Raw genomic sequence first — 1,153,433 nt, 5'->3', positions numbered from 1 at the left:
AATTTGTTGATGTGCTATCATTTAAACTTTCATTGACTCTGAGTTCACATCCATAGGAATTGGACCTAACACTAATCTGAATGTAGAAAAAAGTAATAAATGGCAAATAAATGGCAAATAAATGGCAAAAAAAAAAGCATCATTTCGGTTTTCTCCATCGCATAACTGGAGTTTTACTGCTAAATACAAATATGTATTCGTTTGTGTAAAAACAGTAGTAGTAGTATTTTATTCAATAAGAGAATAGCACTGTCAGCTGCTGAGAAAGGTTATCTTTGAACTCTGTGACCTAATGTGCTGTGGTCCAGAGGGTAGAGCCATCAGTGACATTTCGTTCCGTCTTAATGTCATCAGAGCCAATGTTTTGGGGACACGAGTTTATTTCAAAATGACAGGTGAGCCTTGTAGCAATTTTTCCTTTTCTGTTTCTTAGAAAAGATGATTTTTCACTATACTTAACACTTTTTTGGTCTTTTCTAGATAGTAAGTAGTCTACAATAATGACATTTATGCTTGTTTTTACTTAACCTATGAACTACCTGTGTCATTAGGTGATTGAACCCATCTTCCAAAAAATGCAATTTTACCTTTACGACAAAGAAGTTTAACATGAGCAGATAAAGTATTAGACAGTATGACTTACTTAATTCAGTAATCCAGTGATTCATGGATTCAATTTAGTTATTTTATTTTTTAATTCCAACTCAGTGGCGTCAGTTCCTTTGATTAAGATGTTATCTTATAGAAAAATGAGCCATTCATATTTTCTGTCTCTGTACAGTATAATTTTGAGATTGACTTAGCAACCATATAGATCTAATTAAAGGTTAGCTTTTTGAGGTGCCTGCACATCCTTTGATCTCACTACAGTGCCCTTCTTCACATGCCCTCATTCTATAAAATTTGTGGACTAAAATTCGTGGATTTTGCAGAGAATTGCTGTGCAGCTACCTGAATCGTCACCTGTCCTATCCCCCCCATCAGTAAGTTACCCTAAATAAAACTCTGTGTAACTTGATGGAGTTATCTGCTTTGTTTTCTGGTCTCAAAGTGTCTTCCTTCTCAGTTTCAAGGATACCTTTACTGTCCCTCCCTTACCTTCTCACAATAGCACAACAGGCAAAGTGGCCTTACAGTTTTCAAGAGACTTTCTGCAAATGCCTGCTGCTGACTCAAAACACATGTTTCCAGATACCTGCTCACTCTTTTTCCCCTTACCCTATTTTTCTTTTCTGGGAGGAAGTATATGGAACTCTAAGTATTATTATTTCTATTTAGAGTCTGGATGCTTGGGAATTTAAAAATTATAGTCTCATCAAAGCATTTCTCAGATACTTTAGTACTTCTCAGGTGCTATTTAGACCCTTTAAAGTTTTAGGATGTATTATAACCTCCATATAATCTCACCTCAATCTTCATTTCTCAAGACTTTTGCTCTATGAAAAGTCATTTTCTCTATGAAAATTTTTCTGAAGTTCTAGACTACATTAGATGCTCCTGTTATTGCTCTCTGAAAAAGAGTATATCTTTCCAGTATTTATCTTCTAATCTTAGGTTGTGTAAATTTATCCTTAAAACTATAGTTGGGATAACACGTTATGTTTGCCAATTCCTTCCTATTTATTTAAATTTGGGAAGAATAGTGTTTCTAATTAATTCATCTGATATAAGTTACCTAAGTTGGAGGAAAAGTATCTATGGCTGAAATGAAAACTTTGCTGAATTCTAGAATTACAAAACCAAACATGACTCAGGAGAAGGTCTAGCACATAGAAAAGAAACATGTGATTAACTCTCCTAAGTATTTTTAGAATGTCTTACTCCATTTTAGAACGATATTTGCAGTTTGTGCAAGCTTTTCACTAGCCCACTTTAATTGCCTGCCTTGGCAGATATTTATTTGGTAATTGCAATGTGTAGGTCAAATAAACTCCCTAGTATGTTTTTCAGCACTTTTCACAGGCTTCCTGCAAGTTAAATACAAGTATCAAATAAGAAATTGCAATATCAGGCTTCTTTTTCCCCTAATTAGAGAAGAACTTTTTATTATCATTTTACGTATTGCTATTTTATCTGGGATCTTGAAGTAGCTCTGTCTGATGACTCTGGTGGAGGAAAAAGGTCATGGCTAACTTCGTACTGGCATCTTGCCTTTGTCTAGTCACAGCAGGAGCCATTGCTCTCTGCAATGCTTAAAGAAAAGAAATCTGAGGCTTTTATGATGATTGAGAAACTGTATTATGCCTGGGTAGGGGGTTAATTGGGAATGAAAGGGCTTAAAATCTCTCTCAAAGCAGATATCTTTGGGGAGGTCATTTTCAGAGGGATGCAGATTTATGTATCTCTGAAGTGTTTTTTAAGAAGCATATTCTTTTAGAAAATGGAGAACCAGCCAAAAATCCTAAGGATCAGGATTACAAGGGATTCATTAATGAGTAAGAGGTAATTTCAAAAGTCCATTAGGAAATCCAATAATTTCTGTTATAATAGTACTCTTTGTATGTATATCACTGAAGATACGATGAAATGATACTAATTTATGGCAGGTATTTTGTAACTGGTGGTTTCAATCATTTTTCTCAGTTTACCTTAAATAGAGTGTTATTATGTTTGTATTTATGTCTAAATTGTATTCAGAGTAGTTATATACATTATCTTCCAGGGAGAGTCAGTTAATTTTGTCATTTTTCCGATTCACAACTCAAATTATGGACAAGATATTGTTGAAACTATAAAAGGAAGTTTGATTCATTGAATATTCAAATGTCTAAGGTATTATGCTAATCACAGAGAACAAAAAAAGAAAAAAAAGAAACTTACATAAGCATTTTCTATATTCTAGTAGCTTATAATCTAGTAGAGTATATTTGGTAGTTTCAAAATTATTATGAGACATTGGGTGTCTACTGCCAGGTGCTGGAAAATGCCCCCACAATAACCCGTAGGTAAAGCAAAGCCTAAGTTTCTCACTACTGCAGTAGGAGGGGCCACTGACTTCCAAGGTTCTAGTAGAATCTCAGAAGGAGACATTAATGGTAGTATATTCAAAACGTTTTGGAGATCTCGTTTAGGACAGGCCTTCTGTAAGGACAAATGTAAATTTAAAATAAGAGGCTTAATTTACCCTGTTGAAAATAAGGGAAGAGATCTCACTTCCCTTTTTTTTCTTTGAGCATTTACTTTAGAAACTTGTAAGTACTTTCTCCTCTCTTTGAAAAGTATATAAATCCCTTTGAAGACTAGATGGGCATTTTGCTAGTGAATGACCTAGACATGTCTTTCTCAAGGACCTGGGAACCATCTCTTTACAACGTGCTGACCAAGGGAGATAGCACCCCTGTCTCCCAGTCTCTGTGGGAGGGTAGAGGCCTAACTTCTGTGGCACCTTGCTCCAAGTTGCAAAACTACCTCCTGTCATAAAGATACGAGAAGTTTGTTTTTCCTCTAGATGAGGCAAATTAACTCACACAGATGGTCACCCCAATAAGAAGGTAAACTTAAGATGAACTATGTGTGACAAATAATGCTATTAAGTCACCTGACTTGAGGGCTAGTCATTGCTTATCTTGAAAACATGTAAGTAATGGCTTGTATTTGGATGCATATATAAAAAAGAGTGAGATTTATTCTTGTCTTCACTGCCTCTTAGCCGATTGCTTGTGATCCATATCACGTTCTGGTTTAATTAATGCTTATTCAATAAGCTTTATAAATAAAAATTCTCTTTATTACCTTTGTGGAAAGCATTTCTGACTTGGGCATTTTGTTTGGATTATATTTGCCCAACATTCCCAGTGCAGGGGTTGTGTTTGGGACTAGGCAAAGATTGTGATACAATGGTTTAGGATTAGTGGACACAGTGAGAAAATGGTTTTAAGTGAGTCTTGATGAGTAAAGATTTGTTTGTTCTGCGAACTGAGCATTATTATTCTGACAAGGAGCTATTTACTCTCATAGGGGCAAGTAGCCTAGCTTGTTGTTCAGATAAATGGATATCCAATAAGTTTCCAAAACAATTAATAAAGTTGTTACAACTTCATCTCTCTGGGTAAAACATTTCTGAAGTATTAGATTCATGTTAATTGCAAGCAGTAGAATATTAAATTCATGTTAGTGTAGACAACAAGCTGTGTGGCTGTAAATGGTTCGATTGTCATGTGGAAAAGTGCCATTTAAATGATATAAGCCAAATGTTGTTAGTGCTCAGAGTAAAGAGCCATCATATTTCAGTTATGGTGAGAGAAAACATGTTCATGATTCTGTTGGAAATTATGTCTATTCTTGAAGACAAGAAAAAATTTCAATAGGAAGGCACGGTAGAAAAGATGTTCTAACTAGAATTAACTGCAAGCATGTGAAGCTATAATCTGGGGAGATGAAATGAATATTTAGTTCCATGAATAAGCAGCCAGAGATGAGGCTGGAAAAAAGATAGGGGAGAGATTCTGAAGAATTCTGAGTATTGACCTTAGGACTTTGGTTTTTACTTGGTAGGAATTAGGGGTGGGGGTGGGGGATCAATCACCAGTTAATTTAATGAAAACATTTCAATTCAGCAATATCACTAGAGACATCATACCAGTTAGAATGTTTTAGGAGCAGGATGTATTATTATTGACTTTAATTATTCAATATTAAAAGAAACCTGAAGCAGGTAGTTCAAGGGTTATATAATTCAGCTGCTTAACAGTATCAGGATTCTAGGTCACCTTCATATTATTCTATTGTTTACACAATGACTTTCCTGTCGATGAAACCCAACATATTCATAATACCAGGTCCAATCTGGAATTTAAGAAGGTGGCTTTCTGTTTGTTCACTTTTCTCTTTCTGTCTGTCTCTCCCTCTTTTCTTAATAAGAAAGGTACATCTTTCCAGAAATCCCCCTTCCCTGAAGACTCCACTTCAGATGAAGGATTGGGACGCATGCTCACACTCTTGGAATATGAAATTAAGTGGAAAGAAAAAAAAAAAAAAGAGCGAGGACAGGAACCTTCCCCTACAAATATCAAATACATTATACAAAGCCACAAAAGCATTTAAAAAACATCATTTTGCCTGAAGAACTAACTGACAGATGGAAATGACAGACAACTTAATGAGACAGTCAAGATAAGATAGAACAAATGGTAATGATTATATAAAATGTCAGAGGAGTTGTGATGATAGGCTAACTAATTAGAAAACAATCAAGGTATACCCTAGCCTCATGTCATATTACAGCATAAATTCCAGAATGATTAACATAATTAATTGTAAAAAATGAAGCTGTAAACTGGAGATGAGAATATATTTTCAATTTTGAGAACAGATTATACCACAACATAAAAGTGATATCATAAAGGAAAAGAGAAATCACAAAGAAAAATATATATAATATAAACTACATGCACAAAATAAAGCACCAGAAAAAAAAATATAGATGAAAATGCTCTTGAAATACTTGCCATTTATTCTATGAATACTTATAATATCATTGTTAATTTAAAAAGCATTTTCAGGATGATTTTTAAAAACACACATAGATGCCCCCTAAATGGGTAAAAAGAAGAAAGAGAAAACATATAAAGAAAAAAAAAGTGAAAAGGAGGCTACTAATAATTGCAAATTTGAGCACAATGATACTTTATACCCTATTATCAAAGAAGAAAAACAATGAATAAGCAAGAAATGTTAAAAATGTTGGAAAAGTGATCTCTCATATCTCATTTGTTGACGCAAAAAATGAAAACACACCTCATTTCTAGATGATTTGGTAATATGTATCAAATTATTAAAATGTGCCTTGACTTACTATGATGCCCCATGGATACTGAGTAATACTATGGAGAAAGTACTATCCTATGTACTTTCTATGTAGTAACCTGTACCATCCTTAGAAGTCTATGAAGTCGGAATCATTATTATTCACTTTTACAGCTGAGGAAACTGTAGCACTGAGTGATAGAGCAAACTCAGGGGGCACAACTGGTAAGTGTTGGAGCCAGAGTTCAAAACCATGGTGTCTGTCTCAAGAGCTCATATACATAAATGTCATATTACTTTGCTTCTCTAATTTTAATAACCTTAAAGAAATAAGGAATTGTAAATATGTCTGTAGAATACATTTACATAAGCAACTTTTAAGTATTTAAAACTTTGATATGAAGAAATTTTCCAAACAAAATTTGGCTTAAAATGTTTACATTTCTCAGGGCGCCTGGCTGGCTCTGTCAGTAGAGCATGCGACTCTTGATCTTGGGATCATGAGTTTGAACCTCACATTGGGTACAGAGATTACTTTTAAAAATATTCACATTTCTTGAAATTATCAGCAATAATCCTTTTCTTCTGGCTGATGATTAAACCCAGTCATATCCTTCACTTTACAGATCTTAAGTAAATGACAAAATTCAAGTTCTGAAAATGTCTGATCTATAGCCTGTTTTTCTTCCTTTCTTTCTCCTTTCTTCTTTCTTTCTTTCTTTCTTTCTCTCTTCCTTTCTTCTTTCTTTCTTTCTTTCTTTCTCTCTTTCTTTCTTTCTTTCTTTCTTTCTTTCTTTCTTTCTTTCTTTCTACAACAGTTTGGCAAATTCTTGGCAATATGTGGAGAAGCATGGATCTCTGAGACAGAGGAAGTGGGCTATAGGAAGGAAAGAGTGTTCATATTGTACAGTTGAATGCTCTACTTTTTTTTTTCAACGTTTATTTATTTATTTTTGGGACAGAGAGAGACAGAGCATGAACGGGGGAGGGGCAGAGAGAGAGAGGGAGACACAGAATCGGAAACAGGCTCCAGGCTCTGAGCCATCAGCCCAGAGCCTGACGCGGGGCTCGAACTCACGGACCGCGAGATCGTGACCTGGCTGAAGTCGGACGCTTAACCGACTGCCGCACCCAGGAGCCCCTGAATGCTCTACTTTCAATCTTCCTCCTTATCTCTTCTCACCAGCCAAAACATTGCAAGTTCTGTTTCTGTGTTTTCTATTCAGCAAGTATGTTGTCATTTTGTCATTTCAGGTAGAGATCATAGATTTAGTCTAATAGGTTTGTCTGCCTATTCTGGGTAACCCTAACTTCCTCTTAGGAGATGATTAGATAGATGAGAGAAGATTATAGCTAGCTAGCTAGCTAGATATGAAGGTGATAGAGACAAAGGGAGAGAGTCCTTGTGTCTCTATCCTAACTCAATTTATCTAACACCAAACCAAGAAATGAGAGAACAGAACTAATAAGTTTGGTCACTTACCTTCACTCTTTTTTCTTCTGTTTTCTCTTAGTCCACACGAGAAGGGGAAGGCATTATATTTCTGCCATGTCATATTGTCCTTTATTCAAGAATAAACATTACATAGCCTGACTGACATAGGCTTCATTCTGTGTTGGAATTCTCTGCTCTAAATCTTTCCGACTGGCTCTTCAGGAATTTGAAATATCTTTTTCTTCCTCTGAACCCTGGATTTCAAACTACTACCGTACTAAAGGGATCAAGTGCCCCACATGCTTTGGAATGTTGTCCTCATGATTCAGCTGTCAATGGGATATAATTTAAAAGGAAAATTAAAGTGCATTTTAATTATTTCCATTATACAGATATATTAATATTAGACAAGCATCAAGGTAGCAACATTTTTTTTTTCTCTTGGGTTAAGTCATTTTTCTAAAATGCATGCAAAATATTTTAAAGCAGAATAATTAAAATCTTAAAATATTTGAAACTGAGAAGTGGGGAGCCTATAAAAGACTGTACAAGTTTTCGTAATATATTCTCATAAGGATTAAGTAGAAATTTAGATAATAGACTAATTAGCACATGAAGAAAGGAAGATGTGGTTACAGCAAAATAAAATGGACTCACACACCAAAATTGGCCTATGAGTTTTAGCTGCAGACAAGGGGGAATAGCTGTGTAATAGAAGTGTTGTGCCAGATGTCCACTTTCCCTAAACCTGAACTAATCACTGATTCTGCTTTGGTCTAGGAGGAAAAAAAAATCATTCAAAAGCATTAGGATTCATGTTACATAAAATACCCATTCTTTGTAATTCTTATTAGTCATATCACTAAAAACGTCTGATGAAATTAGAAGTATGCTATTTGATTTTTTTTTACATTTAAATGGTATGTGATACAGTTCAACTAATATATTTCTCTCTTAGGTGGAACTTGATACCCACATTTGAAATGGACTCTGTGGGATGTCGAAGAAGATTGAAGATTTGGAAGATAATCTGACAAATAGAATTCTGCAGTTTAATTTTCTATTGAAGCATTTCCTGAGTCTAGTTTTATTTGTTTATGTTTCAGTTGAGAAGTGGCATTATATTTTATCCACGTGGAACACATTTTGGAGAAATATTCTCCTTTAAAACTGTGAGATACATAGCAATGCATGCATCACTGATATATGAACATGATTAAGGAAATTAAATTGCCCATGCCTAAATAATTCTTTAAAAGTGTGTCATTAGAAAAAATCAGGACATGACAAGTTGTAATTATTACCTTTTAAAAATATTGCTACATTTAGAAAAATAAATATACTATGGTAAAATAACCATTAGTTTTACAGACAAGGAAGAAAAACTAAAGCTAATAAAATATATGCATATACATGTGTTTTCTAACTAGGTATTTTCTTAATTACCTTTAGTAATGACAAGTTTGGATTAGTACAACTAATCTTTTTATTTCAAATGATGTTCTTTGATTTTTTTTAAGTCTGGAGATGAAGTGGCTTCCTTTGAAATATCAATATCAATAAATATATAATCACAACTTTTTAGCATCTAATTAAATGAAAGCCGAAACAGACAAATGGAATTTTAAAAATTCAAAGATGTCACCCAGTTTATGCATATTTTATTGATTTATATTGAGGAGACTCAGGCATCTATCTGCTCTCAATCCACAAATACTAGCAAGAGTAGATATAGGACATACATTTAAATTATACAGATGAGGAAACTGAAGTGTACTGGAAAGAAGAAAGTGAATATTGGATCAAATCAAAGTCAGGAGTACTTCTCTACTGTCATTGCTCAAAAGAGTAGAATGGTGGTTGGCAGGCAGGAAGGGGTGGGAGATATGGGAGATGATTGTCAGAGTGCTAAATTTCAGTTACAAGGTGAGTAATTTCCAAGAATCTACAGTACAGCATGAGACCATAGTTAACAATATTGTATAATTGAAAGTTGCTATGAGAATAGAGCTCCAATGGACTCACCACCAACAAAATGGTAGTGTTGTGAAGTGGTAAATCTGTTAACTAACGTTATAGAGGTAACCATTTCCCAATATATATGTGTATCAATTCATCACACTCTACAACTTAAGCTTACTCGCCTAACATTATATGTCAATTACATCTCAATAACACTTTGGGGGGGGGGTGGGATGGGGGCGGAAGCTAAGGAGATAGCACTTTCAAATTTATCTCTTTAGGTTCTTTTCGGGCAAATCAAAAGAGTAAACATGCTTGATTCTGAGATTCCTAATTCATTTAAGCTAAAAAGAAATCACTTGTATAAAGGGAGCAAAATTTGTTTGCTTGCTTGCTTGTTTTCTGGATACTAATTCCTGAATGAAATGTCTGTAGGGAGGCCCTTAGGATGTAGAGACATATGTCTTGAAAATACTGTAGTGAGTTCTAATTATCTTTTTTTTATACCTTTCCTCAATTAAAGGCAGTTTTCCAAGGGACCAAATCACGTATCAACATTCCAACTGTCTGATTTAAGAGTAAAATTAAGACTACCTGGACAAGTGATTATTTGGTCAAGACCACACAGCTGTTTAATGACTAACACTAATGTCATTAGTCATAGGTAAGGATATGTCCAGAATTAAATTTTATATGTCATTGGTAATTACCTGGTCAGCTGCTTGGATTCAATCTGATTTCTCCTCCATTTTTCTTTATATATTTATTTTTCAGCACAGTCTCTGGTAGATTTTTTACTTTGGAATGTTCATTCTTTGTTATTCTTCAAAAACTGCTTGTAGATTTCCCAAGTTACAGGTGAGGAAATAGATGCCGTCTGAAAAATAAATTGACTGAATATTCAATTTAGTCAAACAACTGCATGTAGACAAAGCTTGAAAAGAATCCATTTGCTGAGAATAAATGTGCAAATTCTTTGCATTACCGATCTTGAGGCCAAGTTTACCCATGGCTCGGATACTTCTTGGTTGTCATTTTACAACAGCATTTGTTCATGCTTCTAGGTAGAAAAAAATTCTTTTTTTAATATTTTTTGATTTATGGTACTTCACATGTGTAACACACAATATATGTTTAATGAATCTTATATGAATATATAAATGTAAGTCTTAAATCACTCTGTTTTACTGTCTATAATTTTATTTATCCATTAATTAGTTAATTATTAATAAGCCATTTATGTAAGATTTTAGCAATGGGAATAAGTCTTCCTAATAGGTATGTTTTATCAATGAGGATAATTTCTGGTATAAGTTACAGGAAAAAAAAAATTGGATGGAACAGTAAGGAGATTTATTACCTTAAGTAACAAGAATGATCCAGGGAAGGATGGCTCTTTTACTGTTAATTTACTGGTTCAATGATGTTATTAAAGACTTGAGTCCATTTTATCTTTCTGTTCTGTCATTCCTAGTGTATTTCTGGAAAACTTCATGGGTATGAAAGGACTGAAGCACCTCCGGGTAATGCATACCAACATTCTAATATGTAGAATGCCATGACATGTTCAATCACTGGCAAAGGGAATGGGATCACCAATCATAGTTCACTCTGGGCTTGGGGTTTGATATTGGCTAAAATAAAGAATAGTAAGATGGAAAATTTTTGCTGAGAACATAACTAAGAGAGTCTGCTGCATCTCTATATTGTATTGATTAGGAAATTATTTTAATTTTCATAGTCTAGTAGAGGTCAGAACCATTGATTACATTTATTGTAAATGGAACAGCCTGCCTTTACCCCCCACCCTTGGAATTTATTTCTTATTTTTATTGAGGTATACTTAACATACAGCATTATGTTCACTTCAGAAGTCCAACATAATGATTTGATATTTGTAAACATTGTAAAATCATCACAATAAGTCCAGTTAACATCCGTCATCAGACATACTAACATAACTTTTTTGTAATGAGAACTTTTAACATCTATTCTCTTAGCAACTTTAAAAGATGCAATAGAGAAGTAATAACTACAGTTGCCATACTGTACTTTATATCCCCATGAATTAGTTAGCATGTAGTGCAACAATGATTTCAGGGGTAGATTCCTTCATGCCCCTTACCCATTTAGCTCATCGCCCTGGAACAGCCTGCCTTTTGAAAATGTACCCATAGTTCTAGTGTTAGTCCTCCATGTCCACTTGGTTTGGGTTATCTAAAATTCATGTTTGAGTGTTTCCAAAAAGTTAGAAAAAATGTTCAATTTTTAACCTAGGTCCAGGTTTTCAGATTATGGAAACCAATTCCAAGCTTTCCTGAGTTAAGTCCATTAAGGTTATTTTCCAGTCAGCTTTTCCTATATGAGCTAAAAGTAAACCATCACAAATGCTTTTATAAAATACAGAGAAAGGGAGTGATGAGTGTCTCAGTTGGTTAAGTGTCAAACTCTTGATTTTGGCCTACATCATGCTCTCACACTTCCTGAGTTCGAGCCTTATGTTGGGCTCCGAGAGCCTGCCTGAGATTCTGTCTTTCCCTCTCTCTGCTCCTATCCTGCTCCCTCACTCACTCTCTCTCAAAATAAATAAATAAATATTTTTGAAAAAGAAATAAAATACAAAGAAAGAGAGAGAGGAAGGGAGGGAAATATCTAAATTATAGGAAATTTTGTCTTTTTCATTTTTTGCTAAGAAAATGATATTTAAGACAGAAAGTTAAATTCATTACAGAAATCATATGAACAGTCTGTTTACCTATTTAGTCATTCTGCAGCCATAACTGAGTGCACATTATATGCTTACCGTGTGCCAAGCTAGTGTATTGGCTAGAAGATGGTTAAGATATACTTGTTTCTCAAATCCCTCAGGTATTTTAATATTTATTTCAGTAGAAGATAGGAGGTTGATGATTATTTAATGAGGCCGTCTTCTTCAAGAATTTTTTTTTTGACCAGTGCTCTCAACATGTAGGGAAAAAATGTCTATGAATAAGAGAACATACAAATTTTGTTTTGGGCAGTATTGACCAGCTACCTGTATATTATTTTAAAATAAAATGAGAAGTGAATTTAGAAGACCTATGTTCTATCTAAATAGAAAGCAAGGATGTTGTCTCATTGCCAGCAGGAGTAATTTATAAATGAAAATTAAAAAAAAATAGAAATAAAAATAAAAATAAAAACACAGATGACATATATATTAGCCAAATCTATGTCTTTGCTTTCAAAAAGTTCTCAAGGATCTTAATTACTTTGCCTCCTCCATTTATACCCCCCTCCCCAATGAAGTATAATGATGGTTAGTATAAGGACAAGAGCATTCATTGATGCAAATCTAAGCTTACATGAAGAAGTGACATTTTATTATGCTAAAAATAAAAAAAAAAGGTATTGTTATATCACAGAATAACTGGTTGTGGTATGACTGAAATATGAGTAACATGGTGGAGAGCTGAGGCTAGATGGGATTCATTCGAGTTGGTGGACAGTTTAAATTAAATTATGCATTGCCTTTTGTCATGAGCATTAGAAGAATCAATAATATGTGCAGTGTGGATTACTTCCAAGAGATTTGGAGTAGGAATTGGAAAACTGTTTTGAATCCTGGTGCATCCATTCATTCATTTATTTTGTACTCATTTTTTATCAATTTATCTATTTATTTATTATAATGAGGTGATCATTTTAACAAATTTTTACAATGAAATATGTTTAATCTAATTTTGAGTTTTTATTTTTTGCAGGTCAGATTTTCTTTATTGAATTAGTTATTTTATCATTAGCAATAGCATATTCACATGATAGCAAAACTCTCATACTACTAAAGAATAATGGTTAAGCCTCCTTTGGGAATCTTGTTGGGAATTTTGTTTCCTACCTGCAGCATTCTTCCCTGAGATGCAGGATGTTGATGATATGTGAATTTTGAGTCATTGTCACTCACAGAAAGAATGCAAGTCTCTGGATTACTGATTGCCCACACTAACCCCGGGGCTTGAGTTGCATATGTAGGTTTATGCCATAGTTCTTGCCCCACCATGTTCCACCTAAAGAGCTGCCTCTGACTACACCATCCAAGGGTATCTGGGTAGGTAACAGACACCCTTTACCTTGTGTGTTTCCCAGCCTTGTCACTCAGGGTAATCCACTCACTCCCATGTCAGGCTCCTTGACCCCTCTCAGGCTGTCTCTCGGGATGGCCACACCCATATTCTCTGAAGGCTTTTCAGGCCTTGTTGCTTCATAACACCAATAGGCTCTTCTAGACAATGTCATGTGCTTGCCTCTGATCAATGTGATTTCATGTTTTCCCAGGTAGTTCATAAGCTGAGCTAGAGACATTACTTGGGTGACTGGGGACATTCTTCTAGCTTCATTCTGGCCCCTCACCTGGTCTCCATTCCCCCTTCTACGTGATGAGTTGTACAAAAGTAGTGTGGAATGTCAGCATTGAAAGAGATTACAGTTTAAAAATGCAATGACTGGGCGCCTGGGTGGCTAAGCTGGTCAAGTGCCAGACTCTTGATTTCAGTGCAGGCCCTGATCTCACAATTTGTGAGATCAAGCCCCACACTGGGCTCTGCACTGACCACATGGAGCCTGGTTGGGATTCTCTCTCTCCCTCTCTCTCTGTCCCTCTCCTGCTTGTGCACGTGCATGCCCTCTCTCTCAAGATAAATAAATAAACATTGAAAGCAAATAAAAATGCAGTGATTATTGCCTAAAATATCTAAAAGAATATGTGGTGGAAGATGTTTTCTTCTACATGTCCTTTATAAACCACCAGTAGTAAATATAACATGACAAAAAATCTGGTTTTCATTCAAATTTTTGTCATACCCTGAATAAGATTGTATGTGTGGTCATTATCAATAAAACAAAGTAACAATCTTTAAGGAAGTCCTTTGAAGTTAGTATTCATGCCTGGCACAATGAATGATACAGTATCATGAGTAATGGTGTAGACAGCATTAAAAAAATGGCATTTGAGTACTTTAGAGACAAAAAGGTCCTTACAGTTTCAATTCAAACAGGCTGAGAAGAGCCATTCCATTATGTGTGATAATATTGCTAGCTTTTTTCTTATGGTAGAAGTTATGAAATTAGTGAGAAATAGCACACTTGACAGTAAAGAACAAGAGTAGATGGTCCACAGGCCTGAAAAAATGATTTAATACACTACAAAGAATCTTCCTATGCACTTATGGGACAATAAATACATACATACGTAAAAACCTCACTCCTATTCATTATTTTAAATTTTCATTAATAAATTACTCTATCTCACATGGGTCTGTGCATTTTTGATACAGTAAAAAACTAAGCAAAACAAAAACAAAAACAAAAACAAAAAAACTCCTGTAGATATATATGGTCCCTGCAAAAATTATTTACTTATAGCTACACATACCATGGGGCCAAGCCAGAAATATGGTATTATTGGTAGAGTATGTCAGTGCAATCACATGCTCTGTAATCTACTTTCTAATTTCCAGTCCATGCTTCACTGCTATGAGATTTAAGGAAAATTAATCTGTTTGCATTTCTTTTTACCTGTCTTCAGAATGTATTTGTTTTTACTTCTCTTACATCGTTAGTATGGTATGAACACTAATTATCCATATAAAGTGTTTAGTAATTGTTGGCTATCATTATTACTACTGGTCTAGTGCTCCATGAATATACTACTAGTTGTGTATGACCACTACTACATCAGTAGATGGTTGGTCCTTGAATTAAAGAGACGATAAGGAAAAAAAATAAAAAAATAAAGAATAAATAATTAAAGGGACCATAAGGGAAGATTTCCTAGAGGCAGAAATGTGTGACAAAACTTTAAGAATACATTCTTAAATATTTGTTATAACGTTGTTTTGCCAAACTCTGTTCTGAATCTCCTCTATTGCCCCTCATGTTCAGTAAAGTCTGGTATACATACAACCTTGAGTTCATGGTCCCTGAGAAGAGGTGGCTTGTCAGAAGTAACAAGAAAGCAGTGACTTCTGGGGAGTGGCATCATGTAGGAAGTGGACTGAAGAAGAAGAAAAACAAATCCAGAAGAGAGAAATAGAACCTGAAGTAGGAATTTAGAGCTTGAGACCCTTAGGAGAAATATATAGGCAACCTTTCTTCCAAATCCCCAGTAATCTCTGAGGACATTGGAAACAAAGTATCTTCCCCTAATCCCACCATAGAGAGTTGATTTAGGACAATTTTACCTAAATAATAAAAGAAAAGGTGAAGAACTTGGGAATGTATAGCAAGTTAGTGTCTGGTTATATAGAAAGTTATTTCCTATATTTTAAGAGTGAACAAGCCTGCTTAACTCAAGTCTCCACTTTCAAAGAAAGGAAGCACCTATGTGCTACTCAATGCAAAAAACCGTTTGGTAATGTTGAAGTTTGAGTCATGAGTTCCCTTGAGCTTTTTAAAATAATTAAATGTGATGTTTACCCCCAGTTTTTGTTGATTACTATTAATTTGTTCCTCCAACAAAATCTCTCTGAACATTATTTTGTTGCTACCATCTCCTATGAGGCACCTCTGTGGCAAGAAAACTTGAGGATTCCAAGGTTTTAAGAGTTCATCTCTAACCAAGACTTTCATTATAGAACGTACAAGTTAACACTTTTGACCTAGCTTCAACCTGTCTTCTGACTGCCAGCATTTTACACAACTTTCAGTGGTCGGTTCAGTGTCCCCACAATCTATGGTTGGCATTTCTGTGTATGGTCCCTCACCTTGACATCCTGTCCCTGAGGAATCTCTCCTCTGCACTTCTCCATACTACTACCTTTTTAAAGGGCATTTCCAGTCTTTCTTCATCAGAGAAGATTTTTTGATCATTTCAGTGTACTCATTTATTATAAATGCACAGTACTTATTTTCTAAAATGCTACTGGAACTCATATTCAAATATTTCCTAAAGAGAGCCTATAGTGCTGATTTGTATCTGTGCCTAACGGTATTGTGTTCTATACCAGATTCTGAATTCAGGAGGATTAGGTCCTTGTAACATACTCCTTTGATTTGCACCATGCTCAGCACATAATAGCAATAATGAAGGCCTGATTTGATATTTTCCAAAAAAAAATTAGAAATATCATCTACTTTTAAGATAGAGATAAGCAATAGGATCACGGAACAAATTTTAGTGATACATAATTCATATCTAATTTTCAGAAAATGAAATATAAACTGGAAGTTATGACACGCAAGTATATTTTAGATTAGCTATAAGTTTTTTAATAATTAAACTGTATAAACACTCTCTAGACATTTCACAGTTGAGATGATAAATGCCTGGCTAAATCAATTAATAAATAAACAAGCTAATAAAATGCTGATGAACAAATATTAATCAACTGAAATATAGACTAGAAAAAATACTTGTAGTCGCCTAACTGTGAAAGAGTGAAATTTTGAGCCTGGAATCTGAGCTATTGGCTATGAAGCATTTATAAAATGTGCCAAATGTAAATATAAGTAACAATTTTTTTGGAAAAAAGTTTTTTCTGTATTTGCTGAATTTTCCTATGATGATAAAGGGCTGGTAAGTAGCAATGTAATTTTAAAATGTTTCTTTAATATAAGTAATAATATATTTAACATATAACATATTTACCATACATGAAGAAAAATATCTCTGAAAGAGACTTATGTTCTCTTTCATGAGAGATCATTTTGATAACAGAATTTGGAAACTTTTCATTCTATGTGTTTTGTTACTGAAACTGATGTTTGTGGTAAAGGTATCACTTACTAAAATTCTCATTTGAGGGCACCTGGGTGGCTCAGTCAGTTAAGCATCTGACTCTTGATTTTGGCTCAGGTCATGATCTCACAGTGGTGAGATTGAGCGTGCTCATGTTCAGGGCCCTGCTTTCGGTGTGGAGCCTGCTTGAGATTCCTTCTCTCTCCTTCTCCCTCTGCCCCTCCCCTGCTTGCATGTGCATGCATACTCTTGCTCTCTCTCTCAAAAAAAAAATCTCATTTGTGTTAAGTAAACACTTTACAGCCATATTATATAGCCTAGTGAAATTCTAGTGCCTTCAGAGTTTCAGTGTGTTTTGCATGTATTTATAAAATGCAATATAATATAAATATAAAATGTAATATAAATGTGTAATAGTAAAATAACTCACACCATTAGCTGTTAAAAATATATGATAGACATTAGGAAAGATGAAAATTTCATAGTTAAATTAAAACTACAAATGTGTTAGATTTTTTGTGGCTTAAGATAAATGTCTTGCTTTACCATGGGCAGCCGGCAGTAAATTGTTTATTAACCTTTCTATGTAATTCCAACATCTATTTCTAAACTATCACAACCATTAGGACAAAATAACCAAACAATCTGAATTTAGAACCTGAGTTTTTACTCTCTGCATCACAAATTATTAAACCAACTTTAAATTCTGGTAGTAACAAAACATGCGTGTTCTTGCAAAATAGATTATCAGCCATTCATTAATTAGCCAATTAATTATTAATATATAACTTAGCGATACATTTAGAACAAGCTGTTTAAGTGCTTTAATAAAGATAAAAATTTGAAGCAAGTATATTTCATCTTGACTTGACACTTTTTATTTTATTGACACATACTTATTTTATGTTTATTTTATTCCTTTTCACATATTTATTTTATTTTATTCCTTTTCTATTTATGAGAATAGTAGTTCCCCTTTTTCCATGGGGGGATACATTCCAAGACCCCATGGATGCCTGAAACTGTGGATAGTACAGAGCCATATGTATATTATACTTTTTCCTACACATACATGTCTATGATAAAGTTTAATTTATATATTAAGCAAAGTAAGAGATTAACAACAATACCTTAATAATAAAATAGAACAGTTATGTGTAATAGGTTATGCGAATGTGGTCTCTCTCTTTCTCTGTGTCTCAAAATATCTTCTTGTATTGTACTCACCTTTTTTCTTGTGATAATGCAAGATAATAAAATGCCTACATAATGAGATGAAGTGAGGTGAATGACACAGGCATTGTGACAGCATTAGGCTGCCAATGAACTTCTGAGAATACACCAGAAGCTGGATCATCTGCTTCTGGCCCACAGTTGACCTTAGGTAACTGAAACCACAGAAAGCAAAACCATGGGGGGAAGGGGGACAGGGGACCATATATAATAGTACTTTATGTTACATATGTATACAAATACTCAGTGACCTGCAAAGTTTTTCCATCAATCATCTACAATCTGAAAATTTTAGCATCCCCTGTGTATAATAAAAGATAATTTAATATTTATAGAGTGTATTGTTTTATACAACTAGGTAAACAAATCTGAAGAAATTTCCTTGCAGATAATTTTAAATTATTGTTTAAAATAATTGCTCATTGTAAAGCTCTTGCTATCCCAGAATCTTCAGGATTTCCAAACAAAGTTTAGGTACTCCATTAACACTTTTTTCTATTCTCTTTTCTTAAAAGCCTACTTGTATTATTACTGGCAACAATAAAAGGAGCTAAACCATGATAAGTGTGATCTTGAAAGAAATAATTTGCGCTATTTGTAACCTACATGTCTTCAAGAAATATCTAGTATTTAGAGATACAACTGAAAGAAAATTTTTAAGAATTTAACATTTTCTGTCACTCTCTTTGATAATGATGGCCTAACTCTATTGGGCCCCATTGTTCCTAGGATTTGACAGAAATATATTGTCAGAATTATATGGCATTGATTCTAAAATACCAGTAGGTGATTTTAAGAAATAGAGATGCAGGGCGCCTGGGTGGCTCAATCGGTTAAGTGTCCGACTTCAGCTCAGGTCATGATTTCACAGTTCGTGAGTTCAAGCCCCGCGTCAGGCTCTGTGCTGACAGCTCAGAGCCTGGAGCCTGCTTCCAATTCTGTGTCTTCCTCTCTCTCTGCCCTCTGCCCTGCTCACACTCTATCTCTGTCTCTCAAAAAGTGAATAAACATAAAAAAAAAAAAAAAAAAGAAATAGAGATGCAATGCCTTGGCTAAATAAGAGGATATTTCCCCAAAATGTCTCAGATGATATATGAATAGAACCACAGTCCCTGCAAATGCATACTTGCCATCACAAATACTTTTGTCATCATATTTGTCCACAATTCCATAGGTTTTGACGCTGTGTCAACACCATAAATCCATCCAGGGTAAAATCATTAGATAGCCTGCTACAGAGATAAAAAAATCAGAAAAAAATATAGTTGGTCATTGAATATTCATATTGGCAAAATATCATTTAATGTACTTTTGACTGCAAGTAACAAAAACTTCAACTTAAATTATGTCTTAATGAGAAGATTTACCATCAGAACAGAAAAGGCATGGTCAGGATGTAGTGATACCCATAGGGTATGCATGGTCCTGGGAAAATATTTTTAGCACAGAACCTGCCAGTATGAACAATTTGATTATTTACAAATGCTTTAAACCGTCGTGGTGTATGTGAGGTACAGTGATTTACTGATGACTGTTTACCCTGATGGTAGAGAAGAGGGCCATAAATATTTGTTCATTGTCCAAGAGTGTACTTGGAGATTTTTTTGTGTGTGTCCAGGCACTGTCATTTCCTGTGTAAGGCTATCAACCATCTCTTTATGTACTTTATTGTCATTTGTGCCCTTCCTGGGTGTATTAGTTTTCTACTACTGCAAAACTGCACAAACTTAGCAGCTTAAAAAACTCAAATTTATTATCTCTCAGTTTCCAAAAGTCAGAAGTCAAGACACAATATGATTGGATTCTCTGCTGAAGGCCTGAAGAGACTGAAATGAAGCTGTGGGCAGGAACTGTGGTTCTCATCTGGGCTCTAGGCTCCATTTCAAGCTCATTAAATAATGATGGCAGAATCATTTCTTTGTGGTTGTAGGACTGAGATCCTTGTGGTCCTGCCAACTGTTGGCTATAGATGGCTCTTAACTCTTGGAGAACACCTGGATGGAATTCATTACCATATTGCTCCCACAGACAGTGCACAGAATGGATGTTTGCTTTCTTCCAGGGAAGCCAAAGCCCTTTTGTCTGATGTTCTTCATCCAGCCACATAAAACATTCAGCTTTTACAAGGCTCGCCGGATTATGCCAGGCTCACCATGAATATTTCCCTTTTGCTTTAAATGTAGCATCCACACAGGAGTGAAATTTCCTTATTTTTATAAGTCCCATCCATAGTAAAAAGGGAGGGGATGATACAAGGGCAGGAGTCATTGGGGTCGATCATAGAATTCTGCCTACCTCATTGCTTGACTTTACACCCACCACAATGAGAAAAAAGTTCTGAAAAAATATGACTGCACTACTACTGCTCACATTCCAGTGACTCTTTAGGAGTGATTTGTATTAAAACAAAATATACTTTTTTTGCCCCTGTAGTTCCCGAAAACCATTTACTTAATGTTGGCTTCATCAGTATGCCTGATGCTGGATCATCTGTTGTGCCGTCCATGAATCCTGGTCTGAATGATTCCTTCAAAGGTTGCTACTGGGCTTTGTTGATAATGACCACAAATAGAAGTCTCACCAAGATTATGCAGAAAAATGTATGATGGTTCATTTATTTGGTCATGTTAAATATATATTGTATTGAATTCTCTAACAATCAATCTAAAATAGCACATTTTTTATCTATATCAACTCTTGAATTCTTTAAGCCATAATCTATGCAGTTTTAGAATTTTCTCTCTTTCAATGTTGACCATATATCTGCCTTCCACATACTACCACCAGTGAGGAGGATTAGATAAGAGAGGATTGTCTGACCCTTATCCACATCTTTCCCATGTTATGCCCCCTTTGCATTGGAGCAATGGCCTCAAAAACTTAGAGGATCTAGATACAGCCACCCCTGGAAGACTGGTGGATATGTGCCAGGGGTCGCACCTATGGTAAGGCAATTGATTGCCTGGGAACCTGTGCAAGGTGGCACAGACAGTAAGTGATTCCTACCACCACCCTCTTGCCCACCACTGCTGTAGATCAGAGGCAGTGCCTTGTTGAACTCCTGTTCCCACTCTCTCACTCATAGCTCAAGCCAAACCTCAAAAGCTGAAAGTCAGTAATTCAGAGCCCTGCATTTGGACAGTCACCTACATGACCAGAGTCATCCATTCTGGATGGATAAGGGATCCATCCATCCCCTATCTACAGTGATCCTATAGAAAAATATAGCTCTGACTAGTGGGAGTGACTGGTTCCCATGTTCTCCTGGACCCTAGCCATCCACAGGGCTCCACATGACCCCATAGGGGTGAGCCCTGGACGTACTCCAGGCATCGAGTTGACCTCACAAAGAGGGTTATAAAAATGTCAGAGAGGCCTTTAAAGGGAGAAAAGGACCCTGAATCCATGAAAATCTTTCTCCGAGTTCATGATGTTGCAGTGAGACTACTGAAGATCTTGGTACACCTAGGCCCTGGAGCGGGCTTTACAGCATTTCAATGAAGAGGAAAGAGGCTGAGGCCATGGCTGGGGCAGAGCACCCACGTGCCCTGGCCCTGGGACTAAAAATGGTTCTGGGGTGACTTTTCTCCTTTACACCCCCATTTTCATGCTCAGTTTCAGTTCATCCCACGAATATCTTCCTAATAGTCTACATACGTACCTCATTCCTGACCTCAGGAAAAATTCCATGTATCATTTTCTATAACCAAATGGACCATCAAAATATTTTGCTAAACAAAGACCACCTTTCTCCATTTCTCCAATTCTGTTGTCACTTTTTTTATTATTTTTTAAAAATATTTATTTATTTTTGGGAGACAGAGAGACAGAGTGCAAGCAGGGGAGGGGCAGAGAGAGAGGGAGACACAGAATCTGAAGCAGACTCCAGGCTCCAAGCTGCCAGCACAGAGCCCGATATGGGGCTCGAACCCACAAACCATGAGGTCATGACCTGAGCCAAAGTCGGACGTTTAACCAACTGAGCCACCCAGGCACCCCCGTTGTCACTTTTTATCTCCCAGCTCCATACATTTGAATGTTTCCCACAATATTTCATGAGTGTCATGGGAATATAAAACTTTTGTATGTAGCAGAGACTGAATGCATAACGTGAGGTAGACAATTTCCTGTCATCTTCCTTGTTCAGAAATATCTCAAAATCAAATTTCTTCTCTGGATTTTGTAATGACATACGACTTTTAAGTCTGATTTTATCATAGCCTCCAAAATAAATCTAAAACCCACAGAGCTAGCAAATTCCATTTGTATTCATTAGATCTATTATTTTACCTTTAGTCATAATCCCACCCAAATCATCATCCATAGTATAGACAGGAAGATATTTCATGTTCTAAAGTCCTCCAGTTCGACAAAAATCCTTTAGGAGTCTGTTCACGTATTTAACAGCCTCTCTTGTCAAGAAATGCATTTTTCCATCTCACACTTTGTCAAACTTGTTATTTTCCCCTTTAAAAATCTCCATAAGCCTTTGCATTAGTCATTTCTGTTTTTTACCCTTTAGTTGAGCTACACGGGTATTGAGCATAGTTAGATGGAAGAAGGAATTATCAATTTTGAATTTCTTGAGATTTGATTTAATGATACTTAAGTGAGTAAAAATGAAGAATGAAGTTCAGAATATATGACAGGATGTTAGGAGAGGTTCTGCCCTCCATTAATTATCCTTCCCCTTGAAAACCAACATCATATTAAATAGCCACAGTAATGTATAAATTGAGTTTGTGTTGCATTTAGATCAGAAAATGATGAAGCTATAACAAATTGCAATACTTGTAAAAATTTAAGGTAAGCTAAAATATGTGATCATTTAACTCACTATACAGGCAAAAACTTTATTTCCAACTTTATGTCTAAGTTCTAAAATAATATTTCCTAGTTCTTTTCTTAATTAAAATGGAAACAATACATTACATATAAATAAATAAAATGATTGAGTGAATATGTTTTAGGTTTGCCTCCTAGTAAAGCTAAATGAGAAGGAGGTTTCCAAGTCCAATAATCTTATTTTACACAGAAACAAAGTAAACTCCTGAGATGTTGTGTGATCTGCACATTTAATTTTAGGTGCAGTTCAAATCAGGCAAAAAACTAAATGTCTAACACTTCTTCCCTGACCCAATAAATCCAATTATCTAAATAAATATGCGCATAGATGGTGACTAAATATATATGGAATAAAATATGAATTAATTTATCATTTTCTGATATATCGATATAAATAATATTCCTAGAGTTAATGGAAAGAGCATGACACTCCTAGTCCTCTTTATTCCCCAAGATTATTTACCTGTATAACTATATGACCATGTATGTAATTATCATCTCATTTCTAAAAGAACAAGTAAAAGATCAGTGTATTTGAGAAAGAAATAAGAAATTGAAGGTCTATAGGACCAGAATCAGAGCTACAATATAGCAAGGGATATGAGTGTGGTAAAGAGTCATGAATGAGAGAGATGCTACTGTCCAACTGGGTCTACTCCCCACAGTGTTGCTACACCAAGGAAGATTGGAAGTAAATTCAACTTCTGTAAACTTGTACTTGTCAATTACCAAATTGCTAAGGATAATTATTAGGAATACCACATATTGATTATAACTTCTACTGACATGAAGAAAAAATTTCTTTCATTATAATGACTGAGATAAGAATAAACATTTGTTACTATTGTGACTTCTCATTCTGCCTGAGTCCCTACTCCTAAATTTATCATCACCGTCTATACACATAAGGAAAAGAAAAAGAGGAATAAGAGCAAAACAACAAATATTTTTCAATATTTATTTATTTATTTATTTTCAGAAAGAGTGAGAGAGACACAGTGCAAGCAGGGGAGGGGTAGAGGGAGAGAGAGACAGAGAATCCCAAGCAGGCTTCATACTGTCACTACAGAGCCCAATGTGGGGCTCGATCTCATGAACTGTGAGATCATGACCTGAGCTGAAGTCAAGAGTTGGATGCTCAACCCACTGAGCTACCCAGACACCCCAAAATAACAAATATCCTTTTTTAAAAAAAAGTTTATTTATTTTGAGAGAGACAGAGACAGTGAGAGTGGGAGAGGGGTAGAGAGAGAGGGAGACAGAGAATCCAAAGCGGGCTCTGCACCATCAGCACAGAGGCTGATGTGGGGCTCAAACTCACAAAACTGAGATCATGACCTGAGCCAAAATCAGAGTTGGACACTTAACCTACTGAGCTACCCAGGTGCTCCAAAACAAATAATCTTAAAACTTGGATAAGCTGGAACATCATATGGATAACCCTTAATTTCCTGGAACAAAATATTTACACAAACAGAAATTGCTATATTTGCTATAGAGAGTATTTGAGAGTTAACTATGAGAGGTGAGATATGTAGCTTTAAACAAGATTTAATTGGAAAGTTCTGAGTCAAGTTGCCAGGGGTTGTGCATAGTTACACAAAGTCGGTGCCTTGTTAAGACTGTGCTGGACCAAGTTCCAAGTGCTTCTTCTGTCATTGTACTGGTGGATGAGTCTGTCTTTTATTATTGCTATTGTTGGTTTAGGAGTTTGAAGGGGTTGGGCTTTGTTTTGTGGGTTTGTGTTTTTTTTTTTTTTGTCTATATAATGTTTTTCTCTCTTCATTTGACTATTGACAGTGTGGAAGTGGAGGGAGAGAGAATGTAACTAGAGAGCAGAGTGTTTGGGAGGGAGAGGGGATATAATTATCTAGAGAGGTAGTTAGGAACACATCTACGAGAGCTTTTAAGGACCCTTATTAAATTAACAAATGAAATTATTGTGCTAAGTGTTCTGTGATACCAAAACTACAACAGTAACAAATAATAATAAAATAAGTAAATAAATGAGGCAGTAAAGAAAACAAGGGAAGATGAAACCTGGACTCAGTCTCCAAAGAACTCTCTTGACTGCTGAGGAAGAAAAAAAGCCATGTGGGTGGAGAAGTGCAGGGATATTGTAAAATTTGATACACTGCTGATATGAAATGTTGAGATTCTGAGCAAGGAGAAGCAAGGCATTGGGCAAATCAAACAGGAAATTTTTTTAGCAGGGAAAATTAGGCAGTTATTGAAAGAATCATTATATGTTGGAAAAAGAAGAATAAACCAGAACTGTGTGTGTAAACTGGAATTTTATCACAGGTCAAAGCACCAGGACCTCAGCAGTAGTGTTAATAATGGTAATTATAATATTGTTGTGTCATCATCTCCATCATCTCCTTTTCCTTTTCTTCTTCTTCTTCTTCTTCTTCTTCTTCTTCTTCTTCTTCTTCTTCTTTTTCTTCTCCTTCTTCTTCCTTATCATTATCATCATTGTATTTTATATTGTCTTAATTCAAATGTTGCGATAATCTATTTTTTATATAGTTAAACCTTCACACTACCTTATGGTAGGCATTATTGTTATTACACTCTTTTTCTTTTCCAGGGAAGAAAATAGTGACTTAGGGAGATTAAATAAATTTGACAAATGTTATATAGCTAGGAAGTGGCATAGTCAGAATCTAGGTCTCTATTACCCTTCAAAGTCTAATGAACACTGTATCATATAACCCAACTCTAGCAAGGGAGTGAGCTGAAAGTTATTTACAAATACCATGCCATAATGAATAGATACAGATGGAAAAACTTCCCTGGAGTTGGGGGAACATTCAAAAATTAAGAACTGTAGATGCATGAATAGAAATATAGTTTTTAGTTCATCAGAAGTAATAATTTCATTGAACTCTGCAATGGAATTTTTGTGAATATAAAGATGATTCGTGAAAAGTTTTCTTTGAAAAAGAGATAGTCCAAGTAATCATAGGACATTATTTGGGCAAAGGCCCAGCACAGCTGCAAAAAATGTTGCCTTGTAACTGTATCTTCTCTCTCAAAGAGATCTCAGATGTGAGTAATATTACTACCCAACTACCAATTTTCCCAAATGCTTCTTTTTTTCTCTTTCAATTTTTTTATTTAAATTCTAGTTAGTTTACATAGTGTAATATTGATTTCAGAAGTAGAACTTAGTGGTTCATAACTTACATACGACACCCAGTGCTCATGATAAAAAGTGCCCTTAATACTCATCACCCATTTAGCCCATCCCCCACCCACCTCTCTCCATCAACTCTCAGTTTGTTCTCTATCTTTAAGTGTCTCATAATTTGTTTCCCTCTCCCTCTTTTTTCCCTTTCCATAGTTCATCTGTTTTGTTTCTTAAATTCCACATATGAGGGAACTCATGTGATATTTGTCTTTCTTTGACTGATTTATTTTGCTTAGCATAATACACTCTAGCTCCATCCACATTGTGGCTATTGGCAAGATTTCGTTATTTTTGATGACTAAGATTTAATTTTGTGTGTGTGTGTGCATGCACATACCACATCTTCCTTATCCATTCATCAGTCAATGGACATTTGAGATCTCTCCATAGTTTGGCTGTTGTTAACAATGCTGCTATAAACATTGGGGTGCATGTGCCTCTTCGAATCTGTGTTTGTATCATTTGGGTAAATACCTAGTAGTGCAGTTGCTGGATCATAGGGTGGTTCTGTTTGTAGTTTCTTGAGGAGCCTCCATATGGTTCTCCAGAGTGGCTGGACTAGTTTACATTCCCACCAACAGTGCAAGAGGTCTCCCCATTCTCTTCATCCATACCAACACCTATTGTTTCTTGCATTGTCAATTTTAGTCATTCTGACAGGTGTGAAGTGGTATCTCAAAGGAGTTCCAATTTGTATTTCCCTGAGATTTAGTGATGTTCAACATCCTTTCGTGTGTCTATTAGCCACCTGGATGTCTTCTTTGGAAAAGTGTCTATTCATGTCTGCTGCCCATTTCTTAACTAGGTTGTTTTTGGGTTTTGAGTTTGATAAGTTCTTTACAGATTTTGGATACTAATCCTTTATTAGATATGTTGTTTGCAAATATCTTCTCATTCCGTAGGCTATCTTTTAGGGTTTTTGACTGTTTCCTTTGCTGTGCAGAAGCTTTTTATCTTGATGAAGTCCTAATCGTTCATGTCTACTTTTGTTTCCCTTGCCTCCAGAGACCTGTCTAGTAAGAAGTTGCTCCAGTCAAGGTCAAAGACATTGCTGCCTGTGTTCTCCTCTACGATTTTGATGGTTTCCTGTCTCACATTTAGGTCTGTTATCCATTTTGAATTAATTTTTTAAATATTTTTTTAGGTTTATTTATTTATTTTGAGAGATAGACAGGGGAGGGGAAGGGCAGGGAGAGAAGAGAGGGGGAGAATCCCAAGCAGGCTCAGCACTGTTAGTGCAGAGCCTGACACAGGTCTCAAATTCATGAACCATAACATCATGACATAAGCCAAAATCAAGAGTCAGACACTTAACCAGCCTAGCCACCCAGACATCCCAATTTTGAATTTATTTTTGTGTATTGTATAAGAAAGTGGTCAGTTTCATTCTTCTGCATGTTGCTTTCCAGTTTTCCCAACACCATTTGTTGAAGAGACTACCTTTTTCCATTGGATATTCTTTTCTACCTCGTTAAAGGTTAGTTCACCATATAGTTGTGAGTCCATTTCTGGGTTTTCTGTTCTGTTCCATTGATCTATGTGTCTGTTTTTGTACCAGTACCATACTGTCTTGATGACTGCAGCTTTGTAACATAGCTTGAAGTCCGGAATTGTGATGCCTCCAGCTTTGCTTTGCTTTTTCAGGACTGTTTTGCCTATTCAGGGTTATTTGTGGTTCCATACAAATTTTAGGATTGTTTATTCTAGCTCTGTGAAAAATGCTGGTGGTATTTTTATGGGGATTGCATTAAATGTGTTTATTGCTTGGGTAGTATAGACATTTTAACAATATGTGTTCTTTCAATCCATGAGCATGAGATTTTTTTTTTTTTTTATTTTTTGCATTTCTTTGTGTCCTCTTGAATTTCTTTCATAGGTGTTCTATAGTTTTTGGAGTAGAGATATTTTACTTCTTTGGTTAGGTTTATTCCTAGGTATCTTATGAGGTTTTGGGTAATTGTAGATGGGATCAATTCCTTGATTTCATTTTCTGCTGCTTTATTATTGGTGTATAGAAACCCAGCATATTTCTGTGTGTTGATTATATATCCTGTGATTCTGCTCTATTTATGTATTAGTTCTTACAATTTTTTGGTGGAGACTTTCAGGTTTTCTACATTGAGTATCATGTAGTCTGCAAATGACAAAACCTTGACTTCTTCTTTGCCGATTTAGATGCCTTTTGTTTCTTTTTTGTTGTCTGATTGCTGAGGGCAAGACTTCCAGTACTATGTTAAATAGTAATGGTGAGAATGGACATCCCTTTCTTGTTGCTGACCTTAGAAGAAAAGCTCTCAGTTTTTCCCCATTGAGAATGATAGTAGCTGTGAGTCTTTCATACATGGCCTTTATGATGTTGAGGTATGTTCTGTCTATACGTATTTTGTTGAGGATTTTTATCAAGAATGGATGATGTATTTTGTCAAGTGCTTTTTCTGCCTCTACTGACAGGATCATATGGTTCTTATCCTTTCTTATCTTAATGTGGTGTGTCATGCTGATTGATTAGCAAATATTGAACCACCCCTTCAACCCAGCAATAAATCTCACTTGATCATGGTGAATAGTCCTTTTAATGTGCTGTTGGATTCAATTTGCTAGTATGTTGAGAATTTTTACATCCATGTTCATCAAGAATATTGGTCTGTAATTCTCCTTTCTAGTGGGGTCTTTTGTTTGATTTTGGAATCAAGATAATGCTGGCCTCATAGAATGAGTTTGGAAGTTTTCTTTCCATTTCCATTTTTTGGAATAGTTTCAGAATAATAGCTCTAAACTCTTCTTTAAGTGTTTGGTAGAATTCCTCTAGAGAGACACCTGGCCCTGAATTTTTGTTTGGAGATTTTTTGATTACTGACTCAATTTTTTGCTGGTTATGGGTCTGTTCAAATTTCTATTTCTTCCTGTTTCTGTTTTGGTAGTTTGTATGTTTCTAGAAATTTTTCCATTTCTTCCAGATTGCCCAACTTGTTGGCATATAATTTTCATAATATTCTTTTATAATTGTTTGTATTTTTGTGGTGTTGATTTTTATCTCTCATCTTTCATTCAAGATTTTATTTATTTGGTCCTTTCTCTTTTCTTTTTATAAGTCTGGCTAGGGGGTTATCATTTTTATGAATTATTTCAAAGAACCAGCACTTAGTTTCATTTATCTGTTCTATTTTTTGTTTCTATATCATTTCTTTCTGCTTTTATCTTCATTATTTCCCATCTTCTGCTGACTTTAAGCTTTATTTGCTGTTCCTTCTCTAGCTCTTTTAAGTGTAAGGTTAGGTGGTGTATTTGAGACCTTTCTTGTTTCTTGAGGTGGCCTATATTGCAATACACTTCCCTCTTACAACTGCCTTTGCTCTATCCCAAATGTTTTGGACTGTCATGTTTTAATTTTCATTTGCTTCCATGTACTTTTTATTTCTTCTTTAATTTCCTGTTAAACTATTCATTCTTTAGTAGGATGTCTCTTAATGTCCATGCATTGTGATCCTTCCAAATTTTTTCTTGTGGTTGACTTCTAGTTTCATAGAGTTGTGATCTGAAAATATGCATAGTATGATCTCAATCTTTTTGTTCTTTTGAGGGCTGGTTTGTGACTCAGTATGTGATCTACTCTGAAGAATATTCCATGTGCACTCAAAGAGAATGTGTTTTCTGCTGCTTTAGGATGTAATATACTGAATACGTCTGTTCAATTCATCCAATCCAGCGTGCCATTCACAGCCATTGTTTCCTTGTTGATATTCTGCTTAGATAATCTGTCTATTGCTGTAAGTGGGGTGTGAAAGTCCACTACTATTATGATATTATTATCAAGGAGTTTTTTATGTTTGTGATTAATTGGATTATATATTTGGGTTCCTCAAAGTTTGGGGCATAAATATTTAAAATTGTTAGATCTTCTTGGGGCACCTGGGTGGCTGTCGGTTAAGCATCCAACTTTGGCTCAGTTCATGAGCTTATGGTTCGTGAGTTCAAGCCCCATGTCAGGCTCTGTGCTGACAACTCAGAGCCTGGAGCTTGCTCTGGATTCTGTGTCTCCCTCTCTCTCTGCCCCTCCCCTGCTCACACTCTCTCTCTCTAAAATAAATAAACATTAAGAAAGAATAAAATAAAATAAAATAAAATAAAATAAAAATAAAATAAAATAAAATTGTTAGATCTTCTTGATATATAGACTCCTTAATTATTATATTATACCCTTCATCTCTTGTTACAGTCTTTGGTTTAAAATCTAGTTTGTCTGATATAAGTATGGCTAATCCAGCTTTCTTTTGATGTCCATTAACATGAAATATGGTTCTTTATCCCCTCACTTTTAGTCTTCAGGTATCTTTAGGTCTAAAATGTCTTATAGACAGTATATAGATAGATCTTGCTTTTTTTGTTTTAATCCATTCTGATACCCTATGTCTTTTGATGGGAGCATTTAGGCCATTTACAATTGAGGTTAATTATTGATAGGTATGAGATCAGAATTTAGTGCCATTGTGTTACCTGTAAAGTTGGTGTTACTGGTAATGTTCTCTGTTCCTTTCTAGTCTTTGTTCCTTTTGGTCTCCCCCCCTGCCCCCACTCAAAGAGTCTCCTTCAATATTTCTTTCAGGTTTCCTTTAGTGCTCACAAACTCCTTTTGTTTCTATTTGTCTGGGAAACTCTTTATCTCTTTTTTTATTCTAAATAACAGCCTTGCTGCATAAAGTATTCTTGGATGTATATTTCCCCCCTTCAGTGTGTTCTGCAAGCCTGATCTGTCTTTCCTTGTAGGTTAAGGGCTTTTTTTTTCCCTTGATGCTTTCAGGATTCTTTTCTTGTCTATGTATTTTGTAATTTGACTATGATATGTCCTTGTGATGGCTGGCTTTTGCTGAATTTAATGGGAGTTCTCCATGCTTCTTGGATTTTGATGTTTGTCTCCTTCCCTAGATTAAGGAAGTTTTCAGCTATAATTTTCTCAAATAAACCTTCTGCCTCTTTTTTCTCTCCACCTTTTGGGACTCCTATGATATGAATGTTATTACACTTTAAGGATTTGCTGAGTTCCCTAAGTCTACCTTCATGATCCAATATTTTTCTTTCCCTCTTCTTTTCAGCTTCATTATTTTCCATAACTTTATCTTCTATATCACTGATTCTTTCCTCTGCTTTGTCTATCCTTTCTGTCATGGCAAACAGTTGGGTTTGCATCTTAGTTATAGCACTTTCAATTTTGGCCTGAGTAGTTTTTGACCCTTTTGTCTCTGCAGTAGGGATTCTCTAATGTCTTCTATGCTTTTCTCAAGTCCAGTCAGTTTCCTTAAAATTGTTTTAAATTCTGATTCAGACATCTTAGTTATATCTGTATTGATTAAATCCCTGGCCATTACCTCCTCCTGTCTCTCTTTTGGAGAGAATTCCTCCATCTTGTCATTTTTTTTCTAGGTCACTGTTTATTTGTATGATTGTTAGGAAAGCTTGTTATATTCCTGCTCCTGAGAGTAATGGCTATAACAAGCAGAGATTAAAAAAAAAGAAAGAAAGAAAGAAAAAGAAAGAAAAAGAAAAAAAAGGCAGGGGTCCTATATGCACTCTGCTGTTGTGTTTTGGCTGTTCCGACTCTCAGGTCAGTTCTTGGCAGTCTCCTCTTGCCTGCAGTTGGGGGGCCTTTTTATACCTTGACCACTATTTGGCAAGTTTTTTTATTAAAAGAAGCTAGATTGAAGAAGAAGAAGAAGAAGAAGAAGAAGAAGAAGAGGAGAAGGAGAAGGGGGAAGAGAAGGAGGAGGGGGAGGAGGAGGGGAATGAGGAGGAAAGGGGAACAGGAAGGGTGGGAGGGAGAGGGAGAGAGATGGGGAGGATGGAGGTGGGGAGGAGGGGGAGGAGGAGGAGGAGGAGGAGGAGGAGGAGGAGGAGGACGAGCTTGATCCTATTTCCACTAAAGAGCTGAAGCTTTATAGCACTCTACAATCAGTAGACTTGGTGTGTGGAGGAGTTTGTGCTGGTCTTTTGAGGGAGGGACTGGCTGCACTGATTCTCAGGTGGACTTGCCTTAGTGGAGATGCACCTCCAGGCTGCAGGGGGTTGGGGCTTGTTGTAAGCAGCTCCAGTCTCCACTGGGCTGTGCTGTGTTACTCACTGAAGTCAGTCAGTGCTGATGGGGTGGGGGGAATGGCATCCCCCCACTCTCTCCTTCCTGGAGCAGGGAGTTTGTACCTGCCACTCTTCAGGAAGACCTCACAGAAGAGCAATCACCCCTCTTGTGTACCCAGCTTCCATAAGATCCCTCACTTTACCTTGTCTGTGTCTAAGCTGTCTGCCTGCCAGGCAACATAGTACTCCTGTGTTTTATCTCAGGATAAACCGGCCACTTGTGGCTGGGTTTCAAAACTCCAAATTTTAGGGACCCACCCAGTGTGACCCACACTGATCTTCTGGGGGGGGGGGGGGTCTCACTGTGCTTTTGTCATTTGCAGTTTGTCTCAGAAAAGCAGCCTCAGGTACACCTAGGGGTTCAGAGTTTATGGTAAACTGCAGCTAAGAGCCAGCACCAAGTTTTGTTGCCTTCAGCCAGAGTCTTTGTTCCCATGCTAGGGAACAGTGTAGCATGCTAGCACCATAGTTCTTTTGCCTCTGGAGAGGCTGTGCTGCCACGCCCAAATGAACTCCAAGCAGGGGAACTGTTTCTCCCTGTGTGACCCAGGGGGCCCTCAGATGACACTGCCTGCTCCCAGGTTTCCAGCCATTTCCACACCAGAGCACTGCCAAGCCCACCAGGCATAACCCGAGAAATGGCACGGACTTCCAAAACTTCAGACTTCGTGCTCAGCTGCTTATAATAACTTGTAATAGCTGCTCTCTTTTTCCCATTGTTTTGGGGGAAGAGTTTTTCTTGTGCAATCCCCTGCCTGCTGTTTCTCTATCTCTCTTTCTATCCATAATCAGGGCTCCTTCCCTCTGCACGCCTGCAGTTTTTTTCTCCTCCAAATCATCTCTCCACAGCTTCTACCTTCTACAAAGTGGTAGTTTTTTTTACCTGTAGATGTGCAGCTTTATTCTCTCAGTCCTCAGATTGATTTCTTAGGTGTTCAGAATGATTTGATATTTATCTAACCGTGTCCGAAGAATGAAGCAAGCTTAGGGTCCCCCCACTCTTCTCCTTAACTCCTTCCCACAAATGCTTCTTGAATGCTTCTTTCTAGCCAAGGTAGTGTATTTAAAGTTTCCCAACAAATAAATAAATAAATAATAAAGTTTCCCAAACATTTATGCTCATTCATTTATGCTCATTCATTTCTTTATTTTCTTGTGTACAATGTTTCATCAATGTTTCTTCTTTTATACAATGTTCCATCAGACAGTGTCTCCCAAAGCCCCCCCCCCCACCTCCCATCCCTGTCATTTTCTATTTAGTGTTGGTGTTCTCCCTTGTTGGCCTTTCCTAACCACCTTATGCTTTTATGTCCTAACAACTGTCTTAACTTTGACTATAATTATAATCATATAGCCTTATTGCATTTCCTATATTTTTTTCTAATTTATGTCTTCAATTTGAATTTTTAATATCTATTTAAATATGTTAAATTATTGTAGGGCTGGAAATACTTTATACACCTTTGTACTTCCACCCTTTAACATCCCCACCAAACCCAAACATTAAAGCATATACAGTAAATCACGTGGTAAATATTTGTTGCTTTCATTCAGGGATGTTCCTTCAGGTTATTTTCTGCACTGCTTTCTTTGGTTCCTCTTGATCCATCACCTTACAGATAGATAGATGGATAGCTAGCTAGCTAGCTGATAGATAGATAGATAGATAGATAGATTTATATAGAGAATTAGATTTGTATATATTACATCTATATCTATATCTATATCTATCTATATAGATAGATAGATAAATAGATAGATTTATATAGAGAATTAGATTTGTATATATTACACCTATATCTATATCTATATCTGTCTATCTATCATACTTATGCAACACAAACAAATTAGGGAGTCTTTATAACAGGAATATTAACCATTAATGTGAAAGTTTCAGAAGCAATGAAGTGAAAGGAGTTCATTATCCTCATTGAACAGGGTTGGATTTACAAGTAGCATTTTCCAACTCATCTCTGTAAGATTTGCATTTGCATTACATGACCCTGAAAATATGGTAGGAATAATTTCCTATTCATTGCTTTATCTTCATTCATGTGCCCATTCAACGAAACTATGCATACATCTCAATTAAGTTTTGCTTTTGGAACCAACAATACCCATGTAAAATCTCAAGTGGACAGACATTCCCCACCCAACATATTTTTAATGAAAAGATCAATGATATATTACACTGTACAGAGACAAAGGTTCTAAGTACATTCTGTTTTTTATCAAGCAACAGGGAAATTACAAACTAAATCAATATATCCAACAGAATGCCTGTTCATTTGCTACTGACTCAGGCTATTCTTGGAGATTCGTGTACAGCTCTTTTTTTCTACATTTTGTTTTCAGAACTGACACATGGAAACTTAAGGACTGAAATACTAAGACTTCAAAGCTCCCACTCTGTGTGGGAAGCATCTTTCACTGGCATCAAGAATGACACAATCACTTTCATCATTGGGCTGAATAATATGCCTTCCTCCAGGGGGCAACTCCTTGGAGAAAGCTCCCTGCACCCATTATGTCAGACTACAATTTAACAACTTGAGGGATTGTGGTCCACTTGCACATAAGGCATTTGTATTTTTCTCAAGCTTTTGTCCAAGTGATAATTTTTAGGCTGTATTTTGAGATTAAAAAAGAAATGGTCACTGAAATTTCTATTCTGAATATTTGAAAAACACTGGGTCCTATAAAATAACATTGTTTTAGTGCTATAATATTACTTTTAATACAGATTTTCCTATAGAGAATATAATAGCAGCCATAGAAAAATGAAAACTGTGTCCCAAGCATTTAAAATTGAAAGAAACGTTTAGAATTTTGTTTTTAGCAGAATACAATAAGAACAATGATACAATATTGCTCTTAAACACTTAAATTTACCTCACAAACAGCAATCAGGGAAATTAAGAGAATTTTCTAAATGTTGTATTATGTCCACATTTTTGAATTATGCAAACATAGCTACTGCTTTTAAACAGCTACTTTCAAAGACATTATTAGCCAAAGTTCTCAATAGTGTAGACTTTTATGGACATTATGATACATGCTTTCAATTAAACCTTTTTCAGTCTATCTATATAGCATTGCAATCTTTAGTATAAACCTGCATCAGTAAGAAAATGGTTTCCTTTTCTTTCTTGCACCATAAGCCTACTGCCTGCAAACTCATCAAATCTTTGATACAGAACTGGAGTCAGATATATAACCTTAAATTACTAGACATAGTCAATCTCCTCATTTTGGCAGAGTAGAGGCTTAACCTTCTTCACTCAAGGCTACTTAATAGACTTCATTATGCATTCATTTGGTTGGGGTTTTCCAGCAGGGTAGGAAACCCCCCCCCCCCCCCCCCCCCCGCCAGCTGCCACCTCCCCATGGCTATGCAAGTCTGAGCTTCTCCCTTACAACAAATGCAAGAGTTTTCTAAAACTATCGAGAGATAAGGCAACTGGCTATAGGCCTAATGATATGAAAACAGTTGCTATATTTAGAAATGCCCATTTATTCTTTTAGACCAGAGAACCATTTCACCACCCTGTCAAATTGCAGAACCTTACAGTAATGATAAGTATAGTACAAGCATACCTGAGAGTGAAAAGTTAATATATAGTATGAATGAATGGATATTTTGATGGTGATACAAAGTATGGAAAGGACGAAAAATAATAATTCATATACTATGGGGTATTGGGCGGATTTAAATATGACATAATTGGGATTAGGTTGATGCAAGATTTTATGGCTGGCGTATGTAGTAGTCGTCGTAAAAATATAGTAATAACAACAATAAAAATTACTTCATCTTCCATCAGTGTTACCATTACCAAAATCATCATCATCACCGTAACCAAACTGAAGACATTTTCCTCAAGGAAATGAAGCCACTTATTCAATAAATTGAAGAAAGTTTTAATATTCAGATATTCTTAATATCTTATATATTAAGTTCATTCACAGTGAACATCACATTCTAAATTGTTAATACTTGGTGGCTGCCTGTGATTGGAGTGAGTTAGCTAAGAGCACGAGATGACAATAAGGGAAGGAGCGATGAAGACTTTCAAGTGTTGCCTAGAATTTTAGATCAAAATTTAGATCTGACAACTAAAATATGCATATTTCTTATTACAATCATTTTAATTTATCAGCTAAATAAAGTGAAATTCAGCATAGCTTCTACAAAGATTTTATATTAAAAATAGAGTCAAAGTTAGCAAAATCATTTACTTTAAGATTTTCTAGTCACCATATTTGTGGATATTTTTCTGACTTTGTTTCAGTCTAAAATTATAGCTTTTTGATTCATCATATTGTGCAAAAATTGCATTGACTGCTGTTTTGAATCAATCACTGCCATTTCTGGTAACAGATTGAAAACAGATTGTTGTGTACGAACAATATTCAAATTTAATATTTTAGATAAGCCTCATTTTGTCTAAAAGCTGATAACTAGGAAAGTTATAATTTAGAGTATTAGAAAAAATCTTATAATTAAGGTTAGGCTGTCCTTTAAATTTATATCTATAATGTTCACATACATTCATTAACTTCAGATGTAATTGGAAGACACATAATTAATGCAATGGCTCTGAATATTTATCAAATTACCACCAATCATCATAGTTTCTTGATGATGCTTGGCAACAGTGCATGGACATCAATAAAATACTAATTATGAATTACTAATTGTAATGACTCCACGAGACCTAAAAAACAGCATTACTGTTAAATTAAATTAAGTTAGTTTTATTGACTTAATTATTAAAGGATGAGCTGTTTCAAGCAATAAAATTTTGAACTGATATTTTAAATTACTTATGTTATAATTAATGCCATTTCTTCTGAAAATCGGACCCACAAACAATAAGATGCTAAGGATAAAAGGTCACATAAATTAACACATACTTGCTTACTAGATGCCATGAAGTGAGATAACTGTGAAAATATATTCATACGTTTTTATTTCAGCTGTTAATTAAAGCACACACAAAGAAATGCAGAAGTAATGACCTTTCAAGAAAACCTTTTTTACATTCCAAAAAAGTAAATGTACCTAACATGTATTAAAACATCAATAAAGACCACCACTGATTTTCTACTGGTGTTATGTAAAACGCTGTTATAATTATCTGCTTCTCTCCAAGCTTGAAGTCCCCTGCTATGCATCAGCAAGGTGATCATTCTCTAATAAGTCTTTTCATATTATAAACTCTAGAAGAGTAATCTTTTAATCAATTAAATTATGTATTTAAGGAACAATTCAAACTTAATTAATTTCAGAACTCATCAGATTGAAACTTGGTTCAGAAACACAGGCGAATCCAAATTGTTTCCAACTTCAAAACATTACTTTTAGTTGGAAACACATGTTAATTTCTTAGGCATACTAAAATTAATGTCTTCATTAATTATTTTTACAGTCACACTGACAAGTGGAATACATTTGTAAATGTAGACTTTGTGTTAAAGGATGCTTATGTCAATTCACACTCCCTTTGGGGTGATTAACTCAGGGGATCTCCAGCTATGAGACTCTGTAATGCCATGGGAGGGAAGCAAAAACAACAAAACAAACAAAAAACAAAATAACCTCAGTACTGATCTCCTTTCCTGATTTTATTGCTGGTGGTTTTACCACTATCAAATTTAAGTAAATACTTTCTAGAACTTGTGAATCCACAAGAAGCCTTCCTTCCAGTTTATTTGAAAGGTGTCAATGCCCTTCTTTTTCATCTACATAGTTTTGACATTGCAACAAAAGCTACATTTTTTTATTGCCTGTTTGTGTTCTTAGTGATGAAATCAGTATAAGAATTGACGACATCTTATATTTTGGATTGAAGTAAACAAGTCTAGTTAAAGTCGAACCCATTAAATTCTAGATCATAATATTGGTGATTTTTTAAATCTTCCTTGAAAAATTTTCCAAGGACCCTAGTTTGTCCACAAAAAGTGTCAGGTTGTATTGCCTTTCAAAGCATAAAAAGCTCTCCTACTTCATACACCCTCTGAAATTTATATTGTCCTATTTTCTTTTTTTTTTAAAGTTTATTTAGTTTTGAGGGGGAGAGAAAGAGAGAGCACAAGCAGGGGAGGGGCACACAGAGAAGGGAACAGAGGATCCAAAGCGGGCTCTGCACTGACAGCAGAGAGCCCAATGCGGGACTCAAAATCATGAACCATGAGATCATGACCTGAGCTAAAGTCAGATGCTTAACCAACTGAGCAAATAGGTGCCCCTATATTGCCCTTTTTTTAAATTTGTTACCTTTCTTCCATATGGAAAATTTTGGTTTATTTGAGGTCAGTGATGAAGAGCTTCTAGAACACTACTTTCTCAGGAGTCCTGGATATACCTTTCTTTATTTTAGAAAAGCTTTATTTTATTTATTTTTTTTTTAATTTTTTTTTTCAACATTTGTTTATTTTTGGGACAGAGAGAGACAGAGCATGAACGGGGGAGGGGCAGAGAGAGAGGGAGACACAGAATCGGAAACAGGCTCCAGGCTCTGAGCCATCAGCCCAGAGCCCGACGCGGCTCTCGAACTCACCGACGGCGAGATCGTGACCTGGCTGAAGTCGGACGCTTAACCGACTGCGCCACCCAGGCGCCCCTAGAAAAGCTTTATTTTAGAAAAGCTTTTCTGTTGTCTCTGAGGACATTTTAGGATGAATGGTGTTGGCCAAGATGTCGTTAATATTCTCCATAGCTTGGGGCATCAGGGTGGCTCAGTGGGTTAAGCATCTGATGCTTGATTTTGGCTCAGGTCATGACCTCATGATTTGTGAGTTCAAGCCCTGCATTGGGCTATGCACTGACATTGCAAAGCCTGCTTAGTATTCTCTCTCTCCCTCTCTCTGCCCACCCCCCCTACTCCTGCACTCTCTGTCTTGAAACAAATAAATAAATAAATACATAAAACTTAAAAAAAAGTGTATTCTCCATAGCTTAACTAAAATTTAGACAGGCTTCTTCCTGCCTTCAGATTCCTGATCTCCTGTTCATGCTGGGCCTTAGAGAACAGAGGTGGCCTAATCACAGAGAAAAACATTCCATGCCCATTGGCCCTAATCACAAACTCAATAAACAACCCAATGGACTCAATAGGACCCATTGATCAACATTCCTAACACACTCTGAAACCATGCCTTATAATGCTAATGAGGTTGAAACTAGCAGAAAATTTAAAGCTTGTTTTACAGAGAACTGTTTCTCCTAATCAGCTATTATGTCTTTTCAGACCCCACTAACAAATCCACCAGCTGTCTTGGCAGAAGCTAAAACTCAGAGTCAACTGATATAATTCCAGCCTATGAACAAGCAGGGCCCTGCATTCCTCACCTGAAATGAGCCCAAGACCTGTTCTGGGAACAGGCCTCAGCTCCTTCTCCTTCTTCTAAGATAACCTCCTGACATCAGAGGCTGGACTTTGCCTTGTTCTAATGTTAAGTCTCCAGCCTAAAGTAAACATGGGATGCATGTTACATATATGTTTGCTTGATGCGCATGCTCCATCTTTCCTCATGAATAGTCATAAATTTCCCTGCTCTTTTCTTCAATATGCAGTATAACTGTGGTTTGAAAGCATCATTCATTCCTGAAACATGATTATAATCTAAAGCACTTGTATATCAGAGTGAATTTCCCCATAAGAAATAATGAAAACTCAGATGATTTGTTCCACAACCCAAAAATATTCATAAAAAATGATTACAATACTGTAATATAATACAAAATAATAAAGAAAATACAAAATATAAGGAAAAACAAATTAACCTGCGCTTACCTTTGAAAATCTTCATGGCTGGTTTGAGGGAGACAAGAGGAGGGTTATGGTGTAGGACGACTTTTCCCCATCACTAACGGAATCACTGCTAAAGTTTGGCTCAATGGAATCTTTTTCTGCATGTGTGCCATTGTATACACTCGCACAGATGTTGAATATGGTACAGTATTAATAAATTCTTGTCATATACTATATTTAAGGTAACTGGCAATAAGGCAGCAGAAGAAAGGGTCTATATCTGCAGGCAGCCTGACCTAGAATCAAACAAAGCATTCCTAAGCTTACTCTTATATGGAAAAGCAAAAGTGTCCATAGGTGCTTTGAAGTGGCACAAAAATACACTAGTGCCAGTTGTGGGCACCTTCCAGTGTTCTGAAAAATCACTACAGCCTGAGACCAAGCATCTGAGGATGGGAAAGGATCACACACAATTCCACAGAGAGAGAGACAGAAAGAGAAGAACCATTGGCTCAGTTGTGATCAAGTGACATTGAGCATCATATACTACTCGTATTGCAAGACGTCACTCGTTTTATCAAGTTAAAATGTATTAGAAATGTCCGCTTGTCTTGCGGAACACTCACAGAACAAGTTACTCACAATCCAAGGTTTTCCTGTATATGTAATCTCAACCCCTTATAAAAAATTTGTTCTCTCCCACTTTGGGAAGGCAGATTTGAGACTTACCCTCCTGTCTTCTCCTTTATCTACTTCTCTAATAAAGCTTTTCCTTGCTGTGTACTTGCTGTCTCAGTGACTGACTTTGCTGCATGTCAGGCAAATGGAATTGAGTTTAGGTACTCTAGCACTTTTCCACTAGCTCATCCCGGCCCTTAAAAATGTTACCATTTTTGGGGCGCCTGGGTGGCTCAGTCAGTTAAGCGTCTGACTTCGAATCGGATCATGATCTCACTGTTTATGGGTTCAAGCCCAATGTCTGGCTCTGTGCTGACAGTTCAGAGCCTGGAGCCTGCTAAGGATTCTATGTCTCCCTCTCTCTCCCTGCCCCTCCCCCACTCATGCTCTGTCTCTACCTGTCTCAAAAATAAACAAACATTAAAAAAAAATAGTTGCCTTTTTTGTTCCAGCAGAATTGAGCTTGGACTTAATTATGGCCTCTCTTCTCTATTACAATGGTTTCTAATAAACTCATTCTTGCCTGGTTAACATTGGTGTAATTTTCTTTGACAACCTTGAATAAAAGACAGTGATGTTACTGTACGTGTTGTATACAATGTTTGAACTAGGATGTACAATATGAGAATTTGAGTGACTTCTTGTTTATGGTCACTTCAGTAGTTATGAACAATGATGGCTTCTTTGGGAGAATGCTAATTCATTTTAATAGTCTGAAGTTGTATTTGTTGTTGGTATTGAAAGACTGAGGCTGAGAAGTACAGTGAAAGATGTCAGAAATGGTCACCAAGTAATAAATATATCAATAGAAATTATCTGCATTAAATTTTTGTAGGACAGTTGGAAACTGATAAAATGTGAGCTGTAACAGGGATATGTATATCAGATAAAATGGCCTGGTTATTAACTAATTAATGGATCTCTTCAGTTAATGTAAATTATTACACAATAACAACCCTTTCTTGCACTATATTGTTGATAAATGGGCATTTATATCTAATTGCTTTGGAAGTAGACATTTGTCCAGTGTTTCTTTTCAACAATCTAGCCTATCCTATGTGGACCTGCTCCCTGTGCCCTAACCTGTGTTTATAAATGCAATTACATATAAGATTTTATTTTTTCTTTCTCTCTGTTCTTTTTTCTTAAACTTCATTTATTTATTTACAAAATTTGAATTCTAATATAGTTAACATACAGTGTGATATTAGTTTCAGGAGTACAGTATGGTGATTCAACAATTCTATACATTACTCAGTGCTCATCATCATGAGCGTGCTTTGCTTTTTTCTTTTACATTGCAAGACATGTTGTATTCTGATGTTAATACTTGTAAAGAATCTGGCTCCTTCACTCTGCAAATGTCATAGAGATACCCATGGGTATCAGAAGAAGAATCTTCAATGCATAGATGTATCATTTTGAGGGTATTTGTTTGTTTGTTTTACTTTCAGTAGCATCCATATCACCTAGAATAATTAGAACATTAAATGATAATTTACTGCAACGTGCTATAGGAATATTTTTTCTTTACTACATTATGTCCTTGTATCTATACATTTATTTTTCCAGAGTGAGTCAATTTATTCCTTCTACTATTATATAGAAGAACAACATGTTTTTTGAGCCTATAGCAAGTCAAGGTATATTTCCTAAAGAAATCCTCATGTGATTATTTTTTTTCTAACCTAAGTATAAAATATTTCCCATGGAAACTCAGCAAAGAATTGGCATAAAATATTGATGGGAAAACTCAAGGAAAATACACACTAAAATATTCCAATAAATAAAATATTATAATCAAAATATCAAACTGGACTGACTCCAGATCTCTTGTTCTTAACCATTTTGTTCAGGAAAGATGAGTAAGAAAATGGACTTTCCTTCAAAAAGCTTACAGATCAGTAAGAGATGAAGAGAATGTATGGAAGTAAGTGATAAGAGCTATTTACATTTTAGTATATATAGTAATAACAAACTAACAACAATGGCAACATCAAGACTAATAATATTTGTGAGACCAGCAATAGCTAATATTTGCTGTGCACTGATTGTGTGCAGAGCTTTTTTCTAAAATCCAAAAATATTTAACTTAATTTTTATTTAATCTTTAGAAAAGTCATATGATACTTAAAGTTGATAAAATGGAGACAAGATATGTAGTTCGCCCAAAGTCATAATTGTGGTAAGTGACAAAGGCATCTAATAATTTTTTTTGACAGAATATTGATCTCTAGCTAGGAGAAATTTCTATGTTTGAAAAAAAAAATTTTTAATGTTTATTTATTTTTGAGAAAGAGAGCAGAGCATGAGCAAGGGAGGAGCAGAAAGGGAGGGAGACACAGAATCCTTAGCAGGCTCCAGGCTCTGAGCTGTCAGCACAGAGTCCAACACGGGGCTCAAACCCATGAACCAAGAGATGATGACCTGAGCCGAAGTCAGATGCTCAAGCAACTGAGCCTCCCAGATGCCCCAGGAAATTGCTATCTTTATCACTTTTTTTCCCTTAAAAGTTCATATTTTGATGGACAATAATCCTTCCGTGTGCATCTGAAATAATATAAAAAGTAATATTTTTCAAGTAGGGAAAAACAAGAATTTGTGGACTAATAGAATTCTATAGACACAAGCTATTGCCAAAGGGTGAGGAAATTCTTCCAATCTTGCCACTGAAACACACACACACACACACACACACACACACACTTACTGAGAGGTTTAATTTTATGTGTTAACTTGACTGTCCACAAATTGACTAGATTAATCAATTTCTGGGTTTGAGGGCCTTTCAGAATGAGATTTACATTGGAATCAGTGAACTCAACTCAGTAAAGTGGACTGCCCTCCTCCTTGTGGGTGGTCATCATGGAATCCAATGAGAACCTGAACAAAACCAAAGGCCGAGGAAGAAGGGATTTGTTTCCTGCCTCACTGTTGAAGTGGAACACCCCATTGCATCTTCTCCAGCCTGGCCCTGAGACTAGGATTTACACCATTATCTCGCCCCTGGTTCTCAGGCCTTCAGACTCAGACTGAATGATATCACTGGCTTTCCTGGGTCTCCACCTATAGCAGCACATAGAGATCATGGGACTTTTCAACTTCCATAATCCTATGAGTCAATTTCTCAGGTCAAATCTCTATCTATCATCTATCTGTCTACTCTCCTATCACCTATTGGTTCTATTTCTTTTCAGAATCTTGACTAATGCTCTCACTCAGACACACACACAGCACGGGAACACACACATACACACATTTGGGATTCTTATATCTTCACACTTGAAGAATGATCTATTATTTTTAAAAACCTCTCAGTAATTTTTTAATGTGTAGCACCTAATGAAGTGGCACTCAATGGTTGTTAAGTGCAGATTGAAAAATGCAGCTGAAGCCCAAACATAATTCAGTCAGGACTAAGGTATCCTCAGTGACTTATGGATTGCGTGTTTGTGACACACAATGACACACTTGTGTCACTCTTGTCACATACTATTTTCCCTTAAATGTTTTGGGACTGACTCTGAAATTATACAGATATTATATGTTATGAAAATTTCTTCAACAGACAAATATTGACCTGGATCCAACACATTTTATTTCCTGGGTCAGTTTTAGTTGCTGTTGCCTTGTGTAATTTTGACAGAGGGGGCACTATGAGAATTTGTTTCAAATTATTATTTTTTCTTTCTTATAAGAGATCCATCACTGTGTATTGGGAACCGTGTCTCTCTTGCCAGTTAGAAATATTTTCTTGTCTTAAAGAGAGTTAATAACTTCCCCTTCTATATTCTAAAAGTACAGACCTTGATGCGCTAACTTAGGGCAGACCCTTCAAAACTGGAGCCCTCTTTTGAAAAAGCACAGGCTGAAGGGCACAACAATGTGTCATGTCAACACATGCGTATGTCATGTGTCCTATGTCCAGATATGGAGCTGATGGCTTTCATTGTAGTGGTCTAGCTCTGTGACTCATTCTTAGAAAATTATTCTCTGAATGCTTCTCTGATTGTTACCTTGTATTTATCTCACTCAATTCAACAGAATTAAAAGAGTATTTACTCTCTTCTCCATCAGGTTAAATAAAACAGACCTTATAGTAACTGCACAAATCTAGGAAACTGTCAAAGAAGCATATTCCACAAAAATGAAGACTAAATATCTAGCTTTAAAGTGTATGCATGTAGTTATTGGCATCACTATATACTTAGAGCAAAAAAGAATCTTCAAATAATTTTGTCTCCAGTTTAATTTGTAATTGTCACTTTACAAATACTGGTTGTTGTCTGTAGCCTCCCATTTAATAGTATCACTTTTTCTTTTATACAGAAGTAGAGCATATAGAGAAATCTTGTATCATAAAATGTGTCACAACATGCCAGGTTCTCCACATCATTTACTCTTGTCACCTTTGTATGCTGAGAATGATAGTAACAGCAAGGGTCTAAAAAATGTTAACTCCAATTACACTTCATTTTCAAATACATTTTGCAGCTCTTTGTGGACACAAGTTTTTATTTGATAATGCCTGAAGATTGCCAAACTGGCCAAAACAGTAAAGGTTCATTTGTCTTTGAGAAAAATCCTTAATTATTGAACAGCGTGAACAACACCCAGAAATCTATGGCAAAAAGGGGAAGGGGAGGAAGCAGAGCAAATTAAGAACTTTACAGAGAGTGATCTAATGTGGAGTTTTAATTTGGAAGCAATAAATGACGTACCTGCTTTTTTCAAGCAAGGAATAATTTTATTACAGTGGGTCTTTACTTATAATATTTTTTTCCTGACTGGAAAACATGAATGTAATAATTATATAAAAAATAAAAACATGAAAATAAAGCTCCCACTACACAAGCAGATTTCAGAATCCTTTAACATACAGGACTTTTCTTTACTTATTACATGTAAACTAATCTGACTTAGACTTTCAATGAATGTTCTTCATATTCTTGTCCAATTCAGGCCCTGTTCTTGGAAAACATATCTCAAAATACGTGAAAGTTTTCATATATATAGTCATAATATGAGTTTACCATGTTAGAAAGTCAGTTGTTTTGTTACTGATGTTGTTTTATTTATTTTTGTTGTTGTTTTGTTTTCATGGCCAGCCATGCAGAGCAAATGGTCTGTGAAATATCTTTTATATTTAAAACTTGAGATTAAAATTTACTAAGGAATAATAGAATCTTAGCATGACAGCCTTGGAATATATATTTATTCTTCTTATCAAGGTCATTTTCTCAAGGCCTTATGAACAGGTAAAATTCAACCTGCAATAGCATAGACAGAAAATTTTCCTATTTTTTGAAATACTGTTATTCAATTATTGAGTAGGTACAAAAAATGGAATAATCAAAAGGCACAAAAAAGTCTGTAGCAAAATATTGAATTCCCCTTATTTATGCCCTATAGCCTCCAGGTTCTAATACCAGACATAACTATTATTATCAATTCTTTTTCATTTTACTTGAGATATGATGTGATTATATAAACTCATACCTAAGTACTTCCTTATTTTACATGCTTTTTCAAACCTGGAATCATAGCTTAGCTATCATTTGGTATCAGCACATGGAGAGCTATTTCATTTGTTTGAAAGGAAACATCCTACTGTGTTGAAGGTTGCACTTTAATGTATTCAGCCAGTCTTATCAGAGAAGCATTTAAATATATTTTCCAAATTATTTCCTTTTACAGACAAAGTTGCAATGAATATCTTTCTCACTTGAGGTTCTACTAGAAACAGAACCTGATAAAAATCTGGGGTACAAATAGTTTATTTGATAGGATTTCCATAAATTCAAGGACAGGAAGTGACAAAAGAGACACAGGGAAAGGAGAGAATCCAAGATAGAGAATCCAGGTTTTAAGAAACTTGCCATTGTGGGCCACTGGAACTCTGTTGAACTCTTAGTGCTGGGAAGCTGTTGCCTTTATCCACAGTTTTTCATGCACTCCATCACAGACTGCAAGCTGCTTACAGGGACCTTATCTTTCTAGCACTTTTGGATTTCCCTGTGCAGGGTCTGAGCATACTCTTATAGCGGGGGAGAAAAACCCTCAGACTAAAATGTAGCCATTCACATGAAGTAGCTTTCTCTTTGTAAAGATGCAGAGAGGATATAAAGAGGGAACTGAAATTATCTTCAACAATATCCTTATTGATGTCTTTTTGTACAAGGGCTGGGGGCATGTCCACTTTTAGTTTTGCAAATCACCTCACACACTCATACCAGCAATGTGGACTTCTTTTACTCATGTTTTTCCACCTACAGAATTTTATGATATTTGACATCATATCCGCTTTGCTAATCTAAAAACCAAAAAAAAAAAAAAAAAGTATTTTACTTCTATTTTGGTGTTCAGTAGTTTTATTAAGGTTAGGATTAAATAAAAAGAAAAAAAAAAATCCTGAACCATTTTGTTTGACTTTCTATGAACTATCTGTTCAAATACTTACCAATTTTAAAACTCACATTGTTGGTCTGTTTTTTATTGCTTATGACAAGCTAATCACATATTGAAGAAATCAACTATTTTTTACATAAGAATTATATTTAACAAGATTCACTTAAATATTTTGAGTTTCACATATTTAATACTGTGCAGAATAACAGGATGGATTTTCAGAAATTGATTGGTTCATGGATGTTATTCAGCTCAGGATAGAAATGATCAAATCTGCCCTGTAGAAAGTCTTATCAATTTAAATTATCTCTAACAACTTCCATGAATTTTTTAATACACCATATGATTTTCCATGGTATAATTTTTAATATTAAAAATATTTGGCAATTTTACAGTATGCTATTATAATAAAGAGCTAAGAGCAGGACTAAAGCATAAATATCACTGGAGAAAAACTCAATACAACAGAAAAAAAGGGAATAAATGGAGGGTTTTTGTCCTTCAGAACCCTTAGATATCCCTCTGAAACTTGTAAGAATTCAATCATGACTTGAGTGGAATCACATATAATGATCGGGAAAAATTAACTAGTAACTAGGAATTACATAAGCAAAACCATGGCTACAGGGATAATTATTTTGTGCTTGTGGATCAATGAGGAGACTAGTCTGACATCTATTAAATATGTTGAGGAATGACATTGAATTATGAAGACCTTGACTATATTGATATTTTGGGTAAGAAAAGGTCATTGGATATTCTCGGATCAGTGAAGAGAAAGGTGACTAAAGAGATGTTTCCAAAAACTAGCCTGGAATATGTATTTAGTTTGCATTCAAAGGGAATGAAATAGGAAACAGAGACACCAGATAATGATGAGTAAATTGTGGCGAATAATCTACTTAAAAGAATCACTGAAGGTCAAGTGACCCCATAATACACATACAAAACAATAAAATGGATTCCTTCTGGGAACCAAGTCCTAGAACCATTGGAAAGGGACCACATGTGGAAATGATCACTGTATACCTATGTTTATATTTTCCAACAAAGCATGCGAGGAGTACTCTAAGAGAATACTCATAGAAGAGAAAAATATTAAAAATCAATTTTTCAGCCTTTAATTATTTCAGTATCTCCCTGCAAACAGAAGAAACTGGTTAAAACTGTGGTACCCACACTTAGATTTAGTACCTGAACACTGGCGTGTTCCCGCAGATAAAGAACTGCAAAACTTTATCACGCAGATTTTGAGAAGTATGGTTTCCTAATCTAATGTTGCCTGTATGACATCCAGTCTGCAATGAGATTTTAGGGCAATTTTAGTGACCTCTTCTTCATTACATGATGAAATATTAACTAGAACATTAAGGGAAACCACAGTGCTCTTCCCCTGACAGGAGGCAGAAGTCAACAACATTGGTGCTAAACAGCTAAATGAACACATTCCCTTTTCTTTCCTGAAGTATCTATGGCTGATACTAACTCCTCTTGCCTTCAAACAAAATCATGGAGATGTGATTTCCAGGGAATCTCAATTTGCTGTCTCATTAATTCTCATTTTTATTTGATGAGTTCCTAGGCACCAGTGCCTCGGCTCCTTTCAACAACACTGTTCTTTCTTTTGCCACTGATGTTGGCATTTAAAACTTTCTACCACATGAGCACTGATGAATGCTCATGTAAATAAATCAATTAATCAGACCTGTAGCAATTGGATACTCAGCATCAATTTTCTCTTTGTGGAAAAACTAATGGGATTGGTAACAAAGTGGCTACAAGAGGCAATGTAAGATTTACAGTTTATTTTTCTCTTTCAACTCAATGAATTCTCTTAAAGTGGGAGTCACAATACTGAGAGACAGTGTTTAATACAAAAGTGACTTTATCATCACATTGTATGTATACTCAGGGTCAAAGTCCTATTGACAATGCAATAATTTGAGAGAAACAGTGATAAGATTTCTTTATTTTCATATAATGACAGTTCATAAACTCGAATCAAGAAATGTGACAGAGCTCCCCTACCTCATTTAAAATTGATTCGTTGTAGGCAATTAGTTTGATATCCAGGAAGACCTACGAGCTTTCATATAACCTTGGTGTGGCACATATTGCTAGGTAACCATCAAACTCATTTTTCTCTTCATTCTGGGCAGATTATTTTCCAGCTTTGCCTACAGTTAAGAGGGATAATACGATTAAGTTCTAGCCAATGGAATGAAATCTTATGTGACACAACGACAAACTTCCCACAAAATATCATCGACACACACACTCCCACCCCTTCCATCACGACCTTTGTCCTGGTACACTTTTATTTGCTCCTTTTTTTCTCTTAGGGCACAGCTGTCAGCAGCTGATGAGGCAGATGCCCAGTGATGCTCACCCCCAACAGAGTTTCAGCAACACCCCTTGGATGAATTTCTAATGAGTCCACCCTAGAGGTCCTCAGAGGTCATTTTCGATGCTTCACTCATCTGTACCTTAGAAGCATGTTTGCTGCTTGCCTATTCAGGTCTTAGTTTCCTAACCATCTGTACCAAGAAGGGATGTTACTTGCTTGCCAGTCCTGGCTGTGGTTCCCTGCCCTCAGACTCTGCCACCTACATCCCAGAAGTATTTTCTCTGTTTGCCCAGCGAGTGTGCACTAGCGCTGGCCTGGAGCAACCCAACTTCTCCATTATCTGGTAGGGCTGCAACCATACCTTCTCCAGTGAGATCTGAACTCCAGACCTGAAAAGGGGCCCAGCTTCCAAGTTTGTTCCCTTCTTTGGAACTCTGCCTCTGCCAAAGGATATTCTTAGAATTTTCCTTACCCTTCATAGTTAATAATTCTTTATATATTACATACCCTGTTCAAATTACTATGTGGTTTCTATCTCCTAATTAGACTTTATTGATACAGTAGGATTAAGTATCTAATTAAGTATTCCATTTTCTGAGATATCCAGACACAATTCTACACAATCCCCCAACTGCCAGCAAACATATCGTTTCTCTACAGATAGAAAATTGGCAAATTCTCCACTGGGATGTCTAATGAACCCCAAAGACACAAAGACCCTGATAGCTAAGTTTCCCCAACTAAATAGGCCAATCACATTACCCTAGAGTGAGGATCTCAGAAGACAATTTACATCCACAAGCCCAGAGTTTAAAGTAAGCTATTCATTTCCCACTTTAAATGCAAGCAAACAAAGAAGGATTACCAGACATCTGAGGGAAACCTTTAAAGGAAAGAGAATAAAACAAAGTGAAAACAATTTGGATGAAGTAGATATTATGCAAAGAGTAGAAAAGCTTTAAAAAAAAAAAACAAGCATTAATAACAGAGTCAAAAGCTATTACATTGCAACTATGCAAAAAAGTTACTATTTAAAAGATAAAAGGACACCCTGGTAATTGAACCAACCATAGGAAATTCAAGTAAGGATGGCAGAATTAATAAACTTAACAGATATATTGAAATATAAAGTTGGAGAAATCTCCTTGAAGAGAGCAAAATGACAAAAATAAGGAAAATAAGGAAAATAAGGAGATGGTATGATAATCAGAGGTCTGCTCCAGGAAACCTAATATCTGAATATATGCTAACTCTGAAAAAACAAAACAAACAAATGAAAAAGAATAGAACAGGAGAGAATATCATACATAAAATAATTAAAATAAGATGTTCCCCAAAACAGGTATATAGTTTGACATGCCCAGCACATGTTTGAAAGTAGAACCACATCAAGCACATGAAATTTTATAACACTGTAGACAAGAAGAAAATTCTATAAGATTTGAGGGAAAAAAAAGTCACATACAAATGATAAGGAAACACAATGGCTTCAGATTCCTCAATGGTGACACCAAAAGCCAAAAGCAATGGGACAATGTCTTTAAAATATTGAATCAAAATTATTTTCAACTGTGAATATTTTTTAAAACTTCAACACTCTAGCATGTGTCAGGAAGGAATTAATATGTTTTTACTTAACATCCATGGGGCACCTGGGTGGCTCAGTTGGTTGAGCATTCGACTTCGGCTCAAGTCATGATCTCATGGTTCATGAGTTCCAGCCCCTCGTTGGGGTTCCTGCTGTCAGCACAGAGTCTGCTTCGGATCTTCTGTCCTCTCTCTCTGTCCCTCCCTGCTCACTCTCTTTCTCTCTCTCTCAAAATAAATAAAACAAAAACAAAAATTTAACATCCTCAAACATTTTTTTTACCATTTTCTCTTTTTTAGATGGTTTTGGCAAATGTACTCCACTAAAACGAAGGTGTGGGGCATAAACTTAGGAATTCCCTGAGCTTGTACCCATGGGTTAACAAGGTATATAGGAATAGAAAGCCTCAGGATATAAGCATCCAAGATTAGGTAATCAAGATTAGGTATTAAGGGAAGAAGTGCCCCCCCCACCCCACCCCAGTTTAGTACAATAGCAGAAAGCTGCTTTTGCAGGAAGGAAAGACCATTATAGGTAAACTGGTAAACAAGGTAGACCTCAGCAGGGTGAAGTTGCCCAGAGTGGAACTAATTAGCCAAAGAAAGATGCCTTGTTGACCCTGAAGTAACATGCTCTGTCTTATCCCTTTAGCTAAGATAAGCAGACTTGGTGCCTCATGCCTGCCATAAACAACCATCTGCCTGATGCCAGGACTTTGTTTTGTATTGACCCGAACTCCTAACACCACATATCTTCGAAACTCCCTTTCCCTCACACACAAGTTAATGATCATGATTTCATTGTCTCTTTGTGCACGTCCATCATGCTTGTAAGCCTTCTGATCCTAATAAAAACATAGCAAGGACACTTACTTGGGGCTCTCGTCTCCTCCTGGACATTAGCCTCTCTCGCATCTTAATACTGTGTCCATTTTCTTTCTGGACAAGACAGAACTCCAGACTCAGAGTCTACAACACAAAGGAACAAACTGCCTTGGGATATATAAACTAGAGATCTAATAGGATCTCCAGGAAATGGTTAATAGAAATCTCAAGATGGCATCTGTGCAACTGGTATAGAGAGCAACTAGTCCAGGACAGATCAACCCAAGTGTTCCAAGAGACATGGAGAAAAATGAAACCAATGGAATACCTGATGGTCTCAATGTTTTAAGAAAGATTTAGATATGAATGAGTGTAGTGGAAAGTGTACGTTGAAAACTAAGCAGGGGTGCCTGAGTGGCTCAGTCAACTGAGCATCCAGCTCTTGATTTTGACTCAGGTCATGATCCCACAGTCGTGGGGTTAAGCCCAGTGTCGAACTCTGCATTGAGCATGGAGGCTGCTTAAGATTCTCTCTCTCTCTCTCTCTCTCTCTCTCTCTCTCTCTCTCTGTCTGCCTCACTCATGCTCTCTCTCTCTCAATAAAATAAAATAAAATAGGCAAAAACCCAACACCAACACTAAAGAAGGCAACTTTAAAAAATTATAGAAATCATAGGTACATTTTTAGTAAAAGTTTAAAGTAATCATACTTTACTGAATAATTATGAGTAGCATTTGCATTTTTTCCATAAAGTAAACATTGGTCTAACCATAATTATCATGTAGCTGAATTGGGAGGATGATAGCATATAAGTAGGCTATGGGGATGAAAGCATAGAGTTAATTCTTCATCTTCTGTGTTGGGAAATCTGTAATATTTAAACCTAAAAAATCAAAATACAAACATAACATTTGCCTGTAATGGGATAAGTCAAAAGTAGTGAGCTAACTGAAATGAAACCTTAGAAGAGTGGGACAAAGGAAACAATGGCAGAGACTACTCTTTTTCATAAGAAACTTTGTAGAATTATTTTACTCTTCAAACTATATGTATACATAACTGCCATACAAGTCAGTTTAAAACATTAGTATCACTTTTAATGGATTAAATTTAAAGAGTATTTTTTGAGCCTTTTAGTTTATTTCACTTTTCTCTTTTCATAAATTATGTAGCAGTTGTTTGGAGAAATGAAGCCTTGATTATGTTGATAAACCAACTTGGAATACCATATAATATGAATTATTAAAAAATATATATAATATGTGGTATAGGGACATTTTTGCTATTTACTGTGAACATTATCTCTACAATTGAAATAAAACTTGGCCATCATTTGGTCAGAACATTAGGTTTCTCAAATATTGTCCACATGATAGAAAAATACCTTTTTACTTAGTTTACCCTAGAACATATTCATCTTTACTAGAGTTTTATTTTTTGTAACAAACATCTCCTTCATTTATTATTAGTGAAATCTAATTTCTCAATGAGCCACATGTTGTCTTTAAGGGATATTCTTTCCAATAAAGATTTCATGTCTTTGCTTAAGTGCTCTTCTTTGAATCAAACGTTGATGGTATTTCATAATTTGGAACCATAAAGATTCCTTAGGAGTTCAGCTTAATGTGTTTTCATGTCCATTACATAAGTCAGTAAATAATAATTCTGTAAGGAATTAATGGGCATAGCGAGTAAACCAGCACACCATTTGTGAATCTCCTGAAATTGCTGATCTAGAATTCCATTTATATATTGTCTCTAAAATTATTCATGTCTTAGAGTTTTTATGTTGTCTGGCCTATGAATTAGTAGAGTCCAGGTGAAAGTGTGTAAGTGTGTATTTTTTTGAGATGGGGGAGACAATGACAAGAAGTGATCATTTAAATGTTATGTACATAAATGCTCAAGTTGGCAAGATACTATTTGATACTGAATTCCACTTATTTTACTTTTAAAAACAATGAAAGGGTTTTCAATGTGTTACCCCAAATTTAAATTGACTATAGACAAAAGAAAAAAAAAGTAGTTTTACTGCATTCATTTTAACATGTTACAGTTCACTTATGAAACGGACCTAATTAAAGATGCCTATAAGATAACAAGATGAGTGGCTGTTGCCAGTTTTTGTTTTATAGCTTCCTAAAGGCAAACTTCTTTTTGTCTCCTCCTTAGCTATTAATTTTCTATCCCATTGCTGGCTCCAGTGCCTACTATCAAAGTCAAGTGGGTGTGCAATTATAGCCCTAATCTTGTTCTGTATTTTGGTCCCTTCCCTAAATTCCGGAAATGTCTATCTTATGTAAGTCTAACAAGAATAGCTTTTTATATTCTCATTTTAATTTTTTTCTGTCAATCTATGCATTTATAGCACCAAGATATAGAACCAAGGCATGAGCTTACTCACCTATCTACACACGTTTGGAATGTAAACATTTCAATAAAATGAACATGTAATATACAACAAATATTTTTCAGGAAAGCATACAAATTTGTCCATTAATAGTTTATGATGCTCATTTCCTACAGTCACAAGATACTGACAGTTATTATATTTGAAAATATTTCCAACATGACAGAACAGACCATGGAACCCAAACATTGTTTTCAGTTGTAAAATTATACATTTAACCATTATATTCTTAGCTTTGATTCAAATGAAGTTTAATAAAATGTAAAGTAGAGGTAGGGAAACTAAACCTTAGAAGCAAAAAATCAAGTTTGAGAATAGGTAAAAGTCCTTCTATACTTGAATTGTCTGTTTACCATGTCCTAAGATATTATTTGGCATATAAAAATTTTATTTGATTCCTATCTTCACAATGTTCAGTCCATTTCTAAAGATAATGATGTGACACAGAGTTTAATACCATTGAGTCAGAAGTCAGACAAATATGGAGTCTTAAACCAACTTTTTTAAAGGTTTCTTGGTTTCTCTAACACTCAGCTTCATCTATAAAATGTTCTCTATAAGTATTATAATATATGTTATAAAATGCTATGCCCTAAATTTATTGAGAAGAAGGAAAGTGCTCTAATCAAAAGTTCTGGGCATGATGCCTCATCTAATGTTAATTAAGTCTCAAAATCATGATATATAAAGAGTGAGTACATGACACTTGAAGCGGGGTAGATAGTACTATTCCAAACACTGGAATGATGAGAAGATCAAAAGGAAGCAGAACTCCTTCAAGGGAGAAATTAAGACCAATGGTCATAAATTTCAAAGAAGATTTTAGATTAATAAAATAAAAATGATTCTAGATATATAAATTTTTGAACAATTTAAGCTACCTAAAATATTTCTGTCTTCCTTCTCATTTGCTTTATTTAAGAGGTAGTATAAATTTTTGTCAGGAATCTTCAGTGGGGATTTCCTGTATTTAAATTAAAAAAAATTTTTTTTAATGTTTATTTATTTTGAGAGCAAGAGACAGAGACAGAGCACAGGAGGGGAAGGGCAGAGAGAGAGAAGGAGACACAGAATCCAAAGCAGGATCCAGACTCCGAGCTGTCAGCACAGAGCCCGATGCGGGGCTAGAACTGATGAGCCGTGAGATCATGACCTGAGCTGAAGTCAAGCGCTCAGCTGCTCAACCGACTGAGCCTCCACCCAGGTGCCTCTGGATTTCCCATATTTAAAATTTTTTTTTTCAACATTTATTTATTTTTGGGACAGAGAGAGACAGAGCATGAACGGGGGAGGGGCAGAGAGAGAGGGAGACACAGAATCGGAAACAGGCTCCAGGCTCCGAGCCATCAGCCCAGAGCCCGACGCGGGGCTCGAACTCACGGACCGAGAGATCGTGACCTGGCTGAAGTCGGACGCTTAACCAACTGCGCCACCCAGGCGCCCCTGGATTTCCCATATTTTAAAAGAGACTGCATCACGGTCACTCTAAGAAGTTTCAAGTTTATTATGGTTTTGAAGCCTACAAAATTCTTTGAAATATTTCTGTGTATCAGACGTACCCAATATACGAGTTCAGGGTGGAGATAAAGTCTGGAATAAATAACTATGCATAATAAATGGTTCCATTACAAAATGGCTTTATAAGATAAAATTATATGTTCTATGTTTCCAGGTTTTTAAATCTATACTGTAAAAATAAAAATGAACGTTAAATTTTATCTAAATACTGTGTAGAGTATAGAATTCAAATTTCTCAGTCATTATACTTGGGTTCATCCTACATGAAATTTAGATAATTACAATTTTTGGTTAATGGTAACTATGGCAATTCAATTTTGAACATAACTGTCTATGTAAGGCATTTTAGAAGGAGATGATGGATCTTGAGAATTCAGGTCAAAAGTAATGTTGAAAATTCAGATCTAATAGAAGTAATCACTATAAGCAAAAGTTGGAGATGAGGAGTTCTATTGAATGAGCTATAGTGTCTCAAAGGTTTATCTGAATAGAGAATCAAATATGATCTTGATCCAAATTGTATAGACCTAAATTTAAAAAGGTCTGGCTGTTCGCTAGAGGATGGGCAAAATAAATATACCTGCTAGCTGAGAGTAAAGGTTATGTTCATATTGAGAAATGAGTATTAAGGATCTGGAAAGGTTTCTGAAGGTGTTAGAATGTAAACATTTTGAAAGAAGGAGATGAGCCTATCTTTTGGGTTTTCTTTAATGTTCATTTATTTTTGAGAGAGAGAGACAGAGACAGAGACAGAGAGCAGGGAAGGGGCAGAGAGAGAGGGAGACACAGAATCTGAAGCAGGTTCAAGGCTCTGAGCTGTCCCGCTCTGAGCCCAAGGCGGGGCTCAAACTCATGAACTGTGAGATCATGACCTGAGTCGAAGTCAGATGCTTAACCAACTGAGCCACCCAGGTGCCCCTTTTGGGTTTTCTTTTAACGTATAGCTAATTTTACAATGTTCCTTCTAAGAAATTTGTTGCGAGTATGGCCAGCAAAGATGCAGAGGTTGAGTACAGGGAGCTGCCTACTGTTCACTGGGTACAACTCTTTCTTTATTAACTCCACTCTCAGGACAGTGACTACGCTTATAGTATCATTTGGGAGACATGTTCACTTCATAACCTGCCTGAAAATGTCATGACTTGTTTTATTCTGGTGAAGAAAATATGTGAATTGTTCCCTTAATTTGTACTTTTCTTCCTTTCTTTCATTCTTTCTTTCTTCCAAAAGAACAGGTCTCTCAGTTTGGTACTTACAATCTCTCTCTTTTATCGGCCCATGATTTATGTTTTTCCCATACTACAGATCTATTTGTTTTTCTGTAATGTTTCTTTCAGGTTTTTTTTCCCCCTATTTCACTCATTCTATACTCCTTCAGCCCTCTTATTGATCCTTGGTTGTTCTCAAAGGTAAATCATCTGAAATCTAAAACTTCTTGGCAGCAGAGACAGCATTTTTTAAATCTGCAAGAGCAGCACTTTAAATTTTAGAGGCTTCCTCCCCCCCTTTCTGAGTAACAGTAAATCTGGTTGATGTCAGTTTTAGACTGTTCGTGTTAAAGTGACTTGGAAGACTGTATTCATTAAGTACTTTTGATGAGAACAGAGTTTTTTTTTAATCCATTTTCACAATGGGTAACTTGCAATGTATTCAAACAGCAGAAACTAAGTGTTATTCTCTAGAGGAAATTAATTATTTAGGTTGGAAGAACATGTAAAAATATTGGAGGAAAAGTGGTTTAAAAAAAAGAGAAAGAGAGAGAGAAAAAAAAATGATGATGTATTCAGATCCCAGATTGAGTCTAGAAAAGAGCTTGACTCCGGGTCGTTTTCTCTAATTCTCCAATTTTAGTATTTACATCTTTAGAGGTAAGGAGTAAGATTGTTATGACCAGAATTTGTGATTCCCAAAGACCACCAGGGAGCTAAGTCTGATGCAAAAGTAAAGAGCCTTTATTCGAGCTAGCTCGAGCTCAATCCCCTACAAGATGCCAGAGAGAGAGAGAGCCAGTTTCAAAAGCACAAAGGTTTTATAGGGGTCTAGGGGCAGTTGGTGAGGTAATGGTCATGGCCTTAGCCGATTGGCTGGGGAAGGGTCGTGGCCTCAGCCGATTGGCTGGGGAAGGGTCAGAGTCCTGTTACGCAGGTTGCTGGGCGTAGTTTGATCGGGAAGTTACTCAAGGAGAGGAGACATGGTCTGAGGTTTTTTCCCTGGAAAGGGGGCCATGTCGGGGACATAGTCACTCAAGATGGAGGACACAGAACAAGATGGAATCGGCCAGCCTAGGCCCGCTCTTTCAAGATCTGCTAATTAGCAAAATTTCTTCCAATTCAAAACAATCTATAATTTCAAGGAATACTCACAAAACTTGTGTTGATACTGATTCATCATTGGGAATGGTGAAAATTGTTAACTCTCTTTACTTACAGAAATGTGTTGTTATGTTAAAAAATAAAACAAAAAGTATCATTTAAATTTATCTTTAATATATCAGATTTTCAGAGTTAGCTGAATGTACACATATATATACTTATATGTATATTGAGACATCCATGGGAAAATTGCCCCCAAAGAATTCATTAAATTAGTTAAATTAAATTATAATTAAATTATATTATAGTTAAATTATAGTTAAAAGAATAGACAAAACATACCCTAAGACATATTTTTTACAGTAATACTGAGCACCATAGAGTCTAAAGGATGTTTGTTTGATTCATGTTTTACACATCTAGTGTCAAAAAATCATTAAATGTTTTGGAAAACTTTTTAGTTGAAAAAATGATAGTGGGATAATTAGAGCAAATAAGTACTTCTAGTTTCTTGCAAAATGTCTAAATGTAAAGATACATCTAGTATAAAATAGAGTGCCAAATGGTAATTTTATAGACTTGTATTGCAATGAGGATCAACCATTTATTTCTCTGTAATATCATTTATGACACATATAATTTAAAAAATTCCATGTGAATTTTGATTCTAAAGCACTTAATAAACCTCACAGGAAATTTAAACTTGTTATTTTACACCCAAACTTCATAGATCTACAGTTCTCACTCAAAGCCTCCTTAGGCCAATCTAACTGAAACAAATATTCAATTAGTTAGGATTATATTTGTGCTTCTGTTTTGGAGTGTAGTATTTACTCAGTTAAACCATAGACATTATCTCTAAGATACAAATATAACCTCTAAAATCTTAAGCAACTTGCTCAGTCGTGCAGCTAATACACCATCTAAAGAAATATATGAACATAAAGCATCTTACATCAGCATCCATGATCTTTATCACTATGCCACTGCCTCTAATGTGCATATGTTAAGAAAGGGTATAGGGCCCCTGAGTGGCTCAGGTGGTTAAGCATCTGACATCTGACTTCGGCTCAGGTCATGATCTCACAGTTCGTGGGTTTGAGCCCCGTGTCGGGTTCTGTACTGACCGCTCAGAGCCTGAAGCCTGCTTCAGATTATGTGTCTCCCTCTCTCTCTGCCCCTCCCCTGCTTGCACTCTGTCTCTCTCTCTCAAAAATAAACATTAAAAAATTAAAAAAAAGAAAAGGTGCAAAATTTTCGGCATACATAACTAACTCAGTATCTAAGTGTAGTTTGGTCACAGATGAGTTTATAAAGTGTAAATATGCATCAAGTGAAAGATACTTCATTTTATGTTGGTTTTTTGGGGGGTTCCCAGACACATTTCCAATGTAAGGAGGGTGGGGGAAGTTTCCCCACACGTAATGCCAAGCAATTCTCAGAAAGCAGCCAGTGTGCAAAACTTCGGCTCAATTCTGACACCATTTACTCATGATATGCCCCGATTCGAGAGACCCCCCCGAAAACAAACCACCAGAGTCCAGAGTCAAAGCCAAGCGGAAAGGGTCGTTTATTGCAGGTTCGAACCCGGTCCTCCACGCACTCGTTGCCAGTGACGCTAAGAGGCCCCGAGCAAGAATCTTACAGCTTCTTTTATAGACAGGCACAAACAAGTTAGGGATTTTTTTTTGAGGTTACAGAGCTGTTATTGGTTGACATTTAAATTTGAACGCTCAGCCGAACTTGTTGGTTCCCGCCTTTATTTCAAACCACTCAGCAGAACTTGATTGGTTCCCACCTTTAGGTCAGACTACAACCAGGCACGCCCTGGCTGGTTTCGGGACGGCAGGGGGGAGGGGAAAGATCTTTTCTTTGCAGTTGTGAGCACACCTGGTAATTTTTCTCTTAGCCTCTCACTCACAGATATTATCAGATTCCACAGGTTAGGGGTTCAGCCTTACAGGACTGTTCCCCACCCCTACTTCAGATGCCAGTTGCAATCCCCAGGCCATGACCTGTGCTTGTGATGGACTGGAGGTTTTAATGACCTTCGCCTTAGGTTCTTTTAATTTGCTAGAGAGACTCACAGAACTCAGGGAAACGCTTACTTACATACACCAGCTAATTAAGAATATGACAGAAAACACAAATCAACAGCCAGGAGAAGAGATGGACAGCACAGGCAGGGTATGGGGAAATGGCACAGAGATTCCACGCCCTCTCCAGGCATGACACTCTCCCTGAACCTCCACATGTTTACTAACCTGGAAGCTCTCAGAACCCAGTTCTCTTTGGTTTTTTATGGAGTTTCACTGCATATTCACGATTGATCACATCATTGGCCATTGGTGATTGATTCCTCGGTGCTCAGGGAGGTGGGACTTAAGGTTCCAACCCTGTAATCACTTGGTTAGCTCTCCTGGTAATCAGCCTCCATTCTTAGGTTACCTAGGGGCTTTCCAGAGGTCATCATTAAAATAACAAAAGACAACTTTATGGTCCACATCACAGGAAATTCCAAGGGTTTTAGGAGCTGCGAACCTAAACCTGGAGCTCTGGACCAAGACCAGATACATAGGAGAAATATATTTTGATTATCTGAATGACCAAATATACATTTCTTATAAATCATAAAATCACAGATGGGAACCTCAGAAACTCAGAAAATATGGGAGGCATGCTAAGGATCATATGAAACAGAAGAAAAAAAATCGAGTATATATTTTTTTCTCTTTCAGGTAAAGTTTAAAATGAACCAAATAGTAAATGAAATGTAAGAATGTGGGAAAGATCAATGATATTCATATGGTCTAGTCAGTGGTTATCCCCATAGTTGAAAGCTTTACTCTGAATTCTACAAATGATGTTGGAAGTGGGTCCCTTGAGAAACAGATAAAGCCAAAGGGTGACTTTTTCTTCAATTTAGAATAGGAAAGCAATGGATAAAGGATTAAAAATATAAGAGAGGGGGGAAAAATTGACTGCAGAATTTCCCAGAGCAGGCATTAACACCAAGGACCTAGGCTTCTAGATTCTATTTTTAAAGGAGTAACAAGGAAGGAGAAAAGAATAAGTGAGAATTGATGAGATGGAGAGGAGCAAATTCCAAATTGTTCGCACTTGATGTGAGGGACAACATTCGATGACTCAAAGCAATGTCTTTCATTGTGTGAAATTGTCATGACCGTGTATTGAGTAATCCTTCACAAATGAAGAAAACTCTCTCAATGAATATTTAATATTTCCCTTTAAAAATGCAAAATCCTTCTGATGTACATTGTTACGATTAAATCGATAAGTAACAACCAAAAAAAAATATATAGGAACATCAATTTCCACTTGATGTTTGCTTTAAAAAAAGGTGAGGGTATGAACTACCGAATAATAGATCTGCTAATATCAAGTGTCACTTTGTTGCCCTGATGGTTAAATAAGGTTTTCACTTTATTTGGTAATTACCAGCAGTCGACATGACATAGTTATTAAAAAGTCAGGAAGGTTATGCATTAAATCTGACATCCTCATAGAATACTACTAACAGTATTTTCACCCTATTTCTAAAGTTTGTTTATCTGGTTTAAAAAGTTTTAAAAATACACTGCCTAATCATGTTTCAAATGACAGCATGTGTTCTATAACAGGATAAAATCTTTCTCATTTTTCCTCGATCTAAGAATGAAAGTATTTATGTACATAAATCAATGGCACAGTGTCATGCAGTAAAGTTCTGAACACAGTAAAGGAAAATGTGCTTTTATCCTTAGCAACTGCTCTACACAGGCACTCTGGACCCATACGGGCTCACCCTTGGATAGTGACCCTCTTTAGAGTTCTATCAGAACTACAGCCCTGGTAAGAGACCATGTGTTACCAGAGCCACAGTGGCTTGACCTGGCGACTTGGAACAAGCCAGAGGTGAGCAGCTATGGGCTGAGCATCATCATATCAGTACTCAGGTTATCGTGAAAATATGGAGCTCATGATAAACAGCACCAGAAAGAGTCCTTGAAATTCTCCATGTAAAGAACATGGGTAAGGCAAGATGGTGTGGTCAGTCAGACAGGCTTTCATCACACACAGTGCTGAAGAACTTCCCTGCTTCTCTGTGAAGTCTCTTCTTGTTCTACAGTTTGAGGCTAGGAATTGTGTAGATTTTGCTGCTAAAAATATACATGCTTTTCTATGTACATCTCCATTTCTTTGCACTAAATTCATATAGGAAATGCTAATGTGTCTCTTCCTCTTGGCCTGAAAAATCTAACCAATTATACCAAAAATATTGAACAGGCTGAATTAGGAATCAGAAGATCTAATGTATAACCTTTTCTCTACTATTGAGTAAGGAGGTAGCATGAAGTAAATCATTAAAATCCTTTTCCCTCAATTTTCTTACTCATAAAATAGGACTAATATTAAATACATTCCTTACTTACCTCTTAGATATGATGCAAATAAAACACCATATGCAAAAGTGTTTTATAAATTGAACATATTGTAAGGATATTAATTGAACTATTTTATGGAACTAGAAAAGATTATCTGGTCACCATCAGATCAAGAGGCCACCTTTGTATAAAGACAGGAGAGTAAGAAGTTATTTATCTTGTTTTCTATTTTAATGCATATGATTTGTGTACATGACAAATTTTTGAAAGACAAAACATAACATAAATTTTAAGAAAGAAAAGTTTCTCAAGCATAACTTCCGACCACATATATTTTTAAGAAAAAATAAAAAAGAATCTACATATAGACCTTAATTTCACAGTTTGGAACACATTAGGAACACATTATAAACCATAGGTTTCATCAATAAATGTGGACTTTTAATCCTCTGGTTTCTCTTCAGATCGCATAAATCTTTCGCCTTAATAAATGTAGACTTTTGGTCTTGGGTGACCCTATAACTCTGATGTATACAATGGCAGCCTACTTCCTCACAGGGAAATTTTATCACCATTCAGATGAAAATGGGATTAATAGAATTTGCTTCAAAGTTTTCTCAGTCTTAGAAGCTCTAGGGCTATTGGAACATGTAGGACAATGTCATGTAGGCTTTACTTGTTCCATCATGCAAACCAGTGATATGTTTACTGAGAAAACATTATAGAATAAGTTAGTAATGGTAGATTATTTAGAACAAAATTATGATTTAGAGACATACAATGCAGTATGGACAATAAAATCAAACACATTGAAGAGTACCTGCATGGCTCAGTTGGTTAAGTCTGACTCTTGCTTTTGGCTCAGGTCATAGTCCCAGGGTCATGGGATTGAGCCTGGTGTTGGGCTCCACACTGAGCATGGAGCCTGCTTAAGATTCTCTCTCTCTCTCTCTCTCTCTCTCTCTCTAAAATAAAATAAAATAAAATAAAATAAAATAAATAGAACCACATTGATACTTCCTATGGGACAGGCATACTTCTAATTGCTTGACATGTATTAACTCAATCCTCATAGCAACCCTGTGAGAGAGATAATGCATTAGTTCCCTGTTGCTACTGTAATAAATTACCATAATCTTAATGGCCTAAAATAACACAGATTTGTCCTCTTACAGTTTTGGAGATCAAACACCTGAAGTGAGTCTCATGAGGTTACATTCAAGGTGTCAGCAAGGCCTACACCTTCAGGAGGCTCCAGGAAAGAATCCCTTCCTTGCCTCTTCCAAATTCTAGAGGGCACTGGCATTCCTTAGCTTCTGGTCACATCACCTTAATATCTGCTTCCCTTTTCATATCGCCTTCTCCTCTTCTATAGTCAAATCTCCCTCTTATTAAAATGCTTGCGATTGCATTGGTCCTACCCAAATAAAACAGTATAATCTCCCCATCTCAAGATCCTTAATCACATTTGCAAAGTTCTTCTTTAACAGGTAAGGTGACATATTCATGAATTCTGAAGATTCAGACTTCAATATATGTGTGTGGGGAGGGGGGCATTATTCTGTCTATCACAGATAACTATAATTATCCTCATTTTGTAAATAAATGAGAAAACTGAGGTTTAGAAAGAGATCAAATAACTTGTGTATGGTCATTTAGCTTGTGAAATGGTAGAGGCTGGAATCCAATACAGTAAATTTCAATACTGACCACTATGTCATTTGGACTTTATGCAAACTGGAGGAGAATCAAGCCCAATGTGAAACCTTGGCTAATCCATTGTAATCATCACTTCTAGACAAAGGTTCTATGTCCAATCCTGGGTCCAGCCTGAAATGGATGGATGAGGTAGCTGCTTTTTCTGTTTGCCCTCATTAGTGCGTGTCAGTAGTCCCTAGACTCCTTTGGTGACACAAATATCTTCTGGCTCAGGTGTCCTTGATTATGTGGAGCAACCAAGCCAGATTTCCTGTGATGGCTTTGCCACTGAGAGTCTATTTTTGTGTTCCTCTAATACCAGAGCTCATGTTCCCTATTCTCTATGATGATGTTTCTCTGTCTTTTGTATGTGCTCAAATCACCTGGGGATTTAGTATAAAAGTGACTGTGTGGACCCACAGCAGTCCTACTCAATCAGAATCTCTCAATGTGGGGGTCCAGCTAGAGGTGTTTGAACAAATTTTTCTGATTATTGTGATACACACCAAATTTTGAAAGTCACTCTAGATTATGTCTTGATTCATAATCTAAAGTATTTGTTCACCATTTTGTATCTAAGGGAACATTTGCCAACATTTTAGGAGACATTGTTGTCACAAATGAAGAGATGCTACTGTCATTTGTATGTGGATGTCAGGGTTATTACTAAATATCCCAAAATGCACTGAACAGCAGCCACACAACAAATAATTATCCAGCCCAAAAGAAGTCTGTTTTAAAAGAATGTGAGGAGATGATGAGATATCTATTATTTAACCTAGATCCAGTCTTCTCTGTGCAAATGTGTTTCTTCACATCAATAATTCCATTTAGCTTTGACTTTGAAGTAAAAAATAAATAAATAAGGAGAAAACAGGCTGGTGAAAAAGTTGAAAAACTTTCTACATGTGTAGGGTAAGAAATAAGCCTTCCATGTTAATATTTTAAACATATTTTATAAAGAGTAATACTATATTAGACTATCCCCCAAGAGCAAAAGATACTCTAGGAAATAGATGAGCAATCCTTGCTTCTCTTGGTCATGGTTCACTGCCATTCTCTGAGTGGTTTCCAGTCTCAGGTATGATAAACCACAGATTGAGAGTGAACATTACTAACTTTGATAGCCATTAGTCATTGCCAGAATAATGAAGCTTGGTTTTCAGTCTTGGCTCTACCTACACCTTATAAGCTGTGTCCATGAGAAAGTTAATCAACCTCTCCAATCCTCAATTCCCTCATCTTTAAATGGTTGTTGATTATGAACTCCAGTATCACATAGATTCTTTTATCTCTGAATGACAACAGACTGATGTCTGCATGGGACTCCATCTGTTTTATGGGAACTCTTTTTATTGAGAACTTATTATGTATATGGACACTGTGTTGAGGATTTTATAAAGACTCTTCTACATACATCCCCTTTTAAAATAACACATCTAGGAGCGCCTGGGTGGTTTAGTTGGTTAAGTGTCTGACTTTGGCTCAGGTCATGATCTCACGGTTTGTGGGTTTGAGCCCCGCATTGGGCTCTGTGCTGACAGCTCGGGGTTTGGAACCTGCTTTGGATTCTGTGTGTGTCTCTCTCTCTTCCCCTACCCTGTTCATGCTCTGTCTCTCTCTGTCTCAAAAATAAATAAAAATTAAAAATAAAATAAAATAAAATAAAATAAAATAAATAAAATAACAAATCTAAGAGGCAAACAATATTGTTACAGCAAATACTTGGTGCCCAGGAAGAGACAAGTGACATGCACTCGGGGAATCAGTAAAGACTGTTTATTTTGCACTGGTGCTGCCCCAGTAGAGTCATTTCCAAAGGCTGAGCACCTGGCTTGGGTTTTACTGATCCTCTATAATACATGTGCTTCCGGGTTGGGCCAGACTAGTATAGTCAGGCTTCTGGTTCCTGGCTGCTGGTGATGTAAGGGGCAAGCAAGATTACTGAAGCCTAAAGCAGACAAGGAGAGTATCTGGCCTTGGACATCTGGCTGGCCCTTTTTTTATCTGCTCTCACTGGCTTTCCTTCCCAATATGTTTTCTATTTTTAAAAGGTCTATACATGTTCTTGCCTTAGAAGATGTGGAGGAACAAACTGTAACAGTAAGGAAATAAGTCTCTGTGATTCTGACATTCTGGTGGTATGAGAGAAGACAATGTAATTTTATATCTTTTGCCACTCATAGTGTTAAATCGTTGAGAACCTCAGTAATGATTATTTTTATTTTGAACAGCAGAGAATTTAAAGAACCTAGACATATAAGGAGAGTAAGTCTATTAACTGAATCATTCGATAAAAATTCTATTATTGATTTGCAGTGTTGGGACACTGGAAATAAACAGCCAATACAGCAAAAAGTGTCCATGCTTTCTGAGTGCCAATGTTCTAGTTGCAAGAAACACTCATTTTCCTGGAACAGAAGGCAAGAGTCACCTCATCTCCTAGGTATGTGTGGAAAACCTGGGAAGGGACTTGGGCAGAATGAGGATTAGGCTGACTGAGTCAGTTTATTCTAAATCACAAGGTCTGGATTACATAAATGGGTTTGGGTTGGATTGATTGCCCATATATTATAGCTGAGGAAATTGAGATTTGGTGATTGTGGATTAAGAAATTTGCTCATGAACATATAGTTATTAAGTGTTACATCAAAGAATGCAAATCAATTTTGCCTGATCCCCAAACCAGTATCCTCAAGACGTTGCTGCACTATATTGAGTTGTGATGAGGAATACAGTGGAAATTAAAATGATTGCCTCAGTATTATTTTGCATATCAAAAGATGGTCTGTGATGAAATTTAGGGTGATAGTGGTTTTTGTGGGGTCTGGAGCAGATGGGCAAGAAAAACTTCTTGAAGATATCTTTGGTGCAAGAAGGTGAAAACATGGGGACAGGACCTGTGGGCAGGAAGAGCTGCACTGTAAGTGTGGGAGTGACCATTTTATGGAGTGGGGAGGGGAGAGGGAGTTCCTAAAGGGATTTTCATATGCTAAAGACACAGATTACTGGAGGCCTAGCAATTGTCAAGATAAGGTTGTTTTTCCCTCTAGCAAGCATTAAGACAATAGGGAGTTCCTGGGTTTTAGGCTATTGATGGGATTGCCTTTTTCTGATAAACTGGTGGAGACTCTTATTGGTGTAACCATTTGTTTATTTGTCCTTTCCTGTTTTGGTGTAGCTGGGAGTGTCTAATGAATATCACACATATCCCACCTGGGTTGGGGGGGCGGGGTGGCATGCTAGCCTAGCTTGTGCTTTCCCCCTCAGCCTGCCTCATAACTCCCTCATCAGTCTGTGGTTAAAAAAAAAAAAAAATGTGGTTTATAATTAGAAAGGTCATATTAATTGAATAATACGTTTTGTTGTGGGTTCCACTTACATGTTACTGTTTTTTCCTTAGTTGGTCTTCATCATCTAGTATGTTTTACATGAAGTTAAAAACCAAATGAAGAATCCACAAAATTAATTATAATGCCTAAAGTTAAGTAGTATCTACCAAATTTCAGGTCCCATTGTAGAAATTGCATATATATTTTTATTAATTTTTACAGGAACCTGTAAAGTCAGTTTTGTTGGTTCAAATTATTTCATTGGAGATAACTGATATTTTCTCCAAATTCCCACAAATAGTATCAGAATTAAGATCCAAACTTAGATCTGTAGGTTGCAAAAGTTAAGAACAGACAATTCTAGACTTTGAAATTTGTGTTTTTTTAAATGCATAGTTTTTAGACAATACCACCACCTTCAATCTGAGGGACCAAAATGGAAAGTAAAAATAATTAGAATTTGATTAAAAATTTACAAAAATAAACGAATGTTCAAGAAAATTAAATATAAACTTTCAATTTTAAGGTTATACTGATTATTCATTTGAAGTTACCAATGTTTAAACCTGCACTCAGACTTTTGGGACAAATGTGTCACTGCCTATCTTTACCGGCCAGAGTAATCAACTGATAATCAAGCATTGTTCTTGACAGAAGTAGAATTCAGAAAGAATTAAAAAAAAAAGCAACAACAACAACAACACTGGTAGAATGTGTCTAGGGGTAGCCAAATAATCTGGGCACTGAACTTCCCCAAGAATTACTCCCTGTGTATGACATGATTTTGACATTTGACTCAAAGTCATCTTATTTTTAGCCATAGCGTTGGTTGTTGCTTCAATGGAAGTAATGATAAATTATTATTGTTGCGGCACCAGGCTGGAACGCTGGCGGAAAAACCAAGCGGCACTCGGAGATCTTGGAAGGCAGGAGGTTTATTTTACACCTGTGGGATCAGAGGAGATCATTCTCCAGAGGTCTGAGCCCAGAGCATCAACAGAGGGGACAATTTATAGTCTGTTATTTCTGCATTCCTCATTAGTAGTAATTTGGTGCCTGAGGCAAGCGGGGCAGGAAGAGGAACCTGAAAGAGGAGTCTCTAAACTAGAAACTAGAGCTTATGTTAACCTCCCCCCCCCAGTACGCCATCTTATGGTGCATAACTTTACTTATTTTTCCCAACATTATTACTCATATTTTTCATTCCTCTGGCTGGTAGAAAATCTGGGTACCTGCAATACTTTATATGTTACACTATCTTTTTGTTTTTGTTTTTTTTAAATTAGGCAGTAGCTGCAATTCATCCTTTGCAAAAAGATGCCACAGGCAAAGCTATTAAAACTCTCTGTAACTTTGCATACTACACCTGTTTGCAGGGTAGACCATTAAAAAGCAATTTGCTACATGTGGGTTGAATTTCAAAACAAATAGTATTTACACATATGAGCAATTAAATTGAAAACTTCTCATTTTAATTATAGTATTCTGCCATATGACATTGAATCTATAAATATAAGACTTAAATTGTATTTAAAGTGTTGCATCCACACGACTCCTGAAACAGAATGCTACGGGCACCAGTGACAGTCACAACAAAGTTTATTGCAATGAGAGGCAAGGCCGACCAATTGGGACCAACACTCTTGACCAGAGTGCGGCCTGGAACAGCTGGGGTACAGAGTTTTTATAGTCAACCACATCGTCTTATCACCTGGGAACAGAGCAAAGGAATAGTTCCCAGATGGGGGTGTAAACAGTTCAGACATGCCCTTGCCCCAATCCAAACACTAATCCAGTTGATTTTCCTTGAACTTTTGTTCCCTTGATTGATAGGACAAGGCTGTTATCTCTTAACCTACAGTATCAAAACAAATCTGTTATTTCCCAAGGCTACAGGTTAGCCCTACACTACAATTTAACCCTTACAAAAATATAACCAAATTTTGGGGGTGAAGGGGCAGTTCCCTGGAATGTCATTGAAAGCAAAAATTTAGAAGAGTGAATAGGAAAATAGACTTGGGGAAAACCATTACTTAAGAAAAATACTCTAAAGAGGAAATTGTACTTATGGTTTGCAGTATGGACTTTAGTGAATTTCAAGTACTCTCAGAAGAAACATTTACAGAAGTCATGTCTCTGTTTTAAACACTAAAATGGGAAAAAGAAGCTGAAATAAAAATCACAGGAACATTTATGTATGTATGTATTATTGTTATTATTTTTAATTACAGGGAAATGTTAAATGCACAATTTTACTAACAATCTTTCTTTGAGTCGAGCGTATTCTTTTCAAGGTAAAAGACATATTTATCTCTATATACTGACACTATCATTTAATAATTATGACACATTGAATAAGGAAAGAAGTATCGAAGAGAAAAAATATTGTTATGAAAAATTTTATCCCATTTACCCCTGTCTCTCATCAAATTAGTTACCAATTTAAAACGATTTTTTTCCATGGTTTTAAATACAAAATTATCCTCTTCATTCTGATGGCTGTATGATCAAAACTGTTGGTGGGACAATGGAAAAAAGAGGTGCTGAGGGATGGAGTAGGAGCATCTGGTTCCAACAAGGACCATGACCTCATTTGCACAGTGTTCTCCACAAAGAACAATGTACATGCGATCCACTGCTTGCTTTGGAAAAAAAAAATTTTTTTTTCCTCTACTGTTTATGATTCTTCTGGCCATTTTAAGAATTAAATTGACATGGGGCAGGTCAAAAGGAGAAAAATCACATTTAATCGAATATGGATAGGGCTCCATGAGAATATGAAGCCCACAGGCAGTCAGGCAGTAGAGGGTTTCTAGGTCATTTTGAGCTAAGGGGAAGGGGGGGGGGGGTGGATCTGGGACTTCAAAGAGATGTAGGACAATTCACAGGAAGATGAAAAGACTACATGTTTGGTAAACAAGTTTTGCTGGACTGTACAGAAACAATAGGACATGGAGAGATATTTTAACAAATTTGCCAAGTTTCTTGCTATCTACCACACCTAGTTAATATTATACTGTAGTTACCTGTAGTGATCACTCTCTTCCTGGAACAGATCCTTTAAATTCTTTTAGGCCTTTAGTGGAGAAAGCAAAATGAAAAGCTCTTTTAGTCTTCTGTTTCTTAAAAACAATCAGCCCCAAATAGTCCACATGCCAAGAGACAGACCGTAGGGCAGCAAATTCCATTCACCTATACTCTGTCTTTGCACAGATGTTTCTTTTATACATTGAAATAGCAGGGGTGTGCATTTCTCTATCTCTTGTTTGCAATTCAAGATAATCTCAAAATTATCTACTTTAAAAATCTTACCTCTTCCAGTCTCTCCCACATCAGACCTGGTTAAATGCCTCTTACCAGAAATTTCATAATACCTAGTATTTATAGGCATGATAGCAGTTATCACACTGAGCTATAAACAGGTTTTTTTTCTGAATGAAAATTAAAAGCCCTTTAAAGTGGAAAATTTCTTGAAGATAAAGACTATTTTATATCAGAATCCCTACCACCCTGTCATAGTAATTGACATTTTGAAGATGCTTAGAATTTTAGGATTAATGATGACAGTTTTTTCTTCCATGAATGTTGCACATGCATTTAATAATATACAAACAGCTGTATATATAGATAGACACCTATTTGTATATTATCAATTGCTGACGCAATACATATTTACCATATATATATACCCACATACACATACCTACATATACAGTTACATATCTATATATATATATATATATTTTTTTGGATACATATATGTTTGTGTTTGTATAAAATCATATGTGACTATATTCCTCCCAAACTGGATATTTATTATTTGTTCATCTAAATCAAAATACCTAGCATATTCCTGATCTTTGAAAGAACTCCACGTGACAGAAGAAGTCAAAAGTATGGTTAAAATTCATTTCTAAAAAGTGAAATAAATTTTTTAAATGCACCATGGCTGCACATAAAAATTGAGTACTCACCTAGATGAGCATTTTATGAATTATTGTTTTTATGCTAATGAACAAATTTATTCAGTAGGATGAGATGTGTGGGAAATTGCCATTCACTATAAAATTAATGAAACAGAAAAAATTTCCCTTTGCAATCTAATGCTTTTTAAAACTCAACATAGATATTGAGATTCAAGTTCTTATTAAGTGCAGGTTGATCAAGTTTCAGCATGCACACATCACTGTTGTCCAGCAGTAATTGGAGATTTTGTTGCCAACCCTATTATCAGGAACTTCATGTGAATATGAAAATGAAGAGAGTGAGTGTGAGGATTGATGTAGGGCCTCTGGAGGGTGCCAAGCTTTTCATTTTCATAAGCACTTATTTTCAGATGCCTCATGAAGGTTAAATGCTTTTCAAAGTTTCATTACAATTTGGAATTTGGAAAGCTAATCCTGGAAATAAATGTACAAATGAGATCTTAAACCCCGTGGTAAAGGAGATCTCTTGGTACCCTGTGCCTCATGATTATGGAACCTAACGCTGACTTACAGGTGGGCTCTGAGGAGGAAATGATCATTAAACATAGTCAATGAAGTAAGATTTGCTTCTGTGAATGAAAATGTTTGAGGCTTATGTGTTGTATTTGAAAAGGCGGGCCTACGCCAGCTGACTCCATCTTGTTCTGTGTCCTTCACCTTGACCACACTTCCTCCCCTTGAGTAACCCCCCCCCTCACCTGCCTAACAGGACTCGGACCCTTCCCCAGCCAATCGGCTGAGGCCATAGCCATTACCTCATCAACTGCCCCTAGGCCCCAATAAAACCTTTGTCCTTTTGAAACTCGCTCTCTCTCCCTGGTATCTCACCACTGCGTCGGTGCAGGTAGGGGATTGAGCTCGAGCTAGCTGGAATAAAGGCTCTTTTGTTTTTACATCGGACTTGGCTCCCTGGTGGTCTTTGGGGATCACGAATTCTGGGCATAACAGTATTCTTTCTTTGTGTGTGTATGTGTGTGTCTCCTTAGTCTGATTGTTTGGATTAGTAATTTTAGAAAAGACTGCATTTCATCTTATATTGGACACACAAAATTAAAGCATAGGGATAAAGGCATGAGTTGTTTACCATACACAAATATTTGGATATTTGCACTAAAGTGGCAGGGAATTTTCCTGAGTATATAAGGAAGACTGAAGGCTGAAGCGGTGTCAGAACAATATCTAATTACTAATAAAAAATGGTTGGTATTTCAACACTGCTCCACAAAGTTAAGCAAGAGGTCAGCTTGTTGTTCCCCATCATGTAGGCCATGATCCTCTTTGGCATCAGTAAGAATGAGTTTATTCATCTTCTAATGCCAACCCACAGTAAGGAAAGAAAAGAGAGAATGGGTTACTTCCTTAATATTCTGTGCCCATTTCCAATATGTGGGTTTTTTCTTCCCACACCTTCAAGCAATTCTCAGACACAGAGTGGGTGTCCTACAATTCAACTCAATTCTGACACTATCTACTTGGAGATAGCATCAGATTCTGCAGCAAGGGCTCAGTCCCACAAGATGGGTCCCCACTGTCAGCCCCCAACACTTTCAGACAATAATCACAAGTCCAGGTTGCCACCTGTGTTTCTGACCAGCTGGCTATAGATTTCAGTTTTCCATGAACCCCTCCTCAGGTTCAGTTAATTCGCTAGAGCAACTCACAAAACTCAGGGAAACATTTCCCTTACTAGATTATCAGAGTATTATAAAAGGATATAACTCAGGAACAGGCAGGTAGAAGAGATGCATAGAACAAGGTCTGGGGAAAGGGTGCAGAGCTTTGATGTCCCCTCAAAGTGTTCCACTTCCCCAGCACGTGTTCCCCAGCCTGGAAGCTCTCCAAATATCACTTTTGGGGTTTTATATATGCTTCATTACAATAGCACAATTATTAAATTATTGCCCATTGGCCACTGATTCAACTTCCAGCTCCTTCCCTGGAGGTCTGGGGTGGGACTGAAAGTCTAACCCTCCAATCACATGGTTGAGATCCTGTCAACCAGGCCACAAACTTAGGTGGGGTCCAAAAGTCACTTCATTAACACAACAGAAGATACCTTTTCCCCTCTCTACCCTTAGAAAATTCCAAGAGTGTTAGGAGCTCTGTGCCAGGAATGGGGACAAAGACCGAATATATTTTTCTCATTATAAGTCACAATACCACACTCATACAAAACATTTCAACGCAAAGGCCTGGAAGTAAAACATGTCATTTCTGTCCTTCCCCAATTGTCCTGAACTCATTTATGTGATGGTTCATAACTGTGAGGAAAGTTGTGAAATGCAATCTCTGACTATGTGCTCAGTTTAAACTCTGGGTAGAAAGTTCACTGATTAAAAGGAGGAAATAGATAATGCATCCTTGGAGATGTGTAGCTGTATCTGTCACTCTGATGTCTGACAAAAGTTTTAAAATTCTCTGATTTTGTGTGCGTGTCGTTTGTTTGTTTGTTTGTTTGTTTGTTTTTTGCACTGTTTTAACTTGTAGTCTGTTCCCACTCAGAATTACCTGGAAGAGATTAAAGAATATGACTCCAAATTGAATTCAGAATGATATTATTTGATGTGCTACAGTCAGTATTCTAAAACACTATGTTTCTAACTATGTTTATGTTGTCTTTGTGTGACTTAAGTCTTACAGACTGGCCACATTTAACTGTCTTTTTAGAGCTATCAGTTAAAATATTAAGCATATTGTCTAGAATGATCTTGTTATACTTCCCATTATGTTTGGACAGTTAGTATTATACTCAGGATTTACAGAAGAGATAAACTGTTGTAGAGGATACACTATTTCTAATATATAATTATAGTATATCATAATTTTATTAACTTACAATTAATACACTATTTCTAATATATTGTAAAATTACACATAATATATTATATAACTATATTGTTATTATTAATATAATATATAATAGGATATTATATATTATATTATAATTTATTATTATATGCTATACACAATAATATGCTATATGATATAATTATATAATATAGTATAACATAATATAATAATGTATAAAAACAGAAGTACATAATATATTAGAAATAGTGTATCCTCTACATCATTTTATCTCTTCTGCAAATCCTCAATATAATACTATTATGTATAATTAATGTTTCTAATATTAATATTATTTAATAATTTTGAAGTATTAATCAGTATAACTATTACAATACATAATAAGTATAAACATAATGTGATTATATTAGGGAGTAGGAGAGAGACAGATTCTTGAAGATTGAGATAAAGAGACCATTATAGATGCAGACACAGAAGTAGACATATCAGTGAAATTGGAGTCGGGTTAAAAATATCTCAGCTCTAAATAACTTAAAAACACCCTTTTGCAAATATTCTGATAAAAGCTACATGTTTACTCAAATGCAGCCTCCAATTAGGGTTACTCTGTGTTACTCTTTTAGTGATTTATTTTTCTACATCCCCAATTTCCCAAGTGTTTGTGTTTTGTGTTCAAACATTTTAATTCGTTTTAGCTAAAAGCATCCAGTGTCTTAGAAAGCTGATGTTTGAAGACAGGTTTATGAATGTGATTGGCAGAACAAGATTTAAGGCCGAAGAAAGCTGGAGGAGACTGGAACCATAATGGAATCACCCAAACCAAGACATAAAGAATGATAATCGTAGCAAGAAAAGAAGAAAAAAAAAAAAAGGAAGATAGAAATGGAGACAGTGAGGTTCAGAGAAATCAGGTTTTGCAATTAACCATGAAAAATAATAGATAAATTGTTTTCACAACTTGGCCAAAACAAATCGAAACCATGTACAATGCTTCTTGCTATGACAGAGAATTCTTCTCAAACTAACTTAAACTATAAGAAAAATTTCCTATTCTTAGAAGTGCATCTATATGTGCTGGGATAATTTGGGGGTTGAAGATTGACTTATTCAATCCTGTAGCACCTCCAACTCTCCTCTGCTAAGATTCTCTCCATGTGGCTACTTTATTTTTTAAAATTTTTAAAGTTTATTTATGTATTTTGAGAGACAGTGTGAATAGGGCAGAGAGGGAGAGGAAGAGAGAGAATCTCAAGCAGGGTCTACACTGTCAGCATGGATTTTGATGTAGGGCTCAAACCCACAAACCGTGAGATCACGACCTGAGTTGAAATCAAGTCAGTCAGCTGCTTAACCAACTGAGCCACCCAGGCACCCCAGTGGCTACTTTATTTTTAGATGGTAACAAAAAATAAAATAAAATAAATAAAATAAAATAAAATAAAATAAAATAAAATAAAATAAAATAACAGCTTTTAAAAGTGTTACATGGGGAGGGGGGAAGACCCTGTACAAAGGAGAATAACAAGGAAGGACTTCCTTAAAGCCCCCAACAAATACCTTCAAATGCACTTAAAATTTTTTTTTTATGTTTATTTATTTTTGAGACAGAGAGACAGAGTGCAAGCAGGGGAGGGGCAGAGAGAGAGGGAGACACAGAATCTGAAGCAGGCTCCAGGCTCTGAGCTGTCAGCATAGAGCCCAACACGGGGCTCGAACACACATGAACTGTGAGATCATGACCTGAGCCGAAGTCGGATGCTTAACCGACTGAGCCACCCAGGCACCCACTTTTAAATGCACTTTAGATCCACAACCTGGATCATGATCTCATTCTTGAACCAAACATGTCCAACAGGGACCTGACATCCCAGTTTTCCCCAAATATGTTTTCTGTCATAATTAAATGGTGTCCCTTTCACTTTTGAAATTGTCCCAGTTTAGATAATAAATTATATTGCTATTCTACCTAAAGTCATACTGGCCAAACACTAAAACTTGAGTTATGGTCAGGTTTCATTGGGGCATATGTGCAAGACAAAGAAGGGATGATCCCTGAATGAAATCAAGGTTCCTTATGAAAGGGTAAGATATCTGCAAGAAATCCACAATGTCCTGTGAGATACCTTTTTTTGGGTTCCGGGCCGAATTGTGTCCTTCCCACCCCCCGCATTGATATGTGGAAGCCCTAACTCCCAATGTGACCTGTATTTGGAAATAGGGACACTAATGAGGTAGTAAAAGTTCAATGAGGTCTTCAGAATGGGACCTTAATGCAGTAAGACTGATGTTCTAATAAGGAGAGTAAAAGACACCAGAAATCCCTCTCTCTCTGCACGCACAGACTAGAAGTTATGAGGATACAATGAGAAATAGGCTGTCTGCAAGCATCCCTGATGACAACTTGATCTCGGATTCCAGAATTATGGGAAAATAAATTGTTGTTGTTTAGGCTGCTCAGTCTATAGTATTTTGTTATGGCAGTCCAAGCAGATTAATATACCTGCCAAACATATTTTTTCTCTGATAAGTATGTGGAAATTTACCTATGGTGCTGGGCACTTTCAACTGTGAATGCTTAGAGGGAATGTGGGCTTCTCTTTTCTACTTTTTCCACTCCATTTACCTCTGCATTTAAGATTCTCCGGTTCTCTAATTATGGAGCTAAATCCTTAACTCTAGATGAAGAGGCTGAATGTACAATTGACCCATAGTCCCCAAGCTTTTAAAATGCCTTATGTTATGTATATATTCTTAGATAATTGTGACCCATTTTAGACTTCCGCTATGCTTCACTGATGGGTTGACTGGCATGTGGTAACTTGGATGGATTCAGGATAAATTCTGTCTGGCTTAGAGAAACTAAAACAAACAAACGAACAAACAAACAAAAACCCCAAAAACAGGAAAGCATTTTTTAAAGTTTATTTATTTATTTTGAGAGAGAAAGAGCATGACTGGGGGAGGGACAAAGAGAGAGAGAGAGGGAGAAAGAATCCCAAGCAGATCCTGTGCTGCCAGCACAGAGCCTGATGTGGGGCTTGAACTTGCAAAACCTCAAGATCACGACCTGAGCTGAAACCAAGAGTCAGACGCTTAACCCACTGAGCCACCAGGTGTGCCTGGAAAGCTTTTAATGTGATATGAAACAACATGAAGGAGAGGTTAAAAGAGAAATGTTTAATCATTCGAGTTAAGTGAAGTCTTGGTGCACATTAGAGAGAGAGATGCTTATTTAACCTAACCTCAACTTGGATCTTCCTCATGTTTATTCAAATGTACCTAATTGTACTCACTTTTTTTCCCTCCTGGTTGAAAAGCCTTTTTGATGAAGAACATCACTTCTCATATGCTGTGTTTGTCCTTAAATAAATAGAACCTCAGGTTAAATTCCTTTAAGGCTAAATTAGATTTGCTCCCCATCAAGTTTGTTATTAAGGCATATTTACCAAGATAGTGACTATCTAATCTAGGCATTCATTCTGAATTTAATGTAAAAATTCTGGAAAATACAGGGTGTGAGGGGATGGAAGGTTTATTGCTGGGTACACACAATCAGGCCAGACTTGCACCATCACCATCTAATTGTTGGGACTGCAGTTCATTGGTTTCTAAACATTTTGTTTACACACCACTATTGAGGATACACAAAAGTATTTTAACGTGCCCAGGAGGATCTGAGAGAACAACCTGTAATAAAATACACTAGTACTTCTGGAGTAAAATGTGAATATTCATACTAAGTATGATGAAGATTACAAGATTAATTCAAGTCAGCTTTTGCTTCTGGAAGAACTTAGGTCATGTTGAATTTGTAGCCATCTGAATTAACAAAAGAAAGGCTTCTTTACTTTTTGGCGAGTTTTGGATTCAGAACTGGATAAGGGGTTATAGACCTATAATATCTTCACAACCCAGATTTATGAGGAAGAAGCTGAGACATGGAGGGTAAAAATAAAACATATTCAGGGTTCCACAGCTGGTCCCTGAAGGAGGCATGATTCAAATCCCTACAGTGCAGATTCATTAAGTCATGTCTGTGAGAGAAGCAACAAACCAGAAGAAATTCTCTCTCATGGGGTGAGGAAAGTATCTTAAAGGAAGTGGCATTTGAGCTTTACTCGTTGGATTTTTATAAGCGTGTTACTGATTCAAAGCTTTTCCTCACCAAGTAAATAAGACACAATCAGCATGAGAAAGAAATCCAAATGTGACCTTGACTTTTGGAGGCATTTGGAGGGGACAGGCTGTTGGAAAAAGATGAGAAAAGGAGAAGGGGCCAAGTTGCAGACTCTAAGCATTCACTTCATGCTTGGAAATCCAGACATGATTCTGGATCCTGGAAGTAACAGGAATATGACTGAATGATGAAATGGTATGGTTGGAGTTGTAGGAGATTAATGAATTAACAAAACATGGATAGAGAGAAAGGTAGGAATTCACTGAACATCTTCATATATGTAACTTCCAAAAACAAAGCAAATGACTTGTCCCCATCAAGCCCTGCCCCCTAAACCAGTGCATAAATTCACATGAATTCTTACTACTAGCTTTAACAAATCACATTTACACTGGGTCTATGAATATTAAATTATGACATGACCCTGTCTTCATCAAGCTAGGGTATAGTCTGTAGTAGATTGTGGTAAGACATGTCATGTACTCCTTGTAATTTGTAAGTTTGGAGCTAATTTGAGAGAAATTTTCAGACAATTCTACTCAATGTTTGATATTTAGTTAACACTCTGATTAGTTTAAGAATTCACTATTAAATATGTTAGAAATGGTATTACGGGGAAATGTCTTGAGATAGCTAATTATCTCATAAGCCTCCAACTTGAAATCATGTGACGTAAACACATCTGGGTTGATTGGAGGGTCCTATCTAAAGACATCACTCACTGAGTAAAAAACCCAATATACTGAGTTAACTAAAAATGTAACGGCCCTATGGGGGAAGAAGGGACAAGGAAGTAATATGAAATAAATAGAAAATATCTTTTCTCAATGTATCGAAGTAAATCAAGTTTGAGTATAGAAAGGGAGTCGGGCAAAATAAGGTGCCAAAATCTATAATGAAATATCAAAATTGTGGAAGGAGTTAATAAAAATGTGTTAGCTGCAGGTTACAAGTCACTGTTGCTTTTGCTATCAGTATATAAGAGAATTAACTACAGTAGTACTCAAATAACACCAGGATAATTAAAGTTCTGTCAGGATCCCTATTATAAAGCCCAGTCTTTCATGCTCAGCCATATAACTTGGCCCAAAGATGAAATTTAGGGCACAGCTGAAAACCAAGAAATTTTAGTCTCTAAATGGATACCTTGGATAAAAATGCACATGCTACACATGTTGTGTGTGTGTTTATCTATATATGTGAATTTCTCTCTCTATGTGCATGTGTGTGTATATGTGTGTGTGTATATATATATATTCTAAAAAAGAACAATAATTTATTAATATAATGTTTTTGAAAGTTAATTTAATGTGAATACTTCAGGAAGTTTAATCAGTTAATCAGTAGTACCCATCTGCCTATGAGCTATTAATTCTAATTTTTGTTTTTTACCAGAAGCCTTTCTGTGTGTTAAATATCACTTCCCTTAAACATTAAGTGCATTTAGAGAAATTCATCTTACAAAGTTTATGATCATGTTTTATCCAGTTTTCCATTTATCTTTTACTTGTCTCTTACTTTCCCCACCAACCCTGAACAGCATTTTTTTTAGTTTAAGCATAAAATATTTGAAAGGTGCAGACGGGGGCGCCTGGGTGGCACAGTCGGTTAAGCGTCCGACTTCAGCCAGGTCACGATCTCGCGGTCCGTGAGTTCGAGCCCCGCGTCAGGCTCTGGGCTGATGGCTCGGAGCCTGGAGCCTGTTTCCGATTCTGTGTCTCCCTCTTTCTCTGCCCCTCGCCCGTTCATGCTCTGTCTCTCTCTGTCCCAAAAATAAATAAACGTTGAAAAAAAAATTTTTTTTTTAAAAAAAGAAAGGTGCAGACAACCTGCTAATCATCTACAAAGGCTGACAGACCTTTGATAGAACTTGAACTGACCCATGGCATGAGTCATGCTTATGTTTAATTCATTAAAGGATTTTTTTCTTAATCCCACATTTATTTTTGTGTTGATACTTTTCATTATTGTTCTTTATTTTACTGATAAAAAAAATGCCTGGGCATAAAAAATATCTATCTTGTGATAAAAAATTGGTATGGATAAACAAGGAAAAAGATGAGCAACATGCCGACTATGTTTCAAAATATTTTTTTGTTTACGTTATGCCCCAACCCTTATAGGACAGAGGTTGAGAAGAGTGGGAGATTTTTCTATGCAACATTCTTAGAGCAATCATGTGTTTTTGCAAAATTAAGCTGCTTGGTTATGTTGAAATTCAAGCACTAGCTAAATATAATTCCTAGACAAGCACATTTATGTATATTATCCATTATTAACTTCTGTACAATATTAAAAAAAAACCTTTCCAGGCATCCTGGTATGAATTTAAAAATATGAATGTCATCACACTATTGATTACTATTCTACACGGTAACATAAATATGCTAAGAATCTTTCAATGATACACACCATTCTTGTGAAAATGTTTATGCCTATTTTGTACAAAATTCATAAATTACATCCACTGTTAGAGGAAGAAGAGTTTGTAAAATGGCCTATTTCAAAGATAGTTGTCTATCACACGATATGTTTGGAATTTCTCTGTGGAGTATCCTCAGCCGTTTTATGTATGCTCAAAGAGTAACAAGATTTCTGTTATATAGAACGTATCCCATTGGTATTAGTAGTAATAGTCTCTAGTGTAAAACACATTATTGTGTGAGAATTCAGCATGTGCCATCTCTAATTTTTACGGAAGAGTCCTGTTTGTTAAACAATCTCAATAATTTCATTCACGATGCTGTTGTTGAAAATTCGTTCATATGTAAGCCATTGTGCCAAGTTTGGGAGAAACTAAGTGATAATAAAATCATTTCAGAGCTCTCTGACCTCAAAGAGCCTATCATGTAACTAATGGAGACAGATTACAAGCTAAAAGGATACCTACCAATTCAAAGCCTGTGTCCTTATGATGCTTTAAATATTTTAGTATCCTCCAAGCTAATTATTTCACCTTTATTAAAAAAAAAGCAGTTTACAGATGCACAGGTGTACAAATATATACACAAATTAAAATTACTTTAATTACTTTTATTTTTTTAATGTTTACTTATTTATTTTGAGAGAGAGAGAACAGGGGAGGGTCAGAGAGAAAGAGAGAGAGAGAGAGAAGCAGGGCTTGATCTCACAATTCTGGGATCATGACCTGAGCAGAAATCCAGAGTCAAGAGTCAGACATTTAATCAACTGAGCCACTCAGGCACCCCTACTTTAACTACTTTTAATATAGTTAATAGATGGAACTATATTACCATAAAAGAAAAATGAGAATTTAGTCAAAGTTAATATCAAAGTTAAAAATTTGCATATAACTTTCTCAGAGAAAACAAGGTACTGATGTTCATGGTCTACACTTGGGCTAGCTGAGATAAAAAATAACTTTTGAAAAGGAATTATTTCAAAATACAACCACCCTTATTTCCACTCGGAAAGTAATCATTATTTCCAAGCTACATTGGGCTGAATTTCCTGCTAACAAATGTGATAATATAGCACTCTATGAAAATTAATGTTCCAGGGAGAGCTCCAAAAATGATCTCTTCAAAAAATAATATTAGTGCATTAAAATAAAGAATTACACATTAAGTTCCAAGTCAAGCCCTCATAGCATTAATGCGAAAATAGGCTGTGATATACTTACCTTACTTTTTTCCCTTTTAAATATTTTTTGAAGTGTTGGAAGATGTTTAGAGAAATTAATCTACACCAAGATTAAGATCACAGTTATACTTATTCCTCAGGAATGTTCAGAGATTTTTCAAACAAATAAAGAATTTCAGAAATAGTGTTTAATTTCCATTATTGATTACAAGATAACCCTCTTCACTGCTATTGATTATTTCATAAATTTTTGATTGGGGCTTTCAGACCATTATGGTAATTCATTTGATTATACCTGAGCCATCATGTGTTGGTAATTTACTTTTCTTTGTCTTAGAACCACTGTTCTCTCTTTCTCCCTTTCTTTCTTTCTTTCTTTCTTTCTTTCTTTCTTTCTTTCTTTCTTTCTTTCTTTCTTCCCTTCCTCCCTCCTTTCTTCTTTCTTTCTTTCTTTCTTTCTTTCTTTCTTTCTTTCTTTCTTTCTTTCTTTCTTTCTTTCTTTTTCTTTTTTTCTCTTTCTTCCCTTCCTCCCTCCTTTCTTCTTTCTTTCTTTCTTTCTTTTTTAATTTTTGCTTTAAAGACTTGTTAGATTTGGTTTGGAATGTTCTGTATGATCTGGAAGTGAGGCAGAAAGATACCAACTCTGGAAAACCAATATTTTTCCATATTCCTTACTATATTACTTCCAACCTGTATACATAAACTTCTGTACACATGCTTCCTGCTCTTAAATTATTATCCAGGAAAAAAAAGTATAAAATAGTGAAGGTTTCATATTACAAACACCAGTTGTATTTATTTTACAAGTATGCAGCAGAGAGTTAGGCAGAGAAGAGGCTGTGCTGGTGCATAATCAGCAGCATCATGTGCTGCCTGGATACGATACTGTCTCTGCTGAAGGATCTATGCTTCCTCTCCTTGCACTAGCGTGGCTGTGCTCAGTGACCCGTGCCCATTCTGACGGATTGATGCCCTGTTTTGACTGGTTGATACCCAGCTGTACAAGTTGTTCAATATTTTAAATATCACCCCTCCTCTGTTGGTGAACTTGAACAAAATAATCCTTTCTCAGCTTCAGCTATGAAACAAGATATTTGAACTGAAATGTCTTCCAAATCCCCTTCCAGTCATTACAGCCTATCACTTGGGATTTAACTCTACACAATGAGGAGGAGTCAAGGTGCACAGCGAGAATGCCATAGAGCAAATTTTTGAGAACATCGCAACTCAACCACTGAGTTAGAAGATACAATATCAACTGTTAAAATAGAAATTGAGAGCAGCACTGCAGGGTCTTATGGAGATGATTTTCTCAATTAGACAACATGGGCCTATGTGGAGATGGAAGCCAGCTGGTTTTGTAAAACCAAGCCTCGAGAGTAAAGAGACTAATGTTAAATATGTTCTCCTTCTACAAGCTTGCTGAGCAACTCCAGCTTTTTTTTAACAGAACTACAGAGCCAGAAATTTCCAAAATGTTAAGTCTACATTTTTGTTTGTCATTTATTAGTTTTGTTTTAGTAAAAAGGTGGAAAATGACTCTAATTGTCTTAATTAATATGGTGGATATAAAAACACTTTAGTGTTGTAAGCATACGAAGCAAATATTAGTAAGTTATTTATCATCATAAACTATCATTCTTTGGTTGCTAAATACATGAGATATAGCATCTACTATATTACAGGCGTTTTGCTACTTCCTAGAGACACAAATAAACTACTTGTACTCAAATCTTTTTTTTCAGAGTCTGTCTCTGGGAAAATGTAGCCTAAGCCAGGTCAGTGTGTGTGTGTGTGTGTGTGTGTGTGTGTGTGTGTGTCTGCGTGCACATGTGTACACACTAATATGTTGAAGCAGGGTGGGAGGTGAGATGTAGGGCATTCCAGACAGCGGGAATACCGTATACAAAAACAAGGAGGTGTAAAACAAAGAGAAGTCTAACAAAACCTAATAATTTACAGAATGAGGAAAGGGCATAACATACAGAATGGTAAGAGAACATGCTGTATTGGATGTCAGAAGCAAGAATATAAATAACTTTCTATGGCACATTAAAAAGAATTTGTACTAGCTCATGAAGACCATTGGGAACGAAGCGAGTTGGGTACAGAGGAATTTGTTGGGTACAAATTCTATAAAGAAAAAAGATATGGATACATTAGTTATTAGAGTTGTTTAATGTCCATTTATTTTATGTTGATGAACATATATTGGTTACCAACAAGAAAAAAACAAAACTGAACTGCTTTTTTTTTTAAGTTTATTTATTTTGAGAGAGAGAGAGAGAGAGAGAGAGAGAGAGAGAGAGAGAGAGAAGAGGAGGGTGGAGACAGAGGGAGAGAGACTATCTCACACAGGTTGTGGGATGTCAGGGCAGAGCCTGACTCAGCACTTGATCCCAGAACAGTGAGATCATGACCTGGGTCGTTGGACGCTCAATCAACTGAGTCACCCAGGAGCCCCAAAACAAAATAGAATTTCTGCTTTCCCATCATGTTAACAATAGGGTAACATGATTTCCACTGCCCTGTGTTCCAGTTAATTAATCCTTTCTTCTGCTTGGTCTAGTATGCTGTTAAAATCCTCTACTGAGTTTTCTAGTTTAGTTCTTGTATTTTACATGTGTATGATTTCTGCTTGATACTTTATTATATTTTTACGTCTTTGTTGAAATTATCACTTTGTTCATGCACTGCTCTCCTGACCTCACTGACCATATTTGTGGCCATTATTTTGAACTCTCTGTTGGGTAAATCGCTTATCTCTGTTTTATTAAGGTTGGTTTCAGGATATTGATCTTGTTCTTTTGTTTGGAATATAGTTCCCTGTTTATTCTCTTTGACTCTCTGTGTTGGTTTCTGTGCATTAGGTAAAACAGCCACCTCTCCTAGTCCTTACAGAGTAGTCCTGTGTAGGAATTGAATCGTTGTCAGCCTTGTCTGAGATCCCAATTGCCTCTAAAACCTTGGTGATTTGTCCAAGCCATTTTTTTTTGTTCTTAATAGCTTCCTGTAGTTGATGGTGTGCCAAAAGTGTCCCAAAAGCAGTGTCCCAAAAGCAGGGGAAATGCCCATATGACTACTCCAGATCCCTGGCATAAATGCTTGGTCCTTCAGCTCTCCAATGCAGGCTAATTGGAAGCCTGACTTTCAGCAGTGGAACATGAAACAATGCAGTCTAGCTCCTTATCAGAGAGAAACCGGGACTGGGTGTTTGTTCACTCATACTTGCTAAGCCAGAGGGAATAGTTTCTGGAAATGTTCATGCTCTATAATAGAACCACCTTTTTGTTTTGTGTGACCCTGGGAGACTGTGGTTGCTGAGCCCCACTAGCTTCCAGGGCTAGGTGATTTGGGATCCAATTTCTCTGATAGAAGATATAAAATTTGGGGTGCCATATATGTGAACAAGCTCCTCGGGAGAAACTGGAGACTTGGTTTTACTGTTGGAGAAATGTGTGTGTGAGGGGTGGCAGGGGAGACAGTGGAACATGCCCAAGCTCCTTCAGGCTTCTGGGAGAATCCCAGTCAGGTCCTATGTGCAAGATGCTTAGAAACTGGAACCTCTGCTAGCAGCCTGACAAGTATTTAGTCAACTCGTTTCCAGAGAAAAACAGGGAGATGGGTGCTTTTGCCTGTGCCCTCTGCATTGAGCCCAGGTGTGTAGCTGCAGGGAGTGTTTGTGCACTCATTTAAAAACTGCTCTGTTTGTTAGGGCTCTGTGTGACAGTCCTAAATATAGGGTGATTAAATGCATGAATAAGATCCTTCTAGGGTGAAGTTGGAGGTTTGGTTTTATTGTTGGAGCGAGCCAAGTGAAGGATGTGAGCAAGCGCCGACTGGCTCTTTAGGTTCCTGGGAGGATGTCAGTCAGCACTAGATGCAGGCTAATTAGAAGCTGGACCCTCAAGCAGTGGATACATTAGTAATGTATGCACTCAAACTTCCAGGAAAAACTGAAAGATGGCCATTTTTGTCTGCTTCCTTTGCACTGAATCTGGGGACAATAGTCAGAGGTAGTGTTTGTATATCCCTTTAACAACCACTAATGTGTTTGCTATAGTCCTCTGGAACTCATGAATACAAGCCTCAGGGGCTATCAAAGCTGGGTGATTTGGGGACCCGTCCCTTGGATGACAGCGTTAGAAGTTGGTAGCTGTGGTCTAAACCCTTTGCTCCTCAGGGAAAAGCTGGGAGTTGGGAGTGCCCAGGTGTAAGGCACTGTGTCTGGGGTGGGTATCTTGCTTGTTTCTGCTTGTTTCAATGTGGGCAGTTTCCTAGTCTCAGTGTGCAGGAGCCATTCAAACCTGGTTTCCAGATTTCTCACAAAGGGAATTGCACCACATGTAGCTATGTATTCTGTGTGTCCATAGGAGGAGGGAAATTCTGGAGTCGTCTATGTCACCATCTTGGGATCACTCTCCTTTCCCCTTGTTTTTGAATACAATGGAGAAATTGTAGAACATAATTTCATTACTTAAGTAGATTTTCCAGGGAAATATGGAAGAAAAACAATGTCTAATGTTATTACCAGTCTCCCTAATTGCAGCCTTGTAGTCTGTACTGTAATTATTGTTCATAACTCCCCATTGCATCATTGAGATAGGTCCATGACAATTCTATGTCCACCTAGTTTGCCATGGCCATGGAACAGCCACCATTCTGCATGTTTTATTGCTTTCCCACCAAATTATAAACTAAAATGTAGTAAATTTTTGCTTTGTCTTTTTTTAATTAACTGTTGTGCACATTCTGTTAGTGTAAACCTATACATGAGCATGGCTTTCCTCCAGAAACCAAGAAAGAACACCTTTCAGCTCAAGTCGGCTACACTACACCATTTGTAAACAACTGCTCATCTCTTTCGAATTAGAACTCATCAAAGAATATTGGAGATCCTTGGTTTAAAATGTCTGGCTGAAATTCAGATATCTACTTAGTTCTGAAAAATTACTGGGGCAGAGCTGACACTTAAATTTTCTTGAACAATTCCATTATATCATTAAGATATTTTTAGGCTGAGATTATTTTTTCCTTAAATGAGGCAGTAAGCAAAAATCCTAGTGTGCCGTGTAAAAATGTATTAATTTTAACATAACCCTTTGTCTCTATTTAAATATTATATCCATTTATAAATGGGTTATTGAACTGATGAGAGAATAAGAAATGGCCTCCCAGGCATTCAGACACAGAACCAAGAATGAAAATCATCAGTCTTGGCTTAAAAAAATAAGATATTGTGAAATCAAAATAATTTCAAAATGTAGTGTGAAAAACAATCATTTTAAAGATTTTGAATAAAATATTTCAAAGTTGGTCTTTGGAGTCGTGTTGAACCCATATTTTGGGTAAGCTTAAAATTATGATGTAGCAGATATACTATTACTGGATTTTCTTTTCTTCACAGTCTATCACACCCTTAAATCTACAAGTCTGACATTTCTGGAAGGAGAATACATTAAAGTCCCAGAGCAGCAGGGATACAGAAGAAAGGGAGCCTACTTCCAACAAAATGATAGTACTCTGTTGGCCCATCTTTCAGGCACACTCCATTCGCAAATCTCTTGTTCATAATGTCTTCATTCTAAAATAGTTGATAGTCTACTTTCCAGATTCACTTCCCACTCTTTTCTTAATTATCTACTCACAAAAATTTGATTAAACAACTATGTATAGCTTCAAGGGAAGCACACACACACACACACACACACACACACCTTTAGATAAAACAAACAACACTTGGAGTAATTACGTTACTCTCTCAAGTTGTAAAACTGAAATGAAAATCTCTATTGGTTTGTTATTCTTTCTCAGATTTTTTTTTCCAGGGTGATTAGCAAATTGTTCAAATTTATGAACCTAATATTGTTTATGTTATAAAAATTATGCTAAATGTTAGTGATGGAAGGTACAATGCTCAATGTTGGAATTCTGATATAATGTCCTATCAAATTATCATCACGGAACTCAGGACATTAAAATAATCCATCCAGTTTTTATTTTTTACTTTCAGTAATATCTTATATTGAATCCAAAACTATGACCATTATCTTCCCCTTACTATTTGTACCTATGGGACACACAAAACAAGTCTCCTTCTGAAAAATCGTACCTGTTCAATTTTCAATGTACTATGATTTTAACATTTTCTTTTCAAGATGATATCCACAATGCAATGAACTACTCTCATGAAATGCTTTTAATACAGGTCAACAACTCTGGGATCCCTTACACCATGTTCATTCTTTATGACCTCATATTTTCCCCCTAACTTTATAGTACTTACTCCTAATTCATTGTCTCCTTTTGCACATTGAAGTAAGTTCCCTGCAAAATGAAACTTATCTGTCCTCTTCATTATTAAAGGCTTAAAATATATTACAATTCTTAGCACATCATATATTCAATAAATTGCTATTATACAAATGAATAGACGTATGAATCTTGTAGCTTCAAATGATCCTAGGGAATAAGCACTGAATATAAGCCCCTTCTTTGATAATCTATGATTATGAGCTACAAAAAGACAAGTGAATTGCTTTATTTTTTTGTTTAACAAAACTTTTTTTATGTTTACTTATTTCTTTAGAGAGAGTGTGTGTGTACAGGTGGGGAAGGAGTAGAGAGAAGGAGAGACAGAATCCTAAGAAGGTTCTGTGCCATCAGGTCAGACCCCGATGTGGGGCTCAAACTCATGAACTAGGAGATTATGACATGAGCTGAAATCAAGAGCCAGAAGCTTAACTGACTGCACCACCCAGGTGCGCCTCTTCAAATCATATAGTTTGCAGCCAGGTTTGTACTAAAATGCAAGTCAGTTAATTCATTACATTTGCTTTTATATCACACAGCCTTTACCCTGGAGTCTGCATAATCTCAGTTATATGGTGACATTTCTAAATAGATATGATTTTTATGTATTATTCCATTCAGCCTGGAATAATAATAGTTCCTATGATTGAAATATTTTTAATGTAGTCTTCTAAAATTGTGTCAATTTTGTAAGCAATTTATGTCCTTGTTGCCTCATACTTGTGAGTAGCAAATACTCCACAATTTTAACATCAACTGGAGTTTGTGCATTTTCACACTTCATTTGTTCCCATTAAGATGATAGCTGTTGTTTCCGTCCCAGGTTTCCAGGGTATTGAGATAATTCTAAATCTTACTGCTGACATCTATGATATTAAGTAGCAATTTCACATTTGTGTTTACGACAAATTTGATTAAAATGCATCTATGCTTGAGGATGCAAAACAAAATCTCCAGGGCTAAATATGATTCATGTAAGTATTTTCATTAGTCAGTCAGTTATTTTTGTAAATGCCCAGGAAGGTCTATTGGTTTTTTAGAGCTGTTGTACCAAAACACCAAAAACTGGGATGCTTAAAACAACAAAAATTTCATCTCTGCTAGATCTGGAGGAATGCTTGCTGGTAGAACCATGCTCTCTCTGATGACTCTGGGGGAGAATCCGTACTCATCTCCTCTAACTTCTGGTGTTTGTCTGTGTAGGGTCTGAGGACAGGTTGCCCAAGGTGTGCCACGTTGGCATATTATTTTAAATAAAAACTACTTATGAGACAGTCTGTGCAGAAGGGACACTCAGACCCTCTTCTATTCCCCTAAAAGCAGGAAATAAATATCCCATGTGAAGGTAAGCTCCCTGACCAAGGGGTAAAGAGGACACCCTTACCACTAGCGATAGAGAATTTAAAGCAGAGAAGGCTATATACACACTTGTTAGTTTTACCAATTTACTATTACAGCCCAAATTATGGTTAGAATTGCTTGCTAACTGAAGTCCAAAGTTAAGTTTTCATCATCCTAGTCCTCACAGATTTATTGTCTTTGTCTAAAAATCACAAAAACTGTCTGCCTTGGTTATTTCTTTAGGTCCGGATTTCATTGTTGGGCCTCTGTGGACCCATAAAAAAAAAATTTGAATTTTTTTCTCCTGTTAATCTCCTGTTAAACTTCCCATGAAAGTTTAATTCTTAATGCAGCCAGAGGGACCCTGGACAGTGAAAAACTTCTCCCTCCCTGACATCTGCAATCCTTGTCATATTTTGACTTGTAGATACATAGCTTTAGTCACATGTCATCTTTTCCCTGTGTGGCCTTACTTTGTCTTTCCTCATTGTGTGTCTGTCCCCATGTTCAGATTTCTCCTTTTTATGTATTATTTAAAAAAAATTTTTTTAATGTTTAGGGGCACCTGGGTGGCTCAGTCAGTTGGGGGGCTGACTTTCACTCAGGTCGTGATCTCACGGTTCATGAGTTCGAGCCAAAAATCAGGCTCTGTGCTGACAGCTTGGAGCTTGGAGCCTGCTTCAGAGTCTGTGTCTCACTCTCTCTCTGCCCCTCCCCTGCTCATACTCTGTCTCTCTCCCTCTCAAAAATAAATAAACATTAAAATTTAAAAATAAAACGTTTTTAAATAATATTTACTTATTTTTGAGAGGGAGAGAGAGAGAGAGAGAGAGAGAGGATTGTAAGCAGGCTCCGCACTGTGAGCACTGAGTCCAACAGTGTAGGTGAGTCTCACTAAAGGTGAGATTATGACCTGAGCTGAAATCAAGAGTCAGATGCTTAACTGACTAAGCTGCCCAGGCACCCCAAATTTCTCCTTTTTATAAGTATGCATGGCATATTGGATTATGGTCAACATTAATGACCTCATTTTAACATAATTACCTTAGTAAAAACCCTATCTCCAAATAAAGTCACATTCTGAGGTGCTAGAGATGAGGACTTTAACATATTTTTGGGAGGGGGACACAATCCAACTCATAACAGAAAGCATTTAGATTTGTGGTCCCTAATCATAGATATATGTGGATGTGTATTATGCTATTCATCATATTATACAGGATTTGTCATGTAAATCATACATGTCCTACATATAAGTCTTAAATACATATATGTACAAATATATAACATATATGCACATGTATGCATGTATATGTACAATATATAACACATATGTACAAAAATATAACATATATAACTATATATAATATATATAACTATATATATAACTATATATATATAGTACAAATTTACAAACTTTCTAGCCTGAATAAAAAAATCTCTGACAAAAACTAGTGGTTAGGAATTTAAGGTAGTTTTCAGCACATAGTATTTTACCTAATGGACTTAATTGTGAAGTTAGTTTACATGACTTAAGTTTATACACAATGATATCACAAATCCTCATTCTTTTTAATATTGTAGCAGATTTTAAAATGGAGCAAAGAGAGGAATCCATTATCATCACACTGCTGAAGTGCTGAGATGGCATAATGCCTAGTAACATTTTTATAGATCTAACAATGTCCAAGAGAAAACACAAATTCCCTTTAAATGACTCTGAGGTTGAAGCAAAATAATTCATACACGAATGTGACTGAATTCAGATATTTTCCAGCTAATGGAAGTCATTTTCTTATTTTCCTTATTTATAGCTTAATATTAGAAATAGCAGAGGTCATCAAGTTGTGTATTTATCTCAGTTAAAAATATAGAACAACAGTGTATTTGATTAAGAGCTTTCTATTCATATCAATGATACACTGGGAAAAGGGAGCAAAATGGAGCATCAAGTCTTAATTTTTGTAAAGAGAATAATACATTTGTCTAATAAATCTGTGCACAGTATTTTAAATAACATATGGGTTACCATGGGATTTGTTATGATGGGATAAAATACATAGTGGAAATCTTACCTGTTAAAATCTCAGTTTAAATTCCAGACATATTTTCTTACCTTATGATCCATTAAGATCAAAGTGTCAATCTGATTTTCCTCCTGGAAAATAGTTCCCATTCACATTGTTCAGCAACAGCAACTGCTGGCTACAAAACTCACCACTAACTTCATGCTGGTTGGACTTCTGCTGTCTTGTATGATCTAAATATCATTTCAGAGTGTGGCTTTCACTTGAAGGGTTGGATAATGTGGGGTGAAATAATAGATAGACAAATCTTGGGTGCAGATTTCTTTAATAGTTGTAGTTTTATCTCACACCTAGAGAAAAATGAGATCTTTCCCTTGAGGGTTTCTACAGTCTTATGGCTTATGTCACACACAGCTATCAGCTTGTGGATGGTTATACATTAGAAAGCCACTTATGGCTGTTGTCTCAGAACAGCTACTTTATTTATAGAAATGAAGCATAGTTGTGTATGGATGGAATAACAGGCTCTATAAAAATGATTAAAAGAAAGAAAAACACTATCATATACATCAGTATTTAAAGGATACACTTTATAACATAAAGGTGGTTGTCATAGGAAGAGTGCAAGATTTGGAAAGATAACTTGATTCTCTTTCTTATTATTTCAACATACTAACTTTGAGTTCCAAATACAAACTCTAAATATCATCTCAAAGCATAAATTATGGTTTTGATGTATCACTGTAAGCAATTGCTGTACAGCCCACTGATGTGGATTCCTGGCCAACATTCTCTCACATAGACAATTGGTTTTATAATTGGGATGTTCAGCTTGCTGTACTTGAAATTTTGCCTCAGTAACATTTTTCTGTAATGAATTTACATTTCTTTTAAGGAAGCCGAACTGAACTTGAAGATTTACTTTAGTCTTAAGAGTTTTTATTTAATAAACATAAATGTAAGCAGTATAGTATTCTGGAAAAGAGTTTCTTCTCTATATTATATGGTATAATCTTCATAGTGCAGAGGTAAGAGATTTTCCTTTTCTAGTTCTATCACGTTATCATTGGTAGTTATTTCTGATAGTTTGAAGAGTTATAGCAGTAGAATCACTATTTCTTTTAATACTAGGGATATATACTACTGGGAAAATTATTTGGTTTTGCAAGTGATCACTGGTTTGTTTATTTATTTATTTTTATTTAGCATTTTCTTACATAGCATGTGTTTGGGGCCAGGAGATGCCCTAAGAAATTAAAACATTAATTAATTTAATCATTTAACAATGTCAGAAAGCTGTAGGAAAATAATTTTCCCAGGCAATTATTCTTTCCCTCTTCCACCTACTGTGGGTGAGTTGATTATCCTGCCCGAAGAAGCTGGGCTTGGACTTCAGACTTACTTTTGCCAATGGATGGCTTTATTTGCTTACAGAAATGTAAGCAATTTGATGGGAGCAGAGGTCTTCAGTGTAATTGCATGTTTTGGTTTCTTATGCTATGATAATATATTAGGCACTGTTCCTTTAGCCAAAATGAACATATTAGCAGAGGACCTGAACTCAACCTCCAACTTCAGAACCTAGCTAAGCAAAACCTCCCAGACAAACCCATTCTAGGTCAACTGAACCTTTCTTAGCATTTCACTTAATCTATCGTTATTGGTGCTGTTTGGTCATTTGGTGTCCACCTGACAGCAAACCAGTAAGCACAATACAGAGTTAATATCCTTATAGGAGAAATTGACTCTGGTTTTCATGGAAATGTGGATAGTTGCAACACAGTAGGAATAGGAAGGTATTACGGGACCTGAGTTGATTCTTTGGGTCTCTTGTTGGCATACTTACATACTTACATATTGAGTAACCATAGTTTGACAATGGTATGGAAACCAGGGTCTCAGTATTGATTATCCCACAAGGTGAGCAACCTAGACCCAACCAAAAGGCAGAAGAGGATGAGTATTAATTTTAGCCTCAGTGCCAATTGTATCAGTGGCTAGTATAGATTGTTCTATTACTTTTCCTCTTGTAAGTTTTTTTTTTCTAAAGAAATTATGCTTTGTTGCCATCATGAAGGAAGAAACATTATCAGTACAGAGAGGATTTATTGTGAGGAACAAGTGGATCTGAGTAGTACAGAGATGAACTTGAAAGGACACTGTCAGCACCATTCCATTAGTGTGGCACATTTATTGTAATTGATGAACCAATATTGATGTATTTTTCAGTAAAGTCCATAGTTCACATTGTGTGTTGTATTGTACATTCAAATGTGTAATGACATGTACCCATCATTATGGTATCATACACAATAGTTTAGCTGCCCTAAAAAGCCCCTCTGTTTCATCTATTCATCCCTCCCCCTTAACCACTGACAACCACTGATCTTCTTACTGTCTCTATAGTTTTGCTTTTTCCAGATTGTCATGAAGTTGGGTCCGCATTCTCCTTTGTTTAACTGTTAAGGCCACTATCACAATGAGCTTAGAGATGTGAGGAGTGCTGAAATTTATCTTGGGCTGTGGAGGTAGCCCCTCAGGCTGAGTCTTTGGATTCTTGGTATGAGCCTTTGTAGAAAACTACAAGTAGTAGGAGAATCTTTCTCTTACTTCCAGCAAACAAGTTATTCACAGCTTTTCAACTGTTCTATTTACCTTCAAGAGATACTTCAGTGGCAGTTGAAAACATGAACAGCTTGCCTTGAGGAGAACAAAAATTGAAAAAAATATATATATACAACCATAAATCTACCAAAAATTATAGGTGGAAAGTCACAATTGAGAGTCAGAGTCATGGAGTAGGCATAGGAGCCATAAGTAAATAGGTCTATGGTTTGCTTTCAAATTCATCCTTTTCATAAGTATGTAAGTTAAGTTTTATGATCACGCATATTGTTTTTCCTAACAGGTGTGTTCCATCAATCTTTTCTGGAGTAGTTCTCCCATATACCCTGTAGCCACCAGTTGGAATTGGCCACAGTTGTTCTGCTACATGTGAGATACTTCAATTTTTTAAGGGATTACATGTTGTGCTGCTTGAAAACATGATTACCGTTCTTATTATTACTTATCTTTGCACTTGGAAAAGTATAACAATCAAATTGCTACTCTGTCTAGCTTCTTTCTGTTGGCATTATAATCACAAGCAAAGAAAACAGATATTTATGTCACAAAAACATGCAGAAAATACGGTAGGCCAAGAAAACACAATAAGGACAATGTACAGTTAGCATTATTTTCTCTAATCCATTAAAGGAGTCTACCCCAAAAGGGACCTGTTTGTGCTACTCTTATATTTTTAGGAAGTTGCTGATTGACTACTTATTATATAAAAAAATTGCTTTTCTTTGGCCATATTGAATCTAGCAAAGTACCAATTATATATCAATGACCAACCTTCTCTGATACTTCAGCTAATTGGAATAGTGTGTAATTTAAAATTCAATTACTTATAACCTTATTATCAGTGTTATCAGTTATTCTTTCAAGAAAAAATACATAGTACATTTGATATTACCTAATTTGTGAAATTAGTTGAGTTTGAAATAATCCTGAACACAGTTTTTTTTAAAAAAAAGTAGAAGTAGTCACAAACATGAACAATTTTATACACTCTAATCTTTTAGATTTAGATTGCTTTTGGACAATTACTGTATGTTAGCATGCAGGATCTAAGGTCTAAGTCTTGTGAAGTCATTATGTGACTAAAAATTTAAAGTATGAAAATCAGCTATTTGTGATAGAATTATATTTCATTTTTTAAACGAAATCCAAATCCATCATATGCAATATGTTTACACAATGTGCCAACCAGCAATCTGTAGACAAATATTCAATCTTTTTATGTTTACCACTAATTTTCTGGTAACGATACCCTTTTCAGACAATACATTTAGTTGTCTACAAAGTGTATGTTATTGAATACACTCATTATTTTTTTTATATAATAAATTCACAGAGGTAGAATTGTGGGCCAAGATTTGAATATGTATTTAAATATATGATTCACATGGTAAAAACTTCCTCCATAAAGTGTATACCATGTGGCACTCCTCCCACAGGTCTAAAAAAGTTCCTGATTCCTCCACAACTATACTGATATTTAACTTTATTATTCCTAGAGTCTATGCCAATTTAAGAGATAAACACAAGTTTTGAATTAGTTTAAATCTTATTTTCTTCCATTAGTATTGGTGTCAGTATATTTTTCATATGATTATATCTAAGTATATATGTATCCATGTATATATGTATGTATCATCTTCATTGCAAATTGTATGATCGTAACCCCTTCTTATATCTCGAAGTATTCATTTTTTACTACTGATTTAAATTAACTCCTTGAGTAATGATTAAAAAGCTTTGTATATCGTAAATGCTGTCTATGTTTTCTCAATTTTTATTTACTTTTCAATTTTGCTCATTCATCCATATTTAAAGCACAGAAGTTAAAATGTTTGTATGGGCCAGTCAATCTTTTCCTTTATGATTTCTGTGTTTGGTGGTGAAGAGTGATTTTGAGGCAAGAGTTTTCATTTTCAATAAACTTTTATTGAGCACTCATCCTAGCTTAGAGGCAGAGAGAGTCAATTAAGTGCTTGTCCTACATGAAATTTCAATCCAGTTGTGGAGATAAAAAAATAAATGTACATTCACATAACATTAAGAAATGTTTTACCAACAGGGATCTACAAATAAATGCAAATTGATACAGTGCAAATTGAGAACATATGTGCTAAGAATAAAGGAATGGGTAATTGAATAGAATTTTACAAGAGAGGGAAATTGGAGATAATAAAATGCACAGGGCTTTCAAAATGTTCATGACATCTTCTTCAGTGGTCTTTCTATGCATGTATGAATTATTCCACTTTGTATGTATTGAAACAAGCTGGACATCGCAGAACAAATTTTATATATTTTCTGCTTGGACACAAGGAGTTGACATGCTATAAATACTTAAGCAGAATTGCTATTTTCAGCATCTTTCCATGAGAAATTGAGAAAGTTGAATGTGGACAAGAAAGAAAAATTCATTATTTCTTTTACCAACCATGAGCACGCTCCACACTACCTAATCCAATTATGCCTTCCTACCCATCTGCCAGACATTACAGTAGAAGCTTATTTTCAAAGGAAAATGTAGAATAAGAGAGAAAATTGTGGAAGTGGTGATAGTATTATGAAGTCATCAAAAGAATAAAAGCCACAAAATAGGAAAACACAACTGCTTACTTTTACTTCCAAAAATAGACATTGTAATCTAGCTGTGGTTGTTGGTGTCTGATGCTCATTGTGAGTGGGGGGAAAGAAATGCAACTTTGTGAAATATGTTAGTGAAATGTTCTCAGTACTTTCTAGTTATCACTTGATTTTATTTTAATGTCTCCCGATGATTTCTTGGGAATTGTCCCTGCTCGCTCTCCTTCCAGTAGTCCCCAACACTCATTGCTGATGCCAAATAAACCAGGAAAAGGTGATAACATCTTGACAGTGGCTTATTTTCAGTTCCTGTGTCCGCAGTATATTTTACTTTTTAATTTTTTCTACACTTGAGTTCTGAATGATTCTGTTCAGAGCCATAATTTTTGTTCTTACTTGGAGTATTTGTCAAGAAAACTTAACTTCCATCATATTAAGGTGAGTGGGACAGGCCAGCCTAGAATAAAAACTCTTGATACTGATAGTACACTTATGTTACTTCCTTAAACCAAAGAAATCAAAATTTCTTCTTCTCTGGAGCTAATTGAATCATTCGATACTAAAGTAACCTACCGATCATAGTCTTCTCAAGATAAAAATTCTCCTAAACATCAATATACAGTTTTGGGGTATTCCCAACCAAGGGCAGGTTGGAAAACAAAGTGTGAAAGGGCATTTGCATTCTTTCTAACCTATGGTGACATGTTTTGGTTCCATTAATTGCCTATTTTTAAGACGCGTACCTATTATATAAAAGTTTAGGCTTTTTGACAATTCTATGAAAGCTGCTTATTTCTTTCTATATAATCCTCCTTCATAGGATATTTATGTTTTTATAATCCATCCTCCCCCACCCCCCGCCGACAGAACTGCATTAAAGGGGAAATATGGAACAGCCAAAATCTCTTTCAATCAGGTTAGGTAATAACTTACTTTCAAGAAGTAACATACCATAAAAGATGTCTCATTGTCTAGTGTGTTCAATTATGAATGTGTCTTATTTTAGAATAAAAAAAAAGTGTGTATTGTATTTTTACAAAATTATTTTTTTATTTCCTCTTGTGTATCAAATTCTAATGAAAACAAATTTTAATTTAACTGTGTGGGTGTTAAGATGTTCTCTTATTCATCGTGATTCAGGGGGTTTCTTCCAAAAAATGTTTCCCATTTTGATATTGTCAATGAAAACATAATATCTTACTGCATTGTGATGAGATAAAAACGAAGGAAGAAGGAAAATTCTTTAATCTAGACTGAATATTTCATGTAGTTACTACTCATGAGAATACATCTCAGAGGACCTTAATGTCAGAGTAGTCCACTAAAGTCATCTTGAAAGTGTAATAGGTTACAACTCTTTATCCTTAAAATTCTCCATGCTGCCTTGTTCATTGTAACTGTGCAATATGATTTCAAGTAGGGTAAAGAGGATCAGAAACTCAAAATAAATTCTTGCTAAATTAAACAAAAAGTTCTCCTTAAAAGCCTTGGAAATATTTGGAAGAGGAAAAGACATGAAATGTTCTATATAGGTAATAAAACCATTATGTTACACATTTATTAAAAAAACTACTAAGTTATTATCCTTTCCAACATTTCTATTGTGTCATGATTAACATATGCCATTCTTTGTTTACCTATAAGCATTGGTCTCATCTTGAATTCTAGTCTCATGGAAGATAGTACCAAATAATAAAAACTTACTCTCGGGGAAGGAGATAGAAGACTGAATGAATATGTATAAATTTATAAAAGTAGTTCCAAATTTTGAAATTAATGTTAGCGTAGGATATGTGTTGTATGGAGTTAAAGAATCACTTGTGCTGGAATTGTTATATAGTATTGTACACAAACATAGCCTTTGGGAAAATTTAAACATTCTTATACTTGATTCTTTGTGATTAAATTCAATCTGCCTTTTTGGCCTTCTTTCCAGTAACTACACACTTGAAATCAAAGTTCCATTTAAATTAAACTCCTTTCTATTCCTGGAAAAACTGTATCTGCCCCACCCTGTTCCTATGCTGTATTTTCTACAGGGAACATTTTCACTCCCTTCAACTATTTTGCTCAGACTTAACCTACCTGGTCTGGTACTTCAGAATGTTTCTTGATCCTCCAAAGCCAGGGCCGTTGACATTCCCAGTGCACCCTCTGGTGGTCATTTCCATATCCACCTAAATTGATTAATTTAAACCGATTCTGGTAATTCCATACTCTATACTACTTGCAGTTTCAGAAACAGACATATGATCCAATTCTAGGCAGTAGAACCAGAAGCAAACTCTGTTGGCAGGCTTTGAAAGTTTTTTCGTGCACAAAATAGAGCCACAGGAAAATACAGTATCTCTTCTGTTTTTAAAACTTTTTGTTGCTTCTGTCATTGTTGCTGTTGATATTATTTTTACATGATTCCTGAGACTGCTGTTACTATATTTTTAACAGCTTGAGGTTGAAATTAACCAAAATGGTGGATTCATGAAGACATGAGAAGAAATTAGGTTTCTGTCCACATTGCGGTGCCAATGAATCAGCCACTTTTGAGGTCAATTTTAGCAGCTATTAGCAATTCTCTTGTTTACCCAGCATCTGACTTCTTTTATATATTTTCAGAATCTTCTACCTTTTGAAGAAGAGCCTGAAACTCACTACCATTCTGAAAATGCCACATATTCTTTTTCTTAGCCTCCTTTGTGTTCGAAGACATTTTCTCATGGATTCCATTCCTATACAGCTGGGGTCCCTTGAGCAAAAGCATGTACAGTCAATTTTTGTGTATGGAGACAGACCAGGAGATTTAAGGCTTTTTTCCCTTTTTGGGAGGAGATTTGTTCATATTCCAAGGTTATATACAGAGAGATGGCTTCTCCCTCACCATCATATTCTCTTACATTCCATAATAAAGATAATATTCTTGTTGCTCTTTCTTGCTCTGGAGGTGAGGATACACAGGTCATGAACAGTGCTACATAAGACCAAGTTTTCTAATTTTGACCTTTCTTTCTTGTGATGCACCCTACAGCATATGCAGATAACTTCTGGGTCTCATTATATTTCCCTGTGGGAATTGATGTATAGGGAACAAATGTAAGTGATAAATGATGTTGGTCTCTGACCAAGGAGTCATATGTATTTTATTAGCCTGCCACAGGTATGTGTTCAACATTCTGTCTATACACGGAACAGAATGACAGAATGGACTCAGCATGGCAGCATGGTCCTTGACTTTCTTTCCTTTCCTTTCCTTTCCTTTCCTTTCCTTTCCTTTCCTTTCCTTTCTTCTTTCTTTCTTTTCTTCTTTTTTTAATGTTTATTTATTTTTGAAAGAGACAGAGTGTGAGTGGGGGAAGGGCAGAAAGAGAGAGGGAGACACAGAATCCAAAGCAGGCTCCAGGCTCCGAGCTGTCCACACAGAGACCAATGCAGGGCTCAAACTCATGAACCATGAGATTATGACCTGAGCCTGAGTCAGATTCTTAACCAACTAAGCCACCCAGGTGCCCCTGGTCCTTGATTTTCTATGGCAGGCTAATTTGTTAGTTGGCAAGTAGGGTAAAATTACAGACCCTTCTTCATTTTACTTGACATCTTATGGCTAGAATGTAGTTACATGACTGAATTCAACAATTGGCTACATTGCCCATTTTCAACTGAAAGTGTTCATATGAAAAATCAGGCGCTATATTGAATTTCTAAACCCAGCAGCTGCATTTTCCAGTATCCATTGGTAGTTGTGTCAACAATGTGAGCTGCATAAACGCTGCCTATTGGCGTTGGCAGCCCTGGGATTCTACTGAAACATGAGTCAGTTCATGTGTAACAAAAGCTTTCTCCTCCTGGCAGAAGATTTATTATTCTCCATAATATTCAGCACAGTCTGATTTACTTCATTGTTTATTTTCTGTGTCCCCACTCTGGAATGCAATCTACATGAGGGAAGGGATTTTATGTGTTATTACCTCCATCTGCACATGATAGGCTCTCAAAAATATTTCTGAGGGAATGAATATCAGGATTTGGGAAGAAATCATTGTTAACTCACTACTTTTCTCTTAAGGAAATCATCCATTGTGCGGAGTGAGTAGGTTTTTTCTAACATCTATTCATTAAAAATAAATAAATGAATATCTGGAAAACAAGTGGAAATGTGACCATAAAGAATAAAATATACCAATGTACACAGTTTGTGAAAAAAAATTAGTATGTAGTATGCAAATTGCCAATACAATTAGCAGTTGTGCTAGCCATCTAGCTGCACAATGAATTATCCAAACACTTAATGGTTTAAAACAATATACATCATCTCACACAGTGTCTGTGGGTGGGGAAATCCTGGAATACTTTAGTTGAATGACTCTGGCTCTGAATCTCTCATAAAGTTCCTGTTAAGATTACGGCTCTGGCTGCAGATATCTGAAGGCTTGTCTAAGGCTGGAGGATCTGTTTTTATGATGGGCTCGTTTCCAGAACCGGCAAACTTATCTGGCTGTTGGCAGGAGTTCTCAGTTTTTCACCACATAGCCCTATCCTTAGGGGTGTTAGAGATGACTTACAACATAGCAACTGAATTCTCCCAAAGGGAGTGATGCAATAAAGACAGACATCAATATATCTTTCATGATCTAGCCTTGAAGTCATATTCTGTAATTTCCACAGTGTCCTACTGGTTACACCAGTCAACTTGATGCCATGTTGGAAGGGACCTGACAAAGGCGTGAACACAACAAGGTGAGCGTTACTGGAATAATACTGGAGGCTGGCTTGCATAACAGTAATGAAGTCCTGCAAGTCTTCTTGTAGGAAATGTATAGATATTTAAAACATTTTTAAGACTGTAAAACATTTTTATTAATGGACAAAGGAGATGACTGGACAGGCCAAATAAAATACAGTGTATAGTTTTGTGATATTATATGAGATTCTGAATTTCTTTAGGCACCATTTTTCTTTAGGCACAAATTAACCAATGTAGAGATTAAATTATTGACATATTCCTGCTGCAATTTATGGATGTTGGTAGGTTATATAACAAACTAACAGTAACCCAACCCAAGACTTCCTCACAGACAGTGGGTGCTCATGTTATTATTTACTAATTTCAATCCTTGGCAGATGTTTTCTTTAAAGGAATTGTGAACTCTAGTGGAGCCTAAATGTATGACCATTTATTATATGGTGTCCATGTTGTATTTACACTTGGATATGTCCTAAGAATTATGTAGAATCTTACAGAATGTGTTGAAGAGACCTGAAAGTGCATTATGTAATGTATTATATACTATGAAATTAAAAATTTTACTAAATTGTATATGGTAAATTATGAAAATATGTTTCTTCTCAATATATAGAAGGACTTCAAAGAAAGAATAAATTGGGTAGAGCAACATTAGTTTTGGCCAACCCTCTATCTCACCAATATTCACCTACCATTTTGATCTCTTATATAATGTGTTACTTACCATCTGTTACCTTGAAAATAAAGACCAATAAATAAAGAAAATAAAGAGTAATGAGAAGTGAATGAGGGTTTTTATGAGATCAAAGAACTGCATTTCAGGCAGCACAGATTCAGGTAGAAACCCAAATAATGTCCTGCCAATAGGGTGAAAATAAGGGGTTTTTATTAGGAAAAGGAAGGAAGGAAATTCTATAAGTTGGAGAAATGGAAAAAGTTTTCTATGGGTATTAAGCAAGCCAAGATCCTCTGGATTATACATTGACTACTGATTCTACCTTTAGAAAGTCCACAACCATCAACCTTGTGATCAGGATATCCCTTTTGCCTCCGACTTCTCAATCAATTGCTTAAGACAATTGCCCTTTCACCCAATCCAAAGGTTTTGGCCCAGTTCAAACAAAGATGGCTACAGTAGTTCTTCTGTAGTCACCACTTTTGCTCTGTTTTAAAATGGCTCCAGTCATGTCAATTTTTCACAGCTCTATTTTTCCTACTGGATTATATAGAATCAATTTTTCCTATTCATGCCAACTGAGACTATTATAAAACCTTTTATGCATTTCCTTTTAATTCTCTGTTGTCAAACTTCTTAAAACTTGGATTTGTTAATATCATTATGAATTTTTACTCAGAGTATTGCTCTACATAGTTAACCAAAATTTAAACTTGTATTCAAACATATGCCTAATATGATATATATATTCTCACAGCTATTCTCACTTGTGTCCCAAAGTGCTTAAATGTTCCCAAATATTGTAAATATTTTAAAAACTAATTGAATGTCTTTAATTTTACTACTGTTAAAAAATGCAGTTTTTGTGTTTTTAATACTAAGAAAACTTGCTAAGCTGTTGTGATATTGTGATTTATGATCAGAAATATATATTAGGTCTTTATCCCTTCTGGCACAGACCTCCTAACACCCTTGGAATTTCTTAAGTGGTGAGACAGATTTAAAAAAAAATGTCTTTTTTTTATGTTAATGAGGTGACTTTTAGATCACCCAAGGATGAGGGCTGGATTTGAGGAAGCAAACAAGTGACTGAAGGGTTGAAACTTTTGGTCCCATCCCCCTGACCTCTAGGGAGGGGAGTGGGACTGAAGACAAGTCAGTAGCCAATGGTCAATGATGTAATCAACCATGCCAAAGTAATGAAACCTTCATAAAAAGCCAAAAGCATGGAATTTGGAGGGCTTCCGGGATGATGAAAATGTGAAGATTTGAGGACAGTGGGGCTCCCAGAGAGCATAGAAGCTCTGTGCCCTTTCCACATACCTTGCCCTATGCATCTCTTCCATCTGGCTATTCCCAAGACATACCTTTTTATAATAAATCAGTAATCTAGTAATAAAATGTTGAAGTTCTGTGAGCCACTCTAGCAAATTAATAGAACCCAAGGAGGGGGTTCATGATGAAATATGTAGTCTATAATCAGTTGGTCAGAAACACAATCAACAATCTGGACTTGTTATTGGTGTTTGAAGTTGGGGAGGGGGAGTTTTGTGGAGCTCCGCCCTCTGTGAGATCTGATGCTATCTCTGGGTAGATAGTGTCAGAATTGAGTTGGATTGAAGGATATCTAACTGATACCTTGAGCATTGTTTATTGGTAGGGGGGAATCCTGCCCCTCTCACTCACACACACACACACACACACACACGCACACACACACTAAAATTGGTGACCAAAACCCAAGATAGCTGTCTTAAAATAAAACATATAATCTGGACTTTCTGTGTCATTTTCCTCCCTTAATTTTAATGGGTAACTTCATTTGGGTCAATGGCCTGTATGAATTGCCAGTGTTTTATAGACTTACGAGTTTTGTCTGTTAGCTTTACGCAAGTTCATGTAGTTGGACTTAAAATTTTATATGCATCAAGGTAAAGTGAATAGAAAATTCAAAACATGAAGTTAAGGCTTTAAAAAAAAGCTTTACATTATGTCTGATGTCTAATCCACTATCTACGACTATTAGGTATCTTTTGGCAGTATAATATCCCAGGTTGTTCCTTCCCACTGGAAAGCTATTCTTTTAAAATTTTTTTTAATGTTTATTTATTTTTGAGACAGAGAGACACAGAGCATGAACGGGGGAGGGTCAGAGAGAGAGGGAGACACAGAATCTGAAGCAGGCTCCAGGCTCCGAGCTGTCAGCACAAAGCCCAACGCGGGGCTCGAACTCACGGACAGTGAGATCATGACCTGAGCTGAAGTCGGACGTTTAACCGACTGAGCCACCCAGGCACCCCATGGAAAGCTATCCTTATATGATTTTCCTAAGATAGTTACTGTATTGCATTTTTCAAAGTTTAATCTTGATGAATTGTTTCTCAAATATTTTTAAATAAAATTTACTGATGGTATAAAATTACTTACTGTTTTATGATGTTTATCTTACCACCTATAATAGTAATCAAAATAAAACTATTTAAATTATTTGACTAGAATTAACAAGAAAGGAGAAAATTGTTTTCCTTTTCTCAGAAGCTAACACAAGGTATGAAGTTGATATTATTCCTCACATATTCATGAAATGCTGCCCTACACAACTAATTAAGCATTTCACACCATGCCCTTTCTTTGCAGGTTGAATCGCTATACCTGGAGTTTCAAATTGGTCAAGCATTCAAAGATGCTTGGAAAAAACATGTTATTAAGTTGTAATTGCCCACACAAATAAGTGATTCATGAAACCAAACAAAGAAGTAATTCTATTATAGAGGCACCTGGGTGGCTCAGTCTGTTAAATGTGCAACTCTTGATTTTGGCTCAGGTCATGATCTCATGGTTTTGTGAGTTCAAGCCCCACATCAGGCCCTGTGGTGATAGCACAGAGCCTGCTTGGGGTTCTCTCTCCCTCTCCCTCTGCCCCTCCCCTGCTCACACTGTCTCTGTGATCCTCAAAATACATAAATAAACTTAAAAAAAAAAAAGAAGGAAATCTATTATATTAAACACTATCATAGACTCTGGGTCTGGAGTTTTTTTCTTGTCCAGCAAGAAAGTGGGACACAGGATTAAAAATGTGAGAGATGGCTAATGTCCAGGAGAAGACAAGATCCCTGATTAAGGGTCCTTGCTCCATTTTTTATTAGGGTCAGAAGGCTTACAAACGTGGTGATTGACGTGCACAAAGAGACAATGAAACTGTGAACATTAACTCATGGGTGTGAGGGGAAGGGGGTTTTGAAGATATGTAGGGTTAGGGGTTTGGGTTAATACAAAACAAAATCCTGGCGCAGGGAGGGGGGGAATTGGGGGAGTGGAGGAGGAAAGGTTGTTTACAACAGACATGAGGCATCACTTCTGTTTACCTAAACTGGTCTAGGGGACAAGAAAGACAGAGCATGCTACCTCAAGGTCAACAAAGCACCTTTCTTTTGCTAATTAGCTTTGCTCTGGGCACCTTTGCCCTGCAGAGGTCTATAGTCCTATTTACCTGTTTACCTAATTTGGTCTTTCCTTCTTGTGAGACAGCTTTCTGCTACTGTACTGAGTTGGGGGCATTTCTGCCCTGAATACCTAATCTTATTTACCTCATACAACTTTGTCCTATACTGGGGCTTTTGCCCCGCCCTATATTTACTGGGGCCTTTGCCCTGCCTTATGTTGGGGTCTTTGCCCCACCTTACCTATTCTTATTTACCTAATCTTGTTTACCCAAACTTGAGTGTGTATATCCTATGGCTTTCTAATTCTTTATGCCTTGTTAACCCATTAGTGCAGGCTCAGGGAATTCCTAAGCTTATTCCCCAGAAAACACATTGGTTAAAAAAAAATCTTCTTAGTTTTAAATAATAGGTATTTATTTTGTTTTCAAATTTAAGCTGACTTTGAAGCTTTGATATCCTGAGTATAATTCTGGTTTTAAGGTTTTGCATACAAAGAACCAACATCTATTTTATTTTTTATTTTATTTTATGTATTTATTTAAAAAATTTTAATGTTTATTTATTATTGAGAGACAGAGAGAGACAGAGCATGAGCATGGGAGGGACAGAGACGAGGGAGACACAGAATCTGAAACAGGTTCCAGGCTCTGAGCTGTCAGCACAGCGCCTGAAGCAGGGCTCAAACTCACAAACCATGAGATCATGACCTCAGCCAAAGTTGGATGCTCAACAAACAGAGCTACCCAGGTGCCCCAAACATCTATTTTTTAAAGGTGTTAAATATGTTTTATATTATATCCTTAGATTCTGTGCTCTTTCATTTCATTTATAAAATATATCGCGATTATCTATTTTCTTTTTCTTCGGCTAAATGTTCAGCTCCATGATATCAGCTATATATCTATTCATTTGGTGTCTCTATATTAAAAATGCAAAGTAGTTATTAGTTGGGGGCATTATAGTATTCTAAACTTTCTACAAAGGGATTTCCAAGCAATTAAGGTTACTAAAGAATAGTAGACATTTGAGACTGGAAATGGACTCTGAGATCCAGAAGACTTTCTTACTTTTACACATGAGGCCAATTTTATCAGATATTTTCCGAGGTCATACAGCTTATTAGTAAAAGGCAAGATGAAATGCAGCTTACTCATTCAACAAATGTGCATAAAGTACTATGCAACAGACACACTGAATTGGTGGTACTCATGGGGTATAATTATAAATTAACTTTACTTTTTCGTCTATTTTTTTAAACCTTCCCCAAACGAACAGTCCTTCCCTTAATCTTGATTGAAAAGCTAGAATGACTCCATGACCTGTTTTTTGTCACTATTAAATGGCAGAAAGTCAAATAGTTACATTGTAATGAAAATACATCTTCAATTCACTAATTAAAACCATCCAACATACTGATCAATCAGTAAGTATCGTTCATTGATGAGGTTTTGTTTTGTTTTTTGGTTTTTTGGCCAGCTAAACCCAGCTATAGTGGCTGCCTTGAGGTAGAGCTATGGTTCTTCGACTTTCAGTTATCACTCATCAGTTTCCCTTTATTTTCTGCTATTTTAACTCCATTGGGAACAAAGAGGTTGGACAGAGAAGAGGTTAGGAAATCAGAAAGGGTTAATTCATTGGTACTATGCAAGATGGCTTTGTGCTGTCTTGAGTAGTAAATATTTTTTCCTTTTCCTTCACAGATATTTTCTGAATTCCCTGCTGTTTCCCTCAATTGTCATGACATGAACTTTGTTTTTCTTTTAACCAGCAGCCCAGATTTACACACTTGAGCATCTTCTCCCTGTGGAGCAGGCTACAACCTCGTACTGTCGGTGTCTTATCACCCTGTAGACTGTCTCTCGTGCTGACTTCCTTATGCTGGTTGCCTCAGCTGGCCCCAGGAATCACACATCTTTGTTTCCCACCTAGTGAGTAGTTACTTCCAAGTTTTAGATTTCTTCCTATTGCCATTGGTCACTACTCTTGTTTCTTTTTTTTTTTTTTCTTCAATGTGTATTTATTTTTGAGAGAGACAGAGACACAGAGCACTAGTGGGGGAGAGGCAGAGAGAGAGGGAAACATGGAATCTGAAGCATGCTCCAGGCTTTGAGCTGTCAGCACAGAGCCCGACGCGGGGCTCGAACTCACAAGCTGTGAGATCATGACCTGAGCCAAAGTTGAATGCTTAACTGACTGAGCCACTCAGGTGCCCCTGGTCACCACTCTACTTAAGTATGAGTCAGAATCTCATTCTCTGTGCCTTTCAACTACATAAAGGACATAATAAGCTCCAGGAATGACCAAGTTGAAACCTCTTCTGACTAAGCTTGACATTAGAGAAAGAACCCCATCCTTGCATCACTACTTTGGTGGAGAATGGATTAAGACTCAAAACAGGTCCTATCAATCTGGCTCAAAATTATTCCTTCAATGTTCACTCCCTCAAAACACTTTACATCAGAGATATGAATAAGGGAACCACTTAACAGTCACCAACTTTAAAGATTGTATGCACCATCCAATCTTTCAAAATACAGAAGAAAAAATTGTACTTGCTGAAAGTTGGAGTTTAACATTTATTTTTTAATAGCTGTAGTAACATTAGGCATTGCCATAGGGATGCAATGGTAACTGAAAGAATTCTGGTCCCTGTCCCCATGTGGTCCCTGTCCCTATGGAGCTTACTTTATAAGAAAGAGTTCCCATTATTCAAATGATAATAACAGCAACAGTGATAACAACTGAGCAAGTGCTTAGAAGGAAAGGTAAATGCTGCTGTGAATCACATCTTAAGGATGGTTTGGACCAATAAAGAGGTTGGTTGAGGTTTTTGTAAGTGAGAGGCCATTTAGATGAGATCTGAAAGTTGAGCACCAATAAACTTGATTAAAGAGAGTGGAGCGTGGGGAGAACTAGGGAAAACATCCTAGGCAGAGAGAATTCTGCATACAGTGGCTTAGTGCTGGTACAAAAACAGGCTAGTGGGGCTCATTTTGAGTGAGGATTCTTAGAAGCAAAATGTGAGGCTAGAGATTCTTACAGAGAACCAAATATGCAAGGCCTGACAGGCTGTGTTAAATATGAATTTTTAATCATAAAGGCAGTGCTAATCCATTATAGGGTTGTTAACTAAGAGTGGAAGTGGAGAACGCAACTACTGTTTTAAAAAGAGTATATTAGGCTGCAGTTTGGATAAATATCTTGTGGAGAGAAGCATATAGACCTGGATGACAGATTAAGGAAGCAATTGCAATACTCCTTAAGGAAGCAATCGCAATACCCCGTGTGAGATTTGTTTCAACTAGAGTGAGTTAGAAAAATCTTCCAACTTTACTATGTAGCTTGTAACCTCACTTTTCCATCTGTAGTTTTCAGACTGCCTCTTAGCCTGGATGCTATTCCAGTTATAGTTCTGGCCAGGTTCAGAAAGACACATTTTATAAAATAATAAGGTACAAATGTAACCCACCACTGCAAGCTTGCTTAATGGGGAGGCAGCAACTTCCCCTGATTCTACAGTTTTCAGGTTCAAGTATTGTCTGTAATAGTTTACTAAGTTCAGTGTTATTTAAATATTGAAGTGGGTTCACATTAGATAACTTTTTAAAAGCAAATTAAATGGGTTCTAACTTTATGTCTCTGTTACTAAATGTTTGCACAGCATATGATGAGGCAATAGCATGCATAGAACATCTTTGTGCAAAACACTGTATGTGCACAGATATTTTGGGCAGTCTCCACCACCCACTCTTAATCCTTGCAGACAAAGACTTCCATGACATGGATGTTTTCCGTCACTGAAAAAAGATGTAATCTTCCACTAAGTTTCCATCTCGCAATTTATATTCCAACTTTGATGATCTATTTTTGGTTCCCAGACCTACCAATTAATTTCATGTTTCTGCAACTTCACAAGTCCCTTGCTTTGAAAAAAGATTGTTCCCTTCCCATTCTCTTGGATTCAGACTTCTCATTGTTTAGCACATAGCTTAGATCTTACCCTAACCAGAAAACCTCCATATTTCTTATCACTATCCCAACTCTAATCCTTACGGCAGGGTTATATATCCTCCTCTTTTCTTCTCTAGAGCATTTTGAAACTTTTATCACTGCGTTTGTCACATGTAATTGGAATTTTCTTTTTGAATATCTAATTTTCCAACTATAAACTCTTTGATGAGATTGCTTTTAATTCACTTGTGCCTGCCTTGAGCTTAGTACATTGTGTACATGATAAATTCTCAGGAAATATTTGTTGGAGTAAACTAAACTGACATCCCATAACATCTCTCCAGAAATCCTCACAATGAAAACACTTCTTTGAAAAATGTGTCTCATTACGTGTATTTTGGCCCCAATGGCTATTGTTGAATGCAATCTTACATTCAAGACATGCACCTTGCCTTTGACACTAATTAGATTGAATCAGTTAATAAGGCTGCAGTGGCATATTTATGGTACAATACTGGGAATAAGTTATCACCCCAGTAGAGATATTTTGAATTAATCTTATATTTTCTTTAGCTCCTTCATCTTTAGAAATGCCAAATAAGGCGATTGAGTATTCACATTTTTCAGAAGGCATTTTTGGAGCAATTCTGAAGTGTGAAGTGCTGAAATAATATACATTTATCTTTTTTCTCTTATCTCAGAGCTCAAAATGATAATTTACCATATTGAGTTCTTGAGAGCTAGCACTATGGAAATGAATAAAAAATAAAGAACATAAAACCTTTTCTAATAATTTGCTCTTTGGCAAACACAATAGACGTTATCTTTAAATCCTGATAGTATATTTTGAACAACAAACCTCATAATATCAATATCTTACATTAGTGTGCATTTTACAACTGGCAAAATCCCTTCAAGTGTATTGTTATTTCGTTCCTAATATTATTTGGGGTACTTTTGGATCTTGCCCTGTGCTATGCTAAGAACTGAGGCTACAAAAAAAATGTGACAGTCTACTTTTCTGGAGCTTTCGTTCTAATTGGAGAAATAGATAATGGGTGATTAGAATTAAGGATAGTAAGTGTATTTGGGTAAAGAGAGGTGATATTGAGTTTTCTGTAAGAAATTCAAGGTAAGGTAAACAACATTATCTTTTGAGTGATAAATGAATTCATGAAAAAACAATGGTCCAAAAGCATGAAGATATAAGCAATAATTAATGAATGTAAGTATCAGATCTAAAGAAAGAAAGCGTTACTCAGAAGAGAGGTCAGCCAATGGAAATAATTAAGATACAAGGAGACCATGGAAGCAAAGGTAGATAGCTTTTATTAAAGAGCTATTCATGGGAGTGGGCTTAGCCAAATTAAAAAAAAATTCTACATTTATTGCTAAGGTTGATTATATCTTAAAGGTTGTATAAGAAGTTAAAGCCAAATAATTTTGAAGAATCCACTCCTATATTTAAGACCATACCTTTCATGGATACGAAAGCCATTAAATATTTTATTCCTTAATTTTTTCATTATTAATGAATGATAATCAAGAACATTTTAATTATGATGTGGCTTCCCTCACAAATCTCCTGCAGGACAGAAAAACAATGCTAGTTAGGCTGAGATAAACATTTCCATCTCTGTGGGAATTACATTTCTTGTTGTGTTAACAGATGGCATTCTGATATGAATTCTTTTAATGTGCATACACCATTAGGAATAGAGTTCCAAAATGCTCTAAATAAATCAAGTTCTAGGGGCATCTGGGTAGCTCAGTCAGTTAAGAGTTCGCCTCTTGGTTTTGGCTCAGGTCATGATCTCGTGGTTGGTGGGTTCAAGCCCACGTTGAGCTTCACACTGACAATGTGGAGCCTGCTTGGGATTTTCTTTCTCGGCCCCTCCCCTGCTCGTGGGTGTGCTCTCTCTCTCTCTCCTTCTCAAAATAAATAAACTTTAAAAAATGCTTAAGAAAAAAAAGAAATCAAGTTCCACTGCCTGCAAGACTGAAAGACTGAAAATTCTTCAACAATCAAGAGATAATAGATATAGAGGTTTGGGCAGAATTTGGAAGAGAATGCATGAGTTCATTTTCTGGATCCACTGCCTGCTGTCCGTGTAACCTTGGAAAACTTACTTTCTGTACCCCTGCTTCTTTATCTATGAAATGAAAACAATTATGTTACTCACCTAATAGAATTATTATGAAGATATCCAGCTACATTAAACAGAATGGGGCTTAAGATAGGGCACAGTGTGTTCCACAATCACTGGTAAACTCAAAGCAGTATGTTCTAAGATCTAGTTAAGACTTGCAGAAAACTTTTGAGAATAGGTCCCTCTATGCCACAATCAGGAAGTTGGAGAATCAATAAACCACTGATGGAGCTGATGTCTCCAGAAATGCATCACTGCTACTTCTGTCCATGGATCAGGGACCCACTGTTTCCATATTTTATTCTAGAACCAAACTATCTCTGTTAGATCATTACTTGCAAATGCATGGCTCATGTAGTCCAAAGTGGTGGCATTCTTTCTTTTCATAAATAGACTGTAAATTCATATTTTGTGAGATTGCATCTGATAGAACCTCAGTATATCCATCACCCCAGTCACAAGGTGGTCTGGGGAAGGAAATTAGCTTTCCAGATACCATTATACAGGAAGCAAAACATAATTATTGCTATAGGGGATGCCAATACACTGTAGTAGATGACATCTTTCCATCTTCTTTTAATTTAAAAAATTTTTGCAGATTGGGTAATCAAAAGATACCTTCTAACAGTAGATGCACACAAACTGATTTTTTAAAAACACACGAACAGACAAATAAAACTACTGACTGGAGTTACTAGCAAAGAAAAAGTATTAGCAGATCCCAAAGAGGAAAACAGTAGTTAAATTGCTTAATGGAGATCTTATGGCATATTTTTTATTTCCAAGCTATTTGTTTTCTAGAAGCTACTTCTGTTTGCTACTTGTTTGTTAGCTAGAGAGAAGAACTTGAAACATGAAATGATGAACTAAACTTGAAAATCTGTGAAGACAGTAAGGTATGGTGACTCTTCATTTTTTTAAATTTTAATGTTTATTTACTTTTGAGAGAGACAGAGACAGAATGCGAGTGGGTTAGAGGCAGACAGAGAGGGAGACACAGATCTGAAGCAAGATCCAGGATCCGAGCTGTCAGCACAGAGCCCGATGAGGGGCTAGAACTCATGAGCTGTGAGATTATGACCTGAGCTAAAGTCAGACACTCAAGCGACAACCACCCAGGCACCGCACGGTGACTCTCAAAGCCCCAGTAAGAGCATGAATTTCATCCCGTGTTGTTAGGGAGTTATTGGAATTATTTTAAGTACAGAGAAACTAATAATATTTGCATTTATGGATGGAGAGTCCAGAGCAATATGAAACCTGGTTTGGGTGGGAATGGGTGCTCCAGGCATACGGCAGGCAAGACAAGAAGCAAGGAGATGAGGTGGGTATTTGCAAATCACTAAATAAAAATGATAAGAATATGAGGGAATTTTATAGCAATGTTAATGGAGAGAGGGCAGTTTATGTATTAGGGGCTATAATTATGTATCTATAAATACTTAGAGTATTAGCAGTAGATAATTATAGATTTAGAAAAAAAATAAAAAAAAATTAATGTTTATTTATTTTTGAGGTAGAGAGAGAGGCAGAGCACAAGCAGGGGAAGGGCAGAGAGAAAGGGAGACACAGAATCTGAAGCAGGCTCCAGGCTCTGAGCTGTCAGCACAGAGCCTGACCCGGGGCTTGAACTCATGAACTGCGAGATCATGACCTGAGCTAAAGTCCGAGGCTTAACTGACTAAGCCACCCAGGCACCCCAGATTTAGAAAAAAATTTAGATTGTAGAACTATTCTTAGTTGTAGAGACAGGTTTGGGGAGAACATGATGAGTTCAACTTCACATATTTAGTATATTTACCTGCTGAAGATCTTCCACTAGGAGATATTTTACATATAGTTAATTACATGGACAACAAGTGTTACATGAGGGAAAGATCTGCTGCAAGAATAAGTATTTTATGAACATTTATACATAGGTAATAAATAATGCCATGGTTGTAGCTATTATTTAGATAAGGTAAGTAAGGTCTTAGATATCAAACTGTGCAGAGGCAGCAAAATATGGAATAAAAACTTCCAGAAAACAAACTTTCCAGTAAAAAGAAGCCCTGAAAAAGAAGACATGAGCAAAGCTTTGGCAGACAATATAAGAAAGCCCAGTTCAATGGCTGAGAATGCTAAAGGTTATAGAGAGGTCAAAGAAGAGCATATTGATAGAATATTTATGGGGATAATCCCTAAGTTATTGGAAACATTGGTAAGAGTATTTACAATGAAATGACAAGGGAAGAAACTGGAATTCATGGAGTTGAGGATGGAAAAATTGATAAGGGAAAAAGGAATAGTGAAAATGAATCACTTTCCCCAAACGTTTGGCCATAAAGCAAAAGAGGTATTTGGTGATGTCAGGTTAAAGTCCAGGATCATAGAAGCAAAAGTATAAGGGATGCCAAGTGTGTGTGTGTGTGTGTGTGTGTGTGTGTGTGTGTGTGTGTGTGTGTTTTCTTTGCTTGTTTGTTGATTTGCTTATCTGTTATACTGGAAGATAATGAGAATACTTGCACAATTACCCAATAGGGACAAAAATGGCAAAGTATATTTGTCATAGTGTGTTTCTGGGTTGATGGTGCTTTGTTTCTGGATGCATACTTGAGATGATCACGGGTTGAAGAAAAATAGCTTGGAAGGAGGAGAAGACTCTAAGCAGTTGGTTTTCATTAGGGAATGGATTGATCAAGACAGTGAAATCGCTGGAAGGATCAAGGGAAAGGGAAGAAAGAATGAGAAGTGGCTTCAGTTTTGAGAATTTTTTTTGTGGGGAGAAGCCAGCAGCTGTGTTACAAAGTAGAAATTATTAAGTGAAAGATCAAAAGGATGTATTAATAAAATGCCTCTTTGTGGTATAATCCTGTTTTTGCAAATTTTAAGTCTCTTGGGGTAAAGTTTTATTTACATCTTAAAAGCAGGTATAATGATATTTCTCCAAGGGAGGGCAAAATTTAGTCAAGTTATATAATAATATGATGTGGAAAAGATGAGAAAGTAGTGAGATTGAAAGAACAATTCACATTAATTCACATTAACAATTAACAATTCACATTAATTTTTATATTAAATTTCAGGTGGGTGTGGCTCTCTCTGAACTACAGATGAGAAAGTGGTAACTAGCACCCTTGTAAAAGAGTACAACTGGATGGAAACACAGATTTTACAAATCTGTGAAAACTCCCACCTATTAACTCCATCACTGTAGAAGAATGGGAACACTTAGAAATAATAGAACTAAGACTATAACTGAGCCCAGAAAACCCATTCTTTCTTTTTCTCATTTTTTTTAAAGTTTATTTATTTTGAGAGAGAACGACAGCACAGATAGGGTAGGGGTCGAGAGACAGGGAGAGAGAATGCCAAGCAGGCTCTGTGCCGTTACCATATAGCCCCATGAGGGGCTCAATTCCATGAACCATGAGATCATGACCTGAGCCGAGATCCAGAGTCTGACCCTTAACTGACTGAGCCCCTCAGGCACTCCACAGAAAACCTGTCCTATTCTTTTTTTTTCAATTTGAAAAACAGAACAAAATTTTCCACGTTTTACTACAAATCTTTGGTTTTTAGGAACAACAATTTATGAAAGAGAAGTAATAACAAATAACAAAGAGCTTGAGTAGAGCAGATTTGAAGCTGTTTATAAAGTAAATTTCCTGTGAGGTACAGAAGATCTTCAGAAGCCGTTCACAGAATAAGGAAATATTGTTCATTTATTTTAACACATGCAGGGTGCTTATCACACTGCTTCCTGCTGACTTTGCAAACATTGATTCATTTGCTCCTTATCTGTATCTATTTACTTTTTCTTTTATAGGAAAGGGGACACAATTGTATTTAAAACAAAGAAAATTTAACTCAGGGAACTGGTCGTGGATGAAAGAGCTGAGCACCTAAACAAGGGAAGGTAGGATATCCCAATTAACAACGGCAGAAACCTATACCAGTTTTCAACTGGAAGGACAAACGAGGGGAGGGATTGCCAGAGCCCTGGACCTAAGTAACTAGTAGAAGCTGGAATGACAGAGGACCTCTCTGGTGGCAGCTAGACCCACTGTCCCTGGAGAGCTGCAGACATGACAAGGGGGAGATGAACTTACAGAGGATATACAGTGGTTCTTAGGGAGGCCACAGAAGCAGAGAAAGTGTTGTGGACTAAACACTTGTGGGGGTGTCCCCAACCCCACGCAAAATTGAAGTCCTGGCCCACAGTACCTCAGAATGTGATTGTATTTGGAGATAAGGCCTTTAAAGTAGTAATTAGGTAAATGGCATCATGCAGGTAAACCGCCATCCATCTGCCTGGTGTCCTTACAAGAAGAGGAGATTTGGACACATAAAAGAGACATGAGAGGCGGGGGGTGGGGTCTGGTGGCTCGGTTGGTTGAGCATGTGACTCTTGCTTTCGGCTCAAGTCATGATCTCCTGGTTCGTGGGTCCAAGCCCCGAGTCTGGCTCTGTGCTGGTGGTGTGGGCTGTGGTTGAGATCCTCTCTCTCTCTCTCTCTCTCTCTCTGTCTCTCCTGTCTCTCTCCTCATTCTGCCCTGCCCCTCTCATTCTCTCTGTCTCTCTCAAAATAAATAAATATTAAAAAATGTTATATCACAAGGGGCTCTACTCCTGCAGGATGCACATTCATTCTCTAGCAATATTTGCCCATGGGAGGCAGAGACCAAGGACATTCTGGTTAGAGGAAAGAAGCCAGAGTATATCCCTAGCCTCTCTATACCAGTTTGTAGGGCCACCATAACAAAATGCCACAGCTTAAACAACTGAAGCTTTTTTTCCTCACAGTTCTGGACATTAGAAGTCTAAGATCAAGGTGCCAGCAGGTTTGTTTTCTCTGAGGCCTTTCTCCTGGCTTGTACATGGCAGCCTTGTCACTGTGTCTCTTATGAGTCAAAATCAGGAGTAGGGTATTTCTCCAACTGAGCCACCCAGCTGCCCACCCTGCCCCCCTCACCCCCCGCTGGTGATATAAAGAAGAGCAACTGAAAGTGCCAGGACAGCATGCACTGTAGCAACCTTAAGTATTATGCTACCTTCTTACCCTATTTTAAAGAGAAGGCAGCTCTCAAGAGGATCAGATACATCAAGCTACTCACCTGAAGTCACACAGCTAGTTATGCTTCCAAAACCCTGCTTTTAACCAGTAGCTATGCTGATTCTTGGTTAAGAAGCTCTAAGGTTTCTGAAGATTTATGGGGTAACAACCTTCCTTTGCTACTCCTTTCACCATTTTCAGTGAAAACTTGGACTATGACAAGGAATATGGTAATTGCACAACACTAATGGTAACACAGAGCATCAAGGATCTGCGTGTGTGTGTGTGTGTGTGTGTGTGTGTGTGTGTTATATAAACCCTCCAGAATGTATTCTCAAAGTGATTTAGTTCAATTGAGTGTTTCCAGGTGTTTGAAGTAGTAATATCACATTTAATGTTATGCTTTGTTTCCTTCTAATCCTTTTTTGTAAATGTTATGGCAGTGTGCATTTATTTAAATTGAAACTGTGTGTGTTGTGGGGGGAGAACTGAAAAACAGCACACAAGATTATTGAAATTAGACATCCTGTGGGGTAAAAATTGTACTGTTTAAATTGTGCTGAAAGGCATTTTGTCATTCCTTTCATTGACTAACCAGATATCTACTCTTTTGCTTCTGTAGACACATCTGACTGAAATTCGTCAGCCTTAGTTTTGCCAAAATAATTTGCTAAGGGAAAAGCTAATAAATATATATATATATATAATTATACATACGTATTATATAAATATATAAGATATAATATATAAATTATAATTATAATATATGTGTAAATATGTAATATATTTAATATATAGGGTGGCTTACAAACAGGGCACCAGATCTAAATCCATAATCTTGCTCACAACAGACCATCTGAACCCACTATTCTGTGATTTCTCATAATTAATCAGAGTCTCCTAAGTCATGGTTGAGTGACAGTGTTATTACTAATAATTCTAATAATTTGGCAATCATAATTTAAAGCGTTAAAAGAGACATCTAAAATATACTGAACTCTGCCAGATAAGTAAATATAAATTCTCATTGGGCGGTATGTTTTGCATGTTAATGGAAACGTCTTCAAAGAACATGCTCTAACCAATGACATCACTGTTGACATCAAGCTATTGCTTTATAAATTGTGCTCTTGAGCAAATCAGTGGCCTACTAAATAAATGATTTTTATTACTTCATCAAAAATAATTTTTTTTCTGAAGTGTTTCTCTTCCACCACCATATAATTTGCAATATATCCTTACTTCCATTTAAAACTTTCAGACTCTGAGGACTTCTGATAACTCTGTAATAACCTTGAGAGGAAAGCTCAAATGGTCTTTCATGTCTTAGGATCCTGAAGATGTATCGCCTTTTTAATAGGATCTCTTGGTTGTTTTGCATAATTCATGGCTCACATAAGACTTTAACAAGGAAAAATGCATAGTTTATATGATGTTTTGCTGGCATCCTGCATATTGATTGTCTATTATATTTTATGTCTTGATTGCAATATTTTTCCAAAATAACTCACTTTTAAGTGGTAGGACTATAATACCAAGAGTGATTCAGAAATCTCTATGCTAGAGGTTTTCATATTTGCATACTCTAATCCTTTTTCATTTCGGATTACAAAGTAGAGGCATTTCTAGATGCTATATGATTATAAGACATTATGGGAGTCCCCTTTCAACAGAGCTTCATGACCTTCTGGCACTAATACTAGGGAACCAATGCTTTTACTAAATCTTGCTCAAGACCCTCCCTGGAATATAAACATCATTGAAAGCAAAGCTCAGACTTTGTAAATTATTAATCACGCTTGGTAAACCATTGTTACCTCCCCTCAAATTTTAATCACAGTGTGATGCAGATAAAGAATCATGCAATAAAGGCCAAGATAGAGAAATAATTTTTCGATAGTTTAAGTGTGTATCAGTTATCATTTGTAATCTAAAGGAAAAAAAAAACAACAAAGCAATCAACTTGTAAAAATACAAGTAAAACAGTTTTAAAAATAAACATTAATTTTTTTATAATCTAATTTAATAGTTCAGTCACTTAAGCTTACTAGTTTGTGGTCAAAGTAACTATTCTTTCTTAATCGTTTTCTTAATTTCCATTAATGGAGACTATGTAGAAATAGTGTTAAATCCATAGTTGTCTGTCCTGTTCTAGCTCTCATTTTCCAGGGTGAATATATTTGCTTTTGAGTTTTATGGAATTCTGTGTTCAGATGAATTTATCTTGAATGGCAGAAAATAGGGAGATGTTAAATAAAGGCTAATTATAAGGAGATTTTTTAAGATGGGGAACATAACTGTGTAGATGTAGGCAATTCAACCCTCACTGAAATACATCTAAGCACATTTTCTAGGTCAGCCAATTGAATTGAACCCATCCAAACGACCAGTTAATTCATCCTTTATCTTTTCTTCAAGTACAATAGTGTGATTGCTTCACCCTTTGAAGGTAAAGACAATCATAAACATAAGAGATCCAGGGAATCTGTGCAAGGAGACAGTAAAAAACAATCAGTGAAAACAGTTATGGGTTCATCTTTTATGGAGCTGTTTGATTTTCTTCTTCGTTCAAATGGTTATATTGTTAAGTGGAGACAGTCTGAGATGACATGATTATATGAATATGTGTGATAAGTGAACAAACGTTCAGCCCCAAAGACAATGGTGCCTTTCTTCTCCTACTTTGGCATATAAGCAGAGCACATTGTGACCTAAGTACAATTTGTGAAACCAGTACAATGACGGCAGAAGTAATATGCAAGCTTAACAGGCCAAGGCACAACTCCAGGCCACATCACTTTAAACGTAACTCTTTTTAAATTTAATATAAAAACATAAACACATTCATAGTACTGGGAAGATTTGCTATTATATCAATAAAATGGAATCTGTATTTCATTTGTCTTGTACGCTTTCTTAGAGTAGCTTTATGGATTATTGCATGAAAATTCACTGAGCTCCTTTGGAAATGCAGCCTGAAAATCTAATATATTTGTTTTAGATTTGTTTTAAAGCTGTGGTTCTCCACCAGGGGGTGATTTTTCCCTCCGGGGGACATTTTGCCATGTCTACAAATATTTTTGGTTTTCACGACTGGAGAGGTGTTACTGTCATTTAGTAGGAAACAGTCAGAGATGCTGATCAACATCCCACAGTGCACAGAAGAGCCTTGCCATGATTATTCAGCACAAGAGGGTGAGAAACCCTGTTTACATGAGTCAAAAATGGAGATGCTGCCTACCTGTTCAGGAAGAAAAGTTGCTGTGTGGAATGTGAAAGCCTGTCTTCCCTCAAAAACCTTGTTGTTGGATGTGCTCGGATGTCTATAAAATTTTCAGATCAAAACTGTGTCTCTGAAAAATCTCTATGGACCTGGGCTGAGAAAAAAATATGATTATATCACTTTTTTCTCTGTGACCAAATTGTGATTTAGTGGTAAGGTTGAAAAATTCTGAAATATTACTGCCAACCAAATATAAAAAAAAGTTTAGTTGTAAAAAGGTCACTGCTTATGATTAGATAAGGAAGGGTGGGTATAATGTAAGTGGGAGAAGAAAAAAAAGTAGATAAGACAATACATTTGAGAAGTATATCTTGAGTATTTTGAACTAAACGACAATGAGGGCAAGCATGCCTATTAACCATGCTCTTTCTAGAAATACTGTGAAGATTTTTGCTTTTTAAAGCTGATGGTACCTCAATCCAACATGTTAAGACTTAATGTTTGAAGTAGTAAAAGGAATGAATCTACTAGCTAATAAACACAAGCTTTGGCATGTGAAGGGGAAAAACTATATCAATTATTTCTAACTGTCAGTATACTCCACCTTTGAGAGATGGAGCCCCACATTGGGCTCTGGGCTGACAGCATGGAGCCTGCCTGGGATTCTCTCTCTCCCTCTGCCCCTCCCTCCCTCATGCTCACACATACTTTCTCTCTCTCTCTCTCTCAAAATAAATAAATAAAAGCTTAAGACAATAATTACACTGGGAGGGGCGCCTGGGTGGCGCAGTCGGTTAAGCGTCCGACTTCAGCCAGGTCACGATCTCGTGGTCCGTGAGTTCGAGCCCCGCATCGGGCTCTGGGCTGATGGCTCAGAGCCTGAAGCCTGTTTCCGATTCTGCGTCTCCCTCTCTCTCTGCCCCTCCCCCATTCATGCTCTGTCTCTCTCTGTCCCAAAAATAAATAAAATGTTAAAAAAAATAATAATTACACTGGGAAAACATATTTAAGCCAATACTGCGCTGGCCAATGGGGAAAATTGGTCACATGACTTATAAGCCACATACAACCAAAGATGACTCAAGAAAGCCTTTTTACTTGGAACAAAGTGTGGAAGGGTGTGGACTGAGTGAAGGGGGCAATTTACAACTAGAGTTTTATGTCCATACACTCAGCAACTTGGTCTGGTTTCAATTTCAAAGTGTTGGAGTACTTACCTTAATTGTGGTGCGTTGGAGACAATAACAGGAAGTAATCTTCAAATTCTTGGCATCAGCTTGTAGAAGTCATTCTACCACAATGGGATCTGAAGTTTTCACAAGACATACCTGAGGTTACAGGAAGTAATGTGCAATAGTTTGAATCAATCACTAGACTTGAAAAAAAATGTATTTTTAGCACAAACCAAGATCATTGATCTCATTTCCAGTTATAGGTATCCCCTGCTTTCTGAAATTTTGCTTTATGCCACTTGCCTTTTATGAAGTACCTATATTAGAATAGTAATGGCTTTTTTTTTTTGTAAAAACAGAAATCCTCTTTGGATTTCTATTGGTTAACACACAAAAAAAACCAAACAAGTACAAGCAAAACCTTCATTTGAGAGCACTGTTCGTTCCAGAAACATGTTTTGTAATCCAAATCACTTGTATATCAAAGCAAATTTGAAGAACCATTGGCTCAGTTGTGATCATGTGACATTTAGCATCACATACTACTCACACTGCAAGACATCCCTCATTTATCAAGTTAAAATTTATTAGAAGTGTTTGCTTTTCTTGTGGAACACTTGCAGAACATGTCACTCACAATCCAAATTTCCACTGTGTTCATAACAATGAAGTGATATAACGTGAACTTCGGAAAGTGGGGGCTACCTTTCCCTTATGTCGTTTCAGCTTGGAAAAGGTCTCATAGGAACATTCTCCTTTGCTCTAGTTTTGGATAGCAGAGGAAACCTGTTATAGCCATAAAGCTCAAGTGGGCTTTTCCTATTGCTCTAGTCCATTCATATTCTTACTCAAGTGACAATTTCGTAACTTGCAATATGCTCAACCTCTACCTATACCCAAGTCTTCTACCTTCCTTTTTTCCTTCCTCCCTTTCTTTCTTTCTTCTTTCTTTCTTTCTTTCTTTCTTTCTTTCTTTCTTTCTTTCTTTCTTTTGTTTTTGTTTTGTTATTGTTGTTGTTTCTCTTGTGGAGAAATTTCCCCACACTCAAACTTTTTATAGTACTCTTTCATGGTTGATGTGATCTTTCCTTTTCAAAAATTCATGCTTAGTTGGATTTTACGTGTCCTGCTATTTTCAGATATTTGGAGAAGGGGAAATTGGAAAGGGTCAGGTAGACCTCAGAATTTTCAAATTAATGCTTCCCTTTCAGTTGTTTCATTGATAGACTGTTTCAATAAATTATGGTGACTCTTCTCCTTACACCTCCCTTGGTTAAGGACAGCTTCTTGCCCAGCCCTGAGTTACCCATGATCCCACTGCTACCAACTCCAAGGCACAGGACATGCCTATCTTTTAGGATGAATAGATTTGTTACTATATTCTGGGATTTCCCACCTCCAGGCTGTATGTGTGCTTTATGAGCATTCTCACTCTTCCTTGTCTGATGTTCCTACTCTGGTTGACGTCGGCCCTGTTCACAATGATTCCTATTTTGGGTGACGTACTTTCCTTCTGGAAATAAGTTTTTACTGACTTTTGCCGAGATCTGACACTGCTAAGGCTTCCTGGTGGTTTTTATTCCTCCTGGCTGCTTTGGTTTTACTTCTGAGTGTCTTCTTACGGGGCTGTACTACTCTGAGTGAATGTGTGATGACTTAAAAGTAATGTGAATTATGAGGATGTTCTCTGCCTTCTAGTTTTGCTGAAAATGCAACCCAGCTTATAAAGTTTTGGTTTTCTGGTTGTTTTTTTTTTTTGTTTTTTGTTTTTTGGTTTTTTTTTTAATTCTGTGTGGTTTAAAGGAGGAAAACAGGAAACATCAGAAACAAATTGCAACATGTTCTGTATCCATGCCTTTAATGACTTTTTGAAGTAGTTCATATAATAATTCAATTTTTATATCAATAAATGTGAAGATCATATTCATTATAGGAATGACTGTAATTTCTCTCTCTTTCTTTCTTTCCCTCTGTCTCTCTCTCTCGCCATCTCCCTATCTTTCTCAAAGACAGCATGTACATTGCAAAGGATAATTGAGAGTATGAATGATGAGATGATAAATATTAAAGACTTTAATATACCAACAAAAATCTAGTAAGCTAAAAATGCAATAGATTTAAATGTCATTGAGGGAGTTATTAAACCAGAAGAATCTAAACATTTATATTTTAGCTATGGAAAAATATTTTTTCAATATTCTGTTTAATAGGTATTATAAAATTATTTTTTATTATGTTTACCTTTTAAAATGTTTTCTAATTGGTTTTAATTTAAAATGTCATTTAAATTTACATCTCCAGCATATTTTCAAGTCAATGTGCAAAGCACTGAGTTAGATGCACTAAATATTAATAAACTGTGCCAAACTTCAAAATGAATTACTAATATAAGAACATATACATGATGTAGGAAATAGTATATGGATTATTTTCTCACCGTGTATTTTCTCTGCTCTACAGAAACAGACTCTACATAATCTGAATTATTTAGAAGAACATTTTTATTGTTAAAATTATTATTAAAAACTGAATATGAAAAAATTATTTTCTGTTTTCCATAAAGGAGGTTAAAATTCACCATGCTAGGAATTATTTTGGTTCAATTCACTGCAGAGTTTATTTGCTTTATTTTTTTTAAATTAACTCCTTGCATATGTACACATTTGAGAAAGCATGGCCTAAAGTATGTGGTCAATAAATAGTACAGATTCTCAAACCCTTACTCAAAATCTTTGGGGTCAAATGTGTTTCAGGATTCGGGTGTTCCATAATTTAGCAAGATAAATTGACACAGATACGATGCGTATCACTCCATAGGTCAGTAGGGTCTTGGCAGTGCACAAGTATTTCTGAAGGACAGTGGATGAAACATACACATGTTAATTGGAATTAAAAACAGCAACACAATACAAAGGGAATCTTCTAAATAGCTTCATTATCATTCTGACCATACTTTGTCATTCAAAACGAGTTATAGGAAAATTCTGAATTCAAAGATTTTGGATTTCGGGGTGGCATGATAAAAGTTAAGACCTGAGGTGGGACACCATCTCTGCAGTTCAAAATACTTTTCAACACAAGACTAAAGAGCTCTGGGAGAATTTTAAGTGCTACCCACATGTCTGGAGAGAGTACATAGCTATAGAAGTGATAAGAAACTTGTAATTCTATATACGAGATGTGGGCTGTTTAGGTCCTGCCTTTGACTTAGGAATTTGCTTTTATTGCCTCCGCAAGTCTTCTAAGCAATCAGAACTGTGTACCCACTAACTATAAGAGGGTGTTTCTTCCCTTGCTATTAGGTTTATTTTTCCTTTTAGTGGGGAAGTCTAGCTAATAGAAATAAAATAGTTTATACCAGATGAAGCTATATATATTTGAAGTGTCAAATGAGTGGTAAGGGTGATGAATTCTAGAAGAGTTTAGAGATTTAGACATGAGTGACACCAGTTCTTGCAGGACCCCTAGTCTGCTCCCCCATTGCCCCCAGGAAATGTTTGCGTATGACGGAGGGAAGCATTTGGATGTGATAATAGTTCTCAAAGTTCTGAAGTCAAAGCAATATTTGTCTTCATTGAAAATTGCGCAAGGGTTTTGTATGGGAGGAGTGGGTTTTCACACAAATGTCTGTGAGGGAGAGAGACAGAGATAGAGACAGAAGATAGTGAGTCTTTTGAACACACCCTAGGAGATTGAAGAAATAATGCTATGTCAAATAATTATGATATACATTGTGGACATATTGAACATTTTTCTTTCATCCATTCATTAATTCACCAATGCAATTACTCATCTATCATTTAATTGCTTTTCCTGTGTTAGATATGGTGCTAGGCAGACAATAAATGCTGAAAAAATGTGCTGACACTTTTTGGAATATCCCACAGGCCTTTTAGATCAAATTGCTGTGTAGCAGCAAATAGCATTTGAGTAGTATGTCCAGAAAGAGTCAAATTAAGTTCAATTTATGGCAGAAGGAATATTCAATACAAGACAGTTATTTGTCATTTTTATGCTTTCCAATTTTCTCATAAGACATAAGTTCAAGAAGTCTATGTCCATTAATATTGCAATTCCTAATTATCTCTCTCTCTCTCTCTTTCTTTTTTTTTTTTTTTTTTTTTTTTTTTTTTTTTTTTTTTTTGCCAGAAAAGGAACTAACTTTTCCTTATAGAATCTACTTGACAGCAAGTTAGGTGTTTACACTGAAAAACAGCATCTGTTCATTTTTCCAAAAGAAAGCTATAGATAAATTTCCTTTAGTTACAGACCTCCATGTTGATTTCTCTTACACACGATTTCCTTTGTGGTATCTTATACATTGTGATTATATGTTACATGTTTTCTTTATTATATACATTCTGATTCAAACCATAAAGTTAGTTTAAAGAGCTCTTCTGAAAATTACAATACTTCCCACACAATATTTGTTTCAAAAATATCTGTATCTCATACTTTGGGATTTTCTATGTTTTGAGGCCCAAATTAGCAACGTACTTAAGAGTGTATAATGATGGCGGATGCTAGCATTATATTACTCACATGCCTATGTTTTAAAAAAATTTTTTAAACATTTATTTATTTTTGAGAGACAGCGAGACAGAGCTCGAGTGGGGGAGGGACGAGAGGGGCGGACACAGAATCCGAAGCAGGCTCCAGGCTTTTAGCTGTCAGCACAGAGCCTGACGTGGGGCTCCAACTCCCAGACCGCGAAATCATGAGGGACTGGGAGATCATGATCTGAGCTGAAGTTGGATGCTTAACCCGCTGAGCCAGCCAGGCTCCCCGCCTATGTTTTTTTCATCAAATGATCTGCAGAATCCAGATATTCCTCCAGGGCTTGAGTTGAATAGAGGGCTCTATTAGCTGTGTTTACTTAACAAAAGTTTCTAAAAATTGTTACTATCATAATACATAATCCTCTAGTAAAAACAACTATATCTGCATATTTTTTTTTAAATTTTTTTTTTCAACGTTTTTTTATTTATTTTGGGACAGAGAGAGACAGAGCATGAACGGGGGAGGGGCAGAGAGAGAGGGAGACACAGAATCGGAAACAGGCTCCAGGCTCCGAGCCATCAGCCCAGAGCCCAACGCGGGGCTCAAACTCACCGACTGCGAGATCCTGACCTTGCTGAAGTCGGACGCTTAACCGACTGCGCCACCCAGGCGCCCCTCTGCATATTTTTTTAAAATATATTCTACTTTTTCTACTTACCGTTTTAAATGGGGACAGTATGCCATGGATATTTATCCTTTTTCCGAAGATATGGATATCTGGTACAATTGTGATTTGCCTCTTCCACTGGCCCAGTAATCCTTCAGAGGCACCATTGGAGCCGAATTAGGGTTCCTGTGGAAAACTGAATGCCTAGCCTCCATGAGGAGCTTTCAAGCTGCCTCATTGCAAAATTATAAGCAGGCACACATGCCCACATATGCATACAGGTACACAGACATACAAATAGTTTACGTTTTCCATAAAAATACATATGAAAAGTTTGCAATACTAATAAAGTTTGGGTATATATTACAATTTAATTTCAAATTGAGTCATTATATGAATATTTAAAACTATTTTTTCAAATCAATCCAGAATCACAGAGATTTAGTTGGTTTTCCAGCCTATGCTATAATAAATAAAGCTGCTATGAATCTAAGAGCTGAGTTCTTGATTATATACATGATAACTTTGAGGTAGAATTGGTCAACATTAAGTATGTATACATAATGCTAAATAATCTTCCTGTAACATTTTGCAAAAATCACAATAATGGATAATTTAAAAAAATAGAATGTACAACACTGAGTAAACTCTAATTCTAAGCTATGGCCTTTGGGTGATAATTATGTGTCAATGGAAATTCATCAACAGTCACAAAATACCAGTCTAGTGGGTAATGTTGGTAATAGGGGACACTATATGCATGTGGGGGCAGGAAGTAAAGGAAAACCACTGTCCCTTTTGTTCAATTTTGTTGTGAACCTAAAACTTTTCTAAAAATAAAATCTGTTGGAAAAAATAAGAAAAGTAAAAGTATTACCAATAAAAAAATTAGGAGTGTGACCAAAGCTATGTCAAAATAAGAACAATTATCTTTCAAATACCTTGTTGTTTTTTATAAAAAAAAAAGGAATACTGAAAGTATCTCAAGAAAGTAAAAAAAACAAACAAACAATAAAATCAATAGTAGAGAAGCAGTAGTTAGGATGCAAATTTAGAAATGTATATTTAATGAAGTTGCAAACTGAAAAACTGAGGAGTGACAGTATCCTTAAGTTCTTGAACTCATTCTCAGTGTCAGACCATGTTTAGTGTTCTGAATACCTTATTGCATTGAATCCTTATAACAGCTCTTTGAGGCTGACATTTATCTCCATTTTACATAAAGAACTAAGACCTAGAAATAGGCAGGAAGTGCCAAGGTCAAATAGAAAGTAAATAGTGGATATGGAATTAAAACCAGTTCTACTTGAGCACGTACGCTTAATAACTAAATCACAATGTCTATAACATACAAATTTAATCCCTATTCTTTAAAGAGATCATTGAAACATAATAGTTTCTGGATAGATAAATGGATAGATAGATAAGGATACAAAATTTTTCTGTAAAGGATCACATAACTTCAACATATAGACAAGAAAATTTGACATAATATGAAAGGGAAAATAGATAAACTTCACTATTTTTAGAATATATTTCTGTCAGACAAAGCAGATAAAAAATCTAATAAAAGCATGTGGAATAAAATCAGCACAATTAGAAACAGTTTGAAGTCATCTAATGAATAGAAGTAGACTATTGCTCCCAATAATTTGAGATTACATATTATTCTCAAGTCAAATTAGAACAACTATTTTTGCAAAAGGCCGTGCCCCTGGTCCTATTTTAATAGTTAAAAAAAAGACAATTTAGAGCAGAAACAAAAATATATGAAGCACATACACATTAAAAGAGAATTTATGTCAATGGTGAGATATAACACATTCTTAAATAAGAACTATAAAAATGAAATTAAAAGTCACACAGTTCACCATAGTACTGGACAGTGATCACAATAGCTAAAGGCCATGAATAGACTGACTGTTCCTGAAGGGGCAGAAATCATATGGCTGGTTTACTTGAAAATTTTGTGTTTATGGTGGAAATAAAGGTCCAACTTATTAGAGACACATTAGGAAGTCAAAAAGGTAATCTCAAGCTTGACTTTCCTATCAACACAAGAAACCTAGAAGCTGTACATGAGAAAGAAGACATATTTAGCTCTATAAAATTTAAAACTTTGGTAAGACAAACTATACGGCACACCCAGGGTATATAAATAAACAGGAGGAATGTTTGAAATTCAGATAGCAAATAAAGGGTTAATAACTCTATTATACAAATCATGTATATATATTGATAACAAAATTAAATCCATTACAACACAGAAACAGAAAAATTATACAAAAAAAATCACTAATAGGAAAACCAAATGACCAATTAACATGTGATGGAAAATGGTGCCTTATCTTCTTAATGGTCAAGGAAAAGAAAATTAAATTCACAATGAACTACAACTGTTCATCTAGCTGATTGCCAAAAAATAAAAGTACAATAACTTCCAGATTTGGAAGAGATGGGGGTGGAACTGGAAAATATTCTAAATAACTGAAAAACAACCAAGTTTATACCCAAACACTTAAAGTTTATATCAAAGTACTATACAAATGTCTATGCAACACATAACACAGCATCTGCATTCATACAACAACCACAGGGGACAAAATAGAAAAAACAGATGGAGACAGAGTGTAGGAAGAAAACATTTTACTATACCCCCATAATCCCATGGCAAACCAAGTGAGATAATTATATAAAGACTTAATAGCAAGTCAGGTCTAATTCCAATATATCGCACTATACCTCTGGAAAACAGAAATTAGACATTCTTTTTCACTCATACAGGGAACATTTAAACAATCTTATCTATCTCTCTACAAAGAAATTTTCAATGAATTCTGTCAATAAAAAAAATAGTACAGAGAACATTCTTTGATCTCAATGAAATAAAACTAGTTACGGATAACAAATCAGAATTTAAAAAGCCCACCACGCATAAAAATTAAAAAGCATGGGCCCCTGGGTGGTTCAATCGGTTGAGTGTCCAAATCTTGATTTCAGTTCAGGTGATGATCTCACGGTTCATGGGATTGAGCCCCCTGTCAGGCTCTGGACTGACAGTGCCTGGGAGTCTCTTTCCCTTTCTCTCTGCCCCTCACCCTCTTGTGCTTTTTTTCTCAAAATAAATAAACAAACATTAAAAAGGAATAAAAAACAAATCAACAAGAAAACTTTCTTCAAACAACTCTTAGGTCAAAAGGAAATCAAAACTGCATCTTTACCTGGGATACAACTAAAATACTTACTATGAGAATAATGGATAATTCTAAATTTTTGTATTCAATTAAAAATAAAATTTAACATTTTTAGCATATAACTCAAAAGCTTAAGGAAAAACCACAAAATAAAGAAGATGGAAGAAAATATTAAATAGCTAAAAGTAATAGGTCAGTGGCAAAATAGTATTATATTTGGTAATTAAATATTTAATCCAATTCTCTGAATAAAATATGAACATACATAAGAAGCAGTAATAATCAGAAATAAGGAGGAACACGTACAACACACATATACAACTATAATGGGAAAATAACCATTGATACATTGAAGCTTTAAAGAAACAGGAACAGTTTTGCTCAAAACTATGAAAATAAGTGAAATCCTGAATGAAAAGGACAATTTAGTATGAACACATGTTACTATAAATAATACTAGTGCAGACAAAACACCAAATACACAAATAGTTCATTGAAAAAAGCAGATAAATTTGATCCTAAATCCTCAAAAACCCAAAGGGCCAGAGCATACTAATGGAGATTTCAATTTTAGAGAACAGAAATTTCCACAGTTTTTAAACTTGTTTCTGAAAAGAAAAAGATTTTTTTTATATTTATTTATTTATTATTTTCTTAATATGAAATTTATTGTCAAATTGGTTTCCAAACAACACCCAGTGCTCATCCCAACAGGTGCCCTCCTCAATGCCCATCACCCACTTTCCCCTCCCTCAAACCCTCCATCAACCCTCAGTTTATTCTCAGTTTTTAAGAGTCTCTTATGGTTTGGCTCCCTCCCTCTCTTTTTTTTTTTGTTTTTTGAAAGACAGAGTAAGACAGAGCACAAGCAGGGGAGGGGCAGTAAGAGGAGATACAGAATCTGAAGCAGGCTCCAGGCTCTGAGCAAGTGTTCAGCACAGAGCCGATGTGGGGCTTGAACCCACGAACTGTGAGGTCATGACTTGAGCTGAAGTCGGTCACTTAACCAACTGAGCCACCCAGGTGTCACAAGAAAAAGATTTTTTCACTGTTTCTGAAATTTGCCTGCCATGATGTCCCAACTCTTCAAAGATGTTGCAAAAAAGGAAAAAAAAGAAAAATAAAACAATCTGATTTATTAATACACAAGCAAAAATACCATGTATTAGCAAACATGAGCCAGAAACATATTAAAATAACAATGAAACATAACAGGAAACATTTTTTCCATCCTCAGGAAGGCAAAAATCATCTATTTAGTGAGAAGTATATATGTCACACTATATGTATTATGCATACATCTATATGATATATACATATATACATGTATACACAATGATATATATAATTTAACAATTATATTATGAACACATGTTATATTTTTAAGATGATAAATAAGTAAATAAATTTTTAATAGGAAATCAGGAAATAAAATTATTAACAAAATATGGATAAATACTTATGTAATAAGATAAAATTATTAGGAAACTATGATAGTAGTGTATGAGCAGACAGGTAAATGTAAAACAATGGAATGTCCAGAAAGGTACCTAAATGCCTATAAAAATTTAATATATAGCAAAGGCCAGGAAGAAGATCTTTGATAAATTAATGACAGTTGTCTGGGGGAAAATGCTTGAATCCATATCCAAATGGAAAACAAATTTATTTATTTATTTATTTATTTATTTATTTATTTATTTATTTAAAATGTTTATTTATTTTTGAGAAAGAGAGAGACAGACAGAGCGCAAGCAGGGGAAGGGCAGAGAGAGATGGAGACGCAGAATGAGAAACAGGGTCCAGGCTCCCAGCTGTCAGCACAGAGCCTGACATGGGACGGACTCAAACCCACGAACCGTGAGATCATGACCTGAGCCAAAGTCAGATGCTCAACTGATTGAGCTTCCCAGGCACCCCAGAAAACAAATTTAAAGATAGAAAGTAGAATCATAAAAGTAGAGAAGAAACCACATGATGACAGTTTTACTTTTTTTTTTTTTATGTTTATTTTTGAAAAAGAGAGAGTGAGACAGAGCTTGAACAAGGGAGGGGCAGAGAGAGAGGGAGACACAGAATCTGAAACAAGCTCCAGGCTCTGGGCTGTCAGCACAGAGCCTGACACGGGGCCTGAGCCCACAAACCCTGACATCGTGACCTGAATCAAACTCAAGAGTTGGACACTGACTGAGCCACTCAGGCGCCCGGCAATGAAAATTTATCTGACCTAACAGAAATAAAAATCTTCTAGATAAGAAAACAAATCACCTTAAGAAAGAATTTGCTAAATGTGGAAAAACATTTACAACACCTAACTGAAACAATATATAGTTATAAAAATACATAGTCATAAAAAATTCTTAAATTCTTAAGAAAACAAACTTTATAGAAAAAATAGGCAATATGGTAAAGAGTTCTGAAAAAAAGCAGATACAAGTAGCTTTTAAACATGACAAACAGTCTTCAACCTTCCTTCTGATAACAAATAAATGAATGAAACACAAATCACTGTGGTATGGTTTTCTACTGTCAGATGGGCAAAGATGCTAATGTTGGATTCTATTTATACATTAGTAAGATGGGCAATAAGAGACCCTCCCATATATTGCTGGTGGGTTTGCAAAGCACTAAAAATGCATGTGGGCAAGTTATCTTTCAAACTAACAAATATACCCTTTAAATCAATAAGACCCCATCCTGGAGTGTTTCGTTACAATATATTTACAAATTTGAAACGGCAAATAAACACATAAGCAAAAGTCAAGCAAAGTAGTGAGGATTTAGGGATGTGCTGCACATAGTCCTATGAAAGATAGAGGGACATGAGTGAAAATTGGAAGAAAGGAGTTCTAAAAATATTGCTAAAGCAAATAGTAAGGTGAAAACTACTCTATGTTATGCATCTTTTTGTATAAAAAATACAAACGTCCAGCTAGGTAGTTAGTCCTTCATGCATGCACGTAAGTTATCTCTGAAAAAAATGTGCAAGTTTAATAAGACGGGTTTTGTAGTTAGTGTGGGAAAACCGAGTGGCGAGGGTACAAGGTGGGAGGAAGAGTTGTCATGATAGATCTTTTTTTAACCTTTGAATTTTAATGTTTTACCTCATCATTATCAGGAGGAAAAAAAAAAACCCAAGAAGTTGTCCAAAGATTTGGTCTATCATTACTTCTTTATTTTTCTAGACTGATTGCTAATGAAATGTCATACAGATGATTCCCATTTCAATGACATTAAAGATGATCATTTGATATGTAATGCATTCCATTTTGATAAGAATATGTTCCTAGTATTTCACTTGCTTTATCTTGAAAAATTAACATGCAGATCAGAGAACAGGGGAAAACAACAACTGCAGATGTTAGATCCGATTAAGAAGATCCAGAATAACTTTGAGACACTTGAGCCCAAGGGCAGGCATGCTGACCTTCAGGTCCACTTGGAGGATGAACCGAAGCTCCCTGAGCTGTACCTCGGTGAATTGCAGCAGTCAGAGGCCCTGAGACAGGAGGCACAGAGTAGAGCTGGAAGCTGAAGAATCTGTTAGGCAGTAGAAGCTTAAGAAATAGAGAGACGGAGCTGGGAAAACAATATGAAATCTTGATCAACTGACAGACATAATAATCCGGTCTAAAAGCTGTATTCCTAAGGAATATTTCTAGTGACCAACCAACCATTCATTCATTCATTCATTCATCCTTTTAAGCAAACAAATGAGTGCCAAGAAGATTTTACATCCTGGCTAATTCAAGGTAAAAAATGACTTTTAAAAATGTTTTCAAAGCCTTTTTTTGATACCTTAACATTTCATTGCTTTTCAGAGTTGGCCCTTAATATAGATACTCACTGCAATTTTAGCTATAAGTTCCCTGAAGTGATATTATTCTTTAATGCTCGAATGGAAGGAAAATCACAAAATCTTTCTTATAGTACATCACTTTTTTTCCCAATGCATGTAATTTTTTTCACCTTTTATTTTTCATTCTTGATAAAAATAAACTGTTCTATTGTAAGCTATTAGTGTTTTGGGGAATGCTTAAAGTCTGTGTTCTTTGTTTTCTATACCAAATGAATTAGCATAAAATATACCAATCTGGGGTGTAATATGTTAGAAGACTTATATTTATTACTCACCTAAGAAATATTTCATAAACATGTGCATGTGTGAGCCCAGTGTTTTGTGTATTGAGAAGTGAGTGTTAATTACTGAAAGGCAGACAACTGTGAAAATATTTTCTTCCTATGATGGGGTTCTCCTCGCATTACTGATTTATTTTGTAGAGTGAAGATAGAAAGGAATTCCAAATCTGGATCAGATGGGAATCAAATGGCTATAGTTGGAGCTAAAAACAATAAATGCTTCATAAATACATTGCTTCAAGAGTACACTGGAAAGAAACAGAGGTAACTTCCCTAAGATTTACTCCTCTGATTCATTTTATACATTGAGTTCTAAGCTTCTTAGCATATCCTTTTCTCAGAAAATAGTAGTTTGGTTTTTAACATAGTGACTTCTTTTGTATTTAAATTTAAATGTATAAAATCCTTTCCCAGGGCCTTATTTTCATGAGGATGCCCCAGCAAATTTAAAGATCCGAGGACTATGCAATGGATTCCTCTTTTACTGGGATAAGCACTGGGTGTTAAATGTAAATGATGAATCACTAGTTTCTACTCCTGAAAGCTATACTGTATGTTAATTAACTTGAATTTAAATAAATAAATTAAAAATAAAATTAAAAGGCATATGGATGCATAAAAAATTAATTCCTTGTTTAGTCAGAATTTTTTTCTTCTAAATATGGAACTTTTGCATAAGAAGATAAATATTATCAGAGGAAGGGATGTAATGGAAAGTCCAGAGGTTTTGAGTCCTGCCAATGTTGCCAACTGTAAGACTTAGTCCACGACCAGTTCTTCAACTTCACTCTCACCTTCTAGGAGTAGGGATAATTCAATGTATCTGTCTGCCCATCCATCTGACTGTCCCTCCATTCTTCTCTCCTTCTCTCTCTATTTATACATCCATCTATAGACACACATATGTATGTCTACATACGTATATATGTATCAATATATATGTATAACAGTATATATCAATGTCAAGTATCTAGTATATAAGCAACTAAAAATGAAAGTTATAAAAAAATGGAAGCTAATTCATATTTATCTAATTGACAAATATTTGCTGGATGCCAATTATGTGTCAGACATACTATTATAGTCACTATTATTTTTGTGTAAATGAATACACAAAATAGACAAGTCATTTTTGAAAAGTAATATTGCTGAGAATTTCCCTTTGGACAAGCAGGAGAATTTATCGTGTTGAAGATTCTTACAAACAGCAATTATTTTTAAGCAAATAAAACTATCCCAAGACATAAAAATTCAACGGAAAGTACTAGAGGTTTAAGGATTACTTGAATTGCAATTGCTCCAGAAAAAAATATAATGGCAGGAAAGAGAAAATTGGAAGCAGTAAGTATGGTAGTTGTTGAAGAAATGGGCAGCAAATGCAGGTTGGATGGAAGTGTTTATTTTTTTTTAATTTATTTATTTATTTTTAACATTTATTCATTTTTGAGAAACAGAGAAACAGAGTGTGAGCAAGGGAGGGGCAGAGTGAGAGGGAGACACAGAATCCGAAGTAGGCTCCAGGTTCCAAGCTGTCAGCACAGAGCCTGATGGGGGTGGGGGGTGCTGGAACTCATGAACTGTGAGATCATGATCTCAGTTGAAGTCAGACTTAACCAACTGAGCCACCCAGGTGCCCCTATGGATGGAAATGTTAAGCACAGATTATGGGGACCAATGTAGGGAGTAATGCATCACTTTTAAATATTGTTAAAACAGTTTAGATTACAGAGGAACAGCAGGTAAATTTCACAGTTCCTGAAGGACAATGGTAGCTTTAATATATGTACAGATTTAGCAATATAAGTTTAGTAAGCTATTAACCACATACACAGATTTTTGGCATGGAATGATGGGATTTCCCATTGACTAATGAATTATGCCTAAAAGAAGATCATGAAGTAAAATACGGTTTTTGTCACCACAATATAACTTGAACTTAATGAAATAAATTTTAAGTAATTTAAAGATTATCTTGTATTATAAAATAAAAGTAAATAATACATAAAAATACATAAAAATTTACATGTTGAATATTTAAAAACTATTTTATATATTGAAAATATATAGAAAATGAAAACACTGGTATACTGCAAATATATGTATGGTGTGTGTGTATGTATTTGTGTAAACCTTCCTCTGTATTCATCATCAATTTTTGTGAACAAGTATTTTGTCTAATTCACATATTGTAACACAATAACACTCTATATTAAAATATATTATTTAATATTATATTAAAATATCTAAAAATACAGGTAGTAAATTATCTTGATGTAATTTTGAGTGAAAATATTCTTTCAGATTAAGCTCTCGGAAGCTTCTTTTTATGTTTATAATCAATGAAGAATATTTTCCAACTGAGGAGTATATTACTGTTACCTTTACATGTGGAATGCAATAGCAACCCAATTTATATTTCTGAACCTTTACCTAAGTGTATATCCCTAAATATACAGTTATGCAAAAGTTTCACCCTTTAACATCCATTGAGTTATTTTCAAAACTAATTTGGAGAATGGAGAGAAAGATGAAATTGTTCTAATGTTAAACTTATTCTGGAAAAAACTCAGGGTTATAACTGTTGGCTTATTTCTCACTTGAATTCAACAGTCTTTTCCAAGTTGTCTTTAATTCTCCCAAGCTGCTTGTTGCTTTTTTTCGGAGCTGCTCTTTATTATAAGCAGTTGATAGAATGTCCATGGCCATATTTGCAATGTCACAAGGATTCCTTTCTCTTCTGAAGAACATGACCAAAAAGGCAGAGAGTTGTTTTTTGTTTTTGTTTGTTTGTTTGTTTTCATACAACATTTCTAACTGGGTTAATTATAATAATAAAATAAGCCATGGTGAAATAAACATTTCTTACTCACCCATTGTTTTGATTATAAAAATTATAACATTATAATAACTTAACGTCCATTTGAATTGCTATATAATTTAGAAATAAATTACTTTCCCAGACTTGAGTTCTTTTTTTCCCTAAAATATCCTCTAAAATCTGTGATTCAAAAATGCTGAGCACTAAATTTTGGTTGAAAGTATTTAAGAGTATTTATGAAAATCTCCTTAAAGAGATTTAAAAAATTCAATAGTCAAAATAAATAAGGCTGCAAAATAAACAATTTAAATGTTTATTTAATGGTTAATTTTAGCTACTTCTGCTTAGTTATATTTTAAGCATCATTTTGTGATATTCAGGAATTCATTTTAATGTAGTTTTTATTGGTAGCTACTTATTGATTTAGCAAAGTGGAAATACAGGTTTGTTCTTCATTTAGAATTTGGCAAAGTCACAAAATAGTATTCTATAGTATAATGATTATCAACCATATTAGCCTGATATATTTATGGAAAACTCTGTTTCATGGCTAAAATCTTATAAATGATCATACTCACATATGAAATTCTATGCAATATGCAGTCGTATGAGCAGAATATAAAGGCAATTATTTGGTTATGGAGACAGGTATACGGATATTAGCTATTTTAATGAGTCTCTGCACATGGAATCTTTTTCTATTTTTTTTTTGTGTCTTCTTAAATTTCTTTCATAAGCTTTTTATAGTTTTCAGTGTATAGATTTTTCACCTCTTTGGTTAGATTTATTCCTAGGTATTTTATGGTTTTTGGTGCAATTGTAAATGGGATAGATTCCTTGATTTCTCTTTCTGTCGCTTCATTGTTTGTGTATAGGAATTCAACCTATTTCTGTGCATTGACTTTATATCCTGCAACTTTGCTGAATTCATGGATCAGTTTTAGCAGTTTTTTGATGGAATATTTTGGATTCTCCATATAGAATATCATGTTATCTGCCAAGAGTGAAAGTTTGACCTCCTTCTGGACAATTTGGATGCCTTTTATCTCTTTGTATTTTCTGATTGCAGAGGCTAAGACTTCTGGTACTATGTTGAATAACAGTGATGAGAGTGGACATTCCTGTCTTCTTCCTGACCTTAGGGGGAAAGCTCTCAGTTTTTCCCCATTGAGGATGATATTAGCGTTGAGTCATTCATATATGGCTTTTATGATCATCGAGGTATGATCCTTCTATCCCTACTTTCTTGAGGGTTTTTATCAAGAAAGGATGCTGTATTTTGTCAAATGCTTTCTCTGCATCTATTGAGAGGATCATATGGTTCCTGTCCTTTCTTTTATTGATGTGACGATTCACATTGATTGTTTTGTGGATATTGAGCCAGCCCTGCATTCCAGGTATAAATCCCACTTGGTCATGGTGAATAATTTTTTTTAATGTATTGTTGGATCTGGTTGTCTAATATCTTGTTGAGGATTTTTGCAACCATGTTCATCAGGGAAATTGGTCTGTAGTTCTCCTTTTTAGTGGGGTCTTTTCTGGTTTTGGAATGAAGGTAATGCTGGCTTCATAGAAAGAGTTTGGAAGTTTTCCTTCCATTTCTATTTTTTGGAACAGCTTCAAGAGAATAGGTGTAAACTCTTCCTTAAATGTTTGGTAGAAGTCCCCTGGAAAGCCATCTGGTCCTGGACTCTAGTTTTTTGGGAGATTTTTGATATCTAATTCAATTTCTTTACTGGTTATGGGTTTGTTCAAATTTTCTATTTTTTCCTGTTTCAGTTTTGGTAGTGTATATGTTTCTAGGAATTTGTCCATTTCTTCCAGATTACCCATTTTATTGGCATATAATTTCTCATAATATTCTCTTATTATTGTTTTTATTTCCACTTGTTGGTTGTGATCTCTCTTCTTTCATTCTTGATTTTATTTATTTGGGTCCTTTCCTTTTACTTTTTGATCAAACTGGCTAGGGGTTTATTAATTTTGTTAATTCTTTCAAAGAACCAGCTTCTGGTTTCACTGATCTGTTCTACTGTTTTTTTCGTTTTGATAGCATTAATTTCTGCTCTAATCTTCATTATTTCCTGTCTTATGCTGTTTTGGGTTTTATTTGCTGTTCTTTTTCCAGCTCTTTAAGGTATAAGTTTAGGTTGTGTATCTGGGACCTTTCTTCCTTCTTTAGGAAGGCCTGGTTTGCTATATACTTTCCTCTTTTGACTGCCTTTGCTGAGTCCCAGAGGTTTTGGGTTGTGGTGTTATCATTTTCATTGGCTTCCATGTACTTTTTAATTTCCTCTTTAACTTCTTGGTTAGGCCATTCATTCTTTAGTAGGATGGTCTTTAGACTCTAAGTATTTTGTTACCTTTCCAAATTTTTTCTTGTGACTGATTTCTAGTTTCACAGTGTTGTGGTCTGAAAATATGCACAGTATGATACCGATCTTTTTGTACTTGTAGAGGGCTGATTTGTGTCCCAGCATGTGGTCTATTCTGGAGAATGTTCCATGTGCACTGGAGAAGAATGTATATTTTGCTGCTTTAGGATGCAATGTTCTGAATATATCTGTTAATTCCATCTGTTCCAGTGTGTCATTCTAAGTCATTGTTTCCTTGTTGATTTTCTGATTTGATGATCTCTCCATTGTTGTAAGTGGGGAGTTGAAATCCCCTACTATCATGTTATTATTATCAATGAGTTTCTATATGTTTGTGCTTAATTGATTTATATATTTTGGTGCTTTCACATTGGGAGCATAAATGTTTACAATTATTAGGTCTTCTTGGTGGATAGACCCCTTAATTATGATATAATGCCCTTCTTTGTCTCTTGATACAGTCTTTATTAAAAATTCTAGATTGTTTGATATAAGTGTGGCTACTTCAGCTTTCTTTTGTTGGCCATTAGCATGATAGATGGTTCTCATCTCCTTACTTTCAATCTGAAGGTGTCTTTAGGTCTAAAACAGGTCTCTTGTAAACAGCATATAGATGGATGTTGTTTTCTTAACAATTCTATTACCCTATGTCTTTTGATTTGAACATTTAGTGCATTGACATTTAGAGTGAGTACTGAAAGGTATGAATTTATTGCCATTATGTTGCTTGTAGAATTGGAATGTCTGGTGGTGTTCTCTGGTCCTTTCTAGTCTTTGTTGTTTTTGGTATTTATTTATTTATTTATTTATTTATTTATTTTCTGTCTTTTCTTCCCTCAGAGAGTCCCCCTTAAAATTTCTTGCAGGGTTAGTTTAGTGGCTACTAACTCCTTTAATTTTTGTTTGGGAAACTTTTAATCTCTCCTTCTATTTTGAATGACAGACTTGTTGGATAAAGAGTTCTTGGCTGCATATTTTTCTGATTCATCACATTGAATATATCCTGCCACTCCTTTCTGGTCTGCCTAGTTTCTGTGGATAGGTCTGCTGCAAACCTGATCTGTCTTCCCTTGTAGGTTAAGAACTTTTTTTTTCCCTGCTGCTTTCATCATTCGCTCCTTGCCTGAGTATTTTGTGAATATGACTATGATATGCCTTGTTGATGGTCAGTTTCTGTTGAATCTAATGGGAGTCCTCTGTGCTTCCTCGATTTTGATGTCTAACCCTTCTACCCTTTTTTCTTTCTCTTCATCTTCTGGAACCTCTATAATTCTGATGTTGTTCCTTTTTAATGAGTCACTGATTTCTCTAATTCTTAAATCTGCTCTTTTGCCTTAATCTCCTTTTTTTCTGCTTCATTATTCTCCATAAATTTATCCTCTGTATCGCTGATTCTCTGCTCTGCCTCATCCATCTTTGCCTCTGTGGCATCCATTCGAGATTGCAGCTCAGTTATAGCTTTTTTAAATTTCATCCTGACTAACTTTTACTTCATTTATCTCCACAGAAAGGGATGTTAATCTATTTTTGACTCAAGCTAGTATACTTATTATCATGATTCTAAATTCTGGTTCAGACATCTTTCTTGTATCTGTGTTGGTTAAGTCCCTGGCTGTCATTTCTTCCTGCTCTTTCTTATAGGATGAATTCCTTCATTTTGTCATTTTGAAGGGAGAAAAGGAATTAATGAAGTAAAAAAAATAAAATTAAAAAAATTAAAATTAAAAAATTAAAGACAACACACACACACACACACAAATCAAATAAATGATGCTAGATCCTAGGTGTGTTTTGGTCTGGGTGTTGAAAAGGGCTTGATAGAGTGGAGAAAAAAGGGGACAAAAAAATAAAGGAAATCGTTTGGAAATTTGAAAAAACGAATACACTGAAATAGAATAAAATGAAATGACAGAAGTAAAAGAGAATTTGAAAAAAAAATACACAAAAGTAAAAAATATAGTAGAAAAAATGAAAGAAAAATATTTTTAATAAAAATTGGAAATAAAAATATTTTTTTCTCTTTCAGTATTTAAGAAAAAGAAAAGAAATAAAAAAGAAAAAAAGAAAAGAAAACTGAATAGATGGACGAGCAAACAGAATAAAATAAGATTGAAATTACTTTGTTTTCCCCTGGAAGTCAAACTATGAAGCACTTGATAGTCTGTAAAGTAAGCAGGCAGAGAGATCTTTGTTCCTGAATAGTGAGGTTGGCCCAATTGGGCAGGGCTTAGTGTAACATCTCCTTTCTCTACTAGATGGCACTGCTTAGCTTACTGGGGTGGGTTGTTGTGGCGTACATGCATGTGCAGGAGCGGTGAAAATGGCATCACCCAGCTACCCAGTCTCTAGTATCGGAACTCTGTTCTCCCCAAGAACAATCGCGCACCGACCTTTGTCTTCAGGTTCTGCCCACTCACCGCCGCTACATTGTCCATGACTGCACCCCAGGAAGCACCTCCCTCCCAAGTTTTATCTCAGATGTGGCTGTTTTTCCTGATCCCTTATTTCTGAGGGACTGCGGCTTTGACCCATATTGCCCCTCTGTGGGAGGGACTCACCAAGCAATGGCCTGGTGCTGGCTGCACCCAAGAACATTCCTGGGACTGCGCTGCTGCAGATGCCGAGACTGTGGCTGTGTGCCAGCCCACCCCAGAAAAAGTTCATGCAATCGTGTAGCAGCAGCATTTCAAGGATTATGGAAAATCACAACACACATCTGGCCCCAGGCTTCACCCCCAACGACCTTTTTCCACCACCTGTGAATGTAGTTGTTCTCCCAGGTCTACTGGGGCCTTTGACTGTGGGGGAGCCACACAACCTCTACCAGATGTCCTCCCAGTAGGGGAACCACCTCTGCCCATGTGGCCCGGAGACCGCCTGGACTTCACTCTGCTCCTGGAGGTTTGCCCTTCCCACCAGAGCACCACCATGTGTCAGGCTGTGGAGTTTCAGACTCTGCACTCCCCCTGTTTATAGAGTCTTAATGGAATTTAAAACCTCCTTTCTCTTTTCTCCCTTTTCAGTTCAGTCCCTGTGGCTGTTTCCACTTTTCCACTTTCTCTCTAGCTGCTTTTGGGGGAGGGGTTCTTTTCCCATATTCTCTCCCCTGCCATCTCTGTCCTCTCTCCACACGCAAAAATGGCTCCCTGCCCTCCGTGACTTCTCTCTACTACAGTTCACCTCTCTGCACCACGTACCTGCTGAGTTCTGTGGTTTGGGTTGTGCAGATTGTTGTGTTAATCCTCAAATCAGTTTTCTAGGTGTGCAGGATGGTTTAGTGTTGATCAGCCAGACACAAAAAAACTTCCATGCTGTTCTACCAACTTGGTTCTTCTCCCTTTGAAGTCTCATTCTTGAGTCTCCTTGAATGGTTAGAATAAGACAATTCTGGAATTATTAAAATACAATATTTAATAATATAAAATAAGAAGTACAATACTGTCAAAGGCTTTCCAAAAGGGTTTTTTTTTCAGATATTATATATCCAGGAAGATATTGTATTCATAATCCTAAATCCAGCATAAACTATATTGAACTGCACCATAAATTCAGCATTTGTGAACATCTCCTCCTCCTACTCCTCATCCTACTCATCCAAAGATCATGTTTTTGAAGATAACTTGAACATCAATATACTCATACTAACAAAACACATCCCTTTGAACAAAATAGGAATCTATGAGTCTATACTGATGTAAATATACAAGTTGATTATAAATGGAGAGAGAGGAAAGTTCTTTCTCAAAATAAAAAAGTAATAAATGTAGAAGGAATGATTGAAATAGTAAATCTCCATTTGGTAATCATCATAGTAATAATTAACCCAAACATCAATGGATGAAAGAGATACTATATAAAAGTTAGATGAACATTGGGATATTTGCATAGTCTCAAAGTACTTCCCTGTAGAATTCTTGTTGACTATAAGCGGGAAAGAGTAGTTAAAGCTAGTACACAACTTTAGCATAGTGATCAAAGTTAATATTCCCAGAAATGTGATAGATTGACATGCAATGAGAAGCACACAGAATGGATTCTGATATTCTTGTCAAAAATGCATAACCTGAATCTAATCATGAGGAAACATGACAACCTCAAATTGAAGAACATTTTACAAAATGAATGGCCTATAGTCTACAAAATTGAAGGCCATGAAGATCAAAGAAGCCCTGAGGAAGTACTTTAGGATGAGGAAACCTAAAGAAACTTGGTGATCAATGCAAGAAATGACCAATGATTAGATTTCCCCCCAGCGGCATAGTTGAGACAGTTGGCAAGTTTAAATGGGATGTCTTGGTGAAGGGATCATGGTACAATTTCATACTATACTTGCAATGCTTTATTATGTTTGAAATGTCACCATGACAAAATGGAAAACACTGTACGGATACTGCTGCCAACATCTAAAGTTACTCATAGCCTCTTGGGGAATATATTATTAAAATAAAATTAGAAGATTAGGGACTGACTGTTATTTATCTGTCAATCCTTTGTCATGCATCCTTCTGTTCTAACAGGAAGTATGTTTTCTAATTTCTTGACTAGATTAACAGACACACTAATTGGGGATAATTAGGATTTTTCTGTGATTAACCACAGAGCCAACAATCCAGAGGAAAATGTATTAAATTCATTTCTGCCAAGTACTTTTTAATGAACTAGTCATCTGCATCACAATGCTATCACACTGTATGTCTATTATACATGAAGCATGCTTAATTATTTTTTTACTTAAAATGATGAAAAAGTCAAGTACCATTGGCCAAATAATTATCTATCATGACACCATTAGTTTAAAAAGCATGGAGTAGATTTCATTGTATCACACGTGCAATAGAGTTTGAGACAGATGACATGATACATAGTTTCATCACTCTAAATCTGATGAGGTGATAAGAGAGGTTATCAAGCACACACTTAAAATCATCTCTTATAACAAATATATATAACCCTTACTCACATTTCCAACAGTTCGTCGTTATTAACTTTAAGATAAATATGAAATTATAAGAGATTTGCCATATTACTTTTTTATGGATGATCTCGCGTGTAGACCTATGACAACTTACAAAGGGCTCAACAACATTTACGTGGGTGTGTTTCTTGTATAATAGGCTTCACCCCATGAAATTTTACTCACATCACAATGAAATGTATTTTATTCACCATGTCAGGAAAAGAAATCACCACTAAACAGCTTGAATGTTATGTTCATTCAAATTTGTTATGGCTGAAAAGAAAAGGAAAGAGGTTTTCTATGCAGTTGTATTTTTCAATTTCAGTAAGACAAAATGAGATTATGTTCGTTATATGAAAACACCTGAGTTCTGGTATATAGGTCTTGTTTTCAAGCTTAAGTATAGGTGGAAAGTTGTTTAGAGAATATCATTATCTTACACATGATACCAAAAATTGTGAATAAAAAGTTATGTAGCAATTTGGCTTTAGTAATCTGAACTGTCCACTTCTTGTTAAAACCTAAGATTAATATCTGGCAAAGGAACTGCATGATCACAAATTCTAGTGATTTCTTCCATTCGTTCTGTAAATATATAGTAAGCAAATGTAAGGTATTTATTTAGAGAATATCTCAGTTATTGATAATGACAAATAGTATGTACTTTTCTAAAAAATCCATATATAGTCATAGTAATGAGCTTCCATGATAAAAGCAATGCTATAATTTGTTTGGACTATTTCAATTTTCTGCTGTGCACATACTAAGGGTCCCTTTCATCACTCCCCTATCAAGTAGATGGGGGCAAGTAGCATGCTCCTGGGCAATGGGATATGGGTAGAAGTACTGTAGGTCTACTCCTGAACCTAAAATATCACACATTCTTAACACTTTACCTCCTTGTTTTCAGTGGCAAAATGGCAAGAGCCAAAGTTCCATAGACCCAGTAAGAGAAGAAATTTCCTTCCTTAAATTACTCCTTGAAGAAGAGTGGCCCAGGAGAGTTGTCTGACCAAGAACACCCATATTGGACTAAACTATAAATTTAAATGATGTTCATCCATTGATATTTGGGGTTATTTGTTATAGCAGCTGTCTGACTAAAACAACTATTTGAATCATAAGGTAATCTTGAAACAAATGACATGTAAGTATGTGTGTGTGTCTGCGTGTGTGTGTGTAAAAATGAGTCAACTTGTATGAATTTCCCGTTGTTAAACAGAGTAAATGGGTTTTCCCTCCCATTTTCTCAGTTAATTTTATAAGAAAGATGCGTATTGTATGCAAAATATCCTGATTCTGATTTGTTTTTAAAAGAAACCTGAATTCAACACAGATTTGGCTCAGCTTTCTCACCATGCATATCTAGACTACCGTGTAATCTGTGCTTACTGATGTTCATAACAATGGCTCTGAGAAGGTACAAGATGCTTAACCCTTGAACAAGATTTTATCTTAGTGCCAAATTATGAAAATTTTAACTCTAATGGGCCAAATATTATTTTTAGAAATCAATGCCCACATAAAGTATATAGAGCTTAATTAATATGTAATGGGTCAAAGTTGGTGGGTCCCTCACACACTGCTCATTCAGAAGACAACCTAAGGTCTGTTACTCCACACTAACAGAAGAGACACCTAATATTTAGAGAGGTTGGCAATATAGAGAATACTTTAAATGAATCATCTGATTCAATGCTCATAACTAATCTAGCGCTGAGAATTCTGATGAGTATCCCTGGTTTAAACGTTAGAAAACAAACCAGAAGGCCGCAATTCTGAGACTGCTCTAGAGAGAGCAGTTCTATTCGAGGTAGCCTCCATACTTCATTCCAGTGCCTGTTAAACAATAAACACATGGACTGTATTGTTTGAAGAGCTAAGTAAGCAAGGATTTCTCCCTTGTCCTCTGATTCCAAAAACTTGTCCTGTTTGCCAATAGCACTGATGTCTCCAACTGGGGAACTCATGTGATCTTTTAGTAGTATACCTCTCCTGGCACTCTTCCTGTGCTTCTTCCTTGCACCTCTAATAAATGATAACCAAATATATGCCTATCATGAATGAGCATCCTACTTCTGAACTGAGCAAACTGGAGCCTAAATGCATTCTTACAGACTTGTGGTGGGGAACCCCAAGCTCACAGATGAAGTAAGCCAGTGCTTTGCATTTTAGAAGCTGTATCTTGGCTTTCAAACCTTCCTACTCAATCCTAACCCCACAGGACTATGGATTATATTCTAATAGTAAAAGATAAAAGCAAGAAAAATTAAGAGCTGACCTCAGCTGCCAGTTCCAAAAATCAATGTTCACACCCACCCAATCTCAAAATGCTGCTTCAGCCTGGTTGAGGAGAAATGGTGATCTCAGTGGAATCTTCAAGATAAAAAGAACACCAAGTTGTGGGAGTTAATCAATAGCTTTCTGAGGAGGAGTAAGTCATTCAGCTGAGCTGTGAGCAGTATTCTTCTTCTTGTCAAAGTTTTAGGAAAGGAGTTTGAGGTTTATAAGTAGAAGTTACATTTTAAATGCATTTTAAAGTTTTTCGCATTTGGTAGCTTCCTTTGCTGATAGTTAAGAAAAACTGGTAGGATGAATTTCTTTTTCAGCTCTATTTGTTTAGGGAAATAAGGAAAAAAGGGATGTATCATCAGTAACTAGAGGACACCAAAAAATAATTGATATTGATATAAATCTAGTAACTATATTAATATGACTTACATATGGGGGTTTTGACTTGCAGATCAATTTTAAGATAAATTTTAAGAATAACTTTATTTTTATATTGCTATCTTTTTTATAATATAGAAAAGGGTCTGCAGCCCAATTCTCATCCAGAAAATTCAACATCCAGTTGTGGTCAGCATGTTATTTTCCTTGCATTAGGGATGGACAGGGATCTATTTCCATTATCAGAAGGTGATGTGTTCAGTTCAAATTGCAAGAAGGTCCATTATCAGTTTATTTCTATGTGAAGAGTGGATAAAAAAGAAAGAACTTAAAATTTATTTTGATTTTTAGGATTTTACAAATATTCTTTAATTTCATTCCTGTGATCATACCATATGAGACAGATACTGGTGTACTGTCTCTTCTTCTGCCCCATCCCCAATTTTTAGTGTAAGTTTAGAAAAGTAAAACTCTAAGAATTTAATTATTGTGTCGATCCTGACTCAGAATTCCATCTGTCTGATTCCAAAGCAACTGCTTTTTTTTTCTTCACTTAAAAAAAAATAAGAGGTTTCATCTGGGAGCTATTCCTTATAGGATAACATTGAGAGAAATTGTCCAATCTGCTTGAAGGGGGTATTTTCTTTTCTTTTTCTTTTTCTTTTTTAATGTTTATTTTTGAGAGAAAGTGGGAGAGAGAGAGAGAGAGGGGGGAGAGAGACTGAGCACGAGCAAGGGAAGGGCAGAGAGAGAGAGAGAGAGAGACGCAGAATGCGAAGCAGGCTCCAGGCTCTGAGCTGTCAGCACAGAACCTGATGTGAGGCTTGAACTCACAGACCTTGAGATGAAGTCAGTTGAGTTGAAGTCAGACTCTTAACTGACTGAGCCACCCAGGCACGCTGAAGGGGTATTTTCTTAAGTATAACTAATTAAATGCTCCTCTTATGAGTACAAAGAAAATACCTTAAATCAAGATGCAACGTGGAATTCTGATAGATTTTTTTTACTTGTCCAATTTTTGTCAATATGCTCCTGTTTGTCATTATGGATATATAATATGTAATTAAGCTGTACCTGCATAACATGGGTGACCTAAAATCTGACCACAAGTCTATGAATTATGACCCAAATTCTAACTCAAACTTTTCTCCCATTATCCCTTTAAGCAGTATTCTGGGGTGCAGTCTGACTTGCCCCTCCAAGAAAACTTATAGATTCTACGGCTTTCCTGCTCTCTCATAGGAAATAGATACATATACGGTCTCATTGTCTTAACACATCTTAACTCAGGAAATGGAATGTCCAGTCCAAGATGTTAACCAATACTATGAACCTGATTTTGTTTCAAATCTTCCTCCCTTTCTGATTAGGGCCTGGTTAGAGTGAGAGACTGCTGAATGACATAGGCAGACTTGACAGCTTTTGTATTTCATCTTCCAGGCACTGATCTTCCTCTTGGCTCTTTCCTCCACAAAAGCTATCTAGTTTATCTGTTCATCAGCCTTGGGTGACTGGGAAGAGGATCGGAAAGATCTTATTTGAATAGATACTGTTATGAGTCTATTTCACCTTCTCTGGATCTGGCAAAGGTTTCTTTGGATATTTCTTGCTCTTGCTCCCTTCTGCAATTATCTCGCTTTGGATGGAGGTATCTCGACACTTTAGTAAGGGTGGTCACTTGCGACGGTTTCCTTAGATTTAGGTATCTTGTAGTTAACCTGCAGTTTCTTTTAGCTGAGATTTCTCCATCCTTCTAGACAGCCATCTTGGACAGGATACAAAGCTACTGCTCACCAGGTTGTTTTCACAATGCATGATGCATGCAAATCGTAGGATTTACCTTTTATACTTTGCCTCAGTACTCTGGAGTATTAGACCAGTCTTGGGTACTAGCACTTTCTTGGCTCTGCCTTACAGAAGGCCATGCGCCTGAGTGGTCCCAATGTAGGAAAACGACTGGAGCTTTGGTGAAGCTCCTCCCCTTTTGACTTTGAGCTGAAAGAAGGACCAACAATCAATTCAGTTTCGTGGGCGACTGAAATGGAATTAACAGCGTATCTTTCTGCAAATCTTCCTTAAAACATTCAACCTTCTGAGTTTTAAAATGTGATTTGAATAAAAGAAGGATATTCAAGAAACAAGAAATAAGTTCTTAGACACTTCCTTTAAAACTCTGTGCATGTTGACTTACTAATTTTGGAATCTTATAATGGATATTCTTCAGTTAAAGTCAGACTGGGAGGATTGAATTTAAGCATTGTATTATAAGCAATTGAAGATTTTTCTCATTTGTCAAGATACCACAGCTAGCCATAAAAATTGGGTCATAAATAGGAAAAACTGATAGTAAACACATCTGATGCCTGCTTTACATTAATGTGAAGGGTAATTAGGTATTAGATCTCAATATCACACATAAATATTAAAACAGTGTGCAGGTCAGGAAAACAACACTCTGGACATATTTAACAGAAGGGAGTATAATATAGGGAATTTTAAACTTACACAGTATTTTGGAAGAGCTTGGGGTTTCAAGATCTAAAAAGCACTCTAGCATATTCTCTCAACTTCCTATAGAGTTAAAACGAACACTTTGCTTATCTGGAAACAAGTAGCAAAATCTCAGCTTTCCATGTGCCTACCTGCAGAACCCACTGAAGAACAACGGCTTCTCAACGTGATTCCAGTTGCTAGAACATAGCAAGGATAAAGTAGAAAATATTCCTAAATGTAAGATGACAGTAGTTGTGAAAAATTATAAACCATCTTAGAAATATATGTGACCTCAAACAAATGTACTACAATGCCTTGTAAAAATAATGCCATGTATTATAAAAGAATATAAAATTGAGTTCACAGAAACTATGTACGTATGGCTTTTCCGCAGGATAATTGATGATGATGTGAAGTAGTTCTTTCCAGAAACATGTACGCTGATTAACCTGCCATAAAAGCATTTATTTATTTTCTAGTAAAAGTGACCTTCACTGAACACACATTTTCAAACTGAAGTTTTACACATCTGAGATATGGTAAAGATGGAGCCATTGTAACAGACTTATACTCATGCTCTTTCGACATTTTTTATACTCACCAAAGATGCGTAGGGAAGGCTCTCAAGAGATAATAAAAGTTCTTAGCAGAAAATGACATGAAAACTTGCCCCCTGGTTCCCTGTGTTTGGAGCTGGGTGATTCTGTGGACTAGGGACGCACAGTAGATATTCTTCAAGGAGCTCCAAAGTAACAATGCAGGAAAGGGAGGTCTTACAAGTTAGCACTGTGCGCTCGACATTAACTGGGTCACTAGGGCTGTGCTAAGGAGCTACTGACATTCATCAGAGTATAATTCCAAAGTGTTTATTTTACACATTCACACAACTCACACACACACACACACACACACACACACACACACACCGTATGGCATTTTAGAATTGAGTCATCCAGATTTTTAAAAGTTATTGCCCCCAAAGCTAGAACATTTTGTACTCTGTTATTCAAAATATTAAACTGAGAAACTTGAATTGGCAACTATAAAGTCTAGTGTAGCATATTATTTATTGGTCTCTTTTTATGGTGTAAGGACTTAGATTTCACCCAAGATTCTAATAGTACCACTTCTTCAAAGAATGTGAAATGAGCTTTCAAATAAAAAATGTGTTTTTACTTGGGCTATCTTTTTTTTTTTTTCACCATGGAAATTTAATTGAGATTGGGGGAAAAAAAGCATTGATTCTGACAGATTTTAAACATTTTTGCCAAGAGCTATATTTTCTAACACCGTGTATGCAGAATAACAAATATTATAAGAGTTAAAACAATAAGTGTTCTTTGCAGCTGTGCTTTTAACCGATTTTAGCTTCAAAGTAGAGTAAATGGCCGAAAGACAAAAAGTTTTCAAGTACAGTGTGCACTCTTGTCCTGTCCTCTTGTCTTACCACTTTCTTTTTGTTTGTTACTAGTTTCCATAATTACTTTTAGTTTGTCATTTCTTTTTTCTTTTTTTCTTTTCTTTCTTTCTTTTCTGTTTCGTTTTGTTTTGCTGTTGTTGTTGTTGTGAGATAGACCTTTGTGAAAGTGTTGGGATTTATCTATGGTTGCCCGTAGAAAGAGGCTTGCATTTGCCTGAGAGAACACTGAATATTAAAATTCTAGTTGTCGAGAAAAGCCTGCCAGTCTGGCAGCTGGTTAAATGTTATTTGTGAACTCAGGCACCTTGTTCTCCTTTTGGTGGGTAAATTGAGAGCCAGCATCATTTCTGATGAGATCAAGTGTGATATTGCCACTCTGTGTGCAACAGAGCACTGAGGCTCTTCCAGAATTCTGCAGATTTAAATTCCCTATGTTCTCTGAAAGTCCAGGAGATAATAAACTTAATACTTTTATTCAAAGGACCTGTCTGAAACTGATATACAATCCACAATAATACCACATAAGGGCACACTATTCAATAAATAGTCAGTGAGGACCTATTCTGCTTCAGACACAATACTACGATCTAGACATAGTGTGGCCTAGACTAGGAGATGGTTTTGAAGAGATTAGGATCTTGACACAAATTTTCTCTAATGAAACGAATTGAATTGACAGAGCCCACAACCATCATATATTCTCCTGAGCTGGCAATTCTGCATTAGGCACTCATTTATTCATTGTTTTGACCAATACTATTTTATCAGTGTCAAGTTTTGGAATAATCCTAATTCAAATAGTCTTCTCTTTTATATCGTGGGAGAGGCAGTAAATCACATGTTCTTTCTAAGCCTTTGAACTTGATCACCATACTGCTGTCTACTACTTAAGGGTTACTTAATTTTAAACACCAAGGGCCTTTTCTGTCACAAATACATCACCTGGACCCTGGCGTTGGGAGTTCAGTATCCATCATCTTTCCATCTTGTGACTCAGACCTATTTAACGATACATGAGAAAGTTTGGCCCTGTGCTAAATCAACACTTCCTGACAAGGGAATAAATAAATTCTGGGGTTGGAAAGCTTTGTCAGCTCCCACACAACTCGTATTGCAGCAGGGACTAGGAGAGCCCTGTCAGCAATTTGTCTGACCTAGCCCATTCCGATGTGACTACACTTCCTCAGCTTATCTACAAGAAGGAACATTCGCACCAGGTACGGTTATATTTACAACCAGAAATTAAGTCACCAGAAGTTGCCTAGGACCCAGGCAGACAGAAATGGCACTAGTAAAAGGGTGTGTTGGTATGAAATGAAAAGTGGGTCAGTGAAGGCTCCAGGTGACAAGGCCCTCTCTCATGACACTGAAGAGGTGACGGCAGAGCACTTGAACTTGTCTGGACTAAGAATAAGCTCTGTTCTGGAATATGGCAGCTGCATGGAGATGCTTAACACCCGTTTCCTCTACTCATAGGAAGAGGTCCAACTAGCATATATATCTACTTAAAATGATTTTATGTTATATATGCCAGTGATTGAAGTGAGAAAAGAATAAACTGTATGTAGTTCTGTACTCAAACCTTAAGGCTAATGTGTGGCCAATCACTTCCATGATATCAATTATGTTCCAAATCACAGAGAAGATGTTGCATCTGTTTTTTGTTTTAATACAAATAAACACACACACACACACACACACAGGTATATATTGGCTCATACATATGTACATTCATCAGCAGAAATTCACATATTCAAAATACAATTCTACATGAATAATTATGGATGGATTTCAAATATTATGGCATTGTTTTCATAGCAGATGGCATTTTCCTTGTATTAGTACCCCACTTCAGACTGTTAGGGAGCTGTACCATGTATCTGCAGTTAAAAATCAAGTTATTTCTGATTCTTTTCAAATATATTTTAGGAATGCTCTCTGGTTCCCTTGCTGCCTCTGAGGTTTTTGCCTTGTTTTGTTCTGTTTTGTCTTTGTGGCTGGCCTACTTATCTAGTCATAGAGGAGGCTTCCATGTGTTTACTCTATATTGACCTACAGCTGAGCAATGGCAAGGAGGGAAAGAGAATAAACCGTGTTTTCATATATTGATGAAGATATGTACTAGAGAAACAATGGCATACAGATCAATTTGTGGCTCAGAGATCTGAAATTGTGTTTCTTTCTATTGTTAAGCAGGCAGAGAGTAGAGAGCTTTTCAGAATGCTTTGTCAATAAAAAGGGATCATGACCCAAATCAAACAATGCCTCATATTTTCAACAGAGCTGTTTGGCTTTTGAAATATTAGCATTAACTACATTTATTGGAATTGTCCAGTGATCACCAATTTTGTCCATGCCCTGCATATGGACTTATGTGTTCTTAGGGATAAAAAGACTAGAATGAAAGCCTTCTCAAAAGGAATAGGGGCCTTGACTGTACTGTTCACACTTATTTCACTGATGTAATTGGCCTGGGCATGCTTCCCAGGCATGGCTAATTTTTCAAAGCTCCTCAGATTCTTCCAATGTGGAGTCAAGGTTGAGAAGCATTAGAGTAGTGCTTCCAAAATTTGTGCATAGAAACCCCAGTTATCTTGCCAAAATGCGGATTCTGATTTAGTAGGTACCAAGTCCTGAAAGTATGTATTTCCACAAACTCCCTATAGGATGTGGATGCCAATGTTGGATGTTTGGATGTACTATTGTGTAGCCAGGGCTGAGAAGATATGGCAGTTATGATGGCAAACTCACCAAAATGCCAGTTTTAACAATGGCTGTAATGCCAAATCTCTTTTTTAACAATGTTGAACAGGAACCTCAAAATTTCCACTTACAACTTTTCGTTTGTTTTCCCGATGGACATGTATATTGTTTTGCCACGTTGGTCCACAATTGGTTATGCTATCTACACCCATGTTCCTAGGGTCCAATTGTGAATAAATATGCTTTCTGAATAAAGTCACATGTCTCCTATAAGTTTTAGGATATATTATAAGGACTAATGAACTGAATATGCTGTAAGGTAATAATAGGATGAAAATTGGTGCATCATATAACTTGGATGTAAATTGAAAAAATAAATTAAATAAAATGTTGCACTATGTGCTAACTAACTTGGACGTAAATAACAAAATAAATTAAATTAAAAAAAAGAAAATTGGTGCATCAAAAAGGAAGTAGTCTATTGGGGCATTGTTGGGGAGCACACTATCATTACACAGAATATCAAAAAATACTACAAATCCAGATGTCGTCTATTGTTTTCTCTTTTAAAAATATTAAAAAAATATATAAAACCAGGTTACATTTCTAATTAAATACTGAAGCATTTCAAACACTTTATGAATAGTGGTCATCATATTATTGAATTCAGACTTTTTCTGATAGCTTCACAGGTATAACCTTTCAATACATCAAAGAATTTGCTTTGGATTCATGTTGTAAGACTATTTGGTTTAATATAGGAAATAACAAATATGGTAGTTCACCTTCATCCACCTCTTAAAGTATTTTTTAATGTATGTTATGTTTTTCTAGGAGCAAGACCAAGGTCCATACTTGTTGTACTTTGGCAAGTTGTATTTTGGCAAGTTCTTTTTATTACTTGGTTCAAACAAGATGTGTTCAGAAAAGTAGCAAAGTTTCATGCTATCTGTGCAGAATTCCTTCTGTTTCCTTGGAGCGGCAGTGATGACTTCTATGGGACAGTGAGTGCCTGTCAGCGCCTGGAAGATGGTCCTCTGCATAAATCATTATCTTGTCTTTATGTCTCACAAGCAGTGAACCCTTTTTAGGCTGTATTTCTGGCTGAGGTTGGCATACACTTGGGGGAAGAGTATCAGAGTCAAGGAGAGTTGCTTATTAAATTACTCATCTCACTTTTACAGAACAGCTGCTACGCCAAACTGGCTAAAATATCTCAGTAGTTATCCACAGCATATGTTTGAATACAGATGCTTACTCTAAGCAATTCAAAGAGCCAAGGCTGTGGAGGTTGATAAATGTTCAGCTTTTAGACACAAAGCAGAGGTTAAATGGATATGTCAAGATGCTTAGCGTGTCCTGTTACTTTTAGCTGAAGAATAAATGGTGGCGAACTTACCACTGAGCTAGCTTCCAATCCTAGCAAGTGAAAAAAAAATAATGAACACATTCATATAGTGCTTTTAATAATGCATTGGGCCCATTTTATTTGATTCGTTTTTTTAAAAAATAAAAAAAAAATCCTTTAAATTCTATTCAAATCAAGGCAAATCATAGAATGGTATGTTTATTCATGCAATAAGACGTGCAAATGCATAAATCCCTAATATTTCTTGTGGGATTTACCTTTTGAGGGGCAGACAATTCACTCCAAAGGACTATTTATGAAAGGCTGATGCATTAAATTATAACCCCTTATAAATTATAAGCCCATGTGCATGGGCTTGAGATATGACAGTTTGCCCTCCAGGACTCACATCAGACTACTAGCCAATTCGCATGGGTCACTTAATATCCATTAAATTATAGCAACTTTTATCCACAACTAATCCTGATGGTGTTTGGACTAGAGATGAAATGCTTTGTAACTCATCACAAGTCTCTCAACAATCAAGTGATTCTTATCTGAGGAAGGAAACATTGTTTCTTGGTCAATTCTTATTTAATTCCTAAGTTGATTTTAGCTGTAAAATGAAGGGTAAAGAAAATCTAGTTTTCTCTTTGAACCGTTTCTTCCTGCATGAACAATCGGCTCAATTAAAGTCATTATTTTTAGTAAATTAAGAAAATATTGATGGTGATGCTGGCATAGGTTGCCTCAGTTTGAGTTTGAATTCTATTTCCTGATGGGTCTTTATTAGGATTTCTATTTCTTAATGACTATTAAATGATAGGCATTTGATGGAAGTTCCTTATTTTTAATACTTATGCATGCAAAAGTGTTCAAAGCTACAGCAATTCCCTAGGCAGGTATAAGCTCATGCAGTCTTTAATATATTCTTTGATTAGCTAGATAATTAATCACTTTTATTCATATACTCAGTACCACATTCACCACTCAATCCACAATACCACTACTAATTTAAACAAAATTCTGCATCTGACGTCTTTTTCATATGCAGATTCAGTTCATCCTCAATACTTTCTATCAAGAAGAAGGAGAATGAAATAAAGCTCAGGAAAAGTTAAAATAATCCATGAGTGCATTATTCTTCAAAGGAATTCTTAAGCCATCCTTTGAAACATTATGAGAAATCCCTTTGTGGAGAGTGGATTCATCATATCTGCAGGTTACTGAGATAACAGAATGTGTGGAAATGTGACCCTAATATTAGCAAGAAAGATCAAAGTAGAAAATTAGAGTGACAATGGTCCACTCTTCTGTTAAAATATTAAAAACAAGATCACTTTCAAGCAATAGCATTATGATCCAGATTGTTACAAAGCAGGCAACATGGAAGGCAGAAAAAGGCATGAAGCCTTGTTGAAAAATTTTTTAATTAATCTCTGCAATTTTGAAAATGTCACCTAAAACATAAGTTATCCGAAAGACTGCCTCACCTTTCCCATTTGTTAGGGCTGTTGAGTGAAGGAGACCAGATATTTGTGAGAGAAGTACGTTCCAGTTTAAAAATATCTACATATTAGAAGAATATTCCCTACTTCACACCTAACTTTAACTCTTTTTTTTTTAATATTTACTGATTTTTGAGAAAAAGAGAGAGAGCACAAGTGGAGGAGAGGCAGAAAGAGAGGGAGACACAGAATCCAAAGCAGGCTTCAAGCTCTGAGCTGTCAGCACAGAGCCTGAGGCGGGGCTTGAATCCATGAATCGCAAGATCCTGGCCTGAGCCAAAGTCAGATACTCAACCAACTGAGCCGTCCAGGCTCCCCCACCTAACTCTAATTCTTAATGTTCTACAGACTTAGGCTCAATGGCTAAATGATGGATTTGGCTGCCCCTTCCTCTACTGTTTTCTGAAGACAAGAGAAATGTCCTAGCCAGCTATTAGCAATATCTGTTTACCCTACTCTCTGAATATCTTTCTGTTCGAATTCTTCTCTTACTTCCTAAGAAATCTACAATCCATCCTCTGACGTCTGCAGTTTTATATTTTATAGAGAGCTATTTATTTCTTCCTTAATGTACATGCACTTATTATTTTAAAACAATTAAAAAAATAAAAATATTTCCTTTACATTCTGTGAAACTTCTTATCATTTTTATTATTAAAATTCTTAAGTCTATGAACTGTCTCTATTCTGTTTCCATGAAAAATATCATAGGATTGCAAAAATAAGTTTTCTAAAATTTACTGTATAATACATCCTATAGGTGTATCATAGTTTAAAATATCGCTTGTCTGTTGTTGAAGAGGTTTTTTTAAAATTTTCTTTCAACTTTTCCACTTTGAAAGTTTGTTTACAAATTTTTGAGAGAGAGACAGAGAGAGAGAGCATCAGTGGTGGAGGGGCAGAGAGCGAGCGAGAAAGAGAATCCCAAGCAGACTCTACACTGTCAGCACAGAGCCGCACATGGGACTTGATCCCCCAAACTGTGAGATCGTGACCTGAGCCAAAATCAAGAGTAGGACACATAACCGACTGAGTCATGCAGGAGCCCCTAACTTTTGCACTTTTAAAATCAGAGAATTACGAAGTACTAAGTATCTCAATTTACATCTACCTCTCCAAACATTATCTATAGAATTTCTTTTTTTTAATGGTTTTATTTATTTATTTATTTGTTTGTTTATTTTTTAATTTTTTTTAATGTTTATGTATTATTTTGAGAGACAGAGACAGAGTTTGAGCAGGGGACGGACAGAGAGAGAGGGAGACACAGAATCCAAAGCAGGCTCCAGGCTCTGAGCTGTTAACACAGAGCCCGACGTGGGCCTCGAACTCACGGACCACGAAAATCAGGACCTGAGCTGAAGTCGAAGTCGGACACTTAACCAACCGACTGAGCCACCCAGGTGCCCCTAATGTTTTATTTATTTTTTGAGAGAGAGAAACAGAGCGTGAGTCGGGTAGAGACAGAGGGAGACACAGAATCTGAAGGAGACACCAAGCTCTAAGCTATTGGCACAGAGCCCCATGTGGAACTCAAACTCACAAACTGTGAGATCATGACCTGAGTTGAAGTCGGATGCTTAACTGACCGAGCCACCCAGGCACTGCTATATAGAGTTTCTTTTAAATAATTTTTTCTTTCACTATTTCACTGAATCTGCCATGGCAAAGTTTCTGGTTTCTCTTAGAATATTCAGTGGTTGGTATTTGTTCTAAGCGTGCATAGTTCTTTTAAGCATATGTACATGCAACCACGGACTTCTTTTCACTTCTTAAACTCTTGAGGTTGCTTTTCATTTAGAAGAAAGCAAATGATATGATTCTGACATTTAATAAAAGATTGCCTCAAGATGTTGTCACCCTAGAACTGGTTCTTTCATACTAATTCCCTTCCTCTGGTTCTCCACATTCTAGTGTCTGGAGTTATCAAGTATCTCTCATTGACTCGTATGAGGATCTCCCCACAGTTATCCTGTGGCATCTGCTTTAGTCTTTAACTTCTGCCTTGCTTTACCTGTTTCTTTTTAAGGTATAACATATAGAACATATAGAAACGTGTCTATGCATGTCATAAATATACAGCTTGATGAATTTTCACAGTGAACACACCTGTGGCAGGCAGAATGTAAATTGGCCCCCAAGATTCCCACCTCTGGTGAACATGCCTATATATTTCCCTGATCTCGAGTGTGAGCAAGTGACTTAAGCGAATGAATTTGATGGGATTCACACCTATGATTAGGTTGAGTTAATCCAAAAGAAGATTCTCTGGGTAAAATAACTTATTTAGGTGAGCATCTGAAGAGGGTCTCAGCCTTCTCTGAAGGAAGAGATTTAAAGTCAGAGAGACTTCTACCGTCTTAAATAACCAAATAGCCATGTTGTGACGGGGCTTGGGGGGCAGCCTCTAGGAGGCGCTAGCTGACAGCTGAGAAAGTAGAGACTCTGTGCTGCTTGTTCAAGGAATTGAATGCTACCAACCTCCGGAGTTAACTGAGAAGAGGACCTCCAGCTTCAGAAAGGAACACAGTTTTTGAGTTTTACAATTTTTTTCTTTTTTTTTTTTTAATTTAAAGACTCTCTTAAAGCGGTTTTAGGGTCACAGCACAATTGAGTATTCACTCTTGATGTTGTATATCCTATAGGTTTGGATAAATGTAAAATGACATGTACTTATTGTTGTATCATAGAGTAGTTTCGTTGCCATAAAAATTCTAAGTGCTCCTTCTTTTCATCTCTCTACACACCTCCATTTTCTCTACTCTAACTTGATTTTACTTAATGGTCTTCTGAAATTTTTAATGTGTATGTCCTACACATCTTTCATTGTTCTTGGACATTTGATGTCTTGGGATAGCCTAAGTGGAAATCATTTTTTTTTTTAAACTATATAGTGTGTTTGTTGCTAGCAGATAGAAATACAAGTAATTTTCAAATTTGTGTAAATTTGCTAGTGTCTGTTAACCTTGGTAAACTCTTGTTAATTCTAAATGTAAAATTCTAGACTTTCCGTGACCAAAATTGTATGATCTGCAAATAATCGCTATGTTCATCTTTCCTGTCAAATTATTTGCTTTTTATTTATTTTCATGTTTTATAGTGTGAAGATATTACTTGAACAGAAGTGGTGATAGCAGATGTTTTTGTTTCATTCCGAATTTCCAAGGAATTATTGGAATCATTGTCATCAAGGAGGTTGTACCATGAATGTGTGTTGAGTTTTGTCATCAGTTTTTCTGTATCTATTGATACATTTTTTTCCATAATTTTTTTCTATCACACTGTTAGTGAAAAGGGCTTTATCTTTAAATGTTAAACCATTTTTTTGTAACTGAAATAAGACTCACTTGCCTTTATCCTGTTTACATGCATATACAAGAATTTTATTTTATTAGAATATAATATATCTTTTCTAGCCTTTTACTTAAATCTTTCTGTGTTCACTTGATTTACAGCTCTTGTAAGTTGTCTGTGGCTGTATTTATTTTTAGTCAAAGAAGACAATCTTGAACCTTTATTCTGAGTATTTAGTTTATAATTAAATGATTACTTAATGATACACTTGGCTTTTATGTCTTCCTTTCTAATATATTTTTTCTATTTTACTCACTTCTTTTGTATGCTTCTTACTTTCCTTCCTTCATTTTTAAATTTTTTCTTTACAAGCTATTAATTACAGAGACATTTAAAAATGTTTCATGGTGAAACTAGAAATTACGACATGCATTCTTGAGTTATTATTGCTTCTGCAAGATAATTTACTTCTGAAAATTAAGCAATCGCTGAATTATAATTCTCGTTTCCTTTTAACGATTGTTTCTAGAATTTTTTTCACTTCACAAGTGCTTTAATTTAAGATTTAATTCTCATTGTCCAAAATCAATGATCATCAGGGACCAGAGATCAAAGTTCCCTCTGAAACTTCTTCTGAAAGCATGGAAGACAAGTAATTGTTTTACTGGAAACTGTTGTCAGACAAAAAAGTAGGGAAAGAAGGGCTAAGTGTGACAAAGAATAAGGCCCAAGATATGCATTTATTTTGAAATTCAGGTACGGCTAACACTCGCTCAGTTTCCAGAAGTTTAAAGTCATCTCAACAAAGGAGGTGCAGCAAAATAAATAAAAAATATTTAAAAATTCTTATCTTAATTCTTCTTATTTTTGATAAATTCAGAGCTCCACAAGACAGTTTCTTGCTTTTCCTTATTCAAGTTGTCCCTCTCAGCACCAGTCAAAAATTGAATACTGCTTGTTCAATGATATATTTGACATTTCTACTGATTTAGCGTTTTCAATGGTAACTATTTTCCTATTCCTCTAAAAATAATATGCAGTATCGTCTTCAACCAAATATTGTAAATTTCTAAATGCATGCATCCTACTGATCAGCAATTTTAGTTATTGTATTTAAATTACTTGAGTGATCATCCTGAACTTATTTATAATGGAAATTCCAATATTTTGCAATACAGAATAGTAGATAAAGGGATACACTCTTTAAAAGTTGTGGTGGTCGATGTTTGCTTTCCATAATTTAATATAAAAGAACTGACTCCTTATATTTTGAAGTTTTACTTTTATTTTAAAAAAATTCCTTTCAAAATAAAAATGTAGTTGGAGACCAACAACTGATTACTAGTATTTCCTGAATCTCATGAAATATCCACCACACTAAGATCTCAAGCTTACTTTTCTAACAGGTTGAGGAAAAATAGATTCCATATTTTAAATACTATCTTAGTTTAAAGTAAAAACAGATTCAATATTCTAAATACTATCTTAATTTAAAACTTGAATTTGTGTCAGGTATTAATTTTAACTCTCAACTCTGGTCCCTAACTATGCCAATTATCTTTTTTGTTCTTATTATGAATGTATAGAAAAATGTCCCCAAACATTCAGATATAATATAATATAATATAATATAATATAATATAATATAATATGTATTATATATATAATATAATAATATATATTATATATAATATAATACAATAATATATATTATATATAATATAATACAATAATATATATATTATATATATAATATAATACAGGAATTATAATATAATATTCCTGTAAAACTTTTCTTTTTAAATAAAATATGCCTGTACTTTGAATCTTTAGTAAGTTATGATAAAAATATAATAAAATATCTGTAATTGGCATTAAAAGCAAGTTAATTAAAGCCATTTTTCTTATCATATTACAAACTAAAAATGGCTTCCCCTGGCAAAGTAAAAAACAATACCTTATAGTGAAAGAATTGAGGATTGCATTGACTATGAAAAAGAACTCAGTATGCTTTTACGTGACATTTATGCATTTATTATATTAAAATTGAAAAGACCACAAAGATTATAAAGATAATGAAAAATCAGCCAACATATTTATATGTAAAGCCTCAGTTTCTCTCAGTTTTAATGTTATCATGCATGCTTTGAAAATTCAAATTATTTCCTCTGTTCAGGAATTCCTTCAAATTTTCCATACCCCTCTAAGATAAAATCACTAGTCATTAGTCAAAATGGCAATTAAAATACATAGCACATCATTGACATGACCAAATATGCATTGTGAGATCAAACGTTACCCTAATTTTTACAATAAAAGTAATGAGGATAATATCCTGCTAAAGATTTATTTTCACCTTCCCTCCACCCTCCCCCCCTTTTTTCTTTTTTGCATTGTTTTCTACTACTACTTCCCTGTATGTGCACAATATAAAGAATGGGAGGTGAGTACTAACAGAGATCATAAAAGGCAAAAAAAAAGAAAAGAAAAGAAAAGAAAAGTTTATGCCTTAATGTTTTCAATAAATCTAAAAAAAACAGAATTCGATCTTTATTCTCATGAGAAAAAAATTGGTCAGCCTGTATAGTAGCAAGCGAAATCATTCCCATCACATGCATCAGTGACATAAGCACTGTTAATAAATATTAGACAATTCTGTAGATGTACGCTAACTTTGACCTGTAGGTCCCAGTTCACTAACTTTCGTATTTTGACCTAGGTCAATTTTCCTTATTTGCTCTACATTTCATTTGTTTTGGGCAGGAAATCTTGATCTTCTCTAGAAAAATGAAAACACTGAAAAATAACTGAAGTGTCTCTCATAGGACAGGCTTAATTTCCTCAGTTTCATTGAATCTCTGATTGGATCTCAAGATAGGGTTTGCATCCAATTCTGCATAAGTTTGTCCTTTTCATAATCTATGATATTATTTATTTTATACTATGTATTTTGGAGAAAAAAACAAAAAGTCCTAATTGCCTAACCTTTAACAAACAATAAAAAATGTGAGTTAGCATCTTTGGCACAAAGGGTCTCCCTCTACTTAGGCCTTTAGAGACATTGGAATTTGTTACAAAGGAATGGTTTCATAATAGGAAAAGGGGTAGGATGTTCTCTTGTAAATTTGTAAATGTTCACAACAAAGTTGGATGTTTTAGAATGCAAAGCAGTCTAAGGAAACATGCAATTTCCGTACTCCTACCTCTATCTTAATAAGATAGAAGAAAGGTGTAATGTGTTATTATTGAGGATATTACTGATTATTTTTTTAAAAACCCTTAAGGGTACAGAATTGTAGCATTTACCTAATATAATGCCCTTATTTGTTTTGTTTTGTTTTTGTTTGTTACCTTGCTTGTTTGTTTTGGAATAGTCAAGGAAAGATGGGTAGTAGGGTATGGCCTGTTTATGGCATAATGTATTTTATAATTCAGGACTTTTTATAATACCAACTTAGAAAAATACAATATATGTAACCATGACTGGAGAACCACTAATTAAGATGCTACTTTTATTTTGAAGCGATGCAGAAGTTCAAGATCTAATCTGGGCACTGGGCCTTCATCTTTCTAGCCTGAGGTTATCATTTACATCCCTTCTGGGATGTCCTATTCCAAAAGAAATTAATTAAAAATTTTTTTGTTTATTTACTTTGAGAGAGAGAGAGAGAGAGCACGCACAAGCAGGGGAGGGGCAGAGAGAGAGGGAGAGAGAGAGAACCCCAAGAAGGCTCAACACTGTCAGTATAGAGCCTGATGGGGGGCTCAAAACCAGGAACCACAAGACCATGACCTAAGCTGAAATCAAGTGTTGGACACTTAACTGAATGAGCCACCCAGGTGCCCCTCCAAAAAAAAATAGTTTTAATAGGAATGTCCTTCTGATGTCTCTCCGGGATGAACCCACCTACGTTACATGTGCACAAATCTTTCTCTCTCTGTCTCTTATAAAAAAGCCCCAGCCCTGCTTTGTATTTATCTCTGTTTGCTCTTGTTTTCCGACGTGTTTACAAATTCTGCTTTTTAGCGTACGTTGACTCTGGAAGACATTGTTTACATCCTGGTTCTCCAAGTTGGTAGACAAGTGCTCTTTAACAACATCTGGACCTTGTTTTCTTATACGTAAGAGCATGGCATAAAATATGACCTATAAGATGGCTTTGAGGGAGAGATGCAGGGTGTTCAGTGTATTGTCCCTAGCATTTGCCTAAAATCAAGGAATGCTTAACAAATAATACATTCATCCCTTACTTCCCTGTCTTGTATTTCAGTTAGCTAAACTTTTGTTATATTTCCTTTATCTCGTATATGTTATATGGTGTAAAAATTGTGATGAAATGGCATAAAATATGGTAGGAGGATATTTAAAACTTTGGAAAATTGTTTTGTTTTTACATTCAGAGACTTAGCCCCTAGGACTGGTGGAGAATGACTGACAGAGTTTTCAGTTAATTTCCAGAGACCGCAATTTAAGTCTTTTAGCTGCAAGATATTCCTTAACCCTTTGGAACAGCGGTTCAAAATTAAAGATCAGATTGTTGCTAGAAAGTGATTTTCTCAATTTTGAAAAAGATGGAAACAGTGATATAAGAAGAATTTAAAGGATTCAGTTACCTTTATTCTACCCTGGTAGAGTGTAGAGAGTTGTATGAAAAACTGGACAGGTAAGGAAGAAGTAAGGGAAGTTAATATAAACAGTTTTCAAAGTAATATCAGGGAAGTGCCTCAGCCAAATAAAAAATATAAAAGCGAGCAAAAGAAAGTCAGATAGTAGCCCCTGGAGGAAATAAATTTACTATCAACAAATTCCACATCTGTATTTTACAGATGATCTAACTGAAGATTAGAGAGTTTAAATTGTTTGCACAGCGTAATTACAGTAGATAATATCAGAGCCAGATCTGCAACTCAAGTCTCTTATTAAATTATCCTTTTTCTTTCCTATCCCATCATGACAGGAACAGCAAAAGTCATTAAGCCATTCGATTATTGTCCTTAGTGCTAAAACTGGAGAACCCTAGAGTATGAACTAAATACAGACTGAAATGATGCTGCACCTATAATTTTTCAAAGTATGTTTCAAGTGACAGCAGGTCCTATGAGAGGTTTAATGGGAAACAACAATATCTTTGACATTTAGAATACAAGTGCTTGGCAAGATTCTCTCCTTGACCAAATTTTGGAGAGGCTCTTCTGAGCTCTCTTTTTGACTTGGTCCCACGTTGGGCTTCAGTGTCCTTCTTTGTAGAGTCCAGTTCTAGCAAGAATCCTGCAAAGTCAATTCTGTAAGAATATCAAGCCTTGATATCTAATCAAATTCCTCATTCCCCATCTTTGGTATTTGATGGCACTGCCTTGAGCAAGATCCTTTTAGGTTACTATTGCCATAATGCCTCCATATCTCTGGTGTTTCCTCTCAGTAATTTTCCATCCAATACCCCCACCCTGCTCCTTGGCTATACATTTCCACTTGTTCATGCTGCATTCAGAATGGAGCCCAGTTCAATGCCAAAGTCTCTTTTTCCCTATTGCAATAGTTTTTATAAATAATATCTGTTTTCACAACTTTACCATCTACCCTCCTCTGGTTTTGTTTGATATCCCTCTCCACATTTGTGTTAGTATATTAAGGGATCAGAAATACTCTGACATAAATAAACCATTCAAATTGGTACAACCCCTTGACCACTATAGTTTACATATTTTTTGATTGTTTTTTGCAAATACTTAATTATGTTATTACAGAACATGTTTTGAGAAATGTAGTTCTGTATCCATTCCCCGTGATTTGTGAGAGTCAAACCAGAGCTCAGATTCAGAGAAACTTACCATTTGTCTGACTTTGGGTCCTGGTAATGCTTTCCTTAACACATTTGGAGTTTTCCTTGAACCCATAAACTAGAGGATTAGGGCCCTAGATTTTAAATTTTATTTGCTGAAATACTTTTATTGCAAGTATTCATGTAATTTATTATGAATAAAATACACCCTCTTGAAATCATTTAACAAATCAACCCTAAAGCACATGTATAGTGATTTGTACATTATATTTAGAGGCAACATTTTAAAGCAAGTCTATGGGGACTTATAAATGTGCAGAATCTACAGGCCAACCCATAAAGCTAATCTTCACTGATTTTAAAAATGTATTTTCCATTTGAACCATTAATATTCAGAGTTTACTTTTCAAATGGCACTGTTTATCTGAGTATTTTCCAGTGTCTCTGAGATCACCCTGTAATAATTCAACATCATTCATATACAGGTCCTCTGGTGGAGTGATAGTGATATCACTTCTGGCTTAACCATATATTGGTTCAGTGGAAGGAATCCTAGATTCAAAATCAGGACATGGTTCAAGTTCTTGCTTCCTCAATCGTCAATTAATGACTTGGGGTCTCAGTTTTCTCACTGGTTAATGCTTTACCTGACTCACTAGGTGATGGATTTCAAAACCAGCCAAATAAGAAAAGTTCTTTTTAAATCCCACAATATTCTACAAACTTAGTTTGGCATTTTCATTACACTGTTATGTGGCCATGATCCTTCCATACTCTGAATACCTTGAGAGAAGTTCTGTTTTGATCAACACATATCCCACATTTTATCCCCAGAATCTGAAGGGATATTAAACATACCAACAAAAAATGAGTTAGAAATAAAACAAAAGTGATTAAAGTACATTTCCCAGGACATACACACTAGAAAAGAAGTATCTCCCATTAATATTTGAATCTCCACTGAGATTCAAACAAAATGACATCCATTGGAAAATATTCAACGAATTCAGGCTGAACTGAGCTCAGAAAGGAACATGGACAACAAGCTTTGAAAATGGTGTGGTATTAGCAATTTTAGTGACTTTTTAATATTTCCTACATTCTTTAAAGCTCAGATCATCCTTTTTTTCCCCATTTGTACAGGTCTTATCAAAGGAATGCTCATAGATGCTTTGTTATTTTAAAGTTACTAAAATGCATACAAGCGTCAGAATTTATATATAGGGAGTGAGAATGAGAACATAGATATTAAGGATCTGATAACTCCCGGATGTCATAAAAGCACCCACGGGGTTGTTATCTTATCTCCATGTGGATAGCTTTATGAAAACACAAATAATATACAGACGTAACCAGAGGAAAAATACAATTGCCTAGATATGCATTGTCCAATATGAGAGCCAATAGTTACATGTGACAATTTAAATTTAAAGAATTGGAAATTAAATAAAATGTAAAAATATGTTCCTTATTTCACTTACTGAATAGAGACGTGTGGCTAGTGGCTTCTGTATCAGACGGCACAAATTCTAGAATATTTCTATGCTTGCAGAAAATTCTGGGAGGCAATGCTGGTCTAATTTTTTTTAAAAGAAGTAAACAAAAATACTGTACATCATTTCTATTCAGTAATCAGGTTATAAAAATTTAATACTGTCACCCAAGTTTTAGTTTTTTAAAAAAACTTAATCATTGAGAAACCAATAATGCACTTTATATTAACTAACTAAAATTTAAATTAAAAAACTTAATCATTTGAATTTCTACTCATTTAGTGATCCTATACATCGTACATTGCACTGAAAAAAAAAAGGAAAGGACATATTCAAATTATGTGAATATACATATTCACAATATATAGGACATATTCACATTATTACATACAAAAATCATAGGCTCCATTCTTCTTTATGTGGATGAAATAAACTATATGTTTTATATCTGGGTATTCAAATTTTTTTTCTAAAAACTGAGGCCATTTATGTTAAAAAATGCCTAGAGAAGTCATTAGTACCATGTTATAACTCAATAAACATTTTCTTCTCTAATTTTAGAGGGAACCAACACCAAGAACAACTAATGAAACTACCATTACACACATGCAGGTTAAGTATTAAATATCCATTCTTTAAAAGTCTTTTATTCTATAAGCTTTGCTATATTTTCATAATTTTCATGTCTTTAATGTATACTTAGGAAACAAAACAATTTAAATTGATCTGAAAGGATTGTGTAATATCCTCGATATAATTCATTTCCTGTCCTAGCACCTGCCCTTACAGAATACAGCTTTTTCACTATTAGCTTTAGTATTTGTGTACAACTAGTATCTTTTCAATTATCAAATTGTTCGAAGTAGCGTGATAATCAGCTAACTAAAGACACTTTCCAACTCAGAAATTCTCTCTTAAAAACCCAAGACACCAAGGTTGCACAGCAATTTCAATTTGGTTGCTCATTGCCACATTCATGATTTCAGCACTATTTTTACTAATATGTCCTGCTCTGCTAAAATAAATAGGCAACTTTCTCTTGAGATTTGAAATGATGACATCAGCTCTTCTGGTTTAGGTAAAAAAGTAAAGGACGGGAGCTCCTGGGTGGCTCAGTCTGACTTCGGCTCAGGTCATGATCTCGTGGTTTGTGAGTTCCAGCCCCACATCAGGCTCGCTGCTTTCAGTGTGGAGCCACTTTGGATCCTCTGTCTCCCTCTCTATCTCTGCCCCTCCTCCATTCCCCCCTTTCAAAAATAAATTAAAAACATTAAAAAAGAAAGGTGAAGGACACTATAAAACAAAAGATTATTCCGTTGCATGCCTGCACAAGCATGTGCACACATATGCCCATATACAGATACACACACACTATATACCCAAGACATTTTCTCTTTTTTTAATATATTGTAACCTTGAAGAACTTGACATGCTCTTTTCTTCCCTTGTCAGTGGCTTAATTTTCTTAGTTTCACTACAATGACTGACATTCAAACCATTGGTCTATGGAAACCATTGTTCAACACAGTCTTGGCAAATCTTTGAGAAGTTAGTGACCTTGATCCTTGAACGAATTGCGGACTTTAGACTCAAAGTTTTTTTTCAGGTGAACACTTGTTTATCTTGTTGAGTATTCCGCCTTTCACATCACTGGTATCTAACTTTCTACAATTGGAACTAATGTGGATCTTTGACACATCACACTTGTCACTCCCATCCATGTGGAGGTTTTCTTCTTGTGTTATCATTTGTCTTCATTCTTCAAGACAGTTCTTTATCCAAGTAGCCGTCTTCCACATCCCTCCATAATGGTTGACCTTGTAGATTGAGTTTTCTATCTGGTCATATAGGGAACGATTTGTACCGTAGGAAAATTATGTCCCCAATTTTCTCTGACAACTGTATTATTTTATCAAGCAAAATACTATCAGTTTTGTCAGGTGTGGCTGTCTCCCTGTGATCCAGGCTGATTTTCTTTAAACAATTCATCACTCTCTGAATGCTCTGTTTTCTCAACTCTGATCAGCATTTCCTGTTATTTTCAGTGTACTTGAATTTATTCTGACAGAAAAATAAGACTTGCAGTTCTCTTTCTACTGAAAGTACTAGATTTTTTTCTCCAATAAGATATTTCTTATATCTCTTTAATGTGTTATTGTAATAACTCTATGTTTTGTCTGTAAAGGGCTTTTAGAAGTTCACATACATCATCTCATTTAAATTTACCTTTTTATATGGGTAATAAGATAGTAGTACCTGAATCGATTTTGTTAAACAATCATTTTCAGAAAAAAAATAAACAATGGTTAACATTTTATTTAATTTATTTAATGAAGGCTCCAGGCAGATGTTACAGTTGTTCAAAAGAGAATACAAAAAGTAGACAAATGTATGGATCAGGAATATTCAAATTCATGTATACTTGGGGGCAAAGTTGGGTTTTCCATAGGGTGAGAGAGAAAAGTCAATTGAATCTCTACTAGCTACGGTGGAATTTGCATGTTAATCAGTGATCTACAAATTATGATTGTGAAATAGCTCAAAGATAATAAAAGACTAAAATCAAATAACTCAGAAGCGTATGCTGTAGACAGTGCGTAGTTTTCCACTGGAGTACAAAATTTTTTCTATAGTTTTCATAAATTAAACAGCAATGTCTGATAATAATAGCAACTTCCAACTGAACATGCATAGGTGTTAATCAAAACATTTGCTCATATAGCATAAACTAAATTTTACCTTAAGTTTTAGGCCCAAGGCAGATATGTTAGCCTGTATTTTTGATTTAATTTATTTTTTTTCGTGAACAGAAATCAGAATAACAATGGGATTCTAGATAATGTTCAATGGGAGAGCTTTCTAAATCATATGCCATGGCATCCTTATGTGTCCCAAATGAGTAACAGGAGAACATGAGGAAAATGATAACACTGGCTTATAGGGCATCCTGGTGGAGACTGGACAGCCAGGGATCATGGGCTAGTCACTGCTACTCACAAGCAGTCTTATTTGTATCTCAAAGAGTGACCCCAAAGGAGCAGCATCTGAGGTGGCACTCCCCCCAGAGGTGCTGTGCACCTGTGACTAAAACCATGTTCACTCTTGGCATCCTTTTCGGCAACTAGTTGCAACAGTTGGCTCGATCATTTCTAAACAAGGGAGAGTCTGGGGTCCAGGTAACCAAGTAGCACAGTGTGCAACCGAAGGGGCAGAGAATGCATAGAGGAGGGAGCTGGGAAGACAGCAGGGGTAAAGCCAATGGTGACCTCAACTCTGTGCCTTCGTGTATGTACTACTTATCTTCACTTGCAGCTATTCTATTTTTTTTTAATTTTTTTTTCAACGTTTTTATTTATTTTTGGGACAGAGAGAGACAGAGCATGAACGGGGGAGGGGCAGAGAGAGAGGGAGACACAGAATCGGAAACAGGCTCCAGGCTCCGAGCCATCAGCCCAGAGCCTGACGCCGGGCTCGAACTCACGGGCCCCGAGATCGTGACCTGGCTGAAGTCGGACGCTTAACCTGCTGCGCCACCCAGGCGCCCCACAGCTATTCTATTTTTAATTGGTACACAATTCAAACTCGTGGTGACTTCCTTAATAAAATTTGCATATTCCTTATTAATTTTAAATTCTTGACTTGTAAAAGTTTAATTTGATTTGAAAATAATTCACATTATCATGAACAATGCCCTTGGTGTGTAAGAGAAAAGCAAAAGCTAGAGATCGTGTAAATATATAATGTCTACTTTTTTACATTGTTTGAGTGAAGTTTCTTATCAGTGGGTATTACTAGTCACCTCACTAATTGGTGTCCACCTGGCATGAAGCTGATAAGGTCATTCACCTATCATGAAAGCCATCTATTAATTTCACTATTATATACTGTGGAATTGTAGTGAAGAATATACTTCATAGAGTCTTGCTACTACATTTTAATATCTATGTGACTCTGGGCAAGGCATTTAATGTTTACAAGACATTGATTCTTCATATGTAAAATGGGAATAAAAAATAGTATCTGCTTTTGGGGCGCCTGGGTGGCGCAGTCGGTTAAGCCTCCGACTTTAGCCAGGTCACTATCTCGCGGTCCGTGAGTTCGAGCCCCGCGTCAGGCTCTGGGCTGATGGCTCGGAGCCTGGAGCCTGTTTCTGATTCTGTGTCTCCCTCTCTCTCTGCCCCTCCCCCGTTCATGCTCTGTCTCTCTCTGTCCCAAAAATAAATAAACATTGAAAAAAAAATTAAAAAAAATAGTATCTGCTTTAAAGATTTGTTATGAAAATTGAATGAATAACCTATTCAAAGCACAATAACTGTCACGAAGTTTAATTAAAAAAAGTCTTGTCCTGTAAATTAAGTATAATTTCATGTACTTGTTTCTTAAAATCTAGTCAGCTCCAGGCACTTAAAGAAGTTGGCATTTAAAGACTTATGAAAGGGCACTGTGTTTAATCTCTCTCTTAACACGCACCCTATTACACTTAGATGAATAGTTAATATGAAGTTTGACAAAATTAAGATTCAAAAATCTCTAGGCAGTTATTTGATGATCATAGATATGCAGTACACTCACCGTGAGTTAAAAAAAAAAAAAGACACTCCGGAACAAAGAGCCAAATATTTCTTACAAATAAAAAAAGAATGGCAGAGGGGGTAATCAATTCCAATTGCTACCAAGCCTTTATGAACAGGGAATTGACAAATTTCTAAAATCCCTTCACTTCTAGTCTTTTAAAACTGGGCTTTGAAAGCATAAATTCCTCATGCCAAAACAATGATGGAATGGTGAAACTTCTAAATCACCTAAGAGGAGTTCAGGTCAGTCCACATCCTCCATTCTTTTTACAAGGTGGTGAATAGGGACTTGCTTGACTGTCAGGTACAGAGCATTTGCAGAAGCCTTTGATATGCTGAAAGATCCCCAAGGTCTTGGCTAAAGGATACAATAGAAAGAGAGGTTACACTGTATTACTTGGTGTGAAATCATTTCCCAAATAAACAATTAAGTGCTTCAGTGTCACCATTGATTAATTTTTAATGGAATTTCTGAGCTCTGTGATGACCTGAATGAAAGTGTAGTAACATGTCTTAGAAATCCCACAGACATAGGACTCTGAGATCTACACAAAGTTAATGACCGGAGGACAACTCTAGGGTCTACAGAGACATCATTACACTGAATAAGATTTGGTACCCAGTGTAACACTGCATCTTTGACAAATATAATTCAGTACATGTCATGTTTCTCATAAGATCTGGGTACACATTTTTAGAAACTAGACTTTAATATCACAGAACCTAAGAGTCTTTAAGTTTGCAATCCTGTTTTCCATTTGAAACTCACACAGGTTTTCTAACAAAAAGGAGAAATATACTTTGCATCATCTTTTAATCTTGGTTGACTTTTATTGTAAATGTTTTCATTTCTGCCATTATTTGTTTCATTGTTCTATGCACTTTCTTTTGTGTTTTCAAATTTTATATTTTAACAAATGTTAGATGTTCTTAAAATAGTCTGAGTCATCATTTAAAAATTTGGTCCTTGTCTTTATTTATATGATGCTTCTCTTCAAATTTAGTCTGTTTTCTAAATGGTAGTCATAACTCATGACCACATACTTATTTCTTAATAAAATGTTTTTATTTTTGCATTATTCCTTGCAACACACATGTTCTTTTTTCTTTCCAGCTAATTCTTTTCATTTTTGTCCTATGATTTGCCATGTGTTTTTGATAAACTTCAATTTCTTTATTTTCTTAGTTTTGCTATTAATTTAATCCCTTAATCCAAACACATAATAAAAGATTATGGTCTCATATATTTAAATCTGTTCTGCAATTTTTTTTCTTTTGGAGTCTGTGCAACTTAAAAAGCTAAGAATTCCTCATTTCCATGAGAAGCAAGCATTAAAGAAACATATATAATTATCTCCATGTTTGATCGTAAACCAAAGAAGCTGGAGCTCTTGGTATGCTAGATGTAATCATGAAAAGAGAAAAATTATATTAAGAAATATATAAACTCGATTTTTCAGACTTAAAGTCTAAAATGTTCCCTTTGTATGGAATTTAATACATAAAGAATAACTCTGGTAAAGTCAATTTTGTTATTTAAACTCTTTCATTCTTTATACATTTTATCACCCTTGACGATGCTCTTTAAACTAGTGACATAAATATACACATATGTATGTATGTTACCCTTAATTTATCAGTTATGCTGCTTCTATCCTGTTTCACTATCCTACAAAAATGTGTATCTTATTTACATAATTCTGCATTTTTTCAGAAATGTCAGATGCTCATTCATAGTCAGCTTCAATCACTGGATTTTAGGATGAAACATTTCAAAGGAAACCCCCTGTTTATGTTTGAACTCATCATTTCAAGGTGGGAAAACACTTCAATGGAAAGCATATCAGAGCCCATAACTGGTATTATAAGATTTTAGACTTATCTTCAATGTAATGTAACAATTATCAACATGTCTATAACTAAGAGCACCTGGATACAAATATTCACTGTGGTCGCATTCACATCAAAGCCACTAAACAAACAACTCTATAAACAAAGCACTGACATTGTCTGATAATTTTTCCAGATTGTATTTGGCATAACTTCATTATTGTTTTTTAGTTTTGTTTCCATATCTATGTTTTTTTTTCTGAATACGAGTTGTTACAAAATAGGGCATAAAAAGTATTTTTTTTTCAAAATGTCACTGCGTGAAACTTTCTGGTTGGAGTAGGTGGGACCAAAAAATGATTGAAGAAGGTTCTAATGTTGTTGGACATTATTTTGGGAAGATGCAACTACATGTGTAAGTGTGCATTTGTATGTATCTAAAATATAAAATGTATAACAGTTCATAATATTTAGAACATTAAAATCAGTTCTTGTAAATGGGTTTATTTTGTAAAGTATAAAGAAATAAAAGGAAAAAATGATACCAGCTTAATTTTTCTAATTGTAATGCAAAGCTAAATTTAATTTAAGATTAACTGCTTTTATATTTTTCATCACTTTGGATTACCTATGTTCTGGTTACACTCCATTCCTTCTGATAAACAAAATTTTACTGAACACTGAATTTTGGAGTAATTGCTTATCAGTCAAAACAATTGAAAAGGAATGTAATCTATTACATGGAGAGATGAATTATCTATTCTTCCACAAACCATTTCATGCAGGTATACTGAAAGCATACTAAAACCCACAAAAGAAATTAAAAAGAGAGGAAAAAACTCTATTTAGTTTCTACGTGATGACTTCACAACGTCACTGATAGTTTTCAGATGAGGCTTTTTTTGGTACCCCACCTCCCATCTCCGAAGAAAAGCTGTCTAAACTTTTCCAGGGTGAAAAACAAAGTCTCTTTCTGAAGCAGGCTTTTCCTTGTCTAGGCTTACATCATTCTAGGATATTCATTCTGAAAGTAAACACAGAAACTCAAGTCCTCATGGACTGCAGTGGCTCATATGATCAGCAGTCACTAAACGATCATGGCTGCTCTACTGTTTTGCTGCCCATGGCAACCACCTGTTCTGTCTGAATGATGGAAAGTAGAGGAGCATGAAGGGGCAGTTCCCCAGCACAACCTGTGCGGAGGGAATTGGATATACAGCTCCCTTCACTGTAATTGAACGGCCTGTCTCTGAATCAGTATGGAGCAAATGAACAACCCGAATGTCACGGAGACAGAGAAACGCCTTTTCACTAGGGGCTTGCTATACATGTTGTAAAGTGGCTAAGAATACACCAGTATAATTTTTCAACAGGATTTCAAAAATAAGAGTATCAGCAAATTAATGTTCAAATTTTGGGGACACTTCCTTACTGCTTGATATATGTAGCTCATAGTATTTTGAAACTTTTTCTTTTTAAATATGTACAATGGCTAATGTAAGAGGAAGCTACTATATTTTAAAAATTAAGGATATACTTTTTATTCCTGCTTTCTTGTATCTGAGTTATAGTGAATAAATATGATTTTTTTTCAGTAAATTGCACTCACCATCCATGATTTTCTGTATTTATTGTATACCCACTATGTGCCCAGGATTTTTTCCTAACTACTATCTATTTAAGAAGATGACAATTTTTTCATTTCGACTATATTTTCAATATGCGTGGTGCTGGGTACATATTTATTCATCAATTATTTAAATTACATTAAGACATATGCTGCCAACAGAAACTAATAATCCTCTTTATCACTTCTGTGACATGTTTTTGAATATTCACTTAATATTTTTCTGGATGCGGTTTTAAATCCTAAACAAGTAATCAGAGAATGGTTATACACTCAGACCAGATATCCTGGGAAAGGTGCTTTGAGCTATGAAGGGAAATGCTCAGATACCAAACTGGCTGTGTAGTACCTGGAGCTGAAGTGAGAACAGGGCTAAGACCAAATATGTCATGGCAGCTTCCTAAGCCGCAAATCCTCAGTTACAGCTTTTCTCTCCTATTCAAGAGGGCTAGAGCACAAAATATACAGTACAACTGGAAACACTTTTGATGAACTTCTGGTTTTGTTTGTTTGTTATTTCTTCAATAAAAAGCTCACTTTGGGGTGCCTGGGTGACTCGGTGGGTTAAGTGTCCGATTTCAGCTCGGGTCATGATCTCACAGTTCGTTGGTTCGAGGCCCGCATCAGGCTCTGTGCTGACAGCTTGGAGCCTGGAGCCTGCTTCAGATTCTGTCTCTGTCTCTGTCTCTCTCTCTCTCTCTCTCTCTCTCTGCCCCTCCCTGCTTGAGCTGTCTTTCTCTCTCAAAAATAAATAAAGATTAAAAAAATCCAAAAAAAAAGCTCAGTTTAATGAGACAAACTCCTAGAATTCAGGCAAGAATGCTGCCCATGACTCACAGAGGGACGTGAGGGGCCAGGACAGGTGAGGGCAGAGCAGGATTTAAGTTCACACAGAATGTATGTTGCAAACTATAAGTGGATTTACTATCCCTAATAACTTACAAAGGTGTCTGCTTCCTATTGAGTAACTATTGAGGAAAAATATAAATACATGAGAGATTTTGGGGGGAGAGGGACATGAAATACACACTCTGACTGATTTGTAATATTATCTTTGCCAACATCTATCTATCTATCATCTATCTATCTATCTATCTATTTTGGCAAAAATTCAATCAGTATGTTAGAGGAAAACTTATGAAGGTGAAAATTTGCTTCCAACATAATTAGAGAATTCCTTTGGAGAATAGTGTAAAGTTATCTCATACAGAAATATGGTATACTAAGTATATCATATAAATTATCCATTACATTCTTCTTTTTTAAAATTTTTTAGATGTTTATTTATTTCTGAGACAGAGCATGAGTGGGGGAGGGGCAGAGAGAGAGGGAGACACAGAATCCGAAGCAGGCTTCAGGCTCCAAACTGTCAGCACAGAGTCCAACGTGGGTCTGGAACTCACAAACCGTGAGATCACGACCGGAGCTGAAGTTGGTTGCTCAACTGACTGAGCCACCAAGGTGCCCCGATTATCCATTACATTCTGACAGCATTTTAATGAGATACATTTTTAGAATTTTACAAACATGGAAACTGAGAATAAGAAGATCTAAGAAATGGGATCAAGATCACATGGTTAATAGTGAGTAGTGTATAAGATGCTTTCATTTTGTTGACAAATACCGTCCCACCTACCATCGACCTAATAAAACTTCAAAACACAGCATATCGTCAAATCTTATTAGCAGAAAACGGCTAATTTCTTGAAAATATACATGTAAATATTTCCCAAATGAATGATTCTTAGAAGAACATACACATTTTTAAATACACTGGCCATATTGATAGTGGGTGCACACATTAAAAAAATTTTTTTTTAAATATTTATTTATTTTTGAAATTGAGAGAGTGAGAGAGACAGAGTGCGAGTGGAGAAGGGGCAGAGAGAGGGAGGGAGACACAGAATCCAAAACAGGCTCCGGGCTCTGAGCTGTCAGCACAGAGCCCAATGCAGGGATCGAACTCACCAACTATGAGATCATGACCTGAGCTGAAGCTGGATGCTTAAGCTACTGAGCCACCCAGGTGCCCAGAGTGTACACATTTAAAAAAATAAAGCATTGTTCCTTCCAGATGCACAAATATTTGCCCACAATAAAATATCACATGCAGTCAAGAAGTAACATCGTCACCCCTAAAAATCTCCTCTTCCTGCCGATAATACCCTAGTCAGTTTTAAAATGTCTGAGAAATGAAAATATTCCCTACGTTGTAAATGTACAGGTTTAATTTACTATTCAGTGCAATAGCTGATATCTATCACTTTTCTTTCTTTCTTTTTTTAAAAAAAATATTTATTTTGAGAGAGAGAGTATTTGAATGTGAGTGGGGGAGGGTCAGAGAGAGAGGGAGAGAGAGAATCCCAAGTTGGCTCCACAATATCATCACAGAGCCTGATTGTGGACTTGAATTCAGGGCCCTGAGATCATGACTTGAGCCAAAATCAAGAGTCAGCTGCATAACCGACTGAGCCACCAGGTGCCCCTAGTCCTTTTCTCACAGAAGATTATTTTAGGAGCAGGGACATAGGACTGGTGATGGTGAGGGAAGGGAGGGTGGCAGGAACTGGCCGCATAATGGAGGTGAATGGTGGCAGTAAAAGAAGCTCTTAGTAATTAAGATAAATATTATCAACGGATGACAGAAAGCCCAGAAGGAAAAACGGATTAATGAAAAAAATCAGAGATATGCATCATAGCTATTACAAAAAAATATATGCATTAAAATTGATTTTTGAAAGGTATATTCAAATAATTTGCTTTTATTTATTTATTTATTTATTTATTTATTCATTTATTCATTTAATGTTTATTTTTGAGGGTGGGGGGCAAAGAGAGAAGGAGACACAGAATCCGAAGCAGGCTCCCAGCTGTCAGCACAGAGCCTGATGTGGGGCTCTAACTCATGAACCAAGAGGTCATGATCTGAGCCAAAGTTGGACGCTTAACCGACTGAGCCACCCAGGCCCCCCTAAGTTTTTAAATCGCTCACAGAATTACTTTTACATAAGAACTTTGCATGAATGTAAACTTACTTAGGAATTTGGAAGAATGATTTCCAAAAGGGGTCCCGAGGGTCTCATATCTGGATTAATTCTAAATATGCCAGAGTTTGTTTGTTTGTTTTTTTGTTTTTACCTCTGCTGCTATGAAACACACTATCTGTTCTGACAGAACATGCCCAAATAAAACAACAATAAAACCGAAGCGCATTAAACATTCATGGCAAATAGAATATTATCTTCATATGGTGTGGCATTAGAATTATTTTAAAAACATGAAATCAATATGCATTTTTGAGAAGGTATAAAAGGCAATTTAGAAATTCTTTTTGTTGTTATCTGGCTGAAACTCGGATAGCTGTACTGAAGCGGGAAGGATCAACCCCAACACAGGTCCTCCCTGTCTTTTGCCTGGTGTGCTTGTTTCAAAGAGACCTTGTATCACTGAATTATGAGTATGGTAAAATGTTGCAATTTCTATTTTGTTATTGCCCAAGGCCGGAATACAAAGTGAATCGCCTTTGTGCTCGGTATTGTTTTTTACATACATTCGATTTAGGGAAAAAATAAAGTCTGGGTGGTGAGGAGGCAGAAATGGAAAAGGGGCTTAGAGAAGGGTTTTATCACCTCTAACACAATAAAGCAAAAATGTAGGCTGTGAATACTGCGAACCAACAGGTTCTTACAACAGGGTGGGGAGATAGACCCTATGTATGTCTCAACCTTACTGAAATTCAAAGCCTAAAGGGGCTACATCACCCTCATATCTCCACGTCTCACCCTAGATTCGAAGTGGTTTAGAAATTATTCACGCCTTTGCATTTTATTGGAAACATTCCAAGTAATTGTATTCAAAGTAATTTTTTAAATGACAGTGTTAAAGAATGAAAATCTATGGTGCAGCTTATTTTTTTTTATAAACTTAATAAATTAAGCTATTTGTTGCTTTTTTCCATTCTTAGATGTGTTGGGCTGAGTCTGAATATTAAATCTACTGCTTGTAAACAGGGTAACAGATGATGTCACTTTAGCTCCTGAGATAGGTAGGTAATGTGGGCTCCCTCTCGTGTCTGCCTAGTCCCTTTTGCAGTAGCTAAACGGGACAGAAGAAAGGATCAAAGTTTTAAACTATCAACTTCTGTAATAAAAACTATGATAAAAATAGCAAGAATAAGGTACATTTTTATAAAGCCTTCCATAATAAGTGAGTATGACTTTTAAGTTAATTTGAAACAAGGAAATAGGCATTCTTATGATAGACATTTATTATCCACAGACTGTTGTTTACCGAAAATGAAAACATGAGACAAATGTAATTTAGGAATGTCTAGAAATTTTGCCATTTAAGTCTCTAAACTGTACAAGTTGTTCACTGTTAAAAGAGTCAGTGTTTAAATTTGGATTTAATAAGTGAGCTCATTAGCATCACCAATATTAAATCAAAACTATTTGTACAAAGAAACATCAGTATTTGTGTCCAAAAAAAGCCTTTATTTAAGAATGGAGATAATTTCAGGAAATGTCAGAAAAAAATCACAAGTTTTACAAACTTTATAAAAGGCTGTCATGTAATTTAAGAGAGGTAACAAAGAGAAGAGGTGACAGGTTATACTTATATGGAAGACACTCCTTGTCCTTATATTTTACCTTGTGTATTTCATTAAATTCTGGTATGAATGAATACATTTAAATCTCCTTGAATGATTTATCTGTTACACATGCTAGGTCTGTCTGTGCTCCATATGTATGTATATAATTACAAATATACAGAATATAAATTATATATATTTATGTGATAATATATATTAATATAAATCATGCAGCTTCATATAGATTACCAATGTCAGTATTTGTATAATTATAACTTTAAAATTTATACATGTATGCATATATATATATATATATATATATTTATGTATATATAGCCATTGATATTTTCTCATACGTGATCATAAATTAGGTTCCTGGATCCAATTTCAACATTTTGTGTGGGGTGGGGGGGCTTGCCACACAACACAAAGCAATTCTCACAAGTCAGCAGGGTGTCCAAGAATTCAAGTCCATTCTGAGACTATCTACAGAAGGGAATGTCATATTCCACAGGCTGAGGGTTCACTCCTATGAGACTGCCCCTTCCTCCACAACTTCAGATGCCAGGTGCAAGCCCAGGTTGTCACCTGTGCTTCTGACTGAGCAGCTATAGTTTGGAGGTTCCCACAACCCCCTCCTTGGGTTCCATTATTTTGCTCACAGAACTCAGAGAAACATTACTTACTAGATTACTAGTTCATTGAAACATATATGATTCAGGAACAGTCAGATGAGAGATGCATAGGGCAAGGTATCGGGAAAGGCCATGGAATTTCCATGTCCTCTGCAGGGCACCACTCTCTGGAAAGTTCCATATGTTCATCATCCTGGAACCTCTCTGAACCTTGTCCTCTTGGGTTTTTATGGCAGCTTCATTTCACTGGCACAGTTGATGAAATCATTACCCACTGGTTATTGATTCAAATTCCAAGTCTTCTCTCCTCCCAAGATTTGGGGATTGGGGTTGGAACTAAAAGTTCCAGCCCTCCCTTCTGGCAACCAGCCTCCATTTTAGGCAGATTCTAAAAGCCCCTCATTAACATAACCAGAGACACCTTGGTCAGTCTCAACACTTAGGAAAGCCCAAGGGTTTGGGGAACTCTGTGCCACAAACATAACAAGGCCAAAGACCAAATATGTATTTCTTTTTAAAACATTTTAAAATTTATTTGTTTGAGAGGGAGAGTACAATTGTACACACACACACACACACACACACACACACACATGCAAGTGGGGGAAGGGCAGAGGGAGGGAGAGTGAGAATCTCAAGCAGGTTCCACACTGTCAGCTCTGATGTGGGGCTCCAACTCACGAACCCTGAGATCATGACCTGAGCCAAAATCAAGAATCTTCTGGAAGCTTACCTGGCTGAGCCACCCAGGCACCCCTATATATTTCTTATTACCTATAATAATATCACTGATAATCATGCATGTAATGCTATTTTAAAAGTAAATAATTACAATTGGGTAAAATATGCAGGAAACAAAATATAATTTTCCAAATGTAAATATAGTTCTAGAATTAAATATAGGAATCAGGCCATCATTAGCTTACAAAATAATTCAGATCCAAAGTAGAAAGTTAATGGAAGATAAAAATTAAAAGACACACACACACACACACACACACACACACACACACATACAGGAAAATAATGATTGAATAATGACTGTCAAGAATTTAGGTAAGCTGTGCCTTCTTATTGCTCCCTTGTCTTCCATTTTATGTGACCAAGAAGCTTCCCGGGGCCCTAAACTGGGTTAGTCCCCTCAGACAGCATGTGCTCTAGATAGCAGCCTGCAGTCACAAGGAAATGTAATTTCCTAATGTGACTCCCCAGAAGCCCTTTGATCAACAGTCTCCCTTCCCCTGCCTCCCAGTGACTTCCCCTTAGGTGGCCCCTAGACAAGCCTTCTGTGTAACTTACCAACACTCTGATCTTGTGGTTTGAATTGACCAATCTGGCTTTAGCCTGAGAACTCCAGAGCACTCCATCCAGGGACCTTAATGAGGGCATGTGCTCCATATATATTTGTAAGTACATGCCTTCTATTAATATTTCATACTTACATCTCAGATTGCTGGACAACTTAACTTGATTGCCATGTTAAATATGTAGAAAGTTTTCCCCAAGGAAGGGTGAAACATGCAAAAATTGTTTGATATAACAGAAATAATCCACAAGTCCTCCAACCAAGCTTAGGAAAAGTTCAAAATTAAAAAACAAACAAGCAAACAAAAAACAACAACAGAAAAGCCCGGGATCTGTGCTTCTATCAATCTTTGTCAAATACGTCTGGCCAGGTCAGAAATCTAAAGCTCCTTTATAAAAAAAAATGACATTTTTATAGTTTATTGCTGCCTTTAAGAAACCCTGAGGGGGGAAGGGGACAAGAGAAATGTCCTTTCTTTCTTTGAGAATCTAGTGTATTATCTATGAAAAAAATGTAGGTTTTCCTCCATAAGATGTGTTTGCTTCTTAGGGCAACTAGTGAGAAAATCATCTCCAGCTCTCTCCGGTGGGAAGAATGGAGTTGAGTGTCTGCTTTAGTCCTGCCTTTTCCCATGGCCCCAGTCATCACCTCTCAGGGACAGCAGCATGTATGAACCAAGAGGAACTCTTTTTAGCATCATGTGGAAATTTGAGGTGCTCCCATTGACAGATCGTGGTGAGAGATGGAAAAGAAGAGCTTTGGAAAGAGGGAGAGTCTAGCTGATGATGAATCTGTTTAAAGGCCTGGCTCTAAAAGCTTTATCCTTTTATGGTAAAAGGAACTACTCTGTTAGAAGGAGCTGCAGACTCTAGTCTCTAATTTCCACACTTTCTTTTGCTCATTTGTAACCCACCTGGCACACAGTAAATAACTTTGTGTACCTGGACTCACTTTTTGCATGTTTTTAAACTGGAGAATTTGTATAGGGCATTAGGTTCTCAGGGAAGGAAAGGAGAAGAAAGGTAACTTATTCACCTTTCATGGACCACAGAGAAGATAAAATCTGCTTTCACCCTAGGTTACCATGCAGAATCACCAGAGGCCATAACAGAAAAGGAAGGACAAAAGGAGAGGATATCACCCTAATAAACACAGGCATGCAAATGCAGAAATAGGCTTCCCTGACAATTAGCAAGAAACCACCATTTGGGCAGAAAGCTAAGAGCCAGATCATGCTCCATCTAGATGTTGAAATAAATTGGCAGTTACTTTTCACTTCTCTGAAAAAAAAAACATAAATTATGAATTTAAAATTCACCGTATTTAGTTGTATTATTTTTGGTAGTTTTGTCATTATAATATTGCCTTGAATTTCTAATTTAAAATTTTGCATTTTGTAATTCTGTGTAGCCAAAGCACTGCTTTTTATCAGACATAAACACATTTCAAGGTAGAAGTAAGAATTTTCATATAAACTCTGTCATGGTGTTTTCTGTAAGTTCAAGAAAAGAAAAAGTGAAAAAGAAAGTAAAATAATGTGCGTTAAAGTTCAACAAATCTTCAGGTATTGATCAAGTCCGTTTAAAGGAGGATATGTATAACTTTCACATGTGGATTTAGGAGGAGCAAAAATACTACCATCATTATTCTAATTATTTTTATTTCAAAAGGGCATGAGAAAAGGGGCAGCAAGTTGTATAAGGCAAATGAATGATGAACCAGAATATATTTGTATTTCTTTTTTTTTTATTTTTTTAATGTTTATTTATTTTTGAGAGAGAGAGAGAGAGAGAGAGAGAGAGAGAGAGAGAGAGGCAGAGCATGAGCGGGGGAGGGGCAGAGAGAGAGACACAGAATCCGAGGTCGGCTCCAGGCTCTGAGCTGTCAGCACAGAGCCTGATGCAGGGCTCGAACCCACGAACCGTGAGATCATGACCTGAGCTGAAGTCGGACGCTTAACCGACTGAGCCACCCAGGCGCCCCTACATTTATATTTCTAAGTAGATAACCCATATTCTCGAAGCAATTCCAAAAAGTCGTAGTTATGAATGATCGCAAACTATAAAATCACATTCAATTGTTTGTTCCAAAGTGTTACCTATAATTCAGCAATCAGCCAGGTTGTAGAGGACTTTTATCACACATAGCAAACAACACACAGCGAATAGCTTCCAGTGTGTACGATTACCAAGATTTTTAAACAATATTACTTCATTTGTATCGTAGTTTTGTTGAAAGAAAAAAGGACCCAGTGGCTATGGCAATACTGGATAGATCAAAGTACTCTGCCCTGAATCCATTACCCAAAGATAGAAGTGTTGAAATGTGATTGTTAATGTACCCACTGCTACTATCATTGTGATATTTCATATATCAGAGTAGTGGGTCTGGACAACCAAACCAATTATGAGCCTTGGATGGGCAATCAAAACCCAATAGGGAATAATGCAGGATGGAAATCGCTTCAAATAAGTGTTCAAAATAGCAGAGGAGAAAAGACAGATACATGGAAGTCACAACAAAATACCAGATTTTCTGACAAATACTTGAATGGTATCTACTGATCAATAATACCATTACATTACTTTGCACACTTAACAGTGCTGTAGCAATATTTGTTTGACTTACTTTTCCAACTAAATATAAATATGGACAGAGATAAAGTTTATTTTCATTTTTTAAATGTTAACTTATTTTTTTAGAGAGAGCGACACACACAAGAGTGAGAGTGGGGGAGGGTCAGAGAGAGAGGGAGACACAGAATCTAAAGCAGGCTCCAGGCTCCGAGATGTCAGCACAGAGCCCCATGCAGGACTCGAACCCACCAACTGTGAGATCAGACTTGAGCCAAAGTTGGACGCTTCACTGACTGAGCCACCCAGACGCCCCGATAAAGTGTGTTTTTAAGAGAAATATATAAAATATCATTTTAGGCACAGAGTTTTCTGTTTACGCCTGTGATGGGGCTATATGTTTATTTTTGGTTTAGGAGAGAGGGTAGCATTGTGAAAAAGTTACCACCGAATGTATGCACGACTCTGACCATATGACGTCTCAGCTCTAGTCTTCAGTTTCAAGCTTAAGGGCTTGGATGAGTTCTGCTGAAAGGTAGTGGCTATGCAATCCTATAATCCTAGGGCATGCTCTTTAGGAACTCTCAGTGGCCACATGGTTTAAGAGGAGAGCACAGGGCATATGAATTGCCTAGAGCTGCATCTGCTTTGCGAGTACCCATGCCAGCCTTTTTGGAGAACATACCAGAAGAATATGGCATGTCGAGCGTGCTCTTTCCCTCCTCCATTCGCATTTCATTCATTTTAGAGTTCACTGCTTTGTTCTTGTCTGTTACAGACAGAAAGTACACTCAGGAGACACATGGCATTTTCCGGTAGGACAGAATGACCCCAAGTCTAGCACATTCTTTGCTATGCCTGAATTTTTCCCAATGATTCTTAGAGACAAAAAAAGAATTTCCCTGCATAAAGGCCTATTTTGCTACTAGTAAACTGATTTCTGTAGATTATTATTCAACACTTCGTGGAGATCCAACTGTGTGCCAGGTGGTGTCGGAACACAAAGTTAGTCACATTCCCCACCCAGTGGGCATAATTACAGTCCAAATTAGACAGGTAAATCAAACCAACCCAAACAGTGACAGCTGCCCCCAACACACTGGTCATTTCTTGAGAGTGAAGGAAGCCTTCAGGTGAAGGTCCGAAGGACCACAGCTTCTGACACTTTATCAGGCCAAATTTATGTTGAACGCCACTGCTTTTTTAAAGCTGTTAGAACTAAAACAGAACCAATAACAGATCTGCGGCCAGTCTTCATGATATTTTTACCAAGTGAAAAAAAGAGAGTGATATAGTTAGTGGTACACTATAGCATAATTTATGTTAGTGCCTCTTTAATTGTGTTTGCAGTATTCATAAGGAAGCATTCTGTTTGGATAATTACTCCTCTTCACGAACATGGGTAATTTGGTTCATGAACACTTCAGAAAATTACTCAAAATGTTGCGAGGAGAGAATTTCCTACAAACACTCAGACCTACAAAGTATAAATAAGTGCCCCTTTCATCCTCTCTCCACCAGAATATTTTAAGAAATTTCTTCTAAGTGTTTTTGTACTTTTAAGTTGTTCATGAGACTGTCTTATTTGGCAAAGAGAGAGCAGGCTTATTTTCCTTTTTTTATGTGTACAATTTATTATGCCAAAAAATGATATGTTAAATGTATTGATGATTTTTATGCTAAAAATTATAAATGTTATGACTTAGGGGAAATTAAATATATGCTAAAGACACTTATAGGTGATAAATATATTTGAAATGCAAAATAAATAAATTACTAAATGTCATATCTCTACATATAAAATGATGGGTAGTCATTAATACTTATTTAACAGAACATTGGGTATTATTTATTTGTAAGTGGTTTCATTCTTTCTAATTGTTGACAACCAATAAAAATAGTTTTTAAAATTGTGAATTTTACATAATTTTGTGTAAATATATGTATAAATCTCTTTGTATACGCCATGTTTCAAGATTTGTTCATTGCTATTAGAAATCAACAGGCTAATATTGTCAACCTTTTCAATGTTAACTTATCCATCTAGAATTTATGTTAATTTAATTAGATCATTTCCTCACTGACTTAGGTCATCCAAGTAATCAAAATTGTACTGTGAGTGAAGAATTTTGAAAGTTTTCCACTTTTCCCTTTTAAAACATCTATGCTTTTCTAAGAGCCTTTAGTAAATGGCTATGAGTGCATTATATTTAAAAGAGAGGTGTTTTTTTTAATGTTTATTTATTTATTTTGAGAGAGAGAGAGAGAGAGAGAGAGAGAGAGCAAGCAGGGAAGGGGCAGAGGGAGAAGGAGAGAGAAAGAATCCCAAGCAGACTCCACTCTGCCAGTACGCAGCCCGACGCAGGGCTCAAAGCACGAATCATGAGATCATGACCTGAATCCTGAGACCATGACCTGAGCTGAAAACAAGAGTCTGATGCTTAACTGAGCCACCCAGGCACCCCTAAAGGAGAGGTTTTGACTGACAGAAACACAGACCTTTGCAGATAGGTATGGCTGCGTCCAAACCATAGCTCTGATACTTCATAACTCTGATCTTATCCAGATGCTAGAGCTTTCTGTCCTCCAGTCTCTCTCATATATAAAATGGGAATAATAATGCGTCATAAAGTTTCTGTGAGAAATAAATTGTATGGTTTTTACAAAGGACTTAACAAATACATAGCACGTACTAGCTATTCGAAGTTTACCAAATTGCTAATGGATGCTGTTGGAGGAGTTCACGGGGAGGACATGACCTCTGGTTGACACTCGAGCTGGACTGGGCAGTCTGAGGCTCCTCGCCCCTTCCCCTGTCCCTAGAATGTATATTCTACGCCTCATTACTACAGTGGGAGCCACTTTCAAGGATGCAGCCTTGAGAGAGCAATGTGTTGTGGCTATCTGGACGATATACATGATGGAACTATGTTAAAGCCACTATCTAAACTTTTAAGATTCTGGTGGTGTGGGTGCAGAGATCTGCTCATCTTGTAATCACCCAAGACAAGCCTCATATGTAAATTCCCTTGTTCATTAAACCTTCCCCTTACGAATCTGGAGCGGCCTCCCTCTTTCTTTGGTTTCTACATGCATGTGGGGTGCTGGCTTCAGACTTCACTTGGGAAGCTTCCAAGGTCACAAACCAAAACATGTAAATATCAGCATCTACTCTAGCTGTAGATAAAACATATACTTTATATTAAAAACATATTTAATAGACATTTCCTTCTATAATTACCTCTACCCTATGCCATTTTTTCTCATTATATTATAGCCATCATGCTAAGAGTTTAGTCATTTAAATTATATGCAAATTAAATTTAAATTTTCTTTTCCATAGACATCTAGTAAGCACCTACAGTCAAAAAAGCAATTCTGTATGCTACAAAGGGCATAGAAAAAGGGATCTACTATTGAGAACTGATAGTACGATGCTTTCTGAACTACCTAAGTGCCTTAAATAAACCCTATTCTAACTTGTGTTTTCTCTCTTTGCATTATGCTTAAAGAGTTGATCACAGCCAATTACCTATTATTTATTGAGCATCGATTTTGTTGATCAAACACATTTAGGAAAAAAAATATATAAACTAGTTATTTGGGAATTTTAGCCAATAAATTGTCAGCCTGTGATAATTTGGCTCAGTTTTGCACTTTTAAATCAGTTTTTGGCATTGGTAGCTATAGTCACTTTGGTAATTAGAGATGAAAGCCAAATTAAGAAGAAGGAATCTATTAATATATAATAATGGCATCAGAGTCACCAATAAATAAAACTGCTCCTCTGAAATCATTAGAGTAGAATATAACTTTTAAAAAATATCTTAACAGGCAATACTCTCACATTTCATTTAGGAAATAAATTATAGAATTATATTATGTAGTGATTAGGAAATTGATCTTGCATTTTTCCATTTTTAAGCATTCTGTAGCAGAAAAATTATTACTCTGGATTCAAGTTATAGTTTTGCTCTAGAAGCTCAATGAAATTGGGCAGGTCATTTAATCTTTCTTAGTGTCATTTTTTTTCGTTTGTAAATTTAGAGAGCCAGACTCATATGTTATATATAAGCTTTCTCCTTTCTTTGACTGACTATGGAATACAAATGATGATGGTATATAGAATAAGATTTTTAGTTTATGACTATATATTTGTTTGTAGGTAAAAGGAAATCCAAGCATAATAGAGGCACATGGGTGACTCAGTTGGTTAAGCGTCTGACCCTTGATTTCTGCTCAGGTCATGATCTCACAGTTGTGAGATCCAGCTTTGAATCGGGTTCTGTGCTAGGCATGGAGCCTGATCGGGAGTCTCTCTCTACCTCTCTCTCTGACCTTCCCCCACTCATGTATGCGCGCTCTCTCTCTCTTAAAAAAAATTAAAAAAAGAGGCTTAGAAACAATTACTATTATGACTTCTGATTTCAAAGAAGAAATATGTCTTGTAAATCTACCAAATAATATATTCAAGTAAATGGAGTTAAGACAGAAACATTGAATTAAAGAACACTTTGGCCTTTCTAATATTGAATGAACCTGAAATTACTATACTATACTTAGGTGTTACTGTGATACTTTCTTGAGACACCACCTGTAATTTGAAGAAGATCTACTTAAAGGTCAGATTTTCTGAACATTGATTTTCTTTCTTGTATGAACAATGAATTTTGAAGTTACATTTTATGACCACTCTTTAATATTGCCATTTGCTAATTTCAAGGTGCATTAGGTATAATTATTTTTTTAATAAGGGCAGCAGTAAAAAGTGTATTCAAGTATCAGGCTTCATGGAAGTTACCATATTCCTGCTTCCTCCCTACAGCATTTTCTGTCTCCACTCTGCAACCCTTATTAGCACCAGTTTCTCAATATCACAAGATTCTTAAATCCTACTGCTCTATTTCAGGGGTGAGTTAAAGAACAGATTCTTAAGTGTTCTAAGACACTGTTGCTTTAACTCTGATGAATTTAATAACTCCACCATTTATTTTAGAATGACCCCGGATCTTCAGTACAAGTGCTGTAGTTTAAGTGGGAACACTGATATATTCACCTTTCTGGGAGGTGGTCTTGACAGCTATTTATTACCGTTATTACGGAAACAGTTATGAGAGCAGAGAGGTACTATATCCTAAATTGGTGGGTGAATCCAGGCAAGAAAAGTTTCCATGGTAGGATGTATGAGATCATTGTGAAACATCAGAAGACCTGATCTGAAGTGGTAAGGAAGGGATAGAGTCAATATCAAACCCGAGAAAGGCAGTATAAAACTGGCCTGCAAAGCTGACATGCTCAAAGGATATGGGTAACCACACGCCAGAGCAGAGAAACTAAGAAAGACACCGAGGTTTTATGTGAGTCTGTAGCAAGTCTGTAGATACATTGGAAGCCTATGGGCACACCCCCATTCTGGTTTACTTGGGCGCATTTTTAATAACGAAAAAGCACCTACGTCACTGATGTCACTTGAGTGGCTGCAAGCCAGTATGAATGACTCAGTTTCATTTAGTATACGGCAGAGTATTAGGTATGTTTAAACAGGGCTCATGTCATTTAATGGTAAAATACTATTTACATAACAACTGTTTGGGGTGCCTGGATGGCTAAGTGAGTTAAGCCTTCGACTTTTGATCTCGGCTCTGGTTATGATCTCCCAGTTCATGATTTCAAACCCCACATTGGACTCTGCACTGACAGTGAGGAGTCTACTTGGGTGTCTCTATCTCCCTCTCTCTCTGTCCCTGTCCCACTCTCTTCTCTCTCTCACTCTCTCAAAAAAATAAAAATATAAATAAACTTTAAAAAAACTTAAAAAAATAACAACTCTTTGTACAAAAATAAAGTTTCTCCAAAAGTTGATTAAAGAACTTTTAATTCTGCTTTGATCTTGAATGGGGGTTTTAGTCAAAAGGCAATTAATATATAAGCCATACTTTTCTTCACTATGCTTCTTTTAGTTATCAGCCCTCCTCCATTGTTTTTACTTGCGCACATTCATTCAACATACACATTGAATCCTTGTCATTCTTCAGATTCGAAACACTGGAAATATAACAATGAACAAAATAAACAATTTCTTTGAGCTTTTTATCTACAGAAATGGTTCTGATGGGCTCTTCTGGAAACCAAACCAAGTTTTTACTTTTTCCTGATGCATTTTCTTATCTATGAAGCATTTCCTTAACAGCCTAGTATTCATGGTAAAATAAACTGATACAATTATTTTAGGACTCTGGACACATAACAGTTTGTTAAATGGGGTCCAGATCATAATGTTTTGTAAATAGCCATGTCAGCTGTTAGCAATTTCTGCATTTTCGAGCATGGGTCAGACATGTATTCATTCTTGGAGGGATTCTATTGATGAGTTCATTTCAATACAGATATAGAAGGTATATATACATCTGTTTTTCTGGGATAGCTCTGACTTAATGAAGTCATCTAAGTGTGGCTGTTTCCACCTTAAATGTTGAAGATATTTTAAAACACATATTGAGTGAATGAGTTGGACACTAGATGTTTCCAGAAATATAATGTTTGTCTTTTTGCTTTAATAAATATGGACTGTGATGGATTTAAAGCAATAGTTGGCCTTTAAGATTTGCTTTTCCTATCTCTGTCCCTAAATCATGTCATTATCAAACATTAGTTTATAAGGACATTGAGAGACAATGTGTCAAGTCAGTGGCACTGGTCAGACTGGGCTTCTTATAGGCTGTTCTGCTCATAGATTTATACTTGAATAAAGGCATTTCATGTAAAGAATATGGAGCCCCCTTGGCATTGCCCTATTGCATTAATTTTTCCCTTTGGGGTCCAGCTCATGGTATCATTTAAATTGAGGGAAAAAACTTTTGGAAATTAATTTTTCATTATAATTATTGCTTTCTTTGGACCACAAAAGGTCACACTATATCTAGGGTCAAATTTTGTTCTGGAAGATGAGAAGTGCACCATTAAAAATACTTCTGAGAAGAGAATGGGACAGGCACTGACTATAAAGAAGCAGACAAACTGCTCTTTTTTCTGGGGACCTGGGGCAGTTGTTCCTAAACTCAACTTGAGCAAGACAGTTTAGAACAGGGTTTTTACCCTGGCATTGGATAATTATTCATTGTGGAAGGCAGTTCCGTGCATTGTAAGATGTTACTAAGGATGCTGCTGGGTACCAGTATTACCACATCCTCCCAGTCATGATAATCAAAAGGGCTCCAGACATTGTCAAATGTTTCCTGGAGAACTAAATAGTCCTCAGCTGTGAAGGACTGGATTGGAGAAATTCTTGGGGAGCTAACTGGTGCCTAAAAAATTCACGGCATTAAGAAAGAGAATTCATTAAGGAGACTCTATGTGGATAGATGGAGAAGTGGCCGATAGTCTCTACAATGGGTATTTATTTTTTTAAGACTTAATATATATTTTTTTTAATTTATTTTTGGGACAGAGAGAGACAGAGCATGAACGGGGGAGGGGCAGAGAGAGAGGGAGACACAGAATCGGAAACAGGCTCCAGGCTCCGAGCCATCAGCCCAGAGCCTGACGCGGGGCTCGAACTCACGGACGGCGAGATCGTGACCTGGCTGAAGTCGGACGCTTAACCGACTGCGCCACCCAGGCGCCCCAAGACTTAATATTTTTTAGAACGGTTTTAAGTTGACAACAAAATTGAGAGGGAGATAAAGTGATTTCCCGTTTACTCCCTGTCCCCACATGTGCATAGCCTCCCCTGTTATAAACATCACTCATGAGAATGGTGCATATTTTTTTTTTTTTTTTTTTTACCAAGGATGAACCTACATTGACACATCATATCACCCAAAGTCCGTAGTTTACCTGAGGGTTCCCTCTTGGTGTTGCACACTCTATGTCTTCAGATGAGTGTATAATACCATATATTCATCGTTATACTATCATACAGAGTATTTTCATTGCCTTAAGAGTCCTTTGTGCTCTACCTTTCATCTCTCCCTTAACCCCTGATCTTTTTTATCATCTCCCTAATTTTTCCTTTTCTCGAATGGCATATTATTGAAATCATACAGTCGTAGCCTTCTTAGATTGGCTTCTTTCACTTAATACTATGCATTGAAAGCTCCTCCATGAGGTTTCGTGGCTTGTTAGCTCATTTCTCTTCAGTGCTGAATGATATTCCACTGTCTGGATGTACTATAATTTATTTATCCATTCACCTACTGAAGGACATCCTGGTTGCTTCTAATTTTGGCAATTATGAATAAAGCTGCTACAAACATGTGTACAGGTTTTTGTCTGAACATAAATTTTCACCTATTTTGGATAAATACCAAGGGACACAATTGCTGGATCATATGGTAAGACTATGTTTAGCAAACTGTCTTCCAAAGTGGCTGTTATGGTGCTATGTATCATTCAAGGTTGGGTTTTCTTTTATGTTTTATTGTGTCTCTATTATTCTCAATTTTTCAGTATGCTTTATGCTTTATTGAACACCTCTGCTTGAGCTCTGAGCAATTAAGGTGGGTGGCTGTGTTTTAGGCTTCAGGTGAAGTGATACAGAAAGAGGGTACAGCCTTGAGTAGGCATTTATAAGATGGCAAAAGTAACTGCCAGGAGAGAGTAGTACAAGGTGGTGTTGGGATTACAAACAATCAACAGGTCTTACATGTGAAACATGCCTGCATTTCTCAGGCATCCTGTTATCCCTAGTAGCAAATGCATTGGGATATTAGACTATGGTTTATTGTGTGGATGTAGGTGGAAATAGAAGGGAAAACTTACTGCTGGTGAACTAGAGAAATTAAAACTATTTGGTTACTAACGATTACAGAGTTTCTCAACATCTTTTTCTTTTTTTTCCTTTCCTTTCCTTTCCTTTCCTTTCCTTTCCTTTCCTTTCCTTTCCTTTCCTTTCCTTTCCTTTCCTTTCCTTTCCTTTCCTTTTCTTTTTTTAAGTAGGTTTTTGCCCAGCATGGAGCCCAACACTAGGATTGAACTCATTACCCTGAGATCAAGACCTGAGCTGAGATCAAGAATCAGATGCTTAACCTACTGAGCTACCCAGGTGCCCCTCAACATCTTATTCTAATGAAGAAAATGAGAATCCGCGGATCCTGGAGAAGAAAAGTGGCATTGAAAGGACATAGGATATTAAGGAGAAGTCCTTCAGTTCACCTTAAATTTGACAATTTTTCTAGAGTCTGATGTTTCAGTTGAAGATAATTAAAAGAAGAAACCACAGAATAGAAATTCTCAGGAAATTCACACAAAAATATAAAATATAAATAAAATAAACAGTTATGATAATGTGAGTAAAGTGATTTTAGGTTTTCTTGATCAGAGGATGAATTATACATTTAGGAAAACAATTTAGGCAACCTGAATCCAGTACCTACAAGTGGTCATATTTTTAAACTAAGTTATTCAACCTCTAATAGCCTAAGGATAAAATCTCTACCATGTCCAAAGCACTTTGGAAAAAGATTTTCACATTGAAGCGTTTTTAATAAGAATAAAAATTACAGAAAAACAGCTAATGTCTAAGTGTAAGAAAATTGTTAAATGTATTAGAGTGCATTCCATGTAATCAATGAAATTATGAAATTTATATTTGTAAAATTAGTGACAATGTAAAATACTACTTTCCAATATAAGACAAGTTGAAATATGCCAAATAGTATTATGTCAAGCCATGTTAGGAAAAAAAGAGATGCATGAAAGATTGAAGAAAATGTGCCAAAGTATTCAAAAGTAGTGTCTGTCTGACTGATAGGGTATGGATATTTCTAATTTTTAGAATTCAGGAATTTGGGAATAGTAAGTATTAATATACCATAAAACATGTGCAGAAATGTTATTTCATTTTTCTATCTCATTTATATATTATCAGGTCAAGTTCATCCGTTGACTTCCTCAGTTTTAGGGAGGTTATCAAAGCAAGCAACAGGTATTAAGTACATATTTATTTAAATATGAGGACTAATGATTAAAAATGGTTGTGGGGAAAATGTATTATTACTCTTTAATGAGTGAGGATCATCTCATGTAAATGTAAAATGCAAGTGTTTTTAACCTAAATAATGCACATTAAAAGAACGTGTGTATTCAAATAATGTGCACTGGTTAATTATTAGGTAGATTATTAAAGGCTTGTAGATATATAAGAGGGAATCTCATTGATACCAGTGATTGCCTATTATTAGCAGGATTGCTTATCAAACTTGAAAATTAACAGAAACATAATTCCATTAAGGCAAGAACCAAATAATCTTATGCAATAAGAGATTTTCCAATTTCAAATTTTCAAATTCAACCTACTGCATTGTCCTGCCCAAATGCATTAGGTCAATGTTGTATCCCCTCAGACCTATACCTATATAGGATCACTTGGCAGAAATGAAGGATTTGCTGTTATCTAGGATGTAATAACTGCCCTTCACATGATGGGATTTGTGCAGACATCACCTTGGTCAATACTCCTTATGGACAAAAATATGATTTCTGAGTGCTGTGATCAATATTTGGGCAACCAGCACTTCCCATTATGCTCCTTGTCATATGAAAGAGGTTCATTGCTAGCCACTGCTTGATCCCTTTTTCCTATCTCACTTTGCCCGAATGTATTCTTGAAATTGTGTCACTCACTGTTTTGTCAATGTGTTTTAGGTTCAATACATTATCTGCTCTGTCCATCATTATATTTGCCAGCGATGTCTCGGTGAAGAAAAATATAATACCCCTTAGAGTTAAGAAAATATTATTCTGGCAAGTGGCAAATTATAGGCAGTTATTGCATAATTTCAGAGCGAAGTGAGCAGTTATTTGCCCAGAGGGAACATGAAGTAGCCATGAAGGAAAATGACCCCATGTATCTTGAAAGAAATTAAAAAGTAAGAATATGTGACAATTAGGGTGCCTCAAGTATCATAAATCTCTCTCTTCTGTTTCTTAATTTCAAGTAGAACGGCTAAGAAAGTAAAGCATTTACAAAGGAAGGTGTTAAAATCTAAATTCTACTGCTAAAGTAGCTACTGTCAGCTGCTCACAAATAGCCTGGTAAAACATCTAAAGTGCTGTTGTATCCAGAATGTTGAAATTATTTTCAAAGGCATGACCGTTAGAAAAAATGGCATTAACGGAGAAGGAAAAGCAAGAGCAAGATAATCTATTTATAGAGGTTTCAGGCTATTTGCCTATATACACAGTGAATTTTTTTTCCTTTGTGGTAATAAAAAAAAAGTCAAAACAGGCAATTTTCTAGACAAGTAAATGAATAGGCATAATGGTTTATGACATTTCAAAAGTATACATGAACGCCCAGAATGTCCCATTTCCTAATAGTATGATCTTAACACACATGAATTCTGTTAACAGAGACTAAACAAAAATAACATCAGAAATACACAAACAGAACCAATGTTTAAATCCTGCCCACAACTCACCATTCATGCCCAGGGTCTATGTGTGGATTGCATACCTGCATGCGTTTTGCAAGAACAGATTGCAGATGAAAGAAGTAGACTCTCTCTGAGAAGATAATTTCCACATATAATGCACCTTATCGTTTTCTATCTCTCTGCTACTCCTTCATGTTCACTTTATTGATTCTTTTAAAACAAATTTATCTGCTTTCATTTAACCATGCATCCAGTCCTGTTGATATTTCCTGCCACTCAGCTCTTCATAGCTTCCTGAGTTCTGTTCAACTTTCTCTATTTTTATAAATGAAATAACCAAAGCCCCAACTAAGCCTCTGAACTAAGCCAACTAAACTTCCCCAGGTAGATGGAGATTATGATAATTAGTCTTATATGTAATTATGAGTCACATAAAGGAGGGAGGATGCATTTCTATACCTTTTTATCCTACCTAGTGCTCATGGCTTAGTCATGTTCAGAGATTTGGTACATTTGATAACAGTATTCAGAGTCTGCACGTTGGAAGCGTACCCTTGGAGTGGGGAGGAGGTCAGTGGGCGAAGGTGATTTTTCTACATGTTGTCTTCACTGGCAATCTGTTGCGAAGCAGAACTGACCAAGGCAAATGTCAGGCTTTATGTCATTTCATCACTGCAATGGCGAATGAATGTGTTTCTGAAGGAGCCTTGGAGAGGCACTTTAACCTCTGGGTAAGAAGCAGCTTGAGCGAGTGTGGGGAGGCCTTCTTGGACTATGTGTCACCCAGCTATCGAGACCTCACAGCAACATTAATTCAGGCTAACTATGAATAAAACCCCATAGAAGAGCCTGGGTTGATACTCTTCCCATGGGCTCACGACTCACAACTTAAGCCCCAGGGAAGGAGAGATAGCCATTCTGGCTCTTCTTCACCATGCATGTCTGGACTTACATTCTGAGAGGTTGCAAATACTACTGAGATTTTTTATTTTTTTTAGCACAACATGGTCCTAGACCCCTTTTTCAACTCCATCCAATCCTTATACTTTACACTCTGCACTTTTTTCAAATTAGACTTCTGTTCTCCACACAAGCTGTGTGTTTTCACATCCCCAGGCTTTGCTTAAGCTCCTCTCTGTCCTGCCCATGTCGCTCCCTATCTAATTTCTACTCTTTCTTCAAAGCTTCCCGAAGCCTTTCTCAATCCTCCATTCAGAAATGATCCCCTCCTTTTATGTCACAATAGCAGTTTGTTTTCTCTTATGACATTTTTACAACTTGATTTATATGATCACAACTTATGTTTATTCTTGATCTATTCAATAACACTATTAGCAAATTGAGGGTAGGATCGATATTTACATCACCTTTGTATATTCCTGAGTACCAATGCTTTATTTGTTCATTGTTTCCACACACACACACAGGTAGGTACACACACACACACACACACGCACACACACACACTTCCTTCCCCCCACCCTTCACAGATAGTTTGTACATGGTCTTGTGATATAAACCTCTACTCAGAAATTTCATTAATGTCTGATGGATCACTTCTACCCTCTCTCCTCCCTCCGCCATATTCTAAGAAGATTTAATAGCTAAATAACCTCAAAGGACACCAGTCAAATTCTCCTCTGGCATAGTTCAACACTATGAGATAAAAGTAATCTGACTTCCAACAATAAAGTGGGGAATCTAGGGGCACTCGGGTGGCTGTCAGGTGAGCATCCACTTCAGCCCAGGTCATGATCTCACTGCTTGTGAGTTTGGGCCCCACGTCCGGCTCTGTGCTGACAGCTCAGAGTCTGGAGCCTGCTTCAGATTCTGTGTCTCCCTCTTTCTTTTCCCCTCCCCCACTCACGCTCTGTCTCTCAAAATTGAATAAACATTTAAAAAAATTAAAAAAAATAAGGGAATCTAATTGTCAAGACTACCAGGAGTGAGTGTGTGTGTGTGTGTGTGTGTGTGTGTGTGTGTATGTTTATGTCACTGCGCACTTGACTGTCCTGATGTCACATTTAACAGTTCAGGTTTTTTGGTGAAGAGGCTATTTGACAGGGGTAGTATCCTTTCAAATTTCTTCTGTGACTCTGTGTGTGTGTGTGTGTGGGGGGGGGGCGGTATTTCTTGATTCCCTGGAGAAATCCAGAACTGGTGAAATTAAAGGAGGCATTTGCCATTCACGCCTATGAATGTGCTGTTTCCACCCTTTCCTGCAAGGAGCTGACTGTGACCTTCCTCGCTTAAGCACAGTTGGTGCCTCCCAGAATGAGGAAAGGGTGTGAAGCGGGAGCTCTGACAAAAGAACTTCCTAAATATATTGTCCTAAATGTACTCCTGTAAAATCAAATAGAAGGAAGAGGTTCGCAAACTGCGAGGTGCTGAGAGCCCATTGGTTACAGCCCAGCCATGGTGTCTGTTGACAGCTGCCTTTGCCTCCACTAATCTCAAAAACCCATCCCACATGCCAAGTACGTGAATCTTCCGTGTAAGAAGATTGTGCTCTGCCCGGGGGGGGGGTGGGGGGTGGGAGGTGGGGGGGTGGGGGGGCGGGGAGGGGACACAAATCGCAGACAATATCTCCCCTACCCATGTTAGCTTGTTTCTATGTCTACCCCCTCGGCCCTCCTGAAGCAAGGAAACCACCAAATCAGCACCAAATCCGGTTGGGTGTGTTTCGGGGGAAGGGGAGGGGGCTGGATTCTGAGCTCTGAAATTATTTCTATCCCCTCCGACTTGCTACTTCTGTGTCCTCACTGATAAGGAAATGACCAGTGGTCTCACTGGCTATGAGGTGAGGCCTTGAAGTACCCTAAGGAACCAGAAGGAACGTGCACATGAAAGGATCCATGGTCAATTCCAGCGGGCACTGTGACCTAGGCTGACCAACGAGGGCCCTGGGGCCAGAGAGTCTGACTCTGGCTCGCTCTTGCCGCAGGCTTGACATCACACTGACAAATCTTTCTTACCCTTCCAGGAGAGTAATGATATGCCCCAACCTTCAGCGGAGGAGAGTTAGTTCTGGGCGCCTGCCACGGCCCCATCATTCCAAATTACAGGCGCGCACACGCAGGTGTGTGTATGCGTGGTGGGAGGGCTGGGGACGGATCCCCGCGCAACTCATCTTTGTACATTTCCAGGACCTCCCTCGTCGCACACCTCGCGGGGACCTGGCCGGTGCTGTGCGTTGGGGACCGAGGGCAGAGCCCGCTGAGAGTGGCTAGGGGAGACTTCGGACTTGTCCAAGGACGCGGCAGACGCTGACAGCCGAGTTTAACGCAGCCCCTCCAACATCTCAGCTCCCCACCCCGCTAAATCTCTCTCCCTTAAGTACCTGCTCTTAACGGCAGTGGGTCGACGTGGATGAGAAACACCGTTCACATCTTTCCGCCTACCCTCTAGAGCCGGAGGAGACAAGCAGTGTAGGCACTTAGAGGACACCGCTCCCCTTGTGCCGCGGCAGAGTGGAAAGCGTGGGAAGGGGGCAGCCTGCTGAAGGGTTGAGCGAGAGGGAAGGCCTGGGAGAGACAGAATCTTCCCCCTCCCACGCCCTTGGAGGAATGAGAGCAGCAGAAAATACCACCCGCCCCCAGGTCCCCCGCTCCCGCTAAGTCCGGGCGCGCTTAGAGCGCGGGGCCGGGTGGCCGCCTGCAGCCTCAGCCTCAGCTCAAGCTGCCCACTTCCGCGAACCGGCCGGCGGCGGTGCAGGAACTCGAGACTGCCCTCCCTCCTCGGCCCGGGGGCGTCCGTCAACGTGCGGATCACCGCGAGGCTGAGCGTGCGGCCGCCACTCGCAGACGTGCTCGTGCCAGCCTGACCGCGGCGGCCACTCTAGCTGGAGGCACCGGGAACCGAACCCACGCCTCCGAGCTCGACTGCGGACGAATCCTGGGGCCGCGCGTCTCGGAAGAAGCGGCCGCCGTGCGACGCGGAGGGATACACCTCGGCCGCGCCTCCCCTCCCCGCGCCCCCGCCCCCGCCTCCCTCCCCGCCCGGCTCTGCTGCCGCCGCGGCGGCCGCTGCTGCTGCTGCTACTGCTGCTGCCGCCGCTGCTGCCGCCGCCGCCGCCGCCGCCGCCGCCGCTGCCTGGATATAGTGCGGCAAGGAGCGGAGCTTGCAGTCACTTTGCGAGGAGGAGCGCGCGGGCTGCGGGCGGCTGGGGCACCCCGGGAGCGGCGGCGGCTCTAGCTGAGGCGGCCGTGGCAGCGGAAGGTTCTCTCTCCAGGGCTGGACTTAATAACTTTGGAACTGTCCTCCAGTGTCACGTCCTGAACATGAGCCTCCTCCTCTCCTTCTACCTGCTCGGGTTGCTTGTCAGTAGCGGGCAAGGTAGGAGTGTGGTGCTTTATTGCATTTACTTTCCCTCCCCCTTCCGCCCAACCAAGAGAGGCAGAGGGAGGCACAAGAAGAATTAAATGAAAGAACTAAAGTTACAGTTATTGTTGTTGTTGTTATTGTTTTCACTGCTTATTTTAGCTGCCGGTGAAAATTAGGTCTGTTCTGTGGAGACCCTTAAATAAGAGAAAATACAGAATTGGAGATTGGCATCGGTGAGCAGGAGAGCGAGGCAAACTGCTTCTTTTTCCGGGTTCTTGGCTTTCTCCGATTTTCATTATCAAAAATTGGATGAGTATGTTGGTGTGTATTAACAGTTAAATATCTGTGGTTGCGGAAGGAAAGGGAACGATGATGTTTTACAGAAGCAGCAGAAACTATCAGCATTAAACTCGTTTTTGAATTATCTCTCGTGTGCAAGAAATTCAATTCTTAGACACTCTTTCTCCCCCCCCGCCTTTCCCAAGACCCCAATTCCTGACTATGAAGTGAACGGTGATGGTTTATTTCTATTGAAACTAAGAGAGGGGCCATGGATGTTGTGTGTAAGAAGGCAAATGGATAAAACTAGGCATGTGTTGCAGTCATTCATTCTCAGCTCCCCCCACCCTTGTTAATACATCAAGGTTGAAAATTTTTATAGCGTCAGATTGTAATTACACCTGTAAGGGATGTTTTAGCTTGTGGAGAACTGGTGAGATTTTTATCTCTTGAGGAAAAAAAAAAAAAAAGAATAGCTTACTAGAATAACCTGGGAGAATTTGTGGAAGCTGTCTCTGTTTATCTGTAGAGAGCTAGATCTGAATTTATCTTGCTTCGTTTGAATAGTTCACTTTCACATAAAATATATTTATAATAAATGGAAGCATTTTCAACTGTCCAGACAAGTTTGGACATTTAATTGAGAACACAAAATGCTAAAACATGCATTGGTGGAAATCTTTAAAGAAAAAGAAAATAGATGTAATTTTGTGATGTGTAATATTTGCATAGAATGTTATGTCATTAGTGTGGCATGAAAATTGTTTTTTGAGAAAACATAAATTACAAGACAAGTTAAAATATCTCCACTGTATTCAATTCTAAGCATTTTTGTAGCCTCCTCTGTGTTGCTCATTTGGTCCAGCAGGGGGTGGTAGAACTCCATTTTAAACCCAGAAATGGTTGTTTTCTGTTCTTCCACACTCCCTGGGTCTTTCTATCATTCTTCAGCAGGGCTTGACATTTTGGATATGAAGCCCTCCTTTCTCTGCCCTCACCTCCCTAAAGCTATAGAGTGTTAGTGGCTGATGAAACTGGACTGGATGCAGATTTTAGGTTCAGAAATCAGAATTCAAACACTGAATATTGCTATAGTTTATTATAGAGTGTCTTGGTAAGATGCAGCTCATTTTCCCTTAATAACAGAGAGTATGCAAAATTTCAGTCATAGCAAAATTGCAGATATGTCCATCTGAAGCTAACACCAGGCCAGTCAGTTAATTTAATCACTATGGTAACAAAGATCAACATATACTTTATGCCCTGCAGATAATGCTGCTTAAATTTTTGTAGAGCTGCTGGTTATGTTTAACTGTTCATTTATAATACAAACAGGTATTAGTGAATCCTCAGAAGCTGTCCCTGAAAATTGCAGTTAAAATACCCCTGCAATTAACCGAGTGTAGCTAGTGTGGAGTAAGATGGGGGCATAATAGAAAGCAAGTTTATGCAGACTTATGATTACGTTGTGACTGGTTTGGAGAAGAAATATGTCTCAGTTGTGGAGTCTGAATTTACATTTATAGACACTAAGTGTGTTGGAATTTGGGGGACAGAAAGGAAATCTAGGAATGTTTAAGTATTACACACAGACACATTTAATTTGGGTCTAGGTTGCACCCTCTGAAATTGTGATTCTCCTAGCTTATAATTCCGAATGCAGGGTGATTGTGAAGAGGGACTCTAAGACTGAAGCATGCCTGAAAGGGAGCCTATATTCACTGTAATGAAACAGGGAAGGAGGAGAGAGCATCGTTCTAAAGATCTCTGTATCTAGAGCAATTTAAAAATGCATGGCACTCATAGAGGAATAGATGCTTATCAGAGAGACCTAGCTTTTGTGAAACCGAGCATGTAGTACTTCTGTGCCATGTGTCCTAATGAAGTCAGAGATGCTTGGAAACAGCAGTCCTGAGCCCAGAGTCCAGTTTTCTATGCTAGTGTTTTGTTCTCCAATTAAGGATGCAGAAGCAAGTATCAGCCACACCACTGGAGCAATCTTTGAAGAAGAAATGGATCCAGTGTAACTCATAATTTTGTTTATTCTATTATAAATGGGGCCATGGCACAGCCTCCTGTTAGTGATCCCTGGGCTTGCCTTAGAAATACTAAAACCCCAGCTTGCTGATTTATGTTTCCAACAATATACTTGCAGGGGATTTTATGAAGCATGATTGAAGCTATTGCTTTGGAAAGTGGTGTGCAGTTAGACTGGGGAAAGGCAACGATGATGTATTCCCTTTTAAGTAGTCAAAACGTTTTGAACTGCAGCAGTTGAATAGGAGAAAATGACAGAAGTGAAAAACTGAGCAACTTAAGTGGATGCCAATACCATAATTAGCTAACAAGGTCTAATAGTTCTAACTTTAAACACAACATTATTGTTCTACTGTAGTGAAAGCCTTTTTTATTATAGCAGAAATGCTCCTTTAAAAGCCTCTCATTTCCACTGCAAGATTAATATCTAATGAAGTAAGGTTGGGATTTAATTGTCAAGTCTGAATTTAATTGTCAACAGAGAGGAGATTCTATAACTCTTCACTTCTGCAATTATTTTTTCTTTGTATTCAAAACTTGGTCACTGTCTCTGTCCTCATAAATCTCAAGTGATAACTTGAGTCTGTGATTCATGGTGCATTTGCTGTTTGGATCTATGTATATTCAGATTCCCAAATGGTAATATGTATGGGCTGCTTTCCTGAAGCTTTTTTTTACTTTCTAAAATCGTTGTCTTCTCCTTAAAAATTACTCAAGTATGATTAATAAGCATCTATTACTGGACGTTCATATTTATGAAATAGAAGCATTTTTGTATGAAAATGTAAGGTGAGAACAGAGCTATTCATCTCTTTTGCAACCCAGTTCAGCCCTACGCAGAACCCTTACCTAAGCCAAAATCATGTGGCGATGGAAGTGAATTGCCTAGTTAATGAGTTGAACTTACAGGCATCTGCTTACATTTTCTCTTTCTGGTGACGTGCTGGTAGGTCATCGTTGGCTAGGGAAGTGTACCTTCTAAAAATAAAGCGCAGCTGTGTGGGTCACTACTGGTTTCAGGTCTACAGGAAGGTCCCCTCCACACACCTGTCTTCTCTGTAGGCTGTGACAGACAGCCTCTCTCCCGTCCTTTTGAATCCACCCCCCTCTAACTCTTTGATGGCAGCCTCTCTTGCAACGTTGTTGTTGAATCAACTCCGTATTCATTTGCACTTAGAGAAGGTAGGCTGTGTAAACTAGTATCGTTATTTGTCAATGAACAACCCGGAAGGTTTCCTTTCCTGCTTTATGCCAAAGAAGTTAAGCACAGCATCTGGTCACTTTAGTTTCTAATGCTGAATTGGAGCCCGAAGAGCAAGAAGGGAAGGTGGTGGGTCCTGGGTGTCTAGTGAGTCTTGTCATTGACACGAGGGGCTAATGTTCCCCAGGAGGTGATATCCGACTAGAGAAGCGATTAATGGAAGAAAACAACCTCATTCAGTACAAGAAGAAAGTCAAACCTCATATAATTTAGTAAGTAAAATGGCTTTCTTTCAAACCCAGAACTAGTTTGTAATGGGACTGAGAAATGAGCTATAGAGATGGAGTCTGGTAACCGAGCCGAACAGTGTAATTTGTTTGTGTCTATTTCCTTGTGAGGGAACAATGTGAATGGAAATCAGGGTGTCAATCAGAAGACCCTGGAACTAGTCCTCTGCTCTCTCTGGCTTTTGACATTTGGAAAATTATTTTAATTTATCTGTTTTCAGGGTCACCTCTCATAGCAGTGAACTTTTGAAAGCATGAAGAAAGTGCTTGATAAGTAGTAGAGCAACTTTGAATTGCTTTTGTTTTTTCTGTGGGTTTTTTTTTTTTTTTGGTCTAAATAAAATTATTCCCCTGGGTGTTGGTTTATGCAAAATTAGTTTAATAATTTTAATATTCTTGTAAAGGGGGGTATCATTGTTTTTCAAGGTTTACTGACCTAGATTCAGAATTTCTTGTGTCCTTTACACTATCCCAATTATATTGAAGGCCTATTTAAAAGATTACAAATTCGTTTTAATTTTCCAAATTATGTGATACAAGAACACTTTTGAGATGCACCCGGTTTTATGCTTTTATTAAATGTAATATTCCTGAACTTCATAGAGCCAAGGTATCTTTAATTGTTCAGCAAATGTAAGTGCTTCTATATGGCACTATTTAAAATATTTTAATAACTTTTAACTATTTACAGTTTTTATAGTTATAATAGTGCTGATTCCACATGGCTATTGACATACTTCCTGGTGTCACATACTCACTTATTCCACTCATAATTCATCAAACATTCATTATAAGACGTTTTAGAAAGTTATGATGTCATGAAACAGACTTGTCTGAATTTAAATAGCATGGAGGTATGATACGGAATTTTGAGAGTATTTATAAGCATAGCAATCAACAGATGACAGTTTTAAGAATTCCAGGTCAGTGGTCCAAATTTTTTTGGCTCTATTTTGTTATTAAAACTAGCAGAGAAGGGGAAAAAACATTGGATTTGAAATCAGGAGACTTAGATCACTAAGTCTCTTGACTTTGAAGAAGCAACTTAAACTCTCAGACTCATCATTTGTTTATTTGAAAATCTGACATAAATATATCTGATAGTTGCTGTACTGCCACAATTGTACTGAACAATTGTGATAATAGATACATAGTAGGCCTCCTATAAAATGTCAACCCTACTATGTCAATGTGTATTATGAATTCAGATAAATCAGCCTGTGGTTTAAAAACATTCCACTTCATTTTTTTTTAAGTCATCAAAAACTGCTCTGTGATTAGAAAGAGTATTGGGGCAGAGATAATCGGATTTATTGATGAAGATGGCTCATTAATTTACTCATTCATCAAACACCTGTGATGCCTCAGACACCTTATTCAGCAGCATTCCTAGGAATGGTTGTATAGGTTGTGTGATGAACAACTCCAGGGGGCGCCACTCGTAGCTGTGGTGATAGAATACATATTTATTTCCACAGTTTTCCAGCAGATGGCAGTAAAGGGTCTTGAGGAATGGGTTTCTTATTGTATCATGAATCCTTTTTATGGACCAACACCAGGTTGACACTAGTCTCATAGAGGCTTAGGATGGGGACACAATTTGGATAAGTAATTTACCAAAGGTCAAACAGAAAAATACAAAGGGTTACTAACTAGAACTCTGGTTTCTAAACTCTTAATTCAGTTTTCTGAACACCAAAGTTTTGCATCAGTTTAAAAAAATTAATCCAACATGTCTTCAGCTCAAAGTGATGATAATATTTGAATTTTGTGGCATTTTGTTGATTAATCAAGGAACAAATACTTGTGCAGGGCTTACAATGAATATAATGCCAGCATCTCCTAATAGCATAGTCCACTAGTTCAAAGTACATTCAACCTTCTTATAACAAATGATCATCAGGAATCCAAGGGACTATTAACTTTATTTTATGGATGAAGAAATTGAGGTACAGAGGAATTACCTGATTTGCCTATTATCAATTATAGTTAGTAGTTATCTGGAATTAGGAATTTCTAGTTGAATTCCTATTTTTAATGTATTTATCGTATTTGTTTGATAATTTGCATGTGTGTGGAAGGGGTAGTGCATAGAATTCAACTTTGATAGTTGACAGGACAAAAAATATAAAACCAAATGAGCATACAAGAGGTCAATAAACTTCAACAAAATGTTGCAAAATGACAAAGGATATATAATTAATTAAGAATCAAATGGTCTAAATAAGCTGCTAGGAGTTCAGCCCCTGTAAAGAGCTAAAATTTTTTGAGTGTTTGCTAACTGCCAGTCTCTATTGTAAGCACTTTACGCGTACTAAGTAGCTTAATATGTAGAACAGCCCTCTAATTTTTATCATATTAATATTCCCCTTTTACACTTGAGGGCTGTGAGGCATAGAAAATTTAAATAACTGTCTAAGGCTGCCCAGCCAGGAAACAAAGATGTGAACCTAGGACATGTGCAAAGACTTGCCTTTTAACCAGGATACCACCTTGCCATTCACTAACGCAGAAAGAGATTCAACATGGTAGATGGAGAAGATAATACAAGGTGTTAAAACAGGTGAACAAGTTGTAAGTAAGTATGCCCTAAGTGTTCAGAGGAGAGAAGTAATCCAATTTAATTAACTTAAGGGTTTGGAAAGGTGAGTTGTTGGACTCAGTTGTGGGAATATTGGTGGGACTATGAGGCAGGAAGGCCTGGAGACCAAGCTGAGCTTGACTCTTTGGTGTAGATCTTTAGGAGCCATTGTTTGGGCAGAAAAAGAACATGATTGGGGCGCCTTGGGTGGCTTAGTCAGTTAAGCATCCAACTTTTGCTCAGGTCATGATCTCATGGTTCGTGGGTTCGAGCCCCGCGTCGGGCTCTGTGCGAACAGCTCAGCTTCGGATTCTGCTTCGGATTCTGTGTCTCCCTCTGTCTCTGCCCCTCCTTTGCTCTCTCTTTCTCTCTCAAAAATAAATAAACGTTAATAAAAATTAAGAACATGATTAAAGTTTTAAGTCTCCTGGCTGTGTATGGGGTAAAACAGAGGGAAATGAAAAAGGAGTGAGGGGGCATGTCACATATTTCTCTGGAAGAATTAATGGATCTTAATAAGGCATTTGATTTGGCAAATTGGGAGGAAGATGGTGCCTGATGTTTTAAGCCTATCTTAGTAGAAATAGGGAAATAAATAAAACCACTTATCTTAGGCAAGAGGCGTTTTTGTTTTTACTTTTGTTTTTGTTTTGCTTGTTTGTAATTTTCTACATTGATATATATGAGTCTGAGGTGTCCATGGGACATCTAGATAGAAATGTCATCAGTAACTTTGGAAAGGCCGACTGTTGATCTTTGTCGATTTCAGAATTTTTCTCCGCTTTTATTTAACTTGGTTCCCTCTTTCTTCCATCACTGTTTGCACTCCAATATTATTTGTTTTGTGTGTGTGTGGAATTTTGGGTAAAATCTCGGAAGCATGTAGGTCAAATTTGCTTTCATTGTATATTCTTCAGTTATTTTCTCTGCTTATCCAGAGCTTTTTTTCCCCTTTTTCTTTTTATTCTGGGGAAGCAGAACAAAACAAAACGTGAAGACATAAGAAAATAAAAAAGAACCAAAAATAACTAAACTAAAACAAAAATTAAAAAAAAGTTTGATATTACATATATGGAATTGAACGTTTTTCTGTTAGTGTCCAAGGGAATTGATATTTTTGAGTGTCTTTTGCCTGCCAGGGAGCTGTGCTGGGTGTTTTCACCCGTTGTCTCATTTAATTCTGGTAACATTACCCTTGATAGATGATGTTTTGAGATTGAGAGTGCCGGATTTGCCTTGAGCTATGAAGTATGTTCTGTTGCTGACATCCAAAGTTGTAGCCAAAGAGCATCATATGCATTCAAGGAGTAATTCAGTTTGTTTCTTTGTGTGTTTCTTTGATACACGATTGTTTAATAGGGAAATGATGCAGAAATTGTGTTGGTCCACATCTGACTTCTTCAGCTCATTAACTTCTTAAGTGATCAAGAGCAAGCTTTCTCATTACTAAAGAGAAAGCCTTAACAATTTGCGAGCAAGGTGTTTGTAAAAAATATGAAAAATCAACTCACATGCTTTCCTTTACTGCAAGTATTTGTTCATTTAGCAGTTTAAGAGCCATCTTGATTTTCAATATACTATGTATCTGGAAATGTTGAGAGTGTAGATAAAAAAACTGGAAAGTCATTTTCTCCTGTGTTAAAATGATGTATTTGTTTTTATATTTTTTTTAAAAGGCTGCACCCTGGATCACAGTTTTCGTTTTAAAGTGAAAGCCCTTCAGGCTTTGCATCTTGAAAGAAGATGCAAATGCGAGGTACAAACATCAGGAGAGATTTAACTGCCCTAGTATTTTAATTAAGATTGTTATGGTTGTCGTTAGTGCTTGGTTATACATTTCTGTAGGTTTGGAATGTTCTGACCTCTCATCCTGTCTTTTCCCATATGCCATGATATTTTTTACTGTATAACTTTGCAGTCACCAGCGTTTTTCAGGGATGCAAATATGATGCTAGCATAGAAATGCATGCCAGTACTTGTAAAATAAACCAATGTCATAAAGCTAAAACTTACAGTAGAGCACATCCTAATTTAAGAAAATAAGCACACTTATACTTTGTTCTAAGTATTAATGAGGATTTGTAGACAGTTTTTCTAATACTGTAACTTGTACATTCCCAACCAGCTTTCTAGTAACTACAGTACTTATGCTCTTTCTGATTATTTTTAAATTGACTTCCCTACTTAATTTCTCCCTGGTTATTATCTACTCGTGACAAATATTGAATATAGTGCCTGAGCAGAGCGTTGCATCTATATATTATAGCGATAGCTTTGTGTCATTGACACAAGAAATGTTAAACAGAGATTATGTGAACATTAAAATATAACATGAAGTCGAGGCGCCTGGGTGGCTCAGTCGGTTGAGCATACGACTTTGGCTCAGGTCATGATCTCACAGTTTGTGGGTTAGAGCCCTGCATCAGGCTCTGTGCTGACAGCTTGCTCAGAGCCTGCAGCCTGCTTCAGATTCTGTGTCTTTCTCTCTCTCTACCCCTCCCCCGCTCATGCTGTCTCTCTCTGTTTCTCAAAAATAAATAAATGTTAAAAAAAAATAACATGATGTGTATACCATAATCTTTGTCAAAGTACTGACCAATGATATTTACCTGTATTTTTAAAAATTTTCTTTTTTTATTTACTTAGGTGAATCGCTTACAGTTTTCTAATGCCAACTGAAATTAAGTACATTTTCAATCTTACTCCTTTTTCATACCCTTTGTCATAAAATCACTGGCTTCACCCTACCTACTGTGCAGATTTTATGCTAATACTTTAAACTAGGTTAAACTTTTGAATTATCGAAGAGTTGTTAACATTGTTTAGCATGTATATATTATATACTGAGACAAAAACTTTGATGGTCAGCTTAAAATTTACCTGCTTGAAGTCCCATAATTACCCCGAAAGGTAGATTTAGAAAAGAGGAAAATGAACCTTTAAGAGGTGAAATTACTTGTCCAAGAAGAAAGACTTAAAAAATGGTCGGCCCAGGACTTGATAGAAATATTTTATTCCACATGTAGCATTTTTCCTGTTGTAATGTCTCTGCTTTCACCGAAATATATTTTTCTCCTATTTATGGAGTAATTCTCAAAACGAACTTTGTGGTACAGTACGTACTTTATGTGTGTGTGCTCTTCTTCAAAGTTACTTTGGACTGTGTTCACAGGACACATGCTGTTCATTTTGGAGGATTCCCTTCCTGCTTGTATTGTTTGAGAGTTCCTGACTTAGCACTGTTGAGACTTTTACCTTTTATTCATTTTCAGGATCCTGTTTTCTTAGCTTCATGATTGTTACTATGTGCACCAAATGCTTTTGCACCACTCCTGGAATTCCCAGACTTGGGCCCTGTGTCTACACAGCCCATATATTTTACACTTTTCTTAACCTTGCCTAGACTATTCCTTTTTTTTTTTTCTCAAGACTCAGCTCAGCCATTTCATCACTGAAAACATTTTTCTTTCTCTCAACAAATACACACGAATCACCAGTCAATGTGCAAGACACGGATGTTCCAATCATACTTGTTGGTAATATACCAGAATTGTGCCTGTCAGACTTCACTGCGACTCTTGCGACTTTCTGTGTGAACTCCCCGAGAGCAAGAATGCATTTCCATGCTTCCTTCCATACAATGTACTTGGTTAGAGAGTTCACTGTAAATTCATACATTTATTCCTGGAACATAGTAGATGTTTAGTAAATATGTGCTAAATGAATATTTAAATATTCCCCAGCAGGAGGAAAACAAACTACCTGTTTAAAAATACATTTAGTTTTGACTGTTAGAAATGTGTTAGTTGCTGGTCTGGGTATTTGTTTTAAAAATTTTGTTTACATCACCACTGCATGTGGTAGGCCTTCAATAAATATATGAGTAGGTATAAAGTAATCAAGTCACAGTGATTATTTAATTCAGAAGAAAGGAAAGATGATCTGCCTTTATCTCCTACATTGGAAATAAATCAGTCTGGGACTAAAGCAAACTTTTAAATCTTGCTATAAGATTTGTTCTTTTGAAGCCTTATCTGAGGCTTAGGAGACCATTCTGTGGTTAAGGTTTCAAGTTTTCCATGCATAGAAATAAATGAGGGAGATATAATATGTTGATAATGGTATAATTAAACAGATTAGATACTGTCAATAGTAAATGTCTGATTTGTCGATAAAGCAAGTATTTAAAGTCCTCAAAAATCAAAGATAATCTGCGGGGGTTAATTAAAAGTTGATTATTCAATCAATGATTATTGGAAACCGATCCTAAACTGTATGTACAGGAAGACAAGCAAGATAAGAGTATTTTATCTTATATTTTTCATAGGCACTTGGGTTTTGTTTTCTTTTTTAAAAAATGAAATTCAGTTTAACCTAAACAAATTCTCTCTTGTCTGGTAGCCATGTTTTGTAATGAGTTTATGATGTTTTTTTTCTGTCTGACTTCAGTGGTAAGACAGTTAATTGGACAGAATATATTTTCAGACACTCCAGAATGTCTTTATCACCTATTTATTTTTTCTGCCTTCCATTTATCCACTAATGTTACCAGTATTGTATATGCCACTTTTAACTTGAAACACGGCTTGCAGTTAGAGAGATTACTACTGCTTCTGATTCACCCATTTTTACTTTCATTTCTCCCCTCAAATTTGACATAATTTATAATCACTTTAATTGGTTATCTCTGTAAGTCATTTTAGTTCAGAGGCCTCTCATAAACCCTATGCTAATGCATTTTACCTCTGTGGGGATTATGTGTGGTCTGCAATTTAGGAACAAAACTCAGCACAGATTATTAAATGATAGATATTATGTCGTTCTCTGTGCTTTACTGAAGACTTTCACCGTTATATCCAAAGTGGCTATGAAGTATTCAACTTTACTATTCTCATGATATTTAAATAACACTTAGTACAGAGTTGTGAGCGATTATGAAGTACCCTAAGTTGCTAATGTATTTTCTTTTTCAGGGTCCTGTTTAATTTCTATTGTATGAAACATTTTATTAGAAATACCTTTCATCCTACACCGTGCATGAATACAGATTATTTGGTGAACGATGACTTCTGTAAGCAGAATGTATCTCCTTCCTGCTAGAAAATCAAGGATTGGGGCGCCTGGATGGCGCAGTCGGTTAAGCGTCCGACTTCAGCCAGGTCACGATCTCGTGGTCCGTGAGTTCGAGCCCCGCGTCAGGCTCTGGGCTGATGGCTCGGAGCCTGGAGCCTGTTTCCGATTCTGTGTCTCCCTCTCTCTCTGCCCCTCCCCCGTTCATGCTCTGTCTCTCTCTGTCCCCAAAATAAATAAACGTTGAAAAAAAAAATTTAAAAAAAGAAAATCAAGAATTAAACCTACTGACTCTGGGGGGGGCGGAGGAAGGGGACTTATCTGTTAGTGAACTTTCGCCGTCTCTTCCTGTGTGGCTGCTTCTCAGAAGGCACGTGATTTTAAAGTCTCCATATCTCAGGTGATGTACCTGCACATGGATGTGTGATGGGCAGAGGGAGATTGTCATAAGAAGCGTAAATTGTCTTTTACTATTTGTGACTCCAGAACACATTCTGACTACTTGAGCAGAAAAGCACGCAGGGAACTGAGAATGAGAAGTGAAAGTAAATGCTATTAGTAAAGATCAATTGCTGCTTTGTTTCAAGGATAATTCATCAGCTAAAAGGTAATGAGGAAGTGGGTGGTAGGGTCATACTTTGAAGATCTGGGATAAAGTCTGACAGTTACATGCATACAAGGAGAGAAGGAGATGCCCGACAAAACAGAGAGTGGTTACAGACAACCTTGTGTCCCCAGTGAACAGTGTCTGTTTTTAAATATTTAATGAGTTAATTGGATGAAGGAAGTGTCAGAGATAAACAAAGCCAGACACTAGTGGTTAAGGGCAGATTTTAATCAGAATGAAGTATATGACTATATTCAGTAGGGTAAGGGGCCCAAGTGGGAACTGAACTCATCTTTGATTTGTGTAGTGGTGACCGGGTGTTTTAAAGGGAGAATAGAGAATAGGGAGGGAGGTGCTTGGGGTTCAGTAGAGTAGGAGAAGTGAAAAATTACAAAAAGCAGGAAGGAGTGATTTGGTGTATTTGAAACCCACCTGGGTTTGTTAACTGATGGTTATCAAAGTTACGCTCCCAGCATCCCACAGAGGCTGGGAGACAGGGTCCTATCTTGAGGTTTAGGCTGGAACTAACAGTAGACTCTTTTGGTAGGCTTGAGTTTTCTCAGGCAGGTACTTTAAGGGGTTTAGAGTCATTCCAGGGATGCAGCCTTGAGCTGTTAAAAAGAATGTTAGTGTTTCCTTCAAATCTTTAAAGGTCAGGATTGAGGCCTTGTTGAGAAAAGGGCTCAGTGGAGCCTGGTTAGAGTTTGGTAAAGGGGACAATATTTGTCAGAAAAAAAAATCTGTCAGTCACCCTGCAGAGTACTTTCATAAGGGTTACCTCATTTTAATATTCACAACAGATATAGGAATTCTGAAGTTACTATTTTACAGATGAGGGAATTGCATTTCATAAAGTTACGTGGCATCTAATAAGTGAAGGACTTGAAATTCAAATTTAGTTAATATTTGGTTTTAAAGATTTACTCATTTCTCTGACTGAAACATGGTACCTATGCAATAGCAAGACATGTCTGAAGGGAGAAAGGAGTTATTGGGAGTGGCTCTGGTTTCAGGTTTTCACCGTTCTTCGCAGCCATTTCTTTTGAATGGCCAAATTCTACGTGAGCAAGGACCGATTGGCAAAGGAGTAAATCTTTCAGAGACCTAAAAGATTAATGAGCACGGAGAACCAACAAGATTTGGAAACATTGGGTTCATGGTGGTTGCAAAGTGGGGCAATTTGATTGTCCAGGTTAGTATAATTCATTAAAGACTATATAACATTAATATTTAAATATAAGCTATATTTTAAATGGCTTCTCTTACAGTGAGACACTATAATTATTAATAATTCATGAAGTCATCAGTTTGTGGTTGACTTACTGCATACTTCCATAAGGAAACTACATCAGTTTAGGATGCTTTTAGGGGCAAAGAAGAGTAGGACAAATTTAAAATGGCTTAAAAATAATAATCTATTGTAGCATTTAAGAAACCATCCGGAGTCAGGTTTGGACTTCACATTTCTCTTTGTCTTTTGCTAGTTTTCCGTGACCTCCTGGAGGAAAGGTGGCTGCAACAGTTTCATGTATCACGTTTTTTGGCAATAAAATCTGAAGTTAGGAAAGATAAATATTTCACTGGCCTCTTACTAAAAAAAAAAAAAATTCTCAAATGTCATCCAGCAGCCTTCCCTCAGTTCTCATTGGCTAAAATTGTATCGTATGAACTCCCCTTAACTAATGGCTGGTGAGGAGAATGACACCACCGTGATTTCCCCTGACTAATCAACTCCTTTCTGTTGCTGAGGGCAAGGTCAGTCTCCCTGGACACATATGATCGTTCAGTCAAATTCAGTGTTCGTTTAGTAAGAAGAATGAGGGAGAGGACATAGTGTGCAGTGGTCACCTGTGTCTGCCACAGGGATGTGCAAAGGGCCCTTTTTGACAAAGAACATAAGCTACGTCAAGAGTCACTATGTGCCATTTTCATGTACTTTGTATGTGTGATCTAATTTAATTCTTCACCCTGACTTGTGAGGATGATTCTGTTTTAGAGAAGGAGATATGAACAGATTTTGAAGAGTTTAAATGACTTGTCAAACTCACAAAGCTGCTCAGTGGCAAAGTTGGGTTGGACCCTTGGCTGGCCGGTAACAGTGTCATCTTTTTCTGCCAGGCCGCTATAAAAGGAAGCTGTTAACACTGTGCATGGTTTTACCATTGTTACGTTTCAGAACGGTAGGTAAGGATACTAACTCCTTTGTGCGTAGGCTCTATCCTGGAAAATCTCCTAAGAAAGCTCTTGTGCTTGATCTTATTTAATATCTGTGTATACCCATCTGTTAGTATCTTTTCTTAAAAATTGTACAGATAAGTTAAATTAAGAGATAGTGTGATAAAGCTGTTTCCCTGAGGTCACATAGCTGTGACGTGGCTACAGTGGGATTTGAATAAAGGCTAACTTTGAATTTGAGGGCCTGAGTGCTTCCCACCATACAATGCTTGAGGACTGTGGTCAAAGTATGGCAGGGGTAGGGTAATAGATTTGGGATAAAACAAATTACGTAAGCCTGACTAGTCCTCCATAAGCTTATGATATATAAGAAGCTAATTTTTTAAAGGGAATATATTTCATTGCTGTTATTTATTTATTGTTTTCAAACTAGACAGGAGAATAATGTTCTCAAATTTAAGGAGGTCAAGAAAAAATGTTCATTTGATTTCTGGAAAAGTAGGATGAAAAATAGGAATGGGGGTCAGGGTCTCCTTTAGAGGGAAAAGTGGAAACTGAAAACAAAGAATATTGATTTGATATTGACTGATGAGACAGGCCATGTATTGAAATGAGTAGACTCATTGATCAGGGTACTAACCTACTACATGGCTAGACCAAGTTGTGAACCACACCAGTTCCTGGCCTCTAGATGGTTTTTTCCCGAGACTATGTAGGATAGAGATTGAGATGCTTAAGGTATAAAACCGTGTCCCTGATCTGTAATTACTTTTTCTTGGATAGCTTTTTTTTTGCTTTTTTTCTTCCCTATGCCAGGTACTCTCACCAACACTGCTTTTTTTTTTCCTGAATGGCCAAATGTAAAATTATATATATATATATATATATATATAAATTTTTGTGTGGAGGAATATGTATGTGTGTGTGCATATATATAGGTATATATATAATATAGGTCACACACACTTTGGAAAATCATTCCATCACTCTATGCTGTGTCAAAATGCTTGCTCTATCTGTCTCATTGTTTTCATTAGGGCTGAAATTCATGAATATTTTAATGATTTGTTCTTTGCTGTTTTTTGCCTCTAAGAAGAAAATGTACTCCATGATAAAACATTGGACTTATTATTCACACTTTGTATAACTCAAGACTAATTAGCTAGTGTTTAATTTCTCAAGACTACAAAACAATATCTGTTGTCTCTCTGTTACACAAAATGAACAGCTAAACAGTTCTCCCACCTTATTTTTTTAAAACAAACTCCCAGCACACAAACATTCATAATTTATGATGTTTTCCATCAAAACACATTCCATGAATATAGATAAAATCAGCATTTGGAGCATGGGTGCTTTGGTTCCAGCTCAGGGACTGTGATTGAAATGCATGCACATGCTTGAATTCTTCATTTTCATTTTCCCCAATTTGTAACTGAAGACATGAAGGCTGCTGAGTTTCTAGCAGTGTTATGCTCTCTTTTACATCGTGCTGTACAACTGAGTTATAACATTTGTTTCAAAGCCGCTGAACAAATTGTTCAACATATTTGTATCATCACAATAAGGATTGGATCATAAAATTGTAGATACAAATTCTTTTGTATATGTGTTTGATTACCATGTCCCTTTTGAGGATTACTAAGTAGATAATCTCCTATTTCTGATGACAGAGAACAAATTCATTTATGTAAAGAGCTTTTGTGAGATATGTTGCTAATGTTTTTCATATAAAGCATTTCTGTATTTGCAGGTATTCAGTACAACTGAATTTACTTATTTGCAGCCAGGTAATAGTGTTCAAATTAAATAGTTTCTATTAACTTTATCATAGACTGGTTTATGGTTTTATGGAGCTAAAAAGTATTTTGAGAGCGGCTTTCCTTTTCCTATAAATGACGTTGAATGGTCCCATTTTAAAAGATTTCTTTGATACTGTTTTAGTTCGTACGGTTTGGTGACACCAGTCAAAATTGTTTCTGAAGTGTTCAGAATTCACATCGCGTGGCTGTTTGTTGAAGCGTTCTGCCTGAGTGGTTGGGTACTAAATGAATTTGTGCCAGCACATGGCAGTTCCAGGCACTGAGGCCAATGCCTGCTTAGTGCTGGGGCAAAACCCTTTCCCAAGCACAAGCTGGTAGTGGTTTCCTGCGAATAAATTTGGATCCTGTGGCCCAAATGATGTCTTCAAGAAATAACTCAACATCTGTGTTTTATTTCCAGCTCTGTTCCATACCCCGTGAAGACCAGATCTCTACTTAGAGCTGACTATCTAAATATCTTTACGTTCCCTCTAGCGTCAAAGCAAAATTTTTGTTAATGTTACTTGCAAAAATTTTTGTTTTGATTTGTGGCTATGCAAATGCTTTGAGCCTCATATATATATATATATATATATATATATATATATATATATACACACACATATATATATACATATATATGTGTATATATATATTTTTTTTTCATGTCAGAGGCTGTATGATAGTGAAGAGCACAAAGCCTGAACTCTGACAGATTTGAATTCACATCCTGCTCACTCACTTGCTTAATGAGAGATCGCAAACAAGTGATTCACTTCTTTATTCTATAATATTCTCAGCTGTACAATGGGGATAGTAATAGCACTGCTTACATAGTAAGTGTTCAATTAATATTAGCTATATCATCATTAATATTATTATGAAGTCAAGGTATAATTGCATGTTTTTGGGGTTTTTTTTTTTTTGATAATTTATTAACCCACCTTCCTTGGAAGGTTTCTGAAGAGAGTTTGACTCTATGGCAAACAGTGTTCTGGTAAGATGTCAGAATATTTTTTGAGGTAATTATTAGTTTTGGAAAGCTGTGTTGTCACTGCCCCATTGATTACATTCTGTTTAGTTTTCCCATACATTGCTGAGGGTACATGGCGGCTGGTAAGTTTGGCATTTGGGATCTTTATGATATCTGGGGTCTCTGCTTCTCTTTGTTAGCTGTTGCTGTCATGGTGCAGGGCTTCAAAAATGAGGCAGAATGAGGATTTAAGGATAATAACACTATTTATTATGTGAGCAACTCAGAACTGTCTAAGTCTACTGCCAAGTTCTGTTTCCCTCTCAAGGGCTTCCTCTTCTTCCCATAGCCCTACTCAGACTTGTGTCTGGGTTTAGGTGGAAGCTTATTGTCCTTGTTTGTTTCTCTCCTCTTATCCATCCCTAACTCAAGTGTGGCTCTTGGTTCTGCCTGGAAGGTAGGCAGTATCTGTACTACTGGCTGTTGGTTTGCAATCTGGCCCACATAACATGGGGGGCAAGAAGAGACTGAAGAAAGAGGTAGATTGGTATGCGTTGGGTTTACTAAATTTCCAGACGAGGATTGTCTTGAGTGGCCATAGACAGTAGATCTCTGCACCCACCTGCCACAATCTTAAAAGTTTATATAAAGGCCTTAACTGGGTGCAATCACTTCTACTATCCATATGGTCTCACCAACACATTGTTCTCAAGGCTATATATTAGACAGTGGCTCCCATTGTGGGAACAGTGAGCAGAGTGTATATTCCAAGGACTGGGGAGGGAGTGAGGAGCCTCCAGTTGCCCGGGTCCAGTTTGTGGTTTAGCTAGCTGGCAGTCATGTCCTCTCGATGGCCTCCCCCAACACTGACACTTCATATAGTCTGTTTTTACAGCATGATCAGTGGTTCCCACACTATTGAATAAAGCTCCACCTCAGCTCCCACTGACTCTGATTATGCTCAGAGACTTAGCAGTTCCTCTCTCATGACCTACCTGGTGGTGTTTTCCTAGGCTATTGGGTTTTCTGGTTTAAGTGTTAGTGATCTTCCACACCCCACACCCCCTGCACATCACAGTAGAGTCAGTGAAGGCTTGGAGGGAGGAGCACAATTTGGACCCTCTGGGGCCAACTGATCTTCCCAATCTTTGTTCCCTGTTGTAGCTAGTCTTGCTGGTGATCTTTGCATGCTCGCAGATGGAGAACAAAGAAAAAAACCCATTCAGCTCTCAAATCGCTGAGTGGTGATGGTAGTAGATATTATGGTGGTGGTGATGACAGGGCAAACTAGCCAGTTGCCTCCTGGGTCCCATCGAGAAGTACAACACTAGGAAGGAAAAGGTAACTGTCTCAGAGACACTTGACAGTCACCTGTTTTCATCTTTCCCAACAACTACTTGTAGTTCTTCTCTTTTTTTAGGGAATGGCAAACTGTCCTTACAGCAGGTCCGCTCTTCCTTTTCAGGGCATCATTTTTTTATAACCTCTTTGCTCTGAGTCATTAGTTATTGATATTTAAAGGGGCACTTGTTATGAAAATACTCTTTTCTTTCAAGTACCTGGATTTTGACTCTAAAATCCTAGCATTCAAAGCTATCCATTGTGCCATGGTCTACTTAAAAGTGCTATTTGAGAATCAAAGCTGATAGTGACATCTTGGTTCTCCACTCTTCACTCCCTGTCAAGGGATGGATGGCTCTGCACACTGAGTGGGAAGTCACAGGCAGCAGGTTCAGATAGTGGCAAGATGATAAAGACCCAGTGTGTAGACATATAAGAAAGAAATGGAAATACAGAAGAGGGGACAGTGAGTGTATTGTGATTATTATGTTTACAAAAAGTAGAATTGATTTGATCCCCCACTAGAAATTCCAGAATAATTTTCTAGAGGTAGCTTTTTAGACCCTTCATGAGACAGCAGTTTTGAATTCTCTCTGTTTACCTCAATTTATCATATAAAATGAATCTCAAACCCTGATTCGTTTTTGAAACCTTTCTTAGTCATTCCAAACTACGTTTCTCTCTTATAAACCAGTAGAATACAGATTAATACTGTTCATTTATAGTCTTATCCTGGGTTATAGGTGTTTCAATTTCATTAATCTTGTCTTCTAAATCAGATTCTAAGCTTACAGACAAAAGTTTATGTTACTGTGATGCACATAGTGGATGCTTATAGTAAATGCTGTTGAAAAAATAAATGAGTGATGCCCTTATGCTGTTGTTTATATTTACAATAAAAGTAGAATTTAAAACTGTGACAAAAGGAATTTGTGTTAAACAAAATACATAAGTATCTGGCTGTGAGGGCTGTTACAAGTTAGCGTATTTTACTGATTAATGTTCAGAATACTTATTCTTTCAAAAGAATATTTTTTTTAAAAAAGGTAAACACAAGGGCACCTGGGTGGCTCAGTTAGTTAAGCATCCAGACTCTTGAGCTCAGCTCAGGTCATGATCTCACGGTTTCGTGAGTTTGAACCCCATATTGGGCTCTGTGCTGACAGTGAGGAGCCTGCCTGGGATTTCTCTCTCTCTCCTCTCTCTCTGCCCCTTCCCCACTCACGCTCTCTCAAAATAAATAACTAAGCATTAAAAAAAGGTAAACACATACTTTGATTAAAACAGTTTTGGTGGAAATATAAATTAAATAAAGTTGCCTCGAAGTTCTCTAAAAATAGGGGCACTTGGGTGGCGCAGTTGGTTAAGTGTCTGATTCTTAAGCTCTGCTCAGGTTGTGATCTCACAGTTCATGAGTTCAAACTCCACGTCGGGCTCTGTGCCGAAGGCATGGAACCTGCTTGAGATTCTGTCTCTCCCTCTCTCTGCCCCTCCTCAGCTTGTGGTCTCTCTCTCTCTCTCTCAAAATAAATAAATTAATTAAAAAAAAGTTATCTGAAAATATATGCTTAACTATTAAACTCCTATGTTTTGCCTCTTTTATTTGTATTAATTCAGTAGCTTGGGTTAGCAACTTAATAAGAAATATTTACACTTTTCCTTCTCAGTGATCTATCTTATAAATTTTTAGAGAAGATAGCAAGTATAATAGTCAGAAACCTAGAAGTTTATCTTCCTGTATATGCTTTAGTTACTTATGTGCATTCCCTACCTACCTAAATTTATTCAATGTTTTTCTGACTCATCTTCTATAGCAAAAATTTATTTCAGCTATAAAAAATATGGAATGACTTTCCAAATGGCACCATCCAAATAAATATTTGAATTATTTTATTACTGTAACTACTATATTAGTTAATAGTTACACCAAAGTTAATTCATTCTGAGAACTAAATGTGTCCAAGGAGTACTCTATAACATATATATTTTGAAATTATTACAAAATATTTTAAGCATCATCATCTTCTAAATAGTCCATTTGTGTCCATGTAATATTATAGAGTATTGCTAATTTCTGAGTAATCTTTTGCTGATTATTTTTAATGTTTCACTGTGATGAAACAAATGTTAAAATTCTTATAATCTTTTTTCAGTTTAATTTTAATGGGAAAAAGGTCAGAAAGTCAGACTTGATTTGTATATGAATATATATCTTACAGTAATTAAATAAGCGAAACAGCAATAGCAGAAACACACTGAAAGTTAAACTAGGAGAAATTAGCCATCCTAAAAATGTTTATGGTTTAAAATAAAATATTACTGAATACTTAATTTACTTTAAAATGTGTTCAGATTTATAGCCTGCATATGTGAAAATTTATCTATGGTCACACTGTGAAAGATATATACACACAGTACTCCTAAAACCTAAACAAAACATGAGGGACAAGAAAGGTAATAGCATAAATAGCTATGTTAAAAAAATTAGACTAGCTATGTTAGTGCATTTAAAGTTACATTTAATTCAGAGTTTTCTGGGTAAAGGTGAAAAAGGGAAAATAGGATATATAATTTTTATTATTAAATGATCAAAATGTACTATTCTGTTATCCAGACGGAAGATAAAAATTGATTTAATGTGTGACTTCTGAGGTCAGATAATTTTAAACAGTTTAATAGATGATGACTTCCATACTAGTTTTAAGAAAGATCCAGATATTCTTTTAATGGTACCATTTCATATAGCCGTCCTTGGAAAGAGGCTTGGTTGGAGCAGGTTGTATTAATCTATATCATTTCCATATACGATGTAAATCAAAGAGATAAACATTGTTTAGTGTTTATTACTTAGTTTATATTTTTAGATAGTCCAGTGATACTAGACTTTTTACATTAAAGCAAGGTGTTAGAACACAATTTAGAGTGATGAATAATGAAAAGAAAAATTCACAAATGCATTTTTTAGATTGGCTTGTATATCGCTTTCTCATTCCTATTTGTCAAATCTTTGCAGCCATTGAAGCCTGTGGGTAATAAAAAGATATACAAACCCTGGATCACTTTCTCAAGGGATTTGACATCTAGCATCAGTAATAATACACTTATCCCCAAAGCAATAATACAAAGAATATGTGATATTTCTGTGTAAGTGACAAAATGTGATATCAACCTGTGCATGCATTTTGATTATATGGGTGTCCACCAAGTGCTGAGAATTTGATTAAAACAACACAGGGAAAGGAAGCTCTGACTCAGAAAGAACTGTCACATCAACCAGTTTTATCCTGCCACCCATAAGATAGCACCAGTTCTGTATGGTACCATTATTGCTGGGGTCAGTCACCTTGCTTTTGCTTGTGCACTTCTCCCTGGAGCAAAGAAGATGATGGTTAGGTTTTGTGTTTTCTAAGAATTCCTAGAAAAAACTGAGAAATGTGAAATATTCATTTATATGTGAAGGGGTTACAAATTATTTCTGTCAAAAATCTGATTTTACAGATGAAAAGAAAAAAAATCTCTTAAAGGGACAAGTGACTTGTTCAATTATTGACAGCTAGCAAGTAGCACGGCTTAATCTAAATTGGCTTAATCTAAATTTAGGTAGAAAATTTTTAAATGGTTCGTATTAGGGGAAAAATCGTGTTTGGCCAAAATTCCATGTGCTTTAAAAATTATTTTAAATGTACTAGATTGTTTCCAATATTTTATCCAAATATCCATTATAGTGCTTTATTCCAAAGGGAAAGGATTTACAAATTAAAGAGTAGAAGTGTTGTAATATGTTCCCTTTCTCCAGGAGTGGCAATACCTTTATATCAGAGAAGACATTTCCAGGATACTGAGTATTCCATTGTTTCTTTAATGTTTTGTGATTATTTGGAGGAGTTAAATTCCTAGCTTTTTAAATACTGAAATCACTCTTATTAAAATAAGAGCCTTTGTTGCATCTGAAGTAAACATGTTTATTTTACTTGGAATCAACTAGTATATTTTATTTTCCAGGAGTTTATTCTGTGATATAAATGTTTATTTTCCCCAAAGAGGGGATATTAAAAAATTTTTTTTAATGTTTATTTTTGAGGGAGACAGAGACAGAATATGAGTGGGTTGGGGCAGAGAGAGAGGGAGGCACAGAATCTGAAGCAGGCTCCAGGCTCCGAGCTGTCAGCACAGAGCCTGACGTGGGGCTCGAACTCATGAGCTGTGAGATGCTGACCTGAGCCAAAGTCGGATGCTCAACCGACTGAGCCACCCAGGTGCCCCAAAGAGGGGATATTTAAAAGAAAAATAATAGAGGGGTGCCTGGGTGGCTCTGTGGATTAAATATCTGACTCTTGGTTTTAGCTCAGGTCATGATCTCATGGTTCCTGTGTTCAAGCCCCTGCATTGTGCTCTGTGCTGCCAGTGTGGAGCCTGCTTGTGATTCTCCCTCTCTCTCTCTCTCTCTCTCTCTCTCTCCCCTCCCTCCCCCAATAAATAAATATACTTAAAAAAAAAGAAAAAAAGAATAGAAGTACTGCCATACTTCCAGGGCAGAGAATGCCATGTTGGTAGGGTGGAGTCAGTGAACTGGGTATACTGGAGGTCTGAGCTGCTGTGAATCAGAGTGAGAGAGTAGGTCCAGAGGGAGTGGGTTTGTGAAGTATACCCACAAGTATATGTGAAGTCTTGGCCAAAGAGTATTGAACAAATTGAAAATGCCTTTGGGCAAATTACATGAAGATAGAGTTAAGTAAGTTCAAGGACAGTCACTATTTTTTATTGAATTGTGAATGATAACAGGAGACCGAGCATAACCTAAGCCATTTTTCTTATATAGAGTCTTTTAAAAGGTTGAAGTCCAGAAATAAGTTTAATGAGAACACTGAGAACTTTGAAAGTGTTGGTGTAACATGGACTCTTCCTGAAAACTCATCCTGGTGATGGTGGTTAAGGGAGGGATGAAGGTGATGCTTGAAGGTAGAGCAAGTTCAGGCTGACTGGCCACTTTCTAACATTGTGTTAAAGGCAAATAGAAGAATAGTTACCTGGAGATAACTAGGTGGTTCTGAGAAAAGGAGGAGGTTGGAGAAGGTGTAAACACATTTTGACTTTTGAGATTAAATGCTCAGAATGGAAAGTTCTCTTGAAATCTTGGGAAATCCAAGATCAGGGCAGCAGCAGATTGAGTGTCTGGTGAGAGCCTGCTTCCTAGTTCAGGAAGCTATCTTCCTGCTGTGTCCTCATTGCTAGAATGGGTTAGGAAGCTCACTTCAGCCTCTTTGCTTAGGGCACTAATCCCCTTAATGAGGGCTCCACCCTCAGGATCTAATCACATCCCAAAGGTCTCACCTTCGAATATCATCACATTGGGGGTTAGGATTTCAACATTTAAATTTGAGGCAGATAGGGCGGTGGGGGTGGGGAGAGGAGGGACGCAAACATTCATTCTTTCTTATTTTTTTAAGTTTCGATTTTTTTTTAATTGACCATTGGCAGTCTGGGGTATTACCATATATTTTCCATTCCTTTTCCTGATTTGCTAGATAGTCTGAGTTCCTTAAGGATTTACTTATTTTAAGGTATTTTTGGAGAATCAGCTGTTTGATTTTTTCTGTTATTTTGATAAGCCCTATGATATAAATTAGGTTTGTAGAGATGAATAAAACTTTTGTCTTTTCCCTCAGGGAGCTTTAAGTTTTCAATAGAGAAAACAATTAGGCAGGCTGTTCCAATAAATTATTCTAATTATAACCAAACTCTCAAATATGGGGAATGATTTTTGAACATGGAAATAATATTGAAACATAATTTCATCATATTATTTGACTAGTCTGCTTTCAGTTTTAGAATTATTTCTTCAATTGTGGAAATGAGAATATACTTTTATTTCAAACTTGCGTTATATCAAGGGAAGAACTGTGAATAAAAATACTTTTCCTAGTTTAACACATATGGTGAGTTCACGTTACAGATGTGTCACATTACAAATATGTCGAAAAACAGACACATTATTTGAACCCTCCACACTTCCTTTTAATTACTCAGGAGCATATCCCATAGTATGTACGTTACTTCCCTTGTTATTTTAATGATTTTAATAGACCAAAGTGGTTTCTGAATATAAATACACAATTCTTTACAGTGCCCTTTTCACTGAACTGTATTTATTTCTTAAGTTTCTAGAGTGACCAAGGTTCTTGCTAAGATGTCTCTTATGCTCATTGGCTCATTGATTGCTTTATAATTTTGACATTTTTCATAGGTACCAAATTTGTTGTTTTGATTCTTTGGAAGTGATGTGAGTCTCCCAATTCCAGTCATCTTGTTATTGAACAAATAATGTTAAACTCATAATCCAATTCAAAAATTTATGTTGTGTGAAACTATTTACTTATTAGGTTCTTTAATGAGGCCTGGCCGGCTCTTTTGAGTGAAAACCAAGTAGAGTGATTCACATTTCCCAAACAGACCTTCAGTGTAAATGATTTCGAGTCATATTTGAGGTCACTTTGTTGTTGTCACTGTACTTAATCTTCCCAGCATCTCATCGTTATTGCCAGAAAACTTTGGTGTGCAGCCTGCATGTAATCAGGGACAGAAAACTGCAGCATAGACTACTTTAACTGAATTAAAATGAGACAGTGCCATACAACATGCAGACTTATACAAGACAGACATACTAAATGTGTACATGAAATGCCCAAATAATCTGTCTTTGGCAATACATATATAGGTAGGACATATCTGTAGTATACTAATACTGTTAAATAAAAATCAGTGACTTATATGAATGTACCTGATTGTACTTAATATTCTCCTGCAGCATAGGGAAACAAAACATGCTCCTGCAGCGTGTGTGTGTGTGTGTGTGTGTGTGTGTGTGTGTGTGTGTGTGTATGCACACACATGTGGAAGATATTTAATGTTAGAGCAAAATTTTTAAAACTAATCTACCATCGGAGATATGTAATCCACGTTTTTTTGTAAGTAAGAATGTTTAAAATTACTTTTAGTGTTCAAATTCAGTATAGGAGAAAAAAAGTGTTCATTTGAATGAAAAGATAGCGCTTCTTTGGCTGTCTTGCTTTAAGTGTGGACTTAGAAGTACAGGAGGGCGCCTGAGTGGTTCAGTCAGTTGAGCTCCCGCTCAGGTCATGATCTCGCGGTTCATGGGTTCGAGCCCCACATTGGGCTCTGTGCTGACCGCTTGGAGCCTGCTTCAGATTTTCTGTCCCCGCCCCCCCCCCCCCCCCCCCGCCTCTCCCCTGCTTGCACTCTGTGTCTTTCTCTCTCTCAAAAATAAATAAACATTAAAAAAAATTAAAAAAAAGAAAGAAGTACAGGGAGATGAGCGAACTGTGGCTCCTGTAGAAAGGTTGTGGTCCTAACCCATGAATACAAAAAAATCAATGTGCTTTGATATTAAAAACTCAATAATGAAGGTATGCTTTTATACAAACATTTGCAATTTTCTTTTCCCTTCTATTTTGACTTCCTACATTGTTTCAAACTTTAATTGTTATATTCCCAGAGGAAATCTGTGATGGTGGTCAAGGTATATTTTGACTTAATCACAAGCAATCAGAGAACAATAGATTCTTTCTGATGTAAAATTCTTAGTTGTCATGTTGCTAGTGTACTCTTTGTGACTAGAATGCAAAGTAGTTTTAATCCATACATCCTTTTTTCTGTGCTGGGATGCCTGCCAAGTCTATGTCTGCGATTAACTTTTGAGGTTGTCAGCTTGAAACAAATGTAGGGGCAGGAGAACTCAGGACAGTGGATTTGTGCTTAATGTATATTTAACAAGAGTGTTAGCTTTCAGAATTAGAAAACAAATAATTTTCTTCATAGACCAAAAGTTTCCTCGGCATCACGTTTGCTTTTTAAATTTTCCTATGCTTTTAATCTAAATGTTCAACAGATTTCATATAAAACTGAAGGAATTTAATAAAGATTATCTGTTAAAAGTTGGATTACATATTCATGGTATTTTAGTCTCTAGAACTCCCTGCTTTTTAGCTGGAGGTGAAAGTCAGCAACATTCAAGGACAGTGTTACCTGATTTGCTTTAATTCTGTGGATGATTGGTTACTATTCTAGCCAAATGTGATTTAATGAAAAGACAATGCTTGGGTTGAAAACAAAATTCCTGAGTTCATATCCATCATTGACTTAATTTCTCTGGGCTTCCATATCTTCATCTATATGAATCTGTTTTACTTTTGTCACATCATTCGTGCTAGGTAGGAATGGAAGGAAGGTAAGAAAATTCACATTAAGTGAATACAATACTATATCCTAGGTTCTGTAAGATACTTTGAATGAATCCTAGTAACAAATCTATGAGGAATGTTCATTTTATATAAATTCCCAATTTAGAAACTAAGTCTCAGAAAAGGCAAATCACATGTCCAAGATTGTCCAATTGATAAGGAAGAATCTGGAATTCAAAAACTGTGATTGTCTGCTTTCAAAGTTCTTGTTCACCTGATTGTACACAGCCTTGGCTCTAGGTACCTTTGGCTACAACTTCGACGGTCATTGCTTACTACCTTCATGATGATGGAGGGAAGGGAATGATACTGAATATTTGAGAAAAGGTCTGTGAAAATATGATTATGTTTTTTGAGCATTAACTATCCCAGACGCTGTGCTAAACAGTAGACATATATTCTCTCACTTGAGCCTAAACTTAACCTTACATGGTAAATACTATTACTGAACCATTTTCAGAAGATGAAAACAGTACTCAGAAACTCTAAGTGACTTTTCTAAATGTCCAGAAAAGGTAACTTACTTCAAAGAGCATGCCTTTGACTTTAAGAGGTTAGTTTCCTATTGCTGCTATAACAGATTACCACAGAGTTAGTGGCTTAAGCAATACAGACTTATTCTATTACTATTATTTTAGTTTTCAGAGAGAGAGAGAGAGAATGTATGTGAGTGGGAGAGAGGGAGAGGGAGAGGGAGAGAGAGAGAGAGAGAGAGAGAGAGAGAGAGAGAGAGAGACTCTTAAGCAGCCTCCACAGCTAGCATGGAGCCCAACATGGGGCTCAATTCCACAACCTTGGATCATGACCTGAGCCAAAATCAAGAGTTGGATGCTCAACCAAATGAGCCACCCAAGTGCCCTGCAATACAGATTTTTTGTCTTACTGTTTTGGAGGTCAGAAGTCTCACTGCGCTAAAATCAAGATGTCAGCAGGACTGTGTTCTTTCTTGAAGCTCTGAGAATCTGTGTCCTTTCTTTTCCTAGATCCTAAAGGGCATCTGCAGTTCCTTCGTTTATGGCCCCCTCCACCATCTTCAAAGCCAGCAGTGTAGAATGTTCCCTTTCTTCCTCCCTGTCCTTCCCTCTCTGTTTCCTCTTCTTCTATTACATCTTCATCTGAATCACCCACCTCCCTTTTTCTTTATAAGGGCCCTTGCCATGATAATGAATCTATATAGATAAATCAGGATAATCTCCCATCTCAAGATTTTTAATCATTTCTGCAAATTCTCTTTTGCCGTGTAAGGCATCATTCACAGGTTCTGGGGATTAGGATGAGGACATTTTCGAGGGTTATTTTTTTTCTGACCACAAGTATACTTTACAATGCGTGATGTTAAAGGAGATAAATTGAAGAACATATTAGTTCTCTCTGTGAAGAACTCAGAAGAGATGATTCAGTATTAATTGATTAGTCAGAGAGATGTTAACACATTTAAACTCAGCAGCTAATGTTTGAAAGTTACATAATGCAAAAATATAAAGGTACAGTGGACTTCAAAAGTTGTACAAATTGTATGACAAGAAACTCATCACAGTAATTTTAATTGATAAATATTAATATTAATACATTTACCTAAATGTATTAATATTTAATCTACAAAGATAATGGCAAGGACTAAGGTGAATAGAGAGTGTTTCATTTTCGATGTTTCATTTTCTGTGGAATTAAAAAACACCTACGTTAAGAAATATGTTAACTGCATAGCACTTGATTCTTTACAAAAAAATTTCCAGGCTGTCTTTTCATTTGATTAAACATTAATCTTAGAGGTATTAGAACTGGTGCTTTTAAAACCACTTTACAAATACATTACCTCTCTTGAGGCATGACAACTAGCATGTACCATTAGTTTTACTGTTTATTTTTTATGCTATTTTTAATTTTGTTGTTGCCATTTTATATTGAGTTGTTTTTTAACTTGCTGTAATGATTTTTAAAGACTAGACAGGGTATTAATCCTAATAAACAAAATGCCATCCTGAGACATGGTGAAGTTTTAGTAAATTCCCCAGACTCACACGAGCTTATTGGTAATAGAGCCTTACCTGCTACTTTATTCACTGGACATCCACTCCAACCACTTCCCAAATTCTAAGACAGAACTTAGTGAGTGCTTGGCCTTCTGGTTTTACTACACTTTTTTCTGATTTTACATACTATGTTATACAAATGAGCCTGAATAGGTTAACTATATATAATATAATATTATATATATATGTATATTGCATATGTATAATTACAGTGCATTATGAAACTATAACAGAGTAGGTTCATTTGTGTAATATAGTAATTGGCAAGAATTAGTCTTCTGTTGTGATCTAGATCGTCTTGATCTTGGTAGACAAAATCTCTGCATCTTATGAAACTCTTGAAGTAGGCCTTTACTATGCAAGCAGGAAGTGATGGTCAATGGAGTTAGCAAGTAAACCTGAACCATATTTAATGTTCTGAAATAAGCCTTTGCCAAGTTAACTGATCACCTTTGCCTCAATATGTATTAACATTTATTAAATATATTCGCCCCTCTCCCTCCATCTCTCTCTCTCTCTCTTCCTCTCTCTTCCTCTCTCTTCCTCTCTCTCTCTCTCTCTCTCTCTCTCTCTCACCTCTCTCTCACACACACACGTACACAATTTTGTTATCTTTATTTGTAAATGTACATGTTGAATGTTGTCATATAGTCTTTGTATGGTCTTAGGAGATTTTTAATTTTTGTAATCTTCAGAGATCTTAATACAGAGCTTGCTTTATAGTGGAACCACATTAAGGTAAATGTGGTTTGCTAAATTTCAATATTGATTAGATATTTTTAAACTTAGCAAAGATTGTTATTCTCTTTGATGTGATATCAGTGTAATAGTGAACAGTCTAATTTAGGAAAATATCTAGCTGTTTTTCATCTAACTGTTTTTCAGTTTATTTATTTATTTTTAGAGACAGAGAGAGAGAGGAAGAGAGAGAGCATGAACAGGAGAGGGGCAGAGGGAGAGAGAGAGAATCCCAAGCAGGATCCGTGCTGTCCGTACAGAGCCTGATGCGGGGCTTAATCTCATGAACCCGTGAGATCATGACCTGAGCTGAAATCAAGAGTCAGATACTTAACTGACCGAGCTACCCAGACGCTCCTATTTTTGATCCTTTTAAACTAATTTATTTAAAAAATTTGTTTCATTCCAAATTAGTCCATAGATAATTTTCTTTAGGAAGTGATTTCCACCCAGTGGCAACATATTATAGCCACCAGTGATTATGGAAATAGAAATTAAACTATAGAAGTTAAAATATTTTCATTTATTGTTTAGTAAGGAAAATAAATTATAATTTGTTTACTTAAGCATAATATGTAAAATGGCTGTTTTAAAGTTAAAGTTTTCTGTTATCTGCTTGTCACGCAAGCTAATAAGTCTCTATGATTCCTTCTTCCAGAAAACCACTGGTGTTAGTCTGTGAATTCTAGGGTCGCTACCTGTTAACACCGGAAAATGTTATTGTAATTGCCAGAAACACCATCAGCAAATAATTCTAATGTCTATATTACCTCAATTTGACAATAAAAATATGTGTTGACTATAGCAAATCAGAATAATCTAAATACTCAGTATTTCACATCAATATTCTGCATTTTGCCTTAGTTCTAAAATATGGCTTATCTCTTACTGTTTTTTTGAAGGAATATAATTACAGTGTATTATGAAACTATAACAGAATGTTATTTCACTGAAGTAGTCAAGTACTAATTTACTCAAACAATAGAATAGTCAAAGACACAATTATTAACTTATTTGAGTTAAATTAATGGTTATTGGTAGCTAGGAACAAACTCATCAGTACTGTTTTGTGACCTGAATCTCATTTTCATAAAATACATTTAGAAATTTATCCACACACCTTGGTAAAATTCTGTTCTGTTTTGTCTCTGGTAGTAACTTTAATTCCTAACAGTACATTTTTCTTTTTTTTTTTTTTTTACAAGGGATGATAAAGTGTTAAGTGACCATAGCTTAGACCATGGTGTCGGAAGAAAATGTTTGTCTTTCTTAAATATGGAGTGATGTTGATTATAGAATATAATTTTCAGTGGTAGTTCATGCTTTCCTGTTACTTTGTGTATTCATATTTTCTTAAAAGCTACTGAGCCATTTAAGGGTTTCCAAGAAGACAAATGATTTTATGGATGATGTTGAAACTCTTCAAAATGAGATAGTGAAATTGAATGACTTATAACTGATTATTCACTTCAAGTTGCTTATGCTCCATATGTTTTTTTTATTATTTTTTATTTTTTTATTTTAAGTAGGCTCCATTCCCAGTGTAGGGCTCAAACTCACAACCCTGAGATCAAGAGTCACACTTTCTGGGGTGCTTGGGTGGCTTAGTTGGTTAAGCATCCAACTTCAGCTTAGGTCCTGATCTCTTAGTCTGTGAGTTCGAGCCCCGCATCGGGCTCTGTGCTGACAGCTCAGAGTCTGGAGCCACTTCAGATTCTGTGTCTCCCTCTCTCTCTGACCCTCCTCCGTTCATGCTCTATCTCTCTGTCTTTCAAAATTGAATAGATGTTTTAAAAAAAAGTCATACTTTCCACCAACTGAGCAACCAGGAACCCCTGTTCCATGTATTTCTTAAATAGTAAGAAATTCAAGGCATTTGTTGTATTTACAGGCTGTATTTTAGTCTACATGTCCAATGAGATACTACAGATAAGCACTAATTGGCTAATTTGCAGCCTAAAGTTAATTGCTAAGTCTTCATGACTACCATAAATGAAAGTGTAAAACAACATTATGGAGATCAGATTTTGTCAATTAGAAATTGTAACCTAAAAGTGGGGTAGGTGGAGAAGAATACTTTGGTTTGAATGGACTGATTCATTTTGACATACAGTTACTTTATATACCACATACTTTAAGTTGTTGTGTTTACTTGATTAAAATTGGAAACTATAGAGTAGAATGATTCAATTTTCTGATAATTTTGATCTTATCATAGCAGAACTTCTCTACTTGAAAAGCGAAATGCCCATTTTAATGACATATTAATACAGATAGTGTCTTTTGTCTTGGGATATCTTATTAATTAGTCTACTTAATCTGCTCATGAGATTATGAAAAATGGGAGGAAAACATACTGAAGATGGTCTCTCTTGTTTTTTAGCCTTAATTTGTAATTTACTTTGAGTTGTTTCTCTTCACAATTGCCTTAAGATTTTTCCTGTTGCTACTGTTAAATTACCAATCGGCATGATCCAAATCTAAATTTGGCTCACAAGATTGATTTTTATTGCGAATACAGAGATTAAGAAGCAGATCAATAGGCATGCTAAGGATCGTTGAGTCACTTCCCCCCAAAAAGAATGCATACAAATCTACAGAAATTGTTGGAGCTAAATTTTTTGTATGTAAAAGGAATTCCATATATTAATTTGCTGTTTTAAATGCTCTTAGTCTCTGAAAGAAATACACATTATAAATTGCTCTTTGCCAAGGGAACCCAAATCCTGATCTTCTGTCACCTCTGAAATTTACTGATTTATTTAATCTCGTTTTGACTGTGGACTGAATGTGTAAGCAGTCTTCATGCTCAGTAGGTTTCGATTAGGATGGCTCCGCACAGGCAACACTCTGACAAGGCAGAACCTCTTTCTTCTTTTGGAAGACATTCTTTCAGTATTTATCATCTTAGAATGTTAACCACACCACTCACCTTTCCAACCACACTACCAACAGATATATTTCTTGGTCAGAGAAAGTAAGACCTATAACTATGAAGTTTGTTTATTCCATTAATCTCCATAAAGAAATGTTTCCCACACTTGTTCTTTTACAGTTTCTGATGTTTCCTTTATTTAAAAAAGTAGATGTAATGGGCACATTAATATAAATTTGTTCTTTGACAGTAGTGGATTAGTGAGGGATATCTTTTTCAGAGGGAACAGCAAATCGTGTAGAAAAATAATGTAACTTCAGGAAAAAATCAGGCCTATAGTGAAATTTATGCATATGTTAAATTAATATTTTAATAATCATTTCGGTTTTTGATGTGTGAAACATTAAAAATTAAAATGAGAATATTTTCCCAGCAACCCCATAACTTTCTGCCTTGGACGTATGCAAATCACGGAAGTTGCCAGAGGGTCACTCGCGGTATTCTCTCTCAAGTGCAGCACTAAATGTTAGGATTGCTTGTTGATATCTAATCCTCAGTTAACATCATAAATCAGCACTTGTCAGATCAGGGAAGCATATTAACTAGAGTTATTATATTTCAAAACAGTTAGGAGTGTTTTTTATTCTGACAGCTTCCCAGAGAGGGGAGTCTGTGATGAGAGGCTACAGATATTTCACACCGGTAAGGAGGCTACACATTGCCAGTTATTACTGTTAAGGGCAACCTCAGCAAGCACATCGTAATTCTCTCCAGAGTCCTCCATTTTAATTCTTGTCATGCCACAACGTTATTTACTCCCTTTACCAAGCTAACAGCTGCCAGCCAAGTGCGGTTTTATGGAGTTATAGAATCTTAGAAAGGGTTGAAGGAGAACTATACAGGATATCTTATGAGTCTTCATTTTCCTGTAGAAGATACTGATGCATTTTCATTATTGGGGACTTACTACGTTCTGGCCTATAGAAAGTATTTAATTTGCTTACTTCAAATTATACAACCGACTTGTCCTGTTCTAGCATCCAATTCATTCATTTTCTGTCTCTGTGTCTCTCAATGCATTGTTACCTACAAAAAAATTGCTTTGTTTTGCAATAAGTCAGTGGAAACCTCTATATAGAAATAATGCAATATTCTATAATAAGTATGTCACAAAAATAAATATAATTTATCGAGATTAAAAAAGAAAGCAAAGTATCAATTGAGAAAGGGTTTTCTGATAGTCTCATATTTACAAAGGGCCATAATAGTAGCATAGAACCAATGAATACAAAGCAACATTCCTTCTGTATGAGAATATTACAAAATTATCATAGCCAAGAATAAAGTGAGGCTTTTGGAAAATTTGATAACAATAAAAAGTCACTTGGTGAAGCTGTGGTGTGATGTAAAAAGATGCTGTCACTCACCAATTATGTAAATAGATGGGCTTTCTTTAAATGCTTATTTATGTTAGAGAGAGAGAGGGAGAGAGAGAGAGAGACAGAGAAAGCAACAGAGAGGGGCAGAGAGAGGAGTAGAGAGGGAATCCCAAGTGGTCTCCTCATTGTCAGCACAGAGCCTGATGCAGGGCTTGATCTCATGAACTGTTGAAATGACTTGAGGCAAAATCAATCATTGGATGTTTAACTGACTGAGCCACCTGGCGCCCCAATTTCAGACAAATGATTAATGCACCACTCAATTTTAATTCCTTGAGAGTGTTTTTCAGAAGAGATATTTCAGGAGTACTGACAGTAGAGTTAGGTGAGTGGTCTTTAGGAAAACAATTATCCTAAATGTTTTTCATCTTCCTTATTCCAATAGATTATATTACAAAATAGTACCTGAACCTAGATGAGAACATTTTACTGTGTAGTCTTTGAAGTAGGGAAAGTTGATCTGAAGATGTGAACTTTTTAAGTTTTTCACAAAGTAGATACCACAAACTATGCATATGCAAATTTGACTTGGATTCTGGGAAAGACTTCAAAGTACAATAAATAGCTTTGTGTGTGTGTTTGTGTGTGTGTGTGTATGTGTACATTTGTGTGTGTCTTTGTACCTTCAAATAGTTGAGCAGGAACTCAACTAGTAGTGATTGTTTGGATGTTGTTGACTTTGTGGTTAGTCATTAGACTGATTAGTAGGCAAAGTTTTTAAACGTGAATATGAGCTCAGCATTTAATAGAAGCCTATCTGGTGGTTAATATGGAGAAATATGGACAGAAGAATTTATTTGTAATAGGTTAAATGTGTCAACCTTCATTAATTTTAAGCACAGTAGAACACTTTTTAAGATGGTTACATTTTATTTCATAAACAGTAACATGTATACAAAGACGAGGATTATGCTGTTTAAACAGATTAAGAATCTAAAACTTGGAAAGTGTCTGGATATTGTTCAATCTGATTACTCTGTGAAGTAAATAGGCATAAATCTCTACTTGCTTTGTGGGGTGAGCATTTTATATTTCTAGGAATTAACACACGGAGGTAAGATTTATCTTTCTAAATTGAGAAGTAAGTGTTAATGTGCAAAAATATCAGGAATTTGTTTTTTCATGTATCTTAAATTCTTTGAGTTTGAATTTTTTATCTGTAAATGAGGAATGTGGCCAACTAAAAATGAATTGTGAATTATTCCCTTCAGACCCTTCATTTCCCGTAGCAGCTGTTACACAGGTTGATGTGAGGCACCTGAAATGAACTAGGTTCTAAATAATGAGGAATTGAGTTGGCTCGGTAAATGGAATGCAAGCTTTATATAGATCTTATTTTCTGCAAGAGCTGTGCTTGATCAATAGGTTTAAATAACAACAAACTTAATTTTCTTAGAGAACACATTACTACATTTTCTGTCTTTGAAAGCTTTGTAAAAAGGCAAGAGAAACAAAATAAAATGCCTGAAATCCAAATATCAATAACGGTATTCAATTTTATTTTAACATGTACTATCACCATAATGTATCTACCATTTATGTTTCTTAATCGTTATACCAGGAAATGGCAGACATTCTTTTTATTTTTGAGAAGTTTATTTACTTACTTTGAGGGAGAGAGAGTGAGCGAGAGAGCGAGTGAGCATGTACACGGCTGTGCTGTCCGTGCAGAACTCAACACAGGGCTCACTCCCATGAACCGTGAGATCATGAACTGAGCTGAAATCACGAGGTGGATGCTTAACGGACTGAGCCACCCAGGTGCCCTGGCATTCCTTTTGTTAAAAGATAAATTGAAGCACACTGATACTTTTAAAAGTCAGAGCATACGTTGATTCAAATGGGGCAGCACCAAACTCAAAGTGGTTTAGGAGGATTTGGCTCACTGGAGCTAAGGGAGAGGTTTTTGTAGAGAAGATGTGGAAACAAATCAAGGACATTGTTTGCCTGGCTACAGTTTTGAGCAGTTCCCTTATTTGGGAAAGCCTAGTTGGCTGTTTGTGACTGGGTGTTCTCATGTTTAAATTTTTCTGGGATTTAAGATCATTGACTCTGGCTTTGGTTTTGGTTTCTTTAGGAGGCTACCAAAGACTTTAGAACGACCCCAGTCTACTTGCTTCCTTGTTTAACTACTTCAACATTTTAAAACATGTGAAGTGGTAACTAATTTACAAATATGAATTATATCCAGGGGAACATTTGTATGTGAAGCCACAGTCCAATTTAAAGGAACTGATTATTCCTCTATAAATGGCTATATTAAAGTCCATGACAATATTGCAAACACAGTAATTGGATTTATGTAGGAAATATAGTTCCTAGGTTAAAAACTAGGGCTCTGAACTCAGTATAACTAATACAGAATTCTAGTGACACAGGGTGGAATCTAGGATGAGTAATTCAATATTCTGTAAAATAAGAATGATTATAATATTTATCCCGTGGTGTTATTCTGAGAATTAAATGAGATATATAGATAAATTGGATGGTACATTTCTGGCACCTAGTAAGTAGCTTTTGTTTTAAAGGAAAAAAGTATTTATGAAGAAACCTGTTATATACAGTTAATAATTTGTCTTTTTAGGAGATGCTGTCATTGTTTTAATTTAAAGGTAAAATATGCATGTCAGTCTTTGAAAAGATAAAAACTGTACAGAAACATAAGTCATGGAACTTACAACATGCTTTGCTGAAATTTGCTAATCAAATATTTTGGAGAATTGATAATTTTGACTATTTTCACCCTAGAAAGAGTATTTTTTTCTAAATATTCTATTTAAAGACTGTGTGTGTGTGTGTGTGTGTGTGTGTGAGAGAGAGAGAGAGAGAGAGAGAGAGAGAGAGAGAGAACAGAGAAACAGAGAATGTGCTTATTAATGTGAAATTTTACTGCAAAACAAATCAGTACATTTAACATACCAAAATACGAGTCTCAGTCAATATGTCCTAAGGATCTATTTTATAGCTATTACAATCTTAAAAAATATAATCTTGTTGCAGATTTATGCTAGAAGGAGTTGATCTTCCTTTTCAAGACTGTGGATAGCTTGAATAGCAACAGAAGAGAAGGTTTTGTAATCTGTGGTCCCTATTGCTCTGCTGGTGTATCTGAGATTTCAGTATTACATTTGGTCTGAAATCCAAACACAATCCAAACATTTAAATCTTTTCACAAATCCAAACATTTAAATCTCAAATCTTGCCCCATAAAATCATATATATTTTTCTCTTAAAACAACTTTTCAAATAAATCCTTTCATTCTCCTTCCCACTTACCATTATCATCATAGTCCAGTCTTATACAGATTGTCCTCTCTAACCATTTCTGCTTCATCTCGTGGTTTAGATTTTTTTGCCAGCACCAAAGAGTACTTCTAGCTCACTTCTTAGTTACGTGTCTGCATTGATACTCCAGTTCAGGGACACTTTATTCTTATTGATTTTTTTTCAGTTTAACTAAAGACAATTTAAAAAAAAATAATGTTTAGTTATTTTTGACAGAGAGAGAGAGACAGAGCATGAGCCGGGGAGGGGCAGAGAGAGAGGGAGACACAGAATCCGAAGCAGGCTCCAGGTTCTGAGCGGTCAGCATGGAGCCCAAGCGGGGCTCGAACTGACAGACTGTGAGATCACGACCTGAGCTGAAGTCGGATGCTCAACTGACTGAGCCACCCAGGTGCCCCTAATTAAAGATTTTTACAATGGCATAAGCTAAGTAAAGAAACAAAGCTCTAGTTTCTGTTACTTGACAAAGAAGAAAGTGCAAGGGAAGACAAGCAAAAACCAACCAATAATAGCAAAAAATCTGAGAAAATTTAATAATTATTTTATCAGAATTAAAATTTTTCTCTAAATGGTATTTATTTAATGATTTTCTTCTGAATGTATGCATATGATTTATTTTATTAAACTAGCCTCTAAAGGAATTAAGGTACTACTTGCCACTAGAACATACTACAGCTTTCTAAACACCATGTGAAATAATCCATCTAAAGTCTGTATCTGAAACAGTCTATGTCCTTTTTCGGAAAGGCTTTATGTTATTACCAGTTGTACAGGTGAGAGAAGGTATAACTAAATAGTGTTGTTAGATTTGTTTTAAATGATATTGATTATATACTTAAAAATGCACGGAGGAAATTTCTATTTTTACTGGGGTACTTAAGACAAAGCTTGTAATTCTCCAGTGATTTCTTTGATACGATTATATGAATTTTTGCCAAATAAATATTTTTTGTAAATAACAACTATTTGAAAAATAGAAAAATATGCTTGAAACAAAAACTAGTTTTGCTAATAGGTTGTCATTTAGATTCTAAGTATTTATTAGGAGGTGGCTAAGTATTATCAGGAGGTGGCTAATGAGCAGATGTTTAATGAGCAACAAAAATGAATAGAAAGGTTTTTTTTTTTTTTATTTTGCTTGTTTATTTCACACTGAAGATACGGATGTGGTTGATGAAATGAAAAAATCTAAATAATATCCAATTGGATATGACTAAATGGAGAGATATTCTATTAATAGAATTTAATATGGTGTGGAAACTTGCATTAGAATTTCAGAAAATTATTGATATAATTTTAGAGATAAATGAAAGTAGTATACAAATAGCATCAATAAAAATTATTGAAACAAATGTAATCAACTCATTCAGTATATTATGCAATGTTTTCTTACTCTCTTTTGTATCTCATTACCTTGGTAATCCTGGGGTATGAAGTTATGTGGCTTTTTGTTTTTCAAATTCTGTATATACATGGATTCCTCCATGTTGGGCTCAAGATTACTTACCTGAGATTTTTTTATACACTATGCATCTCTCGTAAGATAATCACAAAGCTACTAAAAAAGCATTAGAACATTTTATGCACATCTTTAATAGTAGAACATTTGGAAGATATATTAAATGAGTTTGCATTTTATAAAAAGGAAAATCCCAATTTTCAGAAGACTTTTCCATTTTGAAACAGCTGTTTTTTACGTTATTCTATTGGCCTAACATTTAAAACTAATTTTCAGATACAAAACTCTTAAATTTTGGTCTTCTAAGTGAAATTTTTCAAAGAAGCAAGTTGTGCTTCTACCTTAATAAAAATCCTTTGCTGGTCCATCTGTGCAAATGGTTTCCTTTTATGGGCTCTTAAGCACTGCATTTTATTATCGATCAATTGTAATTTTACATTACTTCCCTACGGAAATCACCAAAGCAAAAATTACAGCTTTTCTCTGAATTTTACTTTATCCCTACTGATGAAATAAAATTGTTTTATTTGGCCCACCCTCCTCAGTCTAAATATGGAACACATTTTGAGGGATAACACAGTTGAATTAATTATAATTTATTCCAGAATTTATCTCTGTAGTCATTAAGGAAATCTTACAATACTAGGTTTATATGTTATTTCCTTTATTTTTATATTTAATTTATATGCAACTAAACCATACAGATTAAATAGCCTATAATGATCAAATCCAAATGTAATTTTGTATGTCCATAAAATACCACAACATTAGGCTTCTAATTACATGTTTGATTCTTTTTAATGGATTTATAATTGATGGCAAAGACCTTTCTGAATTGCCTAATAAAAAGAGCATGAGAATTGGAATCAGCCACTGAGTATCACAGCCACTTCTTCCTCTGTTACTATAGTTTATCTGTGTGTAAGTATAAGGAATTTATACCCTGAAGTTTCCATTTAATGTTGTAGTTAATATTACATAAGATTATGTGTATAAATGGGCTTTTGAAAATGTAAATGGTGTGCAAGTGGAGGTATTGATATCAGGGTGGAACCATCTGAGGACAACCTGATTGATTATCCTGGCTTATTAGATGCACAGTAATCTTACAGGTCTGTTTCAGGTCAAGTGACTGATTGAATGACTACTTGCATTGATTAACTGAATTTGCAAAATTTGGATGTTTATCCAATTGATACTGAGTATTGTATGTAAAATGCAAAACTGGGTTTATTCCTCATGAATCCACTTTAATATGATCACTCCTTAGTTTGTATTTCACAGACCCTCCCACTTTATAACAGAGATAGAAAAGGGAAAGTTACAAATTTGTTTAAGGGTGACCTGGAAAAAAATCATTTTAGAATCCATTGATATAATTATACCAAACTCTGCTTTTAGCAGGATTTAAGTCAGAGATAAAGTCAGGGATTTAAGTCAGAGATTTTGTTTGTTTTGTTTGTTTGTTTTTGGTGGTGGTGAGGATTATGAATGTCAACAGAAACCTAGAGTCTCAAATACCAACAATTTGGCCAAAATAAAGAATATACATTGATTCATATTGCTTTCTGTGTTCCTCATTGCCCCGTTTTGGTTTCTTCTTTTTTATTCCAGCTCTGTGTTTTGCCAACCCCACTTAGTCTAGTATTTCAGTTTTAGATTTGTAACATTTTTTTTTTGTTCTACTAGAATGCAAGATCAAATGTAAATATCAAAGTCAGAGACTGTGTCTTATTGATCTTTGGATTCCCCATCGGGTTCATCACTGGTATAGCAAGAGGCTGAGAGCTGTTTTAGCATTGGGTGTATTACCTTTTTGGTGCCTTACTCTCTTATCAGGGAAACAGAAATGAACACACCATGCAAATCCCTGTGTGATCGTTAAGAGTTAAATGGGTTAATGCCTGAAGTCAGTGCTTGGCATACACAGGCATTAAAAATGTTATCTATTGTTGGTTATCATTAATGTTCTTTTCTTGAGGGCTGTAGGAACTCTGCTAGCACTATCCAAAATGAATTTGGCTGTGGAAATTATTAAATATTTGTTTGGTAACAGTATAAGAACCTCGATTTCCTTTTATCAATGACTTTATATTTTCTACTCTTTAGACCAAGTAATCTGGGCCCAACATCACTTGGTTTTCACTGTGATGTGTGGTGCAGATGGAACGGGAGTTTGTATGGCTGCAGGGAGGCTGGCAACAGCAGATTTTAAAGAAGTTTTTATTTAAATTCCAGTTAGTTAACATACAGCATGATATTAGTTTCATGGATACAATTTAGGGATTCAACACTTTACATACAATACCTGGTGCTCATCACGACACGTGCCCTCGGTAATCGCTAGCACCTGTTTCACCCATCCCTCATCCACCTCCCCTTGGGTAACCATCAGTTTGTTCTCTAATTTTGTGCCTCTTTGGGAACTGTTTCGGTTGTAGATGGTCCCATGCCTAAGGTCACTCCCTTTTTCCTGGGTTTGTCTATTAGCCAGTGACCAGTAGAGGTGGGATATTAAAGTCTGGGCCTCACTGCCCATCTCAGAAAACTTTTAAAGCAGTCCCAACTCCAGAGATTCCCATGGGGTTAGCTGAAGCTGCCATTGGGTCTAAATTGCAATTTGACATCTCCCTTTTCTTAATCCTGTATGTCCCCCTCCATTTGCACAGGTGTTAACCCCAAGAGCACTCCTTAATAAACATCCTAAATGCTAAAGCACCTCAGAAGCTGTTTCCAGGAAACTCAGCCTGAGATATGTAGTACTATAACTTTTCACATAGTGGATGTTTAATAAATAGATATAAAATTGAGCTGAAAACAAAATACAAAGAATTCTATCTTCAACATCCAAGGTTTTGACAACTCAGATTTCCTCGGCTACATTTGGCTGGAGATAAGACTAGTCGTAATAGGTGTTTTGGCTCAGTATTGTGGCTTAGATACCTAGTACAGTGTCTGAAGCTGTAATGGGCTCAAGGCAAATACTGTTGTGTGAAAGAGCAGACAGAATGTTTCTGTAACTGTGTAACATTTGCTATTAAACAACTTCGGTTGTCCACTCCTTTTCCAAGTCAGTCCTTTGGAGTCTCACAAAAGTGTAGGAATACCTTTATCTCTGTTACTGCAGGACAGTTACTAATTTACTGTTTTGCTGCTCTCCATAGCTAGGATTTAACAGAAACAGTGGCTCAGGTAATCAACCTCAAAGACATTTCTCCATTATTGTTGTTGCTATCAGGCTAGCTTCTCCAATGAAGGGAGAGAATCTTTTAACCATCATCTTAGTGAGCTCTATAACTGGGGACTCTAACTGATGATACCTTTTTCTTCAGTGCATTCCAGAGAGTTTCGTCCAAGTTTACTACAGAATATCTTTGTAGAATCTTTCTTTCTAGCACTTAGTAAAGATTCTGTGGGGCCTATGCTGGATAGAATTTAAGGAATTGTCATCTACACTGGGCATTGAAAATCTTCCCTTTCCTCAAGCCCATAAACTCCATTTTCCTTAGAATGAATTTCTTTCCCAGAAGGCTTTTGGTCCCTTAGGCAATAGACCTCTGGTGGCCGACACAATATTCTTGTCAACCAGACAAGCTCAGACAGGTTAGAAACCCTGTAATGAACCCAATTTAGGTTCCAGCTGGAGTTTCCACTGTTAATTAGAAAGTACACTATTGCATAGTATCTTGCTTATTCTTTTCCTCTGAAGCAAAAATAAAAATAGACAATATTAGACTATTTAGCACAGAACTCTCAGAAAATAAAGGGTTCATAAGCCCCAGATGGTAAATTCTGATTTTTTTTATTTTTGTATTTTGCCATGTTTCACTATTCTCATTACCATTTTCCACCATGTACTCACCCTTCAAAGGTGTGCATATAATTTCTTTTACTTAGAGAAGATGTGTTATTGAGTAGCAGAAAAAAAAAGCCAAAAGCCAGAAAAAGAAATTGTGTGTGTGTGTGTGTGTGTGTGTGTGTGTGTGTTGTGAAGATGTTGAGGAAGTGTTATTGTAATTTTATAGAAATAACAAATCATACTGACAGGGCTATTTAGAATTTTAAAATTACTTCTGAGTATTTATATGGTGGTTATACATTTAAATGTTGAAAGCTAAAATGTCTTTGTAATATAAAAATTGGGGATGGACATCAGGGTATAGTTGATAACTTTTCTCATTCTTTCATGTTGTCTGTATTTCCAATAATTTTTTATTACAGATTTTGATGAAACTCATCTGTGAAGAATATAAACCATATACCATTTAAAATAGCTAACTTTCATTAATTTCCAGTTATTTTTGTGTGTTTTGATTAGGTTTTCTGAATTCTAGAGGTCAACTTTGTAGACTAAATTTTATAAATAATCTATTGTTATCTATAAATTTAATTTTTTTGCCATTTATTTGTATGTGACATGTTTAAAAATTATTAATTTCCATACACATGTTTATGCCCCCTTATAATATTCCTAATGCTGTATATTTTTCCTCTATTTTTTGGTCACAAGTATATCCTTTTTAAGAAATTAGCTTTTATTTTTATTTACTTCTTTTTATCTTTTTGTGTTTTATTTTCTGTTACATTAAATTAAGTTTTATCCATACATCTTCTAATTTTTTCTTTGTATTTTACTGCTCATTTTCTTCTCCATATATAGTACATGCTATTATTTGGTTATATATAGTATAATGATGTGTGTTATATATGTACACACATACTATTCTCATAGGTTTAGATTTAAACTATTTTTTTAAACTCTGTATCTTTATGTAATTGGGAATCTCAGAATTTATTTCTATATAGGTTTAGGAAATGATCCTTAGAAATACTAATTACTCAGCCCAACCCAGATCTAGAATGAAATTTCAAATTTTCACTGGTTTGACTTTAGAATTAGAAACTCTGATTTCGATAAAATAAGCATTGTTTACTACAGTATACTACAGGTCACTCTTCCCCAGTCAACTGCCATTGCCAAATATTTTTGTCATTTTGTGCTATTGCATAATCTAAATTACAAATATTTTCAATAATATTACATATTAGGAGTCTAGGCATAAATATAAATTCATTGTTGAATATAGTTTGGACATGTTGCCATAGTGTAGAAGATATAAGGTATTCAGATTATCTGCTTTTAAAAATTCATTTTAACTCTTTGACTTCAATTTTTAAATCTTACTACTTAATATATTCCTGTGGCTTAACTTCATAGATTAATGTAAAATGTTAGGATTATAATTTTGATTAAGGACATTAAGATATACTATTCATGATAGCTCATGATGATTATAACAAAATATATAGAGGCATGGTTTGTAACCACAGACTTAATAAAATCTATTAAGATGTACTGCTAAAGAATAATTACTTAAATATTAATATTAACACACATACATATAGAATAAGTATATATTAATACCTCAATGTTCATGATTTATGATCTTTAGACACTCAATTAGTAGACGTATTTGACAGTTCCATCTACAAGTCTGTGCATAAGTAGAAATAAAATACCAATGCCAAGTTTCAAAATATGAAAGAAAATACTGTCTCCAGGTTAGTTGATAGTTGGCCACTCTATAGTAGTAATTCAAAAAGTAAATAAATTGGTTCTTAAAGAAGTTATATCAAGCTCTACTTTAAATTGTTAGAAGGGAAATGAATTGAAAATTTGACTAAGCACAATATATTTTTGTAAAAGTTAATTCAAGTTTGCCCATTAAATTTAGAGTCTGAATGTTTGTCTTGAAGAGAAATACAGATGTGGGCCAAGCATGACAAAACCTGAATGTGGACTACTTACTTGAAGCTAACCTTTAACTTTTTACACTCTTCTCTCCTGGTCCTGAGAGAAGAATCAATGAGAGTGTTTATGTCTCACAAATCTTTACAGGTTAAATAAAACCTTCTTAGAATGAATTTTTTTCAATGCAGAAATAAAGAAGCTATCACTTAAAGCCCTAAGTTGGGATAATTTTATTTTGAGATTAACGGGAGAGTATATCACAAGCACTTTAATGGATAATGAAACAAGATTTCAGCCACAGGAAAGGAATGCATGTATGTTATTTCTTTTTCTAACATTTCTTAATTTTTGGACAAACCAGCTTTGTTACACGTTAGTTTGGTATATATTTGATATTTCTGGATAAACAGAGAAAAGAGGTTAAAAACAGAGTTGTCACTAAAGTAAGCTAAATTTAACTCCCAAACACTTAGACATCAACTACATCATCATCCTGTGAAGCCATCCATATGATTTATGCATGCGTATGTGATTATGTCCATTGGACACCTTAGTAGGATAGTTTAAAAGTAATTTTATCGTTTCTCTTGATCTAGCAACATATTATCTAATAGATCATGATCAGGAAACTACAGTGATGATTCCTTTTAAAATAATGATAGTTTTAATGTATTAATAGGATACTTTTTAGGTAGAGGATAATGATGGGGGACCTGAGATACTTTTGAGAGCAGTCCTGCTCCACCAGTGTTGTATTAGTCTGTGCTCATTAATTTGAAGTGGGATGAACTCTCACAGGGACATACAGTTCCTCTGTTGTATGTTAAGCGCAAAAGCATATCACATCTCAAAACAAATGGGAAGCACTGGGGGAAGTGCTTATAGAGGTTAGTGGTGAGGAGAAAGCTCAAGAGCCCCACATGAGGGATTAGGCTAATAACCTCCTCACGATGTACCTGTTATTTATACTTCCTAAGCCTTCATTTCCTCATTTGTAAAATTATAATAAGGAGCCTAACTCACACACTTGATAGAAGAACTGACAGAGAAAATCCACATTAATACAGTGTCTGGATCATCCCATTCTCAGTAATTATTAGCTCTTATCACCATTATTATTACATTTACACATCCCTAAATGTATATTACACATTTCTTTGGGACTAGAAATCCATTAGGATGAATAAAAGATAAAATGGTACACCTGTTCTTAAAATACCTCATTTTAGGACTAGCTTTATATTCAATAAACTATTTCCTCTCTCGGGATAGAAACTCTGGCTTGGGCATTTTTATTTACACTGAATCAACTACTGTCTGTACCCATAGTAAAAAAAAATCAAGAACAAAAGCCAGTGTATATATATATATGTTAGAAACCTTACAAATGCTGACAGGATTCATTTTAAGATCTAAACCTAGAGTCAGGTTGTGATATTTATTAATGAAACTTTCCAATAGTATATACCTTGATCAACAATGTGTATTGAATATATTTGTGAGGAAAAGTGGCAGAAACACTGTGGAATATCCAATAGAAATTAATGAGGAAATAGATTATGTTTGACTTTTTCTTGCTTTATCCTGTGGTGTAATTTTATTTTACATTTGTTTGCCCACTCTTCTAACTCATTTATCAAGTTGCAAAAATTCCTCAAGATACACATTAAAATAAATAGATAATTGTCAGTGGAGAGCAAGTGACAGAGATATGTGTTTTTATCACAAAGACTTCTTGTTACTTCTAAAGAAAAAACTGATCTGAAAGGCAAGGAGGAGTCAGTCCTGTTCAAGGTTGCTGAACTCATCCAATTGCTGGTAGTGTAGAAAGTTGCAGTGTAGCTTTGATTTAAACATTTAAAAATTGAGAATACACAGATAGAAAAGGATATCAAGATGAAAAGGCAAAGGGAAACTTGCCGATTTGAGAAAGATACACTTCAGTAATTGGAGCTGGAATCATGTAACACCAAAGAAACTAAACAGTGGACTCTTTGTATTTTTCTTCCCATATGTTTCTTGGGCACTATATCACCTCTTTAATAATATGTTGTAAGGAAAACTTTTTATTATCCATAATCTGACTCCTTTGTGAAATACCTTTTAAGGAGTGTTTCTTTGCCCGAAAAAGGCCTTAGATACAATTGTTGATCACTGTGTTGTACACCTGAAACTAATATAACATGTATGTTAAATATACTGGAAAAGCAACCTGTAAAATATTAAACTTATAATAAATTTATATAGTAAACTTATAAACTTAGAATATATAAATAGATAAACATATATGAAAATATAGAATATATAACTATATAATATATAAACTTAAAATATTCTTGGGAATGTCTCCAGCCACTTGATGCCCTTACATTTAACCAAAGCATTTTTAAAGTTGTCATCTAGAAATTTTTGTTTTTAATAATGTTTATTTATTTTTGAGAGAGAGAGAGAGAACAGGGGAGGGGCAGAGAAAATGGGAGACATGTTCAGTCATTTAAATTTCAGAGATACTGGGATCTAGTTGCTAAGTGTGTATGTGTGTGTGTGTTTTGTGATGTTATTTCATTGTACTCATGGATACCTAAGAGCAGTTTTCACATTATTATGCTGAGAACACTTTTTTTTATTAATTATTTTTTATTTTTTAAAATTTACATCCAAATTAGTTAGCATATAGTGGAACAATGATTTCAGGAGTAGATTCCTTAATGCCTCTTACCCGTTTAGCCCATCCCCCATCCCACAACCCCTCCAGCAACCCTCAGTTTGTTCTCCATATTTATGAGTCTCTTCTGTTTGGTCCCCCTCCCTGTTTTTCTATTATTTGTGTTTCCCTTCCCTTATGTTCATCTGTTTTGTCTCTTAAAGTCCTCATATGAGTGAAGTTATGATTTTTGTCTTTCTCTGACTAATTTCACTTAGCATAATACCCTCCAGTTCCATCCATGTAGTTGCAAATGGCAAGATTTCATTCTTTTTGATTGCCGAGTAATACTCCAATGTATATATATACCACATCTTCTTTATCCATTCACCCATCAATGGACATTTGGGGTCTTTCCATACTTTGGCTATTGTTGATAGTGCTGCTATAAACATGGGGGTGCATGTGTCCTTTCGAAACAGCACACCTGTATCCCTTGGATAAATGCCTAGTAGTGCAATTGCTGGGTCGTAAGGTAGTTCTATTTTTAGTTTTTTGAGGAACCTCCATACTGTTTTCCAGAGTGGCTACACCAGCTTGCATTCCCACCAACAATGCAAAAGAGATCCTCTTTCTCTGCATCCTCGCCAACATCTGTTGTTGCCTGAGTTGTTAATGTTAGCCATTCTGACAGGTGTAAGGTGGTATCTGATTGTGGTTTTTATTTGTATTTCCTTGATGATGAGTGATGTTGAGCATTTTTTCATGTGTCGGTTGGCCATCTGGATGTCCTTCTTGGAGAGAACACTTTAAGTACATGTCTACTCTGTAATAAAGCAAACTATATTTTATTGTTGATTTATATTAACAGCATCATCAAACATTTGTTGATATAGTCAAAGGAAAAGAGAAACATATAGCAATTGTCTACAGAGTTAGAAGTATATAATGTCAAGGGTATGATTTACATAGATATTGAAACACTTTTGTCAGCCATACATTCAGGTATTTGTGGAAGCAGTCTTACATTGAAATTCACAAGACTATTTTTTTCTTTTTTTAAGTTTCACTTGTATATTGAATCATTGGGTCACATTTTTCCATGTAGTCTAAACAAGAAAAATTGTGGTTTTTTTTGTTATAGTCCATTTTTATTTTTTGATATTTGAGAATAGCTTTTCCATTCTTTACTGCATTTTTTACTGCAGCCAGCCAAATAGAGCTGTCTTTATATGATTTACATTACACTGTTTTCAGACTTTCTAGCCTGAAGCCTTGTTCAACTAGAACCTTATTCATCTAGAAACCTCTTCAAACCTTGTTTGAAGGACCATTCATGATCATTGGCTTCCAATAGTTGCTTAAAATATGGCACTCAAACTTGACTTTAATGACCCAAATATTCTTTGACCATGGGTGAGTGTATTTCTCCCTCTCTTCCTCTCCTTCTCCTCCTCCTCCTTCACTGTCTTCTTTTTCCCCATTCTCCCTCTTCCTTTTCCAACTGATTCACTCACTCTCACTGTCTTCCTGTGGCATGGACATTGTTTCTTTCAAAGCACTTCAGTTTTCTTTAGCTATTTCATCTACATGTCACACGTTTGACTCTTTTTATGCTTGAAATGAAGAACTTCCTTTTATTTTATGTATGTCAACTTCTTTGCATTTTTGTGTTTTTTGATCTAGTGCATAGCATTTGAAACATAAGAGAAACATAGATTAAGGAGGGCAAAAAACATTATACTATATCAGTTGATTCCGAAGAGAATATTTGAAGCTAAGGATTGAAGCTAAATAAGTCAGAGATTTGGGGACATTAATAAGATATGGTATTTGAAGAAAATGTTTCAGAATTTCAGATCTGACTTTGGTTAGCTTAATTTAAAACTCCAATGAGATATCACCTCATACCTGTCAGGATGGCTATAATTTAAAAAGAAAGATAGTTGTCCAGGATGTGGTGAACTTGGAACCCTTGTACACTATTGGTAGGAATGTAAAATGGTGCAGCTGCTATGGAAAAACAGTATGGAGGTCGCTCAAAAATTAAGAATAGAACCATGTGATGTAGCAGTCTCACTTCTGGGTATTTATACAAAAGACTTGCAATTGGGATCTCAAAGAGCTATTAGCATGCATGTGTTTACGAGAGTGCTGTTCCCAATATGTAGAAATGACCTATATGTCCATCAGCAGATGAATGGATAAAAAAAATATAATGGAATACTATGCTGTTTTAATGAAGCAGCAAATTCTGCAATATGCCACAACATGGATGATGAACCTTGAGGACATTGTGCTAAGTGAAATAAGCCAATCATAGAAAGACAAATACTGCATGGTTCCATTTACATGAGGTATCTAAAGTTGTCAAACTCATAGAATTAAAAAAAAAAAAAAAGGAATGGTGGTTGCCAGGAGATGGGAACAGGGGGAAATGGAGCGTTACTAATCAATGAGCACAAATTTCAGGTAAATAAGATGAGTAAGTTCCAGAAATCTGCTGTACAACATTGCACCTATAGTCAACAGTACTCTACTGTAGATTTAAACATTGTTGGGAGGGTAGATCTCATGTTAAGCGTTCTTAAAAAAATCAAGCATTTAAAAAAAGTTTAAATGAAATCAATATTTCATTCTAGACTTTGTGACTGATGGAATGTATATGGAGGAGTGTTTTGTAAATAGGAACAGTGGATTCAATGATCATAGTATTAGGGACCATTTTAACCTAAGAACCTTTTTATATTTAGAATACAATAGCCTGTTGTGTATATTAATGTAGTCTTTATCTTTCACATAGCATTTATGTTACAAGTCATATTTTATTGAGAAGTTAAAAATGGCTTTGCACAGTATCCTCTTTGATTTTAAGTTAACTTATTCTCAGTCTCTAAAACAGTGGTTCTCAGAGAGGATGTTTTGTCCCCCAGAAGATGTTAGGCAATGTCTAGAGATATTTTTGGTCATCTCAGTTGTGCGTGAGTGTGGGGGTGCTGTCAGTATTAGTGGATAGAGACCAACAATGCTGATAATCTTCTGCCTTGTGCAACACCACTGCCATCAACCAAGAATTATCCAGTGTGAATTGTCAATAAAATGGAGGTTGAGACATTCTGCTCTAGAGATTAAAAAGGTTGTAATGTCTGAATGATTTTTTTTTTTGGAAATGTGCTTGTTCAGATGGGGAAATGCCCACCTTTATGGATTTTGTATGATTATAATTATGTGAAATATACCATACACATGTCTGAACTAATCCGATTATAAAGTTAGGGTTATGTTTGCACATGCTTGACATATATTTGTAAAGAGTGGTTATTATAGATACACTAATAATAGATGTATACTTATTCCATTGCTACTAAATATAATAGAATTTCTTATGTATAATACCCAGGTTAAAGTAGTGATATTTTGATACATTTCAACTTACCACATTACTGAAAAACAGTAAAAGGGTCATATAATTGGTGAAAATAATCACCAATTGTAAAACCATTTTAATGCCTATTCTTGCATTCAATGACATGTAAATGTATTATCAGATAATTTCAGGCATCAAAAGACCAGAAACACAAGTTTCAAGACATATAGGAACACTAATAATATTAAATGCCAAGTAAAACAGTCTATGATGACAGAGTGTAATCGATCACACCGTATTAAGCAGAGGTAGAAAGTGACAAAATTGGAATACTGAGATATGTCTGTTTTTTCAATAACCACAGCTTAATGGGGGGAGTGAGTAGTGTATATATATGTATATACGTGTATACAGGTATCCCCCACTTTTGGGAAGTTCATGTTAGGCCACTTCACTTTTACCAAAGACCCACATTAATACCTGTTTCCGCTAACCAAAATAAATCCAAAGAGGATTTTCACTGTTAAAAAAAAAGTTGAAAAATGAAAAATATCGTTCAGTGTTTGTTTTGTAGCGAGCCATTATCGGAGGCAGCACGCACCCCAGGTAACAGGAGTGGCCCGCCATCCTCCTTCCCTGGAAACTGCACTCAACATCTCAGCGTTGAGCGGCCATAGCTTGACCTGTGTGTTCAATCTTGATTTATTTTGTGTATCTGTTAGCAAGATCCATCCTAAGGCATTGATAAGCCTAAGGGAGGTTATTTTTGGGGTCTGGGAAAGCTCAAAAATATTTTCCATCTAAATTAATGGTAATCACTTCTTCGCTTTTCACTATTTTGGCTTATGGGACGTTTCATAGAAATTACTTTCAGATAGCAGGAGAGATAAAGATACAGGTATAGATGTATGTATGTGTTTTTATTGGGAAAAGGAAGAAGGTTTTTTGCTTGTTCACTGGCATGTTTTAATGTGACAAGCTTGAGCACTGGGACAAACAGAGGAGAAGTGTAAGCTATAAAATGATGAGGGGCTGCTTGATGGACCCAAATAGAGACTTTTGTGGGCAGTAGGCATGCAGCTAGAAATGCTGAGGGAAGGGAACAATCCAAATGAAGATGGGCCTAAAGTTAAATTTGTTTTCTTTTTTCAAGTTTTTATTTAAATTCCAGTTAGCATACAGTATAATATATGTTGCAGGTGTAGAATTTAGTGATTCATCACTTGCATATAACACCCAGTGTTCATCACGACAGGTGCCCTTAATGCCCACCACCCATTTAGCCCATCCCCCTGCCCACCTCCCCTCGAGCAACCCTCAGTTTGTTCTCTATTGTCAAGCGTATGTTTTCTGGTTTGCCTCTTTTTTTTCATCCCCTGTGTTCATAAGGGATGTTCTCAGCTGACTTCTTTCCTTTCTCTCCAAGGTATGTAAGTGCTTAGTGGAGAGAGAGGAAGGACAGTATAAGGTTTGAAAAGATGTGCAGGTTCAGAATAGCTATTCATAGCAAAGAAGCCCAGCTATGGACATAAGCTGGGAGTCTGAAGAGTTCAGCTGAATGGTACCAATCTACATAATATGCAGCTACTTTGATATTTCTATTCTAAAAGAGAGTTAAAGGCCATGTTAAATATTAAACAGTCTCTTTCAAAGTGTTCTTGAAAATATAGTCTTAGTGTCATTTCAAGTTATTGCTGAGGCTTGGCTTGATTATTAGTTGGCTGCTGTTAACAACCACAGTTATAGATACTGAACACATCATTTTTTTCTGTTGTAAGGTGTACTGCTGTTTTTTCCAGTTTTAAAGATAAAGAACAAGACCATTTAGATTTAGATGCATTTTATACTACTAGACTTGATAAATGTTAATGATCCCTTTCTTATCTGAGTTGAAGGAGAGGGAGCTTTCTTATAATAAAAAGATGAAACTTTCAATAAATAATCTGAACGGAAACATTTAATTCATTCATCCAGTGGTGAGTTAGAATTTACACAGATAATTTTGCTGATGCTTGAAAAACAAAAATTAACCTTTTATTTTTTTGAAGTATATACTTCAGCAAATTAATAGAAATTAAATAGTTATTAGGATTGATTGGATGTTTAAAATATAAATTTGGTTTGACATGTGGTTATGACTTAAAGGTCTGACTATTTATAATCCTCTCTTTGGTCTTTGGGTCTGGACTGCTGTTATTTAATTCTATTAATCTATTAAATATTCATGGGGCATTTAAAAAATAATCTTTATTTACAGTGTTCTGATAGTCAATTACAATAATATCACAGAAACAGTACTAGTACTTTATTGTAATAGCAATTATCATCACATTGTATATTCTATGTTGGAGAGCAGATGTAATACAGAGTAGAGGATGGAGGGGAACCAGCTTTACAAAGTAAGGATTGTCTAGGTACCTTTAATCTAGATATTCTCTCTCCTCACGTAAATGATAAAGCAAAATATCACTCATATGTTTACTTGGTTATTGGAAATGATCAAATGTAAAGTTAAAACATTAATGGGGATGCTGTTTTTTTAAGGGAGGAAAGTGTCTTGAAGGAAAGAGAGGGTTTTTTAATTTTTAATTTTTAACTGTCAGTGTATAGATAAATGTAAACAAAGCTAAAGGATAGTAGTTGGATATACATAAAATTATCACCATCTACAAAACACTACTGGCAACATCTCAAGATATTTGTTTTGGTTACTTTTTTCTTAAATATACAAAAATCATCATCCCCATATAGAATGTTGTAGTTATAGGACATCTATTTTAATCGCATCAATAAATCACAAAAAATAACATTTAGTGGTAAATCCCAACTTACACACAGTTTCATTATCCCCCTGTGATATATACCCAGCAAACAGTTGGCATCTACTTAGTGCCATGCTTTAGGCAGTCAGGGGAAGATCATGCCTGCCCTTTTAGGACTTGGTAACTAGAGAGGTAGCTGGAGGGAGAATACATAAATAATTAGATACATAAATACATAAATAAATACATAATTAGAGCGTTGTGATAAGTAGGAGTAGAGGTGATATTATTTTATTTACAAGAATGCTGAGACTTAGAGAAAATATTTGGCTCCAACTAGGTTCTTAGGCTAGTAAAAAGTAGAATTTGGATTCAAGCCTATTTTATTTCTGGTTTTACAGCCAGTACTCTTTTGGAGCTTTCATAGTATTTACATTTATTTAACTATGTTTTACTGTATTTTACCCAATATAGTGACTTTTTTTTTTAACAAGTGTGATGTAGGTCCATCAATTGACAATTTTTTTCCAAAATTATTTTACAATGATCTGGTTTACTTTGTATAGTTTTAACTTGAAATATCTTTTAAATTCATTGTAAATTAATTTACTTGTTAATTTCATTTTTCTTTAATTATTTGTTCTGTATGTTCTGATTGATGGCCTGTGAAGCTATGTGATGTCTTAAAACTAATCAACCAACAGTGAGAGACTGATTTGTATCTCCCCCAAATTCCTATGTTGAAATGCTATACACCGGGACCTCAGAATGTGACCTGAGGTGGAGATGGGGTCTTTACAGATCTATTTGGGTAATTAGGGTGGGCCCTAATCCAATGTGACTGATGTCTTTATAAAAAGGGGCAATTTGGGGATAGACACCCAAGGAGAATGCCTTATGGAGATGAAGGCAGAAATAGGGATTCAGCAAAAGCGAAGGGCTACCAAAGATTGCTAGAAAATCACCAGAAGCTAGGAAAAAGGCATGATTTTCCCTCTGAAAATTTTCCCTCAGAGACTTCGGAAGGAACCAACCCTGTGGACATCTTGATGTCAGACTTCTAGCCTCCAGACTGTGAGACAAGTTTCTGTTGTTTAAACCACGAAGTTTGTGGTATTCTGTAATAGTAACCCTATCAAACTAATATATCAACTAATAAACACATATTTTGGAGGAGAAAAATGTATTGTGTGTTTTAAATTTTACACTAATAAAAAAGTCAATTCTAGCTTGCCTAGAAAAGAAAGCCCTCAAAAATAAGAAAGGAAAGAAAGAGAGAGAGAAAGCTCTCATATCTATGATTGAAAATAATCATACAATCATTTCCAGAAAGCAAAATTATAATGCTTTTCTGGATTTGAAAAGTTTATTCTATGTCAGAAAGCAAAAGAGATGATTATATATAAAATACATATGAAGAAATATGCATGAATAAAACAAAATACTGTTTTGAGTTCTCAAAAGGGAACCATTTGCCCTTTCTTGATCTTTGCGCTGTTAATCTTACACTATAGTTTATCATAATGAAATCTAACCTGAGAAAAGAGAGCATGAAAATTAACATAAAAATAAAATAAAAACTCTTTAGTCATCTTTTTCTAGTCCAAAATGATCCTGACTCCTTTCTTTTTTTTTTTTTTTAAGTTTATTTATTTTTGACAGAGACAGGATGTGAGCATGAGCTGGGGAGGGGCAGAGAGAGAGACACACACAGAATCTGAAGGAGGTTTCAGGCTCCAAACTGTCAGCACAGAGCCCGACGCGGGGCTCGAACTCATGAACCACAAGATCATGACCTGGGCCGTAGTCGGACACTTAACTGACTGAGCCACCCAGGCGCCCCTAACTCTTTTCTTTTACCCACTGTTGGCAAAACTAGCTCTATAGTACATACAAGTGAATAGATTTACATCTCTGTGGATCAGTGCTAATCTTGAACTTGTCCCTCAAGTCAGAAAACTACTTACCTTCATCTTAGCACCATGGAAATGATGAAATACATAATTGTGAAGTTTAAAAATCACATAAGGGGCGCCTGGGTGGCGTAGTCGGTTAAGCGTCCGACTTCAGCCAGGTCACAATCTCGCGGTCCATGAGTTCGAGCCCCGCGTCGGGCTCTGGGCTGATGGCTCAGAGCCTGGAGCCTGTTTCCGATTCTGTGTCTCCCTCTCTCTCTGCCCCTACCCTGTTCATGCTCTGTCTCTCTCTGTCCCAAAAATAAATAAACGTTGAAAAAAAAATAAAAATAAAAATCACATAATAATTTACATGCCAGAGGAAAGAATACAATTCTCACCTTAATATATGTGAGAAACTTTAAAAGAAAAAAAGAAACAGCGTAACAAAAACTAACCAAACAAAAATCAAATCACATGCTCCTTATAGTACTTATTAGTGGTATTGTTTATTCTAATTAATATTTACTTGCATTTTTCAATACCTTTAAGAGCTTATTCATTATGAGGCACATTGTTAAGTTTTGGAATAAAATAATAAAAGAAAGTCTTTTAAATTTTCTTTCCCAAGTTTGTTTATTTGAGAGAGAGAGTGCTAGCAGGGGAGGGGCAGAGACAGAGAGAAGCCCAGGCAAGGCTCTGCACGGGCAGCACAGAGCCTGACACAGGGTTCAAACTCACAACCTGTGAGATGATGACCAGAGCCAGAACCAAGAGTTGGATGCTCAACTGGCTGAGACACCGAGGCACCCCCACAAAAGCCTTTTTTTTTTAATCAGTGGAGTTTTTGCGTACATAATTATATTTTGATGACATCTGGGAAGAAAACAAAACTGAAGGACATAATGAGAAATAATAATGGGTCAGTTTTTTTGGTTTAGACATGTAGGAAGTGGTGTGTTATCTGATCTGAGATGTGAGTGATGCTGGAGATTCTTGGCTGGCAAGACTTGGGGAAGACAAATGTCAGTAGAAGGAACAGGACCTATGTGAAATTTTAGTACATACTGGAGATAAAATAAGGTCAGCATGGTGACAGCACAGTGAATGTGGATGTTCTGGAACTGGAGGTATAGACAAGGGTAAGACTACTACCAGTCCCTGAAGAACATGTTAAGGATTTTGATATTAATCCAAATACATAACCTTAATCATCCTTGGGGTCTCAGTTGATGCTTTGAGTGCAATAAAAGGAGTCCCAGTGCAGCTGTCCTGAAGAACAGTGTTAATCTTTATTCTGCTTCTTAAAAAGTCTGATCTAGCACTTTTATGGAATGTGCTGTGCAAAAAAACTTCTTGGATATCTTCTCTCCAGAGTTCCTCAATCACAGCACTCATTAAAAATTGCACTCCTGCTTTGTCATTGATGTATTGATGCATCAGTGGTTGTGGTTTCTTGTCATTTATTTCTTTTTTCTCCCCTCAAAGCCTCCCAGCTTCTACCTGCAAGTGGTGACCAACCACACTAGTCGTTGTAGGAATTGCTGTAGGTTCAGACCCCTCTGAGAAGTGTGGTTTCTCTGTCACTTTCATCGCTTGTTTATTAGAAACTCACATGGACAGTACTAAAAAAAATTCTCCACTGTGTCCCATGAAGGTGAGAAATGTTAACCTCAGGTCTCCAGACACAGTTTTTAGCTTATTGTAATTTTGTATAGTTGTGGGACTCTTAGTAGATTTTTCCCATATGTTAACCTAGACGTCAAATCTGCAAGATCTTGGTCAGTGGACTGATTGATTACCCACCGTCACCTCTTTTTCAGAGTCAGGAGTCTCACTTAAACATAATATAATATTTTAGAAATTAAGGCCCAACAGTACTTCTGTTCCTTGAATTCCATTTAATACAGATACTAACTTGAAAATTCCAAGTCTTTATGTGCGCTGGTTTCTCAATTTGATCATATGAACACCTTCAAGAATCAAGCTTTACTGCTTCTGTTTATATCTGTGAATCACAAAATCCCCCTAAAATAACAACAAAAACAAATACTTAAATCCACAGCTCAAGCATCATAAACTTGTAGGCATACTGGCACTGCATGAATATTTTTATTTATTTTTAAATAGCTAAATCTTCTTTAGAGAGTGTTTCTACTCATGTAAATATTCCTTGTTATTAAAAATAGTGGCTTAAAAGGTTATTCCTGTATTCCTGTATGGCAGGGTGTCCAGAGTCCCAAATCGTCAAAGATGGCTATTGCTAGTTAATTCAGTATTCATAGTTCAAAATTGGTGAGTACTAATTATTATTCAAGGTCGTGGAAGTGTTTGATTATTTTGATGGAAATATGTGCTATGACTAATATATTTATCCTTAGCCATTTGCAAAATGGTTTATATGTAAGAGTTGTATGTCAATAAATTTGAGCAAATTAGACAAAGGAGTGTTCTATTTCATTTCAAAGATAATTTTAATTCACTAACTCTTAGCTAGATTAATGCTTCAAATAAAAATTAAGCACTCCCCAATGCATGGCATGTGTACCAAATGACCTCATTAAATAGGTATATGGAGAACAGATGCCTCTATGACCTGTCTCCAGATTTACTGAGGAGGGAGTGTCCTTGTTTTAGTGTCCCATGATCAGTGAATGAATCTCCAGTTAAAGACACAAGGACAATATTTCCTCATGGGATGTTCTGTATGCAGTTTGGCAAAATTTGAAATGTTAAAAAAGATTCATCTTTTGCTGATGAATTTATCATCTTCTTTATAAGTCAATAAATGCTTGATTTTATAATCAGATTTTAGTCTTTGAATATGTATTTTTTTCATTAGTATACCCTTTTCGGGAGATGGGGATCAGTCTTTAGGTTAATTTTTGTAAATATTAGCACATTTTATTTTTTTTTTTTTTTTTTTTTTTTTTTTTAAATTTTTTCAACGTTTATTTATTTTGGGGACAGAGAGAGACAGAGCATGAATGGGGGAGGGGCAGAGAGAGAGGGAGACACAGAATCGGAAACAGGCTCCAGGCTCTGAGCCATCAGCCCAGAGCCTGACGCGGGGCTCGAACTCACGGACCGCGAGATCGTGACCTGGCTGAAGTCGGACGCTTAACCGACTGCGCCACCCAGGCGCCCCAATATTAGCACATTTTAAAAAGATACTTGATTTGAGATTATTCCATATATAGTATTACTTACTATGAATGCATCGTTTTCTGTAACATACGTAAACCCTTAAGGTGTCTACTCAAATCATTATTTGTTTGCTGTTACCATTGTTGTTGCTTCTGCTATTGTTATTGGTTGTATAGGTTTCTGTCAGCTACAAAATAATATAGCTGTTAAGGCCAATACTTGACCTTGTGTCAAATTATCAATGGTAACTCTGTGGACAGGAAAATTCAATGTAAACATAAAAATTATAACATTGTAAAATGAATTTTTGAGATGTTGTATTTTAGGTTGTTGGATTTTCTATTCTGCCTTTTACTTAAAAATCAAAAGGAAATTTAGCATGACTTTAAAATCAGTTATGTTTTTAAAGCATTATGCATATATTCCTATTGAAATCCTTCACAAATATATGAAATGGGAGCTAAAATTTGATGATGAGTATTTAATGTGCCCACAGCATTGTTAGGTAGTCCTATAGAAATCCCCAATTATTCTGTACATTGAAAGTGCTCATTTGATTTTAGCACTTTGAGAGAACCACAACCTAAGTTACCCATCTACTGAGCATGTTACTAATGTTATCTAAGTGTCACCTTGCTATAGGAAATCTTTAAAAATTGATGCATCCAGCTAAGTGGTTTTATATACATCTGGAGTATAAATTATTAAGAGAGGAGCTGTCTGCATAAACAACTACTCAGTAAAATTATTTGATAATATGCTTATCAGCTCAAAAATTATTTAAATATGAAAATTTACTAGGTGGTACATAAAATGTGAGACTTAATTGTCAAATGTAATTAACTACTTCTAAAGCTGGCATGTGAGAGAGAATAATGCATCAATTAAAAATGCATTACTGAAAAATACTTTTGTAAGAAAAGATAAACTATAAATGTATGTCAGAAAGGAAACTGTCCTATATTTGCATGTAAAATATGAGAATTAATAAATGAATATTATGAATATAAATTTTAGTTTTTTGTGACATAGAGAATAGAGAATAGAATATTGATCTTAAAATATGGGTATTTGTTTAACATGGGCATAATGGGCATTATCTTAAGAATGATAATTCTCCAATAATACATCACTCAATTCTTAATATGTATGGAAATCTTTTGGAATATCTAAACCTTGATATTATTCATAAGTTAAAATACAAAACATTCTGTGTACTTCTTTGTATCATAATACTTTTCTACAGGCCTTTCTTCAAACACTGGCAAACATTTGTATACATTTGTATAAATGTAACATAATTTTATTATTTACATTAATTATATAAAGTTATCTTAAATTCCTTTGAAGAAGGAAAAAAGTAGACTTCCATAAGTTACTTGAGAAGATTCTCATGATATATAACAAATAATTAAAGGAAAGGAATATACTATAGAATAATTCTATTTTGATAAACACAAAATTAGTGTATGTATTTGTATATATGTTTGTCTAATCATGGGAATTATGGAATTGAGCACATTGACTGGTTAATATGGGCTGTAATAGGGAGCTAAGATTATGTATATTGGGATACACTGTGAGGAGTTATTTTAGGAATACATAAGGGACAACTGATTTCTTAAAAAATGTGATGTATTCGTCAAGCTTGCTTTCTTTTTAAAAAAATTTTTTTAAAGTTTATTTATTTTGAGAGAGAGACAGAGAGAATGAGAGGGGGAAGGGCAGAGAGAGAGAGGGAGAGAGAGAATCCCAAGCAGGCTCCACACTGTTAGCGCAGAGCTTAATGTGGAGCTCCGACCCATAGACCACAAGGTCATGACCTGAGGCGAAACCAAGAGTCAGATGCTTAACTGACTGAGCCACCCAGGTGCCCCGAGCTTGCTTTCTTGATGAAAGAAATCACCGAGGAACTTGGTTTTCATGTATCTAATATATTCCTTTAACTTTTCAGGTCAGAATAAGTTTCTATACAAACAATGTCTGCACATATTTAGACACCATTTCCTTCATGGTCATGGTAAAAAAGGATTCCAGTATAAGTATCTTGACTAAACTCTAGCAAGATAAAAATGTATATTTCTATCATCCACTTACTGGGGCTTCATTTTGAAGAAGATTAAGATGGAGTGAGTGTTCGTCATGAGGAGTTTGCACAGTATCAGAATGTGAAGACGTCCACCAAAGTTATTGTTTTATTTCCTTTCCTTCAAGTTTATCTATAGTAGCCTTCCTTAGAGGTCATCAACGATCTGATTTTTAAGGTCAATATGAATGAAATTCTACAACTTCTCTTGGTAACCTGTTGTATTTGCAAAATTAACTTTGATTTCCATAATATGGATTACTAACTGAAGAGTGAGCTATTTGCCCATTAATTATAATGGTAGCTATATAAACACTTAGACAAGTAGCGATTTACTTTAAGTCATTATCGTGTTGAAGATAATGTGTAACAAACTGTAGACATATTTCAGAAACTATAGAAATACCTTTTGCCATTTGGCTTTTAGTTTAAATCATGTTTTTAGTTTTAGAGAATTTGATTTTATTGGCACCCCTTGGAAGTATTTTATTAGAAAGATACTAAATATTATAAATCATTACAGATTTGGTTTCAGCCAAGAACCTCTAATATTTTGGAGAAAGGTTAGATGGGGAGACTTGTAAGGAGGGGTTTAAAATTTATTAAATTTTATTAAATTTATTAAAATTTTCCCTCCTGCAAGGTAAGAATTGATTTCTCACTCATTGTTCCTTCATAAAAGATAAGGAAAAATCATTGGTTATAACAAATGTGATTTATTTTTATTTCAATTTTTAAAAGTAAGTTTGAATTTGACTGTTTATGAAGGTGATCAGAATGACTGCTATCATTCAGTGAAAGGAATTGATCAAAACAGAGTGTTTCCCAAAAGCACATACAAACATTCCACTATACACTCTTGATTTATTGTATAACATAATATATGCCGAAGAATAAGCACTTGGTTATAAGTTGAGTGAAGGATGAGTGGTACTGAACTAGAGTGGGTGTTAAGAAACACCCAATGAGATGGATATATGAGGCATCTATCTATCTATCTATCTATCTATCATCAATCATTTTCACTGTATCACTTTAAATGACTTAATCTATAAGTTCTAATTTTATTTCAGCCATTTCAACAAGAAATAGAATATATCCTATAAAATTATACATTTATACATTTTTGTTTTCTGTAATGGCTTATTTCACTTAGCTTAATGGCCACAAGGTCCATCTATATTGTAGCATGTGTCAGAATTCCCTTCATTTTTTGACTGAATACATTTCATTGTATATAGATCTATCTATCTATCTATCTATCTATCTATCTTTTGCTTATCCTTTCAAATTTTATTCATAAAATTTTAAAGTTTATTGACATTGCATTAAAACATGTCATATCCGGTGTGTTGTTCCTCAATCATAATGCATAATTCAGTGTATAATGCAGAATCGCAGTGAACGTGGTACCATAACTCAGCATTTCCATTAGATCCTGCACATGCTTACTTATGCACCATAGAAGAGTTGTGCCTCTGATTTCACTGCATCTTTAATATACCCAAGATGAAGTATTTAAGAGGTTCATATTTAGGACCTTCAAGCCCACTGTATATAACTACATTGTCTCATCTAGTTTTGGAAATTATAAGTCCACAATGTTTCCCCCACTCTGGCATAATGGAATGGTGTGCCATTTTGTTGGACCCACCCCAGGTGATCTTCCCCTACCCTCTCAAGTGCAGGCATTTATAGTTTACTTAACATAATAAGTCAAATATATGCTTATATTTCTAGTCTTTGTGACCACAGTGGGTGTTAGGCAGGTTGGTCTTCCTTATTTTATATAAAAGGGATCTGAAACTCTGATTGAAGATTTAAGTCACTTGCTGAGGGTCAAGTACTTTTGTTAGAGTGAGGAATAGAAGTAAAATGTCTTTATTCTCCAGCCATAGCCCTTTCTAAATACAGTGTTCTTTGTGGTTTCTAATGTATTATTTTTATTACAAGTCTGTTTGTTTAGCCTTGGTTTGATACAAGTATACTTCCATAATTGTGTCTAGAAATTGTCACGTAAAGCTGTGTTTAATGCCTTGTCTCCCTAGAAGATATCCGAGTGTGCCATATTCCTGTCCAAGATATGATGTATAAAGAAATATAATTATTGTCATCAATTTGCTGGTATTACAATAAAGGTAATATATGATTTAAAGTATTTTAATGATTTTAAAATAAATTAAGTGAATTTATGTGATAAATGATTAATACAGAGATATCTTGAAGATATACTTTAATATTCATTATCAGGTAGAATACTTATTTAATCTTAGAATCCAGGTCAGTTGACTGAATTCTTCCATTGAGTCAGGATCTGGAATTCATCAGTGGGTCAGGGTGTGATAGATGGAGAAGGTGAAAAGCATGAGTCACTGTTTGCTTCTGAAAAACCATCGCTAAGACTAGGTGGGGTTCAGCTAACACTTGTTTTTGTTACTAAAGAATCATGATACTAAATTTTGATACTAAAGAATCATGTCATATCTTTATAGATGGTGGTGATTGTTTTATGTGTGAATATTACATGTATAAGACTCAGCTCTCATTTTAACAATTGCTATTAGAGCCACGTTCTCTTACCTGAGTCATGCCTTGGTGACAGTATGGGGACAAATTCATCATATACTTAGGCAGACTGTGATAGATAACCAAGAGCACAATCCCACAAATAGTGTTGAGATGGATGAATCAATATATATTGTTGGATGCAGTAGCTGATAGGTAATAGCCAGTGAACACAAGCAGGTACCATACAGGATTACGTGGATGGGTTTAAAGTGTAGGAGACACAATAATTCTGTATCAGCCATGAGGGCAAGAAGGTGATAAAAGCAAGAGCTTATTCCAGGACAGCTTCTGTTAATTCGGAATCAGTTCTGACTGTGGTACCTTTGGATCTACCTGGGTTTGCTAGTGCCTAAATGAAATCATAGGCTAACAGATAACGCCTGCCCCTGTTGCAGTGTAGAGGGGTTTTGATAGCTATAAATGGCAGTTCCAGGAGTCTTCAGCATGTTCTTCATGTGGAACCTCTACCTTGTCCCAAAGTCACAATAACCTGGTATAATTGGTCATGTTTTAAATGTGTTTAGATTTCCCTTTTTTGGAGTATTCGGTCTTTAAATCCCATACGAACACGATTCAGTACAGAAGTATAAAATGAGAGAAACTTAACTAAAACAGTGAAAACCTTCTATAAAGATAAACTGAGAAACATGTTTAAAAATGAAAAACTGTATTGTTTATGATGATGTAGCCTAAGCATATGATCATGAAGATCAGCATTTTCAAAAGAAGTTCGATAAAAGTATAATTTGTATTACAAGGGAAATGAACTGAAAACTTTTTTATATAGTGCTTTTATGGGATATTTAAAAGCTGACTGTGCATTTAATGCTGCACATAATGAAACTTGAGCCCTTATAATTTACTAAAAATAAAAAAAACAAAAAAAAAACTTAAACAAAAAGATGTCTTTAGTTTCTGTTCTGATCTCTTTTGAGTGCTATGCTAAGTAATTATTTCAGGCTTATACTTGCAAAAATTTGTCAGGAAATTAGAGCCATTTAGTTGTTGTTGTTGTTGTTGTTTTTTTACTGTTTTCTTTTATGCACATTTCGCTTTGTCTAGTTTTCTCTTTTAAAGATCTTTATAGCTCTGTCAGTTAAGTTTGAGACACGTCATTCCCCCTTCCTTCTTTTGTTCCTTTCCTATCATTTGTTTTAAAACTGGGTCAGTCTACTTTGATTTCATTTCCTTGCTTTCTGAAGATCATTGATTCCAAAATAAAGAAGCTCCCTGACATTTGATATTATATATGATTCATAAAATAGTTTTTAGAGTTCCACGACCGGCTATGTGTATGTGTAATACTTTCCATGTTCCTAATTGGCTGCTTTTTTTTCATGTCCCTTGAAGAAACAACATAATTCTGCTCAAATTGGCCCTCTTTCCTGGAGCAAAATGGCCAGAATATCACAAGGCACAAATCCCTTCTCTTGGCCTTCTTCTTCCATCTGGCCAGGGAGGCTCAGAGAATTGGAAAAGGACTGAGTACATTGATGGATAGTGTGACGTGACTATAACCTTGGACAAATTGTTGAGGCTGATTTCTTCCCATGATCACATTGTTTGTCAGGGAAAATGAGGCAGTGTGTTGAATAGAGAGTTCAGAAAAAGATCTTGAATCATTTTCACCCTATGTAAGATCCACGATCTGATGCAAGTTACTCAACTTCTCTTAGTTTCAGATTCTTATTTAGAATAAAGGGGCACAATCCTGACCTTTTACGAAAACTTTATGACAAAACATTTTAGATGAAGTGCATGTCATAGTTCAGATTTTTTTCATAATTTGCAACTCAGGTGATGCTCATTACATGGTAAGTTACATGTAGCACTGGAATTGACTTAGTGTTTTACTTCATCCCAGTATCACCACGTTAGATGATTTAAACTTAAGCAAAGAAAACATTCTGACTTGTGTTGTAGATTTTAGTTTTGGATTTTTTTTTTTTTTTTTTTTTTTTTTTTTGCTTAATAAGATAGACCCTCAGTTGCCTTTCAAAGATAATTGAAGGATTATTAAAAAGGAATCATCTGCTGGTCCTTGTACAAAATAAAAACAGCAAACCCCTGTTTTTCCATCTTGTTTCTCAATTTCAGATTAATTGGACTCATTACATTATGAGACTATAACATTTTTTAAATGATAATGCCCATATGTCATCAATATTATATGACCTAAAAAATAATTCAGAACCTTTGCTTTCATACTTACAATGCAAATTTTATAAGTAAAAACTAAAGAGAAGTACACGATGAAAATTCTTGTTCTCCTGTAGAAAGCGATAAAATAGTTCAAACACATAGAAGAAACAGGAACTCAAAATGTTAAGATACATTTGAGATGAACTTTCGCAGACTCTATTGCAAAAGTGCTATATGTGTGCATTTTTTATTGTTTGTTTTTAAGAGCTACAGGTATATCTTAACTGACTTTTAAATATTTTTGTTTTTTCAACGTTTATTTATTTTTGGGACAGAGAGAGACAGAGCATGAACAGGGGAGGGGCAGAGAGAGAGGGAGACACAGAATCCGAAACAGGCTCCAGGCTCTGAGCCATCAGCCCAGAGCCTGACGCGGGGCTCGAACTCACGGACCGCGAGATCGTGACCTGGCTGAAGTCGGACGCTTAACCGACTGCGCCACCCAGGTGCCCCTTTAACTGACTTTTAATAATAGACTTTTAATAATAGACCATGAGTCAATATTTTATAGCATACAATTTTATTCATTTACTGGAACACCATTTTACTCATTTACTTGATTTAGAGAGAGGAAATTTTCATATGACTGTCATAGGCCAAATTTCACCTAACTCTTTAAGGTTTTGGCGAGGTCCAACAGTGAATTTTGAAGGTTATCATTTAGAGAATAATCAAATTTTGGTTTTAACTGAACAAGAATAGTGGCAGAATTATCTTTTAGTAAGATGTTATCTCATATGTAAGGCGTGTGTATTTGATTTTGTTCCATTTGACATATAATCAGATAGAAGCATTTAGTGTTAATACCTCTTGTTTAGGCTCAGTTGGTTAAGCGTCTGGCTTTGGCTCAGGTCATGATCTCACGGTTTGTGAGTTTGAGCCCCACGTCAGGCTCTGTGCTGACAACTCAGAGTCTGGGGCCAGCTTTGGATTCTGTGTCTCCCTCTCTCTGCTCTCCCTGGCTTGTGCTCTGTCTGTCTCTCTCAAAAATGAATAAACATTAAAAAAAATTGTGGATCATCATCTGACCAGCGACATAGGTCACACTTATCTTAAGTGTCCTGTTTCACAGAATACTTAATCTCCCTACCACAATGGCAGTTTAATTTAGTTTGAAAAGTAGCTAGCTTGGGGCGCCTGGGTGGCGCAGTCGGTTAAGCGTCCGACTTCAGCCGGGTCACGATCTCGCGGTCCGTGAGTTCGAGCCCCGCGTCAGGCTCTGTGCTGACAGCTCAGAGCCTGGAGCCTGTTTCGGATTCTGTGTCTCCCTCTCTCTCTGCCCCTCCCCTTTCATGCTCTGTCTCTCTCTGTCTCAAAAATAAATAAAAGCGTTAAAAAAAAAAAAGAGAAAAGTAGCTAGCTCAGTAAAAGTCAGTTTTTATTAAAGACTTTATTAAAAGTAACATTAAATGTTACTACTTTTGCTATTACTATTACTGCGATTATACCTAATGATACTACAGCTAACAATAGCTAAAGTGCTGTGTGATTGCCATGCACTGTCAGTAGTATTTCTGGATCTTATCCGAGTCTGGTGTCACTGGAAGGAGTTACTGGACTGATTTTTTATGGTCATCTTTATATTACATGTTCTATTGTAGTAAAACTGCAGATTATCTGTCTCCTCTATATTTCAGATGTACTGGATGCCTTAGATTTTCACAAATTCACCAAATCTGTTAGGTCTTTGAGCTTTTGCACTCTGCTTCCAATGCGTGTAAAGCCCTTACACTTTTCCTGGATGTCTACCTCAGGACGAATATCCAAGCATCACATAGTCTAGAAATCTCCCTAGCTTCTTTTTTTTTTTAATTTTTTTTTTAATATTTATTTATTTCTGAGACAGAGACAGAGCATGAGCAGGGGAGGGACAGAGAGAGAGGGAGACACAGATCTGAATCAGGCTCCAGGCTCTGAGCCGTCAGCACAGAGCCCGACATGGGGCCCGAACTCACAAACCGTGAGATCATGAACCGAGCCAAAGTCGGTCGCTCAACCGACTGAGCCACCCAGGCACCCCTCTCCCTAGCTTCTAAAAATCTCGGTGGGAGGCCTGCTGTTTGCTACTTCTGCAGTCTTTTCTTTCTACAGTGGTATTCGTCAAAACAGAGCATCTATTAATTTGGCTCTCTTACTGGCTCCTCTATTCTCTGAGGTCAGGAATCTCCATTATAATCAGTAACAGTGATAGTAGCAGTGGCCACAGTCGGGGTAATATTTGGTGGTAGTAGAAGTTTTAATAGTAGTAGCATGTGTATTTCCAGCTTGTTAGTACAGCACCTGGAACTCAGTGCAGACCTGATGTTTGAATGGATAAATGAATGAATGAAAGAATGGATCACATGATATCTTTATGGTAATTATCATCTCCATTTTATAGGGGAGAAAACTGAGAGTTAGATAGGTAAAACTATTTCTGTGCAGACATATCATCTGAGCTTAGAATCTAGCTTCCAGTGAACTTTAAAATCCATCTTTCTTTTTATTTTGTTGAGACTTTTACTGAGATAATTGTAGATTCAGTGTTATATTAGGGTTTTCCAGAGAAACAGAACCAGTAAGAGATAGATAGATGGATGGATGAATGGATGGATAGATAGAAACATAGAAAGATAGGAAAGATGTATTACAAGATACTGGCTCACATGGTAATAAGAAGTGTCATGACCTGTGTACTGAAAGCTGGAGACCCAGGAGACCTGGTGGTGGTGGTGTTTGAAGGCCTGAGGGCTAGAAAGCCAATGGTGTAGATGCTATCCAAGTTGAAAGCCTAAGAGATAAGAATACTCAGGATGGGAGAAGATCAACGTCCCAGCTCAACCAGCAGAGAGTGAATTCAACTTTCTTTGCCTTTTTGTTCTGTTCAGGACCTCCAAGGATTGGATGGTGCCCACAACCTTCGAGGAGGGCCATCTGCATTATTGCGTCCACCAAATCATTTTGTTTTTTTAACGTTTATTTATTTTTGAGACAGAGAGAGACAGAGCATGAACAGGGGAGGGTCAGAGAGAGGGAGACCCAGATTCTGAAGCAGGCTCCAGGCTCTGAGCTGTCAGCACAGAGCCTGACACGGGGCTCGAACTCACGGACCGCGAGATCATGACCTGAGCCGAAGTTGGCCGCTTAACCAACTGAGCCACCCAGGCGCCCCTGCGTCCACCAATTCAAATGCTAGTCTCTTCTAGAATTACTCTCAAGATACACCAAGATATAATGTTTAACTATTTATCTGAGTATTCTTTTTGATCCAGTCAAGTTGACACATAAAATTAACTATTACACATGTAGTTGTAAGAAATTATACAGAGAAATTCCTTGTAAACTTTGTCCAGTTTTCCTCAATGGTAAGATTTCGCAAATCTAATTATAATATTATGACTAGAATATTGATATTGATGTGCCTAGCTGATTCAAATTTCTCTCAGTTTTACTTTTACTCTTTTGTGTGTGTGTTGGGTGTGTTTGTGTGTGTGTTGGGTGTTTCAGTCTTATCACTGAATTGGGTTCCTGTATCAGTCAGCATAGTGGAGATACTAAACAGTTTCAGTAGCACAAGGATTTTCATATTGTTTATTCATAAACCACACCTACCTCCCTTCCACCTCCTTCCTGTTTCCTAACTCCTGGCAATCACTAATCTGCCCTCTGTTTCTAAAATTCTGTTATTTCAAGGGCACCTGGGTGGCTCAGTCAGTTAAATGTCCGACTTTGGCTTAGATAATGATCTTGTGGTTTGTGAGTTTGATCCCCACATCTGGCTCTGTGCTGACAGCTCAGAGCCTGGAGCCTGCTTTGATTTCTGTCTGTCTGTCTCTCTCTCTCTCTTTCTCTCCCCTCCCCCACTCGCACTCTCTCGGTCTCTCTCTTTCAAAAATAAACATTACAAAACTTAAAAAAATAAAAAATAAAATAGGTATTTCAACAATGCTGTTTAAATGGAATTATGTAGCATGTAATCTTTAAATTTCTTCAATTTAAAATATTGTGATCAATAAAGTAGTAATAATAATATTAATAATAATTTACTTTCATCTGTGCCTGTTATATATCATTGATTAAGAGACTATCATCTTTGGATACTTCCTCTCCGTTCCACGAAGATAGGGACTATGTCATTCTCCCCCAGTTTTCTACTTCCCAACGTTGTGCAGCACACGTCATAGAGTTGATACTCAATAAATATTTGTATAAAGAATACATAAATTTGTAGTTAAAATTGTAGAGCTTTATTCTTTCAGCTTTTAGTAAAAATAGGACCTTCTCTTGTTGGATAATCATCGCTTCTGTAAATAAAATATTTTTATATTGAGTTATAATACTTGGTTACTGTGCTGATGTGATTTTACAGGTACTAGAGAAACCCATGCATTCTTCCTCCTGTCGTCACTTCTACTTCAACAAGTAGTTAAATTTCTTCCATTATCACATTATCATAGGATTTGGAGGGCTAAAATTTAATCTTTTTTACAAATTGAGTTATAATTGACACACAATATTATATTAGTTTTAGGTGTACAACATAGTGATTCCACATTGGTATGCATTGCAAAATGATCACCATGAAAAAAGTCTAGTTACCATTCATCACCATGCAGTGTTAATACTGTATTATTGACTATATTCTCCATGCTTCACATTGTATCCCCATGACTTATTTCTTTTATAACTGGAAGTTTGTACTTCTTGATATGCTGCATGCATTTTTCTCCTCCTCAACCTCCTTTACCTCTGGCAATCACTAATCTGTTCTCTGTGTGTAGAAGTCTGAGTTTTGTCTTGTTTTTGTGTATTTGTTTTGACTTTAGATTCCATATATAACTGTGCAGAATTTGTCTTTCTCTGTTTGACTTATTTCACTTAGCATGATACTCTCAAAGCCTATCCATGTTGTTGCAAATGGCGAGATTTCATTCCTTCTGACTGAATTAGTAGTCCATTGTGTGTGTATGTGTATATAAAAACCCCATGTCTTCTTATTGAATGCATAATTTTCAAATATCTTCTTCCATTCAGTAGCTTGCTTTTTGATTTTGTTGTGGTTTTCCTTGCTGTATAGAAGCTTTTTAGTTTGGAGTAGTCCCATTTGTTTACTTTTGCTTTTGTTTTCCTTATCTTTGGAGTCAGATTAAAAAAAAAAATCATTAAGTCCAAGCTTATAGCTTATATTTTCTTTTATAAGTTTTATGGCTTAAGGTCTTACATTTAAGTCTTTAATCCATTTTGAATTAATTTTTGCATTAGTATAAGATAATGGTCTAATTTCATTCTTTTACATGAAGCTGTCCAGTTTTCTCAGCCTTATTTATTGAAGGGACTGTCCTTTCCCTGTTGTATATAGTTACCTCCTTTGTCAGATATTAATTGATGTTATGTACATGAGTTTATTCCTGGGCCCTCTGTTCTGTTCCTTTGATCTAGGTGCCTGTTTCTGTGACAGTATCATACTGTTTTCATTGCTGTAGCTTTGTACTATAGTCTGAAATCAGGGGGCATGATACCTCCAACTTTGTTCTTCTTTAAGATTGTTTTGGCCTTCTGGAGTCTTTTGTGATTCCATGTAAATTTTAGAATTATTTGTTCTAGTCCTGTGAAAAATAATGTTGGAATTTTGACAGTGGTTGCATTGAATCTGTAGATTGCTTTGGGTAGTATGGGCATTTTAACAATACAAATTATTCTGAGCCATGAGCACAGAATATCTTTCCATTTATTTATGTCTTTTTTAGTTTCTTCCATCAGTGTCATCAGTGTCTTCTTTTTAAAAAAAATTAACATTTATTTATTATTGAGAGACAGAGAGACACAGAGTGTGAGCAGGGGAGGGGCAGAGAGAGGGGGAGACACAGAATCCGAAGCAGGCTCCAGGCTCTGAGCTGTCAGCACAGAGCCAGACGCAGGGCTCGAACTCAAACTGCGAGATCGTGACCTGAGCCAAAGTAGGTCGCCTAACCAACTGAGCCACCCAGGCGCCCTTTCCATCAGTGTTTTCTAATGTTCAGTGTACATATTTTCACTTCCTTGGTTAAATTCAATCCTAGGTGTTTTATTCTTTTTGATGCAATGGTAAATGGGATTGTTTTCTTGACTTTTCTTTCTGATAGTTTGTTAATAGCATATAGAAATGCAACATATTTCTGTATATTAATTTTGTGTCTTACAGCTTTACTAAATTTATTTATTAGTCCTGAAGCTTTTTTTGGTGGAGTCTTTAGGGTTTTCTATATGTAGTATCATGTCATCTACAAATAGCAACAGTTTTACTTCTTTCTTTCCAATTTGCATGTTTTTATTTCTTTTTCTTGCCTCATTGCTGTGCCTAGAACTTCTAATACTGTGTTGAATAAAAGTGGGGAGAATGGGAATCCTGGTCTTTTTCCTGATCTTAGAAGAAAAGCTTTTAGCTTTTCATTATTGAGTATGATATTAGCTGTAAGTTTGTCATATATGGCCTTAATTTTGTTGATGTATGTTCCCGTCTCTTCCCAATTTGTTGACATTAGGTAAATGGAAGTTGAATTTTGTCAGATGATTTTTCTGTGTCTATTAAACCATATGATTTTAAACTTTTTTTTGTCATTGTGGTATATCACATTGATTTTCTAGGATGTTGAACCATTCTTGTGCCCTGGAATAAATTCCACTTGATCATGGTGTGTGATTCTTTGTATTTTTGAATTCAGTTTAATAGTGTCTTATTGAGTTTTTCTGCATCTGTGTTCCTCAGGGATATTGGCCTGTAATTTTCTTTTCTTTTCTTTTTTTTTTGGGGGGGGGGTATCCTTGTTTCATCTTAATATCAGAGTAATGCTAACTATCTAAAATGAAGTTGGAAGCATTCCTTCGTCTTCAATTTTGGAAGACTTTGAGAAGGATAGGCATTAAATCTTTGCATGTTTGGTAGACTTACCAGTGAAGCTGTCTGGTCCTGGCTTTTGTTTGTTGGGAGGTTTTTGATTACTGATTTAGTCATCTTACAAGGAATTGGTCTATTCAGATTTTCTATTTCTTCTTGATTTAATCTTGGAATGTTGTGAATTTCTAGGAATCTATTCATTTTTTTCAGGTTGTCCAATTTATTGGTATATAATTGTTCATAGTAGTCTCTTATGTTCCTTTGTATTTCTGTGATATAATTTGTAGCTTCTCTTTCATTTTGGATTTTATTTGTTTGATCCTTCTTTTTTTCTTGGGGAGTCTAGATACAGGTTTGTCTATTTTGTTTATCTCTTCAGAGAATCTGCTCTTAGTTTTATTGATCTTTTCTGTTGCCTTTTTCATCTATATTTTCTCTATTTTCACTCTGATCTTCATTATTTCCTTCCTTTTACTGTATTTGAGCTTGACTTGTTCTTCTTTTTTCTAATTCCTTTAGATATAATGTTAAATTATTTGAGATTTCTCTTATTTCCTGAGAGAGACTGGATTGCTATGAATCCCTTTTTAGGATACTTTTTGCTGCATCCCATAGACTTTGTTGTATTTGTCTTGGGTTTGTATTTTTGTTGTATTTTTGTTGTGATTCTATTTTCATTTGTCTTTAGTATTTTTAAATTTTTTCTTTGATTTCTTCTCTGACCTAGTAGTTGTTCAATAACATGTTTAATCTCCATTTGTTTGTAATTTTTTTCAGTTTTCTTCTTGTAATTGGTTTCTAGTTTCATACCATCATGGTTGGAAAAGAATGATGCTTAATATGTTTTCCATCTCAAATTTATTGATAGTTGTTTTGTGGTCTAACATGTGATCTATCCTGGAGAATGTTCCATGTGCTCTTGAGAAGAATGTGTATTTTGCTTTTGGATCAAATGTTCTTTATGTATCTATGAAGTCCATCTGATCTAATGTGTAATTTAAGGTTAATGTTTATATTTTCTATCTGGGTGATCTATCCATTGATGTAAGTAGCGTCTTAAAGTCCCTTATTATTGTATTGCTGTTAATTTCTTCCTTTAGGTCTATTAATATTTGCTTTATATATTTTGTGCTTCTGTGTTGGATATATCCATATCTATCAATCAATCTATCTATACACACATGTGTGTATATATATGTTATATACATATGTTATATGTTATACGTCCTTGTTGAATTGAACCCTTTATCATTATCTTTGTCTTGCCCCCTCTACAGTCTTTCTTTAAAGATTTTATTTTTAAGTAATATCTGCACTTAATGTGGGGCTCAAACTCACAACCCTGAAATCAAGAGACACATGCTCCTCAAACTGAGCCAGCTAGGTGCCCCTCTACACCCTTTGTTTGTTTGTTTGTTTGTTTATTTATTTATTTATTTTGAAAGAGAAAGAAAGCATGTGCAAGCAGGGGAGGGGCAGAGAGAAGGAGAGAGAGAATCCCAAGCAGGCTCTGATGCAGTGAGTGCAGAGCCTGATACAGGGCTGAATCTCAGGAACCGTGAGATCATGACCTGGGCTGAAATCCAGTCAGATGCTTAACCAACTGAGCACCCCAGACCCACCCCCCACCTCCCTGTTTACAGTCTTTATTAAAGTGTACTTTGTCTAATACATTATAGGTATACTAGCTTTCTTTTTGCTTCCATTTGCATGTAATATCTTTTCCCATCCCCTCACTTTCAGTCTGTGTGACCTTACTTCTGAAGTGAGTACTCAATATATAGATGTGTCTTTCTTTTTTTTTATTTCCTCCATTTAGCCATTCTGTCTTTTGATAGGATATTTTTAGTCCATACATTTAAAGTAATTATCAGTTGGTAGATATGTACTTACTGTCATTTGTTTTCTGGCTGTTTTTATAGTTCCTCTCTGCTCCTCTCTTCTCTTTGTGTCATACCTTGTGGTTTGATAATTTCCTATATTGTTATATTTAGAGTCTTATTTTCATTTTCTTTTGTGTATTTACTATAAGTTTTTGGCTTTGTGATTACTGTGAGGTTGACATATATCATCCTATTCTTAGAACAGTTTTCTTTTAAATGATAGTAACTTAAATTTGAACATATTCCAAAACTCTACCTTTTTATTCCCCTTCCACATTTTATGTTTTGATATATTTCACATTTTTTTATTTTATGTATTTCTTAACTAATTATTGTATTAATTTTACTATCATTGTGTTTTAACCTTCATAGTAGCTTTATAAGTGATTAATGCACTACGTTTACTATATATTAGCCCTTTCCATTTTTACTTTCACATGTTTTCTTATTATGAGTTAGTGTAATTCCTTTTCAGTTTATTTTTATTTATTTATTTTTTTTAACGTTTATTTATTTTTGAGACAGAGAGAGACAGAGCATGAATGGGGAAGGGGCAGAGAGAGAAGGAGACACAGAATCGGAAGCAGGCTCCAGGCTCCGAGCCATCAGCCCAGAGCCCGACGCGGGGCTCAAACTCACAGACTGCGAGATTGTGACCTGAGCCGAAGTCGGATGCTCAACCGACTGAGCCACCCAGGCACCCCTCCTTTTCAGTTTAAAGAAGTTCCTTTAATATTTCTTGTAAGATTGATTGACTAGTGATGAACTCCTTTAGCTGTTGCTTATCTAAAAATCCCTTTACCTTTCCTTTAACTCTGAATAATAACTTTGCCAGGTAGAGTATTCTTGGTTCAAATTTTTTCCTTTCAGTACTTGGAATATGTCATCCCATTCCCTTCTGGCCTGCAAAATTTATGCTGAGAAATCTGCTGATAACCTTATGGGGTTCCTCTTGTATATACCAATTCATTTTTCTACTTGATGCTTTTAAGTTCTCTCTTTACCTTTAACTTTTGACATTTTAACTATAATGTGTTGTTGTAGATCTCTTTGGGTTGATATTATTTGGAACTCTGGAATTCTTGGATGTAGATGTCTGTTTTCTCTTTTTTTCCCCCTTAGTTTAGGGAAGTTTTCAACCATTATTTCTTCAAAAAAATGTTCTGCCCCTTTCTCTCTCTTCTCCTTCTGGGACCCACATAGTGTGAATGCTATTTCACTTGATGTTTTCCTATAAGTCCCTTAAGATATCTTCATTAAATTTTTTTTTCCTACTCTCTCTGGTGACTTCCATTGCTTTGTCTTATAGGTCATTGATTTTTACTTCTTTGTCATCTAGTCCACTGTTGAACTGCTCTAGTGTATTTATTTTAGTTCATTTATTATATTCTTCAGCTCTATTACTTCTGTTTGGTACTTTCTTATATTTTCTATGTCTTTGTTGAAGTTCTCACTGTGTTCATTCATTGTTCTCCTGAGTTTGGTGAGCATCTTTGACCATTACTTGGAATTCTTTATCAAGTAAAATACTGATATCTGCATCATTAAGATATTTTTGTTGAGGTTTTGTCTTGCCTTTTCATTTGGAACATATTCCTTTGTAACCTTATTTTGCTTGACTCTCTGTATTTGTTTCTACATATTAGAGAAAATACCTACCTCTCTTGGTTTTAAAGGGGTGGCCTGTGTAGGTGATGAAACTTTCTGTTCAACCCTGCCCTACTTGTTAGTTGACCCTTGAAGCTTTGTGATTGTCTAAACCACCTGATTTATTCTTGATATGTCCCCATTGTTGAGGGTCTGCCGAGACCGGTCAGTGTTCCAAGGGCAGGAATCTCTTTTATCACATATTTGATGATTATAAGGAAATATGTAGTGGTAGAATTGTATGTACACAGAAGACCACTGCTCAAAATGCATACTATGTCTTACATGGTCAGGAAAATTTTATGTCATATTTCCACACCACTTCATTCGTCTGTCATATAAGGCTTAGAATGCATAAGGTTGATTTTGCCGTGCAACAAGGATCAGGGCCATCAAAGAGTAATGCAAGTTGCTTTAGTGTAGCAAAATTCCACCACCTCAGAAACTGTAATTAGACATTTTGAGCAAGATTTTCATAGCAAGATGTGTAATAGTGGTTGTGGTGGTGCTTAAATGGGAGTCCTAAATAAAAGGACCGTTCGTTACTTTAACTAGAATAGTGAATAGAATAGTTCTGTGTTAAAACATCACAGTTTATGCTTCAAGAAGTTCCCAGTTCATGGGGGTTCCTTGGTGTCTCAGTTAGTTAAGCATCTGACTCTTGATTTTGGCCCAGAGAATGATCTCATGGTTTTGTGAGATTGAGCCCCACGTTGGGCTCTCCAGTGAGAGCATGGGGACTGATTGGGATTCTCTCTCTCCCTCTCTCTCTGCCCCTCCCCTGCTCTCTCTCTCAAAATAAATAAACTTAGAAAAATAAGTTCCCAGGTCAAATGTGTGTGTACGTTTGTAATTTTCCTCCTATTCATAGTCTTTACAATTTTATTCAGTGTACTTATGTTGTACTGATTTTTTTTGAATTTAAAAGATTTTTCTTAATCTTTTTCGAATATAAAAATAAGTTTATTCTTTTAATAATGATAATTACCCTTTTTTGGACATATCTAACATTGTAGCATGTCTTCCTGGGAAGACAAGAATTGTGTGGGAATGGGTGTTGCCCCTAACATTGGGATTATGCATTGTTGTTTTCCTCCTAAATTCTTTCCTGATTAATTGCTAAGATTAGAAAGGAAATTCCAGGTTTAAAAAGAATCAAAGCATACTTTTCATAGTCTGCTGAGGATTTATGTTGGCTTTCTTTCATTTGCTTCTTCATATCCCCTCTACACTTCTGCACACTTGTCCCCAAAATGGACTTCTATTTTAGTCAGTTGGGATTGTCCACTGAGTAGTTCTTTCAAGAGACACTGGGTATTTACTCCGTGACCTACTCTTTGAGACTTTTCCTGCCCTAATGCCAGTGTTTCCCTGCAGGTGACTCATCCCCACAACTATCTTCTTGATAGCCTCTTCTCCCACTGAGGAGACAACTAGTAGCAATAGCACTTCTGCTCTTAGCCCTGGTCCCTGAACTCTCCTTTAGAGTTCTCCTATTCCTTGCCCACAGCTTTGTGATTAGTCCCTTTGTATGTAAGGTGTTATCTTAATTTGAAAGTACCATCCAAATCTTGTTGCACCATCAGGAGATACAGCATTCTGGGTAGCAGAGACAGAATGTGGAATGCAGTGAGACAGGAGAATGTGAGATAATTGCATAAGGTACTGAGAATGCATCCCATTCGGACTCTGGACTAAGAAATCGAATGAGAGTCTTCTGTTTTTCCTTTGGTCTTTGTGAGGCTGAAATGATGGTCTGCTTTGCCTCATCACTGGCAAACCTGATTTTGTGTGTGATCAATAATTGTGTGATCACATGAAGACTCAGTATAATTAAGACTAATATGTCAGAAATTAGCCATGTCATGAATTTATCCTTACTTTCTGAATATCATTTTTCAAACACATATAAACGATCCAAATTTATCTTGAGATAAATATCTCATTTGTTTTATCTGTTGAAGTTCTTCAAAGTGATGTGGAACTGTAACTATTACAGTAAGAATATGACACTATATTAAATAATAAGTGCTTTTAATTTGTATATGAAGTTAATAGCTTTCAAATAGTTAAATACGATCCATATTAGCAATCAATACAAATATTAAGTGCACTGCCTCTATCACTTTAGAAGAAGCATTACCTCCTTTTCAAGTGGAGCAGATATCAATAAAAATTTAAATAATGCAAAGCTAAAATAATAGATATTGGGTCATGTCAAATTATAATTCATGTTACATTGTTTGATGTACTAATATCCATGATATCAAATAAAATAATCTTCAAGAACTGTATTTCAATTATATAAAATTGCATTTATTGGCTGTGAATTTTCAAGAAAAAGTTGTGTTGGAATTCTTCACATTTTGAGACTGAATTAAAAACAGAATGTCCATGTTGTTACCTCATATTTTCATACTAGAGGAAAACTCCAAATCATATTGAACAATCCTTGTGATCAATCATGTCGCACTGGGACAAATACTGAATAGTCTTCTATTCCAGAGGTTCATTTTGGGATTAATTTTTTCTTCAGGATCAGCTTTTGAGTGTTTTCTTTTTTTTTTAATTGTGATATAATTGGCATGTAACCTTATGGAAGTTTCAGGCATACATGTATTGATTTGATACATTTATATATTGCAATATGATTAATACCATAACATTTGTTAACACTTGTACCGTGTCTCGGGGCGCCTGGGTGGCTCAGTCGGTTAAGCGTCTGACTTCAGCTCAGGTCATGATCTCATGGTCCGTGAATTTGAGCTCCGCGTCGGGCTCTGGGCTGATGGCTCGGGGCCTGGAGCCTGCTTCCGATTCTGTGTCTCCCTCTCTCTCTGACCCTCCCCTGTTCATGCTATGTCTCTCTCTGTCTCAAAAATAAATAAGCTTAAGAAAAAAATTAAAACAAACAAACAAAAAAACCCACTTGTACCGTGTCCCATAATTATCATTTTTTTGTGGTGAGAATAATTTGGATCTAGTCTCTTAGCAGTCTTGAATTTTATAATACAGTATTGTTAACTGTAATTGCTGTGCTGCACATGAGATCTGTAGAGATTTATTTATGATTTTAACAATCAGTGTTCAGTGAAACTGTTTACCGAGCACGTCCATTCATAGCCAGAGACCTTCATAGGTAGTGGTTTTTAGGCATTAGGGATCATAGATACACAATTTGGGTAGCTAGCTATATGATCATAATCTTTTGTGAGTTTTTTGTTTGTTTTGTTTTGCTTTTTCGCAAAAGCTGGCTGTTCCAAGGCTTCCACTCAATGCAAGGAATTTAGAACTGAGAAATTATGCTTTGGAAGAAAAGGGAATCTTTATTTGAAAATACAATAAAAAATTACCCTAATAGAGAAGCATTTGGAACAATTACTGTTAATAAAGAAACCTACCTTTTAAAATAATTTTGTTTTCTGAAAAACTTTCCCCAATAGCATTCTGCTGTTCTCAAAGTTATGGTGCAATTTAGAATATAACTGCTTATTTTGGCCAGAAAACTTCTTTGAGCTTTTTTTCTCCCTAATGTATCTATCCCATCTGCTGGCTATTAGTGGCAATCAAACCCACAATAAAGAATCACATTAAAAACCACTACTCTTTTTTTTTTCTGTTAGTTTTCTGAGATTCTTGCACTGTTGATAGTGATGCGGGCTGAATATTTCTCTGTACATCTATTTCTAATTGAAACTGGATACCTATGCCTGAATGAATTTGTCTGAAACTGAGATTTGAGCATGGATGCCACTGACATCTAAAACATTTCTTCTTTCTTTCTTTTTTTTTTTTTCTTTCCTATGTTTACTTTGTTCAGTTATTGTGCCCCCCGCCCTCCCCTGGCATCCTCCACTGAGATCTATCACTGCTCTTTACGTAGCATATTTAAGCTCTCTGCTCATGTGTTTCTGAAAGTAAACTGACTATATGGAACATGCTAATAATTTTTTTCTTTTGAGTTTATAAGTATATCCCCTGTGTGCATTAAATTGCAACTCCTAGTTTAAAAATTGCCATCCCGTTTATTTATTTTATCCAAGAGACCATATTCTGAAACAGAAGAATAAACATTCAAAAGCCAACAGACATCAACTCTTAACACTAACAATAGTAGCAACAACAGTGAATGGGTAGGAATGTGGGGGTTGGGGGAGGGGGTGTGAATGGCTGCTACTGCCCTTCAACACCTTTCTGCTCAAGATCTGGTCTGAGGACCACCAGCAGCAGCAGCAGCCCCTGAAAGGTTGTTGGAAATGCAAACTCTCATGTCTGACTCCAGACATAATCAGAATCTGCCATTCACAGTTTCCCAAGTGATGTGCCTACACATGAAAGGTTGAGAGGCACTGTTTTTCTCTCCCTGTTTTTACTTCCTTGTGTCTTTCTATCTACTATTGTCAGATCTGCTGGTTTTTCAAAGTATGTGGATTTTTAATGTGAAAGTTCTTAATTATCAAAAGTTACCTAGTTCAATTTTTGTTGTTGTTACCACTTTTTTCCTATACTTTCTGGGACCAATAAAACAAACTCAAAGTGTCATTAGGTCAGAGAGGCCCCCAGTTTGCAAACTTTTCTAAAACATGTAATGCCAAAAGTGAATGTGAGCAGCCTTATTCTTGTATTTTCAGGAAACAGACATACCTAAATAAGCAAAACCATTACAGTAAAAAATCAAGTATTGCCATCAGTAGATATGCCAAGTTTTATTTAGTTGATAATAAATGCCCCAAGTTTATTTTACCTAGAATGCTGTCTGCTTTCCCTATTCCACCCTGTGTGTTGTTTTCATACAGCAGCTGCTGTGACCCTTTAGAAACAAATTCTAAACTATCAGTTCCTCCAGTGGCCTCTATGTTACTCAGGAATAAAAGTCAGCACCTTGCAAGCTTTTTGAGACTCTCACTCAGGTTTCTCCTGGCGAGCAAGCTTACTATTCCTTCTACCACCTAGAAAAACTCTTGTCTCAGTGTTCTCTACCCAGGTATGTGCAAGACTTGCCCTGCACCTGCTTCGGTGCTGTCTCCAATGCAGTTTCTACAATGAGGCCTTCTCTGATGAAAACTGGAAGTTGCTAGCCCTCCATTCTAACTTCAGCCCCCCTCTCTTTTATGTTTTCCCTCCAGAGCATTCAGCACCATCAGACTTCTGTAAATTGGTTTATTTATTTGTTTATTGCCTGTCTGTCACCACTCGAATGTTTATTCTGTGAAAGAGGGGACTTCTGGTCTTTGTTCATGCTGTATCCCTGATCTGAGTACAAGATTTGGCACATGCATTCTTACTAATAGGTGTGGCATGAATGGCTTACATCCTCACTTAAAAATCATGTGACACTACTCACTTATCCATATAGGTTTTAGTTTGTTTGGTAATAGTCACAGTTGAAGGAGATTTTATCATATAAATATATGGGGCAGGTGTAACATGATTAGAATCTTTTTTATTCTGTAGGTTACATGTATCTGAGGATTATTTACTCTTCTGCTATCCTGAAAGTTTTACAACTGCATTACTTTACTTATTATTATTAATTTTTTTATTAATTTTTAAATTTACATCCAAGTTAGTTAGCATATAGTGCTGTCAGGATTTCAGGAGTAGATTCCAGTAACTCATCCCCTATGTACAACACCCAGTATTCATCCCAACTAGTGTCCTCCCCAATGCCCCTTGCCTGTTTAGCCCATTCCCTCCAACCGCAGCCCCTCCAGCAACCCTCAATTTGTTCTCTGCATTTAAGAGTCTCTTATGTTTTGTCCCCCTCCCTGTTTTTAATATTATTTTTGTTACCCTTCCCTTATGTTCATCTGTTTTGTATCTTAAATTCCTCATATGAGTGATGTCATATGATATTTGTCTTTCTGTGATTGGCTAACTTTGCTTAGCATAATACCATCTAGTTCGATCCATGTAGTTGCAAAAGGCAAGATTTCATTCTTTTTGACTGCTGAGTAATAGTCCATTGTATATAGATGTGTGTGTGTGTGTGTGTGTGTGTGTGTGTGTGTAAAGTACACACACACACACACACACACACACACATCCCATCTTCTTTATCCATTCATCTGTTGATGGACTTTTGGGCTCTTTCCATACATTGGCTATTGTCAACAGCACCGCTATAAACATTGGGGTGCATGTGCCCCTTCGAAACAGCACACCGGTATCCCTTGGGTAAATACCTAGTAGTGCAATTGCTGGCTTGTAAGGTAGCTCTATTTTTAATTTTTGAGGAATCTCCATACTCTTTCTCAGAGTGGCCGCACCAGTTTGCATTCCCACCAGCAATGCAAAAGAGATCTCCTTTCTCCACATCCTCGACAACATCTGTTGTTGCCTGAGTTGTTAATTTAAGCCATTCTGACAGGTGTGAGGTGGTATCTCATTGTGGTTTTGATTTGTATTTCCCTGATGATGAGTGATGTTGAGCATTTTTTCATGTGTCAGTTGGCAATCTGGATGTCTTCTTTGGAGAAGTGTCTATTCATGTGTTTTGCCCATTTCTTCATGAATTTTTTTTTGGGGGGGGGTACTGAGTTTGATAAGTTCTTGGTAGATTTTGGATACTAACCCTTTATCTTATATGTCATTTACAAATATCTTCTCCCATTCCGTTGGTTGCCTTTTAGTTTTGCTGATGGTTTCCTTTACTGTGCAGAAGCTTTTTATCTTGATGAGGTCCCAACTGTTCATTTTTGTTTTTGTTTCCCTTGCCTCCAGAAATGTGTTGAGTAAGAAGTTGCTGTGGCCAAGGTCAAAGAGGTTTTGCCTGCTTTCTGCTCAAGGACTTTGATGGCTTTTTGTCTTACGTTTAGGTCTTTCTCCCATTTAGAGTTTATTTTTGTGTATGGTGTAAGAAGTGGTCCAGATTCATTTTTCTGCATGTCACTGTCCAGGTTTCCCAGCACCATTTGCTGAAGAGACTGTCTTTACTCAATTGGATATTCTTTCCTGATTTGTCAAAGATTAGTTGGCCATACGTTTGTGGGTCCAACTCTGGGTTCTCTATTAATACTGTTCCATTGATCTGAGTGTCTGTTTTTGTGCCAGTACCATACTGTCTTGATGATTACAGCTTTGTAATACATCTTGAAGTCTGGGGTTGGGATGCCTTCAGCTTTGGTTTTCTTTTCCAGGATTGCTTTGGCTATTTGGAGTCTTTTCTGGCTCCATACAAATTTTAGGATTGTTTGTTTTAGCTCTGTGAAGAATGTTGGTGTTATTTTGATAGCAATTGCATTGAATATGTAGATTGCTTTGGGTGGTATTGACATTTTAACCATATTTGTTCTTCCAATCCATGAGCATGGAATATTTTTCCATTTTTAAATGTGCCTGTAACATAGTATCTTTAATCAGGGGCACACATAACATCTTCTTTAATAAAATTCTTTTAAATTGTGAATGCTAAATTGTGATTATCGACTCAATTCTAAATTGAATATTTGAGCTCTACTTTATTATTTGTTTTGAAAAAAATACAACTTAAAATAAAATAGAGTCTCACAAAGTATAATAAAAAAGTCCAGTTATCATGAGAAAAGGTTTTTTCCCTGCTAAATCAAAATGACAGTGAAATGATCTTATATAACTCTTTCTTGAAATATTTTACATTTTACTGAGAATAATAAGTATGATTATAAGAACTATTCAGTTCTCATTCTAAGAAAGTGATTTGAAACTTTATGTTACTTTCCTCAGGTGCACTAGCTAGCCTCATAATTATCTGACACTGAATAGGTTGCTCTAGATAGAATATCTTAAATGCAGAAGGTCATTTATTACTATAAGAAGTCTCAGTGTCCAAGAAATAATGCTTTTTAAAAAATATTTTTCATTTTTTCCCCATTTTTTAAATTTTTTATAAAATATTGCAAAGATGTGCACAGGAACATCTTGGGGGCTAACGTTTTATATCTTCCCTATCAATTAGGGAATGGGTTTTATTTTATTTTATTATATTTTCAATATTTATTTTTTTATTTTGAGAGAGAGAGTGAGAGGTAGAGGTCCAGGAGGGGAAGCAGAGAGAGAATCCCAAGCAAGCTCCCCATTCAGCATGGAACCTGACACAGGGCTCGATCCCATGACTGTTAGATCATGACTTGAGCTGAAGTCAAGAGTCAGATGCTTACCTGACTGTGCCACCAAGTTTCCCAGGAATTGGTTTTGGATACCTTTGTTTTTAATACATGAAAGAAGCTTTAACAAACTAGGTGCTCAATAAATATTTAATGAGTAACAAATGAATTCATTAAAAATGAGTTTGTGGTCGACATATGCATTTTCTATACAATAGGTAAGTTCTTGCACTGAGTTCTCAGTTATAGGTGGAGAGCTTGCCTGTCATGAGAACGGTTGTTGATGTTCTTTATATAAAATGGAATATGTAGTTGATATGGGGTCTCATGACTAAAGAGTTTAAATGTACTCTCTGGAGCATTGTCAAATGTTCCCACTGTGATAGATAATAACTGTAAAGGGAGGAAATTTTGAATTCTCTTTTTTTTTTAATTAAAAAAATTTTTTTTAACGTTTATTTATTTTTGAGACAGAGAGACAGAGCATGAACGGGGGAGGGTCAGAGAGAGGGAGACACAGAATCTGAAACAGGCTCCAGGCTCTGAGCTGTCAGCACAGAGCCCGACGTGGGGCTCGAACTCACGGACCACGAGATCATGACCTGAGCCAAAGTCGGACACTTAACCGACTGAGCCACGCAGGCGCCCCTTGAATTCTCTTTTAATTTACTTTAGTGACATAGAAGATTTAGTAGATTTCTTATGATAACGTCTTTGATTAAATTTCAATTTAAGTATTAAAAATAATTTTAAATATTTATTTTACCCTTCTATGCTGCAAAATATATTGTTAGGCAAGAAGCATTTACTGAACTAATAATTTAATTAATTTTACCTTTCAGTTTTAGTGAAAATATCCATTAGTACGTATAGTTATTATTATTTTATAAATAGCAACTCATAGTAGCTACCTGCTTTGATGCTAGTAGAAGACACATAAATGAGTAGCATTTTTCAGAATGCTTAGAGAAATATTAGTTTAAATAAATATCAAGTTAGTTGGCTTAATATTTCTATTTTAATGTGGAAAACAAAATATGAGTCAAAAGAGTGATACAGATTGGGAAATCTGGGTAAGAGCTTGTATCCCTTGATTCTCAACTAAGCCACATATATACATGTAATATATAATTATATATTGTAGACTTTCTCCAGAGATACTAAACTGATACATAATTCAATTAGTATATAATGGAAAATACTCTATTTATATGTCTTTATAAATAAAGTTTATTATTTTCATTTATACAGTAAAGTTTTATTTAATGTTATATAACATATTAAAAGAAAATAATGTCAATTATAAATAGTCAATAGAATTTTTGTAGCAGAGTGGAATATCAGTTACTTGACATTACCTGTTCCTGTAGTTTTTAAAGCTTTTTTTTATGTTTATTTATTTTGAGAGAGACAAGAGAGAGCATGAGCAGAGGTGGGGCAGAGAAAGAAGGAGAGAGGGAGAATCCCAAGCAGGCTAAGCGTGGTCAGTGCACAGAGCCTAAGGCGGGACTTGAACTCACAAAACCCTGAGATCACGACCTGAACCTGAACTAAGAACCGGCTGCTTAACTGACTGAGCCACCCAGGTACCCCATAATAACTCATCATAACTTGTCAAGTCCAAAGATACCAGAAATTACAGGGTGAGAGGAAGATCAGGAAGGTAATTGGTCACATTCAGGAAAATTAATCAATAGGAATAATAAATCGGGTCAAGGTTTAAATGATGGGGTGCTTAAGAGCAGGCATAGTGTATGAACAACAGGGAAGCTGAGATTCTGTTATCTGCCTCCTGTCTTATTAATTTGTCTCTTCATTCTCTTCTCCCCTAGAATAGCACAGTGTTTTAGGAACCGCCTCTCTACCTTCTCTAGTTAGGGATCCAACTGATAGATGCTATTGGACACTTCCACCAACCCAGAGATGTGTATGTGGTATAAACTCATCCAGTCATTCACTGTTAAGGGTATTTCCAAGTGGAGATGTCAGGGAAGAGCCTGTTCCTCTTTGGATCATGGCTAATAGGATGTGTACATGAAAGGCTCTGTAGATGATCCTTCAAGGGAAACCAAGAAAAAACGATAATGAAGTTCCCAATAGCCTGCAAGTCCTTGCCCCACTCATCCTCAGCTTCACTTTGCCTTCCCCACGATGTGGTTACATGAGCCAATAAGTCTTGCTTAGACTGAAACTAGGTTCATTCTTTAATTCTCAGCTGAAGTTCTGATTAATGTATCTTCTTTGACAAGAACAGCTCTTAATAGTGATGTTTGAGGTTAGATTATATATCAGGATGGGCTGTAATGAACCCATAGTTTAAAGAACTGAAGAAATAGGAAACAAACATAATATAGGAAAGTAGAAGATAAAGATGAAAGGATGCTAAAGGCATCAGTATCCATTATTATGGATAATGAAGCAAAAAATTCCCACAGTATTTTATTTCAGTGAGATGTCCCAGTTCATTTAATTAATGAATCATCATGTTGAGTCTCAGATGTGTAATCCCACAACTTTTCATAGAAAGCTATTCCTTTCAGAACTCTCACATCATCAAGCAACAGCCTAAAAACCAAGTAAAAAGAAGACAATCTAGATCAAGATTTGTCTGTTACCTAGGTCTCAATCCATCAAAGTTTGTGATACTTATTTCTTGAACAGGTCTTGCTTAACTTCTAACCTTGATCCAGATAGGGATTGTTTACTATTTTGGTTCAATGTGTGTCTTTTTCCTTCCAGCCTAGCATTCAAATTTTCTTCTTTGTATTCCTTCTCCTTTGGCTTTGGTTTGGGAAGCATTTATGGGTCTTTCTTTGAATCACAGATTTTCCCAAAGGTTTTGGCCATGGGACCAAGACTGTGTGGGTGTGGAGGGGAAAGGGGGACCCAAATGTTTTGCAGCATCCTTGCCTGGTATGAATAATGTGAGTCCCCAAATCAGCATATCAGGAAAATTCTGGTGAGCCAGTTTTATAATTTTACTTTTTTTAATTAATTTTTTTAATGTTTATTTGTGATAGAGAGAGAGAGAGAGAGAGAAAGAGAGAGAGAGAGAGACAGACAGAGTGTGAGTGAGGAAGGGGCAGAGAGAGAGAGAAGAAGACACAGAATCCAAAGCAGCTCTGAGCTGTCAGCACAGACCCTGATGTGGGGCTCAAATTCATGGACCATGAGATCATGACCTGAGCTGAAGTCGGACGCCTAACTGACTGAGCCACCCAGGCGCCCCAGTTTCATCATCTTAGAAAAAATACCCCATGCTGGCCTGTGAGAGTGATGTTTTCATCAGGCTACTCTCCTAAAACCTGCCCTACCACTGGGTCCCTAGAAGATCACATAGACATAAGTCTCAGAGATCTTAATGGCAGAAGATTGACCTCTTGAACAGGTTGGAAAATATCATGAAACATAGAAATATGAGAAAGGGATTCATGTTGGTCCTGCTCCAGAGGACCCCATCCAAAGACCAGTTCCAGCCCTGATCAAGCTTAAACAAATTTTTTTTAATGTTTATTTATTTTTGAGATAGAGAGAGTGCGAGCAGGGAAGGGTCAGAGAGAAAGGGAGACACAGAATCTGAAGCAGGCACCAGGCTCTGAGCTGTCAGCGCAGAGCCTGATGCGGGGCTCAAACTCATGAACCGTAAGATCATGACCTGAGCCGCAGTTGGCCACTTGACCTATGAGCCACAGAGGTGCCCCTAGCCCTGATCAATCTTAAGCACCAAAGAGGAACTGAGATAATTTCTTAAAAGGCATTAGGAAGCCTGGGGTCTATGGGATTTAGACCTCATCATGGGCCCTGCTTTTTCTAGTCTAAAGGGTTAGTTAAACTTAGCTTACTTGTCTCTCTTTTTGGCTCTAGTTGTGACTGTTACTCACATGGCTTTTGCTGAGTCCAGAATTCATTATACTCCCATCTCCAAACTTCTAACCTTCTAATATTTTATGACTGTGGATAGCATTGCCAGTCATTCCATTGACCAAAAAAGATGCCTTGGGATCATTTCCTATTCATTCACCCTCCCATACACAATCCATCACAAATCATGAAGGTTCAACCTCTTAAATACAATTATCTTGGATCTCATCCACCAGTTTCCATCTTCACAGCCTCCTTCATGGACCAGGACATCAGTGCTGTATTCACTTCCTAATTGTTCACATCCATTCTAGTCCCTCTTCTAAAGAGAGCATCCTTTTTAAATTGGAGGTATGATTATACCACACTTTTGCTGCCAAAAAATTTAATTTAGTCACCTCTCAGTCTGAGAGTGAAGTAGAAACACTGTGGTAGGAACAGTTCCCTTACTGTGGCCTGCTTTTGCATTGCCTCATTTCTCCCAACTCTCTCCCTAGCAGCATCTTTCTCTGTGACTCATGTTGGTCTCCAGGCTCCAAATTGCTGTCCGTATTTCAGTCCTTTGTACTTCCATCATTTGCACTTCCTTTGCCTAGAGTGATTTTACCTTTCTTCTTTGCTTTTTATATTTCATCTATAGTATAATTTCCTCAAGGAGACCTTATTCTCAAGGAAATGTCTCTGAGTGGGTCAGAGTCCTCTTCTCTAAGCTCTCATTGAGTCTTGTACTTTTCCTTTATATCACTCATCAAATTTGCAAATATATATTAATCTTGTTTCCAGAGATATGTTTATGTTCCCCAACAAGTCAACTCCATGAGAAGAGATCCAGTGCCTCATTTTACCACAGATTATATATTTGATCTCTTAGCATTATGACCAGCTGTATAGGTTGAAAATTGAAAAAAAAAATCACAACTTGGAAACTGAAATTTATTGAAAGATAATGAAATTAAAGTGTCCATTGTCAAATTTATATGCACAAATACACATTTGATGTTAACTTATAAATTGAGTTGTTTTAAGAGTACGCAAACAACAGAGAAAATAAATAATTAGCCAGATAGTTCAAAAAGCAAATGTACTTAGGAAGAAAAGGGAAATAGTATGCCCTAAAAAAGCCTACAGGAATGGTAACATAAAGACAATTCCTTGGACATTTTTTTCTTACTGGTAAGGTAAGGAATTTGCTTGGTCATTAAGTATGATCCTTTAAGATAAACTATTACTTAGAATATCAAATGTATTTCAAGAAATTGAGATTTGCTTAGATGAAAAAAAGCTAATGTGTTTTTATAAATGTAACTTATTTCAGGGTTTTAAAATATGTTTTCCGAATGAGTGAATATAAGCTTTGTTTTAAACTTAAAAACCTTGTATATTATAAGGTAGCTTTGTGCAGGGATATGAGATATGGCATAATTTGAAGGCTTATGTGTAGATGTAAGTGAACATGTTTAAAGACAATTCTCAAAGGATGGATTAGCTAAAAGATTTTAAGAAAATTCAAATTAAACACTTCTAATTGGTAAGATTTCCATAGGGATATTAATCATAATCAGTGAATAATAAAGAATATTGGTGCATATTAGAGACATAATTGTTGACTTTTAGAAGAGTTTTAAGTTTCTCTGAGCATTGATATTCACCATTAAAAAGAAATTAGTTCATTAGATTTCACTAGATAGATTTATTAATTAACAGTTAATTAGTTAAATATGATCACTTTCATGAAGTAGAACTGTTGTCTTGAATGTCTTGAGAAATATCAAGTCAATTCAGGTTATGTCTGTGTTTTAAAAAGTGAAATGTATAGCAGTTCTAAAATGAAAGTATGACTTAATTGTCAAAAAATATAAGGCAACAAATGGATTCCTTCAAAGCATGCATTAGAGGATTCATATTTGTACAAATCATATGAGTAACTTATTAGTTACAGGAGAAAAATGAAGGCACATGTATATACATAAGACTGTTGATACAGTTAAATACTAGTGTGACTAATTATTATGTTAAGCATATAAATATTTCACAAGTTTTTCCAAGTCATCTGTCTATCAAAAGACACCTGGGTGGCTCAGCCAGTTGAACATCCAACTGTCCAACTGAAGCTCAGGTCATGATCATGCAGTTCCTGATTTCAAGCCCTACACTGGGCTCCCTGCTGTCAGTGCAGAGCCTACTTTGGGTCCTCTGTCCCTTTCTGTCTGCCCCTCCTCTGCTTGAGTTCTATCAAAAATTAAAATCATTAAAAAAAAAAGACACAGCTAACTTTGCTATTAAAAAAGTAAAAGGGAAAAAAACATGAAATATATAGACAAGAAGTCCATGTCCAAAAACTAAACATGGAAGCAAAAATAAAAGGAAGCTAAATAAGTAAGATCTTTAAGGGAGAAAGACTTGATAAAATACTTCTCGTATACACCTGTTTCTAGAATGAAGGTATTGTGTACCTGTGAAAATATAAATAAAATCAATGGAACATGAGTATTATAGAGAAAAACATCAGGGATACCTGGGTGGCTTAGTTGGTTGAGTGTAAATCTCTTGATTTTGACTCAGGTCATGATCTCACGGTCATGAGATTGAGCCCTGTGTTGGGCTCAATGCTGGGCGTGAGCCTTTTTAAGATTCTTTCTCTCCTTCTCCATCTGCCTCTCCTCCCACTCATGCTTTTGCTCTCTTTCTCAAAAAATAAATAAATAAATAAAAGAATTAAATAAATAAATAAATGCAAAAAGCTAAGTATCAGTAAATAAGGAAACATTAAATACTTGTGTATCATTTATTAAAGGAAGTCATATTAATTTTTATTCTTTGTTTCACATTTCAAAGTATCAGCTTTCCCATATTTTCTTTCAGAGAGCTATGATTTATCGTCTCTTTATATTGCTAATCTAGCACAGTATCTGACATAGAGTAGAACTCATTATGGGTTGGCTGTTTCCATTACCCTTTTCCATCAGAAATTCACAGATGTACTTTTTAAAATAAATGGGAAGTGAGAGACAAGAGAAAAGAAACTAATGAGGCAGATATGTATCAAAGGCAATATGAGCAGAACATCTGTTTATGGGAAGCTAAAAAGTCCTTAATTATCTGAAGGGAAGATTCATGAAGATTCTTCATTTCCTCTTGCATGTTGTTTTTTTCTTACCTAAAACCCCTTACCTATTGCTGTTAATTTTATTTAATGCATTAGATAATGGTGTCACAAATTCTTATCAACAAGGGTGTTTGTCAAGTTGTTTCAAAGTTCATTATCTCAGAGTAGATAAGATGTTGACTTTATGTATTTTAATCCACTTCATCTTAAATTCCCAATTGGTTAGATGAATTTCTTTATACATTTTCACTGTAATGATCTCTCAAAGTACATTTACATGGTAGTGCAGGACCATAAAATGACAGTGCAAGAAGTCAATGGAAAGGTTATGATTGTCTGTCACATTTAACATTTTTTTGTTCAAAACATTAAAATATCTCTCACTCTGGTCATAAATGCATAGAGACATGACAAAATATTAAAACTAATATTTAGTGCACTGTACTTTAAAGTATTAGGCACACTAAGAAAGTGATTTCTTTCTTTTTAAAATACTCCTCTAGGGTTGTATGAACAGTGCTTGCCTTCTCGATTTATAATTCATGGTTAGTATCATCTTTCTGATGCTTTGATAGGTTGTCATATTTCTTTCTAAGTTTGGAGCAGCTTTCCAATACTTTATTCTTTGCTCTTTCAGTATCATGAAATATTTCTGTGAGTTCCTTTAATATCATGTTTTTGTTGGCCTTGCTTTCTTTGGAATATCTTCCTCCTTTTTGTCATAGTTTTTTCATCTCTGCCAATTTTTGTCTTAACCAAGTTCCTCTGGCTTCATATCTAGCACCTTTTCAAAGGCAGCAGTATCTACATTCCCAAGTAAGTTATTTCTTCTATGACTCCCATTTGCCTTTGACTTAAATTTCACTTCACTTCAGCATTATCACCTTTCGTTTCTTCCTTACTTTTCATTGGCCAGGTCCCTCATTCATGATCCATTTTTATTAAATGTCACATGAGTTTATCACTGGGAAACAAAGAGGCGATAGAACCATCAGTTTTGCTTTTGATGCATGAAGTGAATAGATTGATAGTGATCAATCACCAAAAAACTATGAAAAAAGTGACATTATTGGTCATTGGTCATGATAAGCATCTGTCACTTACTTAGGGGCTGTATATTATTTAATTGAACTGTGGTAACCAAAATCCAAACACCTAGGAACTGTGCAGAACAAGGACTACTTGCATTTTATTACTTGGCGTAAATATTGAATATTTCATTATTTGTGTGGGCATATATGTAAAATTATCTACTTTTTTCCCAGTTTACTTATTTATTTTCTCTAAAATAAAATTATGGGAGTTTATGGAAATGAAAATAGAACCTAATAAGACTAAAGCACAGGCCCTGCCTCTTCTTTTGGCCTGGAGGTTTAAGGTCTGTTTCTTCTACTTCTTGGAATTCTTTTTTTAATTTATTTAATTATTTAAGTTTTTATTTAAATTGCAGTTAGTTGACATATAGTGTAATATTAGTTTCAGGTGTACAATATTAGTGATTTGGCACTTCTATATAATAGCTGGTGCTCTTCATAACAAGTGTTCTCCTGGGGCGCCTGGGTGGCGCAGTCGGTTAAGCGTCCGACTTCAGCCAGGTCACGATCTCGCGGTCCGGGAGTTCGAGCCCCGCGTCGGGCTCTGGGCTGATGGCTCAGAGCCTGGAGCCTGTTTCCGATTCTGTGTCTCCCTCTCTCTCTGCCCCTCCCCCGTTCATGCTCTGTCTCTCTCTGTCCCAAAAATAAAATTAAAAAAAAAAAAATAAGCACTAAAAACAAGTGTTCTCCTTGATCCCCATCACCTATTTTACCCATCCCCCTCTTACCTCCCCTCTGGTAACCATCATTTTGTTCTCTATAGTATGGAGGTTCCTCAGATAGTTAAAAATATGACTATCCTACGATCTAGGGATTGCATTACTAGGTATTTACCCAAAGAAAACAAAAATACTGAGTCAAAGGAATACATGTACCCCAGTGTTTGTAGCAGGATTATCTACAATAGCCAAATTATGGAAACAGCACAGGTGGCCATTGACTGATGAATGGATAAAGAAGATATGTGTATATGCGTGTGTGTCTGTGTGTGTGTGTGTGTGTGTGTGTGTGTGTGCGTGTGTACATACACATTTGAATATTACTCAGCCACAAAAAGAATGAAATCTTGCAATTGGCAAGGACATCAATGGAGCTAGAGAGTATTCTGCTAAGTGAAATGAGTCAGTCAGAGAAAGACAAATACCATATGATTTCACTCATGTGGAGTTTAAGAAATAAATGAGAAAAGGGAAAAAGAGAAGTAAAAAAGAAACAGATTGAAAATTATCCAGTTTTAATAGAGATGTCCCTTCAAAACTTGTCATATACTTACTATTTCAAATATAGACTTTTCTGTACTTTAAATTGAACGTAATTTCCTATTTACATTGCATTAACTTGGCCACATAATAGATATCTGTTGAGTGAACAGTAAAAACCTATCTGGCTGTTTCAAGCATGCCAAGTCTAGTGTCTGTAAGAAAGAGTCTGGAGAAATTGTTACACCAGCACACCCATTGTTTACCAGACCTCTGGGATTAGTTCATTCTAATCAAAAACACAAAAAAAGCAATTGATTACTCAAATAAAATGTTTGAATTGATAATCAAAAGATGCAACCGTGAATTGGATGAGTATTATCACACTGGGGTGTGGAATACATTCTTTCACAGATAGGAATCTCAACACAGCTTTGAGTTGATCATGTGAGGGCTTGGAGAAAGAATTAGAATAAGAGGGCTCTACCTTCAAATAGAAAGTGAATCCATGTTCCCATTGACAGGCCCCTTGATAGGCAGGATGGCCATCACCTGAGAGGACAGCATCCCCTTATGGTAGCCGTTAACCGCCATGGCCTTTGAGCCCTTGAAATGTGACTAGTCCACATCAAAATATGTCTTCAGTATAAAACGCATGCTGAATATCAAGGACTGCTCTGAAAAAATAACGCAAAAATCTCAATAAATTTGGTATCAGTTATATGTTGAAATGATATTACTGGGATAGGTTGGTTTAAATAAAATATGTTATTTATTTTAATTTCACCCATTTCTTTTTACCTTTTTCAGTATGGCTACAGAAAATTTTAAAATCGCTCTGTGTGACTCACATTGTGTTTGTGGGCTGTGCCCTGCTGCAGAGCCACAGTGCCTCAGTTCAAACCCCGGCTTCACAGTTGCCTTGTTGTGTGACAGTGGGCCTGGCACTTTACCTGTCAAATGGAGAAAGTAACGATTACTAGAATAAAACACAAAAGCTTTACGGAAATAAATTAACAAGTCTTAAGCACTTGGATATTTGCCTGATGTTTAGTTAAGCGCTATGTTAATTATTATTGTCAAGTGTTGACCAATGCAGGAAATGCAGTGACCATATTCTTTCTTTTAAACTTTTTTTTGTATTTTTGTGTTCTTACAATCAGCATCATTTACTCTTCCTGGACATGTTGCTGTATAATTGGACCAGATTATGCTTTCTTTACATCAGCCATATCCAGGTATCTTTTCCTAAGAATACACATAGGACTAGTGACAGAGAGTTGAAACACAGCCCAATTTCATCACCATTGCGTTTATATTTCCTCATGAGCATATTCACACATTATAGTACTTTTTGGTTTACTTCTATGTATCATAATTGTATGCATTGTGTGTGTGTATGTCTGTTTTAATTATTATTACTTTCTTTGCCAAAGGTTGTCTTTTTTTCTCACATTGTGGCAAAATAATGGGAGCTCTTTTCCTTTCTTTTATATGGGCCTCTTTTCTTAGTTAAGAAGTGATTATGCCATTTAGTTTTGAGGGTAACTTTTTTTCCAATATGTATCTACATGCATGTTTATTTTTTTTAATTTTTAATTTTTAAAGTTTTTATTTAAATTCCAGTTAACATACCATGTAATATTTGTTTCAGGTGTACTAATGATTCAACACATGGTGCTCATCACAAGTTCAAAAGTAACTCTTAATTTACATTTGATATAAAATTAAATTATAATATGTAAATATTAAGTGGAATTTTGAATATAAGAAGGTTTACTACTAGTATGTGGTTCTGTGATTCCTATTATAGTGCCAAATAACTATACATGTTATATAAACCATATATGTTTTTAGGTTACAGGTTATAGGTTCATTGAGTGATGAATGTAAATTTTAGATATATTTTTGTAAAATATTTTTAGTGTGGAGGCAGCTGGATGGCTCCGTTGGTTAAACCTCTGCCTCTTGGTTTCAGTTCAGGTCATGATCTCACATTTTGGGGAATTGATCCCCCATCAGCCTGTGCTCTGACAGCAGGGAGCCTGCTTGGCATTCTCTCTCTCTCTCTCTCTCTCTCTCTCTCTCTCTCTCTCTCTCTGTCCCTCCTCCACTGTGCTCTTTCTCTTTCTCTCTCTCTCAAAATAAACTTAAAAATATTTTTAGTATGGAAATTATTTCTAAATGTAGTTGGCTTAACTAGATTTCTGTGGTAAATCAAGGATGAATTACTTTCATATCTGTTTTATGTTAGAAATTCTCTGTTTAGATATTTTGAGAAAACAATTCTTTTAGATATCTGTAATGTAATTTTGCATTTCTTCAGCATAAGTGATGATGGGCTGTATATCAATTTCCTTCTCTGTGTTTTATTTAATGAGCGGTATTTCTACAACTGGAATAATCATGATGCAAAATAGCTGTTCCTCAAAACACAGGCTTTCAATCACATTAGTCTAGTGTTTCTGTATCCTTTTATTTTTCTCAATGTCTAGGCTTACAATATGGTCATAACAGATATTCATAGGTGACCACGCCCATCATTCCTATGGTCAATGGGAACACAAGGTTTTAACATAGTTTTTATCTCAGTCATGAATTTTTTCAGTTTGAAATATTTCTATTCTGATGTTATTGTTTTCTCTTAAAAAGATACCCTCTTTTCCTCATTTTACTCCCCATCCTATGGTTAGTTAACTTATCTATTAATATCAGATGATCAACTTCATCTAGAGCATTCCTAAAATCTTAACTGTACTTTATGAATTGAATTTGAATGTGTTGAGGCAGTAATAACTTCAAAGTATTGTAATGGGTTTGTTGAGCATGAATTCTCCTGCCTGAATTCATGTTGGCTGTAATTAATCAAATCATGTTTTACCAGGTGTGCATTTGCCTTGCTCCCTAAATACATTTCCATGAGTATAATTCTACAGCAGATGTTAACCTTTGTCCCTCTTAATTCAACTTCTATTGTTCATTTTATATTACATTCTGTGATTTAAGTATGCATTTAATGAACTAATAATAATCATTAAATAATAGAATAGATTATTTTTCCAGTTGAACTTACTAGTTATTTTAACTGGAATTTCCCAAGGATATAATCTTAACTATGTCTTTAAACTCTAAATTCTCATGGTCAACAAATTTGTCAGAAATAATTATTATAAAATACAATATAGTTCAAGTTTTAAAAGATATCGTTTCACAATTTTTTCAACTTTATTTTTCACTTTTAATCATGGGGACAAAGGAAATGAGAATCTCTGTAGTAACATTTATTTAGATGGAGAAATATCATAATCAGTCTCAGGAAGAAGATACTTCCACTGATTCTGCTATGAAGTCTGTAAATATTTAGAAAATAGTACAATTACAGCTAGTCTGAAAATCTGCCCAATTCAAAAAGTAAAGAAAATAAGATATTTATCATCTGCTAGACAGATAGCACTATGACATATGCCATCAATCTTTAATATTGTTATAGAGTATTATTCTTTAGCTTTGTAGTATGAAAACAGTTAAAAGCGCAAAACAAGATTCTCTTTTATTGGTAATTTTAAATAGAACACAAAATATTTTGTTTAAAACTGTTATCTTTATGCAGGTGCAAGTGATCAGTAAAAAGAAGGTGCGACCTTAATAAAGAAAAAATAGGGGCACCTGGATGGTGCAGTTGGTTGTGTCTGACTCTTGATCTCAGCTCAGGTTATTATCTCACAGTTTGTGAGTTCAAGCCCCAACTCTGCGCTGATAGCATGGAGCCTGCTTGGGATTCTGTCTCTCCTTCTCTCTACTCCTCCCCTGCTTGTGCTCTTTCTCTCTCCCTCTCAAAATATATAAATAAACTTAAAAAAAGTAACAAGTACCATGACTGGGTGGCTTAAACAACAAAAATGGTCTTTTTTACAGGTGTAGAGGCTAGAGTCTGGGCTAAGGTGTTGGCCCAGTTGGGACTTTTTGAGATTTTTCTTTTTGTCTTGTAGCCGGCCGCCTTTTACCTGTGTCCTCACATCCTCTTCCTTCCTTACGTGTCTGTGCCCAAATTTCCTATTCTTATTAGGACACCAGTTATAGTGGATTAGGACCCACTCTAGTAACCCCTCTGTAACTTAATTATCCTTGCAAAGACCCTATTTCCAAATATGGTCACATTTTGAGGTATGGGGGGTTAAGACTTCAACATACATTTTTTTAAGGAGATGTATTTTATCCCATAACACCCTGAAAATAATTTAAATAATTTAAATTTAAATTAAAAAAAACGCATAAAACATTTATGACACTAAATTTATTAACATAGAACTTGTATTATTTTTATTTCATTTGCAAAAAGATTTAATTAACAAGCTGTATAATGCTATACTTCAAATATAAACAAACTAAAGAGAAATTTTTGATGAAAAATGATATCTACAATGTCAAAATATTCCTTTGTTTCTGACAGTTCTGAAATCTGCAGTTTTTCTTGATTTTCATATATTTGCAGGGGTGATAAGTACTTTAGCCATTGAATGCACAATATTAGGTATTAATAGATACTTTCAATGGATAAAAGTAGAATACATTTCTCTAGATTGGAATTATAACTGTGCTAATTTTTCTTAAGCCCAACATTGGTCTTTTTGTCTGTTATATTTGCCTCACAAAAATATACACCATACAGATATTTAGATAGTAATAGTTATAATTTATATACATTTATACTATTTTTACATTTTTACATTTTTGTATTTACATTTATTTTTACATTTATTGGAACTATAATGTTTTTAAGTATAATTTGTTTAAATGACAAAGAACAAGTAAATATATATGAACTACTTTTTAAATTCTTACTCTGATATATACCTTTAGAGTTTAATTTTATAAAAATGAAAGTATACATTATATCATATAATTCTAAACTATTTTTAAATTTTTAGTACTATATAAATAAAATTTTAGTGAATATTTTCATTTCAATATTTTGGTTTTTGTAGTTTTTTGGCTTCTGTAGCATTGAAGTCTATTGACAAATCTAATATTTATAAAAATGTGCATTGATATTGTTATAAAAATACAAGCTTAAAGATCTATAATACTATAATTTCAGTGCTATCACTGTATTTTCCAACTGTTAGACGTATTAGCTTTTTTCTCTCTATATCTTCATAATAGATTTATTTTGTAATGTGATGAATTTCTTTGTGTATCTTCATAGAACTAGCCTTACAGTTATAACTCACATCTGATGTTATATTAAAAATATTCAAATGGATTTCAGAACAAAATGGGGATGATCCATTTTTAGTGTGTTACCATAGATTAGATATGAAGCCTATTATCAGATGTATTGCTAACACTAGCTCTGTTAGGGAGGTATTATTATCTCCCTTTTACAGACAGTAAGTTGAGGCTCAATGGATTGAGCTGAGGAATTAGTTCTATTTAATGCCCAAACCGAAGTATTTTCTGTGACATGCACTAAGAAGTGAGGGAATGTGCTTCATAACTTTTTCTGAGTGTCCATTAGCTTACTTGACTGGGATGTAAAGATTGACAAAAAAGAAGTGTCTTTGAAGTTTACATCAATATGGAAACCATTTTTGTTTTTTAAATCCAGTATTGCTCAGAGACCTAAAATGGATTCAACCAGGGCACTAATTTTAAGATATTGCCAGAGGCAGATGGTTGGGGTTATTACTGAGGATGAGGAGATTATACACAATGCTGGTGGGCTGCAGTTAAGCTTGGGCGGGGCCTGGGTCCTTAGGAAAAAGGAGGCCTGAGTAACTGCCCTGACTGCGGAATGCTGCGAGGGGTGGGGGAGGGGCCGAGGGGCCACCCTCCCAGGTGTTTCTGCAGGCCTTGGGGAACTCTGTTATCTATACATTGTATTCTAAGTTTAGGAGAACAGTGGACACAGAGCCCCTTGCTGCACACCTCTAATTTCATTAGTCTCTTGTGATTGTTCATCTTTAAGTTGCGCACCCTTTGTTCTTGTACGCCTTCTGTGCACGACAAGCCAATTAAGTTTTGTGATTTTCCTGATACTGCAATATATGTGAATACAAGTGAGGCGAATGGGGTCTTCCTCTGTGAACGCTGACCCCCGTGTCTTCTCTCTTTCCTAGCAAAGTGTGGAGTAATCTTTCTTCCTTAGGCGCAGGGTTTGCTGGCCATTCCTGGCAGCCAATGAAGGGAAAGTTTCCTGCCTGAAAGGTCGAAGTGTAGGAAAAGATAAGGGAGGAGGTTTGGTGATAGGATTAGAGGATGATAGGTATCCAGTGGGAACCCATGCCCAGGTGGGGTGGCCATCTGTGAATTCATTTGTTCACCGGTGTGTCAATAGGTATGTATTGATGAGTTTTCAGACAGTGTGTTAGACATTATTCCAAGGGCCATGGAAGTGGGGGCAGTGAAACAAAGTGAGTGAGAAAGAAAGTCAAACCTGAGGATCAGTAACCAGACAGAATTCTACACTGTAGAAAGGTGGATCCTGAATGCTGCTTTGAATGCTAGTGAAGTATATATGTTTTGCCTTTATTTATCATCAGTTTTGGGGTAACGTGGCTCAGCCAAGCTGCATTACATGTATAAAGTAAGAGTAAGGAAATGGACTCTAAGAAAAGGGACGGTTGCTAGCGTAAATCTTTTTTAAATGTCAGAAAGAGTATTAGCAGTATTCCTCTATTTCTTTCCTTGAACCTCAAGTTTTTGGTAGACATCCCAATGCACCTGACCCACCTGCCATACCGTCTTCACTTCTGTACTACCGGCTACAACTTCGTCATGACACATCTTATCTTGCCATTTTTTTTCACTTTCTTTTTGGAAAAAAAAAAATGCATCTAGCCTCTGGCTACCTGTCTTCCAACTTGATTCCTTTCCCTGGCTGTAACTTGCCATGTTTTTTAATATCGTGTGTCTTCTGCTGGCCAGCACAGACTAAGGAATTAAGCAATGTTTTTGTTTATTATTTTACTTTTATTTATTTATTTAAAAAAATTTTTTTTTCAACGTTTATTTATTTTTGGGACAGAGAGACAAAGCATGAACGGGGGAGGGGCAGAGAGAGAGAGGGAGACACAGAATCTGAAACAGGCTCCAGGCTCTGAGCTGTCATTACAGAGCCTGATGCGGGGCTCGAACTCACGGACCGCGAGATCTTGACCTGGCTGAAGTTGGACGCTTAACTGACTGCGCCACCCAGGCGCCCCTATTTTACTTTTAAATTATAGCTTTTCTCCCTCTCTCCTCTCTTTCCTTCATATTTTTCCATTTCTCAAACTTGAGGCTAGTTTTTCCAAATATAGACTTTTGACATACTTGGCCTTGATTCTGCTTAGATTGCCTTCTTTCCTCCTTTCTTGTTTCTCTGGCCTATGACTTCTAGTCAGTCTGCCCTTGTCCTCCTTTCTGACTCGTGCAAGGCCTAGACACATACAGATACGTGTCCATTTTCTTGGGAGCACACTTCTTCTCAGGGGTACCTTTGCCTCATTTATCCTAATGTGGTATATGTACTTCCCTAGGATTCAGTTTGCTAGTCCTAATAAATTTGATCTGTGATGTTGACTTGCTAAGCCCCAAATGTCTCCAGCAGTATCCCCCAAGGAAATCTACATAACATGGCCTATAAGGACATACTATGTATGTAAGGTGGGATCCTACCTATTTTCTGAGGAAGTAGTTAGCTAATGGTCTAATGTGAGTTTATAATATTTACTCTTTAAAAAATACTTTCACAGACATCTCAATTTAACTTTAAAATTATGTGAATAAATAATAAATAGCACATGTCAGTTTTTCTTAAAAAATAATGTGCAGAAACATGCATACCCCTCAGCTGTACAGATAATAGACAATAAATATATGTTTATTGACATAGGAAAATATGCATGAGAAATATAACAAACAATCATAGTTAACTATGAAATAGAAGCTAATGTTTCATTTCTCTTGTGTTTTTCATTCTGTGATTATGATTACTAGTACTTCGAAAACTAGCTACCAGTTTTTGTTTTTGGAACCATAAGCAGTGCCCAGTAACTTTATAACTTACTGAAACATGCGTATTCTGGAAGAATCAAGACAGACTTCGTATAATCAACTGGTTTTCTGAGTGCCCATGTCTGAGTGCCATTTTCAGGGTTTACTGGCTGTTTGACTCTGTGCAAGTCATTGGAGCTCTCCATGCCTCAGTTTCCTAGGCTGAAAAGTGATGATATCATATATAATTTATAGTGTTGAGGATTAAGCAGGATAATGTAAACCACCTAGTAAGCACAAAATGATTTATTTATGATTAATCTTTTTATAGATACTCATAACTTTAAAGCTTTCTTTTATTTCAAATCTATAATCCTGACGCAGTAGGGTAAAACATGGTGCCATTGTTGGGCAAGTAAAAGAATAGCTAATCCTGATATGTAATATATTTACATATAATCATTTTTCAAAAAAATCAGAATAATATTATCTGGCTTTTGAGATAACCAAAAGAACAAAAGCAGCAGAAATGAAGAATGAATTTAGGTTGTTGCACAAGTAACTGAGTCATTCAAAGAAAGAAAATTAATTTAAAATCATTAGTTTTGTGAACCCACTTTTTATTTTTCACTTTTACTTTCTGAGTTTACACAAAGCTGCTACCTGAAGCCACAGCATTGACAATTATTAGTGGTGTTTACCAGACATCTCCAGCTTCCACTCCAGCTGTGGAGTGTGTTCTAGGATTGTATTTTCCTGCCTCTGAAGTTAGGCCTCACATGTAACAGGTTTTGGCCAGTGACGTTCAAGGAGTGGTAGTTATCACTTTGCTCTGCTCTGATGGCTTGTGGAAGCTCCAGTGGAGGGGAAGATTCCATCTTCGGAGACTGTGGCCATGATGAGAGAGCCCTCTGCTGACCTTCACTGGAGATGAAGCAGAAGCAGCATAAACCCTTGTGTTCAAATGTGACAGTTCGGGGTTGTAGGTAAACTACAACATAGCTAGCCTAAGCTGTCCTGATTGTCGCAACACTTATTTAGATTCGAATCATAATTTATATTTATCTTTACTTTTAAAAGTACAAAAACGTGTGGTATAGTACGATATAGGATATAATATGGCATGATAGAAAACTTTTTATTAGCGACGCTATTTACCTATAATCCTCATTTTGAAAAGGGTGTAAAAACTTGACAATTTAATTTAATTTTTTAATTCCTCAAAATACAGTACTTCTTGGATAGTAGTTTGTGTATGGTGTGGTTCTGGTGTATTACAGAAAGCTTTAAAGCAGAGCAGAGCTTTTGAGCAGAGCAGCTCAAGGGAAGTGAATTGGACATTTAATAAGATTCTTTGGCACTTTAATAACTCATGGATATGCATCAAAGCAATTATAACAAAATTGATTTCAAGTGCAAAATATGTGTAAAGCACTGTGATAAATTTCTGAAGGAAGAAATAAATGAAAATATTTGAAATGAGATATCCACGTTTGATGGTTTTCTTAATGATGCTACGTTATAAAAATTCCAGTAGAAACTATCATTAATATATTGTGAAACAGTTTGAAAAGGTCTTCCAGTGAATTGACCTGTCTTTAGTTTTCAGATTTATTCAAAATGAGAGAAAGAACAAAAGAAGGAAAGAAGGAAAGACAGAAAGAAAGAAAGAAAGGGAGAGAAAGACACCATTCTCTGGGTGTTGCTGTTTTCCTGAAAGGTGTTAAGCCAAAATAATAATAAAAAAAAAATCCTCACATGTAATTACATAATATTTCCCAGTGTCTTTATCATACTTTTGTGATTTTACCATTCTTTCTAAAATCTGTCATAGTTTTAAGTCTCATCATCTAATGCATGCATTCTTGTCTTGTCTTTTTATCAAAGGATTCATTCTTGTGAATCAACAAGGCATAGACCCAGACTAAAGAGAGCTTTCATCGTTTTTAAGAAAGTGACGCTAGCTTACAGTCTCCTAGGAAACTCAAAAATTCAGCAGCTGTAGAAAGTCCAAGTTTTACAAAACAGCTATTATTGAGGATAAAATCTTCCAAAGAAGCATTCCCTGCAATCTCACCTTATTTTTAAATTTGGTCGAAGAAATACTTATACAGTGTTTTTGGTTAGCCATTTGTTACAAGAAGAAAAAAATGAACAAAACCCGGATTTGGACAGTTTCCATATTCCTTGATCTGTGTGGAACTGCAATTAAACTCAGGAAACTTAACAAAAGGCTGATTATTTGAAGGAATGGTCGTCAAACAAACACAGAAAAAAATACCAATCCAGTAAGCACAAACAGAATAATTAATGAGGCAGTAGAAGGCAATTAATTAGGAGAAATGTATATCCATCCCAGAGAAATATGTATTTCAAAATATAAAATATAAAAATTAACAATACATGAAATAGCCAGTTTCTCTCCATGAAATTAAGAGCTTGAGGTAAATGAGCTTCAAAATTGCTATCAAGAGAAAAAAAATTCTATGATACTTTCTTCCTTTTTAAGTAGCATGCTGTTTGTTGCTTATTTTCACTTTTGGATGCTAAGAGAGCGGTGCAGTGGAATATTGCTTTTAGAAATATGTACCTCTGTTTTACATTTCCGTGCTCCTATGGAAGATGGTTATGCATTTTGCTTTCATGGGAAAATTAAGTTTTTGTAATTAGGTGAACACTGACTAATGTTAGTCATTTCATTTGTGTGTGTTAATGGCTCCTTTATTATCAATGGATCTTGATGAGAAACTAGCTAGTTTTAAGAATGAAAAATTAAATTCTAGAACCATTTCCTTGATAACAAAAAATAACAGCTGAGAAAATAAACATGCTTGTGGAATTTTCAGCATGTTGACTCATGCTTGCCAGAATGGAGTACAACAGAGGAGTGTCTGACATCCGGCAGTTCTAAATTTAAAAAAAAAATTGTTTTCTTCAATATTATTTCTAGGACTTTGGGAAAGTTAAGTAACTTCTCTGAAACTCAAATTATTTATGTGAAAATTACAGACATTATAATTACCTTAGACGGGTTTAGGAAATTTTTTAAAATTGAGATACTATCTTAAGTTTTTAGTAAATGTTATCATTCTTTCTACTCTCCCTTCCCATAGAGATGTAAGTACTTTTTAAGCAGTTAATATATTCTGATATACTGATATATTCTGATATATATATATAGACATATATATATATATACTAGTGTGTTTTGTGTATTTGCATGTCAAATGCAAAATAAATAAGATGGAAAAATTTAAAAAATGGAAAATATTTGCCATACATGTTATGTTACATCTATGTATTTGATCTCATAGTTAGTTGCTTATATATATGCCTTTATAGAGATATTTACTACTTGCCATGCATTTACTTTAGGCATGGCATTTAACAGGGCAGATATTTTTTGCCCTCATGGACCATGTATTCCAGTGAACAAGAGAAAATGAGACAATTAATAAGCAATTGCACTACTAGGTATTTATCCAAAGGATAAAAAAAATACTGATTCAAAGGGACACATGCACCCTGATGTTTATAGCAGTATTATCAACAATAGCCAAATTATGGAAAGAGCCCAAATGTACATCAACTGAATGATGGATAAAAAAGTACACACACACACACACACACACACACACACACACACACACACACACAGGAATATTACTCACCCATCAAAAAGAATGAAATCTTGCCACTTGCAATGACATGGATGGAGAGAGTATTATGCTAAGTGAAATAAGTCAGTCAGAGAAAGACCAATACCATATGATTTCACTCATATGTGAAATTTAAGAAAAAAAAAACAGATGAACATAAGGGGAAAAAAGAGAGTCAAACCAGAAAACAGACTCTTAACTGTAGAGAACAAACTGTGAGGGTTACTGGAGAGGAGATGAGCGGAGGATGGGTTAAATGGGTGATGTGGATTAAGGAGAGGACCTGTGATGAGCACCAGGTGTTGTATGTAAGTGATGCATCACTCTTCTCCACGCTTGAAACTAATAATGTTACACTGTATGTTAACTAACTAGAATTTAAATAAAAACTTGAAAGACTCAAAACAAAAACAAGAAAATAAAACAAACAAGATAAAAAAAACAAGATTAGAGTATTTAAAAATTTTTTCAAGGCAGTTGCATTTGAACTGAAAACTGAATGGTAGTTTAAAATCAACCATGCTGTAATCTGGAGAAGATTGTTTCAGGGCAAAAGAATAGCTAATGCAGAATTCTTAAGGAGAGAATGATCTTGGAATGGCACAGAATAGAAAGAAGGTTCTGTGACTGGAGTATGCTTCTCAAGATATGGTAACAAGCCATCAGCAGGCTCTTAGTGATCCCTGCTTGTGATATCTGTTGCTACGTTGTGCTGGGATTGGTTTATATGCACAACAGAATATGGCCCAATTGATGGTGTATTCCTTCTGAGATTAAGTTATAAGAACCACTGTGGCTCTTTTTCTTGGATATTATTTTTTCTTTCTCTTGGATTTCTTGTTCTGGGAGAAAGCATGTTGTGAACAGTCTTGTGGGGACACTTATGTGGAGAGGAATTAAGATTTCTGCCACTTCTGCCACTCACTTCTGCGAGTGAGTTTAGAGTGGATCTGCCAGCCCCAAACAAGTCTTCCAAAATTGCACCATTAGCCAACAGGTTGGCTGCAATTTTGTTAGAGCCAGAACTGTTTAGTTATACCCCTTCCAGATTCTTGGACTTCAGAAATAGTATGGAAAAGTAACTGCTTATCACCTCTAGTGTCATATTTGGGGATTCTTTTTATGCAGGAATAAATAATGAACACACACAAAAAGAGTGGTTAGAAATGACGTGATGCAATGTAGGACTTCATAGACCTTGGTAGAGTTTGAATTTTGAGTCGTTAAAAAACCTAAGCTATTAAGTCATTTGAAATTATGAAATATATGTGTAAATGGATTTGAATTTGTTATAAATAAAAATATATTGATTCTTGAAGATACAGTAATTTGGAGGACTATAAGAATTAATCAGGATGTCAAGTTAATAGGAGTAATCCAGATATGCGTGAAATAATGATTAGATTCTAATAGAACAAACACAAGTGGAGCTATTTGGGATACAAAGGAGATAGAACTGGCAAGAAATACTACCGATGGGGATATCCTTAATATACATGATTACTTAAGATCGATGAGAAAAATAAAAGGCAAGTAACCAATGAATTTATAAATGACAAAAATGCATTGTAAAAGATGCTCAATCTCATTATTATGGGCAAAAAATCAATAATAATGACATTTTTCTTCCTGCGGATTTAAAAAGACTGATAACATTCTTCATTGGCAAGATTGGAAAACTATTCAGTCTCATTTATTGTAAATATAAATCTAAATTGATATAAACTCTCTGATGCTAGTCTGCAAAGTGCATACAATTTGTTCCAGGGATTCTACTTCTAGGAATTTATTCTAATGAAATGTTTGCAGTATTAATGAGTACTTATTGTTAATTGCAAGATTATATTGGTGGAAATATGGAAGTAATCTATAGGCTCATCCTGGTATATGTGGTGAATCATGCTTATGGCATAATGTTAAGTAAAATAAAGGTTTTTGACATAGTGTGTTTATCACCAATCCATGTATGTAAAACATCCATGCCATTTTCCCATGGGAGTTGTGTGTGTATGTGTTAAAAGGTAATATTTAGGGACTCCTGGGTGGCTTCGTCAGTTAAGTGCCAACTTCAGCTCAGGTCATGATCTCGTGGTTGGGTTCCTGAGTTTGAGCTCCGCGTCGGGTTCTGTGCTGACAGCCCAGAGCCAGGAGTCTGCTTCAGATTCTATGTCTCCCACTCTCTCTGCTTCCCCACTCATGCTCTGTCTCTCTCTGTCTCTCAAAAATAAATAAACATTAAAAAACATTTAAAAAAGGTAATATTTAGAAGAATGTGCAGCAATTGCCAATATTTCTAAATAGTTGATTTGGACATGATTTTTATTTTCTTTAGATTTTTCTCTTTTAAGAGATTCTTGTTTGCTGACATGTTTTTTTCAATTTTTTATATAGACTTTAGTTTCTAAAGAAGTTTTAGGTTCACAGAAGTATTAAGAAAAAAAGAGAGATGTCCCATATACCCCCTGCAAGTTATGCCTAGCTGCTTCTCCCATTATTAACATTCCCCCACGAGAGTGGTCCATTTGTTATAATTAATGAACCTACATAGACCCACCATTATAACCCAAAGTCCATAGTTCTCCTTGGTGTGGTACATTCTGTGGGTTTGGACAAATGTATAATGGCATATATCCATCTTTACACTATCATAGAGAATATTTTCACTAAAACTCTTCTGTGTTCTGCCTACTCATACTCATCCCTCCCTTCTGCCTAACAACCACTGATTTTCTTATTGTCCCCATAGTTTTGTTTTTCCAGAACATTATATAGTTGGAATAATATAATGTGTACCTTTTTTCACTTCTTGCACTTAGTAATATGCGTTTAAGGCTCCTCTCTATGACTTTTCAATGCTTTGTAGCTTATTGGTTTTCTGCACTGAATAATATTCCATTGTCTGGATGTGCTATAGTTTATTCATCCATTCACCAAAGGACATCTTGGTTGCTTCCAAATTTTGGCAGTTACGAATAAACCTGCCATAGACATCTGTGTACAGGTTTTTGTGTAGGCATATGTGTTCAACTCTTTTGGAAAAATAAATACCAAGGAATTTAATTCCTATATTGCTGTTTCACATAGTAAGGGTGTGTTTTGTTCTTTGAAATACTGCCAAAATGGACGCCTGGGTAGCTCAGTTGGTAAAGCATCTGACTCTTGGGGAAAAAACAAAAACAAAAAACAAAACAAAAAACCCTGCCAAAATGTCTTACAAAGTGGCTGCATTGTCACCAGTAATGAATGAAAGTTCCTGTTACTCCGCATCCTCACCAGCATTTGGTATTATCAGTAGTCTGGATTTTTACTTTTCTAATAGCTGTGTGGTGATATTTCATTGTTGTTTTAATTTGCATTTCTCTGATGAGATATGATCTTGAGCCTCTTTTCATATGCTTAGTTGCCATCTGTATATCTTTTAAGGTGAAGTATGTGTTAAAGTGTTTGGCCATTTTTTTTTTTTACTGGGTTATTTATTTTCTTATTGCTGAGTTTTGAGAATTCTTTGTATAGTTTGGGTAATGTTTCTTTATCAAATGTGTCATTCACAAATGTTTTCTCCCAGTCTGTGGCTTTTATTCTCATTCTGTTGACACTTAAGCAGAACAGAGGTTTTGATTTCAGTGAAGTCTGGCTTATCATTTCTTTCTTTCATGAGCTGTGCCTTTGGTTTGACAGGTTATTTTTACAAAGACAAAATTTTCAAAACGGTGTAAAAACTTGAAAAAAAAAACCAAAGAAAAATACTTACAAATCTTAATCTATATCATGATTTTCTATTATAACAAATAACAGTAGAAACAGTTCTATTGCAGTAGTCATTTTGTCCATTCAAGCATTTTCTTTGTAGTGATAATTTTGAATTCTTAGTAGTCTGTTTTATTTACTATTGAAGTTTTTATTTTGTTACATTATGCATCAAAAATGGCCTTATGTCTGAAAAACTAAATTGTTTGACACAATTATAATCAAATATGTTAAAAAAGCTATTTGGCTTATAAGTGCTTGATTTTTTTTTTTTTTTTCATTAAAGACATTAAAATGTGCCTGGCCTTAAGTCTCACGCAGGAAGTCTACCTAGTGAGGTCATATTTTCAGACAACTGAATTTCTTTCACACCGTTTAATTTCTGTTGTAAAAGTTGAAAAACAGCAATGTAGAACACATTTGTCCATCAATGGCACTTTTAATTTTGAAGCTATACTGAGGCGGTCACACTGCTGTCCAAGTGATTGTCAAAGAGGAGTATGCTAATTGAAAAGATGTGGCTATGAAAGGAAGTGTTCTAGTTTTCCCAAGCAGAGATAAGAACTCTATATAATGCGTGGGTTTTAAGGCGAATTGATTATCAAATTGTAAGAGTAGGCCACAATTAGAAAATCCTATAGTAGATGAAATTTTCAATTTCTGATTTGTTGTAAAGACTGTCTAGAAATTGGAATAAGGATATTTCTACCTGGATCTATAATTCCTTACCGGCATAGCTCTTGAATCTTCTCAATTTCTGTTGGATTTGGAGGACTGTCTGGTACACAAAATACTGAATTTCAGGAATTGGCAGTCAAACTTCAAAATTATTTGCTTTTATTCTTTATTTCAGATTATATATCCAAAAATGCAGGATAAACCAACCTTACTACTTACTAATTCTCAGATATCACCAAAGGTTGCGTTTAGGGTGAGAGTCAGTTGATTCTGATTGTAGTTATGGTAATGGTCTCTAGCTTTTTTTTCCCCCCTGATATACGTTTCTGATGTCTAAATTATTGTAAAAATAACATAGCATATATGCAAGGGTTTTTTAGTTGCTGAGGTCAACTGCTACTAGAAAAAGATAATGCTTTTGGCAGTGGCTGGAATATATATTTAGATCTAATTGGAAAGAAAACATCTTGTCTTTAAAGCGTCTTTATAAGGAAATGCGTGGGTGGCTCAGTTGGTTAAGCATCCAACTCCTGATTTTGGCTCAGGACATAATTTCATGAACTGTGAGATCAACCCCAGAGTCGGGTTCTGTGCTGACAGAGAACCTGCTTGGGATTCTCTTTCCCTCTCTCTCTGCCCCTCCCCGCTGGCACAGGCCTGTGCGCTCTCTCTCTCTCTCTCTCTCATTTTCTTTCTGCCTCTCAAACTAAATAAATAAACTTAAAAAAAATGTCATTCCAAGGATAAGCCTGGTATAAGTGAGATACGACTATTGTTTAAGATTAATGATGTGAATGGCAGTTAAATATGAATCTGCATTTATTGGAAACTCTCAAATAAAGTAATGCAAATATTTGAGTTGCATTGTTTTATATATACACATACACATACATCATTGATTTTTTTTTAATTTAAAAGTTTGCTAAATGCATGAAATAACTTTCACAGTATAAAAGTGAACTTTTTTTCCTTCATAGAGGAATGTAACAGCAACTCTATTTTCTATCATTGCTCCTAATGTTATATTCCTTGTTTTATTTTCATTCTATTTTAGTGTTAATGAAACTAACATTTCATTTTAGTGAAATAAAATTGGTTGTTAAATTTAATCTCAGTTTTTAATGTAGTTGTATGACTGACTTGTTGAACTTCTAAAAGCTTATTTGTTAAGCTTGAACTTTCTTATAAATATATAGTCAACCTGTTAATTCAATTATAGTATTATTTTATTTTTCATATCTATTAGCTTTTTGAGGATGATTAGTGTCTAATTCATCTCTTTATTCCCCAGCTATTAACGCAATATTTGGAATGTAGTAGCATCTCACTTAATATTCAAAGAGAAGAACCTTAAACATGGAATGCCAGTCCAGTTAGGTAAAAGAGAAACAGGGTAAGTATTTCCTGTCCAAACTGAAAATTAAGTGTAAAATATCACACACAATAATTCTTTAAATTCAGATATGTAATGTAAGAGCAATTTCCTCTGTTTTATAAACTGTGGTTTATCACATTAACACACCAGATTAATCTGTGCTTTTCAGGAAGGTAATACAGAATGCTTTTATCTGTGACTTAGTTTTTGAAAACATCCTATTCTAATATTTTACTAAAACATTTACTTGGAGACTACACGTTTTTCTACTACAAAACTATCAGTGAACATTGAACAAGAGCAAGGAAAATAATTTGTGACTGAACACTGGCTCTACGACTTACAGATGGAGCAAACTTAGTACCTTAAACTAGAAGCTTCAGTTCTTTTTCCAGTAAATACAGATAATAATTACAGACTTGGTGATATCGTCAAAAAAGTTGGGGGGTAAAAAGTGTCCAGATATTGTGAATGTTTAATAATGATAGCTGATAATGAACATATCAAAATAGTAAACACAAGAATTCATTACATAAATATTGTTTTAGGAAGCATATTCTTTGTGTACTATCTTTAGTGGGTTTTTTTGAAGTTTTTATTCAAATTCCACTTAGTTAACATACAGTGTAATATTAGTTTCATGTGTACAATATAGTGATTCAAAAATTCTATACAACACCTAGTGCTCATCACAACAAGTGCACTCCTTAATCCCCATCACCTATTTAACCCATTCCCCCACCCACCTCCCTTCTGGTAACCATCAGTACTATCCTTTCTTTAAAAGGCAACAGCATTGGGGTGCCTGAGTAGCTCAGTTGATTGGGCGTCCGACTTTTGATTTCTCTTGGGTCATGATCCCAGGGTTGTGGGATCAAGCCCCATGTGGGGCTCCATGCTGAGTGTGGAGTCTGCTTGAGATTCTCTCTCTCTGTCTCTTTCTCTCTCTTAATTCCTCTCCCCTCCTCCTCCTCCTCTGCCTCTCTCCCCTGCTCTGGTTGCTTTCTCTCTCTCTAAAAAAAAAAAAAAAGTTAAAAGGATTAAAAGGGAGCAAAATTAATTCTTCACAGAATATAGTTTTAGGCAAAGGATAATTCTCCAAACAAAAGAGTATGCTTACTTTCATCTGAAATAGCATAATATCCATCAGGTTTTCCTTTGTAGTCAATCTTTATACATTTTCAATAAACTCAAACCTAAATAATAAATTGCAATGACTATGTTTTTCCAATTGCTAACTATTTTATTTTACTTTATTCATACAATACTTCTCTTTTTTAGAAAATATAATTTATTGTGAAGTAAGCTAACATACAGTGTATACAGTGTGCTCTTGGTTTTGGGAGTAGATTCCCATGATTAACACCCAGTACTCATCCCAACAAGTTGTCTCCTCAATGCCCATCACCCATTTCCTCTCTCCCCCACTCCCACCATCAACCCTCAGTTTGTTGTCTGTATGTAAGAGTCTCTTGTGGTTTGCCTCTCTCTCTGTATGAAACAATTTTTTCCCCATCCATTGCCCCATGCTCTTCTGTTAAGTTTCTCAAGTTCCACATATGAGTGAAAACATATCTTTCTCTGATTGACTTATTTCACTTAGCATAATACCCTCCAGTTCTTTTAAAATACATCTGTATTTCAGTAGAACTCAGGACTAGAATTGTACATTGGAAACTGAAAGCACAGAGATATTATTTCAAGACATGGGATTGGATATGATCCATTACAGAGGGAAAATGAATGGCAGAAGAGATTCGAGGCTGAGCTCTGGGACATTACAGCATTTGGAGGTCTGCCAGATGAGGTTAGTCTCACAAGAAGACTTAAGACTGACATGGAAGAGAAGCAAGAGGGAATTGCTCCAAAAGCCAAGTGGAGAAAGTGATTCGAGGAGGATAGATTGACTGAATCCTGTTATAGATCAGGGCAGAGTAGATACAGAGCAGGGATAGTCCACTCACTGGAACAAGAAGAAAGACAAAGTAGGTGTTTACAGAAACCAGATTCTTGGTAAAACTAGTGAGTAGATGGGGAAAGTGAAAGTTCTCCTCTGATTCTGCTATTTCATTTTGCAACATTAAAGTCCCATTCATCTGATAGATGTGAAGAGGTGGGAGGGAATGTTTGAGGTGAGAAAAGTGGAGAAGATGTGGAGCACTCCACCAGAAGACTCGAAGCTCATGGACTAAGGAGGTTCTCTGTCCTCTCACTGGCTTGTGCATTTTCCAAAGCAAAAACTGAGTCTCAGGACCACTAGATATAAATGCAATAGGTGAATTATGGCACAGTAGATTAATGTTTATTGTGTGAATTACCGAACCGTTATTTTAATGAATCACATTATCCAGACATACCTCCTTTTATTACATGTCACTTTATTGCACTGCACAGACACTGAGTTTTTTATAAATTGAAGGTTTGTGGCAACTCTGCCTCAAGGCAAGTCTGTTGGTGCCATTTTGCAACAGCATTTGCTCACTTTTTGTCTCTGTGTCACATTGTTTTTTTCTCACAGTATTTCAAACTTTATTATTATTATTATATTTGTTCTGTTGATCTGCGACCATAATTCACTGCAAGCTCAGGTGATGGTTTGCATTTTTTAGCAATAAAGTATTTTTTTATTTTATTATTTTTTAAATGTTTTTATTTATTTTTGAGACACAGAGAGACAGAGCATGAACAGGGGAGGGGCAGAGAGAGAGAGAGGGAGACACAGAATCCGAAACAGGCTCCAGGCTCCGAGCTGTCAGCACAGAGCCCGACGTGGGGCTCGAACTCACGGAATGTGAGATCATGACCTGAGCCGAAGTCAGACGCCTAACCGACTGAGCCACCCAGGTGCCCCAGTAATAAAGTATTTTTTAATTAAGTTATATATTAATTTTTCAGACATAATGTGATTTATTTTTTATTTATTTAATTTTATTAAATAAATTATTTATTTTATTTTATTTTTGCCTTCTCTGTTAACACTAAATACTGCATTCTTAATATTCAAAGTTTCTTTTGTCTTTTTAAAGACATAATATTATATGATAATTCATTGCGTTTGAAATCTACTTTGCACTGTTTTCTTCCTCACCGTCTCTCTATATATACATTTTCCTTTTTTTCCCTTAAAGCATATTTTGTTTTTTTCCCTTAAATTCTGTTCTGAATTCTGAATTTTGTGTTTAAATATATATATATATATATATTATATATATATATATATATACACACATATATATAAATATATATATAAATAAAAAATATATATATATATTTTTTGCCTGTAGAGAATAGAGAGGTGGCTTGAAAAAAGTACCTATTTTTCTAGAAGCACGACCCCTCCTTCTCATTCTTTTCTTACTTGTTTCTATTATAACTTCTATCAACAGTGTTGCTTTCCTATTTGAAATAAAGTTGAACCATAACAGGCAACCTGAATGTACTTTAAATATACCTCAAAAGGAATTGAAATGTCTCAGTTCCTTCTCATACTTCAAGGGCTGCAGTCACTGCTCTCTGGCAGTTACTTTGTGACACACTGATTGCCAGATGGTATCAGTCCTGATAACTCCATTTCAGAAATGTAGGAAGAGAAAACTTTATCAGTCTGTCACCATCAGGCCTTATCACCCACAGGCAAGTGGTCAAGCCAGAAGAATAGTGCAGATCATAAAGAATGCCCCAAAGCAGATTATTATAGGAGATTGGCCAGTAAGATTGAGCAAGTTGCAAAGGACTCATCTTTTCACTCTTGAATCAATAACAGGTATTAGTAAAAGCATATCTTGAGGCCCCCCTTAAACTACTTAGGTTTAGAATTGGCTTCCTAGGATTAGAAAGAATGCACTGTGTTCTGTGACTTTCTTACACATGATCCTGAAATGCTCTGCCTATGTTGCTGTCCTGCACATGGTCATTTTTCCATAAAACTTCCTTGCTAAGAGTTAGCATTAAACTATTGGGTCTTTTAGAATTTTAGACCTGCACTAGTGGTTCTCAAAGTAAGAATATCCTCAGATCCCTGGACTAAAACTTTCAGAGGCTTGTGAATTAAAGAGGCCATTTTCATAATAATGCTAAGACAATTAGTTGGACTTCTTCATTGTATTGACTTTTGCACTAGTGGTATAAAAGCCGTGATGGGCATATCTGCTGCCCCTTAGCAAAAATTAGACAGTGGCATGAAATTATTCTAATAGTGGCCGTTTTCTTCACTACCATATAATCACAGGGAGAAGAAAGCCAATTTCATTTAAGAGTGTTCTTCAATGAGCATTAAATGTAGTAGTGTTTTACATCCCAACACTTGACTACACATCTTTTCAATATTCAGTATGACAAAATTGCAGCTACGTATAGAGCATTTTTGCTGCAAACAAAGATAGAACTATCTTGAGGAAGAAGCAAATGTGGGTTATTTGAGTGTGAACTGAACTCGCTGTGTGTGTGTGTGTGTGTGTGTGTGTGTGTGTGTGTGTGTGTTTTGACATGGGACACTATTTTTACTTGAAAAAATTGACTGACACAATATGGTTATTCAGATTTGGGTTAGCAGACATTTTTTTCCCCTGAAATATCCAAAGTAAGCCTGTCTCTTTGAGGAAAGTACTAACAGTATTTGTTGTCATTCATATAATTTATGCATTTAATCAACTAATCCTAAATAGTGAGAAATCTCTTACACTATGAATATTTGATGTGGATTTTTTAAAATATTTTTTTAATGTTTATTTGTTTTTGAGCGAGAGAGAGAGAGAGAGAGAGAGAGAGAGAGAGACACAGAGTATGAGCAGGGGAGGGGCGGAGAGAGGGAAACACAGAATCTGAAGCAGGCTCTAGGCTCTGAGCTGTGGGCACAGAGACTCACATGGGGCCCGAACTCTGGAACCATGAGATCGTGACCTGAACCACCCAGGCGCCCCTGATGTGGATTTTTTCTCCAGTTATTTATCTAAGTTTTAGGACTTAAATTAATGCCTCTTTCATCTTTGATTGACCTTCTGGTAATCCAGTATTAATGCTGAGTTTCACTAGGTTTAGTAATACTGGTAGGCAGTTGATTTAAAATTTGTATATTTGTACGACCTCAACTTCATACTAATTGCTGTATTTTAGAGGTAAGACAGTCTAAAAGTACCACATCGTTCTCTGAGTTATAATCACTCATATGAATCAGCTAATTTGCTATGTCTTTTTTAGCTCCTATTTCTATCCCTCTTTTAATCTGGGTTTCTAGAATATATTCTTACTGTTTAGTCTGTGAATACTCATGAACCAAAGAAAGAAACAAACCATGGCCTTTATTAGAAAAATGATAAACTTTTTGAGTACACCTTTCAGATTATACATGACTGCCCATGATCCTGAATCTCTACCCAGGTTTTGGGAGAAGAGTATGGCAGGCTTCCCTGAGAATATCCAGGCATATGCACCTTGAAAGTAATATAAAACACCTGATATCTTACTCGTCTTTTGATATTCATTTTTAAGCCTGTCTGTGTTTTGTACAATACCTTATTTTTAAAACAGAATGTTGGCTATCATAACCAGTGTGTCATTTATCCTGTATGGTACATTTAAAATTAACATTTGTAAATTGCAAGTGGATTTGCATGAATGTGTTTCTAAAATTGTTTGGGAATACAAGTGTGATCACGGACTAATGGATCTCCTGGGATATAACCCTTAGTTTACAAGGGTTAGTGTTAATGCAGTGCCATAGGAACAGGTTAGTAATAAGGGTGGAGGTGTCATCTGTGCCAAAAGCTGTTTTTTACATCTAAAGAGCATGGTAAACAATGTGGCTTAGGCTATTTTAATGATGCCAAGAGTACTGAGAGAGTGGTTTATGAAAAACTGTCACAGGGAGCCAGTGAGCAGACTTCCTAGGGCAAGGGTGGGAGACTGAATGACAGACCGAACAGAGCTCAGAGCTTTCCAGGGCTTCCTCACCTTTAACTAGAGCACCTCTGCCTTTTTTGTTTTTTATTTTAATAACCTGGTTTACTCATTTTGTCTGTTGCTTTCATTTGAAGACACAGTTTTCCTGCATGAAATGGTGTGAAAAAGATTCAAGGAAGCCGTAATTAATGACTGCTCCTGAGAGTCATTGTTACGTTGGCTTGAGAATATGTCCACCAGTATTGACTAGCATGAAAAAAGAAATTTTATTAGAGCTTCTTCTGGTCCGTGCTCTTAGCATTCGTCTTCACTGTCTGCCTCAGCCCGGAATGCTCAGTCACCATTTAGCAGCCTTGTTTAATTACCATACAGTACAGACTCAAAGTACAAATTCTATGGGAGTTAGTTAAGTTAAATAAAATCATTAAAAATGTCAAGTTTATTTTCAGTTCCTTATTGCATTTAATTTTTCACTGCATCTCTTCTCAACAGTTAAAATATTAGGTTCATTCTGGTTCTAATAGCCAGATAAGTTGTTAGAACTGCTTTTCTCACAGGCAATTAACTGCTCTCACCAGCTCTTCTGTGTAGGTTCATGTAATGTCTCTGTATTCAATGTTTCTTTTCCTGGTTATGGAGTCTTTTAAGAAAATCTTCCCTAACATGACTTTTCCCAGATTGCTATCATACACCTCTACATTCTGCATTAAGCACCTTCATATTTTGGGTACTCATGATTCTAAAAACTGCTCACCAATCGTAGGTTATTTTCCTGGATAAAGTTTAATTATGAGTTCAGAACCATGGAAATTCTGTGTGTGTATGTGTGTGTGTGAGTGTAAATGAATGTGTGTGTGTGTAATTTGCAGTGTCTTCTATGGACATTTATGGCGTAAAAATTAAAATTGGCTCAGAGATATTGAAATGTCATCTCGTGAGATAACAAGAAGTCCACAAGTAGGACTGGAGTTCAGCGTTCCAGTCCACTTCTCTGAGGTTCCCTTTTTCCATTTTCATAGGTTGGGTTTTTCCTCAGACTGATTCCAGTTTGGATACAGCAGTTCCAGGCATCATATCCAGATATAGTAATGTCCAAAGGAAGAGACTATATCTTCTTCCATTTCTCACCGGATGATCAATTAATTAATTTTCAGATGCTCCCAGCAGATGTCTCATTGGCCAGAAGTAAATCATGTGGCCTATATGAACAGAGTGTCATAATTCCTTGGATGAAGAATCTGGGGACATCACCACTCTGACTAGGGTAGTACTCAGTGGGGAAATAGTTGTTTTCTAGAACATTGTTAGATTGTGTGGGAGATGACATAAAATAAAGAAAATGTACCCTTAAGTACTTTGTAAGTTTATTGATATATATAATACATGATGCCTAGAGGGATTTGGTAAAGTGGTTTGGGCATACTGGCCTTCGTTGAATTTCTTTCAGTCTTAGGTCCTTTCCTAATGTTGAGCCTACTAATCTTGGACACTCCTTTTATTTGTCTCTTTAATTCTCTTCACTAGCTTCCTCAGATCACTCCTTTGAGGAATTTTGAAGAATCTTCCTAGATCTTTCAAATGACTTCAAATCCCTTTGTATTTTTTTTTCTATTACTTAAATACCAGTTGGGTAATCATTGATCTGGTGGCTTTTGCGTTATGGAACTATACACTGAGTTTAATGCCCTGTCTTCAGCACCTGTTTGGCCCATATAACATAGTGAGAAATAGTTGTTCACTGACTGATTCAACCAATATGTGAATAAATGAATGAATCGCAGAAACAAAGTTGCAAGGCAGTGGTCTTTGAAGAAAAACAGAAAACCACCACTAATAATCTTTGTACAGACTGATCTTCTGTCATTTGATTCAGCTTATGAAGGTTTATTGATAACTAATGGAGTTCGTCCTTATTCTTCAAAGGATGAATCATAGTTTATGATTCACACTTATATGTGTGTTTCTTTGAGTAATGATGGTTTTCCTCACTTGATTTCAAGTTCTATGAAAACAGAACTTGTGTCTCATTTGATTGACAGTTTAACCAAGAAACTGGCTCAATATTAGGCACACATACTGAAAACTGAATCCAATTCGGTGTAATGATTGGAATAATGAAAGAGATGAATGAGATTAAGTTATATGATATTCATGATATTTAATTATACTGATAGAACTAGAAATGACTGTGAATTTATTTTGGAATAACTTTTCAAATCTTCATGGAATAATCAGTGACTACTAAATTGGAGGAAAATTCTCAATTTCCCCTTGTCAAAGTGCCCACCTGTTAGAGTGCCTACTGAGACTCAACAAAAAATAAACAGTAAGTTCTTGTGATGACACTATTTGGTACCTTTGGATGTTCTTCAAAATGAGACTTCACCGTCTTTTTTTCATGCTCAATACCCCTGATTGGTTAAATGGATCACTTTATCAGCAGGAAAGGAGTTCAAGTTATCATTGCACATGCCTAACCATCTGTTCTAAAGAATTATTTATTACAAGTAACCACCATGACATAGAGGGGAAAGATATGATTCAATCTGAAAATGAATGGAAGAGAAGTCGCCTTGGTGTAGTATAGGAATGGGAGAGGTCATTCTGTCTTCTGCAAGATGGGTGATCTGAACTGGACCCTGTAGGCTCACTCTATTCGAACAAGCTAACAGAAAAGAACGTTGTAGGTGGAGAGAAATTAATAAGGAAGAATGCTGCATATTAAGTTACAGTATGCAATCTGAACTGATCAGCAGCCACACTAAATTCGAGTAACACTGAAAGAAAGGCTTTTGCCTTAATTTTCTTTATTCTCTTTCTTTTTCCTTGTTTCTTTTGCTCATCCCCTCCTTCACTCCTCTTTCATTTTTCTTCTTCCATCTCATTCTTATCTTTCCCTTTCCACCAGTTAATATTCCCTTCTCTGTCTCTGTCCCAAAATATACACTCTTGTGCCTGTAATTTAGGATGTTTGAGATTGTTCGCTTGTACTCTCCCACACTCGCTAATTTCTGATACAAAGAGCTCAGCACCTCATTCCCAGGATTTCTGTATGATTGTTTTTAGGAACACAATTATGTTTAATTATGTTTGTGTTATGCTGGTTCTTAATTTTATGCTCACTCCGAGGTTTTTGGATTAGTGAGCACTATCGTAAGGGTACCTATAATCATTCTCATCTCCCGTTTTTGTTTTTGTTTTATTTACTGGTTCCTGTTTTTGTTTTCATTGTATTTTGTTTTGAGCATATTGTAGATTATTTTTTCAAAAGTTCAACTGTAATTTTTCATTTGGAAGATTATGATACTACATTTAAACCTCATTCAGAGCAAGGTAATTGGGCATTTTCCTTCAGTTCTAATTCTCTTTTTATATGTTCCTTTTAGCATAATGATTACTTCACAGTAATATTATAGTCTTTTTCTTACTTTAATTAATGTCACATCTCAATTCGAAGTGCTTGTTTTCAGCCCCGGGGTACTAATTTCATATCTTGTTTCTTAAATTAGCTGACTGTAAGCTCAGATTTCTGGTGGTTATGATAGTCATATAGCTATTCCGTGTTCCCATCAATAACAAGAAATTAGTGTTTTAATGAAGGATTTTCTGCTATCCTGTTAGGTATTTGATTTTAAAAGAACTGTAGTATTGTTTCTTGGCCCTCAGTTGCATATTAAGCGATAATTGCTCTTCAGCTAATATATTTTGTTATTGCTGGAATCATTCATACTTTATAAAGTGGCAGAAAATGCACAAATTCTAATCAGGTGTATCTTAGAATAACTTTTATTTTATTATTATCCTATTTAATAAACCAATATAGAAAATAATGCAAGTTTTTTAGAAGCATTAAGATTTGTTCACGGACTCCATTTTTTCTTTGATGATAATGTCTAGGAACAAAAGAAGAAGAAATTCTCTAGAGACATCTTATTAATATTTCATCTAAACTGTTAGAAAAAAAATAATCCCAAATGCAGCTTAAAAATTTTGAAATTTATATTTTTATATTACTCCACTGAAAATTTTGAATCTCAGAACATAAATAGCTTCATATTAAAGTAAACTCTATTGTTTGTGTTCAAGTATAATCTTTCTACTTTGATTTTCTACATTGATTTTTTGCAAAGTCCCATTGTGACCTTAACCTGCCTTGATCCCTAAGCACTGATTTTTCTCCATTACCTCAGTGTTTGACTTGTTGCCCAGTTAGTAGGGATGATTACATTGAAACGCATCATTGTTATATTTGCTTTAATATACTGCCTTTAGTTAGAAAGTTGTCCTGTTTGTTCCTTACATGCTATAGAGAATTAAAGCTATTTTCTTAGGCTTCGTTATTTTATTAGGGGACATAGCACATTTTGTGAATATAGGGATTTTGTTTATATTAATAGCTTTATTAATGATTTCTGAGGATAATGAAATATAAATTTAGGTTTTCCAGAACTTTGTTTTAAAGTGAAAAGTTGGAAAAGAAAATGGTATCACTTGACTGTTGGCAGTCATATCATGTTAAAAATTCGAGGGGTTATGGGGCGCCTGGGTGGCTCAGTCGGTTAAGTGTCCGACTTCGCTCAGGTCAGGATCTCATGGTCTGTGGGTTCGAGCCCCACGTCGGGCTCTGTGCTGACAGCTCAGAGCCTGGATCCCATTTCAGATTCTGTGTCTCCCTCTCTCTGCCCCTCCCCTGTTCATGCTCTGTCTCTCTCTGTCTCAAAAATAAACATTAAAAAAAATTTAAAAAAAAATTCGAGGGGTTTGCTGAAGAAGAAATTAACATTACTATGGGGATATAAAATGAATTTCTGTGTTGTGATTGTATTTTTGTCTCTGTATGTGTATATGCGTGCATGTGTCTCCCTAGGACATGGTTTAAAGATGATATTGGAAGTATGAGGTGAGAGCAGGAAATACGTATTTACAGGCAGTGGAAGCTCTTTATGCAGAGTCCCTACAATAAAAGGGAGCTTGGGTTCGGCAGGAAGGGGAAAAGACCAGCTTGGTCCAACATGGAAAGGAATGTAATTACCTTTTTAAAGGAAATGAAAAATTTAAAAGCAATTGATGTTAAAAAAAAAAGAAATTGGTATCTATTTGTATATTGTGAAGGACTTTACTTAAAGTATCTTTTTTCTTTCTATGCCTATTGGATTTCTCTGCTTTTCATTGATATTTCATATAATTACTATTTATAATATTGTTTTCTAATATTTCAGAAGTTTCCTTCAAATATCATAGAAGTTTCTGTGTGTAAAAGTATGAACGATTACACTCTGGCAATGTTGATTTCAGCAGCTCTGATTTTTTACAATGAACATCATAGATTCTTACTCCTATTTTCTGACCTTCCCCCGCCCCACCTTTTTTGTCTTTAAGCTATTTAATAAAAACTATTCTTTCAATTTTATTTAAGATAAAATGATTTAGATAAAATAATTTAAGATAGTTATAATCTTCCAAGTTCATTAATCAATGTCAAAGAGAGAGTGGATGAAATTGGTAGTCTTATTTGATATTTGCTGTTTGATATAAACTTCAAATGATGAGAGAAATTCTTTTGTGTCATAGTTTCGTATTTAGTTGCGTATCACAGCTAAAAATAGGAATAACTTTGATGAGTCTCTAATTATGATTGGTAAAGTTATGAGAGTTTTTTATTCTGCTGTGTTTATTAAGCAATTAAGATGTGTCCAAGTATGATTAAGGATACAAGAGTATCATAATCCTTCTTTTAAGTCCAGAACTCTTAAAGATAAGAGAATCCATTCTAGCCAGTTTAAACAGAAAAGGACTTATCAGGATTATAGCTTGCTCACTGAAGTGTTTTGAGACCTGCTGGAAAAGGCTATATATAGGCTGAGGCTTCAGGAATGCCTGTCAGAATCCTGCTGTTCAAGTGGTCCCACCGATGAATCTAACCTCCATCATGATGGGGTATAAGATAAATCAGGAAGCTAATACCTACAGGCTGTAGATCGACATTGCTTTCAGAAGAGGTGGTGAGACAGGTTGAAGGACAATTCATTGAGCTGAATCCAAATGGATTATTACACCTGTTTCCAAAAACAACTGTGAATATAGGAGTATGAGCTTTAAAGACCGTGCCTTTGGATGAGAATTTGGTCCACTTGGGTTTTACAAGAAACTAAAATCAATTACCACTATTAGTTGAAGTCTGGTAATGCTTAGAAGTTATAAAGTAAGGTATCAGAAGCAGCAAACACTGATAGGAAAAGAAACTAGAGTCAACCAACCTTTTAGTTAGAGGAATTCTGTCCTGTGATTGTCCATGCATAATTTAATAATAATTCAGTAGTTTAATAGTAATGACACATTTTATTAAACTTCTTAATATAATCTGGTAAGGTGATTATGTGAGATGACATATGGTTCAATATTTTAAAAGATCCTATTTTCTGTATATGTCAGAGGTACTCCATACAGTATATAAAGCCTGAGTGTCATAAGACGTACAATCTACAGTCCTAATTTTAGTAACAGACAGAAGAAAAATAGTTTTGAGTACTTTGTCCCACAGTGCATCATTTCTTTTAATATTAGTTGTGAATTTCCATAAGGATGCTATCCCAATAATTATTGATATAAAACATCAACTATTTCGTATTTCTCATAATTCTCTGGGTTAGCTGAGTGGTATTTCTGACCTGAGCCTACATTGGCTAATTTGGGCTGAGCTCGTTCAGGTATCTGCAGTCAGCTGGTATGTTGACAGGAAAATTGGCTGGGTCTTAGCTGGGCTATTCAGTTCTCCTTCACATGGTCTCCCAGCTTTTAGCAACATAGCCCTGTATTCTTAAATTAGAGGCAGGAGTCCAAAAGATTTAAGCCCTGCAAAATTATCCTTCAAAAGTGAAGGAGAGGGACACCTGGGTGGCTCAGTAGGTTAAACGTCTGACTGCAGCTCAGGTCATGATCTCAAGGTCTGTGAGTTCGAGCCCTACATTAGACCTCTGTGCTGACAGCTCAGAGCCTGGAACCTGCTTCAGATTCTTTGTCTCCCTCTCTGCCCCTCCCCTGCGCGCACTCTCTCTCTCTCTCAAAAATAAATAAACATTTATTTTTTTTAAGAAGTGAAGGAGAAATACTTTCCGATATGAACAAAAATTTAGGGAATCTGTTCCAGTAAACCTGCCTTGCAATAAATGTTAAAAGAGGTTCATTAGAGAAAAGGAAAATGGTGTAGGTGAGAAACTCAGATCAAAAAGGAAGGAAGAGAATGGAACAAGAAATAAATGAAGTTAAGAACATTTATTTTCACTTATTCTTAATTGACCTAACAGGTAACAATTTGTCCAAAATAATAACAACAATGTATTTGAATATGTATGACCATATTGAAGCATGTGAAGAGATGTTCGACATCATGTCACTAGGGACTTGCAAATTAAAACAATCAGAAACACAACTACACACCTATGTGAAGGGCCAGAATCCAGAACACTGACACCACCAAATTCTGGTAAGGATATGGAGCACCATAGACTCTCCTTCATTGTTGGTGGGAGTACAGCCACTTTGGAAGATCGTTTGCTAGTCTCTTAGAAAACTAAACATACTCTTACCAAATGATCTGGAAGTTGTGCCCCTTAGTATTTCCACAAAAGAGTTGAAAATCTATGTCCACACAAAAACTACATTAAGATGTTTATGGTAGCTTTATTCATAATTGCCATTACTTCATAGCAACCAAAATGCCCTTCAGTGGGTAAATGGATAAAATGTAGTACATCCAGAAGCCAATTGTAAAAGTTTACATAATGTATGATTTTCAAGTATATGACATTCAGGAAAAGGCAAACTTTTGGAAACAATAAAAAAAAAATTCAGTGGTTTCCAAGGGTTAGGACGGAGCGGTGGATGAATAGGTGGGACTGAGAGGATTTTTAGGGCAGCATTCTGTATGATACTATGATGGTGAATACATATCGTTATACATTTCTACAAATCCATAGAATGTACAACACCAAGAGTGAACCCTGAAGTAACTGTGGACTTGGATGGTAATGATGTTTGGGCTCATCAAAATTCATCAGTTATAACAATTGTATCACTCTGGTGGTGGATGTCCATAATGGGGGAGGTTAGGCATGTGTGGGAGTGGGTATTTGGGAAATCTCTGTACCTTTTGCTCAATACTGCTATGAACTTAAAACTACTTCAAAACATGTTTATTTTAAAAATAAACAATGAGTGGTGTCTACCTCCTTTTAACACCAGTTGGATTTTATCTTCTACCTTTCTTCATTGTATATCCTATACTCCATGACCTAGGATTATAACACACTGGTTACTAAATTTAACCTGCAGTGCTATTGCCTGATGTGATGCATGTCTTGGGATATTTTCATCTGGTTGCTTTATTTCTTTAGCAAATATATATGATGGTGTTGCAGAGAACAGCTTTTGCTGCATATGATGAAATAGGTAAATTAGAAGAGTTAAAATATATTGGGTTTGGTATCAATCACCTTATTCTTTACAACTTCATGATTTAGATGTTATTGTTATCCTATTTTACAGATGATGAATCAGAGGCACAGAAAAGAGATAACATTTAAATTCATTCCTGATTTTCAAATTGAGTTGATCGTCTTTTGCAAATGTAGGGGCCATGTCAAAGATTACCTAAAATGTGGCCCACCAGGTTACGTTGTCCAAACTTGCGCGGTTTAACACAATACCTTTAATTCATTTACCGTGAAATTATAGTGAATAATTATATAGTATTTATAAGTTAACACAATCTACACACATTATTAGACAACTTGGACTTTGTCTGGCTTACACAAAGAAAGCGATATCAAATAGCATCTGTTACTCACCTGAGACACTTTGGCCTTTCAATAGTTAGTGTAGATTTCTAAAACAGTAAGTAACCATCAGTTTTTGAAAGCTATGTTTGCTAATTTAACTAGAATATTAGAAAGAGCAAAATATCACAGAGACATAGAATCAGGGAGAAACCTTATGCTTACAAAACCTTTGAAACTTAAATAAACCCATTGAGTTGAATTTATGAACCATGAACCAAACCTAACAAATAGTTTCCAACTGGAGCCATATTGTAATTATTTTAAGTACATTTTTCTTCCTCTTCTAGGCTTTGTTTCATAGGTTGTGACATAGCTTCTTAAGTTACCTGAGTTCCCATCCTAGTTCTACAGCCCTCCTATTAGAATTAATAATAAAGCTGGATCCTGCTTCTCTTAGGAATGGTCTCATTGAGTCATTAGCATCACTGCTTTTACCTTGGGAAAAATAATGGAATATGTAACACTCGAGGATGAGGTCTTGCAGGCACCTGTCCCAGTTCCCTCCATCAGTCAAGGTTGCTATGCAGAGCTCATAAATAGTAATCCAGGGCACACAGCTTTATAACTAGAAAGTCTTTGATACTGAAAGCAAGATGAAAAGAGACAACATGAGGACACTTTGGTCATTCTCTCCATGAGAGAAACTATAGAGTCTACATTTGGGCATGTGCCCCCTGGAAGTATAAAAACACCAAATTGCTCGGTGCCTGGGTAGCTCAGTCAGTTAAACTTGTGACTCTTGATTTTAGCTCAGGTTATGATCTCATAGTCATGGGATCAACCCCCATGGAGTCTGCTTGGGATTCTCTCTCTGCCCCTCCCTGCACTCGTTTATGCACACATTCACACACACACACACACACACACACTCTCTCTCTCTCTCTCTCTCTCTCTCTCTCTCTCTCTCTCTCTCAAAATAAATAAGTAAACATTTACAAAAAACACACTAAGTTGTGTCAGTGCCAGCTAACTAAGACTTGGCTACTCCTCTCTCCCTGCCCATCTTCCAGCCTGTCTTTGCTGGTGAAATATACTGGTGAGCTGGTTGTTAAGCACAGACATGAAGAATTAAATTACATAAACTACAAATATAAGTTTCATTAAAAACAAAGATAATAAATACTGAAACTCCTCCCTTTGTAATTATTTCATTGCATATCACTATTATCTGTGTTCTTTAGTTTACTTACATCTGTTGTGTATGCATGGTAGAAATACTATATAATTTAGTATTCCTCTACCTCTTCTTTAAATACCACATTCAGTAATGTCACCTTTATGGCTGTTTAACCACGTTTGTGTGGGACCTCCTATGCCGTTATTCCCCAATGAGGTTTTACTGTTTCTCTACACAGGATCTGCCTTCAACTATATCATACCCTGGTGTAGGATTTACTTAACCTAACTGCTTCTTGGAAACCTGATTTGAAATTTCTGCATGGAGATAATCATATACTTTTTAAATCAAGCTATTTCAGCCAGAGTAGAGAGCACATATTCTTTTCTTTGTGAACCCCTTAAACTCCAAACAAATCTAGTTTTCCAAAATTGTTGAACTGGCATGAAATCAGCACGGCACAATAGTCTCTAAATTGAACTTGAATGAACTTCATGTGTCATTCATTTTCAGATTTGATGGAAAGAAATGATGGAAAAGAAGCCAAGAAAGTACCTCATTTTTTTCTTCTCCCCTGTATCAAGTTTACCCAACAAAATACTGTCTGCAAAGCTTTCCCTTTACATTTACATTCTGTGTGTGCCAGAGCATCCGTAAACCTCTACTAATATTGTAACATGCTTTCAAAATATGACCACGTTTAATTATGTTTCCTAATGAGAGTGTTCTATTAGTATCATTTATAAAGAGTATTTTTCTTAGCAAAACATAATGAAATAATTGCTTTTGACAGTGTTTAGTGAGGGAACTTTGATGAGGTAAGTGCTATGAAAAGATGAGGTCAGATTTGAGTTTCATTTCTGATGTTGTGGAGCATTAAAAAATTTATAGAGAAAACATTTATTTGAGTTAATGTGTCCTAGTGAAAATATTTTTTATTATTTTTTTATTTTTTAAATTATTGTACCCTTCTCAGATTGTATAAAATGGTAAGATACATCCACATAGATTTGCTTATTCATTAGGGCTAAACATGCATATACATATGTATACATGTACTTTAAATACAAGAGATTATTTTTGTCCTTTGATCTATATGTTTCTATCACAGTTACACAATAACCAAAATATGAGCATATTATTAAGTATATTTAATATAGCCCCATATGCATGCTTTATTGAGGGTATATGTGCATATATGTGTGTTGTGGCTATATGCGCATATAATTTGTGGAAAATCATATATTTGATATATATTTTGAAGCCCACTTCATCTTATAATGAAAGCGAAATTTCGGGGCAATTAGGTGGCTCAGTTGGTTAAGCGTCCCAACTTCGGCTCAGTTCACGTACTCATGGTTCATGGGTTCAAGCTCCATGTCAGGCTCTGTGCTAATAGCTCAGAGCCTGGAGCCTACTTCAGATTCTGTGTCTTCTTCTCTCTCTGCCCCTCCCCTGCTTGTCCCTCTCAAAAATAGAAAAAAAACACTAAAATATTTTTTTTTAAAAGAAAGTGAAATTTCAATGGCACTTCAATGGAAAGAGAAGCTCATCTTATCATTAAAAATCTTATTACATATATAAACTTTATAAAAATTTATGACCTCATAATAGAAATATTACAAATTAAATACCAATTTATTTGCTTTGCAGTAATACTGAAAAAAACCCAAATGTATTTTTATATATCCAATTTTATTTTTCTCAATGGCATATGTGTGCATTTCAAAAGTCATTGTCATATTTCATAAGTTCAAAGAAACATCTTAAAGCTCAGCATAATGGTACTTTTGCTTACCAGAAATAAAACAGATAGATATCAAAAAAATTGCAACTAAATTTTACTCTTCCAAATGTTCTTATCATAAGAACTTTGAAAAAATGAGTACTACATATACATCTTTACTCATATATTTTCCCATTATTAAAAAAGAATAAGGATCAGTCACTGTTATATACATATACCAACCTTATAATTTTTATATGATTTTGTTTTGTTTATAAATAGTTTTCACCTAACCCTTAAGGAAATTATTACATAAATAATAAGTTTAGCACAGGTGTAAAATGAATACTTGAATATAGATTTAGAGATAAATATCAGGAAACAGATATGCTTAGAAGAAAAGGGTTGAAGTGAAACATTTGCAAGTATGGCCAAGTAACTGATTACATTTCTATATAAACATATTTAAGTAGAAACATATCTGTATGTCTATGTAAACATATAATTTATATGCTAAACTGTCCAGATTTGGCTGACATTCAGCTCATAGATGGGATTGGTATTTTGTGATGGCAAATGTGGTATATTTACCACCGTTTGTCACTACTTACCATTTCTCTTCAGTCAAAAACAAGAACTGTATGCCAGGAGTGAAATAGTGTGACCATACTACTACATTCTACATCTGGGATGTGTTTTAAAAATGAAATAAGAGAAAATATACTGTGAATGGTAGACGATATAGTTAACACTGGCTTTGCTTATTTGTGTTGGTCAAAGAAGTAATACAGAGTGAATCAGATCTGTGCAGGAATAATTATTTATTTTTTTATATATCAAAGACAAGGCCATAAGATTAAAGTCAAGTCTTTAGTTCAGATTTAAAATTGATGCATGCCTGGTACTCACAGGAGATTTATCTAAGTATTGTACATATCACCAAGACTTCCAACTTAACATCTGATGGGAGAACTTCATCAGTATGCAAATGGAGAGACAGGGTGACTGATGTAGTAAACTCTTCATATAACATGTGCTGAAAAGATCAAGATCTCTTTTTAATTAACAGTTAGTTGAGACAAATAAAAGAGGATGAAGGAAAATAAAAATTGAGAATTCTATGTTACTACATACAAAAGTTGAAATTTATAAGATCCTGTAGAAACAGAGCAAAGGTAGTATATGATCATTTATAGATGCTTTTTAAACATTTGATCTGATTCTGAATGAAATGTAAGATAAAAATGAAATATAAAATATTTAGACTTTGTATGGCAAGAAATAAAAATGAGTTGAAAGCATATCTCAAGATAAAAAGTGGTTTGACATAATAAGATGGTAATGACACAAAGAATCAATAGCTAAATTAATCTACCTTTGAGATGGTGAAGATCATAATTATTTCTGTACAAAATGTAATCAGAATTATATGATAAACAACACAGGAAATAAGAAAGAAATGTTAAAGGGACTAGAGACACCTTAATATATGATACATGTTCATGGAAAAAATAACCAAAAAACAAAAAGGAATAATGGATAGAAATGATTTAAAGTAAATGTGGCAAATACTACAAATCTGTGTAATAAAGATTAAATTGTAAGATGTGCTTAGATTGTTTATTGAATAGCAATCATCAATTTTGCAGGTAAACAAATTTTAAAACATGAATTTACATGTACTATTTATTACAAATCTATTGATCACATGAATCTTTCTAATATCATAATTTTAGCAGTCTTTTAAAAGTGGTAGATTGAAAACAATTTAGATTAGTTACTATATAGTTTTCTTTACCAAGCCCCTCATTAATTTAATTAGAGAAAATGAGAAGATTTAAATAATAATTTAACTAGTTCCTCTAACTATTAATTCTGCAGGCACTAGAAAGTTTAACATAAGAAACGATGATACGTATGGTAAATTCATTGTATGATTAAAATGCATTTTTACAAAAATCCACTATGCAGCTTTTAGTGGTATTGGTATTGGGAAATGCAGGGTGGATTTTGGATTTAGAAAATGCAATCATTGTACAAGAGTAAATGAGTGTTTGCTGAGAAATTACTTGAATGAGTATCATTTCATTAAAATAGAAACATGAAATCAGTGTCTTCAGAAGAATGAATATGTTTTGTTAGATATGGACCTCTCCATCCTTTCTAAATTATATTGTGAGATATGCACAGTTACAAAAATGTTAAATAAGGAAGAATCAGAAAATAAACATGTAAAATAAAAAGTAATCAAGGTGGTTAATATGGTCTAAATATATTTTAAACAAGAAAATTAGGCATGAAATGTCTTTCAGGTTATTTCTTACAATTTTGTGCTCAATGGCATAATGCTAACATCATAATTTGCCAGGATTGAGCACTAATAAACTTAGACAGTTTATTATTTAGTTAGTTATTTTTAGAGTATGTGCCCACTTGCATGCGAGTGGGGGGGGGGCAGATGGAGAGAATGTTAAGCAGGCTCCACACCAAGCATAGAGCCCAAAGGTGGACTCTGTCATGACCTGAGCCAAAATCAAAAGTTCCACACTTAACTAAGTCACCCGGGTAACTCCTCGACATTTTATACAACTGGAAATTATGCAAAAGTTATCTTGTTTATCAAGGGAAATAAATATTTTCAAGAGGATTTTATTAAAGACAGTTAATAAAATATTTAGTGGAATCCCTCTTATATTAAAGTATTTTTAGTCAATATTGGCCAGCCCTCTAGTTGTGGAATAAAGTATAAGTTTATGTGGATTCAGTGTCCCAAACAGGTGGCTGTGTAATTTCAACATAATGTATAAAAAAGAAACATATATACTCGTAACTAATCCCAAATGCTAATTGATAACCTATAGGGGATAATCAGTAGAAATGAGTTCATATGATTTAATATTAATTTGATGTGGTAAAACATTACTGCCATTGAATACTATTTGTAGCTGAGGATATACTTTCATTTTACTTGCTTATTCTGGACTATAACTTTGATTTTATGTGAATTACTACCTGTTATATTTTTTAAAGATATTAATTAAATCAATATAAGTTAAAAACATGTTCTTTTAAAGGCAGATTTTTCCTCAGAGCCATTTTAAATTCACAGCAAAATTGAGAGGAAAATACAGAGAGTTCCCATATGCTCCCTGTCTACACATATGCATAGGCAAACCCATTATCAACATCACTTACCAGAGTGGTACATTTGTTACAGCACATGAACCTACACTCATACATGACTATCACCCAAACCTATAATATATCTTAGGGTTCACTCTTGGTGCTGTACATTCTGTGGATTTGGACAAATGTATAATGATGTATTCATCATTATAATATCATGCTGAGGAGCTACACTGCCCTCTGTCCTATCTATTTATTCTTCCTCTTACCCTGACCCCCTGGCAAATACTGAGCTCTTTGCTGTGTCCATAGTTTTGCCTTTTCCAAAATTTCGTATAGTTGGAATCATACAATATGATTCTTTCTTTTTTTTAATGTGTACTTAATTTTGAGAGAGGGAGGCAGAGAGAGGGACACGCACACACACACACACACACACACACACACACACACACACACACACACACAGAATCTGAAGCAGGCTTCAGGCTCTGACCTCTCAACACAGAGCCCTATGTGGGGCTTGAACCCATGAACCATGATATCATTACCTGAGCACAAGTCCACACAAAACCAACTGAACCACCCAGGCACTCCTATGTAGTCTTTTCAAACTGTTCTCTTTCAATTAGTAATACGCATTTAATGTTCCTTTGTGACTTTTCATGTCTTGATAGCTCATTTCTTTTTAATGCTGAATAATATTCCATTTTCTGAATGTACCATTTTTCCATCTATTTATTTAATGAAGGGCATCTTCGTTGCTTCCATGTTTTTGCAATTATAAATAAAGCTGGTATAAACATCAGTGTGAGGATTTTTTTGAGGACATAAGCATCAGTTTTGGGGGATAAATATCAAGGAACACAATTGCTAGATTGTTTAGTAATAGTATATATTTGGCTTTACAGGAAACCACCAAACTCTCTTGGTGACTGGCTGTACCATTTTTCATTCCCACCAGCAATGTATGACAGTTCCTATGGGTTCATATCCTTGCTAGTATTTGTTGTCAATGTCCTAAATTTTTGCTGTTGCAATCAATATGAGTGGTATCTTATTATATCTTCAATTTGCATTTCCCTTATGACATATGATGAAGAGCATCTTTTCATATGCTTATTTTTCATTTGTATATCTTCTTTGATGAGGTGCCAGTTAAGGTCTTTGACCTATTTTTTAGTCCGGTTGTTTGTTTTCTTAATTTTGAGTTTTAAGAGTTCTTCTTATGTTTTGGATCACAGTTCTTTGTTAATTGTGTCTTTTGCAAATATTTTCTCCCTGTCTGTGGTTTGTTTTCTCATTTTTCTCTAACAGTTTGGGTGATAGAACAATAGTTTTAAATTTAAATGAAACCCAGCCTGTAGGTTCTTCTTTTCATGGATCGTAACTTTGATGTTGTATCCACAAAAGCATCACTATACTCAAGATCATCTAGATTTTCTCCTATGTTATCTTTTAGGAATTTTGTACTTTTGCATTTTACATCTAAGTCTGTGATCCATTTTGAATTTGTTTTTGTACAGGATTTGAAGTCTATATCTAGGGTGTGTGTGTGTGTGTGTGTGTGTGTGTGCGCACGCACACATGTGCGCCTAATTCTCCCAGCACTGTTCGTTCCTTTGTTGAAAAGACAATCCTTTGCTTCATGGTATTGTATTTGCTTCTGTGTCAAAGAACAGTTGGCTCTGCTTATGTTGATCTACTTCTAGGCTCTCTGTTCTGTTTCACTGATTTATTTGTCTCTCTCTTTTTTTTTTGCCAATGCTAACACTGTGTTTATTACTGTAGTTTTATAGTAAGTCTTTTTAAAATTTTTTTAAATGTTTATGTATTTTTGAGAGAGAGAGAGAGAGAGAGAGATAGAAAGACAGAGCACAAGTTGGGAAGGGGCGCAGAGAGAGGGGTACACAGAATCCGAAGCAGGCTCCAGGCTCTGAGCTGTCAGCACAGAGCCCAATGTGGGGCTCGAACCTACAAACCATGAGATTATGACCTGAGCCAAAGTCGGTTGCTTAACCACCCAGGTCGCTGAGCCACCCAGGCTCCTGTATAGTAAGTCTTTTTTTTTTTTTCATGTTTTTTCCACATTTTTATTTTCTTGGTTATCTGACATTTGAATTCCTTTTACTGAAATGACTACTTTTTTGATTCGAGTTTTTATTTAATTTATAGTTAGTTAACTTAAAGGGTAACATTGGTTTCAGTAGTATAATTTAGTAAGCCTTGAAGAGGGTAGTGTCAGTACTCCAACTTTGTTCTTTTTCTCCAAAATTATGTTGGCTATTCTGGGTCTTTTAACCTTCCATATAAACTTCAGAATCAGTTTGTCAATATCCACAGAAAAACTTGGTGGGGGTTTGACTGGGATTGCACTGAATCTGTAGATCAAATTGGAAACAACTGACACCTTAACAATATACAGGCTTCCTACCCGTGAACATGGAATATTTCTCCAATAATTGAGTTCTTTCTTGATTTAAGTCATCAGGGTTTCATAGTTTTCTTCATATAGATTTTACACATACTTATTCAGATTTATACCTAAGTATTTCATTTGTGGGCATGCTAATGAAAATGGTATTGTACTTTTATTGCAAATTCCACTTGTTCACTGCTGTTGTATAGGAAAGCAACTGGCTTCTGCATATTAACCTTGTGTCCTGCAACCTTGATAAATTGCTTGTTAGTCTGGTAGGCTTTTTTTTTTTTTCAGTTATTTTGGGATTTTTTGCATTGACAGTGTTGTCCTCTGTGGAAAAAAAAAACAGGTTTTTGTTTTGTTTTCCTTTAGTTTTAGTTTCAGAACACCCTTATTAAGCTATAATTCACATATATAATTCAACAATTTAAAATTATTGATTCTTAGTATATTTACAGAGTTGTGCAACCATTACCAAAATAAATTTTGGAACATTTTCATTACCTCTCAAAAAACACACAGTTGTTGAGCATTTTCTTCTCCCCATACCAGTTTATCCCTGAGCAGTCCCTCCCCCTTTCCCTCTGATACTTCCCTTATACTAAGAAACTACTAACCTACTTTCTGTCTATATGGCTTTGCTTACTATGGATATTTCATATAAATGGAATCAAACAATCCATTTGAACTTTTGTTTCTGATTTCCTTCATGTAGCATGATGTATTCAAGGTTCATTCATGTTATAGCATCTACCAGAACTTTATTCCTCTTTGTTGCATTATTCCCCATAGCCAAAAGGCATAAGCAACTCGAACATGCATTGACGGATGAATGAATAAATAAAATGTGGTAGATCCATGCCATGGAATATTATTTGACAAAAACCGTGTTCTCTAACTTTTGCTTCTTTATAAATTACCAAATTATTGTAGTATTTAAAAAATGGCTTATTAATTGAAAACCAGTTGAAAATGTGACTTGGTTAAGTATTAAAAAGGATAAGACATATATCCAAAAATGTAAGCCATAGATTTATTAGTATTTTAGTTCATAGGCATATGAATTAGCCATGCAGGAACACTGATGTTCAGTTACACTGGGTGTTTTAAGTATAAAGTGATTACTCTTGATTTTACATAAAACATAAGAGAATATATTTAAGTTTTTATTGTAAAGTTCCGTAGATGTTTTGCTTGTCTCTGTGAGCCAAATATGTACATGCAAAAATGTAATTATATCAGAAAAAAATAATAGTTAATTTTAGTATGGTTGAAATTGTCATCTAGAAAAGTCAAGTTACGCTACTACCTATGAAAATAGTACCTAACACAGACGTTCCTGATTGAAGCTTGGGGAAAATGTTAGGGGTAGTGATAGAGCCTGAAGCAAGGATCACAATTGAGTGACACTGTCTAGAATGAATGTCAGATTTGTAACGTTATTTCTAGAGCCTAATTTATATATCCAAATTAGTCTTTATGCTCTACTGTATTAAAAATTATGTATTGATTTATATTCTGTGTAGAATTATACCATATTGTTTTGTAATTAGAGATGTTAATTACTGCAGTTCTATATATAGCTGACACCGCCTACAGAATAGGGCTGTAGGAAAAATGAACACCAATTTATCATATTCATATATTCAGTTTCTATTTCATTCAAAAGATTTTCACTCAAGAATAAGTGTAATAAAGCTTATCACATAAAATATTCTTGTAGGATTAATTAAAATGTTACCTCCTTCAGTAACTTTACTTACTTCTTTCTCTTTTTCTTGATTCGATACTTATTTTGTGACTTATCCTTCATTCTTTTGTTTCAGTATATATAGGACTTCTACTAGGTGCAAGATCATGGGTAAGATTCTGTATACATAGAAGTAAAAAATATAAAATACCTGTTTCTTTAAATAGCTAAGTAGATATCTTAGTTTTCTATTGCTACTGTAGCAACTGGCTGTGAAGTCAGTAGTTGAAAACAATACCAATGTATCATTCTAGAGTGCTGGAAGTTACAATTTTGAAATGAATCATAAAGAGCTAACATCTTGGTGTTGGTATATTTTCCTTCTCCAGGCTGCCTCCATGCATTTGCTGCAGCCACTTCTGTCTTTAGAGCCACCTGTGTGGCATCTTCAATTCTGTCTCTTTGTTCTCCCTTGTTCTCAGTCCTGCCCTCCTCTTTTCCTTTGACCTGCTATTAGTCACGTGTTGTTCTCTGACACCCTGCCATCTTCTTGCCCTTACAAAGACACTTGTGGTCACATTGGGGCACACAGATAATCCACAGTAATCTTCCCATCTCATCTCAAAACCTTAATCGCATCAGCAAAGTCTTTCCTCCCCATATAAATAAACAATTTCATGGGTTCTAGGGATTATAAATGGACATCTTCAGTGGGGGGAGCATTTTTCTGTCACCTGCAGGAGGTATATCTGTATTTCTGCTACAGTTTGCATTTATAATATATGTGTGTATTTTGAATGGGAGAAAAAATGTTCGGTGTTCTAATTTCAGATTTAACAGAATCTTTGTACATATTAAAATAAGTTACTACTAAATTTCATAAACCTTGCTAAAGATTTTAATGTAAGGTTCTTTAGAAATAAACACAGATTTTGGTTTTGTATTATCAGTATAGACAAAAATCTATTTTTATGAAAACATTTTATTATGAGATATAAAATAGAGACAAGTATGTAAAGCAGAAATTTACACCATAATTAATACTTGTAAAAAAGTATCACCCTCATAACCACCGCACACTAGAGAACCCTGTAAGAAGAGAAGCCTGCCACCACTATACAAACATTGCATGTTGCTTCCAGGATGTAATCTTTAGAGATAACCACACCCCTAACTTCCAGTGATCTCTTCCTTGATCTTTTTAATCCTTAGAAATATGTCCTTAAACAATATATTCATGCCTGCTTTTATCAAGTTACATTCTACATTTTATGATTTGTCTTTATTTCTTTGCTCAGATTATATTTGTAAAAATCCATCCATCATTTTGTATATAAATCTGGATTATTTATATGATTTCTGTACAGCATTCCACCGATTTCATTTATAATGCAAGAGTCTTAGAATGGAGCATATTGAAAAGCACAAACTGAAAAAAGAAGATACAGTAATAGTGATGATAATAATAAAGAAATATGTTGGCTTTCCTATCTCATTACACTACTATCACTAGTCTCTATAACACGTTCTTTACTCTAGGACTTAGTTTGAGGCAGCAGCCGTATCTGAGATAGTTACAATTTCTGTGGCAAAGGGAACAAGTAAATGGGTTGAATTGGGTTTTATCCTTTAAAGTTTCTTCCCAGAAATGACGTGGAACTTCCACTCGTGACCATAACCCAAGTAGGTCACATCACATGTCCATACCTGATTTCTAGAAGGCAGGGCAGTGCAATTACTTCGTGTACCTGGAGGGGAAAGACCTTGCTGTATCTCATGAACTGCCCTGATCAGTTCACTACTGCAGTGTCAATTAACCATCAGATACTCAATTTATTATCACTTCTGCTCACAAAATAATCCTCAAGTACATGGTCGTAGTATAAAAAGTACTTTATTAACTGGTAACAATATTGGGGAAATGGAATTAGCAAGTTAAAATTTTGTGAACCTATTTTAAAATGTGGGTAAAACATGCTACTTGTATAGTAAAATTTAAAAGAACATTGCACTACCAGTATTGTGCTAAAAATATGACTGCGTATGCCAGAATATGTAAAAATGATCTTACCTAAAAAAAGTCACTTACAGAATTAGAACTTTGGGAAGAAGCATGCTTTCTTATATTGTGACATTTCATAGCATACTTTTAAAAATGTTAGTACTTAAAAGTGCCTGGAAAATATTTTCAATCAGATGAGACTTGTGAGGCATTCAGTATGATTTAGGACAATGCTGACAGCGTAAGGAATAGCTCATTTTAGTTGCTTCCCAGATTTAGAGAATATCCTTTGAAGACAGTTGTTCGTTTTTTGGGGGGATTTTTTTTGTTGTTGTTTGTGTGCTGAGATTCTTTTCAGTGCTCCTTGTTATGGCTTCTTTTCTTTCCTTTTCCTTCTTTTCTTTCCTTGGTATTGGTATACTTGGTAAAAACATTTATAACAGTGTTTCCTTAGCTCACTTCAGACATTAACTTATTGCCATCTCCTCTAGAGTCTACATTCCTAGAACGGAGAAACACATCTTAAGTCCCCCTTCCGAACTCTGATCAAGGCATTTCAAAAAGCCAGTCCTGCCACATGCTAATGCTTTATTTTGGGAACAGCCGCATTTCACATTCCCTAAGTGTGTGCAAGCATAGACTTCACTACTTTGTTGGGCTAAAATGTCAAAGCGAAATTTCCCCCAATGGTACGCCATGAGCTGACCCAGATATTACAGTCCTATCCAATCCACTCTGCAAAGCACCTTTACAGCACTTTTCAACCTTGGTGTGATAGTGAAGATTAAACAAACACACACACACAGACACACACACACACACACACACACACACACACACACACACCAAAACCAAACCAAACGAAATAAAACAAAACAGGGGCTTTGGAGCCAGACAGATGCATTTGAGTTGGTTTTTCTATACCTCATCTTCACTATCTATAAATTTGAGATGGTAATGGCAATCATAGTTCCCAAATCTTTTTAAAAAATAGTTTTTATTTTTGAGAGAGAGACAGAGAGAGAACATGAGCAGGAGAGGGGTAGACAGAGAGGGAGACACAGAATCCGAAGCAGGCTCCAGGATCTAAGCTGTCAGCACAGAGCTGGATGCGGGGCTTGAACCCATGAACCATGAGATCATGACTTGAGTCCAAGTCAGAAGCTTAACTGACTGAGCCACCCAGGCGCCCCCATAGTTCCCAAATCTTAAGCTATATCTTCTGTTCAGTGTCTTTATTTGCCTACTACATCATAGGAATCAATTAAAAGTAGTTATTTGTATCAGTTGACAGGCTCTCTTTCACACCATTTTGTGAACTACATGAGCATAAAGGTTGCATTTTTTTCATATTATCACCTCCCAAATCAGCAATATTGTGAACAGAATGCAATCAGTATATACTATCATTAGACTCTTGATAGATAACTGCTTTTAAATGTGGCATATTCTTAGTAAAAAAAACTGGTATGTGTTGGTTTTGGTAATGTTGAAAAATAGACCTAATAATTAAAACACAATTTTTTAGCCAAGCATTTTCATGCCAAAAATATGTTTCATGTTTCAGTACTTGATTGGCTATTTGTTTGACATTGTGATCATTGACTTTAGGTGATTTTAAGTTCCTCTGCATTTACAATGCAGTCTTTGTTTAGTAATGTTTTACATAGTTATTCATCACTTTTTCATGCTAGGATATTTTCACAGTAAAGAATAGTTATATAAGGTAGTGAGATGGATGGTGGCCTTCCCCAGAACCTGTAAAAACTTACCTTCTTTGGAAGCAAGGTCTTTGCAGATTAATTAGTTTGCTAGGTCCACAGATTGAGGACTTCAGCTACATAAATTCATCTTCTTACAGCTTTGGAGGCTAGGAGTCCAGACTGAGGGATCAGCAGATGTGGCCATCCTCCTTGGCTTGCAGATGGTCTTTCCTCTGTGTGTGCCCCTCCCTGGTGCCTTTCTGTGTACAAATTTCCTCTTCTGATAAGGACACCAGTCAGATTGTATTAGGACCCAAACATGTGGCCTCATTTTACCCTGATTCCAAATACAGCTACATCCCGTGGTGGTGGGGGGTAGGCCTTTAACAGATGAACATTGTGAGGACACAGTTCAGCCCATAGCAGCAGATGTAATTGAATGAAGGATTTTGATATGAGGATTATCTGGGTGGGCCCTAAATTCAAGGAGAAGTGTCCTTCTAAGGAAAAGGTAGAGGGGGATTTGAGGCTGACACAAAAGAAGGGGGTAATATGACCAAAGAGGCAGAGATTGGAGTAATATGCCCACAAATCAAGGACTGCAAACATACACTAGAGGCTGGAAGAGGAGAGGAACTGATTATCCCCTAGAGCTCAGAGGGAGTGTGGCCCCACCAGATTTCAGAATTCTAGCCTCTAGAACTGTGAGACAATACATTTCTGTTGTTTTAAGCCACCAAGTTTGTGGTAATTTATTATGAAAGCTTCAGAAAACTAACACAGATTTGTCAATGTCTCTAGTTCTTGGCACCTGTGCCTGAAGATTTAGAATGATTTTTCATAAACACCCTTAATCTATTTAATTGTTTCTGTGGAATACAAGAAGAAAATTAATACACAAGATACACAGTAAAATATGTACATATATATAATTGCAATTGCCTATAGATGTCTTTATTTCACTTTCCATCTTTTTGATGTGGGATAAATATACAAGTAATTTTTGAATTCTGATTTTTAAGATTTCGAGATGCTGGAGAAAAGTAAGGTTGGTTGAAAATATGTGTACAGAAAAGAAGTCTACAATATAAACTTAGAAGGATTTGCCAGTAACATATATATGCATATATCTATATATGAAAATATTTAAAATGCCAACGCATAATGAGTATTTAGTTCTATGTGTGAAAAAGACTACTATCCCTGTTTGTTAAACTCAATTTGCTAAGACTTAATTGTAAACTTTAGGTATCTAGTATAAATAAATCTAAAATTATTTGCAGTTTATTGTTATAATAAAGATCTGCTCTGTTGGAAATATACTGGTAACTTCTATTTGAAGAATGTATTCACCATGAGCAGTTCACTCACTGAAGAAGATGGTGTTTCAAAGAATTTAGGACATAGTAATGACGGATTTTGAGATTTATGCAGTTTCTTTTTAAAGAAAACTTCTCTGTGGCAAGAATAAGTTGTTATTTAGAAAGTAAGAAAAATATTAAAATCCACTGCTAAATCAGTAGAATTGATACAATGTTGTTGCTTTGTATCAATGTCAGAAGTCAGAGAAAAATAAACATAAAGAAAAATAAGTCTTAAAAACAAATCGTACTGAAAATTTAAACACAGTTTTGTGAGATACAAGGATAAATTATATTGCAGTACCTGGATATCAAAGATAAAGTTTTCTATTTTAGTAATGTTGGCTAGAGCACCTGGAAATTCTATATGGGGCCTTTGGGCACAGCAAGTATGTTCAGGAAGCCAGACCTTCAGTAAATGATTCTTAGTGAAATAAAACTGTTAATAGAAACATGATAATTTGTATCCTACCATTAGTGCCATTTTCCTTTTGAGCTCCAATAAATGATTATCATGATGTAAACAAGCAAGATGTACACTAATTTTGAAAATACAGAATAAAAACACATGAGATCAACAGATTTTTCCTCAGTACGAGTCTCATCAACTGCCTTCTCTTAGTGGGATTACCAGGGTCCAGAATCTTGTACTCTTGATTACAGCTGTTACTTTACTCAGAGGTGCTCAGCAAGAGCTTACATTATTCTTTAGTGTTTTTTTTTCTTGCTTTTGTTCAAACTGCCTCCTAGAAAATCTTAAAAAATCGTTTTACTTTTTCAGTGTTTTAACAGGTTGCGATTTTTTAATCCACAGATTTTTTCAGGAATGCTCCCTAATTCAATTTAAGGACTCTAATTAAGTAGTTAATAAAAATCTCTGCATATTTCTGGTGGCCAGGGTGCAGAGGCTTCTCTGGGACAGTTTATAGCGAACAGCAAGAACGGAGAGAAACTATTTTCTTAATTTAACCCTGACTTGAGATGCACCCTGCCCCGAAGGCCTTTTGTAACCTTCAAAATGGACTGTTTCTCCACCGTCCTGGAGGCAGTAAATTCTCTCCATCGAGGGAGACATCGTGTCTTAAACAATGAACACCTTCCCATCTTTGCACATTTCTTGTAAATTTGACTTTTTGATCTTGATAAGATTGGAGAACACAGCATTTCATCATTTCAAATTTTATACTTACATAAAATATTTTTCAGGTTTTGTTGCTAGAAATACTGTAGAGGGGCTGCAAGTATGTGTACGTGAATACGACATGATGTAGCTTGACACATTTTCTGTTTCCTGGAAATTGTTCTTCTATCAAGAGGTACAGCTTGTCTGGTGTCTCCTTTCATGGTGTTAACAGCCGCTGATGATCTTTGCTTCCATCCATAAATTCACCAGCAGTTAAAAATGATGCTCTTTTAATTCCATCATTCTTTCCTCACTTATTAGCAGATATTTTTATAAAGAAAAACATCCCTTCAGGGATCCAGTGATTAACTGAACATCATAAAGGAGATAAGAACCATTTGTGCCCTGAGAGTACAAAAACGACCTCATCAGTTGTACACACACATTTGTTTGCTGTGGACAGTTCACTGCTCCAGCATACCACCTGCCCGCTTTCTCTCCCCCACCCTGCTCCCAGTACACTTAGGATGTACTCATATCCCCAAATTACAGCAAGCTTTGCTATGTTACAGTTCTGCTCTCATGACAATGATAAACATCAGTTTTAAGTATTTACTGAATGCCTTCTAGAACTTTTGTGCAGTTAACGAGGGGAGGTTTCAAAATTACGCACCGTGAGACACCCATGATTATAATCCCACGATTATGTTGAAATCATTTGAATCTAAGAAGAGCATTGTAGTGTAGGTGAGACTGGTAGCATCATCTGTTTTATAGACGAGGACACTGAGGCTTAGAGGTTGGCTTGCAAATGGACAAGAGAGCTGGAGAGCAATAGGGCTAGGATTGAAATCCATGTGTTCTCACTCCAATGCCGGTCTTCCACATGCTCTGCCAGTCCTTTCTTTCTCCTGATTATATTTTCCCCTTCACCCTGAAGATCATCTCTATTCATGTAAATAGAAAAAAATAACAAAAGGAAAACATCACTTCATCAACTACATGGTCACCAGTCACATCAGAAAGGTAGGATAAATGCTTCATTCTTTCCTATCAGTGACTGGCTTTCAAAATAAAGATTTCCTTATTTAGAACCTTCATTAATGAGCAATTAGTATTTTTTATAAACATCATTACAAACTCTTGGGTATAAATGAATTTGATGGATTCCAACCCACTTAGGTTATTCTCCTTACTGATACTCAAAATTTTGCAACTTTTACTTGATAGGAGCCTCTTTAGTTTAACTAAGTTCTTCTGACACAGCCCTAGTAAGTCATTGGTAGCTTCTAAGCTATCCAGAATAACTGTATTCCAGGTTTAAGTTATACGTCTCCTTCCACAGACCAGGAATCAGACATATCTCCAAAATGAACTGGCTACTTTCATTGGGCAATTGTATCTGGACATTGTAATCTGGGTGCTAAGTAAGTATGCTTATTCCTACTGCATTATACCTGGTTTCTATACACGTTAGAGAACAGAGCTATGAAAACAGAAACATAGATGATAGATCTCTGATCTATGTGACATAGATACATAGATGAAATAAGTCAAGCATTCATAGCAGTTTTCCAACTCAAATTCGGCTGTTCGGCATTTTTGCATAATCAATACATTTTCCATCTTTACCTTTCTTCTGCTTTTCAGCAACATTAGAAATAAATGAGTTAGATTAACATTTGCTTTACTGCACAAAGTACCTAAAAGATTCTCAGCAATATAAAAGAACAACCAATAACGAATACTGTAAATAGTTTAAGATTATGTTTTGATAGTTCTTTCTGTCCTTAGGTTATATCTCGCTATAAACATATAGTCAAATTGCGATGGTTAAAGTCACTTGGAGTCATTCATCTGTGTGTGTGTTTGTGTGTGTGTGTTCAATAACTAGGCACGTATTTAAGTTCACTTTTTCATTTTTTTGTTTCTTTTTCATTGCATTTGTGTAAAATATTTTGCATGGGTTTCCAGTCAAAAAGCAAAATAGAGAAAAGTGTATATTATATGGATGCATTACTTTTCTCCATTTTTTTCACTTATGACACATGGGGATCAAATGATAGTTATATACAAGAGCATTCATTCCTTTGTAGAGCTGTGATTTCAGAGATACAGCACACTTTATTCACCTGAATCTCCTCTGGCAGAAATTTGGATTATTGCTAGTTTCATTGCGTTCTACTCCCTTGCATCAAGTGCTGCAATTATTTGCTTTGTTTTCAAAAAATACTCTTTTCAAAAATATTTTTATTAGTGTGTATTTTAGATATATTCCTAGAAGTTGTATTGTTGGGGCAAAGGGTAAATAATTTAAAAATTTGTCACATTGTTGGTTTGCAAGCTCCTGGGGTGCTTCCCAGGTCTACTCTGAAACTGGTCCCTGTACTCAGAGGACACAGAGAGAAACTGAAGAAAGACACAGGCCACTCCAGATTGGTAGGTGTCAGGTTTAATAAGCAGGAGAAGGCACATGCGAGACTTGTCTTAGGTGGCTGCAAGGTGAGTAGATGTCCACACCTGCTGCCAGATCTTAAAACTTTACATAGACGCCTTAACTGGGTCCAGTCAAGTATACCTTCCAGATGGTCTTAATGCCACGCCACATCACCATCTCAAGGCCGTGTCCTTGAAGCAACCTCTGGGAGCAGGGAAGGCAAACAGAACTCACATTACAGAGACAGAAGACAGGATGGATGTGAAGCCTCTGATCACCCCGTGGAGTTCATGAGTCAACTGGTGGTCACAACTTGATGACCTCCTTCAGCACACACACATGCCAAATTACTCTTCACAGTGATTTTATCATTTTGTCATCTCACCAGCAATGCATGAAGGTTAATATTTAGCTGCCCCCTATTAGCTGAATATGTTGTTACATTTTTGACTTTTTGCCAATGGAAGAGGTAGGTATGAAAACAGCATTTCAGTTTCTGGATTATTTCCATTTCTTTATCTATGAAGTGTGTGTTCCTTTCTCTAGTTTTTAATGTTGTTGAAGATTTTCTCTAACTTTAGAGCTCTTTATTAAGCATATTAGCCCTTTGATATTATAAGGTGCAAATGTTTTTCACAGTTTGACATCAGTCTGTTTACTTATGGTGTCTTTTGCTATGCAAATTTTTAAATGTAATCAAGTGTTTCTCATTTTTCCTTGTTGCTTCTGGATTTTGAATTATAGCTTAAAATATTTTTTCCTCCCCCATTTATAGAAAAGGCAAACAAGTTTTCTTCTGTTATGTGCATAGTTTTATCCTTTTATATTTAAATCTGTAGCCATTTTGGAATTTATCCTCATGTATATGATGCATAGATACCATTTTATCTCTTCTCCTTAAAGTCTCCAGTTATCCAAGCAGCACTTATTCTTATTAAGAATACATTTTTTTGTCTTTTTTCTAATATGCCATTTTCTCTTTTGATCCCTTTTTTGTGTTTTGTTTTTGTTTTTGTTTTTATCTATTCTTGCACCCAAACACAGTTTAGAATGTTTAAAATGTTTGGTATCTTGTAGCACTTTTCCCCTTTGTGCTTATTTTGTTTTTCCTCCGGATGTTTTGGCTAATAATTAATTCTACTTGTTTGTTTTTTCAGATAAACTTTTAAATCATATTCTTATGCATCCAACAATTAAATGCTTGAGGTCGCTTATAGATAAGTCACATCTTTATGATGTGGGGGTCTTCCCACCGCAGGATAGGGTATTTGTTTTTCAGTTCTGTGGGTCTGCTTTTATGCCTATGATTGTATTTTTTTCAATATTTCAAAGTATAGTTATTTTATTATTATATGCCAGCATTATACAATTGAAAGGCAAGTAAAAAATCAAAATTAAAAGGGCGTTTAAAATGATCTTAAACAATGACGCATTAAAAAATGAGTTCAAGATTTGTACATTGCCAACCAAAGAACATTTCTGACAGAAATTAAGACCCAAACACATGCAGACACGCACCATGACCCATTTTTTGGAAGACTCAACAGTATCAAGGTGGTGCTTCTTCCCAAATTGATCCGTGCATTACACTTAATTCCAATCTTTTTATTTATACTATACATAATTTTATATTATACATTTTAAATACATACATATTTTTTGACTTTAGGATTTCAATTCATGACACATCTTTGAATTTCTTTTGTCCTATCGCCATACAACACAGGAGAAGTCCTCCCCAGCTTAGATCCAACATACCTGCTCCCAAATGCCCAACACAATGCCTCCATCATTCCTTTTTCCATTCATAGATTTACTGATAGGAAAAAGAAGCCAGAATAGGAAATCTAAGACCTCTTGATTAATGATCTGCTTAATCAGTAAATGGCATATAGGGAAATACAGAGAAACAGGCAGAAAGCATGCCAACATTAGTGGAACTTTTCTTTGAAAAGTCAGTGATTGGCATGCATAGGAAAAGCATACCAATGTATGATAAGTTGAAAGACAGAATGATCACTAAGGACTGAAAAATGTTATTGCCACTGATAGGAATATTAAGCAATCTTACTCTGCAAGAATGAATTCCTAGTAGAAAATTCCAAAGTATTTTGATACATCAAAGTTATTTTATGATTACTCCACTAAACTTTTTCAAAGATTCTTATCATTGAAAAACAAGAAAACCTTTGGTAATGATGAAGCAAAAGCCAAATGGAAGGTTTTGAATGCTAATGTGAATTGCAAATCATTTTTTACAATAGCTTCACTCAATATGACAAGAAAAACAACAAAAATTTTAAACTGTGTTGTTTTAATTGGCAATATTTTTCACCATCTTGATTATTACTTAGATGTTTTTAAGTTGAATAGTTATGAAATGGAGTATAAATTATTAACAACTTACTGAAATTTATATGGGTAATCACAATGAGGAAAACAATCTTTACGAGTTTTTTTCCCCCATGTAACCATGCACTGTCTCCTACAGAATTAAATATTGATGGAAACTATTTTGATTTTGGTTTTGTTATGTAATATAATTTTAGTCTTTTGTATTCTCCAGTGGTTTAGGGTAGTTTATAAATCCATATGCTACAAACAACAAGATGAAGCCTAAAGAGAAGAGGGTAAGAGGATTATTGCAAAAGGAAACTATGAATAGTAAACTATGATCAACACAAGAGAATTTATAAATTAAAGCTTTATCTGTAAGAGGTTTATGATCTCCAGTATGCAGGGAACCAGGGAACAATTCAAGACACTAAGGATAAAAGAGATGAATAAATAAGATTTTTTTAACCTAAGGATTTTACAGTCTAGTAGGAAAGATAGGCAATGACTTAGGTGGAGTGTGATACATTTAACAATAGCAGTGTACTTAAAGGAGCTTGGTAAAGTAGTGAAGGCTCTGATTACATTTGCCTGAGGGAAGCAAGAGAAGTAAGGTTTCAGAGGAGCAGGCTTACAGACAGTAAAGATGGCAATATCTTTAAATAGCAGCTGTGCCTGGAAACTTTTGCAGTGGAGAGGCACATTTTTCTACAGTCTTCAAAAATAAAAATAATAATGGATAAAGTGGGGATAATGAATAAATTCTATCACTGTGTGCTGTTATAAAAGTATTTAAAATGTAAGAATAAGAATTTGTAATTATCTAAAATATTTGTCATATTTTTACTGAACAAAGTGTTCCTAAATACTATACTTCACATAACTTTATTTTAAGAAGAGAAGCTATTTCTGTAAGTAAAATCACAGCCTTACTTTACCTTTAGCTTATATTCGGTTATTATTTTTTTTTTTGCATTGACTATTACTTGTTATTTTTATTACTCTATTTTTTAAGTTTACTTATTTATTTTGAGAAAGAGAGAGCGCACAAGTGGGGAAGGGGCAGAGAAAGGAGAGAGAGAATCCCAAGAGAGAGAATCTTACTTTCATTTTACTGCACTGGTGGTGCTGAGCCCGATGCGGGGCTCGAACTCACAAACTGCGAGATCATGACTTGAACAGAAACCGAGAATGGGACGCTTAACTGACTGAGCCACCCAGGTGCCCCCCACCCCCCCACCCCCGATTACACATTATGAAAAGCCAACTGTCTTTCTGACATGAATGTGATCATGAATGTGATCTGATTCTTTCGAGCAGATGTTTAAGCCTTCTGTGGTGATCTTAAATACCTAATATGGACTGAAATTACCTGAAGGGTTTGTGCTTAAATATGAGGATCACAAGAAAGGAAGGCTTTCTTTCTCTCTTTTAAATTTTGTTGAACAAGAAGGAGGTTTGGCAAGAGAGCCGATTACTGTTGCTTCATAGTGAGTGTCACCTTTCCTTCACTGCTTTCTATTCAGGTATACTCTCAGGGAAAATCTATTTCTCCTGTAAAGAGAAGATACTGTTAAAATGGAGATTTTTCAAACAAACCTAAAAGAAGGCAGATATGTAACATTTCATTCCAGAAGCCTTTATTTATTTATTGGAAACTTTAAAAGTAGAGAATAATGCTGGGCTGCAGTTTTCTTTGTGGAAAGCTTTTTTAGCAAGTGCCGTGAGAAGTATTCACATGTGCTTAAGTTGTCATAGTTATTAATAGTTCTGAGAACTTCCCTGAGACTTCCCAGTATATTCAGTGAAGGCTCACATTTCTGCATACGCACTGAATTGAATTTATTTACTAATCTGCAAATAATTATTAGAGCAGAAGTTTAAAAAAAATGTGATCCGAAGTTATAAATACCATATAATGTTTACCGTATTTATTGATTGTGCTAGTAATGCACGCATAGCTACCTTTGTTTTTTGTTTTATTTTGTTTTGTTTTCAAATGGGAATCCGCTTCATTTAGCAAAACTTCTTGAAGGTCTGTTTTTCCAGTTTTAATATCATACGGCCTTTGCAAAACCAACCGACCACATACATATGGATCTATTTCTGGACTGTATTATGTCCCATTAATCTATATTTCTATTATTATTCCAACACCAAACTATCTTGATTTCTATAGGTTTATGTAAATTATTGAAATTAGGTAGTAGGCATTGTCTTACTTTCATTTTTCAAAATCATTTTAGGTATTTTCTTTCTTTTTCTTATGAATTTAGAAGCTTCTTGAAAATGTCCTTAAAAAGTTGTCTACAGAGAATTTGGGGGAGATTGAATTGAATGTATAGATCAATTTTCTCAATTTATTCAGATCTTTAATTTCTTTCAGGATGTTTTGCTACTTCTAAGTGTTCCAGTGTCACATATATTTTGTTAATCTTCTCTCTAATTATCTTATGTTTTCATATTACTTTAAAAGGTATTGTTTTTACGGCAAAGATATATTTATTTGCCGATATAGAGAAATACAATTAATTTTTGTATATTGCCTTGTGCTCCGCAAATATATTTACTTATTGATTCTTACAGTTTTTTATGTAGTTTCTAGAAGTTTGTTACAAATCACTTGTGAATTAGATAGTTTTACTTCTTTCAATGTTTATAGTTTCTTTTTGTATATTTGTCTCCTTGCCCACTTTACTGCTTGGGAACTCCAGCACAATGTTGAATAGAAGTGGTGAGAACAGACATCCTTGTCTTACTCCTAATTTTATGGAGAACAGATTCAGGTTTTCACCATTAAGGATAATTTTAAATGTAGGTATTTTACAGGTGTTCTTTATTAGACTGGGAAAATGTTCTGTTTCTGGTTTGGTGAGATATTTTATTATTAATGAATGTTGAATTTGGTGAGATATATTTATGACATCTATACAGATGATCATACAATTTTTCTCGTTTATTTTATAAATGTGGCAATTTATATCTTTTGATTTCCATTCTTTGTATAAATATAACTTGGTCTGTTTCATATATTGTTGGTTTTGACTTGCTAATGTTTCCTTTTGATTGTCAAGTCTGTGTTTGTGACTGTACTGTTGTTTTTTAGTGATATCTTTCTGCATTTGGTATAAATTAGTTGAGAAATGTTCTGTTTGTTTTCTGAAAGAGTTTATATAAGTTTGATGTTCTTTCTTTCTTAAATTAGTTGATAAATTTCACCAGCAAAGTCATCTTGATCTAGACTGTTCTTTATGGGAATATTTTTAAAATGTCATTTCTATTTCTTTAATATTTGCATGTTTATTTAACTGATATTCTTATGCCAGTTTCGGTAGGTTTTATCTTTTGTCTTTTAAGGATAATTAAATTTGCATCTTCATTTTCTAATATTATCATTTAAACCAAAACATTAAAAAAATACTTCTGCATCTGATAAATTTTGATGTATTTCATTAACACACAATATTTTCTTTTTTAATTAATTGTCTGTGTTTATTTATTTTTGAGAGAGAGAGAGAGGGAGAGAGAGAGAGAGAGAGAGAGAGAGAGAGCCAGCAGGGGAGGGGCAGAGAGAGAGGGAGACACAGAATCCAAAGTAGGCTCCAGTCTCTGAGCTGTCAGCCCAGAGCCTGTTGTGGGACTCGAACTCACAAACCATGAGATCATGACCTGAGCCAAAGTCAAATGCTTACAACTGAGCTTCCGAGGTGCCCCAACATGCAATATTTTCTTATTCCCTTTTTTGATCTGTGGGTTATTTAGAAGTGTGTATTAAATTTAAATATGTGTAATATGCCTAATGTCTTCCTATTTATTTTGAATTTACTTATCTTTTGCTCAGAGAATATACTTTGGATGATTTAGTTATATAAAACTTGCAAGATTTTTTTATGGCATAGAATATCATCTATCGTGGAGAATATTCAGTGCATACTAGAAAAGAGGTTTATTCAACAATGATTGGTTATAGAGTACTATTAATGTTTATTATGTGATGTTTGTTAATAGGATCATTCACATCTTCCAATTTTTTTCCTATTTTGGTCTACTTGTTTAAATTACTCAAAGAATAGTATTAAAATCTCTAACAAAATTGTTCATTTGTTTCTTTCAGAAAGTTCTGTCAGGTAATTCCTTTCAGTTCTTCATTTATGTTGAAGCTTTGTTATTGGTGACATACACATAAAAGATTTTTATGTCTTATGAAATTACTCTCTTATTAGATGAAACACCTCTCTTTATATCTGGTAATATTATAATGAACTTGGTTTTGCCCAACAGTAATATAGCCTTCCCTGCTGTCTTATTATTAATATTTGCATAGCATGTTTTTCCCATGCTTACATTTTTAAATATGTGTTTTCATGTTTTCTGATTTGCATTTTTTTCTGATGCAATATTTGTTCCTGTATGCATAAAGGACTTTTTTTTTCTCCAGTTGTTTGTAAGGTCTTATATTTATCAGTGATTTTTAGCAATATTGTTATGATGTACCTCAGTGTGATTTTTAAATTTTTAAATAAATCTAATTAGCGCCTTATCATTTTATGTGGGTTTTTAAAAATACCACTGATTTTTTTTTTTTTTCTGAGAGAGAGTACATGCATGTGTGAACAGAGGAAGGGCAGAGGGAGAGAGAGAGAGAGAGAGAGAGAGAGAGAGAGAGAGAGAGAGAGAAAGAGAGAGAGAGAGAGAGAGAGAGAGAGAGAATCTTAAGCAAGCTCCACATCCAGCATGGAGCCCAATGTGGGCTTGATTTCAGGACTGTGAGATCATGACCTGAGCTGAAATCAGCAGGTGGATGCTTAACCTACTGAGCCACTGAGGCACTCCCCCCCCCCCCAAATATCACTGGTTGGTATATTCATTGTAGTTAGAATTGATTGAACTTTTTGAATTCATAGGTTTGTATTTTTTCCTAAAATTTGGAAATTTTATGTTATTTTTTCAAACATGCTTTACCCCACTTTTCTGGGACTTGTAATTCATGTATATTTGATTTCTTGATGTTAATTCAGGCCACTGATACTTTACTCATTTATTTAATATTTATTTATTTATTTATTTATTTATTTTTATTAGATAATATTTCTGATATGTCTTCAAGTTCATTAATACTTTTTCCTGCAGTTTCTAATCTGCTATTAAACTCACATAGTGAATATTTAATTTTAGATATTGTACTGAGATCTCTAAGGTTTCATTTGATTTCTTGATTTCTTTTTTTTCTATAATTCCATTTCTCTATTATAACTCATATTTCCCTTTAAATCCTTGAACATGTCACCTAATTGCATTGTTTTTGTCATTTCAATTTCTTTTCATATATTTTTCTCTTGGTCTGTGATTCTTCATTAGTCTACTATTTTTTGTTGTATACTGGTCATTGTGAATATAACATTGTTGCGGTTCTGGATCTTGATGTTTTCTTCTAAAGAGGATTGGGTTTTGCTGGGATAACAATGTTTTTAGTTGAGGATTAAGTTGATCCACTTGAGCACCTCTTTAAAGAATTTTATGGGAGACTTTGAAGTGGCAGTACTTTAAAACTAGCATAGCTCAGCTTCAAAGTCTTGGCCTTTTTGAAGTCCATACTGAATGTTCAATTTACTCAACAAATTACTCTGCCTTATTCAAGCTTGTAAATCCTCAGCCTTCTAAGTTGTAGTGGTTTTAAGCTAATCATTCCTCAGTAGTTGTTCTTTTTCTCTGAAAGTTTAGTTAGTATTCAGCAAAAGACTCAAAGAGACATATGTAGATACTGGAGCTCCTTATCTGTGTAGACTTCTCTTTCTAATACCCTGACACAAATTTTATCCACCTTAACTCCTCTGAGCTTAACTTTCTGTCTTCATAAATTAATAGAAATTATTGTTCTCTGTCCTCACCCTGTACTGGTATGTAGTATATGCCTCCAGGCAGAAAGTTAGGGTGATTTTAAATCTCATCTAATTATTTTTCATTTCTCATGGATCAGTGTGCTATAGAGCCTGTTGGCCAATTATGGAAATATGTTTTAAATGTTTTGTTTTTAAGTTGTTTAGATGATAGGGCTTGTCTGGAACCAATTCTATCATTATGGCCAGCAATGGGAGGACTACTGTCTTCTTTTTAATAATATATTCTTTATTTGAAGCCTTTCTAAAACCTCATTCTTTTTTTTTATTTAATTTTTTTTAAATGTTTATTTTTATTTTTTTGGGGGGAGCATGAGCAGGGGAGGGGCAGAGAGAGAGGGAGACACAGAATCTGAAGCAGGCTCCAGGCTCTGAGCTGTTAGCACAGAGCCCGACGTGGGACTTGAACTCATGAATCGCGAGTTCATGACCTGAGCCAAAGTCGTTTGCTTAACTGACTGAGCCTCCCAGGAGCCCATAAAACCTCATTCTTTTATCCAGAACATAATTTCCTTATCCTTTTTTACGAATCCTTCTGATCTCAGTTAAATGTCATCTATCCCACCTCCCACCATCTCCCCCCCCACCCCAACCACCACTGGAAGCTCTTTGAGATCTGTGAATCCTTATATCCTCTTTATTTGCTGCCATGGTATTCTGTGCTTCCTCCATCAGTCCATTCACTATACTACACCATATTTATTTGACATTGACTTGTTTATGTGCATAACTATGCTCAAAATATTGTAATAGAAAATAATGAAATATTTAGTCCCATAAATGTGAATAATTAAATTCAAATTTAGGGGAGAAAGAAATTAATTTTAAGTTGGGAAAGAAAATGTTATGACCTTTATAGGGCATGACTGAATGTGAGCAATAGGAAATAGGAGGTAGCCACACATAGGGGACCATGTGAACAAAGGCACAGAAATTTGAAAAATTGAAAACATAAAAGTGAAGATAAATATAACTTGGAGGAAATCTGAAGGATGTTGAATAATACAGTGATGATTGAAAAATTACATTCAACTCATCAAAGTTTTTCACCAAGAGACCAATGATAATGTAAAGATAAAGGAAGCAGACTTAATGGGAAGCTGTTAGAGTAGCAAAGTCAAGATATAAAGCTCAAATAGACGTATGGGAATGAGGGACGTGGAATGTTCAAAGTGTATGTCTGGTTTTTATTTTTTCTGCCTGATATCTGCTTATGTTTCTATAACTGAGCTGGAGAATACATGATACATAAAAAGTTGAGGGGATGAGATCACATGACTTTTCAGCATGTAAGGTTGAAGAGGCCTGCTTCAACTTTGGGTGATATATTTATCTGAAAATTGGATTTGGATTTTCCAGATAACAAAAAAATATAGGGCATAGAATAAGAAGGTAGATAACATAAAAGAGGCAAGTAATCAATTTCATGTGGGAAATTATATAGATAAAACAACCCATTTTACCTAGCTTACCAATTATATGTACAAAAAGGAGAATTGTTATTGAATAAAAATTTTATGCACTTTGACAACAATGCTATATGTGAATATTATTTGATGATTTGCACAAACCAATTCTAAAAAAAAATATTTATCAGGGAAATTGAATGTGGATTGCATACTATTTGATATTGCAGAAGTTTTTTTTTTAAATTTAATTCAGTATAAGGATAAAATAGTGGTTCCATTAAAAAAGAAGTCTAGAGGTGTCTGGGTGGCTTAGTTGGTTAGGATTCTATTTGTTTTGACTCAGGTCATGATCTCATGGCTCGTGGGTTTGAACCCCACATTGGGCTGACAGTACGGAACCTGCTTGGGATTCTCTCTCTTCTTCTTTCTCTGCCCCTCTCCCACATGTTGTCTCTGCCTCTCTCTCAAAATAAATTAAAATTTAAAAACTTAAAAAAAAGAAGTCTAAAAAGATAGGTTTGTATTAGTAAGAGATGCATGATGACTTTATAGATCAAATAGTATTTTATCTGAGATTTACTTTAAAATACTGTAATCAAAAGCCAATAAAGGAAGGACATACAACACAAGTGGAAACATTTTGTTCATTCTGGAAGCAATGTTTTCTGTGTTACCTATGTTTGAAAATTTCTGTGATACTGAAAATTGAAGTGTGGAATTTAAAAGAAAGTTTTATCTACAGAGTTTAGAGAAATATACATATATGCTAATATATACACAAATACATGTGTATGTGTGTGTATGATTCTTACAGCTATGAAATGCATAAAATTGCTATAGAATGAAATATAGATAATATAGAAATATGCTATAGATAATATAGAAATATGCTAATATATACACAAATACGTGTGTGTGTGTGTGTGTGTGATTCTTACAGCTATGAAATGTATAAAATTGCTATAGAATGAAATATAGAATTAGCAGAGAAGTAGCAGATATTTCAAAACTAACAGTCATTGAGGTAGTTGGAAAATGATTAGGTATAGAAGCCACACACACATCTGCAAAAATGGTAATGGTGGTGGGGCTTTCACTATGATAATGAAAATTAAAATTATGAGGAAAGGAGAAATGCAAGATGTACCATTGTTTTGGTAAAATCCAAGGAATTGGCAACTGCTTCACGTTTGGGGTAAAAGAGGGAAGCAAATTCAACATTCAAACCAAGGTTTTTGGACTTGATTGTAGTGATGCCATTAACCAAAATAGCAAACGGAGAAAGGATTGTAGCCTTAGGAGGAAATATGATGGGTGTGATCTAATTGTAAGATAGTACATTAAAGAAAAGACACTTCAGAAATTGTTTGCCATATGAGTTCTCATACTGGTGAGTGACAACCCACTATCCCTTCCCACACACTCTGATTTTTGAGTCTCCCTTAATACCACTATTGAAATGTATTTATTTGAATATATTTAAAAATTGGATTCATTCAAATTTTGACATTTTATAGCAACTCACTAACATGTTGGAATTAGTTGTATCTATGTCTGTATCTTGTGGATCTTCTATACTTCATTTTTATTTTTAAAATTTAGTAGAGGGCGCTGTAGTCTTGTGTTAATCATGGTTATTCATAACATCACTATGACTATCATAGTTTACTCTTCTTTTTTTGTCAGCTTCTGGCTAAATAAATGATTTATTTGTGGCATGATGAAATTGGGGCATTTACTGTGACTTTAGTATATGGTATGGGCTCCTTTTTTGAAATAAGACCTTTAAATCAGTAAAATTTTAATAGAAATTGTTGTAATATGCAAAATATGCAGAGCAATTATAGATCATTAAACATGAATTTTGTAATTGCAATGCAATTTAATTTGGTTGTATTCTTCCCAAATAAAACCAGGTATGGGTTCTATCCTTTAAAATCTTGGGGACCTTTTTTTTTAATAAGAAGATTTTTTAAAAAATATTTTAATCCTGAGTGAAGATGCATGAAATACAAAAAAATCTCGGAAAACACCGTTTAAAATAGCTTAAAAATATTAAATAATTAGTTTAATTTGGTATGTAAAATGACCATCTTAAACCTCTATTTCCATCTATAAAGAAAGTCTTTCTGTCTTTAGTTAAATTATCATTGATAAACATAGTAATCTGTACACTCTGCTTCCTATCCTTGGACTCAATATGGACTCAATATCTGGAAAATGTTCAGAGACCACTCCAACTCATTTTGAATCCCCATCAATATTTTCAGACACCTCTATACAATGATGTCAAACTAAAAATGGTCTTGCTACTGTAGCATTGTGTTTCTATAATATTTGTCTCTTAATATAAAGGATGAAATATGTTTCTTCTGTTTAACAGAAAGAAACCAAAAACAAGGTAAATTCCAAATTAGTAGTGTTTGAATTGCTAAGGAATAAAGTGATTCTGGGCACACCTAAACATCTTTTTTTTTTTTAATTTTGTTTTAATGTTTATTTATATTAGAGAGAGAGAAAGAAAGACATAGATAGACAAAGCATGAGCTGGGGAGGGGCAGAGAGGGAGACACAGAATCTGAAGCAGGCTCCAGGGTCTGAGCTGTCAGCACAAAGCCCAACAGGAGGCTCGAACTCACAAACTGCAAGATCATGACCTGAGCTGAAGTCAGATGCTTAACCAACTGAGCCACCCAGGAGCCCCATAAACATCTTTGATTAGATGGTAATAGAGGCAGCAAGAACAACGCTATTTTGACATTAGGTCATTTCATAACAAATGTTTGCCCTTCATATTTGGTGTGGTTATGTGAATCATATATGACATACAAGTGTGGTATAGCTTGTCAGGAACTTCTTGATAATCCTCTTGATAATCCTACAAAAGTGATACTAATTGGTTGCTTGTTCTTTTGCCTATAATTACCAGTAAGTAATAACTATGGAATCAAGTGTAGATAGATAGGTAGATAGACATAAATAAATGCATAGATACATAGATACATAGATTAAGGTATAAATGTAGATATGGCTGTAATCATAGATATGTGTCATACTATCTAGATGGTATTATTTTATGGACATTTCCTAGAAGTAACAAAATGAGTTGAGAACAACTGAGCATATGAAAAAGAATGAAAAATTTCTTCCAGAAATCACAATCATAACTGTATACACAACTGTGCATGTGTTTCAGTTGTAATTGATCTTCTAACAAAGACACTGGAGAAAATCTTATCCAGGGTTGGCCAGGAAGATTGCATCTGTTCTAAAAAGGACTCAGTGTCTCCTCATTCATTGTCTAAGTGCCACCCTCTTCTCTCTCAATTGCTTAATACCTCTTCTTTTTATCAGAATCCAAATTATTACTGGTAGAAATTTCCAAGTTTCTGTACCCACAGGTTTTTCATTTCACCACAGAGGAGCAGCTGTATTTCTACAGATACATTTTTTTTCTCCTTTTCTCTGATAGGCTCTGTAACATGCTTACTACATGTTCCTTATTCCCATAGAATGGCTTCTCTGTTCATCTGTGGACTCATGGCTGTATCTTTCACTCAACTGGTGTGTTACTCACTGCTGCATTAATAGAAAGGAGTTACATTCTCCCAAGAATTTTGGGAGGAAGAATAATTCACTGCTTGAATCCGAGCAGAAATTAGCCTCCACATTGGTTAGAAATATGAACAACTTGTTATGTCCTATGCAATACCATTGAACATTTTTCCCTGGCTGCCGCACTACAAATTTGTATTAACTATATTTTGCACACAAGGTTATGGATTGCAGTAGCTCTAAGAATCGGCAAAAATTCTGCCTTTGTACCATCACAAATTATTTTGAACACAGGATAGTTGGAAGTCTTTAGGATGCTATGTAGGCTTATGATCAGAAAACAATAATATATTTAAATTTTAGAGAGTAATCATGTATCACCATATTTGTACATTGTCAAGCAAATGAAGGCAGAGAATTAACTGCATTACATTTTATAATGTGTGCCCTGTTATAAAATCTTCAGAATGAGAACTTCCTTTATATGGAATCATCTGCATTTTTAAAAAAGATCTTCATAAAACATGCAAAGAACAGCTGTCTGTACATGCAGCTGCAAGACAGAAATACATCAGTACACAGTTTCTATTTGTACCAAGACAGGTGAAGGTTAGAAGGATCCACTCTAGGCAAAACGGTGGTCTTTGAAGTTTGGTCATTGTTCTTGTTGTTTAATTTCCAGCTAAATTGAATATCCTTTACCATAACTTCTTCCTCGAACTGCAGAAATGTAAAACTTGGATGCACTCATCAGGCTCACAGATACAGATATTTGTACTTAATAGAAAGGAGGCATTTAGGTTAAAGTTCTGGATTCTGAACTCATCTTGACCTGGGTTTAAATTTCACCTCTGAAACTTTTACTAGCCATGTGATCTTTAAAAATTTAACCTCAGTGTTTTCTGATATATTTGTTTACTCAAAAAGTTATTGAACTATGATAGGCATAAATATAAAATACTGGCAAGCCTACCTTCTTGGCTTATAAGAATTAAATATAATAATTGATTTAGATTAATGAATTAAATATATGGAACACAATGTATGCAGAATAGAATTTAGATTTTCTCCTCTTCTAAAGTCTAAAATTAACTATAATTTAAAACTCATTCACATAATTTTACATGCACACATGTAGGTGTATATATGTATGCATATTGTGTGTGTATATATTGTATATGTGTGTTATAGTCTCCTTAATTTTTACAATGTGAATATTTTATCCAGTAAAGTAATATGTATGTGTTTACATAAAATATTTGAACTCTAGCATTGGAATTGGACGGGATGATTGATTTACATAGGGGAAAAAGAGGCTCCAATAGGCAGGTATTTATTGCTATTGAAGTAAAGAACAACTGAGAGAAGTCAGTTTATGCTTATCATGTTCCCAAATATGCTGTGTCTTTGTGGACCCTGGTTAGACTACTGAGTCATCATTGCTCATTATCAAGTCTTCTAACTATATTCCTTATGTAATTTTTTCTACCAGATTAAGTTATTTTTATTTAATCTTCACAATATGAATATTTAGGATCATCATGTGAAAAAAGGAAAAAAAAGATAGTTTATGAAAGTTTAAAATAAGCATAGAGAAACAATAGCTTTTATAGTAATATCATTGATCCATCTATTCCCATGATATAATATTCAATTTAAATATCATTTCCTTGTAGAGAAAATGTTTTAAATCTACAGTTATCACAGTCAAGAGGTTTACAAAACTTAGTTTCTAATGAATATTTGTGCTATATAACAGATGAAACTAAAGTTAATGAGGACTGTTTTATTAAAGATAAATATTTTAGGGGTGCCTGGGTGGCTCAGTCTGTTAAGCATCTGATACTTGATTTCAGCTCAAGTCATGATCTTGCGGTTTGTGACTTTGAGCCCCACATTGGGCTGTGTGCCGATGGGCCAGAGCCTACTTGTGATTCTTTCTCTCTACTTCCCTCTCTCTCTGCCCTTTTAATTGCACTGTCTCTCTCTCTCTCTCTCAAAATAAATAAACATTAAATTTTTTTTAAGGATTAGTATTTTATTTCCCACCAAGATTCTAAAATCTTACATTTTCTGAAATATTTATATGAAGTTTAAAAGAGTGTTAAAATTATTTGAACAATTTTAAAGTTGAAAAAGAAATCTAAAGGTGAAAAGATTTAGGAACTATACTGTGCCCTCATTATCAGTAAAATTGAATAAGTCTTATCTGTGCAATTATTTATTAATTTCTTACTAATTCATTTTTAAAAGTTTAATTCCAGGGGCTCCTGGGTTGCTCAGTCGGTTGTGCCTGACTTTGCCTCAGGTCACGATCTCAAGGTTCCTGGGTTCCAGCCCCACGTCAGGTTCTGTGCTGACAGCTCAGAGCCTGGAGCCTGCTTAGGATTCTGTGTCTCCCTCTCTCTCTGCCCCTCCCCCACGCATGCTCTGTCTCTGTAAAATAAATAAATGTTAAAAAATTAAAAAAAAATTAACTCCATAACAGAGTGTGTGTGTACAAGAGGATATTGGGTAAGGTTAATTTTCTAGGACATCAGTGAAGTGTGAAAACAAGTCTCCAACACTGTTACTTTTTAGTCCTGATTTGCAATGACATTTTGCTTCAGTTATTCACGTAATTGTTTAGTCTTGATCATATATTGTACTGAATGAGCACTGAAGCACTGAAAAATGTTGGATAGGTTTTTTTATTCAGTTTAGGTTATTGATTAAAAGGATTTTGACTACAAATGCACAGGATCACTTCATACTGTAACAAAGAAGTCCCTGAAATAACTGAGAACTTTGGACTATCAACCTACATATGGGTTTTCTCTTGCTTTCTAGCACACGTCCATTACAAAACATAGAAAGAAATATGTTATGAATCAATTTAGACAAAAAAACTAGATCATTGAAAAAAATTATAATACATGAATATACAACAACAACAAAAAAAGATCAGTAATCTTAACACAGAAAAAAGGACTAAGTTAGGGATTAAAATGCCTGTAAAGCATTTGATGCATTTTTTCACTTATATATTTTCTATTTATTTGTTCAACAAATACGAGTTAAGCCCTTATGATGTCCAAATTTTAGAGTAACTTATTGGGGGTTAGAGTTATTTTTAGTATATTCACAACCAGATGATCACTAAAAGTTTATTTCAAATGACAGTCCACTATACTAGATTTATGATAATCTCATAATTGGGCACTTTGGGTGACCTGGGTGAATGTTATCATATTAATATTACTGTGAGGGCCAAACATAAACATGAAGGCCATAAGCTAAAAAGAAGAGCTAGAAGTGTACCCTTGAATAATTGATAATTGATGCTTTCAGACCAAGGAGAGGCCAACTGAATAGACATTTGCAGTTGTGCAAATCAGTTGTGCAAATTATTATTCCAGGTCTACATGACAGTAGCGAAAGCATTTGTCCCAATACTGTGTTTAGTTATATTAGTTGTATTATTATTAATTTTTTTAGTCTTTATTTATTTTTGAGAGAGTGTGTGAGTGGGAGGGGCAGAGAGGGGGAGACACAGAATCTGAAGCAGGCTTTGGGCTCTGAGCTGGCAGCAAAAAACCTGATGTGGGGCTCAAACTCACGAACTGGTGAAATCATGGACCTGAGGCTGAAGTCAGTCACTTAACCGACTGAACCACCCAGGTGCCCCTGTACTTTAATATTTTTAAATTAGTTTGGATTTTGTAGTCGGTTGATATTTGTTTCAGGAGTCTCTATTAAGCTAGTCAACTTTGGGTGCACATGAAAATCTTTTTTCCTATAGGATTTTTATATATATTTGTAAGTTTGGAAAAACTTTACATTTACTATATGGAATATATATTTAGGATATATGGCTTTAAAAATGTTGTCCATGGGTGCCTGGGTGGCTCAGTCAGTTGATTGTCTAATTCTTGATTTAGGCTCAGGTAATGATCCCAGGGTCATGGGATCCAGCCCCACATTGGGCTCTGTGCTGAGTTTGCTTAAGATTCTCTCTCTCTTTCTCTCTCTTACTGTTTCTCTCACTCTCCCTCTGCCCAGTCCCCTCACTTGCACTCTCTATCAAATTAAGAAAAAAATAAATTAAAATAAGATAAAATAAAATAAATCAGTAAAATAAAATAAAGTAAAATGTCCACTATTTTGTTTCAAATGCACTTGGTGTACTGTGATTTAATTCTAACAGGGATCACCATCTGGAGGTAGTGCAGACCCCATGAATTAAGGCCTCAGTGCTCCACAAGACTGCCCTCATTTGAGACAAGCTGCAAGGGGGGTCACCAGTCCACCCATACTCCTGAGTGCCTGAACTCAAATACAAAGGTTTGCATGACTCCCCTAGGTTTGTTAATTTGTCAGGACAACTCATAGAAGTCAGAAAAGCACTCAACATTTATAATTACATTATAAAGGAATTATTATCAATTTACCACTCAGGAAGAGCTTAATAAAGAGACACAGAGAGTAAGGTCAGGAAGAGTCCCAAATAGTGTTTGGTGCCCTCTTTTAGTGCAATGAGGGCAAGTTGCACATTAATTTGTGCATTAACCAGGAAGCTCCATTCTATGACGTCCCATTTTTATTAAGGTTGCATCACCCAGACCATGATTGATTAAATCAGTGACCATGTGACTGAAATCATTGGCCATGTGACTGAAATTATGAAATTCCAAGGAGTTAGAATCTTCCCAGGAACCAGGGATGAAGCTATGCAAATTCTTTATTATATAAGAGCCATCATTTTATGTCATCTTTGAATTCAAAGCCATATCCATGAGGACGGAAGAATGTAGTACTTGGGTACAGTTTAGACAGTTTTGGGATAATTTGGTTCATGAGAGACTTGATAGAATGTAAAGAGTAAAAGTATTTCATTTCTCATTTGTTTCTCATTTAGTCTTTGCATCATATCTCTGAAAAATAATTGGGATTTTGGCAGGAGGGATTCTGTAACTAGAATCTCCTTGAGATATTTATTACAATACTCATATTTGCATATTCAGTCATTTCTTATACTGCTTTAAAAACCATTACCCCACATCCATTTGAGAAGCAAATTCAGAGAATGATTTATTTCACACAGATATTCATCTGCAACACATTTGAAATGTAGTCATATTTTCACAAAATAAAATTCTAGGACGTGATTTCAGAACTATTTCATATAATGAAGGACAACTCTTTATAGAAGTTTAAAAAACATTCTTCCTATGGAATAGGAAAATAAAATGGGTCATGTGTCTGAAAAATATACATAAAACTAGAGACAAATGTTTGCTGATTCACCAGATTGTACATTTTCATGAGCAGTTGTACTTAAAACTTTGTTTAAATACCAGTTTAGCAAATTACTAGCATAAAATATCATAATTTACATATGACTGTAGGCTGTTAAGGGGATTGGAGTATATTTAGATCATCAGAAACTTGACGTGAAAAACAAAGGTCCTCTCAAGTTCATATACCTTCTCTCTTCACATTTAGTTTAAAAGCCCACATTTTGCATTACTCTTTCCCAGTCTTACATTTGACATATGTACGTTAAATGATTACAGGCATGGAAAAGAAGAGAAAAATTCTTGGTAATGATTGGTGTGTACCAAGAAACAGACAAAAGCTTGAAAAACCTGTTGGATTACCCAAACCCTAGGAAGCAAGTAATTGTTTTTTCTGAATGTTACCATCATCAACACTGATCTGAAATACATCCTTTAATGGTGGAAAAAAAGAAGTTGACATTTCATCTGTCAAAAAGTATCACAAATAAGTAGTTTAAGTTTGTTACTTGGAAGAAATTTGGCAGTTCCTGTGAGGAGATTAAACTGCTTTTATGAATAGATAAAAAAGGGAAGTCCCAATTGCTTACTCAGTCCTTGTGCTTAAAATAATGAAGTGGCCAATTAGCATATTCTTTCATCCCCTTTCCTAAATAGTAATGTTGAAGCAAAAAGAGACATTTATATAATCATATATTTCTGTCCTTGATGTATGGCATTAAATTAATGATGTCAGGGATGCAGACTAAAAAATAAACTCAGCAAGTCCCCTGAAGAAGCTTATACTCCAGTAAAAATAAAGATAAATGCATTATTTTTGTGGTGACCGCCAAAATCAAGGTCAGCGATTACCTGTAGGAGAGAGCATGACTGAAGTACTTCAAAGACAGTTCACTAAAAAGGAAGGATGTAGGAAGATAGAAAGGAGAATAAAACTCCTTTATTGTTGACAATACAGCCTGTTTGTCTGGTTCCCTTTACTATGCTAAATGATTTGTAATAATCCGCATTCTTTCTTACTGAAGATACTTTATTTTGAAAAGTGATATTTTATGGTTCTAATTCCTCTCTCTGTCTCTGTCTCTGTCTCTGTCTCTGTCTCTCTCTCTCTCACACACACACACACACACGCACACACAGTCCACAAACTCAACACTCTTACATATTCAGTAATAAATGTATAGTTATATCTATTATTATTGAACACAATTTATTTTAAAGTCATGAAAAGCCAGCAACAGTCAGGCTGGACAAATATTTGGTTGTGCCCATGTTTTCATGGGATGTGAGCAGCAGCACTGAGTTATACAGCGAGATCAATGTTTACTTCCTTTCCACGTCCCAGGCAACATTTGTTAGACAAGACAAAGGATGGGCAATTACTGAGCCACCAGTGGTTTGAAGTATGCAAAAACAACAACAAATCATAGTGTAATAGGTGTGCAATAAGTACCTGATTGCTGAATCTTGGGGTCAAAAAAGCAGGAAGAAAAATAAGATAATGCTTGAAGGGCATTTCATCTCATAATTAAAAAAAATTCAGGAAATAAGCTTTTTAAAACTGTCTTCCTGCCACCTTTATACAAGGCAGCACATTCTACAGGCATTTCTCTCGGTAATTTTTTTAGGTTGATACGCAGAGTGGTCTGCTTCCATCCTATTCTGTTCCACAAGAAGGGAAACACAGAAAACCACCAAAAGAACTTTTGTTGTTGTTTTCTGAGTTCCAAGAGCACTTGTAGGAACTTACATGGATTATCTATTTAATCATTACAAAAACTCTATGGAGAAATTACTGTTATTATTCCTCATTACACATAAATAAATTAAAGCCAGACAAATTCAGGTAAATGAAAAGTTTTACATTTAGCAAGTGGTGGGACTAAGATACAAGCCTGCTGTTTGCTCCCAGAGTCTTGTGTTCGAGCCCTTAATTATTACAGTGGGACCAGATAGGGACTTGATAACTCTAGTTTACTCCTGGCCCAGTATCCCTGGGTTGGACTATTGCAGTGAAGTGAAAACTAAAAATGATACCTGGAATCACTGCAGGTGTACTGGGAGTCTCAGCTAACACTCCAGTACCCAGAACTCTAATTAGATTAAACTAGAGTGGACATTTGCCACCAGGTGGCACCAAATGCAACCAGAAATAGATGTATAAGCTAGCGTCCCAGATATCAAGTACTCTTGATAAGTTCAGCCTTATAATTTTTGCAATTCTGTAGTTTACAGTAGTGAGAATTTTTGGACTTCACATATTCTTGTTATGGTGGGGATTTCTATATTTTGATTTTGAAATTGGAAAAAAAATCTGGAAAGAACAATATTAAAATTTTATGCATGATTGCAAATACTTTTAGAGAAAACTATATTTGGTCATCTGAATAAGAATCTGATACTTGCAAGGAAATTTAAAACCTATTAATCTAAACAGATGGAATGATTCAATTCCCTTTATAATAGCTCTGTTAAAAAAAAAAAAAAGTAGAGCTATTGCCTGAACCTCTCTAATGAGAAACACAGTCCCAAGAATACCTGTGCCACCTTTGGTCAAATCACAGTTAGAAAGTGCTCTTTTAAAATTCAGCCAAAATCTACATTTAAATAACTTTTACTTTTTACTGTTCTTAGTTCTAATTTGGTGGCGGGGGTGGGGGGGCGCATTACAAAACCAAATGAGTCCTTTCCAGTCTAACTTTTCTTCTGATATTTGGATAAAAACGTGATACTCTTTAGAGCTATTTCCGAAGCCAATTTATCACAATTATTTTGCTTCTTACTCATGTTTATATTTATTAATTCACTTATTCAAGAAATATTAATTGAGTGATTAACTCTATGCTTGACCCTTTGTGAGATGTCAAATGGTCAGGGGTCAAATGGTGGGTCAAACAGACAGAACCCTGACCGTCGTGGGCTTTATATTCTAATGGGAAGGACAGACAATTCTCAGACAAACATTGTGATTATAGATTGTGTTAAGTTCTCTGAATGCAAAAGAGAAAGATTTGAGGTAGTAATAATGAAAATAAAACAATCCAGTTTTTGTTATGTGCCAGATACTGTTGTAAGTACTCTTCATGCACTGTTATATTTCATTCTTAAAACAACCTTGTTAGTGTTTGTATGTCCCCTAAACCATCCTCGATTATTCACTAGGTAGAACTCAGAGGCTCCGAAAAGCTCTTGTATTTGTGTTACTGTCCATTACAGTGAACTGGTAATGATTGAAATGGGAAAAAGGAAATGATGCATAAGACAAAGTCTAGGAGAAGCCAGGTGCAGGCTTCAAAATGTCTCTTCTCAGTGAAGTCACACTGGGATACACAATTCTCCCAGCAATGATGTGCGACAGTATATGTGAGACAGTGTCAACAAGGGGGGGGTCAACCAAGCTTTGGTATCTAGATATTTTATTGAGGTCAGTCACATAGGCATGCAGTACCCTCATGGCTGACCTTAGCTACTCGGAATCCAGCCCCCTCCCAGAGCAAAAACAAACATTCACCATAAATCACACAGTTTATCCAAACTGGTTCCACATGGCCAAAGGCCTCAGACATACAAAAACACTCTTTCAGGCAGATCATTTCAAGAGTTAGAAAATTATTCTCCAAGAACCAGCCAAGCCTTCTTTGGAATGTGAAGGGTTAGAGCAACCTGAGTCTGCTGAATTAAATTTGACTTCTTAGTCCACTTACCTGGTTCTGTCCTAGGCTCTCTTATTTTAAAACAATTATATATTTCTGAACATCCACTTTTAGTATAGCATTTATATATCCATCACACGATAAACCAAGGAGAATTACAAAAGTATTTGCTATGCCTTCCCAACAGAATCAGCCTTTTCATATATAACATATTATGAACACACATCATTAAAATTGGCCATGATTCAGTTACTTCTGGGTTCTAAGTCAGTCGGAGACAAGCCAGTCACTCTGTCTCAGTCTCAGGTTTGAATTGAGACAGGGTGGGGGTAATAATTTAGTTTAAGCATTCCTTGTCGTTTTAAGATAGGGTCATCCTCTGTGGCATTTCAGATCCATTCTGTGTTGCCTACTGATTTGTTCTCACTAGAAAACCATTGTCTTTGACAATTCTGTTCAATAGCGTAACAAAAGCACAGGTCATAAGTATTTGTGCACAGCACACTGTGACCTATTGGGTATGCAGTCACCTATTTTGTCCATGTAATCAGGGACCTCTCTAAGCATTTAGTCATCAGTGTTCAGAGTTACAGAGTGATTAGTATGCTAAGAATTGTACATCACCTCATATTCTGGCCTAGTGGGGAATAGTTTCTAGAAATTTCTTTCCAAATGGTATCTTTTGTAGTAGCAGTAACCAGAAAAAGAGGATCCAAAAGCTACTGGTACATTACTAGGATTCTACTCAGTCATCAATGATTGGCACCATCATATTGTATGACAAAAATGTTTCTCAGAACAACGCCACTCATATTTTTAGGTTTTCATTCGAACTTGTTTCTTTCCAAAAGTATAGATTGTCTTGGAAAATGAATCGCTTCACACTTTTGCACATCTAGTGTAATAACTGTGCTAAGAGATCTTTCTTTGGAATATGCACAGTTTGAACAACCCAAGACTGTAGAGATCACCCTTTACTGCCAGGTAACTACTATATGTATCCCCAGTTGACAGTTAAACTTGGACATGAGGTTAATAACCTTCTCAAGGTCCAATGATGCTCCTTTAGAAAGGATGATAAAAGAAGGAGAGAGTGACATTTAAATAAAGCTGACAGAATGAAAAGGAGCTATTCATAGAGTAGAATGGAAGGTGCTCCAAATGAGGGAGTAACTAGTGTAAAGTCTGCAGAGAAAACCCTGGATGTTCAGGGGATTGCAGAAAGTTAAATGAGGATATAAATAGTCAAGAGTGAACAAGGGAGAACATGACGGGAGATAAAATTCAAGAGATAGGCTGTGCCAGATTATACAGGGCTTTTAAAGCTTTTACAAGAATAGGGAATTGGAGAGTGACATGATGATGTTTACTTTTCAAAAAGAATCATTCTTTATGGTAGATGAAGAGATGACGGATAGAGGTACATTGTAGTTCTAGGTAGGATAATGGTGAGCAATGCAACAAGAGATGGATTTGAGTTAAATTTTGGAGATAAAATCAAGAGTACATGGAGGTGATTAGGATACATCAGTGAAAAATCAGGCATATAATTTTGTTGTTACTGAGCTTACATTCTGTTTGAGAGAGACACAATAAATACAAAAGGTAAGGAAATTATATATTAAAGATCTAAGTAATATGGAAAAGTAGAACAAGGCAAGGGAGATTAAGAGTAGAGGAAAAGAAAGAAGCACTACCTTGACTTGAGTGGTCAGTATGGTTTTGTAAACTGGCATTGGAGCCAATACTTCCAGTATTTCTCCAGATATCTTGATCCTCTTAATCTAATTTGCTTCTTTTTTTGTGATGTGTTTCAGGAAAAACATCAATATTCTTCACCTGGTTGGGTTTCTAGTTGTCATAGTCCATACAATAAAAATCTATTTGTTGCATTTCCTTAATGGTTTATGGGTTTCTAAGCAGTGGTTTATCCTTCACCATACTGTGTCCCTTCCTGAAAGATACTTTGGTGGAATAGGATCATTCTCATTACTTATAATATTCCATTCCATCAAATTTTATCAATACCAGTGTAAGAAATATTCACATTCTTTGCCATTACCTGTTTAGTACCCTGCTCTAATTGTTGCCTTCCCTCCCACTGATGTTCTTAGTTTCATTTTTTTTTTCTTTTTCTATTTTTCTTATCGAGCTAAACTCCATAGAAGTGGTTTCCAATTTTGGCCGGGAATAAAGTATGGAAAGGAGGCTTGCCAGTGAGTGGGTGGGAATTAAAGTGAATATTGTCCAATTTCCAGAGAGGCCTGCCAATATTACCTAAGACAGAATGACATCCTCTCTCTCACTCTCTTCTTGAAATTTATTATGTTTTATAATCAGATTATCAAAAAGATTTAATCATGATTAGATCCAGATTTTGAAATGGATAAAAGACATATCCCAAGGAGATAGAATTTACTTTCACATGGCAAATAAGTATTTGTTTTTAGTTTGAATAATTTAGAAGAAATATACCACATTACAACATATTGTCCTTAAAAATCTTACAAGCTTAACTTTTGAAAACTAGAAAAAGAAGAATACATTAATTCAAAGGAAGCAGCAGAAGAAAATCAATAATAAAATTTAGAGCAGAAATCAATGAAATTGAAAACAGGAAATCAATAGCAATTATCAACAAAACCAAATTTTTTTTTTAAAGATCAAAAAAAATTTGATAAGTATCTAGCCAGGCTAAGAAAGAAACAAAGAGAGAAAACACAAATTACTAATACCAGAAGAAATGAAAGAGGGATTGTCACTACAGATTCAATACACACTAAAAGGATACTAAAAGAATACTATAAACAATTCTATAATTACAAATCTGAGAATCTAGATGAATGGACAAATTCCTTGGAAGTCATAATCTGCCAAAACTCACAAAATAACTCACAAAATAAGAAATAGACAATCCAAATAGGCCTATATCTATTAAAGACATTGAAACAACAACTAGTAATCTTCCAGAACAGAAAGAAGCAGATCTAGATGGATTCACTGGTGAATTCTATCAAACATTGAAAGAAGAAATTATAGGAGCACCTGGGTGGCTTAGTTGGTTGAATGTGCGACTCTTGATTTCAGCTCAGGTTATGATCTCACTATTCCTGAGATTGAGCCCCACATTAGGCTCCACTCTGACAGCACGGAGTCTGCTTAGGATTCTCTCTCTCTCTCTCTCTCTCTCTCTCTCTCTCTCTCTCTCCCTCTCCACTAGTGCATGCACTCTCTCAAACAAATAAACTTTAAAAAGGAATTATAATAATTTTCAACAATCTCTTTCAGAAAATAGAAACAGAGGTAATTCCTCCTATTTTGTTAGGCTTGAATTACAAAAACCAGGCAGTGCCATTACAAAAATAAACATATAAATAAAAAGAAGATACACCACCAGCCAATAGCTTCCATTAATATGGTTGTAAATATTTTCAATAAAATGTTAGAAAATTGAATCCAACAATGTGTAAACAAAACTATACACCATGGTCAAGTGAGGTATATTATAGATATGCAAGGTTGGTTCAACATTTAAAAATCAACTGATGTGGGGTGCCTGGGTGGCTCAGTAAGTTAAGTGTCTGACTCTTGATTTCAGCTCAGGTCATAATCTCACAGTTCGTGAGTTTGAGCACCTCATTGGGCTCCATACTGACAGTGCTGACAGTGTGGAGCCTGCTTAGGATTGTCTCTCTCTCCCTTTCTCTCTGCCCCTCCCCTGCTCATGCTTTCTCTTTCTGTCTCTCAAAATAAATAAATAAAACCAAAAAAATAAAATATAATCAAAATCAACTGATACATTTCATCACATCACAGGCTAATGAAGAAAATCACATGGTCATGTCAACAGATACAGAAAAGATTTTGAAAAATTTCAACTACCTTTCATGACTAAAATCTCTCAGGAAACTAATCGAGGGGAACTTCTTTAACTTGATAAAGGACATGTACAAAAAACCTATAGCTAACACCATAATAAAGAATGAGAAACTTGAAGCTTTCTCACCAAGATCAGGAACAAGGTAAGGATACCCCTTCTCATCACTGCTTTTTGAAACTGTAGTGGAAGTCCTGTTTCAGGCAATAAGACAAGAAAAAAGATGTAAAAAGCATACAGTTTGGGAAGGAAGAAACAAAACTTTTTCTCAGATTATCTATATAAAAAATCTGAAAGAACTTATGAAAAAAACCTCCTAGAACTAAGTACTAATAAGCAAAATGTCAATTGTTTTCCTATGTACAGAAATGTACAAGTGGAATTTGAAATTAAAAACACATTACCATTTACCATAGTACCAAAAAGACAAAGAAATACTTAGCTATAAATATAAGGAAATATGTACAAAAAGTCTATATGGGGAAAACAAGAAAACTCTGATGAAAGATATCAAAGAACATTTAAATAAATGGAAGATATATTCTGTTTTCATGGATGGTAAGACTCAATATTGCCAAGATGTCAGTTCTTCTCAACTTGCTCTATAGATTCAGTGCAATCCCAGTCAAAACCCTAGCAAGTTATTTTGTGAATATCAATAGACTGATTCTAAATCTTATGTGGTGAAGCAAAAAACCTGGAATAGCCAACTCAATATTGAAGAAAAACAAAGTTGGAGGACTAACACAACTCAGCTTCTGAGACTTACCAAAGAGCTTCTGTAATCAAGACACTGTAGTATTGATGAAATAATAGACAAATAGATCAGTGGAACAGAATAGAGAGGCAGCAGTAGGTCCATATAAATAGTCAACTGCTCTTTGACACAGGAACAAAGGCAATACAATGGAACAAATACTGCTTTTTTTTTTCCACACATGCTGGAACAACCTGGTTTCTACATGCCAAACAAACAAGCGAAAACAAAAACAAAAAAAGTGTCTAGACACAGACATTATACCCTTCAAAAAATTAACTCAAAATGATCATAGACTTAAGTGTCAAATTTAAATTGCAAAACTATAAAAGTCCTAGAAGATAAAATAGAGGAAAACCTACATTACTTTGGGTATGGCAATAACTTTTTATACACAACACTAAAAGCATTATCCATGAAAGAAAGAATTAAGCTAGACTTCAATAAAACTAAAACTAAAACAACAAACAAAGAAACCAAATCACAAAAGATACTGTCACGAAATGAGAAGACAGGCCACACATTGGGAGAAAATATTTGCAGAAGACACAATTGACAAAAGATTGTTACCCAGAATATACAAAGAACTCTTAAAACTGAACGGTAAGAAAATGGACAATGCAATTAATAGATGGGCAAAAGACATGAATAGAAACCTCACCAAAGATGATATACAATGGCAAGTAAGGTGGGAAGATGTTCAACCTCATATGTCACTAGAGGATTGCAAATTAAAACAGCGAGATACCCCTACAAACCTGGTAGAGTGACCAATATCTAAAATACTGAAAACATGAAATGCTGATGAGGATGTGGAGAAATTGCTAGTGGGAATGCAAAATGGTACAGGCACTTTGGAAGACAGTTTGGCAACTTCTTTCAAAACTGAACAGTCTTACCATACACAGCAATCACACTCCTTGATACTTACCCCCATGATTTGAAAACTTAAGTTTACCACAGAAACTTGCACATGGATCTTTGTAGCACCTTTATTCTTAATTATCAAAACTTGGAAGTAAGTAAATGTCCTTCAGTAATGAATGAGTGAATATTACTCAATGGAATATTATTCAGTTCTAATAAGAGGTTAGATATCAAGCTATGAAAACGCATGGAGAGAACTTAAATGCATATTATTAAGTGAAAGAAGCCTATCTGAAAAGGCTACGTACCACATTATTGCAACCACATATATTCTGGAAAAAAGCAAAACTGGAGACAGTAAAAAATCAGTGTTTGTCAGGTGGCGGGGCAGAGAGAGGGATGAATAGGCAGAACACAGAGGATTTTTAGTGCAGTAAAACTATTTGTATTTTATTACAACAATGGATACATATCATTACACATTTCTCAAATACCAGAGCGAACTATAATGTAAACTGTAGACTTTGGGTGATGATATATCAACATAGATTGATTGGTAGCAATATACCGCAGTGGTGGGGCATGTTGGCATTGGGGGAAGTTGTGTGCATGTGAGAACAGGGGGCATATGGGAACTCTCCATACTTTCCAGCCAACTTTGTTGTGAACCTCAACTGTTCTAAAATAAAGATTATTTATTAAAAAAATGTCTTTGGTGATCTTCCTTTCTTTTTTTTAGAGATACTTGGACACATATTCAGCTTTAAATTTTGATATTGTAATAGATTACATGGTCAATTAGACAAGGGTGTGGTAATACATTTATAATGTGACACTTTCAGCTTCCATGTGATTAATTGCTATGCATTAAACATTGGCTGAGAACCCACACTTAGTAATGATCATGGGATTATTGCTATTTGAACAGGATTCCAAACTGAGAAGACAAAGACTTGTAGGATATTCTCTTAAGACATGATTTCAAATTACAAAGGTTTGTACTCAATGCCTTGTAAATGGTGAGCCATTAGTAATATTAATATCGTAATAAAAACTCAACTGTGTTGAGCGTTCCATGTGTTCCAGACACTGGTAGTGAGAAACATCGCACAAATAATATTATTTTATCTTGCGATTATACCTGTTTTGTAGGATATATTTTGCCCTGTTTTGGCATCAAGAAACTTGTGGTGCACCCAGACATACAGTAAATTACTCAAAGCCACACAGATAGAGAATGTTGGGGTCAGATGACAAAGGTCTTGCCACTATAGTGTGCCTTATAGTTACTTTACTATCTTGTCTCCCACCTTTCTCTTTTGCTTCCCATGGTCACTCTTGAATGTCACTGACTGGAAATGCAGGAGCAGTGAGTTTAAAAGAAAATATTTAATTCTACCATTTTCTAGGTCAGTAGTCACCTGAGAAGATTGATGAGTAAAGAAATAAAACAAAACAAAATATCTCAGGAATATTATCTGTAACTTAAAGATGGTGAAGTGTGGTTGATTGCACAAACTATTTTAATTGAGAATGCTAATGTGGGTGGACAGTGAAGTCAATATTATATCATCAGAATAGTGTTTTGGTAGCTAGATAACTGGAATTGTACTAATTAGTGTAGTAGGACGTTTATATACCATTTGTATTTTTATATTTCAACAACTTCTCCTTATATTTTTAAAAAGCCTAATCATTGTAAGCAAATGAATCACTTTTTATGCCTTTTTTCCCCAGTAGCCTTAATAAAACAGCATAGCCCTGACAGAATGTGATTTTTCCACATATTTATTTGCCTTACCAAATATAGATGATCTTTCTTTTTTCCTCGTCTAGTGTCCTATTTAAACTTTTTTAGCAAGCTTGCATTTGTTTCCAATTGTTTTCTGACAGAATAGTGACAAAGTCATCAGTCTGGTAAATTGGGAGGAAAAGATAACAGATTTTCATATCCTGGAACCTCAGGCTAAATTAAAAAAAAAAAAGGTTCTTTAGACACTAATAATTCCTTTATTTAATAATATCATAATAGTTTGTGATGTCTTACAAATAACCCAATAATGAAATCATTTTCTTCCTTGATACATTTATGTCATTTTGATCTAACTTAATTTTAACCTTTAGGAGAAATTTTTAAAGAAATACATGTGTATAGGCATGTATATAAATATATATATATATATATATATATACACACATATATATACACACACACACACACATATATATATATATATATAGAGAGAGAGAGAGAGAGAGAGAGGCATATATATATATCATATATATACATATATATATATGATATATATATATGTATATATATGATATATATATATTATTAGAGAGAGAGAGAGATAAAGATATATCTCTATATATAGACTTCTTATTCCTACTACATTCTATCTGTAAGCATGGAAGATTGTCCTGTAGAAAGACATATTGGAATAATTGCTTCCTAATATATATTTTACATACACATTGCATATTGCACAGTTGAGGTCATATATAAATATATAATCAGTTGGTTGCCATTTATAAGGTTTGGCATAATTATATGGGAGAAGCAAGGGCATTGGTTTAAAAGTACTTCGATGCTTAAGTTGGTATAGTGTTTCCTCTCACTAAATAACACCATCAATTTCATCTAGAGCTTCAGGCAATTCATTAATACTTTAGCACATGAATATATGACATTTAAAATATTTATCTAACTGAAAACTGAACACATAAAGTGCAACAATCATGCTATTGGCTGAGATTCTTTGTAAAATTTACAGACATATGAAATAATTTTTCATATATAGCTCATAATATTATATTCCAAATGTATATTTTATAAAGAAGAAAAAGAACAGTAAAAATAAAATATATTTGTTTAATTCACTTCTCCTACTTGATCTTCCACTGCTTTTAGTTTTTACCCTGTAATATTATTTATGAAACTCAGTGGACTTGACTAATAATTACAGGGTAGAATGTATCTTCACTTTGCTTTCTTGTGTGGGGATTTGAGAGTGCAGAGTTTTGTAAATAATTAATAGAACACAATGCCTGGAGCAGAGAGGGTATTCAAGAGTTATACAAGTGACTTATAAAATTATGGCATTTTATATTTTTATTTATTAACATACAAGAACATTTCTCTATTGATATAGAAGTGTATTTCAGAAAGGAACTATTTGTACTTAGGTGTTTATGTTTTGTTCTTCATTGTAAAGAATGTGAATAAAGTTCAGTGGTATTAAATATGACAGCATGATGAAGATATATATATATATATATATACTATATATATATACACTATATACATATATACAGTATATATGTATATAGTATATATATAGTGTATATATGTATATAGTGTATATATATATGCTATATATATATACTGTGTGTATATATATATGTATATATAGTATATATAGTACTATATTTTACAGTCGCTGTATATCAGAGTAACACAAACTTGCTTAAAGACATATTAATAGATTTTTCAAGGTTGTCAGTGACAGTGAGCCTGGTATCCAGTTAGATGTGCACCATGGCAGTGAAGTATAAAAAAATAATGCATTATTCAGACTTTCATTTAGTGACTGTTAAGAAATGTAGCAGAGAATGACCTGAAGAATATCACTATGAAACATGCTAAGTTGGCTTTATTTAGTTATTTCTTTAGGTTTCCTTAGAGTAAGTCCAGAGCACAACTCCAAGGGCAATGCCATGAAACTTCTTTTGTAAGAGGCCTAAGACAGTGTCACACAAAGACACTAATATTCTTGGGTATTAAATCCTACATTTTACTACATCCTTGGAATAATAAGTAGTAGGCTTAGGTAAATAAATATCCTTAACACTTTCAAAGTGTCTGCTATAATTGTCACTTTTTATCAGATTTCTGATAAAAATTAAGCAGGGATCTTTCACAGTCATACCCCCAGCAAGCCTAGATCATAAGGATCCATGTGGCTAATAAGCAGCATATCTATAAGTTTTAATAGTCACAAGAGCTAGAGTTGATATAATTTTGAAGCTTAGAGGGTTAAACAAAGCTTTTCTTTAAAGAGTGGGCCATTCACCCCCTATATACAATATATACAATACGTTTAGTGATAGAATTGCCTGATTAGGCAAATGCAAATACAGAATTCCTACTTACATTTGAATTTCAGATAAACAGTGAGTAATTTCTCAGTGTAAGTATCTCCCATCCAATATTTGGGATATATTTATACTTTAAAAAAAATCAATTTTTATTGAAAAGTTTTATGGGTGTCCAGTATTTCATCTGGCAGCGCAGTATTAAGTGAGTCATCTAGGAGCAGGTGGGAGTGGACATCATTTGTGCCACATGACCAAAACTGTCTGAGGGATAATGAACTTCCCACAAAACTGTATTTCTGGAAGGCAATAAGCATGAATTGAATTTTAAAATTCAATTCATTCAACAAATATTTATTGAGTGTCTACTGAGATGTAAGAAATTCTGCAAGGTACCTGGCAGTGAAAACATACAATCACTGACTTTCTTAGCAAGAGAACAGTTTAGCTAGGAGACAGACAATAAACAAAATGAATCAGTACTTATAAATGGAGAAAGATGTTATGAAATAAATAAAACAATAATGTGAGAGAGGAGGGCCATCTTTAAACGGGGGGGGGGGCAGGGAAAAGCTAGCTGAAGCCTAAAAAATAAGAGTGATCTGAACTAGTCATACCAAAATCTGAGTTAAGAGCATGCTAGGGGAGTGGGAATCCATATATAACAGTGCCCTAAATCAAGAAAGGACCTAATATGGAATGTAAAGGAATTTTTTTTATGGAGCATAGTGAAACGTTTTCTTTGCTTTTTGTTTTGTTTTGCTTTTTAATTAACTAATCTATTTATTTTGAGAGACATATATACACACAGCGTGAGTGGGGAGGGTCAGAGAGAGGAGGGAGATAACCCCAAGCAGACTCTGCACTGTCAATGCAGAGGTCAGCTCATGAACCGTGAGATCATGACCTGAACTGAAATCAAGAGTCCGGCACTTAACCGAGTGATCCACCCAGGCGCCCTAATAGTGAAATGTTTTATAGAAAAATTAAATAGGTCCTTGCACATCATAGTAAGAATTTAGGTTCCTTTTCTTTTGATTTCTTTTTCCATTTTTCAAAGTGGAAAGCCATTGGATTCCGTAACGCAGAAGAATAACAAACTTTGGTTTATATTTTCAGAAGATGAGTAATAAATAAATAACAGAAGGAGAATATATGGGAGAAGAGCAAAAATACAAACTGGAAGGCAGGTTAAGATGCAAATGCAGTAGTCTGGGGGGGCAGGTGGAAAGATGGCAGTCTTGAAAAGCCAGAGAGGTGGCGGTAAAAATGACAAGAAGTGGAGAAATGTAAGATTTGCTTTTGGAAGTAGTGAGAAGAACATGTGAGACCTGCTAAAGGCTTAGTTGTTTGGACTAAGAGAAAAATAATAATAATGGATGAGTGAGCATTTTAGCTAAGAGTAATAACAGGGCACTTACTCAGAGAAGGAAGGTCATAGAAAGAAGGGGATCGTGAAATAAAATTGAATGTCAGTGTTTATTAGTGACATGTGGACATATGCTTTGGTAGGTATCCTAATTATTTTTTGTTTGATTCCTAGAATGAAAGAGCCCAACATTACCACCTAACAGTCAAAACAACTAACTTTAACTTTTTTCCCTTATCTTTTAGAAGACTAATTCTCTGTAGAAACTTTGGTTAAAAACAGAAATATCTAAAAATTAACTTTCCCTTAAATTCCAGAAACGTGAAGTATGTTTAGGCAATACATGGTATTCAAAAAAAAAAAAAAGAGCATGGAGGTCGCTATGAAATCCTGAAAAACCCAGTTTTCTCAGTCAAGAGATAACACTTGTGAATTATTTGATTTTGACGAAATGAATGAACTATTTGTATTACTCTGTTACCCTTTCTGAGTCATTTGACTTGAGACCTTAGATTAAATAAATCATACTTCATAAGTATATTGATGACTTCAGTGCCATTTCCAGTTTATTTGACTAAAAGTTATCATCAGAATAATTCACAGAAAGTTCTATCACCATAAATATTGAGAAATGGGAGTGTCATTTCAAAAATCTCTATATAATTGAGATATCCTTCTAATGGTGATAGATAATCATAATTGAATTTCATTATTAACCATCTGTCCTTCTCATCCATTTGCTGATTTGGTTTTCTAATAATATCATGGCTAATATCAATCTGGTTTTTAGAAACATATTGAATTTAGAATTTTTTATGAAAATGTAAAGGGGCATGATACATTTTGAGAATGTAACATAGTATTAAAAGATAAACCGAAGCACACTGAAATTTTTAAGAGTGTTTTCGAAGAAAAATCAATTTGATTTGGCAGCATCCAATCTAGCAGATAAAAGGAGCTCCTAAGAGCTGTACAAAATGAGAGACTTTCATAGGCAAAAAAACAGGTTCCTTATCTTTGGGGGAACTAAAGATAAGTCCTGACTGACTGGTTTAAGATTCTACTTCTGGGAGAGCTGAAACTACAATAAACTGTAATTAAGTCTTAGTTTGGTGACATGGGGCTTTGCCAAAAAGTGACTCCTGTTGGGTTTGTTGCCTTAATTTTGACAGTTCTCCTTTTTGATCAGCCTCTCAGCCTACACTGGGAGATGTGACAAGAAAAAAAAAAAAGTAAGGTAGTAGTGCTACTCCCATGTAATGCTTCAGAGTTCTCACAGTTTTTGCTGGATCTCTGTGTGGGTTTCTTAGGTCATGATGTTGGGTTCACAGTCTTGACCTGCCCTTTCGTTCTCTTAGTTTCTTTCCCTGAATTCTAGTCATAGGGACGTCATTTGCTTCGTGGTGAGGGGGCTGTGACAGTCAAAACAACTGTATTTAAAAGTTTTTTTTTTAATTTTTTTTTCAATGTTTATTTATTTTTGGGACAGAGAGAGACAGAGCATGAACGGGGGAGGGGCAGAGAGAGAGGGAGACACAGAATCGGAAGCAGGCTCCAAGCTCTGAGCCATCAGCCCAGAGCCCAACATGGGGCTCGAACTCACGGACTGCAAGACCGTGACCTGAGCTGAAGTCGGAGGCTCAACCGACTGAGCCACCCAGGCGCCCCTGTATTTAAAAGTTTTGAGAGAATACAGAATACCATGGAAACTACTATGGTTCTTATAAGCAGGATAATCCCAATGTCTGGGGTGCACTTTGGAGCCATGATTCTCAAAACCCAAACCAATCACAAACAAATAAGTCAAACGAAGAACCTCCCCCTCCATTGAAAGGAGTCAGTTGTTTTTTTTTTTTTTTTTTTTTTTTTAAGTTTATTTATTTATTTGGAGAGAGAGAGTGCATGCGGACAGGGGAGGAGCAGAGAGAGGAAGAGAGAGAGAATCCCCAGCAGGCTTTACACTGTCAGCACATAGCCCGACGTGGATCATGAACTCACAAACTGTGAGATCATGACCTGAAACCAAGAGTCCAAAGCTTAAACAACTGAACAACCCTGGCACCCCAGAAGGAGTCAGATTTTTCAGCCAAACTGTTGCCTGCCAGTCTGAATTTGGGAAGAAAAGGACAATATGAAATGTTACCTTCCTCTCTTGAGCAGGAACTACAGATAGAGATCTGGGAAAACTGGCTTTGGCAACAATTCTCACCCTTTGCCAGCTTCTGCTAGTTTTTCCAGAATCCAAGCTATAGGCTGTGGAATGAATGGGGTGTCCCAGTGGATCTCATCCTGGTCACCAGAAATTGTAGAGGAGGAAGAATAATTTTTATTCTACCCTTTATGGTGAGTATGTGGCTGAGACCCCTTTTTCTCTCGGCATCTCATAAATGAACAAGGTTTTCTGGGTTAAAAGTTCTCCACTGCGGCCACTATAATTCGAGATTATCTTTGGTGAGGTTAACCTGCTTGTTCAGCCTTAAAACAAAATTTTATTCCCCAGTGTCCTCATATTGAACCCAGTCCAGTTTCTAAGTCAGACCCAGTGTGATGCCAATTGATTTCTGGACCCAGTCTGGAAAAACAAATTCTCTCAAATAAAGTCTGAGAGCACATAATGCGAAAACTGAGAACCAGATGTGAGAGGGCCTTACCCACAGCCTGAAGAGGCAACGAGAAAGCAGTGAGCTTGTGGGATTCACAGTCACCTATGTCTTGTCACTCATTGATCCTAGGTGCCTTCAGTTCCCCCTTCTGACACCAGGATTATAAAAAGATAAACTGAGGTATATTAAAAATTTTAAGAGTTTATCTGAGCAAAAACTTATTTGAATTGGGCAGTGTCCAGTCTAGCAGATAGAAAGTGCTGGGGAACAGGAAAGACTTTTATAGGCAAAAGGAAGTGGGAACAAGGAAGGTCTACAAGGGAGAAAAGCAGGTTGGTTTTTCAAGGATGATTTCCTTTAGGGGATGGAGGTGTCTATCAGGCAGATTACCTAACTAGCTCTGATCAGGCAATTCCTGATAGACTGACTGGTTTAAGAATCTGTTTCTGGGAGAGCTAAATCTGGAATTCAGTCTTGATTTGGTCATGTGGGGCTTAGCATAAATGACTCCCTTTTGGCCTGTTGTCTTGTTTTTAACAAGAGGAAACTAAAACATAATCAAAATAGAAGTAAACTTATTTAGAGGAAGAAAACATAACATAGCTTTAACGGGAGCACCTGGGTGGCTCAGTCGGCTAAGCATCTGACTCTTGATTTCAGCTCAGGTCATGATTTCAGGGTTGCTGGGATTGAGTCCAGCCTTCGATTCTGTGCTGACAGCAGGGAGCCTGCTTGGGATTTTCCATCTCTCTGCCCCTTGCCCACTCACGCACCTGTGCCTTCATGCTTTCTGTGTGTCAAAAATAAGTAAACATTAAAAAAACAGCTTTTATGTAAAATATATTAAAAATTGGAAAAATATTTTAAAATGTATTTTTCAGAATTTCACTATGAAGGATGTTTGAAATTTTATTAAATAAATTTTATTAAATGAATTTATTTATATATTTACAGCTTTGGTGATAAATTTTTTCCAAATGAAAATATATACTTTTTTCCAGCTCTTATACATTCATGAAATTGTACTAAACCATGGTTTTGTTAAAGCAGGTATATTATGTGGCATATTTTTCTTTATAGAATCAACATTTAACTGTACAAGATGGTTGTTGTACTCGTTATTTATTGTTCAGGATTATAGAGCTGTTTGTTGATGTAATGATAAGAAAGAAAACCAAACAAGGAAACCATAACAAGCCTTATAAATTAAAATCTTCTCAACATCATTCTCTATTACAACCAAAAATTGTATCTAAATAGAAATGCCTAAGCCATATTGTCAATGCCTGCTTACTTAGAATATTTCTAGTTATTTTATTGGCATAACTTTAATGTGTTTTCATAAGACAGTGCCAACCACATTGACAGAAAGGGACAGAGAGAGGGAGAGGGAGAAAAGGAGGGAGACAGAGAGAGGGAGAAGAGGAAGTGACAGAATAGGTATTTGATAGGAGCTGTATATGACAGTTACCTCCCAAACAACTTTTTTTTTTGTTTTTGTTTTTATTTTTTTAGAAATCATCTTTAACTTTATTAGAAACTTAGAGGGGCGCCTGGATGGCTCAGTCGGTTGAGCCTCCGACTTCAGCTCAGGTCACGATCTTGCAGTCCGTGAGTTCGAGCCCCATGTTGAGCTCTGGGCTGATGGCTCAGAGCTTGGAGCCTGCTTCCGATTTTGTGTCTCCCTCTCTCTCTGCCCCTCCCCCGTTCATACTCTGTCTCTCTCTGTCTCAAAAATAAATAAACGTTAAAAAAAGTAAAAAAAAAAAAAGAAACTTAGAGGAAGACCATGTTGTGCATAGCCTATGTTTACTAGTTTGGTGTTAGTGATTTATTTCCTACAAATAAGTTAATGTTAAACTTCATATGTTTTTCCTTTGTATTCCTGTAACTACTTTCTAAATATCAGTTATATATTTTTTAAGGTTTAACCTAACATATGTCTCTGATTCAAAATTTGTATTTATTGATAATGTTTCTGAATGACTTTGTAGCATATCTGGAAACTTACTATTCTTTTATTCATAGAGCTATAATGGGCAGTTGTAGAAACATTTATTAATTAGGATTATTAAATACCTTTGAAATGGTTATCATTTCACATGAGCAACAAATAATAATAATAATAATAGTGATTTGTGAAGGTGTTTTATATTTCATATTCTTCTATCAAAATTATTTATCATATCTCATATATATATTAAAAGCCAATAAAATGAAAGGGAATTATAGATTACTTTTTGTAAAAAACTTATTATGTATAATATATATTAATATAATAGTGTATTAACATATATTCCTCTCTCTCTCTCCTCTCCCTCTCTCTCTCACCTTCTGTCTCTTTTCTGTCTTTCTTACTGGCCCTTTCTTCCTCCCTCTTTCCCTCCTTCCCTTTCTCCTTTCCTTCCTTCCAACACTGAATGGCACATTTTCCCCTCAATGAAATGAACTGTACTTCATCTTCCTTGTCATACTGACCATCACTGCTTTTGCCCTGGGATAATATTACTGATAGGTAAGTTTATAATATAAAAAGAGGAGTATTTTGCTTTATAATTCCTGACATATATTTTGTGAAAACATTTTACACATTTATAATTTTATTTTGAGTAGGATTGGATAATAATTAAGTACTAAAAATTTTACTGTCAGTTTTTGAAGTTAACTTAAGTTGAAAATGAGTCTTTTGTATCTAATTGAAGGATAGTAATGATGATGATGATAGTAATAAGGATATTGGCAAATGAATTACTATTAAGGCATATTATTGCTATTTTCTTCTTATGATAATTCACATGGATTTTTTCTTGCCAAGGCAACCAGTCTGGATGCATTATTCTATTTTCATTATTTCTGATAGAACAGTTATAATCCTGAATTTGGCTAGTACCCTTGATTTACCTTTTCTGAAAGACAGACCCAGACAGTGAGGAGGTGGGGGGAGAAAAAGGGGAGGGATGAAGAGAGGGAGGCTGCATGCCATAGTTCAGTTTATAGCAAACATTAATGTACCAAGAACTGCTTGGTTTGCATTTTAATTTAAAGATTTAGATATATTAAGTTAATTTATAATTATTTTATTTTATTTTTTTATGTTTATTTTTGAGAGAGAGAGAGAGAGCATGAGCAGGGGAGGGGCTGAGAGAGAGGAAGACACAGAATCCAAAGCAGGCTCAAGGCTTGGAGCTGTCAAGACAGGGCCAGACTCAGGGCTCGAACTCACAAATGGTGAGATCATGACCGGAGCTGAAGTCGGATGCTTAACCAACTGAGTCACCCAGGCGTACCATAGATTGATTAAGTTAATTTCTGGTTGCTTCACTATTCCCTCTAAAATTGCCAAATCTTATATAAACTGTTCATTCAGTTTAGGAAAACTTTAATTTTCTAATTTTTTTCAGTAAACAGACATTTTCTAAAAAATAACTTTATGCAAAATAATAATATATGTTGAGTCCACATTATGACTGGGACTTAAGGATGAGTAGACAGGCTTGCTGATCATATACTCTAGGATTTCCGAATGTATGTTTTTAAAGTGTGTTATGATTTATCATCTGCCTTCACCTGCATTCTCTTATGTAATCATTTGGTTTAAACTCTTAATCTGGTCTTATATTAAGTCCTTAACAGTGGTGGAGATTATTTAAAGGAATATTATAATTACGTTGTTTCAAATAATATATTTTTAACATTTAAAAATATTTAAGGATTACCTATTGTCACTATGAAATGGCCTTCTTATACTTAGGGCTCATGCATGGAAAGCATACATTTTGGCTGCAGATCAGTGTCAGATATTTCCATAGAGAAGGGCAAAAAATTGTCACAAGGTCATGTCCACCTTACCTATATTTTTTAGTTGTCCGAACATAATATCTGAACATTGCTCTGTCTTGAGCAAAAGAGTCCTCATAAGTACTTTTCAGGGCTGCCTCTCAGTTCTTATAATGTTTTCATGAAATTAAGTTTTAAAATGTTTTTTCCCTTCTGAAGAACTTAAGAGCTTTTGTGTCTTAAAACCTACTTAGAGAATGTACTAAATATAGTTGCTGATTGCATTATTAATGTTTTCAGATAGTTTATTTGATGTATTTCTCAAATTGTATATTTGAAAGCAGAGCAAAATCATGTGTACCTGAAAAGGACTGAATTTATCATGTAGATTCGTCTTTTTCTCCCTTCACGAACTACTTGGCCTTAAGACATTATTTTTAAGTGTAAAAATACTAATGAGAAAATTCCAGTCAATTCTAAAATGACATTCTCCCAAAATGCTATGAACATTAACGATAATAAATCCCAATAGCTGTTGTCTTCTTTTATGTGTGACATTTGCCAAAAAGCTGTCCTCATAATATCAGCTTTTTGTGTATCTGGGAAGTTTTATTCAAATTAGAAAGTATGTTTACTTCATGATTGAAATAAATATCTCTGATTATTACATGTGTCATTTTCATGAGGAAGATGTAATTGTTCGACAGTCAGCTTTGCTTGTGCAGATGTAGGACATTATGGACTAAATCTCCTGGAAACTTCATTTGGGGCACCTGGGTGGCTCAGTCAGTTAAGTGTCCGACTTCGGCTCAGGTCATGATCTCACGGTTTGTGGGTTTGAGCCCCGCATCGGGCTCTGTGCTGACAGCTTGGAGCCTGGAGCCAGCTTCAAATTCTGTGTCTCTCTGTCCCTCTCTCTGCCTCTCCCCCACTCATGCTCTGTCTGCCCTTTCTCTCAAAAATAAATAAACATTAAAAAAATTTTTTTAAGTAAAAAATAAAAATAAATCTCCTGGAAACTTCAGTGTCAGGACTATTCCGGAAAACAGCAGGGTATCCACTGCAGAGGGACCACCCATGTGTTGTTTCAGTTATCTATTGGTGTGAAACAAAAACAGACACAAACTCCATAGTTAGTAAAAGAACCAATGTATTATTCCTCATAATGTTGTTGGTTCATTGGGAATTCTCTTTCATTGTTAGATGGGGCACCTACAAGGTTCAAAATGACCTCCCTTAAATGCCTGACTGTGGTGTCACCGAATTAGGAGACATCAACTGGAGTTTTGGGGCCAGGACTTCGTTTGTCCTCCATATTGGCTTCCTCTCAACCCTCCTTGGGGTTCCTTGGAGAATAATGGCTAGATCCCAAGGAGGAACCTTCCACTAGGTGTTGAGAAAAACCATGCAACTCTTAAGATCCAGACCTTAAAGTTACACAGTATCACTCTTGCCATACACACAATTTTTCAAAGGAGTTTGTGAATTGAGACACAGAAGAAGTAAAATAGGTTTTCCTCCCCTTGCCCGTGAGTATGCACAATTCACTTATCCAACAAATGTTAATGGATTGCTTGCTGTGCTGAGAATCTTGTAGATTTTGAGTGGAGAAGGATAAATTTTTCTCATTCATTTACTTATTAATTCTTTGCCTTGTTTCACAAAGGTTAATGTATTAGTTGTAGCTTGTGGTAAAACACTATAAAACAATATCACAAACAGAGCAATACAAAATAGAAAGCCATCATCCTAGGAAGTAGGAAGAAGGTCTTATAGAGAAATATATATATTGTATTGATGTCTTAGCCCTCATACTGTAGCAAAGCTGTGGACAATTCAGGAACATTCTCTTATTATAAAGCTATCAATATGATCTTTCTTAGAAGCATGTGGTATGTATATGTACATGTATATTTTAAAAGATATACATGGTGGGGTGCCTGGGTGGCTTGATCGGTTAAGCATCTGACTCTTGATCTCAGCTCAGGTCATGATCTTAGGGTTTGTGAGATAGAGCCTCGCATTGGGCTCTGTGCTGACAGCACAGAGCCTACCTGGGATTCTCTCTCTCCTTCTCTGTCTGTCCCTCTCCTGCTCGTACTCTGTTTCTCTCAAAATAAATAAATAAATAAGTAAATAAACAAACAAACAAACAAACATTAATAATGTTGTGGTATTGTGCAGTCATGTCAACTGCCTGAAAGTGACATTTTTCTTTTTTATGTCTTCCTCTGTTCATGGATACTTCAGCCTCAGTTTTGTTGAAAACAAGCCATTATCTCAAACCTAGCTCACTGATACAAGTATGCATTTTCACATTGGGGAAAAAAAAAGATTGATTTACATTATATAAAGATGCAAACTCAGTTTTATATGCCTTTCCCACATGTTATTCCCTAGTGTTGAATTTCAGTGCAATAAGGGAATGTGCTGATAGAACGAAATTTACTTTTGATTTAAGTTCTAAAATCATATTGTCTTTTACGGGGCACAACTCTATGGTTTCTTCTGTAAATAGGTAGTAGTTGAATGTGTCTCTTTACAAAATTACCATTTTGCGGCACATAATCTCAGCATTTTATGCAAGTAAAATCCTATTCTAGTCTTATCTTACATGTTTTATTTAATGGAAGTGGGATAGGCAATATTGGTATAGAAATATATAATTTGCAACAACTAATGTTTTCATACTTACCTAAGCCTTTTTTGGTGGGTGCATTGCAAAAAAATAATTGTTCTACAGTATGCATTTTATGATTATGCTGATGACTGTGATGGTCATGCACCCTTTGTAGGACAACTGCTCACCAGTTAAACCCATCCTTGTATTAGGGCCTCAGCGCTTTTGAAACTTCTGCTAGAATGCATTTCCCCAGATACTTTCATAACTTGGCTTTTTCATACTTTCCTCAGATCTTTACTGAAATGTTACATTCTCTGTGACAACCCCTTAGTCTTCCAGTATTTCTTATCCCCTTTTCTGTTGTTTTTTGCACAGTATTTGTCATCGTTAGGCAGATAATATATTGTATTAATTTATCAATCTGCTCTATCCCTACCCCATTAGGTGTAATCTTTGTGACTACCAGGAATATTTTTGATTTTAGTATTATTCATAACTGTATCCCTAGCACCTACAATAGCTGCTGATACATAGTAGACACTTAGTAATCTTTTTGAATGAATGAATGGGTCATGATTGAAGCAGTGATAACTCAGCACTGATGCTAAGGAAATATTTAATATATCTATTTAACTGGTGTTCACATATACCTTCTTATGTTGATTCTTTTAGAGAATTACTTAGTAACTTTATGACAAGGTGAAATTCCCAACAGTAATAGGAAATACATATTAGTTTGCACTTTGACACATCTCACTAAATGTAAGAAACAAATACATATAACATGAAGTCTCTGGACAGTATAAAAGTGTTTTAACAGTTGGTTGAGATTTGGTGTGATAGCTACTTTCATAGTAATTTCAGAATACATATTTTTTTTTTTTACCCAGTCACCCTATGTCTTTTGATCAGAGCATTTAGCCCATTTACATTTAAAGTAATAACTGATAGGTATGTACTTATTACCATTTTGTTACTTGTTTTACCATTGTTTTTGTAGTTCTTCTCTGTTCCTTTCTTCTTCTCGTGCTCTTTTCCCTTGCGATTTGATGGCTTTCTTTAATGTTATTCCGGGCTCCTTTCTCTTTCTTTTTTCTGCATTTGTTACAGGGTTTTTGGTTTATGGTTACCATTAGGTTCCTATATAACATCCTGTGCATATAACAGTCTATATTAAGTTGATGGTCACTTAAGTTTGAATCCATATTTTCCAAATACATATTTTCAAATGGCATATCCCTACAGTTTTACTCTGGTCTCGGATTGTAGAGACAACTTTGGTATTCATCTCCATTATACCAGCTATTAATGTATTTCATGATCCCAAATAACATCTATAAATTTTGTCATGTGTCTGTTTTAAAAATGTTCATTAGTGTTTTGCTCTAGTTGAATTGGCTTTGACTAAGTTATATTAGCGATCTTCACCAACCCAATTTTATTTTAGCTCTTCAATTTAGAATATTACTTCACACACAATTGCTGTCATAGCCCTAATGCACTAGAGAGCCAATATGTTTGTAAAAATATACTTTAGTTACGATGATTAAGATTGGCATATGACAGCTTGACAGGCTGGGCAGTATTCTTCTTACAAGATGCACGTTATGCCTTATTCAAATCATTTTAGTCATTTGCTCAAAGTGTTCTATGGAACATTGGAAATAACCCAATAATAATGATTTCTCTAATGTGAAATAAAATCGTCTAGGAAGAGCAAGATAATTTTTATAAAATTATCCTTAAAATTAAAATTTGAAAATGTATTTATGGTATTTATATTAAATAGGACAATACAAATGATAATTCATGCAACCAGCAACAGTTGTGCATATATTCCCTGACACACTTAGTGCTAAAAATAGGAAGACAATAACGGGTAACAGTTCTTGAGAAGTTAGTGTATCTTAGGCACTGTGCTATTACCTTATATAAATTACTTTATGCATCCTGTGCTCCAACTTTATGAGACAGGCATTAATTGATCATTTCCATTTTACAGAAGAGGAAATGCAGGGACACCAAGGTTAAATAATTTGGCTGGGTCATACAACTGATACATTATGAAGCCGGGATTCAAATGCTTGTGGTTTGACTGTAGAAGCCAGTTTCTTCACCCAATGCTGTGCTGCCTCCCACATAACTGTGAATAATTGAGCTACCACAGTTATTGTCAATGAGAGAGAGAAACAAACAGATCTGTCTTTACTGTGCAGTGGATTTTATGAGACGGGTAAGTGAGGGATGCCATGAGACCATGATTCAGCACCCAGCTAAAGGAGCGTTAGGTGGCTAGGAAATAAGTTGAGGGAACTTGGGAATACAGACCGACTTTGTCTTTTCATTGCTAGATTCCCCAGCCTGCTTATGGCAGTACTTTGTGAGAGAATGCACTAAACAGATGTGCCATCTAAACAAAATCCTAAAAACCGCAACTATGAAATACGGAGGATTCTCTTTTGAAAATTTCATATGGATCTGAGCTGATATGAGCGGAAAGTACTTTTTATAGCCCTTGTTGTATTCTTAGTCTGTTGTACTAAAAGAATACCATAATCTTTACTGACCAGGAAGACTTAGGTGTCAAAGTCCAGTTTATTGTTCTGAGACTAAACTGAAAAAGCAACAAAAAAGTAAATAAAAACCAAAACAAATCCTACCAACTCCATAATCTCACATTTTCATTTAATGATATAGCAACTTAATAGAGGTTTATATTTGAATGTTGATCACCACATTTTAAAGTTTCTGACCAAAATATGCATTTACCAGAATTAAAATATGAGAATGGAGAAAAATATTCACTGACTAGAGAGAGAGAGAGAGCGTATATATATATATATATATATATATATATATATATATATATATGGCAATGTATATATGTGTGTGTGTGTGTGTGTGTGTGTGTATATATATATATATATATATATATATATATATATAATCTCCATAAAATATAACAGGAAGGTGCACCTGGTGGCTCAGTCAGTTGAGCATCTGACTCAATCTTGGCTCAGGTCATGGTCCCAGGGTCGTGTGATTGAGTCCCACATAGGGCTCCGCACTCAGTGTGGAGCCTGCTTAAGATTCATATTCTCTCTCTCTCTCCCTCTCTCTCTCTCTCTCTCTCACTCACCACCTCTGCCTCTCTCCCCTGCTGGTGCACCCACAGTCTCTCTCTCTCAAAATAAAATTAATCTTTAAAAAATTATAGGAAGAATGTGCGTCAGCATTTTTTTTCCAGTGCTCTGGAGAGGTTTTACTATTATTGTATAGTTTTTGCCTGTTATGTTTAAAATGCTTTTAAGAGAGGGATAATTTAGTTTATTGAGGTCAACAACATACTGTATGTTGACAGAAACATGCAGTTAAGATTAGGAATCTGTGGAGAAAAGAATAAAATTAGAGAGTCAATTTCTGTGAGATATGGGAAATGCTAATGACTTCATATGCCAAGGGAATGCTTTAAAGTTGGAATTTGTAAAAAAAAAAAAGAAATAAAAAAAAAGAAAAAGAAGAAGAAACACAAGAAAGTATATCTTAACTTGAAAGAGTACTTGAACATTCCCTGCTTTAACTGTAGAGTATGTTTTGGCACTTTTAAAAGGCAGATGGCATCATGCCCTTGTTCTTAAAACAGGCTGCTTCTTAGAATCACCAAGGGAATGCTTAAAAATACTGATGCCTGGGTTCCCCCTATATATTAAGATTTAATTGGGCCTTGATGAAGACCTGGGTCTGAATATATTTTTTTTTTCTTCAATGTTTTTATTTTATTTATTTTTGGGACAGAGAGAGACAGAGCATGAACGGGGGAGGGGCAGAGAGAGAGGGAGACACAGAATCGGAAACAGGCTCCAGGCTCTGAGCCATCAGCCCAGAGCCCGACGCGGGGCTCGAACTCCTGGACCGCGAGATCGTGACCTGGCTGAAGTCGGACGCCCAACCGACTGCGCCACCCAGGCGCCCCTGAATATATTTTTTAAAGTTCCCAGGTGATTCCAAGGCACAGACATTGTTAAAAACAAATAATTCAAGGCTCTATAGCAAATTAAAGTTGGCAAGATGAGTTAATATTCAGATAACAGTGTTTGTATGTGGATTCTCTATTTCTTACCAATGTTTCAATCTAGTGAATACCCAGAGTGTTATTAAAGAAATTCTCTCATTCCCAAGGAACTTCTATTGAAATGAATCAGTATTGAAAAGTTTAGCCTCTTTCTAGGAAGAGCAAATGAAATGTATTCTTTGGGAAACTGTTCAGCAAACACTGTCATTTTAGCACTTCTGTAGCCTATTTTTACAAAAGGAGCTTATGATTTCAAGCGGAGGGGAAACGGTACATAGGATACACTTACGTTTGTCAGAGATGAGGGAGGAGTCAGCTTTAATTTGGTCGATTTGGACAAATTACACCATATTCTCAGTACAAGGAGAGTAATATGCCAAATATCATGCAAAATATATAGGCAAAATAATGATGCATTTTTCAGAAATTGGATAGTACCACAAAGCAAGTTACAATGGTGGCTTAATCGTCTGCAGTTGTGAAGTCTAACACTTAACACACTTTTATGCATACAGATATTTATTGGTAGTGTTTGGGTTTTCAGATGTATGCATATAAATTTATAAGAATGCCTGCCAAAAAATCACATTTGTCCAATGTGCCCTAGATGTAATTTTTTTCTGTGCTTCTTACTTTTGACATTAGATGGGGGTTAGCTAACTCGTGCTAGAGGGTAAACTCATATGCTGTGTGGTAATGGGTCATTTTGTATTCAACCCTTTATTCAGCAAATTTATGTTTGACTAAGTTGCTCATCACATTTAATTTCAAGCATACCCTTTTTGACTCTTAAAATTGCTATTTTTCTTCTAGAATTTTTTTCACTTACAGAAACATACCTTTTCCATTATTTTCACCAACCTCTATGGGAATATAATTAGTAAAGTTAATTATTTGCTTTTATCTTTAGAAGTTTGCCTTATAGCCACTTTGGAAAATTGTTTGGCCATATCTTCCAAAACTTAACTTGTATTTTTCTCTCACTCAGCTTGCCTGGTCATATGTAATTGGCAGCAGAAATTAAAAAGTTATGTTCATAGTAGCACTATTTCAAGTAACCCCAAATTAGAAATTATATCATTGGCCATCAATAATAAAAAGGAAAAAAATATGTTGCAGTATGTTCACACAATAATTATTATACAGCAATAACAAAAGAAGATCTATGCATAATATGGGTGGGTTTTCCATATATCATGTTGAGGAAGAGGAATGAGAAAAATAAAAGCAAATAATATGCACTTACGTTAACATACAGTAAAGATACAACCAAAACTAAGGTATTATTTTAGAAGACAGGATAAATGGTCCGGGGCAAGTTTATGACTAGAAGACAACACAGGAGGTGCTTCTAGGACAAAGATACTGTCATCTTCCTTGATGCAGACTCTAGTTATTCTCAGTTGTGAAGATTCATAAAGATGTACTTTACAACGTGTGTGTTTTTCACTATGTCTGTCCTTCTTTAAGAAAATGTTAAAAGAAACATTCAAAATTTTTCCAGAACCTGAGCTGCAACCTTAAAAATACCAAAATATAAGGATAGCTGTTTCCCTTTTTATTTTTCTTTTTTCAGCATTTTCTTAAAAATAACTTAGAGTAGGGGCAGCTGGGTGGCTCAGTTGGTTAAGCGTCCGACTTCGGCTCAGGTCATGATCTCGTGGTCCGTGAGTTTGAGCCCCGCGTCGGGCTCTGGGCTGACAGCTCAGAGCCTGGAGCCTGCTTCAGATTCTGTGTCTCCCTCTCTCTCTGCCCCTCCCCTGCTCATGCTCTGTCTCTCTCCGTCTCAAAAATAAATAAAAACATTAAAAAATAATTTAGAGTACAACATACGGAATTTGAAGTTATTGTAAGAGCAAAATGTGTTTGTAGGTGTTCTAAACCATCAGTAGTTCACAGGTCAAAAATCAACTACTCCCATACTTTTATATTTGTGATATTTGAGGTAATACTATCATAGTCAACAAGAGGTTTAGTCCTTTGTATAACCCAGCAAGAGACCTGGTGGGATTTATTCTAGGTATACCATTATCCTACTTTTTCTAAAAGGCTTTTTAAACTTTTCAACTTACATGTCATATGTACATGCTAAATGAGGTTTAAACTAATCTGTAGGAAAAAAACCTACGTGTGTGTGTGTGTGTGTGTGTGTGTGTGTGTGTGTGTGTATTTAAAAGGTTCAAAAGTGAGAATTCAGGTGGTTGGCAAGTGAGAAAAATATTGTCTTGGAATTCATTGTGAATTATAAAAAACAAAGAAAATAAGTTTCATTGGGGAAATTCTAGTGCTTTTATTTCAATTTTATTGTCTACTTAGTAACTAATTTAGATAGTTTTAAGATAGCTTTTATATTACATAATCATGATATTAAAAAGTAGTACATGGAAATTAAGATTACTAAAATTTAGAAATTATAAGAAAATAGATGTATTCCTGATTTTTAAATGTGGTCTTATTATCACTATTCTTTAAAAGGATAAATCATGCTAATTAATTCAAGTTGCAGAGTATTACTTGCTTTTTATGTATGACAGAATTACCTATTTCTTATTTATATATCTTGTCTGCAGAATTGTCCCAGGAATGAACCAATCTTAGCAAAACATACTGTCTTTTTTAAAGAGACACGTGACAGCCTTATAAAGACATAGTATCATTTAAAAGTAATTTTTAAAGAATAAATGACAATTTTTAAGAGATTCTTAAGTGCAATAATTATGCACATAAATAATATTATGATTAGAAACTTCTTGTTTCAAAGCCTTTCTGGAAATTCAACTATTTTTATTGTCTCAAATTTACAATAGTTCTTGCATTGTAATATATTTCAATGTATTTTTAGGATTTGGAAGCATAACATTCTTAGAAGAAAAAAGGGAAATGGAAGAGAGAGTGGGGAGGAAAAGAGGGAGGGAGGGAGAGAGAGAGACAGAGAGAGACAGAGAGAATGTATGTGTGTGCATGTGTGTGTGCGTGAATTACTCACTTAAATGACATTCTAAAAATAAAATTTTAATACCATTAAGAAGAATTCACTATATCTTTAAGAAAAGTTTGCAGACAGGGGCACCTGGGTGGCTCAGTCGGTTAAGCTTCTGACTTAGACTCAGGTCATGGTCTCGCGGTCTGTGAGTTCCAGCCCTGTGTCGGGCTCTGTGCTGACAGCTTGGAGCCTGGAGCCTGCTTCAGATTCTGTGTCTCCCTCTCTCTGCCCCTCCCCTGCTCACGTTCTGCCTCTCTCTCTCTCTCTCTCTCTCTCAAAAAAGATAAATAAACATTAAAAAAATTAAAAAAAAAGAAAAGTTTGCAGACATTTACTACTTTTAAAGTACTGGCAACATTTTTTTATTAGCAAAGCTATATGGACACTATTTGGAAGGGAGTTGTGCTCACCATGATACCACCAATGCTGCACATATGGACAACATTTGTAAATGATTTTCCTAATATTAATCCCTGTCAGTCTGGAAAAGACCAGATTGAGTAACTCTGCATGATGGGGTGGGAGGGGTATAATTTATTATTAATTGCCCTGAAAATGAAGAAGCATTTCTATTAGTCATGGTTAAACATCAGTGATCATATAGATTATGTTTTTGTGAGTTTGCATCTATTAAAACTGATTACATTTTTATACAGGTCTGCGAATGCTGTACTCTAAGGACTCCTACACAAAACAGTAAATACTGTACTCCACAAGTTTAATAATTTACAGTTTTCCATGTGTTTACTATTTTTTTTATCTTATTATCCTCAAATGTATTGTTTTTAGGGAAACTTTAAAGAGTAGGAAAAATAAGTTATTATAATCCCATTATAAAGAGAAGTGAATTAGGACCCAGATGGGTTAAATGACTTTCCAGAGGTCACAAGGGTAATAGTTGTTTGCGTAAGGACCAGAATCTGTATCTTCTAATTTTTTTGTCTCTTTCTCTAATTAACTTGATATGTGTGCCCAGATTGGCCAGGAGTTTATAGAACATGATCACTGTTAAAAAAACATTTCAAGATTATATTTGAAATTGGTCCAATTCAGCAAAATAAAAGAAAAAAAAAACAAGAGTTTTTTTTTTGAGTTGTATGACATCCATTAAATTCACAATTTTAGAAATAATTTCAACTTCACAAATTAAAACAAATACATAAGACCATGGTATCTCATACCACTAATATATAAGAAATTATTTACCTTAGTGGCAATAATTCATTTTATCCTGTTTTCCAGCTATACAAAAAATACAATAAAAGTGAACTTTAAGAAATTATATTGTAAGAATTTTGAATATACTTTGAAAATAAATATAAGATTATTATGTGAAAAGTATTAGTTGAACATAAATCTTGATTATACCCAAACATTCATCCTTAGTAATAAGTACGCTTTGGATCATGAAGGGCTTTGAAAGGAGAACTTGTTTTTTTCGTTCTTGTTTCTTTAGTTTTTAATGATGTCATTATAGAGTGAAGGACTAAATCAATTTTTTGATCGAAATATAGCTATTATATGACATAAACCAGGCAAATAGAAGGTAATGACACAAGTGGTTCTAGTTATTAAAACTTCATCCCTTCCTTGGGATTACGCCATATGACTTTGTATAATTGTTGTGTCTTGGGTGTTCATTAAACTTGTCTCCCTGGTGACTGAGCACATTAGTGAGATAACACATCAAATTGTCATGAGAGTTGAAATCAAAAGGGTAGATTATGTCACCATGGCCAGATAGATAATATCTGTGAAATTCTATACTTCAAACTTTGTAAAAATGTATTTCTAGACAGTATTACAACTAAAATAAATGCATGTGCTACACATAATATTGACTGGGTTAGTAAGAATAAATACTTTGACAAATATGGAGTATATTCATTTACTGTCCAACATCTGTGTACTTTACAGAATTCAAAAGAAGCACAAAAAGGATTGGAAATTGAGTACTAAAGTTATAATGAACAAAAGTAAAATATGAAGGGAATAACTCCTCAAATATTGGTCAGTATAGCTGTTAATAGAAAATAAATACTTGTGGTTTTAGCAAATATTCAGTGGTGCAGGGAAATCAGAACAGAGTTTGGAGATAATCGTTCTTCATGTTCACTGGTGGTATAAAGATATAATTACTAACCACTAGAGTTCTTTAACAAATGCACTTTAAAATAAAAATGAGTTGTTTCATATGGAAGATTGAAATATTTCTAAAATTGGCTGTGCTTTTGAAAAAAAAACCCGAGAAATCTCATTTCATGGTGTTTATCTCTAAAGGAAGCTCTTATTAAAATAAAGCTGGATATAATTCTGACTAGAGATGCTCCATTAACAATCAGCAAAATGCTGGATTAAAATAAGTGTTTGATAAATAACTTCATAAGGGCTCTTGGATTTTCTAGCCAGGAAGCAGTACCCACATTCATGCTCTTTGCCAATGGCGAAAGTAAACAAAGCCAGTGGATTGCAGGAAAGGGCAGGGCTGATTGCCTGCGTGGGTGCCATGGATCACAAAGAGACACGTCAAAAGAGATGAAACGTTGTGTCCAATGGTGAATAGTTTAGTCCATATAAAAAACAACAGCATATGAAAACTAGATGCATTCACTGTGCCTTGAGCAGTAGTCAAAAACAAAAGAAATGTAAACCTTCAAACTACAGAACCTTCTTATCAAGTGCAATTTTATTTAGAGTCCCCTGGCACACAAAGTATAAAAAGGAGGACTGATTAAAATGGGGCAGGTGTCTTGGAAACCAGCCCAGAAACTTATAAGAAACCTCCAGAGATCCCAAGCCTTCAGTAGAACACATGTGCATTTTAGGTTATACAACATTAGCCCCGATAAAACTTCAGTGTTTATCTAATCCCACTCCTTTATTGTACAAATGAGATATTAAAGTTCTTTGGGTTTGGGGGTTGTCTTTTAATCCCAAAGGAAACAGTCAGAAACTTGCTGTCTTCTGAAACCAAATTGGGGGTTTTAAAACCACTTGGTTCTTAAAAGTTGGCTCAGTTGGTCCCTATTTGAGTAGCAAATAATTTTTTAAAGGTGAGTTTCAATATATAATGAAAAATAAAAAGAATAAAAATGGATCATCTCTTACAGAGTGGCTTTGCAGTTAATGATGAAAATTTAAGAAAAGCTACTTCTAGATAAGATTTAAATATTAAGGATGTCAAGGATTAGTAATTGAATGTTAAGTTTTCAGACTTGACTGCAGTCCCAAGATTTAAATGGTATCATAAACCAAAGTTGAACAGGATTCACATTTTCAAAAACAGTTATTTTAAACCTGGTTACTTTCGAATTACTATTGAATCCTCACTCACGAAAGGGTATAAAATTGATGAATTCTTTGATGTTGCAGTGGAAAAGGTATTTTTGAAGTACATTTCTTTACAGAAAACTGGTAGGGATTTACTCCTTTCTGTGCCAAAGGCCAAAATGCAAGTTGGAGCTCCTGTCTTCTCTGATTAGCCTTTATGGGACCACTCAGAGATGTGTCCCTGGCAGTCAGAGGAACACTGAAAAATGGTGTCTACCTAGTCTCTGAATATTCTGTAGGAGAGAGATGGGCAAGAGGGTTATATTGGTGATGGAGTAAAGGAAGTAGTTGCTAAATTGCAGTCATTCTTGATTTCTAGAGTTATCCAGTAGAAGAATACATATGTGTTAACAATGACAAGATTTGGGCCATACAGAAGAGATGCACTGGGGAGGAGAGGGCCTATTTAGGCTCTATCCAACTGAGCAATGAAAACTGACAAAACAGAAGCTGGAGAGAGACCATTGGATTCCTAGGTGTTAAGAAGTGAACAAAGGACAGCTGGAAAGTTACCTCAAGTGAGGACAGGTCTCCAAATACCATCACAACTGTGTGTGAACAAATACATTAGTTTCAAATATTTCCTAACTCTAGAAAGCTCAGGACCATCTCCAAACATTGTCATATCAGATAAGAGGGTTTGCCTATCTTATCTACCCACCCATCTACCCACCCATCCACACTCCACTCCCACTACCTGCTCCAACCTACAAGGTTTCATCTAGGGCCAAGAGAAGAAATTTTTCCATGAAACAAATTTGAAATGAGACAATGGGAGAAAAATGAATTTGCTTTATGCTAAGAACCTGAACCTTGTTTTTTCAGTATTGTAGTTATTGATGTAAGAATGTACCATTTATAGTAATAATACATTTGGGAGCAGGATTAATTCCACACTCCTAGTTAAGATTACAAAGCTCCCTGATTCTCTTCCACTGACTGAATTCAGTGTGTGTGTGTGTGTGTGTGTGTGTGTGTGTGTGTTTTGTGCATTAGGAACCTAGTGCAGGAAGTTAAGAAAACAGACTCTAGATCAAGACTTGCTGAGATTATATTCCAAGTCTACTCCTTACCAACAGTGTGACCTCCATTCATTTACTTATTTCTTGGTTCCTTAGTTTGCTTATCCGTAAAATGTGTGTAAGAATTGTACCTACCTAATAGGGCTGTTTCAAGGAATGAATAAGTTGAACAGGTCTCAGCATATGTAAAGTTCCATAAAATTATTTATTATTGCTACCTTGTTATAATATAAATGAGTGCTGGTAATCTGGGTGTCGTGTTACTGACAATGTTAGATCAAAGGTTAGACATACTTACATATTTATTAAAAACTGTCAAACTATGCTCTGAAAAGCCATTTACAGATAATCTCCCTTTAGATTTAAAAGCAAAAGCTATATATAAATGGAGGCCATGTGAGAGAAAACATCAGGAAGATCCTTTAGCAATGAATGACAATGTATAGAGAGCCAACCGCTTTGAAAGTTTTTTGGGAGAAATACACAGACCAGGTGGACTGTATGACCCGTTTGCCCTGTGAAAATTGGTATTTGAAATGACCTGATTCTCAACTTGAGAATTTTCAAAGTGACAAATTATGCTCATTTGGCTTGTAATGATGTCCTGATTATAGGCTATAAGACCAATGATGGATTTCCTTGACTTCTTTTCTTAATGTTCTCAAATCCTGTTGTGACCTTTTCATATTCAAGCTTGTGGCAGTGTTTTCAGAAACAGCTAAAAGTTTCATAATTATATATTTAAATATATATTTCGTGTCATAGGATAACCTTACGTGTTTTATTTTAAGTCAGTCTTTCTGTATGTGCCTCAATCCTTTTTGTTGTTGTTGTTGTTGTTGTTGTTGTTGTTGTTGTTATTTAAACAAATGTGTGTTTAAAGCAGTTTTAAGAATCATGTAATTTCCTTTGCCTTTGGAAAGATTTATGAAACTCTGAGGCATAGATACTTTAGACACACTTGTGTAAAAGTGTGTTTTAAGGTGGTTTAAAGATTATTTTTATTAGTGCATTCTTGTATTTATTGAGTTTCTGTTGTGCAGTAAGAACAAAGCTAGGCACTGGAGATAGAAACATGAACAAAAAGCAGGCCAGGTCAGTGTCCTCATGACTCGTACAACCTGGGGATGGGATGGATTGTCAACAACATTACATTTTCGACTTGTTGTCATTTTGAGGGCGTGGATTAGATCACCTGGGGAAACTTGAGTAGGGGGTTGATTTTAAAAGCTGAGTAGAGAAGTCAGTGAGTGAGAAAGAGAACAAGTGAGGCAGGATGAAAATTATGAGTGCTCTAAACCGAGGCAGAAGAGATTGTTACCAAAGGGAGAAGGTGGTAAATTCCACAACTATCACTGATACTTCATGTATGATGTAGAAACATGTAGTTTATTGGAAATCTTGACACACCCTGTTCATGGTAAGGGTTGCAGTTGAAAACAAACTGAAAGGGACTTAGGAATCAATCAGAAAAGAGAAGTGGAGGCTGTACAGCAAACGTTCCTTCCACAAAGTTTAGCCAAACAGAGAATTGGGATGTTTGCTGGGGGGAAATGTGGGCTCAGGATGAGTTTTAAAGGCAGTGGATATTCGAGCATGACAGAATGAGCCCTGCACAGCTGAAATGACGGCGTAGGTGAAAAACCTAAGAGTGAATGAGTGATGGTTCTAGCATGACAGGAGGGCATAGCGAAACTGCAGGTTGGAGTCAGCAATACCGATCTATTGCTGATGGGAAGAGACTTGAAAGGAAGAAATTTCTTGGGCCTGAGCACTAGCCTCAAGGTTTTATGTGTATCTCTTAGTGTGGTGGGGCTAGTAGGCCGGAGTGATTGACCAAGGTACATAGCTTTAAGGAGGATAAAAGAATTATTTAATATACTTAAAAATAATGGGGTATTTCTGTTTCTTCTTCAGGGTACTTTGTTTATTTGAAATACTTAGGTTTGGGGGCGCCTGGGTGGCGCAGTCGGTTGAGCGTCCGACTTCAGCCAGGTCACGATCTCGTGGTCTGTGAGTTCGAGCCCCGCGTGAGGCTCTGGGCTGATGGCTCAGAGCCTGGAGCCTGTTTCCGATTCTGGGTCTCCCTCTCTCTCTGCCCCTCCCCCGTTCATGCTGTGTCTCTCTCTGTCCCAAAAATAAATAAATGTTGAAAAAAAAAAAAGAAATACTTAGGTTTGAATTCAACAGATTTAGCCTTAAGTTTAAGCTCTTTTTCTTGATTATGCAAGTTACCTAGAAAGTTAATTCTGTGCCCATCTCTCTCTTTCATCCCAGTCCATCCTAACAGGTACATCCGTATCACTCGTGTCCAGGCCAGCCTGTGTATATAGTGAACATTCAAATTTTAATTGGATGAATGAATGGATTTTAGGTGTATAATATTTATATTTTATTTGGTTATTTCCTTCCTTATTATTTAATAAAATATCCTGTAAAATCTGACCTGTTTGAACTGTGCTAAGGGGAAGAAAAGATAAGGCATTTTTACCTATCAATGGCAGAAAGTTTAAGTTAAAACAGCCTGTCCTGGGAATAATTGTAGCCATGTTAGTAAAAACAACATGAGAAACTTCAAAGAACAGCTAAAAATAACTTTATTTTATTAGTTAATATCACAGTTCTGTTTAGAAGTTCTCAATGAGTTATTATTTCAAATTTAGAGGTAAATATAGTTGTTACCTTTAAATACTTGTATTGAACTTAAAACATCATTATTTATCCTAGTGATCATTTTGTAGTAAATTGCACTACATGTGATACATGTTTCTCTTTCATATGAGAAGACTACAACTTTTTAAAAATAGGTTAAAAAGAGAATAAAATATGATAATTGAACAATCCACATTTAATCATTTGAAATAGGTGCCCAGTGCCCAGTGTGAAATTTTTGCCTTTTATAGGATAAATTCTGACCTTAGTGAATGGTTCTAATTTCTCTTTTATTAAAACCATAATTGCAGTTAGTATATAGTTTTTCTTTACTTTATCATATGCTTTTAATTTATCAGCAAAGCATTCCAAGTTAGAATGAATTTGAAGTATGGCTACACACACACACACACACACACACACACACACACACACGATACATGCACATATAATTCCGTTTATAATCATAATTATTGAGTTCTTATAATATGCTAGGACTTCACATCTATTAATTCATTAATTTTCATAATGGGTAGGTATAGTTCTCATTTTAAAGACAAGAAAACCGAGACAGACACAGGGTTTAGCTAACTTGTCCAAAGCAGTTTAGCCAGAAAGGGGCAAACCTAGTGTCATTCTAACAACTCAATTATGCACTGAAGTGTTTCTGGAGACCCTAATAGAAGTAGTAAATCTTAGTAGTAATTATGATATTAAGAATTTACAAAATTAGGGGTACCTGGGTGGCTCAGTTGGTTAAGCATCCGACTTCAGCTCAGGTCAGAATCTTGCGGTTCGTGGGTTTGAGCCCTGTGTCGGGCTCTGTGCTCAAAGGCTGGAGCCTGCTTTGGATTCTGTCTGTGTCTCCCTCTCTCTCTGCCCTTTCCCCACTCATTGTCTCTCTCTTTCTCTCTCACACATATAAAAAATAAACATTAAAAATAATTTACAATTTGTAAAAAATATTTACAAAATAAAAGTAAATATTTAAATATTAAAATTTAAATAGTAAATATTTAAATATTAAAAATAAAAAACAAATTAAAATAAGAAGTACAAGCTTATATACAATTGATTTTATATTTTGGAAAATAAATAATTAACTGGACCTGACCCCCATTTTGAAAGTGAGAAGGTGGAGATGCCAGGAATACTTGATGATAATTAAAGAGTAGAAGTGATATTGCAAGTTGAGAGCGAGGGAATAAATTTTATAGCAACCACTGAGGCAATAAAGGAAGGGAGAACATAAACAAACATCATTCATTTTTATTGCTGTATTTCAGTAGAAAAACAAATACAAACAGAAGGAAATAAATATGAATGGAACGTATAAAACTGTTAAGATATAAGAACTATAACATTCAACTTAGTGTCCAAAAGTTAAGAATAAAAGAAAAAGAATGAATCTGAATTAAAAGTATTCCATGTTTATGCCTTTAAGGACAATTTTGTTCTACAGAAAAAGCTTCGGGTATTTACCTTATTCTTAAAGATCTATATAGAAATACATATTTAAGAACCTAAAATAATCAGTTTAAAAAAACAGACTCAAAAGAGAAAGTAAAATAAGTAGGTGACTGTGCATATTTTCTTTTCAGAATCACTATATTTTTTGTTTCTGTTATGACATGAGATTCTGTCTATAGTAGATCATCACAAAGGCAGGGGATTCCAAAAATTAATATTAATACAGCATCATTAGCAAGAAGTAGTTTTTTGTTGTTGTTTTTTTGTTTTGTTTTTTAAATTTTTTTAATGTTTATTTTTGAGACAGAGAGAGACAGAGCATGAATGGGGGAGGGTCAGAGAGAGAGGGAGACACAGGCTCCAGGCTCTGAGCCATCAGCCCAGAGCCTGACATGGGGCTCGAACTCACGGACCGTGAGATCGTGACCTGAGCTGAAGTCGGACGCTCAACCGACTGCGCCACCCAGGCGCCCCTTGTTGTTGTTTTTTAACGTGTTACTTATTTTCGAGAGACAGAGACAGAGTACGAGCAAAGGAGGAGCAGAGAGAGAGGGAGACACAGAATCCGAAGCAGGATCCAGGCTCTGAGCTGCCAGCACAGAGCCCAACATGGGGCTTGAACTCACGGACCGCAAGATCATGACCTGAGCTGAAGTTAGCCGCTTAACGGACTGAGCCACTTAGGTGCCTCGGCAAGAAGTAGTTTTTTATCGAAGAAGTAAAGAACAAGATATGGAATGTGGACCACATATTGTGTTTTATATAAAGTGATAAAAAAAAGACGGAATAAAAATTACTCTGATGTGTTTGATCAACTAACTCTTCAGCATGTATTTTGACAGTTTGTGCAGTGTTGCAGATATTGTTGTAGCTGTCATGAAGGGTTCAACGTGTGCATAGGAAATGTTAGACTCCAGTAAGAGTTCCTTAATTTTAGATTTTCAGATATGCCAAACCTAGTAAGGAAGTGACTGGATGTGAAGTAAACCTGTGAGCTAAACTGACCTTAGGAACTTGGAGTGGGGAGGGAAAGATGTTAAAATTCGGTAAGATTGGTGAATATCTCAGTTTAGTCTGAGTTTGGATTGTGAAAATAATCTGCCTTCCAAAAATACATTTCACATTCTCGGTCATCTTAAGCTCGTCAGAGTGTGAAGGTTTTGTGAAGGTAGTTGATCTAAATCTAACCAATCACATTTGGGCTTGAGGAAGGTCATATGCTGTGATAAACACGGATAGGCACCGCTCAGATACCGAAGAAAGGACTTGTTCCTTCTTTTGGGAGATTTATTAAGAGGCTTCAGCTGTCAGGCCACTTTGGGATTGCACAACTGCACTCATTTCACACAACGTCATGTGATTGCTGGAACAGCGTGGTCTGACAGACTAAGGTGGGAATAAAAAGACTTGAGTATTCCAGGCAGGTACAAGGTAGCTCTGAGGGACCGTTTATATTCCACGACTCCCTGTGAGGATTGCTGACCCTATGGGGCCTTCACCTGCCTCTCAGTTGAATTTTCTTCCCCACCTAATCCTGCACTCCTCACTTCTTTTCCAAAGGGGTTGGCTTCTGAATGCTATTTTTTGGAGTCTGCTGCACAGAGGATCCAAGTTATGACATAAGAATATGAAGCTCCTACCAGAGTTTCCATCTAGGACCTAGGGTCACAAGATCAAATTCTATAGGAGTTGTCTCAGTTTGTTTGGACTGCTATAATAAAATGCCAGAGACTGAGTAGCTTATGTACAGCAGAAATTTATTGTTCGCAGTTCTGGGGACTGGAAATCCAAGATCAGGGAGCCAGCATGGTTTGGTGAGGGCCGGCTTTCAGTCAGGGGACTTCTCAAGTCCTCACGTGGCTGCAGGGCAGGTACCTCTGTGGGATCTTTTTTTCTGGGCTATAATCCATTCACGAGAGCTCTTTCAAATCACCACCCAAAGGCCTCATCATCTAATACCATCACACTGGGCACTACAATTCCAATATGTGCATTTTACATTTTACTGGATGCAAACATTTAGACCACAGTGGAAGCCAAGGGGATGACTTACTGAGTGAATCAGTCTAAGCTTCAAATAATAGTAAATATGGCAGTGGGACCATGGGGACCAGAAACTGGAGAGCACGAGCCTCCTCTAAAAAACAAAACAAAACAAACAAATTTAAAATAAATGTGAGGCAAACAACATATATTTGCACCAAAAGGGAAGAAGGCTCACAGTTGCTAAATCTTCAAAGCATAAAGTCATGTGTGGCAAGGGAGGGAGAATAGAAATAAAAGCAATGCTCAGCAATTTCAGATATTAAACTCTGAACAACATGTTACATTTTCTTTTTTTAAAAATTTTTTTTAACGTTTATTTATTTTTGAGACAGAGAGAGACAGAGCATGAACGGGGAAGGGTCAGAGAGAGAGGGAGACACAGAATCTGAAACAGGCTCCAGGGTCTGAGCGGTCAGCACAGAGCCCGACGCGGGGCTAGAACTCACGGACCGCGAGATCATGACCCGAGCCAAAGTCAGACACTTCACTGACTGAGCCACCCAGGCGCCCCACATGTTACATTTTCTAACTAAAATATGATGGGGCAAAATCCAATGCAAATTATTTCTGCACGTTTTTGTGTAAGGAATATACTTTGCCAAGTTCCTTCCCACTCCATGATTAAACTGTTGTCAGTATAGAAATGAGGAAGGTCAGTAAGAAACTTACAGGAGACTCAGCTGAGGAATTTGCCAGGAAAATGCTGAAAGAAAAATCAAAAGCTCTCTTGAACACAGTTAACGTGCAACTGAAATATCAGTTGGGCTTTGTGAAATGGAAGCACTGAACATTTGGTGACAAAAGATTCGGTCTGAAGGTTGTCTCCATAGTTACTACAGCTAGGGATATAAATGATACTTTCCATGCCTTGGTCTTTTTCTCTGTTAAGTTATGCTAATATTAATACTTACCAGTTGACCTGGTTCATCACACTCTTGTGCGGATCATGGGAGTTAATGTATATGAAAATACTTTATCAGTGTTTATTGCTTCATCATACACATGCGCACACACACACACACACACACAGACGTATGTATTCTTTAGAGTGTTTTTAGCCACTTCCCGTCTACCCAAAGAGAATCACTTATTTTTTAAATGTATATATCCCTTTGGGGATCTTTTTTTCAATTTTTAATATCATTATCTCTATTCTATTTGCATTTTAATACAATTAAAGTTATTATGTTTCTTTTTTGCATTTACTTTGATTTAGCACAACCAGGCAGAATACAAAAAAATAATATGTTCTTTCCATTTGGCTAGAATGTATTATTACAGGGAAGAAAACTATATAAAAAATGAGTTGAATTAGCACCTTCATACCGTAAATAGAGAAAGATGAATTAAAATGCTTTGAAAGTTGTAAGGAAACCTGGTGGTTCACTTCATAAAATCAAACATTGGCCGTTCAAGGCTGCAATGGAGGAGAAAGAATTTTTACCATTCTGACTCTTGTCGTCAAGATTAACTTTCTTCTCAAGGTCTGTTAATAATAAAAAGTGATCTAAGAATATGGAACAGAAAAAGGCATTGTGTTCTTTAAGTCTCCTGCCTGTGGCTATAAACTTGCCTGTGCCTCTCTGTATATTATATACAGTAGAACTTCAGTCAACAGCACAGAGCTTTGCATATAACAGATACATAATTCCTTAATAAACATAAGTGTCAGAGACCAAAATGGAACATTAAAAAGTGTTTTTACTATCAGGTCAGGAAGAAAACAAAAAGAATGCAAACATAGAAAATTAACATTCCACGTTTAACCTTGAATTTAGTGACCTTATTCAGAAGATGTACCTAACCAACAATAGATGACCTTACTTCATGACCTCAATAGAGAACAAGAACAAAATAAACTTAACATATATATGAGAAATGCACATATACACTGCATAGTATATATGACTATGTATAATAGTCTGTAGTATATAGACTGTAGTAATAGACTGTAGTATAATAGGATAAAGCATATGTCAGATAGTTTGTAAATGCTTTATTATACAAGTTTTTTTGTTATATAACTGTCTAAAATTCCTGTAAAATGCCTAAGTAGTGTGTTATTTATGTCATATCTTGTGTCTTCTGTTTTATAATTGTCTAAAATTCCTGTAAAATACTTAAGTAGTGTGTTATTTATGTCATATCTTGTGTCTCCTGTTAGACAAAACACTTCAAGGTTAGAGCCTGGCCCTTTGAATATCCCACAGCATTTATACAGTGACTTATGCAGTCTAATAAATGGCCATTGAACAAGAAAATCAAACTGTAGGATAATTCAGTTGTTCATAATTTCATTGATGTGTGTATTAACTGAATATATTTCTTAGCCATTACATCAAGACTGGCTCCTGAATTTCATGGATTTCTAATAAGAAAATGTTTCAGTTTCTTTTTTCTTTTTTCTTTTTTCCTTTTTCTTTTTTAATCCTTAAGGAGGCAGACCTAAAGGTAGAGCAAAGAGAATAACAAATTAAGGCAACACCGTCTGGACTAACTTAGCTGATAGATCCAATACCTATGCCATGAAATCCTGGTTTGACCCCGAACAGTGCCATGAAAGGATAAATAGAAAACGTACTTTGAAAAAGGGGTTCTTCACTTTGGATAACGATGAAATGAACTTACACTGAGGTCAACATTTAGTTCATACCAGGAAACACTTCATGGTGGTTCTCAGAAGTCGAATGACTCATGTAGCTGATCAACCCTCAGGATTCTAAGAATTCCAAATGAGACAACGCCATACCAGTAAAAAAACTGAGATCTTCATTGTCTTTCATTAGTATTTTTTCCAGGTATTAGTTTTTCAAGTTCTAAAAGATAAAAAGGATAGGAAACAGTAAGTGGCCAGAGAAAACTGTCCGGTACAAATTTGGAAAGCCTTAGAACTTTCTGGTCACTATGGAACAGGGAATCAGATACACAGAAAATGAAGGTTACATCTTTAAATAATGTATTTGCTATTTAATTTATAATGCTATCTTGCAGTTATCAGGTTATGATTTGGCTAAATTCCTGACAAGGCTCAAAATGTGATTGTGCTAAAAATAATCTTCTAATTAATGCGGTCCTTTGCTTCTTTGAATCTCAAACCTCTCAACAGCATTTTGATTCTTTGAAAAATCAAATTAGTCTTTTAAAATGTGGTGTGTGTATGTGTGTGTGTGTGCACATGCCCGTGTGCATGCACATTAATGCATATGCTTATGTTACACTCTAACTTTAGAGTATAAATTTTTAGTTATAATAGGAGAATATATGTGTATATCTTTTTTTTATAGCTGTAGTAATGAGTGAATGAAGAATACATCTATTTTATTTTTTATTTTATTTATTTATTTATTTATTTATTTATTTATTTATTTATTAACTTTTTATTTTATGTGTATTTCCACTTCCTAAGCAGCTTGCTGGAATAATGTAATGGAAGTGGAATATGAGACTTTACTTTTGCTTGCTGACACTATAGGTGCAGATAATTAAGCCCACCTCCATAGTAAAACAATATTCCTATTTTCATCCCATTACTTTACAGTACATGTTCATAGTTTATTTTATGAGTTGATAGTAGAAAACGTGAGAGCTAAGGCTACAAATATAATTATAGCCTCCAGTTTCAAGGATCTTGTTTTTGGGCTGATTGAAATAGTTGATCAGGACCCAAAGACGAGACACCTTGCCAAGTTCATGATCTTGAGGTCTACTGCTCCCATTCTCTTTTAACAAGGAATGCCTCTTTTAATGAGACAGATGTCACCTCCTGTGATTAGTAGGTGAAGACCAGAGTTCTAGAAGAGCAATTTTACCACCTAAGAATCCAGCTCATGTAACCTGAATATGGCTCAGTGACAACAAATGACGACGGGCCCTTTTGGGCAAACTAATACGGGGTCCAAGAACACCAATGATTTCATGGAGAAGTTTATTTAAAAGTAATGAGTATTTAGGGGCGGCTGGGTGGCTCAGTGGGTTAAGCGGTTAAGCATCTGTCTGGCTTAGATCATAATCTCGTGGTTTGTGTATTCGAGCCCACCAACCAGCTCTGTGCTGACAGCTCGGAGTCTGGAGCTTGCTTCAGATTCTGTGTCCCCCTTTCTCTCAGCCCCTCCCCCGCTCACGTTATGTCTTTGTCTCTCTCTCAAAAATAAACATTAAAAATTTTTAAAAATGTAATAAGTATTTGGGAACTCTATTTTATTTTATATTTATTATTGCATTTATTTATTTATATTTAGTTATATGTAATCTATAAATATAGATTATATATAATATGCATAATACAACATAATATCATTATTGTATCATATATATATTATATGTATGTGTATATATTTAAAGTTTATTTTTTCTTTTGAGAGACCACCTTTGTGAGCAGGGGAGGGGGCAGAGAGAGAGAGGGGGAGAGAGATAATCCCAATCAGACAATGCCCTGTTAGTGCAGAGCCCAACGTGGGGCCTGATCCCATGAACTGAAAGATCATGACCTGAGCTGAAATCAAGAGTCAGATGTTTAACCGGCTGAGCCACCCAGGAGACCCTGTATTTAATATTTATATTTTATTTAAATTACAGTTCTGAGACAGAGTTGTCAGACTGTCGAATGAGTCATTGACACAAAAATTTCCAAAAGGTCAAAAAAGGTTAAGGACTCCTGTGTAAGAATAATTGACTTTTAAAATAATTGGATCGTCACAACTATGGTCTTTATTTCTTTTGCTGTTGTTTTCTTGTGTCTCTCTTGTTAATAACTAGCTCTAGATCTGCTTATGTGTTTACTCGTTATTATGTATTTCACGTAGGAAATCTGAAAAACTAGCCTTTATACTCTAGAATAATTTTCTGCAAGCTCTTAAGATTCAGCTGTACAAACTTTTCACACATGGATTTAATGACATTTATTTTGCCAGTCTCAAGTTCTTTGGGGGGCATCATTTCATATATATAGTAATGACTTCAGAGTAAGATTGAAATTGCTCATATCATCTTCCAGCAGTATGATTTTCTATAGGTTAAAATTTTTATATTATTCATTCCTAAGTTCCCGGAGTCCAGACCATTTCCTAGCATATAGTAAATGCTCAAGCAATATTTTGTGAATAAAGGAGTAAAAAGCATGAATTGAGGCTGTTCTGCTGTAGAAAAGCCTGTGCTATGCAGAAGTGTGCGTGTGTCACAGGTGACTTTCTTGGGATAATCCTCAGTATTTGAAACAAATAGAATTTAATGTCTCTCCTAATTCCTTTAGAAAATATTGATATTGAGAAATTGATTTTTGTTCTGTCACTGGGATTCTGAATTGATTGATTTATAAGTGCAGAGAATTATTTATAAGTTATGTTTACTAAGCATCTATTTTATGAATTCTTCCTTTGGACCATGCCAATTTAAAATCAATCACTTTTGTTTGTGTTTCTTCTTACTAATCAGTAAAAGACTTTGACATTGTTACAGAATATTTGCTATGTGTTTTTTTAACATGGAGAAAGTCATTCATTTTTTCATTCAATAAGTATGTATTGAGTATTAGCAAATGTTTCCTAATGTACATGGTTACTTTGACCTCTGGTTACATACAATATACATCCAATACATACAATATCCATCTTCAATTTTGAAGTGTGTTTACTTTCTGAGCCAGAACTCTCATCTAAAAGTGATTTCACTATTGTCTTTCTTGATTCTTAGAATTTTAGCTTTAGGCTTTGACTTTGACATCTATTACTTATAACATCTAAGCATGACAATTATTCACAGAAAGCCATGCCAGCATAATAAAAATATAAAATGAATATTTATGGTGCTCAAGATAGTTACTGCTGAAATTATTTTTATGGGCTTGTTTTATCTTTGAGATCTCCAAAAGCTTTACTGTATTTGATAATAAACCCATACTCTATAACCTTGCGGTGCATAATATATATAAATCAATGAGGACAGAGAGATTTCTTTGGAAGCCTTTTTTGTTCATTTCTTTTTGCTTAAGATTTTCAAACCTAGGATAATTTTTAAACTGGAAAAAAGGCCACACTGGAAATCAGATCTGGATCCCAGCCAATATTTTGATAAAGAGCCATCTAACCTTGGCACTAGGGTTACAACGGACTCCTCAGATTGTATCATAAATATGTGCATAGACTGAAATGGAATTGTCTACTTGATTTGAAATAACCTTTTTTCAGATTGGTGATACTTCTGCTCTCTAACATATAGTAAAAGATTTTAGAAAAACTGGCTTGTTGCCAATTTATTCATATCATTGCATACAGCCATCTTGCAAGTATTTTTCCTCATTACTTTTTGGGGTGTTATGCACAGCAAAGAACTGTTGTAGCTCTCCTGACTATGGTTTCTACGTTAATATGGACCTTGATCCTTTGATAATGGTTACTTCCACTTTCCATTTTTCTTTTAACACACTTTGTTTAATTTTTCAATTTCCTTTTTATAGGCACATGCATCATTCTTTGTAATGACAGACATGTGAGATATTTAGTGGATGTTTCTATAAAAATTATATACTTACATGGATGTATATATAAGCATGTATATTTATGTGGACCTAACTATAGTGTATGCACACTTATGTGCTAAAAATTCTGATGGGAAAACATTAATTTCTTGTTCACATAATCTTAAATTAATGATGTGGATTTTGTAATACTTTACCTGCTGATGAAATTTAAATATATTTTAATATCAAAACTGAACATTAGTTTCTTTTCTATATATACCTACAGATGTTTTCATCATAAGTTTCTCATAAAACTGTTCAGTAGTTTAGAACTGAGTGTTGTAAATACTCAGTATGTCAGAACCATGAACCTTTTAATTGTGGATATTTAAAATTATATTTTAATTTAGGGTCACTTAGGTGGCTCAGTTGGTTAAGTATTTGACCCTTGATTTCAGATGAGGTCATGATCTCACGGTGGTGAGATTGAGCCCCATGTTGAGCTCCATGCTGGTCATGGAACCTGCTCAAGATTCTCTCTCTCTCTCTCTCTCTCTCTCTCTCTCTCTCCCCCTCTCTCCCTCCCCCACTTATGCTCTCTCTCAAAAAAGTCAAAAAACTGTATTTTAATTTATATTAGTGCCTGAACACTACAGCAGATTGATTAAATCAGATCTGCTAGAATATGGTCCAGACATGTAATTCATTTTAACTTTCTTATGCTATCCTTGAAAACTATTGCTTTCTATATAGATCATATCTTGTTTAAATCTGGTTTCCAGTTTTGAGAATTATTTTATAAATCCTACAGTTTTTTTCCATTTAAAATAGAATAACTGTGAAATGCTACCAGCACAATAAATAACCTGTATTTATACATTTGGCTACTCAAAAGTGATTTCCAAAATCCTTAATATTTAAAGAAACTTTAAAGTTAAAACTCTAAAAGAGTACTCTTAGCAACTTATCCAATTTCATGTCACCTAAAATACTTTGTGTTTTCTTGGGAATAGATGATTAGCAACTATAGCTTAAATGAATGAAGAGTGTTTAGAAGAATATATGGATGATAGAAGGATGGTTATCTTGTGTTTTATAATGTTTTAACTTGCAATGAATTAAATTCCACAACATGGTTGTAAATTCATATTTATATGTATCAACAAGCTCAACTTTATCTTGATAGGATAGATTTTCACAGTATAAAGTTGAATATAGGTCTTGGAAATGCTTATTATTACAAAGTCTTCAAACTACATTCAACAACTATTTAAATTATAGTTATATATGAACATATAACAGTTAGCCCACTTTATCATTGAGTCACCTAAATATTTTTAGCTAATTATGTTCCACAGTGCTGCTGTGACCTTAACAGACAGATCCCTGAAGCATTGTATAAAATGTCACATAGCCCTACTAAGTTTGAGCATTTACTGGCATCAGAAATACTATCTCCAGTAAATCATATGATGTAAAATTTTTTAAGGAATCCATTTTTTAAAATACTGTTTTTTATGACTTCATGTTATAAAGGTTATATGCTTCTGCAACATAAAACGTCATGCTGAATAACTTTTTCAATTTTGTCAAAATTCGGAATCTAGGTTATTTTAAATTCATACTTTAGTTTCTCAGCATGTGGTTTGGAGATAATGTAACTATTTTCGTAATGATTCTTAAATAAAAGGATAAAAGCACTGATTCATTCAGTAAGAACACAATGGAATAATATAGAGTACTGTTTGGTTTGGTATCTATAATATTTACAGCTAACTCAGATTATTATAGATACTAAATAACATCTTATTAAATTTATGAGTGGATAATTTGCATATGGATGAAGGATAGCCATGTCTCTTTAGAATATACAGGGTATTGGGCACCTGGGTGGCTCAATTGGTTAAGCATCCGACTTCAAATCAGGTCATGATCTCACGGTCCATGCGTTCGAGCCCCACATTGGGCTCTGTACTGACAGCTCAGAGCCTGGAGCCTGCTTCGGGTTCTGTGTCTCCCTCTCTCTCTGCCCCTCCCTTGCTCGTGCTCTATCTCTCTGTCTCAAAAATAAATAAACATTAAAAAAAAAGAATATACAAGGTATTTATCAATGTCCAAATAAGCCAAAATCATATTAATGGGCATCTCTCAGAAATTTAAAATTGTCTTTAGAAATTTTTTTAAAAAGACACTGTGATAATTATTGAATATCAAAATAAAATAGGGTGCTTTTGTATGAAGCAGAGCTCAAATAATCTTTGATGCACTTAATGAAGCAAAGTTGGCTTTAGCTTTGACAAATAAAAGTTCAGGGACAATTGGCTCTTCTAAAGAGTCAAAGGAACTAGGACCATAGTAATAAGTACCATGTGAACAGTGATTTAATGCGTGTTAAATTACTACTGTTGTTTGAATTCATCATGCTTTAGTTTGCCTTGTGTTTAATTTTTAAATTCTAGGTTTAATAGTTTTATGTTTTTAAATATTATAATTTGCAGACAGGAGATATAGAAAATATTTTCCTTTACAATCATACTATACTATATACTATATTATAATCCAAATACAGACCCTGCAGTCATAAGGATGAAACAAATGGCATTGCCAACATCTTGCCATTTTGAGAATTCTTATTTTGGAGAATGACTACACATATGATAGGCCAAGACAGGGGAAGTGAAAGGAGAAGGACAATAAGACATGTAAAAAGGCAAAAAAAAAAAAAAACCCAAAAAACAAAACAACTTACTATATGAGGAAGTGATAGAAATAGAGATCATTGTTTAGGATCTTTTGTGCTAAATAAGAGAATTTGGATTTTAATATATTGTCACTGAATCCGACAAAAGCAAAAAGCATCAAGTAGACATTCATAAGTCAATTGTGTGCCTATTGACTTTTTATAAATTAAACCACGTTTGCATAACATCGGAGCCCTATTGGTTTAACATCCCCTGGGAAGTAGAACGTAAATGGTTTGGTAATGAAAATAAATTTCACTCACAACTGTGTTGAGCATAGCATAACCTATAGAATTGTTTAATCACTTTTTTTGTACACCTGAAACTAATGTAACACTGTGTGTCAACTCTACTACAAAAAAAAAAAAGTATATTGCTAAAAGAAGTTGAAAACAAGTAGTGATCCTCATTTAAGAAACAGAAAACACAAGAAACATTTATCTGTTTATCTGTCATATTATCTGCCTTCTTTGCTGAGTAATTAGATACAGAACTTGTAGGTATCAGAGAACCATATCATTCAAATGGACCTTTGTGCCCCAAGAAAAATACTACCCAGTCAGAAAGCAACAAATTCAGCGTGCCTTGGCTACTTCATCAAGATTAAGTCCTTCTTTGAGAATTTATCATAATAATGCACCATTTGCTCACTTAACTCCCGTACTACCTCATTTTGTTTTTGTTTTTGTTTTTATTTTCTTAGTTTTACTACATCAGGGACTATACAGTCATTTTCCATGGAATTTAGAACCTGCTAAATCAGACAATGGCATGATAGAATGTATATTTAATCTAGATTGTTTTTTAAAATAACTTTGGCATGTAATATTGTACAAAAAAACCTCCCTAAAATTATTTTAAAAATAAAATAAAGGAAACAGAAACAAGATCCTATTACAGATTATATAGTCATATTTGTTTGCTTGCATATAACACATAGCACAGGTGAATCAAAATATTGTTATATTACAACACAAATTGTCTCATTAATTGGGGGAAAACTTCAGCAAAAGTGAGCTTTAATTTAAAGGGTAGGAAGGAATGTGTGCAAGGGTGAGTTTTGGCAGTCAAGAAAAAGTGGAGTGTTATCTGTACTGGATGTTTGTCTACGTCTTTGCAGTTTTCCTGTGACCAGGATCCAGAACAAAGGTTGAGGCATGGAACTTCAGTGCTTGATGGGAATTAAAGCCATTCTGTTGAAATCTGTCGCATGAAGCCAGGGGATCAGGTCTGGGACTCTAGCACAAGGGAGCAAACCCTGTCATTTGAACTAGACTTTTAGGCGGGGTTTGCCCACAGAGTGCTGCATAAGAACCTGATTATTAGGAGCAGCCTACAAAATTATTACGCATTTGTAAATAACTAACCTCTAGTGTCCACTACAGCTATGAATTATGTTGGTTTTTTCAGGTACCCATCCCAAGTCAAGGATAGCATAAGAACTTGTCAGTTAGTGGAAGAATGAGTATATATGATGACAGAAAGCTAAGCCTATCACTATAAGAAGACCCTACCCAAATGATAAAATATTAAATATTTCATGTGTTTAAAAATTGATTGATTGCAGAATTATCACAGTTAAACTGCAAATCATAATGGTATACATGTTTTAGTTTCTTCTATTCATGTAACCTTGTCAAGAGGAATTCAACAGGAATTCAAGCTATATCAGGTGGTATTAATTTAATGTTCCTTTTTTTTTTAATTTAATGTATCTTAAGAAAGGTATGACCGTTATTTTTCCAAGTTAAATAAGTAAAACTGTGGCTCTGAATTATGAAACAACTGTTTATTACATTATTAATTTTTGTGACTATGCACTTAAGTTACCAAATTAATGGAAATGCTGTTAGATCACAAGCCCCTTTGAAGTTGATTACAATTAGTTGCTAGAAAGAATTTTCCAAGGTATACTAAAAGTATAACAAGCTATAATATTCCCAGTAGAAAAATGTTTAAAGTGTGGAATATAGCACTGGACAATGGTATGTGACCTTGAATCAAATGACAATGAATAAAATAGGACATATTAAAGAAACATTTTAATTATCACTTCAAACCATTTAAATGTCTTCAGACTAATAAAATGCAATCTGTACTAGGCAGCAGGGGAGGATGGAATTGTCGTCTCTGTTGTAATATTAATACCAATTAAAAGATTTTGTAATATTAAGAGCCTGGGCAGGCAGACATCTATTAAATATCATGATTTTATTCTTGGTCCATTTTTAAATCAGGATGACCTTGGGTAAAATACTTAGAATCTTTTTTTATTTTAGCTCCTTTGTGGCAAAATATATGTAAGTTTCAGCTCTTATTTAATGGATGTATTTGATGATATATCATATTTTGATTATAAGATGAATGCTTAGAAAGTGGTACTACCTATATGGAGGTTATTATAGAAGAGATCTTAAGGAAAAAAAAAAATGGACATTCTCACCCTGAACCTATTTAGCTTATAGGCAAAGATAACCATAGAAAATAAGTAGCTATTCAGTTCTTAAAATTCTCAGCAAAAGTGTTCTCATTGCATCATTTCATCTTATGCATGGTAGGTTTCTATTTCAACTAAAATTATCTACTTAAATTTATACATGTTTTCTTTTTATCTGGTTTATGTTTAGTGAGGTAAATATTGTTGAGAGTGGACTATAAGAGTTTCACCGTTAATAAGCAGGGATTGAACAGGATTAAAAAATCTGGATTGATACCTCAATACCTTGTTTATGTTTTGGTTTAATATTAAAATAATCCCGAGTCAATGATATACTCATGCTTTATTTCCAGGTCATTGCTTTATTTACACCCTGAAATTTCTACTCTCAGAATCCTATTAAGAACTAAATTTGAGAGCATGAAATGGTAATGGGCAAGAATTCAGAATTAATTCCCCTTTCTGGTGTTAATTATGGGTTTAGCTTACCTTTTAAAGCAAAGTGGTACATCTGGTGATGGGAGGAGCAGGTCTTGGTCACATGAGGTAGGAAGATTAGAAAGACTTTCAGTGAGTCATGAGACTGGATCCATCTACAGATATATGGAGTAATTGCAGAGCGTATCTGTCTTTTAATTCCATTTTTTGTATAGCCTGCTCTGTCTCTCTGCTCTCTGTTGAGAAAGTAAGACAAAGTGTGTGTTCCAACACATGAGAGAAAATAGTGAGGGCTAGGGCTGGTGGTGTCCCTTCACTTGGAGGACCAATGAGAAGAAGCGGTAGACACTAGAAGCCCACCATTATTAAAAAATGGTGCTTGCCACACTTTTGCTGCCCACCCACCTCCAATCCTCCCAAATCAGGATGGTGTTATGGCACAGTGTTGAGAGTAGAAGATGCTGAGAAACTTGTCCAGAGCACAGCCCTGAGGAGTAGGCTGGGACTGATAGGGCTGGCTAATTTTTTATTATAAACTCAAGAGCTTATGTCACTGTAATGGGTTTGGATGAGGACACGGAAACTAAACAGTTGCTCCCTCTACCACAAAATAGTTGAAATACTATGATGGGTCAGACTTGGCCATGTAATTCATCATTTCCTCTATCTCCAATCAAGTTCATTTTACCTTGTGACATTTTATTAGTTGGCTGAACATTGTCATTTTTGTGTTTACTGCACTTACATTTGGTAATAGATTAGAGCACCTGGGTGGCCCAGTTGGTTAAGTGTCTGACTCTTGATTTCAGCCCAGGTCATGATCTCACAGTTCATGAGATAAACCCCTGCATCATGCTCTGTGCTGACAGTGCGGAGCCCGCTTGGGATTCTTTCTCTCCCTCTCTCTCTGCCCCTCCCCTGTGCGTGTGCTCTCTCTCTCTCTCTCTTAAAATAAATTAATGAACTTTAAAAAGAATATATATATATGTATATATATATATATATGTATATGTATATATACAAGCACAGTGTTTATTTACCAGTTGAGATAATCCTAAACTCTTGTACCATTTAATGGTCATAACTTAAAGTTTTAATCAACTAAGTTCTACAGGCTGAAGGAGTTACAGTTGGTCCTTGAACATGGGTTTGAACTGCATGAGTCCACTTATTCATAGATTTTTTACAGTGCAAGACTATAAATGTATTTTCTCTTTATGATTTTCTTAATAACATTTTCTTTTCTCTTGCTTACTTTGTTGCAAGAATACAGTATTAATATATATAACATACAAAATATGTATTAATTGACAATTCATGTTATTCATAAGGCTTTTGGTCAATAGTACACTATTAGCAGCAGGTAAATTTTGGGGCAGTCAGAAGTTATACATGAATTTTCCACTGCATAGGGGGTCAGCACACTAACTCCCATATTGTTTAAGGCTTAAGTGTAATTTCTTTAATACTTCTTCAAATAGTGAGATATTTAAGAGCGCCAGGCCACTCCAAGACTGATTTACTGTAAGAATCCTTTATGAAATATAAATTCTTAAAAATTCCAGAGAATAGGAGACCAAAACAAGACTTTCTTCTCTTTCCAGAGTTATTTCAAGAGTACCATAAATGGTGAGCGTGGGTTTGTGAGGGCACATTTACCTGTAATAATCAACAAGCAAGTTTTCTTTGTTGACTGGAAACAGATGAGGCAAGCAGATGAGGCAAGCATTCTCTTGAAAAAGGGCAACCAGAGACAGATTATAGGACAGGCCAGCTGGACAGTTGCCCAGGGGTGTAATCTATAAGGTGTGTTAGAATGTCATTGAAAGGCAATAAGATGGAGAACATCTTATTTACCAGAATTCTCCTGGAGGCAGAATATGTTTTGTAGTTGAAAGAGATCCTCTGATAAGTCACTAGTAGTGTCGGCATAAGGGGGAAGAGAGAGAGAGTGAGGGGATGGGAAGTGGGGAGAAACCACGAAACTGGACACTAAGGGGCCTTCTATATAGGACAGGGTACAGGGCTTTTTAGTATTCTATCCAAACATAGACACACACACACGCACACACACACACACACACACACACACACACACACGCAATGAGTTAGTAATATTGGGAATTGCTACCAGCAGTTCTTTCCCATCCTTCTTTCATAAATCACTAAATAAATTTTAATAATCTTAAACTCTACACTAAATAAATCTAAATATTAAATATTATTTAAAATATTATGCCTTTGTGAGGGAGGGGTTTAGTTTCAAAATCAACACCACCCTTTCCCCAAATACAGACTTAACAACTGATGGGCAGTTTCATCCAAAATGCATGAAAGCTTCTTGATTAACAGTAGTACACCTGATTTTTTCGTAAAGAATTTTTATTATTAGGAACAATATGCTGTCATATTCACCAGGCATTGTGATAAATCAAGGATTAAATAAAACGTTACAAGAATCATAGGTACCATATGTTACGAGCCAGGATTCAAGTCCAATTCAAATCTGCCTGACCCTAGAGTCCTTGGCTCCTTGGTATTTTCAGCGTGTTTCGGGAAATAGCTTTAATGTAGGTACCATAACCCATCGTTATACTCTTTAGCACCTAGTGTGTTAGAAGGGATTATTTGTTTGTTTTGTGCTGAGCTATAGAAGTTAACTAAATAAAGAGAGGAAAATACACTGAAATGCCTTATAATATCCATGTTACAGAAAAGGCATCTTTCATTTTCTAAAAAACAATAGCTGGGTCCAAGATGGAGATGCTATTAATTTCATCTCTGCTGCAGTCACTCCTTCTCTCCCCATCCCATGTCCCTTTCGTTGTCTTCTCCCTCTCTGAAAATGAATTTCCTTTCCTCCATAGTCCTATAGCAGAAATATACTGGAAGTTTTCCTTCCCTTTCTATTTTTTGGAACAGCTTGAGAAGGATAGGTATTATCTCTGCTTTAAATGTCTGGTAGGATTCCCCAGGGAAGCCATCTGGTCCTGGACTCTTATTTGTTTGGGAGATTTTTAATAACTGATTCAATTTCTTCTCTGGTTATGGGTCTGTTCAAATTTTCTAATTCTTCCTGTCTGAGTTTTGGAAGTATGCGGGTCCTTAGGAATTTGTCCATTTCTTCCAGGTTGTCCAGTTTGTTGGCATATAATTTTTCACAGTATTCCCTGATAATTGCTTATATTTTTGAGGGATTGGTTTTAATAATTCCATTTTTATTCATGATTTTATCTATTTGGGTCCTCTCCCTTTTCTTTTTGAGAAGCCTGGCTAGAGGTTTATCAATTTTGTTTATTTTTTCAAAAAAAAAAAAAAAAACAACTCTTGGTTTCATTGATCTGCTCTACTGTTTTTTTAGATTCTATGTTGTTTATTTCTGCTCTGATCTTTATTATTTCTCTTCTTCTGCTGAGTTTGGGATGTCTTTGCTGTTCAGCTTCTATTTCCTTCTGGTGTGCCGTTAGATTTTGTATTTGGGATTTTTCTTGTTTCTTGAGATAGGCCTGGGTTGCAATGTATTTTCTTTTCAGGACTGCCTTTGCTGCATCCCAAAGCATTTGGATTGTTGTATTTTCATTTTCACTTGTTTCCATATATTTTTAAATTTCTTCTCTAATTGCCTGGTTGACCCATTCATTCTTTAGTAGGGTGTTCTTTAACCTCCATGCTTTTGGAGGTTTTCCAGACTTTTTCCTGTGGTTGATTTCAAGTTTCATAGCATTATGGTCTGAAAGTGTGCATGGTATGATCTCAATTCTTTTATACTTATTAAGATATTTGCAAATGATACATAGGACACAGGGCTAGTATCCAAAATTTGTAAACAACTCACCAAACTCCAAACCCAAAAAACAAATAATCCAGTGAAGAAATAGGCAGAAGACATGAATAGACACTTCTCTAAAGAAGACATCCAGATGGCCAACAGGCACATGAAAAGATGCTCAACATCACTCCTCATCAGGGAAATACAAATCAAAACCACACTGAGATACCACCTCATGCCAGTCAGAGTGGCTAAAATGAACAAATCAGGAGACTATAGATGCTGGAGAGGATGTGGAGAAACGGGAACCCTCTTGCACTGTCAGTGGGAATGCAAATTGGTACAGCCACTCTGGAAAACAGTGTGGAGGTTCCTCAAAAAATTAAAAATAGATCTGCCCTATTACCCAGCAATAGCACTGCTAGGAATTTACCCAAGGGATACAGGAGTGCTGATGCATAGGGGCACTTGTACCCCAATGTTTATAGCAGCACTTTCAACAATAGCCAAATGATGGAAAGAGCCTAAATGTCCATCAACTGATGAATGGATAAAGAAGTTGTGGTTTTATATACAATGGAATACTACTTGGCAAGGTGAAAGAATGAAATATGGCCTTTTGTATCAATGTGGATGGAACTGGAGAGTGTTATGCCTAGTGAAATACATCATACAGAGAAAGACAGACACCATATGTTGTCACTCTCATGTGGATCCTGAGAAACTTAACAGAAGACCATGGGGGAGGAGAAGGGGAAGAAAAAAGTTACAGAGAGGGAAGGAGCCAAACCGTAAGACACTCTTAAAAACTGAGAATAAACTGAGGGTTGATGAGGGGTGGGATGGAGGGGAAAGTGGGTAATGGGCATTGAGAAGGGCACCTGTTGGGATGAGCACTGGGTGTTGTACGGACCGATTTGACAATAAATTTCATGTTTAAAAAACAAAGAAATATACTGTCAACTGCAGCCTGTGAGATGCTGATCTGGCCTGATTATAAACCCCTGTGGATAGAGCTTTGTTAGTGCTCTTTACCCTGAGTCCCAAGTCTTATACCTTTATACTGGTGAAGATTCAGAGAAAATGGATTAACTGGACATTGTTGGTGGGGATTTAAAATGATACAGCCACTCTAGGAATTAGTTTGGTAGTTTCTTATACAACTGTATATGCAGTTAACCATAGGACCCAACAATTACATTCTTCAGTATGTATTCCAGGGAAATGAAAAAACTTATACTTGCATGAAACCTGCATACAAATGTCCATTGTAGCCTTATTTTCCCAAACTGGAATTAGTTCAGCGGTATTTCAACAGGTGAATGGTTAAGTACACTGTAGAACATACATGCCAAGGAATACTATTCTGTTTATTTTTTTAATTTCTTAATGTTTTAATTAATTAATTTATTTATTTATTTATTTTTTGAGACAGAGAGAGCATGAGTGAAGGATGGGCAGAGAGAGTTAGAGACACAGAATCTGAAGCAGGCTTCAGGCTCTGAGCTTTCAGCACAGAGCCAGACACAGGGCTCAAACTCACGAGCTGTGAGATCATGACCTGAGCTGAAGTTGGATGCTTAACTGACTGAGCCACCCAGGTGCCCCATGAATACTCTTCTGTTTAAATAAGAGCAGTTGAATTTGCAACAGGTTACGTGAATATCAGGTTTGTTGTGCTGAATGAAAAAAAAAAAAAGCCAGTCCAAAAAAGTTGTATCCTGTATTATTTTATTATCTAAAGTTTTTGAAGTAGCAAAATTTAGAAATAGAGAACACATTATTGATTCTCAGGGTTAAGGATGTTGGTGGGGTACCTGAAAGAAGAGTATATGTGAGAATAAAAAGCAAGAGAACAGATCCGTGTGGTGTTGGAGGCATTTGGTATTGTTATGACTATGGTGGTAGATTTATAAAATTATACAGATAATAAAGTTGTAGAGAGCTTAATACACATACATAACACACACATCCAAATGACGATAAACTAAAATGATTAAATCTGAATAAAATAGGTGGATTGTACCAATGACAGTATCCTATTTGTAGTATTATACTATAGTTTTGCAAAATGCTATCATCAGAGAAAATTGGGCATTATGTATATGGGGTATCGTTGTATTACTTCTTATATCTTCATGGAAATCTTCAATTATCTCTGTTAAAATCTCAAGGTAAAAATGTTGATAACTTGGGGCTTCTCAGTGGTTCAGTCAGTAAAGTGTCTGACTCTTGATTTTGGTTCAGGTGGTCCCAGTATTCTGGGATCAAGCCCCATGTCAGGCTTTGTGCTGACCGTGGAGCCTGCTTAAGATTCTGCCTCTCTCTCTCTCTCTTTCTCTCTCTCTCTCCCTCTCCCCCTCTGTCTCTCTTCCCCACTCATCCTCTCTCTCTTTTTCTCCCTCTAAAATAAAAAGAAAATGTAGATAACTCAGTAAATACTTGTTCCATGAATGAATAATGAGTAAACAATTTCTAGCTGTATGTGAATCTATAATGACTTAGTGGCTTACAGTCTTTTTAACTTGTTTATTAATGACCTAAAATCACTTTTAGACTTCCTAGATACATTCATGATGGCAATAGCACATATAAAGGCAGGCATTCTTCTCATGTGAATAGTATGGATTTAGTCTATTAACTTGTAACTTTAGTACTAAATTCAAAGTTGCCTAATACTGACAAAGGCTAAGCTACAGTTTTAAATATTTTAAAGTCATAATTTTTGGTAAATGCTTCCCACTCTTCAACTGATTGATAAATAACATTTTATACTATTACCTCATTTAAAATATTACATGTAGTTCGTGACCTCCTAAAATATGCTAAGAAATCCTATTGCTCAAACTCTGAGTGTTGCATGCTATATCAAGAACTTTCAAGATAAAAGCATTGGGGTGATGCTATTAGGAACAGCACTTCTGAGATGGGTTCACATTACGGCCTTTTTACACCTTTTACAGAAGAAGAATCTTATTCTTCTCCCCAGGGTACTCCATGAGCTCATTTCCATTTGAAATACATCTGTAAATCCTCAGGTTTCATATGAACATGGCTACCCATGATGTTAAAATGTCACCGCAATGTACAAATATTACATCAACTGACAATGTAACTAGGTGCACAGTAAGTGTAAACAAGGATTACATATCCTGTTCTTTGATAGCTTTTATTTTAAAAAACTGTCTAGGGGAGCCTGGGGGGCTCGATCGTTTAAGCGTCAACTTCGATTCAGCTCATGATCTCGCTGTTTGTGGGTTCAAGCCCTGAGTCGTCAGCTGACCTGTCAGCACAGAGCCCACTTTGGATTCTGTGTCTCCCTCTTTCTCTGCCCCTATCCCGTTCTTGCTCTGCCTCTCTCACTCAAAAGTAAATAAACATTAAAATACTTTTTAATTTATAAAAAATAAATTTAAAATATGCCTAATGTAAATAGACACACAATATTAGGGATGAGTGAAGGACGTTTCACATATTCTACATACAGACCTTTTGCTCAACTCAGATCAACAAAACTGAATAATTGACAACCACGTGTGGGTAGCTGCCACTAAATAGACATGTGCACCTGAAATCTTGATTTATTTGAGAGGACAATATCTGAAAATCGATTTCTACTTTGAGCTCAATATACTAAGATATACGAAAATGAAACTCTAAGTGTTTGTTCTATTTTCCTTCCTTCTGTGAATGAATTTTACTTACACCAAAGATGTGTAGGAAGTGAAGCTCATGGTACTGTGTGGGTGCTTTTGTGCTTTCCACTTATTTTTGTGTAACTTTTCATTTTTTGAGAATTACAGTCTTTCCAAGTAAAGCATTTTATGAAATGGGCTTGTGGGGTCCAGATTATTGAAATAAGTATGGTAATTACCCATACTTTGCATTCTTTAGTAATGTCAGTATTTCTAAATATTCAGCTCCAATTTTCTTTCCATGATATTTCATTTCTGTGAAGTACTTATTAAATTATACAACACTTAGTGAAAAGTTAATTTGAGTAAAGTCACATATTTAATATGGATGCCAAGACGATTGGCTATGTAAGTACAAAGTCTTACGATGTGAGTTTTTTTTTTCTCTGTAGTCCAAGTAATTATTTTTAATTCCTGAGAAATTCCTAGAGAGTTTTATTTTTTTGATACAAGATAATTTCTTGATATGATACAGGCTGTGCTCTCAGCACAAGACATTACGAGGAAAGGGAAATATTTACAATCGAGTTTTAGATCTTGAAGTATACTTGGGTATTTGCATTAAAGAATATCAACAGAATTATGACTGCCTCAAGTAAAGCAAATAAGTTTGTAAAAAAAAAAAGAATAATGAAAATAGGATTGGCTTCTTAGCGGGACTGAAGCTCTAATATAATTAATTTTAGTTTGAAGTATCACTAAAACAAACTCGTGACAAGAGGAATGTTGTAACTGGAAGTATGCTGGTTTCAGAAATCTTGAATACATTTAACAATATGGAACATTGAAGGTGAGAAGTTGGCACCAAAGTTTTACTGACCATTATAGTTGTGAAGATCAAAACCTACAAAATAAAAAGCTGTAATGATGGACAGATTGTAGAGTATAAAGAACTTCTGTGGAACCAACTCCAGATGTTAACGGTATTCTAAAAGAAGCTCCATGAATCTAGTGAATGTATGTGCTTAAGATTTTCTCTATGTGTATGTGTCCATTTTTCTACCAAGAGTAATACAGGCTGTATCAAAAGCTTTCAGGATAAAACAGTTTGGGCAATGCTGGATGGAACAGAGCCATAGAGATGTACTCACATTAAAGCAGCAACACTGTTAAGAGTGTTTGAAGAACAGACTTAAGGATTATTTTTAATTCAGTCAGTTCATTAAACAAAATTAGTATCTGCTAAATATTGCTCTAATAAATAAAATGGAGCTTATACTTTTGTTCAGCTTTTCAAAAGGACACGGAGACAGACACAGATAGATATAGATGTATAGATGGGTAGATATTCTGGGTTATCAGATATTTGATAAGGATTCTTTCCATGGAGGAAAAAAGAAAATCACTCTGATATCAAAATCTTTGATGTCTTTTTCCTATCTCTTTCCGTTTGCATGGGAAGGAATAGAACTAGTTTGGCAAGGAGATTCTCACTGAACCTGGAGTGAAAATTCAAGCTAAGCTGAGGTAGAAGGCTGATAAAGTAAGTCTTTTGATAACCGAAACAGGTATTTTCCATTTCCTGGGCCTCTGGGCCTCAGACCTGCTATATCCAATTTTAGAGATAGTCAAGAAATATTTAGTGGGTTTGGCTGTATGTCTGCCTCTGTGCTAACGCATCAGGAAGATATCAGGTAGTCAAGAGCTAATTATCAGTCACTAGGATTTTATAACACCTGGGAAAGACAAAAGTAACAAAGACCAGATATATGAAAGGCACAGATTGAATAAATGGTGTATGTGGGGGTAGAGATGAATAAAAATAAGAGCATATGCCAGAAATGGCTGGGATTGAGGGGTCATAATTTAAATTTTTTTTTAATGTTTATTTATTTTTGAGGCAGGGAGAGACAGAGCATGAACGGGGGAGGGTCAGAGAGAGAGGGAGACACAGAATCTGAAGCAGGCTCCAGGCTCTGAGCTGTCAGCACAGAGCCCGACGCGGGACTCGAACTCACGGACCGCGAGATCATGACCTGAGCCAAAGTCCGACGCTTAACCGACTGAGCCACCCAGGTGCCCCTGAGGGGTCACAATTTAAGACCTTTTACTTCCTCTGTGAATTACAAACGAACCGAAAATAAACATGGAGTTGGACACTGGAGAACAAAACTTTAGCTTCATCACTGCTAAAATTGGTTTGCAGGGCATGACCTAGATACATGGTCACAGTCTGGCTTCCTAATACTTGTTATCTGAGATGAACTTATTCATCCAAAACTATAGGACTGTTCCAGTGGGATTATTGTAGGATTGGAGGACACAGAAGAATGCACTATCCTACCCAGTGCGAGGCTGGACCACATATGCCCAGTTCCTTCTCACTAGCTTATTAATTCCGTCACGTCACTCTTTACTTGCTTATAATGAGAAAGGGAGCGGATTGGAAAGGTAAACTTGTCCTGGAATGGGAATTCCTTTCCTCTAGAGATGTGAAGAGGAATTGCTTTAGGCTCTCCTCTATTAGGCATATACAGGCAAAAGCTGGATAGCATAGACCAGAGGGACATCAGCCAAATCAGAGGAGAAAGAAGTCCAAATGTGTTCAGCAGGGTTCTACTGGTGGGAGCAGGTAATTCGGAAAACATGGCTGAAATTTACTTTATGATCACCGGGCAAGTGATAATCTTTGGCAGGCAGAAATACCCCCCAAAATAAAGCCGTTATTTTAAACTTGGAAAGACTACTGATGGGCAGATTGAAGGTGTAGGGGGTGTTCATAGCACAAGGGAAATCCCGAGGGTGTCCAGCAGTTTTCCTCTGGGTAGAAAATACAGTTTCTGCTGTGATGGGGTGTGAATACAGACAGGCGAGAATTAAAAGAGTAGAGAAGAATATATATGACACCCAGTGACAATAATAATAATTTAACATACTACCAGGACGTTGATAGCTCAGTATGAGTGACATCTGGGGAGAATCAGTGCTGAGGTAAATGATGTACGGTGGTCTACCTTTGTGTACAAAACTCTAGAGTACAGTCTGAACACAAATGTGGAAGGCAACCATCTGGCCTTGGAGCACAGAAATACTAAATACCAGCTGGTATATGTTGCTGATACTGAAGTCGTATTTAGATATACATTTTCTTTCTCTGATTTACTTAATCTTACCACTGTTGCAAAAATGGAGGTTTGTAAGGCACTGTAAAAATGAAAAGAAAATCTTAAACGTAGTTCCTAAGAGTGACAGGAAGAATTCTAAAAATAATCCCCCAAGATTCTCATCCTGTGGCTCTTCAGTCAAGCATGAATCAAAGTATTGCTGGGAAGGGACTTTGCAGATGAAATAAGAGTACTCATCAACTGACCTTAAATAGGAAGATTATCCTGGTTCCAGTGTAATCACATAAGCTTTTAAATCAGCAGAGGAAGACAGAAGTGTCAGGTGGATGCAGGAGAAAAGAGAGGCAGAGAAGAGATACAGCAAAAGGAGGGGTCAGAGATTCTAAGCAGAGAAGGACTCAAGCACATTTGCTGGCATAGAAGATGAAGGAAGGGAACTACATCCAAGGAATGCAGGTGGCCTCCAGAAGATGACAATAATCCCAGGCTGAAAGCCAGGAAAAAAAATGGAAAACTCAGTTCTACAACCACATGGAACTGAATTCTGTAAACAACCTTAAAACCTTCCCTAGGAGCCCAACCCTACAAGCACCTTCACTTTGGCCTTGTGCAGAGGACAAGTTCTATGTGTTGCCAATACTTCTGAACCACAAAAGCTGAGAGGCAATAAACGGGTTGCTTCAAGCCACTAAGTTTGTGGCCATCTGGTATAGCAGCAATAGGAACCAGATACGTTGCACAAATGTATTTAGTATAGGCTCTTAGGTGGGGCCTTCTTGTGCTTTCAAGCATGGCCAGTATGCTGAACCAAGAGCAATCCAGGGCACAGAAAACTTAGTCACCAGATTCCAGCTAGCACGTATTGAACTAGAAGTAATAGAATTGTTTCGTACTGAAAGATTTGCAATGCGGTACACTTTCAGAAAGTCCTCTCGGAGTTCCAGTTCATTGCTATTCAGACTTTCATATAGTGGATTTGCAGTTTGGAAGGATATTCAGGGGCTAGAAGTTGTATGGAAATATACCAAAATATGTGGCCTAATCATAGCCTGCAGGGCAGACCAGCCCAGCTGTGCTGCCTCACTCACTGCATTGCTTAATTTGCTTTTAAAAGAAGAGCAGGAAGCTATCCTAATACTATCTAAATATCTAATATGGTTTTGGAAGTAAATTTGCTTCCAGAAGTTTAACAAAGGAAAATTTTAAAAACAAAAACCAAAAAGCAGTGGATGATTGTGAGAATCATGTTGTGAGTTATTTCTGTGAACCAAAACACCATTTGCTAGCCTTTTCCAGATATACACCAGTATATCAGTAGCCCAGATTATGGATAAAATTTAGAAGAATTAGATCTGTTGATATGCAGAGAAAATGAGATGAGATCTTACAGAGACATTGTTTTTGATATCACATGCTATAAGCTTTTAGAGCATAAAGTGGATTCAAACCTTTGAAGATCCTGTTATAAATAGCAGTTATCACTGAGCTCCTGAGGTCCAAAGATTATAAGTGGTTTGCCCAAAATCAGCATCCTGAAGGTTTCCTTTTTGTTTTTAAATTTTTTTAATGTTTATTTATTTTTGAGAGAGAGAGAGACAGAGACAGAGACAGAGAGAGGATGTGAGCAGGGGAGGGGCAGAGAGAGAGGAGACACAGAATCTGAAGCAGGCTCCAGGCTCTGAGCTTTTAGCACAGAGCCTGACTTAGGGCTCGAACTCATGAACTGTGAGATCATGACCTGAGCTGAAGTCAGTCACTTAACCTGGCACCCCTGAAGGTTTCCTTTTTGATATTTTTGCCCCTATAATGCTCGTTAAAATGGTCTGCACATTATCTTAAAAAGAGGGAGTAGCAACTTTTATATGGATAGCTCATAAGCAAAAATATGCCCATTTGCAAATAGCAGCTGTAATAAAATGAGACTGTTTACATTGTAGTTTCTAAATGGAAGCCTCATTAGCTAATACCTATGTATTTTAATTCTGTGACTTTCTCCTAGTAGAAAACAAGAGAAACCATTTCTTTAAAGGACACACAGCCTTCTACGTTTTCTTCTCCCCTAAGAAACTGCAGATGTCAGCTGTTTTATTAGGCGATACCACTTGCCAACCAGATAGTGAATAGTTACATTGAAGGTTGCGTTAGAGAGAAAAATGCCCCCTTCCCTCACCAAAGATGTCTCTGTCCCAGGAACCTGTGAATATGTTGTGTTACATGGCAAAGGGGAAATAAAGTTACAGGTGGAATTAAGGTTGCTAATCAGCTGACCTTAAAATAGAAATATTCTCCTTAGAGCCTTCAGAAAGAAACACAGCCCTGCTGACACCCTAAATTTAGCCCTGTAAGACCTGTGTCAGACTTCTGACTATTCTGTTCCATCTGCCAGATCTATTTCCACTTAGTGATCTCTCGAAATAATTCCTCTGTACATCTCAAAATGTAATGTGTATAGGAATCCCATCTTATCATGTTAAAATGCAAGTTCTTTTTTAGTCTGGGGTGGAGCCTTGGGTTCCTCATTTGTAACAAGACGCTGGTCCACAGATCATACTTGCTACCTTGAGTCAATGAGTTTACCACAGGTGGGACTACCCTCAAACTTCCAGCTGAATCTTACATAATCATTTCTCTGTATTTTAAAAAAAAAACGTGTTTTTTAATGTTTATTTTGAGAGAGAGAGAGAGAGAGAGAGAGAGAGAGAGAGAGAGCAAGCAGAGGAGGGGCAGAGAGAGAGGGAGACACAGAATCCGAAGCAGGCTCCAGGCTCTGAGCTGTCAGCACAGAGCTGGACGCGGGGCACATTTTTGGAAAATTCTTATATATGCTAGAAATTATAAGAGTCTAACTTACATATTGATAAAATAAATGGGTTTGAGAGGTTAGGTAACACCATGAGGATTAGAGTTGCTGGAGAAAATCTCCCAAAATATTGTGTTACAAAGTACTCAGAGTGCTAGTTAAACAAAACAGTTTGGCTACCTTTCTGAATTTTTTATACATAAAGCCTTTTGATAATTAGTGATTAGTGTTTAGAGATACGTACTAGAATATGAAATTTCTCTTGCGTTGGAGCTTTTTAATCAATGTGCTCTCCATAATTCAGTACAAATTACAAAATCAAGTGAATGCCTCTGCTATTATGACTAAGTGCAAAGATAACCACTTCCCTTTGAAAGTCTGCATTTGTCTTCACACATAGTCATTATCTCCAAGAAGAGCTATAGTTAGATGGTGGTAAAAGAAATAATAACCTTCTAGTAATTCCAGGAGATGATCTAAATAAATAGACCCGTATACATCACATCATGGTTTCCAATCATCCAGGGGCCTTTTCAAAACCAGTGTGAGAACAAACTGAGCATTGATAGAGGCAGGTGGGTGGGGAGGATGGGCTAAATGAGTGATGAGCATTAAGGAGGGCATTTGATGTGATGAGCACTTGGTGTTATATGTAATTGATGAATCAGGAAATTCTACTCCTAAAATCAATTGGACACTATATGTCAACTAACTTGAATCTAAAACAAAATAAAATAAGCAAACAAACAAACAAACAAACAAAAACAAAAAACACAAAAAACCTCACTAAAACGAAAAAGTACACATGTATTGTGATGAACACTGTGTAATGGACAGGATTGTTCAATCACTGTACTGTACACCTGAAGCTAATATAAAACCATGTCTTAATTATACTTGAATTAAAGAAATAATTAAAATTTTTTTTAAATTTTTTTTTAACATTTACTTATTTTTGAGACAGAGAGAGACAGAGTATGAACAGGGGAGGGGCAGAGAGAGAGGGAGACATAGAATCCGAAGGCTCCAGGCTCTGAGCCATCAGCCCAGAGCCTGATGCGGGGCTTGAACTTATGGACTGCGAGATTGTGACCTGAGCTGAAGTCGTATGCTCAACCGACTGAGCCACCCAGGCGCCCCTAAAAAAATTTTTTAATGTTTATTTATTTTGAAAGAGAGAGAGAGAGAGCAGGGGAGGGGCAGAGAGAAAGGGAGACACAGAATCTAAGGCAGGCTCCAAGCTCTGAGCTGTCAACACAGAGCCCGATGGGCTCAAACTCATGAACAGTGAGATCATGACCTCAGCCGAAGTTGGATGCTTAACCAACTGAGCCATCCAAGGCGCCTCTAAAAAAATAAATTTAAATTAAAAAACATAAACAAACAAAAAACCAGTATTTAAGACTTGTTCCAAACCAGCTAAAACAGAATTTCTGGAGGTAGACAGAAAGCATTAGTAGTTTTTCAAAGCTAGAAGATTTTTCAAAGTAGATTTTTCAAATCCAGATGATTCCATCAGTCTGTCAGGTCAGGGCTGAGGTTCATTGGTCTGGAACTGCACTGCCTAATACAGTAACCGCCAGCCACATGTAAATATTGAGCACTTGACATATGTGTAGTTCAAATTGAGAAATGCTGAAAATATAAAAACACAACAAATGTCGAGGGCTTAATGTGAAAAATGAACATAAAATATCTCATTTGTAATTTTTACATTGATTACATGTTGAAATGATAATCATTTGGATATATTGGGTCAAATTCTATGTTGTGAAAATGAACAGTTCCTGTTTCTTTTTACTTTTATTAATGTACCTGCTGAAAAATTTTAAATGATTTATGTGGCTTGCCCTTGTAACTTTTTTAATACTTCTATTCAGTCATCATCTAGAAAGTCATATGTGCTTCTCATCTGTTAGTCACAGAGCACTTCTCTTTTCTGCTGTTACTTCACTCTTTCTTTGAATGTAGTTCAAATGCTAGTGCTCAAACTATCCTAGTACTACTTTAGTAGACATTGAGTGAAGCAAGTCAGCTATCGTGGACATCTCTAAGCTTTTCCCTATGGATCTTTTCTTCTTTCTATTCCTCAATGAATATGTGAACCCCACAGATGATGAGGTCATTATTTTATTGTTTACGGTCAATAAAGTTTCACTGCATATCTCAGTATGATATATAGCAAAATCCTACAAAAATGTTTTTTCAGGAGACATTTTTCTTTAAATATAATAAGTGAAGAAACACTGATTATTATGTACTGGTGAAATAAAATGGGAAAAAAATGTAACCTCCTTTATTTTGGAAAATGATCATGCCTTCACATATGCAAGAGGAATGTGGTGATCTGGGATCATTTGTACAATAACTACATTGTTTTTTTTCCACTCTCCTTTTTATCTGCCTTTTGATTTCTTCTCTGTTCTTAACTCCTTTCATATTTGTAGAGTAGTCAGAGAATATAAACCTTTTAAGACTGTATGTCATCAGGTGAGCTAGACAAATTAGTTATTCTTTTTCTTCTGTTGGAAGAGATCACTCCCTCAATCAGTTCCCTGTCACTTTCTGAGAAAATTTAAGGAAAATATTATATGCTCTTTCATTCTGGTTTTCACTCTTTTCTCTACTTTTTCTTTTGGGACATGAAGCTTTATTGATTCATGTGAAGCCTACCTCTCATTCTACATACTCTTCATTACTTACACTCTTTTAGAAAAGTAATTATTTTCCAAAAATACATGAAATATGGAAGTTTAAAAAGTATTTCTAAGAATTAAAATTATACACATTTGGGAGTATGTATGTATGACATACACACACATGTTTATTGTATTAGTAATGGTTCTCCACAGAAACAGTATAAGTATGATATAGGTGGGGGTCAGTTCAAAATGGTGTCATAGAAAGACCCTGAACTTACCCCCTCCCACAGGCACACCAAATCTACAGTTGCATATAGAATGGTTCTTTCCGAAAAAGACCCGAAACCTTGCTGAATAGCCCCTCCACGATGAAGCCTGAAAAAGCCAGATCAAGATGGGTAGGTAGTGCAAGATGAGATCTCACCAGAAACTCCACCCCTGGTGTAGTGACTCACAAGCAGGAGGGATCTCACAAATATGGAACATATCCTTGAGGAGCAAAGGGCATGAGACCCATTTCAGGTAACCCAACCTTGGGACCTTCCCCAAAGAGATGAGCCCCTAAAACACCTGGCTTTGCAAACCAATAGGGAGACCTAAAAGCCCGTAGGAAAATGACACTCCTCTCTTAAAGGGCTTGTGCGCTTTAAGACTCACGTGCCTCAGAACCTAACACAAAGGCAGCAGGTTGAAAAGTGCCTAGAGTATATATGAAGGAGATGCATGGGCTCACCTTACAGCATTTGTTGGGCAGGCAGTGGTCTGTTAGAACTCACTCTGGGGACAGAAGTTTTGGCAGAAGTGATTTTTGCACTCTCCACCTTGCTAGTGCCTCTTGTCCTGCCCCTGTGCTTTTCTGTGGCCCTCCCTGCTAGACCCAGCAGGCAGTCTTGCCCCACCAGTGTGCTCTTGCACAACCCTGCCCCAATAACCCAGCAGGGGGGTAGGCCTGCCCCAGCCTGGTACTTCCTCATGGCTCATCTCTGCTAAACTTGGTGGGCAGACTTGCCCCAGATCATGGAGGAACCCCTCCCCCCCCGCCAAGTCCACCAAAGCCAGTGAGTGAGCACAATTTATACAGGGGACCCCCCTCTTGAATGCCTAGCCCTTGTGGCCAAAGAAGCTTGTGTTTCTGGGCCCCAGGGGACTGAAACAATTAGAGAGACTGTTCTTTGTAGATTACTATCCTCAGGGACCTGCATAGACAGCAGACTGAAACATACCTATTTTCCTGTGGTCACTTCTTCAAGACTGGGAAGGATAGGTTTTTTGTCTAATACATAGAAACAAATTCAGAGTTCAAACAAAATAAGGAAACAGAGGGATATGTTACACACAAAAGAATGAGATAAAACCCCAGAATAAACCTTAATGAAACAAAGATAACTATTACCTGGTAAAGGTTTCAAAGTAATGATCATAAAGATGCTTACTGATTTCAAAAGAAGAATGGATGAACACAGAGAACTTCAACTAAGATATAGAAAATATAAGAAAGTGCCAGACAAGGGCACCTGGGTGGCTCAGTCTGTTAAGCCTTCCAGCAGATTTTTCAGCATAAGCTTTGCAAGCTAGAAGACAGTGCTGAAAGGAAAAAACTTCCAGCCGTGGAATACTCTGCCTGACAAGGTTATCAGGAATTGAAGGAGAGATAAAGAATTTTTTAGACAAGTAAAAACGGAAAGAGTTCACCACTGTTAAACTGGCATTAGAGAAACATAAAAGGAACTTCTATAAACTGAAAAGGAAAGGTACTAAATAGTAATAAGAAATTATATGAAAGTAAAAATATCACTGATAAAGGTAAATATATAATACGGGTAGTGGATTAATCACTTTAAGGCTAACTTAAAGGCTGAAAGACAAAAGAAGCAAAAATAACCATAACTGCAACAATCAGTTAAGAGATACACAAATTTTAAGAAAAAAGAGACACACAAAGTAAAAAAATAAAAATATGTAAAATGTGACATCAGAACCATAAAACATGGGTAGTGGGGGGGGCATGCAGTAAAAATGTAGTTTAGAATGCATTCAAACTGAACTTACTATCAACTTAAAATAGACTGATAAATATATTAGCTGATATATGTAAGCCTCATGGTAACCACAAAGCAAAATCTTATAGGAGATTCACAAAAGATAATGAGAATTATCTAAATACCATAATTAGTTATTTAGAGAAAACACTAAAGAAAACATCAAACCACAAAAGAAGAGAGCAAGGGAAGAAGAAAGAAAATTAAAAATGGTCATAAGGTAATTAACAAAATAGCATTAAGTGCATACCTATCTATAATTTAAGTGTAAATGGACTAAAATCTCCAAAGGACATATAGTTCCTGAATGGACTAAAAAAAATAATAAAATAAAGCAAAATCCACTTATATCCTGGTGCCTACTAGAGACTCAGATATAAGGACACAATCAGACTGAAAGTCAAATGGATGGAAAATTGGACAACCTAAAAGAAATGATTAAATTTCTAGAAATACACAATCTTTCAACCCTACATCATGAAAGAAATAGAAAATCTGAATAGACTGATTACAGAAAAGAAAATGAATCAGTATTTGAAAACCTCCCCCTATAAACACATGTCCAGGACCAGACATCTTCACTGATGAATTCTATAAAACATTCAAAGAAGATTTAATACTTACCCTTCTCACACTCTTCCAAAAAAATTGAATAGGTGAAATTCTTCTAAACTTCTTTTATGAGGCCATCCCAGCATTACCCTGATACTAAAATCTGACCACAAGGAAACTACAGGAAAAAGAAAATTACAAGCCAATATCCCCATGCACATGGATGCAAAATTCTCAACAAAATATTAGTGAACCTAATTCAATAATATATTAAATATATTTAGAAAGATCATACACCATGATCAACTGGGATTTATTCCAGGGATGCAAGTATAGTTTAACATTCATAAATCAGTAACAGAATGAATGATAAAAGTATAACTATCTCAATAGGTACAGAAAAAGGATTTGGTAAAATTAATTATCCATTTATGACAAAAATTCTGAAAAAAGTGGGTATAGAGGAATTTACCTTAACATTAAATCAATTTATGACAAGCCCACAGTTAACATACTCAGTGGTGAAAAGTTGAAAGGTTTTTCTTTAAGATTAGGAAGAAGAAGACAAGGATTCCTATGCTCTCCCCTTTTATTCAACATGGTGTTTGTTGGAAGTCCTAGCAAAACAATTGGGCAAGAAAAATAAATTAAAAAACGTTATATATTTTATTTTATTTTTTATTTTTTGGGATATGTAATTTAAAGGAATAAGTAAAACCTTGACTATTTGCAAGCAACATAATTTTATGTACAGAAAATATTAAAGACACCACCAAGAAAACCTATTACAAATAATAAATTCAATAAAGTTGCAGGATACAAAATCAGTATACAAAAACCTTTTGCATTTTTATACCACTAAAAATGGACTATAAGAAATAGAAATTAAGAAAACCATCCCATATACAATTGTATTAAAAACAATAAAATATCTAAGAATAAATCTAACCAGGAGGTGACTGAAAACTATAAGACATTTCAGGTGCTCACTGAAAACTATAAGACATTAATGAAGGAAATTATAGAAAGAAATAAATGGCAATATATTCCATACTTATGAATTGGAGGAATGTGTATTGTTAAAATGTCCATATTACCCAATCTATAGATTCAGTCTATCAAAATTCCAGTCAGTGGCATTTTTTTTCACAAAAATTAGAGAACCAATTCTAAAATTTGTATGAAAGAACAACAGATACCAAATAGTCAAAGCAATCTTAAGAAATAACAAAGGCAGAGGCATCACACTCCATGATTTCAAACCATATTACTAAGCTGTAGTAATCAAAATGTTATTTGTCGTAAAAACAGACACAAAAATAAATGGAACTGAATAGAGCTCAGAAATAAGACCATGCATGCGTGGTCAGTTAATTTATGACAAAAGAGGCAAGAATATACAATGAGAAAAGGACAATCTTGTCACAATTGGTCTTGAGAAAAGTGGACAGCCATATGCAAAAGAATGAAATTGGACCACTATCATGCACTGTACATAAATATTAACTCAGGATGGAGTAAAGCCTTCAGTTTCAGACCAAAAACCATCATGCTCATAGAAGAAAACATAAGCAGTAAGCTCTATGACATTGCTTTTGGTGATTTTTTTTTTCCTGGACGTGATTTCAAAGGCAATGGCAGCAAGAGCTAAAATAAACAAATGTGACTACATCACACTAAAAAGCATCGGCATCGCAAAGGAAACTCTCAAAAAATAAAAATAAAAAGTCAACTTAATGAATAGAAGATGTTTACAAAGTATATGTCCAGTGAGTGATTAAGATCCAAAATATATAAAGAACTCATACAAGTAAACAACAGCAACAACAACAAATTATACAATCCAATTAAAAAAAAAACAGAGGATCTGAGTACACATTTTTCAAAAAAGAATGCCAATAGGCACACGAAAAGATGCTCAACATCACAATCACTAGGAAAATGCAAATCAAAACCACAATGAGGTATCATTTCACAACTGTCAGAATGGCTATTATCAAAAAAAAGAAGTGTTGGTGAAGATGTGGAGGAAAGGGAAGCCTTGAGCACTGTTGGTAAGAATGTGAACTCGTGAAGATACTATGGAAAACAGTATGGAGATTCCTCAAAAAAAAATATAACTACTGTATCATCCAGCAATTCCACTTTTGGATATTTATCTGATGAAAATGAAAACACTAACTTGAAAAGTTATATGCAGTCCTGTGTTCATTGAGGAATTATTCATTATAGCCAAAATTTGGAAACAGCCTAAGTGTCTATTGATGGATAAATGGATAAAGAAGATGTAATATATATTTAAATATATATATATATTATTTATATATATTTATACTTATTTATATTTACTGTAATACATATTCATGTTATTTATATTTATTTTGAATACTTGATGTATATTTATTTACATATCTAAAACTAAATAAAAAAAGGAATATACTTGCTCATAAAAACGAATGAAAATTTGTCATATTTTAACATTGATGGGCTTTGAGGATATTATGCTAAGTGAAATAAGTCAGACAGAGAAAGACAAATACCAAATGATTTAACTTCGGTATGGGATCTAGAAAGTAAAACAAACAAAACAAAAAGACACGTACAGAGAACAGATTGGTGGTTGCTAGTGGGGAGAGTGGTTGAAGGATGAAGGATGGGTGAAATGCAGAAGGAGTTCAAGAGGTACAAACTTTCAGTCATTAAATATATAAATCATGGGGATGTAATGTACAGCATGGTGACTACAGTCAATAATATTGTATCGTATATAATACAATTTTATATGGTGACAGGGAAAGAAGACTTATTATAGTGATCACTTCACATTGTTTATGAATATCATATCATTATGTTGTACTCCTGACACTAATATAATGTTATATGTCAGTAATATCTCAAAAAATAGGATATATGTGTGCATATTAATGAAAGGGATTTATTTTAAGGATTTAGCACATGTGGTCATGAGACTGGCAAGTCTGAAATTTGTAGGAAAGCTTGTTAGGTTGGAAAAAGAAGATTTCTGTGTTATAGTCTTGAGGTGGAATTATTTTGTTTATTGAGAATGTGTTTTTGCTGTTAGATCTTCTGCTGATTAGATGAGGCCCACCCACATTATTGAGGACAGTCTTCTTTATTTATATCACCTAATTGTGAATGCTAATCACATTTATAAAATACCCTCACTGGACTAGTGTTTGGTCAACCAACTGGCACCATAGGCACCTAGCCAAGTGGACACATAATATAAAGTGTATATATATGCATAAACACACACAAATTTACATTTTATTTATGTCAATATCTCTATATATTATCTATCTATCTATCTATCTATCTATCTACCTACCTACCTACCTAAAAGTTTATAGTGGAGTAGCTATATTCTGAAGTGATTGAAAGCCTCACATTATGAAGATATCTAGGGGTGGCTGGCTGGCTCAGTTGGAAGACCATGCAATTCTTGATCTTGGGGTCATAAGTTCAATCCCAATATTGGGTATATAGATTACTAAAAATAAGTAAACTTAAAAAATACCTAAATGATTAGCTATCTTAAATTACACAAAAGTCTATACAGACACACACACACACACACACACACACACACACACACACACACACACACAAGCATATATAGAGTGGCTCCTCCTTTACTTAGAGGAGCCAGTAAAGTTCAGAATCACAGAAATACCAACTCTACATGGAAAATACATAACTCTATGTTCCCATTCTCTAAATAGATGGAGTCTGCATGAGAATACAATTAAACCAATCATGACTGATATATATTTTATTAAGTTAATATATACTGTTGGAAGTGAGTCCATTAGATAGAATTCAAAAATATGGGTCATTTAGAGAAATTTTTAGTAAAATAAATGAAATTTAAAATTTCAGTTTACAAATTTAAAAGAACTGTAGAATTGTTGGTAAAAATCACATTTTTGGGGTAATTTATCAGTTATGAAGTACAGAATTAAGAAAAGTACTAAAGAAGTTATTACTTGTGAGTATTTCATAGATACATAGGTCCTAAGTATAGAAAGTAAGGGCAACACAGGTGAAGGATGCTGTATCCACTTGGAAGAAACCACACAGTAGTAATGATTTCAGCTCACTAAGCAAGTCTAAAAGTTCTAGCTTCTAATCACTTCTCTCATTTAAATATCATGATTACATTAAGTAGTGTTCATTGGACTGTGAAGTAGCTATAATGCATTTTTGATACAGTCTTGCTATAATGTCCACTGGCTTTTTATATGTTTAGTCTTCTATCAATATATTTAGTGTATTTATTTTTTAACTTTGTATTGTTCCCTTGCCACATAAGGATGTTTCTTTTCATTCTGGCTTATTTCTTCAGTATCATTCATATTTTTAACACTTTGGCTTTACAGAAGTTAGAAGCAGTGAATAAGTTAATAGATAGATCTGAACAGTTATATAATTTTATCCACTAAAACATTTAATTTTTTTATATCCTGCTAATGCCTATTAGAGCACATCATAAAATTCTTTTCATTAATGCCAATTGCACAAAAACTAATTGAGTGAATACAGTGGAAGGAAAATATAATGAACTAATTGATATGCAAATCATTAGCAAAGTGAAGCTAAAATATTTAAAAATGGAATAGCTTCATGATTCTTTTAAAGCAGAAGTTCATATTATACATACTCAACCAGAATCCCATGTATTTTCAACATCATCATGAAGAACAGAGAAACAGTGTTATGTTTTTAAAATGATGGCCACTCTATCTCTTTGATTCCCTGCCTCTTTGGCTGAAATCTTGACCTAAGCAGTAAGCTCCTGTTCACTGATTAAGTTGTGATGTCATTGTTGCAATCCTGGTTAAGTAAGAAAAAAGAAAAGGGCCTGGCAAATGTGAATTCAAGTCCTTCTTTTGATAGTCAATGACTGTGACTTAATCTCTCTCAAACTTTAAAAAGCCTAACCTGTAAAATAGGGAAAAGAGCATTTTCTACATGGTTGTGATAAAAGACAGTGCTGTATATAGTTGACCCTTGAACAACAACATGGGTTTGAACTTCACAGGTTCAGTTACATTTTTTTCGGTATCCATATAAGGTTATAGTATTGATAAATACAGTACTGTTAGTGTATTTTCTTTTTCTCATGACTTTCTTAATAACATTTTTCTCTCTCTAGCTTAACTTATTGTAAGAAAAAAATATATATATGTGTGTGTGTGTGTGGGGGGGTGTGTGTGTGTGGGTGTAGTACATATGGCATACAAGTTATGTGTTGATTATTTATGTTTATTGCTAAGGTTTCTAGTCAACTCTAGGGTATGAGGACTTAAGTTTTTCAGGAGTCTAAAGTTATGCGTAGATTTCAACTGTGTGGGGTGGAGTCAGCACCCTAATTCCTGCATTGTTTAAGGGGCAACTGCAATTATTTTCTATAATAAATAATCTGTAGTGCTTATACTGATCTACATAGAAATGCCACATCTGTGTTATATTGTTGATGTAGCCATTTTTTACAAACCATATGCATATGTACAGACATGTCCTCTCAGATTATTATTTTAAAGAATATTCCTTGTATCTGGTATATAAACTTATCTATCATATAACTGTGATATGTGTTTAGTGGTTTATATGTTACCTCAATATCCGTAACAACCTCAATGAGGTAGGCACTCCACTCCCTATTAGTGATAAAGTAACTGATGTTCAAAGATGGTTAACATCTCTAATCCCTTCAGAACGTAATCACAATTCACATGTGAGGCTGAATAGAGAGCCTGCATGGGAGCACAGTACTTTATTTTTCATATGCTGCTTGTCTGTTCCTCTTCAGCATGACATCTGCTTCTACTAAACCATTGACATTCTTCATTCAAATATTGCCAATATCTGAAACATCAAAAATCCAAGTTTTCTTAATCTTATTTTTTGTCACAAAGCCATCGTCACTCTGGAAGTCCTTCTCCTTTTTTTAACATTCTGCTATCCTACACACCCTTGGCCCTCCTCTTCTCTCACTGGTAGTCTGATCCACTTGTCTCATATTGTGGTAGAAGAGGAATGGACTGTGGATATGGACCTGGGTTAGAATCCTATAGTCTCAGTTAAATCTCTATTTCTCAGCTATGTTTGCTCATCAGTGGATAATAATAGTACTTATCTTGCTGGATAATAATAGTACTCATCTTGCAGGGATGTTATGAAGACTGGATAACATTCATAAGACACCTAACATGGTTCATATGACACTTCAAAATTTGGTTGTATTGCCTTACTAATTTAGTTTTGAGAATGAGGCCATGAGATGTATGGGTTTTCTAAAGTTCAGTTCTGTCATGGAACCCTCCTCTCCCACACATTTTATTTGTATCTCTCTATTGTATAATTAATTGTAAAATAACTCATGTTTCTGTATATTATTATATTTTTGACTACCTCTAATTATTCTGTTCTTATGTTCTAGATTCGGCTCTCACTTTCTCACTACTTTTTTGACTGTTGCACTAATCTCTGCTCAGTTTCCTTCATTTTGTGTCATTCTGTACTTCATTCTCAAAGTATTCCTTTTAATGCCTACATTTTATTTTAATGTACAAGTTACAAAGTGGCCAGTGATTATCGATAGCTATTCGAAAAACTAAAAAATGTCTATCAAGATGTTAAATTTATTTGAAAATCCCTCTTAAATCTATCTTCCTGGTAAACATTGTCTATTTAGTCTATTCTTGAAATCAAACCCATTTTTCAAGACTACATCAAATGCTTCTTGTAACTAAAATTATTGGAAATCCTTCTAAAGAGATGATGTTTTCATTACACATTATTATTCATTACATACTTTGTTAACAACTTTCCTGGAAGACTTACTCTAATTCTTTTTTGTTTCATTTTATACAACACACATATGTACATAGCTGTGTGAACACTTAGCTTCAGTTCTATTCACTAAATTGTCTCGATTAAATGTCACATTGTGTTCAGTCACCTTTACATAACTTCATACATGGTTCCTGATTCTATAAATGATATTGAAAGTTAGGAAATTTCTAAAGTAATAAAAATATGCAAGCAGTAAAGCCATATTCAGCAACATTTAGTAGTCTTTAAAAATTGTGCCTTACGTTTCTGATTTTTTCCCTCTCATATCCGTGAGAACCATTTAGACACATCAGTATCAGGCTTTTAAAATCTTGACCCTCCTGTTATATTCTCCAAAAGGACATACTTACTTTCTCATTTCTCAACAAAACTCAGAATTTTGTGGTATATAAAGGAAATGGTGAAGTAGGAGAAAAGAAAACATTGCCCTTTTTTCAAGCCAAATATACATGTCTTCAGATAAGTAATAGCCACCTTAGAGAGTACTAGTATTTGGTTTTTGTGAGCCATGCAGTGCCTCTAAAGAATATCTAAACAGGAGAACATAAAGCTTGAATTAATGCACCATGCAATGTTATATGATATATAGAAAATTTTGTCAGTAGCATTGAAACAGCTTTGCTTTGCAAGTTCTTTTCAGAATAGAGCTTGAGTGAGGCATACAATTGAAAGAGATAATAGTTATATTAATGAGATTCAGAAGCTATGCTTTATCTCAAAACACTGCCAAACTAAATACAATGTAAACAGAGATAAAGTGACATGCTTAAAAAGAATAAAGCATAATCTAGAAGCAGAAAATAAAGCAGAAAAAAGCATTTGCAGTCATCACATTTCAAACACAATTGGAGAGATCTGAAATATAGCCCATCGGAAGGAGAAAGCAATCACTGAACACAGTGCATGGCAGGGTGGGGGAGTGGGAGATTCAGAGGTCTGTAGAACGTTTGTTATCACACTGGAGCTCCACAAGTACTTTTCTTGCAAAACCACTGACACCCAGTTTTCAATCCAGCCACACAAATGTGCAGCCATTTGAATGTTAGCACAGAAGGTCAAAGACAAAATTTCTCCCCATGGGTGTTATCAAATACTGCAAAGGCTTTATGACTTAAAGGTTTTTCACATCTGTTCTCACCTGTGAATAGGAAATGAATTTCTCCAAGAGAAAAACAATCTTATTTACTGTAACTGGCATAAAGTGGCTCTTTCCATTCTGCTTCGGATGCTACTGAATTTCCACTGTGCTTAAGATGTCGTAGTTGTGCCGGGAATATATAGGATGGTTAAAGATAATCTAGGTAGAATATAAACAAATGGCTCGATATTGTTATCTCGTATTTTCAAGCAGATATCCTTCACTTAGGAATTATTTTAATTTCTTGTACAAATACTTGTTATCGTTATAGAAACACAAAGATAGATGTTAAATATGTTTTAGAGGTAACATATAACTTTATAAAATTCCCTTAACCATCTTCATTTTATATTTTGAATTTTCATTAAATCCAAAGAAAATTAAAATGAGATTAGCATTTACATAAAGACAGCATTTGGAAAAAATCCTATTTTTAATGCATGATTGGCAGGCAAAGACTGAACCTGGACAGATATCCTTGGGGAGTGTTTTGGAAAATTAATGGATTTTAAATATTTTATATGGAAACATTGTCAGTAATATCATCTATCTTAAATATTTTTAAAGTGATTAAAGCTGATGATGAAATAGAAAAGTTCCTTGCACATTGTCTTTAAGTTAAGATAATTAAACAATTATCAATTGCAATAGAAATATACTAAGAACTCTGCTTCATTATATATTCATTATATATTAGAATGGCATCCACGAAAAGCTTGCTCCTTTGCACAGGAGAGTAAATCAATTTTGAAATTCTAGAAAATACTTACAGTCATCTGGAATGCATTATTTATTTTGAAGGTGATAAAATTCACATATAAAAAGTTTACAGACTCACTTAAGCTCACATTGTTAAAGTTATAGTTGGACCTTTCTACCTTAGTGTAGTAATTAAAATAATACTGAATAATTTATTACAGGTGTCAAAATATGTATGCATATTATAACACTGATACTAGATATGAATCCATTAATTTCCTTTTGATTTTCTTTTTACCTCATATTCTCTTTAATGACTTAATCTTTACTCTTAAACTTTACCTAAAGTTAAAATGATAAAATATACAGAAAATCAGAATGGAATTGAATTTGCAATATTGTTATTTTCCAGTAACAATATTCCAACATTGATTTTGAATGAGGTCAACACACTAAAGAATTTATGGATGTACTTATCTACTATCATCCATGGTAGCATTTAAATTAACTTTATTCAAGGACTTTAGAATAAGCCACACAAAGAGATAATGTTCATAGGATGTGTATATACATTGCTTCAGACTTAATTTTGAATAAATAAAATTCAGAATAACACTCAGAAATTCCTGATAGAATTCCAAGTGCAAAGAATGAAAAATAGAAGCATGAGAATTTTAGGAAAGGCAGTTTTTGTGGACTAAATGCTATAAGGTCTACTGTTAATATTCCAGGACTAAAGATGTATAAAGTACCACCTAACGTAGAGAGTAGCAGGAAGACAAATGCTCTGATAAGGTCACTTTGGATTTGCTTAAGATCATCTGGAGATGTATGTGTGTATATATACATATACATGTGCATGTACCTACACATAGATCCACAGCGATTATTATTCAGAGAGAACAACTTTCTGAAAAAGAAAATACATGTGTATTCATATCTGAAAATAATTAAGAGTAGAACATTTGGATCTCTGCAAAATGTAGTTGAATGACTTTAGGAAGGGCACTCATATAATTCAGTAACTGAATGATACATTTTGTTCTATCAATCTGGGTATTTTCACATTAATTCACAGATTGCAGAATATCCTTCATTCATCTCAGTGATGCTTTAAAAAAATATGTACACTTTTCATCCAGGAAAAAACGATTCCATGATATCTATATCTTCTATACCTAAAACTTGATAACACTTCCAAATAATATCATCTCCATACTTGCTAGTGTCTGAAAGAGGTCTCTGCTTAGCCACCAGTTGTACAAGTTTTGTCCTTCCCAAGTTACCTGACCAGGGGAGGCCAGTGAGAGATTTTGTTCTGATCCCCAAACTTAGGATCTTGGTTCAGGGTCACTTCAGCTGGAAGGACAGAGCAACTCTTTGTAATTTCTTTTCCCAGGAGTTGCATCTTTTTTTAAAATTTGTAAACCTTGAGTAATAGCGGCTGTCTTTGGATACTGTCCACTCAGGAATATTTGTAAGTGCTCCAGGAGCTATACACACTGTACTATGGCATTCCCTGGTTACAGAAATATGATTCAGTTAGGAGATGCTCTTTGGTTATCCTCTCATCATATACATTGTCCTGTCAAAAAATTAGAAGACTACTATTTAAAATCATTTATGATTCTTCATTCATTCAACAGATACTCATTGAGAGCATATTATTCTGGGTATTCTTGGTGAATAAATAGATAAAATACTTGTACTCATGGGCCATCTACTCCACTAACTCTAAAGAGATAGTAAAGGTAAACAAGTAAGGTGTACAATGTGTTAAAGATGGTAAGGATTATTAAATATGGGGTGCCTGGGTGGCTCAGTCAGTTAAGCATTCAACTTTGGCTCGGGTCATGATCTCACAGTTCATGAGTTTGAGCCCCAAATTGGGGCTCAGCTCAGAGCCCATTTCAAGTCCTCTATCTCCCCTCTCTCTATCCTTCCCCTGCTCTCTCTCTCTCTCTCTCTCTCTCTCTCTCTCTCTCTTTCAAAAGTAAATATACATTAAAAATAGCAAATTAGGCAAGCGAGAGTATGTCATGGAGGGGGTCAGGATAGACATGTGAGCAAATACTGAAGAAGTAAGGGAGTGATCAGTCATATGGCTGGATTGATAAAAGTTTTTTGATTTTGCTCTGAGTGAAAAGTGGAGCTGCTGATAAATTTTGATTAGATATATGACAATATCTAACTTGTGTTTTTAAGTAATTACTTTTTAAATAATCTTGCTGCTGTGTTGATCTAATTTCAGTTTTTAAATGACTGAACTTACTGCACTATTTATAATCGAATAAAATATTGAAAGAGGAAAACCAATTAGGATGTTATGGCACGTATGCAAGATGGGAGAGAATTGATTTATGTGAGAATTGTAACAGTAGAAATGGCAGGGAATGATCAGATCTAAATATTATTTCAAAGTAAACCCGTAAGGATTTTCTGATTTATCACATGTCAGTTATGAAGGAAAGAGAGGATAAAGATAATGAAAATTATCAAATCATAGTATTTCTCCACCAGTTTCTATGCTTCTTAAGGAAGCAGTATGTTCCACAATTCCATATACACCACACCACACCACAACTCCTATTACACCAAATTTTTACTGTTTATCGGTCCAGCTCTACTAGTGTTTATAAAGAGGACCTGAAACTCATGATGAAAGAAGTACTAAATACTTGCCATGACCAAATCATGACCATCAGTCAATAAATATATGAAAAGATAAACATCCTCATCATGATCATGGAAATGTAGATTAAAACAGCAGTGAGACACCGCTCGAAACATGTCAGTTAGGTGAGAAAGTTAAAATATGTTAATGGAAAATGTTGGTAAGTACATGAAGAAGGAATCACTCTCATATGTTTTTGATGGGAGTGCAAAACAGCAAAAACAATTTAATAAAAAATTTCTTTATTTTAACCCAGCACGTCTTCCCCTAGGTATACATACTATAGATTCTATTACACATCTTCTCAAGGAGGCATTTGAATATGCACCACATAATACTTTGTAATAGCCAAAAAAATTAATAGTAATAATCTTGATGCTTATCAACATGTGAACGCATATATTTTATTATTTATACAATGGAGTTCATTATTTACCCATTGTTATGTAACAAATACCTGCAAAATATAACTGCTTAAGACAACATGCATTTTATTATCTTACAGTTGCTGTGGGTCAGGAGGCTGGCATGAGTTAGCTGAGTTCTCTGGCTCAGGATATCTCATAAGACTGTAGTCAAGATGTTAGCCAGAGTTGTCTTATTTCAAGACTAAAATTTGGAGAAATTCTATTTCTAAGCTCATTCAAGTATTTGTTGGCAGGATTCAGTTCCTTGTGAGCTGTTAGGCCTAAAGCCTCAGATCCTCACTGGCTATTAGAGGCATCCCTTACTTTCTTGTTATATGGGTTTCTCCATACTGCAGCTCACAACATGGTAGCCGACTTTCAAACAAGTGAAAGGGTAAGAGAAGGTGAGCAAGAGAGAAGCCAGAAGCTTTGTAATCTAATTTTAGAAGTGGCATCTTGTTGCTTTTGATTTTCATTTAGAACAAGTCAGTAGGAAGCAGGGATCATTGGCATACATCTTAGAAACTGTCAACCTCAGCTTCTAAGAGCAATTAAAATATAGAACAATTAAAACATCTGATCTAATGCTGCAAGTGCCAGTCTCTATGCTTAAAAGCCAAACACATAATGTTATATGTTGGGTGAAAAGGACAAGGTACATAAAGTTATATACAGTACAGTACTTCTGTAAAGCATAAATATATCTGAAACAATATGATAGATGATAGATGATAGATAGATAGATAGATAGATTATAGATTTAAAACATGTGGAAATATAAACACTATTCGGGGAAGTGATTTATTGTTTGTGGGATGGGAGGAGAATAATATCAAGCCGTGTAAGAAGGGCTTAATTGTTTTTGTAAGAATTTATTTCCTACTCTGAATGTTAAGTATTATGTAATATCTATACACGTTTTATAGTACGTCACAAAAAAATTGAGAACCTGCATTCTACTTCAAGAGGGATTCAAACATGTCACAGAATTTTATTTATAGAGTGAATGGAAAAATCCTGCTCCCTACTGTAGGAATAGAATACAGCAAAATGTACGTATGTCTCATTCTTAGCTCCCTAAATGCATGGTATGTGCAAATTCATCACATCTTTACTGATTCTCAAAAGCCAGCCTTCGACTCTATTTGAGTCTCGTCGTATTCCACTTACTCCAGTTTGTTGGAACCAACTTGTTTTCTTGATCTGTTTTAACATTTTGACATGGCCACCTTATGCCAAAATATGAATACTGTCATCAGACTTTTTTTTTTTTGGTCCCAATACTTACTTCTAGACTGACTTTCAACATGGAGTCCATGGGAATGCCCTACAGTCTTTACTATATTATGTTTCTCTACCTACAAATGTATTTGTGGAAGTTTAGTTTGGAGAGATAAATACCTAAAGATATTTTCTTAAATTTGAATTGAATTCAACCAAAATTTCATATTTTTCTCCTATTTTAAAGGGGCCACAGAACTTGTCTTGGGGTAAATCACTGTCATTCTGTCTGCAAAATGTCTTTTTAATTTTTTTTAGTTTTCAGGGCACAGATTACGGTTCTTTTTTGGGGGGAGGGCAGATAACTTTCAAAGAACAGACAGAACAATGAGAATGACATGTAACTTTGTATTTATATAGAGGGAAGTTTCGTCTTTCTCAAAGAGAATTTTGTATTTTTTTTTAAAGTTTTTACTTATTTACTTTGAGAGAGAGAGAGAGGGCACAAATGTGGGAGGGACAGAGAGATGAGAGAGAGAGAATCCCAAGCAGGCTCTGCACTGTCAACACGGAGCCCCATGCAGGGCTGGAACTCATGAACTGTGACATCATGACTTGAGCTGAAGAGTCAGATGCTTATCAGAGTGAGCCACCCAGGCACCCCAGGGAATGTTGCATTTTTTAAAGAAAGCTTAGTTTATTGACTGATATCTTAACCATTATAGTACTAATAACTACATTTCTATTGACTTCTCTATTCTATGAACATTTCTAAGGACTTTGCAAATATAAATTTATCTAATCCTCATAAAATCCTATGCCATGATTCCGACAGATGAGAAAATGAATGTCAAGTTACTGTCCCAAGATCATATAGCTGGGAAGTGGTGCACTTGGCATTTGCATTCTGATCGTCCGTCTTTAGTGATAAGCTCTTATTTCATGATCTCATTCATTCTGTATATCAATCCCTTCTCTTCACACTATATCTGTATCTGTTCCATAACTAGTCCAACAAATATTTAGTCTTGTATTAGTCATTGTTCCTAAATTGGGAATATGGAAGCAATACAAGTTTTTAATCCTGTAAACAGTAAATTTACCTCAGAGGTGTTTACAAGCTAAGGGATTGAAATGTATCTGAATAATCACCTAGTTGAGTTTTTGGAGATCATATGAAATTAAATCTGGAATAAAGACGACAAAAATAATACATCTAACATTTTTGAGTATGTTATTATATACCAGGGAACCTTTCTGAGAGTTCAGTTTAGGTATACTGATTTATTTGAAACACACACACACACGCACACACGCACACATACATGACATAATTGTGATGATCGCCATTTAACAACGAACACTCTGAAACACAGATATATTAACTAATTTGTCTAATTTGGGCTCTATTAGTAGTCATCAAATGCCATTCTTTTGCCAAATAAATAAATATAAAAATAAAAATATCATAGTGAAGAAAATACTGTTTTATTTTAACAAAGCTAGAATCCATTAATAAATTAAAAGGATATTCTATGTTTATTTAGTCTGTATACTTTTAAAACTATTATTACTTTTAAAAGTTCTCATGAAACATTCTTTGATTTTGTTTCTTTCTTGGCCTCCAAGCAACACTTTGCCGTTGCAGACTGTGTCCGGCTCTCGCTTGCTATTGATACCACCACCATCTTGGTCTCCTATCTTGTCTCTCTTTCCCCTCCTTCCATTATGCTTAACATTTTTTTTTAAACAACTGTCCCACTCTTTTAATTTTTTTTATGTTTTGAAATTGTGAATGGTAAAAGGCAGTTTCATATTTGCTTTATTTTAATGTCCTTGCTTCAAAACATAAAAATCGGAAACCCTATGTGTCCCCAAGTTATTGCTTTGTTTTTATTATGTAAATTCTGCCGACCATGAAATCTAAGCCTGCAGCCTAAAGATATCAAAGCACCAGCTTCCAGTCGTCGTGTGCTTTGATACTGAAAGTACAAATATTACTCTGCGATATTTTTTTCTTTCCCTCTACCCCTTTTTTCCCCACTCTCACTTGCTTATGATGAAAATTAGTAAGTCCACCTTATTCATCTTTGTAAGATTTTTGTTGCTATTTAAGGTTCTTATCCATAATCTTTTAAAATTTTTTGTTAAAATTGAATTGTGTTGTTCTCCAAAATGTTTCCAGGTGATGTTACGATCAGAAAATTGGAAAATTACAGATTTAATGAAAGCTTGTTTTGGGAGTTTGTAATTTAAGAACATAAATATTGCATACAATATACTTAGTGGATGGTTCAGTAATATTCCTGAGAATACTTACGAAGTGGAGAACCATAGTGTATTTTTTTCCACTTTATGCACACAGTTGTAGGTGAGTAGGATATTTCAGTATAGCAAGAGAGATGAGAGAGGTGTGTAGTAATAATTTGTGCAATCATAAAATAGTTTTGAAGATATTACTCCAATGTGTTCTGAGTGCTAAAATTTTGACATCCCTACAAAATTGTCAAGCAATTAAGAATGATGGCAAGACTAGCAATTGGAAATTAATCATTGCTAAAAATGTAGAAGTGGTATATTGATTTGCACTAAGAAAAAATTAAAAGGACAATGCCAAAAGGACCTGGTTGTCTAACTATTGCAGCTATCGAGCTGATTTAGTAGGTGAGGGGGCAATAAATTTAACCGAACTTTTCATAAAACAGAGATGTGCGTGGAACATCCAAAATCTTGCCTAATAAATTGAACTGCTGTAGAATTTATATGACAGTTCTCCCTTTTATAATTTAATGGGAAAAGTTCTGACAAAAAACTTACAGGAATATATGTATCATTATCATATACTTCCTGGGAAAACAGTATGAGACATGCAGTTTTGAAGAAAGTAACACACTATAAAATTAAATATAAGTGCCAAAAGACTTGGCTGATTTTAACTGTAACTTTATACTATAGCATGAGTGCATATTATTGTACACCATTGCAATTTAAGAACTTTACTATATATTCATGGCTTAATTATTGCTAGAAATTATTAAAAGGGCAAAATTTATGGGGCACCTGGGTGGCTCAGTCGGTTGAGCGTCTGACTCTTGGTTTCAGCTCAGGTCATGATCTCATGGTTCATGGGTTTGAGCCCCACATTGGGCTCTGAGCTGACAGTGCAGAGCCTGCTTGTGATTCTTTCTCTTTCCCTCTTTCTGCTCCTCCCCTGCTCATGCTCTCTCTCTTTCTGAAAATAAATACACTTAAAAAAAAAACAGGCAAAATGTAGGAGTAAGTTAACAAATCTTGCTTGTTTCTAAAAACTTGAAAACATGAACCAATTGATGTAAATCTTAGAATCATTTTGTGCGATTTGAGGAACAATCACAAGAAGATACTATTTATAGATATTATGTAGTTCATGCTGTTTCCAACCAAAATGATCTTACATTAGTACATCACTTGAACAACTGTTGGGAGGCTATGAGTTACAAAAACTGATTTCTATTTCTTTAAGGGTTATATATAATTACCATTTTTCATAAACATTTCAAACGCATTTGTATGTTTTATGCCTACTTAAACAGCTTACACAGAACACAGTGATGAGTATTCTCGCATCATTATAAAAGCCAACTTTGTTTATTGTAATGAAATTACGTTCTCTTGAAATTGACCAGTGTTCTCAGGTTGTTTTTAGCTTCTAACTTAGGAACGCTCTTCTGCATATCCACCTCATTCTTTTTATATGTGTAGTTTCACAGATAATTTTCAGCCTTTTCTTCCCACTCACACCTTGCTCTAGATTGTAAATCTGTAATGATACCTAATCCTTACAGAGGTTCACCAGGGGCTTTGGGATGGTCGAGGGCACTAGATTCCTGTCTTACACATAATCCTAGCATTACTTAAATATAGACCAGTCATGCACATCTGAAGTTATTATTAAACTCAAATTATATGACATAAATGTAAGAAAATAATTTCTGAAAAGAAAATATATACAAATACATGTTTATATTTAGTTCCCACTGGAAAATAAATTCAGATTGATAACTTAAGAGCAAGAATTATATTAACTGACAAGATCAATGTTACTATAATTATAAAGTCTCAGAACTAAATACTTTTGTATCTCTTATTAGAAGAATCAGTCAGTGATTATTGTAAGTTGTACAGCTATGTTGGAATATAGCTTGAATTACCACCTGATGTGACTCATGTGTTTGGTATCAGAGGGCAGTCAGCTTCTCTCCTGGTAAATGGGGTTTAGATGATTTAGAAACATAGTCAATGATCTTAGGAAAATTAAACTCGTTATGTGGAGAATTATTTCAATTAACAAGACTAATTTTTGCTCTATGTGTTAAGTATATAATGCATACATGTTTTTTTTTCCAGCTTTATTGAGGTAGCATTTGACAAATAAAATTGTAATATATTTAAAATGTACAGCATGACAATTTGATGTATGTATACATTGTAAAAGGATTCTACCAATCAAGTTAATTAACTTATCCATCACCTCACATACTTACCTTTTTTGTGTGTGTGACAACATTTACATCCTACTTCTTTGACAAATTTCAATTATGGTGATATGGTGTTATCAACTATAGTCACCATGTTTTACATTAGATATTCAGACCTTATTTATCCTATAATTAAAAGTTTTTACCCTTTCACCAACCTCTTCCTATTCCCCTCTCCTCCAGCCCTTGACAACCACTTTTTTCCTCCCTACTTCTGTGAGTTCAACTTTTCCTTTCTTATCCCACATATGACACCATGCTTCTATTCTCTGTCTGGCTTATTGCACTTAGCATAAGTCTTTCCAGGTTCATCCATGTAGTTGCAATGACAAGTTCCTTCCTTTTAAAGACTGACTAATAGTGTAGTGTGTGTGTGTGTGTGTGTGTGTGTGTGTGTGTGTGTGTGTGTTTGTACACCACATTTTTAATATCCATTCATCAGTCCATGGGCATTTAGATTGTTTCCATATCTTGGTTATTGTGAATAATGCTACCAAGAGCATGAAAGTGCAGAAATCTCTTAGATATAATGCTTTTATTTCTTTTGTATATATACTTAGAAGTATATATCCAGCAATTGCTGGATCATATGGTAGTTCTATTTTTAATTTCTTGAAGACCTCTATAATGCTTTACATTTACTCCATAGTACTTTACATTCCTATCACCAGTGTACAAGGGTTTCCTTTTCTCCACATCCTCTCTAGTATTTGTTATTATCTTTTTGATAATGCACGTTATTACAGGTTTCAGATATTATTTCATTGTAGTTCAAATTGCATTTCTCTGATATTAGTGATGTGCAGCACCTTTTCATGCACTTGTTGGCCATTTGTATGTTTTCTTTGGAAAAATGTATATTCAGGTCCTTTGTCCATTTTTTTAATTGGGTTATTTGATTTTTTGCTATTGAGTTGTATGTGTTTCTTATACATTCTTATAAGTGTGTTGTATACATCTTCTATATCAGATATGTGGTTTACAGTTATTTTCTCCCATTCCATAGGTAGGGTGTTTTTTTAATGAAGAGTAATATTATTTTAAAAATATTTTAAGAGGGATTTTGTCTTTTAAAATCATTCCCTGGTGTAATACCAAGATTGTTTTAATTTGGCATAAGATCCTTTTCATCATTAGCCCTCTAGTCAAGTATTTCTTATTGTCAAGACACTGATATTAAGTATACTTAAATTTAAATTGGAATTGTTTTAATGTACTTTGTATGGCAAATTAATTTCTGGTACCACCAACTATGGATAAAAATAAAATGTAAAACCACAAGAAGTTATATATGCTATATATGAAATTATTAATTTTGGTTATAATAAATATCTTTCTTGCTATATAGAGAGAACAACCAAAAAAGATAAATTGTGAGTTTTGTATTTGGTAATGGAAGTTAAGTCTGGTAATTATGTCAAAAAACTATCATCAATATACATACCTGACCTGAAATAAAACATAATTTCTATATAGTGTAATGGAAAGTATATACTATATTTAATAGCATACATAAGGTTTATAATTTTTACACACAATGAAAAAAACTTAGGAATTATGATTAAATTGATGTGTAGGTCTAATATTTTAAAGTATTATGTATTCACTATTTCACATTGTCATAATTTATTTGATGTTAATTGTGAATGTCTTATTAACATACACTTCTAGTAAAGAAAAGGAGGTACTGAGGGGTAGTTTTTAAAATACTTGTGGAGGTTTTACTAATGGCCTAAAGTAAACTTACTAATATTGGAAAAATTAACAATCACCCCTTGAATAAAATGTATATTGTAAATTGCTAAGTAATTTATCTGTCCATTTATTAACAATATACTATGTACCAGAAAATCAGCTTGCTCAGGAGGTGCCCTGATTGGTGCAGGAATAAGGTCGGACATCTGGCCTCATGAACTTTACACTCTACGAGCAATAAGAAAATGAGCAAATATGTGCAATGATGGGAAAACTACAAGACAGTGTGTGAACATGCAGTAGAAGTATCTTAGTTTGGAGGCACGATCAGGAAAGATTTCCTGTAGGAAAAGATAGCAATGGGCATGTGCATATGAAAGAAATTTAAATCAGAATTTGAATGAACTCTTCTTAAGAGTGTTTGAAGTGTTGGTTTATTCCCAAGGAAACTTTTTCTGTTAAAATACTCTGTGAAAATAAGATGCTGATTTTCAATTCTATAATAACTTTTTTAGTGATGACATTTCTCATTTGCACATTATCCATGGTATGAACCATATGTGCACTTTTTTCCACCAGCATTAATGACCTCTTAGCCCAAGCTTTCCCTAAGAGTTAATGAGTATCTGGAGTAGTAGGAGCTTTTTAAAAGGAGTTGAGGACCTTTGATCTATATGGTCATTACCTTACAGGAAATGCCTGACCAACAGGTCATTATTGCTGTTATTGTGCTGAAAATTTAAATAAATGATGAATAAATTGCTCAGTAGATTCTTTTCCAATTCACATAGATATTTAGTAAAAAGTACATTGTAGCTAATGGTATTTTAGTTCCATATTTTACTTTTATAGTGTCTACATTTATAATGACATAACATCCTCTATAATATTTTCCAATTTTAAAAGTGCAACATTGCAGCAAAAGAGTTTTTAAGTAATTTCCACATATCCATCTGGCAAGTCAAAATAGGACATCAAATTCAATTATTCAAACACCTTTAGTGTTAGATCATTTTATGGCAGGGGTATAGGAAAAAAAAAGGATAGTTAACATGAAATATTGACATGCTTTGATAACAAAGATAAAAATAGCTTTACTGTTTTTATTTTTACCAATTTAAACTTTTATTAGAACTTAATGAAATATAAATGTTCACATATTTTATATTTTATGTTTTGGCAAGTTGGAAGTACTTGGGATTGAAACATTTCCAGAGGTTTGCAAGGAAATTCAATACATAGTTTATTTATACTCTGATTGAATAATATCAAAATTATTTATTATTTCATATGTAAATTAAATTGACCAGCATCAAAAAAATACATTAGTGTATGGACTTAGTCCACTTCATTACTTCTAGAAATTCTATTAAATTAAATTCATTAATCATGAAACTCTCTAGAGATATCTAAAATTATAAACTGAAAATGGTTTGCGTGCAAGTGGTCAATACACTTCCAAATCAATTAGGACCCTTTGTATTGAAGGTAACAGAAAATTAAAATAAAGCTGGTGTCTATAATGAATGGAATTAATTGACTCACCTAATTAAAAGTGTAGCAGTATGACTGACTGTAGATGCACCTTTATCCAGCTGCTCAAACTCAGCAGAATATTCACTTCTCTATCTGCCTGCTACTGTTTGCTTAGTTCCTACTCTACATTCAGATGTTAGCTCAAAGGTCAGTACCACTTAGGACCACCTGTTATCAATCTCTATCTTTACTGGACTAAATCAAGTGCCCTTGTTATATGTTCTCATAGCAGCCTCTATTGTTTTTCATTGTACTTATTAGTAGTAGTAAGTGTAATGTCAGTAGTAATTTACTTATTATTAAAGTTTGTACATAATTATTTCCTTGCCTGGCATATCTTAGGCTGTAGTCTGCACTTACTGAGTTTAATGAATGCTTCAATGAAGTCGAGCACCTATCACCATTCTTAACACGTAACATTGACCATAAACATAAATACTGTCAGAGTTACTTTGATCAGTATTTGTCATTGCATTCCTCTCTGCTGAAATTCTGCCTTCCATGAAACTTCCCTTATTCTCAAAACAAAACAAACACAAACCTCTGTCTTTGAAACCCCAGGAGTTACTATCTGTCTTTTAGCATTGGACATGGTCAAATATCCTTTAGTTATTTGTTATGTGTTATTTACTCTCCTAAATCATGAAATTTAAATAGCATGAGTTGTCTCATGTTTCAGCTTTACATGGTGGAGAATTCACAGCTATAAATAAATATTTTGAGTTAATAAATAAATTAAAGATGTATTCCACTTATTTGACAGTTTGATGTTGTTTACAGCTGCCAGTGTTTCCTTGTATATGTGAAAGGGATCTGTATCTTGATTTGGGCACAAATCAGATTTAATCAAATTTGTGCAAATTACACCACACAGGACTGCCTGCTTTTAAAAGAATTATCCTCGGGGGCGCCTGGGTGGCGCAGTCGGTTAAGCGTCCGACTATAGCCAGGTCACGATCTCGCGGTCCGTGAGTTCGAGCCCAGCATCAGGCTCTGGGCTGATGGCTCGGAGCCTGGAGCCTGTTTCCGATTCTGTGTCTCCCTCTCTCTCTGCCCCTCCCCCGTTCATGCTCTGTCTCTCTCTGTCCCAAAAATAAATAAAAAACGTTGATATATATACTAAACGTTGATATAGTAAACTATACTATATATATATATATATATATATATATATATATATATATATATAAAGCATTATATATATATAAAGTAGTAGTTTTACCTTTATATATAAAACTTGTTTATTTCTGTATAACTGTTAAATCATGAATATTGTGCTCAGTTAAAATAATTATTGATATGAACTATTGAAATACTATTGTTTCCTATGTTTCTAGTCATTTTCAAAATAAAATCTTTAAATTTGGGAGCATTGGATTTAAGTTTATGACACTGTAGAATGTATAAAACTCTTTATTTAGGATTATTTGGGGCCAGAGCATATCAGATGACCTAATAAACACACATAATAATAGCAAACTCTCAGGTTCCAGCAATAATCACAGAAATCACTGTGTGTGTGTGCGTGTGTGTGTGTGTGTGTGTGTGCATTTTACAATTAAAATTTGGAGTCTTCATGTTTTCCCTGTTACCTAAAATATAATTTAGAATAATAGAATCTGTAATGTAGACACTGTGGCAGTTTTGAGATGTAGGACAGATAACTCGTGTTAAATACCTAATTCTGCTTTAATACAGTTTCTCTGTCTTATATGTCCACTTTCAAAGTTTCAAAGTTTGTTAAGGCCAAAACTGTTAACCTTAGAATTCCATCCCTTATTTATGTTTCTATCCCTGGTTTCTCTGCTTTCCAAGCTATTAATTACTGATTGATATTTAATCCTATTTCTGGAGGCACATGGTTGGTATTTTCAGGAGAATGAACAGAAATAATACCTCTGTAATGGACATGACTGCCTAATTCCATAATCCCTTCATTAGTCAGGCATCCCATTTAGGAGAGTATTTAATCCTGCAGAGAGAGCCCTGAGGGATCAGCTCATAGTGTCACTGTGGTTTCTAATTTTTTAAGATTTCCTATCATTACATCTTCTGAAGAGAAGTTCTATCTAACTACTTTCTATAATAAGCTATGACAATAGGTAGGTGGAACATAAAACTCTTGGCATATTTAAATATTTCATAGCAAATGATGGTACATTATGGATACTGTGACCACTGTTTTCTCTTTGTAATATTTGAACTCTGAATTCTCAATTCCTGTATGAATCAGAACCCCAGTTTCCTAACTTCTGGCAAACTCTCCATTTAAATGCTCTTTAGCTTGCCTTATAGCCTGAAGTTTGTGTCTCTAAATAAAGGATTTCTCTCACAGCTTAAGAATATCTATTTTATATACTATTTCCCACTTCAACAAAGCACATGTTCTACCAAGTAGTAATCAGTTCAAGGTTTACTGTTCTCCAGATTAATTCGAGACTTACCTTTCCAAAAATTGTAATAAAAGGTAAATTCTATTTGCTTTTATCCTAGTGAAGAGCACTACTGCAAAAAATAGGTAACTTCATTCATCAACTCATGCAATATAGTTATGGTTTCAGTGGAGTTTTTAAAACAATATTCATATTTAGTATTGCTTGAAAGTTTTAAACATGATTAAGCAGCCTCAGGGTGGTTCAGTTGGTTAAGTGTCCAACTCTTGGTTTCAGGTCAGGTTTATGATCTCGAGGTTTTGTGGGTTTGAGCCTCGTGTCAGACACTGCGCTGGCAGTGTGGAGCCTGCTTGGGATTCTCTCTCCCTCTCGCTCTGTCCCTCCCTCTGTCACTCTCTGTCTCTCTCTCAAAGTAAATCAATTAAACTTAAAAAAATAAACATTATTAAATACTGAAATGCAGATACTAAAAGAAAAAAAGGATAGGATTTTTGGAGGATCTTCCGTTCCTTTGAAATATTTTATTCAAGGTATTTTAACGCTTAAAACATGATAAATTTGCAAAATGAATTACCTTCATGTGCTATGAAAGTTTGCCATAAGAATTGATCATTAGGACAAAACAAAAGAAAACTAGATGTGCATCTTTTTGTTTCCATTAAAATGATACTTAAATTCATTTTTTCTTAGTCGAACAGTATTCTTCTGACACTGTGCATTGAAAGTTTTACAAATAACTTTTTATTTTTTAAACATTTATTTATTTTTGAGAGAGAGAGTACGCAGGTGCACACAACAGCAAAAGAGGGGCAGGGAGGATCTGAATCAGGCTCTACACTGACAGCAGGGAGCCCAATGTGGGCTCCACTTAAACCAAAGTCGACTGCACAACTGACTGAGCCACCCAGGTACCCTGACAAATAGCCTTTTAATTATGCAGTAGAGTTTATTTTTTAATATAGAGATTGTAAGAGAAGACCAAATACATTATCATATGTGAAAATACAAAAGCGGATCAAAATGAAATCATAGAAACATTTAAAATCATGAACATTTTAGTTTTGAGTTTACATTTAATTTTAAAAGCAAGTTTTTGTTTCTAATTGAATGAAATCAGGGTGTGTCAGTATTTTTCCTTCTTAACATTAGCATTTGTTAACTCAGTCCTACCTCAAATCACCTTTGAAGAAGGTAAAACATGTAAAAATTGGAATCTTTAGTCGTTAGCCACAAACATTAAGGCAATGGTCTTTCTTGTAAAGAGTTGTAATAAGGTGGCCATTTTCCCCTGACATAATCAACGGGAAGTTCAGAGAGTTGTGTACCTCAATTTCCTAGGGTTGCAAAGTGGCAGCTCCTCAAATATGTATTATAATACTGATAAAGACTTCAATCGCGTGGCCTAATCTTCTCAGAGCAATTCCCCTTGGAGGGTCATTACAGCAAATAATGGAAGCATTTGTAATCTCTAGATAGAATTGGACTAAATGAAATTAGATTCCCAATTTTCTTCATAGGAGAATATTTCCTAATGTTGTCAGCATTTATTGAGCAATAAACTGGGGAGTTGACATTGTACAAAAGAGAGAGAGACATAGAGCTCCCACATCTCCTTTAGCTTCTTCTCTAGAATGTTTGTTCTTTAAATTAAACATTTATGCGAAGTGTAAATTCAGATGCTATGCAAGCCCAATGCTAAAAGGGCTGGTGAGGGCTTTTTCCCTGAGGCATTTGCAACCCATGTTAAAAAAAATGTTTCTGTATGAAAAGGGAGAGTGTTCATGCCATTGCAGTCATCTTCAGGCAAAGCTCATCCAAGGAGACATCTGGAGCAGAAAATTTTAAGAGAGAAAAAATGTGGTTGATGGCATGAACAGTAGGCAAGCAGTCTGTTACCCATAATCTATATATAGGGTATTATGCTTTGCAACCAGCAAGTGTTCATAAAAATTAATGATCTACCTTTAAAGAACTTATTGGACATTCTTGATAATGGTTCAGTGTTGTGATTGTTCAGTGTTAGGGTGGTGTTAGTAAAATGTAAAGCTTTCTATGATTAAGCATTGAATTTGCAGGTATCACATGGGAATCTATCTAATTATTAATGATGGTTTTCAAATCTGTATGTGATGTGTTCACGACCACAAATTAGGGACCATGAAGGAATAACATTTAGACACTGGTTCCCAAAATGATGGGAATTTTTTTCTGCTCTTACAGCACATTGTTTCATTAACCAGCCTATACCTATGGAACAGAGCAGACTTGAAATGAAAACATTCTAATGTATAAAGTATATATGATTTAATTTAAAAACATTTTATAGAAATGGGACGCCTCGTTGGCTCAGTCAGTTAAGCGTCCGACTTCGGCTCAGGTCATGATCTGTGGTTCCTGAGTTGGAGCCCCGAGTTGGGCTCTGTGCTGACAGCTCAGAGCCTAGAGCCCACTTCAGAATCTGTGTCTCCCTCTCTCTCTGCCCCTCCGCAGCTTGTGCTCTCTCTCTCTCTCTCTCTCTCTTAAAAATAAATAAACATCAAAAAATATTAAAAACATTTTATGGAATAGAATTTTAAAGATTAAGTCAGAGATACTTTAAAATTATATATATACATAAAATTAAATATAAATTATATAACTATATATATAAATTAAATATAAACTATATATATAATTATTTATATATATAAATTAAATATAAAATTATATACATATATAAAATAAATATAAAAATTATCATATGAATTATGTATATAAAATTTATATGATAATTTTTAAATATATATTAATATTACATGTAATACAAATATAAGCATAAATAAATATAAATTATTTATGTGATTTCACATTTTTTTCCTTCCAGACAGCAATTGCCTTAGGAAAATCTGTGGCTGATTCTCTCTCTCTCTCTCTCTCTCTCTCTCTCTCTCTCTGTCTCTCATGCACACACACGCACACACACACACACAAAATGACACTCTCACCCAGCTTCCATTTCTTCTAGAAGAAGTTTTGTGTTTTAGCTAATACATATTTTTAATATTGCAAAGTGCCTCTACTGAAGAAGTATTAAAAGTAGAGATAAAATAAAACTGTTTCAAATGGTACTGTGTCAAGTGCCCAACAAACTTCTAGCCATTTGTGAATTGTAAACTATTCCCGTTAATGGTTGCACACATACCTAAAAGTAATGTGCAAAAGCATAAATGTTATCTCCCAGAAGTTTAGAAAGTTTTAATGATTAAAATAATGTTAGCATGCAAAAGTATTTTAGGTGAAGTCGCTAAAATTAAAATATTTTGAAAAAGCAAAATTCTACAATTCTGCATAAACTGCTTCCAAAAAGAGAATTGACTTTTGTACACTGTTGCATATCCAGCCTATGGAAAGACTATTTTATTTTTCTCCTTCTTTATCTGAGAGTTGGTGTGGTCGAAAAGTGTACGTAACCTAATTCTTGTTCGTATTCTGTCATTAATTATCTAAATTGTCTCTGGAGAAATTTCCTCTTATTTGAGTGACAATTTATCCTTCTGGAAAATTGTGCTCTTTATAATAGTTTATAAATTTATATTTTTATATCTACCATCTTCTATTTTTCCTACATCAATCCTATGACATTAGGGAATTATCATATCACCTAGGCTAAATCTGTGACCCATTAGGATGCCATGACCTGGTAAAAGTTTAAAATGAATGTGAGCAAGTTATTTATCTTGTATATATCAACTCTCATCTGAAGAAATGGGAATAATTATATCTATTTCATGGAGTTGTGAGGATTAATTGAGTTAATATTTATGAAACTTTTTGAACAGTCCTTGGCACAAATAAATACCAAATAAATACCAAATAAATATCATAATTATTATTGTTGTTATTATAAACAACAGCATCATTAGCATTACCACATTGCAGTTACAATTATAAGGACCAGATGTCTTATAGGACTGTATCATAGTGATTACATTAAAAGCCCATATAAAGGATCTGGAAGTTTTTTAAGAACTGTGACATCCTTTTTTTGTGCAGTATTATTAATAAATTCAGAACACACTTGGGACCAATGTGTGTCCCAAACACTTTCGGTTAAAAACAAACAAACAAAAAAATCACCTGACTTTGATAATGTCCATACAACAATAGCAATAACAAAAAATGGTTTAAAAATATATATATTGTGCTTTTGGAAATTATTTTTACTGACCTTAAAACAATCGTAGTTTGGATGATTTGTCTATGAGAAAAGCATTTTAGGGCACCATTCTAAATAATAACAAAAGTATCATTTCACGATTTATATAGGCTGGCCCTATTTAAAATTTGAAGTTCTGTGATGTGTTTCTCATATACCTGTTACTTTCCATATTTTATAAATTATGGAATTAAAACACATATATGCAAATTAACTTGGCTGAGCTCACTGAGGATGGGTGATGGAGTTTACGCTGTAACCCAAATTTATTCAGCCCAAGTCGTGCGTGTTTTATCCCTCTGCAGTAAGGCAGATGCTGGAGAGGGCTCTAATGACAAGCTGTCTGGGAAGTCTTGCCAACACCATTCATGTGAAGCACTTGCCAGGTTGTGAAGGGTTTATTTCAGGTAATTAAAGGGACTGAAATAGAGACTGGTTTAATTTTTAAAAATGTAACCCATGATTTGGTACAAAAACATGTAAACTTCTGAGTACCGCTGTTGACCAGAGTGCATTGTGCTTGTGGTCAATAAAGTTTGGTCCTGTGAGTTCAAAAACTGTCTTCACTACTTGGTTAGCTTCCCCCCTAAATGATGGTACAAGGAAAAAGAAAAAAAAAAAACCACACCACTGCTAATTGTAAATAAGCTCTAGCTAGAAATCTAGGTTGAGAGCTTGACGGATAATGTCATTAAATAAAGATTTGGAAATTATTAAAATAATGGATCTCAGAAAAAGACTGTCGAAATTAACTTATTCATTCAGTGAGCCATTATACAACATTTGTTGAGCACCAGTAAAGTCCTGGAACTATTCTGGGTGGTAGGAATACAAAAACAACATAGGAAGTATATTGACAAATATTTACTAGTTATTTGTTCTTAATATTTTTTTTAATTTTTTTTTTCAACGTTTATTTATTTTTGGGACAGAGAGAGACAGAGCATGAACAGGGGAGGGGCAGAGAGAGAGGGAGACACAGAATCGGAAACAGACTCCAGGCTCTGAGCCATCAGCCCAGAGCCTGATGCGGGGCTTGAACTCCCGGACCGCGAGATCCTGACCTGGCTGAAGTCGGACGTTTAACCGACTGCGCCACCCAGGCGCCCCTGTTCTTAATATTTAAGTAGGAGATGAGGCTTTTGGAACCACCACCAAGGGAAAGAAGTGTGTAAGACGTGAGTGAAGCTTTGCCAATCATAGAAGAAATGAGAATAGCAGGAGAAATGGTTGAAGAAAAGATATAGAGGAAGATAATTGTTCCCTGTATAGTTTAGAGACTCTTATTTCAAGTGAAAACAGATGAACTATCAGCTAAGGTGTCATAAATACCTAAATTAATACTTCATACAAAGAGATAATTGAGAGATAAAGCAAGAAATCTTAAAAGAGATCCAGAAAACCCACAGGGCAGATGCTTCCAAGGTTTTAAAAACCAAAGAAACAATTTAATGTCAGTGCAGGCAATGTTTGCATGAAACTCAGTGTCCCAGAGGTTCAATATTTCTATTAATAAAGAGCAAAAGTTTTAAATCTATAGGAAAGAATCATTTAGAATGCATAGATATGTTCCAGACCATTTGAGAAAGAGAGTTACACCTTGAAAAAAATCATAAAATACTATTAATTCTTTGTAGGAGAAATATTATAGCTCATAAAGTTTAGCAGAAGTTCTATTATTACTGATTGAAACGTGTTTGGGGCTGAATTACCTTTTTGGGGTTTTAAGAAGTACAGACATGCTTGGGCTTACAGTTGATAAGAATTTATTTTACTGTTAAATTATGTCGAAAAGTAAGTCTTCAAAGCTGTTTTCTCTATTGTAGTTGGCTACCTTTGACTTTGGCCTTGCCACTTTGTCCTGATATGGGTGATCATAGTAGTATAGTCATATGGTCATGTAACTTAGCACATAACTGAGACCACTTGCCAGCACTCAGATGCTGATTAGAAGATGGGTTTCCATATAAATTGCTTATAAATGCCATAACTTGTCCTCTAGAATTGTCACAAAGCACATGTGTTTGGGAACAAATAGGGAAGAAGGGATAGGTCCTATTCAAGGAAAAGTAAAGTAGAGCCTGTTTTACACATAAAAAAAAAAAAAAAAAAGGTATGGGGAAAGATAGACAACAGCAAGGGTTCTAATTCCAAGATGCACATCTGAACCACCTAAGGAATGCTTTTTCTATCCTCTCCCCAAATTCTGTTTTAATTGATCTAGGATGGTTCCCAAGCATTGGAATATTTTTAAAGCTTCCTAGGTAATCTTATGTACAAACAGATTTGATAACCATTCGTGAAGATTAGAAAGAATACTTTTCTGACTACCTATATACTAATGTGAGACCACATCAAAGGTGGTGGAAAGTCCTAGAAGGACATAGGATATCCTATCTTCTGCATTAGAAGTTTCAGCTAGCCAGTGAAAAGAGTAAATTCCCTTCAATATGAAAGGAAATGTTTCCTTCCTAGATGGAAAAAATAAAACTTAATGAAAGGAATAGCAACACTAAAAATGATAGTTATTGGAAATGTGTAGTTAATCTAGTTTTGACATCAAGTACACAATCTGTTCAGATTCTAATACCTATTGTAACCCCATTATTAACTCAATTTTTAAAATATGATTTATTGTCAAATTGGTTTCCATACAATTTAAGCACATTGCTGCTTTTCTTCTTAGAAGATGAAATTTTGTTATGACCTCTAGGAAGTTTCCAGGGGGAGGAAAACACCTTTAAAAATTTTTGTTTTGAATTGAATTTACATATCCCCTCCACATTAAATGCCAAAATTATATATAAACAATAACAACAAGATAAGGACATGCTCTATCATGGTACTTCATTGAGTTATCTTTTAACTTGGATTAACTATTTTCCCAACTTCCCCCTTAAATTGAATCTGTGACAAATGATGTGCCTCTTCAGTGACAAGCAGAGCCATAAAAAGTCAAAATTCTTCAAATCACCATTTGAAATAAGTTGAGAGTACCCTGGATCCAAGGAGAATATAGCCTGTAAGATTGATGATTGAAATAAGGTTGAGAAACATCTTGAACCGCTCCTTATGTGTTTCTCCATGTTTCCATGGGCCAACCATATCATCCATCACAGCCATATTTCATGCACATGCATTCCTTCAAGCTTTAAGCTGTTTTGTCTGCCTAGAATACCCTTTCTCCCCTGTACCACTAATTCTTAATTCAGAGAACAAATATCATAAATCTGTGAACCCTTTGTTATATACCACTGGTCCTTTGTGTTTCCATCAACTTTTGCGATTTTATCACATTGTGTGTTTATATTGGAATGATTGCATCTATGTTTTATATATATATATATGATATATATGATATATATATATGATATATATGATATATGATATATATATGATATATATGATATATATTATATATATGATATATATGATATATATATGATATATATGATATATATTATATATATATGATATATATATATGATATATATTATATATATATATATATATATAACACCCATATTTTGGGGAGGAAGTTATTTGAGAACATGAACGTGGCTTTTTCCTTTGGTATAAACACAAGTTTTGTCCCTGTTGTTGGGTGTACATGAAAAGTTGCTTTATCATCCGGACAGACTTGTAAATGGCAGAGAGCTTCAATGGCCAGATAAGCCATGTCTTCAGTAAGATTGCTAGGAGGAGACATGAAAATAATATGGGTCAGGGTATCTCTTTCCTTGGATCCAAATTACCAGAAATTGCCTCTTTAAACATGTGCCATAGTGTTGCATTGAGCCACTGCCCTAAAATGTTGCAAATACCAGAGCTCATGTTTATTGCTTTATTTTATACCATTATTTTTCTAGCATTTTTCTTATGAAAACCCTATTTAGATTCTTCCTTTCTCTTTTTCTCCCTCTCTTCCTTCTGAGAGAGAGGGAGGGAGGGAAGGAGAGAGTGAGAAGGAACAAAGGAAGGATAAAAGGAAATAGGTAGATAGGTAGATGGTAGGAGGTGAGATTGACTTGATAGATGGCAGATTTGGTGGTTTTAAAATAAGCCCATAAATTCTTTCATAGTTCTCCTTTCAAATGATGGAGCCTAATTTTCTCCCTTTTAGAATGGATTGTAGTTAATGGCTCACTTCTGGCAAATAGAATAGAGCTGAAATGACAATGTGCTATTTTTGAGACTAGATGATAAAAGGCACTGAGACTTCTTCCTCACTCTCTCTTTACTGGATCCCTCACTGTGGGGAAAGTTAGCTGCCATGCCCTCAGGGGGCACACAAGCAGTTTTGGGGGTGCTGATATAGCCAGGAACCAGGAAAGAGGTTTCCGGTCACCAGGGGTGTGTGTAAGTCATCTTGGAAGTGAATCATCCAGGTGACATCATGACTAAACCACATAAAACCTAGCCCAATAGACCACCCGACTTAGCCATTTCTGATTTCTTGATTCCAGAACCTGTTAGATAAATATTTGTTGTTTTAAGTTATTATGTTTGGGATAATGTGATTTGCATCAGTAGATACTACAGTAAATTAGAGACAAGTAGATGGATGATACATCAGAGAGAAATAGAAATATAGAAGATAGGTTATTACAGATGTATACAAGTTCACAAATACATGTAATGACAGAGCAATAGCTACCATTTTTTTATAAATTCTTTTTGCCCATGAGGGTTTTTTTTTTTGTAATAGCCAATTTCACAAGTTCCAGCACTTCATTAACTTATTCTTTTAGTGACACCGTCATTATCTTCACTGATTTGAGCCACTTTAGCTTATCTGTCTAATGTTAGCATGTCTGTGATTGAATTGTCTAATCCCTCTATTTTATTTTCCCCAGTACATTCAAACTCGCTCCAGTATTTAACATCACCACTGATTTAGACATCAAACACGTGCATTCAAAACTTACAGCATACAAAGCTATAAGTCATGACCTCTATCTACTTTTTGGAGAATAATGGATGTAAACTTTACTTGTAGATGGGGAGACTTAGAATTCTAAGGCCACATAACTAGTATGTGACTAGTATGTGAATTATGGGCCCTGTTTTCATTGTACTGTCTCTATAGCAGAGTTTAATATGCTAAAGAACATTAATTAAACAGAGAAATATATTAAAGACAAGAAGAATTCAGAATGGATCTCTGAATTTTATTTAAAAGTTAAAATCCACTTTATTTTGGAATATTTGCTTTTCACTAACTGTGCTTTTGATGAATGAAAATCTATCTAGGTATTCCTAAAATAATTATGGTGAAAGTGAAATATAACTACCCTGTAATTTATGATGAATTATTTTTTATTTCCTGAAGAACTCTGTGTTGAATGAAATGAGTCACCATATAATCATATTGTTTATCGTAACCAGTGCTTGTAGATTCATATTGCCATGTAATTACAGTATTAAAATGTAAAGTAGGACAAATGCACATTCATTCTTATTCACACCTGCTTTTCTTCGATCATCTTAATCGATGTGATTAACTCAGAGGAGAATTTTTTTTTTTTTTTTACCACTGCTCATTACTGTGCAGAGACTTTCTTTCTTTCTTTTATTATAAAAAAAAAACACATAAGTGTAAACTGACTTTAAAGTCCTAAGGTTGGAGGAAAGAATAGACAGAGGGGTGACAGAATGGGAAGGGAAAATTACACATGTGTGTGTGTGTGTGTATGTGTGTGTGTGTGTGTGTGTGTGAGAGAGAGAGAGAGAGAGAGAGAGAGAGAGAGAGAAATCCCTGAAGTAAAGAAAGACTACAGACCATATTATCTCCATGTAAAGTATCAATCCTCCAGAAGTGAGAATCTAACTAATTTGCTGATCCATATGTTTAGTTCTTGCCTGATCCTTGACCCCTACCTCTCATAAAACAGCAATTTTTTAAACAGTGCGGTTGTGTAATGAGACCCCAAATTATGATCTCTAAGTCCCATTGCTTTCTGCCCGTTTGCCAATTTTCATCCTTTCACGATATAAAGAATATAATTTTGCTTCTCATTAAACACTTGAGCAACTTTCCTTTTTTCCCTTTATAATATTTTAGTGCTTTTCTTCTAAATGTTCTTTGATTCACAAGACAAGCCATCACACTTATGAGTTCTTGTTTTCTTATGAAAGTATAGAGTCCACTAAGATTCACAGCTTTCCTCATGTACAAAAAGGCTTTGTTCTCTAATTAGTAACAAGACTTTGATTAAACTTTCAGGTACTAAAACAAACAAAATCCAAGTATCCATTGGGTTGATTGACTATGTGAGTTAGAAAAATATCTTAGATAATGCTAATTTTCAAGAAAACCTTTACCTTTATTTCTCCTGATCTTCTAGCTCCTTTTGTCTTTTCCAATAATATGGTAAAGAAGAGAGATAATAATAATGTCAATAGTAGTAATAATAACAATAAGTCAAGGTGACAAGGTAATGTTACCTCAGCGGTAAATCAAAAAGAATGTAGATTTTTTTCTGACTGAACCAATTATTCAATAACACCATACTCCAACATTTTCACATGGGATTCCACAAGAGAATTAAGTTTTATAGAAAATGATTTGACTCATTCTTTCTTTTCTTTAAAGCTTATTTATTTTGAAAGAAAGAGGTGGGAAGCAGAGGCAGAGAGAGAGAATTCCACACTGGCAGTGCAGAGCCAGATCCAGGGCTGGAACTCACAAACTGTGAGATCATGAACTGAGTCGAAATCAAGAGTCAGATGCCTGACCTACTGGATCACCCAGGCCCCCCTGACTCATTCTTTCAAGCAAAGTATATAGCTAATGTCATTATTGATGCATGTGAGAAGAGTTCTTAGCTTGCATACAATACCTTACGGCACTGGAGCTTAATTCTCCTATAGAACTGTGGTTCAAAAGAGTTGTTCTACCTCCACAGTACCAAAAATTATCTGTTCACCCAACCTTCCTCCTTATTTGGCCAACCAGGGAAAGCAGTTGAAGTCCTCATTAGGGCCTCCGTCTTCAGTTACATTATGTTCTCACATTTCTGAAATTTAGATGTGTTGTGTGGCCAATGTGTATAGTCAGTAGAGTAATATTTTGTTTCCTGATATATTTTTGCTAAGATGATGACCTACCTTACAATAGGGTCAAGAAAATTGAATACCTTCTTTTAGCATCCCATCAGTACCCCCTTAAAGATTTACTTTTCTCCCTCTGTCCTTTGGGACTAAAATATAATGTCCCTGAAGCAAACACGACTTTTTTTTCCTCCAAATAGAATGTTATAACAATTGTTAAAATTTAAATTGGATGGAATATTTATAATTGATTTTTTCTTCTGTTAAATTCTTTAAATCTGTGATTTTTTTCCCTACTGCATGGATTATAGAATGAAATGACATCAGATTTAACACAACCAAATATATTTAATGGTTATAAGAGTAATGGATTAATATTGCATGGTTTTTCACCAAGTGTACCATGCCTCTCTGTGGTCTAGTGTGTGAATGATTTCAAGAACTAGTGCCCTAAGGCCTTTTTTTGTGTGTGTGTGCTGGTTGATAATGTGCAGTAATAGGTTCAGATAGACTAATTTGTGCCTAAGTGATAGCTAATATATCTTCCTCCCAGATAGTATTTAACTTGATTAAAATGGACAGGTCAACATAAGGCATTTCAAGTGGGAATTTCAAGCACCATTGAAAGCTAATTGGGCAAGGCAAAGCTTATAAGGAAGAAAGTATACTTGGAGTTGCCGAAATTCTAAATGGATGCTAGGAAAAATTATATTTGCATCACACTTGATACAAGCACTTTGGTCCTGCTCAGGGCATGCTGCCGAGGGAGCTGCTTCCTTTCCCTAGAAATTTTGCTTTCATTGTTCATTAGCAAATTGGAAAAACTTCCAATTGACTTACAGAATGTGACCATGTGTGCCGCGTGTTCAAAACTTGCATTTGATGGAGAGTGACTTCAGAAAATATAAGAATCATGATCAGTTTTTTCTCAATATTTTCCTAAAAGGAAAAAAAAGATATAAGCAAACATATCAAGATAAGCAGCACATGGGTCAACAAGTCTGACGTTTATACAGACCCTGGCAGCTAACTGCATTAATGAAGAGAGGAAATGCAGAGACCCTTGCAAACCTGAGCGTGAGTGATTCCCCAGAAGATGTTCACATTCACTTTTTAAAACAACACCATGGGCCAAATAAGACATTCCTACTGGCCATCTTTTATGGCCAGTCTGTAACCCGGGAGAGAAAATTTGACCTCCAAACCTTCTCTTAATTTGTGAATATGTTATTAAGTATATTAAATTTCATCCAGTGGAATTGTAAGGTTTATTTTATGAGATGTATAAGTAACTATTAAATAAATTCCCCTTCTAGTATGGCTATATTTTATTCACAAAAACCAATTTTGATCATAGATTTTTCTCTACCGCTAATCAAATATTACATGATTATACCTGCTTATTGTTTATTACATAGTATGTCCTCCACTAGTGCAGAACTAGATTAAATTAAGTGTATGAATCTTTTTAATACCTGACTTGTCTATTCTCTCTAATGGGGAGAAAATTAAATGCAGTTTTTTGTTTTGTTTTGTTTTTCTTTTTGATTATATGTCATTAAAAAAAGCTAGGTGATCTTTCTCTTTCTCTAACATGCATTAAGTAGAATTACTCTTAACATATAAATTTATCAAACACTGGATCTAACTCTTTGTTTATAACCTATACAAATACAATTTTTAAAGAAAAAAGTTAGATTATGGAAGATACCAAAATATGAGATGCACAGGAAAATCTTTTTTTTAATATTTATTTATTTATTTTTGAGAGAGAGAGAGAGAGAGAGAGAGAGAGAGAGAGAGAGAGAGAGAGCATACCCATGCAGGGGAGCGACAGAGATGAAGAGTTGGGTGCTTAACCAACTGAGCCACCCACACGCCCTCAGGAAAATCTTCCAAAAATGAAATAAAAATAAAACAAGAGTGACATAAATAGAACAGTTACATGGATTAAGTAATCATACTACTTTATATCAAGCAATTAAACAAATAAAAATATTCCCATACCCAGGACACCTGGGTGGCTCAGTAGGTTAAGCATCCAGTTCTTGGTTTGGGCTCAAGTCATGATCTCACGGTTTGTGGGATCGGGCCCCTGTTGGGCTCCATGGAGACAGCACAGAGCCTGTTTGGGATTTGCTGTTTCCCTCTCTCTCTCTGCCCCTCCCCAGCTCACACACACTCTCTCAAAATAAATAAATAAACTTAAAAAAATCTCATATCCGTGTCCTCTTATTGTGTTCTTAAACATGTGAGAAATTACACTGGATAAAGTAGTAGCCAGAATCGATTATAAATTGAAAATGAAATCATCTTCTGTCAGACTTCCAAAACTTTTCTTTTTCTTTCTTCTCTCATTCCCACTCCCCCTCTCCTCACTTCCTTCCTTCTCTGCCCCTGCAGAGACATCATATTCCTACCCCTCAGCCAGGTCCAAGACTTCCATTTAAGTTCTAGCATATACTAATGTTCAGCCTATTTCTATGGCTTTAGAAGCATCCCAACAATTTAGATCTAAATTGTCAAATCTACTAAAACTACTGGAAAATGTCTTTTTGTTTTCCTTCCTTGTGTTCTTGATTTTGTTCTTTCCACATTCTCAGGGTATTTTTCTTTCTCTCTGATTCCATTTGCTGAATAAGTAGCTTTTGTACTGCTTCTTCTAAAGTCCATCCACAACACTGTCAGTATTAACGTTGCCTTCTTTTTACTACTATCACACTTTGCTTATGCACGTTCCCACATTCTTTTTTTCTTTATTTTTTTAACATTTATTTATTTATAACTGACAGAGAGCACGAGCGGGGTAGGGGAAGAGAAAGAGGGAAACAGAATTGAAGCAGGCTCCAGTCTCTGAGCTGTCAGCAGTGCTTGGTACAGAGCTCACAAGCTGTGAGATCATGACCTGAGCAGAAATCTGATGCTTAACTGACTGAGCCACCCAGGCGCCCCCATTCCTGCATTCTTTCTTGAATATTAATACGGTTGGGTATGGTTCATGTTTCCCACTAAATTAATCATCATCTCTTCCTTTTTTCTTCTCTTTAAATGTTAGTTTTTGTTATCAAAAAATATGTCCAGAAACATTGAATACTAAAGAATCTGTTCGTGGCATTTTTTTTTTTGCAAAAATTCCTAACAGAGTATGAAGACTTCATTTTTTGATGTATTAATTAACTTAATGTATTAATGATGAAGTTAATGAACTGATGCAATTTCTTAATTTGAGCTTCAGCTGATTTATTCTTGTAATCCTAAAAGTACCTAGAACAATTCCTCCTTAGTAAATACTATTTAACTGAATTTTCCCCAAATCAGCCAATCTTTAGAAAATTGTTGTGTTGTTATATTAAGACACTGTTAAAAATAAATTGCCTATACTTTCAAACTTATAGATATCAGGAAACCAGCTTAGACACTGGGGTTCTAGAGCTCAGTAGTCAGCTGGCCAAGATTTCTGAAGCAGGGTTGCTCATGATTATGAGCTCAGGTTATGGCATCAGAACTCAGTGAGATATGTTAACTCTCATATGAGGGAGGATACTAGAAAGTTTGAAACACAGAGGAATTATAAAACCCGAAACCTTTTCTGAATGCCAAATCCAAGAATCAAAAGGGAGAATTTTAAGAATAGTCAAACCAAAAGCATTGATCAGAAGCAAATACCAAAACAAGGATTGAACTACAGGAGTTTAAAAACCAAGATAGTCCAAATTTATTTTTTGTTTTTTTATCTTATTTATTTTCTTTAACTATGGGTCAAACCCTTCATTAAGCTTGTTCTATTATTATTCATTTTAATTCTTAGAAAGACTCTATGAATTCAGTGGTGTTCATCTGCCACTTTGCAGATGAAGAATTTGAAACTAGGAGACATCAAGAAAGCCAATGGACACTTCGTAGCTACTGAGTGGAAAGGCCTGGTTCTCTTGATCAAGTGTTGCCAAAACCTGAGCTCCTAATAATTCATGACCCTTCCTCAGAAATATTGGCCAATTGCTTATAATCAAAACTGTTATTTGTGACTTAAATTTTATTTGCTAGATGGGCCATGTTTGTGAATGATGAGTAAATGTGATGTTGATCAGTTGGCATACCCTTTGGCTCATGTGTCCACCTCTGGAAGATCTTTTGAAAAGAGGTTGGGTTTGAAGACTTCACAATAACCAGTCATCTGGCCCATCATCTTCTTATCGTGCAAATTACTGAAATTGACCCTATTCTACTATGCAATATTCTTCAGTTGCCCAGTCTAGGTTTGGGGTAAAGAGCAGGAATGTTGGTATTCTGAAGTCTTTTGAAGTTTGGGGTCATAATGTCTCTCCGTGCTTTTTGGGACTGGTCATGGCACTTGGCACTAGAATCAGGCTTTCCAGTGCTATAGCTTATCAGTAGCTTCCAGACTTCCCTGGGAGGTATGCCCTATATATTGAAGAGACTGGTGTGCTTTTTGTGTCTCACTTTGTTAAAGAATTTCCCTTCCAGGATCTAAGGCTGGCCATTTTAATCAAGCAGGGCTTCACTATGCTATGAACCCTGTATGCTATCTCTGCTTACTTCTGCATCCCTGGCATTGTGGCCGGGAGGGAGTAATTTGCTGCTAGCATTATATAGTCTGTCCTTCATCTGATGGTGTTTTAGCTTATGTGATACAGTGCCTTTCAAAGTATTTGACTAAAACACTTTTATCAAAGTATTCTGAAGAATGGTCCATGTTTTTGTTTTCTCCCCATGGCACAGATTATTTCCATAAGTAGTGTTTTTCCATAACACTACTTATTTCTCATATTAGTCTGTCTCCCACCTGCTGGAATGGAAGCTTCACAAGGGTAGGGATGTCTGTCTTCTTCACAAATGTAACCTGACTGCCTAGAATAGTACTTGGCATGTAGTAAGTTCCCTGTTAACAGTTGCAAGGTTTTTGGCATAGGCTGAGCTATGCCCAACCTACACTAGACTGTGGTGATTAGGCCTAAGAGTTTCAGGGTGTCAGACTCTTTCAGTAATTGCTATTTTCCCCGGAATATAGTTTCATTGAGAATTTAGCCCTCAAATATGGTTCCTGGTTATGACTGACACCAGATGAGTAAGCACTGAGGTAACTGCCTTTTTAATATACATACATAGCCCCACCTAAGTCAATGTTTGAAGATGAATTTTCAGTAAGATAGGATAGAACAGGTTCAGATATGTCTTAATTCAGGCTACTATAACAAATTACCATAGACTGGGTGGCTTAAGCAACAAATATTTATTCCTTACAATTGTGGAGGCTGAAAGTCTAAGAACAGGGGTGCCAGCACGGTCAAGTCTGGTGAGGGCCCTCTCCAAGGCTACAGACTGCCTACTTCTTATTGAATCTTCACATGGTAGAAATAGAATGAAAGGGCTCTGTAGAGTCCCTTTTACAAGGCCACTGATCCCATCATGAGGCCTCTACTCACATGATCTGATTACCTCCCAGAGGCCTCACTTCATACTTCCATCACATTGGGGTCAACATATGAATTTTAGGGGAACACATATCTTCAATCCATTGCAGAGCAGACCAGGATGAGAGCAGAAATAATAGTATTTTCAATTATTAGATTACTATAGATGTTACTGGAGACCAGACTGGTCCCTTTCCCTGCATATAGAGGTCGATTATTTCACCCGGGTTGTGTAAAGTTGAGTGATGACTGCTTAGATCATCCTACATACACAAGAACTGTTGGATACCCTTGATTGTTGGAGTGTGTCCCACGTTCAGAGACTAAAATAGAGTCTTTCCTCCACTTGTTGATGACCTGAAATTCAGTCCCTATACAATCACATACATTAAAAAAATTGTTATTTATTTTGAGAGAGAGTGTATGTGCATGCAAGTGGGGTGGGGGGACAGAGAGAGAGAGAGAGAGAAGAGAAAAGAGAGAGAGAGGGGAGAGAGAGAATCCCAAGCAGGCTCTTCACTGTCAGTTCAGAGCCCGATGCAGGGCTCAAATTCATGAACTGTGAGAATATGACCTGAGCTGAAATCAAGAGTCGGATACCTAACCGACTGAGCCACCTGGGTGCCCCAATCATGTACATTTCTAAAGAAAGTTCCTATTTGCAACTGCAGAAAACAGAGCTTCACACAAGTCCAATCTAAAGAACAAGTAACAATATGTTTCAATTATATTATGGCTTCTTAGCCTAGAAATTCAAGTACTAACCTGTTAATGAAGAAGTCACTTCTAGAAGAGACTAGAAGAAGTCACTTCTGTGCATTGGAAACACCTGTGATCCCCATGCAGAAGAGACCCTATATATCTTGGAAGTCAGCTTCATGTAATATTACAGAGAGTGTCCTGACTTTGAATGGTGCGTACTCAGTAATGCTAGAAAAGCAGTAGTCCTTTGTTCTTTACCAGAAGCATCTTTGAAGATGTCTGTGTTTGTGTCCTCGTTTGGCTTTTCTGCATTGGACCTGCAACCATTCATCTTTTTAATCAAGCTGCTAATATAGAGCAGGACTCTGCATGGATTTAGAATATCCAGTTCTATGAGTCATTATTATAGGCTTTCTGTGTGTAGGAGGTGAACTTCATACTCTTCCAGTCTTTCAGATAAACAAGACAAAAAAGAAACGACTTGCCTAGGATTGCCATTAAACTGTAAACACTTTGCCTTGTAAAATTAAATGATGGATTGAGTTAGAATACAACCAATTTCTCTGCAAGTTAGAAACAAAGACTGGTTACCAGAGTAATCACAGACTTGACAGCCAAGCACATCCTTTTGTCAATTAAGTGCAAAGTGAGGTAAACTGTACATAATTTTATCCCTCATTCTGTATGAGAGACAAAATCTTCAGGAACTTTAGAAGCCAGAGAAAGTGTCCTATGGAATCCTTGTGGCTGTGATTAGAGCAGGTTACTTGTCATCTGAGACTGTAAGAGCTCAAGAAATCTAACAGTGTCTTCTAAATTTTTACCAGAGCAAATGGTACAACAAATAAAATCAAGAATCTGGGAGCCAGAGATGTAAGAGAAAGAACAGGTAACTTGATTTTTCTGAGCCAGCTACACTAATACATACATAGTGGGGAGGGGCAGCCCACTTATATAAATTTTCGGTGATTGAGGGGATCTGTAGATATATGCATCATTCTGTTATTCGTAGGTCCAGCTGTACGTTTTGAGCTCTGACCAGTTTCCTGACCACTTGGACTTGTGTCTAAAGGGAGTAACTGAAGAAGTTTTTTTAAAAGCACAACTATAACGCAGTCACATAAATTTAATTAATATAGAACAAGTAGACAAAGTTGAGCGTTATTTGAGTTATAGGATATATTTTTACTATTAATATTCTATTTTAAAATATTTGTGTTCAAAATGTACTAGTAAGTATATGTATTCTATATATACTCTTTCTTTACTTCTGTTAAGGTTCTTGGGGCAACTGGATGGCTTGGTTGGTTAAGCATCTGATTCTTGATTTCAGCTCAGGTCATGATCTTGTAGTTCATGAGTTCGAGCCCTGCATCAGGCTCTGTACTGACAGTGGGGAGCTTGTTTAGGATTCTCTCTCTCTCTCTCTCTCTTTATTTCTCTGCCCCTCCCTTGCTTGCTCTCTTTCTCTCTCAAAATGAATAAATTAACTGTAGGAGGAAAAAAGTTCTAAGCTAAGTCACAAAATATTAAAGTATAAAATATCTTTGTCATCCCCAGTACTAACACAATTGCATGAGATATGGTTGGTTTGAATGAAAAAGATTAATGACTAGGTGGGGGTGTTATTTTGGTTTTGAAACCTATCATAGAACTCACTGATACAGTAATAATTCAGTTTCTTTGCAATCAACAAATCAATCAATCAATCAAATAGTATATATTCAGATTTGTTTGTTTCATTCCCTGATGATAAAATAAAATGGTCTGATTCTAGAATATCTTTTAAAAATACAAGTTAAATAAGTACCCTCTCTTGGGGATGGGAATGAGTAATCAATTTTCATCTTTTTATTGGGTAAATTAAGATTTTTTTTCACCTACTGATTTTTAAACAAATATCCAACTCATGTATACATTTATTATTTAGGAAAGGAAATGGATGCCTGTGATGTTCCAGGGCATTTAATAAATTGAGTAAGGCATTGTCTTTTCTCAGCAAATTTGAATTAGAGATATGGCCATATAAACCAAAAATTATCTCTCGAATACGGTAAGTTAGCAAGAGTGGAATGATGAAGGAGCTATAGACACAAAGAGACATAGAGAGAGAGAGAGAGAGAAAGACAACCTAATTCTGTAAGGTGAAAGAGAACGGAAGAAATAGGAGGCCTGACATGTTGAAGAGGGGCTCCATGGGACAAGGTCTGAGGAGATTTCTTATGTATCAAGCAACTTTCAAAGGGTCTAGTTGGAGAAGGAGTCATACTTACATGTGACAGAACTTGAAATATATGACACACTTAAGTATTTACATTTATTCCTATACTAGTTTTGCAGAAATTAATCACTTCGATGCTATTCTAATTTTTCTTAGCTTTGATTTAGAAATTTGGTTACTGCGAGTGTGTTTATCACATTAAAATAAGATTTATCATAACTATCCAGTCCATAATTTTCTGTAAATGGTGACTGAGTCATGACCTTTTTGTTGTTGTTGTTGTTGTTGTTGTTGTTGTTGTTGTTCCAAAGGATAAAACTTCAAATTTTGCATTGCTTTTCCTACCCGTCACCAGGGTAGTGGGTATCATGGAAATGAGCCCCGGAAATTTTTATATTATTTGTGCATATGTCAACAAGTTCCACAGACTGTTGAAGAAAATCCTTCCTGGGGGAAGAAATCTTTAGTACTTCAGTCAGCATTGTTGAATGGAGGCCTCTCTGATCTGAATGTTTGTGCCCTTCCAGAACTAACATGGTAGCATCCTAATGCCCAGTATATTGATGTTAGAAAGTGGGACCTCTGGAGGTGATAAGGTTTTGGAGGGTGGAGCCCTCTTGATGAGATTAGCATCCTTATAAAAGAGACCCCAAAGAGCTCTCCTTCTCTTTTCACACTCCTTTTTGTGTCTTCCCATGGTCTGAGGTCTGGGAAAGGGCCTTTTGCAGAAGTATCATGATCTTGGACTCCCAACCTTCAGAGTTGAGAAATGCATGTTTGTTGTTTATAAGCCACCCAGCTTAGGGTATTTTGTTATAGCAGCCTGAATGCACTAAGACAGAAGTGAACGAATGTTGCTCAAATACATACTGATTAAATTTGGATTGAATAAATAATTTCTCAGTTTATTTGGAAGGAAAACTATAAATACAATTTTGAATGGCAGTCTTAACTTAGTGTTGTGTATGCATGAAGCAGTTCTCTTACGTAAAACAAACAAAGGTATTAAATTTATCTTTGTGAGCACCTCTAGAGCTAATTAAGAGGAGGGATTACAGTGAGAGCAGTTAACACTTATTTAGTATTTACCTTGTATCCGACGCTTTACATCAGACCAAAGACAGAATCTTGGTTTATTCCCATTTATACAGTTGATTCAGTATCTTTCAGTTAAACTCTCAATCTCTTTTTAATTTTTTTCTTTTTTTAAATTTAATAAACATTAATAATGTTTATTTTTGAGAGAGAGAGAGGCAGAGAGAGAGAGGGAGGCACAGAATCCAAAGTAGGCTCCAGGCTCTGAGCTGTCTGCCTAGCACTGATGAGCAGTGAGATCATGACCTGAGCCAAAGTCGGACGCTTGACCGGCTGAGCCACCCAGGCGCCCCAAACTCTGTCTTTCCTATCACCTTCCCCAGATAGCATCTGTGTGTCTGATGTGGAGGGGAAACTTTCTTAGGAAAACTTGTAGCTCTTGGGGGGAGTGGCTCTTAGGGACATACTCCCACTCTGGTCCTTGCTTCCGCTACAGTTTTTATTTTTTGTTTTGTTTTATGTTGGTTTTTGTTTTGTTTCCAGCTCTGCTAGGGTTTCTGACCCTTGAACTGGTGTCTTAGATAAATTGCTGCTGAATATGTGGTTTGTACTTAGAGGTAGGTCAGGGACAAGGGATTCCCTCATGCTGCCTCAGCTCCGTTTCAGTTACCATTGGAGAGGAGGACTGCTCAGAGTTCACCCACAGTTTCTGTCCTATTCCTGGCAGGTATGGGCCTCAAAGCCAGTTACTTACCTCTCACCAGGGGACCCCCACAGCAAGCCTAATGACTGATGCCACTTTCTGCTATATGAGACTCCTGTGGGTTTGGGGACATCGTCCCACACCACACAGGAGTCAAGAACAACATAACAATACTAACTCTTATTCTCTTTACTGATTGTGTCACACTGAGTTTTTCTTGGTTGCCTCAGGCTGTTAGACAGTCACCATTTATGGACTTGCTGTTCACACCTAGAGCCTGTTCACACATAGAGCCACACAGAATTGCGAGCTCCATTTTTTCTGATTTCGGCCTTCCTCTCAACCAGTGGAAAACCTCTCATTCTGTTATGTTAGCCCAAACTAGGAAGCCACGCCATGGAAGAATGAGTCCTGGCAACTCCAAGTTTTACGTCTCTTTTCTGATTCACTCAGCTCCCTGGGAGAGGGGGTAGGCTATCTGTTCTCTTCCATCTGGAAAGGATTGCCCCCAAGTCAGTTTTTCCTCCCTTCTGAGGAGGGAAGCAGACTGCTCTTTCACTAAGTTTCCAACGAAATAGCACCAAGTATTTTGGAGATCTAACGTTAGTTCAGGCCAGGGATAAGTAGTTAAGCACAGACCCACTTCTGCTTTATCCTGGGGACTTCCTAAACAGATAAACCTTCTGGACCCCTTTCCTCATCTGTAAACTGCAGTCACTAGATTAGGGATCCTGTAGGTACCTTCAGGCTATAATAATCTAAGACTGAGATGCTTAAAATACTTTCAGAAAAAACAAAAAACAAAAAACATGTTTCTTGGGACATCTGGGTGGCTCAGTCAGTTAAGTATCTGACTCTTGATTATGGCTCAGGTCATGATCTAATGGCTCTTGAATTCGAGCCCTGCATCAAGCTCTGTGTTGACACTGCAGAGCCTGCTTGGGATTCTCTCCCTCTCTCTCTGCCTCTTTCTCGCTCTCTTTCTCTCTCAAAATAAATAAGTATATGTTAAAAAGGGTTTAAAAAAGAACACAAAGTTTTCTCTGTATTTAACCATCCAAACTAATTTGCTGTTTTTTAAATTTCTCTGGCTTTCCTTCCATGTCTCTATGAACACATTTAAATAAATGATTTGCAAAATATGCTTGCCTTTTGTAATACTTAATCTTAGTATTAAATATACACATCCCTTGTCAAAATTAAAGTTATTGTTGATTTGGGGGCCTAAAAAACAGAACTGCTGTTGATATCTTTAACATTTAAATTCTTGATTTCATGAAAGTATAAACTTTCATCTTAGTGAAATATTTTTCTTGTGGTTATATGAACTTTAATTATGTGCTCAGTTGAATCTACTCAGTGATTCCATACATGGTTGTTGAGTGAGCCACTCAATTAATGAGTAAATAATTCCATATATCTTTGAATTGTAAATGTCATTTTTATTCTAGTAGCCATTGTTACGCCATGCTATTGAAAACCTTGATTTTTTTTAAATTTTTTTTAATGCTTATTTATTTCTGAGACAGAGAGAAACAGAGCATGAGTGGGGGAGGGGCAGAGAGAGAGGGAGACACAGAATCCGAAGCAGGCAGCACAGAGCCCAACACGGGGTTCGAACTCACAATCATGAGGCCATAACCTGAGCTGAAGTCGGACGCTCAACCGACTGTGCCACCCAGGCGCCCTGGAAAACCTTTAAAAATATTATGATTCATGACTTATAATGTTCTTTCAAAGTTGTTTATCTTAAAAGAGTATATTCCTATAGAAATATTGTGGACCCTATGACATACTGTACTCATGTTATAGTAATTTTATGATTTGTACCAACCAAAAGAAATTAGGATACTCTTACATTAAGGACATCTTTCATTGGTCCCTTATTGTAGTACTTCTAATTGAAAATATTTTTGTCCCTAAAGCTATGAAGGACGTGTTCTTGCTTTTTTTTCTGCACTGTTTCATAGTAGAATTTGCAACATCCTAACAGGTTTCACATTTTCTGACAATGTATATCAAGATATGCTGATAAGCACTGAAGTGTTGAATGGCCAGTCCTGAAAAACGACTCAGGAAAAGAAGGAAGGTCAAACATTCTGGCGTAGCTGTGTTGTGACACATGTGTGATGTCTGATTTGTCAAGCTTCTAAATAAGGTTTAGGCTAACCTTAATCTGGAGAGAAAGTCCACACACTTGGAGTAGACAAAGCACTTACACAGGCATCCAGACACTTAAGAATTAGGCCCAGTGCAAACACTCTTCCTTAATTTAATTTATTACTGCGTGGTATTAGCAGTGATTCAAAATTTCACACAATGTTCTATGCTGGTTTCATCAAGGAAGCTAATAAGTTACATGTCTAAGTGGTGTCTGTTGAAATAAACTTGGATTAGATGTAGAACTTGGACTTAGCAGCCACTTCACGATATTTTAGTTTTAATTAAATGTCACACTCAAAATAAGTGATGAGTGAGCTGTGCTTGGTCTGGTAATGGACTCCAGGACTACCTATTACGTAAGCACAGATTTTTTCATTCATCACTCAAATGACATTTTCCAGACTAATTGGCATGAAAGGGTATTTTTTACTTTTATTTACATTAAGTGATTTAAGAAAAAGGGTTTATCTTAAAATATGGGACAGATGGTCTCATTGCTTCCTGTTTTATAAGTATTAAAGTAACAATTATTTTACTTTTGTTTATAAACTATTTTGCTGAGTATGCTATGTGATGAAGTTTATTTAAATTTGGAGTTTCAACTTCTACATCTCCTTCTAACCTTGTTGCATGTTATTTCATTTCAAACAATGTATTTTAGGAAAAAAATAATTTTGTTTTCAAAACAAAAAAAATATATTTGAATCAGCATGAACTTCATTTCACAAACATTTCCTCTTTGGTATGATTTGTTCAGTTTAATTTCTTGGTAAGCCCAGGTTTTTAAATGCTTGACATGTGGGAGCATCTCAAAACATAAGTGATTGATTTTTGCTCAGTGTTGTGGTTCAGTGACATATGAGAGTGTAATGATCATCAAATACATTGCCTCACCACTGTGGTCTGCCCAAGTTCATCATTTCGTGACATTTCCTTACAAACGTTTTCCCTTTCACTTGTAGTTCTTTCTTTTTATCCTTATTTGCCCTTTCTTTTTCTTCTTATTTGCCCTTCTTTTTCTTTTCTTTCTTCTTATTGCTCTTTTTGAGTACTTTTTGAGTACCAGTTACTTTTTGAGTACCAGTCACTGGAATGACATTTTTGTACATTTATATTCACATGTAAAATTCATGTGTAGAATTAAACACACACACACACACACCCCACAAACATAATCACTGAATAATCCATGGTATCAATACCTTTTACTCAAAAGCCACTTAATATGTCATTAATTTAATTTATGCAAATTTTCATAAATTTAGCAAGATATTGATTCTCAAAAATAGAATAATCTATAGAGAATAAAAGTGAACTTAAAATTGCTTTTTATTCAGTGCAACCAGGAGAAACATTCCTGGATACATATTAATAAGAAATTTTCATTTGTTTTTGTCTCATTTCCCATCATATCATTTTGTTTATGCACACATTTTTTAAAGTTTTTATTTAGATTCTGGTTAGTTAACACACGACATAATATTAGTTTCAGGTGTACAATATAGTGATTCAACAGTTACATACAGCACTTGGTGCTCATCACAAGTGATATCCTTCATCCCCATCACCTATTTTACCCATCATGCTACCCACTTCCCCTCTGGTAACCATCAGTTTCTTCTCTGTAGTTAAAAGCCTATTTCTTGGTTTGACTTTCTCTTTTTTTTTCCCCTTTTCTAATTTGCTTTGTTTCTTAAGTTCCACATATGAGTGAAATAATATGGTATTTATCTTTCTCTGACTGATTTATTTTGCTCAGCATAATACTCTCTAGCTCCATCCATAACATTGCAGTTAGCAAGATTTCATTCTTATTTTTATTGTTTATTTATTTTGAGGGAGGAATAGGGGCAGAGAGAGAGGATCCCAAGTGGGCTCCATGCTGTCATGGAGTGCTGCCAGTGCAGAGCCCCATGGGGAACTCGATCTCAGGAACCATGAGATCATGACCTGAGCTGAAATCAAGAGTTGGAAGCTTAACCGACTGAGCCACCCAGGCACCCCAAGATTTCACTCTACACCACATCTTCTTTGTCCATCCATGAGTCAGTGGACACGTGGGCTTTTTCCATAATTTGGCTGTTGGAGATAATGCTGCTGTAGACACTGGAGTGCATGTATCCCTTTGAATTAGTAGTTTTGTATTTTTTGAGTAAATACCTAGTAGTGTGCACATATATTTATTATGGACTTTCTTCTGGACCAAACTAAGTCAGTGAGGATGCGAAATGGAAGCATATTTGAGAGACATCCAAATGAAGAGTGAGTTGCATTTTATGAGTTTTATATTTATGAGAGAAGAGAGTGAAATAATCTTTGATATATTTATAGTTTATTTGGCAAACTAGATTTAATAGATAATGATAGCATAACTTCAGATAAAGAATAATGAATGGGTTATGACACGAAGAGAATGATCTTGAGTTTTGTGATGATTTTGGAAAATATAAAAGTTTTTTAAGTAAATAAGTGTAGTAGGTATTAGCAAATATATTTCTGGGTCTCAAAAATGATGATAGGGGGATACACACGAATTCTGTGTATAATTAACATATAGAAGAGGGGATGGTGTGCAAATGGAAGCTGAGTTTTGAGTGTTTACAATGGAGCCAGATTATAGTGGACATTTTCAGAATATGTGTGAAGGACATAGTGAAGTACTTAAGATCAAAAAGACCAAGCACGAATTGCTGATTGAAATCTGGCTTCACTATGTATTGCATGAGTGACCTTTAGCAACTCATGAAACCATCCTTTGCCTCAACTTTCTCACCACTGAAATAGGAATGAAAATAGTTCCTGCTTAATAGGACTGTTTAAGAATTAAGTAAGTTATTTTAGATACACTGATTAAAACACTGCCTAGCACATAATAAACATCATCTATGTATTTGGAGTAGAAGAAAGTATATAAAACTCCAAGAGAAGAAAACAAAGAAGAGATTGCTAAGAAATATAAAGATTTAGGCTATAAGAAGAATCGATGTATTCAAAAAGACTAAAATAGGAGGAAACAGAAAAGTGAGCAGAGAATAAATATGTACGAATCAAGGAATTGGACAGTTAAATTAAACAGCAGTGTCTCATCCTTCATTAAGTCAAAACTTTTAAAAGCTGAAAATTGTTATTGGATTTGAAAATTAGATGGTGTGATTAACCTTAGGAATGGAAAACTTATTAAGTGAAGAGGACAGAAGTAAATAGGCATAGAATAAAGAATGATTGGAGACATCAAGAGTTTCTTTCTGTCTTTCTTTCTTTCTTTCTTTCTTTCTTTCTTTCTTTCTTTCTTTCTTTCTTTCTCCTTTCTTTTTTTTTTCTTTTCTTTTCTTTTCTTTCTTTCTTTCTTTCTTTCTTTCTTTCTTTCTTTCTTTCTTTCTTTCTTTCTTCAATAATGTGATAAGACAAGTAGGATATACCATAGTAATTTGAGAAAAAGGCAAGGAAAGGGTGATTTCCCGTTTTATCTTATTTGCTTATTTTGTTTTGTTTTCTTTTTTTTGTTTGTTTCATTTATTATTATTATTATTAGTAGTAGTAGTAGTAGTATGTAAGTGATTAAACAGTGTCTATAGCTTGGCAGGAAGGGGCCAATTGAAACAGAAGCATTAAGGAGGTAGACCAGTTGCTTTTAAAAGGGCCCAGGTGATCTAGCAACTGCAAAGTTTATTTTCCTAACTTAGGATAGGAAAATTAAATTAAAATATATCACAGAGTTGGAGAGGAATTATGCTAAAAAGCTTAACTTCATCTTGGTCAACTTAGATGAAAAAAATTATTTAAAAATAGTTTTTATAGGGGAGCCTAGGTGGTTCAGTCTGTTGAGCATCCAACTCTTGATTTCAGCTCAGGTCATGATCCCTGGATTGTGGAATCGAGCCCTGTGTCGACACCCAGCCTGCTTGAGATTCTCTCTCTCTCTTTCTCACTTTCTTCCCTCTCTGCCCCTCTTCCCTGCTAGCGCTCTCTCTCCCTTTAAAATAAATAAATATGTAAACAAATAAATACATAAATAAATACATAGAAATAAAGTAAATAAAAGTAGTTTTCATAAAACCTTCATAGCCATCAAATTTCCTAAAGTGATGACAGAGTATTTCTTTCTTAAATGCTTCAAAGGTTCTGAATTTTCTTGAACATTTTAAAAATCTAATAAACCACTTAGACTGTTGTCATGTAGTGATACGGATATTCAATACTAAAAAAGTGAATTCGTAAACTATATACATAATTCTCTCAAAGCAGATATAGTTTTAAAATGTTTTCATTGAAAAATTGAAAAGAATCATACTCATTTGGTGTAATTAACAGTTTGTAAGAACTTTCAATAAGTAAGACTCCTTGAGAGTTTCTATGATTATTTGGTAAGTGCCTTAATTCTCCCAAGTTCCTTGATGTGGAGGCCAAGGTATAAAAGTGCTTGCTTGAAAAATGTTACAAGTCATTGTACCAAGATAAATCAGTGCCTTAAGTTCTCTCTGCATGTCTGTTGAATTTTAAGTGGATCCAGCTTTGCTTTGTGTCAGGCATGTAGTAGACTGATTAAGTTGTCAGTTTTTACTCCTCTGCAGGGGATAAACTGGCCATTTTAAATGCCGTTGTTAAATGTTGTATTAAATTGCAACAGGCTCTGGGGCCCCTCATGGAACTTAGAAATGCCAATGACTTCATTATATTTATATTCCTATAAATTAAGAAAAGCTCTTTTGAATATCTGCTATTTGATGTGCGTGCTTAAATTATAAATATTAATTTAAGCTTTGCTATGATAGCAGTTACCTTCGTTAAAATGTTGCCTATGTTCTATTTTGAGAAATAATTGTCATTTAGGAAATAAATTCTAGCTCCATATATTCCCTCCGTTAGCTTCTCCTGATAATTCTTTTTCACATTGGTGACCCTTGCTTCATTGAAGTAGAAAGGTCTTAACACCTTTGACTTTTTCCCTTTTTTGCCAATGTTCTAATTGATTAGAGATAACTTCTATTTTGATCTTTGTTGTAACCTCCACTCCTATATTTCCATATTCTTTGTCACCAGCAAACCCAGATACTCAACGTAACATGCCCCAAGGTGTTGGTCCCCTTAATTCAATTTGTCAGTTATCTTGTCTTCTTCCTAACCTTTACTAAATGCCAATTTTGTCATGTCAGTATCTATTTATAAATAATTAATGGAGAAAAATTTGAGGCTTGACATTTATCATGGCTTTTGAGATCCTCCAATGTCTTTTCAAAACTGTTTCTCCAATGATAATATATTACCCATTTTATACACGAAGACAACTTACTTTACATTGATTTACTAGCTATTCTCTGAATGTTCCTTGAACACTTTGCCTAACCTACAATATCCACCATCATTATATATTCCTTATATGGAATGTCTATCTTCTTTCTGTTTATTATAATATTTATCACATCTCTTTTTTTTTTAAGTTTTATTGCCCTCTCTGCAGCCTTCTTGGTTATGAATCTCACTATGGCCATAATTGATGCAGGTCATCCTGTTTTATCATTTATCATTTTATGTAGTGGTAGTTTTTCAAAATAAATTGTAATTCCCTTGATGTTTGGAACTATGGTTTATTATTTTTGTATACCATTGTATTTAAAAGAGTGATTTGCAAAATGTGTGTAGTTAATAAATACGGATTTTTGTAGACAGTTTTTAATGTACCTAACTCTACTTTTAAGGTTGATATTACATGCATTTCTTTGAGAATGGTTCGCAGAAGACATAGATTTACCATGGCTCCACTCTTTCATCCGTGGGTTAAAGCTTTTCCTTACTTTGAGGATCTATTGTGAAGATACTGGCATTTTGTTTTTTTTACTATTCAACCCCAATTTTAATAAAAAAGATGATTTGTTGATTAATTTATAGGGAATGCCAATATTTAATCAGTAATGGTCCTTACATGAATTTAATCTATGAGATATTATATACCCTTTACGGTTTTATTTAACATTACTATGTCTATTCAAAATACATAAAAAAAGTAAAACATAAAAATCAGATTTTTCAGCATCGGTGAATGCCATTTTATTTTCAAATTCCATTCCTAAATAGAAATTTTAATTAAAAATCTTAATATTTTTTTCTAAATGAACTAAAAGTCTCATGTTACGATGCACATTAATTTTTTGGTGTGTACCTTGAGACAACAAAAATGAAGGAGAGATTAACTAGGTAGGTATTAAATATGTCAGCCCTGTCCAGTTTTCTCTGAACACAACTTTTGACACTACAAAACTTTAATTTTCTTCTGACATTTGGCTCCAAAATGAAACCATTGTAGGTGGCTATGGGTCAAGAATGATTACAAGAAACTCTGGATGTTAAATCACGAGAGCCACGAATAAGAGATGACCTTAAATTTTAGTTCTCCAGGTTTTTCCTAATATGCACGTGTTTTAATGTATCTGTAGAGGTCAATTAGAGCAAATCCAGCCTTTGGGAAATGTTTTAAACTAGAGAATTATGTATTTTCTTCATATACGTTAATACCTGAAATATAACGATTTGTCTAGTCACCAAAATGTCCATGAAAAATATGGTCTTGATTAATGGGCGAATTGATAGTTTTTACTGAATGAAAAATTAACCACGTATTTTAATATAAATTAACTAATTAATTTCAGGCTCAATTTCATTTTATTACAATGAATAGGTTATTATTTATCATACCCATTAGCAAATCAGTGTAAAATTATCCAGAACTGTATTTGACATTTAAAGTGCTTACATCCTTCAAGTTTTGTCTTTTCTATAAACTTTTCCTCTGAAAAGCAAATTTACTATGAAGACAAGTGAGGGGAATTATTTAAATAATAATTGGCAGACATTTCTCAAACTGTCTGATATCTTTAAATTCAATTTAAGGCAATGAAGTCATTCTAAAATTTTATATTGTCAATATTGTCAGTGTTCTGTACCTACTGTACAAGAAGCCCTTGGTTTTTATCCATTATTCTGCCGTGTATTCATATTTTATCAGTTTAAGAGAAACAGAAGTGAGGTTGATAAGCCTCTGCCTTTAGAAATTTACATTTAAATAAGGTAGAGAATTTAATTAGCAATCATGTAGGTTTCATTTGTTTAGTGAAAATGCCTACTGACCAAAGGTATTTATTTGGTGATACCATAGAGAAGGCTATCAAAGAAGATGTGTAAAGTTATTGATATATTAGTTTTGCTTTGAAGATAGAATGTAGCCAGCTATGCGGACATGTGAGAAAGGGAGAGAAAGGCAGAGGAAATAGTTTGAGCAAATACACAGTTGCAGGAAAGTGAGTCCGTGGAGAGAGGGCAGGGAGAACTAATAATGATTGTCTCTAGCTGCAGAACATTAGGAAAGAGTAATTGGAAATAAACTTGGAAAGGTAGGTTTTCCTTCAATTAAAATTTGTATAATAATTAACTAATTGGATTAAGCAAATCCACTCTGAGGACTTTTGAAACAAGCAGGTGAAATTAAACAGTTTTAGAAACTTATGCATGCAGCACCCTGAGAAATACTTCATGGAAAGAAAGCTTGAAGAGGTACAAGTCAGAAAAAGAAATGTAGAATCTGATATATCACTCTCTTGGATTAAAATAAACATCTCACATTAAAATTAATGAGTCCATGTATTAGGGGAAAAGTGTTGGAAATAAATAAGAATGCATACAAATGATATTTCAGAGGCTATATCTCTAAGACTTGAAAATTCATTGATGATGACCAAAAATGGAATATGAACAGCAGGCATTTTTGGTGGAAGGGGAATGGGTTCAGTTTGCACATAGAAAATTTGAAATTAAAATACGCTATCCAACTGGATTCTAGCTGAATTTTGGAAATCATAGGACTAAATTTTAGAACAGCGCACACTAAAGATCCAAAGAGAAAAGGAAATAGGATACATATCTTAAAGGACAAAGAAGAGGGAGAAAAAAAAAAAAAAGAAAGTGGAACAGAATGGCAATTCCCTTTTTATTTTCAGCCATGCGTCTTTTCTGCCTCCTTCTTTTCTATCTGTACGTATGCTCAGATCTTCCCCAATTTATAAAACCCCTGACCACATGCCCAGAATTGTGGATCCCCAAAGCCCCAGCCATCTCTTCAGATTCAAGTTTACTTACTATATGGGCAATCTCAATGTACTTAACTTTTGCAATTTGCCTCTGAGCCCATTACACTTAAACTAAATGCACCAAGAGGATTAGTTATTCTTCAGAAGGAAAAGTCCCCCCTCTGTGAATTCTCATTGGAATTGGCCTTGTTTATATTTTTAGATATTCTCTTGTCCCTTGGTTCTACTAGTTTTCTTCCTATTCTTTCTAACTTCTGTGCTTTTCTTAATCTATTCTCCCTGAAATGTTAGAATTACTTGAACACTCATTGAGCCCTTATATGTATCAAGCACTCTTTGAGAATAAGGAATTATAAAAAGAAACTGGACCCAAGACCGAGAGGAGAGAAGAAAGCCATGTAAGCCAGCCTGGTTCCCAGAAAGGTGTCCTGAAAAAAAGGGAGTTTATCCCTCAATGATGAAGAGTACAAGGAAACATATTTTAAAGAGCTTAAACATGTACCACAAGTCTTTCGTGATAAATACTTTCTTCTTTTCTTATGTTTTTGATTCTACATTTCATTTCTCTAGTTGTTTTCAACATAGTTAAGTTACACTTTTAGCCTAATTCCATTTTTTGAAATTTCGAGGGTCTGTCTCTCCTTTTGGATGTTTTAATTGGCTCTTGCTCATAGTGCCTTATTTGACCCTGGTTTTTATAATGTTAGAATATGAGTTTAGGTTAAGAAGAACTTCATTTACAAAAATCTTAGGCCATGTGGAAGCACCTGTGTGGCTCAGTCTAAGCATCGGACTCTTGATCTCAGCTCAGGTCTTGATCTCTAGGTTGAGTTCAAGCTCCACATGCTAGGCCTGGAGCCTATTTAAAACAACCAACCAACCAACCAAACAAACAAACAAACAAAAAAACAACTTAACTCTCTTTATCACTGCCTTTCTGCTAGTGGGCTGATTTATTGTATCCCCTTCTCGTTCCTAAGGGTGAATTTTATTCTGGTCCAGTGTTATCTGGTGTTCTATAGCATCCCCTCTTATAGACAAGTTTTGATCCTATGTTGGTACTATCTGTGCACCTTTTGATTACTACCATCCACAGATTGTCAGTAGCACTTTATACTCTGGCTTTTAGATTTTTTTTTTCTTCATTTTTTTTCCCCCTTGAGACTCCATTACTTTACTGAAAGCTCAGATAATGCGTGTCTGGAAGTAAGAGATGGTGGAATGGGTTTGGGATGTAGTTACATTATCTTGTCTACCATATTATTAGAAACATGTCTTTCAATTTGTATTAAACTATAATTCTAATTATCTTCTAACATGTTAGACTATTCAGCTATTTTATTTTCAAATTTGACAATAAACTTATTAAACAGCTCCTCTATTTTATTGCCATTGTCCTGGTTCCTTCACTTAATTTATTTATCTTGTGAAAATAGTGTTTATTCATGTTTCTTATGCAATATTTTTCCTTCTTTCATGGAAATAATTTAGTAGGTAGCCAAAATGTAGTTAATTTATATTTCTATTGTTACAATGACAGTATAGGATTTCAAATAAGATTCCAAATATTGGGCAAAAATTTTCTGTAGTTTTTGCCCAATGTGGTAGCACGTATATGGCCAAGAATGTAAATATGGAAGTGAGTATGAATTTATTCATTTACTTGGGAAATAAATTTCAACATGTTAGGTTAATTAAGTCCTGTATTTGGTCTAGTTGTAAATTGTATACTAATGTAACAGACATAATGTTGTTTGATTTTTATAATTAGATTGTATTTTATAAAAGTTCCATTTCTTTTTACAGGTAATAAAAATTTACAGGAAAATAGTTTCTGTTTGGATCATGTAGTTTATAGATCATGTGATAAAATCTTAGAATTTATGTTTAAAACCATACTTAATTATTATTTAAATTTTTTTTTCAGCTCTTCTTCAAGTGACAATTTCACTTAGCAAAGTAGAGCTTAGCGTGGGTGAATCTAAATTCTTCACATGTACAGGTATGTATGTGTACAAATATTTCAAGATGATTACTTGTTTTGGCTTTAATTAATATTATACATTGGCAAAATTTAAATAGTGAAAAATAATTCTCTAAAAATAAAATCTTATAATACCACTGGGCTTCTGATGATGGAAGGTGTTAGCTAATAGTTAATATTTTACATATTAAAAACTATGGAGTTTATTTCTGTTAATTTCAAATTATTAATTTTGACCATCAAACTAGCTCACTTATTTTGAAAATAACTTATCAAATAAAATGTATCCACAATAACTTAAATAAATTCAAATGCTATTCCTGTATAAATAATAATATTAGGATGAATATAAATATTATAACTGAATTACCTTTATAAATATGCAATGAATAAATTAGATATGGCACACTGCATTATAGCTATACCTGAATGAAAACTTTCAGACAAAGCAAATCAAATCTGTCCTTATGAAAAGTGAATTAAAGAAAAAGATATTTAATCAGCAAAACTTTGGCAAGAATTTTATGACTATTAATCAAAAGTATCATATATTATAATACCTGTGGGAAATTATATGGACCTCATTTAGTTTAATCATGCACATGCAGAATTTTTTCAGAAGACATTTAAATACTTAAGCGACAAATTCTAATTTAGCGTACTGTAGAAGTCACAAATGCACACATTGTACTTCTATTTATATTCATCAAATTCATTTTTATGCATGCAAGCCTTCATATGTAAAGTTATGAAAAATATTCACATACGGTGGCCGGGGTGGCTCAGTTGGTTAAGCGGCTGACTCTTGATTTCAGCTCAGGTCATGATCTCACAGTTCACAGGACAGAGCCCAGTGTTGGGCTCTGTGCTGAGCATGAAGCCTGTTTAAAATTCTCTCTCTCTCCCCCACTCCCTCTGCTCCTACCCCATTTGTGCTCTTGTCTCTCCTCTCTCTCTCAAAAAAGATAGAAAGTTATAACATATTTATAAATCATATATAATACATTATAATATATATTACATTATAGTATGTATATATAATATCACATCTTATGAAAAACTAGGAGGGCATGATTTTTCATATTTTGCCTTCCTAAAGGTCTAACTAAATTGATAGGTCTGTTGATACATATTTTTGCATATTGACAAGTAGAAAGGAAGACAGCAAGTGAGATATTGGTTCAATATCACTTATTATGTCAGCAGAGCTTTGGAATAAGAATGAAGATCATTGTTTTTAAATCTTATCCGTATTTTATATACACAAATGCACAGATGCACATACATAGCTCGATTGTGTAACATATTCACAGAATAATTAAATAGTCTAAAAATTAAGTTTGAAAATGACATTGTATTATTTTCTTAGATTCATTATATATAACATATATATAATATATATGTTATTTATGTTATATATATATGTTATGCACTACATAATGTTATTACATCTGTAGGTATTACTTAAGGTCAAAGTAAGGAATAATTTAAAAGAATGAATTAACATCATTCAGTGGTACTACGTTTTGCTCTTAAAATAAGGCAAAATAATTAAACATCTTTTTTCCTTTTATACAAAGATGTATAACCAAGCGATATTGTTATTGTGGAAGCAGTCTTATATATGTTAAATACACAATAGTGAAACAAGAATCTAAAAATAAAGATGCTAGAAACACTTGCAACCCTTCCATATGTGTGTATATATATATATATATATATATATATATATATATATATATATATATATCTGGAAGCATTCCGGTTTGCAAATATATATATATAATATTTACAAAATATATAACGTATATAATATATATATATATTTACAAAATATATATATAATATATTTTATTACAAGGTTGACTAAGTTGATATGACTCTAAATTCCTGACACTAGAACATAGACATCTAAATTCAGTAAAACAAATGTCTTAAATTTACACTAAAAGGGAGTCAGACCTTCAGAGAGCTAAATAAGATTATGTCATAAATAGAAAATGAATTTGTACTCCACATTTTTAAGAAAATAAAAACTGTAATGTTATTTATTAGTATATCCAGTAGTCCAGGCTTAATAAAAAATATGAAAAATTTTAATGGAAATTATTTATTAGAGATGTCATGAAAAGAGAATCATGATAGGGTGCCTGGGTGGTTCAGTCAGTTAAGCGTCTGACTTCGGCTCAGGTCATGATCTCATGGCCTGTGAGTTCGAGCCCCTTGTCAGGCTCTGTGCTGACAGCTCAGAGCCTGGAGCTGCTTCAGATTCTGTGTCTCCTTCTCTTTCTGTCCCTCCCCTGCTTGTGCTCTGTCTCTCAAAAATTAATAAACATTAAAAAGAATTAAAAAAAAAGAGAATCATGACTGCTCTATGAAAATCCAAAATAAACTCTCCATGAGAATGAAATTTTATACCATATTATCAAGAATGAAAATATCCAAAATATTTCACAGAATGTCCTATATAATTTACTGTATAAAATGAAAGTTCATATTGTTCAGATTTGAAATGATGTTCATTTAAATTACTCATTTGTAGTTCTTTATGGAGATGGGAATTAAAACAAATACTTCCCCTAAATGAGTTATCCCGTAACCACTGTGGTTTTATACTTCTGTCCAGAAAGATCTGAAGATAACATAATTAAGATCCATTTAATATTTAACTAAATGTTCTTTCATACTTTTTGCTCAAGCATGTCTAATTTGATATGGAAAACACAATAATTTGTTCCTAAAGCCATTTCTTGGGAAAAGTATAAGAAGGGACAATGTTCTTCAAAGTGGTCCTGCACATGTTAGCATTTCCCCTTTATGCATTTCCCCTGATACTTTTGAGTTAATAGCACATACCGCTTCCACAAATTATCCTTCAAGTAATTAGGTGAAATACATCCTTTTTGTCAGTAAAAGCAAACTTTGGAAGTTTCAGGATAATAACCTGGATTCTGAATTGGAAAACTTAAATAAATGTTTACCTTGTAATGATTTGGTTGTAATTGCCTAGCAGTATAAGTATCATTTCAATGCATTCTAATTATCATGTGATTAAATAGTTAACAGTTTTAGATTAAAATGATGAAACTATTCATTTTAGTTAAGAAAAGAGATTAGGGTTCCATTTTAAAAATAGTCACTGGCCTTATCTGTACAAGTTTAACAACTTGGGGAATTAATTCCAAATTCAGTATTATCAAAAGCCAAAGTTGATTTTGCGTAAGATTTACATTTTTATGAGCTGTGCTTTATCGGGGAAAAAAGTACTGTCTCCTGACCCTAGCAAAGAGACTTGGGAACAGGTGAAATCATGTTAGTAATTGTGTTTCTGGTCAGATACATCTATCACATATAATTTATGTCTGACACAGTGGCCAAGGCAGTTTCATAACTTAACTGTAGTAATAGTTCATAGATTGCTATGGTAAAGTTTCAACTATCAGGGCTGAAATTCCATACTGGAAGTTTCCTATAGAACTTTTGGGTTTTGCTTACGCAAACAGGGCTGAATTCTCAACATTGGATAAATAAGGATGAACATGTGTGCTAACATTTGTGTTTACTTTCAATTTTGTAAGATTTTGAGACTTCCAGCCTTCTCTTATTTACATTTTTTTCTAAATTGTTAAAAGTTGTTACATAATAGTAAATGTCAATGCCAAAACAAACACTTGAGACATATTTTCAAACATTTCTTTTCCATGGCTCTCTGCAGCAATTGGTGAACCTGAGAGTATAGATTGGTATAATCCTCAAGGGGAGAAGATAATTTCAACACAGAGGGTAGCAGTGCAAAAGGAAGGTGTTAGATCACGATTAACCATCTACAACGCAAATATAGAGGATGCAGGGATATATCGTTGTCAAGCAACAGATGCCAAAGGACAGACACAAGAAGCTACAGTTGTATTGGAAATTTACCGTAAGTTATGCATTTATTAGTTAATTGAATTTGTGGTTGTATAAAAACTTGAACATAATGCATTTAGTAAAAATTAACACCCATTAATAACTATGTGCTAGATAATGTTGTAAGACCATTGCAAGTATCAGTTTATTTATATTTTGCCATGGTGCATCACTAAAATGGAATCGATAATAGGAAATAGTTTATTATAAATATAGATGGAGCCAATTCTCTTGGTAAAATAATAGAGATGAAAATGTTTTCATGTTCTCCAGCCATTAAAAATCTATTGGGTAAATAGAAAACAGTAGATTATTTAGTGTTAGGAAATTTATCAGAAGTAGTTTTTCACTCTAAAATAAAAGGTCAGGATTAGAACAAATGACATTATGTATATGATAGCAGTGACCAGTCTAGAATGAGAATTGAGGGTCAGTGAACAGGAGTAGACACAGAAAAGCTGGAAATTCATCTAGTGGAGAATAATATCTAGCTGGATTCTTCACCAACAGAATTTTCTTTAAGATGATTTTCCATATTTACACTTGATTTTAGGAATTAAGATTGACAGTTTTCTATATTCCTTCCCCTTTCTTACATATAGGAATCATGTTTTTTTTAATATGAAATTTATTGTCAAATTGGTTTCCATACAACACCCAGTGCTCATCCCAACAGGTGCTCTCCTCAATACCCATCACCCACCCTCTCCTCCCTCCCACCTCCCCATCAACCCTCAGTTTGTTCTCAGTTTTTAAGAGTCTCTTATGTTTTGGCTCCCTCCTTCTCTAACCTTTTTTTTTCCTTTCCCTTCCTCATGGTTTTCTGTTAAGTTTCTCAGGATCCACATAAGAGTGAAAACATATGGTATCTGTCTTTCTCTGTATGACTTATTTCACTTAGCATAACACTCTCCAGTTCCATCCACATTGCTACAAAAGGCCATATTTCATTCTTTCTCATTACCACGTAGTATTCCATTGTGTATATAAACCACAATTTCTTTATCCATTCATCAGTTGGTGGACATTTAGGAATCATGTTTAAGAATACTATGAATGAAGCCTGTTGACTCCTTAGGGGTGATGCCAGGCTGTATCACTTAATTTTGTGGCCTTGAGCAATTGCCTAACCTCTCTGTCTTCAGTTTCATCATCTATAAAATGGAATAATAGGGGCGCCTGGGTGGCTTGGTCAGTTAGTTAAGCGTCCGACTTCAGCTCAGGTCATGATCTCACGGTCCGTGAGTTCGAGCCCCGCATCGGGCTCTGTGCTGACAGCTCAGAGCCTGGAGCCTGTTTCAGATTCTGTGTCTCCCTCTCTCTGTGCCCCTCCCCTGTTCATGCTCTGTCTCTCTCTGTCTCGAAAATGAATAAATGTTAAAAAAAAATAAAAAAAAATAAAATGGAATAATAGTAGTATCTACCTCTTACATAGAATTGTTTTGAGCACTACATTAATTAATATTGTATAAAGTCCTTAGAAAAATGCCTCACAATTCATATGTGATAGTATTTTTACCACATATTAATGAAAAATATGTGAAAAATTACAAATTTTTGAAATAATAACTCATAAGGCACCCCCTTCCTACAGCTTTATTGTTATTATTATTTGGGAGATATGACATGAGAAAAAAAGGCAAAGTCTTCCCATGCCATGACTTCCTTTTTGATGTGCAGGGCAATTTGGGGGGATAGTATTGTCCTCATTTTTCCTGATTTAGACTCCCCCCACTCCTTTTAGTTTCTAAGCTCCTTAAGAAAAGGTAATATATTTGTTTATGTGATTCCTACTGCACCTATTTGATAAGTAGAAAAAATTAAATTGAAGCTATCATTTCATGGACATAATATTTTGAAAGATTTTTCATTACTTTGAATGATGCAAAGGAAGGTGGCTGGTGTTTTGTTTGTATACTAAAGAAATGACTTTTTTTTCCCGGCAAGAACAATGAATAACTTTTGTGAAAATTTCTCAACAGGCATAAATATCCATGTTCCTTCATTCATTCAACACACTTACTGGGTATCTACTACATAACAGACAATACTCTAAGTCCTAAGGAGTAGTAACTAAAACAGAAAATGTCACTGGCTACTTGGTACTTATATTTTAGTGAGCGGAGAAACACAACCAATGAATGAGCTTAGAAAAATACGTGAATGCTAGATATCCATGCTGTAGAATTCTATAGTGAAGGAAATAAGGGGTAAAGAGAGGAGTTGAATGGGGAAGGGAGATGGTTATTTTACTTGTGAAGGTGCAGCAGAAATCTGAAGGGATTCAAAGGAGCACAGATGGCCAAGGATGAGAACAAACCTGGAGTGTTCAAGGAATTGCAAGGAAGACAGTTAGTCTGGATCACAGGGACTTGGAAAAGAGAGAAGATACTGGGATTGGAGTTGGGGAGCTGACTCCAGTTCACATAGGACCTAGTCTGGCATCGCGAGGACTTTGACCTTTCTTCTCGGTGAGATGGGCAGTTCTCGAGTAGAGGAATCAAATTATCTGGAATCAGGTTTTAAAAGATCTAGCGTTAACTAATGATTTTATTGCAGCATCAATCCACACACAGATTTTGGAATATTTTGTTGGGAGAAGTGAGCAATAATACTTTTACGGTTTGTTTTACTTTCTTGATGCAGAAAAACTCACTTTCAGAGAAGTGGTATCTCCTCAAGAATTCAAACAAGGGGAGGATGCAGAAGTGGTTTGCCGAGTTAGCAGCTCACCTGCCCCTGCTGTCAGCTGGTTGTATCATAATGAGGAAGTCACCGCTATTTCCGACAGTTAGTATTTTGGTAACTCCCTAAATTATATGTTCTAATAATATTGCAATTTTTAAAGAGACTGAATCTACCTGACTGAATAGAGAAATTTTATTTTTTTTTGATCTCAAGTATCAAACGGTTTTGAGAACCTTCCAGCTCTAAAGTAGGTGTTGGCAAACCATGGGTCTTGGGCCACAGTCAGCCTCTCTGCTGTTTTTGTATGGTGTCATGGGATTACAGCCAATCCTGACCATTACACAGTTTGCATGGCTGCTGTGGGGACAGGGTTGAACAGCTGTGATACAGATGATGTGGCCTACAAAGTCTACGATACTTATCACTTGCAGATTTACAGAAAAAGTTTGCTTACCCCTATCCTATTCAAGAAAAGCTTAGTAAAAACTGTAGAAGGGTAAGAAGTAAATGGAAGAATTAATCCTGATGCATTCAAATTCTATATATTACAGTTTATACATGATCCCATGGGCTACTCTGTAATCTTAAAATAATAACCATATGAATCCTATTTATTATTCTGGCACTGTTCTCTCAAAGACACCTACATGTTCTAAATATTATGGTATGATGCATATGGATAATAGACAGAAAAGTACATTCATTCAAATTGTCTTCATAATTTTGATTCAGACTGAGCTAAAATTCCAGAATAATATGACATCTGAAATTGAAAGCATAATTTGCTTACATTATGCTATTTTACCATTGTGCATTGGGAGCATTTTCAATTTAGAATATTTTTCAATGCACCTGCATTGCAGAGAGATACGAAATAATTGAATCTTTTTAAATACTTTCCATCTTGGATGATTCCGTTGTGTGTTTCTAAGAGATAAAACTTTTATAGCATAAAGGAGAGAAAGCAGATAGTATCTATTTTTGAGTATGTACAGAGAATGTATCATAATCATGTTTAATAGTCTTTTTTTAATTTTGAGATAATTTTTCTGGTCTTGGCATTTTCAGTGCTTGTCAGTTATCGACTAACTCTCTTTTTCTGTATTATAATAGGTGAGAAATGGTACTTTATTTCCTCTTATTTTATTTTAGGACGACTGCTTTATATTTTATTAACATATCACATGAGTACATTGTATAATGTATTTTCAGCTATTTTACCCTCAATAATAAAGAAAAGGCAGTTCTTGTATAGAAGTTAAATGACAATGTCTAAACATTTTCACATTGCCTCATCTTAGGCTTCAAGTGTACATCTGGTTTGTTGTAAACTTTAATTACAAGAAGGTTTTGAAATGAATTAAAGTTTTTATTTTTTTATTTTTATTTTTTTAACGTTTATTTATTTTTGAGACAGAGAGAGACAGAGCATGAACGGGGGAGGGTCAGAGAGAGGGAGACACAGAATCTGAAACAGGCTCCAGGCTCTGAGCTGTCAGCACAGAGCCCGACGCGGGGCTGGAACTCACGGACCGCGAGATCATGACCTGAGCCGAAGTTGGCCGCTTAACCGACTGAGCCACCCAGGCGCCCCTGAATTATAGTTTTTAAAAGACACATGGAACAAAATCCTCAAAGCCAGGACTTATAGTCCAGTGTGATGGTGTTGGAGGAGCACTGCTTCTCTGCCACAACTCACACACTTTTCTCCAGTATGCAGGGATGGACGTATTTGAAGGTAGAATTCAATTATGGCTCTACTCCTTGGCCGTGATGCTTTGAATAACTTTTCTAACTGTTCTCTAATTCAGATTCTGTATGTGTAAACAGTGGGTTATTATCTCTATTTTAAACAATGCTTGTGAGTTTGAAATAAGACTTTAGGCATATAATAAATATTTGTTAAATGAATGAATAAAATTTTTGTGTGTATATCAGGTTCTCAGCAAAATGACATTGATCTTTCTCCTTCCTTCTCATTGAGTTTTTAAATGTTGAGAAGAAGTTTTACCAAAATTATAGACACTCAGGTTTTATCTAGAATAAAAAAAATCCCATGTAAGTGAAGGGACTAGTCTAGAGTAAGCATGAAACCTAGTTCTGAATTGCATGGCAAGCAAAGAAAAGAAATGACATCTTTTTTTTTTCTTTTTAATTCTAGGACATAAAGGAATTAGGTGAATTGTGAGGAAGGGCAAGCTTTTCTAACCTTTTAATATCAGAGGAACCTGCCACGTAGTTTATTGTTGGACAGCTTGTACGTTCATAATGAATTTACAAGAAGTAATATTCTACCTTGCATGATCCTTTTATTAAAGCTGATGGGGGGCGCCTGGGTGGCGCAGTCGGTTAAGCGTCCGACTTCAGCCAGGTCATGATCTCGCGGTCTGGGAGTTCGAGCCCCGCGTCAGGCTCTGGGCTGATGGCTCAGAGCCTGGAGCCTGTTTCCGATTCTGTGTCTCCCTCTCTCTCTCTGCCCCTCCCCCGTTCATGCTCTGTCTCTCTCTATCCCAAAAAAAAAAATAAAAAATAAAACGTTAAAAAAAAAATTAAAAAAAAAAGCTGATGGAATAAGATTAGGTTTATAGGGGCACCTGGGTGGCTCAGTCGGTTGAGCGTCTGACTTAGGCTCAGGTCATGATCTTATGGCTCATGAGTTCGTGCCCTGTGTTGGGCTCTGTGCTGACAGCTCAGAGCCTGGAGCCCATTCCCGATTCTGTGTCTCCCTCTCTCTCTGCACCTAACCCACTCGCATTCTGTCTCTGTCTCTCTCAAAAATAAAGAAACGTTAAAAAAATTTTTTTAAAAGATTAGGTTTATAACCTTGAAAGGAACATATAAGGAGATTTAGAAGAATATGGTGTATCCAGGTAACTTTCTGAAGCCTTAATGTGGTACGTGAGTAAAGTTTGCAGGCTCTAGATGAAATAATGAAGGCTTGGAAATGTCCATCTTATTAGCCATGCTTTTGGTAGCAGCTGTATGGCAGGTATTCTTAATTAAAATTCCAACAAAATATTCTGAGTGGAGGTCCTTTCCATGCTACTTGCTGAAAATAACCCATCTGCTAAATAACCTAAGCATTTAGGAAGTAAAGGTGGCATTTTGTTACAAAAGTTGAAAATCCTGACTTTTAGGATCCCTCAATGGAGGGATATGATATCGCAGATGCCTGTTTCAACCTCAGCCAGTTTGAAAGTTATTTCTAAAATATTCTAAGTGCTTTGATCATTGCCAAAGGATTGCATCAAAAACTGTGGATAAAATCATCTTGTTCAATATTTTTTATGTAATCTTCCTCCAGTATAGAAATTCATTCAATTTTGAACTAGTTGTTGAAAACCTACTATGTGCCATCTAGCATGCTAGATGGTTGTTATTCATAGTTAACTAGATAAACAAGTTCACTGCCTTCAAATGCTAATAATCTAGTAGAAAAGATTAATAGAGAAATCAGCGAAAACAAAGTATGTTGAAGTCTATGAGAAGGAAAGTGTAATGATAGAAGATAATAAAGAAAGAATACCTCAACTAGTTAGGGCAGAGGTGGAGTCCAAGATGCCTGCTGAATAGAGAAGTAACACTTAAGTGGTGGGGACTTGTCAGGAGGGAGATCATCTGCAGTGGCCTGGAGGTGAAAAATACCATGAATGGTGCTCTAGAACCTGGAATAAGTTTATTATAATGAAAATTTATGAATAAGTGCAACTGGAATACTTATACTAATAGATAAATATAAACTAGGGTTGGTCATAAAGAACTAATAAGATAGGAGACTGAAAAGGAAGGTTGAGCTGAGTCATAATGACCCTGACATCTCTGCTAAGGAATTTATCCAAAAGCAACATCACTAAAGCATTTTAATCAGAGCAGTAACATGACCTGATACGAATTTGGGAAGGATATTAGTGCTTCAGTGAGAAGAATAAGTTGGATGGTAGTCAAAGCAAAACTCCAGGCATTGATAACAGTTCAAACCCTAATGAAATAATTGCTGAAGGAGAAGGAGATTTAGACTAAGTAATGATAAAGGGGGAAGTGACAGGACATGGGATTTAATTGGATATGTAGATGGAGGGAGATGGAGAAGTCAAGGATGATTCAAGGAATTGGACTCGGGCAAATAGTTCAATGTACAGACATGCTAAGACAGAACTGGAGAGACCATATGAGAAATTTCAGGTGGAGATAGTACAGTAGATTAAAGTATTTCCAACCCTTTTCAGTAGGTACATCTGCTATACTGTTACAGACTTTTCTAATTCAGGTAATGGTCTTGTCTGAAGAAAAATTGTGAGACTCAAAATATAGATGGTAATTGAAGCCATAAGAGTAGATGAGACATATCATCAGTGGCTGGGGAATGAGAACAAAAGAGGGCTAGAAAATAATCTGCCTAAAGAAGCATAAAGCAGATCACTTACTGAGTATTACATTTTTTCATTTATTTTTTAATGCAATAATGAAATTTAAAAAAACACGAAAGTTCTGTATAATTGAGAGAAGCTAATAACCTCTAATAGTCAAATAGTCCTGATATCCATAGTTATGTGTAATTGATTGAAGCAGTGCTTTCTTCAAGTGTTTTCTTCAAGCACATATTCATGATGTACTTCAGTTTGATAGTTCACTATATCATTCCATGGACTTGACACCCATATCTACAATTTGACATGCAATTTTCACATGGTTTGTTTTCTGTATGGAAACATTGGGATGTATTTACATTTAGCAGGTAACTACTATTTTTCTAATGTTCTAATAACTTCTCTCAGACAGTAGAAATACTATATTAAAATGGCCATTTGATTAAAAGTTTACAATTAGAAGAAAGATTGATTTATTCCTATCAAAATATGTATTATAGGCATTCAAGTCATTTTCCTTTTTATATCAAATATTGCCTTCCTGATTAAAATAATTCTTCTGCTTACTAATTTTGTAACTAAGTATCCTATAAGTGTTAAAGAACATTATAGTTAAAGGATAATAAATATTTTAGTAATTTAAAAATACTACAATAATCAAGGTATAATTATGGGCATCCCTAAGTTTGAACTATTACAATTTATAATTGCTTCTCATTCTAATTTCCAGCCACATGCTCAAGTAGAGGCTCTTTAAATTGACTTTGAAACGTTCTTAATTTTTAGGAGTTCTGAGTTATTCCAGGACTTCTTGTGAGTTAAACTTTAAAATTTCTTGAGGATTCTTTTTCTCCAGGCTTTTCTTAGAGAAAAGGAAAATTTACCAGGGAAAGCATATGTATAAAAATTTGTGTCTCTCTTCTTTGGGTCAACTAAAGAAGAAATAAATATTATGGGAAAGTTTGTATAGTAGTCCCTCCATGTCCACAGGAGATATATTTCAAAACTCCCCAGTGGCTACCAGAAGTACCAAACCCTGTATATACTTTTTTTCTAAAAAAATGTGCTTATGATAAAGTTTAATTTATAGATTAGGCATTAAACTTATAAATTAAGAGATTAACAGCAATTACTAATAATGAAATAGAACAATTACAACAATTTTATTGTAATGAAAGTTATGTGAATATGGCCACTCTCTAAAAATAGCTTATTGTACTGTACTCACCCTTTTTCCTTTGATGAGGCAAGATGATACAATGCCTACATGATGGGATGCAATGAGGTCAATGACATAGGCATTGTGATATAGTTCTGGTAAGATGTCATAAGGAGGATCATCTGCTTCCGGGCCACGGTTGACTGAAGGTAAATGAAACTGCAGAAGGCAAAGCCATAAATAAGGGGGACTATTGTCCTTCCTGAGCTGAAAATCATGTGTCTCTTGCTTTACAATCAATATTTTCTATTTCCGGGGGCCTCTGAATCTACCTATTTCCGCTCTTTATTATCTCTTCCTTACCTGTATTAAGCGCAGTCTTCTCATATTGTGATCACTCTCCTATTTGTATTTGTAGTCCAAACTAGAATTGGTATGGCATTAAGAAATTGTATTAAGGAATCACTATGGCAAATGAATCCCAAATCTGAATCGAACCCAAAACAACCTAATATAGCAGATTATGTCCAGTCGGCAGCCCCAGCCATCCATTCAGTGATCCAAACTGAGGGAAGCTGTACCTTTTTCTCATGCGGCTTCCATGTTTACCCTACCTGTCTATCAAGCCAGCAGATAGGGGAAGAGCAGTAAACATTGGAATTGGTCCAAAAAGTAACCTTTTAATGGTATAACAGTAAATACCTTGGAGGAGAGCACCTTAAACTAATGCCATTTCTACTTTACCAAAAAGTACAATGGGGTTGAGGATGTCTCTCTCATATTTACCAAAGTATCTCAAATACTATGCATACCAAAAAGATGATGTTCAATGATATATTAACTGATGAAATTTAAGATATTGCTTTTACAACATGTTTCAAAATGGACTAGATGTGAGAATATTGTTTACTTGATAAGAAGAGAAAAGGTTCTAACACTGCAACAAAATTGCAATGACTAAAAAAACAGACCAGACATTATGGAAAACATGTTCAGGCTGAGATGATGCCTAGGCTAGCCAGATTATTTTAAGCAATCAACTAATGCATGCCCTCTAACAGCCTATTTTTATGTATATTCATGTGCATACACTCATACACAAAATGGAATCTTGAAATAAAATTAATAAAGTCTAATCTATTCATTATTAAAGTGGATTATCTTGCATTTAGAAAAAAATTCAAATAAATTCAAGATATGGCCATTTTATATGTCCTTTATGTGACTTGAATATTACTGTATCATTTAGCTTTCTCCTAAGGGTATACAAAATTATTAGTTTAATTATTGTGTAAGGAAGGCTATTCAATCAATTTTCTAACCCTTTTCCATCCTTTAGTTGCTACATATTTGCAGTCAAAATGTCTTCATGCCTGCAATATCTAATCTCTCAGCATTGTTCTTTTGTGTATCATTTCTGCATTCAAAGTACCAAGGGGAAAATAATAGCCTAACCATTTTATGTGGAAATAAAGTCTTGAATGTATTTTAGAAAAAAAGGTGTAACAAGGCAGTGTGGAGTGGAAAAATTGAAGCCATGAAATTACATTTTACTTTCAAATTTGAATTTGTTTGTTGATGAAAAGTTTGATAGTGTCAGACAAGTGCCATATTTTAACTCTTAGCAATTTAGAACATACTGGACTCTGCTTTCAATTACTGATATCATTTCCTCCCCTTTGCTTACTTTCTAGATCGCTTTGCTATGCTAGCCAACAATAATCTGCAGATTCTCAACATCAATAAAAGTGATGAAGGTATATACAGGTGTGAAGGAAGAGTGGAAGCTAGGGGAGAAATTGACTTCCGTGATATCATCGTTATTGTTAATGGTAAGCAGAAAATAATTTGTACGTATTTTATTGTTGCATTTTAGCAATATTTTTATTAAAAGGGCAACCCTGTAAATACGGCACTTTAATAACCTTTTTGGTACCTGGAGAAAATCTCCCCACCTCTATGATCACATCTATTACACTGTCTATAGTCTCACGGGCAGGATCTGCGACTTATTTAACACTGTCACCTTCTTTCACTCTTCTACTCTGTAAGGGAGTAGTTGCCTTTTGCTGGCTTTGTAGTTGTTGAAAGAATGCCAAGTGAAACATAGTAAAGTGTCATACTAGATTTGACTTTTAAATTGCATGAATCACTGGTGGCTTAAACTAATCTATTTAACAGTTTTGTAGGTTTTCTCAAATTTAAATTTAATAATTGAATCCACAAGGAGATTAATAACTAAGTTTATGGCATCACGATGACATCTCTTCTTCCAAATTTGGCTTCTCCTGCTGTATTTTCTGCCTGTGTTAACATGACATTCTATGAGCCCAGAAGATATAGTAATGTTATCCTCCTAGTGCCTCCATTTTGATGATCTAATCTATAATTGACATATGCAACACACTTTTTAACATCTCTCAAATATATTCTACCATGATGCCCTCCATAAGAGTGCTGCCGTTTCAAATTGCTTTTCTTCTTTTTCTTGAATTGCTACAAGCTGTTTCCTCTTCTCTCAGTCCCATAATTCAACTTCTTCTCCATCCAACCTTTCACCACTTAAAATTGTCAATGCTTCCTATTAACTTTGAGACAAAATTAAAACCACTTTTCATGGCATTGGATTTCTTTTATGGTCACCAACCCCTCTTCCCTAACATTCATTCATGAGTAGCCCATGCCTCAGCCATATGGAAATATTAGTAGTAACACTGCACAAAATGCACTTTTTGTTTTTCTTCTGTTTTAAAATAAAAAGTTAGTGGTACCTATAATCCCACAGGGTTCTATAAGCAGAATGTCATTTGTTCTTTCTGGGATAGACAAAATCTAAAATTAAGGAGTTAGCCACACATTTCCTATGAGTTGGGGCTGGGACAGGGAGGAATAAATCTGTGTCTTCTATATCCTTTCCCCATCCCGCCACGAGCTAGCTCTCCAGTTCTTTAAGACTGGAGAACACTAGGAATCTCATATACCTCTGAAAGAGTTCACTGGTCTTTCCTTTTCTGCAATAAAGGCAGTTGAACCACAAAGTTCATGCTGAAAGACAAAGAGAATATTAAAACACTGCTGTCTTTTTCTCTCCTTCTCCAAGTCTATAATTAATTGGGATTTGTGGATAATATAATGGAATCGAATAGGTGTTATGACAGGGAAGCTAGACAGGCTCGTAGAAATTGCACATGCTCATGGAGGAGGCCAAAGTGCCAGGCCTTCAGAGGAAAAGGTTTTCTTTTTTAGAGGTGTTGAGCCTGGTATTTATGAAGAGCACTATAGTCTGGAGATTTTGACCTTCCACACAGGTGGAAGTTTCCAGTGCATGAAGAATAGTTTTAAAATGGAGGTTTGTAGCTATATCTCCATCTATTTCTATTATCTATGAATATCTCTAAACTATTTCTGTCTTTATTATATACAGTACACATACATAACTTACATTATTTAGTTTAATTATTGACTTAACTTTCTAGTGTGCTTTATTTCCAAAATAATTTTTGTTGCCATATATAAATATATTTTGTCACAAGCAAATACTGTGTTCAGTATTCTTTTATGAAAATGGAGATTATAATATTAGTATTATATGTAAAGTTTTGGAAGCAGTATATATTTACTATTAGATGTTATATATTCATATATATATGTATATATATATGTATATATATACATATATATATATATATGTCAAATCAAACCCATATTTTTACACTAAAACAGTAACTCAAATATGATATAAAAAGAAATGAGGGGCACCTGAGGGGCTCAGTTGATTAAGCATCCAACTTTTGGTTTTGGCTCAGGTAATGATCTCAGGGTCCATGGGATCAAACCCCATGTTGGGCTCTGTGCTGACAGTTTGGATCCTGCTTGGAATTCTCCCTTCTCTCTCTCTGCCCCTCCCTTCTCTCTCTCTCTCTCTCAAAATAAACATTAAAAAAATTTTAATAAAAAAATAAACGATACCTGGCAGACATAGCATATTCACCCTTTATTAACTATTTTGCTATTGTAATTTTAATACAATATGAATATTAAATTAATATTTTAAATACTTTAACACATTTATAAATGTCCTAATCTGTTTCCACACTAGTTGACCTGTGAATTTTTATATATGATTACATTTATTTTGAAGGAAGCAAATTGTTTTCAATTAACAAAGTTTGAATCTTCGAGTCCATCATGGTAAGCGCTCAAACTGGAATATTTTGTTCTGTATATCTATTCCTATTATGCCGGGGTTCACAAGAGGATAAACACTGGATTGTGTTCTTTTGTGCCACTCAAATCAATCCTGTAGGTAGTTTTCTGTTCTGCCTGCATCCCACTGACCCTCCCAAAGGGAAATCATTCTCCTTCCACATCCCAATTTCCTCTAACAGAATCAACTACAGATCCTAATCTGACCTTTGCTCAAACACTGCTTTATCTCCACTCATTCTAATTAGTCACATTTCCCCTTTATGGTCAAAAACTCTCATACCTTAGAATTCCTGGCATCACTTTTCTTCAAAGTAACAGTGTTCACAAAAATCAACCATCGATTTATTCGCCTTCTGGATGATACGTTTGGACCCTGTCAAGGGAATGCATTGACTAATGCCACCAGTTCATCTGTGCTTTTCTCTCACATTTTGCCTTTATTTCAGACAGAAGAGTCATTCTGCTACAGTCTTATTGACTCTTGTCCAGTTACTGGCTCCTTTTAAATGTTGAGCTCTCCTTAAAAGTATCTTCTTAATATTTCTCTCTTATAAAACCTCTTGAAGATATTTCAGTGGAAAGTTCGAGGCTGCAAAAAATAACAATAAAATAAAAGCAATAGCTTTATCCACCTTATCTTTCTTCAACTACAAATATGACCTGTTCTATGACCTTTTCCTCAACTTATATTGCGAACCCTCTCTCTTAATTGCTACTTATTTTTTATCATGATTTGGATTTTATCCTGGACCTCCTTTCTTTGTCTCCTTCCCCCTCAAGTGCACTGGAATCCTGACCAAAGGCTCCAGCAACTATTTATGTATATTCACTGCTTCCTTGTGAGATCTTAGCTCTGGAAAAAGCTCTATTCTTTCTTTTATTTTTTGCTCCTTGAAAATTTTTCCCTCGTGTTTCTTTTCTTCCAATGCATATGCTTTTGTTTCAATAAATAATTGAAAGATATCATTGCTAGGTTCCTCTTTGGTACCAACAATACTAAATCTTAGGAATTTTTTTTTCTTAACTCCCTCTATGACTTTCTTATCATATTTCTCAGTGCCTGTGTATAGTTTTTTTGCAAACACTTTCTTTCCTCCCTTGAAGAGGTTATGTATTACTGCTCATTGACATGTGGATTGTGGCGCTTCCAGTGGGAGAGTTGTGCACCCCCACCCAACTGATGAAGCCACTTGTCCTGGCCAGTGGCACGTATAACCAAACAATATACACTATGACTGAAGTTAGGCTGCAAGAAGAATGATATGGTTTTTTTTTTTATCATGTTCTTTCCTTCTGACATGAAACTAGCATGACCCCAAAGAGAGACTTTTCCGTCACCTTGGATACCACAATGAAGACATGTGGAGCAGAGTCACAGCTGATCTGCAGGTGCAGACACATAACATAAATAAGAAATAGAGCACATTTTTTAAGCCCTGAATTTTAGAACCGTTGTTTATTGCAGAAAAGCAGGCAAATGCAGTGCCAGTGGCCTTTTCCTACTTAAATAAGCAAATTAAATACTATATGACCTAGGGATACTTCTGAAATTACTTCCCTGAGTATGCTGCAGATGTCGTATAATCCCATTTTCTTCTGATGGTGATCATTTCTTGAGATTTTCTTATCACCTTATCAGACAATTGGAAATCCAACTGAAGAGTTTTGACTGCAGTTTCAGTATTAATTTATATTGCACTTGTGTATTGATTCGACAGGTACGTATGAAGTGCTAGCTATGTGTTTCACACTATGTTGTGCTCAAAATAGTATCGGGCTTCATGTATCATCATTTCCCTCAAGGCATTTCGAGTTTTATCTTACTAAAATAATCAACTTTACTAAAGTCCCTTATTGTTTATGGGACGGTTGGATACAAAAGCATTTACTAAAGGCAATTTTTATAGATATTCACAGACTATTTTTTAATAAGAAGGAGCACCTAATGTAGCTTAAGGGGAGACTTCCTTGGTATTTGGGATAAATCTATTGGTGAAAAAGTGCTACCTTTTAGAACAGAGAGAAAGAGAGAGACAGAAGGACAAATAGAACAGATTGTGCAAAAACAAAAGTCGTATGATGTGAAAAATACCTAATAACTGTGACTGGAATGTGATATTTTGGGGAAGGATGGTAGTGTTAGATGAGATATAGCTGGAGAGTCAGAGGGTCAGATCATAGAGGACTGTGGACTCTCTTCTATGAGGCAAAGATGAACTGACATCCAAACTAGAGAGCAAGGAAATTGACAGAATGATGGAGGCAGGGAGAGGAAGTGAGTTCAAGTGAGAGATAATTGGGGCTTGTGCTAAAAGACAAAGAAATGAAGGGGAAGGTATATAATCAGGTATTATTCGAAACAAAGCCTTTGTATCACATGTATGTCACAGAGGCTAGAGCAATCAAGGGTAATTTGAAGACTTTTAGTGTGGGTTTTAGGTTTCCAGCATACTAAATGCAAACAAATGTGACCCATATAGTGAGACTTGAAATATATTTGCCGAATTTGACCATTATGAGATTACAAGAGACATTAGGGTCAATGATATCATCTGAATAGCCTGGACAAAATTCATAGTGCAGTGACTTGAAGGATAAATGTACCTTTTGCATTCATTGAAGGATGAAGGTAGCAAAGTCACAACATTTGTTACCTCAGCTTATTGGGATCAACTGTTAAATGGGAAACATCACAAGGTTGAATTAAAGAATAGAGGAAGTGGTTGGACATTTATAAGGAACATATACCTTGCACATAAAGAGGATATCTTTTATGATGAGCCTGGAGGAAGTGAGTCCAAAATGAGTTAGGATGTGGATAAATTAATTCAAAGATGGGTCTGGTTGATAATTTGAGAGAAAGCTTGCCACATGACTTCAATATTCTATTTCTAATCACCTGTCTCTCCTTGATGTACTCTGGATATTTCTGAAATATTTCTCCACAGTTTTATGTGTTTACATCTGCTCTTTATTGGATTTTCAAGTAAGCTTTCTAACATGCCTAACAAATTTTCACAAATCTTTCATCAGCTGCCTTCCTTTTATTATTATACCTTATTATATTATTACACATATGATAAATTGGCTGTCCATCTTTTCTATAAATTCCTGCACTCTTTTTTACTATGTAATCATATTATACACCCTTCCGCACACACACACTACTATAAAAATCTCAGATACATTTCTTTAAAAGAGGATCAAAATCATTTCTCTTTTTAACACATGCCCATTCTCCTTCATCAGGTTCCTAGCACTTAGTTAAATAAAATGCTCTCTAAAACTACTCAGAAAATGTCCATATAAAAGACAGACCTAGAAATAACTTTCAAATTTAAAATATGGTCAATAGAGAGTTATTTTTATAAAATGCTCTTTTAAAGTATAATGATTCATTATTTTCTGAATCTTTTGTACATTTGTGAAGAGTGATCCACTAATTGCCAATTCAAACTTGGGATAATGGAGGCAGGAACAATGTAGAGTGAAGGGAAAATACCTAGTAGTATAATTTTAAAGCGATTGTGTCTTTAGTCTTCCTTTGAACATTACCATTAAATCAATGGTAAATGACAATGGCAGAAGATATCTGTGCAAGTACGCGTCAGAATGTAGTGAGTGCACTTTGTTAATGCAGTGGTCCTCAGACAGTATTCCTACCCATTTCTAGCCATTTCTTAAAATTAAGAAAATTGGAAAAAGTACTTTTCTTTTTATAAAAAAATGAAAAGTCAATTTTTTTTCTCTTTAAATTTTATGCAATGTTATATAACATAAAGGAAACATAACAATATAAAATACAGTGAACTAGCCTCTTGTATGTCAATAATACAATTGAATTAATCATTCAGAGCAGTTAATTATTGCAAATTATGGAATTTCTAATTTTAGCAACAATGTATAATATATAATTCAAGGAGTCAATAAATAAGCATTTGTCAAAACCATATATTTTATGATGTTAATATTTCTATCCTTAGTGATCCAATTAAGTTTAAAAGATTAGGAGTTTGGGGTGCCTGGGTGGCTCAGTCAGTTAAGCCTTCTACTTTGGCTCAGGTCATGATCTTGCATTTTGTGGGTTGGAGCCCTACATTGGGCTCTGTGCTGACAGCTCGGAACCTGGAGCCTGCTTCACATTCTGTGTCTCCCTCTCTTTCTGCCCCTTGCTCTCTCTCTCTCTCTCTCTCTCTCTCTCTCTCTCTGTCTCTCAAAAATAAACATTAAAAATATATAAAAAATAAATGAAAGATTAGATAACTGGGAAAATATAGAATATTTTTTCTTTTTACTTTTATCCAACATTTAGAAATTTCCATAATATAGAAAATATGATACATATGTTAGTGGCGAGGCCTGTTCCCCAGCCTTGGCTCTTGAGTTTGGCCAAAAAGAATTCAGAGCCAAACTCTTAAGCAAGCAGGTGTTTAATAATGGGCAAAGGGAAAGTGCACTCTCAAGGTCTGAGAGCAAGCAGGTCCAGAGGTGGCGACCTCACCGGGGGTCAAGATTATCTTTTCTTGTTATGTTTGCATATGTTATGAGTCATAGGGCTGTTTCTGACTCGAGTTGCTTTCATTCATCTAAGGGACTTCTCCTACCTGTCCAGAGGGAGAGTTTGGGAGTTCTTTGTCAGAAGTATCATGGCGTCCTTCCCCAGCTGGGAGGTGGTCAAAACCGCAATGTAAATGTATCATAATGAAGCTATAGGTTGCTGTAGGACCGTGGTTATTGGGAAGAATGCGTATGGATCCTACGGGGTCTTCCCCAGCTATTTGGAACTTTGTTCCTGCCTTTTGCCTTTTTTAGCAGTCAGAAAACACCTGTTCCCTGTTGATATGTAGCTAAATATGCACTCTATCAGATAGAAAGATAGATAGATAGATAGATAGATAGATAGATGATAGATCAATCATCTTTGGATATCTATGAACATTTTTCTTTGCCTATCTCCTCAACATAAATAGTTGGAGTGAAAAGTTAATACAGTTTCTTACCTTTTCTTCAATCCGTATTTCTCTTTTGCCCAGAATTTCCCAGGTACACTTAAAGGGCATAATGTTATGTTATAAGGCTGTAGAAAAACATGCATTTATTTTACAACCTATTTTCAATCTCTAATTATAAGAGAAGACAAAATTATCTTATTACTTGAATCAGATCCTGGTTCTGAACTCACCCATCCCCTGGCTGGTCGTGTAGAGATTGGTCTTTGAAATGTTTCTCTAACATTTGGTTAATAATGTGAACACCATCATTTGTAAAATCAACAATGAAAATTTCAAGAAATTTATAGTGGCCACAAGATACTGTAATTAAAATATTTTACATTTCATGGAATCAGTAAAGTGAAAGACACCATCTAAGTATTACCTGACATTGTACAGATGAATGACATTGAAGACAATTAGTGTCTAAATTACATTCATGATATTCATGATTCTGTTCTTCAGAATGTGCTGCACTAAAGGATAAGTTAGGAGGCAATGCCACTATTTTATTCATACTGTAAATTACTTATGATCTGTATGTCTTGATTTTACTTTTTTTTTAACATCATATCCTATGGCTTTCAATGAAATTGTAGGTATCCAGAGCATGTATATTTTTAATAGGGAAAATAGTTAAGAAACAGAAAGACTTCCATTTAAGTTAGATATAAATTAAATAAACACCCAGTTGTGAGTAATATTAATTCCTGTACTGATTATATTTTTAAGTACAATATGGGTTCCCCCTTTACGGAGGTACATTTAGTTTTACTAAGATTAATGAGTGTGCAATCTCAATGTAAAATGAGTATTCTATCTGTTACACACACACATAGACACAGACAAACACACACACACCAGCCTGATTTCTATTTTCCCTATAAGACTTAGTTCAAGTATCATCTAGCAAACTTTTCTTAATTTTATCTGCCTTATTACATGACTTCCTTACCTTGAGATCTCCTAGCACTAGGTTCATCTCTATAAAATTGTCCTAAGTTCAGATATTTGAACGGACTCCCCAGATTCCAGTAGAGTATACTCATAGAAAGGTCTTATTTTAAAGGAAAGAATATGATGCAGCAAGAGGACAAAAGAACAAAAGTAATATTTTATAGCATCAAGAAATACCTTAGATTTTTTGATATAGAAAGCAGTCAACAACTTTTGGAATAGTTTCTTCAGTTTTTAATTATTTTTTACAAAAATATTATTATCCCAATGACAGAAGGCATTTCATTTGATAATTATCACTGTTCACCTTTTATTCTCCTTAGGCTTAATAATCCAAATGACTTTACTATTACTGTAAAGGCATTTGCCCCTTATGCTATCAATCTCCTAATACAATTTCAGTTATCTTGCATGTATTTTAATGGTTTATTGTGTTATATATATAATAAACTGCATATTAAAATGCTATGTGTATATATGTATATATGTATGTATATATGTACATATATATGTATATATGAATGCCATATATATGATATGAACCAATCACCACAATCAAGATAATGAATATAAGTGAATATACTCATTCCCCACAACAGTTCTCAGAATCTCTATAAAAGTAATCATGCAGCGTGTACACTTCTAAGTGACTTCTTTCACTCAGCAAAATTATTTGGAGATTTATCCATGTTGTTCCATGCAATAGTATTTCATTTTTTTTTTATTGCATCATTCAATTGTAGGAATATTTCACAATTTGCTTATGTGTTTACCCAAATGACTACTTGGGATATTTCAAGTTTTTGTCTTACAAATAAAGCTGCTATAAACACTTGTATGTAATTCTTTGCATGAATATATGCTTTTCTTTCTCTGGGGTTAATACCTGTGAGAAGTATGGCTGGATCATATGATATGTATGTGTTTAACCTTCCTTTTATAAAACCCAGCAAATTGTTTTCCAAAGGGGTTGTAGTATTTAATATTCCCAGAAGCAGTGTATTGGCCTTTCAGTTGGTCCACATTCTCAGGGAAACTTCATATGGTCAGACCTTTTACAGTTAGGTAAGTGTTTGGTAGTTTCACACTGAGGATTTAGTTTACCTTTTTCAGATGACTGCGGATGTTGAGTATCTTCTCATGTGCTTGTTTACCATGCATCAATTTCCTTTTAAAATCTTTAATCCACTCTTTTTAATGGATTACTTTCTTATTATTGAGATTTCAATTGCCCTGACCCTAATATTTCAGGGGAAATATTCACTCTTTCAATATTTCAGGTTGAAGGTTAACTTCAGGTTTCAAGGTTAACTGTAGCCTTTTCAGAGATGTTCTTTATCAGATTGAAAGTGACCTTTTCCTAGACTGGTAAGAAATTTTATCAAAAATTCCGGATTTTTCCAAATACTTCTTTTCTGAATCTAATGATGAGATAATAACATAATTTGTATCTTTTAATCTATTAAGTTAGTGAAATAGATTGTTCAATTTTAGAATGTTAACTAACCTTGTATTTCCACATGGCCAAAATGTGTTATTCTTTTATATAACATTGGATTTAATTTCCTAAAATTTTGTTAAGAATTTTTGCATCTGTCTTCTTAGGAGGTATTGTTCTGCTGTTTTATTCTCTTGTTATGCCTTTGTCTGATTTTGGTAACCAACGTATTAATGGCCTCATTGAATGAATTGGAAAGAACTTTCTTTATATTGGGAAAGTTTGTGCTTGGTTTAATTTTTTTCATTAAATATTTAGTAAAAACTCATCATTAAAGCCATATGGATCTAGAGTTTACATTGTAGGAAGATTTTAAACTGCTATTTCAGTCTTTTAGTAGATAAATGCTATTCATTTCAAGTTATCTATTTTTAAGTGAAATTTGGTGGTTAATACCTTTCAAGGAATTTGTTCATTTCATCTAAGTTGCTGACTTTATTGGCATAAAATTGTTCATGACATCCTTCTATTATCCTGCTAATATCTTTAGAGTCTATAGTCATCTTGACTTTTCAGTTCCAGTATTGCTACCTTATACTCTCTCTCTCTCAGCCCCTCTTTTTCTGTCTCTCTGTCTGTATGTCTCTTGTTCTCTCACTTTCTCTGTCTGCCCCTCATTCTTACTCTTCTTTTCTGATAAGTGTGGCTGAAATTTTACTAGTTATATTGGTCTCTTAAAGAAACCGATATGATTTAGTGTTCTATTTGTTTTCCTTTTTTATTTTATCAATTTCTAATATAATCTTTATTATTATATTTTTTCTTATTTTGGGTTTAACTTGATCTTCCTTTCCATTTTCTTAAAGTTACACCTGAATATACTAAATTGAAACCTTTTTTCTCTTCTATGGCATATATTTAATGCTTGAGAATTCCCTATTTTTTAAATAAAATTTATTGTCAAATTGGCTTCCATACAACACCCAGTGCTCATCCCAACAAGTGCCCTCCTCAGTGCCCATCACCCACTTTCCCCTCTGTCCCAACCCCCATCAATCCTCAGTTTAAATACAGAGAACAAACTGAGAATTCCCTATTTGTACTGTTTTAACTTCATTCCACAACTTTTAAGATGTTGTGTATACCTTGGCATTCAGTTCAAATACTTTGCAATTTCCCTTCTGTTTTCTTATTTGTCCTATGGGTTATTTAGAACTGTGTTATTTAGTTTTCAAGTATATGAGGGTTTTCCAGATATTGTTCTGTTGTAGTTTCTAATCTGGTTCTAATATAGTTAGAGAACACACTTTCTTTGATTTAGATCTTTCTAAATGTATTCCCTGTGCAGTAGAAAAGAGTGTGTGATTTGCTGGCTTAGTTAAGAGTTTTAATAGTAATTAGTTAACTTAGGGTCAATTAATAACGTTGATCAAGTCTTCTTTATCTTTTTTAACTTCTTGTCTACTTGCTCTATTAATTATTGAGAGAGGGCTATTTAGTCTCTAATAAAGTTATAGATTTGTCTATTTCTCCTTGGGGTTCTGTTAGTTTCTGCCTCATGAGTTTTGAAACTCTGTTATTATATGCATAAGAGTTTAGAATTATGTCTTCCTGATGAATGGACTGCTTTATCATTAGGAGATTAGGCAGTATATAGTTGGTTTGGTATTGTGGGTTTTTTTTTCATTGTCTATTGTGATAGTCCTTGACTTTGTATTGGAGTGTTTACACAATTTATATTAAATATCTTATTGATTTAGTTAGGTTTAAATCTTGCTATTTGTTTTCTATATTCTTTATCTGTTCTTTGTTCACTTCTTATATTTATGACTACTTTATATTTTTGGAGTATTTTGTATCAATCAATTAATTTTCTATCTTGTCTCGTTAGCTATAAATCATTGCCATGTTATTTTAGTAGCTGATTTTCACAGTCCTCCTTCAAGTGATGTTACACTATTCACACATTGAATAACAGTACTCCCTTCCAGCTTTTGTGCAATTATCATCATATGTTTTACATCTATATAAATTATAAACCCCATATTGGTTTTCCATCTGTGGTAACAAATGACCACAAATTTGGTGGCTTGAAACAACACAGATTTATTACTTCATAGTTTCTACACAGCAGAAATCCAAGGAGGCTCAGCCAGGGTATACTCAGGTTATTATAGGTCCAGAGTCAAGGTATCAGCAGGATTGTGCTCCTTGCTATAGACTCTGAAGAAGAATCTCTTCTAATACTCAGGTTGTTGACAGAATTTGTCCTCTTTCTGTTGTAGGACTAAGGTTCTAATTCCTTGCTAGATTTCACCCAGAAAAGGTTGTCCTTAGCTTTGAGGGGCATCTTTGGTCCTTACATGCAAGCTTCTTCCTCCAGTGCCAACAGTGGTGCAGTAAAACCTTCTCAAACTTGGAATATTTCTGACTCCCTTCTGCTGCCTCTCCTTCTGCCTTCTGTTTTGTATTCCAACTGGACAGAGCTCTGTTTTTAAGGGTTCCTGCAATTGGTCTCACCTGGATTATCTAGGATACTTTTCCCATTTTAATGTCTATAATTTGTGTGCTTTTTGGGGGAGGGGGAACAAGTGAGCAAAGGGCAGAGAGGGAGAGAAAGAGAGAGAGAAGCCAGGCTCACCCTGAGCAGAGCTCATGTTTACCTGAAGCGGGGCACACAGGAGCTCACCCAGAGTGGGGCACCTGCTCACCTGAAATGGGGCTCAAGTTTACCAGGTGCAGGACTCAAACTCACGAACTATGAGATCATGATCTGAGCCAAAGTCAGTCGCTTAATTGACTGAGCCCCACATATCTGTAATCTTAATTATTAACTGCAAATTCCCTTTGCCATTTAACTTAGCATATTTATAAACGGCTGGGTTTACTGCATTGATGGCATCGGTATCTTTACAGAGGGGAATAATAGTGGAGAATAATAGCACCTTTCTCTCTTATATATGCACTTGTTTAAATTGTCAATGAGCTCTTAAGGGATTTTCATAAAGAAAGGAAAACTTTTGTATGATAGTATCACCATTGTTACCGTTTCTAGAGTTCTTCATTATTTTGTGTATATCCAGAGTTCCATCTGGTATCTGTTCCCAAATGCCCGAATGACTTCCTTTAGCATTTCTTGTGGTGCAAGTCTGCTAGTGATGATTCACTTCACCTACTGTATTTCTGAGAAAATATTTATTTTCCTTTCATATTTGAAATAAAATTTTGCTGAGTATAGAATTCTAAATTGAATGTTTTGTTTTGTTTTGTTTTGTTTTGTTTTGCTTTCAGTACCTTAAAAATTCTGAGCCATAAATAACATCTTTGGCCAGAGATATTTCAGATGAAAAGTTCATCCTAATCCTTATCTTTTGCTTCTGTTCCTAAAGTGCCCCACCCATCTAGTTCTCCTAGATTCTTGAAGATTTTCTCTTTATCACTTGCTTGAAGCAATTTGCTTTAAGCAATTTGGATATTATATACCTTGGTGTAGTTTTCTTCCTTATTCATGTACTTGGGTTTTGCTGACAAACTTGAGTTATAATTTTTATCAAATTTGGAAATCTTTCAGTTTGTAGGTCTTCACATGTTGTTTTCTGTCCCACACAGAAATTTGGAACTCAAATTTCACATAGACTAGGCCATTTGAACATCCCTACATCTCTCAGATGTTATGTTCATTTTCTTTTTTTGCTGTATTACTTTGTGGATAGTTTCTGTTGCTTTCTTCAAGTTCTCTTTTCTTGTATAGTGTTTAATCCACTATTAATCCTGTCTTGTGCATATTGCCCTAAGATGCTATAGTTTTAATATGCATAAATTTGATTTTTAAAATATTCTCTAAGTCTATAACATGATCAGTCTTTCCTCTAGAGTCTTGAACATATGGAATGCAGTTATAGTAATTGCTTTAATGTTCCTGTCTGCTATTTCTATCAAATGTGCCATTTCTGGGTCACTTTTGGTTGATTGTATTTTTTCCCCCTCATCATGTCTCATATTTCCTGCTTCTATTCATCGTGAGTAATTTTAAATTGGATGCCAGAATTTGTGGATTTTTACTCCTTTAATATGCTGAGTGTTTTTGTATTTCCTTAAATGTTTTAGGTCTTTTTCAGGAATGCAGATGAATGACTTGGAAACAGTTTAATCCTTCATGCTTTTAAGCTTTGTCAGGTGGGACCAAAATAGTCCAGAGCTAATTTTGCCCCACTTGTGAGGTAAAATCTCTCTTAATTCCTTATTTCACATAATTTATGAGTTTTTTTTCTCATTTTTAAAGCAAAATTCTGGCTCATGGGAATAAAAACTATTCTTTTCTCTGTTTGAGTTTGGAAGTTGTTTCTCCTGAATCTTTTGGGAAATTCTTTCCCTGGCTTCACTAGTTTCTTCTCATGGATGTTCTTGGCAGTGCTCATCTGGAAGACCTCAAGAAAACTCACTGCAGATCTCAGGAAGTCCTCATTGCACACCTGTCTTCTGTCTGGCTTTCTGCCCTTTGAACTGTAGCCTTCTTTGCTTCTCCCCAGAGCCTTCCCTGGCTCAATTCAGGAAGACTGCCAGACTCCAACTGGGCTCTTCCCCTCTGTACTGCAGCTTAGAAACTCTCTCTAGACAATTAGCTGGCACAGTAATAGGACTCACTCATTTCCTCTTGTATTTCAGAAATCACTGTTGACTACTTTGTTGACTGATTCACAATGTCTTGAAAACTATTGTTCTATACAGTCCATACATCTGATTTCTTGCTTCTGTTTAGTTAGTAGGATAAATTGGGTACCTCTTTGTATATCTTGGTTGGAAGCTGACATTCTTGTATATGTGTATACATATATACACATATATGATATATAATATATATATATATAAATATTTCAATGTAGCAAACAGAATTCTACAGAGAATGATAAGGATTTGAATAATGTTAGCAGTGTGTTTTGTTTAATGTGATATTGCTTACTTATACCTAAATCCTGACCTCAAAATATTGCAGTCTCCCATTCTGTACTGAATTCAAAATCATTTTGTATCTGCAGATCCATGTCCAAATTTCATGTCACCCGCAGTTTTGTTTTGAAATTAAATTAATGAATTTAATCATACTCCAGTTTTGACAGTTGACTATTGATAGCAAGGTATGACAAAGCTGTTCTGAAAGAGCCAGAGCCATGAACTGAAATGTGGCCAACATTCTAGGTGTTTCATGAAACAGGAAGACTATAGAAGATGTGGAATCTGCAGTCATGACAGATAAAAAAAAACAAGCAGGAAGAATTAAAGGGGTTTTCAGAATACATTTGGCAGATCAGAGTAATGAGTAAAAGAAAGGGTATGAGTTTGATAAAGTAGGAACAAGAATACCTTGAACATGAGTCAAGACTCCCTCAGATTGGGAAATTTTTGAGATTTTTTTCCTGCTTCTGAACAATGAGGAACTGATTTCTCCAGGAGTTGTGGACTGTTTTTTATGTCACCTTATTAAATCTGGTGAATAATTGTTATACATTTAATTATATATTAAATAACACAGTTATTTATATTATAAAATTATTGTACTTATACTACAATTACATTTTTTAAAAAAACTCACTATGTAAATGTTTAAAAGTTTTCATAAGTTTGGTTCATGTTAACATACAGTAAACTTTACTCCTTTTTTAAACTTTTTTTTAAAGTTGATTTATTATTGAGAGAGAGAGAGAGCACATGCACCTGGGAAGGGGCAAAAAGAAAGGGGGACAGAGGATCTGAAGCAGGCTCCCTGCTGTCAGTGCAAAGCCCCTTGTGGGACTGGAACTCAAAAACCATGAGATCATGACCTGAGCACAAGTCAGACGCTTAACCAACTGGGCCACCCAGGAGCCCCAACTTTACTCTTTTTTTTAATTTTTACTGTTTAGTCCTGTGAATTTTAATATATGCATAGATTCATGTCCCACCACTACAATCAGTAAACAAATTATTGCATCACCCCCAAACAAACAAAAGGGAAATTTCTTTCCCTTTGAAATTACATCTTCTACAACCTCTAAGCCGCAAACAACCGCTAATTTCTTTCCTTCAGTACAATTTTGTATTTCAGGAGTATCAAATAAATGGAATCATCTAAAATCTAACCTTTTTGGAATATATTAATCCATTTAGAATAATAATGCCTTGAGATTTATCTAGTTGTTGCGTGTACCCACTTTTTGCAATTGTAAATCGAGCTGCTCTAAACATGTGTGCAATATATTGTGTGAGCATCAGTTTCCTTTATCTAGGGTAAGTACCTGAGAGTTAGGTTGCAGAGTCATATGGTAAGTGCATGCTTTTAACTTCATGGGAAACTGCCAAATCATTTTTCACAATGGCTGTATAATTTTGAATTCTCTCTAATAGTGTGTAAGAAGTCAAGTTGCTTCTCACTCTCACCAGTGTGGCTCTTTTCAGGTTTTTGTTTGTTGGTTGTGTGTGTGTGTGTGTGTGTGTGTGCTTTTTTTTTTTTTTTGTATTTAATTCTACACTTCAAAATAGGTGTGTAGTGAAATCTCTGTGGTTTTAATTTGCATTTCTGTAATGATATTGTGATGGTTTTATGCAGTAGCTAATGATAGCGTGCACCTTTTCATGTGCTTCTCATTTCTATATCCCTATATACTCTTCAGTGAAATGCCTCTTTGAAATGTCTGCATTTCAGACATTCTCGGTGGATTATTTTTTTTCACTATTACAGTTTAAGAGTTCCTTACAAATTCTATAAATGCAGTTTTGCCCTCCAAACAGCTTCTTTAATGATGTGTCTTTTCATTTATTTTGCATTTTTTTCTTATTGTTGAATTTAGATTGTCTTTATATATTTCGGATATTATTCCTTGCTCAGACATGTGATTCCAAGTACTTTCCTCCATGCTGGGGTTTATCATTTCATTCTCTTAACAAGTGTAATTCAGAAAGCAAAGTCTTTTAACTTTAATTTTAAATTCCAAGGACTAATCTTTTTCTTTTATGGACCATTCTTTTTGTGTCATGTTTAAGAACTCTTCACTTATCCCCAAGTCACAAGATTTTTCTCCCAAGTTTTCTACCTTAATGTTTTCAGTTTACATCTTTGATTCATTTGGGGTTCATTTTTGTATATGGTATGATTTCTATCCTCAGGTTCATGTATTTGCAAATGGAAATCCAATTATTTAAAAACCATTCTGAGGATTCTATTGTTTCCTTTGCACTTTGCACTTTGTAAACTAAAATTTTAAAACTTTTGTTGTATTGTAAGCTTCTATTTATGGACTTTCTTTTCTGTTCCATTGACCTATGCACCTATCCCTGCACCATTATCATGCCTCCTCAATTGTGTAGCTTTTTACCCATACCTTAAAATCAGTGGGTATTATTTCTATGACTTTGTTCTTTTAGAAAAAACTTGTAAATTCTAGTTTATCTTCTACTTAAGCTTTAGAATTATTCTATCTTCAAAGTAATATACTGCTGGGATTTTAATGAGAATTGTGTAATGTCTTGATAACAATTTTGGAAAATCTGACATTTTTTCTCAATGTTGAGTCTACAAATATATGGACTCTACAAATGGAGTCTACAAATAAATGAAGGTATGTTTCTTCATTTATGAAGGTATTTTTTTCAATTCTTTAACATTTTTGTAGTTTTTAGCATTTAGATGCCATATGTGACCCTCTTTTTGATTAATCCTTAAGTGTTGTATTTTTGGAGCTATTGTATGTGGTTTTGTACATTTTAATGTTGGCTTCAGTTGTTCATTGCAAGTACGTATATGGAAAACAATTGTTTTTGTGTTTTTCTCATACCCTGTGATTGTGTTATGTACATTTATTAGTTCTAGCAGTGTTTTTACAGATTCATGGATTTGCAATGAATACGACAATGCATCTGCAAATTGGAAGAAATTCATTTCTTCCTTTTTAATTGTTTGCTTTTCATTCTTATTTCTCACTTAGTACTGTGTTGGCCTTCGGTATGATGTTAAATAGGAGTGTTGAATGGAGACTTCCTTACTTGTCCCCAACTTGGAAATAAAGTATTCATTGTTTTACCTGAACATCCATGTGTTTTGATTTGTTTTCAGTTTGTTCTGTTTTTCATTCTTCTGTTTACCCTTCCTTGCCTTCTTTGGATTATGTATTATTTAGTATTCTATTTTGTTTTATCTATTATGTTTTTGGCCATATCTGGTTTTTTTTTTTTCTGGTTGTTCATGTGATTACAATGTTCCTGTTTATCTTTGAACCAATATTTTACTATTTCAATTGAAATGTAGAAACTATCGCACCATATAGGTCCTTATATGCCTCTCTTCTTTATCTTAGTTGTCATCTGTATTATACCTGCATTCGCTGAAAACCCCATTACACAATGTTAACCTTCTATTTTGAACATTAAACATATCTTTACAAAGATATTTACCATTTCTTTTGTTCTTTCTTCATCCTTGAAACTCCCTTTGATAAAATTTTTCTTTTGCCTGAAGAGTTTCCTTTTCTAATTCTTTTAAGATCAAACCTTCTAGTAGAAGATTTATTGTCTTTTATCTGAGAATGATAATGCATTATTTTACCTGCGTTTCTGAAGGATATTTTTGCTGGACATGGAACTTTATTTTGGCATATCTGTCTTTATGGCACTTTAAAAGTATTGTTTCCCCTCCTTTTGGCCTCCATGGTTTCTGATAAGAAATCTCCAGTTACTTGAATTGTTGTTCTCCTGTAGCTAATACATCTTTTGTATTTCTGTATGTTTTGTTTTCAGCAATTTGATTATGTTGTGACTGGATGTGAACATCTTTGAGTTTATGCCATTTGGTATTCAAGTTCATAGCTGGTTTTGAATTTATGGTTCGATGTCCTTTGCCATTTAAGAAGTTTTCAGATGTTAGCCCTGTAGATACATATACACATGTATGCTTATATATGCATACATTTTTTATGGTGCTCTTTCTCCTTTCCTTCTTAGATTTGATGATATTTTGGTATTATCTCACAAGTTCTTGAAGCTGTGTTCATTTTTTTCTTTACTTCCTCTGTTTTGAAGATTGAATAATTTCTACTGATCATCCTTTCATGTTCAGAAACTCTTTCCTCTGTCATATCGATCCAGCATATCCACAGTGTTTTATTGTTTAAGCGTCTAGTTTTAATATTTGTTTATTTTTAAGTATATTGTCCATATTTGCAAGTTGTCTATCATTTCATTTATTTCAAGATAGTTCATTCTTACTTCAGTTTACTCTTGCTCTTTGGAAAATGTTTAAAATAGTTGCCTTAAAATAGTTTTTTGATAATCCAACATATGTCAGCATGCCATTGGCATTTCCCATTAATATGAGATTTTCCTAGTTTTTCGTAGGTGAAAAATGTTTAGATTATATACTGGATTTTGAATATTACATTATGAGATTCTGGGTGTTACTTCAGTCTATGGAGAATATTTATATTTTTATTTTCATAGACAGTCTGTTTAGGGGCGCCTGGGTGACTCAGTCGGTTAAGCATCCGACTTCAGCTCAGGTTGTCATCTCACGGTCCGTGAGTTCAAGCCCTGCATCAGGCTCTGTGCTGAGAGCTCAGAGCCTGGAGCCTGTTTCAGATCGTGTGTCTCCCTCTCTCTGCCCCTTCCCCACTCATGCCCTGTCTCTCTCTGTCTCTCAAAAATGAATAAACGTTAAAAAAATAAATAACAGTCTGTTTAAATTCAGGCCACATATTGTGACCAGACTTCTGTGGTTTGTGGATTAAAAATCAGTTACATTTTCACAACTTTTGCATGTGTACCAATGACCATTTCAGTACCTGTGTGGTGATTTATCTCTTTAGTCCGTTCTCATACTCTTGGTACTGTTTAATATCAGATCTACAAATGCACAGCTGAGGGCTGAGGCCCAAATTTCATGAATACTTGATGCAATTACTTTTCCAAGCTCTTTCTACTCTGTTATCCCTCCCATAGTTTCCTGTTCTGCAAGTTTCCAGGTTTTGTGTTGTTTTTTTTTTTTGTATGTTCATTTCTTTATTTTGATAGAGCACAAGCATGGGGAGGGGAAGAGAGAAAGAGAGAATCCCAAGCAGGCTCCACACTGACAGCAGGAGCACTGATGCAGGTCTCGATCCCACAAACTGTGAGATCATGACCTGAACTGAAATCAAGAGACAGACACTCAACCCACTGAGCCACCCAGGTGCCCCAATGTCTTTTTAATAAAGATATTAACTGAAACAATTTATAGAAGCTCATTTGATTGATACTCACTTGTCATCCTAGTGTGGCTCTGAACATTTAGCTCACACTTTAGGAGAAGTTTAACTACTTGCTTAACTTTTGACAAGAGTGTATTTAAAACCATATGTGTCTGCTTTAGTAAATGGGGCAACATTAAAGGACTTACAGAGGAAAAAAAGGAAAAGAGCCTTCAAATCTCCTTTCTTCTTGGCAGTCTATCACAGATGCAAATTCTGCTGGTCTTACAAAATTTGTTCTTTTAAAAAATTTGCAATAGTAACTTCCCAAAATTACAAGCTATATAATTATTTGATGGTTTGTTCTGATATTTATTCAGATATTATAGTAAACAGAACAGTGTTTAACACCAGGATAACCCTTTCTTCCTAACATTTTTCTTATCATTAGCGTTACCTTCATTCCTGTTATATAAAATGAGCCAAAGAAGACCCCCCGCCTCCTATATTTGTCCTTATGTTGATTTCTTCTTCATATTCAGAGCATGTTGGGACCAGTAGCTCAAAGCCTCATTAGCACCAAATTCAAATTTTTACACCCATTGTTTTAAATAATAGCCAAAATATGCATATTTTTAACATTTAGCATCAGTCCGCTTTGCACACCTTGGAAAAGTGCACTCGCACTCTGCTAGCTGTAGACAAGACAAACTCGGGGCCTAAACACGACCCCATGCCACTGCTGCCCTTTGGAGTTCTGCTGTGCTGCTGAGTGACGTCACCAAGACACCTAAGCCTCCCTCGCAAATCCACTTCGCCCAGGAGTTTCCTTGCACTCCTCCCACTCTGGGTGTTTCTCCCTCCCAAATATGCAGTCTCTGAAAGGGCTCCTGCTGCGAAGAATCCATACTTTAAAGCGACTTGTCCACGCACCCCCCAAATAAAGCCCACTGTCTACTGCTCCCACTTTGTTGTCAGGTCTTTTCCTTGACCAGTCCTGAAATCCTTCAGCTGATCACATTTCCCAACAGCTTCATTTCTCCAGAATTTCTCCACTCTAGGAATAATGCTCTGAAACCTTATACATTTAGATTAATTTTAAACATACACGATGGGCTTGACTTTAAATTATTTTTCTTGGCCATTTTATAAGATTTTTCTTTAAATGCTAATTTGAATTACCAAATTGTATTCTATCTCATTTTGTACCTCAGGTGACCTCAGAAGTTTTTGCCTTAGATCTCTTCATATTTGTAAAATTATTGTGGATGCCCCAAGGGATTTTTATGTAGGTCATATCTATTTATATGTGTCATATCAATATCATATTAGGCATTGAAATGAGAAGTTTTTAAAATGTTTGATTAATTTATTTAAGTTTTAAGATGTTAAAAAATAAAAATTAAATAAATTTTAAGATGTTGATTTATGAACTGTCAAAAATAATAAGTATGTTAACCTAAATAGCATGTTAAAGAAAATAGCAACATTTTGAGAAATATAGTAAAACAGTGGCTTCTTCTTTTTTACATTAAAAAATTTATGTTTGGGGTGCTTGAGTGGCTCAGTCGGTTAAGCATCTGACTCTTGATTTTGGTTCCGGTTGTGATCTCACAGTTTGTGGGATTCACCCCTGCATCAGGCTCTGTGCTGACAGTGTGGATCCTACTTGGGATTCTCTCTCTCTCTCCATCTCTGTGCTCCTCCTCTACTCGCTGTGTCTCATTCCCTCTCTCTTTCAAAATTAATAAACTTAAATTAAAAAAAAATTTAAAATTATTATTGAGGTATATTTGGCAGACAATGTCACGTTAGTTTCAGATGTACACTCAACTGATTCAACAATTATGTGCATCACTCATTGCTCACCATGATAAGTGTCATCATCCTCTGTCACTATACAATGTGATTATAATATTAGTGACTATGTTCCCTGCTGTACTTCTTATCTCTATGATTTATTTATCTTGTAACTAGAAGTTTGTACCTCTTCATCCTCTTCACCTGTTTTAGCCAACTTCCCACCCACCTCCCTTCTGGCAACCATTAGTTTGTTCTCTGTATTTACTAGTCTAGTTTTTTTGTTTGTTTATTTGCTTGTTTGTTCATTTGGTTTTTTAAATAGTTTAGATATAAGTGAATTTATATGGCATTTGTCTTCTCAGTCTGACTGATTTCATTTAGCATAATGCTCTCAACAGAGGAGTGCATTTATCTTTTTGAATTAGTATTTTCATTTTCTTTGGGTAAAAACCCAGTAGTGAAATTACTGGATTATATAATATTTCTATTTTTAATTTTTTTGAGGAAACTCCATACCATTTCCATAGCGTTTGTACCAATTTACATTCTGACCAACAGTGCCTGAGGATTCCCTTTTCTCCACATCCTCACCAACACTTGTTATTGTCTTTTTGATACTAGCCATTCTGACTGGTGTGACGTGATACCTCATTGTGGTTTTGACATACATTGTAGTTTTGATTTCCCCCACGATTAGTGGTTTTGAACATCTTTTCATGTGTCTGTTTGCCATCTATATGTCTTCTTTGGAAAAATGTAAATTCAGGTCCTCTGCCCGTTCTTAAATCAGATCGTTTGAAGTTTTGGTGTTGAGTTGTATAAGTTCTTTATATATTTTTCATACTAACCCCTTATTGGGTACATCATTTACAAATACTATATGAATATGTCTCCTCAAAGAAAGCAAAAGCAAAAATAAACCTTTGGGACTACATCAAAATAAAAAGCTTTTGCATAGTAAAGGAAGCCATCAAGAAAGCAAAAATTCTCTTATCAGTTGCTGCATTCAATCTTTTGTAATATATTTTTGAACCTGAGAAAAAGACTTTTTTAGATCAGGAAATTATTGAACTTTTCCTCCATTAGCATAGTCCAGTAACTGGGAATGGGAAAATTGTGAGAATTTTGCAGGAGAAATTCGTTTTCACACAGATATGTGGTTGGTAAAATGGAAGGCATCATAAGACCCCATGAATGGGTTTTGAGGACTTCTGGGGTCCTTGAAACATACTTTGAGGATTAAAGAATATTGCTGATCATACAGTATACTCATAAAGCATAAAAATAGCCATGTTTAATCATGAAAATATCCTCTAATGTGTCTAAAATTTTCAGACTTATTTTTTTTTGACAAAAGTTATCTTTCACATTAACTTTGGCCCTTTATTTAGTTATTGCCTCTTAACATGGAAACAAAAAGAAATACAAAATAATGCTTTCCATGCTTCCAACTTTAATTTTTCACTTGGATTTTCTTTAATAAGGGTTACAAATGCTTTTAGACCTATAGCTATGAATTAACTTCAGGAAATTATCTGAGAATTATTTCCTTTAACTTTTACTGCTTTATTTTCTTACTTGTTCATTTATATATATTTTTTCTGGTTATAAAAATAATACACAGTTGGAGTAGAAAATTGGAGTGATGACCACTGAGGGCAATTTGATTTAGTCTTCTTCAGTCAAGATTACATATTCGTTTAGTCTTTGACGTATCAATTTTACTTCTAGATAATTAACTGGTACATTGGTTGCAGTAGATAAGATTGTAGTAGATAAATATTTGGATATCCTCAGGAGATATAACATGTGGCCAATAGTTTATCCACAGGGTAGAAGACTGTGCAATACGAACAGTTTTGAGGAAGTACTCTACATAGTGACATGAATATATTCTTTACATGCATTATTAATTTGAGAAAAGAAGCATGGTACAGAATATGGTATATTTTGTGGAAAGAAGAAGTAAACATAAAATTATGTGCTAATAGTTGCATAAAAATACAAATAATCAAGTGGTTAACAAGGAAAAGAGTAAGGTCTAGAATTTTCCTCTTAATTTTATTTTATTTTTGAACCTGTGAATGTGATCTACTTTAAAAGTCAAATTAAAAGAACATAAAAATCAGATTTATTTGGCAAAATTTGGAAAATATAGGAAAACATAAATTATACAATAAAGTTCTCATTAACATTTTCACATTGTTTTTATACTTTCCACTGAAAGCAGTATTTATTTTCCCAAATACCAGATATTTTTCATATTAGAGTTTACTAAGAATTTGAAATGCCAATGGAAACATTTTCCTTGAGTTTTTTTTTTTTAATTTTTTTTTCAACGTTTTTATTTATTTTTGGGACAGAGAGAGACAGAGCATGAATGGGGGAGGGGCAGAGAGAGAGGGAGACACAGAATCGGAAACAGGCTGCAGGCTCTGAGCCATCAGCCCAGAGCCCGACGTGGGGCTCGAACTCACGGACCACGAGATCGTGACCTGGCTGAAGTCGGACGCTTAAACCGACTGCGCCACCCAGGCGCCCCGAGTTTGTTTTTTTTAAATGAATATAATGGGCCAGTTTGATCCTATTTTGTAAACTGATATCAAATAAAACTCTTACTGTTTCACTCAGATAGGATTGATTTTAGAACTCAATACTCAACAGATAATTGTAATTATATTACAATTTTACTGTATTCCCATATTGCAGCATATGCCCACCAATTATTTGCCAATTCTCAATCAAGTACATGAAAAAATATTGATTGGATTTTATGCAAGACAGTAATAAGTATGCTGACACTCCACATTAGAAACCACTGTTTATTTGAAAAGAACTGACTACAATGCTTAGTCTGCTGTAACCAAGAAGCTAGATTTTTTCCAAATGAAATTATACAATTAATTAGCTTTTCTTTATGTTAATCATTTGACATTCTGTATTTGTTAAATTTTTTTAAGTCTTGCATTCCAAAGAAAACTTATTTTTACCAAGTAGCACTTTAAATTGACCATCCTCATAAATATAAGAGGAAGGATTATTACAAATAACCAGAATCAATGAAGATTGAGAGGTGTGGGGCACCTGGGTGATTCAGTCTGACTCTTAATTTTGGCTTAGGTGATGATCTCGTGGTTCATGAGTTCAAGCCCACATCGGGCTCCATGCAGACAGTGTGGAGTCTGTTTGGGATTCTCTCTCCCTCTCTCTATGCCCCTCCCCCTCATCTCAAAATAAATAAACATAAAGAAAAATAGAAAAAAGAAAAAGAAAAGAAAAAAAATTGAGAGGTGTTAGATGATATAATAACCTGTGAAGCAGAAGAGCAAAACAAATAAAAATAGAACAAATTAAAAAAAATGCACCCATGAGACATTGAGACATAATAAGACTACTGGAAAGTAATGATGATCAAAATCATGATGACAATGCATTGTCCATAATTTAAATATCTTATTCCGTAGGGAGAGTCTACATAATATTAAAATATCAATCATTTTTTTACTATATGATATTATGAGCAATTAAGTATATGAAAAATTGCTGAAGAGGTAAGTTGCAGAATGAGGATACTTGCTTCCATATCAAAGAAGGAGTCTTAGAATAAAACTTAAAAAGATACAATTTTCTAGCATCCCTGAATAATATGAATCAAGTTTGCATAGGTGGCTTCTTGGTTGGTTCATTTTTCTCTCTTCAGTGCTTATATAAAGTAGAAAGAACCATGTGTTAATGAACTCATGGAAAAACCTGAGGAAAGAAATTAAGTTATGTTCCATATACATTGAGACCAACAATATAGAATGTTAAAAATACCAGGTACTTTAGGGGTGCTTGGGTGGCTCAGTTGGTTGAGCATCCAACTTTGGCTAAGGTCATGATCTCATGGCTCATGGGTTAGAGCCCCACTTCAGGCTCTGTGCTGACAGCTCGGAGCCTGGAGCCTGCTTTGGATTCTGTGTCTCCCTTGCTCTCTGCCCCTAACCCACTCACATTCTGTCTCTGTCTCCCTCAAAAATGAATAAACATTAAAAAATACCAGGTACTTAAGCATGAACATGGACTATTTCTTCTCTTGGCCAAGGACTAAGATAGCTTATGTGACTTTTTTCCCACTTCTCTTCTTTTTCATTTTGGTAAAAATCACATAACATAAAATTTATGATCTTAACTCGTTTAAAGTATAAGTTATGTGGCATTAAATATGTTCATAATGTGCACCATCCAGCACCATCCATCTCTGTAATTCTTTTCCTCTTGTAAGACTGAATCTCTATACCCATTTAACAATAACTTCCTATTCCCTTCTTTCACCTCCTGTCCTCTCCATATTTTCCCTGTTATTCCCTCCTCCCAAGAGCTCCTAGCAACCACCATTTCAAATTCTGTCTCTATAATTTTGACTATTCCAAGTACATAATAAGTGGATTCATAGAATATTTGTCTTTCTGTGACTGGTATTTCACTTAGCATAGCATCCTAAAGGTTCATCCATGTGAAGTATATGTCAGAATTAACTTTTTTTTTCTTTTTTTTTTTAATTTTAGAGAGAGAAATGGCAAGTGGGGGAGAGGAGCAGAGAGAGAGAGAGAGAGAGAGAGAGAGAGAGAGAGAGAGAGAGAGAGAATCTTAAGCAGTCTGCACACTCAGCACAGAACCCAGAACAGGGCTAGATCCCATGACCCTGAGATCATGACCTGAGCCAAAATCAAGAGTCAGATGTTCAACCAACTGAGCCACCCAGGCTCCCCTTAACTTTATGAATAGTATTCCATTCTGTGCATATAACACATTTTGCTTATCCATTTATTCATTTACAGATATTTGTATTGCTTCCACTCTTAAATATTGTGAATAATGCTGCTATGAAGATGGCTATACCTGTTTGAGATATTGCTTACAACTTACCTTCCATGCCTCCCTGTGGAAGCTGCAAGCCTACCATAGACTCCAGAGATCCAAGATAGTTACATTAGACAGATTCTGTCTGTGCAATTGCTGCCTAGGTAGGGAGACAGATGCCTGGTGCTGACTATTCTACCATCTTTTCCAAATCCTCCCTTACGCTAATTTCTGAATGCCACACAGCCTTAAGAGTGCAAGCAAGGAAAAGTAAATAAGAAAGGACCATGAGTCTTCATGTTAGTAGTCCTCTGCCAGAGAGAGGACATACATGTGAATTTATTTGATGACATACATTTTGGCCAGATCTGATTAATCAATGCATTATAAAAGAGTAGCTTTCCTGACAGTGGTGGTGATTGGGGATTGGGAAGTTGTTTTCCTTATCCTGAATAAATTTGGAGGGATTGTTGTTCTGATCACCTTGAATCTCGTGAGTATTCCATGCTTAGTACAATGTTCTTCGTCTTCTGAGACATATTTAGGGACAGTGCATAGAGGAAGACTGCAAGACACAGAAGACAAATGGAACCGCTGGATGTCATTGTTGATGCAAGTGAATTAAGCCATCAAATTAGAGGTATCTTTGGTGCCTCTGCAGCCAGCAAAGGGAATTAATTGTAACATGAAGGTGGGCCAAAACCTTTGTATAAGTGAGTTCTGGAGCCACTTCCCTACACGTTCTCATGTGTCTTGAAGCTGAAGAATGAAAACCGAAATTTATCAGAAAGGATTGACTACATAATATACACAATATAAATCTTTGTAAAGTTATTAGAACTAGATATTTCGGATATAGTCAAATACAAAAAAAGTATTTTTAAGAAGGTAAAATAGAGTAGAAAAAACATACTACATATGGGTCTTATGAGACAAGAAATTTGGATGAAATATAATTGTAATCCCTTTTAAAATTGTTTAATCCAACTCAATAGCAAATTCTGAACCAAAGATAATATACGTAAAAGTGCTCTATAGTCTAACACAGTGGCTAACAAATTCCCTGCACATCTTGGCATCAGAACTCGTGAAAACTTCTGCAGGTTTTGAGGCTATTATCCTTCAGAATAGTTCTGGAATTACTCTTCAAATTACTAATATATAAATATGCAATAGTAATATTGTTCTACAAGTGCACACTCTAAGCAAGAACACCCATTTCATTAGTAGAGCTACTGTATCATAACATGGAAACATTGAGATTTGTCAGTTCTTGCAGATCATTTTGCAGTTCAGTTTATAGAAAAGATAATTATGATAAGGAACAAATAGTTTGTTTAAGCGAGTAACAGTCATAGGACAAGAACTGGAGCATGTGATTCTCCGATTGGAGGTGTTTCTATTTACACAAATACTTTGCTCTAGAGAGGATTTCTATTAAGAAGTACATTTTCATTGTAATTATTTAATGGTTAAAATATTTATTGTTGTAATAAAAATAGTGACAGTGTTCTTGCACCTATGTTTATCATAAGAAAAGGAAAGGCAATACATTTTGATTAAAGTGTTCTTTTCCATAATTACAAAAGAAGGAAAACTAGATACAGAGAGTCAAATTTCAATATATTTAAAATGCAGAGTTAATGTCTGAAAAAAAAGTCCATCCTATTGTAATACGTGTAATTATTATGTTATTTTAGAGACAGCATGTCAGATCATGTACCTTGTATTTAAATTCATAAAGGCAGAAACTTGATTTATTGTGCTTAATTGCTAAGATACATATCAGCTCCTATCTGCACCATCAGCGTCAACAATACAGCATGAATGCTGAACTGAATGCTATTGTAGAGATATTTAGTTATTATCACACTTTTTTTAATGTTTATTTATTTTTGAACAACAGAGTGTGCGTAGGGGAAGGGCAGAGAGAGAGAGGGAGACACAGAATCTGAAGCAGGCTCTAGGCTCTGGGCTGTCAGCCCAGACCCTGGTGTGGGGCTTGAACCCACAAATGCGAGATCTTGACCTGAGTCAATGTCAGATGCCTAACCAACTGAGCTACCCAGGCACCCCAGTTGTTATCACACTTCTAAATATGTAAAAGACAATTCTACTAATATAATTAATTTTAAGAGCATCATTTTGTCATTTAATTGCAAATCATAAAAGTGTGCATTAAATCAAAATTTATGCTGTACTTTGAAATTTAGTTTCTATTATGGATGCTATTGATTTGTTTATTGCAAACAGTACATTTTAGTAACAGTTTCAACATGTCCGAAATGTGCAGCATATACAGTTTTTGTAATGTAATTAGTTAGAAATTGGGGAAGCTTAATTTTTAAAATTGAATTGTTCATGAAAATCTATTTCATACTCTCTATGTCTTGAGCAGTTTCTCTTCATAAAATGTTCTATAGTTGTGTGAAGAAATTAAGTGCAGTTAATCAGAAAGAACATTATGGTTTGACACCTAATTTGAAAGCCCTGTCTTGAAGCGGTGAATAATTGCTTATAGAATTACATATACCGATGAGAACTCAAATAGGAAATCCATTTATGCTCCAAGTAGATCTCAGTATTGATGTAAGTCAGGATAGTATTGTCTGTCTTTTTCTGAGAAATATTTCATAAAAGTATACATATAAATTGGTTAAAATGTCTACTTTCTTGTTTAGTTTGATAGATTAAAAATAGTACAATAGCATTAGAACGAATTATCTCATTATTGTAAATGGCACGCAGATCAGTGGTCTTAAAGTTATTTTACTGTGCAATCAAGTCAGTCCTGTTGATATAAATACAGACGTAAACAATAAACTTTTAAGGCTTAAAATTAACAACAACAAAAAGTACCTGTAAGAAAGTCCCAATGGTGTTTATAAAATGTTTTTCATCTCTATTTAATCTGTGTTCATCTCTTTTTTCAGTGCCGCCAGCGATCACAATGCCTCAGAAATCCTTTAATGCCACAGCAGAGAGAGGAGAAGAGATGACATTATCCTGCAGGGCCTCTGGCTCTCCCGAGCCCTCTATCTCCTGGTACAGGTAGGTTACAGATACATACCCTTCTGGCTTGTGTCCAGGATCAATCTCATGGAAAAATATTTCTGATCTTATTTTATCAAGAATAAGAGCATTCTTTGGAGTTTCATTTGAAGTTTATGACAGTTTTGTTTTTAGTTAAATTGTAAAAGAGATTAACAGAGTGATTTAACCCAAGTCAAAGACTACACCCATTGCACTGGTTATTCTTTCTAGAATGCAGGCTTCCGCCCAAAATGGGCCCAGGACGCCTATGACTGATTCAGCCACATTAATGTTACTGCTAGAGACTAAATGGAAATAGGAATGCTAGCATTAATGGCACCATTGTTGTATGTATATAAAAGTGTATTTTATTCAATTCAATTATATATTTTCTTTATGGACTATATTATTCAGAAAAAAAGCTAATTATGTGCAGTTAAATTTTCATAAATTTAATGTCATTTTTAAAAAGCTTACTTCATCAAATGAATAAACACTCTATCCTAAGTCCATTCTTTAACAGTTTACATATATATATATATATATATATATATATATATATATATTTTAGAATTGTTAAATGTTACTTCATTTTTATTAACATCAAACAGATATCAACATTGTCATTCTTTTAGGTTGTGGCTTTAACTGTTAAAAGGGAGACAATGAAACTTTACAGATGGACAATTTTATAAATTCATACTAGTTATTAATTCGGGTTACTACTTAAGCATAGCTACAAATATTTATATAATCTCTTCTACACTTCACAAACCAAATAGTGTAAGAATAATCACAAGAAAACAGTAAGTAAAAATATATTCCACATTGTCAAAAAAGGGCCAATTGTAAGGACTAAGTTTAAAAAAAAACTGTTAAAGAAGAATAATTGCAATCCAATTTTATTTTATTCTGTCACTTCCTGAACATTTACTGATATTCTGCAATTTCCAAACCTTTATCCGTTTAATATAGCAGGTAGCAATAAACGAGATATTTCTTTAAATAGGTGTTTTTAGATGTTCTTTGCAAACTGATTCCTTTGTAACATAATGTTGGTATTTTTAAAAGGATTACACATCAAACATTAACATATTCACCCCAGATAATAATCATGTATCTCAGAGACTTCTGGTTTCTAGTGTGTATCTTAAAGAGTCAATATTACATCTAATTGCAGCACAGAAAAGCTCTTGGACCATTCATTACAATGAACAAATATTGTTCTAGAATCTCATTCTCATCATTATATCTTTCCAGAGAGACTTCCTTCTGTTTAAATTTCTGTCTTAAAGTTCAACATTTGTTCAAAATTCTCATATTTAAGTGGAAACATAATTATCATACAGGCTAGAATAAATCAGATTCTGAGGCTAACATAATGAATCATTTAAATCTACATTTTTTAATCTTTATATCTTCATATGACATTAGTTTAATGTCTATAATGGTGTAAATAATAATTGTTCTATTCTCTGGATATTTAATATATAATGGGCGAATGGAAGTATGTGGTAGTGACATTGACAGAGTGAAAATTAGTATTGGAAGTTTTTATTTTGACATATTTATGTAGGGCTATAAGCATGTTATCCTTGCTAAAAAAAGTTTTAAAATCCTATAAACATTAAGTAATGTAGGGAAGCAGCCCAGCGAGAAGGATCCAGACTACCTGTTGCACAGAGATACTATATCCAAAGGAAATAAGTGCAGCCAATAAGGGAAATAGTTGAGGACCAAACAGTGGGGAAAAATAAGAAGTTTTCACAAAGATAATCAGGAACACTTGGTGACGTGAAAGCTAAAGTGGGAGAAGGGGCAGCTACTCTAATATATCTCTCCCCTTGTGCCATTCAAATGGTTCTTCTACATCTGTTGAAAATACCATATGGATTTTTAGCATTAACCCAATTAGATCAGTGAATTCCATTGATTTCCAAATGTTAAAATAATTTTGCATTCCTTGGATTACACCCACTTGATTATGCTATATGTCCTTTTTATGTATTGCTGGAGTTACTGTGCAGATAATTTGTGAAAATTGCCACATTCACGGTTATGAGAGATACTGTTTTATTGTGTTCTTATTCTTGACTTGTGTGGGATCAGGGAAACACTGAATTCATAGAATGAGTTAGGGAAGTGTTTCCTCTTTGGTTTTCTGATAGAGTTTGTATATAATACTAACTATTTTTTACTTAAATATTTGGGAAAATTTACAGTGAAACCACCTGTGTTAGAACTTTTCTTGTGTAGAGGTTTAACTACAAATTCAAGTTATTTCACAGATCTGGGTCTATCCCAGTAATACCTTTGTCTTTAGTGGTCTCTTGTGATGTATATCTTTTCAGCAATGTATCCATTTCATTCCAGTTGTTTTTACTAGCTTTAAGTCGTTTACAGTATTCCCTTGCTATACTTTTTTTACTTTTCAAAATTTTTATTTAAATTCTAGTTAGTTAACATATAGTGTAAAATTGGTTTCAGGTGTAGAATTTAGTGATTCATCACTACACATAACATCCAGTGCTCATCACATGTGCACACCTTAATACCACCCATTTAGCCCATCCCCACCCATTTAGCCCATCACACCCATTTAGCCCATCCCCACCCACCTCCCTCTAACCACCCTGTTTGTTCTCTGTCGTTAGAGTCTCTTAATGGTTTGTTTCCGCCCCCCTTTTTTTGTTTTTGTTTTTTTCCTTTCCTATATGTCCCTCTGTTTCATTTCTTTAATTCCACATATGAGTGAAATCATATGGTATTTCTTTCTGTAATGGCTTATTCCACTTAGCATAATACACTCGAGCTCCATCCATGTCATTGCAAATGGCAAGATTGCATTTATTTGATGGCTGAGTAATATTCCATTTTACATATATACCACAACTTCTTTATCCATTCATCAGTCAGTGGACATTTGGGCTCTTTCCGTAATTTGACCATTATTGATAAGGCTGCTGTAAACATTGGGGTGCAAGTGCTCCTTCAAACCTGTTCTTGTAATGTTATTTTTGACATTGGTTATTTAGAATGTTGTTAATTTGTTTCCAAATATTTGAGTATACTTCATATATATTTCTGCTACTAGTTTCTAACTGAATTTCTTAATTGTCATAAAACATACTTTGTATAATATCAATTTGCTTAAATTTATTGGGTCTTATTTTATAATCTAAATTTTTAAATGTTCTTTGTGCACTTGAAAAGAATATATATTCCACTGTTGTATGGAGTAGTCTCTAAATATCAAATAGGTCAGCTGGTTGATTAATATTGTTCACATCTTCTATATCCTTGATGATTTTACAAGCATTGTCTGTTTTTCTGTGCTCAGTTCTCTCTGTTTTGTTTCATGTCTTTTGAAGCTCTGGTATGTGATTATACATTTATCAACACCATATCAATATTATAAAATTATTAAAGGAATTTGTTTCGGAATAAAACGATATCAGATAGAACTTTCAGCCCTTTTTTTGTTTTTGCAAATTTTTATGTCTTCAAGTTCACTAAATTATATTGATATATTTTCAAAATTGTTGATTATTTTTCTTTTGTAATGTTTAATCTACTTTCAGATCCACCAGAGTATTTTTCATCCTTCTATTTTTTATCTCTACACATTTGATGGAGGACTTTATTTCCAAGGCAAATTGGTATATAGCATTATTAGTTTCAGGTGTAAATCATAATTTGCTTTCATATAAATTTCAAAGTGATCACCATAGTGAGTCTAGTTACCATCTGTCACCATGCAATTGATTCCCTTCACCCATCTCACCCACCCTCTAATTCCTTTCCCCTCTGATATCTACCAATCCATTCTCTGTATCCAGGAGACAGTTTTGATTTATTTGTTCACTTGTTTTATTTTTCAGCTTCCACATGTAAGTGAAATCATATGGTATTTATATTTCTCTGTCTGACTTGTATCACTTAGCATAACACATTTAAGGTCCATTTGTGTTGTGAAAAATGGCAAGATTTGCTTCCCTTTTATGGGATTTTTCCAGTTTTTTTTTCTTGTAACTGATTTCTAGTGTCATACCATTGTGGTTAGAAAAGATGCTTGGTATGTGAAATATCTTCTTAAATTTATGGAGACTTGTATGTAGCCTAATGCCATTTATCCTGGAGAATGCTCCATGTCACTTGAGAAGAACATGTATTCTACTACTTTTAAATGGACTATTCTGTTTATATCTATTAAGTCCATCTGGACTAATGTGTTGTTTAAGGCCGATGTTTCTTATTGATTTTATGTCTGGATAATACCTGCTTTATATATTTAGGTATTCCTATATTGGACACATAATTATTTACAAATGTTATATCCTCATTTTGTAATGACCCCATTACCATTACATAATGCCTTCCTTGTTACATGTGTAGTACTTGTTTTAAACTCATCATTTTGTCTGATATAGTATAGCTTTGTTTTCATTTTCATTTGCATGGAATATCTTTTCCTATCCCTTCACTTTTTTTTTTAATTATTATTTTATTTTAGAAAGAGAGAGAGAGCACATGTGAGTTGAAGAGAGGGGCAGAGGGAGAGAGAGAATTTTTAAGCAGGTTCCATGTTCAGCATGGAGCCTGATGCTGGGTTCAATCTCTCATGACCCTGAGATCATGACATGAGCCTAAATCAAAAGTCAGATACTTAAGCAACTGAGCCATCCAGGCATCCCTCTATCCCTTCACTTTAAATCTCTGTGTCCTTAGATCTGAAGTGAGTCTCTTATAGACAACACATCAATAGGTCTTGTTTTTTTCCATTTAGTCACTTATCTTTTGATTGGAGAATTTAGTCCATTTGGATTTAAATTATTGATAGGTATGTACTTATTGCCACTTTTTTTCATTGTTTTCTGAATGGTTTGTAGTTCCTCTCTGTTCCTTTCTTTTTCTCTTGCTCTCTTCCCTTGTGGTTTGATACTTCTTTATAGTGTTGTGTTTAGATTACTTTCCCATTATCCTTTGTGTGTCTACTAGGGTTCCCATATAACAGACAGTGTAGCATTTTATTCTAAGTTGACAGCAACATAATTTTGAATACATATTAAAGACTTTAGATTTTTATTCCCCCACCACATGTTTTATGTTTCTGATGTTATATATTACATCTTTTGTGTGTGTGTATACCTTAACAAATTATTATAATTATAGTTGATTTTACATTTGTTTTTAACCTTCCTTGTAAATTTTTAAGTGGTTGATCCACTATATTTACTGTAAATTTGGCTTTTCCAATCAGATATTTAGTTTCATATATTTTCTTGTTACTAGTTAGTACCTTTTATTTTCAGCTTGAAGAAGTACCTTCAACATTTCTTGTAAGGCTGGTCTAATGGTATGAAATCACTTAACTTTTGGTTGTCTGGAAAACTATCTCTCCTTTATTTTGAATGATAGCCTTGCTGGGTAGAATATTCTTGGTTGGCAATCTTTCCTTTCGGCACTTTGAATATATCATGCCACTTTCTTTTGGCCTGAAGAGTTTATGCTGAAAAATCAACTGATGGTCTTATAGGTACTTTTATGATAGTCTTTATATGTATCATGTTGTTCTCTTGCAAACTTTAAGATTTTCTCTTTTTCTTTAACTGTTAACATTTTAATTATAATGTGTCATGATGTGGATCTCTTTGGTTTCATCTTCTTTGGAACTCTCTGTTCTTTCTGGGCCTGGATGTCTCTTTCCTTCCCTAGGTTGGTTAAATTTTCAGCCATTATTTCTTAAAGTATCCATTTCTCTTTCTCTTCTCCTTTTGGACTCTATAATGTGAATGTTATGCCACTTGATGTTGTCCCATAGTTCCCACAAACTATCTTCACTTTTTAAAATTCCCTTTTTATTGTTGTTTTTTTAGTTGTTCTCTTTGGGTGAGTTCCACTGCCCTGTCTTCCAGGTTGCTGATGTGTTCTTCTGCCTCATCTAAACTGCTGTTGAAATTCTTTAGTTTAGTTTAGTGTATTTTTTTTAGTTCAGTTATTGTATTCTTCAGTATTGTGACTTCTGTTTGACACTTTCTTACATTTTCTGTCTCTTTGAAGTTCTCACTGTGTTCATCTATCCTTCTTCCAATTCAGTGGAACATCTTTATGACCATTACTTTGAACTCTTTGTCAGGTAAATTACTTATCTCCCTTTTATCAAGGATTTTTTTTTCTTTTCTGGGTTTTGTCTTGTTTTTTCTTTTGGAGTGTATTCTTGCTTTCTAATTTTCCTTTTCTCCATATTTTTGTTTCTGTGTATTCATGGAACAGCTACCTCTCCCATTCTAGAGGAGTGCCCTTGTGCACATGATGGAACTATGATTCACCCTTGCCTGAGTTCTTGGTTGACTCTTACACATTTGTGCTTATCTATGTAGCACGATTTATTATTTTTTTTTTAATTTTTTTTTCAACGTTTATTTATTTTTGGGACAGAGAGAGACAGAGCATGAACGGGGGAGGGGCAGAAAGAGAGGGAGACACAGAATCAGAAACAGGCTCCAGGCTCCGAGCCATCAGCCCAGAGCCTGACGTGGGGCTCGAACTCACGGACCGCGAGATCGTGACCTGGCTGAAGTCAGATGCTTAACCGACTGCGCCACCCAGGCGCCCCATGATTTATTTTTAATAAGGTAGAACCCATGGGTGGAATGGGAAGCTTGCTATTGCAGGGCCCAGGGATACACAGCATGTGGGAAGAGTGAGCCTGCTGGCTTCAGAGAGGCTGTGAGGAGCCTGGAGGGAGCCCAGAACAGGAGTGAGCCAACTGGAAATAATAAGACTGGCAGAGCTCATGGGCAGGGCAAGCCAGGCAGCTGCAGTAGGACTGTGGGAGAGCACAGGGGTGGAGAAGCCCTACAACACTAGAAATGTTGATTGAGAATTTAAAAATGGTGCCGACCAGCATCTTCTCCTCTGGAGAAAGTCCTACAAGGTCCCTGTGTCTCCAGCACATTCTTGAACGTTAGCTAATGAATCTCCATTGCATATAGAAAGGTGCTTTCAAAATTGCATTTTTTGTAGATTCCTGGCATGAGTAAGTCTGGGTAAGACTTTTTTTAAAAGCAAACTTTTCATTTTCCATAGACTTTTGGATGTCCTGGATGTAAGCCCTTTTGCTTTGCAGAGTCAGCTGTTTTTGGGTGTTCATTTCTACAGTATAGGTCCCAAGGTTTGGGGGTGCCTGATATAGGGTATAAAACCTTCACTTCTCAACGAGAAACTGTTATTTTAACAGTATTTTCTCCTAACTTGATAATCTGTGTCATTTCTGGATCTTTTTAATTGATTGAATTTTCTTTGTTATGCGTCATATTTTCCCAGTTATATACTATCCCGGTAATTTTTGATTGGGTGCAGATATTAAGGATTTTATGTTTTGGAGTGGTGATTGTTTTTGTATTTTCTTACTTTGTTTTTAGATACAGAAATAGCTTGGGAAAAATTTGATGTTTCGAAGATTGCGTTTAGGCTCTTTTAGTGCAACTACAACCTGGGATTAATATGCTTCTGTGCTTGAGGCAATATTCTTCTAAAAGGGGTGACTTAATGTCCTGAATTTTAGGAAATTTCTCTACTCTGGATGGTTGAGATGCAAATTATTCCTGGTTCTGGGATTGTTGTGCTTTATCTTTTCCAATGGTTATTTCCCTTTCTTTGGAAGGTCTTACTGGCATGCAATTACTGATAAGTATTCAGTTAAAAATTGGTTAGGAACACATTGCAGATCTCTCTACTATCTTTCTTGTGTAGCTCTTTTTTCTTACATTCACTGATCCACAAATTCTAGCTACTTTAACCGCTTCCTACTGAGAACTCTCCCTAGCTGTGTTTGGGCTCTCCTTCTGTGAGCTGCAGCCTGGAAACACTCTTCAAGTACCAGGATATGGTGGTCTTCTGAGGTCACTGTCTTGAGCTACTTGAAAACTCTTATTTAATCTGTGTCTAGTGTTGTTTGCTGTTTACAATGAGAGGGTATATATGGTTCCCTGTTACTCCATTGTGGTTGAAAGTGGAATTATCCTCCTTTCTTTATCATTTCCACTAATTCCATAATTGCATGATTCATTCTCTCTCTCTTTCCTCTCTCTGTCTCTCTCTCTCTCTTTAATCTACATCCAAGTTAGTTACCATAGAGTACAACAATGATTTCAGGGGTAGATTCCTTAATGCCCCTTACCCATTTAGCCCATCCTCCCTCTCCCACAACCCCTCCAGTAACCCTCTGTTTGTTCTCCATATTTAAGAGTCTCTTATGTTTTGTCCCCATCACTGTTTTTATATTGATTTGCTTCCCTTCCTTTATGTTCATCTATTTTGTATCTTAACTTCCTCATATGAGTGAAGTCATACGATATTTGTTTTTCTCTGACTAATTTCGCTTAGCATAATACCCTCTAGTTCCATCCATGCTGTTGAGATTGGCAAGATTTCATTCTTTTTGATTGCCAAGTAAAACTCCATTGTGTGTGTATATATATATATATATATATATATATATATATATATATATATGTGTATATATATGTATATATATATACACACATATATATATATATACATACACACACACACACACACACACACACACACACACACACACACATACTACATCTTCTTTATCCATTCATCCACCAATGGCGATGGACATTTGGGCTCTTTCTATACTTTGGCTTTTGTTGATAGTGCTGCTATAAGCATGGGGGTGCATGTGTCCCTTCGAAACAGCACACCTGTATCCCGTGGATAAATGCCTAGTAGTGCAATTGCTGGGTCATAGGGTAGTTCTATTTTTAGTTTCTTGAGGAACCTCCATACTGTTTTCCAGAGTGGCTGCACCAGCTTGCACTGCCGCCAACAATGCAAAAGAGATCCTCTTTCTCCACATCCTCACTAACATCTGTTGTTGCTTGAGTTGTTAATGTTAGCCATTCTGACAGGTGTGAGGTTGTATCTCATTGTGGTTTTGATTTGTATTTCCCTGATGATGCGTGATGGTGAGCATTTTTTCATGTGTCGGTTGGCCATCTGCATGTCTTCCTTGGAGAAGGGTCTATTCCTGTTTTTTGCCCATTTCTTCACTGGATTATTTGTTTTTTGGGTATTGAGTTTGATAAGTTCTTTATAGATATTGGATACTAACCCTTCATCTGATATGTAATTTGCAAATATCTTCTCCCATTCTGTTGGTTGCCTTTTAGTTTTGCTGATTGTTTCCTTCGCTGTACAGAGCTTTTTATTTTGATGAGGTCCCAGTAGTTCATTTTTGCTTTTGTTTCCCTTACCGCTGGAGACGTGTTGAGTAAGAAGTTGCTGTGGCCAAGATCAGAAAGGTTTTGCCTGCTTTCTCCTCAAGGATTTTGATGGCTTCCTGTCTTACATTGAGGTCTTTCATCCATTTTGAGTTTATTTTTGTGTATGGTGTAAGAAAGTGGTCCAGGTTCATTCTTCTGTGTGTCGCTGTCCAGTTTTCCCAGCACCACTTGCTGAAGGGACTGTCTTTATTCCATTGGATATTCTTTCCTGCTTTGTCAAAGATTAACTGGCCATAAATTTGTGGGTCCATTTCTGGGTTCTCTATTCGGTTCCATTGATCTGAATGTCTGTTTTTGTGCCAGTACCATACTGTCTTGATGCTTACAGCTTTGTAGTATAGCTTGAAGTCTGGGATTGTGATGCCTCCTGCTTTGGTTTTCTTTTTCAAGATTGCTTTGGCTATTTGGGGTCTTCTCTGGTTCCATACAAATTTTAGGATTGTTTGTTCTAGCTCTGTGAAGAATGCTGTTATTATTTTGATAGGTATTGTATTGAATATGTGGATTGCTTTGGGTAGTATTGACATTTTAACAATATTTGTTCTTCCTATCCAGAAGCATGGAATCTTTTTCCTTTTCTGTGTGTGTCTTTTTAAATTTCTTTCATAAGCTTTTTATAGTTTCAGTGTATAGATTTTTCACCTCTTTGGTTAGATTTATTCCTAGGTATTTTATGGGTTTTGGTGCAACTGTAAATGGGATTGATTCCTTGATTTCTCTTTCTGTTGCTTCATTGTTGGTGTATAGGAATGCAACCAATTTCTGTGCATTGATTTATATCCTGCAGTTTTGCTGAATTCATGGATCAGTTTTAGCGTTTTTTTGATGGAATCTTTTGGGTTTTCCATATACTATATCATGTTATCTGCCAAGAGTGAAAGTTTGACCTCCTCCTGGCCAATTTGGATGCTTTTTATTTCTTTCCATTGTCTGGTGAGGCTAAGACTTCCAATACTACTTTGAATAACAGTGATGAGAGTGGATATCCCTGTCTTGTTCCTAACTTTAGGGGGAAAACTCTTAGTTTTTCCCTATTGAGGATGATATTAGCATTGGGTCTTTCATATATGGCTCTTATGATCTTGAGGTATGATCCTTCTATCCCTACTTTCTTGAGGGTTTTTATCAAGAAAGGATGCTGATGGTATTACTATCAATGAGTTTATGTTTGTGCTTAATTGATTTGTATATATGGGTGCTTTCACATTGGGAGCATAAATGTTTACAATTATTAGGTCTTCTTGGTGGATAGAGCCCTTAGTTATGATATAATGCCCTCTTCATCTCTTGTTACAGTCTTTTTTTAATGTCTGTAAGTATGGCTACTCCAGCTTTCTTTTGTTGACCATTAGCATGATAGATGGTTCTCATCCCCTTACTTTCAATCTGAAGGTGTCTTTAGGTCTAAAGTGGGTCTCTTGTGAACAGCACAGAGATGGATTTTGTTTTCTTAACCATTCTGTTACCTTATGTCTTTTGATTTAAACATTTAGTCCATTGACGTTTAGAGTGAGTACTGAAAGATATGAATTTATTGCCATTATGTTTCTTGTAGAGTTGGAGTTTCTGGTGGATTCTGTGATTCTCATACCTATTTTCTTGTGCCTAGAACAGCATTACTTAGAGAAGTGGTTTGAGTTTCAAGTATGAGCTTATATAATTCCACCAGAATTCTTTGAAAGTCTTTTGCACACATGGCATTCTCCAGAAGTAGATTGTGAATAATAACAAGTATATTCTATATCACAAGTTTGTTAAGAGAGAGGAATTTAGAAACTATTACTTTGGTTAGTTCCCTTGCTGATATTTTTAAATTAAGTTCTTGAAGGGAACATAGTCTTTATATACTTATTTCCTCTAAATCTCTTCTAGATCTACCCATCCACTGCAAAGCCCAAATCATAATTTTTCCCCATGAAAATTAGAAGTATTTCACTCATCTTTTGCCTTTTCTCCTACTACAGTAGATCCCTCTTTCCCCTACTTAACATACAAGAAGTTATGAATAAATTCATTAATGATATCTACCTTATCCTCTGTTACTGCCAGTCATATTATCAATTCTTCATGATAGGTAGCCATGTCTCACTCATTTGCCGTACTTCAAACATTTATCACAATATTTCACATGAGGTAGAGAAACAACCCTCTTTATGAGAAAGAGCACTAGAATTTAGTTATTATGCTTCTTATATTACTGTGTGAACCTAGTTGTCTTCATCTGTGAATTAAGGGGTGTGAAAATTATACTTAAAATTTTTGTTTTCTAATCTGTGAATGACGGTGGGAGTGAAAATAGACATCTATGAGCTAATTGTGAGCTTTTAATCAGGTAGAATTTATAGGGAAAGTGTATTATAAACCACAGATTGCTTAAATTTCTATGTATTATTATTATTCTTACTGTTGTTTTGTTATGGTTATACAAATTAGTAATTTCTACTTGGCTAGTGTAAGAAATATATCACTAATTACTATGAAGGCTATATATATTACATTCTGGACAAAAATGCTGGAATATCATATTTCATTGTTGTTAGTTTTAGATTCATAAAATATAAAAATATATAAAAATATAGAGCAACATATATATCTATATATATAGAGAGAGATATCTATGTATCTATATAGATAGATAGATAGATAGATAAATAGATATAGATATACATTTGCTTTTGGTATTTTACAAACCCTACTTTTGGACCCCACTCTTACGATATTTTTGCACATTTCATGATATCTTTAGAGATGTCAGTAGAAACTGGAAAAACAGATGCTAATGAGTCATAGAAAGATAAGTATTGTATTAGGATACGCACCATACCTAGCTTTCGGGTAAGTGAAACCAGAATTCACTGGAATGATCATTTAGTGTGTTGAAGAAATGTTCTCTCATTCTAGGAATTTTTTTAAATAATTTTTTTCAGATATTTGTTTTTAAATTTAAACTTGTGTAGACAAATAGATACCCCATCCTCTAAGGACAGATCCTAAACATTTTACATCCATGGGCCTTGCAATCAATTCAATCATTCAAAATACCATTATACAAAAAAAATATAGAAGGAAAACTAAAGAGAACAAAGGAGGAGGAAGAGTAAATAAGGAGAATAAACTTGAATGGAAGGGAATATACATTACAAGAAGGTTCCACGCATATTAAGGGGAACTGTGGAAATTGCTTAAGATTTAAATATATTTAAAATATTTTTTACTGTAAGTATTATAGGCAAAAATTGAAAAACATTGTTTTAACACAACACAAACTGGAATTGGAAGAGAGTGAAGACTATTTCAGTTCATAAAGAACTTAGAAAATATTGAAAATTATTGATGTCTAAGAGGGAACATATTTAAGAAAAGTGATTTCTTCTCATTAATGAATTAAGTCATCATATTCAGCATAATTTCTCTAACTGCACTTGCAAATAATTGTTTCATCTTACCCCTTTATTGGTAATAGTTATTTGCAATATAAATTGGTAATGTATTTAAATTGCATTTACTTTGAAACTTCTTTAAGGGATATTTCCATAGAAACTATCTTAAATGTGTCCTAGGGACCTAGTAAATGTGTGTTGACTCACCAACATAAAAAGTGTATATAGAATTAAGATCAGCAACACAAAATTTTTTTGCTAATAAGGTAAAAATTGAACGAATGTGCTTTTTTGCCGAAAAAGAGTGTTATGATTTCAACATAGCTCAAAAGTTACTCTTGTCTCTAAATCCAAAGCAGTTTTCAAGTATAATTTAACGCCTAGTAATTGAGTTTTCACTGAGCTACTAAAAGTACACTTGTGATTGGAATATAGCCTTGTCTATCAATAGCCATGAAATGATTGACAAAGAGTGATCAAAAAATTGAGTACAATCTCCTTCTGAGTTATGAAGTCAAATTTATGAAGATCAACCTCTGTTTTCTTCTTTAGGAATGGCAAGTTCATTGAAGAAAATGAAAAATACATATTAAAAGGAAGCAATACAGAACTCACTGTCAGGAACATAATTAATAGTGATGGGGGTCCTTATATCTGCAGGGCCACAAATAAAGCAGGAGAAGATGAAAAACAGGCATTCCTCCAGGTCTTTGGTAAGTATTATAGCATAGTGGTTAAAATTATGATGTCTAGAGGGAGGTCTGAGTCAAATTGTACTCTGTTACTTATATGTCACTAACTTTCCAAAATTAAATCTCATTTCTCATCTGAAATATATTTTAGCATTGCAGCTACCAGATAGAATTATTTTGAGAATTACATGAAACGATACATGTATATTCTTGTAAAATATTGGCTGACTCATAACAGAAGATGGAAGAAAATTCATTTAAATTACCCATATTGGGATCCATTACAATTTATATATAATATGGGTTGGTCTTCATAAATCTTTAAGTGACACATATTGAGATTAGTTGTACTTTGAATATACTTCAAAACAATACCTCTATAAAGCTATAATTAGGAAATGTCTATGTGTAACCATTAGTAAATACTCCTTTTTTCATTTTTTTTAAAAGGAAATATGAATATCTTCCATATTTACTAAGAGCCATATTGCCTTCTTTGGGGAACTTACAAAAAGTAGATAACTAGTAAGGGTTTTAAAATTATTATGATTGATTTAGCTTCCATTTATGTTTGTAAGAAGAAAAGCAATTTTTCTAGTGTATTTAGAATATATCATTGTCTTTAACAACCATAATACTAAAAATTAAATGCACTAATAATAATTAATATGTTTTCTCCATTTTTCAAAACACTTATCAAAATGATTTCACAACGAAGGGCAGGGAAAGGAAAGAAGGAAGATTCTTTAAGAGTAAGAAGGACAATGGTTCATGCAGAGGAAAAAGTAAACAAACTTAAAACTGTTAGAAATTATAGGAAGCCCTTATCTTGTTATAGCACTATTCCTCACTTAACAAGGTTGTTCTCTTTAAAACCTACACTAAATAAATATGGCTCAGTATAAAAATAAATTAATTAATTACAAATGATAGTTTCTGAGATAATCCCAAAAGGTAGATATTCTCAATTTGCATCAAAGAGCTCTTATGAAATATTAGGTTTTTTTTTTTATTAGGATGGCAGTGAATGAGAACAGAGATAAATAATAGAATGTTTCTAATACTTTCATCTTTTCAAATAGAAAATACTGCATGATATTCTACATTGCTGTTGTAATCACTTTTGTATAGTAACACTGAACATATTTGTATTATGTTTGATACAAAATCAAATATATATGTAGTAGAAATCTACCTAAATCCATTAAAGTCAAGGGAGTAAACACTGAGTTAGTAAAAAGTATATATGCCATATTTCCTATAATAGGAACCTAATTTTCTAAGATTAAAACAACTTATTTATATTACATGATTAATTCCATTTAAAGATTAAATAAACTGTTACTTTTTAAGAAATAACAAGTGCTAGCTTTTATCCCTTTGTGGTGTACCAAAATATAAGTACAGATAATACAGTTTTACAATCATAAAGCTCTGTGGTGTCATGTAAATTTGTGGATAGACATAGCTTTTAATATAAAAATAATTTAAATTAGGAGACATTTTTTCTCATTTTTGAAGTCATAATTATAAAGAAATTATTAGCCAAATACCTAAAATATTGTTAAAATAAACTAAGGTAAAATAAATCCATTGGAATATCAAAAAATAACATGTATATATACTTCATAAATATTTTAAATATTATGCATAATTATACTTCATACATATTCAAGATATAGTCATCATTTTCCTTCTTTGGTGAAATCATTTTTAGAGCATAAGAGATAATCACTAAATAAGCTGATGTCACACACAAACACACACACACACACACACAGAAACATAGATACTCTGAGACTTTTAATCTGGAAATTTTAATTTTATTGCATTAAGAGAGGGAAAAAAATAATTAAGTGTCTTTTAAATTGCAGAATTTTGAAAGGAATCATAATTTGTGTGCTGGTTTCTAAGCCACTTCAGATTATTTTTCTGATAATCGATGAGAATTATTTTTAAAGTTTTTTCTTCTGTGCGTTCAACTGTCTCTTGGCACTCCTTTAAAGCAAAGCAAGCTGCAGGAACTGCCACAAAGTTGATAATTTTGTATGGGGCTCATGTGGACTCAAATGCCTGCCATGGCTTTTAAGTCTGAGTGGTAATATTTTCCTCCCATACAGATTGAGTAATGTATATATTCTTTACAGTACAGCCTCACATAATACAGCTTAAAAATGAGACTACACATGAGAACGGTGAAGTCACGCTTACATGTGAAGCAGAAGGGGAGCCTATTCCAGAAATCACTTGGAAAAGAGCCGTAGATGGCATCACGTTTTCTGAAGGCGATAAGGTAACAGGAACTCAATATCTAGTGATTTTCAGTACCTTTGTGTTTTCAGAGTTTTTGCCTATTATTAAATCTCACCGTGGACTCCAGCTTCTCAAGTAACTTGTAGGAATACAAGAAATGGTTTAATTTTTAAAAGGGTAACTCCACCACAGGCAGCCTAAAAATAAGGTCAGGGGAGAAAAGAGTGAAAGTATAATATTTAAAGATGTTTTTCATTAAGCCACAAAATATTAGGTTATTGATATTCTTAAGTTTGCTTTCATGGACTTTTGGCATACTTCGAATCTGTAAGTTTTCTTATTGCAATTTTAACATCCCCCCTCCTGTATCCAGTGTTGTGAAAATGGAAGTCATTTACATTCTCCAGATGCTGGTTGTTATTAACTCTTTACTCTGTAGAATTGTCTTCGTGTAGCAGATTAGGTTGCTGCTTTCATATAATTTAGAATCTAAGAAGAGAAGTAACTGCAACAGCATTCTGGCAATTGTCATTCCCATGTAAATTGGTGACCTGTCAATAGAATGCATTCAAATTACTAAGAAATGAATTAGTAGGTTTTCATTATTGCTATTTTTCATAATTACTGATATAAAACTCCAAAGTATAGAAGAAAGTGAAACAGAAAGAAAAGAGAGTGAATTAATGATACGATGGAACTGTCACTTTACACGTATGAAAGAGGGTAGGATTAAGCTTAGATTTCTTTTCTCAATATTGAAGAGAAACTCCTTTAAACCTTTCATTAATTTAAATCAAGGTCTGCAAAACATAGTCATTTCTGAAATATAAGTGCATTTGACTTACCAACAGTGATAGCAGAAAAATTTGAAACCACCTTATTTGAAATATACTTTCTGTCCCTCTAACACGTTATGTAATTTTTTAACATGATGACTCCATAAATTGACAAAATAGCCATTTACCTGTTTATTTGCTATTTATTCTTTGCAAGAATTGTATTCATATATATGATATATATATGTATGTATCATATATAATATTATACATATGATATATCACACTTATTTACCTCATTTTCTCCTCATGATGGCATTTTTTTTAAGTTTATTTATTTTGAGAGAGAGAGAGTGCACAAGCAGGGAAGAAGCAGAGACAGAGAGGGAGAGAGAATCCCAAGCAGGTCCTGCACTGTCAGCGTGGAGCAGGGCTCCAACCACGAACCCATGAGATCGTGACCTGAGCTGAAACCAAGAGTCTGACACCTAACCAACTGAGCTACCCAGGCACCCCAAATGATGGCATTTTTTAAGACCTTGTATCACTTTTGGTAATAGTTATGCTGTTTTTATTTGCTTATTTTATATATACAAATTGAAAATCAAATTTATAAAATATCTTTTGGCAATCCAGAGAAATGATATAGAGTTTGCTTTCCATTTTTATTAACAGGAAATCATAGATATTATTATGGCACAGTTGCAAAATCTGAAAGGACTTATATTTTAGATATATAAAACTGTAGGTGATTGTTTTTATGTCAGTTTAGTATATTTCTTGAGACAAGATCACTCTCAAAATAATGATTTTCATATCTATAAAGCCTTATTAAATATACCTTCATATTCCTCATGTTTTCATTATTTTCCTGACCACTCTAAAATTCCTAAGATTTCTCATCTTAAAGGTAGTATTTACTCTTCATTTAATAGATGTTTCTTTATGTGTGTACCAAAAATAAAAGATACATTATATTCCGTTATTTTATTAATGAAAAGTTAGAAAATAACCAGAAGGTTGTGATATTTTATTTTATAGTCTAAACCCCAGGCCACCCAAAACTATATACAGAAATTTCTTCTCTAGTAGTTATGAAAAATAATCAACTAGTTTTGTTTGAAAAGAACTTTCCTCATGGGAAAGATTTATTAAGGATTTGGAAAGTCTAGGACTGGTATGTTAGCAGACCTCCCTTCCCATGGAATAAATGTTAGGAGTCCATGAGAAGTGTTCACTGCCTAGCAAACATTGTGTTAATGCATCTTAATAAACACTGTATAAATATTGTCTCAGTTTGTGTTCTGGTATCCTTATTACATAATAAATGACGCCAGAACATAGTGGCACAAAGCAACCATTTTCTTTTGCTCGTGATTTTGTGGATCAAGAATTTGGGGAGACTCCGCTAAGTGGATATCATGAGGCATTTCGAATATGCTCACATGTAGATGTTTTCTGTAGCTATAGTTTTGCAGAATGATTGAACTATACATATTAACATACCATAAAATATCCTTGCAAATATGGTGTCCTTCAGAAATTACAACAAAAAATATGGTGCTTACACACAGAGCTCTCTTAAACTCATGAGTATCTCATCTAATTCACTTTAATGCATTTTGTCTACATTTAAAATAATATATATAATTTTGGAAACTTTAGGAAATTTCAAAAGCATGTGTAATATGTAAGAAAAATAGTGTCCACTTGCTTTAAAAATATTTTCTTAATATTCATTGCTACTTCAAAATAATATTTTGTTCTTCATTTTTAAAGAAATTTCAGTTTTCACTAACTTTTAGTTATCCATTTATTGAAGATTTCTAAACACTTTATTTTCATGCAACTAAAATATTATTTATAATTTTCCATAAAATATTGATTTACCAGGGTTATCCAGAAACCATCAAACTGACAGCTTGTTATTAACAGATTATCTTGTAGTCATCTTAAGATATATTTGTTTATAAAAATCAGAAATCCCTAGCCTCTTCATTTAATAGATGCTATATACATAATTTTAATAGTATATAAGTATATACAATAAAGTTTAAGACAAAACCAAAGCTATCATTGTGGAATATAAAATAGCCATGGATTGGGGCGCCTGGGTGGCGCAGTCGGTTAAGCGTCCAACTTCAGCCAGGTCACGATCTCGCGGTCCGGGAGTTCGAGCCCCGCGTCAGGCTCTGGGCTGATGGCTCGGAGCCTGGAGCCTGTTTCCGATTCTGTGTCTCCCTCTCTCTCTGCCCCTCCCCCATTCATGCTATGTCTCTCTCTGTCCCAAAAAAAATAAATAAACGTTGAAAAAAAAATAAAATAAAATAGCCATGGATTAAAAGTTGTAAATTGTTTTGCAGTTTACAAGCTATGCAATCTAATTTTTTGTGTTAAAATCTTTATTTTTATTTATTTTTTTAAGTTTATTTATTTGAGACAGAGAGGGAGAGAGAAAGCAGCGGGTAGAGAGAGAGAAAGAGAGAGAATTCCAAACAAGTTCCACACCATCAGCGATGAGCCCAGCACAGGGCTCGATCTCACAAACCATGAGATCATGACATGAGCCAAAGTCAAGAGTCAGACGCTTAACCGACTGAGCCACCTAGACACCCCTAAAATCTTTATTTTTAAAATAAAACCATGCTTCTTTCACAGAGTTGACCTGGGGATTATGTAAGATTATATTTGTCTTCAGTGTGTTGACATAGTCCCTGGCATTAATACTTGCCATTTATTTTCAAAGTTTCTTTAGATCTTTCCTTATTATCATCCTTATTAATCAATACATGTTAATATGTGTAAGATTATAAATATTGATGAATTTGTATGGGAAGTCATGCAAAATGTCACACATCAAAGTTTAATCCTAATTTCGTCACTTTGATGTGTCATTCACTATATTACTTCTTATATCTAACCTCAGGTTTTGCATGTCTAAATCAGGATAATAAGACATACCTGGAAAAATATTTCTGAAGATAAAATGAGAGTTCACATAACAACATCCCAGATACAAATCAAACATCTTAAAAGTTTTTTTTTTTATCTTGTATTGGAGGTATCCAGTCTTTAGATATTTTATGCATGAGAAAATGATCATGTTAATTCCCTATTAATGACTGCTGTCACAGATCAAAAATTGTGTGAGCATTGTCATATGTGCTGCATTGAATAACACGAGAACAGGATGGTGTCACAGTTGTTATAGTTTGTGCTTCTCTGTCATAGCAATATGTGGAAATTTACTATAGGGCCCTTGGGTGATTCAGTCCATTGAGTATCTGACTCTTGATTTTGTCTCAGGTTATTATTCCAGGGTTGTGGGATTGAGCCCCACATTGGGCTCCAAGGTCAGCATGGAGCCTGCTTAAGATTTTCTCTCTCCTTTCCCTTTGCCCCTCTCCCCTACTTACATTCTCTCACACTAAATATAAAAGTAAATAAAAAATAATAAAATAAAATCATCTCTAGCCCTATTAATTTAATGGCTCAGATACGAACTTGTCTTACCACGCTAAAGTCCAGGTCTGGTAACTATATATCACATTCTGCTTGGAAGCTGAAAATGTCCAGAACCTGCATCTGAGTTTCATCTTAATCATTGTATGATTGGTGTCAATCTCTGTCTCTACAGGGAAGTACAGATGAGAGCTCCAACTTCCTATTTGGGATGAGGATAGATTCTTATGCTAAAGAAAGGCTGGTCTTTCTTCTTGGGAGACACAAAATCAGGACCAGAAATATCGTAGATTTCTTTGCACTCTCTCAGATCTGTCTTCTCCCCCACCCCTCAAGTTTCTTCTCTAGGAAGTGATTCATTATTTGCCTTCTTTTGGGCTCAGGTAGAACTCCCACATTCTATAGCAATAAATATTGATTCTAAATAGACTCACATTGTACGAAAAACTGAACCGGTCATTAAATAGGAAGAAAAAATGCTACATGCCACAAAGCAAGATTACTTAACAGTGCTTTGTCCATAAATTTTCAAAATATGATTTCAGATTCATAGGATAAACCTGATGTCTTTTAAACATTTTTAAAGAAAAATATTGTTACTTGTTATGTTAAGAGTAAATGGAAGTAAAAAGATCTACAGGGAGTGATTTTGACTTCTAGAATTCTTACAAAATAGTAAACTAACAGCGTGCAATCCCATCTATATGAATAGAATGTTTTATGTAATAATTACAAAGTGCTTGTAATATTGTCTGGGAGATGTCATCTCACATGTGCCATTTATCCATTCCTAAGATACAGAATCTATAATTATTTTATTCCTGTTATACTTGTCCTACATAGTAAATTATAGGCCTTCCTCTACCAGAAATTAATCCCACCCTACACTGATAAGAAGTATTTGAAATGTATAGCAATAAGTTATAACTGTCTTAAGCAGAATTTCTTGAATTTCAGTCCCTTGGCAGTGAGCTTTTCTCTTTACTATATGCATGGTGCTGCATGTTATACTGTTAAACACTTAGTTTTCTTTAAATTAGTTTTTCATGTATTCTAATCCTAACCAAAAATACCTGTGGAATCAAAAGCATGGTGACACATTATTTATATTTTTAAATATCATTAAAATAAATACCGAACTATAAAATAAAAATTGTTGGGGCACCTGGATAGCTCAGTCGGTTAAACATCCAACTCTTGGTTTCTCCTCAGGTCATGATCTCGCAGTTTGTGACTTCCCATCCCACTGTCAGTGCAGAGCCTGTTTGGGATTCTCTCTCTCTCTCTCTCTCTCTGTCTCTCTCTCTCTGTCTCTCTCTCTCTCTCTCTCTCTGCCCCTCCCACACTCTCAGAATAAATAAATAAACTTAAAAGATTTAAGGGACGCCTGGGTGGCTCAGTTGGTTGGGTGACCGACTTCGGTTCAGGTCATGATCTCACAGTTTGTGAGTTCGAGCCCCGCGTCGGGCTCTGTGCTGACAGCTCGGAGCCTGGAGCCTATTTCAGATTCTGTGTCTCCCCCTCTCTCTACCCCTCCCCTTCTCATGCTCTGTGTCTCTCTGTCTCTCAATAATAAATAAACATTAAAAAAATTAAAATAAAATAAAATAAACTTAAAAGATTTAAATAAAATAAAAATTGTTTTTCCAAGTCATACCAAACTTAGTATGTGTACCTTCACTGGTACCACACTTTTAAATACTGCTTTTGTGTCAAACATACTTTGACACATACTTTGAATTAATATGATGCCAAGTTTACTTATGAAATTCTGAGGACTGGAACACATTCAAACATATTCTTACTGGGACAGAACCCATTCTTCATCCTCTTATTGTTGGATCCAAGCACTTCCCTCTAGTAAATAAATACGTTTCATTATTAATTAATGGCTAAAGAGTTTACAGATCATAGTAACAGAAACTCATGTAGTTTCAGTCCTTAATTCCAAGTGGTCCTTTCAAAATGATGCAAATAAGTGCAATAAATAAAGCAGAGTGATTAACCTCAAAACAATTTCTTCCTATTTTTGCTAAAGTAAGATATGAAAGTCTAGTCTTATTCTGTGTCTAGATCAATTAAAATCTTTGTTATTAAAATAATAGGCTTTTCTGTTCTTTTACATTCATTTTGAAAAATGTATCTTTCTGGGTCAAAGAAAGCAACCTAACTGACTTTAGGTCCATATTGCTTTTTGTTGCTTCCAAGAGATGTATTTAAACTGAAACTTAAGATAAAAAAAAACTAGGCATGAATAGTTTAACGTTTAGTTTTGTACTTACATACAAAAGTCATAGTTGTACCAAAATGGTCATTTCTATTTTAATAGTGTGGAAATGGTGAGCAATTTTCTCCATGAATTTAGGCACTCTGCTCTGGTTGATACTTAAAATTCTCCTGCAGACTAAAATACCAGGTCTGAGGGATTTCTGGTGATTATAAGGATAGGCAGTTCTTTCACACAACTCCTTGAACAAAAATAGAACGTTGTAAACGTTGTACCAATTTAGATATCTCAACATATATTTATTATTACATGACTTCATTATTATTACATGCATTTATTATTATATTATTTTTTATGCTGTGGGATATTATTCTTTATTGTGTATGTACAGCTGTGGACCTAAGGACTTTTTCTGTTTTTAAAAAATGATTTATTTAAATCCCTTTTAATGAAGGCAGAAGGTAATGAAGTGACTGTTTCACAACCCATGACAAGCTCTGCTAAAAATTCTTAGATCTCTTTGATATAAAAATATGAAGATTACATTAACCTTTTCTGTGTTTCTTTTCTAACTCTAAAGCAAATATGACTTCTTGAAAAGATAAATTGCAGAAAATGTAAGCAGTAAAATAATCTTTAAAATGATAGGATTTCATATGACTAATGTTTTCTTTATCACATACCCAAATTCATTTAACAACTATCAACAAACACTACTGTTTGCATGAACTGTGTTTGTTTGCAAGAACTATGCTAGGCACAAAGAATGCAGCAGTGAAAAGATTTTCCTGCTTTATGGTACATACAATTTAGAAGGGGAGATGGAATCAAAGCATATTTAAAATCCACAGTCTTTCCCTTATGAATATGCAATTTTGAATTATGCAATTTTCACATCCAAAATATCAACTTTGAGTATGTGAGTGAACTTTTACAAGGCTACGAATACAGCTTTGGCATATTTTTCTGTCCTATCACAGACCCAGATGGACTTGTTCTTCTGAGTGGCCTCTGTATTCACGCATGTTGGAAAGTAGGTCTACTCTCATCAGAATGTTTCCACTTGCGTCACTTGGGTGGCTTAGTCAGTTTAGCATCCGACTCTTGATTTTGGCTCAGGTCATGATCCCATGGTTTGTGAGTTCAAGCCTCACAACGAGCTCTGTGCTGACTGCATGGGGTCTGCTTAATATTCTCTCTCTCTCTCTCTCTCTCTCTCTCTCTCTGCCCCACACCCCTGCTCACACTCTCTCTGTCTCTCTCAAAACTAAATAAATAAACTTAAAAGAAAAAAAAAAAGAATATCTCTACTTAATTTGCTCCAGGCTGGTAAAAATTGCTTAGACTCCAATTTAAAAAACAAAAACAAAAACAAAATCAAAATAATGGTATAATTGGCAGCACCTTGGTATTATAGGGAAAATTTTAAGATTTGCAACTTCCTTTTTCTCTTTAAATAGAAAGTACCAAAATGATGGGGGTGCCTGGGTGGTTCAGTCAGTTGAGCATCCGACTTTGTCTCAGGTTGTGATCTCACAATTTGTGACTTCAAGCCCCACTGGGGCTCTCGGCTATTGGCGCAGAGCCAGCTTTGTATTCTCTGTGCCCCAACTCTCTCTGCCCCTCCCCCCCCAATGTGCGGGATCTCTCTCTCTCTCTCTCTCTTTCTCTCTCTCTCCCCTCTCATCTCCCAAAAATAAACATTCAGAAAAGAAAAAAAAATACCAAAATGAGATCAACAAATCCACAATTACTGATTTAAAAAAGAGAGACAATAGAGTTTCAAATACCTACACTTTATTAAAAATGCTCTAGTGAAATGAAAAACTAAAATATGATGGCATATTTATAGCATCGTCTTTAAGTATGAAGGACAGTATATACATATCTTTTGTATATCTTTTAAGTAGCTGTACATCTGGGCACATTTTTTTACAGCTGTATTTTTATTGCTTTTATGATGAATTTTACTTTTACTTTTTTATCAAACCTAGGAGATGCATTTCAGTATGCGGTTATGGGCAATTCTTAATACCTGATTCAAAGACCAATAAAACAAAACAAAACAAAACAGAATCACAGGAACAGAGTCCAAAGTGAGAACTATAATGCAAAAAACAAACGGGCAAACAAAACCAATAAAATGTTTTAGTAAATAATTGAAAGAGCAGTAATGATATATGTGTTCAAATATTTTAAAGACCACCATACGTATAGTTGAACTAGCCATATTGCTTAATGTGGGTAATTGTATGACAAAAGAGTGGAAATTTTAGAAAAGGCATAGACTTTCCATGAATCAGAGAATACAGATAATGAAGTAATTAAATTTCAAATGAGAGAATGCCCATTCTCTTAAATTAATAATGGATTAGTGTTTTGTAGTGGTTATAACATTGATTCTTTTTTGCAGTTCCTAGATTTGCCATTTATCTGCTCTCTCATATCAGGTAAATTGCCATATTTCTCCGAGGTACAGTCCCACTGTTTATACACTAAGTCCCCATTAAGCTCTAACGTTTCCTTATTCTGTAAACCTCTTTATCAACTCAGTAGATAATCACACATTTTTAATATATAGTTTCATTCCGATGTTAAGCCCTTTTTAAATTATTTACTAATTTTTAGTTCATGATTTTCAAATACCTTGGTATAGTGAGGGAGTGTGTTTGCAATTTCCTTTTTCTATATAGCTTTTCCATACAATTCAATTATGAGAAAAGTTAAGATTACCTTGGTAATATCTTTACATTGGGGAAAAAAAAAAGTCAATTTCTGATTGTAGAGAAGAATGTCGAAGAACATACTCCTGGCACCTGTAGATTTGAATGCCTGTCCCCCTCCCCGCCCTTTGGTAGAGATAATGGGCTGAAGGATTTTGTATTTGAATGACATTTTTAAGGTCCTTCTAATGCATTTTTTCATACTAGTGCTCTGAGAGCAATATTATAGGTCCCTGCTGGGCAATTGGCAAAATGGATACCTCTATTCCCCATCTGATGTAGGTGGAAGAATATAATTAGGCAGGTTGAAAATCTTCCTGGATGCTTCTGAGCTTGCTGAGAGGAGGGTTTTCAATCATTTATAGCTTCCTGAAATTTCTTTTCCAGCCCACAGCTTGAATAACAATTATCAAAGAAGTCAAGTCATAAGTTCAACATATTCTTGTAAAAACTACTTTTGAGAAAACTCTGTGAAACATTTTAAAAATAAAATGCCTTTGTTCTTTTTAAAAATACTATTTATTAATGAACTATTATTTTTTAAATGTATTGTAAGAATTTCCACTTGAAAGAAACTGTCATCAAGTTTGTAAGGTGATAAAATGCTAGTTCACAATTTTACAATAATTGTTTGGGGGAAAATGCAATTTATGTACCGAAAGTGATTTTGCTATGGCTTTGTAGCAGAATATATTTTCTCATGCACGTACTTTATCCTACATCAAATTCAGTTGATACTTATTTCTTCATATGAAGCAATCTAGTACTATCCCTGAAAAAATATAAATATATTGCAATAAAGAAATATGGAGATGTCAGTGCACATTAATAGACTTAAAAATAAATTTTATGGTTTTTGTAAGTTGCTATTTAGTGAATTAATATTAATTAAATTCAAGAAAAAAAGATGAAGTAAATTTGAATAAATGCGTGACAACTATGCAGTCATTTTGGTACAATTTAAAATAATACTTATGAAAAAATAAATTTAAATTACTGTATAAAAGACACAGCCTACCTGTGAAAATATTTAAGCACACATGTAACAAACAACTTGCATAACTTGTTTATGATAGGGGTTGGGGGTGGGACAAAAATCTCTTAGATGTAAATCACCTTGGCTATAATGTTGCATTGTCATGATGGACGCCTTGGAGCAGCATCATTACTGTTGTTTTGAAATCCACAAAATGTTCTTCTCTAGCTTTCTAAATCTCTTATCTCAGCTTCCAGATTATTTTTAGATTCATATTTAATAGTGCATCTACTTATAAGAAAAATGTATCTGTCCTTTATCAAATATGTAGAAGCAATGTAACTCTAATATTTGTGGAATCCTACCATTTTTTCCCTAACCCAGACCACCCATCTTCCTCACTTCTCTTAATCCCCAGCCTAAATTTCATTGTCTATTAGTATAATTATGGCATTATATTCACTCCTCGATCTTTTTTGGCTTCGTGCAATATTTCTGGCAAAACACCACTCATGGTTTAATTAACCTCCATGTCTATTCCACACTGTGGTAGGACAGCTGAGCTTACCTGGAGGAAAAACCTGTCCTCATTCCTGAATGGTCTCTCTTTGAAGTTGTGGCCCACACCCAATGTTTGCACTTTGTGTCGTGTACCATTCATCCCATATTTTCCTGGTCCATTTTCTTGGCCAGTTTTAGCTAACTACCTTATACATTTCCTCTATCCTCAAATTGGCAAATTTCCTCTATCCCCAAAAGCTTTGCTGATGACCTGCTTCATGTTTTACTAAGAAATTAAACAAAGAAAACTTTAACATATGCTTACTGCTACATCTACACTCATACATAACTGGACCTGTATGTTACCATGAGTGAAATATCTGAGTTTTTACATGGATCCTAGTACCCTCTGTAACATATGATGGATTCAGGTCTCTATTCTGACCAGTATTTTTCCTCAGTCAGTACCTTATTTATCATTCCCATCAACATTCAAAAATAGTCTATTATTTTTCTTTTATTTTTAAGTATGTTATACATAATTTATCTATAACATACATTTTATATGTTTATGTGTAACATACACAATTCTTACTACACATACTCTTCATACATGGGAGTATATTTATGTGTGGGTAAATAGCATATAGACAGGCAGATGATAGAAAGATAGAAAGATAGATATAGATAGATAGATAGACAGATAGATAATCCCATATAGCCTCCACAGGCCATCTGATTCTCTATCCTCTCTTCATAGCAAAATCCCTTAAAAATGTTGTTTAACCTTGATCTAATTTTCTTCCTCCAATTATCTCCTGAATAAAAACTTGGGTCATATCACTCCACTGAAGCTTTCTGAAAAGTTTACCAGTAACCTTCATCTTCTTAAATTTAATGGCAAATTATCAGTCCTCATTTTTTTTTCTGCCTAGTAGCAGTAATGAACTGGTTATAAATTATCTCTTTTGTTTAAGGCATGTTCTTTGGCTTGCAGTATGCTCCTGGTTTTTCTTTTGTCACACTTCTCACTCCTTTCAATACCCTTTGATCAGTTTTTGTCTTCTAATTGACCTCTAAGTGATCAAGGGCCCCAGTTTGGGGTCCCGTCTTGAATTCCTTTTTCTATGCTTATTCCTTGGACTTTATTCAACTACTCTCATGGCTTTGATTGCCACTTGGATCCAGTAAACTCTAAATTTCAACCAATGGACTTCTTCACTGCCAGACAGCTCCCTTTGGATATTAAATAAATAGCTTAAAGTGAAAATACCCAGTGCAATTTTGTACATGAACTTCACATTTGCTTCTTCCTTAGTCATCCCAACCTCATTAACTGGTGACTCTTTCCTTCCAGTTATATAGACTGAATATATTGGAATCATCTGTGATTCCTGTCTATTCATATACCCGTATTCATTTTCTTGTTGCAAATCTTGTTAGCCAAATTTTAAATATATCCTAAACTTGATTATTTCTTAACACCTACCTATTACTGCTCTGGTCCAAGCCATCATAACTGCTTGCCTGGATTGTTGCAATAACTTTTTAAGAGGTCTCAATGCATCCATCCTTGCCCCCCATTAGTCTCAATAGAAGAGCTAGATTGCCCCATTTGAAACAAGCAAGATAGGAGCACCTGGGTGGCTCTGTCGGTTAAGCCTTTGACTTCAGCTCAGGTCATGATCTCACGGTTCATGGGTTTGAACCCCGTGTTGGATTCAGTGCTGACAGCTAAGAGCCTGGAGCCTGTTTCTGATTCTGTGTCTCTCTCTGTGTGCCCCTCCTCCTCTCATGCTCTGTCTCTCTGTGTCTCTCAAAAATAAATAAACATTAAAAAACAGATTTGAAATAAGCAAGATAATGTCACTCTTTTGTTCAGAAGCCTCCAATAGTTTTTCATATCATTTGGAAAGTCTTTCTATTACCTCCATGACTCTATATGGTAAGCCACTCTTCCAGTCTCTGTTATCTCCTTTCCCCCCTCATATCCTACTATTAAGATCAATTAGTTTCAGCCAAGTAAGATTTCATATTCCTCTATAATTCCTTGGATATTGCAAGTTTTTCAATGGTGTGTCTACTTTATTTACCTGGAACACTGACTACACATAGCAAGTCTTAAGTGCAGTGAAAACAATCACAAATCTTTGATGTACTGACTGCAGTTTCCAGTACTTTCGAGTCTTCTGAGAGAGTTCTTGACTGCCAAACTGAAGTCTGTATGATAGACTATTGACTTTTAACAGGTATTAACTATGAATATATTTAGGTTAATTGTTGAGTTCTTTAGGTAAACTGAGGATGAAGTGCAGATCACTGTTCTTTCAATTACAAAATTCAAAGCCAGTTAGGAACTTAATCTATAGCTGCAACACTAGAGCTAATTTACTATATGGATATTTGCATTCACTCTGAAGTTCGCTATATCTAGAAGAGTCATAGGAACTGGATATATGGGACAGAATTAAAAAAACACAAACATGTAATGCTCAAGTAATAGTAGCGTATCTGTTGATCAATAATTTGAATGAATTGATATAATCCTTTGATTGCTTAGTAAGTTAATAATTTGTGTATCCTTAAATTAAAATATCTTTGGAGGCAAATGATAGAAAAGGTAATAATTAAAGGAATTCCATACACAAGATATATAGATGTAGAAGATTACCAGGCAATGGAATTACACACTTTTCCTATGTGTACCATAGAGAAGATGTTGGAATTTTATTGAGGCCTATCTATGTCTTCCTATATTACAAGAATCATGCCTGGATGGCTGTTTAGATCAGTACCTTGAGATAGCACTTTACATATTTATTCACTAAGAGTATGCTTTTTTAGTACCTTCTCATAAAATGCTCTGTGGTATAATTATTTGACCTCTTCTTATGCCTGCATGTTCCAACACCCAATTAGAGGCTTGATGAAAGCTGTTTCTCATTCAATTTTATGTCTTGTAGCAAAGGTAGTATAATTTCCCAGACCATCTCTGCTTCCTGAGTCTTTAGCTCCACCATACTTTAATGGTAATGTTCATAATTTTTCATTATCTAATGATTTATATACATCAACTGTAAAGATTCATCACAGACCTGTCTGATCCATAATTTGGATTGTTTTATACAAGGTATATAATATAGAAATATAAGATTCTTTATCTTCTCTTAAGGTTTTTGACAAATTTCACACTGTACCTTGTCTTTTCCGTGGTTTAAGGTGGTAGTATTGATCCATTTATACCATATTTGGGTACTGTTTTAATAAATCTTCTAGCTTTTGATTATGTGTGTGTGTGTGTGTGTGCGTATGTATGTATGTATTTGTGTGTATATATGTATGTGTGTGTGTGTGTAACATTTTAACTCTCTTCCTCCTTTGCATTATCTTAATAACTTGTATCAAGTCCTTTCTGAAGAGTTCCTTCTCTTTAATTGAAGATTTCTAAAAATTATATAAAGTTTCATTTGTATATGCAGTCTTTCTTTTAACTTGCCTATTCTTTATGGTAGGTTACTATTTACTATAAAACAAGCAAAATCCAAGCCACAAACAAAAGCAGGTCAATGGCATTTATATATTTGTTACATACAGTTTTAATTTTTAGCTATCTCTTGGAAGTAGGTTGTTTCTATGTATGTGTAACAAAATGATTTGATGAAATTGTGGTTTTTGGTATTTTGGTGTATGGTGAGTAGTTTTGGTTTTCATGTTCATGACTTATACAAAGCAGTTTCAATAAATACACACTGCTTTCACTGAAGATAGTTATGTTAATTATGTATGAGTTAGACAGCTTGAGAAGAGTTCACAGCATAGCTATATGGATATATATCTTTTACCTCCCTCAAACTTCTACCCAATGTATAGTTATAAACATTTAAATGAAGTATATTAATCACTCAGCATAGCTCTCTATTCATAAAGGAGCATATATTTGCTGTAATACTAAGGACACAGATAATAATAATTATATATATATATATATATATATATATATATATAATTTCTTATGTATCCAGTGATGTAAGCATTTGAATATGTATTTGTCATGATGTGATAAGGAAAACCATACACATATATTACCATGGTTTTTTTTTTCCATTTTTTTTTGTTTGTTTCAAGTTTTTATTTAAATTCTAGTTAGTTAACATATAGTGTAATACTAGTTTCAGGAGTAGCATTTAGTGATTCATCACTTACATATAATACCCAGTGCTCATCGCAAGTGCCCTCCTTAATACCCGTCACCCATTTAGCTCATCCCCGCACCTAAGTCCCCTCCAGTAACCCTCAGTTTGTTCTCTACAGTGAAGAGTGCTTTATAGTTTGCCCCTCTTTCTCTCTCCTCTCCCCCATGTTCAACTGTCTAAATTTTTTCCTGTGGTTGACTTCAAGTTTCATAGCATTGTGATCTGAAAATATGGATGGTATGATCTTAGTCTTTTTGTACTTTTTGAGGCCTGACTTGTGACCCAGTATGTCATCTATTCTGATGGATATCCCATGTGCACTCAAAAAAAGAATGTTTACTCTGCTGCTTTAAGATGTTATTTTCTGAATATATCTGTTAAGTCTATCTGGTCCAGTGTATCATTCAAAGCCATTGTTTCCTTATTGATTTTCTGCCAAGATGATCTGTCCATTGCTGTAAGTAGGTGTTACAAGTCCCCTACTATTATTGTATTATTATCAATGAGTTCCTTTATGTTTCTTGTTAATTGCTTTATATATTTGGGTGGTATCAAGTTGGGGGAATAAATATTTATAATTGTTAGATCTTCTTGTTGGATAGAACCCTTTATTATGATATAGTGCCCTTCTTAATTTCTTATTACAGTTTTTGGTTTAAAATCTCATTTGTCTGATATAAGTATGGCTACTACAGCTTTCATTTGACATCCATAAGCGTGATAGATGGTTCTCCATCCCCTCACTTTCAATCTACAGGTGTCTTTAAGTCTAAAATTAGTCTTACTTGTAGGCAGCATAAAGATGGGTCTTTTTTTTTATCCATCTGACACTCTATGTCTTTTGATTGGAACATTTATTCCACTTACACTCAGAGTGATTATTGATAGATATAAGTTTAGTGACATTGTATTACTAATTAAGTCATCATTTCTGGAGATTTTCTCTGCTCCTTTCTAGTCTTTGTTGCTTTTGGTCTTTCCTTCCCACTCAAAGCATCCCTTTTAATATTTCTGTGGTCACTAATATTTAGTGGTCACAAACTCCTTTATTTTCTGTTTGTTTAGGAAACTCTTTATCTCTCCTTCTATTCTGAGCAACAGCTTTGTTGGGTAGACTATTCTTGGCTGCCTAATGTTCCTATTCAGCATCTTGAATATATCATGCCACTCCCTTCTGTTCTGCCAGTTTCTGTGGAGAGCTGTGCTGCTAACCTTATTTGTCTTCCCTTGTAAGTTAGGGATTTCTTTTCTCTTGCTGCTTCTTTTAGGATTTTTTCCTTATCTCTATATTTTTTGCAAATTTAACTACAGTGTGTCTTAGTGTTGGCTGGCTTTTGTTCACTTTGATGGGAGTTCTCTGTGCTTCCTACATTTGGGTGTCTATTTCTTTCCCCAGATTAGGGAAGTTTTCAGTTATAATTTCCTCAAATAAACCTTTTGGTCCTTTTCCCACTCTTCTTCTTCTGCGATTCCTAGGGTACAAATGTTATTACATTTTATAAAGTCACTGAGTTCCTTAAGTTTACATTCTTGATCCAATATTTTTATTTCCCTCTTCTTTTTAGCCTCTTTATTTTCCATGATTTTATCTTCTGTATTATTGGTTTCTCTGCTTCTTCCATCCTTGTGGTCATTACATGCAGTTGTTTTTGCATCTCAGCTATAGCATTTTTATTTCAGCCTGATTAGATTTTAGGTCTTTTATCTCTGCAGTAAGCGACTCCCTGGTGTCTTCTTTGCTTTTCTCAACCCCAACTAGTGTCCTTTTGTTTCATGTTTTAAATTCTGGATCAGGCATATTATTTATATAAGTTTCTATTAAATCCCTGGCCATTAACTTTTCTTATTCCTTCTTTTGGGACGAATTCCTCTATCTTGGCATTTTGTCTAGGTCTCTGTCTTCTTCTGTGTGTTAGGAAAGCCTGTTATGCTTCCTGCTGCTGAGAGTAATGGCTTTATTAAGAAGAGGTGATATCCTCTCCAGAGCCCAGTGCTTCAGGAAGTGTCTTTTGTGTCTTCTGTGTGCAGTCTGCTGTGTGTTTTGACTGCTCTTTCCCTCAGGTCAGTCCTCTGCAAGTTTCTCCTTTCCTGCAGTGGGGAGTGTATGGACCTTGGACAGAGTGTGGTGACTTTTAACTAGACGTGCTCTGGTCCGCTTGATAAAAGACACCTGGTTCAGTTGACATGGTGTGTGAGTGGAGATGGGGGTGCTTGTGCTGGTCTTCTAGGGGAGAGGCCCACTATACTGGTTCTCAGGCACACTTGCCCCAGAAAAACATCACCAGCAGAGTGCAGGGGATGGGCCTTGGTGAGGGCAGTTTAGGCCGCCAGTGTTGGTGCTGTGCTGCTAACTGAAGTTAGTTTATGCTGGAGGGCAAGGGACAAAAATGGCACCAGCTAGCTCTTTTGTCACTGGAGAGACAATGCCACCTCTCCCCAGTGTGCTCCAAGAAGAAGAAAATGTCTCTCCCAGTACTTCTCAGGGGATCCTCAGATCTCACTGTCTGTTCCCAAGCTATCTTCCCCCCTTCTCCATAGGAGCACTGCAGTGCCCTTAAGCCTTCACCCCGGCCACTCCATGGACCTCTGAAACACCAGTATTTGAGTCCTGCTGGTTGTGAAAACTCCCTATCATTAGCCTGTCTCGTTTTCCCAGTCAACGGCTTTGGGGAAGTGTTTTCCTTGTGTGATTCCCTGTGAAGTCCTCTCTCTCTCTCTCTCTCTCTCTCTCTCTCTCTCTCTCTCTCCTCTCTGTGACCAGGGCTCCCTCCACTCTTCAGCACCTATGATTCATTTCCACCCTAAACCACATCTCTGCTCCTAGTACCTTCCATGATGTGACTTCGTCTCTCCCTCTAGTTGTGCAGTTTGTTCTGTCAGTCCTCCAGGTCGATTTCTTGGGTATACAGAATGATTTGATCTTTATCTAGGTGTATTCAATGGATGAGGCAAGCCTAAGGGCCTCCTACTACTCTGCCATCTTAGCTTGTCCTAGCTAGGTACGTTTTAATTTGTGGCATCAGTCTGATAAAAATGATGTTGTTAAGTGTGTCGTGTTGTGTACTATGAGAATTCTCCTATCTGTGACAAAAAGTGGTCACTAGAGGGTAAACGCATTGCATTTTCTGGTGTTAAGTGTGGCATTAGTGACGATCTAAAATACTTGTTAGAGCTTCACTTTTATAATGGATAAAGAAGGGCTTGATTTACACTCTGACTTTAAACGATGACAACAACAAACACAATTTATGACATTATGGGAAGCACATTTATTCCTGAGAGAAAAGAAACAAATGACGTGAGTCCTATGATTTCTCAAGCCTAATGTCTCAAGAGAGTTTCCAGGCTACAGCCAAGAGATGAACAGTCTGGTTGTTTCTCTTTGTTGAAGAGACAGCGTTCTGAGTTTGAGTGATCCATGGTGCTAGAATTCATAGGATGGGATATTAGAGAGGAGAGGGCTCTGTGGAGGAGAGAGAAATTCACACAGTCAGCTCCAGAGGTCTTCAGCACTTTTCCCAAGAGTCTGCAGCTGAGTACCAATAGGTGTATGTGTGGGAGGAGACTATTCACAGCCACAGAAAGAACCACTGGTATATTGAGCAATGTAGCTTTAGTAGTGTAGCCAAATTAGTCCTGAATTGAAGATTGCTTCCAACTCCCCTAGCAAAGTTCACGATTCTCAAAATAATAAAATTGTTTCCAAGGAATTTAACAGGATCTCCGAGAAGAGACCAGACATATTTAAAAGAATAAAAAATGCTGCATTCAAAATGTCTGGCCTCCAAAAAATTTTGATATGCAAGATGCATAAAAATAGAACTCATAGTAAGGAATAACAAATTAATCAATAGCAACAGATCCATGAGTGACATAGAAGATGGGATATAAAGGGGCGCCTGGGTGGCGCAGTCGGTTAAGCGTCCGACTTCAGCCAGGTCACGATCTCGCGGTCCGTGAGTTCGAGCCCCGCGTCAGGCTCTGGGCTGATGGCTCAGAGCCTGGAGCCTGTTTCCGATTCTGTGTCTCCCTCTCTCCCTGCCCCTCCCCCGTTCATGCTCTGTCTCTCTCTGTCCCAAAAATAAATAAACGTTGAAAAAAAAAAATTAAAAAAAAAAAAAAGAAGATGGGATATAGGAACATTCACATTTGTGTTTTTTACATATACTGTGTATACTGTATAAAAGATAGCATGAGCATAATGAGGAGAGACATGAAAGATATACAACAAATTAAGTAAAATTCTAAAGATTAAAAAATGTGTGAAGTGAAAAAGATATGGGATAAGCAGCAGATTAGATGCTACAGAAGAAAAGATTAGTGAAATCAAAGAATATAATTTATTCAAATGAATATAGGCAGGAAGCAAACTAATATATATTCTTTGAGTAGTCTTGTCTTTTTTTTTTTCCTGCAAGGACTGACCAGAGAAGACTAAGGATGGGGCCTTTATTTATTTTATTATATAGAACAAAGAAAAAATGTTTCCAAAATGTTTTTAGTTTCTTCATACTGCAGTGGAAAAAAATCCACTATAGAATATCTTGCAGGGATTTATATAAAGATGTACTAATTGGAAAACATAATGACTGTAGTTAGCCCTTATTGAGTATATAGACTTTATATCTGGTATTTTGTAATCATTTCATCTAACATTATTATACTACTTCCTATTTCGTGTGGTGCTGCTTGCTTTTAAAACATCTTTTATTTGTCTGTAGTTTGAACTAGATTGCCATACTTCTTAAGCTGGTTACAACACTGATGATAATAACATTTCTCATGTACCTAGAACTAAGCTTGCATAATCTTATGCATTTCTAACCAGATGTGGGGAAAAGCAGCAAAGACTAAACGCTGTATACTACTCAACTTGTACTGTGATAACTCTAGCAAAACAAATGACATTGAAATCTCAGTGGCTTTCAATTTAAAAACTTGGTGGATTTTTAAGTCGGTTGCAGCAGCACACCCTGGACTTGAATTTGGGTTCTGGTATACCAGAACTGTTGTAACAGTTCAGGAAATGGTCTAAAGGAACAGATCCATCTTGACCATGCTGTTTAAAATTTCCCCATGGTAAGTGATGAACCACGGGAATCTACCCCCAAAACAAGAGCACACTGCATACACTGTATGTTAGCCAATTTGACAATAAATTGTATTAAAAAAAGAAAAAATAAAATTCCCTATGGTAAAATGTATGATTTAATTAAGAAAAAAGACATAAAGAATAGTATAATGAAATCTCATGTGTCTATTGCTCACCTTTGCCAGTTATTACTATTATGCTATTCCAATTCTAATATTTTTGATATTGTGCTTCATCTCTTTCCAATGGGCTATCTTTGTGTGAGATAGCAAGACATTTTAAATTTTGGATTAAAAAAAACATGGTACCAGATGACCTATGACTTCTTCAAAACCTTGAAATCATGGAATCCAGGCTTACTAGCAATTACTCACATGACTTTCAGAGCAGTATGATTGAATAACATGATATCGGTGTTTACGGGATAAGTTCAATCATGTGGCAGAAGTTATTGCAACACATCTGAGCATCTTGTAATAAATGCTGACTAACAAGGTTTAGAGTATCACATGCCTCACTTTTTCACGTGTCTTTTTTGTCTTCTCATGGTTGTGTGACTAAATTTTACCTCAGCAGAGATGTAAATTTTAGATAGGAATGTCTTCTTGGCTTCTTTATTTCTTATCGATATTTTTAATAATCAATTGTTCTTACATTTCTTATTTTCCATTATGAAGGATACACGTGAACAAAATGGGAATCCAGAAATGATAGTGATCATCCTATTTTTCTTGGTTTCTTAACCTTGGAGAAAGCACTGGAATTTTACATACATTGATGATTTGAATCAGTGGGACTTTCTAGGTCCTGACTTTCTATGCTAGCCCCATACTTATGACTTAAACTCACATGTTCTGAATTTTCTGAACAACTTGATATCGAACATTTTGTTTTATTATCTTTAGATTTGATTAAAATTGCACATACAATTTCACAACAAAAAAAATAAGTATCTTGTCAAGCAGAGTAGCCAACAGTTAGGCTAGAATTATGGTCAACCATACTACAAGCATATTCCCCTTAATTCTAACTTACTTTCTTAGAGGTCCAATCACAATGAATGATCATAATAAGTGACAGTAATATAGACATGGAGTCAGGTTACTTTATATCACTTTGACTAGTATAAATTTGAGGGAGGTGATGCATATCATTGGGATCTAAAAATTTAAGACCACTGAATGGTATCATAGAGTTCATATCAACGTAACAACTGCGAGACTGAACTTTGACCCCAGAGTCATGGGAGTTGAACAGGGAAGTTCATCCTAATGAAGATCAAGGTCAAGGATACATGCAAACCATCCACAAGTGTAATGGCAATTATGGACAAATTCAATATCTAGAGTTTTATTAGTAGTATTATGGATGTAATAAAATATAAATCCCATCTTTCAGTAATTATTTATATGTGAAATGTTTTATCATTTATCAGTAGAAATTTTATTCTTCTATAGTAGTTTTTTGTCCTCATTTTAATTTTGTTCTTTACTGAATATATTATGTTTTTATTGACAAAATATTATAAATAATTGGGATATAGTTCATAGGATTGTGAGAAAAGTCTAGCAGCAGTAAAATACTGGTGAGTAAGAAGAAAATAGGAGAGTTATTATTTCTCTTTGAGACAGAATGCCTTCAGCTATCTCAATGAAATAGATGTTGTATAAGCTAGTATATTTATCACTTAGATCTGGATATCAGATGTTTTATGCCAATGTATTTGTGTGTACTAACAAGTCCTAAGCTCTTTACAAATATTCACTCATTTAATCTCCATAGCAATATTATGAATGTTGCATTCTTATTCCCATTTCACAGAGAGAGAAACTGAGGTACAGCTAACTTAAGTAGCTAACTCCAGGTCACCAAGGTTGGAGGAAGCACAATCAGGATGTCAACTTCCCAGTCTGGTTCCGCAGTCTTAGCTGCTGTGTTATGCTGGCATTGGTAGCACATCCAGGCAGTAATAGAAAATAAGCAGGTCACATTCTGCAAACCATTATTTTCACAATTGTTAGCTGGAACCTGGCTCATATAATTTTTTAAAATTAGAATCTCTGAAAAAGTTTATTCGTCTTTCATTTTATATCATTGTTTCATTTTATATCATTTCAATTTTAAATATCAGTTTTAGGGGCGCCTGGGTGGCGCAGTCGGTTAAGCGTCCGACTTCAGCCAGGTCACGATCTCGCGGTCCGTGAGTTCGAGCCCCGCGTCAGGCTCTGGGCTGATGGCTCGGAGCCTGGAGCCTGTTTCCGATTCTGTGTCTCCCTCTCTCTCTGCCCCTCCCCCGTTCATGCTCTGTCTCTCTCTGTCCCAAAAATAAATAAAAAACCTTGAAAAAAAAATTTAAAAAAAATATCAGTTTTAAAGTACTGAATATATAGTGTGGAACAGATTGTGAGCCAGTTATTAAAATATGGGCACATATAGTAAAATATGCATATATATATATATATATATATATATATAAATGTATATATGTTTGTGCTGCATATATATATATAATCTTATAGACATGCAATAGTTTACTAATGACAGATAATACTTTCCATCCTGGGGTCTGTGACAGAACCTAGAAACACTCTTTTCCTCTTTCCTTTCATCACCACCTTTCATCCAAACATTCACTAAACACTGTTGATGCCTCTTCAAAACATTTCTAGAATTTATTCACTTCTCTCCATCTCTCCTACCCCTGCCTTTCCCCAACACCTTATCAGTGCAGTATGTTTCCCATGGGCCTCACTTCCCCCTCTTGAATTCATTCTTCACCCTGCAGCATGAGTGATTTTTTTTAAATAGCAAATGCATTTACCTTATAACCCTAAAACCTTTCATGTCCTTTTCCGGTTGCTTAGAGAACACCCAAAATCCTTCCTTTGTCTTTAATTCTCAATACTTTTATTTACAAATAATTCACATAGAATGAAATTCACCCGTTAAAATGTACAATAAAATGCACGTTGGTATATTTCCAGAGCTGTGCACCTATCCACAAAATCAATTTTGGAGTATTCTCATCTTCTCAAAAAGAAATTCCTCTTCTTTTGACCATTACTCCCGATCTCACACCACCGGCCACCCCTAGGCAATCACAATACACTTCTGAATCTATAGATTTGTCTATTCTGGATATTTCATACACATGGAAGCATTCAATATGTGGCTTTGTTACTAGCTTTTTTCACTTACCCTAATGTTTTCAAAGTTCATCCGTATTGTAGTTTGTGTAACTACTTTATTTTTATTGCTATATAATACTCCACTGTGTAAATATATCACATTCTATTTATGCAGGCATTAATAGATGGACAGTGTGTTGCTTTAACTTTTTGGTTTTATTAATAATTCTGTTATGGATGTTCACGTATAAGGTTTTATTGTGGACATCTATCTTTAATTCTCTTGGGAATGTAATTGCTGAGTCATACGATAACTCTATGTTTAACATTCTGGGTAACTGTTAGACTTTTTATCCAGAGCACCTGCTCCATTTTTTACATTCTCACCCACCAGCAGTGCATGAAAGTGCCAGTTTGTCCATAGCTTCGCCAACACTATTATCCGTCTTTTTTATTACAGCCAGCCCCGAGGGTGTGACGTGGTATTGTGGTTTTGATTTACATTTTCATGGTGGCTAATGAATTTGAGCATCTTTTCATGTTTTCAGTGATCTTCCCTTGACTTCTGAGGCTTGTTATGGCAGCCTTGTCCCTCTCCAGACACTTTATGTCCCATCCCTCTCCACTTTATATTGAATGTTACAGTTCTAGTGAGCTTCTGTCATCTTTTTGAATGATTCAGTTTCCCTTCTAGTTCAGGTCTGTTGGTTCCCATTTCCTTCCTACCTTTCCCTCTTTGTTGCTTGGCCAGAGCTGACTTCATGAATGTATGATGTGCATAATTGCGTAGAGCCTGACATTCAAAAGGGCCCTGTATTTGCTTCCATATATTGCTGTGTTTGCCTTGAAATCCATGATAATTTTTGGATAAGAAACCCCACATTTCATTTTGCAGTAGGCCCTGCAAATTATGTAGCCAGTCTGGTGCCCATCTTACTATTATTACTTACCCTTCAGGTCTCAGTTTAGACAGAGATACCTACAAGAGGTGTTCCCCACCACTGTAGACTGTATTATGTGTCTTCCTGTATTTCATGTATACCAGCATGTATTATGGTTTGTCATTTTTTCATCTCAGCCTTTGACCTATTAGACTAAAGGCTTTGCCTTTATGATCTATTTTTCTATCCTCAGAAACCAGCATAGTGCCTGTTACTCAGCCTTCGTAAGATGTGTACTTCAACTACATAGTTATGGCTCAGGTGATGGGCCATAGAGGGAATAATTCCAAACATGAGCTCCAGGGCCAGACAGCCTCGATATTCAGTCATATCATTTGTAAACTGTTTGGAAACTGGGTATTTAATGTATTGTTTCCTCAATTTCTCATCTTTAAAGTGAGGATAATATTAGTCCAAATCTTATAATAGGGATTAAGTGAACTAATAAATGTAAAACATTGAAAATAACATCTAACTACCATTTACTATATTTGTTACCTGCTATCATTGTTATATTCTGTTTCTGTTTGCTGAATAAATTATTGATTCTATATGCAAAGAGAAGAGAAGGGCACTAGAACCTCGTGAAAAACTATGCAAGTTAAGGAGTTATACTGTATAGGGGCGCCTGGGTGGCTCAGTCAGTTAAGCATCGACTCTTGGTTTGTGAGTTCGGAGCCTCACGTCTGGCTCCATGCTCATAGTGCCGAGTCTGGTTGGGATTGTCTGTCTGTCTCCTTCTCTATCTTCCTCTTCCCCACTCCCCGCTCAAAGTATCTCTGACTCTCTTAAAATAAATATATAAACTTTAATTTTTTTTAAGTAGTTACATTGTACACATTACTCTTCCTTATATGAATTTAAAATGCTAGGAAGAAGGTTAATTGTCCAAAAGTTGTTTATGAAACCAAAATAGGAAGAAAATTAGGAAACTGGGAACAAACCCCAAGGAAAGAGAAATTAATGCTAAGAGCAAGTATAAGGATCTTATAAGGAGGGAAGAGAATCTTTCTGTTTAAAATTCTTTACAGAAACTGTTCAACTGAACACAATGTTAACACAATTTTAGGAGATGAGTTTGAGTAAATTAATGCCAGTAACCTTTGGAAAGTGTTTTCTTGTTTATATAATTAGTAGTCATGCTTTGACATTACCTGTAAGTATTTGAAGTTGAGCTTAATTTATAGTCAGCAGAGATATAATGCCATTATGAAAAGGCAAACAGAATGTATAATAAAGGGGTACATGTTTTCTGTATGTCTACATTTGTCTTGGGTTATATATGCTGTCTCTGCTTGTCCAACATGAGGAGATCGCATGTGCCCTTAACACTCTCCTTTGTGCTTGCTGGCTTCTCTCAGTTCCTTCATATGCTTTCTGGGGGCGCAGGCTTGGACTTATGTCTGCAAAGCTGTTCCTCTTTCACTATTTACAGTTCATAGTCCACACTTTCGTTTTATCAAGGAACATGCCTGTGACTCTACCCTACCCCTCCATTTACTCAACCCAAGATAAAACTTGGGTGTTCCTACCTGGAACCTTTCAGTTTATTTGTATTATTATTATTTTTAATGTGTATTTATTTGAGAGAGAGACAGACAGACAGACAGAAAGAATCCAAGTGGGGTAGGGGTGGAGAGAGAGGGACACCCAGAATCTAAAGCAGGCTCCAGGCTCTAAGCTGACAGCACAGAGCCCAACAATGGGCTTGAACTCACGGACCACGAGATCATGACCTGAGCCAAAGTCGGACGTTTAACCAACGGAGTCACCCAGGCGTCCCTATTTGCATTATTTTTAAAAATGGATACCTGTTGTACTTTAATTTCCCAAAGGGTAAAAATTGTTCAGTTTTGCTCAGCAGGTATCCCCAGTGCCTAAGTGCATCTTGTAGAATAATTGCACCAGAAAACAATTGCTGAATAACTAAGTGACATGATTCACAAATCTCGCAAAAGGCCAAAGGGGTCAGTGACTCTAAAAATTGTCAAAGACATCAGTATAAAGAAGAAGAAAGATTGGGAATACAGGCAACTCAAATGTGTCATGTACTACAATTGGGTTCTAAACTTGGCAATAGATGTCTAGTCAGGTAAGGTTACAAAAACAACTAATAAACAGGATACATTGTATAATTTCAAATGTCCAACAATTAAAATTGACAACAAAATATTTGTGTTGGAATTAAACTCCAGAAGGTAGTTATCACAATGATTTTTCATTAAGTGATTCTTCAAAGGACAGTAAACTCTATCAATAAACATTTTATAAAAATATTGAAATACTCTTCAAATAAGCAATTCTAAAACTGACCTTCTGGAAAGGCAAAGAATATAACATTAAATCAAATTTCAAAGAGTGCCTTTCTAAAAAGGATTGGAATAATAATGTATAGTCAGGCACTTTACTTTCCAATCATCTTACTTAATGCAATGATAGAACCTGAAAATACTAGACGGACAGCTAATATGCCCATTAACCTGTCTCAGTCAAATATCAGATGTCTTAAATGAATCTTCAGTAGGTGGTGAATCAAAGCCAAGGTATAAATTAATTTTCTTTCAGAAATGTGTAATGCCTTTTTGTGACACAAAGAGAAAGATGTCCTTTGAAATGTTAGATATGAGAAGGAATGACTTTGGTCTTCTAGTATAAGTATTTGAGACAAATGGATATTGTAATTATTATAGAGCCAATGTCAGGTCTGAAAGTGACTTATGATTTCCCGGGGAATCACATACCTTCCCAAAGAAATTCTGTTCTTCCAGAATTTCTGTTAATAACTTCAGATACATTGAAAATAACTTTTCAATCTCCACATCTTTACTAATTTCATACTAATTTTACAAACACCAGTAGTTTTTCGCAAGTCAAAACCATATCATTTACAACAGGAAATAACAAAAGCACATGTTTATTTTCAAAGGAGATATATTTGCCTTTCAATTCTGTGAAAGAACAGTATTTTTCCTAATAGAAAAATGAAGAATTTGTTTTGTATCATTAATACGCTATTTTATCATATTAATAAAGATAATAAGTGCAAGTTGTTAATCCATAGTAAATAATAATAATAATAAATAATAGCTGGAGGAATATATTTCCTTTACTCAACCACATTTACGTTTTCACTATAACTTAATTTGCCTTATAAGATATTAGAATATAATGGTCCTGTCCTTGGTACTAGTCCAGGTGACTTTAACATAAAGTACCATAAAAATAAAAATGTTCTCACCTTTGTTCAACTATAATATCACCCTACAGGATGAATCCTGAAGTTTCAATAAGATTAGAAAAGTAGTGTGTCCTAAGAAATGCACAGAGTTCAAAGTAGTAATTATAAGCAATTACTATATTGGCATGTTCTACCACATTTAATAATTATTTAAAATAGTCAACCGCGGACTGTTTTGAATATAAATTTATATTTTTCCAAGAAATTAAAAGAATGTGGGAGAATCCTGCCATGTAAATATGGAAAAGATAAAGAGGGAAAGGTTGAAACAGGTCTGTGGAGAGTGCTTATGGAAACAACAGTACATGTAATTCACATTAATTGGAATCCAAATTAGTGGTATCCAAATTGTAAAGTGTGCTTAGACAAAAAAGTGATGTCTTAGAAAGGTGATGTCATATGGAAGTACTGAAATGTCAGGTTGAGACACTGGGAGTTTATTTAGATATCAGCACAATGTTATTCACGATCACAGAGCGCAACAGATGTGAAACCTTCATGAAGTTGGTATGAGAATTAAAAGTTTGCTTTTTAAAAAACGTATTCTTAGCTACACAAGAATTTCTGCATCTGCAATGAGATTTTGCTAGAGAAACATGGGAAATAACATAATGCTGATGGCTTTTGCAGAGTCGGGGAATCTTTTTCGGTTCCATTCACCCTGAGTGTGATTGTTCTCTTGAAATCCAGAGATGCGCGTGAGCATCCGTCCAACGCAGAGCACAGCCAAGGTTCCATATAGTAGAAGCAGAGAGCAGAGAGGTCTATGGAAACACGGTTGCTAGACATTGAAAATGATAATATTGAGCAAGATGATAAATCATTGTCATCATTTAAAATATAAATAGATAAAGGCTCAGAAACTGATCCAAGACTGAAGACACAGTCAAGCATGGGACATGGGAAAGAATTAGTATCAGTCATGGAAGGGAAGACAAGAGGGGTAGAAGAAGTTATTCTGGGTGGAGTGATGTGCTCACATTTGTTCGTGCTGGTTGGAGAAACACATAAAACAAGAAGGCCCTGAAGGAGAGGTATCTGGTCCTGTAACTCTCCAGACAAAAAAGGGATTCTGGATGGAGAAGAGTGACTAATGATCGCAAGTGTAAGGGGGAGGATGAGACTGTCTAGGACAGAGTACAGGGGCCTCCAGAGAGAGAGGAAGCTGCAACCCAGATTAAAAAGTAGACAGAGAAATGACACTGGGAGAAAAAATAGGAGAGTGTGGGTGTCCTGAAAGCCAAAGGAAGTCTGCACATAAGGAAGGAAGGATAGTTCAGTGAGATCCAATGATAAATAGAAGTGCAGTAAGATAAAGAACTTGGAATACCCACTTAGTGACTGAAAAGTAGTTACTTTGTATAACAAATTGGCCATTCTGCTTTTGAGTTTACTCATTCTAATTTTAACTTTTGTGAGTTTCTGCATTTTTTTTTCCTTTTCTCTCAAGTAAGTAATTGGGTTGGCAGCCAAACATCTTAAATATTGGCAGAAGAGAATGCCTTCTGCTTGAAAACCTCACCTTACTATTTTTTAGCAATTCTTGAAAGTTGGAGAACATGTTTTTGGCCTAGAAATCCTGATCTAAGTTGCATAATACATTCCCCAGCATGTTTTTGTTTCTTTGTTTTTGAAGACCATTTTTATGATAATGATAGTAAATAAATTATGAGTGACTGATATGATTGTGTAGTAATTACATTCCTATATAAAAGTAGAAAGCAAAAAATGGTTGTATTGTGTCCCAAGCAATTTCATGTTTGAAAAAGAGCTTTAAAATAGTCTGTCGATATGAATACAAGAAAATAAACACCAAGTTTTAATAATACAAAGTGCACACATGTATTGAAATTTATTTCAATTTCAGTTACATAGAAAATTAAACAACCATTATGTTATTACATAATAACTTACATATTTCAAAATAAATGTGTGGCCTGCAGTGTTTATTGAGGCACTAAAACCTCAGACGTTGAAAATAATCATTTCAATAATAGTAAAGTACATGTTTCAAATGAATTACAAAATGACAAATTTTACTATATTTCCTGATTGTAGAAAGTAAAATTCAGTGAGTAAACTATCTGTGTTTTAACATGTGTGCTATAAAGGCATTTAAGTGATTTAAGAAAATAATTGTAGTTCTACCCATTAGGTTGCACACAAGAATTCTTATTTGAAATATAATCTATAAACTATTGGATTATGAGCAATTCCTTGATTTGAATCAATATTCGTGGAGTACATGATTAATCATTTTTATGTTGTCTCCATTGACTTTCTAAGAGTGACTTTCATAGTGCTGTTTTTAATAATTTACCTGTGATAGGTACAGTGCTAATTAGGCTTATGAACAGTACTATTTCATTCATTCAACAATAACTATAAATTCCTCTTGGGCTTCAGTTGTCATACACCTTGATACATTGCCTTTACATGGTGAAATAGGGAACTAAGGTGAAAACAAGAATATCATTTTGACTGGTGAGTTTTAGCCAGAATTGAATAGGCATTGTTGTTTTGCTATGTTTGCAAGGAGCATAGTTGGAAGCCAACAAAGCCCTTCCTAGAAGAACATGCAAGGTTTTGAAAAAACAAAGAGCGCATTATATAAAGGAGGTTGATAAAACACGTGTTTAAGTTTTTACTACATGTCAGGTTCTCTATGAGCAAATGGGCAGGTAAAAATGGAAAAGATAAAAGCAGTAAATCATAAATACAGAAACATGACTTTAAAAATCCTTAATGCAGGTAAGACTTTCTGTTTTCATTTATTGTATGTATGATAAACGCCCTATGTTTGGTCATCATTTTGCACGAACCAAGCGTAAAATCTTTCTTTTTCCTGAATCGATGCAAACAGAGCCCAGATGGCCGTATCGAAGTCAAAGGGCAGCATGGAAGCTCATCACTGCACATTAAAGATGTGAAGTTGTCAGATTCAGGGAGATATGACTGTGAAGCCGCAAGTAGGATTGGAGGGCACCAAAAGAGCATGTACCTTGATATTGAATGTAAGTTATTTTCTTTTTGTATGTTTATTGAAACAGCTTTTTCTGCTTTAGAAAGTATGAATTTGAGTAGGAAAATCAAAATACATGTGTAATTCATGATTTCACTATTTAACGCAAGCTCTGGAACAAATGCGGCCACCCAAAGTCAGTTATTAGAGACATCTAGTGGATGCTGTGGGACATTTCGCAGTGCTGTGTGTTGAATGCTTTTCCATACTGCTTATTCTGAAAACTGTGATTTTCATTTTTCCTTTTTTTGCAGCCTTTAACCCAAACACAATATACATTAAACTGCATTAGTTTTCAGTGGTTGTCAGTATCTCCTTAGAGTTTTATCTGTTTATTTCTAAGATTGACGGTCCTGGGTTTCACATATGTGGTTATTTTGTTGAGATACTTTGCATCCTTCTAAGATACAAAAATAGTGTTTTCAAAATGATTGAATGCATCAGCACGTATATTTTATCGAAGTAATGTTTATTGTCTGGAAGTGCAAACGATGACAAGGAGAGATGTTAAATAAATACAAGGGTTTTCATAATTTTGTGTGATTTGGGGAATATGAGGGCTAATGCGAATGCTCAATCCACCTTAGGTAATTGCATGGGATTTTAGAATAATTTCATATATATGTTCAAAAAAAAGAAAGAGTTTTAATAATATTTTCAATAGATCATCAATTTTGGAGGTTTTCTGATGTTGAAGACATAGCTGTCTTAGTGGGAATGTATAAGATGCTCTTTTTAAATGAATGTGTGTGGGGGGGAGGGTGGGTGTTTTAATGTTAATTTATCTTCAGAGAGAAAGAGAGCAGGGAAGGGGCAGAGAGAAAGTGGGAGACAGAGAATCCCAAGCAGGTTCTACGCTGTCAGCACAAAGCCCAATGCTGGGCTTGAACTCACAGACTGTGAGATCATGATCAAGTCAAAACCAAGAGTCACGTGCTTAACCGACTGAGCCACCCAAGTGCCCCAAGATGCTTTTATTGATAACACATTTCTATTGGGTAATTTATAGTACATTAATACTGACAGAATATGGGGGTAACTGTGAAATAAGGTGTATTTTCTTATTGAGAATGTCTTTTGAAAGCAAATATTTTCTCAAGAACAAGCACAAATAATCCATATTATTTTCATAAATGTTCTTATTCAGAAATTCATGGAAAGGCCAATTAAATAATTCTAAAAAATTATGAAGGATATTAAGTAATTCTATCACAAATTACTGATTTCATTGCTAAAGTTAGGGAACCTCCAAGAAAGTCATTTTATTACTATCATACATCTTAAAAAAAGAAACAAACAAACAAAAAAGCCATGATATTATTCAGGACACAAAGGAAGAAGTGATGCTGATAACTTATTTAGCTTTCTTTTCTAATACTGTTTTCTGGTATTTTCCCATTATTTTGAGTATACATATATATATCTTTTTCATGTAAACAACACTTGTAACAAATTATAAACATTTCTCCAACTTTCAACATGTCTGTTTATATTTTGTAATTCAAAATATGTATTTTAAACCAAAGTTTACTTTATTATTTTTTTTCCTTTTTTGTAATGTGGACCAACATAAGTAAAAATTTAAGAGTGCTGAAGCATGTTTTGTATTAGAACTGCCCAACCAGTTTAGAGAGGAAGTTTGTAGAATACTTCCAGCCCCTTCCCACTGTCCTAAAAAAAATGATAAGCATCATATTCTCTTAAGAAGACTTAATATATAAGACTTTTTGTTTTGCGTTTTGTAAACATTTAAAAGCTTTTTTGACATATCACAGAATTATTACGAAATCACTGCTCTAAGTGCCCAGAAAAGTGGAGCTCATGAGAAAAGAATATCGTTGATATTTCCAAAACAGGGTAAGGCAGACTGGCTCATATAGACAGTATCAGGTTAACATACCAGCACTAGGATTGGTGCTGATTAATTGTGTGACCTGCATTCCTGGAACCTCAGTTACCATTTATGTCAAATAAGAAGGTTGAAGGAAGAGATTCTTGGGGCTTTGTTATACTCAACCATTTAAAAATGCTTTGACTCAAGCATACCCACATCCCTCAAAGGTTCCCTGTAGCTTCTTCATTGTCCTCCATGCATGCCTACATATGTGTTCAGTATGAAATAAATTAAAAGTTAAATTAAGACCTATAATTTCAGTGTCTATATTTTAAAACCTCATTGAGAAAAAAATTTTAAAAAGCCATACTAGGTCAAACCTTGGTTCTTTTCTTTAAGCTCTTTTAAGATTCGGAATCAGTACTGAGTGATTATGGACACAAAATGAATAAAATGGAACTCACACTTTATTAGAACACTGGGGTTGACAGATTTAAATCAAACCTCAACTTAAATTCAAATTTTAAAGTGATAGATGGAGAAAAATATCAAGATAATGTGAAACACTGGTATATAATGATGTGAGATTTTTAGTTATTACTGATTTCAACTAGGTAGAGAATAATGGGATATACACAAATGATTGTGAACTGCAGTATGAATTGTATGTTCTTGTGACCTTTTAAGAAAATAAATATTTTAATACAAAAAAAAATAAACCCCAAATACTCTGGTTTTCAACGACTGATGTAATAAAGTACAAGTTGCTTTTGGTCACAGATGTATTACCTCTTTGCTTTAAAGTTTTAGACATTGGTCAGCCTGTTTCATTTTTCTGAAGTAAATGTTTGGAATACAGCTTATGAGCGAACCATATAGTATCTCTTATTTAGATAGGATTAAAAAAACTTGCTATGTAAAAGAAATTTTTTTTAATTTTTTTTTTTCAACGTTTATTTATTTTTGGGACAGAGAGAGACAGAGCATGAACGGGGGAGGGGCAGAGAGAGAGGGAGACACAGAATCGGAAACAGGCTCCAGGCTCTGAGCCATCAGCCCAGAGCCCGACGCGGGGCTCGAACTCACTGACCGCGAGATGGTGACCTGGCTGAAGTCGGACGCTTAACCGACTGCGCCACCCAGGCGCCCCTATTTTTTTTTTTTTAATTTTTTTTTCAACGTTTATTTATTTTTGGGACAGAGAGAGACAGAGCATGAACCGGGGAGGGGCAGAGAGGGAGACACAGAATCGGAAACAGGCTCCAGGCTCTGAGCCATCAGCCCAGAGCCCGAAGAATGTTTTGACAATTCTTTGAACATTCCTTGAGGTTGTGGTTCCTATCTTGTTGATGAGAAGCTGGCTAGGTAAATCTATTTTAAAAATAATAAAATAGTTTTTTTCAACTCTTAAATCATTCCTTTAAGATAATTTTTATTTCATTTTGTTGAAACTGAGTTTGATAGCTCTTAGAGCACGTCATCATTTTTTTGCTTTTTAAAGCAATTTTGAGTGTTTAATTTTATTCTTCTTTAGTGGAAATAATTAAAAATATATATATATCCTCTGTGGACAATTTTATTGAAATAGAGTTGAACTGTAGTACAACGCCAATACATAAAAGGCAAAATGTGATCAGTTTTGACATATGTATGTGCCCTCAAATCTATCACAATAACCTAAACAAACATTGACATCACCCCCAAGAGTTTTCTCAAACTCCTTTGTAATGTATTTGCCCTTCCATTCTCTTCCCCAGGCAACTGTAAATCTACTTTCTATCATAATTTAGAGACACTTCCAGAACTTTTTATATATGGAATCATACAATATTATGTTAATTTTAACTTTTTACTAAACACTTTCAGTCAGTATGCATTGGTACACATGTGATGCGAAAATTTATAAGTTGTTCCTGTCTTTGCGTTGTATGATTGAAACAGAGTTTATGTATTTAGTCACCTGTTGATGAGCATTTGGTTGTTTTCAATTTGAGGCGATTATGAAAAGCCTTTGTGAACATTTTTGAACATCATGTGGACATATTTCTTCTTTTTCTGGAATAAATATGTTTCTTTGAAAAGCAAAAGGTTTTAACTTTGCTCAAGTCCAACTTATCAAATTTGACTCATGTGTAATATAACTCATGTTCCATCTAGGAAATCATTACCTAACCTAAAGCCACAGAGACTTATGTCTAGGCTTTCTTTTTATTGTTATATTGCTTTACATTTTGCATTAAAATCTATGATCTATTTTGGATTCTTTTTGTGGAGTAAACATGTATTTTTTTTCATGCCTACATCCAAATGATTCAGCTCTCTTTATTGAAAAGACTTTCCTTATCTTAGCTAAGGATTTGCCAATATTGTTGATTTTACAAAATATTAGTTTGGGGCTTTATCAATTTATATTCTTTATCATAAATCTATTTTCTAGTTTGTTGATTTACATTTTATTTCCATTCTATATATTTTGGTCTTGCTTTGGTTTTTGGCCATAGATTCTTAAAGTGGAATATTAGGTCATTTACTTCAGATATTTCTTATTTTCTAATATAACCATATACAACTCTAAATTTTTCACTAAATAATACTTCAGCACAACCTGCAAATTACGATATGTTGTGTTTTCTTGTCATTAGTTGAAAATATTTCCTAATTCTTCTTGTGATTTTATCATTAGTCCATAGTTATTTATAAGTGTTTATTTAATCTCCAGATTTTTAGTATTCTCCTAGATTTCTTGCTGTTATTTATTTCTTCACTCAATTCTGTTTAAAATTACCCCCTTATATGATTGTTATTATTTTTTATTTATTGAGATTTGTTTTATGTCCCAGCATATGATCTATTTTGGTAACTACACAGTGTGTATGGAAAGCATATGTATTCTGCAGTCATAGAATGCTGTGTGTTAGAAATACCAATCAGATGGAGGTAGGTGATAGTCTTATTTAAATCTTCTATGTCTTTATTGACTTTCTTTGTATAGCTGTTTTATGAGAATGAGAGGTGTTAAAATCCTCTGCCATGACTGTGAACTGTTCTCTCTCACTTTCCTCCTGTTGATTTTTGTGTCATGTATCTTTAGGCTCAGTGAGGCCGTGCACATTTACAGTTTGTATATTGTTTTAGTTTTCTATTTCTTCTATAACCAGTGACCACAAACTTAATTGCTATAAGCAACACAAATACGTTACCCTTCAGTTCTGGAAGTCGGAGGTTCAAAATGATTTTCACTGCAATGAAAACTCAGTACGGCTGTGTTCCTTTGTGGGGATTGTTTTCTTGTCCGTTTCAGCTTCTAGAATCTGCCCACGTTTTTTGGCTCTTGGTCCTCTTCCTCTCTAAAGCCAGCAATGGCAGATGGAGTCTCTCTCATATCACCCCACTCTAATTCTGCTTCTTTTCTCACATCTTCTCTGTCTCTGGATTTCCTGCCATTACATGAGACCCACATTGGATAATCTAGGATATTCTTCTCAATTCAACATCTTTAACTTAATCGCAGCTGCAAAGTTCCTGTTGGAAACAAAGTTCCTGGTGTAACGTGCTTATAGGTTCCACAGATTATGACGTGAATATCTTTGGGGGATAGGTCATTATTTTCTCTCCTACATAGGTCTTCCTCATGAATTCTTTCTTTTACTTTCTCCACTAATCATTTGACTTGATGTATTTTACCTAATATTCACATAACTACTCATACCTTCCTTGGCTCACTGCCTGTACACCCATTTTCATTTGCTTACTTTCCATCTACTTATATTTTTATATGAAATAAAAATGTGCCTTTTTAGGCAGCATATGACCGAATATTGCTTTTTCATTCTTTGTGTCAATCTCTACCTTATATTAGAATATTTAAAGTAAGGATGAGCAATAAATGGGCCAGGTAATAAATATTTCAGATTTTCCTGAGCCATTCACTCCTAAGTTCTGTGTTGCCTCCGGTAAGCAGTGACTCAAATCTCAGTTAACTTCCTAAAGACTTTGCAATTCAAGTTTGTTCCTGTTCCATGCATTCAAAGCTCAGGGTTTAGGCTGACTTTTATGGTTTTATATGCAGAATTATGGCCTCTCCTTCTGTGACCCCTATTTGGGATTCCCCCTCACTATTCAACTTATATTGGCTTCTTCCAAGGTACCACTGTACTTCTGAACAGATTTTTAGCTCCAGAATCAGGGTGAACCTCCTCAGCTATGGTGAAAAGGAAGTGGGAAACTAATTTTAATTTCCTTCCACAATCTCCTTGATTTTGTTTACTCTACAGAAGCCTTAGGTAGTGTTTTTTATGACTGTTTTTGTCTTTTTGTTTAATGTGTCATCTCTAGAGCCTTTAGTTATTACCCTTAGGCGAGATGGACAATCGCAGATTTATACTGCCGTTATGGAAACAGAAATTTATAAATATCCTATTTTTCATACAACCTTAAACTATAAAAATATTCGGTATCCCTAGTTTCTGGAATTGAGATATGAATGTCTTAGTTTCAGTTTTGAGTTGTTTTTAGTACATTTCTTTCCTTCACTTTTCTTTTCCAAATTTCATTTGTTTTACGTTCTCAAATAAAACACTACACTGATCAAAGATTGCTTAAAATGCAAAGTCCTAAGAAAAAGTTGAGTTTCCGTTTTCCCATTCAGTATATTGATCTTCTGTTCAGTCAATTTCATTTATCTACGCAAACATTAATCATCCTGGAAAGTGTATTAAGTTGTCCATTTGTAAATCACTTCAGATTTTAAATTAAGATATAGGAGAGCTTTACCTGAGGTTTACAGTTAGATGTGCAGAGTTTTTAAGAAATTAAGAGCATTTAAGAAAAATGCTTAAAATTGATGAAAATGATGGTGGAAAACTCTTTTATGATAAGTTCTGTAAGTATGCTAGTGAAAGATGAATTTATATGTAAGTAGAAATTAGCATAATTATTAATTTTAATCTCCTTAATTGCTAAAGTTTAGATTTTACCCTTGATATGCAAATAGAGGAAATGCCACAATGTTATCATTTGTCTACAGTTAGCATTATTTTGAGGTGGAATGTTAAATGATCATTTGGAAATTATAACCATGGTCATAATTTAGTTAGGCAGCCTACTCTTCATTTTCAATGGTTATCTTTGTAGTGTAGTGTAATTGTATTATGAAATTTGGAACTTTTCTTACATTTATGACACTACTATTGTAACAAATCCTATATGCTTTCATATTAGTAGAAGTTTTGATTGGGCATTGCACCAATAATAAGTAATAAAACTACCTAATAAGCTTATTTCTTGGTAATTAAAGCCTGGGTTGTTATAAGATAAGATATTTTACTTAGTAGCTAATTTATACTAGCAATAAAACTTTTAGAACCTGACATGCACGGCCATGAGAAGTTATTGTTGTAAATAAATATTTATAAGTTATAAATGGTAAGAATATTTTTATTCTGCATCTTTAAATCAAAACAGTGTAGAAACCTTGAAAACACAAAAGCATTACACAGTGTCATAAACCACCGACCAGAACAATCTTCACTGCCTGATTCAAGCTGGTACCGTATACTCTTTCTAAGAGTGAGTCAACAAGAATCAAGCCCTTTATAATTCATACCAACCACATTTGCTGTAATAACACTAAACTTAAAGTGTTTAGAAGATTAAACCTCCTTTATATAAAATTCAAAACCTCTTTTATATTTTATTTTAACAGATTTCTTGGGTTCCTGCCAGTTCACTTTCAACATTTCAAAGGCATTACCCTTACTAAGAAACATAGGTTGAACTAAAGTTCCAATTTATAGATCAAAGGAGATAACAGGCATGTGATATGTGGTTTAATAGAATAAGCACTGATTACACAGTACATTTGGTAAAAAATAGAATATCATTAAGTTTTGTGGCTATTGAATATTACCTATTAATTACACTTAATTCTTTTATGTGATAGATTTAATTTAACAAATGATAACAATGCATGTTAAGAAGTATTAAATTTTTCATTTACGTTTTTTCTCATCCACCTCTTTGTACCTGCTTTTATCTCTTGTCAGACATAATAGCAATTTTTACACGCATTTTCTCTTTTAGTATATTAGTGTTAGCAATATCATAAACCTTTTAAAGATATGACAACATTAATTATTTAATCTTATAACAGACTCATGTTACTTCCATATTTACATGTCTTCCATAGAATTGATAAATCTTTGCTCTATCAGATAATTCTTTCCTTACGTTTTACAGTCTCTCAAGATAACAGTGATTCTAGAAGCTTGGTCTGTTGCATGTACAGGATGAGGTAGATAATATGTGACCAGGATTTTAACATTTAAAAATTATCTTAATAAACACCTTGAAATTAGAAAACCTTCTTAGTCACAGTAGACACACACATATATCTGTGATTGAAATCTTGTCTTATGACCTTAACTTTTAACACCGAGTTTAGTATAGAGGTTAAAAACGAAGCTCATTTGTAGAAATCAGTTGGTTCTAGTGCTATAACCACTATGATCATTTCAAGGACAGTGTCCGAGAGAAATGTAAAGCTTATCTCTATATGCAGGAGATAAGAACAGAATATTAAGAGAAAAAGGTGAAAAACCTTTTACTGTTCAGCTGTATTTTTTTTTTTTAACTCAAACTTAACATGTACCGCTTGGGAAAATTTGAAATACCATGCTCCTTATGTAAAGCTACTATCAGTTATTCTAGTCTTATCACATTTCATCTCTCTCTGACAGGTATCATTTGATTCAAATCAAATCTTATTGTTCAAATGTACTTTAGAGATTGCGGTAATGAAAAGTTGTTCAGGAATTCTAGGAACTATCCAACCCTTGAGAGGACAAACCTTAGAAATGAACAAACAAATTTCAAACAAAGAAATAAAAATAGTCATATTGTATAGCTACTGGATTTATCACTGCCTCTTGGCACCTGCTTAACTTAGTTGTCCAGAAGTATCAAACTCTACCTCCAGTTTGTCACAGCTTGCTGTCCTTCCTTTAGATTGAAGACTTTGCCCCAGGAATTACAATTCTCACTAGCAAGTGAGTGTCTTAATTTGAGCTGCTATAAAAAATAAATACATCATAGACTGAGTGGTTTAGACACAAGCATTTATTTCTCACCATTCTGGAATCTGGAAGTCCAAGATCAGGATGCCACAGTGGCCAGGTTATTGCTGAGAGCTTTTTTTTTTTTCTGGTTATGTCTTTACATGGCCTCTCCTTGGTATACGCACACAGAAAGAGACACCTCTTATCTCTTCCACTTTATTTGAGGGCATTAATCCCATGATAGGATTCTACTCTCATGATTTCGTCTGTGAATTACTTCTCAAAGGGCCCACCTCCAAACTGTGTCTTTAAAGACTCGGGCTTCGGGGCGCCTGGGTGGCGCAGTCGGTTAAGCGTCCGACTTCAGCCAGGTCACAATCTCGCGGTCCGTGAGTTCGAGCTCCGCGTCGGGCTCTGGGCTGATGGCTCAGAGCCTGGAGCCTGTTTCCGATTCTGTGTCTCCCTCTCTCTCTGCCCCTCTCCCGTTCATGCTCTGTCTCTCTCTCTCCCAAAAATAAATAAACGTTGAAAAAAAAAATAAAGACTATGGCTTCAATCTATGAATTGGGGAGGCATAGGGAGGATACACATTCAGTCCATAGCAGTGAGCTTTGTGGATTTAACAGAAAGGACCATGTCACAGATGGAACTAATGCAGAACTTCACAGAGTGGAGCTGCCCACAAGGCCTTTTGGCAGACTGTTTACAAACAGTTTTAGTTGGTACAGGCTGCTATAACAAAGTGCCATAGATTGGGTGGTTTATAAACAACAGAAGTTTATTTTGCATGGCTCTGGAGGCTGTAAGTCCAAGGTCAGTGAACCAACATGGTGGGGTTCTGGTACAGATTGCTGGCTTCTATTTCTATCCCCATAGGATGGAGAACAGAGCCCAGGAACAATGCTCTCTTCTGACTCTTACAGGGTACTGATCGCATTGTGAGAACTCCACTCTTATGACCTCATCTACTCCTCATCTTCTCCCCGAAGCCACACTTCCTAATACCATTATATTGGGGAGCAGAGTTGCAACATTTGAATTGGGGAGAGCACAAACATTCAGTTCATAACAATGCTTCTCCACTTTCCTCCTCTTCCCTAGGATGGAGATTTACCTTATTGGATTTATTACTTTATACCTTAGTCCATAATAGCATGGCCACCAAAATTTATGATATTGATTCTTGAGAAAGGCGGATAAAACAACTCAAATCCAACCAGCCAGAACTCTGTGATCATTAAATCCTTTAATCCTTGGAATTCTATTATTTAATTTCGGTGGAGCAGTGGCAAGGACAAGTTTTTCCTAATATTATCCATGTATTGTTGATACCTATCTACTGACTTAAGCGAGCTTTTGTTTGTGATGATTTAAGCTAGATAGTAGTTTTCTAATATATTGGGCTTTACTAAAACAATATTTGAATGTCATAGTATTAGCGGCTGTCCTTAAATTTTAATGAACCTGCTGGAACTAATCCTAAGACATTGGTTATTTAAATTATCGAAACTTCAGTTTCCTGATTTGTGAAGAGGAAGAAATGGATCTAAATTCATTATTTTACGAATTGAAGCATACTGAGGTTAGGATCTTAATTACATCTATTTTCACTCAACAGTATTTATCAAGCATGTCCTACAAACCAAGCACTCTTCCAGGTGTGGGTATAGAGAACCAAATTAAGCAAGCAAAAATGACTTTGTGAACTTTACATTCTAGAAGGGAAAACAGATAATAAACAAAACAAAGTAGCAAAATATATAACATGAGAAACAGTGAAAAGAGTCAATGAGAACTAAATAGAGAAGTGCAGTGAGATACATCAGCAGCTAACGCCACCATAATCATACATAATAAACATTCCAGAACTCAGCAGCGCTATATAATAATAGTTCTCATGCTCAACTGCAATCAGCTGACATAGGCAGGCTTTCAGTAGGGAGCCTTGTGTCAAGCAGCAATCCTTAACTCCATGCTGTGGGTCCAGTAACACTTGTCACCAGGCAGAAGAGGTGACCCCTTACAGGGAGGAAGCCACTTCATGGTGATGGCAAGGCACAAGAGAACACACCCCATAATGGGAGCTTGATTTCAAGTGCTAGCTCATGTCACATCCAAAAAGTCATGTGGCTAAGCCTATCATCACTCCAGGATGGTAATGCGCTCCTATTGAGAGGGCTTCGGGAGCAAATATTTGCTAAATAAAATAAGCTATATCAGAAGTACATGCCCATGAGTACAAGATAATTTTAAAGTAATAATCGGGTTTGTGAATCCTGATTACAGGTTTATTAACATTTTTTCTCTCATTTGCTTCAAACTTGCTTGTGTCATCACGTATTGAATAAGAAAAACCAACATAATTTTCAATAAATTTTTTAAAGATGTTAAAGAAGTAAATGGTATTTTTGTATCTTCATTTAACAACCCTCATAATAATCACTCAGGTTAATGATATTTATTGTATAACATTAGAAATAGTGTATTATTAGTGCTTTTCAAATGCAAAATGATTGAAGGGATATACAAATATTGCAATATATTTAGGAAGATGGGATCTACTTATATGGGTCAGCATAGAAAGTATCATAAAATAACATATAATTTAATGCAATTGTAATTAAAAATGTGTCATAGAGACTATACAAATGAGCAGTAACAAAGAAAAAACAAAAAAATCCTCTTAGAAATGTAATATCATCACAATATTTTAAAGAACTGTAGTATCATCACAATATTTTAAAGATCTAGAAAGGAAGGACCAGATTATACTGGTTCTGCATCCATACCATTTCAAAAACCTATGTGACTCACTTGACTTACTATATTTACTCACATAGATCACTTTATTTCATATGTTTTGGGTCATCCAGAGTGAAATGTCCTGTGTGCTCTCATATTGCTGATAAGAAAAACTGTTTCTGCCCCTCTGATGCTTGTTAAGAGCAATTCACTCTTTAAAATATTTTTAGCACTCTTGGTATCTTAAAATGCTTCCTCTGTAGCAGGATTTCAAATATTACTTGTTAGATACAAGTAATTCAGTGATTATCCTGTTTGTTTAGGAAATCTTTGATTTATCTTGGGCTTGATAAAAAGTCTTCTAAGGTTATAAGAACAATTACCAATGTAGTCAGCCTAATACCATAAAAGGTATTCTATTTTGAGATTCTTTTATTTTTTTCTGTGATTTTCTCAAACTTCAATGTGATTAATTTTTGCTCCTAGTAGTCATGAGTCATCAATGCTAACAATTGATTTAACCATTTTTCTCGCCTTGAGCAGCATTTCACATTGTGATTGCTCATTTTAATTATTTTTTGGAAAGATTGTTATTTTACATTTTTATACAATAATAAAAATTAGATATATAAAATTCCAGATCATAGGCTCATAAACCAAGATAATAATTTCACTTGAATATGTACATATTTATTTTTAAATTTTATTTCAAATTGTTTGGTTTTGCACAGTGAAATATCATTTCCTAGAATGAGTAGAAACATTTCCACTATAGTGTAATATGCACAAAACCAAAGCCAATTATTTCTAATATCCCTTTTTCTAAAGTGGGGGGAAAAAGAAATAAAGAAAAGAAAAGAAAACACATATTTATGATTTTCCAAAAACTCTCTGGGAAATCCCAAAGATATATTTATATGTAGCAGATATCCTTAAATCTTAACTTTTCCTGTAAATTTACAGTTTTATTTTGGAAAAGCAAAATCAAAAACACTTTCACTAATTTATTCACTTGGCTGAATAAAAACTGTAGGTGACTGAGAAGCAACTTGGTTACCTATTTAATAAAATATACAATAAAACGTTTTAAAATAAACATAAAAGGTAAACAAAAAAATGCTTCATTAATTAAATCTTTGCTATGGGTATTTTTTATTTATACTATGGTTTACAATGTGTTCTTATTTCAACGTTATTTTCATTTAATTTCTCTACTTCTTAAATCCATTAATATTATAAAACTGTTGATTATTTGTAATACAAATTTTGTGCATAATAGTATAGTACCAGCTATTTGATAATTATTGCCATATCCATTCATTAATTTTATATTTATTTAATGCTTATCATATGCTAGGGGGCATATTGACCTTGGGTAAACACAATTAAGGAATGCACATTTTTTAGCTGAAAAACAAAATACTAAAGATGGAGATCCATGTCAATTTTATTTTAGGAGAAGCTGTATAATTTTTTGTTTTGTTTACCATGATGCAGTGCTCTGAAAATATATCACATATGATTCATTTCTAATCATAACTCAAATTGCTTTTATTCAATTTGGCTGAAAATATTTTTCTATATTATGTATAATTAATTAAATTTTGATGGTAGTTTATCACCTCTTTAAATTAAAAAGTATTCTAATCAAATGCACATTAAAAATATAAAATATATGTTAACATAAACGGTAGTTAAGCAGAATGAAATTGTGATCTAAGTCCAACTAAATAATACTGTGGTTATTTGAAAGTTAAAAATATGTAACAATTTGATACCAATTTTTATTGAAGACATTTAAAGGAGGGTAGAAAAGGAAGGTAGAAGGTATAATTACCTATATTTCAGCCTTTCAATTAAGAGGTAATGAATATAAAGGTAAAATACTGACAATAAATAGTACCAATGTACTGTAATTGAAATTAAATTTGTTCATTACATAACACGCCTAAACACTGATTGATAGATGATAAACACCACATTAACTATTATCATCATCATTATTTCTTTTTCTTTTTTTTTAAATTTATTTATTGAGAGAGAGAGAGAGCAAGCGGGGAAGAGGCAGAGAGAGAGGGAGAGGGAGTGAATCGCAAGCAGGCTCCACACCATCAGCAGAGAGCCCGACCCTGGGTTTGATGCACAAATCTGTGAGATCGTGACCTGAGCTGAAATCAAGACTGTGACGCTTAACTGACTGAGTCACATAGGCGCCCCCTCATCATCATTATTTCAAATGTTGCTATTATTATTATTATTATTACTATTATTGTATTATGGTAATAAGACTGAGAGTTTTTGTTATTTATAGAACAACTTTAACACTGTTATATCTGTATGACCGATTATTCTCTTTTTGACAACTTAGTAGTTTTTATGAAAGAGATTCACTTAAGCTTTGTTTCCTAAATTTCTATGTAGAATTGTGCATAATAATAATGTAGTCTTTAAAATACTGTAGCTTTATGGAAAATTCAATTATATAAAGCATAAATAGAGGAGAAACAGCCAGAGGTAGTAAAATACCTTTATTTTGTAAATGCATTTATATTCAGATAAAAATATATTATATATATTGTATATATACTATATATATATATATATATATATATATATATATATATATAGTATATATATAGGCACATACAATTTATGGAAAAATATTAAGACAAGAGAAAGAAGAATAATTCACGGTACTCCTAATCAAGCTTATATTATTATCAGTAATAATTATATCACTAATAGCAGTCAAATTAAAGAGAAACCCAATGTGTGCTAAGAAGTCATACATAAGCATTATCTTAATATGACACTTACGACTCTAGAGTCATAAAATATGCTGAGATTTATGCATAACTTGGTTTAAATTTGGTACAGAAAATGCACATCCAACACTAGGGTTAATTGGCAATAAACGCACATCTAATTTAGTATTCCATGTAGCCACTAGAATTCCCATGATACATGGACTGAATCCAGTTAATTGCCATAGCTGATTCTGCCTATGAGTGAACATTCAGGAGAGCTGGATCTATAAAATTATTAATTGAATTATCCTCTAAAAGTGCCAAAGGATATATTAGTTTTTATTCCCTTGATAGATTCCCTCAGCATAAATCAAATGAGAAAATCCAATGACTGAAAAAAGCGTCAAGGTGATTTAGATATTAAAACAACATGTGCAGTTAATTCTTAGTTAATTTAAGGGGATGGCTTCTTCACAAAATAAGCAATGAGTCCATGAAAAACAATGTATCACCACAGAATTAATACTGGATTAAAGTCCTAAATTCTGTGATATTAGAAAAATGAAACATGTTGGTATAGTTTTTCTCCGCACTTACCTGGATTTTCATTTATTGACTTAACTGTTATTTGCAGGATATCTACTGGATGTGAAATATAAATTCAGGTGCTGTACAGAACTGTGAGAAAAGTAACATTGTCCTTGCTCTCATGGAACTTATGTGGGTTTTGCGGGGAGAATTTATGTTTTAATTTGGGAAATGGACACATTAAGATGAAGTATGTCATAGTGATCAGACAGATGGGAAGCTAGTGCAATGTGCTGAACGCAGAAAAGGGTCAGGGGTGGTGAGGGTCTAAGGATTGAAGTGGATTCAAATAGAGACAAAGTAGACAGGCATAGGTCAGCTGGTGTGAAATGTTATAAATCTTCATAAAAGTTTTAATTTCAAAAGTATGAGGATAACCTTATAGAAAGGATTAATCAGAATAGTAATTTTGTCTTTTTTTAAAGTTTATTATTATTATTTTTATTTTTATTTTGGGAGACAGAGAAAAAAAGGAAAGGGCAGAGAGAGGGAGAGAGAGAATCTCAAACAGGTTCCATGCTGTCAGCACAGAGCTTGACATGGGTCTTGAACCCACAAACTGTGAGATCATGACCTGAGCCAAAACCGGTAGATGCTTAACCGCCTGAGCTACCCAGGCACCCCAACATTGTCTTTTTTTTTAATTTTTTTTTCAACGTTTATTTATTTTTGGGACAGAGAGAGACAGAGCATGAACGGGGGAGGGGCAGAGAGAGAGGGAGACACAGAATCGGAAACAGGCTCCAGGCTCTGAGCCATCAGCCCAGAGCCTGACGCGGGGCTCGAACTCACGGACCTCGAGATCGTAACCTGGCTGAAGTCGGACGCTTAACCAACTGTGCCACCCAGGCGCCCCAACCAACATTGTCTTAAAATAGAAACTGGTTGGCTAGTAAGCCAGTAATGGCCAGGCCACACAATGAACCAGATAGTGGGAGAGAAGTGAATGGTATTTCTATATACTGTGATTTATTGGTGAAGAATGAATGTCAAACTTTTAAGAATATCCTATTTTATTTTACTGTGGTTCTTAAAATCTATATTAAAGAAAAAAATGGAAACGTTTATACCACAAAGTATGATGACTACAAGAAGGGTTAGTATTTCATGGCAGTATGTAAATTATTTGGAGAATGTGCAAGACAGATTTGCTCTGATCCCAAAATTGTTTTACAAGAGCAGTACATGTTATGCTATCAATATGATTTTTAAAGACAAATTTATTTTCATTGATTGTCAATCTTACCCTATTATGCTTTTCAATTCGATTCACAAAACAGATAGGGCATAGTGAGTTTGTATAGTGAGCTGCCTGATTTCTATTATTCATGAACCTGTGGAAATTCAGGTCAAAGATTTTTATAGTTCAGCTCCCAAAGCCTGTGTGTTGTGTGTCGTTATCAGCTTTGGCCAGCTCACGAGCAAGCTGACTTCAGGAATTCAGACCAGCACTCAGCAAGAATGTAAGACTTTACTCAGGTCACAGTTACCAACCACAAATAAACCATGTTCAGAAAAAAAAGCCTTCAGAGCCTGAGAGGGAATGACAGGAGAAAGTGAAAAGCTTGTAGTAAGCAAATAATCAGGGAGGGAAGTTGTGCAGTGTTAGGAATGCATTGATGAGTGCCAGCTGCATGTTCAGCCCTAAGTCTCCGCCATAAGGCAAAAAAAAAATTTAAAAGTACATTTTATCAAAACAGGAGTAACTTGGCACTAGGTCTGAAAGCAGTCTTAGAAGTTTCTGTAATGTCTTCTTGTATGCCTGGAACATACTTTTCCTGATCCCTGCTTTGAGGAAATGACAAATTCAGATCCTGACACACTCTGGTGTTTCTTCCTATGCTGGTAACTTTAGAGATTCACTTAAGGTTATGGATGTAAGTACTGTTGAAATGTTCTAGCTCAGCTTTTTACCTATACGGCTTCCATTTAATTAGATTTAAATAATTACACTTTAGAGATCTTTCCATTGTGATGATAGATAGAACATAGTTCTTTGATTATTAAGACTTGTATTCATTTTACATCCAGTTTTACGTATTTTTCTTCTCACAGTCTGTGCAAAAATATAGTTTTATTAATCATGTAATTAGAAGAAGACATGGGAGCCTAAAAATCATGTACTTCCCAATATTTTTGCCACTGAGGAACTCACATGATTTTCTCACATGCATCCTTTGGTTTTAAACATGTTAACTTATTAAAATGGTATTTACTAAAAGGATTATTCTTCATTTTCATTATAAGCATACATGCATATATATACATAAAATTACATGTATGTATGTATAGTAAACTACCAACCAGAGGCTTTTATAATCTTGAGATAATTAACATTATCCTGAGGAATTTATAATTTTAACCAAAAACAAATTTCACCTTTTATATGGTCCAATGCCTCTTTATATATGGTAAATATTATAATCCTCTGTCTATATTTTTAATTTGTCCAAGATTCATGTTTTCCGTGTTAATAAACTCCTAGAGATTAAAGAAACTAGTTCAACTATTAATTCTAAAAAGAAATAAAATTAAAAAAACCCAAAGCCCAAACTAATAAACAGAAAATCAAGGTGACATCGTTGCTCTCTGGCATAGTTGGGACTTGAATCCAATGGCAGGCCTGACATTATTTCTAATGTAATATTTTACTTATAAACAGCAGCTGCAAAATTCTGGCTTCCACTGGTAGTTCATCGTGTGTGTGTGTGTGTGTGTGTGTGTGTGTCCAGATTCCTAATGTCAGGCTTGTTGTGACAATCCATGGGAAGCAGGTAGCACTGTATTCAACACATTTTATATGCTCAAAAAATTTAGAAGTAAGGATAATGATCTTTGGGAAGTTTTCTTTGAGCCTCCCCTGCATATCCTAATTAGGCTCAGTGCTGATACGTTTCAGACAAGAACCTTACCCATTCCACTTCTATTGTGATACATATTGCCTTCATTATACTTATATATTTTTGCATCTGCCTGATCCCCTAGAGAATATTCCCTGTTGACATGAAACCCCTCATTTTAACAGTAATTAGTATAAAATAGACACACAATAATACTTGGGGATAATTACTGCAGCAACTACCCTTCCCAAAGCAGTACATTCAGAATCTTTCAGAGGAACCCTTAGACATCGGATTTTTTCCCCACAAGCTCAAAATATGATTTGATGAATAGCCAGGGTGGTGAAACTTTTATATGTAAACAGGTGTATCCATATTTGCTGACGGTTAGCTTAGTGTCAATGGACACAAATTTTTTTCACTAGAGATGGGCAATCAATTCAATGATTAAAGGACTGTAATATTTTGTTTGGCAAGGCACCCTATGATGGCAGGCTTTAGAATGGATGATGGAATAAATAGAAGAATAGATAAATATTAGCTAAAATATCAAGCCAAATACAACTAAAGCGTAAATAAAATGTTAATTATTTATAGTAGTTTATAGAGTGTACTTAATTTTTAAGTTATTGTAGAAGTGTAACTGTTTAAAATATCAAGTATAATATATGATACCACAATACTGAGAAAATTGAAAATGAATTTTGCCCTTTTGATAACATAAGAAAGAATATAATAGTTTTTTTAACTCTCAAGCATATTACCTCAAGTGCAGAAACTTAAATTTTTAAAATATGATAATGAAACTGCTTATGATTCAACTCCATATAATTAATATCTCTCAACAGATAAACAGATGGCTTGAAATTCCCTTGAAATGATGCATATATGTGTTCACACTAGAAGAAATACATACGCGTGAGCACACACACATACACACACATAAAGGCTAGTAAGTTCACTTAACTTTAAAAAAGAATCAAATTTAGTTTCACTGTTGAGAGAGTACAGAAAGATACCAGTGTTTATGTTTGCTACTTTTAGAGTATGGAGGATATTTTTACAATTATGTTTAGTTTAGTTATTTTTTTTTGCTCTATGCTATGAATGATATTTTTAGTAACAAAACCCCCTTAGTTTTCATTATATTCTAGATAGAATATTATTCTATAAGAGGTAATATGTACTCAAGAAAACATACATGGACATCCAACAAAGATGGAAGCAACATAACAAATTTTCAACTCTTAATGTTTTGAAAAGTGGTAACAACCTAATTTCTTCATAAATGTCTTAATAAGAAGTTGAATATTGAGATCAACTTGGGATATTCCTATGAATTTTCCTGATGTAAAAGTTACATTATGTAAATGTAAATGTAAATACATTTCTAAATAAAAAAATATAATTTAAAAAGTGTTTTAAAAAGCAATTTTGAGGGGGACCCTGGGTGGCTCAGTTGGTGAAGCATCTGACTCTTGATTGTAGCTAAAGTCTTAATCTCAGGGTTGTAGGGTCAAGCCCCGTGTTGGGCTCCATGCTGGGTATGAAGCCTACTTCAAAAAAAAGTAATTATTATATTTTAAGGCATTAGTAAATATGCTAATTTGGGTATTAAATTTATTCTTTATTGAGATGTTGAATAATACCTTCTGTTTATTTTAGCAATTTTATTCTTTTTTTTTAATTTTTTTTTGTAATGTTTATTTATTTTTGAGACAGAGACAGAGCATGAATGGGGGAGGGGCAGAGAGAGAGGGAGGCACAGAATCCGAAACAGGCTCCAGGCTCTGAGCGGTCAGCCCAGAGCCCGACGCGAGGCTCGAACTCACCCGCGAGATCGTGACCTGAGCTGAAATCGGACGCTTAACCGACTGAGCCACTCAGGCGCCCCTTAGCAATTTTATTCTTAATGCAAGACTTACTTCACTTGTCATGAATCAAGAGCAAAAGTGCTGTAGTTAGCATATTCATAATTTCTTAACCACAAAAGGGCTAGACGATAAATTTTGAGATTACCTTTTATTTATTTATTCATTTTTATTTTTTAAATAAATTTTTTAATGTTTATTTTTGAGAGAGAGAGAGACAGAGAGACAGAGAGAGTCTCAGATGGAGCATGAGTGGGGGAGGGACAGAGAGAGGGAGACACAGAATCAAAGCTGGCTCCGGGCTCTGAGCTGTCAGCACAGAGCCCAATGCAGGGCTCGGACTCAAGAACTGTGAGATCATGACTTCAGCCGAAGTCAGATGCTTAAGCGACTGAGCCACCCAGGTGTCTCAAGAGATTACCTTTTAAATACCAATCTTGTATATAAGCAGTAATCAAATTTTATTTTATTTTTTATTTTTTATTGTTTTAAAATTTTTTTATGTTCATTTTTGAGAGAAAGAAACAGAGTGCGAGTGGGGGAGGAACAGAGAGAGGGAGACATGGAATCTAAAGCAGGTTTCAGGCTCTAAGCTGTCAGCACAGAGCCGGACATGGGGTTTGATCTCAGGATCTGCGAGATCATGAGTTGGGCTGAAGTTGGACACCTAACTGACTGAGCCACCCAGGAACCCCTTATTTTATTTTTTAATGTCTATTTATTTTGAGAAAGAAGAGAGAATGTGAACAGGAAGGGGCAGAGAAAGAGAGAGAGAGAGATTTAATCCCAGGCAGGATCTGTGATGATAGCACAGAGCCCAATTCAGGGCTCTATCTCATGAACTGAGATCATGACCTGCACTGAAATCAAGAGTCAGATGCTTAAACGACCAAGCCACCCAGACACCCCAACCAATCAAATTATATACAATAGTTTAACATATCTTATTAATTAAGAATAAAAGGTATATTCACATTTTCCAACTGAAGTTTAGAGCATTATCTTTGACTTTGTGATATTGAAAGAATAGGTTTACTTTTCTCTCTGTTTACAGTTTTAAATAAATTCATAGTTTACTATTTTAGTTTTTTTGTGTTTTGATGCTGAACTTGATGTAAGTGTATCAGTGAGTTGGTTCAAGTTACCCCAAATCATAAAATAAACTTGAGAGAACATAAAAACTTCAAGAAGGTGGGGATCTTGTCTTTCATGTTCAGCCTTTGATCCCCAATACACAGAAGAGAGCACTGGATGAAATCAGGAGCTATTTGTGAAATATAAATTCTACAACAAAACAAAATACACTTTATTGTCTTCTTGTCCTTTTTAATTTTATTTTCCTTCTTTTTCTCCTCTTTCCTCCTGCCCTCTTTCATTCTCTCTCCTTCTCTTTCTCACCACTCTTTTTTGTTATTTTTCAATTCTCAATGTAAGATTAACTAACTCCTGAATTTTCATCGAAGCACTATCTATTCAAGGGTATGTTGCCAAAATGTGATTCTAACCATAAAACCCTGAGTGCAGAAAATAATCGACATGCCCCAGAATACATTTCATCTTACATCTTAGCTCCTCATACCTCAGTAGAGAAATTGGCAAAGTGGTTATGATGTTAATTATCTCATTTTATTGACATCACCCTGAAATGAGTGTACCAATGTGCATTTGTTTCCATCAATTTTTTTTCCAAATTCTATTAAATGCTTAAATGCAGCATACAGGACTAGTAAAATACTTCTTGATTACTTGGTATAATCACTTCAAACACTAATTTCACTATTAATGATCTATTAAAGCCACTCTCTGAGAATGTACTTAGTTATTAATAGAATAACTGGCATAGTGTTTTGGTTTCATAACCTGATCATAAAGAGCAAAAGATTACGGGTTGTCTCTGCCACCACCTTCCCAAATATCCAAGAGTCAAATTTCTTGTGTGTAGAACAAAGATTTGTAGAGTACTCTCCGGTTCCTTTTTCAGATATTTGATGCTATGATATCTGTCCCAGTTCTGCATAACTTAAAATGACCATGTGCACGAAAGTATTACAAGTTTAACTTTGTTCATAAGTAAATACAATAAACACAAAGATCACTTATTTGTGTAAGGAGTACTTGGTGAATACACAAACAGTTGGATATAAATCTTCCCTGTCTCCCTGCGTGAAAGTCTGGTTGGGGTGAATTTCTTTATTGTGTGATTGATTGTTCAAAACTGTTTCATTCAAAATTATAGAAAATAATCTAATAGATTCTAACACTGCCATGTTTCTTTCCTGTCTTTCTTTGCTTTTCTCTTTCTTCTTAAACAAAAGGAAACAAGTTTTCCTTTAATTGCCTTTTTTGGGGAATGTACTCTACCTTTTGTCAGAGAGAAACTATGTTGGCACTTAAAAATGTTAAGGTAGACTTGTATTTAAACTGATCGCAATAGGGGTCACGACTGTTCTAATGGGGGAGAGAGATTGAACTAAATTCTAAAGACAACAAAAGTAGGTGGAGACTTACAGTCATTGAACAGAATGAGGGAAGTCAGTGGATGGAAAATTACTAAGAGAAACTTGATTACATTTCAACTACAATGTGATTCTTGCTAAACTAACCTGACAAAATTCTTATAAAAGTAAGCCACGTATATGGGCATTCAGGGTGGGTAATAAGGAACTTGACCAGATTTCAAAGATACTGAGATATCCAGGATAGAAAGATTTCCACTAAACTGGCTCAGGATTCTTTACTGAAGAACGCAGCAGATCAGGGAAGGTCCTGAGGATAAACCCTAGTCCTTATAAAAAGGCTTATAGAGGGGCACCTGGTTGACTCAGTTGGTTAAACATACGACTTTGGCTCAGGTCATGAACTCTTGGACTCTGCTGTCAGCCTCTTTGCTGTCAGAGTCTGCTTCTGATCCTCTGTTCCCCTCTTTCTCTGCCCCCCACCACTGCTTGTGCACACGTTCTCTCTCTCTCTCTCTCTCTCTCTCTCTCTCTCTCTCTCTCAGAAATAGTCAGAGAAAGACTGATATCATATGTGTTCACTCATCTGTGGAACTTGAGAAACTTAACAGAAGACCATGGGGGAAGAGTAGGGGAAAAAATAGTTTCAAATCGAGGGAGGCAAACCATAAGAAACTCCTAAATACAGAGAACAAACTGAGGTTTGCTTGGGGGAGCTGGGGAGAGGGAGGAATGGGTGATGGGCATTGAGGAGGGCACTTGTTGAGATGAGCACTGGGTGTTGTAGGTAAGTGATGATGAATCATGGCAATCTACCCCTAAAACCAAGAGCACACTGTAGACACTGTATGTTAGCTAACTTGACAATAAATTACATATAAAAAATAAAAACAAATACATACATACATACATAAACATTTTTTTAAAAAAGGGTTATAGAAACCTGACAAAAGTTTTGTCAAGGAGGGCGTTTTTGCCACTTTCCTCGGTTCTCATTGTTACCTGAAGCTTTCTGAAGGGACACTGCTACTTTTTCATCCAGCGAATGACATATTTTATCGTGTCAGTATTCACGTTTCTCTGATTTTTTCACTACTTTGCTCAGATAAAAAAATGTGTTTTTCCCATAAAGTTATTTCTGTTCATTGAATTTTGTAGAATATTTTATTTTGGGCTTCACTAGCATTTGGGGGACATATAATGCCCTGAGAGATGTTTCCCTTTCTTTATGGTTTATTGATGCCGTATTCCTCTCTCCTCCTCCTTCCGCCTGCTGTTTTCTTAACTGCCAAAGTTTATTTGTTCGGCACAATACTTGAAGTCTTTCAGGATGTGAAAGGCCTACTCTTTAAAAAGGCCAATTCTCTGAAAATTACTCTTTTTGATTATCAACATGAAATGTGGCTGCTTGTTTTTAGCCTGAAGCTTTCTCATGTTGCCTGTGCCAGAATCATATCTTTCTTCAAACAGTGACCCAACACCAATTGTTCGGTTTTATTAACGTGCCAATCTTGTGCTAGTGCATATTGCTGTACTGGTAGTGTTTTGAGTCTACAAAGCATGTAACGTATGGGAATTTACTTTATGTTTTATTGTAGATGGAAGTTATCAATATTTTCTTGCCTCACACCACAAATACATTTTTTAATGTGCCTTTCAGGATAGCATGTATTGCCTGTAGCATGTTTGCATTCAACATCAGTGATTCCAAATTAAATTCCTACTGAGATCATCAGGCAGACAATTAGTAGCAATTGCTTGCTTTTGGAGAAAAATCAAATCTTGCCCTAAGTTTACGGTCAAATTATAATAATATAATACATATTTATACAGATGCCGCATCATGGACAGAGTAGACTGTGAGTCAGCCGTCTATTAATAGTTCCATTAGCATGTATGATTTTCATATTGGGCTATACTTATATGCAAGTAAATTATCCATAAACCTTTCCTTAGAATATTATAATGTTAAAGAGATTATATTTCATATTTATGAAGAGTAATAAAATGTTTTACAGATAGAGCTGTATATCTATATAACCTTAGCTTTTCACTCTGAACATCAGGAAGTTTGGCTTCTCTCACAGTTGTACCCCTAATTAGTTATACGTTCCTAGATTTTTCACTTCGTCTTTCCACGCCTTGAAAAAGGTCTTTTTTTTCTTTTTTTTTCTTTTTTTCTTTTCTCCTTGAAAATACCTTCCGCTCAATTTAACTGAGCTGTTGAATTGAAAATTAATTGGCTGATTAATTTCAAGTAAACTTGATGTACGGTTTTTGAGAACTGAGTAAGCACCTTGCACTGTGTAAGCTCTCAGGTATATAATTGTGAGCAAGACATATCTTAACTTGTAAGAGTCAGAGCATTTAGTGAAAACACAATGACATGGATCCGGCCAATGCCTGTGACCATGCTGAGGGAAAACATAGAGTCTGTGGGAGCACCAAGTACAGAAGCCCACCCCCAACTGAAGGTTGTGGACAGGCAGGCTGCGTTGAGGAAGTGTGGGGCTCAGTTTTGAAGACAGACGGGAAGGACGGGCACCCTGCAAGCTGAGGGTAACCATAGGTAGAGATGTCTGTGTGATATTTAAGCACACCTAAGGGCCAAGATGTGTTACTACTTATTTAGACAATTCTCTTTTGAGGGACATTAAGTTGTTTTGAGTTTCTGTTAAGATAATAATGCATTAAAAGTCCTTTATATAAACTTTGGCTATTTCTATTTATTTTCTCTGGAGAGAAACGTAAGACCAGATTGCAGAATCAAAATTATAAAGGTTTTTAAGGCTCTTTATCTTCCTGAAGGGTTGTTCAAATTGTGTTTACCTCAATAATGTATGATAGAGTCCACATCACCAACACGTTGCTAGCACTGAATAATATAATTTTGTTCCTGGGTTGAATGGCTATCTAATGAATGGCCTCTGGTTAAAATCACCCTAGATTCATATCCCACACCTACAACTCAGTGCTAGAATAAGCTGCACAGCCCTTACTCCAGATCCTTCATGCTTCAAATAGGATAGCACCTTCCTCACAAGGTTATTAAAAAGATAAAACAGAATAAAATGTACAATCCTACTGTCTTACATGGAAAACATTCAATTAATATTCCATACCAGTATTATGATAATATTCAAATCTGTGAGATTGGCATTAAAAACATACACTAAAACAAATAAAGGACAAGGATTTTAAAATTACTTGTGCATTTGTACTATAAATTATAATTCTTATATATCAGATATATAATCTATTGATATAACAAAATTGGTGTAGCTCATTTTTAAGTAATTACAGGTAGTAAAACAAAACAAAACTGAAATTGATAGTTTGTGAAATGATACTAAGTTCTAAATAATTAATAACAATAACAATCAACATTTTCTACCAGCAACATTTTAGCTACCTCTTAATTTAGGATTATGATTTTTAGAAAAAAATTAAAAATGAATTCTCTCAAATAATTATACAGTCAAGATACTGAAACTTGAAGAGGTTATGATTGGCATGGAGCAAGGCTATAAACCACGCTTGTGTGTCTTCGCAATTAGGTTATTTTGATAAAACAATATAATAATATTGTCTCTTTTCTCTTAACTGTTTTTACAGAGGTCTGATGTAGGGGCCTCAGTTTTGACAGACCCTCAGAGGCACTGATTAATTTTCAAATCAACTTTGTCAATTAAATTAAATCATCTCTGGTTTCATTAAAACTGGAAATTATTTTTCAGGAAAAAAAAACGTCTCTTAATTGTGATATTGACATTTCAATTTAGATTTTATATATGCTTCAAAATATCTTACAAAAGAAATCATATGAATAAGACAAGATTTAAAAATGACACATGACCACTGATTCCATTATCCTAAACTCTCACTTTATAATGAAGTTTGTTGTAGAAACAGATTTCATATACGTACATAGCTATTAATTAACTGGATAGATAATTTTTTTCTCAGATTATTAAAAGCAAATTCTGTACACTAATGTTTCATGTTTTAATAATTGACAAACTTTGAATATTTTTATATTAATTTTAAAATTATTTGATGAAAGAGTCAAACAACATATTTTCATGAGTTCTGCTGTCACACACTAAATATATGAAATTAGAATTGATGTGGCTTTTTTTTGTAGTTGAGTAATAATTACTGTTGTTAACACTAATTGATTATTTACCTAAAAGAAAAGGTCTATAAATGTTACGTTATTTTGCTTTACAGATGCTCCCAAGTTTATATCAAACCAAACAATTTATTACTCTTGGGAAGGAAACCCGATCAATATAAGCTGTGATGTGAAATCTAATCCACCAGCATCAGTCCTTTGGAGAAGAGAGAAATTAGTCTTGCCAGCTAAAAACACCACTAATTTAAAGACATATAGTGCAGGGAGAAAGATGATATTAGAGGTAAGTCTTTATGTACATATGAATAAGTTGTATTATTTTAGCAGTTAACTACTATGTTATATTTTTAAATACCTTGATATAAATACACTTATATATTTCATATAATACATATACACATACAAATCTTATTGTATATTTTTCATGTCCTTTTACTTAAAAAGGAAATTTTATGCATTTGGATCATGGCCCATTAATGATTAATTTCTCATAATTTACTTATGTAGGATTATGAGTGTATAACAAAAGCCATTATTTTTCATGAAGTAATATTTGGAAAAAGTCAGTTATATCAGGAAAAAATAGAGTGAGGGAATGAGTAATTCATCAGTTATTGAAGGCCAAAAATTCAGTTTCAATGTTGATTGTAGCCATTGTTTTTGAGGTTATGCTTTGTTTCTAGGACTGGCATATGTTACTTCTTGCTGTTACATACTTACAAGTTTCTAAATAAACCAGATTTACTTGTTCACTGCCTCATTTCATTTTATTTTGTATATGTATTTTACATGTATACATATTTTATTTTGTTAAGTTTATTTATTGTGAGAGAGAGAGAGAGCAGGGGTAGGGGTAGAGGGAGAGGGAGAGAGAATCCTAAGCAGGTTCTGCACTGTCAGCACAGAGCCCAAGGCGGGACTCAAACTTACGAACTGTGAGATCATGACCCGAGCCAAAATAGAGAGTTGGACGCTTAACCAACTGAGCCACAGAGGCGCCTTTCATTTTATAGTTTAAATTAAGATTGTATATCATTGTTTTTATACTGCCTAGTGCCTGGGCTTTAAATTCTGTTTGAGTACACTACGTCTTATTTAGTAATTGCTGATTATGTGTCTGTATCAATTCCCAAAGTTTCTGTTTCTATGATAATCAGGGACCCTTCCGGTTTATCATTCTTTCAATATAATTAGGAATCTTCCCCACCAGCCTATTTAGCTGAAAGGACACTATATTTTTTCCCTGTAGTTCAGTTTACATAAATTTTAAAGACGCATGGTTTAAAATAACATCTGATATCCAGACTGCATGAACTTCAAGGTGTTCTCATTGGTGCCTTGTTAAGTCTTCTACCTGGTAACTGGACTTAGTGAAATGTTTGGTTGATAGAAGGATTTAACCATTACTTCCCCAATTATTTGGATAGCTGACTAATAAGCTACTCTGTCTAGATCCATTTCGGTTTAAATTGGTTCCTTTGTAACTTTATTAGAAGAACTAGCTATTGGTGAATTGACACAGAGGTCAAGTTCACAAAGACATTTGGGTAGATTTAACCTAAAATGTAGGTATTTAACCATAGTTAAAAACCAAGGTTAGATTTAATCTTAGTTTGGGGTACTGTGTTACTGTGTTTGGGCTGCTATAATGAATACCAGATTGGGTAGTTTCAACAAAGAAACCCTTCCCCACATCCACATTTCTGTAGGCTAGAAGTCCAGGAACAAGGTGCCAGGGTTGTTTGTTTGTTTGTTTGTTTGTTTATAAAATCCCTGTCCTTGTTTGCAGATGTTCCCTCTAACCATTTACTAACATAGACTTTCCTATGTGCACATAAAGAGAGAGCTCTGGTTTCTTGTCTTTTTATAAGGACATTAAGACCCATTTTTATGACCTCATTTAACTTCAGTTATTTCTTTAAAGACCCTATCTCCAAGTAACATTAGAGGTTAGGGTTTCAACATTTGAATTCCATGGGGCAACACAATTCATTCCGTAACAGGTAGATTTAAGTTCATGTTCAAATGACAGACTAATCTGCAATTTCTGCTTTACATCATTCTACCAGTTTTCAGTTTCTGGGATAGCTCATAATTCTCCATAGTCAATTTCAAGCAACATGTAATAAATCCAACATTTAAATATATTAATCATTTTATATTTAAATATTTTATTCATATAAAGCTCTCATGTTATTTAATCTTCTGCCCAAATGGCATTTCTCTCCATCCCAAAGTGAAAACTAAGCAATTTTTGTTTATACACCACCGCACGGTTTGTTGGTTAAAGCATTGACCTTGAATATACACTTTTTATGTGCATACTATTTTCAAAAATTGAATTAAAATCATGAATAAATAACTAATGTGTAACTAATACAATAGGAAGACAAAATAAAACAAAATAAAAAACTATAAAAAAGAAAAAGCAATGATAAGCATTACTAATCTTGAATCAATAACATATATAGTTGGTTATGATACTACATTTTTATTTTTTTGGTAATTATTATAATAGTCATATAATTGCTAATTCTTAACATGTAATACAATATAGAAAAATAGAGTTTGCAATTGATAACAAGTTGGTCAATAATAGATTTCTTGAATTGATTTTAAAGTTTTTCCTTTCACATTGAGTAAATATATATTTTCAATCTTTTAAATTTATGGATTTTAAGACGTAATAAAATATTATATAAATCCTTTGGATTGCTGCCAATAAATTCATCTCTATAGCCCATCCATTTTTTTTCCCTGAGTGCTTCCTGAGGTAATCGGACATATTTTTAATATATGGGCAAAAATTGATGTAGGAATGTTCTAATGGATTGATTGGAATAGTATTGTTTTATTGTTCTCTGTTGTTTCTTAAGTAAAGTGCTAGCTATTAAATACATGATTTTTTCTCACAATGGAACACAGAGAAATGAAACCAAGTTTTTGAAGATTTAGGAAAAAGATTATTGAATTCCCTTATCAACAATGTATTCCCAGCCCTTATTGATGTTCAAAACTATATGTTGTTCAATTATGTATTATGAAAGCCCAACATCTTAAGTAAACTTGAATTATTTTAATTGCATATTTAAATATGAAAAAGTGGTTCCATATGTAAGATGTTCCTAGTTCTTCTTGGATAAATAGCAGCAATAACTGGTATATTTTAAATTTAAATATTTTTAAGTTAGTGCTTTATAATATACCTATCTGTACATTATTTTATTTTTTGATAAGATTACTTCTCATTTCATTGTGTTCAGATTGAGCGTCAAGCCACTCTTGGACATTGTTTTCATATTGCTTTCCTAGAACACATCAAATATGCTGCCGGGCTCATGATTTGGTCAGGTTATATCTAGATCTGTGCTTTTCTTTTAAATAATCTATTCTATTAGGGGTGTTTTCTGTATTTGTTCATCATACAACATTATAAAGAAATTACTTCAGACAAAATTATGAAACTTCCATCTTGGGATAGGCAAACTCCCAGGAACAGAAAACAAACAAACAAGTGAAAAAACCTTGAATTGAGCCTTTTAAAAGTCGTTCCGATTAAACTGGTTATATTTAAATTACCTTTTTAATATGGAGGAGCTGCATGATAGTTCTCCTACTTTGTCATGTCCATTCTGTCTCTGCATTGTGTCAGTTCAGTGCACATTCTTTCCTGTGGACTATATAAATAACTCTCAAATGCTTGTAAAATGAAGAAATTTTTTGTTGGCAGATTTCTTTCTCACTAGTAAAATTGTTTTAAAGTTAAATTAGCCTAGCTTATTAAAAACTGAATGTAGGAAAAATGAATATTTTAATCACTCAAAAGTACTTACATAAGAACTGTTAAAGCTTCTGATCCTTAAACTTATGATCTACTCCTATAGACAGCTAACCAGAGAATGAATAACACAGATTTTTTTTGTACTCTTTCAGAATTACCATCTTCAATGGACCTCAAAATTGCACTTTTAGTTAATGGCCTCCCATTACCACAAAATCATTTTCCCCTTTTTGGGATAGAGTTGAAATTAACAGCAACTCTTGTTGTAAGCTTATGCTCCCTTAATAATAGTTACTGGGATTGAAAATTGTACCTATTAGTATCATCAAATCTCTTTTCTGAATTGATACTTCAGAATTTCGGTACATTAGAATTACAGGGTTGGTCCCAACGTTCAGCAATAGAATTCTGGAAGGTTAACTTAATTATGGATTTCGAATGTGTAAGGATTGAGGTCAGCTATTTTGCACCTAAACTGAGAGAGAATGATAAGAATTGAACATAAATGGAGGCGAGATACTGTTATTAGTTATCAAGATAATATGTCTGTCTACAGGGATTACTACACAAGGGCAACATTTTTCTTGCAAAGTACCTTCCTGGAAAGATTATTATTTTTTTTTTAGAATGAGTCCTCATCCTTCATTAATATTTCATATTCAATAAAATCATGAGAGGGAAAGAAAACTGATGTATTTCCAACCTTTTTTTAACTTTAAGTCTGCCTGACTTGAGGCTAAAACAGAAAACAAAGAGTTAATTAATGCTTTGGGAACAATTTTCTGTTTTCAAGTTCATGTCTGCAGTGATTGCAGAATATTTTTTTTTCAAAATGTGTACTACTTTCTGATCTTTACATACATTAATATCTAGTGATTTTTCTATTCAGTAGATGTAGCATTTTTCTACTTAATAAATTAATAGCTAAACTATATTTCACCTAGTCCCATGGAAACACAGGTCTATGGATTACATCTTAAAAGGGCGTGATACTTACTTGATACAGAAAAAAAAATATGGCAAGGAGTTGTAAATAATAGACCAGTTGTGAAGATGGTAGGCATACTAGAATCTATTTTAAAACTGTTGTGATATTGTTTTAAAATTGTTCAACATTTATTATTATGATTATTTTAGATTGCACCTACATCTGACAATGACTTTGGACGATATAATTGCACAGCCACTAACCGTATAGGAACAAGATTTCAAGAATATATTCTTGCTTTGGCTGGTAAGTATAGCACAATAATTTCTGAGATCTCATAAAATATTTCTGTAATCAAATAGCTTTACATTTTAATAAGTAATGATACAGGTTATTATTAGGAGGAATGAACCAATACTTAAAAATTTAGAACAGTTGCATCTGAGGGAAGATAATGAGGACTTAGAACATATTTACTAATCAAGATTGATTTTAAACCTTGATTCGGATTCCCCAACTTTATGAGCGAACTGTCTATGAAAAAAAGGAGAAAATGTCTTAGGAAAGCAAATAATAGGGGCACCTGGGTGGCTCAGTCAGTTAAGCGTCTGACTTTGGCTCAGGTCATGATCTCACAGTTTGTGAGTTCAGGCCCCTCAGCGGGTTCTGCGCTGACAGCTCAGAGCCTGGAGCCTGCTTCAGATTCTCTGTCTCCTTCTCTGTCTCTATCCCTCCCCTGCTTGTGTTCTCTCTCTCTCAAAAATAAATAAATAAACATTAAAAAAAAGAAAGCAAATTATATTTTATGTAAAGTTAGAACCCTATCAAAAAAAAACTAAAAATAAAAGATATCTTGATAGAAAACAAACTAAAATTAATCTGTTTTAAAATCTTAAAGTTGAAACTACAAATAGTAAGCTTATTTTTAAGGCAAATAGAAAATTTAGGATTATATAACTGCCATTGAAAACTGTTGCATTTTTTGTTTGAAAACATTCTAGTTATCCCCAGAGCTTAAAGATATAGAAATAATGGCATGTAGAATACAATTCATTTTAACTAGAAATCTAGTTATGTTTTTAGTTATATAAATAACAGTTATATATAAAATATACATACATATTTATACAATTTGCCGTTATGTTTTACAAGACTGGAAGTCAGAAGATATACATTGTAGTATATTTTTTATAGCTCCTATGATACAAAAACTTGATTTATTGCATTTTAAGAGTAGGTAGAGAAATATCAAAAAATTATTGTAGTATTATGTTTTAATAGAATACATACCTTCTATGAAAATATTTTAAACTGTTTTCTAAGTACAGTTCCAGTATATAACTATAATTTTATATTAAATTAAGAAAGGTATTTATTTCCACTGATATGATATGATACTGATATATATCATACTGATATGATCATATGATATAAATATACTCCTGAAGTAATGTTATTAGTTGTAAAGACCAACGGGAAATTTAAAAGTTTACAAAACCCGGAGAGCCTGGGTGGCTCAGTCGGTTAAGCCTCTGACTTTGGCTCAGGTCATGATCTCATGGTTTGTGAGTTCGAGCCCCATGTTAGGCTCTGTGCTGACCACTTGGAGCCTGGAGTCTGCTTCAGATCTGTGTCTCCCTCTCTCTCTGCCCCTCCCCTGCTCATTCTCTCTCTCTCTCTCTCTCTCTCTCTCTCTCCCTCTCTCTCTCTCAAAAATAAATAAATATTTACAAAAATAAAATAAAAGTTTACAAAACTAATCAATACTCAAATTATTATGTAACTGGAACCCATTACTCTCCAAGTCAAGTTTTGTTACACTAAGGGAAAAGGACGAGAAGGGATTGTATAAAAGGTTCTCGGGGAAGGAAGGAGGAAGAAAAATATTGACATGAAAGAGAACTTAGACAGGAAGGGAAGGAAGGAGGAAGGGATAAAGAAAGGAAAGAAATACATGAATATTTATTATCTACCACGACGTTATTAGAAAATTAATCTCAATGAAAATCATGGGAAGTAGACTATCCACATTTAGGCATATGAATAAACCATTAACAAGCAATTAAATTCTAGGAAAATGAAATGTGCTAAGTCATATCAAAATTCACTGATACTAAATTGATACTAAATTAGCCTCAGGAAACCAGATGAATTTCCTTGTAATTAATATGAACTTTTTTTATAAATAATAACTATGTATGTGACAAATATATATATATAGAATTATAATAATATTGATGCACTGTTTTATGTGTTCTTTTTTTACAGATCATATAAGTTTGTATCTATTAGGTAAACTTTGCTAATGACCAGATTTTCTTAAATTTTTAAGTGCTTATAATCCTGGAAAAAATATGAAAAATAGAACATTATATTCATAATGAATAGACATTATTAAATTCTCAGGAAACATTTAATATCTCACATTTATTCATATTTCACATTTCATACTGTAAAATTTTTCATTGAAAAATGAAAATATATTTGATACTTATCCTTCTGACATGGGGTCTGGGTGTGTCTGATACCTATACTCCTAATGAAAGTATTAACTTACTGAGTTTCCTTCAGCTTGAAAAATAGAAAATGTTCACCTCAGGTAAGAACTAAAATGTTATTGGAACTATTTATTGAATAGCACAATTTTATTAATATTTAAAATTTTGTGATAAATGCATACCTAAAATTTGTTTCAGAAAGAGGTAGATTCAACTGAAATTGTAATGGAGATATAAAAATGAATTAGACCCTGAGCCTTACATGAGAAACCTACACTTAAATATCAACATTTATAAACATTATTCCTTTGATGGGACCTCTTTATTTAATGCTTACAAAATGTAGTCTTTCCTGAAGAATTTGAACAATGAAAATGCAATGTGATTTTAAATAAAATATAAGAGAAATGTTATATTAAAAGTTAAATATTTCAAAACGGGTGTAAATATCACAGCTCAAAATTTCTTTGGCCTGTCTGACCTAGTAAAAGTACAGATAATTTATTATATGGTATTTTATACTATAGCAGATTATTTAGATTCAAAGGGGCAATAAAATAAAGCAGCTAAAATTGCATATGAAATTATGTGCTACATATTCAGTGATAAATACAGGAAAAAGCTATCCTTTTAACTTCATTTGTTTCAAAAATCTTTTTTTTTCCTTTTTCTTTTCCTTCCTTCTTATCTTCCTTTTCCGCCTCCTTTATAATTAAGTCCTATATCAAAGTAAGGTAGACATCTGTATGTGGGTGGGGGCACAACAGCCTGGAATAGGGTGTCATACCCTCAGCAGTGTTAATAGACTAAAGGGGGCCTCAGTGGCCTAGTGTGGGATGTTGGAGTCTAGGCAGGTGAGAAGGATTTCCATGTGCCAAGACAGATACAGCAACCCAGAGAGGAGTATTGGAACCTAATCAGTGTTAAGGAGGGATCCAACCAAGTAAAAGGGTGGGGACAGTGATTCATGACTCATTTCTACAAGTGTATGGAGCAACATCAGTAAATATATAAAGTATAATACAGTATGAAGTAATCATCTCACCTTTAAAATTGCAGATAAAGGACAAAAACTAGAATGACCCTGGGATAATAGTTGGGGATTGGAGTTACCAGTGTGAAGTCTGGTTTTAATGTATGTTGATAAAGATAGAAAGGAGAAAAGAAGTAAAGATGTATGTGTGTGTGTGTGTGTGTGTGTGTGTGTGTGTGTATTCAGCCATTTCTACAAGGAACTTCTTTTTGTCAGGAATCTTACTTAGAAAACAATTTCTGATCTATCTATCCACCAAGAGGACTTGGGACGTGTAACACCTCAGCAGCAAAGAGCATATTAGCCTGGTACCCACTTCTTGGTTTTATTTGTTTCTAAAGTTTATTTATTTATTTATTTTGAGAGAGAGAGAGAGAGGGAGGGAGAGAGAGAGTCTGCAACTAGCAGGGGAGGGGCAGAGAGATAGGGAGAGAGAATCCCAAGCAGGCTCCCCACCACCAGCATAGAGCCCAATGTGGGGCTAGAACCCATGAACATGAGATCATGACCTGAACTGAAGTCAAGAGTCGGAGGCTTAACCAACTGAGCCACCCAGGCTCCCCTACTTCTTGGTTTCTAAATACGATTCTTCAGTAAAAGTAACCAGGGTTTCTTGTAAAATTGCTGATTCTAACAGTGGAACCAAGTACAAAATAAGCCTGGAAAAATGTGTTGTGCCAGGAGGAAAAGAAATTAAAAAAAAAAAAAAAGTAGAGAGAGAGAGAGACATGTCAAAAACATCCACCAACCAATTTTAACAAATATCATAATACAAATGAATTCAGCTGAGGGGCATCAATGGTTGCTAATGCTAGTACAACGAGAAAAAATTTAGTCAGATGACAAAAAAATAAATGGAAATGTTTTTAAAGTGTCTACTCCTCGGGGTGCCTGGGTGGCTCAGTTGGTTGAGCGTCCGACTTCAGCTCAGGTCATGATCTCGCGGTCTGGGAGTTCGAGCCCCGCGTCGGGCTCTGGGCTGATGGCTCAGAGCCTGGAGACTTTTTACGATTCTGTGTCTCCCTCTCTCTCTGCCCCTCCCCCGTTCATGCTCTGTCTCTCTCTGTTTCAAAAATAAATAAGTGTTAAATAAAAAATTTTAAGTGTCTACTCCTCAAATTATTTTTAAATACAATGGAAAAATAATAACATTACGGTTGATAAACCTACCAGATCCCACTTTAATTAAGTGATCAAAATTAACATCACCAGTAATGAGAAAATTAAACTTGGGTGCTACCAGAAATAGGTAATGAGAAGAACACATAATAACAATTGTAATATTCCTGCCAAACATGCATAATCAGGATCTAGTATGAGGAGATGTAAGAAAAGTCCAAATTGAGGTACCATCTACAAAATAACCAGCCTTCAAAGTATCAAAGCCATGCAAACAAAGGACTGATTGAGGAAACTTTCTAGATTAAAGGACAGTAAAGATAAATAACAAATAAATGCCATGCCTGCATCTTTTGCTACAAAGGACATTACTAGGGGAGCACCTGGGTGGTTGGTTAAGCATCTGACTTGGGCCCAGGTTGTGATCTCGCAGTTTGTGACTTTGAGCCCCACATAGGCCTCTATGCTTACAGGTCAGAGCCTGGAGCCTGCTTCAGATTCTGTGTCTCCCTCTCTCTCTGCTCACAGGTTATGTTCACAAGATATCTTATGTGTATTTATTGGCCTTAGTCTCCTTCCTTTTTATTCTTTTTTCTTTGAACATAATTTCATACTCATAGGAAATTTGTGAGAATAGTTCATAGAACTTATATTATTTTATCTGAGCCATTTATCAGGGGCCAACTTCACTGTGTATTTACTATATGTAACAAAACATTCTCCTACAAAAGCTCTATAAAACAATTAAATTACTGTCTAATCCAAAGACTAAAATCTGATCCTACCTGTCATCCTAGTAATGTCCTTCATGTTTTTTTAATGTTTATTTAGTTTTGAAGGTGAGAGAGACAGAGTGTGAGCAGGGGAGGGGCAGAGAGAGAGGGAGACACAGAATTGGAAGCAGGCTCCAGGCTCTGAGCTGTCAGCACAAAGCCCGATGCAGGGCTTGAACTCAAATCGTACACTTAACTGACTGAGCTACCCAGGTGCCCTAGACATCTTTTTTTCTAAAATCTCTTAGTAAGTATGATGATAGTTCTTTTCTTAACAGTGGAGGTATAATCTTTGATTAAGTAGGATATGGAAGTGTGTGGTATAACAGGGTATGGACATTGGCATACAGACACCACTTATGTTCATGAACTGGATATTTCACTTCCATGCCTCCCTCTTCATTTGCCTTTATTTCTTCTGGGAGAGAACAGTTTGATAAAGTTGTGGCGAGAAGAAAAATAGGAGTGATTATTTACATTGAATCGTGAGTAGTCATCAACATAATTCTCACAGTAGCTCAAAGAAATACATGAGATATTATTTATACTTATTGTAAGGAAGCAAGATACATTTAAAAATTAGAAAACAATATGTAAACACGTAATATATCTATTATGATGATTTAAATTATAAGTAGGATAAAACATTGGCTAGATCAAAGGTGTCCTATGGGGGTCAATAGGAAGGCAACATCCTTTTTCTTCTGCTACTCTTTCCTACATGTGATCTTAATTGGCCAAGTCCTAGTAGTAACTGCCAGTTTTCTTTTCTCATTCTCCCAAATAACATGAAGGAACTTGTATCCATTTTTAAAATGATTTTTCTAAAATAAACCATATTTACCTGTGCTTGGATTAAAGCAGAAAAGCCCCGAACAGGTCTTTCTATTAGGCCCTGGTTTCATGTTTATGAGCAAGGAATGATTCAGTTCTCTTTGGTTTGTTTCCTATCTTTATAAAACTGTAATTATAAACCAGCCCATATATGTCTTATAATCAATTTTGTTATATTAACTTTTTACCAAAATGCCAGGGACAAACACAATTAGATGAAGAGCGAGACATATACATATATATATATGAAAATTGGCATACAGATACCACTTATGTTCATGAGCTGGCTATTTCACCTCCATGCCTCTCACTTCATTTGCTTTTATTTATTCTGGGAGAGAAGAATATATATATACATATGTATACATATATATACATATGTATACATATGTATACATATGTATATATATATTTTAAGACTTTGTCATGAATTTTTTTCAAGTGTACTTCTTAGGTGATAATCCTTTGTAGAAAACATAATTTCATTTTTGATTTAGATTCCTATCTTGGGGCAAAAAAATGTAAAGCACATTTAAGGCAAATCAAATTGCAATCATATTGTTAACAATTATCATTCCTTCCTTATAATTTTCTACTTCCAGTAAATCATGTTCTGACAAGGCAGTCTCCTTGTCTCCTATGTATATAGTCTCCTATGTATATAGTATATTTTAAAGTTTTCCTCAAGACATTTAATCTAACTTTTAAACTTTATCAAATGATTCATAATCTTAACTTTCCTAATTCATTTGATGTTTGTTGTATTTCACTTAACTGTAAACTTTTCATATTAAATCTTAATATGATGAGCTCACAGTGGCTTCATTAATTGATATGATTTTCTGGTAAAGTCACCTTCTCCTGGGGACTTTGAGGAAATGGAATCTGCTGTAAGCTGTCAGGCAATACATCCCACATTGGCGAATGGGTGCTTCTGTCCTGAAGGGGGTTTCAATGCTCCCCAGAAGCCATTTCAAGCTCCACTTGATTAGACGTATGTGAAAACTAAGTGAGAAAATGAATTCAAAACACCAGCACAGGTCATGTACTCAGTAAATACTAGCTAGCTACTATTATGGCCAAGCTGTCGTTCATATTGATAATTCATCTTTGGGTAAAAGTCAGTTTGTTAAATGCCTCTTTAAATAGAATACTTAGATCCAGGAAAAAAATACTTAGATCTAGACCTTGTAGAGTAATGCATAGTAAAATTTGATAATGGGATAATGACCTCACTTACTCTGGACACTATCTTTCTATTAAAGGATACAAAAATTTCATTTGATTTTGCCACTTTTTTTCCTTCTAGCCTACATCTTTTTCCCACAGACTGTTCTTAAGTGAGTTCTCCAGTCCTGTGCCCCACAATTGATTTTTCTTTTAACCTCAGTCAGGACCCTGTACTTACCCCTATTAAATCTCATCTTGTCCATTGGGCTCATCTTTTTAACCTACTGAGAGACCCTGTCAAATCCAATGTCTAGCCTTTTTTCCAGGATTGACTTAATTCAAAAATATCATGAAGTGTGGTTATCTGTGTTTTCACCCAAGTCATGGAGAAGTCTATCAAGTCATTTTTGAGAATAGAGATCTGCTTACAGGCTAACCTGAATAAACTGAATAGAATTCGGTATATGTGGAATTATAGTCAATCTACTTGTCCTTATATTGGGATCATATTTTATCCAGACCCTTGTTACATAAAACTTGAAATCAGGTGAAAGTTCATTTGAAAACACACTTTCTTCAACTGAATATAAAGCCAGGTTTCTCTTACCTGATCGGTTTTATTATCTAGTCTGGAAACGTCTACAACAGGCTCCTTTTTTTCCCCTCAAAACTATGAGGAAAACTTTGGCAAGTCTTCAGAAACTATGTATGGCATCATCTTAATTTTCTTTCTTTTTTTTTTAATTTTTTTTCAACGTTTTTATTTTATTTTTGGGACAGAGAGAGACAGAGCATGAACGGGGGAGGGGCAGAGAGAGAGGGAGACACAGAATCGGAAACAGGCTCCAGGCTCTGAGCCATCAGCCTAGAGCCTGACGCGGGGCTCGAACTCACGGACCACGAGATCGTGACCTGGCTGAAGTCGGACGCTTAACCGACTGCGCCACCCAGGCACCCCATCATCTTAATTTTCTAACAACCATGCTTCTCTGAAAATAAAGGAAATGAGATAGCTAGATCTCATTTTTAAGGAGTCCATACTTGTATCAATTTTTAATCATTGTTTCACGTACTCGACATATGTATAATGAGTTTCTAGTAAGGGTCAAACACTGTTTGAGACCTTGGGAATCTGAAGATGAGTAACATAGGGCCCCTGGTTTTTACATTTAAGTTAGAGTACAAAAGAAAAGGATTGCTGTAGAAGTGTAGATTAAATGCTTGGGAACACAAAATGGAGTTCTGTTTGGAATTCTTGGGGAAGGCTTCAAACAGGTGTCAACTTCTGAGTTAAGTCTGAAAGACTGAGTAGAAACAGGTCCAGTGAAAATAAAGGGTAAGATAGAAAACATCAAAGTGACTGTACAAAGATCCCATGCTGTGAAGTGGCATAGACTGTAGAGAAAGGGGAACCTGGAGGCTATATTGTATGAGGGGAGCAGTGGTGGTGATGGAAATAGAAAAGTAAGGTCAAATTACAGATCCCCTTTAAAACACCCATCATGTTCATGTTCTGCTACATCATGTATATAACAAGGGAAGTTTGCAGTGCTTTAGTCACGAAGCAGCATGATCCATTTATCTTGGTAGCATTATAGAGACTGATTTCAACATAGCATAGGGTATGGGGCAATTGCCTATTTCCATGTTTCTCTAAGTAGCCCAAAATACGTAAGCGTGAACTCAAACATCTTAAAGTATTGTCCACTGTTCCAGAAAGGGGGAACATAGAATATACATATTCTTTATAGGTATGTACGTATACATGTGTGACTGCATATGTATATAATAGGCAGATGGGTTGCTTTTCTTTTGTTCTGGTGGGTGTCAGTGTAAAAAAAGTAAGCTTTTATTTCCATAGTAAAAATATTCTTGTCTTAAGAAAATCATCTTGGGGGCGCCTGGGTGGCGCAGTCGGTTAAGCGTCCGACTTCAGCCAGGTCACGATCTCGCGGTCCATGAGTTCGAGCCCCGCGTTGGGCTCTGAGCTGATGGCTTGGAGCCTGGAGCCTGTTTCCGATTCTATGTCTCCCTCTCTCTGCCCCTCCCCCGTTCATGCTCTGTCTCTCTGTTCCAAAAATAAATAAACGTTGAAAAAAAAAATTAAAAAAAAAAAAAAAAAAAGAAAATCATCTTGACCTTATAAATCCTTCTGGCCACTATGTCATTTCTCTGCACCCCTACTCTCCCTTAGTAAATAAACTTCACAAAAGAATCATTTATATTTTCTGAACCTAATTATTTTCCTCTCACCCTTCCAGTCAGGTTTTTACCTCTACTTCTCTTATGAAACCCTCTATTATTAAGGTATCTGTTGACCTTCCCGTGTTCAGTTCAGTGGTCCATTCTCAATCCTCAGACTTCTTGATCTAGAGGCAGAATATTACCCAAAAAGAAGTTGATAACTTCTTTCTCCTTGAACAATCTCTCCACCACCCAACATAGCTAGCATGTCACCATTTTTTCTAGTTTTCCTTCTTCCTCATGGGGCTTTGCTTAGTCTCTTTTGCTAGTTGTTACAAATCTCTTTGACCTGTTAAAAGTCACTGTGCCTCAGTTTTTTGGATATTTTTTTGTTTCATAAAAACTCATAACTTATGCTATGCTAATAAATTCTTATGGATTTAAATACCACCTGTACTCTGTAACTCCAATATACACCTTTAGCTTGGATCTTTTCCCTGAATGCTATGCTTTTGTATCTCCGTGTTTAATTCCCTCTCCACTTACATGTCCTGAAGTCAGTGCAAATGTCCAGATGCCCAGATATCCAAAGCCAGTCTCCTATATTCACCCCTATATATCTTCCTGTGGCATTCTTTACCATCTCAGCAAATGGCAACTGTCTTTTTCCAGTTGTTTGGACCAAGCATCCTTGAATCTACTTATTTACCCAGGCCCAACCCCTTGAGAGTTCTCGTTCATTCTACTGGCAAGTTATTTCCAATCTCATTGCTCTCATGAAATAAAACTCTGAATTCTAGGCTGTTTGCATGTGAACAGGGGAGAGGGGCAGAGGAAGAAAGAGAGAGAATTTTAAGCAGGTGCCATACTCAGCACAGAGCCTGACATGGGGCTCTATCCTATTACCCTGGGATCATGATCTAAACTGAAATCCAGGGTCAGATACTTAACTGACTTAACTACCCAGCACCTCTCTAGTTGTTTTTTGTTCGTTTGGTTAGTTGGTTTGCTTTTGCTTTTAATATAGATCATTGCATAAATTCCGAAACTTGCCTTCCTGCTTTGGCCTATGCCTGCCTAGAGTATAGTTCAAATTAAAAAAAAAAATCAAGAAGACTTATTCTGTAGCAAAAACCAAGAAAACAAACAAACACGCAATTCCTTTATGCTTAAAGCATTTCAGTGGTTTAATATTTTGTCCAGGGATGGGGCCATTGTGATTGTAAAGGCCTATCAGACTTTTCAAGGTTTCTTCCTACCCTGCTCCCATTGGCCTCCTCTGACTTTTGTCTCTTTTTTCCACCTGAGTCATGCCCCTCTGCACAGATGGTCCCTCTCTTATTTAAAAACCCAAAGCATATCTCATCTTTATGCTTACTATTTTATCTTCCTAGCATTTTCATAAGCTGTTTTTTCTCTGTTAAGTCCTTGTTTAAATATTACTTTTTTAGCAAAGATACTCTTGTTCACCTAATTTGAAACTATAGCACTCCAACTCTCATGCCCATCCCCACCAACCCTCTCCCTTACCTGCTTAAATTTTGACCACAGTAATTATAATAAAAAATTAATATATATAATTAATTTTATGTAATTGGAATGTAACCACCATAAGAGTAATGACTGATGTCTCAATTTTACCCCAGACATAGACAATTGCCTGGCTTATAGTAAGTTTACATGAATTATTGAATGCATCAGAGATTTATTATGTTTTATTTAATTTGCTTATTGGTCATAGTTGAAATGCCCACTTAATAATGGGAGATTGGAGCCCATGACTTGTGAGAAGGGTCAACATTTAGGTATTATGGAGGGAAATAATTTCCACTCGTACCTCAGGAGTAAATGAGCACTTCAGTGGAGAATATCAGAGGTAAAAGTGATATAATTAGGGAGAGATCCCTGGGTTACCTAAGCTTAATTGTTGGACTTAAAAGTGTAGGAACAAATAAAATGAAAAACAATTATTCAGAGACTTAATATATCCACTTGTACGAAGAAAATTTTAAACATAGGTGATCAAGTGTGGTGAAAAGATTAGTAGAATAATTATTTGGAGAAAACCAGAAAGGCAGTGAAATAAGAGGAAATGGATAGGGTTTAAGATGTGCTGAGGATTTGCTATGATGTTAGATTACGTTTACAACTGAAGTAGGAAAAATATGCACAAAATCTTATTGGAAAAAGTGTGGGCGTCAGAGCAGAAGCAGATAGAACCCGTCGCAACATAGTCCCTGTGGGGCGATGCATCGATGGTAATACTGCATATTACACGGGCTTGCTAAATCCAGGAAGATCAATCCTTCATGTGACAATTCCCTTAATATTTAGGACGTTTATCAGATGGAGACTGATGTAGAAACCAAGCAGAAAGAAACCTGATATTGAGAGTGGGGTGGTTCTAGAATCATTGGGAAGGCAGAGGAAGGGGATGACAAGAGAGCCACCAGTGTTCTGCTTCTAAGCTCACGAATTAGCGAAGTGCGGTTCAGGGGTCAAGTCTGCAACTGCTAACCAGAGGTCAGGAAGCTGACCTACTGCCAAGCTACCACTATACTGACTTCACAGCCACTCTGCACCAGAAACTGCACAGACAGGCGGTGGGGTAGGGAGTCCGGCTTCTGCCATCCGTCATCCAGGGGCACCTCCTCAGAAAAGCAGGAATGGCATTGACACCCCCTCAGCATTCTACACCGCTTACTCGTACACCTCATCCTAAGTGCCTTCCTAACACTTAAAACCATACCAGCAAGCGAGTCTGGGAAAGGAAGAGTTAAGGAAGAGTTAGCCTTCCCTTTCTTATGATAAAGGGCAGTAGCTTAGATGATAAAAATGGATGTGATGTGTCAATAGAAAATGTCTAAGATACTTCTATTGTCTAGATTTAAAGCATATTTCTGGCCAAATACTCGCTTGAGTACTTCCACTTAAGGGAAGGTTGACAAATATCAAACTCTTCCAATTGATCTAAGTTTAGCAATACCACATCCTCATCTGTGGGGAAAGAGCTGAGTCAGTGACTCTGAGCCATACCTTAGTCACCAGCTTCCCAGCATTCGAGGAAATCAAATTCCCAGAAGTAAAGATGTGAGGGCAAAAATTAACCTGTTGAAATAGAGTGACAGGGAAGCAAAACAAGAGTTTATTGCCTGGGGAGAGAGTAGGACTGAAGAAAATTTGTCATGTGGGAATTATAGTTCGTGGTAATAAGTTGCCAAGAAAGACTAAAATTATAAAGAGAAGAAAAGGGAAGAGAAGAGCTATCTGGTGACTCAGTGTTCTGGAGAAGAGAAAAGGTAAAGAAATTCCCTTCAGAGACGGAGCGTTTGGTCTTTGAAAAGAGAAGGGAAGCTTTCCATTACAGGTTCATTCCAGAAATGATAGGGTACAATTTGAGCGAACTTGCTTGATGACTTCTGTTTTCACTCGTGATATTGAGGTCTATTTATGTTTGCTGAGACTTGTGGATGCAGTTGAGGAAGAGAGTGTGAAGAGCTAAAACATATACACACACTCACACTCACACACACACACACACACACACACACACACACACACACACACAACTAATCCTTGTGGCTGTTGCTGTCTTCAACATATTATATCTCAGTTTATCCTGAAGCCTGAGGAAATACAGCTTTGTAATTCCATGTTTCATCTCACTTTAGACAGGTTTCTTTTTTTTTTCAGTATTTATTTATCTATCTATCTATCTATCTATTTATCTATTTATTTATTTATTTATTTATTTATTTATTTTGGAGAGAGAGAACACAAGCAGGGAAGAGGCAGAGAGCGGGTGGGGGAGACAGAGAATTCAAAGCAGGCCCCAGGCTCAGAGCTGTCAGCACAGAGCCCGATGCAGGGCTCAGACCCACTCTGGACACTTTAACAGACTGAGCTACCCATGTGCCCCTCACTTCAGAAATGTTTCTAAAACATTTAGTCATCCGTGATCTCCTGTGTGCTTACATTATATATATGAGCTCCATTCTTCATCTTCCACATGAGTATCTTTGGACATATATTTTCAGAATTTTGCTTTCTAGAGTATAGCCTCACTTTGGTCTCCTTTTTCTGTTAGGCAGAGGAACGTAATATTTGATGTATTAGTTTGAATCTGTTTTCATACATTTATATATATATCAGATTGCTGTGCTCTTTTTTTAAAATAAGGCTTCATGTTCTTCTGCTTCATTTGCTAGTATCTCTTTATTTAATTCCATTCTTTTATTTATCAGAATTAAATTCAGAGAATCAACCTTTTCCATTGTTTCTTGATCCATTACAAGATAAAATAATCACCAAGGCAGACTTTTTAGAAGTTTTTGCCTTTATGCTTTGACCAAACTATGGCTTTAGGTATATGCATAATATCAAAAATTTATCAGCATTATGAATATACTGACAGCCTTTTTACAGAAAGGATAAGGGAAAATAGTTTTTGTGAATTTCCAGTGACTTTTGTCCACCAATGTATCCTCACAATAGCAACTTCAGTGTTGGCATTATTACCTTTTTGTTTATGAGGAAACTAAGAGTTGATACATTTAATTTGTGCAGGGTCCTCTGGCAACTCCTACAACAATCTGCTGAAGATTGTTTCTGTCCTACTCCTAGATTATGGCACCAATTCTTTGCTGTTACACACAGTTCACATTTCTAAGCTGACCTCAGTGTTAGATCTATTACCTTAAACTGAAATATTGATAGGTGTCAGTGGATGCACAATAATGTAATAGAAGGGGGATAGTTATCAGGGAGGGATAACAAAATTACGATGACTAACACTTACTAAGTGCTTAATGTATCTCAGGTTCTGTTCTGTGTTATCCATGACTTGATACTCATAGCAACCTTAGCATTGGGTATTATTCCAATCTCCATTTTAGAAAGAAAAATACTGATGGTTGAAAAGACAAGATTTGTCCAAGATTGCAGCTGAGAAAGGTAGCAAAACCAGACTTTGGATCCATAGATTCTGATGATATATATCTAGGCTCTTCATCCAACTCTATATTGGTTCTAGTAGAGGTGAAAAGAAAGAATAAAGAAAGAAACGCGTGTTTGTACAATTGTTCTATTCATTCACTGCTGGGTAGCATTCCTTAATTATTGAGACGGAGGATGCTAAGAAATAGTTCAGAAAAATATGCTAACAGGGGCGCCTGGGTGGCTCAGTCGGTTGGGCGACCGACTTTGGCTCAGGTCATGATCTCACGGTCCGTGAGTTCGAGCCCCACGTCGGGCTCTGTGCTGATAGCTCAGAGCCTGGAGCCTGTTTCAGATTCTGTGTCTTCCTCTCTCTCTGACCTTCTCCCATTCATGCTTTGTCTCTCTCTGTCTCTAAAATGAATAAATGTTAACAAAAATTAAAAAACATTAAAAAAAAAGAAAGAAAAATATGCTAACAGTGATGGAAGCTTTGTGTATGGAATTCAAGATCCACAAGCCCCATTTGAAACATTGGACTGTGTTTGATAGCCTTCTACAATATGATCCTCTGTTTGCATAGACCCAGTGAGGTTAGGTAATTCAGGATATTGAAAGCCAGACTGAAAGGTCTAAGCTTCAAGGTATAAAGAGGAGGAAGCTTCTGAATTCCCTGCTTAGGGAAGTGGCGTGAGTAGAGTGGTGCTTTAGAAAGATTGATTTTGCATTTACATACCATATGGATTGAAATTTGGTGGGATGTCCAATAGGAAAGGAAGCGAAGAGCCACTAATGGCATTGCAGGTAGAGGCAGATAGGACTTGGACTTCACAGTGGAAGCAGGAAGGAGGAGATGAACACAAAAATTATGATGTGGGAATGATGGAAATAACTTTGACTTATTGTGTTGTATATAAGAGATAGGCTCAAGGATGAATGTGATTAAAAAACACTGGAGAGTGTTATGCTAAGTGAAATAAGCCATACAGAGAAAGACAGATACCATATGGTTTCACTCTTATGTGGATCCTGAGAAACTTAACAGAAACCCATGGGGGAGGGGAAGGAAAAAAAAGAGGTTAGAGTGGAAGAGAGCCAAAGCATAAGAGACTTAAAAACTGAGAACAAACTGAGGGTTGATGGGGGGTGGGAGGGAGGGGAGGGTGGGTGATGGATATTGAGGAGGGCACCTTTTGGGATGAGCACTGGGTGTTGTATGGAAACCAATTTGACAATAAACTTCATATATTGAAAAAAAAATAAAGTTACCTGTGTTAAAAAAAAAAAACAAACAATGGAGAGGGTGAAGAATTAGAGACATTGGTTCTAGGCATATTCGGCCCTATTCACTTGAATATGTTCTCTACTTTGTATATTATTTTTAATTACTGAAATGTTTAATTCATCATATATTTCCTGGGGACTGAGTATATTCCAGTCCCTTTTACTCACTCAGTGAGTGTGTGTGTGTGTGTGTGTGTGTGTGTGTGTGTACACATATACATGGAATAATTTGGTAGCCAGTAAGTGGTTGGACATATAACATCAGAATATAAAAGAAAAATATTTAGGAAGATATTAGTCATAAGCATGTTTTTCTTTTAGTCAGGTAACAGAAAGTAGAGGCCAACAAAAAGTAAATATAAATGGAAAACCAGAGTAAGAGTCAACAGGTCTGAAAATAGACTATCTGGCCAGAAAAAGATACCCACTGGCTCAAGTTTTGGTAGTGGTACCTTCATGCTAAAAAAAAAAGCCTTATTTATCTGTAGTTGTATCATGTCAAGTGCACAGCTCAGCTGATACTGCATATGTCTGTGGTCAGAGTAAGAATCAAGGACCATGTCCCTTCCAAATGTGTGGACCCCTTCCAAATGGGCTCAAAGGTGGAGCCCAAGAGGTATCACATCTTGGTACTCCTCCCAACCTCAGTACTTAGTACCTTTCTTTTTTTTATTTTTTTAAGTTTATTTCTTTATTTTGAGAGAGAGAGAGAGAGAGAGAGAGAGAGAGAATCCCAAGTAGGTTCAGCACTGTCAATGCAGAGCCCATTGTGGGGTTTGAACTCACAAACCATGAGATCATGACCTGAGCTGAAATCAACAGTCAGGCACTTAACCAACTGAATCATTGTTTTTTAAAAGTATCCTTAAACTGAAGATTATAATTGCCATTTTGTCCAATTTAGGCCTAGTTGACATTAGAGAGTCATGGGCATGGGGGTGAAGAATTGGCAGTCTTCTAAACAATCAATGTGAGTTCTTTATAGATTTTGCATACTAGCCCTTTGTCCGATATGTCATTTGCAAATATCTTTTCCCATTCCATTAGTTGCCTTTTAGTTTTGTTGATTGTTTCCTTTGCAGTGCAGAAGCTTTTTATCTTCATGAGGTCCCAATAGTCAATTTTTGCTTTTAATTCCCTTGCCTTTGGAGATGTGTCAAGTAAGAAATTGCTGCGGCTGAGGTCAGAGAGGTTTTTTCCTGCTTTCTCCTCTAGGGTTTTGATAGTTTCCTGTCTCACATTCAGGTCCTTTATCCATTTTGAGTTTATTTTTGTGAATGGTGTAAGAAAGTGGTCTAGTTTCATTCTTCTCCAAGCCCAAAAAACAAATAATCCAGTAAAGAAATGGACAGAAAACATGAATAGACACTTCTCTAAAGAAGACATCCAGATGGCCAACAGGCACATGAAAAGATGTTCAACGTCACTCCTCATCAGGGAAATACAAATCAAAACCACACTGAGATACAACCTCATGCCACTCAGAGTGGCTAAAATGAACAAATCAGGAGACTATAGATGCTGGAGAGGATGTGGAGAAACGGGAACCCTCTTGCACTGTTGGTGGGAATGCAAACTGGTGCAGCCACTCTGGAAAACAGTGTGGAGGTTCCTCAAAAAGTTAAAAATAGATCTACCCTATGACCCAGCAATATCACTGTTAGGAATATACCCAAGGGATACAGGAGTGCTGATGCATAGGGTCACTTGTACTCCAATGTTGATAGCAGCACTTTCAACAACAGCCAAATGATGGAAAGAGCCTAAATGTCCATCAACTGATGAATGGACAAAGAAATTGTGGTTTATATACACAATGGAATACTTGGCAATGAGAAAGAATGAAATATGGCCTTTTGTAGCAACGTGGATGGAACTGGAGAGTGTTATGCTAAGTGAAATAAGTCATACAGGGAAAGACAGATACCATATGTTTTCACTCTTATGTGGATCCTGAGAAACTTAACAGAAGACCATGGGGGGAGAGGAAGGGAAGGGAAAAAAGTTAGAGAGAGAGGGAGCCAAACCATAAGAAACTCTTAAAAACTGAGAATAAACTGAGGGGTGGTGGGGGGGTGGGAGAGAGGGGAGGTTGGGTGATGGGCATTGAGGAGAGCACCTGTTGGGATGAGCACTGGGTGTTGTATGGAAACCAATTTGACAATAAATTTCATATAAAAAAAACAATCAATGTGTTGGTGTGTGTGTGTTTCCTTTCTGTAAACTTTAGATCAAACCTATGAGTGAAAAGAACCTACAGTTATAATCTAGGGATTAAAGAAACATGAAAATATTATAAGGTTTATGTATGGTGACATTTCATAGATTATTCAGATAATTTACAATTTTTATTTCCAGATAAAATTTTAATAGCAATATGACTTTGGGAGGCATCAGTATTCTACACATTTATTTCCAGACCTTTGAGTTATTCCATAATGCATTTAAAATATTATCTCCAAATAATTTACTGTTACTAATTAGAGCTGAAATGTACATTGATACATTTCTCTGCAATATTCACATCCAAAGACCAAAAACCCGACCTCCTGGCTCTTGCCAATACCAATTATGAGGCATTTTTTTATGTGATCTACCGTGCTCTCCTTCAGCTTCAGCAAATAAGGGACAGTTGACTTTTGACAGCCATTAGAGATTTTTATATTAATGTTTGACTATATAGAATAGGGATTTGCATTTACTGTTATTTTCAATCACCTTTTTAAAATAAAATTATGTTCAAAGATGAAATGACATATTTAATCATATTTTTATAATATATGTATATTTTTAAGTAAATTATATGTAATTTTCCAATTTTATGATTGTTTCCAATGTGGTATTGAAAAGAAAGAGAGACAGGTGCTCCTGGCTGGCTCACTCCGTATAGCATGTGATTCTTTGACCTTCCTTGGGATCTTGGGTTTGAACCCCATGTTGGGTATAGAGATTACTTTTTTAAAAAGGAAAAGAAAAGAAAGATAAATTGAGAGACATAGACAGATCCCTTCAATGTTTAATGCGCCTCTAATTCTTCATGTTTCTGCACTAGAAGTTTCAATTCGTTAATTCCAATGAGAATTTTTCTCCCTTGTTTTTTGTTTTTCCCTCTTGCCTTTTTACCATTTTTGATACTTGTTTATAAAGTTTTGTATGCTGGAAAATGATATAAATTTTCCTTCAGGATACTTTATTGATCTTTAAATAATGTGAGTAATGAATTGATACAAAAACACACACAAGAAAGATTTTATAGCTATTTTTTTAAATACAGTGATTACAACTTAACTATTTCAAATAAAGGTTTATTTTAGTTAAATAATACATAAATGAAGCTAAAACGGACAGCTTGCAATTTTGTTTCGTTCATAATGACATGTGTTCTAAACTTAATACTTTCCCAAAATTATTAATATAATTTGAATGAACAAGAAGAAAATAAATCTCAAATTTTCACAAAAGATAACTATTTATACTAAAAATTCAATAAAGTCTGTTTTTTTCATATGTATGTATATATATATATATATATATATATATATATATATATAATTTTTTTTGAGAGACAGAGAGAGACAGAGTGTGTGCAGGGGAGGGGCAGAGAGAGAGGGAGACACAGAATATGAAGTGGGCTCCAGGTTCTGACCTGTCAGCACAGAGCCCAATGAAGGGCTCCTACCCATGAACGTGAATCTTGACCTGAGCCAAAGTTGCATGCTTAACTGACTGACCCACCCAAGCACCCCTGCTTCTTCTTCTAATTGTATCTACATCCTCTCTCTCTCTCTCTCTCTCTCTCTCTCTCTCTCTCTCTCTGTGTCTCCTTCTCTCTCTCTCCCTCCCTCCCTCTCTCTCTGTCTCTCCTTCTCTCTCCCTCCCTTTCTCTCTCCCTCTCTCTCTGTCTCTCCTTCTCTCTCTCTCTCTCTCTCTCTCTCTCTCTCTCACACACACACACACACACACACACAAGCTTGTTTTCCATAAATGCAAATAAAATCCTAATATTCTATAGAAAAGACAAGTATAATTACTGCCCCAGTCAATGAGATTTGATATTGAATATTCTTTATTTGATATAGTTGTAAAGATTGACTCATGTGTACTTTCTTGCAATTTGAAGACATCATTCATCAGTTTATGCAAGCTTTGTAATTCACATATATTAAGTGACATAGGGAGAAATGTTCCTTTGTTCCTAACTTTCAAAATACCATAAATTTTAATAATGGCCATCCATATTACCTGGCTTATATTTCCTTTGTTTCTACTAATTTGTAGATGTGCCATCCAGTCCCTATGGAGTGAAGATTATAGAGCTGTCACAGACCACAGCCAAGGTTTCTTTCAACAAGCCGGACTCCCATGGAGGTGTGCCTATTCATCACTATCAGGTGGATGTCAAAGAAGTGGCATCAGAAACCTGGAAAATAGTACGCTCCCATGGAGTTCAAAGTGAGTCAGTGCTTTCAAATTGTGTTGGTTAATTCAAGCTGACCTTCAGTGTGCTTGTGTGAGTGGGCTTTTATTTTTCTTCAATATGTCCTTTTTTTTTAGTAGAGTTGGGAAGACATTTCCACTGTCCTATTCTTCTTGAGAATAACTTGAATAAATAGTGGGAAACTTTTTATCTTTAACAAAGATGGAAAGTTTCACAAAATCTCCAAAGTTCAATATTGGGGGGAAAGTAGTATTTAAAAATTTGGTGGTGGGAAAAACAACTGCTGACATGTCATATTGTATGCCTGAATATTCTAAAATATGTGCTTGTTTTTCATTTATTAATAAGATTTCTTCCACAAGTAAGTGTACTTTACATGCATTTATGAAACAATCTATAAAAAGTCATCTGTCTACTAAAATTTATTTCAAAATTGTGTTTTGAAAACTCAAGCTATTACTACTAATTATGGCAGGTGGAGTAATAGAATAAGCTAATTCTGAGAAGTTAAAACAATTTATAGCACTTCTGTTCACTTATATAGAATTTCATCATGTTGTGAAAATGTGGTTTGTTTTCCCATTAAAAGAAGAAACTAAAGTAGTAAATAATAGTAAATTATGAGAGCTGGAGTGTATTGATTGGGATATAGAACTACAAAAGGATAGTAAGGAAAATGATGAGTATATAGTAATATAAAGTATTGGTGAGTATATAGTAATGAAAATTATACTGTCCCTCCTGTGCTGGCCCTGGGCCCTGGCCTGATCCTAATATGTATGGTGTAAGGGTTCTGTAAAAAGCATGAGCTAGCTGTTTGTTCTATGAAGAAAAGAGTGAGCCCTTCTATGAAGGGTTGGCTTAGTGGACAATGGAGACAGAACAGATAAAAATCATCCTAGTTTCATCTGTGTTGGCACCTGCTTATTCATTTTTACTGAGAATAATAGGTTTTTGATAGAAGTGCCAGAAATATTAATCTGTCTTCAGTCATTTACCACATACTTCAAATAATGCCCCCCCCCAACATGTCAGCTTTTATAATTTCTTCTAATAATAAGAGGGCTTGGGTAGGTAATGTCTTTGTGCAAATGCTGTGTGGTTTAGGAGAGAAGATAGTGCCCCAAAAGAATGAGCTTGTGAGTTCTAGGATTCCAGTGGAAGCAACCATTACCCTAGATGCAAGAATAATATTTTTAAGAGAGAGAAAACAAAAGAGGGTGAAAAGGGAGAGACAGAAAGAGAGATGAATTATTTCTGACACTACAGAACATTCAAAGTGGGTGCTTGGGCACAACCCTGGAGACAAGTAATGTTAAAGCTGAACATTAGAGAAATTAAACTTGACAGAAGAGTACCATCACCCCTTACCCCTCCACCCTAGGGAAGAAGGTTAATAGATTCTTCTGAGACTTACAAAGTTGCAAAACCATGAAGAATTTATAATGGCTTTGATCTGACAGAGTTGTTCACGTTCAAAGACCTGATTTTGTTACTCCATATATCCCTATCTCAGAAGCAGGGATAAAACTGATATATAATAAAGAACATTTGTTAATTTACAATGAGAAATCACTGTCTCGGAAATTAGACATTCAGGTATATATGATAGGTATATTCTTTACCTGTGAGTATTTTATGTAGAAAGAAAACGTGTCAGAAACCTGTTTGGTGAATTTTGAGTATCAGTCGGGGACCTTACATGAATGGCAGTCAGTGCACTCAGCCTTGGATAGCTTAAAGCTTGCCAATGAGATCAGAATACTCATAGTTCTGGTTTCTCTTCCTCTTCCTATGAGAATGCTGATCCCATCATGGGGCTCCACCCTCATGAGTTCACTAAGTCTAATCACCTCCCCAAGACCCACCTCTAACTACTATCACATTACAGGCTAGGGTTTCAACATATGAATGGGGGGTGGGGCGCAATTCAGTTCCTACTTCCCAAATATTCATTCTATTTTAGTCACTCTGTTAAGAACTGAAAATAAATTAAGTCAATAGATTTTGACTACAAAATGAAGAATTTGGTAGTATGAATATCCTCTTACAGAGGATGAAGCTGAGAGCAATCCATATAAAGGAGAATACTGGGACTATAAAATTTAGCTTCTTATCTATAAGGTCATGTGGATAAATAATAGTGAAACTAAAATTCAAACCCTGACAGGAAATCAGATTCCAAAGGCAGTACTGTTGACCGTTAGGCACCGTTTTTCCTTTATTCAGTAAAGAGTTACAAAAGTGGGGTGCCTGGGTGGCTCAGTCAGTTGAGCATCCGACTCTTGATCTCGGCTCAGGTCATGATCCCAGGGTCATGGATTGAGCCCCACATCGGGATTCAAGCTGAGCATGGAGCCTGCTTGAGATTCTCTCTCTCTCTCTGTCTCTGTCTCTCTCTCTCTCTCTCTCTCTCACCCTCTCCTTCTCTCTCTCCTCGCTCTGACCCTCCCCCTACTCAGGTGCTTTCCTTCTCTCTCTCTCTCTCTCTCTCTCTCTCTCTCTCTGTCTCAAATAAACAAACAAACAAAAAGTTGTGAAAGTGGAACACAAATTACTTCCCTGTAAAGTATGAGTATAGCCCATATGTATAATTTTAAGTATATATTTTTAAAAAATTATAATGTTTATTTTTGGGAGAGAGAGAGACACAGAGTGTGAGAGGGGGAGAGGCAGAGAGAGAGGGAGACACAGCATCTGAAGCAGGCTCCAGGCTCTGAGCTGTCAGCACAAGCCCTAAGTGGGGCCTGAAATCACGAACCATGAGATCATGATCTGAGCCAAAGTCAGACGCTTAACTGACTGAACCACCCAGGCACCCCTAAGTGTGTGTGTTTATATATATATATACATATATATACATATGTGTATATATATATATACATATGTGTATATATATATGTATATATATACACATATGTATACATATGTATATATATACATATGTATACATATGTATATATATATGTGTGTGTACATATATACATACATATACTTATATATGTATATATGTACACACACATATATATGTGTATGGTGTAATGTGTGTGTGTGTTTGTTGCAATGTGTTTTAGATAGCTACTGGAAGGACTTCTATAGAGAACTGAGGGAGTAATTTGCCCACGTTAAATATGAATTAGAAAGCTGAAATATCACTGTCATTTGGAAATTTTTTCTTTGTAAATATTTTTACTTTTTTCTTACACTGGTTTTGTGATATCTATTTTAATTTGGTGTCTTGAGGTTTAATTACATGTCTTCATGTGGAGTTCTTGTTCTGTTTGAGGTTCATAATGTTCCTCAATCTAAAGATTGATGTCTTTCATCCATCCTGGAAAATGTTATATCATTACATTCTTGAATACAAATATTGTCTTTTCCCTCATTCTCTCTATTCCCTTATTCTGAAAAATCCCAGTTATAAATGCTAAACTTGTTTTTTTTAGAAGTTAGAATACCATATCTCTGTACCTATATTTTATTATGTTTCATTATTTTACCATGTTAGTATTCAGTTCTGCCTACCAGTTCACTAATTCTTTGTTCACTTATGTTTAAGCTACCATTAAACCTGTCTATTAAGATTTTAATTTAACAATCACATTAAAATTTTTTTTTTATGTTTTTATTTTATTTTTGAGAGCGAGACAGAGCACAGGCAGGGTAGGGGCAGAGAAAGAGGGAGACACAGAATTGAAGCAGGCTCCAGGCTCCGAGCTGCCAGCATAAAGCCCGATGCAGGATTCGAACTCACGGACTGTGAGATCATGACCTGAGCCAAAGTCGGATGCCCAACCAACTGAGCCACCCAGGCACCGCAACACTCACATTTTTAATTTATATAAATTACATTAGTTCGTTGTATGTTTCAACAGTATCTCACTCATCGTGGCTTGTTTAGTAGTATATTTTATGATTTTAAATTGCGATCTCATATTTTGCTAATCTTACTTATTGGTGTCATGCAAGGTCTGGGGTTTGGATGCAGTCTTCCACAGAAAATATGCCTTTACTTTGAACAGCTGCTCTGAAATTTTACAAAGGTGGAAGCATCTTAAATTAATTTCTTGATTTGAGAGTTCCTGTGCTATGAGAGCAGATTTGCAGTTACTAATTTTCAAAGAAGTATTTATCCCACCTCCCTGCCAAGTCAAACAAATTTTTTTAGCCCACACTTTTCCTTTCTTCCAAGAACGTTGACATTCCTAGCTCCATGCAGGGGTCCAAGCCTCAGACCTCCCTCTTTCTTCTCTCCCCCATGAGGACACTGGAATCCAACCTTGTGTACTACAGATCCGTGCAATAGCTCTCATTGTCTGAGTACCAGTTGAGATTTTCCAAAGGACGGCAGTACTTTACAAAAAACAAATTACATCCCTGGTTCTCTAGCTACAGTCTCCCCATTCACATCATTTTTCATATTTCAGTTTTCCTTCCTTTTCTGTGATCTAACATGTACACCTAAAAAGATTTTTGAAAATGATATGTATAATTGTAACTATATTTAAAAGGCGCTCTTCTGGCTGTATAGGTAATGACATTGTTGAAATTCTGACGTTTTTTTAAAGAACATACATAGTTTTGAATAGGGAAGAAATGCTTCTTTTGCAGTTCACGCTAATCATTTTAAAGTTTGAGGAAGAATTTTGTAAGCATAATTATACTCATTGCCTTTGAGGCATTTGTTAGAAGATAGATTTAGATTTATCTCTGAAAAGACAGGGACTATAGTCAACATTTCAGCTACTACTTTTTTCCTTCAGCATAGATTTCTTTCTTTCTTTTAATTTACATGAGTTTAGTTGATGTTCAGTTTTTTTTCCTAGTTCATAAATACCCATAATCCATTATATACTACTCATGTATCTTCGTCTACCTAAAAATAAATATCATCTCTTGCTTGATTGTGGTGGCATAAGCAAGAAAATTTTAGGAAAAAAAAATCTCCTGTTAGTAGATTCTGATTCTAAATAATGCATTAATTAATTTCCTGTGAATTTCACTTGCTTACTCTGCACCTGGTCCAAGGTTTAGGGTACAGTTGCTGTCTAGACCAGTTATTATATTCTTCAAGGTTTAGCTGAAACCTTACTGATCAACCCAATCACTAATTGACCTAAAACTAAATTTCAAAACATGAATTGTGAACAAATCTGATAACAACTTGAACTATTTAAATTTCAAATGGAAGTCATTTTGACATTTAGTTTTGAGTGAAAAATGTGTATCACAGGTGTAGCAAGATTTTTTTTGATTGGGAGGGTTACATGGCATTTCCATTACCCTATCATTTAACACTTGGTAAGCATGTTCTATATACCTCATTGGGCACAAATGAAGAGAAGATAATAATCTTTCAAAACAGGTACTCACTTTTCAGTATTCAAAACAAAAATGAAAAATTGACATTTTAAAATATCAAGTTATTTTTATCAGAGCATAAAACAATTCTCTCAAATAGCATAATTTTAATTTGTGAAATGTTTAGCCAGGTACAATCACACATAAACATCCTTTCAATCTCAACTGAGAGTATTAGATGCTCTGGTTTATTTGGACCTAGGGTTGTAGTAGAATTTCTCTTTGTTCCTGAAAATAAGGGAGATAATTTTTATTTGAAAATAGTAGCATTTTGTAAATGGAACATTCATTGGAAACTTACTCAAATTCTTGCCATTTTTACTAATCGAAGGGTGTAATAACTAACTACAATTTAGAAATAAATTCACAGTTGGACTTTACAGTTTTTTCACTGCATAATTTCACTAAACCTTCAATATTGCTTCGCAGGATGCAATTGCAGTACGTATATTTTAATCTATAGATGGTCATTTTAACCTTATAGCATTTAGTTTATGAACATTGTGATTAAGGTTATGTACCTGCTTCATTGCTACATATAATGCCAAAATTTTTAATCCAGATTTTAATTTTAGCAAAAGTTCTACTTTAATTGAAACCTGAAGAAAAAAATCAATTTATATGGCAGAGAAATCCATTTTCAGCTTTGTGAAGAAGTGGCATTCAATAAGGATTTTTTCCAAGATTGTTTTGAAGGATAGGTGTTTGGATTTACAAATTCTATGCCTGTGCCCGATAGGCCCACAAACTGATTTTAAATACAGGAGCTTAAATTGGAATAGAGTGAAAATTAATAGATCAAATACCAAGAAAGATTTCGATACAACTAAAGAGATGCTATGTCCCAGTACCTTTGTCCCAAAGCGGGTGCCCTAAATTCAGTGGCACCAGCAACTCCCTTGGAATAAAGAAAATTTCTGGCTTGAATACTCCAAAACCGAAAGCTTAATAGTATTTATATTGATTCAAGCTGAAGCCCACATCAACAATGAAAAATTTATTTGTTACATGTATGGAATTTCCATGTACCAACAACCCTATTACAGCACCTAGGAATCACCTCCATGCTCTGCCCCCACCCTCACATGCCCACTCACTTTCTCTTAGTGCAGCAGGCTTCATATGGCCTATAAAGTGTTCTTTTACAGGATTTGCATCGGAAAATTATTTCGCTTTTAAAACTGGACATTAATGCCCTAAGGAGTAAGATAGAGTTGGGTACTTTTTTTTTTTTTTTAGTAATTTTTCCCCATTGCTTTGTATTAGAATTTCTTAATCAAATGTTAGCTTTTTTCAATTAATCCTCCCATGTTTCCTGTGTTTTCTCTCATTGTCTCTACTTTTATCTTTACTCTCCCCTAAGGTTTTCAACACATATCTTTCAATTTACCTATAAGTTTTTAAAATTGTTAAATATTTTATTCTCTGATTATTTCTCATCTCATTTATGCAATATAGTCTTTCTCTCTGATAATTAGCATGATATTTCATTTTCAGCATTGTTTTTGCTCCCGGATTTGGTTTTCTTTTCCTAGATTTATTTTGTTGTTGTTGTTTGCTTTGTCTCTGTCATTCACAATGGAAACGTTCCCCAAGTATTTGGTGATCCTTGCCTGGATAAGTGAAAGAAAAACACCCTTCATCTCTGTTTGTAAAGACAGTGTTTTCAAGCCTTGAGATCAGATGGGTTTCTAACTTCCCCATCAACAAGAGTCTGAGAAATGGTAACTATTTTCGGATATCTGTTTTGAGGCTGTTCAGTTATTACTGGCATACCTGGCTTTCAGGACACTGTGGAAAGGCAGCTAGTGTCAAATGGTGTCAGATGATCCCCACAAAATTTTATTCGGCACATCAACTCCATGTTCCCTCGTGTTTAGAATTCTAGAGTACAAAACTTCTTTGGTCCCACTTACCAAATAATAGACCTTGCATCTTCTGTTAAGATGAGAGAGAGGAACTCATCTTCTCTTTAATCTGGGAAGAGGGCATGAGAGTACAATTGTTTAAATATTTGATGATCATTCAGTTTTATGCTCTCATTCATTGCACTTAAAATTTCTGAGACTTTCCTGAGTTCTGTAGGTCTATTAGTGTAAGTGTATCTCCACTGACTGTCTCACCCCTTATACAGATCTTTATAATTTTTGTTGTAATATTATATTTTTATATGTGGGACTTTTCCATTTTTAAAACAGTGTTAAATTAATTTGTTAATATATTGGTGACATAGCATTGAAAATTATGCTTTTAAGAAAAATGGGCAGTGTTTCTTACTGAGGAATGATTAGTACCTGTAATTAGCTAAACTTCTTGCTGTGTAGTGTGGCTTATCATCCAACAAATTCACATTTTTTTCCTGGAAACTTTCTAGCTTCCTATGCACATTCAGCAGAAATTTTAAATATAAATTTAAGCTTCAAAACTTGGCAGTTTTCCCAATGTTACCCAGAATAACAAAGGCCATCAGATGTGCACACAGTGTATGGGTCCATACATTGTGTAATATGCAACCATAAGAAGAGCCATTTACATAGACTATGATATAAATGGTACCTGTTGAAATTATTCGATAATGCAGGGTACAGTAAAAATATAGTCCCTTGTCCCAAGGGGGATAAGAGAGAAAGGCAATGGTGCTCTGCCTGATCCTCAGAGAAAGCTGCAATACTGATCCAGGTTGGAGCCAGTGCCCTGAAGTCCCTGGCAGATGGCACACTGTGGGTTGACATAACCATCTCCCTGCCCCCAGTGTGACGCAGGTCTGTCTACTGGTAGATATTTTTCATTGTGTACTAGAACCTGCTAGAATCCAAAAGATAATTTTGATACAACCAGGTCTTTATTGGAAAACATGTTATTTGACACTCACTTCAAATTTTATTGTTCAAAAACCCACTAATTATGCAGTAAAATTCGGATTATTCAACAGTTCCTGGATTCTTCATTGATAATTGCACAACATATGGTAAGTATGCAATGCTATGTCTATAAACAGAGTGAATAATAATATAATAGGGATGATTTCTTTCTATTAAATTATTAATTCATTTTTGTAGTGAAGATATACAAGATTGAACTACTTTTGTTCTGCATTGTGACTCAAAAAGAAAGTAACTTATTTCCAGTGGAAATATTTTATTGAAGTTATTGTCGATACATGTTTTTCTATGACCATTATTGAATATAAAACCTTTTTATTGTTGTTCATACTTAGAAAAGAAGGCCAGTGATTATTTAAAATACAGGATGAAAATAGCGAGAATGAGCATCACAACTCAACTAAAGTTAGAGTAAGCCCATACAGATATTTCTTTTTTTTAATTTTTATTATTTGTATTTGAAAGAGAGAGAGAGAGAGCATGAGTGTGAGGAGCAGAGAGAGAGAGGGAGGCACAGAATCTGAAGGCAGGACCCAGGCTCCTAGCTGTCAGCAGAGCTCGACTTGGGGTTCGAACTCGTGAACTGGGAGATCGTGACCTGAGCTGAAGTCCAGTGCTTAACCGACTGAGCCACCCAGGCACCCCCAGATATTTCTTTAAATCTGTTTTTTCGGGGCGCCTGGGTGGCTCAGTCGGTTAAGCAGCCGACTTCGGCTCAAGTCATGATCTCGTGGTCCGTGAGTTCGAGCCCCACGTCGGGCTCTGTGCTGACAGCTCAGAGCCTGGAGCCTGTTTCAGATTCTGTGTCTCCCTCTCTCTGACCCTCCCCTGTTCATGCTCTGTCTCTCCCTGTCTCAAAAATAAATTAAAAAAGTGTTAAAAAAAATAAAAAATAAATAAATCTGTTTTGTCATATTACGATGTGACCTAATGTGTGACTTTCCTAAATTTGTCAGGAGTTTTCTGTGTTGTGTTATGGTGCTACTAAAAATAATGAAATAAATAATTGATATGTCTTTGTTACTTAAAAACTTCTTTTTTTACTGTTGGGGTTCTTTTGGAACTGCATCTCAGATGTGCCTGCATGACATATGACATGATCATACTTTTAGGTCTTTCTGTCTTCTGTCTCCCCTCTCTACCAACCAAACACACAACGGTCCCTTTCAAAGTTTTATTTTATCTTATCATTGTGTGTGTTTTTGTCTGTGTTCTTAAAACACATATTATCACAGGGGCGCCTGGGTGGCACAGTCGGTTAAGCATCTGACTTCAGCTCAGGTCATGATCTTGCGGCTTGGAGTTCAGGCCCCCCACCCCCTGTCTGGCCCTGTGCTGACAACTCCCTCTGAGCCTGAAGCACGCTTAGGATTCTGTCTTCTTCTCTTTCTGCCCCTTCCCCGCTCCTGGTCCTGCTCATGCTCTCTATCTCTCTTAAAATAAATGCACATTAAAAAACTTTAACAAATAAAAAAATAAGTAAAAACACATATTTTCACAAATTTTCTTTGTTTTATGATATATTAGCAAGCATCTTTTATAAATAATGAGTAAAAGGTTCATGTGGTTCAATGACATGAACATGATGGTTATTTTGTGTTCTCAGTGCTGTAATATACTAGTTCTCAATGAACTTCTTTGGCTACTAATTGTGATGAAATGGGTCTCAGAGGGTTTGGGGGTTTGTTTCTTTTAAAGTAATCTATGAGACATAACTCCTTTCTATTATGGTAGTGATGGTTTTTCTATAGGAGGATGTGTAGTTTTCCTGTCATTTTCCAATAGCTAAAAGTTATTGTAACATCATGTTAAGTTACATTTAAGATTTTTATTCCAGTGTTTCTTTAATCCATGTTATTTACAGTTGCCTGGATGAAACTGCATTTGCATATATCATACTATTCAATTTTACTATTTTAGAAACAATTTTAAATAATCATTGTTTAGTATTAGTTCTAAACTACTGCAGTTTTTAAAATCTTAATAAATTCCGATGCTTTTAAAAAATTCTCTACAAGGAATATTTTCTACAGTTACACGATTTCCCACATAAATCTGCCTGAAGAAAAATGGTTATCATTTTAATGACTATATTTCACATGGTATAAAAGAAATAGACTATAAAAATCATCTGTCTATATTAAATACAAGTGCTCTAAAATCTTGTGAATTGCAAAGAGAAGGGGATAAAAGTAATCCACATTAATTCTGTATTTTCAGTGAAAGGAAATTTCTTCTAATTTGAATGTAATGGAAGGACTTCTATATGTTAAAAATCAAAACAAGAATATATTGGACTATTTTCATTGTGTACATTAAAAAAAATAAACCCAATCTAAATTAGAAATTTATATAAAATAGCAGTCTTAATGAGTTTAAACTATGTAGATCAAAATATATAGGGAACGAAGTCAATAGGAAAACTGAGTGAATAACAGCTTTAAGTAAAATTATTTGTATGCTGGAAACTTACCCAGATGTCTTAACATGAAGACCCAAATTCATTCATAATTCTGTACTTTGCCTGGTTGCTGCTGTAATAATAAAAGAACTTCTATTCAAATAATTTTTAAATTTTTAAGAAAATGAGTTTTCTTTATGTGTATTATTTTATTTTATTTATTTTATTTTATTTTATTTTATTTTATTTTATTTTATTTTATTTTATTTTATTTTTAACGTGTTTTTATCATTGAGAGATTGAGAGAGAGAGAGTGTGTCAGTTGAGGAGGGGCAGAGAGAGAGGGAGACACAGAATTCAAAACAGGCTCCAGTCTCTGAGCTGTCAGCATAGAGCCTGATATGGGGCTTGAACACACAAACCATGAGATCATGACCTAAGCTGAAGTCAGATGCTCATCCGGCAGAGCCACACAGGCTCCCCTATGTATATAATTTTATAAATCAGAGAAATAAATGGTATGAAGAAATGAAACTAATTTATATGTGAAAGATATTTGTGAGTAGTGAGAAAAGAAACATGAATATTTCATGAGTGTTTTATAAAAATTTAATGTACAGGAGGATGGAAGTATTCATAGTCATTAGAAACTTAAAAAAAATAGACCCAGTTAACTGCTCAAATATACACTTTTTTGGATACTTTAATATTCAGTGTAAATATGATTTTTTCCTAGAATATAGCTAATAAAATTTTCTTATTTCTAGTGAAGAATAGCTGTGGGCTGACCATCATGGTTATTTTAATGGTGAATGTAACTGATACATAATTTTAGAAGACATGTTTTTACATTTTTTAACCTTACAATTAAGAAAAAATTATGTTTATTTATATTTGAGACAGAGAGAGACAGAGCATGAGTGGGGGAAGGGCAGAGAGAGAGGGAGGCACAGAATCCTAAGCAGGCTCCAGGCTCCAAGCTGTCAGCACAGAGCCCGACGCGGGGCTCGAACTCACAAACCATGAGATTCATGACCTGAGCCGAAGTCGGCCGCTTAACCGACTGAGCCACCCAGGTGCCTCACCCCTATAATTTTTTAAATCATGCCAATATATTACATTTTAGTAAACATTGTTTGATTTTTTATTGTTAAAGTTCATTATTATGAACAATATTTTCTGTATTATAATACTATAATACATAGTATTTATATATGTATATATTTATATACATAAATATTCTCAAAGTTTAAGGAGGAGTAAAGAGCTTTTTCTTTATCTGGTAAGTGTCTCAAGATTCTATTATTAGGAAGGTTCTAAGGCCTTCTTCAGTAGTGCTATCCTGTAGGAAAGGTTGAACACCATGGACTGGCATAATCAGAAATGGTTTCAGAGACTGACACTACTCTCGTTCTCTACTCTTTTACATCATGTGTGGCTCAGTTAAGCAACCAACTCGATTTTGGCTCAGGTCATGATCTCATGGTTCATGGGATCTAGCCCCGCATTGGGCTTCATGTTGACAGCACAGAGCCTGCTTGAGATTCTCTCTCTCCCTCTCTGCCCCTCCCCCACTCATTCTCTCTCTCTCTTTCTCTCTCTCTCTCTCTCAATAAATAAATACATTTAATAAACAAATAATCACTATTGTGTATAGCAGTGATTTCTAAAATAGAATTCTAATTTTCCAGGATATGTAAAAGATCAGCCATTGGGGTCCATAAAGTAAACTGGAAAATATTTCCATTTCTCTAATTATGTAAGTTATGATTCAGGTAATCACATTTAAAAATGGTTGACTATACTCTGTGTGTGTGTGTGTGTGTGTGTGTGTGTGTGTGTGTGTGTGTGCATGTATTCACATGCTTTATGTGTCCCTCTCTGTCTCTCATACCAGGTCCCTAAATAAACACATGGCACATCAAAGCCTGTCCACTCATTGTGCCATGCATGCATTCTCTGTTCTGGCCATGCTTCAATTTATGTTACTTCTACTCTTTCTTATCCTTCCTTCAAGGTCCAATATAAATTTGAGCTTTTTTACAAAGGTTTATTTATTTTTCAGTAGAAATATTTTTGCATTCTTTTGAAACTCTGTAGTCAATATTGCTTGCATTAGTATTTTCCAGCTTCTCACCTCATAAGTATTAAGACATAAGTCACATTTCTCTATCTTGACTGCACATCTGAGAGCCTATATAACATGTTGTATGGACTTCTGAATCTTCTACATCACCTGAGATGAATAAATGGATTATTTCATTACTAAGCTTGTTTATACTCAATTAAAGTTATATAGTTGTTAAGTATTTCTAAACATCTATAAATTATTACTGTATCTAGGCTAAGTTAAATGGAAACATCTAAGCAAGTTGGTTGTTTTTTCCTTTCTTTGAAATTTCCAAAGATTCCATAAGCTTTTCTAAGCACTGATGTTATGGAATTACTGTTTAATAAAACTTAATTCTATTGTATATTTTAAAAACTTCTTTTCACTTGCAAAGATTAAAAAAATATATAGAGGCATCTGGGTGGCTCAGTTAGTTAAGCATCTGACTTCGGCTTGGGTCAGGGTCTCAGGGTTCATGAATTTGAGCCACACATCAGGCTCTGCACTATCCAGAGCCTGCCTGGAATTCTCTCTCTCTCTCTCTCAAAATAAATTTAAAAAATCTATTATAGCTTTTTAAAAGATAATCTACGTCTAGACATAAGCAGACTATTGAGAATGGAGATAGCAGCTTCTCTTTCTCTAAAAAAGCAGTCTTAATTGTTCCTATTTCTTTTCTTCACACTTCAGACCAAAGAGAAGCATCCAACCACTGTATGACATGTGCTCCTGCTGCTGGCTCAGCTAACATTCAAGAAAGAAAGCCTGTATAGGTGGTAAAACATGTCCGTGCACTTCTGACAACTTGACATGTCAGTGAACAGTTAGGGTATTTCTCATATCACCGAAATACTAGTGTGCACTGTAAAGGTGCTTCCATTTGGAGTAATTTGCTAGAAATCTTCATCCTCACAACTGGGTCTTGTGACAGACACACACTTAGCAGGAACTTTGGATTTAGGGTTAGAGACATGTGATCTTCTGTCCAGAGTAGCATTGTTTTATCTCCCCATGTATTGGCAGGGCCACTTATCCTACATTTTATATCGTTAAAGTCTTGGGTACTATTGACATTTTAATACTTAAAATACTCCAGTCTGTGCATAGGGGATGCATTTCTGTTAATTAATGTTTCCTTTAATTTCTTTCAAAAACTTTTACAAAAATATTTTGTAGTTTCTGTTGTGCATGTTTCTTTTGTTAATTACTAAGAATGGTATTTTTGATGCTATTAAAATGGAATTATGTTTTGAATTTTCCTCTTTGGTTTGTTCATTGTTAGTGTATAGAAATGCAACTGATTTTGGGTGTTGACTGTATGTTCTCATTTTATTGGATTCATTTTTAGTTCTAAAAGATTTTTGTGGAATCTTTGGAATTTTCTACATATAAGATCACATGATTGTGAACAGAGATAAATTCACTTCTTTCTTTCAAATTTAGATGCCTTTAATTTTGTCTAATTGCTCTGGCTAGTAATCCTAGTTAAATAGAAGTGGTGAGAGTAGGCATCCTTGCCTTGTTACTGTTTCTGGAGGAAAATATTTAATCTTTCACCATTGAGTATTATTAACTGTATATTTTTAATATATGGCTTTTATTTTGCTGAAGTATTTACTTTTTATTCCTAGTGTTTTGAGTGCTTTTATCATGAATAGGGTATTAAATTTTGTCGAATGCTTTTTCTGCATCAATTAAGGTGATGATGCATTTTTTTCCTTTATCCTGGAATTGTAGTGTACTACATTGTTTGGTATTTGTATGTTGAAATATCCATGCATTCCAGGAATAAATTCTTTTGGCCATAGTAAATGAATCTTTTAAAATGCTGCTGAATTTGGTTTGCTACGATGTTATTGAGGATTTTAATATTAATATTCCTAAAAGATAATGGTCTGCAGTTTTTTTAATTTATTTATTTACTTATTTTTCTAGTGTTTTTGTCTGGTTTTGACATCAGGTTAATGGATTAATGCTGGATAATGCTGGATTAATAGAATGTGTTAGGAAGGGTTCTTTCCTCTTTATTTATTTATTTATTTTTTAGGAATTGCTGACAATAATTGCAATTAGTTTTTATTTAAATGTTTGATGGAATTGATCAGAAGCTATTGAGTCCAGGACTTTTCTTTGTCAGGAGATTTTTGATTACTGATTCAGTCTTCACACTAACTATAGGTCTATTCAGATTTTCTATTAACTTATGATTTCATCTTGGTAGATTTTGTGTATCTGGATATTTATCCTTTTCATCTAGGTTATTCAGTCGGTCAGCATACAGTTGGTCATAGTAGTCTCTTATAATCCTTTTTACTTCTGTAAAATTGGTAATAATGTCTCCACTTAATTTCTGGTTTTAGTAATTTGAGCATCTTTTTTTTTTGTCTTAGTCTATGTAGCTGAAATTTTTTTATCTTGACTTTTTTGAAGAATTAACTTTTGGTTTAATTGATTATATCTATTATTTTTCTATTCTCTATTTCATTTATATCAGTCTTATATTTATTATTGTCTTAACTCTGCTAACTTTGAGTTTAGTCATTTCTTTTTCTAGTTCTTTAAGTTGTAAAGTTAAGTTGTCGATTTGAGATCTTTCTTGTTTCTTAATGTAAGCATTTAGAGCTCTGAATCCCTCCCTACTCCTGCGTTTGCTGTGTCTCATTAGTTTCTCATACATGGTGTTTCTGTTTTCATTCATCTCTAAGAATTTCTTTAACTACCTTTGTTATTTCTTCTTTGACTCATCAATTTGAGAATATAATGTTTATTTTGTAATTTTTTTTAGTTTCATTTATGTTAATGATTTCTAACTTTATACTATTGTGGTCAGAAAAGTTAGTTTATATGATCTCTAACTTTTGAAGTCTTTTTAGACTTAAATTTGTGACCTAACGTATTATCTATTTTGGAAAATGTCCTGTGTGCTTTTAATAATAATGCATTTGCCGTTGCTTTTGGATAGTATTCTGTATATGTCTGCTAAATCTAGTTGGTTTATTTTGTTGTTTAAGTCCTGTTTCCTAACTTATCTTCTGTCTGATTGTTCTATCCATTATTATGAGTAGAGTATTGAAGACTCCAACTACTATTTTTGAACTTTTTCTCCCTCTATTTCTGTCAGTTTTTGCTTCACATATTTTGATGGTCTGTCACTAACATGTAAATGTTTATAATTGTTGTATCTTCTTGCTGTATTGAAACTTCTATTATTGAAACTTCTATTAATGTACTTTTAGTCTCTTGTAACATTTTTTTTCTTTAAAGTTTATTCTGTCTAATAATCAGTATAGACAGCTCTGCTTTCTTAATATTTGCATGGATAATCCTCTCCATCCTCTCACTTTCAATCTATCTGTGTCTTTAGATCTAAAGTAAATCTCTTGTAGACAATATATAGTTGGATAATATGATTCAAGTCATTCTTCCAATCTCTGTCTTTTGATCGGAGATTTTAATCCATTTATACTTAACATAGTTACCAGTATGCAAGGACTTCTGTAATTTTCTACATGCCTTACAGATTTTTGTCCTTTATTTTCCATATTACTGTCTTCTTTTGCATTTAGTCATTTTTTTGTGGTAAAATGTTTAAATTCCTGTCTCATTTATTTTTGTGTATATCCTATGGCTATTTTCTTTGTGGTTACCATGGGGACTTTCTTTAACATCCTAAAGTTATAACACTTTAATTTGAATTTATATTAGCTTAACTTCAATAATATACAAAAAATATGCTCTTATATATCTCCATCCCCATCCTTTTTTGTTGTTGGTATCAAAAAATTACATCTTTATGCATTGTGTGCCAAGAACATGAACCAATAATTCTTTCAAATGTGTTAATACCTTAAATTATGTAGAAAACAAAATCTGGAGTTAGAAACTAAAGTTACAATAATACTAGCTTTTAGAATAACATTTTTTAAAAAATATATAGTCTCTTAAGTTATGTAGAAAATCACCAGTGCAGTTGCAAATCATTGTTCCAGTAGTACTAGCTTTTGTAGTTGTCCATGTATTTACCTTTATTGAGATCTTTATTTCCTCATAAGACTTGAGTTATTAACTAGGTCTTTTTATTTTACCTTGAAAGACTCCCTTGAGCATTTCTTGCAGAGCAAGTCCAGCAGTAATAGAGTAACTCACCGTTTATTTATCCAGAATGTTTATTTATCCAGAATGTCCTCATTTTTGACAGATAGTTTTGTCAAATATAGGACAGTTTTTTTTCCCTTTTAGTACTTTGAATAAACCATCCCTCTGCCTTTTGGCCTCCAAAGTTTCTGATGAGAAATCTGCTAATAATGTTATTGAGGATGTCTTGTATACAATGAGTCACCTTCTCGCTTGGTGCTTTCAAGATTCTCTCTCGGCCTTTAGTTTTTGAAAGTGGATTATGGGGGCGCCTGGGTGGCGCAGTCGGTTAAGCGTCCGACTTCAGCCAGGTCACGATCTCGCGGTCCGTGAGTTCGAGCCCCGCGTCGGGCTCTGGGCTGATGCCTCAGAGCCTGGAGCCTGTTTCCGATTCTGTGTCTCCCTCTCTCTCTGCCCCTCCCCCGTTCATGCTCTGCCTCTCTCTGTCCCCAAAAAAAATAAATAAACGTTGAAAGTGGATTATGATGTGTCTTGGTGTGGGCCTCTCTGAGTTCATCTACTGAATGAACACATTTATTGACAAAAATTATTTTTAAGCTCCACAATTTAATTTTTGGTTTTCTTTTTTAGATTTTCTCTCTTTATTTTGGTCATACATTGTGTTTTTTATTGTTTTTTTTTGTTTGTTTGCTTTCTTTATTCTTTAGTTCTTCCTTTAGTTCTTTTAGCAACTTTAAAATGGTTGTTTCAAAAGTTTTTTTCTAGTATATCTACCGTGAAATATTTTTCAGGGAAAGTTTCTGTGATTAAAATTTTTCCTTAAATGGGCCATAATTTGTTGTTTCATTGCATGCCTTGTGATTTATATGCTAAAAATTAGACATTTGATTTTAATAATATAACAACCCTGGAAATCAGTTATCCCTCTTCTGCAGTGTTAACTCTTTTTTTTAAGTTTATTTATTTATTTTGAGAGAGAGCACATAAGCTGAGGCAGAGAGAGAGGAAGAGAGAGAATCCCTGGCAGGCTCCATGCTGTCAATGCAGAGCCCAACATGGGACTCAAGCCTATGAATTGTGAGATCATGACCTGAGCCAAGAGTCAGATGCTTAACCAGTTGAGCCACCCGGGGGGCCCCTTCCAGAGCATCAATTCTTATTTGTTATTCTTGCTTATTGCTTTTTAAAACTATTGTTGTAGGCTATGTCTGTGCCAAGGATCAAACTGACATGTAAACTTAAGGTCTTCTTAGGGCACTGGTTCCTTAAATACCCAGGAAGTCACTTCTGCCAAAAGGGGAAAGGCATACAACGATAAGGAGAGGTGCAACAACAATGGCTGCCCACCTTCTTGTCTGCACCTCTGTGATCAAAAGCAGCAACCAAAATCAGAGCAGGATCCCTGATATTTGAAGGAGAAGGTCCTTTTTACACACCTGACTCCCACATGCTGTGTGCAAGCCACTCTAGGAACATGTGCTCAACTGCCTGCTACTTGATTGGTCAGGGACGTGTAGCTACTATTGTGCTAACAGCTGAAATTGACCAAATTGACCACAGTTTACTATCCATATATTCCCCCTGGAAGTTGCAAGCCTTTAACAGACTCGAAGATTCCAAAATATTTACATCAGACAGACTCTGCCAGTATAATTGTTGTCTAGGTGGAGAGAGAAGATTCCTTGTGCTTCCTCCTCCACTACCTTTCTAGAATCCTCCCTTTCCATTTATAACTCTTCACATTCATTGAAACTTTATATAGACACTCATTCTTTCAGTTTTAAAATTCAAGATTCAGATGATTTCTTAAAATTTTCATGAGGGATTCCAGTGCAATTGTTCAGATGAGCATCTTCAGTTTGTATAAAGTATTCATAATGACATGAATTGTGCACATGAATATTTAGCAGTGGAATTATCTGGCTTATGATTTTAATTCTCCAAAAGACATTTTTAAATGCTCTAAATCAAATAATTTTGTACTCATAAAAAGAGCTGTATAGAAATGTAGTATATTTTCCTTAAATACTCAAAATATTTACAGGTAATTTTTTTGTTACAAGTTGTGTAGGGATATGATAGCTGCAAAATATGAATGACAAGCCTTCATATTAATTTACTTGAAACACTTAAAGTTTGGTGGAAAATGAAATACATCCATATTAAACAAGATAAAGAAAGGAATACACATGATCCAGAATATCTGGATAAAGTAGAATGTTCTATGTTCTGAAATTCATTGAAAAATAGCTAGCAATTGATTAGAACTAATGGAGATGTCTGGATTAGCTACAGAAAAGCATGGCTACTCTAGGTGAAATTATAAATAGTGTGAGTTTAAAAAAATATTACAAAACTTTCTTGAAAGTAGAGAAAGCAAACTTTTAAAAAAGAAACTGTGGGAAAAAACTGCTCAAGTTGCACTTGGTTCTGACTCTTACTCACATTCGAAGGGAATCTCTAAGCTGTCTGTATGGTTTGCTGTGTTGCATTTAGCAAGAACATAAATGACAGAGCAAAACCAGTTCATTACTCATTATTTGGAAATGTGGCTATGAAGCTTGTGCGGGATATATGAAATACTCTGTTTGATTTAGTTTAAAAATAAATAAGACAGAAAAAATAAATTGGCCAGAGTGCACAATAAGCAGAACTAGCTAGTAAATGCCTCTCTTGGACAGTGAGAGGACTCAGAATCAGAACTCCATGATCGGATAGTCTGATCTGACTTTGCTCTGAATTCTTCATCCTTGCGTTTCTACCATTACAACGTGCACCTGTGAACCAAAGGAAAAGTCGGGGATTGTATTTGTCTTATAGTGCTGGGAATTTATGAAGAATCATGGGTTTACATGGTTCTTTCTAATGACAATCCAGAAACACATAATTCAGTAAAATATTCTAAGAAAGAGACTGTGTTCTCTAATAGCTTAAAATAAATCTTAAAAAGTATATACAGTCTTACCATTTTTGTTAGTTTATCATTTTTAGCCTTATATGTATTTAGTGTCTCTGGGAAGAGAATATAAATATTCCTGCATTCAGGTTAATGAAGATTTTTTAAAATTCCTTTTTCACAAATGGTTTTCTGTACTCTGGCTTTATAGGCCACAATACAGTCATGGGAAGATGCAATGCTTTAACTCTAAGACAGAATCTTGTTCAAATCTAAGCTTTGATACTTACTGGCTGGTTGGTCTTTCTGAGCTACCATTTATTTATTTATGAAGTGTGGAATGCAACCAAACTGTCCTAGTCTAAGTATGAAATGAAATACCATCAAATGGGATTTGAATAATGGATTTTCCCCCCATAAACAAGAAGTTTTTGTTGGAGAAGTAAAATGTGCTTTAAATGCTCAGCAATACAAGAGTGGAGTCAATAAATGACAAAGGAGAGCAACTATAGATTTAGCAGTGTCCTCTTTGGGCCAGTTTCTTTTAAAGTGATGTTTTGTTTGACATAGTTTTTAAAATGTCAATACAAAACTCTTTATTGAATTCTTACTTTGCATTCAAAATATGTAGGCTCTGTGAGGGCTGGAGACACACTCTCTCTCTCTCTCTCTTTCTCTCTCTCTTTATATATTTTTATATGTCTTTTACATGTTTTATATGTCTTTACATATACACACACACACACAGATATATATATATATCTGTGTGTGTGTGTGTGTGTGTGTGTGTCTTGCTCACCATATTCTTACAATAAAGAGCTTCCAACAATAAAAGAGCCAAGTACAAAAACAGGGAGCATAATCAGTAACAGAAAAAGTACGTAATTATTAGGAGGTTAAATAACTAAAATGAGTCTTGAATTTTCTTTAGGCATGGTGGGGAGACATTTAATTTCAAAAGCTCAGCTCAAGCTCGCTACCCCTGCCAAAACAAACAAACAAAACAAAGCAACAACAACAACAACAAAACTTGTAGCATTAAGAGTTTTTTGGGCACACACATTTTGAACAATTAGCATATTTATAAGTAAAAAATAATACTATGATTATTTTCAATTATTGAGATTTCGTGAGCATTTTCTGAAAACCTATTGTTTTAGACTATAGAAGGAGACATTTGGTAACTATACATCTGTCATATTTTATGTACTAAGTGGATCCTGAAAACAAGTATCAATTAAACTTTTCTTGGGTAATTTTTATATGCTAAGAAATGTATTTGAAGTGAAAAAAGTATGAATTGTTTGTGAAAAAATATTTTTGAGGACTCTGTCCTGTTTTATTTATATATATATTTAAGTTTATTTATTTATTTTGAGAGAAAGAGAGAGAATCTGAAGCAGGCTCTGATCAGTCAACACAGAGCCCAACATGGGTCTCGATTTCACAAACCGTGAGATCATGACCTGACCTGAAACCAAGGGTCTGACAGTTAACCAATTAACTGAGCCACCCAGGTGCCCTTAAATTGTCCTGTGTTTAAATCAAAGTTTTTATCCAGAGTGTACTTCAAAGGGAAGACATTTGTTTGCAAGAGACAATATGTGCTTCTTGTGTAAAACTTTCTATCAGTTAAAACTCACTTGTTAAATTGTTTGTTTTTATGAATGGTTTATACTCATAATGAAAAAGAACATAAAAGCAGTACAATAAAGAAAAAATTAGGAATTTCATAACTGATAAGCTATGGTCTTAAAATAGGGTCATCGGTATACCGTTTTGAGTTGAAAGCCCCACACAAACCACACAATTATTTTTCTTTCTACTTTGCATCAATCTGTATCAATATGAATTATACATTACACAGAATTTGTTCATAGATGTTATATATATATATATATATATATATATATATATATATATATATATATATATATATTAAAGTATATATCCATGCAAGTCATATATTATTATGATTCATTGAAGTCTTTGGGTACTTTTAAAAGGATAAGATTATATTCTTTTGTAAGTAATGGAATCTTGAAACACAATATGATTTGTGCAAAAATGCATATTTTACTTTTTATTTTTTTAGTGTTTATTTATTTATTTGGAGAGAGAGAGTGTGTGGGCACACATGCGTGAGTGGGTGAGGGGTAGAGAGAGGGAGAGAGAGAGAGAGAGAGAATCCCAAGCAGGCTCAGTGCTGTCAGCACAGGGCTCCTTGTGGGGCTCAATCTCATTAAGGAACTGTGAGATCATGACCTGAGCTGAAATCAAGAGTCGGATGCTTAAGCGACTGAGCCACCCAGGCACCCTGCATATTTTACTTTTTAAAAGCAAATGAAAATCCAACTGAACGAAACTTCTTAAAACTTAAGACTTAAAGACACACTTTGCACTGGTAAATGGAATAATTCCTCAAGTCATTCGTAGGTATGTAGTGAATAACTGGAGTGAAAGTATTAAAAAAAATTCAACATTATGGATAGAATACACTTTTATTTAAACCTGCTGCAAACTCTTACAGAAAGTCAGATAATTCTGTCAAAAAAAAAAGAGGAAAAAAAGGTTTTGGGCTTGTTTTAATTGTTTAGAGAACAAAAGCTGAATCTTAGGTGAGAAACTTCAAGGGATTTTGTATTTTCAGTTTTAACCGAGAAGATTAGCAGCAAGTGTAATTTTGAAACATCAGTCCCATCCTAGCTAAGCTTTGTGGTTTCTCATAGCTGTCTGACATGTTTCACAGTTCATGACAGCCTGAATAAGTTGCATTTCTAGTGGGTGATACAGCAGTTCCAGACCCAGGGAGTCCTTATCTGCTTACACTGACCGGCTGGAAAAGCCGTGGAGAGGCCTGAGGTTTAAGAGAGCAAAGAGAGCATGGCTACATTTAATCTCACTTTAGAACTTGGCTCAGCCTAATTAGTTTGCAAATATGTAATTTATTTTGCCACAAGGGTCATAAATAGTCTGTAGCCTCTGGTTCTCTTGACAGCTGTAGGGATGGGATTTACAAGAATACATAACCTGAACAAACAAAAACTTAACTTTATTCAACTTCCTTTAATAAAGTCTGATTGATTCCCTTCTTAAAGGGAAAATGAAACTTCAGATTTTTCTCTCTAGCAATGCCATTCCCATACTTGCAAAAATAATGTTAGTTTCTGTTTTCCTTCATTTGCCAGTTTAAATGTCATTATTTTTGCACACTTCAATATTTGCTGCACTTTTGCATGTATACCCAGGTGACAAAATGGTCATTTATGAAACTCAATTATATTTAAGTCAAGCAGCAACATTAAATTAATGAGGCAAACCAGATTCTTTATAGAACCTATACCTGTTGCCATGTCAAAGAAAAATTCATTGTGGTGTGTACTTTTCAGAAGAATTACATTGTGATTTCCAAATCATGCTGACTAAATATAACTATAAAATACCTTAATTTATGCCATTTGTCCTTAGAGAACTTTCAGTGGTTTGTAATCTAGATCGACTTTCACCTAATTTTCAAGTTTGAATTTCTAACAAATTATAAGGAAAGAACCCACCCCACACCTCAGTCTGTGGTTCTTTTGTTCTATTGTATGGGCACATTTGGGGAAAGAAAGTCTTCCATTAAGTAACTTCATAATTTGAGGTATGACTCTATTATAGAGTATGCAGCCTTTCGTTTTTCAAGTGGTAGTTTGCTTTCATGCTCTACCTTGGCTATTCAGAAACCCTGTGTTTGGTAATATGCCAGGAAATTGTGGATGATTTAATGTATATATCCTCTCATTTAAGAAAGGCAAGTCAAATTACAGATACGGGCTTTGCCTCCCCTGACTTTCTTCCGTTCCCTCTCTTTAAATTGGTCCCAATTTATGGAGTTCTTTCTATTTCACACAATAATCTTTATGTTCACACAATGTTAATACGCCTCATAATGAGGGTTATTGTACCAAAACCCTTACAGTCATAACTCAAAAACAGACTGACTTCTTCTTGTATATAAACTTTCTAAAACTTGCTTCCATAGGTTGACTTCCGTGCCTCTCCCCTATAATTTTTGAAGGCCCTCTAGGAGGCCCCCCCATCCATTTTACCTTTGAGTGTTATAGCCCAGCCTTGTAATAACCGTGCAGGCATCATTTAACCTCTTTGCTTCTCTCCTCTGCAAACTGCTCTGCTGTGAAACTCAGTCAGCAAAGGGGAGAATCGTTTTTGTTTAATGTTTATTCATTTTGGAGAGAGAGAGAAAGAGAGATTGACAGAGCAAGAGAGCGAGAAATCCTGAGCAGCCGAGGGGCAGAGAGAGTAGGGCAGGGGATTCAAAGTGGGCTCTGTGCTAACAGCAGAAAGCCCAATGCAGGGCTTGAACTTAGGAATTGTGAGATCATGACCTGAGCTGAAGTTGATGCTCAACCCTCAACAGATTGAGCCACCCAGGTGCCCAGGGAGAATCTTGTCATGGAGAACAGAAGACTGTGAGGAAACTTGGGAGACTTCATTCTGAATTGATTATAATGTAATTAAAGAATTGAGTTTCCCCTTTGGTAGAGATAGAGGGACACTCAAAGCTCCTCACATGCCCTGTGAAATGGTGAACAGAGGAGAATGGTGACAGTTCAGGCCAGAGAGAGCTTTGACTAGAAATATTCAGATAATTCAAGTAAAATGTAGAGGTTTTTTGGGGGGAGAGGTGGGTTGTTGTTTCCATTGTTTAATCTAATAACCTCGATTTTCCTTCATGTGATGTGCTCTGATACTTTAATAGCTCTATTGTTATCTACTTTTAACCTAAAATAAGGAACGGTCTGATTTCCACACTTTTGATTTGCAGATAATTTTATTTACAATTAAAATTGTATGATTTAAATTCTGTTGATTTTCTTGCTGAGTTGTGTCAAGGCAAACAACCAAACATAAACATTACTAATTGTTCTCACCTACTCGGCTGAGTTACAGTTTATCAGTGATCTTAAAATGATGGTAGTGGTGGGGCGCCTGGGTGGCTCAGTCTGTTAAGCGTCCGACTTCAGCTCAGGTCACAATCTCGCGGTCCGTGAGTTCGAGCCCCGTGTCGGGCTCTGGGCTGATGGCTCAGAGACTGGAGCCTGCTTCCGATTCTGTGTCTCCCTCTCTCTCTCTGCTCCTCCCCCGTTCATGCTCTGTCTCTCTCTCTTGTCTCAAAAATAAATAAACGTTAAAAAATAATTTAAAAAAATGATGGTAGTGGTTCCATCTTTACGTCATAGAAATATGGAGAGGCATAGCACATATCAAAGTTATCTGCAGCAGTAAAGATGTCTATAGCAATCTCTCCTATATCGTTTGTAGCATACTATGTAGATACCTATGTAAATATTAATATTTATAAGTAAGTATCTCTGAGACTAAATACAGACTATTTTGCCATTAAACACAGAGTCAAAGATGAACAACTTTGGAATATCCATTATTTTCATTACCTCACAGTCTCCATATAATATCCCTATTTGCATAGATCACTGATGCATAGTGATGATGATTTTACAGGTCACAAATTATTTTATCTATACCTTCTTTCAGTTTATCTTTATACTTTTGTTTCTATGACATCTAAAAATGTCTTCCTTTATAAGCTGGGAGACTAACTCAGCCCTAGGAATTGGTGGAATCTCAGTCTGGTGGAATGAGGCTCAGAAACAAATGACTTTTTTCATGATTTTAAAGCATGCATCACAATAGTGTCTTCTTGCAAAGGTTTTTGTAGTCAGACTAATACCTGCATGCGTCTTACATGTCCCCATGCTACCCCAAGTCATTCACCATAAAGGTAAAGTAAAGGATAATCAAACACTGGCTCCTCCCTAATATCATATTGAACACTGACTGGTCCATGACAATATTGACTGCCCAAGGGCCTAAGCATTTTGTTACAAGCCCTGAGGAACGAATACACTTTCATAAAGCTTTAAAAATCTCTGCAGAACAGTAAGCCTAGTTCACATTGGTTTAAAATTGGTTATATTTATTTACTGGAAAAATTGACAAGATGTGATGACTTTTAAACTCTTGAGTTCCTTATTATACTGACCTTGAACAGAAACTTTCTCTCAAGGACGGTAGGTTTCCACTGTCTCAGGATCTTGGCTTTCTAACTTTTAATTTGATTCCCTCCATAGTCTGCATGACCTAACCCACTAATCTCTCAGTTACAACTATTTTTCCCCTCGGACTAATATTATATACACCTTGATTCCAGGTCACTAATCAACTGGATTTGGGTTTCCTGAAAAGCTCACAGATTGTTTTTTTGTCAGCAACAGTTGGATTCAAACCTTGGTCTTGGTTTTCCCATTTAATCTTGTAACTTCTAATTAGTTGGATATCCCTGACCATCAGTGTTTTCCCACAAGGCCTCCCTTGACTTTGGCACCAAATATTATAATCTGAGTCTTTGACAAGGCAATGCACTCTCAAAAACAAGTTCAGTTTTTTTACAAAGTAGAGAAATTGAGAAATACAAATGTAAATTTTGCTGATTGGGAATACATCTTTTTGCTGGTTTTAGAACATCTGTACTATATTAAATAAGGTCTGGTTGATATCTGGAATGTTTTTTTCCATTAATAGGTGTCTGATATATATCAGATACATGTAAAAATATATATATATAATTTTTTATACTTTTTAAATTCTGTATTTTAGAAAAAAACATCTTTAATGTGCATTCAGAAACTTTTTTCTTTTCTGTAGCTTAATAAATAATTCAATGAAGATTTCTTTTTTTTTTTTAATTTTTTTTTTCAACGTTTATTTATTTTTGGGACAGAGAGAGACAGAGCATGAACGGGGGAGGGGCAGAGAGAGAGGGAGACACAGAATCGGAAACAGGCTCCAGGCTCCGAGCCATCAGCCCAGAGCCCGACGCGGGCTCGAACTCACGGACCGCGAGATCGTGACCTGGCTGAAGTCGGACACGTGACCTGGCTGAAGTCGGACACTTAACCGACTGCGCCACCCAGGCGCCCCTTCAATGAAGATTTCAATAATTATAATCAAAAAGCTAAAGAGATGTCATGATAATGAATATTGGGGAAAATAATGAAACAAAAGGAAGTATCAAAACAGATTCATGATGTACATTCATATAATGTAGAATAAAAAATATTACCTAAAGAATCTGTATTATAATGGAATTAGTTTTCAAAAATATGCTAATAAGTTATATTGTAATTTATTGAATGTATACCATCTTCGGTCATGGTTCATATAAAGCAATATCTCTACAAATATGATCCTTTTATGAAACTTTTATTTTATGATCGATTATATCTTCTATTATGAATTGGTCACTTGATTTATTATGTATGCCAGACATAATTTCCTTTTGATTGTTTATCAAGGCTTTGCCACCTCCACTAGTAAATGTTTACACTCATTAGTGAAAACAGTAAGGATAGAGGCATCTATGGGATTTTGTTGGCTTCATCGGAGGAATTTGTAAAAATATGAGATTTTGAAAACCGCAATTGTCCCAGATTTTTTTTTTTTTTTTGGCAAATTGAAGAGGTTGACATGACCCAGGAGATGTTTCTGATAGCATTTACATTCTTCTACTTTTTCAGATTCTCTCTTCTTGGTGTCATGTTGAATCCAAGTCTAATAAAGTATAGCATTGAGAAGAAATTCAGAAAAAAATACAGGAGGAGACAACCTTCAAACCAGCATTAAAACTAATTTAATTTGATTTGAGATTATCAAATAAATGATCTACTTTGGTGGTAGAGTCAGCTTTGTGACACTCTTCAGACATGAGTGAAACACCTTATACCGGAGGCCAGAGTTCTGTCTATTGAATTCCATATCTCCATAAAGTTCCATAAAAACAATCCATTTAAAGTAGATAAATTATTTGGGATGCACAGAGTAAGGATGTTTTATTTATATCATTCTTATTTCTTGAATATATTGTTGAGTGTAAGTATCATAAGAGAAAGCTCAAATAGAGGTGAAGAAGGGGACTATTCACAAATCATTTCTTATTTGTATTTCCTATTTTTTCAAGTATTTTTTGGAAAGATTTACAATGAAATTATTCATTTACTTACTAAAAATTATTAAGCATAAGCACATATATATATATGTACATGTACATATTTACATCCATATATATTTGTATTGTTTGTTTTTTTTCCTTCTCTAGCAATGGTTGTTTTGAGCAACCTGGAACCAAATACAACTTATGAAGTCAGGGTTGCAGCAGTAAATGGAAAAGGGCAAGGAGACTACAGTAAAGTAGAAATCTTCCAGACATTACCAGTTCGTAAGTAATCATCTCTGTTTTGCTCTCTGTTGCCTTTCTCTTCACTTGCAAATTTAAGGGATTTTAAAATTCATGGAGGTGTTTCAATACTCTGGGGGAGTGAATTATGTCTTTGTTGAAGTGGTTTCTGAAAATGGTGGCATCTAAGATTTATAAAAATAACTTTGCTCTGGAACAAGGCAAAAAAGAAAAGGTGTACTACAATAAATACAGCGAAACTGCTCTTGGGAAATTGTCCCCATCAGCAACGTGTCCTATTCATTTGCTGTCTGATTAATTAGATTGTAAGGTTTAGTCTATAGTCTGTGAGAAAGCAAAAACAGTGACTATGTAACATGTCCAATATTCCATTCTTTTGATGAGACATGACCGTTGCCTTTATCCCATAAATTATATAGGCCCTAACTGTGAGAAAGAGGCACCACTAAATAAGTCCATTACCATGGTGACTACAGAAGACTAGCTATTGTAGCCTTGTTCCTGCTATTATCCTGTTTTGGGGTGTTGTAAATCAGTTGAATTATACAAAGTTAAGGTAAATTTGAAGAGACTTCTGTTTCCTTTATGTTGAATAAATTATTTGAAAATGTGAGAAAATTTGACTGTGACTCAACAAACACTGTTATAAAACCCATGCATCACCCTGCTTGTTATATACACCTACTAGGACAGTCAAATTGGCCACAATAAATTATCTTGCCCTTATTTGTGACCAACTCTTGGCTCTCATAAAATCTGTCAGATGTCTTCTCTTTTCTCCACGTCTGATGCCTATGTCTTTTTTCAGCCCCTCGTTATTTTCTCCCCAGAATGACTACTGATACATCTTGACTCACAATCATATTTTCAAACCAAAATAATTCTGGAGTGACTTTACACAAATATAAACAGATCTATCCCTTCTCTACCTATAATCCTTAACACCAACCTTCACCTTTGCACCTTCTGTCCACACACACATCTGCCTGCCTGACCTCCTCATACCTCCTTCCTCTGTGGCCACAGTGCCATCTGCATCAGTAGATGGAACTTGAGTTTGGTCATACTGTTTTCTCTTTCCAAAGTACTGTGCATTCTCTCTTGATTCCTCTCTCCAGGTCACTGCACATCAATCCCCAAACAAGGCAGGACCAGTGAGACCTTGGCTAACCTCTCCAATGTTTTCTCCTCTTTTAATTAGGCACACTACCCTTCACTCATAGAACACCATCCTTGTTGTTTCGCCCATAAAACTCTACTCTTTTACCCTTTTTTATTTTTTTTATCTCTTCTTTAAAAAGTATGATGCTTCTAATCTCTTAATGTCCTGCTGTTGACTTGCAGACCTCTGTCCTACACATTGAGACTTTAAGGGTCAGGTCTTAGTTTTATTTGATAATACCCATGTATTTTATCTGCTTCTCAAGATTTTTTTTAAGTTTAAATAAGATGATATATGCGGGGCACCTGGGTGGCTCAGTCAGTTGGGCAACCGACTTCAGCTCAGGTCGTGATCTCACAGCTTGTGAGTTCGAGCCTTGCATAGATTCTGTGCAAAGCCTGAAGCCTGCTTCAGATTCTGTGTCTCCCTCTCTCTCTGCTCCTCCCCCTGCCCCACTCGCACTCCGTCTCTCTCTCTTTCAAAATTTAAAAAAATAAAAATAAAAAATAAAAAAGATGATATTATATACAAAGTACTTAATGTGTCATAATTATCCATTATTACTTCTTGATTGTTATTTATATTATTACTTTTGCATAAACATTCCACTGTAATTGCTGATAGAAACCATTATTTTAATCAATTCCTTTCTGATAGACATTACGTTTGTTCTGAACTTTATTTTCCTTTCAAAGGAAGTAGCAACTGTAATGGAATCACAAATTTAGTATATTGGTTTTTTTTTTTAATTTTTTAAATGTTTATTTATTATTTTTGAGAGAGAGAGAGAGAGCGCGTGCGAGAACGGCAGGGGCAGAGAGAGAGGGAGACACAGAATCAGAAGCAGGCTCCAGGCTCTGAACTGTCAGCACAGAGCCCATCATGGAGCTTGAAATCAGGAATTACGAGATCATGACCTGAGCCCAAGTCAGATCCTTAATCGACTGAGCTACCCAGGCGCCCCACAAATTTAGTATATTGTAAAGGTTATATATAGACATAAATATTTTAAATACATATGTTAACTGAAAATGCAGTTTCTGCTATATAATTATTATCTCAAAATGCTGTTATTAAAATAATATGATTACAATATTATTAAATTTATACTGTACAACACAAATATTCTAAAATTCAATTTAGAAATTATACTAAACCAACCAAGTATAAAATCCATTTTATAATATTTAGGTTTTCCCATAATCTCTTATTAAGTCTTTTAAAGAAATTATTGTACTGCTTTTTACAGACATTTTAATTCCTTTATTGAAAATACATTGAATAGAAATCATGTCATGTCTTAATATATGCACACTAATTTAATTTATTTTAATGAAGAATCACTCCAAAATTCATCTATTTGCTTTGTTTCTATATGACCCTAGTAAAGACTATTTTATCATTTACTTATCATTTATTTATCATTTACTTGCATGTCAGCACACCCAACTGGCATATTTCCTTAACGATATGACTTTTCTCAAATGAACTACTCACTACATAAGGTTATAAACACCATATCAAAAAAAGATAACCTGCTGAGAATAAAACTAGATTCTCCATGTTTGGAGGCATTAAATCATCTTCACTGTATTCTGCTTAGTTTGTCTTGACATTCCTCTGACTAGACCAATACTACAAGTCTGTGTAACCTTGAAAACGAAAGCATACCCTGTGAAAGTTCCTCCATATTACTATATTCATATCTATAAGGAATTGGAAGAAATAGGGGAAGAGGATGCCAGTGTTGCCGAAGGACATCACATAAGTGACACGTAGCAAGGAGTTCCCATTCCAAATTGCCAAGCAGTGATGGCATCCTTCGTATAGAAAACTTTTATATTTCAGTAGATCCTGTTCATATTAAACATACAAGCATCTTTGTTATAAGACCACCTCCATGGGAAGAATCATGAAAGGCAAGTATATTTTGTGAAGTCAGAAGAAAAACTATGTATGTTGGATGGAACACGTGTCTATTGATTGGATACTATAAAATTTCTGTATTCAAATCTGTATCTCGTTAAAAAAATACTCATTAAAGCAGATAGATAATAGCTAAACTATTATTTTTCCTGGTAAGTATATATCCTATATAGTTTGATAACTTCATATGTTTATAGTAATACATATATACAAAATAGTTGCCCAAATTACATTAATAAATAGTATTGTGCACTGTTAAGAACACGAGAAATAAAGCTTATGCTTGTATAATGCAATACTATTCTCAGAACATTTGCACATCAATATAAATAATATTTTGGTTCTCAGGTATCACGATTTTGTCATGTCACTTCTAGATTTGTGAATGTTGCTGTTTCTTGGGTGGGGAGAAAGAATCAGGGTTTTATTACAACAAAGGGCAAATGAAAAATGGTAAATTCAGGTTAAAATCATTTTTTTTTACATGACAGTGTTCTCTTTATTGAAATTCAGTTTCTCTAGGTTTCTGAGATGTGTGTAAAAATCAAGGATGTTGTATTGTTTATTTAGGTGAACCAAGTCCTCCATCCATACATGGGCAGCCAAGCAGTGGGAAGAGCTTTAAACTCAGTATCACCAAACAAGATGATGGAGGGGCTCCTATTTTGGAATACATTGTAAAATATAGAAGTGTAAGTACCTTTTTTTATTATCGTTTGTAAGATGTTTTCAAATTGCATTAAATTTGCATTTGATTCATTGACATATTGGGCGAGAATGCACATTAAGTAACAATGATAAACAGTTCTCATAGGAATTCGACTGCTAATTGTCCATTGCTGAAATTCATCATTGTAAATTGTGAAATACTTGCCTTTTCTTGGGTAAAATCGCATCATTGATTATCAGAATAATGACATGGTATAAATCTTGTGATTTTTAAACTTAGCAACATTTAAGAAATAAAGTAACATTTTCCCCTTGTTTTTCTGACAAGTTTAGCAGGATATTTTCATTTTCCATTCTGCTTGATATTAGTAACTTCAAGCTAAGCCCCTGTTCTGAATTTTAGTTATTGTAGGTAATTATTTAGCTATTGTATCAAAATACTTACTTTATTTTCTTTATTTTTATGAATTAAGTTATTAATGCCTTAAATAATACCTTAATTGTTTGGTATTAATCATTTCATTAAAAAACAGATTAACCGTAATCAACATTTAACAAAGTATGGCCACATTGAGCTTGAGGAAGAAGGTTTTGTTTTTTGTTTTGTTTTGTTTTGTTTTGTTTTGTTTCAAGTTTAATAACACTAGCTAAAATGGGATCTTGGACAGCTAAGACCTGTCACGGGACTTAGATGTGTAGGAGATAAAGAACATCTTCTGGTTGCAGAATGGTAAAGAAAGTAGCCCAATGGACTTTGCCTTTGGCTGAAAATTATACCAAAGGCCACTAAAAGTGACTTCTCTTAACAACTTTGCCATAAGTACCATTCATTATTTGTGTCTGCTGTGGAATATGTTAAAAGTGAAACAGGGGCGCCTGGGTGGCTTAGTCGGTTAAGCGTCCGACTTCAGCTCAGGTCACGATCTCGCGGTCTGTGAGTTCGAGCCCCGCATCGGGCTCTGGGCTGATGGCTCAGAGCCTGGAGCCTGCTTCCGATTCTGTGTCTCCCTCTCTCTCTGCCCCTTCCCCGTTCATGCTCTGTCTCTCTCTGTCTAAAAAATAAATAAACGTTAAAAAAAATTAAAAAAAAAAGTGAAACACAATTTTAAATTAAATTTTGTGAAGTTTATTTATTAACATTTATGATGATCCCTATAATGCAGTGTCAATTTTATGTTTATGTTTACTGGACTTATTTTAATACTTCCCTAACTTATTATAGTCTTTTAAGTAATTGCTCCTTAATAGTATATTGACGAATCTTAACTATTTTCCCACAAATTCATAATTTTCTAAATTTAATAGTCTTTTTAATTCAAATATCTAAGTTTTAAAGGTTAGGTAAAAAAGGAGTTTGATTTTGAAAAACATATTTAAATAATTAATTTTAGACATCAGCCTTTAAATTTAAGATTAATAGCCAGGACCCCTCTTTGTTGCAGGTTTCATGCTGGGAATGATGAGCAGCTGTGGGTGTTTTGTGGCTAATTGTCTATGAAGGCTTCATGCCTCTACCCTAAAATAGCTCTGAATGGCTCACCAGTCTTTCTATGAATTTGATTGTTTCATGCTACTCAAGCCAGGTTTCATGGCCATTCTTATTTGACCATCTGGAAACTCTTTGGAAGGGAAAGAGTGTCTATGGGTCATAGGCCTGAACAGAATTCATGAATTGGACTGGGAGAATAGACCTCACATGCAGATTATGGCCTGCAATTGGACCCAGAATTTATGGCATAAAATACAGGTGGATAATAAGAATTTGTAGGTAATCCCAATAAAATCCCATGGTGAACATTGAGATGCAATAAGGAGTTATAAAAATATGTCTAACATATTTTCTATAAATGTAATTTTTACCTAAAGGTGAAGTTTGACATATCCTTTCTGAAGAGTTGGATATTGGAAGGGTGCCTGGGTGGCTCAGTCGGTTAAGTGTCCAAGTTTGGTTAAGTGTCCAATCCAAGTCGGTTTGGCTCAGGTCATCATCTCGCAGTCCACAATTTCGAGCCCCATGTTGGGCTCTGTTCTGACAGCTCAGAGTCTGGAGCCTGCTTCAGATTCCGTATCTCACTCTCTCTTTGCCCCTCCCCCACTCACACTCTGTCTCTCTCTGTCTCCTAAAAATGAATAACCGTTAAAAAAACTTTTAAAGCTACATCTCCTAACAAAGTCACATTGGAGGATAGGGATTTAACATATAAATTTGTGGGGGGAACACAATTCAGTTCATAACAATGGTTACCTGTCATGAATCCTGTGTATCTCAAAGGACACAGTATTGGCATTTTGAGTAGTAGAATAGTGGGCCATCCAGATATCTACCTCCCATTACAGAATGTTTAGTATCCTTGCCCCCACTCTTTATATTGCCAGTTGTGTCCCCGATCATTATTGAAACCAAAAATGTTCCCTAGAGCAGATTAAAATTGGAACACAGACAAATTTGATTTTCAATAAATTTGTACCTTCAATTCTTTTTCCCTTCTCTCCCCTTCCAAAACTAATAGTAGCAAAGCCCTATTTCTGCTATTTACTAAATATCATTTTTTACCCTACCAGGAAAAGGTTGCAGTCCCTTCTCAATTCCATCTTACTTCTGTCTTGCCATACCCCTCCTTTTTCCAATCCCCAGCCCTTTCTAACTTTGAAAAAGTGCTAGAGGGTTTGTTTTTAAATATCATAATGAAAATAATTGGTTGCATAATTAAAACATAGCTACCATTGACTGATAATCAATGACTGTGTTATCAGACTTAGTAGTGCTTTAGGATGGAACACTGTTTTAGCAACAGAATTTTAGGCTCCTATGGCAAGATTTATAAAAGTAATTCCTCTCCATCCCTTTGTGTTTCAAGGATGGCATTTCTCACACTTGAATATCTATTTTTATTTATTTGTTTATTTATAAATAATATATATATATATATATATGTGTGTGTGTGTGTGTGTATATATATATATATATACCACTAATAAAGTGAAGGGAAGTGGGAAACACAGTTATGGAATGACTAAGTCACTGGTCTAAAAGACACACTATAAGGAATAGTCAATGATATTGTAATAGAGATGTGATGTGTCTGGGAAGATGGTAGCTATACCCACAGTGAGCATAGCATAATGTATAAACTTGTTGAATCACTATGTTGATTGAACGCCTGAGATGCATATAACATTGTGTGTCGACTGCACCAAAAAATAAAGTAATACTTTTTATTACTTTTTAATGGCAAACTGAACCTTACAGAATGTGGGTAACTTGATGGGCATGGGGAACAGATATCAGAACATAAGACTTTATAATCTGAAGAGTTCTGCAGCACTAAGGGTTGAATTAGAATCTGCCTATGGAGATTATATCAGCCCCTCAGACACTGTCCCATCTCACTTCAGTTAGCCAACTCTGTGCCTCCAAAGTACAGCCATTCTGATCTGCTTTCCCTTTTCCATATCATTTATGGTATGCCTTCTACTCCCACACATTGAAATAGCTTCCATATTTCTACTTTTTTTTTCCTTCCTCTTCTTCCTTCTCTATCCTATAAACTTCAAGCTTTACAGGTCCAGTAGGAAATTCCATAATTCAATGTAGATTATGTTACTATAGCCAAACAATAGCAGATTTTAGGAAAGAATAGTTTTCTCCACACTTTCTTTCTCAACAGATTACTTCTTCACATTTAAAAACTTGCATGTTCAAGATTTGGTGGCTAGATATTTGTAGCAGTATTTGCCTTGGTATTTGCACTTGTATTGAAATAGTAACGATTTCAGAAAGGTTTTTAATCATCTGTTCTCTTTGTATGATTCCAAGCCACTTCATCTATTTGTTTGTCAAACTCCATGCATTCCACAGTGGACTAAACTGCAGTTGAATAACTTGAAAAATTATATATCCATATGCAGTGCATGCTTTAATTGGATAACCTCTATGGAAACCAAATAGTGGAATTTAGAAAGTAAGCAACATCATAAGGATTTTTCACTTGACTGCTTGTTAGACATTATCTTTCAACTCCCCATGTGCATGGGACTAGATGTTTTATAATCTAGAAACAACAAGATCGAGTGTTGATTTCTGGCAAACACTGAATATAATTATTGAAGCTGCATTTCATGGGGATGAGGACAAGACAAGTCATATCCTAATGTAGAGAATGTGTAACTTAATGTAGATGAGGAAACACATACTATTCTATGTTATCATATAGTAGATAGAGCACATGGCTTTGTTCAGTTACTCATTAAGAAGACAGAATTTATTAGAACAGAACTAGAGTGGTAAAAACAGAATTATATGTCTCTGTGGATTCTTTGGGAAAATTAATGTCTCTGACAGTAAGTCAGTAGGATTAAACCATGTATTTGGAGAATAAAGACAAGCTTATTAATCTCATAATGTGTTTGGAAAAATGAAAGAAGTTACCTTATGTACAGAATATTTTACATCTATTTTGTAGAGTCAATGTAACTCCATATAATTTAATAAATAGTTTTTTACATGCTTCCATGAGTTTTTCACTGTTTTCTTCCTAATTTGATGATAGCTATGGGATCATAACTATCACTTAGTGTTCACATTAAATAAATTTCCTGAGCTAAGAAGGGCTAAAGAAAATTGGTTGCTTAAAATCAATTGTGAAGAAGTTACTTTAGGGACTAGCAACAGTGCTCTAGCATATGTTTCTGAGTCTTAATTGACCTTCTTAAGCTATTTGGAGTCTGGAAGGTTGTATCTCAATGGCCATAGACAGGAAAAGATAATTTTGAAAAAGGTCTTAAAATAAAAAAAAATGTAAAATTGAATTCTTGTTGTTGAGATAACTTATTTTCTGATTAATTATCAATAATATTAAGAATTTATGATTAACTTATGTTTAGGTGAGTACTCTGAAATTTATTTAAAACCATCAGTATAAGTTTGAAATATTTTCAAATAATAACTATGGGCATTAAAGAGTCCTAAGCTTTTTGATAATTTTTCTTTGCTGCTAGTGAAGAGGATGGGTTTTATTCATCCTCATATTGATAACTTCAAAAAGACTACTTGTTACCTGAATGAATAAATGCATCAATGAATCAATGAGTAAATAAGACTCTGTTGAACAATTTTAAGTAATTGTATAACTAGATTAATAAATATGAGAAACAATGGATGCAAGAGAAAAAAAAACTTGCACTGGGTGAATTTTTATGGATTATGAGAACACAGAAGGTGATGAATAAGAAAATCAGATTTTAGTTTTCCCCAAAGAAACACATGGGTCATGGAGACTAGCAACAGATTAAGTAGTAGGGTCCAGTTTACAAAATTTTATCAAGCTTTAAGACATGAAACAAAGGCAGTTTGAATCAGTTAGGATAATAGAAAAGAAAAATTGGAATTTTTAAAATATTTATTTTTGAGAGAGACACAGAGGCAGAGAGTGAGTGGGTTGGGGGTGGGCAGAGAGAGAAGGAGACACAGAATCCAAATCAGGCTCCAAGCTGTCAGCACAGAGCCCAATGTGGGGCTTAACTCATGAACCGCGAGATCATGACCTCAGCCGAAGTAGGTCACTTAACCCACTGAGCCACCCAGGCACTCCGAGAAATTACAATCTGAGCCTATTATACTTCAATTAAAAGGAAAGAAAGTAGAATTTGAAACTTTACTAAAACTCTCCAAATTTTGTATCTTTTCAAATCACATTGGGGTGTATGTGTGCATGCATGAGTGTGTGTGTGTGTGTGTGTGTGTGTGTGTGTGTGTGTGTGTGTGTATGATTGCTAAATCACTTCTCTCATATTCAGAGTAATGAATGGAACTGTAGAGAATTCTGGGGCCCTTTGTAAAGTCATATAAGTATTGAATAGCTGAATCATTGCTACCAGGAAATCCAGGAACCAGAAACTACCTTATATGCAAACAGAAAATCTTAAAGCATAACACATGGGAGTCACAAGAACCTTAAAATCAATCTAGTTAGTATAAGCTCACCTCCTCTATTGTCCTCTGTTATTATATTTATTTAGTTTTCACTTAAGATGATGTTGCCCATATATTTCCTGAGACTTCAAAAAGGATGAGTGAATTACTTCTTGTTATAAATAAAAGCAGTCAGGAGTCCTGTACAAAAAAAAAAAAAAAAAACAAAAACAAAAAAAAACAACAAAAAACCCTCTTTTATCTCTTCTCAGTTTCCTCTCCATACAGTGATGGCAAATATTTCCCTGTATGCTGATATTACGATTTTAAAATAACTATTAAAGAAAGCTCTTAACTGTCATTTGGCCCTATCTATTTTCTGAAAAAAAAGAAAAAAAAAGATTGCTTAAGAGAAGCTATATCAAAACAAAATGACCATTTTTCTTTCAGTAGCTGCCCTTCAACATTTAATTGGCTTATTAATAATAGCCCTATTCAGCAAATCATCTCATTAAGTTACCTAGGGGAACATTTTGCAACTAGATTATCCTAAATTATTCCCTAGGCATTTAAATTCTGTAAATTAGGCACTCCACAAATGGATAATTGAGATTTTGATACCTAGGGGAGTATTTGGTAACACCCACTTTAATTTTTTTCCTATTCCCTGGGAATAGCAATTAGGGGATTAAAAAGCCTCCTTGTCTAATGTTGAATGGAAAATGAAATTGACTTAAATTGGGGGAAATATTAGAGCTCCCTTTGGTTCCTTATGCCATCAGTCCAACTATATAAAGTGATGGAGGGGCTTTTAATTTATCATGCTAAGGGCTTCAACAATTAAGAGTTAAATGATGGGTAATTCAAAAGAGACTATCTGCATGTCTTGTGCTTGTCAGGAAGTTTCACTTCAAATTCTCAATTCCCAGAAATAGGCTTTTTGAGGAATACGTGAAGGACATGAAGTCTATCCATCCCTCTGAAGAATAAATTTTATCCTGGGTAATCCACATCTTCACTAAGAATCAAAGCAAAACTTGATTCTGAATCTTCACAAAAATATTCATTCTCACCAAGATGAGAATAAAAATAGTTACATAGAATTTATGGAATTTATTGGAATAAAATGAAGGCTATAGGGGAAACTCTCTACTCCTTTGTATACCTCTTGTCTTTATCTAACCTTTCAGTTCACCTGCTTCTCACCCCCTCCTTCCTATATACAGTGTAGAATAATCAGATTTTTATGTTATATAGATTTTATTGTGTCTATGTATGGATGTATATGTATATGCATATATATGTATAATATCATCTAAAATTATTTTTGAATAAATGTTTTTAGCTTTAGGTTTTTGGTCAATACTTACAGTGTTTTTACATTTACTGAAAATAATGAACCTATAGTGTGCATTTTTATATCTCTCAGTGGTTGTGCATCTTTCTGAGATTTTCAGTCATTGTGTTTATTTTTGCATCTATACTTCTGTGAAAGAAGATTGCTTCTTTTTATTAAGTAGGTTAAGACAAATGAAAAATGGCACTGGAGTTTGTTATTTCCATTGAGGGTGACATCACTTCCCCAGAGGAGACATTCCTAATCCCTGTACTCTATTGAATTTCCCTCTTTAATGCTCCCAGAGCATCCTTGGTCTTTCAAAGAGCTCATGTCTTTATTTTGGACTGGCTTGTAAACTCCAAGGTGAGGGTATTGTATATGTCTTTTTCACTATTGTGTTCATAGTTCTAGTATAGCCCCACTCCCCAATTAAGGCTGAATGAACAATTGATGAATGAATTGAAAGGTGTTGGGAAAATCATGGCTATTTGGTACAGCTGTCCTAAGCATTTCAAAAGCACACACCTTACTTCTTTTCTTAGCCTTACTGGTCATTTAGTGACTTCCAATTTACAAATATCCTGGCCCAAACTATTCGGTTTTCCAATGCCTTTTCAGTACATCTCATAATACCTTAAATAGTACTGGAAAACAATATATAAACTTAATCCATTGATAAGTTTCAAAAGCAAAGGAAATGCTTCTTGTTTATCCTAAACTTTTAGGTGCTTTCCTGAAACCCATGGCTTCATTAGGGGTGTTAGTATCTTTAGTTTTAGAAGAGATATCAAAATAGGCTTTGTAATAGGTGGTGCAAAATAAAAAAAAATAAAACTTCTATGTAACCAAAAATAATTAAGTAGGCAAATAGAATCATTGTATGGCATCAAAATAATAATGTCTTCTTGTCTCCTTTGAATGGATAATTCATGTTTGTAGTCCATCAGTTTAATGCAGTCATGCATTTAACTTGATTTTGGAGCATAAATCCTCATTTTTCATCATAAATGCGGGAAACATTGTTACGCTTTATTGTTAAAGACACATTGTAAAATATTGACCCAACATAAAGTAATACTGGGCTTGTCTCTGAGGTTAAAAAGATATAATATTTTCTACATGTCATTTATGTACCATCTATCTATCTATCTATCTATCTATCTATCTATCTATCTATCTATAATCTATCTATCTATCTACCTATCTATTAATATGGCCAGGCTCTAATTTACTTACAATCATGTCTCTGGGAAATTCAAGTTTACAATTGCAGTAATGATTTATTAAAGACATCATTGTAGAAAAATATTATTTTATTTTCATACAGTTATTATGAAAATAGGTTCTCCTTAATAATAGCTGTCATTAGTTAAGTGCTTATGATCCCTAAGGCCCTGTACTATCCAAAGTACTTGATTTTCCTCACTGCTCCCATATGAAAGCTGACAAAGGCAGCTGATTACTATTATTCTGTAATAGAGATGAGAGAAATAAAGCAAAGAAGTTAAGGAACTTGCCAGTGTTTAAATGGTTAACATGGCACAACCAAATGTTAACATTGTTTAAAATTGTTTAATTCATTAAATTATATATATATATATATATATATATATATACATATACATATATATATATATACTCTTTACATATATATAATCCATATATATAATTCATTAAATTATATATATATGTGAACTCTTTCTGTGTTAATTATAATCATAGTATATTTTTCAAATAAAGGGTAATTGAGATATGTTATTTAAAGCATTTATTTTAGAAAAAGAATCAGGATTTAAGTGTAGAATGTTCAAGGGGAGCATAACATTTTTTTTTCTGATGCTAGTAACATTTTTAACAGGTAATAATTTTTCTTATATGTTGTTATACTATGAGTCTAAAACACCAGAATAATAAAAATACTAGTGGTAAATTACATATATAAAAAATATCCAGGTTACATTTTATGTCCCCTAACACACACCTCAAATTTTAAACAATAGTCTCTGGCAATTAATTTAATGGATATACTAGGCTTTTTCTATAAATCATGTTGAATGTTTTCTGTTTATATGACTATTAACAGTCAAAAAGTGGCTAAACAGCAAACTGATGTCTGTGAAATAAAAATAAAATCAACAAAGATGAATTATCAACCACTGAATTGTCAAGACTTAATTATGAAATCATCACCCTTTGGCTAAAATAAAAACATTACGCTTTTGATAGAAAATTCTTAGAAATGATTTCATTGATAAAGCAACTTTATTTATCCCTGTCAATGGTAAAATATCTTTTTTGTTATTAATAAAACTATTTGTTCCACCTGAAGATAAATTAAAATTTTTAAAAACCACAACTTTAGTGTATGGGTATTTACAAAATATATTTGTGTTGCCTCTACAGAAAGATAAAGAAGATCAGTGGCTAGAGAAAAAGGTTCAGGGAAATAAAGACCACATTATTTTGGAGCATCTACAGTGGACAATGGGGTATGAAGTTCAAATTACAGCCGCCAACAGATTGGGATATTCAGAACCAACAGTCTATGAGTTCAGCATGCCACCAAAGCCCAACATTATTAAAGGTAAGCAAAACTCTATGCTTTCTTAGGATGAAAACAAATAGGATACCAACTTTTTGCAACTCCTGTGGATTTTTCCTTAATATTCAATTAAGGAAAATTTTATATATCTTTGTATATATATAAAGATATTTTTATATATATTTCTTCTATAATTTTATAGAAGGAAGTGTAAATTCTGAGTTCCAATCGTGATTATTGTGACATGTCTTACTCAAGGTTTCCTAAATCATTCTTGCCACGGGGTTATTAGTAACTTGTAAATACACCATGACAATTTCAGTGGTTGAAGTAGTGAGGAGAGAACGAACAGAGGGACAGGATGGAAGGTAAGAGTGAAGTGTCAAAAATCAACATGAAAGACTTCTTTTGAGACCAGAAAATCTTTTGTAAAGAAGACAACATCTCTACCAAACACGTGAAGGCTGGTCCTTCACTTTTGGGAAAATGCAGTCAAAGATGATGACACCATCCATAACGGATCAAACAAGTTGAATTTAGAAAGATAGAATCAGTCACATAGTAAGGCAGAAACAGCCACAGAGGTAGCCCCAGAAAAAAAACTATAACTAGAGTTTCAAGGAGGCTCACAACCTTGCAGGACATGCTATATTGGTATTCACAGCACCCTGGTGGATTCTGCCTTTATTAAGTAACAGTGCTTCCGTGATTATATGCTAGCAATACTGTCAAAGTCCACAGGAAGGATATTAACATTTTTTTTTCAGATACATGCTATAGAGGTAAAGATGCAAGAATTTGTCCTGATTTGTAGTCTTATTTAACTTTGAGTTGTCACATGGGTTATATTTTAACATTTATCAATCCTTTAAATATATCTATAATATTTACAGGTAATTTTATGCAAATATGTGGAAATATACATAACATACATATATTCTTCATATGTATATATGTAGAGCTGAAAGGAGCATATTCATAAGCATGGCTTATTGAAGTCATATTAGAGTATCAGTATTGGTACATAACATTTTTGAGACTGGGAAAAAATAAAGTTTGTCAGTTCAGTCATGCTCTTTAACTCTTTTGTAACTTCAAATGGATATTAATCTCATTATTATGATTTTGTGATATCGCACATCTGTTTTTAATTGAAAGCATCTTTATACAGTTAATCTTTCTGTTATAAAATAATTACTGTTGCTTATATGTTTTAAAAATAATTGATATTTTGGCTTTGTATTGGTAACATTAATTAATAAGTGCCTCCAAGTATAATTTGAAAGTAGGAAGTTGGGAGCATCTAGAACTAATTTTGATATCATGTTATAATGTTTTTTTTAAAATTTACAAATCACTTTTGCATTTATTATCCCATTATCTCATTCATATATCTCTGAATCTGTATTGAACAAGGAAGGCTTATACTCATTTTACAAATATAAATTTGGAAGGTTAAGGTATCTGTTCAAGGTCAGCTACTTAGTCATATGACAAATCCAATACCCTTATAAAATGATAGACCCAAGAAGAATGGTTGAATATGCTATCAAGTTCATTGTCTCTGTGAGTTTGATACATCAATAACTCTACAATTATAATGTTTTATGTTTGTAATAACTATCCTCTATGCAAATATCAGCAACATAATATAAATATGATTCTGAATCTGAGTCAGAATCTTCAAAGGTGGGTTGCAACTGTGTATTCCCATTTTCCTAAATCTTTAATTTAGCTCATGTGTTTGGAGGAAATAATTGTTTTTATCAAGATAAAAATTAATATTGTATGAAGTTAGAAGGTGACATTTTAATAACAGTTTATAAGTAAAACACAAACTGTAAAACAAATAATCAATTTTAGACAGGTTTGTTTATATTATACTTCCAGAGCCCTTACTATTTTATTAAAAAATATTGTTAATAAAAAACAAAAATAGGTATGGACAATAGGGTAAATAAATAAGAATATATATATATATATATATATACACACATATATATACATATATATGTATGTTTGTGTGTTTGTATATATACACACATCTATACACACACAAACATACATATATAGGCACAAAAATATCTAAGATATTATGATACATTTACTATAAAAACATATTTTATTCCAATTTCAGAATCACATTGTGGGCAGGCAGTACCTAGAAGGAAAATGGAGAGAATTATGGTTTATAGTTTCAGCTTTGCTGTTGTCACTTAATTTCTCTCAATATGCATTTCCTCATAGCCAAGCGAGTTACTTCTGGTTCTTCAATGGTAAAATTCATTCATTTGTTCCAGATATTTATTGGGGTTTCGCTTTGTGACAAGGACTGAAATGAGTATAAAGGAATGACCTGTGAAAAGTACAAAACTGGCCCCTGCCCTCAAAGACTTTACAATCTAGTAGGGAAGATAAACGTAAAATTAGCGTTAGAATGACCACTAAACAATTACAACTAAGAAAGAGACAGGCTGGTGCCATGTGCTGCCATGAGGGGGTTGGCAATTATACCTAACTTGTGATGGTAGGGTAGGGGTTAGGTAGGGGCAAGGGAGGCGTTCCCTTAGAAAATACCTTTCCTGAAGAAACCCACAGGAAATGATCCTTCTGGGGAAGGTGTCATATATAGAAGAAATCTCTAAAAGAAAAAATAAATTGATCTGCTTTAGGAACTGAAAAAACATTACTGAAGAGAACCTGGACCGTGTGAACAAAGATAAGGATAGAGAGGGACCTGTGACCCAGATAATCCCAGGTCTTCTGAAAACTACATAAACACTTTTAAAAGAGATCCTGAAAACAGGAAGAAGTCGTTTGAAACAGGGGTGTTATATGAATAGATAGGCATTATAGACAGATTAATCTTGCTCATATGGATAAAAGAAAGAGATGGATAAACAGGAATGCTTGAAAAAATAATGATGGCAGTAGAAAAAGAAAGCCATGAATAAATCCTGGACACAATGTGTATTTAGGTTAAGCTTACGTGTGTAATAGATTCAATTCAGTAGATATTGATGACTTTTGAGTTTCTTTTCAGTTTGGTATCCATTAAGTTTGAAATGTCAAGTAGTAGTTATATGTGTGTGTATAAAGATGAGAAGACAGTCCATAGCTTGGAAATATACATTATGATGATAACATTAACAGGTGAATGGTATTTGAGGCCTGGGTGAGGATAAAATCACACAATGAGTAATGCCTTATCTCTATGAAAAAGAGTTGATGTCTGAAATACTCATTGATGTCACCCTAGAAGGGTGATGAGTGCAGCATCGATGTTCAAGGTGTACTTCTTGGGTTACTAAGGAATAGAGGATTAAGAGTTGTGCCCAAAGGAACTGTGATATTATACAGGAAGAGGAAACCACACCACCATACCCAGTGAGAGTAAGATGTTGTAGAATTCCTGGAAAAATAAGAAGACTGTAGTTATGAAGGTGAGCAGCGAGGGGAGGGAGGGGAAACAGTGTCAGAAGGACTTTAGGATGAAAAAAGCTGGAATGTGTTTCACAGCTGATGAAGCAGATCATGTGGTCAAGGAGAAGTCAGACAAAGCTATCTGAGAAGATAGGAGACATATTTCTTCCCCCATTAAACTGTGTTGCTGATACAAAGCAATTAGCCACTTCCTGGAAAAGGAGAAATAATAAAAGATTAATTCATCTTTAAGAATCCACTGACTGCTAAAGCCTCGTGGAAAGCCACATTAAAGGCATGCCTTTATAGTTTAAAAATTGTTCAGTTTAGCTGTAGAAGGTTTCATGGGGCGGTTTTAAAGACTGTGATGGCTGATGGTGAATTTGGGAGCCTTTACACCCACAATATCCTGTAGAGTTAGAATTACGTATTGGTAAAATGAGGAAAATGATCTTCATACATCTTCATCAAAGTTATTCTTGTGGCTTTATAATTTCTTATTCCATTTTAAAATAAATATTATAAATTCAAGCTCAAATCTGAAATGAGTTCTCTGTAATAAACTAGCAGAACTTAAGTCTTTTTATTCAAGTTTTAGAAGATGTGAACTTTACAAATTAATCTAGTTTTAATTCATTTTTGGTAGCATGCATTGTAAATTGTCTAAATAAGTTTATGGGCTTTTGAATTTAGAAAGTCATCGCTTATGTGCATTCCATGTATTTAATTTTTGGTAAGCAGCAGGCTAAATATAGAGTACATGTATTCATGGGCTGAAGAGCTATTTTTTTAACAATATGCTCACCTTAAACTCATATATTACATATTACGTTGATAATAATGGTTTTTCTATGCATGTACATTAGTGGATACCACATTTCTCCACAGTTTATTATTGTGATTTAAAAGATACTTTGTGATGAATAATATTTTCTCATTTTCACTCTCAACGTGTTTATTTTGAAAGATGTATTTGTTGATTTACATAGAAATAGAGTGCAAAATCACAATTGTATTCCCTTTTGGAATATTCATACAGCATAATTCCATCTCATTTATTTATAAACAATGAGAATGTTGAATAGTTATGACAAATTAATTCTTATAAAATGATTATAAATCTATAAATGAGAACCTGATAAAATGACATTTATTGATTCATTCTGTAATTTTTATTACTAAATATACTACTCTTTTAAAAATCCTTGGAGATGAATTTATTTTGAAAAGCATTTCCCACCATTTCTTTTGGTTTATGACATTTTTAATACCGTTTTTTTAACCAAAAAAAAGACCATTTTTCTTTTAGTAATTGCTTCCTTTTTCTGATTTTGTTGCTATGAATTGAACACATGTCTAATTTTAACATTATCAATATAATTTGATGACAAACAATTCCATTCATGCATTGTTTAGATCTGATGGTAAAACAATTCTATCATCTGAATTCAAGCATGTAACGCATCTATGAGAGTTCCTCAAATATAAGAAGCTGACAAAGAAATTATATAAATCACCACCACTAAATAAATTGTTAAAAATGTTCAGGTGTGTGTGTGTGTGTGTGTGTGTGTGTATTTAAATGGTGTTTTTCATTATACTTCTAATGAACTGTACAGTAAAATTATTTTGATGGCACTCAGTCTAGTTCCAAGCCACACTAGTATACCCTTGCAGTTCTGAATAACTCAACATGAACACAAAAACAACACATTCAAGTGCATGGCAAATGCAAACATGTTTTCTTAAAGTTAAATTTATGATCTGTTCAGAACATACATTAGAGAAATTCTAAAACAATGGTGAAATTAAAGTTCAGTTAAAATTGGAGAGACCTTTATTTTAACTATTTGGAAATCTCAGTCAATGCTAAATATTAATACTATACCCAAAACAATATTCCTTTGAATTTAGCACATAATGAAAACGTATATTTTCATGATCCTTTGTTCTCAAAATTATTTTTAAAGTGGTACAATGACATATGTCTAGACCATGCTTATGGTCAGTTGGGTCAATGCTCCTTGCTTCTACCCTTATGGCAAATTTCCGTTATGAATATGTCATTTTCATGGATACATCTTGGTAGTTTATTCATTGTTAAAAATGTAACTACTTTTATTAAATATTTCTTCTCAGATATGATGGTAGCAAAAAGTAATATCTGTAAACATTATAGAATATGATGAGTTCATATTTACAGTAGCAATGTGAATTTACCAGTAGCACAGTGAAATGACAGGTGCCTTCTCACTCATAAGTTGTATCTTCAATAGAGAATAAATAAGATACTTATTTCTAAAGAATCAATGACAGAACAACTGTCTGATTTATGTGAAATAAACTTTATTAATATTGAGACTCAGTTATGTTTTAAATATGTGACAACTATTTAGAAAAGTTGTATACAGATTTTAGCCATTCTTTTTCTTGTATCAAAATAATTTTTTTGTAGGAATTTGTAATGGCTTTGTGTAAATCTTGCATTAATTATTTTCTCTTTTTTTTTCTTTCCCACTGTCACTTTTTTTCTTTTTCTTTACTTTCATGTTGTAACTCTACTCTTTTTTTCCTTAATTATTTTATTCTTATTCTATTTTCAAAAACAATTTCCGTCATGCAGATAAATGCTGTGAAGCGAATAAAGGCGAAAATGGAAGCCAGTCATGGCAGCTGAATGCTGCTGGGTTTTCTTTCATTATAGCCCTCAGTTTGTCTTGGATGTTTTAATGTTGTTGTTATATGATATTTACTTTTATGCCCTGCAAATTTACAAGGCTAATCTCATATTATGATGAAAGTTTTTCTGTGGTCCAACTAATTATGCATGTATTTCACTCATGAACAATTAGCCTATTTTCCCTTCCCCAAATTGTCAACCTTTAAAGTAGATAATTTGTCAGAAAATCACTGAAAGAAATAGAATCAGGATTGTTTCTTCCCGGATGCAGTTCATTGCATAACTTGCTTCATTCTGAAGTTTCCTTTAGTTTCTAAAGTTGACCTTGTTAAATATCATGTCACTCTTACTTGGAACTTAAGCATTTGCTACATCTAATCTTCTCTCATTTGATTATTTTGCAAAAATAATTCAATATCCATGACCATACATTGTATTTTATTATGCAGAATTGTGGATCTTTTATATTGGTTTTAATTGTTATTCTTTTAAATGTAAATTTCCAACTTTATGGGCGTTTATAAAATTTCATGGTGTTTACCATTTATATACAACAAAAGCTAATACTTTTATTATATTAGATATGTATCCGTACTGTGCTGCCTATTTTCATTTTTTTGACCTAAAATATCATAAGAAATAAAAATGAAATAGTTTTCTTCTTTTAAATTTGAACACTAACTTTAAAATATCCAATTTAATAATTTAAATATGAATGTGTTTAAAAAGTTGCACTCTGTTCACTGGATATGGATTGTGCTATGAGTTGGCATCGAGTATTGATTTTCTCACAACATATATGCATACTTCTTTATTACAACTTCCTGGACACAAAGAGTCAGTTTCTTTGTAAAGACCAGAGAGAGAAGCAAATATTTTAGCTACTGCTTGCAAGAAGATGAAATTGAGATGAGGAGTTGGTACTACATTTTTCAGAGGAAGCTATATTTGAGGGATTATCACAAGCAATGATTTTAGTGTTCAGTTTTCATTCATTATAAAATGAGAAAAGTGTTTTGTGTTTTTCACTTGTAACCACACCCTGCCTAGCAAGTGATTCTTACTACTCATTCAGGACAATTAGAAAGCAAGCAGGTTTATGTATATGACAAGAGTGACCATACTAATGTGCGAAATTAAATTATTGGATTTTGGGCTTTGAGATTCACTCATCAGAAACTATTTTGTTTCATGAAACTATTCTTTTACTCCTTAAAACAATAGCTACAGGATCCTATAATGTAAGATTTAAAGCTAGATTGCTCTTTAGTAGTCTGTCATTATCTCTTCTAAACTCTGCTGTCCACTGCTGTCCTTTTTTCTTCTCACCTAGCAACAGACCTTTAGAATGCAGGAGTAACCCAGCCACAGATTAAACATGCTTTTGCTTCCTTCCTTTCTCTTCCACTGAGACAAAGGAATATCCAGACTTATGCAGTTTGGGGAATGTTCTGTTTTTAAAAAGACCGTAGCCAACATTTTAAAATTATTAATTAACCAATTATAAGTGCATAGTATGTCTATTTTTGGAGAAGATATGTAGATTTGTTGGTTACTAATATGTAGAAAGCGCTAGGAAAGAAAAGAGTTCCAATAACTCTTCGAGGAACAATATTTCCTGTTTACCATAATCTGACTGGACCTTTTCAAGAAGATAAATGTTTCCACAAGAAAGTCCGGTAGAAATTATTTAGGCTAGTATATGATAGCAACATAATTTTGTGGAGAATATGGAATATGTCTTTCATAAGATAACAGTTGATTTTTTTTATTTAACATTCTACGACTCAAAGTAACCAACAGTGGTATGAAGAATGCTCAAAGTCAAGTTTACATGGTACCTAAAGTGATATTTTGACAGTTGAGAAAAGAATTTAAAATTAAAAATTTATTGTCTCAGCATAATTATTTACACTTATTAAATTCTTCATTATTCTTTGTAAACATCTCAGTACAGATCAACTTTTTTTCCTGAACTATTTTTTAGGGGTGGGGAGGAGCAGAGAGAGAGGGAAAGAGAGAATCTCAGGCAGGCTGCAGGCTCCAGGCTCAGCACAGAGCCCAGTGTGGGGCTTGATCTCACAACCGTGAGACCATGACCTGAGCTGAAATAGTAGGATGCTTAACCAACTGAGCTACCCAGGTGCCCCAGATCAAGTTTTTAATCCTGAAATTAATAAGTAACATTTCATTTGACCAAATGTTATGATTAGAAGAGCAGTTATTTTACAGTTCTGAGATATGCATAAATTCTTGAAAATAGATCTTCAGACATCTTAACATACAAGCTCTGTGTTTAGCTTATTTCCACGGGAAATAGGAAAACACAACATTCTAAACAGTACAGCTAAAACAGTTCAATAAATGAGACCTTAGAGATTACAAATTATCTTCTCAGATTAAAAAAATCTTAATAAATATGCAAATGTTGCTAAATTATCTTTTTAAGTCTCTGAGTTTTAGTTTTGTTATATGCAACCAAGTAATCTGACAGTCTAATTAGTATCTATCTATAGGTCTAAATAAAATAAAATCCTTTGCCTGAAACATATAAAATGTGAACTGTGTGTTAAGGTAAGTTTTATGTTAATCATTATATATAAACAGAAGTATGTGTCTATGTCTGTTGATGTGTATATCATATCTCCAAATATTAAATCATTCCAGAAGTTTGTTTTGATCATATTATACCAGTTATAAATTTAGGTTGATTTACTTAAGGATGATTATTGTATCCGCATATGGAGCATGAGGATTAACTTCTTATATAAACATGAATATCTCCTTGTTTTTCTCCTTTCAGCTCTTTACTTGTCTATCTTCTTGTCTCCTTTTATCATTTAATCTTACTGTTTCCTCTACTTCAGACAAAACTCTACTTATTTCTCAGATCACTGGCTTGCCAATACCATGGGCCAGATATGCCAACAGGCTATACCTAGGAGATAGCAGTAAATTCTTTCTTACGAAACTTCTTACATGGGCAATTTAGGTCAATGGCCATTTTTCATCCTCTTTCTTCTCATATTAGTCATTGGGAATAACTGTATTTTATAAATGCCACACTCCTACTGTTTCCAAATAATTACACAAATGAATATATATGTATTCATTAGTGATAGACATGGACAAGGTTAATATGTCTTATGGCTTTATTTTTTTTTAATTTCTCTTTTTTTTTTAGCCTAAAGTATCTTGTGTTTTTTTTTTAATGCAATAAATACATATAGTCTGGACATTGGATTAACAGTTTTGTATAATTTTAGTTGTATATATAAAATGAATTCATGCACAAATAATTTCATTGCAAATCGTTTTTACTATTAAATACACAGAATTTTTTTTAAATTAAGAATTAAAAATACAAGTACATGCAGTACTTCATAGGTTGTATAGTTTGAGTCAAATGGATTTATGATTATTCATTTATATTTAAGAAAATACAGTATGTAAGACATAATTAATCTTTTTGGGATCTGAATGAACTCTTTTAGATATCTGAAAAGTATTTTATTTCTTAATATGGTATACATACCCTAAGAATGGAAAAGTAAATTTTGAAATTATAAATTATCTTGGTGATTTAAGATATTTATATCACCAATACAATCATTAAGTATGTCTGGGTTTAATTTTCAAGAATAGTTAGGTAATGTTACATATAATAATACTTTCAGTTTGAAGTAGTCGAGAAATCTCTCTAGTCATGTAAAATTATCAGAAAATTTCCACCTGTTTGGTTTTGGTTTAGATATTAGTAGCATTAAGAGCTTTAAATAGTGTGTTACAATACTATGTAAATAAATATTATTTATAATCTTCTTTAGCCCTTATATGGTAATTTTACTTAATGAATAAAGATATAAGATCATGAAGGTCATATCTAATTGTATCATTTTATGTATTTTATTATGGCTCAAAACAACCTTTGAATAAGTACAAATGAAGTAGGTTTTCTCTAATTTTGGCTTGTTTCCTTGCTTCCTTCCTTCTTCCTTTCTTCTTTTTTTCCAATTCATTCTCTCTAATATTCTCTTTCTCTCTCCTATATTCCCTTTTTTCTCCCTCCTCTTTGTCTCTATTGCTCTGTCTTTCTCTCTTTTTCCCACCCCCTCTAGGTTTTGTTTCCTCCCTCTCAATTTCTGATCATGAATGAATAGGGTGTATTTTTTCTACTCCTTTTCTGTTGATCAGCTGGTAAATTTTAAAATCTTAGCATTCGTGGTAGGGATATATATCAGAAAACCTTCTGAAAGGCTAATGCATTGAATGGATAGCTCAAAATTGCATATTTCACATGATTGGAGATGCAAATATTCTACAAACAGCCCTTGAAATCATTTCAATATAACTTGAAGTTGGTAAAAATTCCATTTCCAAATCAGCTGTTATGTCATAAAAAAATAGAGTATTATTTAATCACTATTAATACTATAATTCTAATTATATTATAATTCAGAAGATATTAGCAAGTAAATTTCAAGAACTAACTAAACAAACAAACCAAATATCTTTCTAACATCTAATTAACTGATCTCTTCTGGTTTACTATTTAAATTGGTAGAATTAAAATTTAGAGTTAACTTTTTTTTAACTTTTAAATATAAAGCTGTAGTATTATTTCCTTCTCATTTATTGTACTTAAAAACTTGATGAAATACATAAAGGTTATAACACTATATTAAGCAACATCTCAATTCTTATCTAAGGTAAAAAAATTCAGTAATCTTAAATCTAATTTAATTGTTCTGAAATAAGACAGAGATAGGAGTTTAATACCAATCCTTTGTTTTCCAAACACCTTTGGTCTTATTATCTTATCTAAGATTATGAGCTGCTTAAAGATTTTTGGTAGTAATCCACTCTTCCTTTATGGCTATTAACTAATTTCACAGCCTAAATTGAAAAAAAGTGAAATAACTAAGGAAAGCACATATGTGTAAGAGTACTATATCTATGCTGATCTGAACTGCAAACTGATGTCCCAATGGCTTCGTTGCTGGACTTTTATTTTACCTAATTTTTAAAGATAGGTTCATTCAAGTAGAATTAATTTTCATTTTAAGTATTAACTAATTGAATGTATTAAGTTTAGGTATATTGTAAAATTTCTTAATGTGTGTATGTTCAAATTAAGTTATTCTTTATCATTCCACTTTAACTAATAAAAAGGATAACAGTTACACATTGCGAACACTGCATATATTAAGAGATGGAATCTTTTTCTTAATTATACCATATTTATTTTTATTCTGTATGTGTACTAAATGGATACTATGAAATAAATCTCTTAGCTAATCTTTTTTTTAATGCAAGCAATTAAAAATTGCTATTTTAAGTAACATCCATGATTCATGAACTTCTTTCAGAATATTTTTATCTCACATCTTACACTGATTTTATGTATAACACTTGTGTTTTAAAGTGACTGTTTCTGGCCATTTTAATTGCATTTGTTTTCATCATAGCTTATTTTCTTGAAAAAAAATGTGCGTTATAAATGTATTGTCTTCAATATCATCTCTTATTTAAAACCCCGACATAATATCAGCACTATGTGTAATCCTATGCATGTGTTTCATAGTATATTAAATGTCATTTTATTTTCTGTACCTCTGTGTCTCCATTGTTGTAATAAAGAAAACTGAGGAAAAACTTCGTTATATGTGTTTTCTTTATTACTGGTACAAATATTTTATGTCCTTGTGTGTTTTCATTTCTAACTTGATCAAATCCAAGGTCTCAGTGTAATAAATGTATAATCATTGAGTGACTTCTATTTGGGGATAAATAATATATCATCAGTAGACTCATATTGCAAAAATAATTTAGAAATACTACTAAATACTGTTTCTTTCATAGTAAACTAGTTCCAGAGTCTTCTTAGAAACGTCGATGACTAGTAGGAGGCCAAAGTAATCAGACATTATCTTAATAGGATACAGGAATATAGTTAATAACTTTAATAATGCAAGAATTGTTAAGTAGTTTCCATTGCTAGCAAACGTTTATAAAGGCAGATATAAATACTTAAAGAGATTTTTTAAATCTCCTTGGTTAATGTATTAACTGTAATTCGGTTTAAACATCATAAGAGTAAAGTTGTAGAAAATTACTAGGGTCCGCTGCTCATCCACACCCAAGGTATGAAACAAAAATGGCTTTGGTTTAATTTTTTAACGTGTACTGTGTCACACGCTGTGTGGAATGCCATACGTGCAATATTTCAATCACTCCTCATAAAAACCTCTCGGAAGTAAGTATCATTTCTCTCATGTTTTAGATGAGAACAGTGAGGCCTAAAGAAGTCGAATAATTTATGTAGAGTCACATTTAGAATCCAGGTCCTGTGCTCTTAATAAATCATTACGTTTGTTTTTTGTTTTAGTACTGAATCTGGGTTCAAATGATAATTTTTTTAGTGTTTATTTATTTATTTTTTTATTTTGAGAGAGAGAAAGAGTGTGCATGTGTACAAGCAAAGGAGGGACAGATAGAGAGAGAAAAAATCCCAAGCACTCTCCACGCTGTCAGCACAGAGCCTGATACGGGGCTTGATCTCACTAGTCATAAGATCCTGACCTAAGCTGAAATCCATAGTCGGAAGCTTAACCAACTGAGCCACCCAGGTGCCCCATAAATGATAATTCTTTATATGGAAGTTAAATTGTTTTTATAAAGTGAAAAAAATTGGTGGCTTAGACATAAATATTTATTTCTCTTATATAAACATCGTCAAGTACTTCATTGTCAGATAAAAATGAAATAGTATAGAAATTACAAAAGAGAAAATGTTCATTTTCAAGATATGCATTACTTTAAGGCATGCTTAATCTTTCTTATTTCGGAATAGCCCACTCTCAAATGTCTATCTTAATACATATATACCGCCCATTAAAACATATGAGTATACATTTCAAAATGAAAATTTTTATATAGTATCTGTGTTTTGTTATAATTTCTGAACTTCTTTCAATTAAGTAGTTACAGAAGTTTTGTACAGTGGGAGAGAATGAAAGTTAAGTAATTTTTCTTTGTTGTTCTTATTTTTATTTTTCTTGAAACCCCTTGACAATAAGATAGTATCAAATGGGAAGTATCTGGGAATTTCTGGACATTTTTACAGTGACCGTCACAGTAACATTACATTGATCTATTAGCTTTATATTATTTTATTGTTTGCTATTCTAATATTCTAATCAATACCATTATCTTATTATGTCAACAAACTGAGGATCAGAGAAGCCAAATGACTAGTCATTGACTCTCAGTTTTCCTCTTTGTTTTATCAAACTACACTGAATCTGAGATGGCATAACTAAATCCCTAGTCTATGTTTATATGGTCTTGTGTCTTTGACCTAGTTCCTTTGATTTCTTCTTGATTGCCTCATAGGAAAAAAGGCCATGTGTTAACTAACCACAGTTCCCTCCAGTAATCATGGTACTTCAACAAGTCAGCTTATCTTTCTTTCTCCAACTCCTACACATGGCTGTTCTCCCATGATCACTGTAATAAACTCTCAGTTTACAACCCTAAAAGGATATCAAGTTAAATTTAATCACTTTATGATTTTTAAATATTTTCTGAAAGTACTTTATAAAATGACTTTTTTACATTGTTTGTAGAAATAGGTCATTTTATATTAATATGAAATATTTTTACCTACTATCTAATAAAAACTAAAATAGATATTTCCATATCAACATCTGCCCTTTCCATTTTAAAAATCGAAATAAATGGCTTCAAAAAAGAATTTTTATAGTGGTTCTATGCTTGCTATTCTACTGATTTCTCATTTATTATTACAAAAAGAAATATTAAAATATTTTAAAATTCATAGTAGAATAAATATAGACTTTTTTCCTGCTTAAATATGGTTAACAAGAGTAAAAATTAGCTCCTCAAACTACCATTTCTGTTTTGAGGAATCTATGAACAATAACTTTCAATTTGCTGTCATTTCTATATAATGTCACCAAGGCTAAGCCAGAAAGATATGCTACCTGGAAGGTTAAATGCAAAACTCTCTGATGTTCCTGAAAAATGAAAAGAAAAATATTCTGCTTCCCAGTGCTTATTGGTGGAAAACAGACGAAAATATTTTGGGGTTTTTATATACTAAGCCTGAGACTTACTGTCCCATCAGAGGAAAGTTTATTTAAGGAAATAGAAATATTTCTTTACAGCAAGATCTGGTCTGGTTCATTGGTGGGTCCCATCATACAAAAATAGGAAGTTGAAAATGTTTTAAGACTTTCACATGTGTTAGTAATCACCTAAGGTGTCATTTTTTTTTTTTTTATGCTTATTTACTTTTAAGAGACAGAGACAGAGACATAAGCAGGGGAGGGGCAGAGACTGAGACAGAATCCGAAGGAGGCTCCAGGTTTGGAGCTGTCAGAACAGAGGTCAACATGGGGCTCGAATCCACCGACCATGAGATCATGACCCTAGCTCAAGTTGGACACTTAACCGACTGAGCCACCCAGGGCCCCCCTAACACGTTATTTTTTTTTAATTATTAAATGACATAAAAGATTGTGTATTGTGTTTATAGACATTCTCAGTAAATCCAGGCCTGTTAGCCATTCCTTGGAAGATTTTAAAAGTAGGACACTGTATTTTTTTCCTCCATTTTTTTAGATACACTTTACTTTTTAGAGAAGTTTCGGGTTCATACCAAAATTGAGAGAAATCTACAGAATTCTCATATACTGCCTGCCCCAATACATGTATAGCCTCCCCCCCATTATGAACATGGAGAATGGTACATTTGTTACAATCGATGAACTTGGATTGACACCACTGACATCATTTTTACCCAGAATCCATACATAGTTTTCATTAAGATTTACTCTTTGTGTTGTCATTACATGGGTTTTGATGAATGCATAATAAAATGTACCCACCATTACAGTATTATACAAAATAGTTTCCTGCCCTAAAATTCCTCTGTATTCTGCCTTTTCATCCCTCTTTCTCTCATAACCCTTGGGAACCACTGATATTTTTAACTGTCTCGATAGCTTTTCCTTTTCCAGAACGGCATATAGTTGGAATCATATGGTATGTAGCTTATTCAGATTGGTTTCTTTCACTTAGTAATGTGCATTTAAGGTTCTTTCATGTTTTTTTTTTTTTCATGATGCAATGGCTCATTTCTTTTTAGCATTGAATAATATTACATTGTCTGGATGTACCAGTTTATCTATTTATCTAGGGAAGGATATCTTAGATGTGTTTTTAAAATATATTTAAAGTCTGCACTTTTATTTTAGAGTTGAAGTATCCTACGCAATATATTATTTAGATGCACTAAATATACGGGGCGCCTGGGTGGCGCAGTCGGTTAAGCGTCCGACTTCAGCCAGGTCACGATCTCGCGGTCCGTGAGTTCGAGCCCCGCGTCAGGCTCTGGGCTGATGGCTCAGAGCCTGCAGCCTGTTTCCGATTCTGTGTCTGCCTCTCTCTCTGCCCCTCCCCCGTTCATGCTCTGTCTCTCTCTGTCCCAAAAATAAATAAACGTTAAAAAAAAAATTAAATATACATGATAAGTGGCCCTACAAGTTTGGGTGTTTAATTATAAAAATGTAACTTGATTTTTTATATAATCCTAATGCAGAAATTGAAGTCTCTAAAACAATATAGTGAGTGTCTAAAACTGGGCATTTTTCAAAACCCAACGTGATAAATTCCTTGGGAAATAATACCATTCACATTTTTCATTTATTGTCATATATTTATAAAATTCAAAAGTATGTATGTGTAATAATTTCATAATAGATTAAGCATCTTAGAATTTCAACAAAAATTGTAAAATATTAATTGTAGTTTAATATTTTAAGGGTAACATTCAATTTTGCAATATAGTCTTTAAGAAAAAAGGTATTTTCTATTTTGTGAAGATTTTTACTTTCTCTATATGGAACAGCCTTTTAATATTAACAGAAAATACATTTAGCCAGTTAATAGTTGAACCAAGGAACTAAAATTTAAATTATCCAGTTCCTTAACACTGACTAATGTCTCTTTTGATCTTACTCATTCTAATCAAAGAAGCTTCATTTCTTTTGTGCCAATAAAAACCTTCATTATCTTCGTTATCTTAGGAGAAACACCGTAAATCACCTTTACCAAAGGAATCTGAATATGTATCATAAGACTTAAACTGCATATAGAAAAAGTATAGAGTTAGTGAGATAAGCATAAATTTGATAAGTAACAGTTCAAATAAGTAATTATGATGTAAAATATTTTATATCTCTTCATTTCACTTTTTGAGAAGGCTATGTAGCCAGTGGTCTCTGTTCCAACATATGTAACAATTTGAAATGTCAGCTAGATAGGAGCATAGGTATTCTGTTGTGCAAAGACTTTAGCTGTTTCACAATTTGTCACGGTTTATCATTGCAACAGATTTATAAGGACACTTAAAAATATGCCTTTCTAAAGTTTTCAGCTATCTGAAACATTTATCAGAAAAGTGCTGTTATATATTAGTTTTTTGACAATTCTTTTTCAAAATTAGTACTGCTTATTTCTTTAATTCCTTTTCTTAGATTAAAAATATTGCTAAAACTTTTTCGAAGGATGTGGCAAGTTTCCAACAACACTCCCATAGAAGAATATTAACTTTATATGTTAGATTGTTTATTTTTACAGGAAACTCTTTTCAAAAGATAAATACTAAGACCTTAGGGGGTATTAGGTAGGTGTTAAAAAAAGTGAAGGTGATGAGCCACTTGCATTGTTATTCCATACAGAATAATTATTCATGATTGTAAATATATATGATAGAAATTATAATATTTATCATATACAGTCTCTATTTTTAAAATATATTAACGGATACTAATTATCTCATGCTAATTCAATCACTAATCACTTGTTATAGGCTAAGCCTATTTCCTACTTTGGACACCTAGCAGGCGTTGACAAGTCTGTGTGCATTATGGAAATGGGAGTGGAATAAGAAAGGGGGAAGCCTGGACAGACATTCTGAGCCATAATCCCAGGCCACTCTAGCTCCCTCCTGACCATTGCAACAGATTCTGTTTCCTGTCTACAACTCTCTACTATCTTTTGGGAAAAGCTCACTTTTGATGGTGGTGGTGTTTCTCAATTTGTTTTGGCTGATGTGTTTATATAGAGAGTTTTATAATTATAAATACCATTTATATAATATACATGTTTACAATTCCCTTCCCATTACTAAATCAAATATCTTTAACTAGCCAACTGTCTTGCCCCAAATCACATAGTAAAAATAGATAAATAAATAAATAATAAATTTTGTCTGTGCAGCCTTTTTACCCTACCTTCTCCCAAATAATAATTCCTAGTAGGGATAAGTGATTGAAGGGAAATTTTGATTATCATTGACTATGTGTGTGTGTGTGTGTGTGTATATTTATATATATATGAATTTTTATACATATATGTAAAAAATAGTTATAAATGTAACAGAACATTTTGACATAATAATCAAAATGACTAAAAAATGGAGACACAGTAGTTAGAAATAGGTGATGTAAAATACAACCTTCACCATCCCCCACTAAAGATATTTAGTAGTAAACAATAAACAATCTACATCAATACTGTTTAACTGACTACCTATGAAAGACATGACCACTTTATTAAAATGTACTGAAATAGCTTGAGGATTTATAACATAAATAACAATAGGCTTTGTTAATATATTTGAATAATACCGAAAACTATTGATGAATTTTAATAATAATATTTAAAATCTGAAAACTTCCACCTTTTAATGTGTGGATGCACAAACAGTATTATCAAGGAATAAGAAAGCTAGAAAATCATACAAAAAGGAACTTCCGCATAAGTATTAATGTCTGATATGAACTTTTATAATTGTTTTTAGATAATTTAAACAGGTCCAATAAGCTCAATACATGTTCCTTTAATACACAGAAAATTACTTTTGTGTGATCCTAAAAATTAAAAATCTGTCAAACTGGTCGCAATGCACTTACAAATAGGGCAATTTCATACAGTTATATACTTCTCTCATCATTATAACCTTATGATTTTTAATATATTTTTAAGGATTTTAAAATTTAAAATCCCAAAATTCTTTCCCCAAAATGCAATTCCTTATAAAAGACTGAAGTTTTCTTTTCACTGATAATAATACTCTTTCATAGCCATCACAAATATTACGAGCACCACATACTTTTTTTTCCTTTACATTGTTCATCGAAAACTGCATGCCAGAAATTACATGTTGTGCCCACACAGTTTTCATTCAGCTAGTTCACTAAGCAGTTAAATATCTGAATAATATGAACTTGAGTGATCTTGAAAAGTTGCTACTAACTGCATTTTGTCAGGAAGCTGAATGATGCAAATGCTTTCTTTATCTCACGAACACTATAAGCTGTCCACGAGGGAACAAGATTTGACAGAGTAAAAGATTAGAACACAAAAGAAGTACAGTCTTTATTTTAGGGAGGAGGTTTTGATTCAGTTAGCAATAATCTTTTGAAACTTTCAATCTTTTTTTTTATTCCAGTGAAGACAAATGTGTCTAAAATGTGCAGAATAACCAGAGCCATAAAAGTAAAAACAATGATAACAACAACAAAAAAATGTAATGGTAAAGAGGGCAAATGAATTACAGAAGTGAATACTAAAAAAAAAAAAGGTATATATATATATATATATATATGTATATATATATACATATATATATTCCAGTGCCCAAACCAAGCAAAAATCAATAATCAATTTCACCTATCACAGATCATAAGCATTTTTAATAATTCCCTTGCTTTCATTTTTTTAATATCACTCTTAACAAGGATAAATATAAATAAATATATATATATATATATATATATATATATATATATATATGAGAGAGAGAGAATGCGCAGGGGAGAGGGTCAGAGGGGAGGGAGAGGGAGAAAGAGAGAGAGAGAGAGAGAGAGAGAGAAGGAGAGAATCCTAAACAGGCTCCATGCTCAGCATTAGTGGGAGCTGGGGCTCAATCCCATAACCCTGTAATCATGACCTGAGCCAAAATCAAGAGTTGGACATTTCACCAACTGAGTCATTCAGGCATCACAAAAAAAGACTTTAATTTGACATACAGAAGTATGGGAATGACCAAAAGATAATTTGCTATATGAAATATGAATAAATAAAGGATAACATTAAACAAATCATGTTGAGTTCTAGCTACAGTGAAATGCACATCAAAAACCAGAAGAATGGTGGGGTGCCTGGGTGGCTCGGTTGGTTAAGCGTCCAACTTCGGCTCAGGTCATGATCTCATAGTTTGTGAGTTCAAGCCCCGCATCAGGCTCTGTGCTGAGCTTGGTGCCTGCTCCAGATTTTGGGTCTCCTTCACTCTCTGCCCCTTCCCTGCTCTCTCTCTCTCTCCTTCAAAAATAAATAAAAACATTTAAAAATTTTTTAAATCAGAATAATGAAAATGATCTTAAAACTTAGGCCTTAATGAAGACAGTTTATCAAAAGCAGTAATAAAAAAACACATGATTTTTATTTTTATGCATCATCATTCATAAATGTTAGCAATATTCAAATCTTTAAGCTTCTAAAATCTAGGAAATTTTTGGGTAAAAGTGGAGAAGTTCTAATTTTTTAAAAAAACATACTATAAACAAATAACAAAAATAAGTTACTATAAAGAAATTGAGCATAAAGGAATAAGTATTACAAATGAAATAACAACACATTTGGACAGTTCTTTGGAATTCCCAAACTGCTTTCATAATATGATTCTCAAAGAATACTCTAGCTAGGATATGTGAGAATTATTATGAACATTTTGTCAACAATGAAACAGAATAAAATTGTAATTATGACTTAGATATATCTAATTGTAGTGTGTGAGCAACAAAATGTATCAATACATTGCATTGCATTGCACCTTTCAAAGTATAAATATGTTCTAAAATATTACCTGCTAATAATGTAAATGAAAAACATATACCTTAGGAGGGTACATTCCATTTTTTTCAAGGTGTATGGGGAAGTAATTTAAAAAGTGGCTTAGAGGGGACAAAGAATATAAAATCCAATTATAGTTGCTCTTAAGCTTTCTGTTTGATTTTTAAATGTGTTTAAATTTATGGAAAATGGTATGTTTAATCCTCCTTGCTGATGCAAAGAATGATGTTCTCCTTCTTTCTAATTAATGCAGTTAAAGGGGTATTAGCCAGACCTTTGAAACCTCAGAAGTTCAAGCCTTTGTTTCAAATAGGGAAATTAAATAGGAATCAAAATGGACTGAATCCATCAATTTGGGACGACCATCAGGCACCATAAATGCAGGAGGCCCATGGTCATGACACAGAGGAGAAATGTGGTTTCTGGAGAAATAGAAATAGTGTAACATTGTACTCAGAAAATATCAGTGGTTTTAACATTTCCCTCTTTAATAGTGAATTTTATACTACGAATAAATCAGAGATTACTTTTTTTTTTTCTATTTGTGATTACACCTATTGAGGTAATCTGAAAGTCATGTTGTTTCGAATGTACAAAAAGAGATATTTGGAATCAGTTTTTCTAAATACCTAAAATATATAAATATCACATTTATTTATTTATTTATTTAATGTTTATTTACTTTTGACAGAGAGAGAGACAGAGCATGAGTGGGGGAAGGTCAGAGGGAGAGGGAGACACAGAATCTGAAACAGGCTCCAGGGTCTGAGCGGTCAGCACAGAGTCTGACACGGGGCTCGAACTCACAGACCGAGAGATCATGACCTGAGCTGAAGTTGGATGCTCAACCGACCAAACCACCCTGGCACCCTTATAAATATCACATTTATACCTGTATGCCTGATTCCCCATTTAGCTTAACCGAGAGAAGACTATCAAGTCCAAAGACAAATCTTACCTAATGTAGGTTCTGTTTAGCAGATCTAGTATTCACAGTAGGGAATAGAAAGTCTTGTAAATGCATAATAAGACATTTCTCTACACAACTCCATAGGGCTGGAAAATATTATTTTCTTTCTTATATTATGTCAAGAAATACAAAAGATTCATCTTTGTGTGTACTAGGGGAATACTGTGATTAGACTTTATTTTCAGTGTCCCCTCATTTTTAAAATTGTGAAGCTTATTACAAATTTTATATCTTTTTTTTTAAATTTATTTATTTTTGAGAGACAGAGCGTGGGCAAGGGAGGGGCAGAGAGAGAGGGAGACACAGAATCCAAAGCAAGCTCCAGGCTCCGAGCTGTCAGCACAAAGCCCGACACAGGGCTCGAACCCACAAACTGTGAGATCATGACCTGAGCCGAAGTCGGATGCTTAACCGACTGAGCCACCCAGATGCCCCAAAACATTTTATATCTTTTTTTAAAAAAATATTTTTTTGTTGAACCAGTCTAGATGCTTGTCTCATTTCTATACTTTTGTTATTTCTGTTACATTTTTTTATTCTTTGTTAATCTGGGGGACCCTAAGGAAAAAATCACAAAACATAAATTTAATTTACCAGCTTAAGATCATTTCCAAGTCTGTAAGCAACAGGTGATTTTTGAAAACAGTTTGTCTAACATAAGACAATGAGACACTGTGTGAAATCCTTAGGGATGGTAGTTGGTTTTTAAATTAGTGCAATGCCTTTTTTTTTAAAGGATATATTACCCTAGAGTGTGCCTTCTACAATACAAGATAACCACAACTCTAGTGAAAGCCCTTACTATTAAACCTATGCCATTGTTAATATAAAAACCTTAATCTTTTGTTCTTTATGTTTTGTGGAATTCGATGAATGAAATGAAAGTTTAGGAACTTATGCTTCATAGTAAAAAAGGACTTAAACGGCTGTATAATAAGACTAAAGGTTTATGTTAATATTTATTAGTTCTATTTTAGTAGATACATCAGGAAACCCATCTAGTTCTACACTAAGTTAGCAGGCACTTGATGAAAGTTTGTGAAACATAAATGGTTTGATAGTCCTTTTTTTTTTTTTTAAATTATGCAACCACAAAGTCTTTAGACAATCTAGATGTCTGATTTTACAGTAACTGACCATTGTGGCTCCGATGGAGTCCAACTGCACAAAGAGGCCTCCTCCTCTTTTCACACAGCACATAGGACATGTACATGTAAACATGTACGTGCATAGAATACACCTAGATTTTCCATAAATCACGTGATGTTTGACAATGAGTTTCCTGAACAGAATGAGGAAAGAACACATAAACAGGAGACAAGTAGATCTCCTGAAATTGTAGGAGGATATTGCACCTAGCAAGGTTATGAGAAACACCCAAAATGGATGTTGAATGTCTTCTTGTTTTTCATACTTAAACTGTTTACTTACTGATATTTAGGAATATCTCTTATGAAAATAGCCACCACTCTTCTGGGAGCAAAAATGAAATTTCCATTTTTAAGACTTTTTAATTAAAATCTTTTTTCTTCATGTCTATATTATCTTTCCAACTCTGAAAACCACTTTCAATCTATTTGGAGATTACATGTAGACACAGAAAAATATTTAAATAAAACAGTAAACTATTTAAGGAGTCAAAACCCAAGGCTAGTTGTGTGAATATAGTATACTCCTTCTTGAAAAACTAGTATTATCAAATCTAATAAATTTCATGGAAATTAATTCAGTGTTTTAGTAGTGAGTTAATTTCTAGAATAGACACATGCAGACAGACATGCATGTGATAAATTTAAAATGCAGTTCTTTTTTTTTTCTAATTTTAACACTTTGATTTTATGTTTTTATTGCAATTTGGACGTGAGTACATAAAGGTCTGGGGACTTATATTGATTCACCTGTACAATTTCAAGATTTCACAGGAAGGAAGGGTAGCTGGGAGGAAAGTTATAGAAATTCAGTTAGACCATTTCTAATATTCACTTTGATAAAATATATACCAAAAAATAGATGTTTAAATTTTATAATTCTTAAATTATTTATTCTTATTAAATTCTAATATAAAATTAGAATATAAAAAGGGTTTTTTTTTCAAAGAGCAATACAAAATGATCACTAAAAAGAGACCTAATAGCAGAAATATATAAATAAATGATTTCCATTGTTGTGTATCATTTAAATAGTTGTTCCTCCTCTAGCAGTGTAAGGGGAAATGGACATTTTCTGGAAGGAAACTACACACTTTAATTTAATCTCTATATTTTATTCCTCTCCTGATTATTTGATGATGAATATACAACATAAATCTAACACAGGTATAAACGATATAAAACCTGAAGCTAAATGGTCTTCGTACTGATCTAATAGCAAAGGTTATCCAGTGACTCTGGCCACTGTACTCGCTCAATTTTTTTATCTGTAAAGTAGAGCTGAAAACATTGTTTTCCTATGTGATGGAGTAATAAAAATGATCATAAAATACCATGTATGATAAAGCACATGTATAGGTATTCTGGAAAGCTAAAAAAGAAGAGTTGAATTTAAAACACTTTAGGGGCGCCTGGGTGGCTGAGTTGGTTAAGCTTCTGACTCTTGATTCTGACTCTTGATTCAGCTTGGTTGTGATTTTGAAGTTGTGAGTTCCAGCCCCACACAGACTCTGCGCTGACAGCATGGAGCCTGCTTGAGATTCTCCCTTTTTCTCTGTTCTTCCCCCACTCGTACTCTGTCATTCTCAAAATAAATAAACTTAAAAAAAAAAACTATAACCCTTTAAATGATTGTTATGCTCAGTTTCCGTTGGTTAAATAATTAAAACTATAATTATTTTTTAAAATTTTTTTAACGTTTATTTATTTTGAGACAAAGAGAGACAGAGCACGAATGGGGGAGGGGCAGAGAGAGAGGGAGACACAGAATTGGAAGCAGGCTCCAGGCTCTGAGCCATCAGCCCAGAGCCCGACGCGGGGCTCGAACTCACGGACCTCGAGATCCTGACCTGAGCTGAAGTCGGACGCTCAACCGACTGAGCCACCCAGGCGCCCCAAAACTATAATTAATTTAAAAAGGAAATAATTTTCTGTATGTTACTGGGAAAATAAATCATTGCTAGTCCCCAAATCCTAGGGATGTAATCTTACATATGGTCATGATTTTGTCTGTGAAAAAGCCGAAGACAAATAAACTTCCATACCAGAGTAAATAGGTGGCAGAAAAAATAAAATTAAAAACATTAGAAAATTTAACTTTCATAGTTATTGTAGCCTAATCTCATGGGATGTGAGAAAGTATTAGCATTTAAATATATTCATAAGCCAATTAAAAAAACACAGCTTTCAAAAGAAAATATTATTATATTACATATATGATTATATATTACATATATTACAAATACTATATATAATATACATTATTCAAAAGAAAATATTATATATTACATAAACCCGCTTGATGTCCATCCTATCCTCTGCAATGACCAAAAAAAATTTTGGTTTTCCATAAAAATAACTTCAAGTAACCTTCAAAAATGTTAATCATAAATCTAAAAGGTATAGTTTTGTTTCCCTAGAAAAAAAGTAATAGCTATTTTAGCATCAATATTCCTTTACCATAAGGTGCTTTACAAATATGTTTCTAAGAGCTTTTCTAAAGATAGAAATGAAGCAGATCAATATACTGGTTTAATGCTAAAAAGATCACAAATAAAATATTTATCATTTAAAAGCTAACTAGCCAAATCTACGGGGAAAAATGTGACTGTATTCTCAAGAGAATAGTGGTTAATAAGCGATAGTATCCCACCTTAGGTTGCTGATAAAAGAAATATGTTTACAGACTAATTTAACTTTATTTTTAAAAATTTTTTAATGTGCATTTATTTGGAGAGAGAAGGAGAGAGAGTGCGCTAGCAGGGGAGGGGCAGAGAGAGAGAGGAAGCGAGAGAAAGAATCCCAAGCAGGCTCTGTGCGGCCAGCTCAGAGCCCGACACTGGGCTCAAACTCACGAACCGCAAGATCATGACCTGAGCCAAAATCATGAGTCGGATGCTTACCTGATTGAGCCACCCAGGCGCCCCCAGACTAATTTCACTTTAGATGGTCTATTTTTTCCCCCAAAATCTCATTTCCTTAGAATTTTAAAAAAGCAAAATAGTAGTGGTAGTAGTCATGTTGCCAATACTTGTTAAATTTTTACCTAGTGCTGGGCAGTAAGTGTTAGATGTATTAAGTACATTAATATATTCGCAACAGTCTTTTCCAAAAACCCCGAGACCTAGTTTGTGATTACTGCTGTTTCCGTAACCGTCCTCATTTGAATAAAGTGGCATCTCAGCCTCAGAGAAGTTAGCTGCCTCACCCAGGGATGTACAGCCGTATGTGATGGACCCCAGGTTTAGTGCATTGGAGTGAAAAAGCCAGTCTTTTCATACCTAAAAAAGGTAAATGAAGATTTAGTAGATAGATCATCATTGCTCTGTGGGATTTATTGCCTAGAGCCTTTCTGCACGTGAGAGGAACCTAACTAAAGTGGAAAAAGAGTGACCTTGAGCCAATATATCCATAGGGGCTCATGCCCAATCAGACACGTTATTTTTCAACTCATCTTTTCTGAGCTTTGGTTGATGAATCACATAAAGCAGAGCAAAATGAACTCCTACGGATTTTGAAAAAAAATTGTCCTTATATGTAATCAAAAAAGTTCATAGGTGAATTGTCTTTATTATACTCTAATTGTACATTTCAGGTAAGAATCATTTACATTTGAAAATGGATAATGGAAGAAAATGTGTAACATGATTTTTTCATTGCTTCATTTTTCACTGTTGTTTTCATATGTTTCAAGAAAGCATAGCTTGCTTAATATATTATTTTTATAGCATGAGACACTATTTTTTAAAAAAATCTTGCATATAGCCCTATTTTTGAAAATTGATAAATAATATTTAGAATTTCACTCTCCATATTTATATTGGAACTTTGCAGGAAAAACAAAAACAAAAACACGAATTTCCCTTGGCTCAAAAATGCTTTGCTCCCTTTAGTCTTTCCTCAAAGTGGTTTCATGTAATAAGAGAATAGTTCTGTGGAAACTACTAATTTCTCTGGATCTCAGTTAGCTAGCTCAGTTTTCCTAAACCATCACTACCTACATAGTTAGTGTTAAAATTTGGTGGGTGAAGAAGATTCTGAAAATGGCATGGAAAAATTATTTTTCCTCCAACACAATTATGTGTTTGTTACTGTTTCTCTTTATCAGAAATAAAAGAACTATGATAAAAAATTATACTTTTCTTGGGCATGAGAGGTGCAATTTGCTGATTCAATACTTAAGGAATTCTCATCTGCGACTTCATGGAGATGCTTAAAAATACCTACGTGTTCTAGCACAGGTGAACTGCACAGTCGCCTGGGGAAAGTGTCAAGAATCAAGTCATAAACAGAATTAACTTTTTATATAACGTGTATTCCCTGAAGGAAAAAAAAAAAGATTAAATACATGTAGTTGTGAGGCTCAGTCATTCTGCAGAAAAATAAACCAGGATTCAGACAGGTGTGCCATAAGTCAGTACCAACTTGATTCAAGATAAGAACAATCATAGTGATTCTGTTAGAATAAAACTTCTTTAAATCATTATTAAAATATTACAACCTAATTTTTAAAACTATAACTTAGAAAAACTTTGTTTTCCATGTGTATTTTTTCCAAAGTTGTTTTCACAAAACCAAGTCTGTCCCTGTGCGTTATTTGCATTCCACACCACTCACATAGTTACCATGTCATTATGCTACTGAGGAGTAAATGTGTTTTACCATTAAAACAGATCATTGTAATTTTATAATGTTATGTAAGCAAATGCTAACATAATTGTGCTGATTCATTTTGTTTTAAAAAAAATTTTTTTTCAACGTTTATTTATTTTTGGGACAGAGAGAGACAGAGCATGAACGGGGGAGGGGCAGAGAGAGAGGGAGACACAGAATCAGAAACAGGCTCCAGGCTCTGAGCCATCAGCCCAGAGCCCGACGCGGGGCTCGAACTCACGGACCGCGAGATCGTGACCTGGCTGAAGTCGGACGCTTAACCGACTGCGCCACCCAGGCGCCCCTCATTTTGAATAAGTCTCTAAAATTGTCTTGTGACAATCTTATTTTCCCTCCAGGTAATACACAGTATGACCAGTTTAATCTGTTTCCATTGTGTTTATTTGTGTCCCAATACGGTTATAACTGCGTAGTCTACCCTCATATTCAACTACAGGCATGAAACACTTGATTCATTGTCACCACCACTGCTCTCCTTGCTATTTCTACTCTGTCAGTCAGCGTATTTCATCCTAGTCCCCGTCACCTTTTTCATGGACTCTGTCTGTGCGACATTCAGGAATTCCTGCAACCACATGCCAAGGAAAAATGACACCCGTCTTCCCCTACCTTCCCATGTTATATTCCAGAAAGGTCATAAGTACAATAGCTCTGTAAAATGTTGCCTCTAATCTAATATGATTTGTTAAAATATTAACTGAAAAAATACAAGTAAGCCATTTATTCTAAGATGATGATTTTCAAAGTATTCACATACAGATATTTTAAAATGTATTCTCTGTCAAAACAAAGTGCTTTGAGCACATAGAATTTGCAAGTTTAAGACTTAAAACTAAAATAATTCTATATGGAACATTTATTTAACCCTCTCTTACAGTTAGGGATGTGATAAAATTCATTATCTTCCTTTGAGGAAATCAAAAAGTACATTGTAAAGAAGAGTTACTTGAGAGGTTTTTTTTTAACCTAAATAAAGTTTGAAAAAATATTTCAAGTCATTAACATGTCAGTTGCTTAAAATATTGTTTGAATGCCGGAGAATGGTTCCCAACAATTATGAAATTGAAACCGCCAGTGACTATCACTTTTTCCTGTCTCTTTGGTTATGATTAATTTTCAACATAACTGTCTATAAACTTTTCTGATTTGGAGCTTAGTAAAAGTTTTGTTTTTGTTTTTTTTTAAGATACACTTTTTAATGGTCTTGGGCTTGGAGCAGTCATCGGCCTGGGAGTTGCGGCACTCTTGCTAATCCTGGTGGTAACAGACGTCAGCTGTTTCTTCATCCGACAATGCGGGTTATTGATGTGCATCACGAGGAGAATGTGCGGGAAGAAAAGTGGCTCCAGTGGGAAGAGTAAAGAACTCGAAGAAGGAAAAGCAGCATACCTGTGAGTATCAGACATTTGCACCGACATTTCCATTACACAAATGCTACAATCGAGCTTGAATACTTCATTCAGTGACTTTGTTTTCCAAGTGAAGAGCTTGACCATAAGACTGCTGGGCACGGTATTGTCTGCTTTCTGATCTTAAACGACCTTCAATATGACATGCTATAGAGCCAAATGCTTTTGAAAACAGACTATTAAAAATTTTTTAAAATGGGGTCCACACAAAAAAATAGATGATTTAAATACAGATAGAAAAAATAAATAACTATGGATAGAAAGATACATAATGGTACAAATGCATTTGTGATTTCTTCCACCATTTTTCAGTTTATGTTGAATAAAAGAAAGACATCAACAGCAAAAAGTGGTTAAACTGAGTAAAATCATAAATTATGACAATTCCTACAAGTGTATGAGGTGACTCCGTAGAGGTTTCCAGATTGTCTGTATAGAAATATTCTACGTGCCATGCAATACATTATTGCAGATTCTGAATTTACTCTCAAGTTTTGATCAAAAGATGATTATATGTTAGAATTCGGAGCTCTCTGAGGATTCTCAAACAATTAGACAGAATATAAATTCCAGGAAAATACACAGAGCTGAATACTGTAGACTCCTTTGAATACGACTGAATACATGACTGTACTGAATATAAGCCTCCTTTGTCATGTAAAAGAGCAACTAAGAGATTTTAATACTTTTGTTTTGTTTTGTTTTGTTTTGTGTGTCCTTTGATAGCTTTGTATCTAATTTAAAAAGTACAAAAGGCTCAGTGAAAAAAGACATTGGAGAGGGCCACCTGGATGGCTCAGTTGGTTTAAAACCCAGCTTTGGTCCAGGTCATGACCTCATGGGTTCTTGAGTTCAAATCCCACATTGGGCTCTCTGCTGTCAGTCCGGAGCCCGCTTTGGGTCCTCTGTTTCTCTCTCTGTCTGGGACCTCCCCGCTCAGGCACTTTCTCTCTCTCTCAAAAATAGATAAAAAGAAAATTAAAAATAAAAGGTTGGAAATAGGCACACTCACATATAAACACACAATGTTTATGTGTAGATATAGGTGTATTTGTATACATATACATATGTGTGTATATTAAACCCAGCAATCAAAAATAAGCATTCTTAAGAATTAACATTTGCTTTACTTTTTAAACTTACAGTTTTTCTGTATATAGTTTTCTAATAATTCATTATGAATATTTTTAAACAGACAAAAGAGGTGAAAGAATTTTATAGCAAACACCCATTTAACAACCACTTGGGTTCTACAGAAATATTTTATTATATTTCTCTTATTACGTAATTTTCTATCCTTTATCCATTATTTTCTTTTTGCCTTTCAGAATACATCAGTACACTTAGCCCTTACACAATGCAACTTGCCTATCATTGCATACCAATTTTATGTAAGATTTGCATAACACAAAATGCACAAAATGTTCCCTTAATGAATTTTAACAAATGTTTATATCTGTATAACTCAAGACTTATCAATTTCAGAAACTTAGCATCATCCTCAAAATTTCTGGGACCCCTGGGTGGCTTAGTTGGTTAAGCGTCTGACTCTTGATTTCGGCCCAGGTCATGATCTCTTGGTTTGTGAGATGGAGTTCCATGTGGGGCTCTGCACTGACAGCATGGAACCTGCTTGGGATTCTCTCTCTTTCTCCTTGCCCCTGCCCCACTCACTCACACTTGCTAGCTCACTTCCTCTCTGTCTCTCAAAATAAATAAACAATTTTTTTTTTCTCTCATGCTTTTACCCAAACAGCACATACTACCCCACCCCTGCCCAGGCAATTACTATTCTGATGTTTTCACCATAAATAATTTTTAGCTGCTATAGAACTTGATATAAATGGATTCCTGTAATATTTACTCTTATGTGTCTGGCTTCTTTCATTCAGCATCACATTTTAGGATTCATTCATGGTGTTACATTTTTCAGTAATTCATTTCTTTTTAAAGTTGAGTTATTCTGGGGTTCCTGGGTGGCTTAGTTGGTTAAGTGCCCAACTTCGACTCCGGCCATGATCTCACAGTTTGTGAGTTCAAGCCCCCCACCAGGCTCTGTGCTGACAGCTTGGAGCATGGAGCCTGCTTCTGATTTGGTGTCTCTCTCTCTCTTTGCCCTTACCCTGCTTGCTCTCTATCTCTCTCTTTCTCTCAAAAATAAATAAACATTAAAAAAAATTAAAGTTGAATTATTTCTATATGTTTTTCCATGCATACATTTAGGCAAGTATGATCATGCATTAATTTCTAGGCTTAGCAATATAGGAGAATCCACTCTGCATGGCTGCATTGTTTTTGTTTTTTAATCTCCACACCTATTTCAATCCTACTAAACAATTTGTCTATGACCATTTCTTATGGATACCCTTTAAGGGATATTTTCACTTCATGGGATGCTAAATTAGATAGCCTACATTTTCATTTCAAAAACATTAGATTCGTTTCACAATCAAAATGCCACCTGCTTACTTGTTGGAAACAGAACACAACAAAGAACAAACAGAAATCAGGCTCTACTTCAGACTTGAATGGGATATTAACGTGTGTCAGAGTAAACATAGTGGGATCTATTCACTATCCAGTATCTCTCGCTTTCCTTATTAGAACATATTCTACTTTTTCATACCTTGCTGTGCTTCTACATTGTCTTATTAACTAAATAAATATATACCAAACTTTAGTTTATTTTTCACATATTGAGAAAACAATGTACTATATAACATAATTATACATATCACACATGTATACACACACACATAAGTCAAAGCTGAATTTTATACATCTTCATTCTTGGTGACCCACTGAGCAAATATGTACTGGATAAATACAAGGTAACAGGCACTTCTGTACAACCTAACAATAAAATGGTGACCAAAGCAAATACGATTTTTATTCACATGAAACTCTCGTTTTGATTTACCAAGACAGATAATAAGTACTAACTAAAAAAGAAAGTGTCTAGTAATAATAAGCACTAAAAATAAGCACTAAGCACTAAAAAAAAAAACAAGAAAGAAAAAAGGAGTGACAAAAAAGAGTGACTACAGAGAGGGTCATGAAAGGTCTTGCAGGGGAAGGGAACATTCTAGAAGGTGGAACAATTAATACAAAAGTCATTGAAACAGGAATAATCTTACAATGTTAAAGGCCAAATGAACATGAGTGGTGTGAGGCCAAGAGGGTCTGGTGCAAATGTCAGGCTGTAGAATTATCTAGGTACCAAAATATTAAATCTTCAGTCAAAGTAAGGAACATTGTTATTTCTTTTAATAGAAAGCTCCTGAAAGTTTTTAAAGATTACTTTACTTGTGAAGAATGAATTACTCAAAGGTTGGTGGTGCAGAGGAAAGATTTAGAACCAGAAAGACTGAGTGGGAGGGTCTTGGAATACTACACATACAAAATTATAGTCTTTTGGAGCAAGGTCGTAGTACTACAGGCATATTAAAATGTACAGAATTTAGATGTAGCTGAGGTAGAGTCAACTACTATTGACTGATTTGGCTTTAGAGTGAAAGAAATAGAGAAATCATGGTTTTATCTTAATTAACTGGAGAAATATTGGTGACCATGTGCAAAACAATGAGGTACTTTCAAATTCTGGTATTTATTTTTATTTCACTCCATTAATTGATATTTTTTCCATCAACACTTCTGTTTGTAAATCGTGCTGAGTTTAATTAACCTTAAAGATTTGGGAAGACGAAAACACAGGGCTCATTCCATCCTTGTTATCCATCATAACTTTTAATATCACCATTTCCTCTGCCTTGGGAAAAGAGTTTTCAATGCCTATTCAAAAATTCGTTGTACAAATCTGTCAATACTTTATTAAATATTATAAATATTATACAAAATCATGATGACAAATAGAATATAACTGATTGGATGGATTGGCTCCCTACTGACCCCTAAACATGATCCAAAGCATTCTTAGACTAGCACTTTTATGTTATCACAAATATAAGACTGTGCAGATGTATTACAAAATATGTTAGTTACACAGGGTGTTCTTTTTTAAAGATTATCAAGTTGCAGAAAAGAAAAATTAAAGTCAATGTCATACAGAATGACATTCATGTAAAGTTCTAGAATATTCCTTTGTTCGCCTCTTATAAATTTAGATTAAACTTACATTTATCTTTCATTCTCATTATTTATCTAGTAAAATGGTGAATGATTTTTATTTTATCAAACAGTACTTCTACTCTTGTTTACCCAAGCATTAATTTATACCAATAAATATTTATTCAATATCTACATAATCAGGCACCATTCAAAGGCCCAGAGATGCAACTGTGAGGAAAAGCAAACTAGTCCCTTCCATCATCTAGCTTTTAACTCTGCTGGGAAACACATTTCAATGAAGAAACAATCAAATAAATGAGGAAATAATTTCTGTTATATATGCTATGTAAGAAAAAAAAACAGAAAGAATTTACCTGGTCAGAAATACCTGAGCATGTTGTAAAAGAACTAGCCAAAGTGTGTGTGTGTGTGCATGTGTGTGTGTGTGTGTGTGTGTGAGAGAGAGAGAGAGAGAGACAGAGACAGAGACAGAGATAGAGAGAGACTGTATGTGTGGAAATGGCTTCTCAATGGGCAGAAAGAGAAATACCCAAATCCATCCCCTTTATTGCCACATGAGAAAAGAGAAATACCTAACTCAGTTCACTTCTACCATCCTGACCCTCTTAATGGGGGGGAAATCCAAGAAGTCATTGTGAAGGTCAGCCCAGGGGTACAGACTTACTAAATGACCGAGACATAAAGACAGGATGATTGAATGCCCCCTCTCCACATCCCACTTTACCATCACATTAGTGGAGACCTGTGTTTAGCAGTTTCTTCTGAGTAGTACATCATGTCCCAGTATCAAGAAAAAACTCGAGGCAAAAATCATTTTTGAAGAGGCGAGCTAGCATCAGGCCAGATTCAGAGAAAGCAGGGATGTTGGAATTATCAGACCAACACTTGTTTTGAAATATATGATTAATATGGTGAGAGCACTATAGGACAGCATGAAAGAAGAGATGGGCCATGCAAGTAGAAAGATGGAATTTCTAAAAAATAATCCAAAAAAATATGCCAGAGATCAAAAACATCCTAATAGAAATGAGGAATAGATTAGTAGACTAGACATGGCTGAAAAAAGAATCTCTGAGCTTTGAGAAGATCTTAATAGAAAATACCAGAAACAAAACAAAACAAAACAAAACACCTAAAATAAATAATAAATTAAAAAAAACAGAACAGAAGAAAGACTGAAAAAAAAAATCTAAGAACTATGGGACAACTACAAAAGGTGAAACATATGTATAATAGGAATACCAGAAGAGGAAAGAACAGAAATATCTGAAACATTAATGACTGAGAACTTCTCCAAATTAATACATGGCATGAAACTGCAGGTGCAGGAAGCTCAGAGAACATCAAGGAGGGCAAATACCCCAAACAAAACAAAACAACACAAAACAAAACAAAACAACACAAAACAAAACAAAACAAACTGTACCTAGTCATATAATTTTCAAACTACAGAAATTGAAAGATAAAGAGAAAATCCTCAAAGAAGCTGGAGGAAATAAATACTGTATCTATAGGAAGTAAAGGTAAAAATTACATCTGACTTGTATACATACACTGATATGTACACATTCATATGTTTATGTGTATATCTATTATTGCAGTGTTTCCTCACATAGCAATGCAGCCTCAATAATGTACCTTTTTCAGCATGTAAATTTCCTGACTCATTCCTTTTATTTATAGGTAATATTCCATAGTATCAGATACCATAATGCATTTACCCACTTTTCTTTCGCAGCAATTTACATGAAACTTTCAATATTTTATCATATTGAAGTATAATATACTGTTTTGAAGTTAACTTTCACATAAATCTTGTAAATGTACACTAACTCCTAGATATGGGATGTAGATCAAAACTGAAAAATATTGTGCTCGCTTCGGCAGCACATATACAAAACTGAAAAATATTGGCAAACTACCCACAAAAGTCCATACCAATTCGTAATCTTGATTTTTATTGAGATAAATAATATATATTTTGAGATATATAATATATATATAAATAATATATATTTTATATATTGAGATAAATAATATATATTGAAATAATATATATTTCTCTACAGCTTCTCAAATATTAAATATTATCAATTTTTTATTTTTGTCAATATAATAAGTGAAAGATATCATTTAAAATATGCATTTTTTTTCTGATCCAAGTTAAGCTGAGCTTACTTAATTTTGCTTTGGTCAACTTATTTCTTATGGGAATTTATTATTCATGTTCTTTACACATTTTCATGGAGTCGTTTATTTTTTCACGGAGTGATTTAACTTTTACTTAAAAAAATTTTTTAAGTGTATTTATTTATTTTAAGAGAGAGAGAGGAGGAGGGAGGGGTAGACAGAGAGGGGGAGAGCTGGAATCCCAAACAGGCTCCACATTCTCAATGCAGAGCCCAACGCTGGGCCTGAACCCTTGAACAAGGAGATCACAACCTCAGCCAAAATCAAGAGAGGGTGCTTAATTGACTGAGCCACCCAGGCACCTCTCAATTATTTTTTAATTATATAATTTTTTGATTTGTATTTGATGTTGTATTTGTGGCAAGCATTTTTCCCAGTGTATCCCAAAATTTGGGTTTTGCTTATGATTCCATTATTTATATGAATCTTTCCATTTTTATTCAAGAATTGATGAATTTTTATAAAATATTTCTTTCTTGATGTGCTTGGAGATATTTTCATTTTGTTTTCCGTTAATCTGTTGAAGTTACAAGTGTTAGTAATGTATTCCCAACATAAATCCTACTTGCTCTCCCAGGATAATGAAGACGGTTACTAATTAAGTGCTGCATATAGGCCCTATTTTAAACACTCCGAAGAAATTAGTTTGCTGTCTCCGTTTTACTGTACAAACAACAGGACACGGAAAAGCTTGTGCAGTGAGTTAGAGCTATCGGTTTGGCTCCAGGGAACATGTCTTAACTACTCTGCTGTACTTGTCATTTTCTGCTTAATAATCAGTTCTAGACACATGGCTGGAGTGTATTCATTTTTTATCAGTCTATACATTGTGAAATTGTCTATAAATTGTGGCATATATTTTTATGCCAATTCAAACAAAATATTGCCTTGCCACTTTCTATAATTCTACAGTAAATATAAGTCATAATTCTGGCATCACTTCAAGTCAAATTAAAAATAATTTATATACAATAGGAATTAGACTCATGTAAGTTAGGTGTGCTGCAGATATTTTCACTTAAGGGTAAGTAAAAAATGCACTTTATGCTCCTTACAGTATTTATTGCAATAGAAAACATTGGAAATAACCTAAATGTCAGTCAGTTGGACACTGGCCAAATATATGGTGGTGCATATATACATTGGCATAATATGCACCATGAAAAAGAAAGAGGCAACTCTAACTGTTCTTTTATAAGCTCACACTAATGTCTAGTGTCACACTAATCAAAAAGGCAAAATTAGGGGCGCGTAGGTGGTTCAGTCGGTTGAGCGTCCAACTCTTGATTTTGGCTCAGATCATGATCCCAGGGTCATAGGATCAAGCCCCACATTGGACTCTGCGCTCAGTGTGGAGCCTGCTTAAGATTCTCTCTCACTCTGCCCCTCTCCACCACTTGCTCTTTCTCTCTAAAAAGAAAAAAAAAAAAGAAAAGGCAAATTGTATTCAATTCTTATGTACCATTTGTGTGAAAATAACTACCTGCTTTTTTACGCATATATGCTAATATATGTATAGAAGGGATGTCTCTGGAAAGCAATATTTAAAAACGTAACAGTGATGTCTCTTTGATAGGGAACTAAATATCCGGTAAACAAGGAATGGTGGGGAGGTGTACTTTTCTCTATATATCCTTTTGTAGCATTCTATGTTATATGAATAGGCTAGCTAGTTAAAAATTTTAAAGATCATTAAAATAAAAATAAGGGGGCACCTGGGTGGCTCAGTCTGTTAAGTGTCTGACTTCACTCAGGTCATGATCTTGCAACTTGTGGGTTTGAGCCCCTCATTGGTCTCTTTGTCGACAGCTCAGATCCTGGAGCCTGTTTCCGAGCCTCTGTCTCCCTCTCTCTCTGTCCCTCCCCCACTGGTGCTTTCTCTCTCTTTCTCTCTTGCTCTCTCAAGAAAAGAATATATATATAAAAAACAAAAATAAGGATTTTTAAGACAACTCACCATTTCTCATTGCTATTTAATTTCCTTTTAGTAGTATTTATTTTATCATTTCTAGTTTGAAGTTGTTTGTTTACATAGTATTTTCAATAGGGAAGATATAATTAAAGTCAAATTCCCTCTTTTCTATTTCATCGAAACCCATATATCTTCACCTATTGTTAATAGAATTAAAAATAAAAGCAAGCCTTTCGAATCACTTTTTTGCTCAGAATCATCAATGACCACATTTTTTCAGAGTATCATCCTCTGTGTCATCAAAAGCATTGGTACCATGAAGAATTTTTTATTTTTTTATTTTTGTTAAAGTTTAATTAATATTTTGAGAGAAGGAGAGAGAGCATGCTCCAGTGGTGGAGGGTAGAGAGATAGGGGGAGAGGGAGAATCCTGAGCAGGCTCCACGTGTCAGTACAGAGCCTGATGCGGGCCTCAAACCCAAGAAATGTGGGATCATGACCTGAGCCGAAACCAAGAGTTGGATGATTAACGGACCAAGCCATCCAGGCACCACTCATGAAGAATTTTTTAAAAGGATCAATCGAAGAATAACAACAGCAAACAGAACAACATAAAACAAAATTTAATGGTGGTGGACTCTTTAATCATCTTTACTATTATGTAGGTCTTGCTTACGTCGAGCCCCTTTTCGGAAAATGTTGCTGAACGTGTCTGAATCACCAGTTCTCCCAGGCATTTGTATTTTAGACTTATAAAGAATTCTTCACTATTAACACTAGCCGATAGAGTTCTATATCTTCTTCTATTTTTACTGACATCCATTCTTCGGCTTTTGATGTGTATGTATGTGAGAGACCTACATACTGAGAGAGGAGTGATATCAAATGTGCCACGTGATCAAAAGTGTTTTATCATTCTTAATACTTCCTGTTCAAGTGTCAGCACGTGTGAGGTCTGTTAAATATTTGTGCCATTGTTGGGGTTTTGTTGTTTGCTTTGTTTTGTGTGTACTCCTGGTTTACTTGATTCTTAACTAATTTTAACGTCATATATCTGCCATTACAGTATTAAATAGATTTAATGTATCCAGAGTTCCACATTATATCCCTCCCTCACCTTGAACCCCTGACAACCATTGATCTTTTTGTTTTCTCTGTAACTGCTTTTTTCCCAAATATTATGTAATTGGGGTTACACAATAGATGGCCTTTTTCAGAGTGGTATATTTTTCTTAGTAATATGTATTTAAACTTCCTCCATGTCTTTGGGGCTTGATATTTCATTTCTCTTTATTGCTTAATAATATCTAAATGTACAGATATACCACAGTTTGTTTATCCATTCACTCTTGAGAGACATCTTCATTAGTTCCCATTTATAAAACTTCTATAAACATTTATGTGCAGATTTCTTGTGGGCCTAGATTTTCAATTCATTTGGGTAAAGATGTTAGAGTACAATTGCAGGATTGTGTGGTAAGACCATATCCCTGGGTAGAAGACCGCTATCTCTTTCCTGACATTTTGTTTTGTTTTTTTTGTTTTTATTTTTGCTTTTGGATGTGCTCCATCATGATAATCTGTATTATGAACACATCATTTCTAATCTTTACATCTCATTTTACTCTTTGTCATCACTGAATGCCTTCCTTATTTTTTTGTTCATATTTTGAGGTATGAGACTTTGCAACAAACGTTCTACTTTTCACAATTATGAACAATTACACTTACTCTCTTATTTTAAAAATCCAATAAAGATGGCACAGATTTGAAATTACAAATGAAAACATCATGCGTACATGTTATAATATTATTATTATTTAAACTATTTTATTGAAAATATAATATGTTAAGTCAATATATATTATAGTTAAAATCATTCATATAAATTCATAGAGGCATTTAAAACAACAGAATATATAAATTTTATCTTCCAAATTTTAATATAAAAGCAATATTGCTGATGCTATATTTCAAATAAAAAATTAAAACATATGGCTAGTTAGGGGAAAAAGCTACTTCATGTCATAATTTTATTTAACAAAATATTTTTAATTTATTTCCCAAAATAAACTGCACAATCACATTCAAAATTTGGACTTTTCTATAACAGTTTTGATGAGAAAAAACATCTAGACAAAATGGAATTTCTTCTTTCTACTTTTTTCTGAGTGAAAATTACATGATGAATTTAAATGAAAAAATTCTTAGGGATATTCTTTTATTTTTAATATTTATTATTGAGAGAGAGAGTGAGAAAGCACAAGTGAGGGAAGGCAGAGAGATAGAGAGAGACACATAAAATCTGAAGCAGGCTCCAGACTCTGAACTGTCAGCACAAAGCCTGTCACGGGACTTGAACCCAAGAACCATGAGATCATGACCTGAGCCAAAGTCGGAGGCCCAATCCACTAAACCACCCAGGTGCCCCTTTTTCTTATTTTTTAAATTTGTTTAATGTTTATTTTTTAGAGAGAGGGCACATGTGGGAGGGAGGGAGAGAGAGAAAGAGTGTGTGTAGGGGAGGGGCAAAGAGAGACAGAGAGACAGAATCCCAAGCAGGCTCCACACTGTCAGGACAAAGCCCCAAGTGGGGCTCGATCCCATGAACTATGAGATCATGACATGAGCCAAAGTCCTATTCTCAACCAAATGAACCACCCAAGGACCCCATAGTATTCTTAATATGAGCATGCTGGATTTGAGGAAGGGATCAGTGGAGATTCTAAACTATGTTTCATAATGCATCTATTTTTTCATTATTTGGGTAAGGTTTTTTGTTTGGTTATTTTTCTAGGAAAGATGGATCAAAAGAACCAATAGTGGAGATGAGAACAGAGGATGAAAGAATTACTAACCATGAGGATGGGAGCCCAGTAAATGAGCCAAATGAAACCACACCATTAACAGAACCTGAGTATGTAGCTTCAAATGCTTAATTATTTTTTGATAAATATGTGTAAAATGGTAGCATATATTTACAATAATATCATTTGTGGAAAAGTATTTCTCTTTCAAAGAAAATACATGTGAATAGTGAAAATCCATTTTCTACCGAGACATTCCACATGAAAATTTTGTATGGATGCCAGAGAAAATCTACTGTTCAAACATACAGTTATAATTTGATGTAAAAATGTCAAAAAGCTGGAAGGTTTTAGAGATGGATTTTCTTACACTTATGTTACTCTTTAAGAAAGTAATACTTTCAAGTGCGTTTTTAATTTAAAATAAAAATTAATAGTGTGAAATATACAAAAGTCTACTTTAAAAAGAAAGATTATTCGTTAGGAAGGAGACTAAATAGTGTTAAATTGTCTATCATTTTAATATCTATATAGGAAATGGTGCTTGCTCTCCATTCAAGATTATATTATTTACTTCTTTCTACACCTATTAGAGCTCTGTTATAGCCATAGCAGATATTTCAATTCAAAGATGATGAACATGTGCAAAGATGATGTTCAGGCACATGAAAGTTAAAATGATTAAAGCCAAAGGCATTATTAAGGAGTGATAATAGTATTCTATGGAATCTATTGGATACTAACAAAAGCAGGGCTATCACATTATTCTTTAAATTCTGCTCACTAAAATGACTTTTAAGTTTTATTTTTTTATTTTTATTTTTATTTTTTATTTTTTTTGTTTTTTAAGGATCCTTTTTTCTTTAGCAGCAAACATTCCCTTGCAGAGAAATTTGATTTAAGCTTCTCATCCTAAATCTGCAGATGAGTGTTGTCACAGGTGAAGAAAATAACTTGTTTCAGAAATCCCTCCTATCTACTCTCAAGGGGCTGAAATAATTACAATTTAGAGAAGTACAAAGCACTACTTTGCTGCTAAAATTTCAGTATAAATCCTCAGGTCATGTCAGTGACTGCATTTAGAGATTATTACCTTCTATATTGAAGTTTACTCTTATAGAGGTAGCTTTTATGTGGTGGGTACTATATGTTTCCCCATCAGAAATCAGATGTATTTCAAATGAAGCAAAATACTACACAACAAAACAAATTTCTATCTATTAATGGACACACTCAATGAGAGATTGGTGTGTGTGGAAACTAGCCAAGAAATGTTAAGGACTTATAGTGTTATAAAACACTGTAAGCGATAAATCACTATATTCTACTCCTGAAACCAAGACTACACTATACATTAACTAACTTGAATTTAAATAAAATCTTGGAAATAAATAAATAAATAAATAAAATCTTTAAACTTCAAAAAAAAAATTCCAGCTAAGAATTATCTTACACGTGACAGGGCTATGTTTTGCAAAAATAAAACAAAAAACAAAAAACAAAAAAGATGTTTTAAGAACTACTCCAGTCCTCCATTATTGAAAGAAATACTCAATATAAAAATAATAGAATTAACTATAATCTAAAAAAAAACAATTTAACAGAAGCGTAAGTAGTGAAAAATTAGATACACAGAAATTCATCATCCAAGAATTAGTTGAAAACACTGGTGAATTACAAACTCCATACATAGTTCTTTAAGTAAGAGATATGTTAAGCATTATGCTAATCATCCACGCTCTAAATTTCTCTGTTTTGCTGCTAGAAGTGACCCATTGTTTTTATCATCTGTTGTCAATGTGTGCAGTACTTGAGAATGGGAGAAGGTAAGAAAGGTAATAGCACTATTTATAATGCACATAGAAGAGCCTGCCCTCATGGGTACAAAGTAGAAGCTATTTCATTCTCAGCAGTGAGCCGTAGTAGTTTTTACCTGTGACTTACTTTTGATTGGTTAGTTTTCACATAATAGCTTTGATCTTCAGAATACAATGGCTTGCTCTTCTCCTTCAAAAATAGAAAAGAAATTATAAGTAAATCCCAGAGAAACTAGTATAGTAACATTCACTACCCCACAAAACGGCGAGGTTAAGTATAGAACCAAATTTGAATTTTTGTTGTTGTTGTAGAAACAATATTTTGTCAAGGGAGGGAATTTGACCCCCAAGGTTATATACACAAGGCATAATAGTAAACCAGCTCAAGACTGGTAGAAAAAAACTGTAAATCTTACATAATTGTCATCACAGTAAGATTTGTGAAGCTGTCTTAATATTAAGAAATAAAGATTGTTTTGCTTCATAGGTTATAATTGAAAACAACTCTCAAAAATATGCTCATAGATGATACAGAAATAACACAAAAATAATAGTGGAAAGAGACCAATTAAAGAAAACATATGCAGTAACTGTAGAAAAGTGAGAAAATGCAGAAATATATTTACTTTCATAAGTTCCAAAGAATAGAGCTCATTCACCCAGCTTTTGAAGTTTAGATGTAACGATATGGCAGCAACTATTCATTGCTTTTATCTACAAAAAACAAAAAACGAAAAAACCCGATTTAGGTACTAGTAATTCATCTAGTTGACATATAAGATTATTGGCTTTTTGAGATTCCAAACAATTATATTTTTCATATCAATAAGTGATTACCAAATCTAAGCCACCCTATGGTGAAAGTTTTGGTACATCTAAATCCACAAGTATATTGTTTCATTCATCACTCTGCAGTATGTCAGATCTTTAAAATAGACAATATTGTCTAATTATTTACTTATTTTTTATCAATTTGCTATTACTAGAACAAATCTTTTTTTTTTCATTCTAATAATTGTCGATATTTCCTTCTGTAAAACAGTAACTTAAATATTAAGAAATACCACTTAAATTGCCTTAGAAAATGAAGTTTATTATTTTTCTATTTTCTTCCAGAAAATTGCCTTTGAAAGAAGAAAATGGAAAAGAAGTCTTAAATCCAGAAACTATAGAAATTAAGGTTTCTAACGACATCATCCAATCAAAAGAAGATGACAGTAAAGCATAACACCGAGATTACAGAGGCTTAAACAACACTACAAAGAGCATTTGGATTGCAGTGACCCTATGACCAAAACTATTCCATTGACCTTAATTTCTTGGGAAACTTCTAGCTTGGAATAGCTTGTACACATATACATATGATGAAATATTCCTGCCCATGGTCCATTACCTTTTGTTGTTGTCGTTGTTATTGTTGTTGTTTATTTTTTTATGAATTTTAATATAGAGACCTGACTGGCACCACCTCCTGGGTATGAATTTAATTCTGTGATTCAAGTACTGCAATTTGTTATACAGCTGAAGTGCTCTGTTTCTTAAGAACTATATATTTCATCCAACAACCACTCCAACACATAAGGGTTTAAGAAAAAAAAAAAACACGAAAGAAAACAAAATCTTTGTGAGCTAAATGTGTAAGAAAGCCCTGCATGTTTTTAATCTTATCTTGGGCAAATAGATTATTAAAGTGGATTTCAGTTTAAGATGAAAGCAGTTAATAAAGGTTACACTTTTTATCAGGAGAATTTCAGGGAACTTGGGCTTGAAGGAGCCAGTTATCTTTAGCAGATATTAAAAACTGAGAGAAACTTTGGAAATTTCTTTTTAAGTTATAATTACAGTGCTATTTCAATGTTCATTTTTGATAGACTAAAGTGCCAGCTTAAAATTGTTACCCATCTGAAAGAATATTTGTGTGTATAATTAGATTAGAAGGATTCCGTAAATCTCTATCTCTTTATATATGCCATAATCACTCACTATGGATTACACAAAACAATAAATGTATTGCAAGTGAAAATAATATTGATTTCTGCCCTCAGCTTCAAATAAAGTAAATTGAAATGGTAACAATATCAATGTTGTCTTGATATATTTATAAATCTGATTATCTTTTGCTTTTTAAATAATTTTATCAAAAAAATTAGTCATTAGTGTTCAAATACTTTAAACTCAGATACATTTTTTTGACCATGATTTTAAATAATCTTTGTTTAAAACTTTATTTTGCGAATGTTATAGGTCAGTCATTAAATGTAATTGGCAAATAGAAATTAAAATCCTTCGTGGTTAAATTAAGAAGAAATTAACATTTAAACATTCCACAAAAGTGTCAGTGATAACCGACTGAATTGTCACTGTTTTTCTTTCGGATGTTGTAGCCAGAAGCCATTTTAAGGTTTTGATGAGCAACTTTGGTTGGAGAAATTCCTTGGCTATTCAACACAGTGTTTCTAACATGACTTGTTAAGGCCTATACCAGAATAAATACTTATTAACTTCCAAGCTATGCAAACTCCCAGAGGTAAAAGCCTGAAACATGATTTTCACTTATATGGGAGGTAAAATAAATGTATTTATGATTATAAATATACATACCAGTTGGGAGCAGGTTTTAAATTATTTCTTACCCTAGAGAGCAAAAGGTTTCTTTGGGCCCTGTTACATTCTTAATCTTTAGTATTTCAGGTGGTATTATGGCTCAGATCCTGGCTGGTTGGGGAATGCGTACCAATAGAACATTGGAGGAAAGTTTCCACAGTGAGGAGCAACTTGCTTAGCATGTCTCTCTATAAAGATAATTTGATGAATATTAGATGTAATATTAATGCTACCCATGGACACTTCTATTTACAAAGTGTTTGAAACTGTCAGGCAAGGAAAGACAACTAATTTTACAAAACTTTAGTTATCAGCAGGGCAGATCCTGCCCATCTGCATGTTTGTGCACTAAATCTCCAGTGTCCTTAGCATAATTCACAGGATTATAGTGCAGGAAACTCTCCTAGCTATTTTTTTTTTTCTGGCATATTTTCAAGAAAAGGAATTCCTGGGCCTACCTAGGAATTTGAGTAGAAATTATCCAACTGGTCTTTTGATGGATTTGACTGTTGTTATTTAAGTTATGTTTGTCTGATCACCTATTTGCTTTATTTGACGGTTTTCCCCCCTTTTGTACCAATGTGCTATAACTAGTCAAAATACTTGAATTTGTGCAAAGTAAAGGGGCTTAGAAAAAGTGTCCATGAAGCAATAGCCATGAACGCTAATTTTTCCTGGGTAGGGCTACATGGTTTTAAACTAATAATGGTGAAAGAATTAGAAAACCTGGGAAACCAGTTTAGCATGTTTACTATTATTATATTTGTGCTACTTCAAGAGCAGAGAAATCATAATAAAGAACAAATATTTTTGTGTTTCCTCAATCTGAAAGTTCTGTTTCTCTCATTTCTATGGACTTTCCACGTAAAGCCGTTAACTTAAATATTTCTTTTATATAAATATATATATACATATACATATATATGCTGTTAAATTTCTTGCCACTAATGTGGAATAATGATCTGAAGTTAGCAGATAATTTGAAACTAATTGTAGACAGATTGTTTCAAGTGCACTGTTTCAATTGTCTGAGTGGTCCTTATCTCTTGTCCTTGAAATCTATGCCATGCAGGAGCAAGGCAATACTGTGATTTAAAAAAAAAAAAAAAAATTAACATTTCAATGGAATGCTCCAACTTAATCTATTTGTAAAAGTCTCCAAATAAGCGATGCTTGTAGTAAATTGTAAAATATGAGTAGAACTGAAATAATCTGTTCTTATTTTTCATTCTTATTCTAGATTAAACATACCATATAACTGTATAAATGTTATTTTTACTGTCTGAGAGTACTCTTAAACGTATAAAATGTCAAAGGAGTTGACTGAATAAAAGTAGGGTTACATATTCAGAACCCTATTCTACTTTAAACAAAGAAGAAAAACATCACTGAAAATATTGGTATTTCTTGATAGGTTGCTTAGGTGCAATTAGGCAATGACAATCTATATTCAGCAACATGTAAGAAGGAACAGTAATATCATTTTTGACGCGTTTTGTCTTTTAACTGGCACAAACTGATGTGTCGACACATTTTACAATGATCTGCAAAAGAATTTAAGCATTGTGATTTCTAAAGATTTATTTATTGTTTTTGTGGGTTGACTTATTGCCATTTTATTGATGCTAATGTCTGATATTAATGTAATGTTTCTCAAAATTTCCCTTAATATTTAATATTAATACCTATAAAAGCATTTTTCAAAGGTTATTTGATCCAGCAAAGTTTACATGAATCTTAGTCTTTGATTTAAACATTTATATAAATAGGATTTTATTGATCAAATTATTTATTTGAATGCAAACAATTAATTGTAACTTTATAATCATACCTTTATTTTATGCTTCTTATTTAAATAATTAAGATATATTTGTGCCTTTGGATTAGCATGACATTCTGCTTTATTAAAAGAAAAAAACAACAACTGCAATCTTTATTGATATATTTTGCTCATATCTGTGACACTTAAATTGTACTGTCTTATTTACATTTAATCAAGAAGCTCAATTCAAATCACTTTACTTGAGTAAAATATCTAAATATAAAAAATTATAGTGTGTAACTTATTTCTATTCATGACAATTCTTTTGATGCACACAAAATATATTTCATTTTGTCTGTACTGTTGTTCTAAGTAATAAATACGTTCCAGATATTGTTAAAATTGTGTTTTACTGCTTGTTAGACAAAGACAACAGATGACTTTTTAAGATAGGATAAATTATTTTAGTGTTGCTTGGGTCTGCATTATCCTGATGTATTTATCCTGATGATTTATTTGGGGATCATAGATCATCCTTTATTGTTGATGATAAGATAATCACTGATAAAAATATCTACAACTGAAATGATAGAATACTCTTCATTTCTTAATTTGAGAAATATAGGAATAGCATATTACAATTACTTATTAACGTTACAATGGTCTTTTTCTTGAAGAATAATGTGAATGCTCAATTTCAATTGCTTACAATTGATTGTGGAGTTCTTTCTCACAATCATATCAAGAGTGCTTACTTGACAAACTTTATGAGTACATGAAGATATTTTTAAAATGATTTTTTGCATTATTTGTCTTTAGAGAGGAAAGGTTCTCATTTTCTAACTCATTCTTTGAAGCATTATTACATTGTCTCTTACGCTGAAATTGCATATGGAAGTATTAGTATGCTAAAATTAAACTGTGGAAGGTCACGGAAATGAAGTACTTCAATCCAAAAATGGAAATCTTTCAAGAAAGTATTCTATTCATGGGCTTAATCACATTCTGAGATGAAACAATTATATGTGTAAATGGGAAACTTACAAGAGCCTAGATATAATACTTGCTGAATAAATATAATTTCCAGGTCCTTCCTCTCCCTTTTTTAAAAATTGCATTTACTCGTGTGGATGCAGCTGTTTAACAACATTATACAAGAATGCTAATAGATTAATTATTTCCCCTTGTAGACTTTTGTATTATATATAATCCTTAATATTTATTTGATAACACATTTAATATTCTTAAAAAATAGCTCATTATTCTCTATAGAATTTTATCAATAACTTAAATACCTTAGCTGGTAACACCACTTTACTTTTTTTATATAATTTTCAGGTTGGCCCACATCATGTTCATAATTATGAATAAAAATACTGGTTATAGAAATTTAATATTGCCACTTTTTTTTTTCTAAAATGAAAACACAGAAAACACACTAAAAGTAGCATCTGGTTTTAGCCCTCCTTGGAAAAAAAAAATTAAGCAAATGACTCGGAGCACTTCAAATCACAGCCAGGGATAGGAGAATAGAGGAACAAAGACTGAGAATCCAGAAAGGCAAACTGAACTTCTATGTTTGAGATAGATAGGAAGGACATCAGTGGGAGAAGTGCTGGACCAGGGACTAGGAACGCCGATTAGGTAAAAATTGAGGCCAATTATACTGATGCGAACAGAAAATGTACTGAAATCCAGAGGAGAAGAAGTTAACATAGACAGAACCTAAGACTCAATTTTGCAGATAGGATTTTTTTCGAGAACCATATGCATTATATAAAATAAATGGTACTGTTAAGCGCAAATATATTTGTTCCAGTTCTTAAAGGAATGTTCATGGTTTAGCATTTTTGCTATAAACTCTCTTAGGAATATGTGAACTTCTTAGAAATAAAGGTTAAAAAACCTTTTTTTTTCTTTTGGCGTATGAATTCTATGCTGTGTTCAGTATTCATTAAAACATACTTTTATTTTCTTTAACATATATATCCATTCAAATTCTATACTCTTAAGTTAGCTACCACAAAGTTTTCTTATTATTTCAATATGGTATGTCCCTATGAAATGCTGTATATATATGTCTAAACTGTAAAAATTATACTGCAAATGTTGAAGTTTTGTATTTATGAGAGACATTGAAAGTATGGCTTACAGTATATCAAAATTGTCACTCTTCACCATTTGTATATTAATAGTAAAGATACTTTTACTTTAATAAAGTGTTGCATTTATGTTTATTTTGAATAATATCTCTGCAGTGAGTGAGCTTATGACTTGACAAACATTTTCATTTAAAATAAAAAATTCCAAACCTATCTCTATATATTTGAAAAGAAAAGAGAATGCTTTCTGCCACTTTGCCTTACCCTGAGTCCCAATCTTTTGGTAATAAACAGTCGGTAACAGTGGTTCTCAAAGTCTGATTCCCAGACCAGTAGCATCAGCAGCACCTGGGAATTTGCTAGAAATAAATGTAAGTTTCTGGACCCCACTACACATGTCCTAAATCAGAAGAATCTGGAAAGGGCTATGGGAGTTTATGTTTTAACAAGACTTTCTGGTGATTCTGATGCACACAGAAATTAGAGGTTCAGTGGGTTGGAGACACATTTTGAGTGACAATCTAGAAGTTAATAACTTCTAGTTCATGGGGAATTTTATTTCCCATTATTATATAGATTATCTACTTGCAGGATTTCATGAGTTATAAAAGAATAAAGCTAACCATTCCTCACATGCTTATACAAGGTGTTTTCATTTTTTTAATCAGTGTAAAGTTCAACTTATTCTTAAATGAAAAAAAAAGTAAATATCAAGTTTTCACAAGGGAGCAATTTTTAATATCAGCCATACAAATATCACGAAGTACATACACATATAGAATAAAAATAACATTAAATACGTGGTCAAGAGTGGAAAAAAATAACATTAAACAGGTGGATATTGTGCTTGCTCTGTCAGTATCCTATATTTAATTATCCTATATTTAATGATAATAAAATACAAAACATACCATGAGAAAGAGGCTAAAATGAAGTCTCTGATATATGATAAAAATGGATCATGTAACTTTGTTAGTATTTTAAAGAATTTCTTTTATTTCTTTCTAACATAAGCCATTGCCTACTATAATTATTTTTATTTGTAATATACGTAATGAATACATTCTCCTAAGATTCATGTCATATATGGAGTCAGCACTTTAAATTTCGCTCTCAATTTCATTAACTTTTCTGAATGAATTTTCAACATACAACTTAGAATGTTCTCAAATCATAAATAATATTTTCTATTTTATGTGAAGTGTCTCATATGTGTATGTGTCCTTGGCACTACTTTGCTTTCTAAAACAAAATACACACATTTGGGTATTTTAACTTTCCTGGATAACTTAACTTACCTTTCTCAGACAGAATTTTTTGTGGGGGACATAGGGGAGGCAACTATACTATTGTACTAGAATAATATTAAATTTGCTCAATATTTAATTTACTCTGTCTTTTTATTAATGCAGCAGGCTATAAAGGCAGAGGTTTCCAGTATTAACATATCTTAGTATTTGGAGAAAAAAATATTCACCTGATGATTCAGTTCATATCAACGTCTCTTCTTTCACTTCCAATTTCCACATTCCCCTCTACAGATCATTTATCTTCCATTATCTGCCATAGCACAAGCATGAACCATGCCTGAAATGGCCTGACAAAATTGAGATATATAGAAGAAGGAATGATTGCCAAAATCAAACCAATCACATTGAGAATCAAGCAACTACAAACATTCTTAGAAGAGTCATTTTATAAAAGGAGGGGTCTAGAAGGAAGGCATAATATTCCCCCTTATGAAGGGGGATGAAACATATACTAAAGATCACTCAGTGGGAGTTGGGGAAGATGGACTATGTGAAGCTCTCTTGCCAATTCAAATGGAAACATCCCTTCAAAAGCATAAATAAAATTTTCACTGATTCAAAAACCAAGAGATCCACATCTGTATTCACCAGAAAAAAAGATGAGACAAGAATGTCCCACAAAGTTGCAGCAGGGATAGAACTGACATCACTAAAGTAATATTACACAATACATAGAAGCCAGATATTGGAAATAGAATATGCCTGGGTTCACATTCCAATTCTACAACCCATTGCTAGCTCTGAACTTAAGCAATGTATATAAAAATTTAAACCCTGATTTCATCATCTCTAAAATATGATTGTAAAGTGAATAATATTCATTTCCAAGAGTTGATATAAGGATTTATTGAGATAATGTTTATAAAACTCCTTATGCAGTGTCTACCACACAGAATACCAATAAGTGGTGGCCATGATTATCTCTGTATCTGTCATATTTCAATACTGATTTTTTTGTTTTTTGAGAGAGAGCATGCAAGCAGGGTAGCAGGAGAAGGGAAAGAGAATCCTAAGCAGGCTCTGCACTGTCAGCACAGAGCCATGTGTGGGGCTCGAATTCATTCATTAACCATGAGATCATGACGTGAGCCAAAATCAACAGTGGAACACTTTAACCGACTGAGCCACCCAGGCGCACCTCAACACTACTTCTACCAAGTTGTGTTAGACAGCTACTTCCCATCCTTTAGAGAGTGACCATAAATAAATCATTTCATGATTCATTAAATTATTCATCAATAGGTTAAATTTGAGTCACTGAAAAAGTTGAAAGCATGATTTCTCCTTTCATTACTTCTTCTTCCGTTTTAATTATCTTTTGCTGAATACCAAATCAAGCCAAAGTGTAATGGCTTACACCGTCAACAATATATTATTTTTCATGATCATATCGATTAACTTGATTCAGCTTGGTGATAATCTTACTTCAAATGGTATAGCTGAGTTCACTTATGTGGCTACTGGTTTCTAAGAGGAAACCTTACACATGGAAGCCTTGGTGTCTATACATGCTTGACAAGACTCTGTTTACATCACACTTAGAATATTCGACTGGTGAATAAACATATAGGCAATGTGTGACCATAACAGGGTGTGTCAACAGCATGATATATATAAGCAATATTCATGTTATAAGTATGGAAACATCCTCCTTCTGTCTCCTAATGTTTCACATCTTTTCCACATGCAAAATTTACTTATCCCCTTCCCAAGACTTCCAAAGTCTTATTTCATTATGTTAAGAGAATCAAGCTTAAATTTCGGACTTAATTCAACTAAATAAATTTGAGGTGTCAGTAAGACTCCTCAGTTATTATGTCTTGGGTGTGCTTTTTCAGTGCAGAGGCCTGGGCCCTCAAAAGACAGTTTAACTGCCCCCCCAGAAACCTCTACAGACAATTGTGAGACATGAGCAGAAAAATAACAATGGACATTATCATTTAAGATAAAGAAGGAGGAAATACAGGAATTCAACGATTACAAGTCTATAGAAATTTCGAAATCCAACCAATCAAACGTTACCAGTTCCCCTTGCCTCCAGCCTAAGACACTTTCCGTGGCTTGGATCCAGTTCTACTTGCCCTGGGTATGGTTACTAAATCCATTGTTCTCAGGGGCTCTTAGGATAACTCTTTGAGGTATTCATCCTTTTTTGTAGGAAATTGTGTGTGATTGTAGCTGAACAAATTTCTTGTCTTGCTCTCTGGTCAGGTATATCTAGTACTTAGGAATGTATTTTAATTTAAACCAAGTCCCATTAAGTTCAAGCTGATATAACTCCTTTAAAAACTGTGAGGGTTTTTTATGTATCAAATTATAACCACTGCATTAGACAAAATCCACCTTCTCAAATCTCTTTAAAACAGTCTCCTCTCTACATTAGGCTGCAAATTGAGGTCCTATTGAATACTGCCCTTAAGTTTCTTAAAAACTCATTTGTCTAATTAAGAAAGCTTACCAGCACTTCCCTAAGTTTCTATGTGACCTAAACAAAGGATACCCTTATTGTGATTTTGACCTCAAGACTATATTTTACTGACAATACCCTAATTTGATATTTATCCTTATGCCATCTATTATTTTGAGAAATTTTTGAAGGCTATAAATGTGGAAGGAGGGAACAAGTCTTGGGTACAAATTAATTCTTCTAAATTCTGCTTACAACTTGAGCATATATCTTGTTAGCACATCTTTCTCTTGAAAGAGCTTATCATCCCTGAAAAGAAAAGAAAGACAGTTACCTCATTCAGTATGCTGCCTGGAAATCTCCTTAGTCAGATTCACAAACTCATTAGATACATTTTCCGTTTTCCATTTTATCACAGGTAACAGCTTCCCTAATTGTTCTGTCTGTATAAAACTTGGTTATCTTTGTCTCTAGTCTCTAATAACAACTGTTTTAGTGCACTTCATAGTCTCCTTACCCAGTTCTTTGGCTCCTATCCAGTCACAAAGGTAAGGACAGAAGTCTCAGGTTTTGTTACAATAGTCACCCACTTGCAGGTACAATTTGTGTTTCGCTAACCTGAGTTGTATTGTTTCCTATTGCTGCTGTAAGAAAGTAAAAGGAAGTTAGTAACTTCAAAACAAAACAGAACAAAACAAACAAGAGACTAATTTATTATTCCACCGTTGTACACGTGAGGCTCTGATATGGGCCTCACTGGGCTAAAATCGAAGTGCCTGCATGATTATGTTAGTCTGAAGGCTTCTAGAATGTCTTAGTTCAAGCTACTATAACATGTTACTATAGTATCCATGGCTTAAACAACATTTGTTTCTTACAGTTTTGGAAGCTGGAAGTCTGGGATTAGGGTGCCAGCAAGGATGGGGGCTTGGTGAAGGTCGTCTTCCTGGTGATGTCCTCACGTGGCCTTTCCTTGGTGTGTAAAAGAAGAGAGAGAGAGAAAGAGGAAGAGAGGGAAAGAAAGGAAGAGCAGGGGGAGACCTCAAATATAATTCTCTTTTTATGAAGGCATTAACCTCATCACGAAGGCCTGACTCTCATGACCTAATCTAACCCTAAGGACTTCCCACAGACCTCACCTCCAAGTACCATCACACTGGGGATTGAGTTTCAACATATAAATTTGAATAGGATAGAAACATTCAGTTTATAAGATTGCCCACATTCCTTAACTCATAGTAACCTTCCATCTACAAAGCCAGCAATTACATAACTCAGATCTCTGTTTTTATCAACATGCCTTCTCTGACCCATGCTCCCTGCCTCCCTATTTCTTGTTAAAAAGCTCTGACATCATATTGTGTCCACCTGGATAATCCAACATAATGTCCCCTTCTCCTCATTCTTAACTTAATCAAATGTGCAAACTTTTTTTTTTTTTTTTTTTTTTTTTTTTTTTCTCCCAGGTAAGCCAATATATTTGCAGATTTTAAGGATTAGAACCTAGGCATCCTTTGAGGGCTATTATTCTGCCCACCAGTCTACATTATAAACCATTGCCAAATATAATGGCAAAGCAACTACACTATTATATTAATGATTTTTGTGTGTAGATTTTGCTCAATTTGAAGTTCTTTTGCCTTGTTGATGTGCTCAGGTCAGTTAGACAGCTGCATTTGGCTGGAATCTCAGGGGAAACAAGAATGTGGAAAATGGCTTCTCTCCCTCTAGGTCTTTCTCTGCAGAACCTCAGATCATTCTGCAGTCCCATCCAAAGATCTTTAGAGTATGGTGAATGGCTTTCAAAAGGGAGTTTTTCAGGAGCGCAAGTTCCAGTGTGCAATTTTTTATCAAGCCTCTGTTTGCACTCCTCTTGTTAATATGACAACATCCAAAGGTTGTGCTCACCCAGCCACTGTGAGAGGATTTCATCAAGAGGCATGATGGATTGGCAGTGACCGATAAAATACATCATACCAAACAGTGAAATGGCTCAAAATACTAAAGTTGCAATAGATAGAAAGGTTTTACACTCAGAAAATCACAGTGAATGAAATAAATAATACAGTGTATATACTCGACGCCTCATTATTAATTCCCATTATTTAAAAAAAATGTATTTATTTTTGAGAGAGAGAGGGAAACAGAGCACGAGTGGGGGCGTAGAGAGAGAGGGGGACAGAGTATCTGAAGCAGGCTCCAGGCTCTGAGCTGTCAGCACAGAGCCCGCCGCGGGGCTCAAACCCACGAACCGCAAGATCATTACCTGATTCGAAGTCGGATACCCAAACGACTGAGTCACGCAGGTGTTCCAATTCCCATTATTTTTATAACTAGAATTCTGATCAACAGAAAGGTGAAATGATTTTTCTTCGTTTTATATATCTGAGGAGGGACAGAAACAAGATTCAAATTCATGTTAAGCCACTTCTATTCAGATTTTTTTCCATTAAGCATCACATATCAAGAAAAAATATATATTAATATATTTAAAGTTAATCTCAGGGACACCTAGGTGGCTCAGTCAAGCATCCAACTTCAACTCAGTTCATAATCTCATGGTTTGTGAGTTCGAGCCCTGCACTGGGCTCTGTGCTGACAGTGTGAAGCCTGCTTGGGATTCTGTCTCTCTCTCTTTCCCTCACTCTCTGCCCCTCCCCCACTCATGCACACACTTTTCCTCTCTTTCATAATAAATGAATAAAATTTAAAAAAAATCTCAGAATATAACTGGTTTAAACGCAAGATCTTCAGTCACACTCTCCACATATACAGATTTGGCAATAAAGCAATATTACTAGAATCAACTACATAACTTTAAAATATACATGATGATAATATATTAACTGTAAGAAATAAAATAAGTATACATTACTTATTACTTCGCTTTTTTTTAACATTTATTTATTTTTGAGACAGAGAGAGACAGATCATGAATGGGGGGAGGGTCAGAGAGAGAGGAAGACACAGAATCGGAAGCAGGCTGCAGGCTCCGAGCTGTCAGCACAGAGCCCGACACGGGGCTCGAACTCGTGAACCACAAGATCATGACCTGAGCTGAAGTCGGACACTTAACCGACTGAGCCACCCAGGAGCCCCTAAAGCTTTGTTTTTTAAAATTCAGAGAAAAATTTATCAACCTCAAATAAAATTGATTCAAATAATCACCTACCATGGTTTTACTCCAGAGTTGTAAGGAACATTCAAAGTCTAATTGTGCCATCTAAGAATGTTTGAAAAACTGATTACCTTAAAATAATCAGTAATTTTTAAAAATTAGTAATATTTTAAAGGAGAGAACTGGCTACATTTTTACAGTCTTTGTTCTATCTCCTGTTGACAAGAAATTATTCATAGGTCACTAATTAAAAACCATATAATTATAATAATCTATGTTTCTTGGAGATTTCAAATTCATTTATCCACATTTTAAAGTATCCTGTACCTTACAAATTTAGCAATAATTGTGGTTTTCAATTGTTCATCAATAGGTGAATGAAAAATCAAATTATTACAGAGAACACACTTCATATTGCTCAACTACTTTTAAATGTATTGAGACTTATATTATGACACAAAATACCATCTATCCTGGCAAATATTCCATCTAAATTTGAAAAGAATGTGTTTGGTGCTGCATTTTTGTGGAATATTCTATGAATATCCATTATGTCAATTTGGTTGATAAGACTATGTAAGGGTTCTATATCCTTACTGATTTTCTGTCTCTTGGTTCTATCAATTACTCACAGAATGGCATTAAAATCTGCAGTTATATCTGTGAATTGGTCTATTTCTTCTTGCAGTTCTATCAGTTTCTGCTGCTTTTGTTTTGAAGCTTGTTATTTCATATAGAAATATTTAGGATTGTTATGTCTTCTTGATGAATTGGCTCCTTTATCATTATGAAAAGATTCTACTTACTTATCCCTTATAAAATTCTCTGTTCTCAAACCTGTTTTGTCTGAAATTAAGATAGACACTATACTGCTACCAACAAAAGGAGAGAACGATCATGAACAATGCAGCAATAAACATGGTAGCCGTGGTATCTTTTTTGATATCCTGCTTTCATTTCCTTGGGCTACATACCCAGAAGTGGAATTGTTGAGTCACATAGCAATTGCATTTCTCAGTTTTTGAGGAACATCTATACTGTTTACATGGCGGCTATGTATATTTCCATTCCCACCAACAGCGGACAGTGTTCCCTCTTCTCTACATACTTGCCAACACTTGTTATCTCTTGTGTCCTTTGTTACAGCCATTCCAACAGGTGTGAGGTGGTATCTCATTGTCGTTTCGATTTGCATTTTCCTGATGATTCATGATGTTGAGTATCTTTTCATGTACCTGTTAGCCATTTTATGTGTCTTCTTTGGAGAGATGTCTATTCAGTTTCTGCACCCATTTTTTAATCAGATTGTTTGTTTTTGTCACTGAGTTGTAGGATCCAAAATATGGAAGCGACTTAAGAATCCAACTTAAATGAACAAAGAACGTGTGGTATATAGTACATAGATAAAATACCTACGCTCAATGGAGTATTATTCATCCATAAGAAAGAAGAGCTTTCTGTTATTTGTGACAACATGATGGACCTTTGAGGGCACTGTGCTAAGTGAGATAAGTCAGGCAGAGAAAGACAAATACTGTATGATGTCAGTTACATGCAGAATCTAAAAAAGTTGATCTTGTAGAAGCAGAGAGATAATGGTAGTTATACCTAGGGATTGAGTGGGGAAACTGGAAATGTGTGGTCAAAGGGTACACACTTACAGTCACATAAATAAGTTTTGGAGGTCTAATGCCCAGCATTGTGGTTATAGTAAAAAAATACTATATTATATACTTCAAAGTTGTTAAGAAATTAGATAACACAATGCACACCTTAAACTTACAGAATGTTATATGTCAATTATATCTGAACTTAAAATAAAATAAATTAAATATTGTCACAAACAATATACATGATTCTCAAAATTATTTGCTTGCGTGAAAAAGTTTAGAAACAAGAGATCAGGTTTTTAAACCTGATCATTTATTTAAACAAACAAAAAAAAAAACAAAGAAAAAGAAGCAAAACTTTAGAAAATGTAACCTAACCCATAGTAAATTAAATATCAGTGGTTTTCTAGGCATGGGGAAACTGGGATGGAATAGAAGGAAGAGATTACAAAGTGATACAGGACAAATTTGGGAGGGATGATACATATACTTATCCTGATTATTTTGATGTTTTCATAATTACATTCATTTGACAAAACTGGTTATATTGTATAAATACACACACACACTCTACTGTTTACTAACTGTGCCTCAATAAAGTTGTTCAAATGAAACATACATTTCTATGGCTGTGATCAAAATATAACAAAATTGTGCTATGTAACACTTGATGAGGTTAAGTTGTAACTTCTCCAAAAAAGAATATGTATTTTACTGTGAAGATGTAAAACCTTATTCATCAAGTGCCCTTCAATTTATAGATGGGAAAATCCAACCATTAAGAATAATTAATGAAATGTACTATAAAACATTACCATAATTTGGTCTTTAAATTCACTTTCTTTGATATCCCATCTGAAAAAATCTTATTTTATTTAAAATTCTAACAATTAAGAAAACTGAACTTCTTTCTTATATAAAGTGGGATACTTATTTTATAGTTTGGAGACATTTTAATAGCTATGGTGGAAAATTAAGTTTTAATTAAAGTAAATAGTGGCTGTAACTTAGAAATTATATTTAGAAAATTATGATTGTGAAAAGAGCACCATCACCTAAAACCCAAAGTGAAAAAAAGGAAGTAAAATAAATGACCTTTGTCACTTCATTAAGAAAGAATGAATGGATGAGGGGTGCTTTGTTGTCTCAGTTGGTTGAACATCTTGGTTTTGGCTTAGGTCATGATCTCATGGGTTTGTGAGATAGCATTGAGCTTTGTGTTGGTAGCATGGAGACTGCTTGGGATTCTCTGTCTTTGCTCCTCCCCCACTTGTGTGTGTTCTCTCTCTTTCTGTCCCTCTCTCTCAAAATAAATAAATAAGTTTTTTCAAAAAATAGGAAAAAAAAGAATAAATGAATGACTCAATGATTGAATGAAAGTTAATAGTCCTAACTGTGAAATGCACTATAAAACTCCTAGTAGGGAATATAGGAGAAAATTTAGATGACCTTGGGTATGGTGAGACTCTCTATATATGACACCAAAGACATGATCCATGAAAGAAATAATTTATAAACTGGACTTCATTAAAGTTAAAAACTTCTGCTCTGTGAAAGACAATGTCAAGAGAAGAAGAAGAGAAACTATAGACTAGGAGAAAACATTTGCAAAATACATATCTGATAATAGACTATTAAAAAAGAAAAAAAAACCTTTTACAATTCAACAATAAGAAAACAACCAACTTGTTTAAAAAAAAAAAGGACTGTACTAACACAGACCTCACCAAAGAAGATATATAGATAGCTAATAAGCATATGAACAGATGCTATATATCATACATCATCACGGAATGCAAATCAAAACAGGAATAAGATACTACACACACCTATTACAATGGCCACAAATCTAGGACCCTGACAACACCAAACACTAGTAAGAGTGTGGAGCAGTGAGAATTCTCATACAATGCTGATAAGAATGAAAGATTGTACAACCATTTAGGAAGACAGTTTAGTGTTTTCTTACAACACTAAACATAGTCTTACCATATGATCCAGTAATTGTGCTCCAAGGTATTTACCCAAAGTAGCTGAAAATATATTTACACAAAACCATCCATGTTAATTGGCCACTTTATTCATAAATGCCAAAACTTGGAAGCAACCAAGATGTTCTTTCTTAGGTGAATGGATATCCAGACAATGGGATATTATTCAGTACTAAAAGTAAATGAACTATCAAGCCATGAAAGTAAATGGAGAAAATTTAAATTCATCTTACTAAGTGAAAGTAGCTAATCTGAAAAGGCTACATAGTGCATGATTCCAACTTTATGACATTCTGGAAAAGACAAAACTATGGACACAATAAGAACCTCAGTGGTTGCCATCTATGGGAGTGAGGGAGAGATGAATAAGCAGAGCACAGAGAATTTTGGGCATTGAAAATACTCCGTATGATACTATAAAAATTGACTTACGTCATTATATCTTTTTCTAATTCTGTAGAATGTACATCAAATGAGCCTGAAGGTGAACTACGGACTTCGGTTGATTATGATGTGTCACCGTAGATTCATGGTTGGTAACAAATGTTCCACTCTGGTGAGTGCTGTTGATAATAAGGAAGTCTCTGCATGTGTAGGAGTAGGAAATGTATAGGAAACCTCTGCATCTTCTTCCGAATTCTGTTGTAAGCTGAAAATTGCTCTTAAAAAAAGTCTGTAACAAAACCATGCCTCAGGGTACAGAAAAAGTCTCCACAAATTCAAAACAATTGATGTCATACAGTGTGCCTTTTCCAACCACAAGGCTATGAAAATGTAAAACAATCACAAGAAAAAATCTGGAAAGAAAAGAAATACATTGAGGTTAAGTAGCATGTTACTAAACAATGAATGAGCCAACAAAGAAATCAAAAAGGAACTTAAAAAATACATGGAGACAAATGAAAACACAAGAATCTAAAATCTTTGGCATGTAGCAAAATGATTCTAAGAGGGAAGTTTATAGCAATACCGGCCTAATTCAAGAAGCAATCTCAAATAAACAGCCTAACCTATCATCTAAGGAGCTAAGAAAGAAGAACAAACAAGACCCAAAAATAGAAGGGAGGAAATAATAAATATTAGTGCATAAATAAACAAAATAGAAACAAACCAACAAACAACAACAACAAAAAAAAACGAAAACAAAAACAAAAACGAGAATAGACCAACAAATCCAGGAGCTGGTTCTTTGAAACACTTGACAAAATTGATAAACTGCTAGCCAGATGCATCAAAAAATAGAGAGGACTCAAAAAACAAAATCAGAAATGAAAAAAGAGAAATAACAACTGACACCACAGAAATGCAAAGGATTGTAAGAGAATACAGTAAAACCCTCGTTTGCAAGCATAGTTCCTTCTAGAAACATGCTTGTAATCCAAAGCACTTGTATATCAAAGCAAATCTCCCCAAAAGAAATAATGGAAAATCAGATGATTCATTCCACAATCCAAAAATATTCATATAAAAATGATTATATACTGTAATATGATACAAAATAATAAAGAAAATACAAAATACAAAGAAATATAAACAAATTAACCTGCACTTAACTTTGAAAACCTTCCTGGCTGCTGTGAGGGAGACAAGAGGTAGCAGTGTTATTGTATAGACGACTTTCACTATCACTAATGGAATGACTGCTATCTGTTGGCTAAATAGAATCTTTTCTTTTCCTGCACTCTTAACAAGTAACCTATGCAATGACACTTACTTTTGCCTCCTTTTAAGGATTTTTCGCAAATGTGACATTGCATTGTCCTTGAACTGATTCATTGATTGCACTGCTACAGCCTTATTTGGGTGGTGCTTTTCTACAAAAATTTGCAACTGTTTCCCACATTTTGCATATCTCCCTAATCTCATTTAAAGTGAGGGACTCCTCTGCCTTTTTCTCTTCCTCCTCTGCCGACAACATGCAGACGTAGAATTCTTATAAAATCTTGCAATTTTGGCCACTTGCATATCTCGCTTGTAGTTCTCAATGATTTCCTTCCTAACTTCCACCATAATTATCTCCTTCTTCTTCCCCCCTTCCTTCCTCTCTTTTCAATCTTTTTCTGTATGCGGGCCAACATACACTCTCACGGATGTTGACTACAGTACAGTATTAATAAACTCTTGTCGTATACCGTATTTAATGTAACTGCCAATAAGGCAGCAGAGGAAAGGGTCTATATCTGCAGGCAGCCTGACCTCGAATGAAGCAAAGAATTCCTAAGCTTACTCCTGTATGGAAAAGCAAAGGACTGTTCACCAGTGCTTTGAAGTGACAAAAAATACACCAGTTGTGAGAACCTTCCAATGTTCTGAAAAATCACGAATTTCTACCCAACACTGTGGCCTGAAACTGATCATTGGAGCTTGGGAGACATCACCCACAATCCCACAGACTGAGAGAGAGACAGAGAACAACACTGACTCAGCTGTGATCATGTGATGTTCAGTGTCAGGTACTACTCATACCATAAGACATTGCTTATTCAGCAAGTTAAAATTTATTAGAAATATTTGTTTATCTTGTGGAACACTCATAGAACAAGTCACTCGCAATCCAAGGTTTTATTGTACTTGGATTTTGGCAGGGAAGATCAGGGTAAATACACTTTCCTCTTAGATGTAGATGTTAATCCCAAAAGTTAGGTCTCAATCTTGCAATCACATCTGGTTTCCTGTCTGAAAAAGGTAACCTAAAGAAACAGAATCAATTGATGGAGAAAAAACAAATTTAATGACATTTGTTGAAATTGTACAAGAAGTTGTGCCAAAGCTATCCATCCCTCTGGAATTTTCAGTTAGTGAAGTTAACGCATTCCCTAGCTTAAGCCAGTATGAGTAAGGTCTTTTTATCTGTATCCTAAATATTCCTAAGTAATGCAACGATTACAATGTACTTTCACTTTTATTTAACTCATTTTCTACATCTTTCCTGGTAGATTAAAATTTAAAAAGTTTGGGTCCAATTTAACTGTACAGGTTTCTTTGTGAGGTGTGGTCAATTGGTAATAACTCTCTGAATATAATTTATCTCTTCCCACTAGCTATTTACTTACAGATAGGGTACCCCAGGAGGACCCATAAAAATAATGATCACTCTTCATTAAGAGAATCAGAAGGAAACTGGGCCATCTGTGATGTTCCCAATGGTAAATAATAAGTGGATGTCAAACAAATAACAATGAAAAGCCCCGGCAGGGTTTTTAATGTTCTGATAATAACAGAAGCTGTGAGTGACCTATGTTGTAATGGCCGTAAATGATCATGACCATGAATGAGTCATTAAGGTTTTTGCTATTCAAAATTTTACTCTAAATAGAGGACATTCCAAGATGGGAATGAGGTTGAAGGAGACTATACTTGTATTATAGCTCATAAAATTTTTGCTACAAAAACATATATCAAAATTGAAGCATTCCAAATTATCAAAGATAATTATGCTGTCTAAATTCTTCGCCTTTCCAGATTTGCAAATCTAAAATAACTGAAAGATTTTTAAAAAAACTATAAAAAAGCTGTTTTCTGGCTCCAGTTATATAATTTCAGATGGATATTTCTTGTAGATTATTAGGTAGGTCACCAATGAAAACTGACGTGTTCTCATACTTTATGTGTCTTCATACTGTCACATAGCCAGAGCAGTGTCAAACCCATTGACAGGTTTTTATTCCATGGAAAAACTAAATGGTCACACTCACATTTTCCACAGTGGTTTCCCTGAAGTTGTGCTCAGTAGCAAATCAAGTACATTATTTCCATTGCCAGCAGTGAGCTCATTTGGAAGAGATTCAATTCCATGCCAAGGACAATAACCTTCCTGTTCAGCCTGTCCATTTCAGTCCCATTTTGTGGTAGCCCACCCAATCAGTCCCACACACCACAGGCTGATACATACAAACTGTTAATGCCTAGCCTCCCAGCTTCTTCTCTACCCATTGTCCCAATCTCTGTATGTCTCATTCGTAATGTAGTCCCTATTCTATTGTCTACACCACAGACCCTCTCAAGACATTGCCTGCAGTGATTCTTCTGTCTAAACTATTCTTCCCTTCTTCTCAATTGTAAAGCCCCTTTCCCTCTTTTATGAACTGGCTCATGTCTTAACAGCTATGTATTTCCTTTCCTGACTCAGTCACTTCCTCCCTCTTCTCCCATTGTACCCCTCCATGCCTTTATTTTAATTATTTGGTTCTGATTCCTCAGCAGAATGAACTGGACAAGAAGGTTCATTTGGTATAGTTTCTTTGAGGATTTGTTTTTCACAAGAAATTTTTCTTTAATGGGTCAATGACTTAAAAATGATTCCAAGATGATTCTAGGGGGCAAATCCTTTCTAAAGCTCAGAGATAGTGTAAAGGATGTCTATGAAACCTAAGAAATTATCCAAAAATACTGTGCATGTTTGCTCATGTACACAAAGAAACAATCATTTGATCAGACAGATTCTCAAATGTGTGCCATTGACAATAGAGGTTGAGGACCATAGCTCTAAGGGATTAGGGAAGAAAGATGAAGAAATAATAGGGAACTCTTCTCTGTTATATTGTCCACATATTTTCTAGAATTTCTTTCTTTTATTTCAGTGTGGCAAAATACTCTGCATTATTCAAAAGGTAAGATGCTATAAATGTTTATTTTTTATTACTAAAAAAATGCTTCATTTTTCTTGTTTGTGTTCCTAGACTCTAGATTTTTTTATCCTGTGGGTTTGGAATCCTTGACATAAAAATGGTCTATACACCCCAGAAATGTAGGGTGAGAAAAACATTACTGAAAAAGAGGTTAATCTTACCAATCTAAGAAAAACTCACAGACATAGACACTCAAAATCCTTGCACCACATAGTTTTTTTTAATGTGCTAATAATCAGTTATGAGTTTGTGCAGTTGTTTCAGTTATTGGCTATTAGAATGTGGTTTTTCTCTATAGCAGATCTTGACAACTATTAAGTTAAAATTTTATGCAATGAAATATATGTAGACCCAAAATAAAACAGATAAAAAAATATTCTTAGGCTTAAGGCCACACGTAACACCAAACACATGCATTAATTATAAACAAAATCACATACATTCTCAATAAAATTTGAATTAGGGGCACCAGGGTGGCTCAGTTGGTAAAGCATCTGACTCTTGATTTTGGCTCACGTAATGATCTGACGGTTTGTGAGTTCAAGCCCTGCTTCAGGCTCTGCAACGACAGTGTGGAGCCTACTTAGGATTCTCTCTCTCCCTCTCTCCCTGCCCCTCCCTTGATCACTCACTCTCTCTCTCTCTCTCTCTCTCTCTCTCCCTCTTTCTCTCTCTCAAAAATAAATAAATAAACTTAAAATAATTGAATTAGCATCATTACATTGATGTGATTGGTACTGCTGATTTATTGAAACTAATGTTGGCGTTAGGTTTGGCAGTAAAAAGGGTCTTTTGCATTTCACTTCTTTCCTTGATCATCGCAATTCAGAGGTAATATACCCTTTGAGATGTTTCTATTATTGTTATGGTTATATAACCTTTAAAAATTAGTTTTTATCAGTTCCCCATATCTTACAGGACCAATAATATACCACCAAATATAATGATTTTACGTTAATACCATTTCTAAAGAACAGTTACGTGTTAGTAAGTAAAAGGACCATAGTCAGATATACTTGAAATGTGAAGGTTTCGTTGACCTGCTTTTTTGTTCATTCAGTTGTTTTGTTTCGTTTTAGTTCAGTATGTCCATGCTAGTTTGCACTTTAGGATAACTTAAATCTCCTCCCACTTTCACTTTTCCCCTCAATGTAAACCACAGTGAAATCTTTACTTAAATTCTGAACCATAATATGATTTTACTTTCACTTGCCACAGATATGCTCATGTGCAAAAGCAAATAAATACAAAAATCCTATGGCCATGTTTGTTTATGAAATTGACATCTAGTTGATGCAGAATATTTTGACAGATTTTTTCAAGATTAGCATGCAGTTTAAAACCCATGACCGGGGCGCCTGGGTGGCGCAGTCGGTTAAGCGTCCGACTTCAGCCAGGTCATGATCTCGCGGTCCGTGAGTTCGAGCCCCGCGTCGGGCTCTGGGCTGATGGCTCAGAGCCTGGAGCCTGTTTCCGATTCTGTGTCTCCCTCTCTCTCTGCCCCTCGCCCGTTCATGCTCTGTCTCTCTCTGTCCCAAAAATAAATAAACGTTTGAAAAAAAAATTAAAAAAAAAAAACCCATGACCAAAAATACAGTATCCCTCTGTAGACCCTTAGAACACTGTAGAAACCTGTAAGAAGCACTTTTGTAAATTAGTAAGTTAAGTCCTCAGTAGAATCTATGAGACATGTAGTGACATCTTCACTTTATATAGATTCTAAAATAAAGATTTGGATCAGTTAAATATGTCACAACATCCCACCACACAGCGATAATCTACAAAAGCAGGATTCGGAGTCAGATCTATCTAATTCCAAGGGCTTAATTCTCTCCATTACTACTGATCAACTTCTCCTGTTACCTATCTTGATATACACTTAGTAACACTTATTTCACTACTTTAAGAAAAGCAGCTCAGCAGTATGCATAAGCCACCAGACATTTGTGAATATTATATTAAATTCCTACAATAAAATTGACCAAAATCTTTCCAAGAGCCACCAATTATTTCTGCAATAACCTCTCAAAAGTTAAAAAGAAAAAAAAAAGTATTTAACTCAGCAATGCCGTCTCAGTCATTTACTTGCCTTTTAGCCCCACAGTGATCTAGCTTATAGCTCTTTTGACTTGAATTCCAAAGAGAGGCCTGAGATGTGAAAAGAAAAAGAGGTCATTGAAATCTCTATACTGTACAGACATGCTATGATCAATAGGACTGGGAATTCCTGACAGAGAGTAAAAAGTGAGTGAAGAAAGCTTGAAATTTGGAAGAAGTTGATTGCTTATCACAAACTTTTGGTCATTCATCTTGCCGCCATGTTGTGTAATAATCGTACCCATCTTTTCCATTTTCAAAGAATGCAATGTGATTTTTTTAAGTTATTCTCCTTTATTCATTGAGGTTATCAGTCAGTCAGTCTATACTGCCACCTGTGTTTTTATTTTGACTGAATTTTTCTCTGTGTTTAGCACCATTACACTGGGCATTTCTGTCGTGAATCTGAAGTGGTACAAATGCAATAGGAAAGCTGTAGCAAAGGCAGAGAAAATTTTTGAGATATTATTTGATCTCAGTGGCAGTCAATTTGATAGCTGGTATTTAATGGAAAATAAGTGAACATTCCTACCCATGACCTTTTCACTTTAAAGTGAATTACTGTTATATAGTTCCCATCATTAGTTTTCCCTCTAATCTTTTTTTTCTCGTAGAAAAGCAATTCACTTGAATAAAATCCCATCTTTTCTGAATCTCAGCATATATTCTGCTTGACTGTGGGTATTCAGTATTTTCTTTTCCTATAACTATTTAACATGGGTGTTCTTAAACAGCCTTAGGATAAATGTTAGGGTTGTAAAGATTTAAGTTTAGTTTTGTTTTTGTTTCACCCTTACCCTGCTGGTAACCATTTTTCTTGAAGTTGGAAAATCCATTCCTTTAAAATTAAAAGGCATTCACTCAAAACAATGTTTCTTAACTTTTGCTGGTATGGTTTATACCAATTACACCTTAAAGAGTATTAGGACAATTCAAATTCAAATACACAACAAACAACTAAAGAAGTATTGAATAGACATAATGAATTAAAATATCTATTTTAATACCTTATTTCATGGAGTATTTGAGACTAAATTGACAGTCAATTAAAAATGGAAAGAAGCTATTCTACAATGTATAACTTGAGAAAAGAAAAATCTTACTGTAACGGAAGAAGGCTGCTAAATTTTTATAGGAGCACAGATTTGTTACAGGAAAAGTAAGTGTTTGACTTTCTCCACACTGTAGATCAGACAGAGTCCCAGACTCATGTCACTAGCATGTCCGAGTGACCAATTTGAGAGGCTACCACGACGTGTATGGGTCTGTAAGAGTGGTATAAGTCATTAGGGGCCAAGTTTTCAATGGAGAATAAAAACAAAAGACAACAATAAAATCCAACTACAACTTGTTCTACTTTTTATTATCATTATATGTTGACAATTCCGGGGATAAAATGTTCTTCAAGACAGGGCAGATTGCTCCCATGGCCTCTCTCCCTTGGTATGTCACTCATTAGGGGTCAAGAATGGAGCCTGCCATGTGTGATTCAAGCGTGCATTTGACTATAAAACAAAAGTGGAATTCATGGACCCAGTAGTCACTTTTTTCTGCTTTCCACTCTCCTGGGTTGAGAAGGAAAGAGCTGCTGTTTTTTTCCCCAGGTGTTACTTAAATGGATTTCTTAAAAGTCCATTTTATCTTAATAAGGAGAGATAGGGCTAAAACTTGAAGTAAAACTGGAACCTTGAGAAATTTGTTCCAGGGAATTTCTTAAGGTACTAATTTCTTAAAGTTTATGTCTTTGTTGGTTACTGAGATGGAGAGTTGGGCAAAAGAGAAAATTAAAAAAAAAAAGTTTCGATCTTGGATGAAATTGCTTCCCAAAGGGCTACAAAGTTACAGGTATATTTATGCCATTGTTGGCTTTGGCTCATAAAGTTTGTCATTCTCCATCTCTGTTAACCCCTTTCTGGTGTTCAATTTATTTCCCCCTTTCTTTCACATGAGAAAAAAAGTCACACACTTAGATTTAGGACCAGTAGTAAGAAATAAATCTGAGATTTTACTTTAATTAAAAGGACCTATGCCTGCTTACAATTTTTTCTTTCTACATGGAGTGAAATTCTATTATCATGGATGCTAATGGACAGAGAAGTGGAATGTGTGCATTTGAGTGTGGGTGCATGAACAAAAACATATTAAGTTATGGTTTTATATTACTTGGGAGGTTCTATATAACGTTATCCATTATAATTAGATATCATATAGAGAAATTAAACTTTTAAATATGTATTTTAAATATATATATATATATATATATATATATATATATATATATATAATATATATTTTCAGAAAAGCAAAGATCTTTCCGGAGGGAAAATCCATGACTCTCTTTTTTATTCTTCCCCGAAGTGATTTTATTTTTAGCAACAGTATATCATTTTTTCTCAAAGTATTTATGACTCAAAACAATTTCACTCAAAAATTTTTAAAATATTTATTTTTATTAAATTTTTTTAAAAAAAATTTATTTATTTTTGAGAGACAGAGAGAGAACACAAGCAGGGGAGGGGCAGAGAGAGAGGGAGACGCAGCATCCAAAGTAGACTCCAGGTTTTGAGCTGTCAGCAAAGAGCCTAAAGCAGGACTGGAACCCAGAGCTGCAAGATCATGACCAGAGCCAAAGTCGGATGCTTAACCGACTGAGCTGCCCAGGTGCCCCAATGTATATTTATTTTTGAGACACAGAGAGACCTAGTGCAGGCGGGGGAGGGACAGAGAGAGAGACACACAAAATCCTAACCAGGCTTCATGCTCTGAACTGTCAGCACAGAGACCCACGAGGAACCTGAACCCATGAACTGTGAGATCATGACCTGATCTGAAGTCAGACAGTTAACCAACTGAGCCACCCATGACTCAAAAGAATTTCAGAAACCATCTATCTATACCTAGAATGTATAAAGAGGGAATAAGGGGGTGCCTGGGTGGCTCAGTCAGTTAAGTGTCTGACTTCAGCTCAGGTCATGATCTCACGGTCCTTGAGTTCCAGCCCCGCATCGGGCTCTGTGCTGATAGCTGGAGCCTGAAGCTTGCTTCGGATTCTGTGTCTCCCTGTCTCTCTGACCCTCTCCCACTAGCGCTCTGTCTCTTTCTTTCAAAAATGAATAAACATTAAAAATTTTTTTTTTATAGAGGGAATCAGTCACTCAAACTATTTGATATCATCTGTGATGATATTGAAAATGTTTTTGCTGTCCAGTACAAGAACCACTTGCTGCATATGACTACTGAATACTTGTAACTAATATGGTTAAGAAAAATTTTAAGTTTTTCATTTTAATTCATTTGAGCTTAAATTGCCACAGGAAATTAGCTGCTACCCTATTATTCAGTGCAGCATGTGATGCTGCATTTAAAATATGCTGGCTTGGAGTGCCTGGGTGGCTCAATAGTTTGTGTCCAACTTCAGCTCGGGTCATGATCTCACGGTTTGTGGGTTCGAGCCCCGTGTTCTGCTTTGTGTTGACAGCTCAGAGCCTGGAGCTTGCTTCAGATTCTGTGTCTCCCTCTCTCCTTCTCTCGTGTTCTGTCTCTCCCCCACTCGTGTTCTGTCTCTCTCTTTCTCTCTCTCTCAAAAATAAACAAACATTAAAATTTTTTTAAATATACTTGCTCTGTGAGATGAAATTTTTCCTTGCTATTTAGAAATACCAAGAAAAGATATTACTTTCCTTTGTAGATTTAAGTCAATATAGACTAGACTGTTCAATTAGCCAGTATTCCCTCAAGTTCGGGGTATGAACAGAACAGGTATTAACAGAACAGGTATTTGATTTCATATTTTGAAGTCCAGTGCTGCTTGGTGGATGTGCACAGCTGTGTGCTACGCCTAAGAGATAGAGGCCAGTTCCATCCTAACAGCTCAACTAGGTCATCTCATGACGTCAAGGGCTGCAGCACGGGTGAAAAAAATGTGGGTAACTCACAAAGGCTAAAAATGAAAGAATTGACTCCTACCAAAAGTGGCACATGCTACTTTGCCATTAGTCAAGATAGTCACATGGCCCCAGTGAATATCCAAGAAGGTTTGGACTCTTCCCAGCACCCAAAGCAGAGAGAGCAGATAACGGTGAGCAAAAGTAGTCACTATTGCTCTGTATTTCACCTGTGTGACCTTGGATGCATTAGACTTCCAACTTCCAGTTTCTTTATCTTCTTAAAACAGGAAGATTAAAGTTGATCTCATAGAAGAACCATGAAGACTAAATAAGATAATCTTACGGAAATTGCATTACACAGAGTCTGGCTCATAGTAAATGCACAATAAAGGTTAGTTCTATAGCACTTTTAGGCCATTGTTTATTTATTTATGCAAGTTTTTTCCCTTGGCTATCAGTTAAAATGCATGCACATACCATAATATTGTCTATTTTCAATTTCACTTGGTGTTATATTTGTACATTTTTTCCTAATAGGATGAGAAGATTATTCAGTGACAAAAAAATTAAAGGAAACACGAAATATGTCTTATAGAATAAATGTTGGCACACAGCATTTATTACCTATAGTATACCTCCTTACGAACTTAATTAATATAGAAATGCATATAAAACTTGAAAAAATACAACAGTGTAATCTCTTAGTTATACTATCTCTTAATTATAAATTTTTCATAAATCTGAAATACTCTGCATCATAACACCACACAGTGTTTTCAGGCATAGTGTGGGCAACTTTGGGGGAGGGAAGCAAATGGAAAATTAACCATGTATAATGAATACTTGAGCAAATATTAGAATGAAAATATGTTTACATAGCTAGAGGGCAAGTTTCAGCTGCTCCCAGGCATATTTAAATTATGCATTCTTATTTTAGAGGATATTTGACCTTTATATATGTGTGATTTTGGAAATGACTTCTTTTCATGATTTTGGTAAGAAAATGCCCTGTGTGGGGGCGCCTGGGTAGGCGCACAGTCGGTTAAGCGTCCGACTTCAGCCAGGTCACCATCTCGCAGTCAGTGAGTTCGAGCCCCGCGTCGGGCTCTGGGCTGATGGCTCAGAGCCTGGAGCCTGTTTCCGATTCTGTGTCTCCCTCTCTCTCTGCCCCTCCCCCGTTCATGCTCTGTCTCTCTCTGTCCAAAAAATAAATAAAAAAAAAACGTTGAAAAAAAATTTAAAAAAAAAAGAAAAAAAAAAAAGAAAATGCCCTGTGTGTTCTTATTTGATTGTGTCTAAATCCGATTCAAACTAGTATTCAATAATAATAAGGCTGCTTGATGAGTGTCTTTCATTTTAGTGATAATTCAACAGCAAGCTGGTTGCTTTCTTTCATATGAATATGCTAGAAAGACAAAAAGCAGAGAAGCTCATCTTGGTTCTTGAGACGGACTCCTTGACCAATGTTATGTCTCATTCATGCACCATGGGAGGTAGGAACTTTAGTCTCATTATGCTGAGGATATTCAGTGCCTTCTGGTGAGTGTTTGATGACAGTAGCATATTGTGGAATCACCCTCCATAGTTCTCTCATACCCACTGTCCCCTTACACACACACACACACACGCGCACACACACACACACGCACACACACACACACACGCACACACACCCTAACACCTACCCCTTTCTGTATTTTCTTTCTTTTTACATTTCTCTGTTATAGGTCTTAGAATGGAGACTGCTGCCCTACTGAGACACAGAGATATTCCAGAAGGGCCTATGTTATTATGACATGGCATCAGCCACCATTCTTTCATTCATAACTAGTTGGAGGCTAAGATGTTGCAAAGAGTTAACAAAGTCTGGTGCAGACAGCCCATCTTTTATATGACCCATTCCATTTCTCATAAGCTGTTATCTTCTCCTCTCCTACCCCACATTTAGCAACTCTTACCATACCCAAGCTTGAGAAAGAAAGAAACTAAAAATATGGCTCTAGTTATCCGACACAGATTTTACAATGTCTTCACCTACTAAGATTTCTATCCCTTTCAGTATAACATTTTTAAGCAGTATTTCCCAACATATAATTAGAACTTGGAATTTCATAAAGCTTAGTAAATATAATTTTAATAAAAAGAACTTAATATTTATTTAGAGAAAACTGAGCCTCCCAGATGCCACTTTATTTTCTGTGTGTGTTTGCATGCATGTGCAACTTACCACTCCTATGTAATCATCTTGTTATGCGAACCCCTGCATTTGAAGCAGTGAGCAGGGAGACTGTTATTAACAAGAATTAACTTCTATTTCAAGTTCTTGTAAAATCCATCGTTGTGTCTCTAATTCTCTTGTTACTACTAAAACTAATCAGGATATGCTTTTGTGTCTACCTCAAAATTAATTGTGAAGTTATGTACAGCCCAAGGAATCTCTCATTTGTATCTTTTCCAGGTGGAGATCTTCAGATTAAACTATATTCTTGAAAGCTGAATTTCATGGTTGCAAAAGCAAGGGGGTAAAAGTAAACAAATCTACCATAAAGTGGACAATGCTTTTGTAAGAATGGGATTGATAGTATCCGACGAAACATTTTAGCAAAATATGCCTTTCAAACCAGTCTATTCTGACACAAGTTTCTAGGCAAAATTACTCATTAGCATTTAATCAAGACAGTCCTGGGCCTTGCATGTGCCTCCAGCAACTGTCAAGATACTGCATTTAAATCATGAATAAAATGACAATTGCAACAAAGGTTCTTCATAGTCTGAAGTGTCAAATTTAGAACAGAGTATAAACTATTAGTTCCAGAGTATGTGCGTATGAGCTTAATATTTCCCTGTCAAATTCCAGCACAACCTTAACATCTATTTCATAGTGAGAATTATACAGAACTTAGATTTAAAAAGAGAAATAGTTAAATCCCTTTAATGAAAAAGATGCATAAAGTAAAGTGTAATTGTTCATAATAATATGCATACTTTTAGCTCAATCTGTTTTATAGCTATTAATAAATAAAAATATGAATATGTATAAATTACATATCAGACTGGGTTCAAATATCTTCTCTTTGCCTTCTCAAAGTCTCATTAAATGTCAGACCTTCTAGGGGAGCCTCGGTGGCTCAGTCAGGCAAGCCTCTGATTCTTGATTTCGGCTCAGGTCATGATTTCACAGTGGGTGGGATCGAGTCCCAGGTTGGACTGTGTGCTGGAAGTACAGAGTCTGCTTGGGATTTTCTCTCTCTCTCTCTCTCTGCCCCTCTGCTGTTCGCACTCTCTCTCTCTCCCTCAAAATAAATAAAGATTAAAAAATGCCAGAACTTCTAAAGTTTCATGAAGATAAAAAATTATGCTAAATACATTTGATGTGTATTTTAAACTATATTAATATGCATATATAAATGGAATATAGTTCTATATTTTTACACTATTGATGAACTAAAGAATGTGTGTCAAGCAAAAGTTACTTGCGGTTAACAAAAAGCATATTATACACCTTAAACAGAAAGTTATTAGTGCAGGGAAATTGGTAAACACAAAAATGTTGGAAAGCTTTAAGTTGGGCCACCAGTCCATGACTCCCAAAGCTTTTATTGAAACCATCATAACTGTTGCATGCTGACTCCAGGCACTTATTTCTTGCTGTGTGGGCCCCAGAGCAAGTGTGTGTATGCTTGCATTCTCAGGAGCAAAACAGATGGCTTGAGCACCCAACCCATGTGACCCCGTCAATTCCCTTTTTCATATAATTTGTACAACCCAAATTGTAAAGGAATTTCGGAAATGTTGGCTTTTGTTCATTTTGTGTTTCACTTTCTAGCCTCTGTCCTACCGGAAGGCATGGTTGAGAAATACTAGCCTCCCTGCTCAGAGGTCCAGTCTTACCTGTGTGACACCAAATGCTGAACCAGTTATTTGGAAAACTGGGGGGAAATGGACATTAAGAGGGAGCCCACTGGCAGATTAACTGCAGCAGAGACCATGAAAAGAAAGTATAATTCTGTAAAAGGAAAAAAAAGGGTAATTCTTTTTTAAGAAGAACTAGAACAGACATAAACTCAGAGTAAATAATTAAAAACAAGGATGTGACATGGGAAAATAATAAAAGTGTTACATTAAAAATTGAATTGACGGGGCGCCTGGGTGGCGCAGTCGGTTAAGCGTCCGACTTCAGCCAGGTCATGATCTCCGGTCCGGGAGTTCGAGCCCCGCGTCAGGCTCTGGGCTGATGGCTCAGAGCCTGGAGCCTGTTTCCGATTCTGTGTCTCCCTCCCTCTCTGCCCCTCCCCCGTTCATGCTCTGTCTCTCTCTGTCCCAAAAATAAATAAACGTTGAAAAAAAAATTGAATTGACAATTCTGGTTCGTGTCAACCTTCTGCAACTCATAACTAAAGCTGACTCTATTTTAAAGACGCCTGCAATATGTTCCTTTAAGGGACACAGATAGAGGTTCAAAGTTTACATTTCCTTTACTATGCATCCAGGCCTACAGTCTGATTCTAAAGTAACCAATATTTGCATATTCACAGTGTTGGAAACACCAGCAATGTATTTTTAATGTTAGAAAGAATTTATAGTTAAAAAAGAGAAGCATAATTATAGCTTTAGAGTAGGTTACAAATATTATATTCTTTCGTAATACAAAGTGTAAATATTGGAAGTATGACATTAGAAAAAATTCAAAATAAAGACCCAGGTACTAATATTTTATGGGGGGGGGGTTGTTAGTATATCCTGCCTAAAAGTTATTATATATTACGATATAGAATAGTCATAAAACTATTTAGCAGAATTAATAAAAACAAATACTATTAACAGAAGTAACTTCTATGAATTGAGATTAAAGACAGAATAGAGGACGAAAGACTTTTAATTTTCATGCATACGGTGTATCTTATTTGTGAACTATGACAATCCCAAGCCTTCTGGTTGCCACTGAATTCTCAATTATTCCATGATTTTTCACCAAAAGTTCAAGATCTATTTTCCCCTTTTATGCTGACTCTATCCATTACACAGCATAGATATTTCAATATTACCTGAAAGTTGTACTTGGATCCTTGCTGTTTTTAATCATTTATGTTGGTTGACTGTACCTATTGCTTGAATTTAGTAACTGCTAATATGTGTGTGGATCCCGTCTTTATGTCTAGTTCACTGGTTTCCCCTACACTTCATACTCAGATATAAAGCTTCCTGCTGGTTATCTCTATCTGGGTGACCCAAGGGCATCTCAAATGCGTCATATCCAATACTGGCTCTCTCAGTTGTTGAAATCACTAGTGATCTAACAGAGCAAATGATCTTAGTGGACACCTCTCTCATTGAACCAATCCTTCAGCAAATCAAATTTGTTTGCTTTTTTTCCATGCAAATATTTAATCTCGCCCCCCCCCATCTTTCTTCTTTGTGTTATTTTAAGCTTTCATGTATTCTGGCCTATAACCCCACAGTAGAACCCTGCCATATCCTCTGCTTTCAGCCTTCTTGAATGCCCCATTTTCAACATGGTCATCAGAGAAACTTGCCTAAAATGAAAATCTAACTATACTTCTTCTCTAAAGCTTTCAGGGGCTCTAAATCTTTCTGGGGCTCCCCTTCACCTAGGAGGTATGGGCTAACAGCCACAATATAACAATTATGTGACTTTTATATTATCTATATTTTCAGACACCTTTTAAATTTCCTCCTTTGTATTTTCTATTTCCACAATCCCAAATCGCTTGCCATATCCTCCATATATCCAGATGCCAAAATGTTTCTTTTCTTCATAATTTGCTTGCCCTCCCACTACGCTGTTCCTTGGACATGACCAGTGCTTCTCCATGCTTAGTAGTGTATACCTTCTAAACACATATTATCCTGTAATTAGTACTCGTTGCACTTTCCAGGTTGTCTTAAAATCATCTCTTTTTTTGTGGGTTTGTTTTTCAGATAGCTAGATTCTTGGGGTCAGCATCTGTGTCTTAATGATCTCTTATCCTAGTAGCACATCAAATAAATGCTTGCCAAATAAATGAATTAGTGAACAAATGACCCATTAATGATTCTTTTATCGGTAGGCATAGCATGCCTCTTAAATGTCAGGAGAGATGTTCTTGAATTACCAGTATTGCTAAGCCACCAGTGTTGAAAAAAAATCATAGCTAAGTATATTCCAAAGAAATCATTTCCTAAAAACTGAAAATGTTAACTGGTATATTTAATGCAGAGGAGGGTAAACATGAAGCTTTTTCTCATTTTGCATGTTGTTCCAGTCCTGAGAAAGATGTTTCTTCAAGCAGGTGCCTCCAGGTGTCAGCCTGCAGGAAGTCATTTAAAACTGGGGCGCACCAGGGTAGTTTCCATGGAAGCAGAAATTAACCCCCAGGAACCTCATATGTTTTAAGAACCTTCAGGAGCACATCTGGTATTGCCTCCATCAGAGACAACAATTGAGGCAAATTCTTATTATAAAAGGCAAGTAGAGGAAAGAGCAGCCACCTTAATCATCATTTCCTATACTGCTACGCATCTTCCTTTGAAGTGGTATGTGTTTTATATGAATATTCAGAGTAAATAGCCACCATTTAATGTGATTTTTAAAGTGTTATTTTCCTGAATCATAGATTATTTTGATTTAAACTATTATATATTAGTAATAAATATTGAAGATTGATAAACACATTTTGTAAAACAATTTATCCATGCTTTTGCTTCTTGCACAAATGTTTTTTTTTAATATTTGTAAAGTTCTCTAGTCATATTTTCTCAGGAAAGGTATCTATAACTCAAAAAAATTGGACGAAGATGGTACACTCATCAGGAAGAAAAATAGTACGGTCTAACCATTCTCATTGTTAGGAAGAAGTCTTTATGGATCGTATTTAGTTTATTTAACAATCTGTGCCCGGCAGGGTTATAAGCGTTTTATAAATATTAACTCATTTAATATTATGCATTTGTAAACATTAACTCATTTAATCCTCACAGCAACTTGGATAAAAACAATTATCATCTGCCCCTTTTCACATAACAAGGAAACTCTAGCAAAATGTGCTTAAGAAATTTGCCCAGATAATGCAGTTAAAAAGTTTCAAAGCCGAAGTGGTTGACCTTTACCCATCTGGAATCAGAGTTCAAGTTCCTAACTGCTGTGTCAGGCTCCTAACTCCTTCTTGTTTCTGCTGAAGATAGAGTAGATGGAGATCTCAATAAGAAAAGGCTAAGAAGCCCTGTTTGGATATTATTTCATGCAAAGATTTAAGGTTTGAAAAGAATGAAAAAACTACGACTGCAATTCTTGTCACAAATTCTTCTACAAGTATTTGTTCCTTGCTCTCATATGGAATCTCCAACTGTTTAAACTTCCCTCTTGGCCTTTTATTTCTGTGACATTTACTGGAATAACAATGGATAATAAACTTCTAAAACATAAAAAAAATAATTTTGCTTAATAAGCAAACCCAAAGCTAAAGCTGACTCACTTTCACATCTATTTCAAAATTGACAATGAGAAGTACAATTATGAAACAAGATTTTTTAAGGAGAACCATGTCTCTTAACCTGTATTGTAAATGTCAATAAAAAATATTACTAAATAACATTAAATTTAAAATATTTTTTTCTGGCTATATCCATTAAAATGTTCCAGGAGCAATTTCAAACCCATGATTCACCTAAGAATCCAGACTCTTGTTATTCAATACTATTTTTCCACTAAACGGAATCATGACCCCCTGGAGAAATGAATTCATCATGTTTGGAGTGGAAAGTTATAAAGTAAGCTTGGAATGCATTGCTGTTGGAAAGTAAGACAGCTTTCAAGTTTAATTGGTTCGTGTTGAAGACCCAGAGACTAAATTAACAGAGGGTCATATTGGCTAAGTGGAAACAACTTTAGATCAAAAGAATAGAACTCCATTGATAGAGCTCCTTCTCCACATAGCTATCAGTCTTAAGGCTTTAGTTCCAATCCAGGAGTGACAGGACACCAGAAACGTTTATACCATGTAGCTCTGTGTTGCAGAGACTGTATTCTAGCAAATGCATTCAAGTGCACTGGAGTTCACTTCCTCCACAATGCCCAAAATAACCAGGCAGGCCAATAAAACTGGATTCCAATCACCCTGACACGACTCACACTTAGGGTAAAAGTTCAAGACTGAACCTTTTTCTCCCTAATATAAGGAACAAGTCAAGGATATTTGTTATCACCACTTTCTTCAATAGTGTACAGGGAGTTCTACCCAGGGAAATTAGACAAGGTAATGAAGTAAAAGGCATTGAAATTGGGAAGGAAGAATTAAAACTATTCTCATACACACACAGCATCATATAAGATCTATCTATCTATCTATCTAGAAAAGTAGTGGGGAATTCTAAAGAATATACACATGCAGACACATAGGCATATACACATGCACACATATTAGAAATAATAAATGCTCTCAGTAAAGTTACAGGATGCAAGATCACTATACCAAAGTCAATTGCATTTCTATAGGCCAGCAATAAAAAATGCAAAAAGGAAATAAAAACAATAATACCATTTACAGTCACATTAAGAAGACAAAATATCTTAGAAAACAGAACAAGCTCAAGACTTTTACATTAAAAACTACAAATCATTACTGAAAGAAATTACAGGAGATCTAAATAAACAGAAACACATTCTGTTTCATCAGAAAGCAATAGTGTTAAAATGGCAACATTCCCCCAAATTATGTACATATTCAATACAGTACATAGCAAATTCCTAGGTGTCTTTTTGTTTTATATTAAAAAAAATGATCCTAAAATGAATATGGTTATACAAGTGTTATGAATTGTGTGCTGCTCAAATTTATATGTTAAAGTCCTAACCTCTTTTATCTGAGAATGTGACTGTATTTAAAGGTACGGTCCTTAAAAAAGGTAATTAAGTTAAAATGGGTCATTAGGGTTGGCCATAATCCAATACTAACAGTATCCTTATAAGCAGGAGAAATTTGGACACAGACAGACATAAAAAGAAGACCAGGTGAAGACAATCTACAAGTAGATGGCCACCTGTGAGCCAAAGACGGCAATCTCAGAAGAAACTAACCCTGCTGATTCCTTGATTTCAGACTCTAGGTTTCTGAATTGGAGAAAATAAATTTCTCTTCCTTAAGTCACCTAGTTTGTCACACTTGGTGATGGTGGCTCCAGCAAATTAATACAACAAAGGACATAGAACAGCCAAACAACCTTAAAAATGAGGAGAATTGGAAGACTCACACTTCCTTATTCCATAACTTACTACAAAGCTACAGTAATCAAGATAGCGTGGTATTGGTTTACATGAGATATGTAGGTCAAGGAAATAGAATTGAGAATACAGAAATAAGCCCTTATATTTATAGTCAATTGATTTTTTGCAAGTGTATCAAAATCAATTTAATAGGGAAATAATAGTCTTTTCAACAAATGATATTGAGACAAGTACATATATACATTGAAAATAATACCGCAGAATGTTTTTTAATGTTTATTTCTTTATTTTGACATAGAGGGAGTTAGAGAGTGAGCAGGGGAGGGGCAGACAGAGAGGGAGACAGAGAATCTGCACTCAGTGCAGAGCCTGATATGAGCTTGAAATCAAGAGCCATGAGGTCATAGAAATCATGACCTGAGCTGAAATCAAGAGTTGGACGCTTAACCAACAGAGCCACCCTGGTGCCCAAACCACTGAAGTTATTTTTCATACCATTCACCAAAATTAATAAAAAATATACTGTAGACTTAAATGTAAGAGAGAAATTACAGAATTTTTAGCAAAAGAAAACTTAGGAGTAAATATTCATGACCTTGAGTTAAGCAATGATTTCTTAGATATGACACCAAAAGAAAAAAAAGATAAATTATCTTCATCATAGTTATAAACTTTTATGCTGCAAATGATATATCAAAGAATTGAAAAGGCAATGCACAAAACAGGAGTATGTATTTGAAATTCATATCTCTGATAAAGGGTTTGTATCTAGGGAAAAAAAAGATTAAATAGTAGAAATATAAACAATACAATTAAATACGGACAAAAACCTGAACACAGATTTCTCCAAAGAAGGCATATAAATAACCAATGAGCACTTGAAAATACACTCAATATTACTGATCAGTAGGGAAATGTATCAAAACCTTGAAATGGCATATCAGGTCTTCTATGATGGCTTTAGTCAAAGGCAGGTGTTGAGGATGTAGAGAAAATGCTATCCTTATGTATTTCTATGGGCTTTGGAAATCAAAAGGTTTTGAAAAATATTTTGGCAGTTCCTCAAGTGGTTAAACGTACTGTTACCATATAACCTAGCAGTTCCACACATAAGTCGACCCAAGGGACATGAAAATATAGCCACACAAAAACATGTACATGAATATTCATAGTAGTGTTATTTATAATGGCCAAAAAGTTCAAGAACCCTAAATGTCCATATGAACAGAATTAATTTATGCATAGATAAATAAAATATGGTATATCCATACAATAGGAATTATTTATCAATGGAGTCTTGATACAGGCTACACTATGGATAGACCTTAGAAACATTGTGGTAAATGAAAAAATTCAGTCATAAAATACCGCATATCATATGACTGCATTTATCTGAAATGTCCAGAATCGGCAAGTCTACAGAGACAGAAAGGACATTGGTGATTTACTAGGGCCAAACATTTGTAGGAGGTGGAAGGAAGACAGGGAGAAACTACTAATGAATATGAGGATTCATGTTGAGGTGACAAATGTACTCTAATAGTGGATTGTCATCACTATTGCACAACTTTGTGAATATACTAAAAAACATTGAATGGGTTTTAATGTTTTACCCTTTAAATGGGTGAATTAGGTTACGTGAAATATATCTTACAGAAACTCTTCATAAATTATATTTTTTAGGACTATTTAGAGTGGAAATTTTAGGTTTAAAAGGAGAAAAATACTAAATTATTAACTTACTTAGGAGCTTGAGTCTTCTATTTGACAAAATAGGTGGAATAACCTAAATTAATGAAGGTAGGGTCATGATCCTTCCTGTATTAGTAAAGGTTCTCTAGAGAAACAGAAATACACACACACACACACACACACACACACACATACACACACACACAATTGAATTCATATATATATACATACAGTTGTATATCCATATAGATGAGAAAAATTGACATATATATTTATATATAATATTTATAAATACAAATTTAAAAATTATATATAATATATCTATATTTTATATAGACATATATTTTATATATCATATATGTTACATATATGATATATATAATATAAATAAAGATATTTATTATAAGGAATTGACTGACATAATTATGGAGGCCAAGAACTCTTAAAGACTGCCATCTTTAAGCTGGAGGCCCAGGAGAGAAAGTGCAGAATTCAGTACAAGTCTTTTAGTATTATAGCCTAATGAGCATGTGCTATACATGTGTGGTTTTATAAATCCACAATGGGAAGAATGACAAATATTCACAGTCGTCCATAATCACAAAACTTATGCCACGGGTCTAACAGTTTAAATTTCCACTAACAAATACTGTTTTTCTCCCTCAATGCCAAACTCGCTTATTCTTTTGAACAAATAATTGTGACTCTCCTTCACTTCATACACACACAAATCCTCTTTTAAACAAATGGTTTACTGTGGTTGTGTTTTCAAAATATGTCTTTAAATATATTTTCAAATTATATTTGACTTTATTCTGTCTCTCTTTTTTCAAGATAAGTGTTTTAAGTATCTTTTTAAAATCTACATGAATTTGATTTCATTTTCTGGTGCTTTTGATGTTGTCAAACTGTATGCTTGGACACTTTTTAAATATATAGTATCACTTTTTAAAATATGTAATATTAGTCAAGCCTTTAAAGTTTGTATACTTTGGAGTAAAAGTGCCTCGTTTCTCTGTGGATCCCAAAATTACTCAACAAAGTAGGAGGTGATTGAAAGCATCTTGGCTTTTATCTATGTATAAAACAAAGAGCTATAGTAGTGGTAAGTCAAGAAATCATGAAGTAGCATCCCCCTTCTGGTCTTTGGTTATTTAATGTCCACCTGGATTCTTCTGCATACAGGGATCTCTTTAGTTATCAACAGAAGTCATATATATATATAATATATGTGCATGTATATATGGACACTTTTTATTGTATGTATATAGTATATACATATATATAGTATATAAACATTACATATATATGTATATATATACATATATATATTACATGTATATATATTTATGTAATATATGTATTTATGTAATATGTATATTACATGTATATATATACATATATATAAAAAAGAAAGCAAATTACTTTAAAGTTTCCCATGGAAGGTAAATGTGTCATATATATATATATATATATATATATATATATATATATATGACATATATGTTTGTGTGTGTGTGTGTGTGTGTGTGTATTTCCATGGGAAACTTTAAAGTAATTTGCTTTCTTTTTTCTGAGAGAGTGAGCGCATGCAGGCCGGGAGGTGCAGAAGGAGAGAGAGAGAACCTTGAGCAGGCTCCACACCTAGCCTGGAGCCCAACACAGGGCTCGATCTAATGACCGTGAGATCACGACCAGAGTCAAAATCAAGAGTCAGGTGCTTAACCAACTGAACCACCCAGACACCCGTAATTAATTTACATTTATTTATTTAGTTATCTATCTATTATTTATTTATTTGTGTGAGAGAGAGTGTGAGCAGGGGAAGGACAGAGAGAAAGGGACAGATAGAGGATCTGAAGCAGGCTCTGTGGCACCAAGCTTAATGTGGGACTTAAACCCAGAACTGTGAGATTGTGCCTTGAGCCAAAGTTGGATGCTCAACTGGGTGAGCTACCCAGGCACCCCTAAAGTAATTTACTTTTAAAAGTTAGGGAAGCATCATTGTCATGGAACAGTTAGGTATAGGAATAGTATGCTGCTTCAAGAAGTTAGATGCCTTCCGTCTTCCTGACAGGACAGAATGTCATAATCTATGCATTCATTTCTGTATCCATTCCTGGATATATTCAAAAGCATTCATTGACTATTAGTGAATAATAATCACTCTGTCAGCTTAAAGCTAAGAAACCATCTTCCTGAAGTGAAGGCCTAGTAGAAGAGATAAGCCAATATTTAAAATTTTGTTTTTGAAGCATGCAGTGGGGATTAAGAATAACTCTAATAACTAACCAGTTTAACCTTAAAGATCATCCAATTAAGGTATTAAAATAGGCTTTTTAAAATTTTTTTTAAAGTTTATTTATTTTTGGGACAAAGAGAGACAGAGCATGAATGGGGGAGGGGCAGAGAGAGAGGGAGACACAGAATCGGAGCAGGCTCCAGGATCTGAGCCATCAGCCCAGAGCCTGACGCGGGGCTCGAACTCACGGACCGCAAGATCGTGACCTGAGCTGAAGTCAGACGCTTAACCGACTGAGCCACCCAGGCGCCCCTAAAATAGGCTTTTAAATATAATTCCAAACCCTTTCTATAAAAATGCTGTATTTTTATCAGATATAAATATATTATAAAGAGTATATCAAATTTGTACACAAAACAAGTTTTCTAGGTGTATGTGTTATCTGAGTTTAAAAAAATCCTTGATGGGGGATCATATTTAGTTCTCTTAAGAGGCTGATTCTGTTATTTAACTGTGTTGGCAAGACAAAGTTCCCTTTAATGTCTTCATTTGTGTCAGTTAAGGTAACTCCCAGTGGATGTTTATAATACTCGGTTGACTGTTCTTGTGTATGTGCTCCATTGACTTGGCCTGTTCAGTACTACTGCTCTACCATTTTTACAATTATTATCAAAGCATTAATTATTAGAAGAGTGAAATGTATCTGCCTCTCTAACTAGAAAATAAACCTCTGAAGAGTAGGTCATAGACTGCAACATGCTATATGTTCAAGCAATATTTATTTAATAAACCATTAACTTAGCTGACTGCATATCCTGGTGGTAGTTTTCTGTTCTCTGACTGAGACTAATCAAATGTCTTCCCAGATGTTTATACATTCACATACTGATTTATGCTAATCATGCTTCTTGTTTAATTTGTCCCCTTTTCCACAGAAATAAACTTCACTTTCTTAAGTTACTTGTAATCAATTCTTCTAGTTTTTAATTACTTTCTTTGCCCCAAAGTGAAAGTCTCATTTCTGAAAATGATGTATTATGCTGGAATATGCTTTATCAGTGTATGTAAGTTTAATTAAAGTAGAGAATGCTAGGTAAGTTTTTTTGTCAGACAAATTTGTTAAACATAGTGACGTTTGAAGCCACTGGAAAAAAATTATGTACTGTAATCTTTGATTCCGAGGATTCTACTATTTTTTGTTTTGCTTTCAAATCAGTTTATTTTTAAAACCTAGTTGGAAATAATGCACTGATATAATTTTAAGCTAAGGCAATTATAAATGTCTAGGGTATTTTAACTAAACAGTTTAAAATTTGTGATTATACTCTCCATTAAAATTCTAATAAAATGATATCTGTTTCATGAATATAAATTATTATAAACTATATTGCTTTACATTTTTGTGATATTAAATTTTATGCATGCTTGTCTTATTTAAAAATATTTCTCAGGTTTGTAAAGTATATAATTTTTTTCTAATGTTTACTTATTTTAAGACAGAGAGCAAACACGCATGGGAGAGTGACAGAGAGAAAGGGAGAGAGAGAATCCCAGGCAGGCTCTGCACTGTCAGGACAGAGCCCAGCACAGGGCTTGAACTCACGAACCATGAGCTCATGACCTGAGCTGAAATCAAGAGTCAGATGCTTAACCAACTGAGCTATCCAGGCACCCCAGGTTTATAAAGTATATAACAGTTCCCAAAGTTTGGTATACAAGAACATTTATTGACTAATGGGGATCAGACTTTTAAGAATCATTTTTATTCATTCATCAAATTCAAATTGAGTAGTTATAACAGTGCAACTTTATGGTAGGCAGAGTAATCAGGATTTTTTTTTTAGAAATTACAATGTCAAATTGTATCTTTATTAATATGATGCAATTATATGTTTAGTTTGATCTTGAATTGTAGAAAACAAATATATGAAACACAAAATCATAGACAGTAAATGAGTTCACTTTGTCTTACCAGGTAGAAGTTTTACTTGAATAACAATTTATATAATGATAAATACTTTTTATAGGATGTGAATCATGAATTTAAACTTTGTTGTCGGTTTTCATTTGAGGTAACATATCCAGTATGATTTGGAAAGTTTAGACTTCACTTAATAGCTTTTGATATATGTAATGTGAGCTAAGGCACACAATATGTGTTATTTTGTTTATATGTAATTAATTTATTATATAAGAAACTAAGGAACATTTTATTCAATCTCTTCCCTTATTTCCATCTTCACTGCTGTATTTTACTTTCTAATCATCTTATCTAGACTTATATATTATCTACTTTCTAGATGATATTCATCAACATCTCCAGTTATATTTTTAAAACAATCTGACAGCTCTTAAATACTATACCATTGCTTTACCCCCCACCCTGATTTCCCAGAGATCGTAAATTCTATTCCATTGTCAGATCTTCCTTGTGTTCACATTAATGGTAGTAATCTGAAATGCTCACAAAGAAGTCAAAATTCAATAGAATATTAAACAAGGTCCTTTACAAGTTAGTCTGAATTTACTTGACTAACCTAAAATCTTTCAATGTTCCATCTCAACTTTCTTACTATCCCTCCAAATCATATCTTGAGAAATCAAGTTGAGGCTGTATAAGAAGTTGAATTTCAGGTTGCCTGGGTGGATCATTTGGTTAAACATCCAACTTTTGATTTCGACTCAGGTCATGATCTTACTCATGGTCATGAGATGGAGCCCTGAGTGGAGCCCCACACTGGACTGGGTGTGGAGCCTGCATAAGATTCTCTCTTCCTCCCCAGCCCCACCCTTCCCCTGCTTGTGCTCTCTCTCTTTCTTAAAAAGAAAAAGGAAAAAAACAATTGAATTTCTAGGAAGAGCTTAATTTAGTTGTAAACGCCTTTAATAAGATAAGGGAAAAGCAGGGATCCCAAATGATTTGGGTCAATAGAGTAAATAGGAGTCAAGCTTTTATGCATAGGAATAATTTAAAAACTCAAACAAGATGATGGAGGTGGAGACTAGAAGATGGTAAGTTGGACATTACAAGATCTAGGTCAGCAAATCTTTACTTGGCTGCAAGTAATCACAAAATAAGAGTAGTGACAAAAGCAATAAAAATGGCCTACACAATTTTTATAAAAGCATTGTCTTATAATTGGAAATCCAAGGTGGAGTGAAAGTGAGATCAATTGCTTGGTAATATCATAAAGGGTCAGATTATTTTCACCATCTGTCCATCCTATAAGGGAGCAATAGGGAGTAATTATCTATGTCTGGCTTCCTTTCTTGTCACAAAATGAATGCTTATTATGACCATAACTACATGTTTCATTATTCCTACTCAACAAGCAACTTCCCAAAGTTTATGACATCAGCCAGACTTGTTCAGTTTAGGTCATGTGACTTCCCTGGGACTAAAGGGAGTCACCATCAGAATATCATGCATTAATTTGCTTAGAATAAGATGGATACAACTATGTAGCTCAGGATGGAGCCCCTGAGTCATATGGGACACAGGGACAGTAAATGAACAAATTAACTTCCTTTAGGAATGAAAGGCAAAAAAGGTTCTATACAGGCATTCAACATTTCCAATACAACAAATATATGTGTCATTTGCAGCTAATAAACAAATATATAAAATGAACAATTTATGACTAACAAGTTGATAACTGATTAAAAATAAATAATAAAATGGAAATTAAAGAAGCTTACTTTTAGTAAAGAAGCTCAGAAGGTTCAGAACGAACTCCATGGACTATATTACATTTGGGGAGATTTTCTGTACTGTTTGTAAACAGATGGTGCAGTAAAACTGAAATGATAACACCTCTGGAGTCAAACCAATGTGGGTCAATTAATTAGTCAACATTTATTATCTGTACAGCTTCTCTTGAGTAACTTATTCCTTCTCTGACTTTACGGGTTTTTTTTTTAGCTGTAAAATCTTAATTTTATATGAATAATGTTGGTGTGAAAATGGAATGGAAGAACGTATAAAATAAATTAAACTCAGAATACTCCTGTCTTTAGTTTTATCAAGGAATTTCCTTGTCTCCTCTAATGTATCAGTAATCTTCAAGACACAGGTCAAAATCATTTATTTTAGCTGTCTGCTGCAATAGATTGCAAAAATGACAACTATCCCTTTCCCTGTATCCATTCTCCTTTGCGACATGTCTTTGCAGCTCTTTCTTTCAAATGATAGACTCCATTTCCCCACCCCTTGAATCTGAGTTGGACATTTTAGACACAACATCATGCCAGTTCCATGGGTAGGTTTCTAGAGTCCTTTTACATTTCTGCATTCTCTCTTTGTCCTCTGTGACTGCCACGTAAACAAGTCTGGACTGACACACTGAACAAGGAGTGACCCACGGACCAGAATTGAGGCAGCTCAATTTCTCAGTCGAAGCCTCAGATATGTGTTAGCCCAGTCAAGATTAATATATCCAACATAGGGCAAAGCCAATTGCTAGCTGCTTTTCAAACTTGAGAGCTGAATGCATGAGAGTTGTTTTAAGCCACTGAATATCAGAGTGGTTAGTTTCATGGAAATAACTAACTAGTCCTCATGTCCTAATGCACATTTATTTATTTACTTATTTTACCTTGGTGGGCCAACAGTACATTGCACTCTTTCCCTAGCCACTTATCACAGTACTCTTTGACTTGTTTTTCTTCTTTTGCGAACCATATATACCACAAGGACAGGGGCCGCTCCTTGCTCATCTTTGTAACCTTATAACTAGGTTCAAGGCCTGGCAAAAAAAAAAAAAAAAAAGAGAGAGAGAGAGAGAGATGCAGTAAATGCTATTAACTGGTGAATTCAGTCAAAGTGTCCAGGCTATTTGTAACACATTGGCAAAATTTAAGATACCTCTTGTTTCCTTAGCTTATCCAGATAATGCGGTCATGACTTGCTTTATGCTCTCTCATAGCTGCAGAGGCAGGAAACATCCTGAGAGATTCAGTGACATTTGCTATCCAAACATTTTTGTTCCAATTAATAGTGGTGTTTCTCAAAGGGTGTGCAGCACAAATGAGTGGTCTCAGAGACATTCTCTCCCTGGGAAAACTGAAGTGGAAAATCAAAATATGCTATGGTTTTAATGAAAAACAGTTCGCATAACTCTCAGTAGAAGTGGAAAACTGGGAATTATATTGTGAAATAGAGCGTGTCAAACACAATGTGGCCATTGCTCTCAGCTATTTTCTCTAGAAGAATTTAGCAGCAAAATCAATGAATTGACCGATTTATCTCTTTAACAAAACTGTAAGGATTCCATGATTTGACAATGTTACTCTTTTTAAAAAATCTCTTTCTTTATGTTTCATACCTATTAGCCATAAAGCCATTATGATTTAAGTATATTATATGTTGCATTTGTTACCATTGTATAGGAACTCAGCACTTAACCACATCTACACAGACATCATAATATATTTGTGAAACTCTCTCAAGTGCATAAAATGTCATTTTTGTTATCATGATGTCAACAATCCAGGGAGACATAGCTTCAGAGAAAATTACTAATTTCATTTTATATTAGAGACAGAAAAAAATGCAGAGAATTAGTGTATTAAATTTCACAAAGTAGTTAAGAGTCAGGATTAGAACCAAATTCTTACTTCAAGAGCATTGTCCTTTTTTGAAAAAACAAAAACAAAAAAATGAAAACCAAATTTGATTTTACTTGATTTATTTTCAATGTTAATTTCTGTATTATGCCCTCCTTTCTTCTTCCTTTTACCCTTGAGGACCAGGTTACTTATTTGACCCATAGTTTTACTTTAGGGCACCAAAGAGAGTTATGGAAGCTTCTAAACCTGATTTCCAATGGTAGCAACTTTGCACAGTGAGGAAGTCATTGCCTGTGAATAAAAACAACTGTAAGCAGGATCATGAAGTGTATACATCTCTTGGTTTCTCAAATAAGTAAAAGGAATTTGCAGTCTTAGGTGACTCTGGGAATTCTCAGTGCCCAAATGCGGTATTACCTACTCATGGTCAGATATACGCATTGGAGAAAAATTATGCTTTAACTTCATCACGTATTGTCACTCCCTCATCCATTTAATCAATCTTTGCACAGTGCCTACTGTGTTTCAGGTGTCATGCTAAGACATGGCTACATGGGTGTATACAAAACCAACATGGTGCCTGGTTCATGCAAGTTACACTCCAGTGGGAGACACATATTTTTAACAAATAGGCACACAAGTATGAAATTTGACATTGTAATAAAAGTTTCGGTGTAAAGAACAACAAGGTGCTCTATAAAGAAACAAAGAGAAGGATGTATTGAGAGATAATCAAAGGATGAGCAGGCCAAGGAAAAGGAAGAGTGAAATCTGATAGATGGGTTAGAGTTTGGAGCTCTGAAGGGCTGCTAGAGGGACAGGAGTGAATCTAAGAGTGCCAAGAGCTAAATTTTGGGAAGGTGGGGAAAGCTAGGTCATATAAAGCCTAGAATATCAGTTTTTTTCTAAGAGGATTGAGAATCCTTTGGATGGATTTTGAGTTGAAGAATGATATAATCTAATTTGTTTTGGAAAGATCACCATTGCTGCTACCTGGAAATGGTTGACAAGAATAGAAATGGAGAAATGAGGTAGACAAGTTATCACAGTAGCAGAGGCAAGAGGTTTTGTTGACTAGTACTAATCTGGAACCAAGGAAAATGGGGTGAAGTGTACATGGTTTTGTATTGTTTTGGGGGTAAAGTAATATAATAATAATCAATTAAGGTGACTGCATATGGGAGTTTAGAAAACAGATATGTCAAAAATGACCTGTAGATCTGTTAAAAGCATGCCTTCTATCTTTAATATTTCCAGAATTCCTACGATAAATGGGATGGACATATTTAGTGAGCATTCAACTCAAGACACATGCTACAACACGGGAAAACAACAACAACAACAACAACAACAACAACAACAAACTTGAAGATGAATAAATTACGCTAAATGAAATAAGCCGGTCACAAAATGACAACTATTGCAAGATTCCATTCATTGGAGGTATCTAAAGTAGTGAAATTCAGAGACTGAACGTAGAATGGTGGTTGCCAGGGGCTGAGAGGAGGAGGGAAAGGGAAGTCAGTGTTCAATGGGTACAGAATTTCAGTTGGGGAAGATGAAAAATTTCTAGAGCTGGATAGCGACAATAGTTTGCAACAATGTGAATGTACTTGATGTGTACTGAACTTGACACATAAAAAAAGATTGAAGTGGTAAATTTATGTTATATGTATTTTACTGCAATAAAAAAATTAGAAAAATATTGAATTCAGCAAATCAGTGAGTCTTCTTACTTGAATGAATTCATGAAAAACAGGCATGAATATTTAAGAATGTATTCCACATCAATTTAATGTATAATATATCAATGTGTGTGTGAACTAAAGTATAATGTAAGAAATTGGGCATCATTGCTTAGGCTGCATTTTGAGTTTTATTCAGCAATGCTCTAAGGATGTTTTGCATGCTCTGTGTGTCAGGTTTTAGGCATTGTCTTATTCTTGTTAAGATCTGGTGTTCCACTTTTCCTCATTTTAAATAACTTTCACCTGACTTTCATTTCCATACCAATAAGTTCATTCTAGCAATAAAATTTTATTGTCAGTCTTTCCAAGTTTTTATTTTCACCTTTTTATGAATACTATCAGGAGACAAGGAAGAGCTTTACCCTTATATACCAACGTGCCACTCAAATTTATTTCCTAAAGTTAATCAAAAAGTTTTGGAGGATTTATTTTCTCTTGTGGTTATTCAAATGTGTCAATTCAGTAACATATAGGTGTTCTAAAAATTCAGCACCACGAAGACCTTGTTAAAGCCATTGTAATTATTAAACTGAGTGAATCCTGGGCTTTTTGAATGTAAAGAAGATATCTGTACCCACCCCCGGGCAGGTTCAATGTTTTACACATAATGGGTGCAGAAAAAGACTGACATAGTGAATGTGTATCACCGCCTGTCATCTTTTGATTAGCCCTCTTCTTATATTTGCTTAAGCTCCCATGTTATTCAACATAGAGGTGAAGTAACTGGAAGTCTCAGCTTTTCGTACAGCCAAGATGTGGGCACACAACGTGTGTTTCCTCTCAGATGTGCCTGTCTGACACCTTAAGTGAGCAATGTGAAGGCGCAAGTCTGAATCCAGCCATCCTTTTGCTGGAGCAAATGATGATAGGGGTGTCTGATGTTAGGGAACAGCAGTGGTTACAGGTCAAGAGTCAGATGCTTAACTGACTGAGCCACCCAGGCACCTTTGATTCTTTGTTTATGACAAAGAAACAGATTGATAAAATTGAGAGAAACATTTGTTCAGTAGTCAGCCAGTTATTTATCAATCACATTTGTAAATGGCATTTATCGTTCATACATTCAGTCATTCAAACACTTATTCAGTACCTACAATATCCCAAGAACAGAGTGGGGTGCAGGGTAGGCAAAGACTAATAACGTAATTCTTTGCCTCAAGAATATTTAAGTATAGGGAGCCTGGGTGGTGCAGTCGATTAAGCCTCCAATTTTGGATCTCGGCTTAGATAATGATCTCATGGTTTGTGGTTTCGAGCCCCACATTAGGCTCCGTGCTTCATGTGTGGAGCCTGCTTGGGATTCTGTCTCTCCTGTCTGCCCCTCCCCCACTTGTGCTCTCTTTCTCTCTCTCAGAATGAATAAATAAACTTAAAAAAAAAAGAATGCTTAAGTCTAGCGAAGAAGACTGAGAAGTCAATGGACAATCATAGGAATAGTGAGGTGAGCATTATAAATAAACACATAGAAAGTGTTATGTGAGAATACAAGAGGAACACTTTTGCTAGGCTTGGGAGATAAGAGAAGGCTTCTGAGAGAAAATCAGTGTTTTCCAAAATTTGGTTAATAGGTTACCTACATTAGAGTTACCTGCTGGTGCTTAAACATGCCAGGTTGTTTCTCCTGCTCTATATCTACTGTAGGCAAATTTTTGGTTTTTTACTCAGGAATCTGCATATGGAGCCAACATCCCAAGAACATAAGTTGGGAAAGAGAAAGAAATGGATCTGGAAAGCTGCCTGTGCGAAGTCCCCAAAGAGGGAAGAACAGTTGATTAGTGTCCAAGACCAAAGATGAAAAGGTACAGATAGTGTCAGGCATCTCTAGACTGATATGTTCTGCCACTGAAGTAAAATGCCAAAGTTTTGTGGCAAAGAGGTCTGAATTTTAATCTTCCACTAAGTATACTGGCTGTATTGTTACGGTTTTGCAAGCTGATGTTTCTCTACCCCAACAAAAAGGACAGTGATACCAACACATCAGAAGATGATAAGGATTGTATAAGTAAACTGACTTTCAAAAAAGGTTAGCCTTGTTACCTTGATATATATTTTTGTCAAAACGAAATGGCTCTTTTTTGTTTGGTTGCTTGCTTTACAGGTATTGGTCCTCAATTGTTAAATATCAGATGTCAAAGGAAGGTACCACTAATTCACCATATGCAATGCACTGGAGGGCAGCTGCGTAGATGGAAACTTAATAATTGACTTTTAACAGTAGTCATGATAGTGGTTCACTCCTTCTCGAGTCATATTTAATATTACTGAGTTCACATTATATTCTACCAAAGAAACATAGCCTTTTAAAACACATATGGAAATGTGTTTGCTGATTATATGAATATTGGCTCTGATCTAGCTTTCAAAATATAGCAAATGAGAGAAAGACATATTGGGCTAAATGTCAAAGAAAATATTTTAAAATGTATTGGGAATATGTTAGCAGATGTTTCCCAATGTTTAATATTGTTTTTGGTGAAGCTTAGTGTTGGCATAATATTTTCACTCAGATCTAAAGTGCTTTGTTCCTAAGAAAATAGAGAGTGTATCCACCTCTCTGATTATGACCCTTTTGTTACTTATTTGAATAAAAGAGAAAGGACTAGAACAATTATGCTTGAAATCACTCTTTATTGAAGCTTTCCATTTTGATATTTCACGCTGCCCTTGTTTTCTTGATTTCCCATGAATTCAGATATTATTTTCTAATTATGGCAGCACAATAACAGCTGAGCTATCGCAGGCTTTTCCTATTACTGAGTTTGGTAAACAAGGTATTCATGACTTCAGCAGATGTCTCTGATGTTAGACACTTTACTTCTTTCTAAGCAAGGGAGGAGTGAGCTATAGACACAACTCCATCATACCAGGAACAATGTGTTAATTACCTAGTCAGTAGCCCCAAGAGTTTAGCCACTACTCATCAACCATGAACTATTTGCTCATCAACCATGCTGGCCGTGTGCTCCTTTAAAATTGTTTTCATTTCTTCTACCTTGTAGATCATTGGGTAAAGCTTTCAATGCAATATAGTTGTTACTTAACAGTCACTCCTTCTTCATTTTATATTATTGCTTTTAATGTGATGCTACTTTGTAAATGCGCTTGTTAACAAATATTCGTTATGGGTCTTTTTGATTTAAGACATAAATTGATATGTCTTCTTATTGTCTGTGATTGTTTTGAGACTCTGCTTTTATTATCTACTGTCCATAGACAAAAGTATGTATTTCTTGCCATGTAATGCAAAGCCTTCCATGATTTGATGTTAATCAGCCTTTTATAGATAGACAACATGTCACATCTTTACAAACTGACACGAATCCTAAGACATGCCTATATTTTCTTAGCTTCATGTAGTGATCACTCTGTTTCTTCCCCCCATGACAGATACCCATATTTTCATAATTTCCATTTTTAAGGCTATTGTAAATAGTATTTTTCTATTTTACTGCCTAGCTCTGCCTGGCTTCCCAGAGGTTTTATAGAAGGTATGATGGCTCCCAGCATGTCCATCCTGTGCCAGGAGGTGGAGATTCGTTTCTGGTTCCCCCACTACTCTCCATTCGTTCTCACTGGAGCCACACGGCACCAGTAAGAAGCATGCCATTCACCACAGAGATATGGAAGCCCACTGCATGTGTATCACCTTCAGGGAATGGTTGGCAGAGTTCTGTTCTGATGGGAGGCAGCAAGAACTGAAGCAGAAACTCCTGCAAATTTCTCTTTTCTTTCAAGGGATATCTATGTGAGCCACCTTTTCTGGGGGCAGGAGCTGATGCTGGGCCTGGCCAGAGGCCAAGAGCCCTGGCTCCAGAGTTGATCATTCACCAGGACTGAAAGGGGAAAGCCCAGTACAAGGGTCCTTTTTCCAGCTCATTAGGTTTTAAGAGAAGACAACTGTAGTCTGAATAGTTTATTTTTGCTTTTGTTTCCCTTGCCTCAGGAGACATATCTAGAAAAATGTTTTGAGGGCCAATGTCAGAGAAATTACTGTCTATGCTCTCTTCTAGGATATTTATGCTTTCAGACCTCACATTTAACTACCTTAATCCATTTCACATTTATTTTTGTGTATGGTGTAAGAAAGTGGTCCAGTGTCATTCTTTTGTATGTGGCTGTCCAGTTTGCCCAACACCATTTGTGAACTAAGTGAAGGGGATTAAGAGCACACTTATCATGATGAGCACTGAATAATGTATAGAATTGTTGAATCACTGTATTGTACACCTAAAACTAATATAAAACTGTATGTTAACTGTGCTGGAATTAACATTTAAAATATGTATAAAAAAAGGTAAAAAGTATGTTTTTAAAGAGAGAGAGAGAGAGAGAGAGAGGGCTGTTGGACATGCTAACACCATAGAAGTGTAAATCCTGCCAGGAGCTGTTTTTGATGAGAATGTGTCTTAAATCAGTCCCCTTTGACCTTCATGTGGCCTTCATTGTTTGGGTTATTTTAACTTAGCCGTTTGAGGCCAGTAGGATAATTTGAGCTTACAATTGTTGGTATCCCTTAAAACCACATGTGTTTATGTTTATGTTTATGTTTGGAGGCAAGGGAAACAAAAGCAAAAAGGCACTATAGAGATTTCATCAAGATATGCTCCTGCAAGCGAAGGAAATAATCAACAAAACTTACAGGCAACCTTCAGAATGGGAGAAGATATTTGCAACTGACCTATCTGATTAAAAAAAAAAAAGGTTAGTTTACAAAATCTGTAGAGAACTTACCAAACTCAACAGCCAAAAACCAAATAATTCAGTTTAAAAAATGGGAAGAAGACATTAATTGACATTTTTCCAAAGAAGACATCCAGATGGCCAAGAAACACATGAAAAGGTGCTCAACATCACTCATCTTCAGCAAAATACAAATCAAAACTACAAGTAGATATTGCCTCACACCAGTCAGACTGGTTACAATTAAAAACAAGAAACAACAGATGTTGGCAAGGATTCAGAGAAAAGGTGACCCTCTTACACTGCTGGTGGGAATGCAAACTGGTGTAGCCACTCTGGAAAACAGTATAGAGGTTCAAAAAGTTAAAAATAGAACTACTTTATGACCCAGAAATTGCACTACTAGATATTTACTCTAAGGATACAAAAATACTGATTCAAAGGGACACAAGCATCCTAATGTTTATAGCAGCACTATCAACAATAGCCAAATTATGGAAAGACCCCAAATGTCCATTGACTGATGAATGAATAAAGAACATATTGTGTATATATACACTCGACTATAAGCCATCAAAAATAATGAAATCTTGTCATTTGCTATGACATGGATGGAGCTAGAGCATATTATGCTAAGTGAAATCAATCAGCCAGAGAAAGAAAAATACCATACAATTTCATTCATATGTGGAATTTAAGAAATGAAACACATGAACATAGGAGGGAAAAAGAAAAAGAGGCAAACCATGAAACAAATGCTTAATTAAAGAGAACAAACAGAGGGTTGCTGGAGGGGAGATGGGCTGGGGGTGAGTTAAATGAGTGATGGGTATTAAGAAGGGCTCTTGTTATGATGAGTACCAGATATTGTATAAGTGGTCAATCACTAAATTCTATTCCTGCAACTAATATCACACTATATGTTAATTAACTAACTGGAATTTAAATAAAAACTTGGAACTACAAAAAATTATTTCCTATATAATGAGTTTTTTATATTAATTTTCAATTTTACAAATTATGCTGAATATGCCCTTAAGTAGTTGTACCAATTTAGATTTCTGCCTGACAATAATGATCTTACCATAGCTTAATATTCAATTCTTAGTATTGGCAGATTTTAATTATTGCTCAATTTTAAAACATCTTAATTTTGAAAACATTTCACAAAATGTGATACCAATGATCTCATTGTGGTTTTAATTTTAATTTCCCTGGGTGCAAGTGTTATTTCCTAAAATTCTGTGATCACAGAAATAGATAAATTCTATTTAGACTAATAGACAAAAACAAATTTTGTCTAATAGACAAAAACAGTGTCATCAAAACAAATGAACTACAGCTACATTATAAACATGGATAATTCTTAAAAAATAAACCTTTGATTTAAATTCTTAAAAAATAACCTTTGATTTAAAAAAGGTATGTATACTTATGTATCCTACTGTCTATATAATAGGGTACCATTTATTTATTTATTTATTTTTAATTTTTTTTTCAACGTTTATTTATTTTTTGGGACAGAGAGAGACAGAGCATGAACGGGGGAGGGGCAGAGAGAGAGGGAGACACAGAATCGGAAACAGGCTCCAGGCTCTGAGCCATCAGCCCAGAGCCTGACGCGGGGCTCGAACTCCCGGACCGCGAGATCGTGACCTGGCTGAAGTCGGACACTTAACCGACTGCGCCACCCAGGCACCCCAGGGTACCATTTATATAAAACAAAAACAGGCAAATCAAACCTATTATGGTTTATGGATACATTTATAAATAGCAAAACTGGTTACTTCTTGGAACAGTGGTTAAGGGGCTATGATTGAGGAGGGGTACATAAGACTTCATTTGATTCTAGAATAGTTTATCTTGCAGGTGGGCTCACAGGTGTTTTGATTTTTACTATAGCTTTCCAGCTCATAAATATATTTATGATGAAAAAATATGGATTTCATATACGTGATTGCTATTTCATTCTCTGATCTTTCTTTGTTTCCCTCCAAGGCACAGAAGACAGAAAATGAGCAGTGCCTAACTCCATTCCATCATTAACCTACTTGGTCTGAACCACCACTATCCCTTGTGTATTGTTGCAATTGCATGACAAATGGTCTCCCTGCTTCCTCCCCAACCCTTCCTTTATGTAGTCTATTTCATTTTTAAACTTGCCATTCTTTCTTCAAAAAATTACGTCAGATCATGTAATTTTTCTATTCAAATTCACATTGTGATCAATGTGATCAATTCACATTCCAATCCAAACAACAAATATATTTCAGATAATGGCCATAAGATATTAATTCTATCACCTTATCTCTTACTACTCTATGATCAGAAATACAGGAGAAGAACGTAGGGCATTTATTCTAGATGTTCATTCTGCTTGGAACACTATTTCCAAAGACATGTGCTTAGCTAATCCTCTCACCTCCTTCATGTCTTTTTTCAGACCACACTTTCTCAAAGGGGTCCACCTAAATCATTAATTCAATGCTCTAACTTGCTCTCCAATGATACCACCTTGCTACCAATCTCTTCTCATTCTATTCTACTTTCCCTAGTTTCTTTCTTTAAATGTTTATTTATTTTTGAGAGAGAGAGAGAGAGAGAGAGAGAGAGAGAGAGAGAGAGAGAGAGAGAGACAGTGTGAGCCAGGGAGGGGCAGAGAAAGAGAGAGACACACAGAATCCAAAACAGGTTCCATGCTCTGAGCTGAGCCTGATGCAGGGCTCAAACTCACGAACCATGAGATCATGACCTGAGCCAAAGTCTGATGCTTAACCGATTGAGCCACCCAGGTGCCCCTTCCCATTTTCAATAGCACTTTTCAATTATAATATGTTCCACAATTTACTTATTTTCTAGGGTTACTATTTATTATGTATTTCCTTCCATTAGAATGTAAGCTCCCTAAAGCAGGGAATCTTTATTCAGTTCAACAATGGTCTCAAGTAGCCAGAATATGTGGCATTCAATAAATATTTTGTGTCATGAATGCCTAAATAAATAACTGAGAGAAGAGAACATTTCCATATTCTAACTCACAGTTACTCTGGGTAATTTCTCATGGAGGACAAATCAGGACAATTTTGGTGGTGCTATATCAATATTTTCTGTGTGCGTATGTTTGTGTATCCTTACAAGTTCATTTGGCTAAATTTGCCAAAAGTCAATATGTGTATTCTGCCTGATGATGCAAATCCATGAAGGTATTGCTAGGTCTTACAGCAGAGACCCGAAGTCCAAGAACTCTACATTTGCATGAGAAAAGTTCCTTCTCTAGAGAAGCCCACAATTACTATATACAGTAATGATGCCAGGAAGTATTAGCCTTGGCTCATCACCTTGTTTCTGATTAGAATTCAAAAGAATGCTGATCCTAACACAGTGTAGAAAACATGCACACACCACTTCTAATTACATCGTCTAAAGCAAATCTTGTAGCCATGCCTAATTTCATGAGAGTAGGAAAATGCAATCCTATTATGTTCCAGAAAGATAACCAGAAATATTTGGAACCATAATAATGACCACCTAACTGGCCTCACAAAACTCAAGGCATTCTTTCTTCCCTCATGCCCACTTTAAATGTTTCTTCTCTAAACAGCTGGGGAGGGCAAATGGATCAAGTTATGAGTATCTGGTGTTAGCCAGATGAAAGGAAAGACTTGTACATCTCTGTGAGATTCACTCTTACATACTAAAGACCAATGCCAATCCAAAATATCACAGCCTTGAGTACTCTGGAAATTGCCTTTTTGCTATGATTATAACTAGGAAGGCATCTAACCTAGCAGTGGCTATTCCTGAATTCCTCTTGAAATTACTTGGAACATTTGTTATAGACCTTTAGGTATCACTTTAGGAGATCAAGATTGAGGAGATCTGAGGTAAATATCATGCATACATGTTTAAAATGAACATATCCTCCAATGTGTGTGGATGTTACTATGCGCAGACTAGAATTTGCATTAAAAAAAAGTTGAAAGTCTCAAGCTTTCCTGCATTCCAGAAGACTGATTCAGATATAGCTTGGGGTCAAGGAATCAGTATTTCTAACTAGTTCCTCAAATGATTCTGTTCATCTAATAGACTTAATAACTATCAAGTCAACCCACTATTATAGAGGAAGAAACTGGCATCTAAAATGAGTTGATCCCTTGTCTTGAGGCTCCATGAGTAGGTGCAGTGTCAGCACTACATCTAAAGATGATAGAGAATATTCAAATTAAAAAAAATATAAAGATAATCTAGTTGCCTTACTTTAAATGAAAAACCTGAGTTTCAAAAAAATAAAGTGACTTACCTTCAGGGCAAGGAGTTTTCAACTCCTGAGTCTTAACACATGGGCCACAAGGTATTTATGACTAATTGTGAATTGGTGTTTTCTCCCTTTCCTTTCCTTTCCTCTCCTCCCATCCCTCTTTCCTTTAATGGTCTTCTGTACTACAAAACTGTTCTCAATCACTTGCTTGCTAGATAGAGGAAGGATATGAGTCCTGGGCATCTGTCCTGAGTGGCAGAGATAGTTCACAGGGCTCTTGCCACTCCTTGGGGCCACAGCCTACTTTTAGTTCCAGCTGCTGCCTATGGATCAAAATTGTCTTCGCAGCAGGCTGTGAAGTCCCAGTTGTTTGCCATTTCCCCCTGAATGCTGCCATTGCCCAATTCTTGGTGCTTTTTAGGCCCAACACTTCCAACTGCCATTTGCTGCTATTGAAGGAAGGAAGTTTCCAGATTGATTTAGTTGAGTATATTTTGCTAATCATTATGAAAAAGTAGGAAATAAAAAGTAATTGACATGATAAAATTTAAAACATAAGAAACTTTGCAAAGTTGTTAAAGTCATCTTTTCTGGTCCATAATTGCTGACCTATCTTCTAAAGAAATAAATTGGAATCTCTGAGATTTTGTACCAAATTGTTACATACAATGAAGAGACTCACAAATGGTGACCACCACATCCCAGTTTCTCAGGCAAGACTAGAAGGCATCACGCACTTGTTGATAGGTATCTCCTCCTCACATCCCTGTGCATTTGTGAAGATGTACACCTTAGGTAGCATTTACCTTGTCACATCCTAGCATGTACACATTTTCATATAGGATAGTAGCAAAATCTCCAGCATGCTAACTTCCAGTGTATTGTTCAGTTTTTTATATCCTAGAAGTTATCGGAAATCACTACATTAGTGAATACTAATATATGTTTTTCAAAAATTAAATTACAGAAAAAAGAGATATTTGAAGTAAACTTCTTTGCATCTCAAATTATCTTTACTATTTCCCACTTTCAGCTTCTGTAGAATAAGCAAAATATAAGTGAAACTAAATTTCCAGGTCACTGCGTCCTTTCTGAGGGATCAGAGCTGTGCTGGAAACCTAAATACATTCCCTGACTTTGTTTCTGCACTTCATTGACATTCTGTTCTAGATTTTTGTAGGCTCAGGACTTCAGTTAAGGGAAAAGGAAGTTACTGAGGGGAGATAACAGTAAATACCATAAGTCTATCTATTACAATTCATATCAAAAAGTAGTCCCTTTAATTTTTTTTAATGTTTACTTACTTTGAGACTGGGGGGTCAGAGGGAGAGTGTGACTGGGGGAGGGAGGAGAGACAGAGAGAGAGAGACAAAGAGAGAGAGAGAGAAAGAGAGAGAATTCCAAGCAGACTCTATGTATGCTGTCTGTGCACAGCCGGAGGCAGGGCTCAAACCCACAAACCATGAGATCATGACCTGAGCTGAAATCAAGAGGGGCAAACTTAACGGACTGAGCTTCCCAGGCGCTCTATCCCTTTAATCGTATATACCTTATTTCACTATGACAGATATGAATATTCTTTTAATTTATAAATATTTTAGTTGATGTTTCTACTAAACAAATAATTTGGGGCACCTGGGTGGCTCAGTCGGTTAGGCATCCGACTTCCACTCACGTCATGATATCGCACTTCCTGAGTTCGAGCCCTGCCACCGGCTCTGTGCTGACAGCTCAGAGCCTGGAACCTGCTTGGGGTTCTGTGTCTCTCCCTCTCTCTGCCCCTCCCCCACTTGTGCTCTCACTATCAAACGTAAATAATAAAACATTTTAAAAATTAAAAAAAAGTTTCAAACATGCACACGTAACGTCATTGGTGTACCATTTGCAAACCTAAAGAAATGTTCCTAATAAAATTTTAATATCAAGTTTGACAATTATTAGGTGTCCTGAGAGCAATTTTTGCTGTTTCAAGTGGAAAATAAGAAGGGAAATTATTAAGAAAAGGGTTACTCTTGATTTTCCTCTGAAAAGGTGATGAGAACAAAAACTGATGGTCTTGTTTCACTGTTTAACCGAAAAGCAGACCCATTATTTATAGTTGCCCCCAAGGCTATATTGTAGGTTAAGCCCATTTTTGTAAGATTGTCTTAATACAATTATTCTTAATTATTTTGTCATTCTGTGGAAATGACTAATCCATGTGTCCTAAATGAAAAATATCTACACAATTACCTAACTGCCTTTTCAATCTTACCTGCTGTTCCAAATCAGAGACTCAAACACCTGATGCCTCTCTGAATTAATAGTATAATTTTGCATTACAGAGAAAACTATCAGAAGTACCAATTTAATTATTGAATATCAGCCAGTTTTCTTTCCCTTTTTTGCTATAGAGATATTTTATCTCTAACACATAACATTATTCAGATAAAAGGAGTATTCTTTTCCTTACATAATTCTTAACATCTTTATATTTTGGCCAAAACTGGACTAGCTACTCTCACCCAAAACAAAACTCCTTCTGAATGACTGACAACTTTGTAGACACAGCTGCAGTGTATAATGGTGGTGGAATTGATTAATTTTCATTTTATTACAATTATAAATATATTTGGAGAAAGGTAATTTTCATAAAGATAAATCATTATGCATTCTTCCCGTGATTTAATCAGCATTTGTTTTAGTTTGAAACACCAGTGATGCATTTACTTTAGCCAGCAACTAAATAGCATTAAGCAAAAGCACTCTGCATTATAAAAGCTTTCAGCATCCTCTAACATTAATGCAATTAAGAATTTCCAAAATGCTCCTGAATATCAAGACTTCCAGTCCCCACCATTAGAATTCTCTCTACCGGAGGTTGGAGAAGAGACTGAGCCTCTGCTTTTAATAATTGTCCCAAATTGATGGTTTGGGGAATTGTGTTTAGAGAAATAGAGGTTTTGTAATCCAGTGGATTGAAATGAAACTTTACTTTTTAAGATCTGAAAGACTACCTTCTCTATCACTTGAAATCATGCCAAATTTTTCCATGCCAAATAACTTCGTTACCTATATTTTCTGAATAATTCTAATTGAAAGTGTTTATTACTTCACCTTCCAAATACAAAGATTGAATTTCATAGACCCGTGAAAATTTTGTGATTGTTGAGTGGCATTTAAGTAAATAAAATATTTCAATTCATTTAAAATAGAGAAAAATTTTAAATGAGACATTTAAAGTAGAGGTTTTTTTTTTCTCCCTTATATGTTCAGTGACCGCATTCTTAAATCAAATGTATATGCAATATACAAAGTTGTCTCTCAGAAAGCAATCACTAGTTGTTTCTCAATTGGAAGTATTTTAAAGAAAAATACATTTCCAGTGTGTAAACCTGGGAGTAATGCCTACAATGGTCATACTGGGAAACATTTGTTTAGGTGGTAAAAATCTCATTATCTCTTTGAGATTGAGTTGGCTATAATGAAATAGGGTAGTTTATTCTTCAGTTTTTATTTATGTTCTAATTTTCAGTACTTATAATCTCATCACAAGAGGCCATAAGCCATTACGATATCTTCTACACCCAAAAAGATATAATGATAGTTGGGAGGGGACAAAATAGTAGAAATTTAGTTTTAAGAAAATCTATCAGATTCAGTCATGTGCTCCTCTAATTTTCACTTTCTCTTCCTCCCGGTCCCTATTTCCTCCATCCTTCTAGTTTCTCTGTAAATCTTTCCTCTTTGAAGCTCTGCCTCACCAGGAAAAGAATGTGGGCATCTTCTTCCAGGAGGCAGAAGCCCAAGGATTTGGAAACTGAATTGCCCCATTCACTGCAGTCACAATCTGTGTATCCTCACCCTGCTCACAGAGCTACAGTGAGGAGCAGACACCACCTAAGGTCCACTGAGCACTCGGCCCGCTGCAGATATATGATTGATGAAAAACCGTGCTGCTTTAAACCTCTACGTTCTGTGTTAGCTATGCAGCCAGCAATAGCCAGGGGGGGAGGGCTTCAGACACCAGAAGCAGAGTTGATGCAGGAGATGATGCCACTGGGGACAGAGGAAGTGTAATCAGGAAAAAGAAAAAAAAAAAGAAAAAGAAAAAGAAAAAGAAAAAGAAAAAGAAAAAGAAAAAGAAAAAGAAAAAGGAAAAGAAAAAAAGAAGAAGAAAAAGACACAGATTAATGAGAGAAGAAATTTTTAGCTTAAGTAATTATGGAGATACAAAGTTAGAGAATAAGCAGTAAATTTCCATAAACTTTTATCTAAACTGTTAGGGTCAAAGGTGTATGGAATATAGAACTGGCAGACCTTATAAAGTTATTAGAAGGCATATATGGTATGTTTCGTAGCATTTTTTCAGCACAGTCCAGAACAATGTCTCACAATACATTATTCTGAAGCAAAACAAATAAATATTCCCAATAAATAAAGGCTATAAAATTCACGTCAGATCAAGTCAGGTTTTGCTTCCAAATGAGTTATAAAAAATATCTTTGTTTTTAGAGATATATGAATTTCAGAACTACAGATGAAGGTCCTGAAATGTCAACATAGTAGAGAATTAACAAAAGTATGACAAATTAGAAGACTCATTGAATTGGATGTTATGACTAAAACCTTGTTGGACTAGCTAAGGTAAGAAAATGGAACTAACAAATAGATATGCTTAGTGAAAATTGATGAACTAGATAGTTAAGAAAGGATACCCACCCTCTCCTCTCTAAGTAGGAATTTACCCTTGGCCCCACTTCATGCTCCTTGTGATTTTGTTACTTAAGAAAAAAAAAACTAGATGGAAAAGAAAATTTCCTGCTCTTTCCATGCACATAATTAAAGAGATCTGCAAAACCCTAGTAGAGTGGAATGTGGAATAAAAGGACAGTGCGAAAAGTGGGGGAGTAATTCCACTCCAAACTCAGTTGTATGCCCAGGGTCCCTGAGTGGCATTTCAGCATGTGTTTTTTTTTTTAATATGGAATTTATTGTCACATTGGTTTCCATACAACACCCAGTGCTCATCCCAACAGTTGCCCTCCTCAATACCCATCACCCACCCTCTCCTCCCTCCCACCCCCCATCAACCCTCAGATTCTTCTCAGTTTTTAAGAGTCTCCTATGGTTTGGCTCCCTCTCTCTCTAACTTTTTTTTTTCCTTATGCTCCCCCATGGGTTTCTGTCAAGTTTCTCAGGATCCACATAAGAGTGAAAACACATGGTATCTGTCTTTCTCTGTATGACTTATTTCACTCAGCATAACACTCCGGTTCCATCCACGTTGCTACAAAAGACCATATTTCATTCTTTCTCATTGCCATGTAGTATTCCATTGTGTATATAAACCACAATTTCTTTATCCATTAATCAGTTGATGGACATTCAGGCTCTTTCCATAATTTGGCTATTGTTGAAAGTGCTGCTATAAACATTGGGTTACAAGTGCCCCTATGCATCAGCACTCCTGCAGCACGTGTTTTAAAGTAGTCTTGAGCTCACAAAAGACACAAAAGCATCATTAACTCCAGAAAGGTAACTAGAAAATGGCAGAAAACAGAATTTGGCAGCAACTAGAGGCTCAAAATACAGATTTTTATTCCAGCCCAATTTAAATCCATCTGATTATTTAATAGCATGTTACAAACCTAATTCACATCTTCACTGGTGATTTGTATGCCAACAAGAGTAGTTCAGAACTAGTTATTAGGCCCATATTTCATGGTCTTTAAAATAATATTTTAAAAGTTCTATAGATTTAATTCCCATCCTATTATAATATCCATTATCATTACTATTATTATTAATGATATCATTGGAAAATTTAAAACCTATAGAATCATTTTGAAATGGCACTAAATGGGATAACATACAAACTTGGGAAATTTTCAGGTGCTGTAAGTGGAAACTATATTTCAGTAAATAAATGAACATGGAAAATTATGTCTCATCTTACTATGGTCCATTTCTTCATTTAATAATGACATGTTGTTGACTAGATGAATAAATGATACATCTGCTTTTGACCATCTATTAATACTGGACAGCTGAAAATTTTTTCTTTAGTATTTAAACTATCTATACGGATTTGAATGCCTATGCTTTTCTGTTCTTCATTTTTGGTTTGTTTCTTCCACATTTCTGTTGATATGGTTGGAATGTCAAAATTTTATGTATTAATAAAATTTTTATGGAAGCAAATAGAAAACTTTTCAGTCCATACTTTTTATTTATTATTAAGTCCATTCATCAAACTAGTGTGAGATTTTAAAACTCTATATTTCCATGCCTTCTTGGCTATGCTGTTTTCTAACAATTCATTTCTATGTACAATGATTTTTTTAACCATTTTACTGAGTTATGATTGAAAAACAAAAAAGTGTATGTATTTGATGTATACAACCTAAAGGTTTTGGGGATAAGTATATATCTGTGCATCTATCACTGCAATCAATGCTATAAACATATCCATCACCTACAAAAGTTTCCTCTTACTCTCTTTATTTTTATTATTTTGTGATTTAAAAAAAACACTTAACATATAGCAAATGTATATACAATATAATTTGTCTATAATGTAGGCAATATAATTTGATAACTACACGCATGCTTTACAGTAGATTTCTAGGACTTACTCATCTAGATACAATGTTTTAAATCATGTCTGTTCAGAGTTTTGACTATATTAAAATCCAAAGTAAATATGATATCAAATGCAATGCTCATATATTAAAGCACTCAAAGCACATTTGATATTAAAATGTGATTATTGCATATTGATTCTCACATTACCATTTTCCTCAAAGTTGTTAATAAATTAAAAGGCTCTCTACTGTTTCTTTTTGATAAAAGTTTCAGAATATTTTGGGATTCCTTCATAATATGAAGAGCTTTAATAAGTTAGCTATCCTAGTACTGTTTTAGAAATGTTATTATTTCAAGGAGATAAATATATTCTAGGAGTCTGTTTAAAATATGAACTTAGTTCAAAAGGTATTTGATTTTTATAAGAAACTAACTATATGGAAAATTAATCATTCAAGATATCAAGGACTGAAAAATGACAATTCTAATTTTTGAAACTCAAAGATAGATCGTCCAAACAGATATAAGATAATAAAGAATAGTAATTATAAACAAAACAAAAACATTGAGACTTATCTAACTTTGCAGTTGGACAAAAGAACAAATCAGGAATTAAGAAAAAAATACATTATTATTAACATCTAAGGATAGCATAGTTTTTTTAAGGTTAAAACTTAAACTTAACAGTTTTTTATTTTAAAAATCTTAATTTTTTAAAATGTCTGTGTATTTATTTTGAAAGAGATAGAGAGAAAGAGAGCATGGGTGTATGAGGGGCAGAGAGAGAGAATCCCAAGCAGGCTCCACATCATCAGCTCAGAACCTGATGCCAGGCTCAAACCCATGAAACATGAGATCACGACTTGAGCTGAAATCAAGAGTCAGATCTTTAACCAACTGAGCCACCCAGGCACCCCAGTCTTAACATTTTTATTTCCAATGTGAATTTTGTTTCCCACCTCTCCCCCCAGTGTGAATTTTGATTTCAGATGGGTGTTTGCCCTAAAGATGTGAAAATGAACTTTCAAATTGAGAACAGATCTTGTCTAAGAGATATCAAAACTGTATTTTACATGTTATTATATCTGATTATAACCAGTTGAGACTCATAAAGTATAATAAAGTACCATTAAGTGTTAATAAATGACACAGACACCAGACTCTTAGGCTGATGTAAAGGCTCCTTCCTGCTCAGTGAACAATGGTGAAAGCAAAGAGAAAACCTTGATCCCCTCCTGCTTCTGAGACAGAAGTAGGTCTAGTGTTACTCCTATTTTCACAACTCCATGCAGAGACCCCATAGTTCATCTGAACTACTGGTCTAGAATTCTTTTCTTTGAGCAGTGTTTACCTTCTGAACCACTTTTTTGTAGCTCAAGGCCTGTGAAGGATGGGTCAAGAAAGCTCTCATCTGTGACTTATTTATGACTTATTAGTGCTGCTAAACTATAATTGTAAGAAGAAAAAGTATGGGTTTCATACAAATATCAAATTAACCTGTGTTGAATGTTTTAACTCATTAATTCATGTGGAAACTAGGAAGATATAAAATTGATTCAAAGATAAATTTGAAGAACAGTCATGTCTATATATTCTAAAACAGATTTACTATTAGCTGCAAAATAGTTCATATTGCATAGGGAAATAAAATGCAAATGCAGTAATTGGGGTCATGTTTTCTACAGAGTAGACGTCAATTGTGTCTCCACTTAAAAAAATTTTGCACTTTGCAATGGATAAGAATTACTTGCGTTTCCATTCATTTTCTACAATTTAATTTCCATCCTTACACAGTTATAAAATAATCTACTCAATCAATCAATCAATCAAAGGGCAGTCATAGGTGAAAACAGATAAAATTCACTAGCCCTTTAAGGACCATTAGACAATGTCTAGAACTGCAGTGAAAGGAAATCCAGTAAACTTATTTGTCATTTACACATTGTGGAAAATTTTTTCCTGAGAGTTTCTAGTTGTGTCCAAGGCTGAGGTTTTCTTGATTTGATAACTCTGGTTTGACTATCTTCATGCTTTATAATCCTCCACATGCTGTAAACAATTGTGATGTTATTCTAGAATCTCCCACCGTAGAGATTTCAATACACAAAATCAATATATTATTTCACAAGTTTGCATTTATCTCAAAATATACTGTGCATCATAAAGGTAAGTACAATTTAACTTCAAGAAATATATACTTCCAAAAAATTTGTAAAAAAAGCTCTCAGGAATTATATTAAGTGCAGTCAAGCATTCTCAAACCTAGAACTTGAATTAAAAACGCAAAGGGAAATCTGTGCTTTCAATTCTTAAGTAGGATCAGAAGTGACTGGATAACTCAAAGGACAGCAGGCATACCATCCGGGGCTAGAATTAATAGAAAATAAAGGAATGCATTTCAAATATTAAGCATTTATTGACTGCATGCATTGCTTGGCCCAAGTTGTATCCCGATGAATAGTTGGGGAAATAAAGACCTGAATGCTCTGGGAGAATACAAAAATGTAGAAGTGAATATCCTTAATGGCTACCAGGTGTTTTGAGGAAGTAATAGGAGGTTATTTCAGCCCTAGGTGTCATGGATTGGAAACCTAAGGATCCTTAGAGTTACAAAGTACCATTATAAAATAGGCAGCTGTTCTATCATGAGTGGCAAATGAATAGAAGGGGTTTGTATGATGAGGAAAGAATTTTAGCTTTACAAATAGTGGTGACAGAAAGAAAAGGAAAAAATATAGTAAACACCACTCTCAAGGGAAAAGCACAGAATCAATAGATTAAGTAGAATAGTTACCATCTCAGAATGAAGTCTTTATGCCAGTCTATGCTTGAGCCCTCCTGTAACCTCTGTAACTTCTGAGAATTCTAGATTCTGTAACTTTCCCAAGTCTGTGTCTTATACGGAGTCTATTTAGCTATAGTGACTCAAATGAAAACCTTTCATTTCTAGAGCGAAATACAGATAAATAGTATGGGTCCCTATCTTTAGTTGTCCTTAGATTGGATAGGGGATACGGTGGAGAGTAAGGTAGATGAGTGTGTGTGTGTGTGTGTGTGTGTGTGTGTGTGTGTGTGAATGTGTACATAGAGAGAGACACACAGAATGAGAGACAAAAAAAAAAAAAAAAAGGGAGAAAGAGAAGGAGGAGGAGGAGAAGGAGGAGGAGAAGAAAAAGTAACAGGAGAGAAAAGAAGCAGGGAGGGCAAAAAGGCCCCAGAAAAGCCATTTTGATATGGCAGAGAATGGATGCATGTTTCCGCCTAGAATCATAGCCTCCGATACATCTGAAGTGGGGTGAGCACAGGAAGAATGTCAAACCTGTGTCCTTTGGGTCATGGGTTTAGGTTACAGGAATCATAAAAACGTTCGCCATATTATGTAAGTGTGCTTGTGCTCTTAAGTTTGTAGTTTAAACCCCAGTTGAATAAAATCTGTATTTTTTTTCTTCTTTCTTCTGTTCTTTTGTCCTATTATGAATGTGAGTTCAAAACGTTTTATGTCCTTAAAGACACTTTCCTCACTTCTGGCCTTCACAGCAGATAATTTTAGAGGCTATTTCACTGCAAAGAAAAACTCTGCCTTGTGAAATAGTTCAACTCCCGCCATCCAACCACCACCAGCTGCTGAACCTACCAGCTCCAGGGGAACTGACGGCACCTAAATTTGTAGAAAGGATTTTAGTTGAAAACAAATTGATCAAAATAATGAGCTGGTCAAAATAATATACTTATCATATGTTCCTTCTCCTGTAATGGTAACTTTTAATGGACGAGGACGTTTGTGTACTTTAAGTTGTCATCAGCATTTTAAGCCATTTGTCTAATATATTCAAATTTATCATTTAAAAATTTAAATATATTTTTAGTCAATTATGTCTACTCTATTTTATGGCAATATGTTCATAACATTTTAAATATTATTTCCAGCTATAAGCAATTTTTCAAAAACAAATTTGTGGAAATGAATGTTGTAATCATCAAAATTTGTTTAAATAAATTTTGAGCAACCAAGGTAATACAAAATTTAAAACACTAATAAATATGTTGGTTATTACTTATATATATATTAAAATTGTTTTATATATATATTGTTTTATATATATGTATATTGTTTATATATATATGTATATATATATATGTTTTATGCAATAATTTGAGGCCCATGTTTCCTATTTGGTATTTGGCCATGGTTATACTTTTAATAATTATAAGAAAATATATGAACAGTTCTTAAATTAACATAATTTGCTAATTTGTTTGATACAATCATTATTTGCAGTTACACTGAGAATTGAATTTCTATGGTTAAGAAATGTATCCAAGATTTGGAAATAAGCAAGAAATTAAAATGTCTCTGGTTTTTAAGCAGAATAGTATTCTAGGTTGAACTTAACAAGCTTTAGAATGAACTAAGTTTTTATGTCTGGATATTTAATGAATATTAATTTGTAAAGGCAAAGGATAACATCTGAGTAATATTTTCTGCATCCAAAACTATATGCAAGGACATTAAAAATAAAACAAATTTCACACTGATACATTCGCAGATCTTTTTTTTCCTAACAGAATATAGGGGGAAATGTAGAAAAAACTAATATCTATTCTGTGAATTTAAAACGATTGATGGCTTTTCCTCTGGTTATTAATAGGGCTGTAAGAATAAATCTTACAATTCTCTAAGGAATCACTAACAGTTAAAAATGTACGCTATGAAGATTTTTCATTGTTATAAAATATACATAATATAAAATTTACCATTTTGACCATTTTAAGCCCACAGTTCAACCTCATTGAGTGATGTACACAATACATTACATCACCACTACCCATCTACAGAAATTTTTCATCATCTGAGACAAAACTCTGTACCAAAACTCTGTTGTTAAAAAACAACTCCTCATTCCCTGTTCCCTTCAGGCCCTGCTCACCTCTACTGTACTTCCAATGTCTGCAAATTTGACTATTTTTGATATCTCACATAACTGGAATTGTAAAATATACCACTTTGTTGTCTGCCTTATTTCATTTAGCATAATATTTTCAAGGTTTATTTGTATTGTAACATGTACCAGAATTTCATTCCTTTTTAAGGCTGAATATTGTATTGTGCGTATATATATCACATTGGCTTGTCCATCCATCTGTTAATGGACATTAGGGTTGTTTCCACTATATTGGCTATTGTGAGTAATGCTGTTCTGAACATTGGTTTGTAAATATGTGGGGGCAAGGGCTAGTCATAACGCCACAGAATTTCCTACTGGTTTGAAGCTCACTTTTTCTTGATGAAGCATTTGCTTGATTGCTATAGAACTTTCATCGTTCTTCAGAGATCCAATAAGGTTCATAAAGTCAGTTTCTGGTTGTTTTTTGATGTTTCTATTGGAGAGAAGGGGCTTGGAACTCATAGTCCATTATTTTGTTCTGAAAGAGAAAGTCTTGTGATATTATGATATGGAAAACAAGTTACCTTACATTTAATAATATATTACACTTATGATATGTCTAGTATATAGATATATTTAACAGGCTGTTCATAAACCAGAGAAGTTCTCAGTGTACGGAAATAGTGCCACAAATTTTGTTTTGCAGAACCGTGTAAGGTGGATGAGGAAAATACTATTATCATTGTATCATGTATAAGGGAATTTAGGCTTAGAGACAAAATGTGATCTACATAACTCCTAAGTGGTGAAGTGAAAACTTGAGCACATGCTGTGTGATGTCTTCCTGTCAGAACATTTTTCAGCAGCCTTCTTTAATTGGATTTTTCTGTTTGAATTTACACACTCAAATGTTTAGCCAAAACTTTTCTGTCAATTCTCATGACAGCCACCAGGATATATTCCAAGGCCATAACCATTAATTATACAACCTTCTTGGTCTTCCTAGGCCTTAAATGAGTTATGGAAACATGAATCGCGATGGGATTTATGATTGTTAGTGGTATCAGTAGTTTAAAATTAAGTTCCCGTTGCCTCTGCCTATTGAAAGGTAAGCACTTCCCCAAGTCTTTGCTCAATTCTAGGTAAAACTCAGCTCTCAGATTTGGACCAGGACCTGGATCACAGGCAGCTGGAGTAGTGGGTGAGGTTTGGCTTGGCAGTCCCTGGATGGAATAAAGCAACAGGTGATTATGTCAAGCCTAAGTAAAACTTCAATGTAACGAAATGACATCATGTATCCTTTCTTCTTCACTTTACAACATAAATAGGAAAAAATATGCCTCAAACAGAAAATAATTTTTATTTCTAATATTCTAAAGCTGAGATCAATCATGTGTGTTATAAAAACCAAACTCAGTGCCCTCTCTATTGTCATTTTAATTGATGCCTTTGGTTTCTGAACCATTGTTTCCTTTGTTTCTCCTTTTTTTTTCTGGCCACCTATTCTCTGGATATATTGCTGACTCTTATTCCGCTCACACACCGGAATTCAATGATATTTTTTTAGGCTTAATTTTAATAGTCTTCTCATCTCTCTTTCATGATCTGCCTGATGATCTAATCTCATTGTCTCAACTGTGATCTACTTACTGAAGTTTATAAAGTCTTTCCTGAGATCTAAAACTGTAGTTATTCATTCTCAAGTTTATTCACATTATGTACTCATATAGAAAGTATTCATCAAGCATCCTTTTCAAGTGCATCTCTTCAGTATTTCCAATTTGATGCTCCAATCAACTTATATTCAGTGTGACCTCCTTCCCTGTATTTCCAGTGCACTCCCTTTTAGTTTTCCTTATATCTATTACTAATATCCTTATGAGCTGCTTAACATAAAATCCTAAATTCCTCTTTTCTTTCCACCCGAATTGAGTTGATATTGTCTCCATCTTATCTCCATTTCTTTTAAATAGTAATCATTTGCCTTGTAGAAAAGATTACTTACAATAAACAACTATTAAAATTATTTTGAACTATTAAGGCACAAACAAGCTGAATCATGAAGATGTTACTAAAAATGTGTAAAATTTGGGTCCGAAATTCACACCTGAATAATTAGAAGTGGATTAGTGTCCATAAGTTTCATGAAGTGTTTCAAATATCTTAGATCTTAGAGCCCTTTTTCTAAAATTCTTATAGAACATGCTAGGATAACTACAAAAAAAATTAAACAAAAATCCATCTATCTAGAGGCAATTTGTTTGAACTTCTGGAACCAATTCTTAAGTTATTCTTCTTGAGGTTTCATTATATTGTTTAAAATGGCACTGAAGAATGAATAAATGGAAACAAGAAGATTTTGCAAGAGTGAAAGCATTTATGAAACCGTATAACTGCCAAAGAACATATTTTAAAGCATCTTAAATGGTTTGATTAATGAATAATTTAAAAAGTCATTGTAGCTAACTACTCCATGTTAAATGACCTTTATCCCTTGGGCAGCTGATAAAGAGAGGTTCAGCTTTAAACAATATAAATTGAATTAGAAATTCATATGCTTATCCCAAAGTCATCCATTTTATATACTGATTACCTCTTTTTTCTCTCTGTAGATTTATTTATGAGTTTTCATACAGAATGAATCATATAATGACTGTGAGAAATTAAGAAAGGAGTATTAGAGGAGGAACTTGAAATAACCCATCCATGCTCATAGCAAAAATGTCTGGATCCCTTGAAGTTGTGTGCCTAATTTCTGCACATGTCAAACATTTCTGTGTCTGTGTCTTTGCTCAACTGTTCTCCACATTTAGAATTTGCTTTTCTCTTTCCATGTCTAAATTCTTATCTCTAAACACCTAACTCACAGATGACCAATATTGTAAAACTTACCCTGATTCTCTTATTCATGATTAATGCATCATCACTTCTATTCATTCTATCCTATAACACTTCCTCTATAATGTGATTACATGTATCAATATTGATGTGCATTACAACTGGTAACATATACTGATATAAACCCTATATATTCAGTAATATTTCCATTCTACCTAATAAAGTGTTAGCTCATTGAGGTCAGAGACCAACTTTACCAGTGTTGTATCTCCTTGGAAATAGAGAGATTTCAAGGGTTATGCCTTGAACATAATGATTGTTCAAAATTCTTTACTTAATTGAATGTACTGCCTCATAGTATTAATTTATCACTCAAAGAAACTGAGGTGAAACTCCAAAACTTCCATAATCTGAATTAAGCTTAGTTATAGATATATGTTTTGGTATTACTCCTTATAGGTATCTTTTGCTTTAACTTAAAAATAACAATTTATCCTGAAAAAGAAAAACAAAACAGGAGGCGTCACAATTCTGGGTTTCTAGCTATATTGAAAAGCTATAGTCATCAAGACAGTATGGTACTGGCACAAAAACAGACACATAAATCAGTGAAATGCAATAGAAATCCAGAAATGGACCCACAACTATATGGTCAACCTATCTTCAACAAAGTAGGAAAGAATATCCAATGGAAAAAAAGATAGTATCTTCCACACATCATGTTGGAAACCTGGATTGCAACATGTAGAAGAATGAAATTGGACCACTTTCTAACACCATGTACAAAAATAAATTTGAAATGGATGAAATATGAGACAGGAAATCATTAAAATCCTAGAGGACAACTTAGGCAGCAACCTCTTTGATCTCAGTTGGGGCAACTTCTTACTAGACATATCATTGAAGGGAAGGGAAATGACAGCAAACATAAACTGTTGGGACCTCATCAAGATAAAAAGCTTCTGCACTGTGAAGGAAACAATCAAAAAAACTAAAAGACAGCCTACAGAATGGGAGGAGATCTTTGCAAATGACATATCTGACAAAAGCTTCATATCCAAAATCTGTAAAGGACTTATCAAACTCAACAGCCAAAAAGAAAATAACCCAGTTAAAAATGTTCAGCAGACATGAATAGATACTTTTCTAAAGAAGACATCCAGATGGCTAACAGACACATGAAAGATGCTCAACATCACTCATCATCAGGGAAATATAAATCAAAACCATGATGAGATACCACCTCATACTTGTAAGTATGGCTAAAATTAACAACACAAGAAACAACATGTGTTGGTGAGGATGCAGACAAAGGGGAACACTCTTGCATTGTTGGTCGAAATGCAAACTGATGCATCCACTCTGGGGAACAGTATCCAGGCTCCTCAGAAAACTAAAAAAAGAACAACCCTAGAATCCAGGAATTGCACTACTAGGTATTTACCCAAAGGATAGAAAAATACAGAGTTGAAGGGGTACATGCACCCCAATGTTTATAGCAACATTATCAACAATAGCCAAACTATGGAGAGGGCTCCAATGTCCATTAACTGACCAATGGATAAAGAAGTTGTTATGTATATACACAATGGACTATTAGTCAGCCATCAAAAAAGTGAAATCTTGCCATTTGCAACAACGTGGACAGAGCTAGACTATACTATGCTAAGTGAAATAAGTCAATCAGTGAAAGACAAATACCATTTCCCTCATATAATGGAGTGTAAGAAACAAAAGCGGTGAACACATGGGAAGGAGGAGAAGAGAAGAAAGGGAAACAAATCACAAGAGACTCTTTTTTTTAAGTTTACTAATTTATTTTGAGACAGAGAGAGAAGTAGGGGCAGAGAGAGATAGAATCCCAAGTAGGCTCTGCACTGCCACCGTGGAGCTGGATGCAGGCTCACAAACCACGAGATCCTGATCTGAGCTGAAACCAAGAGTCAGTCACTCAACCAACTGAGCCACCCAGGTGCTCCACTCAGGTGCACCAAACCATAAGAGACTCTTAATGATAGAGAACAAACTGATGGTTGATGGAGGGAGGTGGGTGGGAGACAGGATAGATGGGTATTAAGGAGGGCACTTGTGATGAGCACTGGGTGTTGTATGTAAGTGATGAATTACTGAATTCTATTTCTGAAATCATATGCGCTGTATATTAACTAAAATATAAATAACAATAATAAGTAAACAAATTTAAAAATAAAATAAATACAAATAAAAATAACAGTTAAGAAACAGACTATTATACTTAGGTCTATTGCATTTTCTATTTATTTCACCTAAGCATATATTTATATATTTATTATTATTCTGTATTAGTTATAAGAACAACAAAAATAAATGTATAAAAACCGCCTATGCATAAGCACACAAAAAGCTTTCTTACACTCCTTCTGGATATTAAACACATTCAGAGTCTTCCTGTGGTGATGAACTCTCCAGCTGGACATCTACTGAAATAGAAATGACTTTAGTTTAATTAAAGTTCCTGTTGACACAGTTGTTTCCAAAACATAGGGAAATCCTTGTGGAACAAGCAGTGGCCATCCTACTTATTTTAATAGCTAGGATTTTATTCCTGACAGGGTTATCTACTGTTCACCTTACTTTTAACAAAGAAATCACCTCCAGTGGGCTACAACTCTCTTTTACAGTTCTACAGATTGGAAACATGGATATTTATTGCAGTTAAGGAACTAAGAATTTTAAAGAGGCACTTTGCCAAAGCTGGCTGATAAATGACCTCATTCTCCTTCAAGTTTATTGTCAACATCGTGCTGTGCTGGCGCTCCAAGATGCATGATGCGGTTCATGTCTTTCTGCATGAGTTTCAGGGGCACAGCTCTCAATAAAGAAGTGTGCCTGAATGGCTGATTTTATTTGTTTACCAAAGACTGTCTCTTTTATAATTCATCAAAGTACAAAAAGAATATTCTAAACAGTTTATAATAATTATAATTTAAAATACCAATACATAGACTTTCTTTCTCTGCTCAGGGTGGGTGGGCTTCATGACACAACCCATTCAATCGCACGAAATTCCACACGTAACATGGCCCTGTTCATGGTGTTATGTTGTGTCATCACTATCTTGAAATTCTCAGTTATTTTTGAACAAAATGTCCTTGTAATTTCATTTCATTTCATTTCATTTTCAAATGTCTGTGGTTATCATGGCTTAGAATGTATCAAGAGGTTTGGGATCCCCAGGCTGACAGATATAAACCAATTAGGTAACCCTTCTATATTTCCAATTCCTTGAATTGGCAGTTTCTATACCATGATCTGGAAAATTGTATTGAAAACTTTTATCTTAGCCGTAAACACCACATCCTTTTTTGTTTCTTCTCCGAATGAAATTTTTGAAGCTCAACCTCTGAAAACACTAAAAATTATAGCTGGTGTTGCTCAGGTGTGGGTTGAAAGGAAAGGTTGGTCCACTTTTCTCTGGGCACAGAGATGGGGAGGATAGTTTCAAGACCACGAGGCACCATAAAGGAGCCCACAGAGGAGGCAAAATATTGTTTGAAAATCAAAAATCAATGAAGGCCAAAGTTATTGGAACAATTACAGGTAAGTGAAAGTCTATCAATATTCAGAACCAAAACATTTATTTAGAGGACTAAAGACACATTTAAACTGAATGGGACTTAAAAAGTATAGTGGTCTTGGATGCTTGATATAAAACACAACAGGATTTCTGAAGGCTTAAAATCTACTGGGATCTAGAATTTTAAATCTCAGATGAGTTTTTTATCTTTACTTGAGAATATGGAGTATAACTGATTATAATGCATACAATTACAAAATGTACAGATTCTAAAATATGGTCATGGTAGTTTTGAATTTATCAAGGAAATATGACACATTTCTTAGTATCAGCTTTCAGGTTATTCCTATGACCTCATGTATGGTTGTGTGAAATTTTTTTATTAGAACTGGGTGTATGATACAGACACGTTGCGCTTTATTGGAATTAGAAATGGCCCAGACCCAATGCCGTTAATGGCAGCTCAACGAACTATTCCATCATGAACGGTCTTAGAATATTGGTAAACATTGCTCGCATCCAAATTGAGCTTCAGACTCAGTATCTCATTATATAAATGCAAGGCGTGAATTTTATGTGCCCAAACCATGTCAAGCACTATTAAACCGACAAGGGTATAGAGAAGGAACAATACAGACCTCTTGGAAACTCTCACTATTGCTTTCAGTCAGGAACCTAGAGGTGTGTAGTTTCAACAGAGAGAAATGCAATACTTTTTGAAAGCTGTCACTGATCAATATTCTAAATGCAGACTTTTTAGGAAAACACAACACATAGTGATCCTTTTCTAATATGCTTATCAAAGTCATATTTCAACATTGGCTGTGCTCATTAAATTTGTACTTGAATATAAATGTTTGAATATGCATTTTTATGTGGAAAAAAACATCTTTAAAAGAATCTAAAGTGGATTCAAGGACACACTTTGCAGTTGATGATTTACTAACTAGAGATATGACATTTTGATGATCCCTCAAATCTGTGTCCCAGGAGACCCATTGCCCTTTTAAAGTCGTGATGTGTCCTAATGCCTCAGTAACACCTGGGCCTACCGACTGGATTTTTTGAGTGATAGAAATTACATGAATAACATCAGTTTTCCTAAAAGCCGACTTCAGGAACTTTGAAGGCCTTGTCATCAGTGGGGAAAATACTGACCAAATAATGATCCCAGAAAATTTTGGTCTGGTAGAATCATTCAGAAAAATATCATTTGACAACCAATGAGGTAGTTAGGGTTCTCATCTGGCTCTGAGAATTCTCTGACTCTCATTTATCCTTTAACAGTAAGAAATCTATTCATTTCAGTGTTGTGTCAACAATAGAGTCCAATATTTGATAGTTCCTTTTCCTTTTTCTTAAAATAAATAAGTACTGGGACTGAATGTATATCTGGTCAGTTAAAAGTGGTCAGGATGAGCCAGTAGCAGAGGCCTGAATATCAGAAAGGTAAACAGGGTAGGTATCTCTAGACACATATATTATGACATGGAAGCAACACCCAATGGAGCAGGGCCAACCTGGGTTAATGTCATGACCCTATCATTCACACACCTCTTAAGAATAATTACTATACATTGTTGAGCCTCATTTTATGCATTTGGAACAGGAGAATGGCAACATCTTTATAGACAGTAGGATGGAGATTACATGATCTGGTAGAGAATCTGGTACTTTGTAATTGCTTCTAAATTTTGGTTATTGTTACTCGCTTTTCAAGGAAGAATATTCCTTATATATCACAATTAATAAATGTCCATAAAATACATGTTAGCAAAAACTTGAAGAAAAGTTTTATTAACTCATTCTTTTTCTGATTCTGGGGTGAAATTCTTTGATTTTCTTTGTTTTCTGTTGTGTGAATTTTAGTAAAATAAGTATTAGCATGGATTCTGGGCCTAGTCTGTGTTCAAATCTTGACTATACCGCTTTCTGGCTGTGTGACTGTAGGCAAGTTTATTTCCGTTGGATTGTCTTGGCTTCCTCTTACATGAGTGAGATCACTATGGGTATTAAATAAGTTAATGAATTAATCTTTAAGTAATTTAAGATAGTAGTTAACATATAAAAATTCTATGTAAATAGTAGCTATAATTTTTCAACAAAAATATTTTGGTGGTATTTTGAAATATTCATCTATATTTAATGTTGTAAACACTATTGCATACAGTTTTTGCGCAGATTGTTAATATTAAAATATTTATTAAAATCATGTAAATTAATTTGTTAAAATATTGGTGTTATGATGGCTTTATATTTTAGAATTAAAATTTTCAGAGTTGGTATAATAGATTCCTTTTTTATCTGAAAACGTATTGCTTTTTTTTTTAAGTTTATATATTTTTGACAGAGATAGAGAGAGACAGAGCATGAGTGGGGAAGGGGCAGAGAGTGGGAAACACAGAATCCGAAGCAGGCTCCAGGCTCTCAGCTGTCAGCACAGAGCCCAATATGGGGTTCGAACTCACGGACCCGGAGATCATGATCTGAGCCGAAGTTGGACGCTCAACCAACTGAGTCACCCAAGCGCCCCATGAAAACATGTTGTTTCTTAAAGTCAGTGTGTATACACAAACATGTATATTTTTATTTTATCTTATTCTCCTTTCAGTTGTAAATTTTCCTGTATATACTTTCTTTATTTGCAAATGCATATTTATGTACTTAACCTCATTTACTCTTACTTTTCCCATTGTTTAAAATATATACTTGAATCACTCTTCAAATACATATAATCAATTTAGGGTTTCCTTACTTTTTTTTTTTCAGTGATTTATCACTCACACACATACCCAGTGCTCACCACAAGTACCCTCCTTAATTTCCATCAACCATTTGGCCATTTCCCACTCAGCTCCCTCCAACAACCCTCAGTTTGTTCTCTATCACTGAGTCTCTTGTAGTTTGTTTCTCTCTCCTCTTCCCCCCCAATCCCCGCCCGTTCCCATGCATTCATCTGTTTTGTTTCATAAATTACACATATAAGTGAAATCATATAGTATTTGTCTCTTTCTGATTGACTTATCTTACTTAGCATAATACATTCTAGCTCTATCCACATCGTTGCAAATGGCAAGATTTCATTCTTTTTGATGGCCAAATAATATTCCAGTGTGTGTGTGTGTGTGTGTGTGTGTGTACCCCACATCTTCTTTATCCATCAGTTAATGGACATTTGGACTCTCTCCATAGTTTGGCTATTGTTTCTTTTTAAATTTTTTTTAATGTTTATTTATTTTTGAGACAGAGAGAGACAGAGCATGAATGGGGGAGGGTCAGAGAGAGGGAGACACAGAATCTGAAGCAGGCTCCAGGCCCTGAGCTGCCAGCACAGAGCCTGACGCGGGGCTCAAACTCACAGACCATGAGATCATGACCTGAACCGAAATCGGACGCTTAACCAACTGAGCCACCCAGGCGCCCCTAGTTTGGCTATTGTTGATAATGCTGATAATGCTGCCATAAACATAGTGGTGCATGTACCCCTTCAAATATGTATTTTTATATTCTTTGGATAAATACCTAGTAGTGAAATTGCTGGATTGTAGGATAACTCTGTTTTTTGTTTTTTGAGGAATCTCCATACTATTCCCCAGAGCGGCTGCCCCAGTTTGGATTCCCACCAGTGATGCAAGAGGGCTCCTCCTCTTTTCAATACTTGTTGTTTCTTGTGTTGTTAATTTTAGCCATTCTGACAGGTGTGAGGTGGTATTTTATCATGGTTTTATTTTTATTTTTCTGAATTCCAAAATAATTTTTGAAATGTGTATTTGCGTGGGGGTGGGGCTGTGGTGGGAAAACCTGGGGTTTAACCCCATATAAATGAGAAAGTGAAAAGGAGGACCTACAGAAACTGAACTGTGACAGTCACAGCAGGTAACACACCCGTTGATGTCCTCCTGCATAGATTCTGGAGTAAATACCAAAGGTGTGGTTCAACATTTCCAATTCAATGATTCCACAACACCTCTAAATCAATATCGATGTTTGACTGATGTCTTCAATTAGAAGGGTTTTGTTTCTGTTTGTTTTGTTTTTAGCCTTTTAGAGAGAAAGTCAACGTAAGTTATTTCTTGTTAAAAAGAAATGAATTTTTTTAATGTTTATTTTTGAGAGAGAGAGGGAGACAGAGCATGAGAAGGGGAGGGTCAGAGAGAGAGGGAGACAAAGAATGCGAAGCAGGCCCAGGCTCCGAGCTGTCAGCACAGAGCTCGACATGGGGCTTGAACTCATGAGCTGTGAGATCATGAACTGAGCCCAAGTCAGACACTTAACTGAATGAGCCACCCAGGCACCCCAAAAGAAATGAATTCTGAAATAATATCCTCAAAGAAATTTTGCATATTCTTTTATTACCTGAATAAAGAAAAGTCAACCAAGAAGGATTGAAGATGAATATAAAATAGATTTTAAGAAAACAACTAAAGTGTGTTAAAGCTTTCAGTTTTTTATGCACTGTACATTCACCTAACACATTTTTGTTGTTATTGCTGTTTAATACTTAAAAGAGTTTCATGAGTTACATGCTATTAACCTTTCTTCAGAGAGGAGACATTTGAGGTAGAAAAAGTTAAGTAACTTTTGTCCGTGACCATAACTTCTTATTAAGATTTCAGCACAGTATTAAAAATGTCTGCATAGGTTTACATAATTATATTTTATTTATATAAGGCATGTTCTAGTTCCTCCCAGGAAACCCAAACTCAAATGCTCTCAAGGTTCTAACAGATAACATCTAACAGGTAGCAGCTATGCTCACCACAAGTATGGGTACATTCTGTCACCATTCAACACTGTTGCAATCCCACTGACTAGTTGTTGTACCTTTTATTCAGGTGATTTACTCATTCCACAGCTGGAAGCCTGTATCTCCCATTCTCCTTCACCCATTTTTCCCAACCTCCAAACCCCCTTCCCTCTAACAACCATTTCAGATGTACGCTTCAAGTGGGTCAATTGTATAGAATGTGAATTATATCTCACAAAAGCTGTTACAAAAAAATTAAGACAAAGTAAATGAAAACAAAAGTCTTGAATTTTGTTAAACACATGTCCATTCAATTTTGATAAACATACATCTTGTCCTCAGATATTACAGTAAAGAATTAAGGGAAGCATCTGTGCCTACTTTCTGCATGAAAAAAAAATAGCAATAATTTTAAATCAAGACCAGTCAACACATTTTGCCCCCTTTAGCCATGTTCAAATTCAAGGTGCCAAACAAAGAGAAGCAAAAAAGTGGATTTCATTAAGGTGGTGCATTAAAGAATACAACACAGCAAGAGAAAAGCAAGCAAGTTGATGGTGTATGCAAATAATTAGTCATGCTCAGAACATGGGATTTGGGACTTACAGGTAATGCTAAAATCAAAGCTTGGTCATGAGAATAGATCATGGAAGGGCAAGTTTGTAGGCTCCTTGAGGCCAGGAATCTTAGGAGAAGCATTGTAGATACTGAAATCACTTGGAATTTTTAAAATTTTATACAAATTATCTTGGGGAGAGTACCAATAAGTTAGGAAATAATTCTAAAAATAAAGGTAATGGATTTGAATAGTATAATCACATAAAATTCAAAGATTTTTAAAAATAATTATCTTTTTTACTTTTTCTTTCTTCCCCCTTCCTTCCTTCCTTCCTTCCTTCCTTCCTTCCTTCCTTCCTTCCTTCCTTCCTCCCTCTTGCTTCCTTTTCTTCTTTCTTTCTTTCTTTCTGTCATCTTTCTTTCTGTCTTTCTTTCTTCTTTAGCACATTTTCAATTGTAATTCTATCCCTGCCTTTTGAGATATATATCTGCCAGCCTCCTGTCAGTTTTACAACCTAGGAATGTTTTTTTCAAGAACCTGGGAGCCGTTCCTTTGAAATCTATTTACCAAGAAAGATAGTGCCCGGTATCCCAGTGTCAGTGGGAAAGTTTGAGTCTAACTACCAATAAGGGGCAATTAGCAAACACAGATACTCTAATCACACTGAGAGACCTGCCCCCTGATGTCCTCCAGAACCTGTTCCTTAGCTCACCTCAGGTTTAGAAATGTTCTCAACCTTTTGTTTCCATGGAGTTATGTTCACTCTCCCCTGTTGCAATAGTCTTGAATAAGTCTTCCTTGCCTATTTAAATCTATGCAGTACATTTTTTAAAGATAATTTGTAAGCAACTGCATTGTTTTCCACCTTAAAAAGGAGACTTCAGGTATGCCTCACTACAAAGTGCTGACAAAAGAGTTCTTGATAAGTTATCGATGGTCAAGTTGAAATTTAAGCACAATTACCTCTGTTTGCCATCCATACACCTCATCACTTACAGAGACCTTAGCAGGAACTGGAATGCAAATGAAGTTCTACCAAACCTCTCTGCCTTATAATAATGCTGCTTATTTTAATAAAACTGATGAATTAAAAATGGAAACATCCAATGTAAATATTGGAGCAAAGGTGTAACTCCAAAGTGAGCCAAGTACTGAGGGTGGCAAGGAAATCTTGGGGATTAAACTTTGTTCTTTTACTCCCATTTCTTGCAGAGAGTGAGTATCCAGCATAAAATTCAATCTAGCACAAGCTAGAAACAGCATTAGACACCAGCAATCATATTGCACTAAGTTGACAAAGAGTCACAAGTTTATTATTTGTTTCCTCAAATATTGTAACAGAAATATGTTTTCCTTAATTTTTCTCTTGCAGAGAAAAATCTATCTATATGTATGTCTATGTTTGAAAAGAGAAGAGAAGAAGAAAGAAGAGAGGCCAAGGACCTTTCTCAATTTTCATGGAGACAAGTTACTGACAAGTCAAAAGTATAAAAATACAAAATGGAAAAAAACTAGGGTGAATGAAAAGTCTTTATCAAACACTTATGTATAGTATATCTGTTCAAAAATACTTTAGCATTTTTACAAAATGCATAGGTTTTACTTTGCAGCAAAGAAAATTTAGGGGTGCCTGGGTGGCTCAGTCGGTTGAGCATCTGACTTCAGCTCCTGTCATGATCTCATGGCTCGTGAGTTCGAGCCCCACGTCGGGCTCTGTGCTGACAGCTCAGAGCCTGGAGCCTGCTTTGGATTCTGTGTCTCCCTCTTTCTACCCCTCCCCCACTCATGCTCTGTCTCTCTCTGTCTCAAAAATAAACAAACATTCAAAAAAATTAAAAAAAATTTGAATGTTTCCACTCACTCTCATTCCTTCTAATCTGTTCAATCAAAGCCATAAATCACTGTAAGGTAGTTGAGGCTCTTTCTTTAAGTTACTTTATGTTAAATTTTCCCTTGATTACTGAAAAAAATAATTTTTTAAATGCTTCTTTTCTTTTAATATTTTTATTTATTTTTTGAGGGAGAAAGAGACAGAACACAAGTGGGGGTGGGGTGGGGCACAGAGGGAGAGGGAGGCACAGAATCCCAAGCAGGCTCCAGACTCTGAGCTGTCAGCACAGAGCCTGATGCAGAGCTCAAACTTACCGGGCCGTGAGATCATGACCTGAGCCCAGATCAGACTCCTGGCTGTTTTGGAGACACTACCTTGCTTGGTTTAAATAGCCCAGAGCACTCTGGAATTGTATACCAGGAATAGGATAAGAGAATATTGCCTACAATAATGCCACTAAACCAATCCCTGAAGTTTCACATGTAATATATTTGCAAATACCTAGGAAGAAAGATTGCAGCTCCAAAATTTCCACTGATTACATAAAATGCGGATTTTCTTTTTTTTTTTTAACGTTTATTTATTTTTGGGACAGAGAGAGACAGAGCATGAATGGGGGAGGGGCAGAGAGAAGGGGAGACACAGAATCGGAAGCAGGCTCCAGGCTCTGAGCCGTCAGCCCAGAGCCCGACGTGGGTGCTCAAACTCACAGATCTGCGAGATCGTGACCTGAGTTGAAGTCAGATGTTTAATCGACTGAGCCACCCAGGCGCCCCTAAAATGGGGATTTTCTTAAAATAATTTTTTTTTTCAGGGGAAACTGGGTGGCTCAGTTGGTTAAGTGTCCAACTTTGACCTGTTTTGGATTCTGTGTTACCTCTCTCTCCACCCCTCTCCCCCGGCACTCTGTCTCTCTCTCTCAAAATAAATAAACAGTAAAAAAATTTTTTAATATTTAAAAAAAATGAGCTATCAAGCCATGAAAAGACATGGGGAAATGTAAATGCGCATCACTAAGTGAAAGAAGCCAATAAGAAGCCAATCTGAAAAGGCTATATAGCTTATGGTTTCGAGTATATGATATTCTGGAAAAGATAAAACTGTGGAGAAGATGCAAAGATTAGTGTTTCCTAGGGGTTAGGGGAGAGGGAGGGATGGATAGGCAGATTACAGAGGATTTTTAATGCAGTGGAACTATTTTGAATGATACTACAATGGTGGACACATGTATTTACATCTTTGTGAAAACTCATAGAATGCCCAACACCAAGGGTGAACCCAAATGTTAACTATGGACCTTAAATTATAATGATGGTTTGATGTAGCTTCATTTTTGTACAAATATACCACTATGGTGGAGGTTTTAGACAGTGGGTGAGGCTATGCATGTGTGGGGACAGGAGGTATATAGCTACTCTCTGTATTTTCTGCTCATGTAAATAAAACCTCTCTAAGAAATTACATGTATGAATTAAATGAAAGTTATTTAACCTCTCCCAACTTCAGTTTTATCAAATGTAGAAGGAAGATAATAATACCTCCATATCATAAAATAGTTATAAGGCTAAATCAGCAGATTTCTATTGCTTAGAACACTACTTGTCTTTTGAGTACCGGGGTGTTAGCTGTTATTAGTGGTAATGTATCATTTAGATTTACCACCTCTTCTTTCCCATTTCTATGATCTTAACAGTCCTCAAACACCTGCAATTAATCTATGAAGTAGACTGAACAGATACCCTTAGCCTCCCCTTTTACATCAGGAAACAAAAGGTGAGAATTCAAATAAATTCTGTAGGATCATAGTTCAGACTGGAAATAGGCCTCTGTCTCTTAAAACGATCCTTTTCCTTTACACACACAAGTATGTGATTCATTAGTCTTTAGACTAATGGTATCAGTAAGGAAATTACACTGTATGTTCCTGAGAGAATAAGAGTGAAAGATAAGTAAAATCTTAGTACAGTAAAACCTTGGTGTGCAAGCATAATCACGTTCTGGAAACGTGATTGTATTTTAAAGTACTTGTATATCAAAGCAAATTTTAAGAACCTTTGGCTCAGTTGTGATCACGTAACCTTCGGCATCATGTACTACTTGTATTGCAAGACATCACTCGTTTATCAAGTTAAAAGTCATTAGAAATGTTTGCTTGCCTTGAGGAACACTCGCAGAACGAATGTTACTCACAATCCAAGGTTTTACTCTACTTTTTATGAAAATAAGTCGGTTGACCTTTTAGCTGCCAATGAAAAGGCCTTAGAACACCTAGCGATCCCCAAACCCATTAAGAACAATGGCAACACACGGTACACCTTGAGACCGCTTCATATATGGCTGCCCCTGTGCTCTACACAGCTACCTCCGGTCTCCATGCTCTTTGAAGGTGACTTTTCCATATTCTGCCAATCGCCTTTCAGCTTGACCATTAATTTCACACTACACAGATTTTGAGTCTCTGTCCCCTCCAGGTCCATTGATACCTTTCCTGCAGGTGGATGCCCATGGATTTAGATGGGAGAGAACAGGCCATAGAATCCAAGGGCTTTCTGCCTGTGTGAAACTCTCAGCTCGATTCATGCAGAGCCTGGTCTCAGCTAAAGACCTAGAGAACCCTGACTTGTCTCTGGTCTCAGCTAAAGAACCAGAGAACCCTGAGCCGTGAGCATGCTTCAGAAGCCACAGAGGTGGCTCAGGCCAACCTAGCAGATAAAGTGGCTGCTTTGATGTAGCCAAGTGAGAGGGAGCCACACACAGGGGTGCAGAGTTGAGCAGGGCAGGGCAGTGTATGAGCCAGCGGAAACCCATCCAGAGACTTCATGAATAATCAACAAAGTGGAGAAACACTGGTAGGTTACTTAATGTGGTTTATACAATGTAATTTCCTTTGTTTTTAAAACATCATGAATGTTGATGAAATGCCCTTTCATTTCACATTTAAGCTATAAAATGTCACCACCATTTCCAGTTTATTAGATGATGTGTTTCTTTAAAACTTTTGGTTTCACAAATATCATGCTCTGTTGTTGCATAAGGTCAGAATTATTTTCTGCCTGTTTATATGCAGTTTGACAAACTAAATCAATTTTTGGTCTTTAGGAGAATAGAGCCACAGCTAATAGGTTAGACTCTGTGTACATAGCATTTTTTCATAACCGATCCTTATACTGAGTGAAGTGATACGTATTGAAACATCTCCCTATCATAGGCTTTCACACACAAGCTGGCATAAGATATGCTGATTAATTATTAGACCTCCTTTCCTGTAATTCTGCATTATCCACAAATTTTTATTGAACTTCTATTTTGCACAGATCACTGGCTTGGTCTCTGGGTATGAAAAATAAATATAAAATGTAACCTTCTATAAAAGCCTAAACCACTGTCTAGAAGAGAAAACACATGCATTCATGAACCTATGTGGGTAGATAGAGTGTAGTTATCGTCATGTAAAGTAAATGCTAAATGTCAGAGGCTACAGACCAAAAATACAGGAGGCTAGAGGAGGGGTCTATGGTGGAAATCTGTTTTTATCCACTCAGGTGGTTTTACGAATGTACCTCTGCCCCTTCAGACCATGTGATATAACAATGAATCTCCAAGCCCAGTTGTATGTACAATACTCCTGCCTGCTTAATTAGCATATCCTTCTGCTAGCGACACTGTCTCAAGCTGGACCAATGAAAATCTGCTTCCTGATTTACTGGACCGATGCAGATGGAACTATTTCTGTGCAGGTCATAGACTAGTAGGATTAAGTCATGGGTGTCCTGATCATGTTGGCCCCTCAATTAGACGACCCTTCTGGGAATAAAGCTAAGACAAAGAAAATAGTATTGAGAGATGCAGAGAGGTATTCCTGGATCTAAAGTCTTCTATACCACGGGACTTTCCCAGGGATGTTGGCCGAAAAACTCCTTTTATTCTTATATCAGTTTAAATTGAAATCACAAAACCAGCCTCTACATGAGTCCTGATTCACACAGGAGGAGTAGTCACTTGATGGCTGAAATGGTTCAAGAGGACTCCTTTGGAATGATTTGAACGGAATCCCGAATGCTGTTTAAAACTCAATTGAGGGGCGCCTGGGTGGCGCAGTCGGTTAAGCGTCCGACTTCAGCCAGGTCACGATCTCAGGGTCTGTGAGTTCGAGCCCCGCGTCGGGCTCCGGGCTGATGGCTCAGAGCCTGGAGCCTGTTTCCGATTCTGTGTCTCCCTCTCTCTCTGCCCCTCCCCCGTTCATGCTCTGTCTCTCTCTGTCCCAAAAAATAAATAAACGTTGAAAAAAAAAATAAATTTAAAACTCAATTGAGAGGGAAGGATGAAAAGGATATTTAAGACAGGGAAAATGTAGAGGGCAAAAATCCATAGTGTAAAGTTTAAAGTCTAATTTTGTATAATATAGGGTGGCTTCATGTATGTAAAGAAACACAGTTTTATAAAAGGGCAAGGACTCAGTTCAGCAAAGTTAGCAGTTGGTAGATGACCTTAAGGGCACTCATATTTAAGCAATGGAATAGTGAAACTGAAATTATGCAGGAAGCCTATAAAGAGGAATACAAATAACCGATAGAGAAGGGAAAACATATATATATATATGCTTTAGATATATAGACAGATATAGATATAGTTATAGATATCAGTAATATCATCCTGTCTCTGGCCCTGCAAAATTATATGGGTGATGATACCACAAACAATGTAAGACAATTGCCAAAATCCCCTCCCAGATTAAATTATCATTTCTTTTCACATTTATTTTAGCAGAAGCAACACATTCAAGTGAGTTTGTAAAAACATAAATGTTACCAAGGTTTATATTAAAAATTGCCTTTTTGTCTGCCTCTGTCTTGTTAGCCTCTCTCCTCCCCACACTTTCACACTACAGAAAAATACTTTCATGTGTCTTTATATATCAGCTTCATATTTCTACGTAATGTTTATACTGCTTCATCTTAAATTTTCAATTTCAGACATCATCTCTTGTCATCCTGCCAAGTTGACATCCACTTCTACTTCTCCTCAAATAGAATCTTTTGGTCACATTATGAGTCAGTGTTTATTTGGACTATGTGAATATTTAGCTTATGTCAATACTGTTCTCCACTGAGTCACGTAGGGATATGAGTATGATGCATTTTTTTTTTAAATCAAATAGGTTTCACTTAATCTGATCCATTAAGCCTGTCAAATATATATATATATATATATATATATATATATATATATATATATATATTTTAGGAATATTGCTTCTCAAATGCTCAAATATATCAGATAAACTATCAACTTTGATTTTCTTTCTTGATCTTCCTGGAATTCTCTATCTTCTCTTTTCAATCTCAACCTCAAGCTTCATGTGTTCAGTCATGGTTTCAGGGTACCTGATATACCCTCATGCTAAACGTTCTAGGCTTTGACGGGGACATTTTGCTCCTGAATTGTTCCTTCCCTTTCTCTGCTAAGTCAGAGAAAGTCTCTAATGCATTTGTATCTCTTTCAAAAACATGTTGAAATCTCATTAGGGTTTGTACGTATTGACTTTCACTTTTTTTTTTAAACTTCTTTTCTTTATTTTAGGTTTGAGTGGGAGAGGAGATAACACATGTGGTCAAACTACCTTGATTATCTAGAAATTCCCCCATTCACTTTAATCTCTTTTGTTCCTGCCTCCATATCTCTGAATTTTATATTCTGTATTCTCTTTGGAATATGAAAGTTTTTTTTTTCAATGAATCTTTTAAACAACACAAAAGCTTCTTTTATCTCTTAAAGTCACTTCTTGGTATTTAGTGTTATCCCCCAATGCACTCATTTTTGTCCCTTACATTCACCACTTACGTTCCCCAGAATCCCTGCATTTCATTTTTGTTAAGAATTATAAATAACTCAGAAATGATTTTCAGGTGCCCATGCTTCTGCTAATAGATTTTAGTAACGTCTCGGACTTGCTTTATAGTCCATATAAGAGTACATCAATCACTTTGAAAACTGATTATAGAATGATGCCTATACTTTAAGCATCTCCTTAAAATCAGTGGCCTGCATATATACACAGGTATCTCAATAGGTTAATAAACATTTGCCCTTAGAAACAGTCACCCCAGGGGCACCTGGGTGGCTCAGTTGGTTAGGCGTCTGACTCAGGTCATTATCTTGCAGTCTGTGAAACCGAGTCCCGCGTCGGGGTCTGTGCTGACAGCTCGGAGCCTGGAGCCTGCTTCAGATTCTGTGTCTCCCTCTCTCTCTGCCACTCCCCTGCTCATCCTGTCTCTGTCTCTGTCTCTCTCAAAAATAAACATTAAAAAATTTAAAAAAGAAAAAGATAGAAAACAGTCACCCCAGAAGACCATGGTATATTATAACTTTAGCTGTTGGCAGTTTGAAACGTGAAAACTTGAGTAATAGGTTCAGAAGCTGTTCTTGTAGTCTTTCTAATGGTCTCATGCTACCAGATAGGTTCACCATCAATCAGCTAGAATTGACAACCTCAATTCAATACAATGGGCATTGATTTTACCCACAGATCTACTATGGGACCAAAATGCATATTTTAATTTTTATTTATTTATTTTCCAGAAATGCAAATTTTAGATCAATCCTCCCGTACATTATTTCCTTCCCAATGACAGCAAAAGCAAAGACAAAACAAGGAAACACCAAAAAACCCTTACATCTAATTTAACTAGAGAAAAAGTTTCTAGATGTGCAGCTTATTTTTAGTTGCTATGGTCTTGTGTGTCTTTATTCAATGACACACTCTTAGTAATTTACTCTTAATCTGTGCGTGTTTAGTTTTTTAAAGTTTTGAAGTCTTTCAAGTGCTTTTGACAACTCCCCAAATTCTAGCTGGCCATGCCATTGGAGACATTTATCGGGAACTGGCAGTATAAAGGAGACACAGTCAATCCTCATGATTCTTAGATTTCATATTTGCAAATTTGCTGACTTGCTTAAATTTATATATATAACCCCCAAATCAGTATTCCCAGCACTTGCAAGGGCATTCACAGACATGCTCAGCAACAGCAAAAAATTTGATTTGCTCAGCTGACATGGAACAAAACCACTCTGGCTTTACTGTCAACATTCATACTCTAGACAAGTATCCTTTCCGTGGTCTGTTTAGTGCCATGTTTTCTGTATTTTTGTTTTTATTGTTGTTGATGATGATTTAGTTGTTTATAATGACCACTGAACATATTATTAAAGTGTGGTCTAAATTTCCTGAAGGCAAGGAGATTATGATGTGCCTTACTGATAAAATACATGTGTTAGATAAGCTTCATTCAGGAATGAGATATACTGCTGTTGGCCTTGAGTTCAGTGTTAGTGAATGAGCACTATACATTAAATAAAGTATCTCTAAACAGAAACACACATTACAAAAAGGTTATGTATAAGGTTGATGAACATGTTTTGACCAGAGTCTCACAGTTTCTTATTCTATATTTTCCCTAGGAACAAAGGTTCCAAACTTGCTAAATCAGTGTTCACAGAGACTTTATAATTATCAAGAATATTGAGAACAGGGGCATCTGGGTGGCTCAGTTGGTTGAGCGTCTGACTTTGGCTCAGGTCATCATCTCTTGGTTTGTGGGTTCAAACCCCACATAGGGCTCTGTGCTGATAGCTCAGAGCCTGGAGCCTACTTCAGATTCTGTGTCTCCCTCTCTCTCTGCCTCTCCCCACTCATGCTCTCTCTCTCTCTCTCTCTCTCTCTCTCTCAAAATAAATAAACATTAAAAAAATAAAAAAAAATAAAAAGAATACTGAGAACAGACTGTATTTACTTATTAACTCAAAGGATGACTATTCTAATTGGAAAATCTTGTGGTAAAAGCTCCTGTGTAGATTTCAAGTCAAGGGTGGATAAAGAGGTTGCCCTTGGCTGCTTTTTACTATTATACTAAGACACAAGATAACAAAGTTAATAATTCTATTTTCATTTTCATTTGTTCACTTTTGTTAAGAAAATGATTAAACAAACAGTAGGTGATGCAAAGAAACTTTATTTAACAATTACTGAAAATGCAGTCTTCATTTTGAGAACTGCAAAAGGAGAGAAAGGCAGGAAGCTTTTATGACATAAAGAATAACAAACAAGGAAGAGACAAATAGAAAATATCTGATTGGCCACATTGTCAACCTTGTTTGGGGAGAGAAGGAACCAGGAAGTAAGTGTGGAGTCCAGAGTTGGCTTTGTGTCTGGGGATGGGCTGACTGGCTTTACAGCCCTACATTTCTAGTCAAGCAAAGAATTTTCAGGGACATGAAAGTTATCTGAGTTTCAGTTTGCTGATGTTCCACGTAGGGCAGGAGCAGTTCCATCTTGGCTTTCAAGAGTTATTTCAACACTTTCATGGCCCATAGGTGGGTGAAAACGACAACAATAGCAACAAAAAGGAATGACCCAAGTATCTTTCTTAAAGTAAAGCCATTTTTTGGTTCTGTTTATGGCATAAACATGTATATAATCTTAAAAGATCTAAATTTTTTTAGAGTTTCTTTATTTTTGAGAGAGAGAAAGAGAGAGATAGTGAGTGGAGGAGGGGCAGAGAGAGAGGGAGACACAGAATCTGAAGCAGGCTTCAGGCTCTGAGCTGTCAGCACAGAGCCCGATGTGAGACTGCAACTCGCAAGAGCGAGATCATGACCTAGGCTGAAGTTGGAGCCACCCAGGTGCCCCTGCAGTATCTAAACTTCCAAACTGCAATGCTATGTTGTTTATCAGCCTTAATAAAGAGTCTGAGTTACTTGACTGGTAAAACCAACTTAAACCTTTATAATATTTCTGTTCTTTTCTTGAAAAATTCTAAAATCTTAGTTTGAAGTTCTAGAGACTAACATATTGAATATAAAATACATTATTAATTGATGCTGATACTTTACAAACCTGAGTGCATTTAGCTATCATAGCTCCTCATATCCGAGTGATCATTTCAGTTAAAATAAAACAGGCTATAAATGAATGTTTCTAATTATTTTGCCACACTCTGATTTTTTTCATCACCAGGAATTACAGCTGCAGCAAAATAAACTACAGCTTAATATATAGATAATAAGATAGTGATTTATACAGTCATGTGGATTTTTTATGCTACTTTGAATATTTATGTACTTGGATACATTCAAATCAGAGCCTTTTTTTTTTCAACTTTACCTGTAAATATTTGATTAAATGACCCTTGCCAACTATACAAGCCTTTATCTTGTCAGGTCTATTATCAATAATTAAGATAAGACTGACCCTATCTTGCCTCTCCATTTCTGCTTTGGTGGCAAAAATTATTTTTTTCCTTAAAAAATATCTTCCCAGTTGCTGAAGCAGAAAAATTATTTTATTTCTACTTCAGTGGAGCTTCTGTTTTGGAGGTTGAAACACCTGCTATGCATATATTATGTAAAGAACATACCAATCATTTAGAATGAAAGTTTGAATATAAGTGCCAGACATTACTGAAATCCGTTTCATAATGTGCTTGTGTATCATTTTCATTGTTTTACTATTTTATTGCTACAGAAAAAGGCAGGCATATATGTGTGTGGGTGTGTGCTTGTGTAATCAATGGTTGAGAGTAACAACTAGTGATTAACATAAGCAAATAACCTTAGTTTTTCACCCATGCTAACACTAGTTGACAAAAATTCTACACAAATGATGTAAAAAAGTCTCTACTCCTCATGTTTCTGCTGCATTCTATTTGCATTGAGGTATCAGCATTTACTCATTGATGCTTTTCAAATTGTCTTTCCCTCCCAGAACACAAGGCTGAGAGTGCTCTACGCATTTTAAGGACATGCAGATGTACTCCACAAACCGCAACTCAAATAGAAAGTGGAGACTAGTAGCAAATGAAAAGTGGAGAAAGTGAAATTTGACCCACTGCCCAAACCTCGTTAATTACGCCTTTTATTTCAATTGTGATCATGAGGTCTCAAGCAACTTATCCATCCCAACCAGCTCTGTACGATTGATATTTATATATGCCCTGGTCTTTCTCATCTTTGTTATCTCCTCATTTTTTTAAGTCAAATATTTGAAAGGGTATATATATACATATATATGTATATATATATACATACATATATATGTATATATATATATATATATATATATATATATATGCATTATCTCCATTGTAAACAATCTGTTTCAGTGTGGATTACATTCTCACTCATCTGCAGAAGGTGCTATCACAATTGTTAGCAAACATTGGAGGTAGGGTCCCATGTTTGATCGTCACTAAAGCTCTCCTTGAAACACTTTTTTCCCTTGTGTTTTATGACAACATATCTCTTCTGGTTTTCCTCCCACGTCTCCATTGTGGGGAATAAGCTTAGGAATTCCTTGAGCTTGCACTGATGGGTTAACAAGGCATAAAGAAATAGAAAGCCACAAGATGAAAGCATCCAAGATTAGGTAAAAGAGATTAGGTAAACAAGATTTTTTTTGTTTTGTTTTCGAACGTAATTAACGTCATACACGATGCAAAAGGAAAAGGACAGTCCGTAAAAGGTATAAAGTTGAATGTTGTTATTGTGTCTATGCTAGAAAGGTGTCTGCACTAGTGAAGCATCTGGGTTGAAGGAAGACTTAGGCTTGAGGGGTGATGAGCTAATGTTAAGGGCCTGAGTTTAGTAAATAGTAATAGAAGTGGAAAAAGGAGTTAGATAAGTAAAACTTTTGAGTATGGTGTTTGTGGCTAATAGGATACGGTGGTGCGGAGTAGGCCTGGAGGACTCAGCAAGTGAAAAGAGCCGCTGTCCTTTGCCAAAAATCAAAAAGCAAAAGACAACAATAAAAACCCCCATTCCTGATTAGATTTAGTGTAATGTTCTTTAGCAATGCCTAAGAAAATTATAGTATCCTCTCTGTCATCAGTTAACCACTGTGTGTGTGTGTGTGAGTGTGTGTGTGTGTGTGTGTGTAAGTATATGGGTGTATGAGGGTATATGAGTATATATGACTATACATGAATATATATATACACATACACTCATGCATATATATATATGCTTAATACATAGATTATGATTAGAACACTTGTTTCTCTTGGTCTTCCTCAGTGATCTACTGCTTTCTAAGATATATTGAATGTGGAAAGTATAGTTCAGAGACAAATTGGTCAATAGTTTCTGAACAGATCAAACCTAACCAAAATTTGTTAATTTCTTCATACCTTCCCATGTGTGATGATAGCTGGTAAGTCAAAAATTGTAAGTTTCATTTATTTTCTAGACTCAATAATTACCAAATCATCTTTAGTAAGTTATTGAGCCTAAATTAACACTCTGAGCATCCACCCACATTTGTAAAAACATAAAAAAAATAAAAATAAAAATCTGTTTGGATATCTAGCATAAATGAAACAAAATGTAAAACTAGTGACATAGTAATTGCTAGGCTAAAGACTGAAAATTGGTCAGACTTTGATGCTTTTGTTAACCTTTCTGTTACATTTCTTCATATGTGGTTATTGTCTTAGTTGGTGTTGCTATAATGAAGTACCATAAACTGAGTGGCTTGTAAATAATAAATATCATTTCTCACAGTTCTAGAGGCTGAAAGTCCAAGATCAGGGTGCCAGCATGGTCAGGTTCTGGTGAGGGTCCTTTTCTAGACTGTGGATTGCCATCTTTCTGAGTCCTCACATGACAGAAAGAGGGTGTGAGAACTCTGAGTGTTTTTAAGATGAGGGCATTAATCCCATTCATAAGGGCTCCACCCTCTGACCTAATCACCTCCACAGGGCTCCACCTCCTCACATGATGAATCACAGTGGAGGTTAGGATTTCAATACTTGAATTGTGGTGTGGTGGGGAGACACATTCAGTCTTTTGCAGTTAGAATTTGTATTATAAACTTGTTAAAAAATATGTGAATTGCTATGAATTCCTTTCAAGTCTGCAGCATTTATCAACAAGGTGAGTGATAAATTTAAACAACTAAATTTACATATCTCATTGTATTGACATTTGTCTTCAGAAAACAGATTTATGGAAAATATGATCTTTGCATTATAATAAATATTTCATAGGAAGTTAAACAAATTTCTCAATTCCAGTAATTATTTTGAGTATTCTTAAGGAAATTTCAGTAAAAAAAAAATAGAGTTCTTATTTAACATGGACAGTTTCTTTAGATTTTCACTCTAAATCTTTTTTTTATTTTGTCCCTACTTACCACAGATATACATAATCTGCAGTCAAATATAGAAATGTATTAATATTATTTTTATTTAGAAAATAATTATTTTCCAATATACCAAAGAAAAAAATAATTGAGCATAATTTTAAATGACACTATAGTTTCTTTAAAAAAATTGGTTTTTAATGTTTATTTTCAAGAGAGTGAGCAAGACAGAGTATGAGCAGGGGAGGGGCAAAGAGAGAGGGAGACACAAAATCCAAAGCAGGCCCCAGGCTCCAGGCTGTCAACACAGAGCCCAATGAGGGGCTTGAACTCACAAACTGTGAGATCATGACCTGAGTGGAAGTTGGATGCTTAACGAACTGAGCCACCCAGGCTCTCCAAGATATAGTTTTTCTTAAATGTATGGGAAAGTTATTGTGACATAGTGAAAGTGTGGTCAAATATGGCTCTTAGTTCTGTAACTATTGTCTTATGTATTACTGGTAAGTAGAAAGAATCTGCTCAATTAAGATGGGCAGATTTTTTTTTCTTTTTTTTTTTTTTTTGTCTCAGGAATTGAGAAATGCCAAGACATAAAAGATTAAAGGATAAAAATCCATGGTCAGAGTCCTATGATTTGAATTTCAACTCTTCCATTTGTAGGTGGGTGATCATGGAACATTCCCTTCCTCGTTCTGAATGTTAACCATCTCTAAACCAGAGGCCAGTATAAGGCTGTCACAGGTCTAGTGAGACTTTATGTGAAACAATTCATGGAAAATACCTATTACTCAACAATGTTTTAAAAGGTAGTATATTATAAAAATCTATAAAATTTTTAGCTTCTTTAAAGACTAGTAAAACATAACAGGGTAAATAAGGATATGGAACTAATGAGATTCTACTTCATAATGGGCAAATGAGTATTTTCAGTGTTGACCTCTTCCCAGCCCTCAGATTTCCTTAGCTATGTCTAAGCCACCCCAATCAATATTTAACCTGACTTTAATTTACATAAGAATTTATATAGGGAAGCCTGGGTCCCTCAGTTGGTTAAGTGTCCGACTTCAGCTCAGGTCATAATCTCATGGTTCATGGGTTCGAGGCCCACATCAGGCTCTGCTGACAGCTCAGAACCTGGATCCTGCCTGGATTCTGTGTCCTCCTCTCTCTACCCTGCCCCTGCTTGTGTTCTGTCTTTTTCTCTCAAAAATAAACCGACATTACAAAAATGTGGAAAAAAAAGAATTTATATAAATGAAATACGTAACATACACTTTTAAACAGACAGCTATGCTTTATATCTTAAGCTTTAGTAATTACCAAGAATTTAATTTCCAACGTGGCATAGATATTGACATTTTAAAGTGAAGCAGTCACATCACTGCTTTCAACATTTTTAATGAAATAAAAATACTATAGTGATTTGATATCCACTAATATCCATTTTTGAAATCTGTCAACACTTTTTGTTTAACTATCAGAAATTTTACATTTTTTTTCCCTTCTAAAACCAATTCCATTCAACTCCCCACACTTAACTTTTACATTAAGGTGATATATTTTTTGCTAGGAAGATTTTTATTGACTTAATTTAGTTTTGTGACCATAAGGCTCTCTAAATATTGAAAAATTCTTTCAGGAGTGTTATTATTAGTAATTATTAATGCTGATAAATTATGATGATAATTAACAGTACCTAATTGAATTGACAATATACATTTATTCATATTTTCTTTTTTTAAGTTTATTTATTTATTTGAGACAGAGAGAGAACAGAAGAGGGGCAGAGAGAGAGGGAGAGAGAGAGAAGCCCAAGCAGGCTCTGTACCATCAGCACAGAGCCTGATATAGGGCTGGAACCCACGAACCGTGAGATCATGACCTGAGCTGAAACCAAGGGTAAGGCATTTAACTAACGGAGTCACCCAAGCACCCCTATTCATATATTCATGAACAACTTTTACACATATGTTTTTTTTTTGTGTAAAACATATCACTTTATGAAATATATTGGACTTTTTATTATATTAAATCTATTATCTACTCACGAATCACTTATTGTTTGGATGAGACAAAGTTTACTATAAAATCTGTTCTTACCATATTTTGGTTCATTTTTAAACATGTAAGTATTGAAATACCTTGCTCACATAAGTAAGTAGATAGGAATAGGGGTGCACTGGTTGTGATAAGCGTTGAATAATATATAGAAGTGTTGAATTGCTACATTGTACACCTGAAACTAATATAACACTGTAGGTTAACTATACTGGAATTAAAATAAAAAGTAAAAATTTTAAAAAGAAAGAAAGAAAATAAGAATTGGCTGTGAAACAAAGAGGAGTGTTAATCTAGCAATATCATTGAATTATTTGAACTCCTCTTAGGGTGTATGCAAAAGTCTTGCTATAATTCTTCAACAAATATCCTTCTTAAATGATCTATCAGCTCACAATTTATGTAAATACTCCATCAATTTGGTTGAAGACAGTTCGTGGAAAGCCTCTGGTCTTTCAAATTTATTTTTATCTTGTCATTGGAATTCTTTGTTTTCTCAAAACCAATAACAATATTCTAATTGGTCCCTTGTAATGATACCTCATAGATTTGTAATATTCTGGAAGAGTTACCACTATAGGTTTAGTGCTGGGATGGAGGTATTTTATTTTTAAAAGTTTGGAGAATTTATACAGTAGTGGAAAATTAGACCTGAAGCTCCGCCAAAGACTCTTGGGGAAGATTTAATGTAAAATATGTAATTCTTTAATTTGTCAAACTATCTGTACTCACCTATCCTTGAATGCCTCTGCATACTTCAGTGGTGCCCCAAAGCCAGGTGGTCAACCCCTAATCTGAGGAACACCACCACACAAGTTAGCCAAACAGCTTTACAAAGGATGTCTTGAGTGCTTCTTCCAGATTTCCATCCCTGGTCTCCCTTCTAAATAGGAATTCTGGAGACTCACAAGGAAATTAAAAAGAGAGAGAGGAGAGAGAGAGAGAGAGAGAGAGAGAGAGAGAGAGAGAGAGAAAGTCTATAAAAGCAGCTGATGTATAACTTTTTTTTTTTTTAATCTTACCTAAATTTGTTAGGGTTTTTTTTTTTTTTCCTCCCAAGACTGGATATTCTCTTGGGGCATAGTCTCTTTTGTGTACAGAACAGTTTCTTATTTTAATTTCCTACATAATTTAAAACTTGATGAATTGATTTCATTAGCACATTAAGTCGGCACAGCACTCACATTGCCCATTTCTCTTAACACAAACTAAAGTGAAAAAACAACCTCTGTTGTTGTTCGAGATTTCATTTGGGTAGATTGGGTTCTGACTGATTGCCTGCTCTTCATTACCTCATCACAAGCTGCATTGATTAAGATGAAAGTAGCTACACTTCTTACATCTTCTTAACATCTTATTTAAAGCTTATTTCAAACTTTTATTCATTTTAAAATTGTGCATTACACATACTTGGAAATAGTTTCCAAAAATTCTTTAAGCCTATAATGCATTCACAAGCTCTTGATTTTCACCTTGCCCACACTAATGCCTTTCATCCAGGGCAATTTTTAAACATCAGCTGCATTCTTTATCAAGTGAAAGTTGCACACAGCTGATAAAAGCAAAGATCCGTGGCTCATTTCTAAAAGAAACAGGTAGTTTTCTTGTCTTATGACCTGTACCATAATGGTGGACAGATTAGGTTTTCACTCAAATGGATATCCGTCAAAAGGGTAGGTAGTAATTGAAAGACCACAGTCCAAGATCTCCTCTAAATATAAAACTCAAAGGGTACCTTATTGATCTGGGGGGGACTAAATTCTGATACTTTGCATAAACATTATGTTTTAAATGTATAAGGGGGTGGACATTTTTATTATTGCTATTGAAAAGGGAAAAGTTTAAGCAATCATATGTAGCTTAAAATCCTGATATATTTATCATGAAAAATCCAAGTCATAGTAACACGTCATAAAGAAAATACCTTAACAGTGGCAATCAAACAGTTAAACTTTCAATTTTCATGTGTATAGTGCAACAATACTGAACAATAAGTAGGATTAAATAAGCATTTATTATATACTGGGCTCTGGGCTAAGAATTTTAACTCCACCATACCATTGAATCATAACAACTCCATGAGGCATGCAGTTTTTAATTGGCGCTTGACAGAGGTTAAAAGAAGATACAGATAAATCCAGGGATTAAGAGGTATACACTTCCAGTTATAAAACTCATATGTCACAGAGACTAAAAGTACAGCACAGGGAATATAATCAATAATATTGTAATAATGTTTGATGACAGATAGGGACTGCACTTATGGTGAGTAATGTATAGAATTGTTGAATCAATGTGGTGGACATCTGAATCTAATACAACCTTGTATGCTAATTATACTTCAATTAAAAAGGAATTTAAATAGAAAGGAGGAGAGGTAAAGAGTATAAGCGACTAAAATGAGTACGCTTAGATTTTTTTCTTACCATGTTTTATTGACAGAAACAATAGACCCTTCTTGAGCTGCTAACTTGTTTTCTAGGAGCAGGGCTTAAGAGGTCTGGGGCAGCAACTGCTTCATCACAAATTCAGTGTTGTGGTGATTCCATAAAATGTTACACAGTTGAAAGTTTGTATCAACCCTGATGAAAGAGAAAAAAAATGCATTCTCTTTGAAAGCAAATCTAACAATAGAGAGCAAACGATGACTGTAACTACTCCTTGAGTATTCCCCTCACTCCCCGCATGATTTGTTGATTTACAACAGTAACACTTCTTTTAGATATTTTTCTTGAAGTTCAGTCAAATGTATCCACTTGGTTGGGTTAGCATTTGGAACAGTTTCTCTTATATTCATTAAGCTGTAATCTTACTTCGTTGGGGTGTAGTTGGTGGATCGGTAGAGTTGTGGTGGCTGTAAGGTGGGAACTCTATATGAATGCAAGAGAAGCTATAGCACAAAGAAGAGTTCACAAGACTTTAACACAGATAGTGTGGTAATGAAAAAGACTAACAGAGACACACGTTGTGGAAATTCATTAGTACTGAAAACACAATCGCTAAAGCACTTTGCCGGAACCCATACCTCATCAAACTCCATTTCAGTTCCGGATTCTGGACGATCGCACAATCAACACTCGCTGAGTATCATGCAACGCAAAACTGTAAGGAAAGCCTCTGCCCTCCTAAATATATAACCTACTTACTCTTTTTCAAAGACAGCTTTTATGCGCAGCTGTTTTATTGTCCTTCAAAATCTTTAAAACAAAATTTTCTGGGGCACCTGGGTGGCTCAGTTGGTTGGGCGACTGACTTCGGCTCAGGTCATGATCTCACAGTTCGTGAGTTTGAGCCCCACGTTGGGTTCTGTGCTGACAGCTCGGAGCCTGGAGCCTACTTCGGATTCTGTGTCTCCCCTCTCTCTACCCCTCCCCCGCTCATCTCTGTGTCTCTCAATAATAAATAAACGTTAAAAATTAAAATAAAATAAAATAAAATAAAATAAAATAAAATAAAATAAAACAAAATTTTCTGTGTAAAAATATTTAATACAAATGATGACATACATGTTTCTAGTGAAAAGACATCCAGTTTTTCCTTCCCCAAACAACCCTACTTTTTGATTGTTATCCCATTTCAGAGATGATCTGACCAGAACATATTCATAGCTGTTTCATTGTGAGCTTCGGTGGCAAAGATCAAATCAGATTCATATTTAACTGAAGACCAGACAGAGTAGAGACTGCTGGTATCCAACATCAGACCATGCTCATATGTAACTCAAAACCAGAGACCCAGTAGGACTCTGCAACTGGTTTTTGAATGAATTAGCCCAGCTGCTTTCATGGAACCTGACAGTTGTTACTCAGCAAATGAGAGTTTAGCAGGAAAGAAACATAAATTATACTGAAAACCTACCCTGTTGTCCAGGATGTATGTAAGTAATGATTTAATTCTACCTTTAACGGTTGTAGTTCAAAGATTCTTAAGAAGTTATATACGATGCCGGCATTGATGGATCCAGTGATCACACGCAAGTTTGACTTCAGAATCCATTCTCTTCCATTGACCTATGATTTACTCTCTTAATAATTTGTCTCTTATAGAGAAATATGGGATATTGGAAATATTGTTTTACAAGTCTTCTCTCCGTATACTGATAAACAACAATGCACATCCAGGTAGGTTTGCTCCTACCTGATTCCTATGCCCAACAGTTTCACCATGCAGCTATTATATAAAATCAACATTCATTCATTTGCCCCACCCTACAATTTTTTAAAATAACCATGAATATGTCGATATTATTGAAAAGGAAAAGAAAGAGAAGTTATTTTAATACAGATGCTGCATTACTGCAGCATGCTATTATGTCCTCTACTATAATCCTGTCTTTATGCACACATACATCTTTTCTGAACTTTGAGAATTCCTTGAAATTAAAGGGTCTTTCATGCAAGATGAGATAGATGGGTCTGTGGAGAAGTTAAAAATTAGGGTGATTATTAATTTTGGCCCAGATTCTCACACTGTATTTCTAGAAGAAACCTAAGCCAATATCATAATTCTCACAAGGTTGAAGTTCAACCAGAGCAAGAAATTGATCATATACATGTTCAATCACTAAACCTACATCTTGACAGAATAATGATGTAGATTTCACATTTCAAAAACGGTATTGCATACCAAGTATAAATTCTAAATTTATTCCAGAAACCTTGAGCTCAATAATTTAATAGCAGTGTTACCTAGTAATTGGAACTAAAAAGATTTAACATGCTGTCTTTTAGTTTTACTTATGCAGGGCAAATTATTTACATCACTTGTCTCCAATTATGTAGGCTGACTTATAAGGGCAGCACAGTTTTTCAGCACTGCCTCTGGGAAAAGAGAATAAACTAAAAGATAAATTTGGTCTGGAAACTCTATCTTGTAGAAGCATGCCGGCTAATGCAAAAATTAAAACCTGATTTTAATAAATATTTTACGTGATTAAGAAAAGCAAGGATTTTATAATATCAGCACTCTTATTAAGACCTAAGACCCTTGTGTTTTGTACTCCATTGTCATCTTGAACTTGTAGGAATCTGAAGATTAAACATGTCTTACAGAGCTGTAAAACAAACAGAATCCTTCAGGGTTGTTCCTCTACCCTTGAAGTCAGAAGTTGATTTTTCAAACAGTGGTGTGAAGAAATTAAACATGACCTGAAGCATGATAGAACAATACTATAGAGATAAACAAAATCCCTTCTGCTGTACCAATTTTGCTATGAGTGATTCAAGGGAGAAACGTTATAGAGCAGAACATGGTTGTTATGAAATTGCAGATCACTTCAGCAAGAGAGAAATTCTGTGGGTTTCTAATTGTATTTGAAGAGACTTAACTTGATTTTTTTCCAGAATGTCTTTTTTTTTTATAACTGATGCTATTAAACAGTTACATAATTTAGATTAACGAGAGTGTGATTTTTTACTTTGTGACAATCTAGACATATGTATTATTAAGCATTTCTTAATTGTTTAATGAATTTAAGTATTTAGTAATGATTTATTAAAGTATGGAGTTTTCTGTAGTTTTTATATATTTATATAATTACCATTTTTGCCCAATTGATGTGGCTACAAGCCTAGCTGGATTGAAAAAGAAATGAGATGAAACAAAGGTGTTGGCACACTCACAGAAATGTTTTTTGGTCACGATCATGAAAATAAAAAGTGAGTATATGGAATTTTTGAAAGGACAGTTACAAGTAATTCTAAAATATCAGCTTTCTTCAATACATTTTTTTCTACAATGCATTTTTTTGCACTCAGTGTCCAATAAAACTGAAATTAAAATCTCACTAATAATTTTCTTCATCTATTGTTATAAACATATAAAAATTTCGCATAAAGATTTTTCATATAATTCTTTTTTTTTTTTAATGTTTATTTGTTTCTGAGACAGAGAGAGAGACAGAGCATGAGTGAGGGAGGGGCAGAGAGACAGGGAGACACAGAATCAGAAGCAGGTTCCAGGCTCTGTGCTGACGGCTCAGAGTCACGGGGCTTGAACTCACAAACCGTTAGATCATGACCTGAGCTGAAGTTGGTCACTCAACCGACCGAGCCACCCCTATAATTCTTAAATAGCTCCAACACTTTTCTAAGGGATTTAGTATAAATTTGAAGCCATCACTCTATTCTCTTTGCTATTTCCTGTGCATATGTGTCAGGGGGAGATTTCCATTCTGACTAAAGCTTACTGGAAGGTAGCAAAAATATGTAATATAATAAAGTGGGGATTAGAATCCCGAGGCATTGACACCTACATAGAAATATTTTGACTTGGGACACCTGGATGGCTCAGTCAGTTAAGCGTCCAACTCTCGATTTTGGTTCAAGTCATGATCTTGAGGTTGTGAGACTGAGCCCCGTGTCACATCAGGCTCTGTGCTGACAGTGGGAGGCCACCTTGGGATTCTCTCTCCCTTTCTCTCTGTTCTTCCCTTACTCATGTTCTCTCTCTTTCTCTCAAAGTAAATAAATAAACTTAAAAAAATTATAGGCATTTAAATGACACATATTTAATGTGTATTGAAATAATTGAGGGAGACTCTACAGAATAAAATGGTCATTAAAGAATAGAATTCATAAAAATTGTGATATAAATGAAAAAAGAAAGCATCAGAAACAAAGTTTCAGAGTTCAGGATAAGTTTGTGATTTGATCTTGGTGTCAAATACTCACCTACTGAAATACTGAGAGAAGAAAATAAAGCATATTCTACACTCACATCTTCCCCGTCATTGCCCATATATCTGACCTCTCCTCTCCTTTCAGCCTCCTATTATGCTTCTCTTTCAAGTTTTGCCATTATAAATTATCACGGGTGAGGGTTTCTAGAATCTCTGCTTTGCTCTTTCCAAGTTTGTAAACAATGTCTATGCAGTATTTCTAAAGTGTTAAGGTGGCAGCTCACTTCTGGCTTGTTCTTTCTTTCTTTCTTTCTTTCTTTCTTTCTTTCTTTCTTTCTTTCTTTCTTCTTTCTTTCTTTTTCTTCTTTCTTTTTTTTAATGTATATTTATTTTTGAGAGGGATATAGCATGAGTGGGGGAGGGACAGAGAGGTGGGGGTTGAGGGGGTGGAACAGAGGATCCCAAGCAGGATCAGAGCTGACAGCAGGGAGCATGATGCAGGTCTCAAACTCACGAACTGTGAGATCATGATCTGAACCAGAGTCCAAAGCTTTACCAACTGAGCCACCCAGGTGTCCCCTGGCTTAGTCTTTTGTGAATTTCCACAGATATGAAATTTCTATAGGCTCTTTCTCAACAATTTTGTATTAGATAGTTAAGTTGGAAATTTCATGGAATATTTCCTGAATTAAAAAGTGGTTTGTAAACACCAGTTTCTTAATAGCAAAACCAGCTGGGAAATACAAAGAAAGAGTTCTATTTCATTTTATTTGAGAGAGAAAGACCTTGTGTGTGAGTGGGGAAGGGGTAAAGGGAGAGAGAGAGAGAGAGAGAGAGAGAGAGAGAGAGAGAGAGAGAGAATCTTAAGTAGGCTCTATGTTCAGCACAGAGCTCACAGGGATCCATCTCATGACCATGACATCATGACTGGAGCCGAAATCAAGAATCTCAAGCTGAACAGACAGAGCCACATAGGCACCCCAGAAAGAGTTTATTTTAAATGACTTGCTTTATCAATAATTAAAACTTGTCCTGAAAGCTGTCTCCTGAAAGTTTGTCCTACTGTCTCCACGTAGTAACAAATGAGAAATGCTATAGACCTTAAAATGGAAGCAAGGGAAGCAGGGTATAAGAGAGATTAGGGAGAGTTCTTAACCAGAAGCAGCAAATTGGTTTACTCTTCAACAGCTCTTTGATTAGGGCACCCTGGAAGCGAGGCAGCAGAAATATCAACCATTCACCTAGCAACATCGCTCTTTCCATTTGGTTTGATATTAGAACTTGAAAAAGTGCCATCAGGCTAAGTATTAGAGAAAACAGTGGAGGATCTGGCTGAATAAATTGAGGTAAGATTGAATAGATAAGAACAATCTCTGTATTTGGTGATTGTCGAGTTTAAGGAACTTTAGTTGAGGTTCTTGGACAGGTCTTGTCTTACCTTGTTATGTTTTAATTCTACTCCTGTACAGAGACCTCTCCATGGAAAGAATGGTGTGCCCTCTCTCGGAAGGCGTAGTAAAAGCAGAGAGGAGAAGGCCATATGTCTGTTAGAGCTTTCCAGGCAGTTGTGATAGGACCTCACCTTTCACTAAGAATCACTGCAAAGTATCAAATTGTGGACATTCTAGGTCCAAATTATAACATCAGCCAACTTGTTCTTCATTTATTTCTAAATTCCCAGATAGCTAAGTCAGGATATTGTGTTGAAAAAAAATGCATTTATCTTTTCTTATGTGTGTTAAAATGACAGCAAAGGACTAAGGGCAATGGGACTATCGAGTCACTGCATGACATAGGGAATAGCACCTGAGAGATTTTCAACAGATTAATAGAATTAAGACAGAAGACATGAATTTTGACTGAAAATGAAAATGCAAGCCCAAATGAAGTCACAGCTTGAAACTGTTTGGATATGGGAGGTCTGCTTCAGAGGAGGGGGGCAGTCCTACCAATAAAATCCAGATGAAGCAGAAGCAAACACCATGCATGAAAGTAGTAAGAAGCGACACCCAAAGACATAAGGAGATTCCATACTAGACTTAAGAGATTTTCCAAAACAGAGAAAAGTAGAAAGTAGAGCTGAGAAAAAATATCAAGCTTTATTTCTTAACTATTTATTTATTTATTTATTTACTTATATTTCCACTGATGAATAAGGATCTATGCCTCTGACTGAAAAGGTCTATTGATTGTTCAAAACAATTATGGAACAACTACATAAGGACTTAGGCAATACATAACACCGTGGGATTTCCAACTTCTTATGGCCAAGAGACGACACAGTGGATCCAAACAGTAAACAAGAGACCAGTAAACAGTATCAATTGTCAACCTGGTGGCATGTATTTTACCAGTAACAAGAGACTAGAAGACAGTGGAGCAAAGATCTCTGTAAAAATGGCTATTTATCCAAATTTCCATATTCCTCCAAACAATACATCCATTGAGGATAGAAAAAAAATTAGTAGGTGAGGTGAGAAAGAAAATGGAAATCATGAGTACAGGAAAAAGAAGAACAATGAACCAGGGAAGCAGAGCAGAAAATTCCCTGGTTGATTTGATTCAAACGAAGGTTCTGGAGAGTAGTTATTTCTTGATAAAAATGAGGCATTGATGGAAAGGATATATGGCTGCACACTCTGAAACTCTTGGGGATAAGTTAAAGGCATCCTGTATGGTACCAAAAACAGAGATTTAACATCCTTTGTGTCATTAACGTTCTCCATCAGTGACATTAGATCCAAAGTGTAACAACTAAAATCCTTGCTCACCCTCTGCTCAATTCTGAAGAATATTCATAGTCATAGGAAAGCAAGTGTCTTCTGTTCGTATGCATTTTTTTAGAATCTCATCTCATGGACACTATCTAGTAAAGATAACTGTGGCTTTAGTACAGAGTAAAAATCTTCCCAAAGTTAATGAGATAGAAATGAGAGCACAGCCAGCTGAGTATGACAGCTGTAATTAGGGGACGGTTGTAAGGGGACAGATGGAAACACAAATGTCTCCTTTCTTGAATTCTCGAACGAGAATTCAAAAGGTACTGATTGTGTGCTAGAGGGAACATAATTGGGGCCAAAATCTTGAGGGGATGGAAGAGGGGTGCTTAGGTACGATCACAGAAGCATCAAGAAGGGTTATATACAGATAAGCAGTTGTAGTACAGGGGGACAGGGAAGTTGCAAACACCTACCATTTTTTGGAACTTTTTTCTGGGTCCAATCTTTCAGAAAGTTTTCCTGGTTAAGATTCAGCGCAATGATGTGCAGACAGCATCAATCACTGTTCTACAGAAAAATAACCAAGGTTCAAGGAGATTAAGTAACCTGCCAAGTTTATGCAACTGTAAAGAGATATGACCTGGGTTTGCATGCATTTCTACTGCTTCCGAAGACCCTATTCAATGCTCTGTACCATACTGCTTTTTCCATAGGTCACCTCTTTAGGAAAAAGTGCTGAGCCATAAGTCTAGACCTTCTGATTCTAAAACTGGTTCACTTGCAGCTTTGCAGTTCACACTCTGAACCAAGTCCTGTTGAGTTACGTGAGAGAGTAAAGGAGGAAAAGGATGATCAAGGATTAAAAAAAAAAGTCCATGCTTTTATTAAAGACTCTAGACTGTAGCCTGAAATAATACCAATGCTGCTACAATTATAGGAAATCAGGAAAGCCAAAGCCAACCATTAACTATAGTAAAACCTTGACCTATATAATGAATTCCCTCAAGCTTAGGACAAGAGAGATTGGTCCAGAGAAAGAAATGAGGCAGTATTTCCTTTCAAAAATGTCTGTGACACTAATACAGATTTGTGAGATAAGAATGATACCTTTGTGTTTATTCAAAAACCTGTGTAAAAAAATATTTTGTATTGACTTCTGTGACTTCATATGTTTCCTTTTTTGTGAAAATAGATTGAAATGAATTTTGTTAATAATTCCTAATCCTACTATTTTCAGGTTATCTTTCAGAAGTAAATTAAAAAAAAACACTGCCTATTATTTCCATATTACAATATCAGGAAATAATTTAAAAATACAATTGTTCATTCTGTGATACCCAAAACTATGTAAGTTTTATTTATAGTCTACATGATAATATTCCATTAACATTTAAATGTCAGAATTCCTATTTTATTTCAAAAATGAAAATTATGACATCCATATTTTTTGTTTATTTATTTATTTTGAGAGAGAGATTGAGAATAGGAGGAGCAGACAGAGAGGGAGAGAGAGAATCCCAAGCAGGCTCTGTGCTGGGGCTCGAACACATGAACTGTGAGATCATGACCTGAGCCAAAACCAAGAGTGACACACTTAACCAACTGAGCCACCCAGGCACCCCATCATCCATATATTTTTTTTAAGTAAGTACCATTCAAAGTTGGAGTTCATATGTTGGTTTGACTGTGGCTAATTGTGCTTCCAGTACTTTTAAATATCCATATAAATCAGCTCCAGAATAAAGTTTGCCTTGCCAATAGCACTGTCAGTATCTTACCTGTAGGTAACAGATCCACAGTTTAGTAGAACTTCCCTGCAGCATGTACATTCTAGGGGGAAAGCCCTCTTTTTATGCAATTTATGCAGAAATGGGAGTTCAGAAATGAGGCAACAATGTCTTAAAAGTAATCACTGTATATATAAGATACATAGAGTTAACAAACAAAATATTTAAAGACCTCTTGTAAGTCAATAAATAATAGACAAACTTTCTAGTGAAAAAATTGAGCCTATAGTTAGGCCAGACAACACACAAAAGAAAAACTTATCATGAATAGCACATACATTATTTTGAAAATCCAACTGGAGATCCAAGAACTGCAAATAAAATGACAATGAAATAAAACACCAAGCAAGTGTCTTGTGTTTAGAAAATAGTCCCTTCAACTAGGAGTTTAAGTTTAAATTGGTATAAACTTTTTTTAAGTTTATTTATTTTGAGAGAGAGAGAGAGAGAGAGAGAGGCAGATAAAGAATAACAAGTAGGCTCTACACTCAGAGAGTAGCCCCATGGGGGCCTGAGCCTACCACCCGGACATCAGGACCTGAGCCCATATCAAGAGTCAGATTCTTTTACTGACTCAGCCACTCAAGCACTGAAATTAATATAAACTTTCTGATGGACAGTTGAAAAAGGTTCATATTGCATTGAACCAGACATTGGAGATGTCTTAGAAAGCCTTGACTGCTAGTTCAATAATCACAATGTTGAATAAACTGACAAAAATTAGAAAGCAGTTAATGTCCAACAGAAAGTGATTGATTAAATAATCCATTAAGTGGAATACTAATAAGTCATTAAAATAACATTATAGATGTAGTAGACATCTGTTGTAGCTGCTGGAATCACATCCATTTGACCTTTTTTTCTGGTTACTCATACTAATTAGCCTTTTCATACTCCCACCTCTCTTCCTGCCACCCACAGAATGGGCAGAGTCCTGATGAGAAGTGTCAAAATGTCCTCCACTCTCTTGTATCTTGAGTGGAGCGACACAGGCACTCAACACTTAGAGCTGATTAATCTCAACAGGGGAACCTAAGACTGAGTGTCCCTTGGTGTCTGTTAGTTATATCCTTGAAGCTTATCCATTTTTTGTTCTATATATGACATGTGCTTAGCTTCTCTATAAGTTCTATGAGCCAGACTATATACTTAAGATTGTTTACTTGTTTACTGTGCCATACTTGTTTCTGTTGCTTACTACCAGACAACCTGAAATAAATTAATAAATCATATATATTTACTGAAGAAATATGGTCACCAAATAAGAATTTTTTATGCTTGTTTTACTGCTTGTTTATTTGGAGAGCAAATACACTGAAAAGAAAAATATGGGTTTAACTAACAAAATATAACAAATATATTTAATTAATAAAGTAGAAATAATAACAATATATGTTTAGTATATTTGGTTCAAACATAATAAATATTGGACATTACAGGTCCAATAATTGTATTGAATCTACAATTATCTCTAAAAATTATTTTTTAATGTTTATTTATTTATATTTGAGAGACAGAGAGAATGGGGAAGGGGCAGAAAGAGAGAGAGAGAGAGAGAGAGAGAGAGAGAGAGAGAGAGAATCCCAAACAATGCCCTGTCATCACAGAGCCCAACACAGGGCTCGCACTCATGAACTGTGAGATAGTGACCTGAGTTGAAACCAAGAGTAGGATGCTTAGCCAAATGAGCCACCCAGACAACCCTCAATAAAAATTTTCTCTTAAAATGTCTTGTAAATATATAAAAGATGTACAAATCCATTTATAAGTAGAGAAATGCAAATTAAAATAAGACGCCATATTATACATAATATATTGGCAAAATAATAAGGTTTGAAACCGACCGTTGGTAAGCGTGTATTATTTCATAGTGTGTGTGTGTGTGTGTGTGTGTGTGTGTATCAGGAGGCCAGGCATTACATAGACAGGTCCTCTGCTCAGAATTTTCACAGTGAAGGTGTCAGTAAGGCTGGATTCCTTTCTGGAGCTTGGGATCCTCTTCCAAGCTCATGTGATTATTAGTAGAATCCATCTCCTTGATAACTATACAAGTATGGCATTGCTTTTCTTGCTGGTGGGCTATTGGGAACTGCTGTTAGTTCCCAGAGACCATCCAGTTTTCTGTCATGTGAGCTTTCTCATGACAGTGTGCTTCTTGAAGACTAGCAGTCTCTCTGGCTTAGTCTTCTAAGATGGCGTCTTATATAACATAACACAGTCATAGGGGTGACTATTTCACCACCTTTGCCATATTCTATTGGCATAATCAAGTTAAAAGTTTCCACCACACTCAAGGTAAGTGGATTTTCAAGGGCATAACACATAAGGGGTCACTCTTTGTATGTCCACTACAATGAGCTGCTTTATGTAATCACTTGTTTCAACATCTCACAAGCCCTGCTTTTAAAATAACCAAACTGGGGGATGTGGTTAACAAATTCCAATTTATTCATATTAGATTCAGTCTTGCAATTTGACCATGCTGATCACAATGAACAAATTAAATAGTTTCAGGTCATTTGAACATGTCATTGTGGAAACACGCATGGAGAATCCAACTTAATATAAAATACTAAATTTAGAGAGTGTTCAATAGTGTGAACTATCTTGGTCAGGTGGTATTAACTTTGCATGATCCTCTCTAAGGTGGGGAAAAGAAACCCTCTTGAACTGTTCAGAAAATATTTGATTTGAGTGTGTAATAAATAAATGTCCTTCAAAAAAGAAATTTTGAGCTATTTTTGGAACTAGTTTGAAGAAAGATAAGATTCAATCAATCTTACTTGAGGCTAGAGAGAGATTTTGGTTAAAATAATACAGGATATTCATATCCATTCTATATTTATATTTCCCTGAGCTAAAAATCAATTTAGCCAAAAGTATCATGTTTATTTATACATGAAGAAGGATATGACATAAAGACAAATATAATTCCGAACCTCATGTTTCAGTTTTTCAGAGTAAGCATAAAATATACAAATGGAACACAAATTTGAAAATTTTAATATTTAATAAGAAGTATAACAATTTTTGAAGCAGATATTCTACCTTAAGGACTTGTGTAAAATACAAAACTTAATAGTTATTGAGATCTAGCTGAGAATGTGATAAAGCAAAAATAGGATAAGGAATACTCAAAGAAAAATGAAGGTTGATATATTGATTTTAGTGCCTATAATTACTCTAATCAAAGTTTTATTTGGTGGCATTAGCAAAAATCACTTGATGTTCTAGTTTCCTTTACTATTGTCATTTTTAAATGGAAAAATTCTAACAGTATTTCCTTGTAGAGCTTACTTTTATATTTTTATTTGTTTTATTTAGATTACACAACACAAAGTCAGCAATTTGACATACTAATTATTCTAACTTATGATTTCCCCCCTGGATTTTATTTTAGTATGTAAACATGTAAACTTTTAAATCAATTTATTTGTCATTTTTATGCTAAGGATGCATTTATCAAGTATTACTTGATATGCAAATATCAAGTAATTTTGCCTTGCAGTGTTTGAGTATGTGTGTTCCCTTGAAAAATCTGCAGTAAGGTAAATACATTTGTTTGCCTCTTTGAATATGGGTTAGCCAAAAAAAAATATGTAAAATATGAAGAATGATATTATTGAGGGGAGCACTTATGCTATGCATAGCTGAGACTGGCTGCTTCTATAATATTATGCTGTTCGTTATAGAAAATAATTTTTGGAGGACAAATTGTTTGAATACAGATGAATAAGTATTCATAATAAAGGTAACCTACAATAAGAGTTTAGTCACCAAGAATTGAAAAAGATAAATACAGTCATATTATAGTCTACAGATATTCCATACATGTGCATGCTAAGACTGAATACTGATTTTCTTTCAAATCATGTAAAAACAATTCACAAAAGTATGAACTAGGATTCAGTGCAATATGAAGGAATATTGCTTCTTAACATAATTGAGATGCTATCGGTGGAAATGCCCAACATGGTACAGTTATAACACAGTAAAGTTTCAGTAACACTTTCATCCCATAATAGCTAACGACAACTGCATGAATGACTATACCAAATTTCCAGCAAAGACACGAAGTATATTTGGTGAAAGTTTTAGTTAAGCTGCAGGCTGAACTGACATGAAAATGCTGGAAAGAATAGAAGTTCAACATGCACAGGACCATATTCTAGGAAGACAGGGAGAGAACTCTTGAAATGGTTCTGAAAGAAACTATTTGCACAGGAATTTTCAGGGAGTTTAAAAGGTACAATTCCAAAAACATCTTTTATATATTCCATATGGCTTTAACTTCATTTAGGAAGACTTTTGGGTTGACCAAATGTATCTGTTGTCCAACACTAAAGTCTTTCTCAGGACATAGGACTTTGAGTGCTCAAACAAGGAAAATCCTACCAAGGCAGGACTAGTGGATCACCTTAACTTTGGTTCCAACTGTACAAACTATCTTGGAATTTTTGCAAGAAAAAAAATGTATGCCCAAGCTCCTACCAACTGATCCTATTTAAATTCATCTGGGATGGGAGTCCGGTTTTATTTTGTTTATTACTTTTCTACTGTTGCCATTACAGATGACCACAAACAGTGATTTAAAACAATGCAAATCTATTACGTCACAGTTCTGTAGATCAGATGACTTCGTTGGTCCTTAGTCTGGTCAGAATTTCAAAAGACCAAAAGGTGTCAGCAGGTGTATGTTCATATCTGGAGATTTTGGGAATGAATTTCTTGCTCATTCAGAATGTCGACAGAATTCAATTCTTTGCATAGGTAGGACTGAGGTCTTTGTGTCCTTGTTGGCTCTAAGCTGTGAACTATTACCAGATCCTAGAGTCCTCTCACATTCCCTGGCTCATGACCCACCTAACTCCATCACTGGACTGAGTCCTTTTTATGCATCAAATCCCTCTGACCAACCCTATGCTTCATCTCTCTTGCCTATTCTTCCATATCCATCTGACTCTTTTCCTCCTTCTTCAAATCAGAAGGCCCATGTGATTACATTGAACCCACCTGGATAGTTCAACACCATCTCCTTATTTTGCTTTCCCCTATAATGCTCCTTCATTGCAGTATCTAGATTGGTGTTTGATGAAATAACCAGGGGTTGGGAAGTTGGTGGGAATATTTTTAGAATTCTGCCTACTACATTTTGTTTTAGGTTTTCTGAGTAATTCTATAGTGCAGTCAGTTTTGAAACACATTGGTAGGAATGCGTCCCTCCTATCCCCCTGACCTCAAACACTTCTATCCTTCCACAAGAACTGAGTATACCCAATATGACAGAAATTAAAAATATCTCGGGACTTGTGGGTTCAGTTGTATTACATTCCAACTGCTGTCATAACAAGTTTTTACAAACCTAGTGGCTTCCAATAGCACAGATTTACTATCTTACATTTATGGAGGTCCAGACGTCTAAAATCAGTCTTACTGAGCTAAAGGCAAGTGGCATGACTTATCAATTTTGTCCATAAATTTTACCCAGATAAATAAGGGTGTAAATCAATAAACAAGTTTACTTTTACTCAGGAAATTCTTACATGCTATTTTTTTTCCAAGCAAGGAATTAGCTCATTTGAGCAAACAAGTCTCCCCTCAGGTAATAGGCTGTAAACTGGCCAAAACCCTTGCTTATTAAACACCAGTTTACATTGCAAGACCCTCAACTCACTGTTTCCATTACTTTTAAATTATTATGTCATAATCTTTGCCCAAACCCAATTAATTCTCCTCTTTGAAGGAGGGGAATAATCTAAAGTAATCTGACATACCTGCTTTATCTCAGACCCCGATAACCTATAAATGTCCTCATCTGACCATCCCCTTCTGAGACACTGCAAAGACTCTTAGACTCTCTCTCTGTAGTAGGACCAGTAAACTTTACTTGACTAACAGATTTTTCTGTTGCTTTTGTGATGACGTCAGCAGTCGACACTTATTTGACAGCTTGACAACTTACACTTATTTTATACGCTGCAAAGGTAGAAATGTTTTATTTTAGCACTTAATGAAGAAATGGAGTCTCAGAGAAGGCAACTGATTTGTACCATAACACTCAGGTGAATGATGTGGAATCAGGTTCTAATCCATGGCTTGACTCAAAGTTCTCCAATGTGTTCAGTCATTTCAATGCCCTACTACTTTTTTCTCCGTATAGTTAAGCTTCTTAAAAAACCCACCCACTTCTATGCGATAGAATAATTCATTTTTATCTCTCGTTTTCACCATTCTCTGAGCATCCGCCCTACATTTTCAACCGCCTGCAGGACTTTTCCACTTGAATGCTTTTCCATCATCTGACACCATTTAACTGACACCATTTAAACTAAACTCTTCTACACCAAAAATGTAATTCTCTGGACTTCATTATGATACAGAAATTTGACAGTGGTTTTAAAAAATCTTAAGCATACATTTCTTGTCTCCCCATTACCATTGTAAATGTCCTGAGGAGAAAGATCTAGTATGATACTTCTCAATACTGTCTTCTCTGCTAAGCACAGTGCAGTGTGTGAGGCACTCAGTAAAAGGGAGAGTAAGGAAGGGTATCTAAATTGAACAGTGAAAAATGATTGAGCTATAAGTCATTTTAATTACTACATTAAATTAAGTTCAGTGTGATATTTAAAATTACAATTCAATTTGATTCAATGGTCATGAGCTAGCATCACCAGGGGTGCTCAGAAAAAAAAACCCAGGGGTACATATAAAAGATAATTATTATACCTTCACCCCTAGGCAAGCGGCTCTCAGGTTTCTGGTACCACACAAAGAGTTCTTGACGTGATGCAAGGTGGGGAGAGGGAAAAAGGAGTCGGAAAGGTAGAAGCTTCTCTTTATTATTTTTGTTTTCTCTCAGCTTAAATGGTCTACAAAAGAGGGACATTTCATTTTCAAGGATATTTGGAGAGAAAGCACTTTTAAAGAGGGAAGAGAAAGTAGAACACTAGAAAGGGCCGGAAGGATTAAGACCAGCAGTGCAATCACAGGAAGAAACGTCTAAAAATTGCTGAGCTTTCTTCCCCAGAATCACCTCAGTTGACTCCAGTGGAAATGACTTAAGCAAAGGCAGGCCTCCATTACCCAAGCTTACAACTTCCTCTCTAAGGACTGACGGCAACGAATGCAACAAAAATCATGTATGAGGGAGTGCAACACTGTCCAACACCAGTGCTCTGTATCCAAGTCCCAGCGTTAGTGATGAAGGAAAATCAGGAAATCAAATGTAAAGATTTTCTCCCTTTGACTGAATCCTAGATAAGATTGAGCCAATAACTATTAGGTCAGAGATAAGTCTCATGATGCAGCACTCATTTTCATTCAAATTTTACTCCATAAAATCTTAGTAAATGTTATATGCTAGATATGCTATCAATATTGTGGGCACACAAAGGAAGTTAATACATAGGGTTTGTCCTCAGGGAGATACATTTGTTTGTAGATATAAGCCATTAATGCTATGTGGGAATTCTCCGATCCATGCTCCTGGGTGATTTCATGCTTTGCCCCCTCTTCTCAAACTTTCCAAAGCTCCCCCACCATCCTTACTCACAGAAGATAATCTTACTTCCTATTTTACTGAGAGAATACGAACAAGCTGAAGAGAACATTCACATGTTCTGACCACAAAATTCACCCAGCTGCTCACAGGGTGAATACACCAGGTTTAAACAGCGCCTGTTCAGTGAGCATTCCCAAATAACCCTACCGTAAACTTTCCCCTGAACTCCAGACTAATACATCTGGAAGCTTACTCACCATACACACTTGGATGTGTAAGGGACATTCAAATTTTAGTGTGTCCAAAAACACCTTCCAATCCCATGCTAAAAAGGGAAGGGGTAGATTTATTCTTCCAATTACTTATGTTCTAAATCTTGCATTTATCCTTGATGTCTCTTTTTATCTGATGTCACACATCTTGTCCATCAACAAACCCTAACTAATCTGCCTTTGAGACATATCCAGAATCTATCAGGTCCTACTGTTCATCTATACAACCCAGCCCTACCCCGCCATCATCTCATGTATATAGCTGCAGTAGATCCTAACTGGTCTCCCTATTGGGCTCTCTGTGTCACTGTATTTTTGTGATAACACTATGGAGTCCTAGAATTCTAACTTCAAACAGATTTCTCGATTGTTTGGAAAGTAAATTTGTCAATGTAGGAAGCTCGAATGTATTTTATTCAGGAGTTGGCTGCACTGATTTATACATCTTATGTACCAGACATGAAATTCTTGAGCCCCACTTGTATTCTTGCTCTGGATCCCCTCATGTTGGGTGCAAGTCTGTCCACTCTCCTCTGACCCCTTCCCTTCCCTACGCTGCTCTGTTTTTTTTCTCAAGCATGCCAACTTCATTCCTACTCCAGGACCTTTTCACTCGCTTTTCTTTCTGCTTTGGATGAACTTGCACACACACTGTACTGAGACTTCTTCCAGGCTCAATTTTCACCTCATTCAAAAGGCCTTTTGCACACTCATATGCATCTCCATCCCTGTATTCCCTTTCCTCCTGTTTGCTTATGTTTGTTCTCTACAAAAATACCACCAGCTAGCTTTGAGAGATGTAGCCTGTGTTTATTGTCTGTCACATCCCACGTGAATGCGAGCCCTATGCGAGCAGGGACCTGATCGAACTGATAATATTCAGCACTTGGAATTAGTGCCTGCAGACAAGTGGAGCCACAATAGCTACAGGTTGAATAAATGCAAATGATTTCAGAGTTGGGTATTTCCTCTCTCTGTGTCTAGAATTTCTATTTTCTCCTTGATGTAAATCTGCCCCAACCCTAGTAGACCACCAAACATGGCCAATTTTTCTGGGGTTAAAAAGATGACTAATAAAGGTTTCTGAGTAATAAAACACGTGAAATTTTATGGTAGGATGAGTCTCACTAATGTTTTCCGTTGGAGCCCTTGACGATTTGATATCATGTGACTTTTAGTCTCAGAATTACGTGCAAGCACACACACACACACACACACACACACACACATACACCCAGAATACTATAAATTCATCTTAATTTCATGAACTTTAAAAAAAATTTTTTTTTCAACGTTTATTTATTTTTGGGACAGAGAGAGACAAAGCATGAACGGGGGAGGGGCAGAGAGAGAGGGAGACACAGAGTCGGAAACAGGCTCCAGGCTCTGAGCCATCAGCCCAGAGCCCGACGCGGGGCTCGAACTCACGGACCGCGAGATCGTGACCTGGCTGAAGTCAGACGCTTAACCGACTGCGCCACCCAGGCGCCCCTTTTTTTTTTTTTAATTTTTTTTTCAACGTTTATTTATTTTTGGGACAGAGAGAGACAAAGCATGAACGGGGGAGGGGCAGAGAGAGAGGGAGACACAGAATTAATTTCATGAACTTTAAATTCCTTATGCGACTTTTAAGTAACAGTGACCTACTTTTGCCACCTCACATACTTTAGCTAAATAGGCCACAGTCCTGGGGTGTATGCTCTTTTAGCTCAAGTGCGTGAACATGAGTATAATGTAAAGAACCCTAAATCACAATCCTACAAGTGCCTGTAGTAATGTGATGCTCACTCTTTCCCCTTCTTTTCTCCCTTCTATAGAAGCACTTGACTTAAAAAAATTAAGCCTCTGGGGGCACCTGGGTGGCTCAGTCGGTTGAGCGTCTGACTTCGGCTCAGGTCATGATCTCGCCCTCTGTGAGTTCAAGCCCCATGTCGGGCTCTGTGCTGACAGTTCGGAGCCTGGAGCCAGCTTCGGATTCTGTGTCTCCCTCTCTCTCTGCCCCTCCCCCACTCTCACTTTGTCTTACTCTGTCTCTCAAAAATAAATAAATGTAAAAGAAAATTAAAAAAAATTAAGCCTCTATTTAATGCATACTCTAGGTATGAATTTTCATCCATTTTAAATATAAACTCTTATCTTTTGGTTTATATCACTAGTGGGATTCATCTATTTTAAAGTATGATTTACAAATGCAAATCACTTCTCAAAAGACATCATGTGTTATGGGATAGTATTTGTGGATATTAATCTGTATTGTGCTACATATTTTGTTCCCTTTTCCCCAATCCTCATTCATTCAACGACATTGTTAGTTTGCTTGCAAATCTAGAGAATTTACCCACATATATGCTACACATGTTTGAAAATTAAGTGTCCACTGTACAATATGGAACAAATGTCTCTGTAACATTATGAGAGTGTTGCCATTTGAAGCTTTGCAAATTTGATTAACTTTCGGCATTTCTACAGTTACAGTTCTACTTTATTCTTAGGATTGTAAGACAGTAAGGTTAATTTCAATTTTCCCAACCAATGCCTGATGTTCATTCCTCAGTGATGTGAAGAGTGAACATATTTTCCAAGGGCCAGGGGGGTTGTAATGTTATTGACATACATACAGATGTTGATACACTTATCTTGTTTCATTTATGTTAGCAGTTTCTTCAAGTGGCAAGATATATACTTTTCAAGATACCTGAGTTTCCTTCCCATTCTCATGTTTCATAAGGAGTAAATCAGGTAATCTGGACGATGACTTAATTGCCCTGCTGAACTAGAGATCAATTTTGGTCATCTATCTAATCTTGCAGAATGCTGAATTACTCCCAGTTAAGTTTAATAAACTCCTTGGTTGTGTGTGTGTGTGTGTGTGTGTGTGTGTGTGTGTGTGAGAGAGAGAGAGAGAGAGAGAGAGAGAGAGAGAGAATCTATGCTCCATATACTTAATACAATTTTTTGATTAAAAGGGACATTTTGATAAAATCATTTCATTATAATAAACATTTTGTTGCTCTCAACTGGCATATGGAATACAAATTAAGCTTTTTTCTAAAACTACTATCGATCGTACCTATAGGCTAGTATCTCTAGCCTGCGTGTCACTTATGAAGTATGGTATAATACCCTCTGTTAGTAGAGCACAGGCTTTGAATTCTTTTCCCTCAGAAGTTTGACGGTTGGCATGAAATCATTCATATTATCTTGGCCTAGCTACCAAGAGGCAACAAACACTTACTCATAAAACGTCTGGTTGACATTAGTGTTGCAGTTGGAGGGCAGGATAGGGTGATGCTAACTGACCCATATGAGAATTGGATTCAAGAACTTAGTTGCAGTAAGTGCGAAGGTGTCACTTACTTAATTAACTATTCTCTTGATAGTATTCAAAACCTGCATGCATTGCCAATCATAACTCAGATGCTGCCTCACTCACTTTTGGCCTTTAGCAGGAGCATGTCCTCAAAAGGTGTTTTAGAATGTATTGTAAGATGTACAGTTTAAATAAGTGTAAAATTATAAATGTCTTTATATAAAGTACTTTAAGTAAATAGCCTTAAATATGTTTTCTAAGGGTGACATACATGGTGAGAACCCCCAGAAGAAGCCCAATTTGCAGAATCTGTGATTTCAGACATGTCAGCAGAGGTTTCAGTGATTGAAATCATCAGTGTGCTTGAGAAGGTGATGGAATTCATGGGAATCATGTGACCAGACTTGTTGAGACTGATGGTCAACTCTTTAGGCCTAGACACTCAGGAAGACGTGGACACTAAGGGCCTTCTCTAATACCTGGGACACTGTACTGAATTTGGAGGGAATCCCCTCTCTTCTTCCCACCACCCCCCCAGAAGAAAGTCTTAGAACAAATTAAGATAGAGGCTGCTTATGAAGGCCAATAGAAGATTTTGAGTGCAGCTTTGAGAAGTATTACTTAAACGATCTTTCAATTCAGCCTACCAAGATAACTCTTAACAAATCTTCAGGAGGGGGAATATGTGATGAACTAAACATGTAAATGAAATAAAATAAATGCAATATTTGTGGGTAATGTAAAAAATGACAAGACAAAGTTCTTTGGATTTTATGTACTTTTTTTTATAAATTACTATTTTCTTCATTGCTGATTCATTTTTACAGAAATATTGCCACTATGCTCATTGCTCTTCCACATTAACCATCACAGAATGTAGGTAAATGAAAAAGCCTTTCCAATCGCGAATGTGAATTTAAGAATGTAATGCATTTAATGTAACACTCTTTAATAACATCTTGATTATAGCATATTCTTTAGTGTTGATCATGCATAATTATATACATGTAGTTACACACATACAGCAGTATCATATATAACAGAAATCTAGTAAACTAAAAGTGAAAATGGATTATAGGCAAATAAGTGTTATTGAAATGCATTATTAATAAAATTGATAAAAAAAATCCCTCGGGGTGGGGGTAGAATCCCTTGGCCATTAACAGTCTAGGTAAAACTGATTAAAATCAAAATACTTACAGATGATTTCGTTAATTAGTGCTATAATCTTTGGCATGTATATGAAAATCCAACTATAGACATTTAAGTCAAAGATTTGTTTTTTGTTGAAGATGTCAGACTGAATACAATTTAATTGTATCTCTTTTTTAATATATGGATTAATTTAGTAGCTATTTTAAAAACGTTAATTTGTGTTTTAGCTATGAACAACTGAGTTTCTCCTATAAGTGTGTTTATTGATGTGATGTAAGTTGCATTTATAGAGTCACAAAATATTTTCTAGAGTGGAAATTATGATTTTTTTTTACTAACTAAATCTTCTCAGCTTTCACGGTATTTGTTGGAAGTAGCAATAATTCTTGTCTTTCTTCTCTCTTTGTACTTTAACAAGAGATTATTTTTGCTATGTTACGATAGCTATAATATCAGTTCAGGTTTAGCTGACTCCTCTTACTGCAATAGGGTAGGGGTGTCTCTACTGAATGCACTGGTGCAGCCAATTTGTCCCTGACAAGCTAGCTGACCTAGAAAGAAGCACTTTTTAGAAAGAAAAGCACTTTCTAGAAAGTGCTTCTTTCTAGGTCAGCTATGGGGACCATGTTAAGTGGAGTGTTTTAAGAGATCTACCTATTTTGTAGATTTTTTTCCTTGATGGATTATCAGTATCTATTTTTCTTTCCGTGATGAAATAGTCAATGATAACCCAAAATTTGGGGTTGCTCATGTAAACGCATCTTGATTAAAGAAGAGCAGCTTATAATCAGTTGTTCAGTTAGGGTGAGGAGCAGCTGTTAAGTGTTCCAATTGCTTATCGAGGTATAACAAACTTAGAACCTAATGGCTTCAATACCCACCATTTCCCTATGACTGCCTATTTTCTACATTTTGAATTAGAACCAGGACACAGAGGGACTGGCTTATCTCCCATGGAAGGACGCCAATGATTTGGGGAAAAATCAACGATCGGGAGACTCCTTTGCTCCCATATCCGATGCCTGAGTCGGATGATTCCAAGGCTGGGATCGGCAAGGAAGATGGATCAAAGCACCTATAGATGCCTGTCTTTGAGGCTGGAACTTCTCCCAGAATGGAATTTCGATTGTGAGAGGGTACATCCCAAGAGAGACCATGCAGACAGCCAGTGGAATAGGATAACCAGGCGGTAGCTGCCCTTCTGAGGTAGAGCCTCCCGAGTGTTAGAGCACCACTTCCTCCATACTCTATTGGTTGATGCTGGCGCAAGCCCATGCGGCTTTTAAGGGGAGGAGACAGAGATCCTACTCTTGATGGAATGAATACCAAACACTTTGGAGCCATGTTTGAAAACTGCACTGGGTCTGGTGAGACTTGTGAGAGAATAAACCAGAGGTAGTTCCTTAAATAGACCAGAGTCTGAAGTAGTGTCCTAGCCAGCATATTTAATCTAGATAGCCTATATCTAGGAAAAAAAATTATATGGTAGGGTTGGGAGACAAGTAAAAAGATGTGTAAGAAAGAGGCAATAAAGGTGAATTCTCCATTTTTTGGTTTTATTTAGATCCACATAGCATATTGGTAAAACACTGGACGTCTTGGCTTTACTCTTTATGACAGCACCATAGTGATCCTTTTTTTTTACCCAAATATATATGTTCTTTAGCAATTTTTTAATGATTTCCTTTTATTATGAAGTTTCCCAGGCAACTGCAAGGTGAAAAGGGAATGAAAGCACATATCTATACATTTAATGTAAAACATAAAATAACAAATGGATGAATACAGACACACACACATACACATATACATATGTTAAGATGGCCTTTTAAACTTTAGTTAATGCTTTCAGACAATATTTTTCTTCTGAATTCAGGGGAAATTTTAGTTCCTTATTTCACTTAGAATAATTCAAAATCATCATTATGAAAACATTCAAAATCAAGCATCATAGGAATACTATGAGCGTCGTACTCCCTTATATACATTGGGAAGAGTAAAAATCTATAACATAGATATCAAACAATTACTATTTTAGAAAAAAGTTCAACCATGCTGATAAATACCAGCTTTTAAATGTGCTGGTAAGTGTCTTTTACAAATGGGTAGGAAATGAAAGTTACAGACAATGAAAAACAAAGTTGATTTTTTAATCTAGTAATATGAAGCACTTTTACCATTACACTCGTAGTCTGTAAATGATAACTTGACTACACCTGAATACTAACTGGTGCAAAGGATTTCAGGAAAATTTTGAAGATGCCATATCTCATGGATTGTTCATCAGAGAGGCTGATTATGCTCAATTATTTTCCATAAATGCAAGATTCAGGTTCGTACACATAAGAGAAGGAGATTGGTCCCAGTGTATAAAACGGAGTGTTGTGCTCATTTGGGATGATTAAACTTGGTGAATAAAATACACTCAACACGTAGTAGATGCTCAATAAACTATTAATTTATTCATTACATGTTCATTATATAGGCTTAATATAATTTATCTATGTTTCCTTAAATTTCTATTATTAAAAATTTTGCTGTCAAAGCTTTAGAACTCATAATTGACCTTCTCAACTGTCATTAATTCTGTCTTCAAGGATTTTGACTAACATTTTATGAAATTCAAATCAGCATTATAATTCTTTGAAGAATTTGATTTTCCTGCTACCTTCCCTTTATGTTTACCCATAATTGATCTTTCTTTCTTGACAGCATTTTGGGGACATTGAGTGGCATCTGAAGGCAGTGATGACAGCATCTGGAGGAGATTTACAGCACTTAACCTGTCAGAGATTCGTCCTTAGAATTAAAGAGGAACAGGTTATCTTTAGAGCTCAGGTCTCATGCTTAGTTACATTCAAAATATCTTGTAAAATTAGTTTCAATGTCAGCATACTAATGCCTATGTCAGCTTTTTAAAAAAGACTGGCAATGATATACAGCCACCTAACTGACTGGAGACTATAAAATAGATGGACTGGTCAGGTTTAATCCTAAGTAACCTTTTATCCAATGACAGTAATTACTTATTTGAACCTTTAATTCATTTAAATTTGCTTGAACTTTCGAGTGACTACCCACATATTTTCCCTTTTGACAGATAAAATTAAATGACTAATATGTAGAACAACCTACCTAATGCTGTGGTGTGATTGACACTTAAAAAAATCATAAAGCACCTTTCAGTTTTCCAACTTTGAAAAGCTGAATCTTTAATAAGATCAATTTATATTTGTTACTTTCTTACACAAATTTCACAGAAACATCCTCTAAACTAAAAATTCAGAATCCATGAATGAGATTCCAAGAGATTCTAGAAAATATGAACATTTCTTATATATATGCTGTTTGTGCGAAGTTCAAAATCTCCATCATATTTTCAAATTTGTGACTTTGGTAAAGTTATGTTACTGTCACTGCTTTATATGACATTTAACGCATTTGTGGAACAAATAATAAAATGATGACCCTACCAAAACATATCGCAAATGTATGGCTCCAGTGAAAGAATCTAATACAAATCTCTTCTCAATTCCCCCCCCCCAAATATACCATTCCCTAACTTACTTGTATCTCTTAAAATTGTCGGCTGTCTTTATTGACATGAAATCCTTTGAAATAGTTCGCCTTAAGTGCACTGCTGAGCAAGAGTAGTACAAAAGGTCTTATTTTGCATTTGGACTTGTGTCATTTCTAAGGGGTTAACATGTCACTTCTTGATTAGGCTCAGTGTGGAAAACTTGGGAATAACGACTTTGTCCTTTAACACCTTACCTTGAAATGTGGTGGGGCAACCACATTTCCATTCAGAGTCAATGCTAAGAAAGCTACTATAATTGCAGTATATTTGAGAGCTTTATATTAGTTGGTATGGGAGTGACTCTAACCTGTGAAACTTCCTTTTGGTCGCACTGAACTACGTAAACACACTGCACCGCCATTAATGTGTTACCATTGCTTAAATCTACTTCTGCGTTACCCTGGAAATTTCTCATTAACTTCACTCCAGCGATATTACTGCTACATTCTTTCCAAGGTTATCAATTCAAATTTGTATAAGTTAGAGTCAGTGGTCATCCAGATACAGCGATGGGGACTCAAGGCAGGTTCATTAAAAAACATGTTAAATCGTATATGATGAAGTCTACAATTAACTGCTTACTTTTATTTCTTAGTTATTACTGGCTACCATGTTTTCCTAATTCTGATACGAATTCTAGGTGGTTCTCCAATGTCATAGGCAATAAGAATAAATGTAAATTATTGGGATCCACGTCAATTTTCTAATTCAGTGACTCAATGGGTGCAGTCCAGGAATCAGCATATTTAATAAACTCTGATTATTCTGCTTCTAGTTTTCCAAAGACCTTGCTTTGAGAAAATTATTTAAGGATTTAAGTTGGTTCCCTTACCTGAGCGATTGTCTCTTTTCCCCATGCTTTATGCAAATTGCAATCAGTGGACATATTTAAAAAATCTTATACAATTATGGAGAAAAATGAAGGCATACTTTTAAATCTGAAGATTCCTGTTTTTATATGTAAACTTTAGTGACCATAAGGTTACCAGTTCGTTTTGCATTTTCCCTACTCTTCATATTTTTCTCTCATGGGCATTCCGATTGGTTGTCATTTAGAATCAGAAGACATTGAACTTTATATTGGATATTATATTACTTTATACTGAAGTAACTCACTTCACAGATGAAGAACCTGTTTATTCAGAAAATATATGGCTTTTGCTTTAAAAGTAATGACAAGGGTGACTGGGTGGCCTATTCAGTTGAGATCCAACCCTTGATTTGGGCTCAGGTCATGGTCTCAAAGCCATGGGATAGAGCCACGTTTAAGACCGTCGGCCCCTCTACCCCACTTGTGTTCAATCTCTCTATATCTAAAATAAAATAAAAATAAACAAATAAAATAAAAGTAATGATTTAAGATAATTAAAAAATTAGACATATGTAATACTTGTTCTCGTATTAGAGCTAGTACTGACACTATTTTAGTGCATTTCTTAAAATAAATTTCTTGCTAAACAAGAACTTTGCTCAATAATATTTGGCTTTATTTTTCATTTTGAATAATGTATGCTTGTTGTAAAAGTAAAAATCATACAAATAGTCTCAGTTGAGGAAAAAAAAGAAAGCTAAATACTTTTTCCTATTTTTCAAATGTTAGTGTTCATAGGTAAAAAGTATTTTTTGGACCTATTGATTAAATACAAATGATATATTTATGTCTTCATATTTATATGTGCATATATAACACACATATCTGTATGATTGTCCTATAACTTGTTTTATCTAATAGTATATCATTGTATTAAGCCAATATAAGGATCCTAAAATTAAACTGTTGTTTTCAACAGCATCTGGCACATAAAAATCATTAATAAATATTATATTAAATATACTGAATAAATCAACTAATAGATGAATGTGTTGTCTGTCAGTTCCTACAGCCCTATAATACTTTTTGTTTATGGCCATAAAATTTTTCAATCTATTTATTTAAGTGGTAATATTTAAATAAAGTTGGATAAAGAATAAATAGAACAAAAAGTTCAGTGCACATTTTTTCTTAAGGAAAATAATAAATTCTCTTACTTCTCCTTATTAGGAAAAAGAACAGGAAATCATTTTATTTCATCAGAATAAGTATCCATTATTACATTGCCTTCTAAATATCACAAGAAATAAAATAAGCTGCCATATATTTATTTCCCCCCACATGTATTCACCTGTGCATAATAAATGGATACAACTAAAATAAAGAATAACTATCAATGTACAAAACTGGAGACATCATAGCATATTTATTTACTTGCCAAACATCTATTAGATATGTACATCAAGCATCTAGTGTGTGTGTGTGTGTGTGTGTGTGTGTGTGTGTGTGTATGTGAGTGACATAACAATCTATAAGACAATGCAACCCCTACTTGAAAGCATAGTTGTTTCTTTTGTTTTTTTATAAGGTACTCTTAGATGCTCATATAGATTGTGCCATAATTGTATAACTTTGGATGGTAAGTAGTTAAGATGTTTCCTGCAAAGCTAATGTTGCCAAAGTTACAGTCATAGGGATTAAATCACCCAATTTATTGATAAACCTAACCTTCAAAATGTATTTACCCCCAATTTATTTACCCTTACAACATGTGCTTCTGAGAACTAGGGATTGTTCATTCATTTTGCTTCATACCCATCCCCTAGTAACCCAAATTCTTGCTTTTCTGTCCCTTTTATCATGCATGACCAATCTAAATGTGAATAGAATGTGAATAGACAAATCTAAATGTGAATAAAATGTCTCCTCATGGCCAATAAATAGATATCTTCTTACTTTCAGAATAATCTTCCTGCTAGCAGTAATTAATACTTTCTGTTTTTCCTTCTCTCTATTCCTTTGGCTCTTATTCCAGAATACTTGATGGAAACTTACTAAACCTCTTATAAGCTTAATTTTCCCTGTTTACAAGTATGAAAAATAACAATACTGAGAACTAATACTGCCTGCAGACACAGCATATCTGTTAAAACTGAGAATTAAAGCTGCCTACGTTTTGCTATTTGTTCCAGGAAATTCTTTCCCTGGAAGACAATTCTGTAAGTCAGTAAATAATTTCATTGTTTGTTTCTGGAACTTCTCAGAAATCAATTTATCCAAAGACAACCTACTCAAGTAATTCCCATCTCAGGACAGCAATTAGCTTATCTGGGTCAAAAGCCCCCTTTGAACAATAACTTGTTCAAACCATTAAATTTTGGAACAAACCTTTGTTCACACTCACTTTCAAGACTCACTGTGCCCATTAATCCTAAAAAAACAATTATTTCATAAAATTTGCTCACTTCAATCAATGTCCACATTGATAGGTCTACCTTAAAATCTTACTCCCAGACACTGAACACCTACTATTATTTGACCCATGGCCGCACCACTAAGATGCATCAAATTGATGCCTTATAGGAGCAGACAATAAACTCAACTTTGAGTGATCACACTCTGATGATCTTCTGGAGACCTATGGCCAACAGTCCTAGAAGTCCTGGGAAGATGGAACTGAGTCCCTTTACCACTGCTGTTCAATACCCCTGTTTCAGAAACGACTTGCTTCTCTGAGGTCTCTCTAAAAGTAATGGAGACTGATGATTTAAATGGGGTTGAGTTCTAATTTCCTATCATCCATTTCCCAAATTCTGAGTTTATTTTTTTCCCCTAGGAAAGAGAATTTTTTCAACAATTCTCTAGTTATATAATAAGATTTGCACATTTTTATTCTTGGTAAAAATGTCTCCTTTAACTGATGACACTGCTATTTGTCGCTATTTTTCCTTTTCCCAGGCAGTACTCAAATCCTGTCAAATTGATACTTGCTCTTAATACAGCAGGTTGCAAACTCAGCTTTGGTTGATGAACAGGTTATTCTGATGATCTTTTGGGGAGTCAAAAATCTAAGCTGCCTATGTAATAGGCTTACCATAAATGTGGGGGGAAAAACACATTTGTCAGTCAAATAAAAAGTAGTTTTAAAATTTTCCCTAGTTGTGATCAAATCCTTCACTACACTATAGTGTTTTCCTTTTTGTTATCTAAGATTTCTTCTTTTGGTCTCATTTTATAACACAAACTATTTTTAGCCGAATATTATTCGCAATATTCACAATTGAATAGAAATGTCTTCGTATCTGTGTTGAAGCAGTAATTAAAGAGAGTAAGTTTGTGGATGTCTTCTGAAGTTTCCAAATCTCTCTTCATTCACTATTTTTTCCCCTCTACTACAATTTTTTTTTAATTATTATTTCATGTTAGAGCTCTTAGCTTGTTAATTTCTAATTGTACAATCCACACAAATAGTTGAAACTCAAATCTTCCCCCAAATGAATTCCTTAACAAATGTAATTGCTTTACCTATATGTCAATACCTTCCATGGCTTTCAACATAAAAACTTATTTTTAAGCTATTTTTTTGACTAAGCCTAAGAAAGATCATCTGTAGGTTGGTTAAAGTCTAATTGTGTTTTGGCAGACTTCAAGAGAACGAACAATCGTCTCTGTTCCTCATATTCAGTCTTGAGTAATATCCTTTAGTTATTTGCTTCTAACAATCAGTACATAGCAAAGTTGAGGAGATGTCACTTCCCAGATGTTTTAGAAAAGATTGTAACATCTGTATTGCTAGCACACTCTTCCAATTGTTTCCCCAATTTGTTCTTTGATGAAGCAAACTGGCATGTGAGAGGGCCCACACAACAAGTATCTTTAAACCACCTCAGGCTAACAGCCAGAGGAAGCTTCCATAGCCACAGAAACTGATATAAGAAAGGACTCATGGGGCACCTGGGTGGCTCAGTTGGTTAAGCATCTGACTTCCGCTCAGGTCATGATCTCACCATCCATGAGTTCCAGCCCCGCATCAGGCTCTGTGCTGACAAGTCTGAGCCTGGAGCCTGCTTCAGATTCTGTGTGTGTGTGTGTGTGTGTGTGTGTGTGTGTCTCTGCCCCTCCCCTGCTTGCACTCTGTCTCTCTCTCTCAAAAATAAATGAACATTAAAAAAAGAAAGAAAGGACTCAAGCCTACAATCACTACCACTTCTGAGAGTTGGGCGTGTGTTTGCTTTTTCCAATGACAGTTGACCCTGGAACATAGTGGAGTTTAGGGGCGCTGACCATTGTGCAATTGAAAAGCCGCATATACAACACCTGAACCCTCCAAATTTAATTAGAAACAGCCTATTATTCACCAAAAGCCTTACCAATAAAAGTCAATTAGTACATATTTTGTATCTGATGTGTATTTTATACTGTATCCTTATAAGAAAGTAAACTGGAGAAAATAAAATGTTATTAAGAAAATCTCAAGGAAGAGAAAATACAATAATACTTTACTATATTTATCAAAACAAAATCACATATAAGTGGACCAGAGTTCAAACCCATGCTGTTCAATTGTAGTCCCTTCCAAATTTAAGTCTCTCTTGAGTTCATCTGATTGGCAAACCAGTGCTATATATCTGAATGTTGACTCCAATAGAGGCTGATACTTTGTTTTTTTGAAATCAGTCTTGAGTTGATGGGCTTCCCCCAGTAAAGCCAAGATTTAAAGAAACAAAAGCACACTCTTTAAAGAAATCTTTAATGAAAGCACATGTCCTGAAACACATATTTTGTTGTTTACTGGAAATCTTCTGTGTGGAAAAACTAAGGGAATTGAGCACCATCCAGAAACAGTAGATACCACACCAGTTATAACACTTTAATGCTATGAGTGGAATTCAAAATTTTCCCACCTTTCCAATTATCAATTTTGAGATTAGAAAAGGAAGGAAAATTTTTTACATTCAAAAGCAAAAGAAATTACAGTGCCTAGTAATATGTATTTGGAAAGTGATTTAACTGTACATGTCGGAAAGGGTGAGGACTGAAGCAATAAGGTAAATCTACATCTGAAAAAATATTTAAATACTCATTTTCTTAAAAGGGAAATTTCAATAATGGCAAAGTATACTTCTGAGATATTTAAATACATATTTGAAAACAAAGTGAGTCACAGTAATTGCAAAAATAAGAATGCAAAATAATCAAAAGGAAATAAAACACTAAAGGAGTAAAAATTGTTAAAGATATATTTTGATGGTTTAGTTACATATATCACAGTGTTCTGCTGATTATAAATGGGGGGTTTTCCCTCATTGTTGGGCAGTCAAACTCTAATTGTCAACTACATAAACTCCCATATGATACAAAATATTCAAATCACATATAGTTTTCTCAGTAGTTCTTAGTGAGAATTCTACCTCCAAGGCTCGCTTGTTCCTCTTCTAGTTCCAACTATTCTTTTTAATCTTCATATTTAGCCAGTTATATTGCAATTCCCTCTGTACTTTCCTGGGGTTTCATCGGAGTATACATTACTTTAGGGCACAGAATGAGTCTCATCCACCTTACATCCATACTGATTGCCAAAACCCGAAGCTAAAAATCATGGAATGCTACAGAGCTTTCTGTGGGCAAAAGTGAGACTTGACATTTCACATACATTTATTTGACAGACTAAACCATGTCAGTCTATGAGACAGGAATACTAAAATTTGTTTTAGATTAGAATATCTACTGGAGGAAAAATTAGTATTGAAGAAGTGATATTTTGAATGCTTTACATTTTAAGATGTTGATTAACATGATATTAAAATGGAAAGATGAACTTTAGTAATCAATCCTTAAAATAGCTTCAAAGAAGAGAGATAAGTATTTGAAACTATTTGGTATGCATAATAAAGGGCCTGTTTTTTTCTTATTATGCAATAAAGAGGTTTAAATAAACTTTAATATACACGATTTGTCTGGAATTGTTTTTCCGTCATTTGGCAGTAAATTTTTTTAGAGTAGTTCTCACCTTGTAACAGTATTATTTTTACATATAGGTATGAAACTAGAATGTACATAAGACACTTCTGTCTTATAAATGTCTTTAAAATGCAAAACCCTTTATTAGGTCACTTATGGTAGTAACTAATAAATACTGTAAAATACAGTTTAATATATATCATCGTTATAGGGGGTGCCTGGGTGGCTCAGCTGGTTAAGCATCTGAATCTTGATTTTGACTTAGGTCATTATCTCGTGGCTCATGGGATCAAGCCTCATGGTGGGCTGTGACAGCACGGAGCCTGCTTAGGATTCTCTCTCTGCTCCTACCCCTCCTCTCAAAAATAAATCAAAAAACATTTAAAAAATAAGAAAATAAAATAATTTTATATTTATTAAAATTGTCTTATTTCCAAGAGGATAAATATTTACTAATCTATTCGTTTGCATATTTGTTTAAGGACTTTAACTGTGCATGTAGGTCAACAGTCAACTTCCCAAAGACGCCACTAGAGTCACCCCAAATGTATTGCTTACTACACTTTGTAATCTTGATAGCATACAGTGAGGAGGGGTCAAAGCCAGGATATTTATAAGAATTTCAGATTGATTTAAAGTGGATTTTAAAAATTAGACTCCCGATCAAATTTTGTGACGTAATAGTCCTCAGAATAAGTCAAGAGTTCTGAAATAATTTTTTAAAATTCAACAATCAATCGTTCTGAGAAGAGGACTATTACTCTAGTATTTGGATAAAGAGATATTCAGGAAGTTACCTAAATAAACAATAATGTTATATGCAACCTCATCTTTCTGGTGAGAAATGTCCCGGAATAGTACAATTGATTTGACATGTTTTTTTAATTAGTAAATTCAACTTGATGGCTGTAGATAGTTTTCTCATGAACCTGCTGTCTTAATATTTAACCTTATGGAGGCAACTGGCTGTTAAGAGTAGAAGACCAGACCTGTGACTAGGTCAAGATCACATAGAGAAGACATAGGGCCAGGCAAATATTTGCTGGGCCTTATTTATATATGTATTGAAAATTATCTAAAATCTGGAAACAAGGAAAAATTGAATATTTGCTATAATGTTCTTTTAGTGTTATAATTGGGTTTGTTTCAACAGGTCTGTCTAAGAACTATTTGGTTCCTAAAGTATAGTTTGGAGGTCCCAAGCCCTCCCCAAAATCCTTTCAAACATCTCTGTTTCCTTCTTACCTTTCCTACTTCATAGTGGTGTGAGACTGATTTTTCTTCATATATTTCAAAGTAAATAACATATTACATCCTATGGAATGCAGAAGCAGAAATAAAAATCCTGCAGCTTTATTCCTAATATTGAAAAGATTTGCAAATAGATATAACATAATGTTACACTTGCCACCAGGTTTTCCTTTTTTTTTATGGAAATATCTTTATTTTTCAGGATACTGTATGTTATTTATGTTAATGTTGAATGGATTTACTATTTTTAAATGAAATATTAAACACGTCTAAGGATTTGTTAGGTTTAATTTCTAATATGTTAAATTTCAGCAGCTATAAGCTGCAAGAACAAAACCCATTAGTATCTTTTTTTTAAAATATTTATTTAGTTTTTTGAGACAGAGAGAGACAGAGCATGAACGGGGGAGGGTCAGAGAGAGAGGGAGACACAGAATCTGAAACAGGCTCCAGGCTCTGAGCTGTCAGCACAGAGCCCGACGCGGGGCTCAAACTCACAAACTGTGAGATCATGACCTGAGCCGAAGTCGGACGCTCAACCGACTGAGCCACCCAGGCGCCCCAAAACCCATTAGTATCTTGAATGTTTTTCTCTGTGTAAGTTTTCAATAACTTTTGATATCACAAAGAGTTACTGAGAACAGCCTTTTAGGGACTCCAGCTGTAGAAGAATATAACTTGTTTGATGTTACTATTTAGATTGAGGCTATAAGATTACACATTGAGTCATATACTTCTGTCTGTAAGAAAAAGTAATTCAAAAGATATGGTTTAATCGCGCTCTAAGACACACATTAACCAATTTTGTGTCTAAACTAGCAGTACTATCGGTTTACTTATTTATTTATTTTTGTCTAGACAGAATCAGTTTCTCAAGTGCTCTTGTAAGCAGCTTTACGATCTTGCTGGCTCCCTCATTTATAAGTTTATAAATCTTTGATATGTGTTAAATCTATACCTGGATGGAAATCACATTTTTAACTTTTTGGAAATATACGTTGATAGCACGTTACCTGAGTCTTTATATTTTACGAGAGTGGGAAAGATCTTATTATACACATTCACATTGTAATTTAGTGTGGGTCCGTAAAGGAAATTAAAATATGATGTTTAACAAGAATGCCTGGGTCTCTGGTAGCATATAAGGAACATATCGTTTTTTCCTTAAATTCAGGTTTATTGCAAAGTGCAGTCTTTCAGGACATGAGATAAATATCATCTTCACAAAATTGAACCTTAGAAGTCTTTATTTATTTGTTTGTTTTGAATTTACTAAATAACATTTTGGGGAAGGATTGGTTAAAAGTATAAAAATATATTCAAATCTAAATGTATTTTCAAAAATTGGTAGTAGAACATGCAAATATATGAACATAGAATAAGGAAGACTACAGATTTATTTTGTCTCTCAGTAACACTGTTTAAATTTACACATAATACTTTGTGTAAATTGCTTTGAACATTTGAGAAACAAACTAACACACAAAAAAACCCAGATGGATAAATGTGATCATTCTTAAAAATTACTATTGTAGCATGAAGTCTTTAAAATTCTGATATTCTGATATGCTGATAATTCTGATATTTGGTGAAACTTTTTTGCCAGGTTGGGAAAAATCTGTTTATATTGTTTGTGCAGGTACTACATGTCTGGCAATAAATAAATAAATAAATAAATACAAATAAAAAAAATCTATGAATCAAATAAAAATATATTTTATTAAAAAATTAATGTTTATTTATTTTTGAGAGAGAATATATTTTATGCGAGCAGGGGAGGGGCAGAGAAAGAGGGAGACAGAGAATCAGAAGCAGGCTCCGCACTGTCAGCACAGAACCCTGGTGCGGGGCTCGAGCTCTGGAACTGTGAGATCATGACCCGAGCTGAAGCCGGATGCTTAACCGACAGAACGACCCAGGCGCCCTCAGATTTTCTTTAAATATACAAGTAATCAAATATTTAATGAACATAGGCTGTGAGCTAGTACTAAAAGTACTGAATAAGTATATTATCAAAAATATTTACTTAATTTCTAGAAACTAATATTGTTTCCAGTATTTTTATATTGATAACTTGTCCAAGCATTAATCTACTTAGGTCAAACTGAATCTAGTGATATGTATTTCTGCACATTACTCAGATTTTGAAAATAATTAAATAGCTAAATAATCTGTAGCAAATAGCAAGACTCATTTTCCTTTATTTTTTTAATTACTAAATATTTAATGAGCACAAGAAGTTTTATCTTATCTCATGCACTACACATGAACAAGGAAAGAAGAAAGGAATTTGTTTCTGCTTTTGACAGATTTACTGTAGCTCTGACATAATATGATATATGAAAATATTTCAATGTGTTTTAAAACTGGAAGAAAAATTAAATATTATCAACTCTACATTATTTTTTCATGACTGAGAAAACTAAAGCCCAAAGTGTTTTAATGACTTTGCCTAAGAGTAAACAAACGTTTATTCAGTGGCAGAACTGAGGATAAAACTCAATTTGCATGACTCTGAGTCCAATTCTTGGTTTGCTACATAATATTGTCCTACAGAAAAAGAGAACAATGGAAAGCAGAAAAAGTGTGTTCAATATCAATATCTTAGCAAAATGGGTTATTGGCAATAACACTTAAGGAGAGATAATCTCGTCAAGCAAGTTTCTGTGTGACCCTTCTTTATAAGTGATAGAGAGATTTATAAAAGAGATTAACCACCTTTTTAGCCTCTACTGGAAGGAGTTGCCATTCATTTGTCAATCATGCAACCAAGAAGAAATGGCTAAGAGAATTAGTATATGGTGAACAAGAAAACTTGAAAGCAAATTAAGAAAATAATAATAACGTAAGTAAAATAGAAGAATGTGTACAGCATGAACCCGAGGAAGTTTTCTGTCTGAGATAAGAACATTCAGGGAAATTAGATATAACTTAGAGGTACAACAGGAGGCTGGGTGGAAGGACTAGTGGGTGTGGTGACCAATGGAGATTTTGCAAGATTGATTGCATAAATCATAGGAAGATGGCTGTGATGGTGGTAAGAAATGATTATAATTAAAGCAGCAAAATCTACAAAATGAGAGATGAAAATAGTGAGGTTACCAGAAATTCAATATGCCGCTAAAACTCTTTTTTCCTCCTTGTTTTTTTGTTTAAAAGGAGTAGCTGTTTTACAAACAGCCTTAGGAGTTCACGTTGCTTCTGAAGGTGAGCCATATGTGACTGAGCCATCTGAGTGAGGAATCTGAACGATCTAGAGATAATATCTTAGAGTAAGAGACCTCTTAATAAGCATAATTGCTTCAGCAATATGTTCAGTTAAATATATATATGTATATGTATATGTGTATATATATATACACATATATATATAATTTTGTAATACAATTATTTCATGACATTTTTTGATGTAAATTTTGGATGGAAATATTGAAGTTATTTTTTAAAGTTACTTTTTACATGTGCATTTTTATCACTCTGTAGTAAATGTCTCTAGTTCATGTTTCCCCAAGTGCTGGCATAGGATGACAATGGTGAGAAGAGATAATAATGCCTTTGGACCAAAAAACTATCGTATATGGGTTATTCGGGGTAAAGGACAATCAAACTTTTAACAAGTTAAATGGCAATGCAAAACTACTGGCATTGCAGAGAAAATATGAGGAAAGGCAAAAATTGAGCACTTACTCTGGAGACATTAGTAGGACATTTATAAAAAGACACGTGATAAAGTTGGACACTTGAGATAAAGAAAACAAAACAAAACAACAGATGAGAAGACAGGATTGAAGTACAGATTTGTTTATTCCATGATTTTAAAACCATTGTTGCTATCATTGAGAGGGGAGGGGTGAAATGCCTGGGGAATGGATATTAACAGACAAGGAAAAAGTGGACCAAAGTTGATCCCGAGATGCTCAACACTAGGAAGTAAACATGGAATGAGAAATTAAGCATCTATATATCTTTCAAGACATTCACTTTTTACTAAGCCTGGTCCACACATAAGCATGGAGACTGTGTATAGAAACCCTGGATTTGGAGCCAGAGCTTGTAGGTTAAATCTTTGCTTCAGTCTCACCAGCTGGTCCTTTTTGAGCATGACTTGTAACTATTCTTGGGCTTGAGTCACCTTATTTGTAAAGTGAAAATAATAATACCCATTCTTCTGTACTAACAGTAAATTAAAAATTAGGGCTGTAGTTTATATAAGTTCTTAATTCAGCCTTAACACAGGTTAACATAAAACACGGGTTTTATAACATAAAACACAGGTTTTATGGAGTGGTTTGATTAGAAACTACATTTTCCACTCATCTTGGCACTTTTAAGACAGTGTTGGTAAGCTGGATTGGGTCACCAATAAAATCCATGCATTTCCTATTTACTTTAGTAGACAAGAGTAGGAGCTGAGACAGTGAAGACAATTGTCAACGCCTCTGTGTTCCTGGGGTGAGGCATAGTAGCGTTGCTACAAATAGGAATTCAGCCACCTACCACACATCTGAAATAATGGCTAAGAAAGGAGAAGACTCATTTAAAGGTGAGCAATGGAAAATTAGGTTGACTGATAAACAATTTTCAGCCTTAAAATAACAATCCAACAATCCAACAGTTCAAAAATCAAATCTCCATATCTAAAAAGTAAATTAACATTTTTTGAAAAGATCTCTAAACATCCTGAGTATGGAAAAAATAATCTATCATCCCCCATTTATATGTAGGGCTTTCAGATAATGGAATGCAATACTCTTAAAAGAGAAATTCAGATTAAAGTTTCATCTCTTATAAACTAAATCTTTTATCCCAAAATGAAAGTGTTGCATTTTTCAATGAATGTGGTTTCTTCAATATTTAGAATTCAATATCGGCGAGAGCTGAATGAAAAGGAGCTTAATTGCTAGAAGGACAATGTGTAACAGGGAATGGAAAGGAATAAGATATTTGACTCATGCATTTTCCGTCAATTTCAGTGGATCTCTTTTGTTATGATTATCTTTAAGCCTCTAGGTATTTTTTTTCCTGTATATCATAAAATCTTTAATTAATCATTTGCTGGTGCATTTGAAAAATGAAATGAATTAGATTTCAGCTCTGAATTATCCATGATAATGGAAGAGTCACATATAATTTAACAATTATAATATGGAGGGAATTGGTAAATATTTTTGCAACAAAGTTAGATACAGAGACTCTGTTCAACATGCAACTGCTTACCCGATGCATACACTTTCAGCTAATCGTTGCTCGGCTTTTGTAACCAGCTCCTAACTGCTTTAACTTCATTCCTGTGGTTGGACTCCCAAAAACCAAGAAGCTGGAAAAGCAGCTTATCTCAAAAGCCATATAAGCTCATGGGATTTTTCAAAACATGCTTCATCATCATTATCTATGCTATCCTTTGGTCCCTGTCTCAATACGCCAATCTTTTGTGAAGATGGCTTACTAAATGAATTGTATCTCTCTGTAACTGGAGGATATGAGGTCAATATTATCTATACTTAAAGAAAAGTTGCATTTCTTATGCTTTAAATCTCTCTATCAGAACATTTTACTCTCTCACACTGTCGTGACCTTTGCTCACATATGCTCTTATCACATGCATGCAACACTCTAGGCTATGGGTGGGTGTTTTCCTTTATTTTTAACTGATAAGTCCTTGTTCATATTCTTGAGCGTTAAAATAAAAATAAAAGAATATTTATTTTGGAGAGAGAACTGATTTCCTAGGTGCTTACTTTTAAAATATGTAGTCTAATTGACATGGTATTTGATGTTTAAAATTATACAATATATATAAATATACATACATGCGTACATACATGGAATCAATCTATTTCTGACCTTCTCATAATGAGTTCTTACAGGAATTCTAGCTCTGTGTGTGTGTGTGTGTAATATCATTTTTGGATAAAGTAAACACACTTAAAATTCCCAAATGTGCAATGTGAGGTTGATGATTTCTAGCAGGTTTGTTTCCAGGCATTTTGGACATGTAAATTTTCTTTGGAGAGGGTAAGTATAAACACCTGACAAAATTCTCTGATTGAAGCAAATGACACTCTACCTCAGCCATCAACATCTTTTCTCTTTTGTAAATTTAAGAAAGAAGACGAATGGAAAGAATTTAAAACTAGTTCTTTGGTAATTAGCCATGACTAGAGCAATTCAAATTCACAACTTAATGGCAATTTTGAATTGGTTTACATTACTTAAAGCGAAATGTTCTCACTTGGATCTATCATCCATTAAATAAGACATATTAATAAATGCTATTTTAAAAAGCAAAGCTTAATTGAATACAAGATACTTATAGAAGATGGGTTCATCTTGCTGAGGGCAAATTTCACTGCCTGCTGAAAAAGGTGTATTCTCAAACTCAAAAGAAATAAGAGGTTTTTAGAAACCCTCCAGTTTCCAAAATGAACCAGATACAATGGCCATTTTTTCCACCCTAAGTGACAGGCAACTCTATCACATCTTTGCCCCTTCTCTGAAAGACTGCCCTGGGTTCAACTATGTATCCCAATAAAAGAGTCTATGATATATAAAAGCCATGTAGCCTTCCCTTCATAAGGAGACAATAAAGTTTTCACCTTTTTGGATATATGTTCTTACCTCAGAAAGTTTACAATACAAAATATGAAATACAAATATGATAATAAATATGACAATACAAAATATGAAAAATAGTCTTAGTCTTCCATTTTATGTAAAAAGGTTTTTTAGGTTACAGAATTTCTGAATTAAAGTCAAAACATTTCATGTCCAGGGGCGCCTGGGTGGCTCAGTTGGTTAAACGTCCGACTTAGGCTCAGGTCATGACCTCACGGTTTGTGAGTTCGAGCCCCGCGTCGGGCTCCATGCTAACAGCTCAGAGCCTGGAGCCTCCTTCGGATTTTGTGTCTCCTCCTCTCTCTGCCCCTCCCATTCTCATCCTCTATCTCTCTCTGTCTCTCAATAATAAATAAATGTTAAAAAGAAATAAAAAAACCATTTCATGTCTATATATTATTATATAGAGGTGATTTATAGTATGGTTCAGTTTATCTCAGAAAGGTGGTATATACAAAAATATCTGCTTATAATAAGCAAAGCATAAAAAATACAGTAAAATAAAAAATAAAGGTTTTCTATAATGAAAGAAATAAAATAAAGGGGACTTCTGTAAAAAATAAGATCCTTTAAATAGCTCTTGTTTTGTGCATTTTGCTTTGGAGCCATGCAAATATTTCATATGACTATTAAACAAAATTAAATTAAAAATCCCAAATAATACAAACAGTAAAATGTAACAAATGCATATAAATATGCACAAAGTTGGTCATATCCACACGGGTGGGAATTATGCCAAATGAATTTCAAACACAGTAATGTGACTAAATTTGTAGCAGAACCCAAATAAGGGTTATAAAAATATTAATTTTTTTCAAAAATCATATTGCTTAAAGTAGGATTAATATTTCCATTCTGAGATAGCCGTATGTATTGTGAAGTATACAAATTGAGTAATTATGTACTATTTTATTTCTAATCACTCCTGAGGTCCTATAAGAATGACCTTCCCATCATAAGTAAAGGAGATACAAATATAAGGTAAATAGATTAAATGAAATTCCTATCATCTGGCATTTTAAATAAATATTACCATGAACTCACTATGTATTTTATCTTGAAAAGCAGCAAACAATAACAAAAATTGTCTAGCACTTTACTAAGAAGACCTAGAAACAATGGCTTATCCCCTAGTGATAGCATGTCTAGGCAGTACCCAGATAGCCTTTCCACAAAAGGTGAGTCAGGATATGGAGGAGAAATGTCTTATTCTAGCTATGGATAATATAATACACAAGATGAGTCCCCACATCCTAATATCAGATAGCAAGGAAGCTCTGGAAAAATGTTAGTATCATTTCAAAAAAAAGTCAGCAACCTAAGGGAAGCAATGTCCACTGGCCAAAGGTAGCTCACGCTTGACATCACAAAAAAACAAAAACAAAAACAAAAACAAAAACAAAACAAAAACAAAAAAAACCCATCTAATGTATTTAGATCTATGAGTTAGTTAAATTTTTAAAAAATTCATTTTTGAAACGAGGAAAAACTGTGTTATTAACTGCTATTTTTTTTAAAAGTATTTCAGCCTTTCTCTTAAAAATTGTATTTGCTACTGGGTAATCAAACAGCAAATGATGGGAAACTTGTTTTTTTTTTCACAGAAATTTTCCAGGTAATACATGAAGAATGAACAATTGGGCAAGGATTTTTTTTCAATCTTCAGTGAAGTAATGATTTTATGCATTAATCACCAATCACCAATAGTTGCTAGCATCATTAAAAAAAGATGACCAGACCATGTGTGTCGCCTGATGAAAAATTTGTGTCCTTGTGGTAGGGTCTCCTTCTTAAGGAGAGAGAAAAAAAAAAAAAGTAACTTCAAGGTAACCTGGCGATATGCCTATGTGACAACATCCCTCAAGATCTTGTAAAGTGAGACTGCTTTATCAGACTATGTATTTGTGTGCGTTACCACATATGGGAGACAAAGAAATAGAAAATGTAGAAAAAACTATGCCACATGGCTTTCGGGGCTCAGTGCTTCCAGAACGAATAAAGTTGCTTCCTGGAAATAAAAGCTTCGGTGTCAAGACTCTTTCTGGGAGAATCCTACTACATCTTCTGTTGAAAACAAAACAAAACAAAACAAAACACACACAAAAAACAGCATATACATATGTTATAAAATAATCTTGTTAAAAAAATCAAACCTGAATCTAGATTTCATCTACCAATACATAGGGTATACCATGAACAGAGGAAGCATTTCATTACTTCACCGCAATATAGTCAGCAAAATTCAGAATGTGGGAAATCCTGCAGAGCAAAAACTTTAAAAACAAAACAAAATGGAAATAACACAAAACGCAAGAACAGTTGAATCAGCAAATGAATGAAAAGGAGAGAAAGGGGGGAAGGAGGAGAGAGAAAGAAGAGAAAGAATGAAAGTCTGTAGAGGAAAAGAAACTTAAAAAAATAGCAACTTACATATATTTTAATGAACTGTTAAAAAATTGTGCCACTTATAGAATGATTGGAATTCGAATACTGACACTGAATGTTCAAAGTATTTGCACATATTTTAGGTGTATTAAAGATACTGTGGTTATATTTTTTAAAAGGCTTACCTTTTAAAGATACGTACTTAACCTGGCACCTGGGTGGCTCAGTCTGTTGAACATTCCACTCTTGATTTCTGCTCAGGTCATGATCCCAAGGTCCTGGGAATCCAGCCTGCATCCTTTCCCTGATGGGTGTGGAGAATGCTCGGGATTCTTTCCCTCCCCTCTCCCCCTCCCCTTCTTCCACTCGTTTGTTCTCTCTCTCTCTCTCTCTCTCTCTCTCTAAAATAAAAAAAAAAATAAAAATATATAACAAAAGAAAGAAAGAAAGAAAAGATACATACTTAACCGTATGAATAAAATGCTATGATGTATCTAATTTGCTTTATCATAAGAATAAAGGTAAGAGTGGGTGGAGATATAGATGACACATGAGTTGAGAAGAAACACCACCATAAGTGGATAATTCCGGCAGCTGAGTGATGCACCCAAGAGATCTATTACATTATTGAATCTACTTTTCAATTAGTGGGGAAATTTTCCATTATAAAAATTAAAAACAATGTTAACATTTAGAGAAAGTGAGCATACTTGAGCACTTACTTTAATTAAGCGATTTCTATGCACTTATTTGGAGTAATTTAAAGACACATTCTGGGGGCGCCTGGGTGGCGCAGTCGGTTAAGCGTCGGACTTCAGCCAGGTCACGATCTCGCGGTCCGTGAGTTCGAGCTCCGCGTTGGGCTCTGGGCTGATGGCTCAGAGCCTGGAGCCTGTTTCCGATTCTGTGTCTCCCTCTCTCTCTGCCCCTCCCCCGTTCATGCTCCGTCTCTCTCTGTCCCAAAAATAAATAAACGTTGAAAAAAAAATTAAAAAAAAAAAATAAAGACACATTCTGCTTTCAAGAACAACACTGTCCAATGTGATATCCACTAGTCACATATGAATACCGAGCCCTTGACATGTAGCTAATTTAAATTAAGATGTAAATTCACAATACATTTCATATACAGTATAGAAAGTACAATATCCTATTTATAGTTTTTATATCGATTACATGTTTAAATAATGATATCTTGAATATATTGGTTCATGCAAATATCTTAGTGGATGGATTTTCTTAATTCTTTTAACTTTCTTAATGTGGCTATGAGAAAATTTAAAATTACATGTGTCACTTATGTTGTGTTTTTACTGTATAGGGTTGTTCTAGATAAAATAGGAAGACAAGTTAAGTACTACTAAGGACTCTTTAAAAATTAGCTTTAATGGAGCACCTGAGTGGCTCAGTCAGTTAAGCGTCTGATTTCAGCTCAGGTCATGATCTCATGGTTCATGAGTTCGAGCCTTGCGTCGGGCTCTGTGCTGACAGCTCAGAGCCTGGAGCCTGCTTCAGATTCTGTGTCTCCCTCTGTCTGCCCCATCTGCTGCTTGCACTCTGTCTCTCGCATTGTGTCAAAAATAAATAAACATTTTTTTAAAAATTAGCTTTAAGATAGAAACATACCCGATTTAAATATGCAGATAATTGGGGCACCTGGGACACTCAGTTGGTTAAGGGTCTGACTCTTGATTTCAATTCAGGTCATCATCTCACAGTTTGTGAAATTGAGCCCCGCATCTGACTCCACTCTGACAACACGGAGCCTCCTTGGGGTCCTCTCTTTCCCTCTGTCTCTCTGTCCCTCCTCAGCTTGCTGAGCAGGCTCTCTCTCTCTCTCTCTCTCTCTCAAAATGAATCAATAAACATTTAAAAAATATGCAGATAATTATAACTGGCTACGGTATTTAACCCATCAAGAAAAACAATAACAAATAACAAATTACTTATTCAGCTAGCAGGATGTACTATAGAGAAACGAAAAAAAAAAAAAGGAATAAATTCAAAGTCCAGAATAAAATATTCTCTGAACATTGTTAATTTCCTGAATGTTATCATTTAATTCAGTGTAGAAAAATAAAATATACTTTTGTTAAATGTTATTTTTTAAGTGATTGATCATTATTGTGCATAATCACAATTTTAACTGGGAAGGGTTTTCAAAAAATTTTTTTAAAATTTTATTTACTTTTGACAGAGAGAGAGAGAGAGAGAGACAGACTCAGCATGAGTCGGGGAGGGGCAGAGAGAGAGGGAGACACAATCTGAAACAGGCTCCAGGCTCTGAGCTGTCAGCACAGAGCCTGATGCAGGGCTTGAACTCACTGACAGTGAGATCATGACCTGAGCCAAAGTCAGACACTCAACTGACTGAGCCACCCAGGCACCCCATTAACTGGGAAAGTTTTATTACATCTTAGAGAAACACTAAAGGAATTACAATATCCAAATGTTACAGAATTATGTTTAAATATTTAGTATTGAATATTTAAAAATTTCTTTCTATGTTTAATATTTTGTCTTAAGTTTCATCTGACAGCAGCATTTAAGATGAGATTTTGTTACTCAGTGAATTTTATTATCATTAAATTTCAAAGCTAATTTGGAAAAGGAATAAAGTGAAACATGCAGGTCCAGATAGAAAAATGCCTTGGCCATATCAATTTCTTTTATTTTTCAAGAAAAGAACTTTTAGAAACTATTACCAGTAGATAATTATATAAAAGAAATTTTTTGAACTGAATAAAACTTAGCACCTCATAATAATTATGTATCATTACATGTATCTACCTACTTTAAAAAAACAATTCTTACTCTTTCCTCCCAAAAAGGAATAATTCAAACTTCTTTCTCCCAAAAAGGATAAAATTCATAGTGCTTTTTATTACTTTGTTACTTTATTACTCTCTTATTAGTACTCCCTTTGTTCATGGAGGTCATATTGGATTTGGTCTTGATTGGGTCTGAATCTTAATTCTATCATTATTTATCTGCTTTTTCAAGTTCTCTGACATTCTTAGTTCTGAGTAGCTGTAAAATACTAGGATCATATTATCTACTGCGGTTTGTTAGGAATATGTGAACCCGAGAGACAGAGTATTTTATCATTGTGACATCTAACTCCATACAAATTTGAGATAATAGATCTTGTAATAAAAGTTATGTGAAAGTGGTTTCGCTCTCTCTCTCAAAATATCTTATTGCACTGTACTCACCATTCTCTTGTAATGATGTGAGATGACACGAGGCCTACAGAATGAGATGAAGTGAGGTGAAAGGCACAGCCATTGTGACATCTCTTCGACTACTATTGACCTTCTGACCATAGTCAGAAGAAGGATCATCTGCTTCCTGAGTGTGGTTGACTGGGGGGGTAGCTGACACCTCAGAAAGTGAAATGGTGGATAAAAAGGGTCTGTAATCAATATCGGCGTGCATGCCCATTTGTTTGTCTAAAATTTTTCAAAGATAATTCACTAGCAGAAAGGAATGGTATATCAGGCATCTCTGGTTTTACTACAACACAGAGAGTATGATAGGAAAAGATAGGATTCTTTAGGCAGAGAGGGAGAGGATAGGACCTGAGGTCCCTGGGTGGGGAAAAACAGGTATTTTGGAACAATGCTGGGAGCATCTGACCATAGCAAACTCTCTCAGGCATAAGGTTCCTCATGAGAATATAACACACACCACCTAGTCCCCCTCGGGTTTCCTTCAGGAATTTGACAAAAGACCTGCTAAAAATAAGTAGCAGACAATAAAACATATGACCCACAGGAATGATAACGTCATAGAACATCCCTCATGAAACAGAATCAAACCAATCAGGAATGGACAACCCAGCACCTAGAGTTATCAAGCCAATAAGGGTAGGACCTCAGAAGGAAGGAGGGGGAAGAGAAAGAAGGGCTGACCAGAAACTTACAAAACAAGGACCCTTGCATTAGTCATAGCACTCACTTTCGAATGCCTCTTCTCTGTAAAGAGAGCTTTCATTCTATTTGTCTTTCTGATCTTCTACTCTAATAAACTTTTGCCTGCTGCTCATTTTGTGTCCACCTCTTCAGTCTTCAAAGTGGTGAGACCATGAACCCCAGGTATTGAGGGAAAAAAAATCCTGCAACAATAATATGAGTCTCGTGTTTTCCGTGCGTGGATGTTAAGTCTTTACAGGTTAGAGGACGGGCAGTATTGAAATCATATCGTAATGATATATGGGGCCCTGGCCTTATGGAAGACTAATAGATGACTAAATAGGGCATTTGTAAATGGAAAGAGAATATAAATGTGGGCTTGTCTAATCCCCTATTATGTAAATAAAAGTAAATTTGAATATCTATCAGGATTGTGTTGTAAAATGGAGGGGATAAATTCTAGTGGCTAAACTACCTCAGAAGACAAATCGCCTTGCTTATATTTTATTCTTTTTTGGACATGACTGCACTGCTTAATAGAATGGCTGAACTAGGGAATTAGGTGTAGGCTGCATGACTGACTGAATAGAAAAAGTGAGGTCACATTTTTTTTTTATCCACTGAATATGTTCTACATACTTCTTTGAACAGTTATGCTAAAATTTTTCCATCCAGTATTTACCCCTGTGCATTGCTGAAGGACACAGGGAATACTCAATTTTTAATTTAAAAAGTTAATTCAACATCATTATTGTTATGTGATTCTGATATTTTCTTAGGAAAATTCCTTTCCTAAGGAGTAATAAAACTAGAAAGAACATTTCAACTTCATTTATATCAGCTTCTCACATCATTCCCCTTTGGCACAATCAGTATAAATGAGTCTCAATCTATTTTGGTTCCCATTGGCATAAAAAAAGGACTAGCAGTTCCTCTCTGGCAGCCAGCAAAACAGAAAACACACAAAATCAGTTCTTAAAATTTAAAGTGCTCTTTTTTCTTGGCAGTTGTAACTGTAACTCACAGTTCAGGAGTGTGGTGAAAACGTAGGTGTGACATATGTGTGACATATCATTGTAAAGTTGCTTGCTGAAGAACATCAACAATTTCATGTACTCAAGACTTCTTAAAAAAATAAAGCAAACCTAGAGAAAGTTAATTTTCTGTTCTAGATAGTTTCTCTAATTTCTTCAGGTATAATCCTAATCCTAAATAACAGTATAGGAAGTGTTTTCAAGGAATGAAGGAAGGAAGGCAGGAGGGCAAGAAGGAAGGAAGGAAGGAGGGAAGGAAGGAAGGAAAAGAAAGAAACTACATTAAATAAATTTATTTAGGAGGAATTACAAGGGCTTACAAGGGCCTGCCTGCTATTTCCAGATTCAATACAGTCTTCTGGATCTTAAATTACAAAGCATCAACTTGTGGAGGAACAAAAAAGAATCTTCAGTGTCAGATCAGACCATTTGAAAGAATGGATCCTCCCAAGAAGGGAGGATATAATTAATGCCAATCATTTGAGGAAGATTAGAAACTATACACCAGCTTAAAGGAAAAGTGATTTCCACCCACAATTTTATACAGAGAAATTCTGATTAGATTCAGTGGAAACGCATATTTTGGGGTGGTAAAGATGAGATGATGATGATGATGATAGTGGCAATGGAGGTGATGCTGATGGAGACTGAGAGCACTCCAGAACAGTTTGAGTAAAAGTGGCAAAAACAATCAAAGACAGGGCACCTGGGTGGCTCAGTCGGTTAAGCATCTGACTTCAGCTCAGGCCATGATCTCGTGGTTTATGAGTTCGAGCCCTGCGTGGGGCTCTGTGCTGACAGCTCGGAACCTGGAGCCTGCTTCGGATTCTGTGTCTCCCTCTCTCTCTGCCCCTCCCCCGCTCATGCTCTGTCTCTCTTTCTCTCCCGAAAATAAGCATTAAAAAATAAAAAAGACAATGAAACATTCATTTAGTTTAAAATAATAATTTATTTAAAATAATAATTTAAATAATTCTTTCTTACGATCTTTTACTTCCTTGAATGACTTTCATTTTCTTGTACTCGCCCCTAATAAACATTCTTTAGACTATGAACAAGTATTTTTCTTTGTGTCATACTTTTCTTTGAGCTCATACTTAGCTCATGATTACAGCTGGCTGTATTTACTCAACTGTACATCGAGTTTCCAAATTAAGTTTAGTTTAACACTTATTTAGGCTTTAAACACTGCTTCATAGCTCCTACTGTATTTTTCTGGTTAGCACAGCCTGGAACCCTCCAAAACAACATATTCCACATTATTTTCCAATTACCTATTCCCATGTAACAAATGATCTCAAAAGTTAGTGGTTTAAATCAATAATTTCTCATTAACATGTCTCATAGTTCTGCAATTTGCCTCTGCTCAGCTGAGTAATCATGTCCTTTAGTTGTAGACAGATCATGTCCCAGGATAGATTAGTCTGAATTCTTAAGTGTGCTGCACATTCAAAGTGGGTATCTAACTTCGATGCTTCTTTCCCTAGCTCTCTCTCAACGGTATCTCATTCCCTATGGCCTCTCCTCATGGCTTTCCCTTCGTATAGCATGCTGGACTCAGGACATCCATACATCTTATAAGGAGCTGGCTTCCAAGAACGGGAATCGGAAACTGTCCAATTAAGGTCTATATCAGGAATGGACACATTATCTTTTTGCCTGTATTTTATTAGTGAAAGCAGTCAGTTGGCCTGTTCAGATTCAGAAAGGCTAAGAAATAGATTTCAATTCTTGAGGGGAAAGTGGTCATTCCACAGTGGGAAGAGCATATAAGGTCAGAAATACCATTGTGTGTGTCTTTAGATAGCTATCTGCCATCTATTCACTGTCTTCAAATGCATGAACTTCATTTCTGCTTCCTTCCTCATCTGCACACCAAAACTTTTCTGTATGCTCTCACTTCTTACTTTACAGACAATATTGAGGACATAGGTGGTTGTAGCCTCAGATTTCAACCTCCAGTTCTACAAGGATATCTGTATCTGTACTCTTTTTCTCTCTTACTACAGTGTGGCAGAATCTGCTTGTGATAAAAGCTAAACCCTCCACACCTGCTGTGGATTTTATCTCTGCATTCTTTCTTGGTACCTCATCATTCCACTTCACTTCTCTCCAAGATCTTTGATTCCACTCTTTCTACTCTTTAATTCTCTGTTCATATAACATGGTTCAATATTCCCCATTGTTAAAGCAAATAGGCACACATTCAACAAAACAAAGCAGAAGTTTGTCTGTGGTCAATATACTCATTCAGTATCTCTGAGGATAGAATCTTGCTTTCACCACAAGATTTTTTTTGGAAGAGTCATCACCATTCACTTCCTCTGTGCACTCTATTCTAGAGGGGCTTGTTAAATGTCAAAATAAAGCTTTAGTCTGTAAGTCCAAAGAGTACTTTTTAGTATGTCATATTAGACATCTCAGCTGCCTTTAACACAATAGGTCATTTCTTCTGGCTTAAAATATACTGAAGTATTTCTGTTTCTGCTTCAATATCTCAAAATAATTTTAGGGAAATAGTTTTTTCTGAATTTAAATTTAAATTTGCCTTAGAACCTAGAGAAGAACCTGAAGACAGAAGCGATGACCATGTTCTCCAATGGCTTAGTCAGGCCAGGTTCGCTATATCCAGCTTATCCTTTAAAATGAGTTTATCCCAGAACTTTCCTTAACATCTTAATAAAATTCTAGCTGTCTGTCTCCACCCGCCCTTTGGACAATTTTGAATCACAGTTTAAGTTAAGCTTCTACCAGTAATGTACTGAGGGAATACAAAATATATTTTCATAAAGATATTGGAAAATAGGAACATTAGTCATTCTAACCAAATTCCAAATTCTTAGGGTAAGAAACAGTCCCTTTGAAACAAATGTGTTTGGCCCCATAATGAACAATACAAAGTTTAATATCTAATACATTGTCTCCAATGGGAAAGTAAAAATTAAAAATCCATCAGTGGGGTGTCTGGGTGGCTCAGTCGGTTAAGCGCCCGACTTTGGCTCAGGTCATGATCTCATGGTTCATGGGTTCGAGCCATGTCAGCTGTGCTGACAGCTCAGAGCCTGGAGCCTACCTGCTTTGGATTCTGTGTCTCCCTCTCTCTGCCCCTTCCCCCACTGGTGCTCTGTCTCTTTTTTTCTTTCAAAAATAAATAAACATTAATTTTTTTTTAAAGAAAAAAAATCCATCCATGATTTGATCTTTGTTTTTTTCATGAGTTGTTTAAAACTTAGCTATGGGAATAAATTCATGAGCCTTCAAAAAATTCTAGAACTATGTTTACAAAGGGTTGATAACTCAAACATGGCTTTAACCATTCCTTTCTTGTATAGTTAAACAAAACTTTAACTGTGGTATGCAGAATCACTCTGACCTATATCAACTCTTTGATTTTAATGCTTTGCTGCAATTTCAGCAGGTGGAAGTACATATGAAGAAAGAAACTCAGTACATTCTCTTCTCTGAAATAGACTGTGATTATAAGGTGCCTTTTTGTTTTTTTTAGAATTTAGAATATAAGGGAGAAAAATACAAGCTCAGTTGACTGGCTATTCAGAAATACCAGGAAAGATCAAATATTTAAGATCATCACTGAATCATCTTGGCTTGATAAAATATGTTTATGAGACCAGTGATGGTTAATTTTATGTGTCATCTTGATTGGAACACAGGATGCCCAAATACCCTGCTAAACAGTATTTCTGGGTACCTTTGTGAGGGTGTTTCTGGAGGGAGATTAACATTTGAATTGGTGAATTGACTAATGCAGATGACTCTCCCCAATGTGGGTGGGCATCATTCAGGCCCTAAAGGGCATGAATAGAACACAAAGGCAGAGGAAGTCTGCCTTCCATTCTCCTGGTTCTCTGGCTTTCAGACGTGGACTGAAGTCTGCATCATTAGTTCTCTGGCTCCCAGGCCTTCAAATGACACCACCAGCTTTCCTGGGTCTCCAGCTGACAGATGGTGATTGTGGGAGTTCTTAGTCTATATAAGCCAGTATCTTATAATAAACCTCATTTTATACGTATATGAAATATAATCCCGTTGGTTCCATTTCTCAGGAGAACACGAATACCAGGGCTCAGTGGCAGAGGATGCTAACATTTGGCTAATTATTACTTTTATTCAAGGATCAGTGGTGATATTATAACATATAAATAATACTTCTAAAATATTTGTTTTTTTTAACACCGTACCTCTAAGATGCTGCACATATGAATCAAAAATTTTATGATTCATTCAATTCTAGATCATTATTTGTGTGAATTCTGTCATATCACTTATTCTATTTAAAATAGGATGCTCTAGTATATTGGCAGAGTCCACATGTGTCTATGAACACAGGGCTTAAAGAATCAAGAATTCTACAGGGTAGAAACCTCATAAATGACAACAAAATTGTGAATTTGTTCATGAAAAGAAATTTGGGATATAAAGAAGACAACGATGCAAAATATGAAAAATACTGATTTATATACAGCGTTTTGTGTTTTCACATTGCTTAAAGCTACATCCTTTAGGAATATAATAACGTCTATAACTATCCCAAAATACTACAAGTATATACTTACAAGTCTTTTTAAAAATTTTTTTAAATGTTTTTATTTATTTTTGAGACAGAGAGACAGAGCATGAGCAGGGGAGGGGCAGAGAGAAAGGGAGACACAGAATCTGCAACAGGCTCCAGGCTCTGAGCTGTCAGCACAGAGCCCGACGCGGGGCTCAAACTCATGGAATGAGATCATGACCTGTGCTGAAGTCGGACGCTCAACTGACTGAGCCACCCAGGCGCCCCTATATTTACAAGTCTTAAAAAATGCAAAGGCCTTCAAAAAGTGTGAAGAACTTGAAGAGTTTTTTCCTAATATAGATTCTTTACTTTATATGAAGAAATTATATATATATATATAATCTCAGAAATATAATACATATAGTGTATAATGTAAGTATAAATAAAATTATTTGGTGTTTATGAGTATCTAAATTTGTGCTATGGCTAGGCTTAGGTCACATTTCTCCAATATTAGATTTTAAAAAACAATCATACAGAGAATAATAAATTATTTGAGCTGTCTGGGAACTTTTAAGGTATACAATAAAATGTAAAGTCAGATGGGAAATAATTGATTTGGTAGGAGAAGAAAGATATAAGGCAAAATAAAACTTTACCTACCCAATTTATATTTAAAATTTTATGAACCTGTTATGCAGTAAGCAGGAAAGCTTAGTCTATAGGTATATTTTTTTCAAGTGACAAAAATATTAGTTAAAATTATATTATTTGTAATTCAAATAGCAAGTAAAATCCTTATTATTATGTAAATCCTCAATGAGTCTGATGCGGGGAATAAATCAATATACAGTTATTTTGTGTAATAGTTAAGAGTAAATGCTCTATTGTTTAAGACACCTAGTCTGTGGTATTTTGTTATGGTAACCCTCACTAAGTAATACAGAGACACAGAGTCATTTCTAATCTTCACATTTTTAAAATTTTGTCTCCCTTTATTGTATACCATCCTTCTCATTTATCACACCTTCATGTCTAACACATCTGATATTTCCTTCATTACACCATGTATTCTTCAAAATGTTATTATCAGCGTTCATCAGTTTCTTTCTAGTCTTATTTGTCTTCTTTTTCTGTCCATCTTGAATTCTGTCAGTCAACTTACTCATAACACCCTTAATTTTTCTCTGGCTTTTAATTGCATCAATCTTAAAACTCCTTACATTTAGACAGCCCTGTTCTGATACCACTGCATCATTAAAAGGTTGTAAGAAAAAGCCTAAAATGAATGATGGCTACTTAAATTCTTGTCATCCAGCTTAAGATAATTCTTCATCATTAACTTTTACTCATTGAAATTATTTTCCCTAATACATAATGTGGGTTCAGCTTTCAGCTTTGTCCAACAAAGCCGAGGACAGCAAAAAAGATTACTCAAGACTCCATGCAAGTCAAGAGAGGTGAGAGGGAGGCTAAAGGAAGCCTCCCCAAGCTGCTCTCAAGTTCCCATATTTATTAGGTATACATTACAGGGAAAATATTGTGCAATATGTCAGTGGGCTATGTGCCAGTAAGAAAGTATAGAACGTGTGCAGAAAAAGAAGTTAAGGCATCCCAGAGACTACAAAAGAGCAGATGCAGAAAACGGTGGGAAACAAGATAAGATATTCCACTGATAACATGGTCTAAGGAATTAATGAGCACAAGCGGGACCCACCCCCTAGATATATATTAACTAGATGAGCAAAGCTTGCCCGTGGTTTTCAGCAAGGCAAGAAAGCAGTGGTCTGCTTTGCAATGTATTTCCTGTAATCTCCTAACCCAGGACATAGCTGTTTTGATTTCCTACAACCTAATCCAAAGGGGTTTTTAAATCTTTTTCCACTTTTTAAGCTCCCTGATAGTTTGGTTTGTCTTCTTGATAGCTTCATCTAGCACATTGTATGAGGGATTCTCTCTAAACTGACATAAATACATACATACATGCACACCAACACATGTACACAGCACTTGCGAATTTCTTTTCACAGACCTCATGAACTGTACCTTCTACCCACCATATTTATTTTGGTTTCCCATGACTTATTATGTTTCATTACTAGTTGCTCTTTATTTCGCCTTTACACAGGAATTACTTTATTAGAGTATATCATTGGCTTTCAATGTCAACTTTTCTGTAAAACTGTTTTTCCTATTCTTCCTTTGAGTCAACACACAGGGGCCATGGCATGTCCCTCCCCACTCTGTACCCAGTCAGGTAAATTATTCTAATCCTCTGGCTAGGCCCAGTGGATGAGGCTCACACTTCACTTTGTTGGGGAGATTAGTTATCCCACTTTCTCATATCAAGTGGCCTAAATTGCTAATGAATTGGAAAAGATGAAGGATATGTTTAATATAAATGTTTACACTTTCTTTATGCCTCAGAATTCCCTTTATCTTCATCCACCTTCTCTTTATTCTGATCTTTCTTTACATAGAAATGTCAGGGCCTTTCCAAATTTGAGAATATATGGAAGATATGCTATTTTCACCATTTCCTTTCTGGGTGCTGATATGGATTATGTAGCAGTTGAAGCAGAAAGATGCAAGTGGAAAGGAAGAAAGAAAGAAAGAAAGAAAGAAAGAAAGAAAGAAAGCAAGCTTATGAAAAAGCAAGACTATATATGAAAGGTATTTATAAAAATAGCTAAGCATTGGATTATACATGTTTTAAAATTTTTCCTCCCTCATAATACCTGTTATAATGCCTTGCATATTGTAGGTACTCGGCAAACATTTCTTTCTTTCTTTTTTTTCCATTTATTTATTTACTTACTTATTATTTAGAGAGATAGATGAGCGGGGGAGAGGAGCAAAGGGAGAGAGAGAATCTTAAGCAGGTTTCACACCCAGCATGGAGCCCAATGCAGGGCTCAATCCTATGACCCTGTGATCATGACCTGAGCCAAAACAAGAGTTGTACACTCAACTGACCGAACCACCCAAGTACCCCTCAATAAACATTTCTTAAAAGAATACAGAAATTTACTGGGCAAATAATCAAAAATTTTCTTACATAGTATCTAATAAAATAACATCTTTTAAAAATTAAATGTACATTATTAAAATATTTCCTATTAAAATAAATTCAAAATGGATTAATGGCCTAAATGTGAGACCTGAAACCATAAAAATCCTTGAAGAAAACACAGGTAGTAACTTCTTTGACATTGGCCATAGCAACTTTTTTTCTAGATGTGTCTCCTGAGTCAAGGAAAACAAAAGCAAAAATAAACTATTGGGACCTCATCAAAATAAAAAGCTTCTGCACAGTGAAGGAAATAATGGACAAAACTAAAAGGCAAGCTACAGAATGGGAGAAGATATTTGCAAATGGTATATCTGATAAGGGGTCAGTAACCAAAATATATAAAGAATTTATAAAACTCAACACCAAAACACAAATAACCCAATGAAAAAATGGGCAGAAGACATAAGCAGACATTTCTCTAAAGAGGACATACAGATGACCAACAGAAACATGAAAATATACTCAACATCAGTTACCATCAGGGAAATGGCTAAAATCAACAACACAAGAAACAGTTGGTGAGGATGTGGAGAAACACTTGTGCATTGATGGTGGGAATGCAAACTGGTGCAGCCTCTGTGGAAAACAGTATGGAGGTTCCTCAAAGAGTTAAAAATAGAACTACCCTAGTATCCAGTAATTGAATTACTGGGTATTTACCCAAAGATTCCAAAACACTAATTCAAAGGGATTCATGCATCACTATGTTTATAGCAGCATTATTTACAATAGCCAAGATATGGAAGCAGCCCAAGTGTCCATCAACTGATGAATGGGTAAAGAAATGTTGTATACATACAATTAAATAGATTTCAGTCATACAAAAGAATTAAATCTTGCCATTTTCAACAACATGGATGGAACTAGATAGTATAATGCCAAGCAAAAAAGTCAGTCAGAGAAAGACAAATACATGATTTCACTCATGTGGAATTTAAGAAACAAAACAAACAAGACACTTAATTATAGAGAACAAATTGATGGTTATCAGAACGGAGGGGCTTGAGAGAGATGGGTTAACTAGGTGATGGGGATTAAGGAGTACACTTGAGATGTATGGAGGGGTTGAATCCCTATATTGTATACTTGAATATAACACTGTATGTTAATGAACTGGATCAAAATAAAAACTTAGGGGCACCTGGGTGGCTTAGTTGTTTGAGCATCTGATTCTTGATTTCAGCCCAGGTCATAATCTCACAGTTCGTAGGATTGAGCTTCACGTTGGGCTCTATGCTGTCAGCTTAGAGCCTACTTGGGATTCTCTCTCTCCCTCTCTCTCTGCCCCTTCCCTGCTCTCTCTCTCTCTTTCTCATAAAATAAATAAGTGAACATAAAAAAAAGACAACTCCATTACTCAGACTAAAGGTAAACATATTTCTTCCAAGAATTCTTAAAGTCCCAGAAGATAGTAAAGAGTGCATTGTATTTTCAAAGCATGTTTCATTTGTCACATAAGCTATGTATGAACTTAGATGTTTTTTTTCTCCCTTCACAGCTATTAAGAAAAGACATTGGAAATATTTTTAAAGTGTGCTTTATCATTTTTGTCTTTTCCAATTCTTTTAAGTTATGATGCATGTTTGTTCATCCTAAGTAAATGTATATATTTTAACAGAAGCCACGTTGATTGACCAGATTCTGGTCTTCACATTGTATTTCTAATGTTGACTCTCTATATATATCTCGAATCATAAGCATTGAGAAAACAAACAAGAAAAGTCGAAATGATAATTTTTAGTTTTAAATTGTATGTGATCTGTTGCAAAGTAAAACTTATTTTGTAGCTTATGTCCAAATCAACAAACTTCGACCAATATAGACCATGATTTGACCAGGTTTGGGTTTTCCCCCAACATTTATTCACAGAAACAGAGAACTTCTGGAGAACACTTTAATCATGAAACTTTTGAGGACATTTCAAGTGTAAAAATTGTACTTACTTGATAAAGCAACTGAGGCATAGCAAATGACTCATCTGTCAATACCACACCTGAAGCGACAGAGCTCTCTGCATCCCAGATTTCGTAATGTCTAACTACTGTACTAACTTCCTTGCAAAAAATATTTCTGGGAAGCAGTATACCCAGGCTCTATATAGGAAGTCTGATTTATAACATGTCAGACTAAGGAATTATGCTTTACAGAACGTTTTTTTTAACCTCACTGTTAACTTAAATTTTTTTCTGCTTTCATTTCACTAACCTCTTCCAAAATTCTCAATATATAAATTCTCTCTCTTTTTTTAATGTTTTAAATGTTTATTTATTTTTTAGATACAGACAGAGAGACAGAGTGTGAGTGGGGGACAGGCAGAGAGAGAGAGTGAGACAGAGAATCCGAAGCAGGCTCTAAGTAGGCTCTGAGCTGTCACTATAGAGCCCTATGTGGGGCTTGAAACTACAAACTGTGAGATCATGACCTGAGCTGAAGTTGGATGCTTAACTGACTGAGGCACCCCGGTGCCCCAGTATATAAATTCTCTTAGCCTCACTGTTGAACAAGTGTCTGTCAGTTGATGATGTGATTATTACTATCACCAGTATAACCAATATTAAAATTTAATTTAAGGAGCCTGCTTTCAATTGTCTGCAAGCTATTGGCACGAGATGTGTTCTATTTAAACTTAATTTAATATACTTAAAGCTAAAAATTAAATGGGGTTGCAACCTATCAAATATAGTTTCATGACTTGCTCACTCACAGTTCTTTTTCTTTTCTTTTTTTTTTTTTTAACGTTTATTTATTTTTGAGACAGAGAGACAGAGCATGAACAGGGGAGGGTCAGAGAGAGGGAGACACAGAATCTGAAACAGGCTCCAGGCTCTGAGCTGTCAGCACAGAGCCCGACCTCACGGACCGGGAGATCATGACCTGAGCTGAAGTCAGCCGCTTAACCAACTGAGCCACCCAGGCACCCCTCACAGTTATTTTTCTATAGATGAATCCAGAACACACAACATGAGATATATTAACTTTTATTTAGGAAAACAGGACTTTCCGTGGCCTTGCCAGTCTCTGAATATTCACTAGGTTATACCTTTGGCATAATATAAGACCTGGGACCCACTTCTCCATCAAAACAAAGTCTCCAGGAGGGCGATTCCTTGTCTGCCCTGTTTCTCAATGTTTTCTCTTTGCCTGAAAAGTACCTGACTATAGTTATCTCTCAATACCTATATGTTGAATGAATGAAAAAAATTAATAAGTGAAGCACTGCTGTTGTGTATGAAGCATGTTATGTGTTAAGGGATATAGGCATGCACTTGACTGGTGATCATGTATAGAAATGGTATACTGGCACTTTATGATATATTACCGACCACTTAATTTATTGAGATCACGTTTTAATTAACATGATTTATAAAATTAAAAAAAAATAGAATATTAAACTAACCTGATGGGGCATATACTTTTTAAACAAATTTTAATGTTTCTGTATTTTTGAGACACAGAGAGAGTGCAAGTGGGAGAGGGCAGAGAGAGACAGAGACACGGAATCTGAAGCAGGCTCCAGGCTCTGAGCGGCCACCCCAGAGCCTGATGCAAGGCTCGAACCGGTGAGCCGGGAGATCATGACCTCAGCCAAAGTCGGACGCTTGACCGACCATGCCACCCAAATGCCCCAATGCAGCACACGCTTTTAAGCCTCATATCACATCACTGGTGCACACCTCTGGTTTCAGCACAACTTCGATGAAAATATCCTGTAGGCTGACTATCCCACATGAAAAGTGCCATGTCCCATTTCTCTTTCTACAAGAAGCCTTTTTCTAAAGTTGAACAGGTCACTCAGCCCTCCTGAAAGTGCTATACAGAAGTTCAGGGACGTTAAGGCCACTAGGGAAAACCTTGTTTCCTAGGGATGAGAGTCAATGGATGAATGTGCCAGTCTCCTGTCCTATGCAGGACAATTCTAGAATCTGCTCTATATAGTTCTTTACAGGGTCCCCAAGGGATTGAGGCCCAGATGCTCACAGCAATAACAGTGTCACACCCACATTGGTGATGGGAGGGGACAGTCCGCTCTACATGCGTGTTTTAGGTTGCCGCGTGAGCGGGCACACGACAGACACCCTTAAAGGGCTTCTTGTTTCACTTCTATTTTACCCTCAGATCGCCCGTGTCTACTTCAGAATCACTCCCTTTGCGGCCCTTTCTGAACCTCTAAAACCCAGACAGTTTGCCTCTACATATTGTTTTATCTCCTACTACTTATATCCCCTTGATATGAGGAACACTTAGAATCATAAATTATGGTGTTGGCTTCCCGCAAATTTTGTTTCAAATGTCCACTGCGTTTTGACTGTCTCAGGCTGCCGTGGATTTTTCCTCCTTCCTGATTTGACTATTTCAAAGAACGCTCTTAATCCATTTCTGTCACTCCTGTGCCCTGTAGATTATGTTCCTTCCTGGTTTACTCTGAACTTAGTTTTTGTTTTTTGTTTTTTTTTAACCCTGAACTTTTAGAAAATACTCAGATACACTCTATCATTCACACGAGACCAAAAAAATACTTTCAAAATTCTTTCTAATTTCTCTCAATGCAATTGCTCCTATGTAAAAGGATTTAATACATCCATTTGTATTTACCTCTAGTGATTATTTTTACTATACCGCAATTATTAATAGCACAAAACCACTAATTCTGAGCCAAGATATTTCTGATTAAAACCTCCACAAGTCCAGTTAATTTTTTAAATTATGTAACAATATGACTAAACTAACCTTTGCCTAACTTTTCAAGGGTGTTATGAATTGGTGGCATGTGGAATTCAATGATTTTTTCAGATTTGTAGTAAAAGTACAAATTAATGTATTACTACGTCATCATCTATTTTGAAGACAGAGACTGCAGCGTTTTCAGAAATACAGTGCATGGACTAATTATTGGCTACATTTCTTCTTATCTCCTCAGAACAAGATTGTGAAAGCTTAGGTCATCCTTTATTTCCACAAGGCCATTATCCATTTTCCACTACAGATACATTTTTAAGACTAACAAGACTAAGAAAGAATTTCCCAGGCATGGCACGCTTCCATAAGTATCCTTTCTATAATCCCATAAGGATCATTTCTCATTGCACTTAGTGGAATGTGACCCATCAATGGCTTTTATGTTGTTGCCCCTTTTCAATGCTCAGATCATGGAAGAGTTGGCAGCGCCTCTCCAACTTCTATTTAGTCCCAGAATCACTTTCCAAAATATACTCACAAACTTATCATTTGAATATTTAAAATGATGCACTGGAAAATTTTCAGCCATCCATACATTTATTTATTCAACAGCTATATATTCAATCCCTATCATATGTCATGTTTTGCAAACATTTGTAAGCTGATTGTTGAACATGTTGCCTATATTTTTTATGGAAAACTATAGAATACTCACAGAGTGAGAGGATGGAAAATGAGAAGGGAAGAAAATTAAAAATGAACTCATCCAATTTCCTTTTTTTTCTATTGTAATAAATTACATCACTGAAGCCCATATAAGTAACTTGTCCAAAGTTAGCCAAATCAGTTACAAACTAAACAATAAAAAAATCCCCAGATCTCCTAATTCCTCATCCAGTTTTTTTTATCTTTCTTTCTTTTTGTTTTTTCTTTTAGAGAGAGCATGAGTGTGGGAGAAGGGCAGAGGGAGAGAGAGAATCTTTTTTTTTTTTTTAATGGTTTAATGTTTATTTATTATTGAGACACAGACAGAGACAGAATGTGATCAGGGGAGGGGCTGAGAGAGAGGGAGACAGAATCTGAAGCAGGTTCCAGGCTCTGAGCTGTCAGCACAGAGCCTGACGCGGGGCTCAAACTCACAAAGCACAAGATCATGACCTGAGCTGAAGTCGGACGCTTCACCAACTGAGCCACCCAGGCTCCCCGAGAGAAAGAATCTTAAGCAGTGTGGAGCTCCATCCCACCACCCTGGGATCATGACCTGAGCCAAAATCAAGAGTCAGAGGTTCAACTGACAGAGCCACTCAGGCACCCCACTCAATGTTTTTTCTAATACAATACTTTCTGAATTCGGGCTGAATTAAATCAATAACAATCTTTTTATTTTAGTCATTCATTCTTTCATTCATATAACAAGTATTTAGTGGGTGGCTCTCGAATGACAAATCTATCATATAAACTTGGCATTACAGACAAAATCCCCTATTATCACTGTGACTCTTAATTAACCAAATAATATACTATGTCAAAAGACTCTATGTACTATGGAAAAGGACATGGGACAGATTAAGGGACATTTAGAGTGCAGAGAATGAGTATAGAGACTGCTGAAACTTGAAAAGTGTAGTCCGTAACCTTCATTTAAGAGGTGAGATTTTAGCAAAGAATAGAAAGGTCTAAGAAAGTTCACCAGGTGGACATTTTGGAAAACAACATGCTGGGCAGAGGAAGTAGTCAGTACAAAACTCTTAAGCTGTTCGAGAACAGCCATGCAGAGGCCAATGTAGCTGGAGCAAATAAGAGTATGTGACACTTATTATAGAAAAGGAGATCAGAGATGGGTAAGCTTGGACAGAAAAGGGCCTTTGGGTTATCAGAAGGAATTTGTATTGTACTCTGATGGAAATGAGAACCACAGCAAAGTTTTAGTAAAAGGAATGGCATGACTTAAGCCAATTGTTTTATTAAGAAGAGAACTTAAAGTTATAACAGTGGACAAAGGTTCACCAGTTTGGTGGCTCCTGAGGTAACCCCAGCTCAGCCTAGGGTGGTCAGATTGGAGGGCTGCATCTTATGAAGAGTTCTGACTGTGAAACAAGGAAATATTTTCTTCCAACAAAATCATTGCCAAAGGAGTTCATTTCTGCCACTATGGAAGAGAGTTCTCTGGTGATACCCCAGGTGCCAAAAATGGATAATGAGACTGCCCAAAAAGTGAAATAGTGAGTACAATGTCATCCAGATAGATGCAATTTCTAGATGTAGGAGGTGTAGGTCCAAGGTCAGAGAGACTTTCATAGCTCTGATCTTGCTACAATGAGGAATATGAGGAAAACATAAGACTGCTTTTATTTACTTCCTCTAGAATATTACCCATACATCTTTTTTTTCTTTTTGAGATATGGTTACAATTAACAATTATATGCATTTAAGGTGTACTACTTGATGATTTGATATGCAGATATGTTGTGAAATAATCATCATAAGATAATTAACTTATTTTCACTTTACATATTTAGCATTTTCTTTCTTTGTTAAAAAATTTTTACAATTTTTAATTTTTTTAATTTTTTTATTTTTTAAGTACTCCTCACACCCAACATGGGGCTCAAACTCAAACCCTAATAAAGAGTCATATGCTCCACTGACTGAGTGGGCCATTTTCTTTCTTTTTGAGTGTGTGTGGTGATAACACTTAAGATCTTTCCTCAGCTAATTTCAAGTGTACGACACAGTTGTTAACTATAGTCACAACGCTGATCTCTAAATCTTATTCACATTGAGTAACTGAAATTTTGTTCCCTTTGACCAACATTTCCCCATTTCCCTGACTTTTAGCCTCTAGCACCTACCGTTTTACTCTCTGATTTTGTATCTTTGACTTTAAAATTCTGCATGTAAGTGAAATCATGCAATATTTGTCTTTCTCTATCTAGCTTATTTCATTTAACATAATGTTCTCCAGGTTATTCATGTTTTTACGAATGGCAGAATTTCCTTCTTTTTAAAGGCTGTACAACATCTCTCTGTGTGTGCCTGGGTGCACCAGTCTCTCTGAATCAAGATGAAATGCAAAACTTGAACAGACCAATAACAAATTAAAAAAGACAAATAATAAATTTAAAAACATATTTTGATTTAAAAAATTATATCAGTAATCAAAACCTCCCATCGAAAAAATAGTCCAGGACTAGATGGCTTTATGGGTAAATTCCACCAAATATTAAAAAATATATATTATCAATTCTTAAATGTCCCAAAAATAAAAGAAGAGGAAACACTTTACATTCATCTTATGAGGTCAGCATCACCCCAATACCAACACCAGACAAAAGCACTACAAGAAAAGAAAACTATAAGTCAATATCCTTGGAACACAGAAGCAACAATCCTTAGAAAAATACTAACTAGCAAACCAAATCCAAAAGCACATTAAAAGGACCGTACGTCATGACCAATTGTTATTTATCCTTGAGACACAAGGATAGTTCAACATATGCAAGTCAACCAATGTCCTCAAATCTTTACACATATCCATAATGTTATTTTCCCTGAAACCTGTGAAACCAGTATATTTTAGAATTTAGAATTTTAGAGATATTTTCACATATATTATATATTTAACACACCTAGTGAAGTCTATCATCAAGCATAGTGTCAGGTTCACAGAAAGTCATATGAATATTCACACTAAGTAGGAAAGAAAAACTGTAAATAACTTCAAATCTAGTCACATCCTAAGTGCATACAGAGCAAATCAAGTATTACTCCCCATTGAGTTATGAGAATACTTCCAGTTTTCAGGAGTTTTTGGATTTTCTAATCTCAGATAAGTAATTATGCACCTGTGTTTTATCATATGTTTTATCTCAGTTGCTACAAATATATAGTCACTTAATCTTAAAAAAAAGATTAATAAAAAGCTGTAAATATACTTTGTGGTGGATGGCCTTAAATTAATGCCCACACAATATGTGCTATCTTGACATATGGTAAAACTAGGCTGCCATGATGAATCTAAAAAAAAATTAAAGAATTTTGGAACAGAAATACTTTGAGGAGACTGAAGATTTAGTTGTCAATTTTAAAAAGAGACTATATACAAAAGCTTAAGTTCTCAGATTTTTATCTGATCTAAATTTTAATATTGACAGAATATACTATCTCTAGTGTGCATCTGAGCACTGGTTGAATAATGAAATGTACATAAAATCTAAGACATGTTTAATTGAAACTTGTTCACATTTTCATAGTTTATAGGAGGATGTGTTTCTGGCAGGATGAGAAACATAAAACACACACAGACATTTTGATATATTTTTTCATTGATGTCCAGAGGATGACTTCACAATGTATTTTATGTTGCCATAATTTTATGGCACGGGAGACACTTGTTTTCCATCGCTTTTCTGATGTATTATTCCAACCTGAACAGAGAAAGTTCAGTAGCTTCCACAAAAACATAATTCACTTGCCATTAGATTTACTGAGGGAAAGAAACTGCCTATTACATGTGTTTAATTTTTTTTTTTTTACATTCTGGGTTATATTGCTATTAAATTTAAATATTGGAAGGTACTCTCATAAAACATGGTGTGATAAAATATTTATTTCATTAATGTTTTCTACCGGTTTAATTTGGTAAATGTTAAGAGTTATTTCAATTATTCTTACTTTTAAAATATAATATTTTGTTAATATTGTGAGCAGTGAAAACATTCAAGAAAAATTTCCTTCCCTTTATACATTTTTATAAAACAATACAGAAAAAGTAGCATTTTCTTTCACAGCAGGAACTAATAACATATTTATTTTCTTCCTGTAACATAAATTTATTTCCCAGAGCCCTCTAGCAAGAAAAAGTTTCAGCAATAAAAAGTCTCAATTTAGTCATGTCTAAAACTCTTCCTAATATTCCTTAAGTCTCTGGGAAGAAAAAGCAATGCAAAACTTTATCAGAGATATGCATTAGAACATATTTTAAGTCTGTCTTTGCCTGTATTTGTCTCAAGGTCATTATATGATGCTAAAACTTTGTTTATCCTTATTGCTCATTATTGCTCTCCACACATTTTGGCTGCAAACATATTTACCAAGTGTTGTGTCCTATTTTTCCTCAGAATTCGCAACATTTTCTTCCTTTTTTACCTAACCTTTGCCCTCTCCATTGATACTAGTCTTAGAAAACTCTATATGAGAATATCAAGAGCATTTTTATATGAGTTCTGCCAACTTCATTTTGTAGTCTAGAAGTTCTGTACCTCGTACTTAAAAGTGCTTGGAAACAGCTGATGCATCCTTTTTTCAAGATGATGCTAAAAGTCCCATCTAATTTAATGGACAGCACAGTTCTTTACAAGTTATGTTGTAAAAATATTCATTAACATTGATGGAGAGTGCTACTCAAACAGCAAAAAATGTGTCTGTAAAAGCTTATTAAGATTCAGAGGCTCAAATAATGCAACTTAAGAGTTGAAAAACTTCAGTGAAGTTCAACTGCAAGGGTTCTATCAAATGCACATTTCAAAAATGGAATTTTCTATAAATATGATTAGTTTCTGAGTAACAATTTGGTTGTTGTGGTTTTAAAAAAGTAAAAAAAAAAGATTTTCACTTTGAAAATGGTATTCACAAAATGGCATTTGATTTGCCTGGGCTGCACAGCTAACAAGAAATTAAATTGGTCTTGCTTTACCCATAAGTGTAGCGTAACATGCTATTTAAAATTGCTTTACACTAAGATATTTTACTTGAACTATAAAAATGCTATTTCAGGCTTTATATTTCTCTAATATATTTGTAATATGGAGTTTCTATATAATCTCTCCTTTTAAAACGATATTTTGGAATCTCTATTCTGAGACCATAATATGCATTTTCTTTTCTAATGAAGGCTTAATTATTAATAACTATGTTTCAATCTTTACCTACATACCACTGCTCACTTATGGAACACATGTAAATATTTTGGAGACCAAATAAGTTGAAACATAATTAATATTATATATGACTAAATGTCACCTGTTTGGTTACTTTTGGGGCAAAATTGTCAATATTTTGTTGCTGTGTGGTAAAGACCTTGTTATGAATTAAAATGTGCTTTTTTTAATGCATTATTTTTATGTCTTTGGAGCAAAACGGGTACTTCTCACATCAGTTCTGCCTACCATATTGACGCAATTTTTCTTTTCAAAATATAAATAAGGAAACGGTTTCAGAGAAGCTTAATACTTAAAGACAGAAAATAGTAAACATTCCCAACATTGCTACATAATTAAAAATTGAACTAAGATTATATATTGTTAGGGGCTTACATTTTTCAAAAGTCAGTGAAATACTCTTTCTTATATCTGTAATTAACAAACAGCAACACTGATGATCAAAAAGCCTTCTCTCTATGTATTTCTGCAAGGAATGATGAAGAACATCTTTAAAAATATTGGATCAGAAATCACATCATAACAGAAAGTCGTTCTCCTCAGAAAACAAATTATGCATGAGGGACACAGAGGATCAAGTAATGGCTTAGAATATAAAACCAAATCTCTATCAACAAATTTATATTTTGGAGAAAGTAAAATCTTTCCCTATATATCCCATTATCCATTAATCCTCTAATTACTTATAACCCTTTAGTTCCTTTTATCAATGAAATTCAATGTGGTTTGTTTATTTAGTTTTCTTATTTAAACTTTTTGCTACTGGAAGTAATTCAAAAGGTTAATCAAGGAAATGCCATTATGGTGATATCGTGTTGTTCACAAGTTTTAGTTCACTGTACAATTTTAAGTAAAGACAAACCACGTTACATTTTAATATTAATCAAATTCCTACTTAAATAAACCTAAGATGTCAGGATAGTTCTCTTAAAGTTACGACCAGTTTCTCTCCAGAAGGATCATAAAGTGACATTAAGAATGAAGAACTACGGGGTGGCTCAGCAGGTTGAGTATCTGACTCTTGATTTCCTCACAGGGCATGATCCCAGGGTTGTGGTCATGGGACCGAGCCCCATGTTTGAACGTGGAGGCTGCTTAAGATTCTCTTTGTCCTTCGGCCTCTCTCCCCTACTTGCACACTCTCGCTCTCAAATAAAAAAAAGGGAAGAAAAAGACAATTATTAAAAAAATGATAATAAAGGGGATTTTCTTTGTTTTCCCACCCCAACAGATTTCTATCATCCTACTTCCATGCTATCTTTTCTTGCATATGTGCAATTATTGTAAATATTACATGAATATTGAAAAATTAGATCTACTTAACACCAGTAGAGGACAATATATCAAAAAAATAAAAAATAAAAACATGAAGAGGGAATTTAAAAGCATTGTTCCTATGCTTAACAATGGATTTAAAAAAAAAAAAAACACTGACAATGACAATAATACAACAGATCTCCTTGTCTATTCCTTTAGCACATGCAGAACTTGGAAATAGAAATATTAAGTTGTCAGAAACAAGTAATCTCCAAAAAGAGTAGGAATCTGTTACCACAGAAATGAAAGGAGCCAGTTCAGCTAACTTTTGCACTAAAGTATCTGACTTGTTTACAAAAGCCCTCCACTCTCCCCTACGGTAACACTCAGCATATCTGTGGGTGGACACCTTGTTGTGGAGTATAAAATTGCTGATGAGGACTTTAAGAGACAAAACAGATGAACATAAGGAAAGGGAAACAAAAATAATATAAATTTTTTTTCAACGTTTTTATTTATTTTTGGGACAGAGAGAGACAGAGCATGAACGGGGGAGGGGCAGAGAGAGAGGGAGACACAGAATCGGAAACAGGCTCCAGGCTCTGAGCCATCAGCCCAGAGCCTGACGCGGGGCTCGAACTCACGGACCGCAAGATCGTGACCTGTCTGAAGTCGGACGCTTAACCGACTGCGCCACCCAGGCGCCCCAAAAATAATATAAAAACAGGGAGGGGGAAAAACAGAAGAGACTCATAAATATGGAGAACAAACAGGATTACTGGAGGGGTGGTGGGAGGGGAGGTGGGCTAAATGGGTAAGGGGCATTAAGGAATCTACTCCTGAAATCATTGTTGCACGTAAATTTTAAAAAATAAAAAAAATAAAATTAAAAAAATAAAGGAGAAAAAGGCAATGTAGTAAATAAAAAATATGGTAGTAATTCAAATATCCATAAATAATATTATAGTTCTTCTTTGAAATACCACATCATATACCTAATTGTGTTCACAGATGTAAAAAATTTTTACAATATTTTCCTAGGAGCAAAAAAAGAATTGAAGAAAACTATGTTTGCACGTAGTTTATTGACACACTTTTAGAGTGCATACTATATGAGAAATACACTGTTGGGAGAGAGGGTAGTTTTTACTTTTTATTTCATGCCCTTCTTTACTGCCTGGAATTTTTCAGTTTGCATACATTACATTCATAATTTAAAAATAAGTAAATAGAATTAGATTAAAATTATATATGTTTTTTAGTTAATCAGAATATAAGTCTAAGAAAGTCATGTGTATTTCTTTTTGGATATATTCTGCCTTCTTTGACAGCCGGCCATCCAATCATTGTGTTTATCTTTACTGACTCCATCCAAGTAAAAACTCAACGCGTTACTTCCTTTTTCTTTTAAGTCCCCACCTGTCAGCATTGATGACAGGCATCTCATAGTAGTTTTGTTGGTTCAAAAATCTGTTTTTCCTTTTTTTTTTCCTAATATGAACTTCAGTCTGCTATCATATATTGTACTTTAGTTCCATCTTTTTTGGTAATCTAGATTATGATTCGCTTTGTTTCCTCCTCTGCTAAACAATGATACTGAACATGTATGGGAGAGGATATGTCAATACTTTTACTTCCTGCCTGGGATCCACAAATCAAAGTGACATTTTGAACAGCTGTTACTTTTTCTGAACCGGCAGCTTGGCAATAAACTAGAGATTTTCTGGTGTACTGTACATCCAGTCAATTATTTTAGAATTTGTAATATATTGAACTATTTTCATAATACATAATACATTATCTGTTTTTCTTGTACAAATAGTTATTCTATAAGTGTGCATTATAAGTTAGACTGTAAGTGTGTGCACGTGCATGCATACATGTATCTCAGGCTCAGTGTCTTCTGGCCTTAAGTTTTGTTTTCCATGTAATTAAAAATTATGAATTCCGAGGGTCAGTGGCTCTTACATTGGTGTGTTTTTCTAAAACAGCTAAGTTCTGGTTGTACTCTCTGTAATTTTCAGTAGCATTGAAAATATGATCCCCAAAATGTTTTGGAATAAAATGTGCCTAACAGGAAAAAAAAAGTTGCTGATGTGGGCATGGAAAATGCTGTTTGGCTCCAAATATCCAGGATGGAAAAGGGTTTTAGGTATTCTTAAAGTTCAAGAAAACAAAGAAACAAGTTCTTTGAGAACTGCTTCTGAGATGGCAGCATGTATTTAAGTCTCTTCTGTCATCAGATTTGTACCTCTGAGTATATACACATATATTGCTTTCTGTAAACAACCTATTTTTTCTCCACTTTCTACAATTTGTTTAAAGAGGACAGGCCAAAGCCAAATCTGGTCTTGTTAACCTGGAAATACTTCTGCCTTATCTGGAAATACTCTTAATGACTTTTATAACAAAATGGTTTGACTCTAAATGCAGTTTTAAGAACTTCTCCTCAAATTAGGAGGGCTTCAACATATGAATTTTAGGGGAACACAATTCAGTCCATATATCATCCAATCTAACATCACAGAAGGATACATAATCTTAACATTAATTCATTAGCAACCTTCATCTTATTTTCCAAATTTTTTCATTTATAATATCATTTCAACAAATATTTAAGTAAATACCATGTGCTTAACATTGGGGATATAGAGGAATAAAAGAAAAAAAAAACCTGACTCTCCTGGGGTTTTTTTTGAGACTGATACTCTTGTATTATTTATGCTTAAGAACATGTATTTTGCTGTCCAACAAACATAGGTTTCGGTATATATTCCAGGTACATGAGTGTGGGCATGTTGCTTAGTCTAGGTAAGTCTGTTTCTCCACTGTAAATTTGATAGTATTTATCCACAGAATCATCAACAGAATTCAAGGTGACCAAGCACTGGATGGCATGCTTCCCAGCAGAGAACCCACCAAATCACTGGTAATAACCTTCATTGCTATTTTCAAGATCACTCTGAGGCTCGCATTCATTCCACTGTGTCATTTTGCCTAAGTGTTAGTCACTCTTTTTCTCTACAATGCTATCATTTTTTTCCTCTATATGAATATCTATCCTGGACAATATATTTTTTAAATCAGTTTGTCAGACCAATATTTAAGAAAGATACTATCAAGGGGTGCTGGGGTGGCTCAGTCGGTTAAGCGTCCAACTTCAGCTCAGGTCATGATCTTGCGGTTCATGGGTTCGAGCCCCACGTCTGGCCTGTGCCAACAGCTTAGAACCTGGAGCCTGCTTCAGATTCTGTGTCTCCCTCTCTCTCTGCCCCTCCCTTGCTCGCACGCTGTCTCTTTCTGTCTCTCAAAAATGAATAAACGTTAAAAAAAACTATCAAAATGTTTATTATGAATGAGTGTGATTCAAAAAAGTATTTCTTTCATCCTTTTCTATTCAATAAAATTTTATTTAATTCAGTTCCAGTTTTTGTCTTTATAGAATCTCATGCTTTTTTTTTTTTTTTAACTATTGGGAAATCATTCGTCATAATAAAGTCCCTCATGCTACTGTTTGTTCTTACTGCCTTCCAAACTGTAAAGTTTGGGGGAGATGGCCTGGACACCATCATCTGCAGAACCCAACTTTCAGTCACCATCAGTATGGTCACACTTACTTACCTTTCCTGTACAAATCTTTCCTTTACTAATTAACCACTAAACAAATTTTTTCCCTTCTCTGAATCTGCCCTACATTTTTGACAAAGCTCCTTGATGCCGAATGTAAACAAAACAAACAAAAAAACAAAAGCAAAAACAAAAAAAAAACACAAAACAAAACAAAACAACAACAAAGAAACCAAACAAAAAACAAAAACTAAAACAAAAACAACCAAAGCACTGAGAATATAATTTGGGAATCACTGCATTATCTGAGGGCACCATTTCTTCTCAGGATTCAGCACTATATTTGCTTTCCCGGGAGCGGTGCCACTGACCATCGCTGGTTTGTCATCTACTGTGACACAGCTATGTATTTGCCACAGTTGCACATCTTAACGTTTTTGCATTTTGAAATTTATTTTCCTCTCTAGTTATATTTCCCTAATCTTCTCTTTAATGCATTTTGTTCGGTGTGCCTTTATACTCCCAGAGGTCACTTTAAATTGTTATCATAGTCTCTTAGTTTCAAGCTACTTCCTTTTCCCCTCTTGCTGTTTAATGCTATCTGAAGACTTAATGAGCAGAGTTGATATTCTATCATCTTGATTCCAGAGTTCCTTCTGTTAAATGATTCACAGCTGAACACTGTCCACACACTTCTAGTAGAATTCCAGTTTTGCAATTATCATTCTGGTTATCTTTAATTGACTAAAGACTGGAACTTAAACTCAAGGTTTTGCTTGAAGACTTCTTCCACTTTGTCTACAAAATTAAGTCTAATTTACCTTTTCTAATATGCTTTTCAGGTTTTTTTTTTTTTGCACCACTTTTATCACCTGTGAACCCTGAACTGGAAAAGGGAGAAAACTGGAATAGATGGAATCATTTGAATTTTTTCTGTCATATTGAAGTCCAGAAGTTGGCAGTCCAAGACTGGAAAGTTCTGTCAGGGATCCAAGACTCATGATACTTCTCTATTTTCTTATCCATTGAACATGCCATTTCATGTTCAATGAATGGCATGTTGCTAATGAACATGCCATTTACTGGAATGCCCCCGTCACTGAAGGATCTGCTTTCCCTGTCGTTGATGGGCTGTTGGCACATGGTTGCCAACCACTTAAGGGGTTGTTTCAGGAGAAAAGAGCTGTCTTTCCCAAGGCCTCCTGCCTTCCCAGGGTTAGCCACAGCCAGGGATTGATCAATACAGGAGTATAAAGACCATACCACTCAACCCATCTTGAGACTATTTATGAAGGACAACTCCATCTCCATAAATGTCATGAGATTGCTGGAGTCTCTTATGGGATCCCCAACTCAGTTCAATTTGTCCCTCTGTCCAATCTTCTATCCTTTCTCTACCTTCTACTGTGGATGATCTGAAAGGTATTCTTAATAAACATCTTGCATTCCAAACTGCATTTCAGTATCTGCAACTCAACCTGTGAAGAAAGACTCTATTCACATAGATTCTCACAGTGTATGATAGCCGTTCCAGCTGTAAGTATTATGGACAAATTCCAAACTGCATAAAGGACAAGAAAAAAAGAGAGAAGTTTGAGTCGTCTACATTTCAGTAAGTACAAAGGTTATGCATTCTTATATCTCTAGGGTCCAGAACTTAGTTTCAAAACTATACCTATCTAAAACTATACTCGGATATGTGTTTTTATTTTGATTGGCTATGTGCCCAGATAGAATAGTCTCTGTAACATCTCCCTCCTTCCTTCATTATGAGAAGCTATCTTAAGCCGTAGTTAGAAATCTGAGTGATGTTCATGAATTCAAGTCATGGGTAGATGAAAAATGAGGATGATACAGTCTTCAAATCATGACTGAGTGCTATTATTTTTCCACAGCAAAACATGACAGCATCTTATTTGTCTAAGAATTTCCTGATGGTGGGCACTATTTTTTTTGCTTGTTTTGAAAATATATTTTTTTAAATCTGGGTACTGATTATTTTTTACAAATTGTGTCAATGGGTTCTATTCAATATACTTTTACTTATGACATTCTATGTATCAAGTGCTATGCTAGGCATTTCCATAGATGAAAAAGATTTGCTGGAGTGACTTTAGAACACAATTCACTTTGAACTCTTGGATTTTCTGTTGTCAAAAGGGAAAATATTTTTCTCAGAATATTTATTGTTGTGCATGCTTATATCTTATACCTATGCTCTATCTCGTGAGGGGCAATAATGCCAGTTGAAGAGATATTGTATAAACACATGAAGCGTTAACTATCAAAGACAACAGTACTAATAGCCCAATTAGTGCCACATAGGCATTGAGCCTCATGTCTTGATTAGGAACTGGAGCAAAACTGAATTTGCGTATTTATCAGGCCACAACAAGCCTATGCCAAAATATGTCCCAGCTTCTGTTTGCCAATCTTAGCGATTGACTTTACTACATTCTCTGAGCTCCAATATAGATTATGAAAATTATTATGAAAAATCTCTTTCCATTTAACATTTCATGAAGACAGAAATCCTTTACTGGTCCATTTGAGATTCCATTCAGTCTTTCTTAGATTTTGCCATTGACTGCCTGTTTAGTACAACAATTAAAGGAATATCTAATAATTTTATCATTATAGTGGAATATGATTCTTATTTTTTAATTTTAAAGGATTGAAGTGATTAAAAACTATATTCTTACTAAAAATGCTTTAGACAGAAAGCTGACTAACAGATGTCACAATCTTTATTGAAAATGATTCTCATCTTGACATTGTAATACACTTCCTTACATGTCTATGCCATTTTTTTCTTCTCAGTACTGTTACTGTGCTTTCATTCCATATTCTCAACAGATTAATTTACCAGCTACCTTTCTGAAGCCGTACGGCTCAAAAATTTTTATATACCTACACCATATTTCCTACCAAAACTTCCTTTATCTATAAGGTTGTCCATGTTCTCCAACAGGAGGGGAATATGGGGTTTTCTCATCTCATTCACTCAAGTCTCAAGGAACACAATCCATTTACTGTTCCTTCTCCAGTTTTATGCTTTAATTCATCTTTCTTCATTAATTCTTTCTCCCTGTTTCCAAATTTGTTCTAATTTGTTCTATCCCCAGAATTATTATTTTCTCCAGTTCTGACCAGCTCTTTAATTTCTCTTTATCTTTTTTTTCTTTCTCTACAAACCTCTTGAAAATGTAAAGAATTTGTCAATTTCACTAGCTCATCATTCACTCCATACTCAAACCGCTGAAACCTGGTTTATATTAGAATCATTTCTCATCTCTGCAACCATTCCTTACTCCTGACTGACTGCTTCCTGAGTTGCCTTGGCATTCTACTCTGTTCCTTTTGTAACTTCATTTTTGAGATTAAATTAAACAATATATGAGGTTAAATAAGGTAATACATGGGACAAGAACTCTAGCTGTAAACTATAAAATAAATATAAAAGTAATGAATTATTATAGTCTATATTATATTTACAATAAGAATTATTTTTGTTAATAGTATTATTATTTCCACTTTTTCAGTTTAAATATCCTCTCTAGTAAATGAATTACAAATGTCAATTCTGATTCCTGTACTAAGATTGAGTCTCCTATCTTACTTTTCTCCAGATGCAATTTCTCTTTGGATGACATACCTTCAAAACCTCAAAAATAGCATATGAAAAACTTTTACTCACCTTCGTTTGTTAGGGGAAAAGTTATGAGACACCATTTGCTTTCTCTACCTTTTCTATTTCTAGTGATAGGTCTCCCAGTCATAAAACTGGGATGTCAGCTTCTCCTTGGATTTAAAAGCTAGCACTCTGGACCCAAACTACACGAGCTTACTAGCTCATTATTAGTAATAAATTTACTTATTCTGTTTGTTCCTTAGTTTCTTCATCTCAAAAGTGGGGCTAATAACAAAAACTTACCTCACATGGTTGTTCCGTGTATTACATGCATTGAAATCTATAACACTTAGGGAAGAGTATAGTATACAATGAACATTATATATGAGTTCGTCATTATTATTTCCTTTCTTCCCTTATTTAACCAGTCACAATCCTGATAATTTTCATTAGTAGGCTTTATGTTCTTGTAAAAATACAACTGAATTTATTTTGAGAAAATATGACCTGGTCCCCATCCCAATACTTTCTGAATTTTATGGCAAATCATCTAACTTTAAAGAAAGTTAGTTTTATTATGCATAAAATGGCAAGACACAAACAAAAATGAGTGTCCTTATTCTTCTCCTTTAAGTTTCAAACAAAATTCTTTGTTAAAATGTGTAGACATTTTAATATTCTATGTTGCATATATCTCCCTTCTTATTAATCTTATTCTTAAGCTATTTTCAAGGCTTATTATCTCATGATTTAGGACAAGAGACTATGGAATAACACTGTCTGGTTTGGAGTCTCAGCTTTATCACCCAATATTAAGCCACTGCAGGTGAATTATTCAATTTACCTGAGCTTCATTTCCTCCTCTATAAAATGGTGCCAGTAATGGTCTCTTTCCTATAGGGATGTCAAGAAGATTGATTAGGTAGTCAAACACAACAATGTCAAGCATATAGTAAATATGCATTGTGATTCTTCTGATTATCATCACGAACACACTTCCATGTTCCTTCTAATCCATTTTCAGTATATGCTAAATAGAGGTTTGTTAAATCAGTGAACATGTGTGTATAGTTATCAAACAGGGCTGGATGGAATTTCTACTTTCTCTATTTTCTTCTCTTTTACCAATTTGAGGATCACCTATATTATTTGGCTTTATATTTTAATATATATATAACTTTTGTTTATTTTTCTAATGAGCTTAGGGTTGATGTAAGTAAAAAACATATAAAGCAAATGCATGCATTTAATTTCTAGAGTCAAATCATATTGATGAGTGCCCTCAACATTTTCAATGTTTTTAAGAGTCCTTTAAAAAAGGGCACAGAGCGGGGCGCCTGGGTGGCGCAGTCGGTTAAGCGTCCGACTTCAGCCAGGTCACTCTCGCGCTCCAGCCAGGTCACTCTCGCGCTCTGTGAGTTCGAGCCCCGCGTCAGGCTCTGGGCTGATGGCTCAGAGCCTGGAGCCTGTTTCCGATTCTGTGTCTCCCTCTCTCTCTGACCCTCCCCCGTTCATGCTCTGTCTCTCCCTGTCTCAAAAATAAATAAACGTTGAAAAAAAAATAAAAAAAAATAAAAAGGGCACAGAAAGCTTGGAAATAATGCAGAAAACTCTCATAATAAGTAATTATTTTTGATATAAATGAAAAGTCAATTGCATTAATTTAACTGAAAATTATTTTAACACCATTCCATAGAAACCCAGTAATGTATTGCTCAAATACTATTTTTTTCTGGGTTTAGGAAGAATATTACATGAGTTATTGATAGTTTAATATGTTGTAAATATGTGATCTATTTGACATAAAAGATAGAAAAGGTCACATTTAAATTGAAAAATTATTTTAATGAATTATTCAAATTTTAATTGATTTCTAAACTTGCCTGTAAATCATGCTGTTTTTCTTTTCTTTTATAAGCTTTCTAAGTGGTGTATATTATTTAAATTATATCTCATTCATCATGTATTAGCCAGAATGCCGTAAATGTTGAGGTCATACTGCATCATTAGGAAGTAGTCAAACAAGTAAGTTTAATTATTTTCTAATCGTGGCTAGGTATGAGAAATCCCACTTCTTTTTACTCATTAAGTCCAAAAATTTTCATATTATAACAACTAGCAAATATTTTCTCTGGCTGAGGAGAATTACATAAAAATTATGTAAAATTACGTTTAAAATACATAAAATACTTTTTCCTTCTTCTCCTGCATTTGTTTTCACCCATACTCAGAAATTTGAAAAAAAATGACATTATCATTTTTATTTACTGATATATTGCAAAAAAGAAGTCACTGTCAAGAAAACATCTGATTAAACATAATTTTGTCTCCTGCAAGACTTTACTTTGTTTTATCACTTTAGTCCAAGAATACTCATGTGAATTTACATATGCAAAGAAAAGAACAGAAATCAGTATCACTCAATAAACCAGTGACATAGAAAATTATTAAGTTGGGGCATGTGGGTGGCTCAGTTGGTTAAGTGTCCGACTTCGCTCAGGTCGTGATCTCACAGTTCGTGAGATTGAGCCCCACATAGGGCTCTGTGCTGACACCTTGGAGCCTGGAACCTGCTTCGGATTCTGTCTCCCTCTCTCTCTGCCCCTCACCCGCTCACACTCCGTCTCTCTCTCTCTCAAAAATAAATAAACATTAAAAGTTTTTTTTAAGAAAATTATTAAGTAATTTGGAGGTATACATGATACTGATACTGATTACTTGGTCATTGCAGAATTGTTTAATGTTAGGATTATTAATATTTTTAATATAGCTTTTCTTAAAATATTTTCAGCAAGGTAGAAAATATTGTTTTTATTTTGTCTCCATTAATTATAAAATAATGTTTTCCAATAAAAGCACCAATATTCTTTGGAGAAATGGCTGATTTCATATTTAGGTGAGGCAAAACTAGAATATGGGCATGCAATATGGTGTTTTAAAAAGCAAGGGAGTATTCAAAAATTTATGTGCATGTGTGAAAAGGGCAAAAATCTGGTTCAAAGGTGTTTCCATAAGACAAATTTAGGACAGATTGTGTACTGAAAGAAAAAAAAAAGCACAGAACGAAATAAGAAAATGATTGATGTTAACAGATTTAAAAAATTTGAATAACAAAAGTTTCCATGGATCCATAATAATATTTTAACAAGGAAGGAAGAGTGAAGAGAAAGCTGTTAGTTGCTGAACAATGAAAGCTAATATGAAGAGAAAGAATGATAAAATTGGAAATATCATTACCTTGCCACCATCTATGTAATAATCATCAATGGAGCTAAAAATTGGGTAAAATGTTATTGGATACCAGGATATTTATAAGATATTTACAGTATCTCATAGTATCACCTAACGAATTACTTATTGATAGCAAAGAGAAAAAAATCCTTTACAATGGACAAATTTGATGAACATTTTATCCAAGTGATTTAACTTAATAAATATTAGAACACACTAATTCTATATACCTACCTACTACATATGTTATGCAACAAAAATATATACTACCATAATGTTACTTGCAACAAAGTTTAATAAGGTTGTAATCATGAGAACAGATCCTCCATATCCAGGTTGTGTGATATTTCATAAGAGACTGAATATGCAAATGGACAATGTCTAGGCCATACATGAAAATAGAATTTTGACCCACAATCTGGAGCAACATGCTCTGTAAGACAACTCATAATCTACAGTAACCAGTCTACCTACCATATCTCTACAAGACTTGTAGAATCTTGAACTTGTACAAGACTTGTAGAGTCAGAACATTTCTTTACCAACCAACCTGGGAAGTCAAAAAAAACTCCTATAAAATTTGGCCCCAAAGGGCTAAAACTGATTAATAACTGACAGCTTCCCTAATTTTTACTTCCACTTTTAACTCAGGGTTAATAGGAGAAAGCCAAATATGTACCCTAACTGTGGTAGGGTCCCCTCCCTAAGGAGAAAAAAAAAGTAATAACTCAAGGCAACCTGGATATACATATACGTGGCACCATCCCTCACAACCTCGTAACATGAGACCACTTCATCAGGCTGCATGATTGTTTTACCATATATGGGAAACAAAGAAATAGAAAATATATAAAAAAAACTATGCCATGTGGCGCTTGGGGCTCAGTTCTTAGGGTATGAACCCAACTAAGCTGGGGCCGGCACGAATACAGTTGCTTCCTGGAAAGAAAAGCCTCGGTGTCACGACTCTCTGTGCAAGAATCCTGCCACATAACAAATTACCCAGCATATCTCTGTGTAGGTAGCCCAGCTAAGAGCTTCCTTAGGTAAATGCCTCTAATCGGGCATGAAGCCGTCTCTTTTTTCCACTAAAATGCTTCCTCACTCATCTGCCTGCCTTTGAATCTGCCAGAACACAAATGATGGTGATTGACTTCCTTGTACAACAAGCTCTGAATAAACAGATTTTGCTTATTCTCATTTGCATGGTCCACTTATTTCTACATATAAGGCATCTGGCCTGAACTCTTCAACAATATCAGTATCTCAAAGGTAGAAGAATATGTGGGTTTTATTTTATAGTAGATACATAGAGGAGTCTTTGGTAGTATATTGTGTGGGTTATTTTTTAATATTTCAGCACATATGCTATTGTGTGTGTGTAAACGTGCATGTGTGTGCTTGTGTATGTGCATTCAAGTAGAAGGAGACAAATACTGCAAAAAATTTAAAAATTAATGGATTCAAGTTGGTGAGGGACAGGCATACACTCATTTTACAGGTTTTAAATATTTACAAATAAAGACATGGGGGAAGGAAAATGTAATGCTGTGGGAATGGGAAAGTTAGTATATGGGAATACTAACTGCTCTTTATTAAGGGACTGAAGAAAATGAAAAATACATGTTCATAAATGAGGTTAACTATTTTTATTCATCTAAACTCTTTCTTTGATTCTGGCTGAGGTCTGATCCTATGTTAGCTTACTTAAGTGAAGTCATTAGATTTTAATAAAAATTGTCATTATTTATACACAGTAAATTAGTCATATACTACCAGAGGGTCAAATGATCCATTGCATGAAAAATTTGAAATTTGAGTGTGTTTATTTACTTGTCTATAAATAGTTGTAGTAAGCAAGGGTAACTACAAATAATTAAAACTAAAAACATGACCTACATTTATATATTTATAATAGTGATTATTGTTTATTTATAATATCTCAGGTAATGGTTTACCTGCCCAGTAAAATGCTTCTTAATATTTTCTTATTTGATGTACTAACAATTTATAGCTTATGGTATTTTATAATTTATAAATTGTTTTTATATACCACCATGTAGTCTACACTATGCTAGGCTCTAGTCATTAGAAAAGGGGATTACCATTCTAGTTCTTGTCCAAAATGCAGAATCACAACCCAATCCAAGAGACAAGTCTACATCCAAAAGCCATCTAAGTCTCAGTCTCTGTCTGAGCTGAAAGCAGTCTGAGGCTAAACCACCCTGGCTTAATTGTTCTAAAATTTAGGTGTTATTCTTTTCAGGTTTGGCGAGGACAAAAATCAGGAGAGAACTGTCACTGAAAAGATAATTTGTTAATTGCAGCTCCCAAGATGGTGGGATATGCCATGCCCATGGGGAAACACTAGGATCAGTAAGGAGGCAGAAGAAATGGGAAGAAAATGTGGCAAGGTCCTTTGTTGTTTCCGTGAGAAAGAATGGGTGAGGCAGATAAGCAGGTATAGGATTGGCTAATTTGAGTAGTTTGCAGGCTGGGGGATTTAAGGGCTGTCCTGAGTTGTCTGGTTCCTGACCCTGGGGTGATTAGGACAGGGGATTATTAACCTATAGTGAAAAAGCCAGATAGCGAATGTGGGGACAGGGGGAATACGGAGTATGGATTCGTTGGCAAGTGAATGGCACACTCCTGGGAAGTTGTTTGTTATTTCTCAGGAATAGATAACCTTGGGGTGGACAGTCCTCTCTGGTCAGTGCCAGGTCCAGATGCCAGAGCATCAGAAATATACAAAATACAAAAAAATATAGTTAGTAGATGAGACCCATAACCAGAAGATAAAGTTGATTATAAAACATAGTCCAGATGGCCAACAGGCACATGAAAAGATGCTCAACGTTGCTCCTCATCAGGGAAATACAAATCAAAACCACACTGAGATACCACATCATGCCAGTCAGGGTGGCTAAAATGAACAAATCAGGAGACTGTAGATGTTGGTGAGGATGTGGAGAAACGGGAACCCTCTTGCACTGTTGGTGGGAATGCAAATTGGTGCAGCCACTCTGGAAAACAGTGTGGAGGTTCCTCAAAAAATTAAAAATAGATCTGCCCTATTACCCAGAAATAGCACTGCTAGGAATTTACCCAAGGGATACAGGACTGCTGATGCATATGGGCACTTGTACCCCAGTGTTTATAGCAGCACTCTCAACAATAGCCAAAGCATAGAAAGAGCCTAAATGTCCATCAACTGATGAATGGATAAAGAAGATGTGGTTTATATACACAATGGAATACTACTTGGCAATGAGAAAGAATGAAATATGGCCTTTTGTAGCAACGTGGATGGAACTGGAGAGTGTTATGCTAAGTGAAATAAGTCATACAGAGAAAAACAGTGACCATATGGTTTCACTCTTTTTTTTTTTTTAAATTTTTTTTTAACGTTTTATTTATTTTTTTGAGACAGAGAGAGACACAGCATGAATGGGGGAGGGTCAGAGAGAGAGGGAAACACAGAATCGGAAGCAGGCTCCAGGCTCTGAGCCGTCAGCCCAGAGCCCGACGCGGGGCTCGAACTCGCGGACCGCGAGATCGAGACCTGGCTGAAGTCGGACGCTTAACCGACTGCGCCACCCAGGCGCCCCATATGGTTTCACTCTTATGTGGATCCTGAGAAACTTACCAATAACCATGGGGGAGGGGAAGGGAAAAAAAAGAGAGGGAGGGAGCCAAACCATAAGAGAAACTTAAAAACTGAGAACAGTCTGAGGGTTGATGGGGGTGGGACAGAGGGGAAAGTGGGTATGGGTACTGAGGAGGGCACCTGTTGGGATGAGCACTGGGTGTCGTATGGAAACCAATTTGACAATAAATTTCATATTAAAAAAACATGCATAAATATTATAAATTAAGTATAATTATGATTAACAGTTCTTTTAGAAACTACCACTTGAAATACAAATGCTTTAGATTCTAATTGGTTTCAGATTGCAGTTTAAATGCTAAAAATCCTATTTTATAACTCTTGTACATTTTATTTATTTATTTTTTAAATGTTTATTTATTTATTTATTTTTTATTTTTTAAAAATTTTTTTTTTCAACGTTTATTTTATTTTTGGGACAGAGAGAGACAGAGCATGAACGGGGGAGGGGCAGAGAGAGAGGGAGACACAGAATCGGAAACAGGCTCCAGGCTCCGAGCCATCAGCCCAGAGCCTGACGTGGGGCTCGAACTCACGGACCGCGAGATCGTGACCTGGCTGAAGTCGGACGCTTAACCGACTGCGCCACCCAGGCGCCCCATTAAATGTTTATTTATTTTTGACAGACAGAGACAGAAAGAGACAGTGGGGGAGGGGCAGAGAGAGAGGGAGACACAGAATCTGAAGCAGACTCCAGGCTCTGAACTGTCAGCACAGACAGCCCCGACTTGGAGCTTGAACTCACAAACAGCAAGATCATGCCCTGAGCCAAAGTTGGACACTCAACCGACTGAGCCACCCAGGCGCCCCACTTTTGTACATTTTAGTGTGGAAATAAAATTCAAGTCTGATAGATTCTCTTTAAGTATTGCCTATACCTTTTACTATTATATGATTGGAAATGAAGGAAAATAATGGAATTCTCATCCTAATCAAATAAAGTCATTGAGAAACCTTACTCTGGAGCTCTTAATCTATTAGGGCAAAAGACATGAATATTTTTTCTGAAAGTTAAAAATCTTGTTAAGGGGATAAGAAACTAATGCATGACAATTAACAAAACAGTTAAATGAAAGATTAGGTATTTGCAATTGGAGAGTAAAAAGTGTTTGTCTTTATGTGGTTTTTCATTAATTTGAAAATTAAAAGAACAGCAGGATACAGAGAACAAGTTAAAATTGGAGTCAGATTGCTTGAAAGAATGGAAGGATTGTGATTGACAGATTATAATAGTATGTTCAGCAAAAAAGAATGTTGGTGAAAAAATGTTTTAAATGATTCAAGGGCCCAGGTCGTGATAAAGGAAGGTAAAATGGTATGTAAAAATTTCAATATTTTTTGTGACAATGAATAAAAATATGTTGAGTGGCCATTAAAAATTTAATCCTCTTAAATATGTTTTTTTTTTTTAAAGTTCATTTATTTATTTTGGATGAGAGAGAGAGATTGAGGAGGGACAGAGAGAGGAAGTGAGGGAATCCCAAGCAAGCTCCACGCTGTCAGAGCAGAGCCCCATGCAGGGCTTGATCTCACAAACTGTGAGATCATGATCTGAGCTGAAACCAATAGGCAGATGCTTGACTGACTGACTCACCTAGGCACCCCTTAAATATCTGGTTTTTTAAAAAACATTTATATTTTGTTTCGTGAAGTCTCTTTTGGGAGTAGAGTTGGAATAATAATCATTTAGGTAAAATATCATTTTAAAGGTGTAACAGATGTTAGGTATGTTAAGGTTTTTCAAATTATATATCGTGTTTTTCACTTTATATGTTACATGGTCTGGTTTCTTGAGGTAGTCTGGCTTTATTTGTAGATAGATCGCTAAAGCTACATAACAGTAGGACAACATAGATCGATGCATTTTACAGACCTGCTTTCACATTGGACTTACACATAAACAAATGAATACCTTCATAAGAAAAACATCATACCTAATGCACATATGGCAATACACTTAGGGTAACATTTTACTCTTTCCCTCTCTTTATGCACAGAACACATGATCTAGTACTTGGCAATATTTTTTTTAATTTTTTTTAACGTTTATTTTTGAGACAGAGGGAGACAGAGCATGAATGGGAAAGGGTCAGAGAGAGAGGGAGACACAGAATCTGAAACAGGCTCCAGGCTCTGAGCTGTCAGCACAGAGCCCGATGCGGGGCTCGAACTCACGGACCGCAAGATCATGACCTGGGCTGAAGTCGGACGCTTAACCGACTGAGCCACCCAGGCGCCCCTTGGCAATATTTTTAATAGAAAAGCTCTGGATATTTTTCTGCAAACTAAATTGTTGCTATTTGTGTGCTAGTTTTGTGTTGCCTTGCAAACCAGCTATTTTTATACGTTTTATTAGCTTATAATCTGGCTTCAGAAATACTAATTCAACATATAATGAGATTAAAACATAGGAGTATCACAAATCTTTAGAGACCCGAAAAAAACTAGAAACGCCATTGCAGAAAGTCACTGAAACCATTCGTGTGGAAAACAGGAAGTAAAAGAAAAGACTACTTGTTGGGTTATGGAAATCAAAAGACCATGAAGAGCCTTAAAATTTGCCTTCTGCTATATTAAGTATTATTTTTCACAAGATGGTGAAGTCAATAAACAAATCAAAACCAGTTTATTAGGAACTGACGCCAGGTCTGCAGAACTTGAGAGTGAGACACAGTTGGCTTTAGAGGTTAGCCCAACACTGCAAGTCCTACAAAGTGTCACTCGTATCCCTGAGCTCCATTTGCCTGTCCATAAAATGGGGTTGTGAGTATTAAATGCCATGATATATGTAAATCATCAATGTCATGTCCAGTGTCTCAAAACACTGGTTTTTTTCTTTTTTCTAATTTTTTTATATCTTCATTTATTTTTGAGAGAAAGAGACACACACACACAAGAGTGCAAACAAGGGGGGAACAGAGAGTGAGGGAGACACGAAATCAGAAGCAGGCTCTATGTTTTGAGCTGTCAGCACAGAGCCCAATACGGGGCTCGAACCCAGGAACCATGAGATCATGACCTGAGCTGAGGTCGAATGCTTAACCAACTGAGCCACCCAGGTGCCTCAACACTGGTTATTTTCAAATAATAATGATAATGATCAAGGTATTATATCCAAACTCCAAATATCATCTGTTACACCTCATTACTGTCCAAAGAACTTTACATACGTTGACTCATTTACTCTTTACAATATAACTATCAGGTTAATATGGTAGTTATCTCCTTTTGATATGGAAGAAACCTGAGACCCAGAGTTGCTAAGTAATGTGTTCAAGAGAGTAAGTGCTGTAGTCAGAATGTGTGCACTCTGGCCGGTTTCAGTATCCATGCTCTGAACCACTATACCATAATGCCTGTTTGCCAAAACTAAACCCCTGTCGCCTACAAGGTGGAGGTGATTGCAGTCCTCCGGGAAATGTTAACTAGAAACACTGAATATGGCATACCATGTGCTGGCAGTACCTGTGGTCAGGCTGTAGCTGAGTTTGAGGGCCCCATGTGCTGAGCTGGTTCCAGAAAGCTTGCAAGAGGAGTGGGGGTTGATGAGCTTTGGGTAAGAAGTAACTTTCAGACAGTAAAGGTGACAGAAATGGGGCCCAGGATATTCCCATTAGGGAACCCCTGAAACAGGGATGGCAAAAGAATAGGAGAGTTGTACTTAGGGGCCAACCCACATAGAGATTTTTTTTTTCTTTTATGTCTAGGGATCGTGGGAGATTGATTTGGAAATGAAATCAAGGAGCAGATTGTGAATACCATGAGGGTACACATTTGGATACGATATTGCAGAAAATGGAGAACTGGTGAAAGAAGTAACAGCAAGCAAGTATTTGTGAGGGAAGTTAACCTGACAGTTCTTACGTGCCTTTTGGGGTAAGTCTATAAGGAGTCTGGGGCCTGGAAATTATTAAAGTGGTGAATGTAAGAATCTAAATATGGGGGTAGATGCAAACTTTTTAGAAGCAACATGGATGCTTTAGTAGAAGAATGTATCAATAGTTCATGAGAAACTATTGAAATCTGTGTCTAAGGAAAGTGAGTTTTTAGAAGTGGTTTCTGAGGTTAACTAACTGGAAGAATATGGTACTATTGAAACAAACAGGATTCTTCAGTTCTACTGTGAAAAACTGGCTGATACCATAATACAAAGTTGTGTTTAAATTGAAAGAAGAAATAACTAATGATAATAGAACAGTATCAAGGAGGAGGTTTGAATTTTTATCTCACTAGAGCTTCTGAAAGTTCTTTTTCATTCCTTCCTTCTTTCCCCCTTTCCTCAGCTCCCTCTTCTCTCTTTCTTTATTTCCATTTTCCTCCTTCTCTACCTTTCTCTCTTCCTCACTGTTTTTAAATATTTTCATTAAAAAAAAATAAATACTCAGTAAGCACCTATTGTGTTAATGTTTTTGTTTTCTTTCTGGATCAATAACAATCTTATGAATTAGCTTACCAGTGGGATTAGGTATTTAAGTTTCAAATCATGAAGGGAGCTTGTTCAGTCTGATAAACTACCACTCAATTTACATAGATGATGAAAATATCACCTTAATTATTGGGATAACTTTGAAATGAATGTATGAGTTATTTGCTGCAATAAATAAACCTACATAATCAAAACTGTCTATGGCCTAAAGGTTATTACAATCATATATCAGAAGTAAAGAGAGAGGGGAAAAAACCGTAAGAGACTCCTACATTATAACTAACTAGAGACAACAAACTGAAGTTTGATGGAGGGAGGAGGGGGTGGGTGGGTCAAACAAGTGATGGGGGCTAAGGAGGGCACTTGGGATGAGTACTGGGTGTTATATGTAAGTGATGAATCACTAAATTGTACACCTGAAACCATTTTTACCATATATGTTTCCTAATTAGAATTTAAACAAAAATTTGAAAAAAAATAAATTAAATTAAAAAAATAAATCTACCCTGGCTGAAGAAAAATAGTTCCTAAAGGCGGATGTTTACTTCAACTTGTTTCAATCTAGAAATGGCCTCTGATCCTATTAAAACAAGTGCCACAGCAGGAAAAAAAAAAAAAAAAAAAAAAAAGGAAAGGACGTGTACATAGGTGTATATATGTGTGGGTGTGTTTGATGAGTGTGTAGGGACCCAAAGCTAATTATCATATTATGAGTCAGTTCTTTCCAACGGCTGACACCGGGGCTTGATGCCGTTTTGAACTTCTTTCTGCCCATTTGAAATAAGTTTATCAGTTTGAACTCACGTTTTCTTCTTCAGCCGGTTTTCCCCCCTAACTCCCTACTAATGTATGCAGTATTACTGATATTCTCTTTTTTCCCCAAGTTTCAGTATGTTTAATGATTCTGTCTATACTTGCTGAGCTTTAATCACTAACATTTGAGGACCATATGTTTCTCCTCATCTTCCTCCAGGGTAAAAATTTTAATGTCTGTGCTGGTACATACAAACTTTTCTCATCGTTGCCAAACACATTATAGATATTAGAACTGTGTGTAGCTCATGTTCCAGTGAATTGAATTAGTTTATCAGCTGAATGGTCACTTTTTCATTTGTTTTGTGACAGAGAGCTAAAAGGTTTAGGTGACTGCAGACTGAAGGTGAATTTAAGAAGGACGTATGATTTAAGCCTTGTAATATCACAGAAAATATGATACATTTATAAATGTAGCTGATTTTTGTGAGTGTGATAAATATTAACATATTTTTTGTTCTCTTGGTAACTCACTCTGTATCACGCAAAGTATTTAGGCTATTTTATAGCCAATGTATTGAGGAATGGATGTTTTCAGCATTAAGCAGATAAGGATCACAGATAACCTTCCAGGTATTTCCAGTCCCAGGTGGCAGAGAAGTCAGAGGAGATGCCCATAATGTTAGGTTTGTTGTGAAAGTAGTAGCAAAAACAATAGAATCTGAATAAAGTCAGCAGAGAGGAAAGAGGAATGTTTCAATGACAAGCTGACTGGATCCCTGACTGAAGACCAGACGGGATGAAGAAAATCTAGCATTCTCATGTTTGGAGATCATTTCAAGGGTTAAGTGAACAAAACACCATCTGGGCACTGAGTAAAAACTATAGATGGAGTGAGTGAAAGTCTTCAACCCCAATGTTATGGGCAATCAAAATAGAAAAGTTGAATAATTGGGGAAAATATATTATTTCTTTTACACACTTGAGTTTGGGTTGATATTCATACCTACAAATAAATCGCAAAAGAAAAATATCAATAGGCCCATAAAATTTGTATATTTCCTGACATCTTTTTTTATGAAACTTTTTTTTAACGTTTATTTATTATTGAGAGACAGAGAGAGACAGAGCATGAGCAGGGGAGGGGCTGAGAGAGACTGAGAGACACAGAATGTGAAGCAGGTTTCAGGCCCCAAGCTGTCAGCACAGAGCCTGATGTGGGGCTCGAACTCACAAACTGTGAGATCGTGACCTGAGCCGAAGTCGGACGCTCAACCGACTGAGCCACCTAGGTGCCCCAATTTCTTGACATCTTTTAACATGCTTCCACTTTGACATATTGAGTTACTACTCTCCAAAAATATACTACCCTTGCATTATTTAACAGTATCTGCAGTTTTTATCAAATGACTGAACTTCTTTTTCATGTAGGTACTAAACATTTCTTTTTAAAAATTTTTTCAGTGTTTATTTATTTTTGAGAGAGATAGAGACAGAGACAGAGTGCAAGATGGGGAGGGGGCAGAGAAGGGGAGGGGCACAGAATCCCAAGCAGGCTCCAGACTCTGAGCTGTCAGCACAGAGCTTGATGCAGGGCTCGAACCATGAGATCCTGACCTGAACCGAAGTCAGATGCTCAACCAACTGAGCCATCCATGGAGCCCCTAAACATTTCCTAAAGTATTTTGGCTTCTCTTGAAATGTAAGTCATTTAAGTAGTAATATTTACTGTGAAAATTTTGTTCTTTGGTGTGATCAAACTGACTTATAGCTTAATCTTGGTTTCACTTCGTAATCCCTGTGACCCTCTTCATTTACCTCTTCTGGCCTGTTTCCATCTCTCTAAGATGATCATGAATACAACACGTCACAGCTACTTTTTTTTAGTTTCATTATAAAACTGATAATCATGGCAGAAGTGATACTAACCACAGTTGTGCAGCAATAACAGTACAAATAGCAGCAAAACATCGAAGAGAAAGAAACCAACTGAGTGGAGCAGGCATTATGCTAAGCATTTTCTCCATGAATTGTCTTAGGCCTTTTCTATTGATTAACTTATTTAATATTCACAGCAACTCCTGGGGTAGGCAATATTTTCACCCATTATATAAATAAGGAAACTTAGGTTCAAAAGATTAAGCCACTTCCTCTACCCAGATGATGCATGCTGGCTGTAACTCCCATTCACAGCTGGCCCTTGCAGTCACCACACATGATGCAAGGGGGACAAAATTAGGTAGCAAATGTCAGCTCTTTCCCTCTACAGCTCTACCCTTTACAGTTGTTCTCAAACATTGGGCCATCAGAAATATGTGAGGGACTACTTGAAACATTAGTTGCTGGGTCCTTCCTCTGAGTTTCCAGTTAATTAGCACTCAAGAGGATGCTCAAGAATTTGTATTTATAGCCAATTCTCGGTGGCAATAATGCTGCTAGTTCTAGGATAACTCTTTGAGCATCACTGTTCTAGAACAGATATGTGGAGAAACCCATCAAGGTTATAAAGTGGCCTTATTGAAGGAAGTGTATTTGCTACTTATGCTTGGATAAGGTCAGACTATCATCTAATTGCAGGATATCATTCACAAAATATTTCCTCTGGTCTGGAATTTCACCATTAGAAAACCATTGTTTTCCACTAGCATATTTTCTCTTGTTAAAGGGAATTAATATTTTGAGAGGGATAGTGTCTGTTCATTCATCTATGACCACTTCGGTGGACACAAATGCAATACAAAGATGAATAATGTATGGTCCCTGCTCTTTAGGACCTTACTATCTACAGAATGAAACTCAACCTATAAGCAAATAATGCATCAAAGTATATAGACCTCATTCAAAATGTCAAAAAGTTCATTTATGGCACCAAAGCAGAGGATAACAATTCTACTCATGTTGGAGTATTGTGTGTGTTGGGGGGGGGGAGGGGAGTTGAAAGGTGAACAGCAAAAAAAAGTTAGATAGAGGAGTTGATGTTGCAGCTAAGTGTTCAATTCCAAGAAAGTTTACACTAGTCAGGGCACAGGGCTTAGGTTGGTGAAGCCTGGGCTAGAGGGAGAGTGACAAAGTAGATTACTGAAGAACTAGGTAGGTGTCAGGTTAAATATGGTGTAATGCCTCCAATAAAGCATTTGGACCTCATGCGGAACACAATAGTGAATTTCTAAATGTGTTTTGAGCAGGTGTGAAATATCTGCTTTGTGATTTTATTTTAGTTTGATATTTTGAGAGAGAGAGAGAGAATGTGAGCAGGGCAAAGGGGCAGAGGGAGAGAGACAGACAGACAGAGAGAATCTTGAGCTGGCTCCATGCTCAGCATGGAGCCTGACCCAGGGCTCAATCCCACAACCCTGGGATCCTGACCTGCATCAAAATCTATGCTCAACTGACTGAGCCACCAGGAGGCTCCATGCTCTGTGATTTTAAAGAATAGTCTGATGACAATTTGCAGTGTTTACTGACCAGGAAGCAGATGGAGGTTAGTAAGATTAATTTTGTTAATGAAATAATCCTGAGAAAAGAGGGGTTCCTCCAATAAAGAGGTGGTAGTGTGTATACATCAAGGGAATGAATTTGACAGATAGTCAAGAAGTGAGTTAACAGGGCTTTTTTTTTGTTCTTAATTGCATGTGATTGGTACAGCTACAGACTAAATAAAGGTTGAATTAGCCTCTAACTAAGAAATTATATAGATCAATGTTTCTCAAACTTTTGCGTACTAGAATAATTTGGAACAACTTTGAATAAGCCTGATACCCAAGCCACATCCCTCACAATTAATTCAGAAGTTGTGGGAGGAGCAGTATTCCCCAGGTGAGTCCCAGTGCAGCCCAGTTTGCCATCCGCCAAACTATAGATAATAGTGCCGTTTCCTAGATAGGCTACAGATATGTAATGTGGATGAGAGTATGTCAAAAAGCATACAAAGAGAAAAAGGGTTAGAAAATATAATAAATGGCATAACAATAGAATAAATGGCCCTGGAGGTGATGAGAGAGGGTAGGAGGTAGAGTAGAGGTGGAGATACTAAACTTCAAATTTAAGGAAGCAAAAGGAAAGGAGGTAACACATGCCTTAGATGTGAATAGTCCCCACTAAAATAGCAGGAAGCTGGAATGCTTATGCCCAATAGCCTCCAATCCCTCTCTTAAGGAGTGGTTGTGCTATCTCCCCAGTGACAAAAGGGAAAGAGGAAATTGGGGTAGAGAGCTTGACAAAATCACTTGCAGCTGTGGAATTGCATAACTGGGAATACTTGGTGAGGGGGGCGGGTAAAGACCAGGAATTTCTTAGGGGGAGAAATCATTTAAAAGAAGAGAAAAGGTCACAGGCAAATGACTGTTTTCTATTGTTTGCTCTGCCCATGAACACTTTTCCTACTTGTGGAAACATTCCCTTTTAAGCGCTACATTTAAAAATGTCGTCCAAAAGGGCTAGTATCCAAAATCTATAAAGAGCTCACCAAACTCCACACCCAAAAAACAAATAATCCAGTGAAGAAATGGGCAGAAAACATGAATAGACACTTCTCTAAAGAAGACATCCAGATGGCCAACAGGCACATGAAAAGATACTCAACATCGCTCCTCATCAGGGAAATACAAATCAAAACCACACTCAGATATCACCTCACGCCAGTCAGAGTGGCCAAAATGAACAAATCAGGAGACTGTAGATGCTGGAGAGGATGTGGAGAAACGGGAACCCTCTTTCACTGTTGGTGGGAATGCAAACTGGTGCAGCCACTCTGGAAAACAGTATGGAGGTTCCTCAAAAAATTAAAAATAGACCTACCCTATGACCCAGCAGTAGCACTGTTATACAGGAGTACTGATGCATAGGGGCACTTGTACCCAATGTTTATAGCAGCACTCTCAACAATAGCCAAATTGTGGAAAAGGCCTAAATGCCCATCAACTGATGAATGGATAAAGAAATTGTGGTTTATATACACAATGGAGTTATATGTGGCAATGAGAATGAATGAAATATGGCCCTTTGTAGCAACATGGATGGAACTGGAGAGTGTTATGCTAAGTGAAGTAAGTCATACAGAGAAAGACAGTGACCATATGGTTTCACTCTTATGTGGATCCTGAGAAACTTAACAGAAACCCATGGGGGAGGGGAAGGAAAAAAAAGAAAAGAAAAGAAAGAGGTTAGAGTGGGAGAGAGAGCCAAAACATAAGAGACTCTTAAAAACTGAGAACAAACTGAGGGTTGATGGGGGGTGGGAGGGAGAGGGGGGTAGGTGATGGGCATTGAAGAGGGCATCTTTTGGGATGAGCACTGGGTGTTGTATGGAAACTAATTTGACAATACACTTCATATAATAAAAAAAAGAAAGAAAAAAAATAAATCCACACTGAAAAAAAAATGCCGTCCATAAGAGAGCTCTCATATACATATATGTCTCGTTTTTGTGTCAAATAGTATGATCCAGAATAAGTACCTGACCGTCAAGGTCCAGTTAGAGCCCTTCCCCAAGACTTCTGTAATTTGGAATAAGAATAAACACAAGTCATTCCTTCTCTAATACGAGGAGCTATTAAGGGTGAGACTGGGACTCTGTGAGAGTCTTTCTTCACCACGTGGAACTGATGGTCTGAACTCAGCGTGGAAGAAAGACACCAGACAAATAAAAACAGAAGAGAGAATCAGAGATAGGAAGAGAGTTATTAAGGTGCTCCAGTTCCAGCCCTGACCTTCCTGTGTTGTGATTGTCCAATCTTTCCTCTAAGTTGGAAGTGCACTGTGGTATCTTGGTGTCTTTCAAGAAATAATTCTTTTTGTTGCTGTTTTTTTTTAAAGATAGCTGTCTAACAAAAAACGTACCCTATAAACTTGTCAAGTGAAAACTGCATTTCCTTGCAATAAATTGGGGCCATGCCCAGTAGAATGTGATTGGAAATGCTATGTGTTATTTCCAGGCCAAATGAATTAGGAAGCATGAATGCCTTTTCCACTCTCTGTTTTTCTTTAAGCCTGGATGAAGACTGATCTGAGGTCTTAGGAAAATGCAGAAGAATAGCCTGCTTCCTTGGGATTTTAAGTGTAAGAAAACAAGTTATATGAATGCAACACCTGCAATAGATTTTTATGTGATAAAAAAAGAGTTCTGATCATGTTAAGCTACCAAAATTGTAGAATTTGTTAGTAATAGCAGCTAGTGTTACTCTAACGTCCTAAATAATGCACTAAGAAAATATGATTTGGACCTATATAGATGATAACAAAGAATGCGAGTGTGGTAGTCATTGTCTTGTTCACTAAATATTAACAGTCTTTAGGAAACATCATACTCTAACCGGTGCTCTTGTGAGACAATATGACCAGATCTGACCAAGAGTTATCAGCTGAACTAATGTGTATTACATCCCTGTAAAAGCTTTAATTTGCAGTGTGAAACATAATTTCACTTTTTCTTTTTCTTTTTTCCTATTCTTCCCTTCCTTTGGTGTCTCTAATTACATTACACATTTGATCCCAAGAAGTTGTCAGCCATCTCTGTGTTTTTTTTACATTACTATTATTTTTTGTGTTAGCGTTTTGTTTTAGAAAGTTTCTTTTGCTATGACTTCAAATTTACTAATTTTTTCTTCTGCAATGTCCATTTGGTGATAATCCTACCCACTGTATTATCTTTTATTTTGAACGCTCTAGTTTTCAGCACTCAAAGCTTGATTTGTTCATTTCTTATATCTTCCATGGCTCTCTAAAAATGTTCATTCTTTCCTCATGTTTTTCACAATATTCATTGTTTGAATATCTGAAATACAGTTATAATAACTGTATTTAATATCCTTATCTATTCATTATGGCATATGTACCAATTCTATGTAAATTTCAAATGGTAGATTGTTGTTTTCATTATGTATAGAATATTCCTACTTCTTTGTATTGGATGCTTTGTACTTTCCTGGATGCATTGTGTGTGTATGTGTGTGTGTGTGTGTGTGTGTGTGTGTGTGTAGTCCTATAGATAATTTTGTGCTTTGTTCTAAAGTGCATTGAAGTTACTTGGAAATAGTCTGATCCTTTGAACATTTGCTTTTAAATTTTGTTAGCTTGGACCAGAGCAGCATTTATCTCGATATTCAACCCAGTGTCTCATGAATGATGATGATTTCAACTCTGGCAAGTGAGAGTGGTCACTTGCCACTATTCTATTCTTAGCCAGGTCTCAAATCATCATTTGCTCTGACCCCTTCAGGTTTTTCTGTCCTAGCCTCCTGTACCGTTTGTTACATATCTGATAAATACTCAAAGCCTATCATCAGCAGTTTTCTGGAATTCTCTGTGTAGTCCTCTCCCCCTTGGTATTCTGCCTTGTCAATTTCATCTACTTCTGCCTCTCCGCAATCCCAACTCCATCTTTGCCACTCAGGGAATCCATTAACTGGGATCCCCCGTTTTGCACTGCAATGTAGAAAGTCTCAAAGCCTGAACCAGTTACATAATTTCCAGGCCCAGTATAAATGGAAAGTTCTCTTCAAATATTATTAAGAATTTCAAGACAGTGACAGCAGGCATTACACCAAGTGTTTGACTCTGTGCAACTGTGCAGGTTTCATGGCCGTGAAGCCAGCATGCTCAAGGCAATCATTTAGGACAATTGTAGTGTTCTTCCAGTTTGTTTCCTATCTCATGGATTGCTATTCTTCATTGCTGATTGTCCAATGTTGTGTTTTTTTTTTAAACACCCTTTCCTGTATTTTGTTCTGATTTTTAGGTTTTTCAGATGAAAGAGCAAATCCTTTCTTTGTTATTCTCTCTTGGTCAGAAGTGAATTTCCCTTACTAATCATCTGACTAGGAACTTCTCAGTTAGATAGGGGCCTTTTATATTGAGACAACCTTAGTACATCAACTGTTTTTCTTGGTTTTTAGCAGTTCAATTTATTAAGTAATGCTAGATGATAAATAATATAATTTTTTAGTGTTCCTTTAAAATCTAATATATATATATGTGTGTGTGTGTGTGTGTGTATATGTATGTGTGTATATATATATATATATATATATATATATATATACACATACCTGTATGCTTTGCAGATACTGCATTTTTTATAAATCGAAGGTTTAAGACTTCAGTGGAGAAAGTAACTACAGATGTGGTAGAAATAGCAAGAGACTAGAATGAGAAGTGGAGCCTGAAGATGTGACTGAATGACTGCCATCTCATGATCAAACTTGAACAGACGAGGAGTTTGTTTTTATGGACGAGCAAAGAAAGTAGTTTCTTGAGGTAGAATCTATTCCTGGTGAAGATTCTCTGAAGATGGTCGAAATGACAACAAAGGATTTAGAATATTATAAAACTTAGTCAATAAAGCAGAGGCGAGTTTTGAGAGGATTGACTCCAATTTTGAAAGAAGTTCTACTGTGGATAAAGTGTTATCAAGCAGCACCATGCATGGCAGAGAAACCGTTTGTGAAAAGAAGAGTCAACCAATGCAGCAAAATTCACTGTTGTTTTGTTTCAGAAATTGCCACAGTCACCCCAACCTTCAGCAACCATGACCCCGATCAGTCAGTAGCCATCAACACCGAGGCCAGACCCTCCACAAACAAAAAGATTACAACTTGCTGAAAGCACAGATAATGGCTGGTATTTTTATTTTTTTTTAATGTTTTAAAAGTTTATTTATTTTGAGAGAGAGAAGGGGAGGGGCAGAAAGAGAGAGAGAGGGAGAGAGGGAGGGAGGGAGGGAGTCACAAGCAGGCTCCACGCTTTCAAAGCAGAGCCCAACATGGAGCTTGAACCCGTGAACCTGCAAGATCATGACCCAAGCTGAAATCAAGAGTTGGACACTTAACTGACTGATCTACCCAGACGCCCCTGGTTATATTTTTAAATTCAGATAGGTGCATTGTTTTTTAAGGCATAATGCTATTGCATACTTAATAGACTACAGTGTAGTGTAAATATGACTTCTATATGCATTGGAAACCAAAAAAAAAAAAAAAAAATCATTTCGCTTGCTTTTTTCTGTAATCAAATCGGCAATATCTCTGATATACTCCTGTACCTGAATTATCATTTCTGAAACACCTATCAGAATTGCTTATTAATGGGATTTGTGTTTGCCTGTGATATACTTTGAGATTTCTTGCTGAATCATAGTATTTGGTGTTTTTCATGTACATAGAAGAAAATAGCAGACTTTTTCTTGATATGAGCAGATATCCTGGGTGTCTCGTCTTGGATGCTACCTTTAGTGCCAGAGCACAAATTGCAAATTTCATTTTCCACAGGAAGCTGATAGATGACACAAGTAAATATTGGGGATTAGTGTAAGATTCTAGTTGCAGAGGGGTCTCTGGGTGATTGAAGAATAGGTATGCAAGGAATGTGTAAACCAGCATTTCTTCTTGCTTTGAAAGAAACTACAAATTGTAGCTGTTTATGTGAGAAATAATAATAAAAATATTGTATAGGCCCCAAATATATGATATCCATGTTTTATTTTTCCTGCTGATTTGTTATATTTTATGATCCCTGGCTTAAAGCATTGCTATTTGAAATTATTATTGTTATCTTTTATCAAGGAGAGTCTGTTCAAAAAGGATGATATAGAAATGTACAATAACCTATTAGAATAAACCAAAAAGACTCTGGTTGAAGCTGTAAGGGTGTGAAAAGAGGTTAGTAAAGACAGCCAACCATACCTCCATCGCAGATTGTCGATAGTCATGGGCTAAGAGTATATCGAAATGTTTTCTAAGGAATCAAATAGAAAAATATTTGAATTTGAAGAATGATTAGTTTCTTTGTTTCTTTTTTTAGCCAAGGACTGTAAAATGTTAAATTGAAAATTCTTCTTTCCAGTAGGGTAACCACTAACCACATGTGGTTATTAGGCCCTTGAAATGTGGCTAGGATAAAATACAATCTGTACACAATATTTCACAGACATACTGAAAAGAAAGGATAAGATGCATTAATAATAATTTTTAATATCTATTACATGTTGAAATAATACCACTTGGGCATATTAGATTAGGTGAAATACATGATTAATATTAATTTCACCTTCTTTCCTATAACTTTTTAGTTATTTAGTTTTTTAGTTAGTTTATTTAGTTTTAGTTAGTTAGTTATTTAGTTATTTAGTTAGTTAGCTACTAACAATTTGAAATTAAATATATTTCTCACATGTGTTTTGATGGTCAATGCTGATCTCAAAGCACTTGGGCATTAAAAAACATCAAAGAGGGGCGCCTGGGTGGCTCGGTGGGTTAAGCGTCCGACTTCGGCTCAGGTCATGATCTCACGGTCCGTGAGTTCGAGCCCCACGTCGGGCTCTGTGCTGACGGCTCAGAGCCTGGAGCCTGTTTCAGATTCTGTGTCTCCCTCTCTCTCTGCCCCTCCCCTGTTCATGCTCTGTCTCTCTCTGTCTCAAAAATAAAAATAAAACGTTAAAAAAAAAACCCAAAAAATATCAAATAATAACAAGGCATAGACCACAGTGGCAATTAGCTGTTTGCAAACCCTCAGTTTTTGTAAAGATTGAGCCAAAAGTTTACTTAGAAAGGAAAATGCTCTAAAGTTATGGCTACTATCGATCTTTTCAAAATTTTAATGAATCAATAAAAAGATGGATTTTTTCATCTCTGCTTCTTTTCAGTAACTTTGTTATTTTTAATCCTCTTGTTTATTCTCTATGTATGTCATTTCAAACATTTTTGTTTATCTCATTTTATCTTCATAATAACCCTGTGTGACAAGACAGAGATTACCTCCATTTCATCTTTACATTTCCTTCACACATTTGCCTCTATCTAGGGAATAGAGCAGCTTAAAGAAAATATAAACTCCGAGTTTAGTCATTCATTCAACATTCACAGTCAATGGCTTCTTATTTTCATGACATTCATACACTTTTGAAAAGCTGACTGTCCTCAATATCATTCTTTTGGAGTTCAACATGCTACTTCTCCATCTGCATAACTCTGCTCTACTTCTCAAGTTATCACTTCACTTTGGATATTTTGTTTCACTTTGGATATTGCATCTGCAGCCTATCGGAGACAATGGCATTGCAAAACTCCTCCTTAGAAACACCGAAGACAATGATTCCAGCCCATGATAGGCTAAGAAGGATGACAGTATCATGACGTCCAAAATTTGTCTTTCCTTAATTAATGCCTCACATCTCAGGTAAGTTGGCTGTGGCTCTAAACCATGGTCTGCTTCATGGGAATAATATGAAGTTCTAGTTGTGCATAGTTGAACTGAACCATTGAAGGTGTGCTCACAATTGTCTGCTGATGGTAAGATGTCAGTGGTGTTAGCAAACGCATTTTTATGTGCCAGATGACCTTATGTGAAGTGTTCTGAGAAAGGGAAAAATTCTAGCTAGACTATTAATGCTACTACAAATAAGTTGCCCACTTTGGACTATCAGTGTTACGGGATACAGGATGGACATTTGGGAACTTCCTTCTGCCCTGTGTTTCTTTCTACTGTATTTGTAACTTTAGGGCCATGCCTCCGTGTCATCATTACTTTGAAAACCTCTGTGTTTGTTCTCTAATAATGCTGTAATAAATTATCAAAAACTATTTGGCTTAAACAACACACATTTATTACTTTGCATTTCTGTATGTTAACTGTTTGACATGGGCCTCACTGGGCTAAAATCAAGGTGTTGGCACGGACTACATTATATCCCAGAGGCTCTTAAGAGAATCTGTTCCTTCATATTCCACAGCTTCTAGAGTCCGCCCACATTCTTTGGCTCATGGTCAGCTTATTTCATCTTTAAAGTCAATGCCTTTATCCAACCTTTCTTCCTTAATTGCATCTTCCCTCTGAACCCAAATGGGAGAGGTTCCTCCCTTCTTAGCATTCATGTAATTATATTGGACCCAGGATAATCTACCCATCTCAAAATCCTTAACTTAATCACATTTGCAACATTGCTTTTACCATAGCATGTTAACAGATTCTGGTGCTTAGAAGGTTGTGGGCACCTTTTGAGGGGGGACACTACTCTGCTTACCACAACCTCTGCTGCTCTGAGTCTTTCTCCAGGACATATATCTGTTAAAAGCAATAATTTATTTCCTTTCACATAGGTATTCTGCCAAAGAACACATTGCAATGGCATAAAAATATTTCTGCCCACATAACAACGAAAAACCTCTTTAAATTAGCTTATCTCATTATGATTTCCTTAAATCATCTAATCTTCCATCCAAACCAACCAAGGCTTGGATTTACACATTAACAAGCATACAACAGGAGCAAGATTTACCTTCCTTTATATTTTTTTCATCTTTTAGGTATAGCAGATTTTATGAATCTGACATTTTTACTTTGCTATCACTGACAAAAGCATTTTAAAAAATTCCAAAGGATAAATCCTATTTAAGGTCAAAAATAAAGGAATTAGGAAGACTCCTTTACATCTCCAGTTGAATTGATAATTAAAAATCTTTTTAATGTTAATAGTTGAGACAGAGAGAGAGAGAGAGAGGGAAGACATGAGCAGGGGAGGGGGCAAAGAGAGAGAGAGGGAGACACATCATCCAAAGCAGGCTCCAGCCTCTGAGCTGTCAGCACAGAGCCCAACGTGGGTCTTGAACCCCTCAACTTGGGGATTGTGACCCGAGCCTAAGTCAGATGCTTTACCAACTGAGCCACCAAGGCGCCCCTGAATTGATAATTTTCAAAACTAGGTAAATATGAAGCCATCAGTAATTAAATTTGTTCAGTGTATAGAGTTCTCCAGAGAAATGGAACCAGTGAACTATTAAGAAATGTATCTACCTGTCTATCTATCTATCTAATCAATCATCTAACTAAAGAAAGATTTGTTTCAAGCAATTGGCTCACACAACTCTGGGGGCTTATTTTGGTATGTCCAAAATTAGCAGGTAAGAGTTGAAGCTGCAGGCTTAAATTCAAAATCTATAGGTCAGTCAGCAGGCTGGAAACTCAAGCAGGGTCTGCATGTTGCTGTCTTGAGGAAGAACTTCTTCAAGAAACTTAAGTCTCTTTTTAAGGCTTTCAACTAATTGGATGAGTTACACTCACTTTGTGAAGAGTAATCTGCTTTACTTTAAGTCAACTGAGTGCAAATACACAACTACATTTACAGCAAAGTCTAGACTAATGTGTAACTAAACACACACATCACATTTGTTAAACATCACATTTGTGTCAATTCTCATGGAATAAATGCTTCATCTGAAGGACTCGTTATTTGTGTCATGGCATTTAAATTAAATATTTTCTTATATCTATTGATTCAGGCGCTTTCTATTGTATTACTCTATGTAATATTGTATTAGCCTATCTCTATGTATTACTAGATAGGTGTTTACAATATAACATTTTATATATAAACATCTAGATATCTACTAAGCACTGAACATAAGGCATAAGCGCATAAAGATGAATGAGACACTGACCATCAACTCAAGAACATTGATGTCTAACAAAAAAGATAATGTATGTACAAATCATCACAGCACAACATTCTTGGCTCTAAAAGGAGAATGAATTCAGTAGCAGGATTGCAGTGTGAAAGAGGTGCTCATTGACACAGTTTAGGGAGTCATGCTTGAAGGAACTAAAGAAACATAGACCAAATGGCTTTACATTCTGTTGCTGTTCAAACAGCTTAACATGTTGCTATAGCTTAAATGCAGCGTAACACTAGGAGGGTAAGTGGAGTCATACTGTGAACAGCCTTGAATGTCAGACTACATTTCGTCTTACAGGAACTAGAGAGCCTTTAAAATAGTAGCTTTTAATTGGGAGAGTACGTCAGATTTATTTTTACAGTCCTTAAAAAGGCCACTTCCCTTTGAAGAAAGGTACAAGCTACTTGCTCCCCCCCCCCAAGTGTTTCTAAAGAAAGAGAGCATGGAGATATTCATTCCCAAATATTAAAAAGTTGTGAATCAGATTTAATTATTATTATGGCTTTTTCATAGCATGCACAGATGATTCTGATTTACAATGCTGCCTTAGAACCATAGCATTTAAAGATGATAAACAAGGGGAGAAGAATACCTCCTGTCCTTTGTCTGTGTTGGTGCTTATTCTTTATTTTTTTATTTTTTTCAACGTTTTTTATTTATTTTTTGGGACAGAGAGAGACAGGGCATGAACAGGGGAGGGGCAGAGAGAGAGGGAGACACAGAATCGAAAACAGGCTCCAGGCTCTGAGCCATCCTGACACGGGGCTCGAACTCACGGACCGCGAGATCGTGACCTGGCTGAAGTCGGACGCTTAACCGACTGCGCCACCCAGGCGCCCCATGTGTTGGTGCTTATTCTAATAGATCTAAGCCACAAACTACAGAAAGAAAATAATTCCTTGTTAAAGATCTCTCTATAAAATGTTAAATGATATTTAATGATATAAAGTTTTTAATCATAGGTGATCTCATAAGGTTCAGATATATTGAAGTATTCTATTAAGCATCAGGCACATTAATATGTGAGTATATTAATTTCTATACTGCGTAACAAATTACCACAAATTAACATAAAACACATTTTATGTTATATTAACATAATATAGATTCGGTACCTCACAGTTTCTGTTAATCAGAAATCCTGCTACAGATGAACTGGATTCTCTGGGTGACAGCAGCCTATGATACGCCCCAGGTGCTGGCCAAGGCTGCATTTTCATCAGAGGCTCTACTAAGACATGACCCATTTCCAAGCTCTCTCAGGTCATTGGCAGAATTTATCTTCTATGTCCGTGTCCTGATCTTCTTGGTTTTTAGCTGGCTATCTATCAGCTGCGGACTGGTTTCAGCTCTTAGAAACTATCTGTAATATTTTTGCCAAATGGCCCTCTCTGTAGACCCTCTCACAAATTCCAGCTTACTTTCAAATATAGGAAGGGAGAATCTTTCTTTTAAGACTGCTAAAACTATGAAAGAGGTGTCCCATCCTTTTGGTCATCTTATCTAACCTAATCATAAGAGTGACGATTCGTTACCTTTGCCACATTCTGTGTGTTAGAAGCAAGTCACAGGTCCCACCTGCAGCAAGGTGAGGGGCACACACAAAGGTGTGAACACCAGGAAGGGGGAATAATGAGGGGTCCCCCAGGATGGTCTGCCACAGTGTGATATACAAAAAGTCAAGTCTAAATCTTTTGGAAGCTTCCAGATCCTCTTGAAGCATTCTGGATCAACATGTAAAAGTATTGTCAGAATGCATGAATAGATTGATGTGTTAAAAAAATGCCCCAAATACTACATTCATCAAATTACTAGGAAAAGGATGAAAGTCAACTTTTTAGTGCAAAGAAGCTTAAGAAGGATTAGTAATCAAGGAGGATTTGTAACAAAAATCAATACAGATAACTGTTGTTTTTCCTGAGTCAAATTTAGGCTATTTTATTTTATTATCTTTTTTATTTTTTGTTATTTTTAAGTAGGTTTCATGCCTGGCATGGAGCCCAACACGGAGCTTGAACTCACAATCCTGAGATCAAGACCTGAGCTGAGACCTACAGTCAGACACTTAACCCGCTGAGCCACCTAGGCACATCATGGGCTATTTCCTATTAGATATCTTTCCTAATATAGGCATAGCTTAATTGCACAGCTTGGAAGATATCTAATGTAAAATAACACATACGCACATATCTTAAAAACACACATATATTTATACATATATATTCTTAATTCCTGAAAGCACTGAGATGGAAAACTTATCTTGTTAGTAAGTAGGTAATTCTATGTTGAATTGTTGACAATCACAATTAAACATATGAAACATATGAAAATTCAAAACGAGGCGTATAATGAGCCCACACATGGCATTTTTGTTACAGCAAGTTTAATAAATCAATCTCACACTCTCTGCAGGAGGGCAAGAGTTTCCACATCTCTGAGCCCTTTCGCGGATGACTTAAGTTCAGTAGGATGACCCCTTCCCCAGGCAAACTTACCAGCAAACAGGTCATGAGCTATAGCACCCAAAAAACAATGCATCACTTCACAATGAAAAAAGGTCCAGAGCAGATGACAAGGGCCTGGTCAGGCTTCAAAAAGGACTGTAGTTATAGCCAGAATTACATGATCGTGGGTCTTACGAGTGTTTTGCATCAATGGAAGTATTGTGTTGCTAAAGTTAAGTCTCATTGGAAGGGCAATATTTGCAGAAACATTATTGACAAGTTAAAGCTGTTCAGGTCTTCTCCTGGAAATGCATCTTTTATGTTATTTCTATAGTTACAATCTGTGGATCAAAATTCCCATCTCGTGTCTACCACCAAATTATTTAAACCCTAATTTTGGACAGAATTTCAATCTTTATATGAAGCAGTAAGCTGAATTATTTCTCTGTTATTATGATTTGTATTCAATGATCTGTTTTTGTTCTACTTAGAAAACACTATTTAATGAAAAATAACAGAGAAAAAATACATATGGTGTTTTATGCATTATTTTGTCAGCAAACTTTTTGGTATCTCTTTGTATTCTGATGTTATGTATTTCCCCTTTCAAGACCTACCTACACAACATAAATACTCCTAACTTATTCATATCACTTAGTCTTGATCAGTTTCTCCCACTCTGCCTTTCTGACTCTTCTGGGCCTACCTTCAGATGTAACTAAGATAACCATGTGATGTTTTAAATGTTGACTATGCACTGAATTGAACAGAATATTTCTAAAACCCAATTTATTGAGCTTCTACATTAGTCTTTTAATGTTTTATACAGGAAAATTCATGTTATCAATTCATAAGCATGCACTTAACTGAAAAGTATTATGTCTGTCTCCTGATTAGGAACTAAGCTTGAAATATTTTCCTTTAATAGGCAGGTTAGAGTGCACATATCTCCTGAAAATATGTTTAATAGCAAAAATTTAAATAATTGATTAACCAAGCACACAAGCAAATTGCTTCACACATTATTTCTTTTCCATTGTGTAGAAAGTGCATGACTCAGTCTTTGAAAATTTTCTGACTTTCATCATATACAGCATGGTTTATTGTAACTAATACTTGACATGAACTCTATTGACAGTAATCTCCTAGTACCATAGTGGCCATCGTAAAGACTATAACCTGTTGGTTCCTTCAATCCATCATTTATTAATGTATATAACATTAGTAGAGTATTATTGTGTGCCTACAATATTACACAGAGTATGAATCAGACATACTGTGAATGCAAAAGGGATGTAGTATAATAAGAAACTACATATTGAGAATTCAAGATCCGTTGCATTCTGGACATGTAAATATTTATGTCTGCTCTCCCATATGCTTTTGTGATGGAAGTTTCCTATTTCTGCTTCTTCCCCACCCCTCATCCTTCCAGCTCCATCTGCCTCAGTGGTCAAACTTCATACTATATGACCTAGACTTTCCAATTCATTCTCATGGAGATTTGATCAGATTTCATCATGAAAGCATTCAATTTCTAGGCACCTACAGTTTATGCAGAATGGGCTTAAAAAGGTGATAATAACTAAGGACAGTTTCTGACACAGAAATGCAAGCTAAGCCTATGTAAAGACTTTGAGTCATATAAAAGTTTCTGAAAGGTCATTAGATTAAGTTAGGCTGAGGAAGCTATTACGGACCATGTTTCCTTGCATTTGGAAGAGTGCATTACTTCCTGTTAGTACCTGAGTGACATTGGATATGTTGAGAACTGTGATAGGTAAACTGGTATTAGTTGGCCTGGGCCAAATCTGTTAAGCAAAAGAATCCTCACTGATCTCATCACCTCCAAGTAAACAGAGCTGGGAAGACTTTATAATCCTGTTGAATGTGGGCTGACTTTGGGGGGAAGTTGAATTACCAAAATATTCCAAGCCTGATGATCCTTGTTTTGTGTGTTATTCATACGGGAAATAAAGTGAGACTCCCCCCACCGTGTCATTTCTAGGCAAGAGCATAAAGCATATCTTCTGTAAATGAGGACATACATGAGGAAAATAATATTTGCCATGTGATTAAATAATTGATCAAATTTATTATCACTAACAAATGGTTGCTTTAGAATGACAGTAAGAAATTTCAGTGATGTGTTTTAGAGTGTGGTGTATTGATTTTTTCAATGGGGAGTACAACAATGTCTCTATTCCATGTGTTCTTTCTATAGTGTGACTTATGATAGGATCTGCTTCCTCTCCCCTTGAAATTGAATGGCTTTTTGTGACTACCTAAGCATTAGAGTGCCATGCCCATCCACCATAGTTTTGTGGGATGCTTGATCTTGAAAAATGATAGAGATTCCATGGAAAGGCTGTGTGCATGAGTTTTGGCTAGCAGTGTAGATGGGATTCCAGCAGCTCAAGTTGAATTGCTTCAGCTGAATCTCTTGAATTAAAGACAAGGTACCTGCTGAATCCCATCCAAGCTCTGCCGAAAATACAGATACATGAAAAAAAAATGATGAGTAAATAACTGTTGTTCTCTTAGTCTGCAAAGTTTTGTGATGTTCCTATGTAGCAATGAATAAATGATACAACCGGGAACTAATGTATTGTGCTGTCCTTGTCTTTTTTACATTCTTTTTATAAATGGGACTTACTATTACAGTTTTTTCTGCTTTTATCCTAATACTGTACCTAAGCAGGGCCAGTGGTGGCTCTATTTACTGTTTATTTATAAGATTCATGAAAACTATAAATAATACCAGAATAGGGTTGTGAGTGAAGTAGAAAATTAATGAATATCATTTGGAAACCTTAGACTCTAAGATTGGTAGGTTCCTTTAAAGACACTGTGTGTCCTTACCTCTGGATTGAATAACACGTTGTATGTCTGATCAGACTCTTTGTATGGTGGATATGAAGGTGGCTATGGGGGTTGTATATGATGGTTAGACCACAGTTAGCAAACACCACCACCTTTATAACCGATGTCATGAATATCAGATAAATAAAAAAACATTCATAATAGAGGATGAGATATTTTGGGTGGGTTGGTGTTCATTTCACCCGTAATTCCTTATCATGGAAACTTTTGATTCATAGCCCATTTTTTAGCCAGGCATACTTGGTTTGTACCACATAGCTAATGATCGGGAGTAAAAGTTGTAAAGCAAGGAATCCAGAAGCTTCTCTGTAAACTATATAGACTTTGTGACATGTTTCATAACAAGATTAGCTGTATTGTATCTTTTCTAAAAATTGAACAAAAAACATGATTTGCAAAAGGAGCTTTGGAACTAGAGAAGGACATATTGAGTTTTATGTATATCAAAGTAATGGGGTTTTATAAAGAGAAGAAAGAGAAACTTTGGGCAAACAGAGACAGTAAGACATATTTAGTTTCAGGTGCACAATATGGTGATTCATCAAGTTTATACATAATGCTATGCTTATTGTAAACATAGCTATCATCTATCACTGTACTATATTAAAATAAAATTTTTAATAAAATAAAATTACTTTCAGCTCTCAAAACCCTTAGATTCTAAAATAAAATTACATTTAAAGTAAAACAAAAGGTTTGTTTTCAAAAAGAAAAGCAAAAAGATTGTTAGAATATGAATGTATCATGCAGAGCAAGGGAGAATAAACAGAAAATCATGTTGTTAAATTTGCCATTGTGACCTTGAATCCAGATGAGTTATAAAGCTAATCCTGATGAAGGCTGGCTGTCTGACTCATGTCTTTAAATCCCCATGAAAACTACCTCTTCCTTATTGTACCATCTGAATTCTTACAATACTCATCTCTGTCACCAATGAACACAGTTTCCTGCAATCAAAAAAGCTAAAGAGAAGCAAGAGTATACTATTGCAAATGGGTTCACAAAAGACACCATGATCAATAAGGGGCAGGTGAACTTCATTAGGATAGGCCCTTGAACTGAGTCTTCAAAGGTGAGTAAATGTCCAGTGGTGGAGGAAGATACACTGTCAAGGGGAAATAAATAGATGAAATTATGAAACATTCAGATTTTAAAGGTCTTCAACTATTTTCGAATAGCCGAAGCAGGAAGTCCCAGATAGGACATAGTAAAAGAGAGGTTGGATGTCGAAGTAAAAGTCTTTTGATGGAGGCACATATATATCTCATTCTGCAAAGTTTAGATTTGATATTGAAGGTAATAAAAAGTTACAAAAGACTTTATTCAGTACATGACATAGCTGGATTTGCATTTTAGGAAGAACATTTCAAGGAGAGAAGGATGAAAAGCAGGGAGGTCAGTGCATATATAGCTGATAATATTAACACAGGTAATACATGACTCTGATATGGACAGCAGGCACAAAAAATATTAAGACTTTATAATCAACTGAATCTGATTACTGATTAGATGTGGAGAGTGCAGGTAATAAAGTCTAAAAAGTCTCCAAATGAATTATTTTCCTGCTAATGGACAGAAAGGTTAAAATTGGGAAGGCAGTAATAGAGTCAGTCTTTGTCTGAGTTACGCCTGGTCACATTGCACCTCTTAATCTGGATCCTCACACCAAGGGTCTTGGGCATATTCTCGATGTCTCTTTCTCTGTTACAACAAGTCTACAGAGAGAAGATATTATGATTATATGCCAAATTTCACCGACTTTTTCATCTTTACTGTTATATCTTAGTCTTCAAAAACACTAACTACAAACTGATAAATTGATGTGTGTGTTAAGAGTTATACCCTTGACCATCAAGTCAGTGTGAGTGAGAAAACCAATGGAAGATTTCAGGCAGAAATTCAGGTTTCAGGCTGACTTGATTTTGCTGGTATGGTAAGTCTAAGTGCAGGGTGGCAAGGAGAGAAATAGAAAATCATTTCTTGGGGCGCCTGGGTGGCGCAGTCGGTTAAGCGTCCGACTTCAGCCAGGTCACGATCTCACGGTCCGTGAGTTCGAGCCCCGCATCAAGCTCTGGTCTGATGGCTCAGAGCCTGGAGCCTGTTTCTGATGCTGTGTCTCCCTCTCTCTCTGCCCCTCCCCTGTTCATGCTCTGTTTCTCTCTGTCCCAAAAATAAAAATAAAAAACGTTGAAAATAATTTCTGTAATGTAAACTAAAGTTGGTTGAGTGTCTTTTTCTTTGCTGAATCAAACCTGGTTCTAGTCTCAAGGCATTATCTTTGCATCTCCTTTACATGAAAGGTCTTTGCCTCAGATATTCATATGATTATCAACAAGATCACAGGACTTGACACCCTCCTCAAGGACTCCCTCCTTCAACATCTTACTCAAATAGTTGGGAGTCTTGTCATTCATTGACCAAGAGTTCTGTTGTGGTTTTTCAAAGTACATAGTACTCTCTGAAATTATATTCTTTCTTTCTTTCTTTCTTTCTTTCTTTCTTTCTTTCTTTCTTTCTTTTTCTTTCTTTTTATATTCTGTTTTCTCCCATTGGAATGTGAGGCCCATGAAAACAAGAAAATTATTTTTCTTGTTGACACTGTGTTTCCATATTCACTATAGCACTTAGAATGATATATGTATGTGTGTATACAATACAAGCCTCTGAATAGATTAACAAATGAAAGAAAATAAAATCTAATTTAAATTTTGTGAGAAATTTGCTTAGATGTAACAACTGAATGAGACTTTCCAAGAAAAAGAGTATTGACCTTGAAGATAAGGGGGGCTTTTGACATACACTGGTAATTTGTGGGTTGACAGTAAATAAAATTATTTATTTATTTATTTATTTATTTATTTATTTATTTATTTTTAATTTTATTTTTTATTTTTTAAAACTTACATCCAAATTAGTCAGCATATTGTGCAACAATGATTTCAGGAGTAGCTTCCTTTGTGCCCCTTACCCATTTAGCCCATCCCTCCTCCCACAACCCCTCCGGTAACCCTCAGTAGAAAGTGAATCATAAACTTAAACTTGATGAATAAAGAAATTGAAAGAAATAAGTTCTTCTTGAGTACCATGTACTGTGTTAGGTACTTAATAATTATAAACAAGCTTCAGAGAACCATGACATGCTTTTCTAATTAATTCACATAATTATATATTTTGTATATAAATATAGAGCATGAAGAGTGAAATTGTTAAAATTGATGTACTTACAGAACAGTGGAAAAAACCACATGTAAAACACAAAGCATTTACCAAATTCAATATTGACAAATATTTATATCTCTTTTGGCACGACACATGCAAATGTTATTTGCATTTGGAAAAAATGGCTTTGAATATATTGGTCACTAACCTATAAAGTAACATGTCTTTGTTGTTTTATACTTACCTGCCATCCATAAACCTAGATTTGACTAACAATAATAATTTCCACTGTTAAAATGCCTGAAGAAGCATTGTTCATGTTAAATTATTACCAGATGCTCATACTTACATTGCTAGGCTATCAATAAAACAATTCAAAGTTTATAGCACACTGGCACATTATACCTACTGTTGCTATTGTGACATATTATGGTATCTCGTGCTATATCATACTGTAATTCAGACATTAACTTATGTTACTACTATTCTTTATCTAGAAAAAAAGATAGTATTCTCATTTCCTCCAAAAGCTGTAATTTGCATATTTCAGACTGCAAAATATATCTATTTCCACAGTACTAGCTCCAATTATTTATTGGGATTCTTCATAATATACTAGTAAACATATTTTAAATTAACTTGAGAAAATAAGCAAATACATAAATAAAAGAAGCAAAGAGCTGCAAGTTAATGAAATTCTAGAACATGGAGTATGCTATTTTAATAGAGCACTTGCTGTATAATAGTACTGCCATTCTTCTTCATCCGTGTTCCTCAGGCTTGATGGGGACGGTGGTGTTCACAATATTATAAGTAGGAAAGACAATTTTGCTTTTCCTCCTCAAACTTTTTTTTTAACTTTAGTTATTCCTTTTGGAGAGAGAGTGAGCAAGCACAAGCAGGGAAGGGGCAGGGAGAGAGGGGGAGAGAATCCCAAGCAAGTTCCTTGCTGTCAACACAGAGTCCTATGTGGAGCTTGAACTCACGAACCACGAGATCATGACTTGAGCCAAGATCAAGAGTGGGTCACTTAGCCAACTGAGCCATGCAGGTGCCCCTCTCCTTAAACTTTAAAAAAAATATTCCTTAAAGATAAATTATTAGACAAAAGAAATGGAGTAACAAGAAGTTGTAGGAAGTAAAATCGATTCTTTTGGGATTCAAAATTATATATAGGGTTGAAGATAGACACATAGCACCATCACCTTGGACCACACAGACCCACATGGACACACATCACACATACCACACACACACACACACACACACACACACACACACACCACACCATACACACCATACACACACATACACACACACCCCACCACATATACATACACCTGCACACACATACAACACACATGCACACACATCACACACATATACATCCTGCACAAATCACACACACACACTATAAACACAGATCACACATACAGCTTATATCTTAAAAACACTGTATTCTTATAAAAAAAAATCTATACCTTAGAGAAGATAAACAGTTCAAGTGTGGTCCTCCTATCAATATATACCTAAAGGAGTGCTTTTTAAAAAAAATTTTTTTAACGTTTATTTATTTTTGAGACAGAGAGAGACAGAGCGTGAACGGGGGAGGGTCAGAGAGAGGGAGACACAGAATCTGAAACAGGCTCCAGGCTCTGAGCGGTCAGCACAGAGCCCGACGCAGGGCTCGTACTCATGGACCGCGAGATCATGACCTGAGCCGAAGTCAGTCGCTTAACCGACTGAGCCACCCAGGCGCCCCAGTGACTGCTTTTTAAAATAAACTCTCTGGACGGTTAGTGGTATGGGGAAAAAGGTAAAGTGATGTGATGAGGTGCTTGCTGACTTACCACCTTATGATTAAATGACAGCTGAGATTTTATTTACTTGATATTTTGGTCATCAAGGATCCCCTGTGAAAGAGGAGTTTCATGGCTAAATACAACTGAGAAGCACTGAAATAAGTCATTTGTGGAATTCAACGCTAACATGTCAAACGGCCTTGAGACTAGAGATTCAGTATAAATGAATAGCCTCGAGAAAGGATGCTAATATATATTGCAAACAACACACTCAGTTTTAATGAGGAAATACATATTTTAGGAGGAGGGCCTGGAAATTAATTAATTTATTTATTTATTAATAGATTTAGTTGAAAAACTTCGATCTCTGTATTAATACCTCCATTTTAAGAATGAGCTGGGGATTCACAGGAGTAAAATAAAATACTCAGTGATACACATTGGGTTGTTCGAGAGAGGATTGCAAAGCAGCCAAAAACATGTCATAGCCTATTGTCTTTTTACCACACTGCCATGAAATTTCATAAAGATCTCAAAAATTTGGGTTAGAACACTGAAGTATTGGATTCAACTATATGAATGGTTTCTATGCTTTTTTTCAGCTGTAAAGAGACTGAAGTAATTGCATAAAGGACATATCTACAGAATCAGAGAACAAATAACAGAAAATGCTTCACACACTGCATATTTTACTAGAGGATTTACATACCTTCTGTTTGTGGTTATTGGGCACAAAAATGCATGGAGAAGACTTGGAGGTTTTCATAAAAGAGCAAATACAACATAATGGAAAGTGTGACATATAAAGAAAGAGAAGAATTAGAAGTATCTTTTCTGAGAGGCCCACGCAGATTTAATATCTGTCCTCAAACACATGGAAGGTTGCGTTTATTAGAATGGCTTCAAACAGCTTTACAGAGAAAAGCAACGAAATAGCAGCTTCAAAAACCGGATCCCGCATGCCCAATGCCTCCCGGGATAACTATAACTAAATCATTAGACTTGAAATGTTTTCCTGTTTCTAGAATTCTTCAGAGAAAAGAAAAGATCCTGAAAAGGATATATGGAAGCGAATCAAAGACTGTAGATGAGAAAACAGATGTTCTGGTTTTAGTTTTATAACTGCCTGTGTGAATTTGTGTTAAGATGTTTCATTGTCCTGAATTTCATGTACCTCATTCCAAAAAGGATAAAGATGGACCACAGTGGTGGCTTTTGATCCTTCTGAGTCATGGACATTTTGCAAATTTCATGAAAATCATGTCTCTTCTCTTCAGACAAATATCTTGCTCTTACAATTTTACTTTTTTAAAAAAATTAATGTTTATATATTTTTAAGAGAGAGAGACAGAAAGTGAGCAGGGGAGGGCCAGAGACAGAGGGAGACACAGAATCCAAAGCAGGCTCCAGGTTCTGAGCTGTCAGCACAGAGCCCGAAGTGGGGCTTGAACTCATGGACTGTGAGATCGTGACCTGAGCCGAAGTCATAGGCTTAACTACTGAGTCACCCAGGCGCCCCTACAATTTTACTTTTAATTTCAGGAATATAGTAATGCCCTGAAGCTTATTCATGGATAATCTCCAGAGATCCCTACTAGTTAATAATTTCAGACTCAAAATGTACAATTGCATGAAATTCTAGAATCCCTCTTTTGTTGATGTGTTATCACTATCTGGAGTTTACGTGTATTTTTGCAGATATCTCTTTTATCTAATAATAGGAGCAAAGCTTCCCTCATCTTATGTAAGGAAGAATAGCAAAATAATTGCTAATAATCTCCTTGGAACAGAAAGGCAGAAACACTGTCTACTTTTACTTGCATTGACTGCCTTAGCATCTGGCATATAAATTGACATAAAACAAACACAGGCAAATCCTTAAAAAATATTTGTTGCTCACATCTCCATGGTATCTTATTCTGATTAAACACTATGTTTTTTTAAGAGCTATATGACACAATTATAATAATTCAATCTTCCTTTATCAAAATTAATCCACATCTCTTAAAAATAAAAACACTGAAAACATCGTCTTCTATCCTTACATAATAAATTGAATTTGGGGAGCCTGGGTCACTCAGTCGGTTAAACATCCAACTCGATTTTGGCTTAGGTCATGGTACCATGGTTTTTGAGATTTAGATTTGCATCTGGCTCCATGCTAACAGCACCAAATCTGCTAAGATTCTCCCTGTCTCTCTGCCCCTCCTCTGCTCTCTCTCTCTCTCAAAATAAATAAAAAAACATATAATAAATAGAAAATCAAATTTCAAAATCTGTCATGTAAATATTTAATCAATATTTTCCTGGATCTCATTTAGTTTAACCCTTTAATTTGAAAATCTCTACTCCACTATTTTCTATGACGTTATATTATTGTATTTTTCTTCCATAATCAGATTACTTTCACCCTTTATAGGTACTTATCCTTCTTTTGTTTCTTACTTTTGGTGTTTTCCAAGGGTCTATTTTGGACCATTGTTTTGTTTTGACCTTTTTCTTTTTCATAAAGAGTTTATGCATTTCCACTTATTTTTTTTCTTTTTACCACATTTCACATTTATATTCCAAGTCTTGCCTTTTTTCACTTTAACTCTGGAACTATGAACTCCACATACTGCCAAAATAAATGACCAATGGTTTAGCACAACAGATGCATATACCCTGCTCTTTGCAATTTGAAATCTTGCTCTTGATTCTTGATTTTTCCAAAGTGGTTCCCGTGTTCTCAAGGAAGATGCTGTTCTTCACAGGATCCTCTTCATCTGCCAGTCCTCAGGAGGAAAGAGAGAGAAAAGAAAATTTAAATAGACATGGAAGAGAGCTACATGTTTTCAGTCCACACTCCATTGGCCAAAACCTGATCCCATTGTCTCACATTTCCAGAAGGTGGGGCAGGGGGATGGGAAGCTGTAAGGGAGGCAGGGATTATTTAGCTTTGTACCCAGGAAGAAAAGAATGATTTGGTAAACACTCGGGGGACTCTTCGCAGTCTTGCCTCTTCATCCTTTAGTTAGTTCATGTCCTTCCCATAGTGGTTGACTTCCAGGCTTATTGAAGGCTTTGGTGAAGAAAACCATTTAATCCTTCTGCCTAAATCTTCAAAGAGAAATGTGCCTTGATTAAAAAAAAAAGTATCATATGAAAAATGCAAAAGGCCATAGATGTTTGGAATTAGGGCCAATCTTAACAACTGAGACGCTTTGAAGTATAGAAGGCATCTACTTTCAAGAATTGCAGAGTTAACTACCAAATTGAGATCATTTCATTTCTTGGGTTCCCATTGTAGTGATAGCCTTACCGAGATAGCCTTACCATTTCCCTCAGCTTTAATAAAACTGGGACAGGCTTCTTACTGACTTGAGGCTTCTGATGTCCCTTTTCTTAGAACATTTATTTTAGAAAATTTGTAATTGAACATTCTTTCTCTACCTTTTGAAATGTAAATCTTTCTAAAAAGTCTCTTACCGATTTTATAACCAAGGACTATGTTTCTTAAAAAGCTAGGAGCCATCCTTTTGAAATGTAATCATTAAGGAAGATAAAGCTACCACCTTCCAGTCTAACTCCAAGTTATAAAACTCCTTCTTGTCATGAACATAGGAGAAATTTTCCTTTTTTTTTTTAAAGGTAAAGCCAGTTAGCAAACAGAAAAAGACTACTACCCTTTAGTTCACATCTTAAAAGCTCTCCCATCTTTTTTTTTCCTTTTTTCCCCAACAGATTTGAATTCTGATTGCACTGTGTTTTCTCTTCACAATTGCAATAATCTTTAATTGTCTTCCTTATCTGTTCAACTTTTCAGGTTTAATTTTTCTGTGTGTCTACTGCCTGAGAACACTCCCAAGTCCTGTCTCAAACCTTGATCCTACTGCTTACTTTACTTGTTTCTCAGACTTTTGCTGATTTTAATTATTCATATTACCTTGAACTTTATTTTTGATCTATTCTATAGCTGTTTCTATTCACTAATCTTGCTAAGTCTACCTTAGGGGTTCAGTAAGCCACCAATCTTGTATGTAACCAGGCTTGTGATGTTGTTAGTAGTCTTATATTGTCCAGACTCCCTTGTATCTCACGCCAGCTTGTCTCTGAGCCAGCCGTGAAATCTGCCCATTCATGACTCCAAACTTCCTGCCACCCACCTCTGCAGAGTTGATCTTTTCTTATTCCTGCCATCTATTCAGACTCAGGACAGTTCTTGAAAAGTTACATATATGTAAGCATATCACTGCTTTCATGCTTTCCTACGGTTTTTGGCCTTGTAAGACTCAACTGATTGCTTTATTAAGCTTAACTCAACGTATTTTCTATTTTGTGTTAGCTGCCCTGCCTTACCTGATGCCTACAGGGGTGATGGGTGAGGTGCTGGGGTTCAGCTTTCTCAGTGCAGTACGTTTATGTTCCTTTCCTACTTCCAAAGCCACACTAATAGCAAACGTTTTCCTAACTTTTTTGGGGGGGGCAGGGGTTTACTTTCTTTAAATTAGTGAACCTTCCTTAATTTTTTTTCATGAACTAGAAATAGAAACAGAATATTCTAATTAACTGAAAAAGATCCTGGTTTATAAAAAGTGACAAACTTAAGCCACTAGTATTATTTACTGGGGTATTACTATATTAAGTTGGATTCCTCTCTTATTTCCACTGAGTTTTTTTTTCATTGAATCTCTGGCCTAATGAGTAAACTAATTCATAATTCCCTTTAAGCATCACAACAAGGGCCCTCTCCATCTTTTATTTTTTTCTGACACCCTTACTGTAGACCTTGAGGCAAGTACAAGAAAATAAAACTTTTTTTTTTATCAGTAATGATAAAGGTCAGCATCTCTTGGAAAATACAATGCCATAATGTGTCAATCCAGGACAACATATCCAGATGAACATATCTTTGATTACTTTTTATTATGATAAATTCCAATTGTTCAACAGGTAGGAAGAATAAGGTAATAGCCCTCCAAACATGCATGATTCAGATGGAAAATGACCAGCATTTTTCTGAATTTGTTTTATCTCTTTTCAGTTTCTTCCTTCTTCCCTTATTTTCTTTATTTTTCCATGATGGGGCATTTCTAAGCCAATCTCAGAACTTCATAGCCTTTCACTCATTGTATGACTATAAAAAATAGGGTAATATTTTCTTACATAATCTCAGTGCCATTATCATACCTAACAGAATTTATAATAACTCCTTAGTATCCTCAGTATTGGATCTAGATGATGAATTCTTGGCAGAATTTATTTGAACTTTCCTAGAGATTGTCACAAGGTTAGATTTAAAATGAATTTTCTGGGGGCGCCTGGGTGACCCAGTCGGTTAAGTGTCTGACTTTGGCTCAGGTCATTATCTCACAGTTCTTGGGTTCAAGCCCCTTACCGGGCTCTGTGCTGACAGCTCAGAGCCTGGAAGCTGCTTCAGATTTTGTGTCTCCCTCCCTCTCTTCCCCGGTCCTGCTCATGCTCTATCTCTTTTCTCTCTCAAAAATGTTTAAAATGGATTTTTGGGAGGTCTAATGAATGTAGTGGCATTCCTGGCTTGTTTGACAGCCAGAATGGATCATTTTTTCTTTTGAAGTTTTATTTATTTATCTTGAGCAAGTGAGAGAGAGAGAGGGAGGGAGAGAGAGAGAGCATGTGCAAACAGAGGAGGAGCAGAAAGAGAGGAGAGAGAGACTCTCAAGCAGGCTCAGTGCTGTCGGGGATTGAACTTACAAACAGTGAGATCATGACCTGAGCTGAAACCAAAAGTTGGATGTTTAACCAACTGAGCCTTCCAGGTGCCCCAAGAGTGGATCATTTTTTAACATCCACCTTATCTACATGACATGATTTTTTCAGGAATAATAATAAGATGAAACAAGTGGCAATAATGGGGCCAGAAAATTGCAGAGCAAGATTTTATTTTATGGAACTTCATATAGATGAAATCATGGCAGGAAAACAAAACAAAACAAAACAAACAAACAAACAGCAACAACAACAAATATATATATATATATATTTATAATAAAGAGGAAAATAATGGATACTTTTTACTTGCACTAAGAATTTTTTCGGGGCGCTTGGGTGGGTGGCTCAGTCTGTTGGGCATCTGACTTCAGCTCAGGTCATGATTTCCTCGGGCTCTGTGCTGACAGCTCAGAGCCTGGAGCCTGCTTTGGACTCTATGTTTCCCTCTCTCTGCCCCTCCCCCACTCATGCTCTCTTTCTCTCTCAAAAATAAACATTAAAAAATTCTTTTAGGGGTGCCTGGGTGGCCCTGTCAGTTAGGTGTCTGCCTCTTGATCTTGGCTCCAGTTGTGATCTCAGTTTGGGGGTTCCAGCCCCACATCGAGCTCTGTGCTGATGGTGCTGAGCCTGCTTGGAGTCCTGTCTTTCCTTCTCTCTGCCTCTACCCCACTCGTGCTCGCTCTCTCTCTCTCTCTCTCAAAAAAATAAAGAAATTAACTCCAAAAAATTTTTAAAGAATTAAAAAAATCATTTCTATATGTTCATCTGTTGCATTGATAAATTATAATTTTGTTTTTTGAGGCTTAAGTTGTACAAATTTGTCCATGACCTTTTAAAAATTGATCTTCTTCATGCCCAATAGGTATTATCAGCAGAATTATCAATCTTATTTCTCTCCTTGTTGTTCAAAGAATGATTTTTACTAATTTTAATTTTGAAAGCTTTTTAATTTTCAAAAGTATTCTTTCACATGAAGCAACCTATGCAAATTAAGAAAAGTCTTAAATGCAAGTGTTTCAGAGATTCATAAAACCCATTTGGGAATCTATTATAGTTCTTTATCTTCATTCTCATAATTTTCCTATTATAATATCTTAAACAAAAAGTAAACATAAATTTCAATTATATTTATTAGAAACTACTGAAGTTATTTTTCTTTTATAATAATTATTTTAAATGGCTGAATGATAGTGAACATTGACTTTATTGATTCATTAATTTAGAATGAGTATCAGTTCTCCATGAAATAATCAAGACAATACAATATTTCTTTTGATGTCTTTGACAGTATAAGATGAACATCTTTTATCAGTTCTCTGGGCATTCTTCTTTGAGATTTGATTCTACTGTACTTTGGAAGGTTCCATTTTCTTACTTGTGTGCCTGCATAATTAATAACGTACTCCACAATTTCCATGCACCGACTTTTAAAGAATGATTTCAAAGCTTAGTGTTTCACTGTATGTTATTTAAGGCTGATTCTGGCTGTTTGTGAATACCTTTTGCTTCTGATTAACCTCATTTAAAACTTAACATTGGGGTAGAAAGATAACTCACAAACGAAGAATTGCATACATCTCCTGCAAAAAATTATATAATATTTTGAGTTTGGAGACACAAAATGCACTGAAAGAAAGGTCAAAACAATTATGAATTCTTAGAAATTTATTCTCAAGGTGAACATGCTGAACTGAGTCTCAGAGCACTCAGAGATGTCTGTATAACTGTAGAAATTCTCTGTATTAACTTTCACATAAAAATACTTTGTATTAGTGTTTATTAAAGTATAAGTATTACAAATGTAAGAAGCTGAAGCTTACAGAGATATTACTGAAAGTAAACATTAACTGCAGCAATTGTTTAGAACTTAGGCTAATGAAAGATATTTTCTGAAATTATTTGGCATTGTTGGGTTTTGGTGATGATAAAAAAAAAAAAAGAAAGAAAGGCTGACTTTCAGTCAGTGTTATTATTGTTTTAAACTCTTCAGGGTGCCTGGGTGGCTCAGTCAGTTGGGTAAGTGTCCAACTCTTGATTTCCGCTCAAGTCATTTCATGGTCTCATGGTTCCAGAGAGCAGAGAGGGCAGAGTCAGCTTGGAATTCTCGCTCTCTGCACCTCCCCTGCATGTGCACTCTGGTGTTCTCTCTCTCTCTCTCTCTCTCTCTCTCTCTCTCTCTCTCTCTCAATTTGTCTAATAAATAAAAAATATTTTAAATAAATAATAAATAAACAAATAATTGATTTCTCCACAGACACTGTACCCATCTGCTTATTGCCTTTCCCCAGGGTAAACTGTTCCCGCTACCGCACTCTTGTCATACAACTAAATGAAGACACATAAGCCTTGTGTTCACTGAGGGAAGTTGGAAAGGTTGAATTAGGGCAGCTAGCTTCTCTCTCATTCAGCCCTTGCAAAAATCCCTGTTGCTGCCTTGAGTTACTTCCTCCCTGAGTCCCCCTCTCACACAGAACCCAGACTTTGTAAAAACGAATCTGTTTACAAATCCTCCAGTTGCTTTCTTGTGCTTGTAGAATAATGCTTTTAATTCGTTAACCCCATCTGGTATCTGTCCCTGACTGTCGCCGCCCCCCCCTCCCGCCACAGTCCTCACCAGCCTCACCAGCTCTCAGAGAGGACAGCTTGTCCCTCTTCATCCAGTGCGCCAGATCCTTTCGCACCTATGAGCTCTTGGACATGTTGCTCCATTTTTAATTTAAAGCTCTTAGTGATTTTGAGTAGAGACGATAAGATATTGTTTTTTTATTTTAGACCCAGAAAAATACCTGCTTATCTGAAAATATTCCTGACTCTGTCATGCAGAATGCATAATTCTGGGTCCACTTTTAGGCACATTTCTAATTTCTCATTAAAATTTCTAGCGTGAGAAATATGCCCACCATATGTTAAGTAAGTGCTTATTGTTGAAAAAAAAAAAGTAAAAAATGGGATTCTACTAGAGTAAAACACAGATCTGTCATGAAAATCTTCAAGATATAATTTAAGCACAAAAGTCAGTAACTATGTTCAATTATATCTTTAGAGATGATTTAATCTAAAACTTATCTATCTTGAAACGTTTATTTGCTCTGTGCTGTTATAGCAAATAACTTGAGATCCCTTATGATTTTCTATACTTTGTTATATTTCTTATACCTGTGTTACTACCAGCCTCCTCATTACTTTCTATATACCTGAATTTATACATATATATACTTATACATATATATAAGTATATAAAGAAATATATATTTAGAGAGAGAGAATAAGTCTTCTGTGTACAGAATTTGTATCTATGACTAAAATTCATCAGGGCTAGAACGATTTCAATGACCAATATCTTAGAAATTTTAAAAATTGAAATGTATGTTTTATTATTAATGTTGAATTTCCATCTTCAAAACATGCTTAACCTAAAGCAAGTTTTTAGAAAAATAACTTAGACCTAATTTGAATGGAAAATCATAAAAGTTGGATGAATGTATACATTCACTGTCAAGTATTTCTACAGCACCCAATGCACACAATGTACTTTGCCATGTGATGTATTCCATGTGATGTATATCATGAGATATATTTGCCTTGTGCTATATTCAGTCATACAAGACAAGGTGACTGTGATCAAGGAGCTCACAGAATAGTAGCATTCGAGATAAATATGCAACTATCAACATTATAGTTCTTCTGTCACTGACTTTGGAAAATCTTTTTAGCATTCTACTAATCTTGTAAGGAAAAGTGTCACTTGATATTCTAATGTGCTCTAATATTGATGCGCTCTAAGCTTGCTTAGGGTATATCTCCATAACTGCAGGGAACTCATTTTGTTATAGCTGCATTATAATTATATAATTCACCAGTGTGAGCTCCTTGAAGATAGAGACAATAGATTTATAATTTTCTCTCTCTGAGGCCGAAAATCCAGTGCATTGTGTATTGGCTATATGATTGTTGAATGCGTTTATAATTATATGGTAAACACCCTATATTACATGCATTTCCTTAGAGAAGATGCAGTGTGTGTCTTTAAAAATCTTTAAGCATTGCTTTTGTTTGTGCTCTCACAAATTCTAGAAAACTTACATTAATGTAAAGGATTACATTTTCCAAAAAAAATTAACAAAACAAAACAAAACAAAGCAGATTCGTCATAACTTTGCCTCTCAGGGCTTTAAGAAAAACAACAACAACAACAACAACAACAACAACAACAGTGTAGTTTTGCAAACATGGCCAGGAAAGATTTTGATTTCTCTCCAACTGAACGTTGTCATTTCCATCATGTCAAAGAAAATTGTGTCTTATCAGTCTCTCAATTTTTTTCTGAAGATATTGATATGTGAGAAAATGTGAACCATAAATGGGAAAGATTATTGTCAGTTAGCTGTAGTTTCTTTTCTTACCTCACAATTAGAACAGTGGTTAGAATGAAAGTGTTTAATGGCACACAATGTCTGTGATTTAAAAATTGAAAACTTCACCACTTACAGAATATAATGGACAAAATACACTATCTTGCAGTGGCATATTTTATACTTTTGTAAGTATAAGAAATAATTTTATAATCATGGAAAAGATAAAATATAAGCATATAGAACATAAAAAGTTATGCAAAAGCCAAATGTAAATATACATTTCTTCTCTTTTGCATGTTTTTTCTGATAACTTCTAACACATTTCATGCAATGAGCATTGGGTTACAGATGTAGTGTTTTGTTTTTCATTTTAATATGCAACCAATATTCAGTGCTCACTTTCAATGTTTTGAGTATAAACTAAGTAAAATATGCCACATTTTTATTTTCAGCAAATTGATTCTTGTGATTATCCCTTAAATTAAAAAAAGTATGCCTTTTTGTTATCCTGTATCTCTTAATAATTTAAGGATCATGATATCTTCTGAGATTTTACTGAAAACTATTGACCTTTTTCTCACCAGTTAGCAGAAATGCACATAGACATAATTCTTCACAAGCATTATCAAGATACCCATGCACACAGTGAAACAAAGCCATTAATGAATCCCTGAAAATCCTTGGAAAAGAAGGTAGCAAAAGACCCTTCTAGTCCAAAATATCTTCAAATTAACCCCAAGCAAGTTTTATTAACTGTATAATTTACAAGTAATCTATTTTATTTGTTACTGGTTTATTATTTGGGGGAGATATATAACTGTATTTAAATGGTATTCAACAATTCTTAATTATTTCTGAATGTACCCCAACACAGGCCTTGTTACATGATATTTCCCAGGTTCCACTAGGTATAAATTATCATCAGATTATATACTCATATGAGTATATGTATAGACATGAAAATAAGCATGCACAATCTATGCCATGCTAGGTTCAGTGATGATGGTTAACCTCCTGTTTAAAGTTATTATGGCCTCCATTCTCGGTAACAGATGTTAACAGGAAATAATGGAATTTTCCTGATGAGATAGTTTGGTTTTAGAAGTGTTTTCGAAAACAAGTAAAGTGCAAAGTTTCACTAGGCCCCTCAAATAAAAATGATGTAAACCCACAGATGACAGTTTAATGGGTTTGGGCAGGAGGATGGGGCTATATAATATCAAGATAGATGGTGTTGAATCTCATGGATAGATTCGGTTACTGACTCTACAGATCAATAATGGCAATCATGATGATGATTTACGGTTAGGGAAACATATTTTGGTGGTATCAAGGGCTTGTCTGACAATGCATATTCAAAAGACATATTGAATGCCCTGAAATGTTAGCCTTGTCACTGATGATTCTGGTATTTTTTAAATGCACTAAAAAAGACTTTTTTTCTTCTTTTTAAAAATATTGGGCTGCATAAATATATTTAGTTTTACCAATTACAGCTGAAGATTTTAGTGTGTTTCAAAATATGACACTAAGATTTAATTGTGTTTCAATCAAAAGGTCTAATATTAACCTCTATTCTTTTAAAGGCAAACTCACTGTAGATTAGGAAATAAAATAGTTTCACCTCTATTTAGTACATTCCAAGGAGGAAAAAATGACATTGAAGGATTTCCATTATAGTAAAATTGCACAGTGATATATTGTGTTGTATATGGGGAGGGTATCAGGATTGCATAAAACTGGACATCACTGCAGCTGTTAGGAAAACAATCATTGACATCTTTGGTATAAGAAAAATGGCAATTTTGCTATGGAGATTGGTAAAAATACAACTAATCAAAAGTTACTTTCAAGGTATTTGAGAGTCCCTCCCTCTCCCACCAAAATAACAAACAAAAGAATCTTCAGAATTTGATTTTGACATATATATAACAAATATAATGATCATAATGTTACATAATAATGCAAATATTAGTTTAAATATCTGCAGTGAACTCCTATCATGTGACATTGCGGTTAATTTTCTTCTCTGTCTGGGGCTCTCCTCACAGAATGGAGTGAAGAGATGTGGCTGAACATGTGTACCACAGAAGATTTGTGGTTTTTTGTTTTGTTTTGCTTTTTCTGGAAAGTACCAGCAGAAGCTGATCCCTGAGTCTAAGCCTTGTAACTTCTATCAGCTCACCATTTCTTATCTGTGCCTTTGTTTCCATGTCTGCAAAATGTCAGCCAGTATAAGTAAGGGAAACAAATGCACACTTCCAATGTTATCTCAATGAAGGACGTCAAGTTGCAAATAAAAGAAAAACAGTTACATCATTCGTTGGATTCACTATGACATGATTCAAATGACTTTGTTTTTCCTAATAAAAATACTCAAGAATTTGTTATAAGATATTATTTTATTATTGCTTTATGATTTTTATAGGAATGCCAACAATGTTTACCTTTTCTTGATAAGAATCTTTATTGTTATATATCTCCAATATCTATAATAATCTTCATTGCATGTAAAGACCTAGGTTTAAAATAAATGTATTCCCTCTTACTCCTTCATTTAAATCATTTCCTGACTCACCAAACATACATTTCATTAATCCTACATACCGTTTTTTTCAACTGTTCTTCATTACTTTGATGGTTCCTTTCTCTTGCCTGCTAGGTTTAATGCTATCATCAGTCATAATAATCATCCCTTACCTATGTCTCCCAATCACTTTTCCATTTCTCGGTTTTACATACTGATTTTGAAAAACCTGGTTAAATTCACCTTCCTGACTGTCCCATGCCTATATTGCATAGAGCTGAATGTGGCTGGAAAGTAGTTTGCAAACAGATTCTCAATTTCCTTTATCTACCCATTCATTCTCTCTCTTTAGTATTCTCAAAGCACTTGCTTTCAACATATTATGTAATCTGCATATTTGGCTGCTATTTATTTATAATAATTAAAGTATTGAAAAATAAAGTATTAAAGACTACTTCCTTTCTTAGAACATGCATCCTTACAAGACCTGGGATCTTTGATGTTTTGTTCACAGATATATATCAAGTCTGTGTTAGACATATGTCTAATATGTTAAACATTCAAAGATATTTGCTGTAAGAATATACACAATGTGTGTTTTTTTTAATTTACATCCTCATCTTCAGATTCTCTACACTGTAGGAAAATTGTTTTATTTTGGACTCACTGAGATTTCCCAAATCACATTTATTTTTATGTGCATATGTGTATGTGTGTGTGTTTTGCAGATAAAATGTTGATTAACGTTTTTGTTCTCATTCACATTCTCCATCCTGGATGAGTATATTGCTGTTGAAAACTCTCACAGAATAATTATAATGGGCTCTGAACAGGTTTTCTCCTTTTTGATAATATGTTGCTTCTGGGTCACATCCTTTTCCAGAGATACATGGTGTCTCCGAGAGATAAAAGTTCTTCAAACTATATGACGGCCAATTCCAAATTGCAGTTTTAACCTTTTACTATAAAATGCTTTTCAATTAAATTTCAGCTTTCAATGTCAATCAATCAAATATTGTAATTCCTTCAATCCCATTAAGTTGCTAAATCCCACTAAATTCTTTTCTTACTTAAAAAACTGATTAATTTCTGGACTCATAAATTCCTTGGTCATTATATAGTGAGGGGACAATTTGGCTGATAATTCTCACTTAAAGGATGAGGAAACTGAGGACTTAAAATTTTGGAAACTAGTTCAAGGTCACAAATATGATGTACTTTATACTTTGAAATGGTTCCTGAGACTTTTATTTTCAGTAGCTTAATATAAAACATTTCATGCATGCAAGAAATTATACCTTCATATCTCTTTTGGGAAAGGAAAAATTACAATTGAAAATATTTCTCATTCAGATAGCCTTGATTCTATTTGACATTTTAACTGTACTATCTTTAACCCATATAATGAATGGATTAGGTAATTACATTACTCTATAGATTCTATTAGCATAGGCAGACATTAGAATTTGGGAAACCAATTTGGCTGGTAAATTAGAAGAAGAAGTTAGTTGGAATAGCCTGAGGAAAATGAAAAATAGAATTTCTTTTACGTTAAGTCACAGGTTACAAAATTAGAAGTCTACATTGTTCTTTGTTAAAAAACCTATCTCATTCACATTATAATACACACTTCTCCATTTTATACAAATTCACTGTAGAATATCATATTTTTCCTTCTTGTTACCTGATATTATAATTCTCTCCCTTTAATGTATTTAATAAAACGTTTTAGATTCCATAGTTCTTTCTCATGTTCTTTTTTATTATAATACACCATCACTCGAGAATGGAAACTAGATGAACTCCACCTTTAGGATTTTTTCACCTGAATGTGCACATCATATGGTAAAGAGTAGCCCACTGTATCTGCTGGCTTTGACTACATCTGTGATGATCAGAATCACCATATGCTGTTAAAAGATACTGATTACTTGATGAGTATTCATTTGTAAAATGGAAACCTAAGGAAACAAAGGGAGGAATTTGAGATGTTTTAAAATACCTGAATAAGTCTTGGGGTGCCTGAGTGGCTCAGTTGGTTAAGCCTCTGATTCTTAGTTTTGGCTCAGGTCATCTGGCTCCTGAGTTCAAGCCCTGCCTTAGGCTTTCTCCCTCTCTCTGTGCCTAACCTGCTCACGTGCGTGCAAGCATGTGTACATGCACTCACTGTCTCTATCTCTTAAAATAAATAAACTTTTTAAAAACTAAAATACCTGAACAATTCTAAATGAAACTTATACCTCCAATAATAGTCATAGTGCCCTTAGAAAACTTGATGTTATACCTTATGTGAGATTCTCTTCTGCCCTTAGGAAAATCTTTACGACTCCATTAGTCTGATTTCTTATCACATCAAATGAAGGACACCTAGTTCACAAAATGTAAGCTCAGATATGTGTTTGACACACATACAGTGACAGAGTTAGAAAGACCCACATTAAAATATATATATATTTAGGGCACCTGGGTAGATCAATCAGTTGAGTGCCCCATTCTTGGTTTGGGCTCAGGTCATGATCCCGAGGTCTTGAGATCAAGTCCCACATTGGGTTCTGTACTGAGCTTGGAGCCTACTTAAGATTCTCTCTCTCCCTCCCTTCACTAACGTGCATGTGCTCACTCTCTCTTTTTCTCAGAAAAAAAAATAGCTACTTTGAAATATAAAAAGATTTTAACTAAGAAAAAATCCTCTATAATCTCATAATAGCTATTATTGAGTGAGCATTAGCTACACATTTCACTAATAACTCATTGGTCCTCAAACTATACTAGGAAATTGAGACTTAGAGAAGCCTAATATTGTGACATGCTTCAAATCTGGAGCCAGGAAGTCTGAATTCAGAACCAATTTCCCAGTGGTTTGTGAAATCATAATATAGGCCAAATAATTAATATTTCAAGCTCAATAAGCATTTTCATAATTACTTAATTAAAAAAATAGTTTATTTTTTGAGAGAGAGCAGGAGAGAGAGAGAGTGAGCAAGCAGGGGAGGGACAGAGAGAGAGAAGAAGAGAGAATCCCAATCAGGCCACACACTGTCAGAACAGAGCCTGATGTGGTCTCAAACTCATGAACCATGACATCGGGACCTGAGCCAAAATAAAGAGTTGGATGCTTAATGGACTGAGCCACCCAGGTGCCCCATATTTACTTTAATGTCTGTTTTTACTTAATCTTTTGTCTTGGTCTCACTCATGTTTAAGCCAATTCCAGAAATAAGATTGTTTAGAATTATTGAATGCCCATATCTGGTTATAATTGATACAAAAAGCATAAATAATTGTATTAGCAGTCTATGCTGATTAGCAGGATTCTTCAACAATGTCTTGACTAACACTATTTTTACTAGTCAAGCATACAATATTACAGATGACTTAACAGAAGTGAGAAAAATTCCTTAGTGTGTAAGATGCTTAAAAGTTCATTCTTACCTAGAAATTATATATAAACTCATTGTAAAATAGTGAACATTTGGTAATCTCAGTAGATCAACTAACCTAATTACTTTAAGAAAGCAAATAGTTGTTTAACTACTTTAGGAGTTATTTTAGACACAAGCTTGTTTAAAACAAGTTATGAATTAAATCTGTATCTAAAACTTAATAAGTCTATGAAAATAATCCAAAGTTCAGATCTTGAAGCTAACCAGGTAGGCTAATAATAAGAACTCTCATATGAGCTACAAAGAATTATTCAGAGGTAATCAATAGTATCTGGAATTTCCAATTCCTTGGAAGAACAACAATATGATATTATTTTCAAAGGTCCAGTTCACTTCCAGAAGGATTCCTGACATATTTCTTTTCTATGGTCGTTATATACTTGACACTTTGGTACAATTTTTGTTGAAGCAGGGGATTGTTCTACCTTAAAGGAGAGAGTATAATTGGATTATTTATACAGAATAATATAGACAATTTTAAGTGCATATGTAATTGTTAGTGGATTAGTTATGTCATCTAAACTTTTTACATCCTTGCTGTTATGTACATTTTACGTTGTTTTCTTTTTAGTGCATTTCATTTTGTTATTTATTTATTTATTTATTTACTGATGCATTTATTTTTGAAGTGCATAAGAATCAGATTTTTTTTCCTTCATCCTCGTGATTCTCACTAAGTCATTGCGGGATGTGAATCAGTAGTTTGCATTCTTAACAAGTTCTCGGTGATTCAAGCGAATTAGGTATTGTACTTGGAGAAACACTGACAGTATTTTTTATTTCCAACGCACATAACTATAAATATGTTTCTAGGAAGCCTTGGTGTTGTCACAAAAGAAAGAGTTGCAGAGCGCAACTGGAAAGCTTTGCTTGTACCACATTTTTTATTGTGTCATTGTCAAAAGCAAGTCACATGGCCAAGCCCAGCATCATTGAGAAGGCACTACCAAAGAACATGCATAAAGAGAGGGGAAGTTTTGCTTTGTTTTGTTTCCTTTTGTTTTGCACATGGACCAAGATGGCAAGATAGGAGAATCCTGACTTTCCCTCTTCCCACAGATGCACTGAATACACAACTACAAATGATCAATTCCCTCTGAGAGAAATCCAGGTACTTGTTGAATGAATCCAATACACCAGGTGACAGAAAACATCCTTACAATATATAGGAAATCCAAAACTCCAAGTTTTCTGTGAGGAGTAAAGGGTTGGACTGTACATATAGCACCTAAGCTTTTAAGACTCATCACTTTCTTAAGCATAGAAGAAGTAGCAAAAATGTCCATCTCCTAGTCTTTCCCTGGAAGGGAATTGACTACAACTTTAAAAAGTACCTACCTCAGGGTGAAGCTTCTAATCAGCCTACATTCAAGAGCTGGTTGAGATCTTCTCAGAAGCCTGAAAGAGCCAGTGGGCAATCTCCATGCCTTCTTTCTGTCTCACTGCAACAATGAAACCAAGTCACCAGCTTCTCCCTGTGAGGATCTTTCTCCACAAATATAGCACTCCAACTTTTAAGGCTGCCATCAGGAGTTGAGCCCCTAAATTACCTATGTTTGAACCAATAAGTCTCAGCTTTCATGAATCCCACAGAACCAGAGTTAGCAAATGGACAGTTTTTACATGGGTGTGTGAGCATTTCCTGCAACGATATGTACATGTCCCTCAGGAATATAAAGAACATTCCATCCAGAGCAGGAGAATATACATTGTTCTCAAGAATACATTATTCTCAAGTGCACATAGAACATTCTCTAGGACAGATTAATGTTAGACCACAAAACAAATCTTAATAAATTTAAGAAGATTGAAATCATACCAAGTATCTTATCCAACCACTATGGTATGCAACTAGAATTCAATAATTAAAACAATTGAAAATTCTCAAGTCAATAGAGATTAAATCACATGCTCCTGAACAATCAATGAATCAAAGAAGAATCAAAAGGGGAAGAAAAAATATCTTTAAAGAAATAAAAATAGAAGCACAACATACCAAATTTAAGGGATGCAGCAAAACAAATTTCTAAAAAGGTAAGTATACATCAATAAACATACTCAGAAAGATCTCAAACAATTTAACTTTACTCTCAAGGAACTATGAAAAGAAGAGCAAACAAAGCCCAAAGTAGGTAGAAGGAAGGAAATAACAGATATTGGAGTGGATAATAGTGAAATAAAGACCCGAAAGACAATAAAATATATCTATGAAACTAAAAGATATTTTTTAAAGATAAACATTTATAAGTCTTTAGCTAGACTAACAAATGAAAAGGAGAGAAAATCCAGATAAACAATAGCAGAAATGAAAGATGAGACATTCCAACTGATACTACACAAATACTATGGATCATAAGACATTACTATGAGCAATTATATACCAACAAATTGGATAACTTAGAAGAACTAAATACGTTCCTAGAAACATACAACCTAACAAGTCTGAATCATGAAGAAATTAAAAAAACCCTCAAAAGACCATTTATGAGTAAGGAGATTGGATCAATAACCAAAACTTCCCAACAAAGAGAAGTCCAGCACATAATTACTTCACTGGTGAATTCTACGAAATATTTTAAGAATTAATACCAAAACTTCTCAAAATCTTCCAAAAAATTGAAGAGGAAGGAATACTTCCAAACACATCTTGCAAGGCCAGAATTTCCCTGATACTAAAGCCAGATAAGGCTGTTAAAAGTAAAGAAAATTATAGGCCAATATTCCTGGTGAACAAACATGCAAAAAATATTTTCAAAAAAAAATTTAGTAAGTCAAATTCACTACCACATTAAAAGGATCATACCATATCAAGTGGGATTCATTCCTATGATGCAAGGATGGTTCAGCATGTGCAAATAAATAAATGTGATACACCACATCAGCCAAAATGAAAAGTAAAAACATTTGACCATCTGAATAGACACAGAGAAAGCACTTGACAAAGTTCATTATCTCATGATAAAAACTCTCAATACAGTGGGTATAGAGGGAACCTATATTAACATAATAAGAACCATATATGACACGCTCACAACTAACATCATACTCAACAGTGAAAAGCTGAAAGTTTTTCTTCTAAGATCAGGAACATGACAAGGTGTCCACTTTTGCCACTTTTATTCAACATAGTACTGGATGTCCTAGTAAGTATAATTAAGCAAGAAATAGAAATAAAAGTTATTCATATCAGAATGCAAGAAAATTGTTTCTGTTTGCAGATAACATGTTTTTTTTTATTTTTTTCTTTTAACATTTATTTATTGTTGAGAGACAAAATGTGAGCAGGGAGGGGGCAGAATCCAAAGCAAGTTCCAGGCTCTGAGCTGTCAGTACAGAGCCTGATATGGGGCCCGAACTCACGAACTGTGAGATCATGACCTGAGCTGAAGTCAGATGCTTAACCAACTGAGCCACCCAGGTGCTCCATAACATGGTTTTATATAAAGAGAATCCTAAAGATTCCACCAAAAAGGTTAGAAATAATGAATGAATTTAGTAATGGTGTATGATACAAAATCAATATACACATATCAGCTGTGTTTCTATATACTAAAAACAAACTATCAGAAAAAGAAATTAAGGAAATAAACCCATTTGACAATAGTATAAAAATAATAAAATACATAGGAATAAATAGAATAAAGGAAGTAAGTGTTCTGTATATGGAAAACTATAAAACATGGATTAAAGAAATTGAGAACACACAAATGAATGGAAAGATATTTGAGTTTATGGATTGGAAGAATTAATATTGTTAAAATGCCCATACTACCCAAAGTGATTTGGGTAGTGTAGATTTAATGCAATGCCTATCAAAATTCCAAAGGCATTTTCCACAGATATAGAAAAAATATCCCCAAATTTGCATGGAACCACCAAAGACCTCAAATAGCTAAAGCAATCTTGCACAAGAAGAACAAAACTGGAGGCATCACACTTCTGAGTTCAAACAATATAACAAAGCTACAGTCATCAAAAGAGTATAGTATTGAAATAAAAGCAGACATAGAGATCAATGGAACAGAATCAAGAGCCCAGGAATAAACCTACACATATGGTCAATTAACATTTGACAAGGCCTCCAGAATACACAATGAGGGAAAAAAAGTCTCTTTAATAAACAGCATTGATGAAACTGAATATCCACATGCAAAAGAAAGAAAGTGAGCTCCTAGCTTAACACTGCACATAAAACTAACTCAAAATGGATTAAAAACTTGAACTTAAGACATTAGACTCTAAGACTCCTGAAAGAATATCTAAGGGATAAACTTGTTGAATTGGTCTTAGTAATGTTCTTTTTTGTTATTTTTTTTTTCACCAAAAGCAAAGGAAATGAGAGCAATAACAAACCAGTGGGACTATATCAAACTAGAAAGCTTCTTCACAGCAAAGAAAACCATCAACACAATGAAAGGGCAACATATGGAATGGGAGAAAATGTGTGCAAACCATACATCCAAAGGGTTAAATGTCAAAAGTATATAAGGAATTCATACAATGCAGTAGCAAACAAACAAAACCTGAATTAGAAAATGAACAGAGAACCTGAATAGATATTTTTTTTTCCAAAGAAATGATACAGATGTCCCAAAGGTATATTTATGCTCAATATCAGGGAAACACAAATCAAAACTACAATGAGCTGTTTACCTCATTCTTATTAGTATCTCTATTATCAAAAAGACAAGAGATAAGAAGTGTTCCTGAGGATGTGGAGTAAAGGGAATCTTTGTGCACTGTTAGTGGGAAGGTGAACGGGTAGAGTCACTACGGAAAACAGTATAAAGATTCCTCAAAAATATTTAAAAAGAAGTATTTTATGATTCAGCAATCTTACTTCCAAATATATATCTGAAGGAAATTAAATCACTACCTTAAGATATTTGTACCCCCACATTCATCGCAACATTCTTTGTAATAGCCAAGAAAAGAAAACAAGCTGTGGGTCCATTAAAGAAGAGTGAACAAAGAAAATGTGATATTTGTATTATGGAATAATCAGGCCCTAAAAAATGAAATTTTTCCTCATCAGACAACATGGATGAACCTGGCAGGAATTATGCTAAGTTAAATAAGCCAGACAGAGAAATACAAGTACTTCATTTTATCACTTACATAAGGAAAAAAAAAATGAGCGTATAGAAACAGAGTAGAATGGTGTTTGTCAGGTGCTGGGGATGGGGGAGAATGGTACAAGGATACATTTGGTACATACAAGGGTATAATTGGTAAAAGGGTACAAACTCTCAGTTATAAGATGATTAAGTTCTGAAGATCCAATATATAGCAGGTCTATAATTACTAATAGTGTCTTATATAATTGAAATTTTCTGGAAGAAATCTTAAAAGTTCTCGCAAACAATGGGACAAAAGGTAACTATGTGAGGTGATGGATGTGCTAATTAACTTGATTGTGTCTTTCACAATGTATGGGTATATATTTGTGACATAAAGAGTTGGTTGTGTTTTTATGTTGTAGGTTTGGGGATGGCTTACAATGAAGCAGAAGCTAAAGTGGGTATCTGAGCTCTTGGTGAATCAAGAAGTAGGACCAAAAAGTTGACTACTAGGTATCTTGTGCTCTGGGCATGTGCACATGTGTGCATTTATCAGTAATGATTTACCATTTCCCTTCATGGAATTTACTGTCGGATATGATAAGGTGGCCAGGCAGTTATAACTGGTTTGTGAATTTTGGTGAGAAACGTTTAAGGGATAAGTTAGAATGGTGGGAATATTTATAATGATCCTCCTTATACAAGTTAAAGTTAGATGGCAAGGACTTTCCTATTTCATTAAGGGATGTGCAGTAAAATTTTGCACAGCTCTTTAATGTCAATTTGCATCATTAAGGAAAGAATGGGAATATGTTAATTATTTTGTGAATTATTTTTCTATGTAACCACATTCATTTCCATTTTGGAGTGAGGCTCCAAAACTAAAATTCAAGCTTACTATATTCAGTTGTGTCCTAGGTGACCTTATTTAATGCATGGTTATAATTATACTGAATAATCAATGGAAAAAAAACAGGAAACTTCAAAGTCTAATGAATAGAATACTCTATGGTATTTAAGATAAAAAATGACTAGCTTTTCATTTTTTTCCTATGCTTTTTGCAAAACTAATTCCCACCTTTCACCTGCATGAACTTTAACTGGGATACATGATACACTTTTGGCCATGTAGGTTAGTTCCATTAAAAACACCATTGCTTACAAAGTTATAGATTTGCACTTTCCATCCAACACTAACTACTATTGATTTTTAAAATAACTTTGCCCTTATACAGGTTGCTTTTATACTACATCAAGACAGGACTCCAGGTCAAAATGATATCTTATGGTCTTTTGTTACGACAATTAATGGTCTCTGATTATATCCCCTAGTCTGTTGTGATAATCTAACACTAAAAATAAAATTTTAAGAATTACCAGCTTTCATTTGTACTGAAAGTTTTTCTAGAAAAACTAGAATATTTAGACCATTTCTAAAAATGTTTTCCAAAAAAATATGGGTCAAAGAAAATTATAGGTTTAATTCATTCAGAATTCATCATAAAAGATTTTTTCTTTACTAACAAGCCAATAGCTCTAAAGGACAGTTGCTGGCTTCATGGTGTTTACTGAATAGAAGAAAAGTAATTTTTTGACTCATCAGTATTTTACAAATCTGTGCAAGTGGGTGATGATAGAGAGCAAGGGCAAGAATTTTCCAGTACATATTCCGGAAAACACTAAATCCATAGGTCATTTTGTAAATGTTCCTCTTAATATAAAGATGTAGAAAGAAGTTTAAAGCAAACAAAAAAGATCATCTCTGTGTTAGATTACAAGTACTATGTAAAAATCCAGTCTGATTCACTATGCTTTTAGCTGTGACTTCAGAATATTTAGCTCTCAGACATCTTTTGGTTTCCTAGGCCCATCGACTTTCTGGAGCCATGTGTCTTGCTTTCATATCCATTATAAATTATGTTTCTCCTCCTTTTGTCCACCTCCCCAATCTAGTCATGCATGTAATATGTACTTATTAACTGCCTACTTTTTGTCAGTAATTGTGCTAAGCACAGTGCTAAATATTGTTAATTCTGGTTAGATCTAATGTCTCTGATAATGAGTTTTTCAACATTGCCTGGACATGAGCAACTTCTACTACAGTTACACTCAGAAACCATGAAAGAGGTCTCCAATCCTCTTCCAATGATAATCATTTAGCAATGAACTCGAGAACTTGGACTTTGAAAATAGAAAACTCTGGTATTAAATTCTTACGTGACTTAGTAACGTGTTAACTTGGCTTTGATGAAACGTATTTGCCATGGTTTCCTCTCCTGTATGTTTTGAGTTAGGAGAGGTTATAGAAGAGACTCTGAGGTTTTTGGGGGTGATAGTGAAGCAGAGCCCTTCTGTAGCCCTCACACCTTTTTGCTGATCCGTTAACTCATCGTCATGTAAGACAGCAGCTTCCCCTTCCCCTTGTTTCTTTATGGCTTCAGCGACTCATAAGTTGGGCATGTGTTAGCTCTGTGATGGAAAGCCCGCCTCTATAGAACACCCACAGAGCTAAGGGTAGAAGAAGCAACCAAAACAGACCCAGGTTTTAGCTTTTCTTCATGGGCTATACCTTGTGCTTTGGGTTCCATTCAGTGCTTGTTCTCAGTCTGACATCAGCCTTCCCTTCCCTGCTGCCTGTCCCCACCCCCACCCCACGCTCTCTCTCTCTCCCCTTCTCTCTCTCTCATAAATATGAACATTCATATTGTTCATATTGTTCGTGATTGTTATTAGTAGTACAAGTTGTGGGGCCCCTGGGTAGCTCAGTCAGTTAAGCTTCTGAACCTTGATTTCGGCTCAGGTCATGATCTCTGTCTGATTCATGGGATTGAGCATGGTGTTGAGCTCTGTGCTGACAGTGCAGAGCCTGCTTGGGATTCTCTCTCTCTCTCTGCACCTCCATTACTAGTACTGTCTCTCTCTCTTTCTCTCTCAAAATAAAGTGAATAAACTTAAAAAAATTAAAAAATATATATAAGTTGGTACTACTTTAAAGGAAGAGAATGTTTCAATATATATTAAAACAATACATGTATTTACATTTGGATCCAGAAGTGTCACTTTTTAGAGTGAAGTCATATCTCCAACTATATGAAAATACATATACAGCAGGTTATTGATTGCTACATTGCTTAAAAGGATGAGATACTGGAGGAAAATACATTCAAAAGCATAGAATATTGGCTGAATAAACTATGGTATAATTACACACTGGAGTCTATTCAGTTAGTAGAAACACAAGGAAAGCCTACATTAACTGATATGGAGTAATTTCCATATAATGTTAGGTGAAGACAACAATAATAGAGTATACACTGTATGCTAACATTTGCATTGAGAGGGAGATTAGGAAATATATATGTATCCACAACTTCTAAAAAAAACAAAACCTAAGAATGATTGCTCTAAAACTTCTCAGATCTCCCTTTTCTTCTTTTTGATATAGTTTTGTCATTTGGATCCACATTAAACTTTTATAGAGCCAATAAAATAAAAATAAATGAGGTTTGGGGAAAATCTTTAAAATGGAAAACAAATTAACTTAACTGTATTTCAAATGACTAGCACAGCCAAACTGAAAAGTGGAACAAAGAAATAACTCAAGTAACTTGTAAACACATTGTCACAGTACTTTGACAATAAAGCCTTCGGTATAAAGACAAAAAAAGAAAATAGATTTTTTTTAAAGCTTCTGAAATTTGCTTGGCAAGCTTTCTGTATTGGCATGGATTAGGAAATTTGAAATTGCCTTCTGTGTATTGCGAGACTGACAAAGGAGAATGCGTACTGTGGACCACAGTAACAAGGTGTTTCCCTTTTGGGAAAGGGAGTAGCAATACAGACAGGGGTTGGACAGAGAGTAGATCTTCTAGTATGGAACTGGAATGGAAAGTATCAGCTTGTTTAGCTAATGAGCGGACAATGTTCCTCATATTTCAACCCAAAAAGGGTGATTCGTCTTATCCTCCCTCTTAAACGTTACTAATAAGAAGTATTGAACAATTCTGGAAATGTTTTAACCCGTGGAGTTCATTTTTTTCCGTTCCGGCATCTCCATCTTCCAACGTAAAACTTGAGTAAGAAAAATACATCAGAAATCTATTATGCTCTCTCAGAGTATGTGGACATCGAAAAAAGAAACTTATTTGAGTTTGTGATCATTTTGTCTTTTATTATGAGGCAAGTTAGTAGAGTGACATTTATTTCCAATTTAGTACACTCGTCCCAGTAGACTGATGGCACGGATGCAGTTGAAGCCTTACTTTTGAGGGTTAATATTAAATCATCATTCTTATATTCTTCTTCCTCATTAGATCAATAAGGCAAAAGGTCTAATGTGATGTCAAAGGACTTGCATTTATCAAACTGGAAATATCTTGTGGCACTCCCCCCACCACCCTGCCTCCTGTTTTAAAACATTACTGAAGGAATTTTATTGAATCAATAAATAACTTTAGGAGATTTTATGAACCAAGTTAGCATACAAATTGAGGGAAATACATGGAGAGTTGGTAAATAGAATAAAACATAATAAATGTAAGGTTATGTAACACTAAGTTCCTTTCTGTCTTATATTAAAAATTGAACATACCTAAGATTTCAGAACACATATATGATGGATTTGAAGCCTCTATTAAATCATAATTTACTAGATATAATATTGATGTTTAATACACACTGAATTATTTTAAATCAACTTTGCAGTGACATTTTATTGAAGTTACATTTAATTTTCATTTATTAGTTAGATGATATTCAGTGTGGTGCCTCTAATCTGAAGCAGTTGTCTGAAATCTGTTTTGAAACATACAAAAAATATCCAGCAGACCTCAAACCATCCCCCAGTTTTGCCATTTATTTTTGGGATTACGTTTAATTTCTCATAAATGCCTTGCCTAGTTCTATGACAGTCGAAAAAAAAATGTTCTACTGTTTCCTAAAAGCAGCTTTCTTCAATTAAGAATCTGCCACATTAACAGCTATACAACTTTTAACTAATTAAACATGTTATAGCTTTAATGAGTTACTAAGTCAGAAGATGTTTATTGAAATAATATGCTGGAAAAAGTATATTTAGTTATGACTGTTGTGTTGTTTAAGCAAGGACAGACAAACCTGGAATCTCTTAAAGCCATAAAAACTGTCTAAATGTTGTACTTTGTAATGCTCCGTTTTAGGTAAATTACAAATATACACATTAAAATATGCCCAAGTTTGGCAGGTGCTTTTTTTTTTTTAAGTTAAGTATATAGCAACCATATGACAGAGGCATTCTACTACTAAGTTTTATTCAAGGGAAAAAATGAGGAAACGTGTATCTATACAGACTTGTACATTTATTCATAGCCGAGAGAGTTTAATTGACAAAAACAATCTAAATGTCTATTACCTCACAAGTGAATTGTGGTATGCCAGAAAAAAATGGAATTTTAGCTATAAAAGTGGATGAACTATTGAAATAATCAATACCATGGATGAATCTCAAAATAATTATGTTGAATGGAAGAAACCAGGTCTCCCCTCCCCTCCAAAAGGGTACATACCATATGATCCCATTTATGTAAAACTCAAGAAAATGCAAACTAATCTCTAGTGATAGAGAAGGTAGATAAGTGGGGAGCATGGGGATGGAAAGGTGAGGTGGGGCTGAGAGGGAGAAAGGCATTATAAAGTAACATGAGGCATTTGGGGGGATCATGATATGTTGACCATATTGATTATGCTGTAGGCTTCACCATGCACATTGAATCTTATGATACTTTGCACTTTAAATTTGTGTAGTTTACTGTATTTCAATTACATCTCAAGAAAGTTCTTAAGAGATGAAAAAAGGAAATTTTTTCCCTTATTTTCAGCTGAGACCTGCTGAGAACCTACAGTTTTGGAAGGAGATTAGGACTCCTTCTTTCTTCTGTCTAATATTTCCCTTTCAGTATAAGATTCCTGGCCTTTCCAAAGCTGATCTAAGAGAAGAGAAGAGGTGAAAGTAAAGCCAAAAGGTTTTACCCAACATAGGTATTATCTTAACATGTCTTTGCTGACAGATTGTAGTGCTATCATGGTCTGTGGTCATGTGTTCTACGTTGGGTCCCTTCAACTGCAGCTCTTTCAATGTAGACAATGCCAATCTTTCATTTGCATATTTTCAATCCCAGCTTCTCTTTTGGTATTTGAAGATATACTCCATTTCTTTCTTCTCTGGACATACCACTCTCTGGTAGGATTTTTGGGGAAATGGAAACATTTCAGAGGTTGTTGGGGTTCACATACCTTTGACTGACTTGGGAGAAAAGTGCTGTTCATTTCCAGACACAGTCCTGGGCTAGTCAGGCCCCTACCGTTATCGGTGTCAGACGTGGTGGGTCAGACATCAGCCCCCTGCATCTCCAACAGTAGGAGACAAATAGTAAGATTTTCAAGTGGTACTGTACACCGTGGACTTGAGAAAAGTGGCCTGCATTCTCCACCTTGCTGTAGAGTGGAATCTACAGGCCTCTCTGATGACACTGTCCTTACAATATTCTGACCCTTCTATATGTTATGTATGGTGAATCCTCTAACTGGTTGTCAGCCACCTACTATAAAAAGTCTTCTTGGATGGGCCGCCTGGGTGGCTCAGTCAGTTGCGCGTCTGGCCTCCGCTCAGGTCACGATCTCGCAGTTTGTGAGTTCAAACCCCGCGTCGGGCTCTGTGCTGACGCTCAGAGCCTGAAGCCTGCTTCGGATTCTGTGTCCCCCTCTCTCTCTGCCCCTCCCCTACTCATGCTCTGTCTCTCTCTGTCTCAGAAATAAATAAACATTAAAAAAAAAAAAGTCTTCTTGGAGCTATGTCTCACAAGCTACTCTGGAATGTAGCATCCATTAATTTTATGTGTCAGACAAAAGTGAGTTGAGAAAACTTCCCTTTAACAACCTGTTACAGATTTACTGACTCAGAGATATTTATGGAACATTGACTCTGTGTAAGACACTGTATGAGGTTCCGCAGCAAATAAAGAAATGAGAACAAGCATATTTCCTCAAATACTTTTTATAGACTCTAATATGGAAAAATAGTTACATAAGTACATGAGTATAATTCAGATAGAAAGCAGTGTGCCCTAAGAGAGACACAAATAATGTATGAAAAGGTGCTTTATTATGGATTTGTAGGATTTGGAATAGTGGAGTAGGGAAATTTCATATGAGTAAAAGATAATTAAAACTAGGGAGTATGCTACTTTATAAAAAAATAGCCCTTCATCACTGGTTATTTCCATTAGTATAATAATTCAGTTTAAAAACCTTAGACTTCATGACTTTGGTGTTATCCAAATATCTATTAGTATGTTTCTTAATATATTTGAAATGAGCAAATTGAAATATTTATGTGCACATTAAATTCTAAAACTATCATAAATCACAGAGTTTCATTTACAGTTTATTAGTGAATGGATTACCTCCTATGCTTCCTGGATACTTTCAAATTGATCAGAGAGTTAAGAGCCAGATAGAAATGATACTTACACTTTATAATTTGCCTTTAATCGTGAGGGTTTTTTTTTTATTCTACGAACAACATAAAGATATCTTATTTGGTTAAAATTATGCCATGTCATGAAAAAGTAGACATTCTGAAAGATGATAAAAAAAAAGAAAAGACAACATTGTATAATAAATCTTATACAATTAAAGTTCCTGCTATCTCCATATGACTGTATGAGGGTGTTTATGAAATAGTAACATGTAAATCAAGCTTGAGATATCAGGTACTTTTAGGGTAACATTTTTTTTCAGTAAAAACTGTAAGCTGAAATAGAATGGTGTTTGGTAACAGATGGCAAAGTAAATGATTTCCCAGGACCCTTATGTGTCCTGGGAATATGTACGACAGAGTACATATTCTATATAAGGAAAAAATAATCAATCAAATGTGCGGGTGTGTAAACTTGTACATGTTCTTCCATATCTGTGTACACACATTCTTTCGTGCCCCAACCACAGGCAATGGCAGTTTTCTTGGCCCCTCCCTACCTCTCTGTGCACAATTCAAGTGTCTTCTATTGGAACGCAAGCCACTGTGTTACTTAAACTTGATTTTGCTCTCAATGTCATCATCAAACACCTTCTAACATCTGTTATTAATCTCATGTGGTCCTTTTATTTTAAAGGAAGATACAGAGAAATAGTAACATTAAAATCACAGATTTAGTGATGTGATGAATACTTTGACCTATGTAAACACCATAAGCTGGTGTTTATAGTTCATATAGCAAGTTTGTAGAAGAATAACTATACCTAAGCTATGAATATAGTTGCCATGCTAATTTAGGGGTTTAAATGTTTTCGTTATATTTTAACTAAATAATACAATAATAAATGAATTTGATAAACTATTGACATTTGCAATAGTGTACAAAATACGATATAAGTTTTTTAAAAAATTATTTATATAGTGTTCTAATTAGTTGAAACAGATCATTTTTAAATGTTTGGTCTTTTCAAAGAATAATATATTTCTATCATTCTTCATGATTTAAAAACACTTTTATATATTTTTCTAGTTGTTCTTTACAAGAAAGTAGACAATAGATTTCTCATAATTTTAAGAGGGTGCTAAGAAGCTCAGAAAAAAAAAAGATCATTATTTGTCTTTGGACTCCATGCATTTTGCTTTTTCTATAATATTTAGACATGTTATAAGGATATTCAGATATAAAGAATATGTGTATTTTAAACAGGTGGCCACCTAATAAAATTTAAAAACAAAACAAAACAAAAACCAAGCAAACAATAGAAACTAAAAAGATACATCCGTCTAAAAATCTATCCAAAGTATAAAATCAATAAGAAAAGTACGCTTGAAAAATAAATTAGGATGTGAGGGTGACCTAGCTGTGACATCTGTCACCCCATTGATCGCCAGGGTTGATTCAGCTGATCTGGCTGGCTAGGGGGGTGTCCCTTCCTCCCTCACTGCTACATGTGTGTCCCTCCTGAAGCAACAGGCTGGGTCGAAGAGGATGACCTTTCCTGATAGAGGAGGACAGTTCTGCCAAGGGTATGCAAGTAGCTGTGCTCCCCTCCTATTACCTCCAAACAAGCTCTCCAGGTCCATTTGTACAATATGGGCTGGTCAGGCTTCCAAGACTCCAGACACATCCAAATGAGGAGGTGCATGTGACAGTCTGCCTTTCTTAAAAAAAAAAAAAAAAGGGAGGAAGAAAGAAAGAAAGGAAGAAAGAAAGAAAGAAAAGAAAAGAGAATGAAAAGGAAATTAATCCTTAGTATGGGATTAAAATGTATGCTTAAAAAAAATAACCTCTTGAAACTACAAATGAAACAGACCTGGAAAGTCAGCGCCAACCATAAGCTTGAAAGAATGTTCTCACTAATCAAACTTCCTGTATGTAGTAAGATTTACACAAGAAGTGTAATTGTTGGGGCGCCTGGGTGACTCAGTGGGTTGAACATCCGACTTCAGCTCAGGTCATGATTTTGCAGTTTGTGAGTTCGAGCCCCACATTGGGCTCTGTGCTGACAGCTCAGAGCCCGGAGCCTGCTTCAGATTCTGTGTCTCACTCTCTCTGCTCTTCCCCAGCTCTTAATCCGTCTCTGTCTCTCTCTCTCTTAAAAATAAATAAATGTTAAAAAAATTTAAAAAAAGAGAATTGTAATTGTTGCATACTTTCCTGAGAAATCCAAAGTCTAGTTGCTGAACGAAGTCTAATTACACATGAGCAATATAGGTTTACTTAAGAGTGGCTCTGGGACATTAGCATGGAGAGAGAATAATGTGTGCTAGTATCTAGAAGGTAGAAGCTGACCTAGTTATTAAAGATCAATAGTAGCTGGATTAGAAAAAATGAAGAGAAAGGCAAAGTGACTCATGAATAAAGACACAACAATGGGTATGCAACATGGTGAAGAGATCGGTATGACTATAGAAAATTTATTTATAGGGGTATGTTAGTCTGCTCAGGCTGCCATAACAAGATGTCACAGGTTAGATGGCTTAAACAACAGAAATTAATTTTCACACAGTTCTGGAGGCAAGGAGTTCAAGATCAAGAGACCTCCCTTCCTAATTTATAGATTGCCACCTTCGCTCTGTGTCCTCACATGACCTTTTCTCTGTGTACTGAGGAAAAGAGACACCAATAATAAGGACACCAATCCTGTCAACTAGGGACTCACTCTTATGATCTTATTTAACCTCAGTTACCTCCTTAAATGCTCTATCTCCAAAAACAGTCACATTGGGAGCATGACTTATTTCAACAGATGAAGTTTGAAGGGATACAATTCAGCCTATAACAAGGAGATACAGATATTAAGGTAAGGTGGATGTTAGGCTTGTACAAGTACATTAGAGCCAGATTTCACGGGAAAGTTTTACGCTCTTGCTCTGCCTGTGGCTTTAGAGTGGATACATAAGAGTGTGTCGGGGCAAGATATTCGCATACATCCACCCTGCTGCTAATGGGGTATGTGGTCTTTTCATTCACCTGTTGCTGAGTAGAATTTTTTCATAGCACCATTTAGGTATTCCAAAAAATATAGTTTCATTAAAGTCATTTCCGTTACTGCTGAGGACAGGGGAGCTTTGAAAAATTACGATTAAAAGTAAAGAAGCAGGGTGCCTGGGTGGCTCAGTCGGTCAAGTGTCCGACTTCAGCTCAGGTCATGATCTCACAGTTTGTGAGTTTAAGCCCTGGATTGGGCTCTGTGCTGAGCTCCAGCTCAGAGCCTGGAACCTGGAGCCTGCTTCGGATTCTGTGTCTCCCTCTCTCTCTGCTTCTTCCTTACTCGCACTCTGTTTATCTCTGTCAAAAATAAATAAACATTAAAACTTTTTTTTAAAGAAGCCTGTTTCCATCTTAAAATTGTCTCCTTTGGGGAAAATGCCCAATCTTCCAGGGATTCTTCTGCTCCTCAATATGCCTGAAGTGCAGAGGACTGCCTGTGTGCTTTCGTCATGACAAAAAATGAGCCTAACCTCTGATTAGACCCTTCTGCTGTCCTCTGGGTACTCACTGGCTTATACGTTGATACTCCATAACATTGGGTGTCTTACTGCCATTTATGGTGCAGATTATGGCTGGGAAGGCTCATCTGTGTCCTGGCCATAGTCGAAGCCTGCTGGGACCTTCTTTTAGACCCATCCCCATCACAGCTCTTGCTGGTACAGTTGAACTTGGAAACTCAACATGTTGTCTGTTGGGTACTTGCCCTAAGCTCTTTGAACTGCAGCCTTTCCCATGGGGTCATCATCTTCTCTTAATACATTAGATCTACTGCTCTCGACTATCTCTGTTCACAGTGGCCAAAAATGGACTCAGATACAGTAGGAATACTCTTAAACATCCCTCTGGGTCTGAATAAGTCAAGCACCATTTATCTTCTCCTAAAATTATACAGATATTGGGCTCTTTTCAAGGTCATCTAGAGTCCCTAAATGGCAATATAAACAAAAGCCCTTCTGGGCTCAACTGTCTCCTCCATCTGGGGGCATTTTGTAGTGTTGCGATCCTCTTCTCTATGAAGTTATAACTCAGATGAGTGATCAGGGAACTCAAGTCTCACTGCTTGTCATCTTTCTCCTTCCTCCTCTGTAAGCAAAGAGTTTCTCTACCCAGAGGGTACTGCTTTGTCATATTCTCCTCCTTCCAAGGTAATACTCACACCTGCCTCTTTTGTAGGATAGACAAAGGTTTAGATTCAGGCATGTGTAATTGTGTGGAAGAAATTCTAACTATGAGATAGTTAGAATTCATTGATTTAATGTTTTCACAGTGTTATTTGCATGTAAATTAATTTACACATTTATTCTTATAACAAAAATGTATTGAAAGTCTCAGTGCTAGTACAAAATGCCAGGCTATCAAGATAAGTAGTGACTCGCATAGTCTAAGTTCTCAGTGAGTTTAGAGTAGGATGGGGAAGACAAAAAGAAAATTACAGAAGAGTATTATAAATGCTACAGTAGAGGAGAATGGGAGTATCATAGGAGAAATTGTCAGAGGGATGTTGCTAGTATAGGCAACTCACCTTCATGTCCAGGAATGAAATAAGGAACATCTTGCAAGCACCCAGAGGGGTTATGACCAATATGACAGTTAATAGGGAATGGCTTCCCATAGGATATAGTGAAGCAATGCTACGTTAGGATGATTAATCTGATGGTAGAACATAGATGGGTTGGAGAGGATAGAGACAGAGATAGAAGACACTGTCAGAGCCTCAAAATTGTTGATGTATGAATGAATTGAGAAGAGAGACTCCTTGGGAGGGAGGATGCTCTAAGAGTTAGAAAAAAAATTTTTTTTAAAGATCACTGAAGATGGTATCTATGGCCAATGTGAAATCTGCAGTGAAATGTCATGATAAAAAATAATTTGATAAGGTAATGAGGAGTATTAAATAAAACAATTACGGAAGGAATAGACAGTAATCTTCCTGCTGTTCTACATCAATCAGTTTTTATAATTGTCTCTAGTTTTAGATATTGAACTTTAAAAAGTAAAAAAAAAAAGACGAAAGAACAGGAGATGGTCAGAGAAGAAGCAAAGATAATTAACCTTCTGGCAAATAGAAATTAAATGAATTAGATTTGTTTAGCTTAGAGAAAGGAAGGACAAGGCTGATCTGATTATAGAAATGAGTCATTCACAGAGTAATTAGGAAGGAGATGCAGTTTTCCATGTCCCCAGATGACTAAACAATAGGAAATAGACTTTAATCCAGAAGTAAGTTTATTTTCAGATATAAATGGAAAAAAAGGACACTTTAAAATTTACTGCAAAAAAGCTACTGTATAGCTTCCTATGTTTTTGTAGGTTCCCACAAGAGTGTTATTTCAGTTTATTAGCATGTGTCTTTGCTGACTGGTTACTTACGAGTTAGGGAGGGGAACTAGATGTGCTCATGGGTCTGTGATGTAAACAAATTTGCAACATTTTCTTAGCTCGACTTCATGGATTTGTTCTAAAAATTAATTTAAAATAATGTAACTGTCTCCCACTATGCTACTTTGAAGTCAATAGCCTCCCCATAAAATGTAATTTAAAGAGAGCCTATAAATTGTTTTACTTTCTTATCTTACTACAAACAAAAATTTCGAAATCCATTCACAACAAATACATAATTTTTCAGAGAGTTTTCAATAATTTTACAACTCTGTTTATGATTTCATCTTTTATATATTATGTGGTAAAAATCTCATTTTTTAAAGAATTTTATTTATTTATTTATTTATTTATTTATTTATTTATTTATGTATTTATTTGAGGGAGGGAGAGAGAGAGAGAGAGAGAGAGAGAGAGAGAGAGAGAGAGAGAAGCTTAAGCAGGCTCCGTGATGAGCATGAAGCCTGACACGGGCTTGATTCCATGACCTGGGATCATGAACTAAGCCTAAATCAAGAGTCAGCCACCCAACCAACTGAGCCACCCAGGCACCAGAAAAATCTGAATTTACCCCAATTCAAGTGGATATTTTTAGAACATTCTAGGAAGTTGAAGATCTGATTAATTATATGTTTCTTTACAAATATGTCTAAACTTCCTGTACCTGTCCATAAACTTCTAAAGTTGTCTGCACACAAACTGGGCACAATCTAAGGTCAGTGGGAAAAGAAGGATGCGACAGGTCCTAGGAGGAGAAGTAGCAACAAGTATGAGGGGAAGTTATTCACTACAATAACAGAAATACATATTTTGATGAAGATACTTTTAGACTGTACGTAAAATATATTCATTGGAGACTTCTTTAACCTGTATTTGTAAAGGTGGAGTATGTGGAGCAGGTCAGATGTGTTCATGAGTGGCAATCTCAAAGTTCAGATGTCTTGCAAAGGAAGTTGAGTTTGAGTGATAGTCTTGAACAATTAGGCCAGGGGGAAATTGACTAGTATGTTTCTGGAGAAGGTAAGGAGTCAGGATCACACGGTTGTCTGGTAGGCAATAGGGAGGTAACAGAAGCTTGTTTTGACATGCATATCGGCTTACTATTGGTGCTTTTTCTTATTTTAAACAGTGAATGACAGGGGCGCCTGGGTTGCTCAGTCGGTTGAGTGTCCAACTTCAGCTCAGGTCATGATCTCGCAGCTCCTGAGTTCGAGTCCCGCGTTGGGCTCTGTGCTGACAGCTCAGAACCTGGAGCCTGTTTCAGATTCTGTGTCTCCTTCTCTCTCTGTCCCAACCCACTCGCACTCTGTCTCTGTTTTTCCCAAAAATAAATTAACATCAAAAAAAATAAAATAAACAGTGAATGACAGTAGTATCTTTGTTTTTAAGGAATAACATTTTGTGTCAGTGGTGGTTGGTTTGAATCCATGATTAAGAATAAGGCGAGTATTTTAAAAGAAAGTTGAGAAATCATATTATCTCACCTAAAAGGAACTACAGAACATTTCACACAAGAAAGGTAGGCGGAATTATGGCGGCAGATAATTTGGAGGTAGAATTGACCTATTTAGTTAACATTTTAGATGTGGAAGATGCCATGTCCTAATAAATGATGCACAAAGCAAAGAATAGCTTTTTTTACTAAGAAGTTTCCTCTAAGGGTCAAAAGCTTACAACCATGTGAATTATAATTACTCTTGATTATTAGATAGTGCAAACATTTTTTACAGAAATGCAGTTTGTGGGTTTAAGGTATTAAAAAATTTCACTCTACTTAGGCATTACTCGAAGTGTGGAACTCCCTTGAACGTGATAAATATTAATGCCTGGACTGCTTTGCATTTGGGTTTGCCATCAGTTAGCTCACTTTATTATTTGCACACTAAATTGAGGATGATTATATTAAGAGCACTTCATCTTTTCGTTATCTTACATTTATTTGACTACCCTACTTGACAACCTCATATTTAATTGAAATACCAATTGAGTCTGAGAGTTGAAAATAGAACTATTGTGTATTTCTTTGTTGGGAACATTTTTTTTTTAGATTGGTAGTTTCTTTTTTCTCTGCTCTTGTTTTTCATTTACTTTTTATTTTCTTAATTTGAGGAGGAAAAATTTAAGTGAGTTTACTAAAATTAAATAAATGCTCAGGAGACTCTTTTCACCAACATTGGGAAAGTCTTCTTTCCATACGTTCTCCAAACTTGAAAATAAAAACTCAAGTTTGTAAATAAAATGTTAAATTTTTTTTTTAAGTTTATTTATTTATTTTGACTGAAAGATGGAGAGGCAGAGAGAAAGGCAGAGAGAGGATCCCAGGCAGGCTCTATGCTTTTAGCCCAGATCCAATGTGGGTGCTCAAACTCACAAACCATGAGATCATGACCTGAGTTGAAATCAAGAGTCAGATGTTTAACCAACTGAGCCACCCAGGCGCCCTTGCAAATAAAGTGTTAATCACTGTTATCCAACTGAAGAATTAAAACAATAATTTGAATATTATGTATGTTACCATGGTGTAAGAATTTCTCCAAGACTTTTAGACAAGTTTGATTATTCTAAGGTACAGTAGCTCTGTTTTATTCTTTTCACTTAAAATTGCCAAAAATCATGTAAACATATTTATTCTAATTGGGAAATTTAAGGACTTTATTTTAAGGAAATACAATTTAAAATGTGTGACAGCATGGTTTACTATTCTTGTGGCAATTTCTTGGGTTCTTTTCAATATACCTCTGAATTTTAAATAATAAGCATGTAAGAACAAATTATTTCTCAAAACCACATTTTATTAATTAATTTTGAATATTTAATTCTAAGTGGAATGCAGAACTTAAGTGAATATCTTGCATTTATAAAATAATTTTTATATTTAAAAAACAAAGATGAATCATTAGCATGTACAGAAATTTAAAAATTGCACTATTATATTTTACAAGTTTAATGTATATTGCACATTCAAATAATAATATTAATAATACCTTAGAGATACAATTGTATGTCTGTAAAAATGTTTGTATTTTCTATTAATCAGGAGCAATTATAATTCACATTAATATAAGTATTTGTATTTAAAATATTTAAAGTTTAATGATGTATAGTATCAATTATGTAGTGTGTTTATGTTAAATTTACCAATTTATTATACAAAAACAAGCTTTTTGGAGTTGTAAGTCAATGTAAGTTCATTTATGCATGTCACATTTTTTTTTAAAACTTGTTAACCTGTTACTATAAATTATTACCTGTTTTCACTTTTATTATTTTTTAGAAAGCCTTTTTTTCACATTATATAAGGAGACCTAATCTCATGTCTGTGTAATATGATGAATTAGCTTCATTTAACTACGTGTGAGAAAAACTAGCTAAAACATGATCAAAGTTCTCATTTTTGAATACAGGACTTTTTAGCATTAATGTAATCACGTTCTTTTTCTGCATGGTGCCAGTCTGTTTAATGGATTTTAAATATTTATCATATTAACCAATTGCTTGAATAAACAAATTCCATTAGTGGTTTTAGATTTGTATAAATACGTGTAGACTATGAGCCATTCATATCCTGAGACAGTTATAGCCAAACCATTTTAATCATGTACCTCTATTATCAAAATTTTTGAGTGTATGCCCCCCTAACAAATGCACACTATTCATTTATACTTTATATATCTATATTGACATACTGACGTATAGGCATGTAAATTATTAAAAAAACACAAAATTGAAATTTGAAAAATCTTGTTTTAAGAGAATAGTATAAACAAGCAATACTACTTACATGAGTTGATATTTTAATTTATATCGTTCCTTACTGACACACAAAAAAATTCCAATGCAATCAATTACCGGTATTGATTGCTCAGTAAAATTTGACACTTCTCAGCACTCAGTCCTTAACAGCTTTGTTCACAATAATAGCTTAACAGTATTATTAACCATTATCTCAAGGCATAGCACACAGTTAGATGGGAATTAACTGCACTTTTCCAATTGTTTTCAGACCATTTCAGTGTGTGTCATCTTTCTTTTCAACCTTATTACACTGGCACTGTTTTATCCTGTCGCTGCTGACAAAGTGCTTATACTGTAAGAAAAGCATACACTTTGCTATTTCTTCTTGGCAGGCACTTGTACTACTCGTGATATCTTCAATTCACGGTTCTTTGTAGGGAGATTTTCTCAGCTGCTTGCCCCCTTCAGACTTAGTTTTGTTGCAACTAGAGAATACCATCCAGAAAATTCCCGAACCCAAAACAGGTATGTCACAACGCACAACAACCTGTTCAGGGGGAAAAAAAGGAAAATATTCACGGTAAATCCCTTCTGGTTGAACTCTGACCCTTTCCCTCAAGGAGAATGTTGTACCCTGTAGGCCAATCCTCCATCTGTTGTTAGACAGAGTGAGAAGATCGGTATTCACCCATATTTTATATATTAATATAACTACTTTATTTCTCTATGTTTAGATGTCATTTATTGAAATGTTTCCTTCTTGCACCCTGATGGATTATCTTACTCACCTCCTGTGAAAATACATACACCTCACTTGAGAGACAACTAATTTAGGGAAAACGGAGAACAAATTAATGCAGCCAACCAAGGGTATATGCCAAAATTTTTGAATTGTATCTAGAGACTTTCAAACAGACTTAGCAAGAGATCTAGTAAATCAGCTTTCGGTAATTAGGAAGTTGTCTAATTCCAGACTTGTTATGGATGTGGACTAGTTATTCCATTCTGCTGCTATCTTTGGATAGAATGTAGTGAACCAGTTCCAGAAACTTCACATCAAATATCCCATAATGTGTGACAATATTTGTTCACATAGATAAGCACCTAGAGTTGTCAATTTCTGTCTCAAAGAAGACACAGTGTGTGATTTTTAGTTAATTTAAATTTTAGCTTAACTACAAAGGCATACGGACAACTTGGGCTACTTTCGGCATATGCGTGGACTCCTAATTTATTCAAAAAAGTATTTGTCCACACACCACACATATACTGAACGTTCTACAAATATCTGGTAATTTTGGGGCGCCTGGGTGGCGCAGTCGGTTAAGCGTCCGACTTCAGCTCAGGTCACGATCTCGCGGTCCATGAGTTCGAGCCCCGCGTCAGGCTCTGGGCTGATGGCTCAGAGCCTGGAGCCTGTTTCCGATTCTGTGTCTCCCTCTCTCTCTGCCCCTCCCCCGTTCATGCTCTGTCTCTCTGTCCCAAAAATAAATAAATGTTGAAAAAAATTAAAAAAAAATATCTGGTACTTTTGAAGAAATAAAAATGTATTTTTTTCCTAATGAAAAAAATGTAAAAAAAAAAAAAAAAAGGAAAATTCACCTGACCTAACAGAACACTCAGCTAAGAAGAAAACAAAGTCAAATAATAAGCAGAGAGAGATTGGTGTTATGTTCTATGAGGTGTTAAGCAATAGCATCTCCAAGAAAGTGATGTTGGAACAGACCTGCTGGAGGGGAGGGAGAAAGACTAGCAAGTGTCCAGAGGAAAGGCATTCCAGGCAGAAAGAAGAGCAAATGCAAATACAACAAGGCAAGAGTGAACTTGGCAAGAAGGCCTCCAGGCTAGAGATGGGGAGAGTGGTAAGTTGTGAAGGCAGAAAGGAAAGAGAGGGTGGTGAAGAACAGATTTACCAATGCCTGTGGGATAAAGATTGTGGATTTTTATTGAAAAAGAGAGAGACATGAGAAGGGACAGTAGGGGTTTGAACAGAGAGATATGATATTACGTGGATATTTAAAAAATGCATAGCATTCTGAATTTGAGCTCTACAGTAAGAGTGGAAACCTGGAGAGTAGTTAGCAGGACACAGAATTAGACAGTGGTTGCTTAGAGCAAGTCAGTAAACTGAAGACCTTTAGAATTGATTGAATTGGATCTTGGCAATATTTCAAAAGTGTAACAGACTAAGACAGACTTAAGAGCATGTTCGCTGGAGACAGACTACTTTGGTTTAAATCCCAAAACTGGCTGTTTCATGTTTTATAGCCAAGTGCTTCTTAAACTTACTATAATGCCTTGTCTATAAAAAATGAATAATTATGCTTCCTACCTTACTTATTGTAGAAATTCATTGTTAATATGTGTGTGTGTTTATGTGTACATAGCAGCTAGAATTGGTAATCACACAGTGATCATTTGGTTTTCGTTACTAATATGTCAGGAAGGAGAAAGAGGTGAGTCCATGATGAATCCGAGGTCTTGGTAGGAACAACAGGAAGAATGGAGTTGTTATTTCTTGAAACCGGGACAATTGAATGAAAAATAAGTTCAAGGGAGAATGAAAACAAAACTGCAGATTCAGGTATGCTAAGACTGTGATGATCCAGAAGCAAGAAAGTGAGTGTTTTGAGTGGGTATATTTCAGATAGTAGATACGGACCAAGAAAAAAATAAAGTGCTCAAAATGTAGGAAGGAATCAGAAAAAGTGGCTGAAAGGTAAGGTTAGAGGAGAATTAGGAGGGCATAGGTCTTGGATACTAGGTAGAGAATATGCTTCTAGAAAAGGAGCGATCCACTGTGCCAATTGTTTCTGATAAGTAAGATGAGGACATATACGCGTCCATTTGATTTAACAACAAAATTTCATGGGGCACTTTAGCTTAATCGTTGAAATACCTGACATGACTGCATTTAAGAGAGAGTAGGAGGAGAAATACTGGATATACAAAATGTAGACAACTGTTGGGGGAGTCTTCCTGTAGAGAGAAGAGAGCAATGTGGTCGGTAAGAGAATGTGTGGCCGAAAACATTTAAAACTGTATTCTGCATTCAGTTTTAACTAATAATAAATTTAACTGGTAAATAAATACAAAGAAAATATGCAACAAGATAGTTTGAGAGATGATAATTTCACTGCAAAAGTGTAGGATTTGACCTTTGGCCTTTGGCCTGGTAATACAGATAAAAAAATTAAACCAACAGGAAAACCAGAGTGTGAGTATAAATGCAGGTCAGATGAGTAAACAGATCCTAGAAATTTGTTATATTTTATTTCTGATTTATTATACTTTCCCAATTTGTTATTTTTTATTTGTTTTTAATTTTTTAATATTTATTTTGGAGAGAAAGAGAGATAAAGTGTGAGCAGGGGAGGGGCAGAGAAAGAAGGCTCTGAATCCAAAGCAGGCTACAGCTTTGAGCTGGCCACACAGAGACCCACACGGGGCTCAAACCCATGAAATGTGAGATCATGACCTAAGCTGAAGTCAGACGCTCAATTGACTTAGCCACCTAGGTGCCCCCCCTCTCCAGTTTTTAAATAGGTTTTTGAGATGAAAGACAAGATGTGATATAGTCCATGAGGTTAGAATTGGAGTGTACATAGACAAAGAACATTAACTAGGCTCTCAAGCAGGAAGAAAATTGAGGTTACTGGCCATGGGTTAAAAGTGCGATCAGTCAATAGGGGTATGTGTTTTCCACCAGCCACTTTAACTTGCTCAGATGCAGCAACAGAACAGGTAGAAAATCAGAGTTAATTAAGGTTAGCATCTTTCTAAGATAGAAAAATGCAGGAAAAGAAAAAGGAGAGGGAGAAGGAAATTGCAAGTTCGTGCAGTAGAGTAATTATAATGAAACCAAGTCAGGCAATAGAGAAAATAAAGACATGATGGGGATGAATACCAGTTGTAGGTCAACGGATTGACTTACTATTCTCAGATGGAAAAAAAAATAGATGTTGTTGGAATTCTGTGATAATAGAGTGAAGATGAAAAATAGGAGGCAGTGATTGGAGAACAGAATGGTTGAAGCTGATATTCAGGAGGCAGTATGGCTGCTGGAAATAACAAGACGAGAGCATGGCCACAGGGTAAATGGCTGAAAGTCAAGATCATTGGAGTTGAAGCATTAAAGCAGTTCTGGAGTTAAGGGATTAAAAGGATTTTTAATAGTAATACTGAAATCACCAACAATTTTAGTGAGAATTCTATTGGGGAGATGGTATGACAGGTGCTGTATCTTCATACAGGAACCTTATGGGAAATAAAGTCAGGCTTGGCAGACTGGGTTATTTTCCCATAATTTTAACAGGCAGTGAACAGGATTTTTATCATTTTGGCGTCAGAAAAAAAGTCAAGACGGTAGAGGCTATCTACGGTGGACATAGTTTAAGTGGCTAAGGCAAAACATTCCATCAGAGAGACTGTAGAGGAGACTATAAAGGGGAAATTCCTGTAAATGGTTACTTTATTAACAATAATACCCTAATTCTTTTTCTCCATATATCACCTGACAGTTTTTAGAGCATTTACCCTGATTTCATTTGACCTTTACAACAACTCTGAAGAATGTGGAGACAGTTTTATGCTTAGAGTGGGGGGCGGGGTGAGAAAAGAAGGTTTGAGATGTTAAAAGTCTAGCTCAAAAACTTATTACTAAAAAATGGAAAGCTCAAAGTTTTCTCAGTAAATGCATTGACCTTTGCTCTGAAATATTATGTTTACATCATTTTTAAGTCAACACTTTTTACATTTTATAGCACTTGACCTCAAGCTAAGTAGAGTTAGTGGTGTTCAAATACACCATACTAGGGTGTTAGAAACATTTATGACATTTCAGGGTAATTGTAGGACTCAGCTTATTCTCTCATGAAGATTCCATGAAGAAGCAGAATAAATTTTGACACATAGATAGATAGATAGATAGATAGATAGATAATCTGAGAAGTATACCTACCTTATAGATTGAGGAGGATATTTATGAAACAATAAAAATAATCTCTTTTGAAATTTTACAATATAATTTTAAAAGTTTAGATAGCAGATGATTATTAGAATACTGGCATCTTTATTATAGTACTATACAGTATTGAGTATTGTGCTGCAGAATCGTGTTATATACTTGAAAAAATTTATATTTTTGCTTTAGAAAAACAGCTGCAACTTCAACCTTTTCCAGTATGCTACAATTTCCGGCTACTTAGATCATGTGCTTCACAGAATGACTTGGGCACTTTCCGTCTGTGATGTGAACAATTTACTGAATGAATAGAAACTTCAGATTGTTCGTCTGTAAATTAAAAACTGGGGATAACAGCGTGTAACTCCAGGGTTGTCATGAAGGGTAAAAGAGAGAATGCATGTAATGTTCTGAGTGCTATGTCTTTGTTCTAGTACTTGATAAATGGCAGTTGTTATTATACTAATACTTATTCAATTTTTTAAAATTTCTTCCTGCCTTCAAAGTTGCAAAATAAATCATATTTTGATATATTACCTTTTTTACATGATTAAAGCACATGCTTGAGCATAAGCTATTTCTCAGCAATTTATAATTATTTCCATGTCTTTTGGTCTGGTAATTTTTTTTTTAATTTTTTTTTCAACGTTTATTTATTTTTGGGACAGAGAGAGACAGAGCATGAACGGGGGAGGGGCAGAGAGAGAGGGAGACACCGAATCGGAAACAGGCTCCAGGCTCCCAGCCATCAGCCCAGAGCCCGACGCAGGGCTCGAACTCACGGACCGCGAGATCGTGACCTGGCTGAAGTCGGGCGCTCAACCGACTGCGCCACCCAGGCGCCCCGAGGTCTGGTAATTTTAAATCTGACTCTAGAATCATTTTTTTAATGCTTCCTCTATTTTAACATACATATATTTATTTTTCCTCTTTATATTAAAAATACATTTTAGCACTGAAATTAACTTCCAGCTTCTTCTGGGTTTTCATTTCCCTTGGGTGAAATTAAATGAAGACAAAAGCAAGTCCAAAGTAAAGTATCTGGTCTTTGTGTGTACTCCAAGCGATAAAAAAATCATAAATGTGAGGCAAATCAAAGGGTAAAATATGATGTGAAATGAATTCTGATATATCAAAAATCACAATAAATGTGAATATAAATAAGTTTTCTATTTAATAAATTGAATATTGGGAACTGGTATTCTCTGTTGGTTCTCCCAGAAGTGGACTTGAAGACAGGATTTAAGTACTTGTAATTCATTTGGTGTTTGCAGGAACACAAGCAAAAAAGTGGGGGCTGGGGAAGCAGTCAGCAAAGAATATGCATTCAGTTGCTAATGAACAGAACAAGTAAAATTTTATCTTAAAAACAAACAAACAAGCAAACAAAAACAAACAAGCAAACAAAAACAAACTGTGGGAAACTGCATAAGACATACATAACGGCCCACTAGAGGACTCAGGGAGCCGGGGTATATATAACCACTCTGGAAATTTAGTGACCAAGAGCTGTCTCTTAAGTTGGGTTTGGAAAGGAAACATTTCACTTTTTATACCCAGGAAAGAAACTTTCAGTTTTCTTCGACGTTTGATATTTATAGTCCAAAGTCTTCTGATGTTGAATCTACTGTATTAGTTACTGCATGCGTATGTGTTTGGGGGTGGGAGGGTAAGGTGGTACTTCCGTGCTATACCCGATATAAACAATCAACGTACCCAGAAGATAAGACCACACAAATTTATGAAACATGGAAAATATACTCGCAAAAAGAAAATGGTCAAACCAGTAAATAATAGCCCAAAGGAAAAAAATAAATAAATAAGACAAGCTGGTAACAATGTATTAAAACATATCAGATTGAAGTTAATATCCCAGATTTTAAACTCATTTCAAACAATTATGCATCTCATACTGTATTCTCAAAATATATAAAACCAAGATAAAATACAGGATGAAAGTATATTGCCAAATCTACCATTCTATTGGGGAATCACAATTTCACTATGATTGATACAAAACTTAGACAAATTTAGTGAAGACACAGAGGGGATGAAAAGACTACAAATAAAATCTGTCTAATAAATATCCACTATAGCTCCACAAATAAAGATACATAGCATTTTAGGCATTCATACACTCATATCAATCTACCTCTCAAATCACAATTTCTACCATCAAAAAAAAAGCTATTTAATGGAATTATTGTATTGAAAAGAAGACACGATTTAGATTTATGGATGAAGGTGATGAACTAGGTTGAAAATCTAGAGTTTGGTAGAAAAAGTAAACAGAAACAAGGGATATAATTAATACCTAAAGCCACATCAAAAAAAAAAAAAATAGAAAGCAGGTCTTTGTCTCACCAAATTTCTAAAATCAGAGTTAATAGAAACTATTTCATACACTTTTTTGTAAGTGGATGAGACCTTTTTTTTTTTTTTTGGATGAGACTTTTGACTAAAGAAAACCATAAGATTTTTAATTCAGTTTATCATTTTTGAGACCCATTCCAAGCAGTTACAGGTTATGTGAAATAAAGTTACAATAAAAACTACTGTATGGAACATTAGGCTGAAAGATCATAGATTGGACTCAATATATTCCCAAGTTTTAATCAACAGGATTGTGCCTTGATGTAGAAAGATAAAGCATATTCTTATTTTGCATATTAGCATCTCTGGCATGGTTTCATCAGTGTGATTGTGCAAACGTCTCAGACCAAAATTCAGAATGAGCTGGACTGTATTTCAAGTAAAAATAGTCTCATATTTTGCAGAATTTTGTAGGCTAAAGTATTTTGATATTAGAACCATTTCAATAATTAAGATATGTATTATTTTTGAAGTGAATTCTTATTCTAGGCTAGAAAGAAGATGTTTATAAACATCTTCTTGATGAGATAAAATCTCATCACTAATGTAGATATTAAGAGAAATAGTTATTCATGCATTCATAAAATTAAATTCACAGTACATGTTATCAGGACATACAATAAAAATAATTAAGGTAGATCTGTGGATTAAGATTTGGCATACAAAGTGATTTAAGATACAAAATAAATGATGACCATAAAGGAAATGTACAAAATAAATGAAGTAACATATGAGGAAGTAATTTGCATGGATAGAAATATCAGACAATGGGCTTTACTATCATTATCTGTCAAAATTATTTTAGTGTGTTTCTCATAAAGTTTGAGTTTCAATGAATAAAAAAAGCACATTTTAGTGCAAAGGTAAGCCTTACTTTTGGTGATGAGAATTTTTAATATCTTTTATGGGTTAGAGAAAATAATATGTTTATCATACAACTGATGATATAATTTATGACTGTCACATATAATAGCATAATTCTCTAGTCTTATTATTCAATACTACTATTTAAAAACTGTGTTGCCATCTTCTATTTTATTCCTATCTGATCATACATAGAGTTAAGAGTGAGAGTCAATTTTAAAACTTACCAAATGCATATGAAAAATGTGTGAACATAATTTGAGACAAAATAAACTAATATTTTAAAGGCAGTGGGCAGAGATTTAGAATACAGTATCCTTCAGAGATCTCCCCTCCCTTTATAAAGTACAAAAAAAGATTACTAAAGGGAAGAGAGAGATTTACTTTTTCTTGCCATATTAATTATATGATTATATAGATTTTAATTTGTTTATATTAGTTTTAAATTTAGCAAAACACATGTAGGTACTTAAATTTAAATAATATCTTAAATTATCAAACAAATATGAACAAGCCCTTTCTATATGTAGTCTTTAAAAATAGCTGCCTTCTTTAAAACTAACTGTATTAAAGCAGACTCTTATTGCATATAGTTACAATTTGGTAAATTTTATTTACTTCACAGTGTATCAATTTTCTCAGTAATTGGTAAGATACTTTCACTTTCAAGAAACAAATATCTAAATCAAAATGATTTAAGCATTTTAAACAAATTTAAAGAAATTTGTTATATTACACAGCTGCAATTTGGAAGTAGGCATTTCAGTAGTTCATAGCTTATTTTCATCTTTTTATGCTAACATTCTGGGAGTATTGGTTAGTCTTTCTCATGGTCACAAGATGGTTGCACCAGCATCAGGCGTCACATCACACACCAATAACCAAGTCACTAAAAGAACTGTCACTTCCTTGCATTTCTTGAATTAGGAGCTAAAGACCTATGCCAAAAAGACTTCTGACCACTGCAGACTTGCCCCATTTCTCACTGTTCAGCATTCAGTCACATGTCAGTCACTGGAATTCATTCATGTGCCAATCATGGTGATACCACTATGGGATCGTTGTGGAACTATGGTGACACAGTTTGTCTTTCCAATAAGATTTACCAAAGTCCCAGAGGGTAGGTCTGAGTACTGGACAGAATGAGAACTGTGAACATAAGAAGAAGAAAGTAGGGTTTCTTTGAAGGCTATCAGCAGTGATATATACTGATATATGTGAGCAGAGCATATGACATTTTAATAAAGAAATTAAATTAAAGAAATAAAGAATAGTAGGAAAAAATTCTAATAAAAGGCAACCTATTTATAGGTGTTGTTTCAGCCTCAAATGAATAGATCACAACATAAACAAAAAGTACGTAGTAGTCAGAATCATGCATTCACAAGATTAAATTCTGGATGAATCATTTTCCTTTCCACCTTCTACTCAATAATCAAGTGACCCTGTGTCTAAACCTCTACTTTGGCTTCAGCAACCTAATTGCTGGTCTTTCCCCACTCAGTATAAAAGACCACTTGCTAACGGTGTCCAAGATGGAAAAGCAAATCAAATCATTACAATTTTGACACATTTTCCTGCCTTTCATAAAAAGGAAGTAAACTACTATATGTGATTTTGGAACTTGAGCATATATTCTCTATTTTTCTAGCAAGATTACTAGATGTGCAAGTGACCTGACCACGAGAGCAATGGTAGCCAATTCTAATATTTTTAAAAATGTGTAGTAGGTGTTTTCCAAGAAAGAATCCTAAGAAAGCATTTTTCTTAAATTAAAATTGTAGCTGTGCAATTACATTCTGGTAAGAATCCCATATCCTGGCAAAATGACTCAATTTACTGATAGAACTAGAGCCCTCACACTACGGGAATATATAGATATAGATCTTAAGATCTTCAATCTTTTGGCATTCTCCACATTGAGGAAGACAAGTAACAATCGTGGTTGTCAGTTGAAATTTGGAAAATAGTTTTGGGTGAAGGGGCAAATACAGACACGCCTGTCTTCACAGATTTCTGGGTCTACAATACACGGTACTTATGTGGCTGAAAACCCTAAGCCTGTAATTTAATTTAAATTATCAGTAGTGGGTAATTCTGTTAGCTGCCTAGCAGAAGAACATTCAACCTCTGTCTAGGAAAGCAAGACATCTTCCATTATGTTGTTGTACGGCAGGAGGGATGAAGAATAAGAGAGCAGAGAACATTAAATTGAAGACCAAATACTTCGGGTTTAAATCATGGTTAGAGGGACTATTTGGACATCAGCATTCACAAATGGAGCTGATTGGAAACAGATGGACAAGATACTACTAAATTGTTTTAAATAAATTTTGTTTTAGCCTAATTTTGGATATATAGAAAAGTTGCAAGCAGAGTAGAAAGAGTTCTCCTCTACCCTGTACTCATTTTTCCTTGTTGTCCACATCTCATAATAATGTGGTACATTTGTCACAGCTAATGAAATATTATTGGTATATTTTCATCTGCAGTATTTTATTAAGATTTTGTAGTTTTTTTAATAGTTAAGAGTTTTTATTATAGTGGCTATAATTACAGTGCTTATTTGTTGAAATGAAAACTGAAGACAAGTACACAAAACAGTTGATTACTCGTGATGCATTGAAAGCTGTAGGAGGTTCCACATCACATAAACGAGTTCTGATGATTTCCCCAAGCTAAAGTTGAACAGCTCCAGCTTCTTCATGTTTACCAAAAAGTTCAGAAGAAAAAAGTAGCGGTCGCCCTTTCGATGGCAAATATGACCCTTGCAGGCTGAAAGAATAAAAGCACATATAGATGGGGGCTCTGGGGGTGCGGGCAGCCCAGGGAAGCCGGGGAAAAGGAAAGGCTGGGGGCTCAGGAGTGGTGGCCACAGCCCCCAGCCCATCTCCTGGGCCGCTGGGTGAGCACAAGTGTAAGCACAAAGGCTAAGGGATGCGGGATGACCAGAGACACAGCGAATCTCAGGGATCCTATATTGAGCACACAGAATGGATCCCAGAGGAGGAGCGCTAGGCTGATCCCACACAGCCACTCCTGGAGATCGCCGTGTGCCTAACATCCCTTCTCAGTACCCAACGGTGAGTTGATTCTCTTTTTACAATAAAAAAAAACAAACAAAAACAAAACAAAACACCAAAAAGCAAGCTGAGTAATATTGCATAGGAGTACCAGAAAACTGCCTAGTTGGTAACAGTAATTATTTACAGTCAATAAAACCCGGCTGCAGGCTGCGCTTGCACATCTGCAGCAGGGTGCGGCGCACTGACCCACCAGGGACACCGTTTCCGCGCTCACACCACTGCAGAAGAAAGCAGGGTGGAAGGAATTAAAGCAGCCAAAGGGAAGAGGAGGAGCGTGGCTCACTTCCGGTTCCGGAGCCAATTGGACAGCCAGTCTCGTCCCTCATAGAGTCCGTGGGCGCTGGTGGCACAGGTGGCCCGCATGTGGCAGTTCCTGTGGTGCACACCCAGCTTCTCTGTGATCTCGGCCACTTTCACGGTGTTGGGGAGGTCCTGCTTGTTGGCGAACGCCAGCGGGATTGCGTCCCTGAGCTCGCCCTTCACCAGCATCCCCATGAGCAACTCACGGGCAGGGTTCACGAGCCCTCTGTTGATGCCGCCTGCCCCCAAAGACGAGAGCTGGCGTGCTCTGGAAGTCGTGGCACCACAGAGTCTGGATCTTGTCCTGGCGCACGTTTCCCCACACGGTGAAACCGACGTTCTTCTCCATGGTTTCCACATTGAAGCCTATGGTGGGGATGGTGGTGATGATCCCACCCAGCTTCAGAGTGGACAGCATGGTGGGCTTCCTGCAGCGTCCAGGCCCACCATGAAAACGCACATTTCCTTTTTGCCAGAAAGGCCCTTGAAGAGGTTAGTGAAGATATTCCCCATGCTGTAGACGGGCGGGACCGACCCTGGCCAAGTGAGGCTGCTTCTCCAAGCAGGGCGTTGATTTCGCTCCCACTAACGTCTTACAGTTTTTAATGTCATGGATCTTCTTTCTGTTCTAGCATCCTATCCAGTAAACCCGAGTACATTTAGTCATAATATCGCTATAGGTTCCTCCAGATGGTGAACACTTTCTCAATCCTTCCTTGTTTTTGATAACCCTAACCGTTTTGAGGAGCACTGGCCACGTATTTGGTAAACTCTTCAGTTTAGTTTTGTCTGATGTGTTTCTCCTGGCCAGACTGGGGTTATAGTTTTGTGGGGTAAAGATTACAGTGGTAAAGCTCTGTTTTTGTCATGTCATATCAAGAATACATACAGTCAATGTAATATTTCACTGTTGATCTTTTATCACTTGACTAAAGGAGTGTTTAAACGTCAGCTTTCTCCAGGGTCAAGTTACTTTTTTTTTAGCCCCACTTTCCTACCCTTTAGAAGTAGGTTGCTGTGCACATCACACACTTAAGGGGTGGGGACTTCAAGTTGTCCAAGTAATTGTGTTGGCAAAGAAATGGAGAGCTTGGTATGCAGAGGCATCGTATAACTAATAAACAATCTCCAATAGACCAAGCCAGCACTAACCTCCCAAGGGAATAGTCTCCAATTTCCTCTTAAATGTGACCTGGGGCATATCGACACAAGGGAAAATTCCCCAGAGGCGAAGCTAGAATGCACATTAGACCATGAATAACAGAGTTGTTTCTAAAGTGCTGTGTCCTACCCAGTGACATTTGATAAATGCTTTGGCTAAGGCTGACCATGTTTCTTCTTACTTTTTCCAAATGAATTTTTATTGCAATGTTCCTATTCTTAATCCATATTTCAACATGGTGTGTATAAACATATTATTTGTCTCTTAGTTGTCTAAATAAATGTCCATATTGAAAATTGCTGAACATTATTCATTCTTCATGGTTATTTAGTTACTATGTTAATTTAAGATTTTCTTGCTGGAGAAAAGGAGTCTGTACCATGAATGAGAAGTGAGTGCGTGGATATTTGGATAGCCACAGAAATAAATTAACAACAACAAAAAGGTCCCTTTATGTCCTTTCATGGTAACAAATCTTGATTTTTAAATTTTATACTGAGTATATCATTATCTACAGAAAAGGATAACATTTCCTTCACTCCCCAGCATGTAGATGTGGTCGTAGGACTAAATTCTCTCTGATAAGATGGAAGTTCACAAATATTTTTTATATGTATTCAATTTCAGGGTTTTCCCATTAATTAAATGGGACTTGCCTGTCACCCTTGACTTCCCTGCCTTCTTTCTGTATGGAACAAGGATGTTTTGCAGAACTGTTTTCATTTATGTGGATGAGGGCAACGTGTGTGGAATGGCGAAACAACGACAAAAAATTAATAGAATTTAGTTTAGAACAGAATTTAGACAATACTATAGAATAGGATCTCCACTGAATGGAGATTGTAAGTGAGAAAAATAAACATTTGTCTTTTATAAGCAATAGATTTTTTTGGAACACTGTCTCATATAACCAAATTTTACATTAATTAATACAACTGAAAATCGCTTCAAAAGTGCATGTGACAGGGTGCCTCTGTGGCTCACTCAGTTAAGTGTTGACTCTTGGTTTCGGCTCAGGTCGTGATCTCATGATTTTGTGGGTTTGAGCCCCATATGAGGCTCTGCACTGGCAGTGCTGAGTCGGCTTGGGATTCTCTGCCTGTCATCTTCTCTCTCTGCCCCTCCCTGGCTTGTGCTATCTCTGTTTGTCTCCAAATAGATAAATAAACTTAAAAAAAAAGTGTATATGGCTGTTTAAAATAAAAAAAAATTAAAAAAATGGAAAAAAGTACATAATGAATTTGGATATTAATAAGTAATATATAAGTAAATAAGGAAGTTTTTTTTTCAGATATATAACCAAATTAACATAGAGCTCAAAAACAGACCCATGAATATTTAAAATAACACATGAGATATTTAAATACTTAATTCAATTAAATATTTAAAATAATAATATATTATTTATAACATAATATTATATATAATATAATATTATTATATTATATATAGCATTTAGAATATATATTTATAATATATATAATATTTCAATATTAAATATTTAAAATAACACATTAATGAGAAAAAGATAAGCTCTTTAGTCACTGGCAGTGGAATTAATTATAAATGTGGAAAATATTATATTGGGCTTATATGCACATGAATTCCAGATGAAAAATAACCTAAAAATGAAATACAGTAACTCAAAGCTTTTAAAAAAGATATACATGATTAATGGCACACTTTTAGCTTTAAAATATCTTTGAACGAGACAAAAAATGAAATAGAATTTGAAAGATTGATAATTTGGGGGGCCTGTGTGGCTCAGTCGGTTAAGTGTTGGAGTTTGGCTCAGGTCATGATCTCATGGTTAGTGGGTTTGGACCCACAGAACCTGCTTCAGATCCTCTGTACCCCTTTCTTTCTGCCCCTTCCCTGCTTTTGCACATGCTCACTGTCTCTCTCTCTCAAAAATAAACATTTAAAAAATTGATAATTTGGAATATATAATTAAATTAACATTTCTGTTAAAGTGTCTCATGAAAAGATTGCAAATATGCTCACAAACTTACAAATTGTTGAAAATCGAAACAAAAAAAAAAGAAAACTTTAGAATATAAAATATATGAAAGAACTCAGGCAAAGATAATCCGCTGAAGACATTGGAGAGACATCAACAGACTTTTTACTGAAGGAAAACATGCCTAACGTCAATAGTAAGCAAAGAAAAGTAGATAAAATCACAATAAAAAATCATTTTATATCTGACACAAATTAAATGGCCTATAATAACAAGTGTTGGTAGGGATATAGTAAAATGCAAACCCTCATAACTACCTGTGTAAGTTTGGAAACAAAAATGAGAAGAGAAAGAAAGAAAATCTTTAGAAAGCAGATTGGCAACAACCTAGAGAGTTAAACGTGTACATATTTCAAGACCCACAAATTCTGCTCTTGTTGGATATATAGATACAGGTATAAATATAGATATCAGCATGTTCAGATAGATCTATTGTATCTATCATCTATCTATCCACCTACAGCCTAAACTAGAAACTTCTGAACAATTGCAAAAGTCTATCTTCCTCTCCTCTCTTTCTTCCTTCTTTCTATTTCTCCCTCTTTCTCTCCTTTCCTTATGTCTTTCCTCTCCTCCTTGCCCCTCCTTCCCTCTCTTCTCTCCTATCTACTCATCCATCATTTTTATTTAATTAACACACACTTATAGAATACTGGTCTGCAAGCATTGTTAGAAGTACAGAGTATAGTACAATACTGCATTTGATCATCACAGCTTAATGAGTTAGGTACAGTTATCATCCCTGTTTTTCAAATGAAGAAAATAAAGCAAATAATTGATGGCAGCTTCTGAAGGAAATACATTTTTTTTAAATCTGTTCTCACTTTTCTAAAGGCTACTATATGTTACATACATAGAAACAAGTTTTCCTTTGTTTCAAATCCTTCATTTACTATCTATAACATTCTTACCCTATGCTTCACCTGGCATACAATTTAGTTTTCATCTTAAAAATTTCTTACTTAAACTTTCTTTATTGGAATCCCAATGTACCTCAAGGTGTTTTGGTTTTTGTACTTTCTTCTTATAGAATGTATGACAGTGATAATGTATTATACCCAAATAGAATATGAATATAGTAATTTGTGTTTATCATTATTTTGTGTGTATTAAATACAAGTATAATATAAAGTATGATATGTATGCATTAGAATATATAATTGTATTTATATAAAATGTATAATAATGTACTGAATAATCATAAGATAATGTAAATAAAGCATGTATTACATGTGATTAGTCTGTCTGACACCAGACTACAAACTCCATAAGAGCAGGTAATATTGTTTTAAATGTTACTCTCTTCCTATTGGCTGGCATGATGCCTATATAGTAGAGACACTCAATTCTCATGGTGTAGCTAAACATTATAGTCACTTTCTAGGATTGCACTCTCTTCACTGCTCTTTTGGAACCGCCCAGTGACATACCAAAAGTGGGTGATTGCAGTTGCCTCAACAAAGAGGACTATTTCATCACCAACATTGTTTGGAATGGTTGACACATGATGACAGTGTAAAGCAGAACAACTTTTGGCCTATTTTATTATTATTTATAAATTGTCTGCAGTGCAAAGCCCCACTGATTGCACTCAGGGCAAAGCCTTGCCAGGCCTTTCCCGTTCTACTCTACCGTCCTTCCATCAGTCATGCTGGATATTGTAGGTTGGAATATTGATGCATGTTTATAGAATATGCTTTTCATGTGAAATTTCAAAATTGGAACTGAACATACCTTCTTAAGTGTCTCACACTATAAGGTAAAAGCTTTGGTAGGGGTACCTGGGGGCTGATAGAAACTAAGCTTTCATTCTTGTGACAAGGTTCCATAAGCAATGAAGCAACAGTGAACAGAGAAGTAGAGAGGAATGTAAAACTTCTTCCAACTATTCCTGGAACTAGGATGTTTTTATATAATTGAGTTCCTTGGCATATATCTTCACTCAAATCACTATTTTGATTCATATATTTTAAGTTGGGTTTTGTGACATTTGCAACTCATCTTCTTTATCAATAAAACATGGTTTGGGCTCTAACAAAATAAATCATAATGCATTAAAAATAACAACATTAAATTACACATAATGAGAAGCCAAAACATTGGCTCTTCCAAAATTGATTCAAAGCCTCAGTAAGCCCTAAATCACCCAGGTTCTTGCTCTCCACTCTTCTGCTCCTGGTAGTGGTATCTTCCCTCATAGTTGAAATTCAAATGTTCCATCTGAAAGGATCATGATCCAAACTTAGCGGCTTTCCAAGCAGGAAAAAGATGTTTTCTTCTTTCAACACCCACGTTTATTAGAGTGAAAATATTTTTCCAAATCCCTCTCACCTCAGTCTTATCACACAGCTCATTGGTGAAAATGGAGTTGCTTGGCCACTATTAATAGTGGCTTGGCCACTATTATCTGCAGGAAGTTTGGGAAGACACACTTCAGTGGTCTTCAGTCTTTGTCATGGAAGGTTGTTTTTTTCAAGAAGGAAAGAGGAGAAAATGGCTCCTCAGGAGACAAGTATCTGGCATTTATATGTTAAAATACTATGTAAGAACCCTTTATATTTAAGATGTTGAAGGAGAGAGGTTTTAATGAGGTTGATGACTCCTCATCTTCCACAGCTCCCTGAAACTTCTATCTCCTTATATGTAAAAGATAAAATATTTCCATTTGGTACATGAAGATTGTGACCACTTTTTACAATTACGTATTTATTGAACAGTGTACCTATTGGAATTTCTGAAGGAACCAGATGGCACAGTCAAATCAGGAGAATTTCTGTACCCGATGTGGATGAAGCATAAATAACTGTGCAGTGATCTGGGCTTGGTAACAATGGAACAATCATCAAGCCACAACCCTGGAGAAAAGAAAGAGAGCAGTAACAATAACGTAATAGAAGAAAATTGTACAATATAGGATCTTTTGAGAGTAGCAGTGACATTCAATTAAGATATACAGTCACTTCAAAGCAACCTCAGAGGGAGGGAACCAGAGGCATGAGTACCCTGATCTCTCTGTATTTCCTGTCAAAGCGCCTCACTGACTAAGCCCAGGGAGAGCACCAGAGTTCAAGGAAGCTCACTGAGGTAGATAACAGGGGTTAGCCTTATGTGGAAGTGAAGGTAGAGAAGGCTGGAGAGTGAATTGAAGGTAACAAAGGGATGATACATTGCACAACAAGAAAGACACATGCATGGTGAGAAATTCAGAGGAAGAAATGTCTATGTTCTGTACCCATGACTGCTATTCTAGAAGGAACCACTTTCAATAGAGTTTTGTATTCTGGCATAGATATACTGAGAAAATAAACTAGCTCCCAATTTTTGTTTTACAAAGGTAAAAGTTGACTTCTTCAAAAAGACATGTGAACCTAGATTAAGTGCACAGAATTCTAGATATGTTCCAAAAATATATACATAATGATCTGTGCTAAGTATTTGAATGAGTAATTCAAATATGAACCAATTGCATAGCGAGGCTTGATTCAAACCCCTATTCTTTTGCCAGTGACTTTAATTTCTCCAAACCCTAGTATAACTTCATTGGGATTAATCTTGCTAACTTTTAATTCTTAATTACCTTCTTTTTACTCAGTTTTACATTTTCTCTCTATCCACCACCATACCGTGTTATGCCCAACTCAGAGCCCTTTTTTCGTTTTGATGGTTTGGAATGAATGAATTTATTTATTTATTTATTTATTTATTTATTTATTTATTTATTTTTAACGTTTATTTATTTTTGAGACAGAGAGACAGAGCATGAATGGGGGAGGGACAGAGAGAGAGGGAGACACAGAATCTGAAACAGGCTCCAGGCTCTGAGCTGTCAGCACAGAGCCCGATGCGGGGCTCGAAGTCACGGACCGCGAGATCGTGACCTGAGCCGAAGTCTGCCACTTAACCGGCTGAGCCACCCAGGCGCCCCTGGTTTGGAATTTAAGCATTGCATTTGTAATCTACCAGTAGTTACATTTAGTGTACATATTTAAGTAAATATTTTTATATTCAGTGTCTCCAGCCTTTGGCTATAAAAGAGAAAGAACTCAGCAAAATTTAAGACCTAGAAAACACACTTTTTTTCATATTGTCTTTAGTGTTTCTATCTAGAAATATTTGTTTTAATGGTGGACATTGGTAACAATTGCTGTTCTTGCACATAATAGTTAAATTACTACGGTAGTGTAGTCTTTTTTGTGTTAATCCTTTTATTTTATTATTTTATTTTTAAGTAATTTCTACATTGAGCATGGGGCTCAAACTGAAGACCCTGAGATCAAGAGTCATCTGCTTTACCAACTGAGCCAATGAGGTACACCATGTACTGATCATTTTTGTCACCTCACTCCTTTTACGTAAGGTCACATCTGCCAAAACTATTGTTAGATTTTTTTTTATTTTTTAATTTTTGTTTTAATGTTTATCTTTGAGAGAGAGAGACAGAGACAGCACAAGTAGGGGAGGGGCAGAGAGAGAGGGAGACCCAGAATCTGAAGCAGGCTCTGGCTCTGAGCTGTCAGCACAGAACCCGATGTGGGGCTCAAACTCATGAGCCATGAGATCATGACCTGAGCCGAAGTTGGATGCTCAACAGACTGAGCCACCAAGGCGCCCCCATTATTAGTAGATTTTAAAGTGAATGTATGTTGTAGGTGAGCATTCCGCATAGTTATGTATTTGAAAAATGCCTTTATTTACCCTCAGTTATGACTAATATACCAGGACAGAGAATGTTTTGTTGACAGTTGTTTTCTGCAAAATTTAAAGATTTTACCCCAATGACTTCTGGCATATATTGATGATAAAAACAAAAACAAAAAAAAAACCCAACTTACTGTCAACCTAATTATCATTTTTTTCCAGGATTTTTTTTTCTTTTCATTTTTTTCCTGTCAGCTCTTAAGACTTTACTCTTCATTTTTAGCTGTCTTCAATTTTACTGAAAAGTGTCTTGGTGTGTTTTTATTTGTGTTTAACATTCCCAGCATTCAATGTATATTCTCAATTTGAAGTTTCATAGCATTTATTTTTTTAATAGAGAGAAAGAGAGCATGTGGGTAGGAGAGAGAGGCGGAGGGAGGGAGGGAGAGAGAGAGAGAGAGAGAGAGAGAGAGAGAGAGAATCCCAAGCAGGCTCCATGGAGCCTGACACAGGGGTCAATCCTATGACCCTGGGACCATGACCTGAGCCAAAATCAAGAGTGGAACACTTAACTGACTGTACCACTAGGACCCCTGCATAGCATTTAAAGTCAGAGGAAATTCTAGGTTATTTTTACCTTCTCATACTATGTCTATGACATTTCCTCTATTATTGGCCTCTAGAAACCCTATTAGACATGTGTTGTTTTAAAATTTTGCTGATTATTCTTTATTTTTTTCCCTCTTTCTTTCACCATGTTGCTCTTTAGGCAAATTTCTCAGAACTGTCTTTTGATATACTAATTCTTTCTTAAATTATGTGTGTCCTATAGCTTTTTCTACTCATTCTTTTTTTGTTTTCAATTGAATCATCATATTTTCTCATTTTCAAGATTGCTAAGTTCAGTTGATAACTATATATATGTATGTAATTTCTACATATTTTTCTTTTAATTAATGTTCTTCAATTTTTTACCCTTGAAAGTATCTAAAATATTTATATTAAAGTCATTTTCAGTTTTCTCTGTTTTCATTTTATCTAGCGTACATTCATCTTCTAATAGATTTGTTTGATTTGTTTTTTATATTTCCTTTTTTAATTTTTTTTTTTATTTTAGAGAGAGAGAGCTTGAGTGGGGTAGAAGGACAGAGGGAGAAGGAGAGAGAGGATATTAAGCAGGTTCCATGCCCAGCATAGACCCTGATGTGGGATCAATCCCATAACCCTGGGATAATGACCTGCGCCAAAATTAAGAGTTTGATGCTCAACAAATGAGCCACCCAGGCACCCTTGTTATATTTCCTGATATCAATTTGAATTTCCAAACTTTGGGTTGCAAGTTCATGTTAAGCAAGGGTTCTTTTTATTTTTGTTTAAGGTTCTCTCTCTCTCTCTCATTCTTTTTTTTTTTTTTTAGGTTTAGTTATTTATTTTGAGAGAGAGAGAGAGAGAGAGAGAGAGAGAGAGAGAGAGAGAGAATGAGGAGGGACAGAGAAAGAGGGAGAGAGAGAGAATCCCAACCAGGCTCTGCACTGTCAGAAGGGAACCCTAGGTGGGGCTTGATCCCACACCTCTGGGATCATGACCAAAGCCTAAATGAAGAGTCAGATACTTAACGGACTGAGTCACCCAGGCGCTCCTAAAGTTTTCTCTTTTAAGTATGTGTGCATATATGTGTGTGTATGTGTGTTCTCACCCTTCCTTATAATGCAAATTTGTATATCATACTTAACATTTCTCCTAACCAGAACCAGAACTCTTTATATGGTTGGTTCAAAGTTCTGTCCCATAGTGATATCCATGCATAACCTAGCCAACATGGTTGGCTGCATGGTTGTACCTACTTCATTCATTCCACTTAATTAAGTAACCATTTTATATAAATCATAACTCCATTCAGAACATTCATCACAACTTTTTTTCATTTCCTTTGAGACTAGGAAACTAATTTGATATCTTTATTTTACACAGTTAACCAGGTCCTGCATTTCAGGGAACTCTTAATTCCTATTACCCCCAAAGAATCTTCACTTCCTTTTTCTCTGCTTGGTTTCTGGCCCTGAAACTAACAGGCTTGTATATTTAAGCCTGTCTGTTGCTGTATGTTTGTATTCTGTTTGCTCTTAGAAGATGTTTGTTTTGAACTTAGATTATTTCTTTAAATAGTCTTTTTTGTAGTTTTCCTAATATCATGAAGTACTTAGAGTGAAGTCAAATTATAACTCTTGATTCATTGTTTATTGGCTAATATTTTCTTTCTAAGTGAAAAAAATATATATAATGAGATTGAATATGTTAGTCTACTTATTGAGAGAAAATGTTTTATAAGTAAAACTGTGCAATGCTCTGTTTTCTTTTATAGATAGATGAAGCAATTACCCTTGGGAACTCTGCTACTTAATCCTGTGAATGGATGATATATGAAACATAGCTTCTGTAATGAATAAGATGTTAATTATGGAGATTTACAGATTAAATGGGAGAAAATGTATTGCATTTGGCAATGTAATGACTATAATAGATATTTAGGGTGATGCACTACATATATTATTTCTGCCAGGTATTTTTCTACAGTGCTAAAGAATTCTTAGGTAGATAAAACTTATTGGGTCACCTGGATCATCACCTTGACATGCAGGGTATTCTCCACAGTATATTTTTTAGCATTTTTTCAAGTTTTAAATAATATAAGCTATCATTCTTTAAAAGTGGCTCTATAGTCAGAGCAAAATAGTTTTTTTTTTAATATTGATAATAGTAAGTCAAGTAACGGTAGAGAAATATCAGACTATACTTTCTTCTCTCAAAATTACACTGGTGGGCACAATAGTTGTGTCTATTAGCACACAATCACTCATTCATAACTTCAGATTTAGAAGAAAGTCTTAAGGTAAGCAGTTCTATTGTTTCCATATTTTTGGCATCCTTTGTAAAACACCTCCAATAAGTGGTAACACAACTTTAGTATCTACATTTTCAATCAAATTATACCACAATGGACTATTGGGGGAGGGGGGAAATTATTAGAAAGTATTTTTTTGCTACGACATATGTGGGTTTTTTTTTTCACGAAACTAAATAGAACACCTCCAAGTCTTTGTCCAAATGTCCTCCCTTCAAATATATGTTTATAAATAGTCTCTCCTAAGCGTCTCTTCTTATTGAACATCTTCATTGGACCCCCACAACCGCATTTCATGGCTTTAATTGTGCACATAATTCTTATACTTCTAGAGATAAACTGCTTTAGTGTGTCAGCGTTTTTCTTAATGTATTTCAGGAACAACTAACTTATCACAATATTCCAAGTGAATACAACCAGCACAGAAAATAGTGCTCCTATTATCTCTCTTGCTGTATACATTATGATTTATTAAATTTAATCTACATTCTTTCTAAATAATCCCTATTTTATAACATTCTAGATTTTCATCATTTCTTTCTTTAAGGGCCCCCAATGTAACCAGCCGATGTTGTTCTGCCATCTTGCACATAATCAATATCAAGCTCTGTCTAGTGAAGAGTCTAAGCTGAATCTTCTTCTCCTGTGAAACTCAGTCTACATTTTGCCTCTTCACCAACACTTTGTCTTCCCATAATTCTCAGACACACTTTGCATCACTTTAATGAGCTTACCAAATTCATTCAGTGCCTGGAGATGGTGGTTTTCATCTCATTCCCAAATTACAGAGAAAATGGACTCAAAATAACATTTGAGGACTTTATCTTATGTTTCAGTTTGGTTTTTGACCATTTTTTCTAAGCATCAGAATTATGGCTTCTCTGTTTTTTCCCTCCAGATACAGCCAAGAGTTTCTGTCCCTGTCTTCTGTTTTTTGTAAGCAGTAGTTATATTCTAAAGTTGAGGTCTCCTAATACTGTATTATGGACTCCTGACATTTTTATTTTTTCTTGCATATGAACTCTTTCCATTTTTCTTAACCTTTAAGTATGTTAATTTTGGAATTTGATCTTAAATATGTTAATATCATAAAATCATTTTCATTTTCATTCTCACTTGGTTCATTTAAAATTATGTTTTCAGATTATAATTTTCAAAATATTTAAAATCTTTTTACGATTTAAAAAAATTCAGACCTTGATTTAATAACTGCATTTTCACTGGTTTAAGTGTAGGATACATGTCTAAATCATTCATTCAGAATCACTAATTTCAAGTAATAGTGCTTTCATTTTGCATTTTTACCAGACAATTCATCTTTCTTATTCAAAGTTAGTCTAGTACAATAATAGCCCTTATTGCCTTTACAATATTATGAGAAATACAATTTTATACAAGGAAGGTAAGCAGTGTACTATAAGTTCTTTAAATAGAGCACTCTAGCACTTTGATGTCTTACCACTGTTATGTCTTATCCCTATTCTAATTTAGTGATCTTCATTGAGGAGATATTCCTCGTATTATGTTACCGGTTTGTGGTGTTTGCCCATTATGTTATGCTACTGCTGATTCTTTCCTTTTTGGGTGGAGGGGAAGGTAGGTGGGTTAATTAACATCCCTCTCCTTGAATCATCATTTGCCATGAGCACATACCTGTTTTCTCTTATGGGGAGTGTGGGAGATATGGGGATGAGGGAACTAAATCTACATTTAACAGATAAAACACCTTGGTATTTCTGTTTTCTAGTGGTTTTATTCTACGCTGGTATATCATCTGTATAATCTCCAGTAAGATTTGTTTTGTTTGTCTTCTTGGTCTATATTCACCATTTTAATCTAAATATGTTGAATGGCAAAAAATATGTGCTTTTTTCTGATATGCTCTGGTTCCAAGAAAAGTTCAGGATCTTAATAGGGTCTTAAACACTTGAAAAAAGAGACAGTTTTCATCATATTTTAGCCATATCTCTAACATTAAATTTGTCTCTTGAACTAATTTTATCACAGCTATTAATGATATTTTATGCATTATTAGAACTAATATATGATGATGTGGATTATAATTCCTTTCCTTACATGAATGAAGTTCAGGTTTATATTGAAGCATACAGAGACACAGAGTGGGAGGGGGACGGGGGGAGGAGGAGGGGAGGGGAGAAGAGAAGAGAGACCAGTTTATTTTCCTATAGAGTCAAGTCTACCCTAGGAAGACAAGGTGAAGATCCCTAGTTTATAACCTTTTCATTTATAAACAAATTCTGAATGTTTACTCCCCCTTTGAAATGTAAACATATACCTCCAGGAAGATAACACTTTGTAGGTCTCTGGAGACCTATAATATCCCTTTAACTCTGCAAGGCTTGTTTTTGTTCAGCCCAGAGTCTTATTCAAAGTTATCTTGGCCCTTCCAAATTCATGGAATTTTATAATTAATTTGATAATTTCTACCAAAAAAAAAAAAAAGTCTGATGAGATTTGGAGATTGTATTAAATCTATCAACCAGAGGAGGGGGATTAAATATGAACATTATTTGAGGCTACTCACCTAGGAACAACATGTATTTTTCTATTTCTTTAGGTCTCTAATTTCTGTCAGCAAGCTTTATGGGTTTTAGTGAAAAAGTCATGTATGTTTTTCAGACTTATCCCTAAACATTTTATGTTTTAAAGGCTTTTTAAATGTATTTTGTTAATTAATTCTGATTTTTATGATCAGTATAGAAAAATACAATTGATTTTGTAGGTTAGTTTTGTATCCTATAAACTTTCTAAACTCACTTACTAGTTTTTTAGTTTTAGTACCTTTAGGATCTGAGCAATTTAGAGGAAAATGACATTTTTCTCTTTACCATAATGCCTTATATCAGATTATCCTTTATGTTTCTAGATTTATGAGCCTTTATTATGAATAAATATTGGATAATTTCAAACTTTTTTTCTGTATCTCTGAGATGATCTTATGTTTTAGCTTTTGTTGTAGTTTTTTTTTTTTTTTAAATGTTTATTTATTTTTGAGAGAGACAGAGACAGAATGCGAGTGGGTTAGGGGCAGAGAGAGGGAGACACAGAATCTGAAGCAGGCTCCAGGCTCCGAGCCATCAGCACAGAGCCCGACATGGGGCTCAAACTCCCAAGCTGTGAGATCATGACCTGAGCCGAAGTCGGCCGCTTAACCGACTGAGCCACCCAGGCGCCCCTGTTTTAGTTTCTTAATATGGCTAATTACATTAAGTGCTTTTAAGAGTGAAACCAAATTTGTATTTCTAAAATAATGATCCTGGCGAGTATCATTTTTTAACATATTGGGTTCTATTTGCTAAAATTTTGATAAACATTTTCTTGGCATCTATATTTAAGAGAGTTACTGAACTGTAGTTTTCTTACAATATGTTTGGTCTTTGTTTTAAAGTAATGTTGGTCTCATAGAATGAGCATTCCATCCTCTTCAGATATTATGAGTTTTTGTAAAAGTGCTGTTCTCTCTTCTTAAAAGTTTGTTATGATTCTCTAGAAGAACAATTTAGGCCTAAAGTTGTCTTTATAGAAAAAAATTTCACTGAAATTTCAATGTCTTTAGTTGCTGTAGAATATTCAGGTTACACGAAACACACATTTTTCCAGGCCTCTTTTATTTGTTAAGTGTATTTCTTCTTTAGTAAAGTTGATCATGTTTGACATTCAAGGAATTTAAAATATGAACTTAATTTGAATTTTTGGAATCAAGTTGTTCATAATATTCCCTAATTATCTGTAAGCATCTAGAGTTTTGATAACTTTCTGAATCCTTATAATAATGGATTGTGACTTTGTTTTTCCTAAGCAATCTGGCTAGAGAATTGTCAGTTTTATTCATTTTCTCATAGAATTAGTTTTGTTTTATAACTATTTCTTTATTTTTTATCTGTTGTCTACTTCATTGATTTCTCTTCTGTTCATTATTATTTCCTTTTCATTGTTTTATTTTTTTAAACAATAACAAATCCTCTTTATAGTTTAGAGTTAACATTTAACTTTTTAAACTCACATGGCATTAATTTGTTATATGACCTGAGGCAAGGACCTAAGTTATTTGTCCAAATGACTAATTGCCCTGGTACTATTAATTAAATAATCCATCTCTTTCATATTAATTTACAACTTAAAAATATCACTTTATTTCAAAAAATAACTCAATAAAAGCAACTAACCTCGGAATATAATAAAAAACCTTAGAGTTTTAGAAACTTATTACAACATTTTTATCTATTCTTTCCTTCTTTCTTTTCAATGCAAATTAGTTTTTAATGTTTATTTATATTTTTATTTTGAGAAAGAAAGAGAGAGGGAGAGAAAGAATCCCAAGCAGGGTCTGCACTGACAGCTGATCCCAGAAATCCTGAGATCATGACCTGAGCCAAATCAAGAGTCCAAAGCTTAATTGACTGAGCCATCCAGGCTCCCCTTTCTAAATCAAAATGCCAAGAAAACCAAGTTTTGGCAAGGATGTAGAGAAAAAGGAACCCTCATGAACTGTTGGTGGGAATGTAAATTGGTAAGTCACTGTGGAAATAATATGAAGGTTCTTCAAAAATTAAAAATACAGATACCATATGATCTGATAATTTCACTACTGGGTATTTACCCAAAGAAAACAAAATCACTAATTTTAAAAGATATTTTCACCCTATGATAAACACCCTATGTTCATTACAGAATTACTTACAGTAGCGAAGATATGGGTGCAACCTGTTCATCAGTAGATGAATGCATAAGGAAAATGTGAATGGAATATTACACAGCCACAGAAAAGGATAAGATTGCGCTGTTTGCAGCACCATGGATGAACCTAGAGAGTATCTTGCTAAATGAAATAAGTCAGACTGAAGAAGACCAATGGCATATAATTCCACTCATAAGTGAAATCTAAAAAAATGATGAATAAACAAATAAAAAGCAGAATCAGACCTATAAGTGCACCTGGGTGGCTCAGTTGGTTGGACATCCAACTTCAGCTCAAGTCATGATCTCACAGTTGGTGAGTTCGAGCCCCAGTTCAGCTCTCTGCTGAGAGTGTTAAGCCTGCTTTGGATTCTCTGTCTCCCTCTCCCTCTGCCCTTCCCCTGCTCATATTCTATCTCTCTGCAGATAAATAAATAATCATTAAAAAAAAATCAGACCTATAAATACAAAGAACAAACTGATAGTAGTTGGGTGAGTGGAGGAGGTGAACAGGGGGTTGGGCAAAATGGGTAAAGAGGAGAGGGAGATACAGGCTTCCACTCATTGTTTTATTTGGTGGTTTAATTTATTTTCCTATTCTTGTATCTTAAAGTCAAAGCTGAAAGTACTGTTTTTAGACTATTTTTATTTATTGCCATGAATTTTCTCTTTAGTATTGTTTCAGCAGCATCCCACTAATTCAGATACATGTGCTGTTTATTTTTCTATAGTCAGAAGGAATACTTCATGTGATTACAATCCTCTTTAATTTATTGAGATTTGATATACAGTGCAACTTGCTAAATATTTCACAGGTACTTCAAAACAGTATGTGTTTGCTGTTATAGGTTGGAAAGTCTGTCATTGTCAGTAAGGTCAGATTGGTTGGTAAGGCTGCTCAAGTCTTCCATATTCTCAATGATTTAAAAAAACACTGTAGGGGCATCTAGGTGCCTCAGTTGGTTAAGAGTCTAACTCTAGGTTTCAGTTCAGGTCATGATCTCATAGTTCGTGAGATCAAGCCCTGCTTGGGGCTCCGTGCTACCAGCACAGATCCTGCTTGGTATCCTCTCTCCCTCTCTGTCTGCCCTTCACTCACGTGTGCATGCATGTGCAATACTCTCTCTCTCTCTCTCTCTCTCTCTCTCTCAATAAATACATAAACTCAAAAAATAAAAATTAAAAAAATTACTTTTTATTTGAGTATAGTTGACACGTGATGTGACATTTTTCAGCGTAGTGATTCAACAACTCTATAGGTTATGCTTTGCTTCACCATTAGTGTAGCTACTAATTGTCAACATGCAATGCTATTATAATATTATTGACTGTATTTCCCTATGTTGTGCCTTCTATTCCTGTGACTTATTCATTCTGTAACTGGAAGCCTATACATCCTGCTCCTCTTCACCCATTTGGTCCAACCTCTCAATCGTCTCCCGTCTGGCAACCATCAGTTTGTTTTCTGTATTTATGGGTTGTTTCTGTTTTTCATCTGTGTATTCATTTGTATTGCTTTTGAGGTTGCACATGTGAGTGAACTCATGATGTTTGTCTCTCTTAGTCTGATTTATTTCACTTAGCATAATATCCTCCAGGTCCATCCATGTTGTTGCAAATTGCAAGATCTCATCCTTTTTTATGACTGAGCTCTAAATATATACCATGACTTCTTTATCCATTGATTTAATATATTTGTTCTCTCAGTTGTTGGAAAAGGGAAATTGAAAGTTCTAACTATAATTATGGATTCCTCTGTTTCTTCTTGAAGTGTACTGACTTTACTTTCTTGTACTCTGAAGGTCTGTTATTACATGCATGGACATGTACGATTATTATATCGTCTTGATGAATTGACCGTTTTATTATTATAGGATGATCTTCTACATACCCAGTAATACTTTTTGATTGGAATTCAATAGTGTTTGATATTAATATAGTAATTCCACCTTTCTTTTGGCTTCTTGTTAATTTCTCTTTTTCAATCCTTCTACTTTTTTATATATGCTTGTGGTTTTATATTTGTAGCTATTTTTCCCTTATAGGCAGCATATAGTTGGAGCTTGCTTTTTCTTTCTTTTTTTTTTTTTTTTAATTTTTTTTCAACGTTTATTTATTTTTGGGACAGAGAGAGACAGAGCATGAACGGGGGAGGGGCAGAGAGAGAGGGAGACACAGAATCGGAAACAGGCTCCAGGCTCTGAGCCATCAGCCCAGAGCCCGACGCGGGGCTCGAACTCACGGACCGCGAGATCGTGACCTGGCTGAAGTCGGACGCTTAACCGACTGCGCCACCCAGGCGCCCCGCTTGCTTTTTAATACAATCTGAAAACTGTCTTTTAATTTAAGTATTTAGACCATTAAATTTAATATGTTATTGATAGAGTAAGGTTTATGCCTTATATCACACTATGTTCTATTTGTCTTGCCCCTTTATTCACTTTTTTCTTCTTTCTCTACCTTCTTTGGGTTAACTGAGTATTGTTATGTATGCATTTTATCACCATGATAGCCTATTCAGTTTTATCTCTTTGTTTTTGTTAGTTTAGCGATTACTCCATCTAAACGCAGTCTGGTTTCGAGAGTTATTATACCACTCTACAGAGTTTAAAGAACCATAAAATAGTATATGTTCATTGTTTTCCTTTCTAGGCCTTATAAAAATGTTTCCATGCATTTCTACATATGTGTATGTATTTTAATATTACATGTGGGTATGTATTTGTATACATGTGTGGATATACAAGTGAATGTTATAAAGCCCACGATCCATTATTATTTTAAGCAGTAACTTATCTTTCAAGAGATTAAAATAATAAGAAATATATCTCATTTTTTATCCATGTAGTCCCAATTTCTGGTGTTTTACATTCCTTGTATGTAAATCCATATTTCCATCTGGTGTCTTCTTCCTTCTGCCTGACACATTTCCTTTAATATATCTTGTAGTCTGTGTTCTAATAATAACTTATTTTGGCTTTTGTGTGCTAGAAAATAATTTTATTTATTTATTTTTAACATATAATTTTTTACTCAGTTATGTATGTATGAAATTATGTATTTTGTGAACTCATCACTCAATTTCTCCTAGAACATATTCTGAAAGCACATGTAATATAAAGACAAAGCAACTCATGAAAAGGGGTACCTACAATGCAAACCTTACTGACTCCTTGAAATCAAGGTCTGAAATTGGTTTCCTATCCTGAAGAGAGATGGGAGAAAAAAGTAGCAATGGATTTTTGGCTGGTATTATTATGTCATAGGTAAAACTCACACTTAATGAGGTGGAAAGAAGCATAACTAGCCATGTATCCAACCAGTTGAATATATTATATATCTGGAACTGCAAATTTATGTATTTTAGACATTGTCATTTAATATTATATATTTAATTTCTATTTTAATTTTCCAAGTCTTTGGATAGCTATGCAGCATTTTGTGTAATTTTAGCTTGGTCTTACAGGCCAGTAATTTTTCTTTTTTTTTTTAATATGAAATTTACTGTCAAATTGATTTCCATACAACACCCAGTGCTCATCCCAACAGGTGCCCATCACCCACTTTCCCCTCCCTCCCACCCCCATCAACCCTCAGTTTATTCTCAGTTTTTAAGAGTCTCTTATGCTTTGGCTCTCTCCCTCTCTAACTTTTTCAGTTCAACTTCATGTAATGAGCACTTCAACCAACTCAGAGTTTCTAATTAAAATATATGATTAGTATATACACATAAGTATATATATATATATATATATATATATATATACATATTTTCTATTTTTATGGAAGCCCTAGTTTTAAGCTAACTTTTCTTATCTCATTCACAATGAATTAAATATTATTCTTGAATTTCCCTTTCTGCTTATGTTAAATAAAATAATAATCATAAATTTATAGTGACATTTTGTTGTATAAGCCAGACTTGATATTTAGATCAGGTATTTTTCTAATAAAGATGATCTAAGTGCGTTAAGCACCTTGAGTTTTGGTCAAATATTTATATTTTATTTATTTATAATATTTGAATATATCTGAATATATATTTGAATATATATGTGAATATATCTTTGAAATTGCTTTCTATATGACAGAATAATTATATTTTTTAAAGTGTAATGGCATAACCATGAGTTTTTATTTCTTGGAAGAAAAAATTAGGCACTACTCAAACCATAACTTGAATTAAGGAAACTAAGATAACATGACACATAATGAATCCAAAGAGTATTTATTTATTTATTTATTTATTATCTTAGAGAGAGAGTGAGGAGCAAGGAGAGGGACAGAGGAACCAGGAGAGAGAATCTTAAGCAGGCTCCACATTCAGGTGCAGAGCCCAACATGGGGCTTGATCTTATGATCCTGGGATCATGACCTGAGCTGAAATCAAGAGTCAGACGTTCAACTGAGTGAGCCATCCAGATGCACCCCCATAGCACTTTTAAAGAAACAAAATGGTTCTCAAACTTGCATAGATTTAGATATGAACTGGTAACATACTAAGATAGAGTACCAGAAAACAATAGTAGATAAGTAATATGCTTCATGATGTTGCTTTTACATGTAGACACAAAAGAAGCATAGAAAAATGTAAATCTTCATCTCTGGCAGATTGTATGCTTTTTCACTAAACGTTCACTACCCTTATGGCCTTCTGGGAAAGAGTATACATCTCCACCCATTGGTATTGAGCTTACAGATATAAATTGCTTTGACCAATAGTATTTGAAACATAAAACACTCCACATCTACGTCAATTATTTACATGATTTGCATGGATTGACTTGATCCCTCGTGCCTTTTCCCTCTACCATGAGAAGAATATAGTCCAAGTGACACTGCTCCATCCTCCTGAGCTTTGAAATCAGAAAACTAGAGGATCAGAGCCAAATTCAATTCACATCTGGATCAGAACCACCACAGCCAATCTATAGGCATATGAATGAGAAATAAATGATGGCAAGTGTAAGTCATTAGAACTTGGATCATTTTTGTTTCTTTATTACAGCAAGATCCAACTAAAACCCATCCAACACTGCCCAGAAGATTTTAGCCCACAGACCTCAATTATTCCAGTTTCATTAGCAAGGGTCTGCTTAATGCAGAGAAGGATACATCCAATTATTCTACATCATTTCCTCTTAATGCTTAGTTTGTTTATTCCTCCTTGTTTTACTTACAGTAGGTCAACAACAACATACTAAATATGATCTGACTACCCAAAGAGCCTGCATGAGAAGAATGGACTATTTAGTGTCACATATGCACATGTACTTTTCCTTTTTAGTCTTACATAGGTACAATTTTTGCTCTATTACAGTGTTACATACTTGAGAAATGAGTTTTCCCCAAGATGTATGTATGTGTGTATACACACACACACACACACACACACACACACACACACACATATACATCTCCTCTTAGGGTGCTAACATTATCATTCAAATCAATGTTTCAAGTAAAAATGTATTTCTAATTTTTATAACATGTAAGTATAAATTATTATAAAAATAAGTTCTGTTAACATTATCAATGGTAAGTCATGTTGATACCATGAATCCTTGAAATTATGTTTTGAAAATTCCAGTTTACCTTTACTGTCTTCTTCCCCAAACCATACAGCCCTACTCTAATTCTTAAAAAAATATCAGACAAAACAAAATTGATAGTCAAAAAAATGTCAGATGTGTCTCCTCAAAACTGCCAAGTTCATGGAAAACAAGTACAATAAATTGTCAAAAAGATTTTAAAGATATAAGACAACTAAATATAATAAGGTATCCTGTATGGAATCCTGGAACAAAAAGAAGACATTAAGTGAAAACTAAGATCATCCAATAACATATGGACTTCAGTTAATAGAACTGTGTTCATATTTGTTCATTTGCGAATAATGGGCCATATTAAGGTAAGATGTCAACAATGAGATAAATGGGGTGCAGGGTAAATGGAATCTCTCTACTATCTTTGAAGTTTTTCTGCAAATCTAAAACTTTCTGAAAATGAAACATTACTAAAAATAGAAAAAAGTATTGTTTGTATAAGGTGGAGATTTAGTTTATTTTCATTTATAAAAAAAGAGAACATATCTCATTCTCTGCCAATTAATGTTTAAAAAATAAAAAAAATAGGAAGACAAACTATCAAGACAATTGCTTAAATAAGGAAGAGATTTACAAATAGGAATTTTACATTCTTGCAAGGTTCAGGTAACTTTCTTTTTTCTTTTTTTTTTTAAGTTTTTTTTTTTTTCTATCTTTCTAATCTCTACCTAATATGGGGCTTGAATTTAGGACCTGGAGGTCAAGAGTTACACTTTCTTCTGACTGAGCCAACTAGGCACCCCTTAGAGTATGTTTCTAAGATTAAATCATTCTGAAATCAGATACATTTTTACTCAGTTCCTTTCTTTCTTTATAAAGCTTGTAAACAGAAAAGACTTTTAGAAGATGAGGATATATTTTAATTATTGAAAAAGAAAGGGTCTGAGAGCTGGTGCCAGTCAACAGTCATGTTGTATTTGAAATGGTATTATATTTAAATTAATGTATATACAGATTGTCATTGTATTTTAATTTATGTTTTTACAGATATATTAACCTAGGGTTTTATTCCAGATAGATAGGAAAACCCATAAACAAAGCAGACTGACTATACTTTAATCATCTACACAAAATTAATAGACTGTTTAGAGCTTGTCAGAGAGAAAAATCAAAGTTTTGAAAAAATGTATTGCATATACTTCACATCAGAAATATTGAAGCCTATAAAACACTCATAAAAAAGATTATACATAAGCTATAATATTCATGAAAAATGAAATATATTTAGGACACAGGTATGGCCTGTTATTTACTATAGAATATAATGCCAATTATTTTAAGGTATCTACATATGTAATTAGAAAAAAGAAACAACCATGTAAATCAGGTACTTATGGATTAATGATTTACATATTAAAATAGTTAACTTTCATTTCTAGACCGTATATATTTCTAAGAAAATGTAGGAAAACAGATTATTATATGCGAGATTATTTTCTCAGATACATAGTGGATTTAATTTGAAGATAGGATATTGAAATAAAACCCAACAAATAGAAGCTTTGACTTAAATGGGGAATATAAACAAAATAAAGTTACAACCTACTTTAAACCTGACAGTTCCAGAATTGTGATGAAGATTCTCCAAAATTGACTTTTTAGTTTGTTGAAGTTGTCAGTAAAAATTCATGATGATTATGATATTATTAAATATTCCAAAGCTATGCCCAATTAATTCTAAAATCTCTCTGCTTAGTATTCAAAGATTACATCCTTTTTTTATGTTATATTATTTACAAAAGACACAGCATAATTTTATGAAGAAAAGCATACATCTTCCAAAATTATATAAGCTACAGTAGACCAAACATCATGTTTTGGTTTCTCTCTCTCTGTCTCTCTCCTCTCCCTCACCCTCTCTCTCTCCTCTCCCTCTCCCTCTCCCTCTCCCTCTTCCTCTCCCTCTCCCTCTCCATCTCTTTTTTTTAACATTGTTAGTGTTTGGGAAACATAAATACATTGTTCACAGGTCTATAAGCTGCCATTTCATTGTAACATCTTAAATGATTCTGCAGCTGGGCACCCCATTAGGTAGTTCTGCACAAATACTCTGTGATGCATCTTATATTACGTGACTGAAGCTGATATAAATATTATGTTCTACAAATTACCAATTTTCTAATTTGTAATTGGACAGATTTAAAATAAGGGGGCAAAGAACATTTTTAATTAATTTTTAAAATGTTTATTCATTTTTAGAGAGAGAGGGAGACAGAGCGTGAGCAAGGGAGAGGTAGAGGGGGAGACACAGAATCCAAAGCAGGCTCCAGGCCGACTTGGTGCTTTCAGCGCAGAGCCCAATGTGAGGCTGGAACTCACCATGAGATTATGACCTGAGCGGAAGTCAGACACTCAAACAACTGAGCCACCCAAAACATTTTTCATACTACTATATTTTCTTACTATATAACAAATACTCTAAAATGACTAAATAGGGGCGCCTGGGTGGCGCAGTCGGTTAAGCGTCCGACTTCAGCCAGGTCACGATCTCGCGGTCCGTGAGTTCGAGCCCCGCGTCGGGCTCTGGGCTGATGGCTCGAAGCCTGGAGCCTGTTTCCGATTCTGTGTCTCCCTCTCTCTCTGCCCCTCCCCCATTCATGCTCTGTCTCTCTCTGTCCCAAAAAAATAAATAAATAAATAAATAAATAAAATGACTAAATAATATTTTATTAACATCACATTTGTGTTTCAGGCTGTGAGTGTTGACTGAATGCACTGAAGGAATTATGATAGTGTGATACGCTGTCTTCTTTGAGCTTTTAAATATATTTGAGGTGGTAGTGTAAGAAAAAATTACAGTTTTTAAATTCTCATAATCTCTACTGTGATTAAAAGAAATACTTGAAGGCATTTCAACATCAGGGACAGCCAAGGTTATGGGCTATTATGTTGCAGTACTCTGCATCCTGCACATGTGGCATCCCTGTTGAAGGACCAGTCCCACTTGTCTAATTGATATATGAAGTCAAATAGCTCCCCAAAACATTTTGTGAGTTCATATTCTCCTCCCCTAGTCCTTCCTCAAGGAAGCACCAGTTGAAATATCGGCAGTGCAGTCCATGTTCTTACCTTACCAAAATGCTGTCATTCTGTCCCCTACTTGAAAGCAGCAGAGCCTGGTTATGGTTGGGTTACACAACTCTCCACCTGCCTCCTCCACCTCCCCAAAGACAGAAACTTAGACATAATCCTTATTTCTTTCTCCACACCCTCCAAGATTTGGGGTCATTACACATAAAAGTGACTCAATTAATATCCTCCAAGACAATAAAAAACATAGCCCCAATTTCATACAATGGTCCTGATATCTAGACTTTCCATCTGACAACACGTGAAGTAATTTACAATCTTTAACATTTACTGTTTTCCATCTGCCATCCTGCTTGGTTGGTATCAATTATTATCCATTCCAGAGTATGATATAACCAGTTTTAAAAGGTAGGATCGTCTCCCAAATTATGTACTATTCTATTAACTTACCAAACAGTCTATCTAAGATAATATGCTGGTTTTCTCCTTGAATAATAACGCTACATATTCTTCATGAGAAGTAAACAGGATTTAAGTAAACCATTTCTACACTATGGAAAAGGCTCTCAAGACAATAACACGATTGTTAGGAGTGTGAATGGACCTTCATCAGGGTGATCTTAAGTTGCCTCGAGAGGTCCTTTTCTGATGCTTCCTCCCACAACAAGCCTTATCTCTCACATTCCTCTATGTCACTGCTTACACGTTGGGTCATCAGATAGGACTTTCTGTACCCACCTTTTACAGGACACATCCCCCATGCCCTATCATTATCTGTTATTACCTTTAATTTTTTAAATTGTAGTTGTTATCTACAAAATCTACTTTTTTTGTCAATTTATTCTTGGTCTTTCCACCAAAATGGAAACTACATGAAGACGTGAACTAATGCCACAGACTGCATAGCTTACAAATAACAAACCTTTCTTTCTCCCAGTTCTGGAGGCTGGGAAGTCCAAAATCAACATACAGGCATTTTATTCCTCATCTCATATGATGAGGACCCTCTTCCTGGTTCATAGGTGGCACCTTCTCATTGTGTTCTCACTTGGAAGAAGGGGCTAGGGATCTCTCAGAAGCCTATTGTATAAGGCAATAACCTCATTCATGAAGGCTTCACCTTCATGACTTAAGCACCTGCCAGACTCCCCTCCCCCCAATATCATTTTTCGGGGTTAGGATTTCAACATATAAATCTGGAAGGCATAAACCTTCAGACCTTAGCATGGTCATACACTCTTATAAGATGACTGGCCTTGTGTTAAGCCACATGTCTTCCAATTTCAGAGAATAATGCCCACCCAGAATGGAGATCATCTGACCATATATCCATTTTAACTATGTGATAATATGGATAAGTTATTTGGAAGAATAAGCTCCAAATTTGTGCTTCCGTATGTTAATCAAAAGTTCAAAAAATTGTGAAAGAACAATTTCAAAAAATAAAGAGCCAAACATATCTCTTACACTGCTAAGGGTTTTCCTTAGATAAAGTGAGGAAATTTCAACATCACTTTCTGCAGGATTCCAACACAAAAAATATACACACGGAGTAGGCAAACTGTAAGGCCAAAGCATGCAATGCAAACTAGAAAACTTGCCTGTTTAAAGAGGTAGCAGAAACTCTAGGAAGGAGAGCCTGATTGCTAGGTAGGAATGAAGGCTAAGTGCTATCGTATCTTCCAGTTTGGGAAAAGAAGTTTGAAATCTGGATATTAATTTAATATCCCCAGAGATTCAAATTTTGGAAAGTAATTCTAAACTGTTTAATTAGCCCAAAAAATGTTTGAAGAGGACCCACAGGTCGTCAGTTGTTAGACACAGAATTCCATGTACTGATAATCCTAAGGTCCTTTGAAAATCATTTTAACTCAAACACATAAGATTTTGAGAGCTGTTGTAAGAATTCATATTTGAAATTCATTATTGTGGTTATTACTGAAACAATAAAAATGTATTGCTTGTAGCCTTAATGTGCATTCTATGGAAAATTTAACTCAGTCCTTAAATATTTTTCTCCCCAGATATTTGTGTATTTTCATTATAAACACTATGTATTAGTAATAAAGAATATTCCATTGTTCTGGCTGCAGAGAAGTCATATCCTTTCAACTCAAGCTAAAATATAGATATCATGACATAGATTTTTGATGACTTTAATTTATTATCACTAAATTCTAATGAAACTTGAGATATACCCCAAATAAACCCCTAAGATGATATCCATGTTTATAACATTCTTATCTACAATGCAAATATCTATATCATCTATCTATCTATCTATCCATGTATAATGTGTGAAATACAACTATGAAGTATGGTCATTGTTTTCCCCATGTTTCATGTTACTCATACCCAGAAAAGTGCCTGGTACATGATAAATACTCTATACATAAATGAATAAATGAATCCATTAAGGTATAAATTGGATGCTGACAAACTATTTTAAGTAACTTACACTAAGTAGCTATTTGACAAAAAGCCTTTTGAATTTTTGATATATGTGTCTTAATCCTCATCTTACAAATGATAGAAATGAAACTCAAAGAAGTTATAAAATGTTCACTGTCACACATTAGGTGAATAATATATAATAATATACCTCTCAAACCCCTGTGCTATTTCCGTTATTCCATCATTTTATTGTCTTATTATTTTTATTTCTTTTCATAATTTTAAAAATGGACTTAAATCACATATATCAGTTTATTAATGTTTATTAGTTTAAATTACATATATTAGTTTATTAATGTTATGTCTAAAACATTGAGAAAACATGTCTCTTTAACCAATCTTTCCTAAAGAGCAATTACATTAAATAAATTAATAAAGAAATAATCAATAGCTTGGATGTTAAAGTTCGTGAGAGTAATAAGATGTTGTGCAAATAAGACGCACAATTATTACTGTACATTTTATTTATCAACAATCCTTGTGTTTTTAATAAGTTGACCAAATTTTTCAATCTATAAGAATAATGACAGGCAATATGTATTTGTGCTGCTTTCACATATCCAGTGCCTATTAGGTTTATAAAATTGCTATTTACAAACAAAAGTCTTTTTTTAAAGTTTATTTTAAAGGGGGGGGGAGAGGGGCAGAGAGAGACAGGAAGAGAGAAATCCCAAGCAGGCTCTGTGCTGCCAGCGCAAAGCCCAATACAAGGCTCAAACTCATGAACCTTGAGATCATGACCTGAGCTGAAATCAAAAGTTGGATGCTCAACCAATTGAGCTACCCAGGCACCCCCAAACAGAACTTTTAATATAATTATATATTTTAATTTCTATGTTGCCAATTTAAACTAGATCCAAATTCTAATTAAGATTACCAGAAAGGTCTTGAACCAGAATTATAGATATTAATAGTTGCTCTGTAGTGAATGACATCGTGGTAGAGAATGTATTTGGAGAGTGCCCCACTCCTAAATCCCTTCCTTTAAACTTTATTGCAATGGAGAAGGAGATCCTGAAGCTATAGAGACCCCAAGCATTTTGGTTGTAGAAAATCTGAAGCATTTGGTCATCTGATGTTGACTCAAACATTATTTTTATTTTCTTATTTTTACTAGTGTTACAGGTCATTGGATATTTCCAAGATGAGGGTGGGGGGTCAGTTTCTTTTTTTTTTTTTAATTTTTTTTTCAACGTTTTTTATTTATTTTTGGGACAGAGAGAGACAGAGCATGAACGCGGGAGGGGCAGAGAGAGGGAGACACAGAATCGGAAACAGGCTACAGGCTCCAGGCTCCCAGCCATCAGCCCAGAGCCCGACGCGGGGCTCGAACTCACGGACCGTGAGATCGTGACCTGGCTGAAGTCGGACGCTTAACTGACTGCGCCACCCAGGCGCCCCGGGGGGTCAGTTTCAAGAGATGGTTTCTTCTCAGTTTATTTTGTTTATTTTGTTTGTTTGTTTGTTTTTTTAGTTTTTTTTTTTAACATTTTATTTATTTTTGAGACAGAGAGAGACAGAGCATGAACAGGGAAAGGGCAGAGAGAGAGGGAGACACAGAATCGGAAGCAGGCTCTGAGTCATTAGCCCAGAGCCTGACGCGGGGCTTGAACTCACAGACCGCGAGATGGTAACCTGAGCTGAAGTCAGACGCTTAACCGACTGAGCCACCCAGGCGCCCCATCTGAGTTTATTTTGTGATGCTAAAGATATACAGAGTGCTTACTTGTTGGTTTAATTACTATCTCATCATCGTCAAATTCATTTTTTTTTAATTTTTTTTAATGTTTATTTATTTTTGAGACAGAGACAGAGCATGAACAGGGGAGGGTCAGAGAGAGGGAGACACAGAATCTGAAACAGGCTCCAGGCTCTGAGCTGTCAGCACAGAGCCTGACGCGGGGCTTGAACTCACGGACTGCGAGATCATGACCCGAGCCTAAGTCGGACGCTTAACCAACTGAGCCACCCAGGCGCCCCATCAAATTCATTTTTAAGTTATACTTTTATTGCAAGTATTTGAGAATTTAACGATAAACTTGGGATGTGCATTTTTTATGCAAGGAGATGCTATTGAGTCAACTTAAAATTGTATATATCTATCACCAGACATAATTTGTGATCTTTAAAGATTTAAGTTGAAAATATATCTATTTCTCTGAACAGAAAGCCAATTATCAATTTAAAAAATAAACCTGCATTTATGAAAATATTTAACATGTATAGTATAAGATTTCCAAGTATTCTAGAAATATTACAAACTAATAAAATAAATATGCCACTTTATTTTTTTGAAAGTTTATTTATTTTGAGAGACAGAGAGAGAGAGAGAGAGCAAGTTGGGGGACAGGCAGAAAGAGAGGGGGAGACAGACAGAGAATCCCAAGCAGACTCTGCAAAGTCAGTGCAGAGCCCAACGTGGAGCTGGATCTCAAGAATGGTGAGAACATGACCTGAGCCAAAATCAAGAGTTGGACGCTTAACCAAGTGAGCCACCCACGCACCCGGACATGCCACTTTAAACATCCATTCTTAATCTTGAGAATAAGTATAGAACACTGTAGAAGCAGGGACTCCAGAGTCAAATTGCCTATTTAGGCCTGGTTTTGCTACCTACTGACTGTATGAATATCATCAAGAAAATTCATCTATGACTTATTCTCCTCATCTTTAAAATGAAAAAAAAAAAAAAAAACACCTGCAAAGGAATTTTTTTGAGGACAAAAGAAGGCCGTGAAATTAAACTCCAGCATTTGACTTATGCCTGTTATAGAATAATCAATCACTAACTCAGTCTTCAATGTAAGTACCCTTTAGTGGTACTCACTAAATTCCATTTGATTCTGTAATATCCAGCACTCTGAAATGGGGTCTGGAGTGGATTACTTTCTGTTTTAATATATATCAATGTTGTTTGGTCTTAATAGGATCAACATTTCATTCCAAGCAACACTTGCTCTTCTAAATTTTACCCTCATTAAGTTTGAAAAAGAATGGTCAATTCCTCTTTTTTATTGACCACTTTTTTAGAACTTTTGACCTTGGGTTAGGAACCATTCAGAGTGCCTTGGATATGTTAACTCATTTAATCCTCAAAAATAAAAAGCCTTAAATAAATAATATTAAGTACACTTAACCAATGAGTAAAACATGTGTCAAAATAGTTAACAATTTACTAAGTGTTATACAACCAGCAGAAGGTAGACCCAGAATTCTGAACCGGATTTTTCTGACATGACAGCACATACTCTTTATCATCTCCTTAGATTTAGTCTGATTGAGCATTTGAGGTGCAAGACTATAGAAAAGGTCCCTGCTACCCAAAAGGTGATAAAGGTTAAGAGACACAATCAACCTGAGTAATTTAGAATATGTATGAAATCAACACTAACTTTCTTCTCTTCACTGTGAAAGGAACTGTTATGGACTGAATATGTGTGCCCCTCCTCCCCTTAAAATAATACTTTTAAGCCATAATCCCCAGTGTGATGGTATTTGGGGAGGAGTATTTGGAGTTAGTTACTTTTGATGTCTGGCTGTAGCCCGGAACCAAATCTGCTGATACTTTGATATTGGACTTCCCAGTCTCCAGAGTTTGGTAGAAATAATTACCTAATGTTTCAGCCACCCAGTCTATGGTATTTTATTATAGCAGGTTAAGCTAAGCCAGGAAGCTATTACAACTTTACAACTATAGAATCTGTTAGATTCTATCTTCTCTACCCTTCAAAACTACTCCATTATTATTGCATTTTGAATGTAGCACTTGCCCTACCTCTTCGGACACTTTTCCTCATTTGTCTCACAGAAAGATTCCTAGCACATGGTAGATATTTACTAAATATTGTAATTTGTTATCTTCATCTGCCAAGTTGCAATTATTTCCATGATTTCATTCTCAAAATATCCCACTTACATCTGAATTGATTTTCCTGTTTCTCTCCCTGCTACTATTTCCACTCTATCAGGGGTTACAATTTTTAATACAAACTCATTCTTTCATTAGTGTGAATTCCACTGTCAGGGAACTTTCAAATTGATAGTGTGGAAGCTGACTGTTCTCAAGGCAGGCTAATATAATTACTGTCCTCATGGGTCACAGTTCCACCATTATAAATCACATTTTCCTGCAGGCTCCCTAGAAAAATCTCCATTGTTCCTGGAGTAAGTTGACCTCAGGGTATACAAATGCTCAGTATTATTTTTCCGAATGAAAAAAAAATTACATTCTTTTTATGAAACTGATGTTACAGTAACCCAAATCATAGAAGTAGAATGATGAATGCTACTTTTAATAATATTTTGTACCACTTCTAATCCTATTTTTTTCACATACATTCATCATATAATGTTCATGACTGTCACAGAGACTTCGAAACACTGATATGATAAAAATTAAAGAAAATAAGGCTCCTTGAGACCACTGAAGTACGCTATCTGACTTTATCACTTGGCTGAAATAGCAGCCATTGTGCCCTCAGATTACAGATCTGATGAGATCATGGCACGCCCATGAATGATTTGCGCTCCCTCCACCAATTTTGGAAAATAAAACCTACACACAGAATATTTAATCTTTGGTCTGAGGATCTTATCATCACAATAATACACAGATAATCCTTTTTTTTCCCTCAGCAAAATTTACAGAGTATTGGAGATTAAATTAGGTAGCACAACTGCCAAATTATTCTTTGGTTTATGTAGTAAAGCAATTTGAGATTCATTGCTGATTTTATAGATGTAGTGTTTAATATTTTAGGACAATATCTGCTGATCATACTCTCAAGTTTATAGAATGCTAAATAATGATCAATGTGGTTACTTTAAAGTATATACTTTAGCGGTGCCTGGGTGGCTCAGTCCGTTAAGCCTCTGACTTTGGCTCAGGTCATGATCTCACCATCTGTGAGTTCCAGCCCCGTGTCGGGCTCTGTGCTGACAGCTCAGAGCCTGGAGCCTGTTTCAGATTCTGTGTCTCCCTCTCTCTCTGACCCTCCCCCATTCATGCTCTGTCTCTCTCTGTCTCAAAAATAAATAAACGTTAAAAAAATTTTTTTAAATAAAGTATATACTTTACTTTTAATTTCAGGAATCAAAAATCTATTTAATTAATTTTTTTCTAATACTGTTTGCAATTTAAATGGGGAAGTAAATTGGCAATTTTTTTTGAAATGTCTAGTAAGTTCAGAATAAGATAACTAAACATCTGTGTATTAAAACTGTATGCTAAAAATTCAGATAGGTGAATTATTTGTAAGAGTAGCAGAGTATAGAGAAAGAACACTATAATAATTTTATAAAACCTTTACCCCTTGGAATTTTTCCCAACATTAACATGCCAACTTAAACTTAGGGCTGTTATTCTTTTTTTCTCATTCATCAAATCACTAATAAATATGCCATTTCTTAATTAAAAAGTCTAAAGTATATGACTTTATTTATAACAGACAAATGTAATATTTGAGAGGAATAGCTTTTCAAAGCATGAAATTCCTTAGAGATAGGGAAAATAGGACAAATAAACCTCTTACTTTTTTGGATGAATTTATTGCTTCAATCAATTGAATTCATTTATCTTAAAAAAAAAGAAACTCTGGTAAAGGGTAAACAGTTTAGCTCATTTTACGTTGAGAAGTTTACAAAAGCCATCATGCTGGGCTACAAAGAAACATTTAATTTAGTGAAAAAGCAAAACAGAAATCATCTTCACCAACAATTACTGCAATTTTCATTGTAATATTGGAGAAGTTTTTTGAAATAATTTTTTAAAAATTTTTTTTAACATTTATTTATTTTTGAGACAGAGAGAGACAGAGCATGAATGAGGGAGGGGCAGAGAGAGAGGGAGACACAGAATCGGAAACAGGCTCCAGGCTCTGAGCCATCAGCCCAGAGCCCGACGCGGGGCTCGAACTCAGGGACCGTGAGATCGTGACCTGAGCTGCGAGATCGTGACCTGAGCTGAAGTCGGACGCTTAACCGACTGCGCCACCCAGGCGCACCCCCCCCCCCTTTTTTTTTTATAGGATAAATGTGTATCCCTGCCACGGTTAGGCAATACAATAGAATGTTGTGCAGAGAAAATCCACTGGCCTTTTAATTGTGGAAATGGGCTGTATATTCTCCAGAAATGTATCTGTAAAATACAAAAAGTAAAGCTAAAGGACTACCTATGTCAAACAAGTTAGAGACATATTCATTTGCTCTTTAAATCATTTACAACTGGCGATTCTCACGATTGTAATGTGTCATTTGCAATTATAGTCAGCTTTTTCATTAGGTTTTCAGACTTAATTTCAGAAAATGAATTCATATTTAAATCTCCGAGCACCTGGTCTATGACTAAACCATGCATCAATACAAACTATTGGACTGTTTGACGCGAGAAACATGCTTCTGGATTTAGTTGGCATTTTGTGACTGTGGGTGCTAATTGTTAAATGGCGTGGCTGCCTTGATTCACTGACAATGCGTCAATGTATTTAAATGTTCTTTTTAGCTACATATATCTTACTATGTATTGGGTATGAGTTTTTCAAGGTGTTCTAAAGTTTAAACAAGGTAGAATTTTACAGAGTAACTTAAAATACTTTAGGAACAGGTATCTTGGGTCCACTGTTCTAAATTTATTTGATCATTTTTGTAGGGACTTCAGATGCAAAAATTTGGATGAAAAAGTCAGTGGAAAGATCTTTGAGACGTCTTACAAGTAACAATAGAATATTGGTTTTGAATGGTTATGATTAAAGATACATGTGATTTGTTCATCAACAAATCAATAGCTCTGTTTCCATTTATAGCATCTATAATTTCAGTTCTCTAAAGAAAAATATATACCTATTTCCACAATTGATATATTGATTAAAGGAGTAAGACAATGATGTTTTTAAACACCTTCTAGCAGGTAGTAGCATTAGTAGCATAAGGTAGATCTTATTTTTACTAGAGTACTATTTATAGCTGTCTAGACATAACCATAAAAAATACTTTCAAATGTTCTTCTTCTGAACTGTTCCTTTATTCATCGCCCTTCCTATTCAACATGTGGTTCCAGGCTTCACAGCTCACCATCACTGGGAAGCTTATAAGAAATGCAGAATTTCGGGCCTTCTCAAAGACTTATGGAGTTCAAATATGCATTTTAAAGAAGAATCTTAGGTGATTCATATGAGCATTAAAGTTCAAATAACACTGATGTAGACTACCTTCATACTGTAACAGAAGGAATCTTCATATTGATGAATTTGGGGGTAATGGTGAAGTGTTCTGGAGCCAATGGCCAAGAAAAAATACTGAAGACATCTTTGGTGCAAAAAGGTTATTTTATTAAAGCATGGGGACAGGACCTGTGGGGCAGGAAGAGCTGCACTGTGGTTGTGACAGGTAACTTATTATATACCCTCAGGTTGGGAGGGGGTTAGGGATAGAATAAGTCTCTAAGGTATTTTGGAAGCAAGGTTTCCAGGACCTTGTGGGGCTAGCTGTTGCTAGAGAAACACCATTTATCACCTTTTAGTAAAACTTGAGTCATGAGACCCTTCAGATGTATATCAGGGGGCCATAAGCTTGGAGTATGATTGCCAGCATACATCTTGGGGGAGTTGAGATACAGAAAGTTTCCAAAGGAATTTTTATATGTTAAAGTAGACTTGCAAGTTCCTGGAGGGTCAAGATAATGTTAAGGCAAGATTCTCTTTTGCCCCCAGCAAAGTGTCATCATTGAGGCAGCTGAGCTCCTAGAGGGAGAACACTGTTAGTGTCAAGGACTTATCAATGGGCTACAGGCAGTAAGGGAATTTAACTTTTCATTTGCCTTAGTTTCCCACATCACCTTGGCAAGCATTTAAACCCCTTTTCTTAAACTCAAAATGGATAAAGGACCTGAATGTGAGACAGGAAACCATCAAAACCTTAGAGGAGAAAGCAGGAAAAAACCTCTCTGACCTCAGCCGCAGCAATTTCTTACTTGACACATCTCCAAAGGCAAGGGAATTAAAAGCAGAAATGAACTATCGGGACCTCATGAAGATAAAAAGCTTCTGCACTGCAAAGGAAACAACCAAACTAAAAGGCAACCGACGGAATGGGAAAAGATATTTGCAAATGACATATCAGACAAAGGGCTAGTATCCAAAATCTATAAAGAGCTCACCAAACTCCACACCCGAAAAACTAATAATCCAGTGAAGAAATGGGCAGAAAACATGAATAGGCACTTCTCTAAAGAAGACATCCAGATGGCCAACAGGCACATGAAAAGATGCTCAACGTCGCTCCTCATCAGGGAAATACAAATCAAAACCACACTGAGATACCACCTCATGCCAGTCAGAGTGGCTAAAATGAACAAATCAGGAGACTAGATGCTGGTGAGGATATGGAGAAATGGGAACACTCTTGCACTGTTGGTGGGAATGCAAATTGGTGCAGCCACTCTGGAAAACAGTGTGGAGGTTCCTCAGAAAATTAAAGATAGACCTACCCTATGACCGAGCAATAGCACTGTTAGGAATTTACCCAAGGGATACAGGAGTGATGATACATAGGGGCACTTGTATCCCCATGTTTATAGCAGCACTTTCAACAATAGCCAAATTATGGAAAGAGCCTAAATGTTCATCAACTGATGAATGGATAAAGAAATTGTGGTTTATATACACAATGGGATACTACTTGGCAATGAGAAAGAATGAAATATGGCTTTTTGTAGCAACGTGGATGGAACTGGAGAGTGTTATGCTAAGTGAAATAAGTCATACAGAGAAAGACAGATACCATGTGTTTTCACTCTTATGTGGATCCTGAGACACTTAACAGAAGACCATGGTGGAGGGGGAAAAAAAAAAAGGTTAGAGAGGGTGGGAGCCAAACCATAAGAGACTCTTAAAAACTGAGAACAAACAGGGTTGATGGGGGGGGGGGGTGGAAAGGATGAGTAGGTGATGGGCATTGAGGAGGGCACCTTTTGGGTGTTGTATGGAAACCAATTTGACAATACATTTCATATTAAAAACAAAAGCAAAAAACTTTTCTTTGTTCTTGGGTAGCCCAGAGTGTCTGAGGAATATCACACATATTCCACTGGGCGGGGGGGGGGGGGGGGGGTTGCTGTTAGCTTGTATTTTGTCCTCAGCTTGCCCCACTCTCCCTTATCAATGGACTTCTCAGCTTCCATAATCCTGTTAGTTGTTTTCTTTGGATACTCTAATACACAAGGTTTTTGGAAAAAGAACTGTAGAAAGGAAGGAGTAAAAGCTGGGGAAACAAGTTCACCCTTGGGAGAAAAACAAACCAACAAACAAAAAAAACCCAAGAGATGACTGAAGATAATGGGAGTAAAGGTAGATGAAATGGTTATTTAAAGAAATTCTGCAGATGTTCCTATAGGTCTGGGTGCTAATGTCTATGGTAAATTAAGGGAAATACAGAATAAAGGTTAACTACAGAGTTTTAATCCTGCTTGTGGAAAAAAGGTCAGGCCGATACCAGAAATCAGAAAAAGCATCAGATTCAGTTTTGGACACATTGACATGAATTCACCAACACTGGGATATTTAGATGTCTGTGACCATAAAATAATGATGAAAGGGGGAAAAGATTTGATGGTGTATTTGAGAGTCATCACTACAGAAAACAAATAGATGAAACTGTGGACGTATATGAGATTCTAGCGGGCCTGAAGGGGAGGAGTTAAAATACATTTTACTCTTCCTTTGACCTTTTCTGCCTATGATGTTATCAGCATCCCCATCAAAATTCTCCTTGATTATGAACTTTATTTCATCTATTTATGGAATTATTTCTTTTTTGCACAGTGAAGCAAGTTGCTAAAAGCAAGCTTTTCTCACTTTGATAAATGTGACGGAACAGCTAAGTACTCCGATACCCATTCCCTCCTTTCTCTTAAGTATAGAACTTTACTTCTGGCTCTAATAAGTTCCTCCCTTATTCCCATAAAGAGCTTCTCCAACTTGCTTTGCACCTCTCGCTATCGTATAATAGTTTTTATCAACAAGATAAAGGCAGAAGTTTCGAGGAGCCCTTCCAAGAGAGCTCATCAGTTCCATGTGAACCTCTGGTGTTTTGTCTTCTTACTTTAGAAGAAACACCAGCTTAAAGGCTGAATCTCTAGCAGACATGTTGCAAGTGTGAAAATAAGACTCATACCAAAAGGATGGAAACAAAAGGCGTCAGGAAGGAAGAAGTGGCTTGCTCTGAAATCCAGTCGGAGCCATAACATCAGTCCCAGATTTCTTTTCTTAGAAAGTTCCTATAAGTGAAAACAACTTTAAAATTTGTTTAAAGCATTGCTTGGGGGTTCATTGCTTCTCTCGCCCAAATGCAATTCTTAACTCATTAGTTCAATTAGTTCATTGTGTCTTGACCCAGTTTTAGTCAATCTGAATGATTTTATATCATCACTGGCAAGAAAGAAAGAAAGAAATCTTTCTTAAGGAAAAGAAATCTTTTCCTTTTAAGGGAAAGAAATTTTAGTGTAGATGATGGTGAGTTTCCTAATCCATGCAGCTTAACAATATATGTTAAACAAGGGGTAGATTTCAAAGGAAGATTTGGTTTTTAGATGACAGGTTTATTTATCACTTTAATATTACTTCAGCTTTCTGTTCCAATTGTCTTACGTTGATAGGAGCTAGCATGAATTCCATGTTAGCAACCATAGCATCAATCATAGGTACCAGCTGAGAAAGCATAACATCCTAAAGACCCTGGATTGCATATTCCTATCATGCTGGTCTAGTGCAGTGTGAAATGCATGCTGATCCAATAGGGGACGATAAAAAGCAACGTGATTAACTAGTGATTTATATCCTTTGAGATAGACAGCATATAGAAAATAGTGACTAATGGAGGATCTAGTGGGACTGAGAAACATTATATTAAAAATAGAAACCCTGATTACCTTATCCTATGTAATTCATCATTCTTGCCCTCATCTCTTATCTCCCCTTCTCCCTGCACAATAATCAGTGATGCAAAAAAAAAAAATTACACCACATACTCTTAGGACAACTCCAATTGCTACTCTTAAGGAATATCTAAAATCCGTCAAAGCGGACTTTGCAAATGATGACATTACAAAAATATTCAAATTGAATAACGTATTTGCATTATCCATTCAAAAATCCAAGGGAAACAAAATGGAGAGCTGGTTTATTAATGTTTCATGGGATCCAGGTTGCAAAAAAAAAAAAAAAAGACACAACCTTTATAAAATATTTGAAGAGAAGCTTAGAATCATCGCAGAAACTTCTGGTTGCCTGACCAGTAGATATTTACTTCTTTGCTGGAAAAATCAAATTTTTGTGTTCATCCTTCACTAACTCAGTAGTTACCTGTCTCCAGCTCTGGGTTTCATACTCGATCAGTTGGAACCAATTACTTAGGTGCCATTCTTATTTCCAATGATGGATTTAGGCATTGACTTGTGAAGCAATTCTAGCCAATTAGATAAAAAGGCATGTTTCCCAGGAACCTCCAGGATAGGTTTCTATCATGTTCTTTTTTTTTTCCCCTTCACATTTACTGTTCCTTTTCATTTCTGGGTGTGTTGGCTGGAACTGTTGAAGGTTCCTTGCATTTTGTGTGGAGTTAGCCTGGGAACAAGCCAATATGCTGAGTGGCATCACAGGTTCTCAAAGGTTCATTGGTCCTTCAGGAAATAATTTAGCAGCTAAACTCACAATCCTGGAGACTTCTACATCTAGCCCTTTATTTGATGGCAGGATGATTTCTTTCTTATATTTTAAGCCAAACAAGTAGGGTTTTCTGTGACTTGCTATTTGTTCATAAAAACATTTAAGAAAATAAATCTCAATTGATGTCTATCCTGGGCCTGCCTAGTATTATTACAAATTTCTTGTCTATGCTTATCTAATTTTTAACATATTTTACATATTATTTAATATATATTATATAAATAAATATATTTTCCATTTTGTATCAACTAAAGGGAGATACAGAATATGCTGGGGTGAAATCCTCATTGGTGTTTTTAAATTGTGGTCACCTGAGTACTAATCCCTGAGGTTAAAACTTTAGATTTCTGGGCACTCTGCCATTATTATCTGTATTAGCGTATTTAAAGATGATAACCAAAAATTTTAAATGAAAAAAAAAGATGCTTCCTTAGTTGTTTGCGTAACATTGAAAGATATATACTCTTAAGTATTTCAAAATCTGAGCACCTTTGTATCTTCTCCATTAAATAAAAATCTTGTGACTTAAAAAAGAGAAAGAATCATGTATTGATAATTTTTACACATAAAAGTAGTAATATTTTAAAAATTTAGATGAACTATTGTAGCCAGAACCCATCTTTATGTCAATGTATAAAGTATTAAAGAAGACTTTTTGAAAACGCAGTCTTCAATTCCATTTCCCAAGCTGAAATATTATTAATGTTTAAATTTCCTTTCATGTCATTTATTTTTATTTTTTAAATAGGTCATGCCCTGTGTGGAGCTCAGTGTGGGCGGTTGAACTTATGACCCTGAGATCAAGATCTGAGCTGACATTGAGAGTCAATCACTTAACTTGCTGAGCCACACAGGCACCCCTTCTTTTCTTATTATTTAATCATAATGTTTTGTGAAAGCAAATGATTATGTCCCTCTAATAATAAAATAAAAAGTATTTTTAAAATGTTAAAAAAATCTGAGGCCCCTGAGTGGCTCAGTTGGTTAAGCTTCTGATTCTTGATATCTGCTCAAGTTGTGATCTCAAGGTCATGAGAAGTCTTGATCTCAAGGTCATGAGATCCAGCCCCATGTCGAGCCCATGTTGGGCTTCGTACTAAGCATGGAGACTGCTTGGTATTCTCTCTCTCCCTCTCTCTCTGCCCCTTCCCCACTTGTGCTTTCTCTACCTCTCAAAATAAATAAACATTACAAAATACAAAAATAAAATTTTAAAAATATCCAGTGGCATAAAATTGTCATAAAAGCCATTTTTTAAAAATTCAAAATCTTGGGGCGCCTGGGTGGCACAGTCGGTTAAGCGTCCGACTTCAGCCAGGTCACGATCTCGCGGTCCGTGAGTTCGAGCCCTGCGTCAGGCTATGGGCTGATGGCTCAGAGCCTGGAGCCTGTTTCCGATTCTGTGTCTCCCTCTCTCTCTGCCCCTCCCCCGTTCATGCTCTGTCTCTCTCTGTCCCAAAAAAAATAAATAAACGTTGAAAAAAAAATTAAAAAAAAATTAAAAATCTTATTTTAAAACTAAGTAATTTTATAAAAGTTAGCCCTCTTCAGTCCCAAAGATATGTCTCACACTAAAACTCATGAACATAGCTAGTATCAGCATAAGTAGTGTTTAAGAATTTATTAATCTTACTCTTAACTACCTTAATCAACTCAACACACTTTCAAAAATTCCAAACAAATTGAATTCATACTATCTTTATAATAGATAAATGACATTAAAGTTTTCAAGTGTTTACATTGTTAGAAATGAGATCAATAATACAATTCCCGAAGGATATAGCATCCCATTTACAAGCACAAATGAATCAATTTTAATGACGGTTAATTCACAGAGGATTTAGATCACTGCAACTGTGTTGTTGCACCTGCTGGCTTCCTGAACTAATTGTAGAAGAAAATCCATTGTATTAAAAGAGGAAAAATGAAAATACTAGCAATGATCAAAGAAATGTGCTTTCTGCCTGGGAGTCAGACCCCACACCTGAACTTCATCATCTGCTTTTTCGTCTTGAGAGCTGACCCTGGGCACAGAGAGTAAACTCACTGCCCTTGATGCAAACTTGAGAATTTATGTGCATTCCTCAGAGATACAGCTGCAGAGAGGATTTGAACATTTGCCATTCATAACATGCTATGGTTAGTACTTATAATCAAACCAGTTTAGCTGCTGAAGATTAAGGCCACCAAAGTCATTAAGAAAGATGCAAAGAAACAGAAATTTGGCACGTCAATAATACTCTCTGTCAAGATGTTCCACGGTAACGATTTGTTGTGATACAGCAACTACTGCATCACACCTTAGGATGTCTTTGTGAATCGGGTCTAAGGAGAATTTAATATGCAAATATGCCAACAGAATTGAGGATACAGCACATACTTAGTGCATAATGTTAAATATGCATGAAACATAATGTCTTCATGTTTAATTCTATTATAATTTGGGGAGTTATATTTGCACATTCAAATTTTACATTTCTACTTTTTTATTATTAACATACAGATGTGAGAGCAATTTTCTGTAGCTACAATAACGTAGCCTTTCAAGGCTTCTTCCCTAACAAAGATGAAGTTATTATTATGGGATATAACTGAAGTAGCCACCTTTCTCTTGATTCGTTAGCACATAATATGAATTTCTCTTAATATTTTTATCAAAATTATTTATGCACAATATGTGCTTAACAATCCATAGTGATAAGTCAAAATATAAAAGGGCATTTTACCATAAACATAAAAAGGTATTCAACTTATTTCAAGGTACATTAATCATTTATTTAAGGCCATCCTCATAAAGTTAGGAAACTAGCTTATTTCTATTGTTCTGTAAGATGAGTTCTCTATTTATTAGCATTTTTAAATTGGGTGGTATTGTAGGGTTTTTAATGGAAATATACAACTAGATTTAATATATTTTTAATTAGTGTACTTATTTTTCTCATGTCCAAAATAAGAGATTAGTCTTGTTCCTTATGGAAACATGATACATGTTCCCTGAGGAAACTTCTAGAGATCAGTTACACTCTGGCACATATTGCCACATAGCAGCATAAAAGAAAAAATATTGTTGATCAATCAATTATTTTGTGAATGATCATAAGTGACCATTCACTTTGGTTCTTAATTATAGGCTGTTGATATCCAGATATTCCTTTATTATTCCAATTTAAATACCAGGTTGATAAGCAAAACGTTTAAGATAAACCATGTCCCTTAAAAAAATACTGTAGAGCTATTGGTGATGAAATCAAGATGAAAACATACTTTTTACATATCAAAAGCCTGATTAACATAAGATGTATAGAACAGCTAGCCAACCTCAGCCTACAGATCAACTCATAAATCAACAGAGACTATTTTTTACTAGAATCACTAACATCAGTGCAGTTGTGAATTTAACATTGATTTACTTATTTTTTTTTTATTTCAAATATGACAACCACCAACCCTTGGGTTTCCGATTTATGAGGCAGCTGAACATAGTCACCAGAAATTCACAGCAAATGTATCAAAGTTCTCAGTCCACCACAAACACATTTTTCTTCCTTCTGTACCTGTTATTCTTTAGGGTGACCCATTCAGGTCTCTCAACCCCAGCTCCTGTTCCCCGAAGACCAAACCTTTCCCTTCCCATCCAGATTTTCAATGACAATTTTATTTTTTTTCTCCCATTAAACCTCCCTCATGTCCCAGCTAATGCTGGTTTGTTGTTGTTGTTGTTGTTGTTGTTTTCTAAGCTCTAGTACATATTGTTTGTACCTCAGCTTTTGGCAGAAAATTTATACTTTCATCAGTATTACCAACTCATGGAAATAGAACTAAGCACCTGCTGTGAGTCAGAGATTTGAGATCATTTCCCACCCCCTGGCTACATACTGTTTCAGCCTAGGGATGGTAGGATGCACAGTGGGCATGGGGCTATTCACCCCTATCTTAGATACCCTGGCCCTTAGATATCTTGATACACTGGCCTTACCATGCTCAACACGCACACATGTGCACACACATGCATGCATGCATATTTACTATTGTCCCCACCTCTCCAAATGTTGGGTTCATGGGTGAGGATTAGAAATTACACATTCTCACATGGCAGGCAATGTAGAAGCTAGCATTGGCTTAATGGCTGATTTCAGCTTTTTCTTTTTTCAAAGGCCCTTTTATAGCTTCCCTAGATCCCTCATTTGCCAAAATTCCAACTAATATAGTCTTTTGATAAGGAAGCTACTTTTTCCAAGTCTGGCTGTTTACAATTCTCCTTCTACAAAGACTCTTTCTGATACAACACACTTATAGAGCACCTCCAACCAAACCACACTCCCTCTCTCCTTAAGCCTCTTGATCGCTTATTCATTTTTGCTCTCATGATAGGATAAGAGTGCCAACACTAAATTTAGCATTTATTTGCAATTCTTTGCAATAGGTTGATTCAGCAGGCCATACCTTTTTTCTTCAGTGCCTGAAAGCTGCCAGCACCAGGAATATATTATAAAACAAAGGAGAAATCAAATCATGCCCTGATTGAGCTTAGACATTTTAAAAATAAAAGTTAAATACATCATGTGCCACATGGCAATAAATGCTAAGGAGGGAAAGTAAGCAGGAAAGACAACGATAAGATGTGTATTTCCATGGGTGGGTACAGTTGAAATTTTAGACAGAGGTGTCCAGGCCCAGCCTCTCTGAGAACATGACCTTTGAGTAGAGACCTAATGAGGAGAGAGAATGAGTGTTGGTGATAAGGGAGAAGATCTTTGCAGACAGATGATAATATGTTCAAAGTGCCCTGAGGTAAGAACATGCCTGGATGTTCAAGGAATCTTGCAGAGGCCAGTGTCAACGCAGTGGAATAAATGAGATAAGGAGGTGGAGAAAATTAAAGTGGTGGTGTTGAGAAGTACCCTTTGCTATTAGGAGGCCTTTTGGACTCTATTTTATCCTGAATATAACAGGAGACCACTGGAGGGCTCTGAGCAAAGGATGAAAATGATCCTGTTTACGCTTGAACACGGCACTATGATTGCTGTGTTGATAGTACCCTGAAGAGGGCAGAGGGAGGAATAGGGACACCAGCTATCAGACTCTTGCAATAATTATGAAGAGAGACAATGTGACTTGTACCGAGATGGTGACAAGTGAGTTGATGAGAAGTCAAGTTTGGGGTATGTTTTAAATGTGGAGTCAATCTGATTCACTGAAAATAGACATATATGAATGAGAAGAGTCAAGGATGACACAAAGGTTTGTGACTTCAGGAAGTAGATTAACAGAGTAAGCAGCAGGTGAACTTCACAGATTGCAGGCGTGGGCTTGGAGGGGAGGAAGTATGGGAAAACATGTAGTCTGGAAATCAACAGATAATTCTGCATCTCAAATGCTCTCCACCACCAAGTGTTACTATTTGTTCTCAGGTTTATAACCACAATAGAGAATTGTGATCGTAATTTTTTTTTTAAGTTTTATTTATTTGGAGATACAGAGAGGGTGAGGAGGGGCAGCGCGAAAGGGACAGAGAATCCCAAGCAGGTTCCGCATGGTCAGTGCAGAGCACAGTCAGTGCCTGGCTCAAACTCAGGAACCATGAGATCATGACCCGAGCTGAAGTCTAATGCTTAACTGACTGGGCCACCCAGGAGCTCTGTGATCATAAATGTTCTGATACAACTTTGTTCCTTGTATGTTTTTAATTTGATCCTAAACTAAAAGAAAATCTAAGATTGATATTCTTTACCCTTAGTTTAACAGATTAGGAAGAGGAAACTCTAAAATGTTATGGTTATTTTGTCCTTTCCAGTAACAGATTAAACTGCTTACTTTATGTCCCTTAGTGACAGCATAAATAGTAAAAATCAAAGTGTTAATTAACAATCAAGCCATTTTTGAGACTCAAAAACCTTTTGAAAAAAGCAAAACTCATGTTCTACCTTCTTCTCTTTTAACTAAGATTTTTTAAAAAAAATCTGGATCACAAGTGCTTCTACATATCTAGAAATGTACAGAAATTTTATTTTTATATACACCAAAACAGTGATTCAGCAGTTGCTCCCAATGGTCTCAGATTAAAAAAAAATTTTTTGATTGTTTTCTTTTGTTTTTTCTTGTGAGTTACACTTAAAATTTTCTTTTACCTAATATAAGCTAAACATCCAAGAAAATCTTTACTATTTTACGTTCTATATTAATAAGCCTTTGATTCAATGATACACAGCATTTAAAACTCAGTAGTTTTCATTATATTCTCACACATAGTAAGTGAGGGAAATGCTTAATCTGCAGCTGGACTGTGTGGGGCTGGGCCGGGCCAAAGTTTTGTCTTCTCATTCTAGGACCTAGGATGAAGGAGAAGCTCCTCCATTGATCAAGCTATTCTTCTGGGTGAGGGCAGAAGCTGGAAGTGGTGGGGGGAGGCAGACCTGAACCACACAAGTACATTCGCAGCTGTAATCTCAATGTGACTTATGACATGTTTATCCACATTTCATTGAGCAATTCAAGTTATATGACCAAACCTGAAGTTAATGGGGCAGAAAATGTCCTCCCCCAGCAAAGCATGGTGAGAGTGGCAAATGTGATCCAATTGCACATTTTATTTTAAAAATATTTTACTTTTATAATGTAGGTTTGTCTTCCTGGCTATAAATAAAATCAACTTTTTCTATCTAACCTCAGTTTTTGCATGTCTAAATCAGGATAATAAGACATACCTGGAAAACATTTCTGAAAATAAAATGAAAGTACACATACCAATATCCCAGATACAAATCAAACATCTTGAAAGTGTTGTTTTTTTTTTTCTCTTGTTTTGGAGGTATCCAGTCTTTGGATATTTTATGCATGAAAAAATGATCACGTTAATTCCCTATTTATGACTGCTGTTACAGATCAAAAATTGTGTGAGCGTTGTCATATGTGCAGTAGAACAATTGAATGGTGTTATAGTTGTTACAGATTGTGCTTCTATGACATAGCTGTATGTAGAAATGTACTATAGGGCACCTGGGTGCCTCAGTCAGTTAAGTGTCTGACTCTTGATTTTGGCTCATGTCAGGATCTCACAGTTCATTGGATAGTCCCTCGTCAGGCTCCATGCCAACAACATGGAGCCTGCTTGGGATGCTTTCTCTCCTCCTCTCTCTGCCTGTCCCCTGCTCATAAACACATGCTATCTCTCTCAAAGTAAACATTTAAAAAGTAAATAAATAAAATCAACCCAGAAAGTCAAATCTACAATACCAATCTCTCGCACTGAGTATGCACATCCATCTCCTAATTACCTCGTGCTCTAAAATCAAATTAACGTATTAAAAATCAATTACTTTTCAATCACATATTGAATTCATACTGAACGAGTTGGTAGAGGCCCACGTCTGTTTTATTTTATTCAGTAGTTGCTGTTATTATTTTGATGCTATTAACTTGTAGCATGCTCCATCAGACAGAATCTCCTCAAGTCGTGAAGATCTTAGGCGCTTTGTCTGCCCAGGAATAGTTTCATGTCTCCATGGTTGTTGAGAGATTTTTCACAAAGACAAAAGACAACAGAAGGCCACAAAGGAAATAAATTATTGAATTTTATAAAATAAAATAGCTCAAAAAAGCTGGATTTGACCGAGTGGGGGGTCAGGGGAGAGAAAGGGAGAGAGAATGCTGCACTGTCAGCACAGAGCCTGGTGCAGGACTCGAGCCCACAAAACGTGAGATCATGGCTTGGGAAGGAATGACAGAATCATGAGTCAGCTGCCCAACCAACTGAGCCAGGGCCCCAGGAATCTCTTGATATTCTTCTATAATACTGGAGAATAGATTCTTGCCATTCTGAGAGATAATCCTGAGAGCATCCTATCTCTGAGATAAAGAAAAAACCAAGATCATGCCAGGCGATAAAATCATGTATTTTAGAACGAGCACAATTACATTATTTTAGGTACTACTGGGATAGGAAAAAAGTTACTGGAGCATGAGACAGAACTGAATTCTTTGGATATGAGAGGGATAAATTGAGTTCGTGACCCATCAGTTTGAAAAATAGTGTTTTAAATAATTTGTTTCACTTCTTGGTTATGAATAAAGAAACAAAAAAAAAACTGGTTTAGAGAGAAACATGAATGTATGAAATGATATTTTCTATCTCAGTAAGGGCTGAAGACTCAGTTTTGGAGTTTATACAACCCGAAGTTCTACTCCAACCCTATGGCAGAACTATTCTCCAGGCCCATAAGCACAAACTGCTGAGCTGGGTGCAACCAGCTCAGTTTGCATCACAGACACCGCACAAGGTGCCTTGTCTTGGGAAGCTCTGCTTCTACCGTGGTTGAAAAGGCACGAGGGGAGGGGTGCCATTTCTTGGCATCTCCAGTTATTTTTTACTTTTTAATTTTTTTTAATGTTTGTTTATTTTTGAGAGACAGAGAGCATGAGCGCATAAGCAGGGGAGGGGCAGAGAAAGAGAAAGAGAGAGAGAGAGAGAGAGAGAGAGAGAGAGAGAGAGAGAGAGTCTGAAGCAGGCTCCAGGCTCTGAGCTGTCTGCACAGAGCCCTATGAGGGGCTCGAACGCACGAGTCATGGGATCATGACTTGAGCCGAAGTAAGACACTTAACCAACTGAGCCACCCAGGAGCCCTACTGGCATCTCCAGTTTAATGAATAAAAGGCTCATGTGGGATTTCTGATTGTTGGAGATCATTTCACATGGCTGAGTACTGATGGATAGAAAGCCTAGTTAGATGAGGTTCTATCTTAGGCAGGGACGGATTCTCAATATGATCAGTTTCACCAACAACACAGGAAGCATTTCTAAACCTTGTAGAGCACCATTAAGGGTGACTGATATCAGTATCATATAATTCAGAAAATCTTCCCTATATTTATAGATCTTTACAAAATGACATTCCCCAGTCTGGAAATATACAAGAAAACCACAAAATTAACTAGTAAAATATAATACAGCATAATATATTGGATTTGGCTGAAGGATTTAATCCTGTGTACAATGTTACTCATTTCCCATTGATATTTTCAATGCAAGCATTTTATGATCCTTTACTTTACTTCCCTTCACAGAAACATCTTTTATAAATTGAAGCTTTGTGGCCACCCTGTGCTGAGCAAGTATATCAGTGCATTTTTCTAATAGTATTTGTTCATTTTGTGTCTCTGTGCCACATTATGGTAATTCTCACAATATTTCAAACTTGGTTATTATTATTACATTTGTTAGGTTATCTGTGATCAGTGATTATTACTCACTGAAAGCTTAGACGATGGTTAGCATTTTTTGGAAATAAAGTATTTTAAATTAAGATCTATACATTTTTTTTCAGACATGCTATTGCACACTTAGTGGACTAGAATGTAGCAAGGACATAACTTTTATATGCACTGGGAAACCAAAAAATTCACTTGTCTTGTTTAATGGCGATATTCAGTTGTGGTGAACCAAACCTGCAAAGCTCTAAGGTATGCCTGGAATTCATTCTAGTTAATGCTGTTTTTAGACAATGGGAGACAGTCCAATTTAAAGTGTGATAACTACAACATATTTCCCTGATGACATGTATTATGCCATCATAAATGACACAATACATCTGCCAAATCAATTATGTTTACCTGAGACATGCATAACAAATGAAAACAACTTTGCACTCTAAAAACGTGTTTACTCCTTTTCCACTTTACAAATTATAACCTCTGTTAAGACATTTGTTTCATCTTGATAGTTTTAGCATCAATTACTTTTAGAAAGAACGTGGTAATTATTGTAAATAATTGTACAATGAGAAAGGAAATTACGTATGAGATTATTATAGAGTCTCATATCACTCTGTGATGTATAAAACTGACCATGTGCTGTGTGTAAAAGGTAGTTTAAATTATATCTGATAAAACATAAGCAATCCATATCTTCCTGATGTTTAGATGCCCCATACTCTACAGGGGTCTGATCAAAGAAAGCAAGTTTTTTTCACTCTAAGTTTAAAACCAAAAGAATTCATTCTTCTGTAGCAGATAAAATAAGAAAATTTAGATTTCCTCTCCAAGTGTAAACCCATTACTAGGGAAGGAAATTTTTAGCGCAGAGCTCTACAGAATGGTAGACTCCCTTGTTAAAATAAATAAAATGGTAAGATAAAATACAAATGAGATAATAAGGAGGGAACGGGCCATCAGTTAATTACAGTTTTGTCCTCTCAGCAGATTTTTACCCATGATGAGACTTGGCATTTATGTTCAATATCCAAGATTACTTTTCAAATCCCTCTTCCTTTGCTTCCATTTATCAGTCCTTATTAGAATCAAAACCTACCTCCTAATTCTTCAGCTAATGGTCTTCTCAAGCAAAAGGTTTTACTACATTAGTGAGGTCTGAGTGTATCTACACTGGAGAAACATCAAAATAGACTGTCCCATTCAACAAAACACTGTTTTAGGGGAGTAGGAAATAAGAAATTGTTGTGAAAAGGAAACAATTATTCACTGTGTTTTTTATACCTTACGTTGTAGATTTTATATATATATATATATATATATATATATATATATATATATATAATTCTTTTCTCTGAAAAGAAAAGACAACAAAAAAACTGTGGTTCTGGGACTTGAGATGTTCTCAAACTGAGATGTCACTAGGAAAACTTTTATTGATGGAAATACGTGTGGATCTCTTTATGTGAATCTACCAGTTTTTCCCCATTAAAAGTCAATTCACAGTGAATACATCGTTATGAATAAATATTTATATCTTCTCTGTGAAGCTCCATGTAATATTAACTAACCTCCTAAGAAAATTTAATGGTCTGCCAGCTGTCTACTCTATCACATTCTTAAATGCTTCATTTGGGGGTGTTGGCTTTCATATATTTCTAAGTTGTGTAATCTGTGTACAAAGTTTTTAAAAAAGTATCCCCATCACCATAATGAGGGTATCCTGTGATAAAAGAAGGTTAAGTCAGAAAACCTTAAGCTACTTTTAGCAAATGTCCTTTGGTGTACTGAATCTTCTACAATATGGTGCAACAGAATCTGGGTAATATCAATGGGAAACATCCAATATGGTGAAATAAATGGACCACGCTACTGGGTCAGTAATTGTGGTAGGAGGAGAGTACCAAGACTCTCAATGACTCCTTCATGGCATTGCTCTATAATTACATGCATTATTCTCCTTTTCAGCTAGATATTTAAAATATGTACACACAAACACACAACACCCAAACTACGGCTTACTAATTGGAAGTTTAAGCATAATATTGGCTTTGATATTTTTGTCACATACAGTTTGTATCTTTAAAAATGTTACAGAAATACAGACAATGTGGACAAACTCATAAATAAAGAGAAATAGTCTCAGACTACTCTCACTTCTATCACTTTTGAATAAATCAGGGCTGTCTCACAAATGTTCTTTTAGAAGTTTTACCTGCATTTTTATGGAAACCTAATTAGTGTCAAACAGCTGAAAAGGTGAATGTCTGTAAAATGTAGGAAAATGACTTTTGTGTATTTATTCTCATATTTTGGGGACAAATATATTTCTAGAAAGTAATTTTATATATTCTGGTTTAATATCTGACTGTATTTCAGGATTTTCACGTCTCATGTTGGTCTTTATATCTCAGCCTCAAAATCATAAACATGAATTAGAGTCAGAACATTTTCCCAGTTCCTGTCCTTGATAATGAGTAATGTCTATTACTTTCCAGGCTTCTTCCTTCCCTTGGAAAGGAAAATACTCTCAGACATTCTTTCTTTTCCTTTAATACTGATTTAATTGGGCCAAAGAGAGATAATTTGGAGCCTTTGTACACTGTCCTAATCAGTTTCTTCTAATGCACTTTTATTTCAATTCTGCTCTACACTTCTTCTTATCCACAACTTTTAGGGATGTTTCTAACCCAATCTTGACTAGTGGATTCTTAGGGTCCACCCCTGTATCATTTACTCCAGTCTAATTTTCCACTGGTTATGTGGCCATTGTTAGGCATCGTGGACAACTCTTTTTGCCTTCAAATCTGACACTACCTGTATGAGTCTTGTTTTCCTTATTCTACCATAATTTGTGATGGAGCTGTGGACCGACTATGTCTTCTACTCTGACTGCTTTCTCTTGACATGACCTCGATTTTCTGACAATACGGAACTCCTGCTGGTGAGTTCGAGTCTCCATGTGATTGTAGCTTCTTAGGTCAGTTGAGTTCACCAAATATTGTTAAGCATTTAGAAAGTGCCCAGTGCTAAATGTAAGGGAAACAGGGACAAATAAGACACCATCCCGCTTGTTAAAGAACTACTAATTTGACTGCGAGGAAGAAAGGAAATTGCAAATCAACGTAAGTGCCACTTAATAGTACTGATGATTTCACTATTGCTTCTACTCCAGTGTGTTCCAACCCTCATCTTTACTGTTCCACAATCTACAGAGAGCTATTGTGGACAATCTGGACTACAAGAATTACTTATACATGAACAAAAAGTGGTCCTGGCCTCTGATCTCTCCCACAGATCATCAGTGTCTCATCTTCTACTGCTTCCCTCTTGTAAATCGTACACGGTATTGACCGCACGTTCTCTGCCTAAATGTAGAAGTGACTAGGCTCTAAAGAGTAAAATGGACTTTTCTTTTTTGCACAAGTCTCTTTTGACATGCTTTCTTCATGTAATAAGTCAACAAATTTTCATCTGGCTCTTTACAAACACTAAAATCCATGAGAAGATCTACATTTTATAGAAACAAAACAGAAATTCAAAATTGATAACTTCTGAATTGCTAACTATCCCGTTATGGACATTAGAGAATCATACTTCTTACTTAGCATGTGTGTCATAGTGGTGGTAGTGGGGTGACCTTTCCAAATATTTTCCTCACTTCTAGAATAAAACTAGAAAACATACAATGCCACAAAGGGCAGACATCACATTCTAATTAGTATCCAAAGCGTATAGCATATAGCATCTTTAATTTTTTTGAGCATAGTAAAATAGCATCACATAACTTCTTCATTATCTATAATTTACCCTCAAATAGCAAACTTGTATTCAAGTCAGGACATTTCTTTAGTTCCTGGTTCTGAGTATATCTATTATACTTTCCACACAACAATTATTGCTCATGAATTTTTATGAAAGCAACTTAACAATATATTATAAATGAGTCTGTATGCACACAGTGAATTGGGTAATGGTCACACTCACATATATAATGCAATTTATATAAATACTTCCACCGAAGGTACCTGACTATTTCAGGTCAATATTCTGGCTTGAGTTGCAAAGAATTTTCCAACACACTATTTGTCATGATCTTAGTCTTATCTAGTTTCAGAATGTCATGCTTTTAGGTACTTAATAATTAAATATGGATGATACAACACTCCCTGGTGTTAAAATGGTACACTGGACTGTAAAATTCACAATAAAGACACTAAAAGTTAAGGTGACAGTCAAGCCAGATGGCTTCTCTGATGTTCTAAAATACACGTGAAAGATTTTATTAATTTAATCACCATCTGGGATATAGTTGAAAATTAGCATCTATGGGCAGTTAAATCCAGATATAATCTGGATGTGACAATGTGTTCTACTCCAACTTCTGCTATTTTTCTCTTTGGTGACACTGCGTGGAATCATTTTAGTTCTTCTTTCCCATGTGCGTGCTTAAATAGGATACCTGACTTCTGCCAGATGATATTGTTGAAAGCTGTTGAAATTGAAATGAGAAAACATTTATGTATATGTCCATAAGGTGATAATGGATTCTTACACAAATCCTAGATCATTGTGTCATGAAATCTACTAAGTTACACGCTTTCAAGAAGTAACATCAATTTGATTGCATCTTCACTGGCTTCTGAAAGTTTTAATATCAAATGTAATTTTCAAATAGTGAGAAAGGAATGATCTTCCAAAATAAGTGTATACCCAGAGAAGTGGATCACAAGTAATCTTTTAAATGACACTGCATCCTTGGGCAACCAGGTCAACCTTCCTTAGTTGGAATTCAATTTCTCACCTGGGAATTTAAGATAGTGTAGGTCCAGATGACATTAATGCTACTAGACCAGGGATTGGCAAAGTATGACCCCTGGGCCAAATCCAGTTCACAGCATATTTTTCTACTGCCCTAAGGTAAAAGTTGCTTTGTTACATTTTAAGGGTTATAGAAGACAAGTAAACAAATAAACATGTAAGTATTAAAAAGAAGAAGATCAAAGAGAGACTATATGCCAGCAAGGATATTTTCCTATCCTTGCATTTATTAGGTGTATTCTTCGCCACCTCAGATATTTACTACCTGGCTCTTGGTAGAAAGAAACTCTACACTAGATTATGAATTACTATAGAGATTTTGTCTGTTAGCCTCAACATTGACTCTGGATTGCAGTAATTTCACAAATATAAGAAACATGCATGAAAAATCACCCTGCATAAATATGGCAGAGTTCTAAATTGAATAGTGCTAAAAGATCAGTGTAACTGACTAATATATCCAACCATTGATAATGTTAATTAAGACTAGGTACTTGGAAATCCAGCGAAGTAGATTTGTTGGGAAATTTAAATTAATTGTTAATATTAATTAATTTTAACTATTTCATTAACCTAAAAATAATACCCATGTCTTTCTAAATGTAAAAATCAACAATTTTGTAGTGCCTTTGAATTTTATAAACTCCATTTACCTATGTCTTCTTATCTGATATTGACAAAGATCCTAGGTTTCAGTGTTTTGTTTATAAAACTAACTTAAAGTCACAGAACTACTTAGTGATAAGCCTTGAAGTTAATTATTAATTCAACTTTCTGTCTCCAACATCCATGCACTTTATTCTCATGCACCCTGAACAGGGTCGCCCCTGATCTGAAAAAAAAAAATTAAAACAAACAAAACAAAGAGGAACCTCCAAAATAACAATTTTATCAAGGGAAAGAAAAAAGAATTTTCTTATGCATATAAAAAATGAGTGGAGTTAATAGCGTACCAACCTCAAACATGGTGTAAATAAATAGTTAATCATTTTTACTTAATTAGAGTTTATTTTTCAGTTAATATAACTAGAAGCTGGAAAAATGGAGTCAAAATGATAAGCATTAGCTTATAAAATAATTCCATTTTTAAAGGAATTTAAAATTTATAAATCTGTATCCTATATATTTCTACTCTCAGATGGAACAGATTAAAATAGTAAAATAGTAAACGGCTGTGAAAGAACAGAATTAAGAAATTTGTCTAGTTCTTCTAATATCTCATAAACCTGAAATATATAGTGTAAAAATACCAAAGGTATAACATTCAAATTTTTCCTTCAATTTCCCATTTTTTGGCTAAACATCTTGTTTAATACAAATAAAATATAAATGTTCCACTTAATTCAAATCATAAATATAATATATTTTAGTAAAGGGTAAGGAATTACATTTCCTCATTGATATTCATTAACTTAATATAATGTAAAAGTTACAATATTTCTGAATCATGTAGACATCCTTTTTACCACAACCATTAGGTTTGGTTTGTAAAACTATAGCTTTATTACTCTACTAAAATCTTTTATACAGTATTATATAATATGGCACTCTCTAGTTTTCCCTGTGGTGTATAATCTTCCACACTTTTAGGTTTTTATAATCTCACCGAGAAAAACACTCTCCAAGTTACTGATTCTTTTTTAAATACAAAATTTTAAATCTCGATAGCAAATACACATGATGAAATAACCAGGCCTTTAAACAGGCTATTATAGATGTAATACATTGCATCAATTCCAAACCAGAACTCCCAACCTTAAGGTAAAATCCTTCCCTAGACCGGTAAGATCAGATCTCTGAAAATTGTTTTTATTTGTGGTCTTAGGGTACTCATCATGAATTTTCTACTAAGGGAATTCATTATCTTATATTTCAACATTGTATTAAGAGAAAGTATTCAAAAATTATATTTCACAAGCCCAATCATACAGCATTTGCCAGATAACCAGCTACCTCCCATGATACAATCCAAGGAAACTTTCAAATATTAATTTTGAAAACCAAAGCAGAAAGTGTAAGTCAATTCCCAAAGTTCAAGTGCACCTTTTAATTTCTGTGACTTATTTGACCCATAAAGACCTTCTTGAGCACAGCAGAATCATTACTGTAACTTTCCTACCATAACCTCAGTGGAAAATCAGACGACATGATTCTATCACTGTAACAATAATAGAGGGTCAACTTTGGCAGTTTTGTTTTATTTTTTGTTTTGTTTTGGGGGTATTATTATTATTATTTATTTTTTGCAATTGTTACTCTTTCAAAGAGTAACCATTCTGCCATTGCACTTGGCATCAGCTTAATTCTCTTACTTGTAAATAGAAAGTTATGACCTAAATAATTAGGTAATATCCCTACAGGACTTATCTACTCAGGGAAAACATAAAGCAGAATAAATGTGTTTAATTATAATTTGGTCATGCCTAGACTATCACAGCCTGCTTATGTTTTTTATTTCACTATAACTTGCACAAGATTATGGCAAATAAATGAACACAGTGACAATTTCAAATGGTCCCAGCACACAAACTGATACATTTCTTTGGAGAAGCTAGCAATTTGGAAAGACGGGTATGTATTTAAAGATATGATACATTCAATTATACTACAAACACATTTTCACTTGATCTTAGCCAAAAGGCCGAGAAGTGATTACAAACACATTTTCACACGCACACAAATCATCCAAGGTATAAAAGAAGTCTCCATTTCTTAGCTTCAACACGTTTCTTCTCTAGAGGAGTATAGGCTTCCTTGTAACATTCACAGATAAGTCAGTCTTATCAGCATCTGCACTCTAAGAAGTCTGGTCACATCTAGGTCATAACTCTAAGACTGCAGGCTCCAATATTACGAGGAGTGTTTTTAGTGCACACCATCCTTACCATATACCAACAGTATCATCTCAGGCACAATTAGTTCATATATCTGAGCTTCAGTTTCCTTATTTGTAAAACGGATTTGACAATATCATGCTCACAGGTTTGTTGTGGGAATGCATGAGATAATTCATGTAAAATATTTGGAGTAGCTCTTGTTGCAGAATGCGTACTTAATATATAAATGTTGCATGTTATTATTATTATTAACTTCCTGTTATTTATTTGCCAGTTTATGGCTATATACATCTGGCTGTATGAAAATTTAATCCCAAGGCATTCTCATTTCTAAAACAGCATTGAACTCTCCGCGCATAAGTCTTTCCAACCCAATTTCTGAGGCGTTATTCTTGCTGCCCCTTGTCTCTTTTTGCCCTTGCAAAACACTCAGTTTCAGGGCACCTGGGTGGCTCAGTCAGTTAAGTGGCTGACTTCGGCTCAGGTCATGATCTCATGGTTCCTGCCCGCATTGGGCTCTGCACTGACAACTCAAGGTCTGGAGCCTGCTTTGGATTCTGTGTGTGTGTCTCTCTCTCTCTCTCTCTCTCTCTCTGTGCCCCTCCCTCACTCGCGCTCTGTCTCTCTCAAAAACTGAATAAACGTTAAAAAAAATTTAAAAAAAAGCACTCATTATTATGTCATGACATGTTGAAGAGGCAGATCAATTTAATTTTCATTCAAGTCCACTTTAAATATATACAGATATTCCATTATAATTAAAGTGCTATCAATTAGTAAATAGTATCATCTCTGGCTGTTTCTTCCCCATTTTTGTTAATAAATCTAGAGTGTGGAGTATTATTGGGCAAATATTATCACTCAATAAGTACGTGTTGGATGAATAAAAAACTTACTACTTTAATTAAAAAATGTGTATATTAGAGCTGAACTTTAAGATACTAGACAACTACAGACCCCCCTTTCCTGGTCCTCTACCATCTATCAATCCTGTAAAGAGGAAATTATGTACATAGAGTACCCTAATGGATATGCCATCATCAATCAAACGAGTTGATTAATTGACACAATATTTAAGTTAAACTAAGCTAAGTCTTCTTTAGCCATAATAACTTAAGTGCTAAAAACATTCCTTAGTCTTAACACAGTACTTAGTATTTAATGGAAATTCAATTAAATGCAATTTATTTCCTTGTAACCTAGATATGAAATCTTCCTTCTAGCTTATGTATAATTCTCCCAAATACTTGTTGCCGCAACTGCATTCTATTAAACATGATGGCTTAAAATGCCATCTAATAGCATAAAGATCTCTTAGGGTCAAGTGAAGTAAAATGACAGAGGTAAGTTAATTGCAGGGCTTGGCAAAGTTTAAAAAGTAAGTTGTCTGGGAGCCTGGGTGGCTCAGTTGGTTAAGTGTCTGGCCTCACCTCAGGTCGTGATTTCACGGTTCGTGAGTTGGAGCCTCGCATCGAGCTCTGGGCTGACAGCTCAGAGCCTGGAGCCTGCTTCAGATTCTGCATCTCCCTCTCTCTCTGCCCCTCCCCTGCTCGTACTCTGTCCCTCTCTCTCCCTCAAAATAAATAAATCTTTTTAAAAAATAAAAAAAAATAAGTTGTCAAACAGTAAAATATGTGGTGTAAATTTCCATCAACTTTAGAATATTTTTAATAAGAGTAGTAAAAATTCTAGTATCTTAATAATTATAGTCCTTTTTATCTTAAGGACATTTTTAGAAAGTAAAAATTACATGAACAAAGATGTCAATTACTACAGGATCAAAAAGAATGAAATACTGGGAATGATAGCTTTAACTAAATGAATATTCATAAATTGTTAGAATATTATGCAGCATATACAATTATAACTGAATATGATAACATGTGGAAAATATTTATAATACACTTTCACGTAAAACAATGCAAAGTGCAAAATGGTATGTTCTCTCCGATTAAAAGTGTTCAACTTACATTCTTAATAACTAAAGTTCTGGGGTGCCTGGGGGGCTCAGTCGGTTGAGAGTCCGACTTCTGCTCAGGTCATGATCTCGCGGTCCGTGGGTTTGAGCCCCGCGTCGGGCTCTGTGCTGACAGCTCGGAGCCTGGAGCCTGTTTCAGATTCTGTGTCTCCCTCTTTCTCTGACCCTCCCCTGTTCATGCTCTCTCTGTGTCTCAAAAATAAATAAATGTTAAAAAAAAACAACAAAAAACTAAAGTTCAGAAAAATGTTTTTTTCAGATTTCAAAAAGATTGCTCAATTCCCAAATGCTGATTTTCCCATGTAGGGGATGACTGGGCTTCTGACTCTGCCAACACTGATGATTTGGAAAAGGAGAAGCTGAATCATTCTTCTGTGTTACAATGAGAGGCGAGAGGGATGTTCAGTTTCTCTTGCAAATAGAATTAGTAACACAATTTTCTTTGCAAACAATCAGCTGGCATCAACTTGTCCAAAGGGTGTGGATCTTTATAGGTGGTAGTTAGGGATTTATGGTGTTTTCCACGTTTGTTTATTACCTTCTCCCAAAAAATGTAAAGTATGGCACTAAGATGACAAAATTATACACACACACACACACACACACACAGATATATGTATACATATACACACACATATATATATATATATATATTATCATCATGTGATCTAAATAATATTCATGTTAAGATGATCTAAACTGCACATTAATGAATCAATCCCGATAAGACAAAATATATCTTGGAAGAAATGAGTCCTCATAATTAAACATGCAGTTTATCCATGGAGTATATTTGAAGAGCTAATATCTTCACTCTGGTATACAATTTAAAATTTAACAGACAAGGGGCACCTGGGTGGCTCAGTCGGTTAAGGGTCTGACTTCAGCTCAGGTCATGATCTTAGAGTCTGTGAGTTCAAGCCCCACGTCGGGCTCTGTGCTGACAGCTCAGAGCCTGGAGCCTGCTTTGGATTCTGTGTCTCCTTCTCTCTCTGCCCCTTCCCCACTTGTGCTCTGTCTCTCTCTGTCTATCAAAAATAAATAAATGTAAAAAAAATTAAAATAAAATAAACTTATAACAGACAAACAGAAGTTCTCCCAGAGGAAGAACAGTGGGATTTGTAAACGTAATCATCCCATGTTTCGTAAATAATAAAAACAGAGCTCATATAATAATAATAGCTAACCTTTCTTAAACCTTTCCTTTTTGATAGTCACTAGCTTCATTGTTTTCCATGTGTTACCATATTTAAACTTCATAAAATCTTTTTTAAAAATTAGTTAATTAATTAATTTAGTGTTTATTTTTTTTGAGAGAGAGAGTTAGAGAGCAAGTAGGGGAGGGGCAGACAGAGAGGGAGACAGAGAATCCCAAGCAGGATTTACAGCTGACCGCACAGAGCCCAACGCAGGGCTTGAACTCAAGAACCCTGAGATCATGACATGGGCTGAAACTGAGTTAGACACTTAACCGACTGAACCATCCAGGTGCCCTTTAATTTATTTATTTAAATTGAAGTTAGTAAACTTCATAAGATCTTACTGCAATTTTTATCTCCATTTTACTTAGGTGGAACCTGAAGAAATAACTTGCCTAATACGTCAGCTTCAGAAAACCAGATTTTCTTTGTTGAAGGGCAATTTCTCCAGTAAAACATTTTACTTTGTAACAGTTGTTACTGTTTATAAAGTCACACGCTTAATCAACAAAGGCATCTAGGGCTAGATTCAATAGTGCAGTAAAAATTTACTTAGATCAGAGGCCAGGGATTCACTGTTGTATATGACATCTGTCACAAAATTCTTAAGAAAAACATTGGGATCCAAATGTGAGATCACTGATATCTTTTTTGTGTCATTTTTTAAAAATGTGTTCTCTATGAACACAAATATTCTTTTAGATTTGGAGTCTCGGGCCATGTGTAACACCTTGGCATAAATGAGAAAATAAATTTAGAATGTCACAAGCTTTTTCATTGTATTGATCTCTTATTTTCTTGCAGCATACCCAGACTTGTAAAACTGAGAGAAGTCAAGGAAAATGTCAACCTCTCAAGCTACCACAACTAAGGAGTGTAAGACCTGGGATTTGAGCTTATGGGTATTTGATTCCAAGTCTGTCTTTTACCTAGTAGTATTGCAAAAGGAAAGTTTCATAAAGGTATACAGAAAGAAGTCGTAGGAATTGTTTGTGGATTCACTTGAAGGGGTGGGGTAATAGGATTGGTCAGCAGAGCCTGAGGACTGAGGAACAGGTAACAAAATCATTCACCTTTATGGTTAGATCTGGCAGTGGGAAAACCAATGTTAGCTAACGTATTAATAGCTTACTATGATCAAGGTTTTAAGCAGACCCGAAGATACCGTTTTCTAATTTTTTTTTAATGTAGTGAAAGCCTGCACTGCACAGAACAGAGATATGGATAAGGATTTAAGGAATCTCATGCATTTATGTATGAATTATAATGGAATATACAAGAAAGATAGCATCTTCAAGAAGGTAAAAAAATAAAAGAACTCAAGAATATTCAGTTTTGAACATTGTATGCTTTCTCTCTCGAAGAAAATATAATATCTTGTTAAGCTGTAAGGTTTGTTCAGATAAGCTCTAATATATTGCTTTTTCTACCATAGTGTAAAGATCTTTTTATGTTCTTAAGACAAAGACATCTAAAGACTCAAGACTTATTTTAATATATCATTTTGAATAGAATATTCTACCCCAAGAGTTAGAGATCTATATACTACTATTAGAGAAGATGATTGGAATGTTATTCTACGAACATCACTTTCTTCATTATAGTCTCTTAATTTCATGATTGTTATGCCATTTTTATTGTCATTCATGTTTAAAATTTGTTTTAAAAGTAACAACCTAGTTATGAACCGTGTGAAACACTGTTTCTTGTTTTGACATAACGTCTGTAAATAGAACATAAAGCTCTTAAAACACCTTAGGATCTAATTCCATGAAGGTAGAAACGAGACATCAGGGATTCAACCCAATGGTAAAGAAACAAAACAAAGATGGATTTAAATGTTAAACCTCATAAAGTCAAAAACGTGCCAAAGGACTTTTCCATTTACGATACTTTTATTTCTCCAAGCTTATGTTCATCGACCATCTAATAAAACCTGAAGAAAGCAGAAATCTGCAGTTTCTTTGTTCTTGTGTATTTGGGGAGCAGGAAGAGAAACTAAAAAGCCAAACACATGTCATATAAAATTGCAGTCACAGAGCAGAGGTAGGGTATAATATAGCAGGACTTATGTATTAAGTAGGTTACTCAGTTATAAGTCACATAGAAGTTTTAACTAAGATACTAAGAACATTTTAATCTAGTGTTGGGGGATTTCTGACTGGTGGCAACCAAAATATTCTTGCTTCTTCAATTTCTTTGTGATGAAGTCCCACCAAAGTTTGATTACCTGAGAATGAGGAAGGCTTTAGTATAGCGGAAAAATGATGAAGACAAGATGGCAAATATCAAGATAAACAAGGCAAGCAACCCAAATAAGGAAGGCGTGAATAAATTGAAAAGTGGAAATATGGAGCAGGGGAGTGAACAATGAGTAAATAATGAAATGAGGATAAAATAGGATAAAATAGGACAAAATCGAGTCTTATGATGTTTCTCTTAACAAATGTATGTGAAAAATCACATTTTTAAAGAGAAAGTGATTACCACGAACCTCCACATTTCTTGAAGGAACAAATGAACTACAAATGTGGAATTGAATGTATATTAGAGAAGGAAGTAGGGATTCTGCTGTTATTATTAACTTGATCAATAACCACAACCACACAGATAATTTAGCACCACCTTCACCCTCAATTCACTTTAGTGCTTGTAATCTCCTATTGATTGTTAGCTAACCAAATAATTACAAAGCTCCACTTTCTATCTATTGAGTAAACATAATCTCTGTGGCAACTATGGCGTATTTAAAATGGATAAAAATGAATCTAATAAATTGCAAATATGCAAAGTACGATCAATTTGAAAATTCAGAGTGTCTTTAATTATTTAAGTAGAATTATATTATAATCAACTAAATATCAAAATAATGGAATCAATAAAATGCCCAAAAGAGCATTATTTACTGTGTCATTGTCTACTCATATTGGGGAATTCTTGTAGAAATGAATAAAAGCAAATACTTCTGCTCAATCTGAATTATTCGTTGTGACCTCTAAAATACTCCTTAAAAATCAAAACATAAAATTATTTACTATAGCAGAGATAACATATAAGTTTCTTCAATCTCTAGTGTATGCCAGACGCATGCCATTCATTTAGGGATAATCTCTTATCTTCTAATTTCTTGAAGAGTTTGTGTAAGATTGGAATGATCAATTCTATGAATATTAAGTAAAACTCAGTTGCAAGCACATTTGAATGTGGTGGGGTTCTTTTCAATGAAATATTTGAAATTACAGATTTAGTACCTTTAAATAAATAGAAATGTTGGGGTGCCTGTGTGCTTCAGTTGGTTGGGCATCTGACTTTGGCTCAGGTCATGATCTCACAGCTTGTGAGTTTGAGCCCCATGTCGGGCTCTGTGCTGACAGCTCAGAGCCAGGAGCCTGCTTCGGATTCTGTGCCTCCTTCTCTCTTTGTCCCTCCCCTTCCTGAACTCTGTCTGTCTGTCTGTTTCTCTCTCAAAAATAAACAAAGATTAAATAATTACAAATGTTTTGGTTGCTTATTTCACACTGAGTCTGCTTTTGGCGAGTCTTAATTTTCTAAGAATCTACATATTTTATCTATCTTTTCAAATATATTTGTATGAAGTTTTATATCATATCTACTATATTTATATGTATTATTTTCTTTTTATTTGGTAATTTCTCCAGAGATTAGATGGTCAGTTGTTCAAATAACCATATTTGAATGTGTTACTCTTCTTCTTACAACTTGTTTTCTTTTAATCCATTTGTGTTTCTTTCCCTCTTTTGTTATTCTCTCTCTCTTTTTTATTTCTTTCAGATTTTTAGTTTGTTGCTCACTTTCTTCTTTGGGTGTTTACTTTGATCTTTTTCTAATCTTTTAAATTGAGTAGTCAATTTATTAATTTTTAACCACTCTTCTCTAAATTAGTTTTTCAAGTGAAATTTCCTTTTAGGTATTCATTGACCCATCTTCTATATTTTGACATGATTTTTTTTAACAGTAATTCTAAGTTATGTCTAATTTCCATTGTGAATTTTTCTTTAAGCCATAAATGTGTTGAAGTATGTGTGTGTGTGTGCATGTGTGAGTGTATGTGTTTTAAATCTCAATCTATTTGGTATAGTTAATCATGTATTTTTAAATTTCTAACTGGATTCATTTAGTTAGAGAATAATATGAATTATTTCAACTTTGTTTAGGTTTGTTTGTGACCCCTCATATGTGTATTGTTGGTGAATGTTCATGTTTGTTGGGTAAAAATGTGAGTGCTTCTATGTTCTACAAATGTACAAATATATTAACTGGGTTTTTCAAATATTTCATTTCTTAATTTTTTTCTGTATTTACCAATTACTGAGAGACATGTGTTAAAATATCTGCAAATAATGGAGAACTTTTTAAAAAAACTTTAAGTTTGTTTACTTATTTTGAGAGAGACTGAGACAGCACAAGTGGGGGAGGGGCAGGGAGAGAGGGAGAGAGACAGAATCCCAAGGCGGCTCAGCACTGCCAGCTCAGAAGAACCCGATGCAGGGCTGGAACTCATGAAACCGTGAGATCATGAACTGAGGCAAAACCAAGAGTCCGTCGCCCCTAAAGGACAAATTCTTCATTTGGCCTTGTAGTTGTTTTTATAATGATAGTAGATTGCATCAGTAACTTTCATTCTTCAGTTCTCCTTGAATCTGCACCCTTTGTTGTGTGCCCTACAGTATTCTCCTACTTGACTCCGGAATTTGTCTTTTTTGGTCAATGGAGTTTTAGCAAACCTGACATGAGCTTGAACAGTGCTCGTTTCTTGCCATCTGCTGATTAACATGAGATCATGCCCAGGCCAGTCTTTTGGACACTTTCTAGCAAGATCATCCAGACTAGCTGGCAGTAGACTGGTGACCAATTACATGAGAAAATTCATTTGAGACCAGAATCCCTGCACAGTAAAGCCACACTTAAATAGCTGACCTAACAATCATGAGCTAAATATGTATGCATTTGAGTGCTTCTGACATTTTGTGTGTGTGGGTGTTGTCACTTATAGATTTCTTTTTAAAGAAATACAATATTTTAAACTTTTATAGCTACAAATACGCCTTATTATTTAATTGGGGATTGAGATTTTATTCTTATACAAATATTATCTTCAAAAAAGTAATGTTTGGGGTGCCTGGGTGGCTCAGTGGATTAAGTGTCCAACTCTTGGTTTCAGCTCAGGTCACGATCTCACAGTTCATGAGTTTGAGCCCCGCATCAGGCTCTGTGCTGACTGCTTGGGACTCTCTCTCTCCCTCTCTCTCTCTTCCCTCCCCTCCTTTGGTTTCTCTTTTTCTCTTACATGTTCAAAAAATAAACTTAAAAATTAAAAAAAAAAAGAAAAGTAATATTTGATTTTATTTTTTTTCTTTTATGTTAGTAGTTGCTTACTAAAACGTTTCTTACTCTTTTTCTATTTAATGCCATTTCTATTTTTTGTGTATATTTTTCATATAATATGTAGTAGAGAGGATAGTGACTTTCAGTCAATAGAAATTCTTGTCTTATGTTGCCTTACATGTGCTACTTGTAAAATGGAGAAACCTGTGCAAATAACATATAGAGTGAAACAGAAAACAGAGGTCTGCTACCCAGTTGCAATTTAATTTTATATCTTATTTTCAAGGATTCAAAAAATATCAACATTCTTTTAGCATATTTCTTATTTGATAGGCTAACACTAGACTCCACACTAATTGAAGGATTAAATCTATGTAAAGGAATTCCAGAAAAATAAATCCCTTGCCAACGCGTGGGTGAGGTCCTCTAAAGTTATCTCATGCATCCCCATGACTGTATATTGCAGTGGAATACCCCGTGGAAGCTTTGAAAGACACACATATATTGTCACTACCTTCTGCTAGCTTTAGCCTACAGGAAAGGGTTAACCAGCTACATCCAAAACCAGCACCAAGAGCAGGGTGAGGCAAGTGAGGTTGCCCCCAAATTTAGATAAGTGATTTAACTAGATAAATGATATTTTAATGCCATATAGTTTTAAAAATCAAAATTAATGCAAATAGCCATAGCAAAGAAAATATCTACATTTTAATTTTATTAAAAAATGTTTAAAGTTTATTAATTTTGAGAGAGAGAGGAGTGAGCAGGAGCGGAGAAAGAGGGAGAGAGAGAGAGAAAATCTCACACTGGCTTTATGCTGTTAGCACAGAAGGGGATGGGGGCTGGAGCTCATAAACCAAGAGATCGTGACCCCAGCCCAAAACCAAGAGTTGGATGCTTAACCGACTAAGCCACCCAGGTGCCCCTGTATTTTAAATTTTAAATAAAGACAGGATCAGATAATGCTCAGAGCTCTCAGAGTTCTCACTTTTCCTACATAAATATCACAAGATCCTACCCCAACTGTTACATACAGAACAATTTCTGGAGCAGTATTAGATTGTTCTTATGTATAAAATACACGAAATATTTATGTTGAGAATATGAAGTCTAACACTCTCCAGTCTCTGGAGGTGCAAATGACTGTGTGCTTGAAAACATGGTTTAAAAGTCTTTGACTCTGGAATGTTTCCTTCATAAGCCAAGCTGAGCTGATTTTCTTTCTTTCCTCCTTTCTTTCTTTCTTTCGTTCTTTCGTTCTTTCGTTCTTTCGTTTTCGTTCTTTCGTTCTTTCTTTCCTTCTTTTCTTTTATTTACTTTTCTTTTCCTTTTTATATTCTGAAAGTTTTTTTATTGATTTCTGAGTTTAGTTCATTTACTATGATTTCTGATCTTTCAGTTTTCAGATTTAATCTGTTAATTTTTATTGTGATTACTGATCTTTTTGGGCTTATTTCTAACACCTCTCATGGTATTGTACCTTTTGTGTTTTATTGGTAATTTCTGAACTTATACTGATCATTATAATTTTCAAACACTATTTTCAGCAATTATGTGAGGCCCAGATTAAAACTGGTCCCTCAAAATAGAATTTATGTTTCTTTCTGTTTCCAGAGCCATTATCAGCCATACAACATTTTAATTCCTCACTTAATATTTTCAGACCTGCAAGTGGGAGGAATTCCATCCAAAATCTATGTTGAGCTACTTTGTTATGGCTTCTCAGAAGGGATTTGTTTTTTCATTCAATCTAGTACTACAGCCAAGATTCCTTGCTGTTTTTTTCTGTTTCATGGATATATTCAGACAAACTGGAGGTATATTCCTTTTGTGCCCAACTCTAATTGGGTTGATTCTTAGTGCTATTAATTTGGGGATTTCCCAGGCATTCTTGGGTATTTTCCTTTTTTTCTTGTCCTATACAGGCTAAATTTCACCAGAGTTTTTCCAAAAAACACAGGGAGAATGATTTCCTTTGGGGTTTGCTTACTCACCAGGGATCCAACTTTTACTTTATTATTGGCCTCAGGAGACATCCTACATTAAAAACAAACAAACAAACAAACAAACAAAGCAAACAAAGCAAACAAACAAAGGAACAGAGGGCACCTGGGTGTCTCAGTCAGTTGAGCATCTGACTTTATTTCAGGTCTTGATCTGGTTCATGAGTTCCAGCCCCACATTGAACTCTGTGCTGACAGCTCAGAAGCTGAAGCCTGCTTCAGATTCTGTGTCTCCCTCTCTCTCTCTACCCCTCCCTCACTCATGCTCTGTCTCTCTCAAAAAATGAATAAACATTTAAAAAAACTAAAAAGAAAACATATAAGTGATGTATTTTGAATACCATTTTAAAATATTTCATCTGACGATTTAATTCTCTTTTAAAAAGTTGCCTTCATTAAATTGCTTCTCAAATTTTTCATACCATGGCATGAATAGAAAATGTTAAAATTATATGAGATGCTGAAGAAAATAAGTAAGTTACTTGATGTTAGAGGCATCTGGCTTAATATTTCATATCCCACTTAGCTAACTAGGTACCCAGTGGAGATAAATATTTTTGTGAACTTTTTACCCATTTGTGCACACTTGTAATTCAATTGTGGAAAACAAGGTCGTAGTAGCATTATATGGATTATGAAGATTTTTTTTTAGTGTAGCACGTTTTGTTTACCACCTGGTTGTAATATGTAAAAGTATTCTCTACTTTAATTGGGAAAATTGCTGCAACTACAATTTTTTCCGCTGAAAATTCTTGATTGGCTCAAAACTCATACTCAGGAACTAATAACGTTTAATAAGACACTAAATAATACAATAAAACACTGTTGGTATCACGTTAAATATACAAAAAAACTGTTGCAAGAAATAATATATGAAATCAACGGTACACGAGCACTGCCCCATACCATTTATCAAAGTCTGGTTGTTCTCTAGGTACAAAGAGATAACTCTGTTGTTTCCCAAGGGTATAGAAGCAGAACACTATCTAACACCAGATGAAAAATAAATGTACCTATTCAAGTGAAAAAGTGTGGCAAGTGCATCTGTTATTTATGACACCAATTATTTCATGAATTTGCTGCTTTGTTTTCAATATAAAAATGACAAACAAGGGCCATAGTGCATTTCTATATAACCCATGTCTGTGTATGTAAATCATAATAAAAATTGGAGAGATTCATGTGGATAATTCAAGCCCACAGTGCCATTTCACCTAAAATTAAGGGTAAATAAAAGTTAAGAAAACAGAATTTTATCATATAACTTATTATTTTAATCTTTAAATTTATAACAAAGATATGTAGTCAGCTGAAAAATTTCTGTTTCATATATAGAGTGCCTCCAGAAATGTTATATAATTTGATCTGTATACACACACATGTACATACATGCCCACACACTTGGAATTTGATACGTGTGTGAGAAAACTAAAGCTCTGAGAGATAATTGCATGAAGCCAAATACCTAAAATAAGCTGCTGAATTTCATGACCATTTCTGCTGGACTACAAGGACATATTCACCTTTCCCTATCATGCTATATCATTAAAATGGAAATTTTACGCTGGACTATATCACATTATAAATTAAGGAGCTCTCAAAATGAAATGTGTTAGTCATTATGAAATTTTCCTTAACATATATACAAATTTTATGTATTATTAGAAGATTTAAATAATGCTATACTAAAGTTTACATGTTTAAATTTTTTATGTTATCCTCTATATTTAATTAACTTCCAGGTATGCAAATTTTATTTATGGATTGTTGATGAACAATTTTGCTTCCTGTAAGAAAGAAGTTAGGTTGTTTTGTGTTGGGAATTAATTTACACAGAGAATTTTTAAATTTATACCCCAAATCTTGTCTGTAAAATTGTTTCCTAAAAGGTAGTTACTATACATAAAACTACTTAAAAATAATGAATTTTCAAAAATGTGTCCCTGATAAACCATGGGATTGTGGTATTCTTTATGAATAATTAACATACTTTTTTAAGTTTATAAAGAATTGTCAGTAGGAGAGATTGTGTATATGAAACATATGGCAGGAGCAAGAAAGAGCATAATCTATTAATTAATATTTTATGTAACTTTAATTAATTGTTTACATAATAGTAAAATAATAAAATAAGTTAACGTGTTCACTATTTCTTATTGTTACTTATAATACTCTAAGTCCATTTCCTCAAACACATTTAAAATAAAACTCATTTGCTTGTCTATCTTTCCTTATCCTGGTGTTTTACCTCACTTTCGACTGCTCTATCTTCCAATTTTTCAAATAAATTTTGCCTCTGACATGTATTCTTTCTATAAGAAATATGGCACTCCTTGAATTGATACTTCCTATTTTGTTATGAATGTCAATGCTTCCAGGATAGAGCAGTGGCTAGTGTATATACAACTTTGTAGCTCAGAATCAAAAATATTACTCATGGTCATGGCTAGATCTTACAGGCAGGAGTCTAACTGCATGCAAAAAAATGCCCAAATATCGTTCAGAATAGTTTCATCTTTGATATCATGTTAAAAGTATCCCTATGTCATTATGAGGAAAGTGAGAATTGGTTCCTTCTTCCTGACAAGGCTCGTAAAGATTTTAATACAGAGACAAATAAGAAACAATGAAAGTGAATCCAGGGCCATGCCTAGAAAGAGAAAACCGGAGTTGTTTTTAGGAAAGGACAACAAAGTGAGTAGGAAAGAGGGTCTGTTTGCCGAGCATGTTGGCTCATGTGTTTTTCTGTGGGCAGCATTTAGGGTAGCTGTCCCCTTAGGTTTTGTCCTAAGGTGTTCACTTCCAGAGAAGGTGTTTTTTTTTCTACAGTTATTTTATGTGCATTTCTTTTTATCTAACCTAAGTAGTTTCCTTCTCCAGTTTTTTGTTAGTACACCTTTCCTTATTAAGAACACCAGTGACAGGCCAATATGTGACCTGAATATTTAGCAAGATGGCGAAACAAACGTGGTTCTTTAGAGCCTTCTAACACGTGGTGGGGCTATGCTCTTTTGAAATACCAGTTTCTTTTTGGTCAAAACTTCAGGACAGCCTACTTCAGTTTCCAGCATGACTGGTATACCTCTCTGCTGTTAGAGAGAAATAACCCCTAGATCCCTTTTCCATTTCAGTGGAGATAACGATGCACTGAAATAGCTCTCCTGTGTACCTGAAACCATGACATTGCAAGGAAGTTTATATTTTAAAGCAAAGAAGTTACATTCCATTAGGTGTTAGTATCTAATAAATATGCAGTGCACTGAAAGTCTTCCAAGAAAGATAGAGAGTTGGGGCATATTTCCAAAATTGTTTGACAGCCATTAAAAGTGATATAAATCACAATAAAATAGAGATGAAAACTTCATCTACAGTAAAACTAGACAAGTTCCCATCATCATCCCATACATTTAAATATATCTACCTATTATAATGAAATTTAGATGAAGCTGAGAAAAGATCCAGGAGCTAATACTCAATTTTCTGGCAAGTGGGGAAATGCAATTCTAAGACAATACGCAAGATGTTAAAAAAACCAAAAAACCAAAAAAAAAAAAAAAACAGTAAGATTTCATATCTTGAAGAAACAAGAATTGAAGCCCTGGACCCTGGACAGAATATAGAGAACATAAGGAACAAACTAGTTGGAAATTGGACTTGCAAGGAGGCCAAGGGTAGAATGACATCATCAAACACTGTGCTTCTCAGATTTTAGCGTGCATCATTATGATCAGAAAGGCTTCTTCCACAGTGATTATTGGATCTCACACCCAGAATTTCTGATCCAGTATGGCAGGAGGAGGGCCTAAGAATTTGCTTCTCTAAAAAGTCCCTAGGTGATACCAAAGCTGCTGTTCTGGGACTATACTGTGAGAACCTCTGGTATAATAAATGACTTAAGTTGTTGTGGTTGATGTAGTTGTTAGTGTTTAAAATATTTTATTTTTTTAGGGCAGTTTTACGTTCACAGGAAAATAGAGAGGAAGGTATAGATGTTTTCCATGCTCCCTACCCCCCAACATGCTTAGCCCTCCCACATTATCAACATCCCCCACAGAGTGGTACATGTGTTATAATTGATGAACCTACATTGACGCACCATTATCACCCAGAGTCCATAGTTGACATCAGGATTCACTATTGCTGTTGTGCATTCTATGGGTTTGCACAAATGTATAATGGCATGTATCTATCATTATGGTATCATGCAGAGTAATTTCACTGCCATAACAATCCTCTGTGCTTACCCTCCAGCCCCTGGTGACAATTCATCTTTTTATTGCCTCCATACTTTTATCTTTTCCAGAATGTCATGTAGTTGGTATAGCCTCTTCAGATTGTTTTCTTTCAACTAGCAACATACATTTAAAGTTTTTCCATGTCTTTTCATGGCTTTGTAGCACATTTGTTTTTAGCACTGACCCATATTTCATTTTCTGGATGTAACACAATGTATACATCCATTCACCTACCGAAGGACATTATGGCTTTTAAAAAGGTATATTGGTTTTGTCTTCAGCCTAATTTCCCAAGGAGAAAGAAAATGGTTTGAAGATGAGGCAACATGGTCACTCTAATAACTGTGGATGGAGATGTGAGGCTGGCACACTGAAAAAGCTATAGGACTCAAAAAAAAAAAAGTCAAGTCTTGTATCGTGTTGTGATAACTTGGTGTTGTATAGTTAGGTTAAATGACATTCTTCAGACTTTCCATCCTAGTATGCTTCCAGATAGGTGCAGGCTATGCAAATATGTATGTCAGTACTATTTTAAATCTAACCTAAATATAACCATTTTCACCAACAGACATTTAAAACTATTCTAATATTCCAAATTATAAAGGACATATTCCACCAAACAATCATTATTTTTTAATACTATGTAGTAAACTCTCAGACTTTCAGAGGAGTGGTCAGTGTAAAATATGAGTGAACAGGAGAAGAAAAAATAATTAATTCAAAAATCCCTGCCGTATCTCATATGTTTCCCAAGGGGGAAGAGAAAGTGCATTAAGTTGAGTTTTTAGGGAAAAAGATAGCATTTCCTGAAATTAGAAAGAGATGAACTCTTCAATAATTTCCAAGCCATAAACAAACTTGTTAACTACCAACGAAGAATTAATACTGAAAAACCAGGGAATGGAGTAGTAAAGACCCTCTACAAAGACACTGAAACAAATTAACCTCGATCACTTAAAGCCACTAAGGAAACAAATCTAAGCAAAACAAAACTGTCACAGTATTAGATGCAAGTAAGTTTTACTCAAATTTCAAAATATTATTTTTATAGAAAAAAAGAGGGTAAATCAAAGGCAAGCCAAGTCATTGATTCATATTGTTTCGAAGTAAATAAATTTTACAATTTGTGTTTAATTTACTAATGTCTTTAAGAACTCTTACGTCATAAAAAAACAAAGTGGATAAGTTGTTTTTAGTTTATAGCATCTTTTTTTCTTGATATTTTCTTCCTTTTTAAGTTAAAAAACAAATAACCTAAAGTAGCAAGAAATGCTAAAAATATATTAATTCATTAAGGTGTTACATAGCTTTTTGGAAGATCTCAACTTACTTGCCTAGTTACCCTCTCTTGTTTTCTTTGTCAGAGGGTTCCCTCCTACTTTGCTTTCCAACATTGTGTATTGGTAATATATACTTAGACTCACTAAGAAAACTGATGCCTTAGGTTGTATCTGCAAACAGAGTTTGAGATTTATTTTTTTATTTATCCTATGACGTACATGCATACACACACACACACAGAAGTATCTATCTAAATGATATAAAGTGAGAAAAAAAGAGCTTTCTGTTGCTTTTGAGTACCATTACTTAATTGATCACATCAGACTAGAATTTACAGCAAAATTGAAGTAGAAAGATTTTAGGTAGGTTAACAAAAAAATAAAAACAAAATAAATACAGTGATGTTTGAGACAAAGTACAGGTGCCATAAGATGAAACTAAGGTATAGGATAAGATTGATTCTGATTCTAGAAACTTAAAAAAAGATTTAGAGGGTGGGGGTCCTGGTTGGATGGCTCAGTCGGTTAAGCATCCCACTCGGCTCAGGTCATGATCTCATGGTTAGTGGCTTCAGGGCTCTGTGCTGACAGTGAGGAACCTGCATGGGATTCTCTCTCTCTCTCTCTCTCTCTCTCTCTCTCTCTCTCAAAATAAATAATCTGTAAAAAAATTTAAAGGGTAAACTTCTTGACAATTACAGAATTTGAAACTATAAGCCTTTGCAAAAATAAGGTTAACTACTGGCGACTTAGCTATACAAACAGAAATGTACTTGAATTAAGTAATCTTCAAGAATTGCTTTATGTTTCACAAATTCTATCATTTTGGCAATGACATCTGGGACCTTGCAAGCACAAAGAAGAAAAAAACTCACGTCTGTGATCTCTAACTTTCTTTTCAGATAGTATGCGTTGTTGATGTATTTAGTTGTCCATTATTCCCCTGCCACAAGCATCAATGACAAAGGAAGATATAGCAATTATGGGAGTGTTTGGTCATACATTTGTAATAATTTAGTGACTTTTTAAAATCTTTGTCCGTTTACAATATTAGCATAGTTTTTCTCAGGCTGGGATGGAGTGGGTGGGGTGGGACACGGTTATGGAAGAACTGACTGTAGAAAAGAGGAAGAAATGGCAGATTGGTTCAATATATATTTTTTCCCTTCTTGTTTTAGTCAACTGAAAGCCAAATGATTTATGGCCCTTCATACTTTCATTTGTGGCTTTTCTCAAATTTACCTAAGCTCTGTGTTATTCTCTGACAACTTAAATTGCTTTGAGAACAAAATCTATTTAAAATACAATCATATTATGACTTATTTGACAAAAGCATGTGAATGTGACAGGGACATCAATAGAAATTGGTAGCTTTACTGAGAAAGTTCTCTCATTCTAAATAACACAAGGCAGGGATAGCAGCCTCATTGGATCAAAACATGGTCAGAATTGTAACCATACTCCACACGTCCATGCCTTCACAGGTATTGAATAAGCTCTTCAGTGTGCTTATGACTACCTATCTTTTTTTGCCTTGAGAACTGAAATGAAGCTTTTGGCAAAATGCTATTAAGCATGGTGCTCTGTACTATTGGGTAATAGGTGTGTAATATTAGATATGTATTTGGTTGAAGATGTAATTGATTGTAATCAAGTCAGCATTACTAAGTAAAAATGTGGAGATTCTCCTTTAAAAAAATCCAAATGCTCTGATAAATAAGTAAAAGAGTACATTGTATTGTTCATTCTCTAGGAAACAGGCCATCCTGGTGACATATTCACTGAAACAACACTTGCTGTTCCAAACTTTGCATCACCATACATCCGAGGAGTATTTTAAACTCTAACAGATACTCAAAATCTGTCCAAATGTAGTATAACTCCCTCCCATTCCCTCCATACAATTGATCTAGAGAAGGAACGTTGAAATACGTGGTAAGTTATTTTAGAATAAAGACTCATTGGGTCACCTGGGTGGCTCAGTTGGTGAAGCGTCCGACTTGAGTTCGGCTCAGGTTATGATCGCATAGTTTGTGGGATTGAGCCCCACGTTAGGCTCTACACTGACAGGCTGGAGCCTGCTTGGGATTCTCTCCCTCTCTCTCTGTCCCTCCCTGGCTCATGTTCTCTCTCTCTCAAAAATAGATAAACTTAAAAAAAAAAAGAATAAGGACTTATCTTAAGAAAATGTAAAATAATCTGACACACACACACTCACCCCTCTCACAATAAATGTACACTCATCAGGACACGTGCCAGAGTTGGAATAGCAGTGTGTGTATTATATAATATGTGATTTTCCTTTAAAATCATCTTTTTCCTAGCTTGGTAAATTAACTGCAATTTAGGACATATCTTCTAGGAAAATGTATTAGATACAAAAACAACCAACTTGCACAGTGATTTCTTTTCTTTCATTTTCTTTTCTTTTGGGATACAACCTGTGTGTATTTTGGAGATTATCAACATTCAATTAGCTGACCGATCTCAATGAAAAATGTGCTGTGTGTGAAAGCATCTGTGTCCTTACGTGTGCTCCCAATACTCTCCAGAGGGATTTGTTGTCGTTGATGTCTCTGATGTGCTCTTTTGACAAGTGTGCATGTAGAGCACACATGAGTCTCGTACTCTGCCGGTATTGTGCCTTCAGCGTTATATGCAATGAGCCTTCCCTTGGGATCGCCATCTAATAATGGGTTTAAGAATACAGCAAAAGGGCCATGATAAGTCTTGGTGTGTTAGGCAAATAACACATTCCTGACCACTCGAGGGTGCATGCCAATACCAAGTGGTTTCAAAGAGCAAACCTCTTTCAATCTTCCAGAATTAAAAAAGGGGTGAGTGAAATTTGATTCTCTGCTTCATTTCCATTCTGTAACTGTGGATAAGTAGTTTAACCTTGCTTTTCTCCTCTGCAAAATGGAGATAAGAATACCTTTAATTTCTGCTTACCTCACAGGCTTGTTGAATATATCAAGTATTTTTTTATATCAAGTATTTTTATTGGTCTTGTTGCTAGAGTATTACTAATAGAAGTATTCCTAATATTGCTAGATGTATTTCAAATATCTTCTAAATAGCTTTGTAACACCTTAATGTACTCTTTAATCCACTCTAATCCACAGATGCATCAATGAAAAAGGAATGGGCAAAATGGTGAGAGAGAGAAAGGAAAAGGAGGAAGGGAAGGGAAGGAATATCAAACAGATATATAAAACCATACTCACAGGTTCTGAACAAAATGCAGCAGCAGGAGCCTGGAGAGGTTACAAAATATCACCATGTCACCCTGTTTCTTCAACTAGCCTCTTTCCTTCCAGCTCATCTAATTGGGATATTGTCAGCAAAAATAATTTTCCCCGGATTTTTATGTGTGCAGTGTGCATTTGAATGAATGACGATTTTCTCAAAGTGGGTAGGTAGCAAAGCCAGAAACCACGTAGTGAAACATTTATAAATCACTCATTATGTGGAAAAAAGCAGGCACCCTGGAAGATGGAAACAATTGCATCTAACCCCGATAACAGAATGGGTTATGTGCACCCAAACCTTTCTCTTTAAAACAAAATAATAAAAATGTGCTTTCGAGGAGATAAATGACTCCCCAGAGAGGGGCAAAAGACATATTGCTCTGTGAGCTCTAAAACATTAGTTATAAGACAGAAAGATTCTTATCCCTGTAATTCCCTGAGGAGGAAAGGCGCTGGGGAGTAGAGAAGACAGGCACAACATGAATTCAGGGAACATTTTCATTTCGGTGAGCATCTGCTGACAGATAGTAAATCCAGTGATAACTGTCGTGCAGCGTGGGTGCCCTTCTTTCTAGTAAGCATGGTGCGAGTCCCTTATCCCTCCTGGCATCATTGTTCTTGTTCCAACTGAGCAAAAAGGGGAATCAAAAACTATAAGAGAAGCTAAAAGGCACAGAAAAATGTGACTATTGAAAAGAAAAGCTATTTCTAACAAACCTATTTTCTTTGGATGCAATTAACCCTTCCCATTTTATAACTTCACAATGTATAGAAGGCTTTATAAATATTCTGAAATTTCTTACTGTAAATTCAGATGGGCACTCTTTATATATATACTATTATTCTCAAAAGAGAGAATGGAAGAACCTAAGAAGCAATAGTCACAATAATGATGTTTCTTTGGATTCTGAAGGCTTTATGGACAAGAATTGCTTAGAGACAAATGTAATTACTTGTTTCAACCTGCAAGTGTAAAAAAAGGTCAGAGACATTTTAGATTTACAGTTAGATCCAGGCTATTTCTGAAGAGCAAAATAAAAGTATCTTTCTCTCTTAAATATATCTATTATGTTTGTTTCTTAAAGTGAACAGAATTCTGGATTTCATAAAACATTCATTTATATTTAATATAATGAATTATATTTAAATAATGAATTATATTGGGTATAATGAATTAATGTTGCAAACACTGATAATAATGATTAATTACTAATTTAAACATTTATCCTTAGGGCACTTCCAAAGCAATCTAAATATACAGTAAAAGCAATAAAACTTGATAGTGGACTATAGGATTTCCTACAACTGGGAACTATCCAAAATTTATTTACTGGGAGTCTTCTTGGATCTCATAAAAACAGCATCATCCTAACATGTATGAAAATATTACATAATTATTCTCCGCCAAGGACTGTTCTAAGTGCAAATTTATCCTGACACCTCTGAGGAAATACCGTCATCTCAACTCCAACATAACATAATTTTTCTCTCTGGTAGAGGTAGTTTTAGTTTATTGATTTTAGCAATTAAAACATATGTCTTCAAAAAACCTGGAATAATTGAGGGTTGGCAAGGTCAAGAAGTATTTTGTCAGTGAAGATTGTATGTATACTGCTGAGACTCACTGTCAGAGTTAATTTTTCTCACTGACTAGTCACAAGAAATTATTTAAATATTCAATTGTGTCCTTACCATGCTGTATAGTATCATACAGTACTTTTGGACATTTCCCAGAGTATGAATACCAATGCTCGTCATCGATAAATAACACTTGTTAGCTAATCACATACTGTCAGGTCATGTGTCTGAATAATTTACTTTGTAATTTTCTTACTTTATCCTCAAATTAAAACATAGGAATGCATATAGTATTCCAGCCAGTCAACTTAATGTGAGGTGATAAGTTAAAATTAATTATCTACCATGTAATGGTATCCAAACTCAAATGAGTTCAGATCTAAAGATCCATTTAATCCAAAGATTTGCAAGCACTGCATAAATATGGGTGATTGACTAATGTATTCCATACATGTTCATATATATTAAATGGAAAGTAATGTATTCTAAACATATACATATTTGATTGCATATTTTTTTGCAAGGGAATGTCATGTACAAAGACAATGAGGTCCACATGATGCAAAGATGACCCACGGGTTATCATGAAAATGTACTAGCAGAGAAATAGCAGAGTGGATGCTGTTTCCCAAATATTCATTATTCTACAACTTGGTCAGAAATCCTCTGTGCTGCATTTTCAGGGTTGTGACAGAGATGCCTGTCTACAGAAATCCTTGTTACAGACGCTGGCATAGTTGTAAAATAATAAGGCCTGCGTTAGCAAGAGCATCCATATATGTCAAATGCCATAGTACAGGTGATAGTTGCACCTGTCTGATACTTCCCATATTTTCTTTACATGATATAGAGTTTAAGATTATAAGTGAATTGTTGCATCTGGTTTGTCATTCCTATTATGTTCTTTAGTATCCCAGTGGCCTAACCTTAGAATTAAGCCATTACTTTTTGGTTTATGAATATATATCTTTTTAAAAAATTTTTTTTAACATTTATTTATTTTTGAGACAGAGAGAGACAGAGCATGAATGGGGGGAGGGCCAGAGAGAGAGGGAGACACAGAATCTGAAGCAGGCTCCAGGCTCTGAGCTGTCAGCACAGAGCCTGATGCGGGGCTCGAACTCACGGACCGTGAGATCGTGACCTGAGCGAAGTCGGACGCTCAACCGAGTGAGCCACCCAGGCGCCCCGAATATATATCTTTAATAACACTTGGGGTGGTATGGTTTTTGGCTAACAACAATTTGAAGTTGAGACTATTAAGCAAAATACCTAATGCCATAGATATCAAAATAGCCTGCCTCCATATTATGATGACTGCTGAATTCTATAGGGTATTGAAGGCAGACTGTTTTATCAGTAAATGATATTGTATTTTTAAGCATCAAGATTTGAGGGCAAGGGCCCATTGATCTGGTGATTTAGCTACACTAGTAGGCAAGTTTGTCTCTGTGTCCAATGGGAGAGCAGACACCTGTAGGTAACAGAGACTAAAACTTTAAAGGCCAATATGAAACCTTAATTGGAGACTTAATTATAGAATGAGAAAATCAGATTGATAACATTAGATTTTCCTTTTGTGAACTTTTTCTATTAGGGGGCAGGTACAGTCTACGTATAGACATCCAGCAGCAGAAAGAGTTGTGGCAAAAGTTTTTTGACAAAAGTTTCAACCTACTGGGAAGTTAATCCAGATATTTGCAATTTCATGGGGTTTGAAGGAAATATGAGATTCCAGGGAAGGGCTTGAGTTGTTTGGATTGCTTTCAAGGCTTCTGGATGTGGACACTTCCATTTAAATTTAGCTACCTAGTGTTTTGGTATAGAGGCTAGAATAAAATTTGCACATGTGGGATGTGTTTTTTCCAATATCCAAGGAGGTCAGTTCAATTTTGGGTCTTTTTCTTGGTAGCTGGTGGTTTCAGAGGCAAGAACACATTTTTAATATTTCTTTGTATGACTCTCCATAGGATCACTGGTATGGTGGGGACTTGAGCTTTGTCTTCATTCAGAGTCACAATTAGTCATTTGTTTCCAGGATGGCATGCAATACAGTAAAAATAGTTTTCTCAGTAGAGGTCATTACCAAAAAACTGCCATTGCAAGGGAATATCTCTATGCCCACCAAGAGTTCATCTTGTAGTTGGGTTTGTTCATCTCATTAATGGCCTGTTATTGGAATGCCTTTCCATGTAAATGGAAATTGGCTTTGGTTTTCTTTCCAGTGGATATAAAAAGTAAAGCACCAACAATATCTAAGGACATCTACAAATGCCAATAGTGGCAGCAGAAGTAACCACTATGATGTCAAGTAAAATGGGAACAATAGCAACTACTTTCTTGTTTATGTTTTTAAATTTTGCAAACACTTCAAGCACTAGTGGCTTCCATTGGTCAGTAAGGGATATGACACTGGAGATAACCTTGGGTAGCAAGGTGGCATCTCAGTCTATACTAACTCTTCTGTGAAAAGACAAAGTAATTTTTTCTTTATGATCTGGTACATCACTGCAACTGTACGTTCCTAGCAAGCTTCCCAGGTAGAGACTACAGTTAGCTATGTTCTATTGACTTTTGTTGATGCATAAGATGCAGATATCATTGCATCCAACCAACTGACTTGTCTGTATATTTGACCACCAAAACATCCCTCTCACTTGTACACACTGTCAAAAGAATAATAATTATATGCAGGTATAAAAGTAAAAGTAATAGCTATCTATGCCCTGTTATCCTGGGAACTTTTGAATTTTTTGTTTGGGATAGGAAGAGTGAAATATGTCTTACCTATCCTTTATCCTGGCTCATCCCATCCCTAGAATTTTCTAAAATCAAAAAACGGGTCTTGGTATCAGCTTCTCCACACAGTGCTACTTTCAGTAGCTAAGCTCCCATCTCAAAAAACTGTGTATTCATTGTGTTTTTATCAGTACCCTAGACTTTGGCCAAAAAATACATATATTTTGTGGTTTTATTTTTGTTTCCTTTTGTTACCAATGTTTTACTAAGTTTATTTTCCTTTTTGACAAATCCACCTTGTTTTCAAATAAACTACTTGTTTAGAAGTTTTAATGACAGACTTCTCTGCCATTGTTCCATCTGAGGGCTGGACCAGTCATTTCTGAGGCCTTATTGGTTCTGGGCTAGTGGAATCTGTGGGCACCCTGCCTCCTCTTGAAATCTGAACAAATATCTCAGAAGCTCCATCTGAGGACTATGGGCTAGTGGACACTATTACCACTGGGTCCAGTCCTGAGTTACAGGTTACCAAGCCACAACACTTCCTGATTACTTGTTGTTTTTCCTAAGGGATAAGATGGCCAAGTGAAATTTTCTCACTTCCAAAAAAAGAACAAAAACAAACAAAAAACAGAACAAAACAAAAAATAAAAATAAGAGCAAAAGCATGGCACCAGGATGAGTAGAGTGTGACCTATGTTGAATGCCAGTTTTCTCCTGTCTTTTGAAACACACTGCTAGCCTCATGGTGCAGCTATAACACACATTTTATTGGACAAAGTTCATAACAGTGGTGAAATATAGTGCATATTGTCCTCCTACCTCATTGTTCCATAGCCTCTGGCATACTAGTGTATAATTTTTCAGAATTTCCAACTGCGAGGATCATGCCCAGGCCAGCAGACTGGATGTGAGACTGAGAGTACCCCAAGGAAGAGAATATGCCCTGTTCCTACCCTGTGTTGCATATCTAGAGGGTATTCCAAGAAGTGTTAAGTATCTCTTTTTTGCAAGGAAATAAAAAATGTATCAAGAAATTCCCAGGCCCAGGCACATAGGGAATGTGTATATCAAGGACCATGTCTACACTTTGAGGGCAGAGGAGTTTTGCATGGAAGGAACACTGAGATCAGCCAAATCCTTTGTCTCTCTGCAGAAGACCAGTTGAATCATGTCAACTAAACTACACACATGGGAAAGAAAGCATCCTCCAGAGACATTAAAATATTTCCTCATCACATATCTATATTTCTTCTGCATTTCTTATTATGACTAAAAACAATCGTTAAAATTGTTAAATTTTAACAATGGTTAAAATGGTTAAAAATGTTTTAACAATGGTTAAAAATACATTATGTTTGAATTTTTATTCATTTCTGGTATATTAAGAGAGTTTTACACTGTATTTGACCTCAATATTTGTTTATATATGAATAGAGCTCCTTCCATCTTCCATTTATTTTTACTAAGTCCAGGTCATTTGTTATGCATCAGGCCATTTTGCAAGGTTTTGGGGATCATAAAAATAAATAAAACTGATTTCCAGACTTTTAGAATTTTAGAATTATGTGGGACTCAGCCCATAAGGATATAAGAACCACACACTACATGTGGAATAAAACATAAATTACACAAATAGCTTCAACACCTTTTTATAGTAGAAATGGCCATAGAATATTGTTTATAATGAAATAAAGAGTTATAGACTCCTTCAAGGAGAAACAGGGTGTCAATAAAGTCTTAAACATAAAAACTAACACTTGGAAAAGGAGTAATACAAAAGAAAATAGCCACTAATTTAGTCTGTTTGAGTTGGGCTTCTGTAACAAAATACCATAGATTGATGGCTTACCGAAGAGCAGAAATTTATTTTTCATAGTTCTTGGAGGCTAGAAGTCCAAGATCAGGGTACCAAGATCAGGGTTCTGGTTAAGGCCTTCTTCTGGTTCATAGGCTTCTCTTTGTACCCTTACAAAGTGGAAGGAGTTGGAAAGCTCTGTGGGGCTTCTTTTATAAAGGCAGTACGCACATTTGTAAGGGTTCTGCTTTATGAACTAGCCTTACCTTCCAAAGGCCCCATCATCTTTGGGATTAGGATAGCAACATATGAATTTTGGAAGGATACAAGCTTTCAGACCATAATAGGCACTTTACAGATGGATATGGTTGGAAGTGGAATTTCAGGTCGAGAAGCAGTATGCATAAAAACATAAAGTTGCAAGTAAACAGGTCACTGGGGGAATTTAACAACTTCATAGAATGTCTGAAGCACATAGTGTGCAGAGAAGACAGGGATAGAGATAAAATGAATGGATACAGAGGTGCTCCATCGTGCCTTCCTAACTTCTTCCTAATTTCTGCAATTTTGAGTTCTATGTCATAGTCAGCCACTCACAGATTGGATACAGGAGAGGGATACAAACAGGATTGTATTTAGAGAAAGCACAAGGGAGGGAGGATTAAAAAAGATGAAATTAACATTGTGGAGACTGGTTAGGAAATGACTGCAGGAGACTTAAGGAGTAACTTCCATTTCTATCACAATTGTTTTTTTTACCATCTCCTCAGATTTTAACCATTTGTAACTTGACTTCTGTTCACAATCCAATTCAATCTGAATAACTGGAACCCTAGAGCCAAAGTTTGAAGGGAGAGGCAGACACAAGGAATCAAGAAACAAACAAGGAAACAAACAAATATAAAAAATAATGGGAAGGACATTGCCAAAAAGAAAAATATGGAAAGTGGCCTGGAGTTTTAAAAAAAATCAAAGCTAAATTCAATCAATGTAAATAAATTAAGCCCCAAAGAATTATGGTGAAATATTCTTAACTTAAAGAAATAGTGCTACATAAGGGAAAGTGGGTGATGGGCATGGAAGAGGGCACCCATTGGGATGAGCACTGGGTGTTGTATGGAAACCAATTTGACAATAAATTTCATATTTAAAAAAATTGTAAAAAAAACAGAAAAGAAACAGTGCTACATAAAATGTGTGCATGCATCACATTTACAATCTGCTTCTTTTATTACAGGAACCACTCAAGTGAAACAATATCCTTGCCACAGCACCATTGCAAGAACTTATCAAATAGTGGATTTGCCACTTCAAAAATTCAAAATTCCTTCTAAAGTCCGAAGGCCTCTAATCTGCTCTGAAGGTATAGATCATCTTTACAGATGTGGCTGTGATGTGTTGGCCATTTTTGCAAGGAAATCTTCCTGTAAATACCGTGTGTCCTGATTTAGGTAGAGATGTCTATCGTGGTTTAAAATTTCAAGGTATTTCTTGGGGCGCCTGGGTGGCTCAGTTAGGCATCCGACTCCGGATCTCCACTCAGATTATGGTCCCAGGACTGTGAGATCAATCCCAGCCTCCAGCTCTGTGCTGACAGCGCAGAACCTGCTTGGGATCCTCTCTTTCTCTCTCTCTACCCCTTTCCCGCTCTCTCTCTCTGTCTCTTTCAAAATAAGTAAATAAACTTAAAACAAAAAAAAAGGTATTTCTTCGTAAGATTTTCCTGTGAAATCTCTTCATGGTCAGCAGAACCTCAGGGTTCCAGGTGCAGTATACCTGCAGACTGATGTTTTGGCTCCCCCTGGAGGATATTAAGACGTCAGAAATTAATACGCTATTGAGTCCTGGCTAGTTTCCCACAAGCAATATAAAGAAGGTTGAAAGGATAAAATGAAGTAACCACAAAAATCAGAGATTTGTGATGATAGAGGAACTGGTCCTGGACTTGTCATACTCAAAGCTGGACAGAACATTTGAGACCACTATCTTCAGTCAAAGAAAAACATGCAATAAAAAACTGATCACTGAGTGTGGTGGGGGGGGGGGGGGTCAGGAGGTGAATCTCATTTTCACCCGGGCTTCTTGCCTGATGAAAATCTTCCAAACACAGAACACTGGAGTCTTAGCAGAGCACGGGTGATACTACTGAACTCAAGAGGCAGAGTTCAGAACAGCAACCTGGAATCCTCAGGGTGTGGCTCTGTAGAGTCTCTTCACTTCAAAGGTTTGGGGATGGGGAGGCAGAAATCTACATGAGGGCTTCCAGCAAATCTTTGATGAACGCTTGGCTGAGAAGGTGTAGGGTAAGAAGGCAAGGGTTTGTTTACAACAGAAAGGTTGTAACCAAATTGAGAACAAAGGAGCAGGGGTGAGAGAGGTCAAACAGTGTTGAAGGATATTAAATATTCAATCCTGCCTGAGGGGTGAGAGCTCATCAGCCACTCATTCATCCCCAGAGCCTGACACCAGAGACAATGGGAAAGCTTTGATTTGGGAATAAGGACTATGCCCAAAAGATATACATTAAAATTAGACATGATTGGTTTAAAGTAAAAGAACACATCACACAGCCAGTAAGCATAAGAAAGCCCTAAGGCTATATTATCAGACAAAAGAAACCTCACAAAAAATAACAGAGGAGAAATAAACAGTGACCTTTCATAAAGATAAAGGGGAGATTCATTAGAAAGACCTAACAGTTCTACGTGTGTATGCACCTAACCACAGAATTTGAGAATATATGAAGCAAAAACTACAGCATTAAAGAAAAAAAAATAGACAAATTCTTCAACTTAATTTGACATTATAATGTAGCTCTCTTAGTAATTAATAAAACAAATAGACAAAAATCTAGTATGCGTGTAGGAGATCAGAGCAATACTATAAACCTGTAATACTATTTACAAAAAAAAACGGTACCCAGCAACTGCAACAAACAAACATGCTTTAAAAATTCACATGGTAAAGACCATATTCTGACCCATCAAATCAGGTTCAATAAACTTCACAACATACAAATCATACACAGTCGATCACCTGACTCAAATTATTAAGTTAGAAATCAACACAATAAGAAATAGAAAATTCCCAAATTTGAAGGAACATCCTCACTTCCAAGTCACACGTGAGCCAAAGGAAATGTACAAAGGGTAATTTAAAAATACTGGAAAATTAATGAGGAAAACCCCAAATATCAAAATTTGTAAGACATAAGATTAGCAGCCGATGCAGATTGAAACTGTAAATGCCTATACTTTTCAAAAGAATAAATGTTCAATCAATCATATTAATTCCTACTCAACCAGATTAAAACAAAGAGCAAATTAAATTTAAAATAATAGGCAGAATAGAATACAAGTGGAAATAAAAATCAAAGAAATAGAAGGCAGGAATTGAAAAAAAGTAAAAAGTTGATTATTTCAAAGTTTAAATAAAATTGATAGACCAAAACCAAGATTTGTCAAGGAATTTAAAGACAAACACAAACACCATAAGGAATAAAAGAGGAGTTACCATTATTGATCATAGAGATTAAAATGAAAAGGAAAGGAAAGCTTTATGGTAATATTTATTAAGTAGATGAGAAAAAAATTCCTTGAAAAACATAACATGGCAAAACTAATTCAAGAAGCAATAAGGAATCTGATTAAATTTTTTTAGTTTATTTATTTATTTTGAGAGAGACAGAGACAGTGTGATTAGAGGAGGGGCAGGGAGGTGGGGGGAGAATTCCAAGCAGGCTCAGCACTGCCAGCGCAAAGCCCGATGTAGAGCTTGAACTCATGAAACTGCGAGATCCTGAGCTGAGCCAAAACCACCAATCAGACGCTTAACCAACTGAGCCACCCAGGTGCTGGAATAAGGAATCTGATTAAAGAAACTGAATTCATAATCAAAACCCTCCCACAAAAAATATTTCAAGTGTGGTTTCAGACATTTAATACATGGAGTGAAATATAGGGACTTCAAATTACATTTAGTTCTTTTTAGTTTCACCACTTACAAATTGTATTATCTTGAGTATAATATTGTGTTATAATTTACGCTTCAATCATCAGATAGTCATAAAACTCATAAGAAGGATAGTATACTGTCTTCAGCAGTGTTTCCCAGAAATGCAGAACTACAGAATGTGACCATACTGGAAACTGGGCAACTGATGTTAAATTAAGTTGAAATCAGATTGATTAAAGTGTACCCTAATCCAATGACTGGTGTCCTTATGAGGAAAGAAAACAGAGGGGTGTCTGGGTGCCTCAGTCAGTTAAACGACCGACTCTTGGCTCTGTGATGAGTATGGAGCCTGCTTGAGATTCTCTCTCTCCCTCTCTCTCTGCCCCTCCCCACTCAAAATAAATAAATAAACTTAAAGAAAAGAAAAGAAAAGAAAAGAAAAGAAAAGAAAAGAAAGCAGAGACAAAGACAAAGAAAAAATATTATGTGTCTATCTAGGCAGAATCTAGTGTGATTCAACTACAAATCAAGAAAAAACAAGGATTGTTAGTAACCACCAGGATCTAGGAAGAGGCAAAGAAGGGAGGATGTGACTCTCCTGATACCACACTTTAGGACCTTTATCCTTCAGAACTGTGAAAAATACATTTCTGTTGTTTTAAGCCACACATTCTGTAGGGCTTGGTTATGGCTGTCCTAGCAAACTAATAATGATCTTTGCGGAGAGAAGGAGGGGTGATGCTGTAACACAAACCTAAAAACGTAGATATGGCTTTGGACTCAGGTAATGGATAGAGCTAGTAAGCATTTTCAGATGTTTTGTAGAAAAAGCCTGGATTGCCCTGAAGGGACTTTTGGCAGCAATACAGTCAGTAGAGACTGTGAAAGCTTGAAAAGAGGAGAGCTACGGAGAACTTTCTCTCATCATCTTAAAAAATACAAATATCATTATGAACAGAATGTTGGTAGAGCTACGAATGTTAAAGGTGTTTCTGGTGATGCCTTAGAAGACAAATATTGATATATTACTGATACTGTTGAAATCAGTACTTGGCTAAATTGTATTCTAATGTTGGGTGGAAAGTGATGAACTTGGATGTTTTTTAGAGTAGATTTCTAAGCAGATTGTGGGAGGTGGAGTATGCACCTTACTGCATATAGTAAAGTGGGAGAAGAAAGAAATATGTTGAAGAACTTGCTAAGTAAAGAGGAGCAAGTAGTTGATAATTTGGAAAATTCTCCACATAACCAGATAACACATATCCAATACATAATATATATTAATTATTCAGGTGGGACTCCTACAAGAATATTGAATCTTAAGTTATTTTCCCACAAAACCTTATTGCTCTGTTTATGCTTTCCCCAATATTTCTTCCCTCTGTTGTTCAGATTTGGTAAATTCTATTGATCTGCCCTCAAATTCAATGGTTGTATCCTGTATTTTCTCCCTGTACTATTGAACTCTTCTAGGAAGTTTTTATCTGTTATTGAATTGCATTTTTATCATTTCCCTTTGGTTCTTTTTCAAACTTTGTACTTCTTTGCTAATGCTTTATTATTAAAAAAAATAGTTAATGTTTATCTATTGTTGAGAGAGAGAGAGAGAGACGGAGAGAAAGACAGAGTAAGAGTGGGGAAGGAGCAGAGACAGGGAGACATTAAATCCAAAGCAGACTCCAGGCTCTGAGATGTCAGCACAGAGCCTGACATTGGGCTCAAACTCAAGAACCGTGGATCATGACCTGAGCCAAAGTCAGACTCTTAACCAACTGAGCCACCCAGGTGCTGCTGCTAATGTTTTCATTTTTCATTTGTTTCAAGGGGATGTGTAATGTATTGTTGAAGCATTTTTATTAGTACTATTTTAATATCATTAGATAATTCCAACATTTGATTCATTTTGGGATTGGTATCAGGCAAATGCCTTTTCTCCTTCAAGTTGTGATTTTCCAGATTCTAGGCAAAATGAAAACAATTTTATTGTATTCTGGACAATTTTGAGCGTTATATTAGGAGACTAGAGTCCTGTTTAATTTTTTAATTTGGCAGGCATTCACTCTGTTTAGGTTTACCATACAAACTCTGGCCTATATTTGTAGGCTGTGGGTCCAATGACTACCTGATTTTTAGAATCTTTGCATGGCTAGTTTAGTCTCCTTGGTTTTGTTTTGTTTTTGTTTGTTTGTTTGTTTGTTTTTGCTTCCAAGAGGGCTCCCAGAGTCACAATTCCTGGTGCTCAAGTGGACAAAAGGTGTTTAATTTGACTGGGTCACAGTGGGGAAGGTGCGTTTCTGGTCTGTGGTGATTAAAAATGAATCAGGAGCTGGTCTGCTTGTGGACAGATCACTTTGCTGCTGCCCACTGGCCACCAGATATCTCTAGGTGAAGGAGGGGAGACTCAGGCCCAGAAGGACAAAATATCTGTTCTGGGTGAGGCTTCTTTTTGTGGTGGGAGCCCCCTTGCTTGTAGGAGACAGAGACGTCGTCCCTGGCTGGATGCTTGTTTTGGTAGATTCCCACCTGCTGGTGACCCCAACTGCCTGGTGTTTTTGTGTGTGTTCCTTGTCCCCACTGAGATCATGTGGGGTAAGACCGTACCCCTGGTTGATCATTGTCAGTGGAGCTTCTATCAATCTCTCTTTCCAGTACTGCCTTTCCAGTACTCCCATTTGATCTAAATGAGTGATGAACATACCTGGCCGCTTCTACTTGCTAAGTTGGAGGGTGGAAAACAGCAAGTTTGAGTCACCTCTTCTGCTGGGTGGGTTTTCACAAGACACACTATGCTATTCCTCCAGTTCTGGAATCTCAAATCAGTCTGCCTTCCTTTGTCCACTTTTTAAGTTCTATTTATTACCTTTGCATTTATTTTTTAATTACCTATTGCATTCATCATAGGGTTTACGGTTGTACCAAACAGGGAGCAGCGAGGAGAATGAGTGTACACCATCTTGTCTGGACCATAATTTTATATTTACGAGTATATTTTTATAACTTGTAAAAAGAAATAATGTCAACACTTCACAAATTCTTTCAGAAAGTAGAGATAGAGGAAACACTTCTCAATTGATTTTTACAAAGCTAGATGAATCGTAATAACACCTGACACAAAGATTTTTTAAAAACCTGAAAATCAAAACAAATGACCTATAAACATAGATGCAGAAATCTTCAACAAAATGCTAACAAATCAAATTCAGTAGAATATGAAAATTTTAATAAATTTTCACCAAGAATGTTTTATCCTAGGAGTTCAAGGGAATTTCAACATTCTAAAAATCAATCACTATTTGAATACTTTATCAGAATAAAAAGAAACAAATCTTGGCATTATTTCAATAAATGCAGATAGAAAAGAAATCACAAAGGGATACATAGAAAATTAAAGAAAGGGATTTAATGGAAATATTTTACTGATGATCTTGTAATTGGGTTTACATTGGCTATCATTGGCTACTAAAAAAATAATATCTTCTTTATGGAGATGGCTAAAAAAAATCTAGACAATAGAATCAATGAAATATAGAATTCAATTTTCCTGATTCTATCACCTATGAGTGATAGAATACTCACTGCAATACTAACATATTACTTAAGCTTTCTTAATTTTACTTTTGTGTGTGTGTGTGTGTGTGTGTGTGTGTGTGTTCATAAAGCCTCCATAATTAGCGTTCCATTCAGGATTTTTGGAAGAATTAATGCAAAATGTATGCAAATGTCTTAAGTACATAAGTACCACTTGCTCAATAGTTTAGTGTTATTGCTGGCTATTTTTGTTATTAATGTCAAATTTATAATAGGTAACTATGTTTATAGAATGATCATGTGCATGAATAATTGAAGAAGCAGATAATGTAATTTAATCCTAATCCCACTGTTCCTTTTTAATTACTCTACAGGTGTATAACAGCTTCAAGATGTATTTAATCCAATAGAGATTTTACTCAGATAAAAACACTATCTATTGAATACCTTCTGTGTGCCAGGCATTGTGCTAAATGCTGGGGATACAGATGCATCCCCTGACTTCATTCCTAAAACTTAAATGTCTAGTGGTAAAAAGTAATAATTAAATGAAAAACATTAATAGAGTATGATAAATACTCTTGTATAGTATCTAATCTAGTCTGGAGCTTTCCAGAATTATTTTTGAAAGTGATTGGAAGAGATCTGAAGTAGGATAGTAGCAAACGGATGGGTGGGAAGATTTCCCCAAGCACTGACATACTCCTGGTTTTCTGTGCATGGGAAATGCCTTGAGGCCAGAAAGGAAATAACAAAATGCACATAATTGCATGATTATTTGATGATCTATGGCAAGAGAAGAGCAGTGAGGTTTCTAAGTGGGTCAAAGACCAAAAAAGAAATTGCAAAGTTGCTACTGACCTAACTGACACAAATCATCAGAAACATGACAGAAATATGGGACTAGAACATGAACAGGGAATTCATAAATTACTGTGAAACATGTTCATTATTGAAGAAATGAAAAACAAACTACAAATATGATACTTTATATAATCTGATATTATATATATGCTAATATAATATACAATATGATTGGGTAAGCAATTACTATATACCATGTTTTAAAGACGATAGGATACTAGGTTATCATTAGAAAAAAATAAGATAAAATTATATGTGTCCATATGAAAAGGTCTTCAAGATATATGACACACTGAAAAAACCCTCAAAGTATATATTTAAATATATAAATAACATTATGTACATGTGCACATATTTTATATATATATGTGTGTGTGTGTGTGTGTGTGTGTGTGTGTGTGTGTGTCTGTACATGTGTATACTTCTCTGTGCATACAATTATAGAAAGATATTTAAGAAAATTTCAAGAGTGTTCACTTCTAGAGGACTGTGTCTGATACTTTTCTGGTAGAGAGAGAACTTTACTTTTCATTTTAAAATACACCTTTTTAAACTATGTTTATATTTTGACTTTTTTCAAGAGAAATACTTTTAATGGTGAAAATGAGTGCTGAAGAAATTAGGAAATACAAGTGTACTCTTGAGTAGTTCTGTTAAAAAGAAATTGAATATAATCTTCAATATAAAATTTGATTCCACCTAGTTATAACTTCTTGGAAATATATTGAAGAGTTTGATTATATTCAACCTGTTCCCTGAAATTAATATTCAGAAAAGATTTAATCATATTTGGGGAAAATAATGTTCAGGACCCTAAATATAATTATACCTCTGATATTTTATTGGGCTCCAAAATTGCTTGCTTATTCCTTAGTGAGCATGGAAAATCATTGTTACTTTTATGGATTTGGGGTTTCTCATATATAAAATAGAAACAATAACCCAATGCACTTCAAAGTGTTGAGGGTTGATTGTATTGAATTAAAAAAAAATTAATGTTTTTATTTATTTTTGAGACACAGAGAGACAGAGCATGGACAGGAGAAGGGCAGAGAGAGAGAGAGAGGGAGACAGAATCTGAAGCAGGCTCCAGGATCTGAGCTGTCAGCACAGAGCCTGACGCAGGGCTCAAACTCAGGGAGTGTGAGATCATGACCTGAGCTGAAGTTGGGCACTTAACCGACTGAGCCACCCAGGCGCCCCAAGATGGTATTGAATTTTAAAACTGCTCTAAAAAATTGAGTACAAATTTCAAATGATCTGAGAAAAAATAGTAAGCACTCTATCTGGAACTCTCAATTATGCTTGAGATAATTCATATTATTGATGCTAATATTACCTAAATGTATTTTTTTAATGTTTATTTGTTTTTAGAGAGAGAGACAGAGACAGAGACAGGGCATGAGTGGGGGAGGGTCAGAATGAAAGGGAGACACAGAATCTGAAGCAGGCTCCAGGCTCCAAGCTGTCAGCACAGAGCCGGCTGTGGGGCGCAAACTCATGACCCACTAACTCATGACCTGAGCCGAAGTCGGACGCTTAACGGACTGATCCACCCAGGCACTCCTAAATGTATTTTTTAGCTTTAATGTGTACTTAAAAATAAAAAAAAAAATTAAAAAAAAAAACCTTCAAGCAAATTAGACATAATGCAAAGATATACTATTTTTTATAACTCAACGAAATTATGTACTATAAAATTAGCTTATGTAAAACTAATTCATTGTAAACAATTATACTTTTAATATTTTTATTCAATTATCATTACAAAACATTAATTTTATGTACAAGGGACCCGTGACTTTTTTACAGCAGAAGGCACAGCTCTTTCAGCTTCTGCAGGATTAAAATGCCTCTGCAATAGAACCCTACCCTCTTTTCTCCATACTTCACTTTTAGTTGTTAACCAGAGGACTCTAGAAGCCATAGATCTTTACTGCCTCATTGAGCTGAACCAGTTTTGAATGGCACTTAGACACTAGCTGATCCAGATAAAAGTGACAAATTATTGCTGAATGAGCACATGTAAACATTAAGGAGGAGGGAATCAACATCTTGAGATGGAAGGTCAAAAGAAAAAGTATGCAAGAATGGCTGTCCTTGTCATTCTTGAAAAGAGTAATCAAAGTAATGTTACATGAAAATTGCATTATTTGTGTAAAGGGATTTAAGAAAAGTTAATACTGCATAGTTAAACTCACAAGTAGAAACTAAAAGAGAAATTCAGGTAAGATTAGAGTGATACATTTCATGCCTTTTCCTTCTTTTGTTTTATAGAGAGAAAATAAATAAAAATAGGGTATAAATAATGTAAATCTCTTATTGAGAATACCTTAAGATATTTGCAGTTATTTTGAAATATTTGCCTTCCTGATCGAATGTTACGGAAGTCTGTATAAACTTTAACAAGGTTGATATGACTTTGTTTTGAGCCCTGGACTTGCTGACCTGAAACAGAACAAAGATGTAGAAATGACATTCACACCTCTTAATTGGTATCATTAAGAGAATTTTTTTTTTCATGCCAGAGGACAAAGTGAGAGACCTCCTTGAGATTACTATGCTCTTGGGAAAACTGAATCTGTCTTCTAATGAGAACACAATGCTTGTAATTCTTAGAAAGAACCAGTTAGCATTTGGTATATACTTTAAAACAGATATTCTGTTCTGAAAGTATTCTAAATGGTTTCAGGGTTCCAGAAGGGAAAAAAAAAATCTGTGAGAGAAGTTAAAACTGTGTATGCTAATTGAAACGATGAGGAAAAATTTGAGGGGATTTCATGTGTGTGTGTCTGTGTGTGTGTGTGAATATGCATCAGTGCATGGGAGTTGGATAAGTGTTTAATGAAAACCTTGTGATTTATTGTAATGTATGTCACACTAAAAACTGCTATCTACTGAAAACTTGGCATGAAAATAGGATGCTAAATGTCAGAAATTCAAAGTCATTTTTTCTTTTAAATAAGTGTAAGTCTTGAAAAATATGCTTAAGCAAAAATGACTTTATTATATTTGCACATATCTTAACAAGGTATTTTAAAGGATTATGTGAACTATTATTGCCCAACCTATTCATGATCCTTGATTTTCCCTATGTGAGTGTGTATGCGTGTATGTGTTTTTAAAACATAGGGTGAGACTCCCTACCTGCCGCCAAGCAATTATTTTGTACCAGAAGCATCTGTACACGTTACCCAAAAGTGTTTGTGACCATTATGTTCACTGTGTTCAGTTTGGCAACATCCAAAGAGTACGTGACCATTGTGTTCAACGTGTAAGTGAGGACCTTCTCTTCTCTGGCTTTCACTCTTCCATTATATCACCATGGTGTGTGTTCAATACAGTTAAGGATGTGTCCCAATTTGGGGAGTCAGTGGAGTCCTGAAAATATGACTCCCTCTGGCTCATAGGACTTTCCTCTTCTAAATTTTCAATAAAGAAGAGTTAATTTGTGACAACATAGGAGTATTATGCTAAGTGAAATAAGTCAGGTTGAGAAAGACAAATGCCATATGATCTCACTCATATGAGGAATCTAAAAACAAACAAACACAACAAATGAGTAAACAAACAAAAAGTAGAATCATATCTATAAGTACAGAGAACAAGCTAATGGTTGCCAGAGGGAAGAAGGGTGGCAGATGGGCAATCTGGGTGAAGGGAAGTGAGAGATACAGGCTTCCAGTTATGGAATAAGTCACAAGAATAAAAAGCACAGCATGAGGAACGTGGTCCATGATATTGTAATAGTTGTACGGTGACAGATGGTAGCTATATTTGTGGTGAGCATAGCATAATGTATAAACTTGTCAAATCACTGTTGCACACCTGAAACTAATGTAACATTGTATGTCAACTGTACCGAAATTTTAAAAAAGTTAAAAAAAGTTCACAGAGTGCTTTCCCTGTATTTAAAGATTATGAATACTCTTGGTTGAACCTCAATTTGGAATCAAAATTTTGTTTTATTCTTTCGGTTGTAAGCTGTTTATATCATAGATCACCTCCTATGACATGTTATATACTAGAATAGGATCTTACCTAAATGAATAAGGCATAGTTCTTTGCTCAAATATTTACCAGTGTCCTGGGCGTGGGGGAACAGCATGTGCATTGATAATTAAGAGACAAGGCATGCTACGCTTCAGCCATTTACAGAGGTGTATGGGACGATGGAGGTAGCACATATTTCTGAGCAGAGAGAAAACTGGAAAAAGTGTCATTGCATATCTTAACTTGAGCTTTGAGGATATGAATTAGGTGAGTTAATGGAGGGAGGTGATTCCAGGCATAACCTTTTCAAGGAATTCTATGGAGGATGTCTACACAGAATGATAAGAAAAGTGATGGGAGATGAAGTGTGAAAGAGCTCCTGAGTGTCCTCAAATACCACTCGAGCAGGTTTGGACATTATCCTCTAAGGACAGGGGTAAGAGAAGGATTTTAAGTAGCAAAGTGGCATGGTTAAGTTTGGGTTTGATTAATATTTTGTAAGCTGCGTGGGTAAGAGAAAGACTGGAAGCCGGAAAGCAACTGCACTCCTGTGATAATAAATGATGAAAACCAAGTCAAAACAATGACCGTGGAGATGGAGAAAACTGATGAAATTGAAAGAAAATCTCTATTTTGGAGGTCAAATCAATAAAACATGGTGACAGAATAATGAGTTTCATCAATTTGAAGATAAGGAAGGTATTCTAGGATAACTGTCAGATTTCTGGTTTAGATAAATGTGTAAATCTGGATTTGTGTTAAATATGTATAAATATTTTAATATTTTTGGAATCCTAGAGGGCGGATAAATCACACCCTTATTTATTGCACAAGTTAAAAATCTATTGAGGGGCGCCTGGATGGCTCAGTTGGTTGAGCATCTGGCTTCAGCTCAGGTCATGATCTCACAGTTCCTGAGTTCCAGCCCCTCATCGGGCTTGGTGCTGAAAGCTCGGAGGATGGAGCCTGCTTCAGATTCTGTGTCTCCCTCTCTCTGCCCCTTCCCTTCTCATGCTCTGTCTCTCTCTGTCTCTCAAAGATGAATAAACGTTAAAAAAAAATAGAAAAAAATCCATTGAGATAATTATCCAGGATTCAGAAAGATAGAGATCAAAATGTCGATTTCTGTTACTAATTAAAATGCACAGTTAAATATGGGGACAATCTTTTAATACTCTCTTGACTTAGTTAAATTGATTCACACCCACATCTGGTCTTAGGTCAAATTGGACAAGAAAGGGCTTCCTCTGTCTCCCCTGAAGCAAGTGCCTCACTGTATAGCAGGATAGCAAAACAAAATATTCCTTTTCTGCAACAAGCAAGATTCTCAAAAATAGAAGATCAATATTTGTTATATTATTTTCACACATACATATATGTATATGGACATACACATATGGATATCTATATACACACACACATATGGTTTTATATAAAAATATAGTTTTATATGAAATATGCTCTAATATTGCTACATATATTTCTACATAGGTACATTATTATTTGGTTTTACTTTCATTAGGTGATAGAAGTATTGTCATTTTATTAAATTGATATGAGTGTTGTGGTTTATGAGAAAAGTTCTTTATAATAACCCACTTAAAATTTAACATATATAGGGGCGTCTGGGTGGCTCAGTCAGTTATGCATCTGCCTGTTGATTTCGGCTCAGGTCATGATCTCTTGGTTCATGAGTTCGAGCTCTACATCAGGCTCTGCACTGACAGTGTAGAGCCTGCTTGGGATTCTCTCTCCCTGTCTCTCTGCCCCTCCCCTACATGTGCTCTCTCTTTATCAAAATAAGTAAATAAACTTTAAAAAAAATAACAGATACATAAATATGTGTCTTCAGAATTTTAAAGTCTTTTGAATAATGATATTGTATTTTCCAAAGTTAATATAACTTAAGTAAGTTTTAAAGAGTGCTTTTCACTGAGTTCTTCCACAGCTACAGATATAGATTGGTTTATTAAAGAAGTGCAACATATTTTTCCTATGTCACATTGATAGTAAAATTGAAACCCTCTTATGCATAGAACATTTGCGTTGAATCCCAGCAAGTTCATATCCTACCTTGGATATTTTAAATTGGAAATTGTGACTGGATGTTACCTTAGTTCTGTGAATGGTATTGACACTTGAATTTTTATAAAAGAATCAGGGGTGAAAGATTCATTGTATGCAGACATTGCTCCTTTTTACGAGCTGTCTTGTACTGGATGAACTTATCTGAACTGATTTAACAGAGCTGGGTGGAAAAATGCACGGGCTCTGATATTACACACGGCCGCATAGATGCCTTTTAATTCAAGAGACACAATTAAGTTTGCAACAAAAAATACACTTTTGGCTTATTTCTCATTAACCAAATAGATTTCAACAAGCAAGAACCACTTGTCTGGCTTTAGAATTGCAGGTTCCCAAGTTCTCAGTTCATAGTAATGGAGACATAAGTCTGGAGAGAGGCACACAGTTGCCTTCCTACTGGCTTATCTACTTCAAGTTGTGTTTAAATAAAGATGGACTTTAAATTTTCTATAATTCTGCTACTTGTCTTCATATATATGAAATGTATGAATCTTATGATTCTCATCTTCTTTATCTCAGTTTTTATCTCCCTTTCATGTTTTCTGGCATATCCATCTTTCTTGCTTTTCCACTGTCCTCTTCAGCCTATGGTGACTTTCACCCCTCCTACCATATGCTTTGCAAAAGTATTTTTTCTTTATTTTACTCATCCATGTTTATTTTACCTGTTATACAATTAAATTTTGTCTCTCAAAAAGATATGTTTAAGTCCTGATTCCAGGTGACTGTAAATGTGGCCTTATTTAGAGAGAGAGAGTCTTCCCAGATTTAATGATGTTAAAATTAGGTCATACTGCACTAGTGTGAGTTTGAATCCAATGACTAATGTCCTTACAAGAAGAGGACATTTTTCACATTAAAGACAAAGAGAGAAAAGACCAGATGAGATAGACAGATTGGAAAGATGCATCAAGAAACACCAAGCATTACTAGCAACCACTGAAGCTAGAAAGAGGTAAGAAATGACCTCTTGGCTTAGAATCTTCCAAGAGAGAACAGCTCTGCCTTTCAGGCAGACTTCTAGCCCCCAAAACTGTGAAAATAAATTTCTGTTGTTTTAAGAGACCCAGTTTGGGGTAATTTGCTACTGCCACCCTAGGAAACTAATGTGTTTATCAAACCATACTTATCAAGTTTTCAGGGATTTTTGCAATTATGTTAAATAAACTGCTTAGTGAAACGGGCAAAATTAATATTACTACACTGTTATGATTTTCCCATTTCTTTCATAAAATGGATATAAATTCACAGACACACCCAAATATATTGAGATAAATATTGTTCCTCTTGTTCGAGTTTAGTATTATTGATAATAAGAACAATGTCAAATATATATTTGCCAAGTGAGTACAATTTTGGCTCAGTCTTATATATGTATGTATTCAGGCTATTATTCCTCAATATTACCCTACTCAGTCTTTATCTTCATTTTGCAGTTCCTAGCTCCCTCTTTTCAGATGCTAAGCAGGACAATGGCTGTTGAGGGACTCATTTTCCCTCTGCCTTTTGAATACATATCTGAATCAGCTAGTTTCACTTTTGCTCCCAGCCCCGTGGTTACATCTGTCTGCATATGACTTTACTTCATGTAAAATTAAAATGAATTCTGATAGATAATAAAAAGTTTCTTCCTAGTGATGAGCTCTGTCTTCCTTCTTTCCTTATAAGAAAGTTATTTTGGGTTTGAATTTTAAATCTCAAGTGCCTTATCTTGCTCACAATAATAGACACGTTTCTCTGAGGCTATTTGGGGGCCAAAAGAAAACAGGATTGAGCCAAGGGTCGGTGTTACAGGAGAGTTCTCTGTAGTTGCTCTGAATGTGGAGGCAAATGGTCAATAAAAGTCTCCTGAAGAATATTTGGATGGAGGAGGCCAAGGAAATTCTGCATCTTGGGATGGTGTGAGCTAAGTGAAGACTGACCTGAAGTGTTTGCTCACGGAGCTTTGACCATTCTTATCTTTTGTCCAGCGCGGAAGTCCGTTCTCCTCATGTGATTCTGGATTCACAAATTCCTCTCTTTCTACTCCTAAACTCCCAATTTAACAGACCAGTTTTATCTACTCTTAGAGCTAATATTAATTACCTTTGAGGCTACTCCACCCTACTCTATTATATTTTGAGTGATTTAAAATTTTGAAACTATTTCTCTGTATTCTTACCAATATAAATAAACATGCAAATTTATAATTTTACATTTTTGCAATGAATACTTATGAACTGCACTAACATAATGCTCCACAGTGCTACAGGGAGAAAAGGAAAGAAATGATCCTCCCCGAAATGAGAAAGTTCCTGAAATTCTTCTCTACTTGTAGCTATTTTTTTTCTTCTTAAAAAATGTTTATTTATTTATTTTGAGACAGGGAGAGAGAGAACAAGCAGGGAAGGGGCAGAGAGAGAGAAGGAGACACAGAATCCCAAGCAGGCTCTGCACTGTCAGTGAGGAGTCCCGGGTGCGGCTTGAACTCACAAACCATGAGATCATGACCTGAGCCAAAATCAAAAGTCACATGCTTAACCAACTGAGCCACCCAGGCACCCCTACTTGTAACTAAATATATTTCTAATTTCCCTATTTTATTCATTATAATTCATTTGTTTTCATATTCCAGTAGACTATAGTATTTAATACTTAATTTAAATTTGAATTTCTCCATACCTCAGGAGTAGTTTTGACACTAGGGAAAAACAAAATTGTGTAGGATAAAATACATTCTTACTACTATGTCTATCTCATCACACTCAAATGCTCCATTTAATCCCAAGGTGGATTTTTCTGAGGGATAAAAAATATCTAGATAAACTTTTCTAGGACACTATTTCTCTTATAATTCCATCATTTTAAATTAGAAAATGAAAATTCTACTCACTGGAGATAACTTTAGTAAAGTCTAATGAAATTTTAAGTGGATTACATTCAAATAGATAAGATTAAAATATATTTTATCCCTTAATAATAACAAAACAATGTCTTTTGTTGCTTATGCTTGTGGTTCTTTATATATGAAGAAAACATATGCAGGTATTTAAAATATTTCAATGTTTTCTGAATTATAATTTAAGAAATATGTGAGCAAGGCATAGGGTAAGCAATCTAAATTATTAAGAAAAATTAGACTTAACACTCAGTTTCTAAAATCTTTGACAAATAATAGTAGGTCTTCAAAGTAGTTGAATGTATTGTTCACACCCCACAACACGCCCTACTTTGGTTGTGGTTTTCCCTTTTCTTTTTTTGGCCATATGTGTTTACAGATAGAAAAATAAAAACATTCTAACCATTTTGTTTCTTGGGCTCTATTTCTGATTTTTATAGTTTATGTAAAATCTTTTATAGTTTATGTAAAATCTAAACACTCTTCAAGGTGTTAAAATGCAACGGCCAAATCAAACAAACAACAAAATACTTTGAACTATCTTACCTAGTATGTAAAAGGTAAATAGAGCATTTTATTCCAAAAAGGACAAGTCTTTATTCTGTTTCTCAATTATTATAACATTAAACGTATTGCTTTTGCTGAATTGTGAGGTTTTTCAAACTGGAGATGTTTGATACTTTTCCAAGTTTTGTTCAAATTAGTTTTTCTGGATAGCAGATTTTGATTTGATGCCAAAAAGGATAGATTTGTGTATCTACATATATATATATCTACATGTATCTATGTAGATATGTGTATATAAATACAGATCTATATATATAGGTACCTAATCATATGTACATATGCGATTAGATATCTACATATATAGATAGGTAAATGTTAGATATATCTTTATATATCTCCCAAACAATCCTTTGCCACCAAATCACAATAAAAATGGCTATATATATATATATATATATATATATATAATGTATATTGTATATGGATATAATATATTGCATGTGTATATATATTATACACACATACATTTTAAGGGATATGTGTAGTTATATATAGAGAGAGATTTATGAAACAGTTTTACTATATATTCATAATAAATTCTTTTGTTTTAAATTTTGTTAACATTTATTTATTTTTGAGAGACAGAGAATGAGCAAAGGAAGAACAGAGAGAGAGAGAGAGAAACAGAATTTGAAGCATGTGCAAGCTCCAAGCTGTCAGCACAGAGCATGACACAGGGCTTGGACTCCCAAACTGTGAGACCTTGACCTGAGCTGAAGTTGGATGCTTCACTGACTGAGACACCCAGGTGCCCTGTATTCATAATAAATTCTAATCAATGCTTAAAAATGTGAGCTTTATTTCCTAAGGATAACCTACTATGTTCAGGCATGGTTCTAGGTACTTGAGACTTCTCAGTGAAGAACAACAAATAGAGGTCCACCCTGAGACATTCTAGAAGGTGAAAGAATCCATAAACATAACATGTAATAAGTAAATCATATGGCTTACTACATGCTGAAAAAATTAGAGGGAAATTGGAGAGAAGGAAGCAGGGTTTGGTGAACCTGAAGTTCTCATGCCCAAGAAAGAACAGTTAGCATGAAGGGTGAATGCATGGAGGGGTGTGATGGTTCATTGACAAGGTGAAATTTGAATCAAGATCTGAAGGATGTGAGATGTTAGTCATACAGGGTTTTGTGGGAGAACAGCTAGAGCAAAACTCTTACATAAAGAAGGTGACTCTCGAGTCAGAGCAATAGCAGGTCAATGGTGAATGTAACCAAAATAGAGTGATCAAGGACCTGATTAGAATAAGGTCCAAGAGGTAATGAGGTGAACTCTAATAGAGCCTATGAAGGTTATAATTAAGACTGACCTTTTATTATGAGTGAAATAAAGAACATCTACAAATTTTTGAACAGATTTACATTTTAAAAAAGTTTCCTTCTGGGGCGCCTGGGTGGCGCAGTCGGTTAAGCGTCCGACTTCAGCCAGGTCACGATCTCACGGTCCGTGAGTTCGAGCCCCGCGTCAGGCTCTGGGCTGATGGCTCAGAGCCTGGAGCCTGTTTCCGATTCTGTGTCTCCCTCTCTCTCTGCCCCTCCCCCGTTCATGCTCTGTCTCTCTCTGTCCCAAAAATAAATAAACGTTGAAAAAAAAAGTTAAAAAAAGTTTCCTTCTACCTGTTGTATTGACAACAGCATTTAGCAGAGCCAGAATAGAAGAAGATGTGTTAGATATTTTGGTGAAAGAGTATACGGGCTTTGGAATGGTTTAGGACATCAGAGATGCAGAGAAGGAGTGAGGCACAGAGCTTAACCAACATGATTTCTTGATGCAGAAATTTCCTGAGTGGGTATGGATGCAGCATGTGAATAAAGATATCATACAATTTTTTTCCACACTGGAAACTTTTGAAAGTGGGACAGGATGGCAAAATAATTAAAATGATATATTGAATTTTTGAAAGTATTTACCAGCAATTGTTTTATTGACTGACAAATTGTTTTCATGATACTAGTGGGCCTGAGTTACAATTGTATTGAAAATATTTTAGGTAAAAACTCCTTTTAAATAAATAGAATAGATATATACACCTAAAGCTAAAATAAAAAAAAAAAGAATGTTGTTTTTAAATTTTTTTAATGTTTATTTATTTTTGAGAGAGACAGAGACAGAATGTGAGTGGGTTAGGGGCAGAGAGAGAGGGAGACACCGAAGCAGAAGCAGGCTCCAGGCTCTGAGCTGTCAGCACAGAGCCTGACGCGGGGCTCGAACTCACGAGCTGTGAGATCATGACCTGAGCCAAAGTCGGATGCTCAACCGACTGAGCCACCCAGGCGCCCCTAAAAAAAAGAATTTTAAATTTACTATCTGAACATTAAAATATTTCATAAGCAGAATAATTATTCTACATATACTGCCATATATTTTAATCAATTTCTTAGCTGTGTTTGTCTATATCACCTTCATTTTTAAAGAATATCATTTTTAAAATATGGTGTGATTTTTATTTTATTTTCATATAATTTCCTATAATCTGCTTCAAAGTTGCATTTTTGGTTAATCAATTTAAAATTGTGATACTCAGTTGATTCTATTCTTTGCAACACAACAAACTTAACTGAGAAATTATTTTTTACAGGAACTGAGATAACTGGTAAACTCACAGAAAATTCTGCTGGAAGACATATTCTATTCAACTTTATTTTAAATATTAATATTTCAGTCCAAATATTTGCCTTTACACATGGTGCCATTTTTCAAGAAAGAGTTTTTCAAGACAAAACTTCTCAAATAACTTCTACTATTTGGATATACTGCTAAATGAAGACGCTAAGAAATTTTCCCAATTTCATTTCATTCCAAAACTACAATATAAACTAATGCAGATAAAAATAGGAGCTCCAGGCAATAATTCTTCCCCCAAATCTAGATATTCCCTTTTTATTTGCTTTAATAGATATTTTTGAATTTTTTCATTTGCAACAATTATTTTCAGTAATTGCATTTTCTATCACTTTCAAAAGTGAAGATTTTGAGGTGTTCATTATTGAATACTTTGATTAAAGATTCATAACTAGTGTAGAAACATAACATAAAAACTTACTGGACTCATTTGTGATAATGTTCAAAACATAATAAGACATATAGGTTGATTATAAAGTGATTCTTCAAAGATTTCCTAAAATTTGCTTCCTAATGAACAGTAAAGTATATTTGCATGCTAAAGACTTTTTCTACATTCAACATGAGTTTCATCACAAAAAATTTTGTAGCTCAATCCTCTATGTGTGTATATTTAAAAACAATATAACAAATTTAAAAAATGAAAAATAGCTTTAGTTTCGATTGGCAAAATATTGATGGATGTTTGAATACAATATAAATAATGTTTTTCATCACAATGAATTTGAAGTACAAGTTTCCTGCATAGATTTCTTTATGTAGAATTTGTATTATTATCAGAGACTAATAATTTTATCTCCAATCCTGAAATTTCAACATTTACAATTTACCATAGTGTTCAATATAATTTCTAATATATATGTCACTGAATATATTTCAAAGGTTTTACTTTCACTGAACTGTGTAAAAAATCCATTATTGGAATTTACTTAATTCATTTTCCATTAAAGCACCTGATGATGGTGAGAGCATCATTTACCTGTGAAGTTTGCTGGCAAAAAAAACAAAAACAAAACAAAAAAAGAACAAAAACAAAAAAACACAAACTAGCTTATTAATGGATGTCACTTAATTTCTCATGTACAACAGAATGTTTGATTTTAAAAATGAGACAAATGAATTCAGGAAGCCAATCATTTGATCTTAATAAAAATTCTTGCTTCACAGGGTGACATGTAAACATATCTTCTGTGGCTAGATTTTTAAAATTACCCTTTTAAGGATAAGCTTGGGAAAATACTGACTTTTCAAGCAGAAACTGCTATATCTTGTTCCTTTTGACTTTCATGTGGTTATGGTATCAGCATGGTACTCAAAGTGCATCATAAATATCAATGATGATACTAAGGAGATTAAATGCTCAACATTGATTTTCTCAGGAAACAAATTTAGTATTCAATTTTCCATTTAATATGCACTTCACCTTTATTTGCGTTAATTGCTGCCTAAGGACTTAAAAAAAAAAACTTGAAAAGCATTCCTAATACAAATACTGAAGGTTTAGGATATATAACAACTGACAAAGCAATGAGTGTTTACACTAATCTCTTCACATTCAACATACAAAACTCATCCTCTATTTGCAGTACATATTTTATGCTTACTTAATTGATTTTTTTTTCTGTTTCTCACTGGCTTTCGCCAACTGGCAGCCTAAAGCTTATAGGCTTTGATAAACCATTGGCATATTGGCTTGGACTAGTGAGTAGTAAGGACAGTTGTGTGGCATAATTCTTCGTCTATCACCGGGAAGGCCTTGGCTGCTTTTTTGCCACTGGTGCCTGAGAACCGCTTTTTGTTTTTGTTTTTTCCTTTACTCACTGAACATTCTGAATGGTATGCTTGAAAAAGAAATGTTCATTAAGATGAGTCCATAAAGCTTTGAGAAAAGAGAGATGAAATTATCAATACACATCTTTCATAACACATGTTCAAATGAGAACTGTTTACTACACATGCATCTCAATCACTAATAGATGAGATCATGGCAGAATCTGTAATAAACAAATATGCAGAAAGCAATCCACATTGCCTTAACTTAATGGAACTATTAGTAAGATTATTTTATTAAAAATAAAAATATCACTTGGAAGCTAAATTGGAAAAAACTGGGAAAACAGAAACAGATTGAGAATGCCTCAGGCTAACCAATTTGCATGAGTACACTTGGTATGAAACAAAGAAACAAGTCAAAGGAGAGTTAAAGATTTTATCTATATAATATTATATTTATATAATATTATATATATGTATAAAATTATATTAATATAATATTATATATGTATTGTATATAATGTATGTGTAATATGTATGACATATATGTATAATATTATATGTATAAAGTTATATATATATATACATATATATTACAGAATATATATTAATATAGAATGGGTGCTAAGAATAAAACTAGAGCATGGTCTGTCAATCAAAGAGCCTCAGCTGATTAACTCACTTGAAAAAGAAACAATACTATAACCAAGTAGCCAACCATCTGTGATGCAAAGATAGAGAAAGGGAGTGAGATGTCCTCTGGCCCAGAAAACTAAGTATATACTCTGAATCTATATTTTTAGTGGAGTTATTAAATAGATCCCAATAATTCCTTACACAATGGGTGAAAAACAGTAACAAAAATAAACCATGACTTTGATAAGAAACAGATGTCCTAAGAAACATCCACAAAGCAGGTATCAGCAATGTGTGAATAACAAACAGACCTTGGGGAGGAAATAACACAAAAAATATTATTTGGACAAATTTACTGCAGTAAATTTTATGTTTTATTTATTTTTTAATTAAAGAAGTTTTTGAGAGAGTGAGAGAGCACATACAAGCAAGCAGGGGAGAAGCAGAGAGAAAGAGAGAGAGATTGAGAGAGAGAGAGGGAGAGAAAATATTAAGCAGGCTCCATACTCAGTATGGAGCTTGATGCGGGGCTCAATCCCACAACCCTGAGATCATGATCTGAGCTGAAATCAAGAGTGGGAAACTCCAGGGATTGAGCCATCCAGGTGCCCATGCAGCCTTTTACTTTTCAAATAATGACTATGTGATTACCTGGAAATCTCAGTGGTATAACAAGTAGAGAAGAGGGGTGGAAAATAAAGAAGGGAGGGACAGAGAGAGAGGGACCGATGGGATAAATACAAAAACATATCCCATTTACATATTGCAAAATGCAGCATCCAAACAACTAACTTTAGAATTTGATCTACTATCTGTGTACAGATGAGGTGAAGTGTTCTCATTTGTTACACAGTATTGATAAATCCACTTTAGCAATCACTTTCTACTTGTTAACAATATACATTGTATAAAAATACTTCATTTTATACATACATTGTATAAAAATGTTTGCTGTGGTCCATGCCTCCATAATACCATGTCTCCTCACCATTCCCAGCCCACATATGTGCAACATCTCAACCTCCTGAATTTATTTTAATTTTTATCTTTATAAGTGAACTTTATACCTAGGAAACTATTCTTTATTTGTAAATTTGAAAAGTCATCCACTGAAAATAGCTTTAAGAATTTTGCTTACTTGAAGGAGTAAGCAACATTTATTTATATATTGAAAATTGATAGGTCATGAACAACTCCATAAATCTCATTCATAGAATAATTTGTTTGACTTGACCTCAATGTATTTGCCTTTTAAATGGTTTACACATTTTCATCTAAACACACTAGAAACATAGTGTGATTATGTAACAACCATAATTCCCTTTTTCCATTTTAAAACCTTGAGTATAGCACACATACAAACACCATTGCAATTACTTAAAATTGCAACATTATCCAAAATGTCAATATCGTAATTGTGCAAAACTATGAAGGAGCATGATATCCACATTATAAATGAAATGATGGCATTTTATATTAATAATATCACTACAGCAGTTGTATAAAGATTGGATTTCTCACCATAAAGATTAAATCTTCATTGTACTGTGGCAAGTAGCAATGAACTGGTAATTCATCTACACTTCCTTTCTTCAAATATTAGGATTTATTACCACAGAAAATAGGGCTTGCTAATTTTTCAGCCAACCACCTGTAAAGTAGAATTCATTGAACAGACGTGATTTTTTTTTTTTTTTTTGCATTGCTCTTTAGCTATCTTCATTATCTCTATTTGAAAGACAGCATATTTGGAGAGCAAGACAATTATATGGTTCTCTGAATTGTATAACTTGTTAAAAACAGCAGTTTGCTGACATAAAATTAATTTTATATTCAGTGTATAGATACAATCTACTGGAATGTAGTTATATATTTAACAGTTTAAAAAAATTGGATACCTGCTTAAAGGGCCTGTAGGAAGTATCTACATCTTAATTATATAATTATAGAATACATATAATTATTAACTATAGAATAATTATAGAATATTATTTAAAATATGTTGTAAATGAGAATTAATGGATCCATGAAAGTAAGGACAATATCAGATTCACTCATTATTTTTTCTTTTTATTGTTATCAGTTTGGTTTTGCTTCGATTAGTGAAGACACCTAGTTAATAGTAACAAACAAAATTGAAGTTTATTTCTCTCATAAGCAAAGTTCACATATGTACTGAAGTTCTATGAACCATAGTGATTCTGGACTTTCTTGTTTTGGTGTGCCATTCACAGAATGCAGTCTCTGCCTCATGGTCCAAGACAGTTACCCCAACTGGAGCTGTTATTTCAATATTTCAACCAGCAACAGGGAGAAAAGAGGAGGAATGATTTATGACCTCTCTGTTTTTCAGGCACTTGGTAGGATTTATACATAGTATTTCCACTGACATCATTCAGATACGAACTGAATCAATGGCCAGTGCTAGTTGCAAGAAAGAGTGGAAATGCTTAGGTGTCCACCTGTCCAGCAAAAATCAAAAGTAATTAATATATTAGGAATATTGGAAACACTAGTCACTTCAGATGGTACAACTGTTCATGATGCATTCCCAGTGCCTCACATAATGGTATTAATAGTGAGTAATATACAATAAATATTCAATAAATAAATTGCATAGACCAGATTAAAAGACCAGGGGTCTAGGAGTGCCTGGGTGACTCAGTCAGTTAAGCATCTGACTTCGGCTCAGGTCATGATCTCACAGTTCGTGAGTTTGACCCCCACGTCAGGCTGTGTGCCGACAGCTTGGAGCCTGGAGCCTGCTTCAGATTCTGTGTCTCCCTCTCTCTCTGTTCCTCCCCAGCTTGCACTCAGTAGAATAGAGCACACTTGAACAGGATTTATGTGTGTATAATCATAATCGCCTTCTTGCACAGAGACTCTCCCTTGACTGCTTTGAAGAAACAAAAGGGAATTCTGGGAAGACATAGATGGCAGGGGACCGAGAATGGCCTTTTGCTGACAGCTAGCAAGAAGCTGAAGCTCTCCACAAGGAACTAAATGCTGCCAGTAGCCACATAAGCTGGTTCCCCAGCTGAACTTCAGCTGAGGCCTCAGCCCTGTCCAACTCCTGATTTTAGCCTTGTGATATGAGACTCTGAACTACAGGATCCAATGTCATTTTTGATAATAATGACAGCTAATGCACTATGTTCTTTTCCTATGTTATTTCACTTAATCTTTATGAGAATGCTGTTAAATTTTTATTATATGTGCATAGGAATTTGCAAACAAGGAAATTGTATCATAGCGAGATTAAGCAGCTTCAATCAAATAGTTATCAGTGAATATAGGCAACGCCCAAATCCATCCAAGTCTGCCTTCAGAGTCGAAGGCATACATTGATCCTCTGCCAAATCAAATAATGATCTCAACATATGTATTTTTGATCACTAATTATGTGCCACTCTCTATTTTAGATGTTAGTAATATAACAGAATTAAACAGACATTAAGACGTTAGGTAGATGAAGCAAAACCACCAAAGAGAACTGACAATTAGCTGGCAAAGAAGAAGCAGGAAAACCAATTAAAAATGGTGTTCTATAAGCATGATGAAATTTTGACCATCTTTTTCTCTGTTTTTGGTAGGACATGTCAGATAAAACCAAGACTTGGCCATTACATTATTGAAATGTGAGTCATATTGCCCTTATTAAGAGCAGGATTGGTGCAATAGTATGAGTGAAAATCTAAATGAAATAGGCTTAGAAAGGCTTAGAAGTGAGAGTAGACAACTCTAAATGAACTTTGGAGTAAAAGGAGAAGGGAAATAGCATAGCAGTAACTGGGAGGGAAAGAATGGTCATGAGAGAGATTTTTTTTGCTTCCTTTAAAATGGGAGAGATAAAGACTTGTTTGTATGTTAAAGTTAGTAATACCCAGAGGTGGGGAAATGTTAATGATTAGGAGAGATACAGGCAAATTGTTAGCATTGTCCTTGAGTTGCCAAGAGCAGACAAGTTGTAATGCCAAGAGTGAAGAGCTCCCTTTGGATGAAACTGGGTTTTAGGAGTCAGATTACATAGGTAGATTCTCTTTGGTGCATGAAAAGATACATGTTAGTTTGCGTAACTTCTGATGACTTCCAAGTAAGTGAAGAAATACTACGAAGATTGGAGAGAGGGCAGAAAAGATTATAAGAGACATGAGAAAATACAAAATAATCATTCTGAGAGTCAACTGAATGAGAAAGATTTAATTGTCAAGCAACGTTAAAGGCACTTTCAGATTAGGGATCATGAATTTAAAATGCAAGTCAGTGTATCCCTATTTTCCCTCCTTTTGTATTAATTTTTCCCCTCCTTTTGTATTCTGAGTTATGAATGTAGTGTGTAATATGGGGGAGTTATATTTAATCCTGTTTGTTTTTCCTAGGCAAATAAGATTAAATGCAAGGGAAGCAATGAAATTGATAGTTTATACAATTATAGCTTACTATGAAATAAAACTTGAGAAAAAGCACACAAATACATGACAAGATGAGTGGAACCAAGGTCTAGAAGATTTCTGGAGTTGAAGCATTAGTGAGAAGGTGGAAATACAAGAGATATTGATCTGTGAGAGGGATGTTGTGAGACTGAGACCTATTATTGCTAATGGCACGTTCTCGTGTAGGGTTGGTCAGACAAAAAAAGTTTGGGGTACAGTGGAAAAAATAGTTTATTGCAAGAGAGCAGTTGCCCAAGCTTCAGGTCTAGAGACTTGTAAAAGGGCCATGTAAATGTTAACTGAAATTACTAAAGATAACGTCAAAGTATTTTGGAAAGAGTGACAGTGAGCCAAGGGAGAAATGAGGAGAGGCTTAGAGGTTTATGAATGTTAGTGACAATGAGAGGTTGTGTAAGGTATAGCACAGTGGTTCTCAAAGGGTGGACCTGCAACAATAGCATCAATGGGACCTTATTGGAAATGCAATATTCTAAGTCCATGCAAGACTGCTAATCAGAAATTCTGGCAGGCTCAGCTGTCTATTTTAACAGGTCTTCCAGGTGATTCTGATGCACGCTAAAATTTGAGTATCAGTAAGATAGTGTGATGACAAGAGATATGAAGCTGGAGATGGTGGGAGCAGGGTCTAGAAGATTGGTCTAGAAGTAGCCGGGAGGAGCAAAATTGACAATTAACACCCATGTGGTCAGAAGCCTGGGTGACAACGTGGGCTTGTGATTAGAGTCTGTGGTGGTATACAGGGGGTGGTCTTGTAAGGACTGAACCCTTAACTTGTGGAATCTGATGCTATTCTAGATCATGTCAGGACTGAGTTGAATTATACTCCACCTTCAGGTCTGGTGGACTAAGAGGTAAAACATAACCTAATTCATAATGACTATAGTTAGTAGCCTTTGCTGACTCCTTATTCTGCACTATGAAATATGTAGATTGCTTTACATGGATGATCTGATTTAATCAAAACAACTACTCGATTTGGTAAGCCCCATTTTACAACAGAAACTGACATGACATTATATTAAATGATTGCTTCAGGTAATATGGCTAATGTAGTACCTTGCTTTCTTACTTTTACATATGTTAAAATAAAATAAAATAATTTATTTTTCAAATCTTGAATTCAGGTTGTATGACCACCATAAATTCTGCTGCCATTCATTGTGAAATTACTCTCTGTGATATTGTGATTTATAAATAAAATATATTGAGTCATTCAGATGACCAAAATAATTTTTTCATACTTATTTGGTCTTGCATGTTTCCTGTTTTATAGCTCCCCAAACCCTTGGAATTTCCTAAGCCATAACAGCAAAGGGAGCATTGTCATCATATCTGTTCTCCTGTCCTCAGTTCCTGAAATTACTCCAAAGTCATAAAAAGTGAAATGGGTGTCCTGTTATTTATAACAAGCTCCTTTTCACCACAACTGTGTGTAAGTTAACAAGGTGACTTTTGGAAATTCCCTGAGGATGGGGGCTATTTGTTAGGGGAAACAACTATGTGATTAGCGGCTGGAACTTTTAGTCTCACCCCCAGCCTCTGGGGAGAGGAGAGAGCCTGGAGGATGAATCAATTGCCAATGGCCAATTATTTAATCAATCATGCCTGTGTAATGAAGACTCTATCAAAACGCAAGAGCACAGGGTTCAGAGAGCATCTGTGTTGGTGAACATGTGGAGATATAGTGATAGTGGTACTCTAGGAAAGGACGTTGGAGCTCCAAGCCCATATGCAGCTTGCCCTGCACATCTCTTCCAGGTGACTGTTCCTGAGTTATATCTTTTTATATAAACTGGTTATCTAGAAGGTAAAATGTTTCTCCGAATTCTTCGAGTCACTCTAGTAAACGAATGGAACCCAAGGAGGGGGTCATGGGAACCACTGATTCAGAGCCATTTGGTCCAAAGTCCACGTGACAACATGGACTTGTGATTAGAGTCTGTTGGAGGTTACTGGTCTTGTAGAATCAAACCCATGACCTGTGGAATCTGATCCTATTTTTGGGTAGGTAGTGTCAGAATTGAGTCGAATTGTAGGACACCCAGCTGGTGTATAGAGAATTGCCTGTTGATGGGGACTCTCCACCCCCCAACACACACATACATGGGAATTAGCTGGAATCAGAACCCTTTCACTATGACTGGGTTGCATGTTCCTGGAAAAGTCCAGTGGGTGGTGTTAGAGCTCCCCTAACTCATCTTTAATGACCTTTCTCAAGATTCGCTAGAATAGAAGCACCTGGGCGGCTCAGTTGGTTGAGCATCCAGCTTTTGCTCAGGTCACGATTGCACAGTTTTTGAGTTCACGCCTCACTTTGGGCTCACTGCTGTCAGCAAGAAGCTTGCTTCTGATCCTCTGTCCCCTTCTCTATGCCTCTCCCTTGCTTGTGCTCTCTCTCTCAAAATTAAAATAAAACATTGAAAAAATATTCACTAGAATAGCAGGATTACTACTGGGATCTGCTGGCTTACCTGGTCAAAATCTTCACATTTATCTATGGTACAGAGAGTTATACTTGAAAGACAAACAACAACAACAACAACAACAACAACAACAACAACAACAAAAACGTGGCAGAGTTTGATTGAAATATCTGACCCTCATTAAAATGATTTTTCTATTATACACCCCACTTCTTCCATTGAAGAATATTTAGATGAGGATACTTATGCTATGTTTAATTTCTCCTTGTTCAGGCTTGGTGTTAATTGATGGCTAAAAATATAATTTTCCAGAAATGTACCACCCCCAGATTCCTTCAGACACACAGGTGCCAGAACGATCTATCTAAAATGCACAACTGATCATGTTACTTCTCTGATTGAATCTTTAAAATCTCCTATTGCTTACAGCTGTGATTTTTGAATTTTTTTAACACTCAGGAAAATAGCAGAGAATGCTACATAGTCTCCAAAATGGACTTCTTTTCTTTCTTTTTTTTCCTCCTTCTTTCCTTTCTCCCTTTCTCCCTGCTTCTATTCCCTCTCTCCTTCTGTGTGTGCGTGTGTGTGTGTGTGTGTGTGTGTGTGTGTGTAATATATATACTATAGGGGAACCTGGGTGGCTCAGTTGGTTAAGCATCTGACTTCAGCTCAGGTCATGATCTCACAGTTCACGAGTTCAGGTCCCATGTTGGACTCTGTGCTGACAGCTCAGAGCCTGGAGCCTGCTTCCAATTCTGTGTCTCCCTCTCTCTCTGTCCCTCCCTGGCTCACACTCTGTCTTTCTCTCTCTCTTTCAAAAATAAAGGTAAGTAGATTATTTACTTACCTTTATATATACCTTTATAACAAGGCTGTTAAGAAAGTAATGTCTTTTTCACCCCTACTCATTTATGCTATGCTAACCTGAAACCATCACTGTGTTGACTCCAGAAACATTGGTGAAAACTATGGTTCTTAAGTGACTCAGTGGAGCAGAGCACTGTCCCATTCCCAGCTCCCCCGGGCACTGCTCAGGAATCCCATTTTTGAACTTTACGTGAGTGAAAAGAAAACTTGTATTAGGTGAACACATAGGTTTTCGAGGATTTACTTTTTGTAGATGCTTGATTTACTCTAATTTACATAATCTCTTAATTTAAAAGTCCATAATGCCCTATGAACATTTCACATTTTGTATTCAAATGATCTATTTATGAACCTGTTCCAGCCATAAGACCATGAGATCTTGATAAAAAGGATGGTATCTGAGGTTCATCTGGAAGTATCCATTGATCTCTAAAGCATAAATGGGAGTAATATCTAAGGTTGAATCTACGTGGCTAAAGTATTTTGCCTGCTTATATCATATGAATCTGTAAACACAATCCGGCTGCACAGTTTAAAAATCTTTAGACTTGTGAAACAGAAATAATTTATACATCAATAAGAAAATAGCTTGTTTTATTTTTTAATTTGTGTGAAGCTTTGGAAATACCACTAGAATGTAACTGCTTATTTGGAAAGCACCATTGCTTTAAAAGCCATTGAAAATTACACGTTTTACTTTGTAATCTCAAAAGAAGCTTAGAATGATACAGAAGGTTATACTTATATTTTTAAGATGCAATTATGTCCTGCACTTCTCTTGGTTTCTTTAGGTGGTTAACGGTGTATCTATGTGAGATATATTAACCAAGGTAGCAATTAGGGTACTTCAAGATGTCATTTTTAAATGGGTGAGCAATCACATGGACAAACACTTTACAATCAAAACCTAATTTACTTACAGAAATCAATATCTATGTCTTTTTTGCCTCTAAGTGGTTTATGGAATATAACCTCAACAAATTGTAGAAATACAATCCCCACAGCACATTGCGGCTATCTTTAATAAAAGCAATACATGGCTGGTAAAAGTTAGTCTTTATTGAATAACGTTCACACATAAATTTCAAGTATAATGAATTTGGGAGTTACTAGGAGGAAATAAGAATTGACCTCTTGATAATTTGTCAATACCCTTATTTTCATTAACTGGATATTATTGAAATAATAATTTTGACCCCAGGACCTACTTTTTAGGTAAGAGATTAACAAAGGCATTTATTGCTATTTAACAGACAGGCCCATAGCCCAGCTACTTTGATTCCCTTATAATGCTCACTAACAATGATATTCAGTGGCTGTAGTGTTACTAGTAATAAATAGCTTGCAAATTTATAGAGTTGTTTCCAGTTGTCCTAGATATTGGAAGGAAAGTTTGAAGACTGCAAGAAACTCATGTCTTGTATTCCACTAGCATTTCAAATGATCATCGATTATTCAGTGAAGTGAAACACCTCTTTATAATTATCTAATTTAGAACCTATTAAAACAGATATCAGCGTAAGATATATTTTGAAGTTCTAATATATACAAAATCTTCCACAAATTAAAATTCCCTTTAAATCAAGAAAAATTTCAAGATTTTATCAAGAGCGGTTTACCATCTTGGAAACTCTTATCCTCAAGGGCAATACTGCTTGTGCCATTTGAGCCACCTATGACACCTACGTCGGTCTATAGAGCTGTAACATTCTTCGCAATTCTACATACAACTGCAAGCACCTGGCATCTTCATTGTGTCTTGCGGTGACTTACTCCCGTTCTTTTACAGACTAAAATGAGCCTTAATTTATTGTAAATTACTTTCCTTATAATTTCTTTTTTATATTACACTTGTAACTTTTGTTGATATTTTTAAATGTACGCTTAAGTAAGTGAACAGCTATATGTTTTATTTCAGAAGTAAAAGGCACATTATTAATATTTGAGTTATGGTTTTTTGATTATGAGACCGATGTGCTACAAATTAAAGCACTTCATTTAAATTCCTGTTAAACATGTGTTTTCTCATCATAGAATGTCTTAAATGGAATTACAGATAAAAAGGTCTTTCTGCGGGCACCTGGGTGGCTCAGTTCTTTAAGCATCAGATTCTTCATTTGGCTCAGGTCACAATCTCACAGTTCTGGGTTCAAGCCCCACATAGAGCTCTATGCTGACAGTGTGGAACCTGCTTGGGACTCTTTTTCTCCCTATCTCTCTCTGCTCCTCCCTGGCTCGTGCTCTCGCTCAAAATAAATAAATAAACTTAAAAAAAAAGAGGAAGTTCTTTCTGTATGTGTTTAGGAGATATGGTTATTGCAAGTTGAGACTAAATAGCCCCATGATATGATCTAGACTGGAGAGGTTAAATGTATACGTCTCTAATCTTCATGAGGCAGTGTGCCTTCTTTCCTCTTTCCTACATCTCAATTTTACATGCCTCTTTCCTAATATATGTTAAGTACTTATTAGTTTTTATCAAACCAACTTATTATTTGGGTAATATGGGTTTTATTATAGTTTAACAGAACTAATCACTTTATAATCTCTGGAAGAATAAGTTGTTAATTGCAATACTAACTTAATACACATCAATTATATGTACTTTGTTTTGTTTTGTTTTCTTTACCCCCCATCATTGTGTTTGAGCATGAGCTGTCAGATCTTTTCCTGCCACATATCGGACAGGTACCATAGAGGTTCTGACAATTTGGGTATGGAACAGTCCATAAAGTTCAAATTTTTTAACTCTGGGTGAACATTCTTATATTTTCTTGCCCATTACTACCTCGATTTGAGGAATCTGGAATGGGAAGGATAAAAATTTGATTTTTTACTCTGTACCATTCTCTCTTTCTTTGGGTATTTCTCTTTTATTGTATTGGAAACTGGGAGTATCTTAATCCATTCAAGCTACTATAACAAAAATACCATAGACTGGGTGGTAAATATCATAGACTGCTGATAAACAGCAGAAATTTATTCTTCACAGTTCTGGATGTTGGAAATCCAAATGAAGGGGCCAGTAGACTCAATGTCTGGTGAAGGCCTGCTTCCTAGTTCATAAAAGGCCATCTTTTCATTGCCTTTACATAGGAGAAGGAATAAGGGAGATTTCTGGGGTCGCTTTTATAAGGGCCTAAATACCTCCCAAAGTCCCCACCTCCAAATACCCTCATATTGGGGGTTAGGATTAAAATATATGAATTGAAAGGAAGCACAAACTTTTGGTCCAAAGCAGAGAGGGAAAATGAGGGGATACAACTGTTGTTTTATCTAACTATTGCTCCTGTAATCACCTCCAGGTATGGGTGAATACATGAGTTCTTTTCTATGTCCTCCATGGAAGGGATTGTGGAAATAGGGGTCCTTGCAAAAAGGATGCTGGCAAATTATTCCTGTATTTGACATCTGCCTCTGTAGTCTCTGATTGGTTTGTCCCACATATCTATTGGTCCAGGAGAAAAAAGAAAATGGGCAAGAGGTAGCTGAGGTTACTGGAGGATCACTGAATTATTTAGGTCTACAACTCTTAACCCTAATCATGAGTTCCTCTATTTTCTGCTTGCAAAATTGGTGAGTGGTAGTTTCATGAAGTTCAAAGCAGGTTCTGCTAACTCTTATAAATAATAGAGAAATGTGTCTTGCACTTCTCTTTAAAATGTAGAGGCACTAAGCTGCAATTGGTTCAGTTTTGTGGATTCAGCCACAATTCTAAGACAACAGGAATTTACTTCCACATCCTCTCACGTACATGTGGATATTTGTTTCTAAGCTTTTTCTTGACTTTTGACTCTGGTTAGAAATAGTTTTGTGTCTGTAGTTCTGTTGCCTGCATGCAATATAAAATCTGATTCATTAGAGCTTATATTCTATATGTATTTTTACTCTGTGTAGCAAATTCAGGATCAATATATGTTTGGCTTTTTTAAAACTAGTTCTCCCACTAATTAAAAACATTTCTTTTTATTCTGTTGTCTTTTGCTGGTGTTGTGTGTGCTAAAACCTGTTCGTACAGACTCCTAAGAGTCAATTATAAAAATTTCAGGCATTTTGCTAACCAGTTAAACATAGCCACTATTAAATATTAAACAATATAAGCTTACAAATAAATAACACTAAGAATTCTTCATCTATAATTATTTTATCAGATTTTACTCTTTGACTCAAAGTTATTTAAATATACTGGTGTGGTGAAATCTGTATGCTGAAAATACTATAAAATATTGTGCTATGATCTCCTCCCAATTCCACTTTTAGTGACATCATGTCAGTAGTTTGAAATTGGCTATGGTGGGAGTATTTATACTGTGAAATTAGCAAACGTACAAATCAGGGCTTACTCCCCTCCTTCCTCAGAGTAATTGCCAGCACACCACTATCAGAAGTTATTGCTGTCCAATATAAATAACCAGGATATATAAATCTTATGTATTGTGTTAGTCATTAACTAGTAGTTAGTACAGTTAGCTCTGAGTTAAAATTGGTAATGTCTATAAAACCATCCCAAAATTCTAATTATCAACTATACAAACCTGTTATCTCCTTTTTGACATGCTTTCCATGTTTAGTTTTTTCTAATGATGTTTAGAGCAGTCCACATTTTTCACATACATATCAGATGTAACTTGCAAACATTTTTTTTTCTCGAATTACGGAAAGTTAAATTTTCTGACACAATGTTACAGAAAGTTAAATTTTCATGGAGGAATTATTGATCTTCTTACCCTCATGCCATTATAAGCAACTGATAACACAAATTTTGAAATTCTCAAGCTAAAATTAACATGCTGTATGGTTTATAATTTTAGGTATTTATTTAGCCAGTCATTGGTGCACTTAACTAGTTTCACATCTCTTTTGTGGGAAAAAAGAACCCTCACTTTGTCTGACAGTGTATCTTTAGCCAAACCTGCCCGGAACTTGGGCTAGCTCTCCTTCTAGGCTCCAGTTCTGAGCATGCTCCTTAAAAATGATCTCCCACCCAGCTTCTTAAGAAGCATAAGTAGACATACAGATAAGGTATTAATAGAAAATATTTTGCAGTAAAGGATTCTATCTCTTTATCTAAAGGCTACCATAAGAATTTTCTTCACACAATAAAGCAATTTGCTAAAATGATGTTATGCAGTCTCCCAAAAATTACCTTGCAGTGATTTTTACATGATCAAAAATCATGTTAATAAAGAATAATGTAAAATCCATTCTTTATCACAACAGTAGTTTTAATGACATTACTCAATATACTCCTCCTTGTCAACATATGAGATAATGTGTGGTAATCGTATTTGAGATCACTGTAATAGGTTAATTATTTACTCTCTTTAAGATATCTGTATTCCTCTCTTTTTACTAAAACCAATGAAATGGTTACAACTCCACTTCACCTTGCCTTTTGGGAAGCTAAAATTCAAGCAAGGTTCACTTAATCAATTTGGCAATATTTTTATAGATATACTTTCTCTCATTCTTCATATTCTGTCCTTATTTATCTTTTTTCTTGCACTAATGGTGTATTTCTGTTAATAATTTTACTTTTTTTTGGCCTCTGCTTTTGTTCTTATCATTCTCCAAATCTTTGTGGAATAGGACTGTTTATAAATAGGTGAAGTATTATATAAAATCACCCCAAATTTTATTCTCATGTTTTTATATTTTCTCCCTACAGAAAATGAAGTACAAATCAAAAAATCAGATTAAGTAAAAGGAAAATGCAATAAGCATTTGAATGCTTGCTTTAGTTTAGCAGCATTAGACCTCCCTATATTTTTCTGGGTGAGAAAATCACACAGATGGATAAAGCAAGAGTGGCAGTGTATCTAATGACAACATTTTTTTTTCACCTTGGCAAATGTCATTTGAAGAAAAAAAAAGTGAGTAGATGGACACAACCACTATATTGAAAATATATATGATTTTATGATTAGGAATAGAGCTCTCTGAAGTGTACCACGTAGGTTAAAAAAAGCAATGAGCAAATATCACTTTGCATTCTTGACTTGCATTATCTAAACAACAAACTTACATAGGGAAAATGTATTGACCTTGACAATTGTAAGGATGTGTTTTGAATTCATATTACAGTCTTTAAGAAGTGGCTTTTTTTTAATCATCTAAGATGATTCCTTTGGGAATCCTTACGTATTTTTCCAACTGGACAGTTAATGTCATTGATGTTCTTCTCTTGTTTAGCAGAGACCTTATTTATGGCCTTAAATAATGCTACTCTAGAGTAGAGTAGTTGTACTGTGATATATTGGGGCAGCTTGTCATTTCTATATACAAATATTCCTTTCCTATGATAACACCTTCATCAGTTTACTGGTTTCAGCCATAGTAAGAAAATGAGAAGCAGCAATTAAAGTTGCTGGGGTGAAGAGAGAATCCAATGTGTGGTATATTAATAGTGCATCAGTGCAACACTGAGTTGTGTAACAGATGCATTTGACAATGTAATTTCTTCCCAAAAGACAGTTTTAAAAGATTAATGATTCACCAACATTCATCTTACAGTCAAGATGGAAGGATTTGATTTGCTGTTGCCCATTTTCTTTATTCTGATATTTTGTCTTCTTTCTCTTGATAAAAAATGTCACATTAATTCTCTTTCTACCTTGAATAGCGCATCATTTAAATGCTATTATTTCCCTAGATGACTAGCATTTCAGAATATCTGCCGCTTTGCTGAGTGTTGTCATTTTCATAAAGTGAATTTTTCCTTTGGAAGAATACTGTGTATAAATCCACTCAGTGTACCTGAAAGTCTTTATTTAGTGTTGGTTGAAGTTACCCTGATGTTGCCATGTTTACAAAGGAGGTTTCTACCTGAAGTGACATTTTCTTCAACAAAGATTCAATAACTTATGTTGTGTTGGTAAATGGCTTGATTTATTTTACCACTTACCTAGTAAAAGCTTTGATTTAGAGAGTGCCTTTTGCTATATTGTGGTATAGAGGATACGGAATTTATTGCAGCTCTCTCAATTTATAAAATACACAATGTTTAATTTTAAACAAGCTTCTGTTATTTTCTTGTAACCATGATTACCCTTTGGCAGTTCAATGAGGCACTAGGAAGTCATAACTTCTTTATTATCTCACAGCAAAAAAACTGCTTTTATCCAGAGAAGACTTTTTTTTCAGTAACTTCTTTAATATATTTTAATAAATTAAGCAATATTGAAATATGTTGGCATATCATTCTGAAAAAAGTAATTAAATATTAAGAATGCAAATTAAAATGCAACTTATTTCATCCAACCATTCAGATATTAATTAAAAGCCTCTTCTATGTCAGATACTATTCTAAGCATTGGAGAAACACTAGATATTAAAAATAAGAGCGGTTTTAAAGCTAGTTTATGCTTTTGTGGGTTTGACAAATAAACAAAGAAAATGGTATATGTCAGCTTGTGAAAGGAGCTCCAAATAAAAATAAACAAGGAGCTAGAAAGTGACAATTTTGATGGGTCAAGAAGAAGGAGTTCTAGTTTAGAAAGTGAAGTCAGAAGACCCCTCTGAAAGTGAACTTTAAGCAGAAAGCCAAAGAAAGTAGGGAAATAAAGCACAGATATCAGACAGCAAAGTTCCATGCTATAGGAATATTAAGTACAATGAGCCTGAGCTGGTGTGAGCTTAGCAGGAAGCCAGTATGGCTGGAGCTTTTGGGAAGTGAGAGTGTTTAGGGGTGAGTTCAAAGAGGTAGCTGAGTTAGGAGAGACAAAGATCATTCAGACCTTTTAGGTCAGTTAAAGACTGAGTTTTAAGCCAAGTGTGGGATGAAGCTTTTGTGGTTGTTGAGCATAATTCTGATTTTTTTTCTTACTTAAAAATTCCACTATTTGTGCAAGATATTTCAGATGAAATATTTAGTAACATATTTCAGTATGTAAGCCACATGACTCAGACCACTAAAATGTTAATATATTTAATAAGCCATCAAAAACATTAAAAAGCCTTGACAAATGCTAATGAGATTTTTTTAATGCAGTAAAGTAAGTTGAACATAAAAGGCACATTCAACACATTAATATGAGTAAAAATGAATGAATTAAATTAAATTCACTTTGGAAACTGGGAAAAATGGATTTAATTTATGCCAATAATACAATCACATTAAAAATAACTCAAAATTATTCTAAGAACTTAAATAAAAATAAGTAAGAAACATAGATTTAACAAGTAATGTAAACATTTAAGTCAAGAGAAATGAATCTAAGACACTTATCCTGTGGAGAATTTAAAATTTCAGAGATAACAGGACAGACAATATTTGTAACAGAAAATGCTCCTACTATAGTTATAATCTTAGGAGTAGACACAGAGGAGGAAAGGAAGTCCTGTTTTAATTTTTAAACATTAAAAATAAGAAAACCCACAAATTTTTAGACCAAAAAAAAAAAAGAGTCAGGTACAGAAAAAGGAAGAAAATCAAATTGGCCTGCGATATATCTTCACGACTAAATGCTAGTAGACAATGGGAAGTCTTCAGAAATCTGACACATGTTGTTAGCCAAAAATGCTACACCCAGAGCAGATATCTTGACTTGAATGAAAGTAAGATGAAGACTTTTACAGATCCAGAACTCAGAAAGATCACAAACAGAACTCTCCTATGATAAACTACTTGAAGTTCTGGGCTAAAATAAAGGTATATCAGAAGAAAATACATTAAAATTCTGCTTTGAGATTTCAAACTAAAAAATATATAGATACAAGTCTCATAATTGGTTTAATTACATTTAATGGGTTGATTTCATCTTTTCACTTTAGAAATTATTGAACAAACTGTTTGAAATGAAAGTTATGAGAAGCCTTCATGGCACACAAAGTTTGGAACAGATTTCCCACCTATAAGCATATATAGCTCCTTGAACTTCTTATAGTCCTTCTTACATAGAATCGCACTGAAAAGTCTGATGATGTCTCCACTGGATTATAAACAGCCTATCTTATTGGTGTCTATTGGCATCTAACACAATGTGTGTTTCAAGGTAAGCCATCAATACATGGGAGTTGAAATAATTTTTGAACAAACAAATTATAGTCTGGTAAGAACATGCCTACCTGATATTCTCTTTTATTTTATTTTATCATTTTAAGTTTATTAATTTATTTTGAGACAGAGAGAGAGAAAGAGAGAGAGAGAGAGAGGGAGAGAGAATCCCAAGCAGGGTCCACACTGTCAGCACAGAGCCTCACAGAGGTCTCAAACTCACAAACTGGGAGACCATGACCTGAGCCAAAATCAAGAGTCTGATGCTTAACCGACCGAGGCACCCAGGCGCCCCCTTAGCATTCTATCTTAAAACTGAAAATGTATAATCAGAGATTATATGTGTGACTTTTATTATTTTTACAACATTATTTTATTTTATTTTATTTTATTTATTTTTTTTATTTTTTTTTTCAACATTTTTAAATTTATTTTTGGGACAGAGAGAGACAGAGCATGAACGGGGGAGGGGCAGAGAGAGAGGGAGACACAGAATCGGAAACAGGCTCCAGGCTCCGAGCCATCAGCCCAGAGCCTGACGCGGGGCTCGAACTCCCGGACCGCGAGATCGTGACCTGGCTGAAGTCGGACGCTTAACCGACTGCGCCACCCAGGCGCCCCTACAACATTATTTTAAATAATCTATTCTTTTAATTTTCACTTGCATTCATAAATTTTTACCTTTCCATACTGGACCTTTTCCACTGGTTAATTCTATGCTTTTAAAGGCAGTATAAAGCTTATATTTTATTCTTTTAATTTCCAAAGGCATATGGATACAGCAGTCTCAGCCTGCCATCAAATATTAGTTTTCACACTTCTAACTCCCAAAAAATTCACTGACCTTGTGTTCTTTTTCTCTTTTTCCCCCTTGCGTTCTTTTTCAATAGCTAATCCTTTTGCCCCAAATTTGACAAAGCTAAAGTGTTTTTATTGTAGATTTCAAATAAATTTTTATTTAAATTTGTAATATTTAGAGACTACAATATTAAAAAACAAATGCATAAAAACCCTTTGGAATAAAAGAACATGGTGTCTTTCTTAATACAATACCTTTAAGAAATTTAGAGCTCAATTGGGTGCCTGGGTGACTCAGTTGGTTAAGTGTCCAACTCTTAGTTTCAGATCAGGTCATGATCTCATGGTTTGTGAGTTCGAGCCCCACATCAGGCTCTGTGCTGGCAATGTGGAGCCTGCTTGGGATTCTCTCTCTCTCCCTCTCTCTCTGCCCCTCCTCCAACTCATATTGTCTCTGTCTCTCTCAAAATAAATAAATAAACTTTAAAAATATAAAAAAAAGAAATTTAGAGCTTAATAAAGATAATGGGCTCTATTAGTGTTACTTTTAGTGATCAATTTATCAGTATAACTCAACAGACATATAAAATAAGAATATGTGATGGTAGGAAACGATTTGTATTATACAATCATAGTCACATGAAATTATGTTCTATTTTAGCTTACTTATCAGTCAGTGTACTCCAGAGAACCAATAGGTTCTCATATATATGAGGAGATTTATTATAAAAAAAAACTGGCCCACATAATTATGGAGGCCCCAAAGTCCTATGGTCTACTGGCTGCAACCTGGAGAACCACAAAAGCTAGTGGTATAATTCAGTCTAAGTCTGAAGGCCTGAGAACTGAAAGAGCCAATGTCCAAGGCCGGGGAAGATGGATGTCCCAGCTCAAGCAAAAAAGAACAAATTCCTCCTTCCTCCACCTTTTTATTCTACTTCAGCCTTTAACAAATTGGATGATGCCTGCCCACACCGGGGAGAACCATCTTCTTTTATTCATTCTATAGATTCAAATGCTAATCGCTTCCAGAAACAAACTCACAGACAATGTTTTGCCAGCTATCTCTTAGCCCAGCCAAGTTTAACACATCACAAATTAACCATCCTAACTCTCATGCTTTATTTCTGTTACGATTTTTCTTGATGCTCCTGTTGAATGAGTTCCATATTGAATATTTTGCGAGGTAAAATACTGACTGATTAAGGTACTGAAAAGACCAGTGAAGATAGAGTACACTGAAGAGGAATGTACTTTTAATTGTAATTTCATATATTTCTGAGAAAGCATGCATAATTTGAAATAAATAATGGTAAGGTCGTTGAATAACAATCCTCCAAAATATCCATCTTCTTATCTCTCAAAAGTGTGAATATTTTGCCTTGCATAGCAAAAGGAACTTTACATGTGATTAAGCCAAGAGTCTTGTTTAGGGAGAGTATCCTGGATTATCCATGTGGGTCCAATGTAGCCACAAATGTCCTTCCAAGTGATTGAGAGAGGCAGGTGGGGCAGAATCAGAGGGAGATTTGAAGATGCTACCTTGCTGGATTTGAATGTGAATATTTTGAAGATGGAGAAGGGGCATGAGCCAAAGAATACAGACAGCCTCTAGAAGGTGAAAAAGACAAGCAAAGAGTTTCTCCTTTAGAACATTAGAAGGACACAGGTTAGACCTTGATTTTAGCCTGCTGGGATGCGGGTAGGACTTCTGACCTCAGAACTGTAAGATAATTCATTTTCATTATTTTAAGCTTCCAAATTTGTGGTTAAATTTTTTCCAGCAGTAAGAGGAAACTAATACAGTTAACAAATTAATGTTTGTCTTTGGAGGAGAATAAAATCACAGGCTTGGTTCTTACTAAAAAATACTGTACCTTTATTTATTTATTGGTTGCATCTTAACCAACACAATTTAATTTTCATCCTTTTATCTTATCTATTTAAGAAATAACTTCAAAAGACCTAAATAAATTGCTGCTGTTCCTCTAGTTTGCAATGAAACTGTAGTGGTCAGTAAAGAGAAGGTCTCCAACTCTTGTCACCTTAAATTTACTCTGAAATTTCTTTTCCTTTATTCCTGAATCAGTACTTGTATGACTGTTCATTTATTTATTAAACATCGTCTTATTTCCCACACATACGGTTGGATTTTTTATCCTTCTCTCCCTTTTCTGTTAGAAATGTACCCCTGCTGCCATTTCAGAATTCAAGTTCAACATGCATACAACATTGATCCTGGTCACAAGTGATGTGCAATATCAGTTAGTGAAACCACACATCAAAATAAAAAGAAACCAGTGAGCAAGAATTCTTCTGTGCAAAACCTATAAGGTAGCATTAACTTGACTTAAGAGCATTCCAGGAACGGAAGATCATTTAAAATTGTTAAAATAAGACTTGGTAATTTATCTTTTCCCCATAAGGTTTAGTGCATTTTTGTAGATGAAGCTTAGAAAAAGGAAGGCAGTCCAGACTAATAGTTGGGGCCAACCAATACACCCGGCGTTCCAGTCATTAAAGTCAAGCCATGGGTGACAGAGTATTGTCTTTCTGCTATTGTTATTACTATTATTATTAGTGGGGAGAAGATGCACACAGATTTCAAAGCTGCCACTTACATAGTCCTCACAGTCTCCAAAACTGCCTTAAACTGTAAATCACTTTTTTGGGGGGCAAGGGGATGGGAAACCTCTTAAATCCATTTATATTGACTTATTTTAAGTCTGGCCTGACATTCATTTGGCATTTTCTCTTATTTTTGGATTTTTATAAAACTTAACTAAAAAAAAACCCAAAAAACAATTATCAAGCAGATTCTTTTTGCTTTTTTTTTTTTGCTATAACACATGTGATTTACAGACAACTAACATTCTTATGATGCTTGAGTTATAACAGCATTTTAATTTTTTTTATATTAGAGAATGAGAACGTGAGTGTGAGAAAGGGGCAGAGAGAGAGAGAGAGAGAGAGAGAGAGAGAGAGAGAATCTTAAGCAGTCTCCACACTCAGCACAGAGCCTGTCACAGGGGTCCATCCCAGGACTCTGGGATCATGACCTGAGTTGAAACCAAGAGTTGGATGCTCAATCGACTGAGACACCCAGGTGCTCCTATTTGCTCCTAATTCCATTTTTGAGAGATCTCAAAATAATAAAGCAAAATAGTCAATGTCAGAAACATCAGATAAATAAAAATATAAAATTATATATAATGTGCTTTTACTATTTCACTCATTTCTTTATTCAAACATCTTTATTGCACATCATTCAAATTCTTCACCTTGCTATCTATATTTATTCTTCCTCTATCCTCTGTCTTTACTGAGTCCTTAGGAAACTAATAATCATTTTGTAGAAATACAGATGCAATGACTTAATTACATTTGTAATAAAACAATGAGATTACACAACAGGGGACATAATATATTTTTGGCAGTTACCCCCTTGTAACATTCTATCAGGAATGAGAAGCCCTTCTATGTATTCCAGACAGGAAAGTCTTGAGTGGAGAGAATTATTGCTTTACTCAGTCATTATCGTGACAAACATCAGCACAGGTTCTCAGTCTGCAATACAAAAGTGGCTCTTCTGGTGGTTCTCAGAAATAATTGCAAACTTAAGATACTTTCAGAGCCTCTGGCTTCCAACAGTATAGCTTGAGTGTTATTTGGCCCACATAAGCCTTTTTTGATTTCAGGTTTCCAATGACCACAGAAACCAATCAACCTCTAAGTCTTTATCTTTACTATTGACTTCACTCTGTTCAAGGGCTAGAACAAGTTATAACTTAATCATTCATTTCCTACCTGTGTCTCATTCCAGTCCTTCAGAGTGACCACCTCAGGGTCATAACGCTATGACATATCCTAGGTTAGCATGTCCTACTTGCTACAAGCAATGGCATCTTGTTGCCAGCTGACAGGTGAGTATTGAAAACTGAAGATTTGCTTTCTCTGCTACTTCTGCTACAATTGACTTAGTTTAGGAACCTCTGAAAAACACATAGCATCAATTCTTTCCTGAGAATTGTGCCCAATCAAGGAACTGCTTGAAGTAGAAAGTGTCATGTTACTTGGGAAGAGAAAGGTGGATGACAGTATTCTTTAGCTCAATATTCCCTTGTCTTTTAAAAGCATCTGTTTGTCTTATCCTCCACTTGTCTCAACTGTTATCAGCCTGTTTACTGCCCTTAATTGCTTCATAACGCAATCATTTAATTTGCATTATTTTTCCTTTCAGGCATGTTCTAAATATTATATATATTCTTTTAATTTTTTTTAGGAATAAATGTCATATTCTGGAGTAACTGATTTTTCAACTAATTTGTCATTAATGTAAAGTCATATTACAGATAGTGTGTCCAAATAATGATAATACAGTTATAGTACCTAATAACTAAGTGAATAATTTTTACAGATTGCATGTCCAAATAATGATAGTACAGTTACAGTACCTAATAACTAAGTGTATATTTGTTCATTATCCATGACATCCCAAATTCAGACTATCAATGTTATGAATATAAGGTTAATGTAAATATATTTATGGATCGATGAAGTTATACCCCTTTCTAATACATGTAACTTTGCTTACCCTTTAATAAAATGGAGAGGTCAAAAATAACTTTGCTATGTTTTTCATGATTTTAAAACAAAATAGTCAGACTCCATTATCTGGGAATATCTTAATAACTGAATTTATATTCCTGTTGAATGAACTCAATTTTATTCTACAAAGAAAAGCTGTATCACTTCAGGAAATCTTCATAAACTAATAGCAAATGGTATATTTATATGAAAATATTAAATGAAATGATATACATTTTGCTAAATTTTTCTAATCATATACTTGCAAAATATCACATGAATATGAACCTATCTGCTAAAGTTGTTATTATGTTGGATTCTAAAATGAAATTTAAATCTTCTCCTAAAATTGTTTCTGATATCTAATACATCCAGATTAAAGTCACACAAAATTAACCAATAAAATGAATCTAATTTAGGGTTGGGATTTTACATAAACCTATAAAAATCCAGACTTATTAGGAAAAATTTACCCATATTTTAAAATCCTCTCTCCTTAGCCTGATTACTCTAGTTCATACTTAATTCAGCACATACTGGTCAGAGGTGAGGGAGTGGAAGTTCCATTCTCTTGGAATACCAAATAATTGAATCCTATTCCAAGAATGTACATCCTCACATGTAGCATAATTTCATCAGAAAGGACCATTTAGCTTTGTTTTAGTCAGATTTGGAACTTTTTTAGAAGGTACTTTCTCACACAGAATCTGATCTACTTGTTAGAAGATTAGCAAGGGAGTGTATGATGTCTCAAAAGTCGCCAGATATCATTAGAGGCTCCAACAAGTCATAATTAACTTTGTGTTTAAAAAAGAGAACAACAGGGTCACCAATAACACATTCTGGGCAGGCAGCCAGGACACTACCATGGGAGTCATAATGCCTAAACATAAATTGAGTAGGCTGGACTTGTGAAGTATACTGATCAGGACCAAGGCAACTATTAACATGGCAAGGAAATAAAGAAATTTCTAATAAAATGAGCAGATGTCTTGGAAAGACTGGAACATTAGCCTTCAGTTTAATAGTTATAGCATATATACTCTCAAATGGACACGACCGTATTTCAACAATCAAACCACACTAAAAGTCAAGAAGTAGTTTGAGCCTGAACGTGGCATAAAATCAGGAGGCAGGGTCCCATGGGGCCAGCACAAAACTGGCAAAATAGTGACAGAGACGACAAAAATAGGATGAAATTCTTATTCTTTGGGCCAATTTCTTTGGAATTCTTTGGGCCCATTTTTAAAAATCCCCACTGGACCCAAGGATGTTTCATTTCTACTTCGACATTTAATAGAAGCAAGCTATAGTTTAAGAAGCTGTACTTTAGCTCAAAATTGTACACTAAAGAATTTGAACTCCCTCTGCCTACTTTTTCACAGAATTACTCTGAGCAGTCTCTCATGTAACTCAATGAGCTTTGTTTGCAAGTCTTCAAGCCACGTAGGACAGAACCACATGTTATTACATGAAAAAGATAGAAAATCAAAAATTTTCCCCATCTTACTTTTTCCCTTAAGTTTTGGTTTTTGGTCAGCTGGTGTGGGGGGCATGGGGTTGTGGGGGCATACTTTTTCCTTTCTCTGTCTTTCCTCTGCACCCCTTCCATCTAATCTTCGTGTTTGGCTATTTGTCTACTGTTCCACTCCTTCCTGATCTCCCTCATTGACTAACTTCATGCTATACTATTGTCATGGAAGGTACGCTCCCACTAACCCACACATTTCTTTACTTTAACAAGATGACCACATCAGGCAACAGCACTGAAAAACAGACTTATTTGAGAATAACTGTTGTAAGTATTTTGCATATTAAGAAAAATAACGCCTTGGTCTCAGAGGCGGTATCAAAACCCCAAGTAGCGTTTATGGTTTTTCACTGGACAAAAACTTCTTCTCCAACCAACAGCATCTGTCTCTCTCTCTCTTTCTAGTTCTGTTAAACCTTTTTTTTAAATGAAAATATAAAACATATACAAAAAAGTAGAGCAACTTTACATGAATCCTTATGTACTTACCTTTCAGCCTCAACAATCGTCAGCACAAGCTTGATATTGTTTCATCCCTATTACCACACAATCTTCTCTACTGCATTATTTTGAAATCCCAGATATCAAATCATGTGTTCCCTAAATATTTTGAAAGACTATTTTCTTTTAATATCAAGACTACATATACTGTTTAACCACAAATTGCCTATATATTACCTACTAATTTGTAATGTAATTAATTGTAATTGCATACAAATACACAAATAGATATCCTCTTAATGAATAAAATGTAAGTCATATAAATAACAAGTATAAAACAACAGGATAAATGACAGAGGTGCCTGAATAAGAACAGTGATTTCTCTGTAAAGCTGGTGGAAATCTCTTAAGCTGCCTGTACTTTTACCTACTTTTTAATGCTCACAGTGGGAAGCATCATCTAATACATATTAACACTTTGGGTATCATTCAATGATAGAGGATTTAATATTATAAGGCAAATTATCCCATATTTTGACTTAACACAAAATCTGTAATTCAAATGATGGAAAAATAAACAGAGTTCACAGCCAAGTTTACATAAAGTAAATGTAGAAAATTCAAACACACTATTAAAAAGTCAATGTTATTGTGAAGTATTTTTTTTCTCTACCCCAGAGAAGTATAATACTATTGTGTTTATTCTACTTATGGCAAATTGTTCACATAAATTTTCATTAGGGGCTTCAAAATTTTTTTGTTCTCTGGAGCATTAGTTTGAAATAAGTAAAAAAAAAAAAAGCAAAACCCTTATATGCAAATCTAAAACAATTCTGAACAAACCAAATGAATGATGTGTCTTGAAAAATGCTAACAAAAACACAATGAAGGTAAAGCTTATCAAGTACTGCGGTTTGACTCAGACATGCTATAAATTCTCCTGTTTTATCATGGAAAATTTATAGATTATCAGAAAGTAATAAAGACCTCCATTTTCTTTGTGAAATAATTAGCCAGTAAAGAAAGCCATCAAATCACAAGAGAATAAAGAAAGAGAAGAACGAGAGAGAAACTACACAAAAGCCAGGGACCAATTAACAAATGGCAGTGAGTAAATATCTATCAATAATTAATTTAAATGTAAATGAAATAAATTCTCCATTCAGAAAACACAATGCCTGAATGGATAAACACAAGACTCATCTACATGCTGCCTATAAGAGACTTACTTCAGAAATGAGGAATGAGGACACACACAAGACTGAAAGATAAAGAAAGATATTACATGTGAATGGGAATGAAAAGAAAGTTGAGGTAGCTATACTCACAGCAGACAAAATAGACTTTAAAGGAAAGACCATAATAAAAGATAAAGAAAGGCACTACATAATGATAAAGGAGTCAATCCAACAAGAAGATATAACATTTATAAATATATATGCATCTAATTTAGGATTACCAAAATATATAAAGCAAATATAAAGGGACCTATAAGGAGAAACTGGCAGTAATACAATAAAAATAGAGAACTTTAACATCCTACTTACAACATTGGATAGATCATCCAGATAGAATAAAAAAATCAATAGGAAAAGAGTGACCTTAAACAATACATTAGGCCAATAGACTTAATAGATCATAGAACATTTCATCCAAAAGCAGCAGAATTCTTCTCTTTTTTTTTAATATGAATTTTATTGTCAAATTGGTTTCCATACAACACCCAGTGCTCATCCCAACAGGTGCCATCCTCAATACCCATCACCCACTCATCCCTCCCACCCCCCATCAACCCTGTTTGTTCTCAGTTTTTTAGAGTCTCTTATGTTTTGGTTCCTTCCCTCTCTAACCTTTTTTTTTTCTTCCCTCCCCCATGGTCTTCTGTTAAGTGTCTCAGGACCCACATAAGAGTGAAAACATATGGTATCTGTCTTTCTCTGTATGACTTATTTCACTTAGCATAACACTCTCCAGTTCCATCCACGTTGCTACAAAAGACCATATTTCATTCTTTCTCATTGCCACGTAGTATTCCATTGTGTATATAAACCACAATTTCTTTATCCATTCATCAGTTGATGGACATTTAGGCTCTTTCCATAATTTGGCAGAATTCTTCTCAAGTACATTTGAAACGTTCTCTAGGATATATCACATGTTAGACTACAAAACAATATCTCAAAAAATTCAAGAAGATTGAAATCATATCAAGCATGTTTTCTAATCACAATGGTATGAAGTTAGAAATCAATTTTTAGAGAAAACTGGGTAAAAAATATGGAGATTAAACATCATGTTACTGAATAACCAATAAGTCACTGAAGAAATCAGAGGAGAGATAAAAAAAATACCTAGAGACAAATAAAAACAGAAATGTGACATACAGAAATCTATGAAATGCAACAAAAGCATTTCTAAGGAGAATTTCATAGCAACACAGGTCCACCTCAAGAAGCAAGAAAAACCTCAAGTAAACAATCAACTTTAAACCTGAAGGAACTAGAAAAAGAAGAACAAAGAAAGCACAGAGTTAGTAGAAAAAAGAAATAATAAAGATAGAATGGGAAAAATTAAATAAAGACTGAAAAGAAAATAAAAAAAGATGGATGAAACTAAGAGCTGGTTTTTTGAAAAGATAAAGTTGGCAAGCCTTTAACTGGAATCATCAAGAAAAAAAAAGAGTGCTCAAGTAAATAAAATCTGAAATGAAAGACAAGTTACAACTGACTTGGGAAAATACAATCATAAGAAACTACCATAAATGGAGAGACTGGTTGACTCAGTCAGTTGAGTGCCTAACTCTTTATTTTGTCTCGGGTCATGATCTCATGGTTTCTGAGGTTGGGCCCTATGTCAAGCTCTGCACTGACAGCGTGGAGCCTGCTTGGGACTCTCTCCCTACTGCTTACTCATATGCTCTTGCTCTTTGTCTCAAAATAAATAAACGAACTTAAAAAAAAAAACACTATAAACAGTTATAAACAACAAACTGAACAACCTTAAGGAAATGGATAAATTCCAAGAAATACATGATCCTCTATGATTTTGTGTATCATAAAAAAATCTGAATAGACTGATTTCTAGTAAGAAAATTGAAACAGTAATCAAAAAACTCCCAACAAACAAAAGTCCAAGAGAAGACAATTTCACCAATTAATTTTACCAAACATTCAAATAAAATTTAATACCCATCCTTCTTAAACAATTTCAAATAACTGAAGAGAATGGAACCCTTCCAAACTTGTTTTAGAGGCCAGTTATACTCTGATATCAAAACCAGATAAGGAAACCATAAAAAAGGTCAATTCTAGACCAATATCCTTGATGAACATAGATGCAAAAGTCCTCAACAAAATACTGACCAATCAAATTCAACAATACATTAAAGAGGATTATACAATCCGATCAAGTGGGGTTTGTTGCAGCTACATAGGAAAAATTATTTCCTCTGAGGAAAAACATGTTAACATATTTAGGATTAAAATTTAATGGTGTCTACAACTTATATGTAAATGGCTTAGCAAAATGAAAAAAATATGCATATATGAAAGAGAGAAAGCAGAAAAATGTAGGCAAATATTCTTGTAACTTTTCCATAAATTTGAAATTCTTCAAATAAAATTTAGGGAAAAATAAGAACAAGGTATACCTTGTTACGTAGGGGAAGACAAGAGAATGTTTGTGAATGCCTTAACGTGATTGATAAATATGAAATGCTAACAAACTGCAATCCTGCTAGGCTGTTTTGATTTTGCTTTATAAAAGTTGTAAAAATGGTGACACTCAAAAATATGCTGAAAAAATTAATTAACTAAAAGTTAAATGCCAACATTGAATTGCTATGTCTCTCTACTCTATACACATACTCCTATAAACGGTAGGATTTTGAGGCATTATTTGGTACATAAAATAATACTTCTGTTTAATATTATGTGGTACTTTTCTTTGATTAAACACTTCTCCACACATTTGATGAAGAACATAGGGAACCTCTATTACTCAGGTGTCTTTCATTTGTCCTGTACTAGAGGCTTATTCCTGCTAGGGAGATTAGCTTTGCATGGTTTAGTTCACTTCCATAGCGGGAGCCATAAATCCATCAAAACACATAAAAGAGACCGATGGCATCCTAATTAAAGCTTGAATTTATGGTAGAGACAGTCTTCTCAGGGAAATTCTTCATGAAGCAATAGAGTAAGAAATGCTTATTTTTATCTATTAAAAGGTTGTTAAGTTTATTTTGAAGGCATAAAATGAAGATATAAGGAACGTGCATGTAGTTACTATACGAACTCTATTACAAGCTAGTAGCAAAGGTATGATATTTGGCACAAAGAAGTGGGTCATTAAAGAACTATAAGAATTATTGTTTATAAAATTGTTGATGCAAAGGTGATCCAAATGATAAATGGGGGAGTGTTACCACTGACAGAACACTGATGTCAGTTTAGACGTGAGTGGAAATCTTGGTGCTGTAAGAGACTGTCAGAGCTCAGCAAGGCTCCTTTTCAAAGAACAAAATATGTATTTGTTTTAAACAGAAATGAGGCAGGATATCCTTAGTGATGTTTTTACCTCTTTTTCTCTCAGAAATAAGTCTCAACGATGTGGGTGGAGCTGGAGAGTATTATGCTACCTGAAATAAATCAGCCAGAGAAAGACAAATACCATATGATTTCCCCTATATGTGGAATTTAAGAAACAAAACAGTTGAATACGGGGGAAAAAGAGAGGTAAACCCTAAAACAGACTCTTAAATACAGAACAAAGACGCAGGAGGGGTGGTGGTGGGGGATGAGTTAAAGGGATGATGGGTATTAAGGAGGACACTTGTGATGAACAGTGGGTGTTGTGTGTAAGTGATGAATCACTAAATTCTACTCCTGAAACTAAGATTACACTGTATGTTAACTAACTGGAATTTAAAAAGAAGTTTGAAACTAGAAAAAAATTAGTCTGACTCATTTCAATTTCACTTTCTTCTTAAAAAATGATTATTTTATTTATTTTTATTGAAGTATAATTGACACACAATATCCTATTAGTTTCAGGTGTACACCATAGTGATTCTTTATTTTTACACATTATGAAATGACCCCCTTGATAATTCTAGTTACCATCTGTCATCATACAAAGTTATTACAATATTATTGACTATATTCCTTCTGGCTATATGTTATATCCCCACAATTTATTTGATAACTGGTATTTCACTCTTCCTGGAAGTCTAATACAACACTCAACAAAACAATAATAAAAAATACAAAGTATTTTACAAAGTCTGGTATAACTGAAAGTTGGCTGTAACATCCTGCAGTCAACATTAAAAATTAGTTCACAAATGTGTGGTTAGATGAAACTACAGTATGTGTGGAATCAAAGAATAAAAACCTTGGAAATAAATGGGCATATATTACTTGTGCCCCAAAAAGTAAAAAGAGTGGAAATTTTAAAAATCTGGGTCACCTGGGTGGCTCAGTCTGTTGAGTGTCCGACTTCAGCTCAGGTCGGGATCCAATGGTTCGTGAGTTCAAGTCCCCCATCAGACTCTGCTGTCAGCACAGAGCCCACTTTGGATCCTCTGTTCCCTTCTCACTCTGCACCTCCCTTGTTCATACTCTCTCTCTCTCTCTCTCTCTCTCTCTCTCAAAAATAAATAAACATTAAAAAAATTAATATCAACTTATTTGGCAAGAGAATAGAGTAACATGATTAAAGGAAAAGGACCGTGTTTCTATGTGAATTCAGGACCATTGGGTCATCAGATTGTATTCCTTAAATATGTGCAAATTTTGGTTGTCAATGATACTTCAGTTAAGCTGGGGGCGGGGTTGATAAAATGAGGAGAATATAAAGGCTCTCCTCTCTCTCTGGTCTCCACCTTGGAGGATGCATGGAGAAGGCCATCTGCAAACCAGAAAAGTGCTCCCACCAGACACCTGATCTACCAGTGCTTTGATCTCAGACTTTCCAGCCTTCAGAACTGTCAGAAATAAATGCTGTTTGAGCAAAATAAACAAACACCCAGACAAAATGAATAAATGCTATCATTAGGTGTGGGCAAAGCTACTACAAAAGATTGGGAAAGGTCATTGTCAGGGACTGGGGGACCAGGAATGTGGAGTTATAAATATGTTTTTTAAGCTTATTTATTTTGAGAAAGAGAGAGAGAGAGAGAGAGAGAGAGAGAGAGAGAGAGAAGAGAGAGAGAGCACTAGCACGGGAAAGGCAGAGAGAAAGGAGAGAGAGACACAGAATCTGAAGCAGGATCCAGGCTCTGAGTTGTCAGCACAGAACCCAGTGTGGAGCCTGAACTCATTAACCATGAGATCATGACCTGAGCCAAAGTCAGACACTTAACCAACCTAACCGTCCAGGTGTCCCCAGGAATGCAAAGTTATTATTAATGGGTGTGGAGTTTTGGTTTTTAAGATGGAAGGAGTTCTGGGGATGGATGGTGGTGATGGTGATACACAATGTGAATGAAATTAATACTGTTGAATGTACACTTAAAATGGTTAAATTGGTAAATTTTACACGTATTTTATCACAACTAAAAAAAAAAGAAAACAAAAAATTGAGTTCACCCAAGACATACTTTGTTCATTTCTTTGAGTTTTTTTTTTTTTTGGATCACCATTTGAAAATATATCAGGTTGTATATTTCATTTTTTCATTAAGTAGCTAACAAATTAATATACTAATCTGAAAATATCAGTGTCAGTGTTGAATAAATATAATGTGAAGTTCAATTAAAAATGGCCTGCATCTCAGATATCCATTTGAATTAGTTATCTGCTCATTCCTGTGTTTAATGCTTCATAGTTTTAGTGACTTCTGTTATTAAAGGACATAGTATCCTACATAAAACATCTTTTACATTTGGTTGTGTGCTCAGCTTTAAAGGAAAAACATATTTTTGAAGCCAGTTGTATATCTCATGCTTAGGAAAGGCTATGCGACTTAATTGCTCCCGTGAGAGACTACTGATTATTTGAGAGAGATGCATATGTTCGGATGCTTTAAAAGTGAAGGTTTACAACTGTCAAATTCAATACATATTTCTAAAAAGAATATAAATAGTATATATTAAAAGAGATCAGTTTCTGTTAGTGGCAAAATCATTGATTTTGTTACTGTGAATATGACCAATACCGCTTGTTTTAGAGTGGAACATTACAATTACGTTTATAGGTAAGTCAATCCTTTGAATATCTATCACTTCTAAAACTGAACTTGAATTTTCATTTTCATAATCTCAATGTAAGACATGACCTAGAAATATTTTGCAATTTAGAGAGATAATTTGTTTGTCAAATATAACCTTTAAATATTTTATGCCTGATAATACTAACAGCTCTCACGATAATCACACTTACTATAATTGACTCCCATTTGCTTTGAATGTGTTTTTAGTATTACCCGGCACTGAGTATTGATGTGTAGGTGTGTCTGTTGTCTGCATGTGTGTGTTGGGGGGAGTCCCTGTCCATGGAAGTGAATTTGTCATAATTCTTGATCAAAACAACTCATCCTATGATAACCTGCTTTATTGTTAATTATTTTCATGATGCGATAAGAACCTATAAAACTATTCACACCCACAAGTTAAAGTGTTGGGATGTGGAAAATTTATAGATACATCTTCACTCTATTCCTTGTGTCTTTATCCCACCCTAACTTTTTTTTTTTAAACTTTTTTTTTTCAACGTTTATTTATTTTTGGGACAGAGAGAGACAGAGCATGAACGGGGGAGGGGCAGAGAGAGAGGGAGACACAGATTCAGAAACAGGCTCCAGGCTCTGAGCCATCTGCCCAGAGCCCGACGCGGGGCTCGAACTCACGGACCGCGAGATTGTGACCTGGCTGAAGTCGGACGCTTAACCGACTCCGCCACTCAGGCGCCCCACCCTAACTTTTGATAAGATCATTTTCTGAAAGCTGATACTAATAATCTTATTTTGTTTTTTTAAATGAAATTTATAGCATTCATACTACTTACAAGGTAAAATGTTCTCTTTTAAATTATTTTAGCTCATATATACTATGACACAGCTTTAAAATTATTTTGCTATGAATTTTTCATTTTAACTATTATATAATATAGCATGGAGATAATATATCACAGTTTAAACATCCACTGTTCTATGTATGAGTACCTAGGTTATTTTCAGGTTTTACCTGTTTTAACAATTGTTCTCTTGAATATTTTTATGTTTCTTGTTATATTTGAAAACAAATTTCTTTTAGAAACAGCCTTAGGATAGTCTTCAATGATATGCAGTATTTGATTTTCTATTTTAGAAATCATTAGCAATGTGTTTCTACAAGCAATTTATAAAATAAATCAATAGATGATAGAGAGATGATAGAGAGATGATAGATAAGAGAGAGACAGGTAATAAAAAGGAAGAAAGGATAATAGGAAGGAATAAGGGTGATCACACAATTTATTTTAGAAATAGGCACTTTTGTGAAAGGAAGGAACTCTGTTATTAATCAGATAATTAGTAATAATAATAATTATTACTATCATTATTAGTGTTCCACCCCAACAGGTATACACTTGGAATGTCCTAAAAAACAAACAAATAATAAAACCCACAGCAAAACATATAAAAAACAACAAAAACGAGGTCTGTGATTAAGATGATTTTGGACTGGTCCCACCATATTTATGTAATGCCCTTAAATATAAGCTTATATCATTTAAGTGTTTTTATGGTTTTATGATAGCAAAAACCCAAGTTTCAAGAAAGGAAATTTGGATTGTTATTTGAATGCATCATCACCAGATCTTTAATTCTTTATTCTTTAAGCTGTTCATGTGCACATGATTTGGTAAAAATTAAATACCAGTTTGATCATTTTTTTATCATTTGTTTTTGCAAATATGTTCTCTAACATTGAATTCCAGAAGACTATTCAATAGTCCCTATTTGAAATGGAAATAGTCCCTATATCAATATAGGGAAAATACATGAAAATATAAAAAAAAATTAAACATTTCACTAAAATTCATGCCTATTGGTTTAATAAGATCTCAATAAAATCAAATGGAGCAAAAATTTTCTTTTAAATCATTTCTGAATCCTTACAGGGTAAAATTCTTAACTGAAATGTTAGCACCATCTTTAATAGCAGTGGTGTTAACATAATCAACTTTTATATTTCCTTCTATATCACAGAGAATTCTTAACTTTTAATTCCTGGTGTTAAATTTTCAGAAGCATGTCCTTGAGGAAAAGACATTTGTATTAATTCACAGTCAGTATCACAAGTAATTTTTTGGTGATGTCAGAGTATTTCCAGTTGCTCTTCGCCAAATAACCAAAAAAAGTCACACCATGACTAAACTATAAAGAGAAGGTAATAAACTTAGTAGATAGGGCTACAACAAGCACTTCATAATTTTCAGCAATGTAAAAACATTTTGTTGTAAGGTCTTAAAATCTGTGGGGACAATAGGTAGACTGCTAATTGAAGGCTTAGTGTGAATTTCCCAATATTGTTCTACTTTCCTCAGTAGTCCTTAATCAGCTAACCTGGTTTTTGTTTATGTCTATTTGAGTATCTCTTACCATCTATCTTATCTATCCATCTATCTATCATCTATCTGTCTGTCTGTCTATCTATCTATCATCTATCCATCCCTCATCTATTATTATTATTTATTATTATTATCATCATTACTATTCTTATAATCTGTCACCTATCATCTATATATCTATTCTTTATAGTTTTCAAAATAACAGACAGCATGGAAAAGTTTTTACATTAGCAAGCAATATAGTAAAACTCTTGAGTTCAAATCCTGGCTTTGTCACTTTCAAACTATTAGAGTTGGGCAAGTCACATGAACTATTTATTAGTTTCTTTGTGCTACTATAATTTCAAAAGACATTGTAATAGTGCTTCCCCTATGTGGTTTGGGAGAGGATATTATAAACCATTTCATAGAAAAGAACCAATGTAATAACAACTAAGTTAGCTGTCTATGAATAATAGGCGTTCTGTATCTATAATGTGCCAAATCTTGTTTTAAGCAATTTATATAGTTTATTTGTTGACATTTAAAAAGAGCACAGATGTAACTGACTAGATGGATTTGACTCCAAAACCAGTTTGATGTCAAAGCCAGTGCTCTTAACATCCTTTCTATATAGAACAATAGTAGCTTAAGATTTCAGTTTCTGTTAAAATCTTAAAAATGATGTTATAATAAATAATTTTGTACTCTTGAACTAATGTGGCTTGTACTCTAGTTCTTACTTGGTCCGGTTCCCATATGCTCTCAGCTCTCATAAAGTGTTCTAAGTCTTTGTCCACCCACTGAAATCAACATTCAAAAAGGCTTTGCTTAATGCAATTACTCCTTGGGACTACTGTTATAGGTCTTGCTCATCCTGAAGCTGTGTCTAGAGGGAATCTAAATATCTTTGGCCACAGAGGGATATGTCCTGCTTGGAAACAGAGCTAGAATCTGCTTTTTTTGCACTGTCAGATCAATTTCTGTTAAATCTTTTAACCGTGTCTTCAGAGCAGTATGTCTGAGAAATATAGCTCATTACCTTCGTGACCAACGTAGAGTAACCTTGTCTATTTCGCAGTCACAAGACAGTCATGTTCAAGTATATTAACTATGCTAAACTTGCAAAAATGTTTCACTTTTTTCAAACAAAAATCATCTGGTTTCCAACTTAAGGTCATATGAAGAACAGTTATCATCATTAGGTAGAGAATTCTAGCTTTTAGGATATTTCTTAATCAAAGTTTATGCCTGTTCAATCTTCCTTGTGTCTACTCTCTACTTGCAGTACACACACACACACACACACACACACACACACACACCATAGGGAATTGAACAGTGTCTTCTTCGGCACAAAACTCTTGTGTAAAACAGAAGCTGTAGCACAATATATTTTTTTCTTCATGATTTTCCTCTTATAAGTCAAGTAAGGAAGGACCAAAATGTTTACCAGTCATACTTCTAAATAATTAAGTTCTTGACAGCAAGACAAAAGATCAGATCTCTCAAAAGTATTTAAAGTGTTCGAATTTGTATTACTTCATGAATCCACAGAAAACTCAAGAATAATGCTTATATAAGGGTGCTGTGATGGCTTGTTCCCAGTACACATACATGTACTGTGAGAGAACAGAGAAAATGGAGAAAATCCATCTTTTTAAAGAAATATGTAATAATACATTTTGTTCCAGGAGTCCAACATTTTATTCTTTTTCTTTTAACAAGTATTTTTAAATGGAAAATTTTTATAAAATGTCTTTACAGTCTAAGACAAATTATATTCTAGAGTTACAAATAAATATTGGGAAATGGCTTCTTTTATATATAGGAAGTCACCAAAACATTGATATTAAAGCCTGTTTTCATTGGAGCATTGGTGCTAGAGGAAGAAGAGCATGAGAAGAGAAAATATATTCATGGGATCCTTTATAAAGTATCTCTTCTAGTATGAGAAAACAACACACAAATATGAGAATAACACGCCACCTTTGAGAGTCTTGATAATTATCATTAATGACCCAGAATTTAAGAGTCATAAAACTTCCTACACATGGCAGGAAGACGATGAGTGTGATCAGTAACAAGCAAAGTTCATTGCTAGAGTTTTATAGAATTCCCAGATATATACCATGAGTCTAAATTCATCTTTGCAAGCTTGATCAATAACATAAAGTTATATCTATTTGTTAAATTCGAGTTCTCTGTATTTATATAATCTGCAGTACTATAGAACTTGACATTTTGACAAGGGAAACAAATACTAGTGTTTTAATTCTTGTTTTATTTCTTGGAAGAAAATAGGCAGTGCGGAATGCCAGATGCAACATTTTTCGTAGTTTTCTTTCTTTCTGAATAAGCTCCCATCTCCACTTTCTAACTGTTTGAAATTATGAAACTAAAATCTTGACAATTTAGTGCATTTTGAATTTTAGTTTTATTAAATTTCTATATATTTATCATGTATTGAAAAAAGTATCTTAGATATCTGATATCCATGTAAATGGTATACTTAGTATATTTAACACATACACATATAAACCAATATTAATAAAAAGATGTGAAATGAAACTATTGCTCTTTTCTAAGAATATTGGCTATTCTGCTAAAGCAAAGCTGTATATCTTTTATTTTTTTGTTATAGTTAATTCCCACTTTTGTTCTGTTTAAGTTGTTATTAATCACAGTCATTGGATTCTTAATTTTCGTTATATTTTTTTCCTTTTATGTACTTACCCTTATTTTTAATATGCTACATACTTTTTTATAGTATTTTCTTTCCTGAAGATATTTTAGTCTTGTTTTTATTTTTTATGGATTATAAACAGTTCTTTTATCATCTTTTTAAATTAAGTTTTGAATTTTAATTCCAGTGTAGTTAACATAGAGTGTTATGTTAGTTTCAGGTGCATAATGTAGTGATTCAACAATTCTATACATCATTACTCAGTGATCATCATAATGAGTATACTCTTAGTCCCTTTGACCTATTTCATATTCTATGTATGATAATTCTAATTTGGAAGCCAATGCATGACTATTACTGCTACTTCTTGATCATAATGTTTTCTCTTTTTGATTTTTTTTACCTCAAGCCTCTGGTTATCTTTGACCTTGTACCAGCCATTTATTCGAAAAATCATTTGTAGAAATAATTTGAAGTCTGGTACAAAATATTCTTTTGCTGAAGAGAATGTGCTGTTAGTCAGGAATCCAGCATCTACCAGGAGTCCATTTCCTACTATACCAGAGAAATTTTAACCCAAATTCAAGAATTGAAGCTCCTCAGACCCTGTAGAACTAATCAGACCTGCAAGCCCATGGAAGACTAACTTCATTCCCATTCACTCTTATCCTTAGGATATAGTCTTCTAGAGTCCCAGATTTGTGTTTCATATGTGAATGTGGGTGTGTGGAGACTTGGGGTCTCGATCTAGGAGTGCTTTGGGCTATAACTTCTGTCCCTTTTAAGTAGCTAAGCTAACTTTCAGCTATTTTATGACTGTGTTTTTTCTTGTTGGTAAATACCCTGAGGACAATATTGATTTTTAATGCTAGTCATTTTTCTGGGTTATCATATTTTCCTGAGTTTTGGGTTGGCATACATTTCCTTGGTGATCTTTTAAAATAGCAAACATGATTCTCACGCTCATTTGTTAGACACATCACTCCACTTTTTTTAGGCATTGAACTTAAACACTGTAAATTATGAACATACCGAGGAACATATAAGCACCATAACACAAACAGCTTCAACTGCTTATACTTTAATCTTAATTCTCACCATTATACAACCTTAAAGTCCACATGATTACACAGAAATGGTGGAATTTTCCTAAATGGATCCTACTCTTTCTTATTTTAGTTTGCTCATGTACTTTTTCCTACCTTGTATTACCATGTCTTTATCTCTGCTTATTAATTTCTAATTATTTAGAACAGTTTATATAAATATTTCACTATTCTTGTCTATTTATAATTGTAATTTGAATAACTTTCTTATTACTTTACATTAAATTTTAAATATTACATATTGTAAAATTTGTAGCAAATATTTTTTATCAGTCATATTTTGCAGGTTATCTTAATTTTTCATTAAATGCATTGTTGTCAATTTTATTAAATAAAATTTTAGAATGCTATAATTTGATTTCCAACTTACAAATTTGATACATGAAACCTAGAAAATATTTTAACATATATTTATGATTTCTAATGATCTGAAAATGTTGTATTTGTTTTTTTATAATATGGTTTTCAGTGTACTTATACATCATATAAAATTCATTTGTTTTCTTTAAAATTTTTTTTAATATTTATTTATTATTGAGACAGGGAGACAGCATGAATGGGGGAAGGTCAGAGAGAGAGGGAGACACAGAATCAGAAACAGGCTCCAGGCTCTGAGCCATCAGCACAGAGCCTGATGCGGGGCTTGAACTCACGGACCGTGAGATCATGACCCGAGCCGAAGTCAGATGCTTAACTGACTGAGCCACCCAGGCACCCCTAAAATTCATTTCTAAATGAATGTACAAATGTACACTTTTCAAATTTTTTCTCCAATGGTCAACTGATACACCACACTAATGCTTTCATTATTCTTACATTTATCATTCTTCTATACCACATATTTTTCACAATATATCTTACCTTAAATTTAAAAATTGTTCTTTGATCTTATATTTATTGAGTCATAAATGAGAAATATCTAGAGAGCAGGCACTTAAAAGTGACATTGTATATTCATTGATGGTTTTGATGTTTTAAAACGATTTCACACTACTGTTTCACTTATTTCTACCAACAATCCTATGTGGTAAATAGGAAATATTTTATCTTACTCATTTATGATCCCAAATTAAGATTCAGCACGTTAATTGGCCTGTCCTCAATTTGATATTTTGTATGCGTTGTACCAGGAACCAAATATCATGGCCTAACTTAGTAGGGTCTAGCCCACCCTTCTTTCTACTTCTCCTGCTATCTGTATAACAAGAGACTTGTGAATAAATTCACTTGATCAAAAATTATATAGAATACCTTTTTTCCACTAGCCTCCTGTGAATACAACAAATAAGAAAATCCTCAAATATTAATTTCCCTCTATCTTATTCAATGTGATTTCAGTGTGAAGTCCTTCTTCATTTGAATGCTATAGTCTGTTTTTTATTAGGTTGGAATAAAGTAGCTAGAATGTGACTTTTATTCCACAGAAGGAAAATGAATACATAAATGTTCACACATCATGTGGTTAATAATGTTGAATTTGAAAACAGTTGCTGACCTATTTTGATAAGCCTGAGTTATTGTTATAGAGCAGAAAGAATAACATTCAAAAGAACAAGCTTTTCCAATTTGTCCTAATTATAGCAAAACTTTAATTTGGTCTAACTACATTATTTATATTCTTTTATAACTTTTAATTTTTTGTAAAAATGTTCACTTTGGTTTTTTGAACTCTCTATTCTTTTGAAAAATAATCTTACTTTTGTGAGTATCTTGATTTCACATAATCACATGTTGTAAGAAACAAATAGCTAATAAATATTTTTACACTTTCCTAGTAAATGCTATATGTTTAAATCTGTAAAGATCTTGGTAAAGTCAAATATTAATTTTACTATTTTGATGATAGATGTTCAAATGTGAAATATGACATATGTGAAAATATTGTGTCACAAAATTTAAATTATTTCTAAAGAAAAAAATACAAAGTAAGACTGTCTTGTAATATCCAAATATAACATTTAAACTTTTTCTTTGTCATTTGGACATGTAGTCATTTGCAAAATAAAAGGACCTCAAGATGTGTGTAGCACTGGAAGGATTCCTTTCTAGTTGCATTAGACTATTTTTCTCTTTGCTTTCAGTTCATTAGTTACTGCTTTCACAAGGGCGAGAATTGCACTTAAGGAAGGATCTCCCATGATTACCTAATCAAACTCTCAGAGAAAAGACCTTCCAATACCTCTGTGATGTTAGCTTTCTCTTCGGGAAGGAAAATGTATTAGCTCATTCCATTTAAAAAAAGACACTGCTAGAATACTTTTCTTCCGTAGTTAATTTCCATCCATTCTCTGCTGTAATAGCCTTTCTACATCTCAGTCCACTGGTGGAACTGGAAAATAGCTGATTAGGGTGATGCTCCCCTTTTCGTAATTTTGCATGTGCAAGGAAAGAGTTGCCATGATACTCCTAGCATTCTTCCTTGTAGACTTAATGGTACTAATGTTTTTCTCTAATAGAACCTTTTAAATCTTATTGTTCATCTAGTGACATGTTCTTAAACCCATTTGGAAATTGTGATGAAGAAATGTGCTGGGAGCTTTAAAATAGGGTTTTAAGCCAAGCCTTTGCACATGGAAGCAGTGCAGCAAATGAAAGCCACAAGCCACACTCCTTCCATCTTTAACAGCGCCCAGAAGTTTTGTCAGAATGAAATTACGAGGTTAGAAATACAGTTCAATATCAGGCAGCGTCTATGCTGGTCTTAATCAGAGGCAAAAGTTTCCTGTAAGCTTCAAACACGTTTTGTGGTTAAATTTGAAACGTATTCACCCAGGTGGGGCTAAAGCTAGCAAGGTCGTGACCTGAGAATCAATGGTCAGTTTAGTGAGGTCTGTTTAGTACTACTCACTGTGCTTGACCCATATGCCTCATTCGTGTGGGCCACCCAATCTTCTTTCCCATCAGCTCTCAACTGTCTCAGGTGGACTTGACCTCTGCCCTCACTAGCCCTGCCTGCAGTTTTCACTTGATCCTTCCATTCTTTTATGCTACTCAGCTCTTGATTTTTACTTACCCAAAATATGGCAGAAAATAATAGATGTGGAAAGATACAAAACACCTGAATACAGAAACAGTTGCATATTCAAAACTAGTCAGAAATGACATGAGGTAAGCTAATCGATGAATAGATGCCAGGGTCTCAGAAGCATTGGCATGAGGCCAATATTAATTATCAACAGCGGTTTCTCCAGAATTAGAAAGCCATACTATTGATATTTTCTTTTTCCTGAATTATTTTTATTATATTTATTATTATAGTTATTTTTTGTCCTTCCTATTTGAGAAACTGCATACAAGTTATCATTGTGACATTATTGCTACTTTAGAATACACTGGTTCCTTTCTTAACAAGCTCATCACCATGACTCATCTTGAGCAGTGCTAACCTGTTGCCACTTACACATTAGTCTGAACTCGTGTATTCAAAAAGCAGGGACCATACAAGTACCAGAGACAAAAGCAAAGCAAGGGTGTCAATGATCAATTACATAAGCAAGTCAGATTGAAAAATTGGACATCAGTGGGGCGCCTGGGTGGCTCAGTCAGTGAAGTGTCTGACTTCGGCTCATGTTATGATTTCGTACTTTGTGAGTTTGAGCCCCATGTGGGGTTCTGTGCTAACAGCTCAGAGCCTGAAGCCTGCTCTGGGTTCTGTGACTCCCTCTCTCTGTGCCCCTCCCCTGCTTGTGTTCTGCTTCTCTCTCTCAAAAATAAATAAACATTAAAAAATTTAAAAAATAAATAAATAAGTAACTTGGACATCAGTTAAAAAAAAAGACTTTAACATTGAGTAAACGTCTTTATCAAAAAAGAAAAAAAAAAGACTACTCTTCATGACCAGTTAATTTCACAAAATATCCGTGGATAAAAATGAGTATGCTGAAGCAAGATCCCAAGAGATGACATCCTGAGGAGACAAATGTGGGGGTCTAAAGGCAATCATTAATACTAAATGTTCCTATTTGATGATGTTTTATCTCTATCCTGCCTTTTCTATAATGATATAAAATGATTTTTGGATGTTAATCAAAGGTAAAATATTGTGTATAATTTTTTAATGTAGCCCCTGCAAGCGTATGTCTAAGACATTCATTCATGCATTCACCTGCTTATTCAATAATTATTTCACAAGCATATCCTAAGTAGTAGAGACCTTAAAAGTAAAAATAAGAAATAGCCTGTTATATATGAAAGATAGATACAAGAAGATCAACAGGTATCTAGGTATTTAGAAACTGATGGGTAGATACCATGGTATATGAGTACCATGTAATATATGTAAGAATGTGGGAATTAACGGCAAATTCCTCTAACAAAGGGAATTGTGGTCTATTTTAACATTCATCTTATTTGCATAGCATCAAGCTCCACCTTGGAAATACATTTTAAAGTGAGACTTGAGACATTTCACTTACTGTTAGGTTATAGAAGGCCACGGATAAACTTCACTCCTACAAAAACCAGTAAGAAATCACAAGAAGTCATACTTTTCTTTAAAGCCACAATAAGGATCTGTGGACACAGGGTAATTAAAAGAACTAAATTCTAGCAGGGGGTGCCCTTCCTAGGTGAATAGGGTTATGAGACACTTTTACATGTAGGTCCAGTTGCTAAGGTTGAGTTAAAAACAGATATAAGAGCCAAACGCCTAAGAAAACACTTGAAATAACAGCCACATTTTGACCAAATCTGAGCTAACATATTGGGTTGGAATTTAAAGGAATCCCAAGCACACTGTTAACTCTTTTCAACAAGTAATTTTTTATGGGAATTTTCTGAGTGAGGAGAGAATGGGATTAGTCCAGGAAAATGAAAAAGCAATCATGTGTTCTCAAATCCACTTAGGGTCAATAAAAAGAAGCTAAATAAGTTTATCAATAAATACAAAGTTAGTGGATGATAAGGGAAAAAGAAGATGTGAATCCAAAATCATATATCCAAGAAAAAGATTTTTTAACAGCAAGTGTTAAATAAGCAGTGTTTTTGGATGAAAATCTTAAATAATTTGTTGCCAGCATACCTACATCACAAGAAAAACTAAAGGAAGCTCTCCAGTTTAAGGGAATATATCAAATGACATATATTCATAACAACGGATATCAGAAACAGTAAATGTGTGGGCATAAATGAAAGTTCATTTTATCATGTTTCTATTCATCTTTATTTTATGCAAAGGATTATTGGTAGTTTAAAGCAAGATAATGACAATGTATTATGAAGTTTATAACATGTAGAATTAAAATATAAGGTAGCAGGAGCATATAGGGTGAGTGGAATACCCACTTTTTTATGGGATAGCATAAGATTATTTGAGTGTGCATTGATTTCTTAAAGGTGAATATTGTAATTTCAAGAGAATCTAGCAAAAACACTTGCACAAATACATAGGAAAATAATTTGCTATAAAGTTGAGTCTTTTCATTTTCCAATTATCTTCCCTTCTATTAATGAATAATTCAGTCTTAAAGCTATTAGATAGATCAGAACAAGCCAGGGATCAATTTCTGAGTCTAAGGAAGCTGTTGTGTCCCAGAGCAGAATGTCAGGACCCAAGTGGGCTGGGCATGGTATCCCCATGGTTGGCCTGATGACTCAGACCCAAGCATGGTGCAGAGGTGTGATTTTGAGTGTGGTAAGGGATCTCTAATATAAAGGGTTTCCATGCAGGAGGACTTCCCACGTGGGAATTGTGAGCTTGAGTGGGACAGCTAAGGCATCTCAAGTGAGAAACCTACCATGGGAAATCAAAGCAGAAGAGAGACTGAGGAGAGCTTCTACCCAGAGGATGGTTCAGCATTGGGAGGCAGAACCTAAATGTGAGCCAGGTATCCATGCATTAGAGCTCTAAAGTGTAGTGTGTTACAACCTGAGTAGTTTCAGAAGGATACCCACATGGAGATAGGACAGCATGGGTGTAGGGTGTTAGAGCCAAAGCAGTGAGAGGAGGTAATCATCAGTGAGGGTAACTCAGGGAAGGGTTTAAGCCTAACTAGAGTGAGAAGAGCATTGGTGAAGCAACAAATTAAGGAGATGACCTTCCCAAGATGTCAGCCTTAGGCAAGGTGGACAGAGCCTCTATTCAAACAGACTGATAACTTTGAGTGAGTAGTTAAGTCCCCAGGAGGATGAGGAGGGGATTTTCATGGCAGGCCTGGTGTGAGGTATTGGAAACTGAGCAGAGTGAATAGGGAGTCAGAGTACAAACAGCAGTAAAGTAATCTGCTCAAGGAGGAGGGGGGAGTCAGAGATATATTGACTACATAAGGGGGATTGATCAAATAAGTACATTTATTAAAAATCATCAGGTCATACTTATCACTGGAAATATGAAGAAGAAGAAAAGTAGAATGAACCCTTTGTCTTTAGATGAAAAGCACTGATGTGAATTCATGCTTTTTAAATTAAAGACATTATTTTTATTATTAAAAATTGTTTAATGTTTATTTATCTTAGAGAAAGAGAGAGAGTGAGTGAGTGAGCAGGGGAGGGGCAGAGAGAGAGGGAGACACAGTATCAGAAGCAGGCTCCAGGCTCCAAGCTGTCAGCACTGAGCCTGATGCAGGGCTCACAAACTGTGAGACCATGACCTGAACAGAAATCAGATGCTCAACTAACTGAGCCACCCAGGTATCCTAAAGGCATTATTTTAGGGCAGTTTTAGGTTCATAGAAAAATTGAAAGATAGATGTAGACATTTCCCTTATTCTTCCTGCCTCCCTACATGCATAGCCTCCCTTATTATCAACATTCCCCCCAAAAGTGGTACATTTATTACAGATGATAGATCTACATGGACACATCGTAATTACCCAAACTCCATAGTTCATTGTGTTGTATATTCTATGGGTCTGGAACAGTGTATAATGATATGTATCCACCATTATGGTATCATACAGAGTATTTTCACCGTCCTAAAACTCATTCTTTCCAATCCCTGCCAACTATTGCCCTTTTAGTGCCTCCATACTTTTACCATTTGGCAGACTGTCATACGGTTGGAATCACACAATATGTAGCCTCTTTAACTTGGCTTCTTTCACTGAATAATACACATTGAATATTTGTCCATGTCTTTTCATGGCTTGGTCACTCATTACTTTTTAGCACCAAAATGTTCTATTTTCTGGTTGTACCACAGTTTATTTATCCATTAAGCTACTGAAGGACATCTTGGTTGTTTCTAAGTTTGGGGAATTCTGAATAAAGCTGCTATAAACAAATGTGTGAAGGTTTTTGTGTGAATATAGGGTTTCAACTCCTTTGGGTAAATATCAAGGAATGTAATTGCTGGACCATATGATGACTGTTCTTAGTTTTGTAACACCCTACCAAATTGTCTTTCAAAGAAGCTACATAAGTAATTATTAAGAAAATTAATGGGAGTAGGATCTGAGAATTTGAAGATAGCAATGTAGTAGTAAAGTTAATTTATAAATGTTGATGTCGGAAATAAACACTAAAGTATTCGGGGTAATAGGTCATTACTTGTGATGGTTTCTTTGAGTCAATTTGTTTAAGCCAAACTATTAAGTTGGAAGGGAGGGCTGCAATCACTTTGTAGCCAACATATGCCTTTTCCCAGTCATTCAATTGAATACTAGACTAAGGTAATAATAAAGAATATTGCAATGTGAAGTCTGTAACTAGTTGACTTAAGTCTAGGAAGATAATCCCTTTCTGACTACCTTTGGACAAAATCTTGAAATGGAATTCTAGACTCCCTGTGACCTTCCCTTCCTGCCTACCTGCCTGTGGATTTCAGACAACTTTAGGCAGCCTCCAAAATCACAAAGCCAATTCCTTGGAATGTATTTCCCAATATCTTTATCCTCTAGTGGTTCTGCTTCTCTGGTTGTACTCTGAATGATTCATTACCGGTTCAAATGGTTCAGGAAAAATAAAGTTTTCCTACACTTACTGTATACTTTAGTATACTTTATACTGTATATTGTATTACACTTAGTGTAAATTTTGAATGTTTAAGGGATTTTAAGGAAAGCCCAGAGAAAGGTAAATTGATATACTAAGTGGAACTTAAAAGAAGTTTGTTGGGTGAAGGCTATTTCAGACAGAGGAAAGCAGCAATAATAAAGTATACACTTAATCACAGGTGAGCAGCTTATTATGCCTATAGTGTAATTTTCATGAAATATGTGGGCAAAGCAGAAAATGAAACCTGAGAGCATGGTTGGGACCAGATATTGATGAACAATTTACATCATGCCAGGGTATTTGTAATAAAATCTAGGAGCAAAACAAAGTTAAAGAAGATAGGTAATTGCTGTAGCAGTATAGTCTATTTGCAGAAAATGACTCCAGTATGTATGTGGCCAGGGCAGGAGGGGTAAGGTGGGTAGGGGGTAAAAAATAAGGTCTTTCGGCATTGGAAAAAGAAATTCAATGTTGTTAACAGAATAGTACAAAATCCTACTTAGGAGACAATGAAAGGTGAGCTTAGACAATGACACAAGTTATTACCAAAAAGGGTCAGTTTGAGATGGGAATTAGCATAATTTACAGACTAATGCGCAAGGAAGTGATAGAAACAAACGAATCAATGATGTCTCCAAAAGCTTCAGTTTGAAAGTAACTGATTATGCCATAGATAGAGTAATGAATTGCAGAAAAGCGCAGAATCCAGCCAAGATCATAAATAGTTCAGTTTGGGCCATGTTTGACTTGTGTAAATGAGTGATAATAATTTAACAACGTATAATGTTTTAACCTACATGTTTGATTTTTCAAAAGGCCTTAAAATTTGGGTATTATCAGGAGAGTGACACAACTATTGGAAAGCATGAAAATAATTGAGATCACAGAAAATATGGTATTTTTATTTTTATTCTGTTTTTTAGTGGTAGTTTTAAACAAGAGGGGCAAAAGTTGCAAAACGTTTTCCCTGAATTCAGTCTGATCATAACTGGAAAAAATGGTACTTTTATTATTTTGTTTTTTTCCATGGTATTTTTAAACAAGAAGAGAGAAAGCTGTGCAATGTCTTCCCCAAATTCAGATGATCATAACTTTGAACGTGTCATTATTGCCCATCCTAACAGACATAGAGGTGAGAAGACACAGAAGCAAAGACTTGAAACTGCCAATCCCAAACATGTGCTTTTTTTCAGAACAGTTTTCCTAAATGTTTTCAATCATGAATACACTTAAGCATGATATCTGTGCACAAGTAATTAGGAGATGATTGTTTCTTTATTTGATATATCTCTAAATGAAGTATTCACGGATATTTTAGATTAAAAGTACTTTCAAGCCTTGGAAATATTTTTCTGCTCTCTCTTTTGTAATTAAATATGCAAAACTTGTTTCTCTTGGTCTCTAGGATTCTTTACTCTTTGCCATTTTGTGACATTTTGAAAATAGTATACCAAATAGAAAAGGCATGATCTGCCCTTTAGAAAACAATGGCACAAAATGCTTATATTTTCAAGGCTGAACGAATGACTTGAAATGGATGAAATCTGTTCTAAAGGAAGCCGATATATCATAAGTCACAAAACACTAATCTAATTGGTTTTGGGATGGTTTGTTTCTACCGATTTTTTTTTTATAAATGCTACTTTTTCCTAGGATATGGCAACTCTTATTGAAAAATCCTTAAGTAATCTGTACATTACTTGGAGCTAATGCAGGGTGCTATCTTATTTCTGAGTCAGAGCATATGACAGGCCTCCACAGTGGAAAAGGAATTTTAACTAGCCTCTCCCTTTATATTTTGAGATAAATAATCTATCAGTAAGTATGTGATAGTTCAGGAAACACAAATTCACAAGGGGCTTATTTGGATTTAGAGTAACCGCTGCGGGTTTTTTTTTGTTTTTTTTTTTTTACCTTGTTTCTCCTTCATACAATGTGGATCTGAGTGTTAAGTATTCCATGTGCTTCCGAACTGCAACATAACTGATTGTTGAATGAGGAGAGGATGAGATGTTGTATGTAAAACATTCAGATATAGATGTTCTTTTCATTATTGTCACAGCTTCCACATTTTAGAAGACAGTCAGCTTCATTGGTGTCAATACCAATTACAGTGATATTTGATTCAGTCTCCTACCTGATCAATTGTAATGTTCAGACCATAATCCAATTTACTTCAAGATGTTGTTGTGATAATAAATTGTAGTTTTAGATATGAAAGTACTTAGAATATATTCAGCACTTGTCACATACTATATTTTCTTTCATTTCCAAGTGCCTTAAAGTTGAGTTACTTTGCACGTACCTAGATGCCAGAGTCAATGAAAGTGTGTATTTTTGAAATACATAGTAAAATAATTCAAAATGTATTTTAAACGTGAATTATTATTCAGCCATACTACACAGTTATAACTAAGGGCAAGTTGGTATAGAATTAATATACTGGTTGCCTAGTTTTTTAGGACAAACATCACTAATCATGATTCATAAATCGGAAGCTGTTTTTCACTGACAGTATCCTAACGATACACAAAGCAGTCCCCTTTTGCTAAAGTATAAAATACCTTGTGTGATATGCCTGTGTAATTCTCTAGGATAAATTTATAAAATTTTCTCTAGGCTTCATTTCTAACACTTTAAAAAATATTGCCTTTATTCTCTGTCATATAACTTGAATTGTACAGAAAATTGTTTTCTAACTGTATTCCAAATTCTAGAATTCGGGATTGGCTATCCCCTCAACATTTTCACAATTAAAATACCTTTAATTTTTTAAATTGGACTTTAAATGAAATGTTGTCAAGTCATACCTAGCAAATTTTTCCATATATTATTTTTTTTGCATGTTAGACATTCTTAAATCAATATCCTCAAATTTGGGTGGAATTTGTATTAGTAATTACTTAACATTATACAATCTTGTCACTTATACAAACTTTCAAATGGATGAGTAAAATACACAAAATTAGTTTTTAAATACATGTTATATTTCAGATGATATGAATTTATTTGAATATAAATTTTATTAGATAGGTTGGTAAGGTATTATTTCTATTTCATAGATGGGTGTTGAGACACCACATAGTTGGGGTACCTGTATATAACGATTTAAAAATAATAAGTGGAAGACTTATGCTGAATTTAAAAGAATATGACATAAAATCATACCATAATTTTGCAATACTGCATTCTACTGATCTTGAAAAGCCTAGTAAAACAGTAAATAGTTCACAGCAATAGTAGAACAGTAAAGAGTAAATAGTAAAACAGTAAATAGTTCACAGTAAAAACCAAGTAGCTTTTTACTCAACATTCTTAATATACGTTTAATCATGAATACATCACCTATGATTGCAATTGTGCACTTGAATCCAGAAAAGAGTTGAGAGGTGTGATTTGATGAAAGCTGTTCAGAAACTTTTCTTAACAAGTAACATGTATTGTATCAAAGAAATACATAAGTACTTACTATCAGAAACAATAGCTTCTTCCCCTAGCCCTCATTTCCCCCTCAGGATTGTTACATCCATAATTTTAACAATAAACTTGAATGTCTACTTCTTAATATTTCAGATTAACACATAACTATTTTTAAATATTTTTAATGCTTATTTTTGAGAGAGAGACAGAGAGACCGAGTGTGAGTAGGGGAGGGACAGAGAGAGAGGAGACAGAGAATCTGAAGCAGGCTCCAAGCTGAGCTGGCAGCACAGAGCCTGATGTGGGACTCGAACTCACAAACTGTGAGATCATGACCTGAGCTGAAGTGTGACACTTAACCGACTGAGCCACCCAGGCGCCCCAACATGTTCACTTTATGCTATAAACATAATGGTACAACTAATGTAATATCCATTGTTTATCTCATATACCCATCCCATAGTTTGATATATACGTAATTATATATTGTTTTCAGCTGAAAACCTTTTGTGAAATTTCGTGCAATATGGATTTATTTATGAGTTTTAGATAATGATTCATCTTAGGAAAAATAAAGATAAAGAGAAGCATCCATTCCCTCATGCTGTCATTCTCTTCTCTTTTTGTAAATGTTTTCATATTCATGAAATGTTATAGTCTATTCTATAGCAATAGTTTTTCTGGGTCTTAGGTACAGTTGATTGTAAAAATTAAAAAAAAATAAAATTCACTTACATTATCATAGCAGTATATATATAATTCACTACATAGCTAAAGGAATATTAGTCTACTATTGCAATGCATGCACTGTTTAAATGAAAATGGTCTCTGCTTGACCAATAATGATAGTCTGATTCCAAATTTTTGGAGCATTTTTTTCTGCCATGTTGGGCTTTTTTCTTTTTTTTCCTTTCAAAATCCTATTTTTCATTTTTGTTCTTTTACTTAATGTTCTAAAGTTTTACGGAAGTATATGTAGGCATGGGTCCAGAATTTATCCATTTCAGTGTTTGTTGGGCAGCTGTTGTCACTTTCCAATCTAAGAAGGTTTCTTCAGTTAATTTTTTTGATGATTTCTATATTTGCAGTTTCATAGGACTCATATATCCCTAGCTTACTTTATATCCCTATTGTTTTTACATATTTCCCTTATATTTTTTATGATTCTTATGTCTAGATACTACTCTAAACATTTCAACAATATTTTGTAACTTCTAAAATTTCTACATGCATACACACATAGACATATGCATACATTTGTTTTTCTAAATATTCCTTATTTTGTACTGTATTGTCCTTCATGGCTCTGGATTTAAACTGTTTCAGCTCAAGTTCTAGTTCTGATTCTACCTATATGCCTGGATTTGTGCAAAATATTTATTTGACTTCTGTTTGTGCTTTAATTTCTATATTGATAAAACAGATAAGACACTATCTGATAAGTTTCTTGTGAGTAATTAGTGAATGCATACATATAAAACTTTAGGAAGCATTATGAATAAAATCAACATATTTGTATAGTTATTATAATTCCAAGGTCACTAATCAAGAGTTTATTTTTTTCTTTGTCCTATTTTTGTTGTCATTATTACTCTTTTTCAGTTGTTTGAAATTTGTTTCCCCTGGAGTCTTTTACTCAGTTCTTACAAGAATGCTCTTTCATTCTACAGAGAGTAGTTGCATTTCTCTTTACTCCTAGCTGTCTATGTTTAAGAGCGCAGATTTGAGTATTAGTTGGAATGTTGCTGTTAGCGGTAGACCATAGTGCTGCTACAATAAAAGGAAAAGTGGATAAATTACAAACATTATTGTTTTGCTTATTGGAAAGCCATGGAATAAGACAGTTAATGAACCAAAATTCTACTTAGAGGTAACAACTCTTCTCTGGTAACAAATTTCATTTGTGTTCCATGGCTGTATAACAAGTGATCATAAACTTCACAGCTTAAAACAATATATTTATTAGCTCACAGGCCCACACTACAGAAGTCTAGGCTTGACTGGGTTCTCTGTTTAGGTTTTCATGAGACTATAATCAAGGTATAGGCCAACATAAACTCTTTCTAGAGACTCTGGGGGAAAAATTACTGGTAAGTTCATTCAGGTTTATGGAAGAATCCAGTCTCTTCTAATTGTGGAGCTGAGATGTTGGTTTTCTTGTTGGTAGTGAGTCAAGGACGACTTTCATTTTCTAAAGATACCCTCAAATATTTCATCTCAGCACTAAATGTCAATGTGACTTTGACATCTCTGCCATGGAAAACCAGCTTCATATCAACTCCCATTCATTCTTTATCTTGGGAGTTCTTCTGCTACTAGCTGATGAAAACTTTCTGCTTAATTTAAAAGACTGAACCAACACTTGATTAGATTAAGGCTGTAGGCTTTTGCGTTGTAGCTACTATGATGCATAAATAAAACATGTTTATAGATATTAACATATTTACAGTCTATTTTGAACTGCTAACAACTTTGATTATATACAAAAACTCTACTCTTCTACTATGCCCCCCCAATATTTTATATTTTTGATGTCACAATTTACACTTTTCTGTGTTGTGTATCCATTAACAAATTATTGTAGCTCAAGTTATTTAAATGCTTTTATCCTTTAACCTTTATGCTAGAGTTAAATGATTAAAACTTTACCATATTAGAGTATTCTGAATTCAACTATACACATACCTGTATCAGTGTGTTTTGTATTTTGATATTTTGTTACTCACTGGTGTTTTGTTTTGTTTTGTTTTGTTTTAGCTGAGAAAACTTTCATCATTTCTTGTAGGGATGTCTAGTGATGATGAACTCCCTCAACTTTGTTTCTCTGGGAAAGTCTTTATTTTTCTTTCATTTCTGAAAGACAACATTACTGAGTAAGGTAGACTTGGTTGGCAGATTTATTTATTTATTTATTTATTTATTTATTTATTTATTTATTTTTCTTTCAGTGCTTTAATTATATCCTCCGTTTCTCTCCTAACCCATGAGGTTCCTGCTGAACAATCTGCTCATAGTCTTATGGACGCTTCATTGTATGTGAAGTATTTTTTTCCTCTTGCTGCTTTTAAAATTATCACCTTGACTTTGATTTTAGACAGTTTTGGTGTGTTTCTTAGAGAAGATTGTTTTGTTTTAAATTTTGGGGAAACTTATACACTTTACAAATTTGATGTTCAGATCTCTCCCCAGATTTGGGAAGTTCTCAGCCATTACTTATGTATATAAGCTTCCTGCCCTCAAATTTCTACTTTTTAAAAGTTTTTATTTAAATTCCAGTTAGTTTGGTGTTTGATTTTTTTTAAATAATTTTTATGTCTCTATTAAACTTCTCATTTTGTTCATGTATTGTTTTCCTTAGTTCATTGAATTGTCTGTCTTTTCTTGTAGTTTACTAGGTTTTCTTAAAATAATTATTTTGGATTCTTTATTGGACAAATCACAGATCTCCATTTCCTTGAGGTCAGTTACTGGAAAATTATTGTATTTCTTTGATAGTGTATGCCATGTGTCCTTAATTTTTCATGTTCCTCGAAATATTATATCTCTGCCTTCACATTTGAAGAAGCAGTAACCTTCTCCATTTTTTTACTGACTAGACTTTGAGAGGGAAGTAAATTTCATCAGCCTCGTTAGAGATTTGGAGGCCTTTTTAGGAATTTTCATCTGTATATACCTGCTGTACATCTCTTTATCTGTATATAACTTTCTCCACAATTCTTAAGGTTGCATGCCTTCTCTCAGTCCAGTAAAGCCAGGCCAAGTTCAGATAGCCTCCTGTTCACTTGCTTTCCTTAGGGAAGTGCTGAATGCTCATTTGTGTGATCCCAATTCTGCAGTCGGGCTGGCTTTTGGAGGATGGTCACTAGCAATCTGCAAAGGCTCAGACTCAATGCCATTAGGAGTGTGCAGCAGTAATTGGCCATGGATGGGGTAGGGTATGTGTAGGTGAGATCTGTCGAGTATTGATGGTATTTGTGGGCTAATTTCAAAATCTGCAAAAAATACCATCCCAAGCATCTCATGGACAGGCTTCCTAGGATCTGTGTCATTTTGATACTTTCCACGGGCCCTGGCTCCTATTCCCCCATTCCTCCCCACCCTCCAGTCATGCATCAAACCTCAGCTTTCTAGATAGAGAAAGAAATGTGTTTCTTTGGTATCATCCCACACATACAGGGAAATCCAACACTCATATATTTTCATCTATGTATAGTGGTACCTCTGCTGGAAGCCAAAGTACTTAACTTTGGAAATCCTGCATAAGTTAATGGTGAAAAAATTATAATTATTTTTTATATTTATATGTTTATATTATATATCTGTTTTATGTTTATTTATTTTTACAATCATTCATATTCAATTAATGATTGATGCAAAGATATAGCAATGGTATTAATGTAGAATAATAAATAGTATTTACAAAGGAGGAAAATGGACAAATGTGTGCAACTGATGTTAAGAGGAGACCAAAGTCAAACATCATCAAATATGAATGGTAATGATTTATTACTTTATAAGTGAAAGTACACATGAGTTTTATTCTACAGTTTTGTGGGAGTGAAAATAATGACTTTTACCACAAAAATGATCAATTGTTTCCTTTTCATGCTTTGAACTCTCCAGAAGAAAGAAGAACACTGTATTTGATAGAGTACATTAATAATACACTCCACAGCTATAATTAATGGGTGTCAAAAAAACATTGTCACTGGATAAAATTGTTAAAAAGTCAAAGTTTATCTTCAGTGCACCAGCATTTTAATTCCATTGCTATAAATGAAAGCTTTAGTTCAGGATCAACTGCATTGGATCCTTTCTTATACTTTTAAATTCCCTATTTCCAATTTCCTCATAAAAAGTCTTCTCTGAAGTCATTTTCCTCATTAGTTGTAAATTATTATAGCTCAAATAGCTACAGCTCTCAGGGGTTGTTGGATTTGAATGGGTGTAACAAATGGTTGGTAAACTAAGAAATGTTTTAAACTAGAGAAATGAAATCAATGTAGAAATTCAAATGTCATGAAACTGCTTAGATGAAATAGGGCTGAGAGCAAGGTGGAGTTCATTTTTCTTTTTTTTTTTTTTAATTTTTTTTTTCAACGTTTATTTATTTTTGGGACAGAGAGAGACAGAGCATGAACGGGGGAGGGGCAGAGAGAGAGGGAGACACAGAATCGGAAACAGGCTCCAGGCTCTGAGCCATCAGCCCAGAGCCCGACGCGGGGCTCGAACTCACGGACCGCGAGATCGTGACCTGGCTGAAGTCGGACGCTTAACCGACTGCGCCACCCAGGCGCCCCTGGAGTTCATTTTTCAATCACAAAATCAGATCCTTCATATTTTTATAATTTTTAAAAAAATAAATATCATCTTTTAGATAACAGGTACTTTCTACATATAGTAAAATAGCTAATAAGTCCATATAGTGGATTAAATTATTGCTTGTTGAGAATTGGTCTAGAATTAATCTGAGATTTGTTTCAAAACAATTGAGATCTGTAAAAATACAACATCTCAATTCATGAATCATGCCATTTATTTATGTTTTATATAACATTTCAAAATAATGTTTGCATTTTTCAGTGTATACATTTTCTACATATATTGTTAGATATGTTTTTGGATATAAAATGTTTTATACTTTGGGGCCATCTCTTTTGTGGAAAGGAAGGGAGAATGAATAGTGAACTGCTCTGAATCAATGTCAAGTTTCAGCAGCACAGCAATGGTAGGTGCATGACACTAAGAATGAGGCGATTCTCAATATATACCCTAAAACAATGTTGTCCAATAGAAATATGACAGAAACCACATACAATTTTAAATATTTCAATTGCTCCATTAAGAAATTAAAAAGCAAGAAAAAGCAGCAACTAAAATGAATTTTAATTCTACATTTTGTCAACCCATATAAACAAAATATCATTTCAACATGAAACAAATATAAAACTGTTGAGTTACTCACATTCTTTACTTCATACTATGCCTTCAAAATCAATTGTATATTTTATACTTGAAGCATATTTCAATTCTGATTAGCAATGTTTCAATTGCTCATTAGCTACTTGTGGCTAGTAGCCACTGTGTTGGACAGCATAGTTATCTACCAGTGGAGGTCATCAGTAATTGTGCAGAGACATAATGGAGTATGATTAACAAATATTCTCCTTACTATATTCCCTGAATGAAATTAGGATTGATGTTAACCTGTCATAATTACCCAACGTGTTGGGAACATATCTGTGTTTTAAAAAATTAAAATAGCATGATGTTTCTTGACTTAAAATTCTTGTAACTGTTCAATAGAAAAATTAAAATGATACAAAAATATGAAGACAAAGTAAAATAAGTGAAAATCTGTAAACCAAAGATAACAAATTAACTATGGTTAATATTTTGGTTGATATCCTTCCTGATATCACTGTGTGGGTAAAAATGAACTATTCATGTATTTAATTTTCAATAATATATGTAAAATCCATGAATTTATGAATATTTACATCTTTTCACATTTTTCCAAGCATGGCATCGGGAACAGAGAACATTTTAAGTGATTTAAAATAAGTACCATCAGTAATTTAGTGGAATGAGGTGATCTGTCTAATTTCATAAATTGTTGCTCATCCCATTAATGAGGGGAAAAATGCCATTGAAATAATAAGTGCTTAAATCAAAGCAGTAAAAGACAACTTTTCAGTAAAACCCCCTCACAGTGGATATTTCACTTGGTGCCTTGAAATGTTTGACCTTTCCCAAATCTGTCCCTATCCACATACCATCTGACTTAGAATACTGCTCCAAAAATTAATAAAAGTTAACTATATTAGAATGAAGTTTCCACGGGGGCTGTCCTTGATCTCTCTCTCTGTCTCTCTCTGTCTCTCTCTATTTTCCTCTGTGTTGCATCCTCATGTAGATATTGCTTAGGTATTATAAGAAGGAAATAAAAAGAGGCTACATTAAAAGAACAAGTATGCCAAAACTAAAATTACTTTTCATCAGTGCACTTCCATGAATTGTCTAAAGCATTTGCAAAGCTGCAACTTTGGCAAATATTTGCCAAGTGAACTGATGGTATCAGTCCGTACTTGACTACAGTTATAATGCAGATACAGCTTGCATCTAAGAGAATGAGATGAAGTTCCCATTTTCTTGGACAATGTAATTTACCAAGCATAACTTCCTTGCTCTATAGCACTGCCACAGCTTTTCAATGGATGTGTCACATTAATTAAAGTGGAAAAAAATCTGTGCAGCTTTGAATAATGTTTTTCCAACTTGACTGGATAAATACTAGAGTTAATGAGGTCCAGGTATGTCTCCAATCCCACGCAAGACTGCTGTCATCACATCAGAGGAAAATACTCTCTACATGCTATATGTCATGTTTCTGATCGACCACAGCACACATGCATGTCTTTGGTTGCAAAGTTGACAATGAGGAGGGGAACTGGTAAGGGGACAGAAGAAAAGTGTGACTTGATTTTAGGTCTTTCCCCTAGAAGCGTGGGTTTATAGAAACCTCAAAACAAAACTAAACAACCATCAAAACTAACAAGCTACGGCCACCATTACCAACAGTAAAAACATCTGTTCTGTGAATCATAAAACTCTGTTAATCAGAATCTCTAATCTTTCTGTGCAATTCCAGCTACCTGATCTAGCCCTGTGCTACTCATGGTGTGGTCAGTTGACCTACGCAATTTCGATCTGTCATCAGTCTGTGATAATATAAGGACAGACATTAAGAAAAAAAAGAACATTTTTAGTAGTATAATAGAGTCATTTATGACCACAGGATCCAATAGTTTTTAATGGAGTCTGGGTTGTATATTTATGATTTTAGTTTAATTTTTCTAGTTATTTACTTTTTCCATATTTTACACATGTGGAATTAGAAATTAATGGTATAGCTCTTCTCCCAGACAGTTTGAGAAGAATTTGTCCAGGCCACTGTCTTGAAAAACTCTGTTGACAGACTAGGTCAAGACCTCAAATTTATCATGGCACTAACCTGTCAGCAGATAGGTGGTATATTTAGGAAAGGGTACAGTTTGTTAAAAGTCAGAAATGCTGGTTTAATCAATTGATTTATTCTTTAACTTCAATTTTCACCTTGTCCCCTGATGGATTTCATGTTTGTCTCAAACTTAATGAGAGATTTTCGTTAACTATGATGTAGACCTGTATGAGAATATACTCTAAATGAAGCTTGCATGCATAGGTTTCAAATATTTCTTTCTTGGCCCTCTACCTATTTCACGAGGATATTTGATCCACTAGTGAATTTATTTGATCTATACATTGTAATGTTACAAAACGGACACTAATGACATTGACACCATTCTTAATTCCACATTTAGAATGCAGTTAGTTTGCTCTTAAACATATACTCAGACTAAAGGAAAGCATGTTTTATTTAGTATATATCAAGGCAATCTAGAATAGTTCTCAAATATGCCACCATTGGGGTCTCTTCTGTTAACTAGTAATAGACTAGTTATTTTTCACATACTACTTACTTTTAAGAAATTATAGGGAATAAAAATCCTTGCTTTCTAAGCGTTGTATCACTCTCTAATATTGAACTACTTAATAAAAAAAAAACAACTTAGTTTAAGTTATCTTGTTTATTTGGGATTCCTTCATTAACCACTTATGTGGCCAATAAAACAGTATATATGTTTTCATAACATTACCATGTATTTGTTCAAAATTATTTTTAAATACAGTGCTGGAAACAGGGATCTTATGTAAGTGAAATATTTATAATCACATGCACTAATGAAACAATCTAAAGAAGAATTTACATTTGTTTTATTTTTTAATTTTCTCAGTAATGTAAAAAGATAACTTAAATAAAAATATATAGATTAATATAAAACTGTTTTTTGCAGAAAGAATAATACATTTCATTAGGTAGATATTAATAAATAATACTTATCATTTTAGTCATCATCACTGTTTAGAACATAGAATGAAAACTTCCAAGTAGTCCTATCATAAAATACATTTCATCATTAGTAACTGTAACAACATTAGTAATTTCCTTTTTTCTTAAGTAAAAAGTAATTTTACATTTTTTTTAATTACAAATTCTATCCTTGCATGGGAAAACATGTTTTCTAACTCTTCTATGTCATATTTTTGTATGGTTATTCTCAATAATCAGAGTTATTTTTCAAATTAACAGGCTTTTTTTTTGCATCTTCAGCTGTACATAATTTGTATGCTTTTAAAATTCAAAATAGATAAAAATCTAAATATCTGCATTTCCTTCCCGTCATCATGAACTAAGTTATATGCTGACTATGAAAAATAAAATAATACAAATTATTTAAAAGTAGAAAAATAAGAGTAGCTGATGATTTCCTAAAGTTCACAAAACTTTTTTACACTACAATTTTGATAGATTATGAATCAGTAAAGTAAGTGTATGGATATGTATTTATCAATGAAAAAATGTATTCATATATAACATATTGGGGAACCTGTCAAGTTGAACTCTTATTCTTTTTCTTAGTTTAGAAAGAAACTCTCACCCAAGGAAAACAAATGTAGGAAACATTCGTGTCTGTGAAAGGCAGTGTAAGGACATCTCTCCTCTTGTCTCTAAACTATGATAGCAGTTCTTTTAAAGTTTTGACTTACAAGGTCTTCTGTCTTCTGAGCATTATGGCTAGATGTATAAAAGTTATGTATTTTATTGAACTTTATATCCCAGTAGAAGATTTACATTAGAAAATATTAAAATTAATTACTTACATTAGGTCTTATAGTTCAAATTTATTAGTAGTATGATCAGTACTTGTAGTAATATTAATCATAGTAGACTGGTAAAAATATTGGTAAAAGTGTTAGTGATAGTAACTGCTAAGAATTAGGTGGCTACTCTGTGACTGGGACTATACTAAGCTTTTTCAGTTTATTATCACTTTTAATCAATAGCAATATGTGGGGCACATTATCATAGAAAGAGAAGCTATAATATATTTGAAGGAATGCATCTAGAATAAACATCAAGGAGACTGGCAACCCCAAGGGAGATTTATATTTGCTAGATATGGTTGGCTTGGTTGAGACTGGGTGGTAAGAATATTTTGAGACTCAGGAAGGTTATGCAGACAATGAGTAATAGAGCTAGTATTCGAATTGAAGTATCACGGTCTAAAGTCAATGCATTTAAATCGTCAGCACTTTTCACACAGTTCTCATAGATGTTAGCGTGCGCTCATAGTCGTAATTCTGGAATCGCATTGCCTTGGTTTGAATTTTGGTCACACTATTTCATAATCAGTAGTGTGATGTTGGATAAATCACCTAATCTCTCTGAGCCTTAGTTTCCTCATATGCAAAAGAGATACTAGTAGGGCCTCATTGATAAGGTAGTCACAAAAATGATACGTGTAAGTAGACAATATGTTTCAAGAATTTCAACCTGTGTTTGGCACAGAGTAAGCACCTCACTATCATTTTCTTTTTTTGTTTTTATTTTTTTTAATGTTTATTCATTTTTGAGACAGAAAGAGACAGAGCATGAATGGGGGAGGGTCAGAGAGAGGGAGACACAGAATCCGAAACAGGCTCCAGGCTCCGAGCAGTCAGCACAGAGCCCGACGTGAGGCTCGAACTCATGGACCGCAAGATCATGACCTGAGCCTAAGTCGGCCGCTTAACCGACTGAGCCACCCAGGCGCCCCACTATCATTTTCTAAGGCAAGATTCCTCATGGTGAGGGCTGAAAGCTTTAAATAGGTTTATAGTTTATATGATCGCCTGGCTTATTTAGCAGTTTGTTTTATTAGTGAAATAATTGCATTTGCTTAGACATAAATAACTAATACACTAAGACATTTAAGTACATTTTACCCAGATGGAAGGAATAAATATACAATAACTTCATTTTAATGTTGCTAGCAAATAAAGGTGAAATACAAGTAAAATCACAAAATGATGTGTCTAGACATTTATATCATATTCTTCTAGCCAGATGTTATTGTGAAATTTTAGTAGCATATATATTATCTGGCATAGGTGATTCTGCAGAAAGCAATTGTCACTACTTGTCAAATTATCAGTTGTTAATGTGCAAAATAAAATATCCAGAAGAATGAAGATGGGCTGCATAGATGTTCTTTTAAGGCAACAGAACTGGCAACCTTACTGTGAATTTTTACCACCTGAAGTGAGTGTGTTTCTAAAATGTTGCTTATGGCATTCCACATGAGTAAGTGAAAACGTGATGTTACAAGGTGACAGCAGATTTGCATTCCTGATGCAGCTGTCCAAAATAAACATTTTGAAATATATTTGTGTAGGTGTGATCTTCCTGGAAAGGAATCACATTATTTTCTTGAGCAATCAAACAGCAAAACCGAGGCTCTGTTGTTAGAGAAGAGATTATCTACTTCAAATTTCGGTAATTTCAATAAGATCTGTCTTTACTTAAGGCTTTTGCAGAACTAATTTAGCTATTGTTATAAGCTGCATTATGTCCTTCCCAAAATTTGTACGTTGAGGTACTGATCTCCATTACCTCAGATGTGACTGTTTTCAAGATAGGATCTTCCTAGAGGTAATTAAATTAAAATAAGGTCTTTGGGGTGAGTCTTTATTTTTAATAAAGATTTTTTTAATGTTTATTTATTTATTTTGAGAGAGGGAGAGAGCACAAGTGAGGGAGGGGCAGAGAGAGAGAGAGATAGAGAGAGAGAGAGAGAGAGAGAGAGAGAATGAATCCCAAACAGGTTCCATGCTGTCAGCACAGAGCCTGATGTGTAGATGGATCTCATGAACTGTGAGGTCGTGACCTGAACTGAAATCAAGAGTTGGATGCTTAAGAGACTGTGCCACTCAGGTGGCCCTTTGGGTGAGTTTTAATCACATATGACTAATGCCCTTATGAGAAGAAATTTGGATACAGATGTGCAAAGCAAAGATGATGTGAAGACAGAAGCTAATCATCTACAAACTAAGGGGAGAGGCCTAGATCAAATCCTTCCCTCAGGGCTCTCAAAGGAACAAGACCGGTAGTCACCTTGATTTTGGACTTCTGCCTCCCATTAGCACTGTAGAAAAATTGACTTCTGATGTTTATAAGCCACCCACAGTGTAATACCTTCTTACAGCAGCCCTAGCAAAGTAACACAGCCATATTAAACTTCCACTGACACTTCACAATTTTCCACTCTGCAATCAGGTATGAGCTTTTTCTATCACTCTTAGAGGAAGAAAGTAATTTTAATTCCAACATTTCAATGTATCAACTATTGTTTTTGAGTTTCAGCAGAAGAGACTAGCAAATAATATACAAAAATTAAAATTAAGGGGCATCTGGGTGGTTCAGTCAGTTGAATGTCTGACTGTTGATTTTGGCTCAGGTCATGATCCTAGGGTCACAGGATTAAGCCCCGTGTTGGGCTCCACACCGAACTTGGAGCCTGCTAAAGATTCTCTCTCTCTCTCTCTCTCTCTCTCTCTCTCTCTCTCTCTCCCTCTGCTCCTATCCCCACCTCGTACTCTCTCTCTCTCATTCCCTCTTTGTAAAATAAATAAATGAAAAATAAATAAATAAAATAAAAACTTGTGATACTATTTAAAAAATTAAAATAAGTATTGATAATCACTTTCACAAGAAGGAAAGAGTAGGAGCTCCTATTTGAATAACAATTACCAATTTTTACATTGCAACTTAAAATTGTGGATCTGGAAGTATGTTTTAAAAAGCCCTGCTAGGTTTTTTGGATACCTCAACTGTAACGTTCTGGGCCCAAAGCTGGGGAGAGTGGGTTACATGGCTCTGATTCTGACTTCAAAACTTCTTTCTTTAATCATATCTAAGGGACCCACTGAAAATGCCAGCAATTCCTGTTGTTCTTGTTGTTGCTGTTGTTTCAAATGAAATTATCTTGGGCAAGCTCAAATGGGTTGAGTGGCCCTACCTCACATTTCCAGGAATGGCCCAAATGCAAGATACTGTGAATAAACCAGTATGGGACAAGTTCTCTTTCCTTAAGTAATTCATCGTGTAGTTGACAAGATAAACAAATAAGCAAATAAATTATAATACATCATGATAAATGTAATGATACCTATATCATATTGTAGCAGTAAAGAGGAAGGTGAAGGATGAGAAGTCTCAGAGCAGAGAAATGAGAAACCATTGACTGCTTCTGATTTATGAAATCCCAGGGACATTCGTGACTGTTCAAGTCCAGATATGGAAGAGACTGCTTGTTCCTCATTGCCTGGCCTCCCCAAGGGAATTTCTAACCTTTGTTCCAGGTTAATTGGGACACCTCATGGAAGTCATGATTTCCTACCCTACAAGTTGGGCTGGTATTGAAAGCAGCTTATTACATTCCCCTGTTATGTGTGATACAGCATTAATTCTACAGCATTAATTCTACAGCATTAATTTTGATAAATTGAATCTAGCTGATTGACTAATTAGATATCACAAATTATATATTTCAAACTGCTATTGGGTTTATGCCTAACAAAAGGAAACTACACCTTGAAAGTCAGAAAAGCCAAAGGAATTCACAGATCCATCATTGACCTGGTTGTTCTTCTAGTTTTTTTAGAAGTTGTAAACTAGGCTGCAACAAAAATAGAGTAAAGTCAGGTCCAAAGATGATAGAGATGTGTTTACAAATTGAAGGGAGAAGAAGTGATCGGTTTTTATTTTTTCAGTTTTGACCTTTGTAATTTGGATTTTTTTATAGTAATGAATGGTTAGTACTGAAATCATTGAAAAAACAATGGCTATTGTGTGAACGGCTCCTCAGTTTCTTATTGAAACAAAGAATTGTATGGTCTTTGTAAATCATATAATTTTTCTCAAACACGCAGCTCAGATATTATCAGAGAGAATGTGTTTTCCTTTTTGTAATACAACATTCAGATAGATATAACTTATCTGAAATGTACACAGGTACACAACACATAAAATCAATTTTGTAAAATAATGACTAATGAACAACATAAAAAATGCAACTACAAGAGAAGAAATGTTTAAATATAGTAAGTCCTACATATTTCTATATTTACTAGTATCAATCACTAATATATTCTAAAGTTTTCTTACCTTGAAAATTTTGACTCTTTTTTTAAATTTTTTTTTTCAACGTTTATTTATTTTTGGGACAGAGAGAGACAGAGCATGAACGGGGGAGGGGCAGAAAGAGAGGGAGACACAGAATCGGAAACAGGCTCCAGGCTCTGAGCCATCAGCCCAGAGCCCGACGCGGGGCTCGAACTCACGGATCATGAGATCGTGACCTGGCTGAAGTCGGACGCTTAACCGACTGCGCCACCCAGACGCCCCGAAAATTTTGACTTTAATAGGGGAATATGTGTGTATATATATTTATTTATATTTTTATTTTTATTCATTTTAATATTTAGCTTTAGTATTTTCTATCCTAGAAAAAGAAACATCATTTCATTCACTTATTGTAAAAACTGAGGTTTTGTGGTCTGCATAATTTTACATAAATACATTAAATTTGTGGGTGTATATTGTTGCAATATACTCACTATATTTTAGAATCACATGTATAGATTTCTTCTAACACAATTATCTTAATAAAAAACTTTATGTATTTGACTATAATTATTAATTAACCAAGTTAGAACTCTTTCTTATAAACCAGATCAATGCAAGCTTACTTTGGCAATATAATGTAAATTATTGATCCACTTAGATTATTTCAAAACATAAAATATATTATTTTTAACATAAATAACCTAAATAGACTCTTTTAGATTAAAACTCAGAATTTTTGGTTTTATTAAGTATTCAAATAATTGAAGCCAAAAGGTAATATTATTTATTTCACTCATAATATAATTTCTTCACTATATTTTATTCATATGGTCTCAATGTGGCAAGAAAATTATAGGCACATACATTTCCCCAGAAAATGTTTTTTTCTAATGAATATTTTTGTAATAATACAGGATAAAATAACTTTTATATACTTGAGTTTTAAATTCTAGGGCCCATCTTTTAACATAATTATTTCAATGGCATTTACTTTATCATTATTTTTTTTAGTCTCTAGATTAGACCCAAAAATTGTGTAAAGTTTTATAAGCTTTAGCTTTTATAAAAATGTTTATTTAGTTCTGAGAGACAGAGAGAGAGAGAAAACATGCAGCAAACAGGCAGAGAGAGAGAGAGGAGACCCAGAATTCCAGGCAGACTGAACTATCAGTGCAAAACTCAATGTGAGGCTTGAACTCACAAACCATGAGATCATGACCTGAGATGCAGTCAGACGCTTAACTGAGTAAGCCACCCAGGTGCTTCTATAAGCTGTAACTTTATTGGAGAGTAATAGGATTGGAGTGCCTATACTAGAATACAAGCCAACTGTGTGTCCCACAGATCATCAAAACACTGGATGGACAAATACCGCGGTTCTCCACGGTACGATGAGAGAATGGAATAATTTCTGCGTATCCTTTTCCACACTAAGTGATACATATTGTACTCTGGGTCCTGGTACATGAAAGGGGGATCCTACAAAAGGACACACCTTGGATGACAGAGGTATACCTATACTATCTTCCATATAAATTTAACAAAAGTACATCGATCAAAAATGTATCCTTATATATAAGAAGCAAATTAAATTGGTTAGAAATTCTCCAGCAAATTCAGGGTACACATAAACACTATTAGGATGAACGTAAAAACAAATAAGGGGTGCCTGGGTGGCTCACATGGTTTAGCTTCTGACTCTTGATTTCTCACGGTAGTGAGACAGCCCTAAATCAGGCTTGGCACTGAGTGCGGAGCCTGCTTGGGATTCTCTCTTTCTCTCTCTCAAAATAAATAAGTAAAACTTTAAAAAATAAAAAATAAAAACAAAACTAATACCAAACTAAGAACGTTGTATCAGATCCAATTTTAGCGCCCCTGGCACCTGCTCTCCATTTGGTCCCAATTAGTGTGGCCCCAATTGGTCCTTGGGCTTTGGCAACTTGCTCAGTAGAGCTCTGCCTGCCTCCACCACTGCTTAATGTTCTAGCAATACTGACCTTCTTCACCTCTCCAAAGAAGATCCAGACACTTCCCCTGTTTGCAGGAGATAGGACATCTTTGGGTCAGTCAAGATCTGGATTTCAAAAATGAATGCCATGAGATTTCAGCCCACAATTAAATATTAGTATTTAAGCTTCACTTCAGGCTCCATTTTCTAGATTATCTAGGTTATAAAACATCTCCTTCTGGATAAAACTTTTATCGCACTTTTTAAAAAATAAAAACCTCACTAGGTATAACTTTGGTATATAGATATAGCACTTGATTTATATGAAATCATCTTAATCAAATATTTATTCTGTTTGCATGTAGTTCAGAAGCTATTAATTTCCCAAAGGTAAGAATTTGTTTCATTTAAATTTCTATTTTTCTACCCAAATAACAACAGGGGCAATTATAGTGATACTAAAATACTATATTAGGAGCTAATTAGGTGCCAGGCTATTTTTCATTTAATTTGAGTCTTTATATCTACTCTGTGAATATATATTTTAAATTCCTAATATTTCCCTTGATGCATCATTTATTCCAATAAATATTTATAATTTATTTAATGGTTTTGTAATCTAGCCTCTGAGTGTGTGTGTGTGTGTGTGTGTGTGTGTGTGTGTGTGTGTAACTTTGCAAGTCTATTACATTATGGCACACTTTAACTGCCAAACAATCACTGCAATTTTTACTCAACATAGTGAATATAATCTGGAAAATTTAGGATACATTTTTATAATGTTTCTGGCTGGGCTGTAAAACTTCAGAGAAAAATTAGGATAAACCATTCATGTAAATTCCTGAGAGTAAGCAATACTTTAGGGAACAAACCAAGCATTGTTTTCCTGAATTCACAACAAGGTGAGTATCTCCAATGCAGGATCTTATGGAGGAACGAGGAGTGTAATGAATGTTAATGACAACTTGTAGTATTCTCTATAGTGGAGAAAAGGTTTAGGGAATATGCCTTCATCTTTCAATTCCTTTATCTCATTATCTGTACAATAAGAAATTTGGACAAGATCTTCTCTTGGGTCTACTCTAGTTACAAAGTTTGTAATTTTAATGGAAAACAATTTAAAAATAAATCAAAGTTTGTTCTAATGAATATTATTTCAAGTTACATTGAATAGTTTAAATGAATAATATTGTATTAAAGTGATCCCAGAGGACATTAATGACAAAAATGGAAGGAGGAAAATATCATTGTGAAATTATAAAACAATTTTTCTTCTGTTATTATTCAAGGTCTTCAGTTACTATTTTCCATTTGATCTGACTTCACCTAGGCCATTATAAATGTCTCTTTTTTGTATGTTTGCATTGTTTTATTATTTCAAGTGTTGCAAAAAATTATAGCAAATAAGTCAATAAGTTTGAACAGTTTTAGAATATGTGTTTTGATAATTCTGCATCTACTGCTTGTATAGCTTTTTCTGACAATGATTATAAGTAGACTGGAATGATCTGGGAGACCAGCAAAGGCCCTAGAGAGTAACTGAATTAATTTTACCTAGTGTTGTAATTTCTCTTGGGAGTCATTACAAAGGAAAAGGCAATTCACTCTCTGTCCTCTAATGTAGGCCAATTCATAAGTTAAAGATACATTTTGGGGAAGAGAGAGTATTAAAAGTAAAGTAAGCTAAATCTGCAGCACTAACTGATTGCCTTGTTGAAAACAACTGAAGGTAGATTAGAGTGAAAGCCCCATACAATGTGAAACTCTATGTTACAAACTGTAGATTATAAATATATACAAAACGTTCTATGTCTCTGCTGTGAATTGACTTCATAGTTATTATTAAAGAATATATCTTCACATATTGTCTCATTATTTGTGCTAACGTATTGAAACACAGATGTCAGTTGTATGAATTTGCCCTTTAACATCTACATCAGATAGATTTGGGCTCTGTTTGCTTAGGAGAAAATTCCACACCTTCTCAATATTTCTATGAGTCCCATGAATATTTCATGTTCATTTCGTAACTCACAATTTTACTTTGTGGAATCTTTGGGAGTTATGTATCTTATCATATCACTCTGACCCAGGTATTGTCATTCTGAGTCATCTGAATCCAGAAGAATAACTAAGACTATTTCTGTGATATACACTAAAAGCAAGAACACAAACAACTTTAAAAAAAGAAAAGAAAGAAGAAGAGAAAAACAAAAAATTCAAGTAAACAAAACCAATAAAGAGTTTTGGACTTTAGGGGTACCTGGGTGGCTCAGTCAGTTGAGCAACAAACTCTCAATTTTGGCTCAGGTCATGATCTCACGATTCCTGGGTTCGAGCCCCAAGTAGAGTTCTGCACTAACAGCCCAGAACCAGAACCTGCTGGGGATTCTTCCTCTCCTTCTCTGTCTGTCCCTCCTCTGCTTGTGCATGCTCAATCTCTCTCTCTCTCTCTCTCTCTCTCTCTCTCTCTCTCTCAATAAATAAATAAATACATAAGTAAACTTAAGAAAACAAAAAGAATTTTGGACTTTAGAATCATCATACAACTGGAAAGATCTTTAAAGAGAATACTGTCTAAAGAACTGTGACGTGTCTGTGATTTTGCCCTACTTGTAAGCAAACAATTTACCTTGCCACAGCTTCATGGGTGTTAGGAGAAGACAAGGGCTTATTGGTTCAGAGAAAAGAAATTTATTGCTCAGCACACAGCAGGAGATATGAGCTTCATGATGGCATCAATTCCACTTGCCTCTCTCATTCCACTGGGGTCATGCAGTGGTTGGGCCATGGATGCTGTACCCTCAGTGGCTCTGGGCCTTAGCCAAGGAAGCCCAAGTGTAAGAAATGCCAATGACTATAAGAGGGGGGCAGTGTAAAAAACCTGTCCAAGCTTTGCAACACAAGGAAACCTTAACTTTCTTATCCTGGAAAGCAAACAAATCAGTCCTCTGTTCTGGAAGGAGAGAGTATCTCTACTTTTCACAGCATCTGCTATACAATCATCCTTGTAATCGATGTCCAGAACAAAAGCTATCAGTGACTCCACTTAAAAGAAATAGAAAATAAGAGAGACTATGAAGCACTGTCTCATTTCATAATAGTACAGTTATACATATAGAAATGTTATATACTTTTAATATAAAATAATATAAATATATAAAATATAAATATATAAAATATAAAGTGTTATAGAATGAAGAGATCACTTCATATAAAATGATCTGGGAAGGATGACTAATTCACCTTATCACTCTCTTTTCTTTCTTACTCTTCTTTATTCTATCCCTCCAATCCTTTTCACTTCTAATATTAAGAGTATTAGTTAATCTTGCACTCAGTGACTCAAGATCTCAGAATCACCCAAAGGGATAAAATAAGTTTTTATTAAAGTGACTACTGTTTCAGGATAAAACACTTTCCCAACTAATAGGAAACTATTTTTTTTGCCGTACTATTTCAATAATATATTTGCTAACTCTAGAGGGCAAAAATTTGTTATTTATTTCTGTATTACTTCAAGAAAAAACAAAGAAACATCTATAGAGATTATTCTCCTAACATTATACAGTCAAAATACATGTGTATGTAAATAAATGCTGGAGACCTTCAGCTCCTGAAACGGACTGCTAAATCATAATCTTCAGATCTAACCTACAGTCTACTTTGTAAAATTCATTCACCTGTAGTAGGATTAATACATAAAGGAAAAATAAAAGGGACATGAGTCTGGATACTCCAAATGCATAGGGACTATCCCCAAATTACCTAAATTTAAAAAATTCCTTAGATAACTAGCATAACTAGCATTAGGAAGTAGACATTTAAATAGTAAAAGGAAAAAAAACTAAAATAAAATAAATATAAGTAAATATATATATGTGTGTATATATATACATATATACATATGTATACATATATGTAGGCAAATCAAGTATGTTAAAAATGTGTAATTAAAACAATGTGACATGAGATGTCAAAGCAATTTTTTTTTAATTTTTTTTTTAACCTTTATTTATTTTTGAGACAGGGAGAGACAGAGCATGAACGGGGGAGGGTCAGAGAGAGAGGGAGACACAGAATCCGAAACAGGCTCCAGACTCTGAGCTGTCAGCACAGAGCCTGATGCGGGGCTCGAACTCACAGAGTGCGAGATCATAACCCGAGCCGAAGTCGGCCGCTTAACCGACTGAGCCACCCAGGCGCCCCCAAAGCAAATTTTTAAAGAAAGTCATGGGGCGCCTGGCTGACTCAGATGGATGAGCATGTGACTCTTGATCTTGGGGTTTTGAATTGAGCCCATGTTGGGTAGAGATTGCTTAAAAAATAAAATCTTATAGACAACAAATAAAATAAATAAAGTCAACTATTTTATCCATAGAAGTATATTATATACACATATAATATATGTATATAAATTCTGAGAAAGAGACACAGATACCAGATGAGCCCCCAGTTTCTAAGTACCAATGGGTAGTCATCCTAGGAGAAAATATTTGTATATATGGAGAGAAAACATAAAAGAAAATCAATAAATAAGTTTTAGTCTCTATAATTTAAATCCTTAGTAGTTTTTTTGAAAGAATCAAGAGAAAAATGGATTTTTATAATAATACAAAATTTTTAGTTGTCCTTTGACACATGTGACACAGCCCTATATCTTATAGGTGTAAAACAATTTTAAAGATATAAATATATTTTAACAGCTAGTTATATAAGAAAGGTCTGAATCACCTCTAAGTAATTTACTGTTTCTTCTATTTAATTGTTTTATAAATATATCTGCTTAAATATATCTTTAATACAAGACATATTATTAGTTATTGTTATAATAACTATATCCTAGAGTGTCCCTATGGCATTTATTTTTGTTTAACATAAAAATTATCTGTAAATCACAAAAACCTTACGAACAATAGACTTATACATCAATTTCTGGATTCATCATCCGACCATGTTAATGACATGCTCTGTGATCTTAGACAAGAATGTTTCTACATTTCGTTTTCACATTTCCTGACTAAGGATAGTGGTGAACATGATGTCCAAGTGACATTCGAGTTTTAAAATTCCATGTCAATAACAGAAATAAGAGCCACCTGCTCTCTAAAGCAAACCATTTCAGTCTAATTTTCATGTGATGTGACCTCTTCCACATTACCAAGAAGAAGCCTCCCATTCTTTATTTTTGATTTAATAGATGGGTCACATTTGACCAATAAAACCACGGGGGACAAGGTTGTAATATCATACATTAAAGCCACCTGAGCACACTATGGCTACAGGGAATGGTTTACTTTAATAACCTTTTAAAAGGAAAATATAAGCAAAAGAAGGACAAAGAAATTGGGTGATTTAACAAAAAATGATTTAACCATAAAATCCCTATTAAAAGAGATACTAAAGAAGAGGGAGCTACATATATAATTAATCTTAGTTTCCTGGGAACTGTAACATTTCTTTTGCAGAACTACTTTATTTCATTTCTTTCCTTCAATATGTATTTTAAAACATAATTTCTTATTAATTTTTTTAAGATATCAGGTGATATATAGCAAATCTGAAAGAATATTGTTTATAAAACAAAGCAAAACAAACAAGAACATTTTAATCCATTATGGCAACAAGGCAGCTAACATCTCTGAAATATTTTAAATGACCTAATGATATCAAGTAGAATTTTCCTTAAATTAGGAGACCGTTTAATATGCAGCTAACACACACAATCTTAAAAGCTATTTCTGAGGATGTTGAGATAATGGAGAATTAGATGTGGACCCTGGAAGGACCAATAATCTACAATATCTACCATTTTGCTCAGCTCCGTTTTCTGTGCTAGATGTGACTGTCTTCAACCCCCTCTCCTTAAAGAGCTTAAGAAATTTGTAGGGGCAAGAGTGCCTGGGTGGCTCAGTTGGCTAAGCATCTAACTCTTGATCTCGGCTCAGGTCAAGGTCTCACAGTTTGTGAGTTCGGGCTCTGTGCTGTGCTTGCTCTCTTTCTCTCTCTCTCTCTCAAGAATAAATAAACTTAAAAATTTTCTAAGAAGTGCATTAAAGAAATTTCTAGGGGCAGGAAAACCTTTCATTAAACTATGTTTTTTTAATCTCACAAGAAAACCAATGTTGAAAATTTTACTTAGAACTTTGATAAGTAGCTGAATTTCCAATCAAATACCAACACTAAACAGACAATTTATAGAGAATGCCAAGTGATTTTTAAGCATTCCTCCAAATCAAGATCAAAAGAAACTTCTAAAGAGAGGTATATTTCTTACTGTATACCTCATCAGGGGAAAATATGTCATAAATTTTTGGTCTTAGAACCTAGAGTTTTGACTGTTTAACAATGAAAGTGTCTTGAAAAGGAAAAGCAAGACGATAGCTTCTTTCCAAAAAGGCACACCTTGCTCAAATTAGGATATACAACTATTTCTTTTTCAGAAATAATGCATTAAAACCTTTTAATTGAGGGAATATATTGACTATATACTGCATTCTAAAATATTTTGCTTAAATATTTTTTTCTTTAAATAGTTTCAAGTGAAAACTTTCAAATAAAGATGGCAAATTTATCACATATATTTTCTTTAATGTCTTTTTAATTCCTATTAAAAAAGACAACAAAAATATCTGAAGAGGGAGGAGGCATGCATCACACAAGGACAAAGGAAATAGGAGAAAAATGTCAGGCTGACTTTTTTCTTGAAAGTGGACCAGCAAACAGATCAGTAATAACTGACCTGGACTAGAATATAAAGAGAGGGAAAAAAAAGGATAGGAAGCCTAGATGTTCTCTGAGTGCCTTGTAGAACTTAGGTTAAGCCCAGATTCTCACCACACCAGGCACCCTCAGTATGGCTGCAGGATTTAAAAGAGGAGGGATGTTTGAAAGATACAGGTAGACTTCTAGAGAATTCCGCACCAAATACAGCCTTAAGGAAATCAGGCACAGTTGAGGTGGGAACACCATATGGAAAACAGAAGAACTAGAAGAAAATGTGTTTATTGAATGACGTGGCCATTCTCCCATCCCTATTCTCTTGCCATGCCCCCAGGACTCTTACACTCAAACTTCCACCCCTTATTAAGAAGAATGATAGATTTCTCTATAAGAAAAACTAAAAGTACCAAGAAAAGACATCTAAATAATGGCATTTGTTCTCCCAAAGGAAAATCCAGTAATGTCACCCTTAGATTAAGGCCTTGCTGGAGCGTGTCGGTGGCTCCCTCTGTTGAGCGGTCTGTTTCAGATTCTGTGTCTCCCTCTCTCACTCTGCTCCTCCCTCGCTCATGCTCGGTCTGTTTCTCTCTCTCTCTCAAAAATGAATGATAAACAGTAAAGAAAAATTAAAGGCTTGCTGTGCATGTAGAAGTGAACGGTAGTCTTGCTTAGTGTCTTACTCTTTATCATGAGCTGTTAGCTAAGATCACCAGAAATTAGAGGAGAATATAGACTATAATGAAAATCAAATTAAGCTGAATCACAAGTGAATTGCAGCAGATGGTCCAAAGAAAAAGCAGGAAATACATATAAAGTCACTGTCTTCACACCCATGTATCTAAAACAGTATGCCATAAGGGAAAACACACACACACACACACACACACACACACACACACACACACTCACACAATTGATTTAGGTGAAAATGGTAGTAGACATGATGTTTGAATTATTTCCAAAGCAGGTATTTGAAATGATATTTTTTCCAACATATAGACATTACTAGGTTCCCCCTTAACTCAATACAATTTATTAAAATTATAAGTAGAAATAAATGCACAACATACCTAAAATTTTTTAATGAATTACACTCTAGAAAAGTAATTTACTCACTATTCTTTGCTATATTACTCAACACATGTTTGAAATTATGTTCTTAAAATCATGCGTTTTGGTCTTATTAAGATATTATTATGGAGCTAGAACTCTATAAATTCAAAGATGAAAAAAATCAAGTAATTAAATAACAATCACAATATTACTATGGGATTAACATTTTTAAAAGATCAAACTGAGGGCATGAATTACACATTAAGCAGTTTTGTTTGGTTGGAGTTATGTAAAAGTATATAAATGCATCATCATTTGCAAATAGTGTGATTTGCTTTGCCAAAGAAAATAATAGAAGTTCTAAGTTGGTTTATTTAAATTCTGCACTTGAATCATAATGGAAGTATAGAGCATAAGCTAACTCTGAAAATTTTCTAAGCTCCTATGTCCTTACATTATACATTGGTATATTTCAAGTTAGTGAGAAATGTTAGCTATATTAATAAACAACAAAGCCAATTTACATTTATGCATGCAAATCTTTTCTCTTTTCAATGACAGCTTAAAATTGTCTTCTTGGAAAACACCATACAATTTAATTATTATTAAACGCAGTTAGAAGGATTAGTTAGTAGAGAATATAAATCAACAATTTTATTAGAGCATGAAATTAAGTACCTCATATGCTTAGATACAAGCCCCAAGAGTTTAAAGATGATGCTATTGACATATCAGTTCGTTCTAATATAAGTGATTCGTAGTTGCACTTATAGAAATGGATAGAAGGGTCTGGTAGTATTAAGTGCACACACCAAATAATTCTATTAAAATTTTTAAATGGCCCGAGCTTATATTCATTTAACAGCTCAATTCCGTATTCTCGTTTATATAAAACACCCAGGCTGAATTTTCATAACCAGGAGAAATGAGGGATTGAGATAATTATCCCAATAGCTTAGACTAAAAGTCACACTTGGGGTTCCAGGGAATTGAAAAGCAGGAAAAATTTATACTTTGATTCAGAGAAGTTATATTCTATGCTAATTTCCAAGTTAATATGATCAACTCTTTTGGCTCAGATGTTTCTTCAAAAACCTCAGGAGAGGGAAGGAGAAAAATAATCTTTGGAGCAGGCATGGCAAGGGGGATAGGCAACTATTAAGTGATTCATATGCTCTTAGTCCTGTGTTATAGTGAAAGACTATATATTTTATTCTTTCTGTTAAAAAAAAAAAGTCTAATAGCAGTGCGGCTCACCAATATGTCACATATCTTACAAAAAAGCCACACATAAATTCTAGAAATACAGAAGAAAAATCGAAGATCTCCACACTTGAAGAGAATAAACCAGATGTAAACATGGATTTGAGTTTTTATATATCAGTTTTCTTGGAAGATGATCTCTTCATACTTCAAAGTAAGTTAAAAATTTTTTGCAATCTTCTTTAATATTATTGTTTTGGCATTCATAAGTCAGATGCTCCACTACTTCCAGATGAGGAGGGGAAATTTCCAAATGGGAAATTAACATAGAATATTATTTCTCTGAATCAGAGTATAACAGACTATGGAAGAGGAAGAGGATAGGAAGAAAAAAGATGTAGAGGGAGAAGAAAGAAAAAAAAATCATTTCCTACCAAGATGATATATAGCTATTGTATTACCCAAATTGATTTACAAACACTGTAATACAAACATCAGTTCATAGCTTCTCAACTTGACCTATTCAAGTATATTTTTCTAAATAGCTAGTGGATTAACTTTTTAATGGTGGCAATAAGATTTTAGATTTTTTCTTTTTTATGAGTTGCCAGAAGACTTTATCTGGATTTGAATTTCTGGGAATCTTGTTAAAAATATTGTAAGTAGATTTCAAGGCACACGCCTAAATAGGATCACAGATCATTACAAAACATAAAAGTCAATTATCTTTTTAACCAAGATGGCCATAAGAGATTCTACAAAAGGTTACGTTATTTTTTTCTCTTGAAAATTACGCCTAGATATGTCAGATAAGTTCCCAAGTATGAGTGATCACTTAAACTACAGAGTAAACAGCTAATGGGGTGGTAGTTAAAACCATCCTCCCTAAACTAGGGCCAGCTTGCATTGAATACCAATCTAACTGTGTACAGCACACAAAGACAGAAATATGTGTTTTGAACCAGGTTTTGATTGTCAAATTTCAAGTTACAAAGGAAAAAAAATCTGACTGCTTGTATCTTAAACCTGAAAAATTAAAAATTAATTGTAATATTTCAGTTTTCAATAAAATCACAAATTCCATTTGTGTTGTTCTGACTATTTTTTCAGATCTTTAAATTATTTGAGTAGCCATCTATTACACTGGGTCGGCAGATTATTATTCTATTCATAGATGTTTTATGAATATATTGTTTCAAAATTTAGGCCTCATTCAAACCTGCTTAATTTATTTGCTTGTGATTTATAGTTTTCAGACATTAAGGGAACATCAAAACATTGGTCATAATTGAACATCAGAGATATTGGAGTCAGTGAAAAAGCTTGACAAATCCCAGCGGAAACCAGTGTAGGAAATTAAATATGCTTCAGGCAACAGTATTTCTCCATTTCAAATGAGAACTTTTGGATGAGTTTACTGTTGTCAAGAAATTGAAATGTTGAAAATATAACACAAAGTATGTCAATTGGCTCACAATACTTTCATCTAAATACAGTAGGATATTTTTCATCTCTTTGTTTATTCCTTTTTTAAGAATAATAGTAAAATAAAACAAAAGTGTAACCATTTACAGATCTTGCAAATAAATAAAAATCCATCATCACTGTCTGAACCTGGCTTCTATGTCCCAAACTAACTTCTAATCACATTCCCTAAAATCCATTTTCACTATTCATTTTTTTAATTTTTTTTAACTTTTAATTATTTTTGAGAGGCAGAGAGAGACAGAGCGTGAGTGCAGAAGAGGCAGAAAGAGACAGAGACACAGAATCCAAGACAGGCTCCAGGCTCTGGGCTGTCAGCACAGAGCCCAACACGGGGCTCGAACTCACGAACTAATGTCCTTAAGTTCTCATACCCTATTTGCCTGGAAATTTTACTGTATCTTTTTACAGGGATGGCTCCCTATATCAGTAAGATGTGTCTTACTAGTATAGTAGAAGTGTGTCTGCTACCACAGTTAGAGTGACTTCTTCATTTACAATATTTCACTTGCCTGACTCTACACTATACAGCACCCAGCATAGTCATAGTAACAATGTAATTTCATTAACTTGTTACATGACTCATGATCTAATTAAAATCAGTTTCTTTAAGAAACGAGTTTCCTAATTTCCTTATTCACTATTATCCCCAACACCTAGTACAGTGCCTGCCACCTAGAAATTGTCGATAAACATTTATTAAATAAATTAACTACAAGTGCTCAGAATTTTTTCCAATAAAATGCCATCATTTGTATTTTTATTGTTTTATTTCACATATTAAAAGCATATATACACAATTGAAAGTGATAGATAAATAGCTGAGTAAACATGTTTATACTTAAGAAAACAACACTAGAACTTTTGGAGTCTCCTGCATGATCCTTTCAAACCACATCACCTTCCTTTTCTCCAAGAGGGGATCAACTTCCGACTCTCTATACGTTAATTACTGTCCTGTTTCTCTTTGTAGGTTTTGCTTGTTTGCTTAGTTTTTCCCTTTCTGTGGACTCCCTAGGAATGGAACATACTCTGTAGATTTGCCTACAACTTGGCTTCTTCTCCCAAATCACAATATACCCATCTTAACATATATGTCTGTACCCTGTTCTTTTTCATTATTGCATAGCAATCAAGTCTATAAATATATTTCAATCTACTGGCAATCCTATAATTGATGAGTATTGATATTTTGTGACTTTTGTTTTTGAAATTACAAAACACATACGAACACATACGAACAAATCAGTCTGGTGTTTATACCTAGGAGCTGAAGTTCTATGAATGTTCTTTGTATATGTTCACTTTTATAATATATTTGGGCTTTATAAAACAAAAATAATGCTCACTTTAGTTTTATACTAAATACATATTTAAATATAGGAAAATGACAAAGAAACCAGGGCAAAATGTAATTCAAATAATTTCACTCCCTGACCCAAAATAAAAATACAAATTTTAGTGTATTTTTTTTAAATTTGGAATACATCGATGAAATACATTAGGAAACACTAAAGAAACAATGACCAATGTACAACTACTAAATATCAAAAGGAATGTACTGTTGAAAAATGTTGACTTCTAGTCTTACACATCTTCAATGTACCATTTGTATCAGATGCGACACTTTGGTGGCACCTTTACGGCTTGTTCTTTTAAAGGAGAATAAATACACGTGGCAGACATAAATATTTAGAAGGCATTGTAATATTGTCAAAGATCAAATTTTTGCTTTACGAGTAATTAACATTGGTGTGAAAAAGGGTGAAAGAACACTTAATAACTACAAAATCAATTTCATGAAGTAACATGTTTTCTTATATGCCTATACAAAAATAAAGTAAGTTGTACTAAAACCATCTAAGAATTTAAATTTGTTAAATTGAGCATTTGAATTTTACTTCTATAGCCCAATACTTTTATATTGCTCTAAATGAATCATAATGAAGGGGAAGGGTTTTCAAGAAATGTATTTATGCTTTTTCAGATAAGTGTTAGTGTTGATATTTGGTGCTAAATGTATCACATACAAATTTAAGCTGTTGAAAGCATCAAATATGTTAAAATTTTCTTCCCAAGCACTTATTTTTCTGAGCTATGTTAGAAGTGAATGTTGGGTTTTGTTAACAAGCAAATTTGCATCTATAGTTTATTTATTCCTAAAATGTAGAAGTTGTGGGCTTACCTTTAGAAAGCCAGTATATCTGATGCTTGTTTGGAATTCTCTCTGCCTAGAAAAATCTTAGAAAAAAAATGAGCAGACCATATTGCTTTGTGGCAATAGTAATTGTCTTTAAAGAAGTGTGATTTGTTGCCTTCTTTTAGTGAATACCTAATGGTGGGTATCTCCAGAAGGAGATAAGCCAGAATTAGGAGTTTAAGATATTTATTAGGGTCAACACCTGTGAAAAGAGTGAGAAAAAGTAGGATGGGTAGAAGGAAAAATCAGAGCTGTGGAAAATGTAAAAACCACCAGCAGAGAGCATGGATTAAGATTCGCATATGACAGTCATCCCCCATGAGGCCAAACTAGCCTTTATATCCCCACCTAGGTCAGACTGTGGCAAGGATGTGACTTTAGGCAAGAAAGGTATCTGCAGCTTTGGAAGATCCTGGTTAGAGGCTTCTACTGACTGAACTCCCTAGAACCATGGAAAATGTTTTCCCTTAAAGAAGGAAAATGACAGTACATCTTCATGTCAACTGCAATCTAATCCTTGGGCCAATCATCTCCTATTCTGCATAAACATTCAAGGATCCACTCCACCACATATATGGTGGCATATCTTCCTAGGGAAAACTTAGAAGAAGGAAGTCTGTGACATTAACTCTACCTCTGACACTGTAGGTGGTCTCGGAACTATAACTGATTCTGTTTATCTTCCTCTTTGATCATCCATTCTAGATTCTCTTCACTTTAAGCTCCTGTTTTGGCCTCAGTTGCCTACCTAGTGTGGTGACTTACATCTTGATTCATGAAGAGCCCTAGCCTCTTATCACCATAATCCCTACTGGTTGCTTTACCTGTCCATTTCCATGATGAATATTTTAGCTAAGGGAAGGCTTCAAGTAAATCACCTGGTTTCCACATATATCTCTCCATGCTCTCTCTGTGCAAGAGCAACCCTATTTCCTCCTGATGATTGGTCAGGTATCCCTACCAAGCCAATGATTTCTCTTTTACTTACAGATCCATATACCCAAGGTACATGGGTATATAGGCACCAGTCATAAAATATAATTAAATGAACTTTTGCTCTGTATCCTGAAGAAAATATACTCCATTTAGAGATTAATACCTCTACTCCTGCAGAACTCCAAAATGTAGTAATAAGTAACACAAACCCAGTGGGGCACTGGGAGTGATAAGTGGGGGCACTCATGTTTCTGTAACTTAACCCCAGACCCATGGTTGCTGTCTACTGAGAACACAATGTCTTTGTTTCAATGTGTATTCCTTATCCGGAAGGATGGCATTCCATCCTTGCCCAGTATTAACTCCAGATTGGTACTTCATCTGTGCAGTCAACAGGCTACTACAGTGCTTATCAGTGTAGAAGCTTCTGGGTGGTGTGATATGATCAGTGAGTACCATAGTCATAAAATCCCTCCCCTCATTCTTTGTCCTAATACATTTACTGTAGTTTTATGTGATATTATATGAGATCTCAGGCTAGTAACACTCAGATATTGGTACTGGCTAAGGATATGCATGTGAGAAAAGAAAACCACTATGCAAAATTTATGTGTATTCTTTTTTTTTTAAGTGAGAGAGAGCATGTGTGTGTGCAGGGGAGGGGCAGAGCGAGAGGGAGTGCGAGACTCTTAAGCAGGCTCCACACCCAGTGCAGAGTCTGACATAGGACTCAATCTCATAATCATGAGATCATGACCGGAGTCGAAATCAAGAGTCAGATGTTTAACCAACTGAGCCACCCAGGCACCCTTATGTGTTTTCTTATGAGAATAAAGCACTCACCAGTCCAGAGTGGAAAGAACTGGTATAAGTAACATGTCACTAAAAGGTCATCTCATCTTCTTGAGATTGGAGCCTTGGTTTTTCTTGTGGCTGGAACAGACATTAGTGGTCAATAGCCACAACAGTCATGCACAGGTTCTCATGCTTAGTCTCCATCTCTACCGCTAATTCCACGTTGTTCATGTGCTCATCATGCCAATATTAATGTCACCAATGACTAAAATGACAATAGATGGCATGAACTTTCCTGGCTATCTTTTCTACTTGGTTGTTTAGTGCCTGTACTGTGTTAATATCCTCTCTGCTGAGTGTTAAAAGGCGATAAAGATCATCCATATGTCTACCTAGAACTCCTTGTTTCTGTTATTCCAATAATTTTCATTCCGGGCACCCTTAACTAGCCAGCCAGGCCAATCTCCTCTTAAAAGAGTCTATTTACAGTTTAGGTCATGATCTTGTGGTTCATGAGTTAGAGCCCTGCATCAGGCTCCTCGCTACCAGTGTGGAGCCTGCTTCAGATCCTCTGCCCCCCTCTTTCTCTCTCCCCCCATCCCCCACTGGTTCTTTCTCTCCCCC

At 35.1% G+C, this 1,153,433-nt stretch overlaps 1 protein-coding gene and 1 pseudogene across 3 annotated transcripts; one reads left to right on the top strand and one right to left on the bottom strand.

Moving 5' to 3' along the window:
- Positions 1–199,356: 199,356 nt before the first annotated feature.
- Positions 199,357–720,040, top strand: NCAM2 (neural cell adhesion molecule 2). Of its 3 annotated transcripts, XM_011285729.4 has the most exons (18): positions 199,357–199,558; positions 489,985–490,059; positions 493,757–493,963; positions 496,597–496,740; positions 503,859–503,996; positions 533,528–533,645; positions 546,877–547,037; positions 549,164–549,309; positions 579,390–579,540; positions 605,912–606,099; positions 610,735–610,831; positions 630,634–630,807; positions 658,715–658,834; positions 662,472–662,593; positions 672,224–672,404; positions 700,388–700,592; positions 711,599–711,718; positions 714,542–720,040. In XM_011285729.4, exons 1-18 carry the CDS (start codon positions 199,504–199,506, stop codon positions 714,651–714,653), a joined length of 2,514 nt encoding a protein of 837 aa, XP_011284031.3. In that variant the 5' UTR covers positions 199,357–199,503; the 3' UTR covers positions 714,654–720,040. The 3 variants fall into 3 exon arrangements, with proteins under 3 accessions (XP_011284031.3, XP_023094615.2, XP_023094616.2); XM_023238847.2 differs by lacking the exon at positions 496,597–496,740; XM_023238848.2 differs by lacking the exons at positions 700,388–700,592; positions 711,599–711,718; positions 714,542–720,040 and adding an exon at positions 678,409–684,124.
- A 250,174-nt stretch (positions 720,041–970,214) lies between these two features.
- Positions 970,215–971,198, bottom strand: LOC101086835 (annotated as a pseudogene).
- Positions 971,199–1,153,433: the final 182,235 nt, after the last annotated feature.

This window comes from Felis catus, chromosome C2 (assembly GCF_018350175.1).
Source record: "Felis catus isolate Fca126 chromosome C2, F.catus_Fca126_mat1.0, whole genome shotgun sequence".
Classification (NCBI taxonomy): Eukaryota; Metazoa; Chordata; class Mammalia; order Carnivora; family Felidae; genus Felis; species Felis catus.
This window is presented reverse-complemented; position numbering and strand designations above follow the sequence as displayed.

Coding starts and splice junctions, on each gene's coding strand:
- NCAM2 (XM_011285729.4), top strand. CDS start 199,504: ATGAGCCTCCTCCTCTCCTTCTACCTGCTCGGGTTGCTTGTCAGTAGC. Junction 579,541..605,911: donor CATGTACCTTGATATTGAAT/GTAAGTTATTTT, acceptor TTTGCTTTACAG/ATGCTCCCAAGTTTATATCA. Junction 672,405..700,387: donor AAAGCCCAACATTATTAAAG/GTAAGCAAAACT, acceptor TTTTTTTTTAAG/ATACACTTTTTAATGGTCTT.